This window comes from Lonchura striata, chromosome 1 (assembly GCF_050655825.1).
Source record: "Lonchura striata isolate lonStrDom1 chromosome 1, ASM5065582v1, whole genome shotgun sequence".
Classification (NCBI taxonomy): Eukaryota; Metazoa; Chordata; class Aves; order Passeriformes; family Estrildidae; genus Lonchura; species Lonchura striata.
Window position 1 is genome coordinate 91,786,581 of NC_140703.1, and position 1,092,026 is coordinate 92,878,606.

The window sequence follows — 1,092,026 nt, forward strand, 5'->3', positions numbered from 1 at the left end:
ATTTCTGTTATTTCAGCATATACCAAGAATTATTTTGGCAAATGATATGACAATTATGCCAATTAGCTGAGGTTCAGGCTTGTGGTCTGAGATGCACAGTGTACATGACCATGTCTGGACTAATTATGCTAAGTTTTAAGAAAATTCTAATTCAAGTGTCATTGTTAATCAAACTTTCCTTTTAAAAGTATCAGAACAGGAGAACTCAATTGTATAATCAACACAGTTTAACAATACAGTGTTTTATTGAATATCTCCTAGACTGACAGATACAAAAAAATATTAGGCTGTCTCCTAGTTAATTCAATCCTTGACTAAGTTTTGTGTTACAGTTTTTTTCCCTTGTGAGGATATAAACAATGGATTTGCAAAGGCCACTTACAAACCCCATGGTTAAAACGATTAATAGTCTCATATTTTGCCTGTTGCTTTATTTTATTTAAAGAAGATAATATAAATAACAAATAAGTTGATAATAAATTTCAGTTTGGAAGAAGCTGAAATTAATATTTGTAGAATTTTTATGTTCTGTGAGGCCTTTTTACCAAGCAATTAGAAAGTCTGAAATCAAACATACATTTAGTGAATGTTTGTATCATTCTTATGCATTTATTTATTTTATGAAATCTAGAACAGGAATTTATCTGATCTTGCAGTTTATTCTTTACTTCAGTCTATAATCTGAAATGACATTAGTCTACTTTGGTAATTTGCCTAAAAGGAAACAAACTGAACTTTCAGGAAATATTAGGATAGCTCTTTGGGAGGACAAAAGTAAAAAGAGATGGAGATGCACCTTAAGGCATCATAATTAGTTGCTGGTATGAAATTAAATTAATATCTGGCTGGCGTTGGCAACTACTGACATTATTGTGGTGTCATGTTACATGATAAGTAACAGAAGACAAATTTCTAGAAGAAAGATCTGTTTTTCTGGGCCTGTTCCTACCAAATAGAAACCTAGGAAGAAATTATATAATGTATTTGCTGTTCAGTTTATAAATGTTTTTATCTTAGATGATATATACTTTTTTTTCCCCCTTAATTTTTTTCTGAGACTATAATAATCTCTTTAGAACAAACTAAATTACTCGGTATTCATGTTTTTGTTTGCACTATACATACCTATACACATCCAATATCGCTAGTGTAATTAAAGTTTTACTTGCTGCTCAAATTTGCTGTCATTGGATGTGTTTTCAGTGTTTTGAGGACCATGGTCTTGATTTAAAATTAAGTTGTAAAATCCAGTCTGTTTTTCTCAGTATATGCAGTTTCCCCACATTTCAGCCATCTTTACAGGAGTTTCCCAAATTAAGCATAAACAAATATTACTATATTGTACACTGTGCTAATTACTAGAATTGAAGATACTGTCATTGCAAAAACTGGATTTGTTTTAACAGATGAATGTCATATTTTTTTTCCATGTCTCACTCTTTTGTGATTTATTTGTGCCTTATTTGTGTTAATCTTTCAGGTGAAGTTTTCCCTGCTTGTTCATACACTAACCTTTCAGAAATCTAGATTCAGCAATGAAAAAAAAAGAACAAGAATGCTAACCTGATGGAAGGAATCTGTTCATCACAGAATCACATCTTTTTCTGTGTTACTGATTCAAATCAGTAAAGCCATCCAGATATTACAGTTTCAGAGGAGCACTAAAGTAGAATTTTAAGTCCAAGAGTTATTAAATCTAAAGGAGGTGGAGCCTTTACCAATAGAATTAGTGTGGTTTTTTTAAACATGAACAGGACAAACTGTGAACCATATCAAGCTGTGCTTGTGTATTCCTGTTTTTCCTTAAGTAGCTGCACTGTGATTATAAATTCATTCTAATTATGCTTTCTGCTTGGTATCATGCCAAAAGGTCTCTTCTTCCTCTACTCTGCAATGTTCCTGCTTCCTTCTGTTCTGCTTCAGTAGCTTCAGAACCTGCCATCTAGGTACACACACAACAGCAGATGCATATAACTACACTCTTCACAGAAAAACTTCTGTCCCCAAGGCAAAAATAGAACAGATTGATGGGATCAGTATTAAACTGGTTCCCTCTAATGAGTTAAAGACTCCCATCTGTTCCATATACTAATGTGGTTTAAGTCTGCAAGGAGGAAAAAAGATCAATATAAATTTATGGGCTCTTCATAAGCATTAAATTAACAGCAGAAAAATGCAGGGTTGTGTGAAAGGGATGCTCATGATCCTCCACTGAGGCTTATAAAGTTAACTGAGCACAAAATTATGTAATTATGGTGTTAAATAAGACTTCTAGGGTAAAGTACCTAGAGGATAAATAAAAAAACATGCTTGCTACATCTTTGACAATTAAAAAATCCCTTTCAAAAGGAAGTCAGCACCATCAGTCTGTTTAGTATCAGCTACCCTCTCACTCTCTCCCTTTCTGCTTTTCCAGTTTCTCATTTTAATTTTCAGCATTTCCAACTCCCCCATCTAATTCTCTGCCCCTGTGTGTTTCTCCAGATCTTTACTTCATCGAGATATAATTTTTGGTACACAGAGTCAAAAGTTTGTTGCTTGTCCCCTTTGGACTTTTGGCCCCTTTCAAATATGCTTTTAAAGTCCTAATGATTTACTGTGTTCTCCAGCTGGTAAGTCAGACAGTTCCTTCCAAATTACAAAGTACAAATGGTATGAATCAAGTCTATTGACATACAAAACAACAATATTAAACAGACAAACTAAAAAAGGCTTCCTGCTGAAGCAAACCAAAATATAGACAAGCAGTAGTGCTGGCCCAGATCCTCCCAAAATTCACATCCTCAGTCTTTGCTGTTTCATCCAAGCCTAGGAGTTGTCCACCAGGTCTGGTGGTTGTCATAGACACAGCTGTGGAGCCTCTTTCTCTTCACCCAGAGGATCTTGCAGAAGGTTTTTGGTGAAGTGACCTGTTTCCAATAGGTGAAAAGTCAGTGATGCCATGACCTAGCTTAATCTTTTAATCAGAGTTTCTCCTAGAAGATAGAATAATAAGTGTAAACCATCTCTGGCTTGAAGAGGAAGTGCTCAAAAAACAGAAATCTTCCCATCTGTTAGCAAATGCTTCAATCACCGGCAATTTAGTTAGAAAGAAACACTGTACCTGCTTCTTGTATGTTATAAAAAGGAAAAAATTGAGTAATGGCAGTATTTTTAAAAATGTCTAGGAGAACATGCTATGAGTTCAATAAAAAGGCTTATGAAATCAAACACTTTGGAGGAATACAGGAAAAAAAAGACCCTTTTCCATCTCCCCAGTGGTCAGCTGTGAAGTCTGTTTCCTGCTGAGCCCAGGCAGTAATACTAATGTGAAGAATTGTCAGGCAGCACAGCAGCCATGGCAAATCATTAGGTAGGGGAGCAGGACTTTCTGGATCTAAATGTCTTCTCAATATCCCTCAACTCAACAGAAAAAAAAAGGTTTCTGTACTGCAATAGTCTTGCTTGGTAATAGGTCAGAAGTATTTTTATGAATATAGCTTCAAGTACTGCTCCTAGATGTCAGGGGCATAAATAAAATTTTAAATCTTAAGACTATAATTAGAATGTTTTCAGGAATCAGTATTTTCTTTGCTTTTACAGAACTACATAATTCTCAATACAAAGGACTACTTTCCATGTGCAGTCACAGCAACAAACGTGGACAAAAACATTGCGTTTTGGAGATCACTTAAGTTTAGAGAGGGGCTTTGTTTTCTGTTTCTTAGTAAGATACTGATAAACAGTGCCAGCCTTTACTGGAGCCTAGGTAGCTTTAACACTGGAGATTAAAATCAACACTGAAAGTAAGCATCAACTGTGCATCTACAACTTGGAAGCTAAGCAAGGAAGCTTCTCTAAATTAGAAAAAAAGCAGTGTTTGTTGCCATTTTTTGCAGTTCGGTCAATTTTTAAAGTTGGTTTTGCTTACAGAGGTAGCAGAATGGCCACAGCTTGGTTTGTAGCAACACCTTTTTTTAGGTTTGGGGCTTTTCAACTGAATGCATTTCTTTTATCTTTACCTGCTTTGCAAAAAAAGTACTAGGGACCTTTATTTATTCTTCCAGGTCTTCAGATTGCAGAGAAAAATAATTGTATGTACAGCCCCAGTGAGATCCCTGCTAACAATCTGCATTAACTGCAGAGAAGTTAGTGTAGGAATTTAGAGATGGTGGAATAAGTAAAACAAAACCTATAAGATCATCAGAAAAACACTGCTGAAAAGCCTCAGTGTTCAGAAGTCTTTCATTCTTTCAGATGCTCAATATGGGTGAGGATCTGTCTGGCTAAGAATCACCATTTATCAACATTTTCCAAGTGCCCACAAATACCCAGTGGTTATAAACAGCGTAATGTTTTTCTGCTGCTAAAAGACAATGAGTGAGTGAATGAGTCCTGGTGAGCAGAGGCAGAGGGAAGAGTGGAAAGTTTCCACATGCTGTTTTGAGCCATTACATGTGTCAGTATTTCCACTACGAGTAATGACTCAGAGCCAAAGGAGATAACTGCAAAACATATCATCAAAATCAAATTAGAAGGTGAACATAATTTGTTTCTGGGTACGGACGTAATTTCTATGTTCTGGTTTACTGGGAAGCTCTTTGAATCAAGGCATTCAGACTCTGTATTGAGATGTATTTACAACCTTGAGTAAGTTTTGGTGTTTAGAGATCTCTGACCAAGTTCAGAAAAGTTTGTCCATGTTTTTAATTAACTCTATAAAATTTTGGGAACTACTGTCATTCTCCTTGCAACCATTGCACATTAGTTGTGACCAAGCTGTGCCCATAGCTAAGGTCCTAGGTCTCTGTTGCTGCTCAGATCTTCTCAGCTGGGCCAAGATCTGAGCTAAGGCTTTGAGTCAGGTTAGCGGGCTGCACACCAACCCAGCAGAGAAGCTTTGAGTGCTGCATCCAAGCAGGCTATTCCTGAAAGCACCACAACTCATTCCAGCCTTATTTAAAGGTCTTCCTCCTTCCAGACTCTTTCATATGCTACATCTTCCTCCAGAACTTGTTGAGGTTTAGGAATGTTCCAGCTCCTTTTGTTAGGTCTTGTCTCTCCATTACAATTACTGCATAATAACAGAGTTACAAGCTGGTTTGCATACAAGCTCCAGGAGTGCTGCACAGACTAGCCCAGGCCATGGCTGTCCAGTTCTCTTGTGCTTCCACCTGTGCTTCCTCCCCATACCCTCTCTCCAGAGCTGGACTAAGCCCTCTGCACAGACTTTTCACTACTGTTTGCTTCTTTTCCCTTTCCCAGCCTCAAGTGGCAGAAATCTTCATTTTCCTCATGAAGCCATCGGAGCAGAGGTGGTGAACAAGTGGGGTCATATGGGAATGTGTGAGTGGGTGAGGGGGACAGCTAATGCAGATACAGAAGTTCCTGCACTTCAGGGAAGGTGGGAAAACTCCTGCTGACATTCTGCTCCACCACAGGGTGAAGTTCTATCAGGTAATGGCTATGGCCCCTTTTGTCATCCAAATGAGACAGAGGAGTGACAGAGACCCAAAAAAGGGCAGAGGTTCATGTCCCAAGTCACATATCTAAAAATGTGCAGATTGCTTGACTAGAAGGTCCAATAATATTAAGATCTTAACCACTGTGTGATAATACCATTCTCAGCACAGTCAGTGATGTGATAGTGTCCCTCTTCACTGAAACAGGACATCTTTAAACATCTCATCAATCCTTGATTCAGAAGGAGCTGTTGATCTTTTAGTCTAAACACTGGAAACCGAAACTTCACCTATTGTACTCCATATTATCCCTGAACTCTGGCTGAATCAGAATCAAATATTTCAGAAATATGTCCAACCAGGTTTCTCATAATTCTAGCAGTGGGAATTACACCGCATCTACCTCAAATCGCTCCAGGAGATAGGCATATTCACAATTTAAAACATCTGTAACTTGTTTAAAGTTTTTATTTGCCTAGCAAAAATCCCAGTCCTGAGTTTTGTGCTGTTGCATTAAAGAGCTGTTCTTTAAGTTTTCCTACATGTAGGTATCTGTAGGCAATGAGGAAATCACCTCTGCAACTTGAATAATTTAATGTAATTTGTTAATGTTTCTATCTGTTCTCCACACTACAGCTTAGAGTCTTTCAAAACGTTTTCAGCTTTTCAGAAGAATTCTCAAAAACAGGACCTCAGAGCTGAAGGGTTTCAGTGATAACCTTGCCATGACACGGACACCTTGCCTTTCCTCCTTCCTGTGCTTTGCTGATACCTCCCAAGGTCACATTAGCTCTTTGGCTAACTACCTCAATGGACATGCCTATCCTGCCAATTGTACTTTCCTCTTAAGACCTCTGCAGTGTCAGCATAGCAGTGTTATTTCTCAAAAGTGGGATCTACATTCTTTGTTTCAAAATCCAGTCTTCAGTTGTCTTCAAAGGCCCACAACTCAGATCGACCTACTTACAGAATAATCCAATTCATTCCATAGGCCTAGCTTGTCCCTCTCTTGGCTTACATACCCAGTAACTTGAGGGCACCTGGAAATTTTGAAAGTGATAATTTTCTATTTTCTCCCAGTTGATTGATACAAGTATCAATACAGGTATTAAGAATGCCTTTAATTTACTCACAAGGTACATGTTTGATAAGAAAAAGCACATTTACAAGGACGATTAGCAGGAAAAAAGACTGACATCTGCCTGTAATACAAACCAGTTCAGTGCACAAGAGAGAGGACCAACATAGAATAAAGCACATACTTTTGCTTTTACTCTGTACAGACAATCCAATTCTGACACTTTAGACAACAAAACATTTTAAATTCCCAGTCCCTCCACCCACCAGAGTTGGTGGGTAGCTCCTTTACCACAGTTCCTCATTCAGAAATAGCTCTTTGTTGTCATAAGCTACATATTCTTACTCTTTATTTAAGTGAGACAATCCAGTTTCAAAGCAGCAACTCAATTCCATCTTCTTTAAACACAATGGAAACTTTCCAGATAGCCCATTAGATGCAGGATGAGATTCATGAGATCCTTACTCTTTATTGTAATTTTCCAAATGTGTATTTATAAAGTGTGTACTAAATTTCAAAGTTGATTGTTTAAGCAGGACAATTTTGATATCTCTGGTCTCAGACAGAGAACCTGAGACTTTCAGAAGTTTAAAAGAGGAAAAATATTCAAATTCAAAGGCAGCTAATCTTTCTTTGTAATTTTGACTGTTGTGTTCAGTAAACAGAAAGCTTGAAAAGCAGTTAATTAGATCAAACAGATCAGTTCTGAAAGCAACAAGTGATTGCCACCCTCCGCTCCCAGACACACAGTTAGCCAAGCTGACCGTTGGCAGCCCTAAAGTGATTACCCAAAAGTGATCAGCCCTTGAAAAAATCATCTTTCAGTCTTCCACCCTCCACATTTGTTCATGGCACAAGCCAGCCTCTGTGAGGTTATCCTGAAAGTAAAACAAAGACATGGCAACTATTCAGGCATGCTGATGCTGAAACACATGGTTCTTCCCTGAAGGGAGAAATCAGACTCCAATCTTACAAAACAAGCAAGCTGCTTCTCTCAGGGGCTTGCAAAAAGATAAACAGGGGGATCAAAAGAATGTTTGAACTCAGCAGATGTTCAGTGCCACTAAGGGATAATTCATGACACCTTAGGAGTATATTGTGCCAGGAGAATATATTCTACACTACACAGCATAATCACAGTACCCTACTATGGAAAAAATTCAGCTATTCCATCAAAAGCCAGCATGGTTATGTGTTTTTTTTCCCTGCCCAGAGCTGAAAGTATTTTAAAAACTTTCTTTCCCCCATCCAAATTTTGCATCAATATTCACAAATTACCTGGGGAAAAATATGAAAAGTTATAGAAAAGTTTTAATTAAATAAAATAGTGAAATGAATCCCTGAAATGAATGGCAGGGAAGTTAGAATGAAGACAGAACAAAAAAATTACTAGAATACTGGAAAACAGAAGGAAATAATTAAGATTAAGCAATGAAAAAGACTCCCTGTAGCACACATAATAATAAAACCATTTACAGATCACTAAGAAAACATTCCATGACCATAATTGAGGGTATCTATCATTTTGTGGGTGCAAAATTTGGAATATCTGCAGCAAAACCTTAATGGGGCAGAGTTCAATCTCTTTCTAGTTGAATGTGGTCTCAAAGTACCACATGTTCCTATTACAAGCTGCTGGGAAAGCAAAACACACATTGCAAACTTTCTCTTTTCCAAAATAATGCTTCATTCATGGTTGGTAGCTGTCTATTTTGAAATTCTCAATTTAAAATAAATAATTAATTTACATTGTCTTATATTTCTGCTCTCCTGGCATTTATTATAGATTTTTATTTGGAGTGAAAAGTGGGGATTGGGTTCACATGCTTCTTACTTTACACAGGCTTCTCTCTATGGTACATGATAGCTCTGGTCTTCTGTAGATATTTTGCTATCACACCTGTGCCCAGAAGTGCTAGAAAACTGCCATGTTGTTTGTGGGAAAGATGGTTAAATCTAGTCATGGCCCCACAGAGCAGGAGATCTAATTTATCATCTGGAGTACAGTTGAGTTGCTAGGATCACCTGCTGTTCTAAACATAAAGCACATAGCTTCCACACATTCCCCCATTTTTCCTAGAGATAATTTTTTTTACAAATCAGAATGGGAATTGTGGGAACTCCATTTGTATACCAAGCATAGGATTCAGTCAGCCAACCTCATCCCCCTTGCTCAATTTTGAGAAATCACCAGAGATTAAGAACCATTTTTGCACAGAGACGTCGGAGCAGCTGTTTACAATCTCACTCAGAAGCAACTCTGTTTCCAGCCAGTTTCTTTCTCAAAAGTAGTATAGAAATTGCAAGTGTCAGAAGTTTGAAAGGGCACAGAAAAAAAAATCATTAAGTAATTTTTTCATTTATTAATCTACCATAGATGAGAATAGCAGTAACCCATTTGCTGCATTTTATATAGATGAGCCACTCTTCTCTCAACTGCATTGCTACAAACTGTTTGAAAACATGTTAGAGAAAGAAATGCATACCAACACAGAAATGCTTTAATCAGAGATTGTAAAACAAAACAGAATGCCAGATGAACCAGGTCTTGTTCATCTGTAAGGGCTGCAGTTATGCCATTAGCTTTACCTCACAACAATTTGTCCAGGGCAATGTGGAGTTTCATGTAAAAAATCAATGGTTCAATCTTGCCCTGTAAACATCAGGTAGCATAGCTGTCTACAGCATTCTGCCAGATTCAGGACAAGATGGATGATTCTTTCTTTGAAATTTGCTCTCTGAAAGCAGAAAATTGACCAGAGGGTAGCATATTAAAAACAGCACAGTCTTAAAAAAAAAAAAAAAATACAACTGTCTAGAACAATTAGAAAAGTCAAGTACATTATTTACTTTTTCCTAATGCAAACCCAAATGATAGCCCCTCCCCAATGTAATTTGTATTGTCCAAGATCAAGTGAAGCAGCAACAAACAACCTCCACAACACAGATGAGGTGTCTCATAATAACATACCACCAAGGCAGCTCTTTGCAAGCAAATATCAACCCTCTGGCTTCCCAGGCAAGGGAAGCAACCCTGGCTCCTCCTAAGGAACTGGGGCAGATCATCCTACGAGCAGGTACAGACTGCTGGGTAGAGAGACAATGGCATTGATTTGAGTGTTTAAGCATTGACTATCACTCCACTCTTACTGAAAGGTGGAAACCCCTGAAGAAGCCACTGACTGCTCTGGGGGCACTGTGAGAGCTCTGGACAGAGCTCACAGGTTCCCTGTGTGACATCCCTCGATACCAGGAACAAGATGCAGGAAGTATTAAGTCTCAGTTAAACTCACATGTAGGTGGAAAAGAGGGTGATGACCCCAGCTCTAGCTATAGTCAAGCAGATGAAGTGTTCAGTACTGTGACTGACTTACCAAATCTTCTCAGAGATATCCTTTTTAAACTGTGACCCTTCCCTTGCAGCATCAAGATGATAGGTGGCCCTCTGCCTGTTACACCCTCATTGCCTGAGATGTGCTATATAATTACTTCAGATTGATTTATATACAGGTGATGGATTACAACTCTGTAGCCACTCTACCCCTTCTATTTAACGTCTAAACATTTCATACAGTATGTTGCCAATTTAAAAAAGTTACTGTTGCTCAAACTTTATGGAACATTAGTGCATCATTTAGGTGCAAACTGCAGATTTATTTATAAATGGCAGGCACAATGACACATTTCTTCAGTCTATACAAAATGACAAGATATGACTCATGATTAAGTCATGGCTCCTAGACATAAGAGAAATGCTTAAATACCTTATATTGTGCTCAGAAATGTGCTACAGTCATGGTGTTCAGTGCACCAGCAAGGTCATATATTTTGTAGCAAAACCAGAGTATTGCAGAGTGCCTGAACAGTATCTGCACCCTCTTTTCACTCTGGGAAATCAAAAAGGAGTCTTCCAATACAGCATTGCCCTCCAGGCTATTGTATGCAGAAGTAAATCTAAAATAATGAACTTGGAGACATTGCATCTTTCAATTTGGCCATTGAGTAGTTCATAAAGATATTGCCCAAAATCTGTTGTGTCTCAAAACCATACATGGTTTAGATGCCCATGGGAATTCTGTGTAGGGGATGAATAAGAAGTGGAAATTTGACCCTTTGTCGAGTAACAGAGTGTAGCAGAGATGAGTCAGTCTGTAAGGAACTGATACAACTCTGCATTCAAGGTCACCATAATGAAATTACAGTCTACATTTGAAGTAATCAGAAGGCCACTCCAATGTTCATTTGGCACAGGATACTCTCTTATCAAAAGAATCAAACTTTGAGAGCCCAAAATAGACTTCTCACATTTCTGTGCAGCTTCAGTTTAATACTCTAAATTGCTGGTGCTTGCCCCACAATGGATATGTAATCAAACAAATAGAGCTTATTCTCTAATGTAATTTATCCAAAAAACGTTCCATAACACCCCTGCACTACAAGAGTATCCAAGTACATGGAGTATCTTTGAAACCTGCAGGTGTCTTTGAGTCACTGTCTTGATGTCAAAAATGGAAAAGGAAATTCATACTGACTTGTAAATTAAAGAAGAAATAGTAGAAAAAGTATAATTCCTGCATATCGATGGAAGCCTCTTACCAAATAATATTAATATACATTTAACTGTATAGGGGCAGAAAATACTCATATGGCTGAAATATTTTTCAGAAGCAATTCAGAACTAATTAACTTAAACATAAATTTCTTTATTTCCCATGGTGCAAACACAAGAATTGTCTGCCTCTCACCCCACTGTCACTGGTGGGGTGAGAGGTAGAAAAAGCCTTGACCCTGTGAAACCCTGCTCAGTCATAGCTAAAACATCCATTTTGTTACCAACACTGCTTCTAGCAGGAATTCAAAATACAGACCCTTCGTAGCTACTATGAAGGAAATTAACTCTGCCTCAAGGAAAGCCAACACATGTACACAGTTTGAAAAGCAGTCTTCTCTAGAGATCTTTGTTTCTTTGCATTTACAGGAGTCAGCGCTTCCTTGGGTAGTGAAGAGATACAGAAAAAGCTGTAGACCTAAAATGAGTACACCAGCTGATGAGCCTGGAGGTGTCCTGCATGCATTAACTGACAGCAGGGCCCATCACTATAGAAGTGCCTTGAAAAGGCTACTACTGAAAAGGCAAATTCCCTCTTCAAGGGAATGTAAATTTAGTAATGTTTGACTTCTGGTTTAGGTAGGAGTTCTGTGCACAGATGTGGCAAGAACACTGTTACCTTAAAAAGCCATAATTTTTACTAAAGATAGGTAGTTTTCAGGTGCATTTAAGCATTAATTTAGCATTGCTTATAAAGTTGCTCCCCAGAATATATTTATATAAAGAAATGGAGTTTGGGGGTTTCTTTAATGCATTAATGAGACTGACTTTCTGTGTTGGCACTTTATTTCAACAAAATATCACTTCATTTTCACTAATGTCTTTTTGCAAGGATGGCAATAAAACACACAAACAATTTGGTGTTGGACTTGAGTCACAAATGTCTCAAATACACTCCATGACTTTCTTGTCTGGAGAAGAGACATCCTGGGGGGAACCTAACAGCAATTTTCTAATAGTTAAGATAAGAGACAGAGCCAGGTGCTTTAATGAAGGAATGTGGGACAAAAACTGACAGTAGCCACTAACTGAAACAGGGGAAGATCCAACTGGATATAAGGGAAAAAAATACTATGGCTTTTCAAGCTTTCAGTCACTACGGAGAGTATCATGTTTGAATGCCTAATGACAGAAATGTCTTGAAATTCCCACATGAGAGGAGCTGTTTTCTGGCTCACCAACACCTGAAAACCACATATTCCCTTTCTCCATCAGTGTAATTTCTCTTAGGAAGGTTAAAAATACATCACAAGAATTTATTGTTAGATTTATAAATAAATGTGTTGTGCCTTTTTTCTGCTAAGAAGAAGAAGAGGAAGAAAACTACTGTTTCCACATTAAAATTATTCTTCCCTTGAAAGGGAAAATCCCATCAAGTCTGCTATGTAATCCAGGTAACTTGATAAAAATGCCTTCACTCCATGAGTAAATGTCTAAAGGAGAACAGCAGACTTTATGCTGCTTTTATTGATTTTGGGCTTTGCTGTGATCTGTCTAGTTTGTACACAGAGTCAGCTTTTCACTTTATCTTTTCTCTGTGCTAATCTAGCAGAAGACATTGTACAAATTAAAATTGAGATCCTTAAGATTAAGATTCATAGTTATGGGCTTTGTCAGTGTCTTTAAGTAATTTAATAAAATAGTGTGTCTGTCAGATTGATTGACATTGTTCAGATAAGTTCAGCTTTTGCAGATACACCAGACTAATTTCTCCAAGTGAAGACCACAAGCTGCACAGAAGAAGAAGAAGGAAAAAAAATTAATATTCATAAATATTTCAAGAAGGCAAAAATTTGTCTATGAGACAGCATTATAGTAAGGGAAATGTATTTTGTCTTCCATATCTTTATGCATTTCCTTTTATTTCTTTCGTTCCTTTTTTTTTTTTTTTTTTTTTCCTAATATATCTCTTCCACTTACTGGAAAGCACACAATATTTCTTTTGTATTGCTTTACTGGCAGCAGAGAGTAAAGGAGGACAGATGAAGCACTCAGCGGTATCCCTCAGCACAATTCATAGGAACCTTTGCTGCACCAAGACTGGCCCAAAGGAAGTCATAACTTGGAGGTCCAGCATTCCAATTGTAGGACTTTGACCTTTCCCATCTTCCACCCCTTTGGTCAGGAACAATACAGAAAAAGTTGTCAAAAATCTATGGAAAAATCCTTTATCACATGTGTAGCTGCCTCCTGCTTAACCAAGATTCTGGTTTCCTTATGACAATGCCATTGGTTCAGAAAATTAAACACTTTCTCTAAGGAATGTTCATACTAACCGTTATTATGGGCACTCAAAGAAAGGATTTAAGTCAAAATATGTGTTGAAAAAGAAATTAACTATAGCTTGTGGTCAAAGGCATTTGTGTGTAAATGCATCAGTGATCATTTAACCACTAACTCACTTTAGTGTGTTCAGATGGCTGCTGCATTCAAAGCAATCAAAATTTTCACTGTTTAGCCACAGGTATCCAAAGCATTTTGTAAAGTCATGAAGTAAGAAAACAAATGACCCTGCATTTAGAAACCTGGCTCCTTGCATTTTGGGGCCAAGTGTTGAAGTTTTCAATAATGTGTATATTGCTTCACACATTATTTTGATCAACCATGCCTGTGACTCTCCACCTAGGGAGCCAGAAAAGCTCATGTCTAAGAGTGTGGGAATTATCAGTCATTCACCTTGGTGGCTCTTGTTTTCTGCTTTATAAATCAGAAATAATAATGCTACCATTTTTTTCTGAAACATTTTAAATATTATGGGCTTTATCTGTAGGCAACTAATTCTACAAGCCATATATTGTAGCCTGGTCTGCTGAGGTCTGTGGGAAAGTGCCTGTCTATTTCAGAAAGGACATATTTTTCACTCACTGACTTGAACAACAGATCAGGCCCTGTTACTACAACCAAATTTAATAATTATTATTTTTAAAATTCTCTTGCTATTTACTTGAAGCACAAAGCAACATGCCATGTCAATTCTATCTCAGCAGTGGATAAGCTTGGGCTTAACACCTACAGTTATTGGCAGTCTCAAGTTTCAGCTGGGTCTGTAGGTGAGTGTCTGTTGGTGTAACATATCCATCACACATCCTAGAACAGATGGAAGAGGCAGCAGTGTTTTCTTGAAATGACATATTAAAGTTGTATGCATGCAGTTGCTGCTTACATTAAACCCTCAGAAAACATCTCTTCCAGAAAGTTTTGTCCACTGTTTTAATATCTTTTTAGACCTTCAGCACCAGCATGTGGGAAAACTCTCTCAGCAATTAAAAGGATCTTGCATGATTACTGAATAGGTATTATTAGATTCTTGTATATCCACTGAGGTTTCACAAAGTTCTGTGTTGTGCCACACGGCTTCATTTTAGATGACTGAAAGTACCCCATTCTGACTTGAAGATGAGTTGGCTTCTGTCAGGTTAGAACAAATATGAAGAATGACATTGTTCACCATTTGGCACCATGAGAAATTTTATACTTGATAGAAACTATTTTGATAATGATTCATTGCATTAATTTAATAATTATTCCCTCTTCCTTTTATAAGAAGAAAATATCAGCTTTCTGGCAACAGAGAAATAATAAATTGGGGCAATAATTTGAATAAGAACACACTAAAATCTTGGCCAGCATATTGTAGACACCTACAACTGCATGAAGTCTTATCCAACACCTCTGCAGAGGTACAGGTAGAACCTGCATTTCCTCTTTACTCCATCAGCTTTTGGTAACAAATCATCATACTTTAAAATTAGGCCTTTTGTTATGCAAGTATCATCTCATATATAAATTATTTTAAGCATATTTCTTCTCCTTTCACTAGAAGACAAGATTTAAACTAAGAAATGGGTTAGAACTTGGTATAGTACATAAATGTATTTTGAGTGCCAAAGAAGATAAAGTGAGAGCAAAAATGGTTGAAACAGTTCAGGGAAGATTAATCCACTGGGAGATTTTAAATATAAACAGCCTTCTGACCAAGAAGTCCCACTACTACCCATGCTCAGAATGTGAAAGAGATACTACAAAAATCATAGAATATTCTGAGTTGGAAGGGAACCACAAGGATCATTGAGTCCAACTCCTGGGCAGCCTCAGAAGACACACCATGTGTCTGGGAGCACTGTTCAAACACTTCTTGAACTCTGTCAGGCTGATGCTCTGACACTTCCCTGGGCAGCCTGTTGCAGTGTCTAAGCATCCTCTGGTGAAGAAACTTTTCCTGATATCCCACGTAAACCTCCCCTGATTCAGCTTCATGCCTTGTCCTTGGGGCCTATCAATGGTCACCACAGAGAAGACATCAGTGACTTCCCCTGCAGTTTTCCTCATGGGGATATTGATGGCTGCAGTGAGGTCTCCCCACAGTCCCCTCTAGGCTGAACAGACCAAGTGACCTCAGCAGCTCCTCGTAAGGCTTCTCTTCAAGGCCCTTCAGGCCCTTCACCATCTTTATTCCCTTCCTTTGGACACTCTCTAATAGCTTTATGTCTTTTTTTATGCTGTGGCACCCAAAACTGCCCCCTGCACTGGAGGTGAGGCCAGCCCAGGGCTGAGCAGAGCAGGACAATCCCTCCCTTGCCCAGCTGGCCATGCTGTGCCTGATGCCCCCAAGACAGGATTGGCCATCCTGGCTGCCAGGGCACTGCTGGCTCAATCTGACATCGACCAAGAAAGATTGCTGCTTCTTATCACATTTTCCTAATCATTTTTTACTAAATGTAGTGGTGGAGATTTAATAATGGATATTTAGTCTGACCCAATTCTTTTACTCAATCTTGAGATCAAGAAAGCAAAAAAAGGAAAAATGGCTAAACAAATTAAAGTGCTGGTAGTTGCAGCTTTCAGTGTTCAGTGACCTCCTCATGGCCCTGAACTTTGTCCTGGTTTGTATGCACTATTTTTTTTATCTGAAATTTTGCAAAATGTTTCAGAATTAAATTCAATTACTTTAAAAGGATCAATAATGTTGTAAGACATCTCAGAGTGCAGAGTGTGCCTGAAATAAATTCTTAACTTCTGTTTTGGAGGGAAAGATATTTGGAATATGCTTGCATGTATGTTAAAAAAATATTAAAGATGTCCCTGAATTAGATTAAGTGCTAGCTCTTTGGGTCCTAATATCTTGGCACGCTGCCAGACAGCAATCTTAGTGATTGAGTCATTTTGTATGGAGAGCCATTCTTCAGATAATGCCCAAGTGAGTCATGAGATCTAATTCCATTAAAAAGAGTCATGAGGCCCACAATCTTAATTACATTTATGCTTCTAAGCAGAGGAATGCTTAATGGAAAGGATAACTCATTTTAAGTCTCTTCCAATGGAACCAGAATAGAAGGAGCATTGCCCATACCTGAAATTGAAATATTAATTTCTGCAGTCTTCCAACTCTGAGCTCCACAAGAGCTGGAGTGGTCTCAATACTATTAGTGAGATTAGAAATGTGGGGTGTGGGGTGGAAGATGCTAGAAATGATGGTCTGGTGCTTGCGAGAGATTGCAACCTCTGCCTATGTCACTCTGAATGAAATTCTCCTAGATAAGTTTTCATGACGAGACAAAACAATTTAATGACTGCTAAGTCTAGATAAACATAGACTCAGGCACCACTTCCATTCCTTATACAGGGCAGAATCCATGTTTTTCTGCGCTAATCAAAGAGGAGCCTTGTTTTCTATGTCAGACTCATGTAACAGAAAATGTTATATGGGGTTTTACTCAGATAACATAAGAAAATAAAGAATTGTATGTTACACCATGTTAAAAAGCAATTATTTACCAGAGCTACCTCATATTTTCACAACTCCAGGACCCAAAAGCCCACTAGCAGCCAGAGCTCACTGGATGTGCCCCTGAAGTGCAACTTTCAGTGACAGGCCAGCAAAAGGACTGCAACATTCATAGATCCTTGAAAATTAGAAACATAAGGGACAAAGGTTCAGCTAGCATTTCCATAAGTCATTAAGTGAATAGTTTAATCTCTGAACTCCTCAACTACAACATTTAACATAATTACTGCATGTTTCTGCAACTAATTAAAAATAGTAATCATTAAAATCTGGCAAAACATACTTAATTTACTACTTCATACCTGGTCTTGACTGAAAAGGTGGTTTAATGCCTTGACATAAATAATTGGTTGTAAGTTCCAGACTGCTGAAGCAAGCCTCCTATAACAAGATGATCTGTCTTCAAGTCATTTTTGTCTTGAGAGTTGCAGACAATGATTTCATCAAGTCTAACACCAAAATGCCATATTTTTTTCTCAAACAAATCCTAATCTTGTAATCCCAGGGGAAAAAATAAAATGTGAAAAGGTAGCACTTCGGTCAGTGAATTTAAAAAGGCTTCAACATACAGTGTTTGTGTCAAAGCAATTGAATTCTAAAAACTCACAGAAAATAATGAAAGATTGTTGTTTTTGTCACAGATGTAATCTGAAAAATCATATTTAGTACCTTTAGTTTCTTCAAATCAGACTTAATTTCTTCTTACCACTCTGGAAAGTATGCACAAATTCACATTTCATTGTCATTGTGCTGATATTGAGAAGACAATCCCACTGAGCCACAGGCATCTCAGGTTGAGACTATGGAACAGAGAGGGACAGGAGAAATGAGTCTTCAAATCTGTTTGGTTTCCCAAAGGATATATATTCTAAAGGATATATCTGGCAAGAGCTATGCAGGATGATTTGCCCACCTTGCCAAAGACAGCCTAAAGTGCAGCCAGGTATGGAGCCTGTTTCTCACAGTCTCACTCCAGGGTTTTAATACCATCCTTCTGATCCAGTTCTTGCACTGTCACAATTTACTATTTGTAAAAAAATTATGGGATGTAAACACAAAATCCAATTAAATCACAGGTTATACTAATATCAACAGAGACATCTGCCTTCCTTCCTGAAATGAGTTATAACCCCTTCTCGCTACCTAAAAGCTTGTATCCAGTATGCTTATAGAAATAAGACCAACATAAAAGCTAATAGTAATTCAAACTTCTGATGTCAAAAGGTCTCTCCTTTTATTGATACTTGATCACTTGATACTTATTTGTACAGCTGACTGAAACACAAATCTTTCATAAGGCTACCCAAATATATCTCTTACCTCTTGCAATTAATTACAGTTGTTTGAAAAAATACTGACAGAATTAATTAGGAACATTTACACATGATGGTATTACTTAAATTCTTGGACTAGATTTTTGGTTCTACCTTGTCAGATAGATGTTCTAGTGGAATAGAGAGATAAGAAAGTCCTGCAAGTAAAAAATAATAAATACAACCTAAAAACCTTCAAAACTGTCTACCGGTTCTACCCTCACTTGTGTGCCACTCAGCTCCTGCCAAAATGGTGAGCTCTGTCTCACTCCTCCACTATCACTTTCGCAGGACATGAGAACAGTGACAGGAGACCTGCCACAAACAGACACAAAGCCACAGCCACAGCCTTGCTTAAAAAGCAAGGTAGAAGCAGCAGTTGAAAGTTTGTGAAAGCCTCCTACAAAAACACATCCTAAAGCTGTGATTCTATTTTGTTCCCTCCTCCAACACAGTCTTTGCTGAACAGTAACTCATCCTAATGAATTCATAAAATAAATGGTCGTTGGTCAATCACAGTAAACCCAATCCTACATGGCAATTCATAGGAAAAATGTAACAGGAATGCAAAGTGCTTAAAGATTAATAACAATAAAAAATTAATTAAAAGGCTTGTAAAAAAAATCTCTCTAAGCAATCTTCATTTTGGTCTGCTCCAGCAAATTCATTTTTAAAACTATTAAAATAAAACTGCTCTGTGAAATATTTTCATCATCTCCTCACAGCCCCTTCTTGAATTTGTTCCAGCAGAACTATTAGCAGTGATTGAAGGTGAGACAGACAAGACAAAATTCTCCAGAGAACAAGGGAAGAGACACCTTTCTGCCCTCAACCCATCAACTATAATGAATGATAGGCACAGTGCATGACAGGGACTGAAATAGGAGACTGTGACAAAGACAGGCATCAGAATGCTTCAGAATAATTCATTCAGTAGCAGTTGGCAGCAGAAGATCATAATATTTTTGTGTAGCCAGTGCAAAAAAAATAAAACACAGAATGGCATTTGCATGCTGATTCCGCTACAGTCAGAAAGAAAGGAATAGTTAATCAAATATTTGATTTACATTCTCCCTCCTGTTTCCTGCTGCCCATAAGCACATGGAGCACTGTGAGACAGGCACATGAGGCTGACTGGGGAGCAAAGTCTAATTCACAATGTGCTGATTACAGCTACTTCTCCTCTCTCCCTCACAAGATGGTCTATGCTAGAAAAATCCACACATTTTTTCATCAGCTGTGTTTGGAGTCTGTAATTGTCCCTTTGCTGAAAGAAGAGTTGGAAACATGGCATCACTCTTTGAGAGAGGAAAGGGCGCAGGGAGAAAGTCATAGCGAGATCCAGGACTGATTTGGAAATCAGACTTCAAGGAGATACATTGCAACCCAGGCACCAGCTCACAGCTGCTGTGACATCTGTCTGTGCTTTACCTGCTGAAATCAGTGTCCCCAGGACCCCCATGCCTCTCTGCCCACACAGGCTCACAGGCAGTGGCTTGTCAAAGCCAGGCAGTGCTTCGTTGAAGCAGCGTGTGGCCCAGTCTGCAGACAGTATTGTGTGTTCCAAAGAAATGCGATTCAAAAAAGGACCCTGAGAGCAGGGGTACTTTCTAACACTCCTAACACAGGCCACTCTGGACAGCCAGGAGCCTGGGAAGGTGGAAATATGAGAGATCAAGATCCCAGAGCAAGCCACAGGACTCCTATCAAACCCAGCAGGACATTTCCTATGTTCTTCAGGTTCCCTCCATCTGAAGGATTTGAGCTATAAAGAATACAACAAAAACACCAACTTCATGAGACCCAGTGCAGAAGCAATACAAATTCCTTGCAGTATTAGTAACCAAAGCATTCATCTAGGATACAGAAGAATAAATATAATCATTTATTCAATGACATAAACAGGTTCAAACTTTCATTCCCCACTCCTTGCTCATCACTAACATAGAAGCCATTTCAGAAGACAGACAATTTTACCACTTCTCCTTTGGAAAACCAGCACAGAGAAAAGAAGCAAGCATTATGCTGAACAGAGAACTAACCCTCCTCTGAGGCTTGTTTAGGTACATCTTGATATTATAATGAACAGTCTTTATACAAGAGGTACAAAAGGTTTTTATGGCAGGGACCAGTACAGCCAATGGGCTGTGCAGGGATTTTCCTTAAAGATGGAAGATGCAGTTTTGAATTCCCATCAGACAGGAGAGGGGACTGAAATTCTGTCTATCACATCACAGATGACTGCTCTGAACCCTGAGCTTATTGCTATGGAGAAAAAAATCTTCTTCCTCTGGTGGCATTATACAATCATGATCCCCTGCTATACTTAGAATAAAAATGAGCACAGCACTTACTTCCATGAGTTTTGTTCAAGGAGTCCCCAGTGGAGAAGGGCACTTTTTCTGAGACAGAGGACAGACTGGCTCAGCAGGCTGCTTGCCAGGTTCCTCCATGTGGGGTTATTGAGGATCCCCATCATCTGCACAGAGGGGTCACTGTTCAAAGTGAGAGCTGATGACCATTTTAGGAGCTCAGTGCCCAGTGCTCCCCTAGGACATCCTTCCTAGTCCAAGCTGTGTGTCCTGATGGAGACATCTAACATTAAATCCTTCCTTCTGCACACTAACACACTGACTGGGACAATCTGCAACAACCTTCCTTTGATCTAAGCAAAAAGATAAATGATGATGGATCACAACAACTAATTTATGAATTTATGAGCTTTTTAAACGTTTGGTTCTGTCTAGCAATTCGAATTGTATTTCCTACATGGTTTGCTACCAAAAAGTAGTAATTAATTTAAATTAATAGATCATAATCTCCTGAATATGAAAATACAGCAAGTATGGCTTCATAATGTATGCACACACAAAAAAAGATTTGGATATTTTCTAGGCAAAAATGTCCCCAACTAATCAATAAATAAACATGCTTCAACAAAGCTAATTTCAATATATTAAATGTTGTTACTAAAGAAAGAAAAATAAAAACCTAGCATGCCAGTGAAATACCTTCAACTTACCTGCATGGGTTGAAGCCTTCTAACAAATGCACATTTATCAGTAAATGACACTGTTTACCTCTCCATTACAGTTACCAAATCTCACCACAGTCTTTCATTGGAGACACATTATGATTGTCAGTAGGAGCTGAAGCTGAAGTACATCTGTAAAAATAAAATATCTCTCTTGTATTAATTGTTTAATATAATTGGCTAAGGAAAACCATTTAAATTTCACTAAAAAAAGTTGCTGATAATTGCCATGTAGTTTGGAAATGCTGTACAAAGCATTATTCTCTTTGAACATGGGGATGCTGCAAGGGGTTTGACTTAGGGTCTTGATGTGGATAGGAAAGTTCAGTATGAGCTTTCCCCACACAGAAAGCAATGAATGAGAAAAGATGTGTGGTCATCCCATGTTATGTGATGAATATTTGGACTTTTCAAGGTCACTTCAACCACAAGTTCTTTAGGTTCACTCATTAATAAGAAAAAGTATTCATTAGACTTCTTGAATTACCAGAAATTTGACACTTTATAGACACTCAAAAAGGGAATTTGAAGTCTTCATAGGGATCCAACTGGAACAGCAGATCCTGTACAAGTTCAGGGCTGACTGGGAGTTTATCATTCTCACAGCCATGGTCCTCCAGCTCAGGCTCTGGCATCTCCTTAGCCCATCATCAGTGTGTAAGATAAAGAAAACATTAAACACATCTGCCTTGATTATTCCCTGTTTATTAGGTGACCATCCTCATTTTGTAATGGGCTGATATTATTTCTGTATTACCTTTTTCTATTAACATTTAGATTTAGATTTGTGTTTAAATGTATGAAATACAACAACTACATTTTATGAAGTTTCTAGCCAATGCCTTTCAAACTGTTACCTTTGAATTATAGGTTTTCAGAAAACTAATAAACCAATTAATTTTATGTCACTGTTCAGCATAGATTCCCTTAAACCAGGCATGAGTGCTTTACTTGAAAAGGTCATCCTGTTCATGCTTATGAAACTCATTTGAACCCATGCATAAACTCAAAACCAGAAAAGTCCCTCCCTTGGCTGGGAATAAGTGGCACAGGCTCACAGCAGCTCCTAATTAAAAAATCAGGATGTGTAGAACATGAATATGTGGGAATGCTTGATAAATATTTACCTTTCTGCAGCAACTACTGCTCTTTCCAACTACCCAAAATCCCTCACACAGGGAGTACTTCTGAGGAAACAAACTTTTCTGAACCTGGAGGGGTATCTCCTCCTAATTTCAGGGGAAATACTTGCAGAGGGGGGAGCTCCCTAGCATTAGGAGGAAAGTCATGTGGTCCTGAACAAAACAGACAGAAGTTTCCAAGCAACACAGTGATGTGAGATACAGCAGCTGCTCTGACTGGCTACCCAGAGAGCTTGGCCAAGTTAGCTCACCTGGAGCCAGAATAGGGGTAGACTTCAGTTTAAGATGCAAGCACTTAAATTTAGGCATTTGCACGTAAATAGATTCATATGAGCAAGGGTTTAAAGCAGGTACTCTTTGAGTAGGTGGAGAACTTAATTCAGCCAAAACACCATGCCTGTTACAAAGCCTTGCCATCTCCCTGGGAGAGCTGGAAAACACAGCAAGGACAGGACATACCAGAGGCCCAGGATCCCCCAGGACAGCCACCAGAGGCCAGCAGAATAACTGGGGCATCTCACCAACACTTCAACAACAGAATTATGCCCTTGTTTCACATGTGGGAAACTGCTTGCCTGTATCTAAATGTAGATGCTTTAGTCTGGATCTGATTAAGTCTCATTAGAATCTACACATGGTACCTCTGCCATGGTACACTCCTGGCATCTTTTTTTCTGTGTCCATAAGGGATCCAAGACATGAAAAGCAAAAACATTCCTGTGTCCACAGGTGCTGATATCTGTGCATGCAGTATACACATCTCTGGCATTATTTTAGCATTCACAGGAGTACTAACTTTGGGCAGAAGAAAAAACAGTCTTATTTCAAGAAACCTAACAATAAAGACAGTCTCTTCTATGTATACAACACTTCTCTTTTTCCAGAAAACACATTTACAGGTATCCACAACATGTATTCAACCTACTCATCTCCCCATAGCACACTTCCTTTTATTTTTCAATACCTAGCATTTAAAAAGGTTTGGCCAGACTAACAGTGTTTTTCTAACAGCAAAAAAAAAAAAAAAAAAAAAAAAAAAGTAAACTTTCTAGTATACAAAACTGAAATAAACATCTCGTTTCACGTATTGATTCCTCTCAGAAGACTTTGAGGTTCACAGAGATCTTGAATAAGAAATTCTGATGAATGCTTTATCTCATTTCCCTCTCAGAAACTAAACAGTATAAATAAAATAAATAGCGAAGTAGTCTCTTTCTACTGTATGACACACAAGCAAAAATGGCATTAATTATCTTTAAGATTTCCATGGGCAAAGTTTGTTCAGAGCTCTTTGACTATCAGTTTACAAATGAGAGTTTAATCTTTTTCATGTCAGAGGTAACAAGTAGGACAAGGGAAAGGTTTATTAAAGTCATTATCAATTTTCTTCATGTCCGAACAGAATCTGCTTCTTGGAAACCTGTTGTAAAAATACCCAGCTGTTCATTTCAGCCCTAAATGGAGTGACCCTGAACACAGCCTAATTGGCTTCTCCATTTACACCAAATGCATTTGCAGCTTGCTGTTGAAGGAGGGCAGAGCCAATATTCCCAAGCTTGCCACACCCAAATGTATTTTGTTTATAAACTGAAATGTGAATTTTATCTGTGTCTAATACTTGATTTCAAGACTATTACACCATCTGTCTTTTACTTTGCCCCTAAATTACTGCTCTGTAGCCTGAACCTTAACTGCACACTGATATGATTTGTATATTGCGAACTGTCAGAGGACTGAATTTTTATTGCAGATGAGATGACTGCAACAAATGTGTGACTCATCACCACATCTTTTATTGATGGGACTGGGGGTTACACTGCAGGACATTAGCAGAGAAAGAAAGATTATTTGCAAATTAAACTCTGTAGAAAGAACAGCATCTTGCTGGAGACTATGGCCAGAAATTAGGTGTCTCCTAGAGGGGTTGATCTTTTACAATCATATTCTCATTGGTTTAGCATTTTTCAATCTTTAGTCTGATTTAATTTCTTAACAGTCAATTGTCTGTCTCTTTGCCTAGTGTTGTCATTGATTTACACCAAATAAAACCACTTAAATACAAAACATACAGTGGCAGGCAATTCACTGTTTGTCTCTTCTTGAAAGCATTTTCACATCTCACATACAGTCAATCAATGCAGAAGTAAATCCCTGCTCCTGAATCTCTCTTATCCAAACACCTAGATACCCTGATTTTCTCACCTACTTTGTTTTTCTTCCCCAGCTTTCTAAACCAAACCAACATCCAGGCACTACCTGTGGCCATGTTCTCATAGAACATATACTATTTCCTTTCTGTGAAATAACAATAAACAAACCCAGAGCCTGATGAAGACCAAAGATTTGACAAAGACCATGCATTTCTCATGAAGTAACAAGATCTTTCTCATCTCCCCATAAAGCCACTCTCCTACAGGCCAAACAGCAGTGAATTAACAGAGCCTTGTAAACCTACCATTTAAGTTGGCAACCTACAATTATCTCAGGTGAGGCAGGCTCCCTAAGAGGAGAAAGGGCTGCAGGAAATTATAAAATATTCATGCTCCTTCCCAGTGACAAGCCGGTTCAGGAACAGTGGGAACGTTAAGAGTCAATTAGAGGTTTCTCTCCTGGCCTTTGGCTAAAAAGACATTTTGTCAGGAGCTGTTGTAGAACTGTGTGCAAGATAGAAAGTGAATTGGAGAGGATCAAGGATGGAACAGAATCACAGAATTATTGACACTGGAAAAGATCTCTGAGATCACTGACTCCAGCCTGTGACTGAACACCACCTTGTCAAGTAGACCATGGCACTGAGTGCAACATCCAGCCCTTTCTTAAACACCTCCAGGGACGGTGACTCCAACACCACTGTGGCCAGCCCATTCCAATGTCTAATCACCTGTTCTGTGAAGAAACTCTTCCTAATGTCCAACCTAATCCCTCCTGGTACAGCTTAAGTCTACATCCTCTTGTCCTGTTGCTGGTTGCCTGGGAGAAGAGGCCAGGTTTTGATAGCTGAGAAACACAGGGATGGCTTCTGTAAGAAGTTGTCAGAAGTTGCCCCATGTCCAGTGAGCCACTGCCAGTCAGCTCCAAGACAGACCTGCTGCTGGCCAAGGCCGATTCACTCAGCGACAGTGGTAGCACCTCTGGGAGAACAGATTGTCAGGAGGGTGAAAGTTACAGCACCACACCAACTGCAGACAGAGAGGGGAGTGAATGTAAGTGAAAGCAGTACCCCTGCAGACACCAAGATCAGTGAGGAAGGAAGGAAGGGGAGATGGTCTCCAGGAGCCAGAGCAGAAGTTCTCCTGCAGGCTGTGGTGCAGCCCATGGTGAGGCAGCTGTGCCCCTGCAACCCAAGGAAGCCCACAGTGGAGCAGAGATCCACCTGCAGCCCCTGGAGGACCCCATGATGATAAGTGGTGAGTGATCACTCCCTGTTCCTTATCTCAACCCCCAAGGCTTTCATTGTTTTATCCTTCCTCTGCCCAGCTGAGGAGGGGAGTGATAGAGGGGCTTTGGTGGGCACCTGGCATCCAGCCAGGGTCAAAACACCACAGGGGAATGTAACACTAAACTTGTGGTAAATTACTTGGGACTGAAACTTAAACATAATGTAAATCTACTTAATGCTTCTGGCCATTTAAATGAGACATTAAATAATAAATTTCAATGTTATGAGTAGTCTGAGACCAGATAAGAATGCAGAGATCAAATAGACCAAAATGGCTCATGTAGAGCCTAAGGCAATTGTCAGCACTCTTTGGAGCCATCACATATGCTAACTGCTTTGGAAAGACCAGACACAAGTTGACCTTATCTAGAAAGTCTTCTTTCACTTACAGAAACTGATCCCACAGGTCCCATCATGCAAGCACTTTAAGCAGAATAAATTATACTACTTCAAGCCAACCACACTGTCCTCAGCTTCACTTAGTGTTCACAAAGCCATGAATACTGTCTCTTTTTGCCAGACACACAGCTCTTTAAAAATTACAATATTGGTTTTTGCCATTTCTTTATTGTTTGTTGATTATTTGATCTTGCTTTTTATTAGCATATTTTTGAAAAGTTTTGAATAGCTTTGTGCAGTTGTTCTTTCAATTTAAAGGTGGAGTCTAGATAAATTCATAAATACGTTTCCAAATATTCTAGTGTCCAGAAAGTATTATAAATCACCTCAACTAAATAATAAATATACTGAATATCTCATAAGGTGCTTGTGATCAAAAGAATATATTTAAAAGGCAGAATGAGAAAGTTTAAGGCAGAGGTACTTAAACAAAAAAAAAGGGAGACATAAAGAGAAAACAGCAACATTATTCATTATTTAACATTAATTATTTTGGCTGTGCCTGAATGAGCACACAGGACTAACCACTCAAGGTCATCACTAGTTTTAAGCATATGCTGACATCACCTCTCAATCTATTCAATGCAATGCTACAATTTGGCTTAATTTGGGGAGAGAAAAAGGTTTGCAATGTACCTTTAGCAGCAGTGGTCTAGTAACCAGCTCATCAAAGTAGTGGCAAAATGTAGACTGTCTTCACAAACAATGAGGTACTGTCCCTGACTTCTGTAAATTTGAAAACAAAAGTGAAAAATGCGGCTCTGATGAATACTGACGGCATTTCGCTTGAAGCAGCTATTCTAAGACTACCTTGCTATCAGTTGAGGGTATGTATGTGGCAGATTAAACATATGTTTCTGGAGCACACTGGGAGCCCACTGAAACCCAACCAGCTTATAAATTACATACAACCTTCTTTATTTTTTTTTTTCTAATGTTGCCCATGTACTTCTCTTTGAATGTTTTTTAAAGAACTATTATTTTAGCCTACAAAGAGTTTTTACTGCTGTTAAGTTCCACTGCATAAAGAAGGAATAAACCCATTGCACTCATGTTTCCCTGCTTTTGTCCTTTGATGAGCTTGGGGAGGGAAAAAAAACAAAGAAAAACCTCCCACAGGAAGAAACTATTCCTAATAACCATGCTCACATGCCTCTAACAGGAACAATTCACTCTAATTTTTAATGATAGTTACTTCTTATGTGCCCTCATGACTTTATAATAGATTTCAATGCTTACCACAATGAAACTTCAAGTCCTTACCAGTGTACAAAGTCCATGTGTGCAAAAATTTAAATTATTCCATAGTTTTCCTTGCTGAATGGTATCACATTGAGCCATGTTTTATTCATCAACCACAAGCCTGACCTTTTAAAAAAATTCTTCCCAGCTGTTTAAAACAGCAAAAAGACCATTTATTTCAATTTATGCTTAATAAACTGCAGCTGAAAGACCTTGGCTTGCATAAGTGCATCTTCATAGAAGTCAATGTAGACATTGTATCAGAAAGCTGCTGCAAACCTGTTTCTGATGAACCCTGTCATCAGAAACAGGATGGAAATGGCAGTGCTTTCTGCCAAAGAGGATGCAGCTTTTCTTACCAGACTAGAAATCTATTCTGTAAACATAACTCTAATTTTTTGTTTATGTCCTCCACACCCATATTCATTTCATTTGTACCCTATAGTCTCATATAGTTGTGTATGCTTGGGTTTCCTCTTCTTATGAATGTTTCCAAAGACTTCTGTGGAAAAGGCTTCACTGGAAAATAACTCCCTTTTGGCATCATCACTACAAGTTGTATTGTTAAATGTACTGTGGTGGGTCAAACAAGAAAATATGGACTTTATACAATTTTGAAATAAAACACCAAGAAATGTAGCAGCAAGAGGAAACATCAAATCTCTACTAGCCTGCATGGTCAAAAATTAATTTCTGATCTGAAAATGCAGCTAAACACATAAGAAAGATGTCTTAAGCAGTCACAGCTCCATCTGGCTTGTGTCTCAAGGCTCACCAATGGCATATTGGTATTTTGATTACTTCTGTCTTGTGTGTGCAATAAATCCATAGCTTTGCAGTTATCCCTGACATACTTACTCAGCTGTATAGGCAAAGACTGGAGAAGGCAGACCCAAGATGTGTTTCTGATCTATCTGCACAACAAATAACTGCATCAAAGGTAAGAAGACAGGGAAGGCAGGAAGACTTACTCTGGTCCTTTGTTGTTTCTGTGTGCACGGGCTGTGTGCAAGCACAATCTATTGGTTATAAACTATGGGAACAACGGACATTTAAGGATGAAAAATTATTCCATGCAAATTTTAATATTTATGATTGAGGATGTATCTAGGACAAAAATAAATTGTGCCTGATTACTACCTGTGGAGCCATGGCAGTGGCTCTAATCTAAGTTAATAGCAGCCACAGATGGACAATCAAGAACAAAATTTGGCCAGAAATCAGGATGAGAACCTGTGAAGAAATTATATTTACTACATCACAGGCAATACATTAGGGTTAAAAACAACAATATCAATTATTCAGCCACCAGACAGATTTGCTTCTGCATCAGAAATCTCCTGCAGGACAAATCAAATTCACATTCTTTATTCTGGCATTCAACTATATTTACTGCTTTATTAGAGATGGCAACAGGAAAGTGTTTTCCCTCTCTCATCCCACACTTGTGAATATGTCTTTCATAAGGAATAAACTGGAACAGCCACCAGTCGTTAGTGCTGACTAGGATTTACTTTGAAATCATGAAGTTCCTAAGCTCTTTCAATACCAACACCATTGTGCAGCAATCCCTGCATCATATCCAAGAAACTGAGAGTTTGTAGCTCTCTTGGCTGTAACTTTTATGGGAGTAGTTTATTTTTCATGCACCATGAACAGTCTTGCCTCAGCAGGCTCTACTAAACAAAGTAGGAAAATTCTTTGGTCTGCTGAGGAAAACCAAACTCCCTTATCATCACTTTCCAGAGTCTCAGCCAAATACCTGGTAAATTGCTCAAGGAAACAGGAGTCATAAAGCCACCAGCTGCTGTTGGATCATCCTGCATAGGGATACACAGACAGTGCATCTCATGGAGACCATATGAGCCTGGTGACCTTGATTTTGGGGCACCTGCACAGAGTGGGCATGGTTCTGAATATAATAAAGAGAACAGAATAGAGATGCCAAGTTATCTCCACTGCAGCAAGAGTTCATTCATTTTTTTTACTTGCATTTCACTTTTTTTCTTTTCTCTTATGCAGGCAGTTGCATCTTCTGGCCTCTTGTGTGACAAACCAAGAGTTGGGGATTTGTAAGTGATTCTACTAAAGAGAACCCAGTGAAACAGTTAGCCATCATTGATATAACTTTTTTATTTAGAAGAATTCCCAGACAGAAAGAAAAAGTCTAGGTTTCTGCTTTGAAGTAACATGGAGGTGACTATACTACACCCTACATACTCTTCCCTTATAATTCATACTGCTACTTGCATCCTGCTCCTGTTTTACCTTTCCCATTTCAAGGTCCAAAGAAGATGACACAAACTGTTTCCATTCCCTGGCTGCAAGAACCAGAAAAACCAGTTCAGCTTCTTCCTTCTGAGAATTACCAGCCAGCAGTGTATGATTCAAGGACTTTATCCTTGCAGAGAGGCAAAATCAGTGAAAGTCTTCCACTGAACCTGATAAGAGCCCTTCTTGGGCTACTGAAAATTGTTTGTGAAACAGTTGAGCAATGAATAATGTGCAACAGTACAGTTGCACAGCAGCCGCTTCAGAGGACAATCCATCCTCAAACAGCTTCCCTGATGCTGGTTATCCCAGATTAGGCAACTCACTGATACAGCCTCAGGACAGCATCTCTCTTTCCCTCTCCACCCGGAACTTCAGGAGGTTGTTGCCAGGGTAACTTCTGACAATATTTCAGGTTCAAATTCCAATATTTGCCTGTTTGGTGTTTGTCTGTCCCTTCACTCCTCCTTCACTAAAATTCTCTCAGCAAATTCATCTGCTGAGTATTTACCAAACAAACAGATGAAAGGGACATGGCCATGGATGAGCACACTTTTTTTCCCTAAAGCAGAAGAGAGCTGTGCAAAATAAGTTCAGCCAGCTACAAAACTTCAGCTATGCTCATCTCATGATGCATGGTGCTTTGTACCCTTAAACTACATCGCTCCCTCCCTTACAGCTGGTCTTAATCATGCTGGGTGATTTTCTGGTTTTCTGGGACCAGGACAGTTTGGATACACACTGAATATTAACACAGACATGGACATTACATGCATGAAGAACTGAGCTACAAAAAGTATACAGGTTAGAAAAAGGCATTTGAGCCCCAGACAGAAAGGGACAGGGTCACCAGGATCCTGTTGAACAGATATGATGTTCTACTTCATGCAAAACTTGGTGATTGAATTAGGGAACTCTGGATTATTTTGTAACTTTGTACATTCACAAGGATGTACATCAAACTTCCACAAAAGTCAGGTGGACTGAATGCTGAAGGCTTTTTCCCATTCCTTCAATCCAATATCACAACACTGTACACTCTTGTCATGACCACACACAGATGATATACAATATTCACTGTGATTTTTTCCTTTATCATTTAGAGTTATTCTCTCATCCACGTACCCTGTACTTCCAAAATAATAGAGAGACCCAACTCATCCACACATATCACATTTCCAAGCTGCCTTGACTGCCTCTACTTGAGGCTGAAATGTACGCCCATGATCTTCATAAGCCCATCTTAAATGAAAGATCTACTAATTTCAGCAAAATTTAATCCAACCCATGATGACATAACCTACTCTGTCAAGCAGTTAGCACATTTTGAATGGCCAAACTGCACCTGAAACTTGCTTATTCTAAAGAAGACTGGTTTCTGACTTCAACTAAATAATTCACACCTGCTAACACAACTATAATTGCAGCGTAGCACCTCTGAAAGTGCTTGTTCCAGAATTAATATCTGAGGCTTATTGTCAAGCCCAGAGGCAAACACGTTTATTATGTTTTGCAATTGGCAAACAGACACAAGAATTAAAATTTTCTCTGAAGAAAAACCATTTTGAGCTTCACCTTGTTTGGGAGATAAAATTTCTAAAAAGGAAGGAAGAGAAGACAAATGAAAGACATCAGTATTGTGCGTGTTGCAGAACCACAATGAAAGAGCAGTTAAAAATGTATCCTGCTGTTCAATTAAGGAGCAGAAGAAAAGGAAGTGCCCATAGGTTTTAAAATGTCATGACATTCTTATTCAGAAAAAAAAGTAAGAACAGGGTGCCCAGAAAGGCCTCTGTTTTCACATTCAGGCAAAATTGCAACAGACCTTACAAATTTAGGCAACTAAATGTATTATTATATTAATGTTCAAAGTTTCCACCAAAGGCTGAAAAAGACTGGACTATGTGTTTTGTCTCATCCCTTTATGATGCATAAATTCCAGCCCTGCATTAAATAATTTTTTAAAAGAATATTACATTGTAAGCCTGGTCAGTGGAGGCTGTGTCTTGATTGGTAGAGTACTCTATTCCCCAGTGGCAATGGCTGCCTTTTTATATTTAATTTCTAAGCCATCCATTGCAGCATATATCTATGAAAGCACTCAGTCGTGCAAACAATAACAAAGCACGAAGAGTGCTTGTATTTTAAGCCATACATTGTAAATACAGAAAATATGACCTCAAACTACTTATTTTAGTAGGAAATAGCAATGGACAATATTAATATTTACTTGTCTGAAATTTTGTTTTTAGGGAATCTTTTGCCTGGGGTAAGAGATAGGGGAGAATCCAGTGTTTCCTGGTCTCTGGCTGGTCTTATTTTGGTTTCTTGAAGAGTGACACACAGCAAAGTAAGCCAGCTGTTGTATGCACTTGGAAAACACCAGCTCAAATTGCCACTGAAAGTTTTAAAAATAGAAATGTTGGAGGAACAAGCTGCTCAGTACTGCTCAGTGAAGGCTATTTTTCTTGAGCCTTTAGAAAGTGAGAAATAAGTGCCTAAGTTATCATTCTCCCCTGCTAAAGCCTGTGCTTTACCCAGTTCCTGTTATGCAGTCACCCTAAGCGCAGTCACTGAAGGTAACGCTCCCCCACCTCCATGTCTGGCCAGCACCAACAAGATGGAATACAATTCACTAATAGCTAAGTAGGGTTGTGCCAAAGAAATAATGGACACGGTTGCCAGGTCTCTCTTGTTAGGGATATAATTGCCAGAACCTTACAATCAGGGAATCAGTCCTTCCAAGAGTGTCTTGCCCTTGGGCATCTATAAAAGAGATGTTCCACTCCACTTTGTTTTTCCAACAGTCAGACTAGTCAGGAGAAAAATAATGCTGTTTACTCCAAGAGCCTGCTGACTTGCACATCACATTGCCAGCAAGTTGCCCCTCGGGTTTGCTGATGGAAGATGACAAAAAAAAGGGGGGAAATGGGGAAACTGGGATTTCTAAGTCTTCCATTCAAAAACCAAAACAAAACTAGATAGTGGCAAGAAGAAAGGAGGGAAACAAAGTGGATACAAATGAAGGCTGGGACCTGCAGAAGTAAAGAGGGCTGGATCTTACATAGGGCTAAAAGTAGGAACTATGAAAACCTGCATGCTGAGCAGGGAGCTGCCTGAACTGCACAGCAGGGGCTCGATGGAGAAGGGTAAGGCTGACCTCTAGTCTGGCACCACCAATCTTGCTCTCTCCTGAAAGGATGTATCAACCTACAAGGAGGGGGCTACTCTCACCTCCAAACAAATTCTCCTTCCACTTTTTTGGAGCACCAAATCCTGGGAAGATTTCTTTCTGCCTTTCCAACCACATAATGGAAATTTCAACAAGGATGTATGAAAGTGATCCTCCCAGTCTACTTGTTCCATTTTGTATAATTTGTCGTAAAATATGTTGGCTCAAGTGTTGGAGAGAATCATCTGTGCAATAGGCTAATGATTATACCAGTCACTCAGATCCAGTTCTAGTCAACAGGTCAATGACTACCTCAGCGGGGAAAAAAAAATAAAAAAAACACTGGGAGCACTTCCCTCCCAGAAGAGGACTGGGTCCAAAAGAAGTGAACAGAGACCAGAATTCCTCATGCTGTTCTCAAACTAAAGAGAATTATCTACCCCAGAGAGACAATTCATCCCAGATGATTGTGCCAACTTGCAGAAAAATTGCAGCACAAGGATCCAGAAAGTTTGTGCTTTGCTATACCCAGGGGAACAAGAGGGAAGAGACCTATTTTCAGAGTTCTCATCTGCTTGATAATAAGAATTAACTAAAAGTTAGGTCCCTCAGATTACAGAAACCTAGGAAGGAAGCTGTGTACTGCCTTCAGCAGTTCATATCAAAGCTGTTCCTCGGAGGTACTGAGGGCACTCACAGGTCCCCTCCTAGAAATAAGAGTAATAACCAAAACCACCAGTCAAAAAGTGATGCAAAAAATGCCTGCTTATTAACATGAAAAGAGTGGTGTGGTTTAAGCACCAAACTGGAGGAGGGAATTCACCAATAAAAATAGGAAACAAAAACAGGAAAGGAACTCTATGTTCACCCCGAACATGAACACCATGTCCAGTCTAATGCCGTAAGTACTCTCATTCAAGGAAGCTTGAGCTTCTAATTAAGGACAAAGGATTTTTCTAGGCACTAACGTATCTGAAAGTGAAATTTTCCAGTCGCTGAATGCCTTTGCAGAGGGAGCATTTAGATCCCTGCTTCCCTTTATGGAAGCAAATCAGCAGCACAGGCACATCCAAGGGCAGACTCATCCCCTCGACAGAGTCTCTCAGAGCAGCTCAGGCGGGAGCAGGAAGGGAATTCCTATCGCTGGCACCGCCACCAGTGACCTGGCAGAATGACGGCTCAATCTGCTGGAAACCAAGACAAGCAGAGGGAAGGGTTATCACGAAGTGAAGCAACAGGCACAAGCAGCAGCCAGCGAACCACCATTACGGCAGTGGGTACAATTATTTTTTCTCGCTAGCAACAAACTCTGGATTACTTTAAGAAAATACAGCAAAAATCTCTCGGGAGAATGCAAGCCTCTCCTCCCGCCGGCGTGGCGGTGCCGGAGGCGGCGGAGCGCCGCTGCCCGGGCGTGGGGCAGGAGCGCTGCAGACACCGCTGGGACCTGCTGGAATTATCCCGAGCAATGCCACCTGCCGGATCCTTGTTTTTCTCGGGTTTTGTTCCCGTTTTTAATTAACTTGGGTGTTTTGATAGACGAGACAAGGGCTGATGAAAGCTAAGGATTTTAGAAGTACCCTTCACGTTTCATTAAAATGCTTCATAAAATGTTTTCTAGAGGTTTAACTTCTCTGTATGGTGCTCAGTTTCTTTAGGTGTTTTGAATCAGGAGGGAGACAGGACTTTTTTTATATTTTTTTTTAATTGATACTCTCCAGCACAATAAAAGCTCAATCAGTAAAGCACTTAAGCAAATCCTCGCCTTTAAGTGTTTTCTCCGATGGTGGTAGAAATAATTGCAGGTCCTCAAAGTCCTGTAGAGCAAGGAGTGAGATCAGGGGAAAAAAGAAAAAAACATACTTCTAAAAGTACCTGCCTCTTACCTGCCAAAGAAAAAGTATCTCTCTGTTATTTACCAAGGAATCACCCAGAAATATTCTGGATTCCCCAATTCAGAATCATGCATAGGGTGGAGGGGGGGGGGGGAGGGGGGAAGCAAGGGGAAGAGTATGTGAACTTTAGTTCTTACATGAAGAATATTTATATATTTATAAATATTTATAAATATATTTATATATTGCAAAATCACTCCACATCCTGAGCTATAACAAATTGACAATGGAGCATTTAAAGTCATTAATAAGTTAGTAAAACAAAATTCTTGTCTTATGTTTTAAAATTATTTATAGTCTTTGCAGAACTGATAACCTCAAATTCTTGCTGGACTTTTAAAATAATGCTAATTTAACAACCTGTTGTCTAGGTTCGAGACAGGAATCTGCGAAGGAGGGCTAAAGCCTCCTGTGCAATGGAGAAGGTAAACCCCCTCCCTCTGAATTACTAGGAGTTTTAAATCAAAAGGCTCTCAGGCAAAGATATGGGAATGGGGGTAACAATTCTTTACTAGGAGAAAACTAGACAACAATTTAAAAAGGCAAATGCAATCGGTACAAACAAAACCAGTGAAAAAGTCCAGAACCTGAGAATTTGGGGTGCCAGTAGCAGTCCTGCTGGGACAATTGCTTCCCTTGCAATAGTTGATGAATTGCAGCTGCAGTGGTGATCTTTAGAAGGGTACAGTTTTCCTCTGAAGATCTGGTGGCAGTGGGGGCCGGTCTTCCTCTGCGCCGGGGTTGCCTCTGAGCTCCGCCGCCGTCGGCTCAGCGCGCGCCGGCTGCTTCGCTGCGAGTGCCGCCGGAGAGAGCTGCTTCCCTGGCAATCCCGCGAAGAGAGAGAGCGAGCTGCTTCTCTCCCCTAAAAGCTACCCCTTTAAACAATAATAGAGTGCTTGGCTTCCCCCTCTGGGTGGGACCCCTCACAATGGGATGGTGTTACATTTACCACCCGTCAGTGAGTCAGTCAATAGTGTATAAACAAACCATTGACTCTACGGGGCAAAACATTGTCTCTGAGAGAGATAACAAAACCTGTCCAACAGGTTTGCCTTCAACAGATGGCAAATGGAATACAAGCTTATCTTACAACCCAGGACACCTGTATACCAGCTCTACTTTTACACTCAAGAAACTTAGACACAGGGAGTGTCTAAAGCTAGAACTTAAGCTGTGCTGTTCAGTCTTGGGTGACCAACCTGAGTTATCAGTGGAGCCTGTAGCAAATATAAAAGGTGTTTGCCTTGCCACTTTTTAGACTGTACAAAGAACTTGATAAGGAAATAATTTTCAAAATAAAAATAAAGGACCTTTAGTCAAAGTTTCTGGTTTATATTTTTAAAGAAATAACTTCTTCAAACAACTTTTACTTAAATTATGGACTTCTGTGCAATATTTTGTTAAGGGTATCACAAGCATAGAAATATGCTCCAAAAGTATTATCTTAATTTATGGATTATAACTCCATCAAAAGAGTTATAGTGCCACATTCTTTTTTGAAAACTGCCTTTTTATAGTCTTAAGTCTTACATGTACTTAAAGCACATTTGCAATCAGTTTCTGATCAGTTGTGAGTGTGCTCAGCACCAACACAAATCAGTCCCTAGGTCTTTCCCTCTGTTCCTCCAGGCAATGTGACACACATAATTAGTGGCCAGCTGTGATCATTTTGCCTTGCAGCTTACTGCCACATCTACAGGAACGTTTCGAGCATGTGTAGTGTGATGGCCTCTGTTGGTAGCCAGGGAGTCTCTGAAGAGCCAGGCAGCTCCTTCAGAGCGGTGGAAGTTGCTTAAATCCCTGGTATGCAATCTTAGCCAGCACATTTGCCTAAACACTGCTAGGATGAGATTTCCTCAAGTGCTGGTAATTCCTTCAACATCTAATCCAACAGAGAGCCTCAGAACAGTCTTCTAGGATAAGCTTCATGCTTCAAAGGGGACCCATTGCTCTGGAAGGAAAAAAATTTCTGAGAGAAGGCTGGTTGTTTTAGGACCTGTTTAGTGACTACAGCTGGCACAGGAAGCTGTACAAAGTGAGAGAAATAAGAAACATCTAATATCTGTCCTGGCTGTGTGCAGGCCCACAAACACCTATTCCCAGTCATGCACAAGTCAACCAGCAGTGCTTGCTGTCTGTGCCAAATCCATCAGGGCCTGGTGCAGCATTGCAGTTTTTGGGATTAGAAGTTTTCATCTCAAGTTCATATATCAGTTCTCCCAGCATCCTATGTCATGATTCAAGAGCTTTTTAAATATGAAAGCTGGGGGGTGTAAATAAAAAAGAATTACTTTCATGATGGAATAATAAGGCATTGAAAGTACCTCCATGATTATGAAGGCGTCTGCACTGATCTAAGAGCAGAGGAGGAGCAAGAGAAGGCTCTGGCAGAAAGGAGATAGAGACAGATAAGGTCTGGAGATCAGCCAGTCCTTCTTATTGGAACAAAAAACATCTCGTTTCACTCTTGGAGGATGTGATTGTTCCTGTGGCTTGCCACCACTGTTGAGTGACAATAAGAGAGCTGGATGAGTGACCAGTTGACATGGGAGGTAATACAAAATTAGGTTTTACAGTGAGGAAAGTGAACATGCAGTGAGGACAGTCATCATCTAACTGGAACGCTTCTGAGCACTCACAGAGCACTGCTCAAAGGACATTTTTGCTACTTGTTCCCCAAGCAGGCACAGGTGTTAATCATTTAGTTGCTGAAGCACAGTGTTTTGTTACCAAGAAAGGAAAAACCAAGCCTGTTTGACAAGAGACCAAGAAATAAGCTGAATTTAGAGGGAAAAATGTGTTTATCATTAGTTTAATTTTGTATTTTACATGTAAATTACATAATATTGTACTTTATCTCATTCTCAACTACAACACAGAACTGGCAGGAACACCTTTGTCTGGAATGTAAGCACAATGGGAATCCTGAGGCATCCTTCAGTCATACATCACATACAAACACGTACATCGTCATATAAATTACTATACACATACATGTAAACACCTATATATTTGAGATGAATAAATACACATGACAGTATCTCTAAGCATTAATGTATTGTCTCTGAGCAAAAAACAATTTACAAATAAATTCTAATTTATTTGTAAGATTAGTTTTTGCAATGCGCAACATGGCTGCAACAGATTTTTAACACAAGGAAAATCACACCACCGTACAGTTACACTCTCCATGCTGAATTTAATCACATGTACTTTTTATGCCTTCCACAGATTGATAGGATTATTATTGGGAGACATCTACAGGTGGAAATCGAATGTGTTACTAAGCCTTAAAACAAGTGATCCTGTTACTGATGTCCCAAAGCTCCATGCTGAATGCAATGCCTGGTTAGGTCCCTACTAGCTCTCCATTGTCCCACTCCCAAGGCAGAGGACTGTGATGCTAAGGATCATTTTGAGATCCCTGGGCTCAAGAGAATCCTGAACAATCCATTCTGAGGGACAGTCAGTCTGAATGGATCTTAGGGATCACAACCAAGGATTAAGGACAAGCACCCACTGGTGCAACCTTGCTGGTCCAGCTCTGGGATGGAGGCAGGATGGATGATGGGATCCAGGGCACGAGGAGGCTTCTGGTTTATTGCAGACCTGGCTTCTTCCATGAGTCTAATTCAGTCTCTGAGTGCAGGCTCGTATTTGCTGGGCCAGGAATCTCTCTCTCTCATTCTCTTTTACTTAATTCTGTACTCCCTCAGCACTGGGTTTTAAATAAACCTACAATCAAAATACAACATAAATGGAGCAAGAAAATCTGCTTATGGATTTACTATCACATATCCAACTGTGATATATTACAGAATCCTAGTCCCTTCAGCAGCCCACCACTGAGTTAGCTTCTTGCAGATATGAGGAATAGGACAAGGCAGCTGGTGGGTGCTCAGGTCACTGTAGATGACATCAGGTGAGATGGAGTCCTTGGATTTAATTTAGACAGAATGCTTCTTTCTGCAACAGTCCTCATGATAATGCTCCAACCCACTTCTGACGTGAGACACACTTCTGATCTAGAGACACACTAGGAATGTTTATAAGTAGTGCTGTTGGCTTTTACATGCTGGCAAAGGAAACAAGTGCTATATAGTACACAATCCTACTGTATAACAACAAAGTTCTAGTATTTATCCCTGTTAAAATTCTGGTGGAAGCCTTGCCAACACCAGCTGCTTAAATAGAGGTGGTCACTTATCCAAATTTTGAGTGACCATTAACACTAAAAATAAATTCATTTTTTACCTACTTCTGCATTTGTGTCATGAAATTCTCACACTTCTGACCAGTGTGAGAAGGTTTATCATATGAGTGTTTCTTGACCTTACCTTCTGAGTTAGATTTGCTGCATGTTGGCTGCCAGCTGACAAGTGAATCTGACATCTGTTCCTAAATTGGCTGTTCTGGGACAGCAGCTTCAGGTGCTAAGCCTTGAAATTGGTTCTGTGCAGTTTTAGACAATAATTGAGGAGGTTTGTTACATTTTGTATCTATACCTATCACACAGAATTGCATTTCCTACATCCATTGGAATGGATCCACTGCCTTTGCACACTAAGGGATAGCTGAGTTACATACACAGAGTCCTTCAAGCAAGTCAAATGCTAATTTAGCATATTTCCAAGATGTTTGCCCATGTCTGACACACATGATCCACAGGAGATTTCCCTCCTGTAGATAAGCAACTGAGAGTCAGATTGGGGCATCCAAGGGGATTAGACTCCTATTGCTTAGGCAGTTAAATTCACATAATCCTTATTATTTTGGCCCCATATTAGCCCATCCCTAACCCCAGGAACAGCCCCTCCAAAGCTTCACCACCAACCACAAAACTCCCTGGAGCAAGCAGCAGCTGCCATCTTCACACAGCTCTGCAACCCTCAGTGAATCTCAAGAAATTCCTATAAATTAATCTCAGAATTTTCCAGTTTGTTACAATGTTTACAGCAGAGACCAGACTAAGAGAGAACAATGAGCAAAAAAAGTCATTCAGGTGATGACAAACAAGCTAAAGACGTACCTGCAGATATCTAGAAGTATGTCTTTGTGGTTTACAAAAATGAATACTTTTTAATATAAAGGTGTGATCATTGGTCTTGTTTGGTAGGCTATTTATAATAGAAGTTTTATTAAAACTCACCAGCTATGCAAGAAAGAAAAAAATATTACCTTCTTTGAGAAAAAAAAATACAGAGCTTTATTCTCAAACTTTTGACCCCCCCAAACAACAAAACAATTACACAAATGCTTGGCTTCAATCATATGCTAAAGTTCCCATAATCAGTGAAATAAAACACAATGGCACTTCAGAGTGTTTTGAATCAGCTACAAACTTAATTTTCCTTTGAACTCTGTTTCAGATATATTTCATCACAAAATATAAAGGTCTTCAGGAGGGAGTTTTTAACTGGTTTTGGTATTTCTAAATTTATTGAATCAGTAAAATTGAAAAATATGGGTTTCAGAATTCCCTAAACTGAGTGGTCACTAAAAGTCACAAACCTCCTGGTATGACAAAACCACAATTTAGCATGTTGGCAAAATCCAGGTCAAATTTATGGAGCACAGTGTTACCAACATTATTTAGGTTATAGTTTTTTTAATAGTTTAGTTGAGCTGAGAGACGGTTTTCCCTCAATTAATTTAGAAAATCTGTGTGGCTGATGCTGTGGAAAGACATAGTCTTTCATAAAACCTGGAAATAAGCACAGATATTTGTACAAACCAAGCAGATTATTTCGTTATTTTAATTTGCCAAATTTTAAATTTGGCATATATGTCAGTATTTATCTTGTAACTGCTAGCTAGTGTTACAGCAGAAAGAAAAAAAAAAATTATCAGCCTGAACAAAATCACTTCCATATAGTGGCCATTTAGCCACCAAAACCCAGGACTAATCATGGCTCATTGGATGAATGACATGCCAATTAAGGTATAACTCAAAAATATTTAGAGGCTTTCTTACATGTGAAAACACCATGCCTGAAGAATCAGTGCTGTCACATGGGTCACAGAGCAGTTAAATGTTCAGAACATGGAGAAGTGAGCAGGAACTCCAATTTCAGAGTTTCACAATCACATGATAAAAATGATTGATATTCCATAAATTGAACTCTGAACATCATGTGCAAAGATAACCTCAAGAATTCAAAGCTTAGACAAGAGTCTTTGCATGTTGATTGATGGCCCTGTGTCACTCTGGTTTATGGGTTATGACCATTGGAGACTTCAAAATGAACTAAGCCAAACATAACAGCATCCTTGCTCAGTGAAGCAAGAATGCAGGACTCAGAAACCAAACTGTTCTGTCAAAAAAAGAAAACACTTAGCTCAAAAAATCTGTCAGACTTTCAACACTTTTGACAGCTTCCATATTCAATGAATACAAAAAAGACTAAGATGAATGCAATCAAAGCATCCAAAATATTTCTTTGACATTAAAAATCCCTAATTTGGTATAATAGCTTTAAATAATTCACATATCTCTTTTATGTAGGTCTCTCTGTCTTGGTTGTTCTTTAGAAGAAATATCTTTATTAAAGTAAACAAAAATAAACTATTCTTATACTGGATAGCATTAGCAACTGTCCTTACATACAGTACAAAAATCTGATAGTACTTTAATGACTTTAAAGATGAACAGCATATTTTAAAATATTCTAAAAAATAGCTGTCTTTTAAACACAGAAATAAAAAGTGTGTTCATCTGGTATTAGGCCTGTCATTTCTTATGACAGGAGGAATTTTTCTCAGCATCTAAAATGAAATGTCTATTAATGGTCATAATTACCCAAGCCTGAAATTCAGCCATAGTTATTATAAGGACATTGCTTTGTAAGATATTTTCTGTTAATTTGCAATCTTCTGTTCTTTAATTTAATTAGGAATACACGTTTGACATCATTTTAGTTGAAAAAGAAAAATCACATGAAACTGGATTATTAATATGTTGCTGATTTTTTTACCATTTGGAAAGCTGCAAACAGCATAGAGTTTATGAACTTTCAGTAAATTAAACAGAAGAGTTTTAGGTCAGACATAAGCAATCTAAGGAAAAACACCTATCCAAATTTATAAAAAATAAGAGGCTATATTTTCTTGAATTTGTACTGAAGGTACACTTAAAATATTTGAATTGAGATTTAATGATCAGTAGTGACTTTCTAGGAGATATTTTTCAAGACAACTAGAAGAATGAAAAATAAACATTGTTAAAAGGTAAGAACTTTCTAATACCTCAGAAACCATCCTGTCACACTTTTTTCATTCATACAGTTTAGATCAAAGCACAAAGACATGACTGGTTTGGTTTTTTTGGTTTTGTTTTTTTGTTTGTTTGTTTGTTTTTTATTCCTATAGCATTCTTGCCTCATATTTGTTTTGAACTTAAACTCTACTTTTCTTGGGAAAACCTGACAGCTGGATCTTATCTTTCTGTCTTGCAGATGACATGTGTAACCATGTACCTCAGCATCCCAAGGAATAAGGCTGGACCTACAGGAACAGAAAGTATGACACAAAGTACACAGAAAGCCAGAACCTCACAGACCTCCTTTACACTCTCTGGACAAGAGGATTGTTCTCTATGAGAATTGCCATTAAGCAGAGTTGAAAAGGTGTCTTGCTTATTGCAGAATTTTTACATGCCTGTAAGAATTTTTAAACCCGTAAACATTACAATAGTTTTTAATCCCCCACCAAGCTAGTATTTCAAACTAGCTCTCCTCTCATTAAATTCATATATATATTACTCTATATTTGTATGGAAGCAGAACTCTGGCACACACTTTAGAAATTATACTATTTGTACAGAATTTTTTTTCAGACCTGTTCAGCATTCAGTTAGACAACAAAGATTTACACTGAAGAATTTTGCTTATTTCTAGATAGACATTTGCTTTTATATAGGTTACTATTCCTCATCTATCAAGTTGTAGGTGAGATTACTTAATATGTGCAGATCAAAATCCATTTTATTGATAGCCATAGTTGAGTCTGGATCTAGCTTGAATAATTTCAGGGACTCAGGCCTTTTGCATCTGCAGAGAGCACTGCCACAACATTGCTTTTTCCACAGCTTTCTTACTGGCTACACTCGTGTGCTTGGCATTTCAGAAAAATGCAGCTTTTCCTGCTCTGCCTAGGGTTATACTCAGGGTTAGGGGTCAGAAAGCCACAAAGCACTTTATCTGTATATTTTATTAGGAAAGTACTTTAAAACACTGCAAGTTTACAATTATATTTTATCGCTTGACTACGCATGCCCACAATAACAAGATTTTATAATAATATTACTGCAATCCCAACACATGTGGAACTGCTCAGTTTTATTCACACTGTAGGCTCCAGCACTTCTCCTTGGAGGAAACTACTGGAGAGAGAATACGTAAAACCAAGAAATTTCAGGAGTGTGATGGAATGGAACAGAAATGCTTTACTGATAGGGCTTGTACTTAAGTATTGTGCTTAAATGTGTTTCTTAATTAAAGCCTTAGGACTATTCATTCCATGGTTACACTTAAAATATCCTTTAGTACTTACTTTGCTACTGTATAAATGTATCTGTGATCATTATTTCACCTGTGTCTGGCTGGAACCCAATAATAAATACCCATCATAAGATTGGTGCTAGTGTTTGTATTTTATGGACACCTGCAGGATTGTTCTCCACCAGGAGCCTATGGCAGGATGTATTTGTGATTGAGTCTAAATGTATCCCACAGTACCAAAAGGTTTTGTTGCCTAAGGTTGCTCACTGACTTACATTTAGAACAAGCTGAATTCAGTCACCAAGAGATGAATGCAGTTTTAAAATCCAAGAAGCCTCAAAGTGACACCTTGGTCTGTCCCTGTGTGTTCTTTCATTTCTCCAAAGTATGTATTTTTCTGAATGAGGAATACAGGTTGGTATCTAAGGATATCAACAGCTATCAAATGTAATTTCAAACTCAAAATATTTTAACATCTTTTGGAATACAGAGATTGTGTTTTGTCCAGCAGAGGGAGACCTGAGTTTAAGAGAAAAGTAATACAAACTTGAAATGTAACACAGAAACACATTATTTCACTCAAATGTACCAGATATAGATTTTAATTTATAAGAAATATTACCCTATATTATATAGACTATTAAATGTAGGCAAAATATGGAGTTAATCAGACTTAAAACCATACATAATGCTTGATTCTGATGTAGGATTTGTAGCCTTCATCCCATTTGAAGTCTGATACTATGCTAATAAAAGACAATACAGCCAAGCAAAAATAAAATCAAATTCAATAATAAAATAAAATAAGCACAGTGTGTTTTGGATGAGTAAACACCTACCACCAGTTTACACTCAGGAAAAGGTGAATGGAAATCTGGAGGAAGCTCTCTGTAGAGATTGCCTGGTCTTTTTCTAGATTGGTTCCATAAATCATGACTCTAGACAAGAAACCCAGTTCCTGGACCAGCCTGTTCCACCCTCATCTCCCTGTTTCAGAACCAAAAAAATTCATCACTCATTGCCCATTTCAAAAGCAGCTTTAAAGCTACAGGCAGTGACTTTTTACCTCACTGCAGCTTATCTGGCACAGTGCATTGTTCAAGGACTACTCAGATTCACAGCTGCAATAGAAAAGAGACACTCGATAAACAGTCTTGGGTTTCCTTTGTCATACACACAAATTATGTGCTTTGGGGATTACTGCATTATGATTGCAGGATGATTGCATAACTGAGAGTGGTGAGCAATGTTACAAACCAGTAAATGATCTGCCAGGTATGAGAAGAACAAGCAGAACCAGCACAGGCTTAACACAGCAAGGAAAATGGCAAATCTTCCCATGAGAGAACTTGAAAGTATAAAGAAAAATATTGTACCTTACCCATATATTCTCTGATTCTTGTGCTTCAATTATTCATTCTGGTGTTGTCAGCCTTCAGAAGAAACACGTGGTGTAAGAGTCATAAAAAGATCAATGGGTTGACCAAAGACTAAAAGAATATTCCATAACATATGATGTCTATTCAGCAATAAAAGCCAAGAGAAAGGAGGAGGAAGAGAGGGCATTCCTAAAATACATTCCTTTTGGAGTAACCACTATGTGTCCTGAAGCCCTGATTCCCAGGAAGTGCCATACAACACCTGCTGATGGGAAATAGAGAACAAAATATTTAGGATGTTTTTACCTTTGCCTGCACACACAGGATCTTTGCAATTTAGATTAGATATTAGGAAGAAAATTAATTATTCCAAGACAATGAGAGAGACAATTTAATAATCTTGCTGGAGCTACTGACTGCCATTTTATGTTGTTGTCAGTAAAGAATCACACTTTACATGAGAATTTCTAGTGGCTTTCTTTCACAGGATTTGAAAGGATTTCACAAACCATGCCAGAAAAACAGCTCAGCTATTGGCTGCTGCTGCACTTCCTCCTTTACTCTCCTCATACAGATAGGAAGAATGGAATCTCCACCCACACAAGTTTTCAACTTACTTGTGCCTGAAGATTAAGTTCCTGTGTAGTTACTAATGCAGCCAAGGACTGAAGACATTTAAGCAGGAAAAATTCTCTGGTAAGTTTCTTTTTCCTTCATTTTTTAAAAAAATTCTTGAGGGACTGCCCAGCCACCAATCCAACATCGCACTCCACTCAGCTGAATCTGTAAGAAATTGCTGTGAGTAAACAAGAAAACTACAGAAAATATTTTAGTAATGTTTGGTGTTGGGATTGAAATGTCTTTTTTCTGGATGATATTTTTAGTTGAGATTATTTCTATAGCCTCCCCTTAAGCACAACTTTCTTCTGACCAGACTCTGGAGGTCTGAAAGTTATGCTTAAGAGATCTCCCTGGGAGAAATTCAGAAATTAATAACTAGCTATTATAAAACAGATTGATTTGCATAATTAAAGTACAACAACCTTTAGTTAATGATCAATCTAGTTCAGGTTATTTACAGGGAACATATTTCAAAATACAGCAAAGAGTTCCAAGAGTGCTAAGATACAGGAACGAAACACAGAAAACATCTGCAAATATTTTTGTAAGTATAAGGAACAAAGGGTGTTGGTAGGCGTTTCTGTTTATTTTCTTCACAGAGGAAGGATTAGGTCCTGTATGCTGAATTCATTACATGCTGTTTTTCTCTGCTTTCTTTTGAATCGCACCTCTGATTACTTTTTTTGCCTTTAAAGTCCTCATACCAACCATCAGAATTCTACATAAATGTGTTTGATATGAGAATAATTACTTTCTTCTCTTCTTGAATCTGAGTAAACAGAGTGATTTTTAGAGATGCAGAAAACTACCACTAGCAACACACCATGTATTTCTGAAAATGAGATCCAGATTTAAGGAGTCTATATATGGATCCAGATAGGCCAAATCACGGCCAAAGAAATCAGAGGACATGGAATTTGGTCAATAAGAGAGATCTCAAGATAAGTAAATTCAGATTTTTTTTTTTTTCAGAGCAGCCATGTTAATTCTAAGCCTTTCTTCACACAGTTCTCATTGGCCATGGATAAAATGAAAGATTTGAGGCTGGAAGAGACATTGATTCGACCTGAGTTATTTGACATAGATGGTGTTCCCCTCACAGAACAAATTGGCAGCATTTGGGACCAAGTGTGGAAGTTCAAAGCCAGGCCTGATGATGTGCTCATTGCAACCTATGCAAAAGCAGGTTGGTGTGGGTAGGAAACAGAATAGAAAAGTTTGGCATAGTGCTTATTGTTGGGATTGAGATATATGTTTTTTCTATTATGACTGATATTTGTTTAACTCCAAACTAGACATATTTTAAAGACATGAACCTGTGTCAGCTGTGACTAGTAACTCCTGTCTTCTTTGGCAGATACAATAACCATCTGTTACTGCTGAAGTACAAATGGCCAAAATCTAATGACCTATAATTTTTACCTTTAATTGAGATTATATACATTTATATTAATGGTGACAATAGGAGTTTTCCACCAATATGTAGCGATTTAACAATGCCTAGAAAGAAGTCATCATTAATAAGAAATAATATAAACTAACTGTGTGACTATGGAACATACTATGTATTTGGGGAATTATTTCTTTTTTTTTTTGTAAACTAGTAGTGATTTATGAAAATGTATTAATTCTTTAAAATAACAAAATCAATTTAATAATTTTGGCCAACAAAATCAAATACCACCATTAATATTAGCTATCTGGCATTTTACTCAGTGACTGGACAATATGTCTCCTCTTCATCAAACCCTTTATACTTACTACACAAGAAAACAATAAATAACAAGCATCAATATAAATTCTGTATTTTAAAAAAAATATACAGTTTTGGAGATTCAGGAATAGATATGGGAGAGTTTGATCACCATAAAAAAATTTATTTGAATTAACAACAATTTTTAGGGCTTTTTTTGTTTTTTGTCAGTAGGGGGAAAATGTTTTTAACAAAAAAAAAAACCACTGTTAGTTTTGTAAAACCTGAAATCTTTTTATTTACTACCTGTAGACTAAAGGCAAAATCACATTATTTTATCCTGCTGGGATTAAAACCTTCCAGCCACTGAACTGAAAATAAATAAAGTTAGGATTCCATTTGGCATTGTCATATCTGTATGAGATGCACAACACAAGCATCTTAAGAAGGGCTGAATCTCCTGCCTAAATTGCTTTCCAATTTATCCCTTAGCCTGTTCTCTAGCTGACCTGTCACAGTACCTCAGAGGCGATGTGACTGACACAGAGATGACAGCTATAAAAGAAAATCGACACATGAGATACACTATACTGTAACTCTTACAAATGTTTCAGTCGCTCAGGAAGATGAAATGTTGTACAGACCTTCATTAATGCATTTCAAATGGAAACTTTGCAAATACTGCCATTTTTTCATATTTTCAAACTGTATGAAATTTTAACTCACTTGAAGTTCAGGTATTGCACTATTTTTACTCAAATTCAGTATGAAAATAAAATTGAAATACCTGAATTTTTGTGAGGGATTAAAGGAGGGAGTTTCATCCCTCTGTAAATAATATTCTCCCAGCAATAGTGAGTGTATCCCAGTGTTTTTTTCAGTACTGGTGTGGGGACTTGTTTCTTTAGGCAAGAAGAAGTCTGTCTAAAATGGAATTCCTGAATTGAGCTTTGAGAATTAATTTTGTTGCTTAATTAGGCATTTTGCTTGTATTATACTCTTTTTCCATTTTGTCTCTCATTTTCTATGCTATTCTTTCCCCCATTAGCACAGAGTCCATCCTTCTGGCTTTCAGTTCCCTAGTAGAAGAAACTCTTGGCTATCCTGGAGGGAAACATCTAAACTCTTGACATTTTTCAGGTACCACATGGACACAGGAGATAGTGGATATGATTCAACAAAATGGAGATACTGAGAAGTGTAAACGTGAGACTACTTACAAGCGCCACCCTTTCCTCGAGTGGTATTTGGCAGAGCCTCCATCCGCACGTTACTCAGGTGAACATTACTTGTATTTTAAACAAAATGAAACAAAACATGCACATAGTGCTGATGCCACAAATCTGATGGAAAAGGTCCCACTTGCTTTGTTCTTGAACTAGGCACCATTTTGCCTATTAAGGACCAGTTCAGGTGCTTTAATGTAAACATCTAGAGCCACTCAAGGTGCTGCAAGGCTGGCAAATAGGACTGCTTCAGGTGCTACTGAAGGTCATGATGTTTTGGAGTGGTATCTGAGGCTGTGTTTGATACTACACAGGCGCAGGTATGTATAAAATGGAACATGGAGGCAATTGTATGTCATTCTGTGATTACAGGTGGTATGGAAAAGAAACGTATGTCATGGACATATTTCCAAAAGGTGCATAAGGTTTTCAGTGATTTTGCTACTGTTTCAAGGAAATGCTGCTCAGCACTACGATCTAGTTATCTAAACAAGTTATGGAACATTTGGGCAACCAGCAGGCTTCACTGGCTTGCAGTTTCTTACAGAAGTCTCCCTCAGCATGGGTTCTATTTTCACACAAATCATTAAGTCAGACTCTTGCATCTGAAGCTAAAAATCTTGACTAGCTCTGCAGAAGTGCTACTTTTTCTCTTTTAAACTAGACTGTGTTGACACAGAGAGAGAGAAAAAAAATTATAATTACAGAGGATGATAAATGATGACAGGGAAAGAATTATGGAGGTCATGATAGATGTTTAAAAGGGAAAGGGGAGGAGATAACACACCTTCAAATATCACCAGATATTCCCAAGTAGTCCCATATATCCATAGCTACTGAAAATCCACTGTCATTCTCCTAGTTTCTCTTTATGTGCTATCCACAAAGTCTAGTCAGCCATCATATTTTTGTATCCTAGAAAGAAGCTAAAATTTCTTACCAGTAAGGTGGAGGGAAAGCACTAAATATTGCAAAGGAAAAGCTTTGGCTGGATAAATAGAAATTGGTATTTATCATTACCCCTTGGAAAGAAGGTACGGGCCCAAGAAAGCAAAAAGATATAAATCTTTTCTAATTGAATATACAGGTCAAATTTTCTCTAGAAACATTGAAGATGCTTATGTAATGTTGTATATGTCACCCTGCTAGTAAGTGCTTTGGAGATGAATGATCAATGCAAGGTGAACTGGTGGAAAGTCACAGTCACATGTGTGAGCATAGGAAAGAAGTGCTAGTGCAAGTTAGAGAACAACTTTTCATAATTAAACATCCCACAGGTCTGGAGTTAGCAGAAGCCATGCCATCTCCACGAACAATAAAAACACATCTGCCCGTGCAGCTGCTGCCTCCATCCTTCTTGGAGCAAAACTGTAAGGTAAGGCTGAAGAGCTCTATTCTACCTCAGGGACAAAGAAAGTGACATCAACCAGGGAAGAATATGTTTTCCAGAATCTCTGGGAAATCAAAAGGTCTTTAAAAATATTTTTCCTTTAATGTGCAAAGTCTGTGAGAATCTAAAGTCACAATTAAATTACCTGAGCTGGATTTTAGAAAATGGCAGCTTCAAAGCAAAACCTCTTAAATCTCTACTAGCAGGCTCTAAGAGAAAACTCCAGGAGATGCTCAATATCTATATTTGTGTATGCAAGTTAATTTCTTTTTCCCTCTCTTTTCACATTGATAAAGATAATCTACGTAGCAAGAAATGCAAAGGACAACCTGGTGTCATACTACCATTTCCACAGAATGAATAAAGGATTGCCTGATCCAGGAACCTGGGAAGAGTTTGTGCAGAAATTCATGACTGGAAAAGGTGATTAACTGCAATCAGTTGTATAAGAGATTTTGGTCATTGTAGGAATGAACGACAGGGATTTTTTAATTTCTGTTATGGTTTGAAATCCTGTGCAGACACTATGGAAGGATATCTGCTGAAGGTGTTTCAGTTATAATTTTCCCTTATTCACAGGTTTTTATTATTACCTAAAGATTAAATCTATCTTTATGCTCTCATTTTGGGAAAAAATAAAAACACTACTCTTTATTCTGGTATAATTCAGAAACATATGACAATTTTCAGGCTTCATCTCCTCTCTGAGATTAAAATTAGCCATTTGAAAAGGAACAATGATATAACTGCTTTTACTCTAACCTGATAAAATTCGAAATTTAAAAAAGAAGTGGAGAGTTAATTTTGCTAGAAATGTGCAATGTTAATTTGAGATAAGGGAGTCTTTGTAGCTAAATTAGTGTAAATCAGGCATCTGAACAAAGACAGTTATCTTAACGAAGAGCAGGCAACCCAGAAGATGATACTTCCCTTTCTAAAAGAGGTGCTGATATCACAGGATATCCAAGAAACAAAACCTGGTCCAGTGGATGGCAGTGTACAGTTTGTCATTAAAGCTTCCTTAGGTCATTAATATTTTTGCCACCACATAGGCCTAGAGATACCACTGTCTGAACCAGCATGAGAGTCACATGTCCAAAGGAGACCTTATATCTTGTGTTTAACCAGCTCAGCTTGGGAGTTATCTGTCCCAGCGCAGACAAATAAAACATATGTACTTCTGTCTTAGCTAATAATTTTGACACTTGCTTGAGAGAAGCAGACATTCCTGATAGCATAGCAATATTAAAACCAGATAGAATAATAGAATAATGCAAGCTGGAATGGATGTTTTTGTCCATACATTCCCAACCCCTGCCCTGCTCAAAACAGGGCCAATTAAGACAAGCCTTGTCCAGATGATTAAATGAATACTGGAAATATGTGTTTTCGTTGACTATAATGCATCTGCATTTGTTGCCATCTAAAGTTACACATGAATCCTGTTCTGAGCATCCATAAACCTGAGGGATTAATAGCAAAAATGCTGTAATAAGCACAGAGCACAGCAGTGCTTATTATCACAGCCATACTGATTCAAAACCAGCTTGGAAATTCACAGGTACTGGTTAAGAGGCAAACTTGAGTGCCACATGTGTTAAAGACGCAATCAGCATTTATAGCTGCTGCTGCTGCTGTTACTTCTTTTTCAGTCCTCTGGGGTTCCTGGTATGACCACGTAAAAGGATGGTGGAAGGCAAAAGATAAGCACCGTATACTCTATCTCTTCTATGAAGATATGAAGGAGGTAAAAAGCTGAACATATGTTTATAGAGCTTTGAAATCTGTATGTCTAGTAGAGACTAACTACAAGCAACAGTTTTATATTATAATTCCAGTATCAGCAAACTATACAATAACCTGATCTTCTCTGTGTGAGAATTGTAACTTTCACACAATGTTTGATTTCTTTGCTTTTCCTAGCTCTGTGTCTTATCCCATATAATTGTCTCTGCAGAATCCAAAGCGAGAAATTCAGAAGATTGTAAAGTTCCTGGAGAAGGATCTGAGTCAGGAGGTTCTAAACAAAATAGTCCATAATACCTCATTTGAGGTAATGAAGGAAAACCCCATGGCAAACTACACTAAAGATTTTCAAGGAATAATGGATCATTCCATTTCCCCATTCATGAGAAAAGGTACTGAGTACGTTACTTTTATCAGCTCTGTCTGGTTGTAATTCTGTTTTGAAATAAGCATTGAATTACAAGTATCCAATAAATTGTGGATAATGATTTTCAGGAAATACTGGTAAATCAATATTTCCTCTTTTTTTTTTCCTTTGCCATTTCTTAGGGACTGTTGCAGACTGGAAGAATCATTTCACTGTGGCACAGAATGAGAAATTTGATGAAGATTATAAGAAGAAAATGTCTGATACCTCTCTTGTTTTTCGCATGGAATTGTAATTACTTGCAATTGAAATTCATGATCTTCAGCCTTTCCCATGTTATATATTTTGCTTTTCTTTCAAAAAATGCCAGTGTTCCTAAGATTTCATAACTGAATTTCATTACTGGGAGAGTGTCCAAATTATGCCAAAGTTTAAGTCTCTCTCAAGAAAATAATTCCACTGGACATTTCTCAGTCACCCCTACCACAGTAACTCTCATCATTAACAAAAATATTTCAAACATGCTGTGGGTTTTGATCTACGTAAAACTGCAGTAGATATTGCTGGCATTTTCAAATCAAACTAACAGAAACTAGGAGCCAACAGGAAAAAAGGTGTTAAAAGAATGTAACAGGTTGTATGAACATTAATCAATAAACAACAATATATAAATTTAAAGGTGGTCAAGTACAAAGAGAGGAACAGAAGTGCACAAAGTAGAATAAATTTCATTTTCTCTCATTTTAAGTTGGACATAAGAAATGCTATTGAAATGAAAGCAACGTTTCCAAAAACACCAAACACCCATTACTTCCTTTGATAAAAATTACTGAAGAGCTATATAGAGGCATTTATTTACCATCTAGCTGTGGGCACAGTAGTCCTTATTGCATCTCACATTTGCCTTCTGAACTGGACATCACAGTGTTCACTTAATATTTGGAAAATTCTGAAAATTGGTATGAACCAGGTGGAGAGTCAATGCTGCAAATGCCATCCCCCTCTTCACTGTTGTAAAAGTGTTCACCAGTTACTTCATGTCATTGCCTTCTCCTTTAACTTACTCTTAAGCAAATATATAAACATCTTGTTGAGGGCTCTTAGTTGCAATAGGGCCTGGTAGATACTGGAAAATAAAAACTAGTTCTGCTTTAGCATTAGTACCAAAACTACAACCTTGCTTTGAGCTTGTGTAAAATTAAATCAATTCATAACCCATTTAATTATAGGCAACTGTTACCAATCCACTTTTGGATTTAAAGTGCTATCATGGAGCTTGGCACACAAAAAAAGGCCACAAAGACTTCCTGCTTAACTGTTTGCACTCTGAACATTAGAGGGAACAGATTACAGCAGCTAAAGGAAAGTACTGTCTTAGTCTCATTTAGTCTAGTTTAGTCAAGTTTAATAAAAAAAAATGTTTGCTGGGGATATTTTCTCTTTGGCTCATGGAGAGTTAAAAGTTAAAAAGCTGTAGCAATATGAGCAGCTGTCAAATGCAAAGCTCATTTCAGGCTACTTATTTAATCCACATGTTGCAGTCATTAATGCAGCCATAAAGGGCAGCACATATCTAAAATGAATGCAGCCATAAAGGGCAGCAATACCTTGCATCAATTTGAAAACAAACAAAAAGTTGCCTGTTAAATGTAGTAGTTACATTGTCCTGGCCAACAGAGTTCTCTCCAAAAATGCTGGAATCACTGAAACTGAAAGCATGTATTTACTACATTAGTGTATTTTTTTTAAAGACTTCAAGGTCCACAGATTCCTGCCCACAAACAAAGGATGTGTCAGTAAAATGACTACCCGAGAAAAAATTATCAGAGGAACTGCTGTTCACCACAGCAAGGTTAAATACCAGCTTGAGGAGCTTTCTGCTACTTGCTTGGGTTTGGTTTATGATTAACTTGATTTACTGTCTCACTAGTATGAAGAAAAGGTGTTGTCTGCTCTTTCAGATACTTCCGCTCTCTTGGGTTGCTCTATGAAACCACATGAGTCAGCACAGTTTGTCAATCTAATCCTCATTCAGTGTCACAAGAGGTATCAGTAAATGGAAAACATGCTTAACTCAGTAGCTTGGTGACATTTTATGGGCAGTGCTGTACAAAAGGTCACACAGACCTGTCTGCTCTTCCCCTGAAATCTCAAAACCATCAGAAAAGCAAAATGCTGACAGTGGCTGAAGCCTTATTTGAAAAGGGAGTTGCACAGCAACTGCAAGGATAGAGGCACCATATTATAAGGGACTAGTAACACATTGGGAAAGTCACCTTTGCTCTCACTTCCTTAGGTAACTTTTCACCCAGCTGCAATTCAGCTGCTATAAACAACAGATAAAAAGTACCACGGGTCAAACTGCAGTCTTAGAATACAAGAGAGGAGAAACAAACACTTTGATGTGATGGCCACATAAGAAGTGGCTTTTCTTATGCTATTGACATTATTTTTCTATATATTCAAAGACAAAAATTTTATCTATTTTGACAAAATATAGTTGGCAGGAGGATAGAAAAGTGGGGACTTTGTGTTTTTTATGTCTTCTCAAGCCACCATAGCTGAGAGATCAACTTATGGATTCAATCATGATTTGAAAAATGTTCACTAGTGTATAGGGAGTAATTTGTGTTACCAGTGAAAATTATTTGACCTGTAGTTATGAAGAAAATTTGGGAAAAAGTTAATGGATTGTATGCATCCCTCAAAGGTCATAGATTCTACCATTGTTTGGTGTCTCTTTAGACTGTATGTCAATAGAATTGTGCATATGCTTCTGGGCATATGCCTGGAGGGTGCCCTCATCTAGAGTGCCTTTAACTTCCATGTCTTTAGGTCTGACACTTGCTATCTACAGAAGAGCTTTAAATGATTTATCTGTATATGGAGATTTTTTTTTTTACTAATTCCAACAAAAGTTGGTAAGAGATTTAACATATTTTTAATGTAAGATACTGTAAATCAATGAGCACCTGCAGAAGGAGATTGTGTGTATACAGCCAAATTATTTCAAATAATTTAAGCTATTGTTACACTTCTGATGAAAACACATGACTGTTTACTGTGGAGGTAAAACTGTACAGAAATATATTAGGCATAAGTCCTAAAAATACACCCATGCTTTATTTTCATCCAGTTATCTAGATGCACGGTTTTACTAACATTTTCAGATGAAACATCTTCAATGTCAGTTTAATAAGACTTGTGTAGTTTAGCTAATGCAATCCCACAGCAACTTCTCTGATGCTACTTGTTTCTTCTTTTAGAAGAAAGTGCCCCTGCTGTGTTTTGATAGTACAGAAACTTTGTTATTCATCTCTAAAAAATGTTTCAAGGTCCGTGTTGATTAATACATGTTAACCGTTCATGCGGTTCTGTTTTACAGCTGTGTTAACTACCAAACCAAACACTCCCATGTGAATGACTAAAGATTCCTGCTTTCATACAGACTGTTTTAAAAACACTGCTGTATTAATCTTAGAATAGTCATAATCCCCCTAGAGCTTGGCTGTCAATAGCAGCTAGGAAAGACACTTTACCTTCAAATGGAATGCAACCATTTGTGAAAGAGAATGAAAGAAGCACAGAGCTCCAAAAAAAAATAAAGAAAGAGAAAAGGGAGCTCTTCTACCTTCCTGGCTAGCATTCAAAGACAGAGGAACACTGCTTTCCTTTCCAGTAATCTAACTGTAGATGAACTGCTTCATACTTGAACTGAAAGTCTCTGTTTCTCCAGTTAGGAAAACAGACCATGCAGAGGAAGAAGATTTTATGTAATTTCTCCTATCCATACAGGATATGGATCTCATACTTTATATTAATTGTTTACATCAACATATTTACAAAGGGTTTTACCTTGACAACAAGGTTAATTATTAATTCTGACATTTTTTAGACGTGCATTAACATATTTTAAGCCTAGACTGAAGCTTTCATTTCCCTCCCATCCTCAACGAATGCTGCAAGGTCTGTCTCAGTGTGGGCTGTAGGTGAGCCTAGAGGCACACTGAGAGTGAGAGTTAAGCCCTTCATACTTCTAAGATGCAGCCAAACTGTGCTGCCAGACTGAAAGTAATGGGCTTAGGCTGGATAACAAACAAGGCTCTGCCTGCCCTCCAGACCAAGCACTGTGTAGGTAGATCAGGAAAGCCATCATTCAGCAGCACCCTGTGGTTAATGTCAAAGATGCAAATTACTCATGGATTGTTTTGCAGAAGGGCTTTGGCATAGGCTGCTGCAAGGGCAGTTGGTATCTATCAGCTGTGCTCAAACTGCCTTCTGAACTGAATTATATCCATCTACCATGACTGTGGAGACACAGGCATCATGTTGAAAGTAAGCTACACTTGGTCCTGCTCTGGTACAGGCAATATAAGTACAGGTAGAATCTTAGGTCAGGCACCTAAAAATTAAGGTAACTAATTTTTTTATTTGTTAAAATTGGGCATTTTGATTTACAGTAATTTGTTATATTACCAATAACACTCAGCTACATTTGCTACTATTTCTGTGTGCAATTAAAGGTTTTTCATGTTCTGTCAACAACAGAACAGTCTTGTAGACAGACCTCATCCCAGGTATGAAAACAAAATGCTTCCTTGTGTGAGTTTTACATTAATCTATCAAAAGGCTTCTTGGACTTTGATGGTGAGAACACCAAACTACCCACCTCTGTTTCCTATTACAGTTTAAGACCAGAATTAAGGTCTGTATAGACAGTATATAAAGTCCTATACAATCTGTATATGTATATACAGACTGCATATACAGTCTAATTTTTTAACACCTAGCCAAATCCTTCACACACAAAATGAGATAAAACTCTTTTTTCACTGTACCATTCAACTCCTATGGGATCCTACTGAATCTCAACCCTACAAAATGGCCATAGTCAGCCAGATAATCTGTAGTTCATTTGCACAGGGAGTGTGCTTTAAGTTTCCAAACAGAGGAGAAAAATTAACATACTATAAATTCATATGTTGTTTTCCTTTGTATTAACCTGGCATGTAAAAACACATAGAAGCAGCTCAAAGCAAGAACTGATTGGTCTGCCATAGGTCAAAACTAAGTCTGGAATTCTCAGAACTTGTTGCAAAGACAGATTCTACTGTGGCAAGTATTTAAAGCATCTGCTCCCTTATGCTGAAAACACATTTCCCAGTAGCAAAATTACAGGCACTTTCTCATTCTGTGCTCTTCAGAAAATTCTTACAGGTCTAATAATTCCAATGATAGTGAACAAGCATTTGTACCCTGCCTTGATGTAAGGGCTAATTACAGCCCTGTGGGACTTGGCTTCTCAACGAAAGCAGAATTGAAAATTTGTTATGCTCTGCCCCAACATATCTCATAAATCTCTTGGCAATCTTGTTTTACATAGACAATGCTATTTAAAAAGATGAATTAATTATCTTTTACAAAGATAATAAAATCATGGGATATATGGACTATGTAAATTTTTCTTGTTTTTCTCACTTATCTTGTCTCAAATTAGCTGCACTTATTATTATTTATCAGCTTACTGTCTCCTTCTAGATAGGTAAGACACAATTCATAAATAGTTTAAAAAAACTTTATCATACTATTGCAGGTACAAATCAACATTTTTCCTCACAAATTTCAGAGCAACTTGCACTTTATTGTAACAAACTGAAACAATCAACAGTCCAAATCCTCAATCTTTTTTCATACAGTTATTCTAGAAACTTTTTTAATTCTTCTACCATTCCCTAACCAGGATTCTTTGCAATTGCTGTTGCAATTCAGGGCCAGAATGAAAGACTGTTAAGACAATCTCAAATGTACAATATACCTAAACTCTATTACATAAAATAGAGGAAGGCTGAGTGGTCTGTAGCCAGAATCAGATACAGAAAGCCTGCAATGAGTTAGCCAGTAGTTTGTTGTCTTCAGTACTAATATCTCTGAAAACTCTTTTGTGTCTGCCTTGGATGAGCTCCAAAATCAATTCCCTCATTTTTTAAATAATGAGATGACCCAAGAGTTGATATATAATATATATTGTCTGAAGATAAGCAGACGGAACAAATTTGCATGAACCATTGTTTTCTCTGTGGTTTCCCAAAAGAGGTTAGTTTACTACAGTGTTCTTCCCAAATATTCAAATTCAGTTGGAGGCTGACCTCAAAGCACAGAGCCAGTATGGCATAGTTTGGGGTGAAAAGCTTCTGCTATGGAATGGTTTTGGAAGGACTCTGTCTCAAAAGGCTCTTCTTGAAATTGCATGAAATCCCCATGTTAGATCAGAGCAACACAGACATAGGTAACCAGTTCAGAGTACCTCAATGTGAAAGGGGAAGGAAAGAATAAATCTGTTTAATGTCCTCTGAAGCGTCTAAAAAATATAATAATAGAAGTAATGAAAAAACACTGTCATGCTTTTTCGTTAGGGACATCTGTTCCTTGCTAGCAACCTCTATGGGCACGGAAACATGTGCTCCTGCTACAGTTGTGTAGCTGCATAAATAGATATATATGAATATATATAATGGACAGTGAATGCCTTGGAGGCTGAAAAAAAATACTTTCTTAGGTATATGTGAAGAACCTTTCTGCTTTTTGTCACTATTTGCCATTTGAATTTTACAAGAATGACAGTAAGCAGACTTGAAAAAATGCAATTATTCTTCCAAGACAAGCATTTCAACAAATGACTCTCCTTTTTAATAAAAATACATATTCTCTCATGACATTATAATTAATTCAGTAATATTCAGTATTCACCTAGTGAACCATAAACAGAATAATATACCTAAATTGTTTTTCCCAGGCAACTTTTCATTAAAAATCAATTACTCATCATGAAATGTGAAAAATTATTCAGGCACTACCAAAGTGCATGCATGGTTACAAAGAAAAATGTGTGCCCTTTAAACTAGGCATTGCTCCTCTCAAACATCTACTCAAACAGGCGTAAAAGGTCTCTTTAAGAACATGAAATTACAAGCCATAACACCTAGGTTCTGCTATTTGCTCTGGTAGTCCTTCACATCCATTTTTGGATTTACAGAACCATGGAATTGTTAGGGTTGGAAAGGACCTCTGGTGATCATGTCATCCAACGCCCCTGCCAAGGCATGTGCCTAAGTATGCATCCAGGTGGGGTTTGAATGTCTCCAGAGGGAGAATCCACAGGCCCCCTGGGCAGCTGTGTCAGTGCTCTGCCACCCTTTAAGTAAAATTCTTCTTCATGTTGGGGTAAAACTTCTTGTAGTTTTATTTAAGGCCGTTGCTCCTCGTCCTGTCGCTGGGCACTGATGAAGAGTCTGGCACCATCCTATTGACACCCGCCGCATTTATTTGATAAATAATTTAAATCACTTTGCGTTTCCATCACGGTATTAAAAATCGGGTCTTAAATCGCTACGTTTCTGCCCGAGCACATCACCCTCCACCTCACATTCTCCTTATGGTGGCAGTGAGACAAGAGCCTGCAGCGCTGCTTTGCCCTTAGGCGCCCTTCAGGAACAGGGAATAGCGGGGTGCACGGGTGTTGCAGCCGTACCCTTCCCCTTTCCCCGCTTCCTACGGCGGAGAGCACGAGGCCGGCGCCCGGCGCAGCCCCGCCCGCCCCCGGGGCGGCGCTCCCTGACGGACGGCCCGAGCCCCGCCGGCCCGGCGTGCCGGGATGACGGAGGCGGAAGCGGCGCGGGGAGGATGTAGCGGCGCTGGCAGCGGCTGTGCCGCCGCGATCTCCCCGCCCCTGCAGCCGGCCGGCCCCGCCATGGAGGTAACGCGGCGCGGCTGGGCTGAGGGGCCGCGGAGCCCTCGGGGTCACCGCGGCTGGGGCGGTGCGCGACCTTGGCAAGCGGCACGGGGGGCCGGGGAGGGTGCGGGCCGGCCGCTCCCACGCCGCGGGTTCCTGTCCCTTCCCGGGTACGGCCGGAGCAGCGCGGGGGCCGCCGGGCGCCCTTTGCCGCCGCCGGGCGCCCTTTGCCGCCGCCGGGGGCGGGCAGGGCCCTGCCGCCGCCGCTGCCCTGCGGAAATGCGAGCGCCCGTGCGGGCTGCTGTGGGGCCCCTCCTGCTTAGAAGGCGGGGACGCCGCCCTGTTGGCGCGGGCTCGGGGGCAGCGACACGCGGTGACACACGGCCGGGCGTTGAGTGGTCACTTGTGTGACAGCGCCCACGGGACAACAAGCGCTCCTTTCTCACTGAGGGGACCCGGTGTGTTAACAGGACGTCGGCTGTGAAACGCCTACCAACGCAAACAAATAGAACCACTGAAGGGTCTGTGTCTAGTGTAGCTTTTATAAACACCAGGGCAAATCTAAAGGTAGCGTTGAGGACTTTTAAGTTCACACATTAAATTAACTCCTCAGGTAGTATTTGTGCTGCTCGTGTGCCACATTCTAATAGAGGTTCAATGCCACTGTTGGTTGAAGCAATCACAAGCATTTTTATGTCACTTGGTACGCTTAGGGTTGGTGATGTCTAATAGTTGCACACTGCTCAGAAAATTGCTGTTCATGATGGCCACTAATGCCACAGTTCACAGCAAAGGCTAATATATTGCATTTATGCATTGGTTAGGCTTTCTAAGAGTATATTAAGCTATTGCAAAAGTAAGGGATAGATAGCTGTTAAAATACATAGAGCATCTTGAAGTGTGTCCTGGAAACCCTTAAGTGTAGGGGGTAAAGTAGGCTTGAAATATAATCTAAAAAAAGAATGTATGTATGTGTGTGTGTGTGTGTGTGTATATCGGTAAACTATGGAAGCATCCAGATGTCAGAATGGTGGACTAGAAACCATGCAGGATTGTGTTGGGCTCAAAAGCATACTCAAAAGCATAGTAGCTGCTGGCTTACAGCTCGGATGCAACTAATCAATGAAAAGTTCAGGGTTTTTTGGTAGCTTATCTTCCTCATTTTTCTTTTAACTCAAGTGGGTGAAGCCCTCAACATGAGCTGCCTGGTTTCTGTTACCAGGACAGCAAAACTGGATGCATTGTTTTACACAGCAAGTGATTATGCTTCTGTATGTATTAGATTAAAATAGTAAGGAGTAAAAGTATTGTGAGAAGAAAATTTATCTGACCTTGCTGTAGTATGAAGAGTAGTGAGCTGTCATTTTCTGAACAGTACATGCAGTTTGTTATAATTCATTATGCTGTCCAAGTGCTAAAATATTAGGAGTATAAATGTTGACAAAGTTCTACATGCTAAGAAAATCTGAAACTTTATAGCTTTGTTTTTCCTAATGCTGTGCAGCACATTTTTTCCTAATACTTTCTTTTTGCTATCTTAAAAAAAACCCCAAATACTTAGCATATGTGTGCATAGATGACTATAACTGCCTTTGTCCTTGGTCTGTACTTGAACTCATATTTCTAAAGGTGATGCTTTTTATTATCTGTATCACCTGTTCTGTCTAAATTATTAGTGATTGCCCATTCTCATAGTGATCAGATTCAGTGTGGTTCTTCCTTAGTTTCTACTATAAGGGTTTTGATTTTTTTTTGGCAGAATGAAGAGAGTAGCAGAATAAAAATGAGGGTAGGTGTGTATACATACACACACACGCACACACATCTAGAGATACAAAAATATTTATATATACACCTCTTCACTTTTATACTCATGCATATATGATAGATAGTATGAAGAAAAAAGTAGGGTAAAGGTGAAGGCTTGGAAGTGCTATTCCTAATATATTGGAAGTCTGTTCCCTTTTCCTTCGCAGCATCATGGCTGCATACATTTCTTTGTGGTCCTGATTATATATAAGCATATCCCATATAAATCACTGTAAAGTAACAGTCTCCCAGGTGGAAATTTACAGTGGAAGGCAGGAAGCATTTTGCGTGTATTTTAGGGATAGGGAGCACAGAACTTGCAGAGCCTTTTCAGATATGTGTGTTAGGCCAGCAATCCTAGTGGGAACTAGTATGCTTAAAAAAAAATAAAGAGAGGGGTTGTAATTTGTCCAAATGAGCCCTGGCTTTTCTGAGTCTTTTGGAATATATTTGATAGGCTAACAATTTTAGTGATGAGCCAGTGTGCTTAAGAAGGAAACAAAGAAAGATTAGGAGCTTATGTAGTCTAAAAGTTCACAAAGTTTGATTTAACTGCAACTCCGATACAAGTTTTTTTGGGGGTTTTTTTATTGTTGTTTGTGGGAGAGATTGTATGGTTTTTTTGTTTGGTTGGTTTGGTTTTGGGTTTTTTGTTACTGCTCTTGCTTTTTTTCTTTTAATGTCTCTTTTAAGAACAAGATAGTGAGTCATGCTTTTGAAACTGCTTGTAAATAAAATTAATTTGCAATACTGTATCAGCTCTACATGTCCATTCAGTAATGGAATCATAAGATCATACTGGTTTGGACATTGGGAGCTTTCTATTCTGCTGTTCTAATAATCACAGGAGCTCTTTTCCCATTGTTTCTGACTCATCCTACAAATACATGTTGTTTTAAAATTTTTGGTTTGCCTTTTTCTTGTGCTTTTGCTATATTCAGTTCCTCTCTGTTTGGAGACTTACAATTAGTTCTTTTGGTAGTCTTACACCAAAAAGTCTGTTACTGCAGATTGTACTTTATTTTGTTGTAGGTTCAAGATGCTGGGCAAGAGGTGGTGGGGTCTTCTGGAACACCAGGATCAGGCAAATCCAAGGTAATCAGTCTTCACAAACCTAATTTATCTGGCTAGCAGTAAGGGTTAGCATGCAAGCTCTGACTACTAGGAAGACAAAGGTATTTTTAACATTTCTTCTAGACACGAAAAATTAACTTATAAACATTAAGATAAAGTGTTTTGGAAATCATGAGAGGAAAAAACATCTTTTTGGTATGTTCACTTCCTGTTATATTTGATAAATTATTAATGGCATCTAGTTTTGGCAGCAGTCTGTTTCATAATGGACTCAGACATCTTTGCATACATAGGAAGTAAATTTAAACAATGATAATGTTAGGTCAGCAAGCTACTTTAAAAATATTGCTCAAATTGTATTACTGAATTGTAATCCTTCCTAACTGAGTTTTCCTAACTGACACTGCCCAATTGTGTGCTTCAGAATTGTTTCAGACATGTACAGAATGAGGAGTAGTTTCTGTTATGTAATTGAAATAATAGAATTGTATAGCAGAACATCAGTAACTTGGACTGTTATTCTTCTTTGAAATGTTACTCTTCTTGCAAATGTATGGCAAGAGTTTCTTGTCCTAAAATTCAGCTTTTTGGCAGTCAGATGCTAAAATGCCTTGTTTCTATTTCCCTCTGGGTTAGAGGAAACTGGTTTCTCTGATACATAGTTTCTTTACAGCTGGACACATTGCCCAAAGAAGACCTCATCAAGTTTGCAAAAAAGCAAGTGATGCTTATACAGAAAGTGAAGTCAAGATGTGCAGGTATCTTACTGGAAAGTGCAATTTATGCCTTAATGCTTGGCACTACCTGACCTTTTCAAATATCACTGTGTGCTTTTGATAGGCAGATTTAAATTCTAGGCAAAAATACTAGATTTTATTTTTCTTCAGTTTTGCTATTTATGGTGGGAGGATAAGGATTGAATTAATTTGATTAAGAAAGAGAAGAAAAGAAGCATTGCTTTTGTAAGGTATTAAATTAATTTTGGTCTGACAGTGTGGCATGATGGTACAGTGTAGCTTGTGGAAAAGTTGAAGTGGGATTTATCGTTGTCTGTTCCCCATGTTGGTGCAGGTTGCTTTTCAGGAAGCAAATGGGAGCAGGAATGTCTCATATTTTTTTGCATAATTAGTAGAGTGTAGTTTGTTGTAGACTACAGTGACTTCTTTAAGATACTTTGCTACTTTATATTTGATCATTTATTGCTTTAACAATAAATTATAAAATATACCAAACAAAATTTTATGCTTAACACCTTACAGTCCCTGTAAATCTGTGCTCTCATGTACTGTCCTTGTTCACTCTGCTGTCCCTTTTCCTCCTGTGGCCCACTGCTTGAACTGGTGTCACTTCCCCTTGTTTGGAATGATAGTTATGCTGACTGATGGTAGCTGCCCTCTGAAACAATAACAATACAGAAATGGGCTGTACCAGGCTTTTCCTCAGTGTGGTTATTCATAAGATCTTGCTGTTCTGCTTGCTGCCTGTTTTTAAAGAAACAGTAGAAACTGAGTATCTTTCCTCTGATTTAAATTGACCATGAAATAGAAGGTAAGATGATCTTGAGAAAAATTTCTATCTGTTGTCCCTCTATCCAAGCAAGGAAGTTTTGCTTCCTCAGGAAGCCATGCTTTGGGGTCAGGACTGGAGAAGTAGTAATGAATATTTGTTCTCTTTCTGTTAGTCCTGTCTATCACTCAGTAACAAACAAAAGCTGATGAACTAAAAGACCTCTCTGATTTAAATAGAAGTGTTGTCAGGTACAGGATTTACTAAAATTTGCTACTGTAATTCAGCATCAATACATACTGTCAAATTTCTTTACATTTTAAGAACTGGAGAAAGAAATTGAAGAACTCCGATCTAAAGCAGCTGCTGCAGGAGCTGATGATATTATTCAGGTAGGAACATGTAATTTGTTTCTATTGTATTATGTAAAGTTGGCTGAAATAAATCCGCAGAATTAATTTGGTAAATAGTTAATAGCTTGAAAACTGTGACTCAAATTGAGTGGACTCAATCTGCAGGAATCCAAGACACTTCCTAAAACTCTTTTTTTTCCTTCTCCCCTCACATCCTTACTCCACTTGCCAGCAAACACTCTTGGTTCTGTGAGGAATAGTACAGAGTAGTACACTTTCCAGGCAAAACTCACCACAGCACTTCAGTACCTGAAGAGGGCTCATAAGATGTGATCTTCAGCAGGGTCTGTTGCAATAGAACAACAGATAATGGTTTTAAACAAAAAGAGGGTTGATTTAGGTTAGATGTAAGGAAGATTTTTTTTTTTTTTACACAGAAGGCAGTGGAACATTGGAAAAGGCTGCTCAGAGAGGTGGTAGATTCCCCACCCCTGGAAATATTCAAGATCAGGTTGAATGGGACTCTGGGCAACCTCATGGAGTTGAAGATGTGCCTGCTCACTACAGGGGGTTGGACTAGATGGCCTTTAAAGGTCCCCGCCCACCCAAACTATTCTGTGACTATGAATGGCCCCTGTAAGACTTTTCCTCCTGTGGCTGGTTAGACCAGTTTTAGTTTATTTTGGAGTGACCATTGCAGAAAGACTTCAGCCATGTAGAAAAGTTCTGAGACAGTCATTTGATGAGATTAGAAACACATAAAGTTGCATGTCACAAGAAATGCTTTTAGGATGTTTTCTCAAGATAAGGGTCATAGCATATGAAATTGAAAATTGGTAGTGAGGAGGAATAATTTCTTACTTAGATAATTATTTTGAATAATTTGGATAGAGATTTCTTTTCTACTGAGAGGGAACTTCACTATCATCACCTGGTAATAAAAAATTAGCTCATCACAAGTGCAATTTTTAAAAGAACCCAGAATCATTGTTTTAGTCTACCTGTTTCATTTCAGTTGTATTTGGGCTGAAAGCAATTTTTAAATTGCTGACTGATGTGTTTATTTGACATAAAGTGTCATAATCTATATGTGAGTTCCTACATTTTGCAGAAATCAGTGTTTTCATTGTTAAGAAACCCTTCTTTCAGTGATCTTTCTCATTTTATATTAGGCTCTCACAGAAAGGCTGGATGTTGTGCTTCTGGAAAAAGCTGAAAGTCAGCAGCAATGCATAGCTCTGAAAAAAGAAAACATTCAAATAAAGCAAGAAGCAGAGGTACTGAAATGAGCTGTGGAACATTACTGAAATATTTCAGAATTTTGTTTATTTTCTAGCTTTGCTTGTAGCCTATCTAATTTTAATATTTTTCTTCACTTACCTGTGTTCTATCTCTTAAAAACTCTAAAAAAATATAAAGGCATTATATATTAAAGCATATTTTCTCTGCACCCACTAGTTTATAATAATAAATAAAAAATCCTTATGTACACTGTTTAGATCCACAGCTGCAAGAAGAATTCAGTCTGTGCATTAAAAGCCTACATAGGCTTAGATCAATCAGCTTTATCTTTTCATGGGAGCACAGGTTTACCTTTACAAGGTAAACCTTTAGATATTCAAGTGAGCTTTACCTTTAGATATTCATAAGGAGGAGCCTGTCAGCTATGGCACCTATATTATATCAATAATCTCAATTAATGATAAAGACTGAATTGCTTGCAATTGATAGACATTGTTATATTCCAGATACCTGAATTTGATGCACTAAAAGTTATCTGATCTTTAATACATTATCAGAATAGTTGCTAAAGCTAAAGTCTGTTGTGACCATTTTGTGAAATTATGCTGGTAAACATGACCTAGGACTTAGTTTTTCTTTCTCATTTTGCAAATGTTCTTGTACTCTTGTACTTCTGAATGGAGTTGTCCTAATACAGTTAGATATTTAAAAGCTATAGCAGTTTTTAAAACTGTGGACTACTAGGTTTTCTAATTCATTATTGTAAATAGTTCACTTGGAAATTCTGTGTGCTACATTACCAGTATTTAATAATTTGCTTGTTTGTTTAGGCTGCAGTGGCTAAAACAGAAGAATTGCAGAAGCAACTGGAACAAGCAAGAATTGACTCTCTGGAAGAAATAAAAGCTCTGAAGAGTGAATTAGCAAATGCTCAATGCAAGCACAATGAGGATTTAAAAAAGCTGAAGATGGAATTGGATGAACAAGTGAAGAAACAAATAGAGCTGCTGGAACAGGTTGAATGTTACAATGATAGTCAAAAAGAAGTTAAAAGATTACAAGATGATGTCCAAAGAATGAAATCTACTTATGAGGAGCAAATTTTGTGTCTGAACAAGCAGTTGGAAGCTGTAAATGAAGACAAAAACAAAGAAGTGACATATCTGCAAGAAACTATTAAAAGCAACTCTCAGTGTTACCATAATGAAATAAAAACTCTGAATGAAGAGCTTAAAAAATTAAAAACTGCTCATCAGGAAGAGTTGTCAGAACTAATGCATCAGATTGAAATATCATCTAAAGAAAATGAAGAAAAGCAAAATCAAATAAATCAGTTACAGCACAATTTGACAGAGAAGAATGTCCAGGATGAAATGAGTGCTCAGGCTGACCAGCGTGAATATGACTTGGAGCAGCTGAGAGAAGTCTTACATAAAAATTTAGAAAACAAGAGAGATGTTGCAGATACACAAGAAGAACCTTGTGTAAAAGCAAAAATGGAGGAAAAAGTTAGGTACCTGGAGCACAGTTTAGAAGAACTCCAGTCACAGCATAGTATACTAAAAGACGAGTTAACTTATATGAGCAATGTCAAGATAAAACTGGAAGAGGAGATCCATCGTATGAAGGATGAGTACTTTCATGAGCGGGAAGACTTGGATTTTAAGATAAATGAATTGCAGCTTACTAAAGAAGATTACTGCTGTGTAATTGAAAAACTAAAATTGGAGCTTCAAGCAGCAGGACAGCACTATGAAACTGTTGCAAAAGAGCACAAATTAGAGATTCAGACTCTGAAAGATCAACACCAGAGAGAAATTTCTGAACTAAATGAAACGTTATTATCTGGTTCTGAAAAAGAGCAGATGGCATTAGTTTTTGAAATGCAGGAACTTAGAGAACAACTTGAAAAGCTAACTCAGGAGAAGGAAGAAGCAGTGTCCAGTTACAATAGCCTGAGAGAAACAATGGAAACTCTACAGGCTGAGCTAGGCGAATCTGCTGGGAAGATCAGCCAGGAGTTTGAATCTATGAAACAACAGCAAGCTTCTGATGTTAGTCAGCTGCAGCAGAAACTCCGAGCTGCTTTCAATGAAAGGGATGTTCTCCTTGAAACTGTAAATCGCCTCCAGGAAGAAGTAGAAAAATTGTCATCTAATCAGTCAGAGATAGAAGAACTTAAATGTAAAATCGTTAGTCTTCAGGAGGACAATAGCGCAATGACAAGTTCCATTGACCAAAAAGAGATTACTGTAAGAGAACTGGAAGAGAAGATCGTTGCTCTTACTGATCAAAACAGGGATATTTTAAATGATTTAAAATGCTTGGGTGAAGAGAGAAAAACCCTTCAGGAAACGTGCAAGCAAGAACAAGTTAAAATTCAGGAACTTCAGCAAGAAGTAGATGTTGCTAACCAGTGCAATAATGACCTGAAACAAAAGGTAGAGGAATTAACAGAGAGACTGAATGAAGCTTTAACTTCAAAGGGTGAAAATACTCAAATGCTAGAGCAACTAGAAAAACAGATTGAATCTCTGGTGCGTGATAAAGAACAGCTTTCATCTGAAGTGTACACTCTTCATGAGGAAAATAAGAAACTCAGTCAGGAAAAAGGTGAATTAAGTGAAAAGCTAGGAAGGACTACATCTGAAAAAGATAGTTGTTTAGTATTGAAAGAGCAGTCTGAAAACTTAGAAAAGAAACTACAAATTATGACTGCAGAAAAAGACCATATATCAGCATTACTTGAAAATGAACAAGTGCACACATCCCTTGTAAGAACACAGCTGTACCACCTACTTGAGCAAGTGGGGTTCAGCATTTCAGATTCTAATGAAGAATATGACTGTCTTAACTTGTTAAAAATTGCAAATGAATGCTTGTCAAAAATTAAAGAAGAGCAGTGCCTTGCTCTACAAAAGGAGGAAGAAGTCATTAGTTTGCAGCGAGAAGTTGAGAGATTAGAGGAAGAGAATGCAACTCAACATAGAGAACATAGATCCCTTATTCAGGATTTTGAAAAAGAAAAAAATCTCTTGAGAGAAGAACTGGAAGGAGTATTGTCTGAAAAAGAAGCGCTTCAACACGATATCCAGGAGCTGAGGAATGCCAGCGAAAAAACAAGGATTGAAAATCAAGATCTTTTAGCTAATACTGAAGAAATTAGTCAAAAACTTGCTCTTTATGAAAGCCAATTACAAGAACAGCAAAAAGGACCTGAAAAACATGACGACTTAAATTTCATTCTGGAACAAAAGGAAACTGAGCTTAGAAATGTGAAAGACGAACTGAGTTCTCTAAAGGTTATATTTTGTTATTGAAGTATAAAGACTAAACCTCTAAAGTCTTCAGAATTAAGGTTCAAAAAATACTTTCAATTCTCTCTTTTCTTGTTTTTTTTCTTTTTTTTCCCTTGGCCTCAAATTGAGTCTCCCTCCTAGAAAGCACATATTTCAGAGTTTTCTAGCACCCCCAAAATTCCCTTCTTTCCCCCAGGAAAAAAAAAATTAAACAAAACCAATTATAATGCTTTTTTTGGCAAAAGTTGCTTGTACTTAAACCTTTATTCCCATCAATATCCTTTGAAGCAATCAGTTGACTAGATGGACTACCTGACCTCATAATCTTTCACATCTAACTATCTGTGGTTCCATCTGAAACAAAACTTTTTGATCTGCATTAGCTTCTGGTCTCAGGAATTGCTGGTTTAGTAAAGCTGACAGCTGCAGAATGAGGGTGTCTCCCCTTTTTTGTTCTTGGACAGGATGGAAAGCAGTTCTTAAAAGATTAACATGTTCTGCTTTCAGCATAACTGTATTTTCACCAAGCTGATACAAAGTTGCTCATAAAGGCTTTCCTGGTTGTAAGAACATAGTTTAGCTGTAGTTGAAACTTCTGGTGGCTTGTTAGGAACAAAACAGGTAGCACAAATAAATGTTTGTAATACTTCTATATCTTTGTTTATAATACAGAACTTAATGGAGACAATGACTGGGAAAACTGATCAACAGTCTTCAGTAGCAGAGCTTCAAGAAAAAATTGGTATCTTTCTCACTTTTTTCCTGCTGTATAAACGGTCTGGCTTCTTTGGATAGATACCTTTTCTTTCTTTGCATTATTGTCCTGTATTTCCACAAGTTGAGGAAGATGGGGAAGTGGACATTAGTGCATCTTCCTACAGTATTCCTTCCATTGTAAATTTAAAATATTAGCAATTTTAAGTTGGATATGATTTGGTAGTTTTTAAGGCTTTTTCTTCCTCTGTACATCTGTCTGTAAACAGTGTAGTGGATTTAATCTTTATTTTTTAATGTGGGAAATTTATCAGTAAGAATCCCTGAGGCTGTCAGAAGGAAAGGGAAGCAACACTGCCAAAACTGCTGTTGCTTAATTGCAGTTACCCCAACACAAAAGCAGGAAAATGCTTCTGAGTTGTTAGATTTATGTAGAAGTAGACAGGAATATCACTTTTAATTGTGATGAAAGCTTCTGAAATGGGGAAAGATTGTCCAAGGAAAGATGGCCTCTAAATTCTCTCTGTGTCTGGGTGTTTTAGCTTCAAATTAAATGCTTGACCCCCTGCTGTATATTTTGTTTGGCTTTAAGGTCATGCTGATGTTTTTGTTCTAATTCTATTTTGTTTAATTTCATGTCTTGGGAAGAAATGGAAAGGTGTAATTTTAAATTTTCTTATGTATTTCTTTTAGGGGTGCTTGAAAAAGAATCTGCTGAAAAAGGAGAGAAGCTAAATAAAATTAAAGTGGTTGCTGTGAAAGCAAAAAAAGAATTAGATGCCAGCCGAAAAGAGGTACCCTGACTACTTCCTAATATGTATAAGATTCTGCATGGAGGGCTTTGTTTTAATGACACACTCTTCTTTTTAATAAGATGCAGACTCTGAAGGAAGAATTGGAGTTGGTTCGATCAGAAAAAGATCAATTGTCTGCTTCAATGAAAGATGTAATTCAAGGAGCTGAAAGCTATAAGGTAAGAATAGTGCCGCATTCACTAAAGATAGTAAACTGTCAGAAAATACTTTGGGTTTGAAGCCTAGCCTGGATATATGTTGCTATTTAGTTGCACAATTATGTTTGGCAAAAGAAATTGTGTCAGTGCAGTTGAATACCAGAATCAAGAAATGTAAGGTTCTCTTAAGGGAACCATGCAGCTGCTGTCAGAAGAAAATGAGACACTTCCTTTCTACTGGAATGCTATTTTTAACCCTTTTGAATCTGGCATCATACATACCAATCAATATGTTGCTAGGCAAAAAATAAATCCCTGTGAATTCCGAAAAGTATGTAAAATTGAAGATCAGTTTCAAAATTCTTAAATGATAAAGACAAGCTTGTAATTTCCTGGAAGCAAGTCTTCTTGAAGCGCATCTCTGGGCACATGAAGCAGAAGCAGGTGACGAGTCAGCATTGCTTCCCCGAGTGAAAGCTGTTCCCTGTAAGACTTAGGAGGAGAAGCTGAGGGAACTGAGGTTATGTAGTCTGGAGAAGAGCAGGCTCAGGGGAGGCTTATCGCTCTCTCCAAACACCTGGAAGGAGGGTGTAGTCAGGTGGGGATTGATCAGTCTTTCCTTTCAAGCAACAAGATTGGACAGAGGGAAATGTCCTTAAGTTGTACCAGGAGAGGTTTAGATTGGATATTAGGAACAGTTTCTTTAAAAGAAGGATGCTTGAGCATTAGAACACGGAAGCAATGGAATCACGATCCCTGGTGGTATTTAAAGTATAATAAGTAAACACAGCAAGCACTTTATATACAAGAATAAAAACACGGCACTTAAGGACATATGTTAGTGGTGGATTTGGCAGTGCTGGGTTTACAGTTGGATTCAATGATCTTAAAGAATCATCTAAATTATTCTGTGACATCATTGAGAGTCTTACATCCACTCTTGTCCCTCCTTCTCCCCCCAAACACAAGAAAGACATTGATAACTTGAAGTGATTTCAGTCGGGGGATGACCAGGGTGGTCAAGGGACTGGAATAAGTGATGAGAAGTTGCTCAGCCTGGAGAAAACTTCAAAGGAACCTGACAGGAGTCTTCCAGTACTTACAAAGACATTATGAAGGGAAGAGAGTCAGGTTATTAATGGTGGTGCATGATAAGACAGTAGTCCTCAATTGAAGGAAGAGATTCCAACTGGATACATGAATAAACATTTTTGTTATGAGAATGGTCAAGCTTTTGAATAGGTTGCCTAATGGAGTAGACATCTCCATTTTAGGAGGCAGGTCCTTGGAAAGACGTGATTGGACAAGGCTCTGAGCAACCTGGTATCATCTCACTGCTGACCCTATTTTAAACAGGAGGGAGACACCTGCTGAGCTGTCTTCCAACCTGAATTATTCTAGAATGTCATGAACTGAAAGGGGTTTCTCCCAGAGCGTGTAATGGAATGATAGCTTTAATTTCATTCTGATATTTCTGATGTTGCAGTAAGACAACTCACATAATGAAATACTAGGTAAGCACACCTCAGAGGTATACAATGTGCTTATGCAATACATCTTGTAAAAAATCATGCTTTTGTGTTTGTATGTGTTAAGAATCTTTTGATGGAATACGACAAGCAAGGAGAACAGCTGGATTCTGAAAAAGGCAAAGCAAATAATCTTGAACGTCAGATAGATGACCTCACAAGACAGCTACAGGTGTCATCTGAGCAGGTCAGTTCTTTATGTGGGTCTGATCTATCGATAAGTACCATAAGAAAATTCTGCCTATTGGGTTCAAGTCCTAATCATGTGATTGTTACTTTAGTTTCATAACCTAAGTGTGTTTTAAATAGTGACTTGAAATTCAGAGTGGTTTATTTGTTCCTTTTCAACATCTGGTATCTTACCTGGGCCTTGACAAAGATAAATATATCTAGAATGTCTGACTTGGTAGATAGAAAGAGTTTAATTTACTCCAGGTCAACTCACAGAAAAGAGCAGATCATCTCTGTCTTGATTTTGGACCTACAGCTCTGCTGCAAGTATCAAACTTGCACTGTTTCTCTGACTGCACACCTACACTTCTTGTTAAGTGCAGTAACCTTTAACTGAGACATTTTTTCTTCTATTTCTTCAACAAAATGTGGCTTTGGTTTTTTTTAATTTTTTTGTTTGATCAACAGAATGTATAAATATACCAAATAAATTATGGATTTTGCATTTTTCACAAGGATGAGACTTTAGGATGCATTGTAGAGTACTATAGTGGCATTCAGAAGAGTCTTGGATAGTAATTAAGAGGCTGTGAGACACATTTTTGCAAAGCTCACTGCAGTGGGTTTGGTATTTAGGAGTTAAATTCCCCATACACTAAAGATCCACCTAGGCCACTGTTTCCTTATAAACACAAGCCAGTAGTCAATAGCATGGGAAGAAATAAGAATTAATAGTATATATTCTGCTGATTATGCAGGCTTTGCATTTTTCAAGTTATAAAGAATTTTTAAATAAAATGCTGTTTAGGTAGTTGACATCTTTCACTTATACTTCATTCTTAATAAGCAAAATAAAGACTAGCATACAAAATTGTCTGTCAAAATTAAATCTGTTAAAGTCATTGCAAAAGTATGCCTGATGCAGTAGAGTTCTTACTAGGTACTGGTGGAAGACTTGGTGGTTCAGTCAAAGCTTGTAGTTCAGCCTTTTTTAGGAGTTAATAGTATGATCATTTGTTTATAAATACAGGCTGATGTATCAGCTGTATTTGGAGTGTGGCAATAGGTATTGAAATACTGTATTGTTGCAAGGGGACAGTGATAATGCAGAAAGCATAAGTTTTTGAGTATTTTTTTCAGATTTCTTTGATTCTTGCCATTTTACAGAAAGCTGGGCAAATTAACTGAACAAAATAACCAAAATGTGCTTATGGCTTTAATTTCATCTGTTTATTTATCTGGATTAGCAGAATTAAGCTGGACAGAACTCATCTGTAGGAATGTTGTTTGTACGGGATTTAGATAGAAATCAGTGTTGGGTATTTTTTTTAAATACAGAAAATATTTTATCTGTTAACATTGCACATAAATGCAGCTTATGTTTTTATCATTCCACTGTTCTAATTTCAGCATGATCAGTTGCACTCTGCTAATGAAGACCTCCTGGCTCGTGTTGAAACACTGCAAAATAATGCTAAGCTGCTGGAAACTCAGATACTGGAGATACAAAGAGCCAAAGCAAAGACTGACAAAGAACTAGAAGCTGAAAAGCTTCTAAGAGAGCAGAAAACAAAGGTAGTACTTCATAGAGATGGTGAATGGGCTGAAGCATGACTTTGATTGGATGTGATTTCTGTTAGACCTTTGTAAACTGTGTTTGTATAGACCAGGTTCTGCACTTTCCCTCCATGTTACTTGACTTTTTGAAAACTTGGTCTGTTCACTGAAAGAACTTTGCAAGGCTGTCGGTTCAGGTTAGGGGTATTTATACAGAATGTGAAAACCACTTCATAGTGTTGTTGGTTTTTCTCTGGTTCACAGTGATTTCCTAAGAAAGGAATCAACTACCTTTGTACAACACAAGTGTGTGTGTTTGTGTGTGTGTAGATGTTGGCATCTGTTTTGAAATTGGACTGCATAATTGACAACTGCTTAAATTTCAGGAACATAGTGGTGCTCTCCGAGAAATAGAGGAGCTTCAGATACAACTTCAGAAGGAAAAGAAACATCTGCAGAAAACTATGCAAGAGCTAGAGCTGGCCAGAAAGGTAGAGTTGCCATCCATGTTAGTGCTTTGTGGACTACCAAAGATTTTGGCCCATCTGGCTGTGTTGAATGCCTGCCTTTCTGTTCTAAGGATTTTAAAGCTGGAGGCTTGCAAAAGGGAGAATGTGAGGGCTTTGGCCCCTGGTTGTGTGCTTGGAGAGCTGAAATGTACTTTTGGAATTGGTTTTGGTCTTATTTTTTGTTTGTTTAGCTTGGGTTATATGGCCTTTCATGATTAGAAATAGGAATAGAATTCAGATGTCTGGAGTACGTGTATAGTGCACTGTTAAGAAATTGCCTTGGTTGTAAGGACTAAAGATGACAAAAACTAATACATACAAAATACCTACTGATAAAAGTAGCAACATATTTTTCAAAGCTTTTGATTCTTGTTTGAAAACAGATTATTTACTGAGGATATGGAAACCCAGTGGATGGGTAATGTTTGTGGACATGGATGGATACGAAATCTTTGTCTGATGGGGAATATTTTTTACAGAATTACAAAAGTCATAACATGCAAGGCAAATTGTAAGCTCTAACTTCATTTTGTATACCTTGCAGGATGCTCATAAGAGTACACTGATGGATATGGAAATAGCTGATTATGAAAGGCTAGTAAAAGAACTTAATCAGAAGATTACTGATAAAGACAGCAGAATAGAAGATCTGGAGCAAGAAACAGGGATTCAGAAACAGAAACATGAGACGCTACAGGAAGAAATAAGTGAGTAAGCTATAAACAGAAAAGTCACTATGGTATAGGTAGCTGTGGTAAAAGATACAATTCAGAAACAACTTCTCAAGTCAGCAAGCGATGGTAAGCTTTGCAGGGAATATTAAACAGTTGCGTTAGGAAAGTAATTTTGTCTTTTTTTGATAACCTTTACTAGGTTATCACCTAATCCAGTGTTCAGCACTTAAAAACCAATTTACCTGCCTGTCATACTGTGTTTATTACCTGATAAAGTTATTCATAAATTATAAATATCGGTGGCTGACAAGGGTTTCATTTGGATATACCACTCTCATAAAACTTTACTGATTACCATATGAAAACTCCATTTCTTCCTATGCTCAAGTGTAAATCTTGAAAATGTTTCACTTATTTTATGATCTTTGTGATAACTTAGGAAAGTTTACTAAAGTTACTGTAAGCTACTTGTTTGCAGCTCTTAAGGAATCTGTTGGAATTTTTAAAGGATTTTCCAGCATTTTTAAGGAAATATAAGAGGGGAAGTTTCCTTTGCATATAATTGTTTTTCTCTGCATTAGAGTCACTTCAGTCAACTATGCAACAGGATGAGGAAAGAAATGCCAAGATAAAACAACTCCTGGTGAAAACCAAAAAAGAACTGGCTGATTCAAAACAAGCTGTAAGTCCATAGCCTAATGACTGTGTGTTCTATTTTTAAGCTACATTTTAAAAAACAGCTGGAAGCTGAATTTTTAGGTTACTGAAGTTTGCAGGTTTGTTTTTTTTTTTAATCTCCAGGTAATTTTATCTTGCAGGAAAATGACCATCTAATGTTGCAGGCATCGTTGAAAGGGGAACTGGAAGCCAGTCAACAGCAAGTGGAAGCCTATAAGGCAAGAAAACTCACTTTTCGTTAGTACAGGTTTTCTTATTTAAGTAGTAAGGGTGTGATTTGTCCTGGGCACATGGAATATAGTCTGAAGAATAAAGAGGTGCTATTTTTACTTTTAGTTTTCTTAAATGAGTTTTGTCTGTTTGCTGCTTTCCCCAAATATTTTTTCCTGTGATTTTTTTAAGTGGATTTACCCGTTTTCCTCTTTTCCTTTCCACCAAAGGAGAGGACTGTGGAGTTTGAAGCTTGTAACTGGAACATATTTTTTAACATTTCTTTAAAAATGGAAGTTGTTCAGTTTAAAAACAGAAGAGCACAACATTGTCAGCAAACATCCTAAGTGTTGTCTATCTGTAATATGGAATAGAAATGTATTGGAATGTAATAAAAGAAGCAGGAAAGGGAGAGAGGTTGGCTTTCGTAAATGCTGCCACCCCAGCATTGTAATTATATCTTCAATTCTCTCTTTAAACAGGATCACATTTTAAAAATTATTACATGGTAACCAATGTCTATATTTTTTTATTCTATTTTTATTGGATTTTAATTTTGTATTCACCAGTTCTGTGCAGGAATTACTGTAGTAGAGTCCTAGGTTCTCAGTCGCATGTTTCCTTGGAGAAGCAAGAAAATTTTTCATGATAGTGAAATTTTCAACTGACTTTTTCAGATTCAAGTGGCTGTACTGACATCAGAAAAGCATAAAGTTCAGGAACAGCTGCGAACGTCTTCAGAGCAGCACCAGCGTACGATGAGTGCTTGCCAGCAAAAAATTGCAACCCTGCAAGAAGAGTGCAGAGCAGCCCAGGTATTCCAGTGTTAGAAGTAATCTTAAAGGCTTAAGAAGGGAGATTACTTGCACTCTTTGCTTCTTCAAAAATACTTTGCAGATTTTTCACTCTTCTCTTTTTGCCTGTCAAGAATTGCAAATTACCCCAGTAATTGAACGGTGGTATAAAGGACAAGCCAGACTGTCCTTGTTGACATATATCACTTGGAGTGAAACATCTGGACTTGCATATTGCTATTTACAATAGGGAAAAAACTTGTGGTACTGGGGAGCCAGGGTTTATTTAAGATGATCAGTAAATACACATTCAGGGAAAAGAAAATTCTTGAAAGAAAAAAGCACAAACGAAAAAAAAAGGAATATAACTTGCTTCATATAAAACCAATTAACACAGATACCACTTTAAAGAAAAAAAAGCTGTAAAAAATTCATTTGCAAGCACCTTTTAATATGCTGAAATATGAGCAGCTTCTTAATTGGCAGGTGTATTAAATGGAAAACTGACACTGTTGCTGAAGTTTATTATTGTTTCTGGGATTTTTTTGCTCATATAACACTGTTAGATGGTCCTGGAATGCAGTGTTTGCATTGGAGACAAACAGATTCAAAATATAGTAGGACTGTTATGTTCAAACCACCTTTATGGGGATACTGCACTACTCTATGGCCACTATTGTATGGTAGGTGTGCATCCTGCAGGTAAGCAACAGCTGAATGCAGCTTCTCGAAAAAACTCAGCTAAAATCTAAAGAAACATTATCTGTTATGGTGGTTACTGTTTTAATTATCTATTTTAAAGAAGGAAATGCAGCAGGTGGTTTTAATTATTTTCAGTGTAAGATGCATTTCAACATAGAGAAATAAGGGAGCAATAGTCAATAGTATAACTTACAAGTTTGTTTTCTGTGTGATAGGCTGAGCAAGCATCTGTTACATCAGAATTTGAGAGCTACAAAGTCCGTGTTCATAATGTTCTAAAACAGCAAAAGAATAAATCTACTGCTCGGACAGAATCTGAAGGAGCCAAACAAGAAAGGTAAAACTAACATTTTTACTTGATCTGTAATCTGACTGTCTAGCTGAACAGAATACTATCAGTTCCTACTGTTGTGGTGCTCTATTCGTTTCTAATAGCTGGATTTGTCTTTTTAACCATTATTTTTGTGTAGATCACCTATTGTTACAGTTGGAAGGAGAAGTAAGCTCTTAGGAATTTTTTTATGACTCTCATGAGATGAAATTAGCTCACACGTTCTGTGTAGTCTTGCCACATCATTTTCTCTGATGTGAAGTAACCAAGTGCCATTTGCAACTAAAAGAAAAGAGCAGATTGATTCAGTTCAGCTGAGCTCACTTCGAATTTTTCAGGAGTGAGTGGTTAAGTGTAGGTAAAGCTCTGGATGCCAATTCAGTCATCAGTTACTGCAGATTTATGAAATCCTGTATGTTGTATCATATGAGGAAAAGACTTGGCAGGAAAGAGTTACACTACCAAAAGTTCTCTGAAAATCCTTTAAGTACAGTCATAAGCCAGGTAAATTCAGATTTGCTTCAGAAAATGTCTCGACTCGCTGCAAAAGTCAGTCGGTTTCTGCAAGTTATTTTTGTTAGTCATTGCGACTGCCCTTGGTGCCAGGCTGGGCGTTTTTATGTGAAAGGCCAGGATTCGTTCCTGACACCGACCCGCAGTCGGTACCGGCAAGTGCAGCCAAACATCCACCAGAGGGCGCCTTGTGCCTTGTTAGAGGACTTGGGGTTAGGGCTGGTTTGGGGTTTTTGAAACATTTTTGCTTTTGAAGCAAACAAACTGTAAGAGTTGCATTTCTTTCTCTGTCCTTTATGCAGAATTTTAAGAATTTCTAGTATTGTTAATTTTTTTGTTAGAGAGAACCATCTTGGAAATACTGGATAACCAATAAACAGATGACAAATGATTCCCAAAGACGTTATTTACAAGTATTAACACTAAGGATTAGTGAGATAGACAGTTCATGAGATAATGGAGGTGTCTGCATATATAAACATAGAAACCAGTAAAAAAAGAATGTATGTGACTTAAGATTTTTTCTTCCTGGTATTTCTGATTTTGACTTGTTTCTGACCAACTGAGTTTATCTGTTATGGACTTGATGTTGCTTTCTAGTAATTTGCTCAAAATCTACTTCAACCATTTGTCCCCTCTATTTGGTCTTATTGAACTGATGTACATTTACTAAACAAATGAAAAAAAAAAGCCTCACCACTTTAAAGAAGAAATTTTTTCTCCCATCTGATTCCCATATATTATTTTCCTTCTGTCTTGTTCCCTTTTGAAGTGAAAAGTGCTATCAGTCATGCTTCCTACCCCAATAGTTGCATTCCCAGCAGTTCAGATGGCATGTGGCAAACCTATTTCTATCTATGTTGAAACAGAATCTGATTGTTTCTGCTGCAGCTTATTCTAAGATTTTTTTGGTCTTAGTGCTGTGTTGAGTTTTTAATAAATACGCAAATTGGATCAGCTGTCTAAAATGTTGTGGATATGATATAGGTTCTGAAATAATGTAGTTATTTTAAATGCATGTTGTGTATTTCTTTTTCTTCCACGTGCAGGGAACAGTTGGAAATGGTGATAGATCAACTTAAAGTTAAGCTTCAAGATGCTCAGCATAATTCACAGATGAATGCATCTGAACTCCAGGCATTGCAGTCTGAGCATGACACCCTGCTGGAAAGACACAATAAGATGCTTCAAGAGACTGTTGCAAAAGAAGCAGAACTCCGTGAAAAGTATGGTCTGCTGATGAATAGATATGGATATTTTATTTTGTTTGAATTTTAAGACCTCAGCATGTGAAAGCCTATAACTGTACTTCACAAAGAAAAGGCATGTTGTTGAGAAAGTTAAAGGAATTTCAAAAGGATTGTTTGCTATTTTTCACAAGCCATTAGAAGCTTCCACAATGACAGTGAAATAGTAGATGATGGGGGAATTGGAGATTTTTGCAAACCTACCTCGTAACTATCAGATCTAAAAATGAACACTTTTTAAGCACACTGACTACTTTTAAGTCTAATGCCCAGCACCACATTTGTGTTGTACCACTCTACTAAATTTTATGGATGTTTCCTATTAAAAAAAAATAAGATAGCTATATGTAAAGCAAACAAGTTTATTGACAAAATACCCAGTTCTTGTCCACTAAGTGCCTTTCTTACAGAAAGTACTGTATTTTAAGTTTTTGCTTGCCAGAGGCTTAATTTGCTATATTTTTCTTCCAAAGTGAATGGAATCTGTTTAATCTGTATCACTCCTTTTAAAGTCACATGAGTATCTAATACCTGAGCTCCACAAAAAGAGTCTATCATTGTCTTTTCTTCTCCATTTAGGGTACAAAGATATTCACATGAAGTATTAATTTGAAATTACTGATTGATATTAGGAACTGTTGACTTCTTGTCACTGTCTTTGTACAGTTTTATCTGTTCCTGATAGCTACATAATAATTTACTGTAGTCAACCAAATTTATGTTCTGCATTTTTCTGGAAAGAACCCATTTCAGAGTAGTTTCCCTTTATACCTAAACACTGGTCTTTTCTGCTCGGGCTCTGTTTAAGTGTGTATGCTTATAAGGGTAAGTCCTGGGCTTAGTTTTCCCATAAATGCATTTATTTAATTACTTATGACTTTATTATTTATTTATTTATTATAATATACCATGTCTGTATTATATATTATTATTTTTTAATGTATTTAATTGCTTGTGAAAATTTTGGTGTGCTTCTGGAATACCTGCAAACCAAGTACAACTGATGAGTTACTGTCATTTTTCTTGCTAACAGCTACACTCTTCACTGAAAGTTGAGGTTTAAAAAAAATAAACTTACCTTCTTAGAAAGGTACATTTTAGAAGTCCCAAGTAAGTGCTTTGTAAATAAATGTTATAGGAAGTGGAGTATAAATTACATGCCCTGTATGATCCTATAAACAGTCATGATGCAATTTTAGAATTTAAGAATGTTTAGACCACAGGGTCTCTTAAGTCTTTCATTATTTCCCAAAGATGTCTGAATATTTTGTTCTGAAATGGAAGTCAAGTTTATATAGCACAGTGCATTCATATAATAAGTAATGTGTACCTTCTTCAGTCTCAGAGTTTCCCTGTAAGAAGAGGACTTCAAATGAGAAAGAGTTGCACACATAGTTCTAAGATAATCATACACATGAAAATTGAAAACTGCCTCAAACTGTAAAAATTTTGAAATGTAAAACTTACACTGTTTTACTGCTTGTGTCTTACTGTTTGTGCATGCACTGTTTTCAGACTCTGCACAATACAGTCTGAGAACATGGTCATCAAAACAGAACATGCCCAGGCACTGAGTCAGCTGACAGCCCAGAATGAAGCTCTCCGGAACAATTTCAGAGATCAGGTCAGGAATCTGCAAGAAGAGCACAGGAAGACAGTAGAGACACTTCAGCAGCAGCTCTCCAGAGTAGAAGCTCAGCTCTTCCAACTCAAGAGTGAACCAAGCACTAGAGGTAATTTCCAGTCAGAATACCAGGTTTCCATGGGTTGCTTAGAAATTTGTGTACCTCAGACTGAAGCTAAAATGTGCTTACAGTGTTTGATTCTGGAAAATCACCAGCAACTTGTTCTGGGAAATCTGCAGCATGCTGTATCAGTCCACAGATCCCAAGTCAGGAATGCATCTTTTTTATTATATACTGTTGCTTCAGAATCCTAAAGTCCTTGAATGTATCCAGAGGAGGGCAACAAAAATAGTGGAAGGACAGGAAGGACTGTCCTATGAGGTGCAGCTGAGGACTCTGGGTTGGTCTAGTTTGGAAGAAAGCAGGCTGAGGGCAACCTCATAGCTATCCTATAGATTCCTCAGTTGTTGGTCATTTCGGACTGGAACTATTCTGTTCTAGAATCTGCACCAGTGATACCTATTCTGCAGTATCTGCAGTATCAGACAGATGGAGGGAAATTACTTTGTAAATGTTTGGTGTTCTTATCATATTGTCTCAGGTTTTGGAGCATGCTGGACATCTGCCTCAAGTATGAAGTGTAAAGCTAAAGTGTTTTAGAAGCTATTTTAAGAATGTTTGTTATTTGTACACATGCTATTTATTATACTTGCTATTTGATCCTTCTTCCAATTTAAGATTTGAATGTCTTCAATCTCAAGTGCTATTTTGATATCTGTAAAGTTTCTAATCAGGATGTAATTGGACATTTACCAAGTAGCAGTAACAGTTTAAAAAGTTGCTCAGTTGTTAATGAAGTAGAAGGATCATGCACACAGTAACAATTTACACCTCCCACAGGACTGGTTGAAGCAAAAGCAAATTATTTTGCATTAAAGGTATTTGTTACTCTTACCATAGCTAAAACACATCTTCAGGGAGATGTACATGAAGGTTTCACAGTTACTGAAATAAATATTGCCAATCAAGTTTGGGTTTAGAACCAGACTTTAATTGGAATGGCCATTTGGAGGTGAAAGGCTGTATTTTTCCATTATAAATGTTATATGCGTATCTGGTTATTTCTTTTGGTTTCACCTTCCCTGGCATTTTGAAGACTGTGAGTGGTATATAAAAAAATCTGAGACAGTCACACCTAGCAAATAGCCCTCCCAATTTCATTCTGATACGAACATCAGTAAGTATCTTTCAGGTCCAGCTGTTGCAAATCTGGCAACGAAGAGCTTGAGAGAGCGGCGGAACACTGACCTTCCTGTGCTCGATGTGCACACTGTGGCTAGGGAAGAGGGAGAAGGTATGGAAACAACAGACACAGAGTCTGTGTCCTCAGCCAGCACCTATGTTCAATCCTTGGAGCAACTGCTGAACTCACCAGAAGCAAAGCCTGGTAGGTAGAATATGGCTTTCAGAAGTGCTTGCCTACATAGGTGGCAGAAGTTTGCGCCCTCTAAATATTTTAGAGCATTGTGTTTTCATGCTTTTAGTGCAAGACACAAGTCTAGTCAAGTGCCACTGAGCTTACACTGTCCTGAACTTTTGCAGGAGTCTTTTCATTGATTAAGGACTTACAGTAGGACATCTCTACAGGTTTTAGTGATTTAAAGATGTCATATAACTGAGCTTTTAAAGTGAAAAGACTGGGTGAGCAAGTCAGTGAATAATTACAGAAATTTTTGTATTCTGGATAAGTCTCTACTAGGGACAGTTAAGTGCTGATATAACCCCGTTAGTAAAAGGATAAAATTTCTGTTTATCTTAATGAGGCTTCTTAGAAGTACTTTATTCATAAGTTTTTTTTCTAGGAAAGGGAAATCCAGCATGAAAAAGAATGTTTTAGGAGTCCCCAAAAACCAGAAAAATACATGGTGTCATATAATCTTGTTTTAAAATTCTACTGAACACTTAATGAATAGATGTTGAAAATCTCTATTTATGGGTAGGAAACAAGGAATAAGTTAAAACCATGTATCTTGAGGTACTCTAGAACTATTTTACCAATCCTCTTCTAATATATAAACAGAAATAGATCAGAAAATAAGCATGCAGCAGCAGCATTCATGTTGCACTAAGTGCATTAAGTGCACTCCAGAGTGCATTAAGTCTGCACTCTGACTTTGCATGAATTTTGTTCATAAGAAACTACGTTAATCAAGTCCTGATGTTAAGTTAGTATGAAGTAGATGCAAGTGCATTTTCCTTCTCTTAGTTTTCTTTTCTAATTAATTCCAGAACCATCTCAGTGGCAAGCAGATCTCACCAAGGATGAGCTGATTCAGAAACTAAACACAACAGCTAAGAGTGCTGATCACTTGAATGAATTACTTCGTGAATCAGAAGCAACCAATGCAATCCTAATGGAACAAATAAAGGTTAGCAGGCACACAGGAGATGTGGGGACAGCTCTAATTTCCATGGTCTGTTTCTTAGACCAAATATCTTTCAGAAAATCCTAGTCTATAAAATTTTGGTGATATAAAACATAATTTAGGAGGGGCTTTTATTCCACAGGTCTAATTAGTGCTTCCAGAGTATACTTCAGTTTTTTTGGGTTTTTTTCCATCACAGTTTCTAGTTGGCTGAGGGGAAGGGGGTGAAGAGTGTTGGAGTAAAAGCTTCTACAAAAAAACTTCAGGAGTTGGGAAGTTTAATGTTTAATAAAGGGTCACTAGATAAAAGCAGTAAGTTTCAAGGGAAGCATTGTCTGTTTTCTTTCTTTAACCTGTTTTAGCTGTCTTAAGTTAAAAGAAGACTTGAACTAATGTATGAGTGAGCTTTCTGAAGCCATTTCTAAATGTACTAAGCTTTCTTTTCTAAAATGCTTTTAAATTAATATAATCAGATTTCTGAGTTATTTAACTGTTCTACTGTTACAACTCTTTTATCACTGATATTTTAGCTCTATACTGCACAAATTTTATCCAAAAAGGGTATTTTTTGTCATAAGTTATTTCTTACTACATTATCATATATTTTAATTTTCACTGAATATTTGTCCTGAATATGTTGCTAAACATGCATTAGTCTTTTTGAAGCAAGCTACACAATTCAGTTTTTACATCTTCAAAAGACCTTTGTTCAATTTTTCATTAAGTGAGGCAAGCAGTATTATGTATTTTTTTCTTCATTTGCAGCTTCTTAAGAATGAAATAAGAAGATTGGAAAGAAACCAAGAGAGAGAAAAGTCTGTGGCTAATCTAGAATACTTGAAGAATGTTCTATTGCAGTTCATATTTCTGAAATCAGGAAGTGAGAAGGAACGGCTGCTCCCAGTCATAGACACCATGTTGCAACTCAGCCCTGAAGAGAAGGGGAAGCTGGTTGCAATTGCCCAAGGTAGGTGGTGTTCAAAACATTGTCACAAAAAAAGAGGAAAAGTGAAAAAGGAAAAGAATAGTTCTGTGCTGTCTGTTGTGTAGACCTTTGAGAAAAAACAAAACTTAGTATCATAATGCCAATGAACTAGTCATAAAACCATTTTCTTTGTTAGGAAGTTACTATTTAGTTTTCAATAAACAGAACAAATACTGTAAAATTGACATAAAATATAAATCTTCTGAAACATTCACCTTTTACAAAGACAGTGATAAATTGAAAAATTTAATGTGTTCATGTTTTTAGTAGAGTTTTTTTTTTGTCAAAATAGAGGTATATAATAATTGAATTATTTTCTTTGCAGATGTTCTAAACAGATAACTAAAGTGCTCCTGTCAAGGCAGTACTGCAGAGCTAATATTAGTTTAAATATAATACATTTAAAGATATCTTAAAATATGCTCTTTGTTGAAGAAATAAAGGAAGTAGGGAAAGACATAAAAAGACTTAGGCATTTGCAAGAAATTAACACAGGATTTCTGTGTACAGTAATGTTCTGCTAATGCTTCAAATACTCTCAGCATTTGTTCCCTTAGAGGCTTTTTAAGGGGTTGTTTGTCACTTCTCAATGACAGTAGCTGTAGCTTGTATGTCATTAGCAAGTGACCTATATTTTATTGTAGAATTAATATAAACAGTAAGCAACACATGTACATATCAAAATTTAAAACTTGTGAAAAAAATTACATTAAAAAGGGAAGTGTTCCAAGTATTGCATTCCATGATAGGCTGTGCATTTGGAAAAACAAGATGTAAGTTAAGATCGTAGTATGTTGATGTTGTTCTGGATTTTTCTGGAGAATGGTGATAAATTACCTTTTTCAGACATTCTTAAATACCCATAGTAAAGTGGACTTGGTGGTACAATCCATATCTATGTCAGCCCAAGAATGAATTCCTTTTTCAGCAAGCTTGAGGACAGTGTTTGAAAAAGGATAAAGGGAAGGAACTGGGGCAAGGATATGTATCCAAATGATGCACTGTCTAACATAATAGATGTCTAACATAATATAAAATATGTTTTTCTTCCTCCTTCAGGTGAAGAAGAGAGTACCTCACGGCCTTCTGGATGGGCTTCGTACCTCCACAGCTGGTCAGGACTTCGATAAAACAGTGGAAACACTGAACCTTTAAAAACATTCCACAACTGCAAAACTGAGAAATCTTACTGTAGATCTGTTGGTGTTGTAGCATTGAACTACAGGGTTTTATTTTTGTGTGATTTTTTTCAGCTTTTTAGGCTCCACTAAGAAAGAAGCCTGCAGTAGCTCTGAAAGATGGTCCTATGTTATGCTCTGGCAGCAGTGAACTATTCTTCTTGTAAATGTCAAAGCTGATAATAAGAACTATTAGAAGTGACAAATTCATTGCAAACAGCTTGGAAACAGAATTTGTCAGTCTGTGATAGTTGTTTTGATATCAGTTTAAAAGTTTGACCTTTTATTAACTGGAATAGCTAGAGTTTAGATTTTAAGCATTTAAAAGTGTTTACAGTTGCTTTCACATATCACTGTCAGCTAGCTAATCTTTATGGTTAGTGTTACTCTGCACATTTAAGAAATTTAAATTTCCTCTCTTGTGATAGCTACAAAATGTAAGATAATTAAGAAACAGGGCATTTTCTGCTTTAAAGTTGTTGTCTTTCTTAAATTATTTCACTTTTGCAGAACATGAAGGCAACACTTCACAAAATGTAGAGGGTGCAAAAATCTGTACGAAATACAGTGCTTGTCACACCTGAGCATGGTACTGTAGTAGATAGAGATTAATGGCATCTATGGAAGCCTTAGGATAATACTCAAGACTCAGAGGTCCTAAGTGAGCTGAAGCTTCATGAGAAAGACTTAAGCTAGGGCTTTTTAATCTGAGGTTGGAAGTTTGTGGGAAAGACCAAGAAGAAATGTTCCGTTACTGTAATGATGTCTCTAATTGGATGGCAAGACTACTCATATTGACTTAGTCATAGTGAAGACACTAAAGAATGAATCTGAGCCCACAGGTCAGACTCCTAATATTTAAGTTCTGAGAGTAAAGAATGAAGTTTTTTTCAATAGATGCATTTTTAAATGTTCTACTGATTGAAGATCTTATTCTCTCCCTTACCTGTGTGTGTACATTGTTTGCACAGATATTTGCACAGATGAGATGATCTCTGTTCCAGGTTGCTCAACAGAATGTTAAAGGTTTTTCCAAGAAAAATAAATTTCTACCATCTCTTCTTCTATTATCAACACAGCACCTCTTTTTAATTTCAGTTGTCTTTTCTCTTATACAGTCCATATTGCCTTTCACCATCTTAATTTATTTGTAAAGTTTTAAAAACATACACATGTATTTGAATCCTGCTTATGTTTAAACCAGTCTTCCTGTCTTTTTCACTCGTATTTTCATATTCTCTGTGTTGTTTTACAGAGAGTCTTTCCCTGGTACCCATACAAATACTAAATAGAGTTCTTCCTTTCCTATCTACCTTAGCTCTGAGGAAATTATGCTTGTTCCTTTAATATTGCCTTATTTCAGGCTGAGATTAATCTGAACATATGAATAGCAGAATGGCAACATGTTAAGAATAAACTGTTCAGTAAGTTTGCTTTTGGTTTAATTTTTTGCTTGTATACATTTCAGTACACAATCAACAAAGCCAACAGGCTTTATTTAGGAATTTTACATCTTTTCCACTGTCTTAAGCACTTCTATTTTCTTCTTCTCCAATATATATTTTAACTGGAACCTTTATGGTTTGTGCTACTGGGGAAAACATCCTCGCTGGATTTTCAGGGCATAGAACTGATCAACAATAGTGTGAGGGACGAGTCTTTCAGGTGTCTGTAGGTAGCAAACAGGAGGCTGTGTTTGGGCTTTCTTGCATTTGCCTTTGGAATGATTTGGACCAGATCTCAGATACTGGATTCCAACTCCGTAATCAGCTGGATTTGGTTAATGTCATTCAGAAAAATGCCAAAACAGCAACAGGAGAGATTTGAAGCATGTATAAAAGTAAGTGCTAGTCATCCTCCTGCTGTGATTTTAACAATGGAAGCACATGAGTAGAAGGGTATGGCTTTGTCTCACTCAGTTCATACTCCGTTTGCAGCTGACATTATTTAGTCTCTGCTATTGCTTAAGAGCTGTGACAAGTTCCTCTTAAAATGCACATATTTCAGAAGTGTAAATTATTGAACATTGTAAGCTGTGAATAAAGGTGTGCAAGTAACATATATCACTGGCTGTATGAAATACCAGTTGCTTATTGACTTCTTTCAAGTCTGAGTTGCATGCTCACTGTTTTTAGTAAAATTTGAGTACCATACTTATGAATGGAGTGAATAACTTGCATTAATATATTTTTTTTACAATTAAAGATAGAGATCTTAATTAATGTAAAAATATTTTAATAACTGTTAATAAACTGTTTTCTGTTGCTAAGATTGCCAGAACTTACCTATGTGGCAATAAACTGTAAGAAAATAAAGTTTAACAGACATTAAAGTAAATGGCATTGAAGAACATGAACTGGAAACAGAATTATTTTGCATAGAGAACTTTTTATATCATATTTGCATTTTAATGTACAGCATTGTAGCTGTGATTTGCTTTGAAAAAGCAGTTTAAAGTTTTAACTAGTACTGCTGCTTCTTGATATACTGTGGTGCTCTTTTTTAGAAGAGCACTGTGCTGACTTTGCTTTCTGGTTCTTTTTGTTTCCTTTACAGTGCCACACTTATTAGAATTTTTCACAGAAAATATCATCCTTGCCCAAAATGTTTATAAGCTTAGGACCATTTTTTATCTTTTAACAGCTGCCTTCAACCCAAGCATAAGGAAGGGAATAATAATTAATAATAATAATAATAATAATAATAATAATAGTAATTCTGCTGTCACTATACAGATTATATATTAAGTAAAAACCAAAAATTGGAGTGATTCAGCATTCCCAAACCTGCACTGTGGCTGAATTTTCAGCTGTCTAATGCTGACTTAGAAATGGGTTATATGTCTTTCATTTTCCCTTTTATCCAGAAGGCAGACTCATCTTTGCAGCAAAAAGTGCTCCAGCTGAAAGACAGGAAGATCAGAGCTTGTCAGGCTGTTGTATACTTGTGGCCAGTTGAAGGAGAGTAAGGTTGTTTTTTTTCTTTCATGAACCTCCTTCCCCAAAGTATAACTGTGAGAATACAGGATTCTATTACTTTCTAAATTTAAATCCTCCTTCATCTATCTCCCTTCATCTATTTGCTGTGGTAAGAGATGATATATAAGAAATTGTGGAGGAATGCCTAAAAATTCTCCTTACTTTGTACTAAGTGACTTTGAAGCCAGCTTAAACATACATGCTTCATTTGGGTTATGCCTTAGCTTCACCCAGTGCACCAGTACTTCCTAAACTACCTGCTAGTTTTACTATTGTTGGTACTGTGAAAATAGCTCCCTTAGAAGCCTTGCAAATAGCAGTCACTACTCACAAGCTGAGAAACCGAATGTATGAAGAGATAAAAATATATTTGTTGTAGTAATTCCAGAATTGCTAGTCTGGATAGATAAGTATTTTGTTTGGAAATATGTCTTTGATGGCCTTTTCATGTGGCCATCACTTCAATAAAATTCACCTTTACTCAACAGAGTGCCTTTTCTTTTCCCTGAATGCCTGTTCTTACCTGAGAAAATGCTACTCAGGTGGTAGGTAGAAAACAAGCACTTTCTACCATTATATTGAAGAGATTTTATGGATCTGGTATAGTATCCACAGCCTCTGTTTTGGAAGGCAACTACAGCAATAGATTCTTCTGGGTGAACAGAAAATAAATTGGTTTGTTAAAGAGTTTTTTTTTTTTTTAAAAAAAGAATTAAAAGCTCATTTAAGTGACTTCAAATGTGTTACTAGATTGTCACCAGCAATCTGACAATATTAGACATGAAGGAGAGGAGGGTTGCAGAAAGTATGGAAATGAACATCAGTTACTGCTCCAACAAATCAGCATGCCTTAGTAGTGGCAATTTTTTTTTTTTTTTAACTGTCAGCCTAAAAGCTTCTTAAGAATCCAAGGTAAATGTAATCAGTGTCAAAAACAGTGTGCTCTTTTGGGCATGGGCACAGTCCCAGTCCTCCCACACCAGCCTTTGAAAGTGTTTTAAATTGATAGACACTAGATAGCAGCTGTGTATGAGCACAGGCTTTAAGTGGGGATTATTGTTTCATTGCCTGAAAATCGAAGCTTGTTCTGAGAACACTCAGACAGTTTCCGGAGGGGAGGTAGGTATTAGCTCTTGGCTCTCTTGCCCTTTGCAGCATGCAGAGCATCTCAAAAATAAAAAGCATAGAAACTATTATATATCTTCAGAAAATGGCTTTTACCCAAATACTGTTTTACTGTTATTACTGTCCTTTGTAGAGTTAAGTTGCTGATGCTCAGCATTACTCCTGCCAAGGGAGAAGGCCAATCACATCATTTTGGCTTAAGCATCCATGTATTTATACAGACTAGTTAATATTCCTCTCGCATCTAGTCACAGCTTTGGCTTAAACCTGCAGCTGTAGCAGTCCAGGTGAAGCTGCCCACCTTTGCAAGGGGTGGTCCCTCTGCTCCAGTGGGAGAGGGCTACAGCCTCTGCAACAGAGAAAAGCAGATGGTGGTGATAAAAGACCCTAAACAGCACCAACAGCACCTCAACAGTTGTTGAGGTGGCAGCTCTCTGTCCCTGCCCTGACTACCCACCAGCCTTTCTCTTGGAAACTGGTTAAACCAGTTTATTGCAGTGGTGGGGGATAGTGGATATCTTGCAGGAAGAGGATTTTCAGAAAATGCAGGAAAGCTAAGGATAGGTTCTGTGACATTCTGGGAAAGATGGGAATTGCAGTGACAAAAAGCTTGAAATAGAAAAATTACACACTTTTACTATAAAAAATGTGAGAGTAATACCATGATCTCCAAAAGTCATTATTTCTTAAAGTACCTGTTTTGTGGTGCTGCTGTAAGTTTTTTCTTTAGCCTTTTAGTGTGTCTGCACAAGTACCAATCTTGTCATGAAGCAGAAATTTATGATGATAAACATGGAATTTTATTGATCAATTTTGCAGAGGTTTGAGATTGATCAATAAAAGTTTTCCAGTCTCCTTCCCTTTTTCAAAAAAAAATGATGCCGAATATACTGTGTCTAAAATGCATGAAGCAGAAATCTGACTTGTTTTATATGGATATCAGAATGATCACTGAAATGTCTTCCAGTATTCTGAGCAAACTACATATTGCTTTTAATAATAGCAATGTTTCTAGAGATATCAAATAGTGGTCAAAACTTATTTATTCAAATGATTAGTGGAGTTAATAATGTTGGGCAAAAATGTGAAGCCTGAATAATTTTTCACCTGTTAATTCATTAACAGCTTTGCTAAGAATATTTAGCTGGACACCATATATTCAAAATTTTTTCCTACTTATATGGTCAAAGCTTCCTTCAGTGTCACTTTAGCTTCATAGCTTTGGAGGTGTGACATGATCACTTACACAGTTTACAATTTAAATCCATTTATTATATCAAGGTAAACAACTATGGGGCTGCTCTGCTAACAGGCTCTCAGAGTCAGAATAGGCTTAGATTGGATATTAGAAAGAAATTCTTTACTGTGAGGGTGGTGGAGCCCTGGAACTGTTGCCTAGAGAAGCTGTGGATGTCCCATCCCTTGAAATAGTCAAAGCCAGGTTGGATGGGGATCTGAGTAACCTGGTCTAGTGCAAGACATCCCTGCCTGTGGCTGGTGGCCGGGGGGTTGGAACTGCATGATCTTTAAGATCCCTTACAATGCAAACCATTCTATGAATCTACCATCTGCAGTTGCATTAAGTTGTGGAAGAAAGCAAAAGCTTGAGCAAGTACCACAGTTAGAATTTGAGAAGTTGCTTATGTCTCTTCATACCAATCTGGCAAAATCATAAAAAACTTCTTCATTTCCAGAAAAAGAACTTGATGTAAAGATGCTGATATCTGTGATTAGAAACAGGCAGTCAAATTCTTTGACCAAGCAGCTGCCTTCTCATCTGTCCTCAATAACCCTTCCTTTCTCACTTCTTCCCCAGGCTTACAATAATGGCCTTGTTCAGTGTCAGCAAAGCTGATCATGCATTTAGCTCTGTATAGGTAAAAGCTCGGTGCTGTCACTTAAGAGTGACAGAATCACTTAGGTTGCATAAGACCTTGAAGATCAAAGAGTCCAACCGTTAACCTGGCGCTGCTGAGTCCATGTCACTAAAGTGTCACTGCCAGCTGCAGTACAATAAGTTTGGTATTTCAACAGTGACGGAAAATAAAGTAAAGAAGTCTGGAAACAGAACATCAAAAGCATATGCCTACTTAAAACTGCATTTTACTCTGGTCTTAAAGGGAGAGATGAGAGTAAAAAAAAACCAGCATTAATTTTGTGATTAATGTGGTGGTCTGGAGACATGGAGTCCAAATTCTCTGCTTTGCCACATGCTTCCTTTGTGAATTTAATTTCAGCATCTCTATTTCCTGACTTGCTGGGGATAATGGCACTTCTGTACCTGATGCCAAGTACATTAGCAGCAGAATGTAAAACTTTGTGATGGGTTTGTAAACTGAAATAAGTAGGCAGACTACCATATTTTCTTTAAACTGCATAGGAAGAAAATCGCCATAGCCTGCATTATCCTGAAATGGAAGGAATGATCTCCTTATGAGTCTGTGGTGTGTGCTTTGTGAATTCTATTAAATTACTTGCTTAAGTATTCTGGACTGAATGTTACAAGTTAATTAGAATGCCAGCATGGTCTAATGCTATGTAATGGATAATTAATAACAATTATGAATTGTTATTTCTGTTGTAAAGCAAGACAAAACAAAAATTTAAATCAGCCCCCTAGGCGCAAACTTGCTGCAAAGTGCAGACAGCCTGGGGAGTGAAACTGAATTCCTGGCTTTTCTTGGTACTTTGAGTTTCCAAAAGCTGCTAGTACTTAGTGTTTGGCATTTGTAAGTGTTTGGGGAAGGCTCTCCCACTCTCTATGAGAATGCCTTTGCTACTTTGAGATTATATTGCTAGCAAACTAGGCTTTAGGGATTTCATCTTTAAAAGCCTTGGAAAACTGTACATGATGCAATTCACTTGCTGTTAAATCCATTAAAGTGCCCTCCAAAGGAAGCGCCACAACGGCTGCGCTTGTCGGCTGGCACTGCCTGTTAATTATTTCCAGAGTTTACTGTTTTGAAGTCTGCGGCTCTGGTAGTCGCACACCTGCCCAGCCACTTCCCTGCCTTTTCAGGCTGTGCTGGTCAGAGGTGCTGCTCTTTAGCAGCCAGGGGCAGCCACCTTGTACAGCTCCCCAGGAGGATCGGCAATGAGAGACCCTGAAATCCTTGCAGACAAGCTGAGGTTAGTTAAAGACATCCATGAAGCTGCCTACAAGTAATGGCAGACTGCCCAAAGCAGATTAGAAAAAAACTAGAAGGGTTATATTACCTCCTCATGGCACAGAAATGAGTACTTACTTATTTAGATGATATAAGGAAGCTTTGCTGATAAACCCGTTAAAATGGGTGAGTGGTTTGGGATTGGGTTTGGTTGTTTTGTGGTTTTTATTGTTTTAATTGAGGGGTGGTGTGATTGGTTTTTCAACATAATCACACCACTGTTGAGGTTGGCAGGTAACTCTGGAGGTCACTTGTCCAACCTCTCTGTTCAAGCATGGCTATCTGCAATAAGATTCCTAGTATCACATCCAGATGGTTATGGAATACCTTCAAGGGTGGAGACTCCACAGCCTCCACAGACAACCTCTGTGAGTGTTCAGTCACTCTCACAGCGAAAATTTCCCTGATGTTAAGAGAGAACTTCCTATATTTCAGTTTGTTTCCCCTGCCTTTGTTCCTGTCACTGGATTCCACTAAAAAGATACTGACTTTGTCTTCCTTTTAGCCTCTCTTTTCAGATATTTTTATTAATTGGTAAGATGTCTCTGAGCTTTATCTTCTTTGGGCTGAGCAATCCTAGCTCTCTGTCTCTCCTCTCAGGAGAGGTGCTCAAGTCTCTAAATAATCTTAGTGGTCATTTGATGGGTTCTTTCCAGTATGTCCATGTCTCTCTTGTACTGGGAAGCCCAGAACTAGGCTCAGCCCTCCAGGTATGGCTTGACCAATGTTGAGTAAAGGGGAAGGATCCCATCTCCCTCTTCTGGCATATCACACCTTCACTTTTCAGCCATATATTCTATTTTCTTCTTTATGCAGAAATATATTCTCTGTGAAAGTCTTGCCGTGTTTGATTCCTCGTCTTGGCAAGCAAAACTGAACCCTGCCAAGGAGAAAAATAACAAATAAACAAAAGTACTACAGACAGTCTGTGTTTCTACAGCTGTAGGCCTCTCTAGAAACATGCTTCTGGCACAGCCATCAAATACCTTTGTGCATCATAGTCCCCAAAATTTACATTGTTTTCCTGTTTCTGATGGATACCAAAGTAGATGAGCTCCATATTTGAATTATTCTTTCTGATTTCATCCCTGTCTATGCTGATCTTCACTGGTTTAACATATTCCCTTGATCTGTCTTCTTGGAGCCATAAAGATATTTCCTTAATCCTGGCAGGCAAATATTTGCATTTTTCATTCGAACTCACCACTTCCTTGTTCTGATATTAAGGACAGCAATGACTGGCAATACAGACAGCTCAATAACACCACCTTTTCTATTATGCTCCTTTAATTTGTCCAATAGTCTGCCTTTGAAACTTGCCTGCTTGGAATGAGGTCACTTCTCTCCAAGTGAAGTGGAAGGTTTTAGCCCCAGGTTTGGCAGCGTTGGAGGTAACTTTCTTACATTTACTTTATAAACTTCTGAGCCTGACCGAGGTGCTAGCCTTTCCCCAGGCCGTTGTTCATGAATGCTGTTACATGCTTAAATAATGTTGATCTAAACTAGACTCTGGCTCCAACAAAAGTAACCTAAGCATATTTGGCGCCTCGAGGTGTGGCGACAGCTTCCTTGCTACAAATTACCCTGCACTACCCAACCACGTGTAGGAAACAGTGAAAATACTTGGAATTGTTCTGACATCAAATTTCGGTTCTGGAAAAAGAAAGAAAGAAAAAAAAAGCCGAAAACAACAAAACCAGCAAGAGCCGCTCCCAGGCACCTACTTCGCGTAACTCTGCGGGGCGTTCCGGCCGCCGCATGTCCCGCAGGGCTGAGAGGAGAGGAACGATCCCTCCCGCGGGCCCAGCGGGAAGCACGGCGGGAGGGGGACCCCAGCTCTCGGCAGTGACTCCCGTCCGCTTCCCGGGCTGTGCGGGGAGATCCCATGCCCTGCTGGTGCCTCCCCTCTTTCCCGGGCTGGGCGGTGGATCCCATCTCCCGGCGGTACCTCCCCTCGTTCCCGGGCTGATATCCCATCTCCCGGCGGTGCCTCCCCTCGTTTTCGGGCTGGGATCCCATCTCCCGGCGGTACCTCCCCTCGTTCCCGGGCTGGGATCCCATCTCCCGGCGGTACCTCCCCTCGTTCCCGGGCTGGGATCCCATCTCCCGGCGGTGCCTCCCCTCGTTCCCGGGCTGATATCCCATCTCCCGGCGGTACCTCCCCTCGTTCCCGGGCTGAGCGGTGGATCCCATCTCCCGGCGGTGCCTCCCCTCGTTCCCGGGCTGATATCCCATCTCCCGGCGGTGCCTCCCCTCTTTCCCGGGCTAGGCGGTGGATCCCATCTCCCGGCGGTGCCTCCGCTCTTTCCCGGGCTGGGATCCCATCTCCCGGCTGTGCTTCCCCTCTTTCGCCGCGCGGGGGCGCAGCGGGGCGGGGCGCGGCCGGAGAGCGCCCCCCGGCGGCGGGCGGCGCCGCCCAGCGCCATTACCGCGGCCCGGCGAGGCCCCGCCCGCCGCCGGTGGGGAGCGCTTGGCGGGAGCGGCGGGAGCGGCGGCCGCCGGGATGCTGGGGGTGGCGGCGGCGGGGATCAGCTGTAACAGGTAGGAGAGGCGCTGGGGCCGCCCGCACCGTCCCGGCCCGCCTCCCGCGGCGGGCGGCTGCCGAGGGCGGCGCTTTGTCTCGGCCGGGCCGCTGTCAGCGGCTGCTGCCCGCGAAAGGCGCTCGCTTTGCCGCTGCTCCCGCGGGGCCGGGCGGAGGTCCCGCCGAGGGCACGGGGGGCCCGCAGCCGTGCCGGGTGTGTGCTGCTCCCGCTGTGAAGTGTCCGTTCCACGGGGAAACTTTTCCCTGTCCCGGCAGCCGGGGGAGCCGCAGCGGGGGCACTGCAGGAATCCCTTCTCTCCGCTCGGCGTTGGGCGCTCGCTCGGCGCGCTGGGGCGGGCCCCGTGCCCTCGTTGCGGCGGTCGGGAAAAACGCCCAGAACTGCGGCTCGCACGTCCGGGGAGCGGCGTGAGCGCGGGCTGATGCCCAGCGCATTCAGAGGCGCCCTGTCCTGGGCGGGTGGTGGCTCTATTAAAAGCATTATAGTAAATAACCTCGGGTGTGGATGTGGTGAGATTCCTGATGTTTTATGCATATCCCACGGTTAGTCCTATCTTGGGGCTGGTTAATGGGGTGAGCTACGGAAAGCAAAGGCTGCCCTGCTCATTGCTCTGCGTTTCAAAGCCTCGCCCTGTGCAATTATTTCTTGGGAAGAAATGGCCCTAATTAAAGCACTTGGCAAAGTGTTGTGCTCATCTGTCAAAACGTGGAGCTGAGGGAAGGAAAAAGTGATTTTGTAGCTGCCGTGGACTGCAGGTACAGGATGGCTGCTGGCACACAAACTTTAGCCTGTCTAAAGACTGCCTTATCTTTCCCAGACTCGACTTCTGCAGGCTTCTCCAGCTCTCTGCCGTACCTTTGGAGAAAAACTGTGGCTGTTGCAAAGTCAGGCTGAGTTTGGGCTACAGAGGTTCCATCCTGGGTGAGATGAGCCAACTCTGCTCCCAGAGTCAGTACCCTGATGTCCCTGGCAGGATCTCACCAGCCTTGACCAGCTTTTGCTCTAGCTGCAGTGTGGCCACATGTTTAGGAAAACACGATAATGTGATTCAAGTGTCCATATGTATTGTAGGTAACTTTTTTTCTTCGGATGTTCCAACAGCCACTTGCTTTCATAGTGGGTGGTAGATGCTTCCAGGCCAGGATTCTTTCTGCATTCCTGAAAGTGGCCGAGTTGTCAGTGTTTGTGCCGCCAGCGTCAGTCGGTCGCGACTGCGCGTAGCTCTGTCTTTCAGCCCCGCACAGGTGCTCCGGCCGAGCTGCCTCTTTGGCCAGGTAAACAGAGCAATTACTTATTTGGCATCTGTTCTGCTGAAGTTGTCAGGGAGCGGGCCAGCTGCCCTGCTGGTACACGCTTCCAAGTGTATGAACTAAGCTACACCCCTGGCACAGTGAGAGGTTTTGGGACAAAGTCAGACTAGAGGCCCCGCTTGCAGAAACTTGCAGTGATGAAGTAGCAGGGAGGTTACCTGCCGCAGCATGCGGCTGGCCAGCACATCCGGGGAAACGCTGGTGGCAGCAGAGCCATCCGGGGTATGGCTGGCAGCTCAAGCATCCCTTCACAGCAGCAGGAGCAATGCTGCCTCCTGGCCAAGCAAATCCTCCTATGGCTGAGAGTCAGCCTGGAGTCCTGCTGCTGCTGGTGCGCCCTGAATAAGAAATGTTTGCCCAGTAAAGACTGGACGTGGGGCCCCTTGCCTATAAAAGCTGGCTTCCTCTGTTCCATTCTTTTGGGGTGAGTGGTTGTGTGGAGGATGAGGGCTTGTGCTGTGGTTAGGGAGGTGAAAGTGCTGTGTGGTTCACTGTCACAGAAGCATGGCTTGAGGGAGCAGAGGGAGGTGGTAGCCAGGACATCAGGGCTGCTCATCTGGGAGGGTGGCACAGTGATGAGACTTGGAGCTCCAAGTCATCTGGCTGAGGGGGTTTTCTATAGACGATTCCAGTCTACTGAAGTTGAAACAAAGGCATAGGGCTCTTTAGATTTTGTAAACTATAAGGAGGGAAAATTAAAAATTGATGTGTTTTCTTGGTTTGGTTCTTTGGGTTTAAAAAACCCACCAAAAATGTGACTATTTCATTCAAACCTACTTTTAACAAAATGTAAAGTGATCTCAAAGGCCTCCAGAAGCTGGAATTCCTAAGGGGTTTTGTATCTTGACTTTGGGTCTCATTTAGAGAGTTTAAGTAATCTGAGTTTTGGTGAAGAAAACAAAAAAGGAAAGAATGATCTGAGGTCTTGCTCTAGATTTGGTACATGGAAAAGCAGCAGACATCTGGTCAGCAGGTATGCACAAGGAAATACTCTTCTTTTTAACTTTTTTTTTCTCTCTCTTTGTTTTATGGAGCTTTTTGAACTTGAGTCACTCCTGTGGCTTTTGTTTTGCAACTAGAGGAACTTGTAGGCTGGTGCTGTCACTTGAACAGTCGTTTCTGAGGCACAGTTTCTCACTCAGTCACGCTGGGAGACCAGACTCTCTCCTGGAATAGAAGGATTTGGGTAAGGAGGGATGTGCAGTGGGTCAGTGCTGGGTAGTGGTGGGCAGTTCAGGATTGCTTGGTGTGCTGCCTGGGGCTGATAGCTCGTTGTGGCAATGCCTGTTTGCTTTATAAATGTCCTCTGAGTTTTGTGGGCAGCTTTTTCAGCTGGTTGTGCTGAACTCATCTTGATGTGTTGTCATTGGAATAAGTTTCATATGTGGTTCAGAGAAAAACATTAGCTTCTCTGTTCAGAACCATTATTATCTCAAGCTTTTGTAGTTTCCTAGAACAGAGTTTTTCTTTGTAGGAAGAAATACAGGCCAGCAGGCAGCAAAATACTGGAAAAAGCCAGGTCCTCTTGACTCCGAGTATAACTACACTTGGAAAAGTAGTACAGACTCATTGGATTTGCAGTTCTTATTCCACTGTAGACGGTGAAGCTGAAAAACGGGGGCACTTCATGGTGTTACTGGCTCTGATAGGGGTTTCTAAATAAGAAGCTAAATGTGGTGCTCCAGTTTAATCTCAGTTGTAGTGCACAAGTCTTTTTCTTAGAAGTTGCTCCATACAGTTACTGCAGGGGAACCATTAATGGTCTGCAATATACAGAGGGTGGTTTGCACAGTTAACAAATTATTTTTCAAGTTGCAGTGAAATATTTATTATTGGAGCACTTAAGGCAATCCTTTCAGCTCCTGCAACTGTGACTTCATGCTGTGTGTTAGGTTACACATCCTGATTTGTCTGTGCTTTGTTCTCCTCCAAAGCCCAGTTCAAAAGTTTTTCACTCTGTAGCATAATGCAATCTCTTATTACTTTTCAATATAAGGAGGCTTTAATTATTAGCTGTGCTAAAAGCAGCTTGATTATCAGTGGGGAAATTATTTGTGTCAGGCCTTTCCATGATGGTGAGTGCTGATGACAAGAACTGACAGTCACGTTTTCATAGCCAAAGCCTTCCCTTGTCTAAGCTATGCCTGGTGTGAACCAAGCAGCCGTGTATGTGGTCTGCTGTTCTTGTCGCGTTGGGATGTGCTACAGAGCACGTCACCCTTAGCAGCCTGTGCAGAAATGCTGCTGTTGGGGCAGAAAGGGTGAAAGGTCCTAATTCAGTCTGACAATTAGGGAAAATGTAGCAGGCGACTGTGCCCTGGGGTTAATATTTTTCTTCCAATTAGGATGCTTCTTTGCAATTATTTTAGCATTTTCCTTCCTGTGGTGTATAAGTCTTTATGAAAATGCTGACTTCTGTGTTTTAAGCAGATAGAAGCAGAGGGGAAAACAAGTCAGGATACTGTAATTTCCTTGTAATTACTACAGTTTTGTGTACCACAGCAACTCTTTATGTTAAACAGTTTGCTGAAATTGTCTCAGCATCTGGAGGCTGTCAGCAATATGCAGGATGCCAGAAGCTGATGGTGTGGCCAATGACAAGCTATGGACAAAGTGGACCTCCTCTACGTGCTGAAACCATGTTCCTCTGTGAAAATGGCATAGTCTGGAGCAGCCAGTGTGCATGAAAAATAGCATTACAACATGGTTGGCACCCAGGAGGAGGTTTTATGCTCTGTATTTTTCATATTGATTGCTTTTCTTTATGTGATGAATAAGAAGTTATTGAATTCCAGCTTCTTTTCATCACTTTTTGATTTATTAAAAAACCTCACCAGCCACTTCTGTAGAATTCAGTGAGAAGGTGGCTCCTTAATCATGTCGATTTAGGGTTGTTTCAAACACTGGTTGCACTAAATAGTTTGAAGAATTGAGAACATACTGGTGGATGTTGTCTGAGTAAAACCTAAACTGGTGTGAAGAGTAGAGCTAAAATGGGGGGGAGGAGGTTATTTATTTTATCATGGGTGGGAAATTAATGTGGGTCATCTGGAGAGCTAAGGCTTTATGACTTTATGACTTTATGAACATTTCCTGGGTGGCCAGAGCAGCGTAGTGTTGCTGCTGTGCTCAAAATGAAAAGGGTTTTCTCTATTAAAATGCTGCTTTATTGTAGTTGGAGGCACTGGGAAAGACCACAGCAAAGCAATGCAGCAACGCCTGCAAATATTTGGGAGGCAGCAACATGGCAAACTGGCTTCAGTCCAGACCCCACACTGACATTCAGCAGCTGTGGGATTGATGTGGGGAGAGGGAACCAGGCAGAGAATTAGTTTCAAATCCACCCTGAGAGGGAAGAAAGGGACCTTGATACTTTGCAAGGACTCTTATGTGAGGGCCTGGCCATCCCCACCAGAGCTGGGTGCTGCCTGGCTGGGGCAAGGAACTGGCTGTCAGCCTCCTGCCTTGGAGAACTACAGCATCTCCAAGTCCTCTTTTGGTGTCTGCTGGCACACTCCACCTCTGATTTGGGAATGAAAAATAGAATTGGCAAGCAGGGTAGCAGAGGGTGACACTGGCACTGCTGGGGGAAGGCGGCCCCTGCGGATTCAGGGGTGAATTGGCACACCAGCCTCTGCTTGCAATACCTTCTGGTTTTCGGAGGAAATGCTTGCAAATAGGCACATATTACTGAACTTTGCATATGTTCTCTTCTGAACTGTGTTGGTAGCAGGACAGACTTGTGTTTCAAGGCAGAGAGATGGGCATTTGTGCTGTATGAAGTAACTTGTTTTGCTAGGGTCTGCTGTGAGTGGGCTGAGATTCCCTTGGCAATGGCTGTCTCCCAGAGCCAGCTCTGGCCAGTGTTGTGATTCAGGACAGATCACCTATGGGCCATGCCAGGGCAGCTGCTCTTCCCTTGGGCAGTGATGATTACAGAGATGTTTTAATTAAGCATGTGATTGTGCTACAGCCACCTAGGGTGACCTGCACATTCCTGTCCCCCAACATTTCTTGTGCCAGCACCAGGGACTTGAGCCAGCTGAAAACCTATGGTGAGGGAGATTGGTAGATATATAGATTTAAAACTGAGTTTGTCTCAATCTGGATCAATTCCTTGATCTTGTGGGCGGCAGTGATGTTCACGGGAAAGAACTTGGGAAAGGTGGCAATAGCTATTTCAGCAGAGAGTGGTGTGAAAAGTGGAGTTCTGTGACAAGGTGTTGGGGATTTAAAGAAGGAGGGAGCAGTGTTTGGTGGTGGTCTGGGTTGGGTCTGGAGACTGCTTGTGGCTGCCCTGGGTGGGGTGTCAGGGTTGGGAGTCCATGCTCTGTTGCACTGGAAGAAGGATCTGCCTGCAGGTTTTTGTGGAAGGATTGTCTGGGCAATTTTGCTTTCTGTTGGGGAAAGTGCACTTGAGTGTGCTCTCTCTGCAGCTTGGTGTCCCCTCCTACTGCTCTGCCTGAAGGAAAACCACCCTGGCAGTGGTTTGTCATAGTTCTCACTGAACTGGTTTGCAGAAATTCACCTTCAAAGGATTCAGAGGAAGGAAATCTCGTGTCCTGCCACCCCGATGTGTAGTTTATGGTTAGAAAGGGTACAGAGAATAGTGACACATCTTGATGCCTGTTTAAATCTACCTGACATTTGTTGGTATGACAAGACTTCATGATCTGGAGATGCCCATGGGATTTCTTCACCCATTGCTTTCAGGTCCCAGAGGAACTGGATGCTGTTTGTACCCACTTGTACTGTCAGAAAAAAAAAATGAACAAGATATGCTATGAGCTCTTGCAGGCTGAGTGAGCTCTGCCATGCAGAGACAGATCCGTGGGGCAGCCACAGCACACATGGCTGCTGGCTTTTTCTCGACCACTGTGCCCTGGAGACAAAGCAGGCTGTGAGAGAGGGGCTTGTTGGGTGGGAGGTGTCGATCAGCTTCACTGGAACTGAAATAAGGACAGGCACTTAAATTTCTGTAGTACTTTAAAAACCCAGAAAACATTTTTTTCTCCTTTATGTACTTCATTTTGTGAGTCCATGCAGTTGCAAGAGAGAGGCAGTATTCTGATTATATGAAAAAGGATTTGAAATGGAGCATTTTAAACTGCTGCTGTTAAGAAAAAGCTGAATCTTTGTTCCTTCATTCACATTTTTTTTCTTTTTGTTAGCCAGTCTCAGGAAATGAGAACATTCTTTTGGCTTTCCTTGCCTGAGTCACATCTTATATATATATATATAACTATATATAAAAATATGTTAGAACATCTGGAGATGTTTATTTCAGAGAGGTACTTGTTTTGTATTAGAGTGCCTGAACTTTAAGTGTTTATACACAACTGGATGTTTCCAGAATTTCCCATACTTCTCTGGTTACAAGGACATGTATATTGCTCTCAGAAAAGCAAAGGCAAATGTGCTGATAACCTAGAGAATATACAAATAAGTAAAAGTAAAGCCTTTCTTGAAAGTGAGAATTTTCTATTTTTTTTTCAAAAATTAAACTATCAAAGCTATTGTTTACCTTGAGTTGCATCCAAATATGTAGTTGTTTAATGTTTGATATGTATTAAAAAATTAAGGTGTGAAGAGGGAAATCAGATAATACTAGTATCTTTTCCCTTTTTCTTTTTTCTTTAAAAAAAGGGGGAAGGAAGTATTTAAAAACTTGTTACACCCATCTCTGCTACTGAGTGGGCTGACACTCACTGGGCTCTGGCAGTGCTCTGAGTGCACGGTGGGGTCCCCTGCCTCCCTCTGTCCTCCCACTGGGGTCACACGGAGATCGTGAGACCGCTCTGAAAGGAAAAACAAAAATCCATTTAGTTTAAACCAAAGGCCAAATATTTAACTTTAGTGGGGGAGGTGGTGGGATTTAGGAGAACGAGTAAAATTCCCACCCTTGGTTGTTTAACATAGCTGCACTGAGAATAATGGGAAGCCAGGGATGGTGGGTGCTGGTGGTGCCCTGTGCAGGGAGGGAAGCAGGGATGGCAGTGGGGTGTGAGGATTCCCCTAATGGGCTCCATCTGCCATGACCACATAATCTCCAGGTGTTCACACCACCTTCTCCTCCCACAGCTTCCACTGAAATGCCCTTGAGTTTATGGCTTGGATACAAAACCGCTCACTGATCAAATATTTTGATTGCATCCTGGCCTTCCTGTTAGTTTCTTTGATCTTTTCTCATTAGTGGATTATAGCAGACTTTAGAAAGTCTTGTTTGTTGAAATAGTTGTATAAATATGATCCTCAGAGTAGGTGTTATTTAGAAAAATACTTATCTCCCAGAAAAAGTACATATCTCCTCCTTTTTCTTCTTTAGTGGGCTCATTTGCTATTGTGCATCAAAGAAGTGTGATTTCTGAAATTATATCAGAGAATAGCAATTTATTGTTAATTGTTTGAAATAATCCAATAGCAATTTATTGTTAATTGTTTGAAATAATCCAAAGGCCAGTGGGTCTTATTCTTTTGGCTGACTCCCTGCTTAGACACTGAAGAACTGTTTCAGGTTCACATTTGGGAAAAAAAAAATTAAATACAAGAAACTCACAGAACCAGGACAGTCTGGGGTGGGGTGGAACTAAATGCCTCACAGCCCTGGGGTGAATCCCCCTGTGTTGAATTCTCTCACAGTTAAAATTTGTCTCTTTTCAAAGGGAAAAGGGTCCCCTTCTCCATAGGCATCCTGCTCATGTCATTTCCCTTCTGAAATGGCTTTGTGCAGCCTCACTTAACACCATGCTGGAAGCTGGTTGTCTTCAGACACTGGCACAGGGCTGTCTGGTCACCAGTGGGGTTTAGCTTTGTGGAGAGATGAGTTCTGCCACAGCTTTGCAGTCAGATGAAGTGAGGGAGGAGGGCTGGAATATTGCTGGTGGCTACACATGGTGTAAGCCTAAAGGTCAAAATTTCCTAACTTTGTCTAAGACTGAAAGTCACATTTTCCTTACTGTCACGTGAAGAATAGGGATTATCAAACTTCACTACAGCAGGACCTGGATAGGATTTGAGGGTTTTCAGGGGTGTTCCATGTGTTAGGGCTCTCAAGGAAAGGTGGGATTCTGCTTGGTGTTACCCATCCAACCAAGGTGAACATGTCCCTGCTCAAGGCAGACCTGTCTTCCAACCCAAACCATTCTATTATCCCCTCCACAGCCTGCATTAAAATCTGCTGCTGGACTGGGCTTTCATTTTGAAAAGTACAGAGCAAATGAAGCCCTTTTCAGTGCCACGTTTTCAGTGTTGTGTATTAACGAGGCTGCTTCATTTTGATGTGAGTGAAGCTCTCTGTGCTTGTGATTGCTGATGCACTGTAAGAGGGAAATAATTTGGACTTCGTGTCAAATTGCATCTGAGTCACAAATGTGAAAATCAATATTTTTATCATTACCATGCAGAGGTGGGCAAACCGTACAGTTAAGAGGATCCTTGACATCACCCTTGGGAGAATTACTAGTGGATGATAAAATGGCACAGGATCCAGGGACAGTAAGATTGCATTAATGCTTAGGTTTCATGAGAAATCTTTCTGCTCACCTTGGGCTATTTATTAATTTATGAATAGCTGTGTCAACTTGTACTTGAGAGAGACATTCAAGAAGTTTAGTGTCATTGTGTGATACTGGTGTCTTTTCAGGACAGGACAGATTCCCAATGAAGGCAGGATTACATAATGAGTATTTTGTGTTATCTGAAGTAAAAGTGGTCTGATAATTTTTACCTGATGGATTTTGGTAATGTTTAGCTGTGTAGTGGCTTGATTTCAATCATGGATTTTCTGTGAAGTCAAATAGCACAGAGATAAAAATGCAGATGGGTGTAAAAAATGAGATGAGTGTAACAAGTTTTTAAATGTACAAAAACAAGCACCAGAGGTCACAGAAGGGATGGGATGGGCCTGGGATCTCAGTCACTGTGTGCCCAGCAGAGCAGCTGTAGCTGTCTCAGCCATCACTGGGCTGGCTGAGGTGGTGGTAATGTGGCCTGGGAGGCTTTCTGTGGGAAGAAGGGCTCTGTGCTCCCAGAGGAGGAACTGCACCACCAAAAGCTGTCTTCTAGTGTCTAGCCTGTGTAGGCATGAAGGGTGTTGATGGTACAAATGTCAAGCAGAGGATTTTTCTCTTATATATTGAGTAATGTTCCTTTTTTGGTTTGCACTGTCAGGTATTTGCCAGTTATCTGTGCCACAGTGGGAGGGGAGTATAGTGAAGAGATGCTGAGTCCAGATTTTTTTAACCTATCATTAATCCTTTGTCATGAAAGCAAATGCAAAATGAGTAGGGCCTTAGTTCCAAGTCAAAAGGTTTTTCAAAATAACAGATCAGCTCTGTGTTCATGGTTTAAATATTAATGTTCTTGGAGCTGGTCTTGGAGATGCAAGGAGGGCAGGGTCTACCTGAATTAATTGTGAAGAAATTCACCATTCAAAAAATGTTTTTCTTTATACCACAGAGATCTTGTGGTATTGAGTTCATGTGTATTTAAAGTTTAATAAGGCAAAAGCATTGGTGCTGTCAGTATCCAATATTTCATGTTTTGGTGGTCAAGTAGAAGTGTTGTGAGGGCATTAACAGAATTGCATTAACTGAAAACTTTTTCCTATGCTTTTTTCCTTATGATATTAAGAGAAGTCAGGGGGGACAAGGAGATCATATTTGTTTCAAGTATTCTTATCTTAAAGTGAACATTAAAAATATTTAAAAAGGACATACGTGCTTTTCAGAAATTGATGGACAGTTAAATGTATCTAAGTAAAAAGAACCAATTTATTTAGTCTGAAGACAATACAGTCCTCATGCTCATGCAGAGCCCTTAAGTTAAATTCCAGAGTTCACTCAGGTCAAGTTATTAGTTTAAATTTTAATTTCCTTGAAGCCAAGAACTCAAGTGCAAAACACATGTCCTCAGCAGGATCTGGGTTCGCCCTCACAATTGTGTGTGAGGGTTGAGTGCATCTGTGTTCTGTATTCTCCTTATAAGCTTTTTTGTAACATACATCTATCTAGCACATTAAATATTTAAACCAACCACACAGGTAAGAAGAGTAGCAGGAGAAAATACAGATTTTTTTTTTCCTTAAGTGATTCTGCCATAAATTTTTCCTTAACTCTGTTCATTGTGTACAAGCAGGTATTGCAATAGTTGTCTCCAAATTACTATTAGCAATTGCCTGGTCAGACATATGAATAAACACAGGGTGCCTCTTCTGAAGTCTTTCCTCCAAGGCAAGAAATGCACCATCAGGAATTAAGATTTTAAAACCTCAGCAGATGATGGTGTGTCACCAAAAGCACAGTGGCAAGGGGTGCTTTGGTGACTGTCACCTCCACAAATGGTCTTTTGACATTTTTGTCCTGGATGCTGGAAGTTGTACCTGCCCCTTGTCAGGAGGCTGCATACCAGAGGAGAAGCTGATGGTGTGACATTGCACAGCTCAGCCAGGGGAGGAGTCCCAGACTCCTCAGTGCGAGGTGAAGGTTACAGACCTTACTGCCATGTCCATCCTCATGGGCTTCCTGCACCGACATGCAAAGTTTGCTCCATATAAGTAACAAAGGAGTTGAGGAAAACAAGTCACAGCATTGTGGAGCATCCAGACACAAGCAGTAGTTGGCAGCCTGCATAGTAACATGGGTGTGGGAGCCCTCCTGGCTACCTCACCAGGTGGTAATTCTGCCTCTCCTATCTTTTCTCAGCACCTGAAGAGTTTTTTCCTTCTGTACCTTATCATTTTTTTATTGCCTTATCGTGGCATACTATGATGTTTGATTTCCTAATAGCTGAGGTATATCCTGTTTCTTTGCTTCTGTAAATAACACATTTTCTGTGCTAAAAAATGGATGCTTTTACAGAGGACACACATCTTCAGTCCTTCATCAACCCACACTGCAGCAGTGCCTTTCTCTTCATCACAGAGGCATGATGCTGTGCTGTGAGCCAGTTGCACTCATAACTTATGTGCAGGGGGAGAAGAGAGGAAACTGCTGAAGTCAGGGGTTGTTGGCTTATTCAGTAGTTATGAAGAGCCAAACTGAGCTCAGTTCTGGCTAGCTGGCCAGGGTGCTACTGCTTGCTTCTAGAGCTCTCTGCATAGCTACTACCTCCATGACCCCTTACAATCAAGTTCTTTCAAATCTACAGGAGTGTGTTAACTTCACTAGAAATAGATTAATGACGCTTTGTGGCAATTCCTCAAGACTGTATGCAGATAAATAGAGAATTCTGCACCAGTTTGATTAGCTTCAGCATGTTAGGGATGAAGAAATGACCATATGTTTGACCTCTCACTGTTTAATGTTTCTGATAACATGCAAATTCTAGAGGTTAGTGTGTTAAATACAATTAAGACAGCAAGTCTTAACCAATTTTCCTCAAAGCCAATTGAAATTCCACTACCTTCTTTAATGGGACTTGATGTAGTCTTAAGGGTCTGTAAGTGGAACATCAATCAATGGCCAAATAAAACAAAATACCTGCTAATACTTGGAAACTAATTCTGTCAGCTTTGAAACCTTGCTGCTTTGTCTGAGGTATAGGGATAAAATCATCACTGTTTTGAATTAGCTCTGTTTGGATGATGCAGTAAGGTCGGCCTTGTAAGAGGATGATATTTTCCTAATCTCTGATTTCTCATTTAAAGAAGAGCAGCTGCTTATTACACAGATGGGTCCAGCATGCCTGCCAGTGTCACATCCCTGTGCCTATAGAAAAATGTCTTCAACTGAAGTTGTCATACACTGGATTTGATCTATTTTGTATACTTTATACTTGTTTTTATAAATACTAACTAAGGCCGTTTCAGCTTTTTTTAAATACAAATTACCTGAATTTAATTAAAAAAATTATAATTGTAACATACATACATACATACATATATATATATAACCATGTAATTTTACTTACAGCTTTTTCAGCAGATCTCTGCTATGCCTTTTTTTCACTGCAGTTGGGTTTGCATAGTTTGGCAACTGACCATGCAAATGTAAAAATGTGAAAGAAAACAAAAATTGGAAAAGTGGACCAAGGCACTGTGACCACAGGTCTGCTTGCTCATAGGGTCAGAGCCCAGATGAGTTTGGTTTCAGTCTTAAGCAGTGGAGGGTTACAAAGTTGTGTATTAACCCAGTGTACTGCTAACGGGTATCATTTAATTTACATTTTTTGCCCACTTGGTGGTGGCCTGCATGTTGTTCTTTGGTGCAAACAAAGTGGTTATGGTTGGAGAAGCAAGGAGGAGGTTCCTGTTCACTGGGGTTTTTGTGAGTGCTCAGTCACACCTCTCTGATGTGTGAATTTTGCAGCGAGTTCTGTTCATGAAAGGGAGCTGAGCTATGGGTTGGCAGTGGAGTTACTGCTGCAAGTGGGTAGGGGTTGGAGTGGGGTTAGTGTCCGTGGAACTGTGGATTGTGAGGCTCCTGTCGACCTGCCTGAGAGCCAGGCTCTGCCTCTGGCAGGGGTGAGGTCAGGGGATCTCTTGGTGTGGTGATGTTCTGCATTAGTTAAATTTTGACAAAGCGAGAACACCCATTCAAGAGAGAGCAGGGTCTGAGAAGGGCTGTGCCTTGGAACAGTGGTTAGTGAATGATACACATGAATAAAAGAGCAGCAGGGAAGTTGACGTTTACACATCAGCTTGGTCAAGAGGTTTTTAATTATTTATGATGCATCCAACAAGCTGTGGGGCTCTGCATCACCTGTGGCCAGGCAGTTCAGTACAGAAGACGTTAAAGAAGGAAGGTGAATATAACACAGTATCTAAGTCACTGTGGTTTCTAAGGTGGTTTTTAAGAATTTATATTGCTTGCTCAATGTTTCTTGCCTTAGTTGGCATTGTGCAAGTATTTTTCAGTGATACTAAGAACATTGAGGTTTAATGGTAAAAACAGTATTTCTGTTAATTTGGTATCATCCCCTTCTTCCATATGAACTAGATTTGATTTTGGACAACTGTAATGATTTATCCTTTAAGGTGCTGAAATCATAGTCTTTATTAGTGATTTTTTTTTTTTTTTCATTTCTAATTAATTTATGCTGTGATTTCTGCTGAGTGCTGAACACTTGGTTGGTCTGCTCAGAGCTCTCTTTTATTATCTCCTTTTTAAACACTTGTGGAAAAGCCAATTTCTAAAGAAGATAGTTGCAAGACAATATTAGAACAGATTTGCTGCCTTGCAGTATCAAGTAAATGTGATACTAAACAGATGATTGGACTACTTTTGCTTTCACACTGTAGCATTCCCATTGTAGCATCCCAAAAGTCAAGGGGGTGGGAGAGGAAGTGCTTTAAGTACAATGATTGCTAAAATCCAGTAAAAAGAGAAGAATAACTCTGCTGCAATGGGAATTTTAGAAGGAGCTAGCACTTTTAGATATGTTTTATTCCAGTTAACAGTACTGGCAGATTTCATTTGGGCTATAAGGATCTCTGGTTCCTATTCCACTTACTGAAAGATAAAAATTTTGGTAGATTTCAGAGGCACACTGGTAAGTTTACGTGCAGTTTAGGGTTGGGCTTACACTTATGTATGATGCCACTTGATGGGACAAACATGGTCAGACACAGGCACAAGTGATGTCTGTGTTTAACTGGGCAGAGCACACAGCACAGGATTTGTGGCAGCTGTTGGAAGACTAAGGGTATCTTCATGGTGGTACTTTTTATAGCAGGACAAGTTACCTGCCACAACTGTTTTTTAAAACATCTGGTCAGGGTAAGAAAGTTTCTGTGGACTGGCACTCAGCATCGTCCTGCTGCAGCATGTTTGAATCCACCCAAGAAGCTGTGAAACAGGCTGTGCGTAAACTGTGTTTCTGAACTGTGATTTCAAGGAAATGACAACTTGCTAAAGGTCAGAGAGCAAGCCAGGAATGGTATACAGATGTTGTTTGTTTGGGAAAAAGAAAGCTTAAAAACAAACACACACAACCAGCAAACAAAACAAAGGAAGCCTTTGCTTTCCCAAACGTGTTGCTCTTAAGAGCATCAGCAGCAAGGTACTCTTGAACTGGCATTTCATCTCCTCCCTTATGAGGGAAAAACATCCCTGTTGTTCCTTAGTGGTATCTGGTTTATGAATTTTTTTTATACTCTCACTTCCAGGTTGATTGGACTGATTGTTCTGTGTTTGGGAAGATTCCTTTGAACAGTCAAAGCATACATTAATGACTGGCTTGAAAATAAAGTAACTTCCTCTCTGGGTAGCAGCTGTTGCTCTGAGCCCAAAAGGAGGGTGTTGTCCTCCAGCTCCTGTCCAGAAGGTGATGGCAACAGAGCACTGTCCCTTCATCCCTCCCTTTGGACAGGTATGTGCCATTTGGCCTGGCTGGCCTATCTTAGTTCCTTAATATTTAATAAAACCGTGCATTTCTGTTGTACTTTATCCACATACAAATAAGATATTTATTTCCCTAGCTGAAAGGAATTCGGTGGGAAATCCTGTGGCTGTTCTGACAACAAAAAAAATTTAATCTTAATTTCTCTTTCTTTCCTTTTGCCTCTTCCAGTATATAGTTGCTGTTCCATGGTTCCTGGCACTGGTGATTATAACTGAGAGCTGATTTAAATTTTAATTTTATTTTTAATATCTTTTTAACATTTATAGACTGGAAGTCATAGACATGGGAAAAAAGGAAATTGAAGGAATTTTGGGCCACTTTGAGCATTTTTTTTAGAAAAGCTGATTTAATTTCAAGTCTTATGTACAGAATAGTTCAGGATTATTTAAATCTGGATAATTAAAAAGCTGCTTTTCTGTAATGAACCCAGGAAGAGAAGGCACTGGGTTTTGGGAACCACTGAGCATCTGAAGCTGTTCTCATTCATGTCAGCGGAAGTTCAGAAACATTTCCCCAACCATTGTTTTGAAGGTGCTCCCCTGAGTCTCACTTACATTTCACATACTGTATTTCATATAATACTGGTGTATGTCATATTCTCTGGCTTTATTACTGTCTTGAATTAATTTACTGGAATTCCTATGCTTTCTTTTAAGCATTTACTCTTAACCACTAATAAATCTGGAACATATTCAGACTTGGTGGGATGTTGGACTTTACAGGATGATACTTCATTGTTTCTCTTTATGGGCTGTGGCTTCCAAAATACCAATTATGGTAATTGCCTTCCCCTCCCTCCCACCGTCCATCATCTGAAGCCCTCTCTTACTGCATCAGCTTTTTCTATGCAAACTGTCTCTGCCTATTGTGGCCTTTGTCTTCACTTCCTGCTGTGGGAAGAAGATTCCCTGCAAATCCCATCTGAGCTGCTTCATCTGCAATGACTGCAAGAAGTTTTAAGTAACTTGAAATGGCACAGAAGAACAGCCAGAAGCCCAGCCTGAAAGATAAGATTTGAAATTAGAGTACATGCCTGACATTACACATTTTACTGAATTCTTGTTTTCACCCTTTTTTTTGTTGTTGTTTGTTTTCTCTTTTTGTTTCATTTTAAGTAGGGTAGCATGGGTAGTGTCTTTTTACATTTCTGTAACTGTAACTGCCTCCCCCTTATTTTGAAGCTCAACAATTAGTAATAAATGTGTCCCATAAAACACAGAATCATGAAATTCTTAAGGTTGGAAGGGATCTCTGGAGATCATTTTGTCCAACCCTCCTACCAAGGCAGGGTCAGCAAGAGCAGTGACACAGGAATGTGTTCAGGTGGGTTTTGAGTGCCTGCTGAAAGGGAGATTCCACAGGCTCCTTGGGCAGCCAATTGCAGTGCTCTGCCACCCTCAGTCTATAGAGGTTCTTCCTCATGTCAAGGTGGAAATTCTTGTGTTTCAAATCTCTAGTTGTTGCAGACACCAGCATTAATTACTGGGTTTCTCTGGCTCCAATCTGTCTCTTCCTGGGTTGCATGTTCATAGTCCTGGGGGAACCAAAAATGACAAAAAAACACTGCTTTGCTCCTGATTGTCCCTGCTTGCATTTCACAGTATGGCAGTGATGTGGTGGTCACTGGGGTGGGGCAGGGAGCAGGGCACACAGGAGGTGCTGTGGGGATTTGAGGAGCTGGACTCCTGTGGCTAAGCTCCTGGCTGCTGAGTGTGGTTGTCTTGGGCTGTTCAGTTTGGTTTTTTTTAATTAAAACTTCCTCTGCATTTTTCCCCCATGAATCTGAAGAAACCCAGATTGTTTTTCCATATGTGCATTCAGATGAAAATGCTTTTCTTCCTCTTTTTCTTTCTGTCAAAAGAACTATCGGATTTTTTTTGAGTAATATTCAAAGACTTTTTTTTTCCCTCAGGCTTATTCTTTATTGGACTGATGCCTCAATTTTCAGTAGCAGATCAGAGCTACCAAAAAAGGAGTCTGATAGACAAGCAAACTTCTTAAAATTTAACTTGGTATTTTCTTAATGAAATCAACATTAGTAATTGAATGTTACTGGCATTACCATGATCTAAAAATGGTAGTAAAATAAAGATGGTTTAGGCTGGCTTTTTTTTTTTTTTTTTTTGCTGTCCTGAATAAATTCTGTTATGGGCTGTGTTCAAAATAGTTTGGCATCCTTGCAGATCTGTATTACTTAGAAAGCAGGAAAGTCAATTTTGCAAGTAAACTTATTTCTTTTTGAATATCTAGTATACAGTATTCACTTCTACCTTTTGTCAGACAAAACATCTGGGGATTTCCATTTCTTCTGCCAAGTCTTATGCTCAAATTAGGCTGGTGAGGGTTATTCTGAAAGATGTGCATCAAGCTTTTTTGAGCTGTATGGCAGCACTATTTTCAAATAATTTCATACGTTTTGAATGCCTTTGAAAGTTCCAGGTTAAAGCAATGTCTGTCTAGGACTTATATTTTCCTTACCTATTGCTATCATTGATACAAGCATGTAACTTACCATAAGGGAATTAATTAAGGGAAAAAATAAGCATATCATTGTAATACTAGTTCTGTTACTGCTCTTGTTGTTCTAAGCTTGCCCTATTTTTCACACAAATAAAAATGACCTGTACCTTACCACATACCTGATGTTGTTGGTCTTTTTACTTATTTATATGCTGAGTATTTGATGTGCTTCATTACTTGATGACTTGCTATTTTCATAGCAGGTAGAAGTAAATAGAAATTGAAATGGGAATGCCCATTGTCAGAGGAAGCACAGATGACGTGCTAAAAACCTACTTCGGCAGGTTAGTACTCTGGTTTTTCAGGCCTCTGTTTTTTTCTGGTTGTTAAGTGTAACCCATGAAAGTAATTATTTATCTGAACATGATTGTATACATGCATAACACATATGTGATACATATTTAGGTTGCCTTTAGAATCTCTGTGAATGCTCCTTCCTCACATTCTTTCATGAAGGGTGTGTGTCCACAGAGGTTTTAAAAATGACTTTCAAGGGAAAAAAATTCTTGAGAAATGGCACACACTCTTGCTTGCAAGAAGTCTTGTGCTGATTTTCTTTTGGTTATGTTTCCTTTTGTTTTCTTTTTCCTTCCTGAGACTGATGCTCCCTGAAAGTTGCCCTGGAGTATTTGATGGTGGTACTGTCATAAGAGCCTGTGTGATGGGCCAGTACCAGTGAGCAGATGACATTTGCTGTAATCAGCTCTTCAACCCCTGCAGTCTCCTTGTGTGATGTTGGAACGGTATACACATAATTTATAAATAAATAAATGTACCCATACTGGGAATACAAGCTTAAATTTTTTTTTCTGATAGAAGTACACAGTCAAAATAATTTGGAGGCCATAGCTGTAGTAGACAGAAAATTTCTTTTTTTCCTCTTATTTGCCACCAGATTATGGCACTGCTAAATTCAGCCTTCTGCTCATACAGTGTCCTCCCAGCTTTCAGACACTGTGTAATGGGATGAATCCCCCACCTAATTTGGCTGAATACACCGCCACCTCCCTAACAGAAGACATAAATGAAGGTGTCTGGCTGAAAGGGAAGCCTGTTTGCAGCCTGCCTCACCAGTGCAGTTAATTGAAATGCATCCACGTGATCCCTTGCCTTTGATTTGAATGGGAGCTGGCTGCTTTCCCAGTGCAGGCAAAAGAGCTGTTTTCTTCTCCTAAAGTGAAATGCCTATTTCTGATGTCCCTTTTACCAAGGACGGGTAAGTGAAGTAAAGGGGAAGGGGCACAGCCAGTGGGGTAACTGAGGCCAAGGAGTAGCAAGTGTGGTGCCACAATTGTCAGGGTGCAGCAAATGTGGAGGTGAGGTAATTCGAGCAGTGTTCACACTGATCCACCCCACTGTGCCTCCGGGCCTGGATTCCTTCCGTCCTGCCGCTCCTTTTCTCTTAGAAAAATGCTTCCCTACCCTCTCCAAAAATGAAAATGCAGGAACCTGCCAAGGTGCTTTGGAGGATGGCCTCTGGTGGGCTGCAGGAGCATGATCTTACTCCCCATGACAGATGAACAATCTTCAGGTAAATCTTCAATGTCACCCCATGTGACATTATGAACATGAATTTGTCCTAATGGCCACCACAGGAGCACCCAAGTGGGCTACTGGTGCAAGGGAAGCAATTCCTTCTCTTCAGACTGCCTAGTGTAAAAAACTCAGGAAAAGGAGTGGGATAGACAGAGGACATCCCATGTAGCTGTGTTCCCACCCAGCGCTTTCAGATCTGACTCTTGAATGCAGAGACTGTCAGCCCAGCCAGCAAACAGGCTACAAATCCAAAGTTGAGGTGGGATTGTGCTGCTAATAAGGGCATTGCTTGAGAGCCTTGAAATCCTTCCCTTTTGTTCAAGTTAAATTGCTCCATTTCTTGTCTCTTCATTTTTAACTAAGCAGCCTTTCTGCTAGAGTGTATCTCCAGACTTCATGTGGTCTGAGGCAAGGATGCAAGTCCAGAGCAGGATTTGGTCCTCTGTGCTGTACCATCTTCTGCTCCCAAATCTTTGATAAGTGGTGTTGCCACTGTCCCAGTTCCAGAGCTGCCAGCTGAGTTCCACACCACCTTGTCTTACAGGAGTGCTTGAGGACAAATAGTGCAAGGACCGTGAGATACTTAAACACTATAGAGTCAGACCTATACATAGCAGAGGGAAGTAGCCAGTGGAGGACTGATAGGTAAAGCAGTTAGTCATCTGGGGAATGACAGACTGCCTTGACACCCCCTCTTCCTTCCTAAAATAAGCGAAATCAGGTAAAGCTGCAAGAGGAATACAGTTCTGAAATTACAGAATCTCTAATATTCCACGGAATTGCAAGCAAAAAAAGTGTTGATGTTAAATTAATTATTTATAATTTATTATTCCGTACTGAGCAGTAGGGTGATCAAATGTGATTTATAATAAAAGTATTCTTGTTTCCTCTTTATTATTGGTTTTGTTACAGTGAGAAGTAGTAGCTTACTTTATGTTGCAGATAAGACTTTCCTGCTTTGTTGTAAAGTGCCCCTATTTTTCAGGGAAAAAAAAAGGAATAAGATGCTGGTGTCAGCTTGGAAGGTTATTGCATAGCTACTGTCACATAAAGCAGAATTAATAGCAAGAGCTTTAAAATAGGTAAATATGTGCATTGACTTCCTACAAACTGGCATTCTTCACAGTTTCTGGTAGTAGTCACACCAAAGTTATGTTTGTAAGGTCCAAGACAAGATTTTGATGGTGAATAATTACAGATAAGTTGTTTTGGTTTTATCTTCTGAATGGTATCTTTTTGCTCCTTACAACAGGGAGCACACACTTGTGCCTCTGTGTTGCTGCTCATAATGTGGCACCTTCCTGTTGTGCTGCTGGAAAAGCACCCATATGGAAAGTCCCTGGATAAGCCATTTGTGAGGGAAGAGGAGAGTGCTGAGGGAGGAGGGGAGGGTTCTCAGGGACTGGCAATCCCTCTGGGTGACAGAAGGGGAACTGGATGATAATACAAGGGTGATTTCTGTACATCCATGACCTCACTGCTCTTGACCTGAAGGGGTGGAGTAGTTCTTGAGGTTTACTGCAGTGATACACAAGACAGACATGTGGACTAGGAAGGGCTGTCTGAATTAAAGTACTTCAAGCTATTATGACTTTCAGAGATAAATGTTGCATACATTTCTAGTTGTTCATAACATTCTTCTTCTTGGAGTAGATGAATTCTTATACAAGTCTTTACACTATTCATTTTCTCTGTCTCCCAAAATAGGGTGGGAGAAGGGCAGGAGAGGACACAGTAGCATGGTGGGTGAGGTGGGAAGGTGAATGGTGAGCATGGAAGTTGTCAGTGCCAGATATATGTGGCAATATTATCTGTTTCTTGAGAAATATGCAAATAGGCCAACCAGTATGTAATAAAAAATTTGAAGGCAGTTTAATGTTGGAACACACATTTCTTCAAACTGGGATCCAGCTAATAATGTGAAGGAAGTCCAATAATCCGAACACTTATTCATAGGTGGGGTTTCTGAATTGGAGAGCCTTTCTGAGTCTCTGAAGTACTTTGGAGTTGTGTGAGAAATTGTACTGAGAACACTTGAAACTTTAAAAGATGACTCACTGTATTCCCCTCCAAACAATTAAGTTGTTTCACTGAGCTCATCTTCACTGGTCTGGTATGTAATAACTTGTTTTTCCCTCTGCTGATGCCTACATTTATTCCACCAATAGTGTTCTTAAATGTGCAGCTTCTTTATGAACTTTTTTTTAGTGCTACAATTGATCAATTTTCTAGAAGTTCATAGCTGCATGGAGGATTACCACAGATAACATAATTCTGTGCAGCTTCTTGGTCTGAGCATTGAACAAAGCACGCTTAAATGAAATCCAGTCTTTGCAGTGCATTTTCCCTCAGGTTGGGCAGGCATTTATGCCCTGACACTCTCTTCTGCCCTGTGGTCCTGCCCTGGCCAGGTGGGCAAGTCCAGACAGACCTCACCTTGGCTGATCCTTCATCCAGAGAATCCTGAGTTGGCTCTGAGATTCAAGGACAAAGTTAATGTCTGCGGGTGCTGTGGATGCAGGGCTTCCTTCTCAAGCCAAGCCACTGCCTGCATTTTGTGAAGGCTGGGGAGTGGGGCAAGCCCTTGCAGTGCCCTGGTGAGACAATGCCAAGCACAAGTAACTTGGTATCATTGGGAGGAGAGGGGGAAAGGAGTAATTCCTATTCCTGACTCCTGATGGGTGGAACAGAAGCCGAAGGGAGGTGCGACAGAAGGGAAGCAGGGTGGCCGGCGGCAGCCAGCTGGCCCCGGGTTGGTGGCAGCACGCCTGGGAGGGGAGATCCCTGGGGCCCTGCCAGGGAGTATGGGAGGAAAGCAGCTACCGATGGTGTTAGTCAGTGTGACTGCCGAGGGCTGTTCAAAGGGCTAGAGCGCCTAACAAGGACGGATTGGGCGTTATCGCATTTCCTCTTTCACATAACCCCACGGGGAAAAGCGAACATTAATGAAACCCTGGAGGTGAATGGAGCCAGATCCATTCAAATAATGTCTCACAAGAGATTTGTCTTTTTGGTTCTTTTGTACCATTCCATAGACATAACCTTCGTAGTTGCATGTTGTTTATTTTCCCTTGGCTGCCACTCTTCCTGTTTAATCCTTACAGATAATAATATGCATTAGTAATGGTGAGGAAGAATGCTTTTCATAATGTTAATGTCAAACATAGTGTGATACAATTTCTCTAATGTTTTGGCTTAATACTGTGTACATTCTGCCAGCAGTAGTACTGGATGATTCAGACTCCTGTTAAGCCTATTAGGAATGCTTTTTCAGTGCTCATATAAGAGGCCCCAGACAAGATCCAGAAGATTGCCCACAATCTTTTTATTTGAAAATGGTGACAAAAACAGGCTGCTGGAGAACTAAAGTTCAGTCAGCCTAACTTTGAACCCTAGCAAGTCATGAGTACAACTAGCACTTACTGAATAATACAGCATTAAAAGAGCCACATGGATTTCTAAGAACAGATCGTTTCAAAGCAGCCAATTTTCCAGGTCTGGCAGATGAGCATGTCTTATAAACAGAAAGGAGGAAATAAATTAGGTGTATCTGCTGATACTATCTCACACAAAATTTCATAAGCAAACAAGAGAAAGAGGCTTTAGGATTTGAGTGATGGTGATTGACTTTGTTGAGCATAAGCCTTACAAATTCTCTTCTGTGTATCCACTTGTCTGCTCTTGTCGCTCTCGCTGTGGCCCATTCACATGAGTGCTGCTGATACCTCCTCCTGTTCCTTCATCATGTCCTTTTAAGGCATATTAGTGTGGACTCAGGACTTGGTTTCAAGAAGGCATACTGCAGTTTGGAAATAACAGTCTAGGTGAAATTGCTTGAAGGGAGGTGTGCAGCTGTATGAAAAGAAGCATTTGGACAGGAATTGATGTTTTGACACAGATCCACCAACAGGATCCCCCTAAACAGAACCCGCCTGATCACACCTTGCGGGAATTCTCTCTTTTATCACTTGTATTTAATAACTTGATCAGTGACTTGGATGTTGCAGCTGAAAGTTGGCTTGCGAACTTTGTGGATGTCCTTAACTTGGAGAAACCTTTAGGGATACGGGAGATTAATTAAAAATTATCTTGGCAGTCTGAAAAGAGGCTCCAAGAAGCTGAAATTTCATGAAGAGAAATGATAAGAGTGGTGCTCATGAAAGAGAACTCATGACCATGGGCTGGGCCATTTGAAGGATTATTAAAATGCCTTATCATGTTTTATGATGTGCCTGCAGAGAAAAACAGATCTTATTTTGGAAATGTTGTGCATTAAATATAAAGTAAGGTTGCCCTAGATTATTTTGAAGAGACTATTTATTACTGAAAAAGCCTGAGAGAAGTTGTCTTGCCAGAGGAGGATAACAGAGGGGCCTTGTTAAAGCAACAAAGCACTTGGAGAAGATTGGAAATGTACTGGCTGGTGCATGCTTCTTTACTGAAACTTAGGGACAGGGTTGTATCCATGGATGGCAAATCTATTTTGATGGTATTTTAGTGCATCTGTAGTCTCTATAACTGAAATGGAAGGGATATGATAGCCCTACCCGGGAACTAAAATCACCTTTTTCTCTGAAGCAGTATTTCCTCCTCCAATGTGCTCTTGTGTCAGAAAGGAGACAGGTACAGCAATGTAGGTAGTTGAATTCAGAATGAATTCATGAAATGGGGCTCATGTCCTGATGTACCTTTGATGAGTGTGTCAGTTTGGCCCATGGCAGTGCTGTCCATGCAGCAGGGTGTGTGCATCTCCCTGCATATCAGGATGCAGCTGCAAGGAACCATCCAGTTGTGCTGGGCATTGTGTAGCCATCCTGTTTGTCTTGCCCTGTCATGGGCAGTGTGGAGGAAGAGGCTGGGCAGAATGGCAGGGATGTTGTCTTACTTCTAAATAGCAGTACTCTTGTGGAAAGGTCAAGCCTTTCTCCTGCCTTTCATGGGCATTTTAGAGGAGGGGAAGCTTTTGACAGCTCCCAACATCAGATACTTCTCTGGTCAGCTGCTGCAACTCCAGTGCTGCAGTGCCAGGTGTGCCATCTGCTTGGGTCCTTGCAGCCTGCTCCAGTCAGCTCTGCCACTGCCACAGTCGATGAGGAGAGCAGGTGTAGTGGTGGAGCTGGTGTTTCCCGTCACTTCCTAGTGACGGGCCCTCAGTTCAGCAATGTGTTCATCCTAGGGCATTGCTCCAGGCCTAGCTCAGGAGAAGCAGCAACCCTTTGGAAAAAGTTGTCTTTAAATATTTTAGTGAGTTCAAAAGAAAACAAATGGTTGTCTGTCCTCTTATTAGTTGAGAGCAGACTATTGGTGCCATTTCATAGACTCATAGAATTCGGGGTGGAAGGGACATTTAGAGGCCACCTAGTCCAATATCTGCAGTGAGCAGAGACATCTTCTACTCCATCAGGTTGCTCAGATTCCTGTCCAGTCTGACCTCGAGTCTTTCCAGGGTCAGGGCAGCTACCAGCTCTGTGGGCAACCTGTTCCAGCATTTCACCACCATCGTAGTGAAAAATGTCTTATTTGAATGGCTGTAATTGTGACTTTTTACGTGAGTTTGAGTCAGCCTGGCTTGGAGGTCTGGCTCTGATTTACATAGATTTGCTGTTAGCTTTTGGTGGCCTGGGCTCTGCTTTGGACGGCAGCTGTGATGACACTGACAGGAGGGACTGCAAGGGGAACCCCGGGGCGTTTGGAGCTTTTTCCCCCCGTGTTCTGAGCAGGTTCGCCTTTCCAGCCCGGCGGTGTGGGGCGGGGAGGCGCTGCGGGCAGGGGACGCGGAGAGGCCCGGGCTGCCGGGGCCCGAGCGCGGCTCTCGGGCTCCGCCTGCCGGTGCGAGCGCGGCCGGGCCGGGCCGGGCCGGGCCGGGCCGCGGGGGGGGCGCGGCTGCAGCCGGGGCTCCGGACTCGTGATGAGGGACATCTCACTTCTGCATCTTCCTGCGTCTTCCTCCCTCGTGCTGTGTATGGCAGCCGCCGGTCCTTTGCCCTACAGCAGCTGCATTCACTAACCTACCCCCCCCCCTCCAATCCAGTCTTCTCCCATTTTGATGGCTGGGAGAGAGGTCTTGAGAGAGGAAGACGTGGGCTGCTCCTTGCATCTGGGTGAAGGTGAGGGAGGAAGGAGTGTATGGGGAAGGGGAAGGAAGAGTGTCTGAAGGAGAAAAAAGGAACTTGGTGAGCTCCAAGGTCAGTTGGGCCGTCTCGTGTATACACCCTCGGCAAACTGGAACAGCTGAGCAATGAGTACATATTTCCTTCTGCTTGTTTTGCCCGGAGACGCTGATTTCAGGGGGTGATGAGGCATACAGCTGCAGGGTGTGACTGTCTGGCTTTCCCCCCAGCTCCTGGCAATGCAGGCATCTCAAAGGTCTGCTTGCAGAGGGTGGCTCTTGTTGCCTGAAGCAGAGAGGACACTGACTTGTCCAGAAGCTGCAGTATTGAGCATCCTGGAGCAGTTGTGGGGGTTTGGCTTTACCTGTGTTCTGCAGTTCTAGTCCATGCTGGCCTGCTAGAGGAACAAAGAAAAATACTCTGCATCTGTGGAAATGTGGATATGAACCAGTCACTCCCTTCCCTAATTAACTTTTGCTTGTAGACTAACTTTTTGGTCTAATTCTATGCTTAGTGCAGGAGCTTCATGATCACTGCAGAGCTACATCTGCTGACCTCTTTTGCAGGAAGCCCTGGTGTCAGGAGCAGCTGATGGGCTTGGCTGGACCGTGTGACTTCATCTGGTGCTGTTTGTGTCACTCTGCTCTGCACTTCCCATCAGGCCTGGTCTGGGCAACCACAGACTGCAACGATCTGTCAGTGCCTATGAGCATAGTCTCTCTGGGGCTTGTCTTTTTCTACTCTCATTGGTCATAATTTTGCTCACAAGTTTTCTTTTAGCACAGCTCTTTTGGAAAACAAGTTGGTGATAAAAGAGCCGACTATTATGATGTGAACAAAACTGAAAAATATGGTTTAGCCAGTCCAGCTTGGCAATCAATTACTCAAACATGCTTTAAAACATTAGTTGAAGGGTTAATTCTTGTTTTCCTAGTTCCCTTTTAATGGATGCTTATTCACATTAACCATGAAGTGTTGCAGCTTTTGCAGTTCTCATGAATCAACAAACTGTCCTTGCCATTTTATAAAAGCAGAACTGCTGGCATACAAGCAATATATTAAATAACATGAACTGGAGTAGCAACCAAGGCCACTTATTCTGTATTACTGGTTTGTTGTGATTTTTTTCATGCTCAAGAACAAAATGCTGTTACCTTGATGTCTGCCACATTATTTTGAGAGACAAAGCTGTAGTGCATTCTTTCGTCTGGGAGGGTAACTGTCCACTGATAAGTTTAATGAAACTTTACTGCAGCTTTTGTACTTGAAGGGTCTTTGCAGGAAGAGATAAGTTCAAATGAGGAAGCAGTATGTGACAGTATGGGAAACAGTAGCTTGGAAAGATAAACTTACATTGTTAATTTGTCCACAGAAAAGGGTTAGTGATAATGTTAAGTGGCCTGAAGACAGAAATAGGATCAAGAAACAGGATATAGAGACATGATGAATAAAAAGCAAAAGAGGCTCTGTTGGTATGGCATAGCATTATTTTGTGTGTCTGTGAAAGCAGGTGGTAAGGAAACTTTCCTGTCTGACCATTCAGGAGAGTGCACTGGCAGTCATGGGTCTGAAGCCTGAAGCCATACTGCTGTAGAAACAAGTTTTGCCTGCAGCATGTCCCTGCAGAGGTCAGGTTGTGGCCTAATTTCTTTGTCACTGATGGTGAGCAAGGTTTCAGGTTCCGTTTTTTACAGATCTTTGCAGCAACTGGCAGGGAAACGTTGATTTTAAGGGTATTCCTGTTTTAATCTGCAAAGAGCTGCCTGAGGCCTTTGAGGTGTCCCAGGGATTCAGACTGCTTTAGAAAAACTGAGTTTGAGTCTCTGTCCACATGAGACATATCTTGTTTGTCTGGGCAGGTTCACTACCCTAACCTGCTCTGTGAGATGGTGGTTTTTGTCCCCAATTAGGGGAGGTTGTCAGAGATGGCAGTAGCCTTTCAGTGTGTGATACTGTCTGCCTTCATCTCAGAAAAGAAGAAAATCAGAAGGTATTTCTCTTTCTCAGCAGGTGGGAAGGTAGGGAGATGCAGTCTTCCACTCTGCATGGCACTGACAGATGCTTGTGATACGTTGGAAGTGGCCCTGCTTGACTCTTTGCTGCTCATCAGTGTTTCCAGGGATTGCTATTCCCATAAAAGGACCTAGAATACTGTCCTACTGTTCTTATGGTTTTGTACTTCTGTACCATACAACAATTGTATATAATGAAAGCTTCAGTCTTTCCTATGAAGTAGAACGTTTGCTTCCTTCTCTGTCCTTAGTGGTTTTGAGATGGAGAATTGGCATGATACAATTTGTGGAGCTCATCTGTGAATTTTGAAATATTTTTTCTCTTCTTTACAGCATCAAGTTTATACAGGGCCAAAGAAGGAAGTGGTTTGCTGAGTCACTTAAAATATATTTTTTTTTATTTTATCTCAATTACCAGTAATAACCACAGTGAAAACATGCAAACAGCGGGCATTTGATGTGAAGCTTTATATGGGAAAGGCTGCTCATTGTGAACGTGCTGCCAGCGAGGCTACAGGCTGACAGTAAGTGTCCAGCTGGTCACTGGGGCTGAGGGTCTGGCTCAGGCATCTGCTGGAGTGCACATTGTGCTGCCTTCTGGGCAGACAGCCTGGCTATGAATTGTATGGGCTTTTAGTCATTTACAGGGAAATTCTTGAGAGCAGGAGCCATGCATGAGAATGGTGATAGAGTCAGGAAGAGGACGAATTGCTGTGTCTCCGCTGGTTTTATTACTATTAGCAGCAAGCAGCATGGTAACAGAACTTTTAGCAAAGTCCTTTGTTGTTCTGGAAATGCACAGAGGTATTCTGGTATGTCCAGTAGTTTTTTATCGTTTGCTCACTGGGAGTGGTTTTAGGACACTATTTTGTCCCCACCCAGAACAGAGGATTCACGGTCAGTTTGAAGATACACCACTGCTTACGGGTTTTCTGCTGGCTGAGGAAGAGGACACTGCGTGACAGAACCATTAAACCCAAAACTGTAATTCCAGTGGAAGGAAAAGATTTGTCCTACCTGTTACAGAAATTGTGTCGCTTCTGGTGTGGTTGTGTTCAGAAGTCAGCAAAACAAAGCTTTTACGGTAGGGTAGCTGTGCATTTTTGGTTTAAGGCTTTTGCTCTGATTTAAGAGAAGAATCTTAAGTATGTTTTTCATGTGCTTTAAAATATTATGAAAAATCCATATGAGATCATATTTTTATGTTTTATACTGAATCCCAAAGTAATTTTTACAGCATTACGGGAAGGGAGGATGGCTTTTCCATTTTACATCATCCTAAATATCCAGGTTGAATTACTTTCATTTCTTTTGCACTGGTTTGTTTTTGTTTTGTTTTGTTTTGTTTTTTCCAGTATGGATTTTTCTGCTTGGATATGAATTACAAGTTTTAATAATTTTGAAACCAAAATGTAAATACTTAAAATCTTAGAATTTTTTGAGTTGCTAAAATGTGCACCTTACCTGTGATTTTTAAGTGTTCTTGCATGCATTCAGCTTCATTCTTTGCAGACACCTGATCTACTTTCTATATTTTGCTTTAGATAATATATTTGTGCGTATATGCAAAAAACAATCATACTATATGTTTCTGAGCATTTAAAGGTGATATTCTCTAGGGAAACACCATTTTCTACCTTTCTGGGAAATGCTGCTCAGAGTATAGAACCACTTTTTAATATGTCTGACCTGTGCTGTCTGAAATGTTTTCTGAATCCCCTCACTGCCTCCTCCCCTTTCCTCTGTAATGTGTTTTCCATGCCTTGGTTTTTTTGGGCAGTAGAGACTGTGTGATGTGGCTGATGGATGTTTTTACAGGCATAGAGTCAGGATCATTGCTTTTTCTGGGGTACTAAATTCACCATCCCACACTGTAAAACCAGCAGCATTCAAAGGCTCTGGTGGCGCTCTTGGGAGCTCAGGGTTGGATTGTCCTTCTAAAACACCAGCTGTTGGAGCTGTGAAGTAGTGTCACCTACTGCTTTCATGGTTGTATTTACTTGTGTGCCAGGAGGTGGTGATACCTTCAAGCCATGTGCATGTTGTCAGGGTTTCTCAAGGGGATTGCACTGTCTTCTCTCCTTGGCATTTCATTTCAGTATAAGGAGACAAAACCTTGATGAGAAGCTTTTCTTTCTCTACTTTTAATGGAGTGTTAGTAATTTGAAAAGTATTTGTAAGACAGAAAGCAAAGGGTCCAGGAGAGTAACTGCTGGTAGTCAACAGAGAAAGCAGTTTATAGTCTGCTGTAGTTTTGTTTGCATTTATTTAACCCTGATTAGTGATGTTTGGAGAAAAATTAAGATTTCCTAATACTCCCATTCCTTCTCTGAAAGGGCAGAGTCAGTCTGGGACCTGTTTTGAGGTGTACCACTAGCTCTCCACCCAAACCAGGGCTCAGCAATTGCACATCTGATATGTCTCAGTCAGTTTTCTGCACCCTTGGAAGGGCTTGTGGCTTTCGGAACTATCAGAGTTGGTAATTCCTTGGGGTATCAGGGCAGCTGCTCTCTGGGCAGTTTTCAGTTTCCTTCATTTGCCACATGTTTTCTAGGTCTGCTTATTTTTTAATTTTTTAAAATTTTTAATTTTTTTTTTTTAAACATGGCAATGTCTTCAGTCTTTTGTAGCATCCACTGGGGAACTTCTAACTACCCAATAAGCCAGCTGGGGGCCTTTTGCCCTCATTTCTAGAGGCAATTTATCTCATCATAATAGAATAAAGTAAACCTTCTGGACATACCTACAGTAGCAGAGTGTAAATAGAAGTAAACGGTTTTAAAGATAAAGCTTTTCAGCTTAGTATCTTCATAACCAAGGTGCTTAAATGTGAAAGGTGGATTTCCAACTGGCTTTGAAAATATCTGTGGGAAGAGGTTTTTAATTCCAAGACAGTAATTCCTACAGGATAGGTCCTGGATCTAGAAATGCAGGTTGTGAATTGCTTGTGGTTTTTCTCCACATGTTCTGGGCTCTGAAAATTAATCTAAATCGTGATTTTACTGGTTTTAAACTATCCTTCCCCTCATCATTTTGGTGTGGGCTTTTTTTTTCCTTTCTCTTTTAAGATGTTACCCCCTCATATACCGGTCCATATGAGTAATTTTGCCCATCTTAAGGCATCAACTGTTTGCCAGCTTGTTTGTCACTCTTTTTTTTAAGAGACTTATGTACAAATAGCAGGACAAAACTGATTCGTGTTGTGTCACACTTTCTTCTTTGCACACCTACTCATGCATGGATCATCTGCTGATTAACAGCATAAATTTCTGGCTATGATGCCAACCTGCATCTTCACCCTCTGGTCTCTCATTCGTCTCTGCTCTCAGTTTGGCCTCGGTCTGAATTACTAAAATATGTGTTGGTTAATCTGTACCTCCCTCTGGCTGTAGGAAGAAATACTGGCACGAGAAACAAGGCAGTGTTTTCCCAGTAGAGGGAGGTATTGTAAAACTCAGCCAAAGTAGGTTTCTGCTTGCTGGAGAAAAGTGTGCTTTTTGCGGAGGTTTTTTTTTTTTTGTGCTTAATTTAAGAGCTTATGGAGCAGCATGTGCAGAGAGCTTGGAGAAGGAAAGCAAAATACTTTTCCCATGTTCGCTTTTTTTTTTATTGGTAGAATAGAATATGTGGAATGAGAGCAAGGATCTCTGCCATGCTTCACTGAAACCTTGTGGGCTGCCAGCCATGGAGGTGGAGATGCCTTGGTACTGCCAGGATGAGACAGGACCCCTGTTCTCACCACAATAACCCTGCCTTCCCTTTGCCCCATCAAATTCCAGAGGGCTTCAGTGGGGATGAGTGCATCACTGCTCTGAAGAGTTGAGCACACCATAGAATCATTGAATGGTTTGGGTTGGGAGGGACCTTTAAGGGCATCTAGTTTGAACCTCCCCACCTTGCAGTGGGCCAGAACACCTTGCACTAGACCAGGTTACAACCATCTTGGTGCCATACTTTGTATGGCAAGGACAGGCATTAGTAGATGAGGTTTAACAAAAACTAGTAACTACTAAATTGCAACAATCCTACTTGGTCAGCTGGAGCATGGACGTAAATCCAAATCTCTGCTTTGTAGTGTGGACATAGATCAAGTGCCTCAGTACTTAGCCTAATCCACAGATTAAATTTGCTTGCTTCAGTATAGATTTACCACTAAGTGGAATACAGGAAGAAACATCAAAACAGTTGTTGGAATGACATTAGACAAGGAAGGAAACATATAATTACTTATTTAACTCCTTGAATCAACAGTTTAAGCTCCCATGAAGCTTTGAAATCCTAGTTTCATGGTGTGTGTCCCTAGCATTTGAGCTTAGTATTCTCTCTGTGCATTTCATCAGTGCCTGTCCCAGCAGGGACTCACAGTGTGGTACACTATTCCTTGACACTCAAACCCATCTGTGAGGACTCATTCTGCAGGTCCAGAAAGGTGTGAAGCTTTGTTGGCATCAGCACATCATTTGGGTGCTTCAGGGATTCTTGCAAAACTGCCAGAAGGGTTATTGTCACCTTCCTTCATTTTCTGCAGTGAGTTCTTTGCTGAGTTATAAGCTTTTTCCTTCACTTTAAAGTGTGCTTTCTTCCAAATCTTGTGAGAAATAGTAGAAGACAGTCACTCTTGTACACATTCCTCTGGAAACTGATTCCAGTGATAAATGGGATTGGAGGAATGTGCTCCCTTGAGCACGCAGCCACCTTGTAACTGTGAGCACACTACAGGCATTCCTGTGGTGTTCTTAGAATGCTCTTCTGATTATTGTTTTGACTGACTGTGCTGCCATGAAAACAGTTTTTCTATCGATTTGAAAATCTTCAAGTAAATTTAATTGAGATATGGTAGTTTTTTCAAAGTTTAGAAAAACCCAAAAAAACAAGAACATGCCACTAGAGGAAATAAGAGATGACACACATAGACTTTTCTGTGTGGAATAAGTGACCTAAAACTTCATCTTTTCTGGTTTCTATAGCTAGTGTATATTCTCTGTAAATACAGGCTTATGAAGAAGAAATGTCCTGAATTTGAAGCACTTGATATTTATTGTTATTCCTAAATTCAATTACATGTTTTCCAGTATAATGAATTGCTGTTCATGTCCCTTTGAATGTAGTATAAAGCAGCCAGGCATAACCTGTCTATCTTAAAAGATTTTTAAATTGGAAAATTCTGCTGAATACCTAGAATCACCAGAACAGCAGTACTTTCACAGAAATTTAAGGGAGAGCACTGGTGGCCTGGAGTATCAAGTTAGGACTCTGTAGGACTGCTGTGAAAACTCAGCCATGAGCCTAGTCCCACATAATAAAAAGTTATTCATTGCTTGTGATGAATGAAGGACTGCATACTTTGTCTCAGTTCCACCTTGTGCTGGTTAGAGATGGGGGAATAGTTTCCTCTACTGAAAGACAGAGGTACCACAATCATTATCCATCACATCACAATAGCAATGTTGGCTTTCTCTGGGGGCAGAAGGATGGTCACTTGCATGAGGGAAGAATCATGTGCTGGAAAATGAAGAGTAAACCTTCAAAGTACAGGATATACAAGAAGGCTGTGCATTACTGGTAATGAGAAAAGCTGTGGTAACTTGGCTGGTCCTCAAAAATTTTGATAGAATGTGAAAGGTCCAAGTGGCCTCATCCCACATGAGAAGAATGTAATCTCTCAAAAAAAGGAATTATAAACAGCAGATAGGGGCTAGGAAGGTAAAAAGGGGTGTGGGGAGCAGGAGGCACTCGCTGGGGAAGCTCTTCTTGGAAAGCCACGTCTATTGAATTTGCTTTGTGGAAGCATTTAAGTGAGTTAGTTGAGAAATAACATTTGTGTTCTGCAATGTCTCTGCAAAAAAACACCCTTATAACTTGTATTTGATACTCAGAACCTAGAGTTTGACAGTTTCAGTAAATTCAGGTTTGAAACCATGTATCCTGTGAAGATTCGTGGGTGATCCCACAGGGCAGAAAATGAGTCCAGTTTGCATTTCTTCTTATAGAAAGCTTTCAGCTTGTTCTGAAGCCCTCCAAGAAAGTGTTTTCTATATCAGCATGGATCCCTGTTGGAGTTTGCTGAAAAGGCCTGTGAAATGGAGCTATGGAGTTGAATCTCTGGTCTTACTTTAAAAACCTAACCATCTTGCCCTCCTTTATATTTAGGTGGATTTGATCTGTATAACAACTCATTTTTGTGTCTGGACTTGCTGTATTCCTTTAATTTGCATGCTCTGTCTTGATGCAGTTCTGGTTTCCAAGGACATTTGAGTAAAAGTTGTTGCCCAAGCACAGCAGCTGCTCATGGAGATAAAAGTTTAATGAAGTGATGTGTTTCAGATTAATGCAATGTGCAGCAAAGTGGGTGAAGAATTGTCCTTTTATTTTTTATTGGCTTGTGTTATGTGTAATATAAAAGTATTCAGTATATGCTGAACAGATGCCTATTGTAGTGACTAAGAATCTATGAACAAATTTATAGGTAATAGTTTAATTTCAACAGTTTACAAAGAGCTTTTTCACAGAAAAAAATGTACTCATCACTTTTAGATTATTATCTAAAATTGATCATTTGGACAAAAATAAGTCATTTGTATGGAGATATTTAAAGCAGAGTATAAACTGTTGGTAATGTATAAAAGCTGCTGTGCCATGAACATCTGTCATTTGCCATCCTGAACCTCCACTCATAACAGCATTAACTTTTCATTGGATTGCTGATTGACTGACTGCAGGGAATTGGCATTTAATTATGTTTAAGCTTATCCTACTGAGTACTGAGAAACAACTTTAAATACTTCATTTGAAACCGGAACACAGCATGTTTAGGCAAATAATGTGATTGTTCTTGCTTTTATTTTCTGAGGATGGGAGCTCAGATGTATATAGCTTATTGACAGTTCAGTGTGTGCGACCCTCTAACATCATGTAAATCACTTTGAGTTTTTGCAGCCATTATCTGTTTGGCATGTTATGTGATTCCTTTTCCAAAACAATTTTGTTATTTTTCCATTGTGTGATGTTTAATATTATGCACTGATGAGATTCCAGACTGGAGCATATTGATAGTATTATATAAAACTACTGAGTTTGTGTTCAGTCTGGTAATCTCAAAAAAATTGGTGTCATATGATATACCCAGTATTATCTATATTACACTTTTTTCCTTTAGTGAAATTAAAAATACTCTTACATATATTCTGCTACAAAATAAACACTTCAATAATGAACTCTGTAATTCATGTCAGATAGAACTTGTTTCCTGTAATAGTCAAAACAGTCCTTGCAAATTGTTACGTTTCTTGGCTTTCATTAAATGGAAATTCATTTAAAAAACACACCTTCCCAAATCACCATGTAGAAGTAAAATCTCTGAATTAAGTTTTTTTTATATGTGTCAAGAATAATGTCAAAGAAATAGTAAACATTTTTCAAGAAGTGGTAAGCTTTTTTGATGCCTCCTGAAATGAAGTGCTTTATTTACTACTAAAATTTTACTACATGAAATGAGATGCAGAGCTTGCAAAATTGCCTGCTAGCCGCCTTCCTGCCTTGCAGGAAACTTCAAGCACTTCCATCCTGTTTTACAATTACACGGGACACTCCATCACTACAAAATGTGACACACTGGTAAAGTAGTTTATGTTTGATAGCTGAGAATAGGAAGACAATTACTTTGTGGTTTTCTTCTGATTTTCAAGGTAGAAAAAGAAAAATGCGCACAGTGCTGTTGTGTTTCTAAAGGAGCAATTTAATGCTAGTTACTGAAGTTTGTGGCACACTTTGCTGCATTAACCTCCCTGTCAGAGCTTGCCAAAGTGCTTGAGTAACTCTGAATTTTCATAGCTCTAATGACTTTCCTTTTGTCATGAATTAGAACAGGAAAGAGTGAACAGCTCATTGCAGTCCCGGAGATGTGTGCGGAGGCGCTGGCAGAGCCGCCTGCTTTGCCCAGCACAGGGCAGGGTCGTGCCTGCTGGGGCGGTGAGAGTTGGAGGAAAGCTGGAGAGAAGGGGGTGAGCCGGTCGCACACATCCCTTAGGTGTGATCGAGTGATAAGGAAATGTGGTGCCCTTTGGGAGGGTGTGTACCTACGAGAAACAGGAAGCAGCAGCTCGGCGGGTGCCTGCCCTGCCTGCCTGCCGAGGTTGGTGGCTCCGGCGGGCGCAGGTGTGCCGACACACCGCCCAGCCGCTGCTCTCCAGGCATCTTGGCAGGCGCGCTCCTCGGCACCACAGCTGGGAGAGGCGGGGGAAAGAAACCCAACCCAAAGCCAAAACACCCCTCCTCACCTTTAAAAAAAAACCAACCCTCCTCCAGGTAGGGGAATATGACGGCCTTGCAGCTGAAAGAGTTGTCACATTCAGGTCTGTACAGGAGGAGACGGGATCGTCCTGACAGTGTCCTGCCCGGGTCACAGGAAGAGAACCTGAGGTGAGTGCAAATGGATGGTACTGCCAGGGCACCGAGCCCTTCTCTGCTGCCCGCTTGCGCGGTTGTAACAGACAAATTGCAACCACGGCTCTGGAAAGTCGCTGCAAAACACATGCATCGAGAAGCAGCCCCGAGGCACGACAGAAAAACCCCTGAAGGAAGGATAGCAGGAGCCATGCGATGACATTGCGTGTTCTGGCAGTGGTGTGACAGCCTTCCCTGACTCTGGGAAGGGCAAATGCTAGCCAGTGTTTACTTTGGGATCCCTTCTGATGGCCAGCACTCGCAAGTAAATAAACATTTTGGAGCCTGACAACTTTGCTCCGTCTGCTTTGAAGCTAGTTCTGGGTCACCCAGGTTCTGTGGGTTGTGCTGCCTCTTGGATCGTGGCACAGTCCCTGTGCCAGGCTGGTGGTGTGGAGCTGGGTGGCTGCTGGGCTCCCAGTTTCTTCTTGGGGCATTCTTTGTTGTGGAATGGGCTTTAGACAAAAGAATGCAGCAGGGCCACTTAGCCTGACCTTACTCAGCCAGGGTGACCAAAAATTAGAAAGCCATTTAATGTCTGGGGTTATCTTCCTGCTACTATGAACCTTTGGAAAAAAATTAACAATTAATTTGCAAAAAGCCTCTGTTTGGAGCAGAAAGATTAAGGATCTGTTTGTAACTTGAGTAAGTGCAGACAACCCCCCCCAAAAAAAAGTAAAAATGATAAGATGTTTTTCTAAGTGTGCTCAGCACGAAAGCAATCCATTCCCACTTCAAGCTCCTCAGCAAAGGAACCTTGTGTATCTGCTAACAAAAGCCCCAGTGGGGAGGAAGTACTTCCTATTTCCTAATGTCTGTCTCATTGTATTTTTAGATTATTTTTCCTTCGTAATGGTTGTGCATCAGGTTGGAGTGCTGTGTAATTTGAAAGGTTACTGTGTTTTTTTAAACTGCATTAGCGATTTCTGAAGAATGGTTATTCAGATCTGGGAGATTTACTCTTTTTTACAACTAAGGACCTCAACTGTGACAAAATGTATGATTGTAACTTACAGAGATTATTTATCATGAGATGTCAGAAATATCACTTCTAGGAATGTGTTCACTTGCAGGTCTGGTATGTGTGTTCAGTATCTCTCTGTAGTATTAATTCTGAATTGATTTCGGAGATGGATTTCTAATAGCATCAGCAGTATATATGTTATATTCATATGACTGCAGTTGGAAGAATAACCAGACTTAGTAGAGTAAGAGATGGGCACAGATTCTTGACATTTTTACAATTAGTTTATTTTGTACAAAACTAGCAATGAGGAAAAAATAGATCTATTTGGGAGAGAAAAAGCCTCTTTTTAAAGCATATACATAAAAATGGGTACTAGCTCTGTATGGTTGTGTTGCTGTTATTACTATGCATATCCAAGATAGGAATGAGACCATTTTGGCTGGATAAGGGGAAGGGGTGTGTTTACTGCACCAGTAGAAGTCTGGGTGTTTTAGTCTCCTGAGCCTCTTCTGGTTAGAGATGAGAAACACATGAAACAGGGATTGGTCTTGAGAAATAAAATCCAAATTGGAGGAAATTGTGAATCAGGGGCTTGTGAATCAGCAGAGGGCAGAGTGTTGGAGGTACAAGAAGATGAATAGAGCATGGTCAGATGATGCTTTTAGAGCAGGGGGACAACCCATACCTGCAACCAGAGCTTATCTTGTGTTTGCTAATAGCTTAAGCTGGTTCTTATTCAAACTAAACCTTACTCCTTCCTAACCTGTATTGTGATATTGCAGTGTGTTGCAAGGCAGCCTTATTTGTAATTTTTACTGCATTCTCCATGACAAAAGGAGGATAAAATACAGGATTATGACATATCAATGGGGCAAAGAGCAATTGGGAGCAAAGAGGGAAAGCTCATTAGTTTCTAAAAATGGAAAGATCTAGTTTTTTCCATATATTCTCCCAGTGCCACTTAGATGCCTGTCCTTAGCAAATACTTTCAGAGTATCTAAAGTCCATAAGAAAGACAAGAGGTTGCTTTTATGTCTGCTAAATATATCTTGCCATCCATGGGTTTTCAATGCCCTCCCATAGTATCTCTCTCCAGTTCTTTGTTCTAGTGCCTTTGTATTTTGTTTTACATACATATTAATCCAGATGTGTTAAATAATATCAGCCCTCAAGCAACAGTTCACTGAAACCTGCTTTCTCAGTTCAAGTAGTCTTCTTCTAATCCTGGGCCAAAAGGTACTCAAGATGCCAGTGTCCCCAGGTCACCCTTGGAGAACTTCTGTATTTAAAATCTTTAATTTCAGCTGCTGGATCCAGCCATCACAGCAGGAGCCAGATGTGCTTGGTGGGACAGGGGCCTGTGTACCTGCAAACTGCAGCTGAGACATAGCCAAGTGTTGGCATTACAAAGCAGCTCAGCAGGGCTTGGTGCCAAAATTCTGCCTTTTTCTTTCCTGGGAATGTCAGTGTGATATGTACTTAAAATGTGTGAGATTACTAATAATTAGGGAACTGTGAAACAATGTACTGAAACTCCCAAATGTGCACCAGAACATATGTTTGTTATATCATGTATGACATACATTTAATTTGTCCTGACAGCACAGCACATTGGTGGGGATGGGAAATTTGACTTCTCTTTCTGTCTCACCCATGTATAACTTAACAAACCTCATAACCTCTCTGGCAGCCTTTTAATCTGCTGCTAGATATGCAACTTGTGCTTTACTGACTTTTTAGGGAGCTGCAGCCTGTCTGTACTGTGTAAAAGGTGGTCTGGATAGCTCATCCTTTTCTTGAACTTGGACAGTACAAAAAATGTGCTTGGTTTAGAGCTCCATTGAGGCCAGGGTGCTGAATGCAGACCTCTCTTTGCCTGTTTGAGCAGACTCACCAGCTCATAAACCTAAATTACACAGGATGCTCCCTGGATGCAGAGTTCAAAATGCAGGAGGATGCCAGGCACCTTTATCTCTCTCCTGTGTGCAGCAGATGCAGCCATCCTTGAACTAAATGCAACATGAAAAATCAGCTTTTCAGAAGAGACTGTTCTGTAGACTTGTTCTTTTCCAGCTATATTGATTTAGTGGGAAAACAATGAAGTCTTCTGTAGGTCTTGTCTTGCTTTAGAAACAGCATGTAAAAAATTCTGACTGTATGCTGAGCTATTCTTTCTTGCTTTTCTCAGCAAACAGGATGGAAAGGAAATTGTACACATATATTTATGATTAATCATTAGGAGTCACTTAGCCATAGCAGTATGGTTGCTATTTTTGCTCTTTCCCCTTCTCATCCCATGGGTTTTTGTAAAAATAGAATGATTTGTCTAAAAGAATTGATACTATTAGTTCTCAAGGCTCAGTACAAGGTAGTCACAAAAGAAGAGGCAAATATCTTTGGGCTTTTTTTTTTTTGCAATTACACTTAAAAATTAATTTGATCACTGTTAGCTGCTATCTGTAGCTCTCTTTTCTAAGTACATATGCATTCAAATGCCTTTAAAAATACAAACAACTTTTAAAGAGGTTGATCTCAAGTTTTTTACCAAACAGTAAATTTTGGCATTTACAATAAATAAGCATTGATGAGCTTCCATCAGTAGTTGTCAGTCACTCATAGCTCACTGCTCCGTTCTGTGCAGAAAGCAATGTAGGTGTTTTCCATATTAAGAGTTTTAATTTATAGTTGCATTCTTTTTGCTCTTTGCTGCTGAAGCTGATGGGTACATGCATGTGAGTAGGTGCAGACAATCTTGTGCTGGATCTGTTCAGGCTCCTGCCTGCCTCTGCACATTGACTCCAGACTGGAAGGCATGTGGATGTGCCCCAAAATGTCAAGCACAAAGACTTTCCTTGCAGATGAAACAGGAGGCATAAGCACATTGTTATGTCCCACTGAGCCTTCAGGGGATAGGCTCTGCACAGCAAGGCTTTTAGGTGAGTGTAAAAAGAAACACATGAATAAAATTCCCCCCATTGGCAACACGGTAGGGCTGTCTCCCTTTCTTTATGAGATACAGCATTCAGGAGTTTTGCAAGGTCACAAATCTCCTTAACCTGCCATGAAAAGCACATATGGAGCAGCCAGACAAGGTATACAGCTGTTTCCAGCCATACATCAGCTCTGAAGACCTGCTCTTCCTAGGAAGAAGGAATGAAGATGATGGTCAGGAACTTTTTGGGAAAGCAGGGACCTGTTGAGCCTTCAAATGCTTTAGGGTACTGAGAGCTAGTTAAGGTGAAAATAAAAACCTGTCTGCACCTGGAAGCTTACTTAAATTCAATTTCTCCTGGTAATGTTTCTTTATAGCATCACCAGTGTAAACATTTATATGTCTGTTTTCTGTGAGAGTTATTTAACTTGCTCACCCTGCTGGTGTCAACAGGTGAAGCAGTAATTATTCCATACCTTGGTAAAAAAAGTGATTGATTTATTAAAGCAAGAAAAACTTTAAAAGAAGTGCTAAGACAAAAAAAAAAAAAGTGCTTCTCCCTAATAACTAAATACACTGTAATTGCTAGAATAGTGGAGAGCTGAGTGCTACAAATACTCATTTTAGTCTGGTGCCTGGGAGCTCTGGACTAAGAAACACTTCAGCTTGTCTGCTAGCTGCTCTAATTGAAGAAGGGATTTGTCCATGTAAATGTAACACTGAATTGGTACTATTAATTAGAGTAACTTACAGCCAGCAAAAGTATGCTTCATGGTTAGATTTAAATATTGGGATACCTAGAATTTGCATTACACCTTTGTTTGAGGTATCCACATGACTAGAGGCTTTACTGTTGATTTGTGCTGTACTTTTCATTGCTCTAGGGGTTAAAACAACTCCTGAAGAACACACCCTTTTTTGCTTGCCTTCTCCCTCACCCTGTCTCCTACATTGCATAACAACTAAGCAATTTTGTTTGACTTGCTCACCCGGACTATCACCTCTCATGACTCCAAAGACCAGAGATTGCTGCTTGTGTAATATCAACCAAAGCAATAATTGCTTTTCCTCTTAAATCTATGATTTTAGTAAACATGTAAACTTCAATTAGGATTTTAATTATAGCAATTAGGATTTTCACTGCTCTTATTTACAGGATTAGCTGACTAAAGGTAAATTGCACCTTTCTTTTGCTGTTGTTTTCATGTGTCCTGATGATACCTAACCAGAGGTGTTCTCTAAAGAAAATGTACTGTGATTGCTTATTATTCTTCATTATAATTAAGCTGTCCTTTGAATGCAGCCTGTCATACTGAAGTGAGTTTACACATAGAAGAGAAAAACTAAATTATGCCAATGTTACCACTTAATAAAAATTACTAACTTGCAGGTATTTGGGAGAAAAGTTTAAAAGGTTGTAAGTTTGGATTCCCTTTCTGTATATTTTTAATTTTGTTTTCCTGAGGTCTCTGAGCTGTTCTGGGAAACCTGAAGATAGCTGACAGTGTCCTCGAGAGGACCATGAGCCTTTTACATGATGCTCTCCAGGCATGGAAACAGCTTGCCAAGTATGCTGCTTCTGAGGATGGCCAAAGGCTGATGCCTGTGGAGGGAGGTAGTAGGAAAGAGTGAGCCTTTTTTGGGATTGCCCTTGGTAGTAACCCCATCTTGCCACCAGCTGTGGCTCAGGGACTTCCTATGGAGCTTGTGGCATTGTTTTTTCTTTCATTTAACTCCTCTGGTCTTGCTTTGCACCCAGCAATCTCAGGGCATTTATTAAGTCACTCAATGCTCTGAGTTTTCATGTGTATTATCTCATGGTGTAGTACATATAGTTATGTGTATTTTTTTCCTTGCTTGATTTGTCATATCAGCTTTAGGCTGCCATTATTCAGTATTCATCTTTGTATCTTCCAGCTTTGTAGAAATTCTCATTTTAGGTAGTTGCTGGTAGAATTCTGAACTGATGGCTTCATATATAATACTCTGTGAGCAGTGTTTTTTGATGATACTGCTCAATTTTGCCAGCAGATTCTAAGTCATACTGTGATGTGTCTTTATAGATTAACCTTTCTGATCTTTTGGAGCCTTTTGTCCAGGAAGAGAAATTTGGAGCCTGATTTTTGTGACATATTTCCTTGTAGCTCTTCTGCTGCTTCTGGTTGCCCTAATGAGCATAATAGAACTAGAAAAAAATGAATTAACAAACATTATTAGCCTCAAAGGAAATAACATACTGACAGACATAGATAGAAATACCTGGCAGCATTTCTCAGCTTGTGCCTTTTTAAATTAAGAATTCAAAATATTTAAGCTGTTCCAGCAAGGAATGAGTGGACAAAGGTAGAGCAAATGTGAAATTATGTTTGTCTTCTCTAGCATATAAAATCCATGCATGCCACACTCTTCATAGATCATAAAGTTCTTGATCCCAAGGTGAGTCTACCTTTTGAACTCTGTTTCTTTGCAACTACTGGATTCCTGCTCAGAGTCATGCCTCAAAAGTGCTCTGGCTGGTCCCCTTGTTCCCGTATGGGAAGTTTGTATTGAAAGCTACTTGTCCTGCACAATATTTGGCTTTTTAGTTTTTGTTTGTTACATTTCTTCTTCACTGACTTCAGAAACTGAAGTGAAGCATACCCTATATTTCTGATACATAAAGTTGGTCCTAATATATGTACTTTTTTAAAGGACACTGTAGAAGTGCAGCTTCAGAGTAGAATAACTCCATAGGCTGCCAAGTTGCAGGTTATGAATTTTGCCTGAAATATACAAGTAATTGCATAATTTTAAACTCAAGTTCTTTCTAAAATGCTTCCTAAAGCTACTCCTCAGATTATTCCATGGTATGTAGCAAAGCAAAAGGAAGCTTGTCAGGTCTCAAACCCTTCTGATTGAAAGCTCAATCTTCTTTTATCTTCCCTCTTTCTATTGCTTCTCTTCTGTCAAGCAAAAACCCTGCTGTTCTTTTGGATGATCCCAGCAGTATATTCTTGTGAGGGGTAACTTCAATACCTTCTTCCCTCATAGGTGATATAATAATGTCCACTGCTGCATTACTCGTTGAGGATTAGTCAGGTGTTGGGACAAAAACCATTACTTTAAAAAACCTGGCAAAAAGGTTTAAAAAACCTTGCCAAACCTTCTACTAGAAAAATGCATGGAACTTTGCACAAGCTGCTATTGAAATTCATTCATGTTTACTTGACAAGTGTGCTACTAGCATTGAATAGCTGATAAATGTAAAGTGTGAGATGAAGACCTCTAGTTTGCATTATCTAAATGTTAAGACTGTCATAATGAACTCAAAATGCTATTTTGTGTTAGTGTTATTTTTTGGCTCATTACTCATTCTTGAGTCTTAGGAACATAAACTGCTTCTTGTTCTCTTGGCAGTTGAATATTAGGGCTATTATTATTTTATGCTGCTGTATTAGCTGCAGATGGCTTAGCTGTCTGCCATCCTCTGCAGGTTTTAAAGCCTGGTGATGCTGTAGTGAATGTAGGAAGAGAAAAATGTGAAACTGAAACCCAGAGTGACTAATAATTACAATTTGGTGTGTGTGTGAGAGGAGAACAGCTGAGGAGATGTTTTCTATAACACATTGTACTTCTGCTAAAAATTAATTCATTCAGGCAATGAAAAACCTTGCACATCATCATATAGAAGCTCAAACTAATGAAGATGAGAAGAGATTATGTTGCTGAAAGTGTAGATTAATAGTAATAAAGTAATAAAAGATGTGTGTGACATGCAGGTTACTGAAGCTGTAGGTCAGTCCTCAGCATGGTGTCTCCAGTGGAGATGTGCCTATAATAAGGATCTTGCTGTGGGCTGGGAAGCCTGGTTTTGCAGTACTCTGCCCTACAAGGAGCTGTATAGATGTACTGGAAGTCTCTCCTGAGTGCTGGGGTGTTATGTTGAGTCATAGTATTAATTATAGCTCCTGGATGAGCTGTTCAGATCATGATGTTCAGCTTGTCAAAACATTGGTTCCACATAGTGCAGGCAGATGACTCAGGCAGAATCAAAGGCTGGCATTTGCCTGTACGCTGAGGATTCAGTGGAGGATTTTTGGTGGATGTCAGTGACAGATGACATGAACTGAATATTTGTGCAAGGAAGCCATTACCCTAAAGAGAAATACGTTACTGCATTTTAGAATCATAGAATCATTTAGGCTGTAACAACCTCTTAATATCAAGTCTAACTAATAACCCATTACTGCCAGGTCTACCTCTAAACTATGTCCCCAAGTGCCACATCTACATGTCTTTTAAATAGTTTCAGGGTTGTTGACTCTGCTCCACTTCTCTGGGCAGTCTGTTCCAAATGCTTGACGCCCCTTTGCATGAAACAAAAAAAAATAATGTCCAATCTGAACTTCCCTTGAAGCAACTTGAGGTTGTTTCTTCTTGTCCTGTCACTTTTTCAGAGCTTGGTGGACTTGATTTTCTCTTTTCAGGCTTGAAAAGATGGTTCTTTTCACAGCGACTGTCTCAGGAACATTTGATGTGCAGCCCCTAGAATTAAGTGGCTGACCTTTTTTATTATTCTTAAATTAGAAATGAGGATGTAAGTGTTATATGAAATGCATCAGTGCAAATGTATCCTTAAAATTTATAGAGTTGGAGGAATTTGGATACCATAATGAAATAGACTTGCAGTTGACTACTCAGGTGCAGATTTCAAGAATAGCCAATAATGTGCTGTGTCACATGCAACACAAAATTATTGGAGTTCATGAGCTTCTCATATATGGTACTGTTTGTTTTATTTTTCCTGTCTGCACAGGATTGAAGGAAACAGTAGTGTGGGAGGACGAGATGAATGTTTTAAAGAGTATCAAATATCTGTACACAGAAGTTATTACTTGGTTTATGCTTCATTTGGTAATAGATGTAACCAGCAGGAAGAAAACACAATACTTTGCTGAAATATTACTTACAACAGGAAAATGCTGTAGTTGCATATTGCTCTTCCTTTATATAAATTCTGTCAGAGACTGATATTTCACTGTGCCTGAATGACTGATAAACATTGTGTGGGAAGCTGCTGCTTACCTGTCTATTCCAGTTATATTTACTTCCTTATGGAGAGATGGAATGTGAACCTTCTCTGTTTATGGAGACCAAAGCATTTTTTGGACATGTTTATACTAGAATAAATTTATACTGGAGGATATGAAACAACTAGAATTGCCTTTTTGTTTGCCCTGTTTAAACTCCCACCACATAAGCTTAATTATGTATTTTGAGGTGAAGACTAAAGAATGAAACTTTCAGGAACACTCAGAATTCACATGATTTTTACTGCAGTGTTTTCAAGATGGTTTTCCATAATTTTTAATAGAAGAAGTAGTTGGAGCAGTGCTGAGCACATGTGAAAATCCAACCTGTAAAAATGTGCATTTTAATTATATAAAATATTAATTACTTTTTTCAAACTGCCTTAGGAGACCAGAAAGTATTTTATTGCTTAAGAGATAAACAATTGCAGCAACCAGAACCCAAGAGTGTTTTTAATTTCAATAAGAAACCCTCACAAAAGGTCAACTAGTGCTTTGAAATGTTGGTGCAGAAATCAGAGCAGGGCACTGCAAGCCCACGCGTCTTTTGCAGCCAAACTTCTTTTCTAGGTTGTTCTGTATTTTGCGTGTGAGAGTCACTGCACAGCATCTGTTACTGCATCATTGGAATGAACCCACTCGTGCCTGCGGGGGAGGAGGTGGGATGCACTGTGCTTGTTCATCCCCCGCCTGTCCCCGCGGGTGTTTCCTCCCGCAGCTGTATGTCCCGGTGGCACAAACAGGTTGCCAGGCAGCAGCTGCCTTTGCCAAGCACCTTGTTTGGAGCCGTGGCTGCTCCGCACACGGCTATTTGTGGCACGGAGTGAAATGCTCAGCGGGCTTGGCTGGCCACCGAGCCGTCACTGTAAGAGTCCCTGTCTGCCCCTGGCAGCCGCCGGCATGGGCAGCCAGGCTGGAAAGCTGTGCAGCGAAAGCAGCGTGGAGTGAGGCGGCAGTCATCCTTCAGCAGGGATTAGGCAGTGCGCCTATTTTTGCTATTGTTTACCAAAGCCCTTCTGGTAACCGCAGTGGAACACTTCTCCCTCCCTCTTCTACCATTTCCTTCAGCACCTTCCCTACCATCAGTTTTGGCTTCTGATAAGATCTTCAGTGTGCCAAGAGGAGATTGTCTTTTTCTTTCATACCTGTCTTTTCTAGTTAAACGCCCAACTTCTTCTCCCTAGCACTGCATCTTTAACAATAGGCTGCTTGCTGTGTTTTGTCCCATATCCCAGGGAATGCCCTTGGGAAGCTGCTGCTGCAAAACAACCCCTTACATACTTCTCACTCTCCATGGACAGCTTCACCTCAGAGTAACCTAGAATTCCCTCATGAAAATGAAGTGTATTTTTAACAATGTATTTCAGATCTGGGCAGCATGCCTCCTATAAAATGTCAGAAAAGAGAAGGATGGCCAGCTGCTCTGGATTATCAGACCTTCACAGTAGAAGCTGTGTTTTGCTTCAGTAGCATAAAGGCCCTTTTAAAACTCTTGTTAAGCTCCTTCTTGTTTATTAGAAAAAATTTGGAGTCATTCCTCCAGCAGCAATGGTAATATGACTGGAGAACCAGACAACTTCTACTTACTGCACATATGGAGTCCTGTTACTTTGAAGGACTTGCTCCTGACAAAAACTAGGAAGATAAAACCAGGCTTTTTGGATGGACATCTTACTGCACTAACTTGCTGTACTACTTGCTTTGCTACAGCCATGCAGAAGACTGCACAGTAGCAAGGTGAAGGAGCAATCAAATGTTTTCTTGTTGACCAAAGAGAATATGAGGCAGCAGAAGTTGTTTCCAACCACATTGGTCACCTGTGGATTTCAGATTACTGCAAAACTGTAGTAGTCCACCAGGAAAAAGTCTCTATGGGGCACTTTTGATTTACAGCAGCATCTTCCCAGGAGAATTGTCTGTGATCTGGGACAAAATACAGGAAAAGAGTTGGGAAATTGTTGAGAAGATAGTGATAAGAGGAAGAGGTAGGCTCACTTGCTGTTTATTATCTTAGTGGCTTCATTTATCTTTACTAATCCTGAATAAATCAGCATTTTTAGTCCACTGTAGTCAGTCTCACTGAAGTTTTTTATGCCCACAGAAGCTCAGCACTGACCTGTGCAAAAAGTGTTGGGAAGCAAGATGAAGAAGAACTGGCATCACTATACCTGCATGTCTGTTGGCAGTCTGCACATTTTCATCACTCATGCTTCAGAGAATGCAGAAACCTTTTCTTCCAGGACTGCAGTGGTGCTCTGGCAAGATCTTTTTGGCCTTGGGCTAGAACCTGAGCATTGCTTCATCTGCAGTGTGCCCTATGACAGATAAAAATAGGACTTGAGCTGCAGCCAGGCTGTGTCAGTGGTGAGGGTGCAGCTTCCTTAGCCTGTTAGAGCTTGACTTCTGGTAGCTCTGGCATAGGGTGAATAATCACACCTACAGACAGGCAGATCAGCAGGGTCATGCTGCCTGGGTCCCACCTACGCAAGGAAATAGCTTGCCTAGGGGGTTGTTGCTCCTTGTTGAGGGGAAGTGAAGGGAAGACACTGACCAAACCCATTCCACAAATTTGTCAGCAGAAGCAGCAGCGTGGGACTGTGTTGGCTGAGCTGTAGGAAGGTGGCTGCATGCAAGCTCAGGCCTGCATGGAGAGTGGCGTGTGGGCTGCTGTACGCTTGCTGAGCAAGCTGTCTTAGGTGGTGGTGAGAGATATGGCCAAAAAACATCACCAACCAGACCCTCTGTGGTAGGTCCTAGGGAAGGTGCAGGTATATTAAGAAATTGTAGCCTTGACTGGACATTCTGTCATATCCTGTGACAGTATAAGCGGAAATGGCCTCAGGTTGTACCAGGGAAGGTTTAGATTGGAGATCAGGACAGATTTCTTCATGGAAATGTTGTCAAACACTGGAACAGACTGCCCAGGGAAGTATTAGCATCACCATCACTGGTAGTATTTAAAAGATGTGTAGATGTGGCACCTGGGGACATGATTTAGTGGTGAATGTAGCAGTATTAGTTTAATGGTTATACTCAGTGGTCTTGAGGTCTTTTCCAATCTAAATTATTCTATTACTCTCTGATCTTAGTTCTAGTTTCTCTATTTGTTCCTGGTACTCATCTCCTTCTTGTCATCCTCTGCTTCCTCATGCCCCCTCACAGACTAGCAGATTCTTCAGCTGCCAGTGTGCTGTGTGTCATGAGCACAAAGTGCATGCAGTTCTGCAGTTCAACTGGTTGCTAACAAGGCTGAGACAGTTCAACACAAAAGTTAGTTACTCAGGGGGGCTTCCCAAAAGCCTTCCTTTTCTGCAGTTATAAAGTGCTGGAAGCCCACAGGCACTGTGCCACAAACACTGCGCTTCAAAGAGGGAGAGCTTGTAAGAGTCTAATTATTAGCTGTAAATCTTACTTTAGTTAGTGTTCTTACATTGGATAGTTGTTCTAAATGCAGCACATCACTGGAAATAAAGCTTTGGTTTTCCTCCTTCATGTATTGTCCATTATGGCATGCCTGTCAGTTTTGTTAATGGCCTGAGAAACAGAACAGAAATCAAACAATCTGCTTGTACCTTCCCCTTGTCTGAAGTACTGAGAAGAGGAAAGACATACATAGATAAATTCAACACATATGACTTAAAAGACACAAGTGGAGCATTAAATGTCATTTTTACAATGTAATTAACACACTATAGCATTAAAGCAATATTTACCTGGAGACAGGAGTCTTCTGATCCTGCTTTCCACTGTTGGTTTGCCCATGATAAAATATTGTTGGACTCTGCCTTCACGCCCCCACAGCATAAAGAAGCTGCAGCCAAGTTTGGTGATAAACTTATTTGCACATAGGTTACTCACACCACAGCTCTCCTGGGCAGCTTCTGTCAGCAGCCAGCAGCGAAGACCCTTTCCAGCATCCGAGTTTACATGAGGGCCTGGTGAGGGGAGTGTTCTCTGTGCACAGCCAGCCTGCGTAAATCTCAGCGTGACAGGCTCCCAGCCCTGCTGCTGAACTTTTAACTTGAAGCTCTAGCAGGGTGCTGAGTAGCTCCAGCTACATGACAGGAGCTGTGAAAGTAAATCACTTCGCTGGGAACAAGGGGAAGTCCAGCATATTGTTTTGCGGACTTTGCCTACAGTTTGTTTGCAGTCTAAGCATAGAATATATACACCTGGGAAAGCAATCAGAGCGAGATGGACTTCCAACGCAGAGCTCAGCCCTTCCCCATCCCAGAGGATGAAGAGGTTGCCTACAAGGTCACTCCTGATGCTCACAACTCCGCAGGAAATGAAGGCGAGAAACCGGTGTCAAAATTGCAACGTAGGCACAGTGAAATAAAACTCTACAAAGAGTTTTGTGATTTTTATGCAAGATTGTAAGTTTGTTCTGTTCAGCTTCGGGGTGTAACTGCAGTGACATTACTGGTGTATTGTACATAATATATTTTATTATCTGGGGCTCAGGCTGTGCAAGCTGTTCTCTCATTCAACCTTTGCCACTGTTCTGCTTGAAACATTGCCAGTTGTAACAACTAAAATTTGAATTGTTGCTTTAAATTTCATCATGAATTGCATCAGGAATTTTTATCAGCAGTAAAAATGGTGTTGGAATTTTTAAAGTAGTCTCTCTGCCTTCAGGTTGTTTGCCAGTTATTCTGGGCAAATGGATAAACCGCTTCATTAATGCAGAAGTATTACATACTTCACTAGTTTTACATATGTGATGTGTTTCAAAGTTAAGCACTTTTTCCTGAAGAGGGAAACTGTTTTTACTTGGTTTTGAACTTTGTTTCATGTTTTTGCTTGGATTGTACTTTACGTACATCAGTGCTTAGAATCCTTAATGCTCAAGCACTGTTGAAGTGATGATGAAAGATCCCAGTTTCTCTTGTGATTATTCTTCATTTAGATTGATAAGGAAGATGGGAAAATTGACTGAGGTTTTGCCCCACAGAAAGCATACACAGTCAATGAAGACCATTGATGACCTTTACAGTTGATCACAGTTTATATGTATAGTCACTGCAGTTTGTCCATAGGTCTGTCTGTTATTAGGGGTTAGACCATCCTGTGTCTGATCTTCATGTGAAATTTGCCCACTCATTTCACTGTGAGGACAGTGGATATTTGGATTGCAGTTACCGTTTTCCTCATCTGCAAAGATCAAGTGAGAGAGAAAAAAAAGTGCTAGCTAATAATAACATGTCAAATGTGACCTTGTGTAGGGCTCTTCTGTGAGACAGTGTAAGAAATAGATAAAACACATTCCATTTTGAACCACGTGCTAGGTGTTTGCTTGCTCCCTTGGATAGTGTGCAAGGAATGAATTCAATTCCTATTGAACATGGTGGGAGCCCAAAGGTCTTATCCCCTTGAAGAGATAAGAAGGAAGGCTTGGCATCTTACAGAGGACTGTGGGCTCTGCACTTACAGGCACAGCATGATAACTTATCAAAATGCGTGCCTGCATGCATATGTGTTTCAAATAATGTCACTTGTCTAATAACCTTCCAGATAAATATTGAGTCATTAGTTTTCTCAGCTGACATCCCATTTTAATGAAACTAGACCATTGCCCTATATTTACTTTCTGTTACCACATGGTATTAAGGATGATCCTGAAAGGCAGAGTTTTGAGAGCCTAGATATGAGTGATGGAATGTTTGCAAAGGGAAAACCAAAAGAGCCTTTTGCTGGCTTTAATTAACTGAAAATCAGCTATACTGTCTTCTGCAGATGTGGACAGCTACCACACTGCCTTTTTTTTGGTCCTGTGCCTTTGAGAAGCAACCAAGGTTGCTGTTTCAATATTTCTTTGCATCCCTGGCATGGGTCGCAGTGGGGCAGCCAGAGCATTCCCACCCTCTCCTCCCCCCTAGCCTTGGAGTGGGCTATGAGCTGGCACATGATCAGCCGAGCTCCCTGAGATAAACCCTAACAAAGCAATCAAAAATCCCATGATTTCAAACTAAATTTGTAAAATGACTTCAAGCTATGCAGAGCTCATATAAAGGATAATTATTTAACTACTCTGTTTTTCATTAATATCTGCCAGACTAGATCCTGCACACTCTTTCACATTGTTTATTTAGAGCTCTGAACCAATGCCATTATATATGTATAGTTTAGAAGTTATATATGTATGTATTAGAATTGGTTTACAATAAATAATTTATGTTTTACTGTGTGATGCCAGTCCTTAATCATTAATATTTGCCCTTGTTTTCAGTCATTTTAATGTATATCATAATTCTTATAGTACTTTGAATTGCCTTTTTTCATCATAGAAAGCCTGTAAATGTGTCTGAAGAGACAAGGTTTCTGTTTGGGGTTTTCAATTAATTAGAGCATATCACAGGGATTTTGTTTCTATCTAAAGAGTTAGGGAGCAGGGAGATGCCGCAAGCTATGAAGTTCATGGAAAAACTTGTGCTGAGCAGCTTATCATTAGGTTGGTGCAGTTTGGCCTGGTAGAGCAGGGGAAAGACTGATGACCAGTGTTGTTGTCTACTTAGGCTAATTTTCTTTCTTTTTTTTTTTTTTTTGAATGACAGCAACATGGCGAACGCGCTTGCAAACGCCATCTGTGAGCGCTGCAGGGGGGGCTTTGCCCCTGCCGAGAAAATTGTGAACAGCAATGGTGAGCTGTACCACGAGCAGTGCTTCGTCTGCGCCCAGTGCTTTCAGCAGTTCCCCGAAGGGCTCTTCTATGAGGTAAGTGGGGCAGAGACCCCTGCTGTCCCCATACCCCCTCTTGAGCCTTCATTCCCATAGCAGAAGTAGCTACAGGCAGGTGGATAGCTTAGAAAGTCCCATGAGAGTATCTGGGCTCTAACAGAGTATGCCCAGTAAAGGGAGAAAAAAACCAGAAGCATTTCTGTGCTAATTTGGAGGACATCCATGTATATAACATTCTTTAAGTGTGGACCTTAATATTACCAGCACTGAGAGAAAAAATCCTGGAGATTCTTTTCTCAGTGCAAATTTTCTCCCTGAAACTTGTGAATCTGATGTATCATACCAGAAATATATAAGAAACATACTTCTTAGAGGAGAAAGTCATATAGAAGGAAATCTCAGCATCCTGTGGTCCACAGGAGGTTTATCACTGAGTTGAGTGAGTCCAGTTTGGCGTTGGAAAAGAGATGTTCTGTATGTGAGCATGCAGTGATCCAAACCAGACAGAGCCAGTATAAGATAAACTCTTAAGTTTAACAGTCTAGAGCATTCGAAATTATCAGTTCTTAACACACTTTCAGGGGTTAAGACCTGATCACATTCATATTTCTCAGCTCCAGGTTGATTTGCCTCAGATTAGGAGGGTATTTTGTAATAGATTTCATTTTCTTTTACATTCCCCTATCATGGGAATTCAGAATGTGGCTCAGCACAGAGTGGTAGTGAAAGCTCTAGACTGGTTCATAAAATACACCGTCATTAGTATAGGGAACAATAGGTAGTATGAGTCAGGGAATTACTGTCAGAGAGATAAAGCCCTGCTTGAGTAGCTTACAGTCCATCTTAGGGTAGCAGGATTTGTGTCATATGAAGATCTGAAAAGGAAAATGAGCAGAGTGTAAAAGGAACAATTATGTGCTCTCACATACAGGTGTCATCCTTTGGCAAGAGCGCAATAGTTTATCTTCCATTGAAGCATTTCTAATTTTACAGAGCCACATTATGTGGTAATGAGAAGAGGCTGAGGGAGGACTGTGGATTGCAAAAGAGACTGTCTAAGGGGATTCCTGGGGATTTGCATCTTCTCACCTTGTTTGAGGATCAAAAGGCTCTAGGGATAGTGTTACACAAATTGTAGTAAATTAGCCTCTAGTGTTCCATAAGACATCAAAAGGTGAGCTGCAAGGCAGAATTAATTAAATAGAAACAAAAGAACACCCCCTGGATACATAGCAAGTTGCATTGCAATTGTTAATATATACTGAGCTGGCTCAGGAAAGACTCCATCCTGACATGTTAAGATCTGAGGCAAATGTAAAGTGATACGAACATTTCAAAACTAAAATATTTGTAATTATGTTCATAAAACTGTATTAAACCAATAAAATGTATTTTCTCTAAATAATGAATACTTTATTCATTCTTTTTCTGACTCAGAAAAGAATTAGACATTCCAGGGACCTCTTTCAGACAGTTGAATCGTCCTTAAAGATAAAAGTTTGGGAAATCATGCTCTAGGCAGCCCGTATCTTCTAGAGGAGACTACTGCAGAAAGAAAGTTCTACTTTTGGACCTAGTTCAGGAATGTTGCAGTCTCTCTGTGTTGCTCATGGGTGGCCATACCTGAATCTCAGTGGCAGAGGCAAATATCCTATTGGTGCTTGGATATACTGGATGTAGGCATTTTGCTTCCTACTGCTACCTTGTTAACATTCATATTCATGATGATTGGTCTTTGAGCACTCTCTTACTGAAAAGTGCTGCTCTCAAAGACAGTAAGTCAGAACTGAGTGCCAGTAGATTGTCCCAGGAATTAAAAATAACACTGTATGTTAAATATGTTTTGGCTAATGTTGTTAGGGGTTTTTTTTTTCAGTCTGGCTAGCCTGAGAAATGTTACATATAAAGTGGAAAGTTTCAGTTAAGGATAGACACTTCTTGCCACAATTATTACAGAGGTAAAATAACAAAATAAGGATAGGCTGAGAATGCTGGGCCTGTTCAGACTCAAGAAGAGACGACTGAGAGGGAACCTCATCAGTGTATGTAATTGTTTGAAGGGAGGGTGTCAGAGGATGAAGCCAGGCTCTGCTTGGTGGTGCCAAGCAATAGAACAAGAGGTAACGGGCAGAAACTGATGCACAGGAAGATCCACCTGATCATGGGGAAGAACTTCTTTACTGTGCACTGGTACTGATTGCACAGAGAGGTTGTGAAGTCTCCCTCACTCGAAATACTTAAGAATCACCTGGATTCTGTGCAGTGTGTTCTAGGATGACCTTGCTTGAAGAGGGAGGTTGGACCAGATGACTCCACCTCCAACATGACCCATTCTGTGATTCTGTGAGAGGAAGGAAAGCCCCGAGCAGTTAGAAGGTGGCCTTAGGTTGGTGAGTGCTCAGGAGTGACTGACAGTGCTCACAGGACTTGAGATAATCTGTATCACTGTCAAGAAAACCTGACTGGAGAAAAGGGGCAGAAAGGACATCTTGCTCAGACTGGCTTAATGCAGTCTTTGAGAAGATGGGTGTTTTGGAGGTGTGGCCAGGTAATATGTTTTTCTGAGCAGGTTCCCGTGAGTATACACAGGCATTGTTGATTGTCCAGCATGAGCTTGTGTTTATTCTGTGCCTGGTTTAGCTAAGCTAGTATTTCTTGGAAATGATTTACAGCTCTTAGCAATTAGGAAGACAAATATTGTTCCCCTGCCTATTGCAAACCTTGCAGGGTTCCCCCAGTTAGTCATTAAGCTGCTTATCACACTTGCTGTCAAACACTGCCATGATAAGCCTTCATGCTGTGTTCCATGGGTGGAACTGGTCAGCTCTCCTGTGCTGCAGGACTTATCTCTGGGCTGCCTTGCAAGCACCCCCATCAGCACAGCTCGCTGTGCTGTGGCACTGGGGCCAAGTCACTCACAGGCACAAGTGGTGCCCATCCACTGCTCAGAGCCTGCACAGCATAGCAGGGGTTTTGTGGATGTCCTCTTGAGCCTGTGTTAGAAATGATAGTTGGATTCCTGAGATCTGCATGCCTGATGTTGCACAGAAACTGGGGACGGCGGTATATTTGATTTGTGTTCCAGTTTGCTCAGTAACATCATTTTAGCAAGTTTTTTTATACACTAAATCTAAACAAAAGTTAGCACAAGCACATTCCAGTAGAGTTCTCTGTTCTTTGCTGTTAAGTGTGAAGTGGTAGCAATTCTGGTCTGCTTCTACTCCACCACCCGGAGGGTGTGTGTTCCTTAGAGCTGCTATTGTAGAGTTTCTCTACAGGTAGCAGTACACAGTCCTATACTAATGGCAGAACAGATGGTCATGTTAGTTTCTATTCCAGTTGTACCTCAAGTGTTTTCTTAAAATGGTTTTTACCAAAAGCTGCCTTAGAGAAACAATCTCTAAAGTTTCAGTTTTTGTGCATGACTTTCCACTTAAGTTAGCTAAAAACATGCAGGTAAGCTGGAGGTTATTTTACAGTGAAATTTTTTATGCAGAGCCATTTACCTCATGGACCTTCAGCATACAACAGTGAAATGACCTTACTTTTAAACTATGTACTGTAAGATTTGTTACAGAAGCTCAAGGCTTTCTGTGATAATAACTGCTGGGTCATCCACAAAGGGCAGCACAAAGGAGCAGAGGTTGAAAATAGAAACAAGACTAAATGGAGACCAACCTGCCTGATGCAAACAAAGAGGGGAAGAAAACCTGTTTGGTCTGTTCAGATCAACATGTGTGGTGGCTTTGAAATCCAAGCAAACCTAAGCATCCCCCATTGGACCACCTGTTTAAACAGAACAGGAAGCTTTCCATTTTTTTCAGTTTGGAAAGGATTTTATCATGCAGGAAGCAAGTACAATTCACAATGAACGAGTAATTTCCATTACTCCTTGAGAAAGTAATAGCCTCGTACCTCTCAATTTTATAATTTTTTTAAAAGCCCAAATTAAAAAGTAATCTGTTTTAGAGTATTACACTGGAATAGCACTTGATAAATTTCTGACAGAGACTTCTGAAAAGGTCTGAGTTAATGTTTTTCTGTTCCTAAGAGGTGCAATTCAGATTGGGCACAGATTTCTAACCATAAACATCTGGTGAAATGTTTTATTAGATCCCCATCCTGCCACTTGCATTTATTATATTTATATTGTATTTGATCCTTGTCATTTCATATTATACAACAGGTAATCTTGGAACACATTTTTGTATTCTCTGTCCATGCACAAATCCTTTTCTTTGTGGGTAGTATATTATGCTATTCACTTGGTTTTGTCTTAGAGCCGTTGAAAAAAAGAAGCGGGGTTTCCTGCTGTCCTCCTTGTTTCACTGTTTAAACTGAGACATTCAAATCCAAACATTTGATAGCATACCTGATATTGTCTACCTGGTTTTGACATGCTTATTGGCATTTGTGTCTAATAATAATGGTGCCTGAAGGTATCTAAATATTTCCCTTCATTTCAGCACACATTTGCCTACATGTTTTTACATATTCTTTGTCTAAGCTACTAATGCAGTACTGTTGAATCTTTTTATTCCATATGGGTTTTTTTCAATGAAAGCTTGAACTGTAGCTGAACTTATGTAAGCTGTGATAAAATTCAAATACCTTAAAATCAATTTAATTTGATCGATGTAGTGAACTTTGCTCTTTAATATTTGGACTTGATTATCTTAAGGGTCTTTCCCAACCTAAATGATTTTATGATTCTATGAAATATGCATCATGAAGGAAAAGGCTTATTTCCCCTCATGTTTTTGCTGAACCTCTTTACAAAATGCAAAGACTTCTGCCCCTAGGTGTTCTTCCTATCCCAACCTCCACCCTTTGCTATGCTTGGTCATTCTGACAGGAAATGTAGGGTGAGGAAGACATCAAATAGGTTTGGGAAAAATCCTTCTCCCCTCCTGCTGGCCAAGGCTGTTTGTTAGCTAATTTCCTGCTCAGAATGTGTTTGGTTGCCTCAGTTTCAATAGTTTGTCAAAATTCAGACATCTCTTGTGATGTAAATGGGTGACAGAAAATGCCTTACACTCTCAGCAGTACTGGAGAAATGGTCTGCTATTAACACTCCATGCTAACTAGTAGGTGAATTAAGGTGGGTGGATTGTAATGCATAGCACATGTAGCTCATGGTCTGGTCTTTTTGCTCAGCCCCTCATGTTTTACTACCTAATTTTATCTGGAAACACGCCATGCTGTTGCAGCATTTATGTTAAGTGCAAGTTCCTCATCCCTCTTTCTATTTGCAGTTTGAAGGGAGGAAGTACTGTGAACATGATTTTCAAATGCTTTTTGCCCCTTGCTGCCATCAATGTGGTAAGTTTTAAGGTGAAATACTTCACACAGATCACAAATGGGAGTGTCACTGGGGGAAGATGTGCTGTTCTTATAGCTGTTTTCTGGGAGGTGCTTATGTTCAGCTGAGTAGCTGAACTTCAGGAATGAGCTAGACTTCAGAGAAACTGGGGAGTTGCTTTTTCTAAAGGTCCTAAACCAGTAGGATTTAAAAATAAAATTTGCATTCTTTTAGTAAATAATCTAGCTGTTGAGCCAATGATCCAGTGAACAGACCATTCATAAACTCCTGATTGTATACACCGTTATATGTAATACTCCTGATTATTTATATCTGTATGTCTCTGTGTGCTGACATTTTGTCCCTTCTCATGTAGCTGAAACCATGTGACAAGACTTTGTCATCTGCTTTGACTCTTGTAACCCACCTGTGCTGTCCTACTTCACAGAAATTGAGACAATATTCATCGTCTGGTGTTACAATCAAGTGATGGTCAGCTGGGCCCCGGCTGATTTTTTGGAAACAAATACCTTTTGGGCTTCAGTGTCTAATGTCCATCCTACATGATATACTGAGGGATGCTTTTTATTTGCCACTGTTGATGCTTGTGCATCTGCTGTGTTGTAATCACTTGCATGTTTTCTTTTTCCCCTGTGTGTGACACATTTTGCTGGGCCAGAGCTGGGAAGTTGTTATTTGACTATTCCCTAAACTGCTCTGGAAGCCCTTGTGTTTCTTTGGCACCTTTGGCAACATGCTAAAGCTATCTCAGTGAGGCCTTTCCTTTTGTGGAGGGCTCACTTGGTGTTCAGTGAACACCAAGGGAGAAGGGAAGGGAAGCAAATGCTATGCAACTATGAATTTAAGGCTGCAGATGTGAACAAGTAGAGGAAGAAATGAGTTTGAGCCAATTTGTGAGGATCTATGCTGCCTATCTCCAGGATTTCTCCTGCACAGTTGCCACAGTTCCAGCTTCTATCCTCTTTCCTGGTATTGCCAGCACCCTTAAAACCTCATCAAAGTTCTCCTCAGAGCTGGGCTTTTCCACTGCTTGTACTTAATAAACACAGACAAAGTCAATGGGGCTGTTGTCAGTGATGAGGCCTTGAGCATTCCTGACATGTCTGGACTCCATCAGATTTGTTCTTGAAAAGCCATGACTTTGTGAGAATGCTACAGTCTCATGCTGGATGTTATCATCCACACCATTACCTGCCTGCTTGCTCCCTTTGGCAGCTCTTGGAGTTGTTCTCAAAAGCCAGAACTCAGCCTCTGACAGCACTGGGCTGAGCTCCCTGCACATTTTGCACTGCTCAGAACCCCTGGCCACACTGTCCATCAGCATAGAGAACAATTAAGTCACATATGATGGATAATTAATGTGAGAACAATTAAGTCACATGTGCAGTACAGTCACACTGCATGCAAAACAATAGTTCTCACATTATTTTTTTAATGCCTTATGGGACAGGACTCCTTGTGGTAGGTCAGAAGTTGTCTGTGTTGGATTTACTGTTCTGCAGCTTCACTGCACCTTTGCATTTGGATTCCATGGGAGTTTTTTTTGCAGGAATCCACAGCCACCCAAGCTCAGTTCTGTTGTACCTTGAGTATAGAATGCCTTCAAGGCTTGGTCCTAGTGGAGTAGAAACCTCTGCTATGTACATGGCAAGTTTAAATTGTCATACTCTTAAAGAAAAGAAGGAGAAAAGTTATTGGAACACAAGAAATCCCTTCTTATATTAAGTACTCCATAAATTTCTTAACAGCTTGAGAACAGTGAAGGGACCAAATGAGGATTGTTGCAGGGAGAAGGTGGAGTGTGCATGTCGAAGGACTTGTATGTAAATGGCAGAAGGTCCTCTATCAGCAAAAAATGTTTTCTTTTAACCCATAACAAAAAACAACAAACAACCCCAAATTTCCGGGGTTTGGAATCAGAACTGTGATATTGAAAGCAATGTGTCCTACCAAATTTTGAGGTAAGGAAAGGAATTATGATTGTAGTCATTGTAGGGTTTCATTTGTGAGTTACTTTTAAGTTTGTCTAGTATGGTGTTTTACATCCTGATGTTGTGTTTCTTACAGGTGAGTTCATTATTGGTCGTGTTATTAAAGCCATGAACAATAGCTGGCATCCAGACTGCTTCTGCTGTGATATCTGCCAAGCAGTATTGGCTGATATTGGATTTGTCAAGAATGCTGGCAGGTAAGTCTCCACTCTTCCTTCTGTTAACTGACCATAAATTAAATGAACTAATAGTGGGACTGAGAGGTTTTGGTTCCTGAGGCTTTCCAGCTTGAATGGAGCAACTGAAGCATTGTGACATGGTCTAATCATGCATCACAAAACCACAAGATCTTAAAATATCTACATTTTGCCTGCTTCAACACCAAGTTTCATGGCAAACATTTTCTTTATCCAGTGACCTTTTGGGGTCATTGTTATATGTAATAATAGAGAAAACTTTCAGATACAGAAGCATTGTATTTTTTAAAATAAAAATATTTACTTTCTTTTTCCAACTTGGTTCTCCAATTTTAGTCTAGTTTGGAACCATATTTAATAATAATTGCTTAATGTTCAGTAGGACCCCTCAAAGAGTAGGATATTTTTGCCAGCTGTGATCAAAAGAATGTTTTACAAGTGGATTATATGGCCATTGGTTTCTTATGTATAATATAATATACAGAATTTCTACAGAAGTAGGACCTGTGTGCTTATATAGCTTCTAAATGTTTAAGATTTTGAAAGTAAAACATTCATCAATGAGACTCCCAAAGAAACCTTGTTTTCTGTGTTTCAATACAGCTTTAACTCAGATGAAGAAATGATACTCCTGTGGTGACAGAAAATTAGAATGATCACCCTGAGCTTGGGCAATCATTTTGGTACTTTGAACTTCATTTGCCTTAGCAAGGAAGTTGTTTTAACAAGATTCAAAAAAGAGCTGATTGAAATGAGGTTCTGAGAGATTTTTGTTTGCATTTTGCACTCTAGTACCTGGTAGCAATACTTAGTTCTCTTTTTTTATGCCATTTCAGACATCTCTGCCGTCCTTGCCATAACAAGGAAAAAGCCAGAGGCCTGGGAAAGTACATTTGCCAGAAGTGTCATGCTATTATTGATGAACAGCCTCTCATATTCAAAAACGATCCTTACCACCCTGATCATTTCAACTGTGCAAACTGCGGGTAACCCGAGTTCTACAAAGGGAAACAGGAAAATGCTGGGCTTATTTGCTCCATCAATTTAAAGTGAAAACTTGTCCTGTACAACTGATAAGAGGGGGTGGGGTTTGGATGTCTTGTGGCCAGATGTGTGTTACTGCTTTTGGCTTGGTGGGGTTCAAAGAACAGCTGACCTGCTGGGGACTAAAGAAAGATTGGACTCTACAGGACAAGGTGGTACCTTACAGAATACAAAGTATTGACACAGATACCATTTCTATAGTAGTCAAATGATAGCTCACTATTCTGCTAGAAGGGGAAGAGAAGTGGTTCTCTTCTGTTGTTTGAATAACTGCCTTGCCTATATTGGTTTTTTTTTTTTAGTTCAACAGCATCCAAACTTTGTTCTCTCTTCTGCAACACATGAAACTGCACATTTCTACATTCTGCACTGATGCAGAGATGTAGGATGAGCATTGGAGCATGGAGAATTGTAGGACATAGCATGGATTCTTAGTTTATTTCTGGCACAAAGGAAGCTACTATATCAGTGCCACAGCAAAGACTGATTTGAATAACAGTATATCAGTGGCAACCAGTTGAGAGTATTTGTGATTACAGTCACTTTTAAGGTTTAGCTGTTCTCAGTATCTAACCATGCAAATTACTAAAAAGTAGAGTTTATAAGATTCTGCAATGGGAAATGAATAAACCTAGCTCATGTGGGTCTGTAGTTCTCTTTCTCTGATGTTTGGTACAAGGAAAATGTAACTAGATATAGAGGACTACATTTTACTTTCATTTGAAGTTATGCAAATCTAAAATAAACTGGCGATAAGTGCCAGAATATAAACCAAACATGTGCAGCTTTCACATGCAGATTTGTGCTGCTTAAGCAGAATGACAATAGGTCAGTAGCTGTTTCCAGAGAGACTTGGTGCACCTCTCTTTGCAGCCTGGTCTCAGCTTACTGAGATCAGAGGTGAACTGTGTTATATTTGATGCTGCTGCATTACTGTAGTATAAATATAATTTCCAAAGCAAATGCTAATTTTTCTTTTCACTTCACTTTTCACTTCACTTTACACTTGAGAGTAGAAACTCTCAAGAATTGACATTTTTGAGTGACCTTTTTCATGCTCTCAATTCATTAACTTCTGAACAGGAAGGAACTTACTGCTGATGCTCGTGAGCTGAAAGGAGAACTCTACTGCTTACCCTGCCATGACAAAATGGGTGTCCCCATCTGTGGGGCATGCAGGAGACCAATTGAAGGCCGTGTGGTGAATGCTATGGGCAAACAATGGCATGTGGAGGTAAACATCAGATGCTATAGGATCTCTCTTACAAATGTAAACCTTAGCATATTTAGCTGTGATTTTGCTGTTCAATTTCAATGAAAGGATTCTCAAAGTTTGCAGCAATGATTATAAATGCCTTCTCCAAATCCCTCTTCAGCCTTATTGTGGCTGGTCTTCCACTGTGAAATAGGAGTTACTTGCCACCTTACAGAGGAGCTTTGACTGTGAAACTAAAATCAGTAATTCAAAGGAAGCCGAGCAAGATCCTTACAAAATAAAATTTCAAAGTTCAAAGCAGTACATGTGGAAAAGAAGTCAAATCTGTGGCAACCATGTTACTAGGCATCATAAAACCCCTAGGTACATATTTCTTGAACAGTTCATGTGAGAGTTCATATTTCAAGGCCACATACAAGATTTAGTTCCACATCTTCCATTTTAATTAGATAAATTGTTTATTCCTTCTGTTGTTTTGAAAGTCTCCTCTAAGAAATGCTTTCTTCACAAGGGTGTAATGATAATGCAGATTATTTAATAACTCTTAATTCTGTTCATTTATAAAAATTGAGACTCCATTGCTTGATTTTGTTTTGTAACTTTTGGATTGAAATGTTGAAGACATTAAAAGAAATATTACTTTAATGATCTAAATGTGGAAACAAAAGTTTTAACTCTGCTTTTCAAGATGGCTTAGTAGACCTCAGCCATGTTCAAGTACTGGACATAGTTTGCTTTCCAGAAGAAAATAACGTTACTTCCAAAAGATAAAAATTTTATTGTAATTTTCTTTGTAGCATTTTGTTTGTGCGAAATGTGAAAAACCATTCCTGGGTCATCGTCATTATGAGAGAAAAGGTCTGGCGTATTGTGAAACCCACTACAATCAGGTAAGGTTGCATATTTTTAAAATGGCATTAATTGGTAAACTCACAATCAGATAGAGATGGAAAATCATGGACATTCTTCTGTTCCGTTAGAGGCACCTCTGGGTGTAATGGCAATTAGTATATGTTCTGTTGTGTTTAATTTATACAGGTTTCCCTATTAATCTGTGTGGCATTAAAAAAGAAAACTGCAGGTATTTCATAAAGGCTGGCCAGGACAATCAGTATCAAGTTGTTCTTCAAGCTTAGTGGTACTTAAGTAGAGCTGTTATGGGGCTTTGACGTGTCTGTGGATCAGAGCAGCTAACGACAACTAATCTCTCCCAAGAAGTTAAAGAAGATTTGCTACTCACTAACTGCAGTTTGGAGGCCCCAGTGAGTGGCATGGGTTTCCCTGCAGCTGCTGCTCTAAGACACTGTGTGTTGATATATGCCATTGCTCAGTCATTAGGCTGATAAAGACTTGCAAGACTAAATTTGTCAGAAGACACCCTCTAGTGACTGCTTGCATTTATGTAGAAGTTACATGTGGCAGCACCACCCCTCTACAGATGCCCTTGGATGGGGAGTCCACCCCATGATACATAAACATATTTTTCTTTGGAAGCCATCTGTGTCATGTCACATTCACCTCCCTTGCCTACATAAATACATGAGGAGGGGTTACACCTGGGAGTTGTATGGCATCTGCTAATTACAGATGGATTCTTAATTGGTCATTAGTGATGAAGGGCAGATGATTGGTGCTGGCACACATGCAGACTGTAAATGCTGTGACATTCATAGTAATAGTGTTGCAGCTAGGATGGGCCAGGTATGTACACCAGACAAGAACTGTCTGTAAGAGTGGATGTCTTTTCCAAGGTTAACTACTACAGTAAAAAAAAAAAAATACATGAAGTTTTTGGCACTTCTTGTTATATTGTGGACAAATGTTAACCCTGGATAAATAATTATTATTTTTTGTCTGAAATTTTCCTTTTTTAATAAAGATAGAATTTTCTTACAGTTACAGTAATACATTGTTTTAGTCATGCATGTTAGTCTAAATGTCACGTTTTCTGGTTAGTAACCTTATGTATATGACACCAACTGCTGTATTTCAAATCTTCAGGATTAGAGAAATCTTGAAACAAAACAAAGTCATACTTACAGAGAATCAAAGGTAGATAAATGTTTTCATCTTTAATATTATCAAGAATTCTTGTGATGAGATGATGCAAACCAAACCAGACTTGCCAGCATTCTCTTTATTTCACTGGAACAAACAGGAAAGCAATTGTGCCCATCAGCTGAAACATAGTTATTTTGCTAGTTTGATAAGCTACCTTCAATAAAATCATTATATTAAAAATGTATTACTTCTCTTTCCTCTTCAGCTATTTGGTGATGTTTGTTTCCATTGCAACCGTGTCATTGAAGGAGATGGTAAGCACTTCCCTGTTTCCTTAAGTTTCCTTTTTGATGGAAGTTCTCTTTAAAAGTGAAAGGGGGAAGCAGCCTGGTTTTCATTAAAACAAAAACAGATGTTCTCTTGGCCAGAAATTAAATTAGAAGGGATTAGTCAGAGACCAAATGGTAGGAAAACCTACCATCATTTCATGATGGTAGAAGACCATCCCATGGCCAAAGAAAACTGTGAAACGCCTTAGTGATATGTAGAGGCCAGAGATGCTGGAAGATGCTCAGAAGTGGCTTCCTGCCACAACACCTTCAAAAAACAACACATGCAAGGGTAAGAAGGAGCATACAGGCATCTCCACAAATGAATTTGTGGATCATGAGCCAAATTTGAAAAAATATTTAGATACTGAAAGACATGGGTGGGCACTGTTAGGAATTTTTTTTTAATGCCTTGTTCACATTATCCTGGAGATATTTACCTATCTATTGCAAGCACCTGTCTTTTGAAAATCTAGGCTTATGATAATGTCACAAAACCAGGAATGATCACACTTGGAAACATATGTCCTAAAAAGGCAGAACTGCAAGTAATTTGTTTGTTTTGTTATTTTTTGCTTGGGTTTTTGGGGAGAAGGGGGTGGGTTTGAGTTTGTTTGTTTGTTTGTTTGGGGTTTTTTTGATAACTATCTCTGATAAAATGCTGAAAGCAAAATAGTCTACCTGAAATAATGTGACATTATGTGCCTATTTACCATCCAAAGTAAATACTATATTAGCCTCATCTAGGCCAAAGGCATTAGCAAAGTAGGAGGAAGCTTCTAACATTCAAAAAGTGACATAAACTAGTTTATAGTCATGGAAGTATAGGGTAAGACATATATTCTGTAGATGTGCTTTCCCTGCATTTTCTGGACCACACTATGCCTTCAGAATGACAATTCAAAATGCTTTAGAGGAAAGAGTCCTCATTTTCAGGAAAATTCTACAGAAATGAGCAGAAATTGAACTTTCCTGATAACTACATCTCTGTATGATTCTAACCTTTCACCATATAGCCCAACACCCATATTGTAAGTTTTGGTCTCTAAACTGAAAATAATACAGTATACACTAATTTCTTTATTTTCAGTGTATGTCTTCAATTACATTTATTCTTTCATTTTTGCACACAAATTTTGAGTCAGCTGTCACAAATTTGGTATCCAGTATTGTTCTCTTTTGGGTGAAACAAATATCTGTAGCAGCAGTTTTCCAGGAGGGTGTTTATGACTGCATTACTGGGGATGCTTGGGAGCAAAGACTTTCACCTGTCTAGTGTTATGCTGGAAAGTAGTGGAATAACTGTATATCTGTGGACATGCTTGCCCCATAGTGCAGGAAAAACCCTCTGAGTGACAATGCTTTGATACTCCTTATTATTGAGAAAACACTGTGAGAAAAACATTGAGAGATCAAGTGAGAAAAACATGGTAAGAAAAATACTGTCCCGCATTCTCTTAGGAAAATTTTGGCAGGGGAAACTGGAAAGTTGTATTGAAAGAGAGAAAGAACAGGAACTGGATTTACCTACAGAACAAATAGGAAATAATTCGTTTCTCTTCAAAGCAAAGAATAAAGAGAGTCCATTTTTTTTTCACCTTGGTAGTGCTGATTTACCAGCAGTGTCTGGCTGCTGGCCTCACATTATTTACTTCAGCTGGGGAAGTGCAACTGTTGATCGCAGTGCATTCTGAACTGGATCTGAGAAATAAAACTATGAAAACATAAACACAATTGTGCTGGATTGCTCTTCAGCTGGAAACATTTTCTGATTAAGCTGGAACCTGGCCTCACAGAACCATTGCCTGAGATCAGCTGGATTTGAGATGAAGTGGAAGGGAAAAATAGGAGACAGAAATAAGTTAAGCTGGTCTTGCCTCAGGGACAGCTGTATCAATGCTTCACAGTCCTGCTAATTACACTCTAAAATGTGCCTCGCCAGTCTGGCCACATTATTATGGTCCTTAATACTTGATACAAGAATCAATGACTGTTCTTCACACCTCATGAATATGTAAACTTAAAATTTTTGTAATCGCTTTTTCTTTTTATTGGTAAGGCTAATGATTTCTTTTTTCCCATCTCCCTAGTTGTGTCTGCTCTGAATAAGGCATGGTGTGTGAACTGTTTCGCTTGTTCAACTTGCAACACTAAGTTAACCCTCAAGTAAGTTTATGGATAAGTGTGATGTCTTCAACACATACCAGTGGTTCTCTTCAAAGTGTAGGTGTTGCTGTAGTGTAGCTGTTACTGATGAAAAACATGTAAGCAGCATCAAAGGAATAAATGTCTCTTCCTCTTGCTCCACTTGGTACTTTCCATCTCTTTCGCTGTCTCCTCAGGTCTTCCTTCAGTTAGTCTTCCTAACTCTTCTCCTTTTCCATCCTTTATTTTTTCTTGTTTAACTCTAAAGGGATAAGTTTGTTGAAATTGATCTAAAACCTGTCTGCAAACACTGTTATGAGAAAATGCCAGATGAATTTAAGCGACGACTTGCCAAACGGGAACGTGATGCAAAGGAGAAAGAGAAGCAGAAAAAGAAAAAGCCAATCTGTTTGTAAACTTCTTTTCCTTCTCACCGCCACCTCTGCTCCTTTCTTCTGTGGTTAGTCCTGAGGATGTTTTTTTTGCACTTTTGCATGAACTTATGGCAGTCAAAACCAAAATATTTTTCACGCAACTGCAACTTAAAATACTAACTTGTTATTCCATTATCTTATGTTTAGTCTACAATTAGATTTGAAAGGCTTTCTAAATTACACAGTTAATAAATATGAGCTTTTGGGCAAAATCTGCATAACTTACTCAACAGGGTATTGTAATCACTGTCTACAGTGTATATAACTTGTAAAAGTAACTTTATGTATTTGTATAAATTGGAGGGTTATTTTTTTGCTTGTGCACATTAGATAGGAGAATTTTTAAAAATTCTTTTTTTCACTATCTTGTCTGCTAAAACTTTGTCTGTTTCTTTTGCTTTGTTGTTTTAGGAATAAATTTGTTGAGTTTGATATGAAGCCTGTCTGCAAAAAGTGTTATGAGAAGTTTCCTCTAGAGCTGAAGAAAAGACTGAAGAAATTAGCTGAAACTTTGGGAAGGAAGTAAAGGCTTCATCTGCTCTCCTCTTCCTTTGTGAAAATCTTACAGATACTACTTGTGGGGTAGGGGGGAGTTGCTGCTTTGAGGCTGCAGTCAGAAAACAGATGCTGATGCATGCCTTCTATCAACCCAAAATATATTAAGATTCTCTGTTCTTTATAAATGTATGCTTACTTGTTGACAAACAGACGATACTTCCAAAATAAATACTAGCTCACCTGAAAGGTTTCTGACCAATAATGCCATTGTACTGATGCAGGTGGCCCATTCTGTACCCTAATTCTCTGTGGAACTCTTCAGAGAGAGAAAATTTGCTTGTGAACACCACCTGTGAAAACAAACTTTGCAAATATCCCCAACTTTCTGGATGTGTATTGTCATTTATGTTAGTGAAGATATTAACCTTCATATTAAGCATGCAGACAAAACTCGCCCAGCTCAAGTGATTTGGGCAGGGAACCAGTACACTTTGCCTCTTGGAAAAATTCACACTTGGATTTCAGGCTGAGTCGTCTCATTAAGGAGCCTTGTTTCAAATGGTTTGAAAACTATCAGATTTTTAAATACAGCCACTGTACAAATGACATACATAAAATGATAAAAATTATAGATTATGCTTACATGATGAATGTTTCTACATCAGGCTTAGCATGAGATACTTATATAAAAAATGTATTCCTATTGCAAGAAATGAGCATACTCAGAACTACTTGAATTTTGCTATATTCCACTTAAAATAACACATTAACTTCTATATATGCTTTTGCATTCTATTTACTTTTTGTGCCTTATTCTGCTGGACCATACATAACAGTTTACCATTATATATATATAGTTTTATATTTTATTTCATATTTTTATGCATAAACTATAATAGAAGGTATTTTCAAAAGATAACATACTTTGCCTTAATTATACAGGATGCAAGAAATACTTTATTTGAAATGTGAACATGTGCATTTAAAATCTAGCTTCTAGACTTCACTGATTTTCAAAACAATACTGAAAATGTGTATTTCAATTAACTGGCAATATTACTTTTACACCACTGTGTGTAAATATGCAAGGTTTGATCCTGCTAGGATCTACTTCTTTAGCCAGCCATCCTCAAGGACTGAGTTTACAAATAATAAAAATTCTTTATAACATACATTTAATTGTTTTATACTATTGATTTCTGTCCATGCAAATTTGTTTTATTTTTCCCTTTCTTATAGAAAATACAGCTACTTAGGTCTTCTTGACGGTACGAAGTATGCAAACTTTTTTTTTTATTTTTGTACATTAGTGACTTAAACAGATTTTATGTAATTACATAACAGGAAGTAAAACTTTCTTTCCTGTTTATGAAAAATTAGTTACTTTAAAACATCTGCTTTCCTGTGTCATCAATAAAGCCCATGTTATTAAACCCTGTATTACCTCTTATTACCTCTCTGGAGTAAATGCTTGAGATGGGTGGGAAAACAGTAAGGCTCTCTTGGATCCCTGAGCTTTTTACCTGTGACTATGTAAATACTTCCTTCTTATCCTGACATAAAAGAGACATATTCCTTTCCTAAAAGCATATTTGACTGTATGTAGTTCTAAGGTTCATAAAAGAAACCTTATGTTTCTTAAGGTTTATGTTTGTTTCATAAGGAATACCTTGATTCTTCTGGATATTTTCTGAATTGGCACAGTTACTAGGTTTTCCTAAAGAAAGTATTTTGTCTGAGTGTAAAACATACATCCTCCTGTTAACTTTTTCTCTCCTGTTTTCACTGTAATGAAGCTGTCTCCTAAAACTTCCAGTTTATTCCTAGGTAGGGTATTTTTTTACTATTTTATCCTACATAATTATTGAATAGGATAATATTTATAAATGTAGTCAGTCCCTTACCCTGTTGAAGACTATAAAAGCTTAAAATGTCCTCAAAAATTATTTACTTAACTAGCACAATAACCCTTTTGGAATTTTGGACTGTGCCATGGATTCAGTAGACCACACACACTCTTGCTTCCTCCTGAAGTTAAAACTGACTTCTAGGTTTTCATGTTACATTGACTGTACATCTCCTCCTTCAGCCTTATGGCTTAGAGCTGGGAAGGGTCACTAGCCCCAAAGCTGAATGGCAAGACCTGGCTTATATTCCCATTGTTCAGGGTTATATCCATCTGCAGCACAGTGGCTTCAGATTTCCCCTCCACTCTGTTGGCCCTTGGGGCCTGACACAGGCTGGGTTTTTCCATTTCCAAGTTCCTGATGGTGAATGCTTCACCAAGGCAGCACCTTCTGTTTCATGAACTCTAGTGCATGTATGTCAGACCCCACGATGTAGCACTCAAAGCATCTGAGGGTACTTCAGGGTTCAAAGACTGATGGAGTATGGAAAAATGCTGGATGGAAGGGACCACTAGAAATCAGCTAGCTCAGCCATCTGCTCAGTGGGTCTAACTTCAGAGTTGCATCAGTGCAGAAGGTCTTGCTTGGCCAAATTGTGAATATCACTATGCAAGATTTCACAGGCCTTTGTGGATAGTATGTTCCAGTGCTTCATCACCCTCATTGGTGAAAATACTATTACTGGAGTCCTGTCTCAAGTGGAGAGTTCCCCAAATCCATACTGCTCTCTTGGGAACTTTGTCATTAACTACCCTGGCACATGGTCATGAAGAGGATTAGTTAAAAGCTGTTGCAAAGCAGAGCCAGGCAGCAAGCTAGCAATTAGGCAGCCTGGACAATTACATGTTTGATGTTTAAGCTCACTTCCTGGTCCAAAGTATTATAAATATTTGAGTAGCTGCACATACTTCCCTAAAAGAGGCAGAGCCTAGTACTGTTTTTCTACCCATGACCCCCTATAAAGTCTGTCAAGGAATCCATGAGCCTGAGATTTGGGAATGGATGCCTCAGAAGCTTTGTCCCTTTCTGCTGTATGGATCAATTATGCGTGGGCAAGAGAAGTTCCTTTAGAAAGCCTGGTTAAGCTGGCAGTAGGGAGCACTCCAGAAAGCCCAGTGGATGTTGCTTTAGGGGGAAGGGCTGAGCCTAAAGCCTTCCTGCTGCCGGCAGTGGCACATCCTGTGCTCAGTTCCGATGAGCACAGTCAGGCTGCAGCGACAGCTCTCGAGCCAATGCTGTCCTGCCTGCTCCTGCGACCACAGGGTAACAAGGGGGTGCCCTTCTACAGCGATGGTGAGACAGTGACCAGTGCCAAAGTACTGGACCTGGTATTAATTCTTTCAGTCAGGGTCTTACATGGATGTTGCTGGTCTTAAAAGTAAAAGTTGGCTATGTTTCCTTATTTTTCCTGCAAAGAGGGTAAGAGCTGTGAGGCTGTCAGTATATTTTAGGTGTAGCAGGAATTCTGTGACTGTCAATGGGTTGTTTGAGATTGAGAACTGGAGAAATTTTTAATTACATTTCTTCAGAGACATGGCCCAGTGGCCTCATTTTGACCAAAGCACCTGAACTGGCAGGAAAGATGGCTAATTCCAGTGAGTAGACTCAGGCTTCCTGCTGGGAATTTCACCACAGGGCTCATCCTTGAGCCACCAAACCTGTAAAACTACAACTTGCAAATCTGTCCTGCCTTGAGGGTTGCTGGTCCATATTTTAGTCCATGTTCCCAGCTGTGTTTTAGGGCTTAATTGTTTAATTATACTATCCACAGTGTCTGGAAAAAAAGGCTTCTCACCACAGCTGCTACAATATTTGGAGACTCATTTTCTAGAACATTGGATCTCAGGAAGAAGGTCTTTATGCTTAAAGATTAAATTTATAGTTGCTCTGAACCACAAACTATAGAATCATAGACTATTACAGGTTGGAAGGGACCTTAAAGATCTAGTCCCAAGCCTCTGCCATGGGGGACACTTCCCACTAGGCCAGATTGCTCAGAATTCCATCCAACCCAGCCTTGAAAACTGCCTGGGATGGGGCACCCACAACCTCTCTGGGCAACCCGCACCAGTGCTTCACTACCATCACAGTGAATAATTTCTTCCTTGTATCTAACCTAAATTGCCCCTCTTTTAACTGTACCCATTACTCCTTGTGCTATCACTACAGTTCCAGACAGAGTCCCTCTCCTGCTTCCCTGTAGGCCCTCAGATACCAGAAGGTTGCCATGAGGATTTCACAGAACCTTCTCCAGGCTGCACAGCCCCAACTTCCTCACCCTATCCTCGAAGGGGAGATGCTCCTCCACCTGGCAGCTTCGTGTCTCTCCTCTGGACTTGCTCCAACAGTTCCACGTCCTTATGGTGTGGGTGCCAGAATTGTTACTTAGCTTTTGGTTATCTAAATATAGATCCATATATAGATATATACACATATATAGAGTATACTATTTCGGTAATAAATGTGTTATCACCATCTATATTTTTACATATTACTGAGGTGAGTTGATTGTATTTTTAGGTGAGTAAATGCTAACGCTTGGCTCCTCACAGTTTTCCGTGACAGATTTTCTACCCCAGCTCCACCGCCTCCCCCTGTCCGTGCGCATGCGCGGATCCGGCCGGGTCCCGCCCCGCGCCCGGCCGTTGATTCGGGGGCGGGGGGCGGGCGCGCCGCACGGCTGAGCGGGAACTTGCGTAACGCGCGGCGGCCGCGGCGCTCCTGCGCTTCCTCCCTCCTTCCCTTCCCTTATTCCCTCCTTCCCCTCCGCGGGCGCCGGGCCAAGGCCGCCGGGCCGACCGGGAAGGCGCGTTCCGCCGCGACAGAGGCCGGGCGCGGTCCCCGCCGCCGCGGCGGCGCCATGATGAGGCGGACGAAGCCCGAGGTGGAGCGCTACGTCGCCTCCTTGCAGGCCGCGGCTCCGTCGCCCAGAGAGGTGAGCGCGGCCTCGCGTTGCCCGCCCGGGCGGGCCGGGGCGCTGCGGCCGCTCCGTGCGGCCGGTGTGGGGCCGGTGTGCGGCCGTTCGTGCGGCCGCCCCGCTGGGGCGCTGGGGGCCCTGCCGCCCGTCCTGAGGGACCGCCGCCCCTCGAGCCCGGCGAGGCCCCGCTGCCGCCGGGCCGGGCGGCGGCCGCTCCCCGCGGGCTCCCCGCGCCGAGCCCGGCGCCTCGCTGCTGGCGCTTGGTCTGCTTGGCCCGTCCTCGTCCTTGGCGGTAAGAGGAAAAAGGTTCCCTCTCTGACGGGGTGTCTTTTTGGAGATACTCAAAACCCACCTGGACGTGCCTGTATCCCGTGCCCTAGGTGACTGAGCCGTTGCAGGGTGTTGGACTAGATGATCTCCAGAGGTCTCTTCCATTCCTGACTATTCTGATATTCTGTGAGTTATGGTGTCTTTGGAAGTATTTCTGAGCACCTAATTACTCAGGGTCTCTGTAAATCGGGTGAGGTGGGGGAAGCTGAGGAAGGGCCAAGGGGTTTGGCGTACTGGAGGAGCTTTCCCGACCTGGGAGCAGTGGTTTGCTAGAGCTGTGCACCTGTAATTTACAACTGGTAAGCCCTAGTATAGTTTTAAAGAGTCCATCAGTTCTCTGAGTACAGACTTCTTCAGTTTTGTAGGAGTTTAGTTCCTGTATTTTCTGAGTTTTGTTTCTCAGAAAAAGATTCCCGGGTTTCGTTTTCTCAGAAGAATCTAATCAAGGGACACGTGAATCACTTTCAGTTTCCTTTTTATGTGTTGTGTCATTAATTTTCTTGTCTTCATAGCAGTATTAGGAGAGGAAGAACTAGAAAAAAAATAATCTTTCTGTTGTATTTTATTAACTGGCCAGAAGGATGAGGACTTCTGCATAACTTGTTACCATTTTTCATTGTATTTGGAAAAGGATCACAGTGAGCAATCTGACGCAGTTCATGGGATCTGATTAATCCTGAAAGATCCTGTTCTACTGCTCTTGAATTGATTTTTTTTTTTTTTTTTAGTTAGAATATTCAGCACTATGTTCTATAGTGTGAATACATGCATGTTCACCATTATGCAGTAGGGCCTTTATGTGGGCCATCATCATTATTTTTATCTCTTTCCTAACAGCAACAGAGTTGTTCTGTGGCTTAATTGCTTTGGATGCTGGTTAGAACAGCCAATGGCAAGGACATTACTCTCAGAATCATAGATACTCTTTAATTGTTTTGATGTTCCTACTGAGCTCAAAAGCAAAATAAATCTTCTCCTGTTATGTTTAAGACCAGCTGGTGCATGTTTACTTGTTTAGTTGTTTTTTTTTTTTTTAATAAGTAATGCTTACTACTAATTGTATAAGCACAGTCACTGGTGGAAAATGTTGTTTTTATTTTATGAGGGGGGTGCTTATAAGGCTGCAGAGCATTTATTTTGAGGTTTCTTTTCATCCATGTTTAAAAGAAGATGCCAAATGCAACTCTACTCTGACATGTTTCAGTGTTTCCCTTTTATAATAGGCTTCAAAAATACAGTCTGGAAACCTGAGGTATCCTAGGAGGCCTGCTTTAATTTTTAACTGCTTCTTAAAATTTTTCATTAATAACAGTGGTGAGAGAGGGAGGGAGACTTATAATTCAAGTGAATTCAAAATATATGCAATTATTTGGAATCATAGATGTAGCTAGCTCCAGTATTTTTTTGTTCAAAAGCAAAATTGTTTTTGAACTGATGTTGAGAAGTCAAGCTTTACATTTGGTTTCCTGCTACTTTTTTGCTTGTAACTCTGTCAGTACTTTTAACTCACTCCTTTCACTTTTCCTCCCCATCATGCTTCTGCCACCTTGGCTACTTTGTTAACTACCTTGTAACAGAAAGATTGTTTCACCTCTTGCTCCCAGGGTGTTTTTTTTAATTATTTTAGTCAGAAATCAACTATTACATAAATTTATTTTTTACCCAAATTGAGAATTACTTAAATGGAAGTTGCTTTTTCCTCAATTATACTTAAACGTATACAAGTATACTTAGTAGCGTCTAATGGCAGTACACTCCAGTAGGGCTAAATGGCAGATCTCTCTGGATTTGTAGAATATCTTTTTTCCTCACTACATTGCAAAGCAATAAACTAAATGTAGATTACACTATTCTTCCATTCTCTTTAATAAGTGATGTGTGAAGTACCATGTATGTAAAGGCTTGTTGTTTTCCTCTCTTGTAATCTCTATCTTCTTAGTAACCTTTTTATATCAAAAACTTTTATTCTTTTCATTCTTAAAACTACAACTTTCAGAAATGAACTCTTATATATGATGGATGGGTGGTTTTGAGCTGATAATATTGTCAGATCCAGTCACTTGAGTATTAGGCATTGCTGAACAGAAAGGTCACTCAATAGGGATTTACTTTTGAAGTACCGAATGTCTAAAGTGTGTTTGTTGTCATTTTTCTCCTTCAGAAATCGATGAAAGGATTCCTCTTTGCTAAGCTGTACTTTGAAATAAAAGAATATGAACTTGCTAAAAGGTAACATGCATTGATGGACATTTGTTTTTTTGTTCTCTAAAGTGTAAAAGGAAAGCTTTGTTTATATGAAGTAGACCAGAGAAACCAAGACGAATATCATGCTGCTTTAAGCTAGCAGTCAGTGTGGGCATTGAGTTCTATTTAGATCTTTGTAAAACAATAATTTAAAAGAATATTAGCTACATAGTACTGAAAAAACTTACCTGGCTGAAATGGTTGGTTTTTTGCTTGTTGTATTAAATAGTTTTTACCATTAATACAAATTCCTGCTTTTGTTATTTTAATAAATGGAAATAGTGGCTGGTGAGTAAGTAGCATTTGTACAGGTATAAACCACATTGCTGCTTACTTAAAGGTCTTGACAAAGTGCCTGGAACAAAACATGTCTATACTTCTGTTGTCTGGCCAAAGCATCTAGAACAAAATATGTCTGTGTGTGCTGTATGGCAGATAAAGTTGCCATTAGAGCTTGGGTGGGAGGGGGAATGTTAGTGAAAAATGCTGGTCAAGTAATTGACTTTTTTCCCCTTCATAGATATATATCTACATACCTCAATGTACAAGAGAGAGATCCCAAAGCACACAGATTTCTTGGACAAATTTATGAAGCTGAGGGTAACATAGAAAAAGCTTTTGGGTGCTACAAGGTAAGTACTACATTCAACTACAACCCCTAATGTTCTGCTTTATTCCTTTATAAATGGATTTCTATAAAACCCTTCTGTGGCAGAGCATTCTCAAAGCCATAGAAGAAAACATGCTCCTGGGAAGACTGTTTCATACACACTTGACAATGGAAAGCACATGAAGCACTGCAGAGAAGATTCTTCACTTGATATTGTTTGCTTCTGTAGTATATTTTCAAGTTGCATCTTTGTTTTTTCCTCTGGACTTGATCTTTGTGCTACCTTGTGTTAAATTCTCCCCAAGTCATGCATAGCCTTTTGGACTACTGTTATAGAATCCTGTAATGCAAATGGTCATGACAACTGGAATTTAGTTGCTATTAGAAAACTGCAGGCTTACTGCAGTTTTCCGCTTTTCTGAATTTTAGCAGTTTTATATGGGTGCTGTAGACTAGTGGTAACATGTAGAAAGGTTTTTCTTATATACTCTGTATTTATAGATTGAACTAATTTGAGTGGATGGGTATGTTTGCGGGGGCATAACTCTTACCTGTTCTACATGGATCATAAGTTGAAGTTGCCTTTTTTTTTTTTTAACTCCTATGTTTGCATGGCGGAAAAATAGCGTTCTGTGGAGTTGAACCCAACACAGAAAGATCTTGTATTGAAGATTGCAGAGTTACTATGCAATAATGATGTTACTGATGGAAGAGCAAAATACTGGGTTGACAGAGCTGCTAAGCTCTTTCCTGGGAGCCCTGCTATTTACAGGTTGAAGGTAAGTCAAAATTACCTTTGTTCAAAGGCTTGAACAAATTTTCAGCACCTGTCTGGAGTGCCTTTTGCATGTGACCTCAAGCAAAACTATTATTGTAGCATCTTTCACACTAATTAGGTGTTATACTCCTTCTAGTCTGACATTTTTGTCCAGTTTTAAAGGAAGCTGCAGCTGCATGCTATCATACCCTTTCTAATGTGGGAAGTTTAATCCTCTTGCAAAATGCTGGGAAATTGTTATTTATCACAGTCAAGAAGCTAAAGACTAGACAGGTGTCACTTGTTCTTTCCATTGTGTCAGTGGCAGGAAGGTAGCCAATCTGTGAACTTAGACTTTCTTGCTTTGCACTGCTGTTTTGTTTTTAAATTTGTATTATGAGCATTTTTGTGGAATGTGAGAAAATTCTCAAATACCGTGTAAATACTTTGCACAATGCAATTCACTTTTGCACAGGTATGTTAATTTTGTGTAGCTTTTTAAATTTGTGTAATTTTGGGCAGCAGCCACATTGAAGTCTCAAGGTGTCTGGATTTCTTTAAAGCAAGGTAGTCTATGGCATGGTCTGCTGTCATGAACCAAATGATTTGAGAAGCATGTCTCTCTCTTGGTAAGAGGCAAATTCTTCTGAGGACTTTTCTTCTGTGATAGTCATATACATTTTTAAATATTTGAGTATTTAATCAAACTTCATGTAGTACCTGAAAGCTATTAAAAGTACCCTAGCTAGAGCAATGTAGTCTATGTAGTGGAGGAAAGAATGATACCTAGTACTATAGTTGCTCAAAAGACTGATGTGGGAAATGAAATATTAACATGTTCCCTTCATGTTTCAACAGGAGCAGTTACTGGATTGTAAAGGTGAAGATGGGTGGAATCAGCTTTTTGACTTGATTCAAGCAGAACTTTATGCAAGACCAGATGATATCTACATAAACATCAGACTAGTTGCGCTCTATCGTTCAAATAACAGATTAAAGGATGCTGTGCTCCACTGTCAGGAGGCAGAGAAGAGAATACCTTTGCAGTCAAGCTTGGAATGGTGTTCCTGTGTTGTAGAGACACTTGAGGTGTTTAATCATATTTTGATCCTGTGGTAGTCTTCCATATCTTTTTACCTGGTCTATTTCTCTTAGTGTCCTTATTGTGACATCTATTTCTCAAGGGAATTAACTCCTTCAAATGCAAGTCTACTGAAACCAGGAACTACAAAATCCTTCTTGTGTTTTTTTTTTTTAATTGGAATTTTCTCCCTAAAATTAAACTTTATAGTGCTATTGAGTTTCTAACTTCAAAAGCTGAGTTAGACACAGCAGTTCCATTAGGGATAAAATTGCTCAAACAAGTAGTTCCCTGGAATTTTGCTGCTGAAGAATATGTTAAGGTCTCTCCTGTGAAACTGGATTATGCAATAAATGCTTCTAGTGTGTTATGGAGAAGTACTGCCCTTGTCTTCATGGAAGGATGACTGTTCCTTATCCTGTGATGAACTTTCTTCTTTAGGAATATCTGGAATCTTTACAAGACTTGGAGTATGATAAAAATAACTGGAGAACTATCAAGAAAGATCATCTGCTGGCCTATTCCAGCTTTGTCAAACTGAGACTTTCTTCTAGAGATGTTCAGGAGTGCAGAGAGGCACTTGAAAGGTACTGTTTGAACTTTTCTGTAGTAAGAAAAAGCCCTCTAACAATCGTTTGGGGTCACATAACATCTGCCAAGCTTCTGTTTCATAGTTTTTGTTGGTTTTGGATAGGAGAGGATATTCTCTATACTGACCACCAAGAGTGGTTCTTACTGGGTGTGAACTCCAAGCGATCTTTTGACAGATGTTTAAATGGTCAGCACACAGCCATGGAGAAGACTCATTTATATCCTTGTACATTCTTTTCCTTTGATTAGAAAAGTTGTTCTGTACTTCAGCTATTGACTAGTCCAGATTTCCCAGACAATTGGAAAAAAAACACTGACCCAAAGAACTCCAATCCAATGCAACAAAAGTCTAACTGAAAAGCCAAAACTACCTCTTGTGTATTAACTTTGTCCTAGTCATTCTATTCTTAAATAACACAGCACACTGGAGTAATTAGGAACTTTGTGTATCTAGTATAATGAGGAGGAAGGAAACCACCTGAAGCAAGAATAGCCTCCTTCAGAGAAAACTGGTAGTGTTACAGCTATCTTAAAGGTTTACCATCTGTGGTGCACCTAGAGTAGTACAAAACAGTGTTTGTAGCCAATAATTTGATTTAGATCTATTTCTTTCTTGCCATTATCTTTCCTTTGTTACTGGTTTTTACTAACTTGTTCCTCAGTAGTATAATGGCTGTTATATTGCATTCTGTAAAAATATTCTTGACTCTGTTAATCTTGCATGAGTATTTGAAGCAGTACAGAATGGATGAGCAATATTTAATGCCCCAGTATATTTTATTTTTCTCCTCTAACATTGACCATGTTGGGTTTTCTACTTCTGATTTATTAGTGTTTTGAGATGTTCACATCTGAAGCACTTCCAGATCATGTCAACGCTAACAGCCATTATAGTCTTGTCCAGTAATTGAAAAATTGTTTCAACTGTTTTCTGGAAGCCCTCTCCTGAGTGGGAATTGTATAGTAATCTACAGGCTATAAAATTTCTGTAGTTCCTTCTTTTTTTGAAGAGCCTGTTAAACAGTATTTTGGATCTTTCTGATCTGAAAAGAAAGAGCAGAATCAATAATACCTCCTGTATGTCTAAATCTGCAGTAGTGAACAAGTTTATCCACGTGGTTCAGGACAATAGTTTTAAAAGTAGCTGTGCAAAAATGTGATGAAAAAGACTAAGTATCTAGGTAATACTTACTTAAATAAACTTGACAGCTTTGGGAGTATGAGGTGATTATACTTTCTAGTAACTAGAAACAATAGAAACAGTACTTACTATTGACTCATGAAGTTAATTAATTGACAGTTAAATAGCATGAACAAAAATCAGCTGCTATAGCTTTTACCAGGACTCTGTTTAGAATTAGTCTTCTCTGCATTTTAGTTTTGATCATGTGCTTCAGTCGGTAAAACCATATGTGAGTGTGGCTGACGAGTTGTCTCGTACCTATGTGGAAATGAAAGGACAGCTGTACATGCATGCTGGAGCTTTGCTGCTGAAAATGGCCCAAGACAATGAGACACAGTGGAGAGCTATGTGTGAACTAGCAACATTATGTTATCTCCTGAGTTTTCAGGTAAATGGTTTTTCAGTCTAAGCCTTCAGTTGATGGTTTTCTTGAAATTTTCCAGCTGTGCATGTGTTGAATTCCTGTATTCCTGAGATGAACTAGTGTTTATGTATCTAAAGGAGAACTCTGTCCTCAGTCGCAGAACTCTCCTCTCTCACAATTGTTTAAAAGTTTCAAATGACACAAATAGCATAAAAGTATACCTTCAATTGTTCCCCTTGCCAGAGTAACCTGGTTCTTAAGTATTAGTGCATTTATTTCTTGCAGTATATTTCCTTTTTCATAGTAAAAGTACACATGTTGAGTGTTACTCCTATAGGGAGGGAAGGAGAGGAATTGAATAGTTCCCATATACTTGTTGGATAGACAACAGAATTTAAAAAAAAAAAAAAGTTCTTTGCCTTATGAATTCTTTGCCTTAGCTGTCCTTTTTATACCATTGCTTGCATTGCAGGTATTACTTGCTCTTTTGTACACTTAATATAATTTCAATAGCTATACTTGCACATCTGTGTACTTTAGGTGGGTTCTCTGCTCTCTTTGCCCATCCCACCCAGAACTACAACCCAATACATGTGTCTTCAGAATGAATAATGCCTGTTTTCTTAAAGCTTTCTAATGCTAAAAATAGTTTATTTCCTAGTTTCTAAGGCTCATTTAGATGTCCTGCTCTTACTGTGAAAAACCTGTAACAATTTTCTCCTTACTTCACCAGGTTCCTAAACCAAAGTCAAAACTCATAAAGGGGGATCAAACCGGACAAGATATGCTAGAAATGTTGGCCTGTGATCGAAAAAGCCAGTCTGGTAATAAAAAAAAAACAGCTGCATTGTTCCATTTTAGTGCTGCAGATTTACTGTAAAGTCCAAGATTTGTTAAAGAACACATTTGTGTATCTTGTAATGTTATCACTCCAATATATAGTAAAGCCTTATAGATTCTGACTACATATGTGAAACAAAACAGTAGTTTGGTTCTGACACCTAAAGTTATTTTTCTCCTCTTAAGCCTCTGGTAGAGTGTGTTCTCCTTGTTTCAATAGTGGTTGAGTTTTTTCCTCCTTTTTGACTTTCTAGCATGCTAAGGTAGAATTTAGTTTTATTGTCTATAAACCTGCTGGAAATGGCTTCTGCCTGCTGATGCTATTTTGCAAGTATTGTTAGCCCCAAGAGGGAAAGAAAATATTTGTTTGTTTCCCTGATGTTTTTGTCCTTTCACTTGTTCATCAGCAGCTTTGTTCTTTTTCCTGCCAAGTGCACAGTGTTTCAGTCTACAAAATTCTTAGAGGGCCTAGATGAAAACATGAAGCTGCCAGAGATCAGGTTCATTTACTTTAGAATGGATTTCATTAGCATGGACTTCTGCCTGTATTACAGCTGAAAGCTCACTTGCAATGCCCTTAGAAAAATCACAGTAGGAGTGCTTTATTTTCCTAAAGAACTGCATTTACAAATTCTTTAGGGTTGTTGTCACTAAAAGCTTGGCAAGCCTATGTGCTGAAGCACTGACCTAATTACAGGGAGAAAATACCTGAACAGTCTGTAGGTTTCATAAGGGGAAATCCTGATTCCCATCCAGCCTTCAGTAGCAAAGAGCAGTCCAGCATAGCAAATACTGCTTTCCTCATGTTCATTGTTTTATTTATGTGAAGTGATATTTTTTTCTAGGTCATATGCTGCTGAACTTAAGTAATGGCAAGCAAGACTTCTTTAAAGAGGTTGTGGAATCATTTGCAAACAAGAGCGGCTCATTTGCATTGTTTGATAGCCTGTTTGAGAGTGGAACATCTAGAGAGAGGTCTTTTATTGGCACAGATGATATTGGAAATGTCAGTACACAAGCACCAGTGCAAATGGAACTTCACAAATATGATATTGGTAAGAAGTGTTACTTTCTGAAACTCAACACCACTTTGTGTACCAGAACCTCTTCTGCAAATACTTGTGCAAGAGGTACTGGTACACAAATACTTGTACTGCAACAAAAGACAAATACCTGGAATGTCTGTCCAAAGTTGTCTTAATGTCATAGGAAAAACCTATACTTTATTGCAATGTAAAGAAGTGCTTCTTCAGTAATTCCTTAAGGATTTTTGGAGAAGTAAGATTTTTGGTTTGGTAAAATTAGGTGTCTATTGGACTGAATAAAGTGAGAATGGAGATGAGCGTCATCCCCTCAGAAGGTTAAGCAATTGATGGCTTTAAGCATTTAGATGAATCTTGGTATGTTTATCTATACTGAACCTGGAAACCCTTTGTAACTGAAACCTGTAATCTTGATGCTCATTGGTCTTACAGTATCTTTGGCCCCTCTGACAGAGAGTGCAATGTGAAACCCAGCTTTGATCAGATAGTAGTATTGAGGGCTTGCTGGAAAGACATTGACATTGGCATCCAACCTTGTTTTTTTGCATAGGTGCCATTCGATTGCACAATGGCAGTCTCCAGCACCTCGTGTGGCTTGGCTTGCAGTGGAACTCTATGTCAGTCTTACCCCCCATGCGCAAATGGTTAAAACAGCTTTTTCACTTGCCTCAAGAAACATCAAGACTTGAGACAGATGCTCCTGAATCTATTTGCCTGTTAGACCTTGAAGTAAGTGAACTTGAAAGTTTTTTAAGGTACTGTACAGGTTAAGTTTTTTGATAATTATTAACTTTAATTTGTTTTTTAAAAACAGGTATTTCTACTTGGGGTGATATTCACTAGCAACTTACAACTGCAAGAGAAGTTTAATTCTCACTACAGTGCACATCAGCCTCAATTCTTACCATTGCCAATATGCAAACAACTCTATACTGAAAAGCAAAGATCCTGGTGGGATGCTGTTCGTACTCTCCTTCAGAGAAAATCAGTGTAAGGCTTTTTCAGTTTGGAAATGTTTAATCAAGTTTTTAGGGAGTGTCTGCTACAATAGTTTGGATTATCTCTATAGGTTCTTGTAAAATTAATTTTTTTGACATATTTTTTACATTGATTTTTTGTAGCAGGGACTTGATATTCTTGAAAGATTTCTGTAAAGGGAATTTTCATTTCTAACAGTGCATTTCTTACCTAGAGGCAAATTAGGACTAAAGCTACAGGCTGTATTCATCAAGTGAATGGTATGTGAACAGATGAAAACCACAAAATACTAATCAAGGAATGTTTCTTCTGATATTCAGACCAGGAACAGCAGCAAAACTGAGGCTTATTGTACAGCATGGCATAAGTACTCTGCGAACACTGGACAAGCATGGCCTTCAACCTGCCTTAATCATATACTGGGCAAAAAGCTTGCAGAAAACAGTAAGCAGAGGTTATTTTTAAATACATGGAAGTAAAAGTTTTTCTTATTTTATCAATTATGAACAAACTGCGGGTATGGGGGCTGGGATGAATGTGTATTCTTAAGAACAGCTGATTATTTTATCAGGCAAATGTATTGTTCTAGTCACTCTATGAAGTACTCTTGTCTTAAACTGTAGTGTTGTTTTCTACATGTATGTTACTTAACATAGCTACTCTGCTTAATGTCAGAGAAGGACTTTGGAACTCTTAAAGAAAATAGGAGGAAGGATATGTAGGAATAGCATTTTGACTTGCATTTGTTGAAGTAACATCTGCATATATTCTCTTTTCTTCAACAGGGAATTAACCTTAACTCCTTCTATGACCAGAAGGAATATATTGGACGAAGTGTCTACTACTGGAAGAAAGTTCTGCCTATGCTGGAAATTATCAAAAAGAGGAGGAGTATTTCTGAACCTACTGATCCTCTCTTCAAACACTTCCATAGTGTAGACATTCAGGTACAGATCAATTGGGCCGAGGCTGAAGAGAAGGGTCTTGGTCAGAAATGTACATAGTTGTGGGATTTTTGTCTGCATCGTACTATTCCATGTTTTTACTACTGTGAAACTCTTAAAGGTGAGATTTGGTAGCAGTGTTTTATAAAAGGGGAAAACTCTCTCCTTGTAATTTTGGTCTTACCTTTGAAATTATGTTTATGATTTGAAGGCACCGAATATCCTCGGTAACAAATTTCTTGAAAAAGAATTCTCCCTGTGTTACAGGAGAAAGGGTTATGTCGTTACATTATTAAGTACAAGTTTACCTTCACTTTATTTGTAGGTCTTTCAGGTTGCAGCGTATGAAGAAGACGCACAGATAGCATTTGCTATGTTGGATGCAGTTGACGGCAAAACTGATGATGCTTTAATAGCATTTGAAGCTATTGAGAATGTAGTGTCATACTGGAATCTTGCCATGGTAAGTTTGTAAGTTGCATTACCCAGAAATGCTTCTCTTTATTCAGTTTCCTTCTGACTGATGCTATTCACTCTGCATCCTGTTCTTCAGATTTTCCAAAGAAAAGCGGAAGAGATCGAAAATGATGTCATGTTGCCAGAAGAACATGAGGAGCATAAAACTTACCTTCTTAAAGCCAAATATTATCTAATGAAAATTATTGCAGAAAGCTCCTCAGATATGTCAGTTACTGAGAAAGTAAGTAACTCTTTCTTTAAAAACTTCTTCCAAGTAATGCAGTAGCTTAGGTTACTGTTCGAAAAACAAAATCCTTTGCATTCAAGGTAGTTTTCTTTATTTTTTAGTTCAGGCTTTCAGGCAAACTAAATTCTGGGTAACTTCTGTAACGGTACCAGATCATGTGGTATCCTGGCTACCCTGTGGATGAAAGCTTTAATGTAAACAAATAGCTTTTGGCACTGTCTTTTAGTTTGATAGCTTGAAAAAATAAAATAGTTTGTGAGTTGTTTTCTTATGTGAATCCGAACAAGCTAAGAGCTTCGCTGAAAAAAGCCCCAGTGTTTATGTAATGAAAGACTTGTGAATTGCTCAATAGCCAGAATTAATGTAGTTTATCTTATTCTGAGGGAGAATTGCAATTATGACTCATGTTTGAAAAAACTTTCTAGTTGCCAGTGTCTCTTGAAACTGTGAGAGAAGTGTTAGATACAGTGATCCAGGAACTTGGTGAGAATGGTGAAGAGGGAAGTCTGGCCTTCAGAAATGGTCTGCCACGAACTGTAGATTCAGCAATGAAACATTCCACTCCGTCACCAACCAAATTCTCTTTTTCACCATCTAAGACCTACAAGGTATGTTAGCTAGTTGTTACTTCAGAGAATTGTTATCTTGTAAGAAAAATTCAAATTAATCAATTAACTTTTCTTTTCCTAGTTCTCTCCGAAAACTCCCCCTCAGTGGGCAGAAGACCATAAATCTATACTTCAAATGATTTGTCAGCAAGTGGAAGCTTTAAAGGTAAAAGTTCTGTCACCATATTCAGTAATGAACTGTTAGCCTTTTAGTTACAGTAAGGATCTAGTGATAAGAGCATAGGCTAACTTACAGTTCCTAGAATTACTTTCTGTATATAGCTGCCTAAAATGAGTACCAGAGTAAATCCTTTTGCTTAAAAGCTCCTCTTTGGGACTTGGACAGGAGTGCTAAGGCAACCCGTCTAAGGGACTCTTTCTGTACATGGAAAGAATTTTGCTTTTATCAGCTTTGTTCTTGTCCACTTGGTTCTGGGTTTTTTACTGGCTTGTTCTGGCTTTAGGGACTGTGGAAGTACTTTGTACTCCATGGCCGTGTCTTGCATGATCTGGCAGGTATTTCTTCGCTTGGTTTGTTTTTAATTACCCCCATACCCTGGATTGAACATGCTTTTGAACAGCAAAAGGGTGGCAATGATGCCTTATATTTTCTTCAACAAATGTCTGCGCAATAGATACACTCTTTCTTGGCACCCTGTTTCAACAGAATGAAATGCAAGAAATGAAACTTAATAATTCCAACACAAATGCATCTCCTCGGTGGCCTGCTGAAAACTATGGAACTGATGCAATACCAGACAATTACCAGAGAGCACAAAATCTTCATGAAGCCCCTTTAACAGGCAAGTTGCTGCAGAATTTTTATCTAAATACTTAGCTAAATAAAATAAGACTTTTGTAAATAATGCTGAAATGTTTTAGTGAGTCACAGTTAAAAACTGATTGCTGGGAAGAGTATGTAGAAAACAACAACAAAAAAATATAAGTGTTAACTGTTTTCCTGGTGTTCCTTTTTAGTTGCTACCACTGGCCCATCTGTGTTCTACAGCCAGTCACCTGCCTATAACTCTCAGTATCTTTTGGGAACTGCTGCAACTAATGTAACACCAGCAAAGGTGAGAATAAATTTATTTCTCTAAATTGCTTCCAGTGATCTCCCAAAAATGACTGACTGGTTTTGATTCTGTACTAGCTGGATGCAATTGCAGTTCCTGATGTAGAATTTGGTCAATTTAAACTGCTAGGGATACAATTATAATTTGTCTCCCTGCTTAACTTCTGGAATAGGAAAAACTAGAAAACTATATTTTATGTGTGTGTACATTTCTCCTATAGCTATGTGTGATAGCACTTAATTATTCCCCCATTTAAATGTGTGGCAAAAGAAAATGGGGTTTTCAAAGCTTTCTTTCATGAAAAACCCACTCATATTGTGCCCCTTTTTCAATGTTTATTCTTGAAAGCCCATCAAGTTTTAAACTAAGGTAAAACTGGTTTAGGTTTAAACTTGAAAGCATGCCTTTCTTTTAAGAGTACGTGTTATGTGGGCTTCAGCACAGTAAGATTTTGTCCTCTTTGTTACTGTAATAAGCAGAGCACTTGTTTTCTGCTTTTTCTTTAGCCTCCTGTCTATGGCATGAACCGACTTACGCCTCAGCCACATATATATTCCTATCAGCCACCACCCATGCATACTCCACCTTTGCAAAACACTTCTGGTTGTATGTTTTCTCAAGAAATGTATGGCCCACCTCTGCGTTTTGATTCTCCTGGTACTACACTAATTTCTCCTCGTACAGCTGATGACTATTACAACTACAGCGTTCCACAGGCAAGCACCAATCCAACACTGCCTAAACCAGGTTATTTCACAAACCGTTCAGTCACACCACCCACTTTAAAGCCTGCAGAACCAAAAGCAATGCCTAAATTTGGACAGCCGGGAGCAGCAGAAGGATCAAAACCACCTCTGCCAACACCAGCACAGCCAAGTCAGCCGACAACTTTCAAGTTTAAACCTAACTTCAAGTCTAATGATGGGGACTTCACTTTTTCTTCTCCCCCTCAAGTTGCACCACAGCCTCTTAATGCACCTTTTAATAGTAAAGAAAGCCTCTTGGATCTTCTAACATCTGATAAACCTTTAGAGGATGATAGATATGTTGAACAAAAGCCAGTTAGCGATCCCACAAACAGTTCAAGAAATATCTTCAGTTTTAGTAATAAACATATTCCAGGCATCTCTCTTCGAGAAAACATGGGGCAAAATGCACACAAAAACCTGGGTGTTGAGAAGAGTGATGCATTTGGTGTTCAAGAACCAAGTAAGCCTGTATTTATGGCTTCAAATTCAGATTTGGCCAATAGAAGTCATGAAACAGAGGGAGGAAGCACCCATGGTGGAGATGAGGATGATGACGGTCCTCATTTTGATCCTGTGGTGCCACTTCCTGATAAGATTGAAGTAAAGACAGGTGAGGAAGACGAAGAAGAGTTCTTCTGCAACAGAGGCAAGCTCTTTCGTTTTGATGCAGACTCTAAAGAATGGAAAGAAAGGGGTATTGGAAATGTAAAAATACTGAAACATAAAGTGTCTGGCAAATTTCGTCTCTTAATGAGACGAGACCAAGTGCTGAAAATATGTGCAAATCACTACATAAATACTGATATGAAATTAACTCCAAATGCTACCTCAGATAAGTCATTCGTGTGGCATGCTTTAGACTATGCAGATGAATTGCCAAAGCCAGAACAGCTTGCAATTAGATTTAAAACACCTGAAGAAGCAATGCTCTTCAAAAAAAAGTTTGAGGAGGCACAAAATATTTTAAAATCCTTGGGATCAAGTGCTGATACGTCTGTGGCTCAAAGCACTGGGACTGCAAAAGAAACAGCAAATCAGGACGTCAAGGAGCCCAACAGAACCACTTCTGGAACCATGAACTTGGGCTTTCAGTTTCTAAAAGATGGAACAAGCAGTGAACGTGACAGCAAAGGCACCCTTACAGCTACATCCACCACATCTAGCACTACCATTTCATCTGGGAAGGATGCTCAGCAAGCCTGTTCTTCTGGTGGGTTTGGGCAGCATCTCTTGAAGAAGGACCAATGGGAGTGTAAAGTATGTTTAGTTCCAAATGAAGCAACTGTAAAGAATTGTGTATCATGTCAAAGTCCAAATTCAAGTATGTGGGAAACACATGGCACCCCATTAACTGGCTCTGCAAGTTTGAAAGCAAGTGGTAACACAGTGCAGGACAAGTTTGGATCTGCTTTTGCTAAAAAGGAAGGTCAGTGGGAGTGCTCTGTATGCGTAACTCAAAATGAAGCAAAAGATGTGAATTGCTGTTCTTGTCAGAGTCCAAAACCTCAAAATCAAACAAATACATCCACACCTTCTGTTCAGGCATCTGTTGCACTGGGGCTTGGTTCCATTGCTGATACAAGTAAGCCACAGAAAAATGGGTTTGAAGGGCTTTTTACTAAGAAGGAAGGTCAGTGGGATTGTACTACTTGTCTTGTGAGGAATGAAGGTTCTTCACTAGCCTGCATAGCCTGCAAAACGCCTAATCCATCTGGTAAACCAGCTGGTGAGACTTTGCCAACTCCTGCTTTTGGCTTGAAAAGTAAATTGCCTGACCTTGATGGAGGACAGTTGCGAACAGGATTTAAGTTTGGTCTTGAGCAAGGCAAGACACCACCATTTACGTTTCAGGTTTCTTCTGATACTGAAGCTAAGCCTGCAAAGGAAGGATTTAGCTTTTCAATGCAAATGCCTGCAGATGGATTTAAATTTGGAATACAGGAATCTAGTAAAAATACCCCTAAGAAAGATGAGCCATCCAAAGAGCATATGACTGGTTTCTTAAAAAGCATTGATGAAAAAGACAAAAAGGAACTGCCTTCAGACAGTGGAACTGCATTCCAATTTCAAGAAACAGCAGACAAGGAGAAAATTGACTTTGTTTTTGGGCAAAATAGCAACACTTCTACTTTTGCTGAGCATGCAAAAAATATTCCTAGGGAAGGCTTTCAATTTGGCAAAAAGGACCCTAACTTCAAAGGCTTTTCAGGTGCAGGTGAAAAGCTGTTTTCTTCACAGAATTCTAAAACGGATCAGAAGGCAAACACATCTGCTGACCTTAGTGAGAAGGATGATGATGTGTATAAGACAGAGGACAGTGATGATATCCATTTTGAACCTATAGTTCAGATGCCTGAAAAAGTAGAACCGTTTACAGGAGAGGAAGATGAGAAAGTGTTATACTCCCAGAGAGTAAAGCTGTTCAGGTTTGATCCAGAAACAAGCCAGTGGAAAGAACGTGGGGTGGGCAATCTGAAGATTCTTAAAAATGAAGTTAATGGCAAAGTAAGAATACTGATGCGGCGTGAGCAGGTACTGAAGGTCTGTGCGAATCACTGGATAACGACAACAATGAACTTGAAACAGCTGTCTGGCTCAGACAAAGCATGGATGTGGATGGCCAATGACTTTTCTGATGGTGATGCAAAGCTGGAACAGCTGGCAGCAAAATTCAAGACACCAGAGCAGGCTGAGGAGTTCAAACAGAAGTTTGAAGAATGTCAGAGGCTACTCCTTGATATACCTCTGCAGACACCCCATAAACTTGTTGATACAGGTAGGACAGCTCAGCTTATACAGAGAGCAGAAGAAATGAAGTGTGGCTTAAAAGATCTCAAAACTTTTCTGACAGATGACAAAACTAAACTGCCAGAAGAGGAAAGTGTAAACCCTGTTTGTACCAGCAGTACTTCTGATTTGGTTATAAAGCCACATGCTGAAAGTACAGGCCCTACTCTGGAGTGGGATAACTATGACTTGCGTGAAGAAGCTTTAGATGATAGTGTAAGTAGTTCTGTATATGCATCGCCTCTTGCAAGTAGCCCTGTAAGGAAAAATCTGTTTAGATTTGGAGAGTCTACCACTGGTTTTAGTTTCAGCTTTAAATCTGCTTTGAGCCCATCCAAATCTCCTGCCAAACAGAATCAGAGTAGAACATCAGTCGGCACAGATGAAGATTCTGATGTTACTCAAGAAGAGGAAAGAGATGGACAGTACTTTGAACCTGTGGTACCTCTGCCTGATCTTGTGGAAGTGACCAGTGGTGAGGAAAATGAGCAAGTTATCTTCAGTCATAGAGCCAAACTCTACAGATATGATAAAGATGCAAATCAATGGAAAGAGAGAGGGATTGGAGATATCAAGATATTGCAGAACTATGACAACAAACAAGTTCGTATAGTAATGAGAAGGGATCAGGTACTAAAACTCTGTGCCAATCACAGGATAACACCAGACATGAATATGCAACAAATGAAAGGATCTGATAGAGCCTGGGTATGGACTGCATGTGACTTTGCAGATGGGGAAAGAAAAGTAGAACTTCTGGCTGTGCGATTTAAGCTGCAAGATGTTGCAGACTCATTTAAGCAAATTTTTGATGAAGCAAAGCATGCCCAAGAGAGAGAGACGCTGATAACACCTCTTTGTTCTCGTGCCAATACACCAAAGGAATCTCCATGTGGCAAAAATGCTGTAGCTGTGTTAGAAGAAACAACCAGAGAAAGAACTGACATCAGCCATGGTGAGGATACTTCTGACACAACTATAGAGGCTGCAGAGGTGTCAAATACTTCTGAAACACCAACAAAAACAGTGGTTTCTCCTCCAAAGTTTGTATTTGGCTCTGAATCTGTCAAGAGCATTTTCAGTAATGAAAAGTCAAAGACATTCACATTTGGAAATACTTCAGCCACTGGTTCTCTCTTTGGCTTCAGTTTTAATCCCCCAAGAAAGAATGAAGGCCATATTCCAGCATCTCAGAACACAGCACAGAAAGAGATGGAAGTCTCTGAACCACCAAAAATAACAAATGCTACTCAAAAGCCTGTAGACAGCAAGGTAGACAACTTTCCAGCTTCAACACAAGATGGACCGTCTAACTTCTCATTTAGAATTCTGGAAAAAGGTGAGTATGAGTTTTACTAGTAATTTAATATGCAACTTACTAAGTAGTCAGCTCTGTGCTATTCATTATTTTTTATTCTCTTGAGAATAGATAGTTTCTTTCAGTTTTGATGCAGGTATCTACATGTTCTCCAGAGGATCAGCTAAAGGGAATTTTAAGTCATCATTTTAAGTCATCATTTTAAGTCATCATTTTAAGTCATCATTTTAAGTCATCATTTTAAGTCATCATTTTAAGTCATATTATTTTCAAATAAAAATGAAAATGTATGATGCAGAATGGACATTTGCTTACTGAGAACCGAATTTTCAGGTCAAGAGCTTAAACTCTGAAGTGCTGCATCTGGATCTTGGGTTTAAATGCTCAAAGAATTTGTGGATTCGCTTTTGGGGCTTAAATAGGTAGTTGATGTTGTATGTACCTGGGCCCTTGCACTGAGTGGCCAAGTGTGTGAACAGCAGATGTATGCTACAGCTAAAATTTGCATTATCCCCATAATTAAGTAGATGGGTATTGTGGAACTCATTTATACCTTTGTTTCAAGTGTTAGATACTGACTTCTGCAATTTTGGTTGTGTAGCTTAACATCATGTGTCAGCCTGGAAAGAGATTGTGATGGCATACTCAGTTGTATGGTTTATGTTAGAGTCTGAAAAAGATGCACAGGCAGAAGCTGTGGCTGTGACAGGAGCACTGTAATGTGCTGAAGTGTCTTTGTGAGAAGGATGGGATGTCTCAGAATTATAAAAATGTCCTGTCCCTTTATTACCTTAAGTGTAGTAAAGTGACATGCAGAAGATAATAGCTGTAGTCCATTTACATGGGTTGGATAAGCTTCTGTAGAATTAACAGATGAAATTTCCTGCTGTGAAATATGACTATGGAATACTTGCAGAACATAGGTAAGTCTGTTCTATCCTTTTAAAATTCCAGGTAAACACTTATACACCAATAATTTATTTTTTTAGGATTTAATTTTAGCCTCTTTAAATCTAATCCCATGGCCTTTTGGACAAGCACATCCTCCATGCAACCTGATAGTAAAGGTATTTAAATACTGCACTGAATGCGTGATAAAAGCACTCTAGCAGGCATGGGCAATAATCCAGCCGGGTCAAGGCAGCTGGCTCAGTAATCCTTATAATTAACATGCATGCTGAAGGAGAGTACTTGAAATTGTGTGTCTGACTACTATATTTGTCCTGTTAAAGAATGTCTCTAGCCCTTAGTATGTTTACATGAGCCAGCACAATGGATGGCCCTGTTCAAGCTTTTGGCTTGTGTTTGCCTTATTTTTTGAGGATATGTGCCCTGCACTTCTTCCATCCCAGTTTTACTATGCGTGCACACTGGATCTCTTAAATTCCATTTTTCTAAAGAAATTACATTTTTATTTTCAGAGAATGTCTTGTGGTGCCTGATGTGGTTTACTCTATGTCAATGAAATAGTCTGAAGATCTTGAGACAGCTTATCCAGTAAAGACCTTGAATTGTGGAAATGTTCCCTTCAGTTCCCCAATTGTCACTTAACGGCTGTGTTTTTACGAAAGAGTGCACAGAAGTGAGAGCCACCTTCATGTATAATCTGAAGTCCACCTTTGCTGGCTAGAAAACTTCTGCCAACTTGTAACCAATTTGTTTGCTTTCAGACCCTGTAAACAAAACTGATATAGCTTATAATTTGATCATATGTTACTACCAGTGCTGCTTGCAAGTATGCTTGACGTAAGCATGCTCAACTTACACAGTTTTAAAAGTATTTTAATTTTAAATAACAAACTTTTAGTCTGCATAAGACAGTCTTCAAGTATTGTCTTACATTGTTTCAAAGTGACAAAATGTCATTTGATAAGCTGTTCTTACTTGAACACTGAATTCCTGTTCTGTATACAAAACCTGAAGTCACTTCCTTTGTGTCTTCAGGCATCCCTGTGGATGGAGTTTATGAACAATTCAGTTCTATTTTCATAATACAGTGTCTGTAATGTGGATTGATTAATAATTCTGTGCCAATGCACACATGCAAGAACTTTTTCTACCTCAAATTGATTGTGGTTTTATATTGGAGGCATGTGGCAGGGGGGATGTATTTAAAGAAACAAACAAAATAAGCCTTTTTGGTACTTAAGACTGTTCTTCACTTCTACTTTCCTGATAATAGGTTATGATTATCTTTTTAGTGAGTTGTTTACAGTTTATAATTGTCTTCAGTGTAACTTTTTGGTCTTCGAACTCTGACTTAATAGTAAAGGATTTTGATAAGTCCTTCCTAAATTAGGTTTTCAAATCAATATAAATATGATACGAATTTTTCTTAGGGGAAACTTCTTTTGGGAAGTGGCTTTTGAGTTGTGCTAGAACAGCATTCAAAAGAAATTTAACTTCAGTAGTTCTGACCCTCCACACATTTATGTTTTTCTCAGGTCAAGTCATAAACTTCTTGTAAGTTCTTATTCTAGTTTTGGCTGGGTTAAGTTTTTCTCAGTAACTGGCAGAGTGCTGGGTTTTGGATTCAGTGGATTCAATGCTGATTACATACTGATGTGCTGGTTGCTGCTAAGCAGTGCTTACCCTAAGTCAAGGATTTACTTTTTTTTGTCTCATGCCATTGAGGAGGTACACAAATAAAAGCTGGGATGGAGCTTTGCTCGAAGTGGCCAAAAGGATTCCACACCATAGAACATCCTGCCCAGTTGATAAACTAGTGGAGTTATCTGGAAGAGGGAGCAGTAGGAGTGTGGGAATGGAGTCTGGCGTTGGTCAGCAGGTGGTGAGCAGCTGTACTGTGCTCACTTGTTTATCCTTGAGATTTACTTTTTCATTTTAATATTATTATTTATGTCACTTCTGTTTCAGTTTCTAAACTGTTCTTATCTCTGCCTACAAATTCTACATGTGATTCTGCTCCCCATTCTACCAGGTTACATGATGTGAGCCAGCAGCTCTGTGGCACTTAATTGACAGCTGGACTTAAACCACACCAGTGCTTTACAAGTTGGAGTCATGTCAGTTGCAGGCTTCTCTACCTGTTACATGCTTTGGGGTTTAAACTTGTGCTTTCCTCTTATATTCACTGATCAATAGATGAGGGAAAATATCAGTATTGTGACTAGCTAGAGAGATTTAATGTCCATTCAAACAAAAGTGAAAATATAGCACAGCTTTGAAAAGAACTGTTGTGCATGATACTGTCCTGAATTTTGTTTCTTCTATATTCTACTCTGGGTGAAAAAACCTACATGATTGTTAATAAGTTCTATTATCCTAAAACCAGGTCTTTTCAGAATATATTGTATGTATGTGTGGCTTTTTGTTTCATGGCTGTAAAGATATATTTAAGGTGTTTGCAACAGTAATCTTTGTTGATGAAGTCTTTTATCATTTTGACTAGATGTTTGGAGCACTAGAATATTATCCCCGTGTTTGATAGATTAGTTTCACTGAGAACTTTACTTAATGACTAATCTGAAGTGGCCTTAAATGTATTTCTCTTATTCAGCTATTTTGCCCAAAGGGTACTGAAAGAGACTCCATGATAAATAACTCTTTTTAAATGCTGTCAAACCTGATGAGCAATGAGTGTGGTAAAACACTGGAACAGTGTATTTGTTTCCACAGCTTCTAGCTAGATTTCTAGTGCTCAAATTAAGGAAAGCACATACTTTAACCATCTACCTGACTTGAAAGAAGTATTTTATTATATTCAAAGATAAATTTTTGAAAATTTTCTGATCCTTAGGAAAGCTGCTTCTTGTTGTAGGACTAAATGCTCCACATTTAAACCTCAGGCGAACTTGATGCAAACTTAGTCCAGTTAAGACACTTGCTTAACTAACCAGAAAGAATAAAACACATAGCAATATGCAGGATATCTGCATATCTTCACAACACAGTACTAGATGTCCTTCTAATCCTTAAATCAGCTACAGTGATTGAGGTTTTTTGGATGAGATTCTGAGATGATGTATGAAAACATGTATGTCTTAAAGTCATTATATGAACTTAGAAATTTGCTGTTCAGGAATTTTATCCTACACGTACCTTCTGCAGGCTCAGAGAACTTACTGAGATCTAAAAATCTGGGCAAAAAGAATTAGTCTACAAGAGTGTGCCAGTGGTGGGTTTGAGTTACTTTATAGCTCTGGTGTATAAATGCCTGAAATTATCAGATTGTAAACAAAGGTGGGGCAAAGACTGAAGAGGTAGTAAAACTTTGAAAAAATACGTAAGTTTCAGTCATTACTTGGGATTTTGCTGTTAACTTTATGCTATGCTGCTCTTAATGTACTAGATTAATTAAGTAAAAAGTAATGAAAACTGCTTTTAATAATTAGACTTATTTTAGTGTTATAGTTGTCTCAGAGGATCAAAAGACATGTCTGAAAACCTGTCTCCTATGTCCTTTTCTCCTCTTGCAATGATAAGTTAAATTGTATGACCAGAAAAGTCAGTGCTTTTCAGGAACTAGGTACAACTTTTGTTTCTAGCTGGATATTTAGGTTTCCTCTGGTTACACTGTGCCACAGACTTACAAAATTATTTTTTTAATGAAAAGCACAGCAAGCTTTTGAGACCACCTTTCATATACTGACTAAATTAAATCTGGAGAACAGATAATAGGCTGTTAACAAATAGGCTGAGGTACTAAATCAGTCATTCTGTTCTTAGAGACAGCTGTTGTGGCTATTGATGTGCTTATGAGGTAATTCTTAAAAATAATTCACAGATTTCTTAGCCCTTTATCCCCAAATTCACCTTTTCAAAACAACACTAAACCCAAACAAGCAGAACCCCAACCAAACCATACCTGATGTTTAAATTGCTCTATCTAACCTCTTTAATTCCATTCTGTCATAATAAACTCAAATACTTGTTTTCAAAGCTGTCTTGCAACCATATATTTTATGTGCAATTTGCTCTAGACTTTACTTTGACCTTTAACCTTTGCACTGAGTGTGCACTGTTCTCAGTACTAGTGGAAGGAATAACTTATGTTGAAGGCAAGACAAAAAACTAAATAATACAACTGATGGTGATATTTCCGTGCTGCAAAAGCTAGTTAAATAGGCTGAAAGCAATGTTTTTTGTTGTTTGATATTGGAACTAAGAATTACTTTTGTAACAATCAAAGTTTCAGCAACAGCTATTGTTGTAAATTTATTATTAGCTAATAAAAAGCTCAGCTATCTCATAAGTAATCTGAAATTAGTTCTGTTCAGTTGCTTGGACAGGTTGTTGTCCACAGCTTCACTTTTTCAGGCCTGAAGTTTGCTTGTTTACCTCTGTCACCTTTGTCACTCTTCTCTGTAGCTGTCTCTTATTTGACATGAGGGCTTAATTAAACAATCCTTTTAATAATATAAAGCTGCAGCCATGTTTTGTTTTAATGCTTGAATTCCAAAAGCGATAAAACAGTGTGTAAGTTTTGCTGTTCTGTCCTTGCATCTGTAAGTTTGATTTTTGTTTCCTGTCTATCAACAGTATGGAAAATATGTAGGCCCTTAGAATTAATTTGGTTCCTTAATAATGTGGGGTTAATATTATTTCCTGTTTTGAAATTATTCTGTTTTAATGGTTTGTTCAATTTCTGTTAAAAAGCTGAGAAGACCACAGTGTCAGAGGATGATGTTCCATCTGATGAGGTTGTAATAGTTTATGAGTTGACACCTACTCCTGAACAGAGAGCTCTTGCTGACTTCCTCAAACTCCCTTCAACATTCTTCTGTTACAAGAATAAGCCTGGATACGTGAGTGATGAGGATGATGGTAAGGAATGCCAAAATTTATGTTTGTACTGCCTTTTTGTGGGGAAAGGATGTAATACATTGCACTGGTGCAGCCCCACCTTGAGCATTGTGTGCAGTTTTGGGTCCCTCTGTGTAATAAGTATATCAAACTGTTGGAGGGTGAGCAAGGTGAACAGCCTTGGGTGGCAGACTCGGGGAGTGGCTGAGGACACTTGGTTTGTTCAGCTGGGACAAGGCAAGGCTATGGGGTGATGGCATCACAGTCCAAAACTTCCTCAAGAGTATCAGCAGAGGAGGAGGTGCTGATCTCGTCTTTCTTCTGCTCAACTATAGGACACAAGGAAATGGAGTAAAACGGTCAGGGAGGTTCAGATTAGGAAAAGAGGGTGGTCAGGCCCTGGAACAAGCTCCCCAGGACAGCAGTTAGAGCAACACACCCCTCAGAGGCCAAGCAACGTGTGGGTAATGCACATGCCTTGGTTTTAGGTAGCCCTGCAGTTGGTGATCTTTATGGGTCCCTTCCAACCTGAGATACTCAGTTAGCACTGTTAGAACCATTAGACACTGAAATATTTTTTTGTGGGCCATTGGGAAGTAATCCTGTCAGTGTCCTTTTGGCCAAAGATGTACACTCAAGTATTCAAAACAGAATAATATGGTGGAGGCCCAGGAGTGACTTAAGGGCATTTGTTTGGTGTATTATGGGTGTTGACATCATTACCATGGTATTTGGTTAGATAAGAGGCATTTAAGCAAGAGACCTATTTTAGTAAATATTTTGAGACAAATATAATGTATTTTTTATTAAAAAGAATCTTAAGATTCCCGAAGTGCTATACTAATAAGTTATTTTTCTTCTAAAGCCAATTCCTAATACTATTAGTAAGCTTACTTTGTCAAACCTTACTGAATGTAATTAAGATTGATTTATTCAGCGGCTAATACTTTAAATGGAAATTCTGATGTATTCAACAGAAAATGGGAGAATACAAGCCCCCTTCCACAAGCACCTGAGCTAGCAAGTTTTTCTGAAAAAATCTTCAGTCTCCTTTCCTAAATCTGTTTAGTGGTCATCTTAATAAAATCACTCAGTAAGAAATATGTTTCCTAAAAACAAAACCTGTGGCATGTATCTGTAGCAATCTAGGCTGGGAAAGTGTTAACAGCACTCTGGAGCACATGTAAGCAAATCAAGAAGTTACAGCTTACTTGTTGACTTGTGTAACTCTTAAAATATAAGCAAAAATTACATATGCCTGCTAGCCTTGTGAGTTGAAAGGCTTAGCAGACTTCTTTGACCTAGAGTGTGCCTGAGGACTTACTCTTTTTTCTTTTTGTTTAAGATGAAGACTATGAAACAGCTGTTAAAAAACTTAATGGAATACTCTATCCTAGTGATTCAAAAGAGAAAAAGAAAGGGCAAGGTCCAGTAAAAGGTATGTCTTAAGAAGTTTTAATTATTGTGCTTCATGTACTGAAACATAAACTCTGAATCTGAAGGACACATGGGCAGAGGTTAGTTTTATGTTTCCCGGGATGGTTTTTAGAAGTAGAGATTCTGGGTGTAGAAAACCTGCATCTCAATGTACAGAGTTAAGCTCAGTATGCTAATGTAGGTCTCATATTCAGTCAAAGAGAGAAACTGAAAGTTTCTAACCAGGCAGAAGCCTGGGAATCTGTTGGAAAAGAATGTAAATAAGAGGTTTTATCTCCTTGTTGTTCACATTGTTTATAGTTAAGTTCTATCACTGTGCATCAAGCACTCTGCACCAATCGTTTGGGTTGTTTTTACTTCAGGACCAATGGATTTGGCCTGGACGAAGCTCTGTATAAAGAGTGATGCATTTTGAAATAAATTGGAGTTTCACTTTTTCAGCCTTCTCAGAAGGTGAAACTTTCCTGCCTCCTGTCCTGCCTCAACAGCATCATGCTAAATTGCTAGTTAGCAGTAAAGGGGTACCTGCAAGAGAAATGTACATTCCAGGTGATCTCTAAACAAGAACATCAAAATCTCTTCCTATCTTGAGGTACTTCTGAATATGAAAAAATCACCTTGGCATGATAATGCTCAAGAGAAAGTTGTCTTAAGTCTTTGAATACTTGCTACTTCTGCAGTTATTCAATTGAGGCTTGTGAGTTAATAATGTTGTTCAATCTGAAAAAATGCTATTTGGTGTCTATACTAAAAAGACAGGTGTAGGCAACCTGTTTATGTGTGTCTGACTGTGTCTCAGACTTCAGTGTTGCATAACTTGAAGTCTGGTTAGGTACTCCTAGAAGTAAAGTTTGGGGTTTTTTTGAGATATGTGCTGAAATATGAGGAGATACTGAAGGAAGTTAGTAGTAGTGGCAGCTGCATGATGAAATTCTTCATAATTGATGGAAATTCCCTGATAGCAGTAAAAAAACACAGATGATGTATTTTCAATTCTAGTCACCCCAGGTTAGGTTAGTCTTCACTTCTACTACTTAAACAGTAATGCTGTCTGTGAAACTCAAGAAGTCTGTCTTCAAGTTGATCTTGCTATTATGAGGTTAACTTAAAATGTCAGGGCTAAAAATTATTTCAGTTTGTAGCTGCCTTCACAGCTATTTTTCATTAATTCTTTACAGCAGGCCTTGCAAAAAAAAGTGAATTCAACACTGAAAGAGAATGTGCTGCTACTTTGGAAAAGAAACCAGCTTCTGAGGAAAAAGATGAAACAAAAGCTCTGCAGGTTCCTTCTACATCTGTTTGTGGTATCAGTACTGATACTGAAGGCAACAGTCTAGAAGACTTAAAGTCAGAAGCTAAAATTCAAGAAATGAAAGTAAGAGCTAAATCTTTCATTAACTTCTTGTTATTAGACTTGTACAATTACTTTATATGTGTGTAAGACAGTACAGCTTTAGAACTAAAACATCCAGTGCAGAAAAATTATTTTAGTGTTTTTGTAGCTGTGCCTCAAGTGTTTGCCAACACAGGAGATTTGATTTTGGGAAATAATAGTATTTTTTTGAAAACAGACTGCTTCAAAGATACTTCAGCCTCTTGTCAAGTTAACATCCTTATGTGTTAACTGTAATGAAAAACTTCAGAAAGCTTACAGCAACTTTTCTTGGTGTTGTTTATTTTTTTTATAAGGACTGTTCTTAGACTCCTGGGGAGGAGGTTTGCATTCTAAGGTCTTCTAACTTACTTACCTATTACATTACTTTTTTGATAATTGCAGGTGAATGAAGTTGTAAGCTCAAGTGACATAGTGTGTACCAGTAAGGAAGAAATACCTGCTCCATCAAAAGATGAAGAGACAGTATGTGTCAAATCGGGTTCCAGCAGTGAAGAATCACATTCTGCCACAGAAACTGTGCAAGTATCACAGACCTCATCACGAGCTGAAGACAAACCTGTAGATTTGTCAACTAAAAAGAGTGATTCAGATGGTTCAGAGTCAGCACAAGGTAAGGTCAGGCATATACTCTGAGGTTTTTTTGTAGGAAACTATGCTTTTCTATGGATCAGTTTACCTAGCATAGTTGCTGTTGTGGGGAGTAGTAGTACCAATATTGTAATTAGAAACACAGGTACCAGTCTGGTAAAAATGTGCATATATCAAATTTTGAGTTGAATTTTGCTACAACAAAACAGTGCTAGTGTCTATTGTGTAATTTAAATACGATGTACTTTCATTAGTTTGCTGTTAAATACCACATGAGCTCTGTGGATCTGCATATAAGTAGTATGCTGAAACTCAAGAGTCTTGAGCCCTTTTTTCAAACCATAATATATGGTCATTATGACAAGTGTCATTCAAACTTTAAATTTATTGGGAGGAAACAACGCTGTAGACAGTTCTCTCTTTTATTCTTGTGACTACATAAATGCATTTTCTTTAAGAAAGTAGAGAAAAATCTTTGACTTTCTCCTTTTTATTTGATAGAAAACAGAATCATCTCATTTGGTTTTGGCAATACTGCAGGCCTGTCATTTGCAGATCTGGCATCCAAAAGTTCTGAAGACTTTGCTTTTGGCTCGAAAGGTGAGTTCTCAGCTAGTCTCTGGACAAACCTCAGCTGGACTTTTGCTTCATATAATATACCTTTTGTGCACAAAATTTCTGCTGATCATTAGAAACAACAATTTTTTGCAAGTTTTTGTCAGGAAGGAAAAAAAAAACTACACAAAGTTTAAAATGTAACTCTCTTAATTGTAGATAAAAACTTCAAATGGGCAAATACAGGAGCAACTGTGTTTGGAGATACCACCCGTAAAGATGAAGATGGTAGTGATGATGAGGTAGTACATAGTGATGATATCCACTTTGAGCCAATTGTGTCCTTACCAGAGGTAAGATGACTTCTTGAATATAAAGCAACATTAAGATAAGCATTTCTGCTATCACAGCAAGCTGTAAAATGTTTTGATTAACTGGTTTTGCTTTCTATGTTGCTGTGCCTTGTTCTGTATGTTTTACATTATGTTGAAGCATGTGTTGTTTTAAATCCGAGTACATCATAGGCCTGGGGAGGTGTCTGGTGCCTCAGTTAAAATCTTCAAAAGTGATTTCTTTATAATTTGACTGAGAGTTGGTGGGGAGTACACATAGCTCATAAAAGCTAAACCATTTATATAGCACAGCTGACAATCAGGAAGGGGAACTGAATAACTACTAGGCTTATACAACTCAGCTATGGCTTTGTATCAGTAGATTCAGTTCTGTAAAAGCCATGCCAACTAAGAATTTTTAAGCTAGGCAAGAGATTTCTATAATCACTAGGCAAAGTGATATACAGTTAACATCACCTGAAGGCTAAGGGAACTAGCTTTTTTAGTTTGAAAATAAATGCTTTTTCAAGAAGTAGGAGAACCTTCAACTTTGAAGGTAGCCTTATAACTTACTGAGACTTCACAGTTATTCATGCCTTGATTGGGTTTTAGCCTAGTAACCATTTCAGACTCTTTTGATGATATCATCATATTGTCTGACCTTTCCATAAATAATAAAATTTAACTATAGATGAGTAAAATTATTGAGCAAGGCAAATAGAGTACAAAGGAACTGCATGTGGTGTCCTTCAATTTGAACAGCTTGTGTTTTGTAACGTGCCTTCAGCTTCTTGGAAATTTGGAGAGCCTTTGCTCATCTGTGTGTCACATTATGACTTCTATGATGTTTTTCTTCTCTGCTTCCCTTTTGGGGTATTTTGTCAGATATGTCTCCAGTTCTCTCAAGTGTTGTATGTCTTTGGAGAAGTGCTAACTAAAGGGAATTAGAGGCCAGTAAATGCATACATAAAGTGAGGTGGAGAGGCTGTCAGGCCAAAGTTTTGTATACTTGGTGTTTATTCTGATCAAATGCAAATATCAAATTCTTTAATAATGTGCTAAAGATGTGCTAAAGATGACTTCTGGAATTGTAACAGTACTTCATCTTGACTTCTCAGTGTGCACATAATTCAGCAAACCTGAAACCTGGGGAACTTGCCAGAACACTTGATAAAGTCTTGGAGTTTTGTTAAAAGAAAAAAAAAAACCCCATGCATTAAGAAAATCCCACCAAAACCCAACGAAGCAAACCATTCCCAAAGCAAAACCAACAGACACCCACAGCAACCACATGTAGGAGGATTGCAGTGCTGTAACTCTCAAATAGTGGAATATGTGTCTCTTAAATCCTGAAAATGTTTTACCCATGTTGGTGTGATGAATTGGATGTTGGTGAAAAGAACACACTGAATAATTTTCCATTATAAAATGTCAGAATCTTCAGAAGTATTTGTAAGTATTTAATATATTTGTAGGTAATCACAGGTTCTCAGTCTATTGTGCTGTTTTTTAGGTGGAGGTAAAATCTGGAGAAGAAGATGAAGAAATTCTCTTCAAAGAGAGGGCAAAACTTTACAGATGGGACAGAGATGTTACTCAGTGGAAGGAGCGTGGTGTTGGGGAGATCAAAATACTCTTCCATACACAGAAGAAATACTATAGAATCCTAATGAGACGAGACCAGGTTCTTAAAGTCTGTGCAAACCATGTTATCACCAAAGAAATGAACTTGGTGCCCTCTGATACATCAAACAATGCTTTCATTTGGACAGCCACAGATTATGCTGGTGAGTTTTTTCAGGTGGTCTTTGTTTTTTCTAGGTGGTCTGTAGTTTCTGTGTTTCATTTTTCCCTGGAGATTATTACAAGATGAAACTAAACAGACCCTCTTGGATTTATTTTCAGATGGTGAAGTGAAAGTAGAGCAATTTGCAGTCAGATTTAAAAGCCAAGAAATGGCCAATTCTTTCAAGAAGATGTTTGAAGAATGCCAGTTAAGCTTGTCAGAACTACAGAAGGGGCACTTGTCTTTAGCAGCAGGACTGTCAAAGGACACCAACCCTGTTGTATATTTTGAAGTTTCTGCTGACGATGAACCTTTAGGACACATAACCATGGAGCTGTTTGCAAATATTGTACCTCGAACTGCTGAAAATTTCAGAGCCCTGTGCACAGGAGAGAAAGGATTTGGATTCAAGAACTCCCGCTTTCACAGAATAGTCACAGACTTTGTGTGTCAGGTAAGCATAAAAGACTTCACTGAGAGAATGAGATGCATCTTGACTAACAATGGCACTTCAAAAAATGACTTATACAAAGTAGCACGTTCTTGTTGGCAGCATGGAACCACTGTGCAGGATAGTCTCCTCTGTCCTTTCCCTACAAGGAGCTGAGAAATAAAACAAGCAGCACATGGTACCCTAAGAGGCTTTCTACCTGTGCCTACCAGTGACCTCATGCTTCAGTGTTTCCTAGTTCCATCATGACAGGCTGAAATTAAAAAAATAGAGGGAGGTGAAGTCCTCTTACAAGGGACAAGGGGCCTGTTGCTGAACAGGAACACCAAGGAATTAGGCATTCCCAAAACTACCATTCATCCTTCTCTCTGTCTCCAGAGAAGAACTTCTGTTTGCTCACCTGTTAAGAACACTTGCTTTCCAGGCTTCTCTTGGACTCTAAAGTACACTTCATATTTCAGATAATATGCACTTTAAAACTGGTATTTCAAGTATCATAGATGTTAGGTTTCAATCTAAAACAAGTCTTCTAGGTCCAGTTACCATGCAGTGGCCAACTTTCTAAAACATCAAGATTTGTGCAGAGAGCATCAGCCTCCAGTACATCTGTAATCGTAGGTAGACAGTGTTGGTTTTAAACCTCTGTGTGTATTCAGTAGCACTGGCAAATTCTTCATAAATCCTGGAGGCTTAGGAGATTGATCATAGCTCAGACAGATCTTTCTTAAAATTCTCATCAATAGTTCATTGAGTTTTGGTAACTTGGAACAGGCAAAATGAACCAACATCAGTACATGCTATGTTAATGATCTGCATGTCACTACATCCCCGAAGATGAGGCAGGTAAATGACTTTGTACAAGCCCAGATGTATACAGTAATACAGGAAAATAATATACAAAAGTAATGGGAAGGACATCAGCCTCTTGGAGTCCAGAGGAGAGCCAAGACTTTGAAGAAGGATGGAGCACTTCTCCTATGAGGAAAGGCTAAGAGAATTAAATTTGTTCAGCCTGGAAAAGAGAAAGCTTATAGGTGATGTAATGGTGTCATTCCAGAGCCTGAAGGGAGCCTACAAGAAAGATGGAGGGAAACATTTTATAAGACCATGTAGTCACAGGACATGGTGGGAATGGCTTCTAGCTGAAAGAGAGGAGGTTCAGACTAGATGTCAGGAGAAGGTTGTTTGCTGTGAGGGTGGTGGGACACTGGAACAAGTTGCCCAGCTTTATTCCTATCAGTATTTTAGGCCAGGCTGGATGGAGCTCTGAGCAGTCTGGTCCTAGTTCTAGGTGTCCCTGCCCATTCTGTGATAGTATATGAATGGCTTGTCACCAGAATAAAATATTAGCCTGTCTTTCGATTAGCTATCTTATGTGTGTCTGAAGTATGCACTTAATGCTTATTTTGTTAAACCTTTATGCCTTTCTAATCAACTCATTTAGGATTTAAGCTTATTTCAGGGTAATCTACATTTTAGAAAGGAGCAGACTTTCTTTTAAAACGGTTCACTGCACCATGTGTGCCTTGATAAAGTGAACTTTTATCACATTAAATGAGTATATTTTAAGTTTGCTTTGCTTTGCCTGAACTTTTTGAGGTACAGTGAGAAGCTCTCCAATGAGAGCTAAGGCTGTACAGATACAATTTGCACTGTCACCTTTATGTGTATAGTCAAATTATCAGGAACCAGAAGTTTGCTGCCTTCCAGAAAGATAGAAGACATACTTACCATGCTGCTCAACCAGTTACTTGGCAAAGCTGTATGGAATTACTGGTCACTGCTTTGTTAACCTTGTTCAGATGATTCATTCTGTGCCTGCAGGGACTAAGCAAGGACAAGCCTTCAGTGAGTTGATGCAGGTCCAGGCAGCTTCCAGGGCCAAGCGATGCAGCAGTAGGAATGGCAGGCCTAGAGGAATGTCACCATGGGGAGCAGGAAGATGAAGTGCTGTGTTCAGAATAAGCAAGGGATACACCTTCTACTACTGTTTCCCTTACCATGAATAAACCTGCTGAAGCTGGGAAGCCCTACATCTAAGCAGATATTGATACTTGTGGAAATTAAAAATGAGTTCTTCCAAAATAAAGTCTTTACTGTTGAAAGGAAATAAAACTTTGGGTTATGTTTTGGGACTTTTCAGTTAATGCTATGTCTGTTTGTTTTTTTTAGGGAGGAGATATAACTAACCATGATGGAACAGGTGGACGGTCAATTTATGGAACAGCATTTGAAGATGAGAATTTCATAGTGAAACATACTGGTCCTGGATTGTTGTCAATGGCAAATAAGGGCAGGGATACAAATAATTCTCAGTTCTTCATAACACTTAAAAAAGCAGAACACTTGGACTTCAAGCATGTGGTATTTGGGTTTGTGAAAGATGGAATGGATGTTGTGAAAAAGATCGAATCCTTTGGTTCTCCTAAAGGGCTAGTAAATGGAAGAATTGTCATTACAGACTGTGGGCAAATATAGAATTATTTCTTTGAGTATACCGATGTTTTCAGAGTATAAATCAGTACTTAGATGTTATTGACTAATTATTTCAACTTCTTAAAATGGACACTTCTGATGTATAAATGTAAAATTACAGGCTATAGTTGAATTTTTTATGTGTTCCAATTGATTTTTTTGCATGGTAAATAAAGTTCAGGCACTGGCATAATTCAGGTGTATTTGTGTTATCCTGACATATTTGTATTAAGTGTCAAATTTTAAAAATTAAATCCTAGTCTTGTTAAAATAAATGTCTTGTCTTCTCTTTTGGTTTGTTTAAAAAGATAACTTGCATAACTTGGTTCTTGCTCTCATGAAGCTCTTTTGAACATGCAAATTGTTGGACAGTACTTGGAAGGCCTTTGAAAGGTAATGGGTAAGCCAGTGTGCAGAAAGCAGGCTGAGCAGGTAGATGTTGGTTTGTTCTGTCTGCATAATTTTTAAATGTTTGATCAATGTTTTGCTAGAGCAATATGCCCTATTTGTTCTTGTACTTACACTATTTTTAAAAAACTTGGCTTAATGAAAAACATATACTTATCATTAGTATTTTACTTGAAAGACTTCAGGTATAACCTCTGACTCTGCTCGGTGTTTATTAGCTGTGGCCAACTTCTCTGACTTTGCTGCAGGCTCTAACTTGTGTATTCCAGCGTGCTTGAACCTTGTACAACTGTGCCTCTCAAGAGTGAGTATGCATGGGTGAATGGGTTCATTTAAACTGATACCGTACAGCTCGGTGCTGGTAACATGCTTTTAGCTTAGCTTTAGTTGGGAATTTGTTTATTTTTAAAGGATGGTGGTAATACGTGCTCAGGGGTCCTCAGGGACCTTACTGCTTTCTACAAGCACTCGGAGTCTGGAGCTGGAGCTGGTTCGGCCTCTTCTCCCGGGCAATAGGCGACAAGACAATAGGAGTAGAGAGGACGCAGACTTACGATGTGCTAGGGCAGGTTCAGCAGGAGCAATTTCTTCCGAGAAAGGCTGATCGGGCATTGGTGTGGGCGGCCCAGGGCTGTGCTGGAATCACCGTCGCTGGAGGTGTTTAAGGAGGCGGCGCTGCGTGGTCCAGTTGGCAGAGTGCCGTTCGGCCGTGGGTCGGAGGCGGGGCCGCGCCGTGCCGAGGCTGGAGAGGAGCGGTGTGTGCGCTGGTGATGAAGATGAGGATGATGACGATGCCGTTGTGTGCCCGCCCCGAGCGCTGGCGGCTCCCCCTGCCCGCGGCCCGAGTGCGCCTGCGCGGCTGGCGGCGGTTGGTTCGAGCGCGGCGGTGCCGCCATGGCGGGCGCGGGGCCCGGCGGCCGCTCCGGCCCTGCGCTGCGGCCGGCCGGGGTGAGACGGGCCGGGGCGGGGGCCTGCGGGGCCGAGGAGCCACAGACCGCCACTGCCTCCTCGCCGCGGCCCTGGACTGTCTGGGGAGATGGAGGGTGGGGGCCGGAGCGCTGCCTCGGGGTTCATCGTGAGTGCCGTACTGCTGCGTACCCGGGCGGTGCGAGGCCAAAGTGGGGTTTAAACACACTTGGTAAGGTTACCTGCTCTTGCTACTCCTGTATCTGACCCCGCACTGCGATTGCCTTAGAGCTGAAGTGCTGAAGAGTCGTCTTTGTCTGAGGAGAAAATTTCCCTGAAAATTGTAATTCCAGATTCTACGTGGTACCAAGACACAGTTTAGCATTCAGGTTTTGCCTAAGACCTGGTGCCTGCTCGTTGAGTGAGAAAATATGTGAATCCTCCTAGACGTATATTAAGTTTGTATGAAATATATATAATAGGATAACTAATTTTTCTTTTTTTTTTTTCTTTTTTTTTTCCACAGTAATTGACAGCCTTACTTAGAATGTATTAGGGGTATTTCTGATTTTTTTTGTAAAGCTTAGTGATTAGCTCTGTTGAGAGCAGGAAATTGTTCTATATCTAGTCAATCAGGGGTCAAACCCATGGTTCATTAGAGACTGCTGCAATGACCAGACAGTTAATTATGATGGGTATCAGTCCCTTGCCAAGGTATGGCAATTGTTATTTTACACAGAGAAGGCTGGGTTCTTTGCACTCACATGAATGAAGGAATGATATTATGGTTCCTCGCTTTTTATTACTTGTGCTGACAAGTCAAAAGTGATCAGCCTAAAAATTCAGCAGCAAAGACCCGCCCCACCACCACCACTGTGGTGTTTCAAAAGCCTTTGATACTTAGTAGGAGTGCTTGCTGGCCAGGCACCTTTCTTTTGCCTGAGTTCTTCTTATCTTTCAGTGAAACAAATTTTTGCAGTTGTTTTCATCCATCTGTATTCCCTGGGTCAAATGCTCCAGTGTGTCTGGGGATAACAGGCCTTAAGTGCTCAGACATGCTGCAAGGGAAAGTAATATGTTGGGAAAATACCCACAAGCTACCAAAGATTGGTAGAGATTGAAATTAAATACGTGGTTAGATTGGGATACTGAGGTAGTCCTGGGAATCATCAATGATACAAAACTCAGCCTTTTTTTCTTTTAGTATCAGGAGCCATCTCAAATGTGATATGAAGATCTTGAGCTAAAATCAGGCTGTATGTGCCCTTAGTTCTTGCAGAAGGATTTGCAACTTGAGTAGCATTTGATGGTGTCCTAGATTCTCTGGGGAGTTTTTCTTGGGGAATATTCTGTTTTGAATTACAGAACTGTACTTTAAAGGAAAGTAATTTTAAAAACTCATTTTTAAAATACTTGTACTGAGACTTTAATGCTTGCAAGGAAGAATGTTATATGTATTTCTGTGCTTTGTTATTTCATTGAAAAGTAGTCGTTCAAGGGCAGGAAAATACAGCAGTTGATCACTTGATCTAGAGCATAGCAGAGAGATGCAGTGAAACAAGTACAATTGTGAGAGCTTCCTTGAGTCTGATATTTTGTAATGTGCATTTAACTGATTTTGGTTGTAGCCTAAAATTTCTATCATTCACTTTTTTAGTATGTACTTATAAATTAGTAAGAAAAAGTAGACCAGGAAACTTTGGCATAAAAAGCCTAGATACGAAGATAGATGCACCATCGTGTCCACCCAATGTGCACTTGGGTTAGCCCGGCCAGCGGTGACACGGCTGGCGGTGGGGGACACTCTCCTGTGTTCCTGTGGGATGTGGAAAGCGTCCCAGGGCCAAGCGCTCACCAGTTAGCCCTGGCTGGATGAGAGGCGGACGACTGCTGTGGAAGAGAACAGGCTGACTCTCCTCTGGAGCAAAGTCCAAGGTTTATTGAATGCTCATGAGGAGAACCTTAGAAGAGCAACCACATGAGAGCCCCGAGGACCAGGGCGCAACAATTTATAAACCAGGGAGGAGACAAGGGAGGGGATCACCCCACGACCAATGAGGGATTTTAGGGGCATGGAAACTGGGGAGATAGAAGGATACCCTCCTCAATGGGATAGGCAGGGAGGAGGGATCCCTGGCCCTCAGCCAATCACTCAGTGCCCTTAGAGGAAGGTTCTAGATGGGTGGGATGGAGAGTTGAGTGATGGACAAGGCACCAGGGAGAGGACGGGAGAATGATTGAGCAGATTTCTGCTGATTGACTCCAGGGTAGGAGGAGTGGATTAACATACAAGGAAAGGGGCAGTTATAAGACCATTGGGAAAATAGCGGGTACAAGACCAAATGATTACAGAAATAACATAGGGTACACAAACATCATACAACATAGATGGCACTGTTTCCATGATTACCTATCTACTTTCATGCCTTTTTGTTACTGTCATCATAGTGCTTTATAGTTTCTTAAATAATGTAACATAGAGCACCTCTACTGTTTTGTTATTAGACTGTAGAGAATATAATTTGCCTCTTTATGTTAACATGAGAACCATTTACATTTATGTATTTAAAAAAAACCCTCTCTTTCCAAAGCCAGTAATTTGTAGTAAGAATTCTGTCATAAAGTGTGACAGTTTAACCATTAAACCAGTAAGTTGTGATGTACTTTTTCCATGAAAATTCTGACTAGAGTGCAATGGTTTTTTGGTTTCTTGTAGGATTGCCTCTCAGGAGCACTGCATACCAAATGTAAAAGCAGAAGCTCTCTAGTTTACAAAGGTAATACAAAGCAATGGTGCTTTGATGTCTTTTACAGGGAAAACATACACTAAAGCTGTATTGTTTCTGAATTTATTTAGTTTTGTATTTTCTCATTTTAAATAGGTAATCTTGATCAGGGGGCTGTGATACCTGGGAGCCAGCCTGGGAATGTTAACAAGTAAAGAGCACAAAGGATGTTTGGGAACAATGGTTCACAGCCTGTTTGTCTTTAAGTCCGGCTTGAATTAGTTGGTAGCAGTCTACTTCATAATGCATGTATTTAGCTTTAATTTAAAGATACATTAATGTTTAATATTTAGAATGCATTTGGTCTCTTTCAGAAATGGGTGCAAGGAGACAGGAGGCTAAAAAAATGTATGTGTAAGACTTCCGTTACAGAAAAATTTCTGTAGGTAGACAAGCTGTAAAATTTAACGAAGAAAAATAATAAGCTAAATAATTCTTACTATGGCTTAAGCTGTTATAATTAAGTTGATAATTCGTCAGGCTGCATTAGGGGTGGTTTTGGTTCTTAAACCTACATGGACTACATGTCAGCTTCTCAAAAGCAAAATAAAATTGTTGCAATTTTATATATTTCAGATGACACTGACAGCTCACTGAAAAATATAACTATTTCTTTATCAAATTATTCTTTAGAGTCAGAACTTACTGAAACTGGAAGAGAGAAGAGCATCAGATCTAGTGATTTCCAGAAAAGTTTGAAAAACTGGGATTGGTAGGAGGTGTTTTTATTTCTTCTTTATTATTTTTTTTCTCATAAAACTCCAAATACTACACATGTATTTGGACTGTGCAAAGGTTTTTTCTTGTTAAATAAAGAACTGTTTGTAGCTAATTTATGCGATAATGAGGATGTTGATTTTGATGAGGAATATTGTTTCACTTTCTAATCTAATTGTGTATTTTGGAATTGCTAAGGGGATACAGGAATGACATAAATTTAACTAGGTGATGAAAAAATTAACTAGGAGGAATGAAATAGGAATGATAAACAGATTTATGTTTATTTAAAGATAATTCAATTCCAAATGGCAAGAAATCTCTTTTAAGGGCTATTTTGCACCAAACAAGAAAATATAATTTAAAAAGAGGGATTGTATTTTTAGTCCTCCAGGAATTTGGTGGTTTGTGGTGAGAGAAGAGTGTTGCTTTTACCTGTTATTTACATGCGCTTACAGCGTGAAAAGCCTAGTTATTTTAACAGCTTTTAAGTCAGCAACATGTAATTTCTGTTGTTGAGATTTCTGAGTAATAGTGCCTTTCATCCAAATGATTTAACTCTGCTATTTGTTATCAGTAAAATATCAAAGTCTTACATTAAGCAATGTTTGGTTTTTTATACAGCCTTATTTCATTCTCTGTTATGTATCATGTTAGAAAGGAATTGAGTAATTTAAAGTCAGTGTTCTTTTGTACTTTTAGTTTTGATGATGAGCAAGATTATTTTTGTGGCTCAAGTGGTCTAGACACAGAAGAAAACAGCATTATTTGCTCTGAAACTGATGCAATTCAAAATACAGCTATATACACGGGAACAGGTAATGAAGACTTAATTTTTTACATTCTTACAACTCTCTGTGAAGTATAACATGTAACTTAAAAAACTCCTAGTAAATGTATTTCTGTTCAATTCAGAAATACACTAGTCACCTAAAATTTATTTTAATGTGGGAACTTCATCTCTCACTTGAGTACTTTCTTTACCATTACTTTATAAGGTTCAGATATACTTGAAGCAATACTAGCATTCTTTTCTCATGTGGCATCCAGTAGTTTCTTAAGTCTTGTCCTGTTTTCTTACATGTCACCCTAAGGTCTAATCAGCAACAAATCACTTGCCTGAAGCCCTTACAAAAATAATAGGAGATTTTGGTGACATGATTCAGTCTGTGCATAGATTCCATACAGATATCTCTGGGATTTCTATATTGCAGTGGAGGGTTTTACTTATAAAACTGTTGATTCTTGATCAGTTTGAATAAATAATGGAATAAGAACTTTGATCAAATCTTTGTAATTCTTTGGATTACTTTCACATTTTGATACTTGCTTTGTCTTGCTCTATACTTGTAACTCTGAATTCCTATAACATATTTTTTGCTGGTTTTATACAACTATCATATCAATATTTAGCTATGAGTGATTTCTTAATGTGAAATGCATTTTTTTCATGCTGACAGGCCTCACTCTACTATCTCATTTGTCTGCAAATACTCAAGAAAATACAGACCAAATTATCAACCATGGTTTGTTAAAGAAAATTGTGCATGGAACTAGTGCTCAGGCATGCAATAGGCAAGGTTTAATACCACCTCACATCAGTCAAATTTACAATGAATTATTTGTCATACATCAGAAGCTCCAGGTAAGAACTGGAATCACCTTCAAATTTTTGTTGGATGATGCTGTGAATATTCTCACTTCTGAGAAAGAAATTTGAAATTACTTATATAGTAAAACTTACTAATACATTAAGACTAATATTTTTTGCTATGACTTTATATTAATCACAGTTACTTATATACTAAATCTGTGTCTTCATCTGCCTCTTCCTCTAGATTAATTCAGTGATTCAGTAATGATGCTTTGACTTGAATTTTGGGTAGACCAGGTAGATGTATAGGTGGGCAGATTCAGCTTGAGGGGGTTGGAACACAGTGTTTCTACATCCAAGACTGTCTTGTAAGACATTGTATGTGTAGAAGGAAGCACTCAGAAGCATTGCTTCTCTTGAGAACATCTGAAACTGTTCTCCTGACTCTGGGCATTCCAAAGCGCTTGCCTCCATAGCCTCCTCCAAAATCTCTCTATTCATCCCACCAGTTCATCCCCAGCAGGTTTAGGCTACTAATAGAAGAGTCTTCTATATGGTTTTACTCTGTAATAGTTCTTAAACTTCTGCTGGATTCCCTGTCATAATTGTCTTTTGCAACACATGAGATAAAAATAATTTTGTATCTTTTTTCATCACTGGTTTTTCAGGGGTGCTTATCACTAGTTGAAGAAACAATACAATTAATCTGAAGTTCAACACAGACAGTCACATCAGATTCTGTTCTGTCTTACAGTTAATACCATTATCCAAATATTTTGGAAGCAAAAGCCAAAGTTTAATATTTTAGACCAACAATGTAGAGTTGAATTTTACATTTTGGGAGGCTGAACCATTCCAATGCACATGGAGGTCTTCTGGGCTAATGTGGGAGGAAACTGAACAGAGCTGTCCATCAGGATACTTTGTATTAGTAAGCTCTTGGGTAACTATAATTTCATATAGAGCTAAGCGTATCTCTGGGACAAAATTTTAAATTCAGCATAATTTGGGAAAACTTCACATGGGTTTTTAAAGTAGTTTAACATTTTTCTTCTTGATACAGAGAGAAAGTTCAGTGCAGCAGGAGTATGCTCGGCAGCTGCAGAAACGAGAGCATTGTCTAACAGAACAAGAAGCATTGTTTTTTCAACATGAAGCAGCTTTGGCTAAAATAAGAGGTCTTGAGGAAGAAGTTCACACAAAAATTGCAGCTATAAAAGAGGTGAAATGGTATATTTAATGATAGATATTGCTCTATATACTCTTTAACTCATTTGTGGTTATTTTAATCCATCACATGTTTGCTGGAAATTCTGCTATTTCTTTGAAGCCCATGAAATCCCCAAAGGAAAGATTTAAATAAAAAGTACTGAACAATATTGCTAGAGTTTTTGTATGACTTCTGTTTCAGAATGGTGCATTTACTTGTCTGATGTGTAGTACATTTTACTGATACAAGTTAGAGAAAGGAGGTAATTTTTTGTAAAATAGTGAAAGCTATGTGACCAATATTAGAGAAAAAAAATGTGGTCTATCCGTAACTGTGTGTAAGTTAATTGAGTGTCTTTGCATTAGCTGTAGTTGCAGTGGATTTCCTTGGGAATGCTTTAAGACACATTGAGATCTTATGACATAGCACCTGTTGCAGAGAGTACTAGAAAACAAAGACTCAAAAAATTCAGAGGAAGACCAACTTAACTTTGGGGGTGTGGAAAGAAAGAGTAGTGAAGAAGAGTGAATTCATGGAAGGTGAGAAATGAAAGCTGGAATATCTTCAGTAAAATAAAATCTTGCTATTTTACCAAATCTGAGGTACTTAAATCTAAGGTCCAGAGAAGATTAAATAGAAAACAAATTTCAGGGATAAGAGATGAATGGCAGTGGATATGCAGGTTGTAATAATTCATATGCTTGTGTTGTAAACCAGATCCCCAGTCTCTACAAGGCATATGATTAGTTTCTCACTCTGCACGATTCAGAGTAAGCAAAGCCAGAAACATGAGTTAAAACCCAAAACACAGTCACAACTATTTTTGTAAATATTTGGAAGAGTAAGCTGTAGGTAAAGGCTTTGTCATTGATTTTGGTTCACAAATGCACCCCATATCTGAATTGTTTGAGAAATATACTTATATTAGTTGGTATGGGTAGAATAGGCAGCAATAGGAGCTATAGGCTGTGCATGTTGCTCTCAGTTTCTGTATAGAACTTTCTTAATAGGCAGTATAGAGCTTGTTTTTCTCACTGCTGACTGAACATGCAAATTTGGACATTAAGAACTTCATATGAAAAAGTTTGTCTAACTCTTTTAACACTTAAGTGGAACTTACTGTTTCTAGAATAGTCTATTTTAAAACATGTTCTTAAATTTGATATTTCTGCAGCAACATGAGGCAGAAGTTAAGCAGCTGACAGAAGCCTTGAGAGAAATAACTAAAGAAAATAGGAGGCTGAAGTCATCATTTGACAACTTGAGGGATGTAAATGACTCTTTAAGAAAGCAGGTAAACTTTATTATTTCCTTTCATAAGTAATTCTACAAGTTACAGTCAACAATTTAAAATATTTGAGCAGCTTGTGTTGACAAAATTGCTGATTTTTTGTTTCTCTAAGACAAGAATTGTATGTATAATTGAAAGTATTTTTCTCACCTGTTTCTAGTACTTGAAATTTAGACTTTCTGACTTTTTACAATATAAAAAAGAAGTAGGATTTATTCCATTGACTCACTAGCAACAGCTAATTGTTAGGAAGGGAAAATCCTTTGAGAATGAATAGAGAGAAGGTATTTTGTGGCATAATGGAATCTACCCCGTGTAGATTTGTTGTGCCAAATTGCTATGATGATTCTATTAAGTAAGAAGTAGAATGTTTATTTCTAACTTCATGTTTGATCAGTATTTTCAGTTATTTTTGCAAATTTTATGAAGGAAGTATTTTCTCAATTTGTAAACTAGAATGGTGTGTTTCATAGTAATGCATAGAGTAGGAATTTGTCTCTCTTGACTGTTAACCCTGATCTAAAATGGTGATACACAAAATATCTAAATGATTTGAGCATTGTTTATTCATTGACCTAATTAATGTTCTGATAATCTGAATACAATAAAATCTACAGCAGAGCCTTATTCTTTCCCTTAAGAAAGTCAGACCTAACTCCTAGGATGCTGGTAGTTCTGATGCAATCCATCTGTCTCATTATTTCCTCTCACTATAAAATCTTTGTATTTCTGTGCAAATTGAGGACTTCTGTGATGATCATGCTGTTTATTGTTGTATGGATAAAGCATGGGGTTTTTTAAATTTAAATAGATGTGGCAGTTTACCTGATCTTTTCTCACCAAGCAGACTTTTTTTAGCATGGTCAGTAACTGCCTTCCCCATTAACAAGACTATGATAACATTCTTGAATCTGTGCATTTTTGTCACTTCTTCATGAAAAGTAATGAAATGTGAAGTGCCTGTATATCTAGAGTGTCATTGTAGTGCTTATTCTCCCCCTGCACTCTGAAAGGTTGGGCTGCAGGTTAACAGAGATACTGCTGCTGTCTTACTTATCCTGGAACAGATTGCCCACAGAGGTGATGAGAGTCTAACACCTTGGAACTCTTCAAAAGCTGTCTGGACACAACAGCAGTTCTTTCTGGCCCAGCTTGAGCTGGGAGTTGGACCAGATGTGCTCTCAAATCTCACCCAGTCTATGATTCTGTAATTTGTTGTGGGGAATGGATGATGATTTTGTTTCTATCCCTTTTCATGCTAATAAGAAAAAACTTAAATAATTTAGCTGCTGAACAACATGAAGTTTCTTCAGTGTGATAATTAAGACAAGATGTGAGTTTTGAATTTACAGTTTAATATTTTCTGCTTCTTTCAGTTAAGTGATGTAACTGAGTTGAACAAGAAGTTGGAAGGTCAAGCACGAAAAGCAAAAGCTCGTTTAGAAAATCTACAAGTAAGGTTTGTTCTTACATGTACCTACTTTTATAGGTAACCAGTGAAATATAATTCATTGTTATATTTTGTTTAGAGGAAGCATGAATTTTCAAAGGTACCGAAATCTAATGATTTGTATCAAGTGATGAAAGAAGGCAAATCTGTGAAACAGGAGAAAGTGATGGCAACATCAAGAACTACTATGGTAAGAATTATGGAGAAGTCTTGAATTTTTTCATTTGGAAGACATTAAGCAGTGTAACGTTCTCTGTGCATCTGCTAGAAATTACAAAATGTAGCTTCTAATTTTATTTTGTAAATTACACTAAAAATAGAAACAGATTTTATTGGGGGGGGAAAACCCACACTTAACAAAGAATTAAGTTTGTTGCTGAAAATATGTCTTGGATTTCATATTGCTTATGTATATGCATATGTGTATATTTTTATTTATATGGCAAGTTTTCCTCCTCATACCATGTTATCTTTCATCTGCCAATTACAATTATAACCTGCATCCACTGTCACAGAATTTGTGTCAGAACAAATCTTTGTAAGATTGGGTCTTTGTAAGAAAGACTGACAACAAATGGCTTAATTAAATGGCTATTAAAATAAGATAGAATAAGAGGAGGAATGTAGAGAGTGAGTAAAAATCCTGTGTCCTGTTAGATGATTGGAACATTGTGTTTGTGCAGCATCAAATGGAGCCCTGGTGGACTTTTCCCAGGGCAGGCTGAGCAGAGTCTGTCTGTTGAAAGATGCCCCTCCTTTTTGGCCACTCAACATATATATCATTTTCTTGGAAGAAAACAACTCTGTTCATGAAGGACGTTCATAGGAGAACTTGTTGCCCTTTAAGACAAGGCCAAGGCCAGACAGGATCAGCAGTACCAAGAGGGAGCTGCCTGAGTTTATCCTGCAGTCAAGCACAGGATTAACTGTGCAGCTGCTTGGTCTGTGCAGCACAGCACAGACTGCACCTGCTAAAGTTAGCTGTGGTGTGGATCTCTGACTCCTTGATGTACAGGGGTCTTGCACTCAGGACTGCCACCTTCCAACCTTTGATATGCATACAGATACTGTAAGTTACATTCCTATGCATTCCCAGAGATACTGTAAGTTACATTCCTATGCATTCTTATGCATTCTTATGCATGCTAATGCATTCTTACTATACAGGCTTCTCAGACCCTAGGTACAAGGCCCAGCAGAGCACACATGGCCTGTTCAAGATCATTGGGTGCTTGAATACATTTTCCACAAACTCACACTGTAGTAACTCACCTCTCAGATTTTATCAGGCATAAAATTCTCATCCTTTCTATTAGGCATAATATTTCATACTAATGTGCTGTCATGTATTTCAGTCTGTTACTGTTTTAGCTTAGAAAAAGCATTAAATTGAAAGCTGAAATATCTGAAGATGTGAATATATTACAGCTACCATTGAATTCACAAGTCTATGAGCTCTTAACTTATCTGATGGATTGGATCTCTGACCAGCATCTTAGCAAAATAAAAACTCAAGAAGAAAGAGAGGACAGTCATAAACCTAGGGTTACCCAGAGCTCAAAGAACCCCTGTACTCAGGAAAAGTGTATGAAGGTAAAGGGATTTGGGTTATTTGCTTGTGTTAATATTTTCAGATTTTGCTCTGCTTTAAATCATTCTGAGTGTATAAGAGGTCAGCATGTAATTAAAACAAAATAATTCTTAGTAAGTCAATATTCATTCCATCAGTGAGTTATAATAGATAATTTGTCATTTGTAAAGCATACAGATAATTTTTAATAAAAAGTGTGGTGTCCTGTCTCAACCTAAGAACTTCAGCATTTTTTTCAAGTAACTTCTATGAGGTGATAGCTTCTCTTCATTGTTATGCATGATACATTGTTTTAATGACATCAAAGGTCAAATTTACAATATTTTTATGCCTATTTAGATACTAAAATTTAAATTCATCACCAGCAAAAGGTGATACTATGCTGAATTTCAACCTCTATTGTTTTTTCATGTGATACCAAGATTTAGAAATTGGTGACATGTTCAGAAAATTCACTTTGTTGTATTTATTCATTATATAAAAAAACTGTAGGCACTGTGATTTGATTTACTGAGACTGAGCTCACATGTATCTCCAGTCCCACATGTAAAGCTATGTAAAATTAAAAACCTGTGTATGCATGTAATTCTGTTAGCTGTACTGGATCTGCCCAGAGAATATTTGCATATGTAATCTGATAAACTCCAAGTTAGGAAATTTGTTTGTTTGTTTTTCACTTACATGTAGCTTATAGAATACTTAATATCCTGCATGTAATTTTGTTTTTGTATATTTTTCAGCTTTTGCCTATAGCCGCTGAGCAACTCCAGTGGATGCCCTATGTGAATCCTAAACTGCATGTGCCTGTGATTAAATTTATTTACTGGTCTATAAGACAGTTAGACACTGATATACAGGTAAAACAAGTGGTCCTCATGCAGTATGTTTAGAAAAAAATCACAGAAGATATTAATGGATTTTGCATATTAAATACATATGAAAAATGGATGTTTTCAGGTAGCATATAGAAAAGAAACTGCTGTCTTTGTAAAACAAATTCATAGTGTTGATCATAGACAGGTGGCAATGAAAAACAAATTCTTTTTCAAGTTAAATTTAAATTTTGCACTGTGTACATAGGGAAATGTAGTTTCCCTACGTATGTAATCTCTCTTGTGATGTCTAAGCACACCTGAAACTATATTTTTGCCTATGTATTAACAAACCTTGCACTAGAGAAGACAGTTATTTTATTGTGTGTTTTATGAATGAGATTTGTTGTAAGTAATGGAAGTGAGTAGCAAAGCAGTGAAAAAGTTTTGGTTTTTCTGTCCTCTGCTTGGTGTCTAACCACAAGACAAATTCCTTGCTCTTTTTGACCAGACTGCCATAAGAAAATATTCAGCAATATAATAAAGAAAAAGACAGTCATATTGTAAAGACCCAGCATAGCGCTGTCAATGTTCATTTGCTAAATCAAATACCTAAAACTTTGTAAATATCCTGATTTTAAATTCAGTACAATAGTAAGATGTTTGGTTTAGTTCTAATAAGTAACTATATTTTAAACAAGAATATTGTGAAGTTTGATTCTGTAGAAATATTTATCAATAGAGTTTATGATGAAAATGTAGTAGATGTTACTTCTGCAGTGTTCTTAAGCTTCATATTTAGACCTTGGTTCTGTAAATGCTTTTAAAGGATATGACTTCAGGCAAGCTTACAAAATTAAGTTAACTTAAACAGTTTTTTCTGGAACCAGAGGCAACTTAAATAACGTCAGAGTATCTAGAACCTTCGCTAATTAATCTCTTGCTGAAGTGTGTGTTGATAAGGCACCATGTTAATATTGTTCAACATCTTTTGAAACAAAGCATTATCTCCTATACTGATTATATTTCTATACATGGTCAAAACATTTGTAATTTAATATTTAATTGCATGGAGAACATATGTATGTCAAGTTAAAATGTTTGCACTAACTATATGCACTGTTTGAAGCAGCACACAACAATGAGATCAACCATGAGGAGACTTGGCGAAGATATTTTCAAAGGCATAGTGAGTAAGGGAAACCCACACAGTTCTTCTGAACAGCCTACAGAAAGTAAATCAAAGTCAGCAGCTTTCTTTAAGAGTTTCTGTATGCCTCTGAGGTTTCTGTCAACTTTGATTGTTCTTAAAACAGTGAAACAAGGTAAGTCGAAATTTTTTTTTTTACATTAATTTATCTATTTCAGTTGTGCCTGGACAAAAAGCATTTTAATAATACTGTAGAGTTCATTATGTTTTATTAGTGAAAAGTGATTTTACTTGGGTATTGTGAAGGAAAATATACAAGTATGAATCTTGCTATTACTAATTTTATCTTAGAATTTATGTGTTTTTCTTAATGTGATGACTTGTCAGAAAAGTCAGCATTTCTGAAGAGCGGGGAGAAGATAAAGGTTTAAAAGTAGACACTGTGAGACTACACAAATCAGATTGTGTCTGGACAGTGTAAGGAAAGATGTGGAAAATGCAACTCAAAGAATAAGATAATTCTTCTCTTCTGATTTGTTAACTGCTACCTTCTGTTATGAAATCTTAGCATTCTTCAGGAGAAACAAGGGACAAGGTGTTGCAGATCCTTTTTTATGGAACTCAGGCAGAAATGTAACTCTATAATATTAAGAGCAGGTGTAAGATGTGATTGCTGCTTACCTGCAGCAACTTAGCAGTACTGTGTGTCTGCATAACTAGGATTTTCTGCAAGAATAAATTTTACAAGCATAGCATTAGAGCAAACATCTCTATAACTCTTTTCCAGCCCTTTGTGGTACTAAGCACTTATTTCTCCCTCTTCAAAGACATTCTAAAAAGCACTGGATCATTTTGATAGCAAGTAATTTTTTAGTGGGCTTACAACTGAGCAATCTAACCTAACCTCAGAAATGGTTCTACTTTCAACAGGAAGCAGATGCCAACCTAAAATTATTTCATGTTTCTATTTTTGCTACCATTTTGCCTCCAAATAGTTTGTATTTTAAAATATCTTTACAAGTAACATGTTTCTTTTGTCAATAACACGAAGAGATTGATACAGGTTACAGAAATGTTAATTTTCAAGGTACACCTGAAATACTGTGCAAAAATGTCAAAATCAGATACCTGCTTTGGAATATGATTTTTTTAGTCTCTTCCATGGAATATGTTTAATTTTGGGGCATTTCATAGACAGCAGAAATCCACGTCACAAAATTGCTACTATCTGTGGCACCTGGATTGACGCAAAACAGGAATGCCAAATATTTTAAATGCTTAAATAGTGAATAGAGTTTTTATTCATGGAAGTTGTGCTTCTGGATTTGATGTTTAAGCATATTAGTATGTTTTTATGCTTAATGACTTGTGTACTACTTACATTGTGAGTATTTATAGTAAACATGGGAATAAAATATGGTGGAAGACCATCCTGACATCATTCATGAACTACCACAGTGTTCCAGCTTTTGGAGGGAACTATTTCAGTCAACATATTTTGGTGAAGTATGATAATTAGTCTCAAATTGAGACTCACTTTCTAGGAATGTCTGATAAAAACAATGCAAGAAGAATTGAAATAATGAACTAGTCATTGCAGAGACTGATTTTCCCTAAGCAGATGAACACTCCTGATTAGAATGAATTCATTTAGCTTTTCATGGTTGCTTTGTGCTGCTGGCTGCTGTAGCACAGAAAATATGATCTGTTGTTAAACATATGTCAGAAATCACCGTGTGTGAATTTTGATCACTCTGACCACATGGCAGTAATGATCTGGTGATAAAATAGCAAATTTGGTTTGAACATATGTCCTCATTTCTTCAAAATGTCAGTATCCAGCAGATGGCACCCTAGTTAAACTTATGCAGTAGGATGAATGTTTCATTCTACTTCATTTTTTGTGCTCCAGATGATCAATACAATTCCAAGATACTGAGGAAGATTTGACAGCAGAAGTTAAGAAAATAGATTGGTTCACTTAATCTACATCCTTTGTATAATTTCTCAGAATGGATGAGAATATAAAATGTTTATATTGAAACTACAGTTTTTTATAGAAGGAATGGGACTAGTTGCTCTCATGAAAATAATTGCTCTCACTCAGAAAAATCAGCCACTGATCCCTTAATAGAGATTTCCCAGATGTTGAAACCAGCATTTTCTCAAACTATGTGAGTTTGTATTTTCTTTCCTCTTTAACAACATATTTGCAGGACTTTACATTTGTAAGTATATTTTTCTTAAACAAATGATTTGTAGATAATTTTTTCTCCACTCACAATGGATTGTTAAGGAATAAAAATCGGCAGACGGTGTCTTTATATAAAAAGTAAATTTAATATTTTCAGCTAGTTAACTTTTAAGTGTGTATCTGCCATGATAGTTGTTCACATGGCTTAATGAAACAATGACTATAGAAGTTTTATTGCCTGTATTCTGATATTTTCAGTGGATTACCTGGCTCAGGCATTTGAGTCCCTTCGTGTAGACTTGAAGACAGATGAAGGGAAGGCCTTATTTTTGGAATACCAATGTGTGCCTGTCATATTAAGTCACCTAAAAATATCCAGTACAAGTCTGCTTTCCAGTGCTCTTGATGGATTACTTCAGATGACCATGGAATCTGGTAAATGTGGGTAATTACAAAAAAAAATCATTATGAAAACAGGCGAGGAAAGCATAAAAACAATGCAAAAGCAGTATAAAAATACAGTGTAAAAGCTGTGTAAATAGTCTAATATACTATTAGCAATTCTTTGTATCATGTACATTTAGTAAAGACATAAAATGTATTTCTGAATTGTCTGTCTTTTTCTGAGTCATCTTGTATTTTCTTCTCCCTCTCAGCCACTGTTTTGTATTTCATCCTGGTTACTTTCTTCTTTCTTGCTGTGAAATTTTGTAGCTATTTTTTGTTTGGCTTTTCAGTTTATTCCACTGTATTACCTTGCTGATATTTTTCTTTGAAGTCAGGCTGTGCCAGGGAACCCAAATCATGAAAACCTGCCAGAAGGTGGAGATAAAATATAAGTTCTATTTTCATTTTCTAGTTTGAATGACCAGCTCATCCCCAATAATTTTTGAGTTTCTGGGGTGTGAGAATGGTATTTCTAGATGAGATGGTTATGTTTTGCTGAATTTTACTATGCCAAGATTATAATGTTTTGCTTAATTTTACTGTGCTTTGGCCCTAGAAAAGAATTAGTAATCTTATTTGCCACAGCATTTTTCCAGGTGATACGGGTACAATGTTTGTGATATACAGAATATGTATATGTGTGTGGTACAAATATATATATGCCAATCTTGTTTGTCTCACCTCTTTTTGAGAAATCTTAAGGCCTAAGGAGGAGGTAAAATGTTCTACTCATCATTGTTCTTGTCATATACAAACTCATTCATAGTTGGACCAAAGGCTGACTTCTAAATGTCAGGGGTGAAAAAAAGTTGAGGTTAGTATGCTTCTCAGGGCATAAGAGTGAGAGGAACTGCTAAAGATGTTATGCAGTATTTCAGACAGTTTACTTTGTGTCTAAAGAACTTCAGTTTCAGTTTACTTTAATGCTCTCATAGTATTGGGTTTTTTTTCCATATTCCAGTACTTCTTTGGATTCTGTTAATTACTTTTATTGTTAGTAGATTTGAGGAACAAAGTTTTGCAACTGTGTGGGTCCTTACCTAACCACTTGCATTTTGTTAGCAAATGCTTATTTTAACTTGTGCTAGAAACTTAATAAGTAACTGAAATGAAATTGTAGGTAATTTTAATTATAAACTATATAATTCTAAATAATTTATGTTATATTTCATGTTGTTTATATGCTGGATAAATTTTTTTTCAGATGAGCTCAGTGGCCTAAGTTGCAGTCTAGTTGGTTTAGTCATCTCTCTTCAGGGGAAGTAATAGGTTGCTTCTAGATTCCACAGTTGTGACAGTTAATAGCTTGTTGTGAACCTGACAGTAGAAAATCAACTCCACAAAGATAATTTATCTCTTTTCTCTTGTTACATTCTGCTAATATTTTTGTTTAAAAGTGTGCATAATGATGTATAAATTGGTATAGCTATGTTTTTACTGTAGCTATCTCATTGGTTCCTGTCTTGTTCCATGATCAGATAGGGGAATTGTCAGTTCAGTTATATCCATTTCAATTTCCTTTTCCTCTCCATACCCATTACCAGTATTTCAAACCATGTTTGTTTTCTGGAGGATGCCCACCTTTCCCTTACTACAAAGATTGACTGATAAATGTAGAGTCAAGGGAGCAAGTCCTACAGTGTTATTTTACTCATGGTGCTCTTTTCCTTGAATCTGAGGCTTCAGATGACTGCCATAACATTCAACTTGATCCTTCTTTTGGCCTTTTAATCTAAGGAGTGATCTATAAAGGCATCGTCCTTGCTTTTCATTATGGAAAAGGGTAAGACATCTCTTCCTGCTAATTTAATAGGGAAAAAAATTCAGTACCACAGCTTTTGAAGGTTCCTTTCTTCAGTTAAGGAAAGCAGGCTGCCAGGCCATGGTGTTCAGTTTTTAGTCCCATCTCTAAGCTATGGTCCTTGTGAAGACAGATCTAAAACCAAAATCTTCCCTGACAGAATTGTCATAGCAAGTAGGCTTAGTATCTTGTTAAATGCTGAATGGCTTGTGATAGATTTCTACAAATGCAGCATGCTCTGCCTGCCTTAGAAAGTTTGAGAGCAAAACCTATTAACTGCTATGTGCCAATGTTTCAGTTTAGTCAAACGGCACATAATGTATTTATTGCTTAACAAAGCTCTTACCATTTCCCATTAAAATTACTATTAAAATTCATGTTTGATAATTAAAGTAATTGTTGCTTCTAATCATGCAGATTGTTATAGTATGAAACAGTGGCTTCCAGGGCATCTTCATGCCCCAAAGCTCCCTCCCTATGACTACAAATTTTTTTTCTCATCAAATCTTTTTTCTAGGACAGTAGTTGCAGCTTACTGTTTGAGAGAATTCCTGGATACCAGACTAGAAACATTTTCTGGAAACAATCTAATAATAAGTAGCATGATCTCATCAAGAAAATTTGTTCTGTGGGTGTTGAAGAACATCACATAATTGGTATTAAATCACCTTGTAGCTGAATACTTGTTACATGCAATCTTGTTCAATAATGTTCTTCCTGTATTCTCACATAACTTATTGTGGTTTTTTTTTAACTTGTAAATCAGTTAAAAGGATTTCAAATAATGTAGTAAGTTTGTATTCACCTATCAAAAATACCCTTCTTAACTGCAGTCTGGTTCATGCCTGATTTGAAATCTGTTGGCAGAGAGCTCCCTGCCTCACTTTCACATTTTGCACTTTTATACAAAGACATCATATGCCTTTAATTCCTTCTGCAGTGATATCTGACTGCTGTCAGGTGGATTAGTAGGTTCCCCTTTCTCAACCTTAAGTTCATTCAATGAAACCAAAACTTACCTGCTCACTGGACATTACAAATCTCTGGCATTTGCTTTAAATAAAACTTAAGTATAGTTTATCTTCTAGCTTATTTCTGTTTTGCAGAGAGTATATTTTATATTAATGTGTACTTATTCACAAATCAAAATGAGAGCACATTAAAAAAAAATCTCAAAATGATGCTCTCAAGTTTACTGTAAGTTATGGCACATTCTGGTAGGGCTTAAGTGTGATTTCTTAACCATTTTGACATAACTGAAGAATTTTAATAACTGCAAAAGCGAGCTGTATTTATTTACATATTCACTGAACCTTACTTTTAATTTTAATTTTTTTGGAAGAAAATATTATTGTCATGAATAACCAAGTCTGTGTCCAGATATAGTCTTGTAGGGAAGTTAATGAAGCCAGTGAAGATAAAAGGATTTTCTCCATAGTAAGAAGCTGTGCTTATTTACATGTAAACTGAAGTCTTATGTTGACTATCTATAGGACACTTCTCTTTTCCTTTTTGCTGGAATGCTTTCATAACGGATCTTAGGAATTCTACAATGTGCACTGTTCTGTGGTTACTTCTAAAAAGTTAGGTCAATGGTCAGAATTTGCCAAGAAAACTCAAACATGCCCCTTTATGTTTCCTCTTGAATCTTAGCATTTGGAGACTTTACAGAGTACAAACAGTGAAGGCTTGTAAAAAATTCCCATATGCTTAAACAGATTAAAATTCAACATTTTCCAGCATATTATCTTTACTGGTAACTTTTCAGGATTGCATCTTTTCAAGTTTCTTCTGCAGTACTGAAAGGATAAAAATGTCAAGTTTGTGAATATTATATTAAGGTAGATTTCCCCTCACCTGTGTGAAGAGCAGATGTGAAATTGTCCTGAGGACTTGTGTTTTGAAGCTATAGTGATAGAAATGACTTACAGCTTACGTGGTGTGAACATTGAAATACAAACCATTTAAAAATAAATCCTTTCTCTATTATCCTATCTTACCTTTGTAATTTTTATTCATTCTTCTGAAAACAGTGGATAATTGTGTTGGATTAATAGATGTTTTAGTTTAATATTTTAACCACAGATAAGGATCTCTAACTTTGTTAAATGCAGATTAGATAATGCTAGGACTCACATATATGTGCTGAAAGCAAGTGAGTACACCAAAAGTTTGCACATATTTTTGTTAATTAAATTAAAATTTAGTTCGAATACTTTGATTCTGATGAAATTAATTTAGTATGAAGTACCCCTCTCTAATAACAAATAATATCTGTGTATTATTTTGTCCTCCTTCTAGTAACAGTCATGTAATGCTTAGCCATTCTGAATTTTGGACCCCGGTCTCACCCATTCCAAAGGAATAAATAGAAGGAACCATTAAATATAAAGTTATGTAGAGCCAAGTAGCCATTCCAGAAGTAAAGTTTCACCGTTCATTTTGGGTAATAGTGTGGCTCTTAAGCAGTATATCATTTTGAAGGTAGATATGAATGCTAACTTTTAAAACTTATTTTATATTAAAAAGAGCTGTTTATATCAGTATTTGGATATACACTTCCCCTTTCCAGTCAATTTAAGTTATGAAATCTTTAGAACGTTGAAGTTTATTCAAGTAAGATCTTGTTTGCTCTTATTTACTAAACTTGCATATTTTTAATAAAAAGTTTACAGATTTATAGTTTTCCATAAAATTATTTAAGTAGAAAAAATATTTTTATACATATCTTGTTTTGTATTTGACTATTAGAACTACTGTACTTTTTAGCCAGCTTTTTTTTTTTGAGCAATGCCATAGTTAATATAATTCCATAAAGAAAAGCTTTCCTTGAAAATAAAAATTGTGTAGTTTGAGTAACATCTGTGCATTGTCAGAGCTCAGACTTTATATACTTGCTCACTTGCAATCTAACGTTACAGAACTACAGGTGATGCCAAGTGATGGTTTTTCAATGTTAAGGTTTACTTGGAGTTTGTTTTTGGAACAAAGCTCCTTCAGATGTATACTGAGAGAGTTGTGATTCCTTCTGTGATTCTGGTCTTTCATTGAGCCTTTTCTCATTTCTTTAACAAAGTAACCCATAGTAGTGTACAACTTCAATTTAAAATGCTACCTAGATTCTTTGTAAGATGTTTTTTTCTCTCTGTCAGGCCTCATCAGAACCAGTCTTTAATGGTAAGACCATGTTGATTGCTCATATACAAACTGAACTCAATCAGCACAGCAAAAGCTTTCATCCTCTGGTGATCAGATCTATCCTTTGATCCACTGATAATCTGTGATTTGCCAGGAGAAATGTATGTTGATTTTTAGTATATCAACTTTATGCTTCTGCAATTCTAGCAAGTAAGAGAATTCTGATTCTGTATTTTATACCTGCTGCATTCTAAGTAGGCAGTTCCAGCATGGAATTTCATTGGACTATTCCTACCTTTATGCCATAGTCACTAATTAGTTCACCAGATAAGAAAAAAAAGTGTTTAAACCTGAGGTTAATTTTTAGTGAATTCCTTACACAATACACCTTCCAGCCATTCTACTAAGCTCCATTTTCTGCAATGTAAATATCACGTGTTCCTTTCTCAAATAATATTAACATATAGATTAGTTATAACTGCTGTAGCATTTATTTACCAAACAAAAATACCTGGCTATTCTGCATCAACAACTGTAGTTCTAATACAAGTACTTATAGATAAACCTATAGTACGTTTTATTTTCTTTTTTATTTCTCAGCTTTAGCTCCTGAAAATAATTTTAGATTTTTACTGAAGGGCACATAGGGCACATTTTTCCATTTTTTGGTCCAAATCTAACAAATACATTGCATTGACTGTTCTCTCTTTGCTAAGTGCTGCTTCCTGACTTGTTTTTTACCAGTCTGGGGCTTTTTTACTTTTTTTTTTTTACCTACTAAACAATGCACTCTTCCAAACATAGAGCGGCCAGTTTTTTCAGAAGAATGCTGTGAGAAACAGTGTCAAAGATTTTGCTGAAGTCCAGGTAAACAATATCCACAGTCTTTTCCTCACCCACCAAGCAGGTCACTTGGCTGTAGATGGAGATGAGGTTGGTCGAGCAGGACCTGCCTTTTATAAGCCCATGTTTGTGCTGGTTGGGCTCGATCTCTGCACGTGCCATGTGGGGACACTCAGGATGACCTGCTCCATGGCCTTCCCTGGCACAAGGTTGGGCTGACAAGCCTCTAGTTCCCTGGATGGTCCTTCTGGCCCTTCTTGTAGATGAGTGTCACATTTGCCAGGCTCCAGGTACCTGGGCCTTTCCCTATTAATCAGAATTGCTGGCAAATGATGGAATGTGGCTTGGTGAGCATTTCCCACTGGCTTCCACAATACCCTTTGGTGGATCCCATCTGGTCCCATAGGCTTGTCTGTGTGTCTAAGTGGTGTGTCAGGTCACTGACCATTTCCCCTTGGATTTTGGGAGCTTCCTTCTGCTTCTTGTCCCTGTCTTCCAGCTGTTATTAAAGACTGAGGCAGTGAAGGCAGTAGGTGTTTTCCTCATCCTTTGTCACTGTGTTTCCACCTCACAGCCAGTAAGGGGTGATGATGCACTTGCTGGGGACACTGCTGCATCATTCACTTTCACTGCTGAACTGCCTTCTCCTTTCTCCCAACAGATCCTATCTCAATTAGAAAATGAGATAAATCTGTAATCGTTAATTTGTTACAATATGAACTTAAAGTTGTCATTTTATTCCCTGAAGTGACGTAGCTTTAGGTATGAAACAGAATTTTCTGGGTAACTGTAGCTGGTGAGATTTTATGCTGTGTAACTGATTACTTTGAGGGTAAATTTCATATGAATCCTGTCAACAATGATAAATTGCTTATTGTTCGTTGCAGTCTACCAATCAAGCTAAGTTAATGCAACTACAGCATACTCCAATGTTTTGAGGATACCACTGGAGGCTTTTGCAGATTATTTTAAATTGTGACAAATTCTGTCAGGATAAATTCCAATTATATTTTTCTAAATTACTTAAATAAAAGCAAAATCTATGCAGAATCTAAGCCACCAAAATATTTAAAAAGGTGAAGCTTATTATTTTTAGTTAATCAGCTAGAGATGCATTTAAATTATGTATTTGTTTTGTTCATTTTCTGATTACTTAGAATAGAATCTTCAAAAGCTTATCTGAATTAAATATATAAACAGCATACAGAAAGTCCATTTAACTGTGCTTTTTCCATTTGGGTTTCATGTGATTAACTTTGCAAATATTTAGGCATTATTAACACATTAGCTGTTCTGCTTTATAGGAAAAATCTTCTGTCTTAAAAGTAGTGTTGGTTTTTATGTTAATTTGTAAACTTCAAAGTCAGAACATTCTTACAGCATATATGTGTGTGTGTGTATTGGTTTTTTAATGTAATATGTTTAAAGAACCAGTTAGAGCTGGACAGCAAAGAAATATTCAGGTCAGCTAAATATAGTATTTGTTTACCCTGCAGAAAAGGAATTAAAAGTACTTTATAGCTATTTAAGGCTATTTATAGGAATAAATTGTAGGATTACCCTGTTCATCCAAGCAGTCTTTGTTGCCTTCAGATCTCTCATGAATCAGAGGTCAGATGAGTCAGAAGTCATGCTAAATGAGTTTTTAAAAGCCATTTGTTTTCTTAACAGGCAATAGAAAGAACAAAAGCCATTCTTTTCAGTTTACATCTTGAATGTCAATGTTCTCACACGTTTATTTATTCTTTTCTTCTCTTTCTGATAAACATCTTTGGTAAGTAAGAGATACTGTTTCAAGTTTTTGTTGTTAAAGCACATTTCTTCGGTGGTGCAGTGCAGGTTGATAGGACCGACCTATCTGTTTCTTGGGAATGGGCACTCATTTGCAGGAACTCTAGCAAATTTTAGAAGAATTTCTATAAATTTGTATCTCTATAGAATTACTATAAAATTATAGACTGCATAATTTGCAGTAGTAAATTTTCATTGCTTTAGAGAAGGTTATCTCTTCCTGCTATTGTACAGAAATTTTACTTCAAACACTCTTCAGTGATAGAAATACTTGATCACAAAACACTCTTAAGAATGTGATTGTGTTCATTGGGTTTTGCTTATTTGCTGTTTTTGTTCATAGTTTTGTCACCACATCTCATAGATTTTAACAAGCTAGGCTCACTAGGGCATTACAGCATCATACCAGAAGTGAAATTTTATTAACTGTTTTTCCAGGTTTAAGACTCTTCTGTATGTACTTAATAACCCCAGAGTTCTGTGACAGAGAGCAGTGGCTCAGTAAAGAGCACTGAGTCTTGAGTGTATGTCAGTCACGTATCACTAAATGTAGCACATGTGGCAAGCTCATCTAAGGATTTTCTGTTTGCTGTAATTGACAGATAGCCCTGAGGTTTTTTTATATGACAATTTCTGAAAAAATAATGCCTTCTGCAGAGAAAGTACAGAAATACTAAAAAAAAAAAAACTAACAATGGTATGCTTTGAAGACCGTAAGCTAAAATAAAATGAGAAATAGTATCTTTACTTATCTTTTTCTCACTGATTTCTGCTTTCCTTTCTACTTTACTTTCATTCTAGTTTTATATTACAATTTAGAGACAGCAAATAGTCTCTAAATAGAATAGAGACTAAATAGAAGTAGTACTAAATCAGAGAGGACAATATGCATAAAACCATAGGTGTATTGAACATGGTAGAAAGAATGCAAGAAACACGGAAGTAGATGTAAACAGAAAAGCAGATTAATTTATAGTGATTTATTGCCTTGAGAATGCATATCTGTTTGAATAATTGTTGTTTTGCATTGCTTTGCGTAAAGAACAGGATACTACAGCTATGCAAACCACAAAACATCTGCCTGCCTATTCCAAACTTTATAGAATGTCAGTTGTTGCTTTTTATTGCTGCAAGGTTGGCCTCTTGCTACCAAACTCTATTATTATACTGCATCTGTATGATTTCCATCCACACATTCCATTATGTATGTTGTGGATCCCAGCTACTGAATGTAGCATTTTAAATCAAAGGTGCAAAATCACCTCAGCTGAAAAGAGGAAAGATTACATATAGCTGTAGTTTCTCTGATCCGTGATAAAGGCATTTGCTGTTTCTCAGTCTCTTCATTTGAGGGTCTAAACCAGCCAAGGCCCACAAGTCTCATGAGTTCCCTTGTATCAGGGAGGTGGCACTTGGTCATTTGTTGCAATAGGAATAACCGGGTCCTTACTGAATATTCAGCATAAATGCACATCTCAGAAAATTAGTTATCTAGGCTCTTGGAGTGACTTTAAATGCCAAGATGATTTATTTTTTAAGCCCTATTTCAAACAGTTTTCCATAGCATTTCTTCGGATTTTTTATCCATAAACCTTCTGCAATAAATTAAAACCTTGAATTCACTCCAAGGCTACTTGTTGCATTTAATAAATTGTATGTCCTTGAATGAGGAGAGGGAAAATTTTGACCAAAATGTACATCCAGCCTTTTTGGTACTGATAAAAATATCTTGATATCCTTTTTATAAATTAAAGTATTCAGGATATTAATATTTCGTAATGTCTTGTTTGTTGGTTTATGCTGTAATTTGCATATTGCAGTGTCTTATTAAATGGAACACATTAAATATTTTAACATTTTGCAATTAAAATATTTTCATCATATCTGTATTCTCACAATGCAAATGCCCTCTGGTATATGAAAGTCTGTTAATTTTAAGGAAAAACAAATTGTTCCTTCATTCCTTTATGTTTTTGCTATAAATTAATCTGTAATATGAGAACCAAGAATGAGATAACCAGGAAACAAATTTAACCTTATTTTGAAGTTACTAGTTTTTGGGAACAGGGTAAAAGGAAATGCTTTTCAGTGTGACTTAAAAACTCATCCACTATTTTAAGGGAGGGGTTTTTGTATTTAATTGTTGTACAGATCTTACTTTTACCTTTAATTACTGTGTTTACTCTCTTGAAATTGAATATAGGGACAGTATGCTGATAATGGAAGACTCTCAGATCTCACAAAGTCTCTTATATGTACTATCCCTGCCCATGTGATCTGCAGCAGCTTAAAATATTTCTTTCTGAGTTTTTTTGCTCAGCTTAATGTTCCCCTCCCATGGTCTAAAGGAAAGAACCATGATAAATGAGCATTGCATAAACATTTTCAATGTAAGAGTTTTTATTTGAGTTTAAAATTATTCTGTTTCCTATTTTCCTTTGTTCTCAAGAGAATCGATACTTTCAATTCAAGGATCAGTAGTGTCTGAACTCTTAGGAACCTGCATTTTTTCAATTTCTAGTTCTACTTGAGTTTTGCCTCAACAGAAATTGAAATATTTGGTTGTTGTAATTATTGCACAACATGAAGCATTTAAGGCCTTCTAAAGGTATCTATAGCAGTTACACTTTTCTCTGCACTGAACTCTGTGATACAGTTTTTAAATTATTTTCTTTTCCAGGTTCCTTACAGCCTTTCCTGGAAGCCTGCAGTAATGAATCCTTCTTCCGGACTTGCTCTGTATTGCTTCGAAGTTCTAAGCTAGATGTTGCAGTTTTGGAAAAGCTCTGTGTTATACTGCAAAAACTCTCCAGAATAAAGTAATCCTTTATTACCATTATTCTGTTAGCTATTATTAGGTCAATTAACTTGGTGACCTTTATCTTTTTCTTTTCCAAAAACTCATCTGTGTTCTTCTGTTTATTCCCTCCACCATACAGAATGCTGGACTTTTAATTGTAGCAGTTAAATTTAAACTGTTTCTATTATAGAGGTTTTAGACAAGCCTCTCAATTAGTGCATAAGTCTAGTTCAATTTGCAGAATACAAACTAGAAAAAAGCCTCACAGTGTAGACTTAAAGAGGAATTATTCCTTATGTCTGCAGGTGACAAAAATGCTTAAAATTCTTAGAAGAGAATCCTAGACTTCCAGTTTTGCTTAGATACTTAGTAGTAAGCTCCTTTGAACATTTAGTCTTATCTTTGACTTGCATTCAAGCTTCATCAGTTTTCATTTCCTTCAAAAAATTTAAGATTTGGAGCCAGTTAAGCCCTTTTGGGAATGTTCAACTTTTTAAACTGTGTTCCCATTGCTTACTGCTTTTTGCCTTATTGTAACAAAGGTCAGCATATCAATAGTAATGTGCTGCTGATCTTCACTGTCACATTGCTCAGTGGGGTTGTTTCATTTATGTAATGGGATATCTAAACTGAGTAATTTTTACATTGGACTTAAAGTTGTTGACAAAACTGAGGTTTTCATTTCTCATAAGGAGTAAAATTGAATTCTTGGAAAGACAGTTTTCCTATAAAATAATCTAATATAAATTATAACTGGCATTTACTAGTCAAAGTAAAATTGGCTCATAAATCCTATTTTTTTTATTTGTCTCTGAAATATTTTTTCACATGAGTGAAAAGCCCTGTTACAGTCTTTCCTTGAGCTTTCATTATACTATGTGTACATATCACTTACTCAAGAAAACTGATATTTGTTCATTTTTGCCAAATTTTTCTCACCATATATTGATAACTTTATGCTTAGAAACATACATAGAAGAATTACATAAAATACTTAATGCACATTTTACTTCATTAAAAATATTGTTTCTGTAGCATCTTCAGTGTTTATATAAAACGTCTCAATTTTAAATTGACAATTATTTTATTCAAAATCTTTTGCAGAAGCAATAAGAAGCTGTTTGAATTGTTTGGTCTTCATCAAATGTTCCAAGAACTGCGTAGAACTATAGATCCAGGTCACACCTTCCTCTGTATAAACCTCAATTCAATTCTGCTGAATTTGGAATTTTTGAGGAGTAACTCTCTTGACTCCAGTCTAAGCACAAGTAACTAGCACAAGCTTTCAATCTACTTATTGTTCTGTATGATTTATACCAGCTGCCTATGTTACTTGAAATTTGGAGGTGTTTTTTTTTTTTTTACTGATTTGTATAAATACATTAAGCAGCACATCAGTACTGTGTAATTTGTTGTGTATCGCGTGGATTCTCAATTATATTTCACTCATTCATAAAAAGAAAAACTAAAACCTTCATAATATGCTAGATGGCTTTCTTCAGTATTTTCTAAAGTGAAATAATGCTGCTGTTGTGAGTGACTCGTGCAGTGTAAGCAATTGAATCCATAGAGTAAGCAGATCAGAAATACCAGTCTTTCCTTACAGGTATGAATCTTAGTTACTTTTGACACTTCAGAGACCTTTATAAATTCTGTAATTTAGTTTGTGGTTGATAAGTATCAGACAGGAATCTTAGTAGATTATCTTTTGATAAACCTGCAGTTTTAATGATTAAAACCAGATTTTAATTTAACATAACTAGATTTATTTAATAAGAAATTTTGCTAGATTGATTTCAGAATTTTCTTAGAGTTTGTTTGCTCTTTTCCTGTTTTTAAGTAACATTTAGTATTTTATTCTGCTTTGTATAGTGTAACTTTGGATGGTAATATCTTTTCAAATGTAAATAAAAGCATTTCTTAAAATGTCTGGCAATAGTAATCTGTAACATAATTTTTTTTATTGCTTCTGCTGTTTTTTTTTTTAATTTGCAATACAGTCTTCACAGTACACACATTTCTTTTCTGAGTATAAGTATATTTTTTGTCTGCCACAGTTCAGCATTTAGAAGTTCTTAAAAATTGGAAATGGGATATTTTAAAAATTGAAATTAGTCTTTCACTGGTTATTTGTACTGTAAGTACTGAAAATCTGTATTTGTAAAATTGGTAATGCAGTTAAAGCTTAAAGATCGGCTGTATTTCAGTCTTTGACTAACACTGACACAAGTATAAAACTTCAGAGAGTTTTTATTTCTCATTTATTGTGTTTTTGGTTGGTTGGTTTTGGTTTAATGATTTTTGTTTGGTTAGTTGGGGCTTTGCTTTTTTTGGTTTTTGGTTTTTTGTTTTGTTTTGTTTTGTTTTGTTTTTTGAGGGGGGAGGTGTTTTTGTTGTTATTTTTCACCAGAAGTCTTTGAACTGGTCTTTGAAATTTTGAAATTGAATTCTATCCGCAAATATTTTTCTAGCAATTTGACTTAACACTTCTAACGAGCTTTTCTATGAAAGGAGTCTACACCAGATTTGGCACCAAGTATGTCTAGAAGAGAGTGCAAGCACTGTGCACTCTTTTGGCAGGAGACCAACTCTAGGTAGTTTATAAATAACAGTAATCACAGCTAAAGATTTTTCTGATAATCAGTTACATTTTGAAATAAGTATTTCTTAATCAGTAGTTTTGGATTTTTGTCAAATTTACCAGCAGTGCAAAAGCTTGCATATACCTTTGGCTGGAGACAAAATCCTGTTATTTAGGAAGAATATTCCCAGTCCTTATGTGCTTGCTCTACCATTTAAAAATACTACAAAAATCAATAGCCAAAAAAAAACTGTAGAAAGTTGCTAGCTTTCTTATCTTCACAAGAATGTTGTTTGTGCACTTAGTTTTCAGCCTTTGTTGCTATAGTTTAATCTACTAATCTTCCTTGGGATCCCAATTTAACAGTAGGTGGTAATCTTATAATGGCAAAGGTAATGCATTTAAAAGAGACACATAGAGTAAGGTGTAGCTTTTAATATTGGTCCCTTGTGGTTTATATACAGTGTTGTTTGCACACTAGAAAGTTGAATCACAGCTAATTTCAAGGTTTTTGTTAAAATGCAAAATAAAAGGGTTTTCCAATCTGTTAAATATTAATGCATTATATTGATTATCTAAGGATTAGACTAATCATTTTTATATTATGCAAATTTTTCAAGGCCAGGTTAGATGGGGCGTTGAGACACCTGATCTAGTGAGAGGCATCCCTGCCTTGAACATCTGCCTTTTGAGCCAGCCCACCCCAGCTGTCCACACCAGCCCTTGTCATGGCCTTGCTCAAACATCCCCATCCTGTTATCATTCCCCTGAGTGACCTTGGCAGTCTTTGTGGGGAAGGGGAATAGAGGAAGTCAGTTGCATTCCCTGCTGTCATTTGGGATTTGTTTTGGCTTTTGGAAATGATAGATTTATGTCAAGTTGGCCACACTTTGGGCATCTCTTTGTGTTGTCTTTCCCTTGCAGCTGGAATCCAGAATTTTCTGGGGATTCTTCTGCTTTTGTGGCATTTAGATACTATGGGTATCTAAATTTCTTCTTCTTTATCTTTCTTCCAGAAAACTGTCTACAAGAAGAGACATTTGAAAAAGTTAACTATACCTCTAGTTATTTCCTGCAGCTCCCTATTCTTTAAGGAATCATGGTGTACGTAATCTTAGTTTTCTGGTTTCCTGCAGAGGAATATGCTATTTTGAATATGCTATTTTAAATATACCAAACATCTCTGTCAAGAGGTGAATTAATATCCATCCAGGGAATATAATTTTATAACCATTTTTTGTGAGACAGTTTGAGGGGAAGCGAGAGACGTGGTGACTACTTGCCTTTAAAAGACAGGCAGGGACTCACACTGCCTGCGAGCTGATCAGACAGAACACAGAGGTTCACAAGGCTTCAGTCTGCCTTGTCTTGCTTGTGTGTAGGTCTCCAGATGTAATCAACTACCATCACTGGCATGAAACAAAGAAAATTTCTTGTAGTCACAACCTACTACTTTAAGGAAAGATAAAGAATTAACACACAATTTTGTCTTGTTGGTTTTTTGTGAACAGCTGTGAGAGTCCTCTTGTTGAGAAAGTCAACAAGAATATTGCATCTCTTCATGTTGAGGCAGTTTTCATACCAGAAAAGACTACCAAATATGATGAAAAATAATTTCCTTTTTTTTTTTTTTTTCTTACAGGCCTACTTACTGTAGAATTTTAATCACTCTTGCTGTTTATAAAAGGTTTCCTATTGATAAATCTTTCAGACCTCATCTACAAAGCCTAGATTTAGCAAATCTGTAGGAAAGATTGTTCCCTGAACACAGGGCAGTTCTATTTGCAAAAGCTAAATAAAGTAACCTAACATTACCCAACCTGTGCAGCTGTGCTCTGTTTGTTCATATTTGTGACTTTCACCAGCTGATAAAAGGTCTGAAAGTGGGATTTCACAGTTATTTTCCCATTCTCCTGAGCATGACTGGCTTGCATCTCATTCTAATGTTATATAGCTGAATTTGATATATATAATAGGAAAAGATTTCTTGTAGCAGATAAATTTACCTGGAAGGTGAATGTATGCTGAAGGCAACATATTTTGAAGAACTTCTATTCATGGTCAGCATTAATGTCTGAAATATATGATTTAACTTACCAGACCAGATTTAAAAGGAGCTGTAAGTAGAGCTCATAATTCAGAGCTGTTACACTGAATCCTTTAATTATATACTGAATTTTTCATCTAAAACTTATATGGCTTTGGAGATTGATGATCTGATAAAAAGCATTTATCTTCAGGATAGTGTATTTAAATGTAGTACAGAAAGTTGGAAATTTTGATCTATGAAACAATTTGGTAATCTTCCACTTTCCAAATGGTTAAAGGACTTCAGTGGCAGAGCAGTGACCCCTTGTGTTCCTCTGAATGATGTAATGCTTACACATTTTTAAAACTCACAGAAATTATTGTAAAAGCAGTAGTGCTGTGCAGCATTGAGATCCTGCCTTTTGCACACCACTGAAGAACACTGTGATGGGCAAAGGCACCTTTATGTGTCATACTGACTCCTGTAGTGTGTTGTGTCAAAACCACTGCTATCCATCTTGTCTTTTGGGCTGATGAAACCCTTGAATGCCATCTTCTGACCATGGCTAGGAATATCCTTGTTTATTAGACTTCTGTTTTTTACTTAAGTTTGAAAGCAAGTGTATCAATGACTCCCTTATTACTACTAGAAGAGATAACTTTGAACAAAATCATTTTTTGTTTACTTGCTTGTAGGTACTTTTTTTTTTGAGTCATCCTAAGTTGAAATGTAATAAGACGTAACAAGACATTTGCTCACTAAAGTCACACTGAGAGAATTAAGAAGAAAAGAGATCTGAGAAGCCACTTATATTTTTTCCCAGAAACCAGTTCTCTTTGTGGCCATTACTCAAGCATATTTAGACTGGAGCCAAGGAATATTTCCCTGAATATAACATGTCTCTCTGATCACTGCAGCTTAATAGTAAGTAATTGCTCTGATAGATGTACCCAAGCTAGGGCTACAAATTCAGTGGCTGGGATACTGCTAACAATAGTCGAAAAGTCAGCATAAAAAACATTCCTACTAATAAGTTTACTTTAAGATCATCTTCAGGTTCATAAAATGGAATCCTTAGTACAGTTAATTATGTCTATCCTTAGTACAGTAAAAATAATCAATCCAGCCTCAGGGGAAAAAAGTATCATACGGTAGGGTTTCAAACAGGAGCATAATATCCCACCCACACATTGGCTTTTTGGAAAAGTAGTAGGCTTTTGAAGAAGGTTGGAGATAACTAGTGTTGCCAGACTGGTTTTTTGCTTCAGAAGAAGCAATATTCTAGTGTGTGAATTCAAGAGTTATTTATATAAGAAATGCAATTAAACATAATTTCTCGGTTCATGATCCTTTGAAGCCACAAAGTAGCAGTTGGATGTCTGCTTGATTTGTCCTCCCTGCTGAAGTGTGAGGAGGATTTTTTTTCACAGTAGTCTTGCACACCAAGGCTGAATTTCATAAGCAGATGCTGAACTCTCTTTCCTTCCTAATTCAGTTGTCTTTCTACTAATCGGTCTTCAGCACTGCCTCCTCCTGATTTTTTGTTTACTTCTATGTGGTAGATTAAGTTGAAAAATAATTCCTGAATTGTCTTGCTATACTAACTTGAATCCTTATAGAAGCCTGTTATTATAGCAGCCTCAATTATTAAAAACAAAAAACTTTTAAAATAAAATGAGATGCCTGTGCATGCCCTGTGTAACAGCTAATCACTGATGCCTTCTGCAGCAGTGCATAGAAAGGTTTCTTGCCATTCTTCCCTAAGTATTCAAACAGTCTAGTTTCACAGAACAGTGGCAAAAAGGAATCAACATTTTTCTCGCTCGAAGAGTAGTTGAAAGTGATAAATAAATGCCTGAGGTAACAGGGGCTATGCATTATAAATCATAACACAATAAATAATCAAAAATGCTTATTTGGATGTGGGGATAGAATATATATGCAATATTATGCATCTAGAACTAGATATAGCCTGAGACAGTCTATTCTTGCCCTGTTTATATTAATTTATTTAGTGAAATGTGCACTTGGAAGCCTCTCCCATATATAATGAGGGCATGGGCTCAATTTTCTTTTTATTATCAAGACAAGTATAGAGCTTGCTTGCAGAAGAGTGACTTCTGCATATAGCTGCATATAGGAATCGTACCTCTGGGTAATGATTTTCACCTGCAACTGCAAGAATATTTCTCTTAATTGCACGTTCCCTAATAAAAAGCAGGATTGCTGAACTGTCTGAAGCTTAGAGTTTGACAGGGAGAAATGGAACTGGCATGCCTTTTCAGCTCATAATCCAACCCATACTGCTGGGCATTTATGCACATTATTCTTTGTTCATGAATAATATGAATATTATTAATTATCCCAAATTATAACATACAAAGGCATTCAGCTGTTGTTGCTTTATACTGCAAAGCTGGCACCTACCCTTTTCAATGCAGTTTACTCTCTTCCTTTTATTTATGTCATCAGTCAGATATGGAACACTATGTAGAGGACAGTCCCTGATTGCAACCCGAAATCAGAGAAAGTCTGCAAAGCCCAGCAAGCTTCTCTAAGGAAAAAACTGGGACACCATTGGTCAGGCTAGGAAGCTGGGATTAGGTGAGGAAAGTCTTATAAGGAAGTAAGTAGTTCAGTCTGGGGGAAATCCAACTTGGTGCTCTGGTTTTTTTTACAGAAGCCTGCAGTTCTTCTGGTGGTCCCACCTGTGCAGCCTATGACTGCATGAACACAATTATCCTGTCATGAAGTGAAAGCATCCAGTTAAGATTTCTGGCAATGTTGTTAAGTACTGCTAATTTAGAAATGCAGAATGAAGACATGCTAATGAGAGTACTGTTACTGTGACATTACTCACTAGTCTCACAGTCTGTAAAGTTCTCAGTACACAGAAAAAAACTTACAGATTGTCTGAGGAATTGCAAGGGGCTTAGCATTTTTGCATTACCTTCAAGTGAAATACTGAATACAAATTCTCTTGACAAAATGGTTTCTGCTTCAAGTTTCCTGAGTGATGCAGAGAAGCAGTATCCTACAAGAATACAAAGATTGCTCCATATATGTTACCAAGACACTCCCCTACCACAGGAATGTGCCTGCCAGCCCTTGGCTAACCCATTTAATTACAGATTTATAAGGCAATGTGCTATTTAATCAAAGAAATGGCTAATACAACTGTGTTTGACCTCTTTCTTTTATTAGTATATTTTATATTCATATTTTACAATATAATAAGTTATATATACAGCATTAAACAAAGTTATTAGAAAGTAAGCTTTGTCAAGACCTACAGAATTCTTTTTTCAATCCTGTATGTCCCTTGTATATCAATAAAATACTGTATACCAAATAAAATAATGTTAAATAGTCTGTGTTTGCATTGGCACCATCAGTTTCAAAACCCTAACTTTTCACGGCCCAATAAACATAAAAATATGAAGATTCCTTTATCTTCTTTGTCTTCTTTTTAACAAATATGTGATGTGTTGTTTTAAATGGCATATAAAACATAGGAGGCAGTCCACTGAATAACACTGTAGTTACACACTGGCACAAGAAAAATTGAATCTTGATGCTTCTTTCTTTTCTTTTCTTTCCATTTTGTTGTTTTTTGTTTTTTTTTTTTTTTTTCTAGTAGCAGTAGTAAAACCTGCAAATTCATGGTCTTGAAAATAATGTTGAATATTGCTGAGCTGTAAGCAGATCTAGAAATCTTATTGAAGCCTGTTGATGAAATCTGTATGAATTTGTCATTCCTTTCAAGAATTTCACACCTAAATTCCATCAGGTATCCATCAGGTAGTTAAAATTCAAATAAATGCAGCTTGCTGCATCACTGAAAGAAGAGTTAAAATCTGATGAAATTTGGCATATGCAGATTAATTAAGAGTGTCTTATGTTGCAAAAGAAAGGGTGGAAAAAAATAATGAGAGGGATAGGTTTTATGTTGCAGTATTTACTTCCCCTAATATACAAATCAAGTGCTGAAATGATACTAAATATAGATGTTAAAGGGTGATGATAAATGTTTTGCACAATTATGATACTATCATAGATAACATCTAGTTACTAAGTAATGGAATACTGGTTGTTTAATTCCGAGTAATAGCAAATATTTTTATAGCATTTTGTTCAGTTGTGCATTTTGGAATTTAAGAAGTACTTCTATGTAATTGACACATCTCTTAATTTAATGGTTGCACTTGGTGAAATCCATCATCACTATTTTGGCTATAAATCAGGCAAATAGGTTTGGTAACAGACACTGATCTGTGGTCTGAATGAATTTTAGATAAATTTTAACTGTGAAAATCAGACATTAGTTAAAAGAATACCAAATTAGGTCAATTTTTGTACTTCACAAACTCACAATAATGCATTATCTTCCAGAAGAGTTTAATGTTGCTGGTGGATTCTCTGCTCATGGTCTAGGTTTACAAGAGTATAGCATTAAAAACACTTTTTTTCTCCACATTTTAGGGGTCATTAAAGAAATCTACTCTTTTTGCTCTTTGTGTCACATGTGCACCACTGTTTTCTGGAATTCCTCTGGCTGAAGTATAATTTGATATATAGATGTCACTACTGGAAAAGTATATTTTTAATGGTAGTGGACAGTCTGGTTTTGGTTTTGCTTTTTTCTTCACAGTAAAGAAAAGAAGATTTTGCTCTCCAGTTGCAAGGAGTATCTGCCCACTTTTACTGCCCAGTTGCTAACTAGCTTGTCCTCAGCAAGTCAGCAGTTGGAATTTATAATTTCTGAAATGTCAGAATGGACCAAGAGTGCATTTATGTGCATTATGTAGATTGTTTTGAAACACTTCAATCTGTAAGTTATGGTGACTCTTTTTCCATGTACCATAGTTAGTCAATCTGAGGACTGTGCATATACACCTATGCACATAATGCAATACTCTAGATTCAACAAACCCATAATAAGTATAGAAAAAGAAACTGGGTGGAGCAGATAGAAATCTATGTGCCTAATGTGTATTTATTGATACTGTAGCTGTGGTACTGCTTCTGGCTGTAACTGTTAAACCATTGAACCATTGAATGAATAAGAGACATGCAGGAAGGATATCAGAAGGGTTATTTGCCCTTCTACTCATACACAGACTGCAAAATGGATGTTCGTGTCTCTGCTTATTATCCGTAACTTTTTAACATGATCATTTTGTTTAATGACATGTTTCATGCCAACCTTCTTGGGAAATTTCTGCTCTCATTTTGGTAGATGTGTTACTTCACTTTTAGAAGTCAAAGAGAAGAGCTTCCCATTGGCTATTGTGACCATTTATGTAGAAGAAGCATCAATGGTCTTTCGTCCAAAGTCTTTGATGCAGTGCTAACTGGAATCACACTTCTGATGTGGAGGTGCAGGCCCCAGGCAGGCATGTCAGGATGTCCCTGCTGGTTCAGGAGCTGGCATTGCTTGTGCCCACTCCAGAATGTCTGCACACAAGGATTCAACAGCATCCAATCGCTCGATTTGCACCAGTTTGGTGAGCAGTTCTGGGATGCTGTAGCCTGCCGTGCTGATGCGGTCAAACAGCTGCATGCCGTCTGTCATGCCGCCAATCTCATCCCGCTTCAGCCCAAAGCTCTCGGCGAGGTGACGCCACGTTTTCACTATGGCTTTCTCTGTGTTGTAGGTCGAGCTGAGCATTCGGCTGGTCTTCTCCAGGCAGTCAAAAGGCAGCTCTGTAGGGCTCAGACCTGCAAAGGGATGGGGGGGATTGTCAGGTGACCCTGGGTACAAGTCTTGACATTTATTAAAGTACAACAGATTACACTGTTAGTAATGAATACAGCTAAAATCTTTAAGTGATAGTTCATGATATATGTCCAGATCCAGAGTTACTACTGCATATTACCAAATTAATTCTTCATAATGACAGTAGGATATCATAATAAGGGTAAAAAGTTGCCTGGAAAAGAAGTAATAGATGGGTTGTATGAATTCCCATGGCTCTGCCCTTTCCTTCAACAATTTACTAGCTGTTAGAAAATGTATATTGCAACTACGTCCCTAGTGAGCAGGCCCATTAATATACTTCTGCACGTCAGGCTCAGTGCTTGAGCTCCAGAGACAGCTTTGACCCTTCTCTGAGACTGTCACCAGCAGCTGCTGAAACATATCTGTAATTGAAAGTTGCCCTTGTAGGAAAGTGAGAAGTGAGGTGAAGTAATGATGCCAGATGCAAGTATAAAAGTCCCTCCAAGGGCTTAACTGTCATTACTATCGTGAATCTCTAGGGAGGATTTAACATTCATCCTGGGGGGGAAAGGCTCTTTTCTCCTGGACATATTTTCTATGTATTCATGTTCAGAAAACAGAGGAGAGAACCAGCTACAGCATTTTTCCCAAACCAGAATGCTTCTGTAGTTTTCCTGCTTCTTACTCATCAGCAATAATTTGATGGTAGACAAAGCTCCCTGAATTACAGCATACTCATAAATGTGCACATAAAGTGTGTGTGTGTGGGAAGTAAATACAGTCACATCTCCTGTTCTGCAGGGAGCTCAATTTGTGTCTCCTACCAAAACAGTTCATATAGTCAAGTGCTAAACAGGGTCAAAACACTTACAGCCTGGAAACTCTACAATTTGTTATGAGATGTGGGACAGAATTTAGAGAAGCAGAGTAGGCTGAGACTTTTGTCTTACCCTCAGTCCTGACCCTCCCCAAACCACACTTTCATATCTGGAACTTCTTTTTTAATCTGTTAGCTAAAGAAATAAGACCAACAGGTTTCCTCTAGATGGGGAATGCAAAACTGCTTCTCTGCATCTTGGTCTGCTTGTGTGTCCCAACACAGCCCCCCACAACTCTTCCTGCTCCCCACAGGAAGGAAGGCCATGCATGTGCCTGGAGAGAAGCTGTGGCCTCTCCAGCCCAAGCCCAGCCTGGACAGCTCTATGGTCACAGCACCACAAGGGTCCTGGCAAGTGAATACAAATCTGCCTCCAGAGTGTCTTCTTTGTTTTGGGACTATTTTCCATAGATAGCCAGAGGTGTTTCTTACTTTATAGCAAATGCTTGTGATTTGATTTCATATTTTAACATAGGCTCAAACTGTGCACTCACCTTCTGCAACGTCACATACGTTAGCATAAACGTCAAGTATCTTTTTCCTTCGACTTTGAATCTAAATGAGAAGAGATTTATTTCATTAATTGTTCAGTTACAAGATCAAACAATTAGCAGATAGCAGTGGAAAGTCTGTGGGACCTCTCCATTTCATGGGGTTATTACACAGTGTCCTCAAGGGTCCCTTTCGAAGACTCAAAGAAATGACACAGCAATTATTCCACATATTTCTGATTTCATTTGCCACTGCTAGAGATCTTTCATTTCAACTTCTAGACTTTTTTTGAGAGCGAGTACTTTTCTGCTCTAGCTCCTGAGAATGAGGGCAAATCCAGTACCAAATATGCAATGATGAACATGTGGATGTCTAGGTAAGCCAGGTCAGGACTGAATACAAGGTATTAAATTCAGACTGAAATTGCCTTCTTCAAATAATCTAAGAGAACTGTAGGGGAGGGGCTCTTCTTTTCTGTCTCTTGAAGTAGACAGGCTCAGTGCATTACTAATTAACTGAAATATTTTTCAGATAGGTTAAGAAAAAAAAGCAAAGTTTGGGAGAGGAAAAATCTGAGGTCCAGGGGGATCTAGTCATTTTTGACAAGCAAGAAACAAGGCTGAAAACCTGACATTTTTCAGGCTAAAAATGGACACTTTTATATAGTTTCATTTAGTAAAATATTCTCAAGTTTTGGCTTTGGATTCAATGTGGAGTGAAAACAAATGTCAAAATGTCACGAGCTCTCAGGGACTGAAATTTTCTTCTGTGTGCCAGCTCTCATTAGGACTGAGCTTTCTGAAAAGCTGTCTTTTTGACAGGACTCTAGCATTATCTCCACAAATTTGTCACTTTTCACTGCAAACGAGGCTTGAATAAAAGCTTTGCTTTCAGTACTTAGTTTTGTGGAAAGGTTTCCTTCACTTTATTTGGGCAGTAAAGGGCAAGGTGCATCAATGACGTGGGTTGATGGGCTTGCAGCTGGAGGGCAGAGTGGCCGCTCCACCAGGAGCGTGCCCGGCGGGCGCGGTGCGAGCGCGTTGTACCGCGGGGCAGCGCGATGCAGGCACCGCGCGCCGTCCGCTTCTTCACTTGGTCAGTCGTGCTGATATTGTAGGCTTGGACTACCTGTGTCAGAGCCTTGAAACCAGGAAATTTGCTTTTAATGGGGTTTATTAGAACTCCTTCTAAGAAAACTATTAGGCCCTTATTTCCATTCTCCCTCCACTTTCAGGGTAAAGAAGCAGGTTAAGTAATTCCTTGAAGAATTATGCAAGGCGCTCTTTTTACCAGAGCCATGAGATGGGGGGGGGGGGGAGTGTTTAAATCTTAAGCTGAAAGCAAACTGGAAATGTTTAGCTTGATGATCCTCTGTGTGGCTGCACATTGCAAATGGGTTTTTTTAATAACTAGGAAAAAGAAGACTTGGTTAATAGCAAGCCTCTAATTTTCTTCATCCCTGTCTAACTGCTCTGAGTACTCTTTCCTGTGCTAGTAACTCTGCTTAATTCCCAATCTGAAGAAAATTACTGCTCTTCTAACTTCTGGCAACTGGCTTAGTTGTGACATCTTAGGTATGGAGTGGAGAATCTTGATGCAATCTGCTCTTTCATTGAAAAGTCTGTCTTCAGCCTTGTCATCAGTCTTTAGTCCATGAGGATGTGTTAGAACAAGTCTGGAAGAAGTAGTCCATGTTTTAGGTGGAGAATGTATCTATGAAATAGGGTCTTTTGAAGGTAACCTGCTTCTTATGAAGTGTTCTGATTTCATGACTACTCAAGGTGTATTATCCTATTTCAAGCCAGTATTTACAGAAGTATCATAAAGTTGGATATTTTAGAGAGACCTCTAAAACCTGAACTTTAAAGTGTGAGCATTGGAATAATATCTACAACTACAAAACCATTTCACTTTTGTTGAGATTTTGTGTGTCTCATCTCAGCTGAAAAGTGGTGTGTTTTAAAAATTTTGAGCTGATTCTCCCAACAATTTAAAACATGCAAACAGGAAAAGATGCATTTTCAAACCTATATTTTCTTAAACGATATCTGATGTCTGATATTAATAATGTGATTCGGACCTAGCTATAGCCATTTAAAAATAAATTAGAAATACTAAAAAATCAGAGTAGACACCTTCTTTCTAAGGATAGTTTGATGTTAACACAAACTGAAAGGTTGTGTGGGTGAGGTGTGGGTTAATTGTGCCTTAAAATGCTCCAAGTGAGATGAAAAGCCCTGAGCAGTGCAGGCTCAACAGGAAGAAGCAAAGGCTTTCCACAGCAAAACAGTGGATTACGGTGTCCTTCAGAGCACAGGAATCACCTTCAAACCATGGGTTTTTTTCAAAATTCCATATGGAAACCAAGCACAACACTGGATATTATTGAGAAGTCTGTGCTGTGGAAATACCAATGCAGCTGGGTCAACATACTCAGATGTTCTGCTGTCAGCCAAATCCAGCCTGCTTCATCATTTTACTGTCTTAGCATTAGCTATGACAGGGGATTGCTGTTATATAGGTGTAATATTGCACTCAAAAAAGCAAATTAATTAGTCCTGTAGGAAATTTTATTTCTATCCTTGAGCACTATACGTATGCATATATGTCATTTGCAAAGGAGATTCTATAACAAGTTTGTCTGGAGAAGCTCTTGTAAATCAATCTGATCTATCCTACTATGCATTTTGGGGGGCTGATAGTTTATATATTTTTTTCTTTAAAAAAAGTAGAAAAAGGCTCTAAATTTTTAAATCTCAAGGTAGCCTTACCCCAGTTGATTTATTGCTTGTAGAAGATTTATCTCTGGCCAAATGCACTAAAGATAACAAGCATCTCTCTGGAGTCCCTTGCTTGTCAACTGCAGCTTCTTCATCACTATCCATACTCCGGCTTAAAAGTCGTTCATTCTCAGAAGATGCATCATTTTCACTGTAAAATGAAGGATAGGGTTATCTTAGTCTCTCATAGATAGACTCGAGTTATCTTCTTTTTGCTTCCTGAGAGTAATGAAATAGAAGTGTTTTCCATTTTTTAAAATGCCTTTCCTCTAAAATCCTGTGACTGCAATGGCCTTCACCAGCCCAGTGTGTACGTGCAACTCCCACCAAGCCCCACAGTCACAGGTGGCTTGCAAGAAGCCTTTTACAGAGGGATTTTCCAACTGAAGACAGCATTAAGCCCACCTTAATCATGTTATTCAGGCAAGTTTGGCTGCTGGGCAGAAACAAGATGACAAAGACTACCACACCATGCCATGCAGATGATGCTAGGGACAAGGTTTCCTTAAAGCCTGTAGCTGCTATTTTTATCTTCCTGCCTAGAAGGGAAGGGGAATCTCAGTAAGGCCATGTGAGTGAGGGCTGCACTCAGGACCCAGAAATTAACCTCTCAAAAGAGGAGATGGAGGCCAAAGAGCTGATGAATTGGTCACAGAGGGAATGGGAAGGACACAGGTGTCTCTTCACAATGTCTGTTTTCATCTCTTAGAAACCAGAGAGGGAAAAGCCTACTAAGGCATCTGGTCTTTGCCCTGCTGCAGCAACTTGCCAACATACCCATCAAATTTATGTGTTCCACTGTACCAGGAAGAATGATGACCATGTGTCTCCCCCATTTCAGTGAAACTGGCAATATATTTATCTTTTACCCACCTTTTGACAGCCTTAGCTGGAGTTGCTGTAAGTTTTTCAAACTCTTCTTTCTCAGAGAAGATCACAACATTATCTGTAGAACAACAATTAGAGAAGTTTAAATTAGCAATAAGTTTCCAAACCAGTGCTTTGTGTCAGGAGCTAGCTCTGCTGGCAACCCCACTGACAAAATACATCTCTCTACTATATTTTTAATTGCTATAAGAGGATTAAGTGACATTCTGGAAGCACAAAAAATATAGACAATTCTTCAGTAAACTGATGACAGTTTTATATACTCCAAAGGAGAAACTGTAATTAAGAGAAAAGTATTAGGAATATTTAAGCCCAGTGTTGTCTTGGATAGAAAAAGCAAAACTAAACCAATTTGTACCTTGCACTTCTTTCTTCTCTTCTTGTGTGTTAGCCTGAGCTTCGACATTTTTTACTGAGTGGCTCTTGCAACAGGCTAGAATATACAAATATAACACTAATTATTCTCAGAACCTTTCTAAAGATATCATTTGCAACTAAAATTTTACCTACTGAACAATTACCTTGAGCAGATGGCTTTGTTTTTACAATGTAAAACATGATGATGAGGACAATGGCAATAGCCATTATGAAGATGGTAGACATAGCAATTATAAGAGCTGTAGCCAGATGTCCTTGTCCTGAAAGATCTGCTGGAATAAAAAAAAATAAATTAAGAAGAAAGTCTTAGGATCAGAGACTAGTTAACAGTTTGCAGTTTGCTCTACACATGGTTTGCATAAGCTTTTAGTTGATCTGAGTCTTGATTACTTGTTAAGCATTGAAAAACTCAGTGTTGTGTTTCAAGCAAGTTAATTAAAAAATTCTCAAAATTTTGATATTTGCATAAATGTGCAAGAAACAGGTAGTAGTACTCATTAAGAATATTTGATGGTATGATTTATCAGATACAAAGATGTAGGAAATTGTATTTTAATATGGGAAGCTGTAGATAAACAAGAGTAGAAGCTTTTGTAGCACTGCATTCTTGGAATCAGCCTTGACGAGAAAAAAACCAGTAAACATACAAAGGAAAAAAGAGCTAAAATGACTGTTGATAACTGTGGCTGCCTCAAAAGCTCTAAGTTAAAAGGAGGACACAATGTACATGTGGAAAAATGGATGTTTTTCTAACAGAAACTTAAAAAACAGTATGGCTAAAATGTGAATTTAAAATAAGCTAGGTGAAAAGATATTCAGAAAGAAAACTTGGATGGGAAAGGCTAGAATTGAAAAGGTGTGAAAGGATGCAGAAAATTATAGATGTGCTAAAAAGCGTGAAAGCTTTAATTTCTCTGAAAATGTGGTCCTAACAGTCATGTTTTCAGACAATACCAAGACCAGCACTGTCAGTACCTTATTAACTGTACCTTTCCCATTTTGACTTCTCAGGTTCAAAAATTTTTAAAAGCCAAATGATTGTGCTGGAGAACTGTTTATGTTACTTCGATGAGAGACTGACCATATTTGTGCATGAATTTATTTTCACCATTCTAAGCTAAGCTTTGCTGAGGCATAGTGCTATTTCTGTAAAGCTACAAATAATGAGCTAAATTTATTGCTGGCATCACTGGGTACAGCTCAAATACTTGTTACATTGAACTGACAAACAGCATTGTTGTTAACTGAGAAACAAAAATGAATTCTGTATTATTTCTAATAGTTCTAGAAATCTGGAAAGAGTGACAATGAAAATAGCAACAGATATTTTCAGTTTGGTTGCACTTTGTTGATGCCCCTTTCAAAACATAGAGCTGCGAAATTAACCCTGTGAGTGCATTCTTACCTTTGTGAGCATGCTGGTAAGGTGAAAAAGTGCTTGTGCCAGAGGTGCTTGGGAAAATGGCTGAAATGCCAGAGTTAGAGCCTGCACCTGCAACATAAACAAAAATAACAAAATTCCATTGTTACTTTGTCCAGTCAAAGGAACGGGTTGGCTCAAGGAAAGAGAGCCTTTACTTGGCTTGGTTGCATTCCCATTTATTAGCAAAAGACCCAAGAACTACTCGCTCTTTGAGATGTCCCTAATCCAGAAATGTGTAACTGATAGCCTGAAAGTTGGATTACAGACCATGTTTGTGTACACTGTCCAGAAGGAGTGAAAGTCAAACTCCTGAACAGATACAAACGCAGAAGAAAAAGCCAACAGTTCCACATAGATTCCCATGTTATGGATCTGTCCTGGGCAGCAGAGAGTTTTCCAGGGTCCAGCTGATTACTCAGTTTACAATCCACTCTAGTATTTGCAACTGCAGACTGAGACTTAGCTGGTAGATTCATCAAACTAGTGCATCTCACAAGCAACCTTCACTAGCAGCATCACTGTAAAGCTGTATGCAAACCCTCATGACTCCATGGGAAAACCTAGGGAAGGTGACAAATAATGGTGTTGATTGCTTTTCTGTTCCATGGCGCTGTACTGTTTTAAAAGGGAATTTTAGAATTTCCTAGAATCTAACTGGGCAGTATGTGTCTTATGATCTCTTGTCATTCCAAATCTATATTCTGGGGAGAGTGAAAATTCACTGAAACAATAAATGAAGAAGCTATAGGGAAAACTTCATCCTGTCAGAGGGATGAGATTGTCCAGTAGGGGTTTCCAGGTCTAAATTCTACAGTCAAGGTTAGTCTTTCACTTGGTACCATGCACCAAGTTCTCAAAGCATTAAACCAGGTAATAAAATAACATATTTTGACAATAGGAAACAATAGTGTATATTATTAGGAATAAAGCTGTTTATAGGAATGCTTTTATATAGGAGGGTGTTAGCATAATATTCCAAAATTTAGGGTTGGGAGTAAATGTTATCTTCCGTCTCAAATGAACTTCAATGTTATTGGTTAGTATGTTATGCAAACAGCTACTATCAACAGACAGTGAAAATCATTTTCTGTCTTGGAGGAAGTATGAAATTCCTCCTGCTTTGTGTTAGTTGTCCGTGGAAAAAGTGTAGTGATAATTAAATTCAGAAGTCCTAAGGCAAAAAGCTGTCCCAGTCAGCTGGTAAGGTGTGCACAGCACATGGCTCCACAAGCTGGTTTGGCAACTGGAGTAGATGAGAGCTCACTGTGCCCTTCTTTTGACCAAGTAAATATTCAAACAAATAAAATCACCAGGTAAACTTGACAAGAAATCAAGTGGTCTGGAATTGTCTGAGAAATGTTCTATGGTTAAGAACAAAGCAATATGCACATTCTTCAAATGAAGAGAAATGTTTTTTTAAAAAGAAAAAAAAAGTACTATCTAAAATAAAACATGTCTGCATGTTGCGAATGAGAAATGTACACCTAAAGAGGCTGCAAAGTATGAGTTGCAGGTGTCTTCAAAAGAAATTTTCTCTAACAATCATAAAACTTCTTTCAAACATTATTTGTTGGAAGGAAATTGATTGACTCATTATAATTGGTATTTTTTCAAACTGAATAAAGGTTTTCATTAGGTTTTAAATATACCAGTTTATTAATTTGGACGCATTTTGTATTTTGCAAATGAAGGTTAAGGCTTATTACATAAGTCTTGCCTCTGGTCCTTTCTCTGTGACAGATTTCTTTCTAAGAATTAGTTTTGAGCTCCAGAAACTGTAATGCAATGAGACTATCTATGGATCAGTAAATGAAACGGTCATCTGCATGTAGTGGACATTAAAGACAGGTAATTTGTAAAATTTTCAGCAATTCTTCACAAACTGAAGTGAATCATCCTTGGTCACGACCTCTGTGTTTACTCATTGTGGCTGGACAACAGAGGAATTGTAACAAATGGCCAGTGCTTTGGCCTGATACTTTACTTCATGTTCATGCACACACACCAGGCTTATGTCTATTCTTGCAGCCCCCCTGGCAAATCCAATTACAGCCAATTGGAATTCTGCATGGTCCTTGCAAGCTGCAACAAGTCAACAATAGCTTCTCTGACACTGCCCCTCAGTGAGCACAGGCAAGCTGGGCTGCTTTGTCTGCCTCGAGTTTAGCTAACAAGCTTCAGCTCATCTCCCCGAGTGAGTTTAGCAGACTTGCTTTTCTTTTCTTTAACTTGAACCACGAAGTCATTGAAGTATTTCTGCCTAATAATCTTCAGTCTCTTGGTATAGTTAACTTCATGTTTTTCACCCATCTGTGCAAGGAAGCAGAGCCTTTCAAAGTGGGAAGTCAGGCAGCAGCAAGTAGCACAGCAAGGGTAAGCAGGAAGGTCACCACTCTTCATTCAGCATCACTGCCACCCCTCACCCAGCCCCCCCACACCAGGGCAGGGCGTGCTGCCCACACCATGCACAGACGTGGACAACACCCTCCCCTCTCCTGTGCACACCAGGGAGAGCCTTCAGCCCCAGGGCCTTTGAGCACAGGGTGCCCTGCATGGGAGCAGAGCCGCCTCCTTTGTTCTGTAGTGCTGGCATGGCAAAATCAGGCTGGTGCTAGAATGTGGTGGCCTTCTACACATGCCTGGGAGGGAGTTAGTTGTTACAGATATTTTAAGTCTACTGTCAAATTTAATAATTTGGCATATCCATTATGAGCCAAAGATTTCCTTTAGATGTGGCTTAGATGAAAGTGCCAATTCATGCACCTGCACTATGAGAGGAACGAAACTGCCACCTGTTGAATTTCAGTTTATATCCCTTTTGTATGAGTAAAAGAGCCAACTCATTGCTTTTTCCCAGTCAGCACCACACTATGACTGTAATGTCAGTTGTTCCTGTGGACAGTTTTGCATCCCAATCACATTATTAATTCTGCTTCCAATATAGATGACACATCATCTATAAAGACTTAGATATAGCCAAGGCAGAGGCATCCTAAGGTGTTATATCACACCATATGGAAACAACCCTATTTTTTAAATAAAGACTGATGGCTGTAATATTGCTGTGTAAAAGAGTGGTTTATGTTCCTAGACACCTGTATGCAATACTGTAAGAATGTGATAAAGAAATTAGGAAAGAAGTTTATCACTGGTGGTTGGTCAACTTTTGCATTATAGATGTTTTTATTCAAAAAAATTGTGATTTAGTTGTAACTTTCTTGGAGTCTAAACACTAAAAAAAAATGCTCCATACTTATTGTTTAAAAGAACAATTGAATCTGTATTCACTTTTGAATGTTTGGGGATTTTAACTCAAAAGATAGCTTTAACTTAAATTACCATGCAGCTGCCTTTTGTTCTTTCAGGAAACAAATGCTGGGCAATAACATACTTCTTTGTTGTTGTTTCAATTAACCTTTCTGCTATATGTAACAGAGTATTCCAGTTGTTCTTGTACTTTGAGACACAACTTACAATAATAAGTAACAAACAAAACTACCAGATTTATGAGAGGAGGAGGGGGAGGGCACAGGGAAAGAGGTTTTACCACCATGCCCCCTTGCAAGTGTTTGTGAGCGAATAAAATCTGGTGCAGTAGGAGACCATATGTGCCCCTGACATCTGTTGCTGTGGGTATCAGCTTACTGGTCCATTCAAAGGACTGCTGCTCACAACTAGCAACAGATTTTTTTGAGCCTATTTAATACTTAATAGCATGTTAAAAAAATCCCCAAAGTCTGTACACAACAGACTATCAGAGTGATCATAAAATAAGACACATTTTATGTGTCTGTATGTGTATCTATTCAGTGCTCTTGAGTGCAGCTTGCTTTCTCCTGATGCATCTCTCCTCTCCCAGGCATAGTCCAGCTATGAATGGCACAGACAAGCTGTGAGTGCCATCACTGAGATTCTTTTATGGGCTGAAGTAGGATAAAAGACACATGCAAATAAGTAATTATCAGCCTGAAATATGAGATGAAAAATAAATTATTCTGAGTTGAAATTCTATAAAAGTAGACAGTTTATAGCTGGCAAAGTTAAAAATGGATTTTAACTAAACATAGTCATAAATAAAGACCTAGATATGTAGAAAGCAAAGGTCAGAACATTTAAATAATGTAAATCTGTATTCAGGTACTTAGGTGAAAGGTTTTCTTTCAAACTTAGGAAAACAAGATTTCAAATTGAATGGCTGTGCACTTGGAAAGTCATGGAAGCTAAAGCAGCTGTCAAAGCCAACCTGCTTTCTGAGGTGCCTACATATGACTTCAGTAACCAAACATAAACCAACTCTGAAAATATCACTGATAACAGAATATATCCTATGCAATGCAGGATTGCCTGAGTGATCTTTATTTTACAGATACTATAAGTTACTCTGATATCTTCTGGAGTCAGGTAGATACTTCAGTTAGTGTAGGTAGCTATTACACCAGGAAGAGCATGAAATAAATTAATTCCTGAGAATTAAACTTCTGAAAATGATGATAGGAAAGTTATCCCCAACTTTTGTTTTCAGTCTGGTCAATCTCTCTGTAAGTAATCACATCACATAAAAGGAAAGATTTTTTTTCTGTTGTGCTTTCTATCATGTCTATAACTATTTTATTTCTCTCTCCTTTTGCCAGGGCAGGAAAGTGATGATTATAGGCCACATGGCCTTAATCTGACAATTTATTTGCATCTGTTGAAATTTTTTTTTAGGACTCACTGGGAGCTGTAATCATTGCACAGCACTGGAAAATCATAGAAAAACACTCCATGACTTAATCTTCTATCCAGGAATTCTGTTATCACCCCTTTCTCTGTGCAACATGAAGGGGATAATTGCTATTTAAACTTTGTTGTCATGACTTTAGAGCATCATAAGGAAGAGAACAGACCTGCCTGGAGCTGATGTCCCATTTCCCCAGTGTCCTGGTGGCCATACCATCGGAATGGGTGGTGAGATGAAAAACCAGCAGCTCTGCAGGTTTTTCATCTCCTGAACCCAGTCAGAGCAATCCTGCAGAGCCTCCCATGCACAGGTGGTGCTCACTGTGGGAGCTGCAGCTCCAGCACCAGTGCAAACATCAAAGTCATTGAAGTGGTTTTATTGGGAAGAATTGCACCAGGACCACACAGCGTCCTGAGGGATACCTGAGCTCAGCTTTCCCAGCAGCTGAGGACAGCATAGGAGACATTTTCTTCTCAGATCCCCCCCTTGAAGGCTGGCGGCTAAAGCTGGCCAATTTGATACTAAGATTAGGTCCCTTTCCTAATATGGATAAATCCTTAGAGGAGAAGAATCAGACAATACAAGCAGTGAATAATAAAGCACAGCCTTCTCCCAGTACATATGTGAATAGGAAGTGGATATTCAGAGATCAAGCAACCCAAAAAAAAGAAAAAAAGTATGTTAGTTCCAGATAATAAGCCTATTTGTTTGTAGGCATAATTTGAAACAGAAGGGAAAAAGGTCCTTATGTTGATTGTATTACAAAAGGATAAAACTGGCAAGGAATGGAAATGAGTGATTCAAAAAATGGAAAGTTAAAATTAAAATATCTGAAATAATTATTTTAACTAATAAAGTGGTTTTGGCAATGGGCTTGTTTGTGTTAAGCCTTTCAATTAAGGAAGCTGAGTTCTGAGTCTTCAGTACATGGATTTAGATGTGCCCCCCTGATTACAGCTCATCACATGAAACATCAGTTGTTAGTCAATTGTTCCATCTCATCTGTTTAGTTATTTTTGAAGTTCTAATGATACAATGATAAAAATAATATTTTCTATTTCTAGATGTCATTTGCTCTCTGGTATTTAAAAAATAGCCTGACCACAGATATTTTCCTTTATCAATATTTTTCTTCTTTTTTAATTTTCCCAAGCTATCATTGGTAGGTGTGAGACCTAAAAACTTACACAGGTTGGTTTTTGTATCTCTTTTCATAAACAAATCCATCAAAAAAGGTGAAATAAAATAACATGAAGTATTTTATGCACATACACACTTATGAATATATACAGTGGATTAAAAAGAAAACCCTCAATCAGTTGCTGACGTTCTCTAGACCAATAATCTGTGAGTGGAAAAGGATTTGTATATTTGATGCAATTGTGTAAATTCAGCTTCAAAGTAAGTGTTTCTAAAGTTAGTGTAGCAGGGTTTGATTTTTTCTCCAACATTTTTGAATTGGAGTGATAAATATCAAGGTTTGAAGAGAAAGAGAATTAACACACATAATTGAGAGTTTCAGCTGCTAAAAGACAAAATCTCTTCCAGCAGTAACTGTACCTCTCTGCCAGAAAAACTCCATATATGGAGTTTCTGTCTTTTGCACTGGATAAAAGAAAAAGAAAACAATAAAACCCATCCTACACAGTCAGAGGTCTTAAGTGACTTCAGTTCCAGAGGTTTTGGTGGAGAATCCAGCACCATTAACTGTAGGAAGCCACATCTTAGAGTGGTTTGGTGTTCATTACCTTAATGGTTTGATTTACATGGAAAACCTGCCTTCCCTCCCTTTTGCAGTGCTGTTATTTATCACAGAGGTATCAGATCCCCATTTATGCCAGCAAGGGGCATTGTTGGCTCATGGTCTACCTCAAGCACAGCTGAAGCTCTCACACCTTTGATGTTTTACATTGTGCTCCTCTGTGCTCGGCGCAGGAGCTCCTGAACAGGAGACTCAAGGGAGCTGCATGTTGAGAGGCCAGAAATCTTACACAGCTGTTTCACAGTGCACAAGATGGGGCAAACTGTAGTCTTTTTGGTGATGTTCACCTTCTTCACAGTAAGAAAAAAACCTTCCTGCTACACAACACATTGTTGTGCTCATGTGTGAACAGCCCTTTTCCTCTGCCTGCTGCTGACAGGCTGCCACTGGAGCCTGTTATTCCTCCCAGGCTGCAGAACTGTGCTCCCATCCTTCAGACCAGTGAGATTCAACACCATAAACACGTTTGCCCCAATTAAACCTCTGGCCTCTGTGAATCATCTCCCTTTCCTCCCCATCTTTTCCATGCTATTTTGTGCTATTTATGTCTCAAGTCCTTAAGGAGGGGGGAAAAAACCCAACAAGGTGACACAGGCCCATCAAAGAATTTCTTTCTCACTTCAAGTCCTTTTTACACTATTTCCAGATGCTGGGGCATGGCTGTTCATCTTGTGTCCTTGGCCATTTCAAGTTTTATTGACTGCACATGAACTGAAAGATATTTGCTTACCCTTTGATCAAACCCAAATACTTTTCTGCAGATGAAATGTGTCATCAGGCAAATTTCCTGAGCAAGTTTCCATGCAGGGGCACATACCCCTGGACTTGGCCATCTGTAACACATAGTCCAGGCACTTCCCCAGCAAGGAATGTTTACAGCTAAGGAGAGCACCTAATGAAGGACTGAAACAGGATTTATCTGCTCTCATTTTTCTGTATAGAGTTGTAAACTCAGACCTTGTCACCCTGAGCCTCCTATTCTTAAGAAATTTTCCATTTTCATTTCCTTGTGACCTGCAGGAGAGTTTGAAGAATAGGAGCTCTGGAGGAGAGGCAACACTGTAGTGTGGGGTTTAGGCTCCTGAAAGCTGTCCACTGCTATTTGAAGTTTCAGCAAAGGAACAGAAGATTCCTGGTCACTTGGAGTTTTCATACTAGGTTCTCCATCCTGACAGACAGTAAATAAACAGAGATTGTTCTGCACAAAGGAACCATTCCTACCAAAATGCTGATATTATCTTTCATGTGACAGAAGCCTCCTCCTGTTGTTAAGGTTATGTGCTCAAAGTGGAGCACTTAGATGAGTTTGGAATTTGCAAACCTCAAAAAATGCCACAGTTGTGCAGCACTGCCATGTCACCTCTTCTTTGCTTTGACTGGTATAATCTGATGACATTGAAATGTGTAAAAAACATCATCTGAAGGAGCATTTCAGGGGGTTCCTGCAGCAAGGCTGATTTTCCAGATGGAATATAAATTAATGCCTATGAATTGGGGCACTGCCTTTCCAAATGCAGTCCAGAGATTTAGATATCATAAACCAAATCACCTGAGCTTAGACTTGGATTTTGAGACACTTTCTTGCTTTTTGAACACTTGTTGAACACAGGCAAATGGTTGGCTTCATGGACTTGACTAAAATGGAAATATTTAGTACTTCTAGGACTAATGTTTTCTTTTATATTAGTATCCAATCAATTTGTTGGTTTATGCACCTGCCTAAATGCCTCACAAAGATAATACATATTTATTCTTGTTTTTATCAAGCTAAAGATTGCATGTGGTTGATCAGTTGTACTGATCATACTTTCCTTATAGAAACACATTACCTATTGTATCTGCCAGATATCCTACAAAAGACAAAGGTGAGTAAAAGCCATAAGATCTGGTAGTTTCTTCCCAAATCAGTAAGTTATACCATGACAGATATTACTAACAACCTCTTTCAGCATTTGTTTGAGACAGACCATCAGAGCTGAGGAAGGGATTAATTTCCAGCTATGGGTCAGCAGTATCCATGATTCTATTCCCACCATAGAATAGCAGGGGCAGCCAGGTGCAACTGCTTATCCCCTCATGTCCCACATGAGTCTCTGTGCTGGGTATGGCTGGGGTACAGTTAATTTTATTAATGGCAGCTAGTATGGGGCTATGGTTTAGATTTGTGACCAAAAAAGTGTTGATAATTCAGAGATATTTTCCATATTGCTGAGTGGTGCTTATACAGCACCTTTTGTGCCTCTCACTCACCCCATCAGTGAGAGGGCTCTGGGGACACAAGGAGCTGGGAGGGGACAGGACAACTGACCCCAGCCGATCAGAGGGACATCCCACACCATATGGTGTCATGCTCAGCATATAAAGCTGGGGAAGAAGAGGAGCACATTCAAAGCTGGGGAAGAAGAGGAGCACATTCAGAGTGATGGTGCTGGTGTTCCCAAGTCATTATTACATGTGATAATGTGTAATAATGCTCAGCTTTCCTGGGGATGGCTGAGCATCCCCATGGCATACTGAACTGCCCGTGGAAAGTGGAGAATGGATTCCTTGTTCTGCATTGCTGGATGTGTGTAGCTTTACCTATTTAATTGTCTTTTCTCAATCTCAAACTCTTACCCTTCTGGTTTTCTTCCCTGTGTGTGTGGGTGTAAGTGACTGGCTGTTTGGGGCTGGACTGCCAGCTGGGGTCAAACCACGACCTTCCTACCCTTGTGTTTTCAGTTACCTCTGCACCTTCTTCCTGTATCTGGCATTTGGGTCCTCCCTAGCACCCTTACTTCACCTCCTAAACAGATGTTATCTCACCAAAACCATGCCCTTCACTCACTCCCACTGTCTCAGCAGGAGGGCAGTCTCAGGGCTGGGTGGGTTTCTGCAGCCAAGTGGGATGAGCAGCTGTACAACAGAGCAGCCACTGTATGCAGACAGCTCAGGGAGGTGCCTCCTTCTGCACTGCTATGCTCACCAGGAGCTCTGTGAGGTGGGGATCATCCCCTGGCTCCTCCAAGCTCTTAAACTGTAGAAAGTGGTAAATGTTCATGTCCTATTCTCCTTTAAAGTGACTCCCAGAGCACCAGTGATACACAGTTCTGCAGCATCTGAATGAAGCAATTGCTATTTATATACATAAATAAATGCTCTGGGAGTTTCGGCTCCTGCTTTCAAATCAAGCAGACAAAATATTTCAACACCTTTTCATGACAAAGATTTCTAAAAGAAGATAACATGGACAGGAGTTTTATTTTAGAGGCATCAGGTTTTGCTGGGGAACTACTAATTTTTTCTGCTTGCTTGGGTTTTTGTTGTTTTGTTTGAAAGCTTTTTGTCCTGATCTCCTCCAGATTCTCTGAGGGGGTGTTAATGAAATTTGGTCATTCAGAGAAAGCCTCTTTTTTTTTTTTTTTTTTTTTCCCCACTTTCTTTGCCCCCTAAAGGAGGCATCAGTTTTCTGGGGGCTTGGCTCTGCAGGCCAGTGCTGGTGTGAGCTGTCCCTCCTCCCTGTGGCATGAGGATGGATAAGTCATTGCACATATATGTTATGCAAAAAAACAGGTGCTTCTATGGTGTCACACAAACATTCACACACAATTTCCTCAACTGGCAAACTAGAGACCCTTTTGTCAGTGAAATCTACAGAACTAATTCTCTTATCAGTGCTGACCACCAGACATCACCCTTGAATCACTTTACAGCAAAAGGATATGAAAAAGTATGATACCCTTTTACTCCTACAAATTACAAATCTACAAATTGTCCCATGTTTTCTTTACAGCTCAACTGAAAGTCAGTTACAAAAAAATACAGACATGGGATTTCCTGAAGCTACTGGTTAAGTAACCCTAATAAGTCCTGCATGGGATATCTTAACAGATGAAAAACTGGAGGGCAAATGAGCAATCGTAGATCCTAAAATCAAAGATTCTGATTTTTCCTCAAACGATAAGCATTCTCTCCCTTTGTTGGCAAGGCTAGTTGGAAACAGAAATTGCTTAACTGGAGCTGGGTTTATTTTTTGAACATAATTGTCATCACTGAAAGATTTCACATTGAGCTTCCAGATGATTTTAAGTCAAAACCAGATGAAGTGCATTGAAACATTAGAACACTTACATTCCTTGGTGTTGGGAGGTGCCAGCAAGCACGAGTAGCAAACCATCCCGTAGATGTTCCGAGGTCTGTTTTCTAGCATGTAGTAACTGCAGTGAAAGGCAAGAAGAGGCAAAACAGCACAAATTAATATGATATGACTGAACATGGTTCAGCAGCAACCAATTATAGGGAGATAAAATCATTTAAAAAAACTTTTATAAGCAGTCTGAGGCAAAGATATTTTTTTTTCAAATTGCCTGAATAGACAGTGTGCTTCTCTTCTTTCTTTCCTCCTAAAATGTAATTAATCAAACATCTAGACATGACAAGATGTGGTAACATTGCCTAAAACAACGTTAGTTTCCCTGCTGAGTTCAAGCAGCAGTTTACAGCATGCCCTGATATAAGATTTTTCAAAGTAAGAGAATGCAGTTTTTTGAAGCAGTAATCTTTCAAGCAAGACCACCAGTCAGATATGGTTAGCTAATTTTTCTCACAAACACCGTAATAATAATCTTTGTAATCTTAGAACCAAATCTGAGCCAGATCATAATAAAAAATACAGGGAAAAAATGCCTTCACAGAGCAAGGCAGATTAGGTTTTACAGTTTTGTTTTGTTTTGTTTTTTTTTTTTTAATTTCCTTGCTGTATTGTTTATAAACTAGTCCTTGATAGTGGAATTAAAGTGTGAAGGAAAGGTTTTCATAATTTGAACTTTTGGGCTGCTAATAAAGTTAGTGTTGAAATATGGTAATTGGCTACTCAAGAGCTGGATCCACATTCACCCTAATGAGTAATTACATCAGAATCATACATGTGTTGATGTAACATCATACTGTTGATGTTACAGATATGTCTTTACAAATCACTTGTAAATCACTACATATTTTAATGAAGAGATGAATAAGTTCTTAATCTATTCTGTGCAGACAGGAACTCAACATTACAAACACTTTATGCAACTGGGGATCTGTTTTCTGCTCTTATATACCTGCCTATGCATGTGAAGTATGGGTTTTTTCTGGAAAATGCATGCATTGTTAGGAAATCACTGCTGAAATGGTTCAAAACCAGTTGGTATATTAATGAATGACAAATAAGAGATACAGGTCTAGGAAATGGAATACACAGAGATGCAAAGGGGGAGGCAGGGACTGGAGCAAACTCAGAGAGTAGGGGAGCTACACATATTTCCTCATTTCTTTCTTACTGGTTTTAAAAGATTCACCCTCACTTCATCCTTCTAATATCTCTTGTGTCTCATGTGCCAGTCTACCATTCTCTCAGGAGCAAAACTTCATCTTTCTTCTCTTATGGGACCTACATAATTTTAGGTTGTAAAGCAGTTAATAAATACACAGGAAAAGGCTGTCAAACCACAAAAATAAAAAAGGAGTGGAAGCCCAAAGATACATGTAAATCTATGAAGAAAAATACAGGACAGTTAGGATCCACTCCAATAGCTGTGTTGGTTTAGGAAAGACAAACAATTCTTCTGACAATTAATTCAATCAAATTGGTGGAAGAATTCTTGGTTTTCACCACAATGCAGAATGGTGGAGGACATGTAAAGAAAACTGAAAAGGATACTCATGGAAGGCAAACATTCATTCATGTGAGTAGGAAACTCTGCAGTTGCAAGCATGATGACTCATCCCCACAAAGTACTGGCAACAGATTTGTGTTTCTGGTTACTTTCCAAAGCACCAGATATTAAAGGTAATGTTGGAAATATGTGATAGCTTTATATCACCAACTACAGAGAAGTGACCCGCTAATGACAAAATAAATTTGCAGAGTATTACTCTTACATTATGATGTTTATTCTTTCTTTCCCTGCACCTGCCAGGCTCAGGTTTGGAGAAGCTACAGACAAAATCCAAGAATAGAGGGTAGACTGAAAAATGGACTTATTCTCCTGCTTAACACCATGCTGGCTTATCTTGGCCTAACCCTGGTGGTCTCATTCCAGACTCAGGGACTTGGACTCAGATTTAGGTCTGCCCTCCCACCATAACAAGGAGCCTGCGACTGTGGCAGGAGGTGGAGAGGGTTGGGTGTTGTCCTCAGCAGGGAGCAGTCTACAGAGAGACATCAAGGAGGAGTATCTTTGGTGGAGGCATCTGCTGCCTTATCCAGAGCAGCAAGGGTGGGACTTAGAAATTAGAAATTTAACCAGTTAGAAATTAACTGGCTAAACCTTTTCATGCAGAAAACAGAGGAGCATTCACTCCTTCTCTTAAAACCTCTCAGAAAACTGATCCTGCATTTGCTGTGGCCATGGACAAACACAGGAAATGGGAAAATGTCAGTAGAAGAGGAATTTCTGACTGCATTTAAAAAGAAAATGATCCCATTGCAATTCTATCTTGTGAGGGGACTGGAGACTTATCCCAAGCTGAAAATAGGTGCTGGGACAGCATAAGGAATATGTGTTATTATTGTACTTGACCTGTTCTTACTCCTTATGGCCACTACTGAATGAGTACAGACAACCAGGCTAGAGGAACCCTTGCTCTGACCTGCTTGTAGTCAGCTGTGATCTCAGTCTCACTCCAGGAACACCTAATGGATCACCCCATTAAGGGAAATAGTCTGAGTCACACCTAATTTCCACATTCTTAACCTGTCTATTTGGCATGATAGAAGAGCTTCTGGGCAGGGAGCAGAGGACAAAGCCTGCAGTGTCCCAGGAGGTTCAGTCTAGGTACCTCTAGAGTTCACTGGCAACTGAACTGTGGTTTTGAGGATCACAGCTTTGGAACTAAGTCTTTAAAATCTTCCCTGTCTTGCACACTTCTGTGAGCATGACAGTGTTATTTCTATTTTATATGAAAGGGAATACAAAGAAGCAGTGGATGACCTCTCCTCTTGTACCAAAGGCCTCCTTCCCTAAAATTGGTCATCAGTAATAGTGAAAAAAAACAAAAAAAACCCCAAAAAACAAAACAAAACAAAAAAAAAAAAACCAGAAGGCAAAATATATAATTATCCAGCACTTATTTTAAGATAAAATACAGAGGATGGCTCTTGTAACCACTGGGAATGGCTGCCTCTTCAGTAGTATTTTGCCTGAAAACTTTTGTGCAGAATATGCCATATGCTCATCTTTTCCTCAGGCTTCTGTACTGAGCTGGTGAAAAATAGCAAAGGGATGAGATGTCCTTAAGTGCAAACAGCAGCATGTGGGCTGTTACCTTGGCCAGGTCTGCATTGTTTATGGAAGCAAACCTCTAAAAATGGAAACCTTGTTTTTGTCCCTGCCATCCGCTCAGGGGCTCTCTGAGGTTTACTGCCCAGGCAATGGAGCACCCTGCCAGCTGCCACTCACCCTGGTACCTGGCTGTCCCTGTGGCACAGGGGACAATAAGGACAATCAGCTACTCACCAGCTCTCTGCTCTGACACACAAGCTCTGCATTTCACCCACCAGCACACAGGAGCAGTGTCTGAGGACTCTAAGTAGCATGAGGAGTCAGGGCAGCTTCAGAGCTTGTTTTAGCTCATATTTAGTTTATCTAGAGAATTCCATCTATTCAAGCTTGGGCTGAGAGGGTGTTTCTCCTTACTGCTGGCTTTGCCAAACAATCCCAGGACCTGAGCGTTGCAGGAGGAGCGGCACACAGCCAGATTCCGGCAGACCAGTTTCTGCTACAGGCCACACCTGTGCAAACATGATGTTTTGAGATTTCTCCCCAAGCACCAGCTGTGCAAGCTGATTATTTTCAGCCAGCACTCTGCTCCCACCTGGGTGACCTCATTAGTCCTGACAAGAATTGCAAAACGGCAACTGTGACCACTATTTAAGTTTCTTGCTCTTTATGATGTATGAGGGGAAGTCAAGAGGGAGTTTTTTCAAGTCACATCATCAGTCTGTTTGGCTGGCAGCTAGACAAGTCCTTTATTTTATTTGTAAACTGTGAAAATTTCACAAAGACTTACTGATAAAATAAACCTGGAAGCTTGCAGGGCCTCTTTAACAGGGCTTCCTGTGCTATAAGGGGTGTGGGTTACGCAGCGTCTGCAAACTGCACAAAAGCCAAATGTCAGTAGGAATTACTCTCTAAACCAAAGAGGAATAGTGGCAGAAGCTGAAAAGGTGTGTAAGGTGAGGTTGTATGTTAGAGTATTTAATCACCCTACAAAAAAACATCAAGAGTGCATATATATGCTTGAGTTTACAGACTTTCAGATGTAATATTGTCAAGGATATACATATCCAATGTAGCAATTTCTTTCTCACCATTATAATGAGAATTATACCGAGTGTAAGAGACCATTACAAAGATGGACTTAATAAACAGCACCTATTTTAAGCCCCTTCAGCCAGACCTGAAACTTGTTTTTACTCTGAACAACACTACATTAACAGCTCCTCAGACTCCATTATGTTGTGTAGAAAGGACCCCAGAGACTAAAATGCCTTGGTAAATCTCACTGAACAGCTATGTTGGCTAATACTGTCAACTACTGACAAATATGCCAGCTGTTCATATCTGGAGAAGTGATATTTTATGCCCCTAAACATGCTGTAGTGCCAGCATAAACCATACAGGGTATTTAAGGTGCTGTCATGCAGCTCATATGCAGGAGGCAGGACTCAGAAGGTGACCCTCTGAAGCTACAGCTGGAGGTCAAGATGGATTTCTTTGAGTGTTTAAAATGGCACTGCATAGCTGAGCTTGTTCGCTTTCCATTTCTAGTAAGAAGAAAAAGTTATCTAGTTGTTCCAAACAGTGAGATTTCAGTAAGATTAAAAACATCTTCTTTAGGGTCCCTTCCAGGCCTAACTATTTTACGATTCTGTGTTTATTAAACTCACCAATGCTTTTGAAATATTTAAATGTATTGTTTTAGTAGAGATGAAAAACCATAATTTACCAGTATTGTACCTACAGTCAACTTTGACATGGAAAGGCTGTCAGAGATTTTGACATCTGAAAAGTACCTCCCAGTAGACGGAGTATCCCATACCTCCTCTACCTCTCCTTGGGTAGAGCAGAGGTCCGTGGATAAGTCCTTACCCTGGGAGACAAGGACCACACTCCGCATCATTCTCCTGATCCCCAGGTGTCATGACTGTGGCTCGGAAAAAGCCCTCGCAGTCCTTGTGCCGTCTGCATATCTGGTAACCTCCTTTGGAAAACTTCTCAGAAGGGCAGGGGACGCAGCCATAGTCCTCATCTTTGGTGCCATATCCACATGTCTGCAACAACACAGAGTCACTCAAAAGCAGTCTTGTGCTGCACACCAACTTCTAGCAAAAGAGAATGTTCACAGCCTGCCCCATTGGCCTTGCAGCACAAAGGGAAAGGAGTCTGTCCTTTGGCCTGTTAGTGTCTATCCTAAAAAGACCATGCAGGGATATGAGGATGCAGCACTCTGTGTGCTGGAAAGGGAGAAGGGGAACTGGAGAATCACACTGTTTGTGAGTGGCCCCCCCATACTACTTCTACCATAATCCAGCAAACTGTGGAAGTGAATTTCAGATGCTGCTTGGATAGAAAGTGAACTGAAAATGGAAGAATAGCGATGACTCCTACAGGAGAAACACAGCTGCAGCAGGGCTATCAGCAGTTTCAGGTTAGGAAACCCCAGAGGGAACCCAAAAGGCAATGTTTGAATAAGATTTTGTAACCTCTGAAATCACATGTCCCAGCTGAACATTGCATTTAGATTAAATAAAACTAAACCAAACTGGTTATTCAAACATACTTGTTTGGGACTACCAACTGTGTGAAATGCTTGCAATAGGATGTTTATCCCATTAAAACCAAACAAGATTTCAGTAATTTTTTTTTTCTAATAAGCAATAATTACCTACTGTAAATCAAATGGTTACTTGGGAACCATAATTTAAAATATTGCGGAAACATCCAAACATCCAAGTTCCTCTAGTGCCAGAATATCTTAGCAGGAGAGCAAAAGTAACTTGTCAGTGTGAGGGCAAGCAAGCCAGACTGACCAATTTATCACTCTGTGTTGGAATGTCAGCATCAGATTCTAAATAGCTACTGAGATGAGAACAGACTCAGAGACTGTGTATGGAACTTTAACCTTTCCATTTTTACAGTATCTTTTTTAACAGGCTGCTCCTGGGATATGGGTTGCTGGCGTGCATGCAAGGTGCCTCACTCCCATGGCACACTTGGAGGTGTGAGTGCTCCTGCTTAGGCATCCTCAGCTTTCCTATTTCCTTTCCTACCTATTACTTCCACACAACAAAGCATTTGGGTTTTTTGCATTTAGTGCTTGATTTGTTCCCCCAGCAGCAGAAGAAGCTGGCATTACCATGTAAGGCTCTTCACCCGGCTCACACTTGGGGCAGTCGTGGCACATGCCAGTGGTCTGGTTGTAGTACTCGTTCTCACCGCAGTTGGAGTATTCGGCACTGGCAGAGTACACCAGGGAGACCTGTCACCAGAGAGCATTCCAGAGCACTGTCACTTCCACTGCCATCGTCCTCCATGCCTTACCCCCTCCCCTTGCACATTTGCTGCTGTTCAGCAGGGCCAGCACTGCAGAGTGAAACACCTAAAGCTCAGAAGCAGAAGTGGTGACACTATTTAAATGGAAACAGATGCAGGTTTCAGCAACCTGGTATTTCCAAGAGTTTCTCAGAGACTGACATTCATGCTTGTTTGGCACTGCCACTCCTTAAAACACTGAAGGTCACAGTTCCTGACCTTGTAACTCACATGCTCTCCCACACAAGCAAATGCCCGAGTTCACACCCTCATGACTCCCAGCTCTAAATGAGCCTTCATAAATGTGACTGCAAGGGACAACTATAACAACCAGAGATAATGCACTGCCTCAGGCCTCAACCACAATAGGGCTGTGCTTCATGTCACAGCCACGCTAATGTGCTCTTCTAGCACTTTCTGTCTCTGCTCCATCCTAGGTCTTTCTCCTTCTCCTCCTTCCTAGCAGCCACGGTTTAAACTGCACATTCTCAGGCGTTTTATGGAATGAAAATTATCTACATTGAGGTTCAGTCCCTAGGTCATGTGTGGGTCTGCTACCATTCACGGGTGGTTATGAATAACCCAAGCAGAACCCTGTTATCTTTGCACACTATAGAGACATGTGCACACAGAAATACACAGAAATACCTACCATCAGGAAAGGGAACACGTGAGTCCATTTACGTTCACCCAGGTGAGCCATGCTCTCTTGATATTTTACCTGAAAAGATAGAATTGGTGTTTGTTTATGAACATGAGTAAATATTTGTGTGTGTTGCCAAAATAAGAACAGAAGGGCTCATAAGCAGAACAAAGGTTACATGGGAGCAATGCCCAGAGGTCTAAACAAAGAGAGGGGGAGATGTGCACGTGCAGTTGTGCACACACAGGCACCACACCCCCTTTCTGCACATCTCTTTCCTCTCTTTGAGAAGACAATGGCAGGAGGGGATCCACTCTTGCCATATTTACAAAAATCTGTAAAAGATGAGGAACCATCTTGGCTTGCTGAGACATCTTCCCATGAGGGAATGGAGGGCTGCATATTGACCACTAAATGAAGGAGGTAGTCTTGATCACTGAAATGAAGTAGCCCAGCTTGTGTCCACACCAATTAGTGCTTGACCACATTCCATCAGGTTTGTCTGGGAAAGAACTGTATGGAGCAGCCAAAGCAGAGCTGGGGAGTGACCCAATGGCAAGCAGTGTGGGCAGTCAGAACATCAGCAGGGCTACACTTTCCTTGCCAGCTCCTGTGGATGCACTGAGAAAGCCCAGAGCTGCTCTCCTTTCTTTAGCAAGCATCGGCTGTTTTTTGTTCTTGATACGCAAACTGCAGATCTGAGATGTTAAACCCAAGGAAGGAGCCAAACCTTATATTCAAAAAGCTATTGAAACAGTTGGGAAAAAGAAAGGCTGAAATCTATGTTACAAACACATATGCTAACTTATTTAGTTTCTTAAAATGATTAATTTTTAATAAGAGCTAATGTTCAATGTTCAATTACTGGATTTCTTTCTAAGGTGAAAAAAGAGACAGGAAAAGGAGGCTCAAATTGGTTTTTTTTTTAGCATGATACAACCTATTTAATTATATTGTTGCAGCACATAACACGCCCTGAGGGTTTTAGAGCTCCAAATTGCAAGTGCTTGAGATACAGTTGCAACATTTTGCTCCTACCAGATGTAAAATATTCTTTCAATTTTCCATGTCTCAGACACTGGGAAACTTTTAGCCTCCCAGAAGAGTACAATTACTGCTTTGTGCCACATTCAAGCATACAACTTATATGAGAGCAGTGCTCTAGTATTTGAGATAGCTGGTAACATTTACAGTTTTAAATACTAAGTAGATTAAGCAAAGATTATATCACTCCAGCATCAAGCTATGAACTTGCTTTATGTGTTCCTTCCAGCAATTGGGCTAGCTCAGACAGGTAACTGGGTGGGTGGGTGGACAACCTGAATCATGAGTATATTCGTTTGTGCAGGAAATTGCACTTTGAAACCTAGAAACAAAAGAGAATCAGAGATAAATTAGTCCTAAATAAGGAAAAATCAGTCCTAAATCTGGAGGTAAGAAATGGAAAATAGTAATTTCATTGTATAAAGTGTCAAACATGAAGTTGGATGAAGGCATTGTCTGTGGCAGTGCAGTTGCCTGGAAAAGTTCCAAGGATATTGTCTCAATGCATATGTATGTTAAACTACACCCTAATTATAAAAGAGTTTGTTAGACCTCAGATATTAATATTATTAAGGCCCCACTGATACTACTAAATTATCACATTTATTATAAATCTGGTCTGAGGCTGCTCAGAATCAAAAATTTCACCAGTAAATGTTGAATCTGTAGCTTTACAGTAAGAGTCTATTTTACAGCAAAAACCATGCTTCAGTTGCTTTCAAGCCATCCAGATGTTCACTGTTTGAGGTACTTGTATGCAATCATAGCCAGATTTGAAAAATGTAAATGAGGAAGTATAGCCCACTAATGTTCCATACAATCTTCTTCATTTGGCATTTATTTACATAAAATGTTGAACGTGTCAAGTTATACATACATAAATAAAATATTTTTTCTCTCTTAATATAAATATGCATGTGGGGTATATTTTGTATGTAAACATACTTTTTCCCTCTCTGCATTCCTTCATTTTATGCAGCAATATGTCAAGCATATGGGAAATACTTCTTTTAACTGGAAAAAGCCATTTTAAAGTGCTAGATTAGAACTCCAGGGGAGAATTTTCCCACAAATTGCAGTATCAAAAAAGTTAAATTTTGGTATTCATTCTCCTATTCAAGTATACTGCCATAAACTGGGTATGTTATTTATGTTGGTTTTATTTATTTGGTTGGTTGGGTCTTTTTCTCCTTTGGTGTTAAAACTCAAACCCCTTATTTTATAACGCAGGTGTGAACATGGGAGTGGGGAGAGGGAGATGAAGAAAGTTTCTGGCAGTAGGGCCACAGGTTAACCTGTTAACCTGTGTTAGTTGTCTCTGGTACTCAGCTGGGGAGATACCTGGAGTTATCTGCCAAGATATGCCAGGCTGCTCTTGGGCTTGCTGTCAGTTTTTCAGGCATGGTACGTTATATCTGCACCATGCTATCTGTCATCATAAATCCCATCCACACAACAAGGGGTCTACTAGTGCCAAGACCACTCTTCTTTCTAGCTGACACCTATGAAGACACGTTCAACCAGCCAGCTTCTGCCAAGAAGCAGAAAAAAGAGTGACCAGACATTATAGCCCCTAACCATTAAAATAAATTAGTTCTTAATTAATTATTTTCCTTCAGCTGAAGCAAATGACTTTCTCCTGTGGGCTGAAATGAAGAAGTGAGCAGGAAGGAGCTGGAGGTGAATTTTTTGCTGGGACTCTGGTATCGCTCCTAAGGAATTCGGGATCTCCGGCTGCTTGTCTGCCAAGCCCTGCAGAGATCTTGATTTGTGTTTTTGTTTGGGACGTGTGGGTGTCTCCAGAGAGGAGGTGTAAAACATAGATGGTGTCTTTGTGGATCAGGTGTGCAACGCACAGCAAGTCTCGTCATGACTAGCGGGGGTTGCTAATTACAGCTATATTTGTCTTTTGGGCATATTCGTTAATAGCTGGTAAGAATATACATGTAAGATGACAGGAAAAGGAAGATTATTTTCCCAGTGGCAACCACAGCAAGAAATGCTAGAGACTCCCTGTCTCAGCTACTTTCCTGTAGATGCAAGGCAGAAAATTGGGGAAAAGAAAAAGGAGATGACTGGAACTCCTCTCAGACCAAAAAACCTTCCATACAGCCCTTGCGGTTTCCTATCAATAACTGGTAGGTATAAATAAATAAGTAAATAAGTAATTAAATAAGCAAACTACCAGGTAGAAAGTGTTTAGTTTATGCTGTCTAAACAAGAAAAAGCATCATTCATTGTAGTTAGCCTTCAAATTTGATAATTTACTTAGATTATTAGGTAGCACTGACATGATTTATTTACAGCATCCATGATTATAATCAGAGTAAATATATGAAATGTGCAAACAATGAGGTTATTACAGCTGGCGGACTAAGCTAAAGCTTACAGCTTTCAATGGATGACCTTACATGTTCTTCTAATTCTCTGGCTTCAGTAAGTAATACAGTGGAAAAATAATTTCCTATCCTAGACTTTTCTGGTTTTTAAAATACAGTTTAAAAATGGAGGAAAACAAACACATGGACTGAAGCACAGAAATGTTTCTCATGTAGAAAGATGGGGACCTTTTTGTATCTCTGTATTTCCTTAGTTTCATCATTGACATAGGTATACTTCAATGACAGAAAACCTTGTGAGAGGGAGAGGCACAACCACTGTCTCAAACAACTTTGCCAATTCCAATAGGCCCATACACAATACACATTTCTTTTCTGGGGTTTCCTAAGCAGCAGTTTGGTTATCAGGTCTGTGGCTAGGAATGTAATCCCTAAGCAGTTGGCAAATTGTTATCAATTAACAATCCACATCCAAGACCCCAGCTAACAACAGCAGAATGCAAGAAAAAGGCTTCCATATAAATAAAGGTGGGCACATTTAATGTCCTTCACAGTGCCACCAGCAAACCCAGCACATGCCCTGAGTTCCCAGGATTTATGGCAAGAACCTCACAAACCACCTCTTCCACAGATTATCACAGTTTTTTGCATTAGCTCAGTAGATAATCTCTGTATGCTCCCGATGGTGCTAAATCCTTCTTAACTGAGATAAGCATATAATCCTCACTGCAGGGCCTCACAGGCTTCAGAGTTCAGCAGCAGAGTTCAGTCTGGCTCCAGATTTCTGAAAAATGATGCAGTCTGAGTTTTGCTTTCAGAAGGGAAGCCCGTCACTGAATGACAATGATGGCACTGCATGCTCAGGGAAAGAATAAACTCAGCAAATTAAAAAGTAAATTGAAACACAGAGATGATAGAAGAAAACTATTTTGCAGCCTTAATTACAGTTTGCATTGTTGTGAAAAATTATTGTATGGAACATTATTACATTCGTAGGACACCATCAATGGTACTGTTTCCCACTGTTTCTCACTGTTTCTTTATCACTTTGACCTTGCAAATACCTTAATAATTTCTTCAGAGAGATATAAAAAGTGCTAAAATGATACAACTCTATTCTCCCTTCTTACCTGAAACATCAAAAGACAGTGAGAATAGCCCAAGCTACACATAAAATTTTAATTGCCCTGTGATCTGGCAACCCTGTCAGAAAAATAATTGATTAATCGGGCACAGAAACAATACTTTTTCCAGTGGGAACAGTATTGACAAGAGGAGACAAAAAAATTCTTTAATTTGTTAATGAGGGCACTGTGTGTTGAGGACCTGGGGACAATCAAACCTTATGAAAAGCCATCCATCTCCTACAGGGTTTCTTATTTGGAAACTATGTCTGGAAGTTGATATTTGAGCCTGTTTTTTCACCTTACATAAAGACCCGTGTCAGCTCTCAGGTAGGTGGCCCATCAACTTTATGGAACATTCTTTGTGGGAAAAAGAGGCTACCATGCAGGAACAAAGCAAAAGCAGAGAAGAAGGAAAGGCTTTTCTAACACACTTTGCATGACTGACACACATTTCTGCAGAAAGGGGACATTAACAAGGTCTGAGAGGACCCTGGGGTTTCCCATAGTGCACACACTGTTGGCTGGTACCGAGCCAGCCATGCCCCAGCCCCCTTGCTGCTGGCATGGCCCTGATTCAGCCTCTCCCCTGGGCTGACATTGGTTTTACCTGCCAGCAACATCCCTTCAAAACCTAACCCTGCCGGCTGGGACTGTTGGAGGATCACTGCGGTCTCCATTCCCTCTCCAAAGTCCACTCAGGGCACATGGCTCACAGGCAACTCCTCTCTGTGCTGCTCCAAGCCACTTGGGGATGTGAGAGGGGAGTGAGCATAGGATGGATTTTTGGGCAGGAAAATGGTAATTGATTAATCTTGCAACTTGCTACCACAACATATCCTCATCAGTGATGTTCATGCTAGACAGACTGGTGTTTTGGTGGGGAAGTGATACTGAAGGGAAAATTACTGACAGAATTTATTGAAATTGTAAAGAGAATAAAAGCTCCATGGTGACCATATAACAATATTTTCTTTATGCAAATAAGAAAATATTCGGGGGAAAATGTTAGCAGGGGTTTGCATCTCTCCCAGCCAAAAGGCTGCCCTGATCTTAGGAGAGGTTTCATAGGCTCTTTTGCTTTCTTATTGGTGTTTTACTAGAAATAAATTTTAAAAATTAAAAAAACCACCCAGCAACCTTATATTTCTGACATATATATATACATACCCACCCACACCCACCCACCCACATATATATATATATATATATAATGGGGGAAAAATTTTGAATGCTTTGGCCAGTCCCCAGAAGGATTCTCCTCAGTGATACAGGCTTGCTTTTCATCTCTGCTTGTTTTTCTAAGGTGATTTCCATGAAGGCTTTCTGATTATTTTCAGCTCCTACTAATGTCTTCCAGAAAGTGCTACAACAATCATATAATTCCTTCTGTTTTCCTTGCTTAGGTATCTGTTTTCAGAGGGTTTGGGCTTTTCTTTTGAGAAGCACAGGCAATGGGGGTGGTGCTGGGGGCACATTAGGGCTGCACCCCATCCTCCCCAGCAGATCTCCTGCTCCACCACCCAGGTGAGCTCACCCTGCTGCCAGCTCAGAGCTGCCAGAGGGCATCCGAGTTTTCCATGGAAATAGCGGGAAGATGAATCTTACATCACCATGAAAAATTGCAAGTGAACATGCTAGACTTCCCAGCCTAATACTTGTAAGATCAAAATTAATGAGCAGCAGCACAGTCATTCACTGTCTGATGGATTGTCTCAGTGCCACATCTTCTCAGTGCTCTCTCCATCACCATTTCCTAAGAAGTTTCTCCATCTACTCCTGCCCAAGGGACAGGAAACTTGTTTCTGGAATTTTGCTTCAAGGAGCAAGGTAAAACTGCTGATACAGAAACAATTTAGATTCAGAAGCTCTCCTGAGACAAGTATTGCTTTCTATTTGAAGCAGAAAATTAAAAGCTTATTAGGAAAGTACAAACTACCAAAGCAATGATGGTGCTTTTCTAACACCCTTTCCTTTTTGTTGTGCCTTACTCTTCTAGATGACAAATAACATAAAAAGAACAATCTGAATCATCTTGTTTTTCATTATTAGGACCAATAAGGATCTGAGCTCATACTTTTCTTCCATTTCTCAGGGTCTGTTCCTGGGAGCTGCTGAGATCTTACCTTCATAATATTTGGGAAGCCAATGATTTTTAGCATGGTGCAGACACTGTCATTCTTTAAATACAATAATGGTTTATTATTATATTTATTATTGTATTATTATTAAATATAATAATGGTTGAAATTTAGAAATAATTTACACAAAGGAACTGAAGTGGAATCCTGCAGATCCATTGACAGAATTTATTGAAATTGTAAATATAAAAAAGTCCCATGGTGACCATTCAACAAATAATTTCTGTTCTTAGCTCTACAGTACATTTGCATTTCTTAACTAAAAGCCAGATACTTTTAGAGAGGTCAACACACAGTTCTAGTTTTTCTATGGTTTACATGAAAGGAGCTGGATTACTGCATCTGACAGGCACAGAGAATAGCAGGTGGGGTGCAGTGGGAAGGAGATACAGGAGAGCATGGTGACACCTCTGGAGGTACTGCATGGGGCAGGATGTTATCAGGAGGGTCTTGGCCATGAATTCTCCTTCCTTATACAAGTGCATTCAACAATGGTGCAGCAGTTTCACTGTTTGGCAAAGGTAATGGAGGCTGTATTATGTCAAGGCCATGTATACTTTGGTACTTGATATTAGAGTCTCAGAAAAGCCTCTTGTTTGTCGACGGGCCTCTGTCTTACAGACAAAGGGACACATGCTGCCAACAAACATTAAGTTTTTTATTATTCTACTTTTTACATAACTGTGTTTGAAGGGGACTTATTATTTTTGTAAACTAAAGGCTGGCTGCATTTAAATTCAAAACTGCATCCCAAGCTGCCCGGGCCACCATTGTTGGGAAGAGCAGGGAGAGGGAGCAGAGGGAGGGGAAGCTCCCCACTGGGAACAGGGGCCACACAGCGAGCAGGCGCCGTGCCGGGGTGCCCGAGGGGAGAGGCGGCTGCAGGGCACGGCGCAGGGCCCGGAGCACCGGCCAGGGCTGCAGGGCACAGCTCAGGGCCCGGAGCACCAGCCAGGGCTGGGGCAGGGTCCATGGGAGCAGCCCCCGTGCGCCCCATCCACCCACCCATCTCATGGGCACGGCTCCCCCTGGGGCTTCAGTGAGGGGAAGGGGCGCAGAGACTAAAACACAGCTCCAGTCCCAGGGCTGGGCAGCGGAACACGCCTAAGCATCCAGATCCCCCGTGTCTGTGGGGACTGGCGAGCTACGGCCTGCTGAGGCTGCTGGTGGTGCCAGCAGCACATGTAGAGGCAGGAGAGGGAACAGCCACCACAACCACATTGGCTAAGAAGAGCTGAAGCTGCAGCCCATCACATGGACATGCCCACAGGAATCGTGTGTTTACAGGCACGCGTGTGTACACAAACACAACTATTTATACACACATGTCTTCAGAGAGGCTCACTGTCCTTCACATCTCTGTTCAGCCAGAATGTCCCAGAACTCCAGGAATGTCCTAGTGCAGTGGCATCTCTATGGTCAACTTCTTAGTAGGGTTGCAATTACAAAGTATGTTGTCTTTGCTCCTAGAGAAGGAGGGAGAAATGGGTTTTTCTGTTGGAATACTTTCTCTTTTGAGTCGATAATCATAAAATCTCTTCATAATTTCTCTGAGGCCCTCATTTCTTTTTTAATGAAGGTGTTTACATTCCTAATTAAGGAGTGCATTAAGCCTGGTGGTACCTTATCTGATAAACCCATTAGTAGACTAAGTCAAGCTGAGCCTTTCAAGGTAGTAAGCTAGCTTTAAAAACTGGTTATCCTCTGGGCTGAAATATGCAAACCAAGAGCTCACAATTAACTTGGGTTAATCCAAAATACCAGAAAAGTAATAATATATTTAAAAATACAAAACAGGTGCTAATGACTTTTTTTTTGTTTTTTTTCCTCCCCTTCTCCTTTTTTCTCCTCTCTGCAGGAGCTTACAGCCTGTCACTTTGTTCCCAGGTAACACCCCTCCATGCTCCACAGGTGTTAACCACCTTTTTCTCTCATGTGGAGGGATTCATTAGCATAACAAGATTGATCCAAGAATTTTTGCTTCTGCCTTGCAGTTAGCATGGATTTTACTGGTGCTTTCTGGACCTGATTAACGAACTACACTTGAAATGTTTATTTTTCCAAAGTGTGTCAGTTGGTCTAATAAAAGACACCAGCTATCTCTCCATGCCTATTCTCCCAACACCACCAACACGCGACTCAGAAAAACTTTGAGACACCACCTCCTTGCCAAACAAGTGTCAGTTTGTGGAAGTAGCCACTTGACCTGCTTCCTATGAAGCAGCAGCCTTGTGACTGCACCCTGCCTGTCTGGGAACAGCTATTGCTTTTCAGCATGGTACACTCAGCCACTTGTCATTGCAGCTTGCAGCCCAACACACTCACTTAAATAAGACTGGTTCTGAGAGACCAGGCAGGAGTCTTCAATTCAGTGATTGCTCTTTTGATAGGACCTGTAGGACCTGTCTCATGCTTTTTATGAATATGAGTGTCAAATTTTTCATCAAAGTCCAAAGATTCCATGATACCCTCTTCATTAGGAATTAAAGCTTCCTGTCAAGGGGAACTTAGAAGCCAAGTACCACCTACCAAGGACATATTGCACATTAAGTTTGTGCAATGTCTCTACTGTGATTTTACAGGAGAGGGAATAGGCTACGAGTGCCCATCTTGAAAGAGAAGGTCAGCAGTGTCCAGAGGAGGTCAGCAGAGCAAGCCTCCTATCAGGGCAGGTGTGGGTCTGCCTTCCATGGATCCCACTGGTTCTTCAGCCTTGATACCTGTGGCCTGGGAGCTGAGGTAACTGGAAACCATTGCACACACTGCAGGCCACCCTGCAATATATGAAGGCCAAGCTTTGCCACCTGCTGACCTGACAGCAAGCACTCCAGAAAGCACAGGAAAAGTGGGGAGTTCAAGCTGGCAAACTAATGACCTGGAAGGCAAGCCTTATGTGGTGTTCAAAAAATATATCTGCAGAAAGGAAGCCATATTCCTGCTGCTAGCTCTGTGCCAGGTGAGGTTTTCCTCTGTGCACTGCCAGGTGTCTGTGACTCCCTTCCCCAGTCACCTGGGGAGAGCTGCTGACTGCCTCTGGCTTGGCTACTGCTAACCCCAGCCTACATATTCTCTTCAAATATACTGCATTTCAAATCAGCCTTATATTTCTTCTTCTCCCCACTCCATTAATTGTTCATTTAGCTGATTCAGATGCCTTTTATGGTGCTACAACCCAACTAAGCAGACTCATAAGCACATCTGCTGCCTCATCCCATTCCAGTGACACGGGCAAAAGAAAACATGGAAATGCAGTTTCAGAAGCACTACCCTGTCCTGACACAGAGGTGATGTGATGGAAATATGGCAGGGCACTGTGGAAAAAATGAAAAAGATGGCACCAGAGAATAATTGACACAACAGTGAGTGTAACAGTCTTAAAGACTATGAGTGTCATGGTCTTGATTTTTATCATCTAGATGTTTAGTTGCATATTTAAAAATTTCTAGTCATGTAAAGCCACTTTTTGATAGAAGTCTTTGGACATGTCATGAGTCTGGCTGTAATTGTGAACCTAATCTCAGGTTCTATAATATTCTGTGTTGCTGTAGGAAAAACTAAATGAGGATAGGACCTCTGTGAAGCAATGACAGTTCTAAGATGTATGGAAGACAAGGTGCCAGTGGGAGTATTTAAAGTTATCTCCAGAAACATCCAGTATGATCAAATAAATATAATCTTTTCTGTTACCTACCAGAAACTGACACATTTTCCTACCAGATGATGAAGAATGTTGTTTTGAATAAATACAGGTTCTGACAGCTGCTTTAATAGTTATGTGTAATACCTCACTGGCCTTAAGACATTTTAGACTTGGCTATTCTCTAAAAATGAGAACTTCCTATAGCTTCTCTTAGAATCTTGGGAATGTGAAGCATCACCCACAAACAGCTGAATACCTTCTGTTCCCTCTAACTGCAGTGCTTGCTGAGAAAGGAGAAATGCAGGGACTGCACTAATTGTACTGCAAATTTAAAACTGGATGCGAAGCATCCTTCCCATAAAAAAACATTTGAATATATTTAATTCTGCCCTACCAATGGTTGAAATATAATGTTTTGATTTACCATATATCCCATGAGTGTTCTCCTTACACACCTTCACAAGTGAAGGCTGGCAAAGCTCAATCTCCTGAATAGGATTCCAGCTCCACTGGGGGGCAGTGCATTAGCACATATATTAATAATGCACTCACCTGCTTCTGAGAAAGCAAGATTTCCAGAGAAATGTTTAGCTACCGTGAGACATTCTGCTTAATAGAACAAATCTGCACGAATATCGAATATCTCTCCTATATGTACTGTTAGATTACTGAATTGTTAGCTACACAACCAATGCTAAGCTGAGGATGAAAACAAGTCTGAGTACAGAGATAGTTTAAGCTATTTATTGGCACCAGGATCAACAGATTCTAAATTAGCTACAAAGCTGCAGGGAATCCTGAAATGTGAAAGCAGTTTGGTTGGTGTGGGATTTTTTTTTTTTAATTCTTAACCCCTCAGGAGATTTGAGATGGTTTGATCTTCATCTGGAGACTTGTCAAAATTCCATAGAAACCTAATAGCCTGCCAACATGGGTGGTTGCTGCTTGCAGGCATTTTGACATGGCAAAGGTCCTGTCTGCATGCTGCAAACCTGTATCCATCAAAGGCTGCCTAGAACAGCATGAAACCAGGAGCTGTGTGGTGTCAGAACGCCGTGTGCAGGATTGCAGGGGTAATGTATGCACACCCCAGCTCTCCCAGGGCCTCCAAGCTGTAGGAGGAACCATCTGGCCCCTTAATTATTCTGAGCTCTGCCTAGGAGTTAAACCCCACAGGGTGCTACCACACCTCTATACCAGGGTTTGGGTGGGACGATGCTTTGCACTCTCTCTGGTTAGAAGAGAAATGAAGGCTGGAGGGCAGCTGGGGAGGAGGGATGAACCTGGGCAGAGGCAGAAACCAGGGCAAAAGTCTAGGCATGGAGTGCTGTTGTCCTGACCAGGGGCCTGCCCTGTAGAGAAGGTACCAAGGGTAGAAACAGGAATGGGAAACGTGACATAACTGGAAGGCAGCAGAGCCAAGTCCAGGCTGCAGTGGCGCTTTGGTGGGGTCCTGCCTGCTGGCTGCTGCACAGTTGCCTGGTGGAATTTGGGCTACATGACTCCGGAAAATGGAATGGGGCCTCCAAGTCTGGAGTAATCAGAGTGTAAAGGGCTTCCAGGCTTGGGAGCAATCACAGCTTGGTGGAATGGACTGTGTTGCTGAGGCTTCATGAAGCAGAACTGGAACCATCCTTTGCTGAGGAGTGGGAGGGGAAGAGGATGAGCCTTAAACCACCTTTGTGATGAGGCTCAAGCTCTTACTTGCAGGCATGGGAAAGGACAGCTTAACAGAAAGCTGGGATGTCTGCCCCATGGCAGCATAGAGAGACCTGCTCACATTTCCCTGGCAGAGCTCTGCTGTGCTGTGCCAAGTGCCGAGGGATGGTGACAAGAATTAGAGCGATAAATTAGTCAGTAGGACAAAACTTAGTTACACACCAACTTGAAGGAAGACATGTAGGTATTCTGGCCTGAACCCAGGGACCAGAAATTGAGGGATACATATACAGAAAGCAGCTACCATAGGTGAAACACAAGAATTACATGGCAGGAAAGAAGGCACTTGGGTAGGTCCCGCCTTTCTGAGTGAAGTCCTCACCCTGAGCAGTGCACGTGGAGGAACCAGTTAGCTCAGAGGAGCCTGAGCTGGCAGGCAGACTCGGACTGCCCAGGACATGTCCCTGTACAGAACATGTACATTCTGTAACTCAATCACCCTCTCACTAGGGCCTTAATGTGCCCTCACTGGGGTCCTCATAATGGTTTTGCAGTTGCACAGCTGAGGGGAGATGGGTGCTTCCCTGTGTCGTGTTTCAGATGGTAGAGAAATGTAACATATCCACACCTCACTACCTCATTGAGGTGCTGAAGTGTCCAAAGAAGGGCAATGAAGCTGGTAAATAGGCAATGATCTGCAGCACAAGCCTGATGAGGAGCAGCTGAGGGAGCTGGGGGTGTTTAGCCTGGAGAAGAGGAGGCTCAGAAGGGACCTTATCACTCTACAACCACCTGAAAGGAGCCTGTAGCCATTTGGTGGTCTGCATCTTCTTCCAGATGATAAGAAATAGGACAACAAGTGGTCTGAAGTTGCACCCAGGGAAGTTTAGATTGTATATTAGGAAAAATTTATTCACTGAATGGGTGGTCAAGCATTGGAACAGGCTGCTGAGGGAAGTCACCATCCCTTGAAGTGTTAAAAAATTATGTGGATATGGCAGCTGGGGACATGATTTAGTGGTGGACTTGGCAGTGGTGGGCTAATAGTGGGGCTCAGTGTTCTTAGAGTATTTTCCAACCTTAAAGATTCTGATACCTGCACCAGGACTATACCTGTGTTGGATGGCTTGCACTAATCCCAGTCACTGTTCTTGTTCCCCTTTGGGTATATTTGAACAGGTTTCAGAGCAGACTGGGGCAGAAGTGTTAGAGCTATTTAGGATCCCTCTAGGCTAGGAAGAGGCAGAACTTGCTGGAAGTTTGTGCTTACTCATCAGTCCCTGGATGTTTGGAACTTGTGGAGGAGGAGGTTCTCACTGGGCTTTGTGAGCTTTGTTTTGTTTTGTTTTGCTTTGCTTTTTTTTTCTTTTTTCTTTTTTTTTTCTTTTCAGGGCTGGACATGCCACGAAGGGCTTTGTCTGAGAGCCTGGCAGCCAAGAATGCAGCTTTACCTCACCACAGGTTGGTGTGTCACACTTGAACTTCACAAGGAAGAGAGGAGGGGCTGAGGAGGCACTTGGAGAAATGGCCTGACTATGTCCCACACCACAGCTAGGCTGTAGTATGGCTGTGGCTGGGCGAGGGGTGCAGTCGGATGTGCCAGGCTCTGGGTGGGAGAGGTGGGCTCTTGGGAAGCAGAGCAGTAGGACCCTGGCAGAGGAGAAATGCTGGCTGGAGCTGTGTCACTCCACTCAGCTTGTGGATAGCCATGCAAGGCATCAAAGCAAGGCTGGCTAAAACTAGCTAAGATAATTCTAAGAAGATTAAAAATAATGTTGGCAATTAATGGATAAATCATATTTATCAAGATTATAAGAAAGAAGAAGAATGGCTCACAGCTGTAGATTTAAGTGCTTTTTTTACTGTCCTGGCACTTAAGAAATCACTGTAATTGCAGCAATGAGAGGCTGAAGGGTCTTCTTGGATTACAGTTGCCTGCAATTCAGATGATACTGCAAACACTTCTTCAGTTCTCATAGATCTTTATTGGAAAACTTGGACCATAGATGCTTACTGGTGTGCATATTGCATCTCTGTCTTATAGCCTTTATGTAGTTTATTACTAAACATGGAAGAAATTAATTATCCCTATTTTTCATTTCTATCACATCTGACAGCTTTGTAGTTTGTGTCTATGTGTGTGATATTTGTAGCCAAGTATTTTAGCATAAAAATTCCTTTTGCAAGGCCAGAATGGATATTTTTCCTATACTTCATCTCCCACTTTTTTTAGCTATTTTGATGATGAAATAACATTAATAGAATAAAGATTACACTGAAACAAATCTCAGAACTACATTAAATTAACCTAATTAAAACAAGACTTTTGCATCTTCTCAGCTGTACTTTAAAAGTATATGTACCTCCAAGGCACACCCAAAAGCACCAGACTAAAAAGCCACCAGATTCTACAGAGAATTATACAGAACTTTGATAATTCATTGTATTAGTACATTAAAGTGCATCCTGTCAGAAAAAGAAAAAAGGTGTTTATGTGATGTGTTTATTTTTTATAATAGTTATCAAATTATTCAGTTGTCAAAAAAACACCAGGACAAGATGGGACCTCAAGAAGTTATCTTCTGATTCACATTCAGAGAAGTTACCCTTCTGATTCATACTAAGGGAATCATTCTCTGCCACACCAACAAACTTTTATCTAACTGTATCTTGGGAACCTCCAATGACAGAGATTACACAGTTCTCCCTCATCTCTTTATTCCACTGCTTTGCTATTCCTCCTGTTAGGCACCTTCTCTGCATGTCTCATCTGCATATCTCTCTTCATTCACTTGGAGCTGCTGCTGTTTTTCTTACCCACCACAGACATGAAGGATTATTTCCTCTTGCTGTGCAATAGTCTCCTAGGTATTTGTGACCTCAGCTTAATCATATTTTATGTAAAACACTTCTGATTCATCCAGTCTTGAACCATTACCCATGATTTCTAGAGCTCTGTCTGCTTGTGCTTCTACCTGGATGTTCTCTACTGTGACCTCATCTTTCTTGAAATGAATGTCTAAAGCTGAACAGAGTAATTTTATGAAAGCTTTGGTCACCCTGGAAAGAGTATTGCATTAAAGAGTTTATAAGTTCTGTTTCACACATCCCCAAATGAGGTTGTGAAAGAATAAAGATCCTGAATTCAGCTAGGGATCTGCTGAAAACTAAAATCTCATCTATTAAGCTGCTACATGTTTGAAGCTCGTAGTCTTTGGCTTGCTCTTCTCATTTCTTCCCCATAAACTATTTGGCATTACTACCAAGATGAGAAAAAATATCTTGCATTTGTAAGACGTATATCAGTTTTGCAGTGTTTCTATTTATAACCCAGCAAATACATTCCAGTTGTGCCTAACAAGTGTCCTGGGTTTTTCATTATGCTGGAGTAAACTCTACAGAATTTTCTGTTCTGCCAGTGATGCCATAGCAACACATTCCCGTTCTTCATGCTCCTTGCTTTGCCAGGCTGGTAAAGGGGATGTTGAGACTGCTATGGTAAGAGAGCTTTCATCTGGAGAACAAAAGCAATCTGCACCCTCAGAAAGCTGTCATCATCTCTCCTGCAGACTGCTGAGCCATGCCAGCTCACATCTTTTTGCTGTGATGCTGGATGAAAGCAGTGACTCCAGCAACATGAGCTGCTATTTTGAGTTGGATGCTCAAGCTGCTGAAAAATATTTTTCTGGCAGAATATTTTTGCAATATTTCCATTACAAAAATCTGCTTTCATCCTCAAATTCTAGTATCTCTTTTTTGAGGACTGAATGTTTTACAGTCAACACACTTGCATGGTCAGGAGAGAATTCAGTTGTGAGAGCTGTCAAGAACAGTTCTGCTTTAAACAGAGCTGGGAAATTGCTCCCTTTTGTCCATTAACTTCTCCAAGTATTTTCTATGTCACTTGCTGGCCAACTGTGAGCTCAAACTACTGGAGGATGCCTTAATAGATAACATCTATTTTAACAAAACATCACAAAACTACCGATGTCTGCAAATCTTCATTGCAGATATTTAACTGCTCTTTAAAACAACTATGTTAAAACGTGGTTAACTCCTTAAGTGAGCTGAGAGAAATAGGGTCACTAATTGCATTTAACTGCCATCCTGAGTGTAAAAGCAAAGCATAGTGATATGTAATGAGTAGAGCCTAGGACATGTTATAGTGAAACTTATATCTTGTATTTTTGGAGTATATCAGCAATGGCTTCATGTTGGCTGCATTTTTTTTTTTTCTGTGTGGAAGACTGAAGGATGACTTTCACATGGAGACACTGAGCTTCTCAGAAGCTTTCTTCAGTATGAAGCAGTGACTTCTCCTACAGAGCCAGCACCTCTGTACTTTGATGATCAACAACTTAGAAGAAATACAGAAGCTTTGATTGCATAAACCCCCTAATATTTTCCCATCATTAATACTATGTGCCCCCTACAAAACCAAAGTTAGGGCAATCAGACAGGGAAATTTCCATGCAGGGGGTGAAGTTTTAAAGGAAGTCATCTTGCAGTAAAATAAGCCCCAAGGACAAAAGAGAGATAATGAAAATATATGTTTTTAGCTTTCTGCTTTTTTTTTTTTTCAGTCTCCTAAAAAGACAGTGCATTAAAAATATACTGGAGTGCCATGTAGGTGTATTATTTTTCACCTGACTTTGCACCCTGAGAAAGCATTTGCTGGAGTCAAGTATCTGCTTTGAAAGAGTAAAACTGGTCAAAATTCTGCTTACACTATCATATGAGCAAGCCAGTGCTAACTGAATGTTCTTGGACAAGTACAGGAGGGGGGAAGACAGTGTTTTATCTGCCAGCTACTCTCAATTGTAGCTGTTGGGATGGTACCATATTGTTCTGAGTTGCTGTTGAGCAAAAAGCTTATATGCACATCAAAGCTAGCTGGAGGAATGGAGGAAGTCTTCTCTTTGTCTGAATCAGCTCACACACAACTAGGCCATATTGGTAATACTTCCTTCAGTACTTTCTGCAGCACCTTGAGGTGCTGCCTATAGTCAGTTGGTGTAGTAACCTCCCCTCCTGAACAAGACAGATTTTGAGAGATTTCATTTAGTTACATTTTATGTTAAAAACATGTGTGTGATGTTTCTGCAGGGCGAGTTAGAAAATACCTTATACACAGCAAAGTGATGCCTGCACATCTGATCTGGGATCTATGATGGGACAGGCACATAGAGCTATGGGGAGTGGAGAAAGGTGGCACAGATAAGGCACATGTGGTTTAGAAAGATCACCAGCCCAAAAAGAACTAATGCTGAGTGCTCCTGGGCAACATGTGGGCTTGAGAGGATCTCGTTCTGCTGCCTGCACAGAGCTCTGTGTCCACACACCAGGAGCAGACAGGAAGCAAGGCAGGACATGCAGTGAACCCACTTAGAGCTGAGAATGGTAAATCCATCAAATAGCTTTGAAGAGCCAGAAGCAGAAATACATTGTTTACTCCTTAAAACCAAAAATGTTATACAGTTTGGAAACAGAATGGATGAGACTTCATAGAATGAGAAATTTTGAGGGCTATTTTTTTCTTTTTATAAACAGCTTTCCTCCCTGGTTGCTGGTAGGACAGGCAGACTTTAACTCTCAGACATTTCTTTTGTCTTCTGTAGAGCTGGAACAGATGTTGGTAGTAATCTCACCTTAAATTAAACTTAGTTTTAAGATACATGTTTCTAGGATGCAGAACTTGGCTCATTTTTTGTGGCCAGATATCTTGACCACCCTGAAATCATGGCTGCTGGATTACCATGTCTCCTCATGTCCTTCCATCTTCACTACACTGTAGATTGCAAGTCATATTAATATTAGCAAATTTGTAATACCTTAGAAGCATTGTTTTGCAGCTCTATAGGCAACTAATAGTGCTTGCTGCAGAGCTCTTGCAAATAGGTCCATGGTTTTTGGAGTCCAAAGGCATATATCATAAAGTATTTTATGGTCCTGGTGAACTTACCTAGCCCAAATTTTTGGGAGGTAGTGTTTCTAATCTAAAAAATGCAGCAAGACGGTTATTTCTTACTGGTCACAAATAAAACTTAAAGTAATTCTGCCCTTCCTCCAGGTTAAAATGTCTGCTGCTATCAATATGTAAATAACCCAGACACAGACAGTTCTGGATCACACAGTTGACTGTGGTGTTCAGTGGATATAAATAACAAGGAGCTATTACCTGTTAGAGAAGCTGTTGTGGTAAATTCAAGTCTAAGCATGAAGCAAGAGAAACATAAATTTTAGGCCTTTCTTGTCAAACACGCTGTCTTGTCCCACTGGTTTGAAAAAGAGCAGTTGTTTCCCTTAGAACAGCATGAAAGCCTTGGGGAAAATTAAAATGGTGAGAGATTCAGTATGTAAAATATACAGTGCAGAACACTAGAGAAATCTCAGTCTGGGTATGAAGAATCACTCTTGTCACGAGCTGGCAGGAATTTTATCCCTCATTTACACAAAATTGAATTTGGGGGATCGTTGTGCCTGCAGGGTGAGCCATCTACTGGCTGTTCAATGCAGTGCCCAGCAGCTGACCACCTCCATCAACTCCAAGAGTTAATAGCTGAGGAAATCTAATGCAGGAGGATGTGTGCCTATATGAAGCAAGATGTTGTTAATTAGTCTGTTGGAAAATATAATTTGAAGAATTTTTGGAAGAAGAAATGCCAAGTTTCTAGTTAAACTTGTTGAGTATCTCTGGCAAATTTCAGTAAGAAACTTTCTCTGGAGAGACTGTAAAAATAACTGTTAAAGCCAAGTAAACAATGTATTAAATGTGACAACTTTTGTCATTGTATCAGCTCTGATTTTCACAGATGATGATGAAGTTAAAGCACATTAAACCTCCAAGGTTTCTTCTGAAGGTAGCTGCTAGAGCATTCTCAATTTGTTTACTTAATTAATTGAACTTCCAGCATAAAGAAACCTGGAACAGCCTAAGACTCACATCACTGTGAAGCTACGAACACACCGAGGGCCACACATGTAATTGTTTTCCCATGCTTGACGTAGTTGCTGCTGACATTCTGTGCTTACGTCCTGCATGTTGGCAGCCCTTCTAGCTGCAACTTTATCTGAGATGTATCTGTTTGAAACTCCTTGACTGTGCTGCAGATGGAAAAGGGGAGTCTCCTCTCATAGAGAAAGACAAAGTCTTCATATATATATATATGTGTGTGTGTGTGTGTGTGTGTGTGTGCGTATGTATATATGTATATATATATAAGTATGCATGTATATATGTATGTATGTATGAGATATTGCTCTACAGTGTGAGAAAGGACTAATGCTGCCTTTCCAATCCATAGAAAATCCAAGCAGACCCACATGCCATTGTGTAGTGCTGCTCTTGTTCTTGGCCTCACATTACTGAAGGTTATCCAGCAGAGAAGGAAGGGAGGCCGTCCTGGAAGTGAACTGCAGTAATTAATGGAGGCTGGAGCATGACCCAGGTAAGAAGACTAGCAGAATTTGTTTGTTGTGTTGTGTAGTAGGAGCTTGCTTTAAAGAGAGGGGCTGAAGCACAGAAGGATAATTCCCATGACAGACTGACTGCTGTAGATCAGTTTGGAAGCAGCAAATATGGGAAACATTTTCTCCATTATGTAAACATGCTTTTTATCTAAAGCCTTGGACCTGTCTTAAGAGGGTGAGCTTATGTGCAGATGAGTAGACTTTAGTTATCTTCCTATGGATCAGTCTGACAAGTTGCCATAGATGCTTCAGATAACTTAGAAAACCTGTAACCATTACTACACCCTGCCTTGTGTGCCTCCATGGTCCACTGGAGCCCTTATAGCTGAATACAAGTCAAAGCAGCTTCCAGGCTACTTTAATATATTTTGGGACTAAGCCAGGAGTGGCAAAGCCCAAGGCATACCTCAGGCTCTGTGCTGAGGCCCTTGTTGCCACATGGATGTATTTCTTCTGCTATGCAAACTACATGGTATGTATGCAGTAGCTCCTGGTCACACATAGTCAGCCCAGCCTTGTTTCCTAGGTAGGCTTTTTTCCCCTGTCCTTTAGAGCTTTTTCTTTTGTATTAGGGATTAAAAACCTGTGATCTCCAGCATTGCTTACTGGAAGGCACAGAGGGACACAGTTGTGTCTCTCTGACCAGTCCCATGCTCCCTGTGTCATGGCACTCACTTCCATCTGCTAAGGTAGGGTGTATGCTGAGATGCCTGACTCCAGACCCGTGAGGGATAGACACCACTGTTCCTAGACTAGGAGGGGCTGAGACACCTGAGGGGACGTGGGTTGTCTGAACAACCCTGTTTCAAAAGTACAGCCTGGCAGCTGAGGATGAACAAGACTGCTTCCTCCCTGAGGTGAAGCATCAGGCACAGCTGTGCAGGTGAAACCCCCCTGAAGTCTGAGTGAAGTTCTCAGCGATGCTGGCGGCATCTGGATTTGAGCCATGAGACACAAAGAGCACATTCTGTATGGCAGTTGACAGAGTTAATAAAAGAGAATCATGTAGATAAAACTGGTGGGTGTTCAATGCACTTAAAGGAAGTAATCTTATAATTTCCCTATCAAAACAATACCACTATAAGCACCAGAGACCTACCCTAATATAAACCCGTACTTAGCGGTTTGATCAGAAACTTGAAAAGTATATTGAAAATAGCCAAATCTGAGCTCAGAGACTGAAATACAACACTCTATACATTCCAAGTAATGGAATAATCACTAGCACATTAGCAATTAAGTAACAGTTCAGTTAAAGAACATATGAGAAGTGTTGTAGCCTTTGCTGTACCAAAGGGTTTATTTGTAGTCTGTTGCTTGCATTGAAATGACATGTTACAGAAAGATGAAGGGAGCCTGTCAAAGCCCATTTGAAAAGTCACTTCTTCTAAACAAGGCTGTCTGCTTTCATCCCTCTTTGCATTATCAACTGAACTGCTGGCACCAGGTATTCAAGGAATTTCAGAGGGAAGCACAGTATTTTCTTGTCACCATGATAGATTTGACAGAGCATTAGGACAATACAGCTAGCATCCTGTCACACAAATTGACATCTTGGGAAAGATGTCTTGGCTCTAAAAACAATACTCAGCTTACTCTAGGACTGGGATATTCAGTGATGGCTAGTGCCTCTTTTACACATGAATCACTTTCATCCTTTAAAGCTGTTCAGAGAACTGGAGGTTGGGATGTTTCTGCTACAGACTACCTGGGTTTGTAATTAAAGTGCCCACCTCCACTCTTGTTTGTTCCCATATACCTGCATCTCAGGGAACAGGTTTTCTCTGCTAGAGACTGAGCTGCTCCCCAGGATGCTGTACATCTCAGAGACAATTAATCATGTTTGCAAAGGCTATTGTTTATGTGGCCTGTGGTTCTGTGCTTAGTGAGCATGGCCATAGATGAGATCCTGGGCTTTACCAAAGGGGCAGGTTTGGCACTGGTGACTGGAGACAAGACAAAGAGAAACACCAGCTGCTGTGCCAAGTGATGTGGGCACCCTTCCTTCAGAGGACTGGCACCCAGCCAGCAGCCTAGCATGGTCTTTGAAGTATGAAGCTGCTGACAGTGCTGTTTAAGATCAGAAAACAGGCATCCTATTTAAACCATGCTTGGTGCTTGAGAAAGAGAATGTTATCAAGCTCAAGTCTTGGGAATGCAGGCCCACAAAGGACCACCCCACTCCCTGCAGTGTGGCCAAGCAGCCAAAGTCCCACTGCTCTTTCTAGATGAAATCTCTGAGCTTTTTCTATGAGGCACAGTCCAGAACCCATTTTTGTTAAACCTAAAACATTACCCCTCCAGTCACATGCTCCAAACACATGCACTCTAAATGGAAATGGAAAGTATTTCCGAGCACAACACAGTGCTGTGTTTTCTACCGTATGGTTAAGAGGCAGTGGCATGCTGCTGTGAAAAGCCATTACATACAATTTTTATATCTTTTCATAAAATCCTTCCACATATTTTGGGATTGAAATTATATGAATAAGACTGAAAAATATGGTCATATTTATTATCTTCCTTATTTTTAATGACTTCTCACCATCCTGCTGCATGCTGTTTCTCAGTAGTGCAGCACAAAGGGTTGGACACATATAAACTTTGGGCTTCTGCACTTAAATGACATCCTGAATGAACTCAAAGGACCCTTGAAACAGCGCCCTGACTTTGAATTTATCCCAGGCAGACATGCACAGTCCTCAGCTCTGATAGTTTTTTCTCTCTTCCACTGCCTTTTCCCAAGACACAGCTTGCAAACCACTCCTAACTCTGTCAAAATCTGCCCATTTTTATTTTCAAGTCAGAAATGTGTGTCCTAGAAAAGACCACTTGCATGACAGCTCAAAGCTTTCAAACTGCATCTGTCTTTCTGTCACTTTGCCCAAGGAAGTGACCCTTCAGAGAGGGCAAAATTGTTTCTCAGTACTTGGAAATCAGAGCTAATTTTTCCCAATCTTTTCCTTACATGTTTATCTTTTAGGGAGAGACTAATTAAGGACAACTTGTGGGAACATTTTTCTAGGCAATTATTAGGATGCATGCAAAGAATTGTACTGCAATTATCTCCCCTTAGAGTGGTCAGGTGCAAATAACAATATTTCAAGTCTCCCAATATGAATAAAGTAGGCCCCTGACTTGCTTCAAGAACTTGTTTTCCTATGTGTAGAGGGAACAACATTAATTTCTCTTTGCTTTTTTGGAGGAGTACTGCATAGCAAAGGGCTTCTTTCTCTGTTCATTTACTATACAGGATCGGGTTTCCTGATTATTTCAAAGAAAATATCCAACCTGGCAGGACCAAGCCTGCCACCCTGCTCAGGCCCTTTACCATGTGCTGTGCAAAGATTCAAACTAGAGACTTTCCCAGATACCACTGACATTACAAGGAGGAAGCAAAAGGTATAACTCTGTCTAAGTAAGTCTTTGATAAGAGGATTAATAAGAGGATTAATTTAAAACTGTACACTTTGCTCTTTTTTTTTTTTTTTTTTTTTTTTTTTGGTAAGGAAACATAAACCAACACTGTAATTGTACTTTGGCCTGTGGGAATAATATCCCAGAAATAACATCTCTACTGAAAGTCTAGTAGCTTAAGATCTCTGTGGGGCTGCTTCTTTCACTGGAAAACCTATAATTATGGCATTGAGAAGTGATCCTGAGGAAGCTTGTATTTTCCCCCCAAGCACCCAACACAGACATGCCAGAGAGTGGGTAGGGAATGCTCTGGAGTTCACCTTCCTTCTCAACACAGGCATCTCAGGGAGACCCTCCCTGGTGCCCCTTGGCCAGGCTCTTCAGCAGGGGCACTCTGTGGGCTCTCAGATGTCTGCCACTGTGGCTCACACTGTGAGCACTAGGATTGCTACAATCTGGGTCCTAAAGCCATGGTGCTGCTATTTGAGCTGCTCTCCCACCTTCTTTTTGCTCTAGGGTGAGCAAAGACAGCAGATTCTGGTTAGGAAGGATGGAAATCCAAGCCAAGCACTCCTTTCCTCAGCCTTTGGAACAAATATGGCTGCTTTGGAGATGGAGATGGAGATGGCTTGGTGGTGCTGCTACAGGTCTAGCAGTCTGTGCCTCCAGGCAGCAAAAACGATTTCCTAGCATGACTGGAGGGCATAAGGGTATGCTTCCAGGGTATTTTACTGGCCACATTGAGGACTGAGCTCAAACTGGATGAAATGGTGCATACAAAGAAGGCCTGGCTGAAGGGGTTTTCCTATGGTTTTGGGAAAGATTTTTGCTCCTCCCCTTAAAATAAACAAGCAGTTTTATCAGGTAAAATACTATAAGCATGTAAACTGTTTCACATAACAAATCCTACATTTGAATTGCTTTGTATGTTCCAAAGCTGTTTCCCAGTATTACTATCTAAAACCCTTTCTGAATTAGAATTGAACTTATAAATTGTTTAACTTAGAAACAGCGTTGGCAGGTTTTGAGTGTGTGTATGTTAAGAAATAACTGGCTGAAAAACTCCTTTCTATGTGTAATCTTTATTAACATTAATGCAAACCCCTTTGCAACAGTGGCCTGGAGAACTCTGGTGATAGACATAGGGCGGAGGAGATTGGTCCTCCTCTTGATACATTTAAGGGCTGAGACCATTGTATGGACAGTCCCCAGGTGTGCCAGACTTCACCCCTCACAGAGCTTCCTCTGAACTACCAGCCATCCTAAGCCTATATTTAGAAAAGACATTGAATTCCTAGTATGAAAGCTCCACACTGACTTCTGATGGTGATTGCCAAGAAGATGGGCTCTCCAAGGCTCAGCAGCACTGGGAACACTCTTTCATGGTGATGCCTGTGTTATTACCTTCTAGCACTGTGTGCAAAGTAAAGCACACAATGTTTTTTAAAAGCACTTCATTACAGCAGATCAATGCCATCACACACTCAAATTTGCTTTTCATGGATTCAGTGTAATGGGCAGAAGTATGATTTCTCTAAAGTACCAAAAATCCATGATTCAGAGCATGAAGGAATGCAAGAGGGATAGTTCTCTGCTGGATTTTAAAATTTTCAACTCCTCACAAGCAATATTGTACATTGATCCTCACCAGCCTACTGCCATTATGGGAAACAAATCCATGACCTGCCTCAGATGTAAATACACTTGAACTCCACTTTGTCATGGGTCTTTAATAAAGAAATGGATCCAGAGAGAAGTCAGGTTTGACCTAAGAAGAGATTCAGTTTTTCTGAAATTCCAGATGATAACACTAAGTTGAAGGTTTGAACAAAGTGCTAGCACAAATCACTAGACACTGCAATAGGCCAGGCTTGAAAAAAGCAGTTTATGTTACTAGACAGGTGCAATTTCTTTATCTAGCAATTTTATATCTTGAAGTATGCCTCATATTACTCATTCAGTAATGTCAAGGCCTGATCTTCTTCCAGGCATCTTTGGAAACATGAGGGTAATTTTCAAAAGGCATAGGAAATTTATAATTTTTAAAAAATAGAGTGATCTTACTTTTTGGACATTCATTCAGTATTATTGGTTCTTATGCTCCAGAAAGCCCTACTTTGATCTTATATTGTAGCCAATTTTTTATGTTCTGTTCTGTGATTTTTGTAGAAGTTTGTTAGGCATTAATTATCAGTTCATACCTGTGATAATAAATTATCTACATAATTTTGAAATTCTACTAAGGTCTTGCAAAGTGTTCATATTGACATTCAAGGTAGGAATCCACTATATGCAGTGGCGAATGTAAAAGCTGTATTTACTTGGATAGGTGGGAACACCCATGAAAGCAAGGAGGAAGAAACGTATGATGTTCTTGGGGAAAAGGAAGTTGTCTAAAGACCAGGCAGTGGATCAGGAACTTTCTGGGTCTGTTAACTAAGCAATTCTTCTCATTGCTAGCCTCAACAGAAGCTCAACACAGCTGCCCTTGTACTATAAACATGGCCAGGGTGGTGGCACCTGAGATGTCCTGTGGACTCTGCCTAAACCCCTGTGTGCCATTTCAAAAGGCAGTGAGCCCCCCAAGGTCCTGTGTCAGACCTGCCAAGCTCACATGGACATCTTACATAGCACAGCTGAAAAGGCAGTAGCCACATGTAGGCAGGCAAATGAATACAGCTCTTCAGAGGATTCTTGTACTCATTTAAAATCACAGGCAGAAAAAAACAACACTAAAAGATCTCATCTTTGAGACCACATAAAAGAAAGATGCAGGGTGATTTTCTGATTTCAGGTTATTATGTTTTTTTTATGTCCCCTGTTTTCTTTCAGGGAAGGAAGACAGATACAAACTTCCAGTGGTTGGTGCCCATGCAATTATTTATTTCTACATGATCTGAGAGTGAAAATACTATTTTTCTACTTCCTTCATACTCTTGCAGGTCACCAGAAAAAAGAATCATGTCATGTGAAAATTGCCATACAGAGTCAAACCAGCTGTGTTTTTACCTATAAACAGAACATGTATGTGTGGGGGCTATATGGTATAATAAGTAAAAGCCATCAAAGGCACTGTTCCTCTGACTTTGAAGCAGGCCTGCATTTTGAGGGCAGGATCAAAAATCTGGGGCCTCACACAGTAGATCTATTGGATGAAAGGGGACAGGCTGAAGAGGTAAAGGAAAAATCCCCAAACACTACATTTTCCTGAACAAATGGAGCCCGTTAAGTGTGAGTACAGTGACTGAAGCTTCCTAGAGCTCTCCAACTCCTCCTGAGCACATCCTTATCAAAACCTTTTCAAGATGATGGCTGTGATTCGTGTACAGGTAGCATGAGGCAGAAAGAAGCTGAGGCACAGAAATGTTGTTGCGCAGACAGCCTCAGCTGTGTACTGACCAAGGCTGCATTTGGGGCTCCCTGATTGAAATCTTCAGGGAGTTCCATGTTCAATCACTTTGTTTTGAACAAAAACTACAGCTTGTTCACACTGTTTCTCACTCCCTTCTTAATTGTTAGAAATTAGTACCCTTGACACGCTCTTAAACCACACTGTTTGGCAACTATTTTACAGTGTAGGCAAACATTTGAGCTTAGTGCTAAATATGCGGCTGCTGTACATACACAAATAAAGACTGTCTCTTTCTCAGAGATCTTACAGTCTGAAAGATAAAAGATGAAAGAGTGCTCGGAAAGATGAGTAACTGGGGGGATTGTGGGAGGGGTTCACCTCAGTTAAAATGTAAAAACCTGGATAACATTCAAAGAATGTACAGATTTTGGTCCTGGAAGGGTGCATTTTTTTATGTATAACAGTTTTGTAATTAAGAAAAATGCTGAAAGTGTTGACATTTTCTTGTGCCTGGTTTTGCTAGGACTGAGGTAGCATGTTGCTGCTAATTCTCCTGACACCCCCAAGCCATCCTGCTACACTCGTCCCCTGCACAAAGCCCAACACTCTTGTTCAAACCACTGGCCCTATCTGGGCTTTGACCTTGAGAGGTGTTAGACTTGGAGACCAGATATCTCTTGTATATGATGGCTAGCTTTACATTGAAATACAAGAAATTTTTAGCCTTTTTTGCTTCCATATAATTAGGAAAGTTATAAGTCACAAAGCAAACAGAAATAAAAGTGATGCAATCAGCATGTGCAATTCTATTACTTAATTTTGCAAGCATTTCTTCAAACCTAACCCATCTATCTTCAGACATCAAGCATGGGTTAAACACAAGGATCCCCAGACACAACGGTACTGAGCTGCTCTCTCCTTGGGAAGGATGGTTGGGTGTAGGCTGCTGGGGCACAGCATCAGGGTGCTCAGCACTGCCCAGAAACCTTGCTCATAGTTGCCTCCAGGTTTCTAGATATGCAGTGTTTTTGCTCCTGGAGATGAAGGGACTTGTCATCAGGTAGCACTTTTCATGGTACAGTTATGGTGCAGTAGATATCCATGGGTTATAACTTCATATATCACCTTTCACATGACCCTTGCATCCGCAATGGAAGAACAAACATTAATTCTTCTTTCATTCTTAATGTGATTTAGTACACATCAGATGGTGCCTTTCTTGGGTTTTGGGATCAAACCAGGATAGCATGTTCCTCAAACAATATTTGACATCAAACTTAACTGCAGATCACAGAGATGACAGAGATCATTTTGCTTTAGCAGTGTCAGAAGAGTTCAGAGAGTTACAGAAATTATGTAGCTGCAGCTTTTTTTTTGTTTTTTCTTAATCTAACAAAGTGCTATCAAGATGCCACGTGCATATGAAACAGGCAATCCCTGGCATAAGGATGTTGTGTGTCTGTTGTAAAGGCAAAGGTTGATGTTGCCTTGCAAATCCAAGTGACACACTTGGAGCCATGACATTTTGATTTCAAGCCAGTGAAAACCAGATTTTCTTTTTGCTAGAGTAGCTGAAAGGTTGGTGAAGTGGGAGGCAGCTAGCGCCAAGGTAGAACTATGCATGTTTCTTGTCATATGTCTTCAAGTGATGCATTCCAGAGTTCTTCATTTAATCATCCAGAGATAAATAAGCTGCTACTTCTTAAAAACTAATTATGTTATAAGCAGCCCAGCTAAAAGATAATCTGTGTTACAGAATTCCTAGTGGCAAAACATCCAGGATTTTTCACATGTAAAATCATGAAACTGTTATGATGCTTTTGAAGTTTTAACACTCTCATGCGTTTTCTTGCAAACTACTATGGAAGCAGTAAACACTCTTGTTTGCATCTGATTCTTCAAGGTGCAATACACTTAACTTCATGGGCTCGGTTTTCACAAGTATGACATAGCTGATAATATTTTTGAACTATGTGTTTTACAATCAATGCAATAATAAAAAAAATCATCTGTGGTTTTAGTATTGATTAGTCTCCTTACCAAAAATTACATTCCCATCTAGAATACTGAAGAGGCTTAACAAAGACACCTTGAAAGGAAAGAAACCCCAACACAATGCCTTTTTCTTTTGCTTCTCTAATTGCTGCAGATGCTGTGCAGTTGCACCTATGAAAAGTTAAATATTACGTCTCTGTAGCATTTTTGATCTTCATTAATTATAGCTCAGAAAACCTTAGAAAAAGCAGCCTGCCTCTTTAATACAAGTAAGATTAATTGCATGGGTGTTCAGAAAATGAGCCACCAGTAGTTAAACAAAAAATGTTTGTCTTTAAGCAGCCCTTGAATGATTTTTTTTTTTTTTGAAACTGTTGCAGGAAGTGAAGAGGCTGCCAAATTACCATGCCCGTGAGCCCCACTCTCATTATCAGCCTAAATGAACGCACACACCCCGTCACTTTCATCCTCTTCCAGGTCCAAGAAAAAGAAAAAAGGAGGCAAAAAAACCCAACCAACCTTCCACACAAAGAGGTGTCTCTGAAGTCTGGAATGCACCCTGGCTGTTTGAAGGCAAGATTTATACCTGACACCCTCCTTTAAGCTCATTGTTGAGACTCGCCTGCGTTCAAATCAACCGCAGACTGGCTGCTGCAGGTACCTCATCTTACAACAACCACATCATCCAAGATAAATGCACCAGGAATTGCTATCACTTTGAGGTGAAAAAAAAACGGGTGTGTGGGGGTGGGGGAAGGGGGGGGCAGAAATGAAACCTCTGATGCAGGTAGTGGGTGGAGGAAAAGACAGACAGGCATGAAGGAGTGTGCAAGGGTGTGACCAGGGAAGAAGGCAGCGACAGCCGCCAGCCTGCGGCATGGGCCGCAAGGATGAAATGGCTCTGGCTGCCTGTGTGGGCACCTGTGTTTTGGCCCAAGCTCTCCTTGCCTTTGGCAGCCAGGCTGTGGGACCAGGCGTTGGGCAGGATCCTTAAGCCACCCCAGTACTGGGGAAGCGGTAACCACTCGGGTGCTTGTGAAGGACTGAAAGGAACTTTTTGACTTGGTGGGAGACAATGAGGACTGTGCCATCAATTCATGTCATTCCCATGTTTTCTGAGGCACGCCTGATTCCTTCATTTTAGGATCCTCTCCCTATGTAATCTGTGGTTATCTACTTAAATTCAGCTTTCTCTAGAGGAAAACCCTTGGCAGTAAGGATTTGATTTTACACTGGATCTGTCTGGTGGGAGGCAAAGCCATAGGGCATTGACATAGGTGAAGTTAACAATAGAAGAGACAGAAGAGAGTGCTCAGGACAGTGTCAGGATGTACAGAGAAACACAGCTGAACCTCCTAGAGCTCAGGCTGCTGAAACTCTAACATTAGCAGGAGTTGGGCTACTTATTGAAGGCTTTGAAGTGATGCAGGCAGAAAATGTCTGTCAAAATGAGAGAATAATACCTGGCAATTGGCAGAGATACTTACTGCCTATATCATACTATTGCTCAAAGGCCCAATAAAAGTTGGGGTGTAAGGATGCAATTTGTGGTGTAGAATCAGCTAAGGAGCACTTTCCAGGGTGAAGAATTACCATGGCATTTGGAATAATGCCCCATTAATCCAGGGCATTAAAAAATGGTTTTGAGGAGATATTCTGAACTTAAACTGATAGAGAAAAGAATGCAGAAAAGATGACAGCATAGGTAGTTAATGCAAAACTTTAAAGTTAGAAAAAACTGTCCTTCTGAAGAATTTCATAATGCCTATCTTGGATCCAGAGATCAGAAAGCAATATGGCATTAGCAAAAAACTAAGGTTCCCACACAGGTTTGACCTGCTGTTGGGCAGGACCCATCAACATATTCTGAATTTAACCCAAGAGAAATCTCTTTATTTAATTTTCTGGTTCTCCTTTGTCAAGCAGTTGAGTCTTAGGGCTTCTTCCAAAACTTCTGGGCTGACAGGGATGTCTGAGATCTTGGAAAAAGGAGCTGGTTTAATCCATTTCAGTTTTAGACCACTTTCTATATTTAGGATTTTAAATTATGTTTCATTAAGAATGCAAATTATGAGCATTTCTAGGACTCCAGGTACTTGCATGTCCCAGCTAGCACATAAGACTCATGCCATTACAAACCTGAATAAGGCAGGTTAAGTTTGCAGCAGAATTAAAATAGGGCAAAAGGGATGGCAGGAAAAGAGCTTGAACAACACATTCAACCTTTGCTGACTTGGATGGGAGGAATAACATCTACACTAGCACCAAACTGACACAACTGCATGTGAAGCTGCAGCATCAATCTCAGCTTGGCCACAGGTATCCTGTTCCATTTTTTGGAATTGAAAAACTTACAATTTATAATTGTTTTTTAGATTTTTTTTTTCCTGTGGGCCATTTTGTAATATTTTTTTTTTCTCTTGGGGGATGATATCTTCTACCTGGTGACAGCAAAAGATTCTCAGAGAAATCAGTTTCATCAACCCATGACCAATGTATTTAGAAATTGAGCATGTCTCCTCTGCAGCAATCATGGGAAATGTTGCAGACACTTACCCTGGAGCCTCCATAATTTGTGACACCAAGCTTCTGAGGAAATAGCATTCAGTATTTCATTCTGACATTTCAGCTCTTGACAGCACTACAGAATGCTGCTTGAACCTAAAGTCAAATGCAATAAACTGTGCACAGCTTTGCCAAAACAAACAAACAAACAAACAAAACCCCCCCAAAAAAACAAAACCAAAAACATGAGCAACGCCAGATCAGATTGCCATCATAGAGAGCTACAGGAGTGGGAAACAGAAATACCTGGCTCTAAGCAGCTGCTTCGCTGCTGTCTGCCTATTAAAAATAATAGAATTTTCAAGAAACAGTTACAGGTACTATCAGGGCCTTCTGGCCTAAACACAGAATCATGAAACCATTTAGGTTAAGAAGAACTTTGAGATCATCGAGTCCAACTCTTAACCCAGCAACCACATAGAATCATTGCATTCTTCCTTCCCAGAAGGATCTTCAGCATCTCCCAAAACAAGTTGCAACAGTGATAAAAGACCACCAGAAGATGCAAATAGGAATATGGATGACAAACTTCTACATTAACTGAGATTGTTCACATAATTGTTTGTGATTAAGTACTTGGCCAGGGTATAATTTTATTTTGTACACAACGTGCATCTGTTGCTGGTGTTGAAGAGCTCCTACTGCAATAAGATGCTAAAAAGGTTCCAGGAAACCTCTGTATACTGGTAACAACTGGAACTTTTAAAATTTCTTCTGAGCCAGTGAAAAATGGGAATACTTATTTGTATGTTATATGTACATATGTGTTATGTGTACATGTGTATGCAGGGCTACATGGCAGATCAGGATAGTTTAGGCTCAAGACAGTTTTTCTGCAGCCTATGAAATTTTGTGTGTACTTTCTCCCTCCTTTGTGTTTCTGATCTAATAATTTTACTGTTCTGAAAATGGAACTTCAAAGTTTGATTCTCATTATGTTATTAAAGAATGAGAGTACCAGCAATGAATTAGACAGCAAATGCCCTGGATTCACCAGCGATTCCTTCTCCACCCCCAGAGAGATGCAATCTTTCTCCCTGTACCCTCCAAGCATTAGCTGGGTTTTTTTGACTACTTTTTAATGCTGTTTGACTCCTCTAGCTGCCATTCTCCACTCCACTCTTGCTCGAGCAGCACCTCAGTGGAAAGCAGCAGGTATCCCTTCCCCCCTGCAAGAATCCTGTGCTGTTTCCACAGCCACTGCTCATGTCCCTGCTGCTCTTCATGCTTTTGGGAGCCCAAACAGGATTTGAGCATCCTTTCCTACAACCCTCATGTTTGCTGCAACCCTGACCCTCTGTTCTATCTGTTCCCTTCATCCACCTGCTCTCCACAGTCATTCAAGTCCTCCATGGAAAGAAGATGCTGGACAGAAATCCCAGGCAACTCACTCTCACCTGCTTGGTGCCTATTGCTACCAGGCACCATGTGTCACCAGCCTCTGCCTGTAAAGGGGTAGTCAATGTCAAGATCATCTTGCAAATTGAAATACAACAGTCATGTTTATGACTTGAGAGGGCTGTCAGAAGAGCCTCCTCCTGCCTCCTGGTACACCTGTTTCTCTCCAAGAGCTGAGGACAGCCTGCCTGATTCAGAGTCCCTTGGAGTCCCCCAGATCCTGGTCTGGGGCAGCTCTTAGAAGATGGCTTAGTCTGACTAAATGTGTTGCTCTGTGTAAGAAGTGGAAAAGTCATGTTTGTAGTGGTAGCAATGTATTCTAAAGCAAAACCCTATAATAGAAAATTATTTATTTCCATAACTATTTGCTTGAAATAAATAAGGGGCTATAGAAATATAATTTCTAGAAGATAAAACTATCAAGTTCACAACAGCAGCTGAAGAACTACATTTCTTTTACAGCTTGTCTGAAGTGTCACCTTGCAGGGACCTGAGGCAATGTTAAAGTGAAGAGCTTTAAAACAGCGAACAACGAAAGTTAATTCTTCTCCAAAAAAGGCAAACAGGAAACTTGTTTAAAGGACAAAGCCTTCAGTGCATAGCAAGTACTTGTGTTCACATGTGTGCTCAGGTTGCTTTCAGAGTCTGTTTTTTTGGCTCTCTTGGCTCGGTCTCCAAAAGACATCTACAAAAACTTGTGTATGTGCACAAGAGCCAAATGTGTACACAGCAGCTCATTCACTTTGACAGCAAGCGACAGTTAATTCAAACCATGCATTACAGAGAGCTCATCCTTTCATGATACATGATGGTACTGATAGATGAGTTATTTTTACATTGAGCTTAATTATATCAAATCTCAGTCTACAAGTGTGCAGCAGAAAGGGTAGCATTTTTCTTTGTTACTAATAAGCTGTGTTTCTTATTTTTATTCTGCACTATTCACATATAATTAAAAGTGACCCAAACTCACATAAATTATATGCCAATTAAAACCTTTTCATCTTTGTTGTCATGGATATACAAATCTGTTAAAAAAAAAAAAAAAAAAAAAAAAACAACCAAAAAAAAACCCAATAAAAACCCAAAACCACACCTTACCTTAAGACCACCCTGTCTCTTAGCACCCCATGATGACGTAAGTTTAAAGCCTTAAGGAAATGATGACTGAGTTTGCCTGTCTGCATGGAATCAGTTCTCTCCATTTTTCTTGCCCAGACTGTTATATATATATATATAAAGCTCCTCACCTAAACCCCTGATGTCCTGTTTATTTCTCACACATGTATTCTTCTTGTAGGAAGAACTCAAAGCTGTATACAGAGAATATAAAATGGTTTTCCCTAATTTATATGCCCAATAAAACAAACTTATCCAAAAGGAAGTAACTTCAATTTTTAAAATATAAAGATCAAATTGTGATGTTCCCACTCCCAAAGCAACATCAGTAGTTGAAGTCAGTCTGCCTTCTAACAGAAAGATATGTTAGCTCAGTCAGCAGTTTCTCAACCAAAACAATTAGTTTACAATACAAATGTCAGTGTTCAGAAAATACTGTAGTTACTGTACAACATTTAAACTTCAAAGCCATTCAAAAGCCCAGAAATACAAACCTAAGATGACCACATTGATACCACCTATTACCCCATCACTGAAGTTTGCCCTGCAACATCTTTCTCCTAAATCTGTGCTGTGTTCTCTGCTTGCACTCCAAATAATTGTTCTTTAACAGATTAAAATGTATTGTTATAACTTTAATAAGGACTAAAGGCCTGATTACAGGGTATGGTTAGCACATTTCAGAGGAGTATATGGTTTCCACAGATCAATTTATTGGTGCAGGTGTATGACACACTTTGAATAAAATGGGACAACATCAAATACTCCCTCTATTTAATTTGGAACAGGGAGCTGAATTTCCAACACCTGCATCTCAAGAGAGTGCCAAAGCCATGGGGTTATTGGATATTTGCAGGAGGGCTACTTTGTGGTTTTGGGTTTTTTTAACTGGGTGTATTTACCCAAATTTTAAGTGGATTCCAAAGCAAATGGTCTTTGTGTGGCCAGAAGCAATTTCCCACACACTTCCACAGCTTAATTGTGCACCCCCAGCCCCTTTCCCCTACAGACCCCAGAGGTTTTATGATGCACTACAGTATGTGACAAGGGTGCCTTGTGAGCCATTGATAATACATGGCAGCAAGGTCTTTGCACATGTCCCAGTGAGAATAGCTTCATCTGGAGCTGGCTATTGGCCACAAGACACTGATCCATCAGAAATCATTCTTCATGCCTGCTAGTGTTCCTGGAGCTATGTGCCTCTTAGCCATCTTTGACTTTAACTAGGCTGGACTAATGTTCAGCATTTTTCTCAGGAAAGTTTCCTACTTCACTGGGGATCAGGCCAGATTCACAACAGGAACAGGGCCACAATAGACTCAGTGCTCCACAGCAGACACGGAAGGTGGCAGCATCCTTGCTACAGCCAGAGTCTGGGAAGAGACACCTCAAATCAGGCATCTTCAAAATGCCTTGGTCCTGATCCTGGCAGGGCTTAGAAACCTGACAAGGTTTTGCCTTTCAGCCTCCAGACTCACCCCAAATTCCAGCCTATGGAACCTTTCCTACCACTGTTTCATATCTATGCACTTAATACCCCCATCATCTACAGGGCAACACAAGGCCAAACACCTCCACCTGCCAGGATCCTCCTTGGAACCTCCTTCCACAAGTTTGGAAATCTTTACTCTAAGTGGCTGGGGGGGCTCTATAGAGAGGGAGCTGTTCAGAGCTCCTGGCCTCAGCATGGCTACACAGGCTCTCTTAGGTTTGTCCAGCTCCCTCCTCTTGCAGATTTTCTGTTTTGCATGAGACAGTTTTTGTCTCTTTTTCGCTCGCTCACATGACTTCCAAACCTAGTAGCTGGGGCACCACCTGGGTCAGAGTTTGGAAACTGGGCTCCAGTTCTTACTCTGAGCTAAATTTAGATATCTTATATTATTACCCAGAGCCTACATCTCCACACACTTTAGCAGGTGTTTATGGACACCCTAGCCACCACGTGGCAGTATTATTTTTCTTTTTCTCTCCAAATTGGCACTTATGCCTAGGAAAATGTAACCATTAAAAAAGCAAAAGGAATCGACAGGCAGACACCTCTTTTGGAATGCACAAGAGCTGGGGCTGGGGACACTGCAGTGAGTAAAACAGCTAAAGTCTCCACAGGCTAAGAAACACACTGCGTCCAGATCTCCCACCTGAACTCCCTGAGCGTGTACCAGTGTGACCATGCTTAGTGGGAGGACCTGACGTGTGGCATGTTGGTCTGTTCAACCAGCAGAGGCCAAGCCAGGTAAAGCATGTCCAGAAGCACACGTCCAGGCATGCAAGGAACTCACTGCACACAAACGTGGGTGTTGAGGTATGTAGGTACCTCTGTGGTGAAGAGGAGGCAAGCAAGATTTCTTAGTATCTACATTTCAGACTTAACATGTGAGGTGACTTGTCTGCTAGGCATCCAAATTCCTCCTTGGGATTAAGTCCTTGAAGATGATCTAACAGAAGGTATCTGCTTCTCACCTCAGAGTGCTGCCTAATCAAAGACTCAGAGAGTGTCTGTTATTCTATGCACTTTTCTCATACGCAGCACTAAGTGTTTTATCTATATATATAACAAAGCATAAAAACTCCAGATGAAAAATGTTGCAGAATTAAGCAGAATTGTTTATGAGTTTGCATGTGCTCTGCAGAAGTTGACATGCCTATGAAGCTAAGCAAAGGTCTGTGTGCACCTCTTGTTAGATTAATCCATCTAGAATTAGTAATGGTAAGGAAAATACCACAGAGAGCAGCTTCTGCATGTATTTCTGGGGAACCTGAACTGTTAGTAATGTCTCTGCACTTGGCTTTGCAAGGGGAAAAGCAAATGTTTTTCACTTATTTTGATTAAACTCATACAGTTTCAGCAGCTTGTGGGCAATTGCACCTTTTCTTTAAGTTTTAGTCCATCTCTGACATAGGCACAGGAAGCAGCATATAAAAGTATATCAACATTTTGTTAAAATAAATGGCAAAAACACCAACAACATCAGGACTGAGAGAGCATCTCAAGTCTTCCCACTCAAATCTTTATGCCAAACTGTTTGAAAAGGCACAAACAGAAAGTTCTGAAGAAACAAAACAAATCCAGACATCATGCTTTCCTCTCATTTTCTTTCCTTCTGTGTTTTAGAATTCCAGAAGAAAAGGCAAGCATACAGAGGAAAAAAAAGTTCTACTTTAGCTGCTAAACACATGTATCATTCCACTGCTTTTGTCTTATTTTTGTCACATATATTTTAAGAAATAATTTTATGATGCTTCTCTTCTTATGAGCACCTCTAAAATTCTCCAGGGAGGCTTGCATAATTAGCAAGATCTTACTGAATTGTTAAGCCATAGCACTTTGGTAAAGGCATTAAAATAATGCCAAGGCTGTGCTGTGGGTGTTGAGCTCAACTACAGTGTTTTGTTGAAAGCAAGCACTCCCTTCCAAAGCAGCCAGTGGCTCTACCAGCTGTGAGCCCATCTCTTTGCAGTCACAGACTCTTGCAGTGATGCCATACAAAGCCTTTCGAGCCGCTACAAACCACAACAAGTTCAAAACCTGACTCATGTCTAGAACTTCGACTCATTCTCTGTTGCTGGCTTAGTCACTGCCAGCAGCCCTGCATGCATCTGCTAATCCTGCGGTATCCTCAGCACCGTTCCCTCCTGTGGGAAAGCCCTGGTTAGTCAGACTCGCAGCAAGACAGGGTATTGTTAGATTTCTCTTACCATTGTGCTGCTTTGTTCTTGCATTCTCATCTTAATGACGGTGCGAGCTGTTGGCCGTCCACACTTTCTTTCTGCCTATGTAAATTCAGTGTTTGATGCAGAAGAGGCGGAGACAATTTCTAAGTCAAGGGGCAGGTGTGAGTGAAAGGAGCAACCCAACAGCCAAACTATTTGAAAAAGAAACCTTTAATGTCTCATCAGCTCAGCACTAAAAAAAAAAGCCTTCATAACTTGCCTCGGAAACTGGAAAAACAGGGTGTCTAGCTATAATTTAAGACATTAATAACAACAAGATATTGCAGTTCCCTGACACATTTTGACTTTTGCACGGTGAAATGCTATCTTAAAACTAGGTCTGATTATAAAAATGTGAAACACACAGTCAGTGACAAAGAAATTACAGACAGGTTTAGCCCAAGCTAAACTTTAGAACACACCTGAAAAACACACCCTTTCTTAAGTGGACATTCTGACAAGGATATTTGCATTGTAACAACTTTACAGGACTGACCATGGTCTTCAGAGGTATTTAGTGCAGCCTCAGGATGTGACACTCCAATTAACAAAATAAGTTTCAGCAAGAAGTATTTTTTACCTGCAAGCAATGAATATACACTTTTTCAGTCTGGAAGTCTCCTTTCCAGCGCAGAAAACACAGTAAAGCAAGAACAAACACATCCTGTCATATGGGAATGGAGGACAGTACAAGCTGTCTAAATCTCCACAATTTTTATTTCCTTGGTCTAGAAAAGGCTCTCAGGCCTGGACTTAAAGCTTAAGAACACGAGTAGTTTACTTGCCTTGTGTGGGACAATGTGAATATTTGAAGTTGTGTGTGTGCTTCTAAGCTCCATCATTGTAAGCTGCGATTTACAGAAAACAGGCATATAAAGTTTCCTCACCACAAGCATCTTTACAGTCATTATGGAAATCTCAACAAGAAACCAAAAGTCAAATTTCATATTGGATTTATTCCTTCTGCTGAAATAATCATTTTTTTCCATGGCTGACTCGTCTAGAAATTTTTTATGAAGTTAGTAGCAAATGCAAGCATCCTGCTCTTTGCCCCTTCAAAGCTATCACATAAAGATAACAGTGTTTTCTTTTAATCTTTTTTTCATTACTGAATATTATGCTTATAACAATCCTGCTTTGCTACAGATGGTTTCCTGTTGTTTCTGCCAAATGTGAAATAGCTATAAAACTTGAAAAGGTTCTGATGCTGTCACTGCATGAAAAATTACATCTACAAGGGAAAATTAAATACGAGCCTTAGCCTTTAATTTCTTTAATCTTACCTAGTAAGTGAACTTTTTTACTCCCACCCCCAACTCAAAGCTTCCGATAACATGACCTGAAGGGAAAAACACAGCTATGTATTTTTGTCAGGTATAAAGCCTTCATTAACAAAAACAAAAAAAAGAGGAAGGGGAAGTAGATAATTCTCATGTCCAGACCAACCAAACAGCCACCATCTCCAGCTGACAAGAGCAGTGCCTTTGGCTCAGTTTCATAAAATACATAAAGTCATTTCTGTTAGAAGACAGTGAAGTTCCTGTTTTCAGTGCTATAATAAGGAAATCTGTCACCTTAGCAGATAAATTGCTAGAAAATGGTTTATGCAATCCCAAGGGGACAGAGCTTTTCCTCCTTGCATGGGCAAACCTCAGTGAACTCAGTGACAGCTTTACTTGAACACAAGAAGAGTATTTAGAAACACTTCAAAGAAAAAATAAATTTTATACATATGCTGAAGTAAACTTGTGATTCTCTGATGCTCTCTGTAGGCATAGTTCAGTGTTAAATGGGTGAAGGGCTAGGAAAAAGTTATTTTACCAGCAAAGTAACTTACTATGGCACGAAAGTACCTTACAAGTGAAGCATCAATGAACAAGTGAGCTTCGGAGCTCTGAAATTTCTGTCAGTAATTGACTGGCACCACATCAACAGACTCATTTTCTAGTAAAAAAAGTCAGGGAGCATTTAACCACAGTCTTCTACCAACCAGGTAAGACTATGCTCACTGCCATAGATCTGACTCTACAGGTACTGGGGGCAGAGGCAAAGAGAGTAAATATGAGAAATTGCTCTGTCATTTTGACTGCATTTGTCTGCTGCTGTACACAGAAGGTCTGATATCTTAGAGCTCTGCAGCACGAGAAGCAAGTGTTCTGTATTACACTGGAGATTTGGCAAGCACACATTTCTGCAGGAAAAAAGACAGTTCACTGTAATCTCACCCTACCAAGATATTAGACCTCACTTTCCAGCTGCTCAGATCCCTACTATTCATTCAAGGGTTTGGATCTGATACTCATTTGCTACAAGATGAGTTTCTCTCTTGGTTGGAGAGAGAAGTTGGTAAAGTTTTAGGTTTTCTTAACCTGTGTTGCCTTTCCCTGCTGTGGAGGCTGCAATTTAAAAGTGGAGGTAGAGGTGACATTGTGGGCAGGAGTGATTGGAAAATATGTACACTCATCAAGCTGCAAGCAGATGTCTCATCTACATGTGGACGTGCCTCTCCCATGTGCTGTACTCCCAAGGGCACCACTCACTGCCTCCTCAAAGTTGCTCCTGGTGTTTCCCCATGCATAGATACTTGCCGCAGAGATACCCATTTGTTTGTTTAGTCTGACTTCCACCTAAGCTAAATTAGAAACAGCCTTATGCAAGCCCTGAGAGATCTGCACTATACTGGGCACACTCCTGTAGTTCAGCCCAGCTGTGGCTCCTGGTTCCTTGTGAAGATATGCAGGTCTGGGAGAGCAGGGGTGCAAGGCACCTGTAAGTCTGATGTGCTAGACCTGCTGCATTCTCTGCATGGTGCAGACCCTGCATGGTGCCTAATTTTGATCACTGACTGATCAATTGGGTCAGGAAAGCATTCACACGCAAGCGCCCTTTATTTCTTTTTTCAGTGTAGCCTGTGTACATGGGAATCTTGGAAGAAAATCAGAAATTGACAAGCAGGTTGGATATCTGCTGACATGACTGGAGAGTCTGCTGTTGGCTTTATTGGAAAGTATATCCAGTCCCTTTATATCAATATTATCAGGTTGGGCTTTCTGGTTGTTTTTTTTTTATTTATTATCAATTATATAATTTGGTCACCAGCTGAATTATTTGCACCTTTCACATCCAGTTAAATACCACAAAGGGTTAGTACTGGATTTTTCTCACAACTGGTTAGAAACCATGATAAAAAACATAACTCTACCACATCAGAGATGTTCTTCATATACCATACAATATTTGCATCTAGGTTTCCTTGTTGCTAGCTGGTGCCATCTGTTATCTGTTTTGGTCTGCTTATAAGAACTAGCAATTTTTGAAAATTGAGAGCAAGACAAGAACAATGGCTTTTTCATTCGCATTTTACGTCCCAAAGAAACCAACTGAATCTACATATGCACAGAAAATATACCCCTCCAACTGGCAATATATTAGCACATACTTTTTCTGTATGGAAAATTTAAAGAGACAAGATTCATCACAGGGAAGTATTTGAATTTAATGAAATAAATCTGTGCCCCACAATGCCTGGATACTCAGTTTTACTTTTGTCTCTCTTGGAGGGTGTTGACACTCAGACTTGGTGATGGAATAAATGGTGACAGCTGAGATGGTTACTGCCCTCAGCTGTGTACTCTGTCCCTCTCTTGGAAATTATTACCCTCCTGCAGCTGGCTAAACTGGATGCTTTGTGAAACCAGCTTCAGGCTGCCAGACTTTACGCCAGCCTCGGCTTACGTGGATCCGCCAGCCCATAAACTCCCGTGGCTTGGAGGTGAGCCCACAAGCCATTGAGCCATGCCTGCTGTGCAGGTGGTAAACACTGAGAAAGAAAGGGGATGGACAGTTGAAGGTGCTGCTGCTTTGCTTGGCAGCCCACACATCATTCTTTCCTATGTTTGTAAATACAAACGTGTCTAACTCGGGGGACACATTGTCACAACTACCCACTGAGAGAAGAAATGGCAAAATCTTGAGTGAGAAAAAGAGAACTTGTCCCCAGCCTTTCCCGTTTTTTTGTGAACTCCAATAGGAAGAGAAATGTTAGTTTAGAATGGTAATTTCAAGTTTTGCTTCATTATAAGAGGTAAATTGAAATCCTTCATGTTTGAGGATGTTGTCTGTTCCATAGCTCCTAACTAGACCGGGCTATAAACCAGCACCAGGTATTTTAACAGACTCTGCCTATATTAACCGTTGATACCATCTGTTCCTCATATTTTTGCAGTCCCAGTGTTTCTCTTCCAAGAAGTGTGATATTGATGTACAGGGTCTTTAAGTCTTCTTTTCAGTGACAAAAGCCAAGTTCTAGAAAGCCTCAATTTATCAGCTATTACTGTACAGATCTTTTTCCATCCCTGATCCTTCTCCCCAGAAGAATAGAGTTCCAAATGAAAAATGGAGCATGTCCTAGGAATGCATCCTTCTAGCCTGGATAATTACAAATATCTAATCCTGAACGAATAAAATGGTTCTTGCTTCACATGAAATGCAATATTATGACACTCAATCTGCAAATAATTGTATGCTGCTTAACTGGCACTTCAGTAATTTTTGCTTGCGATATATCCAAAGGAAGAGATGGATGCACTGTCAGAATTAAAGCTCTCTCATTATTTGTCCATATGTTTCTGCTTTGGTCCCCAGTCTGTTACATTGCTGTACAGAGGATAAAGCCTAGTCTTCATATACATATGGAGGTAGGGAAAAGGATGAATCTTTCCTGGGTTCCTTCTTGCCAAAGAGCTAGTTTGGACTTGGATGCAGCTAAGTTTTGCAGCACCATGTCCTTCCTGGCTGCAAAGCCCAAAGAACCAGAGGCTCATTAACATGACCTTCAGGGGATGTGCATCCATCAGTGCTTACACAGCGGAGACAAAGACAGCAAGAAACTGTAAGTTATGGATCTTTCTATGCCAGGCTCCAGTAGGGAGCAAGTATCTCACTGAAGATTGGTTGAGAAGAGCTGGATGCTCAAGGGTAGTAACTAGATTGATCTTAGACTTGAAAATCAAAAGGGTCTCAGGTCCATCAACATTCAGGATGCTGCAAGTATAATCAAACTAAGTTTTCTGAACTCTTTTGCTTTTTCTTCCCAATTCACCCATAGCTATTTACTGTATCAAAGTAACATTTTCAAAACACAGTATACCATGCACATTTTATTAGCAGAGCAGGACTCTGGATAGTCAGGTCATTAACACCCTCCTAGCTTCCTATGCACAACAAGTGAAGCAAGGATCAGGTGAGGTATCACCAACTGTTGGAGAGGCTCTCTGTGGGACAGGGAATGGGACAACATCAGCCTCCTCAAAAAGCCTTTCTGCTATAAAACTAACATAGCTCTGGGAGTCCCTTGTGCTATATAAACTCTTACCAGCCATCTACTCCCAAAAAGCAAACAGGAAGAATTTAAGGCACCAAATGAAAAAAAAAAAAAAATCTCAGCTCTGCAGAATAGAGTCTGAAAAAGAATGCCAGAAATTATATGAAATCCACCAGGGACTTAGCTATTGATTTTGCACTGCAGATGGTCAGACATTATGGCAATGTGGCACTGTAAAACCTGTTGCTAGATTCATGGTGGGTGATTCAGTTCAAGCATTGTGGCTTAACTTCACAGAATGACACTTCTGACATTTCAAAACTAGCACTTGCTTGCGTCAGATTCAGGAGGATGTGGCCCTGACTCCATCTCCACAGAGATTTGAAAATCCACTGGCAAAGCTTTAACTTCTTCATAAGACAATAGCAGATAATGCTTTTAAAGTAGTTTTTGTTTATCTTTTATTTTTTTGTTTCAAATGGACTCCTTCTGAATTTGAAAATAATGTCCTCTCTACTTTTGTTCTGATTTCCCCAGTGGAAAGAAACTGAAAAAGCTGATCTATGTCAAGTCAGAGAAATGTGTGCAAAGTTAATATAGTTCAGGAAAAAGTGTTTGATCACTGAATGTTGCCAAAGAGCCAGAAAGAGCTGGGCACACCACCCTTGTGGAAGTTTTGCCATTGACTGCATCAGCCCAGAATTTTACCCGTTTGTAATAAAATTGGATGAGTGATAAATCAAACAAAGGAACAGCAAGTTACTTGGCCTCCAAATAATATTTGAATTTTCTAGTCTTCGCTGTATGAAGGTTCTTGGTTTTCTGGGACAAGTATAGTTGAACACGTGGTCCATAAAGTGACCGTTGGCAGAAATCAGTTACACTTTGCCAAGGTGGACAGTCTTAGTCTTACACATCACAATTCTGTCCTTGTTCAGTAATAATCTAATTCTTTACAGGGACTTACCTTCTTGGAATATACATGGCAAGAAAGTTTCTCTGTTTTCGCAAATAGCTCCCTGACCTATTGACACACCAGCCAGAACATTTTTACATGTTAGGGAAGCAGGGTTTTCTGCAACAAAAGCTGCTGCTACAGGACCTGTTGAGTAAAAAGGGGTACCTGTTGCCTTCTATTGCATCATAAAATATATACTGGGTTTTGAGGGCCGGGAGGGCACCAGAAGGCAGTAAAGGCCTGGTTTCAGAATAATCAGACGGAGAAATTAGATACATTTTTCAGGAGTGAATGGAAAGGCTGCTCTACACTCAGCTTCACACCAATGACTCATGTAGGGTGGGGCCATGCTGGCACCTCTCTGGTTATTCTGCTATAGGCAGTAGTTCACATTGCAATTTATCTACCTTTTAGCTGAAAAGAGAAATAGCATAGATATGATCTGAGACCCAGTTCCATCCTAGCATGGTTAAAGGAAACAACACTTGTTGATGATATTAGAGGGGAATTCCTCCATTGATGACAACATGAGAAAAACATTATCTTAATATTAATCTAATCTTCAAAAGCTTATGCTGCTATTTCTTGAAAACTGAGACTTGGATCTAGCACAGCTATATGGGTTCAGTTAGAAACTTTAGACTCTGTTAAAATATTTCAGTCCTCCAAGAAATGCCACCTTAACCCGTAAAGTTGAAATGTTCCACATAAAGTAATTTTCAGAAGAGTTCTTAACAACACTATGGTAAAATTGCATTCAGTTCAACATTTTCGGTGAGATGATTTCCATGGCACACCATTCAGTATGATGCCTTGAAAATTACCATCTCACCATCCTATGTGAAAAATTAAAACATCACATGTTTTTCATTTAGCTGCAATAGAGAAAAATCAGTCTATTTATGCCAGTGGTTTTCTGCAAAAGCTATCTATGTACTCAAAAAATTAAAAAAAAAGCCTGTTGGCTTTTTCTGGGCACATCCTCATCTGAGCTCTTTCTTGTGGTCAGACTACAAACAAACAAAACATAGCTAGGCTCTGCCCTACCAACCAAAAGAAATGGGCTAAGGTCTGGTAAAAGTTTCACCATTGTCAATGATCTTCAGTGAAAATGTGATCACTGACCACATTATCAGTGATCTTCAGGAGGTTACCTGAAGGTGGAATTGTTCCCACTGGGTGGTATGGAGCCAACTTGCTGCTGTTGAATGTATTTCCTTTATTTGAGAGTTCTTGTCTTTTATAATTTATCAATTAATTTCTTATTAGTATTGGTCTTCAATAGAGGATACCCAAACTTTCTTTCTTTTCACATTGTACAACTTAGGCATTTCTGAGAGAGAAGAACAAAGAACTGAATAATCCTGATAACAGTCATTGGGTTTGACCCTGCTTTGCAAAGTCACATTAATTTCCTTTTAAAATTTGTGATCTCCCACAATTTTTCCCATAGAGCTGCCAGAGATTTCTGCCACTTGCCCAAAACATTTCAAGACCTATAATTCGAAACTGCAGCACACAACATCAACGCCCACCTCTGCTGTAGAGGAAGGGCAGTATGGCCATTGGCCTTGTCTACTCAAATGAACTGCAGCCAAAAGTGTGAAAGATTTCCTTGTAGTTTGAGGCATGTAGAGAGGTTTGGGGTGGTACCCCAAGGAGGTGGTGGTCACTACACTCCTTGGCATTGTTGTGCTATTGATGAGGATCTCACCCCATGGGCAACAGATCCTAAGTGCCATCCATTGCCCTTTCATATCATATCTAAAGCTTCACTGGCTGTAAAAATGAAAACACCTTTTCTCCTTGGCACACCAGTGTCTAGCTGCACTTTTTCTAATACACAGTAGCAGTGCAGTATATAGCTGTAGCAGCAGCAGCTAAAACCACCCAGGCTCAGTACAAATTGCAATCTTTCATAGTTGTGTAAGGTTCACAGAGGCCACTTCACCACTGGAGCAGGTTCTGCAGTCCCAGCTGAGCTCTGCTCCCCCAAGCATAGCTGGGCATTTCAAAGCTATTTGGCACCACGCTACATAGTCCTTTGCTTGGAGCAGGTGTGCAACACCACTCTGCCCAAGTACTTCTCAGTTTGGGCAGTAGTCCACTTTCCTCTCTGGACCTTAGCCTCAGTACCCTTACACAGAGAGATTGTGGAAGCAGAGAGAATAAAAATCAGAATGCTATGAACATGTATTCACATGTGTATTAAAAAATAAATGCAAATTAGTTTTCAATGTTAACAAAACTCAAAAGAGCAGTTCCACAATCCTTTGGAGAAATTTATACTTCTATTGAAATAAAAAACCAACTGGATCCTCTAGAGTTTAGAAACCAGTCAGAACATCAGTACTTCTAATAATAAAAAAAAGTCCACCACACATTCTGTGCAAAGAAAAGAACTTCTTACCAAAGGTACTACCAGGAGCTGCAGCTACTTTCTAGGATTCGCAGAGTAAAAGCAGTTCTTTATTGCTGTTCTAGCAGCAGAGAAACTCACTGGAAGGTAGACCTCTTTCAAACGAAGCCTAAACCCCAGACAATTTCCAGCCACAGCCCTCAATGACATCCCCGTGACAGAGCAGATCCCGTCCCAGAAGCACGCTGGCTCTGGGGAGAGGCAGCCGACGAACTCGACGCGAGCCTACCTTGCACAGACGGGTTCACAGAGACGGGAGCTTACCTTGCACAGACGGGCTCACTGCCTCCGAAGCCCGGAGAAGGGCTGATCCGGCGGGCACAGAGAGCGGGATGCCCGCAGCTGCTCCGGGGGCACAGAGAGCGGGATGCCCGCAGCTGCTCCGGGGGCACAGAGAGCGGGATGCCCGCAGCTGATGCCCGCAGCTGCCCCGGCGGGCACAGAGAGAGGGATGCCCGCAGTTGCTCCGGGGGCACAGAGAGCGGGATGCCCGCAGCTGCTCCGGGGGCACAGAGAGCGGGATGCCCGCAGCTGCTCCGGGGACACAGAGAGCGGGATGCCCGCAGCTGATGCCCGCAGCTGCCCTGGCGGGCACAGAGGGATGCCCGCAGCTGCTCCGGGGGCACAAAGAGCGCGATGCCCGCAGCTGCTCCGGCGGGCACAGGGCGCAGGGTCCCGCTCGCTCGGGCTCTCACAGGTGCCAGTGCGCGTCTCCTCCGCTCGCAGAGTTTGTCATGAATGTCCCCAGCTGGGTCCCAGTGAGCCCGAACACCTCGGAGCCCGCAGCCCACGGCCCCGCGGTCCGCTCGAACTTCTGCCTGCCTCGCCCTCCGCTGGGAAGTTCGGCAGAGCCGCGGCGCCGAGCGGGCTCCGCTCTCTGCGAAAACTCGCCTGCCCCACCTAGAGGAGTCCCGCAGGATGAGGAGGAGTCCCGCGCCCATGCCTGCCACCGCCGAGCTCGCGTTTGGCTGCTGAACTGAAGGTTTTATTTGGTTTGGCTGAGAGACGGGGAGCCAGAGCCTGGGGTGCAGGGGAATGCTGCTGGGGAGCGCCTGGGAGCAGAAGTGAGGGGGGAAGTTTGATGGCTGAACTGGTTCAATTTAGTGAATGTTGCTATGGCAAAATCAAAATGTCCTGCAGAAAAATCTGATTTTCAGATAATTTGGGGTGCCTCCTCTGAAGCCTGCCCCAGTTTCCTATTTTTCAATAGCAGTTTTGGAGACTCCCTGGGCTTCCACAGGACTCTTACCAGGAAGGGATAGCATGGGAGACATCAGGAATCACTGGCTCCCCAGAAACAGAACAGCTCCCTACTGCTTCTAGAAAATTCTAAAGAATAACCTAAATGTTTTACAAATTGAAAATGTCATAGGTACCTTTCTGAACTATTGATTCTTTTCTTCCCAAGCAAAATGGAAATGTTCTTATACAGTTGTGCTTTCTAAAGGTTGCAAATTCTGGTTGTCAGCTAGCTTCTTGCAAGGGAATTGCCAGTATTTCTGTAGTGTTCCTTAAAATCAGAAAATGTGAAATAACCTACTCAGCATTATTTATCACTGAAATGAAAATAAATGGAACTAAAAACACACAGCCCACCTGCAAGTGGCTTGAGACCAGTTAGAGCACTTAATTTAGACGTCATAAAGGAGAAACATATCAACACTACACCTCCTTTTTTGAGCATCCATTATGTAGTATGAAAAACTGACAGTGCTTGATCAGTGGAAAATATTTTTCAACTGAGATCTTTCAGCCTTGTTGTATACAAGATTCTTAAGTGTGTATTGGTGTGTTCTTGTCATTGGCAGCTGACCTTACAGTCAACATCCCATTGGGCAAAGGCATGCATTTAAAGCAGGGATGCTTTGGTTCCTATTGAACATCTACCAAACTCGATCATATGAATCAACATTAAAATATAATTGGCCATTTTTTCATTTTATTAAGAAATATATTCAATACAATGGTTCCAGTTGTCAAAAGCTGGACTACACAGCAAATCTCTTCCTTCTTACCTGCAGAGAAGAAAAGATTACAGCTAGTATTACTACAACAGACAAAACATGGCTAAGCCTGTCTGACCTTCCAGGAATCATTTCTCTTAGCAGCAGGTGAATTGTTCCTGAACCTAGTTTTTTTCTGAAACAAAGATATAAGAGAGACAAGGATAAAGGTGGTAGTACCAGGGCAGGTTCACCTGAAATGATGGAATAAACCAGGAAAGAGGTTGCTTCCTTAGGCCCACAGGGTGTATCCATTTCCAAGAAGTGGGAAAGGCAGCAGGACCATGAAAGACAGAAGATAGTGTGGAGCAGAGGGCAAAGGGAGAACAATAGCTGTTTATCCCCATTGCCTGTGGAAGCAAGGCTTGTACAATATTTGTGTTCCCTCCGAATAGCATTTGACTCTACTGGCCAATAAAAACACATTCTCAGAAGCCTCTAAAAATAAGCAGCTGGCTAAAGACAGTCATCCCAAATCTATTGCCCAGATTTGGAGAAAGCACACTGTGAACACACCTTATGAGAAAGCAACAAATCCATGCAGAGAGAGACCTCACACATTCTCCAGTCACCCAAAAAGCATACATCTTCTTAGACCACACAAGTCAGTCAACCCACAGAACATAAATCTGTAGGAAATCAGGATTCATTAGTTCCAGTACTTCTGGAGCAAGATGTTTGCATCTGAGGATGGTTTATCATTGTGGGTCTAAGAGGCGCTGTAGTATTTTATGCTTTATATCTTTGGGCCAAATTCAGTTAATTTTCATTCTTCTGTTTCTCACGGTCTTCAAGGCATCTAGGCTGTGCCAAGGGAAAAATCACAATGCAACATGGGTGCCCAAGGTCCTGCCTCTGAGTGAACTCCTCATGGTTTGGTTTTGAAGTCCACATCCTATCAGAGCTGACATCTGGCTCAGAGAAGCTGCTCTGCAAAGACACTGTGTGAAAAAGAGAAACTCATATTTTGATGACCCAGTCATAGTGAAAAAGTAAATATGAAAGAAGAGCTACCTTTGTCAAGGAGCCACCAGTGTATTTTTTAAGCTGCCACATTGATTCCTGGCATCAGGTAACAGGCTAAAAGGATTAACTACCCCTTGCAGCCCCTAAGACAACCATATGTCACCCACTCTCTCTGACATGAGAAATTCCTGCACTGAGCACCCAGCTGGAATGAGGGGACATGCAGGCATCAGTGACAAAATATGTATATACAGCCAGAAGGGAGGAAAGGAAAAACGAGCTGTGATGAACCTATAAACACTGGACTTGTGAGGCTTCTTACTGCTTACCTTTTCTATCAGAATGGAGGTCTATATGGCACATGAATATCTGTTGTCACATAATCATCCTTCCACCCTACCTTCGGTTCCACCAGAGGCAGCCCAAGGGCAGAGTATGTCACTGCAATATTTCTTAAGTGTGTCCAAAGGGCCTGTGTCTTCCCTCAAGTCATGGGAGAGGTAGAATGACATGAAGAGTGCCTGTACTACATGCCTAAAACAGACAGTGGGTTGGCCTGGCATGTCTTCTTGCTGCTTGCTAAGTAGAGATTATGGAGCTCTCCCTTTTGCATCTTCTGTCTTCCTTTTCTTCAGGGGCTGTCATCCCCCTGCCCCATTGCAGCACAAGACATGGCATCCAGAGGTGGTACCTGAGGAGAAGGAGAGAGCATCATAGCTCTTGGATCTAACCACATCTCCTTTTGTGGTGGAAAATATCTAGTTTATAATGAAAGCTGAGCTCTCTAAAGACCTCCATTGTCTCTCAGAAGTGACATTCATTTTACTGCAACACTAAGAGCTAAGAAAGATACTGTAAGAAGGAAAATGAAATAATTTTCATTCCTCCTAGGAATGAAAAGCCAACACTTCTGGAGGTGTGCTTGATAAAGGGCCCCTCTCCCATAGCTTACATTTATTTCCCATAATAAAAAATTACAAAATAACCAGCATACACCTGCAAAGGACTCCCATTAGCATCCCACCTACTTCAAAAGCTGGACTCACTGATGTTAGACTGATACACACATGAGCATATTCATCCAGGGCTTCTAACCCCATTCCTTTCCTTCATAACCCACCCACCCAGTTGTCTCAGTCAGATTTAGTGCAACACCTACCACTGCCCTCAGCTTTTTTCCCTCAACACTTTCTACATCCATGGGGTTGCCCTTCACTTGTTCTATCTGTCCAAGACACATAGCAATGCTTTCAGATGCCACACCTTTTATTAGGCCAGAGAAAACACACATGGGTGATGGTTTATGTAGAGACTAGTCCGATAAAGGTTTCTTGCAGCCAGAAAAGTATGATTTATTTCAAATTGTATCTTTTGAAGTATTGGTATCTTTCTTTAGGTTTAACTGACTCACTTCTCCAGCTGACTCATTACAAGCCACCAGCCTTACAGATACCTCAGAACTGAAACTGCTTGCCAAGTAATAAAACCCTACATAGCATTTGGAGAACTTCTTCCAAATCTTCAGGTAGACTGTTTCAGGCTAGCCCATTTAAATATATTTCTGATTTTCAGAATTACGTCTTTTGCAAGAACCTAGGTCCTAGTTCACAAGAATCTAGTTCTTAAAATTGCAAAGCAATTAGCTTAGCTCAAACACCCACAGTAACCATACCCTTGAGTTTGCAATAAATATTTCAAATAATTAGCAATGTATTTCTGTGCCTTCTAGATGCATGTAATTAACAAATATATTAATCATGACTCCTTTCCTAAAAGGAAGAACTTATGACAACTACAGCAGAAGTAGTTAAAACAAAACCAAATGAAAATACCCTTTCCCTTGCTGCTGAGAATGAACATTTTATTATAGTATTTTCTTCCCAATCTTTCAAAAACTCAGGCAGGCTTTGGAGAACACAGGAGGATGGCTCCAAGCACAAACTTTTCCCAAATATCTGAAAAGCCAAGGGAAGAGAGGAAGCTAAGAAAGAGTTAAACTGAAGGGCCAGGAACAAATGGAATACAGGACACTTGAGATACACTGTGGTATTAGAAGTATTCTTAAGAGGCCTCTTCAGGCATCACAAAACTCCCCCAGAGTTTTACTATTGATTTAATAAAAACCCTGGATTCTAAGACAATCAGTAGCTCAAACTCTTGATCTAGACTTTGGATACAATATTTTAAATCAGTGATCAGTGGATATTTATTGTATTACACTATATTTGAATCTACATTTGTACCTTCATTCTCTGCAGCTCTTTTGTTCACATGTATTGCTTTGTAGTGCAATTTTTCACTCTGGCATATATGCTGACCTCCTCTCTTCATTGACATTTCTGTACTTACTGTTGTAAAATTACTCTTTACCAATGTCTTTCCATATAGTTTCACTTAGTTTTATTTCTTGATGTATATTCTGAAGATAAGATATTCATCAAACTGCTGTTTTCTTTTTATTACCCTATTGTTATATCTAAAACTAGCTCATATTTTGTGAGGTTTAATTATTTGGGGAGGAGAGAGAACTATGGGTATTAAAAACCATTAATCTCTGATGCTTCTAGATTTGCCATTTTTATTCCAAACTTTTTCTGTACTAGGAGAGATTTTTTCCATCTTCAATGTTCTTGCCTATCTTATTTAATTTCAGATTTTCTCTGCTGAAATCATCCTGCATAGAAGATGTCAATGTCAGAAAGTTTCTCTAAAACCCTAAACTTTAGGGGAGCCCTTAATATATGGGTATATTCAATGTAAATGATTCATATTACACACATTAATGTTCTGTTCCAAACTGACCTTGTATTTTCTATATCTTTTGAAAAAAGTCCAATTTTATCTGTGTCTCTCTTTGATATCAAATTGTCAGAGTCAACAACATTACTGGAAATTTCACCTATGCTAATATTTACCAATGGCTTCCATTAGGACACTTCATCATAACACAGATTTTGACTTAAGGATGTAAATTTTGGAGAAAGTAAAACTTGTGGTTTGTTTTCTGCTACTATAGACACTGATCTGAGAGAGTTATGCATCTCTGAATATCGCTATTTGCATTTTTACAATGAAAAGTGAATTATTAAATCATCCAAACTTTCTTCTTACAATGGATGTGCTCCAACATTGTGGAAATTGAACCAACTTTTTCCCCTGAAATTATTTCTTGTTAGTGTTATTGGCATTGTAGTGCTGATCTGCAAGGAAGAGAAATCTCCTATGCTTGTAATGACTCATCCCTGTGCGCAGGAAAAATGCAAGAGCTGGGAAGAAACAGAATGTGAGAGGAGGGAGGAGACAAAAGAAAGAAAGGAAGAGAGGAAAACATAGGAAAATAGTTAGGTTTGAGGGAACAAAGAAGAGAATGGGACAATGACAGGCTAGAAGGATGGAAACATTAGCATAAAAGGAACAGAGAGTTATGAAGATTAGCAAGAATAACAAGATGAGGGAAGACTTACTGAGGAAGAGAGGGAGAGCACTGGGAATAACCAAAGGTAAGTATAATTTTAAAGGTTGGTTTTTATTTTTTTCAGTGTTTTATTGTTTTTTGAGGTTTTTTCTTTTGATATCTGACACTACAATTTGCAAGCTTCTTGCATCCATATGTATATCCATAGCTGGACAGCTACATACCCACATGCATGACTGCAAAGAGAAGAGGGGTACTCAGTAGGAGACCAGAACTAACATGAGAAAGCCAGAGTCCACAGTATGCCCACACTGGCTTGCCTCTACAGTTTCAGTCCCCAGACACTGGACATGCACCCACCCCAGCCAATGTACATTAGAACACTCCTTCTTTTCTTCCTTTTGCAAAGTGCAAGCAGGAACATTAATAATGGCAAAATAGCAAACCCTACTAAATATGCATTAACTTTCTTATGGAAGTTGCCAAGTACTATGGATGTCTCTTGTAAAACACTCAGTATTCCTCAGAGCTTTACAAGCAATATTGATTGTATCGATCAATACAACTTCTCTCTAATTAAGGTAGTGTTAATTTGATGTAATAGAAAAGGGAGGAAGACATAGGAGTAATGATAACCAAATATGCCAAATAATTTCAGATGTTTGACTTCAAATGCCTCAGGACTTATATTTCAGGCTGTATCACAATATACAATGTACTTTATATATTCTGGGGGGGGGTGGGGAGGGGGGGAGCTTGCAGTGGCTTCAGTAGCAGTCAGGAATTTAATCACTGTCAGGTCTGTATTGTGCATCTCTTGCACAGCAGGGTAATAAGCAGGGTAATAAGGCAAGGACCCTTGGAGTTTCCAGAGCAGTACTGGTTGCCTGAAGTACTCAAATATTCCTTCTTCTCCTTCATCTCTTTGCCTTTACTTTTGTTTAGATGTTGCAGCAGAGGAAGCAAAGTTTAGTAAAAAGCACAGCATAGCAGATCATGTAACCAAACAGAATATGGTATGTCATGGTTTGATATTGGCCAAATGCCAGGCACCCACAAAAGTCATTTGCTCACTCTCTTCTCCTATAGTTGGGCAGAGGAGAAGAAAACAGAAAATTATGAAGGACTCATGAGTTGAGATAAGGACTGGGACAAAAACACTCTAAGGGCAAAATAGGTTCATATTAAAAGACATAAGGTAAATTTATTATTAACAGTCAGAGGACGATAATGAGAATAATAAGCCTTCAAAACACCTTTTTTCACCCAGCCCCTCCTTCCTTCCCACTGATAGCACAGAAAGACAGGGTGTGGGGGTTTGGGTCAGTTCATCACTCAAGATCTTATTCTGTTTAGGGAGAGGAGTCTTTCCTCTGCCGTGCTGTGGGTTCCCTCCCACAGACAAACAGTCTTCCCAAAACTGTTGTGGCATGGTCACTCATCCACAGGGTGCAGTCCTCTAAGGATAGGCTGCTCTAGTTTGGAAACAGGGACTCTCTCTCTTGATTCAGGTCTCCTACTGGATCACAGCTCACCATCCTTCTGCTCCAGTGTGAGTGTTTTTCACACAGGCTGTGAGAGGATCTCTGAATCCCTCATGGACTTCATGCATTACAGAGGGACAGTTTGTTTCACCACAGTCTTCATCACAGCCTGCAGAGGAATCTTGGCTCACTTGGAGCACGTCCTCCACCTCTTTTTTTTTTTTTTCACTGACCTTGATGCCACCATGTTGTTTTCCCTCACGTCTTCACTTCCTCTTCTTCTCTGACCAGTGAAAAACCTGCAGCTCACAGATATAATTGCCAACAAGTTCCACTAATTCAAAGACTCCTGCAGGATCACACAGCGCTGAGAGGTTGATTTTGTCTAGGTTCAATGTCAAGGAATTGTTTGCCATGTTTCCACTGCTGGCCATGTGGCCCCGCCACCATTGTGTCAGTGGTGGCTGTCATGGAGCTTGTGCTATTTAACGCCTCTCCTCACATGGGGTGCCAGGAAGGAGAAGCTGCTGGTGCTGTCCCTGCCCTTCTGCCCGTGCTGCGGCTGGCTGGGCTGGCCAGGCAGGCAAGGCTTGCTGCGGCTGTGCCAACACGGCGGTGGCCATGGTGGCACCTCACCACAGGCTGGGATGGCAGCGGCTATGGCATCTCACCACCCTTGGAATAAACTGCCTGTGTGCCATTTTGATGTTCTTCTTAAATATGTCATCACAGAGGTGTTACCAACCTCTCTGACTGGGCCAGAAGCATGTCCATCTTCAGATCCATTAGAGATTGGCTCATGGTCATGGTGGAAGCTGCTAGCAGCTTCACACAGAAACCACCCCCTGTGCCGCCTCCCCCCTCCCCAAAATGAACACACGGTAGTTTGTGCTTTCAAAGTAATTTGAGTAAGTCCTTAAATTCAGTCTCAGATGCCTAATTCTGCTTTATGTTTGTATAACCTCTGCCAGTCAGACAAAGCTAGTCTCCAGCCCTGTCATACTCAACTGGTGACTCCCTATGCTTGGTTTGCACACAAATCACTTTCCATGGATCAGGCTCCATCCCTCAGAAGTTATTTGAAACTTGACCACTGCAAACTTTGTCACCTGGCAAAAATAGTAGGCACTAGTATATTAAAACATATATTTCACTGTTACAGTCATGGGTATATAGGCAAGAGAATTCTTTAGTCAGCAGCGATTTGTCTTCAAATAGCTACAGGATACTAAAGCTGTTTAGCCACCTAAAAAGTGAATTAACTTGCAAGAATTCTTTGTAGATATTTCAAGCATATCCTGAGACTGTAAATACCTTGCTTTTAGCATAGAACTGGAGGCTTTCATTGGAGTGTTTTTTCCTCTGTTGTGTGTAAACATTGTATAAACTCCTGGAGTATTCTTAGAGTAATCACTTAGAAAAGGTAACTAGAGCAGTGTTTTAAGTATTTGTTTTAATGTTGATGATAATAAGTTTTTTTGATGCAAAATACATGATCATAACTTCAATTTAATACAAGAGTATAAACAGGGCATGAATGGTATTGAGTTTATAAAACATCTGCCAAAATGAGGTTTTTAAATTAGTGGTATTTTAGCTTTGGTTCAAACCAAAATATAATTGAAATTTGGACCATAAAATTAGGGGTAGAAATAACCACAGTGATGTCAAAATTTGTCACTTAAGTGGTGAAAAAAAATCAAAAAGGCTTGGGTCATGAATCTGATCAAAACAAATTTCTATGTCTAGTAGAATAAACCATTCCATACGCTACAAGTCAGCGCTTTCTCCAGAGTGACAAGAGAGTTTAAATTCACATCCCTAAAGGTCAATTACACTTTTATTACTCTTAATATATGTAATTAATCTTTAATCCAGGAAGCTTGTATTAAGAGGAATTATTCAGAGTATTTTCAAATACATTCCAGTAGCACATTTTTCAAACACAGTGCAATGAATTCCCATTTTGTTTATAACTTCTTCCTTTGCAGATTACTTCCATTTATGAATGCAGATGGTTTGCACATTTGATTAATATTTTAATATGGTCTTGCATCACTTGAAATATATTACTGTGGTGTATTACTAAACTTCAAAATACATAATAAATTGAAAGTGTCAGCTGGTTAAACAGATCAAATCCAGCCTCACAGCAATACTTCCACCCAAGTGCAGGTGAGCAGGTAGTCAGAAGACATGGGTGACACCACCATCTATATCATCTACTGTCCACTGGTGGGCTGTTCTCCAAATAGTCCTGTTTCCATTTTAGAGGTGAACTGTAAGGCCATGCGCTTGCTCAGAGGTAGAATCCCAGTTCTGCTTGTGCTGAAGCAGTTCATAACCTCTCTCAGACCAGAACACACCTTCTCTACCTTGCCCTTAGTTCCTACAGTGTATCAGCTGAACTGGTTGGGATCCTTTCCCAAAAGAAATTCAAAGCTTTTTTCAAGATAATTTCAAAATTCTAATTCCTGGGAAAATACCCTCAGGATAGAAGGCATATGTAGGTGTGTGTGAGAGGCATGTCTGTTCCCCTTTCCAGCACAGCTAGCAACACAGTAGTCAAAGTACTCCCCTGATACATTGGGCCTGAAGTAAATTTGGGGCTTACACCAAGACCTCTACCAAGAATTTTCACTACTTGCTGGTTAAAGGCTTTCATATTCTCCATTTTTGCTTTTAAACTAAAGGGTGAAGACAGAGAAAAATGGATCCAGGTGTTGGCAGCCACCACAGATTTTGTTTTAAACTGATGCATTTTCCCGTGCATTCTCTGGCCCAGGGTATTGACTGCTGGCAAGACTCCTCAGTAACATCAGTGAGCATGCACAGAGTGTCTGAGAAGTCAGTGAGCCACTGTTGGAGCAGCTCCTGTTCAACAGCAGTGGAAAGCAACTCTGTGCAGGCAGCTTGCATGGGTGTTTTAAGAGCTTGTGCCTTTAGAGAAAGATAGGGAGCCAAAGGAGTTGAGTTGACTTTAAAGGTACATCCACATTGAAGATACATTTGCCACAGCAAACTCACAGCAGCACTTTGGTGTACCTAACAAAGATCCTCAGACAGGTGAAGAGACTATGCAAAGTGCAGGGAGAGCAGCAGGAACGGAGATAGTGGCCAGGTTGTGCTGCAGAGGTGCCTCACCCTACACGCCCACAGCAACAGCACAGCCTGGTTTGTAAAAACACAAACTTGTCTCTAAAATTAAAAATAATTGAAAACTTTTTAAACTTCTTTTCCCTCCCCCCTGCTAATACCACTTTTGCTTCTTTAATGCATCCAGATGATCTTAATTTGTAATTTAGGAGAGACTTAATTACTGTAATTGCTAAGAGAAGTTAGTTTAAATGCTTACAGAGTCAGTGACCCAACATGCTCAATGAGCTAGCTGCTAAGGTTGGGCACAGAAGAATGTAATCCTAATGTACTGAAATCCTTTCCTTCAGGCAAATACAGGACCAAATGTTCAAAGCTGCTTCTTAAATTGCACATGCAACATCTGACGAGACTTCTGCCTACGTATAAGAAACATGATTTGCATACACAAATACAGAATTTAATTTAAACATTTCACACTAAGGGAGCAAGGAAAAAAAAGCACCCAGGTAAACACTGCAGGCAGTTTGCTCTTTTATATGAACAAAAATACTAAATACTGTAACATAATGTTTCTGAGTTAATCCTTTAGAGTACCCTGTGAAATATGAATTTTGGTTTCTGCATCTATCTCTGCAGCTTGTGATCTGCTAGTTTGATGGAGCCTTTGCTTTCCTTCCAGCAGTGCTCTTAGGCTTAGTTATTGACTGGCATATTTTGAGATTCTTGATTCCTAGGAGTATTTGGAACATTGTTCCTTCTTTAAATGCAGTTACAAATCACTCTCAGTCTGTTAATTTTCTTAAAATCTTAGGAGCTTTCTTTGGTCTTGGGGTTTTTTTTGTTTTCCTGCACACTTTTTATCCTCTTTCTTTAACCTAAAGGAGGCATTTCCATCCCCTCTGGGGCAACACACTTCAAATCCTGTTCTCCAGGTGGGTAATAAGAATAAGAGTGTCCTGGCACTAGAAGACCACACTCAGCAATTTCAACAACTTTGCCAGTGCTTGGGAAGACTAGAAAAAGAATTATTTTAATTCAGAGTGGGCAAGGGGTAGGCATGCCAAGCAGATTAGGCGAAAAACCTTGTGAGGAAACCTTGGAGTCCAAGGAGGAAGATAAAAACTGGGACTGGGAGCTGGATAGCGAGACTGGGAACTGAAGTTGTGAAGCAAGACAAAAGCTGAACAAGATTGCAGTGAAGGGGACATGGGGGCAAGACATTGGGTGCAGGTACTCATTGTGGGGTGGGGGTAGGGGACCAGGGAGGTGCAGGGGCTCGGGAAGGGGTGAAGAGAGCTGTGCTGAAGACTGCAATGAAGTAAGTCATTCAGATAATGACTGCAGACAATGCCAAAAAAGGGAGAATTGAGGTGGCACTGGGAACTGTAACGCTGGCCCAGCATCAGTCGAGTTCACAGCAGAATTGGGTTGGCTCTGTAGGTTTTATCTACATATTACAAGAAGCAAAAATGTTGTTACAAGACATATAAAAGCCCCAGAAGTCCTAGTTTATATTGTGAACAGTTTGAACTGCCTTTAACATCTCTATTTTATCAGAGTTATACTGTAGTACAACAAGCTGAAATGTAAACAGTCTGGATACAAGTAACAATGATTAATTAGTAATTTTTTTCAGAAGTGCCTCATCCAAACAGCACGAGCTGTATTCCCATTAAATGCACAAAGAAATCTACTCTTCATTTAAAAAAGCTGCATTTTCCATAAAGCTCCCTGAATTTTCCCCCAGAGTTCTAAACAGCCTCCTTTCCCTCACATCACAAATGCAGCAGACACAGCTGCTCCAATGAAATTCATGAACCATCAGAGGATTGTCCAAGAAAGTGAATTTGGTGAAAGCAAGACTGATGTGGACCAGCTATTATTGGGTCTGCATGGGCCTGGGTCAGGATGTGTAGCTGTGAAGGTGCCCTGACACCTTGGGGCTGTGCCAGGCACTCAAAAGGGGGATGGCAATACCTACATTCTGGCAGTAAATCAGCTTCTGTATGGTAAGGTTTTGACATGCATGTATATCCACTTGGAAATGTGAAGAGACTTCTTCTGCCTAACAAATGGTAGATACTTGATGCTTTAGACATGGCTTAAAGAACTTGATATTATGGCATGAAATTTTCAAACACAAGGTATTTTTCTCAGTTTTCAGTACATGCTGTTTGCTGACATCAGATAGGCTCTTATCTTCACACAGGCAGAAAGGACAGCTAGCATCACCCATGTTTCTTGATCTCTGGTCACTGATGGGTCGGTCTTTTTTAGCCTTTGCAAATTTCTACATGTTCTTATTATCTCTTAAACACTATTTCCACCACATTTTTTCAAGGTGAAATTACCACAAGCAGCAAGTCTTAATTTTTTTCACTTACCATGCTAAAGGTATAGACTGATAAATACACAGCCACATTAAATCCCTGATCCACATAGGCTAATGATTAAAACACCCTTGGGGACCTCTCCCAATAACCAAAACACCTGGGTCCTTTAGCAAGCACTGGATCAAACTGTGCAGCTCAATAACCCTGTGGGAAAAAAACCCAAAATTACTAAATGCTAATGAGTCTAGAGTAATATCAGACCCTGCTATGCCCCCTGCCTTCAGCTGCTATTTCATGGAGGAGCAGACCTCTCACAAGTCTTGTGTTGTTCCTGCCAGCCCCACTCAGAAGCCCCAGATATTGAGGGCATGTCTGATGGCAGCAAGCCACCTATTGTTAGACAAGATAAACTCACAATCAGTCCCATTCTTTCCTTGTGAACCTGTGGTAAATTTAAAAATAGATACATTCTGTAGACTTGCAATTCCATGGTGAGTGCTGGAGGCGAAGTCTGGGCCATACATACAATATTATGTCACTGTGACCTATCTCTGCAAAGATGAAAACATTAGTCAGTGTGGACAGATTTCATATCTAAAGAAGTGCAGGTGTTTTACTGGTGAGTGGCTAAAAGTCAAGGTTCTGTGAAATACCTGCTGATTTCCAGTACTTTAAATTGGTATTTCATTGTATGACATTAGCTTCATCTGTAAATATGCCGTTCTGTTGGTAGATAGGTTGCCCTTTTTCACTTGGTGTGATTTATTTATACACTCTCCAGAGCATAATTACATCTCCACTTTTATATGATAAATTTGAACTCTTTCCCTGCAGACTTAACCTGCAAGATCTGGGGGCATAAAACTTAATAATCTTTGATAATTACATGATAGCACCCCTGAAAATTAAGTCAGAGCATCTGCAAAACATGTGAAACAATGAGACTTATCTATATTATAGTCCTGATGAAATCTTGTAGAAACTTTACAATATGCTTTATTGACCTTCTCTAGGGTACTATAATGATACATCCTATGTCAGATCCACATCACTGTAATTGAATTTTAGAGAATTTCTGTGATGACTCAAAAATTGAATCTGCTCCCTGGTGCCTTTTCTTTCAATGCAATCTAAATCCTTTTTTCATTCCTCCTTTTAATTATGAAGGTGGGAAGACTAGAGAAAGTGTTATCAGTCTTCCTTGGCCTTAAGGCCCTTTGCTTGTGCCAACATTTTCCCATCAGAGACCAAATAGTGACTGCATTATGTGCAGGATGGGCCCAGGAAGTTTTATACTACTTTACATACAGCAGGCAAGAGACTGGTACCAGCACACTGATAATTTCAGCATTCAAGCCTTAGCACTGCTCTGTATTATCTAATTGCCTGTCCCCAGCTGGACTCTGTTGTGCCTTATGCAGCACATTCCTGTGAAGCAACATGAATGATTATCTTCTCTGTGCAATGCCAGGGAGGGCTGACTTCCACAGGGCAACCCTCTCCTGGCATGGATTAGCCCAGGTGCATATCTGTGAATTAACTTTAGACATACCTACTGAACTTGGAATATATCAGAGGTTTTGGGACAGCCTGCAATATACCTTCAGTTTTGGCACATCTCTACTGACTTTGAGGAAGGTCATAGGGATGTCTGAATTTGGTGGTGTTCTACAAGTGGTTGTTGTAGCTCCCTCTCTCTTCATATAAATATACTTGTTCATGTATTTTGTTAATAAGTACAGACACAAAAAGATGAAGAGGGAGAACCAATATGGCTCTTAGAAAGCCAGCTTCAAGAATCCAGTTGACTGGAGTTCATTCCGAAACGTGCAGCCAAACCACTTTCTCTCTCCAGGTTAATAATGGCTTTCAGTAACAGTGAGTGAGACCACATGCAACAATGAGTACATGGGCATTTCTCCTTCTGGCACATCAAATTAGATAGCTTTCTCTGCACAGTGACTGGAGATCCCATCTTCTTTCTTGTCCCCAGCTTTGCTGGGTTTCTCCTTACCTCTCCAGATTCAAGAACACTCTAAGTGTATTTATAAAATGACTTTTCATGATAGGAAGAAATTGCCTCAGTAGGATTCTTTAACTGGAGCAAATGTGTTACTCATAACCCATCTCCTTTGCAGTGAAATCATCCAAAGGCACAAGATCTTCCTCCTTCCCTCTGCGTGAAACCCTCAAGGGACAGTGCCACTGCCAGCGCTGTGGCATTTCCCAGCAGTGCACACACTATCTACTTTCAAGACTCTACTAAATTCCATTTACTCCTGGTAAAGAGCACAACAGGCCTGTATAGAATAAAACAGAAGGAGAACAGTTGCTTAATATGGTGGGATATTGGACTTTTCTTTGCACTGTTGTGCCCTGGTGTTGTAGTTCCACAGAGTCTATTTTGTACCTGTTTATGTCAAATCAATATTCAGTGGCCTTGTGAATTCCCATACATGCTCAGGAGCTGTCTGGCTGTAAGTTAGTCTACTCCCTTATCTCTCCTCTCTCATGAAGAGTGGCAGAACTGTGTAATAAAACCTTTAAAACTGGATCTGGTTGAATTAATTTGCAACAATTCTTAAGTGAAACCAGAGAGTCCTCCTCTTGTTGCCTTTCTGATTTTTCCTTGTTCCTGGAACTGTAAAGATAAATAATGATACTAAAATCTGTCACTTTCTATAAATTTTTTCTCTATACAGAACCACAATAACACAATAACAATGCTGCGGAAAAATTCTCTTTTTAAAACAATACCATTTTTGCACTCTTTTGGGCACCTCTGATCCTCTGCAGGCTACTTTTCCTCAGACCTCTTCTTCCCTTTTTTGTTCTTAAAATGCAAAATACAGAAGCCTTTGTCATCTCTGTGAAGGAAAAGATCTTATTTCTGAGAAGAAGAGCTATTTCTGTAGCTGACCAAAGCATGGTTATGTCTAGACTAGAGTGGGAAATGGCAGCTGGCAAAGAAAACCAGAAAGGGCATGGCAAGTTTATTTGCAAAGCAGTAAATACAGGCCAAAAATGCACATGGTAATTATAAACAATTTTTAAAGAAGCTGTGTTTTCACTTCATTCTCATCCTAAACAGTTTGTGATATCTCTAAGTATGCTACAGATATATTCATTGCAACTATGACCACATACACTACGCCAAACTGTATGACTTCAGTAAATATTCAGTACATTTGATAAAATCAGGCACTTGGAGTACTTGCTGGTCTTCCACCATGAAAAGCAAATTTCTATATGTTCCAGAAATGAAGCAAATACCTCATTTCATAAATACTCCAGTGAGTCTTACATTGTACATATTTCATTGGAGTTTGCCCTCAGGAGGACTGCCTTTGCCTCTGGTAAAGGCAGATTATCAGTCACTAAAATGACTCATAAAGAACTTCAAATAAATAAATAAATCATTGATAAAGGTTGTATAATCAATCTTCAAACTATAAATCAAATTAAATAACTATTTCTAAACCAGTTCATTCTATTGTTCTATTACAAGTAAGCCAGCACTGTAATCCATATTCATTTTCTTGGCCTTTTATCCAAGACAAATCAAGAGAAGTTAACGTGCTAGATTGTTGGAACTCAAAATGTCTCAGACATTTTTAGAGGTTCCAGGCCTTGGTCAGAAGCATTTTAGACCCTGGCAGGCAGCTGGAAACCGCTGGGATTTTGATTTGAGTCATGGAATGAGTTACCAACTTTGGAGATGGAACAAGCAGTCACAAAGGGTTAGATAGTATAGGAAAAGTAGTTACAAAACAGAGAGGAATTTTTTTTTAGTATTGTACAGGGGGGTTTTAGCACCTGTACAAGGGGGTTTTTACTTTTTACATGGGGACCAGAAGTTCTAAGATGGAGGAAAGTGGGCTGATCCTGTTCTTCCTCCTTCTTCTTCCTTGCCTCCATGTTCTTGGTGATGTTGGCACTCACAGATTGGTTTAGAGTAGAAAAGCACTTTGTAATATAGGTAGTAGGTATTGGAGAAAAACTGTAAATATGTAATACATAGTATATCATATAAAAGATAGCAGCAGCCCTGGGCAGGGGGAGAGAAGAAGAAGACAGCAGACAGAGAGGGTGTCAGGGTGTGTGTGTGTCTGTGCCTGGGCCGCTGACCAAAGGGCCACAGCCTGTGAAGACAATCTTTTAGATAACTTGTTGTGGCGCGGTACGCGCTCCTCGCCGCGGCACTCCGAGCCGTGCTGGGCTGGGCGGTGAGGGAAGAGAAATGGGCGGCCGCTTTCCCCTGCAAGCTCTGCAGTTCAGTTCGTGGCGCGTGGGGACAGACGAAGGCGACACGGGATGAACAGGATGGTTTTATTCCATGAGCCCCAAGACCCCCTCGGGGGCGGGAGCAGAGGTTTTATACAGAACTCAGGAGAACGGGTGTAGGAACAGCAACCAATGAGGGAATAGCAGGGGAGGAGTTTAGGGCAGAACTAACATCTGGAAGCTGAGGAGGGGGCTAGAATGAATGACAGGGAAGGTTCTAGGGAAAGGGGCAGGGAAAGGGAGGTTGAGGGGGGGGAAACAGATATTAAACTAATATTAAATGAAAGAAAAACACACCACCGCAATAACTCACAATAAACTGCCTTGAGACAGAACAGCAAGAGGCTGCGGAGCTTTTCTTTGGAAGCACGGGTTGGAGGAGAGACTTTACCACCACACGAGACCCCAGACCAAGCCCGGGGTTCTCACACTAGATAATGGGTTTCAGTAGTCTGGCTTTTGATTTTGGTTGGTTTGGTTTTAATTGGTCTATTGATACCTTCCATAGGCTAAGAATTCTGGCAGTATAAAATATGCATTTTGTGCACTTTAGGTTTGGATCTTGTTGAGGATTTGTGGGCTTAGAAACAAAGAATCAGAGAATAATATGTTCATGTGGCCTAAGGCTTAAGATAATATTAATACAAAGAAATAGAGTTGAGTGTGTGGTTATGCATTGTGTTAACCAGTGACAAGTTCTGTGGTACCCACACTAAATGTCTCCTTCTAGGTCTCTGCCCTTACATGTCATCACAGTGCCTGCAGGAAGGGCAGAAATATGGGGCAGGATAAAGGGCAGGCTTTTTCTTGGACCAGCTGTCCAAAACTCTGACCTAGGTGGTTCTGGGTAGGAACTGCTTCAGGGGAAGACTGTGTGGATAATCACTGTGGTGTGCCATTTCTCTGAGCCTCATCCCATGGGGAGTTGCCCTGTGTGCAAAGGGCCAAACAAGCACGACCTGAGCTATACATCCCCTCCTGTCAAGGCAGTGTGGCTGGTGCTCAGATGCAACTTCTTCCCTCACTTTTTGGGGCATTTCCTGTGGCCTTTCAGCTGTTACTTTTAACAAGAATACACCATAATACTGTGGTACAGTAATGTGTGTTTCCAGTTTCATGGATTACTTTTTGTGAAAGCTGGTTCCATGGGTATGGAGATGGGCTGAAACTGCTCTGCCAAATCCAATACCCTGGGTGATGGGAAAGCTGATTAATGCTCTAGCTTTCATACTCATGATTCAGGCCATCCCTCATTAACCAAATGAAATAAAAAAAAGACCTCTTCTGGGAGAAGGCAACAGTATTGTGTAGTACTTCAGTAATAAAGTACCAACCAGCTTGGTGGCCAACTAAACATCTCTATGTTTCTAAACACATTCTAAAGAGGGAATACGTGCTATTGCAAAGTTCATTCATGGCACACATGGACTGCCTGGGATGCACTCTATTTCTGGGTCATGCTGGAGTGCAGGATTTTGGCCCATACCACAGTTTCTCTTGATCCCTTCTCAGTATTTCTTTTGAGAGGAAAATGTGTTTACTGTCATTTGTTGAGTTTCAGTGCAAGATGGCTGTGAAAACAAACAAGCCATATTCTTTAGGAGTACTTAAGTTGGTTTTCTGATGCTTGACTAAAGTACTACCTAATATCCTATTTCTATAAATCATTCATAGCTTGACTTCAGCAGATTCCATGCAGGATGAAAAAAAATCAGGATTAGGCCCTGAAAGTACATTTTCTCCATGTTAATATTTTAGGTTGACTTTGCTTAAATAAATATCTGAATTACCTAGATTACTGCATTTCACGTCTAGCCTATGGAAACTACTCGTAATAATGATTTTACCTTTCATAATGATTTTCTCCCAAGCACAGAGTTATTAAAAAGCAGAGGACACATTCCTACAGCAGACAAAGTATATTACAAGTCTCATTACATTTCCTGTAATGCCAGCATTATATATCAGATATGGAGAGATAGACTGCAATATAATTTGCTATGGGTAGCCTCAGTAAGAATTTGCTGGATCTGCCCCTCTCTCCGGAGAGCCCTGCCTGCACAGCAGCAGCCATATATGATGGCTGCAACTCAGAAGTCCATTCCTTCTGTGATTAGATTTTTTATCTTGCAATTCCTACTCTTACAATATTAGCTGGAAAGGCATTTATTATGGATAACAAGTGTTAATTAAGTTATTTCAATAAATCGTCATTGTGTCTCATAATTCTAGTAGATCCAAGTCTTCTGAAACCATTAGTGTTTTTCAGAAAGATGTTGATGTATTTATTAATTTTCCATGTATAAGCATGTGAATGATAAAATAAGAAATTGAATATAAAAATTCTACATTCTTCAGATGATGTTGTGATTGTTCTTTTCCTAATGAACTCTAAGATTTTTAGAATATCAAACATGTATGAAAAGGAGGGTGTCAGGTTTTTAAACAGAAAAGTAGAGAAACTTCCAGATTCTCATAAAAGGCATACTTTTCATCAGGTTTTTTTTTTAACTATATCAATAACTTTCAATAATACAGCTTTTTTATTACCTCATTCAACCATGAAAAGATTTCTTGTTAAATTAAATAATCTCCTTCGAAGGATGTTAATTTAGTCTCCTTTACTAAATTAAATACCCAGCTATGGGTAAAAGGTAGACCATAATTTGAATAGTAAAAAATGTATTAATGTGACTAATTCTAGTTCGGGAGATACTAAAGTCAGAATGGATTACTGAAAGAAATAACTGTAGAAGAAAGAAGACTTATTATAATTTAAATTATGAAAAATTCTTAATGTCACTAATTCTCTTGCAATCGCTTTTTGTGTAACAAGCCATTTATCATTAGGATCATTTCAGTCATCTGTGGTGATAAATGGGTGCTGATTAAATGAGTGGATAAAGCAAGGTTTCTAGTATTGGGTGTAAAAACAGCTACTAAAACCATCCATGTTCCTTTTGAGTTTTGGGGCCAAAATTGGTGTTCTTTTTCTTTCTTAGATGTTAGTTCCTCGAACATGTGAAAGTCTGAAGTCTCCTGGCAAACACAGGTCTCTCATGCAAACTCAGGGACTCTTTTCACCAGCAGTGTACTCTGTGTCTGCACTTGTAGATGCTGTTTAATTCCACTGGAGGATATATTTTTATATATAAGGAATAATCCAAGTACTGTCTCCTACTTCAGAGGGGAAGAAGCATTAAGTTATTTTCTATTGTTTGGCATATCAAGTGTGTCAGTATTTTTTTTTCTGTCTAAAAGCTCTGTGTAGAGTCTTTGCAATATTCAGGTTCCAGCCCATGAAAGCTGGGTGTGGGTTACCTCAGCCTAAATCACATCTCTGAAAGATGCAGGGGCAACTTCTCTTCTCTCAAAATAAGATGGAGGAGACTTGCACAAGTTCATTTCCCTGAAGTCTGGCATCTGATGGAGTCCTCTGAGTCTGAAAGGAGAGGGGTTTGTCAAGGCTCAGGCATTACAAGTATTGAGAGCTTTTTTGAACTACTTCCAGCTCTCAGGTTTGTTCTTCTTCAAAGAGCTCCACGTCCCTCCTAGCCAATTCTCACAGCAAGAACTGCAAAAAGAAAGGGAGAATGACTGGACACAGGTCTGTGATACACTGATAGCAGAAGAGGAATTGATGTTTTTCTGCTGCTTCTCTGCACCATCACTTCACCTAATATTTCCTTCTGGGTGTCCACCAATCATCTGTAATGCATAAGGAGGAAAGGAACCCCTTTCTATAATTTAAATGCCTAATTTGCCACCAGCTGTTTCCTACACACACTTTTCTTTGAGTGGCTGGGAGAGAGGGCACAGACAGTTCTTGATGGTGTAACATCCTCAGGTAAAACATTAGCAAGTACATCCACATCAGCATTTTAACCCAGACCAAGACTGTAGTTTTGAAGTGGTGGTCTTGGTGGTCCCCACTCACTGCAGTGTGGGTTGTGTCACAGCGATGCCACTGGGTGTGTGAATGGGGTTCCTTGAAGGAGACTAAACCAGGTCCAGGTACGTCTCAGTTGCACACCCAACATGCCACAATGTGGTCCTGGGGATCAGACTAGCTATTATCACCTCTAAATTGTGTAATGCCAATGGCAGGTTTCCAACATCAGTGGTTTTGCTCTAGAAGTCCATATTTATTGAGTTTCTTACTTGTTAAGGTAGACATAGCCTGTCCAGTTCACATACTGAAAGTTAAGGCAGTTTGTGATCTGCAGTCAGAAAGATATTATCCTGCTGGATGGTTTGGCAGGGAGGAGCAGAATGTGACCCTTATTCACAATACAGTGATCTATCTTGAAGCATCCATGGGGTATCCTGTGACTCTGGGAATTGAAAATCACAGAATCACAGAATAGGCTGAGCTGGAAAGAACCCATGAGAATCATAAAGTCTAACACCTGGCTCTGCAGAGCACCATTCCCAAGAATTACACCCTGTGTCCAAGACCATTGTCCAAATGCTCCTTGAATTCTGTCAGGCTGGTGCTGTGACCACTTCTCTGGGGTGAAAAATGCTTTTCTAATATCCAACCCAAAACCTCCCCTGACACAATTTCAGGCCATTCCCTTGGGTCCTGTCACCAATCACCACAGAGAAGGGATCAGTGTCTGCCCCTCCTTTTCCCCTCATGAGGAAGTTTTAACTGAAATGAGGTCTCTCCTCAGTCTCCTCCAAGCTGAACAGACCAAATGACCTCAGCTGTTCCTCAAAAGGCTTCCCATTAAGGCTCTTCGCCATCTTTGGACTCTCTCTAATAGCTTTAGTATCTTTTTTATATTGTGATGATCAAAACATTCTTAATTTCTCCTAGTTTTTCCTCTGTTGCATTAACGATATCACAGCTGGTCTTTCTGTGGCAGGGGAAATGGCACTTTGATTGAAGCCTCTGTTGCAGACAATGGGGACTGGATTCAATGACCCTGCAGATCCCATCCAGCTCTGTTCTTCTCTGCCTACACCTGGCCAAATGTTAGAGAAGAGCAGATGAAAACAGTCTGGGAGCATAGATCAAGAAGTAATGTTCATGCAGGGTGCTGGATTCCCAATTAATTAATTTTTCATTTCAATACCCATTTTCCATAAATTTCTTTGTATGATTGTCTTCAGCTACCTTAGAAAGCAGACACTGCTGACATGAACTCTGCTTTGCTGGCATTGTAAGGAAGCTGAGCTTGAGACACAATCAGTCCATCTCCCTAGTGCTTGGGGCATTAACAAGTTTGTAGCTCTGCAATTTCCATGAATTTCGTCTTTAAAAAAAGATATCACTGTGACTCAATGCTACTGGTTTGCTACTCTTACTGTCTTCAGCCTCATGATTTTCACCAGTACCATATAATATATCAGAAAGATATTTTTTTTTTTACCCAGCAAATATATTTCTGGAATTTAGCTCCCCACAAAATGCTGCCTGAAGAGAGTAGCATTCGCTACTGTTATAAAATGGCTTTCCCCCTGCACTTTTTGAAAATGGAAAACAAAGCCCTGTCTCCATCAACTGTAATGACTTAATTTCTCTCTTCCTTAAAAAAAGCCTTATTTCTCCATCAAGGCACAATTGTATTTTTATGCAACATGACAAAACACATTGATGGATCTTAAGTGATGATACAATATCGCTAGAAAGGTTCATAGACCTTCTGTAGTTATCTGACTTTATAGGATAGAAATTACATTCTCTTTTCCCCGACATGAATATTCCCTCAGCTATGAATGTGCCAATCAGCTATGGGATGTCCCTGGGAGCCCCTGCTGGTACTCAGCTATATTTTGAGAATCCCTGGAGATGCCCAGCTGGTTCAGAAGCCACCCATCCCACTTAGTTTGTCCCCAGGTACACCCCTGCCCCAGAGCCTTCTGGTTCTGGCTCTGACACCACTTGTATTAGGGTATATCCATCCTGGTAGGTTCAATCTCCCGTTACAAACCAGTCCTACAAGTTGGGGAATTGAAAAGTGGCCATTTCCAACAGCTTTTTGGTGACAGCAACCCAAGGATAATTTTACATATTTCAGTTCTTCCCACAGCTTTTGCAGCACGCATGTGTGGGTCTGCACCTCAGATGTGGGTCTGTGGTGATTTTTTCCCAAAATTCTTGATTTTCATCCAACAGTTGCATCTTGCCTATCCTGCAGTGGGGTACTCTCCAGCCTGACTACAAACCAGCTCCTCCCATCTAGAGCAGACCTAGATACTGTCCACTTGCTGGTGTGATAAACAAGTCTCTTCAATGCAGTGGAATGGCAGAACATTGTTCCTTTCTCTCTATTTGCCTCTATTTCTGCTAGTGCAAACCCACTCTTGCTTCCTTAGTATTTCTCTAGGAAATATTCCTTGCAAAAACCTCCATCTATTTTCCTTTCATTCTTCACAACCCTGTGGATATTATAAACTCTCAAAATTCTATAATTTCATTATTTAGCTGGGTAGTAACACAGAAAACAAGACCAGACTAGGCCTTGGGAGGTGATTTACTCCATCATTCTGCTTGAGGCAGGATGATCTGTACTCATGTTGTTCCTGGGATATATTTGTCTAACCTGTTCTTAAAGAAAACTTTTATCCTCCCTGGGACCTTATTCTCAGCATATGGGAGACTGCCAGCAGCCGTATTACCCTGCCTGTATTTAGCCCTGTGCTGACAACTGTACCTAATTCCCTGACAGCCCTGAAAACCAGGTTTACATAGCACACCTAAAACATCAGTTATGTCACTGCTGGGTTTTGTACTGCTGGTTGCATCCTGTGTTTCCCTGGGCTATGGTATCTCTGAGATCCTACCTCCCCATTTGGCACACTCTTTGCACTGAGATTTGCTAATACAAAATTGATCTTGACAAAATGATATCTCCAACCATGCCCGTGCCTCTTGTCTTTGAGATGTGGAAAGAGGTCCCACCTAAGCTGAGCTCTGCTCTTCTCCTCCCTGGCAAATGCTCCTCTCCTTTCGTCTACCATTTAAAAATTGTGGCAAATTTAGCTTTGAGGAGTCAAATAATAAAGCTGCTTTAGTCTCTCCATGTGATGGTGATTTCTCCTTATGCAAGGTTTTAAAATAATCCTCACTTCTCTTTCTGTACAGGGGGGTTTTTCCTGAAACCTTATGGATGTCTCTTTTAGTAAGCAACAGACAGCTCTTACTAGCCTTCAAAAGTCTCATAGTTTTTTAATGCAGAATGCACTTGATTCTGATTAAGATAAAAATACTAGGCTTTTGCCTGTACCAGCTGTTCACAGGAATACACAAACATGCTGAATGATGGACCTCCTTCTCCATAGCAGGGAATTTATTCAAGTTGTTGTTGTTGTACATGTTGGAGAACATCCCTCTTTCTCACTGTTGTGGAAACTGGTTACATAGGTGTCCGTAGCATCTTTGGCAGAGATATGCTTCCAAAGGAGCATCAGACCATGCTGCTTAAGCTGTTGATTTAGCCAAAGTAGATTGAACTGCTGCAGGCTTTAGTTCTCTTTGATTTTTCTTGGCATCCAATTACTCTTAATAAGTTTTCTCTATTACATAATGCCACAAAAGACAGTTTAAAAAAATCCCAAGAACACAAATCTGTTTCTGTGAAAGTAGACACAAATGCTTTCTTCAAGCTTGAAGCTGCCAGGCATCTGAAATTAAAATTGGTAACAGAAGGACAAAAATTTGAACCCCACTTGTCATGGAAAGCCCTCCCTGGAGGCACTACACCTTGTTCTGCCTTTGCCAGGAAAAAATTCAACTGCTTAGACCTCTTTTTCAAAGACAAGTGGAAGCTGATTTGTCAGTCTACTTCAGACACTTATGATGTATTGGTGGCAGTGTCAGTCCATGCAACAGCACCTCTCCACAGCTAAGAATTTATGTTTGAGTGCCTGCTTGGGAGAAATGCCTCGCTGGTGTGCCCAGTCAGCATTTCGGAGATGTATACTGATTTCTGTGTGAACATAAACTAGGCTGGAATAGCTGCATGCTTGAAATGCCTCCTTTTCATCTGTACTTCTAAAGGTTTGTGCCAGTAGCTCCTGATATCTGTTTTAACTACTGCCTCCTGCCTCCAGACTCTGCAGTGGTGAAGGATGCAGTTCATGAACCCCAGAATTGTTTGGTTTGAAAGGGACCTTAAAGACTATCTAGTTCCAACTCCACTGCCATGGGCTGAGATACCTTTCACTAGACCAGGTTGCTCAAAGCTCCATCCAAGCCTCCTTGCATTTTCTCTCACAGGCCTGGAGATCATCAGCATCTCAATATACACATATGTGGACAGTGCATCTTCAATAGTCACAGTCTTCAGAAGAAAACTGTCCTTCTCCTGTCTATTAGAGAGCTAATAGAACATGTTTATATTTCAAGATCTGCATTCTGGCATATTAACATTTGCTAGCATGTTGAAGTCAAAGGAAAATCAAGAAGCAGTAAAGCTTTATATCTTTTCCTGGATCATTTTTTAAAAATAATTATGATAGTTTGGTTCATGTTATCAATATTACAAATCTTGGTGACCATTTGCACAAACAGGAAGTGATTAAATCAGTTTTGGCCCCATTGTCACGGAGGTCACATTACATTGACTTCCTAACTTTTTGTTGTGTCACTAAAAATGCATTTAATAGTATTGCTTCTTAATAACCATCTGACTTTTGGCCAGAATGTATAATTTTCCAGTAATCTTTATTAGTTGCTGTTACTTACATGGTCATTGTAAACTAGCATTTGGTTATAAAAACCTCTATTTCGTCCTGCATTAGCCCAGGTTCCTATACAATTTTTTCTGAGAAAAGATTTTATGATATGTTTTGTCTGGGGAAAAGAAGATCTCATCTCAAATTTATTTGCATCAGCATTTCTTCTGTGTGCAGATTTTTACAATACACAGTAGCCCTGACATAATGCAAACATAGTCTGGAAGGGCATCACTAAAGAGTCTGTAGTTTTATTGATTATGTTCAGTTTTAAATTATGGAGTGAAAAACCCTGGACTACATAATTTACGCTCTGCAAATGAGTTATAAATGCTATTCTGTTGGGCCACATTAATGATTTTTGCACAAGGGTGAATTATTACAGAAGGGTCAAGACATTATGAGCTGGCCTTCCAGTTATAGGCTATTATAATTTGGTTTCTCAGCTGGGAAATAAAGAGAGGAAAATTAGCACAGGAGAAAGAAATACATAATTTTTGTATTTCTTTTTTTGTTGCTGTAAATAGGAAGCTGGGTACATACTAAGCATTTTTGCAAATAAAGGAAATGTGCTTTGATTATATTCAAGACCTTTTCTGTTTCCTTTCCATAAGAGGTCTAGCAAATAAACACTCTGATTGTAATACTCATGAGGAAAGTAAGTCCCAGAGAAGTGTGTGAAGAGTGCAACTGATTTGTGGAGGGGGATTCACACAGAAAACCCCATCTGGAGATTGCTCTTCTCCATCCAGAAATACACAAATGTCTCCACATAAACATTGCCCTTAGCAAAATCACCCTGAATGCTGGGTGAATAATTGAGCACTGAATAACTGATTAATTACTGGTTTCCAGGCAATGCATTTTTTACATAATTTCTCCAGCTAATATTTCTGATGAAAGAGAAATAGCATTTTTAAGATTTTGCTATTAGTGCCTTTGGAAGTATACTGCTCTGACAAAACCCCAAATTATTCAGTTGTATCCTGTATTGTTTAATGGTGAAAAATTGCAAGATTTCAATTTGGGAAGTCACTTGAATCTTAACAATGATATTTAAATTGGTATCAAAACTAATTTAAAGTTATAAAAATAAGCACAGATCACATGAACAGAAGTGGAAAATTTTATTGCCTGTTCAGTTTAATCCTACAAATCTCAGAATCTGCAGTTGTGTTTTCTGTAGAAGCAAAGCTGAGGATACAAAATCTGAAACACTTCCTAATGCATTTTCTCTATACAGAGGCAGAAGTGCACACCTCCTATTTACTGAGGCCAGAGGTGATTCGGAGCTGCCACAACAAAGCACCTCCTCCTCTGGCAGCTATTCGTGGGGCAAGAATCTGCACCGAAACTGAACTCCAGGATCATTTTTGGCTCCTTGCCTTCTGCAAAACGTGTAGGCAGCATCTCACTCCTGCTGAGGGTGACTTCCTCTTCATGGCTTAAGTGTGTATTAGGGGATAGATATAGATCTGCAGGGAATTTCATCACAGTGGTCTCTGCTAGGGGGAAAAACCCTCCTTCTTCCACGTTATTGAGATGGCTCAAGTTAGTTGAATTTATTATTTCCTCAAGAGAGACTGTGCCCTTTCACCATGTGATTAATTTCCTCTGCCATTTTCATGGAGTTTGTTGACTTCTGCGACCTAATTTACAAATTGCAGTAAACCCCAGCAAAACCTACTAGAGTGTTCAGCTTTTCTAAAGAAAAATACAGAGCAGGTAATTAGAGGGCATTATGAGGACAGATTATGTCTTGCCACCAAATTTTGGATGCAACGGGATGTATCAAACTGCGTTATCATATCTGGCTGAGTTATTTATTATTTCTGTGTAGAATCTTTGCTGCTTTGCTTTAGAGAGCCAAACAGCCTGTTCAATTTTGTATGCATCCAGAGAAGTTGATAGTTAGTGTAATATAGGTAAATAACTAATTTTCTACCTAGACTGAATTTGGAAAAAGCGTTTCTTCAGAAAACTTGGCAAAGAGGGTTCTTTTTTTTTTTTTTCCTTCTTTCTTTCTTTCCTTCCTTCTTTCCTCTCCTCCTAGTTCCACCTGGTGTTTCTGTGTGGTATTGTTTTCCTTAGCTACCCTCAATGTTAAGTAATTCATAAATTATATCTGTGGTGCTAGATACTTACAGACCTCCCCTCAGACCAGTTTTCTTTGAATATTTCAGTCTGACTTTTTCTGTCCACACAACTAGAAAATATGAGTTAGTCTGTAGAAGTGCCTAATGTTGGAGCATGATGTATAAGATCAGCATGAGGAGGATTAGGGCACAAGGTTCCCTGGGAAGGTGAATCCTAGTGTGAACTGGAAACATTGCTGCATTTCTTGAGCCATTTCTTGGTATTTCCAAACTGAAAGATACCACTTATGTTATTTTAAAAAATCTTGTATTGTGCATTAAATAACAGAACTTCTTTATGTACTGATTTTTTTTTCTTTTACAACTTCTCAATATTTGCCTACTACAAACTTAGTGTTGATGTGCTGGAACTGTTATTACCAGGCACTTAGAGAATGCAAATACTACAGCTTTTCTAGAAAGAGGACTCTGACTTTTAAAGATAAATATACAGAGAAGAAGCATAAAAAGCATAGGAAGAAACTAAATACCATGTTTCTTATTCCTCTTTTCTGGCACTGCGGAAGCAGTTATGCTAAATGACAGAGAGAAAGAGTTATAGCTGCAGTGAGTGAAATTTTGAAAGATTCTCTGTAGGACATGATGTTCCTGGCTGATTCCTTCTCTTCCTTGATGTGACATTAAAGTGAAGACACCACAAAACTGGTTTTGGTCACATCAAATCAGACATTGGACTGTGGAGAAGAAAATATTAAGCCATGCCTACTGTCCTTCCAAAAAATAAGTGCTGGTACAAATCCTTTAAGCCCTGTATTGAAAGCTGGCTGATACTTATTCTAGAAATCAAGTCCTCACAAGGTGTCCAAATGTTTCCTATGATAGAAACATCAAAAGATGTCTCCCTGTGTAATAGACTACAGTATAATCCTGACAAGTGTGTCCTTATTATAGCAGAATTCACCTATTTATTTATTATTCATGAGTACATTGGAGTGTCTTCAGAAATATATTCTGCAGCAGGTAATCCAGTATGGAAAAACAAAAATGCGTACGTCTAATTATAAGTGACATTGAAAAGATCCTTAGCAGCATACTTCCTTGGCACTGGCAAAGTACTGCATTATAGATTAAAACAACACAAACATATTACAGTTTGTATAGTGTTTCACTGTTGCTGGATGTATGTTGCTAAGAAACAAAATTGAAACATCTCTTTTGAACCTGAGCCCCTTGTGAGTGTGGCATTGCATATGTCATAAATGTTTTTCACTTTAGGATGGATTAAGTGCCAGACCAGGAAAAATAGGGAGGTTCATTAGTCTTGCATGTTTTCCAATCTACTGCCAATTAACCCAACTATTAAAGTAGTAAAAACTATGTAAGGAGCTTCAGTGTCTTCTGAGATGAAGTGTTGACAGCTGCTTGTTTGAATATTAATAAAGTCTATTGAGCTATTCCTTGCCTGTATAGTCTGTAGCTTGAAACTGTGAAGATTTCTCTGTATATTACATCTCTACATTTCTAAGTATATGCCTGTCTGTGGAGATGGTACCCATTTCATCCCTATAAAGAAAATTACAACTTTGTGCTCCATTAAACATTTATTTTGCCAGCATTGTTGGTTGCTGTTTCCCCTCTTCAGTGTAAAGAAGTCAATGCTGATTGAAAGAACACGTGTCCTCTTTCACACGTGGTAATTAATCCTTATTCTTCCAAACTTCTACAAATAAAAGTCAAAGTTATTCCTAAACCATATGCAAGAAAAGTTAATTTTCCTTTAAAAAATAAAATTACAAAGTTAAAAGTGTGACAGAGAAAGGAAGAATTTTACAGTGCACAGTACTGCACAGAGAGGAGCCCTCTAGCAGCCTCTCACAGGAGGCACCCCTGTAGCCCCCCTGCTACCAAAACCTGGCTATGCAAACCCAATACAGAGACTTTGTCAGACATCCTCAAAGCTGTTGTTAATTTTACATGTGATTTAGTGGGAAGAAATCAACTAAATGGAAAAAATATTTTGATTAATGGGGTAAACAAATTAATCACTAACTGAAATATCTTTCAGGGTTTTTTTTTAAATCTGTTTTGCTACAGGAGGAAAATTCAATCATGATTGACAAAGACAAAATAAATAGAATGTGGGGTTTTATCATTTTACAGAAGTTTAACTGACTCCGAGAGAGGGCAAGGAAATATAGTTCTGTATACTGCATTCATGACTGGAAAAAGTTCCTCAGGACTAGGAAAATATTCCTCTTCAGCCTTTGATGCCATCAAGCTAATTCCCACAAAGATTGAAAGCTCCTTGTAGCATTCATGTCAAATTCACTGCAAGAAGGTAGTTTCATAAATGCTTGAGGCCCTAGGAAAAAGTTACAGAAAAAGTTGAAGTTTATACTTTATAAAAGCACAAGGTGCATCTTGAAAGCCATGCCCAAGGAAGGTTTTACAATCACATTGAAAGGGCAGTGCCTTCCAGAAGGGCTGGACGTGTTGTAAGATCTAAACAACAGACAATGCCTCTGTCCATATCTTAAAAAAGTCTCCTGAACTACCACAAATGAGATAAAACTTGTCAGAAAACTGCAGTACTTTGATAGGCTGTCATACTGAGACTGGCCATGGACATGTATTGTCAGAGGACGTGCCACTTTTAATTCATACTTTCATTGAAACAAAACCACAGTATAATCCAGTTATTTTCCTAATGTCTAGTTTTAATAATTATTTGTAATTTTTATGGTCAAAGTTATTTAATTTTTTTTCTGGGTTATTTTTATTATTAAACACAAGGCGAGGAACTATTTTCTCCTCAGTACTAAAATACTTTTAAGAGCAATTAAAGTAACACGTCCTCCTTAAGGAGTCTTTTAAGTTGGCACTGAAAATAATCCAGAGCCCAAATGAGCAGATTTTTTGTGGCTGTCTCATATGGGGGAATCTCAGCTACCCTCTCCAGACCTTGATGTGAGGGCAGGCTGTCACACACATGCTGCCAGGACAGGTATTGCAACAGGCAATGTACTTCGGGGCTGTGGTCCTGCTGTAGCTTCTGTAAGCACTTTCAGCCACCAGTTTTGTACAGTCTTTTTTTTTGACAGGTTACCCTCTCCACATCTAAGAAAAAACTCTTTACAGTCTTTATTGCTAGGTTTCTACATTGGAGGGCAATATATGTGTATATGCACATGGAGGGATGGATGGATGGATGGATGGATGGATGGATGGATGGATGGATGGATGGATGGATGGATGGATGGATGGTGGATGGATGGTTGGATGGTTGGATGGACAGAAAGATCAGCTGATCTTGATCAAAAACCTTATCTCCAGTCAAAGGAGCAGAGAGAAAATCCCATAATAAAATTTGTCTGTTTGGCAGTTTTATTACCATGGTCTGAAATTTGGAATTTTTTTGTTAAATATACCTGATTTTTTTAGGTCAAATAAAAGGATGAAAAGGCAGAGCTGATGGGTTTTCCTCTTTCCCCCTGCTTGGTATTAATATCCAATAATGCTTTAATTTTTTGAATCTAAGTTTAAATAAAATAAGTAATATAAGTATAACTGAATGATCATTTAAACATATAGAGAAAATGCAGTAGTAAAAATTAACTGCTGTGAATTTCATCATAAGTTTAATCACATTGAATAACCTAAAATAATAATGCCTATCATTCATATAATGCTTTCCAGGTTTGGGAAGAACCATAAAAATAGAGCAACTCATTATTTAGTAGGCAAATATTCTCTCACTATGCAAATGGATAGTTATTGTGCTGTAGACTCTTAAAAGCAGAGCAAACATACAAGCAAGAATTGAGAATTATTTCTGTATTATCAAATCCCATTTGGCAGAAGACTGCAAAAGAGTTGGGCATTTTAAAGAGCAGCATGCAAATACATGAAGGCAATGCTGAAGGTGCAATGTTCATTTTCTGTCCTGAGAAAGTGCCTTCAAAACCAACATAGATATAGCTACAGATAGAAAAATCTGTCAAGCCTCTCCTGATTTGAATGAAATAGCAAGAGAGATCACACAGGGAAAAGAAACGGGAAAGCAGAACAATTTTTTAAATTTTGAATTGAGACACCAAGTAATACCTAGCACATTGTAATTTAAGGACAACTACAAATGAAGTCTTGGAACGCTTCAGCATCACTTTACTCTCCTGCAATAGTATTTTTCTTTTATGAATCTCTTCTTGTCTCTGGGTACTTCCTCACTCCCATCCACCATGGGAGTGAAGCCACTTCCACAGCCTGAAACAGAAGTTGCTTATCAACTGCCTTGTCAAACACATTCACCAAGGAATGTGCAGCAAAATGTGCAGCCACATCCCTGTGTGTAAAGCAGCACCTCTGCTTGAGAACTGTGTTAATCACATTATTTAATTAGTTCACAAATAATCACTTCACACTTATAATCTGTAGCTAGATGTTTTGGCAGCTGAGACAGGGAAATTAATAAAATCCACATTTGTTTAAAGTAAACCTGTTACATCTTCTTTATCTTTTTTTGGTTTTTCCAATGTGTTTTATCTCAGGTTTCTGAGAACTTAATCTTCTTTCTATTTCCAAACTTAATACTCTGAGTATTTAATTTCCTAATATCTAATGCAACTTTTCCCATGGTCTCTTTGGCAAGAAGAAAAAAGTATGTGGGATGATATTTTTTTCTTTCATTTCCTTTAGGCCTGGCCTGGGCTAACTTTCATTAAGTCCCAGGTATAGGGAGGTGCACAAACACACACTAAACTTGTAAATCTGAAAATGCTTCTCTTGACATCAAATAATTCAGAGGTGTTTTTTTCTAGTTGGAGCCAACTTGCAAGTGTCGTCCTCCTTCCATAAAAATGTGGTTTTATTGTCTCCTGTCCTTTGTGCCATTTCTGTATAAACCTTTCACTCTCCTAATCTTTGTCTCCCTTCCTTCTTCCTTACCTATTTTTCATCTCATGTCTCCTTTTCTCTCTCCTTCTCTGGTTCCACATTTCTTCCATCCTCCTCAGTGTCCCTCAGCAACTCCTTCCCTCACTTGCAGCCCTCTGGGGTGGTTGGAGAGCTCCCTGACTTGCTCTCCTTTGCAGGGACCTGATGTAGCTTTGCTTCTGCTTCAGTGATGGCACCCAGCTTCTGTTTAAGAGGGTATTTTCCAGGTGGATTACAGCAGATTTCAATTTTAAGTGCGTCAGTAACTTCTTCTATTGAATAATAAGTGCTTTGCACGCCTGCACCTACTTTAAGCCGTCCCAATACCAAGGCACCCTCTCATCACCTTTGGGGGCTGGCTCTCCAGTGCTTTGCCTGCTCTGGGGCTGTGTAACCGGGCAACTCTGGTGACAGGGTAGTTTGGTTGTAAACTCTGGAGCAGCCAGAAGAAAGGAGTAATGAATAGTGCCCCTCTAATCACTGGAGGTATTCTGGTGTGTAACACAGCACTTTTGGCTTTTATGTTTTGACAGTGATATTTAAGTTTCCACCTCTGAAGGAAGCAATTGAGGTGTTGAAACAATTATGCATATAATTGCAGACTTTCCAGCATTTCTCTCTCTTTGCTGAAACAACACTTTTTATCATTAAAGGTTCTCCACTACTTCTTTTTCTTAAATGAACAGTTTTACTCCAGAGAAAGTCAAAGTCCTCCATTGTGTTCCACATTTCTTCAGGAATCAGTATTAATGGTAGTTTAAAACTGTTGTGCTTAGTATTTCTATCTGCAAGGGCATATGTTGTAACCTTACTGGACATAACTCAGCAACAAATAACGATCTGAACTCTGTTCTGCTTTTATTTGGCTTTACACATATTCCTTCTAGAGTAGCAAAAGAGTAGCAAGAGATTAGTGGCTTTCCACACACTGAAATTTAATAAACTTTATTATACAGTGTCTAGATTACCCTTATCACAACAGGTTCAACTCTGTGTGCATTGGAAGTTAACTGTGGAGTCATGAAGCTGACAGAAAGATTTTGTGCAGCCATCATGACATGGCTCTCACAAAAACCCAATTTTAAAAGTGTCACTTAAGAGAAGGATAGGAGGGCTTCAGCGCAAGCACTTGGATTGCAATCCTCAATTCCAAAAGTGCTCTGTTCCAGCACAGGCACAGGTATAGAAGAAAAGACTCGGTTAGGGGTTGGACCACAAATGAAAAATCTCTTTGGCAAGACTATAATGTATTTCAGTTGTAGTGTCTGGGTTAAGCAGGGCCCTAAATCGTATTAATACTCAAAAGTTATACAAAAAGGGACTTGTCAAATGAAATATTTATATGAAGAAGAGCTTCGTTGGCAGCTTCTCTTAGGAGAAACTCTGTGCATAGTCCACATGTGAAACGGCTGTATGTCATATTTTTAAACTTCCTGCCGTTAATAAGCAGCACGGATGTCTAACTCCAAAATGACAAGGTCTCTCCCCTCACCGCACCAGCTCACACAGGACCCAAGCACATCCTGCTGCAGCCTTCGGGACACGGGTGCCACGACAGACTGGACGGCACCCGGGCAGGCAGCTGGCTGGAGCACAGGACACCAGGCAGAAAGAGAAGGCGCGACGCCCTCTCTTATTTTCACCCTTTCGGACCCCTCGGGGATGGGTACGATACGTTAATAATTAAATGGCAATTATTTGGGGACGCCCCGGGGCACCGGGGGTGACGGGCTGGGGCCCCGCGCCGCCGCCGGCCGCGCCCGCCAGGGGGCGCCGCGCCGCCAGGGATGGCGCGGCCCGCGGGCCGAGCGCGCTGCCCGGGCTGCCGTGCCCGCCGGCCCTGCCCGCCCGGCCGCCGCCGCCGACACCGCTCTCCGCGGGGCGCCGGCCGCAGGGGCTCCCCTCCGCCCCCGCCTGGGCGCCTTTGGCTTCCCCGAGGGGTCTCCTCCGCCTGTACCCGGCCTGTCCAGGAGCCTCCGCCGGGAGAAGGAGGAGGGAGCAGCGGCGGCGGCAAGCGGGCGGCGAGCCCTGCCGAGTCGGGTTACAGGGAGCCACGGAGCGGCGGCGAGGCGGGCGGGGACCGCCTGCGGGGCGGCCGCCGTGCTGCGGGCGCCCCCCCGGGGCTCCCCGCCGCTCCCCGCCCCGCGCGGAGGCGCGGCGGGCGCCTCGCCGGGCCCCGCCGTAGCTGCCGAGCCGCGCCGGGCGCCTCGCCGGGCCCCGCCGTAGCTGCCGAGCCGCGCCGGGCGGCGGGAGCAGGCGCGGGCAGACAGGTGCCCTCCTCCCGAGCCGCCGCGCTCCCCGCCGCTGGCATCGCCGCCGCGCCGCACGGCGCTGGGCAGCGCCGCCCAGGCAGCCCCCGAGGTCGCCGCCGCCCGCCGCCGGGGGCAGACCCGCCGCCCCGATGGCCCCCGCCGCCCCGCCGCCGCCCCTCCCTCGCCGCCGCCGGCCGCGGCGGCCCTAGGGGCGTCGGGGCCCTGCGCTGCCCCGCGGAGGGGAGGCGGAGGCGGCGGCGGCGGGGCGGGGGCGGAGGCGGAGGCGAGGGGGCGGCGGAGCGGCGGCGGAGCGGCGGCGGAGCGGGAGCCGGCGGCGGCGATGGACGAGTCGTCGCTGCTGGATCTTCTGGAGTGCTCCGTGTGCCTGGAGCGCCTGGACACCACGGCCAAGGTGCTGCCGTGCCAGCACACCTTCTGCCGCCGTTGTCTGGAGAGCATCGTCAGCTCCCGCCACGAGCTGCGCTGCCCCGAGTGCCGCATCCTGGTGGGCTGCGGCGTGGACGAGCTGCCCGCCAACATCCTCCTCGTCCGCCTCCTGGACGGCATCCGGCAGCGGCCCCGCGCCGCCGGGGGCGCCAGCGGCAGCCCCGGCTCCGCGGCCCCCGCGTACCCCCAGCCCGCAGCCGCCCCCAGCGCCGTCGCCGCCGCCGCCGCCTCGGCCGCCGCCAGCCTGCGGGAACTGGCGGCCGCCAGCCGCAGCGCCCTGCTGGGAAAGGTGGGTGCCGGGCCGGGCGGGCGGGCGGGAGCGCGGCCGGGCGAGCGCGCGTCCCGCGGAGCGCCGGGCGGCCCCGGCCTGGCGGCGGGACGTCCCGCGGGCGGCGGAGGGTGTCCGCCCGCGGGCACCGCCGTGAGCCTGCCCCGCACTTGCGGCCCGCTCTTGTCGTAGCTCCCCCGGTCTAAGGACGGGAGGCTCGGACGGGGATGCCCTCAAAGTACTCTGGGCGGCGGGAGCGGCCGGGACCGCCCCGGGACACCCCCTTTGGGTGGATTTATACCGGCTGCGGGGCAGCTGCTGCACCGGCGGGACCCGGGGCTGCCCCGGTGTAGAAGAGCCGGACGTGGAGTTGTGAGCCACAGAATGCCTCGAAAGCGCTCTTAGCCGGGCTGCGCCAGGTGCCTGTCAGGTGCGGGCAGAGCCGGCTCCCACCCTCCCGCTGCCTGCCGGGGGAGGCTCTGATCGCATCGCCCGGCCGGTCCGAGCCCGGCGTGTTCCTCCAGCCCTGGAATTCTCCCGGGCGCCGCCGGTGCTGCTACCACCCCACAGAGCCCTCCTGACAGGGACGGAGCGGGGTTTGAAGCTGAAGCTTCCCCTCTCAAGGGAACGTAATTTCATTTTTATGTATAAGGTGTGTGATTTATCGAAGGCGAGTACTGCAGCGTGTGCATTTATTTGTTGAACTCTTCAATCCAGTGCCCCATCTTGTGCCCTTTAAAGTCCATGACAAGGGTTTCATTGGCTCGAATGGGACAAGATCAGTTCCTTCCACTTTTCTGTGTTGCTCTTTCATGCGATCTGAAAATTTACTGTTGGACCTCGTCAGGAAACTTGGGAATTGAGACAGTCTTAAAACTGTGAACTTAATCTCACTTTTAATGTCATATATATGCTTCATATGTTTAATTGTCTTTGACTTTTTAATGAAATGCACTTGAGCTGTAGTTTAGTGTACAGGTTTTTGATTTTAAAAGGTCAATGTAGAGATTCCTTGTGAAGTGGTATTGCTATAGTAAATGTTTCAATTAATTAATTTAATTTTTCTTTTTCCTGAAAAAAAGGGAATCAACCCGTACGGCTGTTTTGAAGTTTTCCATACAGGAAATGATGGCAAATGCCACACATTGTTCTGTAAAATTCTGTCCAGGAGTTGGAATTGAAATATGCTAGGTAGTATTTCTGGAAGGGTAGATCCTTTATTATTGAGCTGTAGTCTTTAATGAGACTCAGGTACTTAATAATGACTTGTCCAATTTAAAGAAGAAAAGCAATGGAATTCTGCCTTCTGCTTTTTTTCCTCGTTTTTCAACCAGGCTTAATGCTGCAGCTTTGTCACAGCAGACAACCTCTGTCTTCTTAGTTTCACCATTATAGAAAGGGAAGTTTGCATTCATTAGGTAAGGTGCAATATCTCATGGTCTGGTTTGAAGTCCAGGCAGGCAGTCTCCTGTGGGAGGCAGGGTCTGCTGATTACACCTGCAGTGTTTGTGTTGGAGGGGCAGGGTCTTGCACCCTCACTAGGCTTTTGTGACCATCCAACAAGAAGACAATCTCTGGTTATGAAATATTTAAGTCCTAGTCAAGTTTGCATATTACAGTGGTGTGCATATGTAATAAAATGCTTGATGGGGAAAGCTATTCGCAAATTTTTAGGGAAATTGAATTTTCATTATTTTACCATAAATTGTCAGGCTTTTAAAAGGTTGCTTCCCTAGCCATTATTGCAGATATTATGTAGTAAATAAAAGCACGTTGCATTTTATAATTTTTTGTCTTTGATTGCATAGCACTTTGGTGAGCGTTGGCAATTCTGTTGTCCATTTCTGTGAGGGTTGTTACCCATCTGAATTTGACAGAAAGCAAAATTACATTACTTGAGAATCACGTTTTGGCTATTACAGTTAACAACTGCGATCCTTTTCCCTTTGCTGGGGTTAATGGGTAATTCTGGGGCAGTGGGTCTGCTGGGACAGAGTGGGTCTGTGGAAGTGTTTGCTTGGCCTTTTGACTGATGGCACAATTTTATCCTGGAAATCAATGCAGTGTGCTTGATCCTTACAAGGTTCATTACAGTGAAAGAAAGTCTGAACTAATCTGCTTTTAAAAAAAACAGCAGGGGAGAATAATCCTCCTTGGAGCTGCTGATACAGCTGATTGCTGAGCAGTCCTGGAGACAAGAGCGCAGAACCTCTCTCTGTACTAAACAATAGATGGTACAATCCAGGCTAGAATCAAGCTTTTTGAGGCTGATACGGAAGAGAAGAATTACACCCCTTTCTCTCTTGCATTGGTCTTTGACAGCTCAGCTGCCTTGAAAAAAGCAGAAGTGATTCTTTGTGATACATATATTTCAGAAATGCTGTAGATTTGCTGCCTGAGGCTTAAATGCAAATTACACTATTTTACTAATTATTACCTTTCATTTTAGATAATGCAGTATATAAAATAGGACATATCATTACGGGCTTTTTGGTTAGGAAGGAAACTGCTGATTGTGAAGTGTAATGGCAGAGAGCCAAAGTCACTTCTATCAGACTTCAATCTTGCCCGGTTCCTTGGACCGATATGTTAGAATCACACCAGGGATCTGTTTCTGTGAGAGTTTTAATTAACCTTAGAAGACAGTGCAGGGTCAGCCTCTTTGTTGCTATCATGCCTGTATTTTGCTTCTGCAGCTTATACTTCGGAGAAATTTCTTTGCATAGATGCTATTTTCTGAAATCAACACATGTTGTTTATCTCGTGGGCAAATCTCTGTGAGGTTTGTATTTCTTTATCAGGTCTCTGGCCTTTCTTTTTCCTTAGTTTGTCGCAGACTTGGTCTGTACAGACTGCTGAAAGCCAGTGTAAGAGGAGCTGAGCTGGGGGTGAACTGGCACTGGTGCTGTTTCTAAAGTTGTCCAAGACTATTCTTCAGAAACGTTCCTGAAATCCTGTAGGTGTTTGGAGATATGTGGTACACATCTTCAGTATGAGAGATGTGGAAGTGGCACATACCTACAAATACATGATTGAACAATATTTGTGATTATATCAGTATATAATGGTGTAACCCAATGCCTCTGCTTCAGCCTGTAAAAAAAACAAAACCAAAAAAAATTCAACAGTCCTGTTCTAAATGATATTGCATATTTTGAGATGTTCACATTAAAGCTGTTTAAATGCAGAGTATGGTATTATAAAAGGGAACTACTGCTGAAAGAGCACACTGGAAGAATGAAGGAAAGGAAATCCAACAACTGTGTGCCCACCCGCTCTGGGAATAGACAGGAGGCTAAGAGTGGTTTATAATGGTAGGCACATTACTCACAAGGTTATAATTTATTGGCTCCTCCGTTTCCATTACCACTGACGAATTGCTTGGGGAATTCAGGTTCTGTCAAAGTAAATGGCTCCCTTAGATTGTTGAGGCATTATGGTAAATCTGCTTTCTTTACTGAGTGTGGAATTTGGGGGCTTTTTTTAACAATTATTGCAGTTCATCACTTAAATTTTCTTCAGGAGTTCTTGAGATCTAATAGCCAGCTAAGTGCATGAAGTCTTTAGTAATTTCCTCCCAAACCAGGCATCCTCCACTCCAGGTGCAAGTCTTATTGCTTATTTGCTCATAATTCAAACTGAGAACAACATTTGCATGAAAAAGAAACAACCTAGTAAAACAAAACATGTCCTCTTTCCCAGAAGAGAGAACATGGCTGAAGTGATGGATAGGGATGTGGTGTCTTACCAGATAGGTTGTAGGTACTGGTGAAGAGTAAGATGTGCACATAAGGAAAATGATGTGTCAGCGTGCCTGAGCAAAGTGACGGATGGGCTGCACTCCCATGTTGCATGGGATGCATCTCATGTGTGTCAGCTTTGCAGAGCTATTTCTCTGTTTCAGGAGGAAGGCTGCCATTTCCTAGCCCTTGGCTTCATGCAAGTTTTGTAGGCAAAGGGAACAGCATTAATTTGCTAAATAAGCTTTTCAGCTATTCCGTAGGAATTCTCCAAAAGGGACATTCTGTCACTTTTTAAAGAGTTCTTCCTCATCCTAGCCTGGATACTGTGGATTAAAGGACCAGACCTCACAGTATTTCTCCACTCCCCTGTTTCTTTCCTTTTTGGTTACGTTGTCTATCAGGTGAAGATCCCACCCTGGGTTACACAAAAGGAAGCAGATGGAGTCTGGTGTTTATATGCATTTATATATATTATAGCAGGAGAGGATTGTGTAGGGGACACGCTTTGTCTTGGGGAGAGGGTAGTCTTCAGCTTGCCTTTTTAATGGTCAGGCTTGCACAGACTGGAGTGCTGTTCAGCAGTGTGCCATGTACATAAACCCAGGGACTTACCTTACTTTTGTTAATTCTCTTTGATTTATTTGCTTCTGATGCTGTCGTTTCACTGATCAGCACTTGAACTTTGTCATAAAGCCATCCAAAAAGGAGTGATGTTCCACATGTCAAAGGCTCTGATCTTGAGGATTTCCTTTTTGTCTGGCAGATGGCTAAAAATGTGTTTTGACACAGGAGATTAACTACCATACTAAAGGGTATTGTGAAAAATATAGCCAGAAGTATTTAAAACCCCAGCAGCTGAAGCTGTTTCCACAGAAATGAGTGAGCAAAGGAGAAGAGATTGCTGAGGGGCTGTGTCAGAAAAATTCATCATTCACTGAGCACTTGGACTTTCCAGAAAATGTGCCATTTGCAGGTGTCATCTTTACATCTGTTATGTTTTCCAGAAACAGAGTATTTTTACTCATTATTTTTTCTGTGTGATGATGTTATTTTACTTGCAAACTAGAAAAATGTGTGATGGACCTAATGCGACCAAAGGGTGCCAGTGCTGACAGTGGACTTTTTCTTCTGAATTGGCTCAGTGGCTCAGTCACACCTAAAAAAGTTGTGGGACAGTGGAGAAGGCTTTGTGTCATTAGCCCCAAACCCTCCCTATCACATGTCAGTGTGACATGCCTCTGTAGGACTCCTCTTGATGTCAAATGTGAATGCTAAGTTTAATCCCTGCACGTCATCCTTCTGAATGATTCATGATGGATGCTGGTAACGTTTAGCATATGACACGGTTCTGTGTTTGGTAGCTGGTTACTCAAAGACAGATGGATAGGCTTGCTCAGCTCAACCCTAAAGATCTGCACATTTCAACCCTGGCAATTTTTGCCCAGCTGCCCTAAAGCTCTGTTGTGGTTTCAAGGCATTTGTAGAACATGGTCATTTGTGTCTATCAAGCTGCATGACCTTTCTGGGCTTTCACATTTCCCAGCTGGAAACCTGCCCCAGTAGCACTAGCCCACTCTCATGTGCTTCTTAATCTTCCAAAGGAAGCTGCCCTATTAACACAGAATTATTACTAGAGGAGCTAGGTTTTGGGAAAATTGAAAAGTGCTGGCTGTATACACTGAAGCTTTGCTGGCTGTTTTCGGCTGTTGTGTGGGGTTTGGCAGAGATGCTGCGCTTGGTTTGCGGGGAGCGTCGGCGCAGGGATGCAGCGACGTATGCTGCACATGGACTGTAATAGTACACTGTATTCCTTGTTTCTAATCTTATCACTTCATGTTCAGGCAGACTCCTGCTTCTGGCTGGGTGCCCAACAGGTCAGACAGGCTGCAGGCACTGGCTGGTGATGCTGGTTGCCTGTACCTGCAGGTCAGGGGGACGCTACACAAGGCTCCTTCTAGATGAAGCTGTGTCCACACGATCAATAAGTTGCCACATAAAGTGCTACAGCAATTTATTTATGCCATGGAGGGTTTCTTTCTCTGAGAAGGTATTTTCTTATTTTTTTTCTTCTGTCTCATAATTTTGGTTTAGTACTCCCATTAGAATTTCATCTTGAAAAGGCTGGGTAGTTCTTGAGTTTTTCACTGTTGACTTTATATGGTCCCCTCTAATTTCACTATTCTGTCCAATATTTCATGTTGTTTCTCTTAAAAAACAGTGCTTAAATTTCAGCTAAAAGCCATCGTTTACTCTTGTCCTTCAGTGACCCACCTGAAATATCTTCAGTTGTGAGATGACACTTTTTTTCAAATCTGTAGATCATTCTTTCTTAGAAGCCTTTCCTTAAGCTTCAGGAGGCATAATAACTAATATTTCACTCTGGTTAATGTCTTTAAGCATTGCAACATTGTAATTGATGACCTCTAGAGCACTGGACTCATTCAGTGTTGAGGGACTTCTACAGACCAAAACTAGTGGGGGTGAACACAGTTTCAGCTTTCCTGCATTCACTCATCACATATCAAGCTAAATTTTTGTAAACATGTTCAATGCAGTCCTTTTAAAATCTGATATTTTACAGCAGGTTTTCCCAATCTGCCATGAGCTGTCATGAGAAGAACCCAGGATTAGTTCTAATAGGACATGAGCGCCTGGACAAGGATAAACTACAGGATCTGAGAAAGTTGCATGACCTTGGCATTGCCCAGCTCCCACAGCAGCTGTGCTTCTGCAGCTGGGGAGGGAGTGATGGGGAAAATACAGTGCCAGCTGAAAGCTACCTATTTATCCCTAGTCTTGCACCAAAACAAGCTGCTCCTAATGACAGAAGCCTCTTGCTTGGAGCAGCCTGGTGCTTTGGCTGGAAAGTTACTGGTCTGACCATTTTGCACCACAAAAAAAGAAAAAAAAAAAAAGATAGAGATAATTAAAAAATGAGAAAAATTTGTTTCTGTGCATGATGCAGATGGGCCTGGGAACAGGTTCTCCCCATATACCAGCCCCATATCCTCTTTCTTTTGCTAATTTGGATTCCTCTGGCAGCTTGAGCCATGCCTTTTCCTGGCTGTATGGGGTGGTGGGGGGTTGCTGATGTACTAGTTTTACTCACTTGGCTCCATTACCGTCTTCCTCAGCAGTAATGTTAAACTTGTTACCTCCTCTTTGTGGGAAGTTTTGCTTATGTTGCTAGAGGATTGCTGAAAAACCTTTAAAAGTGTTTGAATAGCTTTAAAAAGAAAAACCCAGAGCATGCACCTAATAATTTAATCTAATTGTCTTTGTATGTAATTTGAATGGTTTTATTCCGTTAGACAGAACAAACATTAATTTAATGATGCATGTACATGAGATGGCTCTTAGGGGAAGAACAGAAGGAGAGAGTATTACTTTTGGTATTAAAAAGACATTTTGTTTTCAAAAGCAGAGAGAAAAATGTAAAACATCTGGAATCAAGAGCACTTTCTGACCAGTCTTTTGAGCATAAGTTCCATTGGTTCCACAGAACTTGCTGCTCAGTGATTGCTATCAGCTGGGGTGACCTGTGAACTGAGGTGATGGGCAGCTGAATATCTGCCCAAAGAAGCTGATGGAGCTCTTCGGGTGCCAGTGGAAGGACTCGTCACCTGGCACTGGGCTCAGTCTCTCACATCTGCAGGCCAGCTATTGAGGGGTTAAACAGTGAAAAACTTGCTTGGCTTTGTCTTACAACTGGTTTCTGGCACTTTCAAAGCATGGGTTGGCCCCTGCTGAAGTTTGGCTTCTTGTCCTGTCGGAGTGGTTGGGACTTTTGGTGTGACTGGTCTGTTTGCATGTGGTTGACCGAGGGCAGGGGTTTCCGAGGGACACAGATCCTCCTGAACAATTTAAAGCTATTTCTGCAGCAGGTCTCCATCTTGTCTCATTTTGGAAACAAGAGGGCTTTAGCTGTCTGGTTCACAGCACTGGGTGCCAGGAGAAGAAGGAAGGCTGCGGGATTTGCTAATTTAAAAAAGGGAGAGATGGAACTGTTTTCTTTCACCATGGTGTTTGCATAATATAATTTGACTCAGGAATGCTGAGGAATTTTTGTCCACTTGCAGTGGCAATGGGACAAAGGTGCAAAACCCTTTCCTGCTTTGTAGTATTCAGCCTCCTTTTTTTTTTCTTAGATACCTAAAGGATTTGTGGTAGGGAGGAATTCGTCCCTCATGTTGGCTGTCAACAGGAATATGATTTATCAGACAAGTGAAACTAATGCTGTATATGGTTAAGGAGTGCCTTTCTGTGCACAAAAATGGTATTTATGAGAAGAGATTGACTAAGAAGCAATGCTTAGAGTGTCTTTCCACTGCTACAGCAACAAGCACAAGAGTCTGATTATTCAGGCAAGTTAGCATTAATTTTTTTCCAAGTTTTTTTAAAATCTGATGCAAACGAATATGAATTTGCCATTGCTAATTTTAGAGTGGTCTGCTTGTATAAGATAACAAATCCCAGTTTTACTTTAAAGAGAAAGTATTTTAACAGAAGGCTGGCCAGATTTTTATCAAAATGCTAATGATCATTTCTCCTACAGTCTCGGTTATTTTCAGAGGGAGGACTAGAATAGATGCATAATCTGAATAATATTGATTTTAATATGTATTACTGTCTCATTAAGCTGTTACAGTCTTTCCCCTTCTGGACGAAGGTTCAATTAATTGCTGCAGTTGTATCTCTGAAGTGGGTTTAGGTGCAAGAAGCATAGAGGGAAAAGAGATTTAAAATGTTGACTGTGCAGTACTAGATGGACCTTTGGGTTAAGATATTACAGCCCTAACCAAATGAAGGGGGCACTGCTGTGTTTGATGTGCTGCCTCTTGATTGCCTTCCCTGCAACAGCTAAGGAGTCAGCCAAACACAGGCACTATCGTATTTACTTTCCTAAATGATCATTTCAGTAAATATTATTGAACATGTTTATTTGTGGATTACTTTCAGGCCAATTCCAATAAAAAACTCCTCTGTGACTTACTATAAAAAGACATGATTTTATAAATTTACTTTTTAATTTCTAAATTAATTTTGAAACAGCTTTAACAGCATTTAGTAGGCTGTCTCTTTACTGGCTGCCTTCATATGTGTTTTGAAATGCTTTTATTTCAGCTTGTACCAGGTTTACAATATTGTTGTTCTTATAAACAAATCAATATATTTTCATTTCCAATAACAGGAATAATTTATGAATTTGTAATTATTTTAATGCTGTGAAGTAGAAGGAATTAGAAGGAAGTAGAAGGAAGATTTTGTTTTGATTGACTTCAACTTACATTTAGTTGTCTGTAAACACTCAAATATAGGTATGTATACTATATATATTTATATCTATCTGTATATCTATCTCCCTGAATGTATATTTTCTTGTCAGGTTGGCCTGTTCCATGCATTCTTGTGTCCATATGTAATAAACTGTGCATTACTGTCAGACACAGGCGTGTGTTGTGTCACAGTTCAGTGGCTGGTCCGGCCACATCTCCGGCCACGTGCTTGTGGGGAGCCCCTGTTGCAGAGTACATGTCCTCGAGGGATCATAAGAGTGCACACACACAGCCTCCTGTTGCACCCCAAAACCACAGCCCTGTGCTTGTTGTGTGAGGGAGAAGGGATGTCCAGCAAGGGGTTGGCTGGAGAGGAGGAAGTGGAATGGGTCCCGATGTGCTGCAAGGCGCTCGTTCCTCGAGGATGCTGGGACAAGTTGTGACGGGCTCTTCTGATGCTCATTGCTGAGCCTCCTTGTAATTGCATGCTAAAAAAATGTCATGAGATGAGGCACAGAAATAGCACAGACTTTCCTGACAGAAGTGGGATCTGTAGCATGTTGAGTGGGCACGATGCATCCGTGCCGGGGCTCCTGCTGCTTGCCCAGCTCTGTGCAGGGAGGGTGCAACGCTGTGGAAGAGGCAGGCGAGGACATCTTTGTGTTCAGTCCAGAGCATCTTGCATTTCAGCCAAGAGCTTTTGTGTGGAGAGCCTCATTCTTTTGCATATGCTCTTTCTAAAACAAATCATAAACCCTCCTGGGAAAATAGAGTCATACACACACGTCATAAAATACAGTAAAATAGTAGCTGACAACCATGAGATGAAATTTTTTACTTATTCTCTTCTGCTGTGTAGGTAATCATAGTGTTAGATCTTAGTGGGGAACATCTGACTATTATATTTCACAGTCATGCAGCAATGTAAAATCTGAACCAATTACACCTTTTTAAAAATTAGTAAATTTTTTATAAAAGAAAAGCATGTTACCTTTGATCTATATTGCAGAAGAGAAAATCCATTTTTTCCTAGAGTTTTATCTGTTCTTTTGATAAACACAGGACTTCTTTTATGTGCAGTTAGTCTCACTTCTGTCTGAGTGTAAACTTCTATGATGGTTGCTACTGTTAAAAATAATTCAGCACATTTTAAAGAAGGGACTGTGGAGGTTTCATCATCTGTAATGATATTGTTCAGCCAGGGACATGTAATTTTCTGCTTCCTAAAAAACAAGAACTTAATGTCCAGGATTAAATGGCCATCTCCCCTTCATACCTAGCTTCTAAAATCAGGAAGCAAGTAGCTAAAGGGAAGGTTGGTGTTTTCCTCCCTTTGTCTTGTTAGCAGCACACTACAAGAAGTACAGAGGTGTTCAAGAGTCAGTTTCTTTCTTTCTTTCTTTTGCCAGTTTGCTTTCCAGTTTCTCCACTTGTAATGTTCATTTTATATGAATTTCATACTGCTGAAATCACTGTTGCTAAGAATTGGTTTTACCTGTTGTATTAAAAAACCACAAAACAACAAGATACAGCATTTAATTTGATGCCTTGTGCAGTGTGTAGAGAAGAGAGACAAGCCCTGTCTACCCCCATAAATGAGAGCAGGAAATAGGTTTGGTGCTTCAAGCACTGTGATTATCTGGAGGACTGGGGGGAGTTTGTTGTGCTTTTAATGCATCTCCTCTCCCAGTTGTTTCACCGACCTTTAAAAAGATACAAAAAATAGGAATACCAGAAGCAAAGTGCTTTGTTGGTAGTGGTAACAGAAGATCCAGCAAAGGATCTGTGTCATCGTGTCCTTCCTGTAGTGCTTTGCCACATTTGAAGACATCCAGCAGTCAGTAGTGTGCAGGAGCAGTCTGTCCAGGACCTGAGCTCTTGTTCTCCTGTCCTCGTTCTTCACATGAATTCTCGCTTTTCAGTGGGCTAGGGCACCTGCCTGTGCCGTCACTCCTGCTTGTTGAATTTTTAACCTCCCAAATTAGCACATCCTTTCTAGTCTATATTGCAGAACCCACCTTTCAGGATGAGCATTGTCACCTTTTTGTCTGTGTGAGGAGCTCAGAGAAGGACCCAGAAGATGAACTCCTTCAACATGAGTGATTAAGAGCTTCATGAGTCACTGGTGGTGCTAGTGGTCAGGGACCCTGGGAGAGGGGGATGCCTGGTGTAGCTCATGATAGAATGACTGTACCAAGTAGAATCATACTGAAAGGCAGCACAGGGCTGGGCAGAAGATGAGAGAGGAACATTTTGGAAGCTCAGTTTCCTGTGGGAGTAGAGCTTATGTGATAGCCTCATCTTAAAAATATGAGGGGCGTATTTAGGGAGAATTTGCCCTGACAGCATTGTAGGTTGGTTTTCAAGTGCAGTCAATAATAAGATTTGGAGACCACACTGAACTTTGTCTTTGTACCCCGTTCTCTGAGCTCAGAAACCTGTGCTGCACCAGTGACTTGATCAGCTGTTGCTGATGAGCACCTTCCTCATTGCTACAGCAAGAAAGGAGTTGCTGGGCTTGTGCTTTGTTGTTGTGCTTTGAATTTACACTCCCAAGACTCAGCCTGCTTTGACCAATCTTCACACAGGCTGCTTAGAAAACAGAGACAGGGGCAACAGTCTCTGGCCAGTGAACATGGGAGGAGAATTCAGGGTGTACAGAGGTGACAATAAAACGAGTACCGTACCGAGGAGAAGAGGGGATGTTGCCAATGGCTGGTGTTCTTCAGTTCTTTGTAGTTCTTTGTTCTTCATCAAATGAGGCTTAAAAATTCCAGGTGGTGTTCCATTTTTTCCAGCTTCCTTCATGTGTTTTGGCTTTTTGTTAGTTTGATTTTATACAAAATAGAAGTTTAAATTCTTCCTTTCTCAGGTGAAGAGATGAAAGGAAATTGCCTTAAGTTGCACTAGGAGAAGTTCAGATTAGATATTAGAAAAAAAAAATCACTGAAAGACTGGTTAGGCTTTGGAGTGAATGGAGTCATCATCTCTGGAAGTATTCAAGAGGCATCTGAATGTGTCACTTGGGAATATGGTTTAGGGGTTATTTTGGTGGTGCTGGGTGGATAATCTTGAAGGTTTCTTCTAACCTTGATGATTCTGTGATTCCCTCAGCAATACTCTTCATCTAATGAGTATTTTGTACGCTAGAATGCTGTCCTGCCAGAGAGGGTTTTCCTTTTTGGTCGTTTGAGAATTAATTCATCTGGTTATGAAAATTGTGGTGAAAGACAGGTGGTTTTTTTAGGATCTTGGATGTAGGAGAAGCGTATTTCCTTTATAATCTCCATAGTTATCATTTGGGAGACTTTTTTGTTGATGCAGGGACTGGGGTGAAAAAATTCTGAGCTCACAATTGAATTAAGAGACGGCAGGAAATAGGATAGATTTGAGGTTCCTCAACTGGTCTGATGCTTTTGATGAATATGTGCTTTTTTAATTGAGTCAGCTCATGAGTTTTGGGTAGTGACTTACCAGATCAGTGGTTCCTGTTCAGTGCTGGTGAAATAAATAGAAGTTAAACACTGATCACACACTGTGGTCAGCCTGCAGTTGTCTCATTAGTGTGTAAACTCAGAGCAATTGGCAGCAAGCAGATAAAGACCAGAATGAATGTCAGGTAAAACAGTAAAGGTTACTTCAGGGGGGTTTTTTGGTGGGTTTTTTCCCCCCTCCCCTGAAGAGTTTAAAAGAGCATTAAATGATGCCTCTATAGCAATATTTCATTTTTTTGATGTCAAGTAGTTGCAGCTCCAAGAGAGCAATAGTATGAGGAGATTCTGATCCTTGTAATGTTCAGTATCCTAGCTGTTCAGTAGCTTTGTCTGAGTGAGATTAAATATACACTCTTCTGGTTTTTGTGGCTTTTTTCAGTAATTAATGAAGGAATGTGAGTAATCTGCTACTTGACAGATCTGCTCTTTAGGACTCTGACTCTGTTTGGTGGGAGGTGTGAGAAATCACTACCATAGTAAGTAACAATATTGTAGCACCTCAGTAGAACCATTTTGGAGAGTGTTGCTGGAAGGCAATAGTGTCCTTCCTAGGAATAAAAGCTTGAGAAACATCATTCAAATAGCTTTGCTTCATTGACTTGGTGAAAATATTATTCAAGATAATGGTTTGCACAGATGGAGTTGTTGTGTTACTTCACTGTAGGTCTGTCAGGTGTTACTATTTTCTGCTCTGCATGCCATTAATAGATTTGCTTTTTCTTTCTTATTGTATTTTGTTTCTTTGCACATGCAAGAAGCAAAAGGAAACAATTTTGCCAGGAATAAAGATCTCACATGGAGGCTGTGTTCTTGTCAACATGTTCCCCATGGGTTCAGACCATGGAGGGGTTTGGTTCTGTTGGGGTGTAGGAGGATGTTTTCACTCAGGCTTGATGGGAGGTGACAGCTCTGTGCCCCTGTCACATCCCATGCTTCTAGTGGCCCTTGCTGCTTACATCTGCCTGGGCAGCAGCAGCTTAATGTCCCCATTGCCGTCTCCCCTTGACATTGTCTCTGACCCATTGCCATCACCCCTTGACATTGTCTCTGCCCCATTGCCATCACCCCTTTGTCCCAGGATCCTCTCTGTGTGGGGCAGCAGACAGCCTGTGGAGCAGATCTGTTTCTGAGCTTTGACACTCCCTATTCATTTTGCATGTGAGCAGCATTGGAGCAGAGATGGACCAAATGAATGGCTGATGTCCAAATGGAGATATGGACACCATGTGGCGTTCCTTAGGTTCTTTACTGGGACCAGTACTGTTCAGTATCTTTATTAATAACATAGACATAGGATTTGAGTTCACCCTCAGCAAACGTGCTGATGACCCAAGTGGTACCATTGATACTCTTGAGAGAAGGTGTGCCATCCAGGGGAACCATGGCAAGTTCAGCCAGGCCAGGTGCAAGGTGCTGCCCCTCTGGCAAGCACCACTATCACTACAGACCAGGGTACAAATGGACTGGGAACCACTCTGCCTAGAAAGACTTCAGGATACTGCTGCATGGAAAGCCAGGCATGAGCTGACCACATGTGCTCGCAGCCTGGAAGTTCAGATGTGTCCTGACCTGCACCCAAAGCAGCAGGGCCAGCAGATTGAGGGAGGTCATTCTACCCTACCTCACTCTCAATAGACCCCACCTTACAAGACATATGTAGACCTGTTAGAGTGGGTCCAGAGGAAGGCTGGAGCACTCTTGGCAAGACAGGCTGAGAGACTTGGGTTTGTTCAGCCTGAAGAAGAGAACATTCCAAGGAGACCTTATTACAGCCCTATGGTACCTAAAAGGGGCTTGCAAGACAGATGTATAGAGATTTTTTTCACCAGGGCCTGTAGTTACAGGACATGGGGTAACAGCTTTTAACTGGAAGAGGGTAGATTTAGATTAGATATAAGGAACAAATTCTTTGCTGTGAGGGCTGATGAGGCACTGGAACAGGTTTCCCTGAAAAGTTGTGGATGCCCCATCCCTGGAAGTGTTCAAGGCCAGATTAGATGGAGCCTGGAGCAATCTGGTCAGTAGGTGTCCCTGCCACTGGTAGTGGGGTTGGAACTAGATGATCTTTTGGGTCTCTTCCATCTCAAACTGTTCTGTGATTTTGTGACTCCATGACCAGAGAATGAGCACAGAAAAGAGGACGTGGCAGACACAGCTGTGACAGCAGCTCTCTGGCCACAGAGAGCAACACATAACTTTCCCAGGCCTTTCTGGGAAAGGCTGTGAGAAGATCAGAGAAAAGAACGAGAAACAATTCTTATCTTCACTTGCTGCACCTGTTATTGTGAACATGTGGAATGTTATGGAGATTTGTTTACCTAAGGGTGGTTTCTTAATTAGCCAATGGTGATGGTGTTTGGATGGATGGACCAATTAGCTCCAGGTGTATTGTTACTGTCTGTAAAAGCTATGGGTTTCTTAATAATGATATAATAAAGGCACTGATCAACCTGTGAATCATGGAGTCAATGCTAATTATTACCTGTCCATGGGCCCAATGCAGCGATGCACAACTATAGACAGTGAAAAGTAAATATTGCAGAATGCATCTGTATGTGTTTAATGAGGTTACAGCAGTTCGCATTTCTACCATTGCTTCTTTAAACATTGTGATGTAGTATGAAGATGCTACAAGGAAAATTGTATTTTTGTGCTGAAAGGTTTCTTTGGATGTAATGCTTCCAAATTGAATATAGAATTGAATAAAAATAGTCATTCTCTTATCTTTATTCCATCACAGCTTTGCTGGAGGAATTCCTCTGATTTGCAGAAAAAAATTATAGTGGAAAAATCATTTGACATTCATAACAAATATAGTCTCATCTTTAATGGATCGTTTATATTTTGCAATGGGTGTCCTTTCTGTGAGCAATAACAGTAAATTCTTGACCTTATGTTACAGTTTCCAGTTCTTCAATAAGTACAGGAATCTTTAGTTAGTGTTTCTTAACTCCATAGAATCCTTCATAGAAAGCAGTAAATATCAGTGCTTCCGTTGTGGATGAGAAGTTAAAGCACGGCCAGAGGGACCCACTACCAGCACGCAGAACCAGGGAATGATCACACGCCTCCAGACTTGGGCACTTGATTCACTCAAGCTCTTGTCATCATCCTCATGTTTGGAAGGAGTGTGACAGACATTTCACACGAGTTCCACTCCTTTGCTGTGTGCTACAGCTCTGTTTGGCTTATAGTCAAGTTTAGTTACTTTAGTTGCTGAAATTGTTTTCCTGTTCTATTTCCTAATATTAAATTGCTGTAAAATTAACTGGAAAAGTACTATTATGTACCCTCTTTCTTTCTTTTGTCTTCACATTCTGGGTTGGTTTTTTTTTTGTTTGCATATGTTTAGTTTTCCTTTATTTTCTCTTTTATTGCATCTGTGAAGCTTTTGTTCTCAATTTTCATGTCATTTGACATATGAGAGAAGCCAAATAAAATATTTCCCTTTTCTGCTTCAAGTTAAAAACCAGGTTTTATGCTGAACAATAACTGTATTACAAGGAAGCCTGATGTGCCCTCAGTGCCATTACAATATGCTGAATAAAAGGTAATTTAATGGAAACAGCGGAGTATTTGAAAGTTCACTGCATGAAAATTGGATTTTTGCCTTTTATTATTTACATTGCACCTTATTCATATTTAAGGCCACAGGGATTATCATCCTTCTTAATGGCTTTATTTAATAAAGACTTTGCATTTCACAGTATAGGATTGAGCACAGGCTTCAATCGGTTATCAGGATTTCAATTAACTAGCTTTAGCTTCAGCTGACCTATAAATCCTATAAATATATCTAAATAATTAATTTGCTTTCACTGGCTGATAGTGGCTACTTTTAAATACAGCTGTTATGTACTTAGCTGCTGAGTGGTACAACAATGCTCATAACTTGCTTTCATTATGATTCTAAAGATTACATATATCTATTAAAGTGACTGGCTAGGCCAGGGCTGGTCTCTCAATTTAAAAGACCTTGTAGAGGGGCTGCAGTTATGGCTGAGGACCATTGCAGCTGGGATGCAAGTGCACCTTGAATTTTGGAAGCAGAGGCTTGGAATGAGTAGATGTTATGGATCAACACATCCCTTAGCTGGACTGAATCATCCTCTGGCTGTGATTATGTATTTTGGAAACTAAGGGTTGGATGTAGTTGATTCCAGGGTGGAGGAGTGTTGATAAATACAGGAGACTGAATGAAATTCTGTTGCTCTTATATTTGAATTCTGTTACTCTTCACCTAAGAAGAGTCATACACCCATGTAATTTTGCAGTCAAGGTTGGGTGGTTTTTTTTTTTTTTTTTGAGCCACATTTAAATCTTGCTAAGCACAACAAATAATGATGTTAATTTTTTACTGCACCCTTTTGGGTATTGAGAGAGAGTGAAATTTGACTTTAAATGAGCATTATAAACAGACAGGCTTGAAAAGAAGTGCCTCAAAAGTACAGAGATAGGGTCTATCACTTCTATTTCCTCCTGTAAATTCACTCCCTGCTGATAAGGAATATCCTGAAATAAAGGATCATCCTTGTACCAAGCTCTGGGGGCAAAACAAGTACCAAATAATGACTTTGGTGGGCCTCATGAAGCATGAGCATAGAGCCAGCTTGGCTGCCCACTGAAGCTGCCACCCTGCCCAGAAGAGAGGAGCAGTCCATGGCCCCGAGCTCGGTGCTGCACACGGGGATGCTCAGCCATTCCCCCAAGAGCAGCAGGATGGCATCTGGAGTGGCAGCACTGCTGATGTGAGGTTCCTGGTCTTTTCAAAGTTATTCCAGCTGAGGATCAAAGATTTGAGCCCTTCAGGGACCTGCAAGGACCAGAACACCAGTCAAATGTAAAATGCTTAGATTACAATACCTCAAGCTTTAAAGATATTTTCTGCCTATCAATGCATGATTAACTGAGTGTATGTACTCAAAGAGAAATGTAATATTTATTAAACACGGTTAATTTAGACATTTTGGCATTTGGTATGCAAAGATTATGCATTTTTCCCAGGAGTTATGTTAATTATTTCAGCATGATAAGTTTAATTTTAAAAGGGTTTTTTGTTGCTAAAGGGAGGGTTATATGTGTGTACAAGGAAAACTTTAATTAAAATTTCTGTTCTCCATTGTTTCAGGAGTTTAGAATGCACTTTCTCCTTTGTTAGTCAAAAATACTGCTTAAATTTACAGGGCTCAAAGGGTTAATGTATGAAAATGAAGACATTCAAGGTTATATTGCTGACAGTGCCATTGTTTTGGCAAAGGAAAAAGATAAAACACAGCCTCAATTTGCTTCTCATGCTAAATAGTATTTTGTTCTGTATTGTTAGAAGAAATCATTCCATATCTGGAGAAGACGGAAAACATGGAAATCATGATGCTGTCTCTGCTGACCTTAATAAAATTTTATTTTTAACTATTTCTCTCCCAGACATCCTGAAAGGTTTGAAATAAAAACAACTCTGTTTTTCTGAGGAAGGTCTAAGAATTTGAAATGTGATCCTCATTTTTGCTGCCGGCTGCAACAGATAAATATGGGAAGTTCTCCTAATGTTTGTCAGTACATCTGAACACTGTGAAACTGATGCTCTTAGACACATATTCCATGGGAAAATAGGATATGTTCAATAAGTATGTATAATATTAATCAATTGGTACATTTAATTTAGCCATAATATAGGAGATTGTTGCTAGTGTTAGAGAATTGATGAATAAACTGGGGCAGAGGGGGGTAGGATGGGGAAAAAGGCAAGGTAGGAGTTTGTGTCAGAGCTATCTATTTCTTGTAGGCTCCTAAAAGTTCTTCTGAAAACTTCTATGAATTTCAATGAAAAATGAGAAATCCTAAAAAAATAAAATTCAATTTCTTTCCTCTTAGCAGATGTTGTTTATAAGACAGTTCCAATAAAATTACTACTGCTGTTAATCAGTACTGTCTGGAGCAAGCTGAAGCCATGGAGTACAACAGCCCTCCAGAGAATCCAGAAGGGACACCAAGGGTAGCTTCTCTCCTTGAAACCTATGATCAGGAAGCTGTAATCATTCACTGGGAGATGTTCACTTGTGCCTGCACCGCCCTCTCCTGTTGAAATTCTCCCAGAAAAGTCAGGAGAGCGTCATAAGTGCCTCTGCTGCTGCAGATGTCACAGGTTTCCTTTGGTGGTGTTTTTGACAGGGCTGTCACCTGTCCTGAAAGGATCTGTCACCCAGATGTTATTTGCTGAACCAGTAGCCCTTAAATACCATGTCCATCAGCAGTACAGGTCAGAGAACCACATCACTGGGAACTGCTCATCTGCTAACCACCATCTGGCAAAGCAGCTCCTGTAACAACAAGAAAAGCAAATAAAGAAGAATATAAATGTTTTGATTCAGGAGTTGTATTTTTCTTTGAAGGTTGATAGCAAGGGGTCAGTCTATTAAGAAGGAAACTTTGGTCCCACTTCAGCTCACTGCCTCAGTGAACCTTTATTTTGTTATTTTATTTCAAAATAAACGTTGCTATTTTTACCTTAAGAATAACAAATGTTACTGATTGAAAATTATTTGCTAAGACAAATGTTCATCTGTAGCTCGTATAGCACTGTTGCTCCTGTTCTACACACACACATCTTTCTCTTGGGTGTTTGTGATCAATCTGTTTTTCTGCAGTTTGTCAGTGAAAAGGCCCTGGTTCATTTCTTTCTAGTGAATCATATTTTGATTGTCTCATTTCCTACTGAAGTGAGTGAAGTTGATTTGGGCATACACAGACTGTAACTTCTATACATACCTCTGCTAAGCTGTAATGCATATTAATAAAATTTCTAAAATGATCTTGCTCTACTATGAACTTATTTAATGCACTAAAGCCTTCTGAATTACTTCAGAATAAATGATAGGGTTATCCACACTCAATACTTCTTACCAGGTGGAGGCAACATGCCCTGGGTTTTTAGCCCAAGCTGTGGGCCAGGGGACCAGGACTTCCAGGGGCACTGAGGAACAAGCACACCTGGTGGGATGAGAACAGCCCAAAGGGTCCTTAACAGGTACCTGTAAAGTAGTACTGAAACAGGGCTGATGTGCCTCATGGGCTGTGTAGAATAGTCTGGGTCTGAATGTGAGGAGTGTGTCCCTGCACACTCCTGGTAGATCACAGAGTCAGGGAGTGTTTGCAGGGACCTCTGCAGGGAATCTGATCCAAAGGTGCAGCCACTTCAGACACTCTAGATGTGAGAGTCTTTCTTTCCATCAGACTTTGGAAGTTGTCACCTGTCCTGAAAATGTTTTGTCTTTGCTGTGGTGGCTACTGTGAATTAATCTGAAGTATTTATAGTTATTATAGTTGTTTGATAAAAGGTTCTGCCTAATAAGAGAGAAGTCAGAAGAGCAGATTAATAGCAGGCAGTCCTTTGTTTAACTTGGCAAGGCTCATCACAAGCCATCAAAGGAAGCAGTCACTTTGTCAGCAGTATTGAATGGATGAATATTATAAACAAAAAGGTCACCAAGTCTTACAGCCTAGTTTTTCTAAGAAACAAAAGGGCTTGCCAAACAGCTTTAGGACTAGAATATAGGTGCTTTATGTATTCAAAGCATATGGGGTTCATAACTGCTGTTCCCTTTGGTATTGGTGAGTTTTCTGAAAATACAGGAAGGAAGCAGGTTTTGAAGGAGCCCAGATGTGACATGCAACCCATCTGTTTTTCTGAACCATTTCTCTAAATTAATTCCATTGCTTCCCAAGTAGAGTTGCTAATAGGATGTTGAAAACAAGAGTATGTCAGAACCAGTTTTGAAAGGAGTTGCCAATAGCCTGTTAGAGATGCAGGTATTCTGACAATAATTCCCCCTTCCCAAGTGAGGTATTCACTTCAGGCCCTAGTTCAGTAGAGGCTTTAAAAATATGCTTGTATTAATCTCTGTTGCTACAGTTTTGCCTGTGGTTAGCTCTAGTAGTGTATTCTCAATTAAACATGCAGAAATAAAGGGCTGACTTGAGGTTAGAGATAATTTCCTCTAAGTTGCTACTGAACTCTGTCCAGGCTGTACCTGTCTGCATCTATTTAGCACAAGGCAAGGCGGTGACTTACATCCTCCTATCAAGAATTGTTTAAGAAAACAGCTGAAATCTTCCACTTGTTTAATTCATAAGAGAGGAGCTGAAGGAGCTATGCAAAAAGCAGAACTATAAAATGTAGTTTTGGGGTTACTGCTCTTTGTCAGCTGTTGCAGGAGCAATGTACATTGCAAGTGTCATAGGCATCTTTAATTATATATGGCCTACTTCCTGAAATATTCATAAGGAATGGAGATACAAAGTGACAGTTCTGGTTGGAAGGTATAAAGGTTATTCTTAAGTATCAACAAGGTGATTTCCCCTACAAGGTTCTCCATCTAGCAAAATAACTGAATTGCTGTGTTTACAGGAAAAATATATCAAAGCTGTTCTTTCACCCAGGCGTCTTCTTTCACCCATGCCTTCTTTGCCATCCCACAGTAATGATTGGTGTAAATGTGTCTGAAAGACCTAAGCATTTCAGGTGTGAAAAAATCCTGGCTCCTGATGAGGAGCCAGGGAGTGAAGACAGTGATTTATAGGACAACGTAAGCACTGCAGAATTCAGAAGCAAGTATAGTCTTCAGTTTTAGGTTTGATGAGTCCTGTGAGCCCTGCAGGACTGGTGAGCCCCATAAACCATATGGTTAGCAAGTTGTGAGGATTCCAGTCTGAAACAAATGCAAAACCAGAAGAATGGGTTTAGCACTTTGTTTTTTACTGCCTGTGCTTACATTAGGATTGTGTTAGAAGCACTAAACTTTTACAGCTGGCAACAGGTGGAGGAAGATGAACAGAAGGACTGTGTCGTGGATGTGGAAGATGCAGATTGTGGGACTGAAAGGTGCTGCTGTTTTAACGACATAACTCATTTAAGTGTGGCCCAGCAGTAATCCCCTAGGAGCAGTCATCAGTCATTTCTGCACATTTGAGACTACCACTGGCTCAATGTCTGTCCCACTCCCAGCCCCTCGCTCTGCTGGACACACGTCTGTGCTGGAAGGGGAGAAAGGGTGAACCAAACAACTGCAGTGTCATCCTAGTCCTCCCATCTCTCAAAGGGGAGTGCCTTTCACAGAATATTGTTTCTCATCTCTTATGTAAGCAGGGAACAACCTCTCTGCACTACCAGCCTGCACTGCACACTAGGGGTTCAGACATGGCAGCATTTGTTTGAACCACTGCTGCCCTGTCCCCTGCTGGCTCTGCAGGTTGCTAATGTGCTTCTCTGTCCCTGACACTGGCTCAGCTATATGTGACCCTGCAGTGCTTCCTCCCTGTCTGCTCAGTTATGTTGTTCACTGCAGGTGCCCTTATTCACAGACATTTAGCTGCAGTCATACCAAGCCTCCTTTGGCCCTCTTGAATGGTATTTTGAGCCAATTTATGGTCATATTTAGGAAAAGATACCAAACTTAAGCCTTGCTTTAACCAGATTACTTGCTCAGAAATTTCCTTGTGGGATGCCTGGTGCTTACTAATTCTCCCTGGCGGCTGCTGTTGTCTTACCAGCTTGGTGCATGTGGTGCTTCAGATGGTCTTAGAGACCACTCCTTCCTCAGGAGTGGCACACTGTGACCCAGCAGGACCCTAATCACTTTTGGTGCCCCCTACTAATTCACATGACCCTCCTAAAAGTGAGGTAAGGCGGTAGAGCACTCTTGGTCTATGCTTGCCAGCACTATATACGTGGATGGAACCACATGGTCATTGCCTTCAGCCTTCTCTTATGGGAGACAACTGCAACAAAGAAGTCATTCTGGAAAGATCCACAAAGCACCTGTCTCCTGATGGCCTGATTCAGCAGAGCCTCCAAGTCACCTACCAGCACTTTTTTATTAAGTATAAATCAAAACTCAAAGGAAACAGTAGGAGCAAGATGAGCCCTGGTAGTGTTTCTAGATCCCTAGACAGAATGGAAAAATCCAGTACAATCTAGCCAGACATCCAGGAAAACATCTTCACCAGCTGGGACTCCATTTGACGTGAGCATGGGAACACAACATGTGGGGGGTTTTAGTGCCAGGGTGTGATGAGCTGTACCCAGCACCATCACTCCAGCTGTGGAATTCTGGACACTGCAAAACCCATATTTTAAAATTGTCACGAGCTGGCATTTTGAGAGCTGCCTCCTCCCATGACTTGGAAGAGCAGCTGATTCCCAGCAAGCCTCAGCACTAGGCAAATTGCTGCTTTCTTACCCGTTTGCAGCCCTTGGAGGTCAAACTGCTCAACCAGACTCTTCCTCCTGCACCCCCCCAGGCCTCATTTTAGGTAAATCCTTGCTGGCATGATGGGCTGCAGACGTCGTCTCAGGAAAGGAGTAATCCTGAGCATGGGTCCTGCCTGGCTGCATAGCATGTGAACACTTGGTTACAGCTCTTAATTAAAGCCTGGATGATGATGGACCATAAGGGGTTTTTACTAGGCCTCTTGGGATTTTTTTTTTTTTTTATGACAAGGACAATAGGAAATATAGGAAATAATTGCCAGTAGTCCACATCAAGGAAGTCTGGAGCAGATGATAGGGACAAGCTACAAGCTGCTGGATCTCTAATTTGTCCTTTATGTCAGCAGTGCTCCAGGCATCTGGTAATGGAGCAGTCAACATATTAAGTGTTGTCTGATCAGCAAAATGTGAAGGAATGCTGGTGGTTTATCCCAAATATCATTCTTCTGCCTGCTTTATGTGGCTTTAAGTATATATGTGCATATATATAGAGTGCATATATAGGGACAATATAGTTAAAATCATTTTAAAATATATGAATTCTCTGATTTACCATGAAAGCTCAGCCTGAAGTCTGGCTGTTTCATTGGTACATTTAAGGTGAGGGAGGCTGATGTTATCTTCAGGTAAATGGGGTGCTCTGCTGTTGTTGGCACCAGGTAGTTTGATGAGGGATAAAGGGCTTTTAATTTTGTGACCAAAGCTATGTTTCATAGAGAAGTTGAGATGAGTTGTGTAGCCAGAAAAGATTGTGATCCTTCTATATGCTTCTGCAGTGGTGAGTGTTTAACATTTATGCTGGTAAGTAAATCTCTTTTACAAAAAGCAAACTTTAAAGGAAAAAGAAAAGTGTAACTGTTTGCAGCCTCAGACCTGACAGCACTTTGGTTTTCATTATTTATCTGCAGGCACCATTCTCTGTAAGAGATCCCAGTTTCTCTCACACCTGGCAACATGATGCTGTCAGGAATCTGTAGGATATGTGTATTTTAGAAAATTATGTGTGTTGAAGTTTTACAGTAAAAGCATCACGTGTTATATTTCAGATGTATCAACCAAGGGGAAAAACATTAAAAAGAAGGAAGGAAGAAAAAACTACATCAGAGCTGAATAATTTTTGTACTCGATTGTTTCACAGTAAAATGTAGTACAGCGAGTGTGCGTAATTTACCTCTTCTTGTTGACTCCCTTTGCAGAACTGTATCTGAATCATTTCCTGTTAGTGAATAAAACCAAGAGGTTTTCAGGGTTGTTTAGTCTGGGCAACTGGGAGTTGGTGTAGCTAATGTGTTCCAGGAGGTTAACCACTGTGAACTCTCTTGTCTGAGCTGTTTCCCTTTTTTGGGTAGTTTCCTACCCATACAGTTGCCTTTCAGGTAGCAAGTTATCAGCTGTCTCGCCTGTAATGTGAAAGAAATGAATCTGTGGCAATGTAAAATCTCAAAAACATGTATTGTCTGTCTCTGCTGTAGCCAGGGAGGGGGTGAAAGGAGAGAGATTCTTCTGCGGCAATGACTTTTACTCCCAGAATAAAGACATTCATGCTTTATATGCAGTAGTTTTTGAAAGCCTCATTTTGTATTCACATAAAAACATGGTAACAGGCAGGGTATTTATCTGTGATTCACATCTTTAGCTCATGGGAATGTGTTTCCTCTGAGGCATTTTATTTTTATTTACAGATAAAATCCAAAAATGAATAGAATTTTAGGTGATGCCAGCAATGGGGACTAATTAATACAGACTCCTGACCTCTGTGGTGCTCTTGCTGTGGAAAACTGGGTGCAAGCAGTGTGGCTTTATGCTTTCAGAGCCATCTGGAAGGGGTGATTGCACAGTTTGCGTTTGGCTCCTGGTGTCACGATCCGCAGGTCAGAGGGTTCCTTCGGCGGAGCGGATTCTGTGGCCCCGGGGCGCTAAGCACGCACGGGATGCCTGCGGGCGACTGCTGCTGCCAGCGCTTTCTCCAGCGTTTAAACCGGTGCTTCTTGTACTTTTTTTATTAACTACACTTGGGGGTTTTTCATTGATTTCCCCCGCCCCCCCCCTTTTTTTTTAATTCTTTTGACTGCAACTGATGTATTTGTAATTAATTATTTAGTGGGCATAGTATGACATAAAAGGGAATATTGTGCAAATGGTTATATTTTTCTCCTTTGTGTGGCTTTTTTTCCCTGCTCTCTTGTGATCTCCCCACAGCTGATCTCATAGATGATGACAGTAACTGCTAATGGGTTCCCACTTGTCCGCAGTTATAGGTGTGCTACATTTCAGTCCCTGTATGGAGAATAAATTCTCGGGTTCCTTAATGGATATTTGGAGAGTATTTTTCATGTGTAACAGAAACATGTTAATGGATAGCAAAAGCCAATTCTATTCTTGAGTTTAAAATTAATTTGTATAAAAGCTCTAGGTTTAATTCAGTTCAGAATGTAGTCTTAAATCAGTAAGAGGAAGAGTGGTGAATATGGTGAATACTAGAAAGCAGATGCTCATTATATTAATGTTTAGCAAAGAAATGCATTCTTATTTGTCATACAGTTCACACTAACAGCATGGCTGCAAACCATGGAACACCATTGTAAGTTCCTTACAAACCATTTCTTTCCAAATTTCTGTTTGACTTAAAAATGTAACCAACCTTTGGCTACCAAATGTAGCCAACCTTTTTGCAGCATTTTAAAAATGCTACATAAACCCATCCAGTATTTTGTGGTAGGCTCTTTTAATTAGGCTGAAAGTGGACCCTAGATACGTAGAAATAAATTAAGGTGAAAGCCTCTTAAAAAATTTTGTTATTTGTGTGTTTAACTACTACTGTACCAGGTCTTACTAGCCTGAGAGTCCAAAAGAAGCACTGACTGAATAATTTTATTTCTAAATACATGCACCTTGGCAATGGCAGTTTTTAATGGCAAAGTTTCATTCTTTATGTATGCTGGTATAATATAAGAGTGCTTCAGTTAGCTTAACTGAAAACTTTTAATGAAAATATGCTGAAAGTGATCTGTCTATGGTGTTTACAGAAATTATCAGTTAGCTTCTGTACTAATTTTCACCCTGTAAAACCAGAGAGGTCATTGGATTTGAATAATATATTGGATTTTATTAACACTTCTTTTATGAATTTACTTTCACATGTAGGCTTTACATGCACCCAACAGGCAAAAGAAAACATAGGAAGTTGTGTGGCAGATGGCTGTCTCTCATCCTTACTTAGGAGTGGATGGGTGTGTGAGGATGCGAGGTGGGACCATGCTGTCCATCACATGGAGCTGTGGCCATACCTGTTCCTGGGACCCCTGCTAGCTCTGTTTGCTTCTCCCCACTTCAGAATGTGAATTGAAAGTGATGCCAACAGCTTCAGACAGAAGTAGAATTTATTGCAGGAATTGAGCAGGTTGTCTGGGGGAAAGGGAGGAATGAGAAGAAATCCCAAAGCCGCCTGGTGCAACTGCCTTCTGTTGTTTCCCTTCTGTAACTTTGGTTAGGCTGGGAAAAAGGAGAGATCAGTAGCCTTACTTCAGCTCTGGGAACCCTACCTGAATGTTTATTAATTAGAGCTCCTCTAATACCTTCTGTTTTCTCTGAATATCTTTGGACAGTAGTAAGGGAGATGCATCCTCACTCAAAATCTTGTCTTCTGTACTGTTTCTAAAAGTTTGCTTTAACTGCCTTATTTGGGCTCCTGCAAAAACCCAAATGAAGAACACTTCACAATTATGTGAAGTGTATTTCTAAGAAATAAGTTTTAAAATTGGTCCATTTGAATGATTAAGAAATGTACCTAGTGGTGATTCTCCAGAACCAGAACACAGTGTGTCCTTTGCTGGCTGTACTGAGTGCTCTGCTCATCAGCTTTCCAGTTTTTACAGGACACATACCATTTTTTCTTATAACTTAGAACATAAACTCCTGAAAGCCAGGTTCCTGATTTAGCATGCAATGCCCCCTGTTAGAAAGCTGTTTGCACAAAAGTATTACCAGTAACAACAGCTAGTTGTAGTGCAGTAGTGCTGTTTTCCAGTGCTGCCAGGTCATTCAGGTGACCTCACCTTACCTCAGTTGCTCTGGCTGTGAAGTTAATGTTACTTTGCTTTCTTATCAAGAGGGGAGTCTCTGAAGATTCCTTCATGTTTGCAGCTTTCCATATAACATTTTTCTAGCATGGTCTTACTACTTGTGGGTTGAGCTTTTTGAGAAGTCTGTAAAAAAAAGTGGGCATATGGTTCTAGATGAACTTTTCCTGCAATGGTGTTTGGGTGGGTTTTTTTTCCTTTTTGTTTGTTTGCTTTGTTTTTGTTTGTTTATTTGGGTTTTTTAGTGGTGCGGGGTTTTTCCCTCTAGGTAAATTTCTTGTTCAGAAATTGGCTTAAAAAGCAGGAAAACAGCAGGCATGAGGACAATGTGGTTTTTTTTCCTTTTATTTATGTAACTACTGCTTTCCAGAAACCTGTCATAGGATGTTTTCAGGAAGCAGTAAAGGCTTCGGATTTTCACTCTTTTGCTGAGTTTGTTTCATACAGGTCATAGGATTCCCTGGGTACAAATTCAGGTGTGAAGTTAGGTATATTGTTGAAAATATGTGGATGGGTGTTCATAGAGTCTCAAGGGAGCAGCCTGCCTCCTCTGTGTGCAATGCACAGAGCACTTCAGCAGTCAGAGTTTTGCAGCAAACTGATGCTACTTTGGTAAAGCTAAGGGAATCACTGTTGCACGAACACAACGTGTGCTTCAGGTATGCTGGGGGTTAAGGAATACAGTGTATTGCAAGGATGCATCAACAGGATTACATCAGTAGATAGAAAACATGATATTTTCAAATGCTTATTCTTCGGCTTGTAAGATGAGATTTTATTCTTCCAGCCATGACAAATTGTTGAGTTCCTAAGGTCTTAAAAGGATATGAGAAGTGGAAGTGTACTGAATATTGCCAGGTCCTACAGTTGTTTTCCAGCTTGTTCTCTAGCCCTCTTTATTTTCTATGATACTTTAACAAAGCTTTTAATTTCTGGTACCTATGAATCTGGGAAGTGGTGGAGCTTGAATTAGAGCTTTAAAGGTGAATAGTTTTTTTACTGTCTACTGTAAATGCTCAGCAATTTAATGATGGGAGCACTACCCTTTGGGGACTTGTGGGTGTGCTGCAGTTACCTGGAGCTAAATCCCTTCATCACCTATGGAAAACACATGATGTTGCTAACATTCAAGGAGTGTGGAGTGTTTAAATTAGCTGTACAGGGGAGCTCAGTGCTCAGCACGCTTGCAGGCTGTGGTCAGAATCAACAAGTTTCCATGTGTGTCACCACAGAAAGTGCACTGTTGGGTTCTGGGGTGCTGCAGCCTTTGGGGGTCTGGCCTGACTGCAGTGCACCTCTGCTTGGGTCCAGCATTCCCACAACCTCCTGTGGTGGGAGTGGGCACGCCATGATTAGAGACACACAGGAAAAGGTCTGCAGGTCCCTGGGACCTGGCATTTGGTTCCTTGGCACCAAATTCCCAGGTACCCAAGAAGGCCTGTGGCATCTTGACTTGTGTCACATGAAGTGTGGCCAGCAGGACAACACAAGTGGTTGGTCCCCTGTACTCTACACTGATGAGGCCACACCTCAAATACCAGGTTCAGTTTAGGGCCCTTCACTACAAGAAAGACATTGAGGTGCTGGAATGTGTCCAGCCAAGGGCAATGGAGCTGGTGAAGGGTTTGGAGCTCGAGTCTGATGAGGACAAGATGAGGGAGCCAGGATTGTTTATCCTGGAGAAAAGAAGGCTCAGGGGAGACCAATCAGTCCCTACAATCACTTGAAAGGAGGTGTAGTGAGGTGGAGGTCGATCTCTTCTCCCAAGTAACAAGTGATAGGATGAGACGAAACAGCCTCAAGCTGTGCCAGGGAAGGCTTATTTTAGATATTAGGAAAGACTTCTTCACTAAAGGGGTTGCCAGGCATTGTAACCAGGGAAGTGGTGGAGTTGCCCTTCCTGAAAGTGTTCAAAAAACGTGTGGATGTGGCACTTGAGGACATGGATTAATGAGTAACATGATGGTGGTGGTAGGCTGACAATTGGACGTGATGACCTTAAAGGTCTCTTTCTGTCTTAATGATTGTATGATTCAACAATCTGTCCTCTTCTGCCTGGGCACTTGAGCCAGATACTAGAAACTGCTGCTTTGTAGTGTTAGAAGACTTGGATTTTGTTTTCTGTTCTGCATCAAACCATAGTAAAGACTATGGTTTTTATTTTGTGCCATGGCCCTTGTTAATCCTGAAGTGCAGTTTCAACAGAAAAAAGCATATATGAGACATCAGTAGTTTCAACAGATGTTTTAAACACAAAATGGTGTATCAGGTCATAGAATCAAAGAATGGTTTGGTGGGGACCTTGGAAGTGGCCTCAAAGATCATCTAATTCCACATTCCCTGCCATGGGTGCCAGGGACACCTTCCATTAGACCAGGTTTCTCAGAGACTTATCCAGCCTGATGTTGAACACTTATGTGTGACCACTCATTTTCTCATTTTTACTGACCAAGGTTAATGGAGCCATGATTTTAATTCCAGGTCAAAGGTGCAGGAGGGTTTTTTTCATGTTGTCATTGGGAATTGTAACCACTGTGCTACCATATGTGGAAATTACTCAGCTGTTACTTTTATTTTATTGACCATCTGGTCTGCTGCTGCTGGGGACCTCAAGCCTTGCAAGGGTACATTGAGGTACCTTCCATTTCAAACTGCAGTGTTGAAACCTGGGGCAGTAAGATGCTTAATGAATGGTTCATTCAAACCACTCCAGCAATTACAGACTGGCAATGGTGTGTCTAAGTGATTGCTCTGTTAGTAGGATAAAATGTTTACAAAATTTTCTTTTGGTCCTGGAAACTTGCATTGCTGACTTAAGGAACAGGCTGGCCAGGCTTTTGTGCTCTGCAGACTGGATTAAATGGTAGAAGATTGCTCAAAGGTTACTCATTACCTTGTAATGTTACATGATGGTGGAAAATACTTTAAGGGTTAGATAAAATTGTCCTGTGGTCTTGAAGGCTGTAGGAATTATGGAAGAAAGAAGTCAAGCAAATGAAATTTGATACAGTTCTTGTGTGTTTGGTGTAAAAGGGAATTTTAGTGTAAGGTGAATTGTTGTACCATTCATCTTTCCAGAGGAATAGATGGAATTTCTATAGAAAGGATAATATTGATGCCAGCAACATGTACATTCACTAACCCATATACTGTGATCCTTGTTAAATAAGCCTGAGGAATAGTGGGAATTCTTCTGTTAAGAAGTAGACGCACTTTTCCTCATCTGTTCTGTTTTCTCTGGAAGACACAGTTGGGCTCTGTAGCATAATGTGGTTATCAGTATCACCGTGCTGCCAGGACTAGAAATTAGTCTTGTGGTGTGCTTTAAATAGGACTTAATTCAAGTTTGAGGCAAGCTGTTTGTGTTTGCTTATGGTGAGAATGTTTTTGTTTTTAAATAAATGGAAGCAAATAAAAGAAAAAATAAGTAAACCATTTATGTCTTTGTGCTTGGAACTGGTTTTACAAAGACTGCTGTGATTTTAGAACAAAGCCATATAGAAAGCAAATGTACATTCCACTTCAGTTAAACTTATCTTTTCCAACTACAGTAGGCATTATAACAGAAGGAGTACTTATCATGAAATTTATGATACAGTGAAACCTTATGGAAATGCTTTTTCTTCAGATAGAATTAAAAAAATAAAAATCACAGAAGCAGAATCTAAACATACCTCATCTGTCCAACTTCTCTTGGAGGCAGGCTGTTAGAAGTAATGAGAATAATTCTTGCAAACAGCTCAGTCTCCTTCAGGCTATTTAAAAAGCCTCGGCTTTTCCTACACAGTCTTTATGTTTCAATATCCATTACAGGATAGGATGCTTTTCTTCTCTTCACTGCCCTTAACTTGTATGCTGGGGGTTTCTCTTCACAGCACACATCATGCCAGCACATTCACACCATTCTTGTAGGGATCTCCAGTGACAACCTCTCAGCTATGTCATGCCAAAGCTGCCTTGACCAGACAGATTATTTACCAGAAAGACATGGGGATCAGCTTGAGGTCTGCAGTTGTGTATGCACTGCTTTGTGTGAGCAGCCATGGAAAGGGGCCCAGTGCCAGCTTGTCTCTTATCTATGCTGTTGTTTCTTGGGAGAGCACCAGTGGGAGTGGGAATACTGTGGGTGATGTAGCCAGAGTGTGGGGCTCCTTGCCTCTTCCAGCTGTCCCCTTGTATTCCATCCATCTTAAATGGGTACCACAAGACTTGAGTTTTAGGAGGCAGAACAGCACAGGATCCTCCCCAGAAGGATCTCTGTCTTTCTTAAAGCAAAGACAGATGGTATTTGTGATTATCTGGAGCACAAGCTAAATTGTGTTCAAAGTGTCAGTGCAGAGAAACATAAACCTGCAGCTCAGGTAAGTTGAGATGTTGCCATTGAGACTAATGAAACAGCACAACTCAGAGCTACATTAAACAGAACTGTCTTGAGATACCAAATCCACTGATGTGGAAATGTGTGTTAAGAGAGACGTGCCTCAGAGGCTTGCATGCAGCAGAGGTGAGACATGCAGTAAGCAGCTTTTGAGAAAAAAAATTTCCAGTTCAGTTGCTGCGGTCCCAACTTTTTTATCAGGATGGCAACATGCCACACTCACACCTCAGTGCAGATGGGAACAGCAGCACTGCCAGTGGAGATGAGAGGGAGTGAAACTGTAGTCCCAACACAGAAAGCAAAAGCACAACAGAAATAGTGTTGTAAACTGCTGTTGTTCTGGAAATAACTGTGTAACACTGTAGTTATGACAGTGCATTATGTTACTTTGTCAATAGAAATTCCTGATACAGGATAATTTATAAATGTTGGGTTGAGTCCCTGCCTAAATAGCAAGGAGCTTGGAAATACCTCCATGTGCACATGTATTCTTCTGACCTGCATGACTGCTGTAGAAAGCTGAAGTCTCATTGCCATGGAACTCTGCAGAGCATCATCCCCTACAGGTGTATTTTGAAGGTCAGTAAACATGGCTTTCCATCAGTTCTACTGGTTTAAGTAATTGTGATTTGATAATACACTATTTTAAGATTTCTCCAAATTTAGAGAAGCATTTTCTTGCAAAAAAGCTTCTCCAAATTTAGAGAAGCATTTTCTTGCAAAAAAGAACATGGACTGTGATCTTGTAGTGGACTGGTGGCAATATAGACAAGACGTTCAGTGCTGGGACTTTCTGTACTGAGACAGCACATCTGTTAAAGGTAGTGCAAGGCTTCACTTTTTGCATGTGCCACCTGTGTAGAGGGAAAGAAAAGAGCAAGCAACTCTGATGTCTTCAAGCAGAAAACTATTTAAAAAGCACTATTATGATAACAAGCCCACCATTATGTAGTAAAGCAGGCATCACGCTTCTCTTCTCTTCTTGTTCCTGAACTTCTTCTGTCTGTTCCCATGTCACACTCCGTGAGAGATGTGACGGCATCAGCTTTAGAGTCACCAGGTTAGAGCTCACCTTATCTCCTTTCCTATGTCATAAATATCATTTCTATGGGGATTCACTTTTTTGTTTTAACTGCTGGCACTTTAGGTTGATTTGACAGGAATATTTGTGAGATAAATGTTCCTCCTGCAGATAAGGATAAATGTAGGTGTGTTACAGAAATAACTAATAGTGAGCGCTGTAAAACAGCGGGGAAGGAGTGAGGACAGATGGGTTTGTTTTTCCTCAGGGAATCTAAAATAAACTTGATCTGTCTTCTTTAAATCCTTACACTCAGTTGACAAAAATATAGGAAGTGGTGTTTATTCATGTAATAGAAATATCTTTAAAAACAGTTTACATGGGCTAAGGAAATTTGGCAGGTCAGGGATTTATTTATGTATGTATATATGTAACTGGGTTTAAGGGAGGGCTGATGCTTCCCTGTACTCTCTCTGATAGTAACATAATCTGTTTTATTTTCATAGATGAATCCAAAATCTGTATTTGGCATTCTGTGTGTTCTGCAAAGGATATTTCTCTCTCAATTTAGGTCAGAGATTTTCAAAGGCATGTACAGCAGATAGTCACTTAATTTGCACTCATGTTAATAGAATTTGACCAGTTTCTTATTTCTTGCTTTTTGGCATTTTTCATGTCACAGTTTTTATTTCAATTGCATCTGCCTAGTAAAAAGGTGTAGGCAAAAGAGGTGCATGTCTGCCAGCTCTACTGCAACTTGTACTCTTGATAGACTATTGCTTTACACATTGCTTTTACATGTTGCTGTACCATTTTTTTTTTGTTTTGTTTTGTCTTGTTTTATTTTTTGTTACTTGCCACATTTCTGGTGCCCAGTAAGTAGGGTGAGCAGTATCTCAGACTGAAGAACTGGAATTCCAGCAACCCAGAGCCAACAGCTGCTGGGCACTGGCTGCCAGTCTGAGAGGCTCCAGACACATCATACTCCCTGCATCTGCAGGATGAATTACTCCTGACCCACATGATAAATCTGACATGTACAATGCATGGCAGACTTTGTTGGTTGTGCATGTGTGGATCTGGTACACAGAATACCAAAGACATTGCCATGATTTTGAATTTATGGTAGAACACAGACCGGCTATCACCTAAGTCTTCCTTGCTCTCTTTAGGATAGATTTTTCTTGTACACGTGTAAGGGTTCATATCTAAAAATGCCATAAAAGCCTACATTGTAGTTAAGTTTCTTAACCACACTTTTCCTTTAGGTGTGCTACTTGCAGAGATACCAAATTACTCACTCTGTTTTTATCCTTTTTTTTTTTTTTTTTTTGGCTATTTTAGTTTAAAAAATAATTTCTGTGGTTGTCCAGATTGTGCTTAGCCATCGTGCCTGTCAGCAGTGTGCTGTGGCGATGAGCACTCAGCCTTGCCTGAGGGAGTGTTCATTTGGATGTGCAACTTTGTCAGGATGGAACACATTCTGGGCAGGATGTGAGCTCCCAGCCCCAGGGCCACGGCAGATGTCTCAATTGCTTTGGACTGAAATTGGCTCATTATTGCCAGTGTCCTATTTAGACTATTTAGAAAGAAGCAGTAAAAGAGTAAATTACTTGAACTGTGTTGCAGTGAGGGTAAGTGAATTTTTACAAACATTGGTGTTAGTAATGCATTGTTTAATAATTAATAATTTTGATGCACAAGTAGACATTGCATGGCTATAAGTGATTAAATGCTTTCCACATATGCTTACTTTATGTGACAAAACACTCGATTAGCTGCCTCAGTCATGTGTCATTGTTACTAACATGGCAAAGTATTTTCAGTGAGAACCAAAGCTTCTTATCTTATCAGATGCTGTACCTGTGTATTTATGGTGCAGTTTTTCAGTAGTTATTCCATAAAGGACATGTAATAATCTCGGACCAAATTAGTAAATTAGTTCACTTCAGATATATATGTGATGTCTTAAAAAACAATAAAAAAGTGAAGATTTTGACAGACGCTGTTGTTTGCCCTTAAACATGATTAGGAAAATGGAAAATAGATGCATTTAAAGGTGTAGTATGTACAGATTTGCATAAGAATATACAGGTACTACCTGCAGTTAATTCTGGCTCTTGCTAGAGCATGAGGAGCACAGCTCAGAAGAGCTCCATGGTTGCACTTGCTGCCAATGACCAAGTACCCCTGCTGCAGACCAGGTTTGCTGTGTGGTTGGTCTCTGGTGGCTTCTGACATGCTGAGCACCACTTGTACATCACAAAGGATTTGAGATGAAATTCCTATTCCTATCCATTGAAAGAACTGCGTGTCCAATAGCCTTTCTGTGAGGCCAGTACAGCAGTAACCTGGGACAATGTCCTCTTCTGTGTGAGGGACTGGGACAGCTCACCTCCGACTGGACCTCTTGTCATCCCAGTGTCCTTCCCAGAGTCCATCCCAGGGAGGACAGCACTTGCTTTGACTTTCATCCACAAAATGGTGGTGCCCACCCTGGAGCCAGTCACTAGGCACAGGCTGTCCTTCCTTCTGTCCTCCCTTGGAAACCTGCCTGCTGTCCTGCAGCCTCAGGGATGCTTGGGCAGATTGCCTGGAGTGGTCAAACTCCAAGCAAATCTTTTTGTTAACTCATTGCAGAATACTGCTGGATTCCTTTTCCTGTGGGTGAGATGGAAATGATACAAAACTGCCCTGTCACATCATAGTCCTTTTTTCATGCTTCAAATTGAACACAAAATAAAGGATTAACAATGAAGAAGGGTATGGTTACTTTTGGAAATCCAGACAACAAAGAAAGATGCAAACTGCATTTGCTTACACTATTGTTTAATATACAAAGGTTCAATTCTCTCTGTCCTTAGCCTGAAACCCAATAATAGGCTAAATCTGATTTGAACTGAACATCTTGTCTCCAGTTTATTTTCCATTAAAGTTTACTGATAAATTGATCTTTATGTAATGGTTTTAGTGTAAGAGATAGCCTATAAATCACTGTTTTAATGGAAACAAATACAATATTGATGCTAAGTTCTTACAAGCAAAGCAATGGAAGGTAATTATCACAATTTATTAATAAACTAAAACAAACAAGGATCTGGTGTACTATCCAAGAAACTTGATTTCTTTTGTTTAATCAGACATTGTAAATCTGTTTTCATTATTGTTTTATAATAAGGCTTTGTATTTCTGAAGTAGTTCTCCCTTTGATGTATTCATCAAACTAGCCAATATACAGCTCAACTTCTATGCTGCCTTTTTTTCATTTTGGTTTTTTGTGCCCATGTACAGAAAACTACATCACTTTTTAAAGTTACATTTGTGCCAAAAGGTGTCTAGCTTGGAGCAGACTGTACTGGGCAAGTGAGTGACCGTCCCTGCCCATGCTCTGAGCAGGTCCCCCTGCGGTGCTGCCTGGGAGGTAAGGGTGGCTCCCCAGCCACAGTGAGCCCGGGGACAGCAACAGGAGCAGGACTATATAGAAGAGTGATTCAGACCCCATAAGGCACTTTTTGTCTTCCTGCCCTGGGGGGTTTCAGTGCCTTACCTGAGTTTCTTATGTACATTTGAACCTCACAGATATATAACGCGTGGGGTAGCAGAGCCTCTATTATGAAGGACCACGTAAGTCAATGGATTTTGTTTCTGTTATGTCAGTGCTTGTACTTTGGATTCCAGCTCCACTATTCAGCTTTGCAGATGCTTTACAGCTACCACCTTGTTATCTGAAAGTATTAGGAATTTTCTCATGATTCTTTCATGTTATCCAAAGTGTACTAGAAAGGCTTGTCCTCTCTCAGAAACAGGCATGAGTGTCAAAATCACATCCACTTGCCTATGTCTGAACATAATAAGATAATTTTAAAGATAATTTTAATTTGCTGTTTCCTGAAACAGCCCATTTATGTTCCTTGTAAAAAGACCCTGAAAATAGCTTTTTGAGGAAGCCTGCATAACCAAAGAAAAATATGTTTAATAATTTCCATCTTTACACAATAGCAGTTGAATTAAGCTATTTTTAATCTCTGTGGAAGTTGCTCAGAATTTCTGTTTTGTTAAACGCAATTCAAAATTCCTGTTTGTCTTGACTGCATAGTCCCCAGTGTGGTACTTTGACCAACCTAGACTGGTGTCCTGTATTACACAAATGATTAAAAAATGGGTTTTGTACCCACAGCCACACATAAATGTGCACAGAAATCAGAGAAAAATGTCAGGCTCTGTTTCTTCTGCATCAAACTACATTGCATCCCTCGTTAACTGAAATTGCTGTGTTTCCTCTCTGTCTTTGCTTTTCTTGAAACACCTTTTCTGAGCTCATGTAGCTCTCAGCCTCTCATTTACAGATGTACTCTGTGTGTGGAAAAAGGAAGATAGGAACTTACACTGCTAAATCTAAAAGAAGCTGATAAAGCCTGAAAGAAGAGATGACTTTGGAAGGGGATAGAATCCATACGTCTCCACCACTGCCATAAATGAATTAAGAAGATGATGCTTAAAAGTCATGAAAGCAGATTGCAAAATGTCCAAATAAAGTAACCAGGGCAGTCAGCATGGGTCTGGAGCTGGTGTCCATTGCAGTTCCCACTGCAGCTGTCTCTGCTGGGTTGTGCTTCCAGGGACACTGGAGTTGGAGTGATGACCAATACTGCACACTGGCACAACCCTCTACCCCAAATACCCACCCTTGCCCTGTCATTCCTGGTAGCTGGGTGGGTTGCAGGTTTAGGTTTCAAGGCTGCTAAAATGCCTAGGAAAAATTTAAGAAGAAGTCCCCCACTTTTTGCTTCCTCTTTCTTCCTCCAGCTTCCTATGGTCTGGAGTATCCCTCTGGTCAGTGGGGGCCAGCTGTCCTGGCTGTCTACTCTCAACTCTCTCACTGGTGGGGTGGGGTGAGAGGCAGAACGGGTCTTGCCTCTGCAATGAGCCCTGCTCATCGATAGGTAAAACATCCCCGAGTTATGCACATAGTTTCTAGCACAAATAAAAAAAAAAATAACTCTATCCTTGCCAAAGACCAGCACAGGGTGGTTGTGGGTTTTTATGCTGTGACACAAAACAAATAGTGTGTTTTCTTAAGGCACTCTAGAAGTGAGTTTGATGATTTGGATACTGGGAAAGGGCATCTCCTTGCTATTTTTTACCTCCATTTTTGGAGTGAAGTTCTTTAATTTTTTATTAGTGTAGGACTTCTCATTTCCAAACTCAGCAGGTCTTTAACAATGTTTGGTTATGCTACAAGACGTCCATTTCTGAGTTACAGCTGGTTTTTTTTCAGTGACATTAATATATCAACAGGGTGTAGCAAAGCTGTCTGACAAGGTTGAGATGCTGTCTTTGTATCCACTTTGCTTATTGCAAAGTTTATGATGTCTGTTGTAAGTCCCTTGAAAACTAAAAGCTTTTGAGAAATGTTGAAATGTCTGTTCTTTTCTTTTGTACCCAGCACACAAATCACCCACCCTAAGATAAAACTGGAGTCTAAGGAATCATAATGTAATCTTCTCTTGAGATGGCAATCTGCTTCAGCAAGTCCTTCAAATGTCTCTTGCAGGAGCCTGCTAACCTTCTCTGAATGACATATTAAAGAACAATAGAGCCAGCGACGATGCCTCTGGAGCTGCTGCAACTTTGAGGTCAATTAATTGTCACTTAGGATGATATATCTGAATTCACCATTAGTTTCTCAGCCTGCAAGGGACTGGGGGCAGGCATGCTTGCCTTGCACACGGCTTAAAGGCCTTGATGTCCTTGGTGCTGAAGCAAAGACGAAGGGCAGTATCACACAGTCAGCTTTATAAACAGTCTCTTATTTATTTCAAGGAACTTTATGCTTCCTTCCTGATGGTGAGAAACCTGTGTGAGAGCCTGTTCATGGTGCTGTGTGAGCAAGCAGCAGTCTCTTGTCCTGACCATTTAACCACATGATGGGCTGCAAGCTGTTAATTCAGGATCCAGCTAAAGATGGGCATTTGCCCCATGTTTTCCTTAGCAAGTGTTTAGAAACTCAAAAAATCAAATAAAAAAAAGCAAATTTGTTCAGCCCAGTCTGAACAAATAAGGTTGTTCTCAGAGATTTCTCAATGCTGGTTAATGCCTAAAGATGGTTGAAAAGCTCTTTTTGGAGACACAACTCGTATATAAATAAGCTGAGGGGTTGGTGATTTTTTCCCCACAAGAAAAGCAGAATTTATCAATCAGGTCCATAAAGCAAATGGGTGAACCTGCACTGTCTCATAGCTTATCTCCCTAAACTGCCTCTGGATTCTGTCTCTAGACAGAGAGGGGCTGCTCCATATGTACTGTTCTTCTTCCAAGCTGCCTGAGTGACCCAGCTGGCTTCCTTTGAGAAGAGAGTTTTAACATGGCCTGGGTACAGCCCCCCCCAGGCTGTTGCCTGCTGGCAGCTGTACACTTGGGCTCTGGCTCCCTCCTTTCCCTGCAGCTCTTGAAGCCTGCCATGAGTTCAGGTCCTGGCTGAGCCTTGCTGGCTTTCCTGGTAAATGTAGCAGAGGAAAAGTAGACATTACTGTGATTTGGAGACTCCTGTGCAGGAACTGAGTTGGGAGGATGAGATGCAGTATCCAGTCAGCTGTGTCTCCCAAAGGTTTATCCATCTGACTACTTGCTATGCAGAAGGAGCCTGAAAGAAGTTTTACTTTTACTCAGCTGTTTAATTTCTGTGGAATACTGGGACACTGATGCTGGAATAACAGCTCTGGAAGTTTCAGCGACTACTCAGAGCTTTTCTTCAGAGGGCATATTTAATTACATCAGGTTTTGAACTGCTATATTTTCAATACTTGTAATGTCTTAATATCACAGTGTATATATTTTTAAACTGCTATATTTTCAATACTTGTAATGTCTTAATATCACAGTGTATATATATTGAATAAAAAAACCCAAGTTTTATGGGGTGCAGAAAAATGGGGAAGGATCTAGGAGCCATCTGCTTGTTGGAAGTCAATCAGTTATTTTTAACATTATTTTGGTGTTGCCCTGATTTTTGAAAGTGTTAAGTTTTCTTTTATAGTTCTTTTGACAGTTTTAAAGTTCTCATAAAACTTCTTTAGCCTTCTGATAATGTTTACATATTTCTACTGGAGTTCTCATGCACTGTTCATGTAAATAATTATTGTTTTGCATTCTTCTTTGTGGGAGGAGAGAATTGATGGGCTGTTGGTTTGACCAGTGTGGTTGGAGAGGTGGCAATTTCATCCTCCAATCCACTGTCCCTTTTGGAATTCTATATATTGTGAGGTCAGAAATAAAATTGGCTCTTTTTCTCTCTTGAACTCACCAAGGTTCTGTGTACTAATTTTGTGTCCAATAGCGACATTTTGGAGTAGATGTTGAATATCTAGTACAGAAGGGGATTGCAATGGTGATTCACTGCAATATGACAATGGGCATTGCAGAGGAATTCACAGTTCACTGTCCATGGTGTCTCTGCAGTGGTGGGTACTGCAGCCTGTGGCAGCTCCAAGAGGCAGCTGGGCACCAACAGCATCGGATCAGCCATCCTTTGGGGTTTTCTCTCCTTGCTGCCTCAGCAGAGGCCAGCAGCTCAGCCAGCTTTCTCTGACACAGAAATACTTCCAGGCTTCAAAATTGCCACTAACAGTTTGTTGTCACACACTTGTCTCATCTGCTGCTACAGCCTTCAGAGGTGAGTTAGACTGGGGAGAGCCAGAAAACAAAGCATCTGCTTCACTGACTAGTGAGTAAATGGCTCATGGTGGAGCTGTGCCAGATACATCTATTTTTTCCTACCCCTAGAAGTGCTGAGGCTGCTCAGTTACCCTCCAGGTCAGGAAGAGAAAAACTGGCTTAGTGGCCACTGATCCCTTGCTGCCCCAGGGAGGGCTGTGACACCAGGGATGCCACCACCCATCAGACAGGAGGTGATGCTTGTGTTCCCTAGCCAGCACCAGAGAACTGTCTCTGATTGTGAAACTTGTTCTGGTTGTCCAATGAAACAGGCTGTGGGTGGTGATTTTGTCAATGTTGATGCAAAATGATATTTTGAGACATTTGGCAAGAGATAAGTGCCACTTGTGAAGGGTGTATCAAAATGAAAGATGAGAAACCTTTGGGTTTTTATTTTTTAAAAAAGTGGTGAAACAGAGCAGTTGGAGTTCTCCGAAATATTTTGCAATGTAACACATATCAAATATTTACCAGATTTTTTTTTAAATTCAAGTGGAAGTTGTGAATCTTACTAATGCTTCTGAAACTGCTTGTTTGACAAATAAACCCTTCATCCAAAAACTTCACTTGACCATCTTGTTAGCACTGTAGTATGTTTGCACTGTTAACAAAATCATCCCACTCACTAATCCTGATACTTGCACTCTGCCATTTTCTAAAGTGGCAGCTCAGTTTGAGAGGGGAGCAGAAGTGAACATAGTTCAAGTTAAATCTGCAGCAAGGACAGAGCTGCACAAAACCAAATCCAGGCTAGAGCTCTGCGAAAATTTGCTGTCCTACCAGCTTGTTATTCTCCAGAAGTCTTAGAGCATCTGAATCTGCTTGCTGAACCATTTTGGCTGAATATAAAATAAAAGCAATAATTTTGAATTGGTTGAAACATTTCCTTTTAACATTTTCAAAACAAGATAAAGTTAAATTCTTATTTTGAAAATGCCATTCTAATTGAATTAATGTGAGTTTAAACTGAAGCCAAGTCAACACCCCCAGATAAATTTCTGTAACTGGAAGATACCCATCCTTGCTCCCTGGCTGGGGAATCTGAAGGTTTTTACTGTCTCAGTGGGACATCTGATGGCAGCATATCCCTCCCTGGTGTGGTGATGCTGCTGTTGCCACAGCTGCTCCTGAGCAGTGTGGGCAGGTGGGGCAGGTGTCATCTGTGGGCCCTGGGGAAGGGTCAGACAAACCCCAAGGCAGGAGCTGGAGCAGGGCTCGTGTTTTCAGCCAGCACACTTACTCAAAGGGAGCTTCCCATCTCCTGGGGAAACATAAGTGCTGAGGGTGCCCAGACAACCTGGGCAAGCCTCTGTAGGTGGTGGTTTCACCCAGGTGCTCAAGAGGAAAAGGTTTGAAGAGGTTCCACCGCAAAAGGAGCCCTCAGGAGAAGTTCTGACTTGGAAGTGCCTTTCTGCCCCTGGAGCCAGATTGGGCAGGGGGAAGCTACATCTGACAGTGTTTTCCTGCATTTTGCAGCATTTTTTTCCTGTATCTTGTTGTAGCCCTAGTGCTGCTGCAGCATTCAAAGTTGGAAACAAACCCACCAGCCTCCCAAGCCCTGTCCCTGGGTACCCTTGCCTTTCCCAGAGAGTGGGATCACTCTTTCCAGATGTGATCATATCTATTAATCACATGTTCAGAGGCCAATCATCTTTTCTTAATGTCATTCTTTCTGCAGATACTTCTCCATGCTTTTCCATAGTGGTTTCAGTCAGGCCACAGCACAACAAGGAGTCAAAAAGTATAGCTGTTCCCTGCAAAAAATTTCCATTTTTGAGTAGTAGTACTATTTAAAATTCATATGCAAACAGCCATGATATGGGAAAGCTTTTTTTATGCCACACCGCACTGAAATATTTGTGGTGTTTGCCCAGACACGATTGTAATTCAGGGAAACAGATGGGAGCTGTACTGGGTGCAGAGTCTCTCTATGTCCTGCTGCCAGCCACTGACCAATCTCCCTTTGCCCTCAGCCTGCAGAACAGGTACAAGTTCAGCTGCAACTTCCCCAGCAAATCTTTGCATTGAAATTAAGAAAATTTTCTAAAGAGCTGTACAGATTTTTCCCCTAGTCTCTGTGTTAGGAATAATGGGGATACCATGGTAACAACTTTCCCTTGCAAAGAAGGAAGTGATGTTTTGATGAGGGCTGCTATAGAAAATGGAAACAAAACTGATACAAATGCTGTGATTTTGAAATGAACTTAGTAAATTATAGATAAATCTTCTCTGGAATGCATTATATAGTTATCTCTCTTCCACATATTTTATCCTTGTATAGATTTTTATACAAGGAATGGAAAGATCAGGATTCATGGGACAAATAAAACAGGAAAAGCAATAATGAAAAACAATAGTTGATAATTTTCAACTACAGAAGGACCAGATTTAAGGATTCTGCAGAAGACACTGAGATTGTTAAAAGAAATGAAGAAAAACCCAATCTTACTGTAATCCCTAGCTATTGTAAATCTCTTACAGTTTGAGAAAATAGATAAAGTCTGTTCACAGATAAGAAAAGCTTATTTGAAAACAAAGAATACAGAAAAATCATGGATATTAAACGTTTTTAATTATTCTGGTACCAACTAAAGAAAATAACTGAGAAAAAAAATAAAGGAGGTTTATTTTCTGTTAAAACAGTGAAGAACTGTTTTCCTACCTAATTTGAATAAAAATTCTGCAGAGGCTAGTGAAGACGTCATTGAAGGAAGTAACAAAGCTCCAGTTACTAATGGTTCCTCACTGTTCTGGCACAAACTTCTCATTCTCATTCATACTGAGCTCTTTTGCCATCTGTAATTCCTCCCTCACAGTTGAGGGCTTAGGATTATCCACTTTGCAGCTGGAAGGACTGAAGAGTGGAGACACGTTGTCACTGGGTTACATGGTGAATGAAGTCAGGTGTGTGTGAAGTCAGGCTCACGAAGCTGTGTCCAGTTTTGCTATGTGTTCTCATCGTAATGCATAAAAAAGGAAGGGATGCAGATGTTTTCATCCTCAGAATCTTTGTGAGTAATGGAGTATATTAAGAGAATAGTTGTTTAGGTATTTTTTTCACTTTCATACCTAATGAACTGAGGCACAGACAGGCTTTCACAAAACCTGAAAGTTGGCCTGCTGTGCTAACCATTGCGTTCTGTGCAGAGAAAAGAGTTTTACAATTGCTTTGTAAGGGTTGGTATTGTTAAAAGTTCAGTGTTAGTGACAAAATAGTACTAGAAGAGGTCAGATAAGAAAGGCAATGCAGTCTGGAGTTGTTACAGGACTCCTGATAAGCAGCAAGGAACAATGCTTTCCAAGAAGTATGAAAAAGGATGCTAGGAGTTACTAGTTGGACAATGTGCTTTGAAATACTGAATGTCTGTCTTGCTGGCAGACAAAACAAAGGAGTCTTTTATCTCTCAAACCCACTGGACTAACATAGAAGAAAGACAGGGACTAACCTTTAGCCCTGAGGCTAAGTCACAGATTCGTTTGCACCTGTATTACTTATGGTGAGCTCTAACCAGAGCATACCCAGTGCATCCAGTCCACATAAAACTTAACCATGAATCTCTTTGAGGCCCATGTGGTGTTCTAGTAGCCCTGAGGTATAAGCATGGTGGGTTTTATGTTTTTCTTTTCTATTTGGATTTTTTTATTTTCTGTTGGAGCCATGGTGTTATTTCATGAATCTGAAGTTGCATGTTGCATGACCTGAGGCATGGCATGAGGCTGTAAGACCCAAACTGAGCATACAAAAACTGTTGGGATCACATGACAAAACTGCATGGAGTATAGACAGCCATGCCTATTGTCTTCTCCATGCTTTGTGGGAGAACTCCCCAGAGTGAGTTATTCCCAGGAGGGTGCTGAGGCACTGGCTCAGGAAGAGCTGACTGAAGCAAACAAAGCAAGAACCAGACAGAGTAAAAAGTAAGCACTGGGGATCAAGACTCTCATGACTGACTTCACTCTAAGTTAATCCAAAAAAAGGGGGAATAGACTGTAAATAGTTAAACATACATTATTAGGAAAAAAACAGCTGTCTTAATCAGATAATTTGCTTTTGTATTCACAGAAGTGGTAAAGAAGTGCTTCTCATCAGAAGAGGCCAGGATCACTCAGTGCTGGGCTGGAAGCATCTGATATGTACTAGGGATGAGCAGTGCCACACCAGCCCCAGCCTTGAGCCTCAGAGCCCAGCCCCAGCTAGTTTTGCAGGGAAAGTTTTGCCATCACCCCAGAGCTGACTACAGCTCCCAGCTTGAGACTGTGAAAACCCATGTGAGCACATGAGCCTTGGACAGGCAGCACGTGGGTGCAAGGGGGGCACCCTGGGGTGCGAGTGGGGGCAGAGTCAGCCCAGTCCACCAACACGTGCCTTCACCACCCAGTCTCACCCTGGGCCTGCATTTACACCTGCTTTGGGAAGGAGAATGGCTAGAAATGGCTGTTGGGTTCCTGACATGGATTGTCCTTGTGGGCTGCTTCCCGACAGCTTGGAAAACACCCCTGCTCTAGGCAGACAAATGGTCGTGGGGCCAACACGGCCAGCTGGCCTTTCTGCCTTCTGCACACTGCCCAAGTCAGGCTTTGAGGATTAAGGCATTGCAAGATACTAGAAAGAAAATTTCTGATGGAATGCCAGTTATTTGTGCATTCCTATGCAGCTCTTAAATTTATACTTGCCCTGGTTTGGTATGGTTGCAATGCAATGAGAAGGTACAGTGTCCAACAATTTTCTTTCTTCTTTGTTTCAAATACAGTGCTGTGAGCTTCATGGCAGAAAAGTAAAAGCCAGAAGGAAACCAAATCCACTACCTTAAGAATTAAAAAAAAAAAAAAAAGGATCAATAAAATCAATAAATTATAAACAGCCTTAAAGCAGATTTCTAGTGAGCAGATGGTAAGAGACAGTTTTTGTCACTCAGAATGGTAGTGGTTAATTGAACACAAAAGATAAGAAAATAACAGATGCATTTATCAGTTAATTTGCTTTTCTATTCAAAGGCAAGAAAAATTATAGTGACTTTAAGTAGGAGTTGTATCCCTTTTACAATAGGAAAGGGCTTATTTAGAAGACAGCAAGAATAGAAGGAGGTATTAAAGATGTCTCTTAAGTGTATGACAGAAAGCAATAACTGGCTATATCTGCTGAAGTTTCCATTTTTGTTGTTCTATCATGAAAAGTCAGATCCCTGTTGATGCAAGAGGATGAAATGTGTTTGTTAATTATGTTTGAATAAGATAACAAACTGTGATCTCAAAGCCATCTGTAAATGTAAAACCAGGTGGCTGAGCAGCAGAATTAAGATAGCAAATAGAGGATCATAAAATTTGGGGTGTAAGAACCACTTGTATATCTGGTCTGTTTATGAAAAAATGCAGTAGAGACTTTCTATATTTGTAGGCTTTACCTCGAGAACAGAATTTCTCAGGAGTCCCTTTTGCTCTTTGCCCCTTCTTTTTATCGAGAAAATTAAGTTTTGTGCAGGCTGCACTGTAAGCAAATTCTCCCTGAGGTGACCTTTCTTCAGTACAGCCAGGTATGTTATTACCCCCATGTGACCTCCTGTGCTTTGCCAAAGATGCCACTTGAGCCCCTTCGTGGAACATTCCTGTGGCTCCTCTCCACAAGTAGTGGCACATGGGCATGAGTGTGGCAGGAGATGAGACCTTCACACAATCACTTGTGAGTCTCATGAAAAATGGTGCTTCATATTTCTCTGCTTTCTTCCTCTGACCTAGATTTTAGGATTTACTCCCCCTCCCGCATTGGTTTGGGTTTGTTTTACTTATTCCTGGAAACCTGCTGCGATGATCTGAGCTACGGAGGAATGCTTGTCTTTCCAAACCTGAAGTCAAAACTCCTTTTCTGTTCTGAGTGTGTCTTTTCAGTGTTTACCTGTCCCTCTTTTTAAAGACACCAAAATTAGCTAATTGAGATGAGACTTTACACACCGTAATCTTTCATAATACAGAATTAATTCTTTTCTGTAACAAGTGGGCAAATTGCATAGAATGGGAAGAAATACTTTAGAAAGTAAAAAAGACTGTTTTTCAGGAACATTTGTATATTTTTTTTAATATGAAGTACAGATTCACATTTTTTTAGAAATCCATAAATCTCAAGCCTAGATATTTCTAGTAAGCAAAAGCCATTTCCATACACTTGCCAAACTTGCATTCAGTTGATATGTGCTTAAGGCATGGATAAGTGAAGTATAAGAATGCTACCAAAATAAGTGTATACATGTTCCCTTTGTGAATATGATGTGCATATCTATTAAAGATCTGTTATCTTTGTTACATGAAGTATGTTGCTGCAAAACTTTTCTCAGGGTTATTACTTTAACTAGTAAACAAACATGTAAAGTGTGTTGCAGTTAGTTAGAGCAGAATAAGACAGAAGTCAGTATCATTTAATTGAACTTCTTGGGTTTGGAAACGAAAAAGTATTCCTCTGCAGCATTTTAGCACATGCTTTGGAAAATAATCTGTCTTCGTGAGTGCTGAGAGACACTGATATCCAGACATAACTTGCAAGAATCTTGCTCTGTGAATTGCAGGCATCTGCAAAGCTTATATTATTGCAGCCCCTCCCTGAAATGAGGAGGCATTTAACATTGCCATGGTTAATGTTAAATAAACAGTTCTGGAAAGCAGCTTTTAGAGTGAGCTCTGGAGTTTGATACGGAGGAGTTGTAACTCTGTAGGAAAACTTCAGGTCCTTTCTAATATAACATTCATTGTACCCTTAACCACAGTGGGAGTGTGTATCTCTGGATCATGTATATGGCTTTAGCTCGATGTCAAAAGTAACCAGAAAATTGGAGTTAATTGCATCATCATGTGAAAGGGTTACAGGAGAAGCATGAAGTTTTGAGATGACATGAAATTTTGGAGAGATTTGATTTTTGCCTCATTGTGGAAAGTCTAGCCTTTCCAACATTTATCATAGTTTCTTGGAGTTATATAAGGTGGTTTCCCTTCTGAAATGCATGAATTAATTGATCAACCCAAATTTCAGTTTAATTAAGCTTTCACTTGTGACTTACTCTTTGATGTGTGTAAATATATTCTGTATAATATCAGCTTTTTTTCATGCTGATTTTGAAGTCCTTTAAAAGTGAGATGGGGATGCCTCTAATTGAGGCATTGGCTCTGTATCTCCAAAGTATCGTGCCTCCTAATTATTTATTACTTCCCTCTAGAGAACTATCAAAGTGATATTTTGAAATTCTGAAATTCTGAATTTTTAGAATACACACTTTATGAAAGAATGTTGGAAAGCTATTTGCAAGATTTCCTAAGCAATCAGAGCCCTTTAGGATGATTTCTGAATTGGCCGTTACAGTACATGACACACACAATGAAGTTAAATTGTCATTATTAAAAATTAGCAAGTAAAAATGAGGCAGAAGCATCTATGTGGAGTGTCTCATTGCTGCAGATTCAGAATCTGAAATGCCTGTCACATCTGCAGCTCATTATGACCCGAAATGGGAGAATGCCTGGTACATCTGCGAGAACAATGCCTGGTGACTGCTGGCGCAAGTGGCCATAGCTGGTGCAGGGTGTGCAGGGTGCCAGCAAGTCTTTATCCTTGATGTCACGTCCCACATTGCCTCCTGACAGCTGGTACAGAAGGTCATCATTGCCTTTGCAGCACTTTGTCTCCATTTGTATTGGAAGCACTGAGAAGCCCCATTATTTTTGAGGAGGGCATTTTCACGGGCGGGTGGTTGTTGCCCACGCGCTGCCTGTGGGACCAGGGTCTTGTTCTTCATGCCTGTGGCCAGTAGCTGCTTGGCTGTCTGCAGCAGGGAGGCACGGGCACGAGGCCAGGGAGCATCCAGCATTGTTAGGGGCGTGTGCAGTGGCTTGGTGGTACCCCTTTCCCTGGGTTTTCATTCCAGTGTCACAAATATCATGTGGGTGTTAGCATCCACCAGTATGGATGGTCTTCATTCCATGTGGGTGGTGGGGCTTGGAGGGATTTGAATACTCAAACTCCGTGGAAAATTCACAGGAATAGAGAGAAGTACATCTTACTCATACAAACACTATGCCCCTCTCAACAAACAGATATGCCCCTCTCCTCCTGTTTTCAACCCTGAAAAAAAATTATGAAGATCTTGGGTATAGTACCCACAAAAATTGTATTTTCCCCAGCCTTGTTTTCAGGAATAGAAGAATCATTTTAATGAGTACATCCAATGAAACCAAAGCAAAGTGCTTCCTTGGTATTTGCCAAACACCTGGCAGGGACATTGAAAGCTTGTCAGTTTAAGTTTGGCACAGCAGTAAGCAACTGAGGGCGGGTGGGAGGCAGCACCCAGCTGCTTTTCCCAGGCCGGACTTGTGCCAGACCCAGTCCACAAACATCCTGCAGCCGAGGTGATGCTTGCAAGACAAGCAGAACTGCTGTGAAGGTTTCCACTTACCTGGGTCACGAATCCCAGACCTTGCTTCTCTTGTCTGTAGTGTGCCACATGTGAAAGGCTGCCTACAGGACATAGGTATTTACTTCAACCTGTTGCTCACCAGAGAAATTTAGGACTCAGCAGTACAGGTGGATTCAAACTGAGCTCACCTCCATTCATCCATGCACATGTAAACAGGAATATAATGGCTAAATGGAACAAAAAACACTACCCAGCTTGACTTGAGAGAGTTTGCCTGAGCATGTGTAGGGAAGTGGAGGTGGAGGAGAGAATAGGGGCCTTGTTTTGCAGGGATGTACTGGGCAGAAAGCAGGCAGTGTATTTGCAGCAGCTCACTTCAGTGAGCACAATGCACACAATTACTGAAGTAAGAGATGTCAGTGAACAAATGCATTTGGCAAACTATTTGTGCTTAATGTATGCTGATTGGTGAAGTCTCCGGTGGTTTTCTTTGTCCCTTGGGAAAAAGGAGGGGGGGAAAGAGAGAAAGTGTCCAGTTGCCATGACAACAGAACAGGGCTGAGGAGAGATGAGATTTATCATATTTTCATTTTTGATGCTCTCTATAAAATTATGTAGGTAATTACACATTTACTGATTTGCCATGTGGCAGAGCAACTTCTTTTTAGGACGCTGCATATCATGCAACACCATACTGATCTCCTTTTAGAGCGGAGACACAATGTATTGACATTTTGTTGGGAATATTGCTGGAGAAATTACAGCAGCAGGAACGAAAGAGGGCGTGACAGCAGCCCTGCTCTCCTTTAAGAAACAGAGTAAGAATCAATTAGCAAGTTGCCAGTGGAAACCTGGCTATAATTATAGCTCTATTATGCTGGCCGTGTTGTTTTCCCATAGAAAATACAATTTTTAATTAACTTGTGGATTTGGCACTGACACCTACGCACTCCCTGGCAGGAACAAAGTCGGTGTTTCCCTGCTCAGGATTGGCACTTCATCGTAACTGAAGGTGCCAGTAGCACCCACGGAGCTGCCCTGCAGCTGGATGATCTAGGCATGGTTTTTCCCAGTCTGGAGGGAAGCAGGTGCAACTCTTCTCCCCACATTGCATTGTGCAGATAAGAAAGCAAAAGATGTTTTCCTCTGTGGCAGTGTTACCCTTCCTGGAGAGTACCCGAACTGACTGGTCCATGGAGGCATGGAGGGAAGGAGCAGCTGGTGTTCCTGGGGGAAGAGTGGGGTGGGAGGGGATGTCTCAGTGCCCAAAGGCTGTGTCCTCCATGCAGCCCATGAGATGCTTGGTGCAGGAGCTGGGGGACTACAAATTCTGGCAATAGCCTGAACAGGACTGATTTTGCATTGTCAGGAGAGGTAGGGAGGAAGCCTTTGCCACCTAGACCTTCCAAAGATGCCCATAGGTTAAGTCTGTTGGGATTTTTTTTTCTTCCACTTCTTTGCCTGCCACTTTTTCTCAAAGGCAATGCTGAATTACTTGAGGGAAGTAAGAATATTTCAGCTGTGGCAAACATACTGCTTTTAAAATGCAAATGTGTTATACATGTATACACCAGGCACTGCTGCTGCTTTTCTTCTGGCTCCATTGCCTTGAGAGCAGTTCAGTTTTTGAGCGTAATGCAAAACCAGGAGGGGTTTTCCTACAGAAATACATTTCACTGAGTAGCGTGTTTCTAATGGTGACCTGTGTGGGGTGCTCAGGGAATGAGTCTAAAATGGAGGATGTTTTTAAAGCAATTTTTCTAAGTGGTATATTCTGCCTGCTGCTGGCAGCCAGCAGCTTGGGAGTTTCCCAAGCTGGGTGTCGTGTATAGTTTGGAGGTCAGTAATGGATTTCTCTCTGAAACCCTCTGAGAAACCTATTATTTATTGTCTTTTTTTTTTTTTTTTAACTTTTCACATACAATTTTGGCTATTACCACATCCTGTAGCATTCAGATTCAGTTATAATTATGCTTTCAGCAAAAAGATTATCCTCTGATTTATATTAGGCCTGCTGACTGATAATTTTTCACTGAACAATTTTTGTGCAGTAAGAAAGTGTGAATACTCATGCTGCCCAGGCTGAGTCTGTTCTGTGTCTTCTTGTGTGGAAGGCTTTCTAAGCCCCAGCCTATCCTTATTCTTCTCAGCCCTCTTCTCATTCCACTGTGTCCTGTCATTGCTTGGAAGCTCAGTAAACTCTGACTCACCATGCAGTAATTAATGGAACCAAACAATTATTTTGAATTGTGTGATGCTTAGATTGCATTTTTAAGTCAAGTTAGAGGAAGAAGTTTTATCCATGTATATACAGTTGGAAACAGTGAGCTAAGAACGATAATAAATGATACTGTAAAAATAGTTTCTGAAACATTTCCTCAGTTTTCTTTGTGTGTCCAGTGAACTACAAAATCATGAGTCAGAGCAAGCCAATAGATATAAAAGGTGGTATGGAACTAGATGATCTTCAAGATGCCTTCCAATCCAGACCATTCTAGGATAAAAAAGCTGATGGGTAACTTACTCTGTACTGAATGTTTCTCCACCTGTAATCCATTGTTTTCTTAATTGATATGTTTTCAGCATGTGTCTTTGAGTTGTTGGTGTTACTTTATCATCTGTCTGTGAAAGAGATTACAACACTAATAAACAATAGCATGAATATTGAGTTGTGGCCACACAGCAAGGAAATCCCTGTGTACCTACAGACTCATAAACAGTTCAAGGGTGTTTTTCCCTTTTGTAGTATCAGAAAACAAACAAAATGCAGAATCTGCACCATGGTCATTCTAGGCAGGCGAAAGCTGTACTGTGCTTAAGGGATTCTCTGAAGCACTGACAAACCTTGAGCCTTGAATGAGCAATGGGGATGGCCTGGAAAGAGGCAAAGACACTGCTCTAACTACCTTCCTGATTCTGGAGTGGGGGGTAATCAGACCAGTCAAGGGATAAAATGTGATAGAATGAAATAATGCAAGTTTATTTTCCTTCCTTCAGAATATCTCAGGAAGAATTCCTTGCAAGGTGAACCTCAGCTGCACTAGACCACCACCTTTCCTTTGAGATTTGCTGTTTACAAACCTGGATGTGCTGTTGCTGGGTCAGGGCTGGCCAGGGAAGGAGCATAGTGTGGAGTGCTTTTATGGGACTCCACGTGGGATCACAGGCCATGACTGGGAGTGCCAAGTGACAATTTCAGGTGTTACTTCTTCTGATTTCATGTTAATAGTTGGGGAGCCCTGAGAGATGTCCCTCTAATACAAGAAAGGAGTCCTGGGGAAAAAAGCGTGTTGGGTTTTGGTTTGTTTGGGGTTTTTTTTTGTTGGTTTTTTTGTTTGTTTCTTTGTTTGTTTTTGGGGTTTTTGTTTGTTTGTGTGGGTTTTTTTGTTTTTCTTTTTTCCTTTTCTTCATTCTAGTACTTGGAAATGAAAAGGAAAACTCACAGTTTACAAGCAGATAGCTGCCTGTAGATTGCATTTTGGTAAATCACCTGTAGCGCTGTATTTACAATATTTAGCTGTGTTGATTTTTGTTCTCACAAAAGTCAGAAGTGCTTTCAGAGCCTCCAGGTGATCTGTGAGCAGCAGGGTTGGGGTGCTTGGCCTCAGCAGCTCCCCAGGTTTTTGGGAGCCTGGCAAGGCTGATGAGAGTGATGGCAGTGTGCTGCTGAAGGTCTGTTTTCTTAAGGCATGCCATCGATCTGATGCTGTTTGGATGGGAATGGGAAATTGTGGTGAAGGAAGTGACTGTGGCTGGGTGGAATGGGTCGGCTTTTTATTTACAGCAGTCAAAGAAATTAAAAAGGAAAAAAGTTTCCTGGTTCTGATCACCTTGTTAGGGTTAATGCAGTGTACTAGAGCAAAATACAGAGCTCTTGCAGTAATTGTTTTCCACCTGGTAGAATCACTTCAATTCTTTTAAGTCAAGGAAATCCTGTGTTTCCTCAGCAGCTGCTGCAGTAAGAGGACTGGTCACTTTGCATATATATTTGTATTGCTGGAGGTTCTTTTTCACTTTATCACTGAATGGCCCTTTACAAATAACAGATATTCAGCTGCTTAAGTGGCTGGACATTTGACATTATGTTTCTTGAAATCTTGCATGTAAAGATATTTGCACCAGGGATGCATGACCATTATTACGTGGCTAGAAACAGCAGAAATGGTGAATAAAAATGGCAACATACATGCTGTAAGAGAAGAGACTAAGTAGGATTCCAGCAAAGTTTGATGTCTGGGACATTTTGGCATAAGACACAGAAGCAGTCTGAAAACAGACCACACGTTCTTACTCTGAAACAAGGCACTAAATAAGGTGATCACAAATATACCGATAATGTTACAAAAGTGTATAAAAAAAGAAGAATCCTAATTTTGTTTGGAATATGGAAAAGTGGGATGAGGCTTAGAAAACGGGCAATTCATGGAAGGGAAATAATATGAAAGAAAAGAAAAAAAAGAAGACGGAGAGGTGGAAGAATAAGCCTAGTGATTTTGCATTTAAAAGTTGGAAAATCCTCCCTCTCTCCTGGGTCTCTGGAGGGTACATGTCAGCAGATCTGTGTTTGCTACATATGGGGGACAGGTGACATGTGCATGACAGGCACAACCTTTACATTAAGCATCAGTAGAGAAACTGTTTTGGCTGTAAGATGTCCGCTGTATTTTTTAAATCCTGTTGATAACAAGAAAAAGGGCAAAGTGGACCTTGTCTTTTGGGCAGTATGTCTTTTTAACAGGAATGGCACTGACGGAGTTCATGTCCTTTTTTGCCATTAAACAGGGCCATTAATTCTGAGCTTCTGCTTCAGACCTTCTGTTAAAGTTGAGATGCTCAGTACTCCAGCCCTTGTGTGTTGTACAGTTGTGAAGAAAGCTTGTGCTTTGCTTGTCATTTTTCTGAACTTTTGACTCCAGATAAGTGATTTCTGGATACATGCCTTAGTGCTTGTTATTGTATTTACTATGGGCCAGTGAGCTGTAGGGCTGTCAGTGATTTTCAAAGTTGTTTCTGTCCTCCTGTTTGACCCTTTTCCAAAGGCTTTGGAGACTAAGCAAAGGTGACCCGCCACCTTTGTAATTCCACTTCAGGAATAGAAAATGATCTACTAGTAAAGTACCTACTAATTATCTAAACAGCTGTGTAATTCATCTTGGCTGTCTTCATATGACAGAACTACATTTTTGCAGGATTTTTTTGTTGCATGGATTTTTGTTGTTGTTGTTGTTGTGGTTTTTGGTTTTGTTTGGTTTGGTTTTTTGTGGTTTGTGGGTTTTTTTATTGGTTCTTTGTTTTTTGGGTTTCTTTGGGGTTTTTGTTACTGTTTTTGGTTTGATTTGGTTTTGTTGTAGATTTTTGTTTTTGTTTTTGTTTTTGTTTTTGTTTGGTTGGTTGGTTGGTTGGTTGAGGTTTTGGGGGGTTTTGGGGGGTGGTGATTTTTTTTGGTTTTTGGGGTTTTTTTAGCAGTGAACGTTAAAAGGTCAAATTTTCTTGTGGTTCCTTTCATGACATTGCTGGCTTTTGATAGGCAGTTTCAGGTGTTACCATAATAAGATATAGGAAAGTTACTTAATTACTGTCATTTAATTTGAAATTGTCAAGGTTTTTTGCTGTTCATTGCCTCTTTAGTTGGTGTACATTAATGAAATTCAATGGTAGGATAAATGTCTCTTGGGTTATCACAATATTAAGTGTGTAAACCCTGTATGCAGTAAGGCATGGTGTAATTGGTTTTTGCTCCTGTTATGTGATGGATTTTGTACCTTCAATTAGGAAACAGAAGAAGCTGAATTACATCTGTGAACAGATGGAATTAGAGCTCCTCAAGCTGCTGTGTTCTTTGGGAAGACACAGCAACAACATACCAGAGAGAAGAAGGTTGTTGAAAAAGTGCCTTTCAAGGAGACAGGAGAGATAAATGCCAGGAAAGAGGGCAGCTAGCTTTTTTACTATGGGTGATTTTCCAAATGGGTCTAGTTTGCAATGACCATCCAGAAATTTAGACATCAAGCTAAAGTAAATTGGTTTAGTTCATTATTTACCAAAACCTGCAGCTCAAGGTAACACAGAGCTACAGAATTGGTTCAGTGTTTTCAAAACTGTTTATGTGGCTATAAACTAATGATACAAAAAGGTAAAAATATAAAAAGAAAGTAAATTGAATCAATTTTTTATTCAAATGAAGGACTTAAATAGCATGGAAATGTCTCTTTTTTTGGTTGATTTGTTGGTTGGGTTGTTTGGTTTGTTTGTTATTTTTGGGATTATTTTTGTGGTTTTTTGTGGGTGTTTTTTTTTTGTTGTTTTTTGTTTTTTGCTGTTTGTTTTAGTTCAATTTCGTTTTCCTGTTTGTTTGGGCAGGGAAGGTTCAGCCAGAAAAGAAAAAGACAGTAAAACTCTCTTTCACTGTTTTGGTTTCTTTTTTCCTCCAAGATACTTTCCCTTTCAGGAGAAGCCTGGGTAACCTGTCTACCTGGAAACACCAATGAACACAAATGTATTACAAATGTAGTAGCTGGATCCATCAGTCTTATTCCACTCTGGCATTTTGTTGTTGTTAAGGGAAGGGCTCATGATCTCATTCTTTCTGACTTTTCTTTCTCAGTTGAAATAGCATTTCTCAAATCATACTAGTATCAAAATTGAGACATTCTGTTGTTTTGCGTGTATAGTACTGTCAGCTGATCAACATGAAATCTTCTTCTATAAATCTAGCTATAAGTAAATGTATATGAATTCTTGGAAAACACTGTATTGTAACAGTGGAGTGCTGTAAAACACCATGAAAGTTCTTCAGGACTGCACAAACTAGAGGAGGGCCACTGTTAAACTGAAGCTGTCTGATCCAGGTGTTACCAGAAAAAAAAGTTGCTAATAAACGGCTAACCCCAAGATACATAGATATGGGTTTTTGCTGTGCAGAGAGGTACTTCGTATGCATTCTTGTCAAAAATCTGGCTCAGTGTCAAAATACCTTCCTGCTCTTTCATAATAGAAACTCAAATAGGAGTAGCATAAGTCTGTGGCAGTCTCTTGGAGGCTTTGCTCCTGGGAAATGTTTTGCTCCCCAAAGGTTAGTAGTTACTCCTGGGTGGGTGGGGCTGTTTCAGAGGTCCTCGTATATCCTTTCTCTGCTCAAGTGATGTTCGCAGTCAGGAGCCCAGTGCTCTCCAATACAATTCTGATCCTGAACAATTGGTTCAAGAGTAGTTGGCTTTCTGTCCTCATTTTTGTTTTCCTTTCCACAGTTGTGTATTTGTGTTTTGTCCACAGGCCAAGTCTGTGTGGTTCTTGGCAGGCTGCTCGGACATTTTTCTACTGAGCTTTTATCAGAGCATCTTAGTCTGGGTTATACATGAAATAATGCAGAAAGGCTCAAAAAAGGAAACCTGTACTACAGCCTTTAATTAACGCCGTGTGCGTCTGATTGGCGATAGGTGAGCCACAGATGCAGTTTCATTTTGATGCTCTATTGCTTTTTTGCTCTGCAGTGACATTAATAAATAGATGCAGGCGAGCATTTTAGATTTCATTGCTGCCTGAAACGCCTTTACTTTTTGGCTTGCCCCAGTTCTTTTATTGAGGCATCATCATTCTCAAATTAGAAAGAAACTAAGCAGTACGTCACTGCTGAGAATTATTGGATTATTCAATTACTATGAACAGTGCTCACAGAATAAAATATTCAAGAAATATTGAAGGAAAAATCCCTAGATAACCTAGCTACATAAAGGTTACATGTTCAGGCATGGTTATAGTCCAAATGTAAGGCAGGGGGGTGAGATTAGGGCAAGGGACAGCTGCAGGGTTGTGCATTGTGGCTGGTGTTACTTGGAGTGATGAATGCTGCCCTGGCCCTTCTGGTGAACTGTCAGTGTGATTTAACAGAGGAGAGAAAAGAGGTTCGTGAGGCATCCGGAGCTGAGATCTCCCCAACAGTTTACAGGGGTGCTGGTGGGTGAAAGTGGTGTTCCCAGCCAGCCAGGCCTGGGGACCAGGAAAAATCCCATAAGAATACACTGACTTCTTTGTCACCTGGCAATTCAGGGAAATGGAAAACAAATGGCATGTGGATACCTTCAGTGTGCTTCTCTTTAGAAAATGAACCTTTTTCTTTAGCTGAATGACTTAAGGCAGGAGCTAGTCACAGTTTCCATGATGAACTGAGCTCTGGGTTACCTAAAGTTGAATATCTAAATTATTTATATTGCCAAGCCTGCACTGGCATCAAGCATGGGATTAGGCTGTTTTGTTCATATGTAGGTTAGAGTCACTGGTTTGAACCAAATATAACCTTATTAGGATTATGTCTGTACTTGCACTTCAAACTTTGGCCATTTTTCTCCCAGGAAATCTGTGTTTGTTTTATTTTAACCACAACTCCTTCATGGTAATAAACTTTCCTGTTTAGTGAAGAATTTTAGAGAACTGAGAATACTCTGGATGGTGAAAATTTGCCTTCTGTTGTCTAATAGACAGTACAGAAGTAGGTAAGTCAGTCAACAGTAAAGTAAGTATTACAAAAAACCAAAGCATGAATTCATTAATTTTAACGATAATGCTGCTGTTTTACACCAAGCTTAAGTGAATATAAATGTAACTTATTGAAGAGTCACTGGCAAAAACCATCTGTGCAGGTTTTTTGAATCACATCTGTGCTTAAACTAGTTCTGCATGCTAAGAAGCAGCAGCAGCAGCAGCAGCAGCAGCAGCAGCAGCAGCAGCAGCAGCATTAGCCGCCACCGACCTTCAGCTGACTCCCAGCAGCATTTCCCCTTTCAGCAGCAGCAAGGAGGAGCCAGCAGCTCTGCCATGGTTGTTTGGGATGGTGGTAAAACGTCAGACCTTTTATTTTTACCACTAACACGGTCTTCCATGTTTGTTATCAGCAGGTGGTTTGGCAGGACAGTACAGATTCGATGCTTTGAGCAGAGAAATGGTGAATTGATGTAATTCTTAATAAGGCTAGTTATCCCTTCACTGTTATTTGCAGTACTGTGGTTAATAGGACATCAGGACTCAGTCCAAGAAGTTGAAAGAATCAAACAAAAAGCCCATTGTCTCCGTAGTGATGAAGGTAATTAAAAGAGAATGAGACTGAGGGGTTCTATATGATGCAATCATTATCTTTGAGCTTTTCTTACACCTCACACCTTTTGACTCAGATGAAGTTGACAAGTATTTCTGCTCTATAAATTCCGTTCACATCTCAGTCCTGGCTTTTTTGCTCATCAAGGGATACAAAAGGGTTTTGTTATGGTCACTGATTTTCCAAGAAATCTTAATAATTTGCATTCATTTAGATGCATGGAAGGAAAAAGAATTTCATCTTGCTTCTTTATTTGTGACAGATCACAGGTTTTGTTTAAAAAAAAAAAAAATGCACCCGGGGAACAGATCCTTAGGGAAATCACCAGAAACAGTTCCATGTTACATTTATAGATCCAAATATGTTATCCTTGGCCTTTTCTTTAATGCTCCAGTGGGATGTCTACATGAATATCTCAAAGGTAATAATATTGATGAAGTTAAAGTGATATGGAAAACTGGCTGGTGTAATTATTCATTAAAATTTTTTAAAGCTGCTGTGAGCATTGAACCCCGAGTCATGCTAACAGCTGCAATACAAAGCGGGAGACATGCCAGTTTCGAGAGGTACTGTATAAATGGTATTTATTTGACTGAGAATGACATAAGTCAGAGTTGTCAGCATCTTCTGAAAGATTTTGAAGTCAGACTACTTGTATTTTTTGTTAAAATTTTTACTAAACTTGACTGGAAGGGGAAGCGATCATTAAATATGTTTTTAATGCTTCTCCCACCCCCACACACTTCGAAGCCAAGGTCAGAGGCCAGGCAGATAGCTGATTATTTCATCTCCCATCCTGCTGCACAGACAGTGTATTAGAGCGGCACTAATGGCTGTGCCAAGATTAGTAGTGAGCCACTTTTAATCTTAACTTGCAGTTGGACACGTCTGACCTATAAAGTGTAGGTGATGAGAAGTGATGTCAGATTTAGTGGCTTTCCTCTGCTAGAGTGGAGATTGTCAGTTTTGTGGCATTTAAAACTGTTTCTTCTCTGCTGGGAGGGATGACTTAAGGCAGCAACCAAAGTCAATGAAAATGCAAACTGACCTGCAAATACTCGTCAGCAACCTGGCTGTTCCCAGCCTTAGAAGTGAGCACATTAAAGGAGGAGGCAGTCCACATTCTCCAGGGCAAGGAAGTGACTTTCTCTGCTTGTGAGGATTAAGTTTATCAGGGTCATTAAATTCTGATGTCAAATGTGACTTTTAAGACTTTCAAAAAATGTGATTTTTTGAATCAGCATGTCTGTGGAAACCTTTAAAGCTTTTTTTTTTTTCTAGTTTCATACCACTTTCATAACACATTTCTTTGCTCAAATGGTGACACAAAATAGTACATTTGAGGCCAATGAGATCTTTTGATTAATGCTTTCTTTTATATTTTTGTGTCCATAAAATCCAGGCTGCAGCATGTCAGATTCAAGAAAAAATGCAGAAGATGTGTTTTGATATGACTGGCTTACAAAAGTCATGTGTTTCCAAAGTAATAATTACATTAGATACAATTTTTGATGTTCATTTTGCAAAATATTGCTGTACAATCCTATGACCTTGCTTCTTTTCCAAAATACCACCATGGAACACATGATAGAATTTCATCCTATTACTTGTTTATTGGCATCACTTGAGTAGATGGGAATGTTTCTCAGTGTGGTACTAGGACTGAATAGTTTGTCAATAATATATCCACTCTTTAGTTCAATCTTGCAGTGATCCTAATCTTGTTCTGATGTTGGGGTAGTTTCAAGCTTCACAGCCCAGGCCTCTCTGTCATGAGATGTGTTAGTGCAGATACACCTTTCACAGGTATGCACAAGTCTGCACATGTGTTATTGAGAATTTTACACAGGAAGCCTTTTAAGTTGTCAGTGGCTCACATGGTGTCATCCACTAAAAGAGGGTCTCCAGCCTTCTGTCAAATGCACATTTTGTCTTTCTTAAAGCCTGAATATAGAGTCAGATTCCTAGCCTGTCTCAAACGTGATCCTGGTTCCCATGTAAAGATGCTGGCTGCAGGTAATCCCCTTCTGAGCAAGGAATTCCAGAGCATGTGGTGCTGGAAAGGTCAAACTCATTTGCAGGGAGTTGTGTTTAACTGTGCAATGCAGAAGTGAGCTTCATTACTTGTAATTAATCCTCACGGTTCTGGTTCCTGTATGTCAGTTTACAGACACAGCTGTGAAGGTAGTCCATGGAAGATAATTAATATTTGTTATTCCTGACTTTGAAAATACTCTGGATTGCAGTGTTTATAAGTCCTTCCTACTGGGAGAGCCTATGAAGAAATTCCCTGATTAAATCATCAGTGCAGTTGTCTCTGCCTTAAACTGTTGTTTTACAGTAATTATTGCCCTTTCACAACAGAAGGGCATGGGGTGATATGGTGGAAGACACAGATTGGCAGATTTTCACAGTTTCAGAGAAAATGTCCTTTGGGGAAAGGTTAATGCAGTTATCAGGGAGGTTAATGCTCTGGTGCTCCCGAGGGCTGTTCATTGATATGAGTATGGGGTGTGGAGGGGTTCCTTTATAGTATTTTTATTTTAAAACGACTAGCTGCTCAAAGAGAGTGAATGAAATCTAAAAATATATGTTTTATTAAAAGAAGATATTTCTTTTAGAAAATATAGGTCAAATTCTCCACAGCTGTCAGTGGGAAGTTAGAACAGCTAGTTGTAGCTGAAAGTAGAAAATATTCTCAATTCTGTGAATTTCACCTTAGGTTCAGATGAGATTTTGGCTCCCTGTTTGCATAGCAACCTCTGCATACAATCTTACCATTCTTTTTCTGTATTGTATTGTAGACTTAACTGAAAGATTAAAGAAGAATGATTTTCATGCTTTGTAGGTCCATTATCAAACAGGAGACATAATCTTATTTTGTGTTTTGATATTGATGTGAATCATTTTTCAAATTTATGTAAACTCTGGAGCTTAAAAATATGAAGGCTGATTTTTGTGCAATTTATGGTCTGCAAACTGAGAGATTATTTAGTACCTCATATAAAATTTTACTCTCTATAGTCCAGCTCTTTCATTTCTTCCTTTTTGCCATTTCTGTAGGAGAAATAAATATACAGAAGGCTTCTTCACGTGCTAGAGATTTTAGAAAATATTTCTGGATTAATGTAGTTACTCACTGGTTTTTGTCCAGTTCTTAAGATGTAGAGTTTTCTGGTTTGAATCACAACTTTCTCTCATTAGAGTGACTCTAAATTACTTTGGAAAGAGGGAAAGTAAGTTTTGGGAAAATACTTCTGTTAGTGAAAGGGCTTCTTGAATATGAATAGCCTATTTGATATATGCTGGTATTTTATTGGTTTATGAACTAGGGTCAAACTTCTTGGCTATGAATTAGAAAACTTAACTGCCTGGATTTTAGTGCCATCTTTCTGGCAAGCATTCAGTGATCCAGTGAAAAAATTTAATCTTTTTTCTACTTCACTGGTTTGGCCATCATAAGCAATGTTATTATGGACTCTAAAGTAGCAGCTTTTTGTCTTTTGTGACCTAGTACTCACATTGTCAGAAGTGCTGCATTTGCCACCTTCATGGTACTAATTAGTATGTTTATAATGAGCCTCCAATACTGTAATCCTCATCAGTCTGCACACCTGACAGCAGCTTGCATATATCTCAATGGCAGACAAAGTCAGGGAGCTAAATTCTCTGCCATATGGAAGTTGGCTATGAAAATCCACTTCTCTCTAATTCTATCCCAAATGTTTTGGTGTTTTGAAATGTGCCCTTTCTTTGTGGATAATGGGTTACAAACATTGCAGAGTTTTTATGCAGAGATTTTAAGAAGAAAGGAATAATATTTTAGAGCAAGAAAATAAATAAATTGATAGATAGGATTATAGCCCTAAAAGCTAGTGAATGGAAGGATTTGATTTTCAAGGTTTGCTGTAAAGTTTGCTCTCAGTCATATGACAGCCATAAATGGCACAGGGCGCAGAGCTTTAATTTCTGCAGGGAAGTCATGTTTATCAGGAGTGGCTTGTTTGCCAAAGTGTCAAAAAAAGCTGACAAACTAAAACATCATGTTGTCACACAAGGGATATGGTTGGGAAAAGTGTGTGATGGAAAGTGACTGAAAAGCCGAGAAGAGATAAGGATAAATCTTTACCTGCAGTATACTGGGATACTTCCATCCAGTGGTAGCTTTATGGTTTTAACAGTCCTCATTACAGGATGGATTGTTTTGCAAAGCATGCAGCATCACCCAAGCAAGGTGGAGCCAAGTGTGGGCTGAGCATTTGGGATCAAACAACAGTTGAACTTCTGGGGTCCCCCTGGGTGTTGACACATGCCACTGGTTCTCCCAAGTGCTGTGGTGGTGTGGTGCTGTGTCCTCTATGCCAGCAGGATTTATTTGGATCCACAGAGATGGTTTGTCTAGTCCTACTCACCACCAGCCTCCCTTCTCCTGCTACCTCTCAGAAATTTGTTTCCACTAAGTTTGGGGCAGTCATGTAAAATATAAACTTCTCATCCAATTTATTTCCATGTAAGGATTTAGAGGTGTAGGACCTGAAGCTTTTTTTGCCTCTGTCTTAAACATTTTTATGCTTGTCCTGCCAGACTGCTTCTAGGCAGGGGCTCCTGATCTCCTTACCCTGTGTATTAATCTCAGGGCTTTTTTCCCCTGTCCTTTTTCTCACCTGCCCCTGCTGGGGTTTGCCCAGCTGCATGAGGGAGCAAAACCAAAGGGAAATTAATTATACTTCATCTTAGGTTGATTTTCATATGGGTTGGTTCCCTGACCCAGCTCACTGCACAGTATCCAAATATTCATGCTGGTAGGAGCAGACAGATGAGGAAAGAGCAGCTGCAGGTGTTGAAGAAGGCCAGAGCATCCTCTCCAGGAGCAGCACTGCTTTACACTGGGGCTTTGTACTCCTCTGTCACAGCATGTTGGACAGAGCCACCTCGGGAGGGGCGTTTGTCACAAGGATGTTGCACTAAGGACTGGGACAGCCAAGACACAGAGGTGGCAATCACTCACAGAAGGCTGGCACTGTCCCAGCCCACCTCACCAAGGATTGCCATGATCACCTGCCTTCCCAATTTTCACTGATTTCTGTTTTTTTGAGTCATGGAAAGTATAGATAAATTCTTACTCTTGAGGCTTTTTAAAAAGAGCTGCACTTGGGAGATACTTCTTTTAATAAGGCCCTGTCACTTTTCAGAATTTTCCAAATCCATTGTAAAAAGAAAATCTGTGATTTCCCCTAATAATAACTCCTATATGTATTTAATACTTGGTTATTATTAATGTTTTTATGTTCTTATACTGTGTGAATTACACTTTACTGTGTGTCACCTTTTATAAGAAAATGACTTTTTCCTTACTTTTTTTGTGAAAGAATGCACTGTAGTTCTTGAGTTTTATAATTCCCTGGAGACTCTGAATATTTAAAAGATGAGCTTGCTGTCAGCCTTCATACCTCTGCCTTTTTATTTGAAGAAACTATTGGCATCTTTATGTCTAAGCTCAGGTAGAGAAATACATTAATACAAATTTCATACAAAGGTTATGTTAATGTACATTGGATATGTAATAGTAATACAATTTCTTTAGGTAAATAATACATTTACCACTTGCAAAGCACAGACTTTGGGGGAGTTTATTAAGGAATAGCTATAATATTGAGTTCTTAGGATTAGTTTTTTTTATCCCTGTCAAAAAAGTAGGGTGTTTTGTTTCAGCACCAGGGATTCGATGTGCACAAGGTGCTGTGCCTGGTGTATGTGCTGGACCCAGCACTCTGATATGTGGGGTGTGCCCCAGAGCACTCTTCAGTTTTGGCTGGTTGCCAGCCCCAGCACTGTAAATGATCACCCTGGGGCAGTGGAGGACAGCAGAGGGCTCTCTGAGTGCCCACTGAACTGGGGATGGGTTGATGCAGTGGCTGGTGGGGCAGGGAGCTGGAATGAGCTTGTGCAGCAACTTGGTGGGCAGGGCTGGAGTGGAAGGAGGACCCCCAGGAGAAGGGACCGTGTTGGCCACCTCCTGTTGCTTCTAATGGATGGCACCTCTTTGCAAGTCCTCCTGCAATCTGTGTGTGTGCTATCTCCTCATGGGTTTGTGTACATACACACCTTAAAGCCAGACTGGTCTCATGGAACTCTTTAACTTATTATTTCCTGACCAGCAGTTTGTTAATGCAAAGTGCATGCATGGGAACGCAGAGGGCTCTTGACCTGCCTGGTGCCTGGCAGTGAAGTTAAGCGAGCATGAAATCATTAACACAAGACTGCATTTGCCTGGAACTGCAGTATAACACAACCCTCTTGCAGTGACCATGATGTTAATGGACATAAAGAGGTTGCAAGTGCTCAGTGGAGGGGCATTTTTGGGTACGTGCTATGCCCAGTGCAGGCAGGGCTGGTGCCTCAAACCAGGGCAGTTGGTATCAGAGGATTTTCTTGAAGAATCTCCTTTTCGCCCACATCCACCCTGGCAGTTTTTCACTAGGTCTGCAAGCTCTTTGCTGCTTTTATTCACAGATGAATTTGAAACTGACTTTATGCTGAGAATCCACTTTTTTATGCAATTAAAAATAATGTCATTAAAATAAAAAGGCTTCATCATGTTTTCTGTTGGTGCTTACTCTGGGAGAAGCCTTGTTTAAAGCAAACCTTGCAGAGGGTTTTGCAGAGGTCTGAAGAAAAGTACTTAGTGAATGTTTTCCTCATTTAAAAAAAAACTCTGTTGGCTAGGTATAACTCCGTGACTTGGCGTGAAAACTCTGAATTTATTTGGCTCTGTTGGCTTTGGCTGCGGCGTGCATCTTCTGCTAATCTTGGAGAGTTAATGAATTAAGTGCAGTTACTTATTAAGGCAGCTGCACGGTGCTGACTTTGCAGGGAGCCTTGGGACCCTGATGCTGGCCTCAGGAGGCTGTGGGGCAGGGGGAGCTGCTGCTGGGGTTGCAGGAGCCAGTGTGGGGCAAGGGGAAGATGTAGCAAGGCCAGTGAGGACCATTCCCCAGCATCCATCTTTTTCACCACCACGACCACCACCTCCTTTTTCATCATTATTCCTCTGGTTTTCATCCTGTTCAGCTCCGTAGCTTACCTTGCACTTGTGAAAGGGGGTTGTGTGTGCCCAAAAGTGTGCATGTTTTATTCCCAAAGGTGCATCTCTCTACCAATCCTGCCCGCCCCATATCCTTAGATGGTCATGATTACAACAGATATGTTCATACTCAAAAAGATAATAAGCATTTAATTTACCTGCAAGTCTTGTGTTGCAACTGATGAGGTTTTGCAGGAGCAGCAGCTGAGGGCTGCAGGACATCTCCCTGCATGCCTTTTTATCTCTGCTGTACCCTTCAAGGTCTTACTATATGGTGCTTGCTTCTTCTTAGGAAATTGATCTTTCAGTGGGACGGTTTAGCCAGCATTGTCTCTTCAGGGAAGCCTCAAAGAACTTTGTATGTCTATAGAAGGGGATTTGGTTTATTTTTAATGTCAGTTTTTTCAGGTCTAACAGATATATGCCCCTGTATTGCTGCAGCCTCCCCCATTTTTTGTTGATAACAACAAAGCAAACGAAAAATTATTTTACCTAGGAAAAGGTCTTGGTATGTTAAATACAGCCTTTTAGTCTGAATCTAGATTTGCCATTAGATATTTTTATTTCTATGTCTTTTGCACCTATGTTAAAGCACACTTTGTGACTGGAAACCTCTTTCCTCTGTAACAACCTAAATGTTGTTAACCAGTCACCTCTGAGCTCTCTTGGGCAAATAAGAAAGTCTTTTGGTATTGTTTCATTTCCTCAATCTCAGATAAATTTTCTATCATTTTCCTGAATCCAAGCTCTCTCTAAGCTGTCAGTGTTTTCCCCTGATGGATGTTGGGACAGGGTACAGTACCTGCCTAAGGACTTCGCTGCTGCCATAGACCCTCATCCTTTATTCCTTGCCAGTACACCTGTGATTTTTCATAGGGCTACAGGGGTTTACTGTAGTTCAGAAGAACCCTCCTTGTCAGGCAAGATGACTTAAATAATTGGCAGATCCACAGTTGTATTTATCCACGCCAAATTTTGACTCTTCTCCAGCTGTTACTGAAAATTGATTGGTGTTTTCTTTCAGATCATTCATGAAGACACGAAGCAGTTTTGTAACCAGATCCCTGTAGGCCCCATTAAAAAGCTACTCTCAGATGATGTAGCCCATTTGTGATTAGAGGGGTTTCATTCATGTGTATGAACTCATTGTCAGCTTCTTTTTAATCGATTTGGCATCAGCTGCATTGATTTTGTGTAAGTGCTTTTAAAAACAGTCAGGGTTGCTAGTTATGCATGAGTCTGGGTGCTGCACAGAAGTCTGTCCTGGGATTGTAAATAGCTTCTGCCCATTGTTCTGTCAGAAAACAGCAGCAAGTTTGCTCGGCCAGACCTGTTTGCTGTAAAACCATGTTGACTAGGGTTAATTAATTATGCTATCATCTTTTCATTACATTTATAACTTGGACTACTGTGTTTAGAAAGTAATGTTTCATTTGTTTTACAAAACACTTAGGATCCTGACTCCAGCCTGCAGTTTATTATATATAAGAAATATGGTTTATTTGTTTCTCACAGGCTTTCATCCATAAATCCAAGAGTGTGTGGAATAATGAGCTGTGATTTACCAGCCAGGCCATTACTGAGTGTCTGCCTTTTCTTTATTTCTCAATTCATGTCCTCCAAAAGAACAAAAAAGTCAACATACATTATGGGTTTTAAAAGGGTGTTTGTGTGTGTTTGTTCCCCTTAGTTCTCTCTTCTCTCATCTCTCTACTTGAGAGCTTGACAGACTGTTTTAGCATTACTGATTGCAATAACACACCAACCAAAATTCATCCATGAAACAGAACTATAGTGCTGATTTCAAAAGCTTTAACAAAAAGCATCCCATCTGGATCATTTAAAGCTCTCGTATGGTTTGTTTCAGAGTGTGAAAATTGAAATGCTCCATTCTGAGAACACAGAAGTAAAATTGGGTTTGATGTATAGTGAACTCAACAGTTGTTTTTTAACATGCCTTTTTTTTCTGTTCTTCCTCATTTTGTTTCGTGTTATAATTCATAAACAATTGAAGATGCCATTCCATTCCCTGCAATTTTTATTTTTGTTACCTTGTTTATGCTGTATTAAACCTTGAATAAGACCAAAATTTATGTGGTGACAATAACACTGGATTTGATACTGCTCCAGACTATTTTATTTTATCGATTGAGACATTTATTATTTCTATTTATTTGATAGTTTTATGATTACCAAAGATATTTTCTTTTTAAAAGACTAAAAAAGCACATTGGTATGGCACTTTCCACCCCCTGATCTGGAAGAACTTTCCTGACATTCCTCATGGATGGAGGAGACACTCTTTTCCTGATCCTAGCACAAGTGAAAATTAGGCTCAGATAGGATAGATATGGGACTCAGCAGCAGAGGAAAGTGCTTCATTACCCTTACTCTTACCTTACTTACCCAAGTCTGTGACCTAGCACAGGGGAGCTGGAGAGAACAGAGCTTGCATCACACTCATGTCAGATAATTCTTTATATATTTTTTAGCATAGAAAATATTTAAACAGCTGAATTTTCTGTGCTCTATTCAGTCCAATGGAATGTATTTCAACCTGAAGGAGTAACTCCCTGAGATAAAATAAATCAGGGATGTTGCTGCAGGCTGAAATGGTGTTTTGGTCATTGAATGGTATGCTTTGTGACTTTGGTTGACAGTAAAACACAACAAAAAGAACAGTTTTATATTTGAAGTGTTCCAAGCTTGTGTTTCCAGCATCTGAAGAAGAGAGGACTTGACAAAGAAAGCTGTGGACACACTTCTCTCCCTAAGTTTACAGTGTCTATTTGGGAAATGAACTGTACAGTCATGAGTACACTGAAAGTGCCAGTCAGTGATGTTTAGTAAAGAAGTCTCAGATAGCTCAAATTCAGGTTACAGTAAAGAACCTGAATATTGAAACAATTAAATAGTTGCACATTTTTTATTAAACTGACAGTAGCAAAATGCTCTACCAGTCTAGGACATGAACCCTGTGATTTAGTTTTCAGAGAGAAGAGAAATGGGAAGGTCACTTGGCAATGCAAAACTATTTAAAAGCTAATTTTTGGGGTTCTATGTGCTTGTAATGAGTGAGTTTCCATTATAGCTCTGCTTAAGGCAGGGGGTTGAGGAGGATATATTTGGGCAGCATGGTTTGTTCCAGAACTGATGAAGGTAAGCAACAGCAAGGCACTAGCATTTTCCTACAGCCAGTGCTGCTGCGACTCAGTCTCAGTGCAAATTTGTGCTGTGTCTCTCATTTCTTAATGCAACCCCAAAAAAGAGGGAAGAGACCTGTGATGTGGCAAATGTAGACCTGGTATGAGTGGGAGCAGCACTCATTTCAGCAGTACAGAAGTATTTCTGCCAGCTCCACATCTTTCCCTGCTGAGCTTTAGAGTTTTGTTTTGCTGTGCACGTGGCTTCATGCCCTGTTGAAAAGCCTTTCTCCCTGCAGAAGCATTCTCCCTGCTAATGCTTGTTGGAAGCATATTGTGGTGCCTTAGGGACACCCTTGCTTTTCAGTATAGTGGCAATGCACAGACAGCACAGGAAAGCAGGAGAGAGTTTATGTGAGTGTGCACTGCTGACTAGTTTAATTGTCCAGTTTCTTCTTTGCTACTGTGAGAGGTATGGTGACACTAGTTTCTACATTTTTTGCTCTCATTCTAAAAGGAGAATATTAGGTAAATTTGTGTCGATATACAATCATCCTGTGCATATCTCCTTTTCAAAATGTTAAGAGCACAGATTACCTTAAAACAATGCACATAGTCTATTAAGGCAAAATTTCAAGGTGTTTTGTCTTGGACAACACTGAGGGAAGTGTGCCCAAAGAAGAGGCGACTTGCAGTGTCATTTGCATTGATGTCTGTCTTAGTGGATAACCTGAAAAGAACATCTTTTTTGTGTTAAGGATAGTTGCTCCCATAGAGTGACATGGTGACTTCAGTGTTTTTCATGTTTTATGCAAATACAGCAATGCTGTTAATACCATTCTTGATTAAGGAAGAAGCTGATATTACTCATTTGTGCACAGATGACTCTCCTTTCTTCACCTCATGTTTACCAGAAGAAGTATATGAAGTACCACCTGGGTGTTTTTTCAACACAAACTTTCACACGGTCTTAAAAGGTGGTGTAGTTCAAACTGATACCTTTTCATCTATGGATATCAATGAATGGATAACACTGTGGGTTCTTCCCCAGCAGCTAGCAAAGAAAAGAAATTGAGGGGAAGAAAGGTCAGCGATTAGAGAGGAATGCCTTGACCTCTATTCCAGACTTAAGTGAAAAAATACGAGAAACACCCCCTAAATGGCCAAAACCACCTGTGGATAAGTGGTGGCTGTGGTAGTTAAGCTGTCACTCATGAAAACTGAAGAAAGGCAGAGAGATGGCTGTTTACTTAGGGAAGAGAGGATTTCCATGACAACACAGAGTTAAATGCTAGCACTGTATAATAACAACAAAAAAGTCTCTTTCAAGATATTTTGCCAAGTCTTCTGATGGAGTTCCTCTGTCACCTAAACAGTTTAAGTTTAGGATGTTGAGCAGGGCATGTATGAAAGTAGTTAGCAGAAAATCTTTGAACCTGTGGAAATGTGCTACAGCATCAGTACCTTGCCTTTATGATTAACTGCTAGTACAGAAAAAACAAGAATTTTTGCCAATGATTTACTGTCTTATGTGGGCATTTCTGTTCTAAGATTTAGCCCTCTGCAGAATGCATTAAATGCTTCTTTACAAAGATGTTGTGCAAGAGGTGATCAGGCACTGGAACAGGGAACAGGTTGCCCAGGGAAGTGGTGGAATCACTGTCCCTGGAAGTGTTCAAAAAGCATGTAGATGGCACTAGCTACACTAGGGAATGGTGTACTGCTGGACTTGGCAGTGTTAGGTTAATGGCTGGACTTTATTGATCTTAGAGGTCTTTTCAACTCTTAATCATGAATGATATTCTGATTTGAGTCCCACACAAATCATAGGCATTCTATGAAATGACAAATGTTTTAAAAAGTAAGAAATTCCCAGACATTTTTGTATAGTGGTTTTGAAGACATCAAAGCCATAATTTTTTGGGGAAATAATGCTGAGATAGGCAAGGGAATTAAAATCCACACAGTACAAAGTAGTCTGGTGCATGCTCTCCCTCCTGTGTCATTCCAGTTGTATGTATAATCAGCTGTATGGGAACAGTTCTTTTATAGAAAGAGTGACAATTGCCTGACCTGTGACATAATAGTTTCATTTTCCTATGGAAAATTTAATTAACAAGATGGGACGTTTGGTTTTGGAATCCTGGTAAGAATAAAGCAAAATATGGCTATTACTGATCAAGGCAAAAGAGTTTTCTTGCCAATATTTTTGCATGCTGTTGTTGTCAGGTCCCAGAGTGAAGGAGTTAGGGAAAAAATCTATATTAGACCTTGATGAACATCTTTCATTCACGTGTCAGCTGTGGGAGAGGTAGTAAGACCTAGAGATTTTGGACTAATATGTGTGTGGTCAAACTTCATCCATGTGCAGGGTACCTTCCTTCTTCCCAGCTGTCCCAGGCTCTGTCAGTAGAACCCTTTACCCAGTTTCACCTTCCCATCCGTGAAGATGAAGACTGTTAATCTGGGTCAAATACACCAGAGAGTTGCTCCTTTGTAACACATTTAACCACCACCATACCATTACAGTGTTTGGACAACTGGATAGTAAAAATGCTGTCAGTTGCAAGTTTTTCTGTCTGCCAGTTGTTTTAGTCCCCCTTTTCTCAGGGAAAGATTTCCTGGAGAGTGAGGGGTGATTTTATTTTTGCAGGTGGTTGTGGGGCTGTACAGCCACTTAAGTCCCTTTTTGCCTGTCAGGTGGATGCTGCATCTGACCCTGTCCTCTGCTCTCTTCTCCTCTTCTTTTTTTTCCTCTCATCTTTCCTATTTGCTACTTTATTTTAACAGTCCGGTGTAACTTGCCAAGCCAGCAACGTGACTGGAATACAAGGACAAATTAGAAGCAGTGCTTTCAACTTTCTGCTCGTGAAGTTTGCCAGGTCTTGCTGAGACAGATAAGGCCATATCAACTCTCTCTAATGACATTTGCTAAATAGTAATTTTCAAGAGAGAAAGGTGCCCAAGGAAAAACAAGTATTCCTCCTTCTGGGGAAATTGTGTTTTAAATGTAAGGACTTTCAAAAACAATTTAAGGTCAAATACAACTCTTTATTTGTTCCCTAAAAGAATTGTAATATCCTTAAACACCACTTGAACTGACTGTGGTCAATGGATACATAGATATACGGATATATGATTTCTCCATTAAAAACAGTGTAATTAAAAAGAAGATATTTAGCATTTTTAACTTGTGCTTTTAGTAGAACCTAATTATTTTATGTGACATTTATTTGTTAATATACTAAAAGTTTTGTGTGTGCATTGCTTGTTTCGTCGTGAAAAAAAAACAACAAAACAAAGAGAGCTTGATATAAAATTCCAAACTGCGATTAATAGCATATTTATTCATTCCTTACTTCTCTGACAAAGAGCAATCAGTTGTGAAAAAAATGATTTAAATCAAGACAAAGAAATTCTTTCTTGCCCCAAAAGAAAGAAAAACCCCATGCATCTTGTTCCAGTGTTTTCTTTTTCTCTGTATCACATTTCATCTTTAAGCTCTGAAATAAAAGCAAATGAGATAAAAGCCTGGATTAGAAAACCAAAGAGGAAGGGTGAACCCATTGCCTTTTTACTCAGTTGAAGATAATTATACCACTAACCCCAGACATGAGAGGCTCAATTCCCTCTACTGCCTGGGGGAACTTGAACCCATTTCCAGGAACAGTTCCTATAAACGTGAATGGGAGCGGCTGATCCCAGAATACCCTTTTTGCTTTGCCAATGGTGTTCCCACTTCGCACAGCTTACTTAAATATTCATTAAATGAGGAAAAAAGCAAGCTCTCTGCAGCAGAGGCGGAGGTAGAGAGGAGCTCAGGGAGCCTGTGGTCCTTGGCTCACCAGCTGCTGCCAAACAGCCACCACTATTGCATGGGGGCTGCAGCATCACCCAGACCCCAAAGCTGTCCCGCCCTGGGGACTGGAGGTAATGCACTTCCCTGTGCCTACAGACTGCTCTGTTCCATCCAAGAAAATCTGTGGTCTGTAACACACAACGATATTCCTGTGAAAGGCTACTGCAAGAGCAGTGGTCATGTATTCCCCCATTTCCTGTCAAGAGGGGCAGCTGTGCTTCGGTGGTGTGCGCCAGGCTCTGCAGGTGGGGGCTGAGGTCTGCCCCCTGCCCAGGCTGGTGCTGCCAGGCCATAGACCCTTCAGCAGAGGGATGCAAGGTCCTGACCAAGTCCTGCTCAAAGGCACAGAATTTGCCATTGCTGCTGAGAAACCCAGCTCTTGTACAGAAAGTGCATTTCCCTCTCTGGCCTTTTCTCAAAGCATTTCAGGAATTTGTATCTTTGCTGTCTTTGTTTTTATTAAATGTATACGAACATCAAAGCATTCTGGAAACAGTGCTGTGAAAACTTGGGTGGTTTTTTTGTAATTTTACGTACGGCACCTTGTAACTTAATTTCTCATTAAATTGCTGCATGTCCCAAACCTAATTAACTGGCTAGTATTGCAGCAGTGGTCAAGGGCTTTAAAATACTCTGGGTAGGAAACATCGCTCCCAGCTTTATCAGCGCATTATATCATCCAAGTCTAACCTTATCTTTGCACTGCTCTTAATAACTTCTCTGCTTTACCCTTTTACACAACCCTTTCCATCTATACAGTCCCTTTTACTTGGAAAAAAAAAACCAAACAGTAAAAGATAGCATGTTGTTACTTTGTAAGTCCTTAATGGGAGTGAGACCTGCAAATTATTACTGCTGGCTTCTCTCTGTATCTGGACAGGTGGTCACTTCTGGCTCCAGGGACTGCAATTCTATATGGGTACCTTGTCTCACCATATCATTATCCTCATCTCTGTCCATTTGCCTCCTGCTTTCCTTGACATATTTTAATCTTGCTTCTTGCTCTGATTCTATAGCTAAGAGGAACTCAATTACTCCTTTGGAGTTCCAGATGTTGCATCAGTAAAAATATTTTCTAATATGTTTTCTATTCTGAGAACACAGGGAGTTGTTTCTTAGCTTTGTGTTTACATGCAATCTGTAATCTCTCTGGAAATAACAATGGCTGCTTATGTCATTTATAGATAAAGTGAAAGCATTAACAAAGTTCATAAGCAGTTTTGCTAGTATAAATAATATAAATTCATTATTTACATGCAAATATCATAGGGATGTTTCTGTTTCTTAAAATGCTATCAATACTGTGTATACTTCCAGGTGTCCTATCCTCTGTTTTATCATTGTTATCTTGGTGATGTTAAAAAAATAACTATTGCAAAGCATTTTGCAAATTTTTTTGCAAACAAAAAGTATTGTTTACATAGAGAACATCTTTCTCTTCTTTTGAAACCCACAGAATCAGAAATCTTGTACAGAAGCAAAAATCTAGTCTACTGCAATCCATACTGTATATGATGATGCTTTTAAAATAAGCTTGATACCGGATTTAAGTCAGATGAAAGTAAACTAAATGCACCAGTTCATAAAATAAGTAATTAGCAGTTCTTCTCTGTGAAGTGAAACATTTTAGTTTAATAGAGTAACTCTCCTCTCAGTCAGCTGTATTTAAAATAAATTATATCAAAATCAGATTTAGGACCTTAGGAAACTGAAGTCGATTTATTCAAGTCAATAGAGCCACCTACAGATTTGACCCTGAATATATGATGAGATATACAAGCCAAATTTTCACAAGCACGTATATTAGAAATGTGTGTGCAGTGCAAATAATGTTTTGTAATAAAATTATTTACTGGTAGAGTGGATTTTTATAAATGCAACCCTCAAGGACTTAATACCTACTCCTATGCTTTGTCACGCCCATACTGCTCACTTCTCAGAGCTGGCTCTTACACAGCCAAAGACTTTTATATGCAGTACTTGGTTTGACAGTGAAGGGTGGTACTGAGACAAACCTGGACCTGTCACACCTGAAGGAATTTCAGTCACCAAGAAATAAGTTCTATTGCTTTTTCTGATACCTGACTGCAGATAGGACACTTTAAAAAAAAACAACCAACCAAAAAAACCAAAAACAAAAAAAACCAAAAAAAAACCCAAAAAAAAAAAACCAAAACAAAAAAAAAAAAAACGAATCAACTAATCAACCAACCAACCAACCAACCAAAGTTAATGTTCTAATTGCTTTGTGGAGTGTTAAGATTGCCATGATAACTCACTCTGGAGGTTAAAAAGCTGGGGATAGCCATGGAGAGGTAGGTGTATATTTAAAAAGCCTCAGCTGCTTTTTGCAATTACAGATGTGAACAAATAGTTGCTGCTCATTTTTATGAGAAATCTGGGGATCTACAGAGACTCCTGGTTATCAGCAGATGAAATCAGAACTAAACCTACCCAGCAGTCATCCCAGACTGATGTCCTGCCCTTCATCTCTTCAGACTGGCTCCTCTATCCTGTGCCAGAGGCAGTTTGAGCACTTTGGAGCTTTGATGAATCCTAAATACATAGTCAATACACTAACTGTGCTCAGCTACCAGCACTATGTTTTCACTGGAAAGAGCTTTCTTAGCCAAAAGTGTGATGCTTTGACAGCACATCACCTAATCAATTTCTCCTTTTTCAAAGTAAAACATGCAGGCTGTGTTCTTAGTTGCTTCCCACTTTGCATAAATACTGTCAGTTGTCAAAAAAAAAAAAAAAAAAAGAGAAAGCTATAAAATGCTAATACCTTGATTAGCATTTTTCACTGACCTATCTCTAGTGGCATGAACAGCAGAGGAACTGAGGAGGGAGATCAGGGCTCAATGTGCTCACCTCCTGGAGCACCTCCTCTCCATTGTGCTTGAATTCTTTCCACTGAGCCCCAACAGGGTTTTGCTCTTTAGTACAGTTTAGGCTTCTGTCCAATCGGTCCAGATTGGCAGATTTCAGTCCAGATGGTTATGATAGATATGGTACCCTCTCTTTTAATCTCAACTAAAGAAGTTTTGACAAAGGCCTGTGAATTAAGTGGGCTATGAGTAGCAATGACTGAGTGAATTTCACATTTTTGCCTAGTCCATCTGCCAGGCTGAAAGGAGGGAAGGCAAGCAAGTGGTTTCAGTATAAATTAGTGTGCCTGAATTGCACAAATCCAATTAGTTAACAGGCAGGACATTTCTCTGCTATTACTATTATTTAAAAAAAAAATCTCTTTGGCAAAATGCACATTGAGTAGTAAATCTTTCTTTTTCAGTTTTGCCATCCATTTGGTACCTTTGTCCCACATTTACATGGAAATTTTACTCCCCTTGAACACAAAGCTTCTCCTCTCAGCATGCAAGCTGCATTAATTGTCAGTAATGTGGGCAGAAATATATTCCATAGCATTATATCATCAAAACTGAATGGGATTAATAGCCTGTCCTGTTGTTATAAGGAGTTTGGCACCATGTGTTTTATCTGTCAGTGAGATGACTATTTATATTGTTTTGGGGTAACTGGCATAATAGCCTTTCATATAATTACTTATCTGAATGCACACAATTAAAACTATTTTCTGGGGGGACTTTGTGCATGAAACTCACTAGGGTGGATGGTTTTTTTGCCAGGAGGGAGAGGACAGCACAGTGTGCTTCATGTGACGCCTTAGCACAGCCTTGCCTTCTGAATGTGACCCTTTTTCAGTGACAGTTGCCTTTCATAATAACAGGTTGCCTTCCTTTTAACACTGCCCTACCAGCCCTTCCTTCTTCGTCATGAGGAGCTGGTTTGCAGCCCTCTGAAGCTGATGAAGTTCCCATGGCTTTGAATCACACCAGGAGCCCAGATCCTTCACTTCTTGCTGCCTCCTCTTAAGCACAAACATCCAGAGCCCCTAGTCTTATCCCCCAAAACATTTTGGCACTTGGCTCCCAGAAGCACTACTATGGACCTTCACTTTTGTTCTTCTGATGTAATTTTATTTAACTTCTTTCACAGAACTGTAAGGGCTGATGGAAGTGTTTTCTTCAGGCATGGTCTCTGTGTGGATCCTCCTCCATGAAAACATTTTTAATCTGAGTTTCAGCAGATGAATTCAACTGGTCTCTGCATGGTGGAGAAAAAAAATCAGGAATACATTCTGGTATTTATGCATATTTAAAAACATTCGTTCAAATGGGTATTATAATAAGTTGTAAGTGCTTCATTAGAAGAATGAAAGCGGGGAAGCAATTTACATTCTGCATTCAGCAGTAACATTGCAGCTGAAATGCCAAAGAGATTTCATGTTGGAGGTCCATTTTCACACTTCATGAAAACTGAGGTCACTCTAATAAAGCATGAAATTGGATATGCTGTAAATATGATAAGTTTATTGCAATTCTTCAAAAATTATTGTGTGTCCCAGTGTCCATACTGAAGCTTATTTACTATATAAGATTTTTCAAATAGAGAGTGCATTAATTTGACTGCTTAAAATTTCTTAATCCCCTCCCATCAAATGCTTTGAGAAAGTATCAACTTGAAAATATCTACATTCAAAAACCTGTATTTTTTCAGCCCTTAAGATGAACTGTTGGTTTCAAATAACTGAATCTCCTAGTTTGACAAAATATTAAGATTATCTAATGGAGATTATTTTTAGTTTCAAAGAGAAAAATATTGATTCTTGGTTGTCTTCTCTGTTTCTCAGTCAAGCACAAAAATCACAGAAATATGAGTATTAAATAGTCTTTTAAGCTGTCACACATTAATACAGAGCTTTTTAAAATTAAATTTGGGATCAATAAGAAACTTAATTTTAAGAGTATTTCTTGGCTATGTCAAACTATTTGAGTTTGTTGATATCTTAATGGACCTTAATGGAGACATTTTAAAAAAGAATAACTTGCTGAAGCAGTTGGTTATTTTTAACGCACACATGCGCTAGTTACAATTGGTTTTTATTGCTATGGGAATAGCAGACAACAGTAATAACAACAAAAGATCAAGATTCAACATATTAGTTAAAAAAGAAGGTTGTTTTGAAAATAGAATTAGGACGGCAGAGTCTAACTATACATTTCCTGTAGAGCACTTCTTCAATTACCTAATGCAGTTTTGTTTCTCTGAATGTTTTTTGTTGAAAGCACATTATTATCTACAGAACCTTCTTGAATTAAAGTTGATACAATTTTTAGAACATGTAATTATTTGTTCTTGATAGTGCATGTTGCTTTCATGTGTAGTTTCTAATAGTAAAGTATGATTTACTATGTTTACAAATCCATGCTTGGAAAAGCGTCTATACAAATGGATGGGTTTTCATTAGGATTTACAGACAAGCCAAGGTGTGTTTGTGGACCATGACATTTCTGCTCACAGGAGAGCCTATCCTTTCACAGAAATGCTGCCAGCCACGTGGGTTTCTGCAAGTGCCCAGCCAGGCGAGGCAGCACTGGGTCAGTGGCGTGGGGACACTCAGCTTTACAGACCAGTGGCAGCATCTGCATGAGCCAAACACCTTCAGTTTACAGAGTGCTTGCTCTCTTGTCCCCTGTCCCCCAAACCTGAGCAGTCCTTTAGAAGCACACTGGCCACATCCACAACACACAGCCCTTAGCCCTAAATCTCCGTGAGACCCAAATAGTTGGTTTTGGTCTTGAAAGATAATTATTATTTGTTGTGCATCATTTTAGTTCCAGGTTTCTGGAAGCATCAGAACGGTGCTTTGCTAACATGAAATGGAGAACCTGTGTTCAGTACCTTGGGACCATGGGTGGAAAGCACATGCAGCTCCTACATGAGAACACCATGATGATGTGCTGATATAATGTTGGAGAGAGGATGCTATAAAGAAGTCACAGAAAAATGTGGGGTAGTCTTCATCATGTCAGCCTTAAGAGATGAAGCAACATATCCCAGGACCATGTCCAGAGACTCTCTGGAGGAGGCAAAACAACAAGCAGCAAAGGGGAGTGAGCCATGAGGAGCCAGCAGGCAGCCAAGGGGAGTGAGCCATCAGGAGGAGCCAGATTTTGGCCTCACTCCCTGGCCTGGTTTTCTTTAAAAGTATAGTCAGACAGTTCTGAACAACAGCAAAGCAAATGTAGATATGTTCTACTCTCTACAAAAAGGGAAGCAGGAGAGTGCAAGGAGCAGAGAATGTTTGACACCTGCATGTTCGGGTAGTGGAAAGGTTTGAGTAAATGTGTAAGAGGTTAAATTAATTTAGACTTCTTCTATCAACATGTCTGGTCAAAATTGCTAAGCTAATGAGTCTAGTTCTTTTATCTCTGGTCAAAGTGATCTCAAATGTAAAGAACCACATGGCTGACAGCTGGGTATTGCTTTAATGTTGTATTGCAAGGTGAATGTGTGCACTTAATGAAAAAGGCTGAAAAAGTGCCTTCAGAATGATTTTAATGAAAACAATGAAATTTATGAGGATAACATCTGCTTTCACAAGAAAATGAAAACTTGAAAATTGGAGCCAGTTTCTCCAAAGCTGCCCTGCAATGCTGCAGAGCAGTGGTAGTTTGTGTACTTCATGTTCCCAACCCCTTGGTGAGCTGTATTCCTGGCAGAGCTGTATTTCCCAAGAGGTAGCACAACTCTTACAATGTGCAGGATTACATTTCTTTAAAGGACAGGACTTTTTTTGAATACCAGGTGATAATGATGGTGTGAGGTGAGTTTTGGTGCTCTCAGTCCACAAAGACTAGTCAATTCACAAGTTTTAGTGCTTTTAAGCACCCGAGATATACAGTTTAATAGCAGAACTCCCTAACAAGGCTTGGCCCAGTCTACCCTGGGACTTTGTGCCAGCATAACTTTGTTGAACTGAGCCATGATAAGGTACAAATTGCAGCTAGCAGGGCTTTGCCAGCCAGAGCTCCTGGAGAGGGCACAGCAACCCTGCTAAACCTGCTGTTGGAGGAAGCTTGCCTGGCACTAAGGCAGCTTGGCCCCAGTGCCAACTGCATCTGAGAGAGAAGGTTGTTAATTTGGGAGAACAGTGCATTCTACACCCAGCTTTCCATGCAGCACTGCAGAGAGCCTGATCTGTCATATTTAATTTATCACATCAAATCATAGGCTGTTCTGGCCTCCTTGATCATACTCCCTTTTAAGACATCCCCATCGCTAGCTAGTGCAACACCCAGAGATTGCTGAAGTGGAGGCAGGAACGTTAACAACTTGGTTGTTGTAATTTGCAGTCTTATCATGCTTTTTTGGCTCAGCAGTGTTCCTGACAGGTCCCATACACTGTGTACAGCTGGCCGTTTTGGTTCTATGCCAAATGAGAATTTCCTGGTGTTAAAAGAATTCTCAGTTGTCTACTTTCTGGGCTTCCAGAATAGAACAAATCATGTTTAACTTGGCTGTAGAGCTAACACTGAATACCTTGAAACAAACGCATTAATCAGTAAGTGAAAACTGGGTCTTATTGTCCACAAAATACAAAATTTCAATTCAAATTACTCTTTTATTGAGCCATATTGCAAGGATGATCACTATTCCTGAATGGGGTGCTAACATATATTTTTTCCTCAGGCACAGAATGGTCATGCTTCCCTATCTAATTCCCTAAGTGGAAGAGCAGAAACAGGCGAGAATCTCTTCTGCTTCACTGTAAATCTGAACAAACTTCATTTGTGGGAGCAGAATTAATCTACTCTGTACTGACTCAACCCTAGTCATGGTCCAGCCTCTTATCTACAAAAAAGGCTACTATGTAATAGTTTAGAGAAGTATAGTTGTAGAGAATGTCATAGCTTGTAGAGAAGTAGAATAGAGGAAGAGAGCTTGACAAACAAAACCTCAAATCAGAAAAGTCTTTGCTTATGTCCTTCTAAAACCTTCCCAGCACCTGTGCTGGGGAAAAAAAAAAAAAAAAAAAAAAGTAAACTGGTTTGCAGGCACAGTTTTCCAATTACAGCATTTCAGAGGCACTTCCACACTGGATTTTGCTCCTCCATTACATTTTGGCAGCATCTCTGAGCAAAGGTACCTATTTCCTAAACAGATAAAGCTGCACTGCCAACTACAGGGTTTGTGGCTTGGCAAGTCCCATTCTGGCTGCAAGCTGCCCTAATGAAACTAATTGGAGGTTCATTTGCAACGTGGGGAGTCCAGTGGTGGGAGAAGTTTTTCCTTTAAATGTTGACTTGCAGCAGGCTGAACTTAGATGGCTTTTAGGCATTATTAAGTGCTTTTTGTTGACTGTGTTGTACTGTCATGTCCTGTATCCATGATGCTGTATGTCCCCCTGCACTGGAAGATGTCCCATCTTTACAAAGGATGTGTCACTAGGCTGCCTTGCCAGTGTGGGCTCTTGGTCACAGACAGGAGTCTGTGTTACACCTGCTGAGGGCCCATGAAACAACAGCAGCAAGCCCAGACATCCGTGAATTTAAATATTTTGTATACAAAATCAAAAGCCATCTATGGTTTCCTTGATGTTTGAAAGGTGAGTGTGAGCCCAGCTGCACTTCAGCCCTGCTCCTTGATAAGCACTTCACAAAGTGCTTTGTGGTCTCTGTCAGAGCACCTGGACCCCAGCCAACCAGGTGCTTTCAGGGGTATTCTGTAATCCATGCAGCTATCTGACCAAAGTGATTAAATGTTGTCATTTATCCTGTCATTACCATTATACAGATCGGCAAGGGGAAAGCAGAACATTTTTCTCCCAGCACCCAGTGTTGCATCAAACTTTTCTTTAGGATTGCCTTACAGTCAGACTGGCATATTCTGCTTGTGAATGAAATAGAAGGTGAGTACTGGGAGGTCCTTCTGTGCACCCTGGTCATGTCTAGAATGGCCAGCAAACCCTTTAATTTTCCAAATCTGAAATCCTGTAGTTGGAAAAGTACTGCCAGCGATTGAAACATCTTACTACAAAGAGAGAGAGTGTGTCACAGTAATGATGCTAAGGGAGAACTTGTGGACAAAGGAGGCAATGTGCAGACCCCCCTGTTGGAAGGGGTGGAACAACATGCCATAGTCAGATGAATGAGGTTAGAAAGACCTGACTTTTCACCCTCTTTTTAAGGCCTTCATTCCTTAATCCATCTGTCTAGATCTCCTTCAAATGGTATCCCAGACTACACACTGCTAGATATCAAAACCTGGAATCCTGAAGGTCCCTACCAGCAGTGCTTTGTGTGACAGGGTACCACATGCTTGCCTGTAATGACCACTGCTGGATGATACAGACAGGTGGGTCTGGATGGAACAGTGTGGTTAGAGGAGACAGCACAGTAACAGCTGCTATGGGAAACTGGTTAAGGGATTGGCAAATCATATAGGATTATCATAATCAGGAGATGTTGATTCATACTTTCTCCCCCCACTCCCCATGATCAGTATGCTGTTCCTCTTCAGATGTCTTTTCGGTGTCTCTTGCTGAAGCCCTTCTGCATCTTTCTAAGTATTATATTCTCCTGGCCTGAACCACAAGGTTTGATCTCCCAGGGTCCTGTCTCCACAATATAATGCTGGACTCACCTTAGCACAGCCAATATCAGGTTTTATAGAACACTAAACAGTATGGTAAGAACCAGTTCGGAAAATTTTTTGGCAGGAAATTATGTTATCCCTCACGCCTGGGAGACTGATACTGAAAACGCCTGGGCTGAATTAGTCAGAGCAGGCAACTATACCTGGCTGTCCCTGTTCTGATTTAACACCCTGACTACTGAGTTGTTGTGGAAAAAACCATGCTCCTCAGTTTTACTTTAAAACAGAATGGAGGGAAAGGTAGATGCTGCCTGCTTTCCTAAAGAGGCAGAGTTTTCCCAATAGCACTCTGCTGATCTTACTGTGGGCAAGTGTGGGAACATTTGCTTCCAAGTTGGCTCCAGTGCTCAGATCCCTGAAGATTTTAAACATCCCTTACTATGCATAAACAAAATTTGCCTGAACATAATCCCTCCTTCATCATCCTGACTTCAATCTACACATGCAGCTTTAGCAGTGTGACTTTTCTCTTGGCTATGGCAGAAAAAATGTTACCTGTGTCCTTGGAAAGAACAGAGAAATGTTTTGAAATTTATTGATCAGCATGGAGTAGTTGAGACCTCTGCAGTGATTTTTCATGTGTGTGTGTATGCACAGAACACTGGAGATCATGAAAATATACAACATGAGAAAGGATCTAGAGGCATCAAGTAAAAGGTGACTATGTACATAAGCTGCAAAATTTCTCACACCAAGCCTCATGACATGGATTTCCTTATTGCAGTTCTTTCTCCCAATACATTTTAAATGATGAGTGGATAATGTTTCCAGCTGGTGACAGGGGCATTTTTTCATCATAAAACAATATGCATTTAGTTTCAGTCCACCTTATGTTTTTACAAGATACAGTTTTTCATCTCAGAAGTCTATTTGATAGTGAATTTGAATAAGGGTGTTTTAATAGTACATGAAGCATGTGGTTGGCTTTGCTTGCTGTGTTTTAGGAGAAGTTGCACCTTCAATTTAACGGACAATGCTGCGCTTCAGTAGACCATTAGATTAGTCCACTATTCCTAACATAGCAGTCATATTGAAATTGTATTGCTACATTATACAAGTATGGTTAATTAAACCCAGTTATCAGCCCAAGTTCACACAATAACTGTGAGTGGGTAAAGGAAAAGCAATGAGTTAGAAAAAGAAGTATATGTTCTAGAGAAAAATAAAGCAAAAAAGAGAGGGAAGGAATGGGCACAGTTGAAGAGAGACTATGGATGTCAGGAGAGCAATTGGATGGAATGCCTGTGCTGCAGCCTGACCTGCTCTGCAGCCATGCTGAGTAATTAGGGAGTCTGTTAATTTTTTGTATCAGTATTACAGTAAAAGACATACCTTACCACATGAAACTAAAGAGGGATAGTACAAATGAAGCATAACTGACAGTTTTTAAAATAGATGTTCATCAAAGACTTACTTAATGTCTCTGAAGTACAAAGCATGATAAGGCTGTGGGTTTAATGTGTCTGGAGTAAAAAATATGTATATCCTCTGCACTATCCTTCTTTCCTGCTCCAGCTGGCTTTTAATGCGCTGTTGAAAACAATCAAGTATAAATAGTAGTGCTTGAAAGAAAAGCTGATATTCAGACTGTGACTATATGGGACTACAAAAATTACTTGTTGGGTCTTTGGTCATATTCCAGGGAGGCATGAGAAACCACAGCAACAGTGCCTCTTCCTGTTGAGCAGGGCACCCTCAAACACAGGAAGGGCAAAGCCATGTGGGAATCCTCTGCAGACCTTTGCAGTAATCAGGGTCCCAGTATGTTGCTTGATGTGGAGTTGCCTGCTGTCGATCAGCACACTGTTATCATTTGAGTTTTCTTTTTATTTGACTCATTTAAGTCTAGTACCTGAGCTTCAGGGAATAGCTGATACTTTTAAGTGGCAGTTAAAAAAAAACACTTTCTTTTGTACTCTTTTTATTTGGGCCTGTTGACCATAAACCTAAAAGGGAGAGTTCAGTCTTCCACCAGTCTGTTCTTTAATACCCCATTAATAGCACTACATATTCGTACTGAAATGAATCCAATGAAATCCCAAAGGCACAGATGATCTTTTTGGGGAAAGAAAAAAATGGCTTTAGTATACTGAACTGTTTCATGAAGGGACTAACATCGGCTGAATCATAAAACCAAATGAGTATAGCTGTGATGCCAGCAGTTAGCATTGAAGTTGTACTTATTCATGGCAGGCACTGCCAGCTTAAACTCAGCTGTAGGTTGGTGGGCTTTCATTTACTTGCAAAAGGCTTGCCATTGTTTACATGGCATTAATCCTTGAACTTCTGTCTTTGGAGTACCTGTTTAATGTAAGTTTAACTAATACACCGAGGAGGTGAGTTTATAAATGAACATGTTGCAGCATGACCTGTCTAATTTGCTCAAGTGGGTGCTGGGCATTGTCTGGGGTGAGCTGTGGGTCTGCAGGGAGGAGACTGTGGAAGTAGGAGCCATCATTTCTAGCAGAGCTTGGACCTGGGCCATGCTGCTTCATGTCCTCTGTAGGGCTGGGTCTCCTTGTTCCAGTAACCTGCCTTGATGTACCTCTTGGTAGGTCATGTTGTATGGGTGTGGCAAAAAAAAAAAAAAAAAGGAAGAAACTCATTTTTAGGGGAAGGACACTGTGTTTTTCAGCCTGGTTGCCTCAAAGGCAGACCACAGGATAGACAATTTTCAATGTCTGTTTGTAGGTTTTAGACAATAGAGCAAAAATGAGCAGTTAAAACTTAAATGGATGTCAAAGACCTGTGAAAGACATTGCTAAAAATGTTGGGAGACTCTCATGGGTTAATTTCACCTGTTACCAAGAACATTGCAGTCTTTGATTAGCTGCATTTTCGTTTTTTCATCAATTACCTTCCAAAGTAGGACACATGCAAAGAAGGCTTATGTATTTTTATTTTAGAAAAAGCTTTTTCTGATTTTTAGTTTTCTTTAAAATGCGAATATGGGACTATTGTATATTTTCTTGTTCACTAAGTGCTCCCCACTAAATTGTTGGTGATGTTAACCACTGACAGATTCATTTCTTACTTTCTTTTGTTCATAACAGAAAATCTTTTTACTAGGCAAAGTTTCAGAAATTCACTAGCAAATTTGCTTGTCACAAAGCCTATCAGATAAATTAAGGAACTTCACACACAGGATACATCAAAATACATTAAAAAAAAGGTTCTTCCACAATAATGTTATCAACCTTTATAAAACATGTACTGCATCCCGGGTAATTCAATACATGTCTATATTTTGTCAAAGCAGGTGCAATTTAAACAATTTTTGTGATAAATTCTCTTTGCTTTTCTTAATTCCACCGACAGAACAATAACCTCTGGCATAAATACCCTGAAATCTGGGATAAGTGCCTTATAGATAGAGCCTATAGCAACATGTTTCATGCTCAGATCTCAGGTAAGCTGACAGTGAAATTGTTCAAGTTCACATTTGAATTTAATTTTCATTGATTGAGACACTCTCCAAATTATTTTTACAGTATTTGGATCAGAGTAACATTTTTTCTACTCTTCAGCTTCACATCTCCTCTTCTCCCCACCTCCCTATCCTCCCCCCCCCCCCGCCCCATTTGTTTTATTTTCCATCTGGATCAAAAATTCAAAAGCACAGTAGATTTTAGTGCATTTCTTTATATACCTGTCCAGCATGCTTTCTGACTAGACTATACTGGTTGGTGAACTACTTGGAACCAAGCAGTAAGCAGTTCTGTCTTGCTCTCTACAAGTCTTGAAGTTGTTTTTATTCCCTTTGTGAAAATGGCTATGTCAGCAGAGAGTACAAAAGGAATCAAATTATACTTCATCTTATTAGAAAATCACCTGGAAGCCAATGGAGACATCACACTCCTCTTTTCCTTCCAGGTCTTTGATCCACTTGAAAAGCCTCATCCACTGTCAGGAGGGCTTACCTCCCTGCATACTCAGCACTACATGAAAGTGTATTTAAACTGAAGGTTAGTGTTGAAAATGCCCACATTTCACCTTCTTCCCAATGCTTGATTTGGTTCTTCTAGTCACAGTCCTAATATTGCCAACTTCAAGTCTTGTGAATCCAAGAGGCAGCTTCCTTTTTCTTTCCTCCTCTCTAAGAAAACCTACAAGATTTAATTAATTACAGAGGTCAGCAAGCAACTAATGTTGTTCCATCACTGGATCTCAAAAAAATCTCCACAATTGGGAGGGTTGGTACCAGTGCTATCTCCAACATGTCACATTGCTTGTAGGACTTAGAGGCTTGGACTCCTTCTGGAGCAAGTCCAGAGGAGGGTCATAAGGATGATCAGAGGGATGGAACATGAGGACAGGCTGAGAGCACTGGAGCTGTTCAGCTTGGAGAAGATTCCAGGGAGACCTCATTGAGGCCTTTTAGTACCAAAAGGTAGTCTAGAGGAGAGGTGGAGAGGGACTTGCTGCGAGGGCTTGTACTGATAGGAATGTCTTTAAACTGAAAGAAGGTAGATTTAGATTGGATATTAGGAATAAATTCTTTACTGTGAGGGTGGTGAGCCACTGGAAAAAGTTACTCAGACAAGTTGTGGATGTCCCATCCCAAGAAGTGTTGAAGGCTGGGTCAGATGTGGCTTTGAGCTACATGGGCTGGTGGCAGATGTCCCTGCCCATAGCATTGGAACGAGATGGTCTTTGAGGTCCCTTCCAAACACAAATAATTCTTTCATTCTGTGATCAACAGCCCATCCCTGACTGTTCATTTACTTCATCAGCAGAGTGGTTGCAAACAGCGCTTGACCCAATTCTTTCCCCTCCTGCTTCAGGCTCCTTACTCCTGGGGCAACTGGGAATGATGGGAATGTAACACAGGGAGAGGAAGTTTATGGGTTTATTTACTGACCTTCAGGATGCACCCTGCTGTGAAGAGTCTCTTGCTCACATACACAGAGGCACATGCCTGCACACGTGCACATTAAGGCTGCTGCACAGTGATCATACAACCCCCTTTCAGAGCCCGTGCTCATCTCTTTAATATTTGATAGCTCTTTGGCAGTCAGCAGAGAGGAGCAGAGCTTGTGTTATGTAACTCCTATTAGAAGTTTGGGGTTGATAAAGCATAAGTCGCATTTCTCATTATGAGAAATAAAGTGTGTTTCTCACTTCTTTGCATCCAAATGCCAGCCTTTGATGTCTGTACTTGGCCCTCACTGCAGCTAAAATCTCTTGTGGCATGTACTTCATAGCCATGTAAAATAGCAGTGTGTTCTTTGCCCCGCTAGTTAAGGAGATGCCAAATGATGTCAAGTTTAGGCTGAAAGTTCTTTTCCGCTCTACAATAAAATAGCTGAGCTCTGGAAGCTTATTACTGCTTTTTTAAAGATCTCCAAACCCAGTTGCAATGAGATTACTCCATTCCTATTCCTTCTTCTGCCTCCCTCATAAACTTAAAACTCCCTGTTTGCTTGCTCTTAGTGCAATGCAGCAGAGGGATTAAATAGACTTCATCTTCCCTTTTTGCCTTCATGCTTTAGTGCATTTCAAAATGAAATGGGACTGTGATAAATTGCACCTTGAAGAAACCAGAAGCTTAGAAGGAGGTTTAAGTTTTAGGAAAAAATTAAAGTGGCTAAAGCAGCAGACAAGTAAAACACAATTTGAAAGCTTATAACTTCCTCTACTTCTGCACATCTGAGATTCTCTCCTGGACTTGTCCCCCTCCTCATCTATGTTCTTAAAGAAAATCTCTTGACAGGTATTATGCCCTGTGTTACCACAACACTACATTCAGTACTTTAAGCTTTACAGGGTACAAGAAATGTCTAGTATGACCTTCAGTCTTAGATGTGTCCTTCTTTCTGTATCTTTTAGAATTACTTCCCCAAGTAGTCTTTATTTAAGCTTTTTGTTTCATGTGGTGTTGAAGCCAATGATGTTACATAAATATGTGATTTCACATATTTTTAAGTTGATAGATTGAACTGCAGATGATAAAAGCTCTACTTTATCCTGTAAACCAAACTGCTTTTATTAATACCCTAGGCTTGTCATGAGGCCCCAGACTTTTTTTTCTTCCCTCCCAGAAGTGAGCCTCTTGTTTGAGAGAAGCAGGTAATTGATGGTGGAAAATGGCTCTCCCCTTGCCAGAGAGAGTCCAGATGTGCTCAGGAGGAAGGGGTTTCTGGGGAGAAGGGGACAGCTGGCTCTTCCTGCCCATGCAGCACTCAGTGGTGTCTGTGATGTGGCCACCTGTGCTGAGTGAACCGAGTTGAGACCATGCAGTCATTGCCTGCGCTGATGGCTTTTGTGTCACTGATGTAGGCTGGAGGGAACCTTTATGGGTGTTGTGTCTGGGGATAATGGATAAGTGTGGCAACCAGTTTCCAGCTTAATCAATTTAAAGGTCTTGCTATATCAGCAGGTGCTTGCTTTTTACAAACCTGCTTGGTGGAGCTTCTCTTTGCCAAGACCCATTCTCACTTAGCTCTATGAAGACTGTGAAGACACATTATTTTGAATAGCTGTTACCAATATTGCAAAGGGCATAACCTGATGTGCACTAGGGAAATTTACATCCTTGTTTGGATTTGGCAGAGGATGTGATTTTGGAAAACAGAAAGGCAATATTATTTTAAGGTACTACTGTATTAGATATGAGATGTGCCTAATTTTATGTTTTAATAAGCATTTACTAATCAAAACTGAAATTAATTTGTTCATAACATTTCTACAACTTCTGTTTTCAGGTGCCAAATTACAAATATCTTAAATTGTCGGATCTCTAGAGTTTTCTTGTTGCCTAATCTTTGAAAATCAGTGTTGAGATATCCTAAAACTAAGGTTTTTAAAGAACAGTTTTGACACATAACTGATTATACATTAAAAAGTAAAGCTGTGTTCTGAAGAGGTAGGAGTTGATATATCCCCCCTCCGTCATTCATTGTAAATCAAAACTATATGTGAGATAATTAATTTCTAGTTTCTACAGCTAAGAGTTTTTTTCACAACAGAAAGCCTGTTTTTCCCAAGAATATGACAATACTGTGCTTTTAGATGTGGCAGTTTTTGTGACTTACAAACATAGGTACAGGTTGTTTTGAAGGCAGTGTCACACACAGTGGGTTGTGATACAGGACTGGCGTCACAAAGAATAAACTCATGCAATTTATCATGTGATATAATTGAAACCATGTCTTTAGCAACATCAAAAAGGAGATTGGAAGTTTATAAGAAATCCAGCAAGATCAATCCAAAATTTTTGTAGTACATGCCAAAACAGAAGTTCCTGTTGAACTGCATCCTAAGACCTCAAGAAATATGCTACCAAACTAGTTAAAAATACTAAAGAATTCAAAATTGTAGTAATCTATTCTGCATGATTTGCAGAATATACCAGTATCAGATATAAAAATCCACCATAAATTAGGTACATATTTTTATGTGGTGTCTAATATATTAGGCAGAATATGCTTAGTCAGTTACATTAAACACCTCCAGCATCAAAAATTTAAGCTCAAGCTGAAGGATGAAAGTGGCCCACATGTGCACTTCCTACATTGCTCTCATGAGAACAGGTGAGCCACTAAGTCAGGCACAGCAATTGCTCTCCCCCTAAAGATTTATAGAATTCTATTAAAGATTTTAAGATGAATTAATGGATATTTTAAGGGTAGCCTTGGGTATTCAAACTAACAAATGCATGCAACTGATGAATATGCACTTGACTCAAGTCAAGCTAGCAGTAACACAAAAAATGTAATGTCTCCAGTAGCATTTTGTAATCTCTGGGAGTGGGTGATGTTTGGATATAGAAACCTGGAAGGAAACCTCATCTGGGATACCATCCTCCTCTGAATAAGTGAAATTGAATAAAATCCATAGTGTATAACATGCAGTGGGTGGTAAAACAGATGAATGTCAGAAAGCTAAATCTCTGGAAGAAATAAGAAAAATATAGATATGGCAAAAGGTTATTGAAAAGCAAGAGATTGTTAAAATAAGCCATGAAGAGACTGCCTTGATCAGGTCTTTGTAGCTCTGGGTCTCTGAAGAGGTAAGAAAGGAGGTAAAAAAGTCTATAGCAAAATATATTTTTTTTAAAAAGTGAAAATTATGTCCATCCCTTTCAATTCTATCTGGGAGTCTAATAAAAGATATTATCTCTCAATACAAACCTTGTCTTTTGTGGCAAGATTTACATGCCTCTGTGACATGAAATCCATTAAGCAGATCTAATTAGACATCCATGCCAGAATGTCCTCTGAATTAATGAAATACATTGCAGTCAAAAGGAAATCTCAGAGGAGCACCTAAACAGGAATAATGCCTGCCAAGTTATCTTTGGTTACCTCCTTTTCCTCTGATAATGAAAATGTTCAGGCAGCCAGAATTAATAACATCGAGAATGGCAAATAATGAGTCCCAGAATGCTGGAAGTAAAAAGAGAGTTGGACTTGTAGCCCTTTTACAAAACAACTAAAGGAGTAAAACTGAGCATCTCAACCAAAATGATTGAAGCCTAACTGTCTGGTACATAAATATCATCCTTCTATTTTGCAATAGCTTTATTTTTTTCTCCAGTATTTTAACATTCAAGGTTATAGCATGTCAAATATAACTAATGTAGCAATTTAATCAGGAGTTGCATCTCATTTAAGGCTGAGTTATTTCTTCATTTGTGAGAGATAGATGGATAGATAGATAGATAGACAGACAGATAGATAGATGGCTTTTTATAGATGTTATCCTCCTATGCCATATAGAAAATTAATGTCAAAGAAGTTAATAAAAACAAGACACAACTTCTTAAAATAATGAAAGAAGGGACATGTGGAAGAAAAGACATCCAGCACTGGAGAGTGGAACATGGGTTGGACAGGTACACTGTTCACAGGCTACAAACTGGCTGGATAGCCAGGTCCAGAAAACAGGGGTGAATGCAGCTGCATCCAGCCGGTGGCCAGGGCTCAGTATTGGGGCCAGTCTAGATTAATATATTTATCAATTATTAGGATGAGGGAATTGAGCCCACTCTCAGATGACACCAGGCTGGGCAGGAGTGTTGATCTACTGGAGGGCAGGAAGGCTCTGCAGAGGGATCTGGACAGGCTGGATTGATGGGACAAAGCCAATTGCATGAGGTTCATCAAGGCAAAGTGCTGGGTCCTGCCTTTAGATCACAATAACCCCAAGCATTGCTACAGGCTGGGGTCAGAGTGGCTGGAAAGCTGCCCAGTGGAAAAGGACCTGGGGGTGCTGGTGGCAGCAGCTGAACATGAGCCAGCAGTGCCCAGGTGGCCAAGAAGGCCAGTGGCATCCTGGCCTGTATCAGCAATAGTGTGGCCAGCAGGACCTGGGCAGTGATTGTCCCTCTGTGCTCAGCACCAATGAGGCCACACCTCAAATCCTGTGTTCAGTTCTGGGCCCTCACTATGAGAAAGACACTGAGGGGCTGGAGCCTGTCCAGAGAAGGGCAACAGAGCTGGGGAAGGGTCTGGAACACAAGGCTGATGAGGAGTGGCTGAGGGAGCTGAGGTTGTTTAGCCTGGACAAAAGGAGGCTCAGTGGGGATATTATGACTCTCTTACAGCAGTCATAAAGGAGGTTGCATTCAGGTGGGTATCAGTCTCTTCTTCCAAGTGACAGGACACAGGACAAGAGGAAATGGCCTCAAGTTGCACCAGAGGAGGTTTAGATTGAATATTAGGAAAAATTTCTTCACTGAAAGCATTGTCAAGCATTTGGACAGGCTGCCCAGAGAAGTTATGGAGTCACCATCCTTGAGATATTCAAAAGATGTGTGGACATGGGAACATGGTTTAGTGTTGAACTTGGCAGTGGCAGGTTAATGGTTTGACTTGATAATCTGAAAGGTCCTTTCCAAACAAATGATTCTATGAAAATTAGTGTGATGAGGAACAGAAGAGTCACGAGGAAGATTCCTCTCTGGTGCACATATAAGACCCTCTTCATTGAGGTCCTTGAACTTGGGGAAAACACCATCCCTGGGACCTGCCACCCCAATCTGAGCCAGCAGCTCCTTCACCCCATATTCAGTGGGTGTCCCTGGGGGAACAGGTCTGCCTTGGATCTGCCTTGCTTACTTTCACCTGTCTGCTGCATTTCACCTGTTCTAGAGCTGGTTTGGAGATGTGAGCCCTGAGGAGCACAAAGGGGGAGTCCCTACTGCCCCAAGGGGCTCAGTGCCATGGGTGACAGCCTCTGTGCAGACATGTGGATGGTTTGCAAGGCTGGCCTCCAGTCACACCCACAGGTTTCCATTGCTTGCTCACTTGGTCAGGCTCCTGGCCGTAGCCAGAACCATGCTGTGTGTGGTTTTGGACATTTATTTAAGAGCTCCTGTTCTGAGTTTAACTTTCCTGCACCTGATGAAAGAGGAGTTTCTGCCAGGTACTGTAGCAATGCAGAACACAATTTCTATTGCTTTGATTATTCTTTTTATTCCTGTCAAAAGAATCCACATCTGCTTTAGCATCAGCAAATATGCAGCTTTTTTATGGCTTTATTCCCTTGTAATATTTGTCCTAGATAAGGTCTGGTTGCTAATTATTCTGGCCCTGGCCTTTCCTTCCTCACCCCTGCTGAAACATCCTCTCTGTCACAGCTTTAGTCAACACACAGAAAAGAAGCAGTGTCAGACCTTCTAGCACTTCCATTATTTTTGACTGACAGCGTAAATTAAAATCCTTTACTTTGCTGACTTTCATTAAAAAGCAACAACAATTAGTGTTTGGGTGGGGGAGTAAAAAAAAAAAATAAAATCAACCTCCAAACATGAACTTTGACATGCTTTTTACACTGCATAAATAGCATTGCCCCTTCAAATCTGTAGCCTATGCTGCAGAGTTTATAGCACAGACAGAACTAAACCACTGCATGCCAGCTGCTCCATCCTTCCTGGTTTGCTCTGCCTTTGGCCACCAGGACTGTGATGCCTGTTGGATAAGCAAAATAGCTAAGCCTGGGGAATGCTAGCCTTTAGGGACTCATGGCATTTAATTTTATTTTATCATGGGAAGGAGGAGATGAAGACCATACTTTGAAGTTTTCTACATAACTCTATGAGTGTTCGTGCAAGTGAGCATCTGGGTATGTGCTTTTTCTGTGCAGCTCTCAACCTAATACAATGCCAGCTTTCCCTGACCCTACAGAAATCTCCAGAAAGACCTAGATAAAAGATCCCACAGTAGCAACTGGCCTTAGCCAAGATCTTTTCTTTGAGAAAGTCGCTTTTCTGCCTAAAATATTCAAAAGAGACAAAATTGCTTCTTGCTATCAAAAATAATCCATAAAGCAAAATGCCTAGCATGCACAATTCGTTGCAATGTGCAAGGCTTCATATACATTTCTGTTATTAAACTAGGGGGTTAATTTAGGCTTGGCACATAATGAATCGAGGAGATTTATAAATAATTGCCTTCAAGATAAGTCATACAAAATCTTACATCTGCTTCTTTGTTAGTGCTTTTGGAGTGTAGTCATTTTGGGAAAGACTAAAACTAGCTGATATAGATATATTCCCTACTCCATAAGTGATCTTGTTCTGGGCAGTGGGTTTGTTTCAGAGCAGAGAATGCAGGAATTAGGATTTGCATGTGATCCTTTTGTCTGAGAGAATCACCCCTGCGATTCACTATTGGGGTTTTCCTTGAAGTACTGGCAACTGTGGATCTGGTTTTGAAGGCCAACCCTGTCCTGACATTAAAAAATAACACTTCCAACTTTCTTCCCACTCCTAGAACTGGGTAGCATCCTCCAAGCCCAGTTTCTAAGAGCAATAAATGCACCTATAGCAAATTTTCAGTGTCTGATAAGAATATTTTTCCCTTCAAGCTAGAAGCATGGGCTAACAGGCACTGACTGGCCCTACTTCTCTCCAGAGTGTAGTGAGTGGAGCTGGAGCTGGAGGGTGGAGAAGGGGCTGTAAATGCACCAAATTCTTTGTTCTCCTCCCCGGGCATGTTCTGAGGTCTCTGCAGAGTCTCTCATAAAACCTAAGCAGCAGCCCCAGAGCCATAAGGGACCCACTGACATGAGGCCTTTTAAATCTGCCCTTTCAGGATGTAGGAGGGACAACAGGGAAACCACCAGAATAATATAGCCACCAGAAACTGCTAATGTTTGCTCAGTCCAGCCTCTGCTTCCAGATGAGCCTAAGCTGTTTTCCTTTCTATTTTTATTTAATTATTTTTTCTTGGTTCTCAGTATTTCCAGAGATTACTCTGTCCTTTTTTCATAAGCCATCAGTTCACACTGTGATCTGAGACACCAAGGGAACAGAGGATCTAACGCCAAAATGTTAACAGATTTAAAGTATCAAGAGGTAAGTCACAGGAAATAACTCATTTGTTCAGGCATTTAAAGCAAATATTTATTAATTTCTTCAGAAATAACTCCCACTTCCCAAAGCCAAAAGGCAGTTTTTTTCTGGATGTACTGAGACTCGTATGGGTAACTAAGAATAGCCTGGAGAGCAGGAAAGGAAAAAAGCAATCTGCTTTGAATTTGTAAAAGATCTACCTTAGACATTAAGTAAAGTAGGATGCATTATGTCTAGGCAAAAGAACCTGGATTATAAGGACTCTGGAAAAAAAATGAGGGCCTTTTTTGACTGGATAAGTTTACACTGAAGTGAATGAAATGCCAGAATCAGGAAATGGAAAGCTGAATGCTTTGGAAATAGTCTTCATCATAGATCTCTTAGGAAACACTGGTTCCTAGGCCTAATCGAAAAATATTTGCTCTGCTGGAAAGGTGTGAGAGAAAGGGAAATGTTTAACTGAAAACAGGAAATCAGCTTTTTTTTTTCCTTAACAGCTGAGATTGTCATGCGTTTAAATCTTATTGCACTAACTGTAGTCTGTCAAAAGTATTTAAAATAAAGTGTTTAAACTTTTGTTTTGATTGGTGCAATTACATTTATTTAATGAAATTAAACCTGATTTGCACAGATGCAAATGACAGCTGAACCACTCACATTCTCTCTTTTTTATAGTGACTGTTATATTGATCAGTATACAATGGGAGTAAACTTCAAGCACTCTTAGACAAAAATAGTAAAAAAGCAAACCTAATCAACTTACTTTTATGCAAAAGTTGTTTAGGGTCTTTCTCAGTTTGGAATAAGAGTGGGTGGAATTGAGAAAAGCTCAGTGAATTTCCACTAAATCCATCACATAGCTTGTGCACCATTTGTGAATGGACTAGGAGACTCCGCAGAAAATGGCCATTTGGCAGCTTCCATCCTCTCCTGTGGTGTCTGGCTGTTGCTGACTGGTTGGAGCTGTGTTGTGCTGCCAAGGTGCACCTTGCACTGAGGTTCTGGGGAGAGGGGGACCCAGTGTCAGGGTGTGGGTTATCCCTAGAGCTCTATCATTTAGTGTACCCCTGCTCCTCTTGGCTCGTGCAATCAGACAAATACCCATTACATTACCCATGTATGGGACATGCAGACACTCACCATCAGAAGGGACTTGAATGCCATGCATGAAGGAAGCTGAGAGACTTGAATGCCAGGTTAAGACAATAATTTATCTAGGTCATCATGGGTCTTTCCATCAACATTCATCTTTTCCTGGAGATGCCATTTGTTTTGGTGTAGCTGGGTCCTGAAGAAAAACCCAAACACTATTCACTCTGATGGCATTGCACAAAAATAAGCTGCTTCCAGATTGCATTAGATTTATCCTAAAACCAGTTTGGCATAAATATGGTAAAATCAATGCATGTATTGATGAAGCATTATTGTCTTACAGTTGACATGATTTGAGCAGTTTCTCATGTATTTCCAGTTTGAATTTATTTGGCATTTCTGAATTAGCAAAGACACACTCTTTGCCAGGTTCAAAACAGGTAGGATCCTGGTGCTGGAATCTTTTTGTGCAATTAGTGCTGCGGTACTTTAAATTTGCCCTGCTGAATGCAAGCTTAGGTTAAAGCCTTAATGTGATTTTGAGTATTGCTGCCTTACGCTTTTGGCTTGGATTATGGTATTTATTTCAGCAGTGTGGAGGGACATAAAATGATAGTTTAGGACAGAAAAATAATGAAGTACAATACTCTCTTGAAACTGCCATAGAAGTAGAGGTAGCAGACAGGGTCTGACTGTTTGCACTGAAATCTGGCCAAACAACCAGAAGCTGAGCGGCAGCTCTCCTGAGCAGAGGCAAACATGTGGTTTGGTCCTCTGGGCAGAGCTGCACGGTGACCCCAGGAACAGGCTGAGGTGTGGGCCTGCTGCTGACTCAGAGGCAGAGGTGCCAGGAACATTTTGGGCAGCACGTTTAGTTTCATTTCAATGTTTCCTGTTCAAAGACCGCACCGCCTCGATGTGCTTATGTTCTCAGATGTGATACAGTCACAGTCCAATGTGGATGGCTCCAGGCAGTGAGAGCTGTAACTGCTTTGCTGGTGAAGTGGAAAGTATGTATAACGCACATGGTATCAGTGACTAGTGTTTTATTCATTAAAGGCATCCTAGTTTTTTATCGCTATATCCTCAGCAGACCAGGCAGAACATAGACTTTGAATCGTGATCCAGAGGTTCAGTATCTATTTCAGAAGGTCTGATGTCATCTCCAACTGCACAGAGTATTAAAATATTTTACAGTTGGGGCATGGTATCAATAGCCATGTGTATGAAAGTAATTCATGCCATCATTTAGAGGTACTTGTACTCTTCTGAGATGCTAATTAATGGAAGAATAACACCCGGTGTCAGAGGTCATGACATTACTGAGATTTTGCTGATCAAGTTGCTGGTCTTGAAAAAGCTTCACAGTGCTTCCCATTTCTTCCCCAACCAGTTTTGCTGTCAGTGGCAATACTTGACTGGACAATGGTGAAAATGCCTTTACCAAGTCAAGTTCATATGTATTAAAGTATCTGTCTCTCTCCATCATAGCCTTTCTGGAAGCCTGAGTCTGCAATGTCAGCAGAAAAAATAGAGATGGAAAACTAGAAACAAAACAGAACAACACAAATGCTTCCCAAAAATCCTCTCTTACTGCTGCTAGTATTTCTATTTTGCCTATGATCACTGTAAAAATAACCAAATTGAACTGTTTGTGCTTTCCCTGCAAATTTTGGTGCAACCTTTTTCATGGTTTCTTTGGAAACCACATCTCCAGCCACAGAGGCTCCAACCACATCTGAGCTCTTGAAGCCCAGACTATCATTTTGTTTAACCCTTTTATTTCTCCCTCCAGCCTTTTATTTTTCCCTCCAGCCTTGCTGGCCAGTATTTGTATAGCATGTTGCTAGGCATATGTGTAATTGTATCTTTTATGATTCTTGATATCTGAGTGCTAAAGAAGGTCTTCACTATAGTTAAGTACTGTAAATATTATTATGATCAAATAGTAATACCTGGTTCAGATCCCAGTCTTTTAGGTCCTACTTGTGTTGCTGCCCCCTTGAGCACTCCAGCCCATTTTGGTGGGATGGGTCCTGCTAGCAGAGCCAAACCTATTGCAGAAGTGTGATGGTCCAATTCAGAACTTGGAAATAAATTTGTCACACCCCCAATGAGTCCCAAAGAAATATTGCTCCTGGAAAAACTGATGGCATGCTGGCTCTGTGCATTCAGGGAGGAAACTTCAGTGGATTGTTTCTCCTGGTGCTCTTTCAGTTTGGGGAGAAAAGGACTTGAGGCAGAATTTAATGTATTTATGTGATTCCTTTTTTTGTAATGACCAAAGCTCTTCCTTCTTGCAATCCACCAAGGCAACCAGACTTATATATTGCTCTCAACACTGAGGCATTTGAAGAAAAAGTTTTCCTGACAGATCAGAAAGATAAATTACATCTGTTTACTTTCAGTATACCTTTAAGACAGAGTACCTCAAGTGCCCGAACAGGCTGTGGGAGGTCTCCTTCATTGCTTTTAATGAACATTACTTTGCCTCATTAAAATTGCTAAGCACTTTGTTCCACCTAAACTGGAATAAAATATAAGCAAAATGTGCATTTCCAAAAAGGAATTAGCACAAATTTTAAATGAAAGTTATGCAAATCTGTATTAAATTTAGATATTCTAACTTGACTGTGTAACAAAAGTCTGATGTTAGCCTAGTAGATGCCCTCTTTATAGACTTTTCTGCCCCCATACTTGCATTTAGGAATAATATTATCTCTTCTTGTTACTTATAAATCCCAAGACTTCTTTCTTACCTCCTCTCACCTGCCAGTACTCTTGTGGCTGCTCACTGATAAGAGTGGCCTTTTCTCTCCTCACTCAGTTATTCTGACCCTCATTCCAGCTCTCAGTGGCTGAAGAATGTCTCCTGGACATAATCTTTACATCCCTTCCTTAGATGACAAAGTACAATTTTTCTTTTTATGATCCCCAAAAATGTATAGAGTGATTTATGTGGTGAACTGACAAAAATTGTTTCCAATTCACCATTAGCAAGGGATTTTGCTTTCAGGTTTTTAACATGTGATCTCCACATATCAAAATGTGATTTTCAGACATTGGAAAGCTCAATAAGATGTGAAAAGAAGTCAAAGTGAAAACCCAGGAGTCTGTCATAATGACACTTAAAATCTGCCCTCATTGCAGTACTCCTCAGGAAAAGCACATTGAGATGGGAACACCACACATCCTCAACATTTGTACAGCATTACAACATTTTGTAATCTTAAGTTACCTTAGTACTACTGATGTGTTATTAATGCATTGTATCACTGGTTGTGTCTGAACAGGAACAGAAATGATACCTGTTAGAAAAATTCACAACTAAAATAGCTCTTTGAAAGGAAGCTGACCTATCTATTTTGGGAAAATACTGTAATTCAAAGGAAGCAAATATTGTCAATTTTGTTTGGTATTTGCTAGCCATTGACCTTTGTGAAGGACTAGTGCACCTAACTCTTGCTGCAGAGGCTTTGTCCATACAGTGAGGGGAGAGGAATAATCAGTTTCTGGAAGGCAGTTTGATTTCAAGAGAAACTCAATCCATCTATCATTCTTCATTCCCTAAATATGGAGTCAAAGGTGACTGTGCTTTCAGTTTGGGAGCCTCAAGTAGATTTCTGAAGTCAGGAGGGATGATTCTAAGCCCTTGTGCATAACTGTAGCTAGACCTTGTGTTTTTTCCCTTTTACCTGCTGAAGTTATGAATCCAGACATAGTTTACCATGACATATCTGTGCTAATCTGAATAAATCTTCACATAATGACCTAAATGAAGTACCATTTATTCTCCAGCAGTCCTAAATGAATAAGTTGTGGTCTCACAGGGTGATATAGTTTATAAAATGAGAATGATCACAGACTACATAAAATACAGGCAGGGATGTGGCAGTGGTTATGCAAAGAAGAGCTCACCTGGGCATGGCAGGAATTTCAGGTTGCTTCTGAGTGAAGAGGTGAAAGGATCTGTCTGGTGTTTTGCCAAAGCATTTGCATTTGTACCTTTTCCCTATTCTTTGTTCAGTTGTCTCTATTGGACAGGGCTTGCTGTTCTCTCTGTGATTGGCAAAGCAAGGTTCTTTTGAGCCTGCTGAAGACATCTGAATGTTTTTGCAGTGACAGGTTCAGTGGTTCTCTGGTGATACTCAGAGTTTAGAGTTACTTTGGACTGACTTTTCTTGATAAAAAATGAGATTTCCTATATATGAGTGCAAGCTAATAATCAGTGAAGGAGAACCTACATGACTTTACAAGCCTGGGTCCTGACAATGAACACTATTTGAAAGAAACACACTTGGGCAACCAGATGTTGAAATACCAAATGGAGAAATGTGTGAAAAGGAGAAAAGGAAAAATTAGAAATGTAAGAAATATGATGAGATGATGGAAGCAAACCAGAAGACATGCAGCCTTGCTAGAAATTTTCAGATACCCACTGAAAAAAATTACGGGAGAAACTTCCTCTTGTAGAGCAGAAGAGAGAGCCACTGGAGAGATACTTGAGGGGTTACAGCTTGTGGGATTGAGGATTTAGTCTGCTGCTACAAGGTTCTTCAATCATCCTAAAATTCAAGTAATACAGGCAGTGCTATGTTTAGGCGAATGAATAGAGAATTCAGCAAGAAATTTGTCAGCTGTCTCCCTAGCATGAAGAAAGTTGAATGAAACTGTAAAATTGGCAAGTTTCCACCAATGGTTACTAGCAACAGTGGAAATTATTTAGATAAATGTAGAATTATGCTAATTATAGAAGATTTTGGGCAAGGACATGGAGAAAAGCCAGTTTAATTTTCTTAGATATAATTTCAAATGAAGGAGGGAAAAAACATAGAAGTTAGGAGACCCGGGGTTTGGATAGATGACTGCCCTTCTGATGTGAAACTGGAAGTTAAGGTTCTGTGGAAAATTATGCATCATGTCCCACACAAGTCATAGTGTCCTATACATACAAAGTGCAAGGAAAAGGAACTAGTTAATTCATCAAAGGAGACACAAAACAAAAGAGAGAGCAGTAAAGAGTTCAAATTTAGAAATTTTTTTGCAAAACGAGTCAATGTGATATAGAATGTCAGATAAAGAGATAATCTTAGTGCTTAGAAATTGCATTCATACTTCAGATAAGCTGTAGGAATGAAACATTATCCCTGAAGAAAACATGCAATTATGGTACAAATGCCATTTCTAAAAACCGATAGGTTGGTTTCCAACACTGAAATATTAAGGTCATTGGTTTCTATCTTACGTATAAAAGACAGAGAGGGCAAGAAGGGTGGGGAGAGAGTGAATCTACAGTACAGTCTGCATAAAGCCAGTGCTGCCTGGTGTATGAATATGGATAACATTGGGATCTTAAAAGCATGTGGGTCAATATTAATCCACAGAGCCTCAGTGAACAGTGTGGTGGTGGATGCCCTCACATCTCTCACAAGGTTAACAGAAAGGGTAAAATCTGTAAGGTGCTGCTTACATTTCTGTCTGTGATGGGTGGAAGGAGGAATGGCAGGGATGAAGGGCATCACAGTGGGAGACATGCTGCATCCTGAAGACAATGCTAACACATTATTAAAGTTTGAATAAAAGATGGATGAGAATGTCCTACCTCAGGAAGCAACTGCTTTCTAAAATTTTCTTACAATGTATAAAGAAGTTTTGCCTGAGTGACTGGTGAGGACCCCATGATCACAGCCTGGTTACATTCAATATGGGCATACAAGGTGCCTGGCACTAAAGAACAAGTAATATATCTGCTTTGCTCCTCAGAAGGATCAATACACAAGCTGAGGAAAACTAGTAGTAAAATAAACTGTGGGAAAATCTTTTGCTATAAAAACACAAAGAGTTTTTAAAATGGATTTTATTGGATGAGGGGATATAGATTGTCTTACAGAGTGGGACATTTTTTGTCTAAAACCCCATTCTCTTTCAGGATTATGAAAAAGGCAGTAATTAGAAATGAAGAAGCAATATTATAGCTAAATTAAAAAAAAAACTTAGGAGATGGTAATCAATGTAAGTTAGAAGTTACAAAGTGCAGATAATTGATTGGGGAAGCTAAAGACATCAGGGAAAAATCAATGGTTAGCAGAGCTGGGGACAGTAAAGATTATTTAAGTATTTTAGAAAAAAAAGATATCCTAGCAACAGTATAAGGTGTTATTTGATGGAGATGGCAAAATTGTTAATGATGCAGAAAAGAGAGTTCATCAATAAACATTAATGTTCTGGCTATTTTCTGGAAAAAGGCAAGGTTACGTGTATGAAGCAGGTGATGATGATAAAGTACTTTGCAGCTCAGTGGTGACAAAAAAAGGACATAATACACCTTCTGGGTTAGGGCAGACTTACACAGCAATTACTATGACTTGCTGAACTGGCCCATTCATTAGGAAAGTTTCCTAATTCAAAGAAACAATGTAAATTAAGGTAGCAAACTCCCTATATGGGTGGAGTTTTAGGGTATTAACAATATTTTAGATGATGTAGGAGATAATAGTTACTAGATTGCAAGACATTTAGGAAAGAACTGACTTCCAGACTCTATACTCAGTTCTCACGCTTAGCGTGTTTGTATCTTCTTGAAGGTGTGCTTCATGCATTGCAAGGGCAGTGGGAAGTGGACATGCTGTGCCTGAGGACCAGGCTGGAGGAGCACGGCCTCTGACAGCCTTACCTTGGTTGAGTTATGTGAGTGGAGTAGAAAAGGGCTTTGCTGTGAGTGTGGGAGATGTATACATGGCCACATCAGAATAGTTAAGGGGCCAGATTATACTGAGAAGATATGTGAAGAGGACATAAAACTCTGAGATGGCATTATCAGAAGTTGTCAGTTTTTGTATTTTTCGCCCATTGGTTTTCATATGAATAATGGTTTCAACAGTGAATATAATATATTGCATAAGCTCATCAGTACTAATACTCTTGTTTTGATAACATTTAGGGAGGTGAAATAGTGGTAACAGAAATGAAAACTACTGGCAACAATCCATTTTCAGTGATAGATCTCTTAAACTTTCTCATAATCATCTGTACTTCACCAGAGAGCTCTTGATATCAGCACGGAGGAAAATTTTCTTTCCTGGTTGTGAAGGTGTTACAAAAAACTCGTCTGCCTTTGTTGTATTTCATATTAAATAATGTCAGGACAAAAATAAAAACCTGCTAACAGCTGAGGTAAATTAACAGCTATGAATATTTATAGTTTATGACCCTCCTAGGGGCTCCATGTTAGAAGAATTATTTTGTGAGAAGAAAATTGTTCCTTTGCTGGGTCTTTTCATATCCTGCAGCAAACCATGAAGAGTCAACACTGGCTTCCCAGCTCCTCCTTCTCTCGGATATGGCTTTGCAGCCACCAAGCCTTATGGCTTTCACTTCTGAACCTGTTTCCAGTGGAACCTTATTCCAGAAAGACACAGCATATTGCATGCCTGCCTTGCTGGGCTTGTGCTTTTGCTAACCCCACCCTTTGGAGCTCAAGTTGACTTGTGAATTCTTGAGTCAAGACACCATCATGATAAGATGGTCTTCTGATTTGGGGTTTTTGGTCTTCTTGTTTGGGGATATTAGTGTGCAGTTACAACATGTTCTGAAGCTCTGTAATTCAGTGACAGCTTCTAAAAATTATTATTCTTTATCCATAACTGCTGTTTATTACATATAAAGGAAGCAATTAAAGTAAAGTGGTTATTTCAGGTAGCTCTCATTAACCTTAAACTCCACATTATAACTACACATAGCTTAAATTGTTGGGGCTTTTCCCTTAACTTGGCTTCCTTTTCTGTTACATTGCACTCTTCTTTTTGTAGACATTTCTTATATAAATCCATGTTCTGCCAATACACAGAAGGATTTTCTGATCAACATTCAATTGTAATGCCATTTACATATGTACCGCTAAAGTAATTATGAAAAGGAATGCTACCTTTTATGTCTCCACAACTGAGTGTATCTTACCAGTGAATGAGTAATTTTCAATTTGTACAAATGGGTGGTCTGGAAGATTATTTCCCATATTGACATGTTATTTCAGTAATTTCCCTCCTTATGGGTTTTCTTTTTATGCATTTTCAAAACATTTTATTTCCTTTCAAAATGGGTATAGTCTTGATGAGTCTCAAGATCTCAGAAATTGATAGACTTCTCATGTGGAGCTCTCTCATTTGCACGTCATGTGGTGATAGTAATGAGAGCAGTGGTGAAATGCCAATGTGACAGCTGTGGGTGACTCTGAGGAGGCTGGACAGGCACATGCCATTCCTTTGCAGCATGTACAGCATCTGCAGAGAAAATGAGCATAGAGCTAATAATACCTGTCATCTGAAATAAGACAAGCATTACCTATCGACTGACAAATCAGAATGACTCTGCTTGTGCTCCTGCTAATTTCATGCCCATGCATTTACAGTTAGACACAAATTATAAGTCTTCTGGGTTGTTTTTTTTTCATTCTTTCATATTATATTGTGAACTCCACTAAAAGGTGATTTTATGCCTGGGATACAAACATGTGGAAAATTAACAGAGCTTGAGAAGGCACTAAAGCTCTGCCAGTGCATTAATTATCTGGCAAGTGTATCTAAAATCTGGTAAATCACCCATAACATCAGCAGACAGAAGAGAGATTCGGACTAAATTAGCAAATAACATTTTAGATGTGATTCTTACTTAGACACATAAGTAAGGAGAATAGTTTCTGCAATAATCATCGGAATTCTGCTAGCTGACAATTAGTCCCAAAAGAGATGGTTCTGATTTCTGCAGCTTATCCTCTTTGACACAGCACTCAAAATGTATGTAAAGTGCAGAACATAGAATGACTTGACTTTTCTCAGCAAACTGTACATCTGTTCAATAAAATAAACCCCTGCATTTTAATATACTTCCCTAAAAGGAAATTCAGACATCATAAAAAATTTCTAGAATATACCATGTTTAAATGACACAGAATATATGTTTACTATTAGAAGATAGCACTTAGATGAGATCTTTCCCAGTGCCTTATTTCACTTATTTTTCTTGCTTCAGCTTACAGAGAAGTCATTGTAGTGGTGTGGATGACAACACAATTTCCTGGGAGAGCACTGGCTCCAGTGCAATTCTGTGTAGAATTCTGAGTATACTCTGGGTTAAAGTAAAAACACAGAAAAATGAACCATTAGACACAAATAATCCACAATAATACTACTGAAAATAAGAGGAAAACAGAAAATGTATTTTACTTCACAGTAATGGTCTTTTTATTCAAGTTTTCCACGGACTAAGATTCTTCTCTAAGTGATGTATTAGGATGGTTTTTATTTATAGAAGAACATATTTGTTGCTCATCTTTGGCTCTAGAAAAACAATTTTCTCTATATTTCTTTTAGTAAATGGAATTGTGCCCAGACACACTCTCAGTGAGAAAGCTCTAGGTAATATATGCATTTTTTCTTACTAAAGTGTACTGCAGTCAGGCTGGATGATACTATTCTGCCTCATGCCAAGGTTTAAATCACTGGAATGTCTAAAGATAAGCCAATAGTGAAAAAAATCTCTGAAGTAATAATTTGTTAGGAAAACTGTCCTCAGGGAGACAGTGGATATCATGTCAGTGTCTGGGAATATGGCACCTCCTTGCCTGGTTCCGGATGGCCCTGGAGGTGTTTCTTTTCCCCAGGTTTGATGATGAAATGGAATGGAAGGGATGGGATGGAGGGGATTCTAACCATGAGCAGACACTCAGGTGGGTTGCCAAGAACAAGCATGGGTACCTGCCAGGCAGGTACAAGACCTTTTTTGCAGGCAGGGCAGCAGGCAGGCAGGCTTGCCCCCACAGACATCAGCAGTGGCCAGCACTCTTGGAAAAGGTGTGCTTGCAGGAAAACACAAATATCCTCTCTCCTGTTGCTTCTGCTCTACTTCTTGAAGACAGTGATAGTGAGGAGGTTCTTGCTCAGGTTTTGAGAGGGGAGGAAAGGTGGCTGTTCAGCAGGAGCATACTGTGAATATGGAGGGTGTGGGGCAGGCAAACTCTCTTATACAGACTAGCAGAGTTCATTGCACAGCCTTTAAATGCTCTGTGAAAAGCAACTAAGAAAAACAAGCAATAGCTGCAGGAACACCTGCTCCTCAGGTAGAAAACTGGAGGTGAAGCACAGAGAGATTGGAAACTGCTCCTTTTGCTGAGCTTCAACTGGGAACAAGTACTGTGTTCAAGGCTTTTGGACTTAGATATATAGAAATAAATGCAATTTTCCTTGTCTGGGTTCTTCTGGTGTGCATGATGGAGACAAGGGTGAGGAGCCATAGGAAATCAGCATTTCCATGGTGATGCTCACTTGGCCATGAAATGGGAGCTGCTTCTCTGTGGGGACTTGACGATGATGCACAGAGCTGGCAAAGGACAGTGCAGATATGGCAGTGCTTCCCAGTTAAGGGCTATGAGAGCTTTTGGTCTGTGCTGGCTGCCAGGGCCAGACTCATTTTAAAACTAGACATCTACCCTGAAATGCATTCAGCAAGCACTCCCTTATAGTCACTTGCTAGTGGTAAAACTTCCAGAGGTCTGTTCTCCTCTTGTTTGAAATGCCTCTTTCTCTCCATTGCCTAGAGTAGAAGCCCCTACACTGCCAGAGAAGCCAGATGCCTGCTTTTCAGGGTGGATGAGATACTTCTGGTCTTCAGAATCTGCATTATGCCGAAAAGTCACCTTATGTGATGATACCACAGCTGCTACAACTCTGAAGTTGGATGATTTTAAAGGCTCGTTGAATCCCATTGTCATTCATTAATTAACACGATACAAGCTGAGTTCCTGGGCTTTAGAGTAAGGGTTTCTAAGGAAGCCTTTCTAAATTGGAAGAAAACATGATCTGGGTATTTCTGTTGCTATTACATTGAGGTTTTTTACTTACCAGTAAAAAAAGTATTTGAAGTACTGAGTACGCCTTCCCTATATTAAAAACATTTTGTAGAATATTGGATGATGAATATGGAAAATGCCCACTGAGCAGAGGATGGAGAACAACAGGCATTTCGGTTTCACAGTGCTGGTGAGGAAAAAAGGATAGCTTCATGTCAGAGTGAGAGTGAATTAGATGAAAATTTCAGTGAATTGAGAGCTAATAACCACTGTACCCCACAGAATCTGAAATGCTTTGAGTTGAGTGAAACATTTTGTTTGACGTGGAATGGAAGACTTTATTTTGGTTTCAAACAAATTCAAACATTCTATGAAATAAGGAAAATTTGTATATGGAAGTAACTTCAAATGAGAAAATCAAAACCTTTCATTTTCAAAATGTCAAAATGAAGCCTTTCCATTTTTCACTGATTTCTTTTGTCTGAAGCTAACAATTCAGCAAATTTGATACGAATTCATGAAATATTTATGTGATGATGAGTCTTCATTTTATTTCAATAAATAGCTTACAGTTAAAAACTATGCACAGCTTAAGCTTTGCATTATGTTGTCCAGGCAGCCCTTTAACAGCACCAGGTTCTTCTCTCAGATGTTTTCAAACCTGAATAGGGGCTGTTACAGACACTAATAAAAATGACAAATATGTATCTTTCTTCATAAAAATATAGATTCTCTGTTAAAATGCATAGTAAGATACCTTAACTCACTCTAAAAGACTTAAATTACAAAAATGGGTGCAATAAATAATTGAAATGATGGGGCATGTCGCATAAAACTTAATCCATCTACTGATAACTGAGTATTTTTAAAATCAGCTTCTGAGAGTATTTCTTTACAGCTTTTTTTGCAGTTTCACTAGGTATGTCCTTTGATTTGGTCCTGCTTTGTTAGAGTTCTTCCACCACAGTCTCACGAAAGAGGCTGGCTAAACACTGATCACATAAATTGCAAATATATATGCAGGACTTGCCCTCAATTTGCATGATTATTGTAGCAAATATAAACCTGACATAAGGCAAAACAACAACCTATTGATAAGGCTGGTTGAGGCAGGCTTGGGTGCCTAACTCTTTTTGGACAGTGTCTTGATTTATGCTATAAATAATCAGGGTAGGATTTTATGTTGAAGCCTTTGTGTGAGAGTTAAATGAGGTGTCCTAACCCATGAACTGTCTTTGGGCTGCAGTTCAGAGGGATGGCACTGTGTTCATTGTCACAGAAAACATGAAAGGGATTCTAAGGGATAGGAAGAGTGATGCAGTACACCGCCATTGCTATTGATTTTTCCTTGGGGATCCTTCTCAGTTTTTTGTTTGTTTATTTGGTTGGTTGGTTGGTTGGTTGGTTGGTTGGTTTTTGGGGTTTTTTTGGGGGTTTTTTTTGTTTGTTTGTTTGTTTGTTTTCTGATAGGCTTCAACTTTTTTGTGAAACATTTTCAGAAAATGATTGGGAGAACATACACACATGCTATATTTATAAGTAGCAAAGAACATTTTCAGGAGGGGGAGAAGAGGCACTGTTAACATAATACATGCTGGTTTTGTTTGTACATGCATAGTCAGAAAGAGGAAATGTTATTTGTTCATAGTGTAGGTGGAGTACTAATGTGGAAACTTTATGTTGTGGTTGGAGGGCAGATTTAATACCTAATGCAATTAAATAAATAGAATCTATAGAAAGTGTAAAGTAGTATTACAGTAATTCGAGCACCTTTTCTCTTTGCTAAAATGGTTACATGAGAAGAGTCTGTGCCAAATCTAACATTTTTTTCATGTGTGTAATCCTACTTGGTTTTGGGGATAGTTTGAAGGAGTCCCTTTGTATATGTCTGCCATATCATTCTGAGTACTGGGGAGAAAAACTCAGTATGAAGCATGTGCTTCTGTGGTTTCTCATAAATTGCACTGCAGCCATGGCTTTTGTCTTTTTGTTTTCCCTTCTGGCTTCTCTAATACCCTGGGAATTTTGGCTTTGCAGTATTAAAAATGAGTACAATATAGAAAGCAGCTAAAAGTCTCAATGCATATTGTTCTTGGACTTTACAAGTGGTATCAAAATGCAGTCAGAATTCACTCCTCTCAAAATTGGAACAAGAAAAAAGCAAAGTACACAAGTAACTCCTCTCCACTGATGGACAAGGTCTGAGCTGGGGGGAGGGATGGTAAAGCATGGAAAGTAGATAGATGGAGCAAAACCTTCTGGACTTGGCATGTCTCTTGGTCCTCCTGTGGACTGATGAGGTCTCTCAAATATGGATGCAAATTTCCCATGTCACACCTTACTACCGAGTGCAAATTGAGTCTTATGTGAGGGTGGCTAAAATAATCAGTTAGTAGATTTATTAAAGAGTCTTTGGGTTCCATATCACATTTGGGGAAGATAGGCGTACAAATGTTTTTTTTGCAATTAAACCACATGCAGCTGAAAGTCTTCAAAGTTTCATTTTGGTGGCTTGCTTTTTTCTTTTTCTTTTTCCCTTAGAAATGTAAAGCTATAATCAGCTAGAGTAGTAGGTCACAGAGTTTCATTTTCATGGAGGAGGAGAAGATAAAGACATTTTTATTCACAGAGAATGTTATCATGCAGCATGAATGGAGACTTGGAGCTCATTTAGCCTTTCTCTGCAGCCTCTCAGAGCTGTGCTTTACAGAAGAACACGTTAGAATTTATGAAAGTTTCATTACTAGATTTGTCAAGCAACATTTGTCTGTTGTGAAAAAGACAAACCCACTTAAATTCTGGAGATCAAAAGTCATGTCTCCTTACTCTTAGGTGACAGACCTTTGTGTCTGCAGCCTGCCAGAGGTAACAGACTCAGGCCTCACTTCTGAAATTAGGTGTGGATTTCCTGCTGGCAGTAGGAAAACAGGGCTGAGGTCTGCTACACAGGGATGTGTTGCCTGATGCATATTCCCTGTGTGGAGCTGCCTACCATAGAGTGCAGAGCCCGGAGTTTTAGCTTTTCTTGCCTTTCTTTCACACTATCAGAGACATTGCCTGCTGCCACAGTGTAAGAAGTGCACCAACTTGAGGTCTCAGCCCTGTGGCAGATGTTTCTTGCTCCCCTGGCTTTGGAGATGCCACTAACTAAACCTAGAGTATCAATTCTCAGCTGGCAGCCTGACAAGAAGTTTTGTGGTGTAACTCAGAAGGCCTCGTACAGCAAAAGTATCCAAGGCTTAGCCCCAATGCCCAAATCCTAGCTCTCAAAGCCAAAGGCAAAATGTACCCAAATGTCAGCGGGTACATTAAGATGCCCCAGAGGATTGGAGGAACTCCAGTGGCTGGTGAAATAGGTTCTGAAGGAAACCTGGTGAAGGAAAAAACTCACCAATTTTTACCTTGCTTAGAAAATAATATATGTCAAAAATAAGATAAAATCATGCCTTTGCTCAGCAGCTGACATTTTCAAATGAGGTCTTTCATTCTCTTGGGGAAAGAAAGAAAGGTTTGCAAGAGGACTTATGGAGAAATCTGCCTCTAAGTGATGACTGTGGTAGAGTGCTGAGGCAGCTTGAACTCCTGAAGAAATTCAGGGGGCTGCACTCAGTGCAGGGGATATGAACACTACTTCCAGTAATTCAGCTCCTGTTGTGTCTCCTCTGGAAGTGATACTACAAGAGGGGATCAAAGCAGGAATATAGGACACACTGAAAGACTGAGGAACATGAAAGAGGCACACATTTTCCCCAGTTCCCCAGATGTCTGGTTCCACAGGTTTGAAAAATTCTACCATGGTCCCCATATAATTATGCCTCTACTCTCTATGAGATATACGATGTGGGATCCACAAAGTATTTGAGAACCTCACACTAGAGACCATTCTGTAGGCACAAAGGATTAGGCCTACATTAGATTTCTGCACCATTTGGAAGATGGCATTTGAGCTAAATGTATTGCATTTAGGTCTCTGTTGAGACTGCAGGGTGTTCTTTCCCTGTGATGCGATGATGTCTGCAGTGGCTACACTCTGCAGCTCTGCAGCCTGAGCCCACCAGCAAAACTGGGTCCCAGGATGGCTGCACACCAGTGAATCCTGTGTACATCCTCCTAACATGATCACTGGGTTTGTATGCTCAAGCCACCATTTAAATTTAAATGTGTCTATCAGGAAAACTCTAGGATTGTAGGATACAAGGGCAAGCTTTATTTAAAAATATGTAGGTTGGCTGTGGTTAGATCATTGGGGAAGCCTGTGGCTTGTCCACATTTAATGTTAAGTCAGGCTTAAAATCACATTAGTTAAAACAAGTTAGCTAACACATTTGCACATGGAAACATTTTTCCTATTCTGTTGTGTCTAGAGGAAACATTTTCTTGTCTGCAGTAGTGAATAATGCTTTCCGTTTATTTGCTTATGATACTTATTCTTACAATAAGAATAAGCACCTGATAACTGGGTTATCACATCCCTGTAAGGCATTTACAGTCAGACATCCCTGTGATGATCAGGTTAATCACTGCAACAGAACAAAACTGAGGAGAAAAAGGGCTATGTTTTCAGTCCACCTAAACTCTTGAATGGACTGATTGCACTTGTGTCCCCATATGGGACATTCACTTAAGGGCTGGACTCGATGATCCTTGTGGGTCCCTTACGGCTCAGAATATTCTCTGTGTGTGTGTGTGTGTGTGTGTGTGTGTCTGTGTGTGTGTGTGTGTGTGTGTGTGAAAGAGACAAGGCTGGAGGAAAGAAAGAGGGTCCATCAGGAAGGTGGGGACCATCTCCTTTGGCAGCAGCACAAACATAGATGGCTTTTGGCGAGCATGAACCTGGCCAGGTGCACCAGGTCTGCCCAGCTGGCACCAGTCTCCTGGGCCTGGTCCTCTGCTCAGCCTGGGGGACCGTTCCCAGGAGGGAGCTGCTGTGCAAAAGCATGGCTGCAATCCTTCTTTGTGCTTTGAGATGGCTGTTTTCAGGTTCGGTCTCTTGGGTGGTCAGTGCAGCTTGGCAGCACTGCAAAACCTGGAGGGGCAGCAATTGGCAGTGCAAGGGGGCAGTGGTGGCTGTGGGTCAGGAGAGTGAGGTTGTGGGTCAGCAGAGTGAGCTTCTGCAGCCAGCACTGTCCCAAAGGTAGTGTGTTCTCCAGTGGCTCCTACCCCTTCTTTGTCTCACTGTATAATAAACAGCACAGACATTAGGGAAGTTACGTTGCCTAAGTCAAGAAATTACTAGGGTTTTGTAATCAATTAAGCAAAGCATGTGTTAAACTACTTATCTGGGGGATTGAATTGCTTTTCTTAGCCTTTCTTTTTTAAAAGACTTGATATATAAAGAAAAAGAAATGGCCTAGCAATATAAAGCAAAGAGGTATTGGGAAGCTGGAAGCCAATAAGCATATATAAGAACTCACACCAGTTTTAATTACCTCTATACCATACTGATGAGAAATTTGGAAAAGATTTCAAATTTTACCATAAAGTCCTATCTATGTCTTAATGCATTGGCTGCCCAGACAGGGGCACCATTTTCTCTAATCTGATTTACACAGACAATGTTTATATGAGTATCCTCAGGTGGTACACTGAAAATCTTACTTCCCAGAGAGTGGTGGGATCTTTTCTTGCTATAATCTTACTTGTACCATTGCTTGTCTGGTTTTTGTTCTCAGGAATATACTCCATGTGTTTTTTATGTCTTTGTTTTCCCCTTCCCAACTGTTTGATTTGTGTGTTGATAGTAAATTATTCTTATTTTTAGGTTACATGGTTTATCAAGTGGGGAAACTCTGTTGTTTCAGGAGGCTAAGATGACATTAAAAAACAAATACTGGAAATAAAAATGCATGTCATACCAACTTACATATACAACATTCAAAGCTAGAAAACTAAGCCAGTACATGCGCAGAGTCAACATCTGGGTCAGCTGTTTCAGGGCTGATGTCTGCTGGAGAAAAACTGGGTTATTATTGAGACAGGCATTGTCTAACCACTGCCTCTGCCTCTCCAGCCAAGATGTCATGAGAATTTAGCAAGGGACTAAAAAATATCCAGGCTCCTCTTTAAGCAGGCAAGTAGAACAGGGCTATGGTGGTGCTGGTACTGGAGGGCAGGAGGGAGGCTCTGTGACTGACATGCATGGAGTCCCTGGATCCTGCAAGTTTTTTTGTGTGTGGCACTTCTGGGCACTCGGCAGGGTGCCAATAACCGGCTCTTCTGTTATATTTAAATGTAAGTTAAGCTGTGCTGCCCCTGAAGATACCCTCTTAACTTCAGGCATAAATTGTAAGGTTGGAAGATACTGTGGTGACTGCTTCCCCTTTTAAATGAGGCTGCTTATAAACCATTCATAAAATTTTTGGTATTTGTTAAAAGTAGTTTGCAGCATCTCCATAGCTCAGGGCAGTTGTGTTTCCATCTGTTCTTCCTGCTGTAAGTTGTCAGTTCTGGACTTGGCACTGTGGAGGAAAACTGGCATATGACAAAGAGAAAGCAGGACCCACGTTGATTGACAGAATATTTTCTCAGTGGGGAAGTGCAGTGAACTCAGGCATAAAAAGGGGTAATCCAAAAGATATTTATCTCTAGGGATCTAAATTATATTAGAAAGTATACAAACAAAGATCTCGTTTCTCTCTAGATGCTGTGGGCTCTACACATTCTTGTGTTATCTATCCTTTAAGATAGATCATTGCTAAAGGAATGAATAAAAGTCTTTGTTGATAAATTTCCTGGGAATTCATTATAATTCTGTTTTGAGCCGTTGTGTGCATTCCTGGAAGTATCATGTGTCACGTTACCCTTATGTGCAGTTGTGAAAATGTGGAATTTAAACGCAGTTTGTCCAAGAATATTTGGACTGTTGTAAATGTACCATTGAACCAGTATGTGCTGGAAGGTGTGCAGTCCTTGCTCAAGAGGTTTTGTTTTTTTTCTTCTGGTCCTTAGCTTAGGTAAACACTATATAAGGTAGGTAAATAGGTAGAGAAACCTTTGGGATGAAGAAGCAGATGGTCCAAAGCTATAAGGAAGTTTAATGGCTAAGTGCCTTACTGGCCTTCTGGAAGCTGTAGTGCCTGTACGTGGCAAAACAGATGGTGGCACTCTACAAGTGACTGGCACTTCTGCATGCAAAGCTTGGGATATGGCATTTTTTCCTCTCAACTTTGTCTTTGGATACATTGATGAACTTGCCATGGACTTACCAAGGGCATAAAGAAAATAATTCTGACTGGCAAATGGTGGTGTTATTGTTTATGTCAATGCCATCCTGGCTCATGGAAAGCTCGTTGAATTGTTGTTAAATTGCATTATAGCAAAATAACTTTCATAAAGTTTTGGGGGATTTTCTGAACCATCGTAAAAAGTGGAAATGTGAAAACTAAAATTATTGAGTACATTTAATATCACTGAGACAACATACCCAGCGAGTGAACTGACACACATGGCACACTGCTCTTGTCTTGTCTTCATAGACTGAGAAAAGAACCTCTTAGAAACAATCATTGTCTCTCCCCTTGCCCCCATCCTCAGTGTTGGTGTCTGCTGGAGTATTCATTGCTGTCACTGCAAGCACACTGTGAGCTCAGCACCCCCAGTCCCGCTCAGCACTGAACTGGTGTAGCTTCTGAGGCATTTGGAGAGTGGACACAATCAGCCTCTGTCCCACATGATAAACAAAAGGGGCCAAATTGGCAGGATGAATAGAAAGTTATGATGTCCAGGCTTGTCCTAGCCTTATCCTTTTTTGTGGTCATCTGCCTCTGGTCACTCTTCAGGGGTTTTTGAAAAGGTTTCTGAGATTTTATTTGGTGTTTTTGTTGACTGACAGACCTTTATTTACCTCTTCTGGAGATCTTACACTGAATGTTCATTCCTTGCCCTCTATCATATGGTTCTATGTTTGGTCATGTTGTCCTGGCTGACAGGTTTCCCCATGTCAAGAAGACAGCAAACTTGGTGTTCCATTTTCTGTCCATCACCCTTCTCCTGAATCTCCTGGTGCTCGGGAGCTGTCTTCACCTGCTCCTTAGAAGGACACAGGGCTCTGCAGCACCATTGGCATGGAGGGCTATCACCTGAGATTGCCTCTCTCCCTCCAGCTGGACCTTTTGCTCTGCTGACACCAGACTGGCTTTGCTGCTCACTTTTGGGTTGTGGTTACATGACACAGCTGAGCCAGTGCACTCCTCTGGAACACTCACCCAAAGCACAGCCAGTAGTTCCCCAGTGGGATTCAAGCTTCCAGCCCCACACATACCCAGGATGGGTACAGAGGAGGCAAGGGTTAAAGGAGAGGCAGAGCAGCTGAGGAGGAAGGGCACTGTGCCTGACCACAACAGTGAGACATAGCGTGACCAGCAGGTTGAGAGGGGTGATTCTCCCTCTCTACTCCACTCCGTGAGACTACACCTGAATGCTGCATGCAGCTCTGGGAGCCCTGACATAAGGAAGTGGACATGGAACTGTTGAAGTGAGTCCAGAGGAGAGCCATGAAGGTGATCAGGAGGGTGGAACACCTCTCCTATCAGGACAGGTTGAGAGAGTTGTGGGTGTTCAGACTGGAGAAGGCTCCAGGGAGACCTTAGAGCAACTTCTGTACCTGAAGGGAGCCCACGGGAAAGCTTGGGCTTTTAGGGGATTTTTCCAAGGGCATGTAGTGACATGACAAGGGACTAATGGCTTTAAACTGAAAGAGGGCAGGTTTAGATTAGATACTAGGAAGAAATTCTTTACTGTGAGGGTGGTGAGGCACTGGAGGAGGGTGCCCAGAGAAGCTGTGGATGCCTCACCCCTGGAAGTGTTCAAGGCCAGACTGGATGGGGCTCAGAGCAACCTGGTCTAGTGGATGGTGGTTTTTTTAAAGGTCCAGGAATTAATTTCAGGGACTGGAAATATCCATATTAATAAATAAAGCACTGGCTTGAATTTGTGCCCAAATTTAATCAGAACCAAATCCATGTTTCTAAGATGAAATACCTTTACAGCAGAGGAGGAAATACCATAATGTCCCACTATTCACTGACTCATGACATTCTAGCTCAGCTTTGTATACTGAAAAAATTCAAAGTGTTTGACACAGACTTAAATAAACATTTACCCTTTTGTTGCTCCATCCAAGTAGAGCCCAAGGCAGTACTTGAGACTTATCCATTCATAACTGTGAGAGGAATATGGGACCTTCCTTCAGTCATTCCGGTTTGATCAGCTATAGTTTGTAGTGCTAGGAATAAAAAAAAAGTTTTGTTTTGTTTTTTTTTTTAACTTGTTTTCAGGTTTTTACCTCCCAAAATGTTTCTATTATTCTGGCTTTTTTTTCCCCCTCCGTTTTCAGTGTTTTTAAGCTTTGTGATGTGAAAACCAAACTAATGTCTCAGCTAGACATGAACTCATTCATGAGCTTTTCTGTCACAACCCAAAGTGCAGCTTGGTCTTGATGATTTCAAATTCCTGAAGTATGAGAAATTCAGATTGAGCTATGTGCTTGCATATATGCAAGTCTTATTTTGCCAAGAGGAAAGGAGATTTCCCTCAGCAATGTATAGCTGAATATCTGAGTTTCTCAGGCTAAACCTCTGTAACTTCTAAGTTAGAAACTTTGGCAACTCAGAGGAGTTAGAGAGTGCAAGGCATACAGTGTGCTCCAGGGGGAAAAAAACATTATTTTATCATGAGCTTTTGCTGCACTCTTAGAGAACAAAGCTGGGGAAAGAAAGAGGCTTGTTTATGGTTGCACTGAGTAACACAGTTATCAGGGAACACTGTATTATCTCCACAGAAAGTATTGCTGCGGATATTTAGGTTCCCTCATAATGTTTGTTGATGCTTTCAGACTTTAATAAAGTTGTGATTCATTTCTGGAAAGGGATCTCCAAGGTTTCAGATGTTCTAATTTCTTTATCTAATGTTTAAAGTCATTTCCCCCATTGATTTTGAGAGTAGATTTTACTTTCTTAAAATACCTTCCTGTATGCATATTTGTGCAGAGAGTGTTCTATCAATTTTTAATCTGAAAAGATCAGATCCCTATGCTTGGCAAATTTTTAGAGTTCTTTACTTCTGATAAGAAGTTTGAAAATATAAAGGACTGAAGTAAACTTCAATTAACTTCATCAGAAGCCCCACTAGAAGCATAGTCTGTCTGTGAACCTTAGAACACAGAAAGATTAGAGAAAATGAGATGCTGGAATATAGATTTACCTTGCATTACAAAAAAAAAAAAAAAAAAAAAAAAAAGGTGTTTTAAACATAAATCAACATACTAATATCTTTAAATTGAGCAATTAAAATCCAGTTCACATAACTCCTGCAATTGCCTGTGCATCAGTATTAGAAGCAGAACAGAAAATACTTTCTTTTTATTTTTAAGAAATCTTTAAAAGGCCTTTAACATTATATTATGAAGCATTGGCAGATAAAATCCCATAACTTAAACACTGAGACATTAAATTAAGTTTTTAATAGTGATTTTTTCAGAAATCAGATGGTATTTAGAATCCTGCAAAACAGAAAAAAATTACATTTTTGCATGGAAAAGGAAGATGCAGATGCCTTATATTTGGGTTTGTTTGTTTGTTTTTTTTTTTTGGCACAGTGAACTAGATGAGTTCAATTTTTGGCTCGCGAAGTCATCTCTTCCCACTGTTGTTTCATTTCAGTTTTAATTGTGGAAAAGACATACTAAATTTGTAGTCTTCTACTCATTATATTTGCTTCTCAGGTTATGCTTTCCTACTAACCCTAAGTGCCCCCATATTCCTTTTCAAGTTGGATTAATTTTTCCCTCAGTGCACCATTGAGAGAGGTGCTGTCTCAGCTAATAAGCAAATTTCTCCATGAGCAGCCAAAGTAACAATGCCTGCTTTCCAATGGATGTCTGCCTCTTGGTTGATTGACTTTTAACTGAATTAAGCTGCAGCTGCAATGTGTGTACATCCCTTGGTTGGCTCTCCAGCCAAAGTTGTTTCCCCATGAGGTTGCTCTGTTGTTTAGAAATAGATGGTCCAGCTGTAGCTTTTCCACTGTGCAGGAACCCAGACTGATTTCTCTCTCTAGCTCTCCTGGCTGGTGTGGATTCACCACCATCTCCTCTGCATGGCCATCGTGCTACCTTGGAACTCTGCTGCCTCAGAGGTGGCTGGAAGTGCCCAGCAGGCTCCAAGTCCCTAGGGCAGCTGGAGAAGCAGGCAATTTTTAGCATCACATAATCTTAGAAAACCAGGCTAAAACCTGAAAAAAGCACCAACCAAATTGGGTTGGGGAAATATTTGGAATAGTTCCTGTTGGAATTTTCTTCCTGAGAGTGGGTGCTTTATGGGACTTAAGCACTGTTTGCCAACCCAGCAGAGAAGCCAATGAGCCTGACAGCAGGAACAGGAAGACATCCTTGTCTGCTCAACTCAAGGCAAGTTTACACCCCAACTAGGACTGTGCCTTAAGCATCAGCATGGCTGCTTTCAGCCATTAGTCCTGAAGGTGTTTTTTTATGAAGTACTAAATGTACTCACCAGAGCAGAAACGGTATTTATCCTGCCAGTAGCAGAGCTGGGAAGGGAGCAATGTGGATTCCTGCTCCAGTGAGCATGTGCTTTATAGAAAAGTGGAACTCTTCCAGTGCATAAGCAAATAAATAAATAGCATCCACCTCCTGTGTGCTCACAACTATCCAGAGATAGGGGAGATGTGAACTTGGATTATCTGATTTTCAAACACATGTTCTGCTCCGGAGCAATTTAACCCTCTGTCTCTTTTCATTCTGGAAGTGATGCCCTATTTCCCCCTGAATATGGCCTTTTGCTTAAGTGTGACACAAATAAGATTACAAACTACGTATTTGATCCTAAAAATGGTACACATACTTGCTGGAATTTCTCCACACATATATATATATATATATACGCATATATATACACATATAGAAGCAAGACAAAAAGCCTCCTTGATTTTGGTGGATTTCTTCATTTTAAAATCCTTTTGAACCAAGTTCTTACATAGTTATTATATACCATTTCAGGACATATTTTCCCCTGCTGTTTTGAGAAGAAAGACATTTTTAAATGTTAGCATTAATGGCATTCAAGTTTCATAATGGTGCATACAATGTTAATACATTGCTGAACACACGCTGGATTTCAGAAGTGATTTGCACAAGACTAAAGTGGAAAAAAAATTGAATGTAGTGGTGAAGCCAATATGTAGCTATTAGGCATAGAATCACAGAATTAAACAATGGTTTGAGTTGGAAGGGACTTTAAAGACCACCTAATTCCAACTCCACTGCCATGGCAGAGATATTTCCCCCCAGCTGGGTTGCTCAGAGCCTCATTCATCCTGGCCTTGAACCCTGAGAGGGTTGGGGCATCCACAGATTCTCTGGGCAACCTGCTCCAGTACCTCACCTACCTCACAGTAAATATTTTCTTCTTGCTGTCTATTTGAAACCTACCCTGTTTCAGTTCAAAGTCATTAGTCCCTTGTCCCGTCATGCCTCGGTGAGAAGTTCCTCTCTAGATTTCCTGTAGCTCCCTTGTAGGTATGGAAGGTGTTATAAGGTGCCTATGGAGCCTTTTTTCTCCCAGCAGAAAAACACCAGTCCTTTCAGCCTGTCTTCAACAGGATGTTACCAGTTGTGGTCCTGCCCTTTTTGTGACAACTCCTAACAACGCAGTTAATTTTCAGCTCACTTGTTCGAGCAACTGCTGAGTTTAGAAAGGTGGCTGTTTTAAATGCATACTGCTCTGGCAGAACTTCTCCTAACCCATAAACTGGAATAATGCCTTTGACATCAGCAAGCTTCTTTAGATTTAGAAGCAGACAACCAAGATAAAAGTCTGGCCCAAATACTCAGTCCCCCAGGACTTTCCAAACCAGATAGTAACCGTGCAGTGAACTACTTTAGGAAGAGGGAAACATTGAGCACCGTTTAAGTTTTGAGCTAAGGAGTGTATGAGCACTGTGTATCTTCTTTTAGGACTCATTTTTACCTATTTTGGTCCACTACTATTTTATTTACTGTTTTTACATGCTCAGATATTAGTGAATGAGACTGCTAGGGAAATTGTTTAAATTGTGGTTTACTTACCAAAGGCTGTAGGAGAAAATTATACTTTGTGAATGCCATAAATTCAGATTTTTTTTTTTAGACTGCCATGATAAAATTGCTGTTAGTAGGTCTGCTAGCTCTTTTAATTATATATTTTAAAGAAAGCATTTTAAATGACCAGTATCTCATAATTTCTTCCTCTAGTGTATAATTTGAATAATATAAAGGAATTAAATTCCTCTGAGGTTACAGGCAGACAAGGATTTGAAATATTGCCTGGAGGAGATAGGTTGGGCTTTCCTGTTAATGGGACTCATTTTTATGCAGGGAATTGCCACATTCAAATAGACACCCTTTCATTTTAATGTTCCTTTTTGTTCTTCAGTCTCTGAGTGACAACATCCTAAAAGATCAATGTGTGACAGATGATTAAGAAGGACAAATATTCCAGACAGCATCCTGAATTACCTTCTGAGCAGCACCGAAGGTTGCTTGAGCCCTCTCTGTGGCTACAGAGAATTCAATAAGCTGTAATTGAAACAAATATGTGAAAAAGAAAAAATATGCTTTGTTGATTATATTTACTTAGAGCTGGATCCAAAACCTGGTTTCATTTGGGCATTTCTGGATGTATGTGCTCACCTGATGGTGGCTTAGTAGAGGCATTTCCTTTTGCTGTCAGGAATCAGCAGGCACATGCAGGCAGAGTGGGTGGCAGCAGAGGGGATGCACCAAGACACATTGATCTAATGTGTTTCATTATCTAGATCACATTTTGAAAGTCCATTACAAAGTAATTCTGTATGGTCTGTGCATGGTGTATAACAAAAAATGGCTACTAGTGGGATTCATTAAGGAGCAGCTAAATTTCTTCCTTTGTGAAAACAGTTAAGAAAATTTTAAATGAAATATTTCCCCTAAAAATCTGGAAGACATCTGCAGAGATAAGGAAGAGAAGATATGTGCAAGATGGCACTGTGTTATTTACATCTATTTAGTGTCTGTTTTTATATCATTTTTTCCCTGCTCAAAAAATGATTGTCCCCCATGAATTTCAGTGGGATCATTCCTGGAGCAAAGTATTATGGTGACTGACATCTAGCAGAATTCAACCATCCCAGCATGAAGTTTTATCAGGCCTGTTATATCTATTAATCTTTTTTTCCTATTACAGAAGGCATCCGGAAGTTGACTTGTGGTGCAGGGATGGGGGCACCTTGGCCTGTTTTGACCACTGAGAAAAACCGTCCTTGGGCACAAACTCACAGAAGGCAAGAACAGTAGTTCTTCAGACAGTGAAAGCCTTGTGCCACCATCACTGCTGGTTTCTGAAAGCTGGTAGAGCTTTGTTTCAATTATTAGGTCTGCAATGTCTGTGTTATGTGAAAGAAAGGACAAACTTGATTTGGGAGTCAAGCTTGGTATTGCTGCCTGTTCCTCTGTGTTGTACATTTATACAATCCCCTGGGATTTCCCAAGTGATGCTTTGCAGGCCACAGGGATGGAGTAAATGGCCCAGGAAGTACATTCAGGAGGCACAGCATGCCCTGGTAGTGATTTTTACCTGTAGGAGAACAATTGTGTTTGGATGGGGCAACACTGATGCTTTACAGGCTTTTACCCTGACTTTGATGGGAAAATGCTTTAACGTGGAGACATAACTGTAATTTTATCTGAGCACTTAAATTAAAAAGGCACATATACCCTGAAGCCTTTTGCAAATATTTGAGGCACCTGGGATATAATCTGAAAATTCCCCCATCAAAAGTGGCACTTAGGCAATTGAAGTGCAGAAGTGACCTTTGCAATAACTCAGCAAACGAGACAAATAGAAAGCTAGAACTCCTGTCTTGCTGGCAACTCACCTCTCTCTTCACAAATAAACTATTCATAAAATGCTGCTGGGAGGGTAGATTGTGTGGCACATATTTCATTTCCTCTGTCTTCAGTATATCTTACCAGATGCCCTGTAGTTTCAAATAGATTATTTTTTTTCAGATTAAGCACTTCCTAAAAGTAATGGTCCTTGATATCAAAACTGGAGAATGATTTGCTGCTTGATTAGGGACCAAGTCCATGAAAATAACCTTTTGGATAGATGTACTGTATTACAGTGAGTGATCCTTCCCTGCCTGGTCTTTGTATGATTTGATTTGGCAAATAACACTGATTGTGGGTGGACTATGACAGTCCAACAAGTGGCACATCCACTAGAATAAATCATAGCCCAGAAGCATAAGTTTAGCTAAAACACCCAGTTGACTAGTTCTGATATTGTCTTTCTTACATTTCTTTACATTAATTGCCTTGCCCACAAAATCGTTTTATTTTGTAATGGGTTTTAAGTAGGAAATGTTGATGTAGTTCTTCTTGGGTTATGTAAGTCCTTGCTTTCAGTCTTAGTAGATTTCTGGTCTCTTCCAGATTTCAGTATATTGCTGTTCGTTGGTGGCATTCAAATTAAATGGGGCGTTTGGCCCTTGAGAATTCAAAATATGGGCAATTTAAGTAAATCACTTTATTAAACTCTGACTCACTTTGAACTTAAGATGCGTGCACTTCAAAGGGTCAGGCTGGATGAACAACTAGTAGTCCAGCAACCTACGCAATATTCTTTAAGCTGCCAAAGGCAGCTGGAAATATTGAGATCAAGCTTTCTTTTATGCAATTTCCATATTTTCCTTTTTTTACCTTACCTTGCAGTAAGCTAGAGAAATTTATGTACTGGGGGAAAAGAGAATGAAATATTTCTTTCAATATTTCTGAAACTCAGCATTAGTTCAGATCTGCCTTGAATCTAGCAGTGTCTGAAGGAATCTTTATTTTTCCTAACCTTTCTGTAGCATCCTTATTTAGATCTTTCAGGTTTCTGGATCTCAATAAATCCAAGGGAAATTGCTGAAAGGCATGGCTGCAGGACTTGCAAACACCAATTCAAGCCAATTTTCTTAATATCTCCAGGCTTCTCCCAGCAGACCCAGAACATGGTGATGGCCAGTTGTGAGAACCCCGGCCTTGCTCTGGGGTCTCATGTGGTGGTGAAATTCCTCCTCCAACCTGTGCTTCCAAAGAAAAACTCCGCAGGCTTTAGCTGTTCGGTCTCAAGGCAGTTTATTGCTAGTTATCTAACAGATTATGTTCTTGGACTGCGGCTATTTGATCAGCAGCCTGGGTAGAGGCACACACACACCCTGACACCCTCTCTGTCTGCTGTCTTCTTCTTCTCTCCCCCCGCCCAGGGCTGCTGCTATCTTTTATAAGATATATTACATATAACTTGTTTACAATTATTCCCCAAAACCTACTACCTAAGTTGCCAAGTGTTTTTCTACTCTAAACCAATCTGTGAGTGCCAACATCACCAAGAACATGGAGGTAAGGAAAAAGAAGGAGGAAGAACAGGATCAGCCCACTTTCCTCCATCTTAGAACTTCTGACCCCCATGTACAAAGTGAAAACCCCCCTGTACATGTGCTAAAACCCCCCTGTACAATACTCAAAAAAATTCCCCTCTACTTTGTAACTACTTTTACTATACTATCTAACCTTTTGTGATTGCTTGTTCCACCTCCAAAGTTGGTAATTTATTCCATGGCTCAAACTCAAAATCACAGCTGTTTTTCAGCTGTCTGCCAGGGTCTAGAATGCCTCTGACCAAGGCCTGGAACCTCTAAAAATGTCTGAGAGACATTTTGAGTTCTCACAGCCAGTCATTAGATGCTGACTGAAATAGATAAGTCTCTGGTGGGGGAAAACCCCAAATCTGCTTTGGTTGATAAGTCTTGAGATGGAACACTTTCCTTTGGGGGATGAAAAGGATTTAATCTTTTACAGCCTGGAGCAATCTGGCACAAATCCATTCCACAATTCCCATACGCCAAGCACATCTTCTTTTCTCTTCACCCCAACCAAAGAGTTTTGCTCAGCTCCATTAAACAATTCATTATAAATTGCCATATTGACACACTTCTCATTTATCTCAGCTGGAGTTTTTTATTTTTGGAAGAACTCAGTTCTTCTCAAAAGTATTGGTCACCCGGATTGAGTGATTCTTTGGGCACTGTCTGGTGAGCAGGATAGTAAGTTAATTTTCATGCTGTCGACTCACAATGTTTGATAACCTAACCTGTGACAATTTCAGAGGCCTAATAAATGGTGTTTCCGTTTTATTTACTGATATTTCACTCAAATATGAATGGAATCTGACCATGGAAATATTAAATTAGCTCTATCATGCCCTTCTCTGTCAGAGGAGGTGAATTATGAACAATAAATAAGTGCTGAATGAAATGCTCTCAGAGCACTTTGCACTATTCCTATGGTTCATTAGAAATGAAGCAATTCCACTTCACCTGTCCTGTCCAGGTTCTCCAGGTCCCTGAGACCTTATTAAGGGAAAATTGGTCTTGGGTATCTCAAATGAATGACACATAAAACAGAAGGTTTTTTAAAAACATGCATTTTTAAAGATCAAGTTCCCTCTCCTAGTTCCTTAGGACAAAAGAGACAGATAAATGTTTGTTATATAAAAGATACAGATAAATTCAAAACATAATATTGGCAAAACTGGAAGATGTAGATCTACATGAACTGGAGCAGTCTTTTTGGGTGAGAAACTGGACAGGAGGAGGAAAGGCTGATAAAATAGCACTGCTTTGAGTGGATTGCAGTTAATAGGAGAATGGAATTTAAGCAGCTGAAGGATAAACAAGCCAGAGGGTTGTGTATTCATTCATTCATTCACTCTGGAGTTTGGGGCATAGAGGCTATTATGCTGGAGGCTATATATGCAGCTTTTATGCTGGAGATGAGGAAGCGCATGGGAGGAAGATGTCTGGTCTGAACAGAATTTACTGCAGTGCTTCTGTTGCCTAGGCAGGAGCTGCTTCAGGAACTGCTGTCCTCCCCATCTTGCAATAGCTCTGCCTCCCACTGCAGGAAAAATCGGCTTGGGGCTTCCCCTAAAGTGACCAAATCTCCATGGCTCTCCAACAAGGATCAGGCTCCTCATCTCTGTTTGTCAAAGGCAGTCAGGTGAGTGAGTCAGATGAGTCAGTCCTCTGGCTCTTCTCTACATTGTTCTGCATCAGGGCAGAATAAATGGTGAAAGGAAAATGGTGGGAGGAAAGCATGATGAACTGCTGCTCATGTTACAAGGGCTGTGGGGGTGGCAGAGTGAGTGCTGGTGGGGGAAATGCTGGACTTCATATGGGGCAAACCCAGCTGACTCCAGAAGGTCTCTCATCAATGGGACACTGCTTCTGCTTGGGCTGGAGGCTCACACACTCCTCGTTCACACTGTTCTAAATCTACCAGTCCTGTTTCACATATGTCCAGCGCAAGTTACCAGAATTTGAAGACTATGAGCTTTGTGAATGATTTGTTTGTTCATATAGTGGACCCATACTGCCTCTTTTTAAGACAACTGATGCAAGTACAGAAGAATGAATGTCAGGGAAAGAAGAGGTGTGACAGCCTCCTTTCGCTACATGAAGTTAGAAAGTTGTAGTAGGGCTGAGGAGAGGTGGCACTTTGTTCTGTCACAGTTCCTGGGGCAGAAGGAGATGCCGCTCATTGGCTTTGTCGGTCACTGTCCTTTTGTCTCCATAGGTATTGTTTGGACCAGGAGCGTGTGTTTGAAGTGTTTTATCCAAGCATCATGCTTGACTGTGCTTCGGCTCTGTCACAGGGTGGTCTTGAAGCATACAGTTTTGGTACTTTTCAGAGGAAACTCAGTGGGAAGATGCAGTCCACCACACATCATGCCCCTGGCTGGTTATGGACATTTAGTGCATGGTTGTGGAGTGGAGACTTGTGTGAGGTAAAGCTCACGAAGCTCCTACAGCATGGTCCTTAGGTCCTCAGCACCTGCTCTTCCACTCTGACAATCCACTTCTGTGACTCCAAGCCATGTGCTGATGTAGGCAGACACTTTCAAAGTCTCCCCGTGAGCTTTTGGAGCATGCAACAGAGTTGGCTGAGTCTTGCTTTTCCATGGGGTAAAACTTAGTTCCTTCCAACTTCTTAAAGAGTCAGAGAATTATAAACCCAGGAATGGGGAAGTTGATCTGCATTTTTGAAAACCCTTTGGTTTATCCTGTTGAGTTTTTTTTTATGACCCAAATATATACATGTAACATTTGAGACTACGAAGTAGAATTGATGGGTGCATAGCCCTTGTCTGTTACTTTTCAAAAGCCTGAGCTATTTAATTCATCTTAAAATAAAAATAGAAGTAGTAAATTTTACACTAGCTGACAGAGACTATTTTTTTCTGTCCAAGTCAAGTCAAGAACATAAATGTTAATTGCATTCATGTATGTTTCCCTGTGTCCTGGGTTGTAAGATAAGCTTGTATTCCATTTGCCATCTGTCGAAGGCGAACCGGTTGGACAGGTTTTTTGTTATCTCTCTCAGAGACAATGGTTTGTGTATACACCTTTGACTGATTCAATGAAAGGCTGAAAAAATGTAACGCCGTGAGGGGTCCCACCCAGAGGGGGGAAGCAGCTCTCACTCTTCTTCGCGGGACTCCGAGAGAAGCAGCTCTCTCACTCTCTTCTTCGCGGGACTCCGAGAGAAGCAGCTCTCTCACTCTCTCTTCGCGGGATTCCGAGAGAAGCAGCTCTCCCTCTTCTTCGCGGGACTCCGAGAGAAGCAGCTCTCTCTCTCTGCGCGGGATTCCCAGAAAAGCAGCTCTCGCTCTCTCTCTCTTCGGCGGCACTCGCAGCGAAGCAGCCGGCGCGCGCAGAGGCGACGGCAGCGGAGCTCAGAGGCAACCCCGGCGCAGAGGAAGACCGGCCCCACTGCCACCAGATCTTCAGAGGAAAATTATACCCTTCTAAAGATCACCACTTCAGCTGCAACTCATCAACTATTGCAAGGGAAAGCAATTGTCCCAGCAAAACCTGATACTGGCATTCCTCAGGTTCTAGACTTTTTCTTTCACTAGTTTTGTTTGTACCGATTGCATTTTCCTTTTTAAATTGTTGTCTAGTTTTCTCCTAGTAAAGAATTGTTACTCCCACTCCCATATCTTTGCCTGAGAGCCTTTTAATTTAAAGATCCTCGTAATTCAGAGGGAGGGGGGTTTGCCGTTCTCCATTGCACAGGAGGCTTTGCCCTCTTTCACAGACTCCTGTCTTGTCTAACCAAGACAGAATTTGGCGCCCAACGTGGGGCCCGAGGGCATTGAGAGGGAAAAAGGATTAACAGTTCTTAAGTAATTTGGTTTTGTTGTGTGTAAAAACATCTTCAGCATCACCATGTGGTCTAGTTTACCTTGGTTTGGGTGGCATGTGATCGTAGCTATACTTTTCCCATTTGCAGACCCTTATCTAAAAATGAGTCCTATGACTAAGGCTACGGTGTCTGTTATCAAGTTTGGCTTCTGGGTTAATTGGGTGAGGAATTCATGGATCTTTAATTTCCTCTGGAAGGCAGGTACATGGATTCATAGCTATCACACGTTAACTGTATGTTTTTGGGGTTACTTTAATAACGGTACCTACTGCGAGGAAATAGCACCTGGGCAAACTTTCTCTCAACCTTTTAACCATCTTTTTGGGTCTGTTCCACCAGTTCTCAAAGGGTTAAGATCCTTTTTAAGTGCTAATGATACCATACAATGGGTGGTGTTGCTGATAGTCCTGTTATATTTAGCATTCAGAGATAAGGGAAGATTAACCTGGATAACTACCCTCACACCTACACCACAGACTCGAGATGCTGCTGCTCCAGAGCCTGACCCTGCCCCACAGCCCACCTCAGAAATGAACCACCCAGATTGGGTGAGGGTTCTGGTTAAGGAGATACGAGAGATGCTGAAGGAGTGCATTTCCCCAGCTGGTGAGAAACTGGCCCTTTGCCTTGAGGAGGGACAGTCTAATAGTACAGCTGTGGAACCCACTAATGTTACAACTGTCCAGGTTCCAGCTGAACCACAAGGGCAGTCACGGTCAGCAGCAGTGGCCCCGGTAGAAACAAGGAAGTCTAAGGTGAAAGCAGAGCACCCTGCAGATAGGGACAGGAATGGAGGAACCTCACAACCCACAGGGGAGCCAGAGATTGCTATCATCACCGAGTCCCTGACGTACGAAAGTCTTCGCAATCTGCATAAAGACATTGTGCGACGAGGGCGTGAGGCTTATGCTACCTGGCTACTCCGGGTTTGGGATCTTATGGGTACAGGCGTGCAGCTGGACGGTGGTGAGGCAAGGAACTTGGGACCCTTGACCCAGGACTCGGGTATAAATCAGGTTTTTGTAAGGGAACCAGGGTCCCTTTCTCTCTGGGAGCGGCTCTTAATGAGTGTCAGGGAGAGGTTTATCCACAGAGAGAGAATGCAAGAGCACCATCATAAAATGCGCTGGAAGACCCTCGAGGAAGGGATCCAACAGCTGAGAGAAGTGGCAGTATTGGAGGTACTCTTTGGGAGGGATGGACGACACAATAATGACCCTGACAAGGTCAGGTGTACGGGACAAATGCTGTGGAGTCTGGCAAATCTTGGGCCATCTCAATACGCCACCTTCATTGCAACGATCAATGCTGACACCCACCGGGAGACAATAGGTTCTGTTGCCAACAAACTTAGGAATTATGAGAGTATGATTAATGGCCCAATGCAGGCTCATATCTCAGCTGTGATTAAGGAGTTTAAAGAGGAGATGAGGGAGGAGATAAGGAAGGTTAATACAGCACCCGTGAGAGTCACAGGCCCCAGAATCAGCACCCAACAATCCCCAGCTAGAGAGAGAGGGTACACCCCAAGGGCTAATCTGTGGTTCTTCCTGCGTGACCATGGGGAAGACATGGGGAGGTGGGATGGGAAACCCACCTCTGTCCTGGCAGCACGGGTCCGTCAACTCAAGGAGGGAAACTCTAACCGGGGGAGTTCCACCAAAGTGAAAGTAGCCTCAACCTCCCGTGACCAAGCTTGTGGGTACGATCTGTCAGACCCCCTTGAAGGGACCTCTAGTATGTATGCCCAGGGAAGGAATGATAACCAGTGTTAGAGGGGCCCTGTCTCTAGCCAGGGAGAGGCACGGGAAAACCGGATCTTCTGGACAGTGTGGATCCGATGGCCTGGCACATCAGAGCCACAAAAATATGATGCTTTAGTTGATACTGGTGCACAGTGTACTCTGATACCATCGGGACATGTGGGGGCAGAGCCTGTTTCCATTGCTGGTGTGACAGGGGGATCACAACAATTGACTCTGGTGGAAGCTGAGGTGAGCCTGACTGGGAAGGAGTGGAAGAAACACCCTATAGTGACTGGCCCAGATGCTCCGTGTATCCTAGGCATAGACTTCCTCCGGAACGGATATTACAAAGACCCAAAGGGACTCAGGTGGGCTTTTGGAATAGCCGCTGTAGAGGCAGAAGACATTAAGCAATTGAACACCTTGCCTGGACTGTCAGAAAACCCCTCTGCAGTAGGACTCCTAAGGGTGGAAGAACAACGCGTGCCAATTGCGACCTCGACAGTGCACCGCCGGCAGTATCGGACGGATCGAGATGCCGTGATCCCCATCCACAAAATGATTCGGGAGCTGGAGAGCCAAGGGGTGGTCAGCAAAACCCACTCACCCTTCAACAGCCCCATCTGGCCTGTGCGCAAATCTGACAAAGAATGGAGATTGACTGTGGACTATCGTGGCTTAAATGAAGTGACTCCACCGCTGAGCGCTGCTGTACCGGATATGCTGGAACTCCAGTACGAGCTGGAGTCCAAGGCAGCAAAGTGGTATGCCACCATTGATATTGCTAATGCGTTTTTCTCCATTCCTCTGGCAGCAGAATGCAGGCCTCAGTTTGCTTTCACCTGGAGGGGCGTGCAGTACACCTGGAACCGACTGCCCCAGGGGTGGAAACACAGCCCCACCATCTGCCATGGACTGATCCAGGCTGCACTAGAAAAGGGTGAGGCTCCAGAACACCTGCAATACATTGATGACATCATTGTGTGGGGGAGCACAGCGGCAGAAGTGTTTGAGAAAGGTGAGAGGATCATCCAGATACTACTAGAAGCTGGCTTTGCCGTCAAGAAGAGCAAAGTCAAGGGACCTGCCCGAGAGATCCAGTTCCTGGGAGTGAAATGGCAAGATGGACGGCGCCAGATTCCCACTGAGGTCATCAACAAGATCACAGCTATGTCCCCACCAACCAGCAAAAAGGAAACACAAGCTTTCCTGGGTGCCATAGGTTTCTGGAGAATGCACATTCCTGAGTATAGCCAGATTGTGAGCCCTCTTTATCTGGTTACCCGAAAGAAGAATGATTTCCACTGGGGCCCTGAGCAGCAACAAGCCTTCACCCAGATCAAGCAGGAGATCGCTCATGCTGTAGCCCTTGGCCCAGTCAGAACGGGACCAGAGGTCAAGAATGTGCTCTACTCTGCAGCCGGGAACCATGGGTTGTCTTGGAGCCTTTGGCAGAAAGTGCCTGGGGAGACTCGAGGCCGACCACTGGGATTCTGGAGCCGAAGTTACAGAGGGTCTGAAGCCAACTACACTCCCACAGAGAAGGAAATCTTGGCTGCCTTTGAAGGAGTTCAAGCAGCCTCGGAAGTAATTGGCACAGAAACACAACTCCTCCTGGCACCCCGACTACCGGTGCTGGGGTGGATGTTTAAAGGAAAGGTTCCTACTACCCACCATGCCACTGACGCCACATGGAGCAAATGGATTGCCCTCATCACTCAACGCGCCCGTATTGGAAACCTGAATCGCCCTGGGATTTTGGAGATAATTACGAACTGGCCAGAAGGTGAAAACTTTGGTCTCACTGATGATGAGGAGCAGGTACAAGTGGCAAGGGCTGAAGAAGCTCCACCATACAACCAACTACCAGCAGAGGAGACCTGCTACGCTCTTTTCACTGACGGTTCCTGTCGCATCGTAGGGATGAACCGGAAGTGGAAAGCAGCCGTATGGAGCCCCACACGCCAAGTTGCACAAGCTACCGAAGGAGAAGGTGGATCGAGCCAACTCGCTGAACTCAAGGCCGTTCAGCTGGCTCTGGACATTGCTGAAAGGGAGAAGTGGCCAAAGCTCTACCTTTATACTGATTCATGGATGGTAGCCAATGCTCTGTGGGGCTGGCTGGGAAGGTGGAGAAAGGCCAACTGGCAACGTAGAGGAAAGCCAATCTGGGCTGCTGATATATGGAAAGACATTGCCTCTCGGGTGGAAAAGCTGACGGTGAAAGTCCGTCATGTAGATGCCCATGTCCCCAAAAGTCGGGCTAATGAGGAGCACCGGAACAACGAGCAGGTAGATCAGGCAGCAAAAATAGAGGTGTCAAAGATAGACTTAGATTGGCACCATAAGGGGGAGTTGTTCCTGGCTCGATGGGCTCATGATGCCTCAGGTCATCAGGGCAGAGATGCCACCTACAAGTGGGCACGAGACCGAGGGGTGGATCTAACCATGGACAGTGTTTCCCAGGTTATCCATGACTGTGAGACGTGTGCTGCCATCAAACAGGCCAAGAGGGTGAAGCCCCTATGGTATGGTGGGCGGTGGTCCAAGTACAAGTATGGGGAGGCCTGGCAGATTGACTACATCACACTGCCCCAGACACGCCAAGGCAAGCGCTACGTGCTGACCATGGTAGAAGCCACCACTGGATGGCTGGAGACTTTCCCTGTACCTCATGCCACTGCCCGGAACACCATCTTAGGCTTGGAAAAACAAGTCCTGTGGAGACACGGCACCCCTGAGAGAATTGAGTCTGACAACGGCACCCATTTCAAGAACAGCCTTATCAACACCTGGGCCAGAGAACATGGTATCGAATGGATATATCATATTCCCTATCATGCTCCAGCTGCCGGCAAAGTTGAACGGTGCAACGGACTCCTTAAGACTACCCTGAAGGCACTCGGTGGGGGAACATTTAGAAACTGGGAAATTAACCTGGCAAAAGCAACCTGGATGGTCAACACCCGGGGGTCTGTCAATCGAGCTGGCCCTGCTCAGTCAGAACCCTTACACGCAGTAGATGGAGATAAGGTCCCTGTAGTACATATGAAAAGTATTTTAGGGAAAACTGTTTGGATTAATCCCACCTCAGGCAAAGACCAACCCATTCGTGGGATTGTCTTTGCTCAAGGACCTGGTTACACTTGGTGGGTAATGCAGGAAGATGGGGAGACCCGCTGTGTACCACAGGGAAACTTAGTCTTAAGAGAGAACTGGGTGTAAGATTTCATGGTGTGCAGATGGAAATAGAATAAGGGGTGGATAATGTCCTGGGTTGTAAGATAAGCTTGTATTCCATTTGCCATCTGTCGAAGGCGAACCGGTTGGACAGGTTTTTTGTTATCTCTCTCAGAGACAATGGTTTGTGTATACACCTTTGACTGATTCAATGAAAGGCTGAAAAAATGTAACGCCGTGAGGGGTCCCACCCAGAGGGGGGAAGCAGCTCTCACTCTTCTTCGCGGGACTCCGAGAGAAGCAGCTCTCTCACTCTCTTCTTCGCGGGACTCCGAGAGAAGCAGCTCTCTCACTCTCTCTTCGCGGGATTCCGAGAGAAGCAGCTCTCCCTCTTCTTCGCGGGACTCCGAGAGAAGCAGCTCTCTCTCTCTGCGCGGGATTCCCAGAAAAGCAGCTCTCGCTCTCTCTCTCTTCGGCGGCACTCGCAGCGAAGCAGCCGGCGCGCGCAGAGGCGACGGCAGCGGAGCTCAGAGGCAACCCCGGCGCAGAGGAAGACCGGCCCCACTGCCACCAGATCTTCAGAGGAAAATTATACCCTTCTAAAGATCACCACTTCAGCTGCAACTCATCAACTATTGCAAGGGAAAGCAATTGTCCCAGCAAAACCTGATACTGGCATTCCTCAGGTTCTAGACTTTTTCTTTCACTAGTTTTGTTTGTACCGATTGCATTTTCCTTTTTAAATTGTTGTCTAGTTTTCTCCTAGTAAAGAATTGTTACTCCCACTCCCATATCTTTGCCTGAGAGCCTTTTAATTTAAAGATCCTCGTAATTCAGAGGGAGGGGGGTTTGCCGTTCTCCATTGCACAGGAGGCTTTGCCCTCTTTCACAGACTCCTGTCTTGTCTAACCAAGACACCCTGCTATGACGTTAAATGAGGGTGGAATAGGAAGAACTTCTCTGGCAGAAAGAGAATTTTCAGCCTGTGATTAACATAAATAAGGAATTCAAATCTGGGTGGCTCCCAAGTGAACCAATTAAAGCATCACAGAGCCCTAGATCACCCTGTCTTTCAGACTTCCAAATGGAAATGCGTATAAAACCACAGTTGGTTGTATGGGTTAAGGCACAGCTTTTAGGAGAGGACTGAACAAGAGAGATTGGCTTTTTTGTCCAGCTGAAGAGCTAATTCTTGTCACCCTCACAATGAGCTTTGCCTCACTTCCTCAGTAAAGCTCCCTTCAAATGCCTTGGCCTCCTTCCATGAGTGAGGACAGTCGAGTCAACCCTGCTGTTATGAGTAGATCACCAGCAAGTCCTCTTTGCCAGGGGATGCCCATCACTCTGAAAGTGTCTTTACTGTTTTGATTTTCCCTACCTCTCCCTAACTTTTGTGATACACTTCAAAACTTACGTTGGAAATCCATCCTGTCCAAAAGAGTGGCTTTCTAAACCAAGTCTCATTCAGCATGGAAAATTGAGTGTACACTCAAAGAAGTATTTTAAATTCAGCTGTGATGGAAAGGGATCATTGTGAAGGCCATCATCTTAAGAAGATTTTAAACCTCAAACTGGTTGAAAATATGTTGTAAATGTTTCCTTAAAGTGGAGAGATCTACTTCAGTGTGAGTGAAAACAACACTTAAAACCCTTGAGTCAGATTTCAAAATTAGGAGAAATGTGTTTGCTATATCCCCAAATTAATGCTGTGTAGAAGTAAGAAGTAACTTTGAAACTGAAACAGAGCCAAGGCTGGCTTTGGAGTAATTTTATTCCAAAGCTAGCTATAGGCCTTCCAGTTACTGAAAAACAAATGTGGCATGCTTACCACCTTTATGTGATGGGGAAAGTGACCACCAGGAGGAATCCTGGAAAATTTTCTAAAGCTGGAAGCACTCAAAGATGTGGAAATAATTACTGAAGTTAAAAAAGAAAAAAGAAAGCTTGGAAAACTCTCAAGGAATTAACACAATCTTTCTCAAAACTACAGCAACAAGCAAAAGAACCAAGAATGAAGAAAATTTGGATCCTACATATCCAGAGACAGCCAAAGCCCTCAAAGCACATTGGCTGCCCTGAAAGCATATTTATTCAGCTTTCAGCAGATGATTAGCAGAAATGAGACTTAACAGGGCAAAGATCCTCTATGTAGGATCTGCCAGAAGAGTTTGGAATTTGAATTAAACTGAAATAAAAGGAACTATGCTTGGTTTAGTATGTCATTGAACCATTAAAAGGTTCGTGCTTTGAGATATGTTGAAATTTTTCAGATTTTGCATCTGAAAAACATTTGCTATTCTTTTAGCATGACTCATAAGAACAAGTCAGATGGATAAAGAGGAGTTGATTTCATATTAGTGTGTTGTTTTTGTGCGGAAGTGTATTCAGTAATTAAATTTTTGGAATGGATACAATAACTCCATACCTTTTTTGTTTTAGGCTTGTACTGTTATCTTCAGAAAAACAAGATTACTTTATTCCCTGGGAAAATGTCTCTACTATAATCTTAAACTGGTACAAATATTTCTAGGAAAGGAACAAGACTTTAGTTTCTTTTTACTTGACTGCAGAGTGCTCCTTTGTTCAGCTGTTTGTATTTTTTGTGCTGCATTTGAGATTTTTTTCATGCTGCTGCTCGTGGGATGTGTTGTACCTATGGCAGTGCAGGGTGGGCAGTTCTGGGGAGCACCTGCTCCACCAAAGCAGAAGCCAGCCTGTTGTCCTCCTTGGGATGCTCCTACTCTCTCAGCTTGCATGTAGTGATGGCAAAGATAAGCCAGCAAATCTCCATAGAGAAGTAGCAGTTAAAAGTACTTATTGATGGCTGCTTTATTTATAAGTGCCTTCAATGCTTCAGGTTAAATATTAAAATTAATTTTAGGAGAGGGAAAATTTTAAATTTTAAAATTTTAGGAGATGGAATTTTAAAATTCTTTACATTCAAAATTTAAAGAATTTTAGTGAGAGTATTGCTTGCTGTAGTCATCTTAACTATTTTTCAGACAGTTCTACTTAATTTGGGGTCTCTAAAGTGGTTAATTTGGTTTTGTGATGTTCTCCACTCTGTACACATACCAAATTCTTAAATTGTTCCAACTTGTACCTCATAGCTCTTCTTTTTTCTCACTGCTGCTGGTCTTGTGTTTAGGGGAAGTGGTGATGTGCTCTACAGAAAGTGCAGCACTGGTGCCAATGTTGTTAAGAAGCTCCACAGCCTCGCCATGGACAATTCCAAACAAAAAATGACAGTGCCTGTCCTCAGTGCTTCCCAGAAAGGGCTTTGGCCATGTTCACAAGTGAGCCTTCATGCTTGAATTTCTTGTAAGCAGTTCCAGCAAACTGCTTTCTTTTTAGAAAAAGGATGTGCGGCTCTGAAGTTGTCAGTTTTATCATCCTGACAGAGCCAGCTACCTCGCAGATATCAGTAATGTGAAGTAGAAATGAGAAGACCAAGGTAAACAAATACAAAGGAGCAAAGAAATGTGTTTTCTATCTGGAAATGTAGAGTCTGCTATGGATAATACAGCCAGGAAAGGTCTGTCGCAAGATTCATAGTCCCTGGGCATATTTCATTCATGTGAGTGGTGCTTACACAGCAGATAATTTGAGCTGGTTTTACCTTCACAGCGTTGACAGAGAAATATTTTCATCCACTAAAAGAGGTCTTAAACAATAGCCTGATCACATTTCGTGCACAGGGTGATCTGCTCAGGGGTCTGTGGGGTTTCTCGAGTTTCTTGCTGCCATATGTATTTGTTATCACAGCAGACGACAGAGTCTCTAATGTAATAGGTACATGCCTCCATTCCATCTACAGACACATTTTTGAATTTGTACATTTTTCCTTTCCATCATCCTGGTAGTAAAATAACCACAGATGAATAATAATACAGGGCATTTAGTATGTGGAAGCAGAAGGTGGGTAACATTTCTTCACGGGGTACAAAATCTTGTTTTACTTTCAAGGAAATGCAGAGCCCAGCCTGATAATTTTAGACCATTCTTACAGCATGAAGAGGCTTCCTGGAAAGCACCACTAACAGGAGGTGTTGATCTGTAAACCACAGGCCTTGCCCTCAGTGTTCTCTCTGTGAAGTGCTGAAGCCCTGGTATCAAGTGCTCCTTACATCCACCACATTGTTTCTCACTGCTGTTGTACTTAAAGTATTCCTTTAATAAAACAAAACAACACACCCATACACACACCCCAAATTAATAAAAAACAAAAAAAAATTGCCCAAAACAAACAAAAAACCACCACCACAATATAGTTCAATCAAGGGGGAAAAATATAGCTAAGCTTTAAATTCATATTACTTGAAAAACAGATTACAGAAGTGCCCCAGTTATGATTATCATCTGTCTCATAATGTGCTTTCTTTTGGAACTATTCTAAACCTCTTCCCACATAAGGGCTCTCTTCCCCATCCTCCTCTTTTTCCATTTAATTTAATAAATCATCAGAGCAAATGTGCCATGTAAATTGAAATATGCAGGAGAGTCATATAGGATGAGAAATGATGGGGATTATCACAAGAGAAGGAAATTCTGTAAGTAAATACTGGCCTCTCTCATGTTGACCGTTTTTGGTGTGTTTTGAAAAATCAGATTGTGCTTTTTTCTTTCAGTAAAGAGAATCTCTTGGACTGAAAATGAAAATTGTTTACTTCATGGGATGAGACTTATTAGCACTTATAAATAGTAAACAGCAATATTTATCTCCCAGTATTTTCTTGATTATAGCATAAGATGAGTAGCTGGGGTTTTTAACTATTTCTGTTAACCAAATGAATTTTTACAATTAATGCATGCACTGCGATGTAATTTATTTTTCAGCAAAATTTGCCTTCTCCTTATTAGACAGGAAAATAACTTGCTGGTGTTTCACCACTAAAGCAGACAAGCTTTATCTACTCATATCCCTGAGGATGTGAGTTAAAACCTTCTTGATTTGTAAAACTACGTTTTTATTTTTAAAATTACACTTACAAAACCAAATTTGATTAGAGAGGGAATTTGACACTGGGTTTTGCCTGTGCCTGTGGAGAAGAAATGGCCAATGGACATACCTGTCATGACCTGCAATGGATTTTCCTCTTCACCAGAGCAGGAGCAGAAGGCTGCACTAGTCTCCAAGAGCTTGGTCTTTTATGGAAGTTGAAAACCTATGAGACATGGCACTAGCTGGGAGGAGGTTAGCATTTATATGAGGAATAGTTTGCACTATCAATCTCGTCATTTATTAATATTTTCAGATATGTCTGAGCAAAACGCACACTGTGCTAATCAGTTTCTAAATGGATAAGGAGGCATGGGGGCTTGGCATGTGGTCAGATCACATCATCTTAGCAAGCAATTGCCCTTCCTCAAGATGTCAAATTGTGCCTTAATCCCATGACTGGGTGGGCTGGGAGCTGGCAGGGAGGACCAGGGAGGCTTCACCAACCCAATTAACTCTTCAGCATCAGCCCCTGGTCCAGTCCTGTAGCTGTACCTCAAGGAGCCAAAAGCAGCAGATTTTCTGAAGCAAGTCAGAAAGCTGATGTCCAACCAGTTATGAAAGGTGAAGCAAAATAGTCCTTCTTCCTTGGGCAACAATTTAGGGAAACAGTCGGGGACTAAAAGGACCTGTCCTCTGTGCATCTCCCTTTTTAAATAAAACTTGGGCTCAATGGCACACCCATGGTATAAACAAAAGATGGTGGTAAAGATTTATAACTGATTTTTACAAACATTATTAAAAAATTATTGCTAGATACTGTGTACACAGAACATTGAAAAGGAAATCTATTTTTATTAAAGTTTGGAATTTGAAAGTGGGAGATGCTGCCAATAATTTTTCTAAAGTCTGATTTATAAATGAAGTGCTAATGAATAATTCCACAAATGGAACTACATGGAGTAAACCAATGAGGCAGATTTTCACTGCTGCTGGTACAAGAATAAATCTGAGTGAGTAAATCTGCTGTGTATTGCCAATTTTTATCATAGTTTGATGTGGAAATATAATTTTGTGCAGTATTTAAAGAATGTAAAAACTCAGTACACGAGGGCCAAGTGCTCTCTCGGTTGTAGGAGCATCTTTGGCAGTGTCAGTCCTCCAGGCAGAGTCTCACAGGTCATGCAGTGGTCTACACTCTGCTGCTGGAGAGCCTTACTAGCATTCAGTATTAGCAGGGCATAGCAAAATTTGATCTGAATTCCCTTTCCCAGCACTATGGAAGAGCTGTTGTTGTACAACTGCCTCTCCCTCTGTCTTTGCTCCTGGAGAAGGTGGGAGCTGCCTGGCCTTGAAGGTAGCAGGTATAGGCAGTGCTGGCTGCCACAAAGGAGCCAGGGCTGGAGGGCAGCACCTTTCTGACACACAGAGGGGCCAGAGTATCTCCTCTTAATGCCAATTAGAGCTACAGTGTTTGCTGAGGGAGGGGTTTATTGCCATTGCTTAGGTTGTTAGTTTAATGAGGTTAGACAAGATCTAATGAAAGAAGACAAGTACCTAATGAGTTTGTAATTGTTACACTGCTCTGCTCTGGGATTTTCTGGGGTTGTGACATGGCATGCTCTAATAGCCTGTTCCCTGTCACACTGTCCCATTCCCACAGGTGCCTGACTGAAAGCTGTCATATCGTCAGCACTGGTATTTCCCCTTGTACTGAACTGGCAACGGGTTATCAATCCGATTTAACTGGGAGTCCTACACATACATGATCAAATGTTGGAATTCTTTCATAAACCCTGAGCTGTGCAGCCAGTGATTCATTCCTGACAAATGGGTCAGCACAGCCCCACTACCCAGTTTACACAACTCAGCTGCCTCCCAGGGCTGCTTAGCCAGGGAAGGGGCAGCAGCAGAGTGACAGCTGCCCATCACACAGATAACAGTGGGAAAAACTCAATGGAAACCTGTACAGCTAATGATGGCAGAAATCCTGACTGGGAGGGGTAGGCAAAGTTCTGCAGCTGAGATGGGGGATTGGTCAGGAAGTCCAAAAAACAGAAAATGCCTCCTGCATAACTGAGCATTGGCCACCACATTGTGGAGGATGAGAACAATCACTTGCTCATCTTCAGCATCTCCAATGCACTTTTCAAATCATCTTCCAGACTTGGCTTCCTGAGACATTTAAAAAAGAGGGAAGATGAAGCTGTAACTATAGAGACTGGTAATAATTTGGTAGCTTTCACAAATCTAGAGCAGATTACCCCAAGCTGCTGCATTTTTAGGGAGTTTTGTCTCAAAGGCACTTCTGGTTTATGACTAGATGATGACAGAATCACAGAATCATTCAGATTGGTAAAGACCTCTAAGATCATCAAGTCCAACCATCCTCGTAGCTCATGTTCACCACTACCATGTTCATGTAGTTCATGATCACTACCATGCTTACCACTAAGCCATATTCCCCAGTGCTGTATCCATATACTTTTGAACACTTTCAGGTGTGGTGTTTCCCTGGGCAATTAATTCTAATATTTGACCACCCTTTCAGTGAAGATATTTTTCCTAATATCTAATCTAAACCTCCCTTGGCACAACTTGAGGCCATTTCCTGTCATTCTGAAGGAATTCACAATAAATTAAAACTAAATGCAGAGGGGAGTTTTAATATCATTATGCATTTATTTTTTCAGGAAGAACAAATCATTACTGTGTTGGGCCAACCAAAGATATAATTCTTTTGAACCTTTTTTAAAAGAGACTGGGGAACTGATAGGTGCCCCATGTGCTTAGAATCCCCTTGGGGAACTGCATTAAAATAGACAAGACATTGCAAGCAGGTAGAGTATTTTCTGCTATGCCAAGGGGTCATGACAGCTTAATTAATTAGAGTTTCTCATTTCTCAAACACAGAGTGTCCAGCTGTCTCATGCCCTCCCCTCTGCAGATGTCATTTGTGTCATGTACTCAGAATTTATGTCAACATTTGCCATCTCAGTGAGTGCCTCCATCCTCTAGCCATGCAATAGGCCATTGTTATTTGCTGCCTCATATTTCCAGTCACTCCTATTAGCACTATTAACACTAGAGCAGGGGGAGATTTTGTTGCATAAACACCTTGTGCTGACCTTCCTTGGAGAATTTCTCCATAAAGGAAAGACTCTTACAGATGTCACACTACTGTAAGGATGTATGTTGAGGAAGTGGGGAAAAGGATGTGAATCATCTAGGCATTCACACTGTACAAAATCTTTTATTTTTCTTCCTTTCAATGTGCAGTCCTTTATCTTTTTTCCTTAATGGTATTTCTGCTGGAATACTTTTTGCAGAACAGAAGACTGGAACTCTTCAAAGCTGCAGTGCCAAGTGTCTCCTCTCCCTCCTATTTCAAAATAAATCATTCTCCTGGTGGTAATGAGCAATACAGAAAAATGCAGGCAGTGAGGATTTTGCCAGGGAGAGAGATTTGTAGTGCTGTGCTTTGGCTTCTATGCAAAGTTCTATTTAATGACACTGCCACAGAAGGAGTATTATATTATCTGTCCCACTGCTCAAGCCTTCAGTCTCGGCATTGTATAAGCACACTACTTTTTTACATTTATAGGCAGCAAGCGATTCCAGAGAAATTCCTGTTCCAGCTACACAACTCAACAGACCACAACTGTGTCATTACCTCACCCTGCCAGGGCAAGTCCTGCTTCTGCAGCTGCAGAGGGTCTCTGCCAGCTGCCCTGGGAGGCTCCAGCTGCCCTTCCCGGGAGCCTGCACAGCCCACAGAGTGAGGGAGCTGTTCCTCCCTCTCGCAGCAAACCCAGCATCATGGGGGCAGCAGCAGGGCTACAGGCACTCTTCAGCATCTCTGGAAACCCTACAGGGAAGAGGAGTCATGGGGACATGGCTGGTCCTTGGCTCTCACTGAGTTCAGGGGAAACTGGACCCATTAACCTGTCACTACTGATGCAGTGAGACAACCTGCACCCAAAGCAGTATCCTGATCCCTAATGTTTGGTGTGTTTTCCTGCTATTTTTTTTTAATTTTGGAGGGAAAGTTAGGGGATTGCTTTTTCTGTTGGATTAACCAGGTTATTTTGACATTCAAGCACTCTATAAGCAGGTTTTTACCTTGGAAATCTGTAGCTTAGAAGAGCTAAGCTGTTGTTTGAACAAAATTAATTTTACTGTCAGAACAAAATATTTCTGAAGATTTCTGTTTCTCACAAATTGCTTGACAATGCCAGCTTTCATTTGGGTGGACTATGCTGAACTAGTAATTTTCATAAATAATCTCTAAAGCCCCATCTAGTTAGAAGAACGCCATGCCTGTCCCACCAGTATGCCTTGGCCTCATTCTGAGGGACAGATGAGACCATTTAACTGCATTCCCAGCAGTTTCGCCCTGGTAAGATAACCAAGCTGTGCTGGGCTGGACTTCCATGGTGCAGAAGCACATCTGCTGGGAGCACAAGGAGAGCACATCAGCTGTGTCCCCCTCTTGGCACAGCCATTCATTCACAAAGATACAAAGATCAGTGTAAACCTGGGCTGAACTGCAGCCAGGAGTGGGGATGGAAGTGCCCCTATCCTGTTACCAAGTTCCTGAGCTGCTTAATCCCTCCAGCTGAAAGCTGACCTGCAGCAGATGCTGTCTCAGCAGCTTCCAGGAGTCAGAGATGTCCAGGCATGATATATTCAACATATAGGGCCACTTTCTCTGCTGCTGTTAGTAGCCCCAGCTCTAGTGACACAACCAGCATTATACTGAATCTTGCCATAAATATGATCAGGCCCTAATTATCTGAATTTGCCATGGCTCGTGTTTCATGTGACACAGAGGCAGATTTTTGAGTCAAGAGGCCCTTTGTTAACACATTCCTGCATTTCTCAGTATCTGATGTGCCAAAAGTAAAGTGGCTCTTGACAATTATTTCGCTGAGCTGGCTTTTCAGCAATGGCTTAACCTTGATTTACAGTACTGTCAGTTGATCACAAGGCCCATCTACCTGGGACTTTCAGGGCACTGTTATTTTTGGAGACAATTGCCAGCTCTGTTCTTGGTCAAGTGTCTGTGGTTGACACTGTAGTGACTAACATGCTTATTCTGGGGACACTTGCCTGAGGCTGTGACAGGACTGAAGGATTCTTTCAGTGATGCCTTATTCACAGTGCCCAGGAGAAGATACTGGCCTCACAGCCTCCCCATCTCAGATGAATATTCACATTTCTCCCCTCATTATAATTCTGGGCTTTTTAGCAGGAGATGAGTGCACCTCAATGCTCTAATAAATGAAGATACTATCCTTAGGTGGCAGGGGGGAGGACAGCTTTACATATGAGGAAAGTGGTGTTTATATTAATGGTCTTCCAATTACCAAAAGCAATTGTAGTTGTCCTTGATTTTTGCAATTCTTCATTTGGGGTTAAAGGTGCTTCGTTTTCCCAGCAGGAGACCTGGAAAATGTGGCTTGCTTTGGCATTTCAGCAGCACTTTCTGGCACATGTGGGATTTATGGCTGGTTTGATGAAGTTAAAGCTGGCACAGCTTTTCTGCAGGTGGAACATTTGAGCAGACAGGTTTATACAACTATGAAGAAGTGCATCAGACTGGAGCAGAACTTGATTTAGAGGAAATCTGGGGAAGGTGGAGTGTTATGAGAGAAGAGAGAAAAATAAATATAAAATAAATTCAAGCACTAGATTATATGCCATCCTCTCTTTGCTGCTTGCTCACACTTTGGGAGTCTCTGGCATCCCCTAAATAGAAGGCAAGCACTCTAAATCAAAGCAAATGTTTTATCTGTCGTTTCTGACACGACTCAATGTTTTCTTGGGTGGGCTGGCAAATCAGGTGGGCTGTAACCATCTTTCTCACCCACAGTGCTGTACTGAGGTTCCTGTTAGTGTGGTGGCTGCCCCTGTTTCAGAGGCACTGCCAGAAGGGGGGGGTGGCGTGGGGAGCCCGATATTCTTATCAGCATGAGATGAAACATCACTCCCACATACACCTTCCATGATAGCTCAGATGTTGTCACTGTCCAGACCTTCCCTGGAAGCTGGAAGCGTGCCATTGCATTATTTCCAGAGTAAATGAGAGCTCTTTAATTGTTGGCTGCTTGTCCCAAGGCATGGTGAACATAAGCTGACTGGTGTTTGTTTATGAGTAACATCACACTCTACCATGGCTTCTCTTCAATGAAGTTTTATTCATAAGCTTTCTTGGTTGTGGCCGGGAGAGTTTTCTGGTTTTCTGTGATTCATAGCAAGTGAACTTTATCTTTTTATTCATAGAATTCCCAAATGATCACACAGAAATGCCTCATTCCTGCCACTATCCCCCCCAAGAGGTTTGTGTGCCAAAAAAAGACTTGGAATTGGCTGACAAGTAATTTCCTGATTCACAGCCATTGCAGATTTACTCAGCTACCAGTCACCCTCACAATGAGAGTTGTTCCTGGTGGAATGGCAGCAGAGTTATTTCTTTTGTGGTTTTTTTTTTAATTATTATTCCTCTGTTCTACAGGTTTAAACCTGCCAGGTGCTGAACCTTAATTCCTGGAAAAGCTATCAATGAATTCTGACTTTTGTCATACAACTGGGTGATGAAGTGACGTCTGTATTTCCTATTTTCTGGAAGTGTTAACCCCTTTTGAACCTTAATCTGTAGCAGATGGCTATGGCCCATGAATCAGGTTTATTTCTACTGGAGTATGTCAAGGAAAGGATCCAGATTGCTTTCTATCCCTTACCTAAATGTTGTAGACACCTCAGTCCAGAAAATAATGAACACCTTTTGTCCTTAAGTATCTAGATCTCCTGATACACCTCAGTGTTTTCACCCCAAAGTTTCCAAGATCCATAGATGCAGGAGCACACAACCAATCCTGCCTGCTTGGGCTCTGGAGACAAGGCAAAGTCTGCTTTACAATTCCCAAATCCTGGGATGCACACTGTGTTCAGAGCTTACAGATCTATTAGACAGTGGCCAAGGGGAAGGAGATTACTAGACTTGTTAAAAATATCATAGCAATTATATACCCACCTACAGGTATCATCCATGAAAGACCCAATCTCTCAATGTGTTTGTGCCACGAGACTAGAGAACATCTACAGAATCTTGCCTGTGCCTCCTGTTGAATCTGAGAAACAGTCAGCTAGATTAGGGTCAAAAGAAGATGAGCTGGAAGTAGCCTTAGGAAAAGTGACTATTTTTGCCAAATCCACCTGTTGCAAAAAAATTTCAAGCCTGAAATTTTTAGCCAGTGTGACATAGCAATTTTACTGGTATTTGGCAGTGGGCAACATATTTTTTAAATGGAGTTTTGTGAACATACAAGTTTCAACTGTCATTTTGTTTAAATGAGACTTTGTAAACATTGTGTTTGCAGAGAAAGCCCTAGCAATGCCAACCCTGCAGAGTTTCATGTCAACAGGTAAGCAAAAGTTACTACTATGTAATTATTTTTATGTCCCTTTTTTCCCCCAGCCTTAATTGTGTTTTATTATTTCTTGGGTACAACAAGTGCCGAAAAAGTATGCATAACTGATTAAAGTAGCCTGGAATTATGTGCTGAGTTTGAGAGGAGGGACATAGGTTGTGTTTCTTTGTGTATCTGCAGGTTCAGACAGCACCTGCATGGCTGTGCATGGGCTGTGTCAGTTCAGACAGTGGAATGGACAGGCTGAAAAACCTGCACGGTTCTCCTGAGCTCCAGCAGAACTGCACAAAGGAGGGGCTTGGTGCAGTGATGTGCGGGAGGCTGCGTTGTGTCAGTCATTTGAGCAATTGGCCCCTGGTCTTATCCTTAGCACATACTTAACACATCTTGCCAAATTTATGCGGTTGCTTAGTAATGTGAACAAATATCCCCTGGAGATTCAATAACCAAACTCATTATCACTTGTCATGCAGGCCAGGAACTGAATCCAGATCTCCAGGAGTGAATGACTGGTGTGTTAACCTAGTCTCCTACTGCTAAAATAGCAGAATGAATATGTGCAAAGTCAGCTCCACACAGTGGGTAAAAATATGCCCATGGTAGAAACACAGAGATGTCTATTAAAAATGATTCTCATTATGTAGATTTCATTATCTGAAATAAGTAGGGGGGAATTTAGTGTTTGTTAATATTCTGAAGAGAGGCATAAATGAAGAGTGAATTTTTTTTTAATTATTTACTTTAAATTTTTACAAACTAAGCAATAGCTGTTCTGGTTAAGTGTTGCAAAGGAAGAGGTTGTTGCATGTGCCATCTTTTGCAGCTCAAGAGGCCACTAAACCCCTTTGGAAACAAGAACTTCATCCAGAGTCACTTGTGGATGCAGTTAGGTGGGTCTACAACACTCACCTCAGCTATGTGCAGAAGCCCCTGACCTTGCTCCACACAGGTGGCTTTGCAAGAATGTGGCCACACTATCAGGGCTCATCAGAATGTTGCTGACACTTCCCCAGGATCCACGCTCATATCCCAGTCAGAAATCCTGCTACAGGGACATACCTGCTCATCTAGGAGTAGATCACACTGCATTGTGCACACTATAAATCCATGATCTGAAATTTTTGCAAGTACTCTACCTCTCTTCAGCAAGTTCCTTCTGGTTCATCAGGAAAATGCAGCAAGTCAGCCAGTTTGCTTAACAATGATTTTTGGCAGTGAATCCAATATTTGTAGATCTGCATACTGAATACATATGCTCTTGGCTATAAAGATACCACATTTTTTCACTCATAAGCAATCCCAGCTGCATATATGGTTTTTGGACGTTAAAAAAAAATTATTCTGGAGTAAATTTTAGGCCAGCTGCTCAGTGTACAAATGCAAATTAGTTTAATTCATGCGGATAATGTATGCACATCAGACATTGAGGGTGTATGTGCACTCATAATGATGGAAGTTCAGAGGAGATGCAGGCTGATAATTTGCCTGAACAAGGTTGATACTGGCAAACGTGGAAGGGAAAAATCTTAAACTTTAGTTGTCCTTTCATGTAGTATCTACACAAAGGTAAAATGGGCGTGATCTCTCTTAAGGAGCATTTTCTGTCACTTCTGTTGGACATTGTTAGTGTAGATAAATTATTTTCTAGAGTACGGAATCTTTCCACAAGCATCAGCACTTTTCAGCTTCCACTGAAATAACCCTGTAGGACAGCAAGTTTGCAAAGTTCTGTGCAATTTTTTGTGTTAAAATAGCCAACAATTGTTATAATAGAGACCAAATTGAGGGGATGACAGCTTCACAGTAGAATGTTTTGGAACTGGGTTTGATTTTTCCCCACATTTTGTTCTATGGAGAAATTTGTGTCTTTGAACTATTGAACACATAATTTCTCATTTCCTACCTGTGTGAGAAGACATTGATCTAGTAGCTACAGGATCATACTGGCTGAACAGTCCTTCTATAAATCTGAGGATTTTTAGTTATCAGGCTCTTGCAGGAGAAATGGCATGTTTAGTGCTCTAGAAGTATGAATCACTAGGTATGTGCTACACTGATATGCCCAAAGGGCTTTCAAAGCTACTGTCACACTGCATCATGCTTACATTGCCTTCATCTCATGCTGCAGAACTTTTGCAGGCTGTGTGAAAAAGCTTAATTGGGGTTGGCATTCTTGCAAGGATTTGGGTGTTGTCCATATCCGGAGCCAGGACACAAGTCAGGGTGCACTGGGGCACAGAGCCATACCAAGTGTCTGCCCAGGCCTGCATCATTCTTTACATCTGTGGGCAGAAATAAGTTTTCTCTTCCACTCAGCTAACAAGGTACATTGGTGATAAGTTTTTCAATTCTTCTTGGTACTTACCATTTCGGGTGACCCAGCACTCTGACCAAAATTTGCTTCTTTATGAGGAGCAGGACATTGACATTGCTTCTGCTATGTCCTGCTGTCTTCATTTACCATGTGAAAGTTGCAGGTTCTGGTCATTCCTGCTTGGTGTTTAGTTCACAAGAGGGATTTGAAGGTGCTTTGCTGCCTGTGATGAAATGCAGCATGTAGAAAAAAATGGCAGAGAACCTGAGAAATAAATCTATTACAACATTTGTTTTTGATTGCAGAGCACTAGACTCAGAGACCATGTGGGAGTCCAGCAGTCTCAAAGGGGTCTCTGTCCATTATTTCTTGACTTTTCTCATATTTGCTCAGATTCTGGATTTACTCACACTTGTTTTGTTACAGCCTGCACTGCTAGGCAATTACAGCTGAGTTATTGTTGTGCTGTAATGGACTTATAAGTAATTTTTGAGCACAGATATAATCTTTCAAGTTCTAAATCCATAGAAACATTCAAATGAGGATATGGACGATTCCTTAGTTGAGTTTCTGCAGGCAGGGGGATAAGGTGGTGAAAAGAAAGCACCGCATGATATGAAAATTAAATTTCTATCCTTTGAAATAGCACGGTAATTCCCATCTGCCCAAGTAAAAGATCCAGACTGCCCAAGTAAAAGATTCTCAGACTTGGAGCTATCACTTATTATCATACTAAAAATGTGTGTTTAGGGTAGCAATGAGCCTATGGAGCCCATCTGGGGGCTGCTCCTCTAAAAGGAGGTTCAGGTTCCCTTCTGAGCCCTCCCATTAGATGTGAAGTCCCATTGCACTCCTTGTGTAGCAGCACATTGTCCTCATCTCACTGCTGGAGGAGGCAGCTCAGGGAGCTAAATCCAGGCACACTAACCAGCAAGGATTTGCCTGAAGATGGGCTCATATATCATAAAATTTCACCCTTGGCCACTTCTTTCTCAAAGTATATCTTCTAGGTCCCCCTGCTGAGAGAGTCCAGGGAGTTGCAGCTTTCTCCAGCAGTTCTGAGAGAGCAATCACTGCTGTTCCACAGAACGCACTTGCAGACCCTTGGTCTTCAGATGTGCTGAGGTCATATGACACACATAACCATGGATAGCTTTTTGAAGGCAGTATGATGCAATAATTAGGCATAATGAGCAGAGAAACATAGCTGAAATGGTTTTGATTGAAATACAAGATGTAGTCTTTTTCAGAGTATCTTTGTATTTTTTCCAAGCAACACTGAACTCCATACTTCACCTGTGTTTTGCAGATGTCTTGCTTCCATACCAGAGTGACTGTCCTGAAATAGGGACCTAATCCCAGTGAGAAGAGTTAGGGCAGGCTGGGAGCCTGGGGTGCTAGCTGAAGGTGAGGTGAGGTAAAGCTAGTGTGCTGATTTAGTTTCTAGTGAAGTGTTGAGGATTGTATGTCTTACTTCTGTCCCTCTCAGGGGCCAAAGTCTCTTCTTCCTTTTGTGAGATATACCCTAATCCTTTCCCAAAGTTGTGTCTAAAACTTGTCTTTGAAAAGCAAAATACTTTTCAGTTTTATAACACAGACAGAGAAGAAGCCTGTTTCATACAATATTCCTGTGATTGTAGCATTAACCCAAAGTAGAGGCACAGGGGTTCAATTCTATTTTGAAGGGATTTGAAACCATACAGAGATGAACAAGTAATAAAAATTTTTCTTTGTTGTTATTTTTCTTTGTTGTTAAGTTTGTTAAGTCTTTTTTCTATTGCTAATATGCAGTATGTTTAATTGAAAATCATTTCCTTATCAGTAGAGAAAACTATTTCAGTAAAAGCAGTTTATTTCACCAAGTTAGACAGTTACCTTCTTAAACCTGAAAAAGAAATGCCCAGACATCCTATTATTATTGGTTTGAATTATTTATAACCTGTAGGATTTTGCAAGGCATTGGAAAAGCAAATGGATCCCATATTTTAAGTATTACTTGGTGGTAAAACATGCACACAATATAGCATAGGATTGCTATCATGGCATTTCCCCTGGTGTCATTTGCCACAGAACTTGAGTGTGCTGCCACAACGGTGACAATCAGGAATACTGTCATTATGAACAGTGGGAGAGCACTTGATTTATTTACATTCATGTAAGCAAAGTCAAAAGCTGGCCTTGGAAAAAAGTAAGGTCATTGCATCTAGCAAGGTGTAGCTGCAGTTTTCAAAATGACTGCACAGCTTGGCAAGATAGGGTTTACGAGCTGACTTTGTATCAATAACACATCTATGTGAAATATTTTCCCCTCTGAGCTTTACAGCCCCGTGTCTTCTCACAGAAAAGCAGGGATATTAGCTTTGTTGTGCAGCCTTGTTGATGGCAAATGCAGGTGCTGATGGTGCAGATGTCTAACTAACTGGGGTGAGATTTCAGCACTGGTTGTCTCCCCACTGGTGCTTGGGTCCTGAGATTTCATGAGGTAGGTAAAGGTGACCAACATCTCAAAAATTGTACCTGAAGTGAAGCAGACACACACAGGATGTCTAGGAATCAAGTATTTATCAGTAAGATACAGAGAGACCAGAAAACTGGGAGGGAAATGGTGGGTAGGGAACTGTGAGAATAGTGCTGAAACTCATGTACCTGTGCCTTTTTCCTCAAAAATCTCTGAGCATCAGGCACCCCTGATTATGATGGGGGTTTTCTAGCTAGTTTTTCTTTTTTATTTATTGCACTTCATTAGTGTCAGTGCTTAACATTGGATACTATATACTCTAGGTTAGCCAGAAATTCAAACACTTCTGACATTAATATCAATCTCTCTGCCAGAGGGCTGGTTACAGCACAAGCCTTTTCTTTTCCCTTTCCTAAAGACATTTTTCACCCAGATCAACGACTGGTGATTATCCAGTCTAAATCAGGATCCTATTATGTGAGGTAGAGGAGACTCTTTTGACTATTGCTGAAATGTATGTAATAATAATAGCCTTAGAGAGGAGTGAAATGTAGCACAAGCATCCTGTGTGTGTCTCTTTAATTAGAAACCATGCAGAGTTTGAAATCCGAGGTGCTTCCTAACATGTGCAGCATTCATTTTAATCATTTCTCAGAGTGCAGGAGGAAGCATCAATTAAGTTCAGCATGAGAGAAACTCCTGGGAGTGGGTGCAGGAAATTAATTTTTTTAGTAATATTATGAAATTGAGGATGATGATGATGCCTAGGGACAGCACTTTGAAAGCATTAACCTGAAAAGGCAGCGAGGAGCCCCATACTATGTTAGCAAGCAGCCAAAGCACTGAAAGATCCTTAAGGCATAAATTTGACCTATATTCTGTAGATAATCAACTTTCCTTTCCCCAAAGGGGATATGGGAGAATGATATAAAAGCATGATTTGCATTACGAAGCCTTGTATCTTCCTTGATGTTTTCCTTGTCTGCTCCAACTGCTATTGCTTCTGAACATCAAACTGCACAGAGGTTTGCTCCGTGCAGGGGAGAAGCTGAACTGCTCCTAATGGGAGCCCAGCACAGCAGTGGAGGGGCCTTTTCCACACCAGAGGAGATGAGGACTGGCAGCACTAGAGTGCAAGGTGCTCTTTGACCTCTTCAGCACAGTGGGCACCCCTGCCCAGAGTGCCCAGCACACGTCAAAGTCAGAGCTGATTAAAGCCCTCCTGGCAATCAGCTGGCTGATGGGCAGGAAGGTGCCAGCCTGTCCTGTCAGCAGCACTGAGGCCTGAAAGCAATTCCTAATCATCTGCACGAAGAAAGTGTGTGTCAGTAAATTGCAGCTAATGAAACATTTCAGGGCATGGTATCTGGGTAGGAGAACAAAGTGGAGGCAGGGTGTGGGATGTCAGGGAGCCTGAAGTCCCACCAAGGAGTGGACAGGGATTCTGAAAAATAAGGTCTTCTTTGAGGGAGAATAACCATGGGGATACTTCTGATAAACAGGGATGAAATGCTGTGATTTAAAATGCACAAATTTTTCATTTTTATTGCATAGCAGATATTTTCATATTGCTAATCACAGCAAACAGAGGGGAAATAATCTAAATTCCTGGCAGTTGGTCATCATGTAGGTTTCTTCAGAGGATGGAACTCCCGATGGGCTCTCTCTTGAGAACTTCTCCAACAGCAAGGGGATGAGGAGGCTGTTCACATAGTGCAGATGTGGATGAGCTAGCTCCTCTCCCACTGACATTTTGAGCCAAGAATATTTCAACATTAGCATCGCCTAATGCAGTTTTTTCCTCACTGGCTATAAAACCTGTCCTGGTGCAAAAGAAATCCCTGTGATTTTCATTTAACTATGAGAAAAGAGCCATAGCCATTTTTGTATAACAGGATTTGTGTGGGCTGTTGGTAAGGGCACGCTGCTGATAAATAAGGTTCGGTTGTAAATATTCCCTAGTGACATGGGAATTTATCCACCTATTGAAGTTTACAACTGAGCTACCAAGGAAACATGTTCTTTAGCTCCACTGTGTATGCAGTCCACGGTGCATTTATCAAACGCCCTGTCAGTTCAGGGAAGGCACAGTTCAGGTAATACAGTATTTATGAAACTGTGAATGCCACCTCAGAAAGTTCTTTTGGAGTACATTTTTTAAAACTGTCTTATGAAAACTTTGGAGAAAGCAGAGGATATATTTTCAGTTTTAAAGTGCAGGAATCTGCTCTGTGGTCACATGCAGTGAAAAAGATACAAGAGAAAGAGGTCCTTCCTAGGCACCACAGTTATTTATCATAAAGCAAAAAGTAAAAGCTGCATAAGTAAATCAAATGTGACTTTTTGCATATTTGGGGTTTAAATAGGAATTTCAGATCGTCCCCTTCATCAGAAATAAAAATCAAGGCTGGCTTCTCATCCTCCACCCTTTCATCCATTTCAGTTTAGAGGCCACCCTGACACCACAGGCAGATTCTTTGGGTGGGCACTTTTCATTCCATTCCCATATCAGAGGGCCTTAATGATCTTTTATCTTATACTGTCTCTCCCATACTCCTTGGAAACCCTGGCAGCGACCCTGCTCAATCCCCTGCAAAAAAACATCCTTGTTTCACCCTTCAGGCCTTGCAATACTCTGACTGCCTCAGAGACTTCTCAGTAAATGCAGGTGTCCATATGGAGGAGTAATTCCCACCTGTGTCATCTCAGAAAGCTAATTTTAAAAAATCCTTAATTTTTAAATTTTTCTAGGTTGTTTTCTTTGGGTGCTGCAGCAGCCTGTGAGCTGAGGCTGCCAAAGTGGCTTTTGTTGTTTGAGGCACCAGTTTTCTTAATTCTCAGTGGTTGAAATTATGGAAGAAGCTCTTGTGTAACCTTTAAATTAACATTTGTGGGAAGGGAGGGAGAAAGAGAGGAGAAATATTTTCCTGGTCTGAATTTATTTATGTTAAAAAAAAAAAAAAAAAAAAAAAAAAAAAAAATGAAGTCTCTTCTCTACTGGTAGCATACCCGGCAAGATTCACCGGAGTGGGGCTCCCTCTGTTGAGCTATGGGAGCTTTGCCAGCTGGCAAATAACATCTGCCCACTCCATTTTTGGGGCAGCTTCATCTCCAGGCCCTTCCTTACCCCTCTCCCCTGCTTGTGGTCCAGCTAAGAGAGAAAAAACTGCAGTATAAAATTCCCAAACAAGCAGGGTCTGGGAGTAGGACCTCTGAGCTGTGACCTGCCTGGTCTCTGTCAGGAGGAAACCCAGCTCTGATGAGTTGTAGCAGGGCTGGACCACAGAGTCCTTTCTGGGGTGGGAGAGGGTTTCTGCTTAGGAAACACTTGAGTCACAAGGCAAAGAGCCAAAAAGAAAGACGTGGAAAGGCTGGAAAGTAAACCAGAGGTATTGGGCTGGCTAGCAGAGTTACAAAGACGCTGCTGGAAAATGTAAGCTACCCCGTGCTTCGTCAGCTTCCACCAGGAAAGATCAAATGAAGCAGCTACAGCAGAAATTCATGTTATGGGCTTTTATGCAATATTTCTTGTATTTCCCCCAAAGTATTCTGTTTTTTCTTGCTGTGACCTACAGCATAAGGAATTGTGGAAAATTCCAGAGCTGTAAAAGCTGCCGTTGTGGAAGTGAAGAAGCCTGAAAAAACTTCAGGCTCTCAAAATTGCACAGGGAACTGACTTTTAACTCATCTCTTTTATTAAAAAGCAAGCAAGGACTGTTTCTGTCAGGTGGCTGGGAAAACTGGGTCATGGTTCTGACCAAAGTATCATCTGGGGAGTAATCAATGAGAGATTACATGTTTATTTAAAGGTTTTAAGACACTTTGAAATGAGAACATAAGGCAACGTTAAAGATACAATGTTGTAGTGCCTTGAATATAAGTAGGTTTTCTGTGTTTCTCTGCAGCTTCAAGGGAGCTGCTATTTGATTTGTCTCTATTGGTGGCTCTGGCAGGCTAAATGTAGCCAAATGTGCTGTCTTTCCTCTTTGAACGGCTCAAGTACCACATGGCTCTCAGTTTGCTCAGTAGAGTTGCACTGGAAAATTTTTTTCTGTTCGTATTTTTTTCTGTGTTAACCCACCAACAGTTCCTGAAGCTCAGGAAGTGTTTGGTTGCTCTTGCCCTTGAGAGGCAGTCAGCTGAGGTGTATTTTGTCTGATGGTTTCTCAGGAAGCCACACTGCATACTTGGGTTAGAAGTTGTGTCGGCTATTTGCTGGGATTTGTAGACCAGCTTCTGCTCTGAAGTGTCTGTGCACAACAGCCAATCCTCTCACTGAGATCCCTGCACAGGATTATAAGGGTCATGTTTGGCCCTTAGGATCCAGTGAATGTTTTCTGCCTGAAAGGTGAAGGACAGACTCTTAGAATATACCTAGCTTTTGTAAAGGCTGTGGCAAGCACAAGACATCACTAAATATTTTCCTTGATAGAGGCTGCCAGATGTTCTCTTTGTTAAAGAGAAGATTACTTGTAAGGTAAAGCTTTATACCAGGTAGGAATTTTCTATACATCCACACCACTTCATCAAGATCAACAAAATTAAAGTGGTTCAACTGCAACCAGAAACTGACCTACAATTTCAGCAGCGTGTTCATGGTACAACATATTAAAGAGCACAGAGTTTGGAAGCATTTGGGTTTTGCAGAACTGGAGGGACTTTGCACTGACATGATTAAACAGCTGGCTGGTGTTACCCACTAATTCTCTGGGCAGCCATAGCTGTGAACTCACTGCTGGAAATCCAACCTGACCCTGAATATCATGTGTTGTTTAATAGAAGAGCATGTAGTTTGAAAATACTTGACTTAAACAACAGTTTACTAAGAAATAGAGATCTTTTAATGCATAAATATTGATAGATAGTGAGTGATGGGCTGAAGCAATGTAAGCTGTGCAGAGGACATGAAGCTATTAGCTGCAATTATGAGATCAGATGCACTCTTCCATTCAAGTTGTGAATCTTTCTAAGAGAAATGGCATTGGACTGTAAAACTAACTCAGCTCTAATATTGGTAAAGTGGAGAATCCCAGACAGACCTATGTGAAAAGCTGTGCAGTGGAAAACCTGCTGGTTTTTTTCTCAGTTGTGCTGCATGCATCAACTGCATTTGCTAGGAGAAACTTTGAAATATTCTTTAATATTGCCATTTACAAAAATGGACGTTATAAGGTGAAATGCAAGATGTGCCTGTTTGCCAGATCAACTACAAAATAACTTTGCCATACACTGTTCTCTTGGAAGATCAGTTTGTGCTCCATTGACCCATTGCTGAAGAGGATGAACACCATCCTGTGCTGTTCTGGGGTGGTGAGCACTGTTGTTCCCTGTTCATTGGAGAGCAATGTTGATGTGCTAGAATGATGCTGTACCTGCCTGCCTTTGTGCTCCATCTGTTAAGCAAGTCCCCTGGTATCTTCATGCTAATTGCAGAAGTCATTTCTGTAAATGGCAGATAGGCTCCTAATCTGTTTGGACACTTCATCTCCATGTATAAAGGCTACCTCTTGCAAATGTGTAGAGACATTCCCAAGACGTTTTAGTTTCCAAATGCTTGGAAAAGCACTTTCCCTTCTACTCCAGATGGGAGCCATGCGCACCTCAAGCACACATTGTCTGCATGTATCTTCAGGTGTCACAAGGACTGCAGCCTATCTGCAGCACCATCAGTGAGGGTCAGGGCCAAAATATTAGGTCATTTCATCAAATAAAACAGGAAAGCTTTAGTTAAGAACTTGTATTTTTATTGTGATTAATTAATACCTATATGGCACTATTAATAAACATGCCACTTTCCAAAGTATATAAATGATTATACTGAGTTTTCATTCTCCATGGTGCTGTTTCTATTGTCATCTCAAATACTTTGCTTTTTAAAGTTGATTTTAAAAAGATTATACATGCAAAGCGTGATTTTTCAGGCTTTTACTGATCTGTCACAGAGCTGACTAATAGCATATAACCAGGTTTTGTCTTTGATTCTTTGTGCAAATTTAGATTCTCTTTGATTAATTTTCCTGTAATCAGCTTTCTGTGAAAGCAAATGCTGTAGTGTCACTGTTGAGATATGTTGGACAGGTGACCTGTACTTCTGAATCACTGCACGTAAGACAAACCATCTTAACACAGAAGACAAAGCACTTTTGAGAGTTTTTGCTGTGAGATATGATGATGATTTATGATCTGTCACCCTGAAAGTTCCTCTTGAGGACAAAAGCCGCTAAAAACTCTGCAGGTCACAGATCTGGTGGTAGTATACATTTTTTGTTTTAACTGCACTGGCTAAAGTTTGCCTCGACCCCTTCTGCTGAAGAAACATGTGCAGGTACTCTCTTCCTGCTTCCTAGGGCTGACTAAGCAACATGTTTTAATTTAGGTTCAATTTTGCTCTGGAAAGGTGTTAAACTGAGAGCGAGCGCAGCGGGCAGGATGGCGAGGAGCAAGCGGGCAGCGCACGGTCCCTGCTGCCCTGCCAGGTCCAGCAGACGTGGCTGTCACTGCACCACGATGGAGAAGTTTGTTGTGCCAGACTGCCTTCCACTTTTCTGTCCCAAAGGGATCTGAGCAGGCTCGTGATTTCAATTGCTCTCAGCTGATTTGAATGGGAGTTTTAGATGCCATGATCCCAGTAATAGGGTAGTTATAGGGAGTAGCCTGTCTCCTCCTCAGCAGTCCTGCTGATAGATGCTCTATCACACAGCCCTTGTCCTCTCCAGCACAGCTGCTGGGATTTCTGCACAGCTCTTATGGGTATCAGGAAACCATATGCTGAAGTGCTACCCAGCCTGCTTGTGGGGAGTTTCCTACCAGTTGGAAAATGTAAATTCAGTCCAAACTGTCGCTGCTGAGTCTTTGCTTGTGTAGACTGGGAAATTCAGAGTAATGTGTGATGCTTCAGAGTAATGGAGCAAAAAATTAGCAATATGTGTTTTAATTATTATTCATGCTCTATAGTAATAGCTTGTGTTTAACTGTATTTTACCACTGAGGTGTGCATGTTTTTAATTACTTTTCATTACTTTTTCCTTTTCTTCTTTGTCAACTTTTAATTTACTTGGGATGTCTACACTTGATAGTCTTTGATGAAAGAGATAAATGTATATACATTCATGCTGCAGAACAGACTCTTCAGAAATATATTTGGAGTACGGAGGATATGGAGATAGATCTTGTAGAATTTTGAAGGACTGCAACAAGAAACATGCCCTTGTGTTTTGCTGAAGTGACTTATTACAGACTTAAAAAAATAAAAAATTATTGTCCCTAGCAGTGTTCTTATCAGGCTGTTCCAGCAGTGTGTCCTGAGGTTGTTTGGATTTATACCCTCCTGCTTCACCTCTAGCTCCGATGATGATCAAGACTCATGGAGCAAAGGGAAAGAGGAGTAAAATAATCCTCCACCTTTTGCATTTCTCCAATTCTTTGACTCTTTCATCCCTCTGACATAAGGGTCAGGTGACACAGCTGCCCCATGGGGAAGTCAGCATCACACCTGCCTCTTGTGGGGATTTCCATGTGCAAGAGAACCCATTGAAGCAGTGAGGTTGAGGTTTTTGCACAGCTTGAGCTGCACAAGGCAAGAGCTTGGGCAAGAGAAATTACCCTTCAGCATTAACATAGTTTTCACACTGCAGAAAAACAATCTTCTGCTTTGCTGTTGTAGAGAGGATTTGTAGCAGGAGCCTCAAGAGGTTTCTTGGCTTTCAAGGATCTAAACACAAACTTAGTTTGAGAGAAGTGTTGGATCATAGCATTTCGGTCTGGGTTTAGTAGATGTATGCCTTGCCCTATTTATTTTATTTTTGATTTCTTGTTTTATAGGCACCTGCATGGTACTTTTGGCAAGCATTAGACTTTTTTTTGAAGTAGTGACTTCTTCCACCAAGTCCTGTGTGCAAAAGTGGACAGGCTCTGACCCCTCTTGGAGCCTGCGTTGCTTTTGAGCACATTGGGGAAGTGTTTATATTCTGTAACTTTTGAAAACTGAAGATCTACTCTATCTGGGCAGCTCACATTCTACTAAGCTTTCTACAGGGACAATTTATTGGAAGCAAGCATGTTTGGGTTTTTTCCCATTCCTTTTGTTCTTCAGGATACATAATGAAGAATGCTCCAGCTTTGCCAGTTAATTGCTTCATGGCTGTTATTTGTCAATTTGCCAGCAGGTTTCTGCTTAACTGCTGCTATTTGACATTGCTGAAACACAAATGCAGAATGATTGAGTTGCCAACATATCATTGAGTCTTCTGCAAGGGGGATTTTCAGCATATTAACACTTCAGGCTTTCACGTCAGTATTGATTGCTGAAATAGAAAAGAAACCTTTGGCAGTATTCAGCATCGTGCCAGCATGGATTTAGTGGCAGGAAAAAGAAACTGGCTGTTGCCATTGACTGTGATTTCATCCCTTCCTTTCTTCCTTTCTTAATTTTTTTTTATTTCTATACACACCCACACAGAGTTTTGAAATTTAGTACACATCATAGGCAAATGCCAGTTAGCCTCACAATAAACCAGCAGGGCAAATCAACTACTCGATGCAGTCAGATGTCGAGGCTGTTTAATTTTGCAGCCACCTGCATTATGCTCATTCAGATTTCATGGCAGCTGGGGAGGGGCTTTATGGCAGGGGTTCCTCACAGTGAAGCACATGTCAAGAGCTGACTTGGAGGAAGGCAGTGGGGTGGTGCTCTCTGCCGAGCTCCTCACAGGACAGCCAGGCTGCCACCACATTGCTCCGTGGATGCAGGAGTGGCCATTGTGAAGCTGAGGGGCATGGGGAGAGGAGCAGCATGATGCTGCTGGGGCCGGGCTTGGAAAGGGAGCTCCCCTCCATGTGCGGGAGGAGATGCCAAGATGGGGCCCCATGGATGTCAGGGACTTAGGTGGTGGAGCAGGGGGTGAAGGACATGCTGAGGGTGTAGTGCAGAGGCTCAGTGGTGTCCACCAGCAGTTGCTGTGGCAGTGCTTATGCATGGCATGAGCACAGGAAGGGTAAGGAGATTTTGCTGTGCTGAAGCAGGGAGCAAGAGGAAGGTGTGAGCCTCCTGCAGGTGCTGGAGAAACACCTCTATGTGCTTTGCCTCGCCTGGACTTTGCCTGTCTCTGCTTTGCTTCAGTCTGATCTCTGGGATGACACTTTGTATCCTGGTTTAGATGAGAAGGTTTTGTAGGAAGGACCACCTGGGCATTCTGAAGGTGGTGGTTTCTGACTGAAATGCTGCTGCATGGAACAAAGACCTGAGGAGAAATAGGACAGGGCATGAGCCAAGGTTTTGAACATAAAATGGGAAGGACATGCTCACCAGCAGGGCTTGGGGAGTTTGAATGTCAGTCGAATATCAGTCCTGGCCAACCTCTTTTCCTTTGAGTTGGGAAAGTCAAGTGAAGAAGAGGGGAGTGGATAGGCCAGAATTGTCTGCACAAAGATTGACAGTGAGGAAGATAATCAGGATCAGAGGAAGATTTCTAGGAACCACATTACAACTAGCAACAGCAGCAGAGATTTTATTCTATTTCTGAAAGGTGCTTAATGTTCCCTCCTTCCAGGTGTAGTTCAGAGGAACTTTGTGAATCTGATCTGCTTCTCATTTATGAATTAAACAAAAATAGGAATAATAAAGGGAAACTTCCAAAAATATGCTTCTTAGGAACCATTAATATGATGTGACTATGAAAAGTCCACTGAAACCTAGATCTTTTGGCCAGAATATATAATCAAAGAAGCTTCAAGAGTTTATCTTGAGTGTTTGGGGTTGGTTTGTTGAGGATATTTTGGGGGTTTTTGTGTTTTATTTGTTTGGTTTTTTTAATTGTAATCGTGATATTAAATTTCTCTCTTTGGTTGATTTGAGCAGACACTTAAAAATTTTAGAATGGAACAAGTAGCTTTATTTGAAAATTATTAGAGTACACTCGTACCTGGGCCACAGTAAATGCAAGGTTTACATGGGATGCTCAAATCAAAATGGAGCATAGAGCCTTAGAAAGCCTTACATAGAGCCTTACAGAAAGGCTGGCAAATGTCTCAATTTTTCAGTAGGAGGGCACCTTTTCCAGTAAATAAATGTTCATCTTAAAAATGCCTCTACAGAGTTTTTAGTTGAAAAACTGTGATTCAGAATTAGAAAAGTTGTAGCTGATGATTGGAACAGTTTGTTTTAGAAGTTCTGCGCACTGTCAGTTGCCCAGATTGTCTCTGTGTAGGACAGCTCCTAGATAGTCCACAGATAAGCCCATGAAAGAGAAGCAGAACACAAGCACCTAAACTGCAAATTCCCACATTAAGGTCTCCAGATAAAACAATGCCAGATTTCAAATTTATGTCTGGCAGTTGGTTTGTTTTTCTCAAAAGTATTATTTTGCATCAGGTGAAGGTAAAAACAGGGACCTGAATCATCTTCTAGCCAGACCAATTAATTATCAATAAAAATGCAGTATGTATTGCATAAGAATTTCCTTGATGAAATGTGCAGTGGAGTAAAATCCACTTTCTTTTCTGTAGTGCTGGGGGCTGCTGCCTTTTTACCCAGTAAAATGAGGCTTGGGAAGAGAAAGTGGCTAAAAAGTAAAGGAAGTGATCTGACCTTGAATTGCTACAAAGATCTTGGGAATAGGAAGGTCCCATCTAGGATAAGTGATACAGGGTGTGTTTGCCAGGCATGTTTCTGGATCAGCAGTGTGCACCTGGCAGAAATCTTACTCTTACTTTGATAAATTGTCTTCTCCCAGCATGAATTAAAGTAATGGTTCTTTTATTTGTAAATTATTACAAGGCTCTGTAATCTTTCAGCTAGTGTGTGGGGTTTTTTTTCTAGTTTCAAATGAGTAATGCAATCTATGCCTTACCTAAGGAGTTTGATGATATTGTATACTTAATCTTTAAAATGCTATGTAGGGGGCAAAGATTTGCTTTCAAGGGAAATAACCATCCTGGCAGAGAGAAAAATATCAGTAGGATGCTGCCACTGATTTGGCAAAGACTGTTTGATGCTTTGTTAGCTGGCTGTTGATTTTATGCTTTTTTAGTTATGTTTGAAGGAGCTTCTGAAACAAGTCTTTAAGAGGGTAGCTCCATTCAGATACAGCAAAATCCAGAAGAATACAGAGGATTTACAGAAGAACTTCAAGTTGCTAATGAGAAAAGTTAGAACTGAGGACACATCTGAATGAAATTAAATCCCCCTCCAGACAACATGGATAATGCTCTGAAGAGCTGTGCCTCTTTGCCTGTCTCCCTCACTCTGGGCTGTGTGCAAAAAGATCTGTCACACAGCATTCCAAGACCTGTACAGCTACTAAAGCCTTTCCTAATAAAAATGAGTAAGTTAATGCCTATGTGTGAAGGTGCATTGAGGAAAGCTACTCTTTGATCAGTGTGGGGTGTGCCTGCCCAGTGACCATCTGGTGCCCAGAAGCAGGCGGAGGCGCCAGCCGGCAGTGCAGACAGCGGGCTGTGCTTCTCCTCCTCCCAAAAGATGCAGGTGTAAGAGCATGAAACCCACCCCACCAGAGCAGTGCATTTAATGCACCCATCAGAATTGAAAAATGCCTCTGCTTGTGGCTTTAACAAATACCATGAAAAGTCATCTCATTTTCTGGAAGTGCAGTGTTTCTGTCGGGCCGCTCCACCTTCCCCCTTGGGAAAGCATCTGAGTGTTATTTTAGGCACAGGAATGTCATCCAGAAGTACAGACATAAGAATCACCTGGGGGAATACCAAGGTGTTTTATTAAATATAGCTTTACTTTTTCATTGTCTCTATAGGATACCCCATTGACAAGCATGATGCACAGCAGGGAGACTACTCAAAAGCATGTGTATGCAAAGAAAACTGTGTCATTTTTGTAACTACAACTCTGAAAAAAAAAAAAAAGTACCCCTCTAACACCGCTTGTGTTATGTGCTGCTATATATTTGCAAGCTGACTCTTAGTTCAAGTTAAATAAAATGAAAAATGGTATAGGATAATATAGCAATACACCTTTTCCACTCCAGTATGGGTTAAAGAACTGTTATAGGACCAAAGCAGTAGGAAGCTGTGTCCAACACAATTACCCTCTGCTCCGTGGGACTCAGCAAGTAGATGGGGAGGAGGACAGGGGCTGCATAAACCTGTATTTCCAGCAAAATGTTGTCCAACTGTTCCATGCAGTCCCAGCCTGGGTGAGATAGCCTATCTTTCACTGGGACAAAATGAACTCTGGGAAGAATTCTTCTTCCCACTCAAGTGGCTTCCATCAAATAGGTTTCACTCTTTTATCATACCAAACAATGAACTTCTTAGGCTTTTTTTTTTTCCTCATGGGCCATGATTTTTTATTAAGTCTGTTTAATTTTTTTAATGACAGTGAAAACTTCAGAGTTGTTTTTAGTTCTAAAAGGAAGATTTGGGGCATTCTGCCTATTCCACTTTTCCACAAGGACATTAATTCATAAGCAACAAAGAATATTATAACTGTTTACAGTAGCCCTCCGTGAGAAGCATCAGACTGGGGGATTTTGAAAGAAATAAGAGTATTTGGTTACAGAATCAAAAGCTAAACAAAAGGCTTCAAACTCAAAAAATGTTTGGAGTTGCTCAAACAAATGTGATGAAAAATTACCAATTTGCCAACTGTTATAAGCCTGTGAATAATCAAGCATGTATTGTTTTGTCTCTCTTCTGATCTTCAGAAACCAAAGCAACCCTGAAGGTCAAAATGTCTAATATTTTACCTTTTGACATGTCCAAGTTTAGTTGTTTAAACATATAGTTCTGCTTGCATAGAATATTTTGCAAATTAAGTGAGGCTGCTTGGTGGTGTAAGAGGTACTGCAGGTTTCAGCTGAGCTACAGGAGATGGACAGTGCCTGCTCTAACACACCTACCTTCTCAGGCTTTTCATCACATGCATCCTAGGTTTCCTGAGATCCAGGGTATCGCATTATGTGGCAGTCACTGGGTAATCTGGTAAATGATCATGGTGATCAGTTTCCTTCTAGCTCAATTATGGCTCTAAGAATGATACTGGTGCTGGCTAGAGATTGCTTAAAGGTGTTTGGTTTTTTTCCCCAGAGTGTTTCTCAGCTTCCCTATGGCAAAGCCCTGTACACCTATGAGGGAAAGGAGCCTGGTGACCTCAAGTTTAACAAGGGGGACATCATCATCCTGCGGCGCAAGGTGGACGAGAACTGGTACCATGGGGAGCTCAATGGCAACCATGGCTTCTTCCCCGCCAGCTACATCCAGTGCATCAAGCCCCTCCCACAAGCTCCACCTCAGGGCAAAGCACTTTACGACTTTGAAATAAAGGATAAAGATCAAGACAAGGATTGTCTGACCTTCACCAAGGTAGGGGAATAGGTTTTTTAAAAATGTTCAGAAGTCTGCTTTGGTAGGGAGTGGTGGGGCACGTGCAGTGCTGGCAGCTGAGCCAGGAGCACAGGGGTGCTGGGACTGGTGGGACACCTTCCTGGTCTTCCTGGCTTCCCTGGCCTACCCTGCACTCTGTGAGATTGTGCCATGAATAGCAAGGCTGGTGTAAAGCTAGTGAGGCTCAACAAGTAGAACTGGCTACACTGGCTTTCTGAGAATATTTTTCCCGCTAAAAAGCATGCATTTCATCTGCATTGAAATGTTCCCCAAGAAGTACTCAAATTTCTGAAAAAAATCCTAATGGAAATGTGTCTTTTAATGTTCCTTATTGAATCAGATGTTCCAGTGTTTTAAAATTGCATTCAGCTTCAAAATGTGTATTGCATCATACCATGTACCAATTAGCAGTTGAAATACACTACCATCATAATAGTATTTCCTATTTTAAGAACATAAAGACAGTAAAAAGCAGACATTTAAAAAACAGTCTTTGGTGGTTTCTTTAAAACCAAAATGTTTAAGAAATTCATATTGAAATGAGAGAAAACCGAGATATTGTAATTTCCTTTGGATTTAAAATGTCACGTTTTCCCTTTCACCCCCACCTCCCCACCTGCTTTTTGCCTCCCACTCCCCTCCCTAGTAATTTGTGTTGACCTTAGATGGGTTTCATGGATATCAAGAAACTCACAGTAAAATAAAGCTTATCCCCTATTGTTAATTTATGGCAGTGAATGCCATGGAGAACCTGTTCATTGTCATTTTCTGTTTTATTTCAGCTGTCTGCGGCTGTTATAGTATCACATAAAGTAATAACAGTTATGCTGAAAATGAATATGAAATAGACGATAAAAATATCCTTCACCAGGATTTTACTGACCTCCTCTTTTGAATCTACTTATTATAGCTGAATGAATTATTTGCAGCATATAATTTTCTCACCAAATGTAACATCTTTTTCCCACATGCAGTGTTTCTCAGCAGAATGCAATTTCCTAGACTGTATACTTTCTCATATTTATTTAACAAAGGATTTGTAAGCACTTTTGTTCCGTAGCAAGTGAAGTGTTTGATTGCAAACACTGCAAACCCTGCGACTAGCCAGCCTCCCTGGAGCCATGAGTCTCTGTGAGAAAGTGGGCTGCTTAGTAAGAAGTAACAGCCCTGCACTAACAGAAAGTTAGCCAGAAGTTACCTCTGAGACCTTATCAGTAAATATATATTTTCTGGTGCGTTGTTTTTCTTGCTGCCTGCCCAGAGGTACACTGGTGACTTCTCTGAGATGCAGTCTTTCTTGTCTGCTTAAAGTATTCCTTGCTTGCTCAGTCTTAAGAAATTTAATAGTTATGCCAGGCAGTTGTGGTCTTTTTTGTTACAGAAGGTTCTTTCCTAGACACTTTTGTATTTGATATATTTGGTGCCATATATTAGAAAACCTCCTTTACAATAACTGCCTTTGTACAGTGATAGTTCTCATTTGCTCGGCTGTCCAATGTCATTCTCACATGGAGCATTTCTTCCTGCTGTACAGCTCTATTCTCAATCTCTCAATTTTCCTTGTTTTCACCCCTCATGTTATTCTCAGCATCCTTTTATCCCTGATGACTGTGTCTTCCCCAAGGGGGTTTGGTTTCTCTTCTATTGCTATTTTCTTCTTTAGCTCCTTCCACTACACACACTGTCACCTCGTAACAGATTTTATGTCCTGCCTATTGTTCTCCCTGGCAGGGAATAATCTATTTTTCATCTTGGGACTTTGCCATCATGTTTTCATCAGTTTTCTCAATGCTAATTTTAGCTGTCACCTGTGCTGATGAAGGTTCCTGTTTAGCCCAGATTATAGATCATCTGCTGATGCAGTCAGCTCCTCTGCACAGAGTCCTGAGCACTGCAGTGCTGTAGATGTGATTTGTCACTTTGAGCAATATGCATCACTTGAAAGTCTCAGTTTGCATCTGAAGATGCTGGACCAGGTCTCAGTTTCATTTACACTATTTGTTCCTTCCTCTGGTGGAGGGGTTACATAACATGTATGCAAACTAATATAACCTATTTGTGTACTGCAACTCATTTAAGGCTACCAGACATAAACTTATAATAGAGTTTTCCTCCAAATAGAAGCTATAAGAAGGAAACTCAAACATGGGGATATTCTGTATAATTTTGGTTTGTTGATCATTTGCTGGGCTTTGCTTTTTCCCATCCCCCTTATTACTATGCACTCAGAACATCTACTGGTACAGTAAAAGAAAACAAAGGAAGGATATTTGGTGTTTCCTCTTACTAATTTGTTTTGTTACAAAATGAAAAATTTTTCAAAATGAAAATGTTTCATTGTTCCAGATGTGTATTGCAAGGAAATGAAGTCTACTTTACACAGATCTTCATGAGGAGTGCTGCAGGGTGTTTCTGCCATTTACCTATTTTCATCTCCTGTAGATACAACACTCTCCAAATAAAAGGCCAAAGATGTAAATGTAATCATTTTTGTGTGCAAGAATAAAATCAGGAGGGGCAGAGAAAAATCTATCTTGAGTACCCAGTGCAAAAAACAAAGCTCCCACATTCTTTTACACCACTTGGACTGCTCCCTCATGTCCTCTTCCCAGAGAAGCCATACATACAGGCATAGGGTCTCACCTATGTTCTGTCCTCTCTGCTGTCTGTAAGATAATAGAGCTTACACAGATTTCCAACTTAATATGTCTTCCCTCAGTGTTTGGTAGTGATTAGCCAAACCAGGCAGTTATTTTTTTTCTCTGTAACAACTTGTTCCAGCCTTGTGTCAACTGTGCACCAATTTAATATCAGTAGTTTCAGTTCTACTCCTGATGTTCTCTAGTGTGCTGGGATAATGCTGTGGCCTACAGAGCCTAATTGCATGCTCTTGGGATATACTTACTGGCTCAGCTTTCTAATCTCTCCTAACGTGGTGCCACAGTATGGACATGGGATCCTGCTGTCTCTGTTTTAAAAAATAATCTATCCTTCTCTGGGCTGTGAATGCTAGTACAAACTGTGCAAGAAGGTTCTGCTCTCAGGTATAACCGTGCAAATCTGAAGTAGTTGCAAGGTTGTCTGTGTAGCTGCTCCAGACTCATGCTGAGTGCAGTTTCAGCCCACACGTTTGTTTTGGTGTTCAACCCCCATTTGGAAGCATCTTCACATGGCCGTCAGAAGGCTGAGCAATGCTGGTCGATGAGTCTCAAACCTGTCAAGGCAGTGTCAGCTGTTCCCCATGCTTCATTGCTGATCACATTTTTAATGACATCAACTGTTTCCCTCATTTTATGACACTTTCGTTCACAGCCCACAGTGGTGTCTAACAAGACCCATGCCAATCTTAGAACCATCATATCCAATACTTGTTCCTGGCTGTGGAGCAGCCCCTTAGCACTCAGTTCCAGCAGCGTTTGCTGTTCACAGAGGGACCATCCCAGCAATAGCTGGTGGCAGTGATTCTCATGCCAGCTGGCAAGCGCTGTTTCTGGACTCACCAAGCACCACGTGGTGCCATCCTGCCATTGCTGCGATCTCCCCAGTGCTCTGGATGGAGTAGTTATCTCTGCAGAATAGCAGGCACAGCTGCTCTGTATTGCTTCGTTAATGGCCATTAATGACTGGAATAAAAATCAGGCTGTGAATCATGACTGTTATTGGACACAATTTTGTGCTGTTTTCTCAGCAAAAGGATTCATTTCTCTGTCCATCAGACAGCTTTCTACGTGATTTATCTTTGACTTCTTTTCTGATAATGATTATAAACTGGAACTGCAGGTCCCACATGCCTGTCACAAGGCTGATCCAGCACTGATGAATAGAGAGAAACTCAAGGAAAAAGGAGAGAGCAAATAATTAAAGGGTCTAGCAACAGGCATAAAAGGAGCACGACATATCTTTGTCCAAACTACAGTGGATACCATTGGCTTTTGAAATGAGATCTGAGTCTTGGGTTCCTTTATGCTGCCTGGAAATCAATTTAGTCAATGTGAAATAGTGAAGTGGTATGCAAAGAGATCTGTGGCATTTTGCTATTCATGATCCTTTTGAGAACCTTTCTAGGAATTTATAAGTAGCACAGCTATCCAACTAATATAAGGTTCTAAAATAGTTCATGCTGAAGCTTTCACCAGTTCACGGTATAGAATGATGTCGTTGGCTGCAAATTCAAAGAAACTTTCTAGTAATAAAAAAATTTCAAAATATTTTTTGGGATTTGCTGTAATTCTGAAGATTTTCAACACCCTTCTTAAAACTAATTATGTAATGGAATTCTCAAGAATTTGCACTTTGCTCTCCCACAAAGATACTAATTTTGAATGTCAGCATCTCTCAGGATGCATTTCTCATATATGACCATATTCAGCGGCCAGATTTGGCTGAGCTGAACAAAGTTTAGTGTACGGAAATGCTTCCAGATTTCATACATCCATGGAAGCTAAAGTTGAAAGGGATCTTCAAAGGTCAGACATTCCCCACCCCATCCTTGAGGAAAGTCAACATAGGATAAACCTTTCCTGCCAGGTGTCTGTATTGCCTGCTCCAGAGATGAGATTGCACAGTGCCTCTAGCAAAATCTGGTCAAAAGCTTCTGGAGTTTTACAGTTTACTTTTTTTTTCTTAATTTCTTACATGTGTAAATAGTTGCAAATATATATACAGTTATATGCAGTGCTGGGTTAACGGTTGGACTTAATGGTCTTAGAAGTCCTTTGTAACCTGAGCAATCTATGACTCTGTTCATACCCATGTGTATGCACTTACACACACATAAGATTTTATATGTGCACGTAGTGTAGACTACATCACATTTTGTGTTCTTAAAAAACTCTTTTAGGGAAATAGCTGAGCAAATATAAAAAGTAGGAACACTCATAGCAGCTCCCTGAAGTGATGCAGTCTTTTCCTCGTTTGCACCCTTTACCTAGATTCTAAATTTATGCTAATCAGTCTTTTGTAAGAGTGTGTGGAAGCTTTGCAGAGATGCATTACTGTCAGTTCTTTAAACAGATCAAAAATAGTCTGTGCAGACAGGGCTTTGGAAGGGAATACTATCTGTTTCTTCAGGAAATTAAATGCACAAATTCTTTTTGCATCCTTCCAGCTGTAATAAATAGCTGAAAGACTCAGCTTGTAGCCATTTCTATGAGCTTTCCCCTAATGGATCATTCAGATGAATAATGCAAAGGAAACATTTAAACTATTTCAGAGTGCATGTATTCAAAATGCACATGTTCAAAAACTACAAAGTACATTGCGTCACATCTCTGTTCTGGTCATTTTTCTATCAAGGCAAATCCATGGTCTGAACATCCTGGATCAGGAATTAGTGAGAGTTTTTTCTATTTGAGAAGTATCTGCAAGAAAAAACAGCTGCCCATTGCCTGGCCATTTGATGTCAGTATCTTGTTACATGGAGTGTGGTAGACCATACACAGCTCTTATTTTCACAGAGTGAGTAGCAGAAATAAAGCAAGATCAGCAGGGCTGTCTCAGCTTTTTGGAGGAAGAGATTTTCTTCTTTTTTGTAAATTTCTGCACAGGAGCAGAGGAAGATTGGATGCCATGAGGGAACAAAGCTGACTTCCCAGCTTCTCTCAGCCCACTCCTTCCTTTTCTCATAGGAGATCTGAGCATCTAGACAGAGCCCTGTTGAGAGGGTCACCTTCCACCGCTGTTGTAGAAAGTGGTGCTGGTTTAAGCCTGGGTTTAGACCCCAGAAGAAAGGGACAAACCATTGACAAACTGAGTAATTCAAACTGGGAAGAGTCAGGGGTTTGTTCTACTCACTTGAGCTTTCCTAATGACTTGTACATTCTGGGTGTGAACAATACCAAGTGAAAACTTGAGCATTATTAATCTGGTTTGGACTTCGCTTTATCTCTTGTTTTATAATCACAAAGAAGTTCATCAGCTGCTGAAATTCTTATAAGGTCCCCATAAATATAATAATAAATTATTGTAATTAAATATAATATCAAAATGCCATTGGTTTTAGGAGATTAACTTGTATCTAAACTGAAGCTGATCCAACAGGTGAATGCAGTTTATTTTTTTGACATGTTATCTTTGGCTTTTTATCTGCTTTGCAGTTTTACCTTATAACATTTTTTTAAAGAAAAATTGACATTTGGTGAGCTAGCAGTGTAGGTTTGTTGCTGAGCACCTTGTACTATTCCTCGTTGGAAATGTTTCCAGGACTACCTGTGCTGTACTGGTGCTTCCCTTTGAATTGTGTTCCAGAGGAGAAAAGCATCACAACAGACACAGGATGCACAGGGGCACTTAATGCTGAGGAGTTTTCACCTATGATTTGTAGGTGACCTCTTGGATCAGACACTCTTCTCTTCCCCTAATGAAGCCAGGAGTTCCCTATTCCCACCAGCTGTGCCCAGACCCTTGCAGCTGCTGACAGCCAACATGAGCTGCACCAGTCTGCAGGGTGCTTCAGTGCACTTTGAGTGGGATGCCTGGGGTAAGATGCTGGGCTAGGGATGCTGTTAGCCCAGGATTCAGGAAATACTTTTACCTGGCTTATGACCTCCTCTGTGTACTCACTCTCTAAGCTATTTGTGTGGGTATACAACAATTGGCATCTTTCTACTGAAAATATTTTATTATGTATTTTGTGTATCTCTGATTTTAGGATGAAATTTTGACAGTCATCAGGAGGGTGGATGACAACTGGGCAGAAGGCATGCTGGGTGACAAGATTGGCATTTTCCCTATCCTCTATGTTGAGGTAAGTTTATAACACATAGTGGTGGATGCTGGTCTTGAAATCTTGTGGGGGTTTTGTGCCTACAAGGGCAGGATAATCTCAAATATTCTTGTATGAGAAGGATAAACTAAAACACAATTACTGAAAAGGGATTTTTTCTGCTAAGGCACTATGGGGGTACACCCAATTCAATTTAAAGTGATCAGCAAAATAAACTCCATAAACTCCTTCTAAAGGCTTCCCCTTTGGTGTAATCTCCACAGTGCACAGGGGAAATACAGGAGGATTATTGTAGTTGGGATACCTTGCACACACCTGAGGAGAGATGTGAGTTTTGGGCTGGTGGAGAGAAGCAGTGCAGGTTCAGCTGTGATCTAAATGCACAGACCTTCAGAGTGGTGCTGAGGGTGTCCTCTGCCTCAGCAGGGGCTCAGGCCCCTCCACCCATATGCCAAAGGGCTCTCATTCCATGTGTGCCAAACCCATCTTTATCTTGAGCTCTTTCCTGTTGTAATTCACACAGGATTCTTATTTCAGAGTGAATGCTGAGACTTCACTTCCTCTGTGCACACCTGTGGTTCCACCTCCTCCCACTGCTGCCCTCCTCCTGCTGGTGGTGCCCTTCCAGCCAGATGTTGCTTGGGACCAGGGCTGCAGCCAGCAGTGATGGTCCTCCTGGTGCAGCTCAGTTGTCCAGGTGCCAGGCAGTGTCTTCGAGGCTCTTTTCCTCCCTCATGGGTGAACCAGGAGCAGATGGGTACCACATGCATGTGTATTTTTCCGAGGTGCTGCCACTCTGCATCCAGTACTCAGAGCTGTATCACCCTAACTCTGCTTCCAGACATTGTCTGGTGCCTCTCTGCAGTGAAGAATCTCTTGTGCCTGCAGCAGAGCCTGCTTTACTGTGTGTGGTTCTGGTGCCTGCCTCTGAAATTACTTCTCCGGTTTTCTTAGTGACTGGAGACAAAATAGAGATAATTATTGCCTGACTGCCTAATTATTAACTCCGACAATGACCAATTTGGAATAAACCATCATTAATATACATTGCGTTCCCACAGTTGACAAGAATAATAATATTAACACCAGAATGTGTAGGAGCCATTATTGGGAAACCAGCTGCCTCACATAAGTTAATGACTAGTTTTCTTCCATTCTGAATGTGTGAGACATGTTCAGTTTGTTGTGATTAAATGAGAAAGCTGGGTTGCTCCCAGATTTCATCCTTTTCTCCTTCTTTTTCTTGTCTTGGGAAAGTGCAATGTGGCTGTCCTGAATTTGCTGCAGAAGGAGTGAACTGGGGATCTCTGCACAACCAGCCACCATTGCACCTCACCACCTTCCCCCCCTCTAGTTCCACCTGTAGGCTGGCACTTCCTTCTCACTGTGCAGCATCCTGATCCTTCTCCCACTCCTAGGTATCTGTTCTCCATAATTACTGCTCTTGAAGGGTGAAGGGCTCATAACCTCAGAAGAACAGCCTGTAGGGAAGTCTTGCTGAAGACTTGCTGAAGTTCTCTAAGCACTAGCACATCCTGAGTGGCCATGGAGGAGCAGGAGGTAGAGCTGTACAGGGTCAGAACAGTGATGCTTGCAGATCCTAAAGGGATGCAAATAGCCAGGGAGCCAGCACCAGGCTGAAGAACACGTGTAAGAAGGTCTGCATGCATATACATTCATACCAGACACACACACAGAGTAGGTAAAATAAGTACAATTGTATACACTTACGTGTATATTCATGTGTATAAACACACATGTATTTTATCTGTATAAATTTGAAATCTGGAGACTTAAAAGGCCTATTCAAATAAGATGTTTGGGTGCCATGGCCATAATATTTGCACAGTGATTTGTAAAACCAAAGGGAAGTGATCTTCCAGACTACAATACTGGACATCTATTTCATCCACATAGTGGATGAAGGCCTTGTTCTGAATATGAGATGAGCTTATGGAAGTATTCGAGTTATATAATTTTGTTGCTGTTGCCAGCTTCAGATGTAGTTTTGCATTAAAAATTAAAAGGAATCAGAAGGTCAAGCCCCAAAGAAGTTTTGAAAATCTCAGTGCTGATATTTATAAAATAAATCCATTAAACAAGTAGTACTTGAATCTAAAAACACTCCTTAAGTCTGTCTAAATCCATTAAGTGGTTTTCAAAATCTTGGCAAAATATGTAGAATAAGCAAAGTTTAATTCTTACAGTAGCCTTCCATTTGTGTCAGTTGACTGGCTGAAGTGTGTGGGATTTCACATGGCATCCTAAGCCCTGCTCTCTGGACAGAGTGAATTCCAACTTGGCAGGCTCTGATGTCCCCAGTTGCTCCCACGGCCCAGACAAGGGCTCTTACCATTGCTATGCAAGCCAGAGCTCTGGAAAACAAGCTGGTCACTTTGAGGATCTCAGGGTTTAGCATGCCAGGGCTCCAAACAGTGCATATAATCCTTGTTGTGGCTCCCTGTGGCAACACTTTGTCCTGGCAATGTGCTGCCATACCCTTCACACAGGTGCTTGCACAAAAGACTTTTGCAGGGCTTACAGATCTTTTGCAGTGGATGGTGGAGGAGGGCTGGTTGGCAAATTCCTCATCAGGATCACCTCCTCTCTGTAAAGGAAGCCCAGAAAGACAGCTTTTAGAGCCAGACCGTGGTGGCAGAAAGAGCCACAAAACCCAGCAGACATTAAACTATACCTTGTCCCTGCAGTGTTTTAGAAAGTCTCCATCTCAGCATTATGTTTGGTTGTCTGTACAGCCATATGAGTGTAATGTGGCATGGATCTTATTCTTGATTCCTTACAAGTGTTTAACAAAGGTGCTTGTACATCTGCAAAGGCTTTTTCCTGCCTCTGTAGTATCATCTCTGTCCCAACCTCAGAGCAGCTACAAGTGGATAAGGAACAAATATTCACAGCTCACAATGATTACTTTTACAGCACGAGTCACAAACAATATGTTCTGTCAGGAAGAGTTGGGAGTATTGTTTCTTCTTTGTTGCTATCCTTCATCTTCAGTAGAAGTCATTTAGGCTGATAATTTATGTTTTAATTTGTCTACAGAAAAAGCCCCACAACATAATGAAATTGATCCTCATTTTATCTTTTGTCCTGAAATAAATATCTTGTTAATAACCTGTATGGTTTGAAGTAACAGTCTTGCTATGAGGAGTTTTGGACTTCTAAGGAATTCAAAACCCTTACAAAATTTCTTATTTTACTGTCTTCAAGCCAGCTCCTTCATTCTTAATAACTTCTGTTATTATCTCTGACTGAAAGTTGTGTTCTGCTGCTACATGTAAAAAATTGATAATAATGAAGAATAAAGTGTGTCCTGATAGATTAAGTATCTGGGAGTGAAATTTGAGGGCAATGGTGTGCTGAGCATTTGGAGGGAGGCATCCTCCTTGGATGGGCAGAGACTAGAAATCCAAAAATCTGAGCTGTTAGACCAAAATTTCTGCCTGCAAGCCCCAGAGCAAAGAAGAAGGTTGACCAAGATCAAGAAACCTTATGAGTCAGTGGTAGAGCATGGTAATTATGTTGGGTGCTACTGTGACTGTAATATCAGCAAATTACAATTGATGAAGTGCCAACCCATTGTTATAATGTTTTATGGCAGCAGGAACATTGAAAGCTGTGATTAAGTAATATTAGGAGCTTTAAAATTATTTTTACAGAGCAGTGAAGCAGGGTAATGAGTATCTTCTCCTGTTCTTCACAGTCAAAAAGGAAAGAAAAAGTAGAAAGTAGGTCTAGGAGAAAGAGGGAGGAGGGAAATGGTCAGAGTCGATCGTTTCCATGCCCTGCAGCATAGGTCCAGAAGACTCCCCAGGGAAAATAATTCTTGCAAGTCAGTGCTTAAAAAGAGTTCAAGAAGTGAAAATAAAACAAAATCCAAAAGCAAATGCATTTCTTAAAGAAAACAATTTTTTTCATTCCAAAATTATCTTTGGAGAGCAGATTATCCATTTAAGATTTGTTCTGTACTGCAGGATCTAGCAGTCATCCTAAAACAGCTTAAGCCATACAGGGGAACCCGAGCACATTTACCAGGATCCCAGCTGAAGCTGTTGAGTGGTGTCACAGAGGCCCATTTTCCCAGCAGAAGGTCCTTAGCTGTGTACACATGTACTGTGCTGAGGGGAGCCTTTAGCTGGCTGCAAATGAATGCAGATTTACCCTTTCAGTCTAGATGGCAGATTGTGTCCTGTTTTTCTCTATATGAAGATTCCCATTAGCCATTTCCCACTATGCTGGTGTCCCCAGTGGCAGTCATCACAGTTACATTACTGAAAACTCAGATGTTTCTGTGTGTGTATTTCTAGTTCTAATAGCTATTTTAGCTATTTTTTTTTACCATTTTCAACACATCATTGTTGCCCTGTCCACTTCTTGTCTATGTTTTTTTCTCTCCTTAGTCTGTTTGGCTTCTCCTTTCAGCTGCAGGACAGATGGGTCCCTATGGGACTCTCATAATTAATTCAACCTTGATGTCTGACCCATCGTTTATTTTTGTGTGGTCTTGGTGGCAGCACTCTGAATCTTTCTGAGTATCTTTTATGAAAGCCTTCCAAAAAATCTGAAGCATTAGATGTTCATTAAATACTAACGTTTGTTTGGTGCCCTTTTCAAAAAGAATGTGCAATCTCTGTTTTTAGGGACTGTCAAAATGGTTGATTTTAGCCTTGCAAGAATCACTTAATGTGAATTAAAATGGAAGCTTTTGAAAGGTGGGTAGATGGAAAGTAATGTAGATTATTTTAGAAAAGCTGACTTACTAAATCTCAGAGGAGCAAATTCATCCCAGTAGTAAGTAGGTGTAACACTAATGAGTTAAGAATTATACCCATTAACATCACAATTGATTTTTCTGTTCTCTCTCCTTTTATGTGTCAGATAAAAATGGAATAAGAACCTTGTAAAGGTGACAATAATGTAAGCTCTAAAGCATGTTCAGCCAATTTCTGTTGAAAAGCTTTATTGATATGCATTTTCAAGTTTTGTGCATATATAGCTTGAAGAATTTCATACCTGCACCTTCATAACTTCTAAAATGTTAGTCCCACTTGTTTTTATCCTATATAGAATATTATAGAATATTCCAAGACACTTCTTGGTATCAGATTTCTATGTGAATAGAGTACAAAATACAGTTCTCATGTTTCACATTCAAACTAAAACATGCAGAATTTGTGTTGTAGGCTGCAAAAGGGACCTCTATTTTCACATCAATCCATGAATAAAACTCATTGATTTTACTTTGTATGCATGTAAGAGTACATGCATATAAAGTAAAATAATCTATGTAAGTTCAAATAAAGATTATGTTAGTTGGGAAAACTAAGAGTATTAGCTGTCAGAGGTGAGAAAAAGATTAAATATACAACATGTTACAATATATAAATATGTATTTGTCTATTATATATATATAATTTATATATATACATTATTTTAATCTGTGGCCCATTTTTCTGCATAACAGCTTGATTTCTTATGTTCCCTTTTGCCTCTATAAATAAAGAACCTTGTGCTCTTTGATTTAATTTCCTATGTAAAATGTAAATTAGCATGACATTGTGCAGAAAATTTGTTTTCTCTAAATTTGACTGGTTTCTTTTAAGTTCTCTTGATTTCTAGCACCCTTCATAAAGAGATCATTCATACAGATTCTCTAACATTTTCCTCCATCTTCAGGATATGAAACTGAGTTGCACCTTTTGACTTAAATGTCAGGTTTCCCCTGGACTAGCTGAGCACCTCAGCTCTGTAGACCTTTCTGTGTCACTCAGTCCCCTCAGGCTGTGTCTGGACAAGTCAAAGCAGGGCTGCTTTCTTTGTCAGGGAACACCACGTTTGCACTGAAGTTCATCTCAGGTGGGTGCCACAGAGGGGAAGCCTGCATAGAGAAATAGGTAGGAGTACTGTCATATTTGAGTCATCCTCCAGCCCAGACAATTATGAGATCTGTGTGAGCCTTGGTGAGAGCCAGCATGTAAATTTAGACACAGCTGTAGGTTGTGAAAATTTGCCTTTTGAGAATTGACAGTTTTAGTTACAGGTCTTCTCTTGATTTTACTCTTGCCTACTTTCATTTGAATGAACTCCAAATTATTTGGATTTATATGTTATGACCAATATTTCTTTTCATCAAAACCAGATCTGAGCTGTTATCACCTCTTATTGTTTCAGGGCCTGTTAAGCCAGAAATTTGTCAGCTGTCATATCCAAAAATATCTTTCCCACCCACCCCTCCTAATTATGAGTAACATCTGAATTTCCTAGACTGTTTTTTAAAAATAACTCTGGAGCAATTTATAGCAAAAAAAAAGGTTTCCAGCACAATCAACTTAAGCACACAACCTTTGCAAATAAGCCCATTTCCTGAGTCTTTCAGAGTCATATATATCAGTTCTGTATCTGTACATGGCATTTTTGAAGTGCTGCTTCCTATATACCAAAAATTAGGTTCCTTAGGTATCTAAGCTGATCTGATAACAAGACTTTGGTCTATAGCTACAATCCACTGAAGGATTTCTGGCACTTCCCCTGCAAAATCCTGTTTGTCATCCTGCCTGGTGCAAATTGAATGGGGTCTGCCCTACTGTGTTTTGCATCTGCTGCCACTTCCCCATGCTCTCAGCACATCAACCCTTCACCTCCAGATCACCTGAACCATACTTATGCTTTAATATATGTTTTCTGGTCCTGGGTGCAATTCTGTCTCATTTCTGTTATTTCTACAATGAGTTTTTGGTTGTGTCTCAAAGCTTTTGTTCTACTGTTTGGTTGAAGGGTTGCTTGTGTTACAAAACAATCACTAGTGATGATCTCTGAAGGACAAAGTAAATAGATAGCACATCTCCTAGAGAGAAGTTCTGCCTGTGCAACAAATGTGTTGGACTTGCCAGTGGTGCTCAGAAGCCTCACAGCACACAACCACGTTGGACAAACTCCAGGAATGATGCAGGTTTCCAGGCACTAGAAATTAGCATTCCCAATTGAACATACCCACTGTCCCACAGAGCTCTGAGTGGGGTCTAGAGTATATCATCAGTAGTCCATGCTCTCTAGAGAACATACTGAAGAGATCTGTTGTCTTTTCCAGCCATTGATCACCTCTGATGGCTTTTAAAGATTGTTTCAGTACTAATGACTTCCTGGGATCTTTTTCCTTTTGAAAAGAAAGTATATCTCAGCCTCACTTACCTAGAGATAATGCATGAATGTATATGAAGAAGCTATATGTCAACAAATACACTGCCTAGAAGTTAATTAAACATTAAATCCTAGAGGATTTCATTATTTCTCACACAAGCATTCTTCATCTTTTCTCCTAGTGTCCTTGTTAGTGCATGTTGCACATCTTAATTAGCTTCCGTCTTGGGAAATTAGCTCCCTTCTTGGAGAGCTTTCCTAATGCCTTAAAACTCTAAGTGGGGATCTTAAATCCAAATGGAGAGTCAGTAGGAGGGCTTTGGGAGATGACCCAGGCAAACTGGCTACCTTCTCTGGCCCTTTGCTGGTGGCCACAGCCCCATGAGCAAAGAACAAAATGTTTCTATGTGTCTGCCACAGCACTGATGCTGGAAGTGATGAAGAAAATGGGTCCTATATTAAAATCCCAGAATGTGAAAGGACCTGGCACAGGTGGAAGCACATGTTATCCTTTGTGCCAGTGGTGGGTAAGATGCTCTCCATCAGAGGGACAGGAGGGACAGTTGATGAGAGTGACACCAAAAAGGAATTACCAAGGAGTGTGTGTTAGAGCCCCACCTGATCTTTATTTTCAGAGGATAGCATGTTGTATAAGTATGATGGAGAGACATAGATTTGACAGATGGACTGTTCAGTGGATAAGGAATGGCCTGAGTGGTCACATTCAAAGTGACAGTCAACATCTTGATGTCCAAGTGGAGAGCAGTGGCATTCCCTAGGGGTCAGTACTGGGACCAGTGCTGTTTAAAATGTTTGTTGGTGACATGGAGAGTGGGATCAAGTTCACCCTCTGTAAGTTTGCTGGTGACACCAAGCTCTGTGGTGTGGGAGGGAAGGGATGGCATCCAGAAGGGCCTGTGAAGGTCTGAGAGGTGGGACCATGCAAACCTCAGGAAGTTCAACAAGGCCAAGTGCCAAGGTACTGCATCTGGGTCAGGGCAATGCCGAGCACAGGTACAGATTGCATGAAGAATGGATTGAGAGCAGCCCTTAAAAGAAAATCTTGGAGGTGCTGGTGGGTGAGAAGCTCAACATGACTCAGTAGCCTAGAAATCCAGACACATCCTGGGCTGCATCCAAAGCAGCATGGCCAGTGGGGCAGGGAAGATGAGTCTTCCCCTCTACTCTGCTCTCGTGAGACCCCACCTGCAGTGCTGCATCCAGCTCTGGGGACCCAAACATAAGGAAGATGTGAACCTGTTGGAACAAGTCCACAGAAGGGCCACAAAGTTGATCAGAGGGCTGGAACACCTCTCCTGTGACAGAGGGGCTGGAACTAAATAATGTTTAAGGTCCTTTCTAATCCAAACTATTCTGTGCTTTTATGCTTATTCTACCATGGTAAATAGTCACAAATATGTCTGAGCTTGACCTTTTGAACTTTTAAAGAAGGGTGGTGTAAAGAATAACAGTTTCCTGATAGAAGGTAGCAATGAATCAGTTTTACCTCTTTTTATTCTTCTTATTGTCGCACATGCTGGAATGGTCAAACTGTTTTTATTCTAGGCACAAAAAGATCTGTGTGTGTGTGTATGTTGAATGCATGCTTCAAATAATAAAAACAACAGATGAAGTTGGTTTTTTGCCTAAAAATGTCATTAACTGTGCCAAAACCAGATGCTGAAGTCTGAAATCCTCTGACATTTTGTTAGGTGTTAGGGCTGAACATTGAAAAAACTAAATTCAAAAGACTAGAGGAAGAATCTGCAAATTAAAAACAAAAATCAGAAAGAGGGGAAGATAATTGAAATTAATTTGGGAGTCTCTCTTTTCCAGATTTTCTCTAGAACACACAGAACTCTTGAAGGCTGACCCTTTTGTGTTTAGTCTATCCTGTAGAAGAAATTGTATTCATTTTGATTACTTTATTCCTTTACATAGTAGATCAGCCATTGTTTATTTTATCTCCTGCTGCATCATTTTTTGAATGTAATACTGGTATTATTTTAATCTGACAAAAGCAAGGGCTGCTGCCAAAGTGATTGTCCTGCTTTTACCTCATGTGTGACAATTCTTTCCTTCTGCCCTCCATGTTCCAGGACTACCAGATATATCTATGTGCTGAGATGAATCAGGGAAGTCACCCTGTTGAAAGCTATTCATTTAAGTTGGAGTTGTTTTAGTTTCCAGTCATATATCTGTTACTTTTACTGCATAGTCACATGATGTAGGGCAGAAAGAGGGAAGATGGGAAAAGAGGCCATGTGGTACCTCACACTGCAGGAAAACACATCCGTGAGGGCAGCAACTCCCACCCACAGTTATCCTGCAGCAATTGCTGCCATTGCAGTGTGCTGTAAGCCAGCACACAAAAATGGTGAAGTGAGGAATGTGGGACTTGGTGCCAGCAACCTCTTCCACCTCCTGGTTGTCCCTTGACTTATCTAATTATTTTATTAAGTTATAATTTTATGAAAAGCATACTAGATACTACATAAACCAGGTTAATAATATTAGCTTTTGCTTAAGTGAGGCTGGAGGGAGTGTCCTGCTCTAAATCTGACTTTGAAGTCTTCCGATCTGTTTAGACACAATTGAATCAAATTGACAGGAAATTTCATGAGAGAGCTTTCTATAATAGAATTTTTCTGGAAACCTTGGGACAAAGCAGGAGAGCAGCCAGAGCATTCAGACAGTGATAGACTCATGCTGGAGATATTCTTCTCTTACCACATGGCTAAAGGGATGGCACTGAGGGAAGAGGCAGCTCTGTTTCTCAAGAAGAAAGCAGCCACACAGAAGGAGGGAGAGCACTCCCTGACGGCCATCTCCTTGATCCCTTTCTCTGATCTGCTTCAGCCCCAATAACATAGTAAAGAATTTACAGTCATGACTTCCTCTTGTATCCTTTTTCTTTTCTTTTCCTAGCCCAGCAGGAAGGACTATGACTAACCTTTGAGAAATAAATTCCTCAGCATCTTCCCTCCTTACTCCAGTCTAGTGCTTAGATTTGCCTGTTCCCAACCAAAGCCTTTCACTTCCCCATAGGTGCATGGCTTAGGAAAGAGATGTGTGTGATTATATTGATTTGGTGGATGCAAGATTTTACTATCCCTCAATATATGGACTATGGGAGTAGAAGAAGAGCTGTAGAGATGATTAATACTGAATTCCTGGAAATCTCCCAGGCCAAATGAGATCTGAGAGCTCCTGACACTGAGCTTCTCTGCCTTAAGGCACCTGGGAGGCTGTCATGGTTTAACCCTGGCCAGTTACTGCTTAGGGTCATGCTCTGTCTCAGGCACAAGACTTTTTCCTATGGGGGCCCTTGACCTTGAAGGCACAAAAGCACTCCTGAGGGATGAGTTTAAGGTCAAAATAAAGGCAGCTCCACACCATTCCAGTGACACACAGGTCTGCCTTTGCTGGAGGAACTCTCACTAAGCACATACCTGAGTTTTCAGTGCAGTACATGGTACACAGTTGAGTGTGTTAAATTCTCTTTGGCCACTGGTTAAACAGGGAAGAATGAACTTTCTTGTCAAGTAATAAAGACATTGCCAGTGGGAATCACATCCCCATGAGTGGTTTCATTCATTCATGTGGCCAGCAGTTCTACCAGTCTTTGTCCAACCTGATTGCTGAGCCTTCACAAAGACAAAACTCTCATCAGGTCATACCCTGATTATGGGTACATCCTTTTTGCATCCTTAGCAAATGCAGACTTGCCTCATTCATGACAGTCTGATGCTGTATCTGATGACATCTGTTGCTACTCCTTTCTTTCTCTCCAGGGTCTTTTTCTGTCCTCTAGAGCCCATACAACTCACCCTTACTTGCAATGCTTTGCTTACATTACCCTCTCTATTTATTTATTACCCTCTACTATTTATTACTGAATGTCAGCTATGACAATCACTTTGTCAGTTTTTTGAATCCAGATTTTCTTCCATAGTGCTCTGTTCTTCACTGTTGATATTAATGCTTCAAACATCTGCATCAGAATTGCTCCTCCAGATTCCACTCTAAAATTGCTCCTGGCTGTGATGGCTAGAGAAGATATATGTTGTGCAAAATCCTCTGTCCATCTTGATGATTAGAATATTGCATTGAATATTTTGTCTATAACTATACACGGTGTCTTGTCGCCATCCTAAATTGTAATTTCTTTGGACCAAGAGCTGTCTTGTTGCTTTATGTTTACATTGTGCTTCTCACAATGGAATTCTGTGTGGTAGGAGCTTTTCAGCATTTAGTGGCAAAAATAAGTATGAATAAATGTCTCTGTGTGACTGCATAACACAACGTGGTCACAGTTTGCAAAATTTCAGTTTCCTTGGGACAACTTGTCTCTCTGCCTACGGAATGTAGGTGCAATGCAGGGAAGACTGTTTTCAGGAAGGAATGTGTTAGGAAAATATTTGCACTTGAGTAATTCCACAAACAGGAAAAAAACCCCAGTGTTCTGCAGTTTCAGAAAGATTTCCTACTGTGCAGATTTTTTGCTAGCCCATTCCTTTTGCCATCTCAGGGCTCAAACAGCATGGCCTAGAGGAGTGGTTTTCCAAATTCCTTCCACTTGAAGCATACTAGCATAAACAGCATTTGCATATGGATGTCATAAAAGTGACTAATGCTGGCAATCATCGTACTTTATTGCAGTAATGTGACACATGTGCCTGAGCATCCTAAATGATCTGCTCCAAGCTCACTGGGGCTGAAGAAATGGCACAGCTCTTATCTAGCAGTGACACCAGTGGCAGAGCAGGCTTGGACAGAAACCAGAACATTGATCCAGCTCCAGATGAGTGTACAAGAGGCAAAGGCACTAGCTGCTTCACTGTATGATTCCATTGCACTGGGTATGCGTCCTTTACCCTAAACCAGAAGTTAAACTCAAAAAGTTGAACAAGTAACATTTCTAGTTTGACGGCCAGAGAGGTCAGTGAACTTTTGACTGCAGCCGTTGGCAAGTCAATGAAGAGACCTCCCACTTTGAACTCAACCTTGCCCCCAATCATATTTTAATATCTCAGATTCTCCAAAGAGGTCTATAAATGGTTCTTAGAGGTGAGGGGCAGTGAGTCATGCCATGAGTGTGAGGTTGAGTGCTGCCATTTTCAGTCAAGGATTTGCAGAGTTTAGGGAATTTATTGCAGTTCGTCCTTGTCAGATTTTTCTTCCACAAGGTGAGGGGGGAGAGTTTTGAACCCAAATGCCATCATATAGGACAGAAAACTTATTTTCATATCTTACAAACTGGCTTTCAGTTACTGGTCAGGCTTCCAAAAATACTGAGATGTGCCTGTTGTGTAGTATGCAATATGCCATGTGCAATGGCCCCTGCCCCATAATGCCATCCCAATCCATTGTCTGCCTTTTAGCAGTATGACAGAAGTATAGAGGTCTCCAAGGTGAGACAGGGCTATCTAAATATAATTTTAAAATAACTGGTCACTGCATAGAGCGAAAAAAGATGCAAATTAATGTTCCCACTGAGGACAAAGAGCCATGCTGCTGTACCAGACATCAGCAATCTATGAGGGAAGAAGGTGCTTTAAATCTGTAGACAATTCAAAGTAGAGTTCGCACTGTAATAACCACAAGGGACATAAACTCAGGCCTTAAAGTCTCCCTCAGCCCAATTCCTCTTTTTTCATCTGTGTGCACAGTTAAGAAGACCAGTCTCCCTCTCACATAAACGATTCGTGTATCCTGGTGCAGCTGCCCTTTTCAAACACATATAATTCATCCCCCATTTCAGAGAAACTCTCAGTACTCTCCTTCTAGGGAGTCATCCCATAGTCTGGTGAAACACCAGCACAGTCTGTCCTGACTCATACTTTCACCCCAACTGGCAAATAGCAAACCCAAAGGCTGGATACATCTCTCCAAAGATGCAGCAGTTTTGTGACAGATGGCTGACATCCATTGGCTGCTTCCAGAGAAACATGCAGTGTGACCCTGGAGCTGGAGCAGGAACCCTCCACCACAACCAGCAACCCTTCTTTATAGCCAGCTGTAGCAGGAGCTCTGTGCACACAGAATCTAATTCTACAGCCCCATGGGATGTCACACTGTAGCAAATGCCCTGTAGCACATCCAGCAGTCTTTTTCTGTCTTGTACTTAGGAGCAGAAGCCAGAAGACTATGCAGAAAAAAGGTCTCTAAATATAGTACACACAGGGCAAAGGCTGTTTATCACAACCCTTTAGTGGAAATATCTGCTTGAATTGTGTATGCCTTGGTTCCTTTTACAAGCAATTGAACCAAAGCATTTTCTTGGCATTTGCTTTCATTCTTCATTTCGGCTTTATCAGAGATAGAGAGTACAGTGCATTTATTTGTATGAGATTCCCCACAGGTAATCTTCAGTTTCAAAACATAAAACTTAATTTTCCCTTATTGCACAAGATTTCTTATTCTACACAAAGCTGTAAATCACTGCAACAAAGACTCCTTGCTTGCTCAGTGTAGGCAAAGCCTTGCATTACTGGAAAAATTACTTTGGCTTTCCCATGGGCTCCTTGTGCTGCAATTCCAAGAGCTTCCAAGACCTCCAAAGATTTATCCAACTAATCTTTCTGCAGGTAGCATTGATGATGTGAGGTGATGGCATAGGTCTTTTTCTCATTACCCACCAGAACACTTTTCTTACCAAATTTATGAAGGACTTCAGCAAATACATGTTTTTTTCCTTCCTCCTTATGTCTCATTAAGCTGGAAGTAAGTGTTTTCCCTAAAAAAATGATGTGGTATTGTTGCTTCTTTCACACAACTCTGATCATTACAAAACTAACTTTTTCAAGAATTGTATTTCCAGGAACAAATCTGAGAGTATGAGCAAAAGGGTACAATGTGTTGTCTGCTAACATGTGTGCACAGGTGCAGCTATCAGCAAGAGAAGGGTCTCTGCAACAACATGAGCATGATGTTCCTGGTTCACAGTCCCATTTATATGTACTTGGGGCCACACACTGTAATTTGGAAACCATTTGCTTTAAGACTCCCAGGCTTGATGTGTGCATTAACTCTGAAGACATCCTCTGCCCCTAGTTGGTGGTATTTAACTTACTAGTTTTCAGTTAATTCATAATTTTATGAGACCACTTGAGTAAGCAATAGCACCAGGAGCCTTGTGAAATATTAAGGAAGGGAGGAGATAGAAAGTTGCCTGAAAACTCTGAAAACACAAAACTTGACTGTTTTTAAAGATACTTTGTAGAGTTTACATGTGATCCATACAGGTCTGCTACAGGATCTAAACAATCTTTCCTAGCCTGTGCTGAAGTTTTTGGTACAGCTGGCTCACAGTGGAAGTTTTCACAAGTGAAGGGCTTTGTAGATTCAGCACAAAGATCCTTCAAAGGGATTCCCTTCCTTGCAGTAATTGGCTGTAATGATACGGGGCTCATACAGCTGCCAGGTTTTGGTGAGGCATGAGGCCATCATCTGAACTGCTTCAGAAAGCCTCCTGATTCATCCAGGTCCCTAGCCAAGGCTGCTGCCCAGCCTAAGGCTGCTCACACTTCTGCTAGCACCAATCTCTTTCCTGATGGTGCAGGTGGACACTTGGACTCAGGAGGGGAGTCACAAAGGATTTCCAGTTTACAAGGACAAGAGCAAAGGATACTCAGCATAGGCAGAAAGCTGATGGCTTTCTATTTGGAAAGTGTGTTAGTTTCCAAACTAACACACTTCAGTGTGTTAGTATTGTTTCAGATCCCCTATGGCTATTCCCCCACACAGAGACTTTCAGCCAGGAGTCCAAGTACCCTGTTGAATTCCTAAACTACTGTGGCTTTGGTAATTTCTTGTCTTAACTGAGAAACATCATCTGCAAAACAATTTCCTGATGGACATCTTGTCAAAACAAGCAAGTTCCTGGGAAATACTTAAGTTCCAATGAGTTTAATTTTTTGATGAAAAAATAGTTTGTCAGTAAAATCTACACAAGCTTCAACAGGGACTCTTCTGGTACTGAAATTGGTGCCAGATGGGCACCAGTCCTTCCACTGTTGAAGGCAGTTGGATTTTTGCCACTGACTTCAAAGGAATTAGGATCAAGCCCATGAATTCATGACTGCACTTTTTATTTAGCTTTCTGAATAATTTATAAGTAAAAATAGGCTGTATTCTCCCACTCTTTCTGATGTTGAGTAAAGCTGAATTTGGTTACATTTCTTGCTTTCAAATAGCTTTGGTGTAGTCGTGAGTGCCTCATTATGGAAAAGGGTGTCCATAGGGGACAGATAGAAGGAAAAAGGAAATCCTTAGGCATATCGAAGGCACACAGCAGATCAGAGATTCAGAGATGACAGATCAGAGCAAGAGAGTCTTCATACTTGGAGCTGAAGGCTAAATAGCTAGCATTGTTTCAGGAAGTGGAGGGGGATCTACAAGGTGTACTTCTTTTTGGTGAGGTAATCTATTTTTAATGATATTGCATTTAGTTTTATTTTCTTTCTTCTCAGTTCTTTAGACATTAGTTTCCATACGGTTTCTTGCTGTGCTTAACTCCTGAACAGACTTTGCAGCAGATAATGTATTTCTCTGAGATACACCAAACTTGTTCTCCACCACTGCAAACCATTTTCCTTCTTAAAACTATTTGGAAAAAAAGGGGAAAGAAAAAAAAAATCCCAGTTCACCACCCAGGGCTTAGTGTTTACTTCTGCTGCACGCATCATTTATTTTCATTCTGCAAGATCATGATGACACGCTCGTCCAAGCACATGCTGTTCTAATATGCTACATTCCTTCAGCCCCTCAGTGCTTTAGAAGTGACATTGCTGCTAAATGAGAAAGATCTTGTAGGACAGGCAAATAGATTGCTAAGTACTGCTGCCTTTCAAAGACTCATGTTGTAGACAAAAATTATTGGCTTGCTTTTTCCGGACTATACATTGTTGTGTATGTGGATGACCCTGGTTAGGAAGGCTATCTGCTTTAGGGTTTTAGGGACTTTGTTCCTTGAGAACATGCTGATATATTTAGCAGGCTTTTGGAAAAGAAAATTACGCATATGCCTCAACCTATGGCTGGAGGAACAGAAAACTTGAAGTTTGAGATGTGTCCTAGGAAAGTATTTCTGCAGCTATCATTTCATTTGAATCTGTTCAAGAAAGCACATGTACTGCACTTCTGTTTTCTGGCTGTATGGAACCACTCTGCTCTCAATCACAGTGTGGGTTTCAGAAATCTATCTTCCATGATGGATAAACCACTTGCAGAAAATCTGTTCCAAATTTGCTTGTTCCTCTCTGGCAATAAATTAGAAAAGGCAATAGTGGATTCTTAGAGATTAACACAAAACCATTAAGTACTGCTTTGGTTTGTCTATAATATTTTCTCCTAAATGTGCCTTACTAATTACTCTTCATAAGATGGTGCCTAAGTGAATAATTGAGGTAGGATTTTGTAGGTTTTGCGGAATGAATTTAAATTGTCCATGGAGAACTTTGGATGTTTTCTCTAAATACTTTTATATCTGAATTAATAAAACATATAAAAGATTAAAATTCTAGATACATTCACTATAACTTGGTCGAAGAACCTTTGGCACAAATTTGTCTGCTAATATCCCACTATTAAGCTCGTGGAATTGCTGTGTGTCCTCTGTACTAACCTACCGAAGAACATGTAAAGTATTAGGCAAAGAAAGTATTACATACTTCCTCCTGATGTCCATTTGAGTCAAAGGCTGTTTTGTTATTTGGCTACAGCAGAAGAAAATTGTATCCTGCATTTGCCAATAGGGATAATAGTAAGAAAAAGCTGTTTTAGCTTTCTGAAAGACTACTTTTTGGGTCTTAAAATGCTTTTACAGATGCAGTCCTCTCAAGAACCCAGCAGAGACAGAAGAATCTTGTATAGTTATGCCCTTAGTTTCTTAATAATCTCACTGTGCTTCAGAACATAAATTACAATACTAGCAAACTAGTTTAATGAGGGCATATGAACTTAATATTTCCTGAAAGTACCTACTCTGAAGTGAAAATGCAGTAATAAATTCAGACTGTTTGTTTTAAACACAAATTCAGATATGGAACAGCAAGTTGCCAAAGTCTCCACAAGGCATAAAATAGGGATGTGCATGATCTTCTCAATATTTATGAACCATAAAGTATAAAAATCAGCAGTCCCTAGGTGAAAATATTTTCAGTCTTTCAGGGGGACATTGTGAAGATGCTTTATTAATAATTTTAATTTTGTTTTCTGCTCTGCTCAGTAGTTCCTTTCTAAAATCTTGAGCATGAATTTTTTCTTTTAATTTGTTCTTTTGTATTAGATATGTAGAGATTTGAGGGCATTTTTGCTTTTGAAACTGGTTTGAGTCTTATACCTGTATTTGAACAGCACCATTCTTTAGCTAATAGTTTCCATAAAGACAGAAAAAAAAAGATGTTTGTAGCAAGTGAAAGTCTTGATAAAGTGTACTTTCTGGTCCAAATTGGCTCCAATTTATCAAAATACTGAATCAGATGTGTAAAACTGAGAATTTAAGCAATCTTTTCTTATTTAGAGAATGACATTTTAGTCACACATTAGTAACACTTTGGTCTGCCCAGTATTAAGTACATACTGAAATATATTTGTAAGCCACACAGTGAGGTCCTGTCTTTGGTAGGACAGATGCCAGTCAGAAATTAATCCCTTACCCAGACCTAAATAACTAGAAAGTAAGAGTATTCAATAGCAGAATAGTCTTCCTTCTTACAGAAGACAGCACTACCAAGGAAATGCTACAACCCAGGAGCTGATGTTGTGACCACAGTGTATCAAAGTGTCCCTTGGAAGCCTAAACTGGGATAGAATAATTTTGCCACTAACATGGATTAGTAAATGCACTGGCATATTTGTCAAGGGAGATGTAGTAAGGATTAATTATTTAAATCTGACCTAAATTTCCCATGTTTCTCTCTTGTTCCAAAATAATAACAACAATCCATTCCAAAGTAATAATTTGCTATTTGAATTAAGCCTAGAGTTAATTGTCACCCAAACTGGACAAGAAGTGGATTTTCCTTACTCTTCATTCCATCTGGGATATGTAAGTAGGTGTATAACGTTTGAAACTACAGTTCATTAAGTCATATTGGGATATAAAGAACATATTTGGTCCCACAGGGGACCATCAATGTAGATGACAGTTTCTCTCCTGTACTCGCTCATTCTTAAAAGAGAAATGTGTTGAAAGCATTTACAGGTGGTCCCTTTTAAACCCACATGTATTAGAAATTAGAAGTGTGTGTGTGCATATATCTGTACATGCAAGCACGTGCAACAGAGACTGCGAGAAACTCACCATAATATATTCTGCAGGAAAAAAAAGAAATTTATGTGGAGACTAATAAAAAATAATTTTGGCAGTGGAGAAGTCCTGTATGATGTAGCTTAATATTTGTCACCTATGTGGTAAAGTCACAAATATCTAAGACAGGCATACCTAAAAGCGAGAAGAAAGAAAAAACCTCTCCCTTAGTTCATATCACATGGGCTCTCTGCTTGGACACTAATGTCATGTCAGCTTGTATTGTGGTAGGGTGGAGAGTATGGCTTCCTGATCAAGGCCACCAAATTTTTAATGAAGAGCACTTAATTACTGCTCCCATTGTAGGAAAAGGTTGTTTGGAGGTGAACAAGGCTCTGTGTACAGAGGTATTCCACTTCCACCCTTCTTCACTCCTGACACCAGATGAGCTGGAGCTGTCTCCAGTATGATTACTCACAGCTGAGGAAGCTCTTCCTGACAAATAGGCACAGTAGCTCCATGAGCTGAGACTGGTGCATCCTTATCTCAGCATGCAGAGCCTCGCAGCCAATACTCACTGAGACATTGTGAACATTTTTACTGCACCATCTCATCACAGCTCTTACATTATAAAGTCCCTCAGATTAAGGCTTGCTGTTGCAAGATTTTGCATTTCTAGACAGGATCTCATGGCTGCTGGGAATGTTTGACTGGTTTGGCATACAAATCCAAGCCTTATCCCTCTAATCCTATGTCAAGTTTTCTAGGACATCCCCTTTACAAAGAATGGATTTGGGGTAAAATCAGTCTCTCTGCAGTCTCAAGGGCATAAGTCTCAAGTCACTTTGGGTTTAGCAGGACCACATATTCAAATATGGGATCTTTCTAGAGAAGGGATCAAAACTGAGTGAGAAAGTTGAGTTCTGGTATTAGAGATTGTCATAAGAGCTACAGGCTTCCAGAAATGTCAAATTCCTGACACTGACTGTGGGTCAGAACTTTCCATTAAGCTTCTCATCTGGAAGCAAATCTGCCTGAAGATCAGATGACGGACACCAGAAAGCAATGCTTGTTTACATATTCAGCGTTTAAAATAAGAAATTTGCAATCATGTTTATGTTTAAAAAGGGGTTTCTAAAAGTTTTTTTGTGAAGGGGAAGAATTGTTTGCTTTTACAAAGTAGTAAGCAGACTTTTCTCTGGCATTCATAGCCTATTTGGGAAGTACTTTCCAGCATCTGTGGGCAAAGCTGTTTAAAAACAGTTCTCTACAAAAATAAAGTTGTAAGGCTGTAAAGCATTTTTTATCTTGGCAGACCAAAATAGTCTTTTCCCAGTATTTCAAGAAGCCTCTGACATTCTCAAAAGTTCATTAGCTTGACTGTTTGGGGAGGAGTTTTCTTTCTGTTTCAATCATCTACTGATATAGAGATTTACTTTGTTTATATCAATACAGTGTTATTTTTTATCACTTCATGCTTGCTTTCTTATTGACATTTCAACTAGGTGCCACTTTGAACAAAAAAATAACGGATTTTGTTGTTTTAAAAAGAACAGCTTCAGTGTTAAATTGGATTCCAGACAGTGGGATTTATAATCTAATTCTTACAAGAGATTCAGAGCTTGATAACAATGTAGCATGTCCACATGTAGCATATTGTAAAATCAGAAGTTGTAAATTCTTTTTTTAACTCTATTTTTTCCTATCTCAAAGAGTTAAAATGTATTCTTTTTCTTCTTGCTGTTGATTAGAAAAAATTTCCTCACCCTCTGCTGTTGAAGAGTCATACATATTTGATAGGTTTATACTTTTCTCCTTAATATTTCAAGTAATTCAGCTAGACTATCTTCATCAATGGGTAAGCAGAGCTGTAACACCTACTTAAGGGAGGGGAGCCATCTGGTTTCCTTGCAACTTGGAGCCTGCTGGCAAATATTAGGTTGTACCAATTTAGAGCAAGATGAAGTGGGAAATAATGGATATTTCTGAAGAATCTGAAATAGGATCAGCTGTTATCAGTGAAAATTGGCAGGTGCAGTGCACTACACTGGCCGTAAGCATGGTCTCAAGTTGGACAGTGCAGCTGGGAAAATGACTTGCTAATTGAATGGTTGCAGGACTCCCAGTAGCTCTGAAAGTAGTGGAGCATCATTAATTGGAGGCTCTTGGTTGACTTAGTGGAAGCTGTCACAGAAAGAAGGATACTGCAAGTTGAGGTTTTAACACTTTGTAGGTGTTAGTGTGTTTTTTGCCTGTTACACTGAGTCCTCATGGAGTCAGGAGTCCTTTCAAACTTAGGAGGACTAAGTTTGCTAGCCTAAGGCAAGCAACATCTATTCTTTTATTTACAGAATGGTGACAGTGGTTGGGAGTTATAAAAGCTACACAATTACACATTTGTTTAACTGCATGTTTCTGTTGTTGTCTTTCCCTTCCCTCTCTTTTTCCCTTTTATTTACACTTGTGCTAGATTTCAAAACTGGCTTGACTTGTAGCAGAAATAATTATTTTTATTTTAATTTAGAGCCTTGGAAGACCTTGTCCTCAACTGTTTCTTGAATGCTGCCATAATTCATAAAAGTAGTTATATTTAAAAAATGGTCTTGTTTTGGTCCAGAATAGTATTATATACACCTCTGGTTTATGTGGGTCTCAGAATAGCAGTGAATGCAAAAGCACGTGTGCATTAGCTGTGGCTCCCTTATTCATATGTTGTTTTTATTCATTAAATGCAAACATATTGCCGTGCATCCTAGTTTAATATAAAGGTCTGTTGGTAAAATGTGGCATTTTCCATCAGCTGTTAACATCCCTTGAGGGAAGATGTATTGGCAGTGAGTGCTGTGCAGAAAGCCCAGCTGACTTCAGATTGCACTTCATGTATCATTAGTGACGGTAGCATCCCAGTGTGCCTGAAATCTGTCCAGCCATGTACAGTGTAGCTTTCCTGGATGAGTTATGAGGGCTGGGAGGCAAGAGATTTCAGTGACAAGGTTGTGCCACCCAGCATGCCTCTGGCCTGCATAGACACAAGGTTATCTGTGAATGTGGACTGGATGAGGAACAGCAGGCTGAAAGCTGGCCTGAGCCTCCTAGTGCAATGTTCATGGGTGGTAGGTCAGGTGTTAAATCCTTCAAAAGAACTGATGAAACCATGTTTTTAAACTGGACCCTGAGCAAATCTTCCAGTGGCCATCAAGCTCTTCCAAAGTTTAGGTGATACAGCTAGGGAAAATGCATTCAGTTTGCATCTGCATTTGGATAACCTGTGTTAGGTGGAAAGCAGGGAGATGAAACTGGGAAGATTTGGAAGCTGTACCCTTGGATCAAAACCCTGTGTGGCAAACATCAAGCACAGGACTGTGATGGAACTGAGAATAGCAAAACATTGATGAAGAGACTTCTGCCTCCTTCTCCAGGCTCTGACTCAGCAGACTGGAACAAGCTGTTTTGGGGAATGCTGTCGTTTTTAAATGTTATAGCTTCATATGGACCAATTAATGGTGCCTGGTTCTAGATTAACTCTTCTGGATCATTACTTTGCCTCTTTTGATTTTCCTGGCATTAACAAGTGAATGGAGATAATTCATCTGCCCTCATAAACCAAATAAATTCAAAGAATCATAGAATCATTTAGGTGGGAAAATACCTCTAAGGCCATCCAGTCCAACTGTTAACTCAGCACTGCCATGCCCACCCCTAAACCATGGCCTTGAAGTGCCATGTCTTTTAAGTCTTTGAAATATCTCCAGGGGTAGTGATTCCACCACTTTCCTGTTCCAGTGCTAGACAATCCTTTCAATTAAGAAATTTTTCCTAATATCCTATTTTAAATCTCCCCTGGCACAACATGAGGCCATTTCCTCTTGTCATGTCAGTTGTTACCTGGAAGGAGAGGCCAACCCTCATCATGCTACAACCTCCTTTCAGGTTGTTGTAGAGAGAAATGAGGTCCCAGTGAGCCTCCTTTTCTGCAGTGGAGGGAACCTCATCACTCTCTACAACTTTTTTCTTTCCCTTTTCCTCCCCACACAGCTGAATGAATCTGCCAAGCAGCTCATGGAGATGGACAAGACGTGCTCGGCTGCCGCCTCTGGCTGTGACATGCCGCTGGCGACGGAGACAGTGGCAGTGGCAGCGGCAGCGGCGGTGGGTCTGGCTCCGTGCTCCACGCTGGCCGGTGCGGGCGCTGCCGGGGCGGCCCAGAGGCAGGTGGAAGGCAAGAAGAACGCCAAGAAGCGCCACTCCTTCACCGCCCTCAGCATGACACACAAGTCCTCCCAGGCCGCCAGCAACCGGCACTCCATGGAGATCAGTGCCCCTGTCCTCATCAGCTCCAGTGACCCACGGGCAGCTGCCAGGATCGGGGACCTGACCCACCTCTCCTCCAGTGCTCCGGCCCAGGTAAGGTGGGGTGCAGGGGCAGGGGGTTGGGCATCCTTAGCAGGTGGCATGACCTTGTGTTCACCTCTTGCAAAGTGGCTCACCCTCATATGAAGCAGTCACAAGGTGCTGTCATCCTGGTGTGACAGTACTTGGCATCTGCCATTCCTATCCTTGCATTAATCACTGGGCAGGCATGAGAAGCCAGAGGATAAGGCTAAATTAGATCCACAATACTGCAACACTTTAAAAAACAAAAAGTAATCCTACAATTTGTTAGAAGCAATGCAACTGTTGCACCAGTTTCTGTTGTAGAAAGGAATAATTCTGAGTGATGCCATTACCCTGAACGCATCTGTTACTCTGCAGGGTAGCAATGTCAGTATGAAATTCACACACTGGGGATAAAAAAAGATTTTTGGAATAATTATTTCTGTACAGATCACTGGAGGATGAGCAAATGTGCTGCACTTTGACAAGTGTTGTACCCACCAAGTAGCTGCTGGGTTCAGAAAAACCCAAGGAGTTTTTAAACCATCACACATGCTGAGAGTGCATCCTTCTCCATCCTTCCCCCTCTCAAAGGAGGATGCAGAAAAGCATCCTCCCAGACATCCCCAGAGGTCCCAAAAGGAGCTTCCAAGGCTGCTTCTGGAGCCCTGGCAGAAACAGGAGCCAAACTCACCAGGGGTACACTGAAACCCTTTGCAGTTGCCCACTGTTTCTGTGGATAAGGAAATACAACTGGCAATTTGAAGTTTGAAGGTGTAGAAGAGAAGGGAGAATAGTCACAGTCCCAAAACTCTTCTGCCTCAGCCTTCCTGCCCAGTCATCCACACAATGTGTGTGCAGATTGGCACCCACTGGTGGTTTATAGACCAGTTTCTCATAGTCTGTGCTGCTTCTTAGTGCCAAGGTAACCTCAACAGGACAGGGTCTTCCCACACATCATGTCTCTGCTGAAAAAAGCCATCCTTGCCCCTTTCCTCTCCCTGGACATGCCTTCTGGCCCTTCACATCCATGTCCCCATACAGGGACAAACATGGATCACTTGCCAACCCTGTGGTAGCCTGGAGCAGGAAGCAATCCATGTTACAGCCCCTGCCCATGCTGGTATGCATGTAGATGGCTGGGAGAGGGACAAGCAGTAAACTGTAGGGGCTGCTTTATGAAATGCCTATTTATGTTCATCTGTAGTGCTGGTGGGTCTCCCCTGTGAGGCCAGTGTGCTGCAGCGGACCATGGGGTCACTCCTGGTAGGGGTGCCTTGCTGTGACCCATGATATGAGCCCCAGGCCCCTGCAGCACAGGCTTGCAAGGACTCTGAGGGAGGCAAGGGGCCCGAATGTAGACCATGAGCAATGCAGAGTCAGCCAAAACTGTGCTGAGAAGACACTGCCACAGTGGAGCAGTACTCTGCTCCTGCCTCAGCTGCTCATCTCCCTCCACTACCCATCCACATGTAGGAGCCAGAGAGGCAGCTGTAATAGCACTGGGTTTCTTCCACATGCCTTTTCTAGGAAGGGTTTCTGTGCTGTAAGGTCTTCCCCCCCTTTCAGTCCCCAGCAGGAAGGTAAAGGTGAGGATATGGCCCCCACACAAAGCAGCAGTATGTCAAGATGTACTGGGACATCTGTGAAGCAGCACAAGCACCACACATGAGGGAGGGTCTCAAACTTGTCAAGTAAATGACACCCAAGCTTTTGGCACTGAGAGTGACACATTTGGACTTATAGAGATGTGATAGTGGCTTTTCTGGTCCTCTGCTAGTCAAGAGAAACATAACACACACCCTATTTTGTTAGAGTCATGTTGAAGACTCATTCTTAGCTGGTAAACAACAAAAGTTATACTATGAAACAAAAAGTGCCTTGATTATTCTCCCCCGTTTTAACAGAACAACTGGTATGTGAGACTCCACTCGTTTCTCAAACAATTTTGTCATTTTCACACCAGTGGTAGAGGACAATAAGGGCCTGATGTTCCCGGTGACAAGTTATGATTATCTAAATCCAGCCCACAGGAAGTTTGGTTGGGTCCTTTGCAGCAGATGGGAAGACAGTACTTGGTGCCATGGTCAAAAATCTCATCTAAGGCTGGGGTATAACAAAGCCCATGGTGGGAACAGGTTTGGGGAGTGGTTCTGCCTTAGGCCATAGAACCAGCTTGGAGAGAAGGCAGATGAGCACATGCCTCTATCACTGCTGGTCAAAAGTGTCAAAAGTGGTCAAAAGTGTCTTGGCCAAAATCCAGGCAGGGAAGTAGAATCTTGGTGGCTCAGATCAACCTAAGTAAAAAGAGGCTTCCCTCTGTCAAAAAGTCACACTGTCACCCCAAGTGTGGCATTTACATGTATTAATATGTATCTCTGCTTTTGGGAACCTTGCTTTCTAATATGAGGGATTTAAACATTTTTCTTTGAAAACATTGCAATGAATGTGGATCTATAGGGGAAAAAAAGTGGGGCTGAAGTTTTCACTACATTCTCTTGAAGGAGCAACCTTCAGAAAAATGCTTGTAAGATTAGCAATGAAATCACAAGAGCTACAAACATGCATTCACCTATTTGTAAGCCTTCTTAGGTCTACAAAAAGTACAGAATTTGGCTCTTACCAAATGTCCATTAAAATTGCACAGCTATATAACTATTAATCCCATAATAATGCGGGTTACAAGTTAATTAAAAATGTCAGAAATTCAGTCTCTTCTCTACCATCTGCTAAGACCTGACATGGCTCTGAAGCAATTAATGATGCTTCAGCCTTAGACAGACTATCAGTTCAGCATTTTTCTCTTATACACATGGCTGAATGCCATCCAGAGTAGCATAAACAATGGGCCCCATGAGCCCTTATATCAAGGCATTCAGGGCAGTGAGAATCTTGTCTTCAGATTTTTTCATTCTAAAATGCATTTGGCATTTCTAAGGTAAATGCCCTGTGTGTCTTGTTCAGCGTTTGACATCTTGACAAATCTGCAAACTGATTCTACTGCTGCTTCAGAAGTGCTCAGGGGCGTTGCTGAGAGCATGGGCAGATTGCAGGAAGGCTGTGCATGTAGCTGCTGAACTCACCAGTGAGCTCTGCTGCAGGAAAATGCCTCACCTTTTCATTCCTCACTTGAAGAGGAACCTCTCTGTCCTGCATGTCATTGTCACAGCCCTTGAGTGATTGTTTCTAACTATCTCAGGCCCTTACTGGTTTGCAACAGCAAATTCAGCCAAAGCTTATTTCTTATAAGGGAAACAACAAATTTACAGCTTCAGTATCTAGCAAATTTATGCCATTTTTTTAACTAGAATGTAAATTTGGTTTATTGTGTCATTATATCCTGTCCTTTAAATTTCCAGGCATTTTTCATTGCTTATTTAATAGATCTCTTAATAAAAAGAAATAAAGGAATTTTGTTCAGTTTAGTAAGTATGAGTTTCTCTGGGATGTATCAGGATTGGTATTTAGCTTGCAGGGGGATTCTACATTTTGAAGAAGTTCAACAGAGTTTTTCTTATAGCCTGTCCTTTGAACAAGCAGAATTCAATTACAGGAGTTCTTGAATGGCATCCAGTCCCCTACCTCAAGGCAACCGTTGGTGCCCAGCGAAACAGTCTCCTCTAAACAAGCATCAGTTTTCCCTGTAGACCTGAGGCACCTACATCTGGAGCATCTGCTTTCTTTCTGCTGACATGGGAAGAAACAGAGACATGTAGGGCTTACTGCCTAAGTTACTGCAGGAACTTAAAATTTAGGTACAAATTTTACATGTTTCAGTAAATGTAGCATATATTCCACCCCTGAGAAGTTATTTCATGCGTATTGCTTTATTCTTGTAGATTTTGTCAATTCTTGTGAATTGAAACCAGACTTCCATACTGAGCTGACATGGTTTTTTTTTTGTTTTATGAGTCGTTAGAATATTATAAGCCTCCAGGAGGGCACAGCTTTCTACATATTGTGCACTGACATGCAGACCAGACTATGAAATCACATGTTTTGAAAGCAGGCTCTGCATATCATTAATTTAATAATCAAAGACTGCTGGCTTTCCATAATGTGTTCATTGTTCTTTAAGCAGTACTAACTAAGCTGTTTTCCAAAAGCCAAGATGTATTTTGAAATGAATTATGTTCTTTAAAAAGTATCTTCACTGACTACAAACTTTGGGATTCTTGAAAGGTAGAAGAATCAAATTGAAGTCACCTCAGCTGGATAAAATAGTGTCTGGAATTCCACAACAGCCAGGATATAAAGCATTTAATTTAAAAGAGGCAATGCTGGAATCCCAATTTTACCTGCAACTAAACTTGCTTGTATGCTTTTTGCTGCATGCTGAGCACCACTCATTAAATGTAAAATCTTCATCTGAAATGTAATAATGTCTTTCCATCATGCAGAATGTCCTATCATACTATCAAAATGGATTTTTATTGAAGATGTAAGTACTGCTTCAGGTCTGTGATGGAGCTGAAGCTGAATTAGGTGACGGGTGCAGAGGAGTGGTTCACAACTGACACTCCTTGGGGAGTGGGGAAGGTCCCCCTGGAAAGTAATCATGCCTAGGCCTCAGATGGCTTGTCTTGCTTCCATTTGCACCCCTTATGAATTATTTGTCCCTGCTAGTTGAAAAGGTCATGGGTCAGTACTGTTCCAAATCCCCTGGATTTTGACAGAAGAAGCATCTCATGAATAATGAAGCATGGCTTTGTGCACACCAGGGTCACAGCTGAGTGAGGAAGAAAGGGCCCTCCCCCCAGAAGGAACTTCTGTGTGTGTTTTGAACAACTCATCATCACACACAAAGTCAATTTGTATCTGCAAGTATAAGTTCAAGCTTCTAACCAGAGGACACATGTTCAGGAAAAGCTGAGAACAATGTCCTGCACGCTCCCAATCCCAAAGGGTGACAGTATTTGAAATGAAAAATGTTCCTTGAAGTGTCTTGCTATATAAATCATTTGGAAGTGTGTCCTTATCAGTTATTTAGAAGTGCTGAATTTTAGCTGAGAAAATGTAATAGCAGAACTCTAGTTGAGCCTTGGCTGATAACCTAAATGTGCTGACCATGAGAGGCGTACAGATTATACCTAAAATGCAGAGACTAAAAATGAACCTTGAATTTTCAAGTGCACAACAAGGTTCTGAGAAAATAAGTAAAATTCAGGTATTTTTCAGCTTTGGCTGGGAGTCCAAATTCTATCTAACCTGCTTTGTTGCTGACTGTGAATGACAACTGACCGGATATATAAATGAGACAGGTGAAGCCGAGGGGCAGCTATTTCAGGAGGTGGCACTGGTCAAAATGGCAAGAGAATAAATACTCATCCAACCTGTCTTTCTGTAACTTAGATCAAAATATGTCACAAAAAATGCTGAAGAGCTTTTGCTAAGGTCTAAACAAACTATTTGTCTTTGTACATTTCCAGTTCTATTCATAGTTATTTATAACTGATTCCAGACATTGCCTATTCTATCTTTTGGGGGGTGGGGGTGGGGGGGTGGTTATAGGTGGGAAGGGGTTAACTTCTTTTAAACAGAAAGTTTTAGGCAGGAATCTAAGCAGCTTTGTTGGGGGGGGACTACCAATAGGTCTCTGAATATACTCTGTGCATATTGGGATATATTACATTATTTGTCAAAACTGTTGCAAATGAGGCTCATGACTTGACTCAGTCTATGGACTGATTACATAAGCTACCAGGAATCCAGGTCAAAGCAAAATTGTCTTTAGGGAACTACCAGGTTAGAGATGATGTCTTCTCTTTTTCCTACAATATGCCTTTTCACAAATATATTTTGAAAGATTTTTCAAGAACCACATAAAACTTAATTTTTTACAGGAACTAGAAAGAGAAAGTTGTATTTTAAAAGGGTTATTCAACTGTGCATGAAATCCAATTGCCAGTAAAAGGAAAGCAATATATTTTTTTTCCAGATGCTCCTCAGGGTAGTAACCTGAAAACATTTTGCCACTAAAATAATTTTTGCACACAGCTAATCTTGAGGCTTTACAGTACCTGCCAGTCAACTACTGGTTTGGAAGTCTCAAGAGCAATCAAGAGCAAGTGAGACACTGTCTTGGTATTTGCCCCATACTGTAAAATCCTGTTTGTCCAGCACACACTATGTGTACATGTATGACATTTGAGCAGAAATTACTAAAGTGTATATTTTCTTTTTTTTTTCTTTTTTTTTTTTTTTTTTTTTTTTGCTTGGAGGGTTTGTTTATTTGTTTACCACTATTTTCTCCCTCGAGGGGGACTTCATACAGGAGCCATTGCACAGGATCCTGATGAGTTTGTTGTACAGTTATCAAAAGGACAATTATAACTGTGGGATTAAATTAACATCTTTTACAGGTCTTTCACTTGAAGCTTTCTTGTGTTTCTGTGTTTGATTTTTCATGTTCTTTGATCCCAGAGTTTCAGGAAAGTATTTATTACAAACTATTTAAAACCTTGTGATGGAGAGCTATACCCTGAGTATAGTCTGAGAGAAACAAGGCTGAATAAAATATAATTCTCATGATGCTCATCCACATGATGCTTAATTAGTCCTCATTTGGGAGAGCTGAGGAGCTGTGAGCCAGAATAATCAGTGCCTTTATGGATGGCAATGTCAGATGAATCTTCAGAAGAAAATGACAAAAATATTTGTTTTTTTCTTTTAACTTTCAGGCATCATTAGATTGCAGGATAGGGGAAATGGAAGCTCAGGAAATTAATTTACTTGGGTTCTCCAGCTCTCTGCATAGCTCTATCAGCTACTGAGAGAAAACATGATCTAGAGTTTTTTGTCTATTACAAACCAAAAATAACCAGGGCCAACCTGGTCCTATAAAATGCTGGCATATACTCTGCCTCAGCTTCATCCACAGCCACAGCCACTTCCAGGCTGTAAGAACCCCTGAGTAAGTCATATAAATTTAGCTCCTGTCCTTGCAGGAAGGAACTGGATATTTATGCAGCTATTTATGCAGCTGCAGCTGTTATCCTGCACATTTGTTTGTTTTTCCCACACACCGTTATGAAAAAAAAAATCTTCCTCTAGAATTGGTAAGTCCATTTCAGCCCCCATTTTGATAATTAGCATTTGATGAGGCTACTTGATCTTGCATGTAACACTTTTCATCAATACTTGGTGTCACTACTATGCATTAAGTGCTAATACATTATTTCTAGGAACATTAAGGTTCAGAATGATTGCCACAGTCATTGTTTTATGGAGTCAGCAAATTAGAGAAATGAGTCACAGGAATCTTAAAGACCATTAGCCTGTTTTTATGATATTTCCAGAGTATGGTATGTCAACTTATGTGAGTTGAATGGGTGTTTTCCTCTTATTTTAAAGTAATATTAAAGAGAAATTTAAAGTAAGCTGTAAATATGCATTCAAGACATTAAAAGAATTTTTCCTGAGAATTAATGAATGTGATAAGTGCCCTGTGGCAAGAGAGGATTTTCTTTGAAGTCAAAACTGAGAATTCTGGTTGGCAATTTTCTAGATGATAAGAACATTCGTCTGATAGCAACAATTATTTTTCAGGGAAGGCTACTGCAACCTGCAATATCACTGTACTCTGTTCCTAGTTTTATCACTGTCTTCTACACTTCTATTCCGCCCAACAACTGAGTCCCTTGTTTTTGCAAGGCACTTCACTAATCCCTACAGGCATCATGTCTTTTCAAATTAAACCACAATTGTGGCCCTAAAGTGCTGGTGAAAATCTAAAGTAAATCTGCAAGGGAAAGAAAAATTTATGCTGGAATTGTAAATGAGTCATCCTTATGCTTCCATGAAGGTGTAGATGAGAAAAGAGAAAGGGAATGAATTTGAGAAGATGTTTCAGCCCAGCTGAGTAGTTGTTACCTTTAATTGCCTGATGTCTCTGGACTTGTCAGTAATAATTTTGGGGGGGACTAGTGTTTCAGCAGTCATAAGGAAGCTGTTGTGTTTACAGGAAAAAAAAAGGCAAAAAGTCCTTTTAATATTATTCTTCAGTCCATGAGTACATAATCACCTACTGGTGAGCTGGGAGTGAAATACCTGTCCATGCAGCACCATTGTGCCTGTGTGTATAGTCTGGGAGTTTTACTCAAGATTTAGCCTTGCACAGTACAGATGGTGCTGCTGTGCTACCAGTGGTCACAAAGAAGCAGAAATTAGTGCAGAAAGATCTGGAAGTGACTTTCCGCACGCCTTTGTGCAGCTGCTTTTCCCTGCTGGCTGGCATCTGGGTCTGTAGTGTCCAGGGGAAAAGAGCTGGTGCTGTTGAGCTGAAACAGTGGTAAGTGGTGCTTGCTGGATGCCAGATTGAAGTGGGAGCATGAAGAAGTTGGATTTGGCTGTTCACGGGCCTAAGTAAATGGGATCAGAGTGGCAGTGTCTGGTTCAGAGAACTGCATGCCCCCATTAAACAGCCTCCTAATCAAGAGTTGTGCACGTGTGATCACCCAGATCACGTCTGGAAATTCACTGGCCAAATGTTTAAAGGCATTAGAGGCTCATAAGGATAGAGAGGAGCACCAAATGTTATTTTCAGAAGTGAGTTCTATTACTTAAATTGTAATAAAATCTGTGGGAATCAGGCAGTGAGGTACTTAATGACACCCTGAGAAAACTCTGTTAGGTGCCTGTTTTTATCAGTAAGTGCCTATGTGCCTCTTAAAATCCTGGCAGTCAGAGACATCTCCTGCCCATAAGGCTTTAGCAATGCTGAGTAGCAGAAACTGAAGAATGATTAAGACACAAATGCTGCAGTGTTTGAGCCCTCCCTGTGTAACGTCTGTGCATGGCTCTATTTGTGTGTCTGGTGCCACACAAGGAAGATGGATCGTGTAGGGACATGCCATCAGAAAGGATGTGGCCCAGAGACTTCCTAAAAGGTATCAAAGCAGAAAACAAAAAAATCAGAGCATTGTCTTGGATCCCATTCCCCTGAGCAGATGAAGAGAAAAGGAGGACATGTTTAGTATCTTGTTCCTTAGATCACAGTAGGAAAAATACAACCTTGCTCCAGGGTTAAATAAAGAAAGAAAATGTACTAAGTCCTCCTACCAGTTGTGATAGAGAAAGGCCTGCTGTGTTCTCCAGGAGGATTATTGGTATTACTGGTAACTGGAGAGATGCACATAAAATTGAGTGAAGAGTAGAAAGGTAAGCTTCCAACACAGGTAATCAGAAGTATAAACAAATAGGAGATTATTCTTTTGCAAAAACCAGTCTCTACAAAATCTTATTGCAAATACAATCTTGCAAAATAATCTAGCAATACTGTAATTTATAATATGAGCTAATTAGTGATACATACAGGAGACAACAGGACCTTGAAAGAGTCAGCTTAGAAAGGATTCAGCAACTGTGTTAGGGACTGTAGTTTAAATGCAAAGCTGGTGAACATTCAGATGTATAGTGGCAATCAAGCAGTGACCAAAAGAATATAGTAAGGAGCACAGAGACACATTAAGCTGAAGAGCAGAATACTTCTGTGACAGTAAATGTCTAAATGTGAACAAAAGGGCTGAATTCAATGTGTAGAAGGCCAGCAGGTCCTGTGGAGTAAAACCTGATGATGAAAGGCAGGGTCATAGACAGACTGGAAAGTACACACTCATGTCAAAGCCTGTAGGGAGAACAGCTAAAGAAAAGCCAGAGCACAATCAGGAAGCAGTCTCTAATTTAGAGTTTGGATGTATAGCATACTAAACTGTACAAAAAGGCAAAAGTAAATGGTTTGTAGGTGCCAGGCTGGCACCAGATGCAGTAATATTGGAGTAACCAGATACAGGCAAGAAACGGAATGTCAGGTAGATAGATATATACACAACTGTGGACACATCTTTGGGATTATTCAAGGGAAGAAAGCAAAATTGTCATCCAGTAAGGATGAATGGCAGTTACATGATTTCTTAATCCCTTGGACTATATGTTAGTACAAGCCTAATAGAAAGCACTTGAGATCATGCTTTCAGTAATACAGAAGACACAGAAGGCCCCATTGTCAGTGCAAACAGGTAAATAGATGATGCTTTGACTACTGCTCTGGGTTGAACTCATCACTCCGCAGTCAGTCAGGCTTAGCCCAGGGTGGCCTGCAGTGGCCACTTCAGGCTGGGGTAGCTGCACCTCTGCAAACTGACTTTACTGCAGTGTGCAGAGGGAGGATCACAGGAGCTAAAGAAGGCTTAGCATGTGTCTTACGGGAAAGACAAAGCATTGATCAGCTCCCAGAGCTGGGTATCATTGCTACTAGTGGAATGAGTCCTGTGATTGGAGTGCTGGCACCAAGGGCTACAGGCTTCAGGAGTAGGCAGGACAGGTGGGGGGGAGGTGTGGTACTGTAAGTAAGGGAGAAATTTGATTGCACAGCCCTTAGAGTTAGTGGTGATGTGGTGAAAAGCCTCTGGGTGAAGGCAAAAGCAGATATTGTAGAGGGTGTTTATTACTGATTGCCCAGTCAGGATGTAAGCACCAGTGAGTTACTATGTAGGCAATTAGAAGTCTCTGGATTAGTAGCCCTTGTCCTTATGGGAGATTTCAACTTTCCAGACATCAACTGGAAATATTATACTTCTGTGACAAGTCTTGGAAATTCTTGAAGCTTCTAGGAGAAAACTGCTTGTCATTCATACTTAGTGAGCGAAGTAGGAAAGATGCCCTCCTGGACTTGCTGTTTGTGAATAGAGAAGGACTCATGAGGGATGTGACAGGCTGTCTTGGATACAGTGTTCATGAAATGGCTGAGTTTAGGATTTTCACAGTAAAGACAAAAAAGGATGGCAGAGTTACTTCCCTGGACTTCATGAGAGCAACCTTTACACTGTTCAGGGCATTACTTAGCAGAGTGCCCTGGGATTCTGCTTTTAAGGACTTTGGAGTCCACATTTAAGTCACTATTTAAGATTCACCTTTCAGAAGCACAGGAACAGACAACTTCACCATGCTGTGAATCAAGCAAGCAGAGCAGAAGACCAGCTTGTCTGAACAGGGAACTCCTTGTGTAGGTCAGGTAGAAAAAGAAACTATATGACCTCTGGAAGCAAGGTGAGGCTTCTCAGGAACCTGAGTACAGAGCTGTGGTTCATTTACACAGGGAGAAGACATGAAAAGCCAAAGCTCAATTAGAGATGAAACTGACAACTGTTGTTTCAAATAACAAGAAGGGCTCTTTTTTCCAGATGAGGCCTAAAGAAAGTATTGGGCTCATACTTGTTGAAGGTGGTGAATACTTGATAGTACTTGGTCAATCTGACTAACAGGGATGAAGAAAAAGCAGATGCATTCAATGCACTTTTTGTCTCAGTCTTTAGTAAACCTTCAGCTTCCCAGTCCCCTGAGTTGGAGTACCACAAATGTGGGAACAGCAATTTTCTATTTGTGGACAGTGGCCCAGCTGTATCAGCAAAATGTTCACAAGTCCATGGGGCCTCATGGGATTCATCCAAGTGCTCTGAAGGAGCCAGTCAATGTTATGGCAGCACCCCTCTCAATCATCTGTCAAAGATCTTGCAGGTTTAGTGAGGTCCTGCTGATTGGAAACCTTTCCTAGTCTCCAAAGAAAATGGCATTAGGAAAGACCCATGGAATTAGAGACCAGTTAATTTAGCCTCAGTTGCTGGAAAAATTATGGAGATTATTATACTGGGTACTACTGAAAGGCATTTAAAAAATGATACAGTCATAAGGAAAAGTCAATATGGGTTCATAAAAGGGAAGTCCCATTTAACTGACTTGATGTCTTTCTATACTAAGGTCACCTGCCTAGGATGAAGGGAAAGAAGTGGATACAGTTTTTTCAGGATTTTAGTAGGCTTTTGATACTGTACCTCAGCATTTTCTTGACAGGTTGCTCAGTCATGGAATGAGTGGACTTGTGATGCACTGGATGAAGAACTGGCCAAAGGCCAGATATCAAAGGATCGCAGTGAATGGGGGATACAGCTGGCTGCTGACAGGTCACCAGTGATGTTCTTTGGGGCTCAGTTTTAGGGCTTATTCTGTCATATATATATATGTGTGTGTGTGTGTATATATATATACACACATATGCATATATATCAATGATCAGGATGCAGGAGTTGAATGCACCACTGGCAAGTTTGCTGATGATACCAAAGTGGGAGTTGTTTTTGACTCTCTTGAGGTGGGACAAGATGCCTTGCAGAGGGATGTAGATACACTGGAGCATTAGGCAATGATTTATGGGAGGAAATTATTTAACAGTGCAAAATGCTGGATTCTGATCCCTCTGGAATGGGGTAATGCCAAGCACAAGTATGGATTAGGAGAGGAGTGGCTGAAGAGCAGCCCTGCAGAGGGGGATCTGGGGGTGCTGGTGGACAGCAGGCTCAGTGTGGGACACCAGAGGGCAAACCCCATCCTGGGTGCATCAAACAGAGCATCACCAGTCACTCAAAATTATCCTGCTGTGTTCCGTGTTGGTGTGGCCTCTCCTGGAGCAGTGTGCAGTTCTGGGACCCACCATGGAAGGAGGATGTGAAAGTCCTTGAATGCATCCAGAGGAGGACAACAAATCTTGTGAAAGGACTGAAAAGAATGTCCTAAGAGGAGCAGCAGAGGACACTGTGCTTCTCTAATTTGGAGAGAAGGAGGCTGAGTGGTGACCTCATTGCTCTCTACAGGTTCCTGAGGAGGGGAAACAGAGAGGGAGGTGCTGAGCTCTTCTCCTTGGTGTCCACTGACAGGATGCATGGGAGTGGTCCTGTGGGAATGCCCCACAGGACATTCAGACTGGACATTAGGAAACATTTTTTTCCTGAGAGGGTGGTCAAATTCTGGAACAGGCTTTGTAGAAAAGTGGTTGATGCCCCAAACCTGTCAGTGTTTAAGAGGCATTTGGACAATGTCCTTAACCTTGAAGTGGTCAGGCAGTTGGATTAGGTACTTGTTGCAGGCCACTTCCAATATAAATATTCTATTCTACTCTACTTCATTCTGTCCTATTCCATCTTTTCCTGTTGTAATCTCCTCTGCCTTTACAGTTGCACCCTGAGGCTGCTCATTAAGGTCTGTTTTTTCATGAGGTAAAATCTACGTTTTTTTTTTTTTCCTAGCAAGGAAGTGTAGGGACTGATGCATTTTCTGTTTTCTTAGAGACAGTTTCTCTAGTCCAGAGCAGGCATACAGTGGTAGAACAACATGAAGAAGTTTGAACTGGTTGATTTCTCACTTACCTCTTGGACAAGGTAGCTGCCAGGCTGCCAGCCCAACATCTTCCCCAATCCCTAGCCCCATTAACCAGCTCAACATAACAAATGAAGGATCATTCTCCAGCTACCCCTAAATTTTTTAGTGGGCTGTGTTTTTTCTTTAAGTTTTTCTGACGTGACAGGCAGTATTAATAAAGCCTTAGTCACAGAGCTGAAAAGAATGCTTTTTACACATAGGACCAAGAGCTGCCTGGATCCTTTGTTAGAGCAAGCAGCCAGAAAGTTTGAGGAAATAATGAGAAAAAGAAGATGTATTTGTCAATACAATTTCATGACTGACTGTAGATGAGACATCTTGCTGCTTTTTGCCAAAAGCTATGGAATCACAGTGTAGTGTTTCCATATTTTGCTGCACAATTTCCTAATGATAATGTGTTCATACACAGCAAAGAAATATAACTCAGCAATGCACTTTCAAGACAGAACACTAATAATTATGTGGCTTCTTTGGAATGAGGTAACCTTGAATTCCAATAATTAAATAACAGTGTGTCTTGGTTTAACTTTGTGTAATAGTTTAATTCAGTGTCATTCTAAGTGCAAAAATTGTCCCTAATTTTGAATTCCAAAAATCAGTATTTACTGTTTGTTAGAATTTTGAAACAGAAACGCTGTAGTGGAGGCCTGTGAATTGCTCAGAATATTTGCTGAGTATAACATACCCTGCCTGAACCTGCAATTTGTGGGTATTGGTTCCTACTTTGTAGAGCCATTCTGCATGTGGAAGTGCATTCAGCATATGGTTAGATTTTTTTTTTTTTTTTTTTTTTTATTCAAGTAAACCACTACAAGTCCCATCAACCCAGCTCTGCCCTGCCTGCAATAAAGATCTGTTGCTACAGGCTTTGGCATTAGTTCAGGAGACGTTTCCAGTCAGGATTCATTTTTGACATAGATGAATGAGGACTTTGGTGAGACAACTCAAAAAGAGATTGCCCTATATAATTTGGCTGAGCATTAGGCTTTGAGAAATGAATGATAACATTTAGAATTGCCTTTCACATGAATAGCTGGAGAAGATCTGTCCAGCTGTCTATATGAGAGTGGAGATTTATTCTCTGGGGTAAAAGTGGAGTGAACTATTTTCTCCATTCAGAGAAAGTTTTGGGTTGGGTAGTCACCTTCTTTTGAAGGAGAAGAATATTCCTGATGATAAAAAGAGTACATAGAAATGAGACTGCATTTTGGAAATTGAATAGTATCTTCTTCTCCAGAGATCCATAACCACTACCAAAAGATTACCAATTTAAAAACAAGTTTTTGAGGGGAAAAGGTTACTTTTATCAGAGATGGTACTATTGCAGATGCACATGCTGAGCTGACTTTACAAAGCAGTTAAGTAGTTTTACATTGTAAAACTTTTAAGGTGTGCATACAACTAAAATTTCTCTGTCCGGTACATGGAAATTCTGCTAATCCTTTGTGTCAGAAATGTATTTTTGGAATGTGTAAGGCTAGAATAAGCCTTTTTTTAAGGCAATATAATGAAGTTAGAAAATCTAAGAATTTATAAAATATGTGGTTAATTCTTCTATGCCTTCACCCCATACCAATTTAGGAAATGATGGGTTTAATCTTAAATCCTTGTGTGTTCTTCTTTGTGTATTTTCAGGATTCCTCTTTGATTGGAACAGCCACAGTGGCTGGTCCCAGGACAAGTGCAATAATTGGAGATCAGGGAACACCATCGAAGGTCCAGCTCCCCCTCAATATGTAAGCAGCTCATTTCAGTCACTGTGTACTCTTTGTTTCCAACTGTGTGTGTACATGCATGTGTGTGCTTGAATCCTGAATGCCTGGATCTCAGCTCAGGTGCATTCTGAGAAGAGAGAGATTGCAATTTCAACATGAGGCAGCCCCTGCTGAAATTGAAAAATTAATAGAGAAGGGCAAGACTTCCCCCTTTCTTTGTGAGCCCTTTTAGACTTTGTTTATGATAGCTGTATGGATCACTGTAAAGCAAACTGAGTACCTCTGAGAAAATCTTCTTTCATTTAAAGCTCTTAAAAAGGTGTAGCCCTACATAGTCAAACACCTGATATATTCATGATTAACCAGTTGCACCAAAAAATGGCCCAGTCACACTTTTGGTGCCATCAACAATGAATGAACAAGGCAATGAATGATGCACATCTTTGGCATATGGTCTTGTTGAATAGTACATAGAATAACAGAAGGTTCACAGAACAAAAAGAGTAGACTTCATTTTAGCAAGTCTCTTCTAGCCTGGTTGGTTTATCTGATACTTGTCTAATTAACTACTGAATCCTTTCCTCTCAACACATATACCTCATAAAAGCAGGACAACTACACACACACACACACACACACACACACACACACACACACACATATGCACATCCATATTTTTGGGTTTTATGATATGGCTAAAACAGAGTCTGAATTCACAAAATCCTAAAGAGACTTTAAAGAGATTTTCTTTAAGAACAATAGGGGTGCTAGATCAGAATGAAACAAAATTCTTCTTAGCTATTTATTTCAGATCTTTATACCTGATGGATGCCACACATCGCTGAATGCCCCACAGAGAGGTCTCATCATCACCCTGTGCTCACTCTACATGGCCTGAGTGGCACATAGTGGGGCACATGTTTATTGCAAGCCTTGCCCTGACTAGGAAGTGGTAACTGGCAATATTTGAAGTACCTGATTGCTGAATCAGGACATTTTTCAGCTCTCTGGAAATGCCCCTGACTCCATGCCTCAGCAAGCCTCCCCTTCTCCCTCCCATGCTTCTCCTGTCATCTCCCTTGTGAAGCAGCCTTGTAATCCATTCTGTCATTCTGCATTTGCGAGCCAAGTTCCAGTCAAAGAGGATGCATTATTTGAAAGCTGTAGCAGTAGTGGGGAGGTGCAACTCTAGACAAAGCCCTGGGGCTTCTGTGTTGTAAGCAGAGTCACAGGCAGCTACCCAAGGCCAAGAACACTTCACACTTCAATTTTTTTTCAGGGAACTTCTAATAAACATTTTGGGTTCTTCTAGGTCCCACTTCCAAGCCTTAGCTTCACTGTTTCATATAGCCCAGAATAATCTGATACTACATTTTGCAAGATTTCAGATTGTTGTTGTAACACCTTCTTCTAGGCTGTACAGAGTTAGCTGGTGAAGTTTCACACCTAAAATCTAGAGAACAGTGAAATGTGTCCAAATCCAAAGACTTTGCCTTAAGGCAAAATCATCCTCAGCAAATGGGACCACTAGACATGATTTTCTGCCAGAGGAAAAACCAAGAAACAAATTCTGGGGAGGGAAGCTGCCTGCAATCAAATTGTTTTCAGCCGTGGATGAGAGCAGGAATCCCCCCAGCTCTCCCACAGCCACCTCCCTGCCAAGAATGGAGTTTATGCCTGCCCACAGGGTGGGCTGCAGACCCCAGCTGGGCCTGTCACTGGGTTTGGAGAACCCTGTGCCTCTGGAACAAAAGAGGAGACCCCAGGGATGGGCATCCTCACTACCCTCCTGCACAGGAGGTGGGACTGCTGGTCCACAAAAAAGTGCTGATCACATGTGTTTTGCCAGGGTCACCCTACCCGGTTGTCACACAAAAGCTTTCATCACTTTAGCCATACAGAGATTGGTCTTTTTGGTGTGGCATCTGTGCTGGGCTGTTGTACACCTTCTTTTAGTCTCTGCAAGGATTTCAATACCCTATCCAGAGGAAGTTAAGGCTCATTGTGATATTGGATATTCAGACTTACTGGTAGCTGATTTGGGGGAATTTGCTGGGTGAAGCTAGTAGGAGAGAACAAAAAGAAACTAACAGACGATCTGGATATAGCTGCAAGGCACAACAGCCTATCCACTTAGGGTAACTTTCCATGCACCTGCTTCCAGAATCTCCACCTGTAAATTACGTTATTACATGTAGTCCACTGAGGGAAAAGGCTAAGTGAGTCTATCTAAAATGCTCTATCCCTGACTCCCTGTTTTACCCATAGCTTTTGAATCTGGACCCTGTGTAAGCAGCAATTTCAAAAGGGACAGTCAAAGCCACACTTTCTGCTCCCTCGAGTGAGTGCAGTCTGGCACTTTCTGTTATGTCCTTGCAGAGCACAGTGCTGAAGGATTAGCACTGAAGCATGAAACTTATTTCGTGTCAGGGTGACGCATTTTAATGTTCTTCAGATCATATGTAGCCTCGTGTTTTCTGTAAGGTGAACAGCTACAGACCTGCTCGAGACCCGATTATATAGGCTAAAAAAAGGATGCGCAGGGTGGTTTCTCCCATCTGTTGACTAATGAAATACAGTTTCTGATTAGGTCTTTGTACCCCACGCACGTGGTAAACAGAGCCAGGCACATCAGCCTAAGATTCCCCAAGGAGCTGTTACCAAATATTTCGTATTCTGCTCATTACTACTGTTTATTTACTACTTTAGAAGAAAAATAAGGAAATCTATGGTACAGTAAAGAAATAGAATCAAGAAAAATAACAGGATTTATTCCTCAATTATATTTCCTGGAAAGCAGAAGTAAAAAGTCATGTATCATTTTTACTGGCTGAAAATCTACAATACAACTGCTATAGCTTTGGGTTTTTCTCTGGTTCACTGCTATAAGGTGGACAGAAAGCCTCTTCTCACTCATCCCTGAGCCTAAGAGCATTCTGCTGCACTTTTGAGTGTAAATGCACTTTCTCTGTTTTCCCACTTCTCTCAGTCTATGTTCACTGCCTGTAAATCACAAATAAATAAAAAAACTCAGGAAGGCATAACCTTGATCAAGAATTACCAGAAACCCCTTTTTGTATCTGGAGAAAAACAACAATACAAAAAAAATCTGGTATTTATAAAGTGTTGTTCTGTGTGTGCACTCTTGCTATTCTATCCCAACTTTCCATTATTTCCCAAAGTGCAAGCAATCATTCTTAATTTTCAACAAGAATCTCTCTAAACAGAGAGAGTCTCTGTAGGGATTTTAAGCTGTAGTCATTTCACAACACTAGACTCATCCTTGAAGTGTAACAGAAGAACAAAAGAGAGATAAATAGAAAGATTCTAAACAAAGGGAATAAATAAAATATGTAATTAAATAAATAAATGAAACGTTCTACATACTGGATTCTGTATTAAAGATTTATTAGAATACAAAACATACATGCATGCAGAACATTAGAATACTTGCATGCAAACCAACTTCACTTACTTAAGTAAAAAACCCCTTGCAGAATGTGGCCCTTTCTCATTTTTTGTTTTACCAACATAGTACAAGAGTTACTGTACCAGATCAGAAGTTTGGTGTGTTGTTTCTTGGCCAGCACAACTAGCATTGAGAAAGCTGCAAGCAAAGCTCTTGAAATAGCCTACCCACAAGAAAATTTTCTTCTTAAACTCCACAAGAGAGGTGGATCCCACCCTGAAGCATATGAATGTATACTTCTTCCAGATGTCAGGATTTGCAAAGCCCTCTTACTCGAACCCTTGTTATTCTCTGTCACTATAATTGTAATGTTTTTCTGAAACTTGCTATGTCCTTAACTTCGGTGCTGCTTTGTGGCATTGTTTTGCTTTGGTTATGCCCTGAGTGAGAAGCATGTCTCATCAACTTCTGAATTACCTTTTACTCTGATTAGTTATTCCCTTTTTGTCTTAGAATCCAGTCTCTGCCCTTCCTTGTTTGTGAAGCCACCTGTAATGATGCCCCTTTTTAATTACAACTTCTGAACAGAGCTTCTGGTCGCTTTCTGCTCTGTGGGGCTGGAGTTGGAGCAGGACAGGTGATGATTGATGTCACCTGTTGATGTCTTCTGTGTGCTTTCTCCCTGTGTAACCTCTGCCCACAGCTACCTAGCCCTGTATGCCTACAAGCCTCAGAAGAACGACGAGCTGGAGCTGCGCAAAGGGGAGATGTACCGGGTCATTGAGAAGTGCCAGGACGGCTGGTTCAAGGGCACGTCTCTGAGGAGTGGGATGTCCGGTGTCTTCCCAGGCAACTACGTGACACCTGTTTCAAGGTGAGGACCACTGGCCTGTACTGGGGCTGAGAGGGATTCTGGATGGCACTGAAAACAATGTAGCTCTGCTTTTAAATCACATTCCCCTTCCAGAAATTCTCTGGTAGCACTGTGGACTTTAGTAATGAGACTTGCTGGTTGTAGCATTTGAGTTATCCATGTCCTAAGGAGATTGCACTAGTTGTATTAGATGATGGCATTTATAACCTCTGAGAGACGCAGATTTTACTATTGTAAAGAATCTGTTGGCTAATGATTTTATTGCTATAAAATCATTACTGAACATGTATCAAAATAAGAAATGCTTGTGTCTTGCTTTTCAGTAGCTCCTCATGTCGATTTTGTTCTTCTTAAAGCAGAGATCTGTGATGGTTTGGACCTGGACTAATGTTTGAACAGTTAAAATTCTGAAGTGGTAGGAGAGTTAAATAAATTGTCTGATTTTACCTACCCCTGCCTCAGTTGCAGCAGATGAGAAAAGGAAACTCATTTTGGGGAGAGGAATACCCTTTGTCAAAGCTCAGTATTGGACAATACCTAATCAAAGCTGAGAAGCTGAAAAGAAAGTCCATCTCTGTGTCCCAGACTGTTTGCCCTACATGTTTCTTGCAGGGGAATGGTGGCATATGTCCATATCTCCTTTAGAGCAACTGTGGATTTACAAACTGAATTCATTCCTTCTCATATCCTCTCAGTCTCTCCTCCCATATGCACACTGTCTCTACCATCTTTGACTCTTCTCCAGAAAAGGGCACCTCACAAGTCAGACACTGTTGATCTTGAAAAATTGATCCAGCTTTGTTGCATCTAAAGTTTATGTCAAGTCTGTAGCATGTGTTCTGAGTAACACCAAAAGTTAAGAACAGATCAGAAGGCAATAGCTAAGCCTGCTGACAGTCCTAATATTGCATTTCAGTAAGGAAATCTCAAATATTAATTCACTGGTTCTTCACTGTTCATCAACCTAAATGTATTTATTTTATACAGCCCCTTGGCTGCCTTCACTCCTTGCTTCTTCAGCTCTTAATTAGTAAGGAGGTTTGTGCTGAAGGGTGAGTTATCTGAATCAGCGAGACTTTATTAAATGCAGCATGTCACAGCTAGAACAAGACAGAGAAGTGCTAAAGGGCAAAAGTTCTTTCCACAAAACCTGAAAGCAGCATTATGATTATATTTATGATCCTCTGGGCTAATTAAGTTCCTGTATAAATCACCCTCAGTGAGAATAGCAATAAAAATCTGATAGCAACAAAATCTCCTCTTTGCACTACATTCAACATACATTGTTCCCCTTTGACAGAAAAGCAGAGGATTAGAGTCATACATGTTTTTCTGCCACATCCTACAAAACCCAAGGAAAGAAGTTGTGAATTTAATAACACTGAACTAGATTTATATGCTGCCAAAACACATGTGTGAGTGGAGCATTATAGAAAAGAAACAAACTCTTTAGATGGGCAGACAGGAACAGGGCAGCAGGGAATATTTGCCATATCCAACATCTATGCATCTCTGTTGGAGTCACAGATAGCTGCTGTACTTGTTGGTGTGCATGTTTGCCTGAACACAGCTCTCAGTGGACTGTTAGATGTGCTTTTCTGGCAAACTGAATCTAGTGCAGATGGCCAAGCCAGCTCCAGCTGAACCTTCCTGCCATTCTGCCAGCTCTTCTCAGCAGATGACAGACAGTCAAGATTTCCATCTGGTGGGATTCCCAGCTTTTCCCAACCTGGGGACTTATAAAAAAAAATTAATAAAAAAAATCTGCAAACCTTGCACCATGATATGAGTCCAGCCGACGACACCACAGTGTTGTCTTTCCTCTTGTGACTTTAGGGGGAGGGAGGATTGGGCAGAAGGAATAGCTATAATTGCCCTTTTGGACCATATCCTCCAGCCTGTGCTTTGGTCTTTTTCCATCAGAATTCCACTCTTTTAGCTTTTCACTCTTTTCTTAGGGTTATTTCTTCTGTCACCCATGTCCTTGGAACCAGACCAGATTGTTCATACTCCTTTCTGCTCTTCTTCTCTCTGTCTTCCCATGCAATCTTGGGGGCCCAGAGTTTTTCCCAGTTCCACACCCCAGAGCTGACTCTTACACTTTTACTGTTATTCTCTCCTCTCTTGCTAAACTCTTGCACTGTCTCATTTCCATTTCCTTAACCTTACTTTGTTCTGGTACATATACCCTGTGCTGTTCTTTCCTGGAAGAGGACCTTAGTGCAAGAAGCAGCACAGAAGAAGAGCACAAAATGATCCATCTGTTTCATGGCATCTACAGCTGGGGAAGGAAATTATTCAGGAACTTGAGTAAGAAACACGGAGAAAGACTGCTCAATAGCAGCTGAGTTTGTCCATTGATGTCCTTCTGTCTTCATAAGTGTCCTTCTGTCCTAGTCAGAATTTTTAGCTGAGTGATAAGAGGATCAAGACATACTGTAGCCTGAATTCATAGGAGAAAAAGCTTCGTCCCTTCCCTCTGAGATCTACTTGGCCACTCAGGTGAAATACAAATTATGCATGCACTTAAAAGTGAGGAGTGAGAGAGATGTCAACAAATGTTTGGACTTCTTTTTCATTCAGGTCAGCTGCATTCGTTTCCCTGTTGCATTCCCTTAGCAAGCTTAAGCTGGTTGTATCATAGGATGAGTGTTCAGCTAAGCCAAGCCCAGTCAAGTCTGCAGCTTGTCAGTCCCCTTCCCTAGCCACACACAGATTTAGTGTAATTCATCTTTGTTTCTCCCTGTAGGGCTGTATGCAGGTTTGGTCCAAAGAAAAGATCTCTGAGTCTGTTTTAATTATCACTCCATGTGAAATAGCCTCTGGCACACCAAATGACATCTGGGAGATACTCGTTTTCTCTGAATTAAGATTTGTGATTTTACTAGAAACTATTCAGACAGAAATGTAGGGTAATAAAAGACATGATGAGAAAAATTATCTTTTCTATTTTTACCCTGCTCTTCTTCCTGTAGAATAAAGGGCTGAAAATATCCCGCAACGTGCTTATAAATGGGTCCTATAAAGATAGGTATAGATCAATACCTCAGTTTGCTTTAACAACTGGTAGGGTACCATGTTAAACCCCCTAAGTAACTGGGGGTACTTATCACCACTGTGGTTGGGTATTGGGGTCTCTGCAGCATGCTTACACTGCACTTGTCTGTCTCCATGCAGGGTGCCAGTGGGAGCTGGGCAGCCCAGGAACAGCGGAGCTGTAGGAGCTCCAACAACAAAAGTAGCCCCAGGAGCCATCCACCCCATTGTGGCTGGTCACAGCAACGCCACCACGGCTGTCAGACCAGTTGTTCCCATCACTGCTCCCCCGACGCACGCCCAGCTGCAGGCAGCCTCTCCGCAGCTGAGTAACTGCCTGAGGTACTCGGCTCAGCAGCCAGGCAGCCAGCCCCGCAGCACCATGCAGATGGGTAAGTGCTCGCCTTGCACCTCCTGCACGGGCAGGATTGATGGGCTGCACCTCCAGTGCAGCCCTCTGGAATGTGCCTGTCCCCACAGCCTTCCTTCTCGTTTAACCCAGCCATTGTGGAGTTTGTCCATCGGTGATAGAGTATGTTTTCTTTGCTGGTAGTATTTACAGGTTTCTATTGATCTCTGGGAACCATGTTGTGTTTATCAGATTGTTCTGTTGCTACAGCTGAAATAGATTGTAGTGTTTACAAATATTTATACAATTTATCTGAGTGAAAGCAAGCACTCTATATACTAAGGAGATTAACAGTTCTGAATCCGGTTGGCTTCCTCATAAAAAAATACTGCTCTTATTGCAGAGCAAGTAATACATGCCTTGAAATTCAGAAGCATTTCATTGGGCTTCAGGGATGAAAGGTATTTATTAGGCAGCATGGGACCCCATGTTAGTGGTAAAGCAAAAGATCTGAAAAATGCTGCCACCTTTTTGAAGTGAGAATAAGAGCTTCTTGCACCAGGGGGCCTGTGTTCTTTCTAGGTTCCCTTTCTGATGTACAGCACAATTTTCTAGAGTACAATTTATTCCCCTTTCCCTGATGTTAAACAGCTTCTGATGTTGAATAAAGTAAAAGTAAATCCTGTGGTGGAACATTATAGAGTGAAATTTAAAACATTTTGTTTCTGGTATTTTATAAGGATGTAAGCCATTGTATTTACAAAGATCAGTAATGACTGTGACTGCTCAAAACTGAGGTCTTAGATACAAAACAGAGCAAACAAAAAGGAGAAATAGCCTGCAGAGTAAGTCATGAATTCATACCTTTTGAAGCCAGAAGGCACAATGATGACCATCTAATCTCACCTCCTACACAGTTCAGACGAAAGGGAAGAAGATGTAATCAAATACTTGAAAATCTCAGTCTCAAACAGTGGAGACTCCTCTACTCAACAAACAGTGCAGGGTTTTAAATGGCATCCACATCACACTGGGGAATAATCGATTTATCCTTTTTTCTCTACTTCAGAAAGTCCTGCTTTCCTCTCAAGTCACACCCTTCCAAAAGGTCTCCTGCTCCCACAGTGCAAAAGCAAAAATGTCCCCTTTTGGGTGCAGTGCTCAGGAAGTGTTCAGGTGCTCCTGGTGCCTCCTGGGCCCAAGTGAACAGGCAGGTGACTCCCCTGAAACTAAGGTGACAGATTTCTCTGCCTCACAGGCCTGGCATGTCCCACACCTTCTTTCCACACCTCCAGCAGTTTCCCTGATTTAAGATTGCTCCTCCAGGTCACTCTGACATCTCTAAAGTGCCAAAGCGTTGGCAGGCAGAGTGATCCAGGGACCACAGAGCTGTTCCGAAACCTCCCAAACAGAGAGTTTTCCAACCTTTCCAGAATGTTCATGAGATTGTTGTTTTAATTAAATAAATTTTTGCCAGGATGAATAAAGGAAGTTTTCACAATTATCAGTCATTATCTCCATAATGGCTGTCCTCACCAGCTCCCTGTGGACCAGAGCCCATGCAGGACAGGTCAGTGCACTGACTTTTGAAAAAGCTTTCCAAAGAGAGGCAAGCTGGCACAGTATGCAAATCACGTTTCTGTTGGCTTGCAATATACATGAGTAACAAATCAATTTTCTACAAGGCCACTAATGTAGGGATACACCCAAAACGAAATATGAGTAGTGTAAAACAAAAATAGCCTTCAGTGAGCATTGCTAATTAATAGCATGTTTGATGCAGCACAGTCCAGATCCAGAGATCCCAGAGCAAAGCATACATTGTAACAGTAAGCAGATGAAACTACAGAATAAAATGTGAGAGTTCTGCTTAGAGTTGATTTTTTTAAAGGCCATTTCTTTTACTGTTTCTCATGTTTTATATTTCCTTTGTGTCTGGAAATACCAAATCCTACATGAAAGAGGTGATGTACCTAGTATGATTATCAAATCAGTGTTCTGCATCCAGGTACATGCAGAGAAATTCCATTAGTATGCTTTCTCTCTAAATTTAGGAAAGCCATTGCTCCCTACAGTAGTTCAAAACCTAGATCCTACAAGCTTAACCATCCCCAAAAAATTAGATTTCTCATAGCAAAATTGCTTACCACTCAGGTTCCAAATGGGAAAATCAGGAGGGAATAATTTCCAGATAACTAGTGCGCACCTTGCCTGGCTTTCTGGAAGTGAATTGCACTTTCAGTGCATGTTCTAGGTAGTCCTGGGAGGGGATGATGATAACTAATAGTAAAAATAGTCTCGAAGGCATCTGTAAAACAACGTTTAGGGCCTTCCTCATGCTACGTGGTAAAGTGGTATCAAGTGGCTAAAGATAGTCTAGCTGGTTTGTTATAAACATTAGTAAAAAAAAAGATGTTATAGAGTCAAGGAGTTTCTGTAAGGGAGAATCATATAAACTGTGGAGGTGCTAATCTGATGATGACTGGCCCATCATGTTTAGTATCACATCAGACAATAGGGCAGAAGGCTGGGAAATGAAATCCCCTCCTGGCAGGAGTGCTCAGCTGGTGTAGTGAGTGTGATTAATAGCACTCTATCAATCCAATCCCTATAATGGGTGCCACTGATAACCATAGGAATAGAAACTAGTGGTTTGAGTTGTTCTAGCATTGTTGTTTAGTTATAGATTGAGTGAACTCCAGCTGCATAGAAGCTTGTCCTTCAGATGAATTTGTCAGAAAATGACAGATCAAAGTTAGTCAGAAATTTTCCACAAAAATACAACTTGGTCAAAGAAAAGCTGATTTGCTGGACTCAAAGTTTTTTTATCAGGAATGGATGTAGTTCAGCCAGACCAACCATGAAGCTGTACTGGCTCATGTTGCTAAGGATGGCTTTCCAGATGTTCTCCACATAAGAAATAATCGCAATGATCACATTCTATGTTTTCACATCCCAGGTGAATAACCTGACCAAAATAGAGTCTGTTGTGGGGTGAGTGAGCATGTTGTGCTCAAAAAAATGTTCAGAGGTTCAAATTTTGCACTGAGACAGAACTCAACAAGATTATGAAACCTTGAAATCATTTACGAAATGGGCACTTTCCAGCCAGTCCTATTATTGAATCATTTATGTGAGGGAATGTCTGAGTATGGACTCTGTTTTTAGGCATACTTGAAGTGGAGCTGTATTTAGGTAACACCTAAGCAATCAACCAAGCTGTAAGTAATAGACAACATCATTGTGGAAATGGACCCAGAGCTCTGTCACATTTTTTGCATCCTGAAGCATGCAACATGCTCTGGAATCCCTGGGGAGCTGACCTCATCAGTGTGTCACAGTCAGCGCTAAATGGGCGAGGTCTAATTCCTGGTTCCCACTGCTTGCAGGCAGGGTTTGCTTAGCAGAAGCCAGACTAAAAGGCAATGCATGGTTCCTTAGGGACTTTGCTGGCAGAGAGGAGGCTGAACTCAAAATCCTCTGGTGAATTTCTGCTTAATTTATCCTGTTCAGCACAGTGATGTGATGTTGATCATTTTGTTAGGGTTGAAACAAGACACCTCCTTTTGTAATTGCTGTCTGCAGGGTCAGCGTGGATCATCTGGGCTAACCCCTTAGGTCCTGCATTCCATTGCTCCAGAACCGATCACCTTAGGAGGAGGGCCTGGGGGTGCAAAAAACAGCTCAGCTGGAATGAGATAATGTATTTTTAAAAGGCAGCAGGTTAGGTATTTATTTACAGGCATGGGCAGGGATAGTGAATGCCATTCCCCAGTGGCATCACTGTGGGGAACAAGCAAATTTTGGTGACTTTGGACAGGGCTTTGCAGCCAGGAGGGGAATTAGCCAAAAACACTTGCAGGGTGAGATATCCTGAGCTCAGAGCTTATCTGCCCATCGGGCCTTTGGCACCTTCACAGACAGAATCACAGAACATTCTGACTTGGAAGGGGCCCACAAGGATCATCGACGCCAGGTGAATGGTCCCCAGATGTTGTTGACACCGTGCTGTGCCCAAGTGAGCTGCGGCCACTGCAGGGCCCATCGAGGCAGTGCGAGGGCAAGGTGACCGAGGTTGACCGCGCTCTGTGCTCCTCCGCAGCGCACCCCGCAGTGCCGGCCCCGGAGCGACCCACGGCCACGGTCTCGCCCTTGCGGACTCCCAGCTCGCCCTCCCGCCTGCCCGCCGCGGCCATCCGGCCTCACCCCGCCGTGTCCCCGCAGCACGGCCACCAGCCGCCCGCCCCGGGGGCCCGGCCCCTCATCCCGCTCACCTCCGCCGCCGCCGCCATCACCCCGCCCAACGTCAGCGCCGCGCACCTCAACGGGGACGCGGGCGGCCCCGCCGCGCCCGGGCCCGCCGGCAAGCCCGAGGAGAGGAAGAGCGAGAAGGTAAGGGCCGCCGTGCGCCGCTGCTGCCGCGGCGCCCTCCCGCAGGCGGCTGAGGAGGCGCCCTGCGGAAACCGGCTTCCACCGCCAGACAGCTTGGGCATCCTCATCTCACACTATTTCCACACTTCATCTTTCCCCCACCGCCATACTCAACACTGCTCTCGCATCACCTGCTCGCGGATGGGAAACAAGGCTGGATGGGCTGAATTTGTGTGTTTCTGCCAATGATAGCGCCGAGATCTGCAAATTTGCAGTGGCGCAGCGAGGTGTAGCGGGCTGTTGGCCATCAGAGCCGGATGGCCGAGTCAGATTCCGTCTGCCTTCCTGTGTCAGAGGCTGGTGGTGTAAAACATTGGCTCCTGAGCGGTAGGAGCTGTTTTGCTCTTCCAGAAACATCTCAATTTCTTCAAGAAACTTTCATTGAAGTGACAGCCAAAAGACAAGAAGGCAGTGGGATACTGCTCGATGGGATGTAGGTACAGTGTACTGTAGGGTCAATTTTTTAGGAGCCAGCAGTGGGACTGATAGCTGGGTACATGTTCCCTGGCACACCTTGCTAAGGAAAGCCAGCGAGGAGAGCTGCTTTAAGCACCCAGCCTTTTAGGTTCTTGGCAGATATTTTGCTTTTACCAAATGTTTACATTTTGACAGCAATTCCCATATATCAATGCTGAAGATTATCTCTGTACTGGCTAGCAGAGCAAGATCCTGGTTCGTATCTGAGTAGGTGGAAGAGATGTGGGGGCTTACTTTTCCCTTGAACCTGAAAAAAATCCTTTCCATATGTTCCCATGGTGACAGACATATATGGAGTAAACAGTTTCTTTGTACATGGTAATACTGAGGTGGCATGTCTCATGTGTCTTCAGGGCCACAGATAACCCCTAGTTGCACAAAATGAGGAATACAAGTTTTAGAATACTTTCCTTAATCCTGTCTTGAATTTTCTCTGAATGCATTTTGGTGAAAGAAGAAGAGTGTAGAAATTCTGCCCTGGATGTGACATTTAGGTACTTGATTACAAAGAGCAACTCTCAGGTGTGCATCAAGGTCTGCATGCGGTGGAAGCAGAACAACACCTACTAGTTCTGCAAATCCAAGGAAGGGAACAGCATTTGGCAGGAGGTGGTAGAGCTGCACATTGCCTCAGAGCATTGTGTGCTGGCTTATTTATTACTTCCTAAAATGCATTAAGTGATAGGTCCATATATTTGCATTCATGTGATACTGCACACTGAAAGTCTGTAGGCAAAATTATTTTGAGCACAGTCGTAAGATACTGGTTAATCTTTTCCACGCTGTTACAGCTTAAAGTTACTGAATTGGGATGCAAAGAAGTAAAGTTAAGAGGGTTTTGATCTCCATGCATGAAGGGGAGAAGGAAATAATATACAACATCATTGCAGTGGGCATTGCCAAAGACCAGTTCACTATCTGGAAAGTATTAGAAAGAAGTGACAGTAGAAATTGTCATTTCTAACCCGGTTGGGTACTACATAAATGCCTGGGCTGGACAACATATTCCATCTTATCCATGTTAGAGTTCACTTTCATTTTAGAAATATCTGAATTAGCAATGTTTCCCTTCCTTTTAGAATAGTAACTGATATTTGGCCAGATAAGTTGTGTTTTTACTCTTTTCTAAGCCCAAATATTTCTTTGAAGCAATTGAGAGCTTAGATAATGCCAGAATGAAAGCCATATAACTATTCAGAAAGGCATCTGTGAGTCAGAACTGGAACCATATCTCTAACAGAGCTTGATATTTTCAGAGTGAAGGCTGTTTGGGCAGTTTTTTTGGTAAATAGGAAAGTGTCATAATATATGAGGGAATATCAGTAGAGAAAGGCAGTATCTGTTATCAGTACATGTAGTAGGAAAAAGACAAAATCGAGGAGTAAAAAACAGCAGGGACATAGCTAGAAAGCTGCCAGATAAGCAAAGATCAGAAGTAATTTTTCTAAGTTCAGTTTCATTATATTAATCAGTCAGGTATTTTGAGATTAAAGGAACAGAGGGGAAGTTGGTAAGAGGAGAGGCAATAAGGTCTTCAGCTCTATTGAACACCGGATGGAAGAAATGCACAGGTAATTATCTCCTGAGAAACTTGAGATTAGCAAGTCATATGTGCTGTAAATTGTAGTGTGTCATAAAATTAGTGTTGTTGTTAGAATCAACAATTTTTGATGTTCCATGAAATTGTTAACTTTAATCCTGGCTTAGTCTTTCCAGTGTCTTTTGTAGAATACCACTGAAGAAAAAGGCTGAATGATCAGAGAATAACAGTTTTAGGAGACATTTTCTTGTTATTAGCCATGGTTTTCTTTCATGCAGAAATTGTCAGTGTGAGTTCACTGTGGTACAGAGGGCAACAGTTCATAAGAAGTAGTTTGCATTCAGGGATGGACATGACGAGGATCCATTGTTTTTCGTGGTTCTTTTGAGGCCTGTGGAGATAAATTGCATTTTTTGCATTTATCACTCTAGTATGGTGAGATATATTGGTCCATGGGGAATTTTCTTCAGATTATAACTTTAATAATGTTGATTGTCTGCTTGAAGGCTGGGTTGGGAGATAGTGGGGAAAAGTGTTTTAAGATATGATCTTCTAAAAAAATTATGTTTTATGATTTCCCATGTCATTTCTACTCAGGGATACTAAATGTGACACCAAGGGGCAGCTTCTGCAGTGAGTTCATGTATGCTGTTTGTGGTGCTTGTTCCAAGATGGACTGGACTTCACCTCAAGAATAGCCTTGCTGAGTGAATGGTGCCATCATCACTGTTAATGCTTTCCTCTGTGCAAACATTTATATGCCAATATCATAGGTTCCTGTTGGTGTGCAACAGTCACATATAGGCAAATCCCAAGATTTCTCTAAAATCAAGGGCTCCAATTTCAACTTTCACTCATTTCCTTGCGATTTAAAGGCAACTGGCAGAAATAATCCTAAGGATTATGGTTTTCAGATCAGCATGAATTATTTTCTTGCTCACTTTCTATTTCTATAGCAAATAAATCCTTATGTCTATTTTTTGACATCTCTAGTTTTTAGCTTCAGCTTATTTCTTGAAGATCTTGATCCAAATTTCCAAAGCTGCGGGTGAACCTTGGTACTTATATTCATTTAGGTACCCTAAGAATAGTGTTGTACTGTCATATTCCTGCTGACTTAATCAGAGGTAAAATTCTGCCTCCATGCCAATCTTCACTTATGGAGTATCCCATCTCAACTGGGCTTGGGTTCAACATCTCAGCTCCTTGACCAGCCTATTGTCTGCTTAAGGAGCAGTTTTGAGCATGGTCTCCTTTACCAGCTGCTAATAGTAGCTGATGAAAAACTGTGCCATAGACAGTGCTGAAGTCCACTGTGTAACAGTACTTGGAAAGTACACTGGTAGCCAAGCAAGCTGAGAAGCAGAGCACTGGAAAATCAAAGAAGTTTCAGTGCTGTTCGGGCACAGGAGGAAGCAGCAGGAAAGGCGGCTCCCGCAGAGGCAGCACAGACACTGCAGGAATGACAAGTGGCCTGAGTAAAGGTGAGGGAGCACGGCAGAAGTCAAAGAGGTAAAGGTGGTCAGGGCAGCATAGGAGAAAGAAGAGCATTGGCAGCTGCTGGGAGATAGAGCAGGGAGCACCAGAGAAGGGGTGCCAGTGGGGGATCCAGGTGAAGGGTGCTGTGCAAAGCCCAGAGGAAGGGGTCCTGAAACAAGGAAGTTGAAATATAGGGAGTGAAGTGTATCTAAAGAAGGCATTGGAAGAGAGGAAAGTGTGAAGGAGACACTTCATTTTTTTTTTCAAATACTTCCCACTTGAGGCTTTTTTTTTTCTTTTTCCAAAAAGGAGGTTCCTTTCCCCAGAAGTAAAATGCAAATTTTTCCCCAGAGTTGCTCTATGCCAGGTTAGGGATGGGAGCATCCCGAAGACATCACAGAGTCAGGAGAGAGATAAAGCAAAGAGCAGATGGACAATATCCATTTCCTTTAGGGTTGTGGAGTGATAGCAGAGTTCCTTTGAGCTCTTCGTCATTTCTTGCTAATACCTGCATGTGTAGTGCAGATCTGAAAGTCAGAAAATTCAGACCCATTTCCCAAATCTTCTGAACATCTGAAAGAAAGAAATACAGATCTCAGCTGTGGAATTGGATCAAAACTGTATGGTTTGGGGGCTTTTAAAAATAGGGATCCTGCTTTTATGGGCAGGAATACTACCCAGTTCAACTGGTAGATTACAGCTGAGAGCTTGTAATTATGGTATGACTGCTGCCTTGACCTTGCTCAATTTTTGCTATAATAGTTCTGCTGTACATAATCTGGGTTGATGCTTAATACCACTGATAAAACCACTTGTTTGAATGAATTAATGCGTTTCTCATTAAATGAGCTCCTCATTATGTTAATCAAATCAAGCAAATCATGCTGGGTGGTTTGACCACTGTAATTAAACTTTCTTTAAAATCCAGTCATTTGGCTTTTGATGAGGATTTTGATTAAACTCTTCCAAAATGTCTGGCCCAAGAGCTGACAGAGAGGAAAATAAGAGCTTGCGCTATCAAGCAAGTCATTAATTTGTCACTGTGTTACAGCAATTCCTTACTGTTTTACCTAGCCAGAGTATATGGAAGTATTTGAAATTTGGCAATGTAAAATTAAACATTTCTTAAAAGCATGCTGAGAGAACAAGTCTGTTTGCAGCTTTAAATTTAGGAACTGTGTCCCTGGAATATGTAGTGGATCTAGATTAACAAGTCACAACAAATGGGAAAATACATTAGGCTGCTGTTTCCTGATGCTAAGATAAGAAGAGATACATCTTCAGAAAATTACTTTGAACACACACCAACAGTTTTGCATGTGAAGACTAAATCAGTAAACATCTGTCTGTTTTTACCAGTGTCACTCACTTTCTCAAGTATCAGTCCTGCTCAAAATAAATGCATTCCTCAAATGATACAGTATGTTTGTCATGATGGTGGTGTGAGAACTACATTGCAAAGCAGAACAAGCCAAGGCCTGTTTTCTGGCCCTGCAAATGTCCCTGCATGACTTGTATCCGTGCTTCTAAGCTTTTTTTTCTGCCCAGAATAGAATGGCTACATCCAGACTGCTCATCAAGAACAGTCCGGGTAAGTGATGTGGAACCACCATGCTCCTGTGTTGTCCTAGGATAGTGTTAGCTCACAGAATCATAAAATATTCTGAGTTGGAAGGGACCCACAAGGATCATCAAGTTCAACTCCTAGCCCTGCACAGGACAACCCCAAGATGCACACCATGTACTCGGGAGCATTGTCCAAATGATTATTGAACTCTGTCATGCTGGTTCTGTGACCACTTCCCTGGGGAGCCTGTTCCAGTGCTCAGCCACTCTCTAGGTGAAAATCCTTTTCCTGATATCCAAACTAGATTTCCCCTGGTGCAACTTCAGACCATTGCTTCAGGTCCTGTCACTGGGCACCAGAGAGAACAGTGCCTGCCCCTGCACTGCTCCTCATGAGGAAGTTGTAGATTGCTGTGAGGTCTCCTCTCATTCTCCAGGATGAGCTGAGTGTTGCCTTCTGCTGAGAAGGCAGGCGGCCTGGTTCCAAGGGACAGCACGGCAGCCCGGCCCTGCCCGGGCCACTCGGGCCACAGACATACACAGACACCAATGTGGTGGATGGTCAAATGGCGTTTATTACCTTATCTTGTGAGGTTAAATAGTCAAGGGGGCTTTGCTACGTCAAAGAAAGAAGATAGGGTCTCTAGGGTTAGTAAGGGGTGGAAAACTACGAGTTAGGAGGGGTTACATGTCTCAGGGGTGATGGATTACATGTCACAGGATGAGGGGGGAAGGGTCTTGCTTTCCGTTACATCCCGAAATCTTCCGTTCGCCTGTCCCTATCTACTGCACTAAGTTACTTCAGCAGCTCCCCTCAAGGCTCTTTACCATCTTTATAGCCCTTCTTTGGATGCTCTCTAATAGCTTTATATGTTTCTTATATTGTGAGCCCAAAACAGCACACAGGACTTCAGGTGAGGCAGCCCCAGTGGAGCATAGAGCAGGAAGTCAGTATAAGCCAGAGCCACAAAGGTTAATGGATGCACACATAGGTTTGTTGCTAAATCCTGACATTGTCTTTTATATCTGAGTAGACATGACCAGAGAGACTTCCCTCTCCACCACTCCCCTTTCCTGTCAGTGCCTTTCTCATCCTTCTCCTAAACTGCAGCCCAGTGCCCAGTCCTACCTGGCAGCATTCCTCAGTGCAGGCCTCCTACTTGCACACTTATTTGCCCACCTGGCTTTATGCAGCGTTGAAGACTAGATCAAGGGCCCTTTAGAAATTTGGTTTCATAAACTCTTGAGATTCTCTTTGACCTTAGTTCCCATTACAGCTGTGCAATTAAGCTATCAGATGGTCAACATGAAACTGCCTGAAGAACCAGATCCTACACAGTTACGCATTTTCAGTTTTTACTTACTCTTAGTCTCTGCATTGCAACAACTTCTCATATTAACTTGTCCCTGACTGAAAGGCATTTGTTATCACTTCATATCCCCAATGACATTTTAATTCCTTATCCAGAAAATGAAAGATCCGTCTCAAAAGTGAAATGTTGAGCACTTGCAAGGACTTTGTAGATATAAAATTGGGTGGCAAAAATAGTGGTCACCTGTGATGAGTAGAGGAAGCTAAGGACAGGGTTGATGCAAGCAGGTTTTTCAGATTCCAAGTTTATAAGGCTGACCCTGAGTTTCTGGAAGAGGCAATCAGTCTTCCTAGCAGATATGAAATTATTTAACATTTTTCAGTTTGGGAAAAATGTTCCTTATGTACAACTAAGAAAGCCCACTAAGTTGCACAGGTGTGAAATGGAATGATAACAACCAAGTGATTAAATGAAAGCAGTGCAAGATACAGCAGTAAAAAAATTGTACAAGACCAGAAGACTTGGAATCTTAGAAAAAGGGTAGGATGCATTAAGAAGGAGCAACATTGGAATAGTAATCTAAAGGGTTGCGCCAAAAAGAATAAATTCTGTGGCACTAATTTTCCTTAATACTCTGTATGACATCTGAGTTGATCCAGGAGCCACCAACACCAGCATTTCACTGATCATTTTCAGAATCAGCTATGACTTTTCAGTGTAAGGTGTTCCAGTTTGTTTCTTGGTAAAGATGCTTTAGTCTGGAATATTTTCATTCAGTTCTTTCAATATTTGTGCACAGAATACATACTGTTAATCCATTTCCTCTCAACAAAGGCAAGGGGACTGCCTCTTCATCACAAGTGAGCCACTGCTTCCCATGCTCCAGAAAGTGAATTTTGGCTCAGTGACCAGCAAGTGATTCACCAGAAACTTGGCCTAGAGTGGAAACCTTTTTTTTCTGGTCATGTGAACTCAGGCCACAAAGTTCTGTTTTAGGGAGAAAACTCATGCTTAAAATCTCTCCAGCACCTTCTCCTTCATTGTTAGAGATCAGTTTGAAAGGACAAAAACCTGGCAACTCAGTGATGAATATTTTAAAGCTGGCAAATTACCCAGCCAAAAGCACGAGCCCCAGCTGTCAAAACATAGAAAACTTAAGCTTTACAATAAAACAGATTTCTGTTATTTCTGACTGTCTAGGATTCTTTTGCTTAGATCAAGGGCAATAAGTCATTGATCAAAATTTCTTTTTCTTCTTCACATTTTTGATGTCAGGAAATGCTTTCAAACTCCCCACAGATATTTCAGGCACTGACTTTGCTGCCAAGCAGTCTCCGAAAGCTATTCCTTTTTTCTCTCTTCTCCCCCCGCCTCTGCTTATCTGCCTCACAGTGCTGTCACAGGATTTCTCAAGTGTCCGCAGTGGATTTCTCTAACGCTCTTTTGAGTGGTTCTGTGCCGCATTCTATGGCCTTAAGGGGAAGTGGATCCCAGGGAAGAGAAGATGGAGAGTGCTTTAACTTCAAGAGGAAATTCAGTTTATCTACTAACTGGAGATGAAGCTGTTTGGATCCAAGGCGCAAAATTCTCCTGGCACCTGTACAGACCTAATTTTACAGCACAGAGGACCCATGAGCTTTTGCTAAATCCTTAGCACGGCTTGAGGAAGAAAGTAGAACTGACAAAAGAAAGAGCATGCAAGGGAGCACTGGAAGCAGAAGGCTGGAGGCGTATGTGTGCGCGAGTGTGTGTCTGCGTGTGAGCATCCCGGCACTGGCGTTCCCATGGCATTCCCCTGCCTGTAGAAGAAATCATACAGGACCAGATGGCTGGATGGGGCCAGGCTGTGGGTGGGGATGGCAAGTACGTCCTTGGATTAGTTGGGTGAAATGTAAGTGCTCTTGTTCTATCAGTGGGAGACATTGACACATTCTGCCTGTTGTGGGATCATAGGGGCCAACCCCAGACCACACAGCTCTGCAGTTCAGCCTCCCCTCATGGCTTCTGCCCTCTCCCTGTCCTGTTCCCAAAGAGCATGTTTTGGTCTCTCATTCCCTCATGGCATCAAGGTCCCAGTCCCCATGCATGGGTTAAAAAACCCAGAGTGTGAATGCTCTTCCTGTCCCCATAGTTCTCCTTTCTGCTTGAAGCAGTAACACACAGAGCTGGCATGAGCTGACACTACCCCACCACTCCCAGGAAGGAAGACATGCAGGATGAAACCATTCCAGCAGAAAAACAGAGTAGGAAGCTGGATGCCTTGAAAACAATGAAATAACTTGCAGTGTGTCAGAGTTGGTGGCATCCTGGCATCCCACACATTCAGGACTCATTTGTTTTCTTCAATGGTTTTCCAACTGTGAATTCATAAGCCAGTAAGTCTTAAACCACCAAGAGACAACAGATTATTCACTGAGCTACAAGAAATTTAAGTGTCAATGCAGTTTTTTAATGGAGACAAAGCCTGAACTTCCCTGTGAAAAGTCTCTAATCAACTTTTCAATGCCCATGTTTCTGTTTCCTAGGTGGGTTAAAATATCTACAATCAATGCAGAAGTCTTTCAGCAAGCTCTACTAGAAGAATTATGTAAACTGAAAGAAATTGCTGTTTCTGACAAATCTTCAGTACTGTAGGAATAGCATGTTGAAACAGTCAACAGATATCTGTGGCATGTTTCTATTTGTTATGTAACTCAAGGGCATAACCAAGTTATAGCAAAGGGACATTTATCTTATTTTGTGCAGTTTTGTTTATTATTCATATTGCAGAAGCAGCATAAAAATGTACAACCCCTCAGCCGTTCTTTTGCCAAATGGTAAAGCCACTTTCAGTCAAAAAAAATAACAGCCCAGACTGACTCTAATGTCTCAAGCATCTAGTAATTCTCTTGGGACCAAGTGAAGACATGGAGTCAATGATCATCTCTGAAGGACTGAAAAAAAAAAGTTACTATTTTGCCCTCTGGAGAAAAGATCAGTCTCAGGAGTTCAAAAAGTACACCATGCAAAAGTCACTTTTCTGACACTACGTCTGCAGGCTGCCCGTAATTGATTAATATAGTGTGTCAAGCAGTCAACCTTCTGAAAAGCAATTTATTTTAAAGGCAGAACTCAACCTGTTGCTTTGCCTTTTTTTGCATATATTTTGTTGGGTTCATATTCACTGACATGCTTCTGTAAGTTAATACTACAGAAGCTGTAATACTAACCTTCAGTCTCAGATCACTGTATTCAGCAGACTAGAAGCAGATTGACATTGGGCTTCATCACCAGATGCCTCAGGGAGAGAAGAAGTAATTTAATGCAAGTCCATGGCCAACTTATTTTGCAGTAAAGTAGATTTCCTGTGCTGTAGATTTTTTGTCCCAATTCATGATCAGTCCAGAACTAGTATATTTTTAAATGGAACTAGGTGGCTTTTTTATGACCCGAGAGATCTCTATTCCCTCCTGGAGAACATCATATTATTTTTCATATCTTTAGTTTTGAGACAGAAAAAGGAGGAGGTCAAGCAAGCAGATCCTATCAACACAATGGTCCCTGCTGTGGCAATGGAAATGCATAAGATAGGTTTTGACCAGGACATAAAAGAAGGAGCTGATTTTCCAAGTTTTAAAATTTTTCTGGACATGTTTTGTACCTAAGCCAGGTACTCCTGGTTGGCAGACTTAGAGTGAACCTGGACAGCAGAGACAATGACACAGGAGGGGCAGTAAGGATGGTGACCCCAAAGCCTGGAATGGATTTCCATTCATCGGCCATGAGGAAGTCAGGTGGATGCCAGTTTCCCACCACAGATGTCTAACTTTTCTTGTTCCATTGTGTTTTCATTGTTCCATTGTGACAGTTCTGCAATTTCCCTGAACAATCCACTCCTGTCCTTTCATACTCCTCAGGTCAGGAAATTCTTTATTACCCCTCACAAATCTTTCATGGTTATAACTCAGTCTTGCTTCTTCATGTCTTGCTCCAGATGGAACTGCTGATCATCTTTCTCTTGACAGCCTTCCACGTTAGAAACTTATAATGTGTTTAGTCCTTGAAAATTCTCTTCTTTCAACTTCACTGAGCCCAGTTCCTTGTCTTTCTTCACAGTAATGTTTTCTAGACCTCCGATTACACTTTCCCCTCTCCTCTGGGCAGTCTTCAGCTTGCTAGAGTCTTAAAGAGCAGTGTCCCAGAGTGGAGCTGTTCTGAGAGCTTGTGGTGCAAATTAGGGTGAAATAAGCACTTCCCATTACTTATATATAGATTGTATACAGATAAAGCTTGTCTTCTTCACAACAGCATCTTGACTTTCTCTGACTTTGTCACCCAGTGTAACTTCTATGTCCCTTTGCAGAGCTGCTGGCTGGCCAATCACTCCTCATATTGCAGTGTGCATTTGATGTCTCATTCCTAGCAGTTTCATATCATGCTTGTCTTTGAATATTTCATTATGGTGATTTGGGATAATTTCTCCATTTTAGGAAAATTATTTTGAATTCTTACCCTGTTAATCCTGCTGTTTTGGATGAACCCTGGCAGGCATCTTAGACTTACACAGCTACTCACTTGCTCCCTGCCACAGTGGGAAGGGGGAAAGAATCAGTAAAAGTGAGAAAACACATGGAATGAGATAAAGACACTTCAATAGATAAAGCAAAAACTGTAGACTCAAGCAAAGCAAAACAGGGAATTCACTCACCATTTCCCACTGACAGGCAGATCTTCAGCTCCTTTACAGTAATGGTGACTTGGGATGACAAACACCATCATCCAAAATGTGCCCCACTTTCTATCCCTTCCCCAGGCTTTCAGTTGCTGAGCGTGACACAGTATGGTCTGGGGTATCCCTTTGGTCACTTAGGGTCACCTGTCCTGGCTGTGTCCCTTCCCAACTCCTTATGCACCCTGAGCCCCCTTGTTGGTGGGGTGAGTGAGAGGCAGAAAAGGCTTTAACAATGTGCAAGGGCTGCTTGCTAACTAAAACAAGGTGTGTTATTACCATTGTGTGGTTACAAATCCATAATACAGCACCATACAAGCCACTATGAAGAAAATTAACTCTGTCCCAGATAAAACCAGGACACTCTTTGTGGCCTCAATCATCTCAGTGCCCACTGCTGGTTTTAGAAGTACACTCAGTAGCTCACATAGCAAGTCATTGATGGAAAGATTGACTAGCACTGGGACTGAGACAAGCCCTTATGGTACATACTTGAAATGTCCTCATGGTTTGACAGAAAATCATTAACTGGAAAACATTGCAAAGCAACTGGTAGCATCTGGTTATCTGTAGTTGGAATTCTGAAGCAGCATGAATACTGCTGAGTTAAAAAGAGGGAGACTGGAAGGGGGTCTTCAAACACATTGCTGTCTGGCAGGAAGAGGAGTGCAAGATATTCATCATATTGCCTAGTCTGCTCTGGGAAGATTGTCGGATATGGCAAAGTAATCATCAAACAGGACCTTGAATAGAAGTCGTGATTGCTTAACTGATGGGCTAGTAATTCTGTTATCTTTATAGGCAGAGACATTCCAATCAACCAGGATCAAATTGATAATTATAAGAATTATAAGTTAATGTTTGCCCACTCTGTTTTGCTAAAATGAAAATCAGAAAGCCTGCCAACATGTCGATCAACCCCTGCAGTTTTGCACTGTTATCTAACTTGTGTAAAGGGATTTTCATCTTCATCTGTGGTAGGCAGGCTCAGAGATGGAATGACAAAACTGTCATTTCTGCTCCAGTGCAGTAGTGATTTAATCTTTATATAGTTTTCATCATTTTCAGATGTGAGGTATATTTGCCCAACATCTTCACAGAAGCATTTTCAACTTACATGTTAAAATTGACCATTTCTTTCTACTGGTTGGCAGGATTCACCATTTTTTTCAGGTCACACTGGCCTCTTCTGCATCAGTCAACTAGCTGGCAGAGTGAAGAGGAATATGCTGTATATGTGCTGTCATTGATAATTATTTCTGCAGTAGTTGCAAACGAAAACACCAACCAGATGTCACTGCCTTATTGCATAGCACAATCCAGACATGCAACAAATTTGTGTTCAGAGAGCACTTGAGGTTACAGATGTGAGTCTGTGTGCAGCCTTTGTGAGATGCTTCTCACTGGCTGCATCACTGATATTACCCTATTTCAGCCCTGGCATAAAGCATATCCTCACATATATTGGGTTACTCAGGTCAGTTTAAGCCTGACATTTGAGCTAACATGTTTTATCTCACAGTTGGGATAGAATTAGGCAATGGAGAGCATTAGCTTAGGTAGCACACGTGACAAGTGTTAATTAGTTAAATCAGTGTAACTTAGTTACATTTCATTACATGGTCATATGTACAGGTCATGTGGCAGGGAAAAAGAAGGAGGCTAAACAAACAAATGAAGGGAAGGTAAATGAAGGGACAGGATAGCAAAGTAAAACCAGGGTTAGTACAAAAGTGAAAAAAAAAAAAAAAAAGCCACAGCGCTATTGGCTCCCCTTCCCTGCTTATGCTGTAGTTATTCTCTTCAGTTAGCCCTGTTTCTCATTGCTGATCCTTCTTGCTCTGCACTTCAATTTAGCAAAGATGAATTTTATATTCCTAAAGACCTGTTTTTAGCATAGGGTATTTTAAGCAAATGGGGGGAGGGTGTATTTTTTAAGCAGAAAAAAAGATGAACTAGTAAAAAAAAAGAAATATTAGTTTTTGCTAAAGAGAGGATGCTCTTATGACATATGCTGCCAAGACTTGAGAAAGCAAGATTTTTGCCATGGCAAAGTTCTCTAGTAATTAAAACCCAAGTGTTGTGGCATTTGGAAAGTGACAGTTCATTGGTGTCTTTACCAAAGAAATTGTCATTTGCATGCCTGGTCATTCCTCTGACACTGACAGGCACTTTTCTTTGCAATACTTTAAAATTATTGTGTTTCTTTCTTAATTTTTTAAAGAGTATACTTGATCAATTGATCTTCTTGAGAGAAAACTACTCCAACCATCTTAGTGTGTCCTAGGAGTGATTCACAGGGCTGCTTGGAAATATAGTAAGAGTGCAAATGCCTGTAACACAGCTGACAGGGAGGTTACAGAAACCTCAGCTGCTTTGCCTGCAAAGCTTATGCACTTCAGCAATTGATCACACATCAATGTTGCAGGACAACAGTTCTGTGTCTGTGCAACAGTTATCCCAGCAAGGCCTGTGATGCCCATGGAAAAGTAACACCTGTGACTCCCTGCACACTCCTGTGTGCTCAGAGGCTGAGCTTCTCTTACACCCAGAACAGAAGCCATCAGCTTTAATGTATGAAATAAATCAGAAATGTTTGGGGAATGGTCAGATTTGGTGCTGTTAGCTGCCAAAACTGGAGGTCAGCCTTCAGAGGGAGCAAAATTTTCATGCTTGTGGCTTTGATGATGTCAGGGACTTGCTTCTAAAATGTCAGACCCTCTGAGAACCATCAGGGCCCCTCTCATTCCTGTCCCTCACTCAGTCCAGGCTGCCCAAGCAGCAGTGCAAAGCCCAGATAATTTTCAGAAATACAGGCAAGAGGAGCTTCTGCTTTGGTCCCCTCTAGGCCATAGTCCATGCAAGTGTGATGTATTCTGTCAATGTCAGCTGACTCCTCTGTCTCTAGCTAAATGCATCTTTCAGGAGCTGTTTAATCCTTGGAAGGAATTATTTTGCCATAATGAATATAAGAAAAAATTCTGGTAATTTTGCACTGTCCACTGACAGACCATTTTTTTCTTCCAATGAGGAATTGATTTTGAGAGGAGAATATACCTCCTGTGATACCTGATTTTTCCACAAGCAGTCTTCCCTCTGAGTGCAGGCCAGCCCAATACCGTGTGGTTTGTTGGAAGTGCTGAAATTACAGCCTGAGGTGGCACAGCTTCTGGAACAAGATCAACCAAGCGGGAATAGATACATCAGGGATAAAGCATAAGATGGCCTCCACTAATCCAAACCATTTATCCTCATCTTTCTGCTTTCCATAAAAGTACAAGTGTCACTTGCCTGTCATTTAACAAGATTACAAAGGAAGGCCAAGCAATTTTAACTGTTTGCTTCTGAAATAAAATCTATCCCTTATGAATGGGTAGAGCCAGAGCCAACTATGTGCAAGACTAAAGCATGTCAAAGCATGTTGTGACTTCTGTCATTGATTGCCTTTCATTCAGGTGTTCGGTGAGTGAGGTTGCTCTGGTTTACTGCAAAATCTGAGTGTTGCTCCCAATGCTTCCCAGGACAAATAAATCATTTACACTTCCTTATGAGAGACAGGGAGCAGCAAGCTAACCAGTCAGTCTAAATCATCTTACTTAGAAACATTAATTTTAAGTAGTTCATCTAGCAGTTAGTTTAATTGCACATCTTTTTCTCATTTCAGAATCCTGTGCTGTCAGTCAAGCTGTGATAGATTATCCTCTAGTTTGAATAAAAGAACTTAGTTTCACAAGAACATCATGCTCTGTCCAGCTGTTGTGCTTCAATTCTCTAGAAAATACAGTTAGTCCACCACAGTTGCCTAAATCATTTAGTCACCTTGATTTGTATTAAAACAAAGGTGTAACATTTCTAGGCTTCAGTTTAGGTAAGCTCCTCAAGACACAGTGTATCACAGTGTAGGAGACACCCAGGAAGCCCTTGGCATGTATGAAGACTGTGCAATGTCAGATTAGGAAGCAAACTGGTATCCAAGAAGGACTAGGACTTTGTCAGCCCTGTCACCAGTACTTTTATGGCTCCTTGGTGCAGTGTGAGTGCAGCAGCCCTTGATCTTTGGTTTTCAGAGCAGAGATGGAGCTGAGGAATCCAAATAGCAGATGCAGGGCTGTGAAAGTGCTCTGGGGCTGTGGTTCCCAACCCTCTGTGTCTCTTCCTTGGCTGAGACTGCATCCTGATGGCTGCCTTTTGCCCTCTCTCAGACCCTTGCAGCTGAGGAAGTCCCTGAAACAGCTGATTTCCCAAAGCTGAGAGGGCACAGGGGAGGGCTCATTCCTGGTTTTGTCCTGTTTCCTAAGCTTTTGCCAAAATACCTAATTTTTTTACCATAGCAATAATTCTGAGAATGTTACTGTTTTTACAGTCTCTTTATAGCGAGGTGGAGTTACCCTGTGTATGCTCTAGGTACTGTTTCATTTACCTGTTGGGATTTACTGAAGCAGAGTTTGGATTCATACCACTTTTTAATAGCCCTTGCTAGGTCTGTTCTCCATTAATTTGTCTAATCCCCTTTGAACCTCTTCATACTTTTGGCTTCCATAATACTATGTGCATGAAGTCTTCATTTAATTATGTGTTGTGTGAAAAAGTGCTTCCTATTTTTTCATTTCAACCATTTGCCTGATAATCTCATTTAGGTTCCCCCTAATTCCTGTACTGTGGGAAAAAAATCCATTTCCCAAGTACCATCTCCACAGGAAGGGATTTTGTAGGTCAGTATTTCCTGTCAGTTTTCTGCTTTCCAAGCATGCACAAGATACATACTTAATGCCTCTCTATGTAAGCAGCATGGTGAGCAGGAGACTGGAGCAGAGCGGGGATGTGCTTTTGAGCTGAATTTCCCTTACTTGTTGTAGGATAATTGAAATCCAGTAGATTGCTGAGCAAAGAAAGAAGCTGAATGTCAAATGTACAAGGATATCAGGGCTACTCCTTTATTTTGTGTACCAAAGAGGTTGCTCACACTTGAAAGGAAGAGGTGGGCTAAAATTAGGACTAAAACACATCCATCTGCCCTTAGTTCTAGAGAGGATGGCTGCTTGGAAGTAAGTGGAAATGTCACAGAGTCTTCCTGAGAACCATGTTTCATCACTTTTTTGGTGGTGTTCTTGCACTTCAGTTAATCTGTACACAATTTTGAGTTACCTCATCACAGCAGTAGTTTTCAACTCCCTGTGCTGTGTTTCAGCTGTTCCTGTGAAAAAGTAGCACTAAAACTGCTACACTATCAGTGGAGCAGGTCATCTATCCCTCATTCACACTTAACCCTGTCAGAATCCCTTTTACCTTCTACCTCTTCTGAATTAGGCAGCCTCCAGGAAGCTTAATGATAGCTGAGACTCTCTGCTTCCTCTTCAGTTGGTTTTGTTTTTTTTTTTCCCTTTGAGCTAGCCTTTAACTTTGCTTCAGTGTTTGAAAGATCTAATATTCTATCTAAATTGAATATTGAAATATATTTTTAGATTCCCTCTTTATCTCTTTTTGGAGTCTCTAGAGCCTTGCAGCTGCCTCAGTTCAACAGAAGCACATGATGAAGTGCCTATGTGCTTTGCTGTACTGAGACCTGAACATTAATTTCTTATTCTCAGTTTTGTTTTCAAAACATTTCAAATTCCCCATCAGGTCTAGCAAGATATTTTACTTATTTTCCCCTGTTTTTAATAGTATCTATCTTCAAATTAATAATAAATAAATATAATCTTTTGTGCACATCTGTATGCATGTTACTGTCACTGGAATTTAAAAACTAAAGATACTATGATCCTAAAATCCTTTTTGTTTCTTGGTATGTAACATGTATACTGAGATTATAATAAAAGACTTGTGGCCAGGAGCAGTTGTCTCCATTAAAAATTAGATCTTTGGCAGGTATTTCCATACAATATACGATACCAGACTAGTCTTTCCCTAAAATCAGAAGAAAGTATGTAGTAAGTAATTGTTGTTGTCTTGTTCACTATGACATCATTGCCTCATGAGAAATAGTGGCAAATTGCACATGATAAATACATATCCAAAGATATTTCAGACCTGAAGCTTCCCTTTGAGATTATATTGGTTTGGGGGTTTTGGCAGGGCTTTTTGAATGATTATCAAAATCTCAAGTCAAATAATTTTACAGATTTTAAAAGCCCAGATATCTTTTTTTCTCAGAAACATAATCCAAAATATGACCTACTGTTTCAATACAAGCATCAATCACCAGAAGCCACATTGGAATCAGAATAAAAATGCACTGTTCTCCAGCCACTAACTTACATTTACTCAATAGGCACTGACCAAGTGAAACAAGCAATAAAAGTGGTGTTTTGTGGGTACTGACTGATAGATGAGTTCCTGATTTGTGAGGGCTTTTGAGCCCTCTCAGGGCTCAGGGCAGCATTTAAGCAGTGCTGTTTCTTTTTTCTTTATTTTTAAATGAAACCTCTTCTCCCTCTGGCTGTCTTATCTATTGATGTAACTGGTGTAACCTCATTTCAGTGGCTGGAGACAGCTTTTCTATCAGCTGCAGTAAGGTTTCCTCATTTGTTTAATGAACCTGGATAGGCAGAAAATTAAGTATCAGGAGCTGCAGAGGAAGAAAACTAAACCAGAATGTTCTGTGTATTTGGGTGGCTTAAAAATATATATCTGTATTAATATAGCCAGTACATGTAATTGGTATTTAGATTATGGCATGATTATTGCTTTGCAGACAGGGGACTCTGTTATCACTCAGTCATCAATGAGGTAGCTGCATTCTGTGCTCATCTCATCTCTGAAGCTGAAAGAAGAGCTAGTTATTATCTTCAAGTGAGTTATTAATGAGGGGAAAAATCATCCCCAATTACTATGAAGCAAAATATTTCAACATTTACATATCTCAGACTTTAATTTTGATCTAATCCTTCATGAGTTCTTAAGCTCAGACAGTATTCACTTTCCCAAACATTCTCACACTGATGTGTCAAGAGGAACTTACACCTGTCCAAGTGCTGGCTTCCCTAAGAGTATGCTCCAGGGTCACAGAAGTGCTGCCCATCTCATCCTTGTGCTGCTGGAGACTGATATCCTCTGAGATTCCTTCATCCTACACCAAAGGAACAGAGCCTCCACTGTCAGCTGTGCCAGAGAAAAAAATCTGAGTTGTCTTATACTGTCTATGTTCCCAGTCAGTTTTTTTTTTTTCTTAACTAGAAACAGCCTGGAATTTATTTGTAAGGGCTAATTTTGTTCTTTTTACTTTCCTTTGAATCCTTTTCAGATTAATGGTTTGGAAGTTTTGACTCTGAATGTCCTAGAATAAAACCTGGGCAACATAAAGGTGGTGATTGAAATTCATATAAACATGTGGGCAGTAACCAGGAGATGGGAGAAGTCCTGTCCACACTGTGAATCCGTCTATCAACACAGATGTGAAGGTCTGACCTTGGCAGATTCAGGGGGTAGGGATGTCAAACACAGTTTGCAGTCAATTGGAAATGTAGCTACTAGACAAAGAAAACTCAATAATTACACAGCTGTTTCAGTAGATTACAGATTTCCTAGAAAACAATAAAACAACCATCTGTGAATGGAAAAAAAAAGTAAACTGTTTTTATTTAATTCAAAAACATTTCTGAAAGTCATCAGATATCTCCCCTGTAAACTTCTTATCTCTTCAAAAGCGACACAGTCTGTAACCAATCAGTGTAGATTTCTCTGCAGTATTTATGTCCATTAATGCTTCATTGATTTACAGTGAAACTGCTGAAGGACTGTCTTCAATAGACATATAAATATTAATTTCTGGTGAAGGATGGCTGCTATTACACTAAATATTAAATTAATTCATAATACTTGGACATTTGCAATAAATCACTGCTGGGACTGCATACTAACATCCCATCCCATTCTTTTTTAATATTAAAGCTATGGAAAAGAGCTGGTTGCTCCCAAAGAAATGTAGAGCTTTGTAACACTAGAATCATGAACCAATTCCCACAGCACAAGGAGGAGTTTCAGCTTCTTCCCCTTTTGCAAACAGAGGGAGGCATGTAGTGGTTTAGGTTGAACTGCTGATCGCAGAAGATTCGAACCAAATCTGTTTCTCATGGACCACATCACAGTAGATTACCAGTTCCTGACAGTGCTTCTTCTGCTTGAAATGCTGTGAGCAGCATCAGCAGAGGATCTGGCCATGTGATACCACAAGGCTGAGAGCCAGACTCAAAGGGAGAAAGAGCTGGACATATTGTCTAATCTCCACACACACAAAGTGGTTGGTGTAGGTCACCTCTAAATATCTTGCCCAAGGCCACTGCTTGAAGGATGGTACTGCTCAGGTTTTGACTAGGCTTAGCAATTGAATTAAGTTACCTCTCTCTTCCAAGACCACAGAATCTTAGTTTCAAAAGTTGAGTAAAATGCTCAGTAGGGGCTAAAAATCAATTCTTTATTTTTCCTTTTATTAAAGTAGAACAAAGGATAGATCAGCAAGTTCATTATAGCTTTCTGTTTTCTAAGGGATAGTAGCTTAAGAGTAGAAATTTATGCCAGGGCTAACCCTATAGAGTGGAAGTCATTCTTGAAAACAAAACTGAACGACTGTCATCTGCTTTTTAATGTGTAGATGGGTATGAGTATATGAACCTCCTTCATTCCAAATATTTTTGTTTCTGTGCCTGAAATTATCTAAGTTGCCCAAGGTTTTTCTAATGAAATTTTGCCAAGGTATTTAAATTAGAAGCAAAAATTAGAAACACTGCTACCACAGAGGAATATTAATTGTTCGTTATACAGGGCTTTAGTTCACATAGTTATTTTGCATTTGCAAGACTGCCAATTAAAGAGCCTCAAAGTGCTCACTGCTGCACAATAGCCATTTCTCCAGAGCCCCACAATGGCTATTGTATTCTGTCACTGACCTTTGGACACCTTCAAATGCATATTGACACAGGATGCTGGGATCATTAGAGCTATTGTTTCAGTGTGCCACAGGGAAAGAAGAGTTTTGCAATTTCACTAAGAGCTTTAAAATTTTATATAATGATGACAGCAACAATATTTCTTAATTAGACAGCAAGAGAAAAACTGAAGCATGTTTTCTGGTGTTTCAGGTGAATTCCAGAATGCACACTTTTCATACAGTCCCTTTCCATCAGGAAAAAAAATATATTTATCAGGGTCATTTGGTCTGCTTTTCTGTTGTTTCCAGGGGAACTGATTTAATTTTTTTGACCTGGTGGTGCCATATGGCCAGCCTCCCTTAGCTTCCATGGATTCTGCCTGGGTGAACATCTTGACAGGATGGATCCTTTCATCCTGTAAGTGCAAAACTTTTTTTTAAAACATGACCAGTGGTATGCAGGAGACCAGGATCTGGATGCACAGATCACCCTAGGACAACAGTTCAGACTCTGCACTTCAAAAATCAGTGGACTTTGGCTCTGTGACAACTGTGCTTTGTTTTAAGTCTTCTGTATCTTGACATCTAAGGAATTTCTGTTTTCTTACCAGTCCGTGACAATTAAAGTGCGCAAACAAGAACTTTGGAAGCAGAGATACCAGGTACTCAAGTACATTTACTGTAGTAAATCCAAGCATCTTCTAAAATCTTCTATTTATTTTATTGTAGCTTTTCTATTCTTTAAAGCTGCTTTGATAAATTACTTCAGCAGTCAGGACATAAAAGAGCATCACTTTAAACCTTGCATAGGACATTTTGTCTACAGAGAATAAATAAATTACTGGCTTATACTTCCAAGAAGTGTTCCTACTTGAATATATAGAGTTTCTGTTCCATAAGTCTTGCTGTTGCTGGGTTTGATTTTATCCCCTGGGATCCTATTATTGAACAAATTATCAAATACAGCTAAACCTCACAGTCCTGAGCCTCTGAAGATAGTTTGGGTAATGGCTTGCACTTCCAACAAAAGAGGAAGAAATCTAATAGACCTTTGCAAAACTTATTGTATCATTTTTTAAAAATGGAAAATTTACTGCACAGCATTGCTGGTTACAACTCTAACCTATCATTGTGAAGCATATACCAGAGGATGGCCGGTTTCTACATATAAACATTAGCCAAAAAACTTTCAAGATGAAGGACATAGTATTTGGTATTTCTGTGTGCTTGAGGTAAATGTGTAGCAGGATTTCTCACACTGTTATAAAATCCAGAAGGTCAGATGTATTTTCTCAGGAACACAGACTAAACTTTTTTCTTCCCATTAATTGAAAGGGTGCTATTATCATCTTTTCATTTCTCTGTGTCAGAAACCCTTGCAGAACTTTGAAACCTCCCATGCACTGCCACTGCAATTGCCAATTGTGAATTTTGTGGTCTATCTTTGAACATCAAGGTGATACCTTTACCTTAACCCATAAGGGGAAGTGACCCCCTTCTGGGAGGGAGACACGAATAGTTATTGCTGTGTGATGCAGGATGTGAAGGGGAGTGTGTTCTGGAAAGAGCTGTTAAACCAGATTCTCATGCCTCCATTCTCCCTACTGTAAATCTGCATCAGGTAGTACAAGAGGCAGTAATGATGAGTGCTTCTCTTGCAGTGGGGTGGGATCTGAAATCTCTCCTCAGCCCATCGTGCTTCCCAGCAGAGGTTTTTAGCCATAGGTCCTGATTTCTTACTTGTGGGATATATCGATGTTGAGGGACAGGATTCTCCTTGAAGAGAGAGGGCAACACCTCTGCTTGCTGTCTTCTCGGAGTGGAAAGTTTGTAGCCAGTGTAGCTGCAGTCTTTCTTTGAAAAGGCACATTATCACTGCCTCCATAGATTTGAAAACGGGGATAATCTTTGCTGTATGTTTGGTCCTTACTCTACTGAATAAGTTGAAGCCCTTTTCAATGGGGAGGGATTTTCATAGGATCTCTGTTACAGAAAGTTCTACCTGGATCCACCTCTGTGGCAGTTTTGAGAGGTTTCCTGCCTCACACATTGAGGTTTTCCAAAAGGAAAACAAAAGGGACTTGGTATGTCTGCTCAATGCCCATGTTTTGTTTGGTTCCTTTGCAGAAGGAGAAGAAAAGCGGGCTGTTGAAACTTCTAGCAGGAGCATCAACAAAAAAGAAGTCACGCTCCCCACCATCTGTGTCCCCCACGCACGACCCCCAGACAGCCATTGAAGGAGTTCTGCAAGGGGCAGTGGGGCCTGAGCTGTCCTCCCTCTCCAGTCATGGCAGAGCCGGCTCATGCCCCATCGAGAGTGAAATGCAAGGAGCCATGGGGCTGGAGCCTCTGCACAGGAAAACAGGCTCCTTGGATTTGAATTTTTCCATCCCTTCACCTGCCAGGCCACCCCTCTCTTCCATGGCAGCTATTCGGCCAGAGCCCAAGCCTTTGCCCCGGGAAAGGTAAGTTGTGTTTCTCCTGAGGTTACCTGCATCCACGGGGAGCAATTGGAGGGGGGACAATATTTTAGCTTGTTCAAGATGGTGTTCTGTGGATTGACTGTACATGGCTCAGCTGTCTTTTAAGAAGACAGGGTTTACATGCATCTGCCCATTGAAAATCATTTGGTACACCATGTAGGTTTAAGAGCACCTGTCCATGACACTCCACAGCTCTAGTCTAAATGTGGAGAACAGCAGTTCTTTCACAGCCCAAATGGTGTAAATGCTGTTGGCAAATGCCATGTTTTAAATGAGATTCCAGTATCTTAACTTAAGTAATAAGTTAAAGGAATTGGCATATTATGTCCAATCTGGACATGTCCTGTTCTGCAATATCAAAGACTATTGCAAATTCTTTGTGTTTAGAATACATACAGATATGGCCATCTTCAGTGAACTGTTAACAAAAATGTAGCTCATTTCTAGAGAGGGATGTACCAGTGATTCTGGAGTACATTTCAGCAGCCTGCTCTCCACCTTGGTACCTCAGAGTAACTGACTTCACAAACCTGAAAAAAGAAGAATAGGAATACCAAAATACAAAAGCACGTGGAGAGAGCGATAACTGACCAGAAAAGAGCTGGGGGTTGCAGAAAAGAGATAGGTCTACATGTGCAGAGTCACACTGGCTTCAGGTAGATCTTTTCTATAAGTCTGCAGCTTGAGAACTGGGAAATGAATAAACAATACACAGCTACAGTGCTGTTGAAATGCTTTCCACTCAGAAGGTGATAGAGAAAAACAGGTATTTTACAAAAACATTGAAGAATTTGCAATAGTCTTTTGTATTGCAGAACAGGACATGTCCAGATGGGACATAATATGCCAATTCCTTTAGACTGAAGGGAATGGATTGGGCAAGGCACCTGACCCTGAATCCTGTTGGGATCATGAAGCAGATGATGTGTAATAAGGGGCATTACAGGACTGTCCATACCTTACACAGTGTTTTACTGAATGCAGGTTGGAATTCAGTTGAGAAGGTGACAGTGACACCATAACATACTTAAACTTTTCTAAGGCATCTGGTTTGTTACAATAAAACCCCTTGCTGAGTAAACTGTACATAACCAACCCAGGAGGTACTAAGTGGACTGAAAACTGGCATCAAATCTTAATCTACATAAGAAATCACTAGAAAATGGAGATTAATGTATGTAGTGCAGCCCAATGGGAGTGGGGTCCTGAACCTGAACTGTTCACATAAAACTTTTGCTGTTTGCAGAATGAGGACTGAAGTGGGAGGTGGGTGATGGGCAGGGCAAATCTGTTGGTACAGAGCTAAATCAGCTCCTGGTCAGGTGAAAACAGTAACAATGTATTTCGGAAGAGGGAAATCTGATGCAAAGTGAAATGGACTCAGAGAAACATCATAAGAAAAATGGAAGATTTAAAACTATACACTTGCGATGAGAGACACAGGGAGCTCTGGCACACCTGGTAAAGGGTGTAGGGATGGCATGGCAACAGTTTGCAAGAGACTGCAGTCAGGACAGACATGGGAATATTTTTACACTCGATTTGGCATTTTTTCTAAGAGAGATGCTTTTGTTCAGGTGCAGCTGTTAGACTTGAAGCAGAAATAAATACAGGCAAATCCTTCAGCATTTTAATGAAGGCAGTGGGAACAGACTATCACAGTAGTCTCTTGCCCTTAAAATCCATGAAAAACTAATTTAGTAAAAGGAGTGAAAAACCAATCCCTATTTAGGCACACTTAATTTGGTCTACATCAGTTCAGATTAATGCTATAAGAAAAGTTAAATCAATATTAACCAGATTTAGCTCCACTGTAACTGAATCAGTGGGCTGTTGCACCTTTAGTTAAATGTGACCATGAAGAGAAGTTAGGTAGTACAGCTCCTGATGTCTCCAGCGCTGGATGTTAATGTGCTGCTCTCAAAGCTTTACTACAGAGAACTCCAGACACGTTATGTAATATGCCAGGGCTAGTCCCATACCGTAGAAATTTCTCAGTCCACTTCAGGGTGGTCCAGGATGTTAACTGATGACTATTTTAAGTGTCAGAATAGAACCAGTGAGACAAAGATTACCTGGATCCTCTTAGCTATGCTGGAATCAGGAGCAAATAGATTTAGAGTGCTAAAACTGAGTAAATACTTCAGCTGCAGTATATGGTGATAAGGAACTTCCTCTGATTTTACGTATTTTAATTCCTGAGTCTTAAATCTGAAAATGAGCTATAATTGAAGTAACCATAATTATACACAGCAGGCAAGATTCTTTAATTGATTTATGAATTAACTTCCATATCATTGATGTATCTGCATTCCTTAACTGATCATATGGGTTTTTTCATGTCCACAATGGGAAATATTAATTACCTTCATGCACTAGGAAGGATAATGCTTAGTCCTGGAATAATCTGAGCAGATACATTAAACACTTGTCTGCTAGAAATTCATCCCACATCCATCTGTGCTCATTAAATCATCAAATTTCTCAGAAGTACCAAATTATTTTTTTTTTTAAACAAATTATGGTTTTCAAACCACTTGTTCTTTTCACATCTGGCAATGAAGCAACTTGCATTCAACGTCACTCAGCTCCATATTTTGCTTGTTTGCATTTTGGTGCATTTCATACGCACAGTAGGAGCAATTCTCTGAGAAAGAAAAGGGAGGAGAGGGAAAAAAAGGTTAGATAAACAGATTCAGATGCTGGAAGAAATTTTAAAAAGCTGCAAAGCATTTCAGTACACTTAGCTGTACTTGGCTTTCTATCTCCCAACGCCCATCTGTGCACACAGAAACAGAGCACTGAAAGGTTGGAAGAAGTAGCACATTCCTTAATATTTACGGCATTCAAAAAGAGGCTCATGCAGGCAGCAAAGCACTGCTACTTTTCCTATAGGGGTTGGCTTGCAGCTCCAGCACTCACCACATCCAGGTTACCAATCAAACCCAGTGCACCAAGAGCTGCATTAAAGGGCTCTGATTACTTGCATCTCACTCACTATTTAAGGGATGAATTGCCTATTCTGCTACCTGACAGTGCAGATCTTTCTGGGAGTTGCAGTCAGAAAACAGGTAGACAGAAAGGTAAGGCAAATTTCACCCTCTTGGAGGTTCTGTTAATGTTTATACTCTTAGTGGTTTTTTTGTTTTGTTTTATTTTGTTTTGCTTTTTTGGTTTTTTTTTTACACAGAGAGGAGAAATTATATTCTTCTTCTTGATATTCCAAAGCCTGGCTATGGATGACTGGAATAGAAAAGGAATTGCTCTTAGCTCTCCTGTCATTTACCCTTCATATTTGTCTAGTTTGCTATGATAGTCAGAGTTCATCTCTGCCTTCTGGGTGTAGTTTCCACTACCAGTTTATAAAACCACATTCCTTCAGATGCTCTTTGCCATAAAGCATCCAGCAATGCAAGCAGCAGAGCAGAGAAATTTCCCAGGTGGTGTCCTTGTCACTTCATGTGGCAGTGATTGACTGCCAAGTGAATATCCCATCAGGCTGTGTGTGCCCCACACACTCTTTTCCACCTACTGCTCCATCCAGTTTCTGCTGGTATGATGAACAGGACCACTACAGGGACACACTGTGGTGAGGCAGGCACTGGGCCAGGGCCTTGCCCACATCCCACCACATTGTTGGCTTACAGGAGGGATGTGCTGTGCGCCTGGCAGCACCAAAACAAAATACTTCCCTTGCCACCCCCTTAAAGAAAATGTGACTGTACATTAAGCAAAACAGGAGAGTTGAGTGTGCATGTGTGTGTTCATGAGTCATGTTCCCTCGCTGCCTGGCACTGTTCCCAGAGGCAAACCTGAGTAAAACATGTCACGCGTTGTTGACTCCTTTATAGTAGCTGGCACTAACTCTGCTATGTTATATTGTGATAAAGCAGCTGTGGCCAGACTTATTGTCACGACTGGCATATCTGTACTGTGTTTCTATGGTTTTTGTGCAGCCTTCAACCAAGCTATAACCACAACAGTGCTGCAGAATAAGATGGGAGCAGTAAGTTTGACCTTTAAAATAGATTCCTCCATGTTTCCATGTATCTTTCTACAAATCACTGCCACATTAGAAATTGAGCTCCCAATTCAAGGAAGCATTCAAGCATGTGCATAACGCCCATTGACTTCAATTTTGCTGTGCTCATATGTCTTCTTTGCCAAAAAGCGAAGCAGAAGAAGGGTTCTTTTTATTCCTGAAAAGTGATACTAGAAAAATGACCCAAGGAGTAATTTCTGACTGAACAGTGACATGTATTCACATGGTTAAGTGCTTCTTTGAGTAGGGATACCTGCCTTAGAACTGGAAACCAACCATCAACCATCTCAGAAATTGAATCCTGAGATATTTCCAGTAGAAATGTAAAAGACCCAACTGAGACTTGTTCTTCTAAAGCTGCTGATTCAGTCACCATGCTATGGAGAAGCAGGTTTTGGCTTGTAGTGTGCAGAGGTGTCTGACAGGTCCCTGCAATTTGCCAGTGAAAGGATGAAAAAACAGAGCTCCACCGGTAAACAAGAGCAATGGTTAACTGGACTAGAATGGCCCATTGGCACTGATTATCCATTGCCTCCAAAACTGTGTATCCCTAATGCACCTGTTGGAGTCACAGAACTGCAATCTGACCCTAATGCATGATACTTCAAGAAAGAGGAACTTGCATTAAGCATCAAAATTCAAGCACTCTAAATGGAATCAGATTGGAGGTTAATCTGATTAATTTGCCTCCTAATGCAGGCCTAATTTGCCTCATTGCACATTTTCTTAAGATGCTCTAGTTCCATCAGTGTCCTGGATACACATATTTACTCAGTGAGCATTTTGGAGTTTTTTAAGAGTGTCTGTGGCTGAGTTCAGCCATTAATTACTGATCAGTTCTGGTCAATACTGTTCAGTGCCTGCCTGCACACTGACAGAGGGCCTGTGTGAGTCATTCAGACCAGACAGGACTCCTACACAGCCAGAGTGTGTGTGAGATGAGTCTCTCTCTGTGGAAAGTGTGGCACGAGGCTTTGCAGCTGAAGGAGTCAGAGAAGCCACTTTCCCCACATCTGCACTACTCAGTGCATTTCATCATGGTCACTTGCTAGAGATATTCCAACCTCTGCAAAAGGTGGGGTGGTTCCCATGTCAGAGCCTTGACTCACATCCAGAGCAGCATCTTGTGCACTAAATGAGGCAGGCATCATGCGGGGAAAATAGTATAATAGCAATCATATAATGAAAGATTATATTGCAAGACAGCAGAAGTAAAGTCATGGACAATTTTATTTGCCTTTTTCTTCATCTCAGATGCATGGGTGTGAAATACTTGTGTTCTGTTAAGGTTGTAGATGTCTTTATGTATGTACACATGATATTTTTAATGATTTTGCTTCTTAAAAAGAAACGAGACCAGAACTTCCATCATGTGACATCTGTTTGAGGTTAGGAGTCTTACTTGCACCTTCCAGATTTCAGTAGGAGAAGCAAAGGGAGGGCTGGGTGGGAGAGGTGTTTCTTTTGGCTGTGAAAACAAGTGCTATGAATACAGGGGACAGGAGGATTGCAAGGTCTTTGCTGACAGCAGAGGATGGACCTATTCCCAGCTCAGTGAGATAATTGCTTCCAGAGTGCCCATCTCATCCTCAGCCCCAGTGCCAGCCTCTACCGATGCAGTCTCCTACTTCTTGGGATTCCATGTCCCTGCCCCAGGCTCCCTCCCACCAAGGCTTTTTGCTCTTCCAGACTCAGCTTATCAGAGTTTTCCCCCTCAGCAGCCATACCGACACCTTCTATCAGGGCTTCCAGTTTCATCACAGTCACATTTCTTCCTCTGCTCCCAGTTTTTCTCCCTCTGCTCCCAGTTTTTCTCCCATCAGCTTCTCTCTTCCTCCACCTCGTCCCTTACTTTACCCCCCTCTCCAGCTCCCTGAGGCTTCCCTGCCCAGGAAAAACCCATTCCCTGTCCTTGCTGATACTACTTGCAGCCTCTCCTCATGCATTATCTCTTGTGCACCAAGGACCCTTCCCAGGCCACTGCCCATCGTGGGCAGTAGCCTCCAGGGATGCAGTGCCCAATCCAAGGATGCCACAGCAGCCAGCAGTGGGGATGTCCAACATAAAGTCTGTCCTCTAAGAGAAAAATACAAGAGGCCCAGTACTAAGAAAGAAAGAGAAATGCAACCTCTGAGGTCCCACAGAGCTAGGACAGCTTGGAGCATGAATCAGCAGAGATTGTACTTTCAGTGCTCATACAAGCCTAAACATGTGCCATTTTGGGGTGGTTTGAACGTTCTTAAACCTGGTTTAAAAGTGAGTGGATGATTTTCTGAAGGAACACCATTCCTTACAGAGCAATGGGACCACAGGACAGGTCTTTGCTCCCAAATATAGGACTTGAGAGCAGTTTGTGGTAGTGATCATATGGGTCCTGCTGGTGCTGCGAAACCCCCCATGTTATTCTTGGAAGTGATGAGGCCATTGGGCTGTATGTTGGACCTTCAACCTGATACAGCCAACTGCTGTGGAGAATTTGGGCCAAAATGATTAACATTTGTCAGAATTGTAACTATATAAGACAGATTTACACAATTTACAACAGAAAATACCAAATATTGTTATTGTTGGTCAGAGGTGGCTGCCACACTTGTCATTATAATTGTTGATCAGCTAATTAGTATTTTTGAAAGTTGGTAATTTAGAGGTGGAATGTGACACAGACAAAATTGAGAAGACTGAGATCCATCTAAAATGCCAAGCGACAGTTTGGTATAGGAAAACCTACAATTTTACAGCATCTTCTCAAAAAAAGAACAAAAGAGGAAATTAAAAGTGGAGATATAAATAGAAGTATCCCGGACTGCCTTTTTGGGAGTGAGGGAGCATGTCTGGGAGAAGAGACCTTTTCTGCCAAAAAAATACAGCTAATAGCTGTCCTTAGGTTTCATTCCAGAGGATAAGCGAGGCTGAGGTGCCACCTGGAGGTGCAGAGGGACGGCACAGCTCCCTGTGCCAGCGCAGTGCCAGGATGCTGCCCTGCAGCCCCGCCGGGCTGCCTCTCCCTGCTTCAAACCTCGCGTGGGAAAAGGCATTGCATCTTTTTTCATCTCTCACAGAGGAGTTCTGAACTGATTTGCAAGGTCTTTCCTAGCTAGTATTTTGTTCTTCTATCAAAAACCTCTGCTACTATCTTAGGAGGTAGTAATTAACTGTAGTTAATTAAATTTAAACCATAGCATTTAAGGTTTCCCGAATGGGGGAAAGTGCTTAATTTTGTAATGCAATGACTCAGATTTATTTCTCTAAATTGCTAAGAAGATGCTGTGTAGAACTCCTTTTATGACAGTGGGTGCATTCCTGTTGAGTGTGGTCACCTGCCTCCTTGTGTGAACCATTTAGGGACTAGCAGCTCATCACTCTGAGGACGTAGTTTTGCTTTAAAAGGATATCTCTGTGCTTTTGGTATAATGTGAGGTGCTGGCAGTCTCAGCTGGGTCTTCAGAGTGACCCTGCCCAAGACACCACCTTTTTCTGAGTTTCTGTTTCCTGAGTTTCAAGAACTGTCTGTGAGTACCTCCACAGGACTCAACTAATGTTGAGGTCCGACCTTTTTTGATTTCTCAAGGCCTCTTGATTTCCTGATGCAGAGCTCCAATATGTTGTGATTGTGCATAAGAGTAGTGAGACCTGAAACTTGGCATCATCTTAGCTGAAATTGTTCCACTCTGATAATTTAATTAATCAACACTGCAGCAGAGTGTTTGAAATAATGTGTGCATTCATTTGCATAATGAGTGTAATTGGCAAAGCTTCATATTATAAGTGTAGCAGTTCCACAGATGATAGCTTGATAGACCATTTTCCTGCACACGTTTCAACCCCTGTTATTTGCTTTTCCACTGAGGAAGGAAGTGACAACTAGATTTATTAACCAAGGTACAGAGAGTATCAGCAAATTTTTGACGGCGCTTGAACACATATATTTTCCATGACCATGTTGCTCTGTCAAGATAAAAAAGCCATAGTCAGGTATTAGAACAGAACCCCTGCTTCAAATGGAGTTTAATGCTTTTCCAAGCAATGGGTTGTTTGGCTGTGGGGATGTCCAGACATAGAGTCAAAGCTGATATTTCCAGTGTCGTGCCAAAATGGAGTGCCTAGTTTCAGAGCTGAAGTCACTAGGCACCTGGGCAAAATCTGCAAAGAAAGTGGGTGACTGCCACTGGAGATCCCCTAGCTTTAGTACTGTGTCACTGGGCATGGCCTCAGGGCATGGTCCACAGCCTTCAAGGCATGTTAAAGTCCCCAGGGACAGGATATTATCTTAGATAAATACTCAACCTTGTTACAAACAGGACGCCGGCGTTGGTGGCCAGGCAGCAGTTGTGAATATATTCTCAGGAGATGGGCTTTAGGTAATCAATTGGCAACTTTAACTGTCTTACTATATTCATTACTTTGCAATTAGTAAGACAGTTATTGACTGTTAACCAAATGCCAGATGACTGCAGAAGTGCTGAAGGAAAAAACAACCGTGCAGTCGGAATATATTCCCTGCTCTGCACACAAGCGCATTGATATAAAATGGCCCGGTCTGTGCTCTCAGCAGGACGCCTGCTGATCAGCTCTGAGTGCAGAATAGCTGTATCAGGCTCAGACACATCATTACTTCATTGAAATGAAGTGACACTTGACAACTAAGTTCCCAGAGAGCCCTGGGAATGGTTCAGGACTAGGGCTCCCTGTTGGTTTGGAGAGTGCTTTGAAAGTCACTTGATACCTCTCCATTTTAGCTTCCCTTCCAGGTTTGAGGGACTCAAAGTACATTCTCAAGACGCATTATAAGAAGAAAAATGTGAACTGCTTTAGCTAACATCTGCTGGTGTCACAGGCAGTGGGAGCATTGCAAACCCCATTTTTCATCATCAGTGGGCAAGGGAAGAGAGTGTATCATATATCTAGATTTCTGTAAGGTCTTTGACATGGTCCCTCACAACATCTCTCTTTAAACTGGAGAGGGATGGATTTTATGGGTGGACTGTTTGGTGGATCAGGAGTTGGTTGGACGGTCACATCCAGACAGTAGTGGTCAATGGCTCAATGTCCTATTGGACACTGATGAAAAGTGGTGTCCCACTGGAACCAGTGCTGTTCAATATCTTTATCAATAACATAGATGGTGGGATTGAGGGCGCCCTCAGGAAGTTTGCAGATGACACCAAGCTGATTTATGCAGTTGACATATGGGTTCTGAGCAACCTGCTTGAGTTGAAAATGTCCCTGCTTCTGGCAGAGGGGTGGAACTAGATGACCTTTAAAGTCCCTTCCAGCCCAAATTGTTCTATCACTCTATGATGCTATGAGGAGTTTTGGATGGAGCAAATGAAGAGCTGAATAAGACATGTTACAGCAGAGATGTAGCACTAAGATAAAGCAGCCAAGTCCTGGCACAGGCCGAGCACACAGCTGGGAGCAAAGATAACATGAGTGGTCCATCCATTAGACAACACGTTTCTCCTTTCATAGACTGGCTCCAGAGTACATCCTGGTCAATTGTCCAGCTATGGTGGCCAGAAATTTCCATCTTACTCAGTTTTAGTAGAAAATGTAGCTGCATTGTGGAGCTACATTTTCATACAACTAGTGTGTGAAAATGTAACCTATTGATATTTCCAAAAGTTTTTTTCCCAAGATCTCTGGTATTGGTGCCCAGCTGCTCCCATCAAGTGCAGATTTACCAAGTCTTGGCACATTTTTCTCTCCAAAGGTACCGCGTTGTGGTCCCATACCCACCGCAGAGCGAGGCGGAGATCGAACTGAAGGAAGGTGACATTGTGTTTGTGCACAAGAAACGGGAGGACGGCTGGTACAAAGGGACGTTGCAGAGGAACGGCAGGACGGGCCTCTTCCCCGGGAGCTTTGTCGAAAGCTTCTGAGGACGAATCGCCGCTCTCTCAACTGAGGAGCTTTCAGGGGAAACTGCATAGCACAAGAAAAGACAGCAAAGAGAAACTGGACTGATAACCACTGCCATTTTTATTTCCAAAGACTTCCCCCAGGCCCTTCAGTCTGCAGCTCTGGAGACACAGTGTCCTGCTGTGCTCCTGAGACCACGTGCGGTGCATACAGTGGTATGTTGAAGTAGTGCCTTCCACCTGGAATCACAGACTGAAAGGACGCCCATCTGGACTGTAGTAACCTAAACTCTGGCTGTTAACCTTTTGTGTAAATTATAGAGAAGATATCTTTAAAAAAAAATTAAGAGGAAAGCTGTTATATTGCTGTAACTTATTTGTCAGAGCTGCAGTGTTCTTATTACTGGCCTATGCAAGATGGATTTGAGAGTTCAAGGAGGTGTGCTAGGAAGCTCTTAAACTGGGATTTTGTTTTTACCAAGGGATGAAGAGAGGAGGGTGGAGAAAACCCCAGGTAAAGATCAGTGCATCATTGTGCAAGTAAGAATGAGGAGTCAAAATGTTAATGTCATGCTTTCTATATACCTCAAAGATATGCTGCGCGGGTTTGTTGGTGCGTGTCGGTGTTCAGTACTCAGAGTGCCACAGCACCCCGTGTCCTAGCACTGCTGCCAGGGAGGTCCTGGAGGAAGCACGGCTCCACCATTAAACTGTGGTTATTTGAGCAGAATCCCTTTTGCCTGTCTTCTGCCCGTATTATATGCAGCATGGATTTTTGTCCTTTGGTATCACTTTCCATTGCTTTTTTGTACGACGTACCTTTTTACTGTAAGAATTGCTCTACTTTATATATATTCCTACTAGATCAGACATTTCCTCTTTTTCATACATCTGGTGCTATTTTTTTTAATTGTTAGAGATTTGGTTAAACAGAGAGGCTGCAACAAGATTTGCATTCAACATATGAAATTAGAGACATACCCGAAGATTGAGATCAGACTGCTTGTTCTTGCATCATAGAGGAAAAGAGAAAAAGCTGCATGGTCACCGATAAATATACCTGGGGGGGCTGCCTGTGGAACACACACATGCTTGCTCTCTCCTACATATTTAGAGTGGCTGAAGACCCATGCTGAAGCACCGCGTTCTGTCTGGAGAGTGATAATGACTCCAGAATTTGAAGTAATTCCCAGAGGAGTCATTTACATTGACTTTTTCATGGCAATAAGAAGAACACTGCAGGTTCTAGCACACGCAGGGACCGTGGAGTTTTCCTCTGTCGTTGCATGACAGAGACAAGAGCTGATCTGCGACAGCAGTAATTAGTGTTATGGAAATGTGATTTCTTACTGTAGAAATGTACAGTTCTGGAGACTGTTGGATTTCTTAACGTCGTCAAGCTACAATACAAACTGTATCAGGCAATATAAGCTTCCATCTACCAGGGACTTAAAGGTGCAATAAATGTGACTTTAGCCAGTAATTTGTATGAAAAAGAATGAGAAAAAAAGTCATAATGCAACTGTTGAGAGTATTTAAAAAGACATCGGTTCTTGAGGAGTGAATTGTGTTGAAAGGCCTTTCATACCTATATCCATACCTTGCCTCTGACAGCAGCTGGCTGTTTGCCAAAGCCCACATGTGGTGGGTGTTTAGAAGTTTGTCAGAGGCACCGTAACCTGGAGATGATCTTATTAAAACAAAGAGGCCTGGTGGGTGAACATCATCACTGCGTTGCCAGTATTTCATATGCGAAGGTGTAAGTTTTGTTTTCATTCAAGCTGTGTGTACTAGTACATATCAAAACCCATGTAAGTGAGCGTTCATGTTTAAGTTCAGCTCTGTGACTTTGTTCTCTGTAAAATAAGTTCTTCTTGCTGTCACATGTTAACAAACAAATTCCAGAAACACAGTTCATGGCCAAGTATAGCACCTTCAAACCAGGAGGCGTCACTTTCAGGGTGTTTCTTTTTATACTTGATGTTGCCGCATTTGTTGATATTCCAGATTGTAATGAGTCAGTCACTAAAAATTTAGTTACTGTCAAGAGGAAATTGCCTTTTTATAACCAATAAGAGACTGAAGAAACGTCTTCTGGAAAGACTTGCTTGAGATTAGAGCCATATCTGTTCCACTTATTTGGTCCAGGTCAGAACTGGTGTCACTGCACCTCAAACAGTAACTGCACAGTTGGTCAGTCAGCAATGCCAAAATGTGTGTTAATGATTCCAATAAAAATTCTGGGTTAGATCTGTCAGAGATGAGATTTTTTTCTGACAACTTACAGTGGTTAAAACACTCTTAAAATTCTGTTTCATGGTGTATTTACTACACTCAAAAAAACAAAACAGGATGTCAACTTGCATGCTGCCTATTCTGTTTAGCCAGATCTAAAATGGTTCCAGATTTCCACCATTTTATCATTAACTCTAAGAGGACAAAAGTTGGTGTGTGAGAGGATCAAGGAAAATGTGCAGATGTCATATCACATCATTAAATCAGTGCTTTAAAATAGATTTTGCAAGGAGGATGATGGTTTTCTGAATGGTCAACAACCCTTTGAGTCATATTTTTCTTCTAGTAAAAATATTGGGGGAAAGGGGGAGGAGGTGTTCTATTTTGATAGCAGCTGTTTCTGGGCCTGCTTTATTGCTTATCGCAGTTTGGGTTACTGAGTAATCTTCTTGGACAAATCACTTCCATGCCAGGAGCACAAGTATTAAGGTGAACTTAATACAGCCCAGTGATACAAAAACATGACCCAGTGCCATTCAGAAAGTTCTAGACTGTGAGAGGTTTGACTAGTACTGTGGTCTAGTTTTTACCTGTCATGCCAGGAAAAGAGGGAGGAGCGGGCATCTCCATCTCCTGCAACAGGGCAGGGAAAAGATTCCTTCTGGTGGCCTCAGTTTGTAGAACGCCAGGTTTGTTCTTCTAGAAATGGGTTCAAGTAATTGAACAGTTCCTTTGAACTTTGCACAGCTCAGAAAATGTTTTTGTTATACATGAATGTTAACGTGGTTTAGGAAATGTTGGCAGATATGAGTAAAAATGAACTACAATGACTGTGTTTCTGATTCTTTAAATAAAATAAGTACTAAGGCAACTTGACTGAGGTTTCTCTCTCTATTAGACAACAAGGTGAACAAGCAGTGTAGACAGCTCTGAGGTTTGCAAAGAAAACAGGGAAAACTGGTCTGCAAACCCTGTAGTAATTCCGATATAAATAAAAACCTGTTAGGGGTAAGAAATGCCTGAACAGGCGTCAGAATGTCTGGTTCTTCTTTTGGCACATCTGGGATTTCTTCAAAATATTAAGAAGTTAACAACTTACCTGTGGAGAAGAGGTGTGTAGGTCCAGAGGAAGAAAGTGGGTACAGGCCAGGAAGAGGCAGCAAGGTGGCAAGGGTAAGGCTGTGGCAGAGAGGCTAGGAGGGGATGTGGAAGCAAAAAACTGGCAAGGAAAAGAGCAGCCTCTAATAGTGTTAATGGGCTTCGGGGGTGCTCTCAGGTCACCTGGTGGATTGGGCAGGTTTGTAGGCAGAGGAAAACCCCTTTCCTCATGGGGTAGGCTTGGGTGTGGTGTCAGCAGGGCCCATGTGTGCTCTAGGCAGCACACAGCCAAGGAACTGCAAGAGAGGGAAGGAGCAGGTTGTACCCTGGGCAGCTGAATGCCCTTTAACTCAGGTGAGGGGGGTAAGCCCAGTTTTGGACAAGGCCTGAGATTCCCATTCAGCAGCACAGTGCAGAGCATCTGAAGAGGGAACATGAGTCCATGAGTGGATCTGGATGTGTTTGCCTTGATTTAGCTGAGACACACCTCCGGAAAAGGCACCCACAGGTGGTGATTCTTTGCACAGTTAGGGAGCACATAGGGCAGGGATAAGTGAGGCACAGCTAACTCACCAGGTCATCTCTGTGGGAGGTGACACGAGTCTCTTTTTGCCCCAGCTAGATCCTGAGTCAAAATTCTGAAGTGTGGGAACCACTAGAATTTAAATGTGGGCAGGCAACACCTCTCCCTCTGCTAAGCCTTGCTGGCTGTCTGACAAGCAGCATGGTGCAAAACGCTGCATGAGGAGCCTGCCAGCTACTTCTGAGCTGGTCTGGCGTGCCAGTCCCCTCCACACTTTGCCAGGTCCTGCTCCTCTGGCATTTCTCTGTGCCCTGCTGCCAACACATACTACATACCTCACACTGCCTTCGTACTGCGTGTCACCCTGTGCTTCTGCTCCAGTGCCTGATAGAAATTTAGGCCACGTTTCGAAAGAAAAATAATCATTTTAAAATTGCTACACAGTTTGACTGTTTCTAAATGCTCATGGTGAGCATAACCACCTGGACAACATCTGCAGGGCTTTCCTGCAGCCAAAAGCTCTTCCTGACATCAGCAGCTCCTTATACATGGTGAACCTGGCAGCTCCATGGGTTGGTTAGTTGGTGCCAAACCAAATAAATGAGCTGTACTGGAAGGAAAGCCAAGAGGTGCTACAGTCTGGAGAAGGCCCTGTCCTCACGCTCCAGCCTTTCATGTAGCAAAAATAACTTTCTTAGTGGTCACAGATGTATTTCCAGTCACTGGGGCATGGGTGCCTATTCTCCCTTCAGAAAGCCACTTGATTTTTCACAGCCACCAAGCAGCACCACCTGCCCCACGGTGCCACAAAGGAGCCAGGAGCCAGAACACCGAAGAGCTTGTACCAAAGTGGACCCCTTGCAGTACGTGCCTGACAACCTGTGTGAGTCCCCCACATTTACAGTACATCTCAGTTGCAGGTGAGCCCACCTCTACCTGGGTCTCTTCTTTGCTCCCTATGGAGACCCCAGCAGCCCCAGGCAAGGACAGCCAGCATCCTGCTGACTTGGCCAGGGAATCACTGAAAGCTGCTTCCAACACAAATGGCTCTTTGCACCAGCCAAGATGCAATGCAGGTACTGCAAAGGTGCCAGGAATAGCCTTGCACACAGGATTCTGAGCTTGTGACCTCCTGCGTGACACACGTGTGTGTGCAGAAAAGCCCGTGAGCAAGGAGTGCTGCCAGGGTGTGGGGCTGCACCAGTGCTACCTGCCCACCCCTCTGGGAAAGGGCACTGGAAAGGAGAGGACTGGCTTCTTAGTTAAGGTCCTTGGGGGAAATGCCTGGCTGGGGGAAACCTCGGGTTGGTCAATGCCATCGGTGCTGCGCTGCAGCCAACGACAGGGGCGAGCCATGGGGCAGCTGCCTTTGGAGGAGGGGTTGCTGTCATGCATGGAATCCTCATGGGGAATACAGGAGTGATGGGGGCACAGCTAAGTAAGGGGACAGAGGAAAAAAGAAGTCATTAAGACAAGAGGGAAGGGAGAAGTGTCTTTAACTTACTATCGGAGAAGGAAAGCATATTACATTTGTCTTCTCCATCTGCACAAGGGCTTGGTGGAGCTGCTGTCAGTCATGCCAGTGTGTGTAACACTGGCCCCAGGAGTGCAGCTGTGGGGTGTGTGTGGCAGGAGTGCAGGGAGATCCCATTGCCAGGAGGGCATGTCCTCTGGCATCCCACCTCGCCAAGGACCACAATGAGTGTTTAAGGGCCAGGGTCCCCAAGGATGGCACAGGACTCTGGAGACAGGGCAGTGTCTGACAGCACATCTCCAGCTGCTGAGTGGACACATGCCCAAGGAAACCACAGGGACCCCTGGCTTTGCCACTGAATCAGGCAGGGAGTCAAAGTCCGACACATCCCTGGCCCAGGGCTGGTGACCGTGCCCCACATCACTGCTGCCTCCATGAGGCACTTGGCTCTCATGTGTGATGCTGCACAGCCAAGGGAGCTACCCCCACATCTTTCTCCCCAGCAACAGCAGAAAGGCATCCCTTTCTCCTCCTCATGGGTGTGTCAAATTTGCCCTACAGCTGCCCACTGGAAAATCAGCCTTGAAGACAGGAGGGCAATTTGTTAAGGTTTTTCCCTCTCCCCTCCCCAGATAATTGTCTGGGATCTGCGTTAATGGAAACATAAATTGACTGCCACTCTGCTAAATGACAATCAGGTTTTGTTTGACAGAGCTAGGAAGTATCTTGTCCTGAACATTGGCATCAAACAATCTAAATGCAAATTGCAAAGTGTTTGGGGGTAAGGAGGCTGTTTATCTTCTGATGAGGTTATATAATAATGCAGAGAGGGGAGAGAATTGTCTTTCAATTCCTACAGGCTATCAAAAAGCATGATGGTTAAACCGTGGGGCTAGTGTTTACATCTTTTTTTAATGGAGCAGGTTCAGTTATTTGGCATGGATTTTCTTTTAACAAATCACTTTTTAAACAAGATGCATCACGGCAGCATTTCAACCATATTTCAGCAATTCTCGGGCACTCAGGTTAGCGTGGAAAATGACAGAGCAGCCATCATTTTAATCCTGTTATGTCTATTGCTCCCAGCTTGTTCTCCTCTGATGAAACACGCTGCTGTGCCTCAAAGAGACAGGAAAACATTTGCTGCACTCATGGCCTGTTTCTCTTGTTAGATTACCAGGTTTATACACGGCAGCACTGCCCAGGTATCTCCAACACTCCTACACAGGAACAGTTACAGGACACAAGTGAAAACGTGAAATGCAACCATGACCAGCTGCTTCCCAAGACACCACCATGTGCTGGGGTTACTTCTCATGCTGGATGCCCCACGCTGGATGTGCAGCAGCTTTTGTACCAGTTGGTTGTGAAAAAAAGTCATTGCAAAAGTCAAAGCTTTCAGACTGCTCAGCACAGCACTCCTGCACAACGCTCCGTGCCAGCAGAGCACCGTGCCACGCGGGCAGCGTGCCAGGCTGGCACCTGCAGCACTGCCACACTGGAATCTGTGCCCTGTGGCATCTTCCACAGGAAAATAGCTTTCTTTAGTCTTGTCCTGGGAGGGAAGAGGTGTCCACAGCAGCTCAGGGGGCTCAATAAACTCGAAGCTTTCAGCAGCTTGCAGAACTGGTCTCCTTGAAGTTTTTCCACTCCAAGTTTGTAACCTAATCTCAGAGCTTGATTTAGACTTCTTCATTTCTCCATAAATTAAGAAGCAGGCTGGAGTTTACTCCAAGAGTTTTGCTCATCTGGGAGGCAAAGGAAGGAAAGGATTAATATGTCATTTTTATTTTCCCATTTAAATATGTCTCATACAGAAAAATGAACATGAATCTCTTCAAGGCAAGAAAAAAGCAATAGATCTGTGAAAGTGACACAATTTGTGTGTGTATAAATTGCTGGGCCTACAGACCACTTGGTGTAGACCAGCCAAATAACTCACACAAATCTATGAGTAAAAGCACATTTGAATATAAGTGGATACCACTGGAAAGGCCACGATAATTTGGATTTGCAGAAAGGGAAATCAGTGAGTAGTGACTGTAGCCCCATTTAGGAGGGGATTTTGGTTTCACCCACTGTATCTGTGATGGAGATCTATAGGAACGAGCCAGGGCATCCCTTGAAAGAGACTCACTGAACCACAGGAGAAGAACCATGGGCAGTTTTGCATATTCAACCAATTTTAGAACAGCTGTTTAACTTACTGCTGTTAGAAAACACAGCAGGTGATTTTCCAAAGGCTTTGATGACGTGGCTGACAACCTGCAGCTCTTGGGAGCAGCTGAGGTGAGGGTTATTGCTTCAGATGATGGCTATTGCTCCACAAGCTGAACACAGGCTGTGACTCTTGGGGTTGTCCTGTGCAGGGCCTGGAGCTGGACTCAATGATCCTTATGGGTCCCTTCCAACTCAGCTTATTCTGTGAACATTCTGTGAGCTGATGACAGACATTGCCTTCACTACTGTGATAAATATATATATATAATACGTAAACCACACACATGTATATATGCATTTACATACAAATCTCTTTATGCATATCACTTCTTTAGTATCAGAAAAGAGCCAAGTGTTCTTGCTGAGCTGCATGCCATCTTGATTGATGTCATTTAAGCTGGTCCAGGGCTACCTGTGTTTGCAAATAGAGCATGGGGTACATTGGAACAGTTTTAGATGTCAGCTGTAAAGTAACAACAGGAGGTTGAGGAAAACCACCCTGAGGTCTGAGCTGTGACTCCCTTGTCTGAAGGGCATGGCCAAATTCTGGCAGTTTCTGAATTTCCTCTGATGACCTCCCACCAGTTTGGAGATGCAGCAATTGGATCCTTTAAAGAAATCATCCAATGCCCAAAATTTCTATTAATGTCAGAGGACTCTGAATCAGGTACTTTAAAAGGAAACTGAAGCAAAAAATTATGTCCTCCTTCCTTCAATTCTCCAGTCCTCACAGAAGAGCCCTTAATTAAATAGAGCAGCACTCATTCAGATTTATAGACAGTAAAATGCATTCTTGATCATTTCCCATGGCTTAATATGAAGAGCAGCTGCTATATTGTACCTCGATCCATGTACCCTGGCCATAGGACAGTAAATTTCTCTGGAAACTCATATCAAATTAATGCTAGATTTTGCCCAAGACAGTTTGTTAAAAGCACTGTTTTGCTTTGTCTAAATAAATACTCACCAGCTGAGAGAGGGGAGCACAAGAAAGCCAGGGAGAGTAACTGGGGCAGGGAGGATCAGGTCTGGCAGTGTCTGGTTATTGATATGAAGCAGAGAGCTGGTGAGTGTCCTGAGGCACCTCCCAACCTCCACATTCCCCATCCTGGGGGTCAGACACTGTGCTGGGAGGGGAGCCAGCAGCTCCAGAGGTTGTCCTAAGGGTATGGAAAATCACGTAACTGCCTCAATAATGGCTGGTGCCCGAAGCAAAGCCACCTTAGACACGGCTGGATACTCCAGCAGCGGCTGGGGCAGCATCTCCCACCACCCCTTGTGCACTGCCAGGCAACTCCTGAGGTTCAGCACAAGCAAGAAGGGATGAAGCAACCCACAGCACTTTGGCCCAGCCCCAGGAGTGCTGGGATGGCGCTCAGCTGTCACTATGACCCTTCCCTGTGCCAGCTCGGGCAGCAGCAGGGTGCAGGTCAGGTCAGGTCAGTGTCTGAGACCCCAGGGCAGCGCTGGGGCAGACACCAACCTGCTGCCACCCGCCAGCCCAGGCACAGCCGCCACTGCTGCTGAGCCACGCGATCCCTGGGGGCCAGGCCACAATTAGGATGCTAAATGTGGGCATCCAAACTCCCTCTGGGCTTTAGGGTGGCTGTGGGCAAGGGCCACTGCTGGCAGGGCCCTTGCTTGAGAAGGGGATCCCCAGGTCAGCCAATTTTCTCACCAACTACTTCAGGTTCACGTAGATGCAGAGAAGTTTTTATAGTGCTGCTCTTCTCAGCAGTGAGGAAACTGCACTCTGGAACGCCTCTACTGAAGTGTCCTGCTGATTTCAGTGCTGGTGAGGCTGGCAGCAGTGCAGACTGGTCCTGCAGGAGTGCAGGCTGGTCTCACAGCCCTGCAGCCTGCAGCTGATGATGCCCAGCAGTGCATTCCCCCTGTTCAGCACAGCCCTAGCAGGATGCAAAGATGCAAACTCGCTGGGTGATGGTGGGACAAGGGAGCTGCTGCTCCACCCTTGCAGGGGCAGGGGCACAGCTCAGAAAGGGACACCCACCTAGTACCTCATTAGTCATGAGCCACTCTTGGTAGATGGTTATAAAGTGATTTATTTTGTCATTAGCCTTATCTTACTTTCTAAAGCTTAGTTTCTAAACTATATTCATTTTTGTACTTCCATTAATCTCCTTGGTTTGATAGTCTAAATTAACCTTTTTGAGGACAAATTAAATTTCTTTAACTTTTTTGTGGTCAAACAAATTCAGAGGATTTTTTCCCCTCTGTTATATTTTACTGAAATATCAGAATTATACTTGTGTTTCTGTAACCCAAGCACTGGGGATTTTTTTTTTTTCTGAGGCCTCTGCTAATTTTTATACTGAAGCCTTCCTACCACATCCCAGATGTTAATAAAACTGGAAATGAGCTGCACCAAGAATGCAAGGGAGACAGAAAAAAACATGCTGAGGGACGTTCCCTCATATCGATAAAATCTGCCGCATTCTCCAGGCAGTGTGTAAAATATAGCGGGCACATAATCCACATGGCAATAAAAGGCTGCCACATGCCTCCCCAGCACCTGGGGAGCTATCATTTTCAATTAGGAACAAAAGCCTCTGGCATGTGACAGCAGCAGCAGCAGAAGAACTGAACACAGTTAAGGCAAAATTTAGTTTCATTACGGCTTGACGCCGATTACAGTTTTTTCTTTGTTTTCTCATTGCGTCCCTCTGTCATTGTACGGGAGTTAGCGTGGCAGTACAGGCTTTTCTAGAGGCTTGAAAACAGGCAGAAGTGGGTTGAGGAGACCCTAAAATGATGTTTTTAAGAGGACTGCAGCTTTGATTTTAGCTCCTTTAAGCCATCACTTTTCCTTGGGCCAAAATGTGATAATATGCATTTGAAAATCCACTCTTGGTGCCTGCTCCTTTCCCTCTGTTGACAGCAATCAAGTGCTCATATGATGCAGCAGTAAAGTGAAGGAAGGCACAGTGCCAGGCATTCCCCAGACTTAATAAAATTACAGCAAATCCAATGTATTAGTCAAACACATCTCTTTCATGTCTCACGTAAACCTCCATTGTACATTAATAAGTACAACTCAGTTTTTACCTCAGGTTTTCAGAAGCTGATCAGCTACAACATTGCTTTGCATTTATTAAAATATTTCTTATGTTTTTAAATGAGTACATTCTGCAACCTAGTTCTATATAGTTCAAACTTTTTAAGTGTGTCAAATTCATATTTTCCCCTTCTCTTTTTGTTTTTCCAAATATTTATAAAGTCTTTTCAACACAGGGAGAGAGATGTGAGCGCAGATCAGCCTCTGCCTCTGCCACTACTATGCCTGACCCCGGCTGAGGCCACCCCATGCTTTTGCATGCTTTTCCTGGGTTTTAGTCTGGGCTTAGCAGGAGCTGAGGGACACAGGGAGAAATGGGTTGGCTGGCAGGGTTGCTCCAGCACCTGGGGGATGCCCAGTGAGGGCGCAGCTCTGGCCCAAGGCCAACGCACTGGCGACCACAGAGCCGTGAGTGCCAGCCGTGGGGAGCGCAGAGGTCTGGTGGCAACCAGACCCAGAGCCCCAACAAGGTCTGCAAGTAAGCCCATGGTTATTCTTCATCCACTGTGGGTCCTGCTGTGCTCTGCTTCTGCACCATTGGCTTTTCCTTCCTCCTGTTCAGCACATTTCTATCCCCCATCTCTTGTGGTCCCAAAGTTACTGCAACTCCAACCCTTATCGAAGACCACAGGACCTGTGAAGCCTGTACAGACACAGCAGACTAGCACATCCACCAGACACAAGGACAGAAGAGCTCCTGGCTGCTAATGTTTTTACCCAGCCCTTGTGAAAATATAAGGGTAGAAAAACATTAAATAAGTGCTCTTCCTGCTCTAATCTGCCATTTGGGGAATTATCATATTTTATGCATCCAGTGCAAAGTGCTTTACCTCTGAAGCAATGGATATGTATGCACAGACTCACCCATGTAAAATTGCCCACAGCCCTGGCTCTTATCACCTGCTCAATTTTTGTGCAAGCCTAAAGGGAGCTCCTGCCCTGAGACAGCAATTACCATACTTATCCCATGTCTTACAAAATGACAGAAATTGAGTCTTTGATAGGTGCTTATATTAGGCCCAGAAAGATTATTTTCTAGCACTCCTGCCACAGGGAAATGTCCTGTTTAAGAGCTAAACAATGAACAGAGATGCCAGGGCCCATGTTGATCATAGAATCATAAAGCATCCTGAGTTGGAAGACACCCATAGCAATCATCAAATCCATCTCCTGGCCTCACATAGGACAGCCCAAGAATGACAGCCTGTGCTTGAAAGTGTTGTCCAGTAACTCTGTCAGGCTAGGTGGTGTAATCACTTCCCTGGGAAGCCTAACCACCCACCCTCTGGGTGAAGAACCTTTTTCTAATATCCAACCTAAACCTCCTCTGACATAATTTCAGGCCATTCCCTCAGATTCTGTCACTGATCACCAGAGAGAAAAGATCAATGCCTCCCCCTCTGCTTCCCCTTGTGAACATGCTGCAAGAAGCTATGAGGTCTCCCCTCAGTCTCCTCTTCACTAGACTGAACAAACCAAGTGACCTCGGCCAGGGAAGAGTAGGGAAGAAGGTTTAAATTCCAAGTTCATCCCCTTTATCTCCATACTACAGCTTCTTCCACTTTGAAGTTTTAATCTTTGAGGTTTTTTGGTAAGTGCCCGTGGCTGGGCTGTTACCATGCCACTAAATAAATACACTGCCATACAGATAGTCTGGAATCTCCAAGCACCAGCAAAGGCTAGAAGTTCTCTCTGATATCAACAGTTCCAGTAGAGCTGTCTGCCCACTGCATCAGGGTTCCAGGTTGGGTCAGGAGGGATTGCAGAGCCCCCACTCCTCAGGGGTTAATCCAGCTGTTCACACCAGTGGCATGCAGATGGCTCAGCCCCAAGGAGCTGTGCCACGCTCACCAGGAGGAGCACAAGGCACAGCCTCACAGCCTTGGCTGTCGGACAAGCACCCGCCACTTGTCACTGCGCCATTCCTTCAGGGCACACAGCAGAGGTGCAGTCTAGTGAGGAGTACTGGCCTGGCACACATCCGAGCTGATGGCAAGCTGATGTATTCTCATTAGTCTTTACAGGAAATAGCACGCTGCATTTGGAGCCAATATTGAGAGCAAGGAGGTGTTACAGCCATGAGCACAGAGAAATGATACAATGGGGCCTGAAAAGTTTACAAATCCTCAACAGTCAAAAGACAAGAATAACATGGAGAAGGTGCAAGCCAGTATTCCTGAGGAAAATAATCAAGCCTCAAGACATTTCATGGAAGAAGCACTCAGAAAGCAAGGGCCTACAAAGCAAGAGATGAAGAATGAGCATGTGCATGTGTGAAAGAGACCAAACAGAAGCATGGAAAAGCTTTCCTCAGTGGGAATTACACAGCACTAAAAACATGGGGTCACATTACAGTTTTAAGGACATTGAGAGCCATATTTAATTTCCTCACAGTTGATCCTGGGATAGCACTGTCTTCGGGGAAGGATGAAGAAATCCCTCCCTGCCCCTGGGCAAGAGCCTCTGCCTTGCTAAGGACCACGGTGCAGGGGCCACAGGCAGCCTGATTGCAGCCATGTGCCCCCAGAAAGGTGCCACCAGCACTGCAGAGCTTCCACCCTCCTGCTGCCTTCCTCTGGGTGCCATGGCACACAGTCCTGTGCTGCAGATGTGACAGACTGTGCAGCAGTGCCTAAAAAAGTGGTGATTTGATAAACAACGAGCAAACCCTCCCAAGCAGGACTCAGCAAACTCTTATGTTCAAAACTTTTGCAAAAAGATGGCAAATGTTACTTCTTGTCCAGACTGCATTTGCATTACATGCACCAGAAGCTTGCAGTTAATCACCCGGAGGCTGCACTGCATTCCCAGGGAAGAGGCCCATCCCTCCAGGGGAGACTGTACAGCTGCATCAGCCCTGCTGCCAGCAGCTCCCCAGCAGCCTGCAGACACTAAGGCAAGGGGATAAGACCCTTATGACCTACAAAATAAATCACAGAGAAGCCTGGAAAGAAAAAGCAGGCTGGTGCTAGAATGGGAACCAACAGAGAATGAGACACAGGCTATATTTCTTTTGCTAAAAGGCTCAGGTTTAATCCCCAAATTCTTTGAAAATTAGCCCCGAAGTAAAAGCATCCTTTGAAAATCAGCTCGTTCCCTGCAACCACCAATTGGTGGTTTTTATCTGAAGGGCAGAGAGGGAGTGACAGCCCTCATTTCTTTCTGTGTGAAGACAGACCAGCTCCATCAGGCTCTGAAGAGGCTCCTCCAGCCACCAAGCACAGCTGAGGCTCAGGCATCCTGCAGACCACTTGGCATGAGCAGGATCCCTTGCTGCCTAGCCCAGATCCTGCTCACCCTAGAGCATCATCAGGATGGCCCAGGCATTAACACAGAAGCCCTGAACAAATCCTCCCCAGGAGTTTGAAGGATAAACTTCACACAGCAGATGAGTGTTGACCCTCTTGTGCCAGAGAACAAAATGTTTCATTGTGTCCAAAGAAGCAGTTTGTGCAGAATACAATTAAATTACATGTTTTATTTCACTGGGTTTTCTTCAGAAAGGAGGAGAAATAGATTTTTCTTCAGGGTTCTGTAGGAGCTAGGACTCAAGTCTTGCCTTTGACAGAAAGAGAAAAATACTACTCTTGCCACTGCTGAATCTCAGCTGGTGAACTTTTTTCTTCCATTGTCTCTAATATTCACTGCAACAGAACTACTTTTGTTCTTACTGTCCCTCCTTAAGGGGATCAGACATCACCCACTCCAAAACCATAAGAAATCATATCAGAAATCCCAGATGGAAGTTCTTTCTTTTAAATAGGGAGTTTCCTGTTGTCCTACCTGGTTATAGCTGCACTTCTAATCTCTACTTTGATCTACTTCCAAACCCATCCTCAGACACCACAGGAAGGAGCGAGCATCTGCACAGTGCCTGACAGAGCCAAGGTGCCTTCCAGCTCCAGTGTCAACACAGCGGGACAGGGACATCAGCTGTGCACTTTTTACTTTGAAGGGTACTTTTTGGATGTAAACCACTGAGTGTATTACCAAAGAGCATTCTTTTGAACCTAGGTAATGCACATTTTCAGCTTTAAGGCTGAGAACCTTCACCAGATTTAGTGAGCAAGCGGCTAAGATGAAAGAGGAAGGATATACTGTTATGTCTAGAATTAAAAGAAAACAAAAATGTGCAACGATAAAATACGCTGCTAAAATGGTTTAAATCAAAATAATCTCTTGTGTGTTTGACAACTAAGATGAGACAGAAAAATCTCAAGAGTCTTCCACATCCAAGTATTAGAACACACTGTATTAAACTCCCCACCTTGGGAAGGTCAGGATTTTCCATGCCCACCCCAGCCACTCTCCTCTCTGCCCCTGGGTTGCTCATGCTGAAAACCTCATCCCTGCCAGACAGTTTTTACATCCCACGCTGCTGAATCCTCCCTGCCACTCCACTCTCACGGGGTACAAACTGCCTGAGGATTTTCATTCTGGCTGCTTCTGAGGAGTAAAATCCTGACAATCCTTTAATGTTCCCTTTATAAAGCGAGGCTTTCACAGCTTTCCTTTGCTTGGGGGTTTGTTTTTATGCTCAAACATAATTTTTGGCTGGCAGCAGGACATAGATTCAGGAGTTCCATCATCTCTGGGGTGATCACGCAGCACCCCTCACTGGCAGCCTCCATAAAAGAGCCTTTAAAATATAAAGAGAAGAAACAAACCCAAAAATGTACCAAATAAAAGATCCAGAGAAACCCAGACTGACAGCAACCACAATATACCTTTCCCTCCTTATTTCAAAGAAATTACATTTCCAAGACAATTGTAATCTTTTTTAAAAACCAGTCTTTCCTGCAAACAGATCTGTTTTTTTAAAACACAGAAGTCCTAGACCTCACATCTACTTTTTTCTGCGAAGCGACATGAAAACAGTTTATTTAAAGAATCCTTTTAGTAAGTCATTAACTGGGTTCCAACTATCAAAGGTGAGCAGATTAAGGATGATACAAAAATACACATCAAGAGGACACTTCAGTTGGTGTGTCCCTTACATTTGCCATATTTACAAGATTAGGGATTATTTTGTAGTCTTTGTGCCGTCTTGACTACATACTAACCAGAGTAAAATTAATTTATTTGAAATCATACACATCTGTAAATTCCTCTGCGGTTTTGGATGGCCTGCTTGCCATTTTTAGTAATTTCTACTTCATTTCATATCAAACAGGAAATGCTTTATTTTTCCTATCCAGTTAAACTCACTGATGCACCTGCAACCTCCAAGGCTGCACAAGGCAGGACCCAGAAGCTTCTGCATGTGGGTTTTGTATTTCTGTTAAGAGAACAGGGAATTTATTGCTTCAGGTATTACATTCTGAGATATGACATTTGTATTATTGCACCTTATAAAAATTTTAAAGCTATAAATAGTATTTTAGAAGTACATAGGGATTCTATGGGCTTTTTTTTTGAAACATCCTATACAGGCAAATTTCCAAACAAGGCTTTCAGCAACAGGCATATTAGGCTATAATTCCTTTATTTCTCTATGTAAAGTGACAGCAACCTCAGCCAGCTGTTTGCAGCAATTGTTAATTCACAGCTTGCAATACAGTATCTTTACTTTCTGATGCAGTAAGTTCTGCCAATATACAAACTCCACTGTATCATCCCATAAAACTCTCAAGGAACACTCTGACCTCGGAGGCACAGAATGGCGCATTCAAAACACACAACTGACACACAAGCCCTTACTGGGGCAATCCGCTGTGCCACCCACCATAATTACATTTCACTTACCAAGAATGTTATCAGCAGTGCCCTTTAGTTTCTGTGATCGTATTTTCAATTACTAGATTCATAAACTGAACTATTTTTAGCCCTACCAAAACCAGCCCAGTGAGGTCAAGCATGAACCTGAGGTCTGATTGAGCCAGGAGATTACAAAGGGCTTTCTGGCAAGCACCAGCTCCCAGAGCCAGTGTTGCCACCCCAGAAACAGAAGTTTGGGGTGGAGTTTGTTAAAAGTGTTTTTTCTATTGTGTTTTGTTTTTTTTTTTAACTTCTGACTACTCCAGAGCCTCCAAGAAGTCACACATAAAACAATTGCCTTCCCAAAGATCACTGTCACTCAGTGATCAACCAGAGAAAGCCCTGCCCTGTAGGGAACTACAGGAAATATATTCACAAATTATTTCAGAGTGTGAAGAGCTTTAATCCCAGCCCCTTGCTCTGCCAAACTTGGAGAAGCAATTTGAAATGAGCTTTCTCACATTTCAGACAATGAACTTGTCCACCAGACTAAGGAATTTTTGAGAAACTATATATACTGGAGCAATGGAGCAAAATCTGACATGTACTTAAACTTGGAACTTTTTTTTTTTTCTTGCACAATCTTTTTTTTCCTTTACCATCTCACTAAAGCTGGAGAAAGCCAGCAAGATGGACTGACAACTCAGGACACATTACATATCAGGGAAGCCTCTCCTCTGATGAGGACATTAAACATGTACGTGAGTTCCTCTCTAACAAGTGGCTGGGAAATCAAGATGCTACAGCATAAAGCATTGAAATTTTGCATTTAGGGAAACCAAGGTCTCATATAATACCCAAAGTAGTCAGAATTCAGAATGCATTCTCTTCCTTATGTAGATCACTTACCACAGAAGCTCTTTTGTTTTATTTATCAGTCAAAACAACAGTAGAATTGAGATCCATGTACAAGTTTGGTGAGCAGGGGTCTGTGCTTTTCACCAGCAAAGGATGTTAGCCCAAGTACGTAGTCCATCATAGATTTCCTGCAGGACTGTAGTTACACATTAAAAACTATGATGTTTTTACTTCCATGGCTCATCTTCACTGAGTGGGTGCAAATTTAAAAAAACATCTAAATATGCTTTTAAATCCCTACCCATTGTGGAAGTCATTTTCCAATGCAATGTCTTTTAACTTCTTAGTGTATTTTGTAAGAATAAATACAATGAAGATTGAGAAGCAGTCAGAAGATACTCTGATTTGCCTAAGAGATTTTTTCCCTTGAGAAGTTGGCATAGGCAAAAAGAACTTCTGTAACTTTGGAGACAAAATACAAATGCCAATCTCAAACCCCACCAGGACAGGCAATTGAATTATTTCTCACATGTAGGTATTCACACTGCATATTTGTAAATTTTAAATTATTAGGAGTATATATTGATTTAACCTTGGGGCAAAGCTTGGATGGCACTAATCTGCTGTGAACACAGCCATATTTTTTTTGTATTTGGCATTCCTCTGCACAGTGTATCAGTATTGCCTGCTGTGTTTCTAACCTGGTATGCATTCTTCACCAGAGCCTGCAAGGACAAGACTCAAATGAGTCCTGTCACGCCCCATGATGTGATGGGGGTAACAAACACTTGAGGATAGCCTGTGAAAGAGTTCTGTGTGCCCTGTCTGCCTGCACACCTTGTCAGCTGGATTGGCCAAAATGCACAGGGATCACTGTTTCCTCAGAAGCTCAAAGGACTGAGCATCTTCACACTGCCAACACAAGTGGGAATGGAAGTCAGTCTCTGCCTTTCCCCAGACTTACCAACGAAACCGAAGTAGAAGCCATGAAGAACAGCTGTGCAGACACCAGCACCTTCTCATCTTCTTTCTGAACATGCCAATTATTCTCTCTTCTCTCCAGAGGGGTGATGATTACCAGTCTGCTGCTTGTAAGCCTCAGGTGAAGGAGTTAACATCTTCCAAAGAAAGGAGTAGGCTCACATCTCCACTCTGCGAGGACAGAGGAGTAAAATCTGCAGAGAGCTCTGCCCTGCTGTCTCTTCTCAGCAGGAACAATCATCCCCCCAGACGTATGTGGACTAATGGGGCAGTAAAGATTTCTGACTCCCAGCCCAAGGGAATGCAGACACTGCAGGCAGGCACCCAGACTGAGTGATAAGAACTGGAATAGTCTCCTGAACTGATCAGGAACCACACAGCCCAAGGCCCACTCTTAGCTAACCTCTGCCACTTGCTGTGAGTGATCTATATATCCATAGGCACCAGCAGGTGTGAGACACATCTCTCTACGCTTACAAAAAAGGTACGTATTTGCATATATGAATAGGAATATATCAAAATCCTTCACACTTGGATATGAAAATCAGAGAAAGACAAATGTCTACCAGTAGCCAGAATTTAATTTTGAAATAATTGGTTTGGTGGGCTTCTCATTTATGAAAATTGCACTTATAAACTGTGATACACTGAAGTGCTAGAGAGATTACTCCTTAATGACTGCAAATACAGGTGCCCCCAAAATAAAGAGATACTTAGAGATCTGTTGCCAAAAGACATTTGTGTAGCTCCTTAAGTACTCTTTTTCAGAAAGTCTAAAGCTCACATGATTGTCACCCAGAAATCATCCTGACACATATCACTTGTAGCTCTCAACAAGAAAAATATGCTATTTTCTCACACCTTTCCAGGAAGCAATTTAAAAAGATTTTGGCTCAGAATGAGGTGCAATTGTACTTTTAGGTTTTCAAATTATGAAGTCCGAATCCAGCATTTTAATGCCCTAGCATGTAATCAACCAATCAATCAGCTCAGAGCTCTCTCTGCACTTACTCTAATGTTGCCTTCTGTGCTTATACCTTTGCTTCTACAGAAAATAAGTATTTTCATAATATTTGAAGAAAAAAAAAACAGTGCTTGTTGTAAAAGTGCTACAGAATTATGTAATTGCTGATGTTGGAAGGGGCGTCGAGCCCACCTACACCAACACCTCGACAAAGCCAGGTTTAAGTAGTCGGGGCTGTTCAGGGTGTCACGGTCCTTTCCCCGAAAGGAGAAGCCGTGGGCTCTGAGCGCACCCTAGCGAACACCCTGTTGAAGCTTTTTTTGTCTGCTTTAAAATCCGGCAAGTTTCTGTATTTAACTATCAGGACACTTTGCTGCCTTGATGCTGGGGTCTGGATTTTTAAAAATACATTTATTAAAGAAAATGTGGAGACGTAGATGCCTCAGTACTTCATAAAAATCCAGCTGAGTATTTTACCCATCCATGAATTACACTAAAACAATTTTTGCAGTGATTCACTGAATGTGAATTGCAGAAGTCTTCACAAAGGTCTTGAAAAATTACTCATTTTTCTTTTGAATATTCTTCCTTCTACAAAAATATTATGTTGCTGCTGTTACAAGAGGCTTGTGTTTCCATAAGTTAAAATCATAGAATCACAGAATATCTCAAGTTGGAAGGGATCCATAAGGACTGAGCCCAAGCCTCTGCTCCTTGCAGGACTACCTAAAATTAAACCATATGACTTAAGAGCATATTCCTGATGCTTCTTGAACTCTGACAGGCTTGGTGCTGTTACCTCTGTCCTGGGGAGCCTGTTCCAACCATGCTCCCAGTGAAAAGTCTTTTCCTAATATTCAGTCTGAACTTCCTCTGAATTTCTGGCATTTGCTCCTGTTAATTTCCAGCAGCTGGGGACTGCACGGCTCTGTAGCATATCCAGATGTCTCTGTAAGGCCTCTCTATCTAGAGGGAATCCACAGCTTCCCAAATTTAGTATCATCAGTAAACTTCCTCAATGTGCACTCAACTCCTATGTACAGTTCATTTATAAAAACATTAAAGAGTACTGACCCTAAAAGTGAGCCTTGGGGTGACTGATTGCCAGTTTGATGTAACCAAATTTTGCATCCAACCTGTCAGCCAGATTTAAGATAAAATTCCTTACTGGCTGTCGCTTGTTACTGACAAAGTAACTTCAAATATACAGTTGTGAATAAATATAAAAAATAACCTTAACAAAAGGATTAAAAAAAACCACCAAAACAAAGCCTTCAGATTTGTACAGAGTGTAAGTAATCTTGCAGCAGCCATTTGCAGAAGGTACCATAACAATAAAGAGACCTTAATAAGTGGTCCTGAAACCATTACACATGTAGGATAAACCTCTCTGAAGTGCCCAATTGAAAACCACAAGGAGACACACATGTTTTTATTTACCACCACTATTAATTCTCCACTTCCAGACAATATTGTTAGTTGCTCTTTTATAATTCTTTGAATTACATTTGACTGTCAGGCTGTGATGTGCACTTGTGCTCTTAGCTGGTATCTCATCTTTGAGCAAACTTAAACAAAACAGTGGAATCTTCCCCACTTACAGATGATTCTCCACTGCTTAAATGAATACAAGGAAACAAAAAGGAAAACTCACCTGCTGTCTTACTTTGTGCTAAGTTGTTTCTGTGCTACAACTGAACAACCCATCTTTGATTGTCACCTGCTCCAAAGACCTGCACAGGTGCCTGCACCAGTTTTGCTTTGCTGCTGAGTCCTGCAGGGCCAGCACGTGCAAGTGCACAGAAACCCATCTGACCAAGACATGTGGTACCACATGTCCCTATTCATGGTTCCCAGCTGTCAAAGCACAGCACATCCTCTAGCACTAGCCAGACAGAGCTATCTAGGTCAAACAGTACTTAACTATTCTCAGTCTTTGTCCTCAGCAAAGTGGCCAGACTATAGACAGCTAAATCTGTCTTTGTAGTTTTGTAACACTCATCAAGAGCTGTGTTTGAGCTAACTAACATCAGCAGCTGGGATAGGACACTGGGAGATAACTGAGTGCTGACAACATGCATCATTCAATTATTACTACATTCTGTTCAAGATCACTTCATAACATTCCAAATCACTTTAAAAATATCTTTTTCCTTTCACTGTTACCTCCTTTAAGAAAAGCTGCTTTCTAATCCAACAAATGCAAATAGCCCAGTCAACGGTACAAAGTCAAACAAAAAATAGTCTTTCATCAAGCTGCATTTTGGTCAGGAAGGGGCAATCACAGAGCCTGGCCCTGTCCCATTTTCTTCTCTTGAACAAAGTCATATCTTGCCTGAGTATTTGTGCTAAATGAGGGTCTCCTCTTAACCCTTTCCTCCTTTGTAACAGCCTGTTCTGTCTGTAGACGACTGAATTAGCAGTTTAACTCTTTCCTGGTCAATGAAGGGTTTATGTCTCATTATCTATTCCAGCTCACTGCTACTGAAGGAAAACAATCTTTTATGTACAGGTTGGGCAGAGAATTGATTCAGAGCAGCCCTGCAGAAGACTTGGGGGTGATGGTACATGGAAAACTCAACACGAGCAGGCAATGTGCAATTGCAGTTCAGAAAGCCAACCACATGCTGGGCTGCATCCCAAGCAGGGCAAGGGAGGGGACTCTGCCCCTCTACTCTGCTCTTGTGAGACCCTACCTCGAGTCCTGCATCCAGCTCTGGATGGAACATGGAACTGCTGGAACAAGTCCAGAGGAGGGCCACAAAGTTGATAAGGGGACTGGAGCACCTACCCTACAAAGACAGGCTGAGAAAGTTGGGGCTGTTCAGTCCAGAGAAGAGAAGGTTGTGTGGAACAAACCTTCCAGTATTTGGAGGAGGCCTACAGGGAAGCCAGAGAGGGACTCTGTCAGGAACTGTAGTGACAGGACAAGGAGCAATGGGTACACATTAAAAGAGAGGAAATTTAGGTTAGATATTAGAAAGAAATTATTTCCTGTGAGGGTGGTGAGGACTGGAAGAGGTTGCCACCAGGGAGGCTGTGGATGTCCCATCCCTGGCAGTGTTCAAAGCCAGGTTGGATGAAACACTGAGCAGCCGTAGTACGTGTCTTTGTCCATGTCAGGGGCTTGGGACTAGATGCTTCTTTAAGGTCTATTCCACCCCTCTAAAATTATATGGGATGCATCACTGTGTGAATAAAATAGAAGGCGAGGTTGGTGACGGAACAGCTCCCCAGGGCAGTGGTCATGACACCAAGTCCGTCAGAGTTCAAGGAGTTTCTGGACAATGTTCTTAGTCACAGTCTGGATCTTATGGTAGTCCTTCAAGGAGCAGGGAGCTGGAGTCAATGAACCTTAAGGGTCTTTTCCAGCTCCTTATGGTCTTCCAACTTGAGATGTTCCATGACTATATGGTAAGTATAGTGCTATATGACAAGGGTATCACAAGTCACATTGCCCTTCTGGCACAGTTCACAAAAATCAATTATTTTTTCCAATCCATAAATGACTTAAGGTATTTAAAACAGATGTAAAACCTTTATATTTTTCAGTTAAATGTGAAATCTTACTCCTTTTTAATAACACATGAGAGACAAGAAGCAGAACAAGAGTAATACTTAAGCAAAACCAATCTATTTTATTTCTGTCAAGTTAGTATTTAATTTTTAAACAGTCAAACAATACAACTCCAGAGAACTGTACCTCTTATAGTTTCCCATTAGTTATCATGACTACTGAAAACATACAAAGCATTTAGAACTTGTTTTAACCAGCTTGGAGTTTTTGTAAATCTTCAACTGTAACTAAATACCACACTCAAAACCATCAACTATAGGTACTTTCCACACTGAGTTAGTAATATCAGATTAACTATCCTGCAACAGTACAGCATTGCAAAAATATCTCAGTAAATTTTGATTAAAAAGACTGTATCTGAAATTTAGAACACTGCTTGTACATAAAAACCTATAAGCAAAAATCAATCAGCAAAATCAGTAAATGGTTCAAATATGTCAATAGTTGTATTAAATAACACTTAGTGGACTAATAAACAATACCATTCAAAAAGAACTCTTCAGGAAGCTTGCAGTGGATATTTTCACAGAATACTTTTGTACTACACTGTTCATAGTCTGAATAGAACTGTTTGTGGCAGGGACGCCTTCTTTGGCACAATGCATTTAAAGTTAAAGCAAACTGACCACACTTATGTAAGGCAAATATGTATCAAGGCAGAGCTGTAAGAGAAACCCTGTGATGACAATGACAGTAACCACCACACTGTGTGCATACAGACCATGCTTAAAAATTATTCTTTTGAAGAATGCAGCAACAAGAGATATTAGAGAAACTGGAACTCTTATACCTTCAAGATTACACCATGAATCACTGCTTCCTCATGAGAAATTACCAGTATTATGTTTTCTGTCACCAGTACTACATAAAGCTGGAACTGAAAAACCACAGCAAGCATATAAATTTAGCATACTCTGAAGAAATAAAACTAAACCAGAGGAGTTACTTGTAGTAGTGCAGATAATGACTTCTGTTACCAAGAATTCCTCTTTCATGTGCAAATCCAGAAAGAAAGGAATCTAGGAAATGGAATTTGATAACAGTAGTTGAAATGCAATAAACTTTGGCCAAATTAGGCTTCTAGCATACACCCCAAAAATGTCAAAGCTTGATGATATCTGTAGAAATATGTGCACCAATGTAGCTTCTAAAGTTCTTCAGAATATAGCAGTTATAAATAAATTCATAACCAAGAAATCTGTTTTCAACTGCAGGAAGTTATTAATTAACAAAATGTTATCTGCAGTAACTTTGTAAATTATCAGGAAAAAAGTTAGTAAGTTAATTGAGTTCTGGTTTTGGAGAAGAAAAACATTTAAGTCAATTTAATTTAATATATGAATATTTAATTCAATGTTTTTAATATAAACCAGTTGAGCATTTTATTCTGGACACTACTTCTGAAAGTATTTCTCTGTTTTCACAATTTATTCAAGTTTTTATTTTGAGAGTAGTGAAAGAAAGAAGTTTGTGGGTGGGAGAAAGTGAAATCTTTATTGGGTCATATTCTGCATTTCATGTTTTTACAGCCAATTTTATCAATCTCTCCTCTCAAAAACCTGTACTAGGAAGACACATCTAATATGGGCCAACAGCAGTTAGAACACTTCATAAAACTACTAACATACCCTACCATTCAAAACCTGAGTGCTGCAATCAAATACTATTCCTGAAACTTCCTGGGTGACTTTCTCTCTCTAACTCCTCCTTCTCACTCTCACTCTCCCTCTCGCTCTGCTCTCCAACATTCATAGTTCCTTCATCTCTGATATGAAAGCATTTGACTTCAAGTTGAAAATCCTGGTTCTTTCACGGGAAAAAGAAAAGAAAGATAAAACAATGCTCATAGAACATATAGCAATTACTCTAAAAGTAAATCCAAGCATGAGGGTATTTTATACACTTCTGTCTTCTTATCACAGAATAGGAGCATCTGTCTTTTCTAAAAGATTACTGAAATCTGAGTTATAAAAGTGAATGTGAAGAACTTTCTCATTGCCCTCTGATGACTGGTACCAGCACTTACTTTTCGCAGTCCTTTTTTCTTCAAACTAACACCAGGGGTAGAGACAGACACTTGTGACTGAATCGATTCAGTGATAGCCTTCTTTTCAACAAACTGAGCTATTTCATCTTCTAGACGTTTTTTCTCTTCCCCTAATTTCAGCTCCTCTTCTTGATGCATTAACGTAAGATGTTCAAATTTAGTCAGTACCTATTTAAAGAAAGCACAAAAAATAACATTTCCGACTGGCAACACAAGGTGGTGATATTACAATACAAAAACCCTCAGCAAAATAACACTAAAACCCGTGTCAGCTTGTGTTAGTGGTCATTAGAAACTGCAGTTATTTCCCTAAACTGTTAAGATTAAAAAGCAGCAATACAGAAAAACAAAAACTTTTATCAGACTGTTCTCATGATCCTGGCTACTACACTCCAAGTATAGGTGGAAAACATGGAAGGCACTAAGTGAATACTAGATTCCCTACTACATTTTACTGTATCTTTATTGTATCAAAAAAGGAGGCCTTTAGAGATGAACCTATTATCAACAGAAGATTAAATCAAGATGACTCAAGTAGAATATAGTGGGGAAGTGTATATTGATCAGATTTAAGTATTAATAAGTACACAGAGTTAGTCTGGTTGGGGAGTTACTGGTGGGCTGCAAGAAGCTACCTACTTTTCAGCTCTTTGATTCGGTTTTTTTGACATATTAATGCATTTTAGTTTCCAGATCTATTTTAACCAGTTTAAACCTACTGTAAAGTTGTATGTGACAACAAAAGAGATACTTCATCCTTCCTCATCTCTCATTTCCCCACACACAAATTCTCGTAGAATCCTGCCCTTGCAATGAAGAAACTAAGACTATAAATGTAATAGTACGCCTGCTGTACACAGCAGACCTGACAAATTTTATAGGTGCACCTGCAAGTCTCCTCTAAATGAAGGGTGTGAAAGAAATCTGAAGTTCAACAGAAATTCCTGGTTTTCTTTAGTTTCCAGATACAAATAGAGCAGTAAGAGTACATGACAAATGCTCTTTAGGAGTGATTACATGATCACTTTCCCACATCAGGAACTTGGAAAAGTAATATCCATAATTCTGCAATATGCAGAGTTAACAAACCACTTGGTATAAATCATACAAGGAAAATATCAAAGGTTAGATCTTGCTGAACCTACTTTGAACATGGCTAAGCATTCTTCCAATTAGATAGCTTCATATTGAGAAGGACTAAATCTGTTTTTTTTTCCTACAAGTAGCATGGGGGTCTTAACAGAATCAGAAAACAAATATTAAGCTGCCTTCTTATTTAAAACATGCACCTGAACACCTCAAAAAACCTGCTACAGCTTTGCTGGGGGACTGATATACAGAAAAGTACATTCATAAAAATACACAGGCTTCCAATTTCAATTAAACCAGTGTTTGAATATAAATACACATGACCATGATAAGAGTCTGGCAGAAACTAGATGAGGAGATCCTATCTTGCTAGTCCAGCTTGACAGGACTAAATCTTCAAAAACAGAGCCAAGATATATTCTATATTTTCAAACAGTCTTAAGGCAGCTGGAAATAGATGAGATTTTGAAACCAAAACTGAAACAGACCAACAGAATATCAGACTTACACACTTTCAAACCTCTCAGCATGAGGGCTAAGCTTAGATTTAATAGCTGAATCTGGAAGTCGGGCAAACCCACATGGCCCACTCTGAAAAGCCTCAGGAAAGAGTTTTTCCTAAAATCTTGGTTTTTACAGAGCAGTCTATGCACAAAAAGCACCTGCTGTGTTGTTATGGCATACCAATGTTTCTCGGCACACTGCTAGAGAAGACAAAGAAACACAACCATTATATTCATCAGTCTCTTACTTCACCGTATCAACTCCTACTCTACAGATGCTTACCAGACACCCACTAAAGCCTTTAGACCATAAGCTCCTGCCTTCCCAAAACAAGATCCATTTATAGAATCACAGAATCATGTACGCTGGGGAAGACCTTTAAGATCATCAAGTCCAAGCATGAATCCAGCACTGTCAAGTCCACCACTAAACCATGTCCCCAAGTGCCACATCTACACATATTTTAAATAGCTCCAGGCATGGTGACTCACCACTTTCCAGGGCAGCCTGTTCTTCAACACTTAACAACCCTTTCAGTGAAGATGTTTTTCTAATATCCAGTCTAAACTTCCCATTGACACAACTTTTAGTCCACTTCCTCTCATGTTGTCTCTCATGTTGTCACTTTGCACTTGGGAGAAAATACAAACCCCAAACTCACTATAGTCCTTTCAGGTAGTTGTGGAGAGCAATAAAGTCTCTCTCCCCTGAGTCTTCTTTACTTCAGTCTAAACAACCCCAGCTCCCTCAGCTGCTCCTCATAAGACATATTCTCGTTTGCTGGTGTCTAATTAATCTGCTAATCCAATCATCTTGTGTAATCAAACTGCCTTTGATTTAAAGCATTACTGTCCTCGAAATATTAGGAAATGATAAATATCAACCAGTGATTTTGTTAAGAACTTAGTTGTTCCAAATCTCAGAAAACAAACTCAAGACAAACAGGCATGCTTGCCTGTTGCTCTGCCTCTTCCAACATTGCTGCTTTCTCCTTCACTCTCTGCACAAATCGTTGCTTAATCTCCTCTTCTTTTCTTTCCACTTCAAGGCAGAACTCGAGCCTCTTTGTCTCAATGACTTCCTGTAGACTGAAGTTCAAAAATGTAAGCAACTCTGCAGCACGCTGCTTTATTCTGTGTGGAAAACCAACAATCTAGAAAATTATTTAAACAATTAATTCTCATCTGAAATATTAATTTCTAGAGCTTCCAACATAAAAATTCAAGAAGAAACCTAAACAGAAGCAAGCATCTTATCTTTCTATTTTTTTATTTACATAAACAACCCTGAGTAAAATTACTTATGCTAACAGCTCCTCAGCAATTTACATTTCAAAGTAAATACAACACTTTAGGCATCTCATGTTCTAAAGACTCGATTTATACCTTTCTGATTCCAACATGCATAAGCTTCTTCTTTAAGTTGCTTACTACTAGGACACTGAAATTGCCAGAAAAATCTCCCAAAATTTCCACATTGTGAAACCTCAATCTTCAAGTAGGACCATACAAAAATAATTAATCTAGAGCACTAATGTAACAAAAAATGGATTGTTCCTATATGAAAATGGAAGAAAATCATAGGATCCTCAAAACATATAGCACTCTTTTTTTAATGTCAAAATTTAAATATAGCAGAATTATATTACTATAGAATGAATTCAATTTCCTAAATAGTTCAACGTCCAAAACACAGGGTTACTTTCCAAAATGCAACAGCCAAAACTTCAAGACTGCTTGTTTTTTCCTGAACCCTCTCTTCCAGAAGTAAACAAACTGCATATATACTATACTTATATTTGAAACTATATAGGAGGAGTAAATTAGATCAGATCATTGAAAACATCTCTGGCAAAAAAAAAAAAAAAAATTCAGCAGGTAAATCAAACATTTCTTTACTTTTAAGTCTATGCCTCCCCTCTGTTTCCAGTACATAAGATAATTTTTTTGCCTCCAAACAACAGGTACTTGAAATTGAGAGACTTCTTTCATGTCAAAGCATATCATGGCAAATTTGAAGATGCTAGTAATTTATTCATATGAATAAACTATTAGAGGTTTGACATTTTCAGAGCCTATACTACCACTGCCAGGCAGTGCTGGTGGGAAATGTTGTGCTTTTCAAGAAATACAAATGGAGCTTGTACATGGATGTACCTCATACACCAAATTTCTTTTGAAAAGAAAACCTGCTTAATGACGCAAGTTCTTCCATCAAAACATGTACCATAAACTTAAGTCACATGATTTCAGAGAACACTGGAGGACCAGAGCTGTTTTAATGGTTATTGGAAACTCAAAAGCATTGTCTTCTATGACATTTGGCTTAAGAACAGGTAAAACCGTGGATAATATTCTAGCCTTTTTTCTGGGGCTGTTCTTTACACTTTTCATCTCTTCTAGCACTTGCTGAGTGCTGACTGGTCACCCTTTCCCAACTAACATGAATTACTGTCCTTTGCCAGGTAACTCATGCCTTCCACTCTCATGTAAAATAAATAGCTAAGTATATTAAATATTTCATTTTGATTTATATTTTTAATATACATACACACATGTTTTTGTCGTATCTTTTACTGTTTCTATTTAAACCAATTATAAATTTAAAAAATTTATCAAGAAACCTAAAGAGTTAAATTATTTAGAGCAACACTAAGCTTAAACAGCTCTATCTTTAAATTTATGGTGACCGTGCAGCTTCTCAATCCTAAAGTTTCTTATTTGTATTCAAAATATCATCTAAAGAGAGAAGAAACATCTTGAAATTGCACATGCAGACAATGTTCTTAAGATAACAAGGTCAGAGCACTCCTCCTATTCTGTATTATTCAAGCACTACATGGCAACAAAACTAATTCTGAACAATTCCCCTTTTGTGTTTGTGCTTGTTTTGAGGGCTTTTAATCAGCTGTGAAATAACTTAGGTCACCCTGAAATTCTAAATCCCTAAACCCACAAGAAACAGGGGCATGGTTTTCACAGAGATGTATTAATTCACACTATCTCTAAGTTTAGACAATAATGCTAGCACATTTTTTCATGCCAGCACAGGTTTTCCCACTGCTAGCAATCTCACACTATACACGCTTCTGCACACACTGTCAGTTCTGAGAGATAAAGTGCTGCCTTTGGGAATGATAAAACTGATAGAGCAAATGCTAGACTAAGTTAACATGTTACAATCACACCTTCATTTCTTTGTGTGGACATCTTTAGACCCAGACTAGGTTACTTTATCAGGTAAAAGCAATTTTGTGTTGAAATTAGTAAAATATTAACTCTGAAGACACTCAACTCCGTAAATAATCATATTACAAATAAAAAGAAGAAGATAAATAAAAGTGCATTTTTTTACATTTACTTTGCAAGTGGTTGTGGATGCTAGTACATGTTCAAGTGGAAGTGTGGAAGTGCTCAAGACAGGCTGGATGGGGCTTTGAACAATCTGCTCTGGTGAAGATGCTCCTGTCCATGGCAAGTGCATTGGAACTAGATGGTCTTTGAGGTCTCTTTCAATCCCAGCCATTCTATAACTCCATGAAATACCCCCTCCCCCTGGAATGAATTGTTCTGGGAATCACCAAGACAGAACTAAAGCAAAATTTCCTTTTCTGCATGTGGCATATCAGCAACACAATAACCCAAACACTCTTAAGTGTTATGAGATTTGGGGAGGAAGGAAAAACAGTTCACCCCATCTTAAGCCAATCCTTTCAACATTACTTCATCCACTGCTCATAGTAAAATATTTTTTATCTGAAGACTAGTTTTTGCTGCCTTTCTTTTAGCATGTTATGAAAATCAAGTTCACAGGTACTCTCATTTTTCTGGCTTAGAAATCCAGAATGTAATACTCTGTACAAAGACACAAAATTTAAATGTCATAACTAATTATTTAAATCATGTATTCTTACTGAGGTTTTGTAGTAAGGGATTATGAAGAAAGTCTAAACTAATCATACATACCAGCACTACCACCTGCCTTTCACTACCACAGCACAGCTGTGACAGTTTTTTCTGTCTGCATGAGACTGAAAGCATGGAAGCCTAAAATTGCAAATTAGACACATTATGTTCATAAATAAAGACTCTGAAGTGAATTTCACTCTCAGTGGAACACAGTGTGCACGTTGAACAACACAGGTATTTAAAGTTCATTCCATTACACTTTTAAAAGCTTACAAATTTGAAAGTAACACTTGTAAATTTTTCCAGAACATTTGGCTAGTAATTAAGGTATATAAGAAAAATTAAAAAAAATTAAGTGGCAGGTATTTCTAGCACTGTGCTTTGACTCAGACAACTAGCTCAGTTGATATTGAGCAATTTTTCAGTAGGGGCAAGAAAACCAGCTATTTTGGGTATAGTCCAATCTCATTCTAAGATGGTTAAAATATTTAGCTCAAAGGCAAAGGTCTGCAGTTGGTCAGATGAACTCCATTGCCAAGGACTTCTTAAGGAAAAGGTCTAACAGCCTTTCAAATACTAGGTTTCTTTTCTTAGACATGACAAGAGTCACAACAACCTTCCTCTACATATAAACTTCTTCATGTCACTGAATCCTTCCTGGTTTTCTGTCATCATCTTCAAAACAGACTGAAAAATAAACAAGTTCAAGAACTGCAAGGCCTGAATATCCCAGTTCTGGGGAAGAAAAAAGCAAGGAATTATTCCCCACATACTGAGAAACCAAGATGCTTATGCTACAACAGTGTTTAATTGCAATTATAATGGAGAACAAACTTTAAAAACAATGACAGAAAAACAACTAACCCAGAGAATGATTAACATCAGCAAATCTAAACACATAAGCATATGGCCTGAATATCAATCCTCAGCTTTTTTCAACAGCATTGGTCTTTCAGTTTTCTTCTTTCAAAACAAAAAATGTGCCCATAGGCAACAACTTAAATTGAAAAATGGACTTAACAAAATGTCCAACTTCAAAACAATAGCAATCCTCTCCTGCCTTGCAAATGCCTAGGCTAACTAGGCATGTGTGTGTTTATATTTAGAAGTTTGTTTTCCTGGAAGCACTCTTCATGTCTAGATTTCTGTTTCCAAGTAATCCAAATTTTACCACTCAAAACATCTCAGCAATTATCTCTTGCTGAGAATGACCTGAGACTAGGAATTCATGTTCCTAATGAACATAACTGGACCATCAAAAGGGCAGGACCAGACCATCTGCACAGACACACACAAAAGCTTATATTTACTTTCCAACAATAAAGAAATGCAAATGCCAATTTTAAGCAGCAAAAAATTATAAAATTATAAAAAATTCACTTCTGATTTTTATATCCAACAAATACTGCATAAAATGCATAAACCACACTCTAAATACTCTGTTATCCATTTACTTCATTTCTTCATTCCTAGAATGCAATTCTTAGAATGCAATTGCAAACAAAAAGTTATTATGAAATAGCTTCACCAAAAATACAGAAATAGGTGTTTTTAAAGGTGTGCACAAGACAGTCACTTCAGACTACCTTTCTTTTCCCTTCTCAGCCCTAGTAATAAAGATGCAAATATATTTTTCTGTCGTATGCTGAAACCATCTCTTTCCACATCTCCCATAAAAAAAGTAAAACTTGCCAACAGGTTTTTACACACATGTAAAAGCGCAAGTGTTTTACACACGTGGAAGAGTGAAAGGCTTTACAGATGTCTGCCCACAACCTAAGGTAGCTAATCATCCAAGAATTACTGGTTTTGCCTTACAGTGGCATACAATTTTGGATGAATAAACTACTGTCCTACTTCTAAATCCAAAAGGGTAGTGCAGAACTTCACAGGCAGCTTCTCCCAATATGCCAAAAGGCAAGGCACTTTGCTACTCAAGTGTCAGTGCTCAAATGCTACAAACACCAAATTACTCAAGTCTAGCACAGGTTTTCTAAATTTACATTATTATCAAATTTAGTATGTAGACAGCTACATCACAGGCACAAAATATGAATTCTCAACATGCATTTTGATCATTATTTATACAACTAGCACGAAATTTTAATCTTCAGGCAAATACTGCCATGCAATATTAATTATAGTCTAAAACCACAGCTCTTAGAATCCGCATGAATATATTGCGAACATCTTTAAGGACAAAGACAATGATAATTTAAGATCACATTTTTGCCCAAAACAACTGGATAGTCCCTAATCTAATTTTTTTTTAATGTACAAGCAAACTTGGAAGTACTGAACTTCCTCTATGTAAAAAGACATTTTCTATCACATTGCTGAGGATGACAATTTTTATTGTTCCCTCAGAACTCGATAAAACATCTTATGGGTAAGGCTGCATTAATCTGTTAATTACACTGCATACACATCCTCTATATTATCTTCCTTTCTTATAGTACCATAAAATGTCTCTCAAAACACCAAATACCTTCTCTCTCAGACATCAGCATAATTCACTATGCCACATTACTGCGGGACCACATCTATCCTAGTCTTGCTTTTCTCTTCCTGTTGCAGTAAATCTGGGAAAACGTTCATTTTTCTAGATTATTATGGGATATCTATTCTTATCCTTCCAAAAAAAAGGCATTTTCAATAAAACTGATTTACCAAAACTAATTACTAAGTGTACCTTCTTGCCAAAACTCTCTCGATAAAACTGACATCTGGAGAGCCATATGTAAAATCTACACACCAGAGAGAACTCGGCTCTTCTGTATATCCAAGGAACTTGGATATACAGAAGTTGCAGACAACTTCTAAATGAGCTCTGAAGTGTAAAATACTGGGACATTCTGATGTGAACCTGCCACTTCAGGCTGTTTACAAAACAAAAACTGTGTAAGGGTTTTACAAAGATAATTCCTTTGTAGAAGAAACACTTTTATGGATGATGGTTTTTATAATTTAACTCTTATCCTGAGATGGCTGTACAACATGAAACAAAGCTCCAGAAACACTGAAGGAACCGAAGTCAATATTGCCATGAACTAATCTCTCAAAAAAACTTTTCTCTAGACAAGGATAACAAGACATCTGCTATTAACACACATTCCTAAACATAAACCAAATGAAAATGCTATGGTTAACTTCAGTTGGTTTTAAACCTCTTTGACCTTTGGTTCTCTTTTTATGAAAAGGATGTATTACATTCTTGTTAAGTGAAATGTCAAGAGACCACTGATTCAAGGTCAGCTCAACACCACCTCAATGAACTAAGCTGCACATGTGTCTCAATCCAAACAATGAGAAACTGGTTTTAATGCAAAGTCTTATTCTGTTTTCATGCCTGGTTTAAGTCAGTATTTCCCACCATGACTACGCAGTAATGATGCTTCACTAAACCATGAAGGCTTGAACAACTCACAAAGCATCAGCTCTTCCCCAGCAGGATTCTGACCAGTTAAAAGTACAGTCCCATGCGTTAAAAAAAAAAAAAGCAAAAAAAAAAAAAAAAAAACACACAAAAAAAACCAACAAAGGAAGCTGGAAGAGGGAGATGAGAGAGGGAGATGAGAGAACTGGAAATAAATGATTAAACAAAACAGATATAACATTTTAAATCCTCCCTGTAGAAAGCAGCTTCACTACATGAAACAACTGAGTGTCTATAACCTTCAGCTTAACTTTCATCTGGAATACTCTTTTAACTCCTGACAGTCCAGCGAGAGATTTCTTAACCTGAAAATGCTAAGACATTTGTTATTTTGGCAGATAATGTGGGAAGTCAACAGTGTAACAACTTATTTTGTAAAAGTTTTTGCTTCAGTTTCCCTCTGAACCTGGAGTCCAACCAAAGTATTATTTATAATCAGACATTCTTAAGAAAGAAAGCAAAACATAATACTAATATATAATGAAAATAATTTAGAAGTTCATAAAGCACAAGTATCTAAAAAAAAACAGACATTCTTCCTGAGAAAAATTAAAATCCTCAGGTGTATTGTATAACATAAGAGAAAGATTTCAGAAATACAACTGGCTTTCATGTTTTTAAAAAGAATGCTCATTTCAACCTATATATTTCTCCACTAAGGTAACTGAATGAACAGCTACATCCTTCAATTAAAAAAAATATTCTTCCCTTCTTAGAAAACTTATTTTATGTATCAAAGCTGCTCTGCACTCGGATGATGTGAAGTGAATGGATGCTGAAAGCAAGCACTGCACACCAAGTCCTTTACCTGACTGGCTTGTTCTCAGGGCCAAGGTCTCTGCAACCCAACTTTTCCAGCCTGCAGCGTCTGTATGACTCATAATATGCACGAGTCTTCTCCTTTAAGTCTTCCATATTTGTGCAAAGCATCCTGCGAAGCTTTATAGTATCACAGTGGTTCTCATTTTCCACTAATCAGTAAAAAGATTTGATTATTATGCAGAAGTAGCAAAATAGTCAAAATAATTTTTAAACATCATCACTTTCTTTGTTCACTAAATATAGTTCTAGCAAAAGGTATCTTATTGTTTATTCCTTATAATTTCTAATATACACACTGAAGTCCTGTAAGTTTCAACTGTCCTGATTTCCTGATTGAGCTGAACACCACCACATTTCTCTCCCTTTTATCCCTCTTTATTGACAACCACAAATGTTTGAAATTTGGTAGTTCTAGAGGTACTGCCACTACCCTAACCTGCTCAAATACTACACACACCATCTCATAACTTGATCCCAAGAATGCATCAGTGTGGTTGAAACTACAAGTTAGTGCATGCCTCAAGTATTAATTGCTAAATTCCTTATACTGTTGATCCAAAATATAATCAGCCTGGCATCAGTGAAATAGTCCCTTTTATTATTGGTGAATTTTATACTTCAACAACAGCAAAAATCTCTAAAAACACTTTTAAGAATTCTTTTACCTTTTACAATGCCCCAAGGATATTGACGAGCTCTCACCATTTTGTCTCCAATTTTCACCTTCTCCATACTTCCTACCACAGCAAATGGCAAATAACCCTGTAGGAGTGGTACCAATTAAGTCTTATCTGTCAGCACTCTTATATAAAAACATAAAAACACTTCAGAAATAAACTAGGGAAGAAAACACAATTTTAGAAAAAGCCAACAGGTAGTTTAAGACCAGATATCACCCCTAGGAGATCAGCAGCTAGGCAGTATCTACTGATAAAAAACTCGAAGTACAATAGTACAATAGAAGCAGAAGGAGCAGTTGATAGATCCAGATGCATGTATTGACAACTCAGGGGAACATCAACAGGCAGGAGAAATGGGCCAACAGGCACCTCATGCAGTAGAAATGAGAGCAATGCTAAGTCCTGCATGTCAGGAGAAATAAGCCCATGCCCCAGCACATGCTGGGGGCCAACTGCCTGGAAGGGCACTTTGCAGAATAAGACATGGGGGCAATGACTTGGTGAACAGCAGGTTGTTCCCGAGTCAGCAGGTCTGTCCCAATGGCAAAGGCAGCCAACTACATCCTGAGCTGCACTAGGAAATGTCAGCCCCAAACAGAAAACTGCTCTAGAACATATGACTCGCATTCAGTCAGAGCTCATACCCCAGTAACACATGACAATCACATGTTGGAACCTGTGCTGTGGTTACTGCTGTGGGCTTGGCACAAAGATAGGCGGGGCACTGAATGCCTGTGTGCTGACCCACAACAGCTGACCAAATAGAGAAACACCATTACCTGGAAAATAAACCACTAGCAGAGCATGGAGGTGTTAAGTAACAAACCACCACATTTCCCCACAGCAAAAGGACCTGCTACTGATGGACAGCTGCACATTCTCACTCCCTGGCCAGGTAACACAGGTTGGGAATGCACAGCCATCCTGGTTCCTGTTCCCTACTTTCAAACCCCCCTACACACAAACATGGTCATGCGTACCTACAAACACATGCAAGAGAGCAGCAAATACAGAGTGCTCAAGGCAAAGCCATCTAGCTTCACAGCCTTAGCTGAGAGTTGGCAGCTACCTGAGACAGTCGGAAAGGACAACGGGAAATAAGCCAGAGTTACATCTGACTTCTTCATCCCCAGAGAAAATCTGTCCTAATTTCAAAATAAATTACTAAATAAAAGAAAAAAAGCAGGTGTAAGACTTGTTATTGTAGAAAGTTGGAGACATGAGGCACCTAAATATCTTCTCTACCAGATGTAAAATTGTATCTGTTGAGGAAAAGAGCAAAGTCAATCTCACCATCTATAATTGTAATTTTTAATTAACCAGGTATTAGAAAAATCATTTATACATGAGAACCTCTTTTCTGGTATCAACAGGTATGAACAGCAGAGGAGCAAGAAGATTTGCAAGTAGGGAAAAAAAACCCAATACATAAGAGCTTTTTTAAGGAGAAGAAAAAACAAACTCGTGACATGCAAACTTGCAAACTTAAAGACAATGGTGGTAGCAGTGACATTAATCAGTATTAGAGAATGATGTTTTAGTACTGAAATATCAATATTTTTGTCATTTACTTACATTTGTGATGGTATTAATCTCAGAAACTGTTTCATCATCAGTAGGAAACTGGTATATCCGGATGCCATTGCTTACCAATTCACTCATTATTTTCTTCTTGAACTCTTGTAGCTCAGCTTTAGAAATGCTGTCCGCTTTGCCTATAACTGGTATAATGTTCACCTATGAATGACATAAATTATATTAAATGAGTGCGACTTCAATTTTGAGGTGGCAACTTTTTGTAAATAGAATTGGTTTTTAATTAGCTGTTTAAAACTTCCTCCACAGTCCAAACCTTTCCATCAATTGATATCAAATTTTGACAAGCAATGAAAAATATTCTCATGGACATCATTTAACTAACTAGCAACCAGTAATTTAATATACTCCCTTAAAAGTAATTGATTCTAAGAACAAGGAAGGAGGTATCATAGAGCAAAGTACTCAAATGCAAGCAATGCCTACTTATTAACTAAATGCCATTAAGTATTTATATCTCTGTTAAAAAAACCAGTTGTTTAGCTTATAGCAGCAGGGGACATGGCTCAAGTGTTAAATGAAAGCTGGCAGTCTAAATACAGAAAGAAAAGGAAGCTGGCTACCAAACCCTGCCTACCCCTAAGCCTCTTCCTTGGATTCCTTTCAGCTACATCCTCTTCACCTCACCACTGCAGCACAGTTTCTCCAGTACCTGACATGAGCAGAGAAGTAACAAAGGCTAAAGCTTCTTGCTTACCAGTCCTTACACTAATTATTCAGAACACAGAATGCAGTTCCATTAAACTGCCCTATTTCCTAAAATAGTGATGGCAGTAACTTGGAAGCAATAGATGCCAATTTTTTCTTACAAATACTATCACCGCTCCCAACATACACATTTTTCAGAACTAAATGGAAATAATGAATGCCCAAATGGAACTAAATGGAAATAATGGATATCCAAATATTTTGAAAGAACAACATAAATAACTCTTACAAATTTCAGAAGATGAAGTGTTTTACAGAGTTGATCACAGATGCAAAAAGGAAGGAGAGGAAAAGGAAAAAAAAAAACCAACAAAACAAAAAAAACCATATACACTTTCTATTCTTCTGAATATTCTGCCTGAATGGAAATGCCTAGAACAGATTCAAAATGGTTATTTTTCAAATAAGACCTCCATCTTAAACAGTATGTCCCAAATAAAAAGCAAGCCAGCTCTGAAGTATGACTTCCAGGATTACCTGATAGTAGTCCTTAATTTTGCATCATACATGATCTAAGCATATATGGGGTAAAATATCTAAAATCAAATAAAATTATGGAATATATTTTTCTAATAATTTAATTAATTAAAATTGTATAAATGATCTGTTGCACTAGGAGTAATTCACAATCAAATCAAATTAGCTGAGGGACAACAACGCAGGTTTTCTCCAGTATAGGTCTAAAACTGGATGGAACACAGAGTCCTCAGAATTAAATTAAGCTCTACTCTTCTTCAACATGAAAGTTGTCTTTTCAATGTGAACATTTTTCAAGCACTCGCTAATTAAGAGAAAATTTCTTAGAAAACAGAAAACAAATAGGAGAGAAAGTCTACCAAGGAGAAAAGTACAACGCAAAATCATCAGAAACTGAGATTACAGCTATCAACATTGACATTAAATCACCACAATTGCATAAAAAATGAAAAGCATAAAATTAACACTGGTTTTAAATAAGCAACAAAGTAGGAAAATAAATACATGTAATTGAAATCATTGTTGGTTGCTAGAGCAGGCTGATTTAAGTGTACCTCTGTGAATCAGTATCAAAATTTCTGAAGATTCTTTCTGAAGGGAAAAAACCCAAACTAAATCTCCATGATATTTTACTGACTTAACCATAACCTGCATACAACTCTGTGAGAAGGAATTAGAACTGCAGAGCTCTTAGTTGAATAATCACTATTTCCAGCAAGAAAGAGTACAGGAAAACATCCCCTTTGTGAATGAAACCTGGCTGGTCTGTAGTGATGCCATTGTAAGCAAAACTAGAAGATTTTCCAGTATCTAAATGCTAGAGGTCCAAAATCTTAGCTAATCATCCAATTCATAATAAAGAAAAATAAATTGACCATAGATAGTCTGCTTTTTTATTCAAGGCCTGAAGAGTACAGGATGAACCTAATCTATTCCAAGAACTCTCTCTACCTCTGAGCATGTATAATCTGCTATTGTTTTGTAGCAGCAGACTGTAACAAGAGCACACAGTGTACACTGCAGTGGGTTTAGGAAGAAACTCAAGACAGCTTTTGATTTACACATTTGATGGATACATGTGGCTGTATCATCATCTCTTTATGGAATCCTGTACTCAGCGAATACACCCAGGGACTCCCACATCCTGGGAAATTTCAAGTTCTTAACTGCCACTAGAAGAATGCAGTACTAAAAGCACTATGAATATACTCCACAACAAGATGGAAACAAAACTACAGTTAAAGCATATACCTCTTTCTCTGTGTACATGGATATTTCTGTAGTAAGATCAGAAAGAATCCATTGCAAAGGGATAAAACACCAGAGTTACATGTGGTTTATGCTCTCTCTGTGCCAAAGCAGAATTAAAAATTTTTGCAGTAGGTGGCTAGAAGCCAAAATTCCCCAAAGCAGAATTACTTTTGCTTTATCCTGATGGAAACATTTTTTTAGGATGCTGGAATTTGAAGTCTATATCCTTTTCTTTTGAAAGAAACACTGTTTTAAAGGAAGTTCAGTAAAGAGCAGGCACAACCCAGAAACCAACATAGCATACAGAAATGTGCTCTCCCCTACTTTGTACCACCATACCTTCCCTCCTCTGCTATTGAGAAATTCAGAATCAAACAAAAAAACTAACAAAAATCCCAAATGTGCTTATCAACCACAAATGTGGACTAGACAGCCAACTTGATCCTTGCTATCTTGGAAAAATTTCTCAGAAGTTTGTTTTTTTCTTCTTTCTCAGAAGAAAATGCAGGAAGAAAATTTAGCAGGAGGGCCTCTAGTACAGCACAAAGAAAAAGGCAAAAAGCACAGCAAATGCATTTAAGTTTTTAAAATTTTCAACATTCCAACAAATTAAATCCAAATAACATAAGGTTTCTTAAAATAGGTTAAACATTTAGCTTCACACAGCCCTATTACAGGAAGAAAGTTAAGGATTTAGGAAATGCAAGTAATTTCACTAGAAACTGTTATTGCAAAGCTTTCTAAACAAATCAATATGTTAAAACACTACTGCAGCCTATCACAGTAAAAGCCACATTGGCAGGGTGTTCTGTTCATGGCTCTTCATGCCTCTTCAGTTATCTTGAATGAAGATCTTCACAGTGTTGCAGAGCTTTTTATATGCCAACTTTCCAGCAGTCCCAAAACTAGAAACAATCTTAATTAGAAATAGTACTGCACTTATGGAAGGTTACCCTATCAAATCTCTGTACAATGTTTAGGGTTTAATAAAAGTAAAGTTGGTGTGGTTCTACTTTTTTTAGTATTTTTTAACTTTGTTGTGCTTCTTTTTTCAGTGTTCTTGCTATGTCTCTCTTTTTGATTTGTAAATAAACAAGTGATGAACTGCAAGGTACTTGCAGAGCCCATTTATTCTGAACTTAAAGTATATCAGTAGCAAAAAACATTACAAAACCAAATGCATCAATATAGAACTGAAAGATGGTAGTGGACCTAAAAGCTACAAGATGCTTTAGAAAGTAAGACAAATTCTTGGAACTGTTTCCAAGTCTTACCTTACTGTCTAGGCTTCTCATAGTTAACAAATCTATGGTTTTTAGAGAACGGCCTGTAGGTGAAATGAAATAGAGGCAGACATGGATGCGAGTATCATGGTAGCTAAATAAAGAACGTATAACTTTCAGTTCTTCCTCGAGATAGGCTTCAAATTGTGCATCTACATAATCCACTATTGGCTGATAGCTGTAGGAAATAAAATTTAACAACCAGATATTAGCTACTCCTAAACAGAGACAGACTAAGAAGGGAATTCTCTTGTATTGTTCTACAGATTTTTGCTTTACATGTCAAAAGGCTGCTCAAGTAGTGCAGAAAACTACATGTATAGACTAATCCTAATTTCTGAAAAGTAATTCAAAAACGAATTGTGCATCTAATACAAACAAAATATTTCCTAGCTACCATTAGTGAAAAAAAAAAACTACATAAAGTTAATTATGATTATAACCAAACTTCCCAAGTGATGTTTTTAAATTTTTGCAATTAAGTTGTGCAAATGCAGAATTCTTAAATATAAAGAAGATACAACAATCTCTTAGGTACAATACAAGAAAAGAAAGAATATGCGACTAACAGTACCAAGAAACAGGATGAACTTTATCTTCTGAAGTACTGTACACGAGAGAGCTCTTAAACAATAGACAAAAACTAAAATGAGAAATGTTAGAGAATAAAAATCCAATTTATACTAAGTATAGTTTAAGTTACTTTATCCTACTTAAAACCAAATTCTAATGTGTTTTCAAAAAGAAAGTTTTGCTAGATGTAGAAGCATTGCTTACAGAGGACCCTTACATTTTTTCTGCTCCACAGAGTTTACAAACCAGATCAAATGCTATCAAAATCCAGAAGCAGGTGTTACACACAAAATCAAAAGAACAAAAAGGCACCTCCCATACCACACATCAAAACCTCTAATAGCTATACGAGTATCCACTTGCATCTCCTTCATCCAATTCACCAGCAGCAGCTATTATCCAGTCATATCATAAGCCACAGCTGTCATGATAATCTTAATGTGACTCTCTAACCTTTTATTATATGAGTACCACCATTTAGGTACTCACATTGCATAAATTCTTTACAATTAAATTAAAGAAACAAAATCTGCTGAGACAGTTTAGTCCTGTAAAAAATTCATGAAAGCGGAGACTCAGAAAAGGTTCTGAAAGACACCAATGTGCTGCCTCTACAGCTTCTGACTAGGCTGACTAACAAAAAACAAAGGCCTTCAGTTATCCACAAGATGTTACTTCCAGTTTAATGTCTTCAACAAGTTACAGTCAAATTATTAAAAACCCTGTAGATCCAATCAATATAATCTACATACAGTACTTTATAATGTGCTTAACTGTTTAAAAACCCACCCATTGAACTCCCTGCTTTTCTCCACCCCCAAAAGAAACTACTGCATGTACACACATTTATAAAAGATTAAGAAAGAAAAGATTTCATAAAGAAAGGAGCAGAGTTCATCTGAATTATAAAATAATTTCTTACAAGAGAAGAACAATGTGTTTACTTTGGCACACAGGGAAAACAGTTAACCATCTATTTGGAATACATGTAAGACACCCACTTACTACAAAGCCCAAAGAAAAATCAACTCGCACTTAAGACCAAAACTTCAGCATAACATAGTGACAAGAGGGCACTTACGTATCTGCTTTGTTCACCTGGTCACCAAATCCCACTGTTTTTACAACTGTCAGCTTCAAAAGAATATTACTTTCCTGGAGTTCAAAAGTCTGGGCTCTAAGTCGCACACTTGACAGAAAATGTGTTGATGGAGAGTCCTCAAAATCAGTGTTAAACAAACTGCTCACCAAGGCTGATTTCCCAATTCCAGTTTCCCCTAAAGTTAAACAGAAGGGTTGGAGAAGACACTTTTCACATCAAATAAATAGATAATAATCACAGAAAGTGCACACAAAAACTCAACTGATTTTTCTGTGTAAAACTGTACATTTGTGCATTCTTTTAGTGAACACTAAATATATTTTCATTATTTTTTTCATCCTAGATATAAGGGTAAATTATCAGCTAATGAGTAATGAGCAGAACAGTGTCTGGACACTTTGGTTTCTTTAAAAGTCTGAATTAACTTCCTACAGATTTTTAAAAGTTAAGTGGCTAGCTGTGAAACCAGAGTCAACAAACATCTTTTAAGAATAAGGGTAAAATATTGAGCAAAACATTTGATAAGTATAGAAACACTTCAGTAACACCACCTCAGAATTTTAGAATTGTTTTCATCTAAAGCTCTTTGTTACAGCTGTAAGCCCCATTTACTCAAAAAAATCCAAAAGGCTGCTGATAAATAAATAAATGACTGGCATACATTTTCAACATTTTTGGTCTTCATATTGTTTATGAAAATGCTACATACAAACACAAATAAACAAATCTGGGAGAAGGGGTGGAATTACAGTTCATGCTTAACATTAAAGAAACTGTTTAACACCACAACTGGATTTAAATTCCAGTCACTTCCCAAGATGGGTATACCACTAAAGACTTTAGGCATCCAGATACTACTCACCAATGCAAAGAATGTTGAAGCAGAAGCCATGCTTGATGGATTTCCTAATCAGTTGATCAGGTAAGCTGTCAAACCCAACATGCGCTGACAAGGACAAAGTTCGACAGCCAACATTTTGCTACAGAAAAATAATTTCAAAATATCAGTTAACAAGGCAATAAAAATTCCACTAGAAAGCTACAATTCATTCCTTATGATTTCACACACAATGAGGAAAAGCCAAATCCGAAGGAAAAAGACCTGTCAAATGAGCTTTATTCCATAATTTAAGAAAAAAAAAAAAACCAAAGTAAACAACCTTATGAAACATGAATGAAATAAAGTAGACAAGTCCAACTGAAAATGTAAACTGAAAATTGTAGGGAGAAAATAGACCACAGTTGGTTTGCTCTTAGAAAATAGGCAAAAGTACTAAAAAAAAAAAAAAAAAATCTAAGCATCAGAATTCAAAATAGAATGCATAATCAGAGGAAGGTGTACGTTACCGAACAGAACTCATTCTGAGGAGCTGGAACTGAAATTGCTATTTATGTCAACTAAAACATTACCTACACTCATTTTATTTTAGAACTCTGAGATAGCATTACATCTATTTCATTAGAAATATCTAAAGGTGCACATTCCTTTTCAAACATCAGCTAGCAATCTAGAATCATGACATCAAGGCAGTGAGCACACTAAACTGCATGAGGCTAAAAGGAAATATCTTGATCCATACAAATGAACTGTATTTTTAAAGAAACATTACATAACAGAAGTAGAAATGGTGACAGGTCCATGCTATTCTTTCTTTTATATTTCCAATTCACATGGAATTGGAAACCATTATTGTTTCCTGTGAACATGTACATGGTCAACAGCACGAAATTTTTTAATTTAACACTTAAAAGCCCATTAAAGTGACACCTTTTCTAATAGGTATGCATAGCAAGTCTCAGAATTCTTGTAGCTAAAAGGAGATGGATATTCCTCATGGCATATACCCATCCTCTTCTTTATCTGCATACAGGACTTCCTTGTATGGACTTACAGACTGCACTGCACCAACTGCACCAACTCATTTTACATTCCTCTAATTAGATAATTCCATTTTAGACTAATATGAGGGAAAATGCATATCCAAAGTGAACAATTTAAAGAGAAAATATTACATATTTCAGTTATTAAAAAATGTACATTCAAAGCATGTCAGAAAACAAAATTTCTCAAGGCATTCTACCAGAAGAAAATTACTATTAAAATGTGCTGAGAAACACAGAGACCTGTCCATTTAAAGACAAGTGGCTGCAGAGTGGCTGCAGCACTTCTAAGAACTCTAGCTACTAAGTCTGATACTCAAAGCACCTCTACTGCCACTAGGACAAGACAGTTCTCTAACACAAACCATTCAGCCTCCACACCAAAAGCCAGTGCAAGTGGCTCAGAGTAACTGAAGAAGGGAGGCCTTTCACCTTCATGTCACCAGCCTGAATCCCAACCTCTGCACTGCCATTTCTAACTCTCCAAGCAAAAAAAAAAACTCACAGGAATAAATTTGTTTCCTTCTGATGTCCAGATGTTAGAAAGATAAATTATTTTGTCAGCAGAATTGCCTTGTTAAGGCTTAGGGCTTGACATGCCTCGATGATCTCAGACCTGGAGGAGGTTAACAAAGCCTGGGGAGCAGGATGTGTTAATGATAGTGGACACAAAAAAAAATAAAATTTACAGGCCACAAGGACATTTGGCAGAACACCCATTATAAGGAAGAAACTAACAAAGCCACATCAGCAACTATGCTGAAATCAACTGACTCCGCTCCAAGGAAATTTTAGCAGGAGGAGATTGTGACCACCAACTCACAGACCACCAACTCAAAAGAAGAGAAAAACTGTGAATGTGGACTAATTAGCATGACAATCGAGAGTATCACTAACCAACTGAAGATAGAACACTAATTAAGCAAATTATGCAACTAGTAGCCAATAATGCTTGATCTCCTTGTTTGCCAAAACCTATAAATGTAGTTTTGATGACTGGGCAGCTAGCATTTTGTGGGTTACCATCTAGCACCCCACTTTGCAGAAAAAGAATAAAGAAATGGAGGTAGCTTGTCTCAGTGTGTAAATTGCTGCTGCTTACCAAGCAGCAAGCCCTCTTTCAGGACAACACCTACCTTCCTTACAGAGGAATCATGGTCTAAACCTATTCCACCTGACAGCAATTGAAGCATTCTCATAATAGAAAAGCAGTAGCCCACATTTTTCCTTCTGAAATTTTCCAAGGACATCGAGCGTTTGTCTCTCTGCTATTGTCTAATAAATAAGCAAAAAAAATAAGTCCACAAAACTGACCATACGGTATCTGCATTCTTACCACTTCTAAAAGAAGTATCAGCTCATTGATCACCTAATTGATATCACCTAAATCTCACCTAACTCACAGCTCATTTCTTCCCTCAACCCCATTTTTAATAGCTAGTGGCATAACTAATGTGTCTGGATTTCTCCAGATTCATTACATTGGATGGGGCTCTGAAGCAGCATGGTCTAATGAAAACTGTCCCTGCCCAGAGCAAGAGGGTTGGAAGCAATCTTTTTGAGATCCCTTCCAACGCAAACTATTCTAAGATTCTATTATTTAATCAAATATTTTGGTTTATATAAAGTTGTCTTGCCCATTAAAAACAGCATGAAAAAAACATAGCCTGAGATGGTGTAACACTTAAAAATTATTTCTTTAAGAAAGAAACTTGAAAAAATAGTAATCTTTTAAATTTACCACATATTTTGACCAAAACTGCACAATGCCATGAGGTACCAAAGCAAAAGCTGTGTCAGACTACATCCATTATTTTGCATAAACATCGGTAGAACGAGACTAGCAGTCTAAGCAAGAAACTAGCTTGCTACTGGATTTACAGACGTGACTGAAATTTGCCCTCCAAAACTCGAAGAAAACCGTAACCAGTGTGTGATTATGCAGGGAGTGGGGGACCCGCCAGCTCCAGGCGGATACACGGAGGTCCTGGGAAGGATGCGGTGCTCCCAGCCGCGAGGGTGGGCATCCCATTAACATCCCATGGGCACCCCAAATCTGACTCTTCCCGAGCCCCGAGTTTTCCACTACTATCTACAGGCATAGGAACTAGGCTCCAGCACCGTCGTGTGGATGGGTTCGATGTCTTCAGAACATAAAGCTGACAGCTTTGCCATTACACAGAAGTAATTCTTTAGCAGATGAGATTCAACTTATTACCTGAAATACGCGATGCGCCACGGGAGCGCTAGGAACAGTGACATCTGAAACCCAGTTCCTGTAACAAATTCTAAACGCCTGGCAGCTCTGGGAGCTAGACGGCGTGAGGAAGGAGCCTTCATCTCCCCCGCTAACCCGACCCCACCCTGACGCGGCCCTCAGCACAGACCAGGGGCAGCGCCCGGAGCCCCGCAGCGAGGGCAGCGAGCTACAGGCGGCACTTCCACCTCTTGGCACGGTGCAACCACCACCGTCCTTCCCCTGCCGGCGCTGGCGCTGCCGGGCCCCTGCGTCCCCTCAGCCGCGCCGGGCTCACCCCCGGCACGGGGGCTGCTCCCCGCACCGCGGAGGGAACTCACCAGGTGCCCGTCGGCATCGGAAGCGGCCATAGCCCCACCAGGGAGACGCACAAGGATGGAGTAGAGCTGGGAGAGAAGGACTCAACCAAAACTGCCGCCGAAGGGGAGAGCCACGCGGCGGGGAGGAGCGCGGGGCGGGCGCTGCTGGCGGGCGCCTCCCGGCCGGAGGGCGGCGCGGCTCCGCCGCCGCGGCAGTGATTGCCGGGCGCGCTGCCGCCGGGAGGAGGGGCTCGGGCAGCGGCGGCTCTACCGCGCCCGCACCGCCGCTGCCACCACCATCGCCAGCGGCGGCAGTAGCAGCAGCAGGAGCGCCGGCAGCGCGATGGGGTAGCGGCGGCGATGGCGGAGCCGGCGGAGCTGCAGCAGGAGTCAGTGGTGCGGTTCCTGGCGGCGCGGGGCGGGCGGGCGCGCAACGCGGAGCTGCTGGAGCATTTCCGGGACTGGCTGAACCCCGCGGAGCCCTCCCGCCGTGCCGCCGTCCGGCATCGCTTCAAGGAGCTGGTCAACGCAGTGGCCACCGTGCGCCAGGAGCCCGGCACCGGCGTCAAGTACGTGCACCTCCGCCGCCGGTACTGCGCCCCCGAGCCCCCCGCCGCCGCCCCTCCGACCCCCGGGGAGCAGGAGCCGGCGGCGGAGAACAGCGCGAAGCAGCTGAGCCCTCCGCCCTCCCCGCGGGCTGGCGCTGAGGAGACGCCGCCGGCAACAGGCGAGGATGCCGGCAGCCGCCCGCAGCCCCCGGGGCAGCGGGGCGAGCCGCCCCAGCCGAGCCCGGCGGCGGCTGGAAGCCAGCGGAGGGGCTCCCGGCGGGAGCCACCGCCCGGGCGCGGCGAAGGCGGCGGCGGAGGCGAGGAGACCGCGATAGCGACGGGCCCGGGGCGGCCCCCGGCGACGGACGAGGCGGGAGCAGCGGAGGGAGCGCCCGGGGCGGCGGCGCAGGGCGGCGGCCGGCGGAGCCTGCGGGAGCCGGCGCGGGGCAGCTCCCCCCAGCTGAAGCGCGGCGCCCTCCCCGGCGGGGGCCGCGGCCGCGACTCGGACAGCGCCTCGGTGGCCTCGTCCTCCGCCGAGGAGGAGGGGAGCACCACCGGCTCCGTGGCACTGGACCCCCTGGAGCACGCCTGGATGCTATCGGCCTCGGACGGGCGGTGGGAGAGCCTGGAGGGGCTGCTGAGCTGCGAGCCGGCGCTGCTCTGCAAGCGGGACTTTATCACCGGCTTCACCGTGCTGCACTGGGCCGCCAAGCACGGGCGGCAGGAGCTGCTGGCCACGCTGGTCAACTTCGCCCAGCGGCACGGGCTGCCCGTGGACATCAACGCCCGCACGAGCGGCGGGCACACGGCGCTGCACATCGCCGCCATGCACGGCCACGCCGAGGTCGTGAAGCTGCTGGTGGGAGCCTACGACGCCGACGTGGACATCCGCGATTACAGCGGGCGCAAGGCTGCGCAGTACCTGCAGCGCGGCACCTCGGGGGACATGCGGAACCTCGTGGGGGCCCTGGAGGAGGAGGAGGAAGAGGAAGGGAATGCTGGCAATGGGAGCGGGCGCTGGAGGCTCTCCAAGGTGTTGCCATCAAATCTCATGAACTACCGGCTCTCCCACCACCATCACGGTACTGGGGAGGAAGCTGAAGGTACCGATGGGGCAGCGATGCCGGGCAAAGGCAAGGAGATGACCAGGAAAGCATCTGGCAGCGGACGGATGAAGCCTCGGCTTAATAAGATCCGCTTCAGGACTCAGATCATCCACAACACGCCCTCCTTTCGTGGTGACGCTGAGGAGGAAGAGCATGAGGAGAAATCTCTGAAATCATCATTCAAGCTCAGGCCGAAGTCCAATGTGTTTGGATAAGGCCAGGGAGCAGGAGGTCTGGGAGGTGGATGCACGGACCAAAGTGCCCTCAGGTGTAGCACAGAAGGTGAGGCAGGTACGAGTGGGTGCTCACCGACACTCGTGGACTCTGGCCAGAAGGGTCCTGAGTACCTTGCATTAGCTCCCAGCTCGGTGTGGTCAGTGAGCCCAGCAGGTCAACAGGGCTCTGGGAGCTCACAGCTCCTAGGAGCTACTGCTTCAGCCGGGCCCTCGGTGCTGAAATGGGAGGCAGTGGGTGGGTTGAGAAACACTGGGGTGTTTAAAAGCTGTGCTCCTTTCTCTCTAAAAGCAGGCTTTGGGATCGTAAACCTGTGTTAGTGGATCTACTAGGATTAGTGAGGTGAGTGGGGGAAAGAAAAGTGCAAATGCTTTACTCTTACATTATCGACTGGTACTATAAACGATCAGCAAACAAGTTGCTATGTCAGAAGAACACCTCGGTAATATACAAGTATACCTTAAGTTTCTCTTTAACAGCAATACCACCTGGCACAATGTGGAGTTGGGTACACAAAATTGGTACAGAATGGTTTCCTGTCAGAATCCAAGCTTCAATCCATCAAAGAGTTGAGCCTGTGTTGACTTTATGCATTGAAAATTGCCTGATTTGACAACATTAATACATTAGTAAAAAAAAGTAATACATTGCACTGCAAGCAATGAATAAAGTTAACTATGTGCAGAAGTCTTTGCTGTCTGAGGTACTACTGAGCTTACTTATCACTCTTGGAATACTAATACAAGATAATATAAACAGAGAGTTTTTATATATATTTGGTATCTTATGTTTTGTCTTAGGCAAAGCAGTTTTATTTTAATCACTGTGAATTCTCAAGTGCCAGACCTAGCGCAGTTCCAGTTATTAAGTCTGGTCAATTCTTGTTAATGTTCTTTGTGTAACTCACTGCATTTAAAATCAGAAAATTGTGTTGTATGTTACCTGTGAAAGTTGTTCTCTTTTAGAATAAAAGAGCACAGACACCATTGCATGACATCTTCATGAAACTCTGATATGGTTCTGTAATGTAATAGCTACAGGTCTGTGTTCACTGGTAACTTGTGTGCCAATCCCTTCAACTTACACTGTGCAGAAATAGAGAAAAAATAAAAGGGGAAGGAAAAAAAAAAGGTAGGCTTGTGAATTCATATGTAGAGAGAAAAATTAGAACTCCTAAACTCAATCCCTGTTAATCATTCTGAATAAAGCAGTATAATTACATATTCTAGTTAAGTGGTGGCAGTGGTGTTTGAGTTCTTTTAAACCTGTATTTCTAGAGAAGTGATAGCCAGGGCTTTGAACTGTTGTTTGACAGCCTAGTAAGTCTTAATCTGATTGATGAGCCTATCCGTCTGCTCAAGCTTTTGGGAACCTTGAATCTTGTTTCTCTGCTTTAAAGGTAGCAGTTCCAGTCAAATCTAGGAGGCAGATTTATATCCATACTCGGCTTTCCTTAAGGTATTGAGGTATTGAGCTGACCCTGTATCCTGAATGCTGCTCAGTGTAGCAGCTCATCTGTGTTTAGTTGTTAAACTATGGCCAGTTTCAATGCAGCATCTGTCAAAGCATGTTTCGAGTTGGCTTCCTTAAGATGCATGTGCGTGCCTGGCCTGTAGCTAACCAAAAGTAGATAGGCTTTGACATGTTAAAATCCAAATTTGAGACACTGATTAAATGCATGCCACAAGCTGTAGAACACCTCACAGGAAAACTGCTGCTGGGAGTGTGCACTTTTGAGGTAACAGCCAGGTTTGTGGCTATTGCTAGCAAATTACATTTCTTGTAGCGATGGGAAAGAAATGTTACTGATACATTGGCATCAGACTTTCCATGCAGATAAACAGCCACTTTCTGCACTTCTTGTCAAAACCTAATAAATGACAGTGTTTTCACAGGCATGTGAGTGACACTTAACTATTTCTGGAAAAAGCTGCATTAAAAATAATATAGAACCTCCGCATAGGTGCTGGTCATTACTTCTGTGTAAAAAGACTAGAAATTACAGAGAGGTTCAGCTTTAGTTTACAATTTATAAGCTATAATGTTATAGATTTCATGTGCCTTCATTTTGGGTTGGTTGCCACAAATGCAATGGATAAAATCAGTCTTGCAAAGCGCTTTTTCTTTATGTCTGTGGGATGGGACCAGAAATTTTCCCTCAGTCCTCCCTGTTTAAACTGTACACTTGTACAGTGGGGTGTCTGAAACAGGGAGGATTAATCATACATATTATGATGTAGAGCTGATTCTGTTGTAACAGAAAAGATAATTAATGCCTAAGTCTCAAACTTTTCTCTGCAAGATAAATAGGTTTTTAGACTTCTGTAGGAAGGAAGTTTTCTGGCTGAACACTTAAAACGTGAGTATTCTTCAGTATGGGCACATTTGAATTGAGCATGTATTCCATGCGACTACTGATGTCCAAACCTTATTAAAATTGTCTTCTGCTTTGAGAGCTTAGAGTTCTTTCATACAGGCTGTTGGGTGAAGTGTTTCTCCCTTCACATGTAGGTAGCAAAGAATTGCACAAAAATACCAAGTCTTAGACAGCTATTGGGTTCCAGGGAAATAATTTTAGGGTTTTGAATAGAGCATACCTTGGATTTTAAGAGGTTAACTGAAATATAATGTTACATAATACAGTAGAAATTTGCAAATTGTTAAGGGAACTTGAAAAATTATGAAAAGATGCCTCATTTATAACTCATTATTTGAAGTATCAAAGTGAAAATGCTGATCCACTGATACTGTTCAGCTGTCAGTTAATGAAATTCACCATAATGGTCTAAAGGTCTTTGCAAGGTGGGGCGCAACAGAAAAAATATCTCTTTTGGTGTTTAAGATATACAAAAGAATGGCTGGATAACCACTTTAGTCTCTCTGCGCTATGGGAATAAAGCACTTTGATTTCACATTATGACTTGTCACATTCCACATGGTTACTTTTTATAATATGACCTAAAATTTAGTGGGGTTTTTTTGAAGTAGGAAAGACTTGATGCCCTATTTCAGTATATTTGCAGTCCAAAGGTATGCTTGAGTCAAATATTTTGGATACATTGCCTAGAAAAATGTGGCTGAAATAAAGTTGTATGGTACAGAAAACTGGAGCACTTACTGGTATCTTTTTAATGGTACTCCTGAAGTTACTGAATGTGTTTGTTCACTTTTTATGATGGTCTGTAAGGCAGCAAGACTATAATGTAACATATGATATTTTTTTTTGTACTTTATGTTTGAAAAATTTTAGAGGCCTGGAAGCCTGTTGGGTTTTATTAATACACTTTTTGTGGTTGTCTCTCTGAATGGTTATGAGTTGAGAATCTGTAAGCTTTAGTTTTACGAAATAAAAAGAGCCCATGAATGCTCTGAATTGGCTCCTGTATGCTGCATACTTAGGTGCATATTGGCTGTTAAAACTACCTACTGGTTTGTGTTGGCTTTTCTTTTTTTTCATTATCAGGATATGTGATGCTGTCTAGCACTCAGGCAGTCAGACATGGAAAAAATATACTAAAGTTCTTTGCAAGACAGTAACATTTTTCTTTGGTAGCTGCTTTTTAATATTTTATGTCAATTTAAATGAAGACTTGACAATTTTTGTTGTAGACAAATATGTCGAAATAAGGGCCTGGGAGAGTGACATTGCTTAACTTAAAATAGTATACTGACCCTACTTCTGTGCAGCTTAATATCTCTGACTCTGGAAAGACTAATACTAGTTTTAGTCACTGTGTAAAGGTCAACACCTAATTAAAAAGGGCTTAGGATTAAGGTATTTTGTAATGCGTGTTAACTACAGCTGGTGTCTACTGTAAAGGGAAGTTTCATCAGCAAGCTAGACTGTGGGATTTTGAAAATTCTTTGAAGCTCTTGCCTTATCAGAAGATGTGTTAAAACCTCATGTGGCCAGTAGCTCCTAACAGACATCCAGATTTTTTCTTAAACTGAAAAAAAAAATCACAGCTGTTACCAAGCTTGTGGATCAGGATGCATGCAGCTCCAAGCCAAGTAACTCTAAATCAGTGGTATGGTGACACAAGTGAAAGAAGAAGGGAGGAGGAAGTGTTCTTGGAAATGTAGGAGAGAACAGAGGCATGTGAAAGCAGCTGAGGTTATGGGGGAAGTGGACAACTTGGTAGAAGAGCAGTCTCCATGAGGCTTGCTGATCATGCAATGGCTTGACTAGTTCTTTAGAAAATTGTATCTCAACATGCATCCCTTCTCCTAAAGAGTAATAGTTGACAGAGACAGCTTGCTGAGAGCTCTTAGCATAATGTCTGATGTTAAGTATTTTAGTTGGACCTCTTAACAACATTTCTTTGTGTGGCTAGTACTGTTTGCAAAAGCACAAACAACTCTTGTGTTTAGTGTAGCTACAGCTGTTGAAGCACAGTCCTGGTACATCAGAAAACTCAACTTAACTTCAGGCTTCTCACTGGAAGAGAAGCTCTTCAGCATTGCATTGCTCACTTATTTTTCCCTTAGCTAGAAAGGAAGGCTAAGGAGATTACTGTCCTGACTTAATACACCTGACTTAATACAGAATGCATGTGAACCTGAAGGCAATAGGCTAAACTTCAGACACTTCATCTAGGAAAAAAGTAGTTCAGTTATGCATTTTGTTTCCTTGTTGGCATTGAAGATAAAAAAAAATTACGTACTTTCATTTTTTCATGTCCTCATCTGAGTGTGCAAAGGAGGAAGAAGTTTGAGATTAATAGAAGGGATTAGAAGAGGGGCTAGCTTTTTGATTTGGGCTAAACTGTGAACAGTTTGACAGAAAAAATGAAACATGATTTTGAATTCCTAGTTTTGTTATAATGAAACATCATTTTACAGCTGTTCCACAATTTATAATTTTTCAGTTTAGCCAAATTTAGTGTTGACATGTCCTAATGTGCACTCATTTGGAAAAACTGACCCGACCTACTAGGTTTTGTGTCTGCTTTTAATAAAACTGTGTTACAAGTCAGGTGTTAGGTAGTTCATGTCCTGTGGTAAAACCTTGAAGAAGCCATGTTCTGAGACTTTCACAAGGAGTGAAGCTGCAAGTGGCACATGAGATGCCCTTAGAGCAGGTAATACTTAAGTCAAGGTGCAAAAGCATTCCGTGTTCTTTCAGCTAGACCAGCCGTGCCAAATGAACCATTGTAGTGTATTTAGGTGTACCTGCCCTTCTGCACAGACAGCTGTAAACTGTCTCCTCCCCTGGGTTGCTGGGGGCAAGTCACATTAATCAATTTTAACCTGCTCTTGTTTCATTAAGAGGCATTTGGCAAACCCACAGTGGGACTGGCAAGAGTGAACAGATCCTTGTCCATGCATGGCTCTGCATCAGTGCTGGAAAATGATTGAAGCTGATCAGTCTAAAGCAGAAGTGCTGTAGAAGGTATCCTTGCATCAACCTTTGTCCATGAAAAGAGATTTGTAAACCTAATCTCAAATGCTGCTAACTACCAGAATAATTCAGTCATGTGGGCTGTATCTGGGCATTTCCTCAGCACTTCTCTGCTGAAGCCAGAAGCCTTTCACTTTTCTGGCTGGCTGTTGAGCTCTCCCACTTATTTCACTTTGCAGTTCCTTAAGGGTGCCTGAGAAACTGGTAGTAGGGTAGACATAAATAACATGTCTTTTTTAAAGCTGGGTGGGGTGATGGTTGTTTGGGTGGAGTGGCTGACTATTCTGGAACTGTGGTGGGGGGTTTCCTTTTAAAAGAGAGATAAAGTATGTCTGCAATATATGTTGAGACACAGAAATTCCTTGGGACATTTCAAACTAAAGAGGTGCTGTCCCTTTTACTGCTTTAAATACAGAAAGACAAAATTAACTGTACAGACTTGCGAAGGTGTCTCTGTTCACTGGACGTATGCTTGGATGATATACAGCATCCAAGTACCAGAAAATATGTTTGTAACACTTGAATATATAAGGACATCTATATTTGCTATTTCTTTTCCTTGTTACGTGTGGCATAATATCTTACTATAGATCTATCTTATGGAAATGTCTGTGACAGTTTGGGACAGTATAATTAAAGGAATGTAGGTATGTCCTGCTGGTTCAGCTGCTTCCCACAGTAGGACCATTAGCTACCAAGCTCACACTTGCCTTCTGCATCCTGAAGCATCCCCTTCTGCCACAGACTGGGTGTCATAGATTCCACCCCTGCAGTCTACAGCTGCACAGTGTGGGCTCCAGCACTGGTAAGTCTGAGGCCTTTTGAAGCTGCTGGCAGTTCTTTGGATGAGGATGGAAGCTGAGTTGCTACATCATTTTGACATTTACACAGGTATTATGCTTTCACATGTGAATAAATGACATCAACTGAACTATGGGTGAAACTGGAGAGCTGAGAAAACTTTTGGTGTTGAATGGTGCCAAGTACCTCATATAGCTGACACAGCTAATTAACAGCCTGTTATTAATCTCTAGCTACTGACAGAATTCAACTGGATCAACACTGAACAGTAGCTACAGGAAACTAAAGAGTTGCAGCAAGATTATCATATCTGTTCATAAGATACATCATTGTTCTTAAAGATATCTTATTAAGGATATTTTTCCTTTGCAAAAAGAGTCTTGTATCATGGGTAAGAGCTTGCAGTACTACATCCCTAGTTATGTCTTTTAAAGGCTGTACAGTAAGTCACTGCCAGCTGTCAGCATGCTAGGCAGTGTTAGGCTTTTGGGTATTAACTTGAAATTTTCTCAACTTTTAAAGTCTGCTTCAAGTTACTGCAATAATATCAACTTCCTTGTAGCCAATTTTTTTTTCCTTGAATAATTAAAGAGCTGGGCAGTTCTTGAACTTGTGTATGCAAAAGAAATGTGGTAGTGGCCTTTATCCAGTGTTTACATTTGTGGGGCTTAAAAAGAATGAGAACCTAAACCTTTTCCTGGATCTGGAGTAAATTTATCTGAAGCAATGTTTGCAAACAGGCAAACATTTGAGCAGAGACTTCTGCTGTATGCACTGCGGGACTTCTTTTTTTCTCTCTGACATATCAGTGGTACAGAATAGCAGTTACTATTTTTTACATCATTGCAAAGCTTACGTTTTAGCTCAGAACAGAACAAATCAGAGAGTTCTAAATTAAAGTGTGATTCTTTCTAGACTGGAACCTTGGCTAAAAACAAAGCAACTGATTTTCCACTAGGTATCAAAGTCCTGCTATGAAAAAGTCTGCTGATGGTTCTTGGCAAAGCACAGAGCCCTTGGGATCACAGTGCTGTGCATCTTTATCCTCTTCTTTCCTAGCTACTTCCCATATGTCCCCTTTTTTCTCTCTTTCTCTTTTTTTTAGTTGCTTGAATTCTATAAATATTGATTAATAGATCTACAAAGCTCAGAAAATGGGGATGCTTCAAATAAAGATATCTCTGTATTAAGAATTAAATTGAAAAAGTAAATATAAGCTTTCCTTTTCCACTTGAAATTTTAGGAGCAGAAAGAACAAAAATTGTGTTGATGATAAAGGTCTCCACATGCATCATTTTAATTATAACAGAGACAAAACTAAAAGATGATGGGCAAATGTGGAAGAAGGCCACACTTTCTCCTTGGGGTTTTAGCATTGTGTACCTTAAAGTCAACACTGTGAATCATACTCTGCTTTGAATAAGAAACACTGCACATAGTTCACAGGATTTCCAATGATTACGTCATTAATCATGTCAAAAGTAATATCTTTTACAGAGGTCCTTAATGGGATTTATGGCTAACTGGAATGCCCACATCATTTTCTTACAGATGAGTCCCTTTTGATCCCTGTGTAACTGAATCTACATTCTGGAAAATTTTTCTTCACATCCTGTTGAAAGTAGAATACTGTAACTTTTCAGATGACTAACATTTTGAAAGTTCACTTTCCTACACACCCTTCAAACTGAAATGCCTGTTGTAAAGACAATGGGAAAAAAAAGCAACCTGACTCAGACATGCCAGTACACACAGTGAGAAAGCAGTACAGGGCACAGTTCCTATCTTTGTAACTGCTGAATGATTTTAATATTCCACATTCCAGGTTAGTGATTTTCTGGTTTAAATCCCTCTGACCTGTTACAGTAGTAGGTCAGTAATGAAGAATTACCTACTCTCAGAATACTGCTTTTTCACCAGTGTTCTTTTTGGAAAGGAAATGTTGCCATAAGCTGTGGAGTTCTTGTTGCCAATGTTGCCAGTGTGCCTTTTTTTTAATGGTCCCTTGCAGGTTTATGAAAGTTTGCCTGCCTGTTTGACTAGAGATTGAATGGAAACAACAGGGAAATGATACTGAATAAGTTAAAATTGATTGAGTGGGAGAGGAGGAAATGTATTAAGCTGTCAAAACTTGTTCTGATGATGTTGTACAGTCAGTATCCCAAAATATCAGATGTTCAAGTACAGGAAAGGATGTAGCTCCTCACCTACAGTCCCTAGAATTTTTATAGCCAGCTTAAATGGTGGCAGCCAGGCAGGGATCGTGCCTGCAAAATAGATCAAATGTATGCAGACACATACAAAAAAAAAACCCAAAAAACAGTCATAATGCTTTTGGCTAGATGTTTTCCTACTTATCCCTAGCACCTCACTACGACTTTCCTGGGAGCCAGTCAACTAATTTCAAAATGAGAACATTTCTAGAACATTTGACATTCATGAAATTTCAAATAACATCAAAGGGATATCATTAAATCTTCAAATCTTTATCCTTGAAACTCAGTTTAAAGAACAAAATTGTATTCAGGCTTAACTGATAAAATATTCTTAGGAAGGAACTTAAGCCCAGCCTAGTCAATGAATGTATGTGGAAATCAGTGTGTGACTGCAAGACAGGCTGCAAGGCTTTAGCTGACAACTTGCATCATCCTGGCATGAATAGCTAACTGCCCTAATGATGAGTGCTACAGAAAATCTACTATGTGTGCCTAAGAAACTAATTGCTGAAAAAAATACCTGTTGAAAAAATTGGTTTTTGAAATTTTTTCTAATTTTTCAGTGTAATTTTAACTATCCACCAGTTAAGAATCAAATTCACCCTGCTGCTCCCTGCAATCTTTTTTTTTTTTCTTTCTTTTTTTTTTTTTTGATTTGTAGAGTGTGAAGAAAAAGAAGCCGACTGTTATTACAGGATCTTCATGTTTCATCGGAAAAGCAGAATTTCTCTACCCATACAGAGCATCTATAGATTCTCTGCAGACACTACTAAACTGCTTCCAATAAGAATGGGAAATACTGCCTAAAATATACCCCAAAAATTAAAAGCCTGAGAAAATATGAGTCACACAAATACTGTACAAGTTGTCCAAGTTAACACAGGAAGACTGTGAATAAGAAGTACCGTACCCAAAAAAATCCTCTTTCACCAAATTCTCATTAAATGTTCAATCCTACAATCTTAAATATGGAATTTTTGTGGGATTCAAATATTTCCTCATTTTAGAGTTTTTAACTAGCATCTTTAAATAGTCACAGTTTCTTCACTCCCACAAATGATAACTTTGCATTTGCTGGTTGTCTCCTTTTTTTTCCTTACACCCTGTGGCTTGCTGTGACAATGTGGCAATTCACAAATGAGTGGGTGACATAAAAATGTCACTGTTAATCCTCTCTGGTATTGATGCAAAAAGTCTATTTATGTTTGCTGGCTAAATCCTGCATCTAACAGAAGGCATTTATTAGTCTGTTCTTAGAATAATTGTTTCTTTAATGACATGTGATGTTATATCTGATTATGCAGAGAAGCAGAAAAGACAGCTGATGGAATTATAGCGCAAATTGCAAATTGCAGACTCACAGGGAGATAATAATAAAATCTTAGGGTTTCTTTTCCTGAGAATTGCTCTGTATTACACTAATTTACGTCCATTGCTTCTACTTCGCTCCAGAACTGTGATTAACTAGAACTTCCTTATGTTTGACCTTAGCTAGACTTTGTTCATGTCAAGTGCAGGAATAAATTTGGGGCAGGTGTCTATCAGACAACCTGTATTTTAGCAGCAGCAGTATCAGCATCTTGATTGAGCAGGACCTACAGGACTGATACGGTCACCAAGAAGTTAAATTACAGTGTCAATTAGTCTTTTTAATCTCTCTAAAGTCAAAGGAGGGAACAAGGACTTTCTGAGGATAGGTATACTTTTAAGCAAAAAAAAATTGTTATGGTAATTATGCAATAGAGAGCCAGAGCTCTCCATTATTTGAATACCACAAGCTATGTTACAGCAAATTATGGCATTGCAAACCAATTGTAAGTCCACAGATTAGAGTAAGTTCAAGGAGTTACTCCATCCAACTTTTATTTCTTTCGTTATGTTCTGGTAATTAGCTTCAAAAAAGCCACATTAATGTACAAGCCACATTAATGTACATTGTGTGAATAACCAGCTGCTTCTCTCAGCTCTACCACAGAATGCTCTGTGCTTCAAAGCTGAAGAACTGCTGCTCTGGGGTAAAAAGTGTTTCCTCATTTTGGAAACACTAAAATAGTCAATAAGCAAGCTTGGTGTTTTGGAATCCTGGCCATCAGAAAAGCTCTGAAGCAGCAAGTGAGCACCTGGAGGTGACTTTATGCATGATTCTTGATCCCATACTGTGGTTTGATGTTATACCTCTGCAGGCCCACCTGGCTTACACAGGAAAGACATTGATTCCCCCTGTTCCATCCCCATCCCACTCCCAGATACGTGCACCCCCAGCCTCTTAGAAGAGACCATGGAGGGAGAGGTCCTTCAGCCTGCTACTGCAGCTGAAAACTGAGCTGCCATTGCTGTTGGAATGAATTATGTTCTCCCCGAGGACTTTGATGCTTGGGGACTTTAGTTTTTCCTCAGGGTGAAAACCAGATGAAGAAGGATTTTATGAAAGAACTTTTTGATTTGGATAGTGGGAAATATTTCAAAATCAAAAGCTACAGAGATAATTGGTTCTTACTTGTTTTCTTGAAGTGACTTAGTTTGTACTCAAAAGGTATTGGGAAGGTTGCAGGCAAGGATATAGAGCCTGTTCTTTCAGGAGGACAACAGGCTGATGGATCTTGTATGACTAGCTAAATTAATTCTCTGTGTAACTCTGCAATAATTCTCATTGGATCTCTTTTCAGATCTATTCCTTTTTCCTCTTCTAAGAGTTCTATCAATTTGCTTCCTCACCTCCTATTACAGTATAACCTGTTAGGCTCTCTGTACAGATAGGTAATGGTGTTCACACCAGGGAGCTTCCAGGGGCAGAGGAGTATAACACTTTGCAGCACACAAGACTGGTCATCTGTAGCATTCTTTGCAAACTATTCAGCAGTCATTAATGTGGGGGGGAAAAAAAGGAACATTGACAAACAGAAGAGTTGACTTAAGAAGAAACCTAACACCTCCCTAGTTTTTAGTCTGGGTGTTATATCAAGCTGTAGTACTCCCATTTTTGGATTGCCAAAGAATGTGAACTTAAGCTCCAAACCCATCAAGCAACTTCTGCTTGTGTAAGATTTAAAAGAAACAATGTCCAGAAAGCAAGCAATGGAAATTTACACTGAACTAACCAAGTCCTCCTTAACAAATTTTTGTGGGTTTGACAAAAAAAAAACAAAAACAAACCAAAAAAAAAAAGAAACCAGAAGTAGTCAGAAGTTTAAGAGGACAACATAATAAGAGCTTCTTTTAAATAAATGGGATAAACTCTAGTACAACTGGCCCCTGCTTTACCAGAAAAAGAATAATAACAATAACCTTTGCTTAGTGCTCCTTTTCCTGCCAAGCTTCCTAGACTGTTGTAGCCCCTAAATGCCAGCTTGAATTTAAGAACTTGTTGGGTCTTGGGTTTTTTTTTTTTTTAATCACCATGGAAAGCATTCAATTTTTCAGCATTTTTGTATGTGTAACAGCTTTTCTGTGTTTGTTTTCTGTCATTATATTCTCTGAGTTTGGTACTTAAAAAGGGTCAGAGCTGGAACTAGTACTGCTCAGGAAGACTCTGCCATTCTGCAACTAAGTAATTTATATCAAAATTTTCCAAGATGGACATGGGGATTTCCTCATGTTACTTAATGAAAGATATGTGGTTAAATCTCCTTTCCCATTCTAAGAGTCTCAAATTAATCTTTTCTACAGAATCTCAACCTCCCAAATACATTTGCAGTTTAAGCTGTTCTCCCTATAAGCTTTACTTGTACTCCAGAAAGTCCCTTCCCATCCACATTCCTCAGCATTTCAGTTCTGCTGCTGTTTAGCAGCACTGGCTGTCAAGTTGGGATAGCAGCACAAGAGGCAGGAACTACAATTGGTGATGTAGTGTTCTTTGGAACAGGCTGTGTACTGAAACCAACTCAAAACCAGAACACTTACACAGGGAAAAGAAATTATGCCAGCAATAACCTGTACTGATGTGATTGCATCTGAATGACACTTTCAGCTCTCTTCACATTATTTATCTTTTTGGACTTTGCTGGTAGGGACAAATCCTGGGTATTTGAGGCTGGTTTGTTGACATGATGAAAAACAATGATGCTGTTAATTCACAGGAACTAGGAGGGGAGAAAAAAGATAAACTTTGAGCAACCCTAAGTCCAAAGCCATAGCTTTGGCACTGTTTAGAACATGCCTAATAACTACTCAAGGCCTCTGGTTCTTAGAGTAAGGGGTGCATGCTCCCTGCCCCCAAACAAACTGGTTTTTTGTCTAAGATCAGAAGCTCCACACAAAGAAAAAGATATTGCAGCACTATGAATCCTGGAGAAAGGTGGTGGGCTCTTATAGCCCAGGAGCAGACTCCTTAAACAACCAGAGTACAGCTGAAGTACCTGAGCTCCCAGGTGCTGCAGGCTGAGCTCTGTCCTGCTCACACTTGGTGGGAGACCTTGGTCTCTTCCAAGCGCTGGAATGAAGCACCAACTGAATGGCTTGTCCTGACCAAAAATAACCCTACCAAAAGTAAAAGGTGAGCAGTTCGTGCCAGGTGAGGATTGGCTCACAGGTTCTCATCTGAGGGACAGAGATGGGGCAGGGCTAAACCTAGTGGGGAATGGCTGGGCTGCCCCTGCTGGCAGTGGCAAACTGCTGGTAACCCTCAGATGTGCTCTGTGGGTACACCCCAATGATTGCACATGTCCTCGGTGCATCCTAAGCACCACATCATGTGGTTTAGTTTAAACCTGCCTGTCATTCCCAGGCTAATGGGACTTATTTTCTTTGTGCTTTCCAGGGTTCCATTAATGCCAGAATTCACAGAGATATATTTTGCAATTACAATTTCTGCATCTTAAATTTTTATCTTACTTATGCTAATGCATTTTTCATCTAGCCCAGCTTTTCCTGCCTGTGAGGACTTCTTCTTCACAACACGAGTGAAGCATCACCTCTCCTGAGACCAGCAAAGGCTTCCAAATGCAGTACTTGGCAAATGGCAACTCACAGAAGAGTGACCCGATGAAAAAATTATTGTGCAACTGAATATGCAGATGAAGGGGTTGGTCCCTTAAGTGTGCTCAGAGAGAATGAGTACAAGGAGACCAGCCAAATCAGAACAAAATGGAATGAAGATATCCTAACCACTTAAATATGCTTGCTTGTAAATGACAATGGAGTCTCGCTAGCCAGAACCTGCTGTACCAGAAGACTGGTTTAGCTGAATACAAGCCCCCTGCTGTGCAGGGTGATTGCCATCAGAGTTTCTGTGCTGTGTTTTACAGTTACTGTGTCTTTGCTTTGTCCTATGCCAAAATACCTTTTTTTTTTTTTTTTTTTATTCCATGGCGTACATAGTGTGTACAGAAAGCAAGCAAACACTACATTGCAGCAATATGTTCTTCCAAATAATGACATACAGCCAAAATAGTCCAGTTGGGAAGTTTCCACTGAGTTATATGTGAAGATGAGGCATTATCCTTACAGGTTCACTTATGCCTCACACACCTTACAGTCCCATCTTCCATCAGATTAATATAAATATGCCTCTGCAGATGGATTCTTCTTCTTAGAAATAAGCACTTCCACCTAAAGATGGTTAAGTCATTACAAGGCAGTACAGTTCATGTGCAGATTGTGCAGATAAAGTTTTAGAGCTGAGACATCCTGCCCTTAGGAGTAGGAATCTCTCTCATGTTTTTGGCAGAAATGTTTTTCCCCTTCTCTGTATTAGCAGCAGGAAATAGCTGTTTGATAATGCCTTTGCAAATACAGCAAATACAACTTTCAGAAAGATCAAGAAGACATAACCTGAAGCATAAATTGAAAATCAGACGGAAAGTGATTTGAAAATTTGGAGTGAAATTGAAGGGCAAACAACAGAGCTGCATTGGGCTATCGATACCAAGGCAATATTCATGTTTTCCCAGCAGAATCACTCAAAGCATGAACTCAGGGTGTCCCTTTGTCCCACTCCCTTTGCTCTTAGAGGCGAGAGGCTGGTGCATCAACAGCTGACCCAGAGGGAGGGAGAGAGGAGGGCTCCTCCCTCTGGAATCTCCTCTGAGTCTGGGTGGCATCTCAGGTGCCACACCAAACAGGGAAGGGGGTCACAAAGATCAGTGTTCTGGTGTCTTCCTCAAATCGATATATACAGGAAATCTAAATGGGTTACACTGTCAGTAAGAATTTCTGCTTACTTTAGCATCCATATGGAGGTCTCCCTCTCACCAGATTAAAGTCGTTTCAGAACAAGAGGTTTTGATTTTCTCCATCTGTGCAGAGTGTAGGCTGGGAGTCTCAGGCAGATTCATTTTCTCTGAGTCCTGCCAGCAAACCGGGGCTGGGCCCTCAGGAGGCTCAGCAGAGATGGGCAGCAGGGCCTGCACTCCTGCCTCCCTATGGCTGCTTGCATCCCCTCCTGTTCTCTCCTCTTCCCACCTGGAAAGCAACTTACATGCACAGATGTGGCATTACTTCTCACAGTTTCAGTAATGCTATGAGCTTTTGTGATTTGATGCTGGGCTAGAATTGTCTGTTAAGAGAAAAAAAATAAAATTCTTTTTAAGAAAATTATTTGTTTCGCTTCTGCTTTTTTCGAAAGGAAATTGATTTTTTTGAACTTTCTGCCTTGGTAGTTCCTTAAAATTACTTTCTACTATGTTTCGTATGTGTGGAAGTTCTCAAAGCAGAAAGAATAATGCCTTTTACTCAAATCAAGTATTTAATTTATCCTGAAATTATTTTTCTCAAACCTTTTAATTTCACCAGCCATTTCTGAAAGGTTTCTATTTTGATGCAGCTCAAAATTATTTTTCCCTGTCATTTCTTTTAGAACTACCTGTGATTCAAAATAGCCATTATATTCATTATCCTATTTCTAGGTAACATGAATAACCAGGACCTGGTTTCAGAGAAAGATATTTTCCTTATTGATGATTTTATGCAGAAATTCTTAACTTTCTCATAAAATAAATTGAAATATTTGAGATCCCTCATCTTAATAATAGCCAGAACATACTGCCTGTTATTAGTTCTGTAGAAACAGTGGCTCCTACATATAATCTGAAGCTGAGCCAGAAAGCAAAAGGACATGAGAGGAGATGAGGCATCTTGATAAATACATTCATTTCAGATCTGGCTTCAGAGCATTTTCTCTGTTTGTTAAAGAGTATTGGAATTTGTCTTTCAGAAATCCTTATTTTCTCTGTCTGTTAAAGAGTATTGGAATTTGTCTTTCAGAAATCCTTAGGAGACAAATTTTAGACATCCAAATTCATGGCATTCCATGTGGATTTAATGTTTAGCTTTTTTTTTTCAACTCAGTCCTTGTCACTATGCAGGTCTGACACTCCATTTCTTTCAGCTGTTTTTTAAAAAAATCTGTTAATCAGAGACACTATATCTTCCTCATATGGTTCCTTTCTCTCATAAAGTTCATAAAGACACAGGATTTGTGCCATCCCTAGGCTGGCCAAAAGAGATGATGGTTGATCCAGCATAAAGCTCAAGCTGCACAAACAGATGATACTAAAGCTCCTATTTTAAAAAACCCTGCCAGCACAACAGATTCACAGCAAAAACTTGACTCAGCAGCAAGGGTTTGGTGTAAGTCAGCACTTTACATTGTGTGGCTGCAGTGATTTTGACCTCAGAGCCCTAATGCTGGATTTATTGCACTGTGAAATCATGGGCACAGGAAGGGCACAGGAACAAGTGAGGCCAAAGCACCCAGCACCTCAGGGATAGCAGCTGGTAGGACTAAGCCTGCAAAAAACTAGATCTGCCAGGTCTGGCAGTGTTCAGACCTCTCAGCTCTATTGTAAGCACTCATCAGATAAAGAGCTTGCCAAGTCCAGTGTCTATATGAAAAGTTGGGAGTAAGGAATATGATAAATTATCTTTCCATATCCTAATTGCATCTAATTTGGTATCTGACCATCTGTCTACACTTTTTTAGCCTCTTTTTAAGTCTGTAATGTGTGCTTGTTTTCAAAATCACTTCCACATATAAAATTCTTTTAGATACCAATCCTTTTTTAATTCTTTCATGTTAGATTATTTGGGTGTAATGTGTATTGGTGAAATTATTTTTTTACCATTGCCTTGTTCAGAAACTCTTATTTTTTAAAGTGCCATACTCCAGGATAAGAATGATTTGCCAGTCCTCTCACATAAGTAGCCCCAGTACCTACAATATACACACTGACATCCAAAGTTGCATTTACAAACTCCTCTGCACAAAATAAAACCTACCCAGCTCTTTGGCTAAGAGAAGGGTCAGAGAAGCACCAGTGTGCAGCCAAATGACATGGCAGCAGGAAATATTTGAGTGACTGAGAAAGAAGGCAGTGGTGGCACTGGTCCAGCAGCACATTTTTTCAGCAGGCTTTAGTCTGTGCTGGCTAACCCGTACTATTTCCTAGAATATGTCAGAAACACTATAAGGTAAATATGACCTATGAAGCCCAAACCCAGGATGTAACGCTGGATCTGTGGAAGGTGAGAGAAACAAGTTTATGGTCATTTGTCCTTGCTTGTCCCCATCCTGTGACCTGTGCCACTGGCAAAGGAACCACGTTAATGTTTAACTAACATGTTTTTCCAAGGGGCAGGATAGAAATTTTCAATGCATTTTAACCACTCAAGACATTACTCCTCTCTGCCAGTGGAGCCCTCTGACAGGAGCCTATTACAGTTCCATGCCTGACCCTGGTCCAGAACTGTTTATCTCACTAGGTATCCAGGAAGGACAGATTTCATCCTGCCATGTTGTGACATTTTTCTATTTTATTTCCTTCTCAGTGAGATTTAAGCTGTCAGAGATTTCTTAATTTCCATGGTGATGCAAGAGCCTATACTGTAGATCTACATCCTGGAAGACAGCTTTTTTTGAGATTATTTCTGTTTTTTCCATTTCTGCAAGTAAGGTGGAGAATCTGGCACTCAGTTTGATGCCCCATCAAAAGGGAAAATAACACAACTGCTCTTCAGAACTGCAGTAAGTGCTTTGGGCACTGCCAGATTTTCCAGAGGTACTTTGAAAGAGTGTTTTCCTTCTTTGTACTCCCTCAGCCATGGAGCCCATGGACTCCTTCACCAGCACACCAGGGCCTGGGTGCTGCCAGCTGACCCCCTGCCAAACTGCAGGGCTCGTTTTGAGTCCCGTTCTCCCACCACCTTCCCCTCTGCAAGGAACCTGTCTTGAGGGTGTGTTGCTGTCCTCCTTGGTCATCACTCAAAACTGCAGTTGTGGAAGTACCATCTCAAACTTTTTTCCAAGGCTTAGTTAATATTTTTAATTTTAGCAAACTTTTGGCAGATCCCTGGCTTTTTCCTGCAAAATTGCCTGAGAAATCCAGATGATTTCCTTTTGAGGTAAAGGCATGACAATGCCCCACAGGTGAAATCTTTGTCATTTCACCTCATTTCTGTGGAATTAAAAAAAGCAATTAGTGCAGATATTAAAATAGACAAAAGCACTTTCCCTTGAGCTTATTTTAGAGGGTACTTGGTGCAGTACAGAGTGCTGCATGCCATGCAATCAGGCAGAGGATTCCCTGGAACTCCTTCTATCTACAGGTGTTGATTGGATGGAGCCCCAGATCAAAAGAAAGACACAGAGGATAACCATTAACCAACCATATAGTGTTGCAGGACACAGTTTGCAAGTAGAGCCCAGCTGCTCCAGCCCAGCCTCCTGCTGATGGACCAGGGACCCTTGCCAGCACATCTTCTCCTAGGTCATCTAACAAGGCGGCTCCTAGGTTGGCAATTTGCTTTTGAAGCTGCAGAGAACTAGGAAAGCTTATCAAGACCACTTCCTGCTTGGAATAAGTCACACAGTTCAATTCACTTGAGTATTGGTCTCCTTGAGATATTGCATGTTCTATGAAACCTCCTTCAGACAAAAATAGATTGAGAAAATAGAAAATGCTTGAAATGGTCCTAATCATCAGGATGAAAGCTAGGAGAAACAGTTTGTCCCCTGTCTATTATTAACATAATTAATGGCCTCAAGTTATGCCAGGGGAGGTTTAGATTGGATTCTAGGAGATATTTCTTCACTGAGGTGTTGTCAAGCATTGGATCAGGCTGCCCAGAGATGTGGTGAGTCACCACCAGAGCTGGACTAACAGCTGGACTCAAGGGTCTTTTCCAATCTACATTTTTCTGTGATGCTGTGATTCAGATTAGCTTGAGTTTCAGTTCCCCCAGAATGGCAAACTTCATAGCTAGATCTCCTTTACTTCAGGAATGTCATGGCAGAGTGGCTGGGACACTTCTGTCCTGTGGCAAGACTACAGTTACTGGCACCAGCACTTCTGTGGGGCAGCAAACACAGGCTTATGGATCTCAGCAGCCTGCCTAACCAATGTGAGTAGTGAAAATCTAAGTCTTAGACCTGTCCTGCTACCTCTGGCACATTTTCTTGTCCTGCTAGCAAGTTTTCTTATAATGTGTTGGTCTCCCTTTAGTTTTTGTATATTTTGAGGTTGCAAAATTAAATATTAAATATCTTATACTTGCTTTATCCAAGGACTTGGCATCATCTTGGTGGCAAAACCCATCCTTTTTTTTCTGTCAATGTGGGAGAAGTGAAAAGAGCAGCAGATACCAAGCACCTCTGCTAAATGCCCCCAGACTTGCACAAGAGCATTGTATCCTGAGTTACACAGAGAACAGCACTTCAGGGGCATATACGAGTTCCTACAGGCCTGCTCACCCCTCTTACTCATCCTCTCCCAACACTTTATGTGGACAAATTTTAGATTATGTGAAAGCAGCTATTTTGGCCAATTCAGTGTTTGCAAAACATGTTGGCATGGTTACAAGAAGGGCACCTGGGAAGGGCTATGAAAGCTTTGCCAGCTTTCTGTTAACTCAGGAAGGCCATAGAAAAAACTACCTCACTTTAATTCCACATCTTGTACAGACGTGTTCTCACAGCAAACATGGTAATAAAGATGGATCACCCCTTGAAAAACACTCCCCACATCTGAAGCATTACATCTGGTCAACACAGAGCCATGGGGTCCTGCCACCTGAGCTTCACACTTACTTTAATTTAGGTCTGGATCTGTCCCTTTATGCCCACAGGCAGGGTGAGATGGGGAAAACAGCAAAAAGTTTTAAAATCAAAATTCTCTGTAAAGGGGAACTTCTTAAATATAGCCACCCAAAACACAGCTGCCCAAAAATACAGTTCCTATCAGTGCTTGTTGTGTGGAGGTGAGGCCTCCTTCTTTGATTCAGCTTCAGCTGCCATCTGCCACTTTTCTTCCCTAGCCCTCTTCTCTGTCTGGAGCCATCTGAGCAGACACAGCACCCTGGGCCAGCACAGCCAGGCAGGGGGGAGGACAAGCAAGGAGCCAAGTTCAGAGCTCCAGACATTGCTGCTGGAAGATCTTCCACCTGCCCAAATGTGCTCTGATTCACCATCTGCTGCAGGCTGAACAAAAGAAGAATTACAACTGAAACAGCTACTGAAGGATACAGCTAAATGTGACTGTGGTGCCTTTTGCCCACTTGGCTGCCTGGCTCCTTGTGACGGGTTTGTGGCACCCACCCAAACCTGACTCAGAGCTGCTCCAAGAAATACTGGGGATTTGTTAGTTGTGAAAAGAGAGGAGAGTTGGATCCTGCAAGTTTTGCAAATGGGCAGCTGACCTCTGAAACAGAGATGGGAATCACTCACCTTGGTGTCAAACAGGACAGCTAGAGGAGAAAGTGATTGCCTTTATCCCTCCCCATGGCCACAAAGCAAAGTTTCCTGAAGAAATGTCATGTAACCACCTGCAGAAGTTCTAATTAAATAAGGCTATGGTGAAAGTTTAAATCTTGCTGCTTTCTATTGAGCAGACTCTTCTGGGGCTGTGGCTGCCTGGCTCCAAGGAAAAAGTCTGTGGCTGATACTGACACCCCAGCTGTTTACTGCAGAAAAGGGGTGGTTGCCATCCCACAAAGGAAAAGCTGAAATCTTAATGCCATCAGTAAGAAATTGGAGGAAGGAATTCTTTTGTCACATATAGTGAGTGGTAAAATGAAAAGGAAGTTGCCACCTTCAAGTCTGAAGCCGAGTCCCAGTTTTACAGCTGCAGACTGGCACACAAGAGTCACTTCAGAGGTCAGAGGTTTGCTGGTACCTGCTCATTGCAAAGATCCATCACCTGATGGTGACTACTGGCCCATGTACCAAACAGTAGATGAGGATATACTTAATCCATCTATGGCACACTAAGATTGCTAGCTAATAAAAAACGGAAATCCAACCCCAGATCTGCAGTGATAATGTCAGATGAGGATATTATTGGCATTAAATTACTTCACTCTCACATTCTATCCTTTCCAGATGGGAATTATTTGTACTTGGATATGTGCAAAATCTTTAATTAGCATGTTCAGAGAGTCATAGACTAAAAAATCTACACAAGGGAAAAATAGTAACAATTATGACTCCTATGGTGATCTTTTCCATTACTGTTTAAAAATATGTATAATATGTTAAATACAGGTACTTATTACTTCAGTTGTTAACTCTTCATTACCTTAATTATTTGCTATTTTTTTTACTACTTTTTCTTTAGCTCCTCAATATCCTTATAATGAGACTGATCCTGTTGAGCTAAAAGGTCCAGAGAAAAGGAGGAGATGGCCATTACCCCAGATTTTACAGTTTGATTGCAGTACAAGACAAGAGAGTAATCAAGTGCTGAGGGGTGCAGAAGAGACACAGATGCCTTTGTGAAATGCTATGTAAGTTACCCTTTGCATAGGCGAAAATCACAGAAAATGACAGGTGTCAATTCCAATGTTCCTCAACATTTTTTTCAAAGGGCATGAGACCATTTGTACAGCAGTGTCACAGAGATTTGCACTTACAACCATGAAAAAGGGGGCCAAAGTCTGAAGGTTTCTCTCTCACCAATACTTCTTTTTGTTGTTCTTCAGTGATATCAGTGAGTGACTGTGTGGGCAATTATTTACAAACACCATTCTGCAGTCTTTTCCTGGATCAAATTCTTATGTTTCATGTAGTGATCACAGACTGCAGAACACTGATTTTTACTTATCTTTTTGGCTGACCACATTATGTTTTGGCCACATTTTCTTTGGGAAGAAGATGGTGAGACATCACCACTTTTTTATTTTGCTAGTTTTTATATTGTGTATGCCCTACACTGGAGGCAGTAATTCTTCTAAATAACATTATATAGTACATCCTGTCTATGCTACCTGCCAGTGTACTGGAATGAGTAATCCTCAGAAGTAGAAGCAGAAGTAGAACAAACACCCTTAAAGAGGAAAAAGACCCCTCCTTTCCGAAGAATGGAAAGTTTGAAAACTAATATTATATATTTAACAGGCTTATCTTATTCATAAGTAAAGAAAAAAAGGGCATCCCAAGAGAAATACAATTCATACTAAGGACATTGTCTTCTTAAAGGTCAGGCTGGCATGCCAGACTACTTTGACAACAGACAAATTCCCTGCTTGAAAAGCTAATGTAAGCTAAGGAACTTCCACAACATTTCAAAGCTACGAAAACAATCATATTAATATTACTGAGCAGACATAATGAGAAAACACTTCTCTCCTTTTTTAAGATGTATGCACATTTTAGAGATCCCAACTGACAAAGATTTCATATGCAGAAAGAGCAGGGCATTTTACTTTGAACATGGTTGCAGGACAGAGACTCAAGTTCTTGCTTTAACTCCTCTCACTTCCACTTACAAAAAATTGAAACCCAACTTCAGTTTCTCACTATGAGCCCACAGGCAAACAGGAAGAATTTTCAGTCTCATAGCCTCAAAGAGTGCAAAATACATTAAATCAGATGCCCCTAAAAATGAGTTTTGGGGTTTTTTTGGTTGTTATTTTTTTGAACAGTCTTATTTTAGTTCGAATATAGCAGGGCAGAAATAAAGCTTTTTATTTTCCACTTTTTGATCCTTAAGGCTACAAATAAGTAAAATTTTGCAACTTTTAGTTCATTACCATTTTTAAAGAAGCTTTCCTCTCTAAAACTGGGGAAAGAAACTTGCAGAATGAATGACCCAGGATGTACTTTCAGTAAAAAACCATAAAATTCTACAGTCCTGGAGTATTGTAAAAAGTATATGCAGTAATTAATGCTGCAGTACAATATTCTGTGGTATGTTATAACATAAAGAACCCACTTTCAGTGAAGACCTTTGATGAGCGGTAATAGATAATTTCCCATTTGATGGAGAGAATGGTTGATGGTGTCTTCCTAAGGATTTGTTTTCCTTTTAGCCACATCTTAGTTTCTCATCTTTGTCTACATCCTCAGCAGAGTCTAAATGAGTACAATAGATGCTGCAGGAAAATAAGGTGTGTATTAATGGTCATTAATGGTAGAACAAGCACTCAGAATTTTTTTTTTGATGGGACAATATTTACAACCAAAATCCACTTTCCCTACATTGTACACATGGTTAATATCAAAGCACTTAGGATATCATTAAACATTATGTTTACTTGACAGATACCAGCCATCCTCAGGCAGGTTTCTGGAGCAGATTGGGCTGCAATGCCAATGCATTAGAGGAGACACCTTTTAGAGGGAAAGGAAACCTCAGCAAAGTCAATGGGGACAGACAAAGCAGGACTGAGAATTCAAATGCCCAGCTGGTCAGCCTGCTCAGTGGTAGATAAAGAGGCTGGGGGTCAGGAGCCTGGGCTGGCCAGTCTGGAGATCAAAGCAAAATATTTCCTTTGATGCTGGTCAGCATAAGGCCTTGCCATCTGGCCACAAGCACTGACAAAATACTCCTGAGCCATGTCTTAATAAGGACTTGACTGGTCCTTTATTGGTGTGCTGCTACCAGGGCTAAACCATAAACTCTATTTCCTGCTGGAACCAATGCTAACCTTCATTAAACCAAGCAGACTGTTCCTCAGGGAAACTCCCAGCACTTTTCCATGAACTGAGTCTAATACTTAAGACTGGCATAACTCCTGGGAGAGTAGTCATCAAGTTTATGATATATTTGAGTGTTGCTTCACCTCTTCAGGGAATGTTCTTGCAGACATGACAGGCCCAGTGAAGGCACCTGGAAGAGGCTCTTCTTTGCAATAGAAACTAATGGCTTTCTGCAGCTGTAAGTAACTGTGTTGCAGACATAATATAAAATACAGTGCACCCTTCAAAAATAACTCCCAGGCCCTGAAATAACTCAGAGCTCCAGGCTGTACAGTCAGTAACTCCTGCACCCATCACATTTCTCAACAGTCTGATGACAGACCCTGAGACTGCACATATACAGAATATTCAATCATAAGCACAGGCAGGTTACCTCTGGGTGAAGGAATTGTGCTGGGACAGGTGGAATCAAGTGAAAATGCAGAGATGCCTATTACTGTAGATAGGGGGCTGCATGCATGTTTCTGAAGTACAACATTCTATAGGCTTGATCCAAAAATGGTTGCTTAGGTTTCCTGTACAGTTGTGAGTGTCTGAAACAAGCCAGATGAAATACCTGCTGGAGATGCACGTGGCTGTTGTTCCCTGGCCACAGAAGGAGTTCAGGCCCTGTGAAGAATTTCATGGGAACTGAGTATTTTACTGCTCTGAATAGACACTGGCATCCAGCTGATAACCCTGTAAGAAACACACATTCAAGGAAAACACATTTTGACACACATATTTTGAACTGACCCAACCTAAAACATCTCCTGCTCTGGGAGGTAGGAGGGCAAGGTTCTTGGGGCAGCACAGGGAAAACTTTCATTTGTGAAAAAACGAAGGCAGAGACACTGTCTGAAGTCATACAGGAAAGGGCTCTCCTTCACATCCCTACTGTCAGCCTGGGCTTTTCTGCTCTCACAGTGCCAGGTGATGTGGAATGAATCACTACAGCAGCTCGATGAAGCAGCAAGCCGTGAACACATTTCCTTGTGTTACCTAATGGTGACACACAGAGGATGTGGCTAATTAGGGAATCATCCTCACCCTGGCAGATTTTCTCAAATGGAAATGGGTTTTGAGGTTTGCTGTCTGCTGAAGGTGAAGCTGCTGAGTAGGTAGTCACAGAAACATTTAAATGTCCATACTCCTCTGCAGGTTACCTGCTATGCAGAAATAGCCACAAATATGTCAAAAATGTAAAAAATGCAAGAGATTAAAAATATTACTTTTTTTCTCCCCTTAGGAAAGTTTTGAGACTGTGTGCTGTTAACTCATCTGAAACCATGATAAAACTGTGGATGGTCATGTCACAGAGCTATGGATGGGGGATGAAAGTAATTTGCCACCAAGGGTGGCAACAAACCCACGTGCCATCTGAGTGTAAGACATTTCTCTAAGTAGATGCAGCTATGGCTTTTTTTTTTTTTTTTCTGTGAACAGTATCCTTGTTTCTGACTCAAATTCTATTTTTTTTTTCTGTTCATCTTCTCAGGAAGAGGATTTTTGTGTTTGTTTGTTTTGCTTTTTCCAGGGTATTTGGAGCTCTAGATCACAGATGTATTTGTATGGGGATAAAAAGGAACATGGTTTAAAGAAACATAACTAGAACTAATCATTGTAGATATGGTTGATAGTTCTGGCTAGAAAAATATCTTGGTTTCAATTGTTTATATCTTTGAACATATGGTCTGAAATTTTCCATTTTCCGACTTTGATTTAATCAAGGGCTTTGGGCAGGGGGAAGCTTGTTTTTTTCCAAGTCAGCTGAGGGAGATAAGGCACTGCAGAATAACACCAAAGTGGGGTTTTTCACATAAAAAATTATGTAAAGGTTGCAATATCACCATCCTTGGGAGGAAAAAAATTGCAGCTTGGCATGAAATGTGCTTTTTCCTGTTTCCAAGTGTCGTAGTTTGACACGGAAAAAGAAGTGTCAAACCATTACACCAGGTTACAAATGTGAGAAAAAAATGAGTTACGTATGCTCAGTAGAGACAAGGTAACAACTTCTACATTTATTTTCTGGAAACATGGTCAAGTTTGGAGTTGCATAGGCCCTCCTCTTTAAATGCATTTTCTCTATTCTCTTGACTGTTCTGGGGCTAGACAGAGGAGCTGAGACTAGGAATCACAGAATCACAGAATCACAAGGTTGGAAGAGACCTTCAAGATCATTGAGTCCAACCCATGCCCTGACACCTCAACTAAACCATGGCACTGAGTGCCACATCCAGTTTTTTTTAAACACATCCAGGGAGGGCGACTCCACCACCTCTCCAGGCAGACAATTCCAATGCTTTTTGTTTTTTCGTTGGTTTTTTTTTTTTTTTTTTAAGAAGCCTTTCTCTTCTATACATTCAGTCCCAGAAGGAATTTGAGAATAAACCCTTTCCATAAGGCTTGTCATGGGTTATACTGAACAATGCCCCCAAAAAATCCAAGCAAACTCAGATTTTGGCCCAGTATCCAACATTGGACTAGAAATCGGTGATAAAATTTTCAAAGGGTCTAAGTACCATTTGCTTTGGCAGTTTTAAGTTACAGCCTTATGTAACTTATGTCAGCCTCATGTACAGCATGCCTGGGTGTGCTCCCTTACCTGTTTCTGCCTTCTCTGCAGCAGGAGCTGGTCTGACTGCCCCAGTGGTGACCTTGGCAGTGATGGCTAGAAGAGAATCAGGCACCTTGCAGAGATGACATCCCCTTGATACACTCCTGTCTAACAGCAGTGACAAATCCCCAGTGATTCCAGTGCCTACCACTGCAGTGGGGAAGGAGCCTGATTTAATAACTGAAGAGATACAAGTGCTTGTCCCAATACAAAAACAAAACAAAACAGAACAAGGAAAAAGCACCCAAACTAACCCCCAAATCCTCAAAAGCAACAAGGCAACAATTAGTATTAATTGTGTTGCAATAGCTGGAATTAAATGTAAAGATCTATCTAAAATCTACTGGGGAGATGCAATGTGAAAGAAAGTTGTCAGTATATATGTGGTTGAAATATTAATAAATACATTGTTTACTGTGTGAGTAAGCATACAAGAAGAGAACAGGATCCACAAAAATACCCATCATTCACATGGCCAGGGGAGTATGTCTCCTGCCTGGGTAAGCTGGTATCTCACTCTACCTAAATTTTCACTCTCTGTGACCATCAGTTCACATAAGTGCCAACCTGCATGATGAGGGAAGAATGGGGCACTCCCAGGAATATGGGCTTGATCTGAAATTTTTAAAAAAAGTGCTGTTTTAGCACTGTTTCCAACAATGCCTGTGCAGAAATCAATACAAGAAAATGGTCTTGTTCATATCCCAGTACTGTAAGTCCCCAAAGCAGCGACAGGCTGTTGGCTCCTCTTTCATATACAGTTGCAAAGACTGAGGCATCTGTAACACATCTTTGGGTTTTTTTTACAACTCCCTGTGGTGCTTGTGGCAATGGACTGGCGTGGTTGCAGAAATGTGCAGAGCAACCAGCTCCCTGGCCAAAGGCCAGCCAACTTGCGTCCTCTCTGGTTAGCAGACAGCAAGCACGAGGGAAATGATGTAGCTGCAAGAACTGCTGAGGTCAACAGCTGAAATCTGTTCTTTGTTGGGTTTTAAAGTATTTCCCTCGAGGCCCCAGACAAAAGTTGCCAAGATAGATTGAACTGAGAGCATTATAAGGGAGCAGCATGTTGGGTACCAAAGCCCAGCTCTGCAGGTAGAAGAGGATCTGAGCAGTGTGGCAGTGAGGGGGAAGAGCAGCAGGGGAAGAGAACACTGGTGCAGGTTCCTGCCAGAGCACCATGGACAGGAGCAAACACTGTACCACTGAGGTAGGAGCTGTTCTGCATCAAAACCAAGGAATGAAGGGACAGTTTTCCAATTTCTGACTATGCACAGCCAAAATATCTCAGGAACTCCTTCGAAATTTCACCTACAACCTATGAAATATGATCACTGGAGATTTAATGGGATTTCCAGCATTGTCAGGAACAATTACACTGAAAAGTTTTTTTTGAAAGACAGTGTTATTATAGCAGAATTTAAATTTAAGGCAGAAAAATAATTCAAATGCAAATACTGTCTCCTCAACTAATCCTGATCAGAAATCTTTTCTTAGCATGAGATAAAAACACAAGTTAAATCCTCTCCTGTTTAGAGTGAGGACATTTTGGAAGTTGTTACTGATTAGATCCAAACAACACTTAAAATATGGCAGAAGTTTTAATAAGTATCTGTTAGCTAAATTTAAAATCACAGTGAAAAGACATTCAAGGGTCACATATCAGGCAGTGTTGTTTCTACTCTCAGAAGGAAGTTTTCTCATCTGCAGAACCTGAAGATCTCTCTCCTCTTTCTTGAGCAAGGTCATCTGTGAGCAAACCAGGGCCCAGAAAGTCACCATTAAAATCAAATGGCAGGTTCATTCCTATCCTCACTGCAAAACACATCAAATATTGACACCTCACTCTACATGCCAATAACACTTTAGGGTGGAAGGACAAACCAATGTAGGTTCATCAACTACCAGTCAAGAAAAATTGTGTAATCAGTGAGTCTGAAGTTCTACAAACCACAGGCTCTAGAAGTATCCCAAAAGAGAGTCAATTGAGTCAGTTACTCCTACAAACCAGAATTCATGCAGGGAGTTTTTTGCCTTAATGTTGTGTGTTTGGAAACGGGTGGATTTTTTTAATCATAACAGCTTGCTATAAGACAAAAAAAGAAAAAAAATAATTTGAAGGAAAACTTGCTTTTGAATATGTCAGAGGCAATAAAAACATTCCATATGCTCCAATAAATTTAGCGTCTAAAAAAGAAGCTTTAAGACAATATCTTTTTCTTTTATGCTGAACTTGCATGGTCCCTCTCCTCTCCTCTCCTCTCCTCTCCTCTCCTCTCCTCTCCTCTCCTCTCCTCTCCTCTCCTCTCCTCTCCTCTCCTCTCCTCTCCTCTCCTCTCCTCTCCTCTCCTCTCCTCTCCTCTCCTCTCCTCTCCTCTCCTCTCCTCTCCTCTCCTCTCCTCTCCTCTCCTCTCCTCTCCTCTCCTCTCCTCTCCTCTCCTCTCCTCTCCTCTCCTCTCCTCTCCTCTCCTCTCCCTCTCCCTCTCCCTCTCCCTCTCCCTCTCCCTCTCCCTCTCCCTCTCCCTCTCCCTCTCCTCTCCTCCTTTCGGTGGAATGTGAATACCTTCTAACCACACATTAAATGATGCCTGCAGGTGCTGTCATACCTGGTTTGCTGTCTTCCTTATCATCTCCCCAAGGCAAGATGGGTATCTGTGGTGTTTTCAAAGAGGCTTTTTTTAGATCTACCTGCTGCTCTATGTTTATACTAGATTAGACAGATTGAAGAAATACACGTATGCTCACAGTAGATGGCAACACACTTGTGTAATTCCAAATGTCATCTTTGTTGTTTAGTCTATGTATTTCAACAATTGTTTTTCACATGTTTTGTAGCTTTAACATCCTTGTCCCTAACACAAGCTGCTTCCTACTTCTTTTGCAGACTGTATGAAATACTTTTTTAATGATGTATTTTGAAGTTACTTGTCCTCTGCAGTGCATTCCTGTCTCAATCACAAGTCAGTGTCCTTGCAACTGTGAATGTTGGGGATTTTTTGTTGCAAGTTACTTTTTAACATTGTTATTTCTCTGTCCTGGTTTGTCCTACCCATATGCAAACAGTCAGCACGACCAAGAGGAACAGGGTGAACAGCTGGGCTGGGGGAAGAAGTGGGAAATTATTCAGCTGCTATCACTGCCAAAGCAAACACATTGTGTACCTGCACCATCAGCACATAGTAGTCAGGCTTTTAAAAAAGAAAGAAAAGAAAAAAAGGAAAAAGGAACAAAGAACAAACTCCCATGATACAGAAGATGTGTCATGCACAGTACAACATATGGTAAAGGACAAACTACCCTGAGACTGGTCCTGTGGTGAGTTTCTGCAGGGTGAGCCCCTTGCATGACCTTCTGTGTCAGAAGAATGTTTGCTGCCCTGAGGTAAGTGGCAGAGGATGTTTCCTGCACCCAGTCATTTGGTGTGAGATTAACAAAAGTTCCATGTGTTATGTTGCTCCCTATAACCAATTGTAGCCTCAGAGTCCAGGCTCTTAATTCCCAGATATGAAGGGAGGCAGAGGGTAAAATCTCATGTTTTTGGTGAATGGCATGATGCCCATTTTCTTGTCGTAAGAACTCTTTCTAAAATGTCACACTTATATTGTCAGAAAAAAATGTTCTGGGAACGCTGGCACAGTGGTAAATGTTGTGATACTTTCTCAGCCAGAGCAGGACAGCCAGTCCATGTACTCCAGAGCAGTAATTCTCACATGGACTGCTTGTTACACTGAATTGGTTCAGATAAGCTGTGCTGACTTTAACAGGAATGCAGTTTCTCCCATGCTTGGGGGATGCATTGCTTTGACTTGAACTTGTCTAATTGCACTTATGGAAAAACCATGTACAGGCGAGCCCTAGGATCTTCAGTTCCCAGTGACTCGTTTTTGACTCATGGTCATGCTGAGAAAAGGCAAGACTGTGCTTGTTAAGTCAGCAGATGAAAGTTGTTGTACTAGAAATACCATTATGGTAAGATTAGCACTGTGTGGAATTGTAATAATTAGTTAGCACACCAACATATAAATAAAAAGACAAATTGCTGACAAAAAGGGTTTTTTTATATTGATTGCAAATAAAAGTTGAAAGGATGGGTAATTTCGAAATAAGGAGGAGGTGTGACAGCTTTTGTTTGACCTATGACACATCCCTTGGGATGAATACTATTTTCCTTGGGAGGATTTTGTTAGAATTCCCATGGTGGCACACTCTGGCCGCTTTATTAAAATTTAGCCAAACATCCACAGGATATTAAACAACAATATATACAGATTAAATCAGTTCTGGAAAACAGATCAGCATTTTCTTGCAAAGCATTAAAAAGGAGATTTTCTTTATGAACTTGGCAAAAAAAGCACAAAGCATTGAATAAATTATTGTAATTCAGAGAAGGGGAGGGTGTTATTTTTCTCTATTTTTTTTATCTTTTTAGATGGAATTGAAGATCAAAAAATGCATTTGGTAAGTGGCACAAGGACTGATTTACCTCCTGCTCAGGGCAGATGAAGGGCATGGGGGGTACCTTGTCACACACGCTGCAGCTTTACCCTGGTGCTGTGCGTGTGAGCTGCCCAGGGCTCTGTGTTGGAGGCGCAGTCCTCTCACGGCTTCAGCTGGCCCTGGAGCCTGAGCACCAGCACTGGCCTGCAGAGCATCTGCTCCCCTCTCCTCCTGACAAACTTAATTTTAGCTCCAAGCTAAAGGACAACACAGAGGCCACATTTTCTTGTTTGTTGTTCCTGCATAAATATTTCCTAACCCAATATCTTGAAGAGTATTTCAGCCTCAACTGAGTGATTTGGCAGACAACCTAAGAGGTGTGCATACCCAAGGACACAGAGTAGGGGCAACAAGTGGAATCAAAGCACAGCTGGTAAGCAATGCCTACTCCTCCTCATGGCAAAAGTATGGCACACAACGAGGCTTCTACCAGGACAAGAAAACTGGATGGCAGATGGGAATTCCAGTAGCGTGACCACACGTGCACAACTCCTTCAGCAAACCACACTGCCCATGGCATGGCTCAGATGGGATGGGTCCTTTGTTGTAAATCATGCCTGTGCCCAATGCATTGCATGGATAATCTCCTCTAGTCTGAAGCATGCCATCAGTGGGATGGGCTTTCTGCAATCTTGCATATGAGATTCCAAATTATATACCCCAGAAAGTCTATCTGTCATGTCTCCACAAGATTTGTAGGTGCTTTCTTCCGAAGGCACACAGGGCTGTACATAACCACAAGCACAAATCATATGTACATTTTCTGTGTCTATTGTAAAAGTAAGCAGACTCCAGAATTACCTTCAATGAAACTGTATGATGAAGTGTTTGAGCACTGTGTCATAAATGTAACGGATTAATATTATATTGTAAAGATGCTGTAATTTTTATGAGTTTGCCATTATTCACTTGGTTGTAAGGAATTAAATCAGAAGCAGGTGATTGGAGGGGGGAAAATTGGGAAAGGCAATGATGGCAAGGGAAGGTGGGGTTCAGACAATACTATAAGCCTATTGCAAAAGAGCAGTGAGATGGAGAATGCCCTGGTGAGTGCCTGGCTGGAGAAAACCCAGATCTGGAGCTAGGACAAAAGAGGAGACCAGAAGTTGAAAGGTGCTGATCTACCAAAGAAGCCAGGTGCCAGGTGGAAGGTGTGTGCATCTGTGTGTGTGTGTGTAAAGGGAATAGTCAACACCACCTGGCTGAAACACCCATAATAAAGGGTGACCTTGAACTCAAGAATGAGAGCAGCCCAACTAAAACCTAATGGGGAAATGTATGCATGGGCTTCACTCTCTTCATCCCATCTTCTGCTCTTCACTTCCCTTAAAAGGAATAAACAGTGTTTTATTTCAGTGAGTTTGTGTTTGGATGACTTGACTGTCAATTATCTCCCTTCCTTTCTTACACGTTTGGGTCAGGTCTTGGCTGGATGCCTGTGTCCTGTCTGCAGCTGGGGGAGGGGAAGTAGAGTCTGTGGGAGGCAGTTCCTCCATCCCCAAGGTGTCACAAGAGCCCTGAGACATTCTCTGGTGGTACCCAGCACATGCCACCAGCTGGGGGAGGAACCTGGTCAGCAGGCTCAGGCCAGACAATTAAAGGTAAATGAGATGTCATCTGCTCTTTGCATCAGCCACACTCGCCATAGACAGAGGCTGCAAGGCACCCAGAAGAGCTGAGACTCTTGGATCAACAGACCTGGTAATGGTTGTGGGCAGGAGAGGCTGGAGAGTGCCCCAAAGACACAGATTTACCACAGTAAGCACCCTTAAAGAGAGGCACTTGTGAAGCAGGGAGGTCCCTGAACACACCTTCTTCCAGGGCCTTGGCTGGTTTTAGGAGAAATGAGTGTCTGTTTGGAAATACATCTTAAACCATGAGCCAATAAATATGGTGGGATTTTTCCTACTAGAGTATCTTGCAGTGGTTTTGAGTACACAAATAAATGCTACCTGAACCCTGAGTAAGTTTGGTGTTGCCTGCAGTGAAGTGATTAAATTCACTCACATCATCTTTGTTTAAATGATTGTGACACCATAATCAAATATGTAGAAATGATTCATGCCAATTTAAATTGGTGTATTATTGGAAACCATAGTTTCCAAGCATGAAAGAGACAGGCTGATGCTTTTAAAATAAAAATATGTTGCAATGTGAAGTAGAGGACTATACCATAGAAAAATAAAACCAAGCAATTAAAGACTTACAATTCTTAAAAAATTCTCAAGATTCTTCCTAGACACAATCAATGTAATCAAACTGCTCACAGGTGACACTGGCTTTCCTTGGGTTCAGCTCAGCTGCTCCCACAACAGGGCTTGGCTATGTGTGTCCTGCAGCATGGATGAACAGAAGCGTTTTGAATTTCTCCTCCACCTGAGATCCACATTCTTGAGAAGTGGTTTATCATCAGGACCCACTAATGTGCCAGCCTGATTGCCCCACATCTCTCACATACTCCCTTCGTACCTCATGTACAACCAGTAACTCTTGGCAGAGTCAATGCTGTCAACCTCAACTGTTAATGCCAGAAATCATGTCCCACCAGAAATAACTGGAAAATACAAGGACCTTGTGAACTCAGCTTGCCTGCAGGAGTTTGAATTCCTTATGCATCACATGTGATGGCAGAACCAATTCTAACTGAATTGCTGAAGTACAGCCACAGTGACATTTAAGAACCGCCAAACACATTAACAATTGCAGTTGGAGACCAGCAATTTTACTCTGCACTCCACCCAAGAAACTGGAACAGCACTATTTGCAGTCGTGATTATTCTTAGCTAAGTTGCCATGGAACAAAGCCTAGTTAATCCTAATGGACTGATTCAGGAACAATCTCTCTTTCTAATCTTATTGCCTAATTCTCTATCACTCCCTTTAGGTTAGTATTTATTTAAGACACAAGAGGAGCAAGATTTCAAGGAATTGTCATTTCACTATGTAGAGTAGCAGCAGCAGCACAGTCCTCTCACTAAGAATAATAAAGGATGATTTTTTTTCTCTTTGAAGGAGGCAGGGTAAAGAATTTTTCTTTCTAGAAGCAGATTAAGTATCCATTGAATTTTCCTTGAATTCATAGGATTTAGTACACATGACTCCATGTGTTCCTTTGAGCCTTAGAAATGACAAATGTTTGGTCAGTGATACCTTTGCCAGAGAAATTAATATTTTGGGGAATATGTATATAATAAGACATGTGCTGTTAAAAGAAGTTATTGTACTTTGCTATTTTTCTTTCTTCACAGGCACCTTTCTTCTATCACCTAAGCAATAGTCTGGCTTCTTCTATTTGCTAATAGTAATACCTAACATTGATTTTGAATACCTCACAAGCCTCCTGGAAACCAGTCAAGAAGTGGTGCACATGCTAGCATCCCCTCGGGACTGCAGGCAGCCCAGCAATACAGCAGGAGCCTCCTATCAATGTTGCAGGCTCGTGTTGCAATCAAGTTCACAGGGGAGAAGCTCATGCAATGTCCACTCCCTCAGCTCCTCCAGACTCTGCCTTACAAGTGTATTGCAAGACTCTCAAGGTAGCTGACTTGTATATTGTGACATGGTTCTTAGCAACGAGGTGTGTGCAGAACTGCCATGGGGAGAGATTAATTCTTCATGGGTTTTCTGAGAATTGATTTATCAGAAATTAAATCATGGTCAGGTAGTGGAAAGAAGATACTGGGGAAAAGAACGCCATTAATGTTTGGAATAAACCTCCCACAGAAACACACATATCTCCTTTAATAAATCCCTGGAAAAAGCCATGCAAGCTTTCTTGCAGAGCTAAGCTTGCAGTGATTAAAGCCACAGTAATATTTTCTTTACAAGAAATAGCACCACAAGGTCACTGCAGACATCAACACTCTGCTCAGGGTTATGGAGAATAAGGTAATTTAATTTTAAAGTGCCTCGTCACTGGAATAAATTTGAGAAAGATGTTAAAACCAGTCCTGACATGAAAATAGAGGTATCCAAAGCAAATAAAGGTTTTGATGAAACAGATGGTAACCATAATTAACTTTGGCATTTTCTGCCATTAACTGCATAGTTTTAACTCAATTTGTTGGCCTTTTTTTCTTTTTTTCTGTTTTTCTTGTTTTAATTAAACAAACCCACTTCTATCTAATCAGCAATGAGTTCACAGCCAAACAATAAAATAGCCTGTTTTAAGAAATCTGGCTAGGACACAGCCCAGGCCAACAGCCATCAAAGGCTCCAGTGCTGCTTTCTCTTGGCCAGGAGGTCGTGGAGATGCTGCACCACAGCCTGGCAGGAGCCCTGCCCTGTGCTGGGATCATATCTGTTTGTTTATACAAAATGTAAAAAACCCATCCTGCAGCTGCTGCAAAGCAATGTGAACTATGCTGCAGAAGCCAGGGGTGGTGGGTTAATTTTCTGTTATTTATCAGCAGAACTGGAATCTTCACTTCAGCTGTTCGCACATAAATGTGCTGACATAAACCAGTTTAGATAAATAGCTCTGATTCTGTTGTAAACACACAGGTATTTGAATCTTTCCTTGCTGCTTCAAAACCACAATGAAGCCTATGCCAACAATCCTGCCTAAGACCATTTATCTTATTTTGTCAGTTCATCTTGCAGCAGGAGACTATTACTCAAAAGAGGCATTTGCTTCTAAGTGATGTGACCATTCCTGATCATTTCAATACTATTAAGACATCACTGCAACTTTACTTCTGTTTCTTTAGTAGGAAGTTAAAACTTAAAAAAAAAAAAAATCACTGACAGGATGGAAAGATCAAATTATAGAAGTCTTCTGACTTTTTTGTCTCTGATGCTTTTTGCAACACCTAAGAGTAGAGTGGATGTGCGCCAAAGAAGTCTGAAATTGACTATGAAATTGAGGGAATTAAGGATTTCTGGTTTTTGTTTTGGTTTGGTTTTGGTTTTTTTACTATAAATGAAGCAGGAAGGCTCCCATGGCCAAGATAGTATGTTTGTATTTTTCCCCATTTCAACAACATTTTGACCATGTCAAGGCTAAGTTCATAATTTCACTTAGTCAGTTTAATTATTGCCTGGAGTAATGAGAGCAGAGAGGAAAAAATACTGGAGATGGCCCAGACCACAGCAAGTCAATGCAAAATTGTGAAGGACAGACATTTCAGGCCTTATATTTATTTTGTATCTGCAAACTGCTTTTGCCTCTGTAAGACAAGTTGTGCATAGCCTTACTCAGGCAAAATTCCCTTGGATTTCAAGGGGAAATATGACTGCAGATGGGCAGGCTGCATGTGAAAGCAACATCTCAAAACACAGATGAAACAGGGAAGCATAAAGTGGTTTGGAAAGGACCTCAAGGATGATCTCATGCCCCCTGCCATAGACACCCTCCGCTAGACCAGGTTGCTCAAAGATCCACCCAAAAATCCAGGGATGGAGCATCCACAAATTTTCTAGGCAACCTGTTCCAGTGCCTTGCCACCTGCACAGTAAAGAACTTCTTTATATCTAATTTAATATATAAGGTATAAAGAATAAATATCATCAACATGGGGGAAGCAAGACAGTCACTATCTTGCTGTGCATCAATAACAAGTAAGTGCTGTCAGTGGAAGTGGAAACATACTAAACCAAGCCAGTGCTACCACTGCTTTGCAGGCAGACTTCCTATGACACCACCAGCGACCCCTGGATTCATATGTTCATATTTCTTACTTGGAGATTGTCCTGTCTCTGCCCTAACCTGGGCCAGTTTAACCTGGATCTAAATGTGGTTTCTCACATTTCTTCTCTTTTCCGTCTCACTAGTTCCCCCCAGTGCATTTCTGTGTGACTCTGAATCACTGTGTGATTTCTGTGCATCCTTCTCAGTGCAAACCTTGGGTGAGAAACTCTGCTGGAGTCTTCTTCTACAAAAGCAGTGGGAGCTGCAACTGCTGTGAGCAAGACTTGAGGGGAGTGCTCGTGGCCCTGCTTCATCCCCTCATCTTCTGGCAGTCAACAGGTCAGAGATTTTTAAACGCCCTTGTCAGGCCCAGGCTGTGTCTCACTCGTGTGCACCAGCTGCTGAGGACTGCACTGAAATCCTGCGTGCACTTGCAGAGCTTGTGCCCAGCACGGCCCGGGGCACAGCAGGCTGGCACCGGGGCTCGAGCACAGCCCAGCGCTCCAACACCTCCATGGCAAGGGCAGAACTCCTCTGAAACTCCCTTAGAGCTTTTTCCTACCGGGATGAGCAGTGGCCTAAAGAACAAAAGAGAGGTCATTTTTTTGGTGATTACATCAATGTTTTGAGCACCTTTGTAAATAATGCATATGCTGAGGGAGTGGGAATACTGCACAGCAAGGAGGGGTGTCAAAGAAAACAAACAAGTGCTTGGAAACAAAAGACTCGGGATACAGTGGCGAGGAAATCAGTCACAGGAGGACCAAAATTAATTCATCAGAACAAAAAAAAAAAAAAAAGCCCACAGCCATTTCTGAACCAATCGTTGGTGTTTTATTATTGTTAATACTGTGTGTGTGTATTTAGCATGTTTAAAGCTGATCTGCTCATAAATTGCTCTGTAGCTCCCTCTAATGACAACTTTACCGAAACTGGGCTCCGGGAGGCAGAGAACAATAAAACTTCTGTGCTCTTGATGTAGCACAGAATCGTACAACCACTGAATGGTTTGGGTTGGAAGGGGCCTTAAAAGTCCTCTAGTTACAACCCTTCTGCCGTGGGCAGGGACACCTTCCACTAGACAGCTGGCCTTGAACACTTCCAGGGATGGGGCATCTACAACTTCTCTGGGCAAGGGACCAAAAAATAAAAAATAGCTGATACAGTCAATCCTCAGGCATATTTCTTTGCAGCTATAACAGAAGTACTGCCTAATCAAAAAATGTGCTGCTGATTCCACAGCAAATTAAAAGAATGGGATAACAGGGAGACTAAAAAAATAATTACATGATCTAGCAGTGTACAAACAGCAACGTCAGAAGATAGTATAATTTAAAATATGATAGCATCCATACTGAATTAGTTGAAAATTAATTATAGAAGTCCACATATTACAATTCAATGAGAAGCCATAACTCCTCCTGTGTAGATTAAAATATACACCAAATCTTTAACACATCAGTGAGAATTTCCACACTAATATTTTCTGACACTTTGCACTCTTGTAGTCACTGTGAACACCCTGGAGATAAGCGCAGCCCAAAGGGGGTAAAGTCTGTTCAGTTTCCAGTTCTGAAAATTATTTTAGTTGTGAAATCTTTGGGAAGTTAGATATGAGAAAAAGCTGTAACAAAACAGTCTCTTACATGTGAACAAGTGATAGTAGCAAAAGCCATGCTGTATTTGCACACACATACCCCTTTCTGTCCAATGTGTATTTCTCTCATATGCATATCAGGAACATTTAGTTTGTTTAAGGGTTTGTGTCAACTCCAACCTGCCTTTAGGCATAGCAATTATATTTTTTAGGCAAAATTAATATTTCATACTGTCCGTTAATTTTAATGCTGACTTTAAGACAAAAACACTTGCTTCAGAGCCCAGAGGAAGAGTCTTAATGAACAATAGGCTGGGTACAGAGCAGAACAGCATCTGGAAACTAGAAGAAAACAATATTTCATAGATAATTTGGTATAATTACCACATAAATAACTGATTTATGCAGCAAAATACTTTAAGAAAACCATCTGACATTCTAATACACATTGATTTGCCTCACAGTGAGGTAAAAAACATTTCATTTAACAGGGAGGTTTGTGGCTCAGCTGATACAAGTCCCAGAGTGCTCAGTGGCAGGGCCTTGGAAGGAACCTAAAGTGACGTAGTGAAGGACTCATTCAAATAGGAATACTTTGGTCCACATAGGCAACATGTAGAATCACAGAATCATAGGACTCTTTAGGTTGGAAAGGTATGTTAGTTCATCAAGTCCAACTGTTAATGTAGCACTGCAAACTCCACCACTAAACCACATCCCCAAGTGCCACATTTAAGTGTCTTTCAAACACCTCCAGGATGGTGCCTCCCTGAGCTCCCTACTCTAGCCTGTCTGGCCTGGCACTCCTCTTGGTGAAGAAATTTTCCCTACTATGTGCATGCTCTTTTGCTAAGAAATATGTTATTATTACTTACCATTCACCCCCAGGTGACTTTTTTGCCTCTTTTGGATGTTAACACCCCATTTGCATCATAGTGGGATGCTTTGTTTAACCATAAATGTAGTCAGTCAGAAATCATTCTAGTTTTGAAAAAAAAAAAAATTATAGTCAAGACACTTTAAGAGACTAATTTCTGCTTTAGAAATCACACAGGTGAACAGTTCAACAAAAAAAGGGCTAAGGAACAGAGCACAGACAAAAGGAGTCAGGCAGCTGAGAGCAGTAACCCCTAAAGCCAATGCCACAGCAGAAAGGTCATTACATTATCTCTTTAGTGCACATATGGTCCTCATGTAAAAAGCTTCTGTCCCATCTGTGAGGTTGCTCTACCAATATGTGTTAATGACATGCTGAGACATCATTTCAACTGCAGAGTTGATTTTCTCCAAACTCTTCATTTGGTCATTACCAGCTCTCCTCCTCTCCACAATAAAACAGCATGGGGTATCACTGAGCCAATTCAGGTCTGTAGCAACTGCATTGATGAGTCCTTATAATGTTACATATTTGGAAACTGCAGAATGAGAGAAAACAGAAGTAGTTTTAGGATTTCTTCAATGCACATCCCTCTGCTTTCCTTTAATTTTCAGAAAGATTCTGTCCTTAGAGTCAGCATAAGTATTAATGTTTATAGAACACCAATGATAACCAAAGTATTCACCTTTAATATGTTTTCATCATTTTTTATCAGAATTATAGAAATCAAATATTTGCCAGCAGGAAAATCTGGACCATCTTTCTGTACTTTTTTGAACATGAGTGAAGTATTTGTTCCTCTCCAATGACAGGGACCTTTTCCCAAACTCCATCAAAGATCACGTACAATAGCCATGGGCATCGGTCAGTTCTCACAGCACCCTGGACACCACCCCTAGGGTGCCAGGGATGTACATGAGTCACTCCTGACTTGACCCTCTCTGATGGTAGTTCTCCCACTGCTTCCACCCTTTGACTAAACAAAGAGGCATGGGAGACCTTACTGGTGAAAAAAAGACAAAGGTGGCACTGGATACTTCAGACTTCAGTTGCCTGCAGCCACTGATCCACCCACCCCACTTAGTTACAGTCCTTTGCTCAGATTTTTTCCACTAATGCAGCAGTAAGTACTGGCTTTGCATGGCCAGATTTGGGTAGCAGAGGGCTAGGGGGCTATGGGGAGAGGGAGGGTCTTCTGTGAGAAGCTGCCAGAAACTTCACCCTCTTGTGCCTGTGAACATCTGACCACTGCTAACTAGAAGTACATAGCATGGATGCTGTAACTGATAAAACTTCCAGTCTTCTGCAAAGTCAGGATGACATATACCTGTGTTAGGTACCTTTTTCTTAATGCAAGCATTTCATTTTCCCCATTGGGTTTAAAGAATTTATTTTTATTTTTATTTTAACTTTTAAAATGTAGGAGGTTTGGGAGGTATTTGAAAGTCGTTTTTCACCAACATGTTTCAAGTTTTAAGCCTGTGCATGGAGGAAGAATAAGGAATAAAATGAAACACCGAGTGTACAAAGAGCAGAACAACTGTTTTTAATTTTTTCTCTTGCAGCACTGGAGGAAGCCTCTGGGAATAAATGCCTGCTTTTGCACTGAGTTTCACTTAAACTTTGGGAGTTTGAGGTTTTGGGTTTCAGAAGGTTGTACACTTTGATGAGTCAATATTAGTACAAGCATTTGAGACAGGGAATCGGAACATCTGGTTTTGATACCTGCACAAATCTCTGCTGCAGTCATGGAGTGTCTAGGTACCATGAGGGCTACCCTGCAGCTTCAACAGAACAACAAGTCTCAACTACAGCACCAAGGCTTAGCTCAGCTAATGAAACACTAAGTATAAACAAACACAGTTTATCCATTTTGTTGGGGGTTAGCACTTGTGACTTGGGCACACTTTCACGGGGTGTAAGAAAAATCTTGCCTGAGCATTCAGTAAAACTGAGTAAAAAGGTAGAGAGGCAGTGAAAAAAAAAACCAACCCAGCAGACAACTGACAGATAAGAGGCAGATGTGAGCAAATAGTGCAACTGAGTTGTCAGGACATCATTGATAAGCAACTCAGCCAGCATGTCTGTGACTGAGGGTGCAGTTTTAGAGTTACCATAAGCCCATAAGAACTCACTGTCCCTTCTGCCCAAACAAGTAAGAAAGCAAGCCTACACTTTTGATTGTACAGCTCAGAAGAAATACCTGATCAAGTATGCCAGACAATACAAATTAGCAAGAATTCCTTTGACGTGACTTCCACTAAATTTTAATACTAAAATTTAATACTTCTTTTATAGAATCTTTCTCGGAATAGACAATTGTGAAGTACAGAATTCTTATTTTAAAACACTGAATCCTAAATGGTCTTCAGGGGTACTTTTACACAATTAATCTACTCATTAATGAAAAACTAAACAGTACCAATAATGTTATATGTGTTCATATTCTAGTAGTTACATTCCATATTTCTCTGATCTAGAGATAAGCAACATACTGATATACCAAGACAGCTACTTAGACACTCTTAGCTATGCTGAAGATAAAATATTACTGAAACTAGTAATTCTTGCAAGAATCTCTCCCCAAATATCAAATGAAATGAACTTGTAATCTGAGACAAAAATGGCCTTTTCTGACAAACACCTCCAAGTTGTCTGCAGAAGACTACTTTTAGTTTGATTGAATGAAAGCTTGTGAAAATGCACTTTAAAAACATGACTGAGCATTCCATACAACAACTTTTTGCCATAAAAAAATGAAGGTAAGTTTGTATTGCACATATGGCCACAGCTAACATCTTTCTATAACAACATCCTCTGATGTTTATTGTTTCTCTTTTGTACTTTCCCTGGAGCATTCTTCACAAAAAGGATGGAAACCAGTGTCCTTCCACGAGTACACAGAAGAGGTTCCTCTCCAAGGACAGGGATGATAAAAAAGAAGTGCCTAAAAGTTCATATAGAAGTGTTTTTTCAGTCGTATATATGATCTATTAATGTAACAGCCTTTAAAAAGTTAGAGAACCTGAAAGTTAATACTGTGAGTATTACACCCAAATGTAATGAAGACATGCTCCAAAGTCAGGAAATTATTTCACTATGCTGACCTTCATTATTAAATATTTGCCATTGCAAGAAATAATATTTTCTAACACCTGGGAAGTAAAGAATGACTGTGTAATTCTGTGCTGTTCTGAGTGAGTCACTTTTACTGGCTTTTAAATAACACCACCATTTCTACACGGAACTGCAGCCACCCAGCATGCATAGTATAAGTCACACAATGCACTTGAATTGTTCACATAGATGTGGTAGGAAGGCAAATCCTTCACTTAACGAACAGCACTACGAAGTCACCTGAGTGCAGAGCTTTGAGTATCTTTGCCCTTCCTTACAGAAATCCTCTTGAAAGACAACAAAGATAAAAACACAAGCTTCAGTCAAACCAATCTGAACCTCTTTGGAGATTACACTTGGAGACTTTTTTTATTACTAATTTAACACTAACACCTTCATATCCTAAACCCATATTTAAAACAGCTTGTCTAGGTGTAATTCAGCTGGAAAGGAATTCCTTCTTCCTTGTCTGCCTCCACATAAAATCTACATTCCTTCTGAATTACAAAGTACTCGCATGTTTTTAACAAATAATACATAAATCACACAAAGGCCAGCATCCTAAATAACAGTGCATAAATTCTTGTTTTCCTTCATTTACATCTGGCATGTTCTTCTGAAAGAGACAGGAAATTCAGACTAACCTTGCTTAGTGATGACTGAGGGTGAGGACTGAGAAGTTGAAGCTTTCAAAGCAGACGTCCCAGGTAATTTTGCATCTCTTGTTGCAAAAGATACTTAAAAGATACTATGTTGAACACAAAGGTTTTGTTCTTGACTTGAACAAAAAAAATTATGGCCAACACCAGGTTGGATTTCTTTTTATTGTTAAAACATTAAAGCATAACATTTCACCAATTACAGGAAATTTAGGGGTTGTCTGACATTACAAACATCTGGATCATCAAGAGAAAGTGTTGAGCTATACACAGTTTGATGTTAATCTATCAATTTAATGGATATTAGTAAATAATTAAAACATGGCCAAAATACAGAATCACAAAATAAGTACCTTGACGCTTCTAAATCTGAGAGAAGTCAGAGAACTGAGTGCAATAAATTTCCAGCAAATATCTCTACACTCAATTACAACCTCAGGGCAGAATTATTCCAGGAATATTGGTAGTTCCTCATATTCTTGCACATTCACATTCAATTTAGTGAGAATTTTGATTTGAGAACTTGATAAAAACATTTTTAAAAATACAACAGTTAACAAATGTGAAAAAAGAAGTTGTCTTCACAGGAAAATACAGATTGCTTGCCACTCGAGTCCTTAATTGCCTATATGTTTTACAAATCTTTACAAAACTAATTTGTATCCATTTTGGTTTCAAAAACATAGTACATCTGAAAAATAAAATATGACTCTACTGATGGGTAATACAAAGACATGAACACGCATTCAAAATTACTTTCAAAAGTAAATCTTTTCAGTAATACAGCTATAAGACAAGTTAAACATAGTACAATAAACCATGCATCTTCTGACTTGTCAGATCAGCTAAACTACTCAGTTAACGTACAATAACACTTTTGAACACTTCGTAAATTCAGCTTTTCTAGCACAAGGGAAAAAAAACCATTAAATTTGTTCTTCAAGTGGTTCAAGGCTGTCCAAGTGTTTTTTAGGTGTATCATCACTATGACGGCTTTGGCAATGGGTTAAATGTTTCTTAAAGCCTCGGGGAAAATTTGATTCAAAATTACAACGGGGACACTTCAACAGACTTTGACCATGAGCTGCAACATGATTTTTAAGAAGAGACTCCAAGAGAAAAGCTTTGCCACATATTTTACATTTGTATGGGCTTTGAACATTATGCTTGTTAACTAAATGGTGCAAGACAGCACCTTTTTTCATTGCACGACAGCAACAAATTTTGCAGTAATACTTTCCCTTGCCACGCTTCATGTATTTTGCTATTTCTTCCTCAGAGATGAAAGCCTCTTTCTCTTCAGTAAACTGAAGCACACACTGTGGCTGCGTAGGCGTAGTTGCATCCATTTTGCTCTCTTTGCTGTAATCAGATGACTCCATATCATACTGCTCTTGATCACTGTTGGATTCTTGTTCCTTTATCTCCATTGAGTCCACCACTGGTTTTTCACACTCACTGCTATTTAGTTCAGAATCTGAGTTCTCCTGGTTTTCCTTCTTGGGCTTCTTTTTTGGGCATGAATATAACATGTGTTCAGGTGATTCTTTGGCTAATATTGATTGTTCATCCTGTGAGAATAAATCATCCAGTGGTTTCTGATCATCTAAACTGTGTGAGAGAAAGTCACTCTCACCAGACTCGCTAGGTGTTTGGGGCTCAGAAAAAAAGCCCGAAGCAGACTTGTGAGGCTCGGAAAACAGGATGTTCTTCTGGATTTCAGAAGGTACAGTAGTTTCAGCGTGTCTCTGGACATCAGAGGATAGAGCAGCAGCAGGCCTCTGCATCTCAGAAAATACAGCATGCTTTTGAACATCAGGGGAAACAGCAGATTTCTGGCAGTCTGTGAAAACAGCTTGCTTGAGTGTCTCAGGAGAAACAGGAGTAGGTTTCTGGGACTCAGTAAAGAGGCTGTGTTTCTGAACTTCAGGAGATGTGGATTTCTGAGACTCTAGAAAGGAAGTAGACTCCTGAACTTCAGACGAAATGGAAGTGAGTTTTTGGGCTTCAGAAAACAGGGCATGCTTCTGGACTTCAGAAGAAAGGAGAGCGGATTTTTGGGTTTCAGAACACAGAGTTTGTTTTTGACCTTCAGTAGAAATAGCAGAAGTAGACATCTGATTCTGGGGCTCAGAAAAGACAGCACGTTTCTGGACATCAGTAGAAGCAGTGGGATTGGATTTACGAGTCTCTGGGAACAACACTCTTTTCCGAGGTTCAGGGAAATGAGCCCGTTTCTGTATCTCAGATGAAGCAGCAGAAGTGGATTTCTGAGTTTCAGAAAAATACATAGATTTCCGTGCCTCAGAGAGTTTCCAAGATTCAGGAGATACTGAAACACCAGGCTTACGGACCTCAGGAAAGAAAGAAGGCTTCCAAGAGTCAGAGGAAACAGTGTGACTGGACTTTCGAAGCTCAGGAGAAACAGGGGGAGAATGCTTCCATGTGTCAGGGGACAGAACAGGTTTCCAGCCTTCAGGGTAAACAGATGAGATGGGTTTCCAGGGCTCAGAAGAAACAAGAGTAGACTTCTGAGATTCAGAAAAGAACGTAGACTTACAGGAATCAGAAACAAGCCTCCTAGGTTCTGGCAACACAACAGAACCAGGCCTTCGGGACTCAGGGGCAGACCTCCGGGATTCTACGGACACTGACATGGCAGGCTTTGAAGCCCAGGGAGAAACTGCAGAAGACTTCTGTACTTCATGAGGTGAAGACCTCCAGGGCTCAGGGGAAATGGTGGGACCAGGTCTCCATGACTCTGGCGAAACTGCAGAAGCAGGCCTCCGGCTTTCAGGAGAAGAAGCAGAAGCAGGCCTGCGCATTTGAGAGGGATGCCTCCGTGGCTCAGGAGACCCAGCTGGGGCATACCTCCGTGGTTCAGGGGACGCTTCTGGAGGAGGTTTCTTTGGCTCTGGTGACACAGCTGGGGAGTATCTGCGGGGTTCTGGAGACACGGCCGGAGAATGGCGCCGGGGCTCAGGTGATATGGCAGGGGAATGCCGACGGGGCTCTGGAGACGTTGCTGGGGAGTGCCGACGGGGCTCTGGCGACACGGCTGGGGCTGGCTTCTGTGGGTCAGGGGACACAGCAGGAGATGGCTTCTGTGGGTCAGGAGACATGACAGGAGATGGCTTCTGTGGGTCAGGAGACACAGCAGGAGATGGCTTCTGTGGGTCAGGAGACATAGATGAGGCTAACTTCTCCGGATCGGAAGATGTGGCCTGGGCTGACTTTTCTGGATCCGGAGACACGGTCTGGACTGACATCTCTGGCTCTGGGGAAGTCACCTGAGCAGACTTCTGGGGCTCTGGAGACACAGAAGGTTTCTGAAGCTTGGGGGAAACAACAGGTTCAGATTTGGGGAGGTCAGGAGAAAGGGCAGGTTTGAATGACTCAGGAGAAAGGGTAGGTTTCTGTGGCTCTAATGTGACACTTTCCTTGGATGAATCTGAATCTCCTTCTACCTGTTGCTCTTTCTGCTCTTCGTTCCACTTCTCAGGTGCTGCATGCTGTGCTTTGATGTGATAATATACATTGCAATACATCTTGCTGGTAAAGAAACATTTATGGCAGTGAAACAGTTTTGCACTTTTTTGATAAAAGATAAGTTTACCCAAACCAGCAGCATCCATTTCATCACAATACTCTGGGTGAACAGTACCCATATGAATTTGTATGTTTTCATAGTCAGTTCCCCTGAAGCTGCAGTAGTCACATTCCAACCGCTCTGTGGTTTTACGTAGGATCTGCAACATGTCCATTTTTTCTACAGGCAGTAACAGTTTCTACAACACTGCACCTTTTAAAGAGGATTTTTCAGGTCCTGCAATAAAGGAAAAAGATCTATATAGTTATCCGTCCATGTTAATTTCAACTCTGTCATTCCTAAATAACCTCATGGGCTTTTCTCTGCTCATCCCCCCTCCCTTTTTAGAAAGCATAAATTTTGCACAGATACTGACTACTTCACAGGGAAATCCAAACATAGGTGTCACCAACTCCTGAAAGTAATTTTACCTGAGTAAAACTTGAAAAACAAAAGTTTATATTTACCAATAGGCCTTCCTGTCTATGTAAAAAAAACTGGAAACAAATGATAAAAAAATAACCCAGGTGATGAAAAGCAAATTTTGAATTTCATTTGATAAATGTGACTTGTTTTCTCAGTTGTCTTCTCCTCCCATATTTGATGTGCTTTTATTGGCACTCTATTATTTACATTACATGTGCAAACTGAAAACAAAAAGTACTTTGGAAAGTACTTGAAACACTGCCACTGAGATGAGGCCATTTAAAAAAATGCATCTCCATCATTAAATTTCAAAACAAATCAGCAGTTTTTAACAAAGGCCAAAAAAATTCAAGAAAATAGCAGCCTAAAGCCTAGGCTGTTTTCATTGGTCGAATACTGACTTCCTTTCACTAATTATATGAAAAAAGATAATGCTGATCATAAAAACTTAATCTATTATGAAAACAACTTTTCCTGTTCCATTAGTTCATCTGTTGCCACAATAAAACCAAAAATACTATTCAAGAAAAACAGCAGGGTTTTTTTTCCCTGCTGGTAGTTAACAGTCTGCTGTATCTAAACATTGTTTTCTTCTCTCCAAAGATGGAAATTTCTCAAAATTAATGTTTTTGCAAGACTTAAAAAAGCCCAACATAACAACAACAACAAAAAACAAACAAAAAAGAACCCTCAAAAACCAACTAAAAATCCCCCGAATATAAATAGCTTTTAATGATTTGGTTAGACTCCCCTATTTCCATAAGAATTTAACCAGATTAGCTACTACAATAATCAGAAAACCAAGTCTAGCCACATTCTGTAAGTTATATTGACATAAAAGTGGAAGGTAAAAAGGACATTTAAGTGAAACGCACACACTTTTTTCTTGTAGGTTGAAATTAAACAGTTGTTACATTATTAATCATGCTAAGCTATCAACCTAATTTTGGGAGGACTTGTAAAACACTGCTTCAAAACACTCAAAATTGTTGTTTAATTTTAACATTAATTTACCTGTCTAAATATATATTAGACTAACAAGTCTAAAAATATGCATTCAAAGCAAGTTTTCTTAATTTATTCCTAAAGTACTTTCCCCCTGGTTTCTTATGGAAATGAGGCTTACACAAACACATTGCCCTACAGTCAATGCCAATCAAACCGGACAAAGCAATCCAGCCTCACTTTGCATTTCTACACCTTTCATGAAAATCAGGAACTAGAGAATGCAAGCAATGTCTCCACTGAGGCAGAATATGTCACAGCGACTTCTCTTTAGCCTCTCTACAAATAGTCTTGAAACATTCAGAGCAAGCAGTATCTGATTCAGCTTGTAATTAAGGAAAAGGGGAAGGAATTCAAAATACTACAGCAGTGAGTTGCTTTGGGCTTGTGGTAGAGACAGAATGGAAGCAAATTAGCAGTGCTGCTAAAGGATGAGATGGATACAGCAAAAAACCAGGAAAGAAAGATTGGCTGAGGAGCAGGAGGGCACAAATCCTTAAGAAATAGATGTTCACTAGCTCAGCTGCTTACAGAGCAACTCCTTTGTGTGCACTGTGCATACACACTTCACATTAAGTCACAGGAACAGGCAGATTTCCAACTAGGAAGCATGGTGGAACCACATATGGAGCTTTAAGAAAGATCCTGCTTTACAACCATGAGGCAAATGAACAGCATCTGACCACAGCCTAGCTACAAATGAGAAGTAATTACTCTGCTCTACAAACACTGACATGGAAGGGCCTTTAGGATGTAAGTTGCAGTTTCCCAGCACTGCTGGCAGCCATACAAAAGACACCCCAAATTGTAGCCCACACCATATTCAATGTTGACCCAAAACACTTCCCAACATCTTATAACAAATTTTTTATGTCTGTAAATGATGAAAACAAAACAGAAAGATGACAGCAGTGTTCAGTGGGCTGTATCTCTGCAACAGAAAATAACTTGGCAATTGTAAAAACCCACAGTGCATCATGTCTTAGTACTATAAAAGACCTTCAAATCTTTATGAACTACAGTTTATATTTAGTCTGCAGGACTCAGAACAATAGGAGGAAAGGAAAATTTAAATTTGAAAGCAAAAATTCCAGAATTGCTGATATGAGCGAAATAAAAAGGTTTTGATTTTTTTTAATCAAATCACAGCAGAACATAATTAGGACAATGAAGACATACTGCAGCAATCATGTTTTTAGACTTGAAAGGGAATTTGTCAATTCCAAAATTGGCTGTAATCCTGAATTACCCATTTTCTTTTCATTAGAAAACCAAAAAAAGGGCTTTTCTAATTTGAATTTATCACAGTTTATAACAAAGTTTACCAGACAATCTTTTCTACTCTCTTCATTATTTCCCAGCTCTTCACATGTCACCTGTTGGCCTTGCTGCAGTTTTTTGTTATTCACTGAACTACACTTCACCCCACCTCCCATCCTCTTCCTTCCTTCCAACCAGGAATCCTCTTTTATTCAATTCTACCTTACTTTATGATGAAAATTCCCACTTTCTTTCCAAATACAACAGTTAGAAAAAGTCAGTGGCTCCCAAATTCCACAAATTGTCCACATTGCTGCTAAGCTTTTTTGACCATGAGATTATTTTGGAACCAAAGAAATTACAGGCACAGTCCAAAAATCCAAAAGTCTTGACAGTCAAGCCTTTTGCATAAGAAATAACATTAAAGAGCTGAAGGCACTTTGTCTCACACTGCCATCACACACCATTTTTAGTTTTGTAACTCAACCCAGTGTATCTGGCAGTCACTGAAGTAACTGCCTCTTCTGCTGAAATCTCTATTTAATTGAGGCATCCTACTGAGCAAGACAACTCTTCATTATTGCAGCACCTTAGGCCACAAGCCATGGAATAGTAAATCTAGTTTTAGAATAGTTACTGAGATCAGTAACAAACTTAAACAGCGCTGAGCCCCTACTAACTCATGTTGTCAATTTACATTTGTTGAAACACTTCTGGAAGAATAAACTCTGAGATGTTGCTGGTCCGCTTAGCACAGATCTAAACAGCTAGTTTGAAAGATTTTCCTGTCAATCTTTCTCAATTTTGAGCTCCAGTGCTACTGTCTCTCCATGGTTTTGGTTGCTGTCCTCCTGTGTACTCAGGTTTATCACACAGATGATTCTGCTCCATACTGTTCTTTGCCATCAGCTCCTGCATCAGAACTTGTTCTGCACTGGATCCTGGCTTGCCTAGTTGGGTGAAAGTGTGAGGAACAACATGTCACCGTTTTCTAACGAGTCCCACACCAGTAGAACCAGCCCGCCTAGAAACCATATGCTCAGTAATGGGGTCCCCATGGCCCTGGTCCTGCATGAACTGTGATGTAATCTGTGCTCAGCAGCATCTTTTTGGCAACACAGAGAGACAGACCACGCTCCTTCTGTGTAAATGAATGATTACAGACATTAAAGGGAACTAGCTCTGTGCTGCTGCAAATCAAACCCATAAAAAGGTTTTATTAAATAAATAGTGTGATTTTGTCAGGGTGCTCCATGTGCACTGCAGAGACCTAGACCAAGTACTAAATCACAATATCATTCAAGTCCTCTGAAGCTCTTTGAGTAAAAGTATGAATTTCAGGACAAAGATCAAATTGTCATGAGAGACAATGGAGAGCAACAGCTTCTCCATTAAACAAATCAGAAGACAGATGGTCACTGGAGTATCTCTCAAGACTTCTTGAATACTTCTAGGAGGACAAAGAAGCTGCCACCTCTGCAAGTACACATAACTGCTGTGCAGACCTCAGGCCACTTTGTTCAGTTGAACACTCTGCCAGGCTGTAACTGTTTTGTAAAAAGGACACCTGAGCATCCCCCTATTCAAACTCTCAGGTAACAGCATGTGCAGTGCAGCAGTGGCTATAACTGAGGCTGTGCTGCATGCTACTGTAATACTACAAAGCACAACACATTCCTTAGTTGCTCTTTCTGCATTCCCTACTACTTTTCTCACTTTCCATGGATGCAACATGAGAAAACAAATACACATGCAGCCAAACAGAACACACTACAACCGAAGCAGAAGCCTGAAGCCCAGCATTTATGCCTGTCCTGCATCCACATGCTGCCTTCAAGACAAAATACTGTGATTCAACTAAGATTCTGTGGCTTGCAATACTAAATTTTAACTTAAGGCAGCCAAGACTCATTCAGAATCTTCCTAAGACAAGACATTTCCCACTGAAATCTACCTGAACAGGTAAGTGCTTCTGGCTAAAAGCTCACTATATATCCTCAGGTAGCAAGCACTGTGACAGCATCAGAACCAACTCAGCTCTTAGCTGGCTTGAAGTGACACAGATCAATGTCCATCACGCAGTTCAAAGCTGCCTGAAGAGACACAAATCTCAGCAGTGGACCACTGGTCCCTACTGCTGCTCCATCAGCCACCTCTCCCAACACCTCTTCTTTCAGGCATGTTTAGAACTTATACCCAGAGGTTCCTACCACCAACTCTCTCCTCTCTTCACTGAGATGCTGAAGATCCTTACACCAGCTCCTGTCCCCTACACTGCAGTTCTAGCCATAATCTCCTCCACCAGAGAAAAAACAGAAAAACAGCATGGGGAAAGGACTGGCAATGAGGGCATGTAATCCACCTGAGAAAAGAACAACCATCAACTGTTTTTCTTGATTTGTTCTCAGCAGTCAAAAGGCTAAAGTCATGATTTGGCAGAAAGAAGAAGTATCCAGGAAGTCAAAGGCAGTGAGAAAACCACAAATTCAACCAAAAGTTGGTTATGAGTATCACAAGGCAGCCACAGAGCGGAGTCAAACACCGTCAGAAGTTTCTGCTGAGCTAATGTTGAACTGAGCAATAGGAGTGTCCCAAGCTAATGCACAGAGAGGAGAGACCTCCTGATGTCCTCCCAGCCAACACATCCAGCCATGTCAGAGATGGTCCCTGGATTCTGCACCCATCTTCCACAAGGATCCCAGTTAAGATTAAGCCATACTTCCTACAGCCTCTCAAAAACGTCCCAGTGGAAGAGAAGCAGAAAAATGCAGAGGAGATACCTATACATAAGAAGGAATCCATGCAAGTGTTGGTACAACATGACTCTGGCAGCAAACAAGGATGTCTATACATTTTAACTCCATTCCAATTTCACAGCTACAAATCTTCCAATCACTCCTGGTAATTTTTAATAAACACATTCTACACTTAGAATTGCAACAGTTAATATATACTAGTTTTTTATATACTGCATTTTTCCTTTACTGAAGATAAGCTGTGACTGTCCAAGGGAAGCAACAAAGGGCTCAAAGCTAAAGATCTAGACTCTCAGTGAGCACAGAGAATTAGACTGCTTTCTACATTACATGAAGAAATTCAGAGCACAGCAACAAGTAGTCTGCTACATCATTGTGTCTTGGTTCTCAGGGGCAGAAGAATATATAACTCTTTCCTCTCAGAAGAATATATAACCCTTTCCTCTCAATGAAGCCTGGTGAAACAGAAGCAGAGAGAGAACATGCAACATGCTTTAATGACACCAACACAGCTGGGAAAATGACCCAGAAGAAAGCCCTGTGATTTTCTGCAATGTGCTACAACCACACATAAGATTCCCTATACCAGTCACTGCGCAGGAAGGATCACTGTTGGCTTTCATCAGCCTTGGAAGTTTCTTGCAGACTAACAGCTCAGTCACAACCTCTGTCAGTGAGGAGGGTCAACAGCAAATTTGTTCTCAGAAAAAGAAAGCTGAGGTAAGTGAGATACAGCATCATCATTGCCTCTGATAGCAGGAACAGATCCAGACTTTTGCTGGGTTTAAGCAAAAGGAAAAATTACATGTTCTTGCAGTGCCAAAAAGTAAATGGCAGTTTGGTGGCAGCATGACACTTCTCTTGAAGCTACATCCCTGTATTGTGACTGACAAAGAGAAGTTTAGCTCCCAGAGGAAGCTGCACACAAACACCCCACCGTGGGGCAGAGCAGGCACTTCACAGTGCACTAGGCAGGTACGGGCATCACTTCCAAGGCACCATGAACAAGACAGGCAGCCCTGTGCTCTTGCTAGTCCAGAAGCATCCACAGTATCTGACTACAACCTCACATCTGAACTCCCAGCTATCAGCCAATCTACTCAGGCTAAGCTCCACCAGCAACAATTGCTGAACAAGGTCTTTAAAATTACACATCTACACAAGGCACAAACACTCTGACCCAACCAGCCACTGAAACAGCAAGGAATGCTAAGAACGTGAGAGCCACAAGTTCCAGGAAGGAAATGCTGCATTATGAAGTTCCATGTTTCCAGGAAAGGTTCAAGTCAGGAGAGATCTACAAAGTGACAATACTTGATACACATACAGATGACTTAAGAAAAACAAACCACCTAGAACTGCAACAATTTTGCAATATTTCAATCTTTGTGAAGAGAATGACAAGTCTACACAACATTAGCTCTTGATAGAAGATCTATCAACAGTCAAAATTGCAGAGTAAAATCAGTATACCTTCGACAGATTCAAGACAGAAGAAATTAATTCCATGTACTGCTTCTACAGCTTTCTAATTCCAAATTCACAATTCCACTTCCAGTTGGCTTCCAAAAATGCCCCCAAAAACATTACTGTCGCAGTGCTGTACCTGAGCTAATGAAGTGCCACTAGACCCACTAGAGCATAACAATCTAGTCAAGATCTGAATTAGGGTCGTGAAACTTAGTAACATGCTAAGAATTCCATTAACACTACCCTGAAAGAATATGGAGTTCAAGGGAAGATTACAGAAGAGAAATGTGAAATCCAAAGTTTCTATATTCCTCACTTGCAAAAAATTCATAGAATCGTTTAGGTTGGAAAAGACCTCTGAGATCATCAAGCTCCAACCTATGACTGAACACCACCTTGTCAAGTAGACCATGGCACTCAGTGCCACATCCAGTCTTTCCTTAAAAAGCTTCAGGGACAGTGACTCCAACACCACTCTGGACAGTCCATTCCAATGTCTAATCACTTTCGCAGTGAAGAAATTCTTCCTAATGTCCAGTCTAAACCTCCGTTGGTGCAATTTAAGATTATGTCCTCTCGTCCTGTCACTTGTTGCCTGGGAGGAGAGGCCGACCCTCACCTGGCTACACGCTCCTTTCTCGCGGTTGCAGAGCGCTAAGGTCCCTCCTGAGCCTCCTGCTCTCCAGGCGGGACAAGCCCAGCTCCCTGAGCCGCTCCTCACAGGACCTGTCTCCAGAAGTGCCGTGAGCCTTGGCTCTGCACCTGCTCCTCTGCTCCCACGTGCGACGCAGCCGCTCCCGGCAGCTATTTCTGTCACCGGGGAAGGGCCCGGTCCCGGCGGGGACACGTCCCGTGCCGAACTCGCTATCCCGGCACAGCGGACCGGCGGCGTGCTCCTCCTGCTCCTCGCTCCGCCGGCATCACTCTAACTTTCCTGCGGGAAGGGGGTGCCTGAGGGCTCGGCTTTCCCGGCTCCCCGCTGCCCGGCCCTCCCGGGGCCGCACCCCCGGGGCCGGGGCCACGCCGCCCGCCCGTTCATGCCGCCGCGGCGGGCGCTCTCCCTCGCCGCCTCCGCTCTCCCTCTTCGCTCCCGTGCGCGGCCCCACCGGTTTTGTTCCCCCCGCGCCGGCACCGCCAGCCGCCGCCGCCCCCCGCGCGGCGGGGGCTGGACAAGGGGAAGGCCCAGGCCCGACGCCCAGGGGGAGGGAGGGGAGCGCGGCGGGCCCGGGCGGCGGGAGCGGGGCCGAGCGGGACGCGGCGGCGGCACTCACCGTTCGGCACTCCGGGACGGCGGGCGCGGGCCGGGGGGGCCGGGCCGGGCTCCCCCCGCCAATGGCGGCGGCGGCGGCGGCGGGAGGCGGGGCCGGGTCACGTGCCGCGGCGGCGGCGGCGGGGCCGGGGGCGGGGCCGCGCTCCGCGCCCGCCGGCAGGGGGCGCTGCGCACGGGGCCCGGCCGCGTCCGGGAGCCCGCGGGGCTCGTCCGGCGCGGGGAGAGTTCCAGAGCCGCAGAAACACCGAGTCACAAAGCCACAAAAAGGCTGCAAAACACCTCCGAGGTCCTCCACTTGATCAAGCACCACCGTGTCAACGGGGCCATGGCCCTCGGGGCCGTGTCCAGTTTTCCTTAAACGCCTCCAGGGACGGTGACTCCACCACCTTGCTGGGCAGCCCATTCCAAAAACCAGCCACCCTCTGAGTACAGAAATTCTTCCTAAAATCCAGCCCAAAAATCCCTTGATGCCGTTTAAGGCTGTGTTCTCTCATCCTGTCGCTGGTGGCCTGTGAGAAGAGCCTGACCCCAGCCTGCGGCAGCTCCTTTCAGGTGTTGCAGTGGTGGCAAGGTCTCCCTGAGCCTCCTCTTCCCCAGGCTGAGCAGCCCCAGCTCCCTCAGCCGCTCCCTGCAGGACACCTCCATCGCTCTTCCCCGGATCTGCCATTAGCATCCTTCCCCAAATGTGTGCAGGGCTCTAGGTGTGGGCTCTGCACAGCCAAATAGGCCACACCTCAGGAACTGTGTGTCCAGTTCTAGACACCTCAATTCAGGAATTGCTTTTTGTCTTTTGGGTTTAGCTGTGCATTTTGTCTGTAATGAAAGAATGAAAGAGTTACAGAATCACAGAACCAATTAAGTTGGACCTCTGAAATCAACTCCAACCTGTGAATGAGCACCCGCATGTCAACCTGTCCATTTTTTCCTTAAACATCTCCAGGGACAGTTACTCCCCGGAGGTGTTTAAGGAAACACTCTCTGGAGGCTGAGGGGCATTTTGTTAAGACAGAAGCTGAGGATAACCCAGGTTCTTGTTACTAGATCCCTTGGGGGACGTTAGTGTGAAACAATACTGAATGATCAGTAGTTGTAAATAAACAATGTAGGTTTTATTATAGAACAACTTGGCTGCAAAGGAAAACAGGTATGGAGCTGTTTGGGTGGTTATTATCTATAGTAATACAACATGAAAGCATTGCAATGTGAAAGTGCAACATCACCCAAGGACACATACAAGGGGAAAGAAAGAAAGGACAAAGGAAAGAAGAAAAAGGAAAGGAAAGAAGGAAAGAGGAAAGGAAAGGAAAGGAAAGGAAAGGAAAGGAAAGGAAAGGAAAGGAAAGGAAAGGAAAGGAAAGGAAAGGAAAGGAAAGGAAAGGAAAGGAAAGGAAAGGAAAGGAAAGGAAAGGAAAGGAAAGGAAAGGAAAGGAAAGGAAAGGAAAGGAAAGGAAAGGAAAGGAAAGGAAAGGAAAGGAAAGGAAAGGAAAGGAAAGGAAAGGAAAGAAGGAAAGGAAAGGAAAGGAAAGGAAAGGAAAGGAAAGGAAAGGAAAGGAAAGGAAAGGAAAGGAAAGGAAAGGAAAGGAAAGGAAAGGAAAGGAAAGGAAAGGAAAGGAAAGGAAAGGAAAGGAAAGGAAAGGAAAGGAAAGGAAAGGTGAGGATCTCACCACCCTAAGCCTCACAGTAAGACTTGATTACTGTCCAGCGATTGTGGTCAAAGTGGTGGTCAGGTGATGGACGAAGTCCCGAAGAAGTGGTGGGGATGAATCTGCGGAACACATAATCTCTTGGGTTTATATTCACTCTGGTTCAAGTAAATATAAATCAGGTGCCTTCTCAGGACCAGGGAGCTTCATGTAATACTGTAGATCATGGTGCAGTTGAATCAGTTTGCCCCATTATGTCCCATCAGCAGAGATGAACCTGCTCTGGTCACACTTGAGTTCCCTGGCATTTCCAGGGGGAGGAGGGCAAGCCCCACAGCCCAGTGGTTTGTGCAAGGAAGCACAGCTTGGCACGACAAGGGGCACAATTCTCTCCACTGGATCCAGCGCTTATCTCACTCTCAGCCCATCATTCACCCTGTGCCTTATCAGATCAGAGGTTTAGCCATTACACAACTAAAAGTTCACCTACTCCCTGTCAACCAAGCACCCTGGCATCTCCACAAATGAAGAATGTTTTGAGTCATTGTCTCTTAATAGTTCCGTCTCTCACACATCCTCATTGCTCTCTACATCTTCTAGAGGAGAGAAGCAGAGGGAAAGATGCTAAGCTTTTCTCCTTGGTACCCACTGAGAGGATAGGTAGGGATGGCTCAGAGCTCCTTCAGGCAAGGTTCGGGCTGTAGGTTTGGGCTGTAGGTTCGGCAGCATTTCCTTACCAAGAGGGCGGCTCTGTGACAGGCAGCATTCAGCAGTGATCTGTTACATCCCCCGGCTGCTTGGATAGAAGCAGGATTTTTCACCAGTCATATCTAAGTTTCCAACAAAATCAATCCTGCCCATGCTCTGAAAATGTAGTGGAAGTGTAGTGATTAACTACAATTACTGATTGATGAGGAATTTATTTATTTTTTCCACATCTAGATGCCATGGAGAAATCTAGCACTGCAGGCTAGATACCCTCCAGGTGTTCTGTGTAGTCACGTCCCAGGCTCATATCTCTTTAACTACAGGTTATACATTTATCATTGGGGATTGTGGTTTTCCATGACTAACAAAACCCAACTGGTCGACTCTATCCAAATCTGCAGCTAAGAATATTATTGCTACTTATCCCCTTGTACTTGCATTTTATCTGCTTTTTATTACTCAAAATGCTGACTCCTGCTTTGTTCATTCATGGAAATAGCTGTAAAGTCAACCCAAGGCCAACTAATAACCTGTAATTTTCACTTGATCCTGAACTTGTCATCTCTTTCTGATTTGCCAGTGCTTTCATTCATCTTACAGTTTTAAAATTAATTTCCAGCTACTGTAGTTAATTATTTCCATTGAGAATGGAATCAAACACTTAATTAAATTTCAGATAAACCTGGTGTACCCCATTTATTAGGTTTCTTCTTAGACAGACTAAGTAAACTTCTTCCATGCTATTGTTACCTGTAAGTGATTTGGAGTACTTGGAGGATTTCCTTTCAACCTAGTGAAGAAGTTCTCTCAAAGGAGGTTATGAAATCCCACAGAGATTTTTTTTTTTCTGGATTATCAATTACAGAGCATAGGTAAAGAACACATCTCAACTAACTGCAGTGAATAACTTTTTTTAAATAGACTTTTTTTTTTACTGTATGGTTATACTTTCTTTTTTTAACTTGTTTAGAACTTTTTTTCCTTTACATCTAGGGATTAAATTTGATTTATGAAATCATGCTAAAGTTTCATAAGTCTCCCCCCTTTCGGTTATATTATTGTGAAAAACACTTGAATATCATTTGCAGTTCTAGATTTTTTTTTTTTAATAAGCAACATGCAAAAATTTACCATATCCACTGGTGAAATCTCTCAGTAAAAATGCCAGCAGGCTTTTGAAGGCATGGAGTTTAATCATCCAAGACAGCTATTTTTTCATTCAATTCCTTCCCGTAGGCTTCTAAATTACTTTCTGAAATGGCCTTTTGCTTATTATGCATTAGTAACTGTAACAAATACAGCAATGAATGTTACCTAACAGTGTAGCTAGGGAGATCACAATTCATTGGAGATACATCTAAATACCCCTGGTTATATTTTTACCTTATGTAACATATTCACAAATGTTTTCCTCCTTGTTATTTGATCCCTGATTTAGGAACTTTAAAGTTCCCAATATATAAGCAACTTTAATCTTTGTATTTCAGGATGTTTTTAAATGTTAAGGAAACAAGACTGAGCCTTTTCAGCCCTGAAAATGTTTCCATTTCTCCTTTGATATCCTGATTTTCTTGACTGAATGCCTGAGAACATAATTGTACACATACTCTTGTTTCTGGATGCTGATGACCTTCAACAGCTGTCAAAACTGTGCAAGAACTTCCAGCAGGTAATGTCATATATTGGTGCCATATTCAAGTTTATTGTTAAGAAACAAGGTGAGATGGAACTTCTCTTCAGTTTCATCCAGCAGAAACATCTGTGTTTCTACACAGCCAGGTATAGGGAGCAGCACAACACACACATACCTGAGCACAGATCAGTAGTAACAGGCCAAGGCCTCCACGTTTGGAGGACAGTCTGAAGCCAAACGCTCTGTCTGGCCAGCTGGAGCCTACCAGAATTACTTTTCAATCTGTTCACTAGTGTTTGCAACTGAGATCCTGACAGAAAAAAAAAAAACTAGAACACCAATACCAGTAAAGACCCAGCCCTTGCCCACCCCCTTTCGACTTCTATGCAGAATCTTCATATTTGATTCTAGACTATATCAACATTTTTAAGAGAAGGGGAAAAATAATTGCCTATTTCTGCATGTTTCGTATCTTCTGCCTTCTGCATATGCTGGGAGCCATTTATGGATCTTGCATGGACCATGAGTCTATGTGCCATTTTTGCTAATCTTTACCCTTTTGGAGTGTGTTGGACAATTTTTTTTTTTTAATAATCCAGGCTTAATTGGAATTGAGCAAAGAGCACTGGAGTACATCTTGTGTGTTTGTGTCAATTTGAATCAACATACTGTAATATTTATGTGATAGTAATGAGCCTCTGATAGTATTTACATTTCTGTAGATGGGATATGAAAATGGCGCATATTCAGGAGATCAGGTGTGGCCTAATGAAGTGTAAATCACAAAATATATCTGGAAAATATTTAATTTTTAGTTATGGAACAATGAAGACATTTGGGAGAGAGTTTAACTGCTAAGAGGGAAACCAGCACTTAGTAAGATGACATTTTCAGTCTTCAAGAACTTCAATGAAGTTCTTCTTAACAGTTGGAGAAAGGACCCTCTTAACAAGTGGAGACACAAAAGACAGAGTGAATGCATCTAAGTCACTTAGAAATTATCAGGTAAGATCCTGGATTCCCATTTGTTTCAGATATTTTTTCTTTCTAATGAAACAGTTATAAATAAGTATCTTGAGAATTTTACTTCTCTCCTCTCATCATGTAATACTCAAACAGCATCACCAACTCACAAGTAATTTTCCCCAGATTTTCAACATTCCATCAAGTTTGGGGTTTCTTTTTTAGGCATATTTTATTCTGATGTTCAGTATTATTTTGTGCCCAGTGAGTGGGTTTTGTCATGTTCGTATTTCAGGCTTTTGTTTGGGCTGTTCAGGACTAAGACTGCAAATAAATGCCAGCAGAGAAACTGCCTTCAGCATGAAGAGTAGTGTTGGCTTAACCATGGATGGGCCTCCAAAGACTCTCAAAAACAACTTTCAGCCATTTGGTTTTAAATCAAAAGAAGCAACAGAATGTATTTATAAACTGAATGTGAAGTTGTCAGTACAATGTTTGGAGTTGAATAAGCTTCTCTTTAGCAACAAGCACAAATGCAGGGATTTTTACAGAATATTTACATTCCACATCAGTTTCCAGTAACACAATAGATCACGATAGAATGGAGCCCAATCTCCATTTGACAGACAGAGTGATTTCCATCTTCCTAAATGTCAATGACCTTGGAATTCAATAAGAAACAGGGCAACAGAAATTTGGTGAAGCTCTATATATGTAGAACATTATATTTGAAAAGCAAGAAAACAGATGGCACTGAAGTCAGCTGTGATGCAACCAGACACAATTCCCATTCTGTGGGGATGCTGTCTCTACTTTCAGCTAAGCTGAATTTGCAAAACAAAGTTACTATTGTGGCAATGAAGCTCTCACGCCACGATGAGTTTGCACAAAGGCAGGCAGCAAGCCTGCATTTATTTGATGTCATCGGGAGAAGCATAAAAGACAAGTGAGCACAAAGCAGGTGGCAGCTCCTCCACAAGGGAAGCAAGCTCAGGGCCTGCTGCATTCCTGTGCAGGAGACATTGGAGCAGGGACTTGGAAATGTATTTGCTGCTTTAGCCATTGTATTTTGCAGCATTCCCATGAGGTACATGCTTGATTCCAGTGGGCAGTCTTCCCTGCAGATATGGCTGCACAAGTTCCCATCCCAAACCTGATTCCTGTTTCCACAGGCACAGGCTGTCCTGCTGGCACTGCCCAAGTTGACCATGAGCGCAGAGAGGGGAAGCTCAGTGGTGATGTTTTCTCTGTTTTAGGAGGGGTCACACTGTAGCAGAGAACCTGCAGACACTACTCCCATGCACCCTGGGCTCCCGGTGTTCCTGGGGCTGCCTTGCTGTTCCTGTCTCTCCTGAGCTACTTGCGGCAGGTGTAGTTGGCCATAGCAATGCTCAGATCCTGCTGATGGTGGCAGCAGATCCTGCTGATACTGCCCCTCTCAGATGTGGCAAGAGAAGATGCCAATACCTGCTGTGTAAGAGAGGTTGCCCCAAGGGTTCCAAGAGTGGCACTGCCAAGCCATCAGGCAGCTTGGGATGCAGCTCAGGATGCAGCTGCATGCAGATGTTGACTACGGCACTCTCCACATGCAAATTTGGATGTCCTGAATATTCCTTCTATGTGAATATCTAAGTCAAAGGGTAGATTCTGTCTCTGCCTCTTTGGGCAGGAGCCTGCATTCACAAGAACACAACAATTTGTCAAAAGGCTGCAGGAATTTCTTGACCTGATCTCCAGCTTGATCTGATGGACACAAGTGTTTAGCACTAACAGTTTTTACTGAGATGAGGTTTAAATAACAAGACCCAAATGGAAAAAATACTGCAAAATACTGCAAAATTCCTGTGTTTTGTTAGTTCTCTGTGACACTGTCAAGAGGCGCTCATAACCAAGGAACTCAGGTGCAAGTGGAGAAGAAGCCTTAAAAGCCAAAAGATATCAAACTCAACTTGTGAGCATGTGCAAAATCTCAGCTCCCGTGTCCTGCTGGTCCCTCTCACAGGTGAAACACACCCCCTGTTCCAGTCACCCACAGAGCATCCAGAAAGGTGGGAAATGCTTTTGAGCAGACCCTCATCTGGTGAAGATCCCAGCTCTGCCCAGCTCTGCTGCATAAGGACGAGTTTCCCTGGATCAAGCCAGGATTTTTCACTGAGGGGAAAGGCTGCCCTCCCAGTGCTCAGACAGGACACCACGACAAAATCCTTTCTACTGCAGTAAAGATAAATTTGGCAAATGAGATAAACTTTAGATTGAGCTAAACTCAGATGATTCTCCAGTAGCAGTTTTACTTAATCTTGAAGTAATTTTAGTTGGCAGCTGACTTATGCAGCCTGATACTAAAATTCTTCTCAACTGTGTTTTTATCTGCTTCTGAAGCATGCAAAGCAGTATAATAGCATCTTACTTGTTTTTTTCTGGAGTAATAGATGAAAAAATAGCACAGCATCACATCTCAAAATCATAGTCAAAATCTTTTTTGCTTTTATTTTATTTAATGCTTAATATCTGGTAAAATACAATAAATCGTTTTCAGTCTAGGACAATTAGATGTTATGCTTAATAATAAAATGTTCAGAGAGGATGTAAAAATAATATCTTACTATTTAACTTCAACAACAAAGCAGGTCTCGGTTTTAGATAACTGAGAAATTTTCAGCCATGAAAGATAAATGAACATATCCTGCCCTTTCATAAACACACATCTATCATTGAAACCAACAGAAGACACACAAACACCCACACACCCCACACACATGTATATGTGCCTGCCTTAGAGGACAGAATTTGGCCTGGATCTTACAAAATGGTAGTTTGCAAGTGACATTCAAGTGTGTTTAATTTTTTAACAAACAAAACTGAAGAATGCTCATGTATTTTACATTTTCTAAATCCTGTTACTGCAACTTACATGAAACATTAGCATATAAAAAGTCACCACTGTTCTACCACATTTTTGTCCAAAAGTCAGTGTCAGAACGATAAAAAACAGCTAATTAATTAAAACCAGATTTATTGTTAATGTGCTGATGTTTGCATTAGCTGTCTTCTGTTTTAAGCACAAGGAATATATTAAAACTTAAAAGGCAAAAGTGGCTCAGAAAATGACAAATTCTCCAACAACATACTTGTAGCTTTACTAACACTTATCTGACACTACAGTTAATTGAAAACCAAGGTAAACACCAGGAGGTACAGATACCACTGGACATTCCTCACAACTGTGCAAACTGTGGGCCTCAACCTGCAAACACCACTGGCTCCAGAGCTTTGTCCTGGGGCTGGTCCCACTGAATGGTCTGCAACACCCTGCAGCAGCCCCACCCCTGCCATTTGCAGGAAGGGGCCCTGCGGACCCTCATGCATGACCCTCATGTCATGCACCAAATACATGTAAAATGCTTCAGATTTCAAACTGATGCAAATTTACATTTAATTTCTTTAGACTCAAGAAGCTGACCTCGCTTCTCTAAAGTCTTATATAAATATTCCCTTAAAACTGTTAGAGGATCTTCTATTTCAAGATAATCTAATAAAATATTTGAACTGCTTTTAAATTAGGCAAAGAGTGCTTGAGCTTTTTGTAAAAAAGCAACAATATTCCTTTGCTGTATGGTATTTTACATATCTCCAGTCACTCTTCTCTTTATTTTACAGAAAGTAAGAGGCAGAGCTATTATTATTTTGTTGATGCAATTGCCTGTGGAATTCTGCCAATGGATTTTTGTGATGACGTTGAATCTTAAAATCATTCCTTTTCACAAGACTTTCCCCCCAGACTGTTTTATTCTGCTTCTTCAGTCTTTTCAGAACTAGCTCCAGCTGAAGTATCTGCCTCATATTTTTTATCAAGAGCATCTTCAAAGGATTTCCCACTGCAGTCATAGGTTTTACTTGTAGGTCCCATATGTGTTCGGATGCGAGCTCCTGGCTGGTACAACTGCATGGCTGGACGATCCTGGAGGGAAGGAGGTAACAGTTAATGCTCTGAGAAACCCATGTAGGACACGTATGTGGAATTTTAAAGTTTTGAATCTTTATGAAGAAACATTTTGTGTTAAATTACTTTACATTTCATAAGAACCAGGAAAAAATGGTATGTAATGAAAACTGACTGGGTACTGAGTATCTAGTATTCAATATGAGTTGTTTATAACACTATTCTTGGGAGCCAAACATTTTGAATAAATGAAAATTGCTGTCAAAATTAAAGATCCTATGATACAATTGACATAAACAAGAAGAAATATTGCAGACAATTATCAAACATGTTATTTACAAGTAAAACTAAAGAAATGTTGCTACCTTCACTAACATTAGCTGAGAAGAACAATAACCTATGCACTTGCAACTTTGCAGATGAATGTCAAATATTACATATAAGTAAAAAAATCCAAGGCAGACCAGAGAATAGCTCACTAGGGAGCAGCTAGAAAATTATCCTCAACTGATCCAAATCCTTACCAGAATTTAAACATGTAATGCACATTTGAATTATACACATCAGAATAAAGTTGCAGTTTTTACTTCACTTCATGTTGCCTTCCATACTGAGTATGAGAACAAGGGAATTTATGCACTTATAATAAACAAAGTAAGTACAATCTGAGCATGTGCAGGCTCTATGAATCACCCAATCATACACATGCTGCTCTGATCCTGAGAAAATGGAAGGAGCCAGTTTACATGGAAAAGACACCTCAAACCTGAAAATGGTGATGCTCTTCAGAGCACTTTTATTTTTGAAATTTCATTAGTAAAACACACCAGTTGGAAACTCTGCTTAAGAAGTATTTTCCTGGTAAGGGTATTTTACTTTCACATAATGTTATGAAGCAACTGAAAGCTCACCAATACCTTAGCTGTTTGATCAGTCTTGTGTTAAGTTTAGCAAACAGCCAGAAGCCTCCTTAAAGACAGTGGCAGAGCACTGAACTTGTCCTACATCAAACTATACCAATTTTCAATTGCCTTCATAATGAAGTAAGCAATATAACAAGTAATAGTAAATATCTTTGAAGTAATTCTGGATTTTTGTTCTTTCATTCTTTTTTCTTATTCTCAATATGTATTTCCCCTTTTATTTTTCCTTCATCTATTTTGACCCACTTATCTTTTTTCACCCATTTTTTTCTCCTTCTCTTTAACCAGATGTCAAGATTCACTACTGAGCCTTATGACTAGATCATTCTAGTTAGTGCTTTGCAGTGTGGTATGAAATGCATAGCACACCTTTCTGTATCCCAAACAGCTTCAAGCAGTGCCCTTTAGAAAGTTTAAGATAAAGGGTCCAAATGACTTTTCTTAGCACAGCCTCTGTAGCCTGTGGTTTGTATAAAAGCTATCACGTTACACACACAGGAAATTTCCCATTTTCTGAAATCTGAATAATTAATTCCTCCAAACTTCAGAAAGAGGTTCCATCTCTGACTAAAAATTTGTCTTGGCATTGTAAATGCTATACCTAAGTTGTAAAACTAGCCCCTAATCACCTATGTGATAAACACTCTAAGGAAAAAAGTCTCCATAATGCAAAATACCTTACTGATGGTGCTTACTTTTTCAGGCAACAAATCTAATATTTTAGTCATAAGTGTGGACTAATCCAGGGACTCAGCAAGCTACCAGAAGTGTGATGCAAAGAAATAGAAAGCAGGAAGCTTCTTGACACTGGCCAAAAGGCCCCCAAGATCCACCATCCAATTCCAAGGTTGGAGATTATTTTGACAGATTTCAAGACAAGCATGGCAAGAATGAGAAAAAATATTTTTCCCATCTTCCTGTTTCTGAACTAGCCATTTTTCTGACTATTCTACAGAAAAATGTAGAGCCACTCATGAGGCAAGTGGCTAATGTGTAAATGCAGATAAATCTTAGCCATCCTGCCCAGCTGACCTCTGCATAACAAAACCCCGGGGCACACCAGGCTTTCTGTGTTGGCAGAAGATGACTTCCTGGACATGCACAGTGAGTCCATCTGAACTTGTTCCCTGCACACTCCATGCAGGCTCACTCTACATGTGACCAGTTTACTCTTGTCAGCCTTAGCTCACAGTACAGATCAGTCACTTGCTTTGAAAGAAGAGATTAACATGCAGAATGAATTTCTACGCTAACAGTGTTTTGATAATCTTTTGTGGAAAGTCTAGCATCATGAGAGAGAAAGAGAGAGAGAGAGAGAGAAAGGGGCTGACAAGGAGAGCCACGTCTTGAAAAGACTCTGGCACACCTGTGAAATCAGCCAGCCGAGAAAAACAAGAAAAACAATACCCATATCTCTGGGAGACAATAAGGGACAGCTCTACTACATACCCTGATGCAGGCCCTGCTCACACTGGTTTTGTATTTGCTCTTTCCCTAACAATAGCTATGAGAATAAATTTATCCTGATGAAGTGACAGCCTTTTCATACTGTCAGGTAAGCAATACTGAAGAATCCATACATTCACGCTCTCTGAATTAGCTATTTATTTAAGTTCCTATTGCTCTCCCAAGCAATGCCTGGCAAATCCATAATATAATTATTTTATGAGAGTAATGGAAGCACATTTTGAAAGACTAACATGCCACAGTTTTTAAATTTCATTACTGATCAAAAGTGTAACTATGTTTAATACACTTATAAAATGTAAGGCTTCCAAGAATAGTATTCTTAAAATGACAGGGTTGAAATGAAGACAGAAAGTCTTCTATATATTGTGAATATGAATGAGCCTATAACCTTAACTTATTTTAACTGCCGTTGTCCTTTGACAACAACCCAGAAAGAAATCTGGGTTTTACTGAAAATGAGATAAAGAATTCTTTTGAAAAAGCATCTTTATGCTGAATTTGCAGAAGTTAAAACCTGTGATCTTGAACCATATTAACTAATGAAAGATTATCCTAAGTGAATAAAAGAACCTTATTTCTTATGCGCTCCTTTTTGGATGCCATGTCATCACACTTGTCCTCTTTACCCAGTTTGTCTACTGCCTCCACAGTGAAGTTGTAGTTGTAGTTCCCTTTCTTTCCTCTGTCTTGGTTGTATCCTTTCCCCCATTTCAGCTCTTCTTCATTCCTTCTCATAAACTTGTCAAACTCATAGTGAGTTCTATGCTTTCTGCCATCATCCAATCGATACCTTTGTCTTTCAGGTTCTTTTTCTCGAAATCTTCGCTCCAAATCTCTTTGCTCTTTGTCACTATCATTTTGTGACCTATGAGTATGCATGAAAAGAAAGAAAATCCAAGCAATTAACAGAAAAAAAGGGCTACAGAAAGATACAAGTCAAAGCCTTCCTTTGAGTTCAGAAGTGTGTAGATAAGTTATACAGCAAGGTTGTTTTCTTCTCATTACAAAGGGTTAAATGCTGAATGCCTCACCTGTGTATATCTACCTATGCATTTGGTTCAGAATAGCAGACAAAGCTTTACCAAGCTTTTGTGCAACTGTTGTGGAAGGCCCATTCTCCATCTTCTATCCCTCTCTGAAATCCTATCAATAGTTCCCCAGTATCTTTCATATAAACACATGCTGCACTACTAGCTCTTGTAGCTTTGTGTTGAGGTGAGTCATGCATGGAAGTATTCCCTTGAACAGGAACATTCAGGCTGTGAAGGAATTGTGCAGGTATCAATTTGTAAATTTTATGTCTCTGTATAACAAAAGTTATTTCCTGACATCATAACTTGCAGAAGACATTTGTGAAAATAAATACGTATGTTCCAGGCTTTTGTTTATTGTGTTTCCAAGTACTCTAGCCTGCCTTTGCATATTTTATTTCAGCAAAGACCATTACCTTACCACAACACGATACTTAATTTCTGCTATGTTGTAAATGGTTTATATTATAAAGACTACTGGCAATAATCTGTCTGACAAAATTCTCAGCTCTTATTCACTTCATTGTTCCAGTTCTGCAAATGGGTGTTTGTCTCATATGGCAAGACTGCAAATAATGAAGAAAGATTACAAAATAGATTTAACTTCAAAAGGAACAAATACAGGCAGTTTATTTTCATTACATATGTATAAATATTTAAAATTGAAACAGCAAGTTACTTTTGGTAGTCTTCTCATACTTTGGGAAAATGCAGACAAAATCAGAGAGGATGGAGATTTTTCAATGGTATGGTGATCAAATAGCTATATGCTTCTCATTCAGAATTATCTAATACAAATTAAACTGTATCTATATATACAACTTTTCTTTTTCATATAACAGAAATGTGAAATTGGTAGCATCTGTCATGAACTTGGGCATTAGTGGGACTGCCAAAAGAGAGTCCCCGTCTCAGGAAGAGCTGAAAGTCAGAGCAGAACCTGAATGAGAAGTTAAGTTATTCAGCATTTTACAAGACTGAGCTCGTATCAGCATAACACATTCCCATGTGGAAGCAATGTCCCAGCTCTCACAGACACCTGAACCAACCAATACAGACCCTGTGCCTATAGCATGGATACATTTACACAAAATACTATGTTAGCTAAGGGTATGTGGCTCTAAGTTGCTTTGTTTCATGTTTAATATGCTATTCCAGAACCTAACTCCAAGTCCTAGCAAGGCTTAGGGCAAGATCTTCCACAAAAAGCCAAAAAGAATCTCTCAATTTGCTGCTGCAGTATTGCCTGATACTTGTCTCTTCCCTTGTCTGTTACTGTCAGGGAGGAAGTGCTGTGTCTGAAGGCAGGCAGATGACAGGGATACAAACTCCTGTTCCAAGAGTGGTTAAAGTGGATTCCTAAAATTCAGTCACAGTGAACAGGCAGGCAAGAGTGGAAATGGCAGGGTAAGCAATTTCAGAGTATAGGTAGAAGACAAAGTTACACTGTCAGAGAAAGCAGAAATGAACAGAAGTAAAGGGAATTGAAACACTTCTGTTTGGTGAAGTTTCAAATCCATATTTGACCATGTAACTTATGCACCTACTAAGATTTTGATTTGTGGTAGGAAGCTATTGCTACCAAGACTTTGACATGGTGTCAAACAGGCAATACAGTCTCCTGCAGGTAGAGTTGGCAGTTACAGCTTATTACCAATTTCTGAGTCAGTGACAAAGTAGTTTCAACTTTAAACCTCCATCCAGCTGAAACAGCTCATAGCTTGCTACCTACCCACTAAAAATCAAGATGATATCAGCACTTGGAAACACAAGGTAACGCTTACTGTACCTGTGCAGCCAAACAGATTCTGTTTTACATGAGCAAAATTTACATTAATGTCTTATTAAACTTACTGTATCAATAACAAACAATGTTACATGGCACCACCAAAAGTTTAATCCATAAAAAGCCAGGGAAGTAGTGGGGGCAGCATCCCTGGAGGTATTTAAAACACATGTAGACATGGCACTTAAGGACACAGTTTATAATGGCAGTTTGGCAGGGCTGGGTTAACAGTTGGACTCAATGATCTTAAAGGTCCATTCCAACCTGAAAGATTCTGAGTAGCAAACAATTGATTTGTCCCTGCAAGTGCTTCTGTTGAGCCCGTTCTGTTTCCTTTCATGAAGACCATCAAAAAAGAAGTTGCTGAATATTTTCAATTTCAACAGGACATGAAAGTTTCCAGGAACATTCAGAACATACATATTTTTCTTCTTATTTATCTTACATATCTTACGGGCAGATCCTGTTTGCGATGGGACTCATGTGCCAAAGGACAAGAAAGAACCAACTGCTGAAAACACTTGTAAGATTAATCATTTCCAGGCTACAGCGTATCTATCATAAGGCTTTCATTCACACATTCAATATTTTGCCATTGTCCCACTTACCTAAACATTTATGTTTATTGCAGCCAACACACATGTGAAGGAAAAGTATAGCATTGTGGACAATTTAGTCTTCAATATGAGTAATAGAAAGAGAGCCTTACCTGAGCTCTTGATGGGGAACAGGCGAAATAACAACAACATTACTTGAATTTTCATGCAGAAATCCTTCCATTCAGGGATTTCATAGCATTTCATCAATGACAAATTGCATCCACTAATACTGCCACCAGGTCAGTAAATTCTTACAAAACATCTTTTACCAAAACAACAGAAGAAATTTGTTCACACACAGAATGAAATTGGTTCTTTGGTGACAGAACATCTTGTCAATGCACCACTTATATTTAAGCCTTATGATGAAAGATTTTAAGATCTAAATTAAGGACTAGAAGATAAATATTACTTACTTTTCCTTAAGTTCCTTTAGGGAACTCTCCAAAGATTTGGATTTTATACTCCCAGATCCAGGTGATTTATCCCATTTGTTTTCCTCAATGTCAGCTTCTTCACCTTTTTCTTTGTGCTTTTCACTGGCCAGTTCATCTCCTTTTTCAGGCTTCTTGAGAAGCTAAGAGATATTTGTTTATATTATGATGCAAAATTATTCTCCTCTATTGTACAGACATTTTAGTAAATACTAAATGTATCAGTAACCTGCTACAATTGGAGATACCTTATTTACATGCTAGGAATATATTTTACAAAGTAAGAAATTTGAAGTTATTTTAAAAGGTGGTTTTCATTTCCTAAGGAGTGACAGTCATTAATAGGCATTCAACTGCACACTTTCAAATATGTGGAGAATACTGGAGGAAGCACTTACCCATTCTTCTCAAAGCACTTACCTTCTCTTCTCTCCTGAGTTATAAATATAAAGACATTATTACGGTCTATGGTTTCTTAGAAATCATGTAACAGAGCTCAGTGTCATTGCCCATAAAATAAGGAGGAGAACCTCTACAATACTACAAAGAGAGCAGGATTAATACTTCACTCCTTGAAATATTATATACAAAATGTGTGTCACATGAATTGGGATAGAAAGGCATGTAGAAGTAGGCACTTAGTACATCCTGTCACAAACATGAGGAAAAACTTGTGGTATTAGCAGAAGAGAAGTCATTACATTTTCACCTTGAAGATTAGGATTTTGAAGAAGTCTGTTTCTTTCACAGCAACCCATACAGGGTTTCAGCAGAGTACAGAATTACAGGCATAATCTTTATAGAAGGACCAACTGTCTCAAATTATTACCCTACCACATCAATTCTAGGCAGAACATCTCTGTCTTTCCATTCCACCATTTTGTTTCTGAAATGAGCCCAGGTTAATCTTCTCCCATATTTGAAACTTCTATAATGTTTCTCTCAGGTAATATTTTCCTTTTCTTTCAGAGACAGAAATAGCTTTCAGAGTCATATCACCACAGATATGTTGTGAATACTGGGGCTTTTTGGACAAGTATTTTTGGACAAGTATTTTGGACAAGTATTTTCTTATGAACTTCTAGAGCATTTTTTTTATACTCAGATATGACAAACATATAATTCAGCTTCAGAATTTACTATTCTTATACTTTTAGGTGAAGAAAATTGTTTTCCAAGAAGAAACAAGGAAATATGTTCACAGTTCTGTGGCTTCTCACCACCACTAAATTTGAGTCAAGTCTGTGTGTTCTTGCTTTATGCTACAGATTCTTCTATCAAATTTCCTCCTCAAAACATCCTATAAAGCCTTTCCAATAATAAAAAATTTGGTTCAGATGAACAGTTTTATTTGTGTCATCTTACAGAAATAAATCTTACCGTTGTATCTATGTCATCTTACAGAAATAAGATGGTTTTATATGGCCTGACCTCATAGCACAAAATACACCTTCTTAAGTGATGTCATTAAAATCTGTTCAGATTGCTGAAAGGCAGTGCAACTTGAAATTAGCATATCAGTTCTGAGCATAAACATATATATGTCTCTGCATACATGGCCAAATGAAGATTTGCATGACAGAAAGTGTTAAAGCTATCTTTCACAGAAACACAGAATATTCTGAGTTAGAAGAAACTAACAAAGACCATCAAGTCCTTAAGTGAATGGCCCATATGGGGATCAAACCCACAATAATCTTCCAACATGATGGTACAGAACAATTCAGTTCTGTCAGGTAATGCTGGCATAGAATGCAGAAGAGTTGTATGAAGATATCTGAGTTACCTGCTCTAACTGCACCAGCACACCATGGTAGGTAAGGCCATCAGTCACACTTTTAAACAACATTTTGTCAAAGCCCTACATTACTTCCTCTTCCAGCCAAAACTGGTTTGGTGTCAACACACTGAGCTGTAGATAGCCTAAATAAACATTGTAGGTATCTGTAGGTAGCCTAAATAAACCAGAGAACTTCTGAATAATTTCAAAATAATAAATTTTTTTCATTGATCTTAGTTACCTTAATCCTTATTTCTTTTTCAGAAATCTTCTTTTGCTTCTCCACTTCTTTTCTTTTACGTCTTTCCTCTTCTCTGCGCTTCCTTTTCTCTTCCTCCCGCAAACGTTTCTTCTCCAATTCTCTCCGCCTTCGTTCTTCTCTTTTCTCTTCTCGTATTCTCTGAAGAGTTCAATAATGATTAATTGTAAATTGTCCAACAGAAAACAATATGAAACATAAATGTAGAACTTCAGGCAAAAGTCTGAACGTACCTGCTTTTCTAATTTTCTATTTTTAATATATTCCAAAAGGGGTGTTGTTCTTCTAGCTAAAACACAAAAAATTTGTGATATAGTGTTCAACTCCTAAAATGTACTCATTTCTTTGCTCTAGTATTAACCCCCTTTTTCTAGCTTTATCTGAAAGGGAGCTAAGTCATTGATAAACCTATTTGTTTCATGTACTTTTGAAGGCATTCCCATAATTTAGAAACACTTCATTGTTTTTTTGCTGTTAGTGTTAGAAGCAACAGAAATATGTTGCACAATTACTTGATATTTAATTAAAGATCATATCCTTTTAGTTCAAGAGAATGGCTTTTTTCTCTTGCTTATTGAATGGTTATTTCACCAAAAAAAGAAAGAAATGTGTTCAGAATCTATTCCTACTTTTTACTATTGTATATCAAAACCTAGCTATATTGCTATTCATATACAGCCCACATTACTGCAATCTCATATAGCACTTTTCAACCCTGGTTTTCAAAGTACATCATGAAGGAAACATTTTCAGTCTCATATAAACCTGACATTTAGTATTCACCTTTCCACAGGAAAACAGGAGGAATAACAGATAAGCAGTTTGTCCCAGGTTACACAGCAAAGTATTAGCAGATCAAATAAAACTCTGGCTTCCAAAATTGCTAATAAAAGGTCTCATGTACTGATTCACACAGCCATTCTTTTATTACAGAGCTGTCTCCATGCTCTGAAATCAAGTCACCTGCCTGAACTGTCCTCAAATTCTATAAAAACTATAAAAACTTGGAGAACATAATCAAATTCTTTATCACGTTCCTTATCAAATTCTTTATTCATGACTGTCAGTACTGAATTCAGACTTCAATTCAGCCTGTACTTACAGCTCTAAGTAGTTACAACAAATTTTGTCAATTTTAGATATGCCAGAATAGAAAATGTTTACTACTTGAAATTGCTCCACAGTTTTGTATTGTATTCTCCCTCAAACCATAGAAAAACATCCCCTATTGAAATGCATGATAAAATTTGAAAGAAAAGAAAGAAAAAAAATAATTAGAAAAGTCTTCAACAAATTTAAAATTACATGGCCAAAATCTAGACACAATTCATATCCCAAAAACATTTAAATGTTTTTGCATTGAAAGCTGGATTATGCTGGGGCCAAGCCATTCATTAGCAACAAAATTTTGTTACACAGTTATGAATGGGAAGGCTGATAGGATTTACTGTTTCTTTTTGGCAAATATCAATGGTAGGCATCAACAACCAATAAAGATTGTTGATTTGATATTTTCCTCCTTCTATTCCTAGATTTTCCATGCCTCTCCATCCTTCCCACCTGCCCATCATTTTTGACAAGTTTTAGGTCCCCAAAGCCCCCTTCCAGCCCCTCAGATCTGAGTTAAGCCTCTTTCTCCTCCTCCCTAAATTCCTAAATTCCAGAGGCAGTGGCTGCCTCTGGGCAGGCACCTTTACATGCTGAAAGAGATCACAAATTCTAATTGGAAGGTCTGGGGAAGGATAAGCTGCACTGAGAGTTCAGAACTTGACCCTAGTCATGACTTAAGACTGTAGTGCAAGAGGTTTAATGAGAAATTATAATTTGAAGTTCAAGGGAGAGAAGCAGTGTGATGAGTACTACCAAAAGAGGAAGGGGAAAAAACAAGTTTATCAAACTTGAATCTTACCCATCTTATTTATGGGCCTTACGGCAAATACAAACCTAAGAGCATTTTCTTAAAATGTTTAAGAACTTTTAAATGAAAATTAATTACTAAATGAAGAGCTGTGTCTGTAAAACTTTACATTTTATCTTGCTGCCTACAAACAAACAAGAAATAAGATCTTATCTTCATCTTGCTACAGAGAAAATCTCTTTCATACCTCTCTGTCACATGGAAACTGATCAACCATGATCATGCAAATGCATGATGCATAAAACATTTTGGTTTGCAGTAACTTTATATGGAGAAATTCTGAGCATGTGAGGCTCAATTCTGCCAGCAAAGTCTTGGGCACATCCTTCGTTGACATCAGTAGGAGTAACACCTTTGAAACTGGACACATAGCTAAACCCTTACATAATTTTGCTATAAGGTTGCTAACTGCTGAAGAAATTTTTGGTTTTGTGTTGATATCAATGGCCAGAGCTTTGAATGGCAGGAAAAATAAAGCAACTTGTTTCATTTCCTCTGATGTAACAGAAATGAAACATTAGAAGTCTTAATGTAAAGCTGCCTTCAGTTAATGTTGTTACTCAGAAACCTGCAACTCACAAGATTAATCATCTTCACTGATAGAATATTTTAAAGTTACTAGATCTTCTTGAAACTGTAAACTTTTTGCAAATTGCAAACTTATTAAAACATTTTACTGCCTTTACTCTGCTGTCAACCAGAGAACCATGGAAGATTAGGTGTAAATAAAAATTATCTAAATTATCTAAAACAGCAACAAACGAGTTTTATTCATAACAGAGTTATCTAAATGTCCATTTCCAGTTCCTCTAAATTATTAGAGCTCCAAATCTCTCTAGTCAACTCTCAAAAGCAGTAACAAGTTGACAGGAAAGGGGAAATGGCCTCAAGATGTAACTGAGCAGGTTTATACGGGATAGTAAGATGAATTTCTTCACAAAAGAAAAGCACTGAAACAGGCTGCCCAGGGAAATGGAGATGCTGTTCCTAGAGGTATTTAAAAGATGTGCAGTTCTGGCATTGGGAGCATGGTTTAGTGGTGGACTTGGCACTGTTGAGTTAATGGTTGTACTTGATGTTCTTGAACAGCAAGTTTCCAACCTAAATGATTCTATGATTCCAATCAAAAGAGGTGGCCACTTTTTCACCAAACAGCAAAGGTCAATTTTTTTTCCTACTCAATTGTCACACCTAGGGGAAGACTAAATGTTCTGCATGTTATCCCTTGAAGATACACCAAAATTCCATGTCATCCTGAAAACTGCATACTAGCACTGAAGATTCCAGTGCTCACCTTTTTTAAAATCCCCCCCAGACTGTGGAAGCCATGCTGCATGCATACAGAAAACAAGGTGTTGCCTTACTTTCAGAGCTTTTCCAGAATCTTGACCATGAGAACAGAGATCATTTCATGTTTCTTAATAAAAGCAGCTAATATCAGGGATGAATGGTTAATTATTCAGCTACTTTGTATTTTAAAAATAAATCTTCCATCTACTAATATGTCTGTAAGTATTCAGAATTGCTAAGGGCCTATTTCTGAAGCCAATGTGTGTGCATGCAAAAGTTCAAGTGAAACCAAGTGATTTCATGCATAGAGACTTAAAGGTTTACTGCTACGACTTGCCTGGAAAACAAATATTTAACTGTAGTAATACAAATCTATTATACTGAATAGGTCAGCTCTTGTAGGTAGTACGATAAAGATATAAATTCAAATATTGAATATTCTCAATAATAAGAAAAATCAAGAAAACAGACCAATGAGTTCCCTTGTTTTGGCCTCAATCTCTCCCAAAAGAATCTCAGGATTGGCACAGATCTTGTCTTCATCAGCACAATAATTCTCTAAAAATTTCCTATATTCTGGATCTGTGAAGAAAAAAATTTAATTATGTTAATACTTTGCCATGCATAACAGAAATTTTCCACTGTGATGTCAAGAAAAGATGCTTACCATCTTCAATGCTCCCAGCCTTTGCATCTTTCTTCTTCAGCTTCTTTTTTGAAATCTTCTGGAATGGAGCAAACTCAACCACTGCAGGATATTCCAAACCTTAAAAGAAATCAATCCTTATTTTTTTTGAAGGGGAGAAACATTCCCTACCTTCAAGTAAGATTTTCCAAACTCTTGAACACATGTTGGGAAATCTTATGAGAAAACAAAAATGTTTCTACAACTCACTCCTAAACTTCTAATGAAAAGTTACATGTAGAGCTATTTAAAATTTTTAAAAACATCTTTTATTTGGATATGCTGACAAGATTGTGAAAATGAGGATAACTACTGTTGCAAAATAAAATTCTTTCATTATTATTTATAGCTTCCTTTAAATTATTCACAGACATTGATTTAAAAAATCTATCACAAAATCTCAATCTGACAAGTGATTAAGTACTATTGAGAAATCAACCTGCACCTGTTGAGTTGCTTTTCTAAGGCTTTGTTGCCTCAAAAATAAATAAATGACGGGTAATATGCAATAAAACAACAACGCACCTCCTTTCAGAACCACAACTGTAAAACTCAGCAGGCAGAATTGTGTGTAACTTCTCTGTTTATGATGGACTGTGTAACTGCTGCCTGTGTTTTCACTGGCAGGGATTCTTTGCTTTGAGTTGCCCCTTAAACACTGGCTTCTTCTGTGGACTGGAGTCAGAACCGTGTGTGGATTTTGAATTTCACTTGGTTTCCACTTGCAGCAGGTTCAAGATTAAACTTTACTCAAGTCCATGGAAAACTTGTCTTCAGTCTCCTAGAACATTTGTTAACCTTATTGAAGCTGCTAATCCTTGTTTCAGTGTTAGCTTCATAATGCAATGCTGCCACAAGCCTCACCAGAGAACACTTCTGATCAAACCTTGTGCTCTTTAATTGTACAAGCAATCGTATCATATCAGTCCAAGCTCAGTTTTGCAGAGGATTCTGGCTTCAGTCCAGCATATTACTGAAGAATGTGCTGAATTTAGGCAAAGTCTTAGCAGAATCATTAAAAATCTTCTTTCTAGTTTTAAATCTTAAAACACCCAGAATTTTAAATCTGGGAAATGCACACAGCTAAGGATGTGTTGTTCTTAATCTCTACAATAATCTAAATCTGAGGGATATTGGAAGCAAATAAAACAACTCAGGTAGGAAATGTTGAAGAGGAATGCATTAGTTTGACAGCTTCTTTAGAGATCAGTTTCTAGTAAGAGTGGGCAGGACTACTTTTCACAGGACCTCTTCAACACTAAGTATACAGAATAGAAAATGTCTGTACAAGAGAGCCACAAACCTATGTCTATTTTACATAACCTATGTATTTTTTTACAGAAGGTGAGGCAAGGAACTGCTAAAGTTCTGCTAAACCACTTCTTAATGATGGCAGTTTCATACTCCTGCAGAAGACCTGGATTTATCCACATCTACATTACAGACTTTTTCTTTACTGTTGGACAAACACTTGCAGACTGAACCTTTTAAAACTGGCAATCAATTTTACCATTCTTGTTCTTAGAACTCAACTCAGGATGTCAGCAAAGGCCCTAAAAATTCAATCTCTACATGTCTTAAAAGTGGGCAACCAATCAAAATGTTCAAGGTTTCCTCTTGCTTTTTCCAAAGAGGGGTAAATGGCAAAACTTTATCTCAGAAACACAGAAGATGTAAAAATCTGTGCTCACAATGTGTTCAGTTACTATTGTAATGAATTGTGAAGCTTGCATGAGGTAATTTTCTTAGTATGATCTTGACAGTGCATTGCCAAAAGTACAAGAATGCACATAAAGCATGCACACCACATAGACAAGCAAAACTGCATGGACAAATATATTTTGCATTTTGTTATATTTTAAGTGATAAATGTTAACATATTTCAATGTAATTAACTGCATAGTAAGGAAATAATAGCATAACTAGCAAAAAGAAAGGAAGTTGATGCTCTAAACTGCTATATGTATACATACACATTTAATATCTTATAAATAGTCCAACCTTTATTATCAATGAAGACATAGCCATCAAAGCGATCTCTAAAAAGAAGGATGTCCTCAGGATTTCTAAAGTTAATGTATGCTCTTGAGTAGAGATGAGGATAAAGGCTGCAACAAGAAACAATTTTATTTTCTGTTACTTATCATTCTTTTCAGGGCTAGGGAAAACATAAAACCAGAAGGATCACATAGTAATTAATTCTCATCTTCTTTGAGAAACTACTACCTTAAATAGCCTTTACATTTACCTATCTAATGATAATGTCATATACATATATGACAAAAAGTAACAAAACATCAGAGTTCTGTATGCAACTGTGAAATTTATTCTGAACTGACAAAAATACTTCCAGTTTATTTCGTCCCCCTAAATTGCAGCGCAAACATTTACAATTGTGCAGGATCGAAACTTTAATATTTCTCAATTAAAGAGATATGAATAACATCAGTGTTTTTGGGGAACTTCTTGGGCATACTAAGAAAAGGAAAGGTTAAGTAAAAGACTGCAGTGAAGGGGCAACTTCCAGGCTGTTACTGTATTTAAATAGATTTCCATTCTGATTCTTCAAGATTTTATTGGCATAGATCCCACTCCATCGGTAAATATTTAATGTGCCTGATAAAAACCTCAAGGCTGGCACACCTCAACCATGATGAAATGGAGGCAATTTTGGAATTAGAACCCATCAGGTAAGTTATTGTGAGTCATGGCATGTACATGCTTTAAACTCCTGCAACTGTTATATATGTCAGTTTGCATTAAACTGATTTAATGATGACTAAATATTACATCTAGTTTCTGAACAAATCTTAACACAAGCCCATATCTTTAATATACCTGTAATTCCATAATTCCATTGTCACCTATGGCCAGTCTTCAGATCGACTCACCACTGGCACCAGGAGCCAATAAACATACACAGCTCCAATTGCATTTCAATTCCATAGCTCTTTCAAAATCAGATTTCAGAATGAGTGAGAAAGAACAAAAATATGGGTTGTATCACAAGATCCATGCATGTGGCAGCTCAAAGCAACACTGCTCCCAAGTAATTTTTTTCTTTTTAAAATATGCATCCATATGCATCCACATGCATCCACTTACAATGTTACGAGGGGACCATAAAGAGCAGTGCTGTCAATCACCAATGGTTTTGTACACCCATCAATTTTGTGTTTGATCCTGTAGCCAGAAGAAATGTTAAAAAAACCAAAACAACCTAGAGGGCTTTTTTTATTGAGCTGCTTTGCAAATACCAGCTATGAAGTGTTTCTACAGCTAGAAGGGGATAAACTATTCCCAAGGAAGAAAGGAAGAACCATTTTATCCATATACACCTGGTATATTTTGACATTCTAAGATAGGAGCAGCATTGCATGAATGGTAAGTGGGTAACTGCGAGGGCATGCCAGGGCTGGAAGATGCTAATAGCATGGCTGTAGAGTTATCACCAAGATGCAAAGCAGATATAAAAAGACAGATTTCTTCTCATCGATTTCAAAGACAAAATTCAACATTTTCCATAACTACACAGAGTTAAAAAATGTATTTTAAAATGTGTAAGTAAAGGAGAGAATTTGGCAATCTATAGCTGTACTGGAAACAATGTCTCTATGCTGCCTAATGGCAACAACAGTAGAAGTCTCAGATAACTGGAGTTCCCACGAAGAAGGAAATTTCCTTCTCAGTCACAACAACAGCACTATTATGTTTCATGTGATTTGAGGTTTAAATTAAACAAGGCCTGACATTAGGCTAGTATGATTGTACACCTGAAGTGCTAAATATTCATCAGATAAAACCAGGAATCTTGAAGGAGCATTCTTTTTCATTCCAGTTATTATTACCTGAGATTGAGGAACTGAGTTTTAGTCCCTAGTCTAAATAGCTACTCCACTGTTCTTTCCATCTTCAGCTTTTGTAAAATACTAAAACTTTCTATAGATTTTGTTGGAACTCAAAATGTCCCTCAGACATTTTTAGAGGTTCCAGGCCTTGGTCAGAAGCATTTTAGACCCTGGCAGGCAGCTGGAAACAGCTGTGATTTTGAGTTTGAGCCATGGAATGAGTTACCAAGTTTGGAGGTGGAACAAGCAATCACAAAGGGTTAGATAGTATAGGAAAAGCAGTTGCAAAACAGAGGGGAAATTTTTCTAGTATTGTACAGGGGGGTTTTAGCACCTGTACAGGAGGGTTTTTACTTTGTACATGGGGGTCAGAAGTTCTAAGATGGAGGAAAGTGGGCTGATCCTGTTCTTCCTCTTTCTTCTTCCTTACCTCCATGTTCTTGGTGATGCTGGCACTTATGGATTGGTTTAGAGTAGAAAAGCACCTTGTAACATAGGTAGTAGGTATTGGGGGAAAACTGTAAACATATAACAAGTAATGTATCATATAAAAGCTAGCAGCAGCCCTGGGCGGGGGGAGAGAAGAAGAGGACAGCAGACAGAGAGGGTGTCAGGGTGTGTGTGTGCCTCTGCCTGGGCCGCTGACCAAGCAGCCGCAGCCCGAGAAGACAATCTTTTAGATAACTCACAATAAACTGCCTTGAGACTGAACAGCAAGAGGCTGTGGAGTTTTTCTTTGGAAGCACAGGTTGGAGGAGAGACTTTACCACCACACAAGACCCCCAAACCAAGCCCAGGGTTCTCTCAAGATTTAAGACTGTTACCTGGACAAGGGTCCACTGCTACATTACTGTGGCACTTCTCTGCCTCAGTACACGGTGGACATTGTCATCATACAGTTGGATATCTTTTTCCTCTAGGAACTTAGAACCTTATGGTTAGACACATTCTGAAACAGAACTGAAAATACAAAGGCTTGCTCCTTCCTTGTTTCCTTTAGCTGGTATATCAATGCCACCTCTTTCACCTTCTTGGGCAACATAACCTTTTCTTGGTACACAACATAGTATTTTTCTAGCTTTTTCAGCTTAAACAGAGTATCTTTCAAAATGGAGAATCATCTGACATGGTTATCAAGCACTCATCAGTAAGAAAGAACAGAGTCTATATAAACAGAACACTGGAAAACAGATATTTAGAATTTACCTTGCAAGTAAGGGATCTAGTGTTGCTGCTATACATTAACATCTTCAAGAACTTCACATGCATCAGCAGAAACACAGAACAATATAAAAGCACAGTTGAGCACAGCAGGATATTGATGTGCAGCACAATAGCACAGTCTGTCCATTACTGTAGCTGTGTATTAGGGTAGAAGGTTGCAGAAACAGAGCTGTGACAATGCTTCTCTGATGGAGCCACTTCCACAAGAGTTGGTTCTCCTATGTATGTGAGTCAGCTATCAGAGTGCTTAGTGCAAAAAAACACCCAAATGAGTGTTTCAAACCCTTGTCTTAGGCTTCTTACCCAGCAAAGTGTGCAGTGTGCCTAAAAAAGTGAGTAAAATTAACTTTCTAGGTGGGAAGCTAACTAAACCTAGCAAATTTGGAATACTTAGCAGTGGTTTGCATATATATAACTTTTACTCTAGGTTTCACACATATGACTTCCAGCAGCTACTTCCCACACTGGATTGTCTTTACCTATCCATTCAGAACTCAACAGCATGGTCATGCAGCAAAGAATGCACAGGGCTTCACAAGGCTACAGGCACTCTGAGGCTAACAACCCCTCCTAGGAAGAAACACTCTTGCTTGACTTTTGTACTTAGTATTTAGCAGTTACTGGCTAAAATACTCTTTACTCTTCAGGATTTTGTCTTCCAGCTGAGTCCTACAGAAGTGAACTCTGTATGTCCCCTCCTTTTTTCAAGTATCTACCACCACAGATTTCATTGAGGATCTGAAATTCAGTTTTATCATCCAAGAGCTGGTTCCATTTTGCCATATGTTTGCTGTCTATAATGCTGCTTTCCATATGTATAATGTTTTGGACAGATGCACTGCAAATGTTGGCACTTAGAGCAATCTCTATGGAAATAACCCAGATGAGTCTGAGTGTACACATTTATTCATTCCAACACACTGTTTCTTTTTTCTTTTTCTGCTCTGCATTCAAGGGTATTCAATCTTTCAGAGTACATTTATTTCTCTAACACTTAGTCTGTCATCTCTTTAAGTCCTTATTTTTCTAGCAACTTTAATAATAAACACATTGTAAATGTTTTCTTCTTCTACAAAGTACCTTTTAACACAATTGTGTAAAAATATTGGTACACAGGAATATAATTTTAAATAGTTATCTACAGTCTAAGCAGCAACATATGAACTATAAAAACAGCAATCTCATCTTAGTAAAATACTTATCAACTCTTGAATCATGGTGGACATTCATAAAATATATACTTACATGTATATAGAGCTCAACAACTAAATTCTGGAGAGTCAAATAACTCCTCCACCCATTCATACAGTAATTGATAACTCATCATCAATATTGTCATGTCAAGTTAAAATCCCCTGGCTGTCATCCTTAACATCTTCTGTGGTCATTCACATTATGGGTGGAACTGGCACAATTGCAAACAAGCTTAGTCTTTCCTTTTCACAGCTATAAATGAGCAGTTTTCTTGGCAGAGAAAGCAGAAACACTAGAGTCGTGCCAATCAAAGCCTGTCAATTATTTCACACAGAATAGTGGTGGTTCACTTGAAGCACTAAAGGCACTGCCCCTTCAGTGCTGCAGTTCTTGGGTGCAAACCTACATCCTACAGTGTTAACACTGTTTAGCTACAATAATCCTGAGCAAAATGTTGGGAAGAAGTTATGGAGAGAAAAGGAGGAATGCTCTTTGGAAAAGCTTTATCACTCCCTGTGATACATGGCATGGAACTGACTACTTGAACTGTTTTCATGCGAGCAAGGCTTGTGTTCAGATTTCTTTCCTTTCATAACCTCACAACACTATCAACAATTCCTGACACTCAGCACTCAATGCCAGGCCAGAGAGATTACCCAAACCCTGAAGGGCCAGAGATCAATCACTTGACTAGTGATTAGTCAAATCTTTAGAATAGGCTCAGAAACCTTTACTAGCAGACAAAAAGGAAAGAGTGTCTGGAAAAAATAGTTAACATTAAAGTCTGAGTACACAACAGTCTGTCAAGAAGGCAGAGTCTTTATTATCACCTATAAACAGTGCTTTGTTTGCATTTTGATGCCAATATGCAAGAGAAATAAAATGTAATGCAGTGAATCAGATGAACCTGAAAAAGGCACGAAACACAAGTCACTTTCTGAAATTATTTTACTGAAATGGATGTAACTGAAAAACTGAAAATTACATTAATCACATGAAATTTGAAAAAGTTTTATAGCTTGCCTATAACAGGACATTGTAAACTTAAAGATAACACTTATAAAGATATTATAAAGATTACAAAAAAAGAGAAATTGGAGTTGATATGCATATCTTTGCTTTGTCCACTAGGATGAATTATCTTGGAAATAAAAATGTAGAAACAGCTACAGTTAGACCTCTCTAGTGCCCTTACCAACAGCAACTAATAGAGAATGCTTCACTCAGTTCATAATTTCAAGTATCTGCAGCCTAGGGACTTTGTAATACCAGGTTGGTAACATATTTAATAGGTTTTAATAGATAAATATTTGTCTTAGTAAGTATTTGTCAAACTGCTCCTGACCTATTTCCAACATTCATCATTCGTGGCATGAATTTCTGACAAGTTCTAAAATCTGAATGAGCTTATATAAACTTCTGTGATGTAGTTACACAGGATGTGGTTAAACTGAGATGTTACAGCTCTTAAGGAAACTTGTCTGCTTCTGCATCAAAGCATCTCTATGCCCCTTTCCCTTTCCACCAGATCCTCTTCACTGAGTAGCTTCTTCAAATCCTTCTCATTTGGGTGGCATTTCTTTTCATCTTCACTTGTTTTTGTTATCACTGAATTCTCTGGATTGCTTGCCACTATGCACATGGTACAGGATCTAGAAAAAAGCTATTCAGTGAAAGACAGAAAACATGCCAACCTTGTCCTGTAGCTTTTCCTGTTAGCTGGAATGACATGTAGACACATGCACAGAGTTTGCTGAAATCTTGTGAACTGTCCATAACATGACAGACTATGGCAATATCACGCCTTATACTCAAAAAGTATTCTCTGCTGGGTAATACAAGACTGAGATTAACCTTGATTAAACTTTTAATTTCTGGAGGTTTATTGTATATTCCTGAGTGGGTAATGTAAAGAGATGACTCATAAAAAGATATACATGGTATGTGTCAGCATTTGAACAAAGGGGACAAAAGAGGCAAGGTGATCTTGAGTCAATCAAAAACCAAATAATCAGTCAAGCCAACACTGCAGAAGGGCAGTGAAATGGCCATGTAAACTGTGTAGTTTGCTGAAAGAAGCTATAGCCATACAAACCTGGTAAAGATAAACCCATTCCAAAAAACCCATCTTTTTTCTGAAAACACATTTTTGAAAAGCAGGATGAAGAAAAATGGAGCAAGCATAAAACATTTCATGCTGAAAAATTCAAACTTAAATTAATTATTTTTTTAGTGAGTTTAGATTTGTGAAGGCAGAAGAAAATAACATTACAAATGATAGTGTGAGAGAAAAAAGAGTATCTTTCATTGGTACTTTGCCATAGATGTAATTAAACAAATGAACAGCCAGTATTTTGGGTAATCCAAATTTCATCACATAGGAGAGAGAATGAAACTTTATATATGCAACTATTGTCAGTGCCTTCTCTTTTCTAAAGAGGCTGACTCCCTAAATTTTTATGCAAACTTTTCTGGAAAATTAAAATTGGAAATTTTTAAACTGTTAATTGGTATTTGTGCATCTAAACACAGTGAGAACTGACACTCTTCTTCAGAGAATTTTTGGTTTGCCTTTGGTGTTTTCCTCTTATCAAATGAACAGCTGGGACAGAAGCCTTTAAAAAGGCCCATGTGGAAATAGAGATGACAAAGTTCAGAAGAACGATGTAAGGTACGAAGACTTCCAATCAGAATATGTTCTCCTCCTTCTTCACTTCACATACTTTGTGGTTTTAACAGAAAATCTGAAGCACCTACTATTTTCTTGCTGCACTCATGTGCAACTACCTAGGTCAGAAAAGGTCATAATTTCTCAAAATAGACATTTATTTATTCTTGATTGTAAAACTGACTCTGAGAGAACCCCTATCTTAAAAATTTGCTCAGCAATAAAGAGTCGGCATCCCTGTAGTCAGTGGAAAGAATCCCAAGCCAGTGGAGGGGTGATTAATCACACACTAAGATATGGTAAGATGGATCTTATAATTCAGTTTTTCAGAACACATGAAGATTAAGCATACACAGTGTTTTGTTTCTCTTCTGGAAACTGATTTATTCAAAAATGAATTGCATTTTACCACTGTGATACTAAGTAAATTATGTAACTATATCAGCAATTCTGATTCAATTTTAATCAGCCAATATTTCTTTTTACTTTTGCATGAGACAAGAACGAATAAAACTAGAATAAAATTTAAAAATTTGTATGAAGCACATAAAAATCCATGCAGGTAACCCAAATGGAACTCATGAAAACATTCTGTCATTGTTTGCCCCAGACTGAATCTTGCTCACAGGCAATTAAACAGGCTGTTACAGTTTACCAATGAAGGTTGAAAGAAACATCAGGGTTTCAAAATATATTATGGCCTATTCACACCAAAAAAAAAAAAAACAAACACTTTAACATCTCCTGTGTAAAGGAAAAGAGCAGGAATGCCATTGTCTCTGCATATCTCTGCAGCCAGCTTTCAGAAATATTTTAAGAAATAGACCAAACTATTCAGAGACAATCAAAACATTCCTCATTTGTGGAGATGCCAGGGTGCTTGGCTGACAGGGAGTAGGTGAACTTTTAGTTGTGTAATGGCTAAACCTCTGATCTGATAAGGCACAGGGTGAATGATGGGCTGAGAGTGAGATAAGAGCTGGATCCAGTGGAGAGAATTGTGCCCCTTGTCATGCCAAGCTGTGCTTCCTTGCACAAACCACTGGGCTGTGGGGCTTGCCCTCCTCCCCCTGGAAATGCCAGGGAACTCAAGTGTGACCAGAGCAGGTTCATCTCTGCTGATGGGACATAATGGGGCAAACTGACTCAACTGCACTGATAGGATGGCTAGCTGTGCTGTCTTAGAAGGTGTCCCCTGATCCACATTCTTACATCAAGCTCACCACCCTGGAGGAAGTGATTTCTATTCACCTGCATCTGAGTGAATATAGACCCAAGAGATGCTGTGTTCCACCATATTCTCCCCACCACTTATTCAGGACTTCCCATCCACTCCTCCTGCCAGATCTGGATCCAAGACTGCACAGGAACCAGGTCTTATTGCAGGTAGTGAGATCCTTGCACTCTTGTACTTTGTTTTTCTTTCTTTTGTGCTTCACACTCTTGTTCTTTCTTCCTTTTTCTTTCTTTCCCCTTGTATGTGTCCTTGGGTGATGTTGCACTTTCACATTGCAATGCTTTCATGTTGTATTACTATAGATAATAACCACCCAAACAGCTCCATATGTGTTTTCCTTTGCAGCCAAGTTGTTCTATAATAAACCCTACACTGTTTATTTACAGCTACTGATCATTCAGTATTGTTTCACACTAACGTCCCCCAAGGGACCTAGTAACAAGAACCTGGGTTATCCTCACCTTCTGAGGCAGGCCATTACAGTAGCTCAACAAAAATAATAACAAAAGGAAAAACATTGTGATTTGCAATGTCCCACATACCCTAATTAGGTTTTCTGCACCTGAAAACCTACAGAAACAGCTCATCCTCACCTGGGATCAGCAGTGCAAAACTCAAAATAATCATGGGCAGGTAGAGGATGCAGCTGTTCCTCCAGTTGCTCTTTGGTTAGACAAGGAGGAAGCCTTCGAATGACCACCTGCATATATAAAAAGAAATGGAGATTTATATTTGATCTAAATACTGTAGAAACAGATGGTACAAATTCCCTGACTCAGTTCCTGCAATTGTTTTGAAACTGTAGGATAATTGACATATTCTGATGAAAAGCCTGAGAACCATTGCAATTTATTCATCAATGTAAAAAATAGATATTGATTACATAAAAATTTTAAATTATCTTTAAGAAATGATTTAAGCTAGCTTTTAAGTCTTGTTACAGCAGTATTTCAGTGTAATAGGTTTCTGTGTCCAGCTGCTCCTGGCAGGGTTTTTTCAGGGCAGCCTCTGAGAGGATGCTCTGGCTGATCAGTGCTGAGTGCAGCCAGCTCCACTGGATCCACCCCAGGGCACAGCTGAGCCCCCTAAGCCAAGTTGGTGGTGACACTGGGAAAGGTATTTAAGAATGGACAGGAAAGGTAGCACAGCAGTGGGTGAGACAGAGGAGTAAGAGGGGGAAAAAAGTGTAAGAAACAGCCCTGCAGACAAATAGGAAAGTGCTCCAAGTGCCGAAGCAGAGAGTCCCTTGGAGGAGATCATGGTGAGGCACACTGTTCCTCCACATGCCATAAAGGACCACAGTGGAGAGGACATCCACTGCAGCCCATGGGTAACCCCATGCCACAGCAAGTGGAGATGCTCTGAAGGGTCCTGCAGCCTGTGCAGAGGAGTCCACACTAGATCAGGTTTATCCTGAAGGCCTGCAGCCCATGAAGGAGACTCATGCTGCAGCAGGTCATGAACAACTGCAGCATGTGGGAGGGACACTTCTGCAGCACTTCATGAAGGACTGTATCCTGCTGTGTCCCATGTCAGGTCCCCCATGCTGTAGGAGGGAAGGAGTGTGAGGGAGAAGGAGCAGCAGAGAGGAGCTGTTATGTCCTGTTGCAACCCCCATTCCTCATCCTTCTGTAGTCCTTCCAGGCAGAGGAGATTTGGAACATGTTTTAGTTGCAATCTTTAACAGTCTTCCCTAATTTTTAATTAGCCATTAAGTAAATGAATTCTCTCCATGTTAGAACCATACTGCATCCTGAGATAGAAGGAACCCACAAGGACCATTAAAGTCCCCCTCCTGGCCCTGCCCCAAGAATCACAGCCTATGCCTCAGAGCATTGGCCAAATGCTCAACTCTGTTAGGCTTAGTGCTGACTATTTTCCTGGGGAGCCTGTTCCAGTGCCTAACCACCCTCTGGGTGAAGAAACTTTTTCTATATGCAATCTAAATCTCCCCAGACACAGCTTTGTGCCATTTCTTCACATCCTGTCACTGGCCACCAGAGAGAAAGTACCAGTGCTTGCCCCTCCATTTTCCTTTGTGAGACAGTTGTAAGAAGCTGCTATGAGGTTTTCCCTCAGCTGTGTCAGTTTTTCCTGTGATGACACTGTTTTTTTTCCATCATACCTTATTCCTGGGTCTTGCTGAGGGAGGAGTGCAAGGCCACCTGGCTTGAGGTCAGCCACCCAGAGACAACCCACTACACCAAGCTAAACTGCCCAATAAAAAAGGCCAGAAAACTGTGTAGAAACCTCTGGTTGAATGATGCCAGCACACAAAGCAGCAAAATGGCCATCAAGCTTCAGGCAAACCTGTTTTAATTTCTGAGTACTTTAACATCTGAATTTAACTTTACTGAGTTATAGTAATTTTTAGTGCTTCAGTTTTCTAATTAAAGAAATCCCGGGAATAAATCAAATCTCACAGTACTCAAAGACTCAGAATTACCCTCCTGCCAAGGCAGTGTCACCTAGAGCAGGTGCCACAGAACTTGTCCAGGTGGGGTCTGAATGTCTCCAGCCAGAAAGACTCCGTGACATCCCTGGACAATCTGTTATATTAGTCTGCAAGTATTATTTGAAAGGCGCTCGAATAAAGACGGAGAAGACAGATGTGCTCTTGCCCTTGTGAGAAACTGCTTTGCCACAGCAATAGCCAGCCTTAACTTCACAATTAAAGGTGAAATTATTTCCAGCGCTGTCGCTGGGGGTCTCCCACTACTCCAGGGAACGAACACTCATTCTGCAGATGAAGAAATTCCCGTTATAAGCACACGAACCTCCCGAGATCAGGCTCGATCTGTCTCCTCACTGCAGCCTCCCTCCCCGCTCTCCCCTCTCCTGCCGGAGCCGCCCCCGCCCCGCGCCCCCTCACTTTGCTCAGCGCCGATCTCTTCTCCTCCCGCTGCTTCCCCGGCGCCGGGGGAAGCGGCGGCGGCAGCGGGGACGGGTTCGGCGGAGCGTCGGTGTCGCGGCGCGGCGCCTCCTGCTGCAGCGGGGCGTCCATGGGCCGCGAGTCGCGGCCGCCGCCCCGGCCCGGCTCCAGTCCCGGCTCCAGCCCCGGCTCCAGTCCCGGGTCCAGCCCCGGCTCCAGCCGCAGCCCTGCCTCCCGCTCCGAGCGCGCGGAGCCGCCCGCCCGCAGCCGGCGGAAACCTCGCGAGAACGGCCGCGGCGGGCGGGCTCTCGCGAGGCTGGCCGCGGCGAGGAGCGGCGGCTCCGTGCCCGTGCTCGCCCCCGGGACGCCGCGGGGCGCGCTGCCGTGCGGGGGCCCCTTCCCGCCTCTCACGGCCGCCTTGTCACCTCCGCCTCAGCGGCTCGTAGGGCGGGAAGGGCACAGACACCGCGGGGCGCGTTATTCAGTCTTTGGATGCTAGGTCTAAGGGGTAGCCAAATCCTGGGGAGAAAGCAGCGGGAAAAACGAAATACAAGGCCATTAATCGTTATGCGTGAGGCCAGGAGTCTTATGGCTGCAGGGAGGGTCTGTGATAATTAAGAAGCAGTGCCTACCCTTCGGCAGTGCACGCCAGCCTCAGTCCCTACGCGCAGCAGGCGAGACTTCCAAAGGTGCCTCCGGGCCCTTCTGCCTGCCTTCCTCGGGAGCTGTGCTGATAGCACACGGGAGAGCGGGTGCAAACCGAGACAGGGGACATTCAAGCTAGATGTTAGCAAGAAACTTACTGTCAGGATGGTGAGGCACTGGAAGAGGTTGCCCAGGGAGATTGTAGGTGCCCATCCCTGGCAGTGGTCAAAGGCAAGTTGGACAGGGCCTTCAGTAACCTGGCAGGGAGGTGTCCCTGCCTTAAAGGATCTTTAAGGTCCTTTCCAACCCACACCATTCTATGATTCCATGATTATTCTAAGTACAGCAAGCTCCTAAGGAAGGACATGTCACACATTTAAAGACAGGCTTGTCTGGAGCTATGAGAATTAGACAGTGCAAAAATGCCTGCAATTTAATCACAATACACAGGGTCATTGCAAATCTTCAGATCCTGCTGCATTGATAGTCCTCAAACAGCTGTCCACAGCATGAAGGAAATACATTATCTGATGTGGATAATAAAAGTAGATAGCATTGGCTGCAAAAACTGAAATCATAGAATATTCAGAGTTGGAAGGCACCCACAAGGAACATTGAGTCAACTCTTAAGTGAATGGCCCATATGGGGTTTAAACTTGCAACACTGGCATTATTAGCACCAGGCTCCAATCAATTGAACTAACACATTATCTGTTTTCAAATCTTTTAGGCAGAAGTATCTATGAAGAAACTTTTGGAGCCATTTGCAGCACAATTATCTTGTGGGTTTTCGTATCTGTTCTGAAAACCTTTAAGGAAGCATCCAGATCTCCCCTCTCTGGGACAAAACTAATCCTTGGAAGAGAAAGATGAAATTATGAGACAGAGTCAAAATGTCCCTTTTGGGGATATATTTATCAGCCACTCAACCTGACAGTCCTGGACCCTTGTACTCAGCAGCCAAAGCTAAGCAAGGCAATGGTAATGGCTTGCAGCATGAACCAAGAATCTGAGGTCAAGTCAGGCTGAAACCAATAACCAAAGTCCTCACGAGGACAAGGACAGTACTCAATTTAACTAGAGCCAGGGTGAATGCCATAATAACCCAGAAAGGCACAAAGCATTCTCTAGTAAGAGCAGGACAGGTGATGGGAAGTGCAGAAGACCAGGACAAGCAGGTGCTCCCAGTACAAAGGCAGGGATTTAGACAGAACAAGAGCAGGTCAAAACATTGAACAGAAGATAAATGAGGGGAGAAAAACTTCCCCTAAAGTCCTGTCTGAGACAAACATCATGAACCAGCTTACAAGCTCTAACCCAACTGTAGCTGCCTAAGAGGCTTGGAGCCAAGCCGTCTCAAGAATTCCTCTGACATACAAGAGTCCTTCACAATCTAGGACACCTTGCATACATTTCTTTCTGGGCAATTTTTAATACCAATAAACGAAGGTTAGCAATAGCCAGCCAAACAACCTCCAACAGATACGTGCTAAGGCACAGTGTCATGATAGGCTGCTGTTATAGCAATGCCCATTCTCACTATTCCATCTGTTTCCTCCCACTCCAACCACTCTGCCCCACTGACAACAAGTAACACAGCAGGGACTTGCTCTCCTTGAACCTGAGAATTGATCAGATCTAGAAAATATTTTAAAATGCTGTTCCAGTTCCCTGATTTCATTCACAATGTAACCGTACAAGGATTTGTATTACCGCAGCTGAGGATTAGATTCCTACAGGCAGGAATAATGTAAACCAATGTTGCCATCACAGCCAACACAGCATCAGATCATAACTGAGGAGTGCAGGAAGAAAGATGAACTTCTATCAATATTTAAAACCATTTTGCCAATGAAAAAGATTAGTAACAGAGCAAAACAATGCAAAATTTATATCCATGTCTGACAGTAGTCAAAAGGCCTGATTTTCTAGAATACTATTTTGCCACCTTCTATTTAGAAGCTGTCATGATGTCTTACTTGAAAACTAGATTGACATATGCAGAATTAAAAATAATTATATAGAGAAAAAGGAGTTTGGGCCCTTGATAATCTTTGAGAATCTATTTGCAATATCCTTCTGTGTGCAGCAACAAGCCATTGTTGTCATAATACCCATGAGATAGTCTTGGTTACAATCACTCAGGATACATGAGCACAGATGTAAAAATAAATTTCAAAAGATCCTTTAAAGGAAGAGACCTGCTAATAGAGCAGCTGTTGAGACATACAATAGTGATTCTTCCAGAGTGGTCAGGAAAAATCCCCAGTTTATGTCAAAGAAGTCACCTGCACCATACCCAAATCACCAGGTTCCAAATGAAAATAAAGCCCTTTGTATGAACTCCTTTGCCAGTCAAACTGAAGAAGAGAGACCTGGCTCTGCCCAGGAGATGCATATGCCTCCTAAATTATTAATTTTTCCTACACTGTGCTTGGATACTTTTTCATTTAAGACTCGTGGCTCATACTATGTTTTTCAGGAGAGCGTGTAACTTTTGGTGAATTGTTTTAGAACTAGGAAGTAAAACATTTTTGTTCACCTCATTGTCTCATGTTTAAGAATATACAGGATTGGTATTGAATTCTGCACTCAATGCAAAGTCCAATCTATATTTTCTAACATATGGAAGGGAAATTTGGGCATCTTCTGTTCCCTTTGTGGAACCACAGCACAATTGTCACTGAGACAGAACCAGATTTCTCTACACTGCTGTGCTGGTCCTCATAGGAAAGTAATGGGATCACCTGGACCAAACAGATTTCCACAGATAGAGTGTGTGCAATTGCTGATAAAATACAGATTCCTCCCCAAACTTTTCCTCCCTTGATACCCTTGAATTCCAAAGTGCAGTTGTGTCTAAAACTTGATTTCATCTTCAGTAATGCACAGGCATGTGCAAAATAGCCAATACTCTGGATTCAAACTATGTATATGGCCTGCATCAATGCAATGAGGTCTTCTTGATTCAGATGGGGATTCACAAGAGTGCTATCAGGAAAGGAATATTTATAAAGTAGGAACTATAAAACTCCCGGTGTTAAGTACATAGTAGTTTGAATTCATATAAAAAATAGCAAATCCATGAAAGTACACCACCATAACAAAAATGCTAAAACAAACATACTACACTTAGACAAAATCAGCTCTCTACCAGTATTTATGGTCACGTACTATGGTCTGACATTGATGTTTCTAACATCATATCACTTTCATTCATTTCAATCTCAAATGTTTCTTCCAATGGGCGACTGGTATCTGTACTTTTCCTTTGATTTGATGTCTCTAATGTTACTATGCCACTTTCATCCAGAGTTTGTCTTTCTATGTCGAATTCTCTGAAATCCCAGGGAGGTGAAATGATGTTCTTTAATGTCTTCACTGTGTGTACATCGAAGTCATAACATCTTAATTTGTCTTTGATCTCTGTTCCTAGGAAAACAGACAAATCAGTAGTTTATTTCAAATGAACACTCCCAAAAATGTAATCTCAAAGAAACTATCATTCAGAAACTACTATAATTCTCTGCTTTCAGACCATCAAGGAGCTGCTGCTGCTTAATGACTGAAGCTGAATGAGTTGTTCGGAAAAAATCCAGCAGCCTCCTTTCTCAAAAAAGCACTATACTAGAAGCACAACTCAGATTCAAAAGTGTGTTTTGAGAAGAAATTGCCAATTCCCTTCACAATTCTCCAAGCGGCTTTTTTCTTGTTTAAGTTACACACAGCTTGGTTTACATTAATGCATATCACGTGCCTTCATGGTTCTTCCAGATGTGTTAAGTGACTACATATGGAGCAAGACAATATTGAGAAGAAACATCTGTTTCAATTGTGTGAAAAATCTGTAGGAAAAGCACTAGAACACACAGATGGCTTTTACTTTTAAAGCTTCAGCCTTCTTAACATGCTTGACAAGACATCAACTGTGTTCACTACAGATAAATCACTAAGTTCAGTGAAGCAAGAATCTATAAAAAAATATATAATTTTTTTGCAGGGAAAATCTTTCATAGAAAATTTAAACCTATGGCAATATAATGTATTACTGTTATGAAGAACTTTTTTTACCATATATAAAGCTGTATTTTTAGAGTCAGAAGAACCTACCCTGTCTCCACAAAGACAAGTTTTGACAAGGTGAAAATACCTTGCTGTACAACAACATTAGCATTAGTGCTCTGATTTCCTAACTCCATACCTCTGTTTAATTTTCCCCCATTTGCTTTTCGATCTAAGATGCCACAAATCAATATTTTACATAAAAGAAACCATCAACACCTTTAATGACAAAGTGTTTCCTTTTTTTATGCTGGTGAGAGTACTGTCATGATGCTTACAAAAACCAGTGGTCATCTGCAATTGCTGCTAAGTTTTGACTCACTTAGCCATTAAAAAGAAACAGCCAAAAAACCCAAACAAAATCATCCTCTACTTGGTTAGGTAATTAGGTAGTGGTAGGCAGTCCTTTTTGACATAACACTCCTCTCAAAGGACTCAATGACTTCAAGACACACATAAGTTAGAGACTTACCAATATAGGCTTCAGAATCACCAATGTACATTTCTATGCAGTGTCCAAGCATTGTGACCGAAAATGTGTCGTCCCGCCGGAGACCAAGGGCCTATGGAAAAAAAAACCAGTAAAAAGTATTTAGCATCAAATAAAGACATTTACATCGTAAGTCTGCAATGGTTCAGTTTGTTGGTTTGTTGTTTCACAATGCTATCTGAGCATAGTCTTCACTGTAAAAGCAAAACATTGCACAACAAAAATAACACCATCATATGAACTGGCTGAAGTAGTAACCAAGGAAAGCACAAAAACAAAAGCAGAAAAGAACATATATACAGACAGGAAATCATTCACATATGAGCTACAACATATGCTGCTGTTTACTTACTGCAAAATTTCTAGGTTGGAAGTACTCAAAATTATTTAAGGTGCATGAGAAGCTTACATACATGAAATGGAAATTGCAACTCAAAGTTTATCAGAGGCCATTTTTTTACCTAACCAATAATATATAGAAGATTTAAGAAAAAAAAACAAATTAAGATTATAAAATAAACACTCATTTGGAGGCTGGAAAAATATGCTGGTTCTCTGCTTCAAACCCAAACCAGAGTGAAACAGTAAATAACAGAATCTGTGACCAGCCCTTCAGCTGAAGGCAGTTACATACCGTGTGGAAATAGTCAATGGCGCTTTCAAAATTGCCCATGAGGCTGTGTATGTAGCCAATGGCAGAGTAGGTAGAAGCATTTTGAGGGATTAATACCAGAGCCTGGCGATGGTATTCCAGTGCTTCTTCATACTTCCTGTGAGGGTTAAGTACAGGAGATCTATTAGTAAGCTTCATGGTGAAAGGTGCTTTTACAGGACCCTGTGGGTATTTTCCTTAGCAAAGTAGAACACAGTTGTGCCAGAACTTAAAAATTATTGCTTCAAACTCTGAACATAATAATAGAATGGATGTTGACAATTTTCTTCCTCAGTGTACTTGTGAAATCATTGTTCTCTTTACGTAGCAAAACAGTTGCCTACAGCAAAGTCCCATTTGGAGATCTAGATGTTTGATACAGTAAACTGCTTTAGATGTTTAATGTTGCTCATTGTAGCACTGGCTTTCTTTCTGTAACTTTCACTTGCCTTCCCGAGGGAGAGAAGGAGCAGTATGAGACTAAATCACACATGATTCAAATGGAGAAAAGCTCTCTGGGCAGAAAGCTCACAACCCTGAAGTGCTGCATACAATGATACCTTCATCATTTTGCGACACGCTCTATCAGAAAAGGCAGTTTACACATATCCATGATATCTATAAAATACCAATCTGTCTTTGAAAATTGTCTATTAACTACACTGATAATTGTATTTGTTTTTTTATAAAACATGGATTAAAAGTACACTACAGCATTACTCTTGAGAAATTGTCATATTTGACATCCTAGTTCTACGCTGTTAAAATAAAGACAGATATCATCTGTTTACAAGAAATTTTAACATCTAAAGTGATAAAGAAATTATGCAATGAGCAACACACAAAGTTGTTAGAGGCCATCAAGTAACAATTGAGGCAGGAAAATTACGCAACTGTTTGCTTGCTGCACAAACCTTTCACATGATTTCAATTTCATTTTCACTCATAGTATTTATTCATCCAATTGACTACCACTGTTTTTGAATATGTTGCTTTCAAATTTCAACCACATACTAGTGAGTAGACATATATCCAATAAGTTTTTCATAATAGCCATATTATGTATTACAGACATTACTAAATTAGTTACTACAGAGTTTTTTAAGATGTCAAAGCATATGCACAGCTGCCTAAATTCTCAACTTGATTTTCTTGGAAGATGGTTTACAAGGATGCAGAAATATTTCAGCTGTGATTTTTGAACCTGAGAAAACATTAGAAGTTGTACAAAGCATGATGTAAGCATTTAGAAACTCACTATAGAATTTTTAAAAAGACAAAAGTAATTATAAACAAAACAAGTATTTGAAAAACCCTGCAATTATACTCATGGACAGATTTCAGAAGCAGTGCCTTTTGTTTTATCTTGGCACAAGGAGTAACTGTTATATGTCCTTATTTCATAATGAAAATAAAGACTAATTGGCAATTAAAGCACAAAGCAATTACTGCCAAAGCAGAAGTACAGCTTTCATCTACCATAATCACATTCTCATTAGCAGCTTTAAAACAAAAAGTACAGCGTACACCAATTGAGCAATTAAAACCACTGAAAATATTTTTTAAAATTGCATTGATTGAAAAAAAGAAAGGACTGGGTAAAGTCAGATTAAGGTAATTAACAAGAAAATGTCTCTATGTTAAAAGTGTTAATACTTGTATATGTATGCTTTGCACTTTTTCTAGTCATTGAATAGAAACATGAAATGAAATATTAAATAGTTTTGTTCTAAAACACAAAGTAAGACTCCCTTGCTGTGTTATAATGCCACTGAATATTTCACTTCAGTAAAAAAACAAAAAGTGCTAATCCAATTAATTGGCATAAACCCACCTTTATGTTAACTAAATCAGTGGACATATTTCAGTATGTGAGGACTGGGACAGTAGAGAGTTAAAATTCACAAACATACAAGCATTTAAAAGCCTACAACTAATTCCCCAATAAGAATCAATAGTTAAAGAAAGGCTTTTACAAAATGTACTTTAACTTTTGTGTAATAGATGGGATATTAGGGGTGATTAATGTAGTTATGTTCACAAGCTGATTTAGAGAATCTTGTTCTTAAGATAGAATACAGGAGAGAGAAAATACATATGTGCAGCATTATAGAGAAATGGAGCTCCAGTACTCTCTGCTTACTTGAGTTTTCTGCAGACGTGTCCTAAGTTGTTCAATAAAGGCTCCCACTTATCAACTGTTACCTGCAAAATAATGCAACAATTCAAATAACTGCAGCTTCCTAGACTGTAACTAAATTTTGTCTACTTAAAAAAACCCAAAACATATAAATGAATAGGGAATTTTGTTTATTAACAAGAAAAATACCACAAGCATTTTAAACTATTAAGAAAACACGCAAGCTGAAAACATTTCTTCAACAACTAATTTTTCTAATTCCCCAAAGCTAATAATATCTCTTTAAAGGGTCAGTGTTTTTAAAACTTGATGCAAGTCAAACAAAACTTGTTTTCTACTTAACCAAAAAACTTAAGTCTCAGCCTAGGAACACTGAAGGCACAGTTTTAAAATAAAATTTATACTATATTACCTTTATCTTAAAATAAGCACAACATGTTTTGTCACAAGCTATTACAGAATTTGCTGGAGTTTTACAAATTTATGATCTTACATGTTATTAGAATAAATACCTCATTTCCAATAGCTTTGATTTTTTCCAATGCATCAAGGAACCACTTTTCTGCAGTTTTCCAGCTAAGGATTGAAGGGGTGGGGGGAAAGAAAAGTAAATTAGTGAAGAGTTTTCATTAGCAGTATGAGAAAACTGTATTATTCAAGAAAGACTTCTATAACGTTATTTCATCATATGAGTGAAATTAGATAAAAAACCCAGTAATTTACATTTGGCTATATTTTGCATTGTGGTCCTAAGCCCTAAAAAGACAAAACAAAAATCAGAATCAAACTAAAAATATTGACAAAACACTTCTTAAGTAGGTTAGGGGTTTTTCCCCCAGAATATATTTGGAATTCCCTGAGCTGAAAAAAGTTTTGCTGTACAAAATTTTATAGTATGTGTGCAGATAGATGCCTTTTCAGGCAATCAATAAGGCATTCAACTACACAATGACAGGCACATGGAAGATAGCATCAATCTCTGGACGTTCCTTGAGCATTAAATTCTTGTTCAATCTTACACAAGGAAGAACAATGTAGAAAGCAAGGGTTTAAGGTGAACACCATCTAAACTATGACCAAAAGACACTATAGTTCAATATAAATACTTTAGATACTTTATATATATACTGGCACATTATAATTCAGAATAATACATGTTTAAGATAGTATTTGATCATATTGTGCAAGCTTACTCTCCATTTTGAAATGCTACCACTCCAACTTCATGCATAACAAAAGGATCTTCAGGGGCAATGCTTAAAGCTTGGCTGAAGAACCGTTCAGCCAACTTGGAGTTGTTGGTCAAACCATATTCCAGTCCAATATAGAGCATAGGCAAATGACACCTAAAAACCATAAAACAAAATTCATGTTTGTTTCTGTGCGGTTGTCAAGAATGGAGTCACAAACTATAAAGATGTGCCAACTGTTGGCATATGTTTATGCACATCCAAGTAAAAGCTGATTTAAATGGACTACTAACCTAATGGGAAGTTTAAAAGACTTTACATGTCCATTTAACAAGAGACTGAATTCCAATAGCTAATTGTAACCTGCTCTGCAATCAAATGTATTTTCTCAGCACTTAAGTTTAGTTTTGATGTTTTTTTCTCCTAACTTCATTCATACATTTAATTTACAAATAGAATATGGGGGAAGTAATGGATAAAAGAAATACATTTGCCAGTAACCACAATCAAATACAATAGTTTTATATGCTATATGACACAATTAGTTCACGACTCAGCATAGAAGAGCTGTTCAAGCAGTTGATGAGCTGGTATGACAATCATGATTCACAAGTTTCAGAAGATGTTTAGGTGGAACTTTGATTACCAATATATAAAACTTGACTTTAGAACTTGTAAAGTCAGAACATTTGCAAATAATGCAGTTAAATGTAGATGGTTAAATTATTGGGCGTTTTTTCCTCCCTTGTTCACTACCAGATAATTGTTGCAAATGCATTGCTACTGTTCAAAGGCATTGACAGTAGCAAATGCATTGCTACTGTCAATATTCTACACTACTTATGGATTCATTTGAATCTTCCCAAATATGATGTTTATACAGACCCTTTCATGAGCTGTGCAGCTGTGAAGTACGCAGCCATTGCTTGGTCATGCTCACTCTCCACTGCGAATGAATGCCCATATGCTATCCATGCAGGGCCATAGGTTCGCTCCAGTGTGGTAGCTTTGCTAAAACAAGAGCAAACACATCTGAAATTAAATTTCATCTGCTTCAGATGACTACTCAGATAGCAATGCTATGCCATATGGTTAAGTATCTATTAAGATAATTGTAACGACCAGTGGTAAACAAGGTTCATTATAAAAGTTCAAACTATTTCACGCTTAGAAGCATCACACACATTCTTGTGAACTGATTTTATGATTGATTTTATTATTGCTCACAGACAGGAGGAATTATTTGATATTACTGAACATAAACAATTATAAAGTAAGTGAATTGAATAAAATACAGGAAACATTAGAAGTGACTCAAAACTCATTGCAAATTCCTAGCTATACATTTTGAAATAAATACATTACATCAAATTCAAGTTTAAGAAGCTGGAGATGAACACACCAAATGAACACCTAAGTTGAAATTTTGCCATCTAATTGCACTGGCTTTGAAGAAAATGAGCATTTGTTACATCACAGGCCATGCATCACAGAAGTATACAAAAAGTCACTCAAGTCTTGAGCTGGAAACTGCAACCTGAGCATCAAGACATCAACCTGGAGACTTTACAGAAAGGTGGACTTGGCAGGAACATTAGAAAGCTGTGTAGATTATTTTCTGAATTTGAAGGCAAGGGCATTCATAACTAAACAGCTCATAACAAGTGTGCCCAGCTTTTTCTTAAAAGCTTCTTACATGGAGATAATACATGTTCCATAAGAATTCGATCATATTGCTTAACTATCCTTAAAAGCTTATTTTTTTACAAACATATAATCTAAATTTTGTCTGTCACAGTTAAACTCATTATTTCTCATCACAGATCCTAGAGAATGGCTTGTTCCATGTCTTCTGAGACAAAACTTTACATATTCAAACATTTGTATCTTGCCACCCCTGACAGCAATGAAAGATATGTGGATATTTGACTGTGTATTCAAGTTTCTTTTCTGGAAACCGCTGTGTAGCCCACAGTTGTCCCTAGCCTTGTTAGCTTTACACTATCATTCTTCTCCAAGGTATTTAAGCATCTTGTTACTATCTCACTTTTAGCAGACCTCTTTTCCCTTTTGCCACAACTACTCTGAATCTTGATGTTGTTGTTTCTTGGTTTGTTTGTTTTTGTCTTCAACACATCTACAGATACTTTCCTACTGTCTAGAGATGTTTGTACATTTAAAGATGTTTTTTATTTCAGCAACAATATCAGCCAGGCATTTGAAAAGTCTAAATGACTAACCCATCTTTACATATATTGTCTGTAAAAATCTAAGGAAAAATTAGTCTTACAGATTGATTTATGCCTTCTCAGTTTGAGCTTACAGCACCAGAACAAATGCCCTACTTCGCAGCAAGGTCCTGCTCCCCAGTGCTGATATTCACTACACATACAAAAGACCTACAGGAAATAGCACTGACCAAACCTAAAAAGTCCAGAAAGAACTGGACAGCCAAATGTCAGAATTTTCCATATAATTCTTCCCTTTCAGATATGAAACCTGACCTGAGAGAATGCCTGAGTTTCCCTCAATTGAGAACTGAGGCCTGATCACCTACAGCTGTAGTTAGCTCAGCAGCATGAGCGACTGCAGGGACTACACCAGTCCAGAACAGGAAGGTGACTGAGAGACACCACATAAGTCTTCTTCATTTTTAAAGTATCTCTGTGGATGAGGTCTAAACTGCTATACCAAAAAAAGGGTGGCAATGAAAGTAAATAGTAACCAGCTCTTTAAGGCTTCTCTTTATGAGCTTACAAACAATCATGAACAATTAAATGCTTACTTAGCAAGTGAACAACAGATTCACTGAGCAAAACAGAAAAAAAATTACCTGAGATATCTTCTAGCATGTTCATTTTTGTGGCCAACCATGAGATAATAGCATCCTACTGCAAACCATGACACCTACATATTAAAATCAAAATAGAATTTTATAGATACATCACACTCATTGTAGTGAAGCATCAAAAGAGAGGAAGACATAATAATTAGAGAAGCTAGGAACATTTTCACTGAAATGACAATCAGCTCTTCAAATTAGTTGGTATTACAGACAAGCTGGAACTGCTGGCATGTACCTTTCTAACAGGGCTTACTCAGTCTCATGAAGAGAGCTAAGTAGAAAGCTTACTGCTGTCCTCAGTTATTTAATGGCAGGGAATACAAGACAGAGCCAGATTCTTTTCAGGGGTGCAGTAATAGAACGGGAAGCAATGGGTACAAGTCGTAACACAGGAATTTAAGATCAAGTCAAAGAAAAACAATTTTACTGTGAAGCTGGATCAAACACTGAAAAAGGTTGCTCAGAGACATGTAGACATTTATTAGTGCAGCACTTGTTTTAAATTATTAATCAAAGTAAATAACTTGTACTGAATACCTTTTACTTAATCTTATAAAAAGAACCTTGGCATAAGGAAATTACAATGCAGAGAAAATAAAAGGAGTACAAGCTTCATCCAGAAGCAGATTTTGAATTCTGTATCTCAAACTAATACATTAAAACTTAATGTCTTTTCACCTAAAAAAGAAACTATCTGACAACAAAAACTGAGAACAACTTACAGGATTATTTGGGTACAAGTCCACCAGTTTGTGAGAAAGATAGAAAAGTTCTACATAGTGGGAAGAAACAAGAGAAGAAAATTAAAACATGCCAGAACATTTAGATGTTTCAAGTTTTTTAGTTTTCCATACAAAATATACAGAACATCTAACATTAATCCACAAGTGAACAACATGGTTTTTTTTAGAGGTAATGCTTCAAACTGCCTCAAAATAGATTCAATTTTGCAATTAGATAAAGAAAACCCACACAAAATAACCTATAAGTCTTCGTAAGACACAAATAAGCAGCTCTACTTCCCACCCTTTAAGAATTCTGCAACAACTTAGGTCATTACCATATATTAAAATAAATGCCAGTAGCATTACACTTGAATGTACCTTGTCAAGGTTAAACACTATTCAACTTCCTACATCTAAAAGGTATAACATACTGGCTAGATCCATTTCAAAGCAGAGTCCAGTGCATTAATATGCTGAAAATAGGACAAAAGCAAATAAATTATTATATTGTTTGAAATAATTTCAAGCAATTACTTTTTTAGTAAAAATAGTAATTCTAGTTACTGGAATAACTTACTACAGATTTTCTAATCATAGCAGCAGTAATCAGCTACCAGATAATAATTCTATTGCCTATGCAATTTCAAAGAAAATAACATTATGGCACATAAAGTTTCTATATTTCCACAGCATAGTGCTCTTAAACTAATGAGATTGTCCTGGAGCACTTTGTATCTTAGCTCAGAAAAAAAAAAAAGACAACTGGCTTACAGAATATTAACTTCTGTATATAATGCTTCTCAAGGTAGATTTAGAAGAAAAATCAGAGTACTGGCGCCATTTTCAGATGTACTTAACTGTAAAATAACTGCAAAATAACATTCACTAATCTTCAGGAAGTACCAGTACACCTAATGTCCTATTTGTGTACATATAATGCACCATCCCGAGAGACTGCACAGCATGTGAGCTCCTTATTTTATTTTCCAATTGATTTTAAAGATATTCAAGCTACTCACTTGTTTTATATGCATTCTGGAATGAGAAAAAGCCACCCCAGATGCACGTAAGCTATTATTGTAATTCCTATCAAAGTTTTGCATGATTATTAATTTGTTTGAACTAGAGACCTTCACAACAGCAAAGTCAAGGAGAGTCTAGAACCTTTTCTATCACAGAATAATCATGTCCACCTAAGCATACACGATTGCTGAAGATTACTTTCTATTTTAATTTATTTATTTTACTGTTGAGCAGAAAAAGTCCAGCCAGATACTGTACAAATATCACCCAGAAACAGAAATCACAATGACAGGGATGAGGCAGTGTAGCTCACGGTCCTCGTGGCTACACAGTCCAGTGGTTAAAAGATAGCTACATTCCATGACCATGAACTCTTTGCACATCTACTTCCCCCTAACCTGCAATCCAGCTGTCAGCTCTGATATTCCCTTCTTTACCAGTTACTACTGTTTTCTTGAAATGGCAGGTTTCAAAAGGAGGAAAAATAGATGTAATTTTTCCTATGGTATATAAGGGGGTTTCTAGGGGTCTTTAATTCTTTGTTAAAATTGGACTTTACAGACTTCTGTTGAGTTGTATTAGATGCTGTGCTCCTTACCATTTGCTTTGTTAAGCTCCACAAGTGTCCCTATATGTACAGGTAAACAATTTGCATGGAAGGGATCCTTTTCCATCACTCTAAAAAAAAATTAAAAAAAAAACATAATACACATTTCAAAGACTTTAATGTGTTAAAAGCAAACTGCTTGTATAGCATGGAATGTTCCAATTAGTTACTACTTTAGGCATTAGAAAACTATTTGTGATTAAAGGACAACTATTAACAGCATAATAAAGGCTCTCTTCAGACCAGAAATACAACAGTTAATTCAGCTTAACAGAAGAGGGTAACAGAAAATTATTTTTTAAAATTTTATTCTGATTTTCTAATTGAAGCTGAATATTCAATTAGAAAATCAGAATAAAATGCTCTTTTGTTTTGCAGGTCACTTCAAATTTAACCAGCAGACAGCAAGCAACAACATTTCTGTTAATCTTTTCCATACATTTGACAGCAACTTTCAAGTAATAGTCCTCAACTTCCTGAGGTTAACACCAGGCAGTATGCCTGTCACATTTAGCTCAGTTGTAAAAGTTTGTTTCCTGTGGCATTCAGAAACACATCCATGAGTGTAGACCTACCGCAGCTAGGAAGCAAACCATGGCAGCGTTCTGACCCCTCTGACCCCAGCAGCAGCACACACCCATAACAACTGATACACACTACTCGGCCATCAAAATTAGCTTTTAAAGTAGTATCTTTTGATCACTGTCAGTAACATTGTAACTGCTATTGGCCAGAGAAATCAAACTTCCTAACTAGCCAACTCATTCACACCAGTTAATTCTGAAGGCCAAACAAGAAGTAGGTAGAGAGCACACAAAATTGAAGGTACCAGAATAAGGAAGAGGATGGATATGGGGAAGTTCAGCACAGTGGTGATTAAGCAGAGTTTTACCTTGGATACTTCTGATATGTATTATAAAAATACCGTCTTGCCAGACACAAACTACACATTTTAAATACCTGAGACATAGATAACACATGACATGTGTATTGCAATACATATCAAATTGTTATGCATGTTTACCCACTGAACAATATTTTTGTTAGTCCAGGTAAAATTATTACACTCCACCATATGAGAAAAAAACCTGAAAGTTGCTTTGCACACTTACACTGAAGTCAGCTTATAACACATTTTGAAGTCACAGTTGTAATAATGCCTTTCTGCTAAGGATACTACTACATCCAGGTTTTCCTGAAGACCATCTACTGATTCAGGAATCAGTGTTTCACTGGGTTTATTATACTGAAATATAAAAGAAACAACATTTGAAACAAAAACTAAACTAAAATAATGGTATAAGATGGTATAAGTATTAGTATTTTTAGTCCTAAAGAAGTCTTAAGTTCTTAATTTTTTTTTTTTTTAAACTGAAAGTCCATAAAACCTGTATTTGGTAAAATGTTTCTTTAAAATGTACTTAAAAGCTCTTTTAGAACACAAAAGATGCTTGCCATAGTCAATATGTTTAGTGTAGGCTGGAGAAATTAAAATTGAGCAATATATATTTTTAGTGCTCCCTTATCACCTTATCTTTGTATAAGAATAGTCTGGAATTATGTTCTTATAGCCTAATATTTTCAGGTAACAGACTTTTTGTCTACATTATTAACACTCCTTTTCCCCATCTAGAAGTTTCTCAATAAATAAGTTTTCAAAAACATAAATCAGAATTTCAAGTTGTTACCACACCAGAAAACAATTAACAGAAAGCTGTTACGCTATTGCATAAAGTGGGATGTACTGCATCAAAAATTTAAAAAATAAAGAAGTCTATATTTATTTCCACGTTCAGAATAAATGGGACCCATGAAAATTTACACACAAAGTCAAGACTTTCAATTAATTCTCCAGATTTTTGGGACTTACCTTTTTCAATTTATTCTCAAATAAAAAGTGGAGCAATTCCTGTTCTTCTTCCGTACATTGTCTATTAAGAGGTAGAGATTCAAGGAGTTCTTTTTCTATATGAGTTAAAAAACAGTGAAATGGTCATATTACAGAAGAAACTGCATGATCCAACATTTCAAGAACTTAGAGATACAAAGGATTTTATGATGGTCATCCCAACTGCAAAGAGTATAACAGCACAGATACACTGAAACTAATAATATTACTAATTTTGGAAATTAAGGATTGATTAGTCATTTCTTCTACACTTTCAAAATGTAATAAATGAAATAACACACCATTATTTTTATTTACTCCATACGTCAAATGTTATCACTTAGAATGCTCTATTAACTAATGCCTAAGCAAACCCCAGGAGGGTTTCTTTGGTTCAAAGCCTGTGAAATTGAGAACACAGGACAAAACTTTGTTTGGGCTGGGCAGAACAGAAGAGCTTCAGGAGCTAACAAGCAGGACAGCTGGGTTACTGTGTTTCTTTCAACTCTTAGCACTGCAGGACTGAAAAATAAAAGTTCAAGTGCAAATTTGCTCAAATCATAATTTTCACTCGCTTGATATATTTTCTATTCTTAACATTTTGGAATCTGTTACTTGTTGTACTGGCTTAATTTTTATCTAGGAAAACACATATTTGAAAAAGCAGGTAAATTTTACTTGTGTTTGAGAAATACTTCTCTCCAGACCTTCTTGTGCTGTCAGCATATGGTGTGACGTTAACAGATCAAATGCTTCAAAGCAGTAAACATCAAGCTTCAAGGCCTCTTTGTAGCTGTAAGTTGCCAGGGTTCTATTGTCCAAAGCATCATAGATCTTCCCTCGTAAAAGGCATATAGAGCTCTTGATCTGGTGAAAAAGCAAGACTGGAGGTCAAAGACTGAATTACTGTTTGCAATTTAGTTTTCAGCACAAATCAAATTTGCTCACTGGAAAATAGAAAGTATTTCATGTATGATAGTAAAAACAATTCTTTATTTAAAGACAGCACTAGAAAACCAGGTTCTATCTCAAAGAAAAATCCAAAGAATTCTCTGTCAGGTTACCTACTGCCAAAAAAATAGATGCTCAAAATAAAGGAGGACAGAGTTTATCTCTGTCATCCAGCTCTCTGATACTGAGTTATAACCTAATTATACTAAATTCCCTTCATGTCCAACATAGAGAAATTGTCCCTTCCAAAGGCAATATGCTTCTTTGCTGACCATTTAACCCCATATTTCATGCAAGACAAGAATGAACACAGTAGAGATGAAAAAGGCCAAAGCAATGGACTCAGTTGTTCTGAACAGAAAAATATATCCTTGTTTTTTAAGTGAAAACATAAGATATTCCACAAAAGAAAACAGTGAAAACCCAAAATTACCAGTTGTGCCTCAATGTTTATTAATTAACATGCTCTTTCCAAATTCCCTTGACTGGTATTCAGTTCAATTGGAAAGCCACAAATGTGTCAGCAAAAGAGAAAGTGAACACATTACCCAACTCTATCATCACTAAACAGTTCTTTAATCCCATTATACCGGCATTCAAAATCAGTTCACATCAGCAATGTAACCCACTTTGCTACTTCAGTGTTACAGGGAAAATGCTGTCTGTCAATCACCTACACTATTTGCAATTTCAGCAAATAAATTTTAATTTGTACCTCTGAAATGAACAATTCTTCACAGACTCTTCAGCCTACACATCATACCAATCTCTTTAAACTGTATGTCTACACAGAATTTTTTCACTAAGCTTCAAAAATTTCACATTGACCTCACATAATTTTCACAAATGTTATCAAAGAATATACCACTGAGAACACCACTTGAGTGATTATGAAGTATTTAATTAAAAAAAAACAAACAAACTTGCTTTGTTATCTCAGAACCTGCAGCCCAACTGAAAGCAATGTTAGGATACATTACCAAGAAAGAGCTAAAAGACTGTAAAAACCAATACTAGATCATGAAGTTCCTGAAAAGCATCTGCAAATAATTTATAAGAAGTTGTTGAAAAGCACTGGTTATTTTTTGCATACTAAGTTATTTTCATACAGGCAAGCTAACACACAATGTGTGACTGAAAGAAGAACGATTCAGCATTTCCGAAAATTACGTTATCTGAAAAAGAAAGCTTTAATGTACTTTCAGATTCACAGAGCTGTGAAATCACTTTCTGACTTCACAGGTTTTTTTCCTACAAAATATTTTTTTAAAATAATGCGACTTACTGAAGACTGTGACATCTCCCAGTCTGTAGTGGAATCTTTCAATCCACTTTCATCCTTCAAGTACTTTTCAAAAAGTCGTTTGTTGATTGGCTCCTCCATATCAAGAATATCCAAGGCCTGTTGATGCTCTTTTGCAGCATACTAACCAAACATGTGCATGCAAAAAACAAGGTTATGAAAAATGTGTTCATAAAGCACCAATAAGCACAGCACCATGTATTAAAGGCATAGATTATAAGAGGCTTTTCATGCACGCATTTTCTTATTTGGCCATTTGTCATTTTATAATTGCAGTTAGCTCTTTTACTGCTTATCTATAATATGCAAAAATGACAGAATTATAAAAATATGCAAAATTTATAAAATAAAGCATGTGCAGAAAAATATATTATTCAGAATTATGCAATCAGAGAAACAGGTATGACTCTAAAAATAGTTAACACAGGTTTTAATAAAATACCATAATCTTATTCTACAAGCAGCACATTATTCTATTTCAAATTTCTGTATTTAATCTACCAATTGTTTCAGTTGTGTCTCTGAAAGCACTGTATTTTACCTTTTATGTATGACATCTTACAGAATGTGGTCAGATTACAGCCAACCAAATAAAAGTGTAAACATGAAGATATGAGACAAAAATAGTTCACATTCTTTGCCCACAAAATATTAGAGGAGTATTTCCTGGGAAAAATGGTCAGTTGGATTTCTTCCGATTAGTGCCACAATGGATACTCCAGTGACCCAACTGAAAATTAAAGAATGACATTAACTGTCAGAAAATTTAAACCTGTTGTTCCAATGAACATATATATCTACACTGCCTATCAAGTACCAAATCTTCCCAAGATGTGTCTTTTATTTAGCTTGTTTCCAGTAAAGGATTAAAATGTGTACTCACATGACATCTAGCTGCAAGGTAGCGACATGCCTCATACAACTGAAAGAAAAGTTTCATACACATCAATTATACAGAGAACATTTTTGCTTACTCTGCCCGAGTCCCTTTTGCTCTCTCCTTTTTCAGTACTTTGGCTTCTTCACCCCTTTCACACCAAAAGTCCTTCCTGACCAAGCCTGTAACACTTTCTCTACTACTAAATTCTCAAAGGACACTTACTTGACTTTTGTCTTTACCACTCATTATCAGAATGGAAGGAAAATTGAAACTACATCTGAAGTGACAATCCACCTTCCCATACCTGCTGCAGTTACATCCTCAGACCCATTCTCTTTTCTGTGACCTGTCTGGGAACAATGCTTTAAACCTGACCAATTGAACACAAGGCCTTATAAACTAAATAATGCAGCTTTTAAAATTACTTTTCTTACTGTGATGGTGAAGAAATCACTGTGGCTAGCAGCAGAACCTTAAAAGAGGGGTAACAATAGCCTGTCTTTGACTGAAATGACTTACCTTATCCAGTTTCCGTGATCGAAGGGCATGTGCTGCCCTGTGATACTGAGCTGTTAGGTAAAGACATTGAGCCAACCAGTAGATATCCTGTGGTTCCTCTAAAGTAAAAGAACAAATTGTAAACCATTGCTTTACAATATACCTTCAAACATTTTAATACAGAATGTTCACTTTTGCTTCACTAAAGAAGTATCTTTCCCCTACTCTAGCATCTGACTGAGTTACAAAATTTTATTTATAAGTATGTATAAAGTACTTACACTATCTATCAGCGAGAGATTAAAATGAAAAGATAATCTGATTTTAACTTTAAAGACCTCACTGGACAGTGAATACAAAGAATGTCATAATAGAGGTGTGCCATGAGAAAGAGACAATGATACAGATTAAAAAAGCAGCAGTTGCAGGCTACCCTGCTCTTGGACATAGGGCAGAAAAAAACAAGACATAAATGTCTCTCAATAAAATGATCAGTGGGAACCTAACAACAGTGAAAGCACTAGACTTCCCCAGCTTGGAGTTGCTATTTCAGAAGCACAGTTTAGTACCCTCTACCTCACTGGCAATCACAGCCTTTGTGGGCTCAAGTCCCTGGAATCACTTTAAGAAGTGTAAGTGCTGGTGGCTGTGGGCAGCATCAGCTCCCTCTCAGTGTAAGCAGACTCTGTACTTGTCACCCAGGGCAACCCTGAGTCCGGTGGGAAACCACCATGGTCTCTTGCTAATCTTGGTTTTTTTTTTTGGTTTCTTAAGGAAGGCAAACCGTAAGGTTTGTTCAAACATGAATTTTAACACAAAGTTCAAAAGGCAAGGAAGATGAGCTCTGCTCTATTTAGGAGAATGGCATTCCAAAGATCACAAAAATGCACTTAAATCAAACTCAAAACGTTAGCATTTGGCCATACAGCACTAAAACCCCACCAAAACACAATACTATCAGAAAGAAGTTAATAAAATACAATGTAAAAAGCAACCACTTACCATGAGAGAGTGAAGCTACTTTGTCAGCCCAAAACAGGGCACTTTGATATTGCTGCTGTAAAAGCATGATAGAAATAATTAGTATTCCTTTGGGGTTGGCTTTTCTGAATATTTTTGAAATACACTGTTCTGTCCCTCAAAGTGCCAATCTCCCTGTTCCTCCCCTCTTACTCTTCAATGGTTCTATCAATCAAAGGTGCTGCCCACCTCCCCTGTCTGTCCCATTTGGTTCTCAAAAATTCCCTGCCTATTGCCCCTTCCCTAGTATCTCATTGGATTGGCAATCCGTCCCCTGGATTGCCCTCATTGGACTGCCACAGTTGTGTTATCTTCCCCTAATGTCTCCCCACTGGATGTGAGCTGCTTCCACCCCTCATACCCTCCCCTCTTTATAATGTGCTGCCACCCTTACACCTGTCCCTACTTGTCCCTGCCAGCCCCTGTGAGCACTGCCACCCTAGAGGTCTTGGAAGAGATCTGGGGCAGCCACTCCTGTTGTGCCTTCTGGCCATAGGGAGCGTGCTAGCCAGGAGACCTCCACACTGTGGGCGCTACCGGGCAGCGACACCTGCCCCTGGCAGGGGGTTGGAACCAGATCAACCCAAACAACTCTGAGGTTCTCTAAAGACTAAGAAAGCCTTGATGGCTTCTCTCCTCTCCTGCCCCATTGAAGTTGTGGAGTTTGTTCAGACCCTCAGAGACTGGTTTATGCTTTTGGAGTACGGGTCTGGCAGCCTGTTCTGAGATGTACACACTGATGGTATCCCAGTCCTCATAAAGCACTACAATCCATGGCCTCACCGGTCTCTTCTATCATGTGTTCCTGTATTTCCTACTTGATGGGGATTAATTAATAATTAAGAATTGTTTGGTTTCAATCTGGAGTCCCAAGGAGGGAAAAAAATCCACAAAAACCCACAAACCAACCCCACACAAATTTAATAACTGTCTACAAGAAAAGAGATTTAAATTATTACCTCAACACCACAAAAGAAAGGTATAATCCAGGCCTACAAGGCACTGCATGATTTCTGTTGAGAACTTTTACAGTACTATAGGATGACACATTATTACACAAAAAAGCAACTTCGCATTCCTGCTGCTGCTCCTTCCTCAAAAGTGCACAGCTGTCTACACAGCTGTGTGGCAAAACAGCTCGGTGAAACAGTTTAACAAATGAGAACAGCAAACCAAACCAATCAAATTAGCTTGGATCCCTAACAGCCTTTCAGTCAGACTTGCTGGCCACACAGAGAAATGCCTTTGCTAATTTAAGGGCTGTGCTTTTCTTAGTACTGATGCCTGCACCAAGTCTGAACTGGAAGAAGAGCAGAACAGTTTGATGCTACATTTAGCCTAATTTATTTATGCTTTTTTTCCTCTTGTGTCTTTTTTTTTTCTTTTTTGCCCTGCAGCAACATAATTGCTGAATCCATCAACAAATGAAAACAACCCTGCCCTCCTATGAGCTGTCTGCAGCACTGCAGGAGTGTGATGGGCAGCTTAATCACCAGGTAGAGAACCACAGAATGGTCTGGCTCAGAAGAGACCTTAAAAATTGTTTTGTTCTAACCTGCCAGGGGCAGATACACCTTCCACTAGACCAGGCTGCTCAAAGCCTCATCCAACCAGGCCTCGGACACTTCCAAGGATGGGGCATCCACAGCTTCTCTAGGCATCCTGTTTCAAGTTCCACCCTCACAGAAAGGAATTTCTTCCTAATATCTAAATCTAAATCTAATTCGTCTTAGTTTGAATCCATTCCCCCTTGTAAAGATCATAGAATCATTAAGGTTGGAAAAGTCATTCAAGATAATCAAGTCCGACCTTGCCAGAACCCACCATACTCACTAAAACGTATCACCAAGAGCCATGTCCACTTCCAAGAAGGGTGATTCCACCACTGCCTGAGAAGTCGGTTCCAATACCTAATCACCATTTTAGCGAAGAGATTTTTTTTTTTTTCTGATATCCAACCTGAACCTGCCCTTGTGCGACAGAGGCTCTTTCCCCCTGCCTTAGGTAGGTACGGCCCAGCTTGCACAACCCGAGAGGGCGGGATCCTTCGCTGCACGGCGGCCCCACGGCGGCTCCCCTCCTCCTTCTCCACACGAGGGAGAAACCAGGAAAACCCAGCGGGAGGACCCGGCTGCTGCTAGAGACCCACAGGCGGCGCTTCCGGCCCGCCGCTCCCTCCGTGCCCGCCGCTCCTTCCCTTCCAGGGAGAACGCGGCACAATTATAAAATTACTCCTTCTCCGCCGTGCAGAGGCCGGCACCGCTCCCCGCCCCACCCCGGCCTGCCTCTCTGCGGGAGCCACGCCGAGCGAGGTTTTTCCTCGAGGAAAACCCGTGGGCCTCCCGCCCCTTCCCCAGCAGCCCCCGCCGGGCGCTCACCTGGTCGATGTAGTGTCGCACTCGCTTCCTGAGCCGCTCCAGGTTCATCCTCCTTCCCTCCCTGCCTCCCTCCCTGCGTGCCGGAGCCGCCGAGGGACCGCGGCCGCCCGCCGGTGCAGCGCCCAAACCCGCCCCCCGCCTTCGCTCCCGCCCTCCCGGAAACAGCGCCCCGAGCGCGGCGTTCCGGGAGCGCTGAGGCCGCCGGAGGCGTCCCCCCGGCCTCCACACGCCCCTAAATAAACATGTCCTGCGACTTTTCTCTACGGTCCGTACTGGAGAGAGAGAGACATTTATGGTGAGGGGCTTCTTCACAGTTTCGAAGTGCAAGATTGTTCGTGGAATGCGGCCCGAGGGAATGGCCTGAAGCTGAGTCAGCAGAGGTTTAGGTTGGGTATCAGGATATCTTCATGCAGGGGATGATGGCTGGGCACTGAACAGCTCCCCAGGGAAGGGTCTCAGCAGCAAGCCTGACAGAGTTCAAGAAGCTTTTGGACAGCTCTCAGGCACAGGGTGTGTCTCCTGGGGAGGTGCAGGGCCGGGAGCTGGGCTCGATGATCCTCGTGGGTCCCTTCCAGCTCAGCATACTCTGTGGGTCCTGTGATCCTGTGATCTGTGCTTCCTGAACTCTGTGGTTCCACCATAGTCTCTGCCAGGGCTCCTGGAGAGATCTGCTCCCTGAGAGCTGCCTTCGGCTGCCGCATCCGTGTGGTGAAAATGTTCCCTCAGGACTCTCCAGCAATGGTGGATGGTGTATCAGGAGGTTTTCTGTGAGTCCTGCATCTCCCAGGCATTTTTGGTGTCGCACAGATTAGGGAATCATCTGCTAGGACACTGCTGAAACATGTCAGCTTTCACTACTGAAACCCAAGTAATGCAAACCATTAAAACACCTGATTTGAAGTCATTTGGGTGTCGGCCAACATGTCTTAGAGCAAGTATGCATGGGACACGAGGAAGAATCACTTGTGTTTGCTTTGATGGAGAAGGAAGACTTGTGTCAAGGTTACAGTGGGGAGAAGGCCACAAAGGTGGCAGCTGGTCACAAGCAAACAGTCTCTGAGGAAAATGGATCCATGTGTCCTCTCTTGAATTATTTGCAGTAGCTGCACTTTGATGTAGACCTGTTTGATTTCAGTGATTTCCTCCAGTTATTAGTTAGGTCAGCTTTTCACCTCACACTGTGTCAGCGTTTGGGAGCCAGTTCTTCTCTAGTGCCATTGAGTGTGTGTGCTGCAGAAGGCAGATATTTATGCCTGCTGTAAAGCATAAATTTATTCTGTTATTTTTTTAACTCAACTGCACTTGTAGGTCTGCCACTTCTTTGTATTTTGGTAACCAAAATCTTGGGGAAAGCAAAATCCTTGTTCATCTTTCCATTAGATCACATAATGAAGAAACTAATCCATGTGATAGTGGTTTCTTTGGATCAGACAGTTGTATCTAGTGAGGGTTATTATCACATTCAACTTCCTTAAAGACGACTTTTGGGTGTGCAAGTACCTTCCATGGCAGGGTGTAATCAAACTTTTGTACCTACAGTTCTCAGAAACTTGTGGCTTGTAATGAGTACTACCATTCCACTTACTGCATTTGTTGGTTTAAAATTCTCTTTGAAATCAGTATGGAAATAACAGCATATGTATTTATCAGCTTGTTGGTTTGTCTGTGTACAACAAAAGATGTTTAAGTGAGGTTTTGATAACATTTAGAAACTGCTGAGTGGTGGAGCCCATGATTTGTCCTGTGTGGCACATTTCCCTCTTTGACCAGGTGTAATAATAACTCACCAGAGATCAGTGGCTTCTATTCAGTGAGAGACATCAGGGTAGCAAACTGCAGTAATTCAGAGAGAAAAAGATAAATTTAAAAATCATAGAATCATACGATGGTTTGGGTTGGAAAGGACCTCCAAAGATCATCAAGTTCTAACCCCCTGCCAAGGGCAGGGATACATTCCACTAGACCAGGTTGCTCAAAATTGCATCCAACCTGAGCTTGAACGTTTCCAGGAATGGAGCATCCACAGCTTCTCTGGGCAACCTGTTCCAGTGCCTCAACACCCTCATCAGAAAATGTTCCTTCCTTATATCTAGTCCAAACTACCCTCTTTTAGTTTAAATATCTCAGTTGAAAACTGAATTTGAAACCTCATGAAATGCAGAACAAAAAAATAAAATAAAATATGAAAATTAGGAGTTGGTGCTAATGACTAAGATAGAAATCTTGTCTGGGGAAGAAAAAAAAGATGCACAGGAAGTGTGGGGGTTGGAAGAGAAGAAAATGCTCTTGTTGGGGATGGGTGACAGTTAAGAGCAGCCGTGGTCACTGGGAGCTGCTCTGAAGCACAGAGAGGACCTGTCATCTGTAGGATCTTGGAGTGGTCCAGGGAATGCTCTATAAACTTGAGGAAACAGGTACAGAAAGGCACATAGAGAATGTTGTTTCTCCTTTAGCATCTATCTAGTTCTTACATTGTCAAAGCAGAGTACATAATCTCATGTGTTATGTGCTGCTTTTTTGTATTTCCCTGAAAATTTAGCTCACCTGAGTGAGCTATTTCTGGGACTAGAGCTCAGAGGAATGGTTGGTTAAGCTATGCTGGGGGGCTACAGCAGTGTGGCTGCTTGGGTGGGCTCCAGTCCTGTTTTCTTCAACAGGAAGTGGTCTGACATCAGCTCTCATGAAGTAGCTGGTCATTCAAAGACAGCAACCTTATGGACAGACTCCATCATCTTGCTCCTTCCCTGGGAGTTATGTAAGTGTGCAAGCAAATAGATGGGGCTGCTGTTCACAACATGTTCACATCACGTTGTGAACAGCAAGATTTTTGTGAAGTGGTGGTTGAGGCTTAAAAATTATTTTAGGTGTGAACAGGTGAAATTTTGGATGTTATGTAGTTTTCAAATAATATGTAAGTTTCTCTTTCAGATTCAAAACCAGTAGAGAGCAAAACTACTGTAATGGTTAAGTGGTGTTGATATACCTAATGCTTTGCTTAATAATACTTTTAAAAGTGGTGAGGGTATGCAGAGTCAGTTAAAACAAATTGATTTGAACTTATATATCTTAAATTGTGACAGGAAGTTTAAGGCTCCACAGTCATAGTAAGACTTCTGTACTTTGTGGAAGTTCCTATATTTTTATCTGCTTTTAGATAATTTTTTTTTCTTCTGTTCTAAAAATACCTGTAGACATGATATGTGCTGGTACTATCACATAGCTTCTTCCTGCTGCTTTTAAATTACTGTTTCCAAGTCAGTTTGGTGCTTGCACATTTCATAGAATCACAGAACTATTCAGGTTGGAGAGGACTTTTATGATCATCTAGTTCCAACCTCCCTGCCATAGGCAGGGTCACCTTCCACCAGACCAGATAAACTTGATCAAGTAAAAGTGACCGTGTTAGCTTTCAGTCTGTACATGAAAAAAATCTTCTTTGATATTGGAAAGTGTCCTTGTTTCTGGCTTGGGTACTGTAACTGAAGTGAGGCCTCTGAAATGGAGATCTGTATTGAGCTGGGAGAAGTTCTCTCTGAAATAGCCAAGGAGTGGGTGTCAGTCTTTCTGGGAAGGTTTTAGAGGCAGCCCCTAACTCAGATATTTTGTTCAGGTAAGTGGAAAAAGTGAGTGACATTCTACTGCCCTCATTCTGAAGTTTTTCTTCTTCATCCCAGCAACCCCAAACCCATGTGTGCTCCTGTTTCCAATGTTGTGTATAAGAACTGCAGCCCTGCCAAGGGGCAGCCCTTGGCAATCCCCACTTTACAGAGGCAGAATATCTGAATTGCTCCTTTGGGGTATGGCTCTCCCTCAGCTGCCTGCAGCATGGCTAAACTTGGAAAAAGGTATTTTGATTTTAGTGGGTCTAAAAAATGTGATTTTGGAAATGGACTGAACTTGATAAACTGAGAACACCCGTGGCATGCATGGAAGGAGAGGAGGATGGAAAGGAAAGCTGTTGGCTTTGTCTTGTCTCCTGCCAGCGTTCTTTAATTATCTTACAGAATTCTTGCCTTTTCATACAGAAATTGTGTCATCTCTTCTAAACTTATTAGCATGATACTTCTGTACCTGAATTTCTGTTATTTGATTGCTCATGATGAACTGCATGAGCTGTCATAAATGCAATCTGCAATTAAAGTGAGGCCTTTATTTAAATTTCCTCCTTCTTATTTTAGCTTGCTTTACACAACTGCTGTAAATCAGACCTGCCTTCCAAACATTTTTCATCCCTTTAGTCACTATCAAGCAAGTTTGAGAAGTCTCCAAAAGCAAAGCTAGTTTCTGAAAGTTTTTGGAAGTCAGTGTCAAGATTAGAGAGACATGGACAGACTAGTGCCCCTTTTCCCTCAAGGAGGGCTACAGCTCCAGTTAAGGAGTTACCTGCTCCATTTGGCCTGCCAGCAGCCCAGTGAGGATGTGTATGGCTCAGGATCACAATTGGAGATTGTGCCAGAAGGCTTCAAGGATGTGGGAGGACAGGAACTAGAGTTACTATGGAGAAAGAGAAGCTGGGGCTTGGCAAAAAAATTGGGAGCCACATGATTTCATCAATTAAAAAAACAGCCTTTGTGGGTTTGCTGCTCCTAAAACATTGTTTGTCCTGCAGTTATTCACATGATGCAACCCTATTGCTGTAAAGCAAAGAATCTTGGTATTTGCTCTCTGCAGCAGGTTTACTCATTGCAGTGGTGATGAGTGAATCTCATTGATTGTATCAAAACAACCAAGATACATTTGGCTTTGTTTTTTCCAAGAGATAAATTTTGGAAGAGTGGCCTCTTTCATGCTGATTTCTCTCCTTCATGCAGTACTACTCCATTTTAGCTTACAGAAGTGCCTAGTATGAGTTTGAGGGTGCTTCATCTTTCTTGCTCAGGAGTCAAAAAAAGAGAAATCTGTTTTAAGGAAATGAAGATAGCACAATCTTCTTTTGCTTCATTATGTTGATCACAATAAAATGTAACACCTTTAAGATAAATTTTAACACAGGGAAATAAATATTTGCATCATAAAAAGTGACTTTTATTGCAAAGCCATGTCAACTGACTACAGTTAGGCTCCTCTATGTATGTTTAAAGAAATTGTATGTGTTGAAGTAAGGCTTAGCTCTGAGTTCCTGCCTCATTAAGTTTTTCTTTATATCTTATTTTCCTTCGATTTCTGTTGAGAAGACTTGTGGTGTCTATGTAGCCAGAGGTGGTGAGCTGAGCTAGATATACTAGGAGGGAGATGAGGTGCTTGGAGCTTGCTTTGCCATCAGTCCAGATTTTGTCATTTTCCTGGAAGTTTCTGTTGTCAGTGGCACAGTATCAATAATATGGCTGACCAAGGATATGTGTCTGCACTGGGGGTAGCTGACTGGCTCTCTGGACTCTGTTGTTTGTGTTAATTTGATTTCTGCTGACTAGAATGAGACCCTAAGCACCTGTCTCACAGTTATCCAAATGTATGTATTGTAATAGAATCTACCCGGGGACATCAATGATTTTCTCCACATGTAGGAGTGTAGTTGTATTTAAGTGCTATCTCAGTTGCTGTAGAGTGTTTGTGACATCTGTATGGGACTAATCTGCTGATGTGCCTGCTTGGTTAAGAGTTTGCTCTCTCTGCTTTGAGACAGTGAAGTAGGAGCACTGTGATCACGCTGTTGTCTATGAGACTTAGCACATCTTGCATGGGCTGCAGCTTGAGCAGCTCTACAGTCTGTGACTCATTTCCTTTGACTGTGAAGAGAACTGCTTACCACTGTAATTCATCACCAGCATGGACGAGGTAATCCATGACATATTTTCTGATTAGCAAGCATGAAATCTAGTTTGTTGGAATTTCTTTTTCAAGAAATATGGACTTTGATTATTCTGTTGCTAAATGTAATATTTGAAATAATCATATCCAGAGAACAACTTTTACTTTTCTCAGGTCACTGTACCAGACAGATGCAGCTTTCTTATACTGAGATGTTATTGCTTGGCACTTGTGTCCTTCAATTCCATAAAGAAATGTCATAAATGGCTGAGTAAGAATCAATCAATGTGAAATAGAAAATAGCTAAAATAGGTATACTTTTGATTTCCTTGAAAAGCAGTTTTGTAGCATCTTTGGGATTTGTTTTGCTTGCATTTTTTTCCATCTCCATGTTTATTGTTGTCTCTGTCATTACCCTCTAAAAGCTGTCTTCTATCTCCTATCAGTGCTGTTGTAGCTGTTTTTTAGCTCCTGTCATTGGTATTTCATCAGCATGCATGTCAGAGAAGCACTTTACCATTTAACGGAAAATTTTTAGTAAAAAAAAAAAACAAACCAAAAAACCAAAAAAACAGAGCATGTTCCCACAAGTAGACAAAAAGTAGAGAAAATCTCTCATGCTATCAAGATATTAGACAGATCATGGTAACTGTTCTTGCAGGTGCTTTTCGTATTTTGCATATTCACATTTGCATTTTGACAAATTTGTGCTCATGGTGTGAATCCCCTCTTTATTTTACATCCCTAGACATCTGTGTTGTTTAGGACTGAGACCTGAGCATGCTTTTTCCCATGACTGATTACTGAGCCTGTGACTTGTTTAGAGGGTCCTATGCACCCCCATTTTAAAACAGCATTGGCTTCTGGGGAAGTTCCTAATCTGAGGTTCCGGACTGGTTTTAGTTTCTTTGTTTTAGTGCCAGGTTGCCCATTTAAAAATGTTCTGATGTGACCAATAGTTGTGCATGATTCTGCATCTTATAAATAAATACTATGGTCACTGGTGCCCAGTGGGGCAATGCTAAGCAGAGGCAATGGGCACAGCCTGAAACTTAGGAGGGTCCATCTGATAATCAGAGAACACATTTTCACTGTGTGGGTAACTGAGCACTGGAACAGGCTGCCCAGGGAGATTGTGGAGTCTCTGTCCCTGGAGATACTCAAAAGTCATCTGGACAGCTCACAGTGGCCCTGCTTGAGCTGGGGGTTGGACCCCATGGCTGACAGAGGTGCCTGCAAACCTCAACCACATCGACATCCTGTGAAATACTGTGTTCAAAGACACAGATTCTCACATCTTTGTACAGCAGTCAGAAACACTTTCGACCCAGAAAAGACTGTTCCTCTTGACTATAAAGGAAATTAGTTGTGAGAGCAGAAGCTGGTGGTCCTCATTATATGGATGGGGAAGGTAGCTCAGTGAATCCAAACTCTTTACAACTGACTGGGATATATAAAACAATATGTAAAATTTATTTTCTGGAAGACAAGAAGCCTGAAAAGACATTAACTAAATCTTCCAGGAAAGATTGCATAAGTGAAATGAATGAAGATATGCTGGATTATACTTAAAAATACAGAGTGTTTATGAAAGAGTATTAAATTGCAAACTAATTTCTTTAGCTCAAATTGGCACTACCTTTCTTGTGCTAGTATGTGGTAATTAAAAAAACATGATAATGTCAGCAGATTTAAGTAGTCTATAAGAAAAGAAATACCTAATTTCTATTTTGTTCCCTTACAAAAGGGACGTTCCTCAACACACTTTAGCCAGATGAAGTTGAAATTGCAAGACTTGGATTTAAAAGCTGCTCTCCTGCCCTCTAGTGTTACTGTAAAAGTTTCAAATCAGCGGAGGTTTGGTTTCTGCTGTTTTTTAGAAAACTGAAAATTTACAAATCTATTTCTATTCTAAGTAGAAAATGACACTGGAAGTTTGAGGTTTTTAGACCTTTCAATAGTTACTGCAGAATTAAAACACACCTCTCCTCTCCTCTCCTCTCCTCTCCTCTCCTCTCCTCTCCTCTCCTCTCCTCTCCTCTCCTCTCCTCTCCTCTCCTCTCCTCTCCTCTCCTCTCCTCTCCTCTCCTCTCCTCTCCTCTCCTCTCCTCTCCTCTCCTCTCCTCTCCTCTCCTCTCCTCTCCTCTCCTCTCCTCTCCTCTCCTCTCCTCTCCTCTCCTCTCCTCTCCTCTCCTCTCCTCTCCTCTCCTCTCCTCTCCTCTCCTCTCCTCTCCTCTCCTCTCCTCTCCTCTCCTCTCCTCTCCTCTCCTCTCCTCTCCTCTCCTCTCCTCTCCTCTCCTCTCCTCTCCTCTCCTCTCCTCTCCTCTCCTCTCCCCCTGCTTTTCCTTCCATGCATGAATTAATAAGGTGAGCTTTGCCATCAAACTTACTGAACCTTGTTAAACCACTGTTAAATTCCATGGAATTTATTTAACTCTGTCAAATTATTACCTTACCTTAATAAAACATATTGCCGCCTCCCTGCTTTGACTGAGATGCATTCCACTCATCCACAACAAAGGTTGAGCATTGATACTGCCCTGTAGTATAAAGGCAGCTTCATTTTATTACGATTTATTTGATCTTTTTTGCCCAACACCCAAGAAAAAACAAAGATGCTGCCGAACAACACTAGGGGCCACTGTTAAACAGGATTACAATGAGTGTCGGAGCAGTCAATTTATGTGCAAACTGAGCCCGTACTCCTCAAGCCGATATGTTGATCATTCCAGGACTTGGCCATGTTTAATTTGTCTGGCTATTTTTTTTCATCCAAAAAAAAATATAAATAAATGTATACTAAGGTTAAGCTGGGGAGATAATATCTTCTGATTTGTTGTCAGCAATCTTTATAAAGGTGGAACTTGTGTTTTGCATGCATCAGCACTCATTTCTCACAGTGTGTGATAATCTTACAAGTAGTTTTAGGGGTGTCACCCTGATTCTTAAGATTTTCTAAAACCTTCTGAGTTTACATTCTGCTAGAAAACTTTCCCACACATTTTCTATAAACGATATATTGTTTTGCATTCCTTCATGGGGGTGGAAGAAATTAATGTACTAGTAGTTTGTCCAATGTCTTTGGAGAGGTGGCCCATTCACTCTCCAATCCACTGTCACCTTTAGAAAAGTATAAAGGTTGGAGTCAGAATAATAAACATCTTTCTTTTTGCCTCGCCATCACAGTGGCTCGTGTTGTACTTTACATGTCCTATAGCGACACAGGGGCTTTTTTGTGATGAGCAAACTGAGATAAATGCCTTTAGTCAAGATTCACAGAACCAAACACCAACCAGTCCACAGTACCTGAGGTGTCACTGAGTCACATGAGTCACAGGGGCTGTGGATGCCTCTTGCAGAATCAGTGCCCTTAGCTCCTCTTCAGCATGGTTAAGCAGACAGAGCTCCATTCCTTGGATATTTCATTTTTTATCAGCATTTGATAAATTCTTCACACATACTGGAAATTTAAAAATTCTTTTGAAAGAAATTTGAAAATCCTTTTTGTTTTTAGCTTAATGAGAGACACGGTTTGCATCAGTCTCAAGTCTTTGTCCTGAGCTGCATTCCTCAGTATATTAACTGAGAGTACCCCACTTGTCATTCAAAGGCCAGAGAGGTAAATCGTGTCCTGATTTGCTGGGTTGCACTTTTCTACAGTTGGATACAATTCACAGGAAAGTAATAAATTCCATAAAATAATCTGTCCTCCTAATATTCACCCCCCAAAAAAAATTATGGTAGGAACTGGAATGTTGCTTGTCAAGTTCGGGCTTAATATCTCATTTGTTCCTATTTGGTCCCGTAGTAGATTCTGTGCTTGCCTCAGGCAATAGCAACATGTTTCTTCGTGATGAAATGTGATCAGTTATTTGGATGTTAACTGTAAGAACATAAGTGGCATTTCTGTTGGTTTGGCAAGAGTATCAAGGAGGGATTTTTTATCTAACTGCTGCCTTGATTGTTCCAGTCTCTACATCAATGCACTCTTTTGGAAGCACAGCAAACTAGCCTCTGTGTTTCAGTGTTAAATGTTATGATTTTTGCTAACTGACTCACCTTTGGCATGTACGATGCCTCCCTTTGGTTCTGGCAAAGCCAATACCCGTTGACTTCTTAATTGTACAGCATTCAGCTGACCTCTTGGCACGTACATATCTACCTGGACCTTGATCAAAACCTGCTTGGGGATCTTATAGATCCCTAATGTTATGTCTGGAGGGAGAATGGGTGCACCTGGGAAGTGACTTTCAGAGAGGTACCAGGTTCTGTCTCTCATTATCAACTTTGTCAAGTTTATCAGATTTCATTTTCCTGTTGATGTAGGGCGTTGAACTAGGCTTGAAAATGACCAGTAAAAAATTCCCCTGGAGGTGGAAATCTCTTGGCTGCTGCAGATCCAGTTTCTGCATGCTGTTCTGTTTCCACTCCTCCTGTCTGGCAGCAGCTAGTAGAAAATGACTGAGGCTTAGAAAAGAGGATCACACTGATCTTTATGTGACACTGGGGGTATCATAATCTAGCACAAAGGTCTCTGAGGCAGGGCCTGTTCAGAGATGTTGTGTTTTCTTGTGTTCATTGTTAGATGGGACACCTGAAGCACCTCTGCCAGCATTTTCTACTGGCAGCACAAATTGCTTGGAAGCCAAGGATGCAGACTCAGCTCACCTGTTTGCTTATGTTTCTGCTCAACAGTGTAGTAGAAACTTGTGAGAGTTATTGCACTTGGGTTGTTGACTGTGGATAGGCATTAGGCCTCATGTATGTTCAGGGTAGTCCAGGTTTACTGCTCAAGGACATATATTTGCTGTAAGCATGGTAACTCCAAGTGTCTAAAATCAATCAGTTATCACATGTGAGTAGAACCTGATGTACCTGTGAGAATGGTTCCGTTGTACACACAGACCAGGGCTGCTCTGTGCAAAAATCACAGGTAATGGTCACTGCATGTGTGAAGTTGTTCTAGTTTAATGCCCAAAGCAGGAGAGGGAGAGATGATTAAAAGGAGTAGAGTTGGTTGTCCTGTCTAAACACAAAACCACATGCATGGGGCAGCTTTCTCTCTCTTCCTGTTCAGTCTCTCAAATCTATGCTTTCTTCTGAATGAACTCAGTCCAGTGTCTGGGCTTTCAGTCTGACTGGACTCAACTAAGTTGAGTTGTTTGGCCTTGTGAAAACTGAAGATTTAAAAATAACTTTCTAGAACTTCACACATTTACCACACTCAGACTAACATGGTCACTCTTAGCAAGAGTGACCAAGCAAGTTACAAGTAGCTGGGCTTTAAAGGAGCTATGCATTTCACTTTCATGGCATAAAAATTCCTTACCTGGATCTTAGAAGGCACATACTTCTGTGGTGTAAAGAGAAAACTCTCTTTTCCTTCACATATAAAGATCTGTTCAATATTGTTATCAATGATCTGGATGAGGTGACAGAGTACACCAATTTGGATGGGAGTGTAGATGTGCTGGACAATAGGAAGTTTCTGCAGGGGGATATGAACAGGCTGGATTGATGGGCCAAGGCAAATTATATGAGGCTTAACAAGCTACACTTGGGTCCCAACAACACCCTGCAGCACTACAGGCGGGGGTCAGAGTGGCTGGAAAGCTGCCCAGTGGAAAAGGACCTGGGGGTGCTGGTGGCAGCAGCTGAACATGAGCCAGCAGTGCCCAGGTGGCCAAGAAGGCCAGTGGCATCCTGGCCTGTATCAGCAATAGTGTGGCCAGCAGGAGCAGGGCAGTGATTGTCCCTCTGTACTCAGCACCAGTGAGGCCACACCTCAAATCCTGTGTTTAGTTCTGGGCCACTCATTGCAAGAAAAATTTCCACTGGTGCTGGAGACTGCCCAGAGAAGAGCAAGGGAGCTTGTGAAGGGTCAGGAGCACAAATATTATGAGCAGCAGCTGAGGGTTAGTCTGGAGATGCGGAGGCTGAGAAAGGACCTTGTGTCTCTTTACAACTGCCTGAATGGTTGTAGCCAGGTGGAGATTAGTTTCTTCTTCCAGGTAGCAAGCAACAGGACAAAACAAAATGACCTCAAGTTGTGGGGAGGTTTAGATTGACTATCAGAAAACATTTTTTCATAGAAAGCATTGACAAACATTGGAAGAGGCTGCCCAGGAAAATGTTGGAGTCACCATCTCTGGAGAATTCAAAAAATGTATAGATATGGCTCTTACGGACATGGTTTAGGGACATGGCAGTGTGGTTGTAACTGGACTTGATTTTTGAGGTCCTTTCTACCCTAAATTAGTTTCTGTGTCTAGTTGAGAGACTTGCTCAATACATGTTCCAAGACATGTGGAAAGATCTGCATAGATCCCAGTCACTTTTGTGAACAATATGATGATACTTAGTAATTTGCCAGTCTTTCTAAATCCATTAAATACGTCTTCCAATTTGTGATCTGGTTATTGTTTTGTTCTGTAAAAATAAGTTTATTTCTCCAGTTGCATAATTGGGTCAAATTGTATTTTAGGTTAAACAGAGTGCTTACTGAGGGGCAGCTTTGAAAGTACTATAAAATTCAAGTAAACAAAAAGAAAAATCCAGGCATTTTACTGAACTTATCATAAGAGCTTTTTCAGTTTTTATATATTTTCTATGTCTACATATGTCTACACACACACACACACACACACACACACATATACATATATATATACATATACACACACACACTGGAGCATTCATTGTTTAAGACCAAAAATTTAATCTTAAAGGTTTAGCCCAAAATATACTTGGGAGCAGTGATTTGAATGAAGCATTCTCCAGGCCCCTAAGGTTGAAGAATAAGTTCTTCAGCTGAAAAGGTGGTAGATGATCATGATGTACTCAGGAGTGAGGAGTCCCCACAAGCTCTTGTTTAGATAAGGTAATGTACAATACTTGCCCCCTCTAATTGTTAATTACTCCTGTGCTTATGTGTTTTGCTCAAGTTTATCTTGTGCAGCTGCTGCAAGCCTATGCCAGATGGCAACCTAACTCTTCAAGCATGAGAAATAGAACTGAAAGGACTAGGAATGTCTCAGGTCCCCATGTAAGGCTCTGATCCTGTAGGCAGTAGGAGTTCTGTACATGAAGGGCTTGTAAAGTCAAGCCCTTTGCATGCTTCAGAATAATACAATTAGCCTCCCCTTTGATTTTAGTGGCTTGAACTGTTTGTCATTTAGAAGTGTGGTCAGATAACAACACTTTTAAACTGGAGGCAAACATCTTTATTCAAATCTGATTATCTAATTAAGATATAGAACCATACTTAGCCAACAAAAGAAGGCTTCTGGGTTTTTTATTTGCTTTCTGTCTGAGAATGCTGAGTGCCTTTGTAAACAGGATATTTTATTTTGGCACATAATTTAAACTCCCAAGTTGGTGTCATTTCCCGCGGCCCCCCCCCCCCACTTCCTGGTTGGTTTCATAAGTAGGCCATGTATTTTGTATTGGGAATTTTCATTGCACAGAGCATGGAGCCCAAGCATGTCAAACTCTAATGTCTATCTTTGGTATTGGAGGTAACATAACATTCAAAATATTCTTCTTTTTATAAGAACTCTGAATTACAAACAAGATTTTTTTAAACTGTATATATTTATAAACTCCACAGCAGAAAGTGTTTATCAGTCTGATAAATTGTAAACACAAAAATAAAATTGTGTTTACAGTGTAGTGATTAGTTGCATCAGCATAATATATTATATGATGGAAAAAATGTGCCAGTACATCTATGCCAACCTTGGCATTTTTCTCAGAAAGGTCAGAGGATGAAAGTATGCCTCATCAGGTAGCCAGAACCATTTTACAGCTGTTATTAGTTGCAATGCAGCCCAGAGGAAATGGGCTCCTGCCTTCAGCTCACAAAATCAAAGCCTGAAACTTGTTGTGCAGAACATTTAGATTGGATCTCTGAAGTACTTTAAATCGATCTTGATTCAAGTCCAGACTAGCTCTATGCACTTGCACCCATTTACTGGAATTTTGTTTCTCTGATTTTTCCAGCAAATGTGAATATTATTTTCCGCCCATATCTGAAGATTTGCAAACTTTTGCAAGTTTTCATGACTAGTGTTAAAATGCGTTCTGTTTTATACCTTTTTTATCTGATATTTTCAAATTTTGCTTTGATTTTTCACAGTAAGACTCACTTTGGCTGATGTCCTGACAGACAGTGGACAGTGGACCTCTATGTGTACCCTCATTGTCAATGAGCTTGAACCAGTCAAGTGGACTGTATCCTTCCTGTATGTCTGCCAACTCATGTGCCTGCCAATATGTGTGTCTTTTCGTGTTGTTTGATCTATCTGTCACAGTTTGTCTAGCCTAGGATGTAGATGTGACACTGAAATGCTTTAGCTGGTGATTGCTAGTGTGTTCTAAAAGTGTGATACAGGATGTATCGGTACTGCAAAACACAGTTATGAAGTTGGAGCAGCAGCAAAGATGAAGTAATTTGCACTTTAACTTCACATGACAAGCTCGCTTTCAGGGCTGTGAGAACATATGTAGCAAAGGAGAGACTGAACTGCTGCAAAAGACAGAAAATAGAATAGCTGCAGGGACTGTGACTAGTGAGAACCAGTATTTCCTGAGGGTCTACACCCTCTTTTCTTGTCTGTCCTTATGTATTTTCACACGGATTTATGTGAGTGTAGCCAGGCTACAGCTGCCCTCTGTTTGCTACCTACCAGCTGCCCCAAAATCCAAGGTGTGTTGTCCTCTAGAAGATGCAAGCTATGCCTGGTTAAGGCTGTGCTTTCTTGCACTGTAACCTGTTAATTTGTGTTCTAATTTGTGCTAAGCTTTAAACTAAGGAGCCTTAAAGTGCAATGAAACTTGTGCCATGCAGGCTGTTAAAAGAGCTTGAGCAGGTTTGCTCTTCATGCTTCTGTTGCATGGAAGCCTGGCAGAGATGGTGAGACCAAATTAAACCAATTATCAATATTATGCTGTTCAGCAAATGCTTCTGTTTCTGATGGTGTTAATGAAGTGGCAGGAGCAATTCAAAGGCTGCAATTCCCGCAATAAAGTGCTGGCATTGCACAAATGAAGCAGCGAGCCGCTCCAGGAGGGACAGCTGGAGGATGGGGGTGGGAAGGCAGAGGCAAGAAGTGATTGTCTGTCTCCTGAGAATGGGACCAATTTTCAGTGCAGCTATGCCAGCTGAGCTCCAGGAAGGCACCAGGGAATCCAGCTCAATGGGATTTAATTTGTATGTATGCCTATAGATTATATATGACAGGCACGATTCCACATGCCTCCCAAATCATGGCACTGTACTTAAGCCCTTATACATAGATAATGCAGACATGGGATAATCAAAGCAACCTTTGTCATGCTGAAAGCTGAAACTCCTGAGGGCAGAGTTTAATCAGTGTATTATTGGAACTAAAATTCCAGCCTTACTGTAGCGATTGTATTACTAGATGCCATATTTAATTCATGAAGAGAACTGTGAGTTTTAAAATGGAAATGAGACTCCAAATTTGCTGGTTGATGCAGAATATAAAAATAATTTTATGTTGGTCATGAGCAACAAAGAAATAGGTAAGAAAGAGCAGAAAATCTTTTTCATCCGTGGCTGAATTCCTTTTGTCAGGTTATTAATAGTCTCAAAAAGTACTGAAAGAAAGCACTGCAGAAAAGGTAGCTGTGATTCACTTCACAAGTTGCATCTCTGTTCATACCAAATAAAGATTTTCTTCTATTTCTTTAACAGTGCATGTAAATGTCAAGCTTCTACAGGCTGAAGAAATATTTCAGCATTACTTAAATATATATGAAAATTATTACTTCCCTATGATTTTTGTAGTATTTTCTCCTTCTGCTCTTTGTTCAGACAAGGGAATTTCTAGGAGGTGGTAGTGTAGCACTTCTACATCCACCTATATACTGTAACCATTATCCTTGTGTTTGAGCTAGCGTGTTTTCCAACAGCTTTAGCAAGCTTTGCCTTAATTAAAAAAAATTAAGAGTCTGCTGATTCAAAAGAAAATGTGACAGTGAAATAAATCTGGGTTATATTTGGTTAATAAGGAAACAGAGGATGATGCCAGATGTGGAGGTGACCAGGATGTTCCATTTCAGCTTTCCTTCCTCATTTAACTTTTCCTTGGCTGCTCCAGTTAGAAATTATATTTGAGGGCTGGAACAACAGCAGGCATGGGAGCTTTTCATTACCTGCCCCTCTGACACAGTAGCACATCAACCATCACATCTTCACCTTCCTTCCTGTAAGCCCTTTGTTTCCCACCACGGGCATTTTCTTTCTCCTGATGGGCCATGTCTTCCCCTAGGTATGGTTTAATAGTTACTGTTCACAAAGTCCCAGTAGAAGTGAGCTTGTGAATTGGAGAGCTGTAGCAGAACTTCAGGATGACAAATTGCACAGTGCCTTCCTGTAGCCCAATAAACTCTAGTGCTTCTACACATTATAGTTCATATGTTTGTTCAGAGTCTGGCTTCTCAGCTGTAGGAGAGCAAAAGAATATCTGCACCTCTTACTGGCAATGAAGTGACATCCCCACATGATATTTCAGGCACCAACCTCTCACTGACTTGTGAACCTGGACCTTGAACTCTGTGGTTATCTGTGTCCAGTCTTAGGTAAATGTGCTTGAATTTGTGATAGTGGCTAAGGACTCTAGAATAAGTGTTATACTCAAGAGAAGAGATTAAATTTTTCTTATGCCTGAGCTGATTTGCTTGGTGCCCCGGTTGGCTTGTCTTGGAGTGCAAATAGTGAGAATGGTGTGGAATGACCCTCTGATTAGTGTGACAGGAAACTTTATGCCAGAGTTCCTCAGCTCTGAGGTGAAGGTATCATTTCAATCCTTCACAGCAGGCTGTATGGTGGGATGAAACTATTTTAATACTGAAGAGACAGATCAAACCACAAATTTAAACAAACAAATCGTCTGTACTCCGTAACCTCTACTTGTGGCTGCATGACACTGATGCTTTTCTTGCTCTTCTTTTGTGCTGATGTAGTTTTTCAATACATACTAGTTAAATCCCACATCCTTCTTAAATAAACATTACCATTTATTTTTAGAAGTACATTTAAAACACAGAACAGTTGAGGTTACTTCAAGTGATATTCAGATAGAGTCAAACATGAATGTTGGAAAGGAACAAAGATCACAGAATTAGGAACAAAGATCATAGAATCATAGAATGGTTTGGATTGAAAGGGACCTTAAAGATTGTCTGTAAACACTTCCAGGGATGGGGCATCCAGAAGTTCTCTAGGCAAGATGTTCCAGTGCCTCACCAGCGTCACAGTAAAGAATTTTTTCCTGGTATCTAATAAAAAAGATCTTAACTGTTACAGTTTTATAGTTTTATTATTAACTTCTGTGTTATCACTCTTTCTCTCCCCTTTTCTTTTTTCATGTTCCTGCTGCCGCATCAAATGAAAACTTGAAAAGAAGGTTCCTTAACTTTGTAAGAGGAAAGAAAAACTTGAAAACATGAACTCTGCATATTCTGTAACTAGAAAGCAACTAGAAATAATCACAATTCATATTTCAGTTTCACAAATTTTAATGCAATTATACAAGTGCAACATTTTTAGAAGGCCTGACTCAATTTTTTAAAACTGCAGACAATATGGTTTCAACTCATTGTTCTTGCTTAAATTTGGACCTGGAAGTGCAGGTGATTAATTTTATCCTGAAATCATAAAAACTCAGTTAAAAAAACAAAACAAAACAAAACAAACAAAAAAAAAAACAAACCAAAACAAAAAAAAACCCAAACCAAATTTGGAATATTTAAGTAATATTCCTTTTGTTGTGGTAAATATGAAGAAGTAATAAAATAAATACACTCATACTTGGTGTTTGTCCAGTTTAAAGGGGTGTGTGTGTGAATACCAGATTAGTCATTCCTAACTTGGACAAACCCTTATTGTGTCTATATTCATAGCCTTTCCATGGTAACCAACATGGATTATTGAGTTGTAGCCATTTTACTGGATTTCATGTGTTTCTATCAACCCTTAGGAGAGCTATTTTGATGTTAAATACAGCCAGGCAGTGAGTAAATGTTTTTCTACTTTACCAAAGGAATATGTGGTTTTACTTCTTCCTTCCTTCCTTGCTTAGTTTTAAATTCATCTTTAATGAACTGATTTAACTAATTAACCCACTGGAAGACTAGTCTCCTTTAAAAAAAAACAAACAAAACTTTTTCTCATGCAGTTGCCCTTGCTCAGGATTTCAAGAGCACAAGTATAAGATAAACAGAATGGAAGAGAGGCACAAGAATTGGAGTTAAAGGGGAAGAGTGACTCTTATTTCCCCTAGCAGTGAATTGGTAGTTAATCTCAGTACAGATGTCTTTAAAACTTCAAAATTAGTTAATCAGGGTTTTTTTTGACATGGTTTCTTAATGTGAGGCTATAATATTCACAGCAATTGCAGTGAAGATAAAGCTGCTAGCCTGGATTTACAACAGTGAAAATGAACAAAGAACTTGACCCTGAGATTAACATTTCCTGTAACTCTTAACATTCTTTTTTATAAGTGGTACTTCAGTTCTCTTTTGTTTCAAGTATTTCGTTTGTAATCATACCAGTGATTCAGTAGCAAAGTGTTTTAATTTCAGAGCCAAGGATTTGAAGAGAGTAAGATTTCTACTTAATTATAAGGGAAGTGGCATTTGGTCAAGTGTTTTAGGTTATTATTATCCCAAACTGAAGCTTTTAAAGAAGAGAAGGAGATAAGAAATATTGGATTCAATGATGCAACTTGTTAAGGATAGCTGACCCCTTACAGTGTGCCCTGATGATCCAGCCTAGAACCACAAAGGTTCCGAAGCAGGGGAGTTCTAGGGTGTTTGAGTTCAGCCATAAGGGCATAGAATATTTTCATTAAAAAATAGAATTACTACTAAAGCCAAGTTGTCATCTTCCTTCTGCTAGCAAAGGAAGTTTTGGTTCATTAAATTTCTTTCTGGCTCTTGTTTAAAAGGTTCATAATATTTCTTTTAGAAATGAGCTACCGTTGAAGGAAACAGATAATATGTGCCCAGTGTGATTGCTCTAACAGAGGTGCACAACAGAAGCTGAGTTTGTCTGTCCTGGCACTTTCCCATCATGGCTGGTGGCTTGAGATAACTTTCATCCAGCCATGGAGCTCTGTGGTTGACCACTGCATAGAAGTCACCTCCTCAACATGGGGTCTGGACATACTCAATGCACTCTAGGTTGTGTGTTGCTGTGGCACACCGGACCAATCCCACTTCTGTTTTGAGCAAACAAGAGTCTTTTTTCCTTCTTGACCTAGGTACTTAGGTATAGCGAAGCTTTTCTCTCTGGTTTGGTGGGTTTGGGGATCCTGCCCTGGGAAACTGCCAATTTTCTGAAGTCAGGAGTTTGCAGTTGTGTGGCAGTCACTGAAGTACTGTAAGGTGGAGGTTATGGTAGGTGGTATTTCTACTCCTAGTTCAGTACTAAAAAGTTATAGTCTTGTGTGCTAGAGTTTCTGTCTTTCAGAAGATAAGTTTTCATCATAATTTCAAACATTTTCTACTGATCCATACTGCAAATAAGAAAGGAGAAAATACCTTAGAAAGCATATCTAAGTGCAGCCTCCAACATGACTGCAGATTAAATTCTATGTTAAATAAAGGAAGAGCTGATACTGGTTTAAGTCTTGGTTTAAATTGATAATGCTTCTGAGAGAATTGCTGCTAACCTACTTGGCTATGCTAAGATAATTCGTGATTTTAATACAAATTTTCTTTTGAAGAAGTGTAATTAAAAATAAGTAATATGGAATATGTGCTTTCAGAACAAAGGTGTCTGTCCCCTGCATGATAGATGAATGGTGGTGCAACAGAGTGGTGAATTATAACATGCAAAGAGTTGATCAGTCATGTGGTGCTGCTTCTCCTTGTTTCAAGCTGTCAAATCCTATTAAAAGGGAAGCTTGAAACAGATCTTATACATTTTTAGTATTTTTACTCTGTGAATGCAATTACTGTGACAGACAAAAAATTGCATGAAATCATGAGTAAAGAAGGAAGTGTTGCTGCAGTGGGAGGGAATTGCTCTGCTAAGAGCTCTCCCTCATTTGTGGCAAGTGGCTCAGGGGCTTCAGAGCCTCTGAAGATTTTCCAGAAACCTCACTCTGAGGTATTTGCTCTCAGCCAATTGGATTCTTGCTGGAGAGACCTTGGATACTTAGATGAAAATTGTCATGTAGGAAAAAAGTCCAAATTGTAATCAGATCAATTAGTTATGCTACAGTTATTGCTGGCTTATATTCATTTTCCCATTTAGGCTTTTTCTTTACTAGCTGTTATAGTCTCAAAGGAATTTTGTTGGGAATTGTAAGGGAAATGGCTTTTATGTAATTTTGCTTCATGGTGTTTTTCACTATACTTAAGACATAGTGTCTTTAATATCTATACTCTTACAGAATTCTTAACCCCCTAGTATCCTAAAGTATATGAATCCTTCCACTTGATTGTCCAACACACTCCAGCTAATTCTGGAGTTCTATTTACAAATTTCACTAAGTTTAGCTGCATAGCTAAAAAGGTTAGTACCCTCACAAGTCAATTTTTTTTTATGCAGGAATTTATCCTCTGCATAGGAACAGCTGTATTTTAACTTAAACTGCAGAAATCAAAATATGTTGATGCATAGGTTTGCAATCACAAAATGGGCTTGTAACTCCTGTTCTGCTGGTTCACTATGCCAGGAAAGGGCTAACTTTCAGAATAAGGGCAAAGCTGGAAGGCTGAGGACAGTAAAATTTCCAAATGCTGTCATTATCCAAGAGGGAGTAAGAATTCTTTTCTATTTCCTAAATTGCTTCACAAGAGACTACTAGAATAATGCTATTTATGGAACCCTGTCTTGTTCTAGTTGTTCTTTTGCTTTCCATGATTAACATGATATCTTTCTTTTTCCTTCATCTTACTTTTCACACTTGTTTCAGCTGTTTTTCTCTTTTTTCCCCCCTTCTCATTTAGATGTCTGTTTTTTAAAATTGTTCTTGCAGATAGAAAAAAGATATATAAAATAAAGAACCCATCATCACTGCCTTGATTTAATGACCTTATATGTATTGTTTTCAGGATTATTGTCTTGGCACCAAAGCTTGGTTATCAAAGCAAGCTGACAGGTGCTTACTGGTGATATAGCTGTAGTCCTCTTCCAGTGGAAATAAAGAGAATTCTCCTTTCATTCATGAGTACTGCCTGAGCCACCGAGTCAGAGCAATTTCCATCAGTCAGGCCAGTGGAAAGGCTGGTTCAGATAAATTCTTTCCTCAGTTGGAATTGGTAAAGAATGTCCTTATGTAAAAAGATTCTCACTTTTTCCTGCTTTTAGAGAATACATGTGACTAGTAAAATGTTTTCAATTGCAGCAGAGGTAGAGTAGAAAAACACTTAACAAGAAATTGGATGACTTGTACTGTATTGAAGTTTGCCTGTAGACTGGTGTCAGGTGAACTGTAAAATCACAGAGATATCATAGAGTAGCACAAGTTATGGCAGGTCTTGCCAAATACTTCCACTGATCCTATTTTCATGTGTAACTTTACTAAATTTCCCCTGGTGATAAAGAGATTTGCAGCAGATATCTGCATCAAGTTTGCTTATTTGCTAAAAGAAAAATGTCCTTCAAAATGGCTTACCCATTTCTGAAATGGTGAGTGGAAAAAAGTGTTTTCTAATGACTACTTCTTACAGATGTTCTAGTACCTCTTAATTACAGAGCACAGACTTAACAGCTGATGTGGGCAAGGCTGGAGTATATATTTAGTTTTCCATAATTTTGGAACTTTCTGACTATGAAACTCCTGGATTAACAACCATAGTACTTTTTATATAATTGTTTGTTTGGTTGCCTTCACAGCAATTAAAGCTGTTCATATTTTTCATTGTAGAAGCCTTTCATTTAGTTGGAAGTTTCTTGGTCAAGTCTTAACTGTTTGGGTTGAAGCTTTCTTATTTTGCTTTCTGCCTCTGATTAAACAGTTTTGGGAAGCTTTAGTAAAACTGATGTATCTGTATTCAAGAATATATATTCTGTCGGACAGAAGCTAGGGGGAAGCTGAGGTAGTTTTTGTTTTCAGTGCCACAATTTAAATTTATTTTTCTTTTGAATGTTTTACCTTTCATGAACAAGCCCTCTTGAATTAGAACTGGGACCAAAGATTTGACAAAAGGATAGTCCTAGGATAGAAGAAATACCATTTATTTTCCTCCAAAGACTCAGGCAGATTTTGATGAGCTGCTCCTTTGAAAATCCATTTATGTGTGTTCAGAAAGTACTGGCTTCAAAAATATTTATTTCAGCAAACTCAGGCTAGAGGTAATGGGTAAGGAAGTGAATATGGTGAACATACAGATAGTATGAGACACATACTGAATCAGATGCAAATGACAGAGAACATACCTCAAAAATCAAGACACATGACTACAGAGGCCTAGCAGTCCAAGGCAATAAGGAGGATGGGTAAAGGCAGAGCTGATGCCAGCTCCCTGCTTGATAGGCAGTGCTGCAGCTTCTCTCTGGCTTGTGTGGGAGGAAAGTTGGGAATTTCTGACTTAGAGGGCTCAAAGCACACTAGATGGACATGGAAAAGCAAAAGACAATCAAATTTCTTTCTCTGGAAAAGCTTGCTAAAACCTCTTATAGCCATTTTGTTTCTGATTTTCTTTACCTCTGTTACTGGTAAAATAAGAACCTGGTTACTTTGCCAGTGTAGGTTTTGGAGCCCTCAATGCATGTGCCTTTCTAGTCACCTTAATTGTTGTTGCAGTGTCTGACTGTTTCTCTCAGGGAACTGGTGAGGAATTGCTTCTGGTTTCTTCAATAATTTTTAGATTATTTCTGAAAGCACCGTCTCTTCATGATGCACAGGCTGAGTGTAGAAACAACAGCAGTTACAAATTGCCTAATGAAGTCTGAAGAGCGCTCTGGGATTCATTTGATAAGAGTGGCTGCATTAAGTGAAAGGTTGTTAATTGTGTGGCTGCCTGCCACATGCAGTTAATCCCCAGCACAAAAGTACAGCAAAATGTGCTCTATGAGCAGTTCTGATCCAGAAATAACTGTGAAGGAAAGAATAGAAGCTCTGGGCTACCTTTGGGCTCTGTGATTTACACTGCCCACGAGGATATCTTGCAATGTTGGCCACATATTTTTCAGCTTGTTGCCAATACTCATGCCATCATTGAACCTGATACTGAGGCTGGGACTTTGTAATTCTATCCAGAATGGCTCAGTTCTCCTGGTTCATTTTCCACAGCTCCTGCTTTCATTTTTCTTCAATTTAACTAGAGAGGAAAACCATATAAGTAGAATCAGACTTCACACTTGTTTGTGTTCCCATGCCTGGTAATCCAGAATGTGAGGTATTTGTCAATCTTCTGTTGGGGGGAATTTTGCCTGAAATTTTATACCTCCCCTACAGGGACTAGCTCCTTCTTGATCTGCATTAACTGGCCCTTGTAACCCAATATTTTTGTCCTTCTTAAGAGGATAGACTTTGTTCAGTGTCTTCCAAACACACTCCTGTCTATATGGAATTTTGGAACATTTTACAAGAGGGAGAATTCTACAGCTTTATCTCAGGTTAGTGCCAGCCCTCCAGTCTTGGAATTGCAGTAGTGCAGTACTTTAGGTGAGGGCATGGCTGGTGTCTGAAATGCTTAATCATCAATTTCTGTTACTTTGGTTTATAAGTTTCTCTTGTGTACAAACCTGATATACTGAGTTGAGAAGCACAAAGATACTGAAGCTAAGTCTACTGCCTCAAATGCCTTGGAAGCTTTCTGTGATTTCTTAGACTGCAATTTTCCAGGCAGCTGAGTTGATCTCACAACAGTCTCCTGCCACGAAAAAAGCAAAGGACCCACACTTTTCCTTCCCCTGCTCATCTCCCTGCTGCTCCCACTGTGTGGTCTTCTCCATCCCTGGCGACAGCCCTGGAATTAATGACTTTGCAGAAAGTGGCAGAAAAACCATCCAGGTTTGCTTGGTTTTGTTGTGTTCATTTTCTACTGCTGTCACAAATTTAATTAGCTAATGGAGAGGTTTAGTGAAAACCAGAGTTGATCCAAAGAAAACAACAGGAGTTTGCCATTTGAATCATGAGCGAAGACAAGGAATGGAAAGGAGGAGGGTGCTCTGCTCCTTCTGTATCTTGTGTAATCTCAGCTTCAGCAGTGGGATTAAGTAATTCTTGTTGATGCCTGCACAGTCTGGATATTATTCACTAGTGACAAGCTGTAAGTTTTATCATATGGATTTGCATGATGTGCCCATGACCAACTCTGCCTCAGGTGAAGGAACTGTGCAGATGTCAAGATACTTGTGACAGTGATGTGTAGTGAGTTCTACCTGGGTCATTTCAGCTGAACAATGTTTGCTTTCTGGAGACACTTTAGGGCTTGGTGAGTAGTCAGTCTATCAAGAAGTAGACTGGCTGCAAATGAATCACAGGAGATAACAACCACCACCTGAACTATACAAATTCTTCACTTCAAAAACCTGTCCCTGTTGTTGACTGGTTTCCTGTGCCCTATTTGGGATGTGAATTTCCTGCTGAATCAAAAATATTTAAGATGGTTCTCTCCAGTGATCAATCTTCAAGGCACATTTTGCTTGGTCTGCTTTGAGCAGCAAATTAAATTTTCACTTTTGCCTTCTTCCTGCTCCACTTTTTTTAAAAAAAATTAATTATATTTTTCCTCTGGCTTTATTTTATAGCTCAGCTTTGGGCCCGGTGGTGTCTGTAGGAACAACTGGCAAAGTCAACAGCAATGATTCACTTACCAGGATCAACAGCTTTGCTGAGACATAACAGGTTTGCTTCAATTATTTCCTTAAAGTAGGGCAATGTTTCCCCTTTCTATTTGTTTTTATTCCCTTAGTTATTAAAGTGAAAAACTAATTTAAAGCCCTCGTCTCTTCAACAGAGTGTAGGAGGAAAATGACCTAGCATTAGATTTCATGTGACAGGACAAGCAAATGGCTTTCTGAAGTGTTGATTATACCTTAGGCTGCCTTTTAAATGTATCCTCACAGAGCAGTTTATCCTTAGCTATGTTTATCACTGGGAAGGAAATTTGATAACTACATGGAAATAGTGTTGCTGATGTTACCTTTTGGCCTTATAGTAATTTTTGTTGTCAATTTGTCCCTTTGTTCTCATGATGCAGGACATCTCCAGCAGCAAACAGTTCTCTCTTTCAGTGGCAGAAAGTTGGTGTTCCTCCAACTTTGTGTACAGAAGGGATAAAGAAATGGTTCTGTTTTTACAAGGGCATAACAAGCAGCAGTGATGTAACCATGGATACCCAATGGGGTGTTCAAAATTGCTGTCCCCTTGTCTACACAGCATGCATCAGACACTGATCAGGTAAAGCTCTGTGCTATTGTTGAGAGAACCCTTTTTTCCACCATTTTCATAGTGGCACAGGGAGACAAAACCCTTTGTAATACTGTGAATTGGACCCTGAAACACTCTCCTGCAACCACAGCCTACATGATTAGTGAAAGCATTTCATCAGTGTAAGCAGAGTTTCTATAAATATTTGTCATCATATTTTCCAGAATCATCATCATTTTTGTCTCTAACAGCCTTCATAGGCTCTTATCAAAAGCTAGGATTGTTATGGACAGTGCATAAGCACATGATGGGACATATCCAGATTTCTGTGAAGTCAGTGGGATTCTCTCCATTATCTTTGATGGGCTTTGGATCAAATAGTAACTTTTCCATTGACTTCAGTGAGATTTGGATTAAGTCCAGTTGCAGGCCATTTTTGTCCTGGAGGCTGTTGTAAGTAGAGAAGTAACAACTGGGTGTAATGCACAAATGGAGAGAGATGAATGAGGAAGGATAAGCTAGTTCTTTTCATTGTTATCATTATTTTATGCCTTTTAAAATTTGATTTTTAAGTGGAACATATTAATAATCTCAATTTCTAAAGTTAACTGTGTCAACATTGGATAAAAATGGAAATAGTCCAGTGGAAGAGAGAGAATCTCTTTGGACATCCTGAAGCATTTTCTAATTTGTAAAGAAATGTTACCATGTTGTTTTTCAAAGAACACATGTCCATGCTAAAAGTGTGTTTGTGGGTATTGAGAAGGAATGGGGGGGTGGGGTGGGGGGTGAAGAGAAAAACTTGTTTATATGACTATCTGATGCCCAACAATCCCTTTTCTGGAAGGGCTGAATTGAAGATAACCAGGGAGAAGCTGGACAGAGGGAAGCAGGGAGAGCACAATTTTCACAGCTGGACCTCAAAAGGCTCTTGGAACAGAATTGCTAAAGTAATAGTCTTGTTTTGAGCATACTAATTCAGTCTTTTCCTTTCTCATCCTTTCCTTCCCCATATTTGATACTAGACACTCCAAAAATATTCCAAGTCTTATTCAGAACAAATAGTAAATCCTGCTTATCCAGATCTGACAGTTTAGAGAGGCTAGTGTTAGAATAGCAGGTTTCTGGAGGAAATCTAATTAATCTGCCTTGCTTGGTGGGCTTTGCAACCAAAGCAGGCCAGATGCTGATTACACTGTAGCATAAAGGTACCTAAAACTGGTGCATTAGGTCATCCCATAACAAAATAACACTCACCCTGAGGAGAGTGATTGTAAAGAAACTGGATACCAGAATATCACAATTTTTTTTCTCCTCCCTTTCTATAGGAGTATGGAAATCAAGAGAATGAGAAAGAATCAGTCCCATCTTGAGGTATCAGGACCTGTAGTTCTAAGGAGCATGCCTCAGCCTAGTGGGTTCCTGTTGGTGTTTTTGTTGTTAGCCTCCGTGTGTGGGGTTATGCATTGTTTCATTATCAAAGGAACTTCAGCAATTATTTTTACAGTAAAGGGAAAAAAAATTAACATCAGCAATTGAACCCACATCCTAATATACCATGTGAATTTATGCATGAAGAATAAATGAATTGTTTTGCTAGTAAAATGGTTTTAAGGTGCCTGGGGATTATTATGTCACACAGTGAGATGATAAACAATTTTAAGGAAATTAATTCTGAAGTCCTTATATGGGTTATTCTCCTATTGCCTGAGGGGCACTGTGTTGGAAATTAAGTCTTTGACAGGGTTTAGCTCCATGTATTTTCTACTTTGCTTACATTAGGTTTCTTGGGTTTTTTAAAAATTGTTATTTCCTTTTAGTGAGGAGAGATAATTAGCTAACGATGTATTTTCCACTCTCATCTGTTATTAAAAATTTCTCTCTTGGGAGCAGTAAGATTTTGAAGGATAACTGCCAGTCAAGGCTACCCATTGTTATTTCTTGTGCTTTGCATATGTTAACATCCCATTATTCAGTTCTTTGCTCTTTATCTTGGTGATTGTGCTATTCTTGTTATTTGCAATGGTATTTTCTTGGCTGTGCAGAAGTACATCTTAGAAGGCTATTGGAACACTTTAGCACTTCTTAATCTGAAACTCTGCTTTCATCAGTCATCATAAAGATAAAAGAAGTTATTTAATGTTGCCACGGATGTGCTATTCGTGGATCCTGATAGTCCTGTTGTAACAGTCACTTCACTGAGAGAAAAAAAAAAAAAAAGGCATTCTGAAATTGTGGCATTCTGCTAGGCTCTTTATTTCCTTTGACAGGAGATGTGAAGGCCAGTGAAATAGCCAGTACTATACCTTCAGCTTGTGGCCATATATTGTTGGGGCACACGTGCCCAATAATGGTTTTCCTGTCTGGATCTGCAACAGAAGCGAAATGTTTATACTTTCTTGTTAGAACTATCCTTCCATATCATTATGGAAGATCTGTTAATTCCCATGTTCTGTTTTGTTAGCCGGCAGAAACATTATTAAACACATGATTCATTGTATCAGCAAAGCCAGACTTGCCCAGAAGAGTAGTGGAAAACGAAAACATTCAACAAAATCTAAAGCCTGCTGGAGATGCAAAGTCTTCTTTATTTTGGAAAACTGTAGAAAATGCATACAGTCTGGTTACAGTTGGGTTGATTTTATGATACAGAAATTACTGTCTAAGAGAAGGCAGGCATTTTTCAATAAGGCATTCAGCAGAAATAAAAAGACTAGTGTAAGAAATGACTAGGTACACCTAAGATAAGTTAGGTCTTACAAAAGGATACTTATTTAGGATGCTGCCAGAGGGGTAAGAAAAGGACTTGTGTTGAAAGTTTTCCCAGGTCTCTTCCTTATTAGCATTTTAGAACAATCATTAAGAGCACATTGTAGATCTAATAATTCTGATGGAGTTGGTAGTTTAGTGGCATACTAATACTTATCTCCATCTGACCTAAACAGCCATGCAACATATGAGGGAGAAGAATAATCTGTGAGCTGTGTTGGACTAAGTAAACCCCATGGAAGAAAAGCTGGTAATGGAGTAGAGCAAGAAAGGATTAAGAGGGGAGGAGAACGCTTTCTCTCAGAGTGGTCTTCTGCAGGGAGTGACACCGGATCAGTTGAAACTATGAATTTTTGTCATGAAATACATTCTCCCTCTCTCATATCTTACACATTAACTGTTCCAGCTCAGAGAGACTCAGTGATATGTAAAGAAGAGAGAAATACTTGCTATTTAAAAAATAAGAGATTGACAAGTAAAAGCAGCAAGCACATCACCAACACAAACTCCTCAGTGTAGGAGATGACCAAAGCACTGCCTGAATGCAACAGAAGTTTTCCATGTCTTTTTCTGAAGCACCTTTGTGATGAGCCAAAAGCCAGGCTTGAATCCCTGTGACAAGCAGACTTGTCATACATACTTCCAGGGCAGGTTCCTTGCATTTAGAACAGTGAATAATTTACAGCATTGACTGGTATAATGTTTAGCAGTTTCTAACTGTCTGAAATTTACTTGAGCTGTTTGGCTTCCTGTGAAAACATTCAGCTGCTTTTTTTGTGGCAGTCATCTCAGAGGAGGTGGCATCCCAGAAGGAAATTGCTCTCAACTCCAACTGTTTTCAGGGGATGATGACAGGGCTCATCTGCATCCTTTCTAGATACCATCATGTTAAGTAGCTGACTTTTACTGGATAACAAAACTAAACTTGGCAAACCTGTGAGAGTTTTGGCTGCTGCTGCTATCTCCTCTGATTCTTCAGGTGCCTTTAATTATCATACTAATAAGTTAATTTAAAAATAACTTTAAGAAGACATGTAATTTGTAAAAGAGGGTTGTTATTGTACCAGTCAGTACAAATCACCAACGTGAAGAAAAAAAAGTGATATTTATGCAAACTCTGATTTTAATTTGTAAATATGCAAACTCTTCCAAACTTGAAATAACAAAAGGTGGGTTTAGAAACCAGATTTCTTCTGTAGAATTCATATCAATATAATTTAATTTTCTGGAAATTGTTGTGAACAATTTCTGTCTTGCTCTTATATGCACAACCCTGGCATTTATAAACCCACCCTTACCTTTTTACAGCAGCACTTAAATTTGCAGCACTTTACAGATGGTTTTGGAACCATTATATTTTTAATTCAATGCAGAATATTGCATAGAGCAGATGTAACTTCTGATTTTTTTTCCCTGTTCCTTTCTTCTATTAAGGAAATAGCAAAATTATTCAGACTGGATGCATTTGCTTTTGGGTTCATAAAAACATGCTGACATTTTTTGCAGCATGGAGAAAATGATAACTTATCCCTAAACATTGCCATCTTTTTAATGGCCTACTCCAAGAAGTTTACCTTGTTTTCTTCCTTGCTTCCTATTTCCGCCTTTCTCTCTCACACTGGTTCATTTTTTTTTTTTTTTGTGAGCTCCTTCAATGCAAAGCCTTCACATCCCCAAGCAGAGACCCTTATGTTTTCTCAGAGCGATTTCTGTCTCTCTTGGTAGATCAAAAGCCCGGGCCCCAGGGGGCTGTGCCATTCAGGACAACTTGGCAAATTGCCCTGCTGCCCCCAGGTACCACAGCTGCAGATACCTCTGCTCCGGCAGCTGGTGTTCTGCAGCAAGCCTGTGTTTCTGCCAGGACAAGGCATGGTGAATTTTCTGGAAAACCAGCATGGGAATTTAGAAGCACCAGCATGACAGCACAGGGGCACTTGGAAAGGCCACTCTTTGGTCACTGGGGACCTTTTTAATCACTGCTTGGTGGGAACCCCATAATAAACCCCAAAAATTTGTATTTTCTAAGCCATCCTTCACTCAACATGATGGTTATTCTTTCTCTTCTCTTGCACTCAGAATTAATACTTGTTTTTAATCCAAGAGCAATTGAGTAGTGAAAAATATTTTGTTCTCTATAAATACATTTCTTCACTATATACCATGGTGATCTCTAACCTCTGTTCTGCCCTTCATGCATATATGAAGTAGACTGTTCTGCACACTGAACAATAGAGTTCTGTATGAACAGTGGATGCTGAGGGTATTTCAGCTACTCTGATATCAGTTCTCTCCTTTAAAAGAGCCACTGTTTAAATAGCCATGCTTATAAACAGTAGTGAGCCCCTTGAAGTTAATTCACACAGAAAGAAATTGATTCATTTCAGTATTGTCAATTTAGTTAGAAAAATATGTCAGATTCAATTCTCTACCTCAACTTTAACTTTTTTCCACTTGCAAGTCAAATTAGAGGGAGGGAGGGAGGAAGGAATGAAGGAAGGAAGCAAGGAAGCAAGGAAGGAAGGAAGGTTGGTTTACACAGTTAATGAAGCAGACCTAGTCTGAAAATAATAAAGAACTATTTCTTCATATTAGAGCTAATTGTATTGTGATACAATCTTCCTGAAGTAGCAATGCAGTTGAATCATCCCTGATGCTATTCACTGCTTACGGATTTGAAGAAGGCACAGTCCTGCATTATTACTGATTTGAAGCAAATGACTAATCAAATGTTTTCCACTTCTAAATTTGGTGAAAATCATTATGATACCCTAAATGGACACAAAAGCTACACATATATTTGCTGGATATTCTCAAAACCTGTCTCTTCTTATTCCTTATCAGTAGCTTTCACAACACATTAAGAACAAATAGAGATGCTGTAGACCTTTTGGGTAAGCATATTCTTCAATGAAGTCTTAAAGAATGTGCTCCTTATCAAACAGTTGTACCCATCCTTTTCTTGAGTTCTTCATACTTTGCTTTGTCCCATTTTAGCTGAAATAGTTGTTGCCACATGGTAGAATTGACAGGTTGGTCTGATGCATCTCTGCAAAATAAAGCATCTCTGAAACTGGGCTCTAAAAAAAAAGTGTGAGTAACACCAATCTGAGTCTTTTCTAAAGCAATAGAAAGCCCTAGAGACTTGTGGTATGCTTGTAGCCAGTCATGTGGGGGTTGTCATGGCATTGCTGCTCAGAAAAGGAATTAATAGCTGGTAGTAGCATTTCAAACAATAAATTTAACAAATAGAAAACAAGAACTGAACATTATAGCAAAGAGTATTTTATTCATACATTAAATAGATTACCAGTTATACTTCACAATTCAGCTCTATTTCTCACTGGTGAAGAAAAGACAGTGGTGTAAGCCATTAATAAGATCCATGGCAGGGGGGTTAGAACCAGGCAATCTTTAAGGTCCCTTCCAACCCAAACCAATCTATGATTCTACGAATAATTCATACAATATGTAAAGGACTTCATAATGGCCTATATTTACTGAGTCTTGAATTGCATGGCACACCTTAGTAATGCTCTGAACAAACCCACAGTGGTCTTTTGCTCTGCAATACATTTTTTAAAACATTTATTTCATTGATTAAAAATGTACTTTTCAAAAGCCAGGGGAATGTGTTCATACTGAAATAGTTGTGGCGTTTAGTAGACTTTTCACCTTTCTTTATCTGCTTAATATCTGACTGCTAAGAAAAACAGGCAAAACAGACTTCCAAAAGCCATTTACCAAACTGAGTACTGGTTCTCATCCATGGCCACATTTGCTTTCATTCTTTTTAGGCAATATTTGGCAGAAAAGTGAATGGGCAAAGACTTTTACTCAGGCCCTCTCATAAATAGGAAAGGTTCTGCAAATTCAAGATCAGCTTGGTCTCCTCCAAAGATGACTTTGGGCTGACACAGATCATTTGAGGTTCCTGTCCTCAAGGTATGGATCACCCTTAAGCTGGCTCTGGCAGACTGCTGAAGAAGTTTGCTTTTGGTTCATGCTTTTTCTTTATAAGGTCCTTAGTTCCTAAGGAGAAGACTTGAATTACAACTTGCAGCTGCCATGGATCTTTTAAAACAGGTAGATTAATGCACATTGTATAGGAGTACTGGGAAGTAGGGTGGGAACCTTTGGCAGATAGTACCAAAATTCACTAATGAGAATTGGTCTGTTCAGGGATGAACCAGGGGATATTCCTCTTTACTGCAAGGCAGTTTGTGCAGGTTGATCTTACATAGTGTTTCATGTGGATGCAGCAACACGTCTATCACTCAACTACCCAACAGAGAATCAGTGACAGTATTTTTGATATATATCTTGATTATCATTTTCATTTCAGAAGTTGAAGTAAGGTTGATTATAGGCATTAGTGATTTTTATTACACTTGATGTGAAATGGAGCTTAAACAGCAGAAGCAGACATATAATTAAAATCTTGATACCTACTAATTTTGAGCTGTAAGGCAAATACTCTTATTTTCAGACAAATGATGGAAGGAAATGAAAAGTGGTTTTTTCCCCACTGTTTGTGTTCTTAATTTCTTGTTAATATAAAAGAAAGATGTGGAGACTGTCAGTCAAAATAATAAAGAGTACAGAATTTAAGTGTATTTTTAAAAATATCTATATAAAATTGTGCACATAATACAATTATATTTTGCTCTTGAACAAATAAAAGTGCTTGGCAGGGCCTTGGCCTTGGTCTTTTAAATGCTATATGTTTAATGATCTGCTATGCACTGATGTGAAGAACATCATTATCTTTTTACTGATTTTGATGAAGCTCTTAAAATATAAGAAAAACATAAACGCTTAGAATGATGGAAACATGGCCCAGTAAGAAATGAAATCAACTGGCACGGGTTCCCAGCTGCTTCTCAATTAAATTGTGTGAAGGGAAGTGGCTTTAAACTTCCTCCTTGGTTGCCTATTCTCTTTCTATCCTCAGAAACTGTGTATGTATGCATTCTAAACTGGGTTTTGGGGGAAATTGGTATTGATGGGTTTTGTTTTATTTTGACATAAGGAAAAAAAAACTCAGCAGTTTCAATGGTTGTCTTCATGTTGAGCTACCTAAGGTCCAGCAGATCCTTTCTATCAGAATATGGTGATGGAAGACAGGGACAATAGATCCTACCTCTAGATCTAATTTCACTTCTAAAGTTAGAGCTACAGCAGGAAAGTCTTTAGAATGGTGGTTCACTGCTTAGTCAAAGCAGTCTTCTGAAGCATCCTTAAAAAGCCACAGACTGGACTTGCATGTAATTTTTTAATAGCAAAGGTATTTGCTAAAGAACAGATTTTGAGAAATTAGTAGATAATGAGCATGAGAATATTTTATTTTTTGCAAAAACTTCATTTTCCACTAAGTATTAAGACACAAATACATTTAGCTTTCAGACATAGCAGAGAGAATTGTATTTTCTGCAGCATAAGAGTGAAGTAGTCAATACCAGACTACTTTGTTAACCTGTTAATCATAGAGTGTGTTCAGTTTCTTATTGGAGATCTCAGCACCCTATGGCTCTCATAGGTTTCTGGGTTTGTTTTTGTTTTGGTCTGATTTTTAAGCAAACCTCTTTATAAACTTTATAGGGCTGTAAGCTCTGCAGGTGGTACTGCTGCTAGGAATTTGATTCTTGAATTACTTCCCACTATGTTGCAAATTAGTGAGTCACTGCCCTTTCCTCTCCCACCCCCTTTGCCAGGAGAACAGCTTGGGCTGACTCAGGAGCTGCTAGCTACAGCAACTGCTCATGTTTACTGCCCAGTTACAGTATACGTTAAAAAAATGCTTCTTCTGCCATTGCACACCCCATAGAGAGTGTATGGTTGGAGGTACTGGTGCTCACCATGACCAGAAGTGCCTTTTTCATGTTTTTCATTCGCTGTGAACTTGGTATATTTACTAAGGGAATGCAAGATGAAGTGTGTTACACTGGCTTTGAACATATACACAGACTGAACCACAGGACGAGAGCCACTTGTGGGTGTGTTTGAGGATCAAGCCTAGTTTGCCTTCATTCCTTGCCTGTCCCTGAATATGCATTTCAAGATGCTGAGAGAAGCCAAATTATTGTTTGGTCAGTTCAGTATGTTACATGACAGGAGCCCGTGCTGTGACTCTGACCGTGCAAGCACACTCCCTTATCAGATAACTCACAAGCAAACCACCCGAGTCGGTAGTTAGGAGTCCATCTGTACTCAGAGGGATAAAAAAAGCAGCTGGAAGCCGTGCTGGGAGGAGTGGGATGTGCTCTGTCTGGGCATGCAGCATACCCGGGGGCTTCCATCTCAGAGCTGCCTGCCCTCGTGAATGAGTGTGAGCAAAGCCTCCCTGGCATGGCACAAGTGCTGGCGGTGCCGAGTGGTGCAGAGGGAGGGGACGGGAGGGCCACGGTCCCCACTGCAGTACAAAAGCAGATGGACCAGATGCTTCCTTTAGACTTGACCCCTTCTGGAAGTTTTGAGCAAGAATTAATTTTTGGCTGGGGAAAAAAAAAAAGAGCTTGTTTCCCACTTATTGTCTGAGAAATTGAGAGAAGGGAAATGGGGTGTAAGGAGAGGAAGAGGAAGGGAAAAACACTGCTATAATCACACAGAGTTGTTTATCTATATGTATTTATATCTACCTACACAATTTAAAAACTTTTGGATATGTTTACTAAAATGCACGATTTCCTTGATCTCCAGAAAAATTGCCAAGAAGACTAGCACTGACAACTAGTGTTCCTGAGTGGTTTTAACGTGGGAGGAGAACACAGAGGGAGAGGACAGGGCAGGACATGACTGTTGAGCAATTAACTGAGCTCCTGCACTGAGTTCTTTGCTTGTGCAGCAGTCCTTAGCTTTCTGGGGAAGGCTGGTCTTGCTGCCTGGATGAATGACACAGGGTAGTTACACAGAGGTAAGGCCAGAGCCCTGTCCCCACCTTTGCCTGAGGAGGGGGGCACTGTCTGGGTGATAACCTCCCTGTGTTGGTGTTGGGCACAGAGAAGGCAATTGGATGGGGTAGGCTCTTGCTGCTGAAGAGCTGGTCTGTAGCCAGAGACCAGCATGTCTGGGGACAGAGGGCTGGGAGAATTTGCCTGACAGCACCGTGTTCTCCCAGGTGAGGGTCTGTGTTCAGCCACGTGCCCCCCTGGGTACAAATGTCACCACAGCAATGGCTGCAGCGAAGGTGCCAGACTAAAGTGAGTGTAGGCTGAGGGGTGTTGCTGATTCTTTGGCTGGCAGGTTTTTTACTTCTGGGTATTTTCTTAATATCAGACACTTGCCAAAGTTTACTGTGGAGCAAATCAGCCAAATCTTCTGCATGAGGCATTGCTAAATTTTTGGCTGGAACAAGGGACACTTACTAGCACAGGCAAGGACCATGTTGCTGTAGGAGAGGTGTCAGCCTCCTAAGAGTAGCACAGGGACCTCCTAAGAGCAGACAAACAGGGTGAAGCAACAAAGGCTTTCAACTGAAAGCAAATACTGACAGAAACATTGCTCTGGGTGCATGGCCTGTGGCCATAGCTCCTGGAAGGAATGATGTACACTGCAGTAGGACATGGTGCTCCTGCAGGCCTGGCCCTTTCCCTGCTCAGGAGGCATGTGGTAGTACATGCCCATGTTAATTCTTGTTAATGTGTGGCTCAATGTTTTAGATTTTTTTATATTGCTTGCAGGGCTGATATTAATTCTTACTGCTATAAACAGCTGGTTGCTTTATAATGGCTAAAAAAAGTTAGTGGAGAAAATTAGGAATTAATTAGAATTTTATTAGGCCCTGGGATGTGTATTCTTGTTTCTTTCTCTGCTCCATCACACAGACCTGGTTAACCTTCAAAAATAATTTCATTTTTTTATTCTCTTTCTTCCTTTTTTTATTTCCATTTTCTCTTTTTATTCTCCTTTTTTGACTTAATTGAAAGGCATGCAGAGAAAGGAACTGTTTCCCTGAATGCAAGAACTGTCTAAACACTAACTCTGGGCTGATGTTCTAAACCTGTTTGGCATGCAAAATTTGGTTGCTTAAGGCCTGTGTTTGATTTTGTTAAAAAAAAAAAAAAGTCTGAATTTCTAATATAGTGGCACCTGTCTAATTCTCCCTTCTGGCTTGGGGAGACCTGCCAATTGCAAAATCACACCAATACAATTAGCCCTGTCATCAGCCAGTGGGTCAAAATAAGCCAGTCCCTGACAAGAACTGCTCGTTGTACCTGTGTGTCCTGCTACTGTTCTGCACAAGGGAGAGAGGAAGGCCAGTCCTGCAGTGCTGCCTTTCAATTTACCCTCTGGCTTACTTGGATTACTCACTCTGGTTTGCTGGCACAGAGGAAGCAAGTTACAAGGTTCTGGCTCTCTGAAGAATACCACATACAAACACTGTCCCTTTTTTTTTTTTTTTTTTTTTTTAAGTGAGAACAGATGTCTTGAATGGGCAGGTTTTGTTGTCCTTGAGGGCTTTATGGGCCATTGTAAAGCCAGAGTAGTCAATCTCTTTGACTGAGGCCCAAAGACAATGTGAGGATGGTGCAGGGGGACCTGCAATCCTGCCATTTCTAGCAGAGTGGCAAGCCAGCTATGCCAGCCTGAGATGGGATTAGCTGCATGAATTAGTTTCAGACTGTATATATTGCCTTCTGGTCAGACACAGGCAGAAAATGTCCTTCTCAATAGCAAATTAATTTAAGTTTGTTTAAACAAAGTCATGTTAAGGTTTCTCAGTGGATGCTCACAAATATCCCTCTTTGGCAAATCAAACTTTCCCACTGGATGCAAGAAGAATAAACTCCTGAGTACAAGGAATATATTTTTGCTCTTTGACATTTCCTCTTCTGTGAGTGACTAGACCTTCCATCTGTGGAACTTAGTTGCATTATCACAGCTATTTCCAGCAGGTGGCAGATGATAATCATGCAAGTAACCCAATCTGGGTACAAATGATGTGTTTTCCAGGTTGTTTCTTCAGATACTGACATAAATCTACACATTATCTATTGGCTATAAATGTTTCCAAAAGCAATAAACTAAGATTGCATAATTGGAGCCCATTAGTAGTTACCCACGATAATATGTAATTAAATACTTGGCTATAAAGTGTGCTATGATTTTTATTTTTAAATTCAACCTTGATTTTTTTAACTTCCCAGATCAGAGAAATTGCTTCTATTCCAAAAACCTCCAAATAACCATCTGGCTAATTGTGTTTCATGGTATAAGATTATCTTTGCTCATCAACCCTGGTGGGATAGAGCTCCTCCATGTAGTCATGCCTGGATAATTAACTGATGCTTCAAATAATTATGTGTTAAAATGTAGTGACAAACAGTGCTATATTGCTCTTCCTATATAGCTTCTCACTGACAGAGTTGCTCTGCCTGATTGGTACTACTGACTGAAGGAGGATTTTTTTCAGATTAGCAGTCCTTAATGAGGACCAGATTTTGATCCTTTTGCTCTTGTTGGTAGTCACTCACACACATGAGTAATCCCAGTGTGTTCAATGGGAGCTATTCACCACACAGAGAGGGTGGCATTTGCAAGTTGACCTTCCAGTCTTGGCTTCAATGGGGTATTTGAGCAAAGGAAGACCACAGGACCTGACCCATACTAAACGCGTGACTACATGGAAAAGGCTGGTCAAGGTTTACAGCAGCATGTGGGAGAGCTGTGCCCCTGCTTGTGGGTGAGCGATGCACCAAGTCAATGTAAACTTCAGAGCTTCTGTCTCACAGGTCTTGCTTATAGCACAAAACTGGAACACATCTCAGAGACAGAGGTGTTTGTTTAATGTGTGTTTTGGGGTGGATGTTTGTAATATAATCCCAATTACTTTCCTCTGGGTGGCTATACAATCCTCTGGGGTGGATAAGAGGGAGAAGACGGGGTAAAAGCTCTCCTTGCTCTCCTCTCAAAAGAGATATTACTGCTGCTGCCAAACTGAGGGGAGATGAAATTTTGCCTTGGAGGTGAGAGTAAGGATGGAGTTCTATTTTATCAAATTAATTCCCATAAAGAACAGAGAAGACTGCAGATGAGCTGGTGACTTAAAAGCAAAGGAGATCTGAAAATTATGATTATGGCTGACAATATGCAATGGCATGTGAAATATGGTTGTTTATATGCCTGTTTGCATAACCATATATTTATTATAAACAGAAATATTCAGTATTTTTAAGACAATAGCAAGTCCTATTGCTGTTCATTTTTTCTTTCTCAATATTATTTACTGTTTTCACCTAGCAGTTTTACAGAAGATTAATGTGGAAGATATGAAAATAGACACATACTTTTTAAACTGCAGGAAAATTCACTATATTTCATTCTTGTACATAATCACTGGGTGTTTTAGTTTTTGTTTTGGTTTTATTTTTGGTTTTTGTCTTATTGCGGTTTTATTACATTGTAATCTTTTATGGAAGGATAAAGGGATTTGTTCCTTCATAGGAAAGCAAACTTTATAGGCTCAAGCAAAGCAGATATGACCCAGAACACAATGCTTTGACAAATTTAACCAGAAAGTATTTAATGTTGGTAAACTTAATTGGAATCCTGAATGTTAGGAGCTTGCTGCTGAAATGACTTGAATTTTAACATAGATATATATTTTAGGAGAGAACTAGACTGACAGATTTTTAGTAGTAATGAACAAGAATTAATAGAGAAAAAAAGAAAAAGCTAAAAAAAACCATATACCATGAAAGTTAGTTGTATTGTCTTGGCTATTGTAACAACCAGTTCTTACTGGCACCCTTTTCCTGTAATTAAAGCCATTTTTCTTTTCCCCCTTCTGGCCTCTTCCTGGCCCCATGTTCCAGCCACAAGAAGCAAAAATGTGGCATTTTTGAAGGTAACTAGTAAGAAAAACAGGTAGACAAGCTTTACTTCCTGTACTCTGGGGTCACAGGGGAGATCTTTGCTTTCTTTAAGTGTAGTAACTGCAATGCAATCCCTGATTTTCCTGAATCTGATGCATAGATCTATTTTTATCCAGTGTGTGAGTGTACCATACATGCATATGTACTGGTACATACACAGAGCTCAGTAACAGCCACTTCAGTAGTATCTGCTCTTTCCCACATTTCTCCTTCCATTAAACTTTGTCACTTTTGTATTATTGTGAAATCTATACTTTCTTGTCGCTTTTGCTGACATTTTGCTAATTAAAGGTTTCTTCTTGTTATCATTCTATTTCTTTTCTTCTTTTATTTAATGTAATGGCCAGAGTTTTTTTCTGCCAGACTAATCATACAAGCAGTTTCACTACTAGTTTGATAATTCCTCTGGAGCTACATCAGATGTGAACTCTTAGCCTGGGGAGACACAGGTAATCACAGACTCAGTCTTAATTTCCTACTTGCATAGTATATTTCTGCCATATCTCACTATGCATGGAGACTGCAGGAAGGACTGCAGCCTTTTCCTGACCAGTTGGTTGGTTCTAGGACTTCAGGAGCAAACATACACAGCAAATTTTCCTATCTTCCTGTGAGAGGTATCACTTCAGTCTGAATTTACCACTCAGACAGGGAATAGGATGCAGAGGCTCCAGCAAAGACTTCTCTGCTTCTCTTCTTCACTCACTTTATCAGGGATGTTCATTGAACTCAATATTCATTGAGTCACCCTAGTCAGCATAGTTGTCATATCATGCAGCATCTCAATGTGGATAGCAGCTGCCTTTAGGCCTGGTACAGATATTATTAGTTAAAACTGTCTATGTCTTCCTAGAATTCAGTTACAATATCTCAGTCATCAGATCATAGTTTTGTTTTTTATAACAGTGATATTTCCTTAGATTTGTCTTAAATATGTTGTTCCTTTACATAAATATAGGTAGCTGCCTTGTGCTGCCCTGGGGATAGAAGGTTCGTATTTTGTTAGTTTCTTGCATAATGCAAAAGAAGATTAGAGAGCTTCTTATATTCTGTTTCCTCCCAAGAGAAAGCTATCATGTAGATCAAGAGAGGAAATGATTTCCTTGCTTGGCACAAATGAGTCACAGAAAATGACCTTCTTTGTAGTCTAATTTAGATTCAAGAATCCTCTGAAGAGCTGATAATATAAACCCATATGGCTTGGATGAAGAAAGTTGGGAAGACATTGTCACTAACAGACTCATCCACATCTTAAAAAGCAGTATTTCACTTTGCCTAGGTTTTTTTGATCAGACTGCTGCAGCTGTACACCTCATGTTGCCTGCACATGTTATGTGTAATATGCACATACATATGTGATGCTACTGCTGAGGTTTCATTTCAGCAATGGAAAAACTGAAAAAGCAGCACACACTCTTTGGCTGTTTTTTACATTGTGTTTAACATCTTTAAAAATACATATGCATGTGAATTTTGAAATGGTGCTTTCATTTACATTGTTGGACTGTATAACATTTGGAGACAAGTTTATTACAGAGGAAGCAAGAAGCTTTCAGCTGTATGTCAAGAAAACAAGATCCGACAGACAAATAAACTAGCACACTCATACGCAGAAGCACTGACAAAGAGCTTCAGCAGAAAAGGTCTGGTGGGAAACCTGAAGCGTAGCTGGACAGCACAGAGAGCTGCAAGTAACCATTTGTAGATTTTCATGTGAGGAATATTAATTTATTCCATGGCAAAAAGGTGCTAGCTTTTCCCCCTGTTTTTTCTTGCTATACACTGGTTTTTTATTTACTAATTTTTTGTGTGTTTTGATGTTTTTAAATGTTGGTCTGTTCCAACTGTTGTTAATTGATTCTGTAGGCATCTTGGTAGTTTCTGTTATGCTTAAGTGTGGAAGTTGTTCATGCTTCACTACATTTCGCAGGAAAGGCTGGCTTTGTGGTTAAATTTTGCCATAGTTTTCCTGGACATATCTGTGCTCTTGGCAAACCTGAAAAATAGCCTGGAAGTATGGCCATGGGCAGGTATGCATTCCTAAATCTGCCCAGCACGCCACTGTGCCCTAACCACACCTTTGGACTGAGATGCTTTCTGATCAGGTTGCTTATGATGGTGGGTAAAGGATTTCCAAGTGTCATGGCTTATGCGCCTCTTGTTTTTCACAAAATACAAATGGGAGTCATGACAGTGTATGTTTTTTTACCCAGCAAATGTGTTACACCACACACCCTTGTGAGACCAGCGTTAGCACAGGGTGAGGCTGCAAGAAACACTTGAGGTTAGGACGTGGGAGAAAATCAGCACCTTAGATTACAAGGTGAATTTATGCTGGGTGAAATGACATTAGATTTAAGATGGTGGGCTTTGCCTGCAAATTTGGGTGCACATCAAGGGGTGGGGAATTTATGTATAGCTTGATTTTTCTGAACATACAAAGACTTTATTATAGGTAGATATATTATTTCATTTTCTGGGCATAAAGTATACAGATAGAAACGCCATGACTATTTGGAAAGAACACAATGGGGAAGGATAGTCTGTTCAGTATCTGCTGAGAACAACTCTTACAGCAGCAGGTGCTGAGAAGAGAATTGAAAAATTGATTTTTAAAAAAGTTACTGTTTTGGGGCCAACTTTCTACAGATAAGAAAAGCTTCCAACTGGGAAATTAGGTCTGCTGAAGTCCTTATGTAGCAAACAGAGAAGGAAAATATTTCATTAAAGATGTCCCTAATATTTAGAGCATGGAAGCAGGTTTCTCCCTGATGCTGTTGAGGAATATTTATAAAGATCCTAAGCACAAGATACCTTTGCTTATAGCTAAACATTATCCACTTACTTTGTTTGTGTAATTCTTTGTTTGTGCCTGTGTATAGCATTGTTGCTTGCCATTTTTCTTCAGTGAAATGGCCCGCTGGGATTGTACTTATTTTGTACCAATATGTTCAAGGAATGTGTATGTGTGATGAAGGAGCAAAAGCAACAGACTTCGTATATTCCTTTTTATGTCTGAGCATGTACAGAGTGTTAAACAGGCATGTATACCCCAAAATTGTTTGTTTGTCATATCCAGCATCTGAGAGGTAACATCAGGTTAGATGGTCTGAGACAATGTCCTTCTTAAAATATGAGCTCTCTGATCAGCATTCTTGTAATTTCTGTTCAGACTGCTGCTTGTGCTGCCTCTTGTCCAGCTGGAAGGTGAGAAAAAAAATAGGGGAATCAAGAATTTTGGCAATTGATATTTGGGTCATGGTGCAGAAAATGCTAAAGGGAGCAGTGAAGGTATCATAGGGGATGTGAAGGACCAGCAGGCAGAGGAGCTCAAGTGTTGCTGGGAGTGAGCTGAGAGCATCCTAAAAGAAAAGATGGCACATGGTGGAATGGGTATAACGAGGTTACAGAGGACATTGGGCATATTACAGAGAGGAAGAAGGAATTGCAGCATGGATGCTGATAAATGGAAGCCTGTACTTTATAAAATCTCTTTAGAGTCCTGTGCTGTAAAAGTATTTTTATTAAATTACTTATGTCACTTGGCTATGCAGACAAGGAAGACACAATAAGTCAGGCAGCTCCTTGAGATAACTGACTGCTTCTTTTTTTGGCTGTGAGCTTGCCAGTTTCCTTCAGTTAGGCCCATACCTGTGTAGGAAAACTCAGATGCCTCCTACAAGCTGACTTCCTCTGCTATTGTAGCTCCTTCCCAACTTTTCATTTGCTCTTCTACTTTTCTATATTTCAATATTTCACCTTTTAAATTTTTTTTTATTATTTTGGTACTAAAGGGCATTTATTATATGTTGTGCCTTCCATGATTCAAGCAATGATGGATTGCTCAATGCATGCTCAGGCTTGCATGCACCTCTTTGGTACAGACTTCATACTGTATGTGACTGATTTGCCTTCTGATTTCTTGCTGTCCTTCATTACTAGCTTTTTAATATATGTATAGATTGTCCTCAGTGAGTTTGCCTTTCTATCACTCCTGAAATTAGAGCTAGAACAGGAAAGTATTTAATTGTTTTTTAATTGCAGGCTTGAGAAAGGGCATTTTGTTGTGCTTATCAGACATGTTGAACTGTGATGTGCCTGGGCTGTTCTGCATAGGGATGTTCCAAGCCTCTTTAGGGGGCTTGTGACTGCATCAAAGATAATTTGATTCTTTAGTTTTTAAAAGAATGTAATCTGTAGACCTCTACTGAACCTTGTGCTCTGCTTTTGCCAGACCTTTAGGGAAGGCCTATTTCAATTACTGACTTTACGAGATCCAAAGTTTGGCACTGAACACTGACACAGGTCCTATTTCTTGCTGTTTAATGTGTAATCATGCAAGTCTGAAATCTGAATTCCCTGCTCTCTCCGTGCAGTCAGGTAGAGCCAGCTTTGCCGCTGATCAAATGGAGCCAGGAGACAGACCGGCCTGCTCCCAGCGCCCAAACGGGTTTGTTTATTTAACACGGGACTTCTTTTCCTCGCTAATGAATGGCTTTCAACTCGGAGCATCGCTAGAGCCCTCTCTTCATGGCTGTGTGGGAAAGAGGACTTGCACATCCCTCCCTCTCTCTCTCTCGCCATGACGCCGGCGGCTGGTCCGGACGGGCACTGGAGCGGGGCCACGGCGTTACTCAGCCCTGCCCGGCCGCCCGGGGGTCGCGGCAGGGCGCGGCGGGGCCGGGCCGGGCCGGGCCGGGCCGCGGGGGGCGGCCGCGCTCCAGCTGTTGCCGCGCTCCCCCCGCGCCGCCCCCGCCCGGCGGGCAGCGGGCCAATGAGCGCCGCGGCCGCCGCCCCGCCGGCCAATGAGGGGGCGGCGGCGGGGCGGGCGCTGCCAGCCGCGGAGGGAGAGGCGGGCGCTGCGCCGCGCTCCGCTGGGCTGCGCGGCCGCTCCGTCGCTCCAGCCCGGTCGCGGTGCGTCCCGAGCCGCCCGGCCGTCCTCCCTCCTTCCCGTCCGGCGGAGCATCTCGCCTGCCTCCTCCTGCCCGGTCCCCGCGCCTCCGCGGCGGCGGGGCTCCAGCACTGCTGAACGTCAGGCGCAGCGGCGGCGGCAGCACCATGGCGGTGGAAGAAGAGGGGCTGCGGGTCTTCCAGAGCGTCAGGATTAAAATCGGTGAGCGCGCGGGGCAGCGAGCAGGGAGCCCCCGCTGGAGCGGAGAGCGGCGCGGCGCGGAACGCCCCTTGGCGCTGCCCTGCGCTCTGCGTCCCGCCGGTGGAGCGCGGGGGGCGGCGGGGCGGGCGGTGCCCGCGGCCCGGGGGGGCTCCGCGGGGCTCCGCGGGGCGAGCGGTCGGTGCCTGGGGGCAGGCCGGTGCCGCGGGGACGGGCGGGCAGCGCCGTGCGTCCGGCAGGCGAGCGGCGCCGGCGGGAGGCCGGGTGGCGCAGGGTATTCCGCGGATTTCGCGGGTTTTGTTTAGTTTTTTTTTTTTTTTTTTTTGTTTTTTTTTTTTTTTTTTGTTAGTTTTTTTTTTCTTTTTCATTTTTGTTGCGAAGCTGCTCTCTGAAAGTTTGGAGGCGGCCGCCGAGTCTCAGCGCTGTGTGTCGCTGGCAGAGCTGGTGTGAAGCCGGCCCAAAAGCGGCTGTCTGTGCTCAGGAGCCGCTGTGTCAGCCCCTTCCCTCGGCGAGGGGGACAGGCAGGGGCTGCTGCCGCCTCCTCAGGGCTTCTCCGACTCGCGCTTTTGGAGATTCGCTCCTCTTCTGTTGAGCGAGTTCCAAACCACATTATTAGAAAGTAAGCGACAGATGTCAGCGAGCGGATTAAACTCTCCCTGGTCGGGTTCTGAGTGTGCCGGCTGGGAGGGAAATCCCTCGTTTCCGTAAGACAATCAGTCCCACATGTCGAGCGAGCGGTTCTCCTCTCGGGATGGGGCGCGGGGGCTGCGAGCTGCAGGGGAAGTGGCGAAGTTCAGCGCCGCGCTCACAGCGGTGGGTACCGAGGGCGTGTGGCTTCCTAATAAAGCTCTTGAAAAATATCCCTTTGCGTTTCCTTGCGCTCGGAAGCAAATTTGCAGCCACCAATTGGTGTGGTAGATGAAACTGAAATGTGAAATTACGTAGAAAATCTCATTATTGGACAGTAGGATTAGCATTTCAAAGAGACCACTGCTAGGATCGTTTCCTTGTTAATTGTCAACAGGTAATTTAGTGATAGCAGTTTTTAAGAGTTTAAAATTCTATCATATAAAGCAAAAATTATGTGTTTATGTTCTCATATACATCCAGAAAAGAGATTCAGGAAGACTACAGAGACTTGCTCTCTGTCTCCTCTCAAAAAAGAGGAGGGGAAAATAAGAGAGAGATCCGGACATCATGCAAGTGATGATATTGCAAGTTGTTTCTATCTGGTGATTTTTTAGTAAAAGGGCTAAGAACACATCCTGCATATAGGATGATGACTTGTGGCTAAGTTGTTTGTGTTTGATTAGTTGGGGTTTTCTTGAGGAAAAAAACAGTGATGATCTTATACCTGAATGATTGAAGTCACGAGAGTATGAGAATTTCTTTTAACTGCTGAGGAGATGGAATACAATAACAGCTGCAAAAGTCTTGAGGTGAATCTCATCATGTCGCGGAGTAAAGTTAATCCTGCTGCTGGCTTCAGCTGTCAGGAGCGGAGCCCCTGTCAGAGCTAAGCACGTGATTACTGCAGAACTGCAGCAAGGGTCCCCGCTGGTTTTTAGGCTGGATAGCGGGAGGAGGAGGCGCGAGCATCCCGTGCTGGTGCCGTCGGGGCGGAAGGTGTTTCCCGGAGGATGTTGAGGACAATGCCCGGCGCTGCGCCGCCGTTCCGCCGCTGCCCGGCAGGGGGCGGAGCCGAGCGCTTCCGCCTGCCCGCGGCCCGGCGGCTCCGCCGCTCTCCGCCGCTCCGAAGTCACTCTCCTCTCTGGAGCTGAGCGTCTCTTGGGAACTTTGCACAAAAATAGGAAGTGCCCGGATTGCTTTGATGGGTTGAGGAAGTATTCCTGGTCAGATTGGCCTCGTAAAGCAATCCTAATCTTCTAGAATTTGTATCTGGAGCTTGTCGGCTCCCTACAAAAAGTCCTGTGAGACTGGATCTGGAGGGAGGTCGCAGACTCACAGAGTTGTTGGGGTCGGAAGGGATCTCTGGGTGTCATCTACTGCAAACCCCCTGCCAAGGCAGGGTCACCTAGCATGGGTTGTACAGCAAAGTGTCTGGGTGGTTTCTGAATGTCTCCAGAGAGGGAGACTCAATGACCTTGCTGGGCAACATGTTCCAGTGCACTCTCTGCCACCCTCAATGTGAAGAAGTTCTTCATGTTGAGGTGGAACTTAACTGTGTTTCTGTTTATGGCCATTTCTCCTGATCCTGTTGCACCACTGAAAGAATGGTGAACACTGGAGGGACGCTACTTTTTTCAGCTATTCCCAATAGTACATTTCTTTTAGCAGTTCCCATTCATGAATATCTTGTAGTTTTTGCTCTTTTCTAGTGACAGGAAGCTTTAATCTTTCAATTAATAGGTTAAGAGAAAAGTTATTTTAGGGCAAAAAGCTAAGTCATTTTCCATGATGATTTGCTTTGATTTATCATGCTGAGGAAATGGTCAGTTCTGTTCTTTGGGAGATTGTTTCATAGCCAAGCTCTGTCTGATCTCTGAATTTCAGATATTCTGTGTTTGATCTGATAAGACATTTCCTTCTCTGTAGCACCTCTGCTGGCAAATCATGAATGGGGACACTGATATACAGGTGTGCCTTAGAATAAACTGGATGAAATGTATGATTGCTTCATTGAGGAATCAGTGCAAACAGAGTGGACACCCATGTTGGCATTTCTCTTTTAATGGGGAAGGAGATGCGGCTGGGAGGCTTCTGGCTGTGCAGAACATCTGTAGCCTAGAGATGTTTGAATGCCCTAATGTTGTGTACTGCTATGGCTGGCTTTTCCTGTATTTCCAAGAAACTGTAGGTAAATGAAGGCATTTTCTTCTGCTTGTATAACTTGTTCTTTTGGGACTGATAGGCTGCATGGAATCAGCCATATTAAGGTAGATGTGTTACTACATTCTGGATCTCCTGAGTGCATCCATGTTCTGAGGAGTGTTGTTTCTAGTCATGCTTGGCTTTAGCTTGAGCCATCTGTCTCCTTTTCTGAAAGTGTTGAAACAGTTAAACTTTGTAGGAAGCTGTGTGTTTGCCTCACTCAGTTGAACTGACAGTGGTGTGGCACCTCCTAAACATGTCTCATTGAGATGCTGAAGTTGTGGAGCAGCAATGTGAACTGTCAATGTGGGTACCAGTGTTAAGGGGAGTTGTTATTGTGCTACCTCTTGTCCAGTTTCTTTTGCGGTTAGTTGAATTTGAAAGAAGTTAATGCCTGGCAACTTCTGCTCATGTTGCAAGGAAGTAATGTACAGTAGAAAGAAAAAAGTAGTACTTGTGTTAACGAATGTGCTGTTCGGATGTCTAGTTGAAATTGATTTATTTTGGCTTCCCCTAACTGAAACCATTGTGCTTATGTCTTTTTTTTCCTTAATTGAAAATTATTTTTACCGGAATCCCTTATACATAAACAAAACAATGTGTCATGTAAGACTAAACAAACACTTCCTATAAGATTGCCACTTTGAGGAAGTGTGCAGTGCTGATATTTCCATGAGTCAGTGTTTCAAAACCTGAAAGGAAACAACACAAGGCTCTATGGCTGATGATTGGCTGGAAAAACTACAAAGAGTCCTTCTGCTTGACAACATGACTTTTGTTGTACTGTTAATATTTAATAAATATGGTGTACTTAATTGCTACTTTTTTTCTCCTTAAATGGCATCAACTATTAAACTTTCAGCTAAAAAAATAAAAGCTTATGTTTAGCATGTCTGTTCTTGAAAGCTGTATGCTGGCTAGCAGAGAACCTGCTGCCAGATTTTCCTTTGTGAAATTGTTTATACTTGAAAAATCTAAAGAAACAGTTCATTTGTGAATTTTCACATTAGTAAGCTTTTCATGTCTCTAAAATCTAGTACTGTTATACTTAGGGGCATTTGACTCTGCTTTAAAATAGTACTTTTTCTAGCAGTAGTAGAGCTTGTTATATTTCTGTCCAATAGTTTGAAAGTAGTATTTGGGACAGGAGGATGTTGCACACTGAGAGCTTACTGGGTCTGTAATATAATGAGGAGGACCCTTTGCTCATTGTACTTTTGAGCTGACAGTTAATAACAATCCACTTGTGCACTGTGAGTGCTTGTTGCAATTTAGGACATTCATGAACTTCTGAATCTTTCTTTTATCATCTTTTAAAAGGGCCATTTTGTGGTTACAGGATGTTGAGGCCTTAGTCTAAAATGTGGGAATTCCACTGGCATAAGCTATCCTTAGAACTAAGTGTCAGCAGAATCATGAAGCAGTGAACTATTTGTGATGAAAGTTGGCTCCTACCTGATGTAGGTTGGTGCTTCACACACAGCTTACCCTGTTCTAAACTCACCCCATTTTCCAGGAACTGTAAGACCTTGTTTATGTCCAGTTGATAAAATGAGGATGATTGGTCTGTAGATATGCCATCTCTTTGCCTCTTATTGTGCCTTCTTTACTAAATAATGGAGAGCTATATAGTTTTAAGACATGGTGAAAGCAGTTGAACTTGTGAAACTGAGAGTCTTGGGTGAAGTCAGGCAGAGTACTTAGTTAAGTGCTAGTTTACTGGTGTTTAAGCAGGTCAGTTGCCAAGAGAAGGCATTTACAAGCTTCCACCATTAAACTTGGAATGGAATAAATGTTTGAGAGATGTCTCTGTGTTTCCCAGGTAAAAAGAAACTTACCTTGTCCCTGACAAATTTAAGGTCTTCCTTAAGTCTAATAATACTAAGGTTGTTCAGGGAAATCCATTTTATCTTTAGAAGATGTCCCTTTTAATGTTGTCTTCTGGGATTTAGTGCCTTAAGTGGTTACTTGTAGAAGTAATTACGACTCAGTATGTTCATTGCATAATACTGTAAAAGGATTTATTCCCCTTTAAATGGGGCATAAGGTTGTGGAGTAGATATTTTTAGAATGAGAGAATTTTTCCCAGATACTTTCTCTCTCACTATATATATATATTTATAAAAAAATGGAAAATTATTATTTAGGAAGTGTGAAATGTTTTTTATAAAGATAACAATGTTTTTTTTCCGGTGTTTCTAAGTTAGAGGACCAAGAAGTAAAGAAAGGAGGAAAAGCTATTTGCATCTCACCCTGAATATATTCAAGACTTCTTAAGATCTTTTCTTCACGTTAAAAAGTTAACAAGTACAGCTTAAACTGATGTTGCATAGGTAAAATAAAGTGGCAACTTAACGTTCTTATTGATTGACTGTAGCAATGCTCATTAAGGCTTGAGTCTCACAGGCCATGGAAGTTGCAAAATGAATTATGCAGATTTGTCACTGCTGGTTCAGTATTTGAAATTGCTTGATGTGGTGGTTGTGTTCTGACCAGCTTATCTTCAGTGTGCTGTTTCTAGAGGCAGAATGCCATGGATGTTTATGGACTGTCAAGAACAGCCATGGCTGGAACAAGACCATATTTTCTGCAAGTGAGAGGAGGAAACAGAGGTAGCAGTGGAAAATGTTGCAGATAATGTAGTTTTGAAGAAATAGAAGATGCTTGTGTTTGGGGCTGCCAGCCTGAGAATCAAATTCTATAGCATTCCATCTACAGCCTTACTTTCTTTTAAGTAGAGAAGCATTCATATATGAGTGGAAACCCATGTGTTTTGGTTTTTAGAGTGTGTAGAGTGAATCTGTTAAACAGACCTGCTCAGGACCTCTAATGTCAATATGCAATCTTGTTACATTTTTGGGTCTTCTTCTGGAGTTGGTACATTTGAAAAAAAACTGTTGTTTAATCTGTCTCATGAGAAGTATTTTCTTGTCTCTTCATGCAAGTGATTGTCTCGTGGTCAGAGTACTAAATGCTCTTACATAAGGACATGTAAGTGCTGGATATCTTTCTCAGTTTTCCAGAAAATGCTTTTGAAAACTTCGTTGCCTTGAATTTCTCTTCAGACTGATGAATGTTTTTTGTATTTTTTTTTACTATTTTACTATAATTGGCTAAAACCAGATCTTTAGTTGTGAAATTGCAGGGTTAGTTAGATGCCAGTATTAGCTTCTCTTTTGTGTTTGTTCTGCCTGATGCTGTTCTTTATGTAGTGCATATTGCTTTGATTCTGCTTGATAGCTGCAGTCCAAAGCATGAAATCATGATATGTTCACCCAAATTAGTACCTCGGTGCTGTTGGGAAGGCAGATCTTGTCTTTTCCTACTCATGTTGCTCCCAGCCATGAGGTGCTCTTTGTACACCTGCTGTTGACTGGTGCTCCTCTGCTCACAGGAAAGAAAATCCAATTCAATTTGCAAAGCAGAATCAAAGAATGCAACTTTTCAGGTTTAGTTTTTTCCATTTTAGTGAGCTGTGCACTCCAGTGGTTGTCAGAGGTGTTCCTGGACAAGTGTTTGAGAGCTTGACTGGGAGTGTGCGTGTGTGGGAAATGGGAGGGGACAGCAGGTGCATCCCTTGCTTTCATGTCTGGGTACTGGCAGCATCATGGCACTGCCTGACTCCTTCTCTGCTCTTCAGTTCTCTCCCTTTCCTTACTCTAGGCTTTCTTGATGGTGCTGTATTTGTTAGTTGCCAGTACACACCAGCTTGGTCAGCTGCTCTGGAGAATAAATGTTAAAACTCCAGAGAGAATGGCAAGAGAATTGTCTGACAAATTGATGTATCTGTATCTCTGACCTTCTGCTTGAGATGCTTGAGAGCGACTTGAATCTCACACTCGGTTCAGGTGCCCTAGCTCTTTATGAAAGTTAAGGTGTTTTAGTTAGTATTAATAGTCACACAGGCTGCCACATTTCTCTATCACCCACTTGTCTTTTAAAGCTGAGGCAACTAAGGTTGATTATCATATTTATGCCTAAGAGTTCTCCCCTTTCTCTGCATCAGAGCAGGATTTCTACTTCTGCAGTTATTTTGTCAAACACTGTTATCATATGAAGTCATTTACTGCACTGATGCTCCCATTTAAGGAAGATCTCATGTAAACACTGGACAGTGTTGCCTATCGAGATTAGAAAATACCTTTCATCAGAAATACCTTTGATAATATTAATCAGGTTAAAATTCCCTCTATCCTTTCTTGCTGACTGATCTCCATTACAGGAGTGTAAATTAGGAATAATTCTGTTAAAGCCAGTAATTGCACTTCTGTGAGAGTTGAATTAAGTCTTTGAGTATCTCATGTAGCAATTTTTTTTTTCTTGGAGGAGGTAGAGGGGGAAAGGATGAGGTAAAATCCACTTTGTGTTGTTAAGGAGTACTTAACATTTCTCATTTTGTTACAATGTACTTTGCAAGCGGATGTGTTTGGGGAATAAATCTTATAGCTAGCTCTTGTGAGAGCAAGAAGCCTAGAATAAAATCAGAGGCTTTTGGACTTGGCTGCATACTATAAAAGATGCAAATATCAGACAGTTGTCTTGCCCATGTTGATCTGACCAACAAATGTTCAGCCAAATATGTCAAAGGAAAATTAATGTGTGTGCTAGTGGACCATTAATACTTCTGGGGAGCAAATCACCTAAGGCTTATATTAATAGTCAAAACATGCATTAGTAAGTCTTAATGCTGTGCTTTAAAATTTTCTAGTACTGGAGGCTTATGTGTTTTGTGGTTACACCAAGGAAAAGCTCAATCCTGGAGTTAATAACAGGTTATATTTTATTGAATTGAAAAGTTGATTGTGGGCTTGCCCATTCTAACCTTCTGATTTTACTGACATTTGTTAAACCTTATGAAATGTCCTTTAGTAGTGTCTGATTTTTTTCAGTGTGGTGACTGAACTTAGGACCCAAATAAAAGCTTTGTTTTGGAGTAAAAACAAAGCAAATCTAACTTCCTTCCTCTCCCATCCTAACCTCTACCAGGGGGAAAGGAACTTCCCTGAAACTTCACATGTTGTTTTCCTCCTATAGAAGACTTTCTGGGTGAAAGTTTTGCAAAATGTGATATGAAGCTTCAAAACTATGGAGAACTGGAATATTTTCCCCCTGTTGTCCTTCCTCAAATTTTAATGGATCATTGCCAACTGTAAAACACTTCATATATTCAGTAGCAAGTTTGTGGTCTTTGAGGGCTGTTTGTTTTTTTTTTCCCCTTCTGCCTGAAAGGAAAAAAAATATAGTGTATCTGTATTTTTGAAGGAAGAACACAAACGTTGAAGACTTTTGAGGCTTCTGATAGTAATGTTTCTGCTGTTCAGTCTTCATTCCAGACCTCTAAAGTATTATCATTTCTTCCTACTTCACTAGAGACTTGTGCATTTGTGTGTTATTACCTCTCAGGGAGCACTGGGGCAAATGAAGCTCCCTTCATTAGCCCAACAAGTGAATCTTGCTGTTCCCTGTTGCTGAGGTGCGTAGTAGCTGTGACTGCATGGCCATTGACTGAAATGGATTAGGGTGATGTGAAGGTAAGGGGGTTTCACTTACTTAAGAACGGCTGGTAGATTTGAACATTTGATGCAATGTTGAATTTGCATAAATATTAAAGTACGTTTATATGCTGCTAGTAGGTGGATGAATGTTAGATGACATGTCTCAATTCTTCCATGTGCAACAAATGAATGAAAAGTCTCAAAGCTGGGAAGAAAACCCATTTCTGTGATGAGGGGAGGAGGGGGACACAGATCTGTGTTTCATAAGATGAGTGCTTCATGCTTAAGCTTTCTTATCATATGTTGCAGTGACTTTGGGAGGAAATATGCTTGTCTGTTTGTCTCTAAACTTGTTACTGAGAGGTTTCAAAATCCATTTAGAAGAAGTTTGCATTGAAAGGCCCGAGTTTGTGTTTCAAAAAAAGGAAAATGAAACATAGGAGATCTTATGTTACACAGGGAGCAGAAGGATGTTTGAACTTGTGTAGGAGTTTTATTTCCAGGATTTTTAATCTGGAGTGTGTTTTTTTTTTTAATTTATAGATGTAGGAATAAAAATTTTAAGTGACTGATAACTCATTTTATAGCTATTTGCAAATTTAAATTCTAGTCAGTTCCACTTGCATGGAAGGCATATAGTATAAATCAACTTTACTGTTTTTAAAATTTTCCTTGCTTTTGAGTTTCATTCAGCTTTAGTATTCCAAGTATTGGAAAATGGACAACTTGAAATACTTCATTTACGGTTGTGCTTCTGTTATGACTTTATACAGATTTCTTATGCTTAAAAAAAGCAACTCAAAAAACCAGATTAACTGGTAGCTGAGTTTTAAACTCCTTAAAATAGGAGGGAAGGGAAGAAGTTTATTACTGTTTCCAATTCCTTCTAAAAATATTTCTGTTTACAAATTGTTTACAGCTACTTACTTTTGTTCAAGAACTCTAGAAGAAAACAGTTAGTGGTAGCTTTTTACAAGGCTGGAGTTTATTCTTGCTTGTGTTTCCCAGCTGGTGTTAAGAGTACATCTGGAATCTATGAAATTCCTTTCTTTGTTCCTCATTTCCTGTTTCATTGAGTGCTACAGTGCAACATTCTGAAAGCTATTTCTCTTAGTATCTTCTAAGATGTGCATTTTAAACCGATTAGTGAGTTCTTAAAGGTAATTATATGTGCTTGTGTTTAATGATGTAATTGAACAGTGAAATTGAACCGTATTATGAAACTTCTCAGATCTTTTATTGTCTTATTTCACTGAAAAATACTTTTGTTGATTTATCTGGCTGTCGTTCAGCTTGTAGAATTGTAGGAAGGAGGGTGGTAGAAATAGAAGAAAAATCTGGTAGATAGTACAAAAGCTGCCTTTCTTAGTCTCTCTCTCCCTCTCTCCCTCCCCCTGCCCAGGAACAATTACCAGTTTGTAATGGAAAATTAGATCTATTTTGCAGGAGACACAGGGTGTGACATCCTACAGTTGCTTTTCGATTCTGGTTTGAAAGGCTGGTGACTGCTATAGAACAAATGAACACAGCCTTGGAAAATTGAGCTCTGACACTGTGGCACAATGGGAGAGTTGTGTGTGTCTAAAACAAAACCAGTCCATCCTCTCCAAAGAAGCCATGTTTCAGTTAGGTTTACTGGTTGGGATTGCATTGTTGCAGATAATTCAAAGTCAGTAAAAAAGAGAGGAGATGCAGTTGTCTAATGGAATTGCACTCATTTTTTGCAAGTTGTTCTGTTCTTCTTGAAAAAAAAATGTGCTGTTATGAATACTTCATGTATCTGAGTGGCTGCCCCAAGTTTTCCAGAAGAAATGCAAGTTCTTCATAGTCCAGTGGTCCACTCTTCTGTTGTTGCCATTTGCCAGCTGTGAGTGTTGTTTCTGAGACTGCAGCTTTCATTCTTCATGCTGTCACTAGTCACGAAAATGCTGTAGTTGTAAAATGTATGTTCAAAAACTTCTTTCCAAAGCACCTGCTCTTAAGAGGAGACTTGCATTGGAAGCATTGTTTTTTCTCTTTATAAATGCACTTGTTGATTTGTTTTCCCTTCCATTTTTGAATTGTGGAATATCTCTGAAATGGCAGCATTTGCTCTCATAGAAAACTTAATATTGGGGAAATATTTATATTATTTTTAGCTGCTTTTAATACCTTTTAGCAGAGATAAGTGAGCAATGCTAGCACTGAGACCTTTCACTCCTCTACAGATCTGATCAGTACAATTTTGTCTTTGTTTTTTTTTTCACAGATGCCCCTGACAGCATATATGAAATAGGTTGTACGTGGAGGTAGTTGCACATAATATTTTCTCTACATATTGTAAGGAGCGGAGGGAAGAGCTACTTGTTTCCCACAAGGTGTGCAAAAATAGTGACAGAATTGTGAAACTCCAGCAGCTGTGTCTTTCAGCATATTATATGTGTACAGAACCATTTTTAAGGTTCTCATATCTTCTCCACTTACACAGTAGTAACCATGCTGCTCAGGGTGTCGGAGAATTTGGTAAACCCAAAAGCCATTTTGCTCTGTAGGGGATTATTGTTGCTATTGGACTGTATTATGCCCTGTTTCAGGGATGCAGTAAAGGTCTTGGAAAACTTGCACCTGCTCTGCTCAAGTCCGAGGAGCTCTGCTCCTGTAAATTTTGTGCACTGTTGTAATTGTCAGTAAGGCCCTTGTCTTGATCTATGCAAATTCTCAGTAGCCTAGACCAAGTTTGGTCCTAAGAGACTTTCTTCAGAGTACTTATCCCTGCAGCACTGGTTCATTAACCTATTAGTTCAGTTCCTCAAATGATAAGTTGCATTTTACCTCCAAGAACATAATGTTCAGTTTCTGAGTTTTGTGTAAAGTATTCCCTGGTAGATAAGGGAAAGAACCCATCAGCTATTTCTGCAAATGTTCTGTGGCCTGTTCCTCTTTATAAACTGGTAGTCACGTTTACAGTGTAGATATTTCATGTTCAGGACTTTAGCTAATGTTGCATAATGTTAAAATTTCAAATTGTTGGGATAGCTGAAGAACCACATTTGTGCTCTGTTAGCATTTTTTGCCCTAAGTGTAAGGTAGGAGTTGACCAGCACTAGTCTTACTTCTGTAAATATTTGTCTTACCCTGTGTTTATAGATTGTTCCACATAATTAATTTTGCTGCATGCTGATGGCCAGCAGCTCTTGGATGACTCTGCTTGACCACTGTGAAACCACTGACAGGAACTCCAGGTAGTTGCTGCAGAATAGGCTTAGGTGCTTCAGAGATGGGGATGGCTTAGAAAGGAGGTCGTGGTCAATGGTCAGAAATCCAGCCCTGTTTAAAGCTGGGGGAACTGTTGGTGTCCCTTCCCTCTCCTACTGATGTGTAGAGCCAACCTCTGTGCTCTGTTGGGTGGTGCCTGCAATGCACTTCAGGAAAATGGTGCTGCATGTTAGAGTTGAGAGGAGCTATAGTGTGCCTCTCCCTACTCCCCGATGGCTTTTTATTTATTTTTTAGGCCTACTAAGCAAAATTGCCTGAGAGGGAGGGGAAAAGCTAATTTTTATTCAGACCAATATTCCTGCCTGTCTTTTTTTGAATGGTGATTCTGTGATTTTTGACAGAGAGTAAAAAGTGCCTGGGGGGATTTGGAATGTTGCAATAGAGCAAATAATTTCAGTAAAAGTTAAACTCTAACAGGCTCAGGCTGATAATTAGTGTGTTCTGACACCTGATTCTGTGACAGTGTTCCAGAAAGTTGTGAGTTTGAAAGTGGAAAAAAAATGAGCTGAATTATTTTTAAAGCCAGCTTCAGTGTTAAATATAACCAGTCTCTGTAGCAGTCTAGTGGAAAAATTTGTTGTTATTAAAGTTTCCTGATAACACCTGCAAATTATTAGTATGCTGGTGCCCTGCTTCTGGTAATGGGAAATGGTCATCTACTCCTGGGAGTAACTTGTACTGCATGCTCTTCAATATGGTCTTCACTTTCTTGTGCAGAGCAAATCTCTGGAATTAAGCTGTATTTTTCTCCTGGTCTGGTGGAATCTTATTCAGGTTTAGTTGTGAATTAGTGCCAGGTTGCAGATATGCCAAAACTCTTCTGGCTTTGCATAGGGTTAACTCAGTGCTACAGAATGTGATCTGAAAAACCCATTACTTGTGTGGTGGGAAAACACTGGGTAAGGGGCTAGGTCAGATTCCCTATTGCTCTCCAACCTCCACAATACAAGATGTGGACAGGAGCTTCTACCTACTTCCCTAAATATGGAGTCAGTGGTAAGGCAGGACCTTGTAGCTGTGCCTTGAAGACAGAAATTTGGTACCCTTTGTACTTCTGCAGGAGGCAGTGATGGTGATTTATCAGTGCTTTTGTTGTACTGTAGATATAACATTTGGTGTCTTCATGGTCATGGTGAAATGCTAAAACATTTTGCAGTGTATGTTTCTTCTAGGGTATCAGCCTGCAGGAGATAGAATTGAGATTTCTCTTGGGGTAGGTTGGGGTTTTGACAGAGGCAAAGCACAATACACTTCGATCTAGTGCAGGTGTCGTGTGCATTTATTTGTTTGTGTTTTTTTTTTTTCTTGCTGTTTTGCCATTGTTTTGGACATGGATTCATGCTTGCTTTTTTTTATTTTTTTTATTTTTTTTCTCTCCTGACAGTGTTTGTAGCTTCTCTGACCTCTGTGGTACACCTGAAACCAGCTGTGCTGGAGTACTGAGTCTTCACAGCTGCGGGAGGAACAGGGTGTGGGAAGGATGAGCCATAGCTCAGCCACTGTGTGCTTTTTTTTTTTTCTCTTTGCATGGCTTTCTGTTTGAATGATAGTTTTCATTTGGGGACATGAGATTAGCACTAAAATAGGCCAGCACGGGATGAAGATGACGACAATATAAAGCTTCTAAACATGATTTTGAGCCAGTGGGTTAGCTTTAATCAGGATTTCATTTTTTTTTTTTTTTAATGATCATTCAAGTTACATCTTTGGAACAAAATAGCTTAATATCAAGACTATGTTCAGGTATTTCTTCTGAGGAGTGGAGCACTTAGTTGGATTTTGATGGGGACTAATGTGAATTCTGTTGTAGGGCTGTGATTGATAGCTCTCAAGGGGAAGGGAAGGAGGTTGAGACTTCTGTAAATTAAAACTAACTCAAAAGGGTGCTGCTGTACATCTTCTTGTGGCATTAGTGATGCCTCTGAAAGACCTTTATACCCAGGCTTCAGAATCACATCAGTAGTTGCAGCTTACCTGTAGACAGTGTAATCATGTGATACAAAATTGGTTTGTAGTCTTGTAGTAATCTAGATTGGGTGGTTCAGCCCCAAACCTTCAAGATATAAGACAGTAAGTTTGACCTGGCCCACTTAATTCATTTTACAGTCTCCTCAGGTGTAATTTTTAAAGTTCATTTATTGCCTAATTAGCCTGAATGATAAATGAGTTTTTATGCTAATCATTTGAAAGACAGCCTGATTTAGGAAAGTCACTGAAACACATAGCTGCTGTTCTGGCTGTAAAACAGCCTGGATATTTGTCTCACTATGACATTATGACATCAGACATATGTCTTCATTCATGTTCCTGGCAGCTGGAAGCAGTGTCTAAAAGGCTTGTATTGTTTACCCTTCTCTGCTAAGTACTGGTGAGCTGCTAGAGTCAAACACTTGAAACTGAGGGTTACCATCATGAGGATTGTTCATTTTAATCTTGAGTCCCTTTATGTACACAGAATTCTTACCTTTACAGGATGATATATTTACTTTTAAAAGAAAAACACTATACTGCTTTCAGGATGAATGGTACTTGCATAATGAATAATTATATTATTATTATTTTATTATTAACATTGCCATCATCTGTATCCTGTTCTTGTATTGGAATACATGGCTTTCTGCCATATGTTTAGTCAACGCTTGCTCTGGCATTGTTGTTGAGCTCTTCTGCTGTATTCCTTACCATACAGTGGAATCTTTAATCATCCAGCCTTTTTTAAGGTAGAGTTGACTCTCTAAAGTAGGGGACAGGATAGAAAAATGGTATTTACCAGTCATGGTGCCATTTTCCATCTAATTCTACATTTTTCTGGAAGACAATTTTGTTGAAGTGGCAAGGATCTTGGACCTGAATATGTATTTAGCCATTGTTTTTCCATTTGGACAATCTTTCTTCCTGCTTACTTCATTTGGGATCTGCTTTCTCCCACTGCAGATGCCTCACAAGCACCTCTCCCAGCTATATGTAGATGGAATCAGCTGGCTTTGTCTAAGGAGTGTCAGAGTGATGAGAGAACCCTGCCAGGGGAAGGGACAGGGGAGGACAAGCAGGATTCTGTTTCTCTGCCTAGCCAAGTCTTGCTTCCTTCCTTTCATGATCCTGTTCTTGTCAATCTGCACTTTGAGTCAAATGCCTTCTGTGTCTTCCTGACATGACAGGGTTTTTGCATTGAAGGTCCTGCCTGGCATAACCATGACTGGAGAAATGAAGTGCAGTACTAGAGCGAGTATCTCTCACAAAGATCAGAAAATATTCTGAATTCTGTTCTCTGGGATTTTGGGGGATTTTTATTGAATTATTTAAGGTCAAAAGCCAAGGGTTGCCTAATACTAAATTTTGATGCCTGGTTATTTGCTGGACAAACTGACTTCTCTTGAGGTGATGTTGCCTGTTTTAGCTGAAACAGTTGAGGGGTGTAGGAAGAGTTTAGCAGAAAACAGCTGTAGTACTTATTTGGCTTTGAAGAATAAAAGCTAAAGAGGAAGCAATTATTAAGAAACTTGTACTAAATTGTTGCTTTCTCTTTCCCCTGTGTACCCATCCTCCCCTGCTTGTTAGACTCCCTGCTGATCTGCAGGATTTAATACAGTTTTTGCCTTTCTGTAAACTAACAGTAATGGAATTTTGAGCACTGAACTACCAAGGTCTCAGTCCTGGTGTAGAGCACTGTTTTTGCAAATAACTTCAGTTCTAGTTGCTTGGAGTCTAAACAATGTAGAGACGTCAGCTATAGCCTCGGTAATAAATTTCATTTTGTATTCTAGCTGTTTACCTTTTTGAAAAGCTGCTGTTCACTTATGTTACAACATAACCTTTTGCTTAGCTTTGACAAGTGTTGCCCTGGTCCGAATAAGAATGGTTAAACACTCCACTGATCCTTGTGACCTTAGCAGCAGAGTTCTAGTGCCCTGCTGCCATAAGGGTGTGTTTTATTAATATTTAGAGCAGAATTGAGTGAACAAAAGATTAAATTAATGTGAGGCTATCTTATTGCACTTGTCACGGAGCACAAAGGGGATTACTTGATTAAAAAAGGCAGGCTGGAAGCTGAGCATGACAACTAAGTAGGCAGGGCAATGATCTTGCCAGTGATGTGGGGAACCATATGGTAGCCAAACAAGGGTAGAGCAGGCTCATGATGTTGGCAAGGGTCAACCAAGAGCCTAGTGACCACCAGAGAGCTCTGTAGTGATCAATAGGTCCGAGGTAACACCAGAATTTAAATCATCAGGGCGGAGTCGGGGTTGGTAAGGCAAATGGCGGGGTGCAGAGGAACCTGCAGAGCTCTGACAAGGGCCAAGGGTCTGAGCTGGGATGCAGCCCTGAAGTGGGGAAGGGTGTGCAGTGAGGCTCCTCCAGTGCTTCCTCCCAGTGCAAACTGCTCCGGGCTTACACAGCTGTGCTGTGTCCCAGCTGTGGTGGGGCCGAGGCTCCAGACCCCGGCGCTGGGGAGAGGCTCTGCTCCGCGCCCTGGCACAGCTCTGGCTGGGCAACATCTTGTCTGGACTAGCCTTAAATCACATAAACCTTCTGCAGGTCCTGATCCTGGGATAACCGTGGTGTGAATCGTAAAGGGTGAAAAGAGGAAGTGGGGACGCAATAACAGAGAAGAGGTCTGTGTGTTTTGTAACACTGACTGTGGCAATAAAACGCATCCTGTGTGTGAGGGGAGCCAGCCCCCCGCTGCGATTGCTGCAGCCACTGAGGCTTGCATTGGATTGCGGGAATTTCCACAGCCCTTTGTGGATGAGGGCAAGTGCGGGAGACACTAGGTGTTAGGTAGCTATTGCTACAGTATTTTACAGTGATTGCTAATTAGACCGTCGGGATGGACAGAAAGTAAATTTTATTGAAGTCTCTTCAACCTTTTGCAGCTGTGTTTTTGTGCCTTTATCCATCCATGTACTTTGACTAATATCTTGCTCTCATTCTATGACAAATCTTAGTGATTTATGCTTCTTCCCTCTTTCTGTGGTTTGAAAACTGTGTCTGATTTTTGTGAAGTTTCTGGTGTATGCTCTTACTTCTCTCCAGTCTGTGTCAAGTCTGCCCTTATATCATGTCAGCAGCCTTCTGCTGATTAGCAGAAGAGACCTATTAGAGTTCAGTGTTCCTTTGTTTCCTGCCTCTTTTCTTTCCCCCTTCCCCAGAAGAATTTTTTTAGCTGTCTCGGTGTTATTTCTGTGGGAGCTGTATTGAAGGAGTTTTTGCAGCAGACAGAAGGTTGTGTGGAAATTAGCTTATGAACTAAGCCGTGATTCTCCCTGCAGACCTGTACTTGAGATGAAAGGGTTGGTTCTGTTTGCATTCCAGTTTCCTGCTGCTTTGAAAGACAGTGGTATGTCTCAGAACAGCAGTACTTGCAATGTGCTCCTTCCGCAGAAGGGAGGATAATGACCAGTGTTTTATAGATAGGCATGTGGTTCCTCATCTTCCTCTTTAGTTCTGCCTGGTTGAAAGAGTTAGAAATTATCACTGTTAATATTTTTTTTCCCTTGCCTGGAAAGGCAATGATAATTCATGCAAAATATTTTTAATTGTAGTCTAAATGCGTATCATGGTAAATTCACATATTGGAGTACTATTAAATGCATCTGAAGCTTGTTCTGCATAATCAAATTGCTTAGAGATTTTTATCTTCTCTTAAAGTGCATATAAAGTCTGTACTTCGCGGGTTTAGTAATTCCTTGCTGCATGACATCAAGCATTCCCATATGTTTAAGGGTATCTTGCTTGTGTAAGAGCAGGGATATAACAGGCAATCAAGTTAAGCAAGGATTAAGGAGACAGCATTTGCAGCGTGGGGGAGAGAAAATTCACAACTATTATGTACAGAAAGGGCTATAGGATCTTCTAAAACAAAGTAGCAGAGAGCACCCATGAGATATGTTCAGTAAGTTATTGAATGATTCTTTATAGCTTGGCTTGAATTTTATGTGAGTTCTTTTACTTAAGTGCAGTGTTGATTCTGGCACTGTCTAAGATTAGGTGCTCCTTTGAGCTGAACGGTACAGCAGAGGTGGAAGTGAGAGAAGTTGAAAGGAGGGCTTATCTGATTAAGTGGCTTTTTCCTCCCTGCTGGGAAACCCACAGAGCTGTACTATCTATTCAGTAAACATCTTCCTCTGGGTGTGAGCTGTTGGTAATTCGCCGCTCTTAATGATAACAAGGGAGGGAACTTTATTTTAGATAATCCACATGATATAGGTGCTTGTTGTAAAGCATTTTAAATGGGCATGGGGGAGGGGGGCCGCAAAAGAATGAAGAAGGAAGCTATTAAAGAGGAAGGAAGCTTGTTAAATGGGTGTCCTTCTCATTCCTGCAAGTACACTGTAAGTGGTTAAAGCTCAATGATGTAATTGGACTCCTTGGCAGATTTATTTTGCAGGTGGTTATTTTGCATTTATCAACGGTACATGTACCCCATCTTCTTCCATTTAAATGTAAGTCTGAGTGGCAGCATTTATGACTTCTGATTCATGAAGAAAATGAGGCAGGATTTATGTTTAAGATTTGGAGATTTAGTTCCTAATCTACAAGACAAATTTTCGCTATGTGTGTTCATGTCTACTTTGCCTTTACAAGAGGGAGAGAGCTAATGGAAGAGGTACCACTTGAACAGGTTTGGGTGTGTGTCTGAGAATGGGAAATGGCAGTTTGGCTGTCATTCACCTGAGTTTTGTGTTTCACAAGAAGGTAATGATTTGCTTGTTTGGTTTTTTTTACCTCTGCAATATGAACACATGTCAACTTTGGTTAATCATGCCAGCAGGAGTTACACAACTTACTTGGAATGGCAGACTGTGCTGGACAGAGGATATCCCTCTGTGAATTTGAGAATGAAGCTTGTAGATGATAAATGCCAAGGCAAGAGTTAATTTAGTACCCACTTTCTATAAATAGAGGAAGTTGATTCATACAGACACAGCTAGAGAGTACATGAGTATGTCAGAGACTTAACTGTCTTGCTTGAGATCACAAATTTGCTGAATAATGTGGTGGCAGTCTACAAAATTCAGTCTTCTATCCTTAGAATGGAAGTCAGAAAGATAAAATGGAGTGGAAGGAAATACTTTTTTTTTGCTGTAATTGTTCTCTTTCCCTGCTTGGCCCTTCAAGACACCAAACACTTTCACTATTCCAGACACTTCACATGTATTTATGATGTAGTAAAAGATTAGCAACATGCGATATTTGATTATGCTTGTAGAAAAGAATAGAGCATTCTTTCATCTCAGATAAAGCTGTATCAAAACCCACCAGAATAAGTACTCAGAAATGAAAGGAAGGTTTTTTAAATGTCAGCTGAACAGAGAAAATTTCAAAGTTAGAAGTTGCTTGCAAACTGTTGGGTTTTCATACATCTCTGTAACATGTGACTACACAGTATAAAAAAACATAATGTAAAGCAGTTACATAATTATTACAGTGTATATTATGCAGTTTATGATTGTGTGCAGTGTATTTTATGAATATGTGCTATGTATTGTTATGGAGAAGAATACTTCAGTTTGTGTATATGCTTTATTGACCACAAGTGTTGCTGTTTTGAGACACATTGGCTTCAAATTACAGCAATAAACATGATAGGTGGAAGAATCACAGGGACTTTGGCTTGTGTTGTGCTGTCAGTGATAGGGTTGAATGTATCCAGAGCTGATTTTAGGACCATCTCTGCTTCTAAATGTGCTAACCATCTGGACAATTTGTGTGTGGCTTGTTTTATGCTTGAGTTTGTTTGTTTTTTTTTTTTTGTTTTTTTTTTAGGGGGATGAATAGCTATACATACACATAAGTTTTCTTTTGGACCAGTTTTGACGTACTGTGAAGATGGTGTCTAACTGCTCTGGTTGTTTACTTTCTAGTTTTTTTAGAAATGTTAATGGAATAGGTGTTGGAGGCTGATACCAGGGATGTTAATGGAGTAGGGGAATAGAAGTGAGTTGGGAAGTCCCTGGATTGGCATAGACTACTTTGTTAGCTTTGTGCCAGGAAATAAAAAGCTTCACCTTGTAAGTTCTTCAATGTATACCACACTTAAGTAGTCATTTCCAGGAGTCTGCCCAGAAAAATGAAATGCTGTAGCATTGTTTTCCTCACTGCTCCAAATTTGAGACTCGGAGGCATTAGTAGATCTTGAAATGTGAGCTGTTAGTTCAAGGGTCTGTTGCATACTGCATTTCAGTGCTAAGCATATTAAAAAAAAAAAAAATGATTACCTACTTTATAAAAACAGTTTAGGGCAAGTGGTTATCAGAAGCATAGCTTTCATTTCTGTCCAAAATTTTTCCTTTGGTCCTAAATTGGTCCTCAATCCAATGATTGAGGATTCATTGCTTTCTGTCCGTAAATGCTGATGTTTTGGTAGGAATTGTTTCAACATGCAGTAGTTCAATAATACATGGTCTCTCTCAATGTGTGTTTAAACTGTTACAGTTGTGTATTTGTAGTTTTTTGAATTCTACTCTTAAGCATGTGGAATATGCATGAAATGCAGTTGATGTGCTGCAGTTGAGCCAGACAGACACAAATAAAATTTCCTCATTATGTTCACAGAGATAATTAGTATGACTTTAAATACTTTTCTTGCTGTTTCCCACCCATGTGAATCTTGACTGAAGATGATTATTAAAAAGTATACACCCCTGTTATCCACACCTGTAATTGCACTGTCTTGATGCTTTGTAGGTGTCTTGGTGCTGTCAGGCTTTGTAGATGTTTGACAGAGGTGATAAACAACGTTCTCAATGGTTTTGTAGGGAATCTACAACAGCAGCTTTGTGCTTTACACAACATGCAGCTTTTCTGTGTAATTTGAAGTATTCTTTGTTCTGCCCTTTTTCTTGATATGTTAATTATGCTATATTGTACTAGCAAAATGACATTTGGCATCAATTTATTTTTACCATCCCATTTGGAGTTGCATGAGTGGAAGACATCCTGTACAAGTGTCATGTTTTAGAGTTAATTTTTAAAATTATCTAGCTCTTGTTATGTTGCCATCTGTTTTCTACTAGCTTGAAGAGGAAACAGCTGTTGTGAATAATCTCAAGACAGTATTTTTAATAAAGTCTAATAGGTCTGCTTACCTTCAGTTTGCATGTGAATCACAGGGAATGACTGTGCTGGCTAGGAGGGGAAATGTGGTTTTGCAGTAGGAACTATAAAGAATTTGGTAAAGCAGTGATTCTGATGTCTCCTCCATTGCTGGATTTGAATACAGCTGGAGAGATCAGTGTTAATGGGACACACTTCACTTGCTATAACTGTGCATTGTCTTGTAGAGGGGCTGTTATTGCAGCTTCTGCCCTCGAGTGCAGTGGTTGGCAGGCAGCTGTGAGCTGACTGAACCTGCTGATCCCATGTGGAAACTGCCTCGTGGCACACCATGCCACCTTCAGTGTGCTGAGCCAGCAGAGGCAGTGGCTGTTCTTGACTCAGGGAGAGCACTGGAGATGGAGAGCCAGTGACCCCCCGCCTCTTCAGGTGACACATGGAGCTTTATGTAGTCAGAGATGATGTGCATCAGCAGCTGACACCATTTTGGGGAAAATATTTAATTCTCTGATGGAGAATTAGTGTTTCTGATGGTAAGTAGGGTATGGATGCATTTGAGTAGCTGATTACCTTGTGGGCTTCTTGATGGTGTTTTAGACTTAATTTTGGTAAGGAGCGAGAAAATTCGTGAAAGAGATGATGTACAGTATAAGCTTCAATCACAGTAGTGATTCAACTGAATAAAGGGAAGGATAAATGAAAGTAGAGAAGTTGACTGTCAAAGGATGCCTTGGAAAACAGTTCAGATTGGTTTATTTGAGCTCAAGCATTGCAGAGTGATCAAGATTTGGTACTGTTTTACATAGATTGGCTTTCTTCACTTATTTCCCTTTGATTTTGATAGAAAGACTTTGTTAGGTCTGGAGAACTTTGCTGGATTAATAGTTTTTTTTCAAAGGGCTCAACAGTAAAAAGAGTGGAGAGGCTAACCAGCAGAGAGCATTAAGTGGTGGTCAGGGAATATAGAGTTGAATGGAGAATGCTGATCAATTGAACCAGATCCTCCCATAAGTAGACTACATTCTTTTTGTCAGAGGCCTTGTTGCTTTTGCTTGAGTCTTTAGATCAATGGCATTATAGAGCAACTCCAGCAAGAGTAGCTGTGAAAAATGAGCCTCTAGTTCAAGTGCTCGAGCTTGCAGCCTCAGATCTTCCAGGAGCTTACATCCCATAAACCTGTATGAAATATGTGTCCAGTGCCATGCAGTTGCACAAGCCCTGTCCTGTTCACTCTCGCTGCTGCAGCATTTCTTGCAACAAGGCAAAAGGTTGTGGTATGGATCCATCAGGAGCATCTACAGTGTCAGAGCTGATGGCTGCACAAGAGCTGTTCTGAGCTGATGTGGTCTGTTCTGCTTAATGGATTTGTGTAGCACATGAATGTGTGTTTTTGCACCATGTGGGGCAAGATGGGCAGTGAGCAGTCAGCTGGCCTGTGATGGCTTCAAGTGGCTGTGAAGCTGCAGTGTTACTGAAACAGGTGAGGACTGCTTAAAAACTCCCTTTTAACTCCTGTCACCTGACACAGAATGAGTGTGTTGGGGTACAGGAAAGGAACACACTGACTTGTAATTCAGTTGAAAATCAGTTGTACTTGCGTTTAAGCTTTCCTACCAAATTATGCTATTAAACAGTGTGTGCTGTTTCTCCTGAGGAATATTTTATGCATGCTAAGAAGATACTAGTGTAGAAATCTCTGCCTTTCAAAGGAGAGAAGCTTTAATTGATAACCATAAGAGCTCCCTAGAAATAAGCAAATAACAGCGACCCAGAATATTGTCACCTATGTAGATGTTTCTTTTAAAGACTGATAATTTTACTTAGCTTTATAGGCAGTTTTTTTGGTTGAGTAGCAAACTTCCATATGTTTTCCTTCTTGCAGGTATACGCACTGCATCACTTTTGAATTTATAATAAAAGTATAGTAATTTCAGAACAAGTTAGAGCTGGAAATAAGAAACAAGTAGGTTCTTTTGCAGAAACCCCCATGAGTCAAAAATCTTCAGTATAGGAAAGATATGCTCTGACTGCACATCTTTTGAAATAATTAAAATTCCTATTCACAAATAGTTCATCTTGGGAAGATGAGAAGAAAGTGTCTTTCTTTGGATCCCGTAGCTCCATCGCTGGCAGCAGCATGTTATGCTGTGGTTAAGGCATGGTTATTTGAGATGTAATGGCGCTGGGGTATGCAGAGGTGAACTTTGCCTTAGTGGGAACTGTTTGGCTTATGTCTGTGTTATTCTGTGCTTCTGTTGTGTGTAGGTACTCTCTCTCCACTTGAGAGTTCCTTTGCCCTTCTGTTTTGGTTTGGAATACCTCAGGCAGCTTCCTATGAGGAGTGTCTTTCCTATCAAAGTAATTTCTGTCACAAGGCATTTTTCTGCCACGTTGCCTTGCAGTGGTTATAGTATATTTTTCATGCCTAAATTGGTATTCTTTCCATAGTAAAGCCCTTGGAGGCTATTTTTTTTCTCTGAGCGGATGTGACAGCACTGGAATTATACACTACTAACAGTGAGATATTTCCTCTCGTGCTTACTGGGAGCTGTTTGTCTTATCTTTTTGTTAAAAGAAGCAGGTGCTTTGTCTACTCCTGCTCTGCGTTGGTAAATTCTGCTTTGTGTTGGGTTTCCCCCCTTGTGCTGTTGGACAGCAGGCGAGAGCCTTCCCCCAGACCAAGGTGTTGGTCTTGACATGCTGCACAGGAGAGCCCTTTGGTGTAAGGCAGGTGGGTCAGGCTGGGATGGCTTTGCTGGCCCTCAGCTGCAGTTTCTGCAATCTCTCATGCAGCTGCATCAGCAAATACTGTAATGCATTGCTCCCATGCAGCCTCATCTGAGGGATGTGAAGTTGCATTTTGATTATGAAGTACTGAGAGGGATGGAGTTTGACCATGGAAGTTTGCTGTGTGACTTAACTATTCATTATCACAGATGTAGTCTGCAGCAGAAGCAGGGTGGAATCCATGTGTTCAAACAAAAGAGCCAGCGTGTTGCATGGGGATGGAACCTTCTTGCACAGAACAGCTCTGCTATGTGATATTGCTTTGTGAAAATAAATGGGCTGCTTTTGAAAACAATGTGAAATGAGCAAGGGGTTAACTGAGGCTGAATGAATGACTTCCCGTTCTTGGGTGATCTCTGCAAAGCATTAGTTTGTTTTGGTAGCCAAATCTCTGGCATATTCATCCCCATCCCACAGCATTAAAAGTTATGATTACAGCATGTACGTGGATTTGTGTCCATCTACTCTATGTAACTTGTGTTCTACCCTAAGAGGTAAAAAAAGGGAATATTTTTATCCAACAAATAGTCCTTGGATGGGCATGTCTATTTATGTACTTTAACTTTGGCATCTGGTTATTGTAAATGTCTGTGAAGAACTTCCTTACAGTCTGTGAAAGTGTGTGATATAATCCAGAAATCAACTTCATTTTACACTTGATTATCAGAAGTATTCCTTGATTCCAGTCTCGTGTTCTTTTGCAAGCCATGAATTTGCACAGGGGTTTGAGAAGATTATTTCAAAGCAACTTGATATTGTGTATGTATAGTTTGGCCTTTAGATACCTATTGACACTGGCTGCATGTGATAGCATAGCTTCATGTGACCCTCAATAAATATGAAAGGATTTATTGCTTTCTATTTTTTGAGTTTGAGATAAAACTAGTATATGCTGTATCAGAAAGAAAAACATTATTTTCTCACTTCTGTTGGGCTCTGAAAAAGATGAACTCTAAGTTGATGCGTGTGGGTAAATTATCACTTTTTGCCTGCTTGATGTGTTCTGTAAAGTGCTGATGACAGAGTTAACCAAGGTTTTGTGTATTTTGGGCTTTTGATGACTGACTAGTTGCACCACATAACTGTTATTTGAAACTGTGAGTTTGTTTACTTAAATGTGCGTTGTCCTTTTTGGTTGTTGGGGTGAGGAATAAGTTTGGTTGCAGTACCTCCACCTGTGTGTCATGAAAGCAAGCCACTGTCACCAGTTAGCTGTGTTGGCTCAAAGACTGTGCAGTTGGATCTTGGTTTGATATGGCAAAGTTTTCAGAATGAGACTTCTAAATTAAGATTAACACTACATTTCAGTATATCTTTTGTATTGCATTATGTTTAGGAATGCTGTGCCTTTATGCTTCCATCCTGTCAAATATCCTTTACCTACCCTTCTCTTTTTAAAGCTAAATCCTCCCTTATATATTAATATATTTGTGTAGGCTTAAGCATTTTAAGGAAATGTCTTCTTTGTTGGTACAACTCTCATTACTGCTGGACCTCTGCAACTGAGGCAAAGTCAGAGCAGGTTTGTGCTGTGTTAGACAGAATGATGGAACTGAAGATACATATAACAATAAAACTTTGGGAATGTGTTTTGGAGTGGTTGCCAGATACTCCTCTTGTTCATGTTTTTGAATTCCTTCTGCATTGACAAATTATTTTTGCTTTTTCACTAGTAATAAGTATGCAAAAGTATTTAACACCTCTTGAATACTGCACAATCAGTGTGACTTTACCCTATTTTCTGCAGCTGAAATTACTAACTTGTAAACTGAAACCAGAAGACTGAAAGAAAACCAGCGTCAATTGAGTTTCATTATATTAACACTTTGCATAATTTAGAAAAGGAAAGTAGGTCACTTTCCATTTTTAATACACGCTTTATACTTTGCATAAACCCCAACAGGATTGCAGGCAGTTCATGAAAAGTTATATGTTTCTCTGTAAATACAAATTTTAATCATATGAGTTATTGTGGAAATTGCAAGGAAATATTGTAATTTTGGCTTAGACATTTCTACAGAATCTCAAGTGCTTCTATCAAATGATGTGTTTGTGGAGCACACATTACACAAACTTCTGAAGTCTGTAGTTTTGATCCTTGCTTGTAAATAAATGACTATATTCAGATTCTTGCTTTTCTGCATTGTTTTTCTGCAGTGTTGTGCCTGTGTTATCTGTACTCAGTGCTGAGGAGTGAAGAAGTAAATGTGTTTTCTCTTCCCATAGTTACTGACGTTGGAAGATCAAGCGTTTGGTTCTCATCACATTGCCTGCACAATGAGTCATGCTTTCTTCATTAGGTTTGTTCCTCAGGCCAGGATTCATGTGATGTTCCCCTTCTCTGGGCAGTCAGATTAGTCACTGTTTGAAATCCTGTTTAAAAACTAAATCGCACTACAGGTTGTTGCCTGCTCACCCGTTGCGTGCTCCCCCACTGCTTGCAGTTAAGTTCAGCAGTATCATTATAGTAAAAAATATAGTCATGGTAATTGGCATATTATTGGAATCCCACTGAAATTAGTCTATTAAATTCAGGACTCATAGTAACTAGCAAAGAATTGTCTATAAGGCAGATGAATTTTAAGTAATTCAGTGTGCTGAAATACATCTTGCTTAAACTTGACTTCTTTCACTATACTGTTAGGAACAAAAACTACATTGCAAACATACTAGCAGCTTAAACTTTGTGAAACCTATAGATTTATAAAAGCAGTGGTAATAACAAAAGTTGTTAACATAGATGGCATACTGTCATGGTACCTGAATCAGACTTTTGTGTTTAGGGTAGAAACTGTGGAAGTATCTGATGGAGCTGAGATTTAATGGAGGGTTTGAACAACTTTAGGACAGTAGCAGTTTCTAGTCCCTCCTATGTAATGTACTGTTATGAAGGCTCTTGAAATTCTTTATCTTGGTACTAGAAGATTTTAGGGATGATGGTTCATTGTGGGAAGTAGCAGTTTGAAAGACAAACTAATACAGAAAATGTCTGTTGACCAGATCAGAAGTAGGAAGAGAGAGGGGAAAATATGTACACCGTGGCTGTAAACACATAACCCAGATGTTGCTGTTAGCTGGCTAAACTCCAAATCTAGTCAATGAACAACAAATTATGATTCGGTAAATGTGTTATGTTCATGGCCTGAATCCTTTTACACAGGAGTCTGTCAACAGTAGATGTTAATGCAGGCATCTAAATTGTGCAAAGTATTTCATCTTATGAATGTGCCCAGGAGTCATGTCTGGTTTGTGCCTTGAGAGGAATTAGGGTTATGACACAGTAAAGGATTGGAAGTTGCTGAAATAAATGGTTATAAGCTCTGTTACAGTTTATAGATGAAAATGTGAATAGAAGGAAAGATGAGGTAATGTTCCACATTAGACTTTGATTCTGGTTCTTATGAACAGCTTCATTTTTCATGTTGTAAGTTGTTAAGTGTTTTTTTTGACAGGAAAATGCTCATGAAGTAGGCGGAGGTGCAGACCAGTGTGGGAGAAAATGAGATTATCTATAGACATCCAAATAATGGTGTTTCGGGGTTTTTTTTTTTTTGGTTTGTTTTTTTTTTTTGAAGGTTGTTGTGGTGGTCTTGTTCTGTCTCCAATTCTCATGATTCTCACAGGTATCAGACCCTCACAATCATTACAAATACTAGTTCACATTGTTAGTTTTCCTTTCATTCTGTGTGGGACAGATCTGCGTGGTGACTAAAGAGATATGCTAAAATTCAACTTCGGATGGATTTTGTGGGTGTGGATGAACAGCTCATAGGCAATATCCAGCTTCAAAAAAACATTGCCAGACTTGGAAAATACTTATCCTCTAGGTGATTAATGACAACCAAAATTTAATTTTGAGTCTTGCTCTTGTTTCTGTGAGAATATCCTCTGGAATAGGACAGACTTGTGTTGCTGTGAAGTTTGTTTAATCCTGCTGCATTGGCTTCCCCTGGAAGACAACATAACTGTGTATTTTGGCAGTTACTTTGTGCAGAGATGAGTATTTTAGGTCTTGCTTACTGAGAGATGAGGACGTGATCCTGTGACTGCAGATGAAGCAAGAACAAGTAAATGCTTAGGTATTTGTGCCTGTGAACTTCATATCCTTGAAAGATTCTTCCCCCAGCCACCACCCGGGACACTGGGAAATTGTATGGGAGAATTCTTCTTTTTTTTTTTTTTTTTACAGTTCATTTTGCTCAGTGCTGGTCAATCAAGTCCCTTATACTGCTCTAGATTTGTGGGTAGATCTTTATAGCTTGTTTTTAAAGTAATCTCATACATTCTTAGCTTGCAATTTGCAAACTTTCCAAGGCTTAAGGAAGTGGTAGTTACCATTGTAATTTCCTCCATAAGCTTAGGTCAGTTTGTCTTCATCTGTATTTTCAAAGTGAAAATTTTATTTCAACGAGGAGCTGGAAATGCTGTGCTGATGAGTTTTCTGAAAAAACAGATACTTGTTTAGTAAGCCTGCTGACATGGTAAATGGCATGTTTAGGATCTTGGATGATAATGGTCCAGTTCTGTCAGTGTGTGGATGTTCTGGCAGTAGCTACTTCAAGAAATTCTTGGGCCAAGCTGTGAGGTGGCTGTAGTTAAGGCAGCGTGGCTTCAGAGCAGGGGCATGTTGTCCTGTTACTTGGCATAAAGAAATGAGTTGGTTTGTAGATCAGGTGCAGTGTATCCTTGCATCTGCAGATGTAAGAGTTTAGCTGCACAGCACTGCAAGCTGGCAAGTGGTTGCTTTGATAGTCAAGTGCAAATGCTTTTTGGCAAGGTGTTGGAGGGGGAGATGCCATTGGTTTTGCTTCATTAACGGATCTGTGAGCTAGCAACAAGAAATTAGCATAATTTATGTAAATTCTTGTGTATTGTTGTCATGCATCTGTGCAGTACAGGCTAATCAATAATGAAAGAAACTTTTTAAAGTCACCTATAATCTTATCAGGCACCAACCTTAATAATGTTCAAGTGGAAATTATTTTTGTTTTACTCTACTGAAAAAAATGTTATATAAATAAAGGCCTGGTAACTGAAGTATGACAAATACTGTAGATGGGTTTGATAATGTCCTAATCTGAGAGCTGAGTTTGTAACATAGCATTTGTCAGCCACCTCAGACTATGGTTTGAAAGGTATGATTTCCCTTTTTCATTCAAAACCCATTGATAAGCATGTAGACTGAAAACTGGTTATGATCACACTTCTCTTAAAGGGTTTTCTTTTATCTTGTTCTTTAGTGCAGAGGTTGCTCGTTGTGTGTGAAGAAACACATGATGAATAATTAAATGGGAAAAAAATTTCTCATTATAGGAACGTACCTATTTTCACTGTTCTTGAAGAAAGACTCAAAGCAAATTGAGGAAATATCAATGCCTTGTTCTCTCCCTTATGAGATTAATTTTTAATTGTTTTTTAATTACACATTAATTTTGTAATAGGAAGAGTGTTTTGGAAGATACTCTTTTCTCAATTCATTCCTAAATCTTAGATGTTTTTTAAGATTACCTTGAATTTCTCTGCTTAAGTTCCCCCAGTTTCTCAATAGCCAGGTTTTATTTTGGTTTGAACACTGTGGATGCAGAGGACCAAAACTGAACATGATCTAAACTTGATCCTATGAGACTCTGCTTGGTGAAGATATTTCTAAATATGTAATTCTAAAGCAGGAACCATTGTGGACAGTGGAATCATCAGAGGAAAGAGCTATAGTTTCTTAACTGGACCACTAAAGCTTTGGCTGTTCAGCAATTATTCCTTTGGTGGGTTTGTGCTTTTCATATTACTCTACTGTAAAAATTTTTAGTGTTGCTTGTTGTGATAGAAGTGATTAGTGTCCTGGAAGAGGGAGGACATCACTCCTTTTTCATTGCTTGTATTTTGTTGTTTTTTTCAACACTGCTGCTCTTTGATCTACAATTTAAAAAAATGGGATGTTTTATTTTATGTGATATTACTTTAAGTTTTGTCTGTGAATAATATAAATGAAAGTAAAAATACTTATTTCCACAGACATTTATTTTTGCTTATGCTGATGTTTTTGAGAACAGTACTTTCGTTCCTTACCAATGACTAGGTTCCTTACTACAGAGAAACAATCTTAAAGTATGCTAAAGTACAGAGGCTCTCAAAAGGGAACACTTGTTGTTGGATTTTGTTGTTTGATGTTGTAAATCACTTGCTTGTATTTCCTGTGTCATGCTGTTTTTCTAAAAATAGCTGAAATTGCTCGCTGTTTGCTCAGTGCAGCTCCATGATGGAATAGTCTGTTTAAAGTTACTTCCTCTCAGCTACTCTGCCCCTCCTGCAGCCCGAATCTCTCCCTCATGGCCTCCCACAACAGATGTTCAGTGACTTAAACTTTGCTGAGAGAAGGTCTTTTATAACTTTAGGAAGCTGATACTCGTTTTTAAAAAACAACTACCACCAGACCAAGCAACTCCCCCTCACAAATGCCCCACCTCAGAACAAAACCAGAAAACCCGAGAGCTGCACAAGGCACAGTCTGTACGAAAGTCATAATTCTGAGGCTAAAGAACAACTTGTAGCCAGTCCCTACAGTTCTGAACCTGTAGGATAAACCTCACAAGTCTCTATCAAATGCAGCTAGGAGTTGTGTGAGATGTCTTGATGCAAAGTACCATCTTCAAAACACAAGCTGGATTGAGAAATAATATATGTGGAACTTTGTGTCAGCACAGATAAAGGCAGAGTGTGGCTAATTCATCTGTTTTTCTGCAGAAATATGAAAAAAATCACATCAAAGCAACTTACAATGCTTCCTCCAGAATACCACAGGAAAACTGAATTTAAATGTGAACTCCTTGAGAACACCTTTTTCCTGGCAGTATCCTACTTTAAAATAGTAGAATACCTTCAGAGTATCCTTTTACACAGAATACCTTCAGTCTTGTTAAAAAGCAGCTGGACTGTGTATTTTTTTATTTTGTGGGATTAAGTTACTATTCTAAGGGGATCTTTAGAGAAACCTGATGCCTGCTGTTGACCACAACATTGGCAAGTAGCATGCAAGCAGTTATTAAAGAGTTGAGGAAAATTATGCTCCTCCTCTTGTACAGACTAAAATCCTAATTTTGCAAGCAGCTCTCATGAAACTAGCTTTATAAGCATCCTTCCTCTCAGTCCTGGGATTTGATTAACAGCCCTGGTGCTGTAAGCACTTAAGTACTTAAGATCATGACAAGATCTTTTGAGCCTTCTCTCTGTTCATTATTCTTATGAGAAAAGTAAGACTGTCAGCCTGCAGCTTCTCATTGCTCTCCAGTGAAAATATCCTCAGCTGCTTCTGTTCCACCCAGAAAAACAAAGCAAGATATATGAACAGTTTTTTGGACTTTCAGGGCTGCAAAAGGAGAAATGGAATGTCTGATCACATAGGTATAGGAAAAAGGGAATTTGGCTACTTGCCATTCTGAGTGATAGGTCTGAGTCTGTTCACCATGCAGGCTGTGGCTGCTTAGGCTTAGCAATTGTTACAGGGGACAGAAAGGTCTGTTTGCTGTGCCAGAACAGGCTCCAGATCAGAGGAGGATCTGTAGGAAGGTTCCTAACTGGTATAGGTTAAGTTTAATCATGTGAGGGGAAAGGAGGTAGTATAGTACTATGGCACTGGGTGTACTGTTGGATTATGCAGGTGGGGTTTTAACAGATACCAAATGTTCCTGTCACTAGGCTGTGAATAGAGATATCAGCTGGTGCTGGTCTTCAGTTTCATGTCAGAAGGTTTGGGGTTGATGCTCTTTCCCTGAAGCCAAGAGGATTTCCACAGGATACTCCTGTCTAAAAAATTATAATTAATGTAGTGTACTTCCCTTGGTGGCTGCTTGCTGAAGCATCGCTGTGGTGTCGAGGCTGTGGCATGGAGCTACTTGGGGGGTGTTGCTAATGCCCAGGTCTTCAGTGGTGTTTGGTTGAGGAAGTGCCTTCCCTGATAACGTGATGACCATTTCACGTGGAAAGAGGCTGGTAGGCAAGGGCTTTTAGATTAAGAACAGGTCATCTAAAAATCTCATTTTCCAGATCATCAAAATCTCTTCACAGATGGCTATTTTTGACCTGGTTTAGAAATATAATGCAATCTGTCCTTCCATGAGATGAAAGTTGTATGTATGTGTGTGTACATATATGCTAGTGGTCAAGGCAAAGAAATTGCTCGACTAGTAGCATTACTAGCCACATCAGTTTTAAAAGAAATAATTATTTTTGATATATCAATTTCCTTTTTAGATACCTAATTTTCATGCATTTTTCGTATTTTTAGGCTTTGAGAATTATACACAGATGTGGAGAGAAAAGAACATTTTTGACACTTGGCATGTATTGCTTAGAAAGTGTTCATTGTTTTGATTTTACTACAGAAGTACAAAGGAGCACTAAGCTGCTTACACGGCTCCATAGTTGCATGCTGGGTACACTGGTTCTTGGAACTTCACTTTAAAAATTTATTTTATTTTATTGCTATTTTCTATTTGGACTGACAAAAATTAATTCAAACTCTATTTTCTGAGAGATACACACAGTATATCTGCATACAGGAATAATATACAAATGTAACCATATATTCTGCTTTCAAACATTACATTAATGACATATAATTATCACATTAGCTGTTCAGTAACAAAATTGGTTTCTAATGTGGATGGAAGTTTTTCATTTGTGACCATTTCAATACTAAAAGGGATTATTTTCTCAATATATTCTTCCTGAGCTCTTGCAGTCATATCCCTCCCCTAGTCCCCATCTCATCTGCAAAAAAGATGATCTTTTATGTGCAAAAAAATGAACTGCTTTCCCTGCATTCAACATAAATACAATTGTTTCTGTTCAGTTAAAATTTAATGTATAGGCACGAACTTCTAGGTATTCCTGTGTGTTAATTGACATTGAGTGGTATTATATTCCTGTTTCAAATAAAATTAAATAGAAATTAGAAACTTGCTGTCATCTTGATATTTTACATATATGCAGAATTTTGTGCATGAGTAGCTTTGTAAGCATAAATTGTGGTAATCAGAGGTCTGAGTGTACATACATTTTCCCTTTTTTGCTTGATCTGTGGATGTTCAAGCAATAATGCTTTTTCAGAAGAAAGAAAACTTGAAAGGAGTGCTTGAGATAATTTTGCAAGATTTCCAGCATCTCTATTGAGATAGAGCTTAAATGAGAACAGGAGAAGCTTTTCATTCTTGACGTACATTGCTGCTCTGCTTTTGTTCTTGAAATGCTTCCCTGCAAGCTTATTTGAAGAGTGTTTTCCTGAATATAGCAAAAACAGGGTGGATTATTGTGGGTTTGGATATGATGCCCTTTTCAGATTTTAGGTGTTTTTCTTCTGTAGTTAAGTCTTTCAGCATTCTCCCTGAAGTCAAATGCTCTGGCATTGAAAGCTCAGCTACTTTTATTGGATTTATTTTTTGGAGGTAGGTTTCTGCTTTTTGTTTGTTTTCTGAAACAGTGTAAGAAATGGTTCTTTCATGCCATCATGGTCATATATGTTGCTGCTAGAAAACAGCAAGCTAAATTTGTTAATGCGTTATAAAGTCTTCCTTAATGCATTCAGATTGGCAGATGTGTGCTGATGACCCAATATTTGGCAGCACAAGAGCAGGGAATTTGTTGCAAAAGGTAGATAAAATATGTAGCTGTCATGTTGTCTTTGCTTTTCAGAAAGTTGCATCTGGGGAAATATATCAGAAACAAAGATGACACAATGGCAAGTATCTAAATTCAATTTAAAATACTAGATGCTTCAAAAAATTCAAGTGGAAAAACCTTAGGGACATGTATGCATATATTTGTTTATTCCTAGAAGCATTTTCAGAGGTTTTTTTTAGTTTTTACCAGTTATGCTCCCAGTGTCCTTCCTTGCCATATGTGCAGGAGAGATCTTTTTACTTGCTTTCCTTTTATTGCCAGTGTTTTAGCAGAGCAGGAATATGCAACATGGGAAAGAACAAGGAAGATGAGTACAATCGAGTTTTTCCTTTATCTTTCTCCAGCTTGTTGCATTCCCTGAGCCTGGCTCAAGCTAAGCTATGTGTGCTGCTGTGGTAGTTTATTTCTGAACTGTAGCAACCTTGTAGTAATTCTATGAGAAGAATGAGGAGAAGATAGCAAGCCAATGACATATTCAGAATTGTACAGTCTTTTTTTAAGGCCTGTCTAAAATACCTAATGTTAACTTTTCCACAGCTGAAATCAGCTTTGCTAGGTTTAAGTACTTAGTGCTAAATTGAGTTCGGTGTGCAGTTAAATTAGGACCTATGTACATTGGAGGTGCAGGGATAGAGGGAAAAGCTATTGCAAACTTGAACAGATTATTCTGCTCTTGTGGCTTCAAATGGAAGCCTTATGCTCCAAAACAAAGTGCTTGTGTAGTCTAAATTGTCAGGGTCTTAGACATCACAAGAAACATTCAATTTCTTCTTAGTAGAAGTAGAAAATGGAAGGTTTTAAAGGTGGGTGTATTGACCTTTCATCTGGAAACCCTCTCCAAGTTCTCCAGTGTACAGTTGGTTCATGCATATGAAGAAGGGAGGAAAAAAAAAATTGGAGTTGGCTTTTGAAAATGCAATTGATGAAGATGTCTCTTCTACAAAGGTCAGGTGATTAAATTCTTGCCCAAAATAAATGATCTCATCAGCTCTGTTTTTTGAGAAAATGGAAATGGTGCATCACTGTATCATGTCTTAAGGGGGCTTTTTTTTTTTTTCTCATTTTGCTGGTAGCAAATCCAAAAGAATACTGATCAAATTGTTCAGCTTCATTGTAGATGGCAAAACAGTGCCACAGAGGGAACTTTTTTGTCTTGGAGGAATCTAAAGAGCAACTGAAGCTCTAACAGAGTGTGTTTGTTGACTTAAAATGTCTGGCTAGAGAGCTGAGTCTTTAGCTATGCTTGAAAGCTCGATACATTTTTCTTTCTCAACTGCTCAGTGCTGTAGGAATCTAAACAGCCATTGGCGACTGCTGGTGTTGGGAGGAAACAGTATTTTTTTTTTGTAAGCTACTCAAGTCAGTGACATGATTAATATATTGGGTTGGTCAATTAATTCCTTGTTCTGGTCTCCGTGGTTTTCTGAGGTAGTTTTCATTTTGAAGAAAGAAATTACTGTAAAATGTCTCCTCTCTCTATCTTTCCTCTCTGCACTTTCCAGCTTTGTGATGGTGGTGACCTTTAATTTGCTGTACAGACTATGCAGGCAGCCATTTTCCAGTGATGCTAAATGGTGTCTTTTTTTACACTGCATTTAGATTTCAATATTGTGGGCTTTCCTGCTGTAAGTCTTTTAAGAAAGAAGAACTGAGTTTTCAAAATGTTCTTAGAGTACTTGACATAACTATTACCTTTAAGTACTTAAGTGAATATTGTGCACATCAAAAAAAAGAAATCAAGGTGAAAAGTAGAGATTTGGTTTCATGTGATGCATTAAGCTTGAAATAGGAAGTGGAAGAGTGAAGAAAAAGGGAAGCTGTGTTACTGTTTGGTTTGATTTTGAGCTTGAATATTGTGTGTCTTTCTCTTGGAAGAACCGTGAGAACTGTGCGCCAGCCCTGGAGGAAGACTTCCTTATCAGTCTGCTATTGAAACGCTTCCTGTTGACGCTGTCTCTCTGGGGAACTGTACCCAGTTATCCAGGAAAGAGGCTGGTCTCATGTCACTGTAATGGAGAAAAATTAATAGGAATTTGATTGCTTTGGGGGAGAGGAGGCCTCTTGGAGGCCTCAGTCTGTGTGACAGTAGTGCATTTGATTTGTAACTTGCTTGAACTCAGACTAACAAGAATAAAACTTGGAGGTTTAGTATGGCAGGATAGACTTTAATGCAGACTGAGCAAGCCATCAATAATCCGTAGTATATTTTTGTCTAGAGCTGCTGCAGTTGAACTATTGCTAACATTTCAGCTTAGTTTAACACCACATTGAGTGTGCCAACAGATGTTCCAGTCACACCTTCAAATTACAGTGGAGACAGCTTTTTTTAATCCAGTGTCTTACAGCTCTGAAGGAAGTGGGAAGAAGCTATCGAGTTGTATCAGCTGAGTTGAGAGAACAAACTTATTTAGTAAGAGCTCTGAAGTAAGGCATTACTGTCTGAAACAACAGTTTCAAGTCCCCTTTTAGTGCCTCTGTATATGGTCCATGGTTAGCTTCAGAAAACATGCACATACAGTCGCCCATATGCAAGCCATTTTTGAGAAGTGTGGTTGTGTGATGTTTCCAAGGGCATGCCATGGGTCAGTTAGCAAAAACGTGTGAATAGTGTGCAGAAAGAGATCATAGGCAGGAAAACATGGAATCCTGTGTCATTTTGTGCCTTTCCTTAATAGCTGAGGTTGCAGGTTGGCTCAGCATTTCCTTGCTATGCATCTTCAGTATTTACAGGCTCATGCATCACATTGCTGTGGGACAAATACGTCTTTACTGAAGATAGGGTTGAAAAGAATGGGGTGGTTCTGTCACTAGTATGAAGCTATTTGGCAGCCAGAGACTGGGAAGCATGTCTAGGAAAGTGTACTTCAGCTGAGCTGCAGCGATTGGATAGAAAGTTACAGTTGTTACCATCATTTAGCGTTTTCCTTGGTACTGACAAACAAGTCTGTGTTCCCTTGGTCTGTGCAGTTTTAGACTTACTCCCTATATTTTTACCAGGACAGAATGACCTAGTACCCATGCTATGTGCTAATAATCTCCAGCTACTGGAAGAGTGACAGTAAAACAGACCATGAGCATTGCAGACATACATTTAGGTCTGAGTTTTGTCTCTAGAATTAAATCACTCATTCATATAGTGATACATATTTTAGCAAAATGATGAGCGGCATTGTCCAGTTTCCTGTTGCAAAGTTTTGATTTTGGTTTGTCAGCCAAGGAAGTTTGGTGCTTGGCTTTGGTTGTTAATGAATATGTTGAGGGGAAAACTGTGGTTAAGTTCATGTTTCATATGCTTGGGTTTGGTAGTCTCTTGGTTACTCTGGGTTCCTCAGTCCTGTCCTTTTTGTTGTTGTTAATTATAGTACTTCTTGCTGTAGTTTTGAAACAAATGTTTATATTGAAGACTAATCATGACTTGCATGGTAGCTTTGTGCAAGGACTTTAGGCAGCTTCACAAGTGCTGATTATCCCATCAGAGTGCTTTGAAATCCAGCCTGTGATCTAAGGCTGTTGGCTGTAACTGAAGTGACTGTTCTGGTCTCCAGATCACTGTTGAGTGGTGGAGCTGTGATCTGCACAGCTCATTTGGTGTGTTCTGCTAATGGTTTTAGGGTAAAATCAGTGGGCTGTACTGAAAAGCTTGGTTGCTATGTTGTGTGGTGTTCTTGGTATCTTAGGGGAGTATTGATCAAAACCTAAACACTGTATGGAAGGAGATGGTCTGCATCCAAATACATGTAAATAAATAGGATGCCACAGACAGTTGAGTTCTTAGCTGAGCTGTAAACCTGGTAACTGTCAGGACCTGCTGAATTGGAAACAGGAAACTGCTGCAAAGTTTGATGGAGACTTCACATTTGAGAAGGAAAATACAATACTTTGCTTTAGCTGTGTTGCTGTCAGTGCATTAGTTGACAGATGACTAATTTATGGATAACATTTTAATATGTAATTTTTCTGTTTTTTTTTTTTTCTTGTCTTTAGGTGAAGCCAAAAATCTTCCTACATATCCGGGGCCAAACAAGATGAGAGATTGCTACTGTACTGTAAACCTGGACCAGGAGGAGGTTTTCAGGACCAAAATAGTGGAGAAGTCATTATGGTAACAGATACATATATGAATGTTCTGTTAACTCTTCTCATTATTTTCTTACTAGGTTTGTTTAATATTCCAAAGATACTTTCTTGAGGGAAGAAGAGAGGATAAGTAGGATTCTTCCTCCAGTTTTAAAAACACTGGTGGTAAAAACAGTAATGTCATGATACCTACCAGTATTTAAGGGGAAAATGCCTTTGCCAAGGCATCCATATTAATTTTTTTCCTAACAATGTACCACCAATTCTCCTTTCTTTCTATAGTATTTGCTTTGTACTTCCCTAAGCTTTTAAAATCTCAGTTTAGAAAAGGTTCATTTAACTCCATTTTGCATCTTTCTAGGCTTAGAATTTTGCATTGGTCTGGCTGCCCCAGGGAGTTAAGAATTTTATTTTTTTCCCTGTCACGAGGCTGTAACTGAAAGGAGAGGTTTGAACTTAAGATGCCTATCTGATTATCTTGGACACTTCCTATGAGATTGCAGAGGTCAAATGCAGAATGAAAGAAAAGGAGAAGCATGTAGCTAAGGTTAAAATGCTTTCTTCTGGAAATCCTTAGACATAAAAAATGAAGGGAACTAGGCTGGGTATATATGTAAATTCTGGTAAGCAAGGCTTTTTTTGAGCGGAGAGGAAAGAAGCATCAAAGAACAATCAAGTTCATAACTCTTATTTTAATAGATAACTCTCACCCTTTTCTCAATTTGAGTAATATACTAGGAATTTGCTATTTGTCTTATTATTGAAATAATATACTTCAGGAAGTATCTCTAGACCTCACTCCCAACTACTCAGAAGTACCTGACACATTCAGGAATGTGAGTGGGATTTATTACTGTAAGTCTCCTTAATTGTTCTTTCACATTAATTTTTGTCATCTTTAAGCCTTGGTGTTTTTGAGTGATGATGCTAATGCTCTTTTATTTCTGGTATACAAACAAAAAGCAAAGATTGCTCTGTATGCCTTCTTCCTCACCCCTATAGCTGACATGTAGTATCCCTATACCTAGTATCCCTGAACCAGTTGGTTTTTTTAAGTGATTTTGTAAGTTATATACTTTTTTCGTTGTTTTGTGGTTTGTTTTTTTTTTTTTCTGGATGATCATTAGTGCTTCACAGGGAGATGTAAGATAGGAAGTGAGGATATGTGAGAATAGTTGATGTCATTTCCTTCAATTAATCCAAGCATTTTCTATTGAAAAAATAAACTTTAGTAATAAAAATAAGCAACAAGTATAATTCATTCAGTGGGAAAAGTTGCGTCTGTTTTTAGATTCTTATAAAGATGGAGAGGTACACTGAGGCTGTGCAAAATTGGAAAGTGTCTAGTTTTCTGACAAGACTTAAGTTCATTTTGTTAATTGAAGGAAATTCAGGGGAGAACTGAGCAATGATCAGAGGTCTGGAAAATGTAAGTGCTGAGGAAAGATTAAAATATTGGAATTGTTTAGCCTAGAGAAAAGAGATGAGAGTAGACTTAAAAATGTAGATAAAAAAATTAAACAAAAGAAAAAAAAGGCCCCAAACAGCCCGTCTACCAAAACAAAACGTTGAGAGGGGAGGAACTGTTCTGCCTGTCCAGTATGGATATTGCGAGTAATAATGAACTCAAATTGCAGTGGAGAAAGAAGTTGAGGCTAAGGTTAACTGTGAAGAAAAATCTCTGCTGAAGGTTCTGAAGCACTGGAGTAGATTTTGTTTTTTGCGTTTATTGCTGATGGCTTTTAATAGGTTCATAATAGGTATGATCAGTCTCAACTAAATAATAAGGATCTTCCAGCTTTGAAACAGTGGTGGGACCAGATGATCTCTCAAAATCCTATTATGGACCTATTTTCTTTGATCTAAGGCTTGACTAAAGATGGTCTCCTTCATCATTCTTACTTTTACAAGTGAATTCCTGTCTTCAGTGGGAGCCTGCCCTTCTCCCTGTGTGAGCTTCTGTTTTCAAATACTATTTTTGAAAACTTTGCTGCTTTTACAGTCTCTGAATATTCGCTTACAGACATTGATAGCAACTCAGTTTTGCATTTAGCCCTATAGGTGTTTCCCTGTCTTTGTTTTCTGGGCCATAAAAGTAGACAAAAATCCCAAATACATGAGTAGTAATCCTGGGATGTCTTCCCAATATGTGGATAGGAATTGCTCTTACTTTGTGAGACACACTCAAACAGCTACTTTCTTTCGTGACTGTGTTTACATCTTTTAAAACAAATGCATACATAGATTTCCAGAAGATGTTTTTCAAATTATACCAGACCCTACTGCATTTGCCTATTGTTTTTGTGGGATTCTGGGATGAGGAGCCAGTCATGCTATTTCATTATTTAATGCTTGTTTACAGATGGATTTATCTCATTGAGTTATTGGGCACGTGAGGCTTATGTGCCCTATGGGCCATATAATTCCTGTGCAGCAGAGAAATTCCTGCTCTCATGTATGGTGCTCCTTTGGCAGGCACTTGTCAGTGTAATCATGAATTGTGCTGCTCTGTTTTTCTGAGGTATTGCTGCAGTGATACACAATGTTTGGGAACAGGGATGTGAAGCTGGGCCAATGCTTGACTAAACTGAGTCCTCCCCGAAATGCTGTGTGGCTGGGTGACACAGGCTTGGCACAGTTCTCTACAGTTTGAAGGAGAGATCACTCTCTCTGGTCTGTTGTTCATACCTGTTTTCTACTTCCTATCACTTCATGTCTGGCACAGGACTGGCTTACTATAAGGTTTTAAGAATTGCTTGTATTTTTACTGATGCTGATAGCTCCCTCATCTTCCAAAAAGCTCAAAAAATTATTTTCATGTAGTCTGTAGAAAGCAAAATGCTTTGTGTGAAAATCTGAATTAGGAGGTCTTTCATATGCAGCCCTAGCACTACTGATACTGGAATGATGTCTTGTTCAGATTTATCCTGGAGAAGCCCATCTTTGGCAGCTTTTCTGAATGTTTTTTTTTTCCTTCACCTGCATGAAAAAGCTGATACAATGTCTTTTGTAGTTGGGAATTACTGTTTCTCCCCTCCCCACTCTTTTCTCACTTGAGCTTCTTCAGGCTTCTACTAGGCATTGCATAAATGTATATTTTTCCATGCAGGCCTGCTCCTGGTGTAAAGCTTAAATAGAACTAGAAGATGGAAAAAAGGAAGCAGTTCTCTCCTTCCCAGAGGGACTTGGATGAATGTCCAATTCTGGCTTGCTTGGAATATCTGTCATAGAACCTTCAGACTCTGACTCATCCTCTCCTGTTTTATGATGGGACAGTGTAAGAAGTTGCCTCCCTGAGCTTTGTCCTAATCTTCTGCAATGTATTTTCTTTTTTTATTAGTCTGTGGCAGAGGCATGAGAAGACAGCTGAGAGCAGTAACCTTTTAAATCACCAATACACGAATCATTCAGAACTCAAAAGAATTGAACCAGCACATCCTGTTGTCCAGTCAAGTGCCCTTACCAGGGCTTTGAAGAGAATATCTATGAGCTTGATACCCTTTATGTAAATTTGTGTCTCAAAAACCGAGAGGAGCCAGCATGGTGAATCTTATTTCTCTGTTCAGCAGTCAGGTGGGGCTCATAAATTACAATATGGAACTTAAATAATTCCTGCCATCCAACTTCTTGGCTGCTGTTAAACTGGATGTTGGGCACTGCTGCCTTGTGCTGGAAGATTTTGGGGGCTGCTGTGATAAACTTAGTAGTGTCTGACTGAAACAATTCAGGGTAGGTTACCACTGGGGCAGGACTTCCTACAAAGCCACAGAGCAACGTGAAAGTGATCTGGGTAGTTTAGAATCATCCCCCTTCTCCGGGGATCTTTGGGCAAGAATAGTGAATACGTGAATTGGTCACACCAAGAAATCCAAGTTCTCAGGGAGAGAATCTTGAACTCTTCAAGCAGCACTGTTTTCGTAAACTTGGCACAAGCTTTTACTAAATTCTAAGAAGGTCACATGCAAGTCATAAGATATGAGGGAGAGGTCAGTTAGAGCCAGGATTTAATATGCTTCTCTGTTTTGTATTTGTCATTCAATATTTCTATTACCGTCATCTACAAAGACACTGAATAGATTTGGATGCATTCCATATAACCTAGCAAAGATATATGTGAAGGGACTCATGTATTTTATGTCCTAAGGAGCATGTTAGAGTGACTGTTTTTTTTTAAATGCAGAGCTCTACAAATTTTCTTTGCTTCTGAGCTGCAAGTAAACAGCCTGACAAGAATTTTGCCTATTAATTCCCTTTGCTCAATAAACCGCTTATCTTCCCACATTAGAAGCTTTCCCTACTTCAGGCTCCACTATCCAGGAGTGTTTCCTAGCTGCAGATATTTCCTGAGGACCAACTTTGTTGGATTGTTGGTGCTAAGGCTGACTTCGCCTTTGCAGTTTGCATCAAATGTGCCCATTCACTTAAAGGGCAGTGTCAGCTGCAACAGGAAATCAAGGCAGCTTCTCAAATCATAGGTGAAGAATGGAAGGAATGTGACATCTCTAAATTTGTTTCAAGGATATGAATAAAGGCAAAATCTGTCGTATGCTGAGAATCAAATGTCTGACAGTGTGTGCTTTAGAGAGGTGAGCCAAGCATCTTGAGTCTGTGATTATTTAGTTCACCACTATTTCACTGAGGAATTTTTCACGTGCTAAACATAGTGATCAAAGTCTGAATGAAACAGCAAATGAAGCCATAGGCACTTTGCCCCACTTTCCCATCTCAGCCTTTTTTTTTTTTTTTTGCTAGTCTCTGGTGAACATAACTATGAGAACTGCAAGTCTGCAGTGTGCTTGTGGCTTGTGACTATATTGAAATGTACTGTAAATTCATAGTTAAGGCTATGTTCTCTTTAAAAAGTGGTTTCTCTGGCTTTGTTTCAGAATTAGATCAGGTAACAAATTCAGTCAGTAGCTCTCAGAACTTTCATTAAGTTATTCTACTGCCGTATTAAATGTTATTTTCTAATTCTAGCTTGCTGAAATCCTTTTTCCCTGTGTGTTTGGAGTTCATGACTGTGTTGCTAAACTTCTCACGTTCTGATAACATCTTGGATACAGGCCACGTCTCAAATTTTAAACACAAAGTTGTTTCCCTTAGTTGGAGTGTTGCCAAAATTAGCTGTTGTATCTGAGTTAGCTCCATTAGCTGTTTCTACATTCTTAGATTGCCAGCTCACCTCCTTGAAATAACAGCTTTCCCCAGCCCAGAGGCCTTAAGCAGAGAGGCCTTGAGGTGGATGTTGTGGTATGTTCTGCAGCTTCACTCCTGCAAGTTCCCAGGATCTACTGTCTTCTGCATGTGACAGCACCTAACCATGCCTTGAATTCCTAATGACAATTAACTTCAGTTCTGGAACACCCCAAGCCTCTAAGGGAAAGGCTTAAGATTGGTAGGGGTACGACTTCAGCCTGGTCAGGGATATTATTGAAGCCAAGGACTGCATGGCTGTGCAGGGAAGTAACAGCTGGGAAGAGTAAGGGAAGCAAGACTTAATGGAAGAAAGAGAATAAAGTGAACCTTGAGACCCAAGGCAGGGTTTATGAATGAGAGTGTTTATCTATATGAAAAGCCACCCATGTGAGTAACAATTGTTAGTGTTGTAGGCTGCTTTGGGTGGTTAACAAAAAAAAGTAAATGCAGCTGTAATGTTTGTGACTTCTGCTGTTTGTGTGTGTCATCTTACAGAATATTTTGGGAGGTGACCAGGGGCCAAATGACTGCTGCTTCAGTTTATCATAATCCTTGTAAGCCTCATTGAGCCAAACCAGCAACTGTCAAGTGAGGTTGATAACTATAGCTCATGTGTCTGTCTCTTCTGAGCACAGGATTGAGAAAATGCACACTGCTTAATTTTTTTCTCTGTGTAGTAGGGCTGGTTATGGGTGTAACAAAGCACTGTTCATCCAAGTGTCTCTGCACAGTGACATGAGAAAAAAATTCACTTAGGCTCAGTGGGTGTCTGGTAGACTTACAGCCAGCACTCTCAAAAGTGGGCATAAGTGATATCTTTGCCTCCTGTGCCATACACTTCCTGTTGCATGTCTTCTGCCAAATCTGTGCTTCAAATATAATATTAGTAATTTTTAATAAGCTGTATCATAAAACTATTGTGACATTGACCAACTCTGGCTTTTACAGAGCCTCTCTTACTGCCTGTTATCTTTTAGTTTTGTGTCTAGTAGGAGACTGAAGTGCATTCAGATTTTGACTTGCTGTATCTGCTTTGAATAAACTTTCTCTCTTCTACCTCACTCCCTTACATATGCTGCAGAGCATAGTGTAAAAAGCATTAGCCAAGTAGTAGAAAAAGCTTAGTAGTAGAAACAAACAAGTGTGCTCCTTTGTACAGACTGATTTTGCTTCCTGCTCACATTGTGATGTGAACTCTGGTGTTCAGTTCATGCAGCAGGATGAATTCAGTATTTCTAAACCTTTTAAAATAGTCAGAGGATTTGGAGTTGTCTGTGGCATGTTAATAGTCCTTACTTTTAATCACAAAAGCAGTTTAAAAAAAACATACACAAAGAATTCTGGTTTGAGGGGTTTCATTATTATTCATCATGCAACTCTTTCACTTCATCCACTGAAGTACTGGTGCCAACACAAAAACAAAACTGCTTTAGCGAATCCTAAGTCTTGAAAAACAAGCATGAGGTTTTGTAACACAGGTTAAAACTAGAGAAATGCTCTTACATTAACATTTGTTTTATGAAAGCTCTTCCTCTCTGTTAATATTGTGATGATGTCAGTAGATATATGAAGCTATGAAATAAAGTTGCAAGTATGCTTCTGGAATTTGATAAATATGTAAATGTGAACGATTTCTGAACCCTTTTTAGAGGGTATTATTGTGTTTGAAGTAAGGATTCTCTTCATTATTTGCTTTCATTCCACTTGATTTGCACAGTAATTTTTCTTTCTCCTCTCCTTCCCTGTCTCCTCCTGGAAATATCCACTGCCAAAACATGCATTAGAAGACATTAAAAAACAGATACCTTGAGATGGGGAGGGCTGGACAGCTGTGAGTGAAACAATACCTAGAGGGATCTTTTTTAGTTTTGTTTTCTGTGTTCCAAGTAGACATACTTTGCTCCCATGCCATGAGCATTCATAACAAGCAAGTTTTTGTGAGGGGAGAGTGAGTATGCCTAAAGGTTCAAATAGGTTGCATTGTTTTATGTATCTGTCTGACTTTATTTTTTGTGTGTATCTCTTCTGTCATGAGAGCTGTGGAAGCATACTAGGGAGAGTGTCCTGAGGAGAGACTGATCAGTGTGTGTGTTGGTGATAGAGGCTGTACAAAAGCTGTACAGTAAGAGAGCCCTGTGCTTCCTAAAGGAAAAAGGGGACTGCTGAGCTCAGGCTTCCCACTTTCAGGACATATTAAGATATGTGCATGTACTGAAAATGAAATGAGAAAAGGGGTGTGAAGTGACAGTTTCGGAATAGAAGGATCAGGCCCTTGTGTGCTTGAAAGCTTGGAGCACACAAGGCTTTAAAAAATGGTACAGATCTTTCTCCATTTCAAATTCCATCAGGAAAACAAGAGACAGTGACTTAAGAACAAGCCCTGTTTTATAAGTAAAGACTAGCTGATACCTGTGCTGCTACTCTACTTGTTGCTATGATGGCAGAACTAAAACAAAATTAGCAGAGCTGTTCTGAACTTGGTAGTCCTTACTGTGAAGAAGCTGGATTTGAAAATGCAGTTATGTTCAGCTCAGAAGGAGATGAATTGCGTTTTTCAGGGGAGATCCACTGTTTCTGACCTTGCAAGTTTATGATCTCAGCAATTAGATCCCATCACTTCTTTGAAGTCCAGGAGAAACTGACATGATGGCAGCACTGGTCTTGGCCATGCCCTTCCCTTGTGATCACATTCATGTGCAGTCTATGCTGCCAGGGTTGGAAAGGAGGTCCCCATTGTCACTCCTCCACTTTGATTAAAATTTCCCTTGAGTGCAGGGCTGATTCAGCTACAAGGAAAGTTCAACTCAAAACCTGTAAGTTGAATCTGAACTCAGTTCTTGAAAGATTTCTGAGTTTTTGTCCGGGCTAGTTCCAGTATTTGTTTTGGAGGATGTTGTCAGGCTCCTGAGAGCTGGGTAGGCAGATGTTGCTGCTTTTTATTAATTGCTCTGTCAAAATAAAAGTACTGAATTCCCATCAAACAAATCCTGGCTTTTCAGAGAGAGGAGACACTGGGGGAGGGATTTAGCTGTTCTTTTGGAAAAACCATTCTGGAGCCCTGGGATTCTCGCTCAAGATAAGTTAGCTTGGGAAATAAATCATGGGATTTCACTGCTGTGACCTCTTGCTCTTCAAGTCTTGGTGGAAGACAAAGCAAGTACTGTTCTGAAGAGATATATGGAGAAAAAGCACACATTTAAGTGGAAGCTGGAAGTATTTGTGTGGTTGTGTTTGCTTCCTTCAGAAAGAAGTTACTGTTTCTGCAGAGCTACATACCAGAACATACCAGATTTATCTTGATGTGTATTCTTACAGTTAAAACTTTGCTGGTTAATTGCCCAGTGCAGAGTGAGTATGCTTGTGTTGGAAACCTGCTTGCTTAAATTAATTAAGAACGAGTGCACCTCAGTGGTGTGACCTGAGTGATGAGAGGTTGTGAATCTACAAGGGGCTCAAGATCTCAGAGGGGAAGAAGCCAAGAGCAGAACAGAGCTTCTCTTCTGTTGGTAGGGGCTCAGACTGCACTGCTCACACTAATAAACCTTGTGCCAGTAGTAGTGACTTGGTATGGTTCCCACATGGCTCAGTCAGCCTTCACAGCATTTCTTCTGTTAATTAGTCTCTTTCTGATTCTGTGTATTGGGCTAGGTACCTCCTGTTGTCCACGCTGCTTTTCTGACTCATTTATTTTGCTGTGGTGTAATCTTAGTTGACTTCTGCCTCTGTTCAACACCCATGGCAAACATTAATAGGGGGATTTGCCAAAAGTTCTAGCTGATGTTTCTTCCCTGCTCTTCCTTGCTCTTCCCTCCAGAATCATTAAATTATGCTCAGTATAAGTCACTTTTATTTATATTGCATTTAGACTTGCAGTACACTGAAGCTTCCCTTATATTGTAGATAGAGGATTGGATGTATAATCCACAGTTCATTAAGTATTGTTTCATTCTAAGGTCATTCATGAATAAATTCATCTGTCATGTTCTTCTATCAGAAAGGACAATTTTATGGCTGAATAGAGTGTTAAAGCTCAGAATGATGCAAGTGTTTTGCATGTATAATGCACTAAGTATTTGGGCAATATTTTTGCATTTGTTTGGCCCTCTAGGGTTAAGCCTGCACATGAAAACGTGCACCAAGTGATGTGCACAAAATGAGTCCCTTGGGGCTGCCAGCAGAGGCATGGCTGCTGGGACACTCAAGTAGCTCCCAGTTTGGTAGAAGCTGCTTTTAACAAAGAATTAAGGTATTTTGAGCCTGAAGTAGTGGCTGTGAAATTCTATTTTCCAAATGAAACTTCTCAGAGCAGAATGGGTAGAGAGGATGTAAAAAGGAGTGCTGAATCAGATGGGGCAGTTGGGACAGTCCAACCAGCTGCCATTTCCAGCTGTCAGGTTTTCTTCCCCTCCCTTCACAGTAGGCATGACTGAGTGTGCCTCACGTTGGTTTTTATAACTTGGCTGCATTTTTTTCAAGGAATGGGAAGCCATTTCAGAGTGGAAGTTTAACCTGTGGGTATGCCTTGGGCTTTGTTCTTCCAGCTTCTGTTCTTCCATGTGGCTACTGGAGTCATGACTTCAATAATGTTCTTGGTGAACACTGAATGATATCACTGGATTTCATGAAATTGCCATGTCATTTTCCCTTCACAGACTGATGAGCTAATTTCCAGTGCCTTTGTGTTTTAAGGGAGACTTGTCAGCTAGCTTTTGAGGGACTGTGGTGATTTTTGGGGACTGTATTTTTATTATAGGCAGAAATAACATATGGTGGTATAAAATATCCCTGAAAGAAGCCAGGGAAATGATCTTTCCTGACAAAATTCTGAAAAATATAAAAGATTATTCAAGGAATTATTAATAACTTTTTCATATCTAATTTTCTAACAAAAATTTTAATAGTGATTTAAACTACAGCACAATTGTGTCTCATTTTTGAGATCAACCAAAGCAATAAGGAGGTCTGTGAAGAGGGGAAGAAAAAAATTGCTAGCTTTCGGTCTGTTTGAATTAGATGTATTTTTTAGTCTACATCTGCAGTGCTTGCTGTATTTGTCCATGTGACTTGAAGTGCATCCACTCATTTAGATCTACTGAAGCATGAGTGACTTGGAATGAAAGGTCTGTGTAAAATGGTAGACCTGTCAATGAATAAATAATGTTGATATATGCTTATAGTTCCTAGGAGTAAATCCTTAACCATGTAATTTGATAGAAAGAAACTGAAAGTGTTGCTGTCAGGTGTCTGAGAATTCCCCCTCCCCCCATTTAAATTGATAAGATCCAAAGAAAGCCCCTTAGGTCTCTAAAGAGCTTTTCATGCTGAGATAGTACTTCCTTTTTTTTTTTTTTTATGATGTCTTAAAAAAAAAAAGTCTTACTGTAAAAAAAAAAAAAATCTATATAATTCCACTATGCAAAAATAGATATTCAGTGCTCTGAGGTAACAAGCAAGGTGCCAGCTCCAAGGCTTAATAACTTACTGTCAGTTGACTGAATCTGACTTTAAATAAGAAACTTTGCAGCGGATGAGAAAAGATGCAATGGCTGTAGGCATTTTATTTTAAGTATGCTAAATGCTTAAAAAAAACCCCCATGAACCATGCTGTGTTTTTCTCATCCTGTTCAGTATGTTCTTGTGATCTCTATCCTGATGGTCTACTGTAAGCATTCTTTGGCAGCAGGGGCCTCTCTACCCTTCAAGGCACTGTATGTTAACAAATAATGTGGTCTCTGCCACCTTTGTAAAGGGATGCTTGTTTTCCAGATAGAAAGAAGTATCTGTTCTTTTTTTGCTCCTTAAAAAATCTTGTTCTGTGAGCATTTAAGATATTTAGGAAGAGTAAAAATGGAACAGTGCTTAAAAGTGAGCATTCATTGGTGGGAAAGACCATCACAGCCCAGAGTGATGTTCTGGGTGTGAAATATAAACATACCAACTTGTCCAGGATACCAACACTAATCTATTTTCCTTTTGTTTTGTGTATGTGTATGTTGGTTTTTTTTTGTTCACTCAGCCCCTTCTATGGAGAAGACTTTTACTGTGAAATTCCTCGGACCTTTCGCCATCTGTCATTTTATATTTTTGACAGAGATGTTTTTCGAAGGGATTCCATCATAGGTATGTGTTCATAAATTACTACTTTCCTTACAGGTTATTTCTCTTGGATATTAACTTTTACATTATTTGTAGTCTTAGGAGTTGGGGTCTTGAGAAGACTGATGATGATAGTGGTAAATGCTGCTCAGTAATGTACTTCTTTTGTCAGTTGTCAAAAATGCCTTTAATATTATATATTGTATATAAAAAAGTTGGGGAGAAAAGCCCTGTCTGTTGTGATAGCGAATGCAGATTGTAGTTTAAATAAAATAGGCTATAAAAGCTTGTTTAAATGTTGACAAACTCATTTGTTACTGCAAATGTTACTTTTTTTTTTTTCCTAAGTGCAGGGCCTTTTGTCTTGCAGTTTTCCAGGGCCCCCACACTTGCATGCCTGCAGTATTGTTAAACTATGGCTACCTTAACAACAAGCAGAGGAATAACTACTGGCCATAGGTACCTATTCCAAGTACAATTATGACAGAATTTTGTGGAGTGTAACAGAGCAAACTGTCACCTACAGAATAGCTCTAAAAAACTTCCAGTGCCTGTTTGACAAGATTCCTGCTTTTCCAGATATTATTTGCTGTGCATTACATCTACAGCAAATTGCGTGACACTCCATTTATCTCTTTGGGAATAAAAACTTTGTAAAAGCTTAGTTGTTATTGAAGGGAACAGTTTCTATTTTAAGCTACTTAAACACTTTGGGCTTTTTTTCAGTTATTCATCTCTTTTGAAATAGATGGCTATAGCTATCTTGAAAGCAGTTGTAGAGAGGAAGTTGTATAAGGATATTGAGCAATAGTTTATATAATGGCATAAAATTTATTATATTAAACTATGGAGTGGTTGTGCAGATATTTTACATGTATCATTACATTACAGTAATTTGTCATGCAGACACAAGCTTTTTCTTTAATTATTGTTTCACATGGGAAAGCAGGTCATTCTTCTTTTGCCCATAAATGAGTTCATGTGTGTATAGCATCCTGGGGAGGAGGGAGTCAATTTCTGATTGTTGAGTGAGCTTTTGGAAAGCATTTTATTCTTTCTAATCTCTAGTTTCCCTTGTGCTTTGAAAGAAACATCTCCCTTCTTTCAACTGATGAGTTTTTCTTTGTTGAAATTATCTGATCTCTTGTGTGTCACCAGTTTTCAACAGCTGCAGTGACCCATCAACAGGCCAGGGACTTTTCCTGCTCAGGGCTTTACTCCTTCTCTTGGAAAAACAGTCTCTTAACCACTTAATACATGTCAGACATGTGAAATTGCAGATAGAGAAGTGAAAATATTTTTGTTTTCTCCATGTTTCCTAAGTTCATATTTTAATAATCAAGCTCTGATGTTGGAGGGGAATTATTCAGGAGCTGCTAGAGTAATCTTAAAGGTTCTGGGAGCAGTTTGTGAAGAGGACATGCAGAAAATATAAAGACTTTTGTTTGCATGCTTGAATGATTGATCAAGTTTTCATTTTTTACTCTCTTTAGGAAATGGCAATGTTAATTTATGCATGTATTGCAGAATCCACAGGTAGGCGAACTGGTGTGTTGCTATACTGGTCTTAGGATCATAGAAGGGCCTGGGTTGGAAAGGACCTTAAAAGCCATTTAGTTTCAATACCTCAGTTGAAATATGCTGGACACCTTCCACTAGACCAGGCTGCTTATAGCTCCATCCAGCTTGGCACTGAACACTTCCATGGATGGGGCACCCACAGCTTCTCTGGGCACCCTGCTCCAGTGCCTCATCACCCTCACAGAAAAGCATTCATTCCTAATGTCTACTCTAAACCTACTCTTTGTTTAAGGCCATTGTCCCTTGTCCTTTCACAACATGCCCTACAAAAAGCCCCTCTCCAGCCTTCTTGACAGCCCACTTCAGGCACTGAGAGCAGCTGGAAAATCTCCTTGGAGCCATGTCTTCTCCAGGCTGAACAGCCTGTCTTCATGAGAGGTGCTCCAGCCCTCTGATCAACTTAGTGACCCTCCTCTGGACTCATTCCAGTAGGTCCACATCTTTCTTGTGTTGAGGGCCCCCAGACCTGAACAAAGTACACCAGCTGGGACTCACAAGAGCAGAGTTAGAGGGTCAGAATCACCTCTCTAGACCTGCTGGTCACACAGTTTTGTTGCAGCCCCAGGATACACTTCCCTCGGAAATCTGAGGTGCATATTGCTGGATCAAGTTGAGTTTCTTGTCCATCAACACTGCCAAGTCCTTCTCTTCAGGGCTGCTCTGAATCCATTTTCTACTCAGCCTGTGTTTGAGCCTTCTCATTGCCCTGACCCATATGCAGGACCTTGTAGTTGGCCTCATTAAACTTCACACAGCTCCCATGGTCCCACCTCTTCAGCTTGTCCAAGTCCCCCTCGATGCCATTCCTTCTCTCCAGTGTGTCAACCAAACCACATAGCTTGGTGACAGTGTTGATATAGCACTAGAAGTCAAAACTCTGGTGTTTCCTGTCTACATTGAGATTTTACAGTGCATATAATGTATTGTAGTATTTTTTCCTCTCCCCCTCCCTCTGTTCCCCTTTGTCCTTATTGAGACGTATTTTGAAAAGCATTTCAAAGATATGGAAGTGTGATAAATAGCAATGGAGAGGAGAAAAAGAAATCCAGAATTACTGTCAGTTTGATACTACTCTCTAAGTTCTGCTTGTAGTAGGAAATTTCTGGAAAGAGAACAGTGCTCTGGAGTAACTGCTTGTGGCTGTTTACAGTATGGAAGTCAGCAGCTGCAAAGCTCAACAGAGGTTTTTTTGAACAAGAAAACTCCTAAATTTGTAAAAGTCTGTAACATTTAAAAGAGTAGTTGTTCTGTGTGTATCTTCCACTCAGTTTTAAGACTCAAACCTTTTCTTGAAGAGACTTGAACAAGGAAGGTTTGGGAGATGTCCCTACTGAAGAGGATGGTCAGAGTAGAGCTAAAATGAGCTTGTTACCCCTGAACCACCAAATTCTGCAGTCAGAGGCCCTTTGTTTGCATTCCAAAGATTACTAGTAACATCATGAGAGACTTCTATTGCAGAAAATGTGGTTACTCATGCTCATCTAGCAATGAACTTTTTCAGAGGAGGGAGTTAGGGGGTAGTGTCTTCCATCCAGGAGAGGCTAATTTAAAGTCCACATGTTACTGAGCTTGTGAATTTACTTATGTGCGATTTGCAGTGTTTGACATCTCTTTGCATTGTTTTTTTGACTGGTTTTGAGACAGAGAATATGGGTGTGCATATGGGTCAAAATGGTGAGAATTCAGCAAGTAGCTACTTTTTGTAGATGGTTGGTTAGCAGAATTCCTTTTGGTCCACTGTTAAATGTTTCCAGGAGTTTCTCTTGGTGTTACAATTCTGACTTCCAGGGTTACTGGAGATCAGGCATGCTTTTATTTATTCAAATATGAAGTAGAAGTTTGTGATGGCAAATTCTTTAACTTCAGAAATGCAACTCAGTGTGTGACAGATGAGAATGGTTAAGGTACCAAAAGCGGAAGATGTGGGAGAGAGAATATGAGAAACAAGAACCCCCTGAAACCTCTGACACAAACTTCTGAGAAGAGTCAAGCAAACTCAAACTGGAACATGTGTGCAGATATGTTTTGGAACATACTGTAGTATTTAGGCATACAGGATGGGAGGATTGTGCAGATAAAGATGTCTTTTGAGTCTGCATGTTTGCTTATTACAGATTTGCATTTGCGTATTTGCATTTTCTTAATCATAATTGCTAAGTCATCTGGGATTTTGTTGTCTTAACAGACACAAATTTTGAGCCATTGTGTCTTGGAAGAATATTGGATGCTGGTTGAAATGCAAATATAATGAAGAAAATGCAGAGTTCAGTGAATCTGAGATTATTTTTCTCTTTTTAAAATGAAATATAGCAAACAATTACTGTGAAAGTAAACTAGTTTTAAGTTGTTGTTTAAATGATATTGACTGTTACTGGATAGAGTTTATGTCCTGATTTATACAGTATGCTGAGATGCTTTCAGTAGGAAATATACTACTGAAGGCAATGGTAAATGCATTTTAAAATTGCATTTGTTTGTTTCTGAATGATCAAATAGCAGTAATAGGCCAATTTGCTGGAATATGTGTTTATAATATGTAGAATAGTTATTTCCTTCTAGATGTTAGAATGAGAAAAACGGAGGAGATGAGGCTAACTTGAAAAACTCAATTGGTGCCCCTCCAGTAATAATGGGGGAAAAAAGCCATCTCTGGCTAGACGCAGCAGAAGGAATATTAGCATAGTAGTGCTGCTGTATCAGGTAAATGTTCTTTAATGATTGTTTTGATATTTTTCAGCTCTTTAGAGATGTTGAATGAGACATGCTGTGTCTGCAATAACAATAACCTGGGCTTCTCACACCTCAATAACTGAGCGAGATTTAGTGAAGAAAACAATGTTTATGACATGCCATGAGCTGGTATTCTAAGTGTGTAATGAATAGCTCAGGCTGCCAGGCTGTGACCTTCAACATACAGATCAACTCAAAACAGGAAATATGCCACACCAAATCTCTTAACACTTTGGTGAGAGATTAGTTGATATCATCTGTCCTTCAGGTGAGAAGTACATAATTATTTATTCTCTGCTTAAGACAGTTTGGTTTTTTCACCTCAGCACTTCATTTGTTTTGGCAAGAGATACATGAAACTGACTTGCCAACATTGGTGCTAAGCAGGAACTGAATAGAACAAAATGCTGCTGTGCTGATGGGGATGGAATGCTGCTGAATAAAGCACAGATGTGAAACATGAAAGTTTTTCAATGAAGGAGCAGAAAACCAGTGGGAGAAGACAAGTGTAAGGTTCTGTTAATTACATTTACAATAACTTAGCTGCTCTAAGTCACCTTCATACAGGGTGTTAGGTGTGTTGTATGACAAATTGAGACTTGTGGCCATTGTATCCTGGCAGGTTGTAGATCTTTTCCTGCTTAATGCTGGATGAGGTGAAGGAAAGTAAAGCACTAAAACAAATTTGCCTTCAGAAGTAGTTAAATTTAGCTAATCTGGACTAAAGTAGATGAAATCAACTCGTAGCTCTTGGAGGCACAAAGTGAAAACACCTTGGAATTAAATTGTTTGAGGCTTGCATGTTTGAATTACCTGTGCCTTTGTTAATGGTTACTTCCAAAGCTAAGGAGGTATGTTTGTAGAGTTGCCATAATTTATTACCAAACATCTAAGCAAACCATCTACTGTTATTAGGTAATTGTTACCAAATGTAGCTGCAGCATCACATTTTTATTTCAGTATTTTACTGGCTTAAAAGAAAAGAACTTGAAAGAATCATCCCTCATGAACTGTGCTTCTTGCTAGTTAAATGCAGGAAAGATCCTCCAATAGAGCATGAAGCAGAGATGAAAATTTCAGTAGAAAATAGTGTTCCTTGGTTTCCTCTAGCCTGACCATGGGTTAGGCAGTGGTTTGCTGTTTTTGTAATGTACTGGTAGATGACATGGGAGTAACATATATACTCAGTATGATATAAATACAACTACTAATGAAATAAAGGAAACAGATGACTCTTCCACAATGGCAAGTCTCAAAAAGATACAAACTAGAATTATCCTGGAAAAGGTTCTCTGCAGCTACATAGAAAGGTTAAAATAAATACTCTACATAGAATAAGTTGTTAGGATGCACTCACAATATCTTTTAACCTGATGGGTAGTCCCAAGAGCAGGGAACCAAAGTAGAGCTTTCAAAAGGTGGTATTTTTTCTTCATCCTATCAATACAGATACAAACAAAACTACTGAGCATAATGTGCTAGAACATCGACTGTCTTTTCATGCAGTCCTCCTCCTAACACAAGGACAAGTTTTAATATTGTCTGTATGTAGAATGAGGGAATGAATGTGGTGGTTTTTTGTGCTGGTGCCATGCTCAGGGTTTTGGTGCCTGCTGGAAGGCAGACAGTGGTGACTGCAAGTCTGGAGTTCAGGACTGCTCTCCCACTGCAACCAGCCACAGGCCATACCCAGTGTCCCAAACGTAGGGCCATTGTAAGGGCACAGAGCTGATACCAGGGATGTGGTTGAGGAGGGTTCTTTGGGAGTTTTGCTGTTTTTAGCAGGGAGGGCAAGGAGAAATTCATATGGAAGCCAGGTGAGATCTCTTGCTTTGTGACCATTGTGACTAAGGATAGAAGCTGTATTTTGTCCACAGCCTATTTTTCTCTGCCTTATGATACAAGATAAATCCCACCAAGGGGGAAATGGAATTACTAAGTGAGTTCTTAGTATATTTGGGCTAGTTTAAAAAACCTAAACAAATGAAATTGAGGTCATGAATATCACATACTTCAGTACTCTCTGTGGATGCACTAATGCTGTGCTGGAAGTGTTCTGCTATTATTGCCACTAAATTCTTACCCGTTGTAGCAGATGGTCTAATAGTGCTTGTGCTTCACGGTGCACTGCACAGGAGCCAGGAGGAAACAATTCTGCTGCTTCTAAGCCTCTGAAGCCTTAGGTTGCCCCTAATTCTCAACTCTGTAATTCTGAAACAGGGAGTTGGGAGTTTGCTTGTTTCGATCTTTTTCACTGTGTTATGGGAGAGGTGAGTGAATTTGTGCTGTTATTGAAAAAGGCAGGAAGAATTTCTGTACTTTTATTTAAAGGCAAATAACCTTTCATGCAGATAACTCTAAACATCTAGGTAGGCTGGAATAGCAGTGATGCTTTTTGTGTCAAGATAATTAGGATCTCACAGCCTAAAATGTTGATTAAAATTGGTTCTGATTTGTCCCTAGTCTTTCCAGCTATTGAAAGCTATTTTCTTTGTGGCACTTCTTATCAGTTATATTAAATCAATAGAGTGATACAGTGTGTCTGTGCACTTAACATTCTAACATGAAGCAACTTCTGAAGTAACTTTGGGGCTCGCTTGTTGCCGAATACTACATTATATAGGAAGGAGACAAAGTCTCTGTTCAGGGCTGAGAGAAGACTGAGTTCATTAGGCTTTGGGGCCTTTCAATGTGTGACTCGGACCTAACCCTTTGCTGTAAATTAACTGTACTACAGTCATTGTTAATGAAGCATATTATCATATCAGCTCACCTGGCAGCAGTGTGTAAAATTCTGTTCTCACTGTGTAAGTATTCCAAGATAAAGATAACCTACAGGGAAGGTACAAGAGCTTCTGAAATGCTCTCAGTTTAGGTTTCTGTAAAATAACTGTTGGATCCAAATGTGTTGGATCATGGTTCAGGTAGAGCCTTGTGCCCTTTTAGAATGACAAGCTCCTTTCCTATTGCTGCTGTGCTACTTTTTCAGTAAAGAAATCTTCTACTAGTGTAGCATCTGTCATAAATATTCACATATCTCATCTGCAACCTAGAAAATTACTCTTAAAAGGTGGGATGTAATCCTTCAGCCAATGCCTGACGCTTTTGTCACCAACAGGTAATGCAGACAGAAGGTCTGAGAAGGTCTGACAGAAGGATGGAGAATGCCTGAGCCAAATTCTGTTAGTCTTTGTATGGAGATATTGACCCTGATTAAACAAGCCTAGGCATGTTCAGGGACAGGTTAATGGGCTGCATTGACTTGTTTTGGAAAAATGTTTGTAACCAGTGAAGTATGGGCACTGAGGGTGTGGTGCTTCCACAAGCACTTTCCCAGGCAGTATAGCCAGAAATTCCTACCCTTCTCTGTTCAAAATCTCTGCCTCTGTGCCCAGATTACTGATTTCCTACTGTCTTCTGTCTTCTAGCTATGATAATGTGACTCTTGAGTGGGGAAACTCTAAAACAGGTCAGTTGAAATGACCTTTGTGTTAAAAATGCCAACACCACCCACATGTGACCCATGAAACTTATTTCTTATTATCTTCTCCTTGCACAGAATGTTTATTTTCATTGTTTGGATTGTTTTAGATTAGCTTGATTTCCTCAACAGTTTCAGTATGCCCTGCTTGAGAGGACAGGGATGCATGGGTGGAGAACATAGGAGGCTCTTAAATCAGTTTGTACCAGGGATTATAAAGTGGAATTCACAGCATTAAAGCCATCCAGGGCCTAGGTAGTAACTTTATTAATCTGTAAGCTGTCTCCTCAATAATAGGTATATTATTTTTTCCCTAAAGAGAGGTTCACAGAAGGAAGAGCTCAGTTGTGGCATGTTGCACCTTTGTTTTGAACACAGACCTTAGGATTTAAATGTTGCAGTGAAGATCTTTTCAGTCTGGAGAGGGGGCTGGTCATAGGGAAAAAGCTGCCATATGTATGGAAAACACACCAGGGTCTGTGAGGTTTTCCTACCCTCCCCCAGTCTGAGGTCCTGGTGAGCATCAGGCTTCAGAAAGAAATTCGTTCAGATGAGAAGAATGTTTTTAATTCATCTTTGCTGGTTATCACTGAGAATCTAATTTCTAAAAATGTAACTTATACTAAGTTTTGAAATTACACCTTACATAATTCAACAAGCTCGGCTATTTCCTGCCTCTTCCCATACAGTGTTTAAAAGCTTAAACTAATGCAGACTCTGCAGCCTAGGGCCACTCTGAGGAAACCAGCAGGAGTGGCTGGGTGCCTCAGGTGTAAGATTTAGAGTTTCTTGATGCTGTCTGGAAGCCATCCAAGTCTTGAGAAAGAGTGGGAGACAATGGGCTCGAGTTCGGGAGCATGCTGAGGAACCACAAAGAGAAAAACATCCTTTAAATGAGTGGTGGTAAATCTTTCTGACCTCTTGTGTCGTGTTTATCTTCAGAGAGAATTACAGGTTCTTATCGTGTAGTGTCAGGTCAAATGACAGGTGCCAACAGCTCGTGATTATTGGCCTAGATTTAGCCTAGTTCTGGTGCTGTGGAAGTTGTTTGAGCCAGGTCAGGTGTAGGTCAGCCAGTGGAAGAGCAGTGACTGTGCAGACCAGGGCAGAAACATGACTGTGCTCAGCACCTGCACTGTGTTTTATGTAGGTCTGGTGATGAGGAGGAGTATGAGCTGGATGAGCATATGGGACATGGCTGGTGCAGGTGAAAAGTTTTATTCACAAATTGAAAGGGGAGCTCCTCTGTGTGTATGCAGAGAACTGTTTATCAGGGCAGATCAAACATTCTATCTTATCAGTAATATATCGTCATATACGTTTAGACTGACCAAACTGTAGGCTCTCTTTTTACTGCCACCCTTTTCTCTTTCCCTAGTAGATTTTTCTTCTTCGTGGATCGTTTGGTATGCAGTGAAAACCCCTAGATACTAGCCAGCCCAGTCTATAAGTTTCAGTCATTAATAAAACTTGCTTGTGTGCAGAGCAAACAGTGCTGTTCAAACAGTTTCCTAATCAAAACAGTTGTATCACCACGTTAACTCTCTCAGAGCTGGAGGCACGTGCCATTGCCTGTGAACACTTTGTGCTGCAATCATGTGCTGACTTTGTGACCAGCCCCATCTGGGTTACCCTGCCATCCTTCATGCAGGGAGCAGTGGATTTCCCTGCTGGAAGAGGGGGGGCAGCGATCACACCATTTATGCCACGTACAGATGCAGGTATTGGGAAACCATCCTCGAGTTTTCTGCAAGGCACTCCTTACATGGAGGTGACTCTGAATGAGATGATGGCAGGTGACGGTGTTTGCAAAGCCTGTGCAATGGTGTTTGCAAAGTGTGTGCAATGCTGCAGTTGAGTGGAGGATTTCTGCAAGAGATTAAAGGGTAGAGTGAGGATAGCAATCAGTGAAAGTAAACAATTTCAAGTGAGGTCCAAAGCAATTAGTGGAAGGTCATGCATTTCAATGTTTTCCTCTCAAAGTGTTTTAGAGAAACTAGGTTTCCCACAAACCACTGTGGTTGGGGGATAAAAGTAGAAGCTTTTTAAAAACACAGTTGTCATCCTATGGATTCCCAGCAGAATAAATTGGTGTCTTCTGTTCAGCACAGTTCAGATGTCTTATTTACCCTTCCTGCCATATTATTTTCTAGGCTTGTGTATTTTAAATATTGCTTTACCAGCAGGTTTCAAGTGGCTTGCTCCGCATATTCAATAGAATCTCCCTTGTTAATTTCTAGTTAGATGTTTGAGAGGAGATGGAGCTGATGATCTCTGCAGGCCAAGCAGTGAGAAGATGGTGCTGAGGACAGAATGAACAAGACTTAGAAGTAACGGGTCAGAAGTTCTGAAAGGGAAGCTAGAGCAGAAACCCTGGCAGATACTGTGGAGGGCAGTTGTGAAAGAATGGCAGGATAGTTTAGGAACTGGGACTGGAAATCTGGAAATTGTCATCAGAAACAGCCTGAGGTGACAGAAGAATGCAGCTGCCACATGGTATGGGGTATAGCCCAGCAAACAGGAGGGCTAGGGGAAGCCATCCAGCTAAAGGAAAAGGCCATAAATTGAGGGAATGCTGGTGTGTAATAACTTGCCGCTAGGACTTGTGTAAGCTTTTTGATTTTTGAAAGGACGGTACTTATTTGTGTTTGCCACTTTTGTAGTCTTTGATCTTGTGTTCTTGGTTTTTTTTCTTCTTTTTTTCTTTTTTTTTTTTTTTTTTTCCCTTTGTAAATGTGTTAACATTTGCTGGAGCAATGTATTACTGACATCTGGTCAAACTGCATAAATTTAGGTAGCCTTGGTACTCTTTTTCTCACAAAACTATACCCATTGGTGAATTTTATCTCACAACATTTGGTTAAAGAAGTATGTGTTTCTATGACAAAGCAGTGGTTGCAAACTTTATGTGAGCAACTCACTTTAGCAGCAGAAGTCTACCCAGCCACATTGCCAAACCCCAGCTTCCTCAAGCCTTGTCAGTGTCTCTGACTGCCCTGGATTCTTTCACTTCAAACATGCTGCTTTGCTCAGTGCCTGGGGAGCCACCCAACCCAAAGCAGCTTTCTGAGGGTCATGTGCTCCTCAGGCATGCCACACTCAGCTTTGTGTATATAAAGAAGGATGCTTGGAAAAAGTTTGACTGCTCCTCAGAGAGTGCTTTACATACAGCCTGAGAGAGCTTGTGCAGGACAGAAATTTCTGCATTTACCCTTCACAGTCACGTGGGCTCTTAGTTCACAGCGTGGAACTGGTGCTGTTATGGAACCTACCACAACAGATAATTTGCTTTTGTTTTAAAACAGGAGAATGTTTTAAAAAGAGGGGTGTAAAAACATGAGAGTTAAAACTCTTCAGTGTTTTGGGGTGGGTATTCCCCCTGACTTTTCTCTAGAGTCAGGGATAGCCCTTGGGTGGTTCTGGCTTGTGTAATGCCAAGTCTGAAAGATTTGAGTGAGAGAGAGGTTGACAAATGCAGATATGGAAGTCTTGACATCTGTAGTTGTTTTCCTTCTCCTACAAAACTATACAATGAAATGCTCATCCTGAAATATTGTTGGCAATAATATGTGTGGAACATTTAATTTGGGATTGTTAAAGACATCAGCCATAAAAAAAAACAAAACGCCTCTGCAACAGTTTCCAAGCTTTTACTTCCCACAAGTTTAATTGCATGTCAGAGAAATAATAATATTTTTGTTATAAGCATATTTACAATCTTGTCCATAGCATCCAGTGCTTCACTGTGCTAGGTGAGTAAGACTTCAGGAATTTCCAAGTCATTCACAAAATGCAGTGGAAAAAGATGCTTATCAGAATTGCATGATCCATCAGTATTATGCTCATCATTATGTATTGTGTAAAGAAGTATTTCCCCAAAAAAAATCTTTCCTTGTTCTAAAGCCTTTATTGAATAGGACAGGCCCTAAATCAATATTTTGCAACTTGGTTTTGATGGAAATATATCTTGGTAGAGCTATGGCATGTCTTAAACTGTGCTTCTGGTTTGTTTTATTTCAGGAAAGGTGGCTATACAGAAAGAAGATCTGCAGAAGTATCATAACAGAGACACCTGGTTCCAACTCCAGCATGTTGATGCTGATTCAGAAGTACAGGTGAGATGGTTAAAAAAAATATCTTGGCAAAGAGTATCTGTAACAAGGCCATGGCAGTTTCATGGGTTTCATAGCTCTGGGACAGATGTGTTGCTTCCCTACAGAAAGGAAGCATTGCCCACTAGTATGGTTGGGTTATCCACCTGAAAAGTGTTGGGTGGATTACAAGTGTGCATAAATCACTGGGGGTTAGGATTCTGCCTACAGAAATAATTAAAACAATGTGAACTGTCAGGTCACTGATACAAGGAGTGTGTCTTTATCTCAAGTATCAAATAACTTCAGGCCCTATAAATAACAGTTGATTCCTCGGGGAGTGGAGCCATCTTGCAAATAGTATCTGCAGGTACTGCTTAAAATAATTATGTTGGCAGATTGCCACAGGAATGGCAACAAGTACATCTCAAATGTGAAAAACTTTCCTTGCCAGATCTCTAGGCCCTCTTCCCTACAATGGTAATGCTGATAATTGTATTACTTCAGTCCTAAATTACATTTAGGGTTTGGTATTTTGCGAATTTTTTATACACAGTGTCTGTCCTCTTTCTGTACTTTTCTTTTGAAGCAGATTCTATTTTCTATTGTGACATTTGGTCTTGTGAAAACAGTCATTATAACAAAGCAAGAAATCAAAATTATATACCAGGATGCCATGCCAGTTACTTTTTTTTTCTCCTGTAAGTATATATTACAGATCACTTTTGAACCACAATATTTGTTTAGGAGGAGACACGAATATCTGGCCTGTGCAAAAGTCTCAGATAAATGCAAGGGGAAAGTCCTCTTAGATACTGCTGTATGGTAGGGTTAGAGACTGTGTCTTGGCTTTCCAGTCTGTGTGCAAGTCTGCACATACCAGGGTGGAAAATGACACTTAAAATGCACACACATTCCAACATACATTGTGGTCATGTATGGTGAAGTGTACGTGAAAATACATGCAAAACTAGGTTTTCTTTCTGTTGGGAGAGACAAATAGTATACTGTTGTGCATGTGATACAAAGAGAGCCTCAGGAAAGCCTCTTCAGCCTGTGACATTCTCTTGTAAAATATTGATCCTCTTTAATGCTACATTTCAGTGTCACTGGTGATGGAAAGGCTTTTAACAGGCTTTTGACTGTAAGATCTATTCTGTTTACCCTGGAGTGTCCCTGTCTTCTTACCCCAAAGCCTCTTATGACAGTGCCTTTAGAACAATAGATAAGCATTTATTTCCTGTAGGATATGAAAACTTTCCCTTTGTAATTTATCAGTTGAAGAAAGCCAATATTTAGATAAGCTTCTGCATTGTTTGTTTTGTTACAATATTTATACAGAGTGAATTTGTGGAAGCTTTTTAGACCAGGGTGCTTTCCAGGGCAGCAGTTACTGCTGTTGTAAGGTGCAGACAGCTCTAGCTGTGAGTGATGAGGAGCACAGGATTTGCTGGAAGCATGTTCTCTGTTCATAATTATGTAGTTTATCACTTCTGCTGTTTGCATCCATACTAGAGCACAACTTTTAAAGTCTGTTTCTGGGCTCCATGATAAGCATTTATTACTAGTAGTGTAAATATGATTTACATGATACTCTGATTTTATCCATTTATTTAAATGTTCCTTGGTCTTTATGTTGAGACTGCAAGAGGGCTTGGTTTTCCATAACAGTGGGAGCAAATTTGTAAATATTTTATGTGAATTCTTATGCAAGTGAAGATAGCCAAATGAAATTTTTTGTTTGTATCTTTTACATTTGCAGTATCTCAGTTGTCCTCAGCACTTCATGATTTGTAAGGGAAAATAGAATACTCGTATTAATGATGTGTATTTTTACAATGTTCCAGTTTTATAGAAAATAGTTTAAGAAATTTTTAATAGCTAACATTTTCAGTGAATCATGCAAATACTAGAACAAAGTCAGTCTTAATGTGGCAGCTATAATTCTAGCTATCATTCTATTTTTTCTAACGATCATTGTAGTTTTATCATTCTAGCAGTATTTCCAATGCAATCTAGTGAATTAAACATTGAGCTGTAGGCCAGGAAATTCCTGCATCTTCTGCTTTTGTCAGCCAGTGGCTGTAGTACTGTTTTCCATGTTGTAGATCACTTTGTGGCTACTTAGTTATGCATCACAGCGCTCTATTGAGGTAAGCTATTGTTGCTCCCACACTTTGAATACAGTGAGAGTAAATGTCAGAAAGATTGTGACTGCTTTGGGTTATGCTGTCAGATTGATAAATTTAAAAAGCAACCAGGTTTCTAATTATTTCTTATTCATTAGGCCATGATATGAAAGAAACTGGGTAAGAACAATAAACCGATGAGGGACTTACCTTTACCCTGTGTGAAGCAGTGTAGCCTTAAGCAGAGCAGCCAGCACAGTCAGAAACTGAAAACCACCTTAAAAATAATGTATTTTTAAAATGTTAATGATATTGGATGCTGTGTTTCTTGTGGCCCACTTCTGGGATGCAGTACTTCATTTTTTTGGAACAGAAAGACTGATTTGAAATTAGAGATAACATTTGTGGTATAGGAACTGATTATTTTGAGCTATCTGAAGTTTAATGAGAGGAATTTAATCTTTTGTTCAGCATGGTTTGTACCTCATTTGTATGAGTTCCTGTATACTTCAAAAAATCAGTAAGTGTTAATGTTGTATAACTTTACTGGAGATTGTTTCCAAGGTGTTTAGCTTGAGACTTTGAATCTAGTTTTATGGTTTTTACAACATTGCCAATTCTTAGTCTCTTATAAAGGTGCTTTGTATTGTCAGGAGTGTGATTATGGCTTCATAAATTTTATTGCAGATAAGGATGTTACTGACAGCAGAACTACAGTAATTGTCATACCACACAGATATGAATATTACTGTCAGATGCTTTAATGCCACCTCCATTTATTGCTTGACAGCAAGTAAAGGAGTCTGGCATGATTGCTCATGTTGCAGAAAAAATGAGAGCATTGTATGTCTGGGCTGAGTGCTGCTGAGAGGCCTGTGATCTCACCAGCACCTTGTGTTCTGTCTCACATGGAGCAGTAGAGGTGGGACTGCAGCTGCTCAGCCCACAGATGCAGAACAGGCATTACAACCCACCCAAACCTTTTTGTGGGTTTGGTTCACCATTTGGTCTAGCAAACCTACCTAGAGAGATAATCAGCATCATCAGGTGCATCTGAACTTCCCTTTGCCCTAGTCAGTGGAAAGCAGTAGCTACCAGAGCACAGTGCTGTGTCAGTCAGCAGTGGGCTGTAGCTGCCCCTTGAAGCTGACAGGCTTTTACTCTGTTGGTACATCAATGCCCCCACATTTTACTGGCTGGTTTTGCTCTCAATAGTTTGAAGATAACACCTTGCATAGTCTGCTCTAGTCCTGTCAGTGGATAGCCTGGATGCTGTTGAGAATAGCTGGGTTATGAAACAGCAATTGTGCTCTAGGTGGCTAACTTTGAGATGCTCTGTAAAGAACAAATGATGAAACTTCATCTTGTATTTGTGTCTGGCATACAAATATGAAATGACATGATACCTGAATATTTCCTTTTTAAATATAGAATAAAATGTTAAATGTGATTGAGAAGTTTTCTTCTATAGAATACAGAATGAAAGTTGACAGCAGCCATTATTCTCGGTACTATGCCCAGTGGCTGACAGTACACGAGCCCAAGTATTTTAGTGAGAAGTAGAACAGGAATTGAGCCATTACTGAAAATGGCTTAACTTTGTTCATAATCTAGTTGAATGCAAATCAGGCAGCTTCAGCTGGAGAGGAGGGGCTAGCAGCATTGGAGAGAACATTGTAAGCTGCTTGAGGACAGTAGGAACATGATGTTGCACACCTTATGTGGGACATGTTTCTTTTCTACTAGTAATTTGTCTTTGAGGACCTGCTCTATTATCTTTGTCATACTTTTTGAAGTCTGGAAGCAAAAATAGCCATGCTATTGTGTGTACCTCATTTTTGATCCATGAATGTTTTCCTTTTTTTCACAGAAGGAAGTTTACCCAACAGTAACTGATTCAGATATTTGCCTAGGGCTGTAGATGACAGATGCTCTCAGTGGTCCATGTGTTCTCAGTGGAATTTAAGCCCAAGTGCACATGCAGTCTTTAAAAGGCCTTTCCTGGTTTTGAGTGGTTTTTCTCCTTAATATTTTTTCACATTAAGTTCATAGTTCAAGTCTGTTTTGTGAAGTTTGAGCTTCGCTGCCTAAATGGTCTTTGTGTACATTGTAATCAGTGAAGTGGTTAAAGATCCATAGCTATTCTGATTAATATCTCTATACATCAACATACTCAAAATCATGTTGTCAGTATATGCTAAAGTGGAGGGACTTGCAAAGAGATTATTCTGACATGTTTTCCTGTGTAGGCTCTTGTTTTACAAGTTCCCTTTTTCAAGTACGCTTTGAGTTACTTCCTCCATCTCATTGACAGATATGAAATAGTCCTGTCCTTTTACAGCTGAGTTCTCAGTTCTAAATGATAGAATGCTTTTCCAAAGCCATTATGCTCAAGGTCTTATGTAAAGTCATTGTTGGGGCAAAAAAAGTCTGACAAAAACTTGATAATTGCTCATTTCCCCTTCCTTCTCATAAGAACTTTGATGTGTCTGAGATATCTGTTTGACTATCAACTTAATAAAAATAAAAGGCATGTAAAGGGCAGATAACCAACACTGAGGAAACAAATTGTCTCACATTTTAACCTTCTGTACTCAGTGTTTGTGCCAAAGATTAACTGATGTTAAGTACTTTTTTCAGACACCAAAAGCTTTTCCTCTTCCTTTTACCACATTAGTATTTTGTCTATGCAGGCCTCTGACTATTGTTGATTAAACATGCCTGTTCTTGAGTATGGACTGTGTCATGTGGTGTACTATACTTCATTAGTGGGAAACCTTATTTATAGGTATGTTTGGAGAGTACACCTAAAATCCTCTTGTCTTCCTTGACATAACTACTGGCTCTGAAATACTGCTTGTATATTAGCTAGAAGAATCTAGCTGAGGCATGGTGTGGTACTCAAGAAAAAGTTTACTTTTTGTCAGCACCTTCCCATTGAATGTATTCCAAGTGTCAGGCTTTGTGAATGAAATCTTGCCCTTCCTGGAGTGAGAGTTTTGCAATGAGTTCTTCAGAGCCAAGGTTTTACCACAGGCTTTTTGATTAGCTCTTCATTAAGTCTTGTGTGATGGAGAAGTTTATCTTAGTTTTAAGAGCATTGCATGCCCACTGTCGAACATTGATATTTACTATCTTTGTGTAGGTACTTAAATAGATCTAGTATAAAAATGAGTCACTGATGCGTTTTGTACAGCCTACTGTAAGTATGGGTAAATGCAAATTGTAAAAAGAAGAAGCTGCTTCCTGGTTTGGTATCAGCTTTCTACCACAAACAGGAAATAAATGGGTGCTACCCTCTATGTTTTGAACAGTGGCACTTAGGCTTCTATCTTCTAGTTGTTTTAAAGAGAGATTACATGCCTGTTTTGATAGGGTGGGGAGAATCTCAAGGCTAAATGCCAACTGACAAAATTACTTGAGACAACTGAACCATGCATCAGCAATGGTAAATGATGTTTGTGGTAAAGGGAAAGAGCAGCTATTGACCAGATCCTGATTTGTGGCAAGACTTCCCATGTGAGTGTAAGAGCACAGTATTCAGACTTAACAGCACAAAGGGCTAAGACGGCTAATCCAGTTTTGGTCTATTACTTTTCAAAAGCTGATCTGTAACATGATGTGGTGAGGAGCACCTACTACTCAACAATGAGTGTACATGGTTCTAAAGTAACATACATGGGGCTTTATCTGCAGAACATAATTAGTCAGGGGAAGGGAAACTCTTCCACTTACAACATCTATGTATTATATCCCATCAAACTATTTGAGAAGAAAATATTATTAATTTTGAGGATTTTGACCATATGGCAGTATTCTTCCTTTAGAGAAACAGGAAGATTAACGTTATGCCATGTGAAGTTGTTTGCCAGTTCCTGAGCAATTCTGACATGCTTGCACATATGGAGAGCAAGCAGGTATCAGTTCTGCTTTGTTTAGCATTTATGAACCCGTGCAGTGCTGAATAGAGCTGCTGCGCTTTCCTCAGCAATCAGCTAGATTTTGTTCCAGTTTCTTGTGAGCTGCTGTGTGGTCCAGCAGGCAGGCTGTGATCTCTAGTATGATCCTTAGACCTTTCCCAGCCGCCTGCTGCCCTCTTCTAAAGGAAGGAGCAGCTGTTACAAGCAGCAAATGCAGACAGCAAACAAACTCCTTCTTACTCCAGCTCTCAGACCTGCTGTTAGGCCTGACCTTATGTGAGACTGCTGATAATACTGCAGGGCTGAATTTACCTAGAGCAGTAGCTGTACCCTTGATCTTTCCTCTCACACTCCCTGAAGGGCAGCATTTAGTGAGCCCTTAGGGTTTGGCTCGGTTTTCTTGTTTGCTTTTAAGTTTTACTGATGGCAGAAAGTGACTTCTTGGGAAGTTGGCTAAAAAGGTTTCAGAGTAGACATGATCTGCCTAATAACATTCTGAAATAAAATTTGGAAAGACTGAACAATGGCACAGGTTATTCCCATTTGAAGTGATCTCTGTGCAGTGCTGAGTTCTTCCAATGCTCACTTCTCCAGACAATTTGGAGCAAGGGAAAATGAACCAACTCACCAGTGTTATCATAGTCCTGAAGCGAGATTCAAAAAGAAAAATGCAGTGCTGACATGAGTCACTCTTGAGCTGTGGCTCATGTCACCTGCTTAGCCTAGTCCTCTCCTACAGCTCATGTCTGTTACATCTCATCCCTCCTTCTCCAGGAGCTGGGGTGAGACTGCTTGCAGTCACACTCTACCAGCAGGATGAAGAGTAAGGAACCAAAATTGTTCCCCATCCCTCTTCCTATTCTACTGAGCAATGAGCAGAGTTGAGTTGTGTTGGGAAAAGTGTCCCCATATGGAATAAATGTTTGGAAGAACTTTCAACTTCCCACCTTGGAGGGGGAAGTTTCCAGCAAAATTGGGTAGGCTAGTGAGAAGTAGAAAGGTGGGTGACCACGAACCTCTTGTCCAGCAGGTTTAATAGGAACAAATGCCTATTTAGGAATTTTTTTATATCAACTTTTGTTCATTTGTAGAAGTGAATTATGCTGTGTGAGCCCTGGATATTAAGCCTATTGACCTGATACTTAATATTCAAGCAAACAGAATATTTTCTGATTTTGTTTAAAATCAGGGAAGACTTGTTCTTTTCCTTTGATTTTAAAACACGAAAGATTTCTAAGAATTTGATAGTAACAAAAAGATTGGTGGCCTGGCTGATACTTGCTTTAAAATGATGTAGGAAATTCGGGTAGATTTGGCTCCTGTGTTGAACTTTAGGCAGACTGACAGTCTTCTGTGCATCTTCTAGAGCCTCAGATAGGCACAGAAGTTCCTATCAGTGTTTGTCAGTGCTTTTTTCATAAATATTTCTCTGAGAAAACAGATTGCATCTGTTTTAAGCTGGGTTGGATGTTGCATTTGAATTTGCAATGGCTGCTTCAGGTGGGGTGTGTCAGATTCCAGGGCAAAATGAGTGCGTTTAACTAGTGGTGTCCTGGTGACCTTTGCAGACACTGCCTCTGAGGCCTTGCTCAGGATGCTAAAACTACTTTATGCCAGGATGGCAGAACTTTGTCATGAGTAACTTTAGGATAATCTGTGGTCGTGCATTTTCTTCTCCTTCAAAGTACTGCGGTTAAATTAAACCACAAATTTGCAACTGCTGGAAATGTAATACAATTAAGTAGGATTTGTGTACTTTTATTTGCTTTATAACTGTTTTCTGGTGCTTCAATCCACAGTGGCTCATGGTTTCATTCCAGGCAGAAAGGAGATAGTTGGATACAGGCTTTCCCTGTATCTATAAAACTAGGACTTTGAGTCTGCTTTTTCTTTTCTTTGACAACTTGCAATCAGTTTCAGTTTTGTTTTCAGATAACAGAATGTGTAGTAAAGATTATATTTAACAGGCATTGTATAATTTGTGTTTTCCTCAGTAAGGCCTTTCAAAAGTTTTTTTGTTGCTGATTTCCTTTTGAGTACTGTCTGATTCCCTACAAGAAATTCAGTAATCCAATGGCTTCTGTAATCAATAATTGAAAACTGGAAGCTGGCTGGCCCCATTATGTGTTGGTAGATGTGGTTAGGAAGGAGGTGTGACCTGTGAGCCCGCCCTCCATACCAGCAGGAGCTGATGGAAAAGGAAGTGTTCAGCAGTTGAACTGGCACGCCTTCAGCTTGTTCCTTGAAAAGGGGTCCTACCATTCCAAAGGAGAAGATTGTGCTAATAAGCATAGCTGCTTCTAGGAACACCCTGAGATATATTTGTTAATGGAAATGTCTTGAGTAATCAATATGTGCTACTTCAGAATTGCCAAACCTCCAGATTTTTTCTCAGAAAAAAGAAAGCATTATAGCCTTCTAATGCAGGACTGAGAATAGCCTCAATCCCTGGCTCCAAAGGAGGGATTCTCTCTGAGCAAGATGAAGCCACTGTTTCAGCTTTTGGTAAAGTGGATTTTTTTTTTTTTCTGTTGCATTGTCTAATCTTTCCTGCTTGTAAACTCTGCAGATCTACTACAATAATATACTCTTGCTATTATTGCAGTAGTTCTTCTAATAATAAAAGTATTAATTTCTTTCTTAAAACTGTCAAAGATCATGGCAGTTGTCTGTTTCTGTGGTACGTGTAATCAATCCATTATAGGTTGACCTTCTTTCTTGTTGATTAGATTAACTTTTGATCTTATGATACTGATTTATTGCAGTTTTTTGTCTTCCTTTTGCAAAATAAATTATTTAGTATTTTCTAAGCCCAACTAATGCCATTTCTCAGGAGTGAATCTATTCATATGAATTCTTATGTTTTGCATAATGGTATAATTGATTTGGGGAAAAGCGTTGTGTTTATGTAAGAGTAACATTTTCTGTAAATTACAGTGTTACTGTAGCCTTATTTCAAGGTATTTGCATTTTTAACTGGAAGTAAAACACTGGAAGGTGTTTTGGAATAGATGTAGTTTGCTGGTCCCAGTGATCCTATTACCTCTTTTTTGCTGTAGGAAGATTGGAGTCCCTTTTGGAGCAGCTGACCATTTTCAAAGCTTTCACAACAGAGAGATGAAAGCTACAAGAAAAATTGGCTTTTAGCCCATGAGAGGCATGACTATCATTTTCTGCTTAATGTACCTAGAAAAATGTGTGAAATACTGCTGATTTTTTAAAATAATTTTTTCAACTTAATTTCTGAAATGAGTTTCCATTTTATTCAGTCTGTGTGAGGTTGAGCAAATGGCCAGTTTGCTCTCAGACTCTTCTAAGTGCATTGAAGCATTCTTTCTTGAAGTGTTGGTCTCGTATTTAAGACCAGCAGAAATAGGTCTATAAAAACATTTGTATACCTTGCTATTTTTCTACAGAGGAATATTTTCTGAGTTGCCAAATCTCTGTTCTTGTCTCTTAATTTCTTCAAAACTTACATTAATGTTGATTTCTTTGGTAGTTAGCAGGATATCAACAAAGATAGCAGTAGAGGGTTTTGCATGTTCGTAATTTAAATTTATTCTCCAGAGACCTGTAATAGAATCTGTTGCCAGTGGGACAGAGAACATTGAAGAGTAAGGAAAATACAGTAAAACAAAAGCAAGAAAGCTGTTCTGCTTAAGCAGAGTTCTTAGCTGATCATGTGCCTAGCCACTGTCATGTACAGCTACAGTAGGCATTGCAGTGGTACTAAGTCCTAAAGAGCTGGGTCTGGAAGTGGCTTTATGCATTTGTGCAGAGAAGTCCTGCTCTTGTGCATGAGGGCAGGCTTCAGTTTGGAAGACAATGACAGATGCCAACTTTGGCACACACTGACGAGGGTGAAGGAGGATACCTGTGTCACTGAAACACAAACCAGGAGTGACAGCTGAATGCAGTGTTTGGTTTTTGCATTGGGGATGGTTGTGGTTTAATTATTTTGTTTAAAATTATGCAAAAAATACACAGCAGAAGTTTGAAACTCACACACTCATCTGGGTTCTTTCCTGTTCAAAATGCCAGTCAGCAGCTGTGGTGCCTCTGCAACTTTATACAGATTGAAGAGCTTGTCTTCAATTAGAGAGGGTTTCTTTCATGTTTTCTGGATGAAGACCAGTATCGTCTGCCACGTGTACTTGAAAGGTCTGTGTCCCAGCCCTCAGACAGGAAAAAGTGTTACTGACTCAGAATACTGAAGTTATAAGTAGACAGTAAAGGTTTGGGGAGTGAAGGCACAAAGTGTACATTCAAGGTAGTGCAGAAAGAATGGTACTGAATAAGGGGTATACACTAGGAAGGGGAGGAAATTACTGTAGCAGTTAGAAACAGAATTCCTCATAGGTGTCTTCAGGGCAAGTATTCAGGCACTGAGTCCACTGTTTCTGCTTCTTTACTTGAGAGGACCAAGGAATGACTTTGGACTGCACTTCTGTGTGTCCATGCTCGTAAATTATTGCTGCACTCCTTGCTGTGCTTTGACCTACCTTCACCAGCTTTTGTCCAGACAAATCTGCTGTAGGGAAAGGGAGTCTTAGCAGCGCAGGTGCAACTTGAGGCCGGAGTTCCATCTTCATTCTACTCTGTTACCTAGGACAGACATCGCCATAGAGCAGGAGGTTGTAGTAACTAGTCACAAGAGATAGGGAAGTCACTGGAAAGAGTTTTGGTCCTGTGCAAAAAGAGCAAAGGTTGAATCTGGAAGATCTTATAAAAGGGGTGGCAAAAGAATTTTGTGTAATTTGGAGTGAAGATGATACCCACATTAGAACTGTGACTAATCAGTAGGGTGGATTTTAGCATCCTTTAGTACAAAAGGTGGAGGGGAGAGTAATGAAAATGAAAGACTCGGTTTTGGGTATGATAATTTGGAGAGGATGACTGGGCACTGCTGGCATGTCAGATTTGGTCAATAACAAAATGTGTTTTGTGTTTACTGTGTACACACTGTAAAAGTGATGCTGAGTTTTTGTCAGTGGGAGTGGCTACTCGCATTTTGAAATATAATGAAATTAATAAAAGGAATGCAGCTAGTATTCATGTTTGTCTTTATTTTCTTAGCATATTGAAGGATAATATTTTGGTCCAAGTCATAATAACTGATGTGATGGTAAGGAGTTGAAGACTCTGTAAGAGTACATGCTATGAATGCTAGCAATATGACTGAACAATATTTGTGTTTTTTTAATAGTTGTTTGAGATACTTTTATTGATACTTGTCTTACAATTTATATTGCTTAATAGATTTTATTTTTGTAATGTTTTAAACATGTATGCTAATTAAAACATTAATTTGTAACACTTTGTTAATTTGTAACACTTCTGTGATATCATTTTTAATGATAGTGTTGCAGATACTTGCTTAATATTTAAAATGCTAATTGCAACTTCAACACAACATTTCTGTGTCAGACCATGGACACTCCAAATCCTTCAATTAGTTCAACTTACAGAGATAATGGTGGGAATTATGCACCCAAATTTAGTTGAAGGACTACTAGTCTGAATTCTCTGGCCATAGAAAGATCTTAGCTATACAGCTCTTATTTAATCTTTAGCCTTCTCCTGGAATTATTTGCGCAAACTGGCATGCTTTGGTTGAAGTTAGAATGGTGTGACTGCCTATGCATAAAACTAACTTTTCCTGTGGTGTTTTTGGTGTGTTTCAGGGGAAGGTCCATCTGGAGCTGAGACTGAGTGAAGTCATAACAGACACTGGTGTTGTCTGCCACAAGCTCGCAACACGGTAGGACTTGAAATGTAGCTGTGAAATTATGAGAAATAGACTGATTGCAAACAGTATGCAGTGCTTAATTCAAAAATAGTTGGAGGAATCAACACATTTATTTGGACATTAAATGTTCTTAATCAGAAATATCCTTATTAATTTATAGGGTGTGAGATTTTTTATTTTTCCTTTTCCTTCTCTACATAATCTATGTAATTTTCTTCCTAATAGCCTTAAATGTTAATAAATCCCTTATCCAGTTTAGTCATGGCATAAATTCTAAAAAGACATCAAAGGGTAATATTAATGTCCTTCTAATTTGCATTAAGGATCTTACCAGCTAAGTAAATTTGTAGCACAACTTATGTGGTGAGAGTGTTGCAGAGCTGACTTAAAACAAAAGTTTGCTATCACTTACTAAGGCAGCCTCAGAATCGGCCATCCAGTCTCACTCAAGTTGGAACAGAGATGACACAGGACTCAAATGGCAATAAAGATTTCTCTGTCCTCTGAGGAGGAGTCTGGAAGACCATTGCTCTCTGGCCACACCAAAGCCTTTCACGTTACCTCGGGAGCAGTGGCAGAGCTGGTTGACTTCTGTGAGGAATGCATTGTGTTCTCTGGCAGAAGAGCTGTCAAAATCAGACTGCTGGCACCATACACTTCTAGTTGTTTGGCAGTCATGTCAATATGCTAAATACGCTGCTAGGGAAGTTCTGACCAGCCCAATTTTCCAACCAGTATTTAATGTAATTTTGTTGCTGTCTTTGCTAAGGCTTTGTTCTGGTAGTCTTTACATCCAGGACCTGTTAACAAATGAAGGTGACCCATGTGGTGACCTCCATCACTGTAGGCCCACTCTTGATATGAGGATGTGCTGAGGTAAGTGGTCCTGCCTGCCTGTGCATGTACCCTCTGGCCATGCAAGTCCTACCAGAGCTCTACAGCAAGTACATTTGACCTCTTCCTCTCTGCAGTCTGCTCTCATGAGGCAGAGCAACTACCAGGGGATGGTCTGCTGCAAGTTGCTGTGGAGTCTCTGAGCTCCAGTGAATTTGTTAACCAGGGCACAATGCTGCTGGAACACAGCTGAACTTCTTTGAGAACAAAAATTACTATGTCAGTATAGCTGTGCACCACCTCGAGGGCCCAGCCTTCCTCTAGCTGATACCTGAGGACTCTCATTATGTTGTTCTCCTTTGCACAATTTGAATATGACCAGGTGATAATGGTCACACACATTCTGAGAAACCAGAGCTCAAACCTGTATCTACCAAGTCCTAGACTGGCATCTTTTGTTTAAGTGTTGCTTGCAGTGATATTGGTCCTAAGGAGTTGTAGGACAGGGTGAAATAGAAGTGGGAAAAGGCAATTTCTTTGTGAGAGAGGAATATGTGTGTGACATACAGGACAGTGGATTTATTACTGAGCTTGGACTTTCCTTGAAGCTAGCCTGGAGGATAGTGTGTTTAGACAGGGAAAAGGGGCACAGTTGTCCTGGTTACCACACTGAGGTTTTTTTTGGCTTTGGCCTTTCTGAAAGTTTGTGCTGTACTCCTTAGAAGTGATACAGCCACAGAGCATTCCATCCTTATCCTTTGAACCCTCATTGTGGGTTGAAATCCTGTGATGTCTGTGATTCTGCAAACAGATTAACTGAAATGCCCTTCTGGTCTCATCTGTTTTGAACAGTTAGGAGGTGTACATAAGGACCTTCAGAAGTGCTTGCCTTTGTTTGTTTTATTTTGACAGAGTGTGTCATACCACAGCCAGCTGTCTTTTAAAAGTTTTGTCCTCGGTTAAGTGAGACTCTGTAAAATTATAACACCAATGGATTTTTCCGTGAACTTCCTAGAAATGCTAGAAATATGTGTCTGAAAACGTCCTTCTTAATATGTAATACATGCAGCTTCTTGCTTCATGATTAGCAGTAAGGCAATGACTACTTTAACAGTGTGATTTCTAGCTTTCTATTCTTTTGGCCAGACAGCTTTTAAATATTTATTCAAATTTTTGCTTATATATTCTCGATTTGAAGACTATTTCATTAACTTTCTACAAAGCAGATAAAAAAACTTAGATTAGCTTGTGAAGCATTCTGTAACCATGATTTGCTAGGTATTGTTCAGTATATAAGCTACAATGTGTATAAAAATCATGAGGTTTTATCCACTGAATCATAATGAGCCCAGGTGTCTTAGAAACAAAATTTGAGAATCAGAGCTCAAGTAAGCTTTTGTCTGCTGAAACTGTCTTTTCCCATTGCCACCTTCTCTTTGGTATCTGTTCTGGACACTCTGGCTTTATCTAGCTTCCACATTTAGTTGTATTTGAGTGGTGACAGTAGAGCTTAGCAGTTCAAATAAAAAAATTGGGAAAGAAGAATGTTTCTAGAGTATGGAGTTCTGTTGATGCAGGATTTCATGACCATCTGTCTTAGCTGTGAGAAAGAAGGGAATGATGAAGGGGAATGTTTACATGTGGGGGTGAAAAAAAAGCACTTCAGAATGTAGTCCAGCATTTTCTTCATGCCACACTGCTTGCTTTAGGAAGGTCTACAGCAAACTGCAGCTCTTAATATTTTTCCACATGATCTGAAATCTCTTGCGGGTTTGTTCATAGACATGTTGATTCTAGTGCTTCAGTCTGTAAGAAAAGACTGTAGTAATTAAGCAATGCTCAGCTAAATGCCTTTGTAGCTGGAATTTGCCAGCAAGGAGAGCAGGAGAGGCAGAACCTTTGTTAGAGGTAGGTCATGAGTGCAAAGAAGAGACTAGGTGTTCTAGGGAAGTGCAGGTTCCAATTGAGTGTTGTGAAAATAACTGATTTTGTTGTAAATATCTTGTGGATGTTACAGTGAGCAAATAAAACAAGGCTGTAGAAGTATGAGCAAGAATCTAGAATCACTTAATCCCAAAAACGGACTTGTTCTGGTGAATCTAATGCTTGTCTTGTGAATGTCATTGATTTTGTTTAAAAAAATATATCGTTTGTTTTAAATGAAACATTTAGCTGCAGAGATGAACACTACCCTGCAAAATCCCTCATACACATAACTGGTGGAATAATTCAGGTTTGTAGGGAGAACAAAAGCTGCATCCAGTGGACAGCTGTTTAAAAATACCTTAGAGACACTTGCTTTTTAAGCCCCAGAGTAGTGCTTGTTTTCAAAGACCATGTGTGTAGGCTAAATGAAGACTTGGCCCAATTAAGAACCATTTTTACCTCTCCAGAAGATATGAGCTTACCCATAGGTCTCTATCAGTGTGCCCTCTGAGTCTGTTCATATTGCTGCCACCTCTGCATTCCAGAAAGCCTGGAAAGCAGCTGGGTCTGAGCCAGCCTGCAGTCCTGTGGAGCATGCTGTGAACAGAGTCAGCTGGATGAATGAATGGAAAAATTAATTTGAATGGAAGGGTAAATTAAAATATTTAACTGCTGAGCTCTTGAACATCAAGTAGTAGATTATTAAAAAATGCAAAAGGCAAGTGTGCTTCCTTACCCCTGCTGAGGAAGTAAAAGATTCAGTTCAAAAACTGTTACCTAATAGCTTCTCCTTAGGAAGCATTCAGTACTTTCATTTAGTCTTAAACCACTAAGCTCTTGTGCTCCATCAGAGGCCATAGTCTCAGCCAGCTGCTACAGCACAATCTCCTGGACTGAATCCCTGCAAAAGAGATTAAAAGGTGAAGCGTTAGTGGATTTAAAAGTTACATTGACAGTACAGATGTAGACACCATGTTCACACTGCTTGTGACCCCTAGCAACTTCTTCTGTCATACTCTGCAAGAACCACAGCTCTCACTTGGGATGCTCCTTCTGGGAAAGGTTTGCTACTTGTGGGCACACCCTGTGGGACCTGGTGCAAAACCTGGTGGTCCTTGTGACTGGCCCCCATAAGTCTCCTGTACCCCAGTTACAGGACTTGAGATGCAGGTTCTTGATGTGTATGTTCACACCATACAGGGAAAGCAGATATACAGCCTGCTGACCACAGAGCCTTGCCCAAGTGCGTCAGATTAAAACCATCATGCATGGACTTCGTGGTTTGGTACCTCCCTGTAGCTGCATTTGTACTAAATACTGTTGTGCAGTGTAGTGAGTCACCTTGAATACTGGGGAGAAGTCTTACTCAGTAGGTCTGGCTTCTCCCCTTTTTGTCTTTCACTGACAAAAGATCTTTCACTGTGTTCCTCCACACTTTTTACAGCCACAGCCTTCCTGGCCCTCTGCACAGTCAGCCACTGGTTGTTGTGACTATCAGCATCTGGCCTCATCTTCTACTGGCTGTGAAGGCTGTCTCCTGTTTGTCACCTATCAGAAATCTATCTGTAATTTTATGAACATTTTTAAGATAGGTCATGGAAAGAAGTGGTCAAGACTTTCCCATGCTTCTGACTGTGTGTGTGTGTCTGTACTCACCCCTTGTGCTGACACACAGCTTCTGGCAGCTGCTGAAGCAATGTTGTATTTTTTTTTACTTCCCTCATACTTTTTTAAGCTGAAACAGGCTTTAATCCTGTGTATCCTAGAAACTGCACTTTTTCTGTAATGTAGGAGAAGGAAAATGACCAGAGAAAGGTTCTCTTTCTGCAGCTGCGCTGGATGAAAGTGTTTGAACTAAGTCATGAACAGTGTGTGTCTAGCTATATTACATTAATACATCTGAAAATCAATAGGATGTACTTGTCCCTAATTTTTTTTATGAGCCATTACTTCCCATATACAGAAACTTTTCTTGCTTTACAGCCAAAGTACTCAGAAAGGATCCCTAGACTTTTTGTAAACCTTTCTCCATCATTTCTAGAGCAGATTTTGGGCAACATATTTGTGTTTAGCACAGAAAGGTGGTTCCCCAGAGGCTTTAAAGCCTCTGGGCTGTCCAGACAACCTTGTCTCATCTGTCAGAGCCACCCATGCAAGGAACAGCAGATACATGCATTTGTATGTATTTAACAAGGAGGAGGGCTCCTGTAGATAGCTTTGCAGCAATCTGTAGGCTTTGCTGTGGTTAAGCTACAAGAGGCAACATTTAGAGGCAGTGTTCTGTATTTAGCAAGATGACATCTTGCAGCATGCCTGAAGGAACAGGCCACTGAACTCCTGTTGAAAGTCAGAGTGAGCTTGGAGCCTGGCTCCCTGATCATCCTTTGAGAATTCCTGCATGTGTATGTAATTAGTCACATTTAAATGTCTGTATTTATTCAGTGTCCCCAGCTGCTCCTTCAAGTGTTGTCTTATGTTTTGTCTCTTAGTCTTAAAAAAGCTTGGCAACATCTGCTTTGGAAAGCTCACCCCTCCTTCCCTCTGCTTCTTTTATTCTCCCACCCAGTAAATCTATGTAACTAAATAACTACATATGTGCTTCAGAGACCACTGCTGTCTTTCACATTAGTAATACAGTTCTCCAGTAAAGAATTCATAACAATGCTGAAATTTTATTTGGGAAGCAAAGCTTTTGCAGCTCTGGTATAGAAGATGTGGCTACTCTGCATTAATTTACGAATTCAATGCTGTGCAACTCTCTTGAGGGCTCTACAAGATGTGTTCCAATCATGTGGAACAAAATTGAATGGGCAGTTTACAAGAGCAAGCAGGAGAGGAGACAATAAGTAGGTATGACATCCCTAAGATAAATGCTTCAGGGATTGTTAAAAGAACAGTGACTGATATGTGGGCTTTAAAAGCTTTCTGAAGAGGGGGGGAAGGACGAAGGTTTCATTTGTCAGCTGTGGTTAAGGTTTCTGTTCAGGCATGGGAGTCCTGGGACTTGGTGGTGGTTCCCTTGCCTTCCCTGTCATGGGAATAGAGCACAGAGCAGCGTCTGACCTTCCTCTCTGATGGCTCACATTATAGATCTGAACTTCCTTGTCCATGAGCATTGCTGCTCACTGGTTGACAATCGCTGCCCTAAAGCAGATTGACTTTATGTAACTGTTTAAAAATCTCTTATGCAATATGATGTTTCTAGGGTTAAGGTAAATTATGCTTCATTTTGAAAATTGCAGAGGCTCAGCCTTTTTGTTTTGTTGGTCACAGCTCATGAAGGGTAAAGTTACATGTATCAAGTCTGGTTGGAAGGGCTGTGATAATGGCCATTCCTGCTTTTGGATCTGCAGTCTGGATCCTCATCTAAAGCATAAGAGGAAACCATGATCTTGTCTGGTGTAGGTCTGCTGTTTCCTCCTGTGATTGCAAGTAGTATTTTCCTTTTCCACATAGGATCTGGTGTTCCTCCAAAGTGTCAGCAGGAACCTGTTTCTTCATGGTGGCAATGTTTTGTTGCTTTGTGAGGCAGTAGTGCTCAGTCTCAAGCTCTTGATGGTTATGTTGATGTGGTGCGGGGCTGCAGCTCCTGTTGGAGGTCAGAGGAGACCAGAGCTGGCATTGGCTGCTTTTCCTGTCATGTTACAGCTCTTGGTGCTGTGCCTCTGTCCAGAATGGGTCCATGAGCCACCCAGCTCTCTTGGGTTTGCTGCTTCCAGTTTTGAGAACATACATTTGTGTTGCTTTAGAGAAGTTTCCGTTCCACTGCAGAGACACACAGCCAGCTTTGAACTCGCGTCAGGGTCAAATGAAGCTTATTTTCCTGCCTAAAATATGACCTGCATCAATCAGGGGGATAAAAAGGTATTGCTAACTACAAGAAGGCCATGTATGCATCAATCAGGTGAACTCCCAGTATTTTGAAAAATTTCAGCTTCTGTTTGCTCCTGGGAAGTAATGCTAAGGAAAGCATCAAGCAGTTTCATGGCTTCATTTTGAATAAACTCATGCATCAATTAAATGTGTTACAATCTCCTTTCTCTGAAGAGGAAGCCCTGCATCACACTGCAGCTTTTCCTGCAGAATTGCATCTTGATCATGCTTTTAATCTTGTATGGGTTTCATAACAAACTGATGGGGGGAAAATGCTCAGAGGTTAAATCATATAGTATCTGGTACTTTTATCATGGAGTGCTGCAATGCTGTGGGTTTTGGCAGTACAGAGGGGAAGAAGGAAGAGAGATGTATCTTTATAAGGTTTTAACATAGTGCATAATTTTTTTTTTCTCCCAGCTCTCATAACACTGAGTTTACACTGACTCTGCTGTGCTTCTCTATCTCCACCACAGCCTCTGTTGAATATTTTATAGCCTAAATCAGTTTAAATTGTTTTCCATTAAATCTCTGATATATAGAAATACTGTCTGCTGCTGCTGTGATTCCCCCTAAATTAAGTTTTTCACACTTCTTTGTTTTTGTATTCAGTGTTTCTTCGGTGCTTCTCCTCTATTCATTAAATTCTTTATGCAAATCACATACAAGTGTCATTTTTTCTGTAATTCCAATCAACAAAAACTTCAATTAGACTCTTCTCCAGCAGAACATGTTTTAAAGTGCTCACCATTTTGTGACTGGCTAGTCATCACATGACTCTGGAGTAGGTATAAAACTTGGTTTGGAATTAAAGACTCAAATGTAGGTCTTAAGCCATTCTGTTTTACCGGTAAATGCTGCTGCGTAAATAACATGACAATACTTCCTTTTTTACACAGAGTATGGACAGACTGGGATTATAAGCAGAGGCAAATTATTCAAGCATAAATCGTTATGGTAAATGATTTGATTTCTAAATGTGCTCGAGGTCACAGTGTTATGGTACTTCAGGGGCATTAGAGAGCATTCCTGTAGTACCCATATTTGTAAAAGGTGCTTGGAGTCTGAGAACTGTGAATTGTTGGCACCTTCAGTAATCTGTCTGTGTCCCAAATGTCAGCAGTTTTTACTTCACTGATGGCCTTTAATGATGATCAGCTGGAAGAGTTCAATTACATTTGAGGTAGGACCCTAGGAAAAACCAGCTAGCTGTTTTGCAACACGACCTATAACAAGAGGTTCTTCAGAGTACAGGGTATTTAGCATAATACAAGGATGAACTTGCGCCCTGTTTCATTCTGAATGACTCTTGGGATTTCTACAGCTGCTGTGGCAGGCACCATCCAAAAACAGTGAAGATTCTAAAGAAGCAATGTGATGAGGCACGAATTACAGTTGTATCTGCAAATTTTTTATCTGTTGCTCCAAGAGCAACACTTACCAACATGATATTTAGGTAGCAGAATGGAGCTAGGGACAGACATCAAGGTAGGATAGAAATAGGGGATGCTGGAGGGTAAAGAGGAAGTTGCAGGGCCCCAAGTGTTTAGGTTGGGGGATTTCTTTTCTTGTTGGGCTTCTTTTGTTTCTGTGGTTTTTGTTTTTGTTTTTTTTTTTTTTTTCAGATATAAGGAAAGTAGAGACATGGCTCACAATGCCTAGGAAACACTTGTCATTAACTTTATTGTACACATAAAGACTTGTTGAGAGGAAGTTACTGCAAAAAGTCATACAGTGGATGTGACAATAATGAAAGTGTCTCTTACTCCACTCCATCTGGATTCATGTTTGGTGCTTCTGGGTACATTATTGTACTGAGAATGCAACTGGTTATATGCTATGAGTGAGTACTTTCCAGAATCCACAGTGCTAAAATCATCTGGTATCAACTGTATGTCCCCCTACTTGTCTGCCTTGATGTAAATCTTTGACTTGGATGTCATTTTTTGGAAATTTCAGTGAGAGTTGATTGTGGGAAAATTAATCTATTTTGCCAATTATATATTTGTAACATAAAAAGCACTTGTAAGTCAGATTAAAAATATTTCAATATACATTGTTAATTTATTAGTACTTTGAGACCTGTCATTTTCACTGTCCCATTCCTTTCTTCCTTACAAGGTAGGTTGCTAGTTTATCTAATAGTGTTGTTCTCATAAATACTGAGAGAAAAGGGGAATACTCTGAAAGAAATTGCAGTGAGCAGAGAAATTGTCAGGGAGGCTGTGCTTTTGGAAGCAGTAATGTCTGCAATTAATTTTAACTTATTTTACTGTTGACTTGCTTCCAAGCTGATGGTTTTGTAATAATTCCATAGAAGCTTCAGAGGCAACAATTTAGCTAGGCTGTATACAGCTGCAGATGTACTTGCTGTGTATGGTTTTACCCTTGTAGTTGTTTGGCAGTCTCTGCTGAACTGTCCAGTTTTGTGCCCCACCAGCCCAAACATCATGTTTGTAAAAGGTGGCACAGTATGACAGCAGACTCTTTCTATTCATGTGCTTTTCCGTCAAAGCTGCTGAGAACTGCTGTGTGCAGCCCTTTCCTCCCTAGAGACATCCAGGGATGCTTTATTATCTGCATAGCCATTGAGTTGAATAAAATTAGTAGAACTAGAGTATCTTTTGAAATCTCTACTGCTTATTCAAATTTTGTGGCAAACACCAACTGATTAAAAAAAAAATTGTCAGCAGGAGGTTGATTGACAAATACAGACAAAAAGCATTTTCTCTTAAGCTTCTCTCTTTAGGAGTCTGGGCTAAAAAGCTTGCTGTTAAACTCAGAAGTGTTCCTGGAAGAGCTACAGGAAAAATAGAAGAGCTGGTAGATATGTCTTGCAGTGAGTGACTGTTGGATTTATGCAAGAAAAACTTAGATGACACCAAGATGGGGAGAGGTGTTGGTCTGCTGGAGGGTAGGAGGGCTCTGTGGAGGGACCTGGGCAGGCTGGATCCAAAATATAGGCCACACCTTGACTGCTGTGTCCAGTTCTGGGCTCCTCAGCTTAGGAAGGACCTTGGGGTACTGAAGTGTGTCCAGAGGAGGGCAGTGAAGCTGATGGAGGTCTGGAGAGCATGTCCTGTGAGGAGCAGCTGAGGGGGCTGGGGTTGTTCAGTCTGGAGAGGAGGAGGCTCAGGGGGGACCTCCTCACTCTCTACAACTGCCTGAAAGAGGAGGCTGCAGCCGGGTCAGCTTTTCCTTCCTGGCAACAAGTGATGGGACAAGAGGACATAGTCTTAAGCTGTGCCAGGGGAGAATTAAGCTGGACATTAGGAAGAAATTCTTCACAGAAAGAGTGATTGGGCATTGGAAAAGGTTTCCCAGGGAAGTGGTAGAGTCACCATCCCTGGAGGTGTTAAGAAAAGACTGGGTGTGGCACTGAGTACCATGGTCTAATTGACAAGCTGGTGTTAGGTGATAAGTTGGACTTGATGATCTCAGAGGTCTTTTTCAACCTAGCTGATTCTGTGAAATGTCAGTATGCATATTATTTAGAAGAAAGTCCTTCTGAACATGTGGTTACTTATTCCTACTGTAAGTGATAACCAATGTTTGGAAGCTCAAGACTAGTGGGAAACAAGTAGTAAAACCATTGGGGATGGGGAGTTTGTTTTCTGTCATGATCATCAATCGGCAAACAATTTCATGTGGAACATTTTAAGGGTATTTTTATAGTTGTGATTCCTTCGAGTTAAGCCTTGATTGCTCTTCAGAAATGTGCTCTCAAGATGAAGTAAGCATCATGACCTTGTTGCACAAATTTAGTAGGGGTGAGCTTTCATCACTGTCTCAAGAGGCCGGACTATGTGATCCTGAGGATCCCCTTTTGTCCCAAACTATGAGGATAAACATAACATCAGTACCAACTCTTTTTGCAATAACTGGAATTAAAAAGCTGATATGGGCTACTGATTACAGATGGTTATACCTATCTGACTTTGCCCTAATTTGCATTTTGTTTTTCCGTAAGATGAAGTGACAAGGCACTAAAAACTTCAATCAAGAGAACTTTATATTGCTTTTCATCTCTAGAGGCTTTGTACTGTACAAGCAATGGTATAACCACCACTTGGTGAAGCATATTCTTCTTTGAACAGGATATCATAGGTTTTAGCTAAACCTATGACGTGCCTGACTTTCAGAGTAGAAAGTCAGATGGGACAATGTGCCAGGGGAAATTGTTTACAATTTGTGTAATGCTTTGTTCCTGGTGGGAGCTACAAGGTTTGCCATTCGGATGTGCTTTTGTTGTGCAGATAATCACAACTGGTGTTTTTCCCTCAAGGGGATTTTTATTTTCCATTAGAAGTCTGTGGCTTCCTCTGCAGGCACCTTCTGGATTTTACTCCATAGGTGTTTTTCTAATGTCTTAAAAATTGTGGAGAGTCTTAAGAGCCTGATACTTTACAGTTGTAGCATTGCAGAGGATGATGCTTTATTGAGGAGGTTTCACTGCTAATGGAAGACTTTGTCTGCAGGACTTATTTGCTTTGGTGTTGCTACAGAATGGCCACAAAACATCCTTCATGGAATTTGTTATTACATTCACAGTTTGATCCTTCAGGCACAGAATGCTATTGCACATCTCCTTGTAGGACTAGAGGAATTTTTCAAATTAGGCAAGTCACCATCCTGTGACAGCTGTTTTTGAAATAAATCTTTTATGAATCCTGTTTGATCTCTTCTTTGCCAAGTCAGGGACATTGGTGAGAGTTTCTCAGTTAAATTCATAGGGAAGTGTATTACAAAATGTACATTTTGATCCTTATGATGATTGTGCTGCTTTGAGCAGCTTGCTTTGGTGAAGGGTGTCCTTGCCTGTTTCAGGGGAGTTGGAACTTTATGATCTTTTAGATCCCTCCAACCCAAACTATTCTATGAATAGCTTTATCTGCATCAGTGTAAAAAAAATTAGATAGATTAAAGTTAACAAGCCTGATCTGTATGTTGCAATTTGATTTGCTGAAGAAGACTGTTGTTCTGATTCCCACCTTTCACAGACTTGGTGTATGTGGTTTAAATGGAGCTCAAACTCTGGTTTGAGTTGTGTTTCTTTTTTTAAAATAAAGGGTAGTTTTTTAGGATATAATGCCTTGATTTCCATGTCAAATGCTATGTGCTTTTTATTTTTTGCTTCCTGTGTTTGATTACTGCATTGTACATAATTGCAATGAGATACATTGACATCTTTTTAGATATGTAAATCATGACAGAATCAAGTTATTAATATTATTTTGTGAATTCTAGTTGGAGAGCACTTTTATCTTTATTGTGACACAATTTGTATAACTTTAGCCCAGGTCTCTTATCAAAACAAATTCAGTGTATCAGCATTACTTTGGAACTTAAGCTGGCAACATAACTGCCATCAGGTCTCAGCAGGGCTAATGAATCAACTTAATTTGAATTCCATAACGAAAGTATTGCGAAGTATAGCAAAGATCACTGCCCTTTAATAATAACTATTGTTAATCAAGATCCCAGATTGTCTGATGATTCATGTAAACATAATCAAGAGTTTTTCTGAATTGTTTCAAGTTGAGTTTTTTAAAGCATTAAAGGTTCTACCTGCCTCAGGTATGCCAAGGCATTCTCATTACAGAACACTGTAGCCTCTGTGAACTATTTGGCACCTTTGATTGCTTTCTAGTTCCACAGGTAATTACTTTTTTGCTTTATAAATTACAACCTATTTTTGTACTACTTTCATTTAGAAAGGTGTATTTCTTACTACACCTAATTAAACTTTGTTACTACATCTAATTAAATATATGATGTGAAAATCTATGTGGTAGAGTATTCAAGAGTTTATTTAGTAGAGAAATCATTATCCTTGGATTGGGTAGGGATGAGAAGAAGCTGGCTGGGTTTACATTCAGTTGGTGCTACAGATTTCATTAAACCATCTCATTCCCTTGTGTTCCCTTCATGTGTGCATCCCCCATCACGCAAAAGATACTTCTCAGGTGATGCATTCTCTTGGCCCAAGAATTCTGGGGTGTTGGGCCTTATGGTTCAGGTGTGTCATGGCAGGTGATTTAGATGCTCTTTTCCAATCTGCTGTGCTTCATGTTCTCCCAGTTGTTCCAGGTATTTGCTAGTTCAGGTCACTCACCAGCATGTCTAAATTTTTATTTTAAATACTACTGGCTGTGGCCAACCTGGGCTATCTGTTTGCCATGACCATACTCAGCACTTGGAAGGAAATTCTAGGAAAGCCCTAGGATGAGCTGCTACTGTTTATTTCTTTTGTTTCTTGGAATTGAATACCCCCAGTCTCACAGACCCACACCTACCCACTCCCCACCAGGGTGCCTTATTTCCTTCTCTCTGTTGTAAGTTTTTTAAAGCTCCTGCTTTTAACCTTTTGCTTATCTTTTACTTCACAATCAGATTTCTGCCAGTAGGTTCAAAAGCTTTTGGGTGATTTCTTGATAACTTTTGCTCTCTTGTGTATCACACTCTCTTAGGGATGAGTGTCAGTTATTCCCAATAGCTTCTTCATTTTGTCTTCCTTCTTGTCACATGGGTATCAAACATCTAATTGTTGTAGATGCTTCTGGCCTCCACTGGCTGGTGGAGGGGAGAAGTCAGGGCATGTTCTTGCAGTTTTTGTTTGCTTACACGCTCATGTGTGTACACAGTGACATGCAAGTGCTGCCTGAGAGATTGTGCTGTGTGCCTGCAGCTCCTTCCTGGGAGCAGGTTAAGCTTGGATAGGTCTCAAGTTAGAAATCACTGCAGTTTTCTTCTCATAAAATCTGTATTTCCCATACAGAACACTGAGGTGAATATACCTTTCCAAGCAAATAAAAATGACATGGGAGATTTTTGTGTCATTGTCTGGCTTCATTATTTAGCTATAACAGCCTTTCTGCTCTCACCTCCCATGGTGCCTTTTGGTCTTCTTTCTTATCAGCCTCTACAGACAGGATCTCACTGCTTCCATTTAGGATTGCCACAGCTCAGCTAAAGCTGCTGGCTGGGCTCTAATCATTTGCTGTGTATTGTAATTATTGCTGGTTTGTGCTTCACTCCTTTTGCATTTCTCACCATGCTGCATTAACATGAGTGCTTCTGCCTTGATATGTTGACCCATTCCTTGGCTTCCTGCCATACTGCATGAAATTCAAATTTCTGCACTTGCCCCTGCAAGAATCAATATAGTACCATCATTAGGCACATTTATCCTTTCCTGATTGTACCTCCTCTTTTGTTTTGCTATTCCATTACAACTTTTATATACTACTTGCTTTGCTTTAAATTTGTATTTGCATCTTTTGTCTTGTCTGAATATCAGCATGTACTAGAAATAACTTCTGCTTGCTTAGCCTTTCTCTTTTCTCTCCTGTTGTTAAGTTCTTGTTCCCTGTTAATAGCTGGGGTTGCCAGTCTGCGACCAAGGCAGAAGGAAATGATGATGTCAGTGCTAGGAATAGTCTCTAAATCAGCGTAGAGCAAAATTTCATTGAGCTTGTGTCTCTGTTTAAAGCCTCAGGGCACTGTCATAGAGGATAATTTAACCATTTTTTAATACTGACATAACTGAAGAGTTTTCTGAAGAGGCTTTTAGGAAGTTTGCAACTCTGCTGTAATTGGCTTATAAACTAGCTTAACTACTAATGGATTAACTCATTGTCCTGTGAGAGCAGGATGACTGACACCCACTTTTTAGTTTGCTCTCTTTAGTACAGAGTACAGATGGTACTCTGTAAATGTGTGCTTTTAAAGGTCTTTCTAGAATTGGTATTGGAAAGCAAATGGGATGATTTGAGTGGTAGTATGGAGGACAGTTCCCATATTAATAGCAGGAAAAAAGTCTGTTTTTAGACTTCTAAGAAATGTAGATGTTTAATAACATGAGAAGTTTGCAGTTTATTTGAAGTAATACTGGTTTTAGGGATGCATATGTGTTGACAGTATTTCTCATTTATATTTAATGAAGTAGGGTTTTTTGCATTTGATGTAGTTTCATTGTAATATCTGAAATAGGATTTGGTAGAATGGGGAAGTAGGTGCTGTGCTCATTAGCTTTCACTTGCTTTCTATATGTTATTTGTTGTCTTTGTATGAATATTTGTCCCTGTATTGCTATAAAATATCTTCAGTAAAATACCTGGGAAAGAAATTTTTGCTTGAACTAAGACACTATAAGCCAGTTCCTTTTCCTTTGCTCTCTCAGAAGGAAATCACCACTGTGAGTCTTGTGTTATCAAGAGTTGTGTGTGACAGAAATTTTGTGCATACAGAGCTTTCCACTTAAGACCAAAAGCTAATCTGCATGCTGCATGAAGCTGAAAAAATAGTTGTAGGTCAGCTTGGGAAGGAATCTGTTCAGGATGACATGGGTTTAAGAACATGTTTAAATGTGTTGGACTATGATGATTTTCAACTGAACTGGAAATGGGGAAGAAAAAGTAGTGCTTACATGGGGTTGCACCTATAATCTCAGTTTCAAGGCTTCTATTGTGCTTTTGTCATAGAGGCTTTGGGGGGGGTATACTAAAGGGGAAAAAAACAAAATAGTTGTCTGCATACTCTATTCCTCTGATGACCTTAAGGTCAATCAAAATGGGAGTAGTTTTGAGTGTATGAATATATTTTATATATATACGTTTCAGAGTCAATGCCTCAAATTCTGTAAAAGTTCTGTTCTAAGGGAATACACATTGAGTAAATTTCTGGTCCAGGTGAAGTGCTATTTGCTTGAATGGGGCATGATTTGATTTAGTGCCACAGACCTTTGTGGCAGGATGAGTTGCCACATGAAAGGAAAAGTAGCTCCAGTTAAACCTCTCAAATGTTAAGATGGCGGCAAGTGTTTATTTTTGCTTTATAAGACAGAACTTGTTTGTTCACCAAAATAAACTCAAAAGCAGGGAGGATCTTATCCAGATAAGATAGGTAGGTTACTGCTGGAGTTCCTCAAGGAGAATAGTTTTCCTGGAGGGGCAGTGAGAGTGGTGGGGGGCTAAAGTGGAGACCAGCAGCATGGATGAGGACTGGATAAAGACTCTGGTTTCAATTTTCCTGGAGAGATGAAATAATTTAATGGGAAAATGTCTTGAAAAATCATTATGATAAAGCAAGTATTGATGTATTTTGTTCAGTATGGCTTTATCTGCTTAGACATTATTCCATCCTTTATTTTACCTGGTTCGTTCTAGTATGATCAGTGGTCACCAGACACTACGCAGTGCTGTAACATTTTGTGTCTGTGTGGGACATAACTTGAAGGTGAACCAGGGCACATCACTGCAGGCAATTCCCAGGATGTGAGAACTCCTGTCGGGGGAAACTGGTCTGTTCCCAATACAAAACAACATTCAGGTGAGAAGAATAGTAGGAAATCTTGTTCTGGTATAAACAGATCACTTCCAAAAGTTAAGGAATAGGGACTTTTGAAATAATCTTTTACTGGAGTTCACTTACTGGGAGTAGGCGAGTAGGCATGATCCTTTGGCTTCAGATGGTCATCCAGAAGACAAGGACTTGATTCAATATGTGTATTCCATATTGTTAACCTCCTTATTCCCTGGGGACAGGAGCAAGTTAAAGTCAGAGTATGAATTGGTAAAGAAATTTTGAGAGGGTTGGGACATAACAATTGTAGTATTTTTGATGATGAAGGCAGAGTGGAATTTAAAACCGGGACTGAGTAAACTGTAAGAATTTTTGTCTTATTCCAGAAGAAACTGGCTGCTTCGTCAGCCTCTTGACAACAAAGGGTTTTGTATGTTAAACGCTCAGTGGGCATCCAGTAGATTACTTTGTGGAAGTGAAGGGGAAGTGCAAGGCTTGTCTGCAGGCGCACAAACACATGTAGCATTTGATCAGACTCAGCCAAGGATGCTGACTCTGAGTCTGTCTAGGAGATGAAGAATTATGAGAGCAGTCATACAGTGACACACTCTCCTGGCCTCTGAAAATTTACGATTCAGGGAATTTCTGAGCTAGACATGACACCTTTCTGCTTATTAGTTGTGAATGTACTTTGTCTGAATTACATTCAGACAAAGCTCCTCTGAAACATGTGACTATAACTGTAATAAAGGCAATAAGGAGGAGGCCTGGTAATAATTCCTACTTGCAGTGGAAGGTATAAGTCAGTTCACTGGTCTGAGAGCACCTGCCATGTGCCCACCTAGATGTGTGGTTGGCCAAGGTGTACATGAAAGTCCATCATGCAGCATTATAGCAAAGCTCCTCCTAAACCACTGGGAATGAGAAGGGAGCTCAGCTTGTGGTGCAAAGCTGCAACAAAAGAGCATTCAGGAATGAACTGAACATTGCAAGGAAGGGACAGCACCTCTTTGCTGTTAGACTAGGCAAAAAGACTGGACTGCTCTACTATGAAGTTACAGAGTAATACCCTTATTTTATGTGCCATGAGAAGCCCAGTCATAAGGAGAGACCATTTAGAGGTGTTCTTTTACTCCTGCAAGACAAAGTACTGAGGATATGTTACAAGATTACTTTAGTGAGTAGAAAAGAAAAATTAGGAAGGAAAAAAAACAACAGTGGGAGAGACTTAAGGAGCTAAGTCATATACCCAGCACTGGGAAATGTACTTTACCAAACAAGTACTCAGCAACAAAGCCAAAGATGCATTGTTTTGATGACAGTTCTGACAAATCTACCACAAGTTTGCTTCTAAGTTGGTACTTGTCTGGTCAGGCTTACCTCACAAGGTACTGAGTGTTCAAGTAATCATTGGATCACTAGAGCAAGCAGGGAGGAAGTCTCTTGTCTTTAAAATGATGCAGAGCGAGAACCTGAGTATAGCCAAAAAAAAGGTGCATATGAGATGGAATAGAGTCTCAAGATAAAGAAATTAAAGAGAGGTGGAACAAGCGAAGGCTGGAAATAGAGGAATGGTAAGATAGATGAGCAAACTTGCTGAGTATCTATATTGATCTCAGAAGCCAAACAATTACAATATGTGATACAGCATTAGAAAGCAATTGTATTTAAAAAATGATGTCTTTATTTTCTCTTGAGGAATCACAGTGAGAAAACAGTCTGATTTGAGAAAGAATGAAAATGGTGTGCTGGTCCCTACCCTAAGATGAAAGTGGGGAAACAACTGTGCCTGACTTGGTAGACTGGAGGTGATTTATTATGGAAAAACTGTAAATACACATACGAGTTTTAAGAACAGCTATGTCACTTCTGGTTTTTTTTTGGTTTTGTTTTTTTTTTTTTTTTTTTTTTTTGTTGTTGTTTTTGGTCTCTTTTTGCCTTGGTTGTCTGCTCTGACATGCAAGGAAACTGATGACATGTGCATCTTGAACTAATCACAAAGCCTGTAATTTCTAAACAATTTTTGGAGTTTCAGGGCAGGAGCATGGAATGCCTCTGGGCTTGGATCATTGCTCACCTGTGTTAAGCCTGATTTTGAGTATGTTTGTGTAGGGTCTGTGTCAGAGATAACAGCCTACAGTGCTGAGTTGGCAACCCAGGGGCAGAGGAAATGCCTGTACTGTCAGATATGAGCTACTTAGTTGTTGTTGAAATTTTTTTTTTTTTCAAGACCTTCTGCTCCTGCCACCCTCTCAGCTTCTGTAGACACAAGGGCATGCTCATGATATGTTTAGGCTTTTGAGGTTTTCTCATACCCACTGGGAATTTTCCATAGCTTATTTACTCTTCTGAAGGTTTGGTCATGAACCACAGAGAAAACTGAACTGCCTTGTTTCTTGAAACTATTAATTTTATAAACCACAAGCAAAATACAGTGAGGCAGCTGCATTGAGAGTTTTCTCATATGACCCAGCACTATCCTTAGCTCTGCCCAACCAGGCAAGCTGTGAGGGATGGCTCACTCTGCCCCAGCTGGGCTCCTGACAGCTAATGGTGAGAAATTACCAGTTGGGTAGACAGGATTCTGGCATCCACCAGACATTTTATTTTTCTCTGGGGTCTGATGAGTTGACTTGTAATTCTTGAATAATCTTGATTGTCAGGGCTTTTTTTCATTATTCTAGTACGTGTAAGTTAATTCCGCAGATGACTAGAGCAAGGGCATTTTATTTTTACTGGCTTTGTTCATTTCTTCCCACTATGACCCTCTTTCCCAAGGTCATACATTTATTACACATTTTTTCTTTTTCATCTAATCCAGATATGAACTGTCAGTCTAAATAATGTGATGGCCTTGTGGCATAATTGGGATTCCATTTTATTGTCTCTGAGTAGCTGACATTTTGTTCTAGCTCTTTTCCTGCTTGCCAAGTAAAGCCAGTGTTTTGGTACCAGGCTGGGAGAGAGGAGTGTTAATTGACTTAGCAACTTTACCATGACTGAAGAAAATGACTGTAACAAAAGCAGCCCTAACATTACAGTATCCTGTAGCTAAGGAGAGTGTCCTGACAGGAGTCAAACAAACCTGTACATTGTTGTATTTCTTCGTTTGTCCTCATAATGCTTTATAAGAGACAAGAACCAGAATGAGCATCTCTCCAAACACTGACTTCCTTCTTCAGAATCCTGTCTTCAGTCTTTTGCCTGATTTTTTCAACATTCTTAAACAATAACTGCTTTCAAATTGCCTGAAAGGCTTGTGATAGTCTGTTGGTGCCTGTTTCCTGTTTTCCCACATTTTGTTTCTTTCAAGGTTGTTTTTGCTTTTCTTATTCTAGAAGCACACAAAGAAGCATCTTACTCTTAAGTCATTATGACTGCACAAGAACATCTGTGTATTTTGTTTTATTCTTTTTTTTCCTTTTGTTTTTGCTTTTTTCCCAGAGAACAGAACAATTACCCTGCTGTGTAAAATGCCCCTCTAGTCTAGCCTAGTACTGATGCTCTCTGGTGAGTGATACTTCAAGTGGTGTGATTGCTCTAGTGGTGCACCCTTCCTGATCACCAATTTGGGATTTCCTGAGCTGAAGGAGGCTTCTGGACCATTAAGCTTTAATAGCTGCCTACAAACTATACTCCATGAGTTTCTGTAGTGCTGATTTTAATCCATGTATTCTTTCAGCCTCCACAACACCACATGGCAATAAGTTTTGCAATTTCATTGTGTAGAAGTGCTTCCTTGTGTTTATTTTTAAACCTTCTGTCGGGTAATTTCATTGTGTGCCCCATAATTCTTATTTTGTGAGGAAATGGTCTTCACACCATTCATGATTTTGTAAGCTGTTTGTGGATGAATAACTTCTGTTTTCTGAGCTCGAGAGTGTAGACCTGGGAGAGCTGTGAATAGTTAGAACCATCTGTTGTTCTTCTCCATGTGTTCTGGAGAGCATGTACAATTCAAATTATAGGTGCCCAGTGATGTACACTGCTCTGTTCTCTCCGAACAGCTGGTGATACTGCTTGCCTTTTTATCCATTGCTGATGATAAATGTGATAACACAGGGCTAACCACAAGAAAAACCTTCAGTTCTTCTATGTGGCAATATTAGAATAGATCCATTGTGTGTCATTGTAAAGTGTACAGCTAGGATATGCATATTTTTTGTTTGGATGAGTTCACACTTTTCATCATTCAAATTCATCTGTGTTTTTTTAATTTTCTGGTTTGTTTGTGTAGTGATTTGCAAACTCTGTATGGCCTTAAGTGTAGATTATGCTCTCTAGGATCACTTTCTATTTTCTGTGTACTCTGGAAAGAACTGCTTTTACTAAAACAGGAGTCATAGTCTCTCTGGCCACATGCTCTGACTGTTTAAATTTCACATAGTTTTCTCTTATGGATGAGAGCTTGCTTGGAATCAATTCATCAGCAGCAGAAAATTGGCTGACTGCTATAAAGCCATTGAGTTACTATTTCATTTTAAGAAAACTTCCAGAGTGCTTTAAGGAAGCGCTGGAACACAGGAGTTTGGTTTGACACTGACACTTGGTGTACAATTGTTCTGTTAAATAGGAATGTGTTCAAGCCACATCTGCCATCCTAAAAGAATTACCAGTAGCCCTGCTCTAGCTCACTGGCCAAGTGTTTCTGCTGTGAATGTGGTCCTACTAGTGTAAAGACTACTGGAAGGAAAGTGTCCTTTACTTGTAAGAAAATCAAGCTGGACCTGCCTCTCCATAAGAACTTTCTACTGCTACTTACTGGTTTTTCCTCCTGCACTGACAGATACTCTGTCAGAAGTCTACAGTGTAAAGTTCCCCATAATGTTCTTTCTGTTCACATCTGCCCCTTTAAAATTTAAAAGGTGGCATCTCCCTTACAATTTTGAGTATTTGTATTATTACATGTGCAAAAAAAGCTTATTCTCTGTAAGGTAAGCTAGGTGAATTTTGAGTAGGATTTGATTGCTTGAAAACAGGCATCTGGTCTATTTATGAGGCCTCTGAGAGATGTGGAGCTGTCAAATTTATGTATTTCATGGGTACCTGCTGCCTCTGTGGAGCAGCATCAAGAGATGGTGGGAGAGACAAAGACATCTCAAATGGCACTGTATGGACTGCATTGAGGCAAGCAAACCATGTGTTGTGTGTGTTGCTGGATGCTGAGGGTTCTGGAAGCTTATACCCTGTATTTCCAGCTGGTGCTGGGATACAATCTGTGGCTTGAATGTCACTGTTTGTGTTGTAGCACTCTGCAATATCAAATATGTGCTTAAACTAGGTGCCTTCAGAGGCTTCTAGATTCTGTCTCTGTGGATGGTAAACTTGTAGGGAAATAATAGAAGTCCAGAGATTAAAGCAGCTCATGGCCTGTGCAATTTCACTACCAGTGTGTGCCCCTTAGTGTGATCTTTCATCTTCTACTTATGGTGTTGTGTGAACATATCTAGATTGTACCTTCTCTGGTACAAAAATGATTGCTGTATTGATACAGAATATTACTTTTTTCCTCCCTTTATGGAGAGTAGGTAATAATAGGCCTGTAGTTAAACTGTATTTAAAGTCTACGCTATATGTTACCAAATAACTTGCCTTGTGGATGAAATTGTGGAGCACTATCTGTTACTGAATTTTTCTTTATTGCTTATACTTATATTCTTTTGCATTGACATTGCCATCACTGAAAACAGTAAAAATGGCTAAAATGTCTATTACTTTGCATGTGATGTTATAGCACCTATAATTTTGCATTGTATTTTACATTGCAATGATAGTACTACTCACTTGCCCAGAGAGCTTCATGGTTTGTCTTTGCTGAAATTTTCCAGTTAAAATTGTGCAAATACATTAGCCCAGCAGGTTACGTGTTGGAAGCAAAACTTGCTGCTGGAGGGAGAGTTCTGGAAACTGGCTTGTCTGTCTTTGTTTCGAGGTGGTGCTGCATTCCTCAGTAGGTTTTAACTTCTGGATCATGCAGCATTTTTTTCAGTTTTTGGGGGTAGTTGTGTTGGGTTTTTTCTTCTTCTTTTTTTCTTCCCCAAAGAGATGTTGAAATGAGAGTGCAGAACTGCAGCTTTCCCACTACTGCATGCAGCAAACCCCAATTTGTTCCTTTTTTCCCCTCCAATGTCTCTGTTACTACTTGAGTGCAGAGCTGCTGAACATGGAGGATGGCTGTGTCATATGTCCTGTAATTAACACAACTTTATAAATAAGCCCATGCCAAGTTTTGCAAAAGCACTGAGGTCTTAATGAATGTTATTCTGAGAAATTACTTAACTGCTTCTGGGTTCTGTCTGTGTGGGTTTTTTCGTACATTTCTCTTCCAGAATAAATTCTGGTTATGTATTTTAGTGAATAAGTTGTCACAGAACTTTGAAGTGCTGACAGCTCCCATCTTGACAGCAGACTCCTACTTCATGAACCTTACATTGCTGTGCTTGCATAATAAGAATCCTTTGAGTTAAGGTTTCTCAGTAATTTAACAGTATTTTTGACCTTTATTTATGTTAGTATTTAAAGACAAAATGTGTTGTCAAGTTCAAGTACAAATTAAATGTTTCTGCTTAGTGATATTTCAATTCCCTAGAGTAAAATATTGTGAAAAAAACTCTATGAAAAGGCTTCAGTTTTATTTTCATTCCAGCTTCTTTCCATTTAATTAATTTATTTGTCTTAATTTTCTTCTTTTCTAGAGTTTTGGAGTGCCAAGGGCTGCCCATTGTGAACGGGCAATGTGATCCCTATGCCACTGTTACCTTAGCAGGACCCTCCAGGCAAGTATTGTGAATTCATGGGCTTCCATTTTATAAGGATGGTTTGTTTTCTTTGTTAGAAATTCACTTTCTCCAGTGGACAGCTGGGAATATTGAGACACTGCTAGAATATGTTAAATGTTGGAGTGGGTGTGTGTATGAGCTGCTGAATTATGCTGGAGTAAGTAATTTGAGACTTGTTTCAGTTTTGATTTATGTAAATCAATTATTTTTCTGAATAATTTGAATATCCCAGAGTATATAATTTGTGGTTAGTCTTAATTTATGCATCTTCTCACCTCACAGTTGGAGGCCAGTTTTTGAGCAAATTCATTGCCTAATTTTGGGCAGGGTGGAAGAGAAATGTGAATACATCAACGTCTTGCTGAGTATGCATGTTTGCATGTGAATATTTATCACTTTAAAGGTGTGACAAATTAATGTGTATGTCAAAAACCCTCAATGGCTTAGTCCTGTAATTTGATATATGCAGACATAATATCATGGATAAAATTTGGAATGAGGTCTTAGTGATGAGATCCTGCATAATACTATAATGTTTAAATTTGGGATTCAGTTTTCCCATCTGTCCTGTGCTGTTGGATGTCACTGTTTTTTTCTCTTTATCTAGTAATCTTTTATGTCTGTGTCATTTTAGAAAAAAAACAGCTCTGCTGTGATCTCAAAGAATCAGATTTGGAAGCATGGGTTATTAATTGTTTTACAAAAATTATTGAAAATACTATAAATAATAAGCATTTTTGACAAATATTTACCTTGTGTGCATTAATGAACTTGTACACTTCATTTTAAGGCTGTAACTTATTTGAGATGACTGGCTGGGTGGCTATTATTGAAACTGTAAGGAGATTGACTGACTCTTGAATGTCTGAATTTAGCTTTGTCTGCTTCCCTATGCCCCCCAAGTCTGGATAATGTATGACTATTGATAATGTACTCCCTTCAGTATAAGGAGCATAGCCTTATCCTATTCCTATCTGGGTTTTGATGGGGGGAGAGGGCTTGCTTCCTATCTCCAGCAAGCAGCATGCAGCTTTTTCCCATTCACTGCTTTGTAATTGCTCAATAATTGTGCTGCCTTAATCGCCTCCCGTTCTACATCCTGCTTTCCAGTCCCCTCCCAGATGGGTTTATCAGTAAAGAGGCTGATTGGCAAGTGTGACTGATGAGATGGGGTTGGCAATCTGTCCTGTGTCCTGGAGGAGATTAGTGTCTCTTATCTCTCAGCTTCTCCTAGGAATAGTGGGATATTCTTAATCTGTGCATCATTCTCCTCTCTGGATTTTCCAGGGCACCTCATTTTAGAGTAGGAAAGCTGCTTTATTCAGCTGCAATTATGCAGTGACAAGCATAAAAAATTCAACAAGCATGCTGCTGTTTATTGTGTGATTTGTACTTAGAGTCATCAGACTTCCTGACAGAAACTCTTTCTGTGCCTGTATTCTAGATGGAAAAATATTGTATACTGGTGGACAGGCCCATCAAAATCACATGGGAAGTCTGGAGCAGCGCTGGGAATTAGATCCAGCTTCCCTTGACCTCTGTGAAAGACAGAGAGTTGTCCAGTGAATATAAGCAGTTACAAGCTATCTAAGCAGCTTTGGTGCATGAGAAATGAACGATAGATTCTGGGATGAAATGATTAGTAGGTCAGTTTTCCACATGGCTGATGTGCCTCTCCATCTGCATCTGTTTTATCTATGCCTGCAGAGCTGTAGGGTAAGATTGGTGACACAGGACAGCACACAGCTCTTCTCTTGTAGGTAGTGAGAACAAATCAAGCATAGGTTCGTAGCATTTGGAAGCCATCAAACAGCTGTTGGCTGGCCTGTGAGAAATGCATTGGCTGGCTTCAGCCCAGCAGTCAATGTCTGTTTGCTCAGAGGCAGGCACAGGCAGATGGCTCAGCCCATAGGGGATGAATGGGCAGTGCAGAGCTTGGTCAGGCCTGCTGAGTGGTTGGGAGGAGGTCTGCCACGTCTTACACCTGCAGGACAGTAGAAATAGAGACTTCTGCTCAGCACTGGTCATAATAATTCACCACTGTATTAACTAAGTGCAGGGAAAAGGATGCTTGTACAGTGATAAAAATATTCTTACTGAAGAAACCATTCTGGATTTTTTGATTGTCACTGAAAAGCGGTGATTGATTTTTCAGACCAGAATTATAAAATGAATCACAGAAATAGCTATGCTAGTCTTTGTCTCCTGTGTTTTACAGTATGAGGGATTTTTCAGTCATGTCAAGACTGAGACCATCCTCCAAATGTTGCTGCTCAGAGCCCCATTCTTGCCAGTTTGTACAGATAAAAGATTCTATTATGTCAAGCAAGTGATAGAATAAGGGTTCAAAGAGTTGTGTTTAAAATAGGATAACAAAATGTGATTACTGCCACTTCGGAGAACTAGGAATGCACTGAATCTCTCTTCAGCGTGTGCAAGTGTCTGTGCCTTGCTGTGCTGGAGCCACATGGCATTCCAGTTTTATCAGATAAATCAAGTGGATGCCTATTTCCTCTTCACTGGCTCTGTTCTAGGATTACACTTCTACAAATGTTGTTTCTTACCCCTTTTTTTTTTGTTTTTGTTTCCTTAATTCAGATCAGAAGCCAAAAAGACTAAAGTTAAAAAGAAGACCAACAATCCACATTTTGATGAAGTGTTTTATTTTGAGGTTGGTATTTCAAAGGAGCGGGTGATAAGCTGAAATGCTATACTGTGGGTAGCTGGCACGGCATGCTGCTCCGTGTTGTGCCAGCTGTCATCTTTGAAGGCTGTTTCAAAGCATGGTGTGGGGGAAAGAAGTACCCGGGCTCAGACTGGCTGTCTGCTGAAGGAGCAGTATCCTGCTTTCACCTCAGGTGCTCTGTAGGCAAAGCTTCAAGTTGGGCACTTCTGAGCAACAGGCTTTACATTTAAGCACAATTTACCCCACTGGAGTTTTGAAAAAAGCACATTTAAAAATGAATTTAAAAAACCCAAACAAACCAAATACACAGAGAAGTTATATTTTTTTCTTAGTCTGTGTTTTTATAGCTGCTCCACCCTGTCTTTCCCAGTCACTGGGAGGAAGGTTATCTCCTTAGGAATACTGAAAACTGTACAGGAAAAATACACTTAAACTGGTTGTTCTGGCTGTCTACCAGTCTGCTGCAATAATAGTGCCTTTTCTCCAAGTAGGTAAAACCTCTATAGCTTTATTTAATACAGTGCATTTTCAACAAGTCCAGTTAAGATAAAGTATAACTTATATGAAAGTCCTCATTTTGGTTCTTTCTGGCAAGAGTAGCTCTAATTGTGGTGTCCATACATATATGTGCATGTGTTTATAATTTAGATCTCTCTTGAAACTTTTCATTTTGTCTTCTAAAGTATGTGTATCATTCTCTTTTTCTCTTGGATATCATAGTCCTGGTCTATGATTGACTGTTCTATTTCAGTAGACACCTCAAGAAAGTACCTGTAATTATGAAGTTGATGAAAAAAAGCTAGAATAGCACAATGCAGTTGGCATGGAAAAACCCTTTCTGCTCATATGACTTGCATCATTCAGGTCACATTTGCATTAGAAATTCTTGCTGGCATAAGGATGGCACCTAGGGATGAGGTTTCTCATATCAGTTCTGGGCCACAGCCACATCAGGAAGGGAAGCTGTTGCACTTTGCAGATCTTAAGTGCATGTGTCATTCTTGATATTTTTGTCTTCCCTCTCGTACAAAACACCATCTTTGCCTAGAAGCCAGTAGTTGTACTGACCAATGTAAAGTCTGTCATACCAGCAGAAACATGCTCTTGTTGATGTCATGTGTTTGGATACGAGAAACAGATTTAGCAAATTCCTGATTGGGAGGAGCACTTTCTGTAGTGCCTGCAGGGCTGGAAGCCAGGAGGGTAGGTTAGGATAGCTTTCTAAGGTGATTTTTGCTCTGCTAAATCTGCACATCTCATCCTAGGATCTAGCTGTGCCCTGCTCGCAGTGAGCTTTTATGCTTCCTGGCTCCATGAGACTCTGGAGTTGCTGCATGGGCACAGTTAGAGGGGCAGAGATCCTGTGAGACCGAGTGTTGAAACTGCACTGAGGTGTCTGTAACACCTCTGTCTGTAATAAACTAAAATGGGCTTCCTTATTTTAACAGGCAGTTCTGGAGGAGCCTGTCAGTGAGAAGCTTTTAATGAGAGTGTAGTCCAGGAATTCAGACCGTAAACCACAAAAACTTCACCTGATTCCGCAGCCTTCTGTGTGCTGCAGAAACAGTGAATGCTTGGTATTTAAACACTGAACTTGGCAGGTGGTGCCATACTGGGAGAGGAAGGAGAGAAATAAAGCTGGAGTTGAGAGAGAGGGGGCTGGGGGCTTGCTTAGCTTGCCTTTATGTGACAGCTGGGTTGTGTGCAAGTACCAGCAAAAGTAAAACCTGAACTCAAGCCCATGCCCCAGTTGTTCTGCTAACTCAGAGCAAAATGAATTCTGTGCTGGTAAGAGCAGAGCTTGGGAAATGACTGAATCAGCCAGAGCTCTGAAGTATAAACATACCTCTGCAGACAGAACCATCATAGGTTTATATCATTTTGAGAGTAGTTAGTACAAGTCAGGCTAAACGTCTCCAAGGAACAAGGCTCAGTAGGACTGCTGTGACTGGGAAATACATTCACTAATGAGACGTGGGCAGATCTATGGCTGGTGCATGCAAAGGAAGTGCTCCAATTCCTGTGGAGCTGAGAAATTCACGCTGTTGATAGCAGTGTCACTTTCTGCTTCTGAACAGCTTCATCAGCTTTTCTGCAGCCTGCTAGCAAAAAAGTGATTGTCCAAGCCTCCAAGGAAGAAGCTGATCTGTAAAATACAGTGAACGGGTACTTTCCTTTCTACAACCCAAAAGTTACACAGATTTAATTTTCTAAATGAAAGATAGCTTATTGTTGGTTTGGGAAATAGAAGGGCTTATTTAAGGGGTGTGGTGAGTGAAACTTGCACCTGATAGGAGCCATTTTCACCACCGCTTCAGCTGCAGTGTGGTGTGGAGTTGTGTGTGCATCTACAGGAAAGTGGTCCTCTTACAGGAATTTAAGAGGGAAGTGCTGGGGACCTGTTTCTAAACTTGAGTGTGCTGAAAAAAACATGAGCAGCTGATAAATGGCTTGCCAGCTTTTCCAGGTGAAAGGGACAACACAGCAGAGTTATGCCCCCTTTATTGTACAATGTTATGGGTCAGCTACTTTAGCACAGTAGACTGGGAGGTTCCTCATCTCCAGTTCCATACAGCTATCCCTTTTAGAATACAATTCTTGAGCAGTATTGATGTGCACACTAAGTTGTCAAATGGATGAACAGAGATGTCATACATGCAGATTCCAGCAAAACTTCTGAGAAAGTGTTTACTTAGAAGGGACATGCCATAAGTTACACCTATGCTGCAGCTTTTTGTAATGACTCCTGTGTTACAGATAGAAAGAATCACAGCATAATGAGGTTGGAAGAGACCTCTAAAGTCATCAAGTCCAACCTATGCCCTAACATGTCAACTAGATTATAGCACCAAGTGCCATGTCCAGTCTTTTTTTAAACACATCCACCTACCTGGGAAGACAATTCCAGTACTTTATTATTGTTTAGGTGAAAATTTTTTTCCTAATATCCAACCTGTATCTTCCCTGACATAGCTTGAGACTCTGTCTTCTTGTTCTTGTTCTGGAATAGACTGATCCCCACCTGTCTGCAACCTCCCTTCAGGGAGTTGTAGAGAGTGATAAGGTCACCCTGAGTCTCCTTTTCTCCAGGCTAAACACCCCCAGCTCCCTCAGTCGTTCCTCACAGGGTTTGTGTTCCAAGCCCCTCACCAGCCTCGGTGCCTCCTCTGGATGTGCTCAGGTGTCTCAGGGTCCTTCCCAAACTGAGGGGCCAGAACTGGACACAGCACTCCAGGTGAGGCCTCACCAGTGCTGAGTACAGGGGAAGGATGAGCTCCCTGCTCCTGCTGGCCCCACCATTCCTGACACAGGCCAGGATGCCCTTGGCCTTCTTGGCCACCAGGGCACACTGCTGGCTCATGTTCAGCCGGCTGTACACCAGCACCCCCAGTTTTAAGAGATTTAAAATTTTGCTTCATTATTAAAAATTGCACAGTGAGCTTCACAGTGGTAGTAGAAACTGTCATTTGCAGGATACTTTGCAGAAACAGTGAAGTATTTGCAAGGCTAGGGTGAGGAAACTTGTTTTTAACTGAAGTTGTATACTGTATTTAAATGCACTATGCTTTTGGGATTACCAGGTGCATTTGATTCCATTAGTCTGGAGCATTTGGTCTCCAGTGCTGCTAGTAGTACCTTTTAGTTTTTGTGTATCACTTTGAAGATGTTGCCTACTTCACACATAGACATATGAAAAGGCTCTGAGTGTCCTCTGCCAAAGATTGTTTTCTGGTTCCTCTCCCCTTAGGCAACTGTATCATTGCCTCCCTTAATTGCCATTTGCATCTCCTGTAAAGTACAAAACCAAATAGTCAAGTTTACAATAAAAGCCAGTTTTTGTGGGTGGGGAGTATTAAGCCACAAGCATGTTCAAACATACAATAAAGTTCAGCTTCTGTGTGCAACCAAGAGCTGAACCCACACATCATCATACACCCTTGCATTTGATCAGTTCCTGCTGTGGTTTCAGCTGGGTGGGGTAGCCTTTTTCTTAAGTTTCTGATGCACTATGCAAAAATACAACTACCAAAGTGTTCTTTCAATCATGGTAGAGAACAAATATTAAGAAATGTTTGTACTGAAACTTTGTATGCTAATGCTCTATACTTTTTTCCTTTTTTCTTTGCCTGTGCTTTCCAGTTAATCAATCTTGCAAATATGGTTGGTGAACTGTGCAGTTGCTTCTATATTCTGATATGCATAACACAGGCTAGGGTCTCCTGATCTCCTTGATATTTGTTGTATGGGCAAGTTAAACTGACTTCCAGGATGTCAGGACAGGAAGAACTTCCCAATTTTAATTGGATACACTGCCAAGTGTTTTTAAGGGTGGTTGCGGTTCCTCCCCTGTACGCTGCAAAGTTCCTCGGGGCATCTGTTGTTGTACAGTTGTATTAAAACACACATATTGATTGCCCTTTTCTTTCCCTGGATGGATTATGAAAGTGGTGCTCCTTTCAATGGTATTTTATGTTGTTTATTTTATGTTTAATGTAAACTTAAAAGTGCAGTAGTGATATTAAAGATGGTGTTTCTCTGTAAAAAAAAGTATGGAGTATCTTCTTACTCTCGGAAATGATTGTGTAACCACCACTTTATAGTCAGTAATCTGTTTAGTCAACATGTTTATTCACTTGCATGAATGTTTTCAGCATCAGGACTGAAGTCACTGCTGGTCGTAAAATACTGTGCTCTTCCAAAGCTTTGTAAAAGTTACATCAGAATGTTTTTGTATCAGATCAAGCTGCTAAAAGTTTCCTCCTTTTTGTTAGGTTACAAGACCCAGTAGCTACAACAAGAAATCCCATTTTGACATTGAAGATGTAGATGAAGTGGACAAAATGGAGATTAGGTAATATAAAATACATTATTAGCACAAAATTGTCTTACAGAATTGCATAACTTTGTAGTAGACTCTGTTTGCAAAGTGGCAAGCATGGTTTTTATACTGATAAATCAAGATGAGTTGTCACTGTATCTCTATGTTTATTTACCTCCACTGTCCTGTAGATTCTATCTTGAATATGTGTGTTAGTTCTGATGCAGGAGAGATCCTTATTATTTTCCTTTGTTTCTCATGTGCACTGTGTGTATACTGATAGGCAGTTGTCATTAAGCACAGCCTTTTGTGTCTGGGCTCTCCTTTTTTCTCTCCCTCAGTTTCCCAGGACAGCCCAGAGGCTCTGTGATGCTCTAAGTTACAGATTATATTTTCTTTTATCACTTGATTTTAGCAACCTGTATAAAGTCCTTCTTCCCTGAAAGGAGACTCTTGAACTCATGAGATTTTTCTGGGGCAGAGACAGTTTCTTATCACTTTTGCCTTCCAACTTTAACACTTTATTGCAACATCTGGTATGATAAAAGTGAAATCAGTTGCACAGGAAGAAAGCAATTCTGATTTCAAAACCAAAACAATCCCACCCCACCCTAAGCCACCTTCTTAGTGCTATTTTAAAACCTGCTTAGGCCAGTCAACATTGTCTGTGGGGACAGGTGAGTGTCAAGAGAGGAAAGAAGATGATAGGAGGTGCAAAACTTGAAAGTGTCACATGCATCTTGCCATCAGATACTACTGAAACTTGGAGGCTTGGGCCATCTGGTGATCTGTATGCACAGTAAATAAATACTGCTACTTCTGCGTCAGCTGGTGAGAAATCCCCCTCTCCTTTATGGCAGTATTTGGAGGAAGAATAGTAGCACTGCCTCCCTCCTTGTGTATTTTCACTAGAGGGGCAGTGAGGCATCTCTCAGAAAGTTCTGTAGTTCCTTCAGAATCACAACTGGCTGTGAGAAAAGGAGGGGAAACCAGGAAAGGGGAACAATACTTACTCCCAGCAAGCAAAGCACATCTGTGTTCATGAATGGATAGAGGGCTGTTCTGATGTGACAGCTGCTGGTTCATGTAGCCTGTCAATGCAGTGTTGCAGCCCTACAGGAGCATTAATAGATTTGTGTTTGCCATGGCTCTGAGGCAGGAAAGGGAAGCCATTCATATGTGACAGAGGCAAGAGCTGTGCTCTTTCACAGAGAGCATTTGCATCAGGCAGTGCAAAGGCAGCTGGTTTAGGGGCAACCCACAGCTGACTCGTGGGAGTAAAAGCAAAGGCCCAGGTGCAGTGCTGAGCTGCTTTGGTGTCAGCGTTGCAGCACAGCAGGTGACCTAGTCCTGGCACTAGGCTGTATTTCTGCAAAGCTTTGTGGTGTGTAGGCAGATGCAAAGCAGCATGCCCCATATTCTGTGGGATGTATGTGATGAACTGGGCAACTACACTGTCTCACAAGGCCCAGTCTAGTCTTTATAAACATGATGCCCAGCCATGCTTTGATTTTAAATAAAAGCTAGGATTCTCTGGTAGATTTTTCGATAGTTTTGAAGGAGACGCTGGACACTGGTGTGCAGTGGTTACACATTGCTTAATATTTCAATGATTCTTATTTTATACTACTGGACAAAATGAAATTGCACAGTTGTTTTACTTGCTAAGTATATTTTCTGGACAAATTACTTGTCTGCAGCAATAAAGTATGTTGAACTGAGCTTCAGAAGAGTCTGTTATTCCTGAAAACTGATATAGCACAGTGTGGTACAGATGAATAGTTTACGAGGAGAATTGCAAAATAGTTGGGAAAAGATTAAGCACTTAAATAACAGGCAAAAGCAGATAGTGTCAGTCTTGGTTGGGCAAATTCTCCTTAGATCTTTTGTCCCCCTGTGGGACAGTGTGCTTTTGTTTCCATCCCCGCTTACTTCCTCCACTCTGTTTAGTGAGAGTTAGATTGCCCCCAAGCCCTCTGGACAGATCATACAATTTATGGGTTTGGGGATTTGTTTTCTTTTTCTCTCCTGAAAAAAAAATACAATTCCACAGGGTAAAAAGGAGACTTGGTCTCTCATGATTTCTCTCTAAAGCTATGAAAAGTTTTCTCTTTTTGGGTGGGTGTAGGAAGTTGTAGGCAGGGCATATCAGCACTTGGGGACAAGATGTTCTGGTGAATTCATTGTTTCTTCTCCCCCTCTCTCCTGTTTGTTTCTTTCTGTGACTACAATCTGACCAGTTTCAGAATAACACTTGTCATAATTTTGCCTTCTAAAAGCCTTGAGAAACAGTGATCTTTTAGACTCTGAGATCTGTGTATTAACATTTTTAATAAGTGCTGTTTATTCTTTGTACTCCAAGAGCACAAACCAATAACTTAATTTGCATGCCTGCTTTGCTTATGTGTAGTGTGAGATCTACTTTGACTTGTTAATTCCTCTTGTACAGATCCTTTGCACTGATTTCTTTCTGTAACTGTAGGGAAACCCTTTAGCTGTCTGTGTTCGAAAGTGATATTGCTAGTTGGCATCTCAAAAGAGCTTGGATAAACTAGAAACCAGTAGCCTGTAAATACTTGGTAAATTTTAAGTTCGACTGTGTAAATAGGCTTAAAGATTCCTCTCTTCCTGAAGCTGCTGTTAGCTCTCTGAACTGGTTAGCAAGATAGTAACCTATCAAATATGGAGAGAGAGAAGGTTGAATTTTCAAAGAAGGTTTTTTCCTTTTGGAGGGTTTTTGCCCTGCATAAATACTGTCCAAATTATCAGAGTCTAAAGAACTTTACCTACCAGGCATGCAGTGTGAGGTGATGGTGTGTCTAGTGTATGACAGCTGATGCAGGAGACACTATTGAGAGATACTAGGCTCAGAGGATTTAAAAATAATACATTCTGTGCTTGCATAAGATAGGAGAAACCTTTAACAGGACTGTCAATATCTGTTCCTTGGCCAGTCTACTATGACTTGCTTAACACCAGAAGGTTTGTGTAAATATGTCCACAATTGGATGACTTTGCACCTTATCCAAGTTAAAGCTGATCTTATAAAAATTGTCATTAGTTGAAAACCTGTATTTCTTTCCATGTACTGTCTTTCCCCCAAAAAGTTTAAGGCTTATTCAAGCTGTCACTTAGCTGCAAAATAGTCAGCTGATCTTGTTTTTTAATAAAAATAGCTCTTAGAGAAGACCTTAAAATAAATACAGAAACAAATATCTGGAGGTTGAAACCCTTGCCTCAAGGTGGCTGTGGTATGTGGTGTTTACCTACATGCTGGGTTGGACACCAGTACTTCTGCTTTGAATCTCAGTGCAGTTGTTTTCCATCCAGATGTTGAAGAGTATATGAAAAGGAAGAAGGATCATCTAAGATAGATACCAGAACATCCAAAATGTGAGGGACCAAGTTCCAAAATTTGTGTAAGCTTCAGCCAATACACCAAATAGTAGAACTATCCTACAGCTTTGGATATCTCTACAGAACTAGTTTAGGTGCCATTAAGTATGTATACTTGACACAGGAGTCTTCCTAAGAGCTAGAAAATGGGGGAAATTGTGTAGAACTAATTATGTAAAGCTGCCACTTAGCTGTTAATAATCCCAAATTAGACAGGGATTTTACAATATGTAGTCCTTAAATAACTTTGTGCTTTTTCCCCTGGTGTCCATTTTACCTGTATTTTTCCATTATCTGGGATAGCCAGACAGCCATCTGAATCTTTATCAATGTGGACAGTGGAAACAGTACAGATGAGAAAAGTTAATTTGAATAATATTTTCCATTGATGTTTTATGGAGGTGAATTGCAAGGTTTCAGAAGTCTAAGGTAAGGTTACCTCTTTACTGTTTGGAAACCATTGCTGTACAGTTTCAAGTCTTTCAAACTCATAGAATTGAGGGGAAAAGCCCTAACAAATTTGGAAAAAATGTTGGGGTTTTTTATTGTTATTATTTTAATTTCTTAATAGTATTTTAAACTATTTGTTTTTATTACAGGGTTGATCTTTGGAATGCCAGTAACTTGAAGTTTGGTGACGAGTTTCTAGGAGAACTTAGACTCCCTTTAAAATTTCTCCGACAGTCTAGTTCTTACGAAGCATGGTATTTGACATTTTTGTTTTGGAGAATAAGTAGAAACATATGTCTACTCTGAAGACTTAAGAGCAATTACTATTATGTGATAAAGTTTAAATGGATTTAATTTGTATCTTTTTTGTAAGCAAGCCAAAGTAATCTTAGCAAGTGTAAGAACAAAAAGTTTTGATAATGTGATTAGAAGGTTCACTGTGCCTCTCTGTAGCATGTGGGAGTTCTAGTATGTTGTTTTTATATTATTTACTGCAGTTCATCAGCAGTGCTATGGTTTTAGTTTGTGGGTTTTTAATCATATCTACATAAATCTTTATGTTCAGAACCTCCCATGTTGCAGTTGGTGCAAAACAGAGTGGCAAATTTAATTAAGAAGTCTGATTCAGAATTCTCAAGAGTTTGATACATATATAAATACTCTGTGTATCTGTACAGTTTCTCTGTGCTTATGTATAGCCTGAGAAAATCTTGTGTTTCAGCACTAAGTTTCTGTCCTATTTTTTGCATATCAGGTATTTTCTGCAGCCCAGAGATAATGGTAACAAGTCATTGAAACCTGATGACCTTGGTTCCTTAAGGTTAAATGTGGTTTACACTGAGGACCATGTTTTTTCCTCAGACTATTACAGTCCACTGCGAGACATCCTGCTAAAATCTGCAGATGTTGAGGTAATTTGCTTGTGTTTTTTGTTGTTTACTTGCAGATTATCTTCACAGGGGCATCTGAAGATTTGTCACTATCTTGCTGACACCATAGCTGTTTAATTACCAGAGAGGTCAGCTCTTGCTTTTCAGACCTCAGAACCTTGTTAAGCTCTGCACATCTCTTGTGCTTATTTTCAGTCCTTGCAGAGATCTTTATCTGTGTTCTGTATGGTAGGTGGGCGAAGGCAGACCCAAGAACACAGTGGTTTTAGCAGCAGTACGTTTTCTGTGATTTTTACATTTCAGTTGTTTTCCTTCACTGGACAGGAGGAGGTTTGTTTGCATAATTGAGAAAAATCCAAACCAAGAAGTAATTCTGAAACATCAGAGATTTGGACCATGTGTACTTTTGTTTTTTCAGTAAAAGAACTGGGTTCTGTACTCACTGGGACTTGAAATTGTGGAGGGTTAGGTAGGGTTCTTTCTCTTCATTTGCTTCCCAGGGAAGTGGCATTCACTGAAAAGACAGCCATTAAAAATGTGGGAGATGAGAAGAGACTGTACTACAGTAGTTTTTAAATTGCTGCCCTCTTGTGACCAGAACGTACAGCCCAGAAAAACTGGGATGTGACATCCACCCACATTATATACAGACATTTGGGTAACTGGCCATTGCAACTGTTGTGGGGGGTTCTGCATTAAGAAGCTAATGGGAATAGAAGGAAAGAATGGTTGTTCTCAAAGGATTTCTCAAAGTTTTTATTTTCCACTGTTCAGCCTGTTTCAGCATCAGCTGCACATATTTTGGGTGAAGTTTGCAGAGAAAAACAGGAAGCAGCCATACCTCTTGTCAGGCTTTTCTTACACTATGGCAGAATTGTGCCTTTCATAAGTGCCATTGCGAATGCTGAAGTGAAGAGAACTCAGTAAGTACCAAAACCAAACTGCTATCAAAAATACCTAAACTGCATTGGCTAGTGCGAGAATCCTCCACTCAGTTTCTAGAAATATGCAGTTTGAGAAGAAAATGCCAGAGTCATTCCTGTTCTTCCTAGCTGTGTGGCAGAGTTCTTTCTAAATTCTTTCACTGCTCTCAAGATCTGGTTAATTTGGCCTTCAGGAGGAGTTAGCATAATTTTTGGTGAGAATTATTTGCAGGACTATTCTAACATGTGAAAACAGGGATTTTCACTCAGTCTTAAGTATATATGGTAACTGAAATTCTACATTACCTTCAGCTGCTCATATGAAATAATTTCAGCTTTGTTGTGTACTCATAAATCATTTAGTGCTGAGTAAGTGTGGAATTTGTTTAAAACAACAAGCAAGTTTCTTCCTAATCATGAATATTTAAGGCAAGCTGTGTGTCTAATCATCCCAGTTAGAGGGCAAAGGATTAAGTATGGGATTGAATTTGGCATGGGAGGGCAGAAAATGAAGTTAGATTTTTTCAGCTGCTTCTTTTGAATTCCTTGTTTGACTTATTGGCGGCCTGATAGTTCAATAGTGTAAGATCTAGTGTTCATACCAAGCAGATCCTAAAGACTATTTATTGCCACAGTCCTTGTGCCTGTCACACTCTTTTAACAGTAGTAGAGACAATTGGGAGTCAAGGGGAATGACAGATAGACTGTAAATTTCCTTAGTACAAAATTAAGTCTTTGTGTGGGTTGGCTCTTTTCAGAGTGTCTGGGGGATCATGTGTTTTCTGTAGGTAGATGTGTTTTTTCTGAACTGCAGATTGGCTGAAACAGCATGGTTGCTATAGCATGAGGAAACTTGCTAATCCCTATTTTATTCATTTTTTTTTTCTCCCTTTGATAAAAAGGCAGCAAAGATACGTATTGTAGACGAGATTATTGGTTATGTACCTATATGCATAAAGTAAATTGCTAAGCAAGGAGGTGCAGGTATGTGATAGAGCAGCTGGCTGAAGCTTTATCAGTCACAGAGGCTGTATATCTAATACGAGATGAGTTCTGTGCAAGAGACTTTTTGGAAAACCTGAGAGTCTGCAAGGTGCCACCTCGCCACACAGTTGTCAGGGCTGAACTGGGGTCTGCACTGTGTTATCACAGAGCAGTGCTCTAAGTCCCTTAGAAAATATGGCTATGTCATTGAAGTCTGCTTTTCTTCTTCCTCCCAGCTTGCATATTTTGTAGGTGCAAGTAGTAGGTCATGTGCAATGTCCAGTGTAGTTGTGAGACTAAAATAATTGCCTCTTTCCCCTATTCAAATTAACACTGTTTAGTAGCATGTGAAAACAGATGTCTTTCTCAGATTTGTGCTGTAGACCTCTTGGATTTGAGCCTCTATATCACTGTGTATTTGGATAGTGCACTGAGCTCATGATGCTAATACAATGAAGATCTGCAGTCCCTCTCTATTTTCCCAGGCTTCTGCTTTTCTGTTATACCCTGGAAGTGCACTATATACTGCATGACTACATATAATGGCAGGCTGGTGTCAAGGGAGGTTTTGCTTGTGTATTCAAACCTAGGATTCCGTTACCTTTCACTGTTGCTTTTATTTCCGTGTATTAGCAGTTCATTACAAAGAGACTAAATTACAGAAAACTGTTCACTTCCAGAGATCCAAACACCATTTTCAGAGGAAACTCGTTAACTTCCAAGTGCATTGATGAGACAATGAAACTGGCAGGGATGCATTATCTGCAAGTTACACTAAAGCCAATTATAGATGAGGTAAGAACAGTTCAGACTGTTCATTTGGTAAAATGTCATTGTAAAGGCCTTCAGGGAATAAATACTGTTTATTGCTTCTCATTTTAAGAACACTGTGTAAGAATAATGCTTAATGGCTTAATAGCTATTAATAGCTTCTTTCTGCATTAAAATCCTTTGTGTTAGGTTAGCCACAGCTGAGTTGCCCAATTCAGAAACAGTTGGATTGCATTAAAGGAAAGGGAAAATTTCTATTTATTAAATCACATTACTCTGTTTTATAAAAACTAGAGTATACTGTTTCTGAGAAATTAATAAATAGTATATACAATAGAAAGCTGTTGTGAAGCTATAAATAATGTGTTTCATCCAGTGGGTATAAAGGGATGCAGTTATTCTTAGATAACTGTGCATGTGATGCACATATTGGAACAGTGGTTTATTATCTATTCAGTCCAGAATGGTGGGTGTGGGTATTTTAGTGCTGTAATTGGGCAATACTTTCAGACCACAGACTTCCTTTAAATGATTTGACAATTTCTTCTGCTGTTCTTGTCTTAATGTTTCATCAGAAAGTGTCAAGTTTTAAAGAATACGGATACACTTTCAAAGTTGACTGTTTTGGAAAAAATAGGACTGTTTTTGAACAATCTTGTGTGAGAGAGTTTAAAGAATAGTTCTGCATTTCAGTTGAAAGAAAGGGTGGAATGAATTAATGCTGCTTTTTGGAAAAAATAAAGATCACACATAATTAACCATTGCTGTTAAAAGAAAATACTCTTTATAAAGTTGGTTTTTGCCTTTTACCTCTCATCTCAAAAACTAACAGATTAGGCTTTTTACAAAACTTTTTGTACTTGTAGATAAATTTATATAACAATTGTTAACTGTATTTTTTTTCTAGATCTGCCAGGTCCATAAACCTTGTGAAATTGATCCTGTGAAATTAAAAGATGGTGAAAACCTGGAAAATAACAGGGTATGCATTAGATTTGGAAGACAGTCTCTGTTTATGCCATCACATTTAGCTGAGTTCCTCAGCAGTTTGATCTTGCATATAATTTTGTGATTCCTTAGAATACACTGTAAGCTTTCTTGACACCACCCACATAATTATTTCACAACAGCTTTACATTATGCTGTAAGTGCAATACCTGTAGAAAGTTAATGACTTCTGCTGCTGCCCTGAGGACAAGGATAACTTAGCCTGTGGCTAATCTGGAGAACTCTCTCTTCAGCTCTAAGGAGGTTGTAGCCAGGTGGGGGTTGTCCTCTTCCCCCAAGTAACAAGTGACAGGACGAAGGAAAAGACCTCAGATTTGCATCAGGGAGGCTTAAAGTGCATATTGGGGGGAAAGTTTCTTAAGGGTGGTCAGGCACTGGAATAGGCTGCTGAGGGAAGTGGTGGAATCAGCCTCCCTAGAAATGTATAAGAGGCAGGTGGATATGTGGCACGTGGGGACATGGTTTAATGGTGGACTTGGCAGGGCTGGGTTAACCACAGGACTCAATCATCTGGGAGATGTTTCCCAGCTTTAATGATTCTATGATTCTGCTGATGATGGAAGAAGGAATGATTTGCCATATGGCTGTATCACTTAATGTTTGCTTTAATAGGAATGATATTTTTACTCTTCTTCTTGAATATGTGCATTTCCCAAACAGTATAATTGAGCGAGAGTTTGTTTTTCCAGTGTATAATGTTGAAAGTGGGAATCTTTTAATGATGCCACTATGAAAAAAAACAGGAATAGTGCCACTTTCCACAGCAGAAAATTAGTATAATTTTGTCATAATCTTTGCATTTTTTAGGAAAATCTGAGGCAATATGTTGATCGCATTTTTACTGTAATTACAAAATCTGGTGTAAGCTGTCCTACAGTGATGTGTGATATTTTCTTTTCACTGAGAGAATCAGCTGCCAAACGTTTTCAAGGTGAGTTTGTATATATTATTTTATTTTACATAACTGATAGCTTTTAAATACAGATGTAGTCTAGCAGTTTGCATGATCCCTGTTGAATTTAGTATGTGAACAGCAGCATATCCAAAGTAATGTTTGCAGTATGTTAATGCTGTTTTCTCATCATCTATTCATTCCACAAAGGAACATGATTTTTGATGATGATTGGAGTTTTTTCTTAAACAACTTTCTAAGGAAAACAGCATTTAAAAAGATCATTATGATGATATTTTATAGGTTCAGTATTTGCAAAGCATACTCAATTTTCAAATGTTCATGATTTTGTAATGGCTCATTCTGCAGATTCCATGCAGAGGAATAATTTTCTGCTTGTATGTCAATCTGTAATAAAAGCCAGTCTATAAATTGAAGTTGCTGCAAGCTCACTGCTCTAAGAGCCCATGTGCTGCAAAGGTTTTCTGGCTATCAAAAGACAGATCTTTCCAGTCCCTCTTAGTTGTTTTGTCTCTGTGAGAGTAAATGGGCAACATAAAGCCAGAATTAAGCAAAACAACCAAGCTATGTATTTTCATGGAGGGAAGCAGATTGCAGTAGGAAAGTTTTAGAGAGAGTAATACAAGTTCAGCTTTTAAACTGTCATTTTGGAGTAGGCAAGCTCAAGCCAAAGATCACTGACTCTGCTGTCATGCTCTTTATCTTATGTTTAAATAAATAAGTAAAATGTATTTTCTGTAACTACCAACTGCAATAGATACATTAGGAGCCCATACAACATTTGTGCTTAGTGCTATAAGCAGGTAACTGAGACTTGGCCTCTGTGCTGAACGTTTCATAAACTGTGTAAATTATTCATCATACTTCAGTGCATATATGGAATAGCAGATGTCTATGAAATTCTGTGTGGTGGAAAAGTGAATGGTGTTCTTGCAGCTTATGTTATGAACGTGGTTATTTTTTAAAGAGGCTCTCATTGACATTTCTTTGGCTAGCTGATCTCTGGCTCCAAATCCTCTGTCATCAGTTAATCCTGTAACTCGCAAATACATACATTATCCAGCACATGCTCAAGTTAGCTCTCTCAAGGCTCTGATAATTTCATGAGGCTTTTCAGGAAGGATTATTGAAATGCTGAGTAGAGGTCTTTTTTTTTTTTTTAATAGGTGACCTAGATGTAAGGTACACAGCTGTCAGCAGCTTTATTTTTCTGAGGTTCTTTGCTCCTGCCATTCTTTCTCCAAACCTCTTTCAGCTTACTCCACACCATCCAGTAAGTACTGTATCAGTTTATTCCTATCTGTGTTTATGGTTCTGTCACCAGAGTCTCTCTATTGAGATTATTTCTTCAGTTCTTTTAATAGCCTTTAGGAAAAGTACCTTTGTTAGTGCAAAGATCTATTATATCTGTCTTGGATATGAACCATATGTTGAATGACTTTTTATTGAAGAACTTGGGAGATATTGGAGGAAGAGTGAAATTTAAAGACAAACAAGGTAGATGGTCTAAGCTACTGTGGAAAAAAGGGCTGTTGCTTCATTCTTGCCACATCACATTAATGCTGGCTTGATTGGCAGCAGTGTTGGAAATATTTTGGATGTTAAACAACATATGTCAGCTTCGAATAGTTGTTCTGTTGGGAGTGGACAGCCTTGTTTTTGTCTTGTGATTGCCTTTGAATCTCTGAAGCTATGGAGTATGACAGCTTACAAGCCAAAAACCTTTTAATATAAAAGCAACTTTTTGCCTGTGGTGTTTTATTAGGGGTCTTCTCTAATTTTTGTTACTCTTCTGCAAGTGAAACAAGAAAGAAGAAATATAGTTTACCTTCCTCTATTCATTATTTTAAATAGCTAGTCCATATAATATTGTTCTCTTTCCTAGGATCCTCAGACTTCTCGAACTTTGACACTTATCTCTAAAACCATTCAAACACTAGGCAGTTTATCAAAATCTAAATCTGTAAGTATGCTATTATCATTTAATGACTTAATTTAAGATAGTGATTTTTTAAGTCTTTTATTCTTAATTGTAATTAAGCCTTTGAAATGTTTGAGTTGCATTAGACTCATGCAAAACTGGTTGTGCTTGCTTTGATTATAAGCCTCTCATGTTTAGAGGAAAACTAAATCTATCTTATTCTGAACTAGATGTTAGTAAAGCAAAATTGTTTGACCAATACAGAAGTTTGTTTCAGAGCTCTTCATTCCTTCCTTTGGAAGAAAGACAATGATTAGGAAAGCCTGTGAAGTTCTCTACTTATCTATAATACATGATCAGCAGCTCTACAGGGCTTAATAGATTGATTCAGCATTTTAAAACTGAACTGAGAAAAGTTGCCCAATAAGGGGAAGGGCTATACTTTCCTTTTCATACAAGTTCAGTTTTCTGTCAGTGGTGAGATTAGAGCTAGATGTCCATAACTCTGGATGTTTGATTGAAATAAGTATTCCTAAGGCACCACACTGCTGTAGCTGGTGGTAATTTGAGGTGGTTGGGGTCTTGTTAGGATTCACAAAGGCAACTGTAGGTGGGGTGGCTGTGTCCCTCAGTTATGAATCCTTCAAGACAGAGGAATTCTTTTTCTTACACTTCTTGTCAGGAGAAAAATTTAAAGCCAAAGCAGAATTTTGAAGCATTTGAAGAATGCATTGTTAACTGCAGTAACTGAACATATGAAATGCATTCTGCTGCCTCTCTGAAATAAAAGTTTGGTACTACTGACTGTGTGCTGTATAACATGAAAGTAGCACTTGGCTTATTTTACTTCTGGCCAGAAAAAAACCCTGTCTATCTGCAGTGGCTTTCCTCCTGACCAACTGCTATTAACAATAATATTTTCTGTATAAACTGTATGATGATATGGGTGGTTTTGGCTTTGTATTTCAGGCCAATTTCAAGGAATCTTACATGGCTACATTTTATGACTATTTCAATGAACAGAAATATGCAGATGCAGTAAAAAATGTAAGTAATACATGTGAAGGTTATAAAATTCCTGCTGTGCTGTTGAAGTTGAATCCTAGAAACAATACATACTGTTGGTAAACCAGGAAGCGTGTTGAGAAAAGCAGACTCCTGATAACTAATATTCAAGAAACTTTTATTAAATTATCACATAAATTATTAAATTGATACGTCAATAGTAAAATTTCTTGGCATCTAGTTCTAGTTAATAAATAGGTTGAATTAACAATCTGCTGCTTAGAGCTTTTAAGATGTGTGTACTTTGTAGAATGCTTCAGATCTGTGATGGAAAGTAGTCCAAAAATTAGTCCAAAAGGAAGTGAAATATCCATATAACAAAAGAGAAGCACAAGAAGTATTGGGCATCTGCAGTTCTGCTGCTTAAGAGCATTTTTGCTATTTTTAGGTTACAGCCCAGGAGACTTCCCAGATTCCTCAAGCTTTTGCCATTACCTTCTGTTTAACTACTTTTACAAATACTCTCATAGCTCTGTGCTATGCAAATGCTGAAAGATTTTAATTTGGGTAGTGTGGTCCTGTCATTTTTACATCTGCTTTTTGTTCACCTTTTAGTTTCTAGATCTAATTTCATCTTCAGGAAGAAGAGATCACAAGAGCATAGAGCAGCCTATATTGCTTAAAGAAGGGTAAGTATGCATGTGCAACAAAACCATTTACTCATGTGCTCACTACCATTCTAAGTCACCCATCTCTTTCTGCCACCCCTATTCCATTCGTGCAATCAGAGAAGAATGTAGGAGAATTCCTGGGTTGCAATTTCTGTTCTTTGTGGTTGCTATAGCTGATTTGAACATATTTTTATTTGATTTAAACATCGTAATATAAATGTGTTTTGAAATAAGTGGAGAAAAGAGAAGTCTGTAGAACTTAATTAGCTCAGCTGAGGCAAAATAAACTCAGCATTGTATTAAAATCAAGCTGGGGTCTTCCTGAACTCTAGTGAAGAAAAGCTGTAACATTCCACCATGAAGACAGTGGAAGACTGAAAACAGATACTGAATAACTTAATGAGAGCAAAGCCTACAAATGGAATTTGCTTTTGCTGCCCTATGAGATACATATGCTAACTGTTATCGTGGCCATTTTGAGGAAAATTTGACATGTGCTTGGAGCAGTTTATAGTTTCAGTACCTTTCTTTTTTTGGAAAGTATGTTCCATATGCTGTCTTAGTTTCAGATACCAATTGTTGACATTTTGTGTTACAAAACTGGGTTGTTAAGATCCTCTCTAAGTGCACTGTAGAAGCAGCTTCTTAGAGCTAGGAGGAAGAAAGTAAAAAAACCCAAATTTGTCAGAGCTCAGTAAACTCAAATACTATTAGAAAGTAAGCCTTCATGGTCACTTTAAGTAATGCAAAAACTACATTGTCAGTGAAAACATGACTACCTCTTCTATTTAACCTTAACAGTTCACTTCTCTGATAAACCTCTGTCCTTAGAAGCAATTTAATTCTGTACATTTATCATCCTTTTGGTTTTCAACTTAAGTTTATAGTCTGTAACATTTACCCTCTAACTGTAAAACATTTTTTTTTGCCTGTCTTTCTTTTGCTCCTGTCTGATTTTTTTCTGTCTTTTCTTGCTCGGCCTGTGGCTGCTGTTGTAAGGACTCTTAAACTAACAGTAAAGAAAGTTGATGGTAATAGTTCATGCAGGTAAGATGGTAGAGGCAGTTGCTGCTTTGCTGTAGCTACTAGCTGACAGCATGTCCTTTGCAGCAGTAGATTTGTCTGACTTAACTTTGGGGAGGAAGTATTCTATTTAACCATCCTGAAATGCCTGTGTAAACCCAGCAGGGAACATTTAGTTACCCATTTCTTGATGTTGATATTTTATTTTATTTTTCTTAAAACAAAAACCTGCTGTAAATGGAGAATAAAGTATTTCTATTTATATGAAGGGCACTAAGAAGCAATGTATGCATCAGGAAGAACTTACTGAAAGTGATGAAGAGACCATGCATTTTCTAGGCACTTCTTAATTAGTATTCATGTAAATTATTCTCAAGGTTAAGAAATGGCCTTCGGCAGTCTATATTTTTATTTTTCCATTTTGCATTATTACCATGTTTTGTTGTGGGACTTCTCACAGCCTTTGACTTGATTCTTCTCCAGACTGAATGGTTGTTTAATGGGGTTTCTATTTGCCTTTGCAATATGTTTGCTTGCTTTTGTGTTTTTAATCTATCTGTGCCTCTTTTAAGAGTATCAAATGGAAAGCTATATCATAAGGACTTTTGATTGAAAAGATTAATCATTGGCACTTGGGTTTGCTGGTATCAATCACACCATCATTGCTTAACAGCTGCCTGTCTGATTCTTTCCAAAAGGAAGAGAATGAAAAGGAGAACTTTTTTTTTTTTGGTGGTGAAAAGGGCATGTCGATACTTCCTAGCAAAGCTAAGGCAGATCCAGATTCAGGTATACCATAAACATGAGAAGAAAGAATATCTCCAACCACCTTGTACTGAAATGGATTTAATCTTTTACTTCTTCTCCCTTTGTGCTTGTCTTTGTTCTGACTTCTCATACATTCTGCAATTGCTAGAAACAAAGAAGTTGACCTTATAGCTTCTGTGATTTTGAATGCTAGTCACCTATCTCTGGAAAATAAAAGCACATTTTTCTCTTGGCTATGTCACCTATGAAGAATTTAATTCAAAACGTGCTCTTAGCCCTGCCATATGGAGTTTGCCTTTTTCAAAGAAGGGAGGCTCTTTAGGAGTTTGCAATTTTAAGTCATCTTTAAGCTGTCATGAAAAGGATTAGAAACTAACTTGAAGAACATGTTGTCTTGCCCAAGGGTATCAGTTCTTCCTTTGAAATTTGCCTTGACCTGGAGTTATGAGGGCTACTGCCAGTGGGCCTAGTGACAATCTGAATAACATGGTGCTATTAAATATTCCTCAAGTATTCAAAGAATAAGGACCAAGACAGAACTGTCTGACCATTTTAAGAATGAGAGATGTGTAACTATAACCAGTTAAAAAAAAAAAAAATCTGCTGCTGTAGACAGTCTTTGTCAGCTTTTGCTCACACAGCTTGGAATGAGCAGCAGATACCAGCCCAGCTAGTTACAAAATAGTTAAAGTCTGAAGGAACTTGGGTTTCTGTTTGAGTTTTAAACAGTCCTGTGGTTTGGTCAGATGTATTTATTTATGACTGAAGATACCAGAAGCTAGAAACAGTATTAGCTGTTCTAAGCATTTTAGCGCTCTGCTTTTGAAAAATCTTAAAGCAGGTCATTCACTGTGCTTTTTGTGCTGTATAGTGCCTTCCTATTTAATAAAAACTACTCTGTAGTAAGTAGTTTTTACCCACTCAATTATGCAGTTCTGTATTTGGCACAATAGTTAAAATAATGTGTAGAGTAGCTGCTATCAATTCTCTATGGCATGTGCAGACACATTTTTATCTAACAAAAGTGGTGCTGAGCAGTTGAAGTCACCAAAGTCACACTGAAGTTTTTGGATTGATTTAGTGGTTAGGAAAGTGGTGGATGCATCACAGTTTCCCAGTAAATGAATTTCACAATAAATTCATTCAAATTTGAAATTAATTAAAACTGACAACTCATAAATGAGCACCCCTAATCTGCTGAAAAAGGGGTGGGGGTGATCTACCTTCCAGCCATGAGATCACTTTGAATGTTATTGAAATTGCATTTCAACAGCAGTATCTATGTGCAATTGCGAATGAGGCTGTGAAACATCCTGATTTTGTTTCTAGAGCTTGAGCGTGATTAAAGCATGTAAGGGTACAGTCCCCATGCACCAGAGGCTTTATACCTGCCTTTTAATTATTAAACATAGTCTAAACTCTTTGAGCTTTCTCACAGCTTAAAAAAAAAAAAAAGCTTGTAGAGTCAACAGGTCGAGCTTAGCAGAGCAGTACTAACTGTGTTTTGCCTTTTTTCTGCTGCACTAGGAAACCATTTAGCTGGATTTGTAATTCCAGAAAGGGCACAAACTGCAGCTCAGTTAACTAACTACAAGTCAAGTTACATGTCTTGCCCCTCATCTAGATCTGGGAAAAGGACAGACCTAACTAATTGATGCACTAAACCTGTCCAAATGTGACACTTTTCCTTGCCAAGAAAAGACCCCAGTAATTAGAAAACACTCTGTGTCACCTCCTAAAGCTTTGCAAGTGCTATGACGTATATCCATATGTATAGATATATATGTGTAAATCTACATACATAAGCATGTGTTGTAACAATTGGTGCCCTGTTTACTAGGTTCATGATCAAGAGAGCACAAGGAAGAAAACGATTTGGTATGAAAAACTTCAAGAAGAGATGGTTTCGCCTGACAAACCATGAGTTTACCTATCAGAAAAGCAAAGGTAACAAAGGTTTGCCAGTCTTGTTTTTGATACATTGAAGCAAAGATTAAACATAAGGATTGTGTAGGAGTAGAAGACTGAGATCTAGATCTGAAATTGTAGAAGACAGTGCAGACATGTCTGTCAGCCTGTATGTTCTTGCTCTTTTTTTAGTGTCTGTATTGACAGTTAGAGAAGCTTTTTGGATAGCATAATACCCTGTAAGTAAGCAAAGTATTTGATAGTATTTGTCTAATATCAGTTATTATCATCATCTGTAGGTTTCACAGTTACCAGATTGTCCTAGAAAACAAAACTTAAAAATCTCAAGCTGGAATTTGGGTTTGTATTGAACATTCTCAGATGCATCTCAGTGCTCATAAATTCTGTAGTGTTGGCACAACTGGGTACAGTAGACAAGGATTCACCATGTGATTCTGTGATTCTGATTTGCTAGCACAGTCCTTAAGTATTATCTTAAGTATATTTCTGTTTTCAGCTGCACTACCTTAGACTAGCAAACCTCTTTGAAACTGATTACTGCAGCAGGACACAGTATATTTACTGCAAAGGTGACGATGAAATAAATCATTCCTGTCAGCTGAACTGAACTAGTGGTGATGCAAGATGTCAAAGCCAAGTGTGAAATAATGACTGGCATGATCTGAACATATTTCCTTATCTTTCTTCCTCCCTATGTACTTTACATGATGGAAGGAAGTGGTATTTCTTGTGTACTACTGAACAGACAGGAACAATTTGCAAAAAGCAAAATCCTTGCTATTAGGCAACATTATGTGAACACATTTTTAAAGTTCAAAGATTGCCTGCTGAGTGAAAGATTTTCCCTCTTTTCTTATGCAGTCAAAATGATTTTCAAAGAAATAGAATTAGTCCTTAGAAAAAGGGCAAAAAGTGAAGATGAGTTGTGAGTAACTGGCTCATTATCTGTGTGTCTGTGTGTTTTGCAGGTGATCACCCTCTGTGTAGCATTCCAATTGAAAACATTCTGGCAGTGGAAAGACTAGAGGAGGAATCCTTCAAAATGAAAAATGTAAGTAGGTCATCTTCATTAATGTATTTGTTAGGCTGCTCCAGATCCAGCAGCCTAATCGCCTTTTTCCCTTCTGTAACCTGGATTGGATTTCTGTTGAAAGATGTACAACCACAGCTGCTTGTTCTATATATAGTAGCAGGAATTTCCAAAAGTACAGCCCATTCAGATTCTTAACAGCCCAGTCAGCAGTCTTTGGGTTTCGTGATCTGCAGCACACTCAGTACTGAGCACTGCTGATCAGCTGTCAGCTCTGTAGGGTCACACGTCACACACACAGGTAAGATGATCGAGTCCCTGCCCTTTCTGCCAGGCCTCTCTGGTGAGAAGGAACTTGCTGCTTATAATTGTGAAGGATCACAACTTCTTTATTAGCAGTTAGGTTTCCTTATTGGTTCATGAAAGTACATATATATATATATATATATATATTTTTTTTTTTTTTTAATTTGGGTTTGGTTATGTACCAAAACAACATCTGTGCTGTGGTAGTATGGTTTGCCATTTTGGTTGCCACATTAGAGAATAAAATACAGCTGTATTTCTCATGCATGGAACACTACTGCCAACTTCTGTATTGTGTAAGAACAGACTTGATCAGTTTGAGTAGTGTTGGGAACCTTTTTCATACATCTCTGCCTGTAAAGCTGAATCCAGTCCTTTACAATTTGTATTTAAAATTAAACAAAAAAAGATCTCAGGTTTTTTTCCAGTTCTGAACATGCATCTACTACAGACTTAGTTACATGTATAAATGATTGTGACTTTTATCTTTTTCTGCCTTTAAGACTTTCCTGCCATCTACACTGCTTGTGAGCACCATGCAGGACAGTGCTCAATCCTGCCCTAGATATTAGGTTCCTCAAACAGCTCTTTGTTAAAAGTGAAATACAATTCTGGGTTCTTCAGTATTTCCCAGTTTTAGGTATTATTTAGGTATCTATGTCCTCTCTCAGCTAAAACTTCTAGAGCTTCTAGAACACATCTCATCTGTACTATAGTTTGCTCTGGTGTTTATAACTCTACTACACAGGCAAAAACCAACCAAGCTGCAGAATAATTTAGTCTATCAGAAGGCAGCTGTAATATGTGATGAACTGTTGCCAACTGTACTCTGCAAACTAAATTGATTGAGCTGAAAGCAGTCACACAGTTGAGATAAAACTCACTGTAGAGAGGAGTGAGCTACAATTCTTTAACTTATACTGAGTGTAGTGAGCTCTACTGAGCATCCAAAATATGTCTACATTGTGAAGATTCATAATCGAAAAAATATACCTTTGTTAACATCAAAAGCCATGTGCTATTTTGGTTGCTTAAATTCAGTATTACCTGGGAAATCAAGGTGACTACATCCATTCCAGAAAGTAAGATTCAATCTTTCCATTAACAGTAGAAAATAATGTTACCACCTTCTTGTGCTAATATATTCCTATTTTTCTTGCCATACATAAATAGATTACTGCAGCAAGATCAGAATTCTCAGAACACCACAGCAGATGTATTTGCAATGGATATTCCCTTGTGGGTGCTTGTGTGATAAAAATTCACGTTTTGTATAAATACTCTTAGTGTATCTGTGCTCAGAATTGCACCAAGCGTCTCTTTCTCACTCATGTTAAACTTGCTTGTCTGGCAGTAAGGCCAATAGCCTTCGTTGTTCTTAAGCACAGTTTGGGGAATGTGAGGGTGGCTTTAAGTACTTTTTGGGTCTTCTGTGTTGTTTGAGAGGCATCTGGTGGTTTTGGTAGTGTAAAGGTCTTGCAGCCACTTGAAATTCTTGGCTTAGTTGTGGGCTTGTCAGTAAGTATTGCCATATGTTGGATCACTTTGGTTGATATCCTCTTACACAAAGCCATACTCCTTAAATCTGTTCCTTGTTGCAATGCAGGAGGCTCCATTTAGCCCAGCAGGACATTAAAATTCTTTTCCTTGTAGCTCTGTGTTAATAGAGTTGAACTGCGTGTTCCTGTCTTCCTTTTTGTTCCTTCCATCCCAAACTCAAGTTGCCAGTTATGCCCTGAAGAGTTTTATTGTAAGGACTCTTTGGTGTGTAGTTGACACTGTTGGGCTGATCACACTAAGCAGCTCCTACACTGCCATGGTGTATTGTGCCTTTCTAATCATTGTCTGATACCATTAGGGAGATACCAATAGTGCTTCCCTGCTAAATACAGGGAAATGGTTGTTTGAGTTTTCCCTTTGCAGTTTGGCATGATGCACATTTAAAAGTGTCACAAAGGAGGAAAAGACTGTGCTTGGTACCGGTCTGCAAGATTCTCCCAACCAGCTAGGTGGAGAATTGAAGCCAATATTTCAGGTCTATGTAACAAAGGCAAATTTCAATTTTGTTGAGTCTGGTTTGTTCTTATTGTTTGGTGTGTATGGTTTTTGTTGGGCTTTTTTTTGTGTGTGTGTACCTCTCCGGTTTTCTTTTTAAAACAGCACAATGAAACCAGCTGTTTGGAAAATTGTATTCCATATGATATGGGCAATGTAATGTCTAATAATTTGAATAATCAAGTGAAGAAGTAGAGTGGAGAAAGATAATTTAGACACACATGAAAGAGAGAATAAAATGTATTAAGTTTTTGCAGAAGCTAGAGGAAATTACCTTTCCAAAATTTGCAGCTACGATCACTAACTTGAGCTTAGTAATCTTCAATGCATGATCAGTGTAATCAACCAATAAGGCTGTGCATCACAAATTTCCTTCTTCAGGAGGAGGAAAATAAATACCCTTCTAGGTTGCAAGCTGTTTTGAATAGCTTTAATTAAGATTTTCAGTGGCCAAGCTGTAACACAGAATTAATGTGTAATTATTTAAACCACCTGATGTCAATCAGAGAGAAGCAATATTTCTGTGCTCTTCTAATAGCAGCTATAGTTGGCTACAGAAGCATGGAAGTTACTAAAAGGCAATGGTCATGCTGAAACAGGTACTGGAAGGACTAGAGAAATGGCAGTATTACTGCAAAGCTGTCACTGAGGCTGGATCCAAACTCTGTTTTCTTTTTTGCCTTCTGCTGACGAGCATTTCCTTTCAGGCCAGTGCTGGGTTCCTCTGTCAGCCTTCCAAAAATTGGAGTTACAGCATTACTAAAATTGTTTCCCTGAGGCTGACAACAAATATTGTTGAGACCCAAGCAGCAAATTGATATTAGTTATTTGTAAATAGTTTCCTACAGGAATAGTATCACACTCCTTGTACCAGGTGAAAGGTCTTGTTCTTTTAAGGGCACATTTACTGCTCGGTTTTGTGTTAAAATATATTTATTGGTCCATTCTTTTAGTAGGCTGTGTTTTTCCTGCAATAAATCCTAACTCAGAGTCTAGCCCTAGGTTGACTGACTCATTCTGGTGCTTTATTCCATGGTTTATTTGCAGATGTTCCAGGTGATCCAGCCTGAAAGGAGAGTCCTGTATATCCAAGCAAATAATTGTGTGGAGGCCAAGGACTGGATCGATATCCTCACCAAAGTTAGCCAGTGCAACAAGAAGCGCCTCACTGTCTACCATCCCTCGGCCTATCTGAATGGCCACTGGCTTTGCTGTAAAGCCACTGCAGACAACACCCCTGGCTGCACACCTTGCACAGGGTAAGGGTTTTAATGTGCCACTGGTGTAGTTACTGCCTTGGTTACCTGTGTCTCTGCAGGGTGACTTGCAGGGGCACGGTTAACCAAGATTTGCCAGGTGTACAGATGTTCAAAGGCCATCTATTGGTATTCTTGATTCTTCATGTCTGGATTGAAATGTTGACTTTTTAGAGTTAGAGATGGTGATAAGAAGGGATTGTGGGATTAAAAATACTTCGGTTTTGATCATTTGCCATTAATAAAAATGTCCAAAATCCCTTCAATATCCTGTTTGTAAATTCCTGAAGCACTCATCTGCTGATAGATTTAATTCTGAACTGATCTTTTCAGGGGGCTGCTCATGCTCTCTCTTCAACAAAGATGTACTGTCTGGTTTGTAGGAAGCAATTTTCATCTAAACTGAGAGAAGTCACAAGACTGTAGTGGTAGTTAGGATATAAGACCTGGGTAGTTGGAAGTTCAGTGCTTTGGCTCCTCCATCTGGTTGTAGCTGACTAATTCACCAAAATTAGTCTGGATACTGATACAGTCTTCTCTTTGAAGTCAGTGGAAGGGTGGTGGATAAACAGAGGAATAAAGAAGTTTGAACTTGTCTTCTTTTGGAAAAACTGTTACAGTCTATTGGCTTTCATAAGAACTCACTGTTTTCCTTGTTAAGTGCTTTATGTGCTATAATACACTGTTTAGCATATAACTTTTACCTCTTTCTGATGCCTTACAGAGGCCTGCCAGCAAATATACAACTGGATATAGATGGAGATAGAGAAACTGAGCGCATCTACTCTCTTTTCAACCTGTATATGCCAAAATTGGAAAAAATGCAAGGTGAGGATTAAAGATCGTTACATTTCCAATTTACTTACCAAGGCAGAAATGCCTGTGAAAAGTTGTATGTTCTGGTTTGACCAGCCTTGCAAATCACATCCTAGAACAAGTGGCTTTATTCCCTTCTGCTGTCTTGAGGCAGTTGTGTGTATTATTTTTGGTGCGGTCCCATGGTCTGTAAAAAGTTCTTTGTGTACTAATAGTTGTTTGAAATACTGTCTTAACCACATCATCCTAAAATAGCATAGGCACAGAGCATTACTTGGAGGCTCTGAATTGACAAATCAGAGCCAGCACAGAACCAGAGGTTTACTGATCCTGACAAGAAGTTGCACCATTAAAGCTGAGGTTTCAGTGGAATATAGTTTTGTGTTACCAGAAGTCATGTGTATGCACATTCCCTGATTCAGAGCCTAAGAACAGGCTAGATGCAAATGGTTTCTTCTGAAAGGCTCTTTCAGAATTACCCATTGAGGATGACCTGTGGATGCCTGTGAAATGTTGAAAAGTGGCTGGGAAACTTTCAGGAGCTGAGGGAAGTAGGGATGTGATGGAAAGGATAAAAGAAAGAAGAGACAGCAGAGGAAGTTGGTACTAGTAGGCATGCCAAGAGAAGTATCCGGTGTACACAGTGCCAGACGTGAAATCTCAGTTTAGCACAGGGAGTGGCAGGGAAGCCTTCACTGTGGCACTGATCTTTAAATAGGGTTTTATTTTATAATATAAGTCAGTGGTGTCAAACACACACACTGGAAAGCACTTTAATCTGTTACTGGCTGCTGTGCAATTGCAAACTCAAGATCCTCACCACTTCCGAGCTGTCTGAACCAGTGCCCAGCTTTCCCCTGTTCCAAATCCTCTCTGCCAGAGCCAGGATCGAGTTCCAGCGTTGGGGAAAAGGACACAGGTCTGGCAAAGCAGTGCAGCAAGGGGAAGGGAATTTGAAAGCTGAGACTGGGACAGCAGTAAAGCTAGAAGGAGAGACCAAGTAAAATCCTTCCCCTTCCTTCCCTCCTTCCCCTTCCTTCCCTCCTTCCCCTTCCTTCCCTCCTTCCCCTTCCTTCCCTCCTTCCCCTTCCTTCCCTCCTTCCCCTTCCTTCCCTCCTTCCCCTTCCTTCCCTCCTTCCCCTTCCTTCCCTCCTTCCCTCCTTCCCTCCATGAAGCAGGCAGCCAGGCAGTAGTTATGGCATATTCTGCTTATGGTTGTTGCATGAATCTTTTAGGGGCAATGTGGTAAAACAGGGCTACTTCCGCCTGTAATGTTTTCAAATTCAGCCCGTACTTGCTGCCTGGGGGTGGAATCTGTCTCAACAAGTGAATACTTGACTTTGTGCAGGCCAGCCCTGCAGCACAGTGGCAGAGGCAGGCCTGTGTAAGAGTTTCCAAAATGTGTGCATGGGGTGCAGATAGTGGCAATTGAGATGAAAGCATTGCCTGTGCAGCAAAGGACAGCTTCCCACCAAGCCAGGAGCAGCTGCCAGGCTTGCTGTCCTTTCCATATGAGATGAGGAGGAGGGAATGGGCATGAGACTCCCTCTGTGCCTCCCAACAGCCCAGCAAAACTTCTGCTGTTGATATCAGCCACAGTTCTGTGGTGGTCATACAGAAGAAAAGCTCAGACTGAATATTTTTAGTCTGCTTGTCTTGACTTTTCCCCTGCCTCATATCTATTCCTGTACTTTTTTTTTCCTCCAGAGGCCTGTGGGAGCAAATCTGTATACGATGGACCTGAAGAAGAAGAGTATTCTACATTCATCATTGATGACCCTAAGGAGACATACAAAACACTAAAGCTGATTATTGAAGGTGTTGGAAATTTAGAGCAGGAGCATGCTCAATATAAGAGGGATAAATTTAAGAAGACAAAGTATGGAAGTCAGTAAGTACAATGGGTTATACAAACAGGGGAATGGTCCTGGAAGGTGGTATTTTCCTTGCTTATGTTCTGGCTTTCACCATATTTTGTCCAAAAAAGGTCCTGCAAATACATACAAGTAGCACTGTGGCTTAGGAGTTCTAGCACAATATTTTAAAGCACTGAAATTATTTTTTTAATGCTTGTTTTTAATGCAATTTAATAAATAAAATTTAAATGTGGGCTTGTTATATTGTTGGTATTAAATTTTGAACCCATGTTGGTGAGCTGAGCAGTAGTTAGTAACAGAAGAGACACATGTTTACCAGCTTATCTTGGAGTGTTGGTTTAAAAATGGAAAGAGTGGCTGATACAGCCACATGACTATTTTGTGTACACATAAAGCATTCTGCATATGGCTGACAAAAGAGAGGATCAATTCAGTCAGTTATAGCTCAAGTAAAATGCAGTATTAACACAACAATTACAGCTCTGAAAATCAATCATAGGGAAAAAGTATTTGTGTGTTCCACTATCTGTTCTGACAGTTTCACGTCTGGACAGAAGGCTCTATGTGTAATACTGGTTTTTTTCTTCTCTTTTAGAGAACATCCCATTGGTGACAAGAGCTTCCAGACATACATCAGGCAACAGTCAGAGATCTCAGCACATTCCATATGAAGTGCAAAGGAAATCACAGGACAGTGCTGAAGGGTTGATTAGTGATGTTAAATAGCAAAACAAAAGGGAAGCCACACATGTAGCAAAATATATGGATAAGTGTCAAGCTTACAAACTTTGAGACTTGGTAAATGTATTCTCTTTTCAAGAAACTGTTATAATAGTTGCTATGCACTTTATTCATCTGGTTATTCACAGATGATAAAACCCTGCCTTCTAGGCAGTTGTTGTGTGTATTTTTAAATTTGCTTTGGTTTCTTGGAATCTAGTGATCAGTTCAATGATCGAGGTGTGTGGACTTCATCTTGACAACTCCCATGCAATTCCTTGTGTTTTGGAAACCAAGCATGCTGCTAATATATGCAGCATTTTCTAGAAAGGTTGTTTGTTACTGTTTTTTGTTCCTGATTAATGTATATTATGCCACATCCCCTGTGTGCTGTCTTAGGAAAAGCTTAGTAGCACTTCACTTTTAATGCCTGCATTTAGAAAAGAAGCAGAGAAAAGTCCCTCTGGTGTAATCATCTACATTGTAGCATGTATTCTGAGCAGGCCAAGGAGCAGGCCTTTTGTTTTTACAGCAGTGTAATTTTTGCTAACTGTGCACAGTTTTTAATAGAAATTAAAATCTGAATGGTACTCGATATTTTTGAGATACAAAGTCATTTCTCCAGGCACATTCAGCAGACTTTGGATTTGAAGATGCAATCTCAGCAGTATAATAAAACTGACTCTCATAAATAGGAGTAAGAAAGAAATGAATTCATGTCAAAGTTACGTGTCTCTTACACAGTCCAGTGAATGGTAATCTTTGAAAATCTGCCAACTGAAACGCAAGGTAAGCTGATTTTGATGACCTTTTATCACCACAGTGAGAAGGACAAATAGAATATGAATCTGGCAGCTGAGACATGCTGATTCCCAGGCACAAAAGCCGTCAAGATGGGTTTTCTCTGAAAGGATGTTATGCACTGGAGTCCATGCTATACTAGTACCACTTGCTTTTCTGGAAAATAGATTTCTACTTTTCCAAAAATGTTTTTAAATACTTTTTAAAAGAGACTTCTTAAATGATATTTAGTATATTAACATGCATAATGATAACTTGTTAATGCTATGAGTATAGTAAAAATGGAATGAGCTGTGTATCTCACTAATACCAACAAAAGGAGAGGAATAAAGATCTTCTAAATATTCAATGCATATTTATGTATGCTGTTTAGCTGTACACCATAATTTTTCTCTGTGTAAGAGTCTGGTATACAAACATCTAGCTTTGATGGCTTGGAAGCCTGCATGATGGACTTTAGGCCTCTGTGGGGTAGAAGCTAGTACAGGTTTTAAGCTGAGTTGGATCGGAAAGCATTGATCAGTTTAATGTGAAGATGTCTGTCTTTGCTTCAAGTGTTAAAGAATAATTCTTAACTGTGTCCTCATTGCATCTGACATGATTTAAGATGGCTCAAGTACTTCGAATGCCTCTGTTTGTTAGTGATGTTCTTAGGAATTAAGTTTTGGTTTTGTTCAAATATATAGTAGACCACCTTCTAGTAGATGATAAATGATCTTTTATTCATCTTCACCCAGCAGACTGGGGAAAGGGAAGTAATGAAGTATTGCAAAGATGCATTTAGGACTCCAAGCTTTTAGCTGCCATGAACTGCAATTTTTAACATGTATTTGTAACTTAATATTGTTTTTAAAATACTAATGACCTGTAATGTGTGTTCCACTTGCCAATTAAAAGAAATGGTTTATTTCTGAGAACTGTGTCCACGTTTGGAGTCTTTTTAAATTCACTGTGGCCACCTGCATGCCTCTTGGCAAAGCATCTGCTAAGAGTGGGTGCCATGGATGAAGATCCTTGTGAGTGTAACCTGCCAAGTCCCATCCTTGCTCCTGATCCCATCCCCATCCCCCCCTTTTCTTATCAGTTTGTACCCGTGGGACTCTGCAGAGAACCAGACTGGGCATCTGAGCCAGCCATGAACTGCCTTAGCAAAGAAAGCTTGCTCAGATAGGTCAGCATCATCTTGAACTGGTTCCTTGTGTTAATGCACAGTAACTGAGCTGAGACCATGTTGAAAGGACAGGAGGAATGAGCTGAGCCCACAGCACCCTGCATATGCCTATGGATTGGCTCACAGATCTATGGAACCACCACCCTTCTGTCTGGGACCTGTCCTGTGCCAAAGCCTTGGACTTGCTGAGGTCTGTGCTAGTCATACTCCTGGAGCTTACCAGTCCTCTCAGGACAGTCGTGTGCACGGAACTCACAGAGATGTGTGACAGGCTGCACACTGGTTCTCTTGGGGAGTGTTCCAGGGAGGCTGGGCAGTGGTCCCCCCAGGATGGAAAGCTGCTGACTGGCAATTCAGGGTGTGTTCACTCAGCTCATGTTGAAGGTGACTGCCAGTGCTGTGGTGGATGTCTCAGCAGAATTCCAGGCATGTGCTTCGGAGAAGCTTCTGGGGCTGAGCTGCTGCAGGCAGGCTTGAGCTGGGTGGCAATAGTGGTTTAACAGATAAACCACACCCAGGAACAAAAACCAAACTGCTGGTGGAAGACAAATCACCTGTGTCCTGGTGAAGGTGGACTTAACTACGATTGTGGGGTTTTGCTGAGGAACTGTTAACCTTGTTTTGAAAACAAATTTTTACATTAAATGCGGTAGGAAACTGACACAAGATTTGTAAGCAATGAGAAGAGTTAAATGCAAAATTACTGTAAAACCATTACCAGCTCTCTCTTTTTCATTCGGTCTCATCTGGTGTATACAATGATTTTCTTTTCCTGCTAACATAGCTTAAGTCAATAGGAAATCTTTGAAATCTTTTCTGCGGCATAGCGTTGTTTGATGTTTGGTGAGGGGGTTGTGTTAAAACTGGGCTTCCAGTACTTGCTTAGCCTCTATCTCCTGTCTGTCTGCAGCATATGTTTCTGATGCTATCTTCAGAAACACTCAGAAATCCTACCCACAAGAGAAATAGCTTGATTGGGAAACTTGGGACAGCATCCCTTGTGTCTGGAATGAAGAAAATAGGAAAAAAAAAAGCATAGGCATAAGTAAGCACATCAGGTCAGTTTTCTTCTCTGCTCTGAGGCTGAAAGACAACAAAATTATTTTTGATAGAAAAAATAGTAAAAGCTGGGCTGTTCTCTCCTGGGGCTCCTACTGCCAAAGAAGTTCCCTGTGCCTGTCTTCTCCCTTGCTGAAGCAATGTGCTAGGGCAGGACTGATGTGGTGACAGGACCCAGATACATAAGGCAGCTGTGTGACACAGCTGTCTGAGGTACCTGAACTTCAATGTGGTTCCCATCCTCTTTCTGCCATACTCTGTGCTGTTTCACCTTAAAGGTGTGTGTGAGAAGCTCACCTGGATAGCAGGTATGAACCGTGGTGGCCCCCATTATTAGCTGCAGGAAATGGGTGCTGCAGGAGGAATATGCTGTAAGGACTGGCAGCAGGTGGTGCTTGGAAGATAAATAACAGCATCTTCCCACGAGCCACCTTGTGTGGATGCATTGCAGCTGGGCTGGCAGGGCTGACTTAAAACAGCATTTCCTTCTGGCTCTTGGGCTACTGTCATTGAACAGTAAATAAATTATTCCAAAGCTCAGATGGGTACAGAGGAACAAAGGAAGATTTAAGACACTGTATTCCTATATGGATAAGATTCTGGATATGATATGTGAAAGAAAAGATTGCAAAGATTCATCATTAATCAATTGTTCTGAGTTCCTAAAATAAAATGGGATCCTAAGAGATTAATCTTGAGGATAGAAATCACTTTTCCTAACTTGAGAACAAATTACACTGCCTTTCCATTTCAATCCTTATTTTTCTTCTGCATTTGAGCCACTCTGGTTTACCTGAAAATTTAGCGTCATTGGGTTTGCTGGTTTTGTGCAAAACTGTTACTTTCAACAACAAGGTTGCCTGATGTTAGTAGGTTTGCCTACAAAAATATTGGAGAAGTCTTGATTAAACAAAAGGCTCACCAGCAGCCTGGGCTAGATGTAAGGAAAGTTGAAATTATGAAAACATAAATTGGCTTTTTACTAGTTTGAGAATGTTGCTATGCTGCATTTTAACCAAAAGCTTGTCCTAGATGACATCTGGTTAGTGTTAAGAGCAAATTCTCTCTACAAGTGTGGGGTCTGTGTGGTGTCTGATGTACTTTTCTAAATTCAGTCATCATCTTTAACCTCTGTCAGAGCTGCACTGTTCTGTCCTAAAGGTGTCAAAAGGAAGTACACTTTTTATTGTTTGCTTTAGGCCATAACAAAAGTACTATCTAGATATGGACACTTACAGACAAATTAGTAAGTTTTGGTAGAGGTGACAGCATTGCACAGGATTGCCATCATAAAAATTTATACCAAAGCTGTAAATTTGTAGATTTAATTGACCAAGAAAGATACTTTGGATAAATGTAGCCATTTATTTCTCCAGGGGTGGAAACTAAAACTGCAGTCATCATGTTTGTGTAGAGAAATCTGATGATGGGAATACAAGAAGTGAATTTCATGAATTAAAGATGAAGAAATAAATACTTGATAAAAATACAAATGGTGCACAAAAAAAATGGGAGGGCTACCCTGAAATGCCTTGAGTTTTGCTTTTTTTGGCAAGTTTTTCTGCATTTCAGCTCAGCTAGAATTTCTATTTCTCATTCTCTATAGAAGCTATCTTTTTAGCAGCCATGAGAGCCTATGACTAGAGAGGATCACAGCTGAGAAAAGCAACTTTAAAAATAGACAGACTCATCTGGGGTGTCTGGAGATGCAAATGCTTTGCCTCTCGCCGCACCACAATGTTGTGAGAACAGCTCTGTGGTATGTCTCCTCTTTGGTAAAGACCCCTTAAAGGGGTTCTGCTGCCTGCCCTGGCTGTGGTCCTGCATCCCATTAATTGCACTGATGAATCAGTAAAATAATTGGGAGTTGTTGGGAGATTTTGGACAAGTCTGGATTGTCTACCTAACCAGGTTTACAGCTATCTCATAAATACTTGTGTCAGCGCAGCTGACGAGATGAGGACAAGCCACCCAGAGAGCTTTACCACCAGAGAGAATGTGTGATAGCTGCTCTGGCGCCTCCCCACCAGCCCTCTGCTGCCTCGAGTTGGCATGGTGAAGGCTGTGAGAGGCTCAAAGGCAGGCTAGTCTTCCCACTAGAGACCTGAGCCTAATGTCTTTTGTTTGAATATTGTCATTCCTTGGTATAATTTCTGTCAAAAATGCAGCAAGAGAGAAAAGTAAATAAAAAGCCCTCATAGGGAGTAGTTTGTCAAGCCCTCTGAGAGGACTTAGCGTTGAGTCTCACCACAGAATAGCTGGTGCCCAAGCTATTTTGGTGTCAGAGATGGCTGATGCTTTTGCTTTATTTAGAAGTTGTGACTACAGGAGAGGGGATGAAGATACTGGCATGCCTGGGCAGATAGTATCAGTCTCACTAAGAAGAGAAAGATCTGAAAATCCTCATGGGAGACAGAACCCATCTTCCTGGGCTGGAAAGGGCCAGGGCCTGCTCAGCTCTTAATGGTAGGACTTGACACAGTCAATGTAAAGCAAGAGCCAGGAGGCCATGGGCAGCCTAAAGTAGAAAAATCAGAACTGGTTTTGCCCACTGGGCTCCCAAAGCTGAATGATGCTCTCTTAATCAAGCAGTAATTAATTTTCTCTGGTTGTTTCTCCCACCTAAGCAATTCCTGCTATGAAGGAGACTGCTGCTTTCTGTTGTGTTCCTTCAGAGCTGAAAACCCTACGAGCCACCATGCAGCCACATGTGCATGGACCACCCGCAGCTGCCTGAGGCCAGCAAGGAGGAGTGGGGCACTTCCCTGGTCCCTGCATGTGGGTGCTGCAGGATAGGAAGTCTCCCCAGGCTCTGCACGCAAGGTTGCCACGACTTCTTTTGCCTTCCTTCCTTCCTCGGCCCTGTCCCTCCAATTCTATCCCAGTTTCTTCTCCTCACCTGGTGCCTGGGTGCACAGGATAGACCCTGCTTACCAGCACCTTCCTCTTGTCCTGGCTGCAGGCCCAGCCTGTTGCCCCTTCTGGTGTCTCAGATCTTGTGTTCACCATTGCCCTAGTCCTTGTTGTTATCACCAATCACCAGAAGACTCAGCGTGGAAGGGACCTCTAGGGGACCCTTCATCCCACCTGCCCCTCAGATCAGGTCTTTTCCTCCTGATAGTACCTTTTTTGTCTTTGAGACAGCACCGCTGTCCTCACTCAGTTAAGGAGGTCACTTGGGCAGGGACACAGTGCTGCAGTGGAGGAAGAACAAAGCTGCTGAGCTCTCTGGGAAGTTTTATTCTTACCTTACAAGAATCTCAGTGCTACTTGGAGGTAATGGGATGCAAAGAGAACTATTTCCATGCCAGAGGCAACTAGGTAAAATTTCACTCATCTGATTATTTGTGTGTGGCAGGAGCTGAGTATTAGGGGCTTTGAAATGGCATCAACCACAAGTGTATTTTCTTTGGCAGGGGATGAGGAATTATATGCTGAATATGTTCATACACAATTCTGACAGCATTGTTAGAGTGCTACTTAGGCAATCTCAAATCTCTTGTGATATCTGTGAGAAGCAAAATTTGTATTTAAATTAATTCAATAAGACATCATAAGACAATGAAAATGGGATCTGCCTCTCAGTTGCAGATATCCACCATGTAGATGCTGACATTTCAATTAGTTACTCATCCTCCAATAGTCAGGGGAAAGAGAGAGGCCTCTCTAAACTCTGATTCACAGCACTTTTTACAATGTCTACTTTAGGATGAAATTAATCAAACCTGAAATTTTTTCAGTTCCATTCTGTAGACTGCAAAGAAGCTGGCAGGATATTTTACAGCATGGATGTCTGAAGCTGGTGAGATGAAGCCCAGCCAGGTGACAGGAGGGAATCCCAGCTGCTGTGCTGTACATTGACAGGAGGGAATCCCAGCTGCTGAGATGTACATTGACAGGAGGGAATCCCAGCTGCTGAGATGTACATTGACAGGAGGGAATCCCAGCTGCTGTGATGTACATTGACAGGAGGGAATCTCAGCTGCTGTGATGTACATTGACAGGAGGCAGTCCCAGCTGCTGTGATGTACATGTGGCTCTTTACTCGCCCCCGTTGTGCAGCTGGTGGTTTCTTGCAAGCCCTGGGTTTTCGCTGCTGCCTTTGGTGCCACAGGGACCGCTAGATGGGGGTGCAGGCTCTCCTGCGGACCCGTCGCACAGCCCGGCTGCTGCTCGGTGCGCAGCAGCGGCTCGGGAGCGCTTTCCCGGCCACCGGCGCCGCTGGCTCGGCTGTGCCACGCACGGGCTCGGGTGGAATGTGAGCCCCTTATGGGCTCCTGCTGAACGCGCTCTGAGGGCTTAAACCGAGTTGTTTTTCCTTTGGCGCCTGTGGTGGGACAGGAGCGCACCCGGTCAGGGACAAGGCTGGGGCTGCTCTCAGCGCCCGGGATGCGCCGGGACCCAGCGCGGCCGCCCAGACAAACCTGGGCTGGCAGAAGCAGAGCAAGTGGGGTCAAGCCGTGCGTGGCGAGTTCACAGTGCTTTCAGCTGTGCCGGATAAAACAATATTCCTGTTCGACAGAGGACAGCCAGATGAGAAAGGTAAATCCCTCCTGCTTCAACGCAAGGAGAGTGGCGATTCTCATGTGGTACCACTTAGTTCTACAGCACCAAAGCAGCAATGAATTTCCTGGTAATTGCTTTTGGTTTACTTTGTACTTCTTGTATTGCATTGCCATCACATTCACATTAGAGCTGTCCAAAGGATTTATGTTCTGGAAAAAAAGAATAATTATAAACAATGCGAAGGATATTGACATTCCTAAATTTGGAAGTGGGTATACCATCCTATTGTTTTTGCAAACACTAGCAAGAATACTACTATATCTGATCAATCTTGTGAGTCCTGAATCTTGTGAGAGAGACTTCTTTAGAGCTCCTCAACTATCTGACCAAGAACAGCTTTCGAGTACATCCTTAAGACATGGAAAGCATCTTTTGTGCCTTACTGTTTTGTTTGCAGGGATCAGGTGGAGTTATCAGCTGTGGGGAGTCCTTAGTAGGGAGCTGCTGGCAAACCACCTCTGCTTCTGTCCTGGTGTCCAGGCACCAGAGAAGCTGGGCTGCTTCCCAGGCTGGACAAGGCAGGAGAGAAGGAGCAGTGCTAAACAGGCACCTCTGTCTTGGGAGCTGCTCAGACCTGGTCTAGGGAGGGATCTGGACCTCAGCTGGACAGGGGAGGAATTTTCTCTACAGCTTTCTTTTATGTCCCTCCTGAGCATTGCATGTTCAAATCTCTGTCCTGGCATGCCTTAATCAAACCCTGACCTCCACAGCCCCTCCTGCTGTCACTGAGCTCCCATGGCATGGGGCATGGCTGCTGGCAGCTCTCCTGGAAGGAGCAGATCCTGCTCCCTACGGGCTACCAGCTTTTCCTGGCAGGATTGTGTGAGCCCAGGGAGTTTGCCAGAAACATGCCCAGCTGTCACTGGGGAGGCTGGCACTTGTGGCCATGGAGCACCTCTGCAGGGCACATCCTGGAAGAGGAAGCATCAATCACACTGGCTGTGTGGCTTTCTCCCAGTGCTTTGCACAGATCAGCTGATCTCTTTTTGTTTGCTCTGCGGTTTTTCCCCAGGAGGAACGTGACTCGTGACCTGCAGATTTCCCTTCTAAAGAAATGTTTGCCTGAGATTTGAGCCAGCGCTTGGACTGGGGAGTAGAGCATTTCTCAGCCAGCTCCTCCTCTGCAATGCCCCTAAATGTCAGCATTCTGTGCCTTTCCCTGGGCAGACAAGGGGGCAGGGCTGGCAGGACCTGCGTGCTGGGGGCACAGGCTGCTTTCATCTGTGTTTGCCACAGACTGGATGTTTTGTGCACTGGTTAGCTGAGATGTCTGTCTCCAGATGCTGGAGGATCTCATTCTTGTCTGTGAGGGCTGACATGGACCAGCTGAGAAGCAGATGCTAATTTAAACTAAGAAACAGGGCTTCAGTCTGGTTTGCCATATGTCCCAGTCACCTTATACAGAGCAATTACACACATGTGGCGCTGTGGTTGGTGCAGGGTGAGCCTGTGATCTCTAATGCTTATTTCTAAAGGGCTATGCTGAAGCCATGCTCCTTTTTCTTCTATGTGTGGCTTTGTATTTAGGTGGGTATCTGCTCTCACCCCATTTACTACTTAAATTCCTGCTGCTGGTCTGTCTCACACCCATTTTCTGTCATCTGAATTTTACCTTCTTCTTTCACCATGGTCATTGCTTTTGTAGTACAAAATACAGTTTTGGTGGGAAGGGCTGGGGGAAAAGCACAAAATTAGTTATTGCACCAGTGAGGTGGGTTTGGTTCAGGCTGATCTTCTCAAAGTGACACTGGGGCAAATACAAAGAACTGTGAGAGAAGAAACCAGTGTTAGATACAATATTCCTTTCCCCTGACATCTCTTTTGTTTCTCTTATAACAAACAAAGGTGAGATGATGCTGGAAGATTTACACTCCAAAAAGTGAAGAGGGCACTTCCCATTGATAAGAGCTGTTCTATGTGTTCTGTGTGTTTGTTCAGAGTCTGGGGAGGGCACTACTGGGTTAAAACCTAGCAGAAATATTTTCCAGCTCTGAGAAAGCCCTCTATGATTTGCAAAATAAAATGAAGGAAAGGGTGAATGAAGAGCAAATTCAGCTATGAGAAACCTGCTGGAGGTTAAATTTCTGCCTTTACTGCCCTCCAGGACATGCTGGCTTCCAAGGTGAGTGAGAGAGGTGTTGCATGCTCTAGGTAGATTTTCACTTTAAACACTCAGTGTAATGGTCTAGGTAAACCACCTCTTCCTGGTGCAGTGAGAGCCACACAGCCAAAAACTCATAATCCAGATATACTTTAATCTGCTTTATCATAGCTGGCTGTCTGGCAGTCTAGCACTCACTAACAGAGGACTTCCCTTGCCTCACTCAGTAGAGATCTAAAAATTGCTCTGGGAGATATTTTTGGGACAGTGAGTGTATGAAACATATCAGCCCAAGTCACAAACACTTTCTCTTGTTAAATGGCTTTTAAAAGGTATAACCAACCTCAGGGTTTTGAATTATCAGCAAACAAAATAAGACTTGGATTCAGTTGTGAGGCCTTGGTGGATTATGCTTCACTCTTAGTAATACCTCCAGCATCCCACTGTCTGCTCTCCCCTAAGCCATTCTCTGGACTGAAGGCTTTTGGAGGCATGAAGGGATTGTAGTGTATCCTCTTCACTGCATACAACAGATTCTGAACAACATCTCTGAATCCCAGAGGGGCTGGGGGCTGCTGATGTGATTTAATTTTAACAATTTTAATAATTGTTAAACAATTTTATACTATTTTAACAACTGTTAAAAATTCTTTCCCTGAACAATTGAGCCCTGAGCTGATCCTAAGCACTCACTTCTGAGCACAATGTGTTTCTGCTGTGGTAAAGGAGAAGCAAAAATGATCAGTCACTGCCTGTACAACTCCTGACCCCAAGAAACAGCTTCTGGAACAAGTCCAGGGGACATGACTTCAAGGGCACCTGATAAACTCTGGAGCCAGGTGAGGTAAGTCATGGGAGCTGCTCATCGTTCAGTTACCTTGAAACAGAGGAGCTGAGCATCCTGCTCAGATTTACATGATGAGAGGAAGGCTTGTGCATTCTTAGATCCTTTCAAATCCTACCAAAACTAAGAGCTGATGTCCTAATTAAAAAAAAAAAAAAAAAAAAAGAAAAAAGAAAAAAAAAAAGTCAGAAAGCACCTCAAAGCCCTGCTAAGCACAGGACAGCAGTTCCCAAACCTCTCTCTTGCCAACTCTGTCTTTTGCTGGGAGCCACTGGCCCTGCAAACCCTCTGGACAATGTAAGCTTGCATCTGTATATCTCTGAGGCAGAAAGTGCAAAAATAGCCAGAGTCCACTGCCACCACTGTTAACCTAAATTCAGTAGAGACAGATGCAGGAGAATTGCTGCATGCTGGAGGTGTTGAGGTGCCCCTGTCCCACTCAGTAATGCTCTTGCTGCCATTGCTGCCTGTGCATGGGACCCAGCAGCATCAGTATCTCACCCAGAGGGCTGCTTTTCACTCAGATATTCAGAGGAGTAGCAGAAACTAAAGTGTGAGCTGTCTGTCTGTCAGCTGGCCTTTCAGTGAGGGGGGTCTGAAGACACCATGTCTGTTGACTATTAGAATTACGAAAGAAATGAGAAATCTGCCTTCCTCCAAAACCTCCAAGCAAATCTCCATGCAGTCAGGCTGCCAGAGGGCTGAAGAGTCTGAGCAGTGCTGATCCCTGAGGGTGGCCACTTAGTCCTCAGTGGTGCAGGGCTGTCTGCAGCACAGCTGCTCCAGCTCAGACTGAGGCATCCGAAATATATTCCAAGGTCACTATAGCTTTCCTTCCTGTAGGACTTGCCTCCACGTCAGCAGCCCTGTGGTGTTTGTTGGAACAACAGATAATTTTCCATCTTACAAAGCACAAGGTTTGCTGCAGCATAGTGGGTAGGCTGGGTAAAATATCCCACTTACTCCATGTTTCTCTTGTAACATTTTCCCCTCTCTGCCCTGCCTCCATCAAGGGGGCTGACATGTTTCTTCCAAGTTACCAGTGTACACCTGCCAGCAATTTTCCATTGTCATGGGAAGTCCTGCTGTATTCCTCAAAAGCACAATACTTTCTTGCTGCAACCAAATCAATCACTAAAAAAAAAAAAAAAGTTTGTGTATCAGATACATCATTAGCAAATATTGGGCAATTCTTGTATTTGCCCCTGGCAATGTTGCACAGGGAAGTGTCATTGGATGTCAGCACAGTCTGTGTCCCTAGAAGCTCTGGAAAGCATGATTCCCTTTTCCTGATGTAAATGCCATTTGGAGCTGAAGAATTTAATCTGATGTTCATGCAGCCTCCTTGAAAGGCTAAGGGTAGTTAGTCCTTGATTGCCATTGAGTACGTCCCATCAACCGTGCAGCTGCAGATAGAAATAGCTTTTCATAAGATAATCTTTCTTTTTCTATTCTTTTCCCTGAGATCAGTTTTGCTGTAGGAAATATGTTGTTCAGAGCAATGGGCTTGCAGGGGGCCAGTAAGGCATCCCTGCAAGCTGTATTTTTTCACTCTGTTCTGAATTTCCTTGGCAAAGGTACATAAAAATAATGCAGAGAGCTTGGAGGGAAGTGGATGTACTGTAGGCTGTGATCTGATGTTTTCCAGACAACGTCTGGCAGCAAAGTCCACTCTTCTTCAATGTCTTCAATGTCTTCAAGAGGTGGGTAATATAATCAAATTTTGGTGTCCAAGAATAGATTTGACTTGTCTGTTTCTATCTATCTTTTAATGTACTTAACATAAAAAAAACACCACTAGGAGCTCAAATAGAGCTCCCCACTCAAACCTGTAAATATTTTTTGGAACTCCTACTTTGCAGTTTGCAGTCTGAGCCTGTCCCGCTCTCTCTGCTCATCCCAGGGCAGCTGTGTGGTGGGGCTGGCTGAGGACAGCCCTGGTCAGCTGAGAGCCTGGCAGAGTCTGCACGCACCAGCACTCACCAGGGGCCCCAAGACATCTTGGTGAAGACATGATATGAGCATGGTCTTTATTGAAAATGCTGATTTTCATGTAAGGAGTTGGAAAGGTCATAGAGGGAGGAAATGGCCAAGAGAGGTTGGCATGGCCTGACTCATCACTAAATTAGCACAGTGGTAAACCTAATCTCTTGAGATGGTCAATGTAAAATGACAGGCAACTTGTGTCTGCAGAAACACTGCTTGTAAAATTGAGGCAGGTCAGCTTTGGGTTTAGCTGTGAATAGCTCAATGGTGCTACCTCATGGCCAGAGAGAAAACTACTTCATCCTTGTATTTATTTTTAAATTTTTGATTTATCCTGTATGTGACAGACTTGTCACTGGAGTCTCTTACTGCTGGACAAGTGTTCCAAGTACATCCAAGTCTCCAGCAGCATACACGGGAATTTTTCTTTCGGTGGAGACAAAGTGCAGACTTAAAAGTTGCAAGGTTCACAGAGTGCTTCTGTTGAATATAAAGTTCTGTTTGTCCTTCTGCTGTTACCTAGCAGTGTTGTACCCATCTCAGACAGGGAGCTCTTTGGCACAGGGGCAGCTTCTGAGCTCTGTTGCTCAGCTCCCTGCAGAGGAGGCCACAGTGCTGCAGCCACCACAGCTGGCTGGCGTTGCAGCTGGCCCCTACAGACACCATACCCTATCTTGGGAAAGATAAAGTTAGGAGCAAGCCAAAAAGAAACTGCTCAAGGCTTCTGAAAAAGTTGCCAATGGAAGCCTGATTCTTCTGGGCGTTTTGTTCTTTCCCCCATTGGATGCCAACTGTCTTCTTTTCAATACTAGCTGGAAAAAGATCAAGCACCAAAGCATACTAGAAATGACTCATGATTTGGAAAATTGGTCTGGCATGGGAACCCCTCATTCCCTTTCGCCACCTTGTTTCCAGCCCTGACACAGAGTATTTCTATGCTGCTAAATAAAAGAGAGCTGGGGACCCATCTGCTTGCTACTTGCCCCTTGCTAGGCAGATTTGAGCTACACTGATTGCTTTCACCCTGTATCACACCCACCCTGGCTCTCTTCTGAGCTGCAGGTGGTACCTCCTGGACCCAAAGATGTGTTTGTGTTTTTCTGTCTCCTTTTGATGCAAAGGGTGAGGAATAGTGTGAGGTCTCACAGTGCAGCCCCCAGCAGCTGCTTTATAGCCAGACACCAAAGGTGGGAGGGAGTGAGTCCCCACAGTTGGTGCTTTTATGAGCTAATTCCAGTTCCTTCAAGAAGATTCAAAGCCTCCATCAGAAGGAGAGTAAAGCCTGCAGAGCTGAGCATTGACTGAAGCCAGGCCCACAGCTCCTCTGGGATGAGCACCACCTCTCCTTGATCAAATCAGCCCCTGGCCCAAGAAAGCTTCTCTGTGGGGTAGAGTAATAGTTGTCCAGTTTGTGCACCAGAAATTAGCTTTGTTTGCCAAAAGCTCCTTCAGTAGTTCTGAAAAAAGTTAGAAGTATATTGCAAAATTGTCCTCACATACACCATACTGGACTTGATAAGATGCAAGATTTTAAGGTCCCAGTGACAGAGACACATCTGGTGTTTGTAAGAGAAAAGCAGTCATCCTCAGGGAAATCTGTGTAGGGACCACTGTAACTGGGGTCTTCCTGCTGCTTTCCTGTGCAGGTGTGGTACACACACCTTGTTAGCTGAACTGACCTGGAATGCAATCCTACCCAGGGACAGAGCCAAGCTTCTGTAACAAAGCATTTGCAGCCCTTTATTTTTCATGAGGTTTTGTTTACCAGCATGCAGGAGCTGGATGAAGGAGCCACAACTTTGTGTCAGCAATGTCACTGTCTTTGGGGCTAAGCTGGAGAGCTGTCCTCCTCAGATGGACTCTGATTGTAATATTGGTGAGTCTCAGACTTATGTGAAAAACACACAATACTTCACACCTTTCACTGGCACTGAGAGCACTCTGTCTTCCTGAGCTTCCCTCCCAGCAGAGACACAAGGCAGGAGATTGTATGGATGGGAAAAGGTCTGCAGACAAGGCTCTAATCTGGTTGAAATTCATTGCCTTTTTCAAATGTTAAGTGAATGTTTTTGTTTGACCAGAACTTCATGGTGCATCCTGAAAGCAGCAGTCAGTCCTTGAGATATTTTCTCTAAGCTGGAATCTGCCGGAGGAGTATCACTGGAAGAGAGGATGTGTGAGGGCTAAGGAAGGATCACCTGCCTCTCAGATGAACATGAATGAATGCTTAGTCAGCTGAGGAAGGCTCCTCTCCCCTTGTTTGGGACCTTGAAGAAGCCTTCAGTGAGTTACAGGAAGATTTACACAATGTCCCAGCACTGTCTGCTTCCTGGCTGTGGGGACACAGAGTTTCCAAGAATCCCCTGAGCTCATGTGAGAGGCACTGAGCTGCTGCCTGGCAGGAGAGGTGCTGCCTCTGCACATTCACTCAGCCACTGGGATGGAGGAGCTCAGCCAAAGTACTATTTTGGCACATTTTTCTTTCAGAAAATATTGAGAAATAGAAATCTAAACTAGCAAGTTTGTCACTAGAAAACTCCATGGAAGAGGCTCAGTATTGCTCCTGTGGGATCTCTTGACTGACATGTGGTGTAGAAAGTTTCAGTCTTTGGATGGGTTTAGTTAGCTTGACTTCTTTTCTGTGGTGCTGATGCAGAAAAACACAGTAATTTTATGCTTTTGCATAAGTGCAACATTCTGGCAGCCTCATCTTAAGAAAATAAAATATTAAAGTTCAGATTGCAAAATATGATCCAGTTGTTCTTGTTATTAGAAAAAATACTGAAAATATTACAGTTGAGAACAGGCCTTTCCCATTTTCTCCAATATATCCACATTCATGTGCTTATAGATACTGAAACAATAGGGAGAACTACTAAAGCTGATTAACCATAGAAGTGAGTATAGGGCTGTCTGACTGTTTCTCTAGTATCACTGTACTTTGTCATAGATCTGGGTCTCAGGGGACCCCTGACTGAAGAATGCACACAGAGAGCATTTAGCATGACTCTGTGTGAAGGCCAGTTGTTTGGATATGCACTCTATAACAGATGCACTCTGTTTGGATATGTTCTCTATAACACTGTTTGCCAGTGGCATACTTATTCCAACTGACAGTCAAAACAAGCAAGATGTAGTAATCCATGCAAAAAAAAAAAAAAAAATGCCCACAGGATATAAGGATTCACACAGGATAAGCAGGATAAGAGGATAAGCAGCCAGAAATACAAACTGTATGTTGTCTAACTTCTAAACAATTGTCTTGTCAGAGTGGGTTCCCTGCATTTATTTACTTCCATGAACAATAGCCAGTCTTTTCTCAGTGTCTTTCAGGAACCCTTTATAAGCACCCATCCACTCAGGACCATCACCTGCAGAAAGGACCCACAGTGCAGTGTGACCTAGGCTGCAGTGCTGCAGAATAAGGGTTTTCCACCTGTGTGAGCTAGGAGTCCCATTTTCCAAAAATGTCCCAGTTTCAAAACGTACCAACAACCTCCAAAAAAAAAAAAAAAAAAAAGGTTTTAAATATTTCTCCTGATTTCCTTTGGAAATGAGAAAAGGCTGGAGTCCTATTAGGGGTATGACTGGTGGAGCCAGGCTGCATGAGTGACACCCCAGAGATTACAGGTTGCTCACATTATATTCCCTCTTTCTGCTGTGATGAGGTTGTGTGTGATGCTGTCCTGGGACAGCCCTCAAGGGATCCCACTTGCTCAAGCCCATGGTGCTGTTGGCATGATTTTTCACAGTCACAAAATATGCTGTACTGTGCTAGACCAGCAGGATTTTGCTGTTTTGGATAAGAATCAGTAGGTGACAGTCCTGCTTTTCTCCTTTGAGCTTTTACATCAGCAAAACTTTCTTTCCAAGTAGCTGATGGTAGGACAACTCTCTAGGGAGCTGCCCCATGCAATCTTGCATGAGAGAAACCCTTCTGAGGACCTCCAGCTTGCTCTGCTGGAGCAGCACATCAGCTGTGCTTGAGGTATGCTCCTGATAGCATCAGATGGGACGTGCTGCAGTGTGACTCTCTTACCCTGGCCTCTGCACTTCACATGTCTGATGGTGTTGGAGATGTTTTCCCAGCTCATGGCTCATGTCTCCTGTTCATTGTAGATATTGAAAATCAGAGCAAATTTCACAGCCTAACTCTCTGAAATGCTGCCCTCCCATCATCAAACTCTGGCATTGACTCCAAGCAGAGATAATACCTCCATGGAACATGTAGGTTCAAACCAGTTCCAAGAGCCTAATTGATTCCACACAGGAGCTTCCCTCTGGATTAGAAGTTAGTGTTGACAGGAGCAAAGACTCCATGTTACCCACATGCCAGTGACCCATTAAGCTGGTTTCCTTCAGGGTTGTTGCAGAAAGCTGCAGCCCTGCCAAAGGATCAGTGCTGAGTTTTGGTCTGTGCAAGGTCCTCAGGGATGGTCAGGTGGGAGCCCTCAGTGTACCTCCATATTTTCATATGCACATCAACTATGAAAGGAACTATGAAAATAAGAAGGTCATATTTGACTGCAGTGTGTAATACATTTGTGTCTTCAGCAGTTGCCTCGAGAGAAGCCATTAATCTTCAGCAGATTTTACCAGGAAGAATTTCTCTCCTGTGAAAAAGTTTAGTCATCAGGACGTGTTACCAGATGCAATACTGAGCCAAATTCCCTCCATACCTGTGGGTTGGCAACTGCCATGGACTGTGTTCCCCTACATTCTCCTGGGTTTTGGGTCATTTTGGCAGACTTCAAGTTTGAACCCTTTTTAAGAAAATATGAAATGTAGGTCATTTCCTCTGTGCTACAATAAAAAAGTGCCACTTAGGGAATGTTGCACATTTAACATGGCTGCTCTCTAACAGCATCTTGTTGCTACCTAGAGTGCTGCCTGTTTCTGTTGGACATGATAAAAAAAAGAAAAGATGCTGTAGCAAGTATAAATGAAACCAAAAAGGGAAACAAAACTGATGATAACATAAAAAATATGGATTTGAAAGGACACTTCCTAAGTGCCAAACATTCATAACCATCCTGCCTTAAAACAGATAAAACTCAAGGGATCAGCCTGAGTCACCTGTAGAAAGTGCTTTGTGATCAGTGTGTGTCATGTATGTGGCACCATCACTTGATCCCCTTCAATGACCAGGTGAATTGGTGCCACATGGATGTAAAAACATGGCACCACATGGATGTAAAAACCAGACGTTTTAGTCAATATAAGTGTTTTCCTTCTGCTGACATGAAAGTTGGACCTGGTGCATGTTCTGGTCTAGGCTGGAGAAATCCCAAAGGTAAGAGAAGCATCTCTATCCCACTGGTCCCATGTCCCACACCACATTCCTCTCGTTTTATCACCTCAGGCTTGGTTTGTGTTTAGGCTTAGTTCAGCAAAAGAATGATCTTTTGTCAGGGAAGGCTTCTCTCTCTCTCATGTTTATCATGAACCATCTCATCTGATTTGCCTGCTTCTTGAGCAGAGAAAGGCTGTGTGCAGAGTACCACAGGAAGACACTGCTTATAACTGTAGGAAAACAAAGTTCATAGAGTGCTTTATGCTGCATGTGTCAGCTGATTATTTTTGCAGAACACAATGTTATTTCCTCCTAAGGACTGAATCTGCTTTTCTTAGTATTTTCTTGTGTTATTTGTGCTTTGTTGTATTGTATCCTTGCTGCTCTTCAACCTGTTCTCTTAGGCTCATTGGGCCCCTCTTGACAAAGAAACCAGATTTGTGACAATGAGTATTTATTTGCAACACCCTGATAAATGTGGTTTTCTAATATCTGCACTGGTCTTGGGAGGAGAGGAAAAACTAATACCCATGGGGTGAAATCATGGTTTGGTGGAAGGCAGTGGTGGCACTCCCACCAGCTTTGCTATGGCCAGAATTTCAGAATGAAAGGGCTTGGGAATCCAAATACCTTCACTACCTCCTCTAACTGCCTGCCTCGATGCTGAGCCAGGAACCCACAAAAACACTTCTCAGCTGCTGCCTACCTACTGTTCTGTCACAAAAGAGATTATTTAGGAACAGAGGACTGCCCAGGACCAGGTGTTGCTCAGCCATCACCACAGCTGCAGGGTAGGGCCAGCACCCATGGCCTCACTTCACACAATCATGCTCCCTGTCTGGCAGGTGCTCTGTGTGCACCCACCTGCAAAATCACCTTTAGCTGTGTGGGACACTTTGGCACTTACTGCTTTAGTGGTCACCTGAAACTCATGAGTAGCCTCAGTACCTAAATCAGGCCCACTTTGTCCCATCCCTCTTCCCATGCTTTCTTCAGCAGATGTTTTCTCGAAGCAGCCTCAGAGCACTAAGTGATGTAAGTGATGTAAGTGGGGGTTTATGTGGCTCTCCTCTCTGGAAAGCGTGGGATTAAATACCGTAAGCCTTTGGCCAAGCAAGCTATGCTGTCCTCTGGGACTGATCCTGCCCTTGTGGAAGTCAAAGGGAACTTTGTCTGATTTTGCTGACTGTTGTGAAATGTTGTCTAAAGTCAGGATTTCAGCTTTCATCCTCATGCTGTGAAGATGGCAATGGCCTTGTCACAATTCATAATTTTCTCTGAGTGAGGTTATCCCACAGGGCACCCTGGTCTAGTGGACCAGGCTGGGCAGGACCCAAAAGTAGAGCTGTTCCTGAGACTGAACCTCCCATACAGTACTTCTGCTTGTGGATATTTAATTTATTTGCTCATGTTTTGGCATTATTGCAAAAAAATGTCCCAGCCTTTGAAATGTCAAGGTGTGTAGTGCACAAATGATAAATCAATAATCTCAGCTAAGGCTTGTCATGAGAGAAGCTTGTGTGCAATTGCCTCCTGGCAATCTTTTAAATTAATTTCTTTTAACATCTCTGTCATTGTTCTTTACAGAGTCTAGAAAAGTACATGTGAACAGAGGAAGGTCCTGCCTTCAACAACTTCACAATTCATGTTACCTCTTGTGCTGGGACAGCTTGTCATGAAAAGGCAAGTGCTAGCAGCAGATACCTGCTTTCCTTTCATTTGTCATTGCTTAGAAATATTTTGTGGCTTCAAACCTAAGGCCTAGGAGCCTGTCAAGAGAAAGAAAGCTCTCTGAGTGGGTTATTTATGAGACTCACGTTCTGGGGGAAGGGCAAAGAGGAACATGGGTTAAAATGAAAAAGGCATCAGGCTGTGTTTTCTTGACTGACCCCCCCCAGCTCTTCTCTCACTGGTCCACAAAGTTTCATGGAGCCCCTACACCCCAGAAGGTCCACTGGTGGTCTCTTCAGTGTGACATGGCCAGCAGGAGACATGTGCATGTGTTGTGTGCATGTGTCCTTCCACCTCAGCAGCACCTTCAGTTTTGTCTCTGTGTGGTCAGCCCTGCCTCCTGTGCTGCTGTGGCACCAGCCTCACCTACCACATGGCTCCCTGGGCTCCTGGCAGCTGGTTTCAGTATCCATCCCAGCAGCAGGCACACCCTAGAGGCACGCCACCAACCCCACACCTCCTGCCCATTTCCAGCTGGCAGCAGTGGCAGCACTCGTGGGAAACATTGCTGCTCACCCACATAGCCAAGTGTGCTTTAGGGATGTCAGTAATTTGACTTTGTTATTTATAAATATAGCTGCTCACTGTTCTGGACCTCAGAGGTTGCTGCCCCAAATCTCAAGAAGAGACAGATATCAGGGGGGCTGGGTAACATACCAGTGAGATGGATTCCAACCCTGAATTGACATAAATAATTAAACCAGGCAGCTACTGGATAGCTCTTTCCTCGTGGATCAGTGCTAATGGCAGTTTAGCACGGCACAGGTGAAGAAGGAGCAGGCATCCAGACCTAACAAAAGGTGTTCCCGACAGAAACAGAGCTCAGGCTCAGCAGATTCATTTTGATTTTCAGTTTCTGTGGTTACTGACAAAGTTTCTTTGCATGATCACATCAGAGGAAGCATGCAAATCTTTCCAGGAAGGGTTCTGTATGAAAAATTTTTGGCTCCTGAAAGAGAGGTTCAAGATCCCCTGGGATAGAAAGGTTTTTATATATAAGACTTTTGTTGCTTTTCACTCCACTTTGCAATTCAGTCTGGCAGGGTTCTACCAGATCTTGGCTTTTCTAGTTGTGTAAGGAAAACCCCAAGCACAAAGAGTATTTCAGTACAAGATAGTTTCCAAAAGTCTCCTACGGGAGGATGAGCCAAACTGAAAAACAGTGTAGTCTTCTGTTGACCCTCACACAAGCTCAGTGCTGCTTGGACCACAGCTTTTAATTTGTCCCATCTTACTTATTATTCCTGAAAAACAAAACTAAGCATTCTAAGAGTGTTTTAAAATAGGTCAAGTGTGACTCAAGTCCTGCAAAAGTATGTAATTTTAAGCTTAGAGAAAGTGTTTTATCCTTAATTTGCCCTGCAATGTTCAAATCCACAAAATGAGGTGCTATTCACACCACTCTTGATGGTGACTCACCATCCTTTAACCTCCCTGTGCTGGGCCCAGAGCAGATCCAGGTTTCCATGGGTGGAGGCAGGGAGCAGCATTTGGTGTCTTCATTGTCTGTGTGGCAGCCAAGGAGAAGCATGAAGGGAGCAATTTGCACTTGCATCTGCATTTGAGGGATGCTGAGGGCAATGAGGAGCAGGCAGCTAACTCAGGGGGGCAGGAGTGGCAGCAGGGCATAGATAAGGCATATTCCCCAGCCTTGTGCTGCCCACTGACATTTTTCAGCAATGTTGGGCAGCCCTGCTCTCGTAAGGCTCTCTATGGATGTTGAGATGTGACTATTTTGTCTCAGTGGGTTTACTTTTCATCTCTCCTTTTCTTGGTCCCCTAGAAGGAGTTATGCTAATGTCTTTATTCACTTCTCTTTCCTTTTTTGAGTGTAATTCATTGTTTCCTCTTCCTCCTGAACACAAATAAGCCCTTTCTTTGCTGCAGCAGGGTTCAGTGCTGGCTCTTTGCTGCAGTTTATCACAGAGTCACACAGACTCTGAGAACCATGTGCCACCACCTTTTCTTCAGATGTGGGGCCAGGTGTGTGGCTTAAGCACACCATGGTGTGACTTCATGATGCACTTCTGCTATAACCTCTCTCTCTCTCTCTCTCTCTCTGTATAAAATCTATACGGTGACAAAAGGAGGCATCTTAATGCCTTCCCCAGTCCCCAGCCATTTGAATGCTCTTCTTTCACACATCTCCTGCCACATTCCAGCTGTGTAGTTACAAACATTGATACTGGCACTAAAGAAAGGGAGGCATCCCATATGGTCAGAGGTAAAGGAGCAAAGGGAGAGCTGTTTTTTGGTTCCATGTGGACCTAGCCCTGGCAGGGCAGCCCAGGTCAGAACAGAGCTACAGCTCTTGAAGTGCCCCAGATAGCCACAGGAACTCCTTCCCCAGCACTGCACTCACACGGATATCATGGCTGATATGGCAGACACAGACATCAGGAGTAAATCTGGATGGACTCAGGACTGCATGGACAATATCTCTCTACAGCACCCCACCAAATCCCTCAGCTGCCTTAGATCAAGCCATTGCAGTTAGGCTGTAGTTATTTTAAACTGAATCTTTAGTCCACTGGTGGAAGGTTGGATAAAGTGCTTTTTTCAGAAACAGAAACACATTTAATGAACTATGGCTCTTTTCCCTCCCACTGTTCCGAATAGCTGTGAGAAGGGGAGCTGTAAACATCTCCCAAGCTGCTTGGCACAAGTCAGGCACAGGAACAGAGAGACAATCTCTGTGGTGCTCTGGTTAGCAAATGTGGCTAATCATTCTCATATTTTTCCTCCAGTCATGGACAGCTCTGACATTGCCATAAGAACTCTGTTTTAGAGTCTCCCCGAAGGGTAATTAGCAGCAATAAAAATATTTTCGAAATTGCTGGCTGGTTAATAGTGTACACAACATAGGAGAGCTCTGAATCCCAGCATCAGCTAATGATGAGGCATGAAATGCCTCCAAACCAGTAAGCAGTCCAAAACAAAAGCCTGCATTTTGCTTCTCCACCGTACAGCAGCAGCAGTCTGGGACATGCACGGGAGGTATTTTTTCAGGCAGGAAGAATATAAAACTCAAATATTGTTTTTAACCACTATCCAAATAAAAGAAAAAGAAATCTCTCTTGTGGAAACTGAATTCAGAACAGTTTTCCTACACAGGGATGGCTGGAGCCATCAGGAGGCACCATTTTGCATCTTCACTTGCTTCAGGAGATTTGCAATGGGAAGAAGCTCAGTGTGATGGTGTTTTACTGATCAAGCTTGTGTCCTCTCCTGAACCCCTTAAATGCCTCTTCATGTTCAAATTTCAAAATGTTTCTGCTCACCTTGCAGGTTCCTTCAATGACACAGGAGGGAAAGGATTGAAAGGGGTAAGGTGGAGGATATGCCATGGGTTTACAGCTTGCAAAGCTCCCAGGCAACCTACAGCTCCACACCTGTGCTGCTCCGGGCTCGCTGCCTTCGGGCCTGGGGACAGCAAGTCCTTCCTTCCAACCTGATCAAAAGAAAGAGCAAAAGAAAACTAAACAGTATGAACATGAACAATGCAGTAACCAGGGACCTGGGGATGCCAGAAATGAACGTGTAAGAGTTGAGCAAATAGTGAACCCACCTGAGCTCCTGGTAGGCCCTGCTCATGGCCCCTTTCAATGATTTTGGGCCTTGTACCTGGCAAAGAAGGAAGTTTTGAAGTTGCTTTCCACATGTTGCAGACTGCACGTTACCTCTATCTGTCTGACATTGACTGTGGCATGCAAAGGTTGCCACTGACAGTGAAATAATATGCTTTATTTTGAAAGAGTTATACCACAACCTTCTCACTTTAATATTGTTTTAAAGGACAAAAGGCTTAAAAATAGGTACATTAGCAGTTGTACATGAACAATATGTTAGTACTGGTTATTTAGGAGTTTTTAGGCTAGTCAGTCATACATTATCTGGAATCCAAGTGCATTTGAGGAAACACTGGAACATCACATCACATAATGTTATCATTAAAGACCTTTTGCTCTGAGTACTCATTTACTGTGATGTTCTTCACATCTGTTAATATCATACATAAATGAGAAAAAATTTTCAGGAGTAAGTTGCAAATTTTCTGAGATTAGAAAATATTTGTCCATAAAATCATCATTAAAATTATCCTCCTTTCACTAACAAGTATCTAATTGTAAAACTGACTTCTGGAATGGCTGAGAAGGGTATCATTAACTTTTCAATAGGATAATATATATTAAAAAACCAGTCTTGCAACCTTCCATTTGTTCTGTATGAATAAAATCTTAATTTAAATTCCTGATATTAATTTAAAAAAGGGCACTTCTTTTCAGCTTAATCTATTAACAGCATTCAATATTAAATTACCCCCAAGGACTGCAAAGTTATAGAGGACATTTTTTTTTCAGTACAAAATCAATTCCTAAATAATTTTCACAAGAGTGTTCTAGATGAAAATTAATTTCTGCAAAGAAATTATTTAGAAAAATGGCCTAAAAATGGCCTAAATATCAAGATAGTATTCCTGGTCAATACTGTGAGAGCTTTAATGGGTTTCTGGTTGGCATTAAATGCAAAACATGAAATGGGTTGTGAATGGAAGTGAGTGGAAGTAGTTTTGATCACTGACTGCAAGGTTGGCACCTTTCTTTGGCCCATTATTGCTAAAATTTACTTCTACAGAGACATTTATGGCATCAGAACAAATCTTGTTTTACTGAGCTGACACTATGCTCTCTGGCTGTGACAAACATATCCCACATGCTTGGGGGTTGAAATGTTTCCAGCTGAACCTTTCCTGACACTGGAAGGTGCTGGCTATGACACTGGAGAGAAAGAGCTTTCCTTTGGGCCACCAAGAGTGTGGCTACCCCTCTCTTACACAGCCCATAGCCACAGAAGATGTGAGGTTACGGGGTTATGTGGCAAGGAGATTTGGAATTTAAAGACTCTGAGCAGTCCTAAGCCCCCAGGCAGCTTTGGACACTCAAAGATGAGCACGGTCAGAGCTCTCCCTCCCTCCTCTCCGCTGCTCTCCAGGCAACCATGCGCAAACAGGGCTAATGTGGTGTGCAAGCACTTGGGAAATCAAACATCTGTTTGATCAGGGATCAAAACGTCATTAATGGGGGTGAATCAAGAAGGTTGCCAGACAGATCCGAGAACACCCTGCTATCAATGACAAACCACCACTGACACTCTACAATGGCTGTTGTGCTCATACAGCAAGAAAGTTTGTACTTGGCAGTGTCAGAGCTTGGAAGCTATCAGATGGCAGCCTGGCTTTCCAAAGGCTTTTCTAATTGAGGGATGCAAGCCACTCTCATAAAGCTGCAGGCCAGCTCAAAGTCCTGGGAGCCAGATTCCATTCTAATTCCTTGTGATCGTAACATGAAAGAACAAAGGCCCATATCCTGCCATTGAAACATTTTCAGGCCCTTTAATGGACACAGCTTAGAGACCCAGATATAGATCAATGGCAGGATATAGTCATAATGACCAAAATTGAGCTAAAAGAATGGTGTCTTCCTATTTTGCCTTTATATGACATAGCACTTGCACATTACGGAGACCAGATTTTTCTTTTAAACAAGTTGTCCAAGTATCTGTTGCGTCCCATTGAAGGAATGCTTGAATAGCAAATTCCAAACCTAACACTTCAGTAAATCTAGCAAATTTGTTATACTACACCATACAAAGAATTCTCTGCAGACCTTTTCAATTCAACTTTTGCAGATAGAATATCTTGACTGAGACCACAGCTGGAGTTGTTAGCACTAAAATGAGCCACCATAAAAATTATGGGTGATGATGCTTCTCCACAGCACTTGGTACCAACCATGCCATGTCTCTTGGTTAATGCAGGACAACATTTGTGTGATGACTTTGTCTTAGAGCTAAACCTGCCTATCAAGTTGCTGAATGTTTGATCTTTACAGTGTGTGCATTACTGCACAGATCAGTAAATACCACCCCCCCCCCCAAACCAGACACAGAAGTTTCAGCCAAACAATATTTTTAGAAGTTAACTTATTCTGCTGCTGGTTATTAGTCCAAATAACTCATGACAGCCTAATTTCTCTTTAAACTTTTCTTCCTTAGAGTCAGAGGTAACATTTAAAAATATTTGGAAGGGTGCTGTTTGTTTTTCTTCCCAAAATCTCCACAAAGATGTTGTGGATAACCGCAAGAGTATCATCCACATTCCATTATGATAGTACTCAGGGATATGATTTATTCAAACCTAGAGTACTTTAAACATGCTCCAAGTCTCAGAGCAGAGCCCTGAAGCATCCACCTAGACTGTTCACAAATCTGGCTTGAGAAAGCCATCTCTGCACTATCCAAGAGTAACAGGGTATATGACAGTGCTGCTAAAAACCTAGGAGGCTAATGTGAATCAACCAGGCCATCTGGGGCTATTTAGCTGTTCTTGCTGTGTGATAACACAACTTGGCGTCAAGGGCTGGAGCCTCCAGCAAAATCAGACATGACAAAATACTCCAAGCTGAGTCAGAAACAATAATGATTCTTTTTGCTGCATATAAGCAGAAATCACTGACTTTTGTATGGCAGAGAGCAGGCTGACAGATAGGAGTGGCTACTTAGTGGTGCCTTTTGACTACTGATCACCTTGAAAATGCTGAGAAATGGAGGGGTCCTTAGGCTTAATTGCAGTGTAAACATTTACAGGGTTGATTCTTGTTCCAGAAAATGAGGCCACATCTGCATCTAGAATGAGAAGGAGCTACTGAAGCAGCCGTAGCTCAGGATGGATTCCCAGGAGAAGCTGGCAACCGTGAAGTTGACCTGAGATTAAATACATAATATTGTAAGTTTTCAGTCTTTTCCCTTTATTGAGGCCAAATATGAATTAAGAGTCTTTCCGTATTTGTCTTGGAGAGAGACAACTATTCCTCCTGCTTGCTGGGATGAGACAAACTTGGTTCTGATGTGACACAGAGGAACCCAATTTCCACAGCTACAGATCAAGGGATGCACATCTGGGGTGGGTTTTCCCCCACCAGCAGCGTGGATTGACAGGAAGATCAGCAGTGTTAGCAGGGATGGAACCATGCGGACCAGATGCACAACATGATGTAGTCTCTGGTGCCTGAGGTGATAGTTCTCTAGACTGGGTCTGCTGATATGGGCTGTGCCTGAGGGAATAAACATGTCTGAGATTACACAATGAGGCAGCCTGAGGCAAAGCTGAACATGTTTTTTACTGGGTGGCAAAAAGATAAATGTCGGGAATCTCAGAAGAAGACGACAGGAGTTGGACCCTTGCACGTTCATCACTGCATAGCTGGCAGCTGCCGCCTGGGAGGAAAAGCAAATCTAAATTTCCCTTTGGGTACTGCTGCTCTAACATTTTGTGAATGCTCCTTGTAAACACTGCCCCAAAACTGCTGTTGTTTAAAGATAATTTTTGCAGTAGGTTTAAAAGCAGGTGAATTCAGGACAGCTTGTGACTACAGTGGAGAATTGCTACTCAGAAGAGGTATAGGTCCTGCCCCAGGCTCTCAGTAGTTTGTTTCTCACAACTTGTGAGGCTTCCAACCTCCCCTTCACCTGGGGCTAGGGGCAATGTTTAGGTTTGGTGACATTTCTACCCTTGATCTGTGGGACACAGATGACCCGAAGTGCATGACAATGATGCCTCAAGCCATTTTGGTTTTGGTGGGTTTTTTGCAGCTGTCATCCTCAAGTCCCAGGCATGCACAGGCAGAACTGTGCAAAACTTCAAGGAATTACCTCAGCTTTGTGACTTAGGAGTGCTTGGTGAAGCTGGAAGGGAAAACAATGTGTGATTCTGTGACTGCCGAGACAGATGTGCTCCTGTAGCCACAGTTTGCTTTTGAATTTGAAGAGTTACTAAGAAATTTAGTCTGGGAAGGAAGTCCCAGAAAATTACCCAAGCTGGTTCTGAGAGCAGAAGGTTCAACAAAATCTGTTTTCACTTTTTTTTTGTTTCTTTTGTAAACTTTTGCATCATACTGCTATAACCCAGGTACTCTTCCAGCCTCTGCACTTGCTTTTCTTTCACAAGGGGGGCAGAGGGAAGAGGAAGAAGTATTGGCGCTTATAAAGTTTCAAAGAGCACAGGAATCTTCCTATATGAGAGCAGAGGTAAAAGCAAAACAAGATTTGCCATTGAAGTCTGAAAGTTTTTGCTTGTGTTTTATTTGTGTACATGTCTTTTTCTTCCAATGGAATTTGGACAGTGTTTTGCACTGAGTGATTTCCAGAAAGTCTTGTTCTTCATCCTCATGGAATTTTTAAGGAGATATTTGTCCAGGCTGTCCACATGAGTGTGTCTTGTAATGTTGATCCCTCAGAGAACAATCATGGATGAAATCGCAAAAAATGTTGTGCAACACTGTTTTTCTGAATTAGGAGCTTGGAAATAACAAATATACTGGAATTTGGTTTCAGTCCATTCCCTTCTTTTTTTGACCTCCTATCAAAAAGAAATAATATATTCTTCTTCTGGAACAGGAGCTGTGCCAGCCAGTATATTTGCGCATCTGTAAAATGCACAGGCTTACTTCAAAACAACATTTTCTTTTGGAAAGGAAATTGCACTGAATTTTTCTGAAGTCATTGGCCAACCATGCAACGACAGGATGGGAATTTGTCCTTCTTTTTGACAGATCACTGTAGTCCTCAATCGACTGAAACCCTTTCAGCATGCTCCCCTTTGATAGCTCTGTGGGTTACAGCACCCCTATCCTTCTGCCCCAGCAAAGCCAGCCCTCTATCCCAGATCCCAGAAAACTTCTTTTCACAGCCTCTTTTACCACTGAGGGCCCTGTATATCCACCAGCCCCTTGCCCTTATAGTACTGACACAAGGACTGTGCTGTCCACCAATCCTGGGACCCAAAGGGAAACAATCTTCATCCCACTCACCTCTTCCCACATTTGGAAGTAGAGCTGCTGCTGCCGCTGTCGATTCCAGAGCCTGTGTGGCCCATGGCCATAGACAGACACTGTGGGCAGGAGAAACTGCCCTGCCTGCCTCCACCTCAGCTGCATCCTTTGTCTGCAGCTCCTGCAGTCTTCTCCTCACCTCCAGGTTTGCTGAGAGCAGAAGGGAAAGACAAGGACAAAGGGGGTGCAGCCAAAGATGCTTCCTATGGCTGCTGCACCTCCTCCTTGCAGGCATCTTATGGCTCCTGCACCCACGTGAGCCTCCAGTGCTGCACCTGCTAGCACTGGTGAAGTCAACAACAATTCCCAGCTTGGACAGCTTGACAACCTCACCATCTTCTCAGGCACCCTCCACCACAGCCACACACACACCAGTCCACTCAGATCTACTTAAAATATCTCCTGCTCTGCATTCACCTTTTCCCACTGGCTGTACATTCTTTTGGAGCTCCTCTTCATCCTCCCTTGCCTCTTGCCTCAGAGGAAGTTTGCTCCCCAGATCAAACAGCAGGACAAAACAGATCACTGGGGTGTTCAGGCCATCACAGGGGGATTCCTTGATTGTCTACAGGGATGTGCAGGCAGTCACTGCTGAGGTTTTCAGGAATGGCTATTGAGACAGAGGAGGCCTAGAAAGGAGGTGGGAAAATTATGTCTACATAAGCAATTAATCACATTCTTTGGCTTGCTGATGTTTTAATTGTAGTCCTAAAGGCCAGCAGGACTCTGTACCGGGGTTTTTAAAAGCTTACAGAGACCATATTTACCCTATGGATTTTTTTCCAATTCTCAGTTTGCTTTTAAAATATCATCAAATAGCATATAATCTTCTGTGAAGTCTCCCCCTCCTCCCATTTAAAACATACCTTCCAAACAGCACAGTCTGCCTCTTAGTGATTGAACTGAAAATGTTTGTTTTGTTAGTATTTCTTTTTTTCTGCAATAGAAATTGTGCCTGCATAAGGCAAGAATTTAACATGATTCTGAACAGAAAACCAAAATAAACAGCCAAGATGATCACAGATTCCTGGCATCTCAGGGAAGGTAATTTCATCAGCAACCTGATCACTGAACATGCAAAACCTGCCTACAGTTCATTACAGGTCTATTTTGAAAACATTGACTGCTTCTTGAGAAATCTGTGTGTTCACAGAAGAAAATGGAGGTGAAATAACTGAAAGAAGAAGCACAAGCTTCTATTTGCACAATTCATCCATGCTAATCAGCCTCTTGATTTGCCCAGAATATAGGAGCTGATGTAACTGCCCTGAAATCCACTATGGATATAATTGAAACCTGCTGCAAAACTGTGCTTTTCTTACAGAGTGCTTACTCACTGTAACTGCGAAGTTTCAAAATTTTACCACTTCAATTCTATGGCTTGTGCTGTATAGTAAATAGAATGTTGAAAAACTGGCTTTCTCCTCAGGTTTGTTGGTTTTGTAATGATTCCAGTAACTACCACATCACTCAATATCTCTTAATATGCTTGCACAGACATGAAAATTTATGATAAACAGATGGATTTTGAGAAAAAGTACAGCAGCAGTTACTCATAGATGTCTTTCCATGTTGAGCTGCATGGGTTTTTTTATTATTATTATTTATAATTATCATCTATATGCTTTTTCCAACCTATATTCCCAGGAATTTCCTAATAGGAATATATGGGTCATGGTACTACATGACTTAACTCTGATTTGATGACTTATGCTCTTTTTCAACTACTTCATCACCAATAGCTGCTGTTGAAGGAGCCAAAATGAATACAAATTGGAAGAACATAAGGAACAATCTTTTTCATTATATAAATATCTATGTTAGACTAATTTTTAAAGACATTTCCATTTATTTTCAGAAGGAAAATGTTACATTTACTTAACTTTTGTCAACTGAAATGAATGGGCTGTATTCATTTGCTCTGACAGAGAGTATTTAAAACTGCCATTAGTCCCATTAAAACCAGAACTAGACTTGAAGTGACCTGCAGAATGGAGCACTGTGATGTACAATGAAACTGCAGATGACTCTTCAGGAGATGCTTAAGGCACAAGCATTTCTTAGCAATGTAACAAACTTTGCTGTTTCCCCCAATGGCAATGAAAATTGTCAGAGCAGTACAGAATTCCTGAAAGACTTCATAAATTATCCTATGTATAAAAGTAGATACAAACTTTCTATTCTTCCTTTGTAGTAAAGAGAGTGTTTACAGTAGTCTCAGACAGTCACTGTTGTCTTCCCTTGATATTGTTGACATTTCAGGTTTTTTTTAAAATATGCCACACTCACAGAGACAAACACAAATGACCCACAAAACTTCCAAATTTTAACCAGACAAGAATGTGTAAATATAAACAGGGCTGATGAAAAATTCAATCAATTCCATTTTTAATTGCAGAAAGCCAAAATATCCTTTGACTCAAAATAGACTGCATAAGTCTGAATCCCACACATGGCATTAACCCTGACCATGCTAGTATTGCTTGTGGTAGGAAGACCTTTATTTGATGCCAGAATTTTGTTCAGTGTTTATCTTTCCATGACTGGCCTAGCCTTTCCACTTTAAGATGTTTCCATGCTACAGTACTCTTGAAGTACCAGAGAATAAGGAAAAAGGAAAAATGAGAGGATGTAAACAAACTTGAAGTCTTTCAAACCACTCTGTATCCCTTAGACTTTTGTATTTCCCCCACTGCAGACCTTTTGATTCCAATCTCAGCCCTCTGTACACTTCCCACAGATGAAGAAACAATAGCAAAAACTGACCCAATTTGGGCTTTCTGCTACCTCTGCTTGTGTCACTCTTAGGGCAATGGGTGAAAGCAGTCAAAGTGCTGGGCACGACAGAGCAGGCTGAGCAAGCTCAGGTGGCCTGGTCCTGAGAAATTCTGCAGAGCTGGATCCATAAAATAAATTGCTGAAGTTGACTGTGCAGTGTCCAAATACATTTAAAGCAGAGGATAGTCCATGCTCCTCTGCTAGCTCCACATAAGCTCTGATGAGCTGAAGTGACACCATACCTGGCAGGTGGAGCATGGTGTGTGGGGATGAGCTGTTTCCACGTGGGACCAGATGCTCTATCTCCACAGAAATTGTGAATAGCTTCTCTGTTGGCTTAGTTCTATCTCTTGAGACTCAGTTTTAGGTGGTACATGGACATGCCTACAAGCACATTAGGAAAAATGTCCATCTACTGTTTATCCTATCCTTTTGTCCTATTCAGATAAGTCCCACCACAGCCTATTGCAAACCTCTAAGAATTCCTGTGAGATTTAGAGCCTTTTATACTGCAGGGGCTTATACTAGCTTAATTTCTAGAAATTAGTGAAAGAGAGAAGAAGAGACTGCTTAGACTAGGCTTTTTTGTGACTGAATCATTACTTTTTTAATGAGTTTTAAGCAGTTTAGGATTAGACATACTTTCTGCTGATTTCGCCATACTCTCCCTATCTTATTTCATTCTTATGAAATAGGAATATTTGTTGCTGATTCAAATTTCATTAGACTGCGTCTAGATTCAAGATTTCTCTGGTTTCTTTCTTCTCAATTTTTAGTTTAGAGCATTATCTGGAGGAAAATATCCAGGACTTGACTGAGAGGTTTAATTTTGCAAAGGCATTGATGTCTTGCCTCTTGTTTAGGATCTGAATCTCACTCATGAATCTAGAGGTACAGCTCCACACCACAAAAGAGCGTAAGTATTCTGCCTCAAATCAAGATGTAAAAATTACTTTCTACATGCCTGAAGTAACATACACTTAATGGCTTGTCTGGACTGGATCTAGTGCAGAAAGTCCTATAAAATATTGCTCTATACCACTGTGAGATAACAGTAATAATAATGAAATCCAAAGCACCAGCTTCTGATGGACATCCAGTGTTGATTGACATAATTCTGAATCAAGACTTTCAGAACCATGAATTAAAACTGTGGCTCTCAAGTAGCTACTGGAAAATGTATACATGCTTAAATATGTATATTGTTTATGGTGTTCCCCTGGACTTACATGTAGGCTACCAACATACACTTTTCAATATGTCACTTTTTTTGCTTCTACATATATAGATGCTTACACACACTTCTCTTGCTGATTCTCAACTCCAGCTGAACTAAACTGAAGAATCCACAGGTAATTTTGGAAGACATCCCAGGATTGCTGGCAGGGAATGAGACAGCTCTACAGCTCTCTGTTCAGCCTTGCAGTTACTTGGTACCTTCTGCAAAACATGTTTTTGCCCTCAACACGTGTTTGTTGTACATAAGGGTTAGCAAACACATTTTTTTGCTGTTGTACCAGTAAATGTCCTAGTTCTTAACCTGTTGGAAGAGGCTGTGGCTCACCCTGCACAATTTAACTGAAAAAGGTATAGGCAGGAGCTCTATTTTAGCATGTTGAACTACATTTTTATGTGCAAAAAGGATCCAGTGGCCTGCAGATTATCAGTGAGGAAATGACATCTCCATTCAGCCTTACCTGAGCTAGACCTGAAGGTCAGCTGAGCTGTCACTGCTCCCTCACACAGAGATTTCACAACCCAGAACTTGTTCTGGATGTTCAGCCAAAGCTCTGTTCCTCATCTTCCGGGTATGGAGATAATGGGGTGCTACCACACAAAACCCCTGTCTCAGCCACACAGACATATTCTAGCCCTTCATTATGGAAGATCCTTTGGTCCTTTGTATGTTATCTTGGCAGTATAAAAATTTATCCTAACGAACAGCTCTTCAGTAAAACTGCTGTACTAAAGACTGGTTTATAGTGGTAATTAGCAACATTTACTGTACCATATACTTTATCTCTGAAATTTTTCTGTAAGTTCTGATTTGCTCAGATGCTTCTGGTCTGGGATGCACAGGAATTATCTAAATACTTCAACTATGGGATTCAAGGTTAAAGGGATAACTACCTGTGAAATTGCATTATCTGGGTAGACAATCCTTGTCACTCCTCCTTGTTGCAGTGCAACTTCACTCATTTGCTTTGAAGGATTAGGATCTTATTCATAGAAAGGAAGGTTTCTGTTTCCTGTCCTTCCCTTTGCCAGTTGGCTGTGCAAAGCCATACAGATCCCAGTGGCCAACAATGACGGCTGATGGCAACCACCAAAGGAAAACTTGTGGTGGCCTATGGGCTCTTTTGATGAAATATTGATATTTATAACACAGACATCTACTATGGAATAGTTTCTTTTTAACCAATGTATAATGTATTCAGGGTGTATTCACTTAATCCCAGACAAGACCCCTGAAATAAGTGTCAAATGAACCAAGCCCTTATTTGCATCCTTCTGCTTGTCACGAGGAAAGCCTGGAGTGAGCGGATCAGACACAAACATCTGCTCCAGAGACATCTCAAAGCAGGCAAGATGTATGATTCCTGCTGTGCATTTCCCAGGCCATGAGATCTGGGTCACCCTGAGTCACGCCCCACGACCTTACTCAGAGGTCTCCTCTTTTGCAACAGACTGGGGCTTGGAGAGAGCTTTTGGCTGCTGGACAGCCACTTGTTCTGTGCTTCAGGCTTCCTTCTCTGATGGAGACAATTCCAACAAAGAAAGCAGTAGCTGGGCTCTTTGAGGAATGCTTAATTTTATCTCCTTCCCCCTCCACCCCCGCTTCCCGCCATGGTAAGCTAAAATGATTAAACACTTGGTGTTTGTTTGCTACATTGTTTATCCATCCGTGCTCTTGCTTCTGTGTTTAACAGAGGAAATAACTCTCTATGAGAACGTATAACGGCATGCTGGTAACATCAGATAAACTAAACTGGACAAAAATGTTTCCCTTGGCAGTTCTCCACTTTCTTTAATTTGGCCAGAGAACCCACTTTACTTCTGCAAGTATGAAGACCCCAGTTACAGTTTATTGTAACACAGAGTTTCATGATTTTTCTTGTTAAACTCCATGTAAGACTAGGAGAAAAATCCTGCCATTCATTTTCCTGCAGTATAATTGAGCTGATAAACATCATGCCACACACACCAAAACCCACAGTGAATATATTTTGCAGTATTTTTCTGCCTTTACAGAAAATAAAGCAATCTGCATATCAGCCCCCATGGAAGCTGCACAATGCTACAGGGAGGCATATTAACAGCTGAACACAGGGAAGGAAGAAGGCAGTGAACTTGTGCACTTGGAGGGAGCCCTTTTGGGGTGGAGACAGCGTTCCCAAGCACAGCAGGAGGAGCTGGGTGAGCATCAGAGGAGCCCTTCCATTTACCCACCCGGAGTGGTACGGGAACATTGCAGCAAGAGAGGGGGAGACAGAATTGGGGTACAGGGATCATCACGTGGGAACAGCTTGCACTGCAGCTCCTCTGTGGCTCCCATCAATGGGTTCCAAGCAACAGGGTCAATCTGGAGATATCTGGGCACACAGGGAGAAGGACAAAGAGGGCTGCTGGAGGTTCTATGCCTCTGCCCCCCAGGTAGGTGTGTGCTGGTACCCGGGGCGGTTCTGGGCTCAGATTTAATTGATCCTTGCATGGCACCCAGTATGCAGCCACATCTTTGAGTTGAGACACCTGAAACACTGCAGAGGACAATCACCTTCACCGTGTGCAGACTCTATACAGGTATGTGGGAGGTATGCACATGGAGCCACACATGAGCTCCTGTGTTATGGGTTAACACATGTGCAGGAGTCACAGCAGTGCAGTGCCAAAGGGGTTTACCTTTTTGTTTGGCACTCAACACAAAGTTTTGGCCTCATGTGCCCTTTTCTACCTGAAGGTTAGAATGTGGTCCTGCCCATGGAAGATGCAGGACAGCAGCAGTGCAGCAGGTACAGCATCTTTCCCCTTCACGTCCCACCAAGTGCCTTGAAAAGCACTGGCTGCTCTTGCTGCAAGCCCCACCACTGCACAGCAAGGGCAGCTCCTCTGCTCATGGTACGTAACTCATTCAGCCCCCACACAATGAGTCTACTGCTTCAGGACACTGCATGGGAGATTTAGTGGGCTTCACCCCCAAAGCATGGTTTCCTGTGCATTTATTACACTTGCCCTAAGAGCTGGTGTCTGCACAAGTGATGGGCACATTGAAGATTTTTATTTCCAACAGAGAGCCAAGTTGCTATGGAAAGCTGAGCTTTGTTTCCAAGCAGCAAATGCACCTGGCATATAGTAAACCACACTGTTGGAATCTTCCTTGCAGAATATGTACAGAGTGAAGTCTTAAATATGCTGGATTATTTGTTGGGGATTTTCCCCACCCTTTCTTCCCTCCCTTAAGCCAAACATTTATGCAATAAAATATTTCTAGAGCACAATATGTAAACAATGCACGCAATAAAAATAAGAACTGATAAGCTCTAATAAGAAAACAGTAGAACTTAATTTTATATCCAGATAACAACTTAAGTTCCTGTCCATTTTATTTTGGCTTTTTTTTTTTTTTTTTTTTTTTTTAAGATATTAAGGTGGTTTTCTTGCAATAGGTTTGACTTAGGAGTGTTTTGCTTAACACCATTTTCTTAAGAGAATAGTTGATTTTTTTTTTTCTAACTTATAACCTATGTGTAATTTCTGGGACTTGGAATTTGAACTTCTGGTCAAATAACTTAGAAGCAAACTGTAATTATGTGCCTTTTCCTGGTGCAGCTGGTGCCAAACCATAGATGAAGGCAAAGTGATTATATACAAAGCAGCAACTTGGTGACTAGGTTTCCTTTGAAGACAGTCAATACAAGTAATTTTTGAGTAAATCTAGAGAAGAATCTGCAGCAGAGACCAGTATCCAGTGTTAGGATGGGTCTTGCTTAAAATATACAGTCATTCTGTATTGTATATAATATAATGTGTAAAAAATCATTAGAATTCTGAAGGAGGCTAATGTAGGAGACACCATATTCCCTCCTGAGGGTCCTCTCCATGCACCACAGTATCACAGGTCACTCATCTCCTCTCATCTCACACTGTCCATAAGAAGTGAGGGTGCACTCCTCAGGGACAAGGAGTTGGCACCACAGGCTGAAGAAAGCCCCAGCCTGTGTCCTGCAGAGGAGGTAGATTTATCTGCCCCTTATACCAGTCTGTAAAAGGGGTTGCTGCCCTTCCAGACCTGCTTTGCCCCATTTAGTTCATTAAAGCAAGGTGCTGCTGAATTTTTATTATGCGCTGGACTGCCCACACCACAAAATTCAATGGTGCTGGACTGGGTCTTTTGGACCATTTTTTTTCTGGTTCCAGTGCTTAAGATCCAAGAAGGGCTTTAGTTATTGTGGTCTGAGTGTAATTCATTCAGGTTTTCTCAACCACTTATTCATCTCCTCCTGTGGTAGAGCTTGCAGACCCAGCTGGCATCAATGAGAGCAAAACTAAATTTCTTTTTGAACAATCAGCACTTCATTTTCAAATTACTGCTCTGATGCAAGCTAAGATGAAGGAAAAATTTTCACTCTCCCAACTTAAAGGGAAAAAATAATTTTCTGCTTTTATTTGAATACTATTCTATTCCATGATTTTTCCCTCTTTGCCATAGAAATTTTGAAATCAAGTTCAAACAACAAAAGAAAAGATGGTATCATAAATCTTGGACATAAACCCCCACCTTGGGCTTTAAAAAATTAAAGTCAATTCCAGCTCTCCCTGGGTTTTACCTTTGAACTTTGTTGCTTTCTAATCTGTAAACAGGAATAATACCTTCCTGTCTCAGAGGACTGTTGTAAGAAGCTTAAGTGATTTCTGTTTGTAGGATGCTGGGACATGGCAACACATGCATGGATATGGAGATACATATCTGTTCATATTTGTATGCATCCATGGATGGGGGTACAGACTGGTTTTATTTTTGGTTTTGTACTCCTGTTTTTTGTTTTCATGCTATCACTCTCTTCCTAAAGCACAAAAGATTTCTTGTAGAGAAGAGAACATTGTTACATTTAACTAAAGATCAGATTGCACACTAATCAAATATATTTTCTTGACTTATATCTTGCCCATTTTAAGTACCAATGTTTGAAGGTTTTGGTATTTGATAAAATTAGCACAACACAGGCTCAAAACCAGCTCTCACTAGCAATGTACTGTGACATTACCATATCTTTCAAAGCAATCTATAATGGAAAAGGGAAGTCATACTTCCCCTAGATATCCCTCTCCCTCCCTAATTTTCCTGGTTAAAATAACACATTTCTGAATGTCATGCTTGAACTCCAGCACCATGCAGCTGCTCACTCACTCTTCCCCAATGGGATGGGGGAGACAACCAGAAGGGTGAAAGTGACAAACTCATGGGTTGAGGCTAAGACTGTTTAACAGGGAAAGCAAAAGCCACACAGGCCAGCAAAGCAGAACAAGAAATTCATTCACACTTCCCATGGGCAGGCAGGTATCCAGTCAGCCCAGGAAAGCTGAGCAGCATCACATGTAATGGTGACTTGAGAAGATAAACACCATTAGTCCAAACATTCCCCCCTTCCTTTCTCTTCCCCCAGCTTTATCTACTGGTCATGACACCATATGGTGTGGGATAGTCCCTCTGCCCACTTGGGGTCAGCTGTCCCAGCTGCGTCCCCTCCCAGCTCCTGGTGCACCCCCAGCCCCCTCACTGGTGGGTGAGGTGAGAGGCACAAAAGGCTTTGGTGCTGTGCCAGTCCTGCTCAGCAATGGCTAAAATGTCCCAAGTTATCAACACTGTTTTAGCCATAGCCCCATACTGGCAACTACAAAGAAAATTAACTCTACCCCAGCCAAAACAGCACACTGAACTATGATTATTTGAATTTAAACCAAAGCGGATATTTTCTTTTTGTTGCTTACAACCCTTCGAAAGAATTTAAGCAGGCCCCATGACTGCCTTCCCTGCCAAAGCCCACATCAATGTCACCTTTTGTTCCCAGGACTTCAGAGGATGGTTCACACCCCCCCACCCCCACACCTCCTTTCTGTATGCTGCTTTGGGTTTTTGCAGGCATTCTTCTTTCCTCTAGCTTTTGAAGATGGAAACTTCATGGCAGTCATTACAGGTTGCCCAACAACATATGCTGAAACTCCTTCCCTCAATGATGACAGTCTTACAGTGGGATAACCTTCTTCTCTGGACTAATCCTTCCATTTTTTGTCTCCCACAGAGATGTCAACAGGCCTCATTCAAGTCTCAGTCCCTCTCAAACTGCACAGCTAGAATTTCTCTTCCAGAAAAGAAAGCTGGACGCCTGTTTTAGAATTAAACTCAGACCCTTGTTGTTATTATTATTATTATTATTATTATTATTATTATTATTACCAATAGCTTAACATACACATTTCCATTTGGATGGAGAAATCAGCACATCAGCTATTGCATTTTCCATTCAATTATGAAATATAAATGCTTATATTTTAATACATGTATTTGCATACACTTTCCAGAAAATAATTTTTGTTTTCTTTGTTATGTCTGTTTCTTGTGATGCTCTGTTAAAATCCCCATTACCTTTTCCCCATCCTTTACACACACCAGATGTTACAACACCAGCACTCCACTGACAAATCTTGTTGGAACAAGAAGCTGATCAATAAAAGTTTATAGAAACTTGTTTCCATTTTGCAGCATGGACCTGCTAGAACTCTACTGCAAAGACTCGTGTCCTCAACAATTTAGAGATGCCATAACATTACTCCTATTCCATTGCATTAAACCACAAATTATAAGCTGGGTTTCTATTCTGGTATTATTCAGCTCCTTCCAATGCAGTTTAACAGCTGGAAATGAGAAGGCAGCAGCTCCTTGTTACCAGGCAACTCTTCCCAACCACCAGCAGCTTGCCCCAGGGATCAGGGTTTGAGAACTGCTCTACAGTGACAGCTCTTCTCCCTCCCTCCAAGCCCAGACTGATCCATAGAGGCTGCTTCAGAGCAGAGCTCCATCTAAGAGCGTGGAGCATTGGCAAGAGCTAAATCTTGTTAAAAATCTGGTTTTGTCTCTCACTGTCCCATTATATTGTGTTATACAGATGGGGTTTTTTTATTGCTTTGAGTTAAATGAGAATAAAGAAACATTATGGTCTTCTGCTGAGAAGTCCTTTCCACAGGCAGCAATGAATATCAGTACTCTCCCTCCTGCCTTTGAGAGACAGCTCCAACTCAAGTAATGTCTCAGCAACTCCACTTGCCATCTTGGTGTTTATATTATTCCCAGGGAGGTTTTGTTGGGTAGAACACATTGTATGGACTTATATTTTTTCTTATTGTTTTTCTGTGATATTGTTCTCCTCCTCATGTCACCCTTGAATTTATTTATATTTATTTTAGGCTCTATTCCAGCAACTAAAAATCCCCTAGGACACAAGCACATGTAGAATGCATAGGAATAGAAGTCATGATGACCTCATGGTAAATTCCTATACCAATGGCCTAAATAAAACAAAAAGTCCTGTCCACCAGCAATGATTATGAAATTGCTTACATCACTCAAAAGTTCATTCCTACTCTGAATCTGGTTTGGGATTCAGACTTGTTGAACTCTTGTCCTCAGTATGAGTCAGAACTGGGCTCTATCTGCTGATACTGCATTTTCTCTCAACTTTTTCCTGACAATCACACAGTTCATGATAATTTCTTCATCATCAGGGTGTCCCTTGTTTTAGCTCAGCGCATTTCCACAGGGCTGAGGACATCAGAGAAAAGAGAAGAAACATAAGTGTCCATGTTGGTGCAATGCTTCAAAGCAAGATTCAGTTGTTTCAACTGTAGAAACTGCCCTCTTCAGGGCATATCAGCAGGAAGGCTGATATGCCCTGAAGAGAATTGGCCCCTTGCAAAGGCTATTCCTCTGGTCATTCAGTTCAGCATATGGACATGGGCATGACTAGCACCTGGAGAAAAGAAGCTTTTCTCCTTCTCCCTCCAGCATAATGTCTCACTGTCAGGAAAAAGGATTTGGATCCCTTATTGAAGCAAGACATTAATTGGAAAGTCTTTTATGCCATTTCTTTTTGAGTAAATGACATGTGTGAAAGATGAACAACCTTTCTTCTGTATTTCCCTCCATGCATTCAGTTCCACTTTTTACCCAAGTCTTTCATGCTCTCTCTAATCTACATTTACTTATTCTTTTCATCCATTTCCTCATCACTAGAATTAAGCACATTTTGAAAACTAATCCTTTTCTTCTTTATTTAATATATGCTAATCACTCAAAATAATTGTTCAGTATAAGGACACCTTTTCTGTGATTTTTTTATTAGAAAATGTTAAACTTGAACACACCAGAGAAGAGGAATTTTATGCTATTGACATTATTAAAGACCTCTGGGAAATTTCACTTTCTCACACAAAAATATTGGCCTGATCTAAACAAAGGCACATATTTGTGTGGCTCCATGAAGGACTTCTATTTGGAAGAGGAGAAAGCAGATTTTTGTATTTATCCTTGAATCTGAAAATAGCCTGAATCTAAGCATAGCTTCTAATTGCTTTTAGTTGCAGTTTCTCATCCTTCTGACATTCTTTTTCATCACCACTCTCATTCTGCATCAGTGTGTGTCTTGGAATAAGGTTTCACTTATGCATCAGTAACATCTTTCAGTGGAGCTGCATGACTACCCAGCATTACACTGAGTGCCTGGAAATGTTCTCAGAAGGCTCACGTTCTATTTTTTTTTTTTTCTATTTTTTTGTTACCTTCCAAATTTCACTTCTCATCATCATAAATACTTCACAATTTTAATTTATTTTGACTCACTTAACAGCCAGGCATTAAATGAAGCTGATGTGTTCAAAACTCTATTTTTAAAAATGAAGGTGCAGGATGTGCAAAAAGCTCCAGCTCATCTGCGGCACTGGCACATTAGGAGAAGGTCCAGATGGGTCTACCAAATGGGTTTCCCAAGCAGCAGGATTGCCTTGGTACCATGGAATGTTCTTGTCTTGAAGTTTGGGTTCAATTCCTGATGATGACAAAAAGAAGTCTTACATTTTTAGTGTGGGAACCCATAATTTGTCTAATTAACTGAGGTCCACCTGAGCAAGCTACACACACTGCTACAGGAGCTTTTTCATCTTTGGGTGGAACAAAATTACAAATCCTCAGGTCTTCAAAATGACACTGTTTCAGTAAGGAATTTTTGTGTGATTTTTCCATACAAGCAAGATTCACGTGTGTGTGTGTGTGTGTGTGTGTGTGTGTGTGTGTGAAGACAGTAGGATATTTGGGATTCTACTTTTTTGATATAAATTACCTGTCAGGGGCATTCTAGAGTCATTCTATAGTCTGTCTGCCCACAATAGCTCCAGTTTGTGAGCTCCCTTCTTTGCCTTGTCTCATGTGGTGAAATCAAGGTATCTTTCAACCTCTACAAAACTCTTTTGCCAAATGATGACATAAGAAGACACTAGAGAGTCATTTAGTGATGGTACAACAGGTGCTTAATCATCAAGCAAGAAATCTATTAGAACTGAATTTAATATCCTCAACTGGATAACAGACATGTGAAGGCAGGAGAAAGATAAAAGGAACTGGGCTTCCTCCACAATGTAGTTAAGTCCACAATCTAATGGTTGCAACCCAGACATACGGAGGTCATTTCAAAAATGGAGAAAAGAAAAGCTATTTTTTGAAAGGGAGTAAGAAGTAAAAAGCAGAGTCAGTTATTGAAGATCTTCTCCATAACATCTTGTCATGATAAGTACAACAGCCCCATTGGGCTCCCTGTCTCAAGGTGCTTAGTGGTGACTCAGATTGCACAGAAAATATCCCCACCTCAACCCTTCGATGTCCTGCAGAGGTATATAACAAACCAGGAGCCATGATGTCCTGTACGCTCTGGCTGGAGGTCTGTGCTGTTGGTCAGTGCTTTTTAGTCTGAGAGTTCAGCTGTGGATGGCAGTGGCCTGTTCTGCCCAGGAGTTTGCTCGTTGTCTTGCTTGCTGCAGAGGGAGTGCCACTGTCCAGATGAGCAACTTGGTTTTGCTAGTGCCTAAAGCCATTTTCAGCCACCATTTTAACCTCTAATGAAAGGAAATCTCATTCACCTGGAACCAAGACAGGCACAGAGAGAACAAGATGACAGTTCAGAACTTCCTTGTCTTTGAAACTTCCAGCTTATTTCCTGGCATCAATCTGTGAATCATAGTTGACAACTAAGTAGCAAGTTCCAGATCTTAATATGCTGAGTATATTTGGCATATGGCCAGCCTATACTGCATTCAAGTCAAGGATCATGGAATCAGCTCTCTTGCTCTCAGTGAGATTTTCTGATTAAGTATGCTGCCTTCCACAATCATTTAATTTCTTAAATATTCTGATGTAATCTCATATCCTTCTACTCATAAAATACAAGCAAAAGTAGGAACAACACCTTAGGAATACTTTCAAAGGAAAAATAATGGGAAATGACTGTGGAATGAGCATGTGAAACAGTTGCTTGCTCTAAAATCTGAGATACTTTGGCAGTGTGGGACAACTCATAGGACATGTCTAACCAATTTTTCCTTGAGGTCAGAAAATTACTTTACACAGAAGAGAGGGTCCTTCAGAAGTCAAGAACGTTCACCTCATAATGTCCCTGCCTAGAGGACAGATAAAAGGAAGGAAGGGCAGGCTTGGGAATCCCTTCCTCTTGTTCACAATGAGTATATAGAATAATAGAATTGTTTAGGTTGGGAAAAAACTCTAAGATCATCAAATCTAACTTGTATCCCATCACTTTCAGGTCCACCACTGAATTATGTCCCAAGAGCCACACCCACACATTTTTTTAACACTTCCAAGGATGATGATGATTCTGCTATTTCTGTGCCAATGCCCAACTGTTCTTACAGTGAAGAAATTTTTCCCAGTATCCAATTTAAATTTTCCCTGGCACAACTTGAGGCCATTTCTTCTTGTTCTGTGTCTTGTTAGCTGGGAGAAGAAACTGACCTCCACCTCACTACAACCTCCTTTCAGGTAGTGTGGTTGTAGGTGGTTCCTGAGCCTCCTTTACTCCAGGTTAAACAACTCCAGCCCGCTCAGACACTCCTCATAAGACTTGTGCTCCAGACCCTTCACCTGCTTCCTTGCCCTGCTTCTTCAGCTCTAAAGTTGTGAGGCCTATATACTCTTCTTAGGACATTTTAGTTTCATTCTGCAGTTTGGTGACTACAAATGTAATTAGTGGCAGGAACCCAAATGAGCTTTGCTCAGTTAAACCTTCTGCTACACCTCTGCAGCCTGTCTACACACTACGCACTGGTTTCTTTTGGGATTCATCAAGGAAGAGAAACCAAAGGACATTCATTGGAATTTGGAGTAAGTGTCTCAAGGTCTGTGAACTGATGAATCACTCTTAGATTTTTTGATCCTTAATGAACACCTTCTGGCTGTATTTTTAGTCACTTCTCTCAAAACTTGTTAAATTTGATGCATATTTCTGGTTAGTGTCTAAAAACCAATGGAAACTAATCCTACATGTTCAGATCTATATTTGGGAACATCTGTGTCTAGATTACTCTAAAATCAAAAGAGAGTCTAAAATGGGACATGCTGAGAGTACAAGCAGTTAATATAATATTGTTTTAATATTTCAGCATTATTTTTCTATCCTGTTTTTCATGTTCCCTAAGACATTACTGGAACAGCTGAGACCAGATAGAAAAAAAAAAAAAAAAAAATTCATGAATTCTGAAGAAAATTAAACTGTTACTTCATTCAACTCATTGCTTAAATCTGCCTTAAATGCTACCATGCCAGAAGAATGGAAGGTGGAAAATACAACTATTGAGACTTCAGAGCTCACTAGAATCAGTGTTTGATGTCTGTGCCAAGTAACTTACTGGAAAACATAATAAAGAGTAGAACTGGTGAAATGAATGATATGTTGGAGAAGAATCAGCATTGCATACCAAGAAGGATGTCTTGTTTTGCAAATCCATTTGAGATTCAAGGAATGATATTTATTTAGATAAGGATGGTTCTAATAATATTAGATACTTGGGTTTTAAAAAATTTTTGAGCTGGTCTTTTACCATATGCTCTCCAAGTGTGATCATATAAGATAAACAGAAAAGGATACAAAAAAATCTGAAAGAAAGAAATCTCATCACTATATTACACAATATAATGCAGTTTCCAGAACCCACAAAAATCTCTGCTGTTAAACATCTTCAGAAATTTTATGGAGAAGCTTAATGCCATGAGGTCAGTTGGCAGATAATACAAAATTCATCTGAACAGACAAATCTTAAACTGGTAATCCAGATTATCAGAAGATTTTTAGCAAAAAAAAATCAACTTTATCTTGGCTTAGTGAGTTGAATTGACTTGCTGAGAGGTCACATCGTTGACAAAAGTGTACAAAGATTGCACATCTGGGGATAACATGGAAGCATAGAGGGAAGGCAGAGTGGGGCAACCTGTTTTGGCAACAAAAAGCTGTTCAGTTAGCTTGGCTGTATCACTTGATAACTCTCTTCATGTGACAGGGTAATAAATGACAAGTGAAATTTAATATACAGACACACAAAGCCCTCACCTTCTGTATTCACTGGTAAATCAGCACTCTGGAAAGTGTTTTCCACTCAGGAAAGAGATCTCGGACCTCTTGTTCATGGCTCTTTGGAGAGAACAGCTCAAGAAGTAACCTATGCAATGTTTGAAAATAGTAAGAAAAAAACAGAAGAAAGAAACAGGACACTGTTGCTATAATATCATATCTGGAATATTGTATGTAGTTTTGTCAACATTGTCTGAAAAGAAGTATAAATAGAAAGCATACAGGGCTTCTCTTTGATGGGCTCAGGCTGCAATCTCAGAGCAGACTATGGATTTACTGCTGTAATCCCACTCCACACTTCTTCATGCTGTCACTGATCTGGTTCACACAGTAACCTGGTAGAAGACACACACACTGAAAAAAGGAAGAATTTCCTGCCAGGTGACTGAGCTGAAAGGGCACAGTCACATCTGTGGGTGTAGACAGGGAGATACATGAGAGAGGGAGAAAAGTGGCAGCCAGTCCTAGGAAAACTCTGCCTTCAGCTGTAGCTTCACAAACCATTTTGGCCAGCTTTGCTGATGAAATTGGGCCCAAGCTTCTTTGCCTGCAGCTACTCGCTGTCACCCCTGAAAGCCTCTCCCTTTTGGTGTTTGTGCAGCTGTTCAGCAGCTCAGTGGGGGAACTATCTGAAACAAAATTAATCATTTTTGTTGGATTATTCTGATAGAGTTTGCAGCATACTAGCACAAGAAATGCATGTGGCCAAAGGACAGAAAAAAGCAACAGGGACTGGAAGGACTGCTCCTTTGAGCAATGCTAGCTCAAAGGGGTTTGGAAACAAGTAAAAGACCAAAGCTCCATAGTTCAGGAAAAAGGATTAAATCACATGAGGTCAATAAACTGGTATGCTAAAAATAAATAGGGCATGATCATTCACTATTTCTTAGATGACAAAAATTCAAGTACCTTGTAAAATTTTTAAGCACTGGTTTTAAAACTAGTGAGAAAAAAATTCCTGTCTAGCCTTTGTGCAAATTTCAGACCTTCCCACCACTCCTGGAGGCCAGGTGTACCAACAGCTCAAAAAGCTATTTAATATAGAGAAGTGGTACATTTGTGGCTGTTAGGGTTGCAGTGGACACAGATTTCACCTGAGAGCTTTTCCTGTCCACCCAGGAGCTGAAAACGGAAAGAAAAGGCCACATAATGGTGGTTTATATATTTTTATACCTCTTACATGGTGTCTCTACTATTGGCCATTGTCAGAAGTTACCAGCCTAGGGACAGTTGCTTTGAATGAGGCTGGCTCTTCTGTTTTCACCTACTTTACTTCAACTATATGTGATATGAATACATTGTTCACATTAGTTATATTTGCAGTAATTATTGTGGAGACACAAAGTCTGCATTAGATATATCTAAATAACAAAATAAAACTAGACAAGTTCTTTTTCCGAAACAAATTATGCCACTGAAGATTTCTTGAAGAATGTATAGACATGGTGTTACTGGAGCTATCTGTCATACTTACCCTTGGACAGAGCAGTACAGATAAGAAGGGTGGCTTTAAAGCAGTGGCAGTAGATAGCCTAAGAGCACCTCTGAGCTCTGACCCCACAGCTCTAGGTTACAGCTAACAGTGGAAGTGTCCCGTGGAACTACGGATGGACGAGGGACAGTAAAGCATGGCTTGCAACATATTGGTAACAAAAAGACAATCTCTTTTCTGGGGAGTTCATCCTAAAATACTAGAACAAATTGAAAATGCATTTCTGACGAAAACCTTTGTTGGTGCGTGGGGAGAACCCAAGTTTCTAATTTATGGCAGGACTGAGTTGGGTTTGGTGCCAGCTCCTGCCTTCCTACTGATGAGCCCCGGAGCTATTAAAGCGATGTGCCGGGAGGTGAGGGCGCAGTCTCCCCGCCCGCTCCCCGCGCCCCGCCGGCCGCCCATCGGCGCGGCTCCCGTGCCCGCCCCCGCCGCTCGGCACGGCCGCTCCCGGGCGGCCGGGCAGGTACCGGGGCCGCTCCGGGCGGCAGCTCCGCCGCGAGGGGTGTCCCTGAGCAGCGGCTCGGCGGTGCCGGGCGAGGATTGGGCAGGGCGGGCCAGCGGCTCCGCGGCTCCCTCGCCGCGCTCCCGCAGCAGCAGCGCGCTCGCCGCCCGCGCCGCTCCCGGCCCCGGCCCCGGCCGCCGCCGCATCGTGATGCCGCATCCCGCGGCGCCCCTCGGGGCCGTCCTGCTGCTCGTCCTGCTGGCGGCGGACTCCTCGCAGAGTGAGTACCGCGGGGGCTCGTCCCTCCCGCGCACGCCGCCGAGCATCCCCCGCCGCCCTGCGTGTGTGCGAGCGCGGGCTGTGCCGGGGCGGGGTGGGGTGCGGGGGGATGCGCAGCTTCGCGGCTGCGGTGCGGGCGGCGGCGGGGTCAGGGGATGCTGGCGAGGGGCCGCGCTGAGGCCGCGGCCACCCACGGGCGGCACCTTGAGCAGGGAGAGCGCTCGGTGCCCCCGGAGGGGCGGTAAGTGTGCGGGGTGGGGGTAGGGGAATCCGGCGCGATCAGACGGGCTCAGCTGTTCACGGCTGCCTGTCCTTGCTCCTGCTCCTCTCCTCCTCGTCCTGCTCCTGGCCTCCCCCGCGCCGTCCCGGCGCTCGGCTGCCCAGCCGTGCTGCTGCGCGCCCCGGAAGCTGCCCAGTTCCTGCGGCAGAGGCAGCGCCGAGCCTACCAGATCTTCGAGGAGACCAAGCAAGGGCACCTGGAGAGGGAGTGCGTGGAGGAGCACTGCAGCAAGGAGGAGGCCCGGGAGGTGTTTGAGAATGACCCGGAGACGGTAAGGACGCAGGGCCGCCGTGGAGATTTGGGGGGTGGGTGTCCGGCTCTGCGCTCCCACCCACCCATTATCCGCGGCTGGATGTCAGCTACCGGCACAGCTGGGAAAGGCATCTGGAGGAGGAGGACCCAGGGCCATTAGGTGAACGACTGGAAGACACACTCGTGCTCAGCCTGCACAAGGGCTGTGCCAGGGCTGTCCAGTCAGGAGCGCCTCGGTGAGCGTGGTCCGAGAGAGCAGCCCAGCCTGGCGCTGGCTGGCGAGACTGTCACTGGAGGGTAGAGCGGTCCTGTTCGCCCATGGTCCAAATCCATGAAGCAAGACCAGTGCAACCTAATGACACAGCTTCTCTGTCTGGATACCTTGCCATCCCTGCTCTTCCCTCCAGCTTCCCATCCCAGCAGTATTTAAAATCCCCTCAGTGTTGCAGCATATGTCACAACTGAGGCTTCTCAGACGAATGTCCTAACCATTCTTAAATCCATGGGGGCCAATTCAGCTTGGTCAGCATCTTAGAATCAGTAGGTTCAGGACCTGTCACTACAACAGCAGGAGGGCACATATATGGAAATGTGGTTCTGCTTCTAACACTGTGGATTCACAGTTACAGACTGCACACTGTACATGGAGCTGTCTTTTCCAGTCTTACCAGGGTTGACTTTCACTTCAGTCCTCTCACTTTGAGCAGCATACGGATGCTTTACTAAGCTTGGCTTACTCCTCCAGTCATTTTACACCTCCTCTCAACAATGTTTTGGATAGGCTGTTCTCATTGCAAGGACTATCTGGCATCGATTTAGCAGTGGGAAGTGGATTTTCTTGGTGCTCAAACTGAAGCTCAGTTCTGCACAGCATGTTCCTGTTAATGGTATGATGCTCCAGGGAGAAGACAGGACAGAGGAGGAGAGAGAGAGAGTGAGCACATGTGTGTGTACACAGAGGCACAAACCACAGGCAAAGGAGGGACTCAGCAGAGATGTTTTATGCTTCAGTAAGGCAAGTCTTGACACGTTTGCTTCATTAGCAGCCTCAGCACTCGATAGACAGTGCAGCAGCTTGCTGTCACAAGACAGTAGTAAGTACAGCAAAAGCAAAGTGATGTGGTTTTGACAGTCTTTATTTTTGAGATTAATATGGAACACTTGCCCAGGCGGTGTTTAATGTTACACCTTTTATGTGAATGCATAGTCACTGTGTGTGGCAGTGTTTGCTTCTGCTCTGCAGAAACTGAGAGACTCCAGAATGTGGATAACTGTAATGGGGTGAGAGTGGCTGGCACAGCTACTGTATTTGTGTTGAGTAATGTAGCATTAAACTCGATATAAATATTCACCACATAGCAGTGAGTACAGGGAAAACTATGATGAGTGTGATTTTATAGCCTTCTGGACCAAAGGTGATCTAAGGTCACTACTTTTACTAACTGGCTGCTGGCCAAGAGGGTAGCTAAAGGTGATGCATTGATAGATCACTTTAAGGGTAGGATAGTGTACAAATATGTCAGGAGTTTTAAACAGTATTTGGTACTGACTTCGTAAATTGTAAAGAATGCATGGTTCTCCTACTGAAATGACAATAGTGAAATAATTTTTGGTTTAAAATCTTTTCACATATAATATAAATTCTTTAAGACACTATCATACTTTTAATGTGTTTTGTAGGACAATGCTGGCTTTCTGTTATTCCAGGTGATTTTGATTTTTTGGTGCATTTCCTTTGCTATTGCTGCTAGGTTTCATTCTGTTCTGAAAACCTGAATAAAGGCTAGATGGGCTTCTAGTGTCTGTGCCCCCTAACATGTCCTTCTACATGAGGACACTTAGATCTGCAGTGACGTAAGATCCTACCTTTTCTGAGACACAAACCTCCCAAGAGCTGTAAAGTTGCTTGTTAAGTGCAGTATGTTCTACTCCTTGCATTACTGTGCTTCAGTTTGATTGAGAAACAAGTGTGCTTTAATCTATCAGGGGGTTTATGGCCCTTCCTGACCCTTTTGCAATCAGTATGTGATGTGAAAGCAGCAGCTGCTGTTCAGTAGCAACTTTCTAATGCATGGTGGCAGAGGTTATGTATGTGGGCTGTTGCTGCTCTGCACTGGAAGACTTCACTGTTTTGTAGTGCATAGGTGACTAGTCTTTCAGCAGTAACTGTGGATTTCATGGACAGAGTATTAATTCACAATGGAAGTATATTTTAAACAGTAGGGAGTTGTTGTGCTGTCATTTCACTGATGCTGTGTTGTACTGTCAGAAGAAGGAAGCTAGTTGAGACAGACCTGACTTAGGAAAGCCAACAACTGTTGTAAACAACAGCAAATTTTTGAAGTATTACAGTAACTGCAGTCATGCCTCAGTGTATTGCCAGGCTGTGGCTGATCCATGCTGGTAAAGTGAACTTGTATTGACCAGGGAAATGAACAGATTGCTGTTGACAGAAGAAGATTCCTTGTAGTTTAGGAAGGATGAAATTTCTGCAAGTGCCTGCTGAACCTGGTCACATGGATTAACTATTTAGGTTGTAGAAGAAAGAAACAGCTACAATACTTTTTGCCCTGTGCTGAGCACTGTGAGGCTATGCAGACAAGCCATAACAAACACAGCAGCACAATCTGTCTTGTTGCATCTACCAGGTTTTATGCTTTAAATTACCAGATGAGTATCTATGTAGGCATTTGGCTGTTTACTGTACCACAGGAGCAATGGTCTTGCAGCCTTGACAACTGAAAGTTAGTTTCAGATTAGTTGATCAGTCTTGATGCTTCTCTGTTCAGCCTCAAGGAAGGTTTGTGATATCAGACCAAAAGTGTTGTTCCTCTTCCCTTTTCCCCTCCATTAGATGCTAATGAAATGTATGAGTCTTCCTTACCAACCTTGCCATTTTTGACTATCCTGTGGTTGTGTGAGGAGAATTTTAAGGCCTAAGTTTAAGACCTATGACTTAAAGATGTGATAGGAAATTGCATTAACTGATTCAATAAAACAGTTCCAGAAGCTGAGGTAAGATGAAGTAAAGCTCTAACATAGCTCATGTGATGCTTCCTAGGTAAAACCATATCTTTATGCAGCCAGTTGTAACATCTAGCCAGGAAATAGGAAAGATACCTATTTCCTGGACAGACCAGTAAATGAAATGATGTGTCACATACCTGTACCAGAGCACCCTTTTCCTGTGCCTTCCATTGTTTCAGTGATCAGCTTTCCAAAACAACATCTGCAGGCAGTCAGCAGAAGATGCACATTCTCTGAAACCTGAAGGTGGATTTTGCCATTACTTACATCAGCTGCTAAGAATAGTGCACCAGGCGGGGCCCAAGAGCCATTCATGTGCAGGGCAGTGCAGCTTTTGTCTTTTATGTTACGGAAAATATAAATATCAGCTCGCTCAGACTAGAGGAAGGAAGATCAATTGCAACATTTTTAGATTTTTTTTTTAAGAGGCAGAACAAAACTCAGTCTGTGCCACTTGTATGACTAAACATGGTAAAAGCAAGTAGCCTGGATTAATGAGTCTTGCAGCCTACCTTTTTCATGAAGCTCATTATAGCATCCTTAAACATTACTGCAAAATTCTGGGATGGTTCCTGTTTTGTAATTTCATTTATGCTAGAGGTGCCAAAGAGAAAAATTAAAAGATAATATAGTGGTAAAAAAAAAGAAGGATGGAAAACATCTTGATGGGAGGTATGCAGACTTTTTCTAAATGTGATCTATTCAAAATACATGTGCGGTGTAATAGATGGGATGAAGTTTCAAAATATCTTGGATACAGAGATAAGAATGTTATCTTATTTAAGATGTTGACAAAGCCTTATAAAAGCAGCACTGCAGAAATATTTGACCTTGGTATGCAGTCAAGGTATTACAGCTTGTTAAGTGACTGATAAACTGCTCTGGAATTTGGTTGACCCGTTCTAAAAATCTGGTCATCCAAGCATGTAAAACAAAGGGCAGAAGGGAGTGTAGATCGGGATCTTCTTAGAAACATTGCATTTCACTGAAGAAAAACATGTCCTTTTGCAAGGAGTTTCTCTGTTTTGAAAGGCTCAGCATAGGGAAGATGTTTGAATGCAGCCTCTTATCCTTTGGTATGATAGCACAGCACCCGTCCCTGCACATCTTGCTTGCTGTTGTTACTGCTGAAGAATTACTGCTCTTCCTGCACCTCACCATAGAAATTACTATGCTAAAAAATGTTAGGCACACGAGAAACGCTGATGTAGGTCAGGCTGGCCACCTGTGTTTACTGTTTATGGATTTGGCCCTCAGTAGAACACTGTGGAAAGCCAGCTGGTTTCCATGTGCCTGCAGAATGGACATCTGATTCATAGGCAGACACGTGAAAAATCTGGATTTTGAGAGACTTGAATCCAAAATGTTTTTTTAAATCTACGGCTTGTCAGATACACAAAACATTGGCAGAGAATCACAGCATTACTTGGAACTGAAGAGGAATCTACCCCTCTGTCCCACTCATGGCAAGGGCAGCAGTGACACCAGACCAAGTTTTTGGGGACTTTTAGCAATCTTGTCTTGAAAATTACTGATCCTAATAAAACATCCAGCAATGTCAGCATTCTTTCTGCTAGGCTGGGTTTATTGAGAAGCTGAAATGCAGATGAAGCAATGTATAGGGTGTGGTAAGGGTCAGTTTGGTTGTTTTTCAGCATGTTGATGGCTCACTGGTTTTATTTTTCATGTGCACCATAACATGACATGGTCTTGATAACACAGATGACCTTCATCCTTGGACTAGGGTCATCCAAACTTCATTCTGATCTTTTAGGAGGTGTGCTTGTCAGGCAATGTTTAGATGTTATTTCCAAGAATAACAAGGTAGATGCACACTTGTAAATATTAATCAGTAAAGTATGAAGGCATGTAGAGGGAGGAGAGGAGTTACTGGGAGAGTAAAGCGGTGTAAAATTTCTTTAAGTAATTTAGTGAATGTTGTGTAGTCTAGACATGAAAAATACTGATATCATCTTTAGATACAGATGTCATAATCCCGGTATAGAATATTCTTTTAATAACCAGGCAAGAATCTGCTTTTATTTGCTGTGAAAGTTCTTCTCAATATACTGATTTATTTTGATATTTTGGCAGAGCATGGAGAAAGGGTGAGATTTATAGCTGTATACATTTCTTTATCTCTTCTTGTTGGTGCAGAGAGAGAGAAAGAAGTATTGGAAAATGCTGTGCTGATGTTTTAACCTGCTTGGACTCGATACATGTAAGAATGGGCTCCCAGGCACAGTGATACCTGCTTAATAGCTTTTGAGAAAGAAAATACAGGGATACCTAGACTTTTGTCCAGGAATGGGTTGAAGGAGAGAAAAAGGAAGCAAAAACCTGAGTGCCCAGGTATATGCCACAGTGGCATCTCAGCCTGCAGGGATGAGATCTGTGTGTCTACCAGGTTCACTCCCTTCCCTTTCTTTCCTTCTCCTTGTAGTTTGGTATAAAATACAAGGGAGCTTTGTACCAAAACCTGGGTCTAACTGGTCTGCAAAGCAAAAGGATTGGGACTGTGGGCCAGGATGCACCCATGTACTTTGCAGTACAGACACAGTATTTGTTGGCAGTGGTGGTGTTCAGTAGCAGGAGGATGACAAAAATACTCCTGCCTGCCTTAAGAGGCAAGTTATGCATTTATTGGCTAAATGTTGCTTTATCAAAAGTTTTTGAGAAAGGTGAGTGAAGTTTGCCATTGGTGGAAGCAGACACAACTCCATCAACTCTGCTGGACTCATACCTACCTGATCTGTATCAGTTTCCACTCATGGGAGAGGAGCCCAGAAATTCAGAATAGAGCTGGAAATACTGACACACCACATCACAGAAGTAATGCATGCTAATTGTCCTGTGCAGCAGGAGGGAAGGAGCAAAAGAAGACAAAAGGACTAATTGCTAGGGGGCTGTTTGAAGATAGGGTGGAAGAACATGCCAAGAATGACAAATTGTAGAGGGGGGTTTACACTGGTTTCAAGATGGATGATAATGGAAAATGTAGATGAAGTTAGGGTAAGTCAGTTTTCTAGAGTAGTAAAATAAGTTTTAATAAGTACGTGAGAAGGGAAAAAAGACAATTAAAAATTAAGAAAACAGTTTTGTGGCCATGAACTAATTTAATTTTTTTTTAAATTTAAAAATAAAAGAAGCAGCCTACGGGGAATTAATATAATTTTTTAGTGCAGCTGCTTAAAAATCTGGCGAGAGAAATATTGAATGTATATAAATTGCCAGCTGTGATTCAGGTGTGTTCCACACTCTGAGTGACCTTAATGAATTACAAGCAGTCACTTTCCTCTAAGTATGAAGAACAAGGATGGAAGCATGACCACAGATTTGGAAGAAACTGAGAAGGAGCAGAGTATCAAGGTTTACTTCTCCCCTCACATTGCTTTTCAAGCCTTTGGTTTCACACTGGGGATTCATCTGCTCTAGTAGAGATAAGCAGAGGTAAGATTTGTCTGTTCTTTTCACCCTTCTTGCACAGCAATTTGGGGGACTGTGTGGACCAATTAAAGTAACTTAACCTAAAGGAAAGTAGTATGCAGAGAAAAGTGGTAATTTTGCAGCTGAATTGGCTCCCCAGGCCAGTGGGGACTGACACAGTGGAAAGGACAGCCTGAGGTTAGGATGGGAAGTCCAGGTGCTGGAAGAGAAACAGAAATGGTAGTCACAGCTCAGCCTGTCAAAACAATGAATGAACAACCAATTATGGAGAATCTGATTGAAGTTTTTCAGCAGGTCTCCTTTCTGTATCTGTGCTTTAATCACAGTTTTGTTATGACTGGTGTTCAATAGGGTCCCCATGCATGGATATCTGCAGGGAAATTTACTTATTGATGGGTTTGTGGTTTCTTCCTGTTCCTTTGAGCATCAGCAGTGGGAACTAGAAGAAGAGCAAAGTTGGGAAGTAAGGAGGATACCCAGGGAGGGGAACAAGTGTTGGTGTTGTCTTCACTGCACACACCTGCCAGAAGAGAAGGGTACAGAAATGAAGAGATAAAAGGAGAATGGGTCATGCTTGCACTGCACAGAATCACATGTTCCTGGAAAGCTACCATATTTGGCTGATTCCTGAAAAAGAGAGTTCTAGTTTAATTCCAGAAAAGCAAAAGTTACTTAATTATGAAAGTAATAAACAGGGAAGTATGAGATCAGATTCTGTCACAAGGGCCTGGTATAATCTAAGATGTCACTTCCCTATTCCTTACTTGCCTGTGCTCTCTGAGTCCAAATTCTTAAATGCCTTAATGTGATTGAGTGCTGTTAGTATAAGTTGCAACCTCTGCAGATCAGCAAGATCCAAAGAAACAGTGTGATTACATTACAGGGAAGGGGAAAACTAAAGTGGATAAAATGTCACAGAATCTATGAGAGAGAGATCATAGATATTTAAATCATGTTTGATGTGATATATGACATGTTCTGTTTTAAATATGCTAAAATAATTACAGAGTAAATATAGATGGTGTTCTAGAGATAGCCTTTTACTTATGTTACATATTTTGTCAGATACTGGTTTCCTTAATTTGACTAAACTGTCTGAGCAAGTGTTAGTATACCACATTCAAATACTGTGACTCCTGCAACAAGTAAAGATTCAAATAAGCAGCATTGAGTGAGATGACATTTGTCATGAAATTGAGATCTTGCACATTATTGCAGCTGGAGGGAAAGTAACCTTTCAGTTCTGAAGCAGTGGAGGAGACATCAAGGCATTTGTGATCAGATTTCTGTCACAATAACGTAAAAGCACATGCAACTAATTGGAATCACACTACAAATTATTTCTGTTGGAGTATTTGGCACCAGTTATATCCATTTCACACTGTTTACTGCCTAATCAAACCTTGCATCAGGCCTTCTATGGAAATCATGTCTTTGTGCCCCCTGCATCTTCACACAATGTAAAGTATCTGTGACATACGTGAACATTTTTTTGTCTTTTGTTTCCTTTCAGTAGTTTTTTTCTCCCCTTTAATTATGCATTCCAATCATTGGTGGGTTTTTCCTCATTGCAGAGAAAAAGTTTTTGCTGAAGTGGCACCTCAGTAAGCTATTGGGAAACAATCTTGCTGTCCAGAACAGAGCAAAGGAAGTTAGGACAATAGATGGGTTTTATTTCAGACTTGAGGATTCTGCAGAGGCATCTAGTCTCCAGATGTCATGCTGGACAGTATGGTTTTGAATGCTTCTATTTTGGAAAGTTCAACAGCTTGGTAGAAGTGGCAGTCCCAGTCTTTGTGCACCTAAGTACCCGGACAGTGTGAAATGAATACTTGTCAAATGGACAAAAATATCTAAAAACTACCCTAAGCAGCTGTAACTTGGTGGTAGGAGATAGACTTGGATGCTTCTTTTGGACTGTAATGTGACCTCCTTGCTTCTCTAAAGCCTCACTTGCCAAATTGTGAAGTTCTCTTTGCTCTTCATATAGAGAATACAGATTGCCACAAAGCACAATAGGAAGCACACTACCCTGGCTGAGTGGTGGGTCCCTCATTATGAGAAGGAAAGCTTGTGCAGGCAGCATGGCATTTGTTTGAGCATAAATTCTGAAATTACTGATTTTACATATTTAAAATTCTGAATTTCAGAACTGCTTCATGCCCTGATAGAGGAGGAAGGCCCATATTGTACAGTGTGAGATTTGCTATGCACCTAAAGTCTAGGGCTGAGTTTTAAAAAAAGCAGGAGAGTTCTCAAGCATTATTGAGATTTGCATTCTTAGGTTGTAATAGCTGAAAACTAGCAAACACTGAATTATAGCCAATTATGGTTGGTAGCAGTGATTCATTCAAGGATAATGCAAGCCCTTAGTGTGGAAACATGAAGAACATTTATAAATGAGGTCTGGCCATAACCAAGACAAACATTCAGTCCTGATGGAAAGGGGAGAGTCATTATATGGAAATGAGGAAAGGGCATCATGTGGGAGTTGTTGCTACTCTCTTAGATGTAACTAGGTAACTAAGAAAGTGCTTTTTAGAAATCACTGTTGCTAACACAAGTCGGTGAAATGCTCCAGTGTTAGTGGCACTGCAGTCACAGAATCACAGACTGGTTGAGGTTGGCAGGCACCTCTGGAGGCCTTTTGGTGCAACCTCCTTGTCCAAGCAGGGCCACCAAGAGACAGATGTCCAGAAACACGAGCAGCCTTCCTATAAACTACATCTTTTATTTGTGGCCTCTAGAGCTCAAATATGATTTTTGTAAGATTCCATGCCTTGCAGTCTTACCTGACCTGGTATTCAAGCAAAATAAACAGAAGCAGTAAGTAGGCCCTTTTTTGTGATGTCTCCAGTGTTACCAGTTACTTTAAAGTAAAGCAACAGTGAGAACATTTTCCTGGTGTTGACAGGGTCATTGTTATGTTTTCAGAAGGGCTATTTTTATACAGTGACTCATGTTAACGCCTGTTCTGATTTGGTGTTTTTCCATGTTCTCTAAAACGCAGCAGGACGAATGCATACCCTGTATAATTACAATAACTTCTTGATTTTACCACTGTGGACTTTGGCCATAGAGTTGAAAATAGATGGTGACCCCAGACCCAATGTAGGTTTCCTTTGGCAGGGAGGCTGACATAGGAGGCTAACATTCTGCCCCTTCCACTCCACAGCTGTGAATTCTTACCTTCATGTTGCTGTTCTCCTCTGTTGTTTCAGTGAGTGGCATTTGGGGGTGGCCCCAGAGAAACTGTTCTTATCATTTGGAAGGAAAAAAGCCAAATACAAAAATGAAAAACCTGGAGTTTTGGGGAGTTGTTTGCTTGGGTTAGTTTTTTTGAGGACACTTTTAAAATTATGCTCTCTTAGGTACACCCACTAAGTGTTGAAGTGGCTGTTTTATCAGGGTAATAGTAAGCTCCAGCTACAGGTGGGAGAGGAACACCTTAGCCCATGTTCGGTGTTACTCTGCCTTGAAATAAAAGCATGCACTCTCACATCTTGCAACACTGCTGTGGAAGCAAATAATTGCATTTAATCCATCAGAAGACTTGCTTCTAGCATGTACATATATATTTGTGTGAAATGGGTGGGGGCTGTAGAGCTTAAATCTTTTCTTTTAGAGCACAGCTCTGTCTCCTGGGCAGCAAGAGAAAGGTCTGGAACTGAGCTGAAATAAGCAAGCCAGGACCTGTCTGGAGAGGCTGGCCTGATGCCATGCTTTCCACACCACTGGAAGGGTGGAGATGTGTGGATGTTAGGCACTTCCCAGTCTCTCCTGTTTCTTCCTCTTTACCTGAGATCTCTGCTGAGCTGTACTTTGGGTGGCACACGATGTGTAACTCATGGTGAGTTACAGCTCATACTACAAGTTTGACCTGTAGTAGCAGCAGATAAAAGATATAATTTACAAAAGGACCATTCATGCTACTAGGGCACCACAGGCTGCCAGTGTTCTGCTGCCAGGCCCTTGACTATTGTAGCTTCTACCATCCCAACCATACTGGTTGATAGGTAGAAGTCCGACAGAGAGAAAGTTTGGTGGGTCACACAGAAGAGAGGTGGAAATACACTTAAGTTTTCTTGGTGGGAAGAGTCACAGAGGTTGGAATTTTTGAAGGTACATTTGTGATGTTTGGTCTCTTGTGGAGGTTGGAGTTTCTGGAGCCTTTGTCTTCCTTTTGCCTCCACTGGGGCATTACTGCTGGACAGATGGATTAAAGAACTTGGTGAGGTCAGTGTCTGTGCAGCAGCCTGTCCAGAGGATGTTTATGCTCAACATGTATGTGTTTATAACTTTTTAATTTAAAAGCCAATTGCTCCTGCTTTTATTTTCAGCAGTAATTAGCAAGCAGATCTAAAGGGGAAGGGCTGACCACACTTAAATGTTGACCTTTTTTGTCAGAATCCAAGCAGAAAATTTAACACTTACATAATTCTGTGGTGATTTTTGCCACCCAAGTGGTAACAGTTAAATTACTTCCTGTGTTTTGATCCTGTGAACGGTGTGTGACTTTCTGGATGGTGAGAAGTTTATTGAGCCTGAAATTGAAAGTGGCTTGTTGAAAAATCAGCAAAATAGTAACAGAGAATCTTTGCCAACTCCTTCTTAACAAGCCTCAAAGCATTTATCTTGGCATTTTTGTAGAATCCTGAAAATACAATTGAACACTTCTAGTAGAAAGAAGATGAGTTGCACGCTTTTCACAGGGACCTAACCCTGCATAGGATTTTAATTTTCTCTAACATCTGGGGGTCATTAAACCTTAGTACACCACAGAAGACTGAAAAGACATTAAAGAGTTCAGTGTCACATGAGAAATAATCTGTATCAGGTTAGGCGCAGCTTGAATTTTTAACCAAGAAAACTTCTTATCAGTGTTTTTTGAAAAGGGACTGCAGTTTAAGCAGGTTCCTTTTTTCAAGGTGTAAGATCATTCATTCTTCATTCTTGATTAATCTTTTCTGTGAATGTAAATGCATTGTCATTGTATTTACAAAAGCCAGCTGTAAGAAAAATTGAGTAAGGAAAAGAACGAAAAGTTAATCATACAAGAATGAGTAATGTTAGAACCTGTGAGCATGTGTCTTTATTTTAGAATGATAGTATCAGCAGGTTTCTTAAACCTGGAGAAGTGCTAGTGATCAGCATGTGCCTTTGTATAACATAAGCAAATGACAAAGACCGGGAAAGAAGAGCTAAATTTCTAGTAATAGCCTCCTGTTTAAATCACTTGGCCACATATTTTGTGGAATGAAATTTCTGGTGGTACAATGCCTTAGAGTTTCACTTATGTGCTGTTCAATTGGCATTGAATCAATACACAGTCAGTTTGAGTTTGGAACTTACGTTTACAAAAATAAATCCTATCCCACTTTTCTAGCACTCAGCTCATTCATCAGCAGTCAAGGAGAAAATGCCTTTGCCACCACTGACATGGAGCAATTAGGCTGATAGCCATTAATATGAAAGCTCCTATTTATTGTCCTGTGAGTGCCAGAATAGTTGTTCTTGTCAGAGTCTGGATTATCGTGTTGGTGGTTAAATACATCTGCACATTCTTGTGAAGTACATAGAATAAAGGGGAAATAATGAAATAAATATTTGGAATATTTTTTTACGTACCCCTATATTTTTCTCCTCAAGTGCCAGTTGAAGTTCAGTTTGTAGTTATAGCACATATAGGCACCCATCTGAATACTTAGACTGCTTAGATTTACTTTTATTTTGATTGCATTTTTTTTTGACTTCTCCTTTCCAAACAAAAACTTAAAAAAAAAAGTGAACAAGGACCATAGTGGGTTCTGAGCTCATTGCTCTGATGACACATTTCAGGCTGAAGAAACATTTCAAAGCTCAGCCCCAAAATATGCCAAGCATATCATCCTCATATCAGAATTGAAATAAACATTAGTGTAAGACGCTGCTTCTACTTCTTTGCTGATGCTCTCATAATTTAGGCTGAATATTTACATGGTGTATTTCAGTAACTGGAGCATATTTGCCAGAAGCAATTGATTCTTCTGGTAAATGACAGCAGTGAAATTGATTGCACTGGACAGTCCGGATCAAACTGAATCATGGTGTGTGCCTGTCTCTGTTGTTTATACGTGCCTGTATAGATCTAATCCAAGCATCTGTAATAAGAGGAGAAGATAAAATAGTTTCTTCTCTTGCACATTGTGTAGACCAATTTAATTTTGTAGAATGCAGGGTATTTACTGTCCCAATCTCACTGAAGATAATGGTATATGGATATTGTTCCTCTTGCATAAAAGAGAATTATACTGTGCATATGCTTTCATAATTAGCTGAGAAGTGGTTTATTTAAACAAAAAAAAAATTAAGCACTGATACAATGCTTAAGCTTTTCCCATTCAATGCCCCAATTGCCATTTTAACAGCACTTGAATTAGTGACTTAAACATTATGAAAACCAGCATGAAGGTGGAAAAAAAAGTTTTTTTCCTGGCTATGAAGTTTTGTATTTTTTAAGAATGTGATACAGTTGCCAGCTTCAGCCAATCTCCCATTCTTCCATGCAGCACAGCTGCATTTTCTGGTGTTTCCCTGTGTTGGTGCAAGCAGCCATGTGACTCACAAGGCCTCACCAGGCTGACTATTCTAACATGCAAGGTTAGATTTACATCACAGCAGCACAGGGATGCTGCTCTCACTCTGTGGCTGCACTTTGTTGATGCAAAGTAGGGAACAGTAATGCACGACCATGTAGCTAGCACGAGAGGGATGGCAATGCTCTTTGCAGTCTGGCTTTAGACAAATGGATGTCAATTTTCCCCCCTCTTGCAAAGTGTCATTGCTCCCTTCTTCGAGAACCCAGGATGTGATGTGTGGTACAGCAATGGGTGCTGTTTGAGTTGTAGGGTGCTCCTTGTAAGAGCAAAAAGTACTTTTTCTAGGGTCTGTGGTGTTCAGGCCCACGTCCTGCACCTGCTTTTGAGGAGTCACAGGGTGACTGAATGATCCTGTACTCTTCCCTCTGGAGTTTTGCCCCAGATTTCAATTCCTTCCCCTACCTCATACCATCAGCAGCAGCTTTATCCCTTGGAGGGTATCTTCATACTCAGTCACTGACCAGATCAGCTGCCATCAAAAAATACCTTGAGACAAGCTAATGTTCCTTTGCTTTTCAAATGACAAAATGCATGTATAATACTGTGCTGCTCCTAGTTCAGAATAAAAGGAAACTAGGTGTTTGGAATTGTAAAACAACTGCCGTACAAGACCACTAAAGTAACAGCAGGTCTTAAATAGTATGAAAATAGAAGCAAATATGACTCAATAAATCTTTGCTTTTTTTTTTTTTTTCTACAGGATTATTTTTACCCGAAATACTTGGGTGAGTTGCAGCTTCTATTTCTACTTTGTAGGAGTGCTGGTATGTGCCTAACACTGGAGCTTGTCACAGCTGAAGTCTCTGCTAAGGAAAGGGATGGAAATCTGATTGCAATAAACATGCATTGCTAACTTTTAAGATAGACTTTATGTTTCTAATCGTACTTTGAGGTGTGTGTTTTTACTTATGTGTACATTTGCAGACAGAGATGCTTTATGTGCTTTCTGCATGTTAAAATCTTGATGTTGTGTATGCATCTGTGGCTTGCAGTGTTATGAAATAATTTGTAGTTTTCTACTTTTTTCCATTTTTAATTAAGTTAGTTTTTAACTAATCTCCGTTTAAAAATAAACAGGTGCCTGATTGATCTACTGCCTTATTCTATTGACTGTATCATAGTCATGGCATCATACTACTTTCTGTTTGTGTTAAATATGATATATTTAAGATCACAAATGCCACAGTGGGAGAAAAAACGGTGTGCTTTTTACATATTTTAAGAAGTTTAGTTGGTCAAATTGGAGTTGCTACCACCATATTTTTAGAACCATAGTAGCATCTGGTTAAGTGATCATCTTCTTCAAATGGCTTTTAACTGCTGTACATCAAAGCTAAAATATTTTAATGAATTTCAGAATTTTAAGGCACCTGAGAGATGATAATATTGCATAGATTTTGTATCTACCCTCCAAATCCTTGCAGGCTAGGTATCATTTTATGTGCTTTGAACTGTTGTCCTTCACCACTGTAACAATTTCATTTTCTGTTTTTCAGCTTGTATTCAGAAATATGGGTCGCCGTATACGAGAAATCCAGATTTCCTTACATGTGTTCATAGTAAGCACTTTTGGGTTTTATTTTGTAGTTAAATTTCTCTCATTCTACCTGAAGGTGTGGGACTAGCTCACCCATCTCTGTTTTTGGTAGTATTTCAGTGCTGGTCTTCCTGTTCTCCAGGCTGAAGACTCCATACCACTAAACAAAATCTTTCCCATTTTATAACCTAATGCCGTCTTGCTGTCCTGTTTTAGTGCTTTGATATTTTACGGTGCAAGTTTCTTTCCCACCAGTTTCCCAAAGTTTGAATAATATGAGAAGCAAGAGGGACAAGAGCTAGGAGGTACCATAAGGCTATACACAATGTTGGACCCCTCGATTTCTGTTATTTTAAATGCTAGCTGTGGCTTACCCCATTTAGGAACCTCAAGAAAAGTTTAAAGTCAAGCCAGGCTTGTCCCAGCCTTCTTTATATTAATAGATCAGTTTCATGTATCATGTGACTATGCTTTGAATATTGCTACCTTTAAAACCTCAAATTAATTTGGAGTATAAACTGATAACTTTGTAGAGTGTGAAGGGTTTTTTTGTTCTTCACTAACATTACACAAGAAAATTTAATGAATTCTTATTAATTCTTAATACCTTTCTAGTTGCCTTTTGCAGTTTTGCAATGCTAAAGGTAGAAAACTGCATAAGTATTCTAAATATATCCTGTGAGCAGTTCAAATGTGGAGAAAATCAGATGTATGTATATTTATTTTCTTTTCAGTCCTGGGTGTCAGTCTTTTATTGTGATCACGTTTAATTAGTCATGTGTTCATACAAGTGCTACCAAAGCAAGATCAATATTTAGTCATCTTTTCACATTTATAAACTGCATTAAAACAACCTTTTTTTAAGAGTGAATTCTAAGGTTAGTAAGTGGTATGTGAAGAATTTCCCTCACATACTGCAGCAGTGTCACTTATGGATGTTGAGTCCTTTGAACTGGGAATTCTCAGACCTGTAGTACCTGTGTTGGCTTCAGTATGCCAGCTAGTCCAAAGTGGGATGTGAGGCTGAATGCTTACATTTACTTGTGCATGTGGCACAGCAAAGAGGCAGGAGTTTCTGCTGAAAATGGTGATATTGACTGGGAACACTTGTTCCAAACAACTAATCAGGTCTCTGAAATGAGAGTCTAAAGGGTAGTGATGAAAAAATCTGAAAAAAATAAAAGTTGAATAAATGTTTTTAGGGATTTCTGCCCATTGCAGATGCAGTGGTTTGGAAAGAAAATTATAATATTTTCCCCCATTAAAATATTAAAAGGTTTTTAAATGCCTGAGTTTTGTCTAGCCAATTCACAGGAAAAGTAACAGAGAAGGAGCCTGAAATGCTCTTGGAAGAATGACAGCCTTAGTGCTTGGCCAATTCTAGTGTGTTTCTTAATTTTTCACAGATGCTGCCAAATGACTATGTAGCTCTATGGGTTTGTGCCTGCAAGACACTTCCAAACCTTTCTTCTTAACTTTCCACCTTTCTCCTCTCAAAACAAGGTAGTGAAAGGTTCTTTTGTTGTAAAAAGATATTGAACAACCAAAGGGCTGGAGAGTGATTGACTAATATAGTTTATACTGGAAAAAAGGTAAAAAATTTAAGTATGACAGTAATTAGACAGATTAGACAGAATATGTGAGGATTCCTGATTTCATAAACTCTTGAGATCAGGTTACAGCTAGGATTCAGCTCCAGATTCAGAGGATTTGATACAGTGTGTAAATAGGGATTTCCAGCTTGGGTGCTTAAATGAGCAGTATTCCCATCACAGTCAGCAGAGAGTTAATCTCCTCTGGTTCTAGAGGGATTCCCCCAACCAAACTGTGTCTTCTCTGAGGAGACCTGAGTCCCTCCACAGACTCTGTTTATTGTACTATCTTCATTGACTGTGATGAGTATTTATAATTGCTTTGCAGATAGTTGCTTACTTTACACATGGATACCTATACTTTCTCTGCATGTCTGGATCTTTTTCTAAAAGACATCCTCAAGGTCATCTAGGAATTAAGGATTTAGTTCTACAAGGCTTTGGAAAGTTCTACAGGACTTTTGGGAAATGAAGTTACACATGGCCTTTAAAAACTCAATTATATTTTTGTTAGGTCACATGTGCCTGCTTTTAACTATTAAATTACTGAGTGTAATTATTTGCAGCCTAGCATTTTATGAAGTTTCAATATGAACCATTTTGTGGGTATCAAAAAATAAATTCACAGAACAAAGTAATGAACTGAAAGTGACAGTCAGTGGGCATAAGCAAAGTCTGGTTTCCATTCAGATTTCAAAGATGGAATTGGTAGTTCTATTCTCTGTCTGCACTTATGAGCTTCATAGGTGCTATCAGACACAGCTCAAAGCACATGAAAAAGTCATGTTCATCACTACTTTTAACAGCTTTACCAAAAAACTGTCATGTAAATGAATGGGAACAAAAGCTCAGGCTTTTTCTTTTGCAACGGTTTCAGTCAGGAGCACCTTCTATGAAACCAGCAGAATAACACAACTGTGAAGGCACCAGAAGAGTATAAGAGTGTATCTTATGTTCTTAAACTTGTGATAAGAGGGAGCAAACAATCAGCACAGTGTTTGTGTGATAGAAATCTCTGTGGCTGATATTTATGGATTATACCATGGGCAGTTACCCTGATGGGCATTGTTATTACCATGTGGCTCTGCAAGGCATGTCAGAATCCAGTTTGAGGGGAAGAATCAGGAACTTGTGGATACACCAGATAAGTTGTGCATAATCCTGTTGACTGGATTTGCTTATCAAATGGCTGAAAACACTGCCATATTTAGGAGACTTGGTGTGAGCTGATTAAAAAAACCCCTTTGGCTTACTATACCTAAACCATCCTTTTGAATGTACACACTCTGATCTGTCTAGGAAAAGGAGCATCCTGGACAGACTTGCTCTATTGTGGCTCATTGCCACCTTAACCTAGCCTCTCCTTCACCACTTCTCCACCTCCAGCAGCGTCAGCTGGGCAGTGATGTACTGGGAGGTGTTCTGGCAGGTGGATGTTAAGGCAGCCAATGTAGCTGTTTTTTGTTTTGTGTGGCCTGGCCTCTTTGGCAGTGCCTTTGCCCCAGCTCTCCACAACTGGAAGGTTCTGTCTGAACATCAGGAAATGCTTTTTCATTGTGAGAGTGAACGAGAACTGGCACAAGTTGCCCAGGGAGCCTGTGGAGTCACCATCCCTGGTATAATCAAAAGCCTTCTGGCTATGGTCCTGAGCAACTGGCTGTAGGTGGCCCTGCCTGAGCAGGGACATCACACTAGTGACCTCCGGAGATGCCTGCAAACCTCAACCACCTGAGATTTAAATCCGAGAGAGTCAGTGCAAACAAAAGTGCTGTTCAGTGCTTTATGAGACATCAGATGGAGCTGCTACTGCCCGCACTCACAGAAGTGTTAAAGTTCTTTCAAGGTAGCTTGTCATGACAGTGACTTTCAGGATCACACAGAGGAAGCTGAGAAGAGACCTGACAAAAGTAGGAGTCTTAACTTTTCTCAGTTTGAGACGTTTCATGGGGCTGCTAATCTACAAACAGTTCCTCACCTAAAAGCCTTCCTGTCATGCTACAAAGTCATGTTTCAGAATATCAAGAATCTGTACTGGACTCAACAGAAGCAGTGCATGGAAACCAGTATAGGTCTTTTCTGCTGCTGGTCACTTAGTGTGTACACACTGGGCACTTTCAAATGCTGGGAGGAGATAAATGAAAAGAAAGGTTCTTGAACTGGTGAGCTTTGCAATCTGCAGAAGAAGCTCCTGCACTGTTTCTTCTGGTTAAAGTTGTGAAAACAGTTAACATATTCATATTTTTGAAGACCACTGATCTAGAACACTGGTGTTAATAGGTTACTACTACATGATAGCTACCAACTCATTTTTTGTGGAAACAAGGGTGTTCTCTCCTCCTTCCTTTAGCTACCTCTTTGAAGCACCATCCCTGGGTGTTGTGCAGGTAAGTGGGTTGGTGAATTTGGACACGTAACTACAGTTAGTGAATAGTTACATGATGCTTTGAGATTTATTCCTTCAATCGTTTCCAAAATGTGGTGACAACTCCCTTGCTTCTTTCCAATGAGAAAACTGAATGTCAAATCCTGGAACTTGGCTTAAAAATCCCCATAGGAACATTGTCTCTTTGTACACTGGATTAATGGTTTGCTATTTCTTGGCTGTTAATACATGGGTATTCCTTTTTTATTTTCATTCCATGTAATAGAAAAGATCTAATAAAAATTTCATTTATAAACTTTTGCTGGATTTGCCAGAAATCTATCAGCCCTGGTAAGATTCTCAGTTTAACTACCAAAAGTGATTGAAAAGCGTGTCCATCCTTTCTTGAGTACTTTAGTTGATACTGATTTTTTATTTTTCTCAAAAATTAACAAGAATAAAAAAAATAAACTACAATGAGTTATTCCTTTCAGGATATGTCCTTCAGATATGGGGGTGGTACTTCACTCTCTTTCACAATTAAGTGAATTCCACTGCATGTGCTCTGCAAAATTCCTGACACAGCTTGTTTGGTATGTGAGCACTAAGAATTAGCTTATAGTTTTGCCAGGTACAAGTATTTGTGAGTGATTCCCCAGGACTGTTTAAGATTCCCATCTTTTAATGAGAGTGAAACACCTGGTTGTCAGTGACTTCAATGTGTTCAACTGTTTTGTTTTGGTGTTTTTATTCCTTGCATAAATCAGATTTGCCAAACCAGTGTTCTCCCAATCCTTGTCATAAAGAAGGGACTGTCAAATGCGAGGATCTCAAGGGGGATTTCTATTGTGAATGCAAGCATGGCTGGCAGGGAAAAAAATGTGAAAAAGGTAATTTGGTTTCATTATCTTTTATTCTTGTAACAAAGATATTTTGGGTTTTGCTGTATTCTCAAAGGGTTACTGATACTGTGCTGCATAATTCAAAGTCAAAGAACTGAATCTGGATTACACATTGTTTGTGTTTTTACCCTTCTGGGAAACAGGTAGTTTTTCACATCAACATTTTTATATTACTTTAGTGGAGCTCAGCTTGGTCTTGGCAAGGTAATCCAAGAAGTTCTGCTCCAACATTCTGCTCCACCCCTCTGAAAGCAGCAGCAGAAATAGAGCAGTAGTGGCTTTTCAAGCAGAACTGCATCAGCTGCTGCTGTGAATCCTGGTGTAACACATCACAGACCACAGAGCCAGAGAAGCTGGCCCATCTTCCCATCTAGCATCCCTGCAGTGGGAACAATGACTTCCAGTTAGCAAGTTGAGGTTTGAGTCTGATGACACACAAAATGATAAAATTAGTCTCTTGAAGCCTCCTTGCTGGTCTGACCTTATTCCATCCACTTAATTCCACATATTTCATTGGGGTATTTCCATCACCTCAAAATAGAATTTTAGACAGTAAATATTGGTGCAAAAAGTTCCAGCTGCCTATGGAGTTTTCTCTACAAGTTATCTTCTCTCCTCTTGTTTTCTGGTTTCTTTGGTTTTTTTCTTCTGCCTGCAAAGCTTCCTGTCAGGGCCACTGCTTTTTTGCTTGCCAATACTGAGTAATGGCTAGAAATTGTATTCAGCCAGTCCAGAATTGTGGCAACCAAGACAGCAGGAAATCCAATCCTTTCCTTTTCATGTAAATATTGTGATGAGTTTATAGGATCACTAAAGCATCTTATTTCATCAATTCAGAAAGCAGACCAGTCAGTATCCAGTTGGCTTTGAGAGCTCAGACACTGATCAGTGTGAAGTATATTTCCTTATTTTCTTATAAAATGCCACAACATGCCGTTCTACTCATCAGCTAACTCTGGAGTCCCGTAGGGTAGATTGAGGATGAAACTCAGGCTCTGCTGGATTTTACAGGTTTTTGCTGCCAATTTCAGTGGGCCACAGTTAAGCTCATAAATGTTCGGCAGGTGAGAACTTGGAACTTCCTATGTTCTCACGAGTTCTGTAATAGTAACAATACAGTGCTCCTGTTTCATTTAAAGATTTTTCTTGAACTTCTTGGCTATAGCATTATTTTAGTACTTAGTTATGATATAAAATACATAGTTTGTTTCTGCAAACAAGCTTCTTTGCTTCCACAGTGACTAAAGATACTTTTATGTGTTCTCAGAGGTGTGAAGGAGATACTATTCAGTTACAGATCCCTCTCTCTCTCTCTCTCTCTCTCTCTCTCTCTCTCACTTTCTTTTTTTTTTTTGTAAGTTAAACAAACTTGAGCTTATACACATGAAGTGTTTGAATGAAATCTTTGTGCTTTTTGTTATCACTGTGTTGCATCTGTAATACTGTTTCTTGTTTGATCTTTCTCCTTCCCAACACCTATTGCACTGTGACCCTGTAGATTATTTACAGATGTGAAAAGCTGTGACACTTTCTTTTGATGTAGATGTTGATGAATGCAGAATGCAGAACGGCGGCTGTAACCAGCTCTGCCTCAACAAGCTAGGCAGCTACCGGTGCTCATGCTACAGTGGCTATGCTCTTAAAGACAGCAAAATATGTGAAGGTAAGCTTTGCTGGGACTCTCAGTTTGCTTCAGGGGGTTGCTTCCTGACTTGTGTCTGTATTTTGGAGAGCTGGGCTGCCCTGAATAATCCTGGTCTGCTCCCTAGCCCAGCAGAAACTTGCTGGTAGCTCCTCTTAGCTCTTCTCCACTGGGGTTGTGCTGGGTGCTCCTACATGACTGGGCTTGTCAGCAGTTGGACAATGATACTCTCAAGAGCATAACACAGGCGTGATTCACAGAGGATTTGTGGCTTGGATTGTGCTAAATTGGTTTAGTTGATCAATCCTCATATCCTGACATTGAGAGGAGGAAGTGTTGGCCAGATTTGTTGTCATGATTCTTTCCAGACTCACAGTGTTGTAGTATGTGAGCCATTTGTTTTTCTTTTGTGTGTTTCTTATTTTATTTTTTTAGATTTGGATGTGTGCAGCAGCTAATGAATTTGGATAGATACAGAAAGCTAAATTCACTGCATCTCAATATTAATAGGTGTAGAAAGGCCCTAGTGAAGTTTGGCAGCTATTTTACATACCAGCTGAGAACAGAAAATGAGGACCTGAAGTTTCTGATTTAAACTGCCGAATGAATTTACATAACCAAAACTTAAGCAACTGAGATTTTAAAAGTGTTAAGAGACTGCATGCTGAGACAGACTCAATAACTCAACAACAGGTGGCTGTTAAAATTACATTCATCTTATGAAAAAGCAGGTATATATCTCTTAGAGATGGGTGTGATTACATATTTCTAAACAATTTGCATACATGATGTGATCAACTTCTTAATGCTACCAGCAAAAAGAAAAAGAGCAAGATTTTGTTTCTATGTCACTTCCACTCTAAAAAGTGATGGCTGTATAGATTACATGGTATCTGTTCCTAATGGGAGGAGCAACTTAAAAGAGCCAACTTCACTTTTGAATTGTTCTCTGGTGCCAGTCAGCATGGACAGGTGGATGGTGAGAGGCTCACATACGTGTTTGTTTGCTGTGTACGTACATTTGTTCCAAAACCTAGTACTGTCTCCTAGAGCACAGTGAGCACTACTATATAAACATTCTGTAGCTTCAACATGTGACCTTCCAGCTGCTGAGATTACTGTCAGGTGTGGTAATTGATAGCTCAGATTTATCATTGCATTTTGATTTTCTAAATATTTGTTCCTGTCATTGTGGGCATACACACAAAAGTTCCCTCATCTTGATTTGTAGGCTAAGCTACATAGGATACTCAGCCAGTTCACTCATACATGGGAAAATCAACAAGAGTAATGAATAATTGTAGTTTTAACACATACTAGAGAGCAAAAGTAAATATTAAACTCTCGGTATACTGCAAATGTTTTGTCAACACTGGGATTCTGCAGGATATTAATTAACATGTGAGGCAAATGATCAAGTTTTTTTATGGACTTCCAGTTCCAGTTCATTGCCTGCCCTTCTGGCAAAACCCCACATCTCTCTGGCATGGCTTGTTCTCTGTGACAAATTGGGCTGCTTCAATTCTCCCTTGCCACTACAGACCAGGAGATTTAGATCTTAGCTTTGTAAATATATGAAAATGTATTGTTTGCCTGTATGAGAACACAGAGCAGAAATCTCTGAAGTGTGTGAGTGTTCCTTCAGTGTTTTGGTAAAATTCATGCTGCTGCTCCTAATTTTCTGCCTGTTGCTTTTTTAAACCTTCAGTTTCAAGCCCCTGATTGGAGAGAGTGGGGCTTTTTGGTTTTGTGGTAGTTGTTTTGTTTTACAGTTTTTCTCCTGGTTCATTTTGCATTGCTTTTTCCAACAGTCGTTAATGGCTTAGGGTAAAAAAGACCAACTGATTTTTGAAGCCTGAAGTCACTTCTTATATCTAGCTAAGCCTAAAAGTGGGTTCTTAAAGATACTGTTTTTTTCAGTTTCTAAAGTTATGCAGGGATCTACTTGCCCTAAGCTTACTCTATGTGAACAGTGAAGTGATTATACTCCTCTGAGGTTGTGTTGTTTAATTGCTTGTTTTGCAGATATAGATGAATGCACAGCATCAGCAGACATCTGTGGAGAAGCTCACTGTAAAAATTTAATTAGCTCATATGAATGTCTTTGCGATGCAGGCTACAAGTACGATAACGTGAGAAAAACTTGTCAGGGTAAGCTCAAGAAATGTGTTAGCATTTATTATATAATTTAGATCTGTAGAACCCCAGAAATCTAATTTCAGGCTTTAGTAAAAGCTTTTTTATTTCTTTTTAAATCTTGCCTGCACACTGGAGTTCTGTTCCCTTTCCCTAGTTAGGAGTAAGTTTGCAGTTTGTGGTCACCTTTGAGTTCATCGAGCTTGCTGTTATCTTTGAGTTCAGTGAGTTTGCAGTCATCTTTGATGACTTGAATCAAGCTGTATGAGCCAAAGTACTGAAATTTCTCGAAATTTCAACAAGTGCAAGATCTGATGAAAGCTCAGAAGCATCTGTGCATGTTGCTGTCGCTCTTCATAGGACAAAAAATGTTACAAAGCAGTAGCTCTTTTTTCAAAACCTATCTTGTGGCATTACCCTGAACTAGTAAATTAATATGTACTGGAACCATGCACAGCTCTGCTATCTACACTGCTGCAAGCTTTCTCAACTGAGTAAGTTTTGGAAGTACTCCAAAACCAGCTTTGTTCCCTGTCTTTTGTCTAAGTTAACGTAATGACTCAAATCACACTCCAACCAGTCCTGTTGGTCATTAAGTGTTAAACTCTGTCTGAAGAGATCCCTGTGGGCTGTCACAGTTTTCTTTCCTGCATTTGTTTGTGAAGAAGATAAAAAATAGCAGAAGAAGAAAGAAAACAGTGAGTGAGAAACTCAGGTTTTATATGCAGTCCCTGACTGCAAAGAGCAGAATTCAGTCACTACAGTCATAGCAGAAGGGGCCTGAAGGGAGGAAGTCTTGTCTAGAAGTTACAGCCCAGGGCTCTGCTCCAGCAGACAAGTAGTTGAGTTCTGCTTCCAGCCTTCCCACTGACTTGCTATGTATCTTTGGGCAGCTGGAATTTGTCTGTGAAAATAGATTTCACAGAATAAGCTGAGTTGGAAGGGACCTACAAGGATCCAAGGATAGAGTCTAACTCCTAGCCCTGCACAGCACCATCCCCAACAGTCCATGTGCCCAAGACTATTGTCCAAATACTTCTTGAGCTCTGTCAGGCATGGTGCTATGACCACTTCCCTGGGGAGCCTGTTCCAGTGTCCAACCCCCCCCTCTGGGTGTAAAACCTTTTGCTAACATCCAACCTAAACCACCCCTGACACAACTTCAGGCCATTCCCTCAGCTCTGTCAAGTTTAAAAAAACTCAGTGTTTTTATCTCTTCTTTGCTGTAGATATAGATGAATGCGAAGAAAAGCTCTGTGAACAGACCTGTGTCAATTCACCAGGGAGTTACACTTGTCATTGTGATGGCAGAGGGGGAGTGAAACTGTCCCAGGACATGAATACATGTGAGGTATGTCAGTGTTCATTGCTGTAACTGCAAACAGACCTTTACTTTACAGCACTCCCTGATTCTCTTTCTGTTGTGTGAGGACAATAAACACTCAGAAATGTGTTTTGATTATAGAACATCATACCATGTGTGCCTTTTGCTGTTGGAAGGAGTATTAAATCCTTGCACCTGGGGAGGATGTTCAGTGGCACTCCTGTTATCAGGCTGCGCTTCAAAAGGAAACAACTGACAAGGTGAGAACAATTTAGAACGGCAATGAAAGGCTCTAACTGGCTTTGATGCATGCAAAGGGGTTGTTACAATAATAATTGACCCTACAGTCATCATTATTTGCTTAGATTATGAAGTCTTGTTAGGCCAAACATTACCTAAACCGATAATTAAGAAAGGCAGCCTTGACCACAGAGCTGTTAGGATAATTACTGAAATATGGTATTGTATTCTTTATTCTTGATGATGTTTTAAAAGCTGTACTTACATCTTAAGGCTTTCAGGAGAGCGTTAAAAGCTAGTATATTTTACAGGGCTTTAGAGCTGCTAGAATTGATGCTATCTGCATGGAAAATACTCTGTGGTTTTTGAACTCTGCATAACTAATTTATTTCTTGGCACCTGTGTGGTCAGACTTGTGGCTGAGTTCGACTTTAGAACCTTTGATCCTGAAGGTATCCTTTTCTTTGCTGGAGGCCATCAAGACAGCACATGGATAGTGTTGGCTTTGCGCAAAGGACGGCTGGAGCTGCAGCTGAAATACAGCGGAATCGGCCGCGTCACCAGCACCGGGCCACTTATCAACCACGGCATGTGGCAAACGGTGAGTCCAGACCCTGCTGAGGTCTCACTCCCTCTTGGCCTGTCATAGATAGCATGGCACGAGTGAAGGAGAGAGCATCATGCAGTGCTGCCACACTGCTGGACCTGGAGCAAGTCAATGGCCATAATTCTGGTGACTGTCTCCCAAAGTGAAACAGTGCAGTGCTGATACTGCCCCAAAGCAGAGCCTTTAGCTTCTTGACTTCCTATTTTACATCTCTGAGACCTGGGACCTTACCTGGTTTGCTGGGGGGCTGTTGATTTGTCCTTTCTCAGCTGTATTTTCTTATCTCTTGCTTTCACCCTTGGCTCTCTTCTCCTTGACATCTAGTGTCACACACCTCTAAATGCTATTTAATCTATATGGCTGAGTGATACAACTATAAATATGTACCTACATTTTATCCCCTCCTGCACTTTTCCATTGTTCTCTCTCTGGCATGGTTTTTAATTTGAGAAATCCTGTTTAAGGATTTCTTTGTACTGTCTCCTATTATAAAACATGTAGCCACACATTTAATTTTGAGCATGAACTTGTGTGTACTTTGCAGCCTCACTTTCTATGAAACACAACCCCAATAATCTTCAGATGTCACAGTCCAGGCTCAAGTGCAGTTGTGAGCTTTAGTCTGGATTTCAGGATGCACAGAATCAAGCCCTTAGTTTTAGTTAGATCTTAACCAGAGAACTTTGGGTATTGGAACGACTTCATATGGGTTGTGAGAAAATAGCAATTTTACAATTTAAGTTTCAGAAGATGGAAAAAAATGAGTATTTAAAAGCAAGGGAAATGAAAAAGCACCAGGAATGTTCTAATCTCTTCAGCAAAGTTGCATCCTTTCACTGAAATAAGATGGTATTTTCAAAACTTCAGGTCAGTGTTTCTACCTAGGTATTTTCTCTGGTGTTAATGCTTCCTAAAATATTTTGAAATCAGCATTGAACCAGCAAACAAGCAAAACCGCAAACAAGCCTCAGGAAAGACTTCTAATGTGGTTATTTGTGTGTAATCCAGCTGGATGAAGTGGCACGTATGAAATTATGATAGTGGAGAATGCACTTGCCTTCTGTTTGTTTTGCATTTCCAAAACCAGTCATCATTTTGTCTTATTTTCAGTGTTCAGTCTAGTCCTGCTCTGAGGACACAGTCTGGTTAGCAGAAATAATGACTTACCTGCACTGTTAAATGTCAGGGCTGAAAGTTAAGCAATCACAAGATTGGTATTTGGTTTTAACCCTGCAGCTGACTGTAGGTCTGTCCCTTGCCAGTGCTGTTCACTTGCTTTTCAGCAAACAGTGGACAGGCTGGCTATGTGCTGTGAACTATCCAAGGCATGAATCCAAAACACAAAGCTGACTGCCTAAGCATATGGGAACTCTTAGCTATGGGAACTGTCCTCCTGAATGTCCCTAAGCCATTGTGGCAGGCAGCAAGTAGCTTCTCTTTGCCACAAGAGTAGGGAAATGAGCAGGATGCTAACCTACTGAAATGCTTCCCCTTTTAGTTTATTTGTGATGGTATTAAGCTTTGACTACAAGAAGCAAGAGCTTAAACAGCCAGAGGGCATTGTAAAGTAGGGAGAATGTGATTTCCGAAACTGGAATCTGTTAAGAATTCCCACAGGGATTAACCTCTTCTCTTAGAGAAGTTTTCATTGATTTGTGTTTGCTTGTATTAAAGATCAGATGCAGCTAAGAACTCAGAATTTTTAAAAATTATTTTTATATTATTACTTCCTATACAATCTAATAAAATTTTAGAGGGCCCTGAATTCTGGTGGCCCTGTAAGTAGCAGTATTTCTTCACAGTATGGGCCCTGCTGCAGCCAGCTTTTCCCAATTCCCATTTGCTCTGTGTCTGCCCAGTGTCCGTGCCAGGAGCAGGGAGATGGTCTGTGCCAGCCCCTTGTGGCACTCCACAGCCTGGAGCATCAGGGCAGTGGTGACCACGACCCTGGGCAGAGGTGTCTGTGTGAGGACAGCCTGTGTAGCTCAGCCAGCTGGGCTGACTGTCATGACCTATGGGCTTATATTCCCCCACACTGAATGGGTTTCACAGCCATCCAATACTCAAAAAAAGCCTCTTTGAGACTGGCTTGTGTGTCTCCGTGAAATGCAGTCTGGAGATGTAGGTGCTACTTTAAACAAAAAAGCTGCAGATAAATAAATTCATGTCCAGTAGGATGTGGCACCAGGTGGAAACAGTGTTGTAGCAATATAAACCAAATTGTACTGGCATTCACAAGACAAGAAAAAGGTTCATGAGAGGAGGAAAGCCTACTATCAAATTCACTTAGTCTTCATTACTGAGGACTGCAATCTAAAGGGAGTGCCCAGGTACAACCTGCTCAACCCTATCCTCCTTTATGTTACAGCCACAGAGCAAGAACTCAGAAAGGCTGATAAGAGCAATTTTGGGACTGCTAGTCAAAACACAGAGAGAAAGATGCTCAGGACCTAACCTGCTAGCAGGGAGAGGGAAGAACATGCCTAAACATCCTCTGAAATAGATAATTGGCTCTGTACAGCAGCTCACTGATAGAAGCAACATCTGAGTGTCCCAGGGAACAGAGCTGTACAGATGAAGAGTGAGTAGGTGGAGTATCTGTCATAGAGTGGGTAGAAGATTATGAAATAGTGGAGGTGTGTTCCTTTCTTCTTTACAGAAGGATTGGGACTGTCTTCTGCTACAGCTACAGAACTACCCCATGATAGCAGGATCCATGTCCCAAGCTGGCAGCATCTTGGCTGCTGGTCAGTCTGGTGCATCAGCTTTGGGCTTCACCTTCTTTCCTTCCATAGAAGCTTTATAGTGTTTCTCTGTGCAAAGTAATCAAAATGATGAAATTTTTTTGAAATTTCAGTGGTAATAGAATCTTTCTATAAGTAGCTTTACAGAGACATGGAGTTAAAACTTGCAGATGCTTTTTTGAGAGAAAAGTTATTGCTTATTACACATTTTTATTGCCCTTTCAAAAATTCCATCCTGTGTTGTGCTTTTTGAAGAGGTTGATATTAAAGTACTGGGTATGAGAGGCTTCTGTGTTATCTTACATTGATCCAGCAAAAGACATCTTGTTTGTCCTTCCAGCTTTTCCTTTCACATGCAACTGCAATAGGAAGTTTCTTATTAATAACTAATTATTGCATTTACACTTTGCATAAAGCAACCTACATAAGTCATGAATTTAATCCACTCACATTTTTCTGTAGCTGTTTTGAAGTAGATGTACTGTGTCCACCATAAAGGTTAATCACAGACCTTTTTCTAGAGTAGATTTACATAACAAGGTGGAAGGTAACTTAAAAGGTGAACAAAGAGGTTTGGGGACTGAAAATATTTCTTTATCTTGGGGATTTCACTGGGGTCTGTCCTGTAGCTGAGACTGCAAACACTAAGTTCTATTCCTACTTAGTAACGCAATTTGGAATTTTACTTTTTCAGATCTCTGTTGAGGAACTTGAAAGAAATTTGATTGTAAAGGTCAACAGGGATGCAGTTATGAAAATAGCTGTCTCAGGAAACCTGTTTACACTAGACAAGGGAGTGTATCAGCTGAATTTGACAGTAGGAGGCATTCCTTTCAAAACCAAGGACCTTATTGTACCGGTAAGTATAGCATGGTAATTTGTGTTCCTTTGCATGCCTAAAGGGCTTGATTTCATATTCTCTTGGGGCAATGTAGGTCCTTCCTGAGAGCTGTTCAACCTGCCCTGAAACAGGTGCAATTATCACCTTCTAGATACAACTTTCTGTCCATTGACTAAAGCAGGAGCCTAAGCCAGTAGCAAAGTTGAGTCTCCAGATTTTTTGTTAGTAAATTTGGTTGAGATGTATCCCACAAAATACTGCACAGAAAAACTGAAGCAAATTACAAAATTCACAGTGGTGATGCTGGCTTGGAGAGCAGGAGTGGCCCAGGGTAGGGGTCAAGGGGCATGCTGCTGTTTGAGGGTGCCACTGTGCCTACTACGTCTGGAACCAACATCAGGGGCACTCCTTGTGTTGTGACCAAAGTTTGTTCTTCACGTGTTACAAATCACAATTTGCTGTATGTGTTTGCTGTGTCAGTATAGTGAGACCCAAGGAAAAACAGGAGCTTATTTTTCTTTATTTGCTCCTAATTGAAGTAGATACAGCATATGAATAAAAGTTAAGGCAGTCCTTGGGTAACATTGGGTGATTGTTGTGTTTCTCAAATAGCTGCTGCTCAGGCTGGTTTGAATGGCCACCACAAGCAGAGTTGGCACCTAGAAATCCAAATTTGCATCTCTTTATTCCTGAATGAGGTGACAAGCTTGTGGTTCTGTGACTGGGAATGCAGCAGCTGAGCCTTACAGCTCCTGTGCCTCACAAGAAGTCATTCAAGGCCACAGCTTGTCAGAAACAGTCCCAAGGTGTACTCAGAACCTAGGATTGAGAGCCAGAAACTCCTCAGGTTTTTATCCTGGCTCAGACACTTAATTCTCTCTCCTTTACTTAACTGGGGGTAGTGGTGCTGATTTAGAGGCTTTGCAAGGAGCCTTCTCTTTACAGACTGACTCACATTTTAATGCTGACATTAGGTACAGGATAGCCTAACTAGAAGCTGGAGGGAATAAGGTATGTACAGAGTGGTGTGCCAAGCTTGTGGTGCAGGCACCCCTCCTTGAGCCAGAACCCAAAAACTTATACTGTGATCAGCTCCAATCTTGTGTGTCATGCAGACTGTTTGCAAGGACAAAAAGGATTGGTATTTTCAACCTTAAGTTAGCCTCCAGCATTTGCAATGCTGAATTATGGAGCTTTGGCTACAGAGCTTTAGAAATAAGTTGTATTAATGATGTGCAACACATAGAGGAGCTTACAGAATCAATAAAACCAAATCAGCACCTGCACTAGCTAGTGCCCTTTTGGCCTATAGAGACAAGCTGACCTCAGGGGAGTTTCCTGGGGAAATACTGACCACTCAGTTGCTTGGGGTTGCAGGATTGGTGTTGCTGCCTATTGGTTTGAATGTACATAACATGTCAAAATTATTTTTACTGTTTAGTTTCATAATATAACTCAGTATTCCTTTGCACACAATTCCTCTTCACTGAACAATCGTTTGAGGCATAAGATACTGCTTTGTCTTCCCAGATAAACCCTCGGCTGGATGGTTGCATGCGGGCATGGAACTGGCTGAATGGGGAGGACACCTCTATCCAAGAGACCATAAAGATGAATGAAAAGATGCAGTGCTTTGCTGTAGCAGGACGAGGGTCTTTCTATCCTGGCCGAGGTTTTGCTGTGTTTAATCTTACTTACAGTAAGTAGGCTGGGATTTTTTTATTTCTGACCTGTTGTCCTGCCATTAACTATACCTGGTTAATAAATGGTATAAAACTTAGGTGTATGCCAGACTCACTGTTGATTGATGCAGAAAAGATTACACTTGTGGTTTTTACTGAAGGAAGGCCTATAAATCATAGTTCAAGCCAATGCAAATATGCCCAGCAGGGATTAGGTTCTTTCTGTGTAGCTCCAGTAATACATTTCACACCCAGACTGGCTCCAGCTCATCCCCAGCCTTCAAAGCTTTACATCTCTCTGTCAGCAACTTAGGTATTTCCATTCCATACCATTATTTTCTGCTCAACAGGGAGACCTGCAAGCCATACTGCTGTATCTTAGGGTTATGATAGACAGAAAAATTATTATTGTCTATTGTCTTGGATTCACTTTTAATCAAGGGGTGTTGTTACTTACACTTGGGACTATGCACTAAGCATGTCTCTGATAGAAGCCAATGAAATTGGCATACAGTAATAACAGGTTTCAAGTCAAACTTGTCCATACTAATGTAGCACTCAGAAAGGCACCTTTTATTGTTCTACATTATTGTGTTTGCTCATCTGTGTAATCAACTATCAGTATTTCTGAACTCACACAAATGCTGACCATCTATTTCAATCTACTGTGTAAGTCCTGCTCTGCAGGAGCCATCTGTTCAGTGTTATGTGGACTTTTCTGCTGTGCCATGGTAAATTAGGGAGTACCAGGTGTCTGTCATATCACTTAGCACATGGATTCAAAAGTTGCAAAGTAAAGACAAGGCAGCATCTAAAGTGCAGGTGAAGTGCAGATGATAGGTAAGCTTTATAAAGAACAGATTATTGTATTTCAAGATGTGGTGAGCTACCAAAGCTAATAGTCCTGTGAAGGGAGGTTGCAGGAGCAGGTTGAGATGTTGAGATGTTTCTTTGCAGCTTGCATTACATTTTAAATTATTAGGGCACTGAGGCAGTAAGAAGATACCAGAAAGTTTAATTCAGGGTTCAGTGGGTGAAATAAAACATGCCACACTTTTGAGAGATCAGTGATCAGGAAGAGTTTGAGTAGGTGATGAGTGTAGTACACTTACACAATTTTTGAGTTTAATACAGGCATTCATAGAAATGTTTTCTGCGTGCCAAATTTCAACTCAAATTTCTCAATGATCTTTGGACAGACTTGTAAAAAAAATTGGGTTTTGATTGACCAATCTTGCAGCAGTTCTTTGAATGTGTCAGACTGGCAGCCATAGGATTTTGATTAACTCTTTGTGATAAAAAACTTTATGTTATCTTTTGACATTCTGAAAAGCAGCAGAATGCGTAAGGTAACAAGAGGAAACTGATGCCATTTTCTTGTCCAATTTTATGTTCAGGTGCTTTGAAATGATTTTTTTTTTAAATTTAAAAAATTTGGCAGTCCCTCCAGATGCTCATCTGCATATGCTCTTCTCTAGGGAGAATTTGAACAGCTTACCCATTTGACACATTGTCCAATGAATTTCTTTTTCTGCAGTGCAACCTTCTTCTGGAAATGAAACCAAGACAAATTGGGAAATTGAAGTAAATGCTGTAATTCAACCAGCAACAGATACTGGTGTGCTGTTTGCCCTAGTTACAGAAGAAGCATCTGTCCCGTTATCACTATCTCTGATTGACTATCACTCCACAAAGAAAGTGAAGCAACAGGTACAAACAAGTATTTTTATACAGAAGTTTCCTTCCTGTTTCCTGGTAACTGGAAGTCAATTTCAGAAACAGCTGTTAGGTTTGCTGCCTGCCTCATTATTTATCCCACCTGTTCAGGACATGGTCTGAAACAACAGTGCTTGCCTGAAGTTCTGCCTCTTACAGGTGTGTGTCAGATGATAATAGGGAGCTCTTTGCCAATGTGGTCTAGATAAAAGATAAAGCTGCTCTCTTGAATGCAGGCATATTTTATTTTCTGGCACAGAAGCTGTTTAGTGCCATAAACGAGGGATTTCCATTTTTGCATATCAGTAGATGTCACAAAGGAGCCAAGAGACAGGCTTTAGGTGTGGGAAAAGTACTGGGAAAAGCCAGTTATGGTGGAGTGTCGAAGCTACTATTTAATGGCATTCATAACAAAGGGCTAAATTCTGGCATTCCACAAGGGTAAACCATTTCACTAAATGCCATGAGCTAATTTTCATTTATAGTACAGCAGCTCCAGCCAGTTTGTCCCCAGTGCAATATAATGTCTTCTGCAAGACTCACTAAGAACTCTCCCTGAGAAAACACAGTTTCAGGAATTAGTCCCACTGGTTCATTGGTTTTTCATCTATGCAAATGAGCTCGGAACACAATCAGCAATAGTAATAAGCCTAATTCTCTGGAGGCTCTGCAAAATATTTGTAATAAGGGGCATATTGGGCTCATCCTGGTTCTGGCTAAGTATAGCTAGGTATTTTTCTGCTCATTGTCTGTTTCTTTTTTTCTTTCTCCTGCTGTTCAGTTTATCATCATGGCCTTGGAGAACACAGTTGTGTCCAGACTGGCAATAAATCTCTGTGATAAAAAGGAACACTCTGTAGATGTCCTCCTCAGGAAAGATCACTTATCCCTGAGGGTAGATGGGAAAGCAGGAGAGAGTGAACTAAGCATCTCTGAGTTGGAGGACAGTCTGTCCATCTTGGAGAGCTCTTTGCAGTCAACGAAGACATACGTGGGAGGATTGCCAGGTGAGCCTCCAGTTTTGTACCATGGACCACAGACTTCCAACTTGCTTTGCTGAGCTGGGAGTCAGGAAAACTGTTTATGTTCAAGCTGTGAGGATCCTTCTCTGTTTCTGCTTGAGCAGGCTTTGTCTGCAATTCAGAACAAAATGGATCTGGGGTTGCACTTTCCTTGAATGATTGTGTCCTTCTGAGGGCAGCTGAAGGCAAAAATAGAAAGAGAATGTTTTACTTGTTCAACAGTAGGAATTATTTAATCTGAAGGATTGCTGTATGCTGGGCTATTATTTTAAACCAAGTAAAATCCATGGGAGCTGGACTGCAAGTTCCTGCAGTGCTTCATTAATGTAATGAACCTGTGGGAGCACTCCTTGAGGGAAGTACTAGGGCCTTAAGGTGTTTTGCCTGAAACTGGAGAAGCCCAGTGTGGTGATCCTCCCTGGCTGATGCTCTCTTTGAACTGATCACAGTTCACTGACTGCATCCCAGCAGAGCTCATGTAGGGCACAACCAAGGGATTAACATCATGTATAGTGTCTCTGGCTTTTCAGCAGCAACTGGGTTTCTAAGGGGAGGGAGGTCAGTTTGCTCCTCTCTTCTGAACCTGTAAGATCAAACTTTCATCTGAATCGTGAATTTTGGCCAAGTTTGAGAGTTTGCTTCTTGCTCTGCCTGAACAAGTTTATCAGTCCCTTCTGCTGAGGAATGCTATTAAAGGAACACTTATGTCTCTGATGCCAGCAGCTAAGCAAAATCTTGCCCTTACTTGCCCAAGCATGGGAGAGGTACAAATGTTGGCCTCTTGTTAGGTGCTGAAGCAGTCAGGCTGGAACAGGGTGGCTGAGGTGCCACATGGTGCACATAGGACACGTAGTGTGGCTGTCCCCACCATGAGCAAGAGTTTACAGAGAATTTATGCTGATGATGCAAATGGCTCCCAGTCACACCTGAAAGGGGGAGGCCACATACTCTGAACCATTCACACAGTGGCAGGAATGAGGCTGAAATCCCAAATGTGACATTTTCTACTCTCAGATTGAATTCTCTAAGCTGGCCATTGGACAGGCAAGAGAGTTGCCTGCTTTCTTTTAAACTGCTCTCAGGTGCACAGCTCAGAAAATCATCCCATTCTGTCACTGTCCCAGGTTCTCTGTGGTTTGCTTAGACTACCTGCGCTGGCTAAGGCTGTGGCAGCTCAGACTCAGCTGGCTGCTGTGGGTTTAGCTACTATCCCCCTTTGATCTGTTGTGCTTAGCAACGGGAATTTCTGCCAGCACTCTGCTTTTGCTATTGAGATGAACCCAGTGCTTGTATGAGAAACCCTGTGATTTGCCAAATAAATAAACATTTCAGCACTTCAGTTGAATTAATCACTCTGGGTTAAGTAACAATACCAAATGGTCAGATCTAAGTGAGTTTGGCTCATTCAGATTTTGAAAACATTACGTAGATTTTAGTTTTTCCATGCTTCCATACCCTGTGGAAAAAACAGTATAGTGGTCAAACTTCACATCTTTATTCCATTTGCCACAAATAAAGAAAGATTTCTGGATCCAAATATGTATTAAGTCTGATCCTAAGCACAGCTAATATTGCAGATGCGGAAGAAATACTACTTAAAGTTTCAACAGATAAGAGGGAACATATAGGCATTAATTACATTTTCTATAGGCTTTTTGGTTCTGGTAAATCTTAAATTATGTAATTTATGTGATGCATGGGTGATTTTTCAGAAAATATGCATTCCACCAGGTGAAGGAACCTTTAAACTAGACTTCCAAATCTTTACATGACCACATTTTGGACAGATCCATTTCTAGTCATAACAGAAAATTAAATATTTCACATGATTTACAACTACAACACTATGAAAAAAAAATTAATTTCTTTTTAATCTCTTACAAATCCATCTGAAAGCCCACACTGTCTTTCAGTCAGCCCTGTGGCACATGTGACAGCAATCTGCTTGACTCCTTAGACGAGTCTTCAAGTTGTTAAGTCACAACTTCAACTCCCTCTGAATTTAGTTTACATTCCCTCCCTCAAAATTTAGTTTACATTCATGTAAGGTATTACAACAGAGATGCTGCATTCCTTTAGCAGACTTTGCAGATAAACTTTAGTAAATGGGGAGGAATGGGAAATAGATAACATCACTAAACAAAGCAACTACCAGGCAATGGTAGCTCTCCCCCAGGAAGCTGAAGAGATTTATAGTATTTCTTTGTGAATTACAGATCTCCTACAAATGTTCTCTCTCCCACTCAATCCTAGATTCTGTCTGAGCCATGTCTGATCACATCAGCCCTGCATATCTCCAGGCAGAACACTTTAAATTTAATATAATCTTGGGTCAACAGGACAACCTATTGTTCAAGTTGTCCTTGCTTCGATGTAAAGATAAGTGATTTATTTAGCTACCTGAATCACTATGAAGTTAAATATTCTTTGAGACATTCATTATTTTCCATTGCACAACCAGTTTGATTGAGCTTTGGGTTGTAAATAAGCCAAAGACCTTTGGGGAAAGGGAGAGGACAGAGCTCATGTAGATTTTCATGTCATTGTGTTACTTTGTTGGGTTTTTGTTTGTTTATGGTCAGTGTGTATTACAGAAGTTAGTAGTAAGATTGACTAACTTCCTCTAGTCTATTGGATTGTACTTAGTGTTTTCTTCCTTGCCATCTGTTTTCTGCGTCTGGTAAACTGATTAAAAGAACATCACCAGAGGGTCTCCACAGTAGAAATTAGTTTAATTAGTCTGAACAATTCAACTGATGCATTCCAGCACCTTGCTGATGAAGGCCAGAAACCTTCCTCTGCTCACACACAGCAAAATTGTGGTAAAGATGAGTCCAGCAAGTGGTAGAGGCAGCATATGGGAAGTCCTTTTCTGTCATAAAGTTCTTCCTATAATCTTTTGGAAGTAATTTGGAAGAGAAAGAGCATTAGAGGAAGGTCTAACATCTCCACCAATAACAAAGCAGAGGGTTTGGAGATGGAGAGGGGGAAACATGAGGCTGTGTGAACACATTGTGCCACTGCAGTGAAGCCTTGCTGCTGAGCAGCACAAGGTTCCATGGTTTCATCCGATCTGGAGGCCTTGCAGAGACACAGACCAGCTGAGGAAGGGCTCAGCCTGGGAAAAGTATTGGACTGACACCAGAGCAGATGGTGCTTTCCTCATGTCTGGGATTGTGCTCTTGCCTTCTGGCAAGGGGGCAGGGGGAGGTAGAAACGCCCGCATGGAAGAAGGTGAGCTTGAATTCATTGAAGCAATAGCCATCTGAGCCTCGGCAGGGCAGGCATTCATTTAAAGGCAGCTGTCAGATATTTATCTCCTCTTTCCAACAGATGTTCCTGTCACTTCCACTCCGGTCACCGCATCCTACCACGGCTGCATGACCCTCAAACTGAGCAACATGGCACTGGACTTAGATGAGGCTCTGTACAAGCACAGTGACATCACCTCACATTCCTGTCCTCCAGTCCAGGAGGGTCAGTAGGTACCACTGCAATGCGAAAGTTTTATACTCAGAAACTTTCAGTGCTTTTCTTTTTTTAAAAGATATAAATTATTCAGATCTACCACACTGCGTGTATAGTTTCTCTTAAACACTGAAGTTATGTAGAAGCTACTGATCCTTTTGTCAGATTGATTATTGAAATACTCTTTGCTTTGAGGTATAAAGGTTGTAATATATTTGTAAATAGTTAAGAAGACTAATATTAAATACATCTAAAGTACAGATTGTACTGAAAGTGAATACTATCTTTAGACTGTAAGAGACAGTTTCATCTATAATGTGGGAAACCTGGTAACATATGAGTATGGACTGGAAGAAAAATAATAATTCTGTATTATTTTTTATTACCAAACACTGCTTTCTGATTTGCAAAATATGAGAGAATAAAATATTTACATACAAGTTTTTAATTTACCTGTACTAAGGTTATTCTGTATTCTGGTATTTGGAGACAGTGACTCAGACTGTGCCTGATGTGGAGGTTACACTGGGAGAGGGTGGGGGAGAGTGGAAGGAAGGGCTGCTTTTTTTTTTTTTTTTTTTTTTTTTGGAGGTTGTGCGTTGGGGGTTTATATGCTTTCATCAGTATTTCATATCTTCTTAGCTGAAGAGCAAATGGTGGCTGCTATTCTAACTGCTAGAGCTTCTCTTTCTGAGTACCACAAAAAAAAAGACCCAATTGTGACCTTTAGAAAAACTCTTGGTCAACAGAAAATGGAAAATGAATTTGGGTCAGCAGGAAACATTTAAAAAAAAAGATTCAATAAGTTCAAAGCCGTACAGTTTTTTGTCAATAGCTGCTGGAGTAAATGATGAGGTGTTGAGAATTGGAGAATATTATCTAGTGATGACATATTTTTGCTGCTGCATTTTTATGTTGGCTCATTCACTGTGAGCCTAGTGGCATCAAAGAGGCTTGAGCTGTGAGAGTTAGCCAGGCTGAACAGCATGAGGTGAGAATATCTGTGGGGTTTATGAAGGAAAAGTTTTAGAGCCATAAATTGTGTTCAACTTTTCATCTATCCTTCTTTGTCTAGCTTGTCTTGAGTCACTTAAATCTTGTTTTATTTGGTCTTTGCCTTGCATCAAATTAATAAACTGAGTAATATTGGTATATGCCGTGGTGCAAAATCCAAATACTGAGTGGGTAAGGTTACTGGATTAGCATGAAAAAGGTTTAATTCTGCAAGGTTTTTTATAAATGATTCTTGGTCAGGCATGTTATGTTTTCCCTAAGCAGATAAGCAGATGACGCATTAGTCTAATAATCCTCATGTGTGGCAACATCTGTGACCAAACTGTGAAGATAAACTGTCCCAGAGGAAAAGAGTAAAGAAGGGGAAGACTATTTCAAGCCTATTTTCTGGCAAAGATCTCTGTTTTATTTAGCAGAGAAGAGGAAGGTACTCTGTTAGCCATTAGACAAGGCATCATAGCATCTTACCATGAGCCAATCAATCAGCAGCAATAGAGAAGGGCAGAAAAGAACAGAACTTTATCACTTTCAACCAACCTACTCATTTATACTTTGAGAAGGATCTACTGTCAGGTCTGAGCAGACAGAAGTTTGAAAGGAAATTTCCCACTAGACAGTAATAACTTACTGGTAGACTGTGCATGGATAGGAAAACCCAGGAGTTCTAAGTTTTTGCTTTTTTTTTTTTTAGTTGAGCAAGGGAAACCACCTTGTTCCTGAAAGTACTTTATGTTACTACTGATGACTCTGAATCAATTTGTGATCCCGTATGGAGCTGTAGTTTGGGTTTGTGCTGGAAACAATGTTGATAACTCCGGGATGTTTTAGCCATTGCTGAGCAGGGCTTGCACAGTGTCAAGACCTTTTCTGTTTCTCACCCCACCAGTGAGGTGGCTCGGGGTGCACAAGGAGTTGGGAGGGGACAGAGCCAAACAGCTGATCCCAAGTGACCAGAGGGATATCCCACACCATATGGCCTCATGATCAGCACTTGAAGCTGGGGGACAAAAGGGGAAGGGGAAGGACACTTAGAGTGATGGTCTTTGTCTTCCCAAGTCACTGTTTCACATGATGTTGCCCAGATTCCCTGGAGATGTCTGAACACTCGCCTGCTCATGGGAAGTGGTGGATGAATTCCTTGTTCTGCTTTGCTGGTGTGTGTAGCTTTTGCTTTACCTAGTAAACTGTCTCTATCTCAGGCCACGAGTTTTCTCTTTTTTACCCCTCTGATTCTCTCCCCAATTCCAGCAAGGGAGAATGAGTGAGCGGCTGCCTGGGGCTGTGCTTCTGGCTGGGGTTCAACCACAAAAATCTCCCATCTTTTAAACTTGGAGTAACTCCACTGAAAAAAAATACAGACTCGGAAGACACCTATTTTTAAACCAAGAACATGAAACAAGACCTGCTTTATTTTTTTCTTTTCAAATGAAACAATCTAGCAAAATAGTTTCATGTCTGGTATTTTGATAAAATCTCTGTGGTAGTCCCCAAAAAAATACCATGTGGCATAAATTAATCACAAAGATGTCTGACATTTGTGTTAATGTAAGTGACACTATTTATGAGGCCAGAGTTATTTTGGGTCCTGGAAACGTGAATCCTGTGGTACATTATGGTACTCTTCAGTTCCATACCAAATGTCATGTGTACAAGAGCATTTAATATTCTAATTCAGAGCAGAAATTGCTCCTGAACTTTGCATATGTGTGCATGTATATGAAGATATTTTGCGTAGATCACAATGCACCCTGACTCAAAAAGTGGTTTAAAAGAGAAACTCAGAATTTGTCAGTTTGGAGAATGACAGAAGAGGCAGGGACGGATGGGGGGGTGGGGGGGCAGGCAGAGTGTAAAGGTGATTTTTTTTTAATACCATGGAGAAAGATTTGGAGGAAGAGGTAGCTGCAATAAGCATTCCTTCATTCCTTCTCAGTCACTTGCTTCAACCCAAGAGAGACATTGCTTTCATCCTTGTTCAGGCAGTCTAGGTGTTCAACCCAAAGCGATAAAGTCTGTTCTAGACTTTGAGTCCTCAAATTGAACCAAGGTGGTTCCCCTGGTAGTATTCATAGCAAGTAAAAAGAAGCAAATGTATAGCTTCACTTATTTCATAATCAGAGTCACTGTGCTTTTCACAGCATGTATTTGCACAAGAACTAAGCATTTTGGTTGCATTAAATTAATGTTTTTAAAAACCCAAATGGTCTCTTCTCTGACTTGTTTTTCTCAGCCATGTTCATATAACTCACCTTGTCAGCAATACACATAAGGCACCTCATCGCTGATCACTGGCCTAAAACTTTGCATTTCAGAAAAACCTTAATTGAACAAAAGGTGGCTTTTATGGTCCATATAAATTAATCTTTCTTCTTATGTGTATCAGTACTGAATCTGCTTTTTATACATAGAGGTAGAACATAAGAATTAACAGATATTTTTTGGAAGTTGCAAAGTATTATGCAAAAGGATGATCACTCTTTTTTTCCATTTTAAGCAGGTCTGATGGTGTCACTTCCTTTCAAAGGAAACTGTCATGTAGGCTTGTTTTATTTAGTTTATTTCAATATCTTAATAATACAGAGCAGCTGCTTAAAATGTTAATGAGAAATACCTTCCATTCCCTGATTTACTCTTTGGCATTTCAGGAAATTTCTAGAGCTTCATTGCTGTCTAGACTGTAAGATCTATGAAGCTAGCAGCACCAACACCCTTCCTTCAGGAGCAAAATGCAGTGAAGAGATGCATTTTAGGTGGGCTTTCATGCTGGATGTAAGTACCCCTGTCCCAAAATATGGCAGGTGTGTGCCAAAAGGAATCTCACTGTGGTGCACAATGAGGAGGCAGGGCTTTTTTCCTGTCAGTGGCACTGCCAACAGTATTGTTGCTTAGCCTTTTGGGTAAATGAATAAATTAAAAAATTAATTAGGCCCCTTCATTCACTCTGTTTCAGTCATTGTGAAATACCTGCATTAGGTCTCGGATTAACTTAAAAATAAATAACAGGCTTCTAACCTAAAATTAGTTTGGTTGTTGTGGTCTTTTGACTAGAAAGAAATTAATTTGAACACTAAAGTGTAGCCTAAAATACACATCTGGAAATGGTATTTTTAGCACATTAACATGACATTTTCCTATTCAGACTAGACTGGCACAAAGTTCAGCTAAAACAGTCCCAACAGTCCCTTTCTATCTGAAACCTGAAAAGGAAAATTATTTGGTAAGGTACTTCTTCCTCTTCTTGTGTTTTCCTTTCCTTCCAAATATACCCAGCCTTAGGTATAGTATAAATATACACAGTGAACTTTATTGTAAAATAATTGCCACACTTTATTGGTACAACACTTTCACCAGAAGAGTTATTAAACACTACAAGCAAACAAACTCTTTCTACCCAAAATTATTGACTCTGGGAGCTCCCAGCTACCCACTCAGACAACACAGGCTAAAACCCCTTAATATTGGTTCATGAAAGCAGAACAAATACCTGGAGTGTTTTTTTCATTTTTCCTCTTCAAGAAAATCTATTCTGCAGCGGACTAAGAGGGAAACATCTCATGCTTACCATAGCCAGAAAGTTCTGCTACATCTGACTGCAGGTGCACTGAGTAGTGACATGCCTGCCCTTACAGCTCCAGGGCTCTGCCCTGCTCACAGGAAGATGTGGGTAAAAGCAGAGTGGCAGTAACACACTCTGTGCTGGGCTCCTTTGGGAAGTCTAGTGCCTGCACAGCACAATTTCCAGAGGTTTCTTTAAAACAAAATAAAAGCCTACCAGCTACTAAAATAAATTCTTCATTCTATGGTGCATATGGTGGAGGCTTTTCTCCAGGCAAGCAGTAAGTTGGTGTATAGAGGGCTGGAGCATTGGGGGGAAGACCATAGCTGGAGCTGGACTGAGATGGAGGCTGAGTTTCTTCTGATAAAGAAATGTCAGTAGATGATGTTCCTGGAAAATTGCTGGCAGGCTGTATCAGACAAAGAAAAATAACTTATTCAGTAAAGGATTACAACCCCATTACAGCTTTGTGTTGTTTGTAACGTGCTACATAATAAGCCCCATGATTAAATTTCTCAATCATTGCAGTGCAATGTTAACTTTAGTTCTAAAGCACCTGCTTAAATGTAGCAATGATGGTGTCTAGTGAAACAAGAGATTCCATCTGTAACCCAAGTCATTTTTAATAGATATCGTGCAGACAGCTAGGCAATACAGCAGAACAGGAATTTCTGCAGGAAAAGATGCTTGGCTTCCTGGGTAAGGCACAGCACCTGACTTACTGATTAGATTACATGTAGCTGTTCCTTTCCTGGCCTCACTGTGAAATTTAAATTACCTCAGATGTAATTAATCTCAGTTATAATACTTGCATAAATATTTACCAAATGCAGATTCCTCTTAAGAGAAAATTTTATAGGTAGGCACATGTCTCTCTCTTTGGAAGTCAGGTATAATGGGGCTTTGCCTGAAAAAGGCACAATAAATAAATAGAGCTTGGGAAGTAGCCCTCTTCAGGAAAAAGCAGGGTTCATTAAAACAACAGAATGCATGTAGGGAATAATATTCAGGACAAAATCTTACTACTGCTTTAAACAAAGTTTTGTCACTGATTTCAAGAGGGTGAGGATTTTACTCCTCCTCTCATATGCCAGCACGTGCCAATCTATGGGCTTCAGCTGAAGACTTGGGCTCAGCTCCCCTCAAGTTGAGACTTCAATGTGAACTTAAAGTGCCTGGAATTTAAAAACAAGATAAAGTAATCACAGATCTTTTTCAAGGGAAAGCAAAAATCTGAGAGAGTGATGTTCCCTGATGCTAAAAAAATGAATAGCCACAATATAGAAGGCCAGGGCCAGGGCTGGCCCTTGGACAATGGCATCTCAGAGCTGTCCAGGACTGGCAGACCCCATGCCAAGGTGTTTGCTTCCTCATGGGGCCCCATGTGAGTGGGGGCTGCTGTCCTGGTCAAACCCTTCTGGCAAGGAGGATGTTGTCCATTCTCACTTAGTGAGTAAGAATGGGTACATCCCAACAGGAAGGCTTGTTTATGCCCTTTAACCCTCTGAGGCAGGGCAGGTGCACTGACAGACCTGCTAGATACACCACCTCCAAATGCAGGTGTTGTGGTTTTGACTTGGCTTGAGGTTTTATTTATTTCAGAGTTGTTGCTTCCCTCCCCTCTCAGTCTGTAGCCACTGCTTCCATGTTTGCCTGGAATTGTTTCTGCAGTGAGTTCTCTAGCAGGAATAACTGGCAAAACCCATAACTGCTGTCATCACCACCAGTCCTTGCCTAGCTAATTACCTGCCCAGATGGCTGACCTGTCACCAAGACTAGTTGTGGCTGAACTGTACCAGTAAGGGATGTATTATTTTGTTGGCACATGTCACAGTCAACAAAAGAAATGCTGGTTACATCCTTTCAAAATGCATTCCTGCTATCACTATTTCTTTTTGCCATATGGCTGATTTCTTTTATAGACTTTGCCTCTCTGGCAAGCATTTATTCAGTGAGATACTGGATTCAAGACCAGGAATGAATGTCATGTCACTTTAACCTGAGATAATTCACTGGTGTCTCTAAAGGGTAGACCAGTTCAGTCAGAGTCTTCTACTCTGTGGACAGCTAAAACTTAATTCAGTTTCCCACATCTAAGTGTGCAGCCCTTTTGGGATGCCATGGGATATCCCAGATGTCCACACAGATGTGACCTGGGGACAATGGGACCTGAACATGGATACTCTCAGACTAGCAGCAGGGGACAGGTGGTTACTTGATCTCATTATCAGGCAGTACTAGATCCCCACATGCCAACAGCCCCTGTGTTCAATCAGATAATCCCAGACCCAGACTGGGATTAAGGACTACAGTAATCGGAGCAGAGTTTGTGAAGGTCTGAATGCAGCAGTTTGAAGCACTTAGATGGAACATGAAGACCTCACACCTCCAGCCCCATGGACTCAGCCCACAGCTCCCAAGCAATGGAAGCAGATGATGGTTAAGCTTCTGTCTGTTCCTAATCATTCCTGCTTCCAACCATTCACGATTTGTACCTTTGAATAAGTTTATGTGATTTTTTAAAAATTCATATACTGATGCAGAAATTGCTTCTCTTCAAACTGCAACATAATGAGTTCATACATAGAGGGAGGCGACTTGCTTTTACTTTTTTTTCCCAGGAATAGAGTTAAGCTTTCCCATTGTTTCTTAGTAACCATCCCAGTGGATCCCAGTGTTTCTTACTAACCTCCCCTGGCTTGAGTACAGCTGGCAGTGTCTGCCTCTGAATGTTATGAAGGGGAAGGAAGGTAAGTGAACACACTTATTTGAAAAAAGTAGAAATCTAGGGAAATAACTGCATTTACTTTGGACTGCAGATAAGAATTTGGGGGAAATGCAATGTATTTCTGTTTCTCAGTGGACACAGGACTGAACAGTCACAATCGTTATAGATGGATAATGAGATGAATGGCTCTCACAATCAAGGGATGAATATTGTATTAATATTAAAATAAGCTTTATTGATATATAGTTATGTTATTGTAGTTTAGATGTCCTCTGTTCTCCTCACAGTTCCCTTTTCCCCTCCTCTGTATTGTTGCTATCAGACAGCCTGGGTTGTCTAGGACAGGTAGAAAGAAGGTGTGCACATGTGCCCCTTCCATGGGGCAGGTGGGAATGGAAAAGCTTGTTCCTAAGGGGGCATGGCATGGCAACACCTGACCTTCAATCAAGTTACAAGAAAGTAATCTCCACTGATAAATGGCAAAGGAGAGCTGACTGACAGGCTTTGGGAGGGGCCAGGGTTGGCTGATGCAACCCCTAGGTGTATAACAAACTAAGCATCCATCTGGAAGATGAACTGGCCATGTGGTAGGCAGCCATGAGGGCAGTTCCCAGCGCTGCAATTTTTCCTTATTTAGTCCTTTTGTTGTACTTTTGTTAAGGTTTAATATATCTTTTAAATTTTTTCATGTGAGTGGTCATTGCTCACACAATGGATCCTCATGGCTACTTACATTAATCTTTTCAGCTTAATTTCATGTGTTTTTCTACTCACTCTACTCCTGGCTACACTTGCCTCATCAGCAGGTAAGAGTTCAAAGGACAACCAGAGAAATCCTGAGGTCTGAGAACAGACTAGAAGACCAGGCACAGACTAAGTCATCCCACAGACTTAACCTTAAGATCTACCCTGAAGAGGTAGGTCTTAGCTGGAGCTGGGATCCAGCTACCTCTGCAGAGATTGTACTGAGTAGCAGCTAGTGGTTTTGTGATGGTGTGAGAAGGGTGTGTGTTTGCACTGTACCTGAAGAGGCAGTGGGTAGGACGGATAGGTAGAGATTGTGGCTGCGGAAGGGCAGAACCCAGCGTAGGTCAGGATCTGCTGGGCAGGATTGTACAGGATCTGAGGAGGAGGTGCAGCACTGAAAGCAATTTGTGACAGAGGTACCTGTGAGTACACAAGACAACAATTTATCAGTACAATGTAGAGGGGGCTGGAGCAGGAGCTGCTCCTAACACAAGCAACAAGACAATTTAATAACTTTCTATTTTTCAACATAATACCAGTAAGTACAAAAAAACAGCAGACAGAATGAGAGAAGGGTGTATCCGGAATTAATTTTCTGAGTAAAAATACACAGCTATTTTAATCTTCTTCTCTTGGAAAAGGGCTGCTGGTGCATCCCTAGCAACACTTACAGAAGCACTGGCAGGACTCCAGATCCGAGACACCCTGAAGTGCACAACATACAGCTTTGGCTGCCTCTTCTTATTCATCCAGCACCAAACACCAAGTCCTTCACCATTTGCTGCACACTCCTTCCAGTAGAACTATCTGATGCCCTCAAGTCTTTTTTCTCTGCTTTCCTACACAGATTTACCTAGATCTACCTTTCCAGACCAGTTGGTTCTCTTTCACAGCTCACTCTCACTTGGGGAATGGAGTTTCCTGCTGGCTCTCCAGCATCATTCTCAATGTGCTTACCTCATTCCTACTGTAGAAAATCCTTCTCTCATGGCTTTATTGGCATGTCTTTTAATTACAATGCAAAATGAACTTTGCATGAAGAAGTAATAGTTAACATTAAACCAGCTGAAAAATTTTGGTCAGGAAGAAAGATCAAAAGCTGAATGTGAAAGAGGGTTTATGTTAAACCCTAAAACCCTGTGCTGTATAACAATTTGTGAAGGACAGCAGAGCAACAGAGCTTTGTGAAATATTTTCATGAGATAAATCCAGTGATTTCTTTTATTTCCTTTGTTTTTGTTAGCAGATTCCTCCACATGAGAACATGGAATTTTCTTTTCACTGAAATAATAAAATATGGTAGGTGCCAGACAAATGCTGAAAGCAGCAGCCAGGGTTTTATTTTGTGTTTTTTTTTTTTTGTTTTTTTTTTTTTTTTTTTTTTTTGTTTGTTTGTTTTTGTTTGTTTGTTTGTTTTGGGTTTTTTTTTTTGTTTGTTTTGTTTTTTTTTTTACTTCCTTTCAAATTTATCAGTGGCAGATATAAACCACTGCACCCTCTGGAGACAGTGTGAGATCTCTCTGTGATTGATAAAGAGATCAATTAATTGTTTGCACATGGAAAACATCATCTAGGTCACTGATGTACCACATGGTTACTGAAAAATCTAGGCCTTAGTTTCCTGGGGAAATCTGGCAGTTCAGGAGCTGGCATGGAGAAGGCTGGGATCAAAGGCAGAGAGCTTATTTCACAGGAGAAGGCAAGTCTCTCATCTTCAAGGCACCCTCCTCAAAACACTCTCATCTGCAAGGTACCCATCTTTCTACTTGCCCTGCTGGGTGGCTGTGGTGGGGAAAAGGCACTGCCTCAGGAGTAGGGAGGAGCAGGTAGCCTGCTTGCTTCAGACCCAAAGGTTTGGGGCCAGTGCACAGCCCCAGAGTGCACCCTTCCTCCCTCAGAGGAGGGATAAAATCAGATCCCTCTGACATAAGTGAGTAAAGGAACTTTACCCACAGATGTGAAATATGGATCCCTGTTCTGCATCTGTCACCAACTTTCTGGTGTGGGTCTCTTTGGGTGCTGCTGTTTGACCCCGTTTGGCTTCTTCTCTTAGGAACCTCTCAGTCCTCTCACATTCCATCCACCCACAGAGCAATGCTCTCTAACTGCTAAGGATGAACATCTCAACAGTCTAGAAGACAAATTGGGGGGTCATCCATGCCACTTCTACTAATTCTAAGCACCTTATTATCGTGCTATCTGATCTCAGCCCAGGGCTAGCAACAATTTGTGGTGACTGAAGCACTGAAGCTGGTTGTATGCTTTTATCAAGTATTCCAGTAATTACTCAGTGTTAAATTACTCACCTAAAATACACTGCTAGGTTGAGACATTCTAAACTGCACCAACACCCAAGTCAAAGAGATAAGGAGCTATGAACTAGCCAGGGAGTGCTAACAGTGCCAGCTCACTGGCCTCACACAGAACTGCCAGAGCGTTTATGTCTGACCTCCAGCTTCTTTTCGTATCAGACTGCACCTGTAGTTGCATGAGTGCTGACACATAAACCCATGGCAAGTAGCTCAGTAGTTAGGGGTTTGTTTTGCTTTCCTTTTTAGAGCAGGGTGATGGAAGAGGAGAGAGGATAAAGCATTGCTATTTAATCTGTTCAGATTACTTTAAGGACTGCAAGAAGGATATTAATTTAAATAAATTTTAAAAGGCATCCCCTTCCCATCCCCCCCATCCTCCCCTCAGAACGATCAGTAGACTAATGCAGCCCTAAACTCAGGGCAGGCAGATTCCTTGGCAAGGTGTGTCAGAAAAACACCCAGAAGTCATCAAATGAACACTGGGACAGGGAAGAGAGTTTCGAGATTAATTCATCATCAACAAGTGAAGTTTTCCATGTAATTCTTTACCTGCAGCTTTTTTAAGATATAATCACAACGTGTTATCATTTTGGGTATTTTGGCAATATCTATTGATGTAGTTTCTTGATCTGCTTTTTTGTTAGAGGTGACTTTAAGGCAACTACCTCCATGTCCTATATCCAAGCATGCTGTAGATCTTAAAAGGAGATCAGGGGAGTGTGCCAGGGTCTGCAGGGAATTTGTCACAAGAAAGAAAAGCTGAAATAACCAAAACAACACTTTTTTTTTCTGTCCAGGAAATATGATGGGTTTAAAGGAAAGGGCACTGTTTTGCAAACTCTCCCCTTTGCAACATGGTTTGGTTGCCAGCATTCCCCAGAGATAAACACAATGTTTTTTGTTTGACTAGTCAGCCTGGACTTGTGTTTTCTGGAAGTCAATCCCAAAGAAATGCTGTGAGGCATTTCAGGGGGCTTTGCAGTTCTCCCTGCAAAATGCCAGTGAGCATTTATGTGAGAAGGTGACATCTTAAAGCAAAGTAAATAGTTCTCCCACGTATTTTAAAGGTTTTTTTTTTTTTCTCTCTTTCTATTTAAATTACATGCCCCTTTCTTTTCCTCTTCTGCTTGATGTTTTCTTGGCCCCTGTCTTCCCCCAAGAGTTCCTCCTTTTGTAAGGAAAGGGAGCAGCAGATTAGCAAATTATTTCTGGTACTAACTCAAAAGAACCCTGAGAAAGCCCAGGCAGGAGCAGGAGCGGTCATTGCATTTTAGATTGTTGCTTAGTAAGACTTTCACAAGCACAGCTGAGGTGACCAACACAAACTCATCTTTCTCTTGAACTATGACATCCTTTTCCTGCTCACTCTCGGTGGAGACACTGAACAGCTTATTCAGATGAGGTTTTTAGTTGGAGCCCTGACAGACTCACTCCAGCCATGCTTGGGGTCAAGATGCACATCCATGCTGCTGTGATTTCCCTCCATGGTTCTATGCCACTCAGTCAGAGGACCCAGACCATGACCCAGGCTCTGCCTCCCAGCAAGGGAATGTGCCAGATCATGGAGACTGCAGTTCTCCCAGGAACATCACGAGTAGTGCAGTGATGGCCCTGCAAAGCACAGGGCTGTATCAAAGCATCAGCCCAAATCTCGTGTAAGTTTAGGCTTGAGCAAGACAGGTTAGGTGGACTCAGGGTGGCTCTCTGCTCTTGCTGCTCTCAGCAAGAAAACTGCTTGTACTCCCTTTGGGCAGCTGCAACTCTTCAGTGGCTGTTGCAATCTGTTACCAATTCCTTGCAGGAGTCCCCTGCATAAAGGAGATCTTGGCTGCACAGTTCTTACACGTAATAGCTCAGGGCACTTGTTTGGCTTAAGCTGGACAGAGGAATATTCCCAGGAAATGTTGCAACTCTTCACAAAGGTGAATTTCAAACAATTCATATGGCCCTACTCTATGCTAAACATGGTTTTAAGCACCCAACACGACGTGCTTCCTAAAGAATGCTGGATGGTCAGAGTTGTCAGGCCTGATGGCTTCGAGTCTGACTGGGTCTTTGGCTCTGACTGGGTGCCAGTTCTGAGCAGCCCCTTCCTGCCAGTCTGCTCCCCCTCCTGTCCTGGGGTACATCTCAGCTATCTCTCTCGCCTTCTCTTCCCTGCTCTCTCTCTTTTTTTCATTTTATCCATTCTTCTATTCAGTTTTGTAGCCTGCAAGAGTGACCAGACACATGATCTAAGATGACCCGTGCTGCTATCACACCTCCCTTTGGTTCCTGCATTTCACCTCTATCTCCATGCCTCTGCCCATTTAGTTCTACTACTCTCCTAAGAGCCTAGTGAATCAAGGCCCCCTTGCTTGGTCTTCTGTCATTGCTTCAGCAAACAGGGCCACTGACAGTGATAATCCCAGGAACAGCAACTTTGCCCTTCAACGTGTCAGTAAATCCAGGCAAATGAGGGACATTACTGGAGAATCCCTCTCACCCCACGGTCTCTTCTGAATGCTGTGGTGCACATCAGCACAGCAGGTGGTGTGGCACAGGGAGTAGTTAGAAAGTGACATTCTTTAGTGACACAAAAGAGGATGTTGAAGTGTCCCAAGCACACAACTGTTTAAATAAAAATTTAACTGGTACTTCAGAATTCATCTCCATTCTTAGGGAAAAGAACTACACAAGGCTGAGCAGTCACACATAGGACTTGACTTTTACATGTTAGCTACAAACTAGCATACTCAGACTGTGTGCTGGCCCACACATTCAGTGATGGATTAGAAGGGGAAAAAAAATATGCCACTAAGTGAATTGCCAGCATTTGTTCACACTGTTGTGTTTTTTTTCTTCCATTCACATATTTGACTGGGCTTGACCCACTTAGCTCTGAACAGCTGGCAACAGCTTTGCCTAAAGGTATAAATCCATGAGAGAGGCTGAATTGTTAAGGGACAATGACTCAAAACATTCTCCTATTTGCTGAGACCCCAGGGTGCTCAGCTGAGCTGGAAGAGGTGAACTTTTGGGTGTGTAATGGCTAAACCTCTGATCTGATAAGGCTCAGAGTGAATAATGGACTGTGAGTGAGATAGGAGCTGGATCCTATGGAGATGGATTATTCCCATTGTCATGCTAATTTGTGCTCTCCTGCACAAACCACTGGGCTGTGGACCTCCCCTCCTCCCCCCGGGGAAGTACCAGGGAATTCAGGATATTTGCCTGTGGCCTCGGCGTCTTTATCTCTGCTGATGGGACATAACTGACTCAACTGCTAGGATGGGCAGCTGTGTTGTCTTAGAAGGTGTCAAGGATTCCCAAAGCATCCCATAATTCACATTATTAGGTCAAGCTCCCTGCCTAGTGGGAGGTGCCTGAGCATTCCCACCTGAACCAGAGTGAATATAGACCCACTAGATGTTGTGTTCTGAGGATTTCTCTCCACCATGTCTTCAGGATTCCCTCCATCAGCAACCACCACTTTAACCAAGACCACGCAGCAACCAAGTCTTGTCTCTTGTGAGTAGTGAGATCCTCACACTCCTGTCCTTTCTCTCTTTCTTTCTTTCTTTCCCCTTGTATGTGTCCCTGGGTGATGTTGCACTTTCACATTGCAATGCTTTCATGTTGTATTAGTATAGATAATAACCACCAAAACAGCTTTGTAGCTGCTTTCCTTTGCCACCAAATTGTTCTATAATAAACCCTACATCATTTATTTAAAAGCAGTGACATTCAGTGTCGTTTCATTCTAATCTGCTCCAAGGGAGCTATTAACAAGAACCTGGGTTACACTCTTGGTACCTTCTGTGGTGTCTTGTAACATTCCAGACTCCCAGAACACTCAGGAAGCACAATTAAGGCATCTCCTTTGTACATTTATACTTCCTTGGTTTTAACTGATTTGATAATGCCAACAAGCAGAAAGCCCTCACATAAGGCAAAAGACTGTGAGCCTCACCATGTCTTTAAATGCCCCAAGGATGGCTGCGGTGATAATCCCCAGGAACAAGCCGATGATGTTGAGGACTGTGGAGGACCACAACAGTCTGTACAGATGGAGCACATCCTGACAGCTGCTCACACCCAGAAATTCATAGTAGCTGGAGGACTGGTCTGAACTGAAAGAGAATGCAAGCAATGCCACTGCAGTGGGAATGGTTTTGCACACAATACAGAGCACTACAGGATCTGACTCCTTCCTACTTACTTTCCTCTTTGGTAAAGTACTACACCCATGCTCCCACCAAAAAATGCTCAGAAGAACTGGAGAAAGCCCTGCTGAAAAACTGGCTCTGCTAAGGCCAGCATCAAATGTAATCCAACCCTAGTTTGGCTGATTGGTGATGGTTACCAGCACGGACCCTTCTTTATTTTTTATTCAGTGTCTCTAAACAGAGACATAATCTTGGTATATGGAGGCTGCCCTTTCCATTTAGCTACCAGATAAAGCTTGCTTAGCTTTGCTTTTTTTCCCAGCTCACCTAGAAATCTGCTGGCATCTCAAAAATTGGGGAAGTCAAGTTGCTTAAGCATTAGTTCAGCTACAGGAAGGGAGATACTGCCAGCTAGCTACATTTGTTTATGGGTCTGTGGTTCCAAATTAATGCAACACACTACAGTATAAAGATGTCTTTACTTTGAGTTTGTACAATCCAGAAATCTTTGTTCATATTTCTACACCACATTGATTATTGTAAATCAGGCATGTGGTGAAGTTACACCTCACTGTCTTGCCAAAAGCCAGAAATATCCTACTGCAAAATTTGAAACCACAGGTTCCTGCTGTTCTTTCCAGTACCTGCCCTAATTTGAGCCTGCTAATGAGCTCCTAGGGCAGCTATTTGAATTGGAAAGATTTTTTAAATGCCAAGCCTGTTTTTCGACTGTTAGGAAATTGCCAAATTGCCGTCAGATTATGGTGAAGACCAGAAGTGAGCAGTTTGTGTTCACTCTTCTGCTCCCCCATCCCCAGTGCATGGGGCAGCGTGTGCATGTATGGTTAGGGAAAGCTCAGAGCAGTCCACAACATTTCTGGGAAGAACCAAGCTAGGCACAGTAACTTCTGAAATATCCAATCAATGGCTTCAGGTCATGGTTCTGGCACTGAAGAACCACTACTGTTGAGTTCACCTGGGCCCTGCCATGAATCTATCTTCAACTACAGCTTCAGCTGCCATTAGGCTGAGGAAATTTGATTTACAATCCTGCTGTCACATCAGTCTATTCTATGGCTGACAACAAATCACTTTGTGGGCCTGTGCCTCCTCCTACTTCTCTCTAGCCATCCTGTGAACTGGAATTGCTAAGTCTCCAGAGCAGTGTGACTGCTTATTTACCCTGGATTTGTCCATGCCAGTGCTATAAGATCTTGCTGTCCACTGTAGAATGCTGACAATAGCAGAACACACACATTTAATTTTATCATTGAATAATGTCACCAGCAGTGAACAGTCCCAAGCATTTCAAACAAACTCAATGTCTCAGAAAAATGGCACTGAGGATCTCCATCTGAAAGGGAAATATGCCTGATCTCTCCTTGTGGTTACTTTAAGCAACAGTTTCAGTCACTTTTTTTGATGACTCTGAATACTTTCACCCCTTTAACAGCCCTGCTCTTTTCTGTGTTGAGTTGGGCTGTTTGGTTCAGTGTTAACATGTAGGCATTAGCTGTGTACCATGGAAGGAAGCATTCTCACTGTATACATACTGCATTGCAAATATGATAAAAGGTTCCAAAGTTGAGCATTCTCTACTTTTCCCTCTTGTTTTGTGGCCCTCCATCATGTCCAGATTTAACATTTCTTACATAAGCAAAAGACTCTACATCGACTTTCATTCACTTTGTGTCTCCCATCTGCATAAATCACTTCCCTCTAGTCCCAAATGTTTTCTTACTTCTCTAGTTGAGATATCATTTGAGTAAGAGCTACTTTTTCATGCAGATGCCTTGTGTAGAAGCTTGATTGTTCCCACCTTGTTTCTCTACACCTAAAATGTTTATGTCTGGCATCACACTAGCCAAGTCCTACAGAGGACTGAGGTTATTCAGGGCTGCTAGCATGTGAAGAAGAGGCAAAACCAAAATAAAACAGATGTAGGAAGGAAGAAAGATGAGAAATACACAAGGGGAAAGAAGGAAAAGTGACAGTGGTTGAACTGTAGAGGGTTGCAGAGGTTTCATGAGAGTGCATGGTAAGATGATATACAAGGGCAGGGATAAAGCAAGGGAGAATGGTTTTAAACAAAAACAGGGAAGAGTTAGATACTAGGAAGAAATTTCTCACTGTGAGGGTGGTGAGATACTGGAACAGACAGCCCAGAGAAATTGTGGATGCCCCATTAGTGGAAGTGTTCAAGGCCAGATTGGATAAGGCTCTGAGCAGCCGGGTTCAGTGAAAGATGTCCCAGCCCATGGCAGGAGAGTTGGAACCAGATGGTCTTGAAGGTCCCTTCCAACCCAAACCATTCTGTGATTCTATGACAGTGAAGTGTGCAAAGGGTGAGCCAAGCAGAAGACCCAGTAAATCTATTGGGGAAAATGCATTGACAGACCAACAGTGTATCTAAACTGAGTGATCAGGTTTGATATCCAAAGAAAAAAGAAAATTAAATAATACCAACACTAATGAACAACTCCTGACCTACTTTGTGCTGGCATCATGACTTCAGTTGCAGAGGAACTGGGTTTCTCAGCATACAAGCTCCCTGCGTTACTTCTTCAGGCCCTACCATTTACAAGGTAAACCAACCAAGAATTTCTCAGAGAATTTCAGAATGCACACAGGTACTTACTTCTCACAGTTGTACAGATCACAGCAATAGCATGTGTTACTCTTCACTTTCAGCTGGCACTTGCTGTTTAAGGTATGACATGTAACCTGCCAAAAAAGCAGCAACTTACTTTTATGCTCAATGTTTCAGTGTTGTGTGAATCATCCTTCTGTACTGACCACAAATAAAAAAAAAACAAAACAACAATAACAACAACAACCAAACAAACAAACAAACAAAACAAAACAGCTTCTACAGCATTGTCAAGTTGTATTACCTGCTGTACAAGATCCTGAGATTCCAAAATTCATGACTGGAAGCCAGGAGGCCATCCCTGAGATCACAGGAGTTTTAACCAGAATGACAGCCCCTGAGTCTGAGGGCATTTGCACCATGGAGCCCAGAGCTCCCAGGACTAGCCTGCATCCAGGGCTGCCAGAGTTTTCAAGCACTTTGCTACACTGCCTGGGCTATTCTGCTGAGACCCAGAGTGTGCAGCCAGGAGACTCAGATCTCTGTGACAAACTGACCATAGGTCTGGAAAGACACACTACAGCAAACACTGAAGTGCATAAGAAAACCAGTCTGTTATAGGGGGGAAATGGCAAGGGAGCCAATTTATTTGAACAGCTTCCAATAAATGGGAACTTTCCCCTTTCAGTGAAACCCTCCTAAGAAGGAAGTAATTATGAATGACAGCAAGAACAATCTTCAAACCCACAAACAGAATTCAGAAAAGATCCAAGCACTCCAGCAAATAAGTACCATTTATTTCAGGCTCTCGAATACAAAAGTGAAAAGGTTTATTTATGTGAGGAGGAATTGCAGGGATGGACAGATATTAGAACAATAAAGGCATGCACACGTAAGACACTCTTCATCCAGACACAAAATCTTTTAATGACTCCTTAAGTATAGTAAGCATCAATCACTTCTATTTGGCACTACAGACCAATTGAAATACTTTATATGTAGTCCTCTTTTTTTTTTTTTTTCCCTGAGAGTTTTAGCTTATTGACTTTGAAATCCTGAAGTGCTTTCAGGTTTTAAAAGCTAACAGTCAGAAAATACATTTTTTCTATAGCTTTTATTTGATAGGGAAAAAAAAAAATCTCTGTAACCACTGAGAATTATTTTGTTCACAAAATGCAATTAAAATATATTATTGAATAGAAAACTCCTCATAATGAAAAGTAGAAGGAGCATGCTTAGGAATACATGCTTGCTTTTGGCAAGTTTATCAGACAGCTCTGTCTTAGCCACAAATGTGTTACTCTATGGAATAGTGTCCACAAGAGATGTTAAAGTAGATGTTTCTCACTTCCTACATCCTGGATCTGTGTATCCTTTTAGTATGAAAACTGTCACTGTTGATAAGTCTGTACTACTCATGTGCTTTGTTTTCCCAGCAAAAAGGAAGTCCTTAAACACACACACTCAGCAACAGAGCAAGTTCATCTCCAACTGGTCTCCAGCTTGCCACACTTGTTCTTAGCAGGATTTGATCGAGCAGTGGAAGATGGGTGACAAAACTAATGTTATAAGGAGATTAAAGTGATCCCTTGGGATTGCTTTGCTGCTCAGGACAAGGCTGTACCTGTGGTTAGTATCTCATACAAATCAGCTCTTCTATCCCAAAATGGTAGGTTATAAAAAAACAGTCTCAGTCTAGGCTGCAATCTGGATATGTATCTCACAGTTTGATACAGATACATCCACTTGTCAAAAGCACATCTCATCCTGAGATAGAACCTTGTTTCTTCACCATTTCTCTACTGTGTCTGACTTACTGGAGTGTAACCAAAGGGCTTTGTTGGCCTGAAGTCACATTCAGCTGCAGCTGTCAGCCTGAGCTGCAGTTCACTGCAGAAGAGGAGCATTTACTGTCACTGAGTGCATCAGCTTAATCAAGGCAGTGACTGAACCATCCTACATGGCTACTTCTCAAAGCAGGCTGGAAACCAGTCCTGGAGCACAGTGTGCTACCTCAGCCATTTTGTGGGATGCCCTATACTTATGCATTCAGAGGATCTTCAGTCTTTAGTTTTGACCTCTGTATGCAGTGAAAACGGCCTGGGACATGAAGAGTAAAAATACCCTTTTTTACACATGCATGATTGGGATAGGAAGGCTTTATAAGATGGAATGGACTGCTAAAAAGTGGTTTGTTCTGATGCATGGTTTGGGGGTCACTTCTGATAGGAAATAAAAGTAGTTGTTCTCTCTCCAAGCAATTATAAAGCCAATCTGCCTGTTTTAATGGAGAAGGCTAGAAGTACAAAACAGGGAGATCAGCATGATCTTAAACATGTTTTTGGCTGCTTCTACACTATGAGACACATATTATTGGCCAAGGAAATTACTGTAGTTATCTATTTTTATCACTGCATTTTAAAAACATACATAGAACAAGATACTCCTTTTTAGGAGAACAGTGACTAAACCAAAATAAACAAATTAGTGTGTGGTGTGAGCAAGGGTGGTGGAAACAGGCCGTTTGTGGGTGTTCTGCATGTCAAGACCTATTATTTCATTTCAGTGACCAGACACACAGCTTTTTCATGTCCTGGACATTTGTGATTTATTATCTCCTCAGCACCAATTGAAGATATGTTCTCTTCTCATGGTAATTGCCAGTGAATCAAATTCTTTTTCCTTTGAGCAAAGGGAACTAAAACAGCCAGACCAAATGAGCTAGACATTACTTACAGGTGAGAGATGTCAATCAAAAGGAAACTGGCAGTCAGTAAACAATCTGCTTTTCTAGTTAAGTGTTTGCCTGGCATGCAGAGCATACCACCTGCTCACTACCTGGCAACCTTTGGAAAAGCAAAAGGCAAGTATAAATGCTATGAATTCTTAGCTCTGAAGTAGCATACACTGACTCTAAATCAGTGAACAACCAGACAATAATGTTATTAGAAACTACCTACACTTCTAAAAGATACAGGGTTGGTTTTTTTCCAGAATAGAGGAAGGAGCTCTGGGTGGCTCAAATTTAGACATTCCCAGAATCAGCAGAGCTGTGGAAAACCATCTGGCCAGAAGCCTGAGGCTAGGATCACCTGCAAGGAATTGTGGTCAGTGGGATGCCAACCACATTCTCATTACAGGAATCAGAAGCATTTCTCAAGCCATGTCTGAGTCTGAGTGTGCATGTGCACTTTAGAAGAGGAAGGAGTATATCTTACAGGAAAGGGTGTTGTCACACTTAAGGAGTTTGTCTGGGTCGGTCTTTTACATGAGATCTATGAAATATTTTTGCCATACAGTTCCTGGAATCAACAGCAGGATGCCCTAGCAGCAAGACTTAAGGAGCTGCTTAACCTGGAAGTATACTTTGCTAAGCTTTCTAGAAATATTAGTGGTAACATTCCCCAAACACATTTTCCTAGCCATGGCACAGTGGTGATGAAGAACTGGCTTCTTGAAAGTTATACCACTGTTCAGCTGTTCTTTATTTCACTTTTCTATTCACTCCCACCAATCTACTACAATAATAATATAGGAAAATAAACTAAATCTAGACTTCTCAGGAAGCCATTTGGATATGGGCACTTTCCTGACCATGTTAATGTCACTGAGATAATAAAAATGCTGCATTCAAACTACTGATGATTTTGACCTGTGCTGGATAAATACAGAGATTTGAAGTCTTCTGGATGATACAAATGGATCTATTCCACTTGGAGTCTACAAATGCCTTCTTAGAGGAAGATGCTAATGTTACAAACACATTCCAGACAGTTATTCTACAGCATGGATGCACTAGGAATCATTCCAACCCCAAAGTAAAGTACTGGATACAAACACTGATGATGACTCAAAACCTCACTGACTAGTGATTTTAAATCATCAGAAGCTTGGACAAACAGGGAGTCACTTGTGGGAGAAAACCAGTGTTATTTCTATCTACATGCACAGACATGCTCTCCCTCGCTCCTCCCCAGCACAGCAGAAATGAACACATGATGGGGTGAGTTTGTTTACCTCAGTCTGGTAGGCATCATATAGGAATCCTATTCCACTTGAATAGAACTGGCATCTTTTGTTATACAGAGGTCTGGGTTCCTGTAAAAGAAAAACGGCCAGAAAAAGTGATTGGTTTGGAGGAAGTGGAAGGCATTATGTCCATGTCCCCATGCACATGCTTACAGCTCTGTGGAAGCAATGCAGTCACTTGGGTAAAAGGTTCACACCCCCTGTGTTGGCTTTCTTTCTGGAATGGCTCTCCTCAGGGTTACATTTTCCATCCTCACTCCACCACTAAGCTATGTGAGTATCATCTGTTTTTCTCTAAAAGGCATCACCTCTGGCATTTAACCACTTCATCATTTAACCACACTCGACGTCAAATAGTACTGCTCTGAGAATGGTCCAGTCATTCTTTGACTGGGTGCAGTTTCTTACCTAAGAACCAAGATTTTGCAGGTTGTTTTCAAGATATGGAACTTTCTTTTTCAAGAATTTCAACAATGTCCATGGTGAGAACAAAGTAAAATAGATAATAGTTTGAGTATTCCACTTATAACACACATTTCAAACCCCAGAAGTAAAATAAAGAATGATTAAGAAATTAAGGCATAAAGAGTAAGCAATTTACATTGTTTGGTTTTGCCTTATTTTCTATTTATGCTATTGCTAAAGATGCATTCACTGCTCATATTTCATATTTTGCTTGTAACAGCTCCCACAAACTGATATAAAGGAAGAACACAATGAAATAACCTTGGCCAGATGGAAAACATGTGCTTCTGACCTTGGCAAATAGCTACTTTGAAGCCTGGAGGGTGCATACCTCAGCAGTTTCAGGACTATACCATATTTCTTTTGGGAGGATTTGACAGCTTGAGTCCTTTGTGATCCAATGTTAATCCCAAAGCAGTGTTGGATTACTTATATTTGAAAAAAAACCCAAAAAAAAACAAAAACAAAAAAACAAAACACCAAGACTTTTTCAACTTTCCATCACTTATCTAGTCCTGATCTGTGCCTTCAAAAGCATGAAGAGCTGGGATCCTATGTTGATCTGTTGGAAGGTAGGAGGGCTCTGCAGAGAGACCTGGAATGGTTGGATGAATGGGCAGAGTCCAATAGGATGAAGTTCAATAAGTCCAAGTACTGAGTCCTGTATTTTGGCCACAATAACCCCTGCAATGTTATAGAATGGGGACAGTGTGGCTGAACAGTGCTGAGGTGGAAAAGGACCTGAGGGTCCTGGTGTACAGCCGGCTGAACATGAGCCAGCAGTGTGCCCTGGTGCCCAAGAAGGCCAAGGGCATCCTGGCCTGTGTCAGGAATGGTGTGGCCAGCAGGAGCAGGGAGCTCATCCTTCCCCTGTACTCAGCACTGGTGAGGCCTCACCTGGAGTGCTGTGTCCAGTTCTGGCCCCTCAGTTTGGGAAGGACCCTGAGACACCTGAGCACATCCAGAGGAGGCACCGAGGCTGGTGAGGGGCTTGGAACACAAACCCTGTGAGGAACGACTGAGGGAGCTGGGGGTGTTTAGCCTGGAGAAAAGGAGACTCAGGGTGACCTTATCACTCTCTACAACTCCCTGAAAGGTGGCTGTGGTCAGGTGGGGGTCGGTCTCTGTCTCCAGGCAGCAACTGAGAGAACCAGAGGACACAGCCTTAAACTGCAACAAGGGAAATACAGGTTGGATATTAGGAAAAAGTTTTTTACAGAAAGAGTGATAAAGTTCTGGAATTGTCAGCCCAGACATGGTGGAGTCACCATCCCTGGATGTGTTTAAAGAAAAACTGGATGTGCCATTCAGTGCCACGATTTAGTTGAGGTGTCAGGGCATGGGTTGGACTCGATGATCTTTAAGGTCTCTTCCAACCTAGTGATTCTGTGATCCTCTGGAAGCACTCAAGTGCTCATCACTCCTCATAAAGTCAGTCAGATGAGATCCGAGACAGAAGATGCAAACTCACTATCTGCCATCCCCTATTTAAGTTGTTAGCAGAAATCCTCACTGATTAATTTACACTACATTTTAAAGTTTTAAAATCCATCCATGAATAACCCAGATTTTGCATAAAGATCTGCACTACTTCAGCTCACAGGCAGAGTATTCTCTGCTTGTTGGATAATGAAGTGCGAACTGTATAAATCTGCTGATCCAAAATACATAATTAGTTAAAATGCAGAGCTAGGCAGGAATGCAGAGAGATCAATGAATAAAGCTCCTCCATCAGCTTGTTTGCCTTTCTGATTACTCCAGCAAACTTAGGCAAGTTTGGACACCAACTTCCCAGGGTTAGAGAAAGGTTAGCTTCCTGCATCCAAAAATATTTATTTATACTACACAAGTGTAAGGAAAAAAAACTTCAGTAACTCTTCTTCTCTAGAGGAATAGCAAATACCTCATGAACAGCATGCCATGTCTTGAACTAGGTCAACATTTCTTCCACAGTCCTGGGAAAGCATTAGCCTTTAGACATGACTTCCAGGGACAGATCTGGTTGGGGGGTCTAAGAGGATTGCAGTTCCTCTGCCAGAGCAAGGAGCTGACAAAGAGAGGAGCTCTGCTGGACTTCATAGTTACAAACAAGGAAAGATTGCTCAGGGATGTGAAGGTCAAGAGCAGCCTTGCCCCTAATGTTATGGTGGGGTTCAGAATCTGGAAAGGATGGAGCAGGATTCCAGCTCTGGACTTGAAGAAAGGAGACTTTGCTTTACAGGACTGTATCCCATATGATTCTTCCAAACATATCACTGAATAAGCCAACGAGGCCCAGGAAAATGGGTTAATATTCAGAGTTCATCTCCTCCAAACTGAGAAACAGTTCATCCCATCTAGCAGGAAATCAAGCAAAGGCAGCATGAGGCCTGTGTGGATAAACAAGGAGTTCCAGATGTAACTTGGGCATGAAAAGGAAGTCTATGAGAAGCACAATAAAGGGGAAATCATCAAGGAGGAAAATAGAAAAATTATATGAGCATGCACGGATGGGGTTAGGAAAGCCAAAGCTCTCTTGGAATTCAGTCCAGTAGGGGTTGCAAAGGGCAGGAAGAAGGGCTTCTATTGGGTGTCTTAGCAGCAAAGGAGAAATTGGGAAGATATGTGCACATAACTGAATAAGGCAGGCAACAGTACAAAAACATGGTAAAGATCAAAGTATTCAGTGCCTTCTTTGCCTTGGTCTGCAGTGGAGACCAGTGGGAAAAATTGGCATAAGAGAGAATTACTCTTGCTAAAGGGGAATCAGTTTAGAGCACATTTAAGCAGACTGGAGATACATCCTGTCTTCAAGGATGACAAGAAAGACAGGGGAACTACACAATGATGGGAAGGGATGGAGCAAATAATCTTGGAAACAATTTCCAAACATCTCAAGGACATGAAGGTGTTTTGGAGTAGTCAGCATGGATTTACAAAAGGAGAGTCATGTCTGACCCACCTGTTGACCTTCTACAAGGATGTGACTGGTTTGGTGGATGAGTGGAGCTTCTTGCTCACCTGCTTCTGGATCTTTATCTTCACTAATCCCTCTGGCAGTCTCTCATTCTCACAGCTGATGAAATAAGAGTGAGGTGGCATGCTGAGGTGACTGAAAGCTGGCAGAACTGCTGAGGTCAGTGCTGGGAGCAGTGACATGAAGTCCTGCTGGAGGTGACTTAATAGTTGTCTACCCCAGGGGTCAATTCTAGGACAATATTGCATGAGCATCTCAATTACTGAACTGGGTGATGGGTAGAGTGCAGCCTCTGCTAGCTGGCAGATGATACAAAACTGGGATGAGCGATGAAACACCACAGGACAGTGTCATTATTCAGAGAGACCTGGGCTGGAGAAACAGCCCACAGGAACCTCAACAAGTTCAGTACAGGAAAATGTCAAATCCTGCACCCAGGGAGAAATAATCCCATGCACCAGGAAAGAGTGGGGTCTGAGTGTCTGGAGAGCAGCTTTACAGAGAGTCCTGGTGGGTAGCAAGTTAAACATGAACCAGCAATGTGTCCTTGTGGCAAGAAAAGCCAGCAGTATTTATGACTGCATTACAAAGAGCACCACCACCAGGCCCAGGAAGGTGATCCTTCTTAACACTGGAGAGACACATCTGGAGTACTGGGTAAAATGCTGGGCTCCCCAGTATGATAGAGACCACAGACATGGTCTGTGAATTAACAGACTGGAATATTTGTCACAAGAGAAGCAGAGTTGGGACTGTTCAACCTAGACAAGAGAAGGTTCCCATGTACCTTATCAATATGGATCAATACTTGATGGGAAAGTGAAGAAGATGGAGCCACATCTCTCTCAGTAATGTCCAGAAAAATGACAAGATGCAGTGGGCACAAACTGAAATATGGGAAATTCCATTTAAACATAAGAAGTAACCTTTTTTATTCTATGGGTGATTAAACACTGTAACAGGTTTCCCAGAGTGGTTGTGGAGTCTCCATCCTTGGAGATGCTCAAACTGGACACTCAAACTCAACACAGTTGTGAGCCACCTGTGCTAGCTGACACTGCTCTAAGCACAGGTGGTTGGATAAGAAATCTCCAGAGGTTCTGCCCAGTCTCAGCAACTCGGATTCTGTGAAGAAGGTCAGAGTCTATGTCAAGCTATGAGCACACTAACAAGTTCTCTCAAAGTATCATAGGTTATGAGTTTAGCACCTGGAGACAGATGCTCCCTGGCTTTACCTTTGGGATATTCACACCTTATTACAGGCTGCTGATGAGTAACACCACCACATCACAGTATGAGGCTGAGTCTGACCCTGAATGCTAAGATACTCCCCTCAGACACCTCTGTATGTTCTTAAAGACAACTGCCTTTGCATTTGCATCCACAATCATGGCAAACCAGTACCTTCTTTCATGCACCTAATTTTGAACAGCAAGCCTGCTGCACTAGTACAGACAGTCTTATGCATTCAGTCCGTTCTCTAAATGCATCCCTATGTGCAATCAAATAAATAAGTGACTATCAAGTGTACAAAAATAACAAAGATTATTTTCCTTGTCCAGAGACCTACAGAATTTAACACCTAAAGAACACAGCTTTTAACTAAAGGAACACTGGGGATGCCAAAAGGTTGCATTGGTAAAAGCTTCCATTTTCATGCCACAGAGGTGCTGTGGTCTGTCTGTCTACTAAGGTGTTTATATGAATAAGGCACCACATAGATATAAAAAAGTACTTAAAAGTTATCCAGCAGTATGTCACACCACATAAGCACTCTCTGGACTTTATAGGAGTGTCTATTACCAAAGGCAAATGAGACAAACTTTAAAGCTCTAAAAGTATTCCTGACAGACTGGTCTTAAAATACTTCACATTGTTCACAAAAGTTTGTGTATTAATATAGTATATACCTATCAGTCCTTGATTCTTCTTGATTCTACTGCTCATAGCAATAGTGGTTGAGACAGAGCTACTTTTAAATACTATATATGTCTGTGAATGTATATAAATACATTTAATCTATTAAGAGTAACTCTAAAGTATATAGCAACAATATTCTTTTTAACTAATTTAGTATCATTTGATACCAAAAACTTCCTCAACCACTATTACTGAGACAGAGCTATGCAATACCTCTCACTAATGTGTAATATTAATCTATAATAAATTATGCATTCCCTTTCTCTCCTTTGAGTAAGTCCCTTTAGTTGGAAATGGGCAGGTGGGAAAGTTCTGTTGGTTAAAGCTCTGCTGATGCACACAGAGGACAAAATATGTAGGCTGGTAAAGAGAGGAAGAATTCTCTATAAAAATGTAGTTGTATTCTTGAGTTTATTTATTGATATAAAATAAAAATGGACAGGTTTTATTTGATCCTTCTGAGCACTGGAAAATATGATTTCTTAGCTAACTACTTTTGAGTGTGTTTGTGTATACTGAGCAGGTGCAGTCAGAATGCCATCAAGCTAAGTTTAGAAAATTTTCAGATGTGTCGAAAAACCCCCCAAAACCCAGCCCACCCAGTACCTCCCTTTAATTTCAGACAAATTAGAATTGCTCAGCCTTGAACTCTAAAAAGCTAAATGTAGCTTTCCCTCATCTTGAATTTTTTATTTCAATAGTTTTCTAGTATGTGTATTAAAACCTGAGAGTGACAGACGGACAGGAGGGAAGGCTTTATGCCAAGGAAGAGAAGATTTGATCCAAATATAGAGCGTTTTGGTTTGGCTGATTGCTTTATTTAAAGAGCATACAATAGAAATCTCACATTCTGTTTGATGGTGGGAGCATTGCAATACAATTTTCTGTAAGAAAATTATTCTTTTAACAGTATCTTTGGTGGATTTGATTAAATTACTTTGGGGAGGTTGAAAGGCTCTAGGCTGAGGTATGGAAAGAAGTTTTTCTATGCCAGTTTTTGTTTCCTTGGAGAACAGATATATTTTGGATAACATAGAAGAAATTCCATCTCCCTTATGTGTAACTCACTTTCAGAAAACAGAGATATAGCTTAAACTGTATTGACTGAAATATATGCCATACTTTACAAAACATGGCTAATAATTTATTGAGATAATTATACAGTGAGGGCTATTTTTTTCCAATTACAGTATTTATTTAGTCTTAGCTTCCATAGCTGCATTAAGAGAGGTGTTGATTGATCAGTGCCAGGGAATGTTCCCAGGGCTGAAACTCAAGCATCAAGCCCATTAAATTGAATTAGAGCTGTGCTGGTGATGGCTTTGGCTTGGACAAACTATCACTCTTCCAAAATATTTTCTGGGCATGGTTTGTAAATTAGAATGGGCCAAGAACCATTCCCAGTAAGTAATTTGGACATTGCCATTTACATTCCAAGAGACTTGGAGAATGAGGACGTGGGCTTCACCATGCCAGTTGGCTTGGGGAGCAAGGAACCATCCTGATCACATGTAAAAGATGAATATAGATAAAATTGAGGGGTACAAAACCAGAATAATGTTTTCAGTGTCTCATTAGCGTCAAGTTTTAATTTTCTGGGTTTGGTTGGTTTAATCTACAGCAAAGCTAGCAATGAATAGGAGAGGGATAGCTGCCAAGATTTTTCAAGTCTAATCCTAAAAACAAACTGAAACATCATCCTTCAGTGCCAGCTCAGCCTTGTGCCAACAGCTGGGTGTTCTGGAAATTATCATTCCCTTCAAGATCACACTCTTTCAAAATAGACATGCAAATATGAACAATAACAAATATGAAGTTATTAGTAATTAGCTTTTATGTTCCTCTGGAGAGCTAGATGGAGCACAGGTATCTGGGTCTGCTCCACGCTGGCTGACATCACATGGCACATGGGAGCATACAAACCTGAGCTTTCAGTCCAAAGATAAAGAAGCTCCTAAAAGAGGGGGCCAACATATTAGGAGCCTTGAAAAGCAAGCAAACTGGATCACTGTCTGGGGGCCCCAGCTAAGATTGGTTGGACCCTACCCTGTACAAACAATGAGAGAAAATGCTACAGGTCTTTTGTAATTCCTGTCTCTCTCTGACCAAGGGCTATTTCTCCACCTTTTTCAACAGCATTCCCAATGAGAAGGGTTTCTCCTGAGGAAGACTGCTAGAAAAACCCAGGGATTCACAGGAGTGATTAATACAAAAATTGCTTTCAGTCACAAACAAATCAAATATGTAAATTTTTAAAAAAATTATGAATAGTTTCCATATTGGCTCTGGCCAGTTTGATATTAGGAACTTCTGAGTCCGAGGCCAGTATCATCAACACTGCAGTGAGGGGGCATCAGCTTTGAAGAACAAAACATTTTATAGCTCAGTATGCTCCTCAGCCTTGCAACTCCCACATAGAGCACATGACCATACCCCTCTAGAACCAGAAATAAGGGTGGGTTTTTTTGAAAAGTGTTTTGGGCTGTTATTCTCCGGCAGATAAACCTGCAATTCAGTTTTCAGTTCATAATTTCTGAAGCAGAAATGGGTTTCAGAAAACAATTTATCTTGCATAATTTCACTGTTATATGGAAAAAGAACAAACAATACCCCCTGAAATCTTCAAGTCCATATTTCCAAGTATTGAACCCACATCAAATGTCAGAAAACTAACTAAAATAACAATTTAAAAACTGCTAGTTTCCTAAAGACTTGTATCTTCTCTTATGTAGTTAAAGTATCTTTAACTACCTGGTAGTCCAACAGAATGCCTTACTCATATACTCATGAGATATAAAATTTTTGTATACATACAGTTTGTTTTGTAAACTATTTGTTTACATATAGTTATTAACACACTATTCCGCATATGCCTCATTAAAATTTATTTCTGTAACTAACACCATTATTTTCAAACCTGTCTATTTCAGATAGCAGCTGGACAGAGAGGAAGAGAAGGGTCACTGCTCTCTGTGTGCCAGGAGCCTCTGGGCAGGACAGACCATGTGCTCCCACAGGAAAAATTGCCTCCTTGGACAAGCCAGTGTCCTGGGCTGCTCACCCCCACCATGGGGCTCAGTGGGCTTCTCTTCCCTCCCTTCAATATCTGGGACAGCTCTTATGGGAGTGCCAGGCATCAGCTCCTGCCCTTTGCCAGGATGTGCTCTTTCAGTCAGCGCCAGGGATTCTAAAGAGGCTGCCATTGCATCTCCACCTCTCTAATTCACAAAGAAATTCAACCCACATAATAAATTGGCTGTAAGCATTTGGCTGGCAGCTATCTGGAATGCTGTGGTTGCTATAAAACCTCAGTTTAAAAATCACTGTGACCCTGAAAGGAAGTCCAGGTGCTAGAAAATAAAGTTATGGACATCATGGAGAGATCACTGAAAGACAGAAATTGCAAAACAAAAACAAACAAACTTTTTTTTTTTTTTAATTAAGGAAGCTGAGAAAGTACAGTTATGGTCAGAAAATTAAATGTACTACTGGATTTGGCAGTGTTAAATTTACATTGAACTTGATCACCTTAAAGATCTTTTCCAACCTAAATAATTATACCATTCTACAATAATCCTTTCCTATTTCACCTTTTGACCATGCACTAAGATAGTTTTTTCTGGAATTATTAACACAGTCACCAAGGCCGTAATCAGCTTTTGAATCCAAATGTGCCAATTCAGTTTCACTTCATCAAGTGGGTCTCCAGACCTTCCATTTCTTCATTCTAGCTGTTTTCCTCCTCTGTGATACCATGATTTTTTCCTACTTTTTCTGCTGTTTTGCACTCTTGATACCATCACGTTGACTATAGACATGGGAAGTTCTAGGCTGTCAGGGTGTGCACAGTGCATGCTGGGTGGGATTTGGAAGGGAGAATGCTAAAAAAACCTGAGCCATTTCTGGACTCCCACAGTCCTGCATGAGTGCAGCAGCCCAGCTCTAAGCTCATGCTACTGCCAAGGGCTGCAGTGGACCGGACTGGCAGGAATAGAATGTTTTCAAGTTTTTTTCAAAATTTATACAATAATTAAGAAAGTATATTAAGAAACTTTAAACCCTAGAATTTTCAAGTGTTCTTTGCAGCTAAGCTGCAGACATAGCTAGTGTGTGTTAATTCAGTTTCTACACATATTGTCCATGCCTTAGGAGTCAAGGGCTCCCAAATGTACAGTTGATCAAACGCTTCAAAGTGATGCAGAGAGAGACATAGACATGCTTCTATCCGTGCCATACTGCTACTGTAACTACAGCACTTCAGTGATCCCCTGCTGCAAATAACACATCCTCAGTGTTGTTGAAGCACTTCAGAGACAGCCGCCATGGTATCTGGTTACATTCTTGGGGTGAGGTCATGCCATGAGAGCAATTCCACTGCAGACTGCAGACAGCACTTACCCTTTCTTGTGTTTCTACGTCTGCCTTGCATGAATTTAAGAGCTAATCTTCTTCCAGAAATGCTGCATTCCAGCCTAGAGACCCTGACTATTTTGTCTGCTATGCTGAAACAACCCAACTTCACTGCTGAAAATAGGAAAAGCAGCTGGTGGGGCTTAAAATTTTACTCTCACAAACCAGATTTACTTAACATTTCCAGGGGTTCTTTTTAGAATTTCAATTCAATCTGAAAGGCTGGATCCTACCGAATCTTCTTCTCTTAAAATTTGGTAGCAGCACATATTAATTTCAGGTCTTTCAAACCAGTAACTATTCAGAATACCTGTAAATTGTCATGGCTGAAAAACACACATACATGGTTTTATCTCACTTTATATTTCCTCACTGATTTTTATTTTATGTAAATATTTTGCAGTGTTAGCCTTAGTCTTGCTCTTCTCTATTTCGGTGAGGTTTGTGCTCTTGTATCATGGCTACAGTCAAATCAAAAGCCTACAGATGCTGTAGCTGCCCCATTGTTGGACAATGGGCACAGACAGAATACTTCCTGATATGGACTGACAGGTCTGTTCTCAGATGGCTACAGATCTACTAGGAGAGGTTAAGACCTCTTCAAACAGGTGATTTTCTCTCAATGACTTTCGACCACAATCTCCGTGGCATGAAGGTGGGAGGAAAGGCCCATCAGCCTTCATAAGCAGATGGAGTGCAGTGGAAGAGGCAAAAGAAATGGGAGCTGACTCCCCTGCACATTCCCAAGGAGGTTCTGTGGCTGCAGTGCCTTTAGCTGAGCAGGTTTAGGTGGCAGCAGGAAGGACAGATGTGTGTGCAGAGCTGCTGAGTGACATGGTGTCTGTCTGCTTGGGGGCTGCTGCTCTGGCTGCTCTGGGAATAAGGCCACCCAACCTCCAGCAAGGAAGGCTACTCCTGCCTTAATACAGCAAATCCAAGCCTGCCTCAGCAATAGGTCTGATTTTCTTTAGTCAAGTCTTGCTAACCAATGTCTCTTAGGATGAGGCTATAGACATTCCCTTAACACCTGCAATAGCTATGTTGTATAGTTAAAAACTTAGACTTACCACTGGCTTTTACACAAGTTTCCAATGATGCAATTAGCTGATACTATTCGAAGTTATAATTTTAGTTATTGCTTGATGCAGTTAGGTATTTAATTGCTTATTATAGTTGATTACTTACATTGATTACATTACTTTGATTATAGGGTTTGTTATATGAACTGATTGCTCTGTCTTGATTGTAATGATGTTGTGCCATGTGAGTAATTAACGTTTCCACAAGAATGCAAGAACTGTTTATTCTGTTTCTGGTAATGTGACTCCAATACATAAAAAACTGCTCCATCTCCTTCCTATAGCCTTAATGCTATCAGAATATGTAAGAAATCACTGAACTACAGAATATTCTGAGTTGGAAGGGACCCGCAAGGATCCCACACACGATCAAACCTGCAATCTTGGCATTATGAGCACCATGCTTTATCCAACTGCACTAATCTCATATAAATCTCTAAGTATACTACTGCAAGAAGTGTTATTTTGAAAGACATTAGCCCTTAAACAGCTGAAATACTGAATATCCTGCTGACTGAGATGTACAGAGGTTTAATTTATAATGCTCTTTTGGATTTATTTTATAGGAAAGGGAAGGAAAAGAGGTTGCACTAAATACACCTAACTGAGCGATATATAAATATGTTGACTATCTACACTACAAATAAAATGCTGGAGGCTTGATAAACATTGCAGTGTTGGCTTTAATTTTCAGGGCATGGCACAACATATCCCTATTATAATTTAATGAATGTAATAACAACTTTATGCATTACATTTTTATGTTAGGTATTGAGCAGAAAACAGCCAGAAAGCAGGTGTTTATGCCCAGCAATTTGCTGTGAAAGCTCCCTATAATTTCTGTAACAGGGAGATCCCCACTGCCACGTGTCAGCCAGGCTGACAGCTCTCATCCAAATGGGAGGAACTGCAGGACTGGGACCCAAAATGTAAGAGAGGAAAAAATGAGAGAAACCACTCCATGCAACCTTCTCCATGAGAGAAACCTCAAGAACAATGAAAATACACCAGTTTTAAAAGTAAAATAGTCAAAGCAATTAGTGCAACGGTTCATGAATGCCTGAACTGCTCAGGTACAATTAGCTTTTTCTCATCTCCACTGGCTTGTCATTTTGAAACTCACATGAATTTCAGAAGATCAGAAATGTTGAAATACATAGCACTCAGTGCTCTAGAGGTGAAGAAGTTATTGGATATACTGATAGCTGGGAATGTGGACAAAACTGCACTGAGTCATACAAGAACATTCTAGGCAGATTAGGTAAAAAAAAAAATTCTTAATTACGTTACCTTTTTGGAATTTATCATAAAAGATTAAATAAATACATTACAAGTACGAAGTTCCATAATCTAGCAGAGGTGAGGCAACACATTTTAATAAGCTCTTAACAGAGCCATAAATAATCATCAATCAAAACTTTGTTGAATACCTGGGAACATACTTCCCATAGACATTATATGCAACTTAATAATCATCCACCCACAGAGAGAGAAATTCCTGCTCCATGATAAGATTATTCACACTAATCGTGGTTTCTTCTTAAAGATGAAGCAATAAAACCTTTTGCTAGGGCAAATTGCAGCATACTGAAACACCCTTCATTAAACCCTTAGTTTTTACTCTAGTAGAATTTGAGGACTTCAGATGCATGTGAATAAACAGTGCCTTTATTTATTTAATTTTTTTTAACTACACTGGTTTCTGCACTGGGCAACTGAAAACAATGTTTTTCCTTTGAGAAATTATGAAAAAACTATGAAACATTTTTGCTGCAATCTGAAGTCTGCATGTGGTTATTTTCGCTCCCTCTATATGTCTGTGTAGAAGCTTTGAATTTTTTCATAGAAAAGAAACATCTGTTGTCAGTCTAGAAAGATTTCTGAGAATAGGAAACAATAAAGGAAATTATCTTCTGCTGGCAGCACATCAGAATGAGGTATATTATGCTTTTCAGAACAGACTGCAAGCTCTTTGCCCCAGTCACCCACCTTTCTGGGGATTAAAGTGTAATTAACTTGCTTTGTGCACTTTGCATAAATTCCATCATGGCCCATGCTTTGCAAAGTAACGAAGTGAAGACGAAGTAGACAATAAATCTCCCCTGAGCCAAGCTGCTATTCTGCATTGCTGAACAAGTTCTGCTGTCTCTGCCACTCACCTGATTTTTGGATGTATAGAAGCCACACAGATGCAGAAGTCAATATCTATGTACAAATGCAGAAGACTATCATCTGTGGGAACTGAAATATCAGTGTAATTTTAAATTTGGAACAAATCCTTCTCACTTTTTCATATCTTATATTATTTCTTGCATTAATAATATGATTTTTAATTTCAGTAAAATGTGTAGAATTTCCCTATCCTACTTCCTTATTTTGGAGTTCTGGAGATTTACGATAAACTCAATGGAATTCATGCCTATCTAATATACTAGAAGCAAAGCTAAAAGAAAATAATTTAATTTTCAGAGCCAAAGAAATTGGAAATGCCAGACTTGCTACAACCCCAATGCACTAAAAATTCTGCGCAGTTGTACACTGACATTGTGGTGTCTGTACATAAGGATCATGCAATTAAATGGCAGTGGCATTTAGCCATTAGCTTTCAAATATTCAAATGTGTGGGTCCTTCCCTTAACACTTTCCCACAGTACAAACTCCCAATTTAAAATAAAAGAGTAGTCTTCCTCCCTTGTAGTAAGATGGTCTTACTGCATCTTCACAGAACTCTTCCCCCAAAGATGCCTTTCTGCAGTTTGAATGACCAAAACAATTACATTAATGAGAGATCTCAGTTTGGGCTGTTACTCTCAAAGAGGGAAGCCAATGGACCAGTGTTTATGTCAGGGGTCTAGGGAATCCTGGACCAATCCTTGGTTTTGTCAGCAGTTAAGGCATTTGTCCTACACAGTGGGGCAGATGGGAAAGGAACTCAAACCTCTCTTTTCCCTTCTCACCAACAAGTGAATTCCTCTTTGGTTTCCAAACACACTGTGTGTGCTGCCTAATGGTTTAGACATTCTTTTTGGTTGGCACAATACCAGTCCTTTTCCCTCAGGAGAACAAGTCACAGCAGGAAAGAAAAAAATAGGATTTTAAAGAGTTTGCAATTTGGCTAAACCTGAAAGGAATTTCAGGGATTAAAAAAAAAAAAAAAAAAAAGTATAAACTGGGGGCTCTGGGGGCTTTGTCCCTGCCAGTGTGAGTCTATGCAAACTCAAGGGGAATCATAAAAGGTTCTTAAAAAAAAAAAAGGTTGCCATTATTTTTCTTACTGCAAAATATTTAGTAACCAAACTAATGCATACTACCAGCTCCTCTGTAATGTCAATATATTCAGGGTCTATGCATAATACTTACCTGTCTGGAAACAGAGGAATATCATATTGCAGATTTGGGGTACAAAAACCCTGCATCTGTGTTCTTAGACCAGAAAACATTAGTAAGATGGCAGTTTGGTTGACAAATCCCTGGATACATCCAATATATATTAATGTATTGAATGCATTCATCATTGGGTTGTCACATATGTTATCCATCATGTGAGGAATAGTTTTACTAGAGATAGTTTTTAAGTTATGTTCATGTTAAAGATTGCATTTCCTCTGTTGATTTGAAGACCAGCAAACCTAGATCAGAAATCTTAATAAATTGTTTTCAAGTGTTTTTAATCTATCAAATCCTAAACATTTTCCAGCAGAGAACAGGTCCTGGCACCACACAGACAGGAAGTAATAGAGTTTCTACTTGACTGTAAAAATAGTTCAAAGGAGCCTTCCTTGAAGACCCTTCTCTAGAATGATGTCCTGAATAACAAAGCCTAAATAATTTTATCCCAAGACATATGCTTAAAGTTCATAATCTCTGGATATGCTTCATAAGATTCCACAAAAAGAAGCTTGAGATTTAGGTATTTCAGTGATGGAGAATTATCCATAATCTTGACAAAGCTGCTTCCATAATTCATTCTTGTCAAAACCAAGTCTGCTCCATGGTTTCAATCTCTTTAGCATTGATTTCAACTCAGTGTATTTCTTTTTTTGTGTGTGTGAGAGACTAAAAGCCCTCTGCTGTCAGATAACCTTTGACTACACAGATACCTTAGAAAGGCCATGATCAATTTACCTGTCAGCATTTTCTATGTTAAATAAAACAAATCAAACTTCTGAGTACTTTTTCTAAAAGCTACCACTCCAGATTTCAGATTTTTCTTCTCCAAAACACTTTCCAAGTCAATCAGGTCTTTGGCAAAGCACCAAGAAATACCAGAGTTGGAATCAGTAATCTAGCACTGGTCCCACAGGCTATTCCTATACCCACAGGCTATTCCTATAAAATAAAAGCCAGAGATCAAACCCCACACAGTCTCACCACTTTGCTCACACCAACACAGCTTAGTCTAGTGTCTAGTTCAGATCTGGTTTCAAAATAGCTTGTGGGGGTGGTCTGAAACTCTTCTGTAATGTCAGTACCTTCTCTTCTACTAAATGATCTTCTGATTTCTGTTCTGAGTTTTTTGGCTTATGTACCTCTGACTAATTTACCTTTCACAGGACTGGGCACTCCCAAGTTGTAATGTGCTTCACAGGGAAAATATATCTGTGTAACAGGAACAAAAATGATAGTACAACAGGTTCCAAGCTCTCCAGGTTCTTCAGGAAAATTCTTTTTCAAAGTATTTGCCCTTTGATTTAAAGTATAGTCAACAGCATTTGGATGTGTGAATGGGGTTGTCTTGCAGCACAAAAGAAAACTCTTGGTAGATGGCTTAAGCTGGTTGCAAGAATCCTCCTTTGCTCCAACCCTTGAACTAAGTTCATAAAAAATAATTAATCCCACCCTGTAAATGGCTGGTACTCTATGAATGCAATCTGTGCTTCAGTGTCAGATGCAAGGTCTAATACTAGAATTAATACCATGGGATAGTTGACCATTGGCATCAAAATGTACTGGTTGCAAACTTAAGCACTCTGTATTTAGGAAGTTCACCAATGAAACAGTTTTACCTCAGTGGACCATCAACATTAAAATCACTACTGAACTAGTGCTAGTTTGCAGTTAAAAATGTTTAGTACTCACTCTGCTAAAAAAAAAAAAAAATAGAATTGCAAAGCCTTTCAGAGAATCACAGAATAGTTTGGGTTGGAAGAGACCTTTAAAGTCCATCAATAACAGCTAACATCTTCAGCTAGACCAGGCTGCTCAGAGTCCTGTCCAACATGACCTTGAATGTTTCCAGGGATGGGGCACCTACCACCTCCCTGTGCAATCGGTTTCAGTGTTTTATCACCCTCATTGTAAATAACTTCCTCCTTATATCTAACCTAAACTGACCCTCTTTTAGTTTAAAACTTTGTCCTATCACAACAGGCCCTGCTAAAAATTTTGTCCCTATCTTTCTTATAGGCTCCTTTAGGTACTGGATAGCCCCGGTCTGGTTTCCATGAAGCCTTCTCCTCTCCAGGCTAAACAACCCCAGCTATCTCAGCCTGTCTTCATAGGAATGGTGCTCCATCTCTCTGATCATCTTTGTGCCCTTCTCTGGACTTGCTCCAAGGGATCCATGTCCTTTCTCTCCTGATGAGGACTCTACAGCTGGATGCAGCACAGGTGGGGTCTCACCTGAGCGGAGCAGAGGGGCAGATCACCTCCCCTGACCTGCTGGACATGCTGCTTTTGATGCTTTTCATGGTATGAGCTATGCCATGCAATTATATTAATGAGTCATACAGGATGGAAATGGAATTAAAAGTAATTAGGTGTAATTTTGTCCTATGTGGCAATATGGAGAACACAAAATGCATTTAGTGTTGTTCTCCAGAGTCTTCACCTAATTTAATTCCAGTGAGAAATTATTCTTTGAGTTGTGTTAGACATGGAATGAAACTATTTGTTTTTTTTCTTCAATGGGAAAGCCAACAGGCTTGCTCAGAAAATTTTCAAATGGCTTTTTAGAGGATCTGGCCTATAGTGTGCAAGACTGCGGCATATGTTATATGCCATGGGCATACGAAGCCTCCCTGTAGTAAAATGTAGTGGGTGGCCATCCATGCTGCCATCCTTGCCTGAGTGTCTGTAACTGGCATGAGAATTCCAGGGATGGGAAAGGGGATTGACATCCTCGGTCACCGCACGTGCAACCACCGCGTGTGGCAGCCGGCTCTGAGGGCACAGGCGCAGCAGCACAGACCTCGGGGAGCAGCTGGGAGACCTCAGCCTCTGCTGGGAGCCCACAGCCTCTGCTGGGAGCCCACAGCCACTGCTGGGAGCTCACAGCCTCTGTTGGGAGCCCACAGGTCTCTGCTGGGAGCCCACAGCCTCTGCTGGGAGCCCACAGCCTCTGTTGGGAGCCCACAGGTCTCTGTTGGGCAGGGGTCACTGCTGGGCAGGGGTCTCTGCATCTCTGCTCTTAACGCAGAAATCAGCAGATCTTCATCTCACAGAACGTGTTTATAATGTAGTTATCTCTTCATTAGGTCGAGGCTGCCAAGTTACATTACTTAATACAGCAGCTTTGGAGTTCTACCAACCAGAGCTCAATTTGCATGAGCATCCCCCTCATCAAAGACTCCATTTTCCCATTGCCTTGTGTCTGTGCCTTACAGAAAATGAATTTACATAATGCCCTTATCAAAGGGCATAATGTCTTATCAAATAATGTCTTACATAATGTCTTATCAAACAGTATTTTAAGTTAACATATATAAAGAGAAAGCAAGTATTTCAAGTTCAATTTCTAAACTCCCAGAGCAGTAGGTAATTACCCAGCTGATATACTTCAGCAGTCCACTAGCTGCACTTAAACCATAAGGGTGAAGATCCGAATCTAGGAGTGTTTCAGTATCCTCTAGTTCAGCTAAGTTCATTCTCATGTTCATTTCAGGGCTTATCACCTGATGATATATTCTCTTTTAATTAACTCCTTAAGCCATCACTATCAAGAGGAAGAAATTAGGTCAGCTGAAAATTAAATCAACATTACACAGCAGAAGAGGAGGCTTTACAGAAGAGGAGGGGAACAACTTAACACTGCTTGGTTTGGTGTGCATTTTAGATGTCAAAATGGACAAGCAACCTTCCACAGCACCCAGTTTTTCCTTCACAGAATCACAGAATAAACTTGGTTGGAAAAGGCAGTTTCCTCACTTCACACCTGGACTTCTTGCTGTTGGCAATATTAGGTTCTTCATGGAGCACAACAGCAAAGCTACAGATCATGTGGCAATGGTCAAGGCTTAGAGCCATGAATAGGAGGTCATAGCTACTGCAGAGAATGCGAACCTGTGGTGGAATGGGGGATCTCCCTGTGTGGTGGGAGGACGTTGTTGAATGATCTCAAAAAGAAAAAGTGGAATATTCTCATCTGCTAAATAATGAAATGTCTGAAGCAAACACAAATGCACATCAATTCCTTTAACAACCATATTATTCTGAAATAATATCACTGCACTTTAATTTTAATTTTGATTTATTTTACTTAATTCTGGTTTGCTTGTTTTTTTCTTTTTAAGGTGAATTATATCTGCATTATTTCTTAGGTAAGCTACTGCTATTTTAAATTAAGCTACATTTCTTTCAGTGTTTTTAATTTTATAAATGGTGTGATCCAGAGCTTTCTATACAGCAAAGTAAGTCTTAAATAATGTAAGCATCTCTTTTCTGAAATACATCCACTTCCTGGAAGAATTTTTGTCAATTTCATGCCCTCTTGGGAAGGAAATAAAACAGAGAAATCTATTTTATTATTCTATTCACAGTTTTGTAAAAGCAGGAGAAAATGTGCAACAATAATAGTCTTCATTCCACTGCAGGCACATAGTAAGAAAAATCTGTAATTATGTGATTTGTCTTCTTCACATCCTGCCCAGCTCAAATGAAGCTAAAAAGAAAGCAAAAAGGGGGGGGACACATTTCTTATTCCAAATTGATGAGAAAGATGCTGAATTTGTAGTCAGTCTGACAACTGCTTGGCTTCAGCTACCATTTCTCACAAAAAGTTGATGGCTTTAGCATAGGCACGTACTCTGACATGGCAGGAATTTTCTTTCCCTGACTGGAGGACAGTTTACTCCAACTCTTCAGCAGTTATGCCCCAAAGGCAGTGGACAAAATGGCAACAGCACAAGCCAGATCTGAAAAAGGCTGGAACTGCCTGTAGGGAGGAGACTGAACGTGGTGTTGCTGCTCTTCCTGAAGGAATGAGCTGCAATGCAAACAGGATGTAACACCGTGGCAGTGACACCATAGTCTGCATGGCACATGTTCTTTTGATAAGGCCCCACCATTACTGTAAATTAAACTGGGAGCACACTTACACTATCATCTCTACAGACTTTCCCTAGTGTGTTAGAGAAACTTGGTGATGTACACTTTTACTTCACCTGACCCTATCAAGTTCCTTATCAGACAGAAGAGAATGAGTTGAAATGAGTGTGATCATGCTGAAATGCAAATTAATTTTCAAAAAAATGGTGCTACTTAGTATTTCTTTGCTCTGTCATAGGTGAAGGAGACAGCAAAATACAGATGTGCAAACAGAACTAAGCCCAAATGTAAACAACTGGCCATGGATTTCCATGAAGCCATGATTTCCAGTCACAATGTGACTGAAGCAGGATCGTGTTACTGGGTTGTACATCTCCAGCACTCCTGGAATGAATGACCAGCCCTTTCCAGCCTCCAGCTCTGTACAGGGGATGCAGTTATATCCAGTCACTGACTTAACCAGATACAGAACTGCACCCCCCAGACTGTAAGTTGCTTTTTTCTTGGGTGGGTGCAATGACTTTGTGCCTTAGTGTTCTCCTACTGAAAACACCTAGAAAGGTGCCTGCATCTGGGCTTGAGACTGAGCACACACTGTCCCCTGACAGTACCTCGTCTCAGAGAAGCTGTGTCTACCCTCAGCAGTGGGGGGCTGTGGCTGCACAGCTGCACTGCAGTTACAACGTGCAAGACTGCACAAGTGCCATCTGAACACTACCTAATGATCACATTAAAACAGAACAGAAATAAGCCAGGTTCCTGGAGAATTCCAGGATCACAGAATCATCAAATGTTGGAAGAGACCTTCAGGATCATACAGTTCAACCATCAACCCTAAATCACCTTTACACCATATCCCTAAGTGACACATCCAGATGCTTCTTGAACACTTCCAGAAATAGGGACTCTACCATCTTCCTGGGCAACTTTCTCCAATGCTTAACTACTCTCTCAATATCCAATCTGAACTCCCCTGGCACAACCTAAGGCCAGTTCTTCTCAAACTTTCAAGTGGGACATAGCAGAAGAGACTGACCTTCACCTCACTATAACCACCTTTCAGATAAATAACCTCTGCTTCTCCAGACTAAACAACCCCAGTTGCCTCAGCCTCTCCAGGACAGATCCAAAATTTCAGTGTCAGTGGTTTTCCAGGGCACAACCACTGAATGTTCTGGAGCAGGGAATCTAAGTAGGAGTTTGCTCCCCTCCCCTTTTAAGCAGCTCCCATGGGGCAGCTCCCTCAGCCTATGCTAATCAGATACAGTTCAACCAGGTGTCATCCAGACCAGCTGCAGGGTAAATCCAAGAAAAAGCAGGCCATTTTGGCATCATGCAGGATCTGTATTCCACAAAACATGGCTACAATTCAGAGCATTTATCCATGCTCACATTGCACACTTCAGTTGTTTACACCAATAGATGTCTTTTGTCTTGTGCAATGCATACGAAGCTCTGAAATCCACATTTGGTTTCTCCTCAGTACCCACACTGTTACTCCTCAGTAACAGTGAAATATAATTCAGTTTGTAACTTTATGCTCCAGGTGATCTAAAGCCTAATTATTCTGAGGTATTTGCTAACAGAAATTCAATAGGGTCTCACTGAGGCTAGTGGAGTTATGCTGCCCCTCAATGAACATAAGCAGAAAGATGAGCAGCCTCATGTTATTTCATAGCACAGAGAGGCTTGTATACCATCATGCTGTATTATTTAGTATACTACATCTGACCTCTAATGTCTGTTAACACATATGACTACTTATTTCCTGATGATTTTGCAAATCAAAGCTCAATTAAGGCTTAGATTTTTAAGGTATTCTATCACAAAAGATAGAACAGCAAACAACACATTTCTAACATATAAACTACCATATTCAAATCCCATTAGGTGATAGTGCTCATCATTTGGTGCTTTCCAAATCCTTACTGTGCCCACAAAGTAATAGGAAACAAATGCTGGTAGTGGTTGAAATGTCTTCCTTTTCTAAGCAGGTACACCTTTTAGCATGCCATTCATGACAACAGTTTGTATCACCTTTCTATTTGGAATCTCCACCAGGAACTATCAAAAACTCTAATATACTGCTAAATATAAACCAAAAGAAAATACTCTCCTGCTAGAAATGACATAAATAATCAAAATTGAAAGATGACAAAATCACTGTACTTACTATGTGTCGTGCTGCAAACACTCCATCAACTATTGCACAACAGAAGGCTGCTACGGCACCAAAGCTGATAAACACGATAGAGGCAACCAACTGAGAAGAGAAAACAGATTTAGCAATCTTTTCAGTATAATTCTTTAAGTAAAACAATTACACTAGTTTTTCTAGTATTCTGAAATGATGGTTCCCGCTGCTGTAATCCACTTTAGATCAGTGTGTCAGGGTGACTGCCATATGCTAATAAAAAGGCAGAAATTCTTGGACAGACCAACAAGCCTACTAGAAAAGTTTAAGTCTTCCAAGAGAAAATTAGGTCAGCTGCAAGAGTTAAAGTCAATGGTGATTTCTTCCAAATCAATTTACTTAATAAAACAGCAGTGCTTTCATAAGGACATAGTAAAAAGTCATCTTCCTCTTGGCTTACATAAATCTTTGGAGCTTTACTACATGGTAGTATTTCACATCAATAGATAAAGGCAGCTGTAGTAAGTTAATAACTAGCCTGTTATTAACTGTGAATGATCAGAAATCTTTTATCATCCCAAATAGCTTATGCCATGACAAAATCAGAGATTCAGAGGACCTGTGGAAGGGCTGGGGTGTGCTGCCTTGGCCCCATCCTTGTTGGGGTTTCTAGCCTGGACAGAGCAGAGCACAGCAGAGCTCAGTGAGTGTCCCAGCTGCAGCACAGATGGCACAATGTCTTCATCAACCTACTAGGCATAGCTTCAGACTTCATTCTACCTCCCACAGTGCTTCATTCATTAAGCACTATTAATTCTCTCTCAGCAGGACTGCACATGGTGCAATGCAGGAGCACAGCTCTGGCACAAGCAATGGTGGTATGGAGGGCTTGGGGGAAAAGGCTGTGCAGGTTGGATATGTTGAGCCCCCTGCCCTCTGTGCTGCAGCTCTGACAGCAACTGCAGGGCTAGAACAACCCCACACACCACGAGCTTCCTGCCCAATTCACTCTAGAGAGAGCAACAGGACTTGAAAAGAATGTGGAGTGCATATCCACCAGGGACCAGTCAGTGTGCTGTTGGAACACACTTCTGAGATGACACTGGCTTCTTCTGGGGTCACATCTGAAGGGTGCTGTGCTGTAAGCCAGGTGAGATGAAACCCTGTAAAACCAACCGTACACTTGGCAAGGTGCTCCCCTGGGTTTGCTACCCTCAATGCCATCAGATGAGGGAGAGATGCTGACAGTCTCCCAGATTAGAAGATTTTGTGATGTTGAGGACTCTGCACCCTGAGTTTGAAAGAGTGGACTCCTGCAGGGTATAAGGTGAACCTAACGTGCACTATCTGGCTATGCTTTTTAATGTAATTTAATGTATACTTCTTGTCTCTGGCATTTCTCAGGGAAAGTCACAAGAGGAACCCTTTGAAACATCCTATATGTTGATTTTAATTTACAACAGTATTAAGTTATAGTTAATAACAACAACAGATTAAAAACATTTATTGAAAACTGAAAGAACAGCATTCTTTTATTGATAGAGCACATGGAAAAGACATTCGGTTAAGAATGTGGAACCTTTTTGTTATAAACTAGTCATTAAATGCTCCTTTACAACATGTATTCCTGAAATGCCCAGGTACAGATGACCAAAATTATATCCATACAGTTAATATATCCTTTTGCCTATACAAAATCTGCATTACCTAGATGCCATTTTCACAAATTTGTAGGGCATCACTAACTCACTTGGTAAATGGACTCTTTAGATTGTGTTAGGTTAAGAACAGTACATTGGGAATAGCGCTTCCAGGGGATGCAGCATTGCAATATTCTCAAAAGAATTTATTGGGCAAGTAGGAAACTACAACCATATAAGTCTACAGCTGGGATGCACAGGTCAAAGCAATATCACCCACTTGGAAGTAAGAGCTCTTGGAGAATTGGCAAAAAGTACAACTTAAAAGAAGAAGAATCACAAAGCTTTCTGACATACTCCTTTAATCTCCCCTTTGCTCATGTCTCATGCAATCAGAGATGAGCCAGGACTGCTGTAGGGATTGCTGTGGAATTGGAATTCTCAGCATGGGAAGAAAAGGAGCACACAAATGTGGCTGAGGTTGATGGTACTGGCTGATTTTAGGAACCTGCTGCATTCCCCTGCAACCAGCTCCATCTTGCTGAAACCCTAGGAAAAACAGTCAGCTTCATCACCCTTCAACTTCTGCTTCAACCTCCCTTGGCTCTCCAGTGTGGAAGGTCATGTCTCATTAATCTGGTTGTCTAAAGATCTTGGCATGCAATTCATCAGCTTGAGAAGGCTGTGGATTTTTATCACTGCAGAGTTGTGGGCTGTGCTGCCCTGTGGCAGCTGCATTTGCTATAGATCCTGATCTCTTTATTTGAAAAAGCAGCAGTGTTTAAAAGTTCTGATTAAGCCATTATTGTCTGATACCTCTATCCTTTTTTCAAGACATAGCAGTCAATCAAATAATTAGTGGGCTAAGCCAGGTGTTTCCAAATTGCCTGAACTCAAGATGAATTTACTGGAAGCTGACCTCAAGGTGGCTTTTCATTTCACACATGAACAATTTATTGATGATCTAAAATCTCCAAACCAACATTTTCCACTCGCTGAGATAGCTTAAATCACCTAAAGAGTGTGCTGGCCTTTCAGTTTCACCCTATAGCCTTAAGAGACCACATATAGAGGTGCAATAAATCACAGTATAGAAAGGAGCTACAGAGTTGACTTCACACTCCTCAGACATGTTGGAGATCATCTACACTTCCAAGGAATTGTGTGCAAGTCAAAGGTTTACAGCCAGAACCTGCTGTTCTTCTCCATGACTACTAGCAATTACTTCAGTGAGCAGTCCCTTTAGAATCAATATCATTCCTTGACTGAAGTAATATTTATCGTGCTACCAAAGTGGCAGAACATGACACTTAGATCTTTTTATGACTGAAATTGCCTTATATATATATTTGAATGACAAAAGAAGTGAAAGTACAAGAGTACCACTAAAAAAATTCCTTAAAATAAAACTAGAGATTCATATTCTCTCTCAAATCTCTCATTGCTTATTAAGAATGTGAGAATCATAAAAAAACAAGTACAAAATTAATTACTTCTGAAAATTGCCAGGACAACCAAATGAAGAGCTGCTGTAAGTTCAAAAGCTAATTTTCCTGAATAGGTGACTGCTGGAGCAGTGAGTTCACAAGTCTAGGACTGCCTAGAAAGAGAAGCAATGCAGTTCATTTAAAGATAGAGAATATTTGCTGACAGGTAAAAGAAATAATACTTAAAATAGATACTGATCCATCACATCATCTTATCACCATTTTCAACAGTATTATGCTTTGTCAGGACAGCTATTCATTATTTATAGCAATATATTTGAACAGTTACTCAAGAAACAGTTTTGCTCTTGCTCTTCCATTGGTATGCAGCCAGGTTTCTCTACAGCTGTTGCCATCAGAGCATGTTTACTCCTGGTTCTTGTAGAGAATACAATAATTTGATTATTTACAAGGGAGCCATAAAACCAGTTATTAAACACTGAAAACTGTACTGTGTGGACCTAACAATCAAACTCAAAGTTGTTTAACAGAGGAGTTTGAGCAAAAGGGAGAACAAAACAGCACATGGAATGAGGGACTTTTGTACACAGTATTAACTGAAGAGCTGTAATCTATCTCCAGCTGTGTCACAGAACTATGAAAACACTCTAAAAAGTAAAACTAGAGAAAGACCGGACTGCTAAATTCTTGCATACTGCCTTCTTTCAGAAAAGACATGCATTTTTTTTCCTCAGAATTCACCTGCCTTGGACAACCTCCTGTCCTTCAGCAGGCATACAACACCACTGCCTGCACTGTCACCCTCCTGCGCAAGAGAGGATAGTGAAAGCATCAGGGGACATACAGTGGCCAGGGATGCTGGTCACAGACTCTTGTTCAGCTGCCAGAAATGCACCTGGCACAGGGAGTTGGTAGCTAAGTCTCCCACTAGGATCCCCATTTTTGGAGTTAAGAGCTGGCCAGACACCAGACCCAAGAGGCAGTTTGATGAGCCCAGCTGCAGCCATGCTCTCATGTACACCCTGCACACCAACACTGCACCTCAGGTGCCCAGGCACGCTCTGTGCTGAATGACATGCTGATGGTGCCATGTCCTTGCTGCGTGACACGCAGAGACCCGCAGCCAATGTTTGCCAGCAGACCCACATTGCTCCTCAGCATAAGCACAGGCTGCCTACAGGTTGGCACCTCTCTGGCTGTTTCCAACATCCCTGTGGAATACTTCTGGGAGCTAGCTAGACTCTCAATTCTGGTACATCCCTGATTTCTTCATTATTCTAATTTAGCCTCTACCTATCCTCAACCAAAAAGCACAACTTCTCAGATAACAACAATCACTTCTAGCACCAGATGCTGTGTGAGATGCTTCATTCTCTCAATTTAGAACAAGTAGATCGGAGACTGAAAAATGCATGTTTTTTTCTTTTCAAAATCACCTCATTACTGGATGCAAGTTGCATTACATCTAACAGACTCAATTCACTCATGCTAAACGGCTACTTCTGCATTGCACAGCCTCCAATGTCGCCAAACATTATGCTGTTCTCTGGTATTCTTTTCCAGGCAGAGAAGGAATCAGAATTCCCCTGACTGATGTAAATTAAGAACCCCTGTCATTCAGTATTTTTTGCTCTAGAAAGTTAAGTCTTTGCAAAAGGATGTGTAAATGTTATGCCACAGGTTTGTAAAGCCCTTTTTTATTCCCACACAGGTTCAAGTATTTGAAAAAGAAATGCATGGAACAGTTTGTTGTAGGCTGCCCCTAACATTACATTCTCCAAATTACAGTTTAATTCTGTGGGCTTTTTTACTGGTTTGATTTCCCCATGTCCCCAAGATCAGAACTGTAGGCTTAAATAAATCTGCACATTTTCAATGGGAATGATGATGTAAGAATAGAAGTTTATGAAAACTCATATCACAAATCCAAAACAGAGAATGGTTTTTCACCCTGGTGCAACCAGAGAGCTGGAACAACCAATCTCAGCCAGGAGCTGCATCTGTTACCATGGTACCTCAGTGGGCCTATAGATTAATAGCCCACAAAATTAAGATAATTAAACTCATTGCATTGCATTATCTTTAAGATGCTGCTGTCAACTAAGCACTGCCTGTCTTGTGAAATGGGCCTGTATATAAGTACTTAAATTGTTAATTAATCTTCTATAATTTGGAATGCCCTCTCCTGTGTGGCTTCTTCTCACACAACAGCCAATTCTTTTTCCTGCCCTTGGGACAGATGCTTTGCTGTGATGAAAATGAAGCACAGGCAAGACTCCTACAGTTTCCACAACTGAGCTAATTAGGAGGTTTCTCACTATACCAGGTAATATGCTCTACAATTTATGGCCTGACAACATATTCTTTCCATAGGCTGGTTCTTAAATAATGGCACGGCTGTAATTGAGGCTCTGCTGGAGGGTTGTCACACCACAGGAGATGGGATTACATCATGTTCATTATTAATTAATGCCAACTCCATCATAGCTGTGCACTGGTTACAATGACAAGAATTCATAATGATGAAAGACTTTCAAGAATGCCCAAACTATGCATTCCAGCTCCTAAAGAAACCCTACAAAAAAAACTGGAGAGGGATTTTTTTATAAGGGGCATGTAGTGAGAGAACAAGGGGGTATGGCTTCAAACTAAAAAAGGGAAAATTTAGATTAGGTATTAGGAAAAAATTCCTTCCTGTGAAGGTGGTGAGGCACTAGAATAGGTTGCCCAGAAAACCTGTGGATGTCACATCCCTGGAACTGCCCAGGCTGGATGGGGTTTGATCAACTTGGCCTAGCAGAAGGTATGCTTCTGCATGGAAGGGGCTTGGAACTAGGTGATATTCTTTTTAAGGTCCTTCCCAGCCTAACCCATCCTGTGATTCTGTGTTTGTGTTGTCATACATTTAGATTAAGCCTCATCCTTAGATCAAGTAACCAAGTTAGAAAGCTATGGCCTTTTCACAGTATAATCACTGTTGAATTCAGCAAGTCCAGTCATATGTTGTTCAATATTTTCAGCAAAACCAAAGATCTTTGATTCAGATGTCCTTCCCTCTCTGTTGTTAATAGCACCTCAGGGCATAGACTTGAGCCTGTGTGATTGCTTGCTTACTGCCAACTTAAAGGGCATCTTCTTCTCCAGTCCTTACTTTAGTTTCCTGCTGTCCAGCCCTTTCTCCTGCTCTCTGTCCCAAAGGGCTGCATCCCTCATCCCAGCTCCTGTGCCTACCCAAGCACACAGGAAGCCAGTGAAATTCACTCCATAGGCAGAAACTACTTATTCCCTCAAATAAGTGCAGAGAGAGATGAGCACTAGATGCAGTGCAAATGAGAAGATGACACCATGTAGTCATGACAGAAGGGAAGGAGGCAGAAGTGATGACAGGAACTAATAGATTGTTTCACCTGTTCTGTGTAATTTACAGTCCTAGGGATCATCAAAGTAAACACTAGGTTTTAGCTGTAATGAATAAATCATAAGGACTGGGGTTATTTTGTTGTTTGTGGTCAAGGTGAAAAAGCCTGCTGTTTCCCAGTATCGTGTCAGGGATAATTAGGAAAAATAGCAACATGAAAAGGCCAGTTGGTGTAACACAGGCAGGAGGAAAGTCCCATGAGACATTTAAGCAACCTCACATGCATAAAAACGTTGAATTAATTAGATAAACAAAGGGGAAAGAATACAGAAACCATATGACAGGTATAAATTACTATGCCAAAGAGAAAAAAGAAATATCAAACTCCACTTTCAAAATCAAAGTAGCATTTTCATTTGGAAAATTTATCTTTTTTTCCTTGCCCCACACCCTGAAGGGCAAAATTGTGAAAGGCAGGATTTGCAACATCTTTTGTTACACCTTAGGTACTCACTGTTCATTTTTATCATAGGTAGGCATCAGTAAAAAAGTAGGCACATTGCTCTCTTTCTCTTCCAGTGGTACTGCTGCTCAACTTTTGTAGATAATCCATCATTTAGGCTACACACAATGGGAAGGGACTGCAGAAGTATCCAAGGATGGGAAATGTGCAGCAGGGTGACTTAGCAGTCCTGGCTCTCCACCAGCCCAAGAAGGTTTATGCAACACAGTTGAAAAAGAAAAGGAAGGAAGCACAAGTCCTGAGCCTGCTTACTCCAGTTCCTAAAGAAACACACACATCTTTAGGACAGGGACTACTTCTTTGCTGATCAGATGAACAGACTGCTCAAATTGCTGGAAACTTTTCTTGTGCCATTTGCTCTGGAAGTTTGTTAAGGAGATGGGTTAATTGAGCATCTGAGCACACTGACACAGACCTGGGGCTGTGTGATGGCTGTGCTGGGCCTCACAACAGGAGGGCTCACCCAGGACAGGAGGGCTCACTCTGCCAGCTTTGGTATTTTGCTTTAGGGCATGAAAGCCCATAGTTCAAAACTGTCCCTAGAAAAGCAGCATGGAAATCTTTTGCCTCAGCATTGTACTCTCCAAATAAAACCCTGTATGTTAGCTCTAACAGTTCCCTGATCTAGGCCTCTCTGTTGTTTTCACCCTCTAGAACTGTTGTCTTGACTCATGCCAATGCATTTGCTTTACTCTTTCTGTAATTCATCTTCTCTTTTTTTTCCTAACTTGATAAAACTCATGAAGATACAGTTTCTGTGAAAAATTGTTATATGAAATAAAGACAAATTTTCCTATATTTTTATCTTCAAGCAATGAGAGATTGGTGGGAATTAAATCAATAGCCATTATGAAACATGAAACAAAATTACTGGGAAATGTTACCTGATTAATACATTCTTTCTTCTCTCATAATCTAATATCAGCTATAAAACCAGACTCAGAATAGCTAGGAAATTATTTCAAATTGTTTTAGAAAGTAAATCTTTACTAGAATGCCCAACTACAGAATAAAAAACCTATATCAAGGAGTTTCTGTGCACTTAAGAATTTGAAACTGGAGTCACCATTACATTGCAATCAGAGAATGAATATGATTTATGTGTAAATGAACACATTAAATTCAAGATAATTCATTCACTGATGAGCAAAATGCTTGTCTTGATTCAGTTAAAAATGCCACCACTGATGATGCACTATCAAGTCTCCTGGGATTTTGGTAGAATCTAAGACTTCACTGTAGTCCAACAGATATTATTAAAACAATTTTTTTAAAAAATGAGATGGAACTGTACTGGCTTTGCATTTTCTAAGACAAGAAACAGAAGGAAACCCAAAAAAGGGTTGTTTTTTTTTCCTGGTGCAGGGTTAGCTTTATTATCTCTAGTGCTCTTGTAAGCCTTCACAACATCCAAGAATCCCATATCATCCTGGTAACCATTACTGCAGTTCCTTATTTCCTTCTAGCAGCAGCACATCTCAGCTTTACTCAGCTCATTCAAACAGTGCTGCTGGATTTTGTCTTGTCTGGATTGATCCAACCCCCTACTGGCTGACGTTCTCTACTTCAAGGAGGTGCAGTGCATATGCTCTGCTCCTCCTGTGTTTTTGCTCCTTTTAGAGAGACTTTTTTAAAATAGGTGCTCTGCTTTTCTTCCATCCCATTAAATTAGGTGCTGTGTGATCAGCCCCCTTTCCTCTGTTTCAGACTCATACTGTTACATAGGGCAGCACTGGGGTTTCTCAGGGCAGCTCAGTCTAGTGTGCTTTTCCAGACAGTGCCACTCTCTGGCCACCCTTACACAGAAAAGAGAAAAAGAAATCATCAGGATTTCACAGCTGGAGAAATGCTAATGATTTTGGAACCATCTTAATCAAGTTTTAGTCCAGTAGGCACTTCAAACTGGTAAGAATTCCTCTTTGCAAACATCAACAAAAGCACTTAGATAAGAACAGTTAAAAATTATTACACATTTAAGGACATCAAATTCAGTCTAAAAGAAAAAGCTAACACAGCATTAAAGGAAAGGGAACAGAAGTGAAACAAATTTAGATTCACTGATCAACAGTGCTGACATTATAGGAATTCATCAAATATTTCCGTTTATGGATGCTCTTTTATTGCTTAAGCTGGAACAAGGTCATTTTATCACTTAAACAGCTGTTCTGAGTGGTATGAGAACAATAAACCAAAAATACATGTGCCATAAACGTTTATAAAAAATACATGTGCCAAAAATACATGTGCCATAAAAGTTTATGCTTTCTGATAAAAAATGGTGGAATTTACATAGGTCAGAGCTGACTGAGCAGCAAGAACTGTTTTTACACCAAACTCTCTGTTTTCACAAATCGATTGCATTGGTTTCTCAAGACACAGACACACTCTCTTTATAGAAATGCATGAATTACAAGTTTTCTTGTAGTGAAATTCTATCTGCAGAGTCTGGAAGATTGTATCTGTCCATCAAGGATATTCAGCTATTTAATTTGAGCTAATTTGTCAACAAGAGGTTCAGAAACTGCCTGTCCTTTTCACAGGCACACCCCCACCTCACCTTCTTCACCATGCACACACCAGATTCCTTACTGAGACTTTCTATCCTGTGCTCCTGCTTGCTAGGAAGAGTAATTAACATCTTTATTGTTCCACAAACACATTTCATGGGTCATAATGTTTACTTTTGTTTTCAACTGTGTGACAGAAAAACTTTCACTACATAAACAGCACAAGAAAATAAACTGGCAGGTAAAAAGTACCCTATTATGCACTTAACCCCATGTGCTGTTTCTAAGAAAGATCTGAAAGGAACCACATCCCAAAAGACAGAGAACTTAAACTGACTCTGTGGCTTGAGTCTCTAACTCAAAAGAATGGTGATTGCCTTTAAAGACTTCAGTATTGGGAATAAGCTCTGGTAGTGGAAAGACATACTTTCATTCATACAGGTATGCATCTTCTTTCTGTTTCTATTGAAATTAAGCTTCCAGAAGCAAATGAAAGTAATTCTGGTTGCCAAGGAAGCTCTCCAAATAGAAACCAAAGAATCTCTCTCAAAAATTCTCCCCTTTGTAACCAGTATTCCATTTCTGTCTTCCAATGAGGTGAGAAACCTGAGGTGGGTAAGACCTGAGACTGGTACAACCAGTGGACGAGCACAGGGCTGTGTGGGAGGGAAGGAACTACAGTGCTAGGCTGCAGGTGGAGGTGCTGGGTGGCACCTCTCTAGCTATGTCAGACAGACACAGCCCTGATGATGGAGCATAAAGATTGCTACAGAGCTGACTGTGCTACCCATTACAGCTTTGCCAGCTGAAACTACCTGGCACACACATCTATGAAGAGTCTAAGAAGCATTTTGCACAATAAAGACATAATGTAAGTAGCACAGTGGCATAGACTTCTTTGTCATTATTAGGGGTATTTGCCAGGACATGTCAGCTGTAAATACATACATGTACATATGTGAGCATATATTACAGGTTATGTATTACATGGGTATAATTTCTATATTAAAATATTTACATATAAATAAATATTTACGTGTCTAGTTGATGAATCTATGCTGTAAAATCTGAAAACATACACCTGTAGACATATAATATGAAATGCAAATCCATAAGGAACTAGATCAGGGAAGAGCTGAAACACCTCCCACATTTCCTTTAGTAATTTGCACAGTGAAAGTATCTATTTTTGTCTTTGAGTCCTTGAACTTCAAAATTCACACTCTCTTGGGAAATTTATGCTATCTATCTTCAGGCATTTAACTCACTGACAATACTTGGAGGATGGTTTCATGCCACTGTGAGTTGATATAACAGATCCTGGCAAAAGGGAGAAGTCTTGTTTCCTCCTTCTACAGATTCCTCTCTACTCTTACCCATGTAGCCCCACCAGTTAAATTTTGCTATGTCTGATGCTCACTTGGCTGTGAAACGTTTTACTCACTTAACTAGTGGAGACTATTTTTCTCCAGGGCAGGGAAGAGGAGCAGAAGGAGTCAGCAAGACAGAAGAAGGAGCAAAGGAGGTAAGAGAAAAGAGCTCTTTGTGTCAGTGGGCATTTACATTTATTATAAATTGGAAATCCTCACATTAAATGCACTAGGCCAAAGAATTGCATAAAGAAATCAGAAGTATTTTACTTAGTCTTCATTTATGGAATATATAACATTAATGATAGCAAAATGTCTCTCATAATATTATACTATTAGGAACAACTTTTCCACTTACTTACATTTACTTGCCCAAAGAACTTTCTTCTTTTAATTTCATTTGTCTTCTTCATTTTGGATGGTGCATTCATACCCACCGATATATCACCTATCCTCCTCCTCTGCAGCTGAAATAACTTAGCCTTCAAAACATCTTGTTATTCATCTCACTTCTACTCCTATTTTTGTGCAATATTCTCCTGCATTACAGGGAATAACACAGATTTCCCAGACCTACCATGGATAGACCACATTCGAAATCCCTTCCTGAAAGGATTAAAAATAAGGCAGTGGACACCCAAGACTACACCATGCTTATGGGCCATCTATACATAGGCTGCTCTTCTCTCAACTAGAAACTAGACAGAACTGTAGTATGATATCTTCTGTAATCTCCTCAATATCGTAGAAGAGAAATGTGTCACTTAAGACAGGATTTTTTTTTTATCATACCTTAGCTAACTAAAACTCCAGAATCTAGTGTAAACCACTCTTCAAGGTGTCTTCCAGAACCTAAGGAGAGACCAAGATGTCTTTGAAGAGCACCTCATTAAAGTTTTGAAGAGCTAGCCATGAGAGCAGGAAGATATTCTCAAAGAATAAGGTGCTTGAACTTAACAGCTAATAAGATGCTGTTATATTTTGAAAAAATGCAGATTCATAAAGATGAGCCACTTGAGCTCATTCAAGTGTCAGTGTCAACCTATTTTGATTATCTTTATATAAATCTTGTCTCTTTCTGAAATATGCAGCTAGGTCACACCACAAAACCTAGCACACATTTATACCTGAAAAGGTATTAGTAGGTCTTTTCCATTTCAATCATTTTAAAGGTGCTAAACAAGAGAAGGATGATTACTAATTTCTTCCATTCTTAACATTTTTACCTCATCAATAATTGTTTTTCTCTGAAATATGTGTGAAATATGAGCATACAGAAAATCAACACTGAAAGAAAGAAGTGCTGTTAACTTTGTTGGAAACTTGAGTTTAGGAAAGAAATAATACCTTGGTAATTACAAAGATTGCCTTTACATTTTCTGCATTTCCCCTGCAACAGTAAAGGTTTCTTCCATTTATTTGCACAGAAACATCAAAGATAGTCTCAGGGGATCTGCAGAATTTCATTGCTCTTTCTTTATTAAAACAAGCTGCTTTAATTCAGTTAATATGTGATATGAAATCAATCAGTAATTAGTATCTTTGATCAAAATCTGCACTGAAGCTAATTTATGCAGAATGTTTGATTTGCAAACAGCAAATGAAACAGAACATGTTTGAACAGAGCTAATTAGGTCCATATATAGCAGTATTATTTGGGGGGGGGTGTATATATTTATAACCATCACCTTTACATAAAATGCCCACTGGGCATTTTCTGATGGGCATAATTTACAAGATATATTGGTTTTGAAAAAAGTGAAAAAGGTTTGCCTCTTCTGAAAGCTGGCTCAAACATGTATCTGCTCCAAAAAATCCTCTATTCTGAAAAAGTCCGATGTTAAGAAAATAATCAGAGATGGTATTAAAATCCTACCACACACAATGTCAGTGCAGAACAGGGATGCTTGCACTGTAAGGGAAGTCTATCAGCTGAAAACAGAAAAGAAAAATATTGCTTTGTTTCTCCAACTTCAGCTATAGTGTCTTTTCAACACTTCATTTGAAATCTAATTCTTGTTGACAGAGGCTGGGAGGCAAGCATATTAAAGGACCTAAACTTAGCATCCCTTGAGAAGTCTGAATAAATAGCTTTGCCTTTTCTGTCTGTGTAGAGCTCCATGTTTGTACCTTCCTCATGTTTTCAAATTCTGCTTTGTTGGAAGCTTTGCCTCCATCTCTCTGAACAAGTCAAGGACCAGGCTGAGCACTAGGTTTATATCTGAGTATATCCTAGACATGTCAGTGAGAAAACAAAATGTTTGTTACCATGACAAAAACATGAGGAAGACTCAGTAGTGGATGACTTTGGGTGTCAGACCTGCTGCACACAGCTGCTTCCATCCTAAGTACCAAGGTTTGTGCTTACCCACCATCTCAGGAGGGGTCATTCCTGCTCCAATGAACTCTCCCCATCTTCCCTGTGTCCTTTTTTCTCCTGTACCTCCTCTCACACCCTTCCTGTCTGCTCTCTGTCACAGCTGTGCTGCTCTCATTGTAGCTCCCATAGTGAGGGCAGCACTGTGATATTGCAAACATTCAAAACCCTGGCAGCTGTGATGCTGCCCTTGAATCTCTCCATCACTCCTGTAGGCACCACAGCTTCAGAGTGCTCATTTTCAGCCTTGCAAACAGTATGGCTGGGCGAGGCTGGCACTGGAGAGACAAACGTGTGAGTGGAAGTTGTGAACCATTGCTCAGTTTATGCATTGGGTTAGCTAAAACTGCATGCGTGGTGTCACACTGACATTGCACATTTAGGGAGTGATTCATTTCTGGGTGCAAGCTTGTGCCACCTCCACATATTTTCTGAGGAGAAACCTCTTACAGCACTCCCTCATCACTACTCACTGCTCTCAGCTCAACTTTGCTGCCAGGAGCCCCCACTCCTTTATGTAATTTCAGCATCTCATTTCCTAACTGGAAATACTTTGTACTGTAATGTGAGGAGATGGCAAGCAAGCAAAGAAGTGAGAACACTTCATGTCTTACAATCAAATCCACTTTATTTGGGCAGTATCATGTTTTTCACCCATCCAGCTAGACTAAGTGTGCCTTTGGAATGAAACAACATCCAGCTATATACCATCCTTCAAATCCGCTTTGCAGAGTGCAAGAGAGGCAAAAAGGGACAGCGACACATTATGCTTGAAATGCTTTCTGTTTGCCAGTTAGAAACATCCCAAATCAGTGCAAATCTTTAGTCAAAGGGAAATTTTGTTCTGCTAGTGCCAAGCTTTGCATATCAGAGCCAAGCACAAATGCTGAGAGCTGAAGTGAAATCATGCTAGTCAATGAGGCAGAGCCTGCTTCTTCAAGCAACAGTTCCTTTGAATTAAGGGTTATACCTTGGTCAGCACATTGAACTCTCACTGCGGGCTCTGGGATGCCAAGAAGGAGGTCAAAGAAGTGCAACATTATTAATGTTATGTTTTAAGAACAAACCATTGTCCACTCTGCCTAACTGCGCTTTTGTTCCTTCTCAAACTCCATGCTCATCAGTTACTGAGTGCTGGGGTTTTGCTGTACTGGCTCTGCTAATCATTATATATTTTATGTTGCATTTACCATTTCATCAACCATGAAAGAATCTGGACTTAAAATGGACAGGTCACAGTGAAATAGAACTTCAAGACAAAGAGAGAAATAGATTTAAGTAGAATGGTCAATTTGAAATAGACTTTTTTCCCTTTGCAATTGAATTTGTGTTCATTTTCAATTTAAATAAGAAATAAAAAATGAAGTATTGAGTCATTACAGGGGCCAGATAACTGTCAGAGCTACACTGGGTTAAATTCAAATTATGTTGCAGTAATTGCTCAAAGGTAGTCTGGTTAAAATAGAAGCAACTGAGTAAGCAATTTCCTTTCCACTCCCTTTTGTCCTGCTGCAATGCATATAGCTTTTAGGTACAGGAATATAACATTTATTCTACATTTCTGTGCTTACTTTCAATCTTTATAATCTTACTGATGGTTGCAAATTTATTAAAGCTGCCCTAAACCCTTCCAATATACTCAGTTATGTCCCAGGGAATAACTACTACCTTCCATTGTAAACCCTTTCAATCTCACTTCCACAACTTTTAAAACCATCAGCTCAGCCTCGGCAAAGACAGTGTTAAAAAGACCCACTGTGGATGGTTCGCAAGGCAAGACTCATAATTAAATTTTCTATGTATTCTCTTAGTCTATTCCCCAGAAACCAAATCTTCCAACAGCCAAATCATCTGTAAATGTTATAAGCAGAAAGCAGCTTTCCTTGTTCCATGCTGGGAAAAGCAAGCAGGAACTAATCCCAAGAATACTGGATACATATGTCTTCACAGTCCTTGTGTAAATGACACATGTCAAGGAATACTTACTTTAACTACTGCTTACCCACCTTATGGCTTTTTCTGACATTTTACTTTTGCTAAGGACAGAAGCATAGAAAACCACGAGGTAGATTAGAAGAAAAGTGAAAAATCAAACAACCCTAAACTCTTATGCATGTTAGTAAGGTAGTACGAATGCTGTGCAAGATAAAGCTATTTTCATCTGCCCAGCACTGAACATGCAACTTGGAACCTGCTGTTCATCCTGGTATCTGATGTAGAAATCAGGAACAACAGTTCTTAATTAAGCTGTTCTGTTAGTAGCAAAATTAATGACACCTGACCTACTGCAGATTTTTGTCTCACAGGTCATGTCCCATTTGGATTCTCTACTTTTAAATAGTGGTGAGCTGACATTGCAGCCTTTATCTCTATGAAGGAACTAAGTTGTAATTCTCTCCTCTACCCACTTGTGAATTTTCATAAAACTTGATGGAATTTCACACCTTTCAAGTCTTTTACTCCCTCCTGAATTTGCCTGAAATTGGTCAACATATTTAAAAAATGTAATAGAAAAGACAGAGACAAATATTACAGCATTATAAATCTTATTTCTTTGTGAAACCCAGCTAGAAACAAAAGGTAAAAGTGAGGGAGTTATTGCAAATACACTACTGACACTTACAGGTCGTGCAAAAAAAGAGTGATACTATGAAGGAGTGATATTATGACCACTTGTAAGAAAAGTAGTTACTTAGTAAAATGCAGGCTAAATCCATCTGTTCCTTCTCTGAGCTTAACACCATTCTTGATTTATACCAGTGAAAGCTCTGCATTGTGAAATTAATCATATTTCATGATGCTTGGCTATAATCAGTCTACTGTGAGGTGCCCATTGGACAGTCAACCAAGATTGTTACTTTTTGCAAAGAAAGGAAGGAAATTGTTAAGAATTTCTACAAATTTCTTCCTCCTTCTTACACCTTCCTTTACCCAGATGACCCAAAAACTTTCTGTGACTTCGTCACATAAATAAAAGCAAACTATATGGGAAGCTAAATCTACAAACAAATCATATAGTATCTCAGATACTGTCTGACATAGCCAAGCAATCTTAAAAGAAAGAGCTCTAGATTTTTTTTCTTCTATTTAACAAATATACTTTCAGGAAAGTGTTCCTGACAAACTTCTTGCGCAGGATGAGATCATCTGCTAGGGTGGAGCAGATCATGTAGCTTGTTGCTGCTCAAACTGCTATTTTGCTCTCTTCCCATCCTTTTCCCAGTTACATGGTCCTGGCCAAGCTCTGGCACTTAAGTGATTCTGCCCTCGGTCAATTCAACTCACTAATCCAACAGGAAAGTAAATTCAGTAAAACAAAGTAAGCTTTTGTTTTGCCTTGTACAAAGGAACTTACTGGCCCATTCATGCTTCTCTAAAGCTTCTCAGAAGTGGTGAAACAAATGACTAACATTTTGAGGCAGATGAAGCAGTTTTAAGTTAACTGGAAATCCCTGCTTTTTGTATTTAATACAGTCTGATACAAAAAGAAAGAAAACAAAATTTTCATTTAATTAAACATTAAAATTAATGTTACTTACTATTTGTCTTCTGTTTTCTACCAGGTAGATGCCAACAATCCCTAGGAAAGATCCAAAGCCAAGCTAAGGCAAAGAACAAAACCAATAGAAATACATGAGGTCAGCTTCTCTGGACAGCATACCAACACATACAGTGATATCTGAGCTAATGAACCACACAGATGAGTTAAATGGGGTGGGTCAAGGGAAAAGGTGGAAGTTACTGTTGGACATAAATCATGTAGTGTAACGGGAAATGGCAAGGACTGCAGCTCTTTCATAGTTCAGTGCAAAATTTGTCATGCAGTAAACAGAAGTCTGAATAGACACAAATCGATAACCTGACTACTGTTACCACTGTCATAGTTTTATACCACTGTATAGTTTTACACAAGGAAAAACTAAGTAAAGTAGGAGAAAAAACCACATGTAGTCCATACATCATGATTTTTGAAAATTGCAAAGCTTTAGGCAATTGCAGACAGTTTTTCTCAATAAACAGATGCATTCCCCAAAGTTCAAACCCTTACAGTTATACTTGTTTGGTTTTAAAAAATCCTTGCTAAAATGCTAAAAGGACCTGTACAGTCATCTGCATCACCAACAGCCACAGGAGAGAGAGGGGAGGAAGGGACACTGAAGTAGGCTGGCCTTAATGCTCAGTGTTGCTTCAACATCGGGATGGTAGGAAAAGCCTCCTCCTTGTGATGGGCCCATGAAGGTTTGGAGCAGTAGAATCTCCTTGGATTCACAGTTCCGGCCCCTCTCTGCTCTGAACCAAGCTTAGAGCCTCTCCTCCAAGCACAAATTAAGTTTTTAAGGACTACATGTCCCAGCCAAGGGCTTAGGCAATGCCCATAAATTCTTTGCTGTTCCACACAGCTGCTCATGGCAGAAACAAATCCCCTGCAAGCACTTTACCCGCTCAGTATCACAGGAGGAATCCGTCACTCGCTTTCAAGAGAGCGACTGTAAGGAAAGGAGATTTGCTCGAGTGCATTGGGAAAATTTATTTGAAAGGGAAGCACAAGAACTAAAAGCAGAGACTTTGAAAGAGTGGGCAAGCACACCAAAGCTGATAGCTAAATAGTAGAGATACTTGGAACTGTGAGCAAGGACACACTGTTCAGGGGACAGCAACTTTGCAAATTAAGATAACTACATCAAAATGACATCTGGTTCCAAGCCCCATTTTTCATTCCAACAGGAACAATCCATAAAACCTCATTTATGTCTGATGCAGGGAACACAGAATGAATAATATCCATTTGAATAAAAAGAATGACCAAATACAGAGCAATAACAATTAAATAAAAAGGAGCAGAATCATAGAGATCATTATGAAAGTTACAGCATTACTGAGATTGTTTTAAGATTATATGAGCTAGTTTTTCGTCTTTTTAGACAACAGGGAGTTTGGGAGTTCTGGGAATCCAGGTCAGTATGGTGCTGGGGACCCTGTTGAAAGAGTATAGAAATAGCAAAGAAAAATAATACAGTAAGTAGTCACAGAGAAGTGACATTAAATATTTAATTATAAACAATATTTATAAAGAAATGAGGCTGAAGCAGTTCCAGCTCTGTCTTTGCAGACCATTCCAAAAATGCAGTCCCAACAGATGCTCTAATCTACTAAATGCAGACACCTTCCAAAGCGTAACATTATATTAACTCATCTACACACAGAAATGTTTTATATTCAATTACTTTGGATGCATAAGTTCAGGTAAATACATAGCACTATAAAAATGTATTTAGAAAAAATAGTTTTTCAAAACAAATTACGAGTGACCACATATGCAGGGAAATTAAGGCACTTAACTCTTCTTGAAGCCAGTGGGAACTTGGCAGAAGCCAAAATATATTATGGATCTAACTCTGAAGATCTGTTCTGTAAATACTTCTAGAAACAAGTAAATCTCTGCCAGTGGGTAATGTTACTCATCTTTGTAGGTGTCTTCAAGGCAGAGTTAATTCCACATGGTTTTTAAGACAAAAATTGCTTACCTAAGATCAGTGGAGGTTTCACCACATCTATCAGCTGTGAAATTAATATTTTACTACTAAAGTCTATGAGAACTAGACCTTATTTTAAATTTAAATTAACACTGTCTGTCCACATATTCTTGCTTTTCTCTGAGCCCAGCCGCTAAATACAGTGACAAATTCACTCCCCCGGTTTAGGTATCTAAGAGTCTGGGATCAGGGCTCTGCTGGTTTTCTAAGCTCCCTCTGCTGTCAGCAGAGAAGAGGAGCACCTTTTGAGTGCTATTCAGTCCATGCTGAAGGAGGTGATGGTGGGAGGGGATTCTGCTCCTCTGCTCTGGTGGGATCCCAGCTGGAGTGCTGCCTTCAGCAGGGCTCCCAGCATAGCAAGGACATGGACAGGCAGGAGTGAGGATAGAGCAGGGCCACAAAGGCGATCAGAGGGCTGGAACACCTCTTCTATGAGGGCAGGATGACAGAGTTTGGGTTGTCCAACCTGGAGAAGTGAAGGCTCTGAGGGGACCCTATTACTGCCTTCCAATTCCTAGGGGTGCCTTTTAAGAAAACATGAAGACATAAGCCAAGAGGTAATGCCTTCAGAACTGAAAGGAGGTGGGTTTAAATTAGATATTAGGAAGAAATTCCTTACTATGAAGGTGGTGGAACTGGAATAGGTTGCCCACAGAAGCTGTGAATGCCCCATCCCTGGAAGTGTGTAAGACCAGGTTGGATGGGGCTTTGAGAATCTGGTCTAGTGGAAGATGTCCCTGTCCAAGGCAGAGGAGTTGAGATAACCTTTAAAGCCCCTGCCATCCCAAACCATTCTACAATTCTACAACAGTCAGTCTGCCAATGCTGCACTGGAGTCAGTCACTTCTGGCAGTGAGGCAGAAGTGAACAGAACATAACAGTCACACATCTCTGATCAGGATTTTGGCAATATACCATGTAAAATTTGAATAGCACTTTTAACGCTTGCTAAATGTTTGTGATATTTAATATTTTGATGACATTTACATTAGCAAAAGGAAACAAAGGAGACAAAGGAAAATTATTAATAAAAGGTTTTGTTTTCAAAGTAATCTAATAAATTCTTATTTTTCTATCTGTTTATTAATGAAAAACAAGATTTAAAAAAATATTTTAGCAGGTGATATTTTGCAGATGAGTGAGCAGACATTGCATTATTCCTACAAGAAACTAAATGCTGAAATAACCTGTTTTGTACACATGGGTTTATTACGTATTATACCTGTTAAAAACACCAGTTTAAAAATAAAAACTCTTTCTAGGAATGAAGGCAGATAAAGTGGTCTTACAAAGGATTTTATGTCAAATTTTGGAAAAAGAGACCTTTATCAGTATTAATCAATCTATTTTAGGTTAATGAAAGGGAAAATCATTATGTTAAGGTCTTATTCCTGGAACTACTTTTTGTTCTAATTTTAAAACACTACTCCTTATAGATCATTATCCTAAAATTATCTTTCTCAAAGTCCTGTTCTCAATATAACACTAAGATGTAAGAGGAATTGTTTAGGAGGAACCGTTCTAACACACAAATTATTAATGGTGTTTGCACAGTATTAAAAGATCCATATCCCTCTTCTCTGGGCATTTCATTCCATAGAGGGCAAGAAATTATGGTACTTACAACATACTTTGGTAGTATTGGAGCCACATACCTAAGTAGTGTCTAACTGTAAACATGTGAATTTCTTTCTTCTTCCCCTTGCAGCCTTTCCCTCCCCTAGGTTGACTACCTTCTCTATTTGCTACCCATACTCCTCATATTTAATTTTCTTTTTTTTTTTTTTTTTTTTTTTTTACTACAGGTGTTTACACATTTTGAGATATCACTGCTCCCTTCTCCTGAGATCAGAAAGAGCCTGGGGGTTGAACCAGCAAGGGGCTGGCAGGGTTACTCCTCCTCAGAAGCCACAGAGGCACCACAGGGCAAAGCAGGCAGAGCTCGAACCTTGTGCCCACTGCAGAAAGGCTTTTAAGCAGTCTGTTCCCAAGGCAAAAAACATCACTAAGGATTTTGGAAACAGGATCTTGTATGAGAGAACTGGCAGCAAGCCTGCAACAAAGGATGTTGGGGAGAAGTCTCCACATGTCCTTTAGCAGGGCTTTTTCTGCCAGGGACACAGCTGAATTCCTGGCACACAGACACAAGAGTGGAGTGGCTCTTCCTTCCATCAAAACAGTAAACTTCTAAAAGGTTGTTCAAATCTATCCCATGCCTACTGTCTACCCACACAGACTCCTACCTCTAATGGAGACCAGTGGGTGTCTAGCACAGATTTTCACACAGTTCCCTGAGCCCAGAACAGTGCAGTGCAGCCTTGACCTCCTTCTACCCCCTAACAACCTCTCCTTTGGGGCACTTCATAAATATAGTTTACCCCCCTGCCTTACAACACAGTAGAATTAGATCAAAACAAAGCAGCATCTCTCTTCCATGAAATGACACAGGACTAATGCATTTTCTTTTTTTTCAATCAATCAGAGCTTCCCATTTACAGCTGATAATAATTTATTTGGATGTACCTAATATTCTAAAATGGGTTTTTTTACTTACAACAATGCCTGGGTAGTAGCCTCCCACAGTAACATTTTCTGTTCTTGTGGTAGCTGCCAGACCTATGGTGAGTATGAAAACAGACACCACCAGCAGTGCAACTGTGAACCAAAGGGAAGTCTTCTTTCTTTTTGCAAACTGTCCTGTAGAGAGTGAGGGGGGAAAAGAAAAAGAGCATTGCATTGCAATCGTGGCAGAACAAATACAAAATTATGAACTATTTTCTTTTGTTAATCTTTTCCGTTGTTGTTCTCCCACTAAGAAAAATTGCTGCCAGACAACAAGAAGGAATTAAACCCCACAGTTAGAGTATAGCTTAATGCACATGCATTCGGTACAGACATGAGATGAGTTTTTATTAAACTGAACTGTAAGTCAGTGACAATGATAATTATGCCTTGTCTTCAGTAGCATTTTAAATTGTTGTTCAAGTTGGTGAGATCCAGCAGGCCTTAAATTCTTACCTGTATGAAGTGTCAATTTGCCTCTATTTGGCCTGAATATAAAAATAAATATTTGGAACAAGATTAGCAGGTGGTCTGCATGCTGTCCCGAAAATCAATGTGCTCTTCATGTTTACTGGGGTAAGAAATCTGTATCCTTGAAGCAAAGCTGTAAAAGAATTTATTGGGTAGTGATACATGAGGCTTTTCTAGCAGAGGCTGCTCAGTGAAATCCTTTCAGTCTCACAAGAATTTGGACCCAGATAGTGCAAACTGAAATCCAGCATGCTCACCTCCGGCTTGCAGACTGCTCCAAGGCATTAACCTGGTCATCCCATGGAAGATCTGAGTTGTAGCCAGAGGTTACTCACACCAGGGGCCCAGCCCATAGCACAGACTTATGTAAGACTAAAAAAGCCATTAATACATGACTCTAACAAAAGACACCCAAGTGAATCAAGCTGTGGTCTCCATTTTTGGCACTCTCACATTGGAGTGTGCAGGATCACCCTGTAGCACTGGGCCACGTGATGCCATGGTACCATACGCTGCACCTGGGCAGGATGGAGCTTCTGAGAAAGCACAACCTGGCCACAGCAGGGCTGGCCTCTCTCCTTCTGTGGCCTCATGAAGCTGCCTGACTGCCTGGCCTCCGGAGAAGGCAGACACTGTGATGTTGCACTGGAGCCTGCAGGCAGCAGTCCTCAGGAGGAAGGAAGAGGTGAGAGGGGATGGCAAGCTTGCATGGGCCAGGCTCTGGGGGCACTGTTGGAAGCAAAAGCAGGAAAGCCAAAATGAAAGCAGAAGCTGTTTGCAATAAGTCACTTGAGTTTCATGGCCATTTTAAAGTCATGTAACTCAGTTAAATGTTTACAGTTAAGTTAAATGTTTATAGCCAGACTAGATCAGTGATGTTTGCAAACCAAGTCAAATAATTTCAATCAGTAAAAAAATGAATTTATAATAACAAGCTGTGTTTGCTGACATTTCTCCAGTAGAACAACCAGTCAAATTGATTCCAGTCTTTTAGTATGAAATACAAGCAACTTTCCTAAAGACAAATGCTGTCTATTGATGGTATTAGCTTACACAAGTCTCTCACCTGCATGTACAAAGTCTTCCTGCTAAAGATAAAGAAATAATTCCTAAGACTCACCAAACACCTCTCCTCCAGCCTATGTCTCTGCTATCTTCCTCTGGCAATTCCCTGTTAATCCATGGAGGGTCACTGGGCACATGGAAGCAGAGAGCTTTTTGTTAGCAATTAGTTTTTCACCGAGTGTGTGGAGTTGATGACGGTTCTTTCAGTGAAGCCAGTTCATATGGCCATGAAGGAAAACTAGATTTCAGATGTGCAGCTCCCCAAATCCGCTGTCATTCCTACAGACTAAAATGATTCATTCAATATATCTTCCACATTGTAAATAATATCTGATGCCCTTGCCATACCTTATCATCTTTGAAAAGTCATGGAGATTAAAGAATCCCCAAAACTGAAGAAAGGTGTATGCTCCACCCATTTTTTTAAAAGGCCAAAATGAAGATTGAGGGAACTATAAACCAATCAACCTCACTTTGGTTCCTGGGATGCTGGGACCAAAAAGGTGGAGTAAGTCTTCTTTTAAGACATTTCTGGGCACAGAATGAAAAGGTGATTGGCAACAGATTTACCAAAGCTAAGTTAAGTATGACCAGCCCAGGTACTAGCTATGGCAAAAAGACTGGACTTGAGGAGCATTGGATGTCTTTTGCCTTAATTCTAGCGAGATTTTAAACATGATGCCAAGTCCTGAGCAAAGGAAGGAACAATGCATTGCAATGATGTAGGTAAGGCACTGCCCGGTTGCAAAGCAGCTCTGCTGGAAAGGACCTGGGGGCTGGAAAGGACTGGGGGCATTCATGATGAGTTGATCATGAACCAGCAGCAAGCCCTAGCATTAGAATCCTGTACTAACAGGAGCATCATTAGTAGATCAGAGGAGCAACTACACCCATCTATTAAGCAAGCACTTTTTAGACAACATAATATTGCACTCAGTCTTGGGCCCTCTGTATAGGGAAATACATAAACTAACGGCAATGAATTCAACAGAGGACTGCAAAGAAGGTCAGGGGCTGGTTCTCTCTGTATAGGAGGCTGAGGGAATGGGGCTTGCTCAGCCTGAAGATGAGATGACTTTTGGCAGAGCTAGTTGCAGTCTTCCAATTCCTTTGAGTTGTTGTCAAGAGAACAGACTCAGGCTTTTCATAATGGTGCACAGCACAAAGAAAAAAGACTGCAGACAAACTGAAGTACAAAAGAGTGTTTCAGACTGGGTATAAGGAGAAAAAAAATTCAACATTAGGACAGTCAAGCATTGAAATACGTTGCCCAATAACTTGCGCCCTCTCCAACTTTGGAGGTTTTTAAGATTCAAGCAGAAAAAGCACTAAGAAACCTGTCTGGCCTGACCTCATAATTAACCCAGCTTTGAGCAGGAGGTTGGAATTGAAGCTGAGGTACCTTCCTACCTGAATTCTTCTATGGTTTTATGATAGTCAAGACAGCTAGACTAAAGAGTGGGTTGGGTATGTGTGCTCATATCCACTGATATGAAACTGCAGCTGCAATGTAGCCATACTCTAAAGGGACATAGGAACACAAACCTTCCCAAAGCCAGTGGGGCACATGATCCTCAACCAAGACTTCTTGAAACCACCAGAAAGTGCCTGAGGAGCCAAGCCACCACAACTTCCTCAGAGTAGCTCCTGTACTGGCAAAGGTTGAAAAGATTGGATGGAGATAATCTATGAGTCCAACCCAGCCTCCTGAGTTCTGATTATGAATAATGCAAGGCATGAATTTGATCACCCCGAGTTGCTAGAAAATGTTTTAGGAAAAGCATGCTCATATTTGTAATTGGAGTAAATCTGATGAGGATTTAGTGAGGCAGAATAGAAAAAGATGTCATTATTTGTATGGACATTTTTTTGTATGATCTACATTTTGACATTGAAATTTACACATGCCAGAAGAAATTTATAAATGCAATACTCTTCAACCCTCATATTTATTGATCTTTTACCACCTGCATCTCAAAATACAGGCAAACATCCAATTGTATCTCCCCTTTTTGGTAGCCTAGGAAACTGATAAATAACCACATTGCTAGCTATGAATTCCACCCTTAGGAGAGATGACTTATATACAGGAGCACAGAAAGGTCCTTTTGGAGAAGAAGCTGGCACATGCAAGAACTTATTCTCAAAGACTTCCACATGCTCAGAGAAAATGGGTAGAAATCAGGCTAAATTGGTTTTTATCATGGCTGTTTGGTTTTCCTTAGTCACAACAACAAAAATCTTTGCTCTATCAAAATATGTATAATTGTATGCCTATAAGCCATCAGTATACTGGGAGGCCTATGTAATATTTGCAAAGCAGCTTAATATCTTCAGAAATTACTGCTCCAAAGGGTTCCCACAATTAAAAGGCTTCCTTTTGCAATTTTAGTCATGTTGGGCCCCAAGATTTTTCAAGCCTTTGTTTACTGCTGTTTGTAGCAGTTGCCATGCAGTTTATTTGGATCTTTTTTTAATGTACCTGCTGCCAAAATCCAGTGCCAGACTCAGAAGTCCTGTCTCCAGCTCAGGCAGTGTGCCTGGCCCAGGTTTCCTCCCTGACACTCTGTGGCAAGGCTTGGACTGAAGTCTGGCCATACACAAGAAAAGCAGTTAAATTAAGAGTAGAGGAAACATTGCAGTCAATATTTGTAGCCTGAATTTTCTTCCAACAGCCAATGTTCCTGGAGTGCAGGAAACAGTTAATGGAGGCTATTCACTTTCCAATTTTTTAGTACTGAAGTAATTCTCAGAATAATTTTGACATCTATTACCTTCAACTTCTTTAGCAATGATTTAGTATGAATATTATTAAGCTCCTAGTCTGGACCTTAATGCAATTTAATTATAACTTTAAATTCTTATATTTAGCATACCAAAAACCAAGCTTGTAGGAAGAAACCTTCTCCTATCCTTATTAGCATTAGCTTGTGGCTGGGGTCAATAGAAGGTATGAATATGTTATTAACATCTATTGGCAATATTCTTCAGCAGTTTTGACCAGTGAAGTATTGACTGAGCCTTGGACACTGAGTTTTTTGTGGTATTAACTGCAGCAATAGGCACTATAAATTAGAGAGGTAACAGAACTTCCACATGACAGGCTTGTGCTTTGCCTGGCGCAGACCTAAACTGTGCACAAAAATGAACAGTCACAGAAACACTCTTTGCTTTGCTCACTAAAGATCTGTCAGGGAAAGCATCTGCTTGAGCCCTGCTTCCAGAGTGGAAGGTGAGAAAACACCACCAGGACAAGGAAGAGACACACCAGACTGCTGCCTCCTTGGGACAGAGAAAGGCCCATCAGGGGGGAAATTAAGATCACCCTCCAGAGAGCAAAAAGAAAAAGTGGCTGCTGAAGACCATACTCTACTGCACTCAAATAAAACTTTTGTCTGTTCATCAGCTGCAGTAAACAAAATTGTATTACAATGCTCTGTTTGCAATGGGTGGGGGTTAAATTAAATTTGTAGGAAGACTATGGAAAAATAAATGGTTTTTGGGGAGGGTGTGTATGAGATTGCAAAGTGGTGGGTCTAATAATGAATAGTAGGGTCTGGATTTGAACAAAGCAAAGAGTGAGTTTAAAAGAAGAATGAATTAATCAATGATGAAACATGTCCATGGCACAGAATGTGTCCAGGGGCTGAGGGAAAGAAAGAACAGAATGAAACAGCATCTCTCCACCTTGGAAAACCTCTGTACAATCTGCAACTGAACTAAAGTCCACAATTAGACCAAAGAAACTATACTTTGCTAATTGTACTACTTCTTTTAAAATCTATCTTCAGACATCATAAAGTTAAAAAGTGTGGCATAATTTACAGTGAGGAAAAAAGTCACAGTAGGACGTAGCAGTTAGCTGGGATTACAACCACATTTGTTGAATATTAGCATGACATAATTCCATACCTTCTTCTTTGATCTAGTTATGGTGATCAAAACGGAAACCCTTCCTTCAAATAATACCCCAGCCCGATGTTTATTAGCATTTTACTATGAGAAAAAGGAAACTTTTGTAACAGGAAAAAAAATAGTATGCTTTTCTTATGTAATGGGTACTACTAAAAATTGTGACATATTTCAGAGTGACATTAGGTGCACTTAAAAATATAATTTAAGTGGAAATTCACCCCTGACAAACCTTAGTACCAAAGGTATGCGCTGTTTTGCTGCTATTGAGAAATTTTTTTGGAGCTTTTTGGAGCTAGATTATAGGTTTTTAATTACTGCAATGCTCACGTCAGTGCCATCTCTCTCTCAACTACAGTTTTGTGTATTTTAAAAACTGTTTCATGCCAGTGAAATATAATTAATCCTACATTGCCCTCCCAAATTAAATGTGACGGATTGAGATGCTTAAAAGAGATGCTCACACCTGCTGTTGGTGATTACTTTCCCTTTTCTGATTAAATGCTTGACTTGTCCAGAGTGCTGAACTAATTAAACCAGATGCAACAGCATTCATTTCAAGCCACAAGACAGCAGCTTTTATCAGGCCCATCTCTTACCTTTATTATTAATTTGTTGAGTAAGCTTCACAAGTGCATTATATATTCAAGACCATGGGAAACAGTTTACAATTCTACTACAAAATATCCATACTGAACAAAACTAAAAAGCGATCCCAGAAGCCCTGATATACTACACAGTGTGGCTATAGTAAGTGATACCATGCAGTATCACTATGACCTCATTGTTTTGGCAGCAATTTTTTCACCAATAAATAATTTAATGAGCAGCTAATCACTAGTTTAAAGCTGGCATACAGATTCTTCTTTTCCCCATGACTACCTGAAAATGTTTTTAAGTTAGAGCACATCTTCCATGGCCACATTTTCAACATCAATATAATTCTTCTCCCAAGTTTAAGACAAAAATTAAGATCTGGTACATTTTTCACTAGGATGTTAAGATCCTTGAGTGAATAGCAAGGTCTCTGCTTATCCTTTCAAACGTTACACGGAGTAATTCCCACCAGTTCTGTATTTTCTAAACTTTAACAAATTCCGCTGGAATAACGGAATACTTGACCTTTCTTTTGCCACTGTATTTCAGGATGTAGGCTGTAAACAGAAGCCATTCAATTAGGAGAGCCAGGAGGATTGAAACGAACACAACACCTGTCCCCAGCCCACCCCGCACCTGCGGGCACCTCCGCCTGCTCCAGCGCAGCCACCGTCCAGCACGATGGCTCCCACATTAATTTCGCGTCCGCGTCCCGTACCGAGCTCTTCCTCCGAATGTTAAACCTCCAGCGCAGGGATTCTCCCAGCGCAGCTGAAGGCTCTGAAGAAGAGCCGGTATTTTTAAACACCTCGGTGAGCGAGCGGATGAGCGGCAGCGCGCACCGCGCCGGAGACCTCGGGCTGAGCCCGCGCTGCGCTGCCGCTGTGCGGGGCACAGCCGGGACACAGCCGGACACAGCCGGGACACAGCCGGGACACAGCCGGACACAGCCGGGACACAGCCGGGACACAGCCGGGACACAGCCGGACACAGCCGGGACACAGCCGGGACACAGCCGGACACAGCCGGGACACAGCCGGACACAGCCGGGACACAGCACCCACCCGCGCCCTCCCGTCCCGTCCCGTCCCGTCCCGTCCCGTCCCGCCGGTTGAAGCGCCGGGGCAGCCCGGCCGTCCAGCCCGCCGCCGGCCGCCGCTCTCCCCGCCGCGTCCCCGGGGCTCCCGCAGCCGGCGGGGCAGGTGCCGGGCTCACCTGTGGGGTCCAGCACGGCCAGCGGGCCCGACACGGCGGGGGCGGGCGGCGGGGCCATCATCTCCGGGCGCCCCGCTCCGCTCCGCTCCGCGGCCGGCGCTGCCGGGGCGCGGCGGGTCCGCCCCGCGGGGCGCGGCGGGGCGGGGCGGGGCGAGCGGCGCTGCCCCCGCCGCGGGGGACCCGGCCGTACTGCCGGCCCCGGCCCCGCTCGCCGCAGCTCCCGCCAGCTGCGAAGCACGGACCAGGTCTTTCCTTGGGCAGCCGTCAGCTGCTTCACTCACTGTATCTCCTACCCGCGTCTCAGCCTTGGCGTCACTTCTGGATTTCTTCTTGGCCAATTTGACACCTGGAGGAGATCAGAACTGTACCAAACTTTCCTTGCAGCTTTCTTCTTCCCTTAAAAAAATATATTTATGTATAAAAAACAGAAATAAACTGCTACAGCAATCAGAAATACTAAGTAAATTACTAAAGCTGGCATCTCAGAGACATAGGTTAAGGCAGGTGTAGGCTAAGACAGGAAGTGTCAATAGTCAAGAGATGCTGCAGGGCTTTTCTTTTTCTTACATGGTGTCTATCAATTTCTGAACCTCACTGTCTCAGTTTTTATTCCTTCTGCAGGTTTCTGACTCTTGTCCTGCTGCTTCCCAGGAACTGCCAGCTGTTGCTTCTAGTGCTACTTACTGCAGGCTTGTGTGACTTCTGCCTGCCACAGAGTCTAGCAACAACTGAGAAGAAACAGCCAAAGGCACTGTGCTGTTTTGATGTCCACTGTTCCTTTTTTCCTTTTGCCTGACTTCCCTATAGCAGAGAACATATTTTTTTTATTTTTTGTGGAAAATGTTCTTGATAGGCTGCCAAGTGCTTTGTTTATGTTGTGTTCTCCCACTTGCAAAAAGCACAACTCTACTTAACATTCTTGTTTTTCTTCTGTTCCAACCTCTAAATGTATATGTATATATCTATTTAACTTCTTCAGTCTTTGGCAGATTTCCCCAGGAAATGGTTAGATGGAAAAAGACAACTTTCTCACATACTACCCCTGTAGTGTATGAAGATAAATAAGCAAGGAGCTAAGGCCAAACACAAATTTACTATTTTCTCTTCACATCCTTTAACCTGAAGAGGTAGAAAAAAGGAGAAAAAAAAATAGGGTATTTGAACTATTTATTACTAGGTTTTAATACAATGCAATACAAGTTAATGAAGTAATAGACTGAGAAAACAGAGATGGTGATGGTACAAATAGGAAATTTGTTTGAAAGTGGTAGTGGATAAGAGTGATACAAAAGCCCCAAAATCTGGTAAAGACTCTCAGGTCTGAGGATGGCTATGAATAGAAGTTTTCATCAACAGTAAATTACAGCAAAGTTGGGGAAGACTTCAATTCCCTAGACAGATACAAAACAAAGACCATACACAGCATTTATTATCAGGTCTGATGGGCAATATACCTTTTATTCACCAGTAGTCACTGTTCAGACTCAACAGTCTAAAGGGAAGCTGTTCTATAACATATATAGATAACATATATATATATATATATATATATATATAAATATATATATATATATATATATATAACATATCTATATAACATATATATAATTCTTTTCAGTAAAATATAAGGATATTATAAATCTTTTAAAAATAATTTGATTATAGAAAATAATCTTTGATGAATGACTAGCATTATTTATTGCAAATTTCTTAAGAACCAAGGATATCCTACAGTCCTGGATATCAGAGGGAAATCATTAGGAAACTATGAAAAATGATTGATGAGGCTGCATGGACTTAGCATTTGAGCATGGAAGAATCATGGACTTACTTTAAATCCAAAATGAAAAATCCTGTATAGCACTTACATCCCATAAAAGAGGTTGGAATAGATCAAGAATAATTGTGCAGCTAGTGGATAAGTAGCTACCTGAAAATGAATGGACCTACAGGAAATAAGAGATGTACAGTTTGCTGGGTTGAAAACTGCAGGATCAGAGGAAAAAAAAAAAAATAAAAATCTAGCTGAACCAGATGTTGCAAAGAAAAGGATAACAGATAGCAAAGAATTCTTCAACTACATAAATAGAAATTATTCAAAGAAGCGAGATATGTGGTGGCTAAATGCCAGGGATGGGATTAAGGCTGTTCCAAATATTGAATAAATACATTGCATCAGTTTTCAATGAAAAGAAAAATATAAGATGAGAGTATTTACAGAGAGCATAAAGTAAGCACAATAATATAAAAGATTATATTAGCTTAAGTTAGGCTGTTTCTTGTGGCGGGTCCTGGAAAATCACACCCCAAATGTTGAAAAAAATTTGTATCTGTCTTGTCAAGTCCTGAGCAACACGTTTGATAAATCAGTGAAGTTGGGGTTGAAGTGCTGTTATTGGAGGCTTTTGGAGAAGAGGAAACCTGTCTTCTAAAAATGCAGAGGGAGGGAGAGGAACAGCAACTCCATGCCCTGTTAATTTGACTGAGAAAATTCTTAGAGGTAAGTGAAAAATGTGTTCAGCTACATTATGATTAATCAAAGCTAGATCATGTCAGACTACCAAGATGTTTGAAAAAGTTATTCCTCAGGCAAAAGCATTGCAGGGAAGCAAATCTGTCTGGATGTCTTCACATTAATAGGGTCCTTTAGAGGTAAATTCTTAACATGGAGATGAGAGCTGCAATTCTGGGTTAACATCAGGTAGGGGGTATGTGTGTTTGAGGCATATTTGTCAAGCTAATGTTTACAATCTCACCCAAAAAGTGCCTGGTCAGCACTAAGCCTGAAGACCTCCATCATGTCCTTGATTTCTTCTCCTGCTTTACTCTGGCACACTGCAGGCTTGAAGGATTTTTGCCTTTTTCCCTACAAGTCATCACTATGGTAGCACATTCCTTGGAAATGAGATTGGTCACTTGTGAGATTTTGATTCTGTGTGTTCCTGAAATATTTTCTTCTTTATTTTGAACATGATCAATTTGTTTGGTCTTTCTGTTCAGGTCATGTTTTCTAGGCTAACAGACTAGGCTTTGCTTCCCTCTAGCCTCTGTATCATCACACTCTTTGTGGGCAACATCTTTCTTTATGGGTGATGCAAAATGACTGGGCAATATTCACAGAATCACTGGTTGGAAGGGCCACAGTGGATCACCTGGTCTGACCTCCCTGCTCAAGCAGGATTGTTCTAGAACACATTGCACAGGATTGCATCCAAACAGTTCTTGAATATCTCCAATGTGGGTGACTCCACAACCAAAACAATTATTTTTCAAAATAATTTTGAATTATAAGTCTGTATAACAGCATAATTCCTCTAAAATACACAACAGTTTCTCCCAGCTTTATATCCTATGCAAATTTAATGTACCTTAGATCCAAGGCCATCAGTGACCATACTGAACAATACCAGACAGCATGTCTGCAATTCCTGTCTTCTAGGACCATTGATAGGTATGACTCTCCAGCTAGTTATTTCACTCTTCTGCACTATTGAATTTACACTGTTTCTCTGTAAAGGGTCTGGCACAGGCTCAGAAATCAGTCACAGAGACTACCAGTGGGAAGCAGATTGAATGGCCCCAATGCACTTAACTGCACCACAGTACTTGGACTTCTACTGTATTCCTCAAAAAGTCTGGGAATTGTCTCCTCCTCTCATTTGAATGCCCAGCAGAAAGATAAGCCAGCCATTGCTGAGACAAAATTCAGGATGTTTAATAAGCTGGCTTGCCCAGTCACACCGGGTCATGACAGCAAGGCAATTAAATTTCCTTGGTTCATAGTATTTAAATAGTATTTATTGGCATGGTTACTGGTACAGTCCTTTGAGAAGTACTTTGCATTAGCTGAGCTGAGCAGTATAAGGAAATCATGCAGGATGTAAAAGGAACAACAGAAGTAGCCCTGAGGTTGAGATAAATGGCCACTGAATATTTGACTAAAATATGGCTATTAAAAAACAATTTCTGGGCAATTCTCTCCAAAAATTCTGCTTCCTGCTGCCAGTCAATATCCAGGGTATGTTTTATTAGCACAAGATTTAAAAGATTCTGCCTGACTTCTTTAAAAGGGACTTGAAAAGATAAAGCTATTTACAGCATTATTCAGAGGCACTGGAAATAAGTGAATTACACATTCATTCATGGTATATGTTTGTCAAAAGCAGGTCTAAATCTTTAGTTGCCTTTAGTACACTTTTCACCTACTAATTTTTGCAGTCAGTTTTTGAATTCTATAAACTTTTAGCATTCACAGCATGTTGTGACAAGGAGCTCTATGTGTGCTTTGTGAAGACATGGGAGCAAGAGACAAACTGAAAAGAACAAGATAAAAGTCAAGTTAAATGTCAGGTATATTTAAAGTCATAGGAGAATATACCTGAGGACAGGTACATGGCCCTTACAAAAACACCCCAACAAAACAACAAGCAAACAATTGCTACATGATACCACAAGACATTGTGTTATTTATATGTTAATAAAGCTAGATAATGAAAAATGTGGATAACGTACTGGAGACCATTCTTGTGCTGTAGCTCACAGCCATTTCAAGACAACAAATCTCTGAAAACTGAAGAAAAGGTTTCCAGAGAAGTACCTGTTTTTGAAATATTATCATACTGATAGAGCCTAAGTTTGTAGAAGCTACATATGTACCTCTGCAACATGATTAATAAAGGTGTGTTTGAAAGTTACCAACAATAGCCCATCAGAAGAATGACTGAGGAAAAAAACTATGTAGAAATGTCTACACAGAGGTATTTATACAGTCCAAACAGGAACAGATCATCCATTTTTGGAATGCATGAGGAAACTCCTTTGGAAAATGCCTCTTAAATTTCAAAACTATGCCATCACCAAAAGAATAAGTCAATCTGGAATGCAGATGTAGTAATGAAATTTTTATAACAGGCATAATTTCAATTACACTTCTAGATAGTTAACATAAAGTTTGACTGATTATTTTTCCTAGCTGAAAGCATCTTAAAAATTTCTTTTCATAGCACAGTGAATTATACTCTCCCTTCAAATTAAGTTTTTTGAAGCCCAGAAGTAAGACACTCTGTACTTTTTCTCATGTCATTTGGTGCCTTATTTAGTCAGCTGCCCTCCATCCATGTCTGCTGTAGTGACACCAAGTCAAGGACAATGTGTAGTACAGTCTCAGTGAGGGAAAAGAGCTCTTTGTGCCTCACTTCTCCCACCCAGTCAAGGTTGTTTCCTCCATATATTCTCAGCTGCTTTGCTTGGTTGAGTTTTAAGTCTTACTTATGAAGTTCTCCTTTCCCTTGGCAGGCAGTTTTACAAGTTTAATGGAAAATGAGGAGAGTCAAGAGCCAAGTTCCACACTGACAACCCCTCAAGAGCTGTAATGTACCGCAACATTTGTCAAACTGATCCCCTAATGGTTCTACTGATGTACTCCTTTAACTTCAAGAACTCACTGTACTCTTCATAAACGCTGGACAATGAAATATGGAATTAGAGCTATATTCTGACATGCACTGCAGTTTCCTCTGAATCAAAAATGTCTTGGGAAGGAGAACAGCAAAGTATGTAGAACATGATAGGGTGGCTCAGCTGGCAAGAAAAGAGGCAGAGGGTGAGCAGCATCTGCTTCTGGGTCAGCCTTGAAAGCTTGTTCTAGAAGAAAATCTACCAGCCATGGAGCAGTATCCCAGTAATGTCAAGTGAGTCTCTTTCTCCCTCTCAGAGGGTCCTTAGTAGCCACCCACTTATTTAGAGGGGAATGAGATGTCAGGCTCTTACTGCAGTCCAGTATTTCAGCATTTTCACAGCACTCACATCCATTGAAAAGATTGCAACTACAGCATTTCTTTCACATACGAGAGAAGTAGCTTGCCAATTCTTAAAACTGTGCTTGTGTTTAGGAATTAATAAAGATGTGAAGGTGTAACAGAGAAAAGACCATAAAACCTGATTTGGAGGCTGGGTCCTCCAGGAAGACATCATGTGATGCTGGGGGGATGAGGATTCCTGGTCACTTGACAGAATAAGGCAGTGAATGAGATGAATCACTGGAATTTAGCTGGAGACAGTACAGGACATACAAACAGCAGATGGGTTCTGCGTGTCAGATCCAAGGTTGTTCAGCTAGAACAGTGACTTACAGTGGCCACTGCTTTAGCTCAGCTGCACCTTCAGCCCTGTGAGAGTCACCTCTACACCATGCCACTTGTGACTATATCCATGCTGGCTCAAAGCCACCTGAGGAAGTTGGATCCTCCATTCTCTGTTGATACTTCTGTGGGAAAGAACTACTTCCATTAAAATTCTTCCATTACTTATGTCAGCACTCTGTCTTCCCAATGCCTAGCTTGGTTCATTATGGCAGCCCAAAGGAAGGGCTACAGCCTAGTTTATTTCTTCTGCTTGATTTTAAAGTACCAGAATTAGTGGTGCATAATATGGTGACATGGGCTGCTTGTAGAGATAAAGAGGAGATGCAGGTTGAAATATAAAAAGATGACAGTATTTAAAATGCATTCTGTACTGTCAGGGCTAAGACACTTTCAGCAGCAGTTCAGAGTCTTACCTGTATTTTGTTTTGTAAAATACTATGTTGTCAATGAAGAAAAAAGAGTTAAAAATAGCTGGTGGAAAATGAGATTTAACTGTTCAGGAGATGGACTATGACTTGCTGCCATGGATGTATACAAGAAGATGATGAAAGATGTACAGCCATTGCAGCCCAAAGTGTTTCACAAAGGAGAAAAGCATAGCAGAAAACTTTATTTGGAGATTTTTAATAGTGTTCTCCTTCCTTGGCCCTTCCCCATCCTTTTTTTTACAGCTCTGAGGCCCTCATATTCAGAGTGGTTAAGTAAGACATGTTACATGTCTTCCTCTATTTCCTTTTGACCTCATTGTCCAAAGTATTCTGTGACATTATCATATTTTGATGCTAATAATAGAAATAAACTCAGTCTAGGAAGCACTTATAACTTCTATGTTTCTTCTGCCCCTAATTTTTCTATTTCCTTTGGGTGTCAGTCATAGACACTTCTGACCACAGAGCTGTCACTTAATCAGCTGAGTCCCTGTGCCTTGTGTGGTTAGACCACAAAACCAGTATTTTCAACAGGACAGCACACACAAGAAACCAAGAGAAACATCTCTAGGCTAAGATCTAAGGCATGAATAGATGTTGAGACTGGACTAAAATGACAGAGTTAGACTGGTATTTGCAAGGCTTGCATCCTCAGTAACAAGACCCCTTTCCTGTCCATGCACCCTCACAGATGGAGTCCTCAAGTCACCAGATGTATTTTGTGCAGAGGTGTAGAGGGTGCCCCTGAAGGAACAGGACAAAATCTAAGCTCTTCTGTCTTTCTTGGCCTCCTGTGGTATTCACATTCTCTGAACAGAGAGAGACATGATTCTCTCTCCCAGGATTTTTCCTGGGAAGTTGTGAGATGCAGTAGAAAGCTCAGAGAAAGAAGAAAACAATTATTATCTCTATTCGCTGGTCCTGTTGTTTGGCACATGTGGAATGTGTTATGGAGATTGTTTACCAAAGAGGGATTTGTTAATTGGACACCGGTGATAGTTGTTTGGATAGATTGGCCAGTTGGGTGTGTCGTGACTGTCTGGAGACAGTCACAGGTTTTTCTTTAATATCTCCTGAGTATGATACAGTTCTAGTATAGTATAGTATTAATGTAATATAATTTAGCTTAATAAAAACAATTTATTCAGCCTTCTGCAACATAGAGTCAAAGCACCTTATTCCCCCTTCAAGGGACACTGCTTCGATAGGCCTTGTGGAGAACTTTCTGCTAACCTGGAATAAAGCTCTGCACAGGGGAATGGGAGGGTCAGTTCAAAATGTGACAAAATTCTGTGGTTCAGGAGGAGTTGTGGAGTCTCCACATGCAGCCACTGAAGAGAGCCCTGTGTTAGTTAGCTGCTCTATTCCTCCTCAGCAAACAAACTACAGCACTGGGTAGAAAATGAGTGTTCGTTGTCTGTGGATGTATGAAAGCAGATACATAAGAGGAATAGAAAGAGAACAGGAATTCAGACTCTCTATCATGTTTTTTCAGTGTCAATGAAAAAAATGTCACTGAAATATGGGTGGGGAAAAAGTAGAGTGAGAGGTGAAGCTGTGTGGGCTGGATACACTGAAACACATGTGAACATAAATGTGCAAATGGAGCCCAGATTCATGCTTAATTTCATGGACTTCTAAATGAAAAAATAGATTGTATTGGAGATGAGGTGACTGTAGTAAACAGATACCATGATAGATGGGACATTCCTTTTGCCTCACAGATCATGTATGGTGGTTTACATCTGATATCACATTAACTTTGTCCACTGACATGACAGTTCCTTCAAACAAGTGGGGACTTAAGGTGGTAAGTAGCCAATACGGGTTTGCCTCCAGGGCCCCTTACAGGTCCTTCCCAGGTTTTGATCAAGACATAGCTCCCAGGCTGATTCCCTTAGACACTGCATCTGCTTGGTTCCAGCATAAATGTAACAGCAACAGATGAATCACAGATTTCTGGCCCTTTTTCCTGAGGATCTAAAAGACCATGATTGTTTATCTGTGAATTGAGATTTTGTGCATGTTAATAAGGAAAATAAAGCTGCAATAAACCTATTTTTATAAGTTTTTTTCCTAGTGGATTTGTTGTGCAAATAATGCAAGCAACTTTTAGAAAAAGATGCCAGCCACTTTCAGAAGAATACAACACTGTATATTTATTTATGCTAACATTGACATATCTTTCCATTTCCAAGAGCAACATGGATCTTATCCAGTTTTCATAAATAACTGTTATGCCATGACAGCAGTATGTCTTTATTATTATGTTTTGCTGTATCTTCCCATCTTCTGTGAAACTCTGAGTTGATAAAACAGAGAATAATTCTTATCACACAGTTCTGTAACATCTTGATTTCCTACATATATTTTTCAGGTCACATTTGAAAGTGTTATTTTCTAAAATTATTTTTGTTATCAATGAAGCCATTGAAATAGATACTGAAAACTCTTGATACAACAACCTAGTAGACACCTGCTTAATGTCCTTCCCTACAATTCATCCCTTTGATTTCCATGGACACCCCCCACCAACTCTACTGTATTGTGAGGAAAGCAGATCCCTCAAAGTAAGTGGAAAATTCTTCTGACTTCAAGTGGCCAGCGGGCTTCAGAGGGTATGTAAAGTTCATAAATGCCCCTTGAAAGTTTATAAATGCTCACTGCAGAATTGAGTTCCTCTAATTTTATAAGCTTTTTATTTTCACTATCTATACAGAAAGGACTGTCTAAAGTGAAGTAATAAAGTTTTATTAGCGTGACTGGGCAAATGTCTGAGCTACTGGTCTGTAGCAAAGGCCTGGAGGCATCCAGATAGGTCATCCAGAACAGGAACCATCTCCCAGCAGTATCTAAAGGGTATGGTATATACAGCAGATGGTGGTAGGAAAAAGCACTTTGCAAAGATACTTAAACTATGCTAAGGGCAGTTTTCACTGCTTACTGTGGGAAGCCCTGGATTCCCAGGGCTTACTACAGAGCCCTCTGCCTTGCTGCTGAGGTACCAGAATGCAAAAGTGTCTGGAAGCTAACCAGTAAGTTTCTTACTTCCCTGACAATTATTTATAACTGCTTTTCCATGAACAGTAGTACCTTGGTGTTAGGAGCTGTGCCATCTGTCAGAAGATCAGCTATAAAGGTGGGAATATCTATTTCCATTTGCACAGAGCCTTCAGTCCTGGCTTTGTAGCATGTTGTGATTCCAAGGAAAGGACACTATATTGCCTTGCTGCCTGAGTCACTGGCAGGGATGGGGAAGGCTGTGAGGACAGGCAGAAAAGCATTGTGGAGGTGGAGTCAGTGAAAAATCTGTATTTGAAAAAGGAACATTTGCTGATAATGGGAGAGCTTTGCTTGTTCAGCCTGTATGGCAGCAGCAGTTTGGAAGTGTCAGAAGTTTACAGTGTCCACACTAGACCATGAGGATTCTGATAAGTGGGACAGGCTGCAGAAAAGGCTTAAAAATGCCTAGTGAATGTAATGTAATTTCACACAGCTAAAACTGTCACACTGCCATAAATCCCTTATATGGGCATATCTATTTCTATTTCAATATCTATACAGGCATGCTTTCATGTCCCATTAAAATGTGCTGTTGGATTCATAAAAACATGAGCCATACCACAAGTCCTTAGCTGGCCTCAGAGCAAACACAATTTCTTTTAACTGTAAAACTTTAAATTTACTTTGACTTTTTCTTCATTAATTGATCCTAACTTCTATGCATATATTTGCTAACATAATTAATCCTAAGGATACAATTTAATATGAGAAATAACCTGATGGCTCCCAAACCCAAGGTTTCACCTGCATTGCACAAATGTTCCTGCTCCTGCCCCTGTGCCTCTGCACCTTGCCCAGGAAAATAAAAATTTGACGACTAACTCAAATAATAATTGGACATACCCCATATGCTATTCTTTGCTCATCATTTTATATGTTTATTCAGAGAATAGCCATTTCTTGAGCAGCTGTGCAAACCAAAACCTCACCCACACAAAAGTTACAAACAAGTAGCACATTGAGCAGTAAAGAACAACCCAGCCGATCTTGAAACTGGAACCTTGCAGCGATCTTGAATTAGAATCACAGAATCATTTAGTTTGGAAAAGACAATTAAGATTATTAAGTTCAACTGAATTGCCTCAATCTTTACAAAAATGAGCTCTGATTTTGGGTAAGGATGCAGTTTTGTGGTTCTCTGCATCTGCTGCGCTGCACAGGATAGAAAGGGGACTAAACCTAGTTTAAAATATCTGTTTTCTCCATTTGAATAGTCAGATCTCAAACATACTATGTTTGGCCTTCATTTTAAATAGTACTTACACAAAGGTCCAAATTAGTCAATAGATATGATCATAGCTGTCAATACATACCAGTTTATTTCAAGTGCAACAGTTTCTTCCTGCTTTGTCCTTTGATAAAACTTTCAAAAGAGCCTTTGTTTCACTATTAAATTTAGATTTAGGCATTCTTCTCTCAGCACAACTCCTTTAGTAATAACCAAGTTTATTGATTCACTTGGCTCTTGTCCTTGGAGGGCTTCCTGATCTTAGGTTGAAGATGCACATTTCCAATGTCACTTTTTAGTGACTCAAGAGCATTTATGTCCTAAACCAAGTCTGCTTTTTTTTTCATTTCCTTTACATCCAAATTCCTGCTAAGTGTGGTGGCATGCATCAAGGGAGTGGCATAAGTTCCAAGGACTCTCTATTCTGACAGTACACTTAGGATAATTCAAGATTTTGATTCTGGCCCTCTCTATATACTAGAGCTTTTATACATGATGTCAGAATTTGGCACACTTCAGATTAGCAAAATGAAATGAGGTAACCCTAAAGCTTTGGAAACCAGAACTTCACACAGGTCAGAACAAAACAAGGGAGGTGTTGATGGTGTTCAGGGTTCAGACTGAACACAGGTCTCCTGAATGTACTCAGATACATCTAAGCTGAAACACCAACAGAAATGTCACTCATTACCTGTGGTATTAATGTGAAAATTATTTAATATCAGCAGATAGGAAAACCTCTCTGCAAGCTGCAGGCAGTTATTTCCTCCAATCTTATACTTAAATTCTCATGAGCAGATATCTGAGAGCAACAGGACAATAGTTTGTCCATTAACAGCAGGCACACATTTATTCGGGTCCTCAGTAACCCTTGGCTGTGGTGAGATACAGAAATACAAGAGCTTCTCTCTCCTGGATGCCTTCGGAACATGTCTCTGGCACAAGCATCTCTGGGCAGAAACTCAACCCCATTTTCATTCATTTGTAGTACAAGAGAGGAGAAATATTAGAGTGTGTCCAGAGAAGGGTGACCAAGAGTGGTGAAAGGCCTTGGGTGCCAAACTCAGGGGGAGTGGCTGAGGTCACTTAGTTTGTTCAGCTGGGAGAAGAAAAGGCTGAGAGGTGACTTTGTCACAGTCCAGAACTTCCTCAAGAGTATCAGCAGAGGAGGAGGTGCTGATCTCTTCTTTCTGCTGTTCAACTATAGGACACAAGGAAATGGAGTAAAGCTGTCAGGGAGGTTCAGATTAGGAAAAGTTTTTTCACTGAGAGGATGGTCAGGCCCTGGAACAAGCTTCCCAGTAGTTAGAGCAGCAAGCTTGTCAAAGGTCAAGCAATATCTGGTCTTGGTCATATGGCTTGGTTTTAGGTAGTCCTGCAAGGAACAGGGAGTGGCAGTTGGTGATCCTTATGGGTCCCTTCCAATTTAAGATGTTTCTATTTTACATCTGAAACAGTGACTGCAAAATCCAACCTGCAAAAACAAATTCCTTCTGTTCCTTTGGCCATTTTATATTGGTCTTGAGTACTCAGTATGAAATGCCATAGTCTTTTAGGGTAAGGACAATCAGCTTAAGGATTGGAACTGAAACTACATTGTTGGGTATAAATCACTCTACATGGTTCCTCCTCGGCATGCTCAACATTTGAAATGCCATGGGGGAAGGCCTAAGTCCATATACTTTGCACAAAAGTCCCTGGACTGCCTCTCTTTCAGAGGTCTGACTTAAATTTGGGCAGAATTTGAAGGATCTTCAGCTCATGAGGAAACATCGGTTTTCTATGGTTTGAACTAGAGTTTAAATTTTATGTGTCTATCAGATTCCTGACTTGCTCATGTGTGTATTTGTTATCTAAGATAAACACTTAGATAGGCCTTTCCTGCTCACTG

At 40.5% G+C, this 1,092,026-nt stretch overlaps 18 protein-coding genes and 3 long non-coding RNA genes across 76 annotated transcripts; 11 read left to right on the plus strand and 10 right to left on the minus strand.

The window, feature by feature from the left end:
* Window positions 1–416: 416 nt before the first annotated feature.
* On the minus strand, window positions 417–44,987 carry LOC146768766 (uncharacterized). Of its 9 annotated transcripts, none has more exons than XR_014956317.1 (5): window positions 44,700–44,987; window positions 21,249–21,392; window positions 17,827–17,937; window positions 9,109–17,713; window positions 417–7,397 (listed from the first exon to the last, which is right to left on the minus strand). It is a non-coding gene; the product is annotated as an uncharacterized LOC146768766 (long non-coding RNA). The 9 variants fall into 9 exon arrangements; XR_014956316.1 differs by having other exon boundaries at window positions 19,658–21,392; XR_014956311.1 differs by having other exon boundaries at window positions 9,109–17,405; window positions 17,620–17,713; window positions 17,827–21,392.
* Window positions 44,988–45,233: 246 nt separating this feature from the next.
* Window positions 45,234–52,412, plus strand: SULT1C4 (sulfotransferase family 1C member 4). Of its 2 annotated transcripts, none has more exons than XM_021545560.4 (8): window positions 45,234–45,393; window positions 46,327–46,504; window positions 48,152–48,289; window positions 49,515–49,612; window positions 49,924–50,050; window positions 51,280–51,374; window positions 51,585–51,765; window positions 51,923–52,412. In XM_021545560.4, exons 2-8 carry the CDS (start codon window positions 46,339–46,341, stop codon window positions 52,033–52,035), a joined length of 918 nt encoding a protein of 305 aa, XP_021401235.1. In that variant the 5' UTR covers window positions 45,234–45,393; window positions 46,327–46,338; the 3' UTR covers window positions 52,036–52,412. The 2 variants fall into 2 exon arrangements, with proteins under 2 accessions (XP_021401235.1, XP_021401234.1); XM_021545559.4 differs by having other exon boundaries at window positions 45,262–45,862.
* A 6,976-nt stretch (window positions 52,413–59,388) lies between these two features.
* On the plus strand, window positions 59,389–89,010 carry GCC2 (GRIP and coiled-coil domain containing 2). 2 transcript variants are annotated; one of them, XM_021545530.3, is made up of 23 exons: window positions 59,389–59,493; window positions 62,311–62,373; window positions 63,026–63,110; window positions 64,183–64,250; window positions 65,384–65,488; window positions 66,284–68,755; window positions 69,425–69,494; window positions 70,160–70,260; window positions 70,341–70,439; window positions 72,015–72,134; window positions 73,529–73,693; window positions 74,062–74,166; window positions 74,729–74,891; window positions 75,440–75,540; window positions 75,677–75,754; window positions 76,424–76,561; window positions 77,458–77,579; window positions 79,136–79,312; window positions 80,849–81,066; window positions 82,211–82,405; window positions 83,248–83,387; window positions 84,150–84,351; window positions 85,429–89,010. In XM_021545530.3, exons 1-23 carry the CDS (start codon window positions 59,392–59,394, stop codon window positions 85,497–85,499), a joined length of 5,160 nt encoding a protein of 1,719 aa, XP_021401205.2. In that variant the 5' UTR covers window positions 59,389–59,391; the 3' UTR covers window positions 85,500–89,010. The 2 variants fall into 2 exon arrangements, with proteins under 2 accessions (XP_021401205.2, XP_085439519.1); XM_085583393.1 differs by lacking the exon at window positions 63,026–63,110 and having other exon boundaries at window positions 59,391–59,493.
* A 220-nt stretch (window positions 89,011–89,230) lies between these two features.
* Window positions 89,231–95,211, minus strand: LOC144248897 (uncharacterized). 3 transcript variants are annotated; one of them, XR_013342081.2, is made up of 2 exons: window positions 94,976–95,211; window positions 89,231–93,697 (listed from the first exon to the last, which is right to left on the minus strand). XR_013342081.2 is itself a non-coding variant. In XM_085583609.1 (2 exons), the coding sequence occupies exons 1-2, from the start codon at window positions 94,960–94,962 to the stop codon at window positions 93,594–93,596; spliced, it is 525 nt and encodes a 174-aa protein (XP_085439735.1). In that variant the 5' UTR covers window positions 94,963–94,966; the 3' UTR covers window positions 89,231–93,593. The 3 variants fall into 3 exon arrangements, 1 of the variants encoding a protein (XP_085439735.1); XR_014956306.1 differs by having other exon boundaries at window positions 89,231–94,470; XM_085583609.1 differs by lacking the exon at window positions 94,976–95,211 and adding an exon at window positions 94,542–94,966.
* Window positions 95,212–95,235: 24 nt separating this feature from the next.
* LIMS1 (LIM zinc finger domain containing 1) lies at window positions 95,236–162,890 on the plus strand. Of its 12 annotated transcripts, none has more exons than XM_085583554.1 (12): window positions 95,244–95,358; window positions 109,773–109,975; window positions 146,151–146,310; window positions 151,530–151,596; window positions 153,665–153,785; window positions 154,622–154,771; window positions 155,913–156,063; window positions 156,843–156,935; window positions 158,312–158,360; window positions 160,466–160,541; window positions 160,789–160,980; window positions 161,366–162,890. In XM_085583554.1, the coding sequence occupies exons 3-11, from the start codon at window positions 146,155–146,157 to the stop codon at window positions 160,934–160,936; spliced, it is 1,011 nt and encodes a 336-aa protein (XP_085439680.1). In that variant the 5' UTR covers window positions 95,244–95,358; window positions 109,773–109,975; window positions 146,151–146,154; the 3' UTR covers window positions 160,937–160,980; window positions 161,366–162,890. The 12 variants fall into 12 exon arrangements, with proteins under 12 accessions (XP_077637681.1, XP_085439680.1, XP_085439714.1 ...); XM_085583562.1 differs by lacking the exons at window positions 95,244–95,358; window positions 109,773–109,975 and adding exons at window positions 122,635–122,710; window positions 123,069–123,270; XM_085583588.1 differs by lacking the exon at window positions 160,789–160,980 and having other exon boundaries at window positions 95,246–95,358.
* On the minus strand, window positions 131,855–143,447 carry LOC110478739 (uncharacterized). Of its 3 annotated transcripts, none has more exons than XR_014956308.1 (4): window positions 143,310–143,447; window positions 143,027–143,130; window positions 141,765–141,911; window positions 131,855–139,051 (listed from the first exon to the last, which is right to left on the minus strand). It is a non-coding gene; the product is annotated as an uncharacterized LOC110478739 (long non-coding RNA). The 3 variants fall into 3 exon arrangements; XR_002466810.4 differs by having other exon boundaries at window positions 131,855–139,923; XR_014956307.1 differs by having other exon boundaries at window positions 131,855–141,911.
* Window positions 162,891–165,980: 3,090 nt separating the features above from the next.
* On the plus strand, window positions 165,981–199,546 carry LOC110478774 (E3 SUMO-protein ligase RanBP2). Of its 3 annotated transcripts, none has more exons than XM_085583355.1 (30): window positions 165,981–166,294; window positions 168,768–168,835; window positions 169,371–169,482; window positions 170,087–170,239; window positions 171,076–171,306; window positions 171,740–171,885; window positions 173,268–173,460; window positions 174,170–174,260; window positions 175,122–175,331; window positions 175,870–176,048; window positions 176,134–176,309; window positions 176,618–176,741; window positions 177,083–177,244; window positions 177,567–177,704; window positions 177,795–177,941; window positions 178,373–178,555; window positions 178,638–178,721; window positions 179,223–179,358; window positions 179,534–179,631; window positions 180,138–184,506; window positions 185,475–185,552; window positions 190,105–190,272; window positions 191,597–191,689; window positions 192,867–193,063; window positions 193,466–193,694; window positions 194,174–194,272; window positions 194,447–194,580; window positions 196,073–196,346; window positions 196,465–196,799; window positions 198,969–199,546. In XM_085583355.1, exons 1-30 carry the CDS (start codon window positions 166,220–166,222, stop codon window positions 199,272–199,274), a joined length of 8,988 nt encoding a protein of 2,995 aa, XP_085439481.1. In that variant the 5' UTR covers window positions 165,981–166,219; the 3' UTR covers window positions 199,275–199,546. The 3 variants fall into 3 exon arrangements, with proteins under 3 accessions (XP_085439481.1, XP_085439490.1, XP_085439495.1); XM_085583369.1 differs by lacking the exon at window positions 165,981–166,294 and adding an exon at window positions 166,616–166,732; XM_085583364.1 differs by lacking the exon at window positions 185,475–185,552.
* A 988-nt stretch (window positions 199,547–200,534) lies between these two features.
* Window positions 200,535–228,130, plus strand: CCDC138 (coiled-coil domain containing 138). Of its 7 annotated transcripts, none has more exons than XM_085583404.1 (15): window positions 200,535–200,627; window positions 203,302–203,362; window positions 204,005–204,083; window positions 204,791–204,906; window positions 205,549–205,733; window positions 206,746–206,904; window positions 208,067–208,186; window positions 209,560–209,637; window positions 209,713–209,823; window positions 211,062–211,226; window positions 211,965–212,081; window positions 213,166–213,361; window positions 215,639–215,821; window positions 226,081–226,219; window positions 227,305–228,130. In XM_085583404.1, the coding sequence occupies exons 1-15, from the start codon at window positions 200,574–200,576 to the stop codon at window positions 227,474–227,476; spliced, it is 1,935 nt and encodes a 644-aa protein (XP_085439530.1). In that variant the 5' UTR covers window positions 200,535–200,573; the 3' UTR covers window positions 227,477–228,130. The 7 variants fall into 7 exon arrangements, 5 of the variants coding, with proteins under 5 accessions (XP_085439530.1, XP_085439535.1, XP_021401253.3 ...); XM_085583409.1 differs by having other exon boundaries at window positions 215,639–215,815; XM_021545578.4 differs by having other exon boundaries at window positions 213,169–213,361.
* Window positions 228,131–228,176: 46 nt separating this feature from the next.
* On the minus strand, window positions 228,177–307,125 carry EDAR (ectodysplasin A receptor). Of its 5 annotated transcripts, none has more exons than XM_085583505.1 (12): window positions 306,990–307,125; window positions 261,061–261,129; window positions 260,233–260,355; window positions 258,966–259,147; window positions 253,963–254,048; window positions 243,353–243,439; window positions 242,091–242,216; window positions 241,928–242,002; window positions 241,555–241,627; window positions 240,673–240,832; window positions 237,904–237,964; window positions 228,177–236,531 (listed from the first exon to the last, which is right to left on the minus strand). In XM_085583505.1, exons 2-12 carry the CDS (start codon window positions 261,109–261,111, stop codon window positions 236,212–236,214), a joined length of 1,344 nt encoding a protein of 447 aa, XP_085439631.1. In that variant the 5' UTR covers window positions 261,112–261,129; window positions 306,990–307,125; the 3' UTR covers window positions 228,177–236,211. The 5 variants fall into 5 exon arrangements, with proteins under 5 accessions (XP_085439631.1, XP_085439612.1, XP_085439621.1 ...); XM_085583486.1 differs by having other exon boundaries at window positions 242,091–242,219; XM_085583495.1 differs by lacking the exon at window positions 306,990–307,125 and adding an exon at window positions 306,717–306,983 and having other exon boundaries at window positions 242,091–242,219.
* Window positions 307,126–342,544: 35,419 nt separating this feature from the next.
* On the plus strand, window positions 342,545–665,318 carry SH3RF3 (SH3 domain containing ring finger 3). 2 transcript variants are annotated; one of them, XM_085558352.1, is made up of 10 exons: window positions 342,545–343,010; window positions 503,689–503,964; window positions 510,635–510,730; window positions 533,154–533,522; window positions 548,337–548,437; window positions 552,529–552,699; window positions 555,877–556,127; window positions 560,187–560,476; window positions 582,592–582,929; window positions 654,625–665,318. In XM_085558352.1, exons 1-10 carry the CDS (start codon window positions 342,615–342,617, stop codon window positions 654,686–654,688), a joined length of 2,352 nt encoding a protein of 783 aa, XP_085414478.1. In that variant the 5' UTR covers window positions 342,545–342,614; the 3' UTR covers window positions 654,689–665,318. The 2 variants fall into 2 exon arrangements, with proteins under 2 accessions (XP_085414478.1, XP_021401257.2); XM_021545582.4 differs by lacking the exon at window positions 654,625–665,318 and adding an exon at window positions 592,700–595,953 and having other exon boundaries at window positions 342,546–343,010.
* Window positions 343,129–470,994, plus strand: LOC146768767 (uncharacterized). Its single transcript, XM_085558364.1, has 2 exons — window positions 343,129–466,355; window positions 466,932–470,994. The coding sequence occupies exon 2, from the start codon at window positions 468,587–468,589 to the stop codon at window positions 470,336–470,338; it is 1,752 nt and encodes a 583-aa protein (XP_085414490.1). The 5' UTR covers window positions 343,129–466,355; window positions 466,932–468,586; the 3' UTR covers window positions 470,339–470,994.
* On the minus strand, window positions 615,608–665,653 carry SEPTIN10 (septin 10). 3 transcript variants are annotated; one of them, XM_021545536.3, is made up of 9 exons: window positions 665,234–665,653; window positions 635,889–636,006; window positions 635,006–635,201; window positions 633,343–633,529; window positions 629,612–629,773; window positions 628,022–628,118; window positions 627,343–627,505; window positions 620,146–620,278; window positions 615,608–617,765 (listed from the first exon to the last, which is right to left on the minus strand). In XM_021545536.3, exons 1-9 carry the CDS (start codon window positions 665,522–665,524, stop codon window positions 617,493–617,495), a joined length of 1,620 nt encoding a protein of 539 aa, XP_021401211.2. In that variant the 5' UTR covers window positions 665,525–665,653; the 3' UTR covers window positions 615,608–617,492. The 3 variants fall into 3 exon arrangements, with proteins under 3 accessions (XP_021401211.2, XP_077637688.2, XP_085414508.1); XM_077781562.2 differs by lacking the exon at window positions 665,234–665,653 and adding an exon at window positions 639,485–639,660; XM_085558382.1 differs by lacking the exon at window positions 620,146–620,278.
* On the plus strand, window positions 639,686–644,724 carry SOWAHC (sosondowah ankyrin repeat domain family member C). Its single transcript, XM_021545532.3, has one exon. The coding sequence runs from the start codon at window positions 639,824–639,826 to the stop codon at window positions 641,330–641,332; it is 1,509 nt and encodes a 502-aa protein (XP_021401207.1). The 5' UTR covers window positions 639,686–639,823; the 3' UTR covers window positions 641,333–644,724.
* An 18,142-nt stretch (window positions 665,654–683,795) lies between the features above and the next one.
* Window positions 683,796–695,537, minus strand: CHAMP1 (chromosome alignment maintaining phosphoprotein 1). 2 transcript variants are annotated; one of them, XM_021545570.3, is made up of 2 exons: window positions 695,427–695,537; window positions 683,796–687,475 (listed from the first exon to the last, which is right to left on the minus strand). In XM_021545570.3, the coding sequence occupies exon 2, from the start codon at window positions 687,411–687,413 to the stop codon at window positions 684,576–684,578; it is 2,838 nt and encodes a 945-aa protein (XP_021401245.1). In that variant the 5' UTR covers window positions 687,414–687,475; window positions 695,427–695,537; the 3' UTR covers window positions 683,796–684,575. The 2 variants fall into 2 exon arrangements, with proteins under 2 accessions (XP_021401245.1, XP_085414470.1); XM_085558344.1 differs by lacking the exon at window positions 695,427–695,537 and adding an exon at window positions 694,775–695,176.
* Window positions 695,538–702,833: 7,296 nt separating this feature from the next.
* On the minus strand, window positions 702,834–729,803 carry UPF3A (UPF3A regulator of nonsense mediated mRNA decay). Of its 6 annotated transcripts, XM_085558428.1 has the most exons (11): window positions 729,531–729,772; window positions 727,252–727,358; window positions 719,593–719,670; window positions 718,489–718,595; window positions 716,470–716,568; window positions 716,274–716,384; window positions 712,828–712,883; window positions 712,577–712,735; window positions 710,538–710,698; window positions 707,276–707,570; window positions 704,018–704,330 (listed from the first exon to the last, which is right to left on the minus strand). In XM_085558428.1, the coding sequence occupies exons 1-11, from the start codon at window positions 729,660–729,662 to the stop codon at window positions 704,157–704,159; spliced, it is 1,479 nt and encodes a 492-aa protein (XP_085414554.1). In that variant the 5' UTR covers window positions 729,663–729,772; the 3' UTR covers window positions 704,018–704,156. The 6 variants fall into 6 exon arrangements, with proteins under 6 accessions (XP_021401304.1, XP_021401306.1, XP_021401305.1 ...); XM_021545629.3 differs by lacking the exon at window positions 719,593–719,670 and having other exon boundaries at window positions 702,834–704,330; window positions 729,531–729,803; XM_021545631.4 differs by lacking the exon at window positions 719,593–719,670 and having other exon boundaries at window positions 702,834–704,330; window positions 707,332–707,570; window positions 729,531–729,784.
* A 3,345-nt stretch (window positions 729,804–733,148) lies between these two features.
* On the minus strand, window positions 733,149–752,964 carry CDC16 (cell division cycle 16). Of its 2 annotated transcripts, XM_085558491.1 has the most exons (19): window positions 752,828–752,964; window positions 750,432–750,486; window positions 749,451–749,548; window positions 748,935–748,973; window positions 748,593–748,781; window positions 748,034–748,174; window positions 746,505–746,664; window positions 745,780–745,874; window positions 745,022–745,155; window positions 743,901–743,980; window positions 742,277–742,326; window positions 741,543–741,616; window positions 739,595–739,720; window positions 738,713–738,865; window positions 738,032–738,095; window positions 737,523–737,584; window positions 735,362–735,497; window positions 734,710–734,800; window positions 733,149–733,607 (listed from the first exon to the last, which is right to left on the minus strand). In XM_085558491.1, the coding sequence occupies exons 6-19, from the start codon at window positions 748,130–748,132 to the stop codon at window positions 733,342–733,344; spliced, it is 1,590 nt and encodes a 529-aa protein (XP_085414617.1). In that variant the 5' UTR covers window positions 748,133–748,174; window positions 748,593–748,781; window positions 748,935–748,973; window positions 749,451–749,548; window positions 750,432–750,486; window positions 752,828–752,964; the 3' UTR covers window positions 733,149–733,341. The 2 variants fall into 2 exon arrangements, with proteins under 2 accessions (XP_085414617.1, XP_021401247.1); XM_021545572.4 differs by lacking the exon at window positions 748,593–748,781.
* A 2,121-nt stretch (window positions 752,965–755,085) lies between these two features.
* Window positions 755,086–925,484, plus strand: RASA3 (RAS p21 protein activator 3). 4 transcript variants are annotated; one of them, XM_085558461.1, is made up of 26 exons: window positions 755,086–755,241; window positions 777,312–777,408; window positions 833,769–833,886; window positions 845,074–845,177; window positions 856,966–857,060; window positions 868,770–868,846; window positions 891,466–891,546; window positions 894,148–894,220; window positions 899,008–899,087; window positions 903,050–903,154; window positions 903,655–903,811; window positions 904,565–904,713; window positions 906,378–906,492; window positions 907,376–907,450; window positions 908,284–908,407; window positions 909,556–909,662; window positions 910,275–910,352; window positions 911,280–911,357; window positions 911,931–912,004; window positions 912,986–913,033; window positions 915,618–915,724; window positions 916,675–916,757; window positions 920,145–920,356; window positions 921,078–921,181; window positions 922,877–923,060; window positions 923,642–925,484. In XM_085558461.1, exons 3-26 carry the CDS (start codon window positions 833,810–833,812, stop codon window positions 923,715–923,717), a joined length of 2,463 nt encoding a protein of 820 aa, XP_085414587.1. In that variant the 5' UTR covers window positions 755,086–755,241; window positions 777,312–777,408; window positions 833,769–833,809; the 3' UTR covers window positions 923,718–925,484. The 4 variants fall into 4 exon arrangements, with proteins under 4 accessions (XP_085414587.1, XP_085414567.1, XP_021401303.1 ...); XM_085558441.1 differs by lacking the exons at window positions 755,086–755,241; window positions 777,312–777,408 and adding an exon at window positions 796,407–796,686; XM_021545628.4 differs by lacking the exons at window positions 755,086–755,241; window positions 777,312–777,408; window positions 912,986–913,033 and adding an exon at window positions 796,407–796,686.
* Window positions 925,485–935,827: 10,343 nt separating this feature from the next.
* Window positions 935,828–960,191, plus strand: LOC146768768 (uncharacterized). The gene is made up of 2 exons (XM_085558538.1): window positions 935,828–942,622; window positions 943,175–960,191. Exon 2 carries the CDS (start codon window positions 951,888–951,890, stop codon window positions 952,821–952,823), a length of 936 nt encoding a protein of 311 aa, XP_085414664.1. The 5' UTR covers window positions 935,828–942,622; window positions 943,175–951,887; the 3' UTR covers window positions 952,824–960,191.
* Window positions 960,192–960,478: 287 nt separating this feature from the next.
* LOC146768769 (uncharacterized) lies at window positions 960,479–970,734 on the minus strand. Of its 3 annotated transcripts, XR_014949739.1 has the most exons (4): window positions 969,168–970,734; window positions 968,889–969,001; window positions 968,646–968,754; window positions 960,479–966,165 (listed from the first exon to the last, which is right to left on the minus strand). It is a non-coding gene; the product is annotated as an uncharacterized LOC146768769 (long non-coding RNA). The 3 variants fall into 3 exon arrangements; XR_014949738.1 differs by having other exon boundaries at window positions 968,646–969,001; XR_014949737.1 differs by having other exon boundaries at window positions 968,889–970,734.
* Window positions 970,625–1,011,556, plus strand: GAS6 (growth arrest specific 6). The gene is made up of 15 exons (XM_021545624.4): window positions 970,625–970,883; window positions 971,267–971,433; window positions 985,227–985,251; window positions 986,023–986,085; window positions 990,785–990,907; window positions 992,463–992,582; window positions 994,587–994,712; window positions 995,927–996,048; window positions 996,163–996,281; window positions 996,673–996,862; window positions 1,000,307–1,000,471; window positions 1,001,984–1,002,152; window positions 1,003,673–1,003,845; window positions 1,004,633–1,004,858; window positions 1,008,207–1,011,556. Exons 1-15 carry the CDS (start codon window positions 970,814–970,816, stop codon window positions 1,008,356–1,008,358), a joined length of 2,010 nt encoding a protein of 669 aa, XP_021401299.3. The 5' UTR covers window positions 970,625–970,813; the 3' UTR covers window positions 1,008,359–1,011,556.
* Window positions 1,011,557–1,012,657: 1,101 nt separating this feature from the next.
* Window positions 1,012,658–1,079,395, minus strand: TMEM255B (transmembrane protein 255B). Of its 4 annotated transcripts, XM_021545625.4 has the most exons (9): window positions 1,079,274–1,079,395; window positions 1,072,006–1,072,148; window positions 1,067,457–1,067,519; window positions 1,050,734–1,050,823; window positions 1,029,454–1,029,534; window positions 1,025,485–1,025,570; window positions 1,022,651–1,022,810; window positions 1,016,663–1,016,806; window positions 1,012,658–1,013,320 (listed from the first exon to the last, which is right to left on the minus strand). In XM_021545625.4, the coding sequence occupies exons 1-9, from the start codon at window positions 1,079,332–1,079,334 to the stop codon at window positions 1,013,153–1,013,155; spliced, it is 996 nt and encodes a 331-aa protein (XP_021401300.1). In that variant the 5' UTR covers window positions 1,079,335–1,079,395; the 3' UTR covers window positions 1,012,658–1,013,152. The 4 variants fall into 4 exon arrangements, with proteins under 4 accessions (XP_021401300.1, XP_021401301.1, XP_085414639.1 ...); XM_021545626.4 differs by lacking the exon at window positions 1,067,457–1,067,519; XM_085558513.1 differs by lacking the exon at window positions 1,050,734–1,050,823.
* Window positions 1,079,396–1,092,026: the final 12,631 nt, after the last annotated feature.

Bases quoted from the DNA above. Each gene is read 5' to 3' on its own strand.
- RASA3 (XM_085558441.1), top strand. From the start codon at position 796,632: ATGGCGGTGGAAGAAGAGGGGCTGCGGGTCTTCCAGAGCGTCAGGATT. The intron at 845,178-856,965 runs GTATGTGTTCAT...GTTTTATTTCAG, and splicing joins TCGAAGGGATTCCATCATAG to GAAAGGTGGCTATACAGAAA. The intron at 910,353-911,279 runs GTAAGTATGCTA...TTTGTATTTCAG, and splicing joins GTTTATCAAAATCTAAATCT to GCCAATTTCAAGGAATCTTA.
- SH3RF3 (XM_021545582.4), top strand. From the start codon at position 342,615: ATGGACGAGTCGTCGCTGCTGGATCTTCTGGAGTGCTCCGTGTGCCTG. The intron at 548,438-552,528 runs GTAAGCAGCTCA...CTCTGCCCACAG, and splicing joins GTCCAGCTCCCCCTCAATAT to CTACCTAGCCCTGTATGCCT. The intron at 552,700-555,876 runs GTGAGGACCACT...GTCTCCATGCAG, and splicing joins TACGTGACACCTGTTTCAAG to GGTGCCAGTGGGAGCTGGGC.
- CHAMP1 (XM_021545570.3), bottom strand. From the start codon at position 687,413: ATGGACATGTTGCAGATCCTACGTAAAACCACAGAGCGGTTGGAATGT.
- CDC16 (XM_021545572.4), bottom strand. From the start codon at position 752,875: ATGAACCTGGAGCGGCTCAGGAAGCGAGTGCGACACTACATCGACCAG. The intron at 749,549-750,431 runs GTAAGTGGTTGC...CTTTTACTTTAG, and splicing joins AGTAGCTTCACTCTCTCATG to AGGAACCACAGGATATCTAC. The intron at 742,327-743,900 runs GTAAGGAGCACA...CCCACTATGTAG, and splicing joins GGAGCTTAACAAAGCAAATG to AACTTTTCTATCTTTCTCAC.
- SOWAHC (XM_021545532.3), top strand. From the start codon at position 639,824: ATGGCGGAGCCGGCGGAGCTGCAGCAGGAGTCAGTGGTGCGGTTCCTG.
- UPF3A (XM_085558428.1), bottom strand. From the start codon at position 729,662: ATGGACGCCCCGCTGCAGCAGGAGGCGCCGCGCCGCGACACCGACGCT. The intron at 716,385-716,469 runs GTAAGCATCTTT...TTTTCTTCACAG, and splicing joins GGCTGGGAGCATTGAAGATG to ATCCAGAATATAGGAAATTT. The intron at 710,699-712,576 runs GTAACTAAGATC...AATATCTCTTAG, and splicing joins AAAAAGAAATAAGGATTAAG to CTTCTCAAGAAGCCTGAAAA.
- SULT1C4 (XM_021545560.4), top strand. From the start codon at position 46,339: ATGGATAAAATGAAAGATTTGAGGCTGGAAGAGACATTGATTCGACCT. The intron at 49,613-49,923 runs GTAAGGCTGAAG...ACATTGATAAAG, and splicing joins TCTTGGAGCAAAACTGTAAG to ATAATCTACGTAGCAAGAAA. The intron at 51,766-51,922 runs GTACTGAGTACG...GCCATTTCTTAG, and splicing joins TTCCCCATTCATGAGAAAAG to GGACTGTTGCAGACTGGAAG.
- LOC110478774 (XM_085583355.1), top strand. From the start codon at position 166,220: ATGATGAGGCGGACGAAGCCCGAGGTGGAGCGCTACGTCGCCTCCTTG. The intron at 176,742-177,082 runs GTAAGCAGAGGT...TTTCTTCAACAG, and splicing joins CAAAAAGCTTGCAGAAAACA to GGAATTAACCTTAACTCCTT. The intron at 196,800-198,968 runs GTAAGCATAAAA...TGTTTTTTTTAG, and splicing joins TCACAGACTTTGTGTGTCAG to GGAGGAGATATAACTAACCA.
- TMEM255B (XM_021545625.4), bottom strand. From the start codon at position 1,079,334: ATGATGGCCCCGCCGCCCGCCCCCGCCGTGTCGGGCCCGCTGGCCGTG. The intron at 1,050,824-1,067,456 runs GTAAGTAACATT...TTCTCTTCTCAG, and splicing joins TAGAAAACAGAAGACAAATA to TTGGTTGCCTCTATCGTGTT. The intron at 1,029,535-1,050,733 runs GTAAGTACAGTG...TTTCTTTTACAG, and splicing joins TGTTTGCAGCACGACACATA to GAACCCAGACCTCTGTATAA.
- GCC2 (XM_021545530.3), top strand. From the start codon at position 59,392: ATGACGGAGGCGGAAGCGGCGCGGGGAGGATGTAGCGGCGCTGGCAGC. The intron at 64,251-65,383 runs GTAGGAACATGT...ATTTTATATTAG, and splicing joins GAGCTGATGATATTATTCAG to GCTCTCACAGAAAGGCTGGA. The intron at 79,313-80,848 runs GTATGGTCTGCT...CACTGTTTTCAG, and splicing joins GAAGCAGAACTCCGTGAAAA to ACTCTGCACAATACAGTCTG.
- EDAR (XM_085583475.1), bottom strand. From the start codon at position 298,040: ATGAGAATGCAAGAACAAAGCAGCACAATG. The intron at 261,130-298,010 runs GTAAGAGAAATC...CTATCTTTTCAG, and splicing joins AAGAACAAAGCAGCACAATG to GTAAAATATCAAGAGAGCAT. The intron at 241,628-241,927 runs GTACAAATTGGT...GTTGTTCTACAG, and splicing joins AGAGAAGAAAGAAGTGCAAG to ATAATGTTGTGATCTTCTCT.
- LIMS1 (XM_077781556.2), top strand. From the start codon at position 143,791: ATGGACTTCCAACGCAGAGCTCAGCCCTTCCCCATCCCAGAGGATGAA. The intron at 156,064-156,842 runs GTAAACATCAGA...TTTTCTTTGTAG, and splicing joins GCAAACAATGGCATGTGGAG to CATTTTGTTTGTGCGAAATG. The intron at 158,361-160,465 runs GTAAGCACTTCC...CCATCTCCCTAG, and splicing joins CCGTGTCATTGAAGGAGATG to TTGTGTCTGCTCTGAATAAG.
- SEPTIN10 (XM_021545536.3), bottom strand. From the start codon at position 665,524: ATGACTTCAGACAGTGTCTCTGCCTTCGTTTTTTCACAAATGAAAGTT. The intron at 629,774-633,342 runs GTAAGACTTGGA...TGTCATTCATAG, and splicing joins TGAGAAGCCTAGACAGTAAG to GTGAACATTATACCAGTTAT. The intron at 628,119-629,611 runs GTAAGTAAATGA...CCACTCCTACAG, and splicing joins AGATTAATACCATCACAAAT to GGTTATTTGCCATTTGCTGT.
- LOC144248897 (XM_085583609.1), bottom strand. From the start codon at position 94,962: ATGGGATATCAGCCCGGGAACGAGGGGAGGCACCGCCGGGAGATGGGA. The intron at 93,698-94,541 runs GTAGGTGCCTGG...TCTCCTTGGCAG, and splicing joins GCCCCGCAGAGTTACGCGAA to GGTTCAGTTTTGCTTGCCAA.
- LOC146768767 (XM_085558364.1), top strand. From the start codon at position 468,587: ATGTGGTCTAGTTTACCTTGGTTTGGGTGGCATGTGATCGTAGCTATA.
- LOC146768768 (XM_085558538.1), top strand. From the start codon at position 951,888: ATGCAACGACAGGATGGGAATTTGTCCTTCTTTTTGACAGATCACTGT.
- GAS6 (XM_021545624.4), top strand. From the start codon at position 970,814: ATGCCGCATCCCGCGGCGCCCCTCGGGGCCGTCCTGCTGCTCGTCCTG. The intron at 985,252-986,022 runs GTGAGTTGCAGC...TCTGTTTTTCAG, and splicing joins TTTTTACCCGAAATACTTGG to CTTGTATTCAGAAATATGGG. The intron at 996,863-1,000,306 runs GTGAGTCCAGAC...TTACTTTTTCAG, and splicing joins ACCACGGCATGTGGCAAACG to ATCTCTGTTGAGGAACTTGA.
- CCDC138 (XM_085583404.1), top strand. From the start codon at position 200,574: ATGGCGGGCGCGGGGCCCGGCGGCCGCTCCGGCCCTGCGCTGCGGCCG. The intron at 211,227-211,964 runs GTAAAGGGATTT...TATATTTTTCAG, and splicing joins CTCAGGAAAAGTGTATGAAG to CTTTTGCCTATAGCCGCTGA. The intron at 213,362-215,638 runs GTAAGTCGAAAT...TGATATTTTCAG, and splicing joins TCTTAAAACAGTGAAACAAG to TGGATTACCTGGCTCAGGCA.